This window comes from Haematobia irritans, chromosome 5 (assembly GCF_050003625.1).
Source record: "Haematobia irritans isolate KBUSLIRL chromosome 5, ASM5000362v1, whole genome shotgun sequence".
NCBI classification, from domain to species: Eukaryota; Metazoa; Arthropoda; class Insecta; order Diptera; family Muscidae; genus Haematobia; species Haematobia irritans.
The window spans coordinates 110539507-111692939 of NC_134401.1; the positions used below are offsets into that span (position 1 = coordinate 110539507).

The following is a 1153433-nucleotide window of genomic DNA, read 5'->3' on the forward strand; positions in this document are numbered from 1 at the left end:
GTTAAGATCTATTTCGTTAAGTTTTACATTGAAGTGTCAAAAGGGACATTCAATTAATCCAAGTTTCCCTTCTTACAGTTGTTCTTTTAATCCACCAAGAGGCAGACGGCAGTGAATAGTGAAAGATTAAATTAAAGTAGAGACTAGAGGTCTGCACAATTCCATTAGTAAATGCAGAGTACACGTGTACTTGCTACATGAGTACATCTATTTGAGAGATTCGCAAAACAATTGGTACACATTTTGATGAACACCAAAAGCCACGAGTAACTTCTTGTTGCTACTCTGATGACTTCACTACCACCAAACACATATTCCTCTTTCTCTCTTATTGAAGTGTACTCAGAGTGATCACGTCGAGTATGTTGCGAGAACAAAACTTCATAGAGTACTACATGTACCACATGCAGTTTCAGAAATACAAAAAAACAGTTAGTCTCCATAATATATGTTTTGGTTTGTTATAAAGAGGGGCAAACGTTAAGGTAAGTGTGTGACATACATAAATATATGAAATATGTGATATACATACATATCTATGATTAATAATAATGGAAAGTTTTGCTTCGCACATACTGAGAAATACTTGTGGTACCACGTGAAGTGAAGAGAATCCATGTTGTACTTTTTGTCAAGTACTTACATTTTTATTGTTCCTTTTTTTCGGAACACATATTGTTTCGGATAAGTACTTGGTGGTATTTGACAAGCAAGTGTTCTCTTCACTTCACTACTTGCGCTCTGAGAGAAAGACAGAGTATGTACTATATTCGACAGCGAATTGCATACATGCAGTGAAAAGTTATTCGATGCAGACCTCTAGTAGAGACAATAATAAAATATGTTAAATAGTGATTTACCGTTTGTATTTGGAACAATAAGAAAACACTATTTCAAACAAATAAGCTAAAGTGAAATTCAAACGAAGTGTGTGGTTATTTACCAGAGGCAAAATAAATACGCGTTGCCCCAGCATTGAGGCCCTTACTTACGGTTGAGGTAACATAAATAAATACAAATTAGTGCCCCAGCTAAACATTGGTCCTATCGATCCTCCAATTGGAATCAGCAAAGGTACGTACATTTGGGATTTGTACATAATCACAATATTGGCTCGATGCAGATAAATAATTTTTTTATGGCTCGGCTTATATGTGAATGTCTCGATTATTGACAACATAACCACTCCACTGAGTTTTACATTTGGCTCCCTTTTATTGTCTGCAATTTCTTAGTTGAAGAAATTGAGAGAGGAATACTCCGAAAATTCGTTTGTCTCGGGTGTCCGTTAACTTTTTTTTAGAATCTTTCACACTGCTATTCTTGGGTTTGCAAATTTCTTACATTTGTTTTTCGGCACCATATACGAAAGTCGGCAGTAGTTGGCTGTCGTCGTTGTCATAATAGTTGATGTTGATGCGCTGTTCGACAGTAGTTGGCTGTCGTTATCGTCATAGTAGTTGACGTTGGTGCGCTGCTTTCGTACATTGGCTGTCATACGTTTGCCTCGTTGTTCGTTGCATCGTGTGTGTGTGCATGTTGGTACGCACAACTTAAAGAGAAAAGCATTAGCTGAAGTCGATCATATAGAGTGACGTCATAGATTTGTCACTTTGTAAATAAAATAATTTTGTTGTTGTACATCAAGTGCAAAGTAATATACGAATATTTTATTGTGGTTGCCACATAAGAGAGCGCATGAAAGCTTCTCTTAATTTATTGTCTCTTAAGCCAACTGATTCGTTTTTGTTTTCAACCCCCATTTGCAAATACTATTGAGTGTGGATTTTTTTTTTGTCTCACCTCGCTCACTGCTTTGGTTGCCCATATCAAGAAGAAGCATATTGTTGGAGTTTTTGTTTTGATTAAAGTATTCTTATATGGTATGGAGTTTTATTGGCTCGACAAATTGTAAATATTTAAAATACATCGAAACAAACTTAAAACAATAATTTTGATAGTATATGAACAAAACAAAAATTTTACGAATATATTTGGCTCATATATACGTATACATTACGAATTGGAAAATCTTGTTGGTATTATATTTTTTGTGCAACTTCATAGCAAAAAGGGAATTGTTAATATACACTATTTACACATTGAACTTGTCCCTGCAAATATTCTGAGTGGAAAACAGTTGACTTAATCTGTTTACGCGTATTGAAATTTTTATTTATATGGTTTTGGATATATGCATACTATTGAAAATTTTATTGCCTCTATTGAGTGATCGGATTTTGTAATAATTATTTCAAATTTATATCAAAGCTATATCTGATAATTATTTGGTGAATAAATTTGCATGATTTTTTGGCTCGTTGAGAAAATTATACTACAATCAGAAATCGAAACACAAGTTCCAAATAAAAGCCGATATATTTCGTGAATTCTGATAAATTTGAGTAATTTTCTGTTCGGTCTCGATTAATTTATTCTTAGAGCAGATAATATTCCATACACTGAGTATTTCATAAGAATAAAATTAAACGGATTTTATTGTAATTTTGGCCCGTTGCTGTCAGTAAATTTTCGTTACTGGTTTACAAACTTTTGGTTCAAAGCAAAATTCAACATTGAATTTTCTGCCATCATTTGCGGTAAACATGGGTTTAGTCGAAGAATTTTTATGTCTTTGCGAAGACTTTGAGGCTCATGCTGAGCGAATGAAAGAAACCGATGCGAGTAGTTACAATGAATCGGCGATAGAGGCAGAGAAAAGTGAATTAAATGAATTGTGGACAGAACTTAAGGAACTGTATAAAAAATGCAATTCTGACCCAGAGTGTTTGAAAACGAATAAGGCCACTATTAGAAAGAGGAAAGGTGAAGTACATACGGTTTATATGAAATGTATGACAATTGTTGGAAATTGGAAAACTAAATCTGTTGTCTCGTCAGTGAGTCCGAAGACATCTTCATCTTCTGTTAGTGTTCCACCGTGTGACACAGAAGTGTTTTACGGTGATTATGTTTCATGGCCCAGCTTCCGCGATCTTTTCACGGCAATTTATATAAATAATAAGAAACTTAGCCCAGTAGAGAAATTGTACCACTTGTTTCAAAAAACAAGTGGAGAGGCTAGAGAAATTAATCGGGGAGTACAATTGACATCAGAAGGCTTCGATATAGCGTGGTCCAATTTAAAATCTCAGTATGAAAATAAGAGAATTTTAATAAACAATCAACTGAGAATTTTATTTAATTTGCCTCATTGCTCTCAGGAGTCATCTAGTTGTCTCAAAAAGTTACATAGAGATATTTCAAACTGTATCTCAGTGCTGAAATTGTATAAAATTGATGTCGGGTCATGGGATCCAATTTTTGTGTTCCAATGCTCTTCAAAGTTACCCAAGCTCACGTTGTCGCTATGGGAACAATCGATTGGGGAGAAAACGGAACTCCCAAAATGGGAAGATTTGAGTAAATTTTTAATAGAAAGATTTCAAACCATAGAAAGCGTATCTGATATGATGAATACGCAAGAATCTGGCCCACGACATAAGAAGACTGGCAATTTTGATAATTCGAAGCAATCAAAGGTTCACCACACGAAGGTTAATACGGTGAAGTGTGTGTTGTGTAAGGAAGTGCATGAATTGAAATTTTGTCCCAAACTTCTTAATATGAACCCGAAGCAAAGAATAGCTGCAGTTAGACGAGATAGAAGCTGCTTGAATTGTCTAGCCCGTGGTCATGGGGCAGCAAAATGTAATAGTAAGGCTACATGTACAAAATGTGGCGCTAAGCATCATACTATGTTGCATATAGTAAGAGACGAGCAACAAAGTAATCCTGGTGTAGGTAATATGTCAGGTGATTTACAGGCAACACAGAATGTACAGTCCGCTCCAACGCCATCCACATCTCACAATGTGAGGACATACCATATGTCCGTCTGTAATAAAACAATGTTAGCTACGGCTTGGATTAATATTTTGAATGATGGTTTAGCTCACAAAGTCAGAGCTTTAATTGACCCGTGTTCTGATGACACATTTGTTTCAAAGAAAATACAAAAATTATTGAATTTGCCAACTAAGCCCATCTCGGCCGAAGTAACAGGATTGGGGGGTGGTGCTGTAACGCGATGTTCTCAAATAGCGTTTTTGACAATTGGCTCAATTCTTAATAACAATTTCACTGCGGAAATTGATGCACTTGTTGTGTGCGATATTACAGGCGATGTGCCTACTCACTCATTTGATAATTCTCTGGTTGATCAACTTCCAAATTTGGAATATGCTGATCCAAATTTCTTCCATACTGGCCCGATAGATATCCTCATTGGAGGTAATTTATACCCGTTGATTTTACGAGAAGGAGTAAAACACGGAATTCTTGGCTCGCTGGTAGCTCAGCAAACAGTATTTGGCTGGATTGTTACTGGCCCAGCGAATGATAGAGATTCGGGACGTGTGGTTCGAATCTCTCACTGTACTAGGGTATCAATTGATGAGCAATTGACTAAGTTTTGGGAAATAGAAGAAGTTGGTAAAGACATAACTATGTCTAAAGATGATTGGCTCTGTGAAAATATTTATAGAAATACCACAAAACGAATGGCCAATGGTAGATATATGGTAGATTTACCTTTTAAGGCAGAGAATCCCTTGTGTGCTTCAAAAAATTCCAATCGATATATTGCACTTTGTCAATTTTTGAGGAATGAAAAATCTTTGTCTCGAAAGCCTCAGTTGAAAGAGATGTACGATGAAGTCATCAAAGAGTATTTGTCACTAGGACATATGGAGAAAGTTGAACCTCCAAATATTGAAGCCTGCGATTATTTTTATTTGCCTCATCATGGCGTTTTTAAACCTGACAGTACCACGACCAAATTGCGTGTGGTATTTAACGCATCTTGCCCATCGGTAAATGGGAAAAGTCTTAATGACGCACTATATGTTGGCCCAGTATTACAAAAAGACATCATTTCGTTGATATTAAATTGGCGCTTCTACAAATTCGTGTTTAACGCAGATATCACGAAGATGTATAGACAGATACTTGTCAATCCGAAACATGTCCCATACCAGCGAATTTTATATCGTGACTCTCCTGACGACGAGATTCAAGACTACCAACTTAAAACGGTAACGTTTGGCGTCAATTGCGCCCCATTTTTGGCTCTTCGAACTTTGCTTCAGTTGGCTGAAGACGAGAAAGAGAGGTTTCCGATAGGGTCAAAAATTTTAAAAGAGAACATGTATGTCGATGATTCTTTAGTGGGAGCTCATTCCGTTTCGGAGGCATTAGAAGCTCGAAACCAATTAATTGCGATTTTGGAATCTGCAGGCTTCCAACTAAGAAAATGGACCTCTAATAGAAGAGAAATTTTAGAAGATTTGCCTCGGGACCATTTACTCAATGAACAATTTTTGGATTTTGATGAAAAGAGTTCGGTTAAGACTCTTGGCATAAGGTGGGATGCTGTCTCAGACGAATTTTATTTCGTAACGGAAAAATTGGCCAATAAAGAGACATATACAAAAAGAGAGGTGCTCTCAGTCATAGCGAGACTTTTTGATCCATTAGGTTGGCTCTCACCGGTAGTGATAAATGCTAAAATACTAATGCAAATGATGTGGCTCGATGATATTGGATGGGATGATCCAATAAAACCATTAACATTGCTCAAATGGAAAGCGTTTGTTTCAAACTATAGAGAAATTGATCAGATTAGAATAGATCGATGGTTGAATTATTCTCCAGAGTGTCGGATAGAGTATCACGGGTTTTGTGACTCATCTGAGCTTGCATATGCCGCCGTATTGTACGTTCGGGTGGAAGTAGGAGACATGGCTCATTCCAAATTACTTGTAGCCAAGTCAAAGGTAGCACCTATAAAGAAAATGTCTGTCCCAAGGCTTGAGCTTTGCGGTGCTCTGCTTATGGCAAAATTGGCAGATTTTGTATTGCCTCAATTGCATGTGCAACCATACACTTTGTTTCTTTGGTCGGATTCTATGATAGTCTTATCTTGGCTCAAAAAACCATCACATAGTTGGACTACATTCGTAGCCAACAGGGTTGCAATTATTCATGAGAAGGTCGGGGATATTTGGGGACATGTAGGTACATCGGAAAACCCCGCAGACCTAGCAACCCGGGGGCTGACCCCTTTAGAACTAAAGGGGAGTGATTTATGGTGGCATGGGCCATCTTGGCTACGCAAAGATAGAAGATTTTGGCCCTCAACACCAAACATTGCGGATACATCTTTAGAATCAAAACCTATGCAAGTTCTTGTTGCTAGGTCGGAGAAAATGGAAGACATTTTAGATAAGTTTTCTTGTCTCTCAAGGGCATTACGCGTGTTATCATACGTTTTACGATTTGTGGCGCATACTCATCGCCCTTTGAATCAAAATTGCGTTCATGGCTCTCTCGAATTATCGTCCGAAGAATTGATTCAAACGAAATTTAAACTTATTACTTTGTCGCAGAAGATGTATTTTCCTGCCGAATTCAATTGTCTCAGCCGTAAACAAAAACTGCCGTCGAACAGTCCTCTTCTCACTCTTACCCCGTTTTTAGATAAATACGATATTATTCGCGCTAATGGGCGCCTTGGATCTACATTGGCCCTTTCTTACGAAGAAAGGCACCCTTTTGTCCTCGCTTATAAAAGCAGATTGTCTCTACTTTATGTTGAGTTCATACACCGTCAAACTCTACACGGTGGCATCCAGTTAACTCTAGCGACTATAAGATTGGAGTGCTGGATAATTCGTGCGAAGAATCTAATTAAGGCCCGAATAAATCGATGCAAAGAGTGTACAATTTCGCGTCAGCAGCGACAGGGACAGATAATGGCTCCTCTGCCAGTAGAACGAACCACTTTTGGCAGACCCTTTGCTACTACTGGGGTTGACTACGCTGGCCCGTTCGACATTAAGAATTTACACGGTCGAGGATGTCGGATAACTAAAGGTTACATTTGTCTCTTTATTTGTTTTGTTACTAAAGCGGTTCACTTGGAACCAGTTGGCGACCTTTCGACACCAGCTTTCCTAGCTGCCTTCTCTCGTTTTGTCTCACGAAGGGGATGTCCACGAAAAATGTATTCGGACAACGGGAGAAACTTTGTTGGCGCTGCCAGAGAGCTAGATGCAAACCTCAAAAAAGTTATCTCTCAGCTGGGTGATGAAATTGTCTCACGATATGGTTTCCAGCAGGTAGAATGGCATTTTATACCGGCCGCCGCTCCTCATATGGGAGGGCTGTGGGAGGCCGGTGTCAAAAGCTGCAAAACCCATCTGAAAAAGGTTTCCGGTCAAATCCGACACACTTTCGAAGAGTTCGCAACTATACTTAGCTCAATCGAATGCTGCATGAATTCTAGACCTTTGTCTCCACTTTCTGATAACCAAGAGGATATTGCTGCACTTACACCAGCACATTTTTTGGTTGGCTCTTCGCTTCTTTCACCCGCACAAAATGAGGAAATTCCTACAAAGACTTCGCTTCTGAATAGATGGCGAAAAATCAAAATTATTCAACAAGAATTCTGTCGCCGTTGGAAGTCAGAATACTTGACTGAGCTCAATAAACGATTTAAATGGAAATCGCCCAGAGAAAATTTGGCTCTAAATGACCTTGTTGTCTTACGGAATGAAAATGTTTGTCCCACCGATTGGCGACTTGGACGCATCGTTCAGCTGCACACGGGGAGAGATGGTCAAGTGAGGGTAGTCGATGTGCGAACACAAGCTGGCATCGTCACTCGCCCTGTACATAAGCTCGTGCTTCTTCCCCGAGAAAAATAACTAACTAAATATCGGTCAGCCCATTACCTTACATTTGTCTTTTTGTTTTGGACCAATCAAGAATGACGTCGAGTTGGACAAACATCACATTTAAAATTAAATTCAAATTTTATGTATACAATTTTCTCTTTTCTTTTCTTGAAATATTTATTATTTGAATTTCGATTAAATTCTTTAAACGTTGGCTCATTATAAATTGGATTTTTCGTAATCAATATGAATGGTTATTTAACGAATTTTTATACTCTTTTTTTATATTCTCTTTTTTTCTATAAACTTATGTTATACCACTAAATTCTATTATTTCTATTATTTATTTTTGTTTTGCACAGTTGGTGCAAGGGGGGCGGTATGTTCACGTAAGCATTGGACCCACTGTATTGAGTGGTATTACGTGAACAGATCGCCTTCGCTCTCTGCCGTTTGCCCCTCTCACTCTAATTTCGTTAAGATCTATTTCGTTAAGTTTTACATTGAAGTGTCAAAAGGGACATTCAATTAATCCAAGTTTCCCTTCTTACAGTTGTTCTTTTAATCCACCAAGAGGCAGACGGCAGTGAATAGTGAAAGATTAAATTAAAGTAGAGACAATAATAAAATATGTTAAATAGTGATTTACCGTTTGTATTTGGAACAATAAGAAAACACTATTTCAAACAAATAAGCTAAAGTGAAATTCAAACGAAGTGTGTGGTTATTTACCAGAGGCAAAATAAATACGCGTTGCCCCACCATTGTGGCCCTTACTCACGGTTGAGGTAACATAAATAAATAAAGATTAGTGCCCCAACTAAACAGAAATAAAATTTTAACAAAATTTTCTATAAAAATACAAGTTTGACTAAATTTTCTGTAGAAATAAAATTTTGACTATATTTTCTGTAGAAATAAAATTTTGACAAAATTTTGTATAGAAGTGTAAAATTTTGACAAAAATTTCAATAGAAAAAAAGGTTTTTTGAAAATAGAAGTAAAATTTTGAAATAACATTTTGACAAAACTTTTTAAAAAAATTAAATTTTGACACAACTTTTTACAGACTTATAATTTTGACAAAATTTTCTGCACTCTATATACTCAAAAAAAAGTGAACTCACTATTTCACTAAAGCCAATTTAACTTTATTTTAGTTCATGGAATTATTATGTTTGGAGAAGTTTTCTTTACTCTAACAATTTTTTGCGTACATTAGTTAAATTAACTAAAAAACGAGAAAAAAATTATACACAAATAAAGCATAAAGATTTACTAAATTCGTATTTCTCACAAAATAGTTCATTATTTCTTTAAATTTGTAACTTTTACTACAAATGCGTCCATCATGAACTTCGTATGTCATTAAAGACATTCTTGCAATTTTCAACTAAAATTTTTTCCTTCAAACTACAAAATTTTCTTTCACACGTGAAAAAAAATTAAGTATGTCTAATAAATTTTCTTGAATTTGTCGAAAAATATTTACTTATTTTTGTGATATCGGCGTGATGCCGGCGTTTGTAATACTGTTAAGTTAAAAATTTCTAACAATATTCAAAATTTTACAAAATTAACCAAAAGTTTTCTTGCTGGTGGGTTCACTGTTTTTTCAGTGTAAATAAAATTTTGCATAAAATTTTAGTTAGGTAGTTTTTTGGTAAAATTTTCTCCAAATTTTGGTAGATTATTTTTGGCTCGAATGGCGAGCCATTGTTATAAATGGAATAACAAAGTAAGTATACAACCATCCTATGATGGATGGCATAACATTTTTTTTTCGAAATTTTCTACATCCCATTGAAATTTTTCTTACCCGAAGTATAACACAAAATTGTATAAAAAATATGTAAAGTTCAATGACCGTACACATAAGTTCAATATGAACTAAAACATAAGAAAGCTTTCCTATGGTTCAAAAAAAAATTATGAGTAAACTAATATATGGTTAAAATGGTCATTATTTGGCGCCAATCTTTCTCTTCACATTATTTTGAATTCCAGTATTCCGGATGCGAGATCAATGTATCGGAAGCTTAAATTCTGAACACCATTAATTCAGTCTACTTAAAGTAGACTATAAAAAAGCCATCACCACTAAATTTGAACTCCTTCCTATTCGGTTTACAGTCTTCCATCTGGCATTATTGCAAGTTCAAATAGCAATGTCCGTTAAAATTCAATTTGAACCGGCAAATAGATTTTTCCACCACATGACTACGCAATTAAACAACCCAACAATAAATGTCAAACATACTCGGGCATTAACCGCCATCCATCCATTCATGTATTCATCCATTCAACCAACCAACTGTCGTCCATTCATTATTCTTTGTCATCCATAGCGCCCAAAGGGAGCCAACGTATAAATTAATTTTGAATCGAAAAAAGCCACAAAAAAAAACAGAACTACTCTCACATGTGTGCGAATACTCATAAATACGTATGCATATGCCCATCTTGAACCTCCGTTTAGATTCCACTCAACTTGATGTGCGTTCAACTTTGGATATGATTTTTGACGATGGATAAAGGATATTTGCATGTCTGGTGGTGTGCCCTTCCATAAGTGTTTAAGGTCCTGACAAAAGGGTGCTATTTCCACATAAACCACACAACTAAATGTTCATGCATGCTTGGTGTTGATTTTTGGGCTTAGCAATGAATTATTTAAAGAATGGCAAAGTTTAAATCTAACACTTGAAGTGCCATACATTTAAATAAGTCGGTCACATATGACATTGAAATTTAATTTCACTTACATAAATAGGTGCCACAAAAATTCCATAAGAAATAAAAAGGAACTCATATCAATGCGTGCAATTCCATTTTCTTTGCCTTTCAAGGTGAAAAGTTGTCTTATGGTAGACAGACAGATCAACGGACATCGATGTAACTCCATAGAATTTCACACAAAAAAAATAAATATGAGGATGGTTCTTTAATAGAACAAACTTCATAGAGAAGTAAATACTAATTTTTCAACATACTCAGGTTAGGTTAGGTGGCAGCCCGATATATCAGGCTCACTTAGACTATTCAGTCCATTGTGATACCACATTGTTGAACTTACTCATACAACAACATGCTCAGAAAAACTACAGTTTGTAAAAATTTGCTAAACACATTATATGCAGTCGAAAATTCGATCCTTCTATCCCTTCAAGAAATTAACTCGAGAGAACGGAGCGTGTGGGGATAAATTTGTCATACCTTAATTTTCGACACATCATCAAATTGCGGCTCTTTTGTCCTTAAGAAGTCATAATGGAAGATCAGATTACACCCTGGCTATATCAGAATATAAGCCCATACAAATACTTGAAATATATCTTTATGGATCTAAAAATATCTGTAGAGTTCAAAATTCAATAAGATCTTATACAAATTACAGTTTCTATGTAGTCAAAAAGGCAAATCGGTGGCGCTATGAATATGGACCCCATGAAAAAAGCCCAAAATCCCAAATGAAATAGGTCCACAACTGTGGGGCGACCCCAAAACAAAATTATGGCTCGTTATAACTTTTGATTTATACCAAAACATGGATCGTCACACACCATATTCAGCTGACCTTTTTGTGGTCAGTCGAATTCTAGAAGTCCTAGAAATAAATTCGGGAGGTAGGTTATATGGGGGCTATACGCCCTCAAAAAAATCGCTTCTTTAACATATGTTCCAAACATATTTTGCAGGAAGCACATATATTATTGGATACTGCCGAAACATTAATATGTTTGTTTTATGTGAACATATTATATGTTTGGAAGCATTTTGAGCCCAAAAATATTATATGCTTGGAAGAATTTTTCCCAAAGACGATTGTGCTCATTGCCCAACATACTCGTAATTTTCAATTCCACGAAATATTTTAGTTCTTGGCACCTTTTTCTGTAATACAAATAATGTTAAAGAAATTATTCACTTTTATAAATTTTTTAAATTTTACCTTTCGCCTGCACGGAGAATCGAACCGAGGACCATACAGTTTGTAAGCCAACCCACTATTCACTGGACTACGTAGCTGTTATAGTCACCAGTAGATAATTATCGTTATAAGTTACATTTATATAGCATAGTTTGCAGCGCCCACGAGCCCCTGCAAACATAACATTATTTAACAGAAACATACATTTGTTTGCCACGTGGAGCAGTGGTTAGCATGTCTGCCTTGCAGGCAAAGGGTCGTGGGTTAAATCCCTGCTCCGGCCGAACACTTTTTTGTAATTTACACATTTATATTTATACTATATTAAATTTTTATAATGAAACTTCGAAATGTGGGTTATTAATCATTTTACTGTCCAAACTCTAAAAAGAGTATAGTGCCCTTTCGTTATTTTATGGAGACCCCTGATTTCTTTTAACGAACCAAGAAAAAAATTATGCCCATAATGCCAAAATGGTAAACAAAACACATGTCCACACATACATAAAATGCTGCTCTCAAGGCGAAAACATATGCTGTTTGTTTTTAAAATGTCTATTCTCTTGGTTCCGAATGTCTATTCTCTTTATTCAAATTAAATAATATTTAGAATTAAGCATATCAAATTTTTGGCCTTATCATAAAACAGTTATTCGCAACAACATACAAGCGGTTTCACGGAAATTGTTCTCTTTTGATTCTTTCGCTGTGTTATGTTGATATCTTTCGTCAACTCTCCCGGTTTCCATCTCTATTTCTTTCTCTATACTCTCTTTGTCGCTTTGAATAAAATATCACAACATATGTATGTTTAGTCGAAATTTGTAAATATATATAAGTTTGCATTCACACATATGATTTTTATGAAACATTCATGCCCCAAACATAATATATTCTAACATATTAACATAGATGTCCCAAACATTTAGTGTTAGTTTAGGAACATTACATGTTTGCACTTAAATATATTGTGTTTTAAAATTGTGCCCGAAACACATTTTGTTTATATCGGAACATATGAAAAGCATATTTTTCTAACAGTGTACCAACACATGGACCAATACTCACCATTTTCGACACACCTCTTAATGGTCCTCAAATAACTCTAGAATTCCAATTGCAGACAAATTGGATACAAAATACGAATTGTAGAAGCCCAAGAAATATAGTCGGGAGATCAGTCTATATGGGGGCTATACCCAAAAAAGGACGGATAAGCACCATGTTCGGCACACTTTTGATGGTACTAAAATACCTCTAGAGCTCCACTTCCAGTACAACGGCTTTTGAAAGGGAGGGCTTCCGTCCTATGACAAGCCCATGTTAAATTCATCGCTTCTGCGTCAATTTTGCACCACTTCCGGATCCAAAAAGAACATTTTTATTACTTTTTTGGCGACGCTTTTTTTTTTTTGCTGGGAATAGGTCTATTATTGAAGTATGTAGCGTGATTACAAAAGATATACAGGTATCGTTATATTATATCACTGATCCGTCCGTCTGTTGAGATCACGCTAACTTCCGAACGAAACAAGCTATCGGCTTGAAAATTTGGCACAAGTAGTTGTTATTGATGTAGGTCGGATGGTATTGCAAATGGGCTATATCGGGCCACTTTGTGTAGCCCCAGTATAAACCGACCCCCAGATTTGGGTTGCGGAACCTCTTGGGGGAGCAAAATTTATCCGATTCGGTTGAAATTTGGTACATTGTGCTAGTACACGCAGAGAAGAAACATGATTGTCACAATCATATTCGAAGAGCAAAATAATATGATAGGAGCTATTTTTGCGGCGACCATGTAACATTTTAAACTGCAACCATGTTGGCTCAGTGAACATGGTTCTAAGAAAAATGTAATTGTCCTCATCTAAAATGTTATTATATTGATAAAATGAATTTTGTTTGAATGAAAAGACAATGGTCACGATTTAAAATGTTATGGTATTCATTAAAAATGTTTTTCTCCTAGTTAAAAGAACATGGTCACAACCTAAAATGTTTTGATCTTTATGAAAAAACTTTTTTCATCGTCGAAAAAAGGACGCCACTTGAGAAATGAAAATACAAAATTAACTTTATTTGTTTGCTTTTGTTTATTTATAAACTAACTATTCCATATTTACATCGTACCCATCAAATGTACAAACGCAGACATCATGTAACTGCAAATAAAAATAAATGATCCATATAGCAAAATGCAAAACAAAAAACAGGTACATTTTTCAAGTACACTTTCCTTTTTTGTGTTCACATAAAACCACGTGCCACTTCTGAATAAATAAATTAACACAAAACACAGTAAATCCGTATTCTCCGTCCATTCCAAGAAACAATCAACCCACGACTGACGCGCAAAATGAAAATCGTGTGTACCTGCTCAATGTTTTTATAAAATTCTTTTCGCTGCAAAAAAGTTAAAAAATTAAATGGTCACGAAAAAAATGTAAATGGTCTTTATGGCCATGTAATGGTTCTAGACATATCTATACTTAACCTATAAAAATACTTTTTTCCCTGTAAAAAAGTAAAAAAAAATTGAATGGTCAGGTACATGATTTTCCCGACCATTTAATGGTCTCAAATTCTATCATTTAAATGATAGAACATGTTTGCGGTATTTGAGAACCATTCAAATGCTTATTGCCACCATACATTTTTCTCCGCTCGGATACTATTTTTACAAAGACAAAATACATGGTTTTCGCGGCAATTACATGCTCTAGATAAGCATTAAATGGATGTGGCAACCATGTACAAACATGGTTTTTCTGTGCGTGTATACGGCCGCCAACAACCATGCCAAACATGGTCCATATCAGTCTATAATTATATATAACCCTCAGATAAAGCTATACCCAATCACACAAAAATTAGTCAATATCGGTTCATAATTGTATTTAGTCCCTATAATAGTATTAAATAAATAATTAAATAATAAATAAAACACCATTTAATAACAAAAGCCATAACCACGAAGAATTAGAGTTACATTTCCGGGAAACGCAACAAACCTTAATTATTTCCTCATAAATAAACAGTTAATTGTGATCACCAAGTGTTTGTCTAAAATCATCAAACGAAAAGACAGGAAAATATTGCGTTCTCTAAGGACACTATACAAACAATTAAGCTTTTATTGACTCAAGGTTGTTGTTTGGACAGTAATTGCGAATGTTCATTGCATAGAATGCAAATCACAAACCAGCAGTCCGAGATGCCAAGCATACCAAAAAGGATTCGAGAAAAATCACCTGCACTATCTTCTTTCCACCTGCCTGCCTTGTCCCTGTCGGGTGAACGTGACTGGCTATCCATAAATAAAACGGCAATCGGCATCTTCATTGATATTCCACTACTATGCTATGGGGCTATGTCAACATCCAACCTGAGCATCTGCAACTAACATACAAGATTCAGCAAACTTTAATTTATGCATTTCCTTCTTGCTATTCACAAACGCTTTGAAGGATGTTCCCTATGAAAACACAAAAACGCTGCTGCTGATTGTTGCTCATTTGGACCATAAAAAGAGTATCATCTTGCTGGAAAAATACTAGTAAACCATATAACTGGGAATATTCATGGGGGAAAACCTTTACTCGAATATATTCTCAATTGGTAAATGATTCATTTCTTTGTTGTTTCTCTTGCCATAGCGCCCAGCGGCACCAGGAGATGGTTCTGCCACTTGAATAGAGTCATTAAACACCTGATACCGTAATTTCCAATGAATTTTTTATATCTAAGGATGCCAATAGAGATGGTCTTAAATGGGGTGATAGTTGATAGCTAAATGCTACCACTTGATTTTTCAAGCAGAATGATACCTAAAGACTTGGATAGCAATTTCATATGAATTCCATGGAATAATTACTCTTGAATTTTTATTGTGGTTCTTTCTTGCCTTTGGTTGCGTCATGTATTTGATATGCATATCTCATTTATCCTTCTACATGTGACGATTTTCTCCTCCTTTTGAGATCAGGTACATAGATTTGACATTGAAATTTAATTGAATGACAATGCAAATAAAATGACTACAAGATTCAAATGACTACATATTTCAATTACTTTCGCTTGTACCAGGAAACTATTGCGATGTTTACCAGAAATCCCAGCAAAAAAAAAAAAAGAACATCACCAAAAAAGTAGTTGAGATGTTCTTTTTGGATCCGGAAGTAATGCCAAATAGGAGCATTAGCAATATAATTTTACATGACCTTATCATGGATATGGATATGCACCATTTCAACAGCTTTTGCGCCGAATTTTTACGGGATGAATTCTGTGTTTTGGATGTGAATTAAAAAAATGTTGTGATGTTTTACCAAATACATTGTTTTTATATTTGTTTATGATTTTTTTTTTAAGATTCCAAGCTACCCAACGAGAGAAGTTCACCAACGTGGTATCACAATGGACTGAATAGTTTACGTGAGCCTGATACATCGGGCTGCCACCTAAACTAACCTACCCTGTTCCACAGTGTCATAAGTTAGTGCATATCTTTGACAATATTGTTCAGGGCCGAACCCTGAGATGATATATATATTTCCGTCCGTTTGTATATCTGTGAACACATTTTGGTAATAAAAGTCTAGGTCGCAGTTTTAGTCCATTCAACTTCAAAATTGCCACAAGTTTCTCTTTTGGGTCAGAATAGAATCCTATTGATTTTGGATAAATCGGTTCAGATTTAGATATAGCTTTCATACACAGCAATCCCTCGATTTACGTCGCCTCGATTTACGTTGTTTCGATTTACGTTGTCAAATTTTTTGTTCCATCCAACTTCCATTTACGTCGCCATTCGATTTACGTCGTCGATTTTTTTCTTTTCTTGTTTCATCCAACTTTTGCATCGCCATTCGATATACGCCGCCTCAGTTGTTTACAATTTATAAGTAAAAGCAGAGGAATCCCAATTTGTAACTCTGTACACGTTGAGCATTTGATTTATTTCTATGTGCGTGTAGCTTTTCAATCATGAATGTATTATGGTTTTCATTCTCGGACAGAGCGGACTTAGGAGTAAGTATGAGCAATTGTTATTTCGGTCTACGTCGTTCCGATTAACGTCGTCAAAATCCGGAAGCAATCACGACGTAAATCGAGGGATTACTGTATATTATTCGCCAGATATACACTAATATAGCTAAATTCTGGCTTACCATGATTTGCATAAAATTTTACACAAGAAGTACAATTAGTAATATCGTCAAGTGTGCTAAATTTGCTTTCAATTTTGCTTTTTATACCCTCCACCATAGCATGAGGGGTATATTAACTTTATCATTCCGTTTATAACACATCGAAATATTGCTCTAAGACCCCATAAAGTATATATATTCTGGGTCCTCGTGAAATTCTAAGTCGGTTGAAATCACGCTAACTTCCGAACGAAACAAGCTATCGACTTGTAACATAGCACAAGTAGTTGTTATTGATGTTAGAAACCACTTAGAGAAGTTTTGAAACCCTCAGAAATGTCGGAATGTATTGATGTAGGTCGGATCGTATTGCAAATGGACCATATCGCACCACTTCTACGTGTAGCCCCCCTATAAACCGATCCCCAGATTTGACCTCCGAAACCTCTTGGAGGAGAAAAATTCATCCGATTCGGTTGAAATTTGGTACATTGCGCTAGTATATGGTCGCTAACAACCATGCCAAAATTGGTCCATATCGGTCTATAGTTATATATAGCAGATCCCCAATCACACAAAAATTGGTCCATATCGGTTCATAATCATGGTTGCCACTCGAGCCAAAAATAACATAATCTATTAAAATTTCATTTCTATAGAAAATTTTGTCAAAATCTTATTACTATAGAAAATTTTGTCAAAAATTTTATTTCTATAGAAAATTTTGTCAAAATTTTATTTTCATTAAAATTTTTGTTAAAATTTCTTGCTATAGAAAAATTTTCAAAATTTTATTTCTATACATGTTTACAATGTTTCCTACTAGGCAGTCAAAGGTTTTGGGACAAAGTATTTCATTACAGTTTGTAGGATATGACTACAGTATTTCTATAGAAAATTTTGTCAAAATTTTATTTCTATAGAAAATTTTGTCAAAATTTTATTTATATAGAAAATTTAGTCAGAATTTTATTTCAATAGAAAATTTTGTCAAAAATTTAATTCTATAGAAAATTTTGTCAAAATTTTATTTCTATAGAAAATTTTGTCAAAATTTTATTTCTATAGAAAATTTTGTCAAAATTTTATTTATATAGAAAATTTAGTCAAAATTTTATTTCAATAGAAAATTTTGTCAAAAATTTAATTCTATAGAAAATTTTGTCAAAATTTTATTTCTATAGAAAATTTTGTCAAAATTTTATTTATATAGAAAATTTAGTCAAAAATTTATTTCTTTAGAAAATTTTGTCATAATTTTATTTTTATAAAAAAAAAATTGTCAACATTTTATTTCCATAGAAAATTTTGTCAAAATTTTATTTCTATAGAAAATTTTGTCAAAATTTTATTTCTATATAAAATTTTGTCAAAATTTTATTTCTATAGAAAATTTTCTCAAAATTTTATTTCTATATAAAATTTTGTCAAAATTTTATTTCTAAAGAAAATGTTCTCAAAATTTTCTTCTATAGACAGTTTTGTCAAAATTTTCTTCTATATTTTTTTCTATATTGTTTTTTCTATAGCAATTTTTCTTAAAATTTTATTTCTCTAGAAAATTTGTTAAAATTTTATTTCTATAGAAAATATTGTTAAAATTTTATATCGACAGAAAATTTTGTCAAAATTTTCTTCTATAGAAAATTTTGTCAAAATTTATATATAAAAAATTTTCTTAAAAATTTTTTCTATAGAAAATTTTGTTAAAATTTTATTTCTATAAAAAATGTTGTTAGCGTTTTATTTCTATAGAACATTTTATCACAATTTTATTTCTATACAAAATTTTGTCAAAATATAATTTCTATTACTTTTTTTCAAAGTTTGATTTTTATACAATGTTTACAAAGTTTGGAACTAAGCAGTGGCGATTTTTTTACGTTGTCAAATTTGTTGTTCCATCCAACTTCCATTTACGTCGCCATTTGATTTACGTCGTCGATTTTTTTGTTCCATTCAACTTTTGCATCGCCATTCGATTTACGACGCCTTAGTTGTTTACAATTTATAAGTAAAAGCAGAGGAATCCCAATTTGTAACTCTGTACACGTTGAGCATTTGATTTATTTCTATGTGCGTGTAGCTTTTCAATCATGAATGTATTATGGTTTTGATTCTCGGATAGAGCGGACTTAGGAGTAAGTATGAGCAATTTTTAATTCGGTTTACGTCGTTTCGATTAACGTCGTCAAACTCCGGAAGCAATCACGACGTAAATCGAGGGATTACTGTATATTATTCGCCAGATATACACTAATATGGTTAAACTATGGCTTTCCATGATTTGCTTGAAATTTTGCACAAGAAGTACAATTAGTCGTATCGTCAAGTGTGCTAAATTTGCTTTCAAGTTTGCTTTTTATACCCTCCACCATAGTATGGTGGTATATTAATTTTGTCATTCCGTTTGTAACACATCGAAATATTGCTCTAAGACCCCATAACGTATATATATTCTGGGTCCTGGTGAAATTCTAAGTCGATCTAAGCATATCCGTCCATCCGTCGGATGAAATCACGCTAACTTCCGAACGAAACAAGCTATCGACTTTTAACATAGCACAAGTAGTTGTTATTGATGTTAGAAACCACTTAGAGAAGTTTTGAAACCCTCAGAAATGTCGGAATGTATTGATGTAGGTCGGATCGTATTGCAAATGGACCATATCGCACCACTTTTACGTGTAGCCCCCTATAAAGCGATCCCCAGATTTGACCTCCGAAACCTCTTGGAGGAGAAAAATTCATCCGATTCGGTTGAAATTTGGTACATTGCGCTAGTATATGGTCGCTAACAACCATGCCAAAATTGGTCCATATCGGTCTATAGTTATATATAGCAGATTCCCAATCACACAAAAATTGGTCCATATCGGTGCATAATCATGGTTGCCACTCGAGCCAAAAATAACATAATCTATTAAAATTTCATTTCTATAGTAAATTTTGTCAAAATCTTATTACTATAGAAAATTTTGTCAAAAATTTTATTTCTATAGAAAAATTTGTCAAAATTTTATTTTCATTAAAATTTTTGTTAAAATTTCTTGCTATAGAAAAATTTTCAAAATTTTATTTCTATACATGTTTACAATGTTTTCTACTAGGCAGTCAAAGGTTTTGGGACAAAGTATTTCATTACAGTTTGTAGGATATGACTACAGTATTTCTACACGCAAAAAAATAATTCTTTCCTCCCAAACGAAATTTTAGACAAACAAAGTTCGTTTCTCATTTGCTTTTCGCTGTAAGGAAGTGTATTTGGAAGAAAAGTATATACTTTTTGTGATAAACGTTTATTCTTTTCCAGGATGTAAAAACAATTTCATAAAGACTAGCTCAACAAAAAAAAACATTATTTTCTTGCTAATTGCATTGTCCCTCACATCTTTCTCACATCCACGAGGATTTTTAGGCCTTAACACCATTTCCTGTAATACCAACAATGTAGAAGAAATTATACGATTTTATAAATTTTTAAAATTTTTTTTACCTTTCGCCTGGACGGAGAATCGAACCGCGGACCATCCACATTGTAAGCCAAAACACTAACCACTGAGCTATGTACCTGTTATGGTCATCAATAGATAAATATCCATATAAGTTATATTTATATAGCATAGCTTGCGGCGCCCACGAACCGAATAAACAAAGTTTATTTAACAGAAACAAACATTTAGTTTGGCACCGTGGAGCAGTGGTAGCTACGTCCGACTCTCATGCCAAGGGTCGTGGGTTCGATCCCTGCTTCGGCCAAAGTTTTTTTTTTTTTGCTTTTGTTTTTTTTTTTTTTACATATATTCCAGATATATTCGGAAGATTCCGAAAAAATGTTCAACATTACATTGTACTATATTAAATTTTGAACTGTAAAATGTGTCTTATTAAAGACCTAAAGTCAGAAAAGAACAGTGTTTGATATAAACGAAATGGACTGTGTTGTTATTTCAAAAATAACTTTTTTTATTGAAAAAATAAAAATTTTGTAACAAACGAATTTTTTTGGTGATAAAAGTTTAAAATTTTCGAAGCAATTCAAAAAACTCTAACAAAAGAAAAACGTTTTCGGTACACGTTTTCCAAACGTTTTTTTTTCTTTGCGTGTATAGAAAATTTTGTCAAAATTTTATTTCTATAGAAAATTTTGTCAAAATTTTATTTATATAGAAAATTTAGTCAAAATTTTATTTCTATAGAAAATTTTGTCAAAATTTTATTTCTATAGATATTTTTGTCAAAATTTTATTTATATAGAAAATTTAGTCAAAAATTTATTTCTTTAGAAAATTTTGTCATAATTTTATTTTTATAAAAAAAATTTTTGTCAACATTTTATTTCTATAGAAAAATTTGTCAAATTTTATTTTTATAGAAAATATTATCAAAATTTTATTTCTATAGAAAATTTTGTCAAAATTTTATTTCTATAGAAAATTTTGTCAAAATTTTATTTCTATAGAAAATTTTGTCAAAATTTTATTTCTTTAGAAAATTTTGTCAAAAATTTATTTCTAAAGAAAATGTTCTCAAAATTTTCTTCTATAGACAGCTTTGTCAAGATTTTCTTCTATATTGTTTTTTCTATAGCAATTTTTGTTAAAATTTTATTTCTCTAGAAAATTTGTTAAAATTTTATTTCTATAGAAAATATTGTTAAAATTTTATATCGACAGAAAATTTTGTCAAAATTTTCTTCTATAGAAAATTTTGTCAAAATTTATATACAAAAAAATTTTCTTAAATTTTTTTTCTATAGAAAATTTTGTTAAAATTTTATTTCTATAGAAAATGTTGTTAGCGTTTTATTTCTATAGAACATTTTATCAAAATTTTATTTCTATACAAAATTTTGCCAAAATATAATTTCTATTACTTTTTTTCAAAGTTTGATTTTTATACAATGTTTACAAAGTTTGGAACTAAGCAGTGGCGATTTTAGAAGGATATGGGCTAGATAAGATAAGTGGTCAATTGTGGGTCTTCGGACAAAGTCTGTCATTACAGTATGTAGGATATAACTACACAGAAAAAAACTTCACGAAAAATTTTCCAATTAAAAATTTAATTGAGTTTTAAAAAATATTCAATTAAAAATTTAATTGATTCTACGATTTTTTTTAATTGAAACAAAAATCAATCACAAAAATTAATAGTGCCAATTAATTTTTTTAATGGATCAATTAATTTTATAATTGACCTTCAATTAATTTTTTAATTGATACTATCATTTCTGTGATTGAAGACATTTGAATTAAAAAATTAATTGGACAATTACTTTCGTGATTGAATCAGAAAAAAAATTTTTGTGTGTACAGTATTCGAAAATCATCATTGACATTGTGTGTAACATATGGGTATTGTTGTTTTGAAAATTTTGTTAAAATTTTATTTCTCTTGAAAATTTTGTTAAAATTTTACTTCTCTTGAAAATTTTGTTCAAATTTTGTTTCTATAGAGAATTTTGTCAACATTTTATTTTTATAAAGAATTTTGTAAAAATTTTATTTCTATAGAAAATTTTGTCAAAATTTTATTTCTATAGAAAATTTTGTCAAAATATTATTTCTCTAGAAAATTTTGTCAAAATTTATTTCTATAGAAAATTTTGTCAAAATTTTATTTCTATAGAAAATTTTGTCAAAATATTATTTCTATTAAATATTTTTACAAAATTTAATTGGTTGAACTAAAATAATAGCATATGCCAAATTTGAGGACTATCGAACTTAAACTCCCAGCTGTACTTTGCACACAAAAATACATGAACAGACAGAGAGACGGACATCGCTAAATCGACTCAGAATTTAGTTCTAAGACAATCGTATACTAAATGATGGGTCTTAGGCTGACATTATAGAAAAAAGCACAAACCTATTAAAACCTGTACCACTGTAATGATGAAATAACTTACTGTTTTTTTTTTTTTTTTTGAAATAAAGAAAATTTTTGGGAAGACATTTCTGGATGTGCTTTTAAAGTTGTGTCTTTAGAACAATTTCCTATTTTTTTTTTCTTTGCTGTAATAAACATTACTACTACACAGTAATAACAGTTTGGACCAAAAACCAAAATGGTTTTCAGTAATGATAGTGAGTTGTGAGAATTTCAAAGCTTCCCTAAGCAGTTTCACCGTTTGGAAAACGGGTATTACGCTCTCACCTAAACCAATGATATTTTTGTATTATTCATTTTATTTAACACTTTCCTTGAAGTGAAGTCATATGAAGCCATATGAAAGAACAAAACTGTTATTAAAAGTATTGTGTATTCATTTACAAGTAACGAGTATTCAAAAAAAATTGCTAGTAACGAGTACTTGCAATCAAATACTCGTTACTTTCCCAATTCGGACAGACTAACCCTTGTACCGGGGTGGCTCTTTAACTTCATTCCATTTCCGAGAATTTGTATAATTTTTCAACATTTTTCTCTCACACATTTTAATTACAAGTAGACGTATGCCAGTGGTTTTCCTGGAAAATAAATAACCAGAACATTTCATATGGTGCCTTCAACTAAAACCACCAACTTATGGGTATGGCCAAAATAAAATTGAAACTGAATTTAATGGGAGGAAAAAGAAACATAATCAATTTTTTACCTTCATCAACGATAATGAAATGTGACAAAAACAAATTTTACTCTCTGATGAATTAGAAAAGGTGTGGCTCTATTGAATTGTCTCCATGTGAACTAAGTTCTATGAAATGTGAGTGGCTGAGAAAATGTAAACACTCATCAAGTGTTTTAGTATATAAACATGTTCGATAATAAGACCAGAATTCCACAATCAGGAATTCCACAAAAGGTGGTTACACATAAGAGCCACATATTCCCCATTGAGATATACATTCTCATAACAGCCATACAATTTGTGAAATTAGTTGTAACACTCTTAACGTAAGTCACCACATTTATAAAGAAAGACTTCACGTATTCCGCTTGTTCAGCAAAGAATCATTGTCGCCTTATCTCTATTTATGTAGGGATTGCAAAATAAAAAAAAAGCGGAATTTCTTTAACTTATTAAAAACAACAAGTATATATGGACGTAAGTTCGGCCAGGCCGAATCTTATGTACCCTCCACCATGGATTGCGTAGAAACTTCTACGAAAGACTGGCATCCACAATCGACTTACTTGGGTTGTGGTATCTTAAATCGTTTTCTAAATTGTGAGTTAGTCCATACGTGGTATATATTAGACAAAAAAGGTATGTGTAGGTAAGTCTACAAATATTTACGAATCGATATGGACTTTTGCACGGTACGTAGGGAGCCAGAATTGAAATATGGGGGTGGCTTATATGGGGGCTATATACAATTATGAACTTGATATGGACCAATTTTTGTGTGATTGGGGATCGATTTATCTGAGGGCTATATATTACTATAGACCGATATGGACCTAGTTAGGCATGGTTGTTCAATTGACTCGGATGAAATTTGCTCCTCCAAGAAGCTCCAAAACCAAGTCTCGGGATCGGTTTATATGGGGGCAATATATGATTATGGACTAATATGGACCACTTTTGGCATAGTTGTTAAATATCTATACTACCACCACGTACCAAATTTCAACCAGATCGGATGAATTTTGCTTCTCCAAAAGGCACCGGAGGTCAAATCTGGGGATCGGTTTATATGGGGGCTATATATAATTATGGACCGATATGGACGAATTTTTGCAGGGTTATTAGAGACCATATACTAACACCACATACTAAATTTCAACCGGATCGGATGAATTTTGCTTCTCCAAAAGGCACCGGAGGTCAAATCTGGGGATCGGTTTATATGGGGGCTATATATAATTATGGACCGATATGGACGAATTTTTGCATGGTTATTAGAGACCATATACTAACACCACATACTTAATTTCAACCGGATCAGATGAATTTTGCTCCTCCAAGAGGCTCCGTAGGTCAAATCTGGGGATCGGTTTATATGGGGGCTATATATAATTATGGACCGATATGGACGAATTTTTGCATGGTTATTAGAGACCATATACTAACACCACATACTTAATTTCAACCGGATCAGATGAATTTTGCTCCTCCAAGAGGCTCCGTAGGTCAAATCTGGGGATCGGTTTATATGGGGTCTAATTATGGACCGATATGGACGAATTTTTGCATGGTTGTTAGAGACCATATACTAACACCACGTACCGAATTTCAATCGGATCGGATGAAATTTGCTTCTCTAAGAGCCTCCGCAAGCCAAATCTGGAGGTCGGTTTATATGGGGGCTATACGTAAAAGTGGTCAAATATGGTCCATTTGCAATACCATCCAACCTACAACAATAACAACTACTTATGCCAATTTTCAAGGCGATTGCTTGTTTCTTTCGGAAATTAGCTTGATTTCAACAGACGGACGGACGGACATGCTTAGATCTACTCAGAGTTTCACCACGACCCATTATATACTTTATGGGGTCTTAGAGCAATATTTCGATGTGTTGCAAACGGAATGACAAAGTTAATATATACCCCATCCTATGGTGGAGGGTATACAAATTTAATTAAATGAACTTTCTATGTAATTAAAACAAAGAACATCTTTGGGAGGAAATTTTTGGAAGTGCTTTTAACCTTTCACTACCGATGTCCACTTAGAAGGACATTCGAAAAAGACACCAAATTCTAGTTTTCCACTTAGTTTCGATTTATTTCTCGATGTTATTTTAAAGTAGAGGCTTTAATCTAAATAAACTATAAATATTTTCTATATTGGTGAGCACTAAAATACATTTTTATAAACTCCTTTAACAATAAACGAAAAATATGAAAATTTGAGACAATTTTTCCCACAGGTTGGCTGATAAGTCCCCGGTCTGACACATAGATGGCGTCGCTAGTATTAAATGCATATTATTTTTATATAGTACCAACCTTCAAATGATTCGTGCCAAAATTTGATGTCTGTAAGTCAATTAGTTTGTGAGATAGAGCGTCTTTTGTAAAGCAACTTTTGTTATTGTGAAAAAATGGGAAAAAGGAATTTCGTGTTTTGATAAAATACTGTTTTCTGAAGGGGAAAATACGTTGGAAGCAAAAACTTGGCTTGATAATGAGTTTCTGGACTCTGCCCCAGCGAAATCAAGAATAACTGATTGGTGTGCAAAATTCAAGCGTGGTGAAATGAGCACGGAGGACAGTGAACGCAGTGGACGCCCGAAAGAGATGGTTACCGACGAAAACATAAAAAATCCACAAAATGATTTTGAATGGCCGTAAAATGAAGTTGATCGAGATAGCAGAGGCCTTAAAGATATCAAAGGAACGTGTTGGTCATATCATTCATCAATATTTGGATATGCGGAAGCTCTACACTGGTAGAAAAAGTTTCGTTATATTAATGAAATGTGTCATTAAAATTGAGCCAATGAAACAAATTCATTAATATAACGAAATTGTTCGTTATTATAACGAATATTCTATTAGTCAACGAAACGTTTCGTACTATTAACGAACATTTTCATTGTCTTAATGAAAATGTTTCGTTGTATTAATGAAAAATTTTCGTTGGCTCAATTTTAATGAAATTTTCTTTGTGTGTATGTACAATGGGTGCCGCGAGCTCACATTTGACCAAAAACAAAAACGTGTTGATGATTCTGAGCGGTGTTTGCAGCTGTTAACTTGCAATACACCCCAGTTTTTCCGTCGATATGTGACAATGGATGAAACATGGCTCCATCACTACACTCCTGAGTCCAATCGACAATCGGCTGAGTGGACAGCGACCGGTAAACCGTCTCCGAAGAAAAGACTCAAAAGTCCGTTGGCAAAGTAATGTCCTCTGTTTTTTGGGATGCGCATGGGATAATTTTTATCGATTATCTTGAAAAGGGAAAAACCATCAACAGTAACTATTATATGGTGTTATTGGAGCGTTTGAAGGTCGAAATCGCGGCAAAACGGCCCCATATGAAGAAGAAAAAAGTGTTGTTCCACCAAGACAACGCACCGTGCCACAAGTCATTGAGAACGATGGCAAAAATTCATGAATTGGGCTTCGAATTGCTTCCCCACCCACCGTATTCTCCAGATCTGGCCCCAGCGACTATTTCTTGTTCTCAGACCTCAAAAGGATGCTCGCAGGGAAAAAATTTGGCTGCAATGAAGAGGTGATCGCCGAAACTGAGGCCTATTTCGAGGCAAAACCGAAGGAGTACTACCAAAATGGTATCAAAAAATTGGAAGGTCGTTATAATCGTTGTATCGCTCTTGAAGGGAACTACGTTGAATAATAAAAACGAATTTTGACAAAAAAATGTGTTTTTCTTTGTTAGACCGGGGACTTATCAGCCAACCTGTTACTGTATGTTTCTAATAAATGGGCATTCATACAAAATCAGTAGCTGATACTTTTTCGGGTTCTTTAACGTATTTTTTCTCACACTTTGCACGATATTATAGGCCAAATAGAGCTTATTTTCGTAAGGCCATTTGGTCACAATTCAAGAATCAAGTTTTTAGAACAAGCTCATATAGCTCTTGAAGTAATTGAGGTAGGTTCTCAAAATTAAAATATTTGTTCTAAAGGGTGATTCTTTTGAGGTTAGGATTTTCATGCATTAGTATTTGACAGATCACGTGGGATTTCAGACATGGTGTCAAAGAGAAAGATGCTCAGTATGCTTTGACATTTCATCATGAATAGACGAACGATCTGCCACAACGTCGAATTTTCAGTGAATGGGCCCTAGAAAAGTTGGCAGAAAATCCGCATTTTTATCGACAAATTTTGTTCAGCGATGAGGCTCATTTCTGGTTGAATGGCTACGTAAATAAGCAAAATTGCCGCATTTGGAGTGAAGAGCAACCAGAAGCAGTTCAAGAACTGCCCATGCATCCCGAAAAATGCACTGTTTGGTGTGGTTTGTACGCTGGTGGAATCATTGGACCGTATTTTTTCAAAGATGCTGTTGGACGCAACGTTACGGTGAATGGCGATCGCTATCGTTCGATGCTAACAAACTTTTTGTTGCCAAAAATGGAAGAACTGAACTTGGTTGACATGTGGTTTCAACAAGATGGCGCTACATGCCACACAGCTCGCGATTCTATGGCCATTTTGAGGGAAAACTTCGGAGAACAATTCATCTCAAGAAATGGACCGGTAAGTTGGCCACCAAGATCATGCGATTTGACGCCTTTAGACTATTTTTTGTGGGGCTACGTCAAGTCTAAAGTCTACAGAAATAAGCCAGCAACTATTCCAGCTTTGGAAGACAACATTTCCGAAGAAATTCGGGCTATTCCGGCCGAAATGCTCGAAAAAGTTGCCCAAAACTGGACTTTCCGAATGGACCACCTAAGACGCAGCCGCGGTCAACATTTAAATGAAATTATCTTCAAAAAGTAAATGTCATGGACCAATCTAACTAAAAAAAAGTTATCAAGCTCTTAACAAATCACCCTTTACATGATGTTAGTACTAGTAAAAACAGATGTTTTTAACATCAGGTTTATTTCGGTAGTGAAAGGGTTAAAGTTGTGACTTTAAAAGAAACATAGGATGGGGGTATATTAACTTTGTCATTCCGTTTGTAACACATCGAAATATTGCTCTAAGACCCCATAAAGTATATATATTCTGGGTCGTGGTGAAATTCTGAGTCGATCTGAGCATGTCCGTCCGTCCGTCCGTCTGTTGAAATCACGCTAACTTTCGAACGAAACAAGCTATCGACTTGAAACTTGGCACAAGTAGTTGTTATTGATGTAGGTCGGCTGGTATTGCAAATGGGCCATATCGGTCCACTTTTACTATAGCCCCCATATAAACGGACCCCTAAATTTGGCTTGCGAGGCCTCTAAGAGAAGCAAATTTCATCCGATCCGCCTGAAATTTGGTATATGGTGTTAGTATATGGTCTTTAACAACCATGCAAAAATTGGTCCATATCGGTCAATAATTATATATAGCCCCCATATAAGCCGATCCCCCGATTTGGCTTGTCGAGCCCCTAAGAGAAGCAAATTTCATCCGATCCGGTTAAAATTTGATACATGGTGTTAGTATATGGTCTTTAACAACCATGCAAAAATTGGTCCACATCGGTCCATAATAATATATAGCCCCCATATAAACCGATCACCAGATTTGACCTCCGGAGCCTCTTGGAAGACCAAAATTCATCTGATTCAGTTGATATTTGGTGCGTGGTGTTAATATATGGCCTCAAACACCCATGCAAAAATTGGTCGAAATCGGTCCATAATTATATATAGCCCCCATATAAACCGATCCCCAAATTTGACCTCCGGAGCCCTTTGGAAGAGCAAAATTCATCTGATTCAGTTCAAATTTGGTACGTGATGTTAGTATATGGTATCCAACAACCATGCAGGAATTGGTTCATATCAGTCCATAATTATATATAATCCCCATATAAAGCGATCCCCAGATTTGACCTCCGGTGCCTTTTGGAGAAGCAAACTTCATCCGATCTAGTTTAAATTTGGTACGTGGTGGTAGTATATGATATTTAACAACCATGCCAAAAGTGGTCCATATCAGTCCATAATTATATATAGCCCCCATATAAACCGATCCCGATATTTGGTTTTGGAGCCTCTTGGTACATTGTGCTAGTATATGGTCGTTAACGACCATGCCTAACTAGGTCCATATCGGTCTATAGTTATATATAGCCCTCAGATAAATCGATCCCCAATCGCACAAAAATTGGTGATTGTATATAGTCCCCATATAAGCGACACCCATATTTCAATGCTGGCTCCCTACGTACCGTGCAAAAGTCCATATCGATTCGAATTTATTTGTAGATTTACCTATACATACCTTTTTTGTCTAATATATACCACGTATGGACTAACTCACAATTTAGAAAACGATGTTAAGAAGTTTTAAGATACCAAAACCCAAGTAATTCGATTATGGATGACAGTCTTTCGTAGAAGTTTCTACGCTATCCATGGTGGAGGGTACATAAGATTCGGCCTGGCCGAACTTACGGCCGTATATACTTGTCTTAACCTAAAAACGTCGTGATCAATTCTACCAATAGATTGAAATAACTTCAAATTCTTTGGATTACATCATTAGCTTATACTGCGAAATATTCTATAAGGATAGGATTGACTTAGTTAATCCAAAATTTTTCTTAAAAATGTCCAGCGAAGCGTGTCATTTTCCGCTAATCCTAAATTAATCCTATCACCCCAGCTCGATTAGTAGTTAACACTCTGTCTCTGTGTGTGGGTTTTAAGTATCCCTCAAAGCATTTTATCAGTAGTAATAATATTTATTTTTTTTTATCAGAAGTAATAATATTTATTTTTTTTTGTGAAATTTTTATCATCGTCAATAGTTCTAACCACACAAAAACAAAGTCACTTTCATATCATAATCATTCGTAGCAAGGTTAGAATGGTACATATACACACTGGTACTGTCATAACCAATTCACCTGTAGATATTTCTCCCTCAATTCAGTACGAAAAACAACCCCATTCCGTTATGTACCAGCAGAAAAGGAGAAAACGTGTCAAATACTAACAGACCTCAAAAACCCAATAATGATTATGTGAAATACGTGTCCTGCAAAAGGTGGAATATGAAGTACTCAGAGATAAGATAAACATAAACATTGACACGACCCCTATTTAGCAGGCAATATACGAACAAATCCAGGTGGCAACAAAATTAAAGCCAATTAAGTTGTCCCTTCGCTTTCCAATATTATTTGTCTGCGGTTTTATTATTTTATATATGGGTCTATTGACTCATTGACACTCTTCAATTAACCGTCAAAGGCAAAAACAAATAATCAGACTCTAAAAGAGTAATAAAGATTAAGTTGGTCTGTACATATGGCTTAATAAAGATGCGCACGTAAAACATTGTTTACGGGGTAGCTGAAACGACAAGTTCCCATTTCAAATGGCATTAGTTTTGGGTGAGAAAAAGGTTTTTTATACCCTGCGCCACACTGTGGAACAGGGTATTATAAGTTAGTGCATATGTTTGTAACATCCAGAAGGAGACGAGATAGACACATGGTGTCTTTGACAATAATGCTCAGGGTGGGTCCCTGAGTCGATATAACTATGTACGTCTGTCCGTCTGTCCGTCCGTCCGTCTGTCTGTGAACACATTTTTGTGATCAAAGTCTAGGTCGCAATTTAAGTCCAATCGCCTTCAAATTTGGCACATGTTCCTAATTTGGGTCAGAATAGAACCCTATTGATTTTGGAAGAAATCGGTTCAGATTTAGATATAGCTGCCATATATATCTTTCGCCCGATATGAACTAATATGGACCCAGCAGCCAGAGTTTTATACCGATTTGCTTGAAATTTTGTACAAACATAACACTTAGTCGTATAGTCAAGTGTTGCAAATTTGATTGAAATCGGTTCAGATTTAGATATAGCTCCAATATAAATCTTTCGCCCGATATGGACTTATATGGCCCCAGAAGCCAGATTTTTGACTGAATTTGGTTGAAATTTTGCACTAGGAGTACAATTAGTAGTATCGTCAAGTGTGCAAAATTTGATTGAAATCGGTTCAGATTTAGATATAGCTCCCATATATATCTTTCGCTCGATATGGACTTATATGGCACCAGAAGCCAGAGTTTTGGCCCAATTTGGTTTACATTTTGCACTAGGAGTACAATTAGTAATATAGTCATGTGTGCCAAATTTGATTGAAATCGGTTCAGATTTAGATATAGCTCCCATATATATGTTTTTCTGATTTCGACAAAAATGGTCAAAATACCAACATTTTCCTTGTTAAATCGCCACTGCTTAGTCGAAAAGTTGTAAAAATGACTCTAATTTTCCTAAACTTCTAATACATATATATCGAGCGATAAATCATAAATAAACTTTTGCGAAGTTTCCTTAAAATTGCTTCAGATTTAAATGTTTCCCATATTTATACCCTGCGCCACACTGTGGAACAGGGTATTATAAGTTAGTGCATATGATTGTAACACCCAGAAGGAGACGAGATAGACTCATGGTGTCTTTGGCAATAATGCTCAGGGTGGGTCCCTGAGTCGATATAACTATGTCCGTCTGTCCGTGCGTCCGTCCCTCCGTCCGTCCGTCCGTCCGTCTGTCTGTGAACACATTTTTGTGATCAAAGTCTAGGTCGCAATTTAAGTCCAATCGCCTTCAAATTTGGCACATGTTCCTAGTTTGGGTCAGAATAGAACCCTATTGATTTTGAAAGAAATCGGTTCAGATTTAGATATAGCTCCCATATATATCTTTCGCCCGATATGCACTAATATGGGCCCAGCAGCCAGAGTTTTATCCCGATTAGCTTGAAATTTTGCACAAGGAGTACAATTGATAGTATAGTAATGCGTACCAAATTTGATTGAAATCGGTTCAGATTTAGATATAGCTTCCATATATATTTTTCGCCCGATATGGACTTATATGGCCCCAGAAGCCAGAGTTTTGGCCCAATTTGGTTGAAATTTTGCACTAGGAGTACAATTAGTAATATAGTCATGTGTACCAAATTTGATTGAAATCGGTTCAGTTTTAGATATAGCTCCCATATATATGTTTTTCTGATTTCGACAAAAATGGTCAAAATACCAACATTTTCCTTGTTAAATCGCCACTGCTTAGTCGAAAAGTTATAAAAATGACTCTAAATTTACTAAACTTCTAATACACATATATCGAGCGATAAATCATAAATAAACTTTTGCGAAGTTTCCTTAAAATTGCTTCAGATTTAAATGTTTCCCATATTTTTTTATACCCTGCGCCACACTGTGGAACAGGGTATTATAAGTTAGTGCATATGTTTGTAACACCCAGAAGGAGACGAGATAGACACATGGTGTCTTTGGCAATAATGCTCAGGGTGGGTCCCTGAGTCGATATAACCATGTCCGTCTGTCCGTCCGTCCGTCTGTCTGTGAACACATTTTTGTGATCAAAGTCTAGGTCGCAATTTAAGTCCAATCGCCTTCAAATTTGGCACATGTTCCTAATTTGGGTCAGAATAGAACCCTATTGATTTTGGAAGAAATCGGTTCGATTTAGATATAGCTCCCATATATATCTTTCGCCCGATATGGACTTATATGGCTCCAGAAGCCAGATTTTTGGCCGAATTTAGTTGAAATTTTGCACTAGGAGTACAATTAGTAGTATAGTCAAGTCTGCAAAATTTGATTGAAATAGGTTCAGATGTAGATATAGCTCCCATATATATCTTTCGCCCGATATGGACTAATTGGTCCTAAAAGCCAGAGTTTTGGCCCAATTTGGTTGAAATTTTGCACAGGGAGTTGATTTAACATTTTAGCTATGCGTGCCAAATTTGGTTGAAATCGGTTCAGATTTAGATATAGCTCCCATATATATCTTTCGCCCGATATGGACTAATATGGTCATAGAAGCCAGAGTTTTGGCCCAATTTGTTTGAAATTTTGCACTAGGAGTACAATTAGTAGTGCAGTTAAGTGGGCGAAATTTGATTGAAATCGGTTCAGATTTAGATATAGCTCCCATATATATCTTTCGCCCGATATGGACTAATATGGTTCTAATAGCCAGAGTTTTGGCCCAATTTGGTTGAAATTTTGCACAGGGAGTAGATTTAGCATTGTAGCTATGCGTGAAATCGGTTCAGATTTAGATATAGCTCCTATATATAAGTTTTTACGATTTCGACAAAAATGGTCAAAATACCAACATTTTCCTTGTAAAATCGCCTCTGCTTAATCGAAAAGTTGTAAAAATGACTCTAATTTTCCTAAACTTCTAATACATATATATCGAGCGATAAATCATAAATAAACTTTTGCGAAGTTTCCTTAAAATTTAAATGTTTCCCATATTTTTTTACTAACATTGTGTTCCACCCTAGTGCATTAGCCGACTTAAACTTTGAGTCTATAGATTTTGTAGAAGTCTATAAAATTCTGTCCAAATCGAGTGATATTTAAATGTATGTATTTGGGACAAACCTTTCTATATAGCCCCCAACACATTTGACGGATGTGATATGGTATCGAAAATTTAGATCTACAAAGTGGTGCAGGGTATAATATAGTCGGCCCCGCCCGACTTTAGACTTTCCTTACTTGTTTTCTACTAAATTATTTTTTATGTTATACAACGTTTTTATACCCTCCACCATAGGATGGGAGTTATTAACTTTGTCATTCCGTGTGTAACACATCGAAATATTGCTCTAAGACCCCATGAAGTATATAACAGGTTGGCTGATAAGTCCCCGGTCTGACACATGGATGGCGTCGCTAGTATTAAATGCATATTATTATACCCTCCATCATAGGATGGGGGTATATTAACTTTGTCATTCCGTTTGTAACACATCGAAATATTGCTCTAAGACCCCATAAAGTATATATATTCTGGGTCGTGGTGAAATTCTGAGTCGATCTAAGCATGTCCGTCCGTCCGTCCGTCCGTCTGTTGAAATCACGCTAACTTCCGAACGAAACAAGCTATCGACTTGAAACTTGGCACAAGTAGTTGTTATCGATGTAGGTCGGATGGTATTGAAAATGGGCCATATCGGTCCACGTTTACGTATAGCCCCCATATAAAGGGACCCTCAGATTTGGCTTGTGGAGCCTCTAACAGAAGCATATTTCATCCGATCCGGCTGAAATTTGGTACATGGTGTTGGTATATGGTCTCTAACAACCATGCAAAAATTGGTCCACATCGGTCCATAATTATATATAGCCCCCATATAAACCGATCCCCAGATTTGGCTTGCGGAGCCTAAAAGAGAAGCAAATTTCATCCGATCCGGCTGAAATTTGGTACATGGTGTTGGTATATGGTCTCTAACATCCATGCAAAAATTGGTCCACATCGGACCATAATTATATATAGCCCCCATATAAAACGATCCCCAGATTTGGCTTGCGGAGCCTAAAAGAGAAGCAAATTTCATCCGATTCGGCTGAAATTTGGTACATGGTGTTGGTATATGGTCTCTAACAACCATGCAAAAATTGGTTCACATCGGTCCATAATTATATATAGCCCCCATATAAACCGATCTCCAGATTTGGCTTGCGGAGCCTCAAAGAGAAGAAAATTTCATCCGATCCGGCTGAAATTTGGTACATGATGTTGGTATATGGTCTCTAACAACCATGCAAAAATTGGTCCATATCGGTCCTTAATTATATATAGCCCCCATATAAACCGATCCCCAGATTTGGCTTGTGGAGCCTCTAAGAGAAGCATATTTCATCCGATCCGGCTGAAATTTGGTACATGGTATTGGTATATGGTCTCTAACAATCATGCAAAAATTGGTCCACATCGGTCCATAATTATATGTAACCCCCATATAAACCGATCCCCAGATTTGGCTTGCGGAGCCTCAAAGAGAAGCAAATTTCATCCGATCCGGCTGAAATTTGGTACATGATGTTGGTATATGGTCTCTAACAACCATGCAAAAATTGGTCCACATCGCTTCATAATTATATATAGCCCCCATATAAACCGATCCCCAGATTTGGCTTGCGAAGTCTCCAAGAGAAGCAAATTTCATCCAAGCCGGTTGTAATTTGGAACATGGTGTTAGTATATGATCTTTAACAACCGTGCCAGAATTGGTCCATATCGGTCCATAATTATATATATAGCCCCCATATAAAACGTTCTCCAGATTTGACCTCCGGAGCCTCTTGGAGGAGCAAAATTCATCCGATCCGGTTCAAATTAGGAACGTGGTGTTAGTCCAATTGGTCCAATCACACAAAAATTGGTCCATATCGGTTCATAATCATGGTTGCCACTAGAGCCAAAAATAATCTACCAAAATTTTATTTCTATAGAAAATTTTGTCAAAATGTTATTTCTATAGAAACTTTTGTCAAAATTTTATTTCTAGAGAAAATTTTGTTAAAATTTTATTCGGTTCATAATAAAAATTTCATCATTTTCAAAATTTTATTTCTATAGAAAATTTTGTCAAAATTTTATTTCTATAGAAAATTTTGTTCAAATTTTATTCGGTTCATAATCATGGTTGCCAGTCGAGCCACAAATAATCTACCAAGATTTTATTTCTATAGAAAATTTTGTCAAAAGTTTATTTCCAAAGGAAATTTGTTTAAAATTTTATTTCTGTAGAAATTTTTGTCAAAATTTTCTTTCTATAGAATATTTTGTCAAAATTTTTATTTCTATAGAAAATTTTGGGAAAATTTTATTTCTATAGAAATTTTGTTAAAATTTTATTTCTGTAGAAAATTTTGTCAAAATTTTATGTCTACTTTGTCAAACTGAATTATATACGTATTGGATCGATCTTTTTTGATTTAATATATACCACGTATGGACTTACATACAATTTAGAAGATGATGTTAGAAGGTTTTAAGATACCTTGCAATCGGCAAGCGTTACTTACTTAAGTAATTCGATTGTGGATGGCAGTGTTTAGAAGAAGTTTCTACGCAATCCATGATGGAGGGTACATAAGCTTCGGCCTGGCCGAACTTACGGCCGTATATACTTGTTTTTATATAGTACCAACCTTCAAATGATTCGTGTCAAAATTTGACGTCTGTAAGTCAATTAGTTTGTGAGATAGAGCGTCTTTTGTGAAGCAACTTTTGTTATTGTGAAAAAAAAAAAACTGAAAAAAAAGGAATTTCGTGTTTTGATAAAATAGTGTTTTCTGAAGGAAAAAAATACGGTGGAAGCAAAACTTGGCTTGATAATGAGTTTCCGAACTCTGCCCCAGGGAAATCAACAATAATTGATTGGTATGCAAAATTCAAGCGTGGTGAAATTAGCACAGATGACGGTGAACGCAGTGGACGCCCAAAGAGGTGGTTACCGACGAAAACATCAAAAAATCCACAAAATGATTTTGAATGACCGTAAAATGAAGTTGATCGAGATAGCAGAGGCCTTAAAGATATCAAAGGAACGTGTTGGTCATATCATTCATCAATATTTGGATATGCGGAAGCTCTGTGCAAAATGGGTGCCGCGCGAGCTCACATTTGACCAAAACCAACAACGTGTTGATGATTCTAAGCGGTGTTTGAAGCTGTTAACTCGTAATACACCCGAGTTTTTCCGTCAATATGTGACAATGGATGAAACATGGCTCCATCATTACACTCCTGAGTCCAATCGACAGCCGTCTCCGAAGCATGGAAGACTCAAAAGTCCGCTGGCAAAGTAATGGCCTTTGTTTTTTGGGATGCGCATGGAATAATTTTTATCGATTATCTTGAGAAGGGAAAAACCATCAACAGTGACAATTATATGGCATTATTGGAGCGTTTGAAGGTCGAAATCGCGGCATAACTTTTTCAGATGCATAACTTTATTTATTTATTTATTTATTTGTGGTTATAACAGCCTAGCACAACAAGATATTAAATCTTATAAATTATAGCACTAGGTTATATACTTTTAGTTACATGTATGTTAATGATTTGTGTAAAAATTTTGGAACAATGATTTTAATATTTCTGAGACATAAAAATGTATACATATTAAATAATACAAGATGTACTTTATGAATTCGACAAAATTATTCATTATGATATTTATAAAATTCTTAAAGCTCTTTTTTGAATTGTAGTGTGTTGCTGACTAGTTGTAATTTAGTTGGGAGATTGTTCCAAAGGCGGATTGAGGGTATTAGAAACTGTTGTTCAGACCTGGTGTATTTATATCGCAATTGAGTTATTCTTTTTCCGCGATTGGATCTTGTAAACTGCAATCTCTCATATACATATTTTGGTTCAGCGGTATATGGGGCCGGCAAAGCGGCCCCATATGAAGAAGAAAAAAGTGTTGTTCCACCAAGACAACGCACCGTGCCACAAGTCATTGAGAACGATGGCAAAAATTCATGAATTGGGCTTCGAATTGCTTCCCCACCCACCGTATTCTCCAGATCTGGCCCCCAGCGACTTTTTCTTGTTCTCAGACCTCAAAAGGATGCTCGCAGGGAAAAAATTTGGCTGCAATGAAGAGGTGATCGCCGAAACTGAGGCCTATTTTGAGGCAAAACCGAAGAAGTACTACCAAAATGGTATCAAAAAATTGGAAGGTCGTTATAATCGTTGTATCGCTCTTGAAAGGAACTATGTTGAATAATAAAAACGAATTTTGACAAAAAATATGTGTTTTTTTTTTTTGTTAGACCGAGACTTATCAGCCAACCTGTTATATTCTGGGTCGTGGTGAAATTCTGAGTCGATCTGAGCATATCCGTCCGTCCGTCCGTCTGTTGAAATCACGCTAATTTCCGAACGACACAAGCTATCGACTTGAAACTCGGCACAAGCAGTTGTTATTGATGTAGGTCGGATGGTATTGCCAATGGGCCATATCGGTCCACTTTTACGTATAGCCCCCATATAAACGGACCCCCAAATTTGGCTTGCGGGGACTCTAAGAGAAGCAAATTTCATCCGATCCGGCTGAAATTTGGTACATGGTGTCACCATATGAGCTCTAACAACCATGCAAAAATTGGCGCACATCGGTCCATAATTATATATAGCCCCCATATAAACCGATCCCCCGAATTGGCTTGCGGGGCCTCTAAGGGAAGCAAATTTCATCCGATCCGCCTGAAATTTGGTACATGGTGTAAGTATTTGGTCTCTAACAGCTATGCAAAAATTGGTCCACATCGGTCAATAATTATATATAGCCCCATATAAACAGATCCCCCGATTTGGCTTGCAGAGCCTCTAAGAGAAGCAAATTTTATTCGATCCGGCTGAAATTTTGTACATAGTGTTAGTATAGGGTCTCTAATGACCATGCAAAAAATGGTCCCCATCGGTCCATAATTATATATAGCCCCCATATAAACCGATCACCAGATTTGACCTCTGCCTCTTGGAAGACCAAAATTCATTTGATTCAGTTGAAATTTGGTACGTGGTGTCAATATATACCCATGCAAAATTTGGTCAAAATCGGTCCATAATTATATATACCCCCCATATAAACCGATCCCCAGATTTGACCTCCTGTGCCTTTTGGAGAAGCAAAATTCATCCGATCTGGTTGAAATTTGGTACGTGGTGGTAGTATATGATATTTAACAGCCATGCCGAAAGTGGCCCATAATCATATATAGCCCCCATATAAACCGATCCCGAGATTTGGTTTTGGAGCCTCTTGGAGGAGCACATTTCATCCGAGTCAGTTGAAATTTGGTACATTATGCTAGTATATGGCCGTTAACAACCATGCCTAACTAAGTCCATATCGGTATATAGTTACATATAGCCCTCAGATAAATCGATCCCCAATCACACAAAAATTGGTCCATATCAAGTTCATAATTGTATATAGCCACCATATAAGCGACCCCCATATTCCAATTCTGGCTCTCTACCACGTATGGACTAACTCACAATTTAGGAACCGATGTTAAGAAGTTTTAAGATACTACAAGCCAAGTAATTAGATTGTGGATGACAGTTTTTCGTAGAAGTTTCTACGCAATCCATGGTGGAGGGTACATAAGATTCGGCCTGGCCGAACTTACGGCCGTATATACTTGTTATTTTTTATTTTCGGCATATAACTATTTTTGTGTAAATATATTTTTTCGATTAAAAATCAATAAAAAAATTAAAAATTCTCGTAATTTGCAAAAACTTCTCAAACGTACTTCCATGGAAGCGAAAAAGTCAAACGACACAGGCTCAAATCCCAGCGGGGATGAAATTTATATTTTTTTTTATTATTTTTTTAACTTTTTTATTAATTTTCTATTTTTTTTTTTTTGTGAAATTTTATTGTGCAAAACTTAAATTTGCACTTAAAATAACCTAATTGCGTACTTTCTAATACTTGTCCAAAAGGACTGCAACGGAGGTAGGAAAAATCATTGCGGGATCCCAAGATGCGCTTTAGTCGGTCTATAAGGTCGGCGCGAACCTTAAATATTCACCACAATGGGTCGAATATAATTGTTTCTTGCAAAACCCATCATCGAAGCGGAAATTTGATAATATAAAGAATTTCAGGTGGATTTGGTTAAACATACTTAATCAGAAAGACAAATTCAAATGTTACCGTTCCCGATGTTAAACTTAAAGTTCTACACAGAACGAAATATTAATTTTATTTGATAAAAACTACGAAGATCCAAATGAAATATTTTTCAAAACTTTTTTAAAGATTCAACGCCTAGAATTGTAGCAGTTTTTTTTCGAAAATATTTTCTAATTTTAACTGATAACAAAATCCACTATTCAACAATTATGTCGTATTAAAATTTTAAGTTTAATATCGATAAAAACAACTATATACGGCCGTAAGTTCGAATAGGCCGAATCTTATGTACCGTCCACCATGAATTGCGTAGAAACTTCTACTCAAGTCTATCATCAGTAATCGCATTAATTGGCTTGTGGTAATACTTACCGATGGCAAGGTATTTTAAAACTTCTTAACATCGTCTTCTAAATTGTAAGTTTGTCCATACATGGGATATATAGCAGACAAAAAAGCAGATTAAATACTTTGATACTTCAGTTCTTGGCAGGTATATGTCTGGAAGTCTACAAATAATTACGAGCCGATATGAACTTTTGCGCGGTAATTAAAAAGCCAAAATTGAAATATGGAGGTCGCTTTATGTGGGGGCTATATACAATTTTGAACCGATATGGACCACGTTTTGGGTGATTGGGGGTTAATTTCTCTGGGATATGGATAGACCGATATGGATCAAGTTTGGCATGATTGTTAGCGGCCATATACTAGCACAGTGTACTAAATTTCAACCGAATCGGATGAATTTTGCTTCTCCAAGAGGCTCCGGAGGTCAAATCTGGGGATCGGTTTATATGAGGCTATATATAATTACGGACCGACTCGGGCCAATTTTTTCATGGTTGTTAGAGACCACGTTCCAAATGTCAACCGGATCGGATGAATTTTGTTTCTCCAAAAGGCTCTGGAGGTCAAATCTGGAGACCGCCTTATATGGGGCTATGTATAATTATGGACCGATATGGACCAATTTTTGCATGGTTACTAGAGACCCTATACTAACACCACGTACAAAATTTCAACCAGATCGGATGAATTTTTCTCCTCCAAGAAGGTCTGGGGATCGGTATATATGGGGGCTATATATAATTACGGACCAATTTTTTCATGGTTATTAAAGATCATATAGTAACACCACGTACCAAATTTCAACCGGATAGGATGAAATTTGCCTTTTTTAATAGGCCCCGCAAGGCAAATCTGGGGGTCGGTTTATATGGGGGCTATACGTAAAAGTGGTCCAATATGGCCCATTTGCAATGCCATCCGAAATACATCAATAATAACTACTTATGCCAAGTTTCACGTCGATAGCTTGTTTCGTTCCGAAGTTAGCGTGATTTCAACATGCGGACGCAGAGAAGAACATGATTGCCACAATTAAAGGGTGGTTAAAATTTCAAGGGCCGATGTTGATTTTGAATAAAACACAAACTATTTAGGAAATTATTGTAATTTTATTTTATTATGATATATTGGTATTATTCAATTATGTATGGAACAAATTATCGGCCAAATGGGCGCCGCGAACTCGGTGGCACACCTTCATCCGATGGTCCAAATTTTCGATGATGCTGAGGCATAATGGAGGTTCTATGCCGTTAATGTGCCGAATTATCTCATCCTTTAGCTCTTGAATTGTTGCTGGCTTATCGACGAATACCTTTTCTTTCAAATAACCCCAAAGAAAAAAAATCCAACGGTGTCAAATCACATGATCTTGGCGGCCAATTGACATCGCCGTTACGTGAGATAACATGGCCATTGAATTTGTTGCGCAAAAGAGCCATTGTTTCATTAGCTGTGTGGCAAATGGCACCGTCTTGCTGAGTGGCACTCGTCCACATCCATATCTTCCAATTCGGGCCATAAAAAGTTCGTTATCATCTCACGATAGCGAACACCATTCACAGTAACTGCCTGACCGGCCACATTTTGGAAAAAAATACGGGCCGATGATGCCGCCAGCCCATAAACCGCACCAAACAGTCACTCTTTGTGGGTGCATTGGTTTTTCGACAATCACTCTTGGATTCTCATTCGACCAAATGCGGCAATTCTGTTTATTGACGAATCCACTGAGGTGAAAATGTGCCCCATCACTGAAGATTATTTTCTTCGAAACTTGATCATCCACTGTTGCCATTTCTTGGAACCATTTAACACATTGTTGGATTGTGTATCTCTCCATGGTTCAAATTGAGTAAGTCTGAAATAGAGAAATGTCAAAAAAAAATTCGGAAAAAAACTTGGCGTTTAGGTTCACATTCAACATCGGCCTTTGCAATTTAACCACCCTTTATATCACGTAAATATTTTTTTCAGTGTAGATAAGCATTAAATGGTTGCGGCAACCATGTCCAAACATGTTTTTTCTGTGCGTGCGGACGGACAGGCCTAGATCGACTCAGAATTTCACCACGACCCATTATATACTTTATGGGGTCTTAGAGCAATATTTTGATGTGTTACAAACGGAATGACAAATTTAATATACCCCCATCCTATGGTTGAGGGTATAAAAAATCTTCCACATAGTAATCTATAAAGTATGTCTATGCCGTACAAATAAGAAACACATCAGCACAATATGGGTAGCCTAAAGCATTAAGGAGAAATCGAATATCTCTATACCCCAATGGGTTGTAAGGAAAGAACTAATAATGAAATTTTCCTTTTTTAATAACTTTTGCATAGATTGGGAAACCCTCCATTTGCCCCCATATGAGTCCATGTGAGACACTTACACATACCCATACAAATATTTGAATTTAATACCAAAATTTATGACTAAAATTTGAATGATTTGTTGTTCAATGTGAATGTCGCTGCTGGTTTATGAGTAATTTTTGTTTTGCCAAGCAATTTGTTATCGCTGGTGGTTAAGATAATTACCTGTGCCAGGTATTCAATACCCTCCATAGAAACCTAATTTAATGATATCACTTTTAGTGATAATGAAATTATTTTAGATAAACATTCTATGGTACCATGGGGTTGGTTAATGGAAATCGATGCCAGCTGGAACAATAAAATTGGCAGGTTAAAATAATCGAAATCGTAAAAACTATTCCAAGGACAATGTGATTGTGATGAATGAAGTTCTTAAGCCTTTCAAGGCAGGGTATTTAAATAAAACAATGGATTATTATTATAGGTACACTGGGAGCCACCGTGGTGTAATGGTTAGCACACTGACAAAAATATTGTTGTGAGGTCAAAGATTTCATATCCTTAAGATACGAATGGGACTTTTGCTTAGCATCCCAGCAAACAAGTTTTACAAAAACAGTAGTGAAAATGTTCCTTTTGGATCCGGAAGTAGTGTACCAGCGTCAACGGAAAAGTTTTGCATCTCCTATCAATAACGCTGATGATGTTTCCGAGTGTTTCGAAGCTTCACTAAGTGGTTTCACCGCAATGTGAAACGTCGTTCGGACTGGACTTTAAAAGGAGATCCCTTGTCATTGAGCTAAATATTGCCATTTATGGTATCACAATGGACTAAATAGTCGAAATGAGCTTTAAAAATAAATTTAAATTAGTAAAATGTTCAAACAAAACTTATAAGAATTATTTTATTAAACTTTCTTTATTTTTAAGCAACATGTCTTTGATGTTGTGCAAATTTAGTGACCTACAATTCAGAAATATTAGTTTCATTATTCGATTCATAAAAATTAATAGGCAGTTGTAGAAAACATTCAGCCGTCCGAAGAACCTGAAAACCTCTTGATGAACTTTGTTCTCATCGTAGAAAGCTGCCAAATCCAATCTTTACCACTTTCAAAAAACTCGGACTACTTGCTTTTTCGTTTATACACAGAAATAGGGCGGTTATGCAGATGTAAAATGGAAAAAGTAAAAGTACTTAAAAATTTACCATATTAACGTTTGTTAAAGTGTTGGACACGGAGAACATGCCCTTCCCAAACATATACTGGAAAATGAAGCACCCCCTACATTGCTTGTCAACTTCATGTACATTTAAGTTTTTACTTAAAAAAGTTTGGCAGAAGCCTGTGGAAAAATTATATAATTATGTACCGAGTTCCCATTTATGGACAATCCTCTACTTTCTATTTTCAAAAAATGGGGCAAAAGGGTACCGCCCTCCTTCGCTCCTCCCCGACCAGATATCGTAAATTCACGTACCCTATATTCATTTCACAAACTCCCCAACTTCACTATTCCCCTTATCCAACCAGACATCGAAAAATCATGTACCCTGTATAAATTTAATCATCATCTCTCAATTTCAAGTAAATCGGAGAAGATTAGATTTTGCTCAATTTTTTGTAAAAGAACGTCACTTACTCTGCAAATTCCAAGAAAATCTGTAAACTTTCCTTCAAGTTTCACATTGTGGGGCAAGGAGAAGGTTCTCGTCTAAATACCCAAAAATCAAGTACACCATATTGATTTCATAACCTTCCCCTACGGCCTTTGTAAATTTCAAGTAAATTTGACAATTCTAGTTTTTTTAGTTGTAGAGGAGGTCTCCCTCCCCGTCCCAATGTCGAAAAATGATATAGCATATATTGTGTATACGTCCTTGCAAATCTTAAGCAAATTATAAGCCCAATTTTTAAACAGCAGAGCAAGTGGAGGACCCTCTTCCCTTCCGAATATTACAAAATCAGATATCCATTATAATAATATAACCTACCCAACATCCTCTGTAAGTTTCAAGTAAATTGGAAAAATTGAATTGTTTCATGGTATGCACTTCAGTAGAAATGAGGTCTCTCCGTGACCATTTATTTTTCCCCGATCAAATATTAAAAAAATCATATACCGCATATAAATTTCATAATATCTCCCAAATTCTCCGTACAATTTCAGCAAGTCTACAAATTTTAATTTTTTCACTGTACTTAAAAAAGTCGGACAAAGGGGTGGCCCCCTTCTTCGACCAAATATCGAAAAATAAAGCGGCTGTTCTTTGTCTAGATGGAAATTTAAGGCAAATCGGATAATTTTGTTCCATGGTCCCCCTTCCCGACCAAATATTAAATTCATAACTTCACGGCGTGTTTTCTGTAAATCTCAAGTAAATCAGAGAATTTTTGTTTTTTTACTGTACTTTAAACAAAAATCGTATAAAGTGGTGGTCCACCTCCGCGACCAAATATCGAAAAATAAAGTAGCGGGTTTTGTCTAGACATAACCCCTAACCTTCCTTGGAAATTTCACCCAAATAGGAGAACTTTGGTCCAATTTTGAAAAAGTCGGGCAAGGGGGATGTCCCCCTCCCCGCACCAGATAGCAAAAAATGAGTTTCCCTATTTTCACCACATGATTACTCTCTACATTCTCCGAACATTTGTCATGCGAAAAAAAATCATTTTATAACAAAAGCAACTGCGACGAATTCAAATTATACATTTTTGTAATGTGCGCTGTATGTAAAAAAAGATTTTCCCGCTTTTCTCTTGAAACTTTTCCTAAATTTTCTTTAATATAAACCCCGCAGTGACTGACACCTTTCCAACGCATACAAAACCGTGGAAATCGGTTCGTGCGTTCTGGAGTTGCATCAGAGATGGCGCTGTATATAAAAAACGATTTTCAAGCTTTTCCGTTGAAACTTTTCTTGAATTTTCTTTGTTATAAACCATACAAAGCGCGAGACCTTTTCAACGAATGCAAAACCGTGGAAAGTGGTTCGTGCATTCTGGAGTTAAAGCGTCAGGAAGGAAAACCCGACATATTTTTATAAATGTATATTTGATTTTTAATGGGAAAAAGAAGAAGCCAAATATTTTTAACTTCCAAATTCATGATTATTTTTTTACTTCCGCAAAACTTATGTTTGTTTTTTTTTATGCAATAATCTGGCAAAGTATTATATAGGTTAAAGTGGCAGCCCGATTAAGATTCAGGCTCACTTAGACTATTCAGTCCATTGTGATAAACTATTATATAACAATGTTATTAAATTTTATCTGTGTAGCTACGTTCCTTTGAATCGAGAAACCACACATAGAAATTCAAAAAAAAAATCCAGGAATTGCCCAGAGATTTAGTTTTAATATCAAAAACTCATAAACAAACGCTCGAACGGATAAGCTCTAATGTCTTTAAAAACAAAGAGAGAAAAATTAATGGACAAATTGAACAGGATATCACATCGGACTGAGATGAATGTTGATGCTAGCAATTCATGCATTCATTCTGTTATGCATTCGCTAATTCTTACAATCATTAAATCCATATCATACGTACTTGATGTCGTATAATCTACACTCAAGGTTATTTTTCTTTATAACTCATACACCTTACGGTCCCCTTGACCATTGGAGGTCAAATGGCCACGTTTCATTTTGACCGCAACAACTCATGGATAAACACTAGATCAGCCAAACTTTAATGTCGTTTCAAAAGGAGAAAAAGTAACGAACAAATTACACAGGATATCGCATATCGTCACCGAACGGAAATGAATTTTGATGATAACAATGAGCAGGGTACATGCATTTGTATTCGTATTATATCCATATCCTCCGTACTCGGTGTCGTATAATCTACACTCAAGGCTATCTTTTTTGTAACTCATACGCATCATGGTCCCCTTGATCATTCGAGGTAACGTGGCCACTTTTCACTTTGACAACAACAATCTTTTTTTTTTCAAGTACTGATTTGCGCATTCATCTTCATTTAAGGGCTTCCTCGAAATTATGTGAGTGTTTTCTGGGGTCTGTCGTGGAATTGCTAACGCTACATTGATCCCCTGGTGACAGAAATATTTGCACAAATCTTAAAAAAAAACATTTATTTGTTTTATCCATGTAGTTATTTTCCTTGAATCAATTACACCACACATAGAAATTAAAAAAATATATTCAAAGAATTACCCGGAGATCTGGTTTTAATATCAAAAACTGGCAGACATACACTCGAACTGGCAAACTCTAACATCATTTAAAAGAAAGAACAATTAATGAACAAATTACATCGGGTATCACATAATGTCGATGATACAAAAGCATTCATCCATCCATTCGCTCGTTATTTCATTCATTATGTCCATATCCTCCGTACTTAGTGTCGTATAAACTACGTTTTCGTTATAGTTTTTTGTAACTCATATGCATCATGGTTCCTGTGACCACTCGAAGCAACATGACCAGGGTTGCCAATTTGGTCCGAACGGACCAAAATAAAATTTTGACAAATTTTTTTATAGATGAACTGCCTGAATTTATTCTGTTAATTGGTTGATAGCTTTCTGCAAGTAGAGGATGCTGATGAGGAATGTGGTAATTCCGAAACGTCCATCCAACCATCTTGCAGTCTATGGGGCTTTGCCCAAATAAATTTGACAAACATTATTTTCCTCTGTTGGTTAAGCTACTCTTGTAGTTTAGTCAACGCAATGGTTTTAAAGCTGAGATCAAAACAACAAATAAAATAAAATGTTGACAAAATTTTCTAGAGAAATAAATTTTTGACAAAATTTTCTACGGAAATAAAATGTTTAGAACATTTTTTAAAGAAATAAATTTTTGCCAACATTTTCTATAGAAATAAAATTTTTACAACATTTTCTATAGAAATAACATTTTGACAAAATTTTTTATAGAAATAACATTTTGACAACATTTTCTATAGAAATAAAATTTTGACAACATTTTCTATAGAAATAACATTTTGACAACATTTTCTATAGAAATAAAATTTTGACAACATTTTCTATAGAAATAAAATTCTGGCAAAATTTTCTATAGAAATAAAATTTTGACAAATTTTTCTATAGAAATAAAATATTGGACAAGATTATCTATAGAAATAGAATTTCGAGAAAATTTTCTATAGAAATAAAATTTCGAGACAATTTTCTATTGAAATAAAATTTCGAGAAAATTTTCAATAGAAATAAAATTTCGAGAAAATTTTCTATAGAAATAAAATTTCGAGAAAAGTTTCTATAGAAATAAAATTTCGAGAAAATTTTCTATAGAAATAAAATTTTGAGAAAATTTTCTATAGAAATAAAGTTTTGACAAAATTTTCTATAGAAATAAAATTCTGGCAAAATTTTCTATAGAAATAAAATTTTGACAAAATTTTCTATAGAAATAAAATTTTGACAAAATGTTCTATAGGAAAAAGAAATTGACAAAACTTTTTATAGAAATAACATTTTGACAACATTTTCTATAGAAATAAAATTTTGACAACATTTTCTATAGAAATAAAATTTTGACAAAATTTTCTATAGAAATAAAACTTTGACAAAATTTTCTATAGAAATAAAATATTGGACAAGATTATCTATAGAAATAGAATTTCGAGAAAATTTTCTATAGAAATAAAATTTCGAGAAAATTTTCTATAGAAATAAAATTTCGAGAAATTTTTCTATAGAAATAAAATATTGGACAAGATTATCTATAGAAATAGAATTTCGAGAAAATTTTCTATAGAAATAAAATTTCGAGAAAATTTTCTATAGAAATAAAATTTCGAGAAAATTTTCTATAGAAATAAAATTTCGAGAAAAGTTTCTATAGAAATAAAATTTCGAGAAAATTTTCTATAGAAATAAAATTTTGAGAACATTTTCTATAGAAATAAAATTTTGACAAAATTTTCTATAGAAATAAAATTCAGGCAAAATTTTCTATAGAAATAAAATTTTGACAAAATTTTCTATAGAAATAAAATTTTGACAAAATTTTTTATAGAAATAACATTTTGACAACATTTTCTATAGAAATAAAATTTTGACAACATTTTCTATAGAAATAAAATTTTGACAAAATTTTCTATAGATATAAAATTTTGACCTAATTTTCTATGAAATAAAATTTTGACAACATTTTCTATAGAAATAAAATATTGAGCAAGATTATCTATAGAAATAGAATTTCGAGAAAATTTTCTATACAAATAAAATTTCGAGAAAATTTTCTATAAAAATAAAATTTTGACAACATTTTCTATAGAAATAACATTTTGACAAAATTTTTTAGAGAAACAAAATTTTGACAAAATTTTCTATAGAAATAAAATTTTAACAAAATTTTTTATAGAAATAAAATTGTAACAAAATTTTTTATAGAAATAAAATTTTGACAAAATTTTCTATAGAAATAAAATTTTTACAAAATTTTCTATAGAAATAAAAATTTTGACAAAATTTTCTATAGAAATAAAATATTGATCAGAAAAGACCAGATTTGTTTGCAACCCACGCCGCAGTGATAGAAAACTTGCTCATGAGCTGAACATATCTCGAGAGAGGATGCAACGCATATTTACCATAAAACAAGTAAGTAAAAAATTCGGGCAGGACCGATTTTATCATACCCTAAGCTACGCCTACTGAATTATTAAACATAACATTTGTGGGGGGTAACATTGAAATATTGAGACCATTATTAAAAAAAGAGGAAATGAAGTGGAACCTTGAAAGGGAAATCGGTCTATATGGAGGCTTTACTAAAAACAGGACCGATCAAGTCTAAATTAGTCACTGGGTCTGGGTGGGCCTACAATACCTCTAGATGTCAATTTTCAGTAAAATGGGATACAAAATTACGGCTTCTATAAGGAGTCAAATCGGGAGATCGGTAAAATATAATGGTAGGATGGAAAGAAAAATTAGAGCTTTGATGTATGTCAGCCGACATGAAACAGGGCAACCTGAATCCTCTTTTCAACCTAACCTAACCTATTACACCCCCATCACCATTCTATGGTGATGGTGTTATAAAATTTGATCAAGTGAAATCATGATTGAGCAAAAAGGATCTCTTTTGTTTGAGGGGTAAATACAACGGTATCCTACGTTCCGCCTTCAGCCTTGAAGCCAATAAGGTACATTTCTCTTCCATATTAATATTATTTACTTTTATGAATTTTCTTTTATTGTTGAGCTGTAATATCATGCTACCAATTAGAAAACTTTTCGGTAATTCTATATTAAAATAATCTATCCCAGGTAACATTGGTTCCATGATCTCCGATATGAATGTGGCCCGTGTGGAATTTCAAAATCGTATGTATGGTGTCAAACAATATATGGCCTTTCGCAAGGTAGGCCATGAGCTGGAGGCACGCGTCATTGGTTGGTTTGTCTATACCTGGTCACAGAGTGGAGCTATCGATGAGGAGCGAGTTCTTCCCGCACCGCCTGATAAATTAAAAGCGGAAATAGCCATAGTCTTCAGTCCCGGCGATTACATCTGTCGCAAAGGTGATGTGGGCAAAGAGATGTACATTGTGAAACGTGGCAAACTCTCTGTGGTGGCCGATGATGGTGTAACTGTCTTTGCCACCTTAGGTGCTGGATCTGTGTTTGGTGAAGTGTCTGTATTGGAAATTGCTGGCAATCGGACTGGTAATCGACGTACAGCGAATGTTCGTTCCTTAGGCTATTCGGATTTATTTTGTTTGGCCAAACGTGACTTGTGGGCAACGTTAATCGTAGAAATAAAATTTTCCCAAAAATTTGTACAGAAATAAAATTTAAAAACAATTTTAAAGTTAAAGTTTAATTTTAGATAATTTTTTTTTTTCATTAGAAGCGATAACTATCTATAGAAATAAAAGTTTAACAAATTTTCTATAGAAATAAATATTAACAAAATTGTCTATAGAAATAAAATTTTTTTTTTAAATTTTCTATAGAAATGAAATGTTGACAAGATTTTCTAATTAACTAAAATTTTAATAAATTTTTCTACAGAAATAAAATTTTATAAAATTTTTCTATAGAAATCAAATTTTGAAGACATTTTCTATAGAAATCAAATTTGACATTTTCTATAGAAGTCAAATTTTGACATTTTTATAGAAACCGATTTTGACACAATTTTCAATAGAAATCAAATTTTAACGACATTTTCAATAGAAGTAAAATTGTGACAAAATTTTCTATAAAATAAAATTTTGAAAACATTTTCTTTAGAAATAAAATTTGACAAAAATTTCTTAGAAATAAAATTTTGGCAAAAATTTTTATAGAAATAAATATAAATAAAAATTTGACAGAATTTTTGTATCGAAGTAAAATTTTGGAAAAATTTTAAATGATATTAATTTAAGTTCGAAAAAAAAAATAATTTAAATAAACTTATATCTCGAAATATCTAATTCGTAACACTGCCTCCCTCTTAAGCCTGTTCGTCCCAAATAGGCACAGAATCCGTTCCGTAAGGAGCCAATCGTTCCAGGTGTACAACTTTCATCTATGATCTAGGGCTGTCATCCTTTTGAATGCGTTATACCACATCATTGATCTTCTTGATAACTTTATATGGGCAATTTTGGATAAATGTTGGTCCAAAATAAAAATTCATTGTGGCAACGCTGAACATGACCACGTTTCGGTTTGGCCACAACAACCTCGTTTTGTCAAATACTCAAATGGGCATTTGTCTTCCTTTACGGTCATTCACGAAACTATGAGACTGGTTTTTAGGGATTGCTCGAAGAATTACTAATGCTGCCTCGTTCCCCTAGCGATGTAAATTTCTACACTGAGCTATAAAAAAAGCTACCGAAATTAGTTTCTAACGGAAGCCATATGATATGAATATTCTTTTAATTCAGCAAACTGATGTAGGCATTTTATGGAAATTTTAAATACAAATGTTATGACATTTGATATGCCTATTTACTTTCCTTGCATCAACAAACAAACATAGAAATTAAAAAAGATTTTCCAGGAATTGTCCAGATATTTAGATTTACTATCGAAAACTCATGAACAAACACTCAAACTGATAGACTTTAATGTCATCTAAAAAAGACAAAAAATTAATGAACAAACTGCATAGGATATCACATAATGTCAACGGACGGAATTGAATGCTGATGATCAGAGAAAAACATTTTGACGAAAAATTTTCCAATTAAAGTCTTAATTGAGTTAAAACATATTCAAGTAAAAATTTTATTGATTCAACAAATTTTTTTATTGAAACAAAAATCAATCAAAAAAATTAATAGTATCAATTAATTTTTAATTGGATCAATTTTTTTATACCCTCCACCATAGGATGGATACCACCTCCCATCCATTAACTTTAAAATGATGGGGGTATATTAACTTTGTCATTCCGTTTGTAACACATCGAAATATTGCTCTAAGACCCCATAAAGTATATATATTCTGGGTCGTGGTGAAATTCTGAGTCGATCTGAGCATGTCCGTCCGTCTGTTGAAATCACGTTAACTTCCGAACGAAACGAGCTATCGCTTTGAAACTTGGCACAAGTAGTTGTTATTGATGTTGGTCGGATGGTATTGCAAATGGACCATATCGGTCCACTTTTACGTATAGCCCCCATATAAACGGACCCCCAAATTTGGTTTGCAGATCCTCTAAGAGAAGCCAATTTCATCCGATCCGGCTGAAATTTTGTACATGGTGTTGGTATATGATCTCTAACAACCGTGCAAAAATTGGTCCATATCGGTCCATAATTATATATAGCCCCCATATAAACCGATCCCCAGATTTGGCTTGGGGAGTCTCTAAGAGAAGCAAATTTCATCCGATCCAGCTGAAATTTGGTACATGGTGTTGGTATATGATCTCTAACAACCGTGCAAAAATTGGTCCACATCGGTCCATATATATATAGCCCTCATATAAACCGATCCCCAGATTTAGCTTGGGGAGACTCTAAGAGAAGCAAATTTCATCCGATCCGGTTGAAATTAGGTACATGGTGTCAGCATATGATCTCTAACAACCATGTAAAAATTGGTCCACATCGGTCCATAATTATATATAGCCCCCATATAAACCGAACCACCGATTTGGCTTGCGGAGCCTCTAAGAGAAGAAAATTTCATCCGATCCGTCTGAAATTTGGTACATGGTGTTAGTATATGATCTCTAATAACCGTGCAAAAATTGGTCCATAATTATATATAGCCCCCATATAAACCGATCCCCAGATTTGACCTCCGGAGCCACGTGGAAGAGCAAAATTCAACCGATTCGGTTGAAATTTGGTACGTGGTGTTAGTATATGGCCTCAAACACCCATGCAAAAATTGGTCGAAATCGGCCCATAATTATATATAGCTCCCATATAAACCGATCCCCAGATTTAACCTCCGGAGCCCCTTGGAAGAGCAAAATTCATCCGATTCGGTTGAAATTTGGTACGTGATGTTAGTATATGATATTTAACAACCATGCCAAAAGTGGTCCATATCGGTCCATAATCATATATAGCCCCCATATAAACCGATTCCGAGATTTGGTTTTGGAGCTACTTGGAGGAGCAAATTTCATCCGAGTCAGTCGAAATTTGGTACATTGTGCTAGTATATGGTCGTTAACAACCATGCCTAACTAGGTCCAATCGGTCTATAGTTATATATAGCCCTCAGATAAATAGATCCCCAATCACACGAAAATTGGTCCATATCAAGTTCATAATTGTATATAGCCCCCATATAAGCGACCCCCATATTTCAATTCTGGCTCTCTACGTACCGTGCAACAATCCATATCGATTCGTAATCATTTGTAGACTTACCTATACATACCTAATATGTACCACGTATGGACTAACTCACAATTTAGAAAACGATGTTAAGAAGTTTTAAGATAACACAACCCAATTAATTCGATTGTGGATGACAGTCTTTCGTAGAAGTTTCTACGCAATCCATGGTGGAGGGTACATAAGATTCGGCCTGGCCGAACTTACTTGTTTTTTTTTTAGTACAACACAACTAATAATTTCTGTTTATTCATTAATCTCACATAAAATCTAAAATGTTAAATAATAACATTATTGCATTTTCTCTGTCTTCTTACTTTGGTTGAATCAAAAACACAACACAAATAGAATTAAAACAAATTCCAGGAACTGTAGACATTTGGTTTTAATATTTTTTTTAACAAATATTTTTAACTTGCAAATCCATGAAAGTATATGACTGTGTTTTAGACTGGTTCAAGGAATTTCTAATTTTCGCAACTCATACGCTAAATGGTCCCCTTGACCATTCGAGCTAACATGGCCATAGCGGTAGTTCCAGGAATTTCTAATGCTACCTTAGTCACCTAATGACAGAAATATATTTTTTCCATGAATATAGTTTTTTCTTAAATTCCACAAAAGTGATATTGGCGTTTTCTACTATAAAAAGGCAAAAATCCAAACTGTTAAGTAATTACATTTTTTTTTACTTACTTTCCTTAAATAAACACAACACATATAGATGTTTAAAACATTTTCCAAGAATTATCCAGAGATTTTGTTCTAATATCCACCACTCGTTGACAAACACAAACAAAGACAAACTCTAATGTCATGTAAAAAAAGAGGAAAATTCTTGAACAAATTGCACAGACTAACACATAATGTCATCGGACGGAAATTAATGTTGATTATAACAATGCGTACATCAATATTCTCCGTACTTGTACCTCAGACGTATCATGGTTCACTTGACCATTTCAGGTAACATTTTTTTTTTGACCACAACAACCTTCGTCAAGTACTGTACTGGACATTTGTCTTCGTCTACGGGCTTCCTCAAAAAGTATGCGACTGTTTTTTGGGGTCACTCGAGGAACTGCTTATGCTACCTTGAAAAACGCTTCTGCTATACCTATATTCTTCTTTAACCCAAGCCATATCTTTTGAATTTACAAATCCATGACCATTTGTTAATAAACTGATATTTACTGTGTATGCAATAATCACACATAAATCCAAAATATTTAATAATAACTTTATTATATTGTATATGTCTATTTACTTTGCTTGTATTATGTACCACACAGATGGAAAGGTTTTCTAAGAAATTCCCAGAAATCTAGTTTTAATATCGAAATCTCATGAATAAATACTCGAGTAAACTTTAATATCATTTAAAAGATAGAAAGATCAATGAACAAATTGCACAGAACATCACATAATATCATCGGACGGAAATAAATGTGTAGTTAACAATGAGAAGAGTCCATGTATTCATTCATACATCCATTCGCTTTCAATCATTACATCCATATCACCCGTACTTGGTGACGTATATCTATACACAAGGTTATTTTTTTTGTAACTCATACGCATCATGGTCCCCTTGACCATTCGAATAAACATGGCGACGTTTTATTTTGACCACAACAACCCCCTTTTAACAAGTACTGTAATGGACATTTGTCTTCGTCTACGAGCTTCTTCAAAATTATGCGACTGTTTTTTTATTTTTGGGTTGTTCGAGGAATTGCTACTGCTACCTGAAACCTCTACACCCTCAACAAAAATCGCTTCTGTAACATATACCCCAAACACATTTTGCTTCAAGCATATATATTTTCAGAATTGGTCCAAACAAAAAATTGTTTGTATTGTTCAAACATATTATGTTTCACCTTAAGGCATACACTGGTAGTAAAAATTTTAATGAAATTTTCTTTGTGTGTATATATTTTTAAGGCGCCAATTGGTTACTTCCATTATTTTACTTGCAGCATACACTCTAGGTCTCTCTTTCTAAACACATATATGTTTATAGGCTATTTCTAAATTAATATATGTTTGCTTCTAAGCATATTATATTTACAAACATTTTATATCCCAAACATAATATGTTCTAACATATATGTCCCAAACATGTTATGCTAGTTTATGACCGTTTATGCTTGCACATAAAAATGTTGTGTTAAAAAAATTGAGTTCCAAACATATAATTTTTACACCCAAACATATGAAAAACAGTCTTTTTCGTCTGTGTATATACAAAAAAATTCTGATTCAATCACAAAATTAATTGATCCAATTAATTTTTTTAATGAAATGTCTTCACAGAAATTATTGTATCAATTACCCAGCAAAAAATTGGACGTACTTCTAAAGGCACAACTTTAAAAGCACTTCCAAAAATGTCCATCCAAAGATGTTATTTATTTTAACTACTGAGAAAGTTCTTTTAATTTAATTTTTTATAACTCGCTTTTTTCCACATTTTTAAAGGGTAATTTTAATTTTTTTTTGTTTCAAATAGTTTAAAAATAGAATAATGTTTAAAAAAATCGTACAAATTATTTAAATTTTGTCGAAAAAAATGCTAGATCCATTCTAGAAAAATTTCGAATTTTTGAAAAAAAATTGAAGTCAAGCATTTTAGACAAGCATTAGAAAGCATTAAAAATCATAAAAAGTTTTAAAAATTATTTATTTATTAAAATATCACAAAATTTTTTTAATTCACATCCAAAACACTGAATTGGGATCACATCTTAATAACCCAGCAAAAAAATTTGGAAGTTCTTCCAAAGGCACAACTTTAAAAGCACTTCCAGAAGATGCACTCCCAATGATGTTCTTTATTTTAACTACCCATGAAGTTCTTTTGATTCAATTTTTTATAACTTGGTTTTTTCCTACTTTTAATGAGTAATTTTAACTTTTTTTGTTTCAAATAAGTTAAAAACAGAGTAAGAATTCATAAAATGGTAAAAATCATTTTAATTTTGTTGAAAAAAATTCTAAATCCAATCTGAAAAAATTGTGAATTTTTGAAAATATTTGGGATCAAACGTTTCAGACAAGCGTTAGAATCCATTAAAAATTATAAAATATTATAAAAATTATTTATTTTACAAAGTATCACAGAATTTTTTAATCTACATCCAAAACATTGAATTCGGATCACACCTAAAGAAGTGATGCAAATTCAGTGCAACGGCTGTTGAAATGGAGGACTTCCGTCCTATGACAAGTCCATGTTAAATTCATCGCTTCTGCGTCAATTTTGCACCACTTGCGGATCCAAAAAGAACATTTTCATTACTTTTTTGGCGACGATTTTTTGCCGGGAAGTGATGCATATTCAGTGCAACGGCTGTTGAAATTGTAGATATCAGTCCTTTGATAAGCCCATGTTAAATTCATCGCTTCTGCGCCAATTTTGCACCACTTCCGGATCCAAAAGGAACATTTTCAGTACTATTTTGGCGACGCATTTTTTACCGGGTAATTGATCCAATTAAAATATTAATTGAAACTATTAATTGTTATACCCTGCGCCACACTGTGGAACATGGTATTATAAGTTAGTGCATATGTTTGCAACACCCAGAAGGAGACGAGTTGGACACATGGTGTCTTTGGCAAAAATGCTCAGGGTGGACTCCTGAGTCGATATAGCCATGTCCGTCTGTCCCTGAACACATTTTTGTAATCAAAGTCTAGGTCGCAGTTTTAGTCCAATCGACATCAAATTTGGCAAAAGTATGTGTTATGGCTCAGAATAGAACCCTATTGATGTTGGAAGAAATCGGTTCGGATTTAAATATAGCTCCCATATATATATATATATTTCGCCCGATATGGACTTATATGGCCCCAAAAGCCAGAGTTTTACCCTAATTTGCTTAAAATTTTGCACCAGAAGAACAATTAGTACTTTAGTCAAGTGTGCTAAATTTTATTGAAATCGGTTCAGATTTAGATATAGCTCCCATATATATCTTTCGCCCGATATGGACTAATACGGTCCCAGAAGCCAGAGTTTTACGCCAATTTGGTTGAAATTTTGTACTAGAAGTACAATTGGTAGTGTAGTCAAGTGTGCAAAATTTTATTGAAATCGGTTCAGATTTAGATATAGCTCCCATATATATCGTACGCCCGATTTACACTCTTATGACCGCAGAGGCCAGTTTTTAACTCCGATTTAGTTGAAATTTTGCACAGGGAGTAGAATTAGCATTGTAGCTATGCGTGCCAAATTTAGTTGAAATCGGTTCATATTTAGATATAGCTCCCATATATATGTTTTTCTGATTTCGACAAAAATGGTCAAAATACCAACATTTTCCTTGTAAAATCGCCAATGCTTAGTCGAAAAGTTGTAAAAATTGCTCTAATTTTCCTAAACTTGTAATACATATATATCGAGCGATAAATCATAAATAAACTTTTGCGAAGTTTCCTTAAAATTGCTTCAGATTTAAATGTTTCCCATATTTTTTTACTAACATTGTGTTCCACCCTAGTGCATTAGCCGACTTAAATTTTGAGTCTATAGATTTTGTAGAAGTCTATCAAGTTCTGTCCAGATCGAGTGATATTTAAATGTATGTATTTGGGGCAAACCTTTATATATAGCTCCCAACACATTTGACGGATGTGATATGGGGTCGAAAATTTAAATCTACAAAGAGGTGCAGGGTATAATATGGTCGGCCCCGCCCGACTATAGACTTTCCTTACTTGTTATGGTTGATTTTTGTTTCAGTTAACACATTTGTCGAGTCAATTAAATTTTTAATTGTACATTTTTTTTAACTCAATAAAGACTTTAATTGGAGAAATTTTCGTGAAATTGTTCTCTGTGTAAGGACAGACATTTTTACACAAATCTATAAAAACGCTTTTGTTATATTCTTTTTTTTTATAAAAGCCATGTGTTTTAGGTTTACAAATCCATGATTATTTTATAATTCTGTTTATGCAATAATCTCACAAAAATCCAAAATGTTAAATAATAATATGAACTAAGTACCAAACAGTTAGAAATTAAAAAAAAAAAAAAGATTTTCCAGGAATTCCCAAGAGATTTGGTTTTAATATCGAAAACTCAAGGACAAACATTCGAACTGACAAACTCTAGTGTCATTTAAAAGAGGGAAACATTAATGAACAAATTGCACATAACATCATATAATATCATCGAACGGACATGAATGTTGATGATAACAATGAGTGGGATCGGTCCATGCATTCATTCTTACCTCCATCCATCCATCCGTCCATCCATCCATTCTTCCATTCGTTCGTTCTTTCATTCATTACTTTCATATTCTCGGTACTTGGGGTCGTATAATCTACACTCAAGGTTAGTTTTGTAACTCATTCGCATCATGGTCCCCTTAACCATTCCAGCTAACAAGGCCACATTTCATTTTGACCACAACAACCTCTTTTGGTCAAGTACTGTAGCGGACATTTATCTTCGTTTACTGGCTTCCTCGAAATTATGTGACTGCGTTTTAGGGGTCATTTGAGGAATTTCTTATGCTACCTTAGTTATCTAATGACAGAATTTTTTTTACATAAAACTATAAAGAAGCTTCTGTTATGTCTATATTCTTTTCTAACAGAAGCATATATAATTAATAATTAGTTTTTAGTTGCGCAAAACTTATAATTGCTGTTTATTCAATAATCTCACAAAAAAAAACAAATCCAATATGTTAAATATAACGTTATTGCATTTCATCTATCTAGTTATTTTCCTTGAACCAAAAACAACACAGATAGAAATTAAAAAAAAAATCCAGGAATTCCCCAGAGATTTGGTCTTAATATCGAAAACTCATAGACGAACTCTATTGTCATTTAAAAGAGGAAAAAAGTGCACAAGTTATCACATAATGTCATCGGATGGTAATGGATGTTGATGATAGCAATGAGTGGGGTCCGTCCATGTATTCATTATTTCATCCATCCATTCACTCGTGCTTTCAATCATTACATCCATACTTCCTCCGTACTTGATGTCTTATAATCTACACTCAATGTTTTTTTGTAGCTCATACGCATTGTGATCCCCTTGACCATTCGAGCTAAGATGGCCACGTTTCATTTTGGCCACAACAACCTCTTTTTGTCAAGTACTGTAACCGATATCTTGTCTTCGCTTTCGGGCTTCCTCGTATTTGTGTGACCTTTTTTGGGTAGCTTGAGGTATAGCTAATGCTACCTTAATCCTCTAAGGACATACATTTTTACACAAAGTTACGAATAAACAAGTATATACGGCCGTAAATTCGGCCAGGCCGAATCTTATGTACCCTCCACCATGGATTGCACAGAAACTTGTACTAAAGACTGCCATCCACAATCGACTTACTTGGTTGTGGTAACACTTGCCGATGACAAGGTATCTAAAAACTTCTTAACACCGTCTTCTCAATCGTAAGTTACTCCATACGGGGTATATATTAAACAAAAAATGGTCGATTAAATACGTATATAATTCAGTTTGATAAAATTAAAATAAAATCTTGACAATATTTTGTATAGTAATAAAATTTTGACAAAATTTTCTATAGTAATAAAATTTTGATAAAATTTTCTATAGCAATAAAATTTTGACAAAATTTTCTATAGTAGTAAAATTTTGACAAAATTTTCTATAGTAATAAAATTTTGATAAAATTTTCTATAGTAGTAATTTTGACACAATTTTCTGTAGTAATAATATTTTGACAAAATTTTCTATAGAAATAAAATTTTGGTAGATTATTTTTGGGGATCGGCTATATATATATATATATAACTATAGACCGATATGGACCAATTTTGGCATGGTTGTTAGCGGTCATATACTAGCGCAATGCACCAAATTCCCCACGTACCAAATTTCAACCGGATCGGATGAATTTTGCTCCTCCAAGAGCTTCAGAAGTCAAATCTGGGGATCGGTTTAAATGGGGGCAATTATGGACCGATGTTGACCAATTTTTGCAGGGTTGTTAGAGACCATATACTGACACCATGTACCAAATTTCAGCCCGATCGGATGAAATTTGCTTTTCTTAGAGGCTCCGCAAGCCAAATCCGGGGATCGGTTTATATGGGGGCTATATATAATTAGAGACCGATGCGGACCACATTTTGCATGGTTGCTAGAGACCCTATACTAACATTACGTACCAAATTTTAACCGGATCGGATGAATTTTGCTCCTCTAAGAAGCTCCGCAAGCGAAATCTGAGCATCGGTTTATATGGGGGCTACCACCCGACCTACATCAATAACAAATACTTATGCCAAGTTTCAAGTCGATAGCTTGTTCCGTTCAGAATTTAGCGTGATTTCAACAGACGGACGGACATGCTTAGATCGACTCAGAATTTCACCACGACCCAGAATCTATATATACTTTACGGGGACTTAGAGCAATATTTCGATGTGTTACAGACGGAATGACAAAGTTAATATACCCCCATCCTATGGTGGGGGTGTGTCCGTGAGACACCAAAATCATATATCGAGAATAAATAGGATAAATAGGACGGCACTCATCTATATGATAGGTGCCATGAGGACCACAGCCACGGCCGCTCTGGAGGTACTGATGGGATTTATCCCGCTCTCGATTTACACGTAAGAAAGACGGCTGAACTGACATTTCTGAGACTTAAGAGCTTGAACACGCTGGAGAGGACAGCCTGCAGACATACTGAAATTCTGGCCGGGCAGTATAGAGAGACGGACCATGTGGCCACGGAGCATGTTTATCATCACAAACCGACATACCAAGTATGGAGGAGTGGGAAGACAGGAGGATACCCTTCGGAACCCTGAACATGTATACGGACGGATCAAAGATGGGGGAAGGAACGGGCAGCGGAATCTATTGTAGTGAACTAGGAATAAGGGAGTCTTACACGCTGGATAGTAATTGCAGTATTTTTCAGGCTGAGATTTCTGTGATCACAAAGGCTGCTGAGTCTCTGTTGATGAGGCCGTTATCCAGAAGCGATGTCAGCTTCTTCATCGACAGTCAGGCAGCTATAAAGGCATTGTGCAGTGCTGACATAAGGTCTAGGGTAGTCAGCCGCTGTCGTCGAGAACTCAAGGTTCTCACTGAACTGCATAATATAACTCTGTGCTGGGTACCAGGGCACTATGGGATAATAGGAAATGAGAAATCGGATGTGCTGGCTAAGGAGGGTGCTTGTGGAACGAACAACGTCCTAACGGACGTTTTTCCTCCACTATATTCTTATCATTACGGGTAGAGGTTAAATATGATGAGCAATGGTGAAGACGCTGGGTGTCTTCGGATGGTTGCGAGCAAACCAAATTGATATGGGATGAAAAGAAACGCAGGAACTGTGCAATTTTGTTGTCGATGAACAGAGAAGAATTACGGCCATTGAATGGTATCATAACAGGACATAACACACTTGGGAAACACATGGTAAGAATAGGACTTAAAGACGATGATATCTGTAGATGGTGCCTGGACCCGGAAGTTACGGAGGACTCGTACCACTTCCTGTGTGAGTGCCCAGCTTTATCCTTTAGAAGAAACAAAATACGGGGCTCCTTTTTCTTTCAGGCTCTCACTGATCTACGGGAGTGCAGCTTTAGGAACATACTTGCATTTATCAGGGCCTCTGGTTGGTTTGTTCAGAGATTTCTTTGAAAGAGAACGAGCAGGTGGAAGTTTCTGGGACAAAGCGGACCGCACCGGAAGGAGAAAGATTGAAAAATCACATCGAGAGATCACAATGGATCTATACTGTTCTAAGTGGGCATCGATTCAAGAAAATTGATGTCACACTCTACAACCTAACCTAACCTATGGTGGAGGGTATAAAAAAACTATTGTTTTTTTTTTTTAACAGAAATCATATTTTTTTTAAATTTAAAAATTCATGATTATTTTTTAATTCTGCAAAACTTATATTTTCTATTTATTCAATAATCTCACAAAATATCCAAAATGTTAAATAATAACGTTATTGCATTTCATCTATCCTTGAACCAAACACAGATAAAAATTTATAAAAGAAAGTTTCAAAGAATTCCCCCAGAGATTTGGTTTTAGTATCTAACACACATGGACAAACACTCGAACTGACAAATTATGATGTGATTTACAAAGGAGAAAAAATAATGAAAAAATTTCACAGAATATCACATAATGTCATCGGACGCAAATGAATGTTGATGATAACAATAAATGAGGTCCATGCATTTGTTCACTCATTTATCCATCCATACATTCGTTATTTCATTCATTACATCCATATTCTTCTTCTTCGTACTTGGGGTCGTATAATCTACACCCAAGGTTATTTTTGTAACTCATACGCATCATGGTCCCCTTGACCATTCGAAGTAACATGGCCACGTTTCATTTTGACCACAACAACCTGTTGTTGCCTCTTTTTTGTCAAGTACAGCAATGGACATTTGTCTTCGTTTTCGAGCTTCCTCCGAATTAGATGACTTAGTTTTTTAGGGGCGAAAGTTCTTCCTCCCCCCCCCCCCCCAAAAAAAAAAACCAAAAACCTTCCATTTGATTTATTATTGAGCACATAAATTTACATTAATGACCAACAATATTTTCTAATTCTCTGTTATTCTGTTCAATCATGGCTCCCACAGTGAATACTATCCTTATGGATCTTCTTCATTGTGTTTTTTTTATTTTGAATACCCATCACCAGCAAAGTATCATCGACCAATGAAAATAAAAACTAAAGTGGCCATTAAGCAAAAGAATGAGAGGAAGCCAGTGAGTAGAAGAACTACCAGTTAGAACAAAATCTTTACCCACAATGAAGATAAACGTTGAATGTTTTGCAATTTATGATAACGGTTATAAATCCTAAGCTGGACACTTGCTTGCCATTGTAAAAGCTAAACCAAAAAAAGGGGAAAGATAAGATGGGAGCGAAAAAAAAATCTGAAACTAAAATAAAATCGAAGAAAGAGCATTTAAATGGGGGAGAAAGAAAATCATTTACCAACTCTATCATAAAGAAAATCCATTGTGGCAAACTTAAATAAGAATATTATTATTATTATTTTTCTCGTTTTTGGAGAAACCAAACTCTAAACTTCAAATGTCATATGCAACATCCATTCATACAAAAATTAAAAAGTTTTCAAAGTTTATATAAGTCAAAGTTTTTTTCAGCCTTCGTGAGTTCATGAAAACAACGTAAAAAATGTTCCAAGGAGTTCTACATAACCATCAATTTATCTTGAAAGATACCCACACCTATAATTGGCAGCATAATGTATTCTGCTATAAAGAACATATCACATATCCAAAAATATTTTATTAAATTTAGATTATATGATGTAAAATTCAAGCGTATTGTACTGTTACATGAAGTTTAGATTTAACAAGGCTAAATTTGTTGTTTTCCACTAAAATGTGTTATTTTGATAGTCAGAGAAAAAATGCTCATTTTTATATAAATTATCGGATATTTATCTCTATATAAATAACAAGTATATACAGAAATAAGCTCTGCCAGGCCGAATCTTAAATACCCACCACCATGAATCAAATATAATAGTTTGCTTTGAAAATTTCAGGGGGGAGGGGGGTTTGATGGCAGATATTCTCCCAAGCAGATAAGTTCAACCAGTACGCTTCCCACAGATAAATATAAAGATTTTACCTATGAACAGCAGATCAGATTCTGAATTTATAAGAACCATTTTTTGTTTGAGTTTTAGAGGAATCATGAACATCTCTTGTAAGTGTGCAAGAAAATTATGAAATAATGCCTTGATTTGAAATCTAAAATCTATAGAATTTCATCCCAATTATTTAAATGATTACGAGAAGTAAAATCTGGACATCTTGCATTCAGTTTCAAGCAATTTTCATGATCAGTGCGCCTTCTATACCCTCAATAAGTGAAATCGGTCTATATGGAGGCCTTACCAAATGGACCAATAAAACTAAATCATATACACTTTGTTATGGGTCTAAAATGCCAGTATATTTTCAATTTGTGGATAATCGGATAAAAACTAAAATTTTTAGAAACCCTAGGAGTTAAATCGGGAGTTCGGTGTAATGGGGGCTATACCAAAACATGGAAGGATACACACACTATTCAGCACATTTAATTGTAGTTCTAGAATCCAGACTCCAAATCGGAGGGCCGGTTTATAAGGGGGCTATATCAAAAACTGTACCGATACTCAATATATTCGGCACACCTCTTTATGGTTCTAGAATTCCTCTAGATTTCCAATTTCAGGCAAATTGGGTAAAAACAACGGATTCTAGAAGCCCAAGAAGTAAAATTGGGAGATCGGTCTATATGGGGGCTATATCAAAACATGGACCGGTACTCACTATTTTCGGCACACCTCTTTGTGGTCCTAGAATACCTCTAGATTTCCAATTTTAGGCAAATCGGATAGAAAATACAGTTTCTAGACGCTTAAGAAGCAAAATCGGGAAATCGGTCCACATGGAGGCACACTTCGGTACACTTTTTGATGGCCCTAAATTACCTCTAGATTTCCAATTTCACGCAGATTGGATAAAATTTACGGATTTTATAAGCCCAAGACCCTAAATCGGGAGGTCGGTTTATATGGGGACTATATCAAAACTTGGACCGATATAGACCATCTTCGAACTTGACGAATCTGTGACAAAAGACGAATCTGTGCCAAATTTCATTACGACAGCGCCATTATTGAAGGCTGTAGCGTGATTACAACAGACAGACAGACGGACATGCTTATGTCGTCTTAGAATTTCTCCCTGATCAAGAATATATATACTTTATATAGTCGGAAATCGATATTTCGATGTGTTACAAACGTAGTGATAAACTTATTATACCCCCATCACCATTCCATAGTGGTGGGTATAAAAAATTTCACGAAAATTTTCCCAATTACCCAGTTTTTATCGAGTTTTAAAAAATATTCAATTAAAGTTTTAGTCGAGTTTAAAAAATTTTTTATTTGAAACTAAAATCAATCACAAAATTTAAAAGTTTCAATTAAATATTTTATTTGATCAATTAATTTTTTAATTGATACTATAATTTCTGTGATTGAAGACATTTCATTTAAAAATTAATTGGATCAATAATTTCGTGATTGAAGAAGAAAAAATATTTTTTTTGGGTAGGTTAAAGTGGCACCCCAATTTGATTCCGGCTCACTTAAACTATTCAGTCCATTGTAATTAGACAAAGATGCGCTATATTCGATGACGGTGACGTGACCTCCCCTTCGCCCGACTTGTTTTTAAAGTATAGAGAAAAACTAAACTTCACCGATTTACTTGAAATTTGCAGAGGACGTAGGGAAGGTTATGAAATTAATATGGAATACCTGATATTTGGACGGGAAGCCCCCTGCCTTTTGCCCTACTTTGACAAAACAAAGGGCAGAAGTTCTACGATTTCGTTGAAGTTTTCAAGGAAGGTTGGTGGAGTCAAAATTCCCCGTTTTTCTGAAGGGTGGTATCTAGACAAAAATCCCCTACATCATTTTTCCATATGTGATCGGGCATCACATTTGTTAAAAGAATAGAACAACATTTTTCCGATTTACTTCAAACTTATGGGAGAGTTTTCCAATTTTGTTGAAATTTGCAGGGAAGGTACAGGGTGCTCTCTAAATGGTTTTGGTGTGAAGGGACTATCACCTCCCCGACGTTTTGTTAAAAATGTGAACAAAATCCTTTCAAACCATTTTACACCTGCATATTTAGGTGTAAAATGCATCACTTAAAAACGCAAGTTTTCCGAATTGTTTGAAGTATAAAATAAAAAGGTTCCCCAGATAATTTTTGATTTGAAAACATTACGACTGTCTATGCCAATATTGAAAGTGATCCAGAGATAAAAATACGGTAAAGCATTGTCGGAACCATTTTTACTTCGAATTTCCAAGTTTACATTTTATCTAATTTTATGTGTACAATTATGCAAACTACATTTAAGGACATGCAATTTTACTCAATATTAAGGACACATTTCTTTAAAACAAACAGAGAGAAAAAATTAACAAAAAGTTGAAAATTTATTCATTAAATTAATTTTTGGACACGAATTGATCAAATTTGCGTCGTATGTTATGTCTTGGAAGTTAGGCAAAATAATCCTCTACTTAAATTTTTTTTAATGAGGACAAACTTACTATTTTCCAAATCCGAAACGCTGTAGTTAGATCACGATGTCCAAACTCGAACGGCCAAAAAATCTTACCCAGTTCCAAAGATGTTGTGCCTACATATATTTATTTGGTATTGACTTATATATTTAGTCTTTGCTTACAGTTTTTATACCCTGCGCCACACTGTGGAACAGGGTATTATAAGTTAGTACATATGTTTGCAACACCCAGAAGGAAACGAGATAGACACATGGTGCCTTTGGCAATAATGCTCAGGGTGGGCTCCTGAGTCGATATAGCCATGTCCGTCTGTCCTTGAATACATTTTTGTAATCAAAGTCTAGGTCGCAGTTTTATGCGTGCCAAATTTGGTTGAAATCGGTTCAGATTTAGATATATCTCCCATATATAGCTTTCGCCCGATTTACACTCATATGACCACAGAGGCCAATTTTTTACTCCGATTTAGTTGAAATTTTGCACAGGGAGTAGAATTAGCATTGTAGCTATGCGTGCCAAATTTGGTGGAAATCGGTTCAGATTTAGGGCGTTTTCGTTTCGCAAAAAAAATGTTGCCTTGGTTTTACACTACTTTTTCCCTCATTGTGTTTTCGCCCAAGTGATAGTGTCATTCCAAAGTTATTATTAATTCACAACATTTTGAGGGGTACAGGAACCAAAATGTATGACAGTGTCCTTCATATGTGGCAATCAATTTCGAGAATGTTGCACCTTTTTTCCCACTCGAAATCGCCATTAGATATAGCTCCCATATATATGTTTTTCTGATTTCGACAAAAATGGTCAAAATACCAACATTGTCCTTGTAAAATCGCCAATGCTTAGTCGAAAATTTGTAAAAATGACTCTAATATCGAGCGATAAATCATAAATAAACTTTTGCAAAGTTTCCTTAAAATTGCTTCAGATTTAAATGTTTTCCACATTTTTTTACTAACATTGTGTTCCACCCTAGTGCATTAGCCGACTTAAATTTTGAGTCTATAGATTTTGTAGAAGTCTATCAAATTCTGTCCAGATCAAGTGATATTTAAATGTATGTATTTGGGACAAACCTTAATGTATAACCCCCAACACATTTGACGGATGTGATATGGTATCGAAAATTTAGATTTACAAAGTGGTGCAGGGTATAATATAGTCGGCCCCGCCCGACTTTAGACTTTCCTTACTTGTTTTTTATTAAATTAAAATTTGGATACGAGTCTTTGAAATGTACGTCATATGTCTTTAAAATTAGGCCACATAACCCTACAATTACAGCATGAACTAATTCAATGAGGATAAACTTACTATTTTCCAGATAATCCCATTTTGTAATATCGGAAATGCTAGACTACAATGTCCAAACACACGGCCAAAAAATCTATCCCAGTTCAAAAGATTTTGTCTTAATTTTTTTTTTTTGGTATTTATTCCGAGACCAAAAAGCAAAGAATTAACTTTTATATTTAGAGTTTGCGTACTTGATACTAGGCCATTAATTGTTATTAGTTTTTATACCCTCCATCACAGAGTGGGGGTTATACTAACTTTGTCATTCCGTTTGTAAAACATCGAAATAATGGTCTCAGATCACATAAAGTGTCCTGATTAAAATCTGAGTCGATCTAGCTGTCCATCTGCCCGCCTGCCCTTTGAAAATTTGTTTTTATTAATGTAGGTCGAATGGTATTGAAACGAAGCCATACAAGACGGCTTTTAGATAAAGCCTCCATATAAACTTATCCCCAGATTCCGGAGCCTCTTGAAAGAGAACAAGTATATACGGCCGTAAGTTCGGCCAGGCCGAAGCTTATGTACCCTCCACCATGGATTGCGTAGAAACTTCTACTGAAGCCGATGGCAAGGTATCTTAAAACTTCCCAACAACGTAATATATACCACATAGTCCATACGTGATCTATATTAAACTACAAAAGGGTCGAGTAAATACGTATATAATTAAGTTTCCATAGAAATAAAATTTTGACAAAATAAAATTTTCTATAGAAGTACAATTTGGAAAAAATTTTCTATAGAAATAAAATTTTGGCAAAATTTTCTATAGAAATAAAATTTTGACAAAATTTTCTATAGAAATAAAATTTTGTCAAAATTTTCTATAGAAATAACATTTTGACAATGTTTTCTATAAAAATAAAATTTTGGTAGATTATTTTTGGCTCGAGTGGCAACCATGATTATGAACCAATATGGACCAATTTTTGTGTGATTGGAGATCGGCTATATATAACTATAGACCGATATGGACCAATTTTGGCATGGTTATTAGCGGCCTTATACTAACACCACGTTGCAAATTTCAACCAGATCGGATGAATTTTGCTCCTCCAAGAGGCTCCGGAGATCAAATATGGGGAACGGTTTATATGGGGGCTATATATAATTATGGACCGATATGGACCAATTCTTGCGTGTTTGTTAGAGACCACATTCTAACACCATGTTCAAAATTTCAACTGGATCGGATGAATTTTGCTCCTCCAAGAGGCTCCGGAGGACAAATCTGGGGATCGATTGATATGGGGGCTATATATAATTATGGACCGATATGGGCCAATTCTTGCGTGTTTGTTAGAGACCACATTCTAACACCATGTTCAAAATTTCAACTGGATCGGATGAATTTTGCTCCTCCAAGAGGCTCCGGAGGACAAATCTGGGGATCGATTTATATGGGGACTATATATAAATATGGACTGATATGGACCAATTCTTGTATGGTTGTTAGAGACCATATACTAACACCACGTACCAAATTTCAACCGGATCGGATGAATTTTGCTCCTCTAAGAGGCTCCGGAGGTCAAATGTGGGGATAGGCTTATATGGGGGCTATATATAATTATGGGTCGATGTGGACCACTTTTTGCATGGTCATTAGAGAACATATACCATGTACCGAATTTCAGCCGAATCGGATGAAATTTGCTTCTCTTACAGGCTCCGCAAGCCAAATCGGGGGATCGGTTTATATGGGGGCTATATATAATTGTGGACCGATGTGGACCAATTTTTGCATGGTTGTTAGAGACCATATACTAACACCATGTACCAAATTTCAGCCAGATCGGATGAAAATTGCTTCTCTTAGAGCAATCGCAAGCCAAATTTGGAGGTCCGTTTATATGGGGGCTATACGTAAAAGTGGACCGATATGGACCAATTTTTGCATGGTTGTTAGAGACCATATACTAACACCATGTACCAAATTTCAGCCGGATCGGATGAAATTTGCTTTTCTTAGAGCAATCGCAAGCCAAATTTGGGGGTCCGTTTATATGGGGGCTATACGTAAAAGTGGACCGATATGGCCCATTTTCAATACCATCCGACCTACATCAATAACAACAACTTGTGCCAAGTTTCAAGTCAATAGTTTGTTTCGCTCGGAAGTTAGCGTGATTTCAACAGACGGACGGACGGACGGACATGCTCAGATCGACTCAGAATTTCATCACGACCCAGAATCTATATACTTTATGGGGTCGTAGAGCAATATTTCGATGTGTTACAAGCGGAATGACAAAGCTAATATACCCCCATCCTATGGTGGAGGGTATAAAAAAATTTTAAGCAAAGATTATAAACTTTATTTTAATTAAAATTTAATTTTTTCTTTGGCTTGGAATCAATACCAAAGTTAAGACAAAATCTTTGGAACCGGGCATGCTTTTTTTTTTCATTGCAAGAATTGATGAAATGATTCCTTCATTTCTTATTTAACAAAGCAACAATTTAGTAGAAATTTTAAGGAAAGCTTAAACCCAAGTAATACGATTGTACAATATCGTCTTTAGTGGAACTTTATGCGCAATCCACGGAGGAGGGTACATAAAATTCGACATATATTATTTTTTTCTTTAATTGGAAACAGGTCCATAATATTTCCAAATTTTGGAAAAACCAAATTGTCGACTTTCTAAATTTGCTTACAATTACTAGGAACAAATGTGTTAGAAATTATATCTACACTTATTCACACAACGAAACATCTCATAACACACACACACATATATACATGTCTGGGCCAATGTAAATATTTGCATTGAGAAATTTTCAATGTAAACAAAACACCCACTTATCACTAAAATTACTCATGTGAACCAATAAATTCGCAAACACTATCTCGCATATACACACACACATACCCTTAGCACTTAGATAAAATGACTCTCTGTGGAGAAATTTGGCAGATATCCACTGTTGGTTATATATTTTCTCATTTTGCTGAATGCCACACAGGCAAAATATCGACATGTTTGAGTTTCAGTTTTGCCAATGTTTTCAAGGGCTTAACACCTGTTCAAACACCTATACCCATAAACACATAATTCGAAGAAGAACTGTGTGTGAATGTGTATATGTAAGTTTATATGAATGATTTTCGTTTCTCCCCCTCATCAATGTTAAGTTGGTAAGTGATTCTATTGAGATACAAATTCCTTATTTATTTTACTACTCAGGTTCGAAGAGACCCAAAATCCTTACACACACACACAATCAACAACAACAAAACACGTATGTCTACACATCAAATGAGAATGATGGTATGTGTAAATGATGATATTTTAATTCCATAACAGTCCAAGTCAACAATCATCGTTATTATTAAGAGAAATATTAAAGTGAGTATGGTATTTGTAGCGTTTATAGAATCCATTATGCACGCAAAGAAAAAACACGTTTGGAAAACGTGTACCGAAAACGTTTTTCTTTTGTTAGAGTTTTTTGAATTGCTTCGAAAATTTTAAACTTTTATCACCAAAAAAATTCGTTTGTTACAAAATTTTTATTTTTTAAATAAAAAAATTTATTTTTGAAACAACAACACAGTCCATTTCGTTTATATCAAACACTGTTCTTTTCTGACTTTAGGACTTTAATAAGACATTTTACAGTTCAAAATTTAACATACTACAATGTAATGTTGATCATTTTTTCGGAATCTTCCGAACATATCTGGAACATATTAAAAAAAAAACTTTGGTCGAAGCAGGGATCGAACCCACGACCCTTGGCATGCAAGCCGGACGTAGCAACCACTGCTCCACGGTGACAAACTAAATGTCTGTTAAATAAACTTTGTTTATTCGGTTCGTGGGCGCCGCAAGCTATGCTATATAAATATAACTTTTATGGATATTTATTTATTGATGACCATAACAGGTACATAGCTCAGTGGTTAGTGTGTTGGCTTACAAAGTGCATGGTCCGCGGTTCGATTCTCCGTCCAGCCGAAAGGTAAAAAAAAATTAAAAATTTATAAAATCGTAAAATTCCTTCTACATTGTTGGTATTACAGGAAAAGGTGTTAAGAACTAAAAAACATCGTGGATGGGAGAAAGATGTGAGGGAAAATGCAATTAGAGGGAAATGCAATTTTTTTTTTGAGTTTGTCCTTATAAAATTGTTTTTACATCCTGGAAAAGAATAAACTTTTATCACAAAACGTATATACTTTTCTCCCAAATACACTTCCTTACAGCGAAAAGCAAATGAGAAACGAACTTTGTTTGTCTAAAATTTCGTTTGGGAGGAAAGAATTATTTTTTTGCGTGTAACACAATCAATATAAGAATATGAGAATTCAAAGAAAAAATATGTAATATTGTATGATCGCTTTATATTCGAATATCGGATACGCAAATAAAGAAGAAGAACATCACGATCCAAATTTCAACCGAATCGGATGAATTTTGTTCTTGCAAGGGGCTCCGGAGATCTAATCTGGGGATCGGTTTATATGGGGGCTATATATAATTATGGACCAATTTTTGCATGGTTGTTAGAGACCATATACTAACATCATGTACCAAATTTCAGCCGGATCGGATGAAATTTGCTTCTCTTAGAGGATCCGCAAGTCAAATCTAGGGGTCTGTTTATATGGTGGCTATACGTAATAGTGGACCGATATGGCCCATTTGCAATACCATCCGGCCTATATCAATAACAACTACTTGTGCCAATTATCAAGTCGATAGCTTGTTTCGTTCGGAAGTTAGCGTGATTTCAACAGACGGACGGACATGCTCAGATCGACTCAGAATTTCACCACGACTCAGAATATATATATGTGTTACAAACGGAATGACAAAGTTAATATACCCCCATCCTATGGGGGTATATATATCCTAAGTGATGCAAATTTAGTGCAACGGCTGTTGAAATGGTGGACATCCGTCACAATCCCATGTTGAATTTATCGCTTTTGCGCCAATTTTACACCACTTCCGGATCCAAAAAGAACATTTTCACTACTTTTTTGGCGACGCTTTTTTGCTGGGTCGTTATATACTGTCACGAAATCTTGCAAAGCGTATGTCCACTTGATCTGTCCACTTAATCTTGAAACATAATATTATACGAACTATCGATTTACATAGTTTTTTTGTTTTGGTTTTTACTGAATTGTATGTATTGCTTTTCTTTAAAGGTGGGTATTAAGTTCGAATTTAGCCGCTAAAATCGTCATTTTTTTCACGATTACTTTTCTTAATTAATCCATTTTAAGGAATATAAACTTTGTGAAAATTTGCTTTGAGATATTCCCCATCAAGTTATAATGAAATCCGCTACAAATATGTATAATTTTATGACGTTTTTTACACATTTAGTTTTCACTTTAGTGAAAATTAGCGGCTAAACTCAAACTTAATACCCACCTTAACAGTGAACCGATCTTCTAAGGTATTACGGTTCATCAAATTCACCTAAAATTCTAAGTATTGCAAAGAAGGGGTTTTCAAGGATATATAGTGGTGCGTATTTAAAATTCGGTCTGGCCGCACTTACTGCCATATATACTTATTATATCTGATATAACCTCAATATTACTTAACTTATTCTTTAGAAAACACCACAAGTAATTCTATAGTGGATGAATGTTTTTGGTAGAATTATCAATACAATTCGTTCATTTTCCGATAGTGGGTGTTCTTGTTATAATTATCGAAGCACCCACTTACGATTTTAGGTAAAAAATCGAAATTTAATTTCCGTACAAAAACCATTATTAAATTTTATATATGCACCTTGCTTTTCATACAAAAGTATATAAGGTTCTGTGAATGAATATGTAAAAAAAAAGTTGTTAAGAGAACCCCTTCATATCAAATGTTCACATCATTAAGCACTGGCAAAGAAAGTGAATTGACAACAATGTCTTTGTCCATAGCAAACACTTCGGTGAAAAGTCATTGTTAAGCCCACAGTTATGATAACATGTAACTCAAAAACGTCAATTCTGGTTACAAACAATGTAAAATACCTTAAAAATATAGCATATTGGGTTCATTGACTGCAAAGTGCTGTAAACAAGAAAGAAGAAACTCTGAAGTTACAGTGACAGACAATTTACAATTTCGTCTTCCCGATACGAGTTACTGCAAAAAACAATGGAAATTCCATAATTTCTTTATGACCTTAGGGAAGGAGTATCGAACATTTGTAACATATTCAGCAAAAAAATTGGAAGTTGTTCCACAAACATTTCATACCGGGATCTTCCATCACATTTTTTCCACATCCGATGAAATTCTTTTGGACAAGTCTTAATATATACGCTATATGCTAAATTTTGGAAAATTTAGTCCATTGTGATGCACATTTAACTAAAAGTACCTATTACATATGGGCACTTCTAGCTTTAACCACTGAACTCTATTATTTCTTGAACCAATCAGATTGTTCAAAAAACATTAACACAGTGCTTAAGTTAACGTTTTTCAGGTCCGCCATATATGCCCCTAAAATTCGCTTACGCCTTACACAAAATTCATGACACTCACACAAAAGGTGTTTAATTGATTCCTTTTCCTCCGCATCATGACATCTCATACCGTAGTCATTATACTTCGCACCAATCAGGCAACGACTCGTTATAGCAGATATCAGGAATTATATCTGACGTCTTGAGAACACTAGCATATCTAGTGTGCGGTTTAAGTTTAAATGGGGCCATATTTGCTTGGTGTCTTTACAACCCTTGCAATTTTCCCATCGAACATTGGCCATCATAACAGCCATCTCACGTAGTAAGAGCTTGCAGGTGGCCAGAGGCATACCAACAGATTCCAGATCCCCTGGAATATGTAAGGTAGTTCCTAGCCTTCCTATGGTCAGGCACCCATATTAGGTGAATATTGCACTGCTCAGCCATCTCGTTGAGAGATTTGCGGCAGTCGATGGCCGTTTTCGAATTAAGGAACACTGAGTACAAGGGTTTTATTGCAGTTTGAATGTCTGAGTATATATTAATGCCAATATTTATTGGAACATTACTTTTCAGCCAATTCACCACCTCTGTTATTGCTAATATATGGGAGAATTTATGCCTTGGTGTCATATTGCAATAATATCAACAACATTTTAATTGACATTTCGATATAGTGTAAAAAATATTGATAATATTTAAGTTCTTCATTCAAATGAACTTCAAAGGCACAACTTCTAAAGCAATACAAATGATCCAAAAACATTACACTTCCGTTCTATCCAAGCCCATATAAAATTCATGTAAGATGATACAAATTTGTACCACTTTCGGATCACAATTTGGGGTCCAGACTACTTTTTTGTGAGCTTATTTTTGAGGGTTAGTTCCAATAGCGTATCTTTGTACTACAAAAATTTGTTCCATCAAAAATCTAGAAAAACGGAATTTTATTTCAAGCTGCAACAGCTAGATCTAGGATCTATAGCTGATGTTTCTCGATGTAAACAAATGCAAAGAATAAGGTGACTCGGTGTATATGGGGCATGATATTTAGATGTCACCACGTGACGTTTCAAGTAAATTTAAAGTTGGAAATTAATTTAAAATTTATATTTTAATTTGTTTTATTCTTGTTAGTTTCTTATTCAATCATTATTATTGTTTTGAATTTAGCTTGAAACCATGCGTTGACATTTAACTAACGTGTATCAGTATATGAAAGAACGTTTGTTTGGTTAAGGTTCACTTGGTTTTAATACTTATGACAAATTATTCAAAATTAAACTATGTTGCCTTAATAACGCGGTTACCACAGTTTATTGACTTCTACCCAAAATGGTAGATTTTTTACTGTTTTGGTAGATTTTACATATTGTTTCTCTCCACCTAAGAGGTACTTCACAAATTTTTTTATAGAAATAAAATTCTTGGTTTATTCTTCAATCATAATTGTTGTTTTGAACTCGGCTTAAAATCATTGCGTTGACTAAACTACAAGAGTAGCTTAACCAACAGACGCAAAGAATGTTTGTCAAATTTATTTGGACAAAGCAAGATGGTTGGATGGACTCACGACTTTTTTTCCTCTGTCGTTTGGTTTTAAGCTGAGATCAAAACAACAAATATGAAATACAATTTTGACAAAATTATCTATATAAATAAAATGCTGACAAAATTTCCTATAGGGATAAAATTTTCACAAAAATCTTCTATAGAAATAAAATGTTAGCAAAATTTTCTATAGGAATAAAATTTTGACAAAATTTTTCTATAGAAATACAATTTTGACACAATTTTCTATAGAAATAAAATTTTGACAAAATTTTCTATAGGAATAAAATTAAGACAAAATTTTCTACAGAAATATAATTTTGAAATAATTTTCTATAGGAATAAAATTTTAACAAAATTTTCTATAGAAATAAAATTTTGACAAAATTTTCTATAGAAATAAAATTTTAACAAAATTATCTATAGAAATAAAATTTTCACAAAAATTTTCTATAGAAATGAAATTTTGGCAAAATTTTCTATGGGAATAAAATTTAGACAAAATTTTTCTATAGAATTTTGAAATAATTTTCTATAGAAATAAATGTTCACAAAATTTTCTATAGAAATAAAATTAAATAAAATTTTGACAAAATTTTCTATAGGAATAAAAATTAGACAAAATTTTCTACAGAAATATAATTTTGAAATAATTTTCTATAGAAATAAAATGTTCACAAAATTTTCTATAGAAATAAAATTTTCACAAAATTTTCTATACAAATAAAATTTTGGCAATATTTTCTATAGAAATAAAATTTTAACAAATTTTTCTATAGAAATAAAATTTAAACAAAATTTTCTATAGAAATAAAATTTTGACAAAATTTTCTATAGGAATAAAATTTAGACAAAATTTTTTACAGATATATAATTTTCAAATAATTTTCTATAAGAATAAAATTTTGACAAAATTTTCTATAGAAATAAAATGCTGACAAAATTTTCTATAGAAATATAATTTTCACAAAATTTTCTATAGAAATAAAATTTTGGCAAAATTTTCTATAGAAATAAAATTTTGGCAAAATTTTCTATAGAAATAAAAAACCAACAATAACAAAACAAAACAAATGGAAAAAGAAGAGGAGACACGCTCAAAATAAACCCAGCCATGTGAATTCAAATCGATGATTTGACAGTGGCATAGGAAAAGAGATATGTTTGTTTCGAATTTATTTCGGCATAAGCCGGCTATCAATGTAAAACCTTTTTTCGGAGGGTTCAAGTGTGGTTTTTGTTGGGTTTAATAAACTGCCTGAATTTATTCTGATAATTGGTTGATAGTTTTGCTGCAAGTAGAGGATGCTGATGAGGAATGTGGTAATTCCGAAACGTGCGTCCATCCAACCATCTTGCAGTCTATAAGGCTTTGCCCAAATAAATTTGACAAACATTCTTTTCCTCTGTTGGTTAAGCTACAATTGTAGTTTAGTCAATGTATGGTTTTAAGCTGAAATAAAAAACAACAACAATGAAATAAAATTTTGACAAAATTATCTATAGAAACAAAATTTCGACAAAATTTTCTATAGAAATAAAATTAAGACGAAATTTTCTAGAGAAATAAAATTTGGACACAATTCTCAATAGAAATAAAATTTTGACAAAATTTTCTACAGAAACATAATTTTCTATAGAAATAAAAAGTTGACAAAATTTTCTACAGAAATAAAATTTTGACAAAATTTTCTATAGAAATAAAATATTGACAAAATTTTCTATAGAAATAAAATGTTGGCAAAATTGTCTATAGGAATAAAATTTTGACAAAATTTTCTATCGAAAAAAAATTTTCACAACATTTTTTAAAGAAATAAAATTTTGACAAAATTTTCCATAGAAATAAAATTTTGACAAAACCTTCTATAGAATTTAAATATGAAAAAATTTTCTACAGAAATAAAATTTTGAAATAATTTTCTATAGTAACAAAAATTTGTCAAAATTCTTCATGAATTTTCTATACAAATAAAATTTCGACAAAATTTTCTATAGATATAAAATCTCGACAAAATTCTCTATAGAAATAAAATTTTCACAAAATTTTCTATAGAGATAAAATTTTGACAAAATTTTCGATAGAAATAAAATTTTGACAAAATTATCTATAGAAATAAAATTTTCTATAGAACTGAAATTTTGGCAAAATTTTCTATAGGAATAAAATTTAGACAAAATTTTTCTTTAGAAATAAAATTTTGACAAAATTTTCTATAGGAATAAAATTTTGACAAAATTTTCTATAGGAATAAGATTTCGACAAATTTTTAAAAAAAAATTTTAAAAAAATTTTCTATAGAAATAAAATTTTGGCAAAATTTTCTATAGGAATAAATTTTTGACAAAATTTTCTATAGGAATAAAATTTTGACAAAATTTCCTATAGGAATAATATGTTGACAAAATTTTCTATAGATATAAAATTTTGACAAATTTTTCTATAGAAATAAAATTTTCACAAAATTTTGTAAAGAAATAAAATTTTGACAAAATTTTTTATAGAATTTAAATATGACAAAATTTTCTACAGAAATAAAATTTTGAAATAATTTTCTATAGGAACAAAAATTTGTCAAAATTCTTCTTGAATATGAAAGAAAAATTCTCTTGAAATAAAATTTTCAGTAGAAATACAGTTTTATAAAATTTTCTCTAATAATAATATCTTGACAAAATTGTCTATAGAAAAAAAAATTTTGACAAAATTTTCTATAGAAATAAAATTTTGACACATTTTTCTATAGAGATAAAATGTTGACACCATTTTCAATAGAAATAAAATAATAAATAATAATCAAAAAAATAAAATTTTGACAAAATTTTCTATAGAAATAAAATTTCGACAAAATTTTCTATAGAGATAAAATCTCGAAAAAAAATCTCTATAGAAATAAAATTTTCTGTAGAAATAAAATTGAAAAATATTTTTACAGAAATAAAATTTTGAAATAATTTTCTGTTTTTAAATTTGTCTAAATTTTGTAAAAATTCTCCATAAAAATGAAACAATGAACAAAATTTTCTTTAGAAATAAAGTTTTTATTAGAAATACATTTTTGATAAAATTTTCTCTAAGAATAATATTTTGACAAAATTTTCTATAGAAATAAAATTTTGACAAAATTTTCTATAGAAATAAAATTTGGCAAAATTTTCTATTTTTAAATAATTTTCTATAGAAATAAAATTTTGACAAAATTTTCTATAGAAATAAAATGTTGACATAATTTTCTCTATAGGTGGGTATTAAGTTCGAGTTTAGCCGCTAAAATCGTCATTTTTTCACGATTACTTTTCTTTAATAATCAATTTTAAGGAATACAAACTTTGTGAAAATTTACTATGGGCTATTCCCCATCATGTTATAATAAAATTAGCAACAAATATGCATAATTTTATGCCTTTTTTACTGACTAAGTTTTCACTTTAGCTTCTAAACTCGAACTTAGTACTCACCTTAAGAAAAAAATTCTGGTATACCATACGTGGTAAAGCACATATGGGCTAACATACAATTTAGAAGACAATGTTAAGAAGTTTTAAGGTACCTTGCCATCGGTAAGTATTACCACAACCCAAGTAATTTGATTGTGGATGACAGTCTTTAGTAGAAGTTTCTATGCAATCCATGGTGGATGGTTCATAAGATTCGGCCTGGCCGAACTTACGGCCGTATATACAAGTTTTTAATTGATTTCGTTTTCAATTCCAATCAACTTTTCTAGTTCATGTACTGCAGAACCCAAGAACTACCATATGTAAGCTGGATTGGGAGTGGTTTCCAAGATATTTGTAACTTCAAATCCAGTTTCTTAAACTAGTTCTTGCCATCAAAATCATGTCTGTATGTTGAATTTTATCTACCAAAAACTCGGTACTAATTCACTGGAACAGTGAATGTGCTTACATGCTGTCATGCCTTTTTGATCGGTTTATATGGGGGCTATATATAATTATGGACCGGTCATCAATAGATAATTATCCATATAAGTTATATTTATATAGCATAGCTTGCGGCGCCCACGAACCGAATAAATGATAAAAGTTTAAAATTTTCGAATCAATTCAAAAAACTCTAACAAAAGAAAAACGTTTTCGGTACACGTTTTCCAAACGTTTTTTTTTCTTTGCGTGTATTAACACCATGTACCAAATTTCAGCCGGATCAGATGAAATTTGCTTCTCTTAGAGGGTCTGCAAGCCAAATTTGGGTGTCCGTTTATATGGGGGCTATACGTAAAAGTGGACCGATATGGCCCATTTGCAATACCATCCGACCTATATCAATAACAACTATTTGTGCCAAGTTTTGCATGGTCATTAGAGACCATATACAAACACCGTGTACTAAATTTCAGCCGGATCGGATGAAATTTGATTCTCTTAGAGGCTCCGCAAGCCAAATCGGGGGATCGGTTTATATGGGGGCTATATATAATTATGGACCGATGTGAACCAATTTTTGCACGGTTGTTAGAGACCATATGCTAACACCATGTACCAAATTTCAGCCGGATCAGATGAAATTTGCTTCTCTTAGAGCGTCTGCAAGCCAAATTTGGGGGTCCGTTTATATGGGGGCTATACGTGAAAGTGGACCGATATGGCCCATATGCAATACCATCCGACCTATATCAATAACAACTACTTGTGCCAGGTTTCAAGTCGATAGCTTGTTTCGTTCGTTCGCTTGTTTCGTTCTTTAAAATTTTGCTTGTAAGTTTGGACACTTTTGTGTACGTACATCATTTCCAGAAAGTCTATTTAACAATAACTAAATACCACTAAAGCAAATTTGAAAGGTATTGCTAACAAAAACTTTCTAATATCTTCATTAAAAGGAAATCAAGCATGATGTTGTTGTTGCTTTTGCTAATTTTGAACTGACAAAATGTAACCATAATGACATAAAGAGACCACAATGTAAGAACGAGCAATGGAAGCAATGACAATAATGTTACCAAAATTGTGTAGATAAAATATTTCATTGTATTATTTTTTTTTTTGTACTATTGTATAGTAACTACCTGTACAGAGTGTTCCCATAAAGGACTACTAGGAATATAATTCTAGAACATTAGAGAGGATAGGAAATTGGAGAGCAAGGAATGTCTAAATTTGGGCGAGGTCTACCAAAATTTTCGATACCATTCCGATATTGTCGAGAGACCAAAGATTTCATAAACTTAAAATACGAATGCAAATTTTGCTTAGCGTAAAAGACGCATCTCTCTGAAATAAAATTCTTCCAATGTCGATATACATTCCAATGAAGTCGTTTTGTCCTTATAGTTAGGTTAGGCTAGGTATAGTGGCAGCCTGATATTTTAGGCTCACTTAAACTATTCAGTCCACCACTGTGGTATCGCAATGGATACCACCCTGTGACACTCTTATCACTGAGTACTGTCCGATTGTATGTTTAGCTCAATGACAAGGGACCTAATTTTTATAGCCGAGTTCAAACAGCGTTCCACATTTCAGTGAAACCATATAGAGAAGCTTTGAAATACTCAGTAACGTCACCAGTATTACTGAATGGGGATAATCCAACGCGGCAAAACTTTTTGGTGTTCGTTCGAAACTGCGGTCGAAGCCGCTACCCTATATATGCAAGACGGGCATGCTAACCATTACACCATGGTGGCTCTTTATAGCAAAGTCATATCTTTACATGTAAGACAACTTGGCTATAATCAAATATATACAAATAAGTCGGGTTTTCCTTCCTGATGCTTTAACTCCAGAACGCACGAACCAATTTCCACGGTTTTCCACATGCGTTGGAAAGGTCACAAGCTCTGTGAGGTTTATAGCAAAGAAAATTCAAGAAAAGTTTCAAAGGAAAAGCGGGAAAATCTTTTTTTACATACAGCGCACATTACAAAAATTGATAATTTGAATTCGTCGCAGTTGCTTTTGCTATAAAATAATTTTATTTTTATGCCCTGCGCCACACTGTGGAACAGGGTATTATAAGTTAGTGCATATGTTTGCAACACCCAGAAGGAGACGCGATAGACACATGGTGTCTTTGGCAAAAATGCTCAGGGTGGGCTCCTGAGTCGATATAGCCATGTCCGTCTGTCCGTGAACACATTTTTGTAATCAAAGTCTAGTTCGCAGTTTTAGTACAATCGACTTCAAATTTGGCACAAGTATGTGTTTTGGCTCAGAATAGAACCCTATTGATTTTGGAAGAAACCGGTTCAGATTTAGATATAGCTCCCATATATATATTTCGCCCGATATGGACTTATATGGCCCCAGAATCCAGAGTTTTACCCTAATTTACTTACAATTTTGCACAAGAAGAACAATTAGTACTATAGTCAAGTCTGCCAAATTTTATTGAAATCGGTTCAGATTTAGATATAGCTCCCATATATATCTTTCGCCCGATATGGACTAATACGGTCCCAGAAGCCAGAGTTTTACCCCAATTTGGTTGAAATTTTGCACTAGTGTAGTCAAGTGTGCCAAATTTTATTGAAATCGGTTCAGATTTAGATATAGCTCCCATATATATCGTTCGCCCGATTTACACTCATATGATCACAGTGGCCAATCTTTTACTCCGATTTAATTGAAATTTTGCACATGTAGTAGAATTAGCATTGTAGCTATGCGTGCCAAATTTGGTTGAAATTGGTTCAGATTTAGATATATCTCCCATATATAGCTTTCGCCCGATTTACGCTCATATGACCACAGAGGCCAATTTTTTGCTCCGATTTAGTTGAAATGTTGCATAGGGAGTAGAATTAGCATTGTAACTATGCGTGCCAAATTTGGTTGAAATCGGTTCAGATTTGGATATATCTCCCATATATAGCTTTCGCCCGATTTACACTCATATGACCACAGGAGCGAATCTTTAACTCCGATTTAGTTGAAATTTTGCACAGGGAGTAGAATTAGCATTGTAGCTATGCGTGCCAAATTTTGTTGAAATCGGAAACCTATATGTTTTTCTGATTTCGATAAAAATAGTCAAAATACCAATATTTTCCTTGTAAAATCGCCACTGCTTAGTCGAAAAGTTGTAAAAATGACTCTAATTTTCCTAAACTTCTAATACATATATATCGAGCCATAAATCATAAATAAACTTTTGCGAAGTTTCCTTAAAATTGCTTCCGATTTAAACGGAATGTGATATGGTATCGAAAATTTAGATGTACAAAGTGGTGCAGGGTATAATATAGTCGGCCCCGCCCGACTTTAGACTTTTCTTACTTGTTTCGCATGAAAAATGTTCGGACAACGTAGAAAGTAATCATGTGGTGAAAAAGGGTACCTCATTGCCTGACTTTTTCAAAATTGGGCCAAAGTTCTCCGATTTGGTGAAATTTCCAAGGAAAGTTAGGTGTGATGTCTAGAAAAAGACCCGCTACTTTATTTTACGATATTTGGTCGTGGACCACCACTTTATACGATTTTTGTTTAAAGTACAGTAAAAAAACAAAAATTCTTTGACTCACTTGAGATTTACAGAGAACGCGCCGTGAGGTTATGAATTTATTACGGGGTACCTGATTTTTTTATTATTTGGACGGGAAGAGGACCTCCCCTTTGCCCGACTTTTTGAAAATTGGAACAATATCATCCGATTTCCTTGAAATTTTCAGGGAAGTTTGAAGGGGCTATCTAGACAAAGAACAGCCACTTTATTTTTCGATATTTGATCGAGGAGGCGAGGTGGGAGATCCCCTTTGTCCGACTTTTTTTAAAGTACAGTGAAACAACTAAAATTTGTCGACTTATTATGAAATTTATAAGAGGTATATGATTTTTTTTTTAATATTTGGTCGGGGAAAAATAAAAGGGCACAGGGAGACCTCATTTCTCTTCAAGTACATGCCGTGAAACAATTAACCTTTTCCAATTTATTTGAAATTTACAGAGGATGTGGGGTAGGTTATATTATTATAATGAATATCTGATTTTGTGATATTCGGAAGGGAAGTGGGGCCTCCCCTTGCCCTTGGGCTTATAATTTGCAGGAGATTTTCTGAGACGTCTACTCAATATACGCTATATCATTTTTCGACATTGGGAAGGGGAGGGAGACCTCCTCTACAACTGAAAAAAAAACTAGAATTCTCAAGTTTACTTAAAATTTACACAGTCCGTAGGTAGGAAGGTTATGAAATTAATATGGTGTTTTTGATTTTTGGGTATTTGGACGGGAACCTTCTCCTTGCCCCACACTATGAAACTTGAAGGAAAGTTTCCAGATATTCTTGGGATTTGATGAGAAAGTGACGTCCCTTTACAAAAAATAGAGCAAAATCTAACTTTCTCCGATTTACTTGAAATTGAGAGAAGATGATTAAATTTATATAGGGTACATGATTTGTCGATTTCTGGTTGGGGAAGGGGAATAATGAAGTTTGGTAGTTTGTAAAATGAATATAGGGTACGTGAATTTACGATATCTGGTCGGGGAGGAGCGTAGGAGGGGGTTCCTTTTGTCTGATTTTTGTTTAAATAGAAAGTAGAGGATTGTCGATAAATGGGAACTCGGTACATAATTTTATGATTTTTCCCCAGGCTTCTGCTAGATTTTTTTAAGTAAAAAACTTAAATTTACACGAAGTTGACAAGCAACGTAGAGGGTGATTCATTTTCCGGTATATGCTTGGGATGGCCATGTTCTCCGTGTCCAACACTTTAACAAATGTTAATATGGGTTCGATTCCTACTTCGACCGAATACCAAAAAGTTTTTCAGCGGTGGAGTATCCCACCTCAGCAATGCGGTGACATTTCTGAGTGTTTCAAAGCTTATTAAGTGTTTTCACAGCAATGTGTAACGCTTTTCGGGATCGGGTATAAAAAGGAGGTCTCTTGTCATTGAGCTGGAGCATGGAATCGGGCAGCACTCAATGATAAGAGAGAAGTTCAACATACGTGGTATATATTAAACTAAAAAAGGCCGATTAAATATAATTAAGTTTTACAAAATTGTTTATATACATTTTTTATAAAATTTTGACAAAATAAAATTTTGACAACATTTTCTATAGAAGTAAAATTTGGACATAATTTTCTATAGAAATAAAATTTTGACAAAATTTTATATAGAAATTAAATTTTGACAATTTTTTTTTTTATAGAAATAAAATTTTGACAAAATTTTCTATAGAAATAAAATTTTGACAAAAGTTTCTATAGAAATACAATTTTAGAAATAAAATTTTGACAAAATTTTTTATAGAAATAAAATTTTGACAAAAATTTTCAATAGAAATAAAATTTTGACAAAATTTTCTATAGAAATAAAAAATTGTCTACTATCTGGGGATCGGTTTATATGGGGGCTATATATAATTATGGACCCATGTGGACCAATTTTTGCATGTTTGTTAAAGACCATATACTAACATCACGTATCAAATTTCAACCGAATCGGACGACTTTTGCTCTTCCAAGGGGCTCCGGAGGTCAAATCTGGGGATCGGTTTATATGACGGCTATATATAATTATGGACCGATTTCGACCAATTTTTGCGTGGGTGTTTGAGGCCATATATAAACACCACGTACCAAATATCAATTGAATGAGATGAATTTTGGTCTTCCAAGAGGCTCCGGAGGTCAAATCTGGTGACCGGTTTATATGGGGGCTATATATAATTATGGACCGATGTGGACAAATTTTTGCATGTTTGTTAAATACCATATACAAACACCATGTACCAAATTTCAGCCGGATCGCATAAAATTTTCTTCTCTTAGAGGCTCCGCCAGCCAAATCTGGGAATCGCTTTATATGGGGACTATATATAATTATGGACCGATTTGGACCAATTTTTGCATGGTTATAAGAGACCACAAAAAACACTCAGGGGTACGTAAACTTGTGTGAGACTGTGTATATACTTTATGGGGTCTTAGAGCAATATTTCGATGTGTTACGAACGAATGACAAATTTAATATACCCCCCATCCTATGGTGAAGGGTATAAAAATGATTGAAATTTTTAATTTCTAATTAAAAATTTAATTGAAACAAACAAGTTTTAACCAAACTAAAAACACAGAAAGTAAATTACAAATATCTTCTCTACGGTTAACTTCCTAACTAACAAAATGTCAGCAGTTAGTTCCTAAGTGGTATATGAAATATGTAGGTAAAATAAGAGATATTTCCATAGTGTTAAAGTACGCTAGCTAATGTTGGACTAATGGAGTTTCATGAAAATGGGGATAAGTCAGTTAAGAAAGTGATTGAATATAGTTTTTAATTAAAAAACAAGTATATACAGAAGTAAGTTCGGCCGGGCCAAATCTTAAATACGCACCACCATGAATCGAATATAATAGTTTCCGCCGTAAGCTCTTAGTTTTAGCGGGTTACTTGATAATATATAGAATTTCAAGAGTTTTGATGACAATATTCTCCTAAGCAGATTCATTTAACCAATACGCTTCGCGAAGAGAAATGTAAAGATTCTACCTACGATGACTCGATCCGATTTACAAGAACTATTTTTGGTTGAGTTTTTGGGAATCATAAACATCTCGTGTAAGTGTGCAAGAAAAATGATGAAATGACGTCTGCAGTTGAAATCTAAAATCTGAAGATTTTTACCCCTATTATTAAAATAATTACGAGAAGTAAAATTTGGAAACTTTAAATTCAGTTTCAAGCAATTTTCGCGATCAGTGCGCCTTCTATACCCTCAAGAATTGAAATCGGTCTATATAGAGCCCTTACCAAATGGACCTCTAAAACTAAATCCGATACAGATTTCAGGCAAATCGGATCAAAACTATGGTTTCTAGAAGTCCAAGTAGTAAACTCAGGAGATCGGTCTATATGGGAGCTATACCAAAACATGAACCGATGCGCACCATTTTCTGAAAATCTATTTATTTCAAATTTAAGGCAGATTTGATAAAAACTAGGGTTTCTATAAGTTCAAGAAGTAAAATCGGAAGATCTGTCTATATGGTCACTATAGCAAACCACACTGAAAAAAATATTGACCTAATATGGAAGATTATGCAACTTAAATTTTAGGAATCGAAATTTACCCAAAGTTAAATAAATGAAATGAAAATTAAAATAATGACATTTTAATTAAATGAATGTTTATAATCCTTGCTTCAAAAATTGTTTTCATTAAATTTAGGACAAAAATCTTGAAATTGTTCGTCTCTCTGCTGAAGTTGTAGATCTTTGAAGTAAGACAAATTTTACTTAAAATAAAGAAAAACATTTTTAATTCGTCTTTAACTCAACTGACATATTGCATTTTTAAATTTAAGATCAAATCGCTTCAAATATAGGCTAAGACTTATTCTAAGGGTTTGCATCTTTGATTTAAAGTTTTTTTTTAACATTAAGAAAACTGTTTTTACTTTGAAGTACCTGTCATAATTTGGATTTTAACCCTCTAATGCCCAAGCCCGCCTTTAGGCGGGCATAATTTAATAAGGAAGCTTTTAGTAAAACATACCTTAAGACAACAAAAATGGACAAAATAAAAAGAAAACTTATTTGAAACTATTCAAGAGGCTTTGCAGCATATGCTGAATTTTACCGTATACATTTTTTTTTGCTTAGTTCTCTTGCTTTTGTGTCGTTAACATTGAAAATTTAATCAGCTGGGAAAAAAAATTGGGGCATTAGAGGGTTAAATTTAAAAATTCGATGAATGAGATCTGTATCTAATTTTAATTTTATTTATCCTAGATTTAAATAAAGCCAAGTATGTCCCTCAAAGATGTCTTTATTTTAAAGAAGCCGCATCTTTGGCTCGGAATCAATACCAAAATTCTTAAGGGAAGGTCAAAATCTTTGGATCCAAGTAAACTTTTTTTTGAGTGCATAGACCGATACACACCATATTCGGCACACCTGTTTATGGTCGTAAAATACTTCTAGGTTTCCAATTCCAGGTAAATCGTATAGAAAATACAGTTTCTAGAAGCTCAAGAAGTAAAATCGGGAGATCGGTTTATATGGGGCCTATACCAAAACATGGACCAATACACACAATTTCCGGCACACCTATTTTGTGGTCCAATTTTAGGTGAATCGAATAAAATCTACGGTTACTAGAAGCCCAAGAAGTAAAATCGGGAGATCGGTATATATGGGGAGCTATACCAAAACATGGTCCAATACACCCCATTTTCGACACACCAATTTCACACAAATCGGATAAAAACTACGGCTTCTAGAAGCCCAAGAAGTAAAATCGGGAGATCGGTCTATATGGGGGCTATACCAAAACATGGACCAATACACCCCATTTTCGACACACCTATTAATGGACCTAAAATACCTCTAGATTTATAATTTCAGGCAAATCGGATGGAAAATAGGGTTTCTAGAATCCCAAGACCCCACATCGGGGGGTGGGTTCATATGGGGGCTATATCAAAACTTTGACCTGCCTGCAAACAAAAAGCGAATCTGTGACAAATTGAAACGCTACACCTTTACAAGAGACAGACAGACGGATATGATTATATCGTCTGATCACCGTGGTGCAATGGTTAGCATGCCCGCCTTGTATACACAAGGTCGTGGGTTCGATTCCTGCTTCGGCCGAACACCAAAAAGTTTTTCAGCGGTGGATTATCCCACCTCAGTAATGCTGGTGACATTTCTGAGGGTTTCAAAGCTTCTCTAAGTGGTTTCACTGCAATGTGGAACGTCGTTCGGACTCGGCTATAAAAAGGAGGTCCCTTGTCATTGAGCTTAACATGGAATCGGGCATCACTCAGTGATAAGAGAGAAATTCACCAATGTGGTATCACAATGGACTGAATAGTCTAGGTGAGCCTGATACATCGGGCTGCCATCTAACCTAACCTAACCATCGTCTGATCAAGAATATATGTTATATACTTTACATAGTCGGAAATCGATATTTCGATGTGTTACAAACGGAATGACAAACATCTGTCTGTGTCCATTTATGTTAAATCGATCAAGAACTAAAGAGGCTTATATATTTTATTTACTCTTCTTTATATCGAACACATAGACTAAATTAACAATTTAGAAGCCAATACACAATGGTGGAGGATACATACGAATCGGCCGGCCGGAATGGCCGTACATATATTTTCTTTGATCGATTAAATACGTATATAATTCAGTATGACAAAATTTTCTATAGACATAAAATTTTAACAAAATTTTCTATAGAAATAAATTTTTAACAAAATTTTCTATAGAAATAAAATTTTAAAAAAATTGTTTATAGAAATAAAATGTTTACAAAATTTTCTACAGAAATTAAATTTTAACAAAATTTTCTATAGAAATAAAATTTTAACAAAATGTTCTATAGAAATAAAATTTTGACAAAATATTCTATAGAAATAAAATTTTGACAAAATTTTCTATAGAAATAAAACTTTAACAAAAATTTTCTGTAGAAATAAAATTTTAACAAAATTTTCTATAGAAATAAAATTTTGACAAAAATTTCTATAGAAATAAAATTTTGGTAGATTATTTTTGGCTCGAGTGGCAACCATGATTATGAACCGATATGGACCAATTTTTGTGTGATTGGAGATCGGCTATAACATATATAACCATAGACCGATATGGACCAATTTTTGTATGGTTGTTAGTGGCCGGATCGGATGAATTTTGCTTCTCCAAGAGGCTCCGGAGGTCAAATCTGGAGAACGGTTTATATGGGGGCTATATATAATTATGGACCGATGTGGACCAATTTTTGCATGGTTATTAGAGACCATATACCAACACCATGTACCAAATTTCAGCCGGATCGGATGAAATTTGCTTCTCTTTGAGGCTTCGCAAGCCAAATCTGGGGATCGGTTTATATGGGAGCTATATATAATTATGGACCGATGTGAACCAATTTTTGCATGGTTGTTAGAGACCATATACCAACACCATGTACCAAATTTCAGCAAGATCGGTTGAAATTTGCTTCTCTTTGAGGCTTCGCAAGCCAAATCTGGGGATCGGTTTATATGGGGGCTATATATAATTATAGAGCGATATGGACCAATTTTTGCATAGATGTTAGAGACAATATACTTACACTACGTACCAAATTTCAGCCGGATCGGATGAAATATGCTTCTGTTAGAGGCTCCACAAGCCAAATCTGAAGGTCCCTTTATATGGGAGCTATACGTAAAAGTGGACAGATATGGCCCATTTGCAATATCGACCTACATCAATAACAACTACTTGTGCCAAGTTTCAAGTCGGTAGCTTGTTTCGTTCGGAAGTTAGCGTGATTTCAACAGACGGACGGACGGACGGACGGACATGCTTAGATCGGCTCAGAATTTCACCACGACCCAGAATATATATACTTTATGGGGTCTTAGAGCAATATTTCGATGTGTTACAAACGGAATGACAAAGTTAATATACCCCCATCTTATGGTGGAGGGTATAAAAATGTTTAATTAAAAATTTAATTGGGTCAATTTTTTTTTTGTAATTGGAACACAAATCAATCATGGAAATTAATTAAATTTAAAATTAATTAAATTTTTAATTGAATCAATTATTTTTATACCCACCACCATAGAATGGTGACGGGGGTATAATAAGTTTGTCATTCCGTTTGTAACACATCGAAATATCGATTTCCGACTATATAAAGTATATATATTCTTGATCAGGGAGAAATTCTAAGACGATATAACGATGTCCGTCTGTCCGTCTGTCTGTCTGTCTGTCTGTCTGTCTGTCTGTCTGTCTGTCTGTTGTAATCACGCTACAGTCTTCAATAATGAAGCAATCGTGCTGAAATTTTGCACAAGCTCGTCTTTTGTCTGCAGGCAGGTCAAGTTCGAAGATGGGCTATATCGGTCCAGGTTTTGATATAGTCCCCATATAAACCGACCTCCCGATTTGGGGTCTTGGGCTTATAGAAATCGTAGTTTTTATCCAATTTGCCTGAAATTTGAAATCTGGAGGTATCTTATGACCATAAAGAGGTGTGCCAAAAATGGTGAGTATCGGTCCACGTTTTGGTATAGCCCCCATATAGACCGATCTCCCGATTTTACTTCTTGGGCTTATAGAAAACGCAGGTTTTATTCAATTTACCTGAAATTGGAAATCTAGAGGTATTGTAGGACCACAAATACGTGTGCCAAAAATTGTGAGTATCGGTCCATATTTTGGTATAGCCCCCATATAGACCGATCTCCCGATTTTACTTCTTGGGCTTATAGAAACCGCAGTTTTTATTCAATTTATCTGAAATTGGAAATCTAGAGGTATTGTAGGACCACAAATATGTGTGCCAAAAATTGTGAGTATCGGTCCATATTTTGGTAAAGCCCCCATATAGACCGATCTCCCGATTTTACTTCTTAGGCTTATAGAAACCGCAGTTTTTATTCAATTTACCTGAAATTGGAAATCTAGAGGTATTGTAGGACCACAAATACGTGTGCCAAAAATTGTGAGTATCGGTCCATATTTTGATATAGCCCCCATATAGACCGGTCTCCCGATTTGGGGTCTTGGGCTTATAGAAACCGTAGTTTTTATCCAATTTATCTGAAATTGGAAATCTAGAGGTATTTTAGGACCATAAAGAGGTGTGCCGAAAATGGTGAGTATCGGTCCATATTTTGGTATAGCCCCCATAGAGACCGATTTCCCAATTTTACTTCTTGGGCTTCTAGAATCCGAAGTTTTTATCCTATTTGCTGAAATTGGAAATCTAGAGGTATTTTCGGGTCACAAAGTATGGTGAGTATCGGTCCATATTTTAGTATAGCCCCCATAAGAACGATCTCCCGATTTAACTCCTTGGGTTTCTAGAAACCGTAGTTTTTATCTGATATGCCTGAAATTGTAAATATTCTGGTATTTTAGGCTCACAAAAACGTGTATCGGATTAAGTTTTTATCGGTCCATTTGGTAATGCCTCCATATAGACCGACTTCACTTCTTGAGGGTGTAGAAGGCGCACTGATCATGAAAATTGCTTGAAACTCAATGTAAAATTTCCAGATTTTACTTCTACAGATTTAAGATTTCAAATCAAGACGCTATTTTATAATTTTCTTGCACACTTACAAGAGATGTTAATGATTCCTCTAAACCTCAAACAAAAATGGTTCTTATAAATCCAGAATCTGATATAGTCCTCATAGGTGAAATCTTTAAATTTATCTTCGGGTAGTGTCCTCAAGTCCTCAAGCCCTCCTGAAATTTCAAAGGAAACTCTAATATTTGGTTCATGGTGGTGGGTATTTAAGATTCGGCCCGGCCGAACTTACTGCTGTATATACTTGTTTTAGTTGACGTTGGTGATTGATATTATCATTTGTGTGATTGAAGAAATTTCAATTAAAAGTTAATTGGATCAATTAATTTCGTGATTGAAGAAAACTTTTTTTCTGTGCACCCAAAAATTTAAGGACATTAGTCGATATCAATTCAATTTGATTGTAGAATACTGGTTCTTTGCTAAACCTCCATTATTATCTCCAATGTTATCTCTTTTTCAATTTTTAAATTTCAACTTCAATAAAATTTCATAAATTTAAGTATTTTTCTCTTATAGTAGTTCATTCTGGAATATCATAACCATCGTTGGATTTTATAACCACCCAGCAATTTAAGGACATTGGTCCATATCAATTCAGTTTGATTGTACAATGGTTCTTTTATGGTTGAAGATATAAAAATCTTCTGCTACTACGAGTCAATATAACCAAGGGAATGTAACTTACCAACCACTGGTGCTTTTATATTTCTAAGTTTTATCCTTTATTGTTGTATTATCCGGCAGCAATAAAAGAGTATTCCATTGAGATTATGATGCAGCACAAAAGAATGGAATGAATCAATCAATTCCAGAGGAAAATGGGATAAATATTCATTTCGACTCGAGATGGTTGATTAGGGTATTTTTTTGTTATCCTTTCTTTTCAAGTTTTTTCGATAGTTTGACAAGAACGTAGGAGGGGTAAGAGTAAATTTTATGTATTTGTATAATAAAGTTAAATTCTAAAGCACTGGTAAAAAATGGATTTTTTTCTCTGGTATTTGAAACATTGGAATTTTGTGTCCTTTTTTGGTGAAAAAAAATCGGGTAACTTTTAATTAAACCACATTCAATGGTATCACATTTTCAAATTTGTAACACTTGTCGATTTTTTTTTTTAGGATATTATATTTGGTTGTATTTTTCACTCTACTGTTTTTTTTTTCAGAATGTAATTATATTTTAATTGTATTTTTAAATTGAAAAACTTTTGTATGTTTGCCTTAATTTGTAATCACTGAACTACTACTTACTGCCTTGGTTGACAACAAAAATTGTGGGATTTTTTTTTTCAAACAAGCCTGTGCAAGGACCACATTTCTATCACAAAAATGCTGTGGGAACAGACGTTTAACAACATTTGTTTGAAATTATACCATTTAAATGCAAATCCAAAATGGTTATGATCATCTTGATGTGTGTTTTGTAGTTGTTGTGGTGTTATCCTTGCGTTATCCTTTTTGTTTTTGTGGCATTTATTTTTGTTTCACTTTTTTCGTTGCGCTAGTTGTTTTTCCTTTTTTTTGTAGAGAGAATAATTATTTGATTGCACCATAAAAATTCAAATTTTTCTCTTTAAGAACCGCCCCGTATTATCATTACACTTTACGCTTGGTTGCCACTAACAGGATTGCTTTACGTTTTCTTAAGATTTTTCTCCTTTTGCTTCTTTATATTTTTTTCCTTTTAATTTTGCACACTTTTCTATTTCTTCTCTTTTTTTATTTTTTTATTCAAATGTCTTAAGCTTAAGGCTTGTGTTGATATTACTGGAGCGTTTTAATTTGCAATTTGATAATGTAAAGTAAAACGAAAATTATCGTCATGACCCGTACGTAACATATGCAGACTTTAAGATGATTTCAAAAGACCCGCATTTAAAAGACCAACAATTTATTTTGTTTTCTATTTTAGGAAATTTTCACAAATCTTTTTACTTTTGTTTACACCCTTTTTTATTAATAATCATTTTGCATTTAACCTTAATAAGTGGGTTAACTTTTTGTTATCCCTGTTTTTATCTAAAATGATTTGATTTTGTTTTTATTTTTATAATATCCTTTTTTTCTATTCAAATCACTATCTTCATTCCCGTTTGAAGTTATTTACCGTTTTCCCTTAGTTTTTATGAATACAAGTTTTTCCGCGTTTTAGGTTCGTTACCATTCCCGGTTTGGAACATAATGATGAGGCAAATGTTCGTCACATAAGTGTAAAGCTGTTTGATGCTTCTGCAACCGAAAACAGCTGCTGTAACCGTGTCGATTAATAATTGTGTATGTGTGTGTGTCGACGCTTGTGTGCAACAATTCCCAACAAGCATCGTCCAACACGAACATGGGGGAAACGGATATCCCTCAAACCAACAAGTTGTTTGCTCTTGTGGTTGTTCTTGTTGTTTAAACGAATGTTATCAATGTGGCGTTTGTTTTCAACGATAACCAAAGGTTGGATCTATACACACTGTCCACTATTTGAACAGCTGTTGCACTAAATTTGCAACACTCAATGTTTTGAATGTCAATTAAATAATTTTGTGATATTTTGCCACATAAATAAATTAAATAATTTTTTTTAATAATTTTTAATGCACTTTAAAACTTGTCTGAAACAATTGTCCTCAAATATTTTCACAAAATTCACATTTTTTCTAGAATGGATTCCGATTTTTGTCAATAGTTTAAATAGTTTGTACTATTTTATTTGTTCTTACTCTGTTTTTAACCTATTTGAAACGTAAAAATTATCCATTAAAAATATAAAAAAAAACGAATTAGAAACAAGTATATACGGCCGTAAGTTCGGCCAGGCCGAAGCTTATGTACCCTCCATCATGGATTGCGTAGAAACTTCTTCTAAACACTGCCATCCAGAATCGAATTACTTAAGTTGCGGTAACGCTTGCCGATGGCAAGGTATCTTAACACCTCCTAACACCATCTTCTAAATTGTATGTAAGTCCACACGTGGTATATATTAAATCAAAAAAGATTGATCCAATACGTATATAATTCAGTTTGACAAAGTAGACATAAAATTTTTACAAAATTTTCTACAGAAATAAAATTAAAAAAAAAAAATTCTATAGAAATAAAACTTTCACAAAATATTCTATAGAAATAAAAATTTTGACATAATTTTTTATAGAAAGAAAATTTTGACAAAAATTTCTACAGAAATAAAATTTTAACAAAATTTTCTATAGAAATAAACTTTTGACAAAATTTTCTATAGAAATGAAATCTTGGTAGATTATTTTTGGCTCGACTGGCAACCATGATTAGAACCGAATAAAATTTGAACAAAATTTTCTATAGAAATAAAATTTTGACAAAATTTTCTATAGAAATAAAGTTTTGACAATGATGAAAATTTTATTATGAACCGAATAAAATTTTAACAAAATTTTCTCTAGAAATAAAATTTTGGTAGATTATTTTTGGCTCTAGTGGAAACCATGATTATGAACCGATATGGACCAATTTTTGTGTAATTGGACCAATTTTGGTATGGTTGTTAGCGATCATATACTAACACCACGTTCCTAATTTGAACCGGATCGGATGAATTTTGCTCCTCCAAGAGGCTCCGGAGGTCAAATCTGGAGAACGTTTTATATGGGGGCTATATATAATTATGGACCGATATGGACCAATTCTGTCACGGTTGTTAAAGATCATATACTAACACCATGTTCCAAATTACAACCGGATTGGATGAAATTTGCTTTTCTTGGTGATTTCGCAAGCAAAATCTGGGAATCGGTTTATATGGGGGCTATATATAATTATGAACCGATGTGGACCAATTTTTGCATGGTTGTTAGAGACCATATACTAATATCATGTACCAAATTTCAGGCGGATCGGATGAAATTTGCTTCTCTTTGAGGCTCCGCAACCCAAATCTGGGGATCGGTTTATATGGGCGCTATATATAATTATGGACCGATGTGGACCAATTTTTGCACGGTTGTTAGAGACCATATACCAATACCATGTACCAAATTTCAGCCGGATCGGATGAAATTTTCTTCTCTTTGAGGCTTCGCAAGCCAAATCTGGAGATCGGTTTATATGGGGGCTATATATAATTATGGACCGATGTGGACCAATTTTTGCATGATTGTTAGAGACCATATACCAACACCATGTACCAAATTTCAGCCAGATCGGATGAAATATGCTTCTCTTAGAGGCTCCACAAGCCAAATCTGGGGATCGGTTTATATGGGGGCTATATACAGCGTTGCCAATTTAGCTTTTTTCCCGCTAGATTTGGCTTTTTTTGAAGACGTTTAGCGGGGAAAAAATGCATTTAGCTTTTAGCTTTTTTTCTGGCTTTTTTTCATGACCCTTTTAGCTATTTTTGGCTTTTTTTATTTTCGACATGTTCCTATTGAAATATGGGTAAAACTTCGTTTTTATCTAAGTCTTGCTGCCAGAATAAGGGTTTCCGCATATTTCAAAGCTCAATTGAAGCCTTAATAATTATTCCAGCCATTATGCGGGCATTTTTGCAGCAAATACACCTCGTTGTAAAGTTTTTTCCTCGTCTTCATAAAAGTTATGGTAACTTTAAATCTACTATTACCATACAAATTCCTTATATAAACTGTCAGTAAATTATTAGGAATAATAGCATTTGACTCGTTTATCCTTCTTATGTTATTTTAATACGTATTCTAAAGTTATTATGATATTACTAAATTAAAATAGTAGATGTGAATTGCTTTGTACACTGAAAAAATATTGTCATGAGGCCAAAGATTTCATGTCTTTAAAATACGAACACGAATTTTGGTTATAATAGCATTTGTGAATTTCTCTTATATGTTATAAACCGTTTTCCTTGTCCAAAAGCCGATAAAATCGTTTTGTCCTTATAGTTAAGTGATTCAACTTAAAAATGGGTATCTTTTCATGAAAGAAGGCTAGGGTCAATTCTAAAAAATTCTTAAAATTAATTAAATAGTCTTTAAATTTGTGGAGTTTTTGTATCTTGACCACAAACCAAAATAGCGTTCAAAAATAGAAGAGGTTTGTCAACATTTTATTTTAAAAACGTATACACAGAATAATTTCTACTTAAAGTCGAGTCTGAATTTGGAAATTTAAGTTGTCGTTAGCACGTTTTTAAAGCACTGTGGTAGCTCATGAAGAAAAAGCTGAAAAAACGAATAAATTCAAATTTGACTCTGAATCAATACCAAAATCATTAGTATACAAAATTTTTGGTACCGAACATAGAAATAATTAAGGAAATAAAGTTTTGAATGTGGTATTATTTTTTTAACATCAAAAAAAAATGCAATAAAAAATTCGTAGTGATAGGATCAAAACAAATCTGCTATTTATTAATGGAATGGATTTACATTTACGAAAATTGGACAATAGGTTTGTATGGGAAATTTTCGAATAAAAGTTATTCAGTATAAACTTGCAAGACAGTTAGAATGGGTTTTATTCTCTTGAGTAATATTAGGAGAAGTGTACACGTTCACAAATTTATCATTAATTCAGTTAAAACGAAATATATTGATATTTTCTAATGCAATTCTATGTGACATTGGTGATTAACCAGCTGATAATTGCAAGTTTACCGGGAAAAAAGTTTTTAGGAAATATAAATGAAGGACTTCCAGTAAAAATTTGTGATAGTAATCAAAATGTATCGAGTACGCAAACAGAGCTAATATGACATAGATTTTCTTACAGTCTCACAGAAATGGAAATAAAATGAATACAATTAAAATAATATGCATTTTAAGTGAAATAAAGCCTTTAAGTTTGTTAAATTTCAATCAAAAATGTGACTTTTGATACAAAAAAATTTAGCTTTTTTTCTAGCTATTTTTTAACATTTTTTAGCTTTTTTTGGCTAGTTTTTTGGACAAATCTAGCGGTTTTTGGTGAAACAATTCTGGCAACGCTGGCTATATATAATTATAGACCGATGTTAACCAATTTTTGCACGGTTGTTAGAGACCATATACCAACACCATGTACCAAATTTCAGCCGGATCGGATGAAATTTGCTTCTCTTTTAGGCTCCGCAAGCCAAATCTGGGGATCGGTTTATATGGGGGCTATATATAATTATGGACCGATGTGGACCAATTTTTGCATGGTTGTTAAAGACCATATACCAACACCATATACCAACACCATATACCAAATTTCAGCCGGATCGGATGAAATATGCTTCTGTTAACGGCTCCACAAGCCAAATCTGAGGGTCCCTTTATATGGGGGCTATACGTAAAAGTGGACCGATATGGCCCATTTTATACTATACTATCCGACCTACATCGATAACAACTACTTGTGCCAAGTTTCAAGTCGATAGCTTGTTTTGTTCGGAAGTTAGCGTGATTTCAACAGACGGACGGACGGACGGACGGACGGACATGCTTAGATCGACTCAGAATTTCACCACGACCCAGAATATATATACTTTATGGGGTCTTAGAGCAATATTTCGATGTGTTGCAAACGGAATGACAAAGTTAATATACCCCCATCCTATGATGGAGGGTATAAAAATTTAATTAAAAGAAATTCCTGTGTAGTTAAAATAAAGAACGTCTTTGGGAGGTATTTTTTTAAGTGCTTTTAAAGTTGTGCCTTTAGATGAACTTCCGAGTTTGTTTTTGCTGGGCATTTCCAAAATTTGCTGACATTTTGGTTATACGTACTCAGAACGTTTTGACATTCGAGCAAATAGGGCTCATTGTTGTTTACAGCAACTTAAAAGATTCATCTCACCCAAGAATTGGAATTAAATCGTTAAAATTTTCGTGCGTTTATTTTTTACAACTTTCGAGGTAGATTAGCTCAACAACATGACAACATGTCTATGACATTGTGACAGCTGATAAATCGTGGATTTATGCGCATGAGACCGAAAGTAAACAGCAGTCGACACCTGCACTGATAAAAATATTGACCTAATATGGAAGATTAAATTTTAAATTTTAGGACTCGAAATTTACGCAATGCTAAGGACAAAATTCTTTAAAATAATGACATTTTAATTAAAAGAAAGTTTATAATCCTTGCTTCAAAAATTTTTTTCATTAAATTTAGGACACAAATCTTGAAATTTTGCGTCCCTCTGTTGAAGTTGTAGATCTTTGAAGTATGGCAAATGTTCCTTAAAATAAAGAAAAAACATTTTTAATTTAAAGAAATCGTCTTTAACTCAAGTGACATATTGAATTTTTAAATTTAAGATAAAAACGCTTCAAATATAGGCTAAGATTTATTTGAAGGATTTGATTCTTAGGTTTAAAAGTTTTTTTAGCATTAAGAAAATAGTTTTCACTTTGATGTACTTGGCATAATTTGGATTTTGAAACTGGAATTTGTTTGTACATGAATACCTTTATTAATATATCGCAAACAGAGAATAAAAATTCGATGAATGAGATCTGTATCCAATTTTAATTTTATTGATCCTAGATTTAAAGTCAGGGAGGTCCGTAAAAAATGTCTTTACTTTAAAGAAGCCGCATCTTTGGCTGGATCCAAGTAAACTTTTTTTGAGTGTGAAGAAGCGGTTGATGCGTTTAGAATGCAAGTTTTTTGACATACGAGTACCTCTGTTAGAGTGGGTAAAGTTCTTCGACAAAAGTGTACAGATCTTAATGGTGAATTGAAAAACAATAAAGCGGTTTTAAGGAACAAACATTTGTTTTTAATTATTTTTTATACCCTTCACCACTACTGTGGTACAGGGTATAATAAGTTTGTGCATTTGTATGTAACGCCAAGAAGGAAAAGTCCCATCGTTTAGTATACCGATCGTCTTAGAATTAAATTCTGAGTCGATTTAGCGATGTCCGTCTGTCTGCCTGTGTCTGACTGTCTGTCCGTCTGTCTGTCTGTCTGTCTGTCTGTCTGTCTGTCCGTCTGTCTGTCTGTTGATGTATTTTTGTGTGCAAAGTACAGCTCGCAGTTTTAGTCCGATTGTCCTAAAATTTGGTATAGGGTCCTGTTTCGGCTCAAAGACTATCCCTATTGATTTTGGAAAAAATCGGTTTAGATTTAGATATAGCTGCCATATATATTTTTCACCGATCTGGTCATAATTGGCGTGTGTATCAACCGATCTTCCTCAAATTCCGTACATCCGAATATTTTATGACTCTCGAAAAACTTGCAAAATATCAGCCAAATCGGTTCAGATTTAGATATAGCTCCCATATATAGCTTTCGCCCGATTTACACTCATTTGCCCACAGAGGCCAATTTTTTACTCCGATTTAGTTGAAATTTTTCACAGGGAGTAGAATTAGCATTGTAGCTATGCGTGTCGAATTTGGTTGAAATCGGTTCAGATTTAGATATAGCTCCCATATATAGCTTTCGCCCGATTTACACTCAAATGACCACAAAGGCCAATTTTTTGCTCCGATTTAGTTGAAATTTTGCACAGGGAGTATAATTAGCATTGTAGCTATGCGTGCCAAATTTGGTTGAAATCGGTTCAGATTGAGATATAGCTCCCATATATAGCTTTCGCCCGATTTACACTCATATGACCACAGAGGCCAATTTTTAACTCCGATTTAGTTGAAATTTTGCACAGGGAGTAGAATTAGCATTGTAGCTATACGTGCCAAATTTGGTTGAAATCGGTTCAGATTTAGATATATCTCCCATATATAGCTTTCGCCCGATTTACACTCATATGACCACAGAGGCCAATTTTTAACTCCGATTTAGTTGAAATTTTGCAGAGGGAGTAGAATTAGCATTGTAGCTATGCGTGCCAAATTTGGTTGACATCGGTTCAGATTTAGATTTAGCTCCCATATATATGTTTTTCTGATTTCGACCAACATTTTCCTTGTAAAATCGCCACTGCTTAGTCGAAAAGTTGTAAAAATGACTCTAATTTTCCTAAACTTCTAATACATATATATCGAGCGATAAATCATAAATAAACTTTTGCGAAGTTTCCTTAAAATTGCTTCAGATTTAAATGTTTCCCATATTTTTTTACTAAAATTGTGTTCCACCCTAGTGCATTAGCCAACTTAAATTTTGAGTCTATACATTTTGTAGAAGTCTATCAAATTCTGTCCAAATCGAGTGATATTTATATGTATGTATTTGGGACAAACCTTTATATATAGTCCCCAACACATTTGACGGATGTGATATGGTATCGAAAATTTAGATCTACAAAGTGGTGCAGGGTATAATATAGTCGGCCCCGCCCGACTTTAGACTTTCCTTACTTGTTTTTTTTTTTCAAAACTTGAACGATATCTCTAAAACGACTTGGAAAATGTAAAAACAATGTAAGCTCGGCGTAAAGAGAATATTGTCTGGGAGTTTCGGTTTTTATACCGGCTGTATCAAAACATCGACCGGTACTCACCATTTTCGACACAATACCGCTAGATTTCCGTATTGAAGGCTGTAGCGTGATTACAACAGACAGACAGACGGACATGCTTATATCGTCTTAGAATTTCTCCCTGATCAAGAATATATATACTTTATATAGTCGGAAATCGATATTTCCATGTGTTAGAAACGGAATGACAAACTTATTATACCCCCGGTATAAAAACCGACAAATCGGATAACAACTACGGTTTCTAGAAGCCCAGGAAGTAAAATCGGGAGATCGGCCTATATGGGGGCCATACCAAAACATTGACCGATACACACCATTTTCGACACACCTCTTAGTGGCCTCAAAATACTTTAAATTTCCAATTTCAGACAAATCGGATAAAAACTACGGTTTCTAGAAGCCCAAGAAGTAACAACGGGGGATCGGTCAATATGGGGGCCATACCAAAACATGGACCGATACACACCATTTTCGACACACCTCTTTGTGGCCTTGAAATACTTTAAATTTCCAATTTCAAACAAATCGGATAAAAACTACGGTTTCTAGAAGCCCAAGAAGTAAAATCGGGAGATCGGTCTATGTGGGGCCATACCAAAACATGAACCGATACACACCATTTTCGACACACCTCTATGTGGCCTTAAAATAGTTTAAATTTTCAATTTCAAACAAATCGGATAAAAACTACGGTTTCTAGAAGCCCAAGAAGTAAAATCGGGAGATCGGTTTATATGGGTGCTATACCAAAACATGGACCGATACACACCATTTGCGGCACACATATTTATGGTCCTAAAATACCTCTAGATTTCCATTTTCAGGCAAATCGAATAAAAACTAGTGGTTCTAGAAGTTCAAAATCCTAAATCGTGGGATCCGTTTATATGGGGGCTATATAAAAATCTGGACCGATATAGCCCATCTGCGAACTTGACCTACGTGCAGATAAAAGACGAATAACAGGTTGGCTGATAAGTCCACGGTCTGACACATAGATGGCGTAGCTTGTATTAAATTATTATTTTTATATAGTACCAACCTTCAAATGATTCGTGTCAAAATAGAGCGTCTTTTGTGAATCAACTTTTGTTATTGTGAAAAAAAATGGAAAAACAGGAATTTCGTGTTTTGATAAAATACTGTTTTCTGAAGGAAAAAAATACGGTGGAAGCAAAAACTTGGCTTGATAATGAGTTTCCGGACTCTGTCCCAGGGAAATCAACAATAATTGATTGGTATGCAAAATTCAAGCGTGGTGAAATGAGCACGGAGGACGGTGAACGCAGTGGACGCCCGAAAGAGGTGGTTACCGACGAAAACATCAAAAAAAATCCACAAAATGATTTTGAATAACCGTAAAATGAAGTTGATCGAGATAGCAGAGGCCTTAAAGATATCAAAGGAACGTGTTGGTCATATCATTCACCAATATTTGGATATGCGGAAGCTCTGTGCAAAATGGGTGCCGCGCGGGCTCACATTTGACCAAAAACAACAACGTGTTGATGATTCTGAGCGGATAACTCGTAATCAGAGATGGTCTGTATCAAACTTTTTTAGGTTTGCGACTGTCGCAAAGTTGTAAACGTCGTAAACGTCACATACGCGTCGAAAATGTAGAAAAAGTAACAAAAGTCGCAAACTGAAAATACTTTAGTCGCGTCAGCTAGGCAGCGAATTCGATGATATCCAAGACGATGGTATGTGTGAAGAAGTGCCTTTGCACGAGTACAGTGTAACCGTGGATTTTCTGGTTCTTTCTTAGCTTTAAGTTCAGTCTCCTGTCCAATGTAACCCCAAGGGATTTTGCTCACTCACCAACGGGAATTTCGATACCACCTAAGAAAATAGACTTGACCATGGGAAAACTTTCACAAATTTCTGCAGAAACTCACAGCGAATGCTGTCAAACTAAATTAAACAAGTATTTACAGCAGTAAGTTCGGCCGGGCCGAATCTTAAATACCCACCACAATGAACCAAATATTAGGGGTTCCTTTGAAATTTCAGGAGGGCTTGAGGACTTGAGGACACTTCCCGAAGATAAATTTAAAGATTTCACCTATGAGGACTATATCAGATTCTGGATTTATAAGAACCATTTTTGTTTGAGTTTTAGAGGAATCATTAACATCTCTTGTAAGTGTGCAAGAAAATTATAAAATAACGTCTTGATTTTAAATCTTAAATCTGTAGAAGTAAAATCTGGAAATGTTACATTGAGTTTCAAGCAATTTTCATGATAAGTGCGCTTTCTACACCCTCAAGAAGTGAAGTCGGTCTATGTGTAGCATTACTATATATGGCATTACCAAATGGACCGATAAAAACTTAATCCGATACACGTTTTTGTGAGCCTAAAATACCAGAATATTTACAATTTAAGGCAAATCAGATAAAAACTACGGTTTCTAGAAACCCAAGGAGTTAAATCGGGAGATCGTTCTTATGGGGGCTATACTAAAATATGGACCGATACTCACCGTTTTCGGCATACCTCTTTATGACCCGAAAATACATCTAGATTTCCAATTTCAGGCAAATCGGATAAAAACTTCGGATTCTAGAAGCCCAAGAAGTAAAATCGGGAAATCGGTCTATATGGAGGCTATACGAAAATATGGACCGAAACTCACCATTTTCGGCACACCTCTTTATGGTCCTAAAATACCTCTGGATTTTCAATTTCGCGCAAATTGGATGAAAACTACGGTTTCTATAAGCGAAAGACCCCAAATCGGGAGGTCGGTTTATATGGGGGCTATACCAAAACATGGACCGACACTCACCATTTTTGGCACACCTCTTCAAGGTCCCAAAATATCTCTAGATTTTCAATTTCGCGCAAATTGGATGAAAACTACGGTTTCTATAAGCGAAAGACCCCAAATCGGGAGGTCGGTTTATATGGGGGCTATACCAAACCATGGACCGACACTCACCATTTTTGGCACACCTCTTCAAGGTCCCAAAATACCTCTAGATTTTCAATTTCGCGCAAATTGGATGAAAACTACGGTTTCTATAAGCGAAAGACCCCAAATCGGGAGGTCGGTTTATATGGGGGCTATACCAAAACATGGACCGACACTCACCATTTTTGGCACACCTCTTCAAGGTCCCAAAATATCTCTAGATTTTCAATTTCGCGCAAATTGGATGAAAACTACGGTTTCTATAAGCGAAAGACCCCAAATCGGGAGGTCGGTTTATATGGGGGCTATACCAAAACATGGACCGACACTCACCATTTTTGGCACAACTCTTCAAGGTCCCAAAATATCTCTAGATTTTCAATTTCGCGCAAATTTGATGAAAACTACGGTTTCTATAAGCGAAAGACCCCAAATCGGGAGGTCGGTTTATATGGGGGCTATACCAAAACATGGTCCGATATAGCCCATCTTCGAACTTGACCTGCGCGCAGACAAAAGACGATTCTGTGCCAAATTTCAGGACGATAGCTCCATTATTGAATGCTGTAGCGTGATTACAACAGACAGACAGACGGACAGACGGACATGCTTATATCGTCTTAGAATTTCTCCCTGATCAAGAATATATATACTTTATATAGTCGGAAATCGATATTTCGATGCGTTACAAACGGAATGACAAACTTATTATACCCCGTCACCATTCTATGGTGGTGGGTATAAAAATGTTCAGGATTTCTTCTATTCAAAATTTGATTTTCTACAGTAGGTTTACGACTTTTGCGACATACGTATTATACCGTCGCAGATGTATGTCGCAAAAGTCACAATTTGTGACAGGCCAACCCTACTCGTAATACACCCGAGTTTTTCCGTCGATATGTGACAATGGATGAAACATGGCTCCATCACTACACTCCTGAGTCCAATCGACAATCGGCTGAGTGGACAGCGACCGGTGAACCGTCTCCGAAGCGTGGAAAGATTCAAAAGTCCGCTGGCAAAGTAATGGCCTCTGTTTTTTGGAATGCGCATGGAATAATTTTTATCGATTTTAAGGTCGAAATCGCGTCAAAACGGCCCCATATGAAGAAGAAACAAGTATATACGGCCGTAAGTTCGGCCAGGCCGAAGCTTATGTACCCTCCACCATGGATTGCGTAGAAACTTCTAGTGAAGACTGTCATCCACAATCGAATTACTTGGGTTGCGGCAACACTTGCCGATGGCAAGGTATCTTAAACCTTCCTAAGACCGCAATATATACCACATAGTCCATACGTGGTATATATTAAACTAAAAAGGCCGATTAAATACGTATATAATTAAGTTTAACGTTTCTATAGAAATAAAATGTTGACAAAATAAAATTTTGACAACATTTTCTATAGAAGTAAAATTTGGAAAAAAATTTCTATAGAAATAAAATCTTGAAAAAATATTCTATAGAAATAACATTTTGACAATGTTTTCTATAAAAATAAAATTTTGGTAGATTATTTTTGGCTCGAGTGGCAACCATGATTATGAACCGATATTTTTGTGTGATTGGGGATCGGCAATATATAACTATAGACCGATACGGAACAATTTTGGCATGGTTATTTGCGGCCTTATACTAACACCACGTTGCAAATTTCAACCGAATCGGATGAATTTTGCTCCTCCAAGAGGCTCCGGAGATCAAATCTGGGGAACGGTTTATATGGGGGCTATATATATATATATGGACCGATATGGACCAATTCTTGCATGATTTTTAGAGACCATATACTAACACCACGTACCATATTTCAACCGGATCGGATGAATTTTGCTCCTCTAAGAGGCTCCGGAGGTCAAATATGGGGATCGGCTTATATGGGGGCTATATATAATTATGGACCGATATGGACCAATTTTGGCATGGTTGTGAGAGACAATATACTAACACCACGTACAAAATTTCAATCGGATCGGATGACTTTTGCTCCTCTAAGAGGCTCCGGAGTTCAAATCTGGTGATCGGTTTATATGGGGGCTATATATAATTATGGGCCGATGTGGACCAATTTTTGCATGGTCATTATAGAACATATACCAACACCATGTACCAAATTTCAGCCGGATCGGATGAAATTTGCTTCTCTTAGATGCTCCGCAAGCCAAATCGGGGGATCGGTTTATATGGGGGCTATATATAATTATGGACCGATGTGGACCAATTTTTGCATGGTTGTTAGAGACCATACACTAACACCCTGTACCAAATTTCAGCCGGATCGGATGAAATTTGGTTCTCTTAGAGGCTCCGCAAGCCAAATCGGGGGATCGGTTTATATGGGGGCTATATGTAATTATGGACCGACATGGACCAATTTCTACATGGTTGTTAGAGACCATATACTAACACCATGTACCAAATTTCAGCCGGATCGGATGAAATTTGCTTCTCTTAGAGCAATCGCAAGCCAAATTTGGGGGTCCGTTTATATGGGGGCTATACGTAAAAGTGGAACGATATGGACCAATTTTTGCATGGTTGTTAGAGACCATATACTAACACCATGTACAAAATTTCAGCCGGATCGGATGAAATTTGCTTCTCTTAGAGGGTCTGCAAGCCAAATTTGGGGGTCCGTTTATATGGGGGCTATACGTAAAAGTGGACCGATATGGCCCATTTGCAATACCATCTGACCTACATCAATAACAACTACTTGTGCCAAGTTTCAAGTCGATAGCTTGTTTCATTCGGAAGTTAGCGTGATTTCAACAGACGGACTGACGGACATGCTCAGATCGACTCAGAATTTCACCACGACCAAGAATATATATACTTTATGGGGTCTTAGAGCAATATTTCGATGTGTTACAAACGGAATGACAAAGTTAATATACCCCCATCCTATGGTGGAGGGTATAAAAAGTGTTGTTCCACCAAGACAACGCACAGTGCCACAAGTCATTGAGAACGATGGCAAAAATTCATGAATTGGGCTTCGAATTGCTTCCCCACCCACCGTATTCTCCAGATCTGGCCCCAGCGACTTTTTTTTGTTCTCAGACCTCAAAAGGATGCTCGCGGGGAAAAAATTTGGCTGCAATGAAGAGGTGATCGCCGAAACTGAGGCCTATTTTGAGGCAAAACCGAAGGAGTACTACCAAAATGGTATCAAAAATTGGAAGGTTGTTATAATCGTTGTATCGCTCTTGAAGGGAACTATGTTGAATAATAAAAACGAATTTTGACAAAAAAATGTGTTTTTCTTTGTTAGACCGGGGACTTATCAGCCAACCTGTTATGTGCCAAATTTCAGGACGATATCGCCATTATTTAAGACTGTAGCGTGATTACAACTGACAGACGGACATGCTTATATCGTCTTACAATTTCTCCCTGATCAATAATAGATACACTTTATATAGTCGGAATGAACTTACAAACGTAATGAACTTATTATACCCCCATCACCATTCTATGGTTGTGGGTATAAAACCACATCTGTACACCTCGATGGATGAATAACAACCCACAGTAATAGTACAATAATATCATAAAACATATATTGCAGAGAGAGTTGACAACATTGGGAATTTGTCAACAAAGCAAGATGCTCAAATGCTCAACAATAAAAGCGGCCTCAATATGACAAACATTACTCCCAAAAAAAACACCATGCTGAAACCTAAAGTTTTTCATTCATCATTCTAGAAAGCATCCAAAGTAAGCAATATAACAAAAAGAGCTTTTCGAGAGATAGAGAGAGAAAGAGAGCTTTCACATCAAACATGTATATGAGATGTGTTTGCAAAAACAAATTCCGTACCCTTTCCGCTCAATCCCACATACGGGAACAAATTGTTGCACGAAGTTCAAATGTTTCGTTTAGAAAATATGTTCGTGTAGTAGTAGCAGTACGAGTGTGATGGCCTCCATCTGTGTTGTAAATACCGGAAATCGAAAACCTGTTGCATACATTAAGGAGTTGTTTGAAACACGTACGATGTACACCGTTGTATATACACGAGCCTCATTTCTGCTTTTGCTGAAGGTTATGGCCAATGCTAAATGCGAACAATGAAAAAATGCATTAAGTAATTGCAGCAGCAGCGACAGCAGCAACAATAACAACTACAACACCGGTATCTACTTCACTTCACTCAATATCACTCATGACAACGGTGACAATGGCAATCAAAAAGTTATCTCAACGAACGTAATTAAATGTTAAAGTTCCTCACGATATTTATTCATTAAGAAAGGCGTATTTTTAGTCTAAGCAATATTCATTGGCATGACAATGTCATTGATAGCAGTTGCAGCATTTGCAAAATCCCTAGAAAGTTGGGTGACAGAAAAAAGAGATAAGTTGAAGGTCAATCTTATAAATTCAAGTAATCCATGAAAAAAAAAAATTAAATTAAGCCACTAAGGGAAGGCTTAATATGGGCGAAATTATTTGTATTGTACACTGAAAGAAGACTTTTCTTTTCTGTCGAACGACATTTTAAACAAACAAAGATTTCTTTTGAAGATAGAAATTTTTCTTAAAAACAAATAAAAAGATAGAAACAGTATTTGCATCGTTTGTTATAACCCGAACCCGCAGGGTATAAAAAGAATATGGAGAACTCTTTTAGTTTATATTTCCAACAAATCGAAAAACTTGTTTTTTTTTACGGAGGACGTATTATAGACATACGGTGAATACGCAGGTGTAAAATGGTTTAAAAGGTTAGTCGGAGAGTGGATTGTCACTTCACACCAAGACCATTTAGAGAGCACACTAAAGGGTGATACAAAATTTGGTCAAGGGAAAACGCGTGTAAATCGGTGAAATCGTTTATTTAAAAAATCAAATTAAATTTCTTTTTCAAGTTCAATTAGTATAAAATTCAGGAAAAATATTCAGTTAGGCTTTCGCTTTTCCAAATCCGAATTGCCGGGCCTCACGCTTGACACCTGCCACCAGATTTTGTACAGCCACCTTGTCCACCGTCTTCGCCGCAGAAAGCCAGTTTGCCTTGAACTGCTGCTCGTCATTAGCAGTTTTTTGGTCTTCTTTAGGTTCCGCTTGACAATAGCCCAGTATTTCTCAATTGGGCGGAGCTCTGGCGTGTTGGGAGGGTTCTTGTCCTTGGGAACCACCTGCACGTTGTTGGCGGCGTACCACTCCATGGTCTTTTTACCGTAATGGCAAGATGCCAAATCCGCCCAAAACAGTACGGAACAACCGTGTTTCTTCAGGAAAGGCAGCAGACGTTTATTCAAACACTCTTTCACGTAAATTTCTTGGTTGACAGTCCCGGAAGCTATGAAAATGCTGCTTTTCAAGCCACAGGTACAGATGGCTTGCCAAACCAGATATTTCTTTGCGAACTTTGACAGTTTTATGTGCTTGAAAATATCTGCTACCTTTCCCCTTCCTTTTGCCGTATAAAACTCCTGTCCCGGAAGCTGCTTGTAGTCGGCTTTGACGTAGGTTTCGTCGTCCATTACCACGCAGTCAAACTTCGTCAGCATTATCGTGTACAGCCTCCGGGATCGCGCTTTGGCCGTCGTATTTTGTTTATCATCGCGATTTGGAGTCACTACCTTCTTATAAGTCGATAGTCCGGCTCGTTTTTTGGCTCGATGCACGGTTGTAGACGATACACCCAGCTTATTTGCGGCATCTCGGAGAGAGAGGTTAAGGTTTCGCTTGAAACGACCGGCAACTCTCTTTGTCGTCTCAGCGGCTTCCGGTTTTCGATTTCCCCCCGATCCAGACTTCCTGGCTGTCGACAAACGTTCCCCAAACACTTTAATTACATTTGTAACGGTTGATTTGGCAACTTTTAGCGATTTTGCCAGCTTTGCGTGCGAGTAGCTCGGATTTTCGCGATGCGCGAGCAAAATTTTGATACGGTGCTCTTCTTTCTTGGACGGCATTTTGACAACTGAAGAGTGAATTCCAAAATCAAAATAAATAGGAGCAACATTCTACACACACACCTTCAAAATGAGGGGTGTTCAGGTTTTTAAAATGCAAAATTGAAAGAAATACGTCAAGTTTATATTGACCAAATTTTGACCGTATCACCCTTTAAGTAGGGCATTTTTGACTGGAGACCATCCACAAGTAAATCGGGGATCTTTTTTCAAGTTTTAAAATGTCGGGCAAGGCGTCCCTCTCACCTCTCGTTTATTTGGACGACGCCATGAACCTTCCTCGAAAACTTCAAGAAAATCGGAGAACTTTAGTAAAAATTTTTAAAAAGTCGGACAAAGGTGAGGTCCCCTTCCCCGTCCACGCCCTCTGCAAACTTCAAGTATATCGGTGAAGTTTAGTTTTTTCTCTGTACTCTGTACACAAAGTCGGGAGATTCCCAGCCCCGATCAATATAGGAAAATAAAGTAGCACATGTTTGTCCAAGTGCCACCCCAACTTTCCTTGAATATTTGAAGGAAATCGAAGAAATTTGGACCAATATACAAAAAGACTGACAAGTAAAAAGTCCTCCTGTAGGCGATTTTTATCTAGAGATCACCCTCAAGAAAGTCAGGGACCCTTTTTGCAAGTTTCAAAATGTCTGGCAAGAGGAGGTCCCTCTCCCCTCTAATTTATATAGACGACGTCACCAACCTTCCTCGAATTACCTCGAAATTTCAAGAAAATCGGAGAAATTTAGCCCAATTTTTTAAAGAGTCAGACAAATGGGTAGTCCATGTTAATTTAAATTAGAAGCGTTAATCTAAATAAGCTCTAAATATTTTCCATATTGGTAAGCACTAAAACGATATTTTTATACCCTCCACCTTAGGATGGGGGTATATTAACTTTGTCATTCCGTTTGTAACGCATCGAAATATTGCTCTAAGACCCCATAAAGTATATATATTCTGGGTCGTGGTGAAATTCTGAGTCGATCTGAGCATGTCCGTCCGTCCGTCTGTTGAAATCACGCTAACTTCCGAACGAAACAAGCTATCGACTTGAATCTTGCCACAAGTACTTGTTATTCATCCGATCCGGCTGAAATTTGGTACATGGTGTTAAAGTATATATATTCTGGGTCGTGGTGAAATTCTGAGTCGATCTGAGCATGTCCGTCTGTTGAAATCATGCTAACTTCCGAACGAAACAAGCTATCGACTTGAAATTCATCCGATCCGGCTGAAATTTGGTACATGGTGTTAATATATAGTCTCTATAGTATCCGGCTGAAATTTGGTACATGGTGTTAGTATATGGTCTCTAACAACCATGCAAAAATTGGTCCACATCGGTCCATAATTACATATAGCCCCCATAAAAACCGATCCCCCGATTTGGCTTGTGGGGCCTCAAAGAGAAGCAAATTTCATCCGATCCGGCTGAAATTTGGTACATGGTCTCAGCATATGATCTCTAACTACCATGCAAAAAGTGGTCCACATCGGTCCATAATTATATATGGCCCCCATATAAACCGATCCCCCGATTTGGCTTGCGGAGCCTCTAAGAGAAGTAAATTTTATCCAATCGGGCTGTAATTTGGTACATAGTGTAAGTTTATGGTCACTAACAACTATGCAAAAATTGGTCCACATCGGTCAATAATTATATATAGCCCCCATATAAACCGATTCCCCGATTTGGTGTGCGGAGCCTCTAGGAGAAGAAAATTTCATCCGATCTGGCTGAAATTTGGTACATGGTGTTAGTATATGGTCTCTACTGACCATGCAAAAATTGGTCCACATAGGTCCATAATTATATATAGCCTCCCTATAAACCGATCACCAGATTTGACCTCCGGCGCCTCTTGAAAGACCAAAATTCATCTGATTCAGTTGAAATTTGGTACGTGGTATTAATATATGGCCTCAAACACCAATCCGAAAATTGGTCGAAATCGGTCCATAATTATCTATAGGACCCATATAAACCGATCCCCAGATTTGACCTCCGGAGCCCCTTGGAAGAGCACAATTCATCCGATTCGGTTGAAATTTGGTACGTTATGTTAGTATATGGTATTCAACAATCATGCAGGAATTGGTTCATATCAGTCCATAATTATATATAGCCCCATATAAACCCCTCCCGAGATTTGGTTTTGGAGCCTCTTGGAGAAGCAAAATTCATCCGATCTGGTTGAAATTTGGTACGTGGTGTTAGTATATGATATTTAACAACCATGCCATATATAGCCCCCATATAAACCGATCCCTAGATTTGATTTTGGAGCCTCTTGGAGGAGCAAATTTCATCCGAGTCAGTTGAAATTTGGTACATTGTGCTAGTATATGGCCGTTAACAACCATGCCAAACTAGGTCCATATCGGTCTATAGTTATATATAGCCCTCAGATAAATCGGTTCCCAATCACACAAAAATTGATCCATATCAAGTTCATAATTGTATATAGCCCCCCATATTTCAATTCTGATTCTCTACGTACCGTGCAGAAGTGCATATCGATTCGTAATTATTTGTAGACTTACCTATACATAATTTTTTTGTCTAATATACCACGTATGGACTAACTCACAATTTAGAAAACGATGTTAAGAAGTTTTAAGATACCACAACCCAAGTAATTCGATTGTGGATGACAGAAGAAGTTTCTACGCTATCCATGGTGGAAGGTACATAAGATTCAGCCTGGCAGAACTTACGGCCGTATATACTTGTTTAAATTTCTTGAACAAAAATCGAAAAACACGAAATTTTTAAACCATTTTTCCAGTGTTAGGTTAGGTGGCAGCCCGATTTATCAGGCTCACTTAGACTATTCAGTCCATTGTGATGCCACATTGGTGAACTTCTGTCTTATCACTGAGTGCTTTTATAGCCGAGTCCGAACGGCGTTTTTATAGCCGAGTCCGAACGGCGTTCCAAATTGCACTGAAACCACTTTTTTAACACTTTGATAGATATTATAGGCCAAAAAGCGCTTATTTTCGTAAGGCCATTTGGTCACAATTCAAGAATCAAGTTTTCCGAAAAAAAAACTCATATAGAGGTAGGTCCTCAATTTTTTTTATACCCTGCGCCACACTGTGGAACAGGGTATTATAAGTTAGTGCATATGTTTGCAACACCCAGAAGGAGACGCGATAGACATATGGTGTCTTTGGCAAAAATGCTCAGGGTGGGCTTCTGAGTCGATATAGCCATGTCCGTCTGTCCGTGAACACATTTTTGTAATCAAAGTCTAGGTCTCAGTTTTAGTCCAATCGACTTCAAATTTGGCACAAATATGTGTTTTGGCTCAGAATAGAACCCTATTAATTTTGGAAGAAATCGGTCCAGATTTAGATATAGCTCCCATATATATATTTCGCCCGATATGGACTTATATGGCCCCAGAATCCAGAGTTTTACCCTAATTAGCTTAAAATTTTGCACAAGAAGAACAATTAGTACTATAGTCAAGTCTGCCAAATTTTATTGAAATCGGTTCAGAATTAGATATAGCTCCCATATATATCTTTCGCCCGATATGGACTAATACGGTCCCAGAAGCCAGAGTTTTACCCCAATTTGGTTGAAATTTTTCGCTAGGAGTACAATTAGTAGTGTAGTCAAGTGTGCCAAATTTTATTGAAATCGGTTCAGATTTAGATATAGCTCCCATATATATCGTTCGCCCGATTTACACTCATATGACCACAGTGACCAATCGTTTACTCCGAATTAACTGAAATTTTGCACAGGGAGTAGAATTAGCATTATAGATATGCGTGCCAAATTTGGTTGAAATCGGTTCAGATTTAGATATAACTCCCATATATATGTTTTTCTGATTTCGACAAAACTGGTCAAAATACCAACATTTTCCTTGTAAAATCGCCACTGCTTAGTCGAATAGTTGAAAAAATTACTCTAATTTTCCTAAACTTCTAACACATATATATCGAGCGACAAATCATAAATAAACTTTTGCGAAGTTTCCTTAAAATTGCATCAGATTTAAATGTTTCCCATAGGTATACCCTTCACCACTACTGTGGTACAGGGTATAATAAGTTTGTGCATTTGTATGTAACGCCAAGAAGGAGTAATCATAGACCAACCTTTTAGTATACGGATCGGCTTAGAATTAAATTCTGAGTCGATTTAGCGATGTCCGTCTGTCTGTCTGTCCGTCTGTCTGTCTGTCTGTCTGTCTGTCTGTCTGTTGATGTATTTTTGTGTGCAAAGTACAGCTCGCAGTTTTAGTCCGATCGTCCTAAAATTTGGTATAGGGTCCTGTTTCGGCTCAAAGACGATCCCTATTGATTTTGGAAAAAATCGGTTCAGATTCAGATATAGCTGCCATATATATTTTTCGCCGATCTGGTCATAATTGACGTGTATGTCAACCGATCTTCCTCAAATTCCGTACATCCGAATATTTTATGGGTCTCGAAAAACTTGCAAAATACCAGCCAAATCGGTTCAGATTTAGATATAGCTCTCATATATAGCTTTCGCCCGATTTACACTCATTTGCCCAAAGAGGCCAATTTTTAACTCCGATTTGGTTGAAATTTTGCACAGGGAGTAGAATTAGCATTGTAACTATGCGTGCCAAATTTGGTTGAAATCGGTTCAGATTTGGATATATCTCCCATATATAGCTTTCGCCCGATTTACACTCATATGACCACAGAGGCCAATTTTTAACTCCGATTTAGTTGAAATTTGCACAGGGAGTAGAATTAGCATTGAAACTATGCGTGCCAAATTTTGTTGAAATCGGTTCAGATTTGGATATATCTCCCATATATAGCTTTCGCCCGATTTACACTCATATGACCACAGAGGCCAATTTTTTGTTCCGATTTAGTTGAAATTTTGCACAGGGAGTAGAACTAGCATTGTAGCTATGCGTGCCAAATTTGGTTGAAATCGGTTCAGATTTAGATATATCTCCCATATATAGCTTTCGCCCGATTTACACTCATATGACCACAGAGGCCAATTTTTAACTCCGATTTAGTTTAAAATTTGCACACAGAGTGGAATTAGCATTGTTGCTATGCATGCCAAATTTGGTTGAAATCGGTTCAGATTTAGATATAATTCCATATATATGTTTTTCTGATTTCGACAAAAATGGTCAAAATACCAACAATTTCCTTGTAAAATCGCCACTGCTTAGTCGCAAAGTTATAAAAATGACTCTAATTTTCCTAAACTTCTAATACATATATATCGGGCGATAAATCATAAATAAACTTTTGCAAAGTTTCCTTAAAATTGCTTCAGATTTAAATGTTTCCCATATTTTTTACTAACATTGTGTTCCACCCTAGTGCATTAGTCGACTTAAATTTTGAGTCTATAGATTTTGTAGAAGTCTATCAAATTCTTCCAGATCGAGTGATATTTAAATGTATGTATTTGGGACAAACCTTTATATATAGCCCCAAACACATTTGACGGATGTGATATGGTATCGAAAATTTAGATCTACAAAGTGGTGCAGGGTATAATATAGTCAGCCCCGTCCGACTTTAGACTTTCCTTACTGGTTTTTACTAACATTGTGTTCCAACCTAGTGCATTAGCCGACTTAAATTTTGAGTCTATAGATTTTGTAGAAGTCTATCCAATTCTGTGATATTTAAATGTATGTATTTGGGACAAACCTTTATATATAGCCCCCAACACATTTGACGGATGTGATATGGTATCGAAAATTTAGATCTACAAAGTGGTACAGGGTATAATATAATCGGCCCCGCCCGACTTTAGACTTTCCTTACTTGTTTATGTTAATTAAGTGTATTTAGGATATACATACCCTCATGGCCTGAACTCAACGACCCGATATGGCTAAAACTACATCGCCCTTTCAATTTAACCCATTGGAAACAGATGTTACTGCCGTCTTTTCATTTCGAAAAAATGTGAATTATATTTTTAATGGGTTTTGTCTACTGGAAAATACTTCGTACACTCTATAGTTTATGTTTAATACTTCAACTATTGTCCATAAAAGTTAGGGCAATTTATTTAGCATAATGAAAAAAATGAAATTTATATGTTGTTCCAGTAAAATTGAGACCTTTCCCTCACTGCTTTGAATTAATAAAATTGTATTTGGTTTTCACAAAGTCATGGTAGTAAATGATGGTGGTATTCCCAAGGAAGAATGAAAGTACTTAATTAATTAATACCTAATGCGTTCAATGCATACAATCCGCTATGGAGATATAAGACCAGCCAATATTCATTCACCATTAATTTACTTTGTGTATATGGGTGTGTGAGAGAACTTTAGTTAACAATAGTCACTGAAATACTTTAACAAATTGTTTTATAAGTACTTACACCATTTCCAAAAGAAGAGCGGAGGCCGGTAAAAATCGTATATAAAGGAGTGAGCCCAACCTAAAAGAAAATTTAGCTTTATTTTAGAATATTTAAATTAAAATAGTTTTCTAATTGCAACATGCTACAAATAAGTTAATACTTTTTGTCAAATGGAGAAAAACGTATTGAAAAAGAATACAATTAAAAAAGTTTCACATTTTGAAATAAAAAATTGGCGTTTACTAGTGAATAAAGAGGGAGGTCAGGATGAGCAGGAGGCGACTATGTCATAACCTAAACCACCCACATAAGCATTTGTGGATTATTAGTAAAGTGAGTTTGGGAGATAACCCGTATTTCCGTATTTAAGAAAATTAAGGGGTACATATTTATGGCCGACATTTCTGAAACCAAAAGGTCTTGAAAAGTATGAACTTGGGCTAAATTTAACCTTAAATGCGCACTGTATCTTTTAAGATACAGCCAGAAATAAATTCTTACGTTTTGAAATTCTACGAAATCAAGTTTGTTGCATCTAAAACATCATAACGCAGTTTTAAAGAAATATTTTTTCCGGAAAATCTATAGTACTTCTGTGTAATCTGAAACCAAAATCGAAAATCAAAATTTGTCCGAAAATTCAAACCCCTACAAATTGGAGGATAAATATATTTGCCAGGAATAAAAGCAATGTTGGTAAAAAATCTGTGCAGTGGAAAAATATTCCTATTCTCTACTAAAATCAAATTTTTTATTTGTAAACAAAAAACGTAATTTAATCAACCACTATTTTTCCAAAAAAAAATCAATAAAAAAGTGGAAAAATAACGACAATAAAATTAAAAATTTTATCCCCGCGGGGATTTGAACCTGTGTCAGTTGACTTTTTTTGCTTCCATGAAAGTTCTTTTGAGAAGATTTTAGAAATTATAAAAATTTTTTTTTGGGTAAATAAATGAAAACAAAATTGAGACATTTTTACAATTTTTGCTAAGCAGCAGTGGCGATTTTTCAAGCACAGAAAAAAATATCACCGAAATATTTCCTATTAAAAAGTTGATTGAAGTTGAAAACTTTTTCTATTAATAAATTAATTGATACAATTAACTTCTTAATCAAGATTGAAACATTAACGGCCATTTTCATGTAGCCCCGTTTGGTTTAAACTGCCAGTTAACACTTTAACTGGAAAATTTTCAGCAGTTAAGATGCTAACTGTGTCAGTTAGCATCTTAACTGCTGAAAACTGGAATATGTACACAGAAAAAAAATTCACCAAAATATTTCCGATTAAAAAGTTGATTGAAGTTATAAATTTTTTCAATTAATAATTTAATTGATACAATTAACCTTTTAATCAAGATAGAAACCTTATGTACCCTCCATCATGGATTGCGTAGAAACTTATTCGAAAGACTGTCATCCACAATCGAATTACTTGGGTTGTGGTATCTTAAACCTTCTTAACATCGTTTTCTAAATTGTGAGTTAGTCCATACGTGGTATATATTACACAAAAAAGTTATGTATAGGTAAGTCTACAAATAATTTCGAATCGACATGGAAATTGAAATATGGGGGTCGCTTATATGGGGGCTATATAGAATTATGAACTTTATATGGACCAATTTTTGTGTGATTGGGGATCGATTTATCTGAGGGCTATATATAACTATAGATCGATATGGACCTAGTTAGGCATGGTTGTTAGCGGCCATATACTAGCACAATGTACTAAATTTCAACTCCTCCAAGAGGCTTCAAAACCAAATCTCGGGATCGGTTTATATGGGAGCTATATATGATTATGGACTAATATGGACCACTTTTGGCATGGTTGTTAAATATCATATACTACCACCACGTACCAAATTTCAACCAGATCAGATGAATTGTGCTTCTCCAAAAGGCACAGGAGGTCAAATCTGGTGATCGATTATATATAATTATGGACTGGTATGAACCAATTCCTGCATGGTTGGTGGATACCATATACTAACATCACGTACCAAATTTCAACCGTATCGAATGAATTTTGCTCTTCCAAGGGGCTCCGGAGGTCAAATCTGGGGATCGGTTTATATGGGGCCTATATATTACTATTGACCGATTTCGACCAATTTTTGCATGGTTGTTAAAGAACATATACCAACATCATGTACCAAATTTTAACCGGATCGGATGAATTTTGCTCCTCTAAGAGGCTCCGAAGGCCAAATCTGTGGATCGGTTTATATGGGGGCTATATATAATTATGGACCGATATGGACCAATTTTTGCATGGTTGTTAGAGACGATATACTAATACCATGTACCAAATTGCAGCCGGATCGGATGAAATTTGCTTCTCTTAGAGGATCCGAAGGTCAAATATGGGGATATTTCATATGGGGGCTATATATAATTATAGACCGATATGGACCAATTTTTGTATAGTTGTTAAAGAAAATATACCAACACCATGTACCAAATTTCAACCGGATCGGATGAATTTTGCTCCTCTAAGAGGCTCCGCAAGCCAAATGTGGGGGTCCGTTTATATGGGGCTATACGTAAAAGTGGACCGACATCAATAACAACTACTTGTGCCAAGTTTCAAGTCGATAGCTTGTTTCGTTCGGAAGTTAGCGTGATTTCAACAGACGGACGGACGACTCAGAATTTCACCACGACCCAGAATATATATACTTTATGGGGTCTTAGAGCAATATTTCGATGTGTTACAAACGAAATGACAAAGTTAATATACCCCCCATCCTATGGTGGAGGGTATAAAAAGTGATGGATTTTTTTTTTAATTTTCAAATAGAAAATTATTTCAAAATATAAATTTTTTAAACAAACTAAAAACACAAAGTCAACTAACAAAGTAATTGAAAATAGTTACGATTTTAATTCAAGAAATTAATTGAGTTTTGCAATCAACATCAATTAAATTTTTAATTGAATCAATCAAGAAATTAATTGAAATTTTCAATTTAAATCAATTAATTGTTTAATCAAATATTTTTTTATTTTCAATTAAAACTGTGATTGATACTATCATTTTCGTGATTGAAGACATTTCAATTAAAAAATTAATTGGATCAATTAATTTCGTGATTGAATCAGAAAATATTTTTTTGTGTGTAGGCAAAATGACAGATATGTACGATTTGAAACTTCATTATCTAACGGAACACTAACGTCGGTAAGTTAATTAAGTCAATGATTGAAAATTGTTTTAATTCTTAATTAAAAGATTAGTTGATACAATTAACTTTTTAATCCAATTCGGAAGTTAAAAAGTTATGGATTTTTTTTAATTTTTAATTAAAAGTTTATTTCAAACAATCAATTTTTTAAACATAATAAAAAACTTAGTCAGTTAAGAAAGTAATTGAAAATAGTTACGTTTTTATTAAGAAATTGAACATCAATTAAAATTTTAATTGAATCAATTAAAAAATTAATTGAAATTTGCTAATGAAATTAATTTTTTAATCAAGTATTTTTTATGCCCAATTCGTGGAAAATTCGTGATTCCATCGGAAACAAAAATTTTGTGTGAGGATATGGATTTGATACCGCCAAGATAGGTGGTCAATTGTTGGGTTTGTGACAATATTTGGCCAACTCGAGCGACGAGCCGGAGCTTGCATAAATGGACAGCTTGACGATTTTGACAAAAATATTTTGCAATTGACGATTTTCAGTCCAAAACAATTGAAAACAAACAATATTCAGCTCACGAGCAAGTTTTCTACTACTGCGGTGTGGATTTCAGTCAAATTTTTGTAGAGTTCAATCAAATATTCTACTCACCCACACACACGACGGAAAAATCTTATTCACGCACACTCACACACGATATTGTTTGGTAGGACTCAAGCTCACGAACACTCACGAAAAGAAAATTTGTACTCACGCACAAAAATGTCAGGACCCACGAAAAATACCGTGACTCACGAAAAATATCGTGACTCACGAATAATTTTATGAGTAATTTACCTTAGCGTCGTGTCTGAAAACATGACCATGATTAAAATCGAGAGCGTTATTAAACTCTTAACATCCCAGGAATCACTAAAAGTGTAAACGAATTCACGGATATAAAACGCTTACGAGGTTTTATATCCGTGGGCGGGATTATATTCGTGAGAGTGTTTTTCCGAAATTCGTTACTCACGCACACTCACGAAAAATTATTATCGTAACTCACGCTCACGCACGACATTTGGTTTGTTAATCAAGCTCACGCACACTCACGCCATTGCTATCAGCGTGAGTCACGAACATATTCGTGTCACGTTCACACCTCTAATGAAGATATGGGTTTGATCTCTTGTTATTACCTTCACTTCCAGTATCACGTTATCGAACATTGTTACGATAAACAAAAGACTTATTCATATTTAAGCGGCTGGAGGTCTTTAACGATAGCCACTTATGATTTTCCAGCCAAATAAAAAGCAATCACACTATTACGCTTCAATTCTGTAACGACTAACTTTATTTCTGAATGAAATAGATCAACAATACAATGAAATAATCTCTCAACTGTCAGACAAGCTGTTTAGCAACTTGAAATTGGTTGCAATATATATGTCAGCCACCCTGAGTAGGTTATCAGGCTCACTTAGACTATTCAGTCCATTGTGATATCACATTGGTGAATTTCTCTCTTATCACTGAGTGCTGCCCGTTTCTATGTTAAGCTTAATGACAAGGGTGCCAGCCTATTAGAATACAATACTCAAGGAACACAATCTTTTCACGTTACTAATTTAACTTGCTTTTACATTCAAAATCGATAAAACATTGGAAATGGTGTATTTGTTTCCCCTAGATTATGTAGCCCCCATTGTTTTGGGTAATCTAGGAGGCAATGAATGACAAAATTACTTCTAAAACCCACGCTGCTTATTCAGTTGATAGACCACAATCAAACAGCAGCCGAAAAAGCGACAGCAATCATCTTGGCACGCCATGTATAATGTGACGCTACAAAAAAAATGCTATGCTGCAACAAGAACAAATACTCCTATCATCCCGGTCATTGATATAAGTGTCCTTTTGGTGTTCATGTTGTTGGCCTATTAATGCTAATCTTTAATTTGGAAACAATTTGATGTGTGGTCGGTCGCCGTACAAAGTCGTCAGACCAAATTCACTTAATCGAAAGAGACTGTTCTTGGAAATCTCTAGGACAACCATAAATTCCTAGATGGAGTAAACCAAAGAATTTATGTCTTTTTTCAACATCGTTTTTCCTTTGTTTATGCTGCCAGCTGCCACACTTACTTGGGAAAACTATCGCCTTTGAAGCCTCTGGGGATTGCTTAAACAAACATTGGCCTCTGGTAATTTTTTGAGCAAACCTTTTGCTTTTATATGAGAACTAAGAGAGTGAGTAGGTTAGTGGTTGAAAAGAGAGAGTGGGATGGGGACATTAGTGCGTGAAGTGCGACATTACAAAACAATTTATTTTATTTGAATGGCTTTTTTGTCTCTTCTTTCTTGGAAGAGTTTTTCATTTCTTTGTTTTTTTTTTGTTTAAGGAAAATACGCAAGTTAAACATGCCACCACTTAAATGGCCACAAATTGATTTGGAATCTTTTTCTCCAAGTTTTGGGGAAAATGATCAAAATGACCATTATTATTAGTTTTGTCAAATGAATGAAGGCTATAAGTGACACATAAAACTTTGAAACTTAGTGTCCCTCTTACTCCCAAAAAAAAGTTAACGAAAATTTGTATAACCGATTTAACATTGTTTTAGTTCATGAAAATTTGTTCATTTTAGTTAAATTTTGCAAAATGTGATAAATAATTCTTTATCATAATTATTGTTTGCTTAATTTAATGACATAAACGAAAAACATGTAATTGGAGTCGTAAATTCGAATTTACCTTTAACGAAGGTACCAATATCATCAACAGCGCGAAACTATTCAAGGCGGTTGGTAGAATTCTACCAAAAATGTTAGATTTTGTACAGTTTGGTAGATTGGTAGAATTTTTGAAGAAATTTTTGAGAAAATTTTCTATTGAAATAAATTTTCAACAAAATTTTCTATTGAAACAAAATTTTGAGATAATTTTCTATAGAAAAATTTTTTTGACAAAATTGTCTATAGAAATAAAATTTTGACAAAGTTTTCTATGGAAATAAAATTTTGACAAAATTTTCTATAGAAATAAAATGTTGACAAAATTTTCTATGGAAATAAAATTTTGAAAAAATTTTCTATAGAAATACAATTTTAACAATATTATCTATAGAAAAAAAATGTTTGAAAAAATTTTCTATAGAAAACGATTTGACAAAATTTTCTATAGAAAACAATTTGACAACATTTTCTATAGAAAAAAAATTTGACAAAATTTTCTATAGAAAATAGAAAAAAACATTTTCAATAGACATAAAATTTTGACCGAACTCTCGATTTAACTTCTTGGACTTTTACACATTTATCCGATTTGTGTGAAATTAGAAAAGTAGAGGACTTTTAAGTCCTCAAACAGATGCACCCATATTAGGGCGAATCGGTCGATTTTCGTACAGCACATATAGATCGATTTCGATCTGATTTATTTGACGATTCGATTTACACACCGATATTTTATGCAATTGGCCTGAAATTAAAAATCTAGAGCTGTTTTAGGTCCACAAAGACATTTGTTGAATTTGTTTTATATGAGTCAATGTTGTGATATAGCCCTTATATAGGCCGATCTCCCGTTTTGAATTCTTGAGCATCTAAACACCACAATTTTTAATCGATTTGCTTGAAATTAGAAAGCTAGAAGTATTTCAGGCCCACAAACAGATGTGCCCTTGTGTATAGGTCCATGTTTTAGTATATGCCCTTATAAACCGATTTTTATATAGTTCTTACACTGAAAAAAATATTGTCGTGAGGTCAAAGATTTCATGTCTTTAAAATACGAATGCAAATTTTGCTTATCATAGAAGACGCATTTCTCTAATATAAAGTTTTTTTCCTTGTCCTAAAGTCGATAAACTTTTCAATGAAGTCATATTGTCCTTATAATTAAGCGATTTCACTTAAAAATGGGTATCATAACATGAAAGAAAAAATGTTTGGGCTAAGGTCAACTTGACTTTAACAATTCAGAAAAATTCTTTAAATTTAATGAAATTGTCTTTAAATTTGTTGTCTTTTTGCATCTTGACTACAAAGACAAAAATCCTTCAAATATAGGACATGTTTTTCAACACTTTATTTTAAAACCGTTGTTTACTTGAAACATACCATAATTTCTACTGGAAATCGAGTCTTAATTTGGAAAATAAAGTTGTCGTTAACTCGTTTTTAAAGGATTTTGATAGCATAACATATGAAGAAAATATGCACTAACTTATAATACCCTGTTCCACAGTGTGGCGCAGGGTATAAAAAGGTGAAAACGCGAAAAATTAAAATTTGCTTCCTAGAAGCAAGTACACAAAACCTAAATTGAAAAGAGAATTGTGTCTTAAAAGTATCCTTACTTGTATTCTCCGCTTCTTTGGCTCGGAATCAATACCAATTTTTTTAAAGTAAAGACAAAATCTATGGAACCGGGCATGCTTTTTTTCAGTGTATATAACTTCCTTTCGTTCGTTCGCATGGCTTACGTTACTGTCAAATGCTAGCATTACCAGATCTCAATTATTTCAATTTCCTGAAAAAGGCCCATACATTTTAAAAATGATTTTCCATAAAATTCAATCTAACATCGCCGTTAATTTGGCAAACATTTCCCGCTTCTGATATTTAGTTTAGCTCAATATTTTTGTTAACAAATTATCCCGCGTAGAGAGATATGGATTTGTATTTTCATATTTCTACAATAATTACAGTTCAGTTCTCCATTTAATAAGTGTTTCATTCGAAATGTATGCGTTTATTCGTGTTAGACTTTCCCTTAACATAAACGGTCTCTATGCACAGAAAATAATATTATAATTTTTGAGCTAACAATAAATTGTTGTTACAGAATATTTTTAAGTTCAACAAAATTTTTGTTGATATAACAAAATATTTGTTGATATAACAAAATTGGTTGCTAAAGTGACTAAAATCGTAATTGTATTTACAAATTACGTTGTTAGCTCAAATTTAAACATAATTTTAATTGTATTGACAATCAAATTAATTGATATTTTTTTGTGTGTGGCAGTTATAAAGAAAAACAAGTAAGTAAAGTCTAAAGTCGGGCGGGGCCGACTATATTATACCCTTCACCACTATGTACACAGACATTTGCGTTACCATCTCAACTACTTCAAATTTGCTGGGAGCTGTATAAAGGTTTGCGTTTCCAGATACAAATACTTTTAATGGAGACAATTTTTTGTATTTCTACAAAATCTCTAGAATTAAAATTTAAATCGGATAACGCCCTGGGATGAAACACAATGTTAGTAAAAAACTATGGGACATATGAAGCGAGAGAAATTTTAATGCAATTGTACAAGAGCATTTATGATTTATCAGGCGATACATATGTATTCGAGATATAGGACAATTTTAGTAATATTTACAATTTTTGCTACTCATCAATGTCGATTTTACAAGGATATCGGTTAGATCTCGCCAAGATATGTAGTTAAGTGTGGGTTGTGATATCAAGACGGGCGACTTGGAGCCTTATTTAAAACTCAAACGTTCTGTGAAATTCTGGCGTTACAGTGTATAGGATATGACTAAGGGCGTTTTCGATTCGCAAAAAATATGTTGCCTTGGTGTTACACTACTTTTTCCCTAATTGACATTTCGCCTAAATGATAGTGTAATTCTAAAGTTATTGTTAATTTATAATATTGTGAGGTATAAAGGATCCAAAATCTATGACAGTGTCATTGATATGTTGCAATCAATTTCGAGAATGTTGCACCTTTTTTTCCAATCGAAATCGCCATAAGATATGGGGAAATCATCACAGAATTTTGTATAAAGTCAGGGAATTTTGACCATATTTGTATAAACCGGAAAAACGAATATATGGAGGCTTTATATAAATCTGAACCAAATTAGATCAAACTTGACACACATAAATATCATATTAAATATATTCTCTGTGGAAACTATCCAGTCAATTGGAGGAAAATCCCATTGAAAATGGGTCTAAAATATGAAAAAGTCTACCCTATTTACCCAACTCTGGTGTACGTTTATATGGGAGCTATATATAAACTGAACCGATTTTGACTAAATTTGACATGTATAGTTAGAATAATAATTCTGCAATCTCTGCAAAATTTCACGTAAATGGGAGTATAACTTTGGCCCCCGTGGTCATATGAGTGTAAATCGGACGAAAGATATATATGGGAGCTATATCAAAATCTGAACCGATTTTAACCAAATTTGGCACACATAACGACACCGTTAAACCTACCTCTGGTGTAAAATTTGAAGCAAGTCAGGGCAAAACTCTGGCTTTTGAGGTCATATAAGTGCAAATCGGACGAAAGATATATATGGGAGCTATATCTAAATACAAGGCCGTATTCAGGGGGGATGAGGGGGATCAAACACCCCCCCCCCCCGAAATGAATGAATATTTTTATATAAATAAATATATATTTTTAGCCGCATAGAAAAATCTTATCGAAGATGTTGAAGAAAAGCTTAAGGTTTTATTTTGAAAAACGCTTACCTATAAAACTTGCACAAATAATAGAATACTAGTTGAAAAGCCCGTCAAACGACGGTCGAAAAACAAATTGTTTTTGTTCTCGCACCACAAATTTAATTTTTGGAAAATGTCTTTCTGCTTTTTATGTGTGTTTGTTGTTCTTTTTGTGAATATGACTCGCTTTGTTTGGCCATAGCAACAACAACGAAACAGCCAAACACACATGTGTAAATGAAATGGCGCAAAACTGCGTAAAGAACCTGCCTAATTCAGCGATAGAAGCACTTGGAGAGTGCAATAAAGAGATATTTCCAAACGTGCATATTCTTTTAAAAATTTTGGTCACTTTGCCAGTTACTCAGGGATGGAATTTTTAAGAAAGTACAAAAATGGTATTTTGTGAGCGGAAAGGTACTTTTTACTAAATTTCAACAAAAATTTCACTGGAAAATTATTGTCAAGAGACTGAATTTAAAAAAAAATAAAATTTTGACAAAATTTTCTATATAAATAAAATTTTGCAAAAATGTTCTATAGAAATAAAATTTTGCAAAATTTTTTCTATAGAAATAAAATTTTGCAAAAATTTCCTATAGAAATAAAATTTTTACAAAATTTTCAATTGAAATAAAATTTTGACAAAATTTTCTATAAAAATAAAATTTTGCAAAAATTCTATATAGAAATAAAATTTTGACAACATTTTCTACCGAAATAAAAAATCGATAATATAGAATCGCATTCTTTTTTCGACTAAAACATTCTTGAAGTTCAATAAAATCATGTTTTTGACTACGTCTTTTACAAAATCGAGATTTTCTTCCCACATGAACATGTCTGTTTTGCCATATTTGTAAAAGACTATTAGCAAATAAGGTTGATAAAGACTTTCTCAAAATATTAAAATATTTTGTCAAAGCCATTGTACCATAAATCTGATATCGACTCAAAAATGTCTACACAAAAGGTACTAAATCCTTCGCGGGGGTACTACGGTACTGACCGGGGTGAAAAAGTATTGAAAAAAGTACTATAGTACTGCATTTTCCATCCCTGCTCATCCGAACGTTCATTTTCAACAATGAAGAGATTAAAGACTTATCTTAGAAATTCGACTAGCGAGAGTAGACTCAATGGATTGACATTAATTTCGGTTCATCGCCGAATAAATGTGCCGACTAAAGAAGTCATTGATTTATTTGCTGCCCAAAAAGCCCGTCGGCTCAATTTAATATTATAAAAATATTGTATACATACCTATACATAAATAAAATTTTCTAAACATGAGATTATATGAATATTTTTTTTTTTAAGTTGCAAAATTTGAGGACGATCGGTCTTAAACTGCGACCTGTAGTTTGCGCACAAAAATACATGAACAGACAGACAGACGGATAGACAGACAGACAGACGGACATCGCTAAATCAACTCAGAATTTAATTCTAAGACGATCGGTATACTAAACGATGGGTCTCAGACTTTTCCTTCTTGGCGTTACATACAAATGCACAAACTTATTATACCCTGTACCACAGTCGTGGTGAAGGGTATAAATAGATCGATATAAATAACTTTCATCACATATTTAACATACATTAAAAGCTTTAATCAATTTATCAATTATTAAAGCATTTTTCCACAAAACGAAAGGTCTTTACCAAGTGAGTGATTTTGACATTTCAGTTCGACAAAATGCGAACGAATCGAGTTAGAGAAACCCAATTTTAGAGATTACGTTACGTCTTCGTTCGCATTGACTTTCGTTTCGATTAGAGAAACCAAAATCAGCTGTTTTTCGTTTTGTATGCGAACGAAGACTAGAATTCGTATAGCATAAATAGGCTGTTAATTTCGCATATAACAACAAATTTATTTCGCTGTTTTAAAAACTATGAACTGAAAACAAACTTACATGTAAAGTACCAATTGGATTTAATCAAAGAAAACACTAATTATTTGGCGAGTATGGTTGTCATGGGTATAAATAGTTTTCTAACACTATTATATAGTCCACAGAAGAAATAAAGAACAAAAACAAAACTACAAAAATATCGTCCGAGGAAAATTATCAGAGCACACAAAACCAACTAAACGATACGAACATATGTAAAAAACTAACTGCTAGTTTCAATTTTAGATCTCAATAAAATAAACTGTTGGGTAAGGGGAGGAGGCGGATATTAAAAGCATGCAACTCATGTTGACGGCAACGGAAACTCTCAGTGTTTGTGAGTTTTTTTATCGAAAGAGAACATAAAATTAAAATGTACTTTTCTCACTCGAAGTGTTGGTTTTTTTGTTCTCCTTTATAACCACCACACCCAGGGCTGCCAATAAAATTTCAAGAAAAATCGTCATAATCGGCACTTGCATTTTAAAAATTGTCAAAAAATTGGAAATGTAAATAATATTAAAATCAAAAACACAAGACTAAAACAAACAAGAAAATTAATGTACACAACAACGCATTTCCATAAAAAACATAACGAAGTCAGTTTTGTATAACAAGATTAACATAAAATTCATTTTCTAAAACAAGCAAAACAAAATATTTCGTAATTTTTGTATAAAAAAACACTATTTTTCTAAAATATTGTTATTAATTTAGTAACATTTTTATTTAAAAACAAAATATTGTGAAACTCAAGAAAAAGTCCCGTGTTTTCCAAAGCAGGTGATTTTTTTATCATGTATTCGATAGATATGTCTATATGTGGTTATTAATTTTTTTGTACTGTACTAGATAGTAAAAGTTTCTATTGCACATTCTGAGTAAATCAATGTGGAGGAATCATGATTATTTGTACGAATTTTGACAAAACTCGCAAAGCCAAAGTAGTCCACGTTTTATTTCCGAAATTGTTTTGTCAAAAATTTTCAAATTTATTTTAATATTTTCAAAAATTTCTTCAAAATGTAAAAAGTTTAACTCCTTAAACTATGTGTCTAAAGAACGAAGCTAACCCAATAAACACAGGATGAGCGTTTTTCAAATGCAACAACTTTTCAGTTTGAGGGTAAATATAATTTTCAACATAAATTCAACTTGACTTGAAATAGCTCATCTTCAATACATCTTCAAATTGTTTGCGAATTACTTCCAATTTGCCAAAATGTTGACGAAATCTTTGAAAAGGTGTTGAAGATAATATGAGAAAACTTTGACAAAACACTACCCTAAAATGCAACGAAAAAACCATGTGGTTTTCAATACTTATTTGTGCAACGAAGTTCGTGGTCAATTGCAAGAAATAAAAAAAATGGAAAATTTTAGACAAATAACCAAATAGTTTATAAAAATAGGTAAGTGAAAATAAAAAATGAAATAAAACTTTAAGGAAGTCACGAAATGTATATCTCTTTGCAGAAAACTGAAATTATGGATTCTGCGTTCTTGAAAACATTAAAAAGCTGGCCGATGAAAAAATTGTGGACAATTAACTGGAACTGCTTCAAATAGTTTATAATAATTGGTACGTCAATATGAAAAATTAAATCAACACTTTAGAGAAGTCACTAAATTTAAATCTCTTTGCAGAAAACTAAAATCTTTGGATGCTACATTCTTGCAAACATTAAGAAGCTGACCAATGAAAAATGAGTGGCTTATCGACAAGAAAAAGTTTCCAGTCAAGAAAAAGTTTCCAGAAACATTACAAGTGCAACCTATTAAAATTGTTAAAAGCAACAAATTGTTGAAATCAACAACTTCTGGATGAACATGTGCATCACATCGTCAGTTTAATTCATATGCTATTATCAGTTTAAAATGGATATTTTGTGAATTCCTTCTGCTGGAAATCAATTCTAACACGCGGTCTAGTACGTTTCTAATTTAAAATTGCCCGCATGTTAATAAATGTTAATGCTGTTTTATGATACCAAAAGGAAGGAAATCGAATTATCAATGCAAAAGTGTTTACTAATACTGTTTAAGATATTTAAAGTTTTGTTGTTTGTTTTTTTTTTCTTATTTGTTGATATGTTTAATAATATTATTATTTATCAATTGGTAATGTAGTGTATTATGTAGTGTAGTGTATTATTATATATTTTATTTTGATGAAAATTAATAAATTATACAAAATTCATAGAATTTTGGCTTTGACTTTCAATTTGAAGTGGGGATATCATTCATACAAATTTAGGTTGAAAAGTATTTGCAACGATGTTAATTTTGAATTTGACTCGCATCGAAAATTGTATGACAAATTATTGAGTAGCGATGCATTTCAATTTGAGGATAACACTTGAGATATTATTGCTAATGTGTTGAATTTCACTGTTGAGGGTAATGTCTGTTTTTTGTTGAGAACGCGATTTTCTCAACAATTTCTCAACTTGAATATTACCCTAATCCTTTGAAAAAATGTTTGAAAATTTGTTGAAATTTTGCATTTTTCAAACGTTTGTGTTTATTGGGAATATTGTCAAAATCGGAAAAAATTGGAGTTGCCCATTTTTTGAGTAAAAAATCGTCAAAATGCCGATAAATCGGCAAAATTGGCAGCCCTGACCACACCGTTGAGATATATTTTGCTGCTCTCCCCTTGACAACGATGTTGATGCTCTGTAAATCCTCTTCTTTATACACCACTATTTTCTCTCCCATTTTTTGTTTTGTTTTGTGGTGAACACTGTTAAGCAATTGTGAATTGAGTTGAACGGTAGGCTACAAGCAATATATGCTCATATTTAGAGTAAGCTTGTGTGTGTGTGAAGAAATACAAATAACGCAAAATTTCATACTCACTAAAACTACTTCCACAAAAGTGCAGCCCGTAAGTGATCTAGCAATTATGTATTGGGCAAAATAAATTTCTCCATTAAAGGTGAGTATTAAGTTCGAGTTTAGCCGCTAAAATTGCCATTTTTTCACGATTACTTTTCTTTAATAATACTTTTTAAGGAATACAAACTTTGTGAAAACTTGCTCTGGGCTATTCCCCATCAAGTTATAATAAAATGTGCAACAAATATGTATAATTTTATGCCTTTTCTTACTGATTTAGTTTTCACTTTAGTGAAAAAACTCGAACTTAATACCCACCTTAAGGTGAGTATTAAGTTCGAGTTTAGCCGCTAAAATCGCCATTTTTTCACGATTACTTTTCTCTAATAATACTTTTTAAGGAATACAAACTTTTTGAAAACTTGCTTTGGGCTATTCCCCATCAAGTTATAATAAAATCTGCAACAAATATGTATAATTTTATGCCTTTTTTTACTGTTTTAGTTTTCACTTTAGTGAAAAAAGTCGAACTTAATACCCACCTTTAACAACAAATGTATGTAAGCATTTTAAAAACTTTGAAGAGTAAACAAACTTACATACAAAGCACCAATTGGATTTATTCAAATTATTTGGCGAGTATGTTTGTCATGGGTATATTTTTTTAACACTGCCATATAGCCCACAGAAGGAACAAAATAACACACTCACACAACACTACAAAAATAGCAAATTTTCGTAACACACAATACGAACCGTACGGCACGAGCATAAAAACCGAACTGCTACATTATTTCTTGGATCATAATAAGAAAACCTGTTGAGTAAGGAGAGAAAGCGGATATTAAACTCATGCAACTCATATTCACGGTTGCCAGACTTTTTCGAGAGAGTTCCCAAAAATTTCGCAATTATATCCCCAAAAAATCCCCAACTGAAATATGTTCCCCATGAAAAATCCCCAAAGAAAACTTCATATAATTATTGTATGTATATAAATTTAGTTTTATAACAAAAAAAAAACAATCTGATATTATCGAATTCTGTAATAGGTAAGGACATCATAAAGTCTGTCAGGTGATTAACTGCTTTAATCGATGTGTATTTTGCAATAAAAATTTCCAAGTTTTTTTTTATACCCTCCACCATAGGATGGGGGTATATTAACTTTGTCATTCCGTTTGTAGCACATCGAAATATTGCTCTAGACCCCATAAAGTATACATATTCTGGTCGTGGTAAAATGAGTCGATCTGAGCATGTCCGTCCATCCGTCCGTCTGTTGAAATCACGCTAACTTCCGAACGAAACAAGCTATCACTTGAAACTTGGCACAAGTAGTTGTTATTGATGTAGGTGGGATGGTATTGCAAATGGACCATATCGGTCCACTTTTACGTATAGCCCCCATATAAACGGACCCCGAATTTGGCTTGCAGACCCTCTAAGAGAAGCAAATTTCATCCGATCCGGCTGAAATTTGGTACATGGTGTTGGTATATGGTCTCTAACAACCATGCAAAAATTGGTCCACATCGGTCAATAATTATATATAGCCCTCATATAAACCCCGATTTGGCTTTCGGAGCATCTTGGAAGACCAAAATTAATCCGATTCGGTTGAAATTTGGTACGTGATGTTAGTGTATGGTATCCAACAACCATGCAGGAATTGGTTCATATCAGTCCATAATTATATATAGCCCCCATATAAACCGATCTCCAGATTTGACCTCCGGTGCCTTTTGGAGAAGCAAAATTCATCCGATCTGGTTGAAATTTGGTACTTGGTGTTAGTATAGATATTTAACAACCATGCCAAAAGTAGTCCATATTAGTCCATAATCATATATAGCCCCCATATAAACCGATCCCGAGATTTGGTTTTGGAGCCTCTTGGAGGAGCAAATTTCATCCGAGTCAGTTGAAATTTGGTACATTGTGGTAGTATATGTCCGTTAATAACCATGCCTAACTCAGATAAATCGATCCCCAATCACACAAAAATTGGTCCATATCAAGTTTATAATTGTATATAGCCCCCATATAAGCGACCCCATATTTCAATTCTGACTTCCTAGGTACCGCAAAAGTCCATATCGATTCGTAATTATTTGTAGACTTACCTACACATACCTTTTTTGTCTAATATATACCACGTATAGACTAACTCACAATTTAGAAAACGATTTAAGATAGCACAACCCAAGTAATTCGATTGTGGATGACAGTCTTTCGTAGAAGTTTGTACGCAATCCATGGTGGAGGGTACATTCGGCCTTGCTGAACTTACGGCCATATATACTTGTTTATACTATGTTTTATTGAAAATGTTTTGAATAAATTTAGGTTATTCCAACTTGATTTTTTTTCTCATGACCCTACGATCGGTCATCAGAAAAAAGAACAAACGAAACAAAAGCGAATTGAATCTACAAGAAAATTTTCATGGTACTTTAAAAGAATTGTGTAAAACCGGACAGATATATAACCCCAAGTAATAATGGAAGTTGGGCCTTCTTCAAACAGGAAGGCGGTTTATCCCAACGTAAATCAATTCGTAAAATTTTTCGCATAAGTCTTATTGTACTTCGCTTTTACACTTTCTATAAGAAATTTAATACCTTAAGGTGGGTATTAAGTTCGAGTTTAGCCGCTAAAAACGTAATTTTTTCACGATTACTTTTCTTTAATAATCCATTTTAAGGAATACAAACTTTGTGAAAATTTGCTTTGGGCTTTTCCCCATCAAGTTATAATAAAATTTGCAACAAATATGTATAATTTCATGCATTTTTCTTACTGATTTAGTTTTCACTTTAGCAATTTTAGCGACTAAACACGAACTTAATACTCACCTTTATGAGTGAAGGTGGAAATATCCCCAGAAAAATCCCAAAAAAACAACGTTATCCCCAGCCATATCCCCAGATCCCCAAGATGAAAAAATATCCCCAACCACGGGAAAAATCCCCATATTGGGGAAAATCCCCTAATCTGACAACACTGGTCATATTGATGGCAAAGACAATCTAGTAGAAGACGTAGTTTGAATCGATGCTTCTCTCAAGTGTGTTGCCGTTTGCGTCGGAAAATATCAAAACCATTTGTGATTTTAATAAATTTCTGAATTAAAAACCATAAAACAATACCAAATCGATGATAGGAAATCAAAATGGAAAGTATATATATGATAAACCGAATATTTATTGTGGCTTTTTGAAAATATTGCTATTTTAATTAATTCATGGGCAGAGCTGCCTTGGAAAAAAATTGACACATTAAGCAAATTTTTCTCTTAGCCCTTTACACCTTGACATTTTATTTCTCTTTCTCAGAGAGCCAGGCTGTGTCTTCTTCTAGCCTGTCTTTGTTGATTGTAACGGAAGCTCTCTCAATATTTGTTTCTTTTTTTATAGAAAGAGAACATACAAGTAAGCTTTACTTTTCTCACTGGCAGTTATTGTTCTTTCGTGTTTAGCATTTCTTAGCATTATTTTAATGCTGATTCATCTGCAAACAATGTTTAGATCTGGTCACACTGTTGACAAGCGAAGAGCGGCAAAATATATCTACTATAATGGTGTGGTCGTTACAAAGGGAAACAAAAAACCCAAAACTGGGAGTGTGAAAAGAAGAGTTTAATTTTATGTTCTCTTCCGATAAAAAAAAACACACACACACACACACTGAGAGTTTCCGTTGCCGTGAACATGAGTTGCATGCGTTTAACCCTTTCGACCCTGAATTTTTATAGGTATCGCTAAAATTTTTTTTTTACTTTTAATCATGTTGAAGTCATTTAAGAAGCATCTAGCCAAAATTTCGGGTCGCCACGCCCATTCGTTTAGGCGGTAGAGAATGTTGCCTGTGGGCAACTTTGGGCAATTGTGACTACAAAATAGTTTGTTTTGCATTGATAGACGTATTACGTTTTATTGGATTTTTGTTAAGTTTTTTGTTATTTTACAGTAAATATATACTTAGATGCGCGCGTGAGTGGAATTTCAATCACGCTCAAACACATTCACGAAGAAATATTTGTACTCACGCACGCCATGTGGGTAGGAATTCACGGTCACGAAATGAAAAGTCATACTCGCGCACGATCACACATGAACAACGTTTATGTCTCACGCTTTCGCACGATTCACGACAATTTTCGTAATTCACGACAAATCTCGTGAGTCACGAATATTTTCGCAACACGACAATTTTTGTGGCTCAATAAAATTCTGGTAATTAACGAAATTTCTCGTGATTCACGCTATTGAGTTGGATCGTGAGGGTGGGTTGGATCGTGAAAGGAAATTTTTATCGGGAGCGTGTTTTCGGAGAAAGTTTACTGACTCACAATCACGAACACAATTTGATTTTAACTCACGCTCACGCACCTCACATTTTTCTTTAATCCCGTTCACGCATATTCACGAGATTTCGTTTAAATTTCATTCACGGCTTCGCGTGAATCACGCGTGACTCACGAAAATGTTTTGTTTTTTTGTTTGTTTGTTTCTAACCCATGTCAATTTAACTGGCGGTGTAAAAAACCAAAGTATTATAAAGCGTCAATATTCGTGCTAATCCACTAGTATGTTGCCAAGAAGTGGCTTCCTCCCTTTTTACGATTCCTTCCAAATTCCCCACTGCACTGCAGATATGTTTTCCACATCATCGCCGCATTTCTCGTCACTGGGACATCCCAATTGAAGTTAAAAATTTTTTGAAAATCATTGTTTTTCAAACCTTTTTTCTCCAGGCCTTATGTTCAAAAATATGTAATTTTACTACCACAATTGCCTAAAGTTGCCCACAGGCAACTTTTCAATTTTAAAAATTTCTCATCTGTTGTTTTTTCGCAATTCTAAGATTTGACTTCCAGAAATATTTTATTTGACATGTACTACAATAGATTTAATAAAAACTTTCAACATTTTAGTTGTAATTTTTGAAAAAAGTCACATTTATAAAAACCTCTTTTTAAATTCGCAAATATTTTTTTCTTGAGGTACGTGCGTATTAATGAATTTTTTTTTGCTAATTGACAACCAAATTAGCTGATTTTTCATTCAACTTGAAGAAAACACTTGTAGCTTTCGATACCGTTACAGTTTTATGAACAAAAACAAAAACAACGCTGACAGTGAGTCTCAAAACACAAAAAGTTGCCCACAGGCAACTTTAGGGTCGAAAGGGTTAATAACCGCTTCCTCTCCTTACCCAACATGTTATTTTATTGAGATCTATAATCGAAACTATCAGTTAGTTTTTTATGCTTGTATCGGTACGTTGGTTTTGTTAATTACGATAATTTTGCGTGGACGATATTTTTTGTAGTTTTGTGTTTTACTTTATTTCTTCTGTTAACAGTGTTATACCCATGACAAACATACTCGCCAAATAATTAGTTTTTTCTATATAATTATTTGATTAAATCGAATTGGTACTTTACATTTAAGTTTTTTTTTAGTTCATAACACACATATTATGTGAATATTAAACTGCTCAGCCCTCTCACTCTTGATAACAAAAAATACGAATTAAAATAATTTTAAGCATATTGTATATATTTATAGTATCAATTCTTCGTTATAAATACTATTTGCTAATTTAAAGGCTAAACCGATTTTGTGTATGTCTTAATAATCTCTTTCTTTAAAATATACAACTATACAGGAATAAAGAATATAAACGAAGATTAGGGAAAAAAACAAACGAATGCACAAAAACAGACAGGTATATATTGCTTGGAATTTCTCAATTGATATTTTGTTTGGAAAAAAATCTATCGTAAACAACGTGGTGTTATATGAGGTTATATCCACTGGTTCTTTAATACTTCGATTACTTTTTGCGACTTGATTTCAAATGCTGTTGCAGCTCTTCACAGCGCTGACATTCTATTGTTAATTGTTTCACTGCTGCCGCATATTGCCTTTGTAGTTCTAATAGACCTTGAAGTTCCTCGTTTAGAGCATCGCGACGTCTCTTTTCCTCCATTAATTTCTGTTTGACTTTTTGTTCGGTCTGTTTTACTCCATGGACAATTTGTTCAAATTGTTGAACAAACTCTTCGCGACCATGTTGAGTCATCATGCCCTCGTTGTAGGCCTCACATATGGAATTAAGCAAAGACAGCTCCTTTTCCATATAGCGTTTCTGATCGTTAAGCGTATTAAAAAGTGTGTAATATTGTTTAGTTTCTAAATGTTTGGCACTCACTGGAAAGAAATTCGAATTGGACATATTTATAGTACTTTTCATTTTTAAAGCAAAAGTCATTGGGACTTACTTTCATCATACAACTCATGGAAACGCCTTTGATATTGTGCAAGCTCAGTGCGATCGGGTGTATTATCCAATTGCCTTTGTATGGCCAATATACCACGATTTCTTTTGGCTAATTGCAATTTTAAAATTTGTATTCGTTCTTTTTCTTTGGCCACAGCTTGTTCTCTCTCTTTAGGGTCTTGGGCATTAAAGGCCTCAAGTTCACTAACAAAATATAATATGTAATGTAGAATTTGTGATTTATACGGAAAATAAAATAGCTTACTCTATTTGCTCTTGCAATGCTGCCAAATCCTTACGACAATGTTCTTTAAATTCCGATTCTTCCTTTTTCATATCGTCGTGTTGTTGAAGAAGTGTTTGAATTTTGTTTATCAGTTGCCTGAAAATATGAAAAGTATGCCATCACATTGAAGAGAACAAGAGAAACAAGTATATACGAAATCAAATCGGTTTATATGGGGCCTACATCTAAGAGTGGTCTGATTTTGCAATATCATCTGACCTACTACTACTTTTACTACTACTTTTGTGACAGTCGTCACTTTGTGTTAAATCAAATTTTAAATTTGCATTTTTTAAATATCCTTTTTTTGTTTTTTGAATCCTGAGTACATTTCTAGCGAATACAATCAAAAATCAATCTTCAAATTAAATAATTGATTAATAAATCACATTTCTCTTTTAATTTATAGTCGACTTTTCGACATTTTATTTACACGAATAAATCATCTTGTGTGGATTTCACGAACAGGCAGTTAGTTCTTTTTAAGCTAAAAATGCACCAACACATCGAAAATCGCACCGTCATATGTCTTCAATGATCGCAGAGCGCAAAAATCGACTGTAAATTCGACTCTTCCAAATTTGGAAAAGTCAGAAATTTTGGAAAAAAACGAAAAATTAAAAATAAACGTCAATTGGAAGATTTTACAAAATATTTCTCTCCAACTAACTAAGAGTCACTTCAATTTTCTATAGAAATAAAGTTTTGACAAAATTTTCTATAGAAATAAAATTTTGACAAAATTTTCTATAGACAAAAACTTTTGACACAAAATATCTATAGAAATAAAATATTGACAAAATTTCTATAGAAATAAAGTTTTGACAAAATTCTCTATACAAATAAAATTTTAACAAAATTCTCTATACAAATACAATTTTGACAAAATTTTCTATACAAATAAAATTTTGACAAAATTTTCTATAGAAATAAAATTTTGACAAAATTTTCTATAGAAATAAAATTTTGACAAAATTTTCTATAGAAATAAAATTTTGACAAAATTTTCTACAGGAATAAAATTTTGACAAAATTTTCTATAGAAATAAAATTTTGACAAAATTTTCTATAGAAATAAAATTTTGACAAAATTTTCTATAGAAATAAAATTTTGACAAAATTTTCTATAGAAATAAAATTTTGACAAAATTTTCTATAGAAATAAAATTTTGACAAAATTTTCGATAGAAATAAAATTTTGACAAAATTTTCTATAGAAATAAAATTTTGACAAAATTTTCTATAGAAATAAAATTTTGACAAAATCTTCTATGGAAATAAAATTTTGACAAAATTCTCTATATAACTAAAATTTTGACAAAATTTTCTATAGAAATAAAATTTTGACAAAATTTTCTATAGAAATAAAATTTTTGACAAAATTTTCTATAGAAATAAAATTTTGACAAAATTTTCTATAGAAATAAAATTTTGGCAAAATTTTCTATAGAAATAAAATTTTGACAAAATCTTCTATAGAAATAAAATTTTGACAACATTTTCTATAGAAATAAAATTTTGACCAAATTTTCTATAGAAATAAAATTTTGACAAAATCTTCTATGGAAATAAAATTTTCACAAAATTCTCTACATAAATAAAATTTTGACAAAATTCTCTATATAAATAAAATTTTGACAAAATTTTCTATAGAAATAAAATTTTGACAAAAATTTCTATAGAAATAAAATTTTTGACAAAATTTTCTATAAAAATAAAATTTTGCCAAATTTTCTATAGAAATAAAATTTTGACAAAATTTTCTATAGAAATAAAATTTTGACAAAATTTTCGATAGAAATAAAATTTTGACAAAATTTTCTATAGAAATAAAATTTTGACAAAATTTTCTGTAGAAAAAAAATTTTGGCAAAATTTTCTATAGAAAAAAAATTTTGACAAAATTTTCTATAGAAATAAAATTTTGACAAAATTTTCTATAGAAATAAAATTTTGACAAAATTTTCTATAGAAATAAAATTTTGACAAAATTTTCTATAGAAATACAATTTTGGAAAAAAAAAACATTGTGAATAAGTTCTCCCTTTTTTAGAAGTAGTAACTCGCCTAAAATCGTAAAATCATAATAAAAAAATAAAATAAAAAAATAAAACAAAAAAAAAATTGGTCAAAACTATTTTTGTTTTACTTATCTACTTTGGTAGATTATTTTTGGCACTAGTGACAACCGTGATTACAATCACTACATAGCCAATGAATCATTAAGTAAAACGCAAATAAACCGAAATGTAACCACAAAAAAAAAAAAACAAACAATATAAGTCTAACAACAAATGTTCGAGATCAAACATTGGTTAGCTCAGTCGATTATTTTGAGGAATCTGACCACCACAAGATAGATTATGTGATTTTGAAGTCTGGACTTAAAACTTCTCCAAACTTCTTTTGAGTGTTTTAGTAATTTTGAACTTAGGAAATGATATATTAATTCCCCTCCCCATAATAGACAGAATAAATCCATCGATACATACACATCACCAGCAGCATCTTCAATTTTCTTGTACTCTTCTAATTGTCTTTCCATATCGTCTTTGTGAGCTTTTTCTTTCTCAAACAGTTCGCTTTCCTTTTCCAATAACTCCAATACATCTTTGGCTTCCTTCTGGTTACGTTCTAATTTACTTTGTAGCGCCTTCTTTGTTGCCTCCAAGGCTTTTATTTGATTTTGTTCTGTTAGTTCTTTAGCATCCGTTTCCATTTCATGTTTAAATTCTTGATAATGTTTCCTTAATGCTGTACGTGTTGCGTGGTCCAGTTTTTGCGGTGATCCTGCCAGCTTATCCTACAAAGGGGTGACATTCAACACACAAACAAAATAAAAATACGTTAGTCTTAGGTATCGAATATACTAAAGGACAAGGGTACAATACAAAAGGACAAATGACGATTTACCTCTTTTGTGAGTACTAAATTGTTAAGTAACTTTTCAATATCAGGCTGCAAGCAAAAAAAAATTATCATTGTGTTACCAAAAATTATAAAAATAAAAATAGACAAAGCTTATATGTACAAGAAGGGGCTAAAGGATAAATAATTATAAAGCTAAAGCTACACAACATTAAAGGGAAATTTAGATTGTGTTTTGAGAGTCTTGGCTTACTTCCGACTCGGTCACTTGAGTTTGATCTTCTCCAACTGTACCCTCATGCTTAGGCACTGATGGTAAACCTCCATATTCTAAAAGGGTCAAATGAACTCTTATTCGCTCATCCTCCTCCGTATTGTCTTTTCGTTGATACAGTCGGACGGGATTGTAGATATCCTGCAAGAAAATAAAATAAATCATAGGCCTCCATCGCTTGTGATCTCTTATGGAATCGTCTTGAAATTCATACTTGAATTCTTTTGATATGAACTGAGGCTTTCCTTATTTTTTCCAGGTTTTGCTTATCACTTTTATACTGGTAATTGTTATGGAATTGACCTATGGCGAATTTCTTCAGTCGCATATTGCGTTCTGCTCTGTTTTCCACCTACAAAATGAATCAATTAAAATGAGCCTCCCATATTTAGTAGTAACTTTCTTACGGATTTCTTCACGAGCCATTGTATTACAGGATGTATACTTAAGAATTCTAGACCTTGTATTTGATGAGGTTCGATGCGGAAAGGGCACTTCATTTGTGGCAAAACCGCCACAATTTTCTCGACTAAAGATCTGGGTGAAAAGAACGCATAATTAAATAATCTCTTCCCAAGAGCACATGTATTTGCTTGGCTTACATTTTCTGTCCAATGCTAAGATTCTCATGAAACAATAGATCTACATCAACGTCGTAGTCACAACATTCTATACACCACGTCATTCCTCCCACCACCTTGTCAAAAGCCGATAGACCCTTAATACAGGCTCTATAATAACCAGCGTTTATTAGCAAGTCGAATGTCTCTTTTTCTTTAGCCGTAGCATCTATATCCTCTCTACGTTCCACCTGCAAGTAAAACCATACATTAAACAGTTGACAACTATAATCATAATAACCAATTTTTTTGGACAGTTCCATTCCAAAAAAAAATTGATTACTCACTCAACACTCACCTGAACTTCGCGTCCCTCAGCATCATACCTTGTGGCCAATTTGACATTTGATTTGATGTGTTTGGAAAATATTTCCTTATTTGCCATATTCTATCCTTAAACAAGCTTTTTCTGGCCTACAGATTACTAAAATTCAATTCTATTCTCCAATTCAATTTTATTTAATTTTTATTTCCTACTCCATTCCATCTTTCCTTCAATTTTCGTTTGAGCCAGCTGTTTTTTGTTGTCATCCCAGTTTCTTGAATTTCGCCGGTGGTGTTGCCAGACTACGAGCCTACACTCACCGAAAGTAAACCAGCAAACATTTTCTCTGGCTTTTATATAGGGATGCCATTCGAGATGCCTTGAATGTATTTCTATCAATATATAGTCCAAAATTGGACTGAATTGATTAATAAAAATTGAATTGAATACAGAAATTAATTTCTGACAGTATTTTAGCATCACTATCGTTACAAGACCCATTTTGATAATAGCTCCGTTCGAGAACCCGATACTCTTTAATAATTATCACAAATTTTTACGGGAAGTCGTTCGTTTATGCCAAACGGTAAGCAAAAGAGAGCCGGAGAGAGACTACATTTGACAGTTATCAGATAGAGAAATTGCAAGTTTTTGCTAGAGATTTTTTCCCCAGTAAAATTTTGCAAACCATAGCATACGTTGCCAGCTGGTTGTTGATAACAAACTAAGCACCAGCACAATGTACAAGTTTCACAACTACAATTGGAAGTTAAAAAAGGTATTATTTTTTGTTTTTAATGTTGTAGAAGCTGAAATTTTGAATGTGCAAATACCCTGCCAACATTTTTTGAATTTGGGGCCGCTTCTGAGAATCCCCATTACGTCGAAAACAATCATATACGACATCAAAAACTCGTCGGAAAAGCGCCGTCACTATTGAGAAGTTGTACCACGCCAAGTTACTACGAAAAAGTTTCCCATCAGTGCAATTATTAGGTGCCTATTTAGATCAATTTCGAAGGACGCCAATAAGAACCCCTGCAAACTATCAGAAAAAGTGCATTTTAAGGTAATTGTAGAAGAATCATTGTGGTCAAGTAAAACACGATTGTGTAGATGTTTATTGGTTTGATTAAACATTTATAATTTCTTATAAATATAACATTTTTCGGTTTATCTCATCACATTTAACATAATTTTTTGCATTAATAAAAGAATGATGTTGAGTTTTAAGTAGCAAGTTAAATATTGCAGCGTCTATCAGCCAGTTTGTTTATTTTCGATGGAGACAGCGTGCCTGGAAAAATATTTGAAAAACGATCACTTTATTCTATTTGAAAAGTCGAAAATTGTTCACCATATACCTTTCACAATTTTAAGCGTAATATCTATGTTTTCAGAACTTTATTTTCGTTTTTATTTAAATAAAATATAACAAGCTGGTTGCGCTTGGCGTTTCACAAAAAATAAAATGGCTCTTGTAACAATAGCGATGGCAAAATACTTTCATGTACATTTCATACGCTTCCCCATAACAGTTGGCGATTGTTGCAGTGTCACATACGAGTCTGTGGTAACGATGAGGATGAAATGAAACATTCAAATGCTGGAAGGGGATGTACAATAAATGTTTATTTACTCCCTCCTGTTGCACTGGAGGGGGATCCCGAAAATCGCGGAATTTAGGGACAGGATTTATCCCGGGTGACAGTCCTAACGTCGTCTTGAACTTCAGGATATTACACTGGCAGAGACCTCTAGTGCTTCAGCTTGACAATAACAAAACTGTGTCTTATCGGAATGACCTTTCAATGTAAATACCTGTACGATAAAATCACTATGTGGCAACACTGATTCAATTTTGACGTTTACATTTTGCCGGCATTGGTGTTGTTGTCGGTTCATATTTCATAGCGTCTTCACGTGCGATTTTCGAATTTTTTCCATTTTTCTGGGAAAATAAAAGCTAAATTCCAATTTTTCACGGGTCCACCACGACAAAGATGCCTTACATCTGCTTGTTACAAGAGGGCAATCCCAATTTACCACGGTTCATAGAAAAAGCTCAACAAAACAACTTTTCCGTGGTTGCTGCTCCACTCAACTGTGTAGAATTGCCGCTGGAATTCGAAAATGAACCTTTAAAAGAGAAACAAACCGAAAATACTTCGGCCGATTTGTTGCTTACCGCAGATCAATGGAACACTCGGGTAATAAGTATACTTTCGGAAACCATTGATTGTGATTCCCAAGATCCAGTGGTGAGAAAAAATTCAGAGGAAGTATTGAAACGTGATATATCTTGGGCAGAACATTTACAATATGGAGGCTATACAATGATTCGATTAAAAGGACCAAATAACTTGAATTTGGCAAGGGTTCTAACCAATAAAATTAAGGGTAAGCTGCTAAAATTTTGTAAAATATATCAAGTAAAAAGCCAAACTTTTGTCCGTAGGAATATTGTTGGTTCAAGTTCCATTATACAGTTCATCAGTTGCTCAATCTGCGTGGCGCAGAGATGTGACTGAAGAAGAACTTTTACTGAAATCTGAGAATGATGATTCATGGCATTGGTGGAATCGTTTTCGGTGGGCTGCTGATTTTAATTCAAAGCTAAGACTGGTGCTAGAACTAAATGAAGGAGATCGACCATCCACTGATATAGTACTACGATGGTTGGGAGAACCTATAGAGGCTATTATAATACCATCCACTATGTTCATAAGAAATCGTCACAATTATCCTGTTTTGCCGAAAATTTGGCAAGAGATACTAAAGATGTTTATGAAATCGCATGCGAACATTATAGTTTCCACAGATTGTGGTGACACAAGCTTGAAATTATATTCTGAATATTTGAATAATTTCAGGGAGATCCATAAGGATGTTCATGCATTACAAAGGTATGTTACGATAGAATTTCATATGCCCATAATCATATAACTAAACATATTTTCGGTTTTAGCTTCGAAGATGTTTTAGAAATACCTTTACAGCCACTTTATGATAATTTAGATTGCTATACATATGAAATTTTTGAAAAAGATCCCGTCAAATATAAAATATATCAAGATGCTATTGAAGCTGCCTTAAAAGATCGTGTAAAGGAAGACGAAATTGAAGAGAAATTGGTAAGGAAATTAATTGGAAAGTTATAGCAGAACAATTTCTTTTTGTATTTGTTCTACGGAAGATCCCTACCACCTAAATGAAGCGATGTCTATCATTCTTCGAGTTTCCATGGAGAAAATGTAATAAATTCTAGGGCTTTTATTATTTCTGTGCAATATACATTTTTGATACAAAATAGGGATACAAAAATTGCATTTAATCAATTTTCATTAACTCTAGTCACGATCAAAAACATATGCAAGACTGGTTTTTTTAGCTGAAAATGACCTCAATCCGTCATTATAGGTGTCATAATTTTCACAACCGGATTCGAAATCTGTATTGCTTTTAAAAAATAACTTAAAAGGTCTACATGAAAAGAAAACGACATTAGGCTTCGGCCAAACAGAACCGCGAGCTCTCTTGTCTGGTTAATCTCTGTGTACCTCACATTTAAATCCATCATCAAATTTTATTTCTTAAATGTCCACGAAGAGAAATGTTTAATGCCCTTCCGAACCCATACCTTAGCTTTTTAAGTGTATTAATTCATGTATATAAATTTCAGGCGTACTATGTTCGGTTTCCTTGTTGAAATTTTCGCGGTTACTTTACGAAAATGGTTCGATCTAAACTTTACTTTTATTTTTCATCAAGATTTAACAGGAATATGTTTATTTATAATTTGATTATATTAGTTAAAGTAATCGCAAAAATAACGAGATTTTCAACTCGAAATCGGACAAAGCACCGACCTTAAAATATAAAAAATACTGTTGCAGTTAAATTTGATGGCCCTCTATGTTCAAGAGTTCTATATAGACCATCATAAAACGTATTGGTTGTATCAATTTATAGTCTATAAAAGCAGTACATTCTAAAATTCAGGCAAATAAATTAATCACTGCCATGAAAATATCATCGAAACCCATTTATGTGAGAAAAGAAGCTCAGCTTAGGATATTATAATAATTCAATTTTTTTGTCATTTTTACAGACAATAATCATGGTTTTGGGAGCTGGTCGTGGTCCATTAGCTAGAGCTGCTTTAAATGCCGCCGAAAGAACGGGACGCAAGGTTCGTGTCTACATCATAGAAAAAAATCCAAATGCTATAAGAACTCTAACAGCAATTGCCAAAAAGTTGTGGCATAATAAAGGTAACTACACATTTAACTACTTTTCATTTCTCTTGGTTCAATGAAATCGCTTTTTTTTTTGTTGTACAGATATCCATATCTTCTCCAAAGATATGCGAGAATTTTCACCTCCAGAAAGAGCTGATATATTAGTTTCCGAACTTTTGGGTTCATTCGGTGATAATGAACTTTCTCCTGAATGTCTCGATTGTGCACAAAAATTACTTAAAGCCGATGGTATTAGCATACCCTATAAATCTGTATCATTTATCAATCCTGTTATGTCTTCCAAACTTTATAATGCTGTACGTAATGTGGTTCGTCTCGAATCATATAGTCGTGATAAACAATCAACCTATCAAAATCATGCCGAAAGTGGTTTTGTGGTACTTTTGAAAAATATCTACAATATCGATTATCCAAAACCATTATTCGAGTTTGTTCATCCAAATCCGGATAAACTTATAGACAATAGTCGCTATAAAGTATTAAAATTTGAAGTTCAATTGGATTGTGTATTAACGGGTATTGCAGGATATTTTGAATGTTGGCTTTACAATGACATTTTGATGAGCATCAATCCAATGACCCATACACCGGGTATGCCATCTTGGTTTCCTATGTATTTTCCTTTTACGGTAAGCAGAATGAGACCATAATTAAAAAAAAAAATAATTTAAAAATAAATTCATTTGCTTTCAGGAACCCATGAATGTTAAAAAAGGTCAAACTATAGAGATACATTTTTGGCGCTGTGTTTCTAAACAAAAAATCTGGTATGAATGGTGTTTAGCTTCGCCACTTACCACACATATTCATAATTTAGGTGGACGTTCGTGTCCCATTTACTGCACATAAGTTGTTGTATAGATCTTTATTCATATATTTGGCTATTGCCTTTAACAATAATAATTAACAGAATTATGGCTTTATCGCTATCTCCAATCAATAGTAAGATGAAATGAAAATTTTAGCCTTATAAAAGGGAAATGGTTATATAATTCTCTCTTTCTTGCAAGGCTTTGAAATTATTTGTAAACTAAATTGGGCAAAATTCATTGATAGACAAGAAAAACATCGATTAGGGTCTACAATATGAGGTGTGCTTGATAGATCCTAAAATGAATATCTTTTTAACTACATAAACATATTATTGAAGATAGCGATATATTATCACATAATATTTGAATAACTGCGATGATTTCTACCCGCCTTGGTTTCCGAAAACTAGATTTTTATATATCTCATAAGTGTTTTATTTTGTACAGATATTTTTTTTATATTTTTTGGGGTACATTAAGATGACGAAAAAGTTTTTGCGAAAATGTACCAAAAATTTACCAAAAGTGACATAGTTCGTTAAGGCACGTAATTCTCAAATATTCTGTTTCTTTTTTTTTTTTAATTTTTTTATTGTGATCGAAGGCATGTTTTATATTAAGATTTTGTTGAAATATAAAAATGTGCCATAATTATTACGTTTTCTATACTATAAACTAATACATATAGTTATAAAAGTTAACTAATTATATAACTAAAAAAATTGACAATAAATATGTAATACAATTTGAAAAGAACAAAAATAACGAAAAATAATTGGGTCTCTTCTAAGTTTCTCGAAAGGAATTTTCAGTTCTCTATGCCTTTTTGATATCTCACCCCAATAGATTGAAACACTGTTTTTTATCAACAATTTTAATATAAGATCAGCTTTATAAAGCATTTTTATTTGAAATGGGAAACATTCAGCCGTGAGGCTTAGAATAGGCCCAATTAACTAAACTTATATAACAATTTATATCCTCACTTGACCAATCGATTCACTCTGGGGACTAATCACGGCATTCAATATCGAATTCATTATAGTAGCGAAAAAAATTGTCGATGCCATTTCGTATCATTACAAAAAAAAAACGAAATAGAACCAAAACAAATAAAAAATGTATTACATGGCGTCACTAATTAAAATAAAGAAATCAAAAATTCTTGAGGATTTAAAGGAAAATAGTGAATTGTTGTACATTAATAAAAACAGTGATTATAAAATGAATTCGAGAGAAGTTCACCAATGTGGTATGAATAGTCTAACCTAACCTAAATGAATTCGTAGACAAATAAGGAATAAGGGTAACCCATTTCGAGTAATTTGGAAGTTTGGAAGTGCATGGGCTATTTTTAAGTGCTACAATTTCTTCCAATGTAGATAGAATAGTTAAGATTGACGGTTACTCGTTTCCACAATCTCTTGGAAGGCAATTTTGTCTGTGCACAGTTTTTTCGATACAGAATGCCATGATTAGCTCCCTGTTTTCGTATTAGTTCAATATTTGTTCATAGTTAGAAATTAAACATTCCATTCCGTCGTAATTAGACGCACACTCACCTTCGACATTTTTGTTAGACTCGCTTACACTCACGAAATGATAATCCGTACTCACACACGAAAAACTTTGCTTGATATTATAATGACAAACAAGGATTTTTTAGATATTTTTTGTTTTTTACGCTTTATTTGTATTGGGTGTTTTGACGGAGAAAAATTCAACACTGGGACAATTCGATATGAAATAAATTATTCAAAAAGCGTTGGCTTTGGTTAAAAGGCTTCTTGATGCCGAAGACCGATTCGTGGACGATTATCGATTTTGATTCGGCCCAAAGCCGATTCTTCGGTTGAGCTCTATCACATATACTCATGATCAGAAGAAGGCAATAATTAAAAACGAGATCATGATTGAAATACTGAGCGTTATTAAAATTTTAGCAATTTTCGTTAGCCTATATTTCCCAAGTATGTTACTAAGGGTTATGGCAAATATTTTACCAATATTAGAGTTAAACTTTCTTACAAGACTATTTTTTCGAAATATTGGGATACCATGTACATAACGTCCTACATAACGTTTGCTGTTAATAGCAAACACTAACTGCTGATTTTCAGCAGACAAAATATGCTCTTGTGCTGAAGCAGCAAACAATTTGCTGTTTTGTAACAACACACATACTGCTGAAAAGTCAGTAGTTTGTTAAAATTTTCTTCTTAAGGTGAGTACTATGTTCGGTTTTTTTCACCAAAACACTAAATTAAAAGTACAAATATATTTATGAAGGCGATTATATTTTGATCGAGTCTTGCCAAATAATGGATGGAAAAGATCCAAGGAATTGATTGCAAATAATTTTATATTTCTAAATTAGTTAATTAAAAAAAGTAACCGTGAAAACAAGCTTATTTTCAGCTTGAAAACTGAACGTAGTACTCAGCTTTATTCAAAGAAAATTATCTCGAGGAATGGATCTATAGTGGTCTAAGAGGACATCAATTCGATTCAATAATTGTTGTCAGTCGCATGGTACACATTGAACCTCTAAAAATATTTGTAAACAAGTCACGTTTTTTAATATATGGCCCCACACAGAGTTCATAAATACATTTTAGTCAAAATTTTTTTTTTAATTAAATTTAAATTAAATTTTTAATTTGGTCATGCAGACTATGTGGTGTGCACGTGACACGAAATTATCTTAAATCACGTGAGTCGTGAATGCAATTTAAACTAAATCTCGTGAATGTGCGTGAAGGAGACTTAACAAAAATATGTCGTGCGTGAGTGAATATCAAATTCTGTTCGTGAATGTGCGTGAGTAAAATTTCTTCGAAATCACGCTCACAAAAAATTCAGGTTCACGATTTAATTCACACACCCGATAAAATTCACGAAAATTATCTCGAGAAATATCAATGGATCTATAGTGGTGAAATTCTATTCGTGAATGTGCGTGAGTAAAATTTCTTCGAAATCAGGCTCACGAAAAAATTGACGTTCACGATTTAATTCACACTCTCGATAAAATTCTCGTTCACGAACCAATTCATGCTCACGCTTAAGAATGAAATAGCGTCCATTGTTTGATAGTTCTCTGGTGAACCCTATTTTAATCTGTGAGTGATGAAAATGTTCCTTATTTATGTTCGTGTCACGAGAATTTTCATCATTCACGAGAAATTTCGTGAATCGCAAGAATTTTCGTTAGTCATGAAAATTGTCGTGTCCCGAACATTTTTGAGAATCACGACAATTCGTGAATCACGAAAACCGCCGTGAATCGTGCGTGAGACTTTAAAAGACATTCGTGTGTGATTTTTCATTTCTTGAATGTGGGTGAGCGTTAATTCTTATCCACATGTCATCCGTGAGTAAATATATTTCTCCGTGAATGTGCGAAATTTCTCCCATGCGCACTCCTCTAATGCAGACCAATATTGTTGTGCATGACATAGTTGCAGAAATATCCAAAGAAATTGGGGACAAATAGCTGAAATATTTGTCCTGACATCTTAATCTTTCATGCAAATGTCCAAGGCCAAGAAATTGTAAATCTCATTATGCTTCCAATTGTTATTGAATCAGCAATGTACACGAACGTCTTCCAGTACCAATTTACCATGAACAACCTTGACGTTTTTCAGAACCTTCAGCAAAGTGAAGTATGTTTGTTTCAACAGGTAAAATCTGCTAGTTTAGCAAACTTTTTATGAATTTTTATGAATTATGAATAACAATTTTTTTTGGATATACCCAATATTTGCTGGTTTGACTCTGAAGACGAATTCGTTTTTTGATTTCTGTCAAATATTATCCCTATGTGACCGTGACCGCTTTCAGTGTTGACTATTACATGGTTGTCCAGAAGCGTTAAGTTTTATGGTTATTTAATCTCTCGATTTCTGGAATATAGCTCTTGTCTGTGCACAAGCCGTTTTTTTGCCAAGCTAGGATGCCCTCTCACATTCGATTGTAACCTATTTTTAATCCTAAATATTTCATTTTATTTAACAATACATTAATTCTTCGTGGCCAATAAATCGTATTGTTCTTAAAAATAGTAATTGTAAAGTTATCAATACTAATCATCAATACTTATGGTGTTTTCTTTTCTGAAAAATGTTTTTTGCCTTCATTTTGTCTGTACAGAATGCGCATTTTTGAAATGTTGCCAGCAACCTAAAACATGCTACCATTTCAGCGGGCAGAAAAGAATTCAAAGGAGCAATCAGGGCAATCGCAGCACTCTCGTTTGTCGGTAGTGCTGAATGTGCCCGCAATTTGCCTCTACTATGGCACTATCTACTGGCACTATTTTCACGATAGAATTGGAAGCCTTTTCGCACTTTTGAAAGTTGTTTTTTAGAAAAGAACCTAAAAAGTACATTTTCCGGGCAAAATGCAAAAAAGTGCGCATTTTTTACAAAAAAAGAAAACGCCATTAAATTACCCTACAATGCCTACCCCTCCACCATCTTATATTCATGGTTTATTACAAATTGAGCTAAAATTCATATTTTTACTCCTTCTATATGGCGAAAACGTTGCAAAAAGCAAGTAAAAAATGTTTACGATTGCAATATAACAATCGAAAAAATGTTCGATCAATAAATCTCGATATCGACTCCTTTGATCCGAAAAATTAAGATTACGATCACAAATTCTCGATATCGAATGTCGTGATTAGCCCCCAGTTCTCTTTAAACGCGAGTTCAAATGGAAATTGGATTTCAATCCGTGAGTATATATTTCCGTTATAGGTAATGATGTTATTAATGTTTTAGGATTCATAAAGCGTTGCACAGTGGGATTGCATCGAAAATGGATGAACCGATAAATATAAATTTTTGAGTTTTTTAAACGGTTTTTAGGTTAGGAGCTGCCCACCAAATGATGCGGAGAATTTTAGAGCCTTAATGATACGCGTGAATCATCTCGGACATGCGAACATTGTTTTGTTCTGCCAAATCTTCAATTGTGGTCCAATTTCCATGATTTATAAATAAAACCGGGCAATTCTAATTGATGTAAATAGGCATCAATTAGAAGTGTATTTTATTTCTAATTTATTCCTGAAAGTCGAAGGGCGATGTTGAGCTCTATGTTGATGTATAGGATAATTAAGGGTGATATTACTTGTATTGTAGTTCAGTAATAGTCGAAAAAATCGATTTTGATGTACAAATTACAGATTTTCTTTGACTGTAGAATCGGCAAAGTTATTCCAAATTTTGTCAGCAAAATGGGAAAACAACATGCAATGACTTCGAAAATCACAAAATACAAAGTAATGTTCGGCCTAAATTTAATAAAAAAAAAATAAATGTATATTTTATATATCTCCGAAACCAGAAAAGGTTTTGTTTCAATGTATTCATATAGGTGAGAGAACATGAGTGTCAACTTGAAGTGACAAAAAATTGTGAATGTAAGATGCGTGGCAAGAGAATTCTATGAGATTTCATATAAAAGACATTTATCACTTAATTATCTCTTAATGATTATAACATGAATCCCCTAAATATCTACAACAGGCGAAAATAATTCAACCACTTTTTTAATCAGGGATTCTAAGCTGAATACAATTGACGACTTTGACTAAAGTGTAATTTTCGAATTTTGGATAAATCAATTGCGATCTTTTTTGAAAAGCCGCCATCTTTCTACTTCGATGAATTGTCATCATAAGATGATCCACATTCCCTTCGATTTTATCCATAAAAATAGATTAGCAATTATTTGCACTATCAAAAATTGAGTTTGGACAATATCACAATTGGATTTTGCAACAAATCAAAAGTCGACTTGATGAAATAAACATTATATGGTAAAAGGTAAAATTATAATTAGACAAAAAGTCGTTTAATCAAAAAATATTTTGAAAATCGATTCCATGTGAGACATCACGCAATAGTAATTTGCATTTATTTTGTGCGTAAATTACATTTGTTCTTATGATTTTGGAGTTTGACAAGAAAGCAATTGGAACTTACAATTTGAGGGTAAAATTTTGCTGAATAGCCGAAATGGAAAATTACTATTAGGTTCGTTATATATTGACATTTCCAAATATAATAAAAAAATATTTTCTTAAATAAAATTGACATTTTCAAATATAGTAAAAAATACTTTTTTTATAATTTAATTATTTATTTTTTGTTGAAACAGTAGTACATCCATGTAATACCTACCTTGATTTTCAAATAACAACAATTTACATTTATAGTTTTCAAAATTAATTTTCTATACTTTTATAATTATATTGTGTTGACCTTGTAATTTTTGTTCAATTCAATTGTTTTGTTTTTTTGTATCATAAATTATAAATCCAAGAAATGTGATACATTTCTTTTTCAAATATTATAGTTTAGTTAAAAATGAAGCAACTGTTTGTTTACTCTTTATATGAATTCCATTACAATCGAATTGTGTGGTTGATTTTAAGTTCTCCTAACGTTAAATTGTAGCAGAAATACATCTAATAATGAAATTGTGTTTTTTTTTAGGTCTTAGCAGTGAAATTTGTTCATACTTTTTTTCAAGTAATGTCAAGTAATGTATATGGATTATTATATATATATTTATATGTATATATTATCCTTTTTGCAATACTATTAATTTTAGTTATTCACAAATAAAGCGATTTTTATTTTGCTTATGATGGTAAAAATACATTTAAATGAATTAATTTCATAGCGATTTTGTTTTACAACGCGACATTATCAAATCAAAAAAAAACCCAAACAAAAAAAACTTAATTCTTTTTAAGAATGCACATGAAAAGCAAAGTAGGTTTAAGCTTATAAGTCTAATATTTTTTTTTTTTATTGTTTTTGAAAACTTTTCTACTACTTGCTTTACATAAACTTTTAGTTATATTAATTTTTTTTTACTTTTTCATTATAATACATTTATTTTTGTTGAGACTAACGATTTTTTTATACAAAATTGTGTTTGTTAATTTTTCAAATTCACTCAAAATTGAATAAATTTATATTGGAAACATTTTGAACTGTAAATTTTATTTATTTTTCTTTTACACTCTTAATCACACAAAAATGGAATATGTGGGGGTAACGAATTCACATTGAATTCTCAGTGGTAAAATGTAATCTTCAATCGACGTTTGATGTTTAGCGAATTCTCAAAACAAGAGACCACTAATCGACTTGTCATGGCAATAGAAAATCGTTTTTGTTGACTTTTGCATTTTCGCAATTAGGTTAGGTATAGTGGCAGTCTGATATTTTAGGTTCAATCAATGTTTACATTGAAGTGTATATATAGTCGTGCCTGTTCAGAGTCTCACCGCACTGTGCACCATATCATACCCTAAACCACCCCTACTGAATTAGTAAATATTCCCAGCAAAAACTGTCATTACCCGGTAATCTTGTAGGTAAGCCTATTTAAAAATTAATAACCACTTATTAATTGGCATCGCTTCGGATTACATTTACATACGCATAGATACACCAAAGCTTGAAAAATAGCCACTTATTGTCTCAGGCAACCAAATCTCGAAAATATTGATTTCTGTCGCCGATTACAATGGATCAAAATATGGCGAGTGGTGCTGTAATAGGAGAACTACTTGAATAGAAATAGAATATTGTACAAATAAACAAAAAATCTAATAAATAATCTAAATAAGATTACACTCAAAGTAATTTCACACTTAAAATAGAAATAAATGTAGGTTGTTTAAGGGAGTTGGATTCGTGAATTATGTTATAATATATCCAATAGCCAATTCACATGAGGTTCGAAATCTACTAAAAGTGGATTTTAAGTCTCTTTTTTATAAGGCAAATGGCATTTGAAATTTAGTTTAAGCGCATTTTGGAAGTGTAATGTCAATGAGGTATAAGAAAGAATTTATTTAAAACATAATATGATAATGTCATTAAACACAATTATTATGAAATATTTGTGATAAAAAATTCTAACGGAAAAATCTTCAGAATTACCGTTACATTACATATTCTTTTTGATTTTTTATGTAAGTGCTCGATTATGTGAATAATTATATTAACTACAACTGCCTAAAAATTGGAGAATAACATTTCGAAAATTACCGAGAAGTATTTATTTTTGTCATTACAAGTTAGTCAATATAACTCGCCGCAATATAATGCAACGTCTAATGTAGAGATGTGCACGTGACACGAAATTGTCGTGACTCACGAAAATTTTCGTGATTCGTGCGTGAGTCGTGAGTCACGCTCATGACAACAGCGTGAGTGTGCGTGAGCGTGATTAACAAACCAACATGTCGTGCGTGAGCGTGAGTCACGAAAATAATATCTTCGTGAGTGTGCGTGAGTAACGAATTACACTCACGAAAATATTTCTGCTCAACAACATAAAACGCTTAAGAGTTAAATTCAATAACAATTTTAGTGACACCTGGGATGTTAAGAGTTTAATAACACTCTCGATTTTAATAATGCTCATGTTTTCAGACACTTCGGTAAGGTAAATTAATCATAAAATTATTCGTGAGTCACGATATTTTTCGTGAATCACGATATTTTTCGTGAGTCACGATATTTTTCGTGAGTCACGGTATTTTTCGACGTTTTCGTGCGTGAATGTGCGTGAGTACAAATTTTCTTTTCGTGAGTGTGCGTGAGCGTGAGTCCTACCAAAAAAGTTCGTGCGTGAGTGTGCGTGAGTATGATTTTTCAGTCGTGAGTGTGCGTGAGCGTGAGTAAAATATTACTCACGTGCACACCTCTAGTCTAATGACAGCTTTACTCCTGGTAATGTCAATTGTAATGAGATGTGGTTACCTAGTTTTTGCTGGGTTGTTTGTGGGGTATGAATGGTATAGGATTGGGAGATAACCCGCATAAGAAGAACATAAGGGGTACATGGTTATGGGAGTTTTATCACAATCTGAACAGAAATGTCTGATATTAGGAGCTATAGTTGATTCTGAACCTACAGAGTTTGTATGCCACTAATATTGCTGGTTAATAAATAAGAGTATTATGGCAAACTTTGGGAAAATCGACCGATGCATATATATGGGAGCTATATCTAAATCTGAACGGATTTTGATAATATTTAGCAGGTTTGATTGATGCAATAGAAGGTTATCTTGTGCTAATTTTAGTAAGATCGGTAATAAATAAGGCTATTTTGGTAAAAAAAAATATGGTTATTAGGGCAATTTTTTGAAAATCCGGCGATACATATATGTGGGAGCCATATCTAAATCTGAACCGATTTTGATAATATTTGGCAGGTTTGGTTGATACCACAGAAGGTTACCTTTTGCTAAATTTGAGTAAGATCGGGTAATAAATAATGGTTTTATGGCCAGATTTGTGAAAATCGGGCGATACATATATATGGGAGCTATATCTAAATCTGAACCGATTTTGATAATATTTGGCAGGTTTGGTTGATACCACAGAAGGTTACCTTTTGCTAAATTTGAGTAAGATCGGGTAATAAATAATGGTTTTATGGCCAGATTTGTGAAATTCGGGCGATACCTATATATGGGAGCTATCTCTAAATCTGAACCGATTTGAATGATATTTGGCAGGCTTGGTTGATACCACAGAAGGTTACCTTTTGCTAAATTTGAGTAAGATCGGGTAATAAATCGGTAATATACATATATATGGGAGCTATATTTAAATCTTAACCGATTTTGATGAAATTTTGCATACTCGAAGGTTGATGGAAAAAGATTAGTTTGTGCCAAATTTGACGATAATCGGTTAGCAAAAAAGCTCAACATAAACCAATTAGTCGAAATCGGGCGATACATATATATGGAAGCTATATCTAAATTTGATCCGATTTCTTCCAAATTCAATAGATTTCGTCCTTGTACGCAAAAAGCACCCTGTACCAAATTTCATCAGAATCGGTTAATCGGTGCGATCGGAATCCTGCGAACAACACATACATGGACAGACGGAGGGACACCAAGAGCTAGATCGACTCAGGAGGTGTATCTGAGTCAATCGGTATATATTTTATGGGGTCCAAAATCAATATTTCTGGTAGGCACATTTTTTGGCAGATCAAAGTTATTATACCCTGACCACTATGTGGTTTATTAAAGTTTCGAAATATGTTATTTACTTGTGTTAAAAATTTTCTAACTTTGCATACGATAGCTGCCCACACATACAAAAATGTTCGTATAAATTTTTTAGGTCTGTGACGGTGTAAAGCGTAGTCCAGAACACCTTTTAAGTGTAATACCACACGAAAACGATACACGTATGTACCAGAACAGACATGAATATTTTTGATAACCAACTTGTTAGAGAGAGAGAGAGAGAGAGAAGTTCACAATGGGCTGAATAGTCTATATGAACTTGAAATATGGGACAGCAACTATACTTAACTTTACTTGTTAAAAAAATTAATTTAAACGTCGACTAAGAATACGCACGTTCGTTTCTATAAGTATCCAGTATTTCAGCAAATAGTAAATGCAGCAGACTTTTTGCTGTTTTAGACGAGAAGGTTTATTAAAAGTTAATACCGCATTTAACAAATCTAGGTTAGGTTAGGTATCAACATGTTAGTATCGCAGTTACTATAAGGAGGAAACTAATAAATAATATTCCGCTCTGTCAAAATAAATAATATTTACATAAAAATTAAAATAATTGAAAATTTGTTGAAAAAAGTATTAAAAAAATACAATAAAGCTAACTATTCGATTATAGAACAAACCTCTTGTTCACTACCGTTTAAGAACCTTTTATTTTTTTTTTTTTTTTTGTTTTCATTTACTTATTTTTGTTTATGTGATAAGCGAGGTGGGCATAGCTTTTTTCATTATTTTGTGTAAAAAGGCACAAATGGAAATAAGGTGCACACAAATAACTCAATCAATTGAAGTGTACGGATGGTGTATGTATATTTGTGAATAGCCTATATGTATGTACATGCTATAAGTAAATTCTATTTATATTTTACTCCTGATAAAATATAACGATTTACTTAATTCCCATAAAAATAAAAACTAATAAAAATTAATTTAATAAACTATAGAGGGAAATAGCAAGAATGGGCTAATTCTTAAAATGTCCGCAAAAACCTTTAGTCTCCTGATGCAATTCGAATAGTAATTTGTAAAATTTTTAAGATTTAAATCTTTTCCTTAATATTGGGTTTTGAGAATCAAAAATTGTCAATTTTTTCGTATTCCCAACCCGTCAAAGATTCTTAAATCCTATCAAATTTGAAAAATATATATTATCTCAATTTTATTGGAAAAGCTTATAATAGTAGGCAATTGATTTTATCAATTGCTAGTTTACTAAATTTTACTAAAATTTTGCATCCGGCGGCGACAGCTTGACAACTAAGCTGATATAAATTTGTGTATTCGGCGGCGGACATTTGTCCATTACAAAATCAAATAGATATTATCGGAATCGTTTTAGATTAGTTGTACAACCGATCTTACAATCAAATTTACATATCATTCATATCTTTTGAACAAGATCTTTGCGAAATTGTTATAGAAACCTAATATTGAATAATTGTAGATCGAAAGTTCAGAAAATACATTAATTATTAATACGTTTTTGTGTTTTTATTAAATATTTTTGATTATTTGGCGGCTAAATTTGAGTCGAGATGAGCCGACATATCCGGCGGCGGTGTCGACTGCCAAAAAAGGGTCGGCGGCGACAAAAATCAGCGGCGCAACTCAGTTCAATTTTTCATATGTTTTCTATATGCTTCATAAGTATTGGGCGATAAAATAGCATGAAAGCCGTCTAAAAACGAGATTAAAAAATATACCGCAAATTGTTGAAAATTTCCTTTTCACTTGCTGCAAAAAATGGGGGTTGCTTAAAAACAGTTGTTCAAAAGCTGCAAGATTTTTAGAAATCGTTTTGATATTTTATCAGAATTGACTATTCTTCTCAATTTGAATGTCGAATATTAGACTTGAACAATATATTTTGTCACAGGAAAATTTATTTAACGAAAAATTCAATTACCCTAAACTCATAGAAAATCTCTGCTGATAACATAATAGCAAACATCGACAGTTTTCAACAGACGAATTACAGCTATTTTAGTAGTTTTGTTGTTGGTATTTTAAATTATTATATTATTTAAATTATTTTTATTGTTTTTTGTTGAGTAATTATTTCCGAGCAAAATTTTCAAATATATTTTTGATTAAATGTAAATTGGAATTAGGTAGGTTAGGTTAGGTTATGTGGCAGCCCGATGTATCAGGCTCACTTAGACTATTCAGTCCATTGTGATACCACAGTGGTGAACTACTCTCTTATCACTGAGTGCTGCCCGATTCCATGTTAAGCTCAATGACAAGGGACCTCCTTTTTATAGCCGAGTCCGAACGGCGTTCCACATTCCAGTGAAACCACTTAGAGAAGCTTTGAAACCTTCAGAAATGTCACCAGCATTACTGAGGTGGGATAATCCACCGCTGAAAAACATTTTGGTGTTCGGTCGTAGCAGGAATCGAACCAACGACCTTGTGTATGCAAGGCGGGCATGCTAACCATTGCACCACGGTGGCTCCCAAAAAATTGGAATTAGAATAAAAGTAAAAATTCTGAGTTTTAAGTTTTTTTTTTTTTAATTTGGATAAGTGATGTTGTTGTAACAGTTTTTTTGTGATTTCATCGATTTTATGTTATGCGCTTTGGTACTTCAGATTGTATTCATATCAAGCAATTCCTCGACTAAGGTGGGATGTGTGTAGTGATCTGGGGGCTAATCACGGCATTCAATATCGAGAACTTTTGATCGAAATCTCAATTTTTCGGATCACGGGAGTCGATATCTAGTTTTTTTTTTAACGACAATTTTTTCGATTGGTAAATTGCAATCGTACAACATTTTTCAATTGTTTTTTACATTGTTTCCGCCATATAGATGGTCATGGTCGAGTTCGGTAGCAAGCATCCTAGCTTGACAAAGAAGCACATACTAGATCGATATCCAAAAGATTGTGATCAACCAATTACCGTACCATTCCGTGACATCAAAACGCTTCTGGACCACCTTGCAAGAATAGTGAATGATGAAGGCCTTCCACTGACAAAAAGTTTTAAGACGACAGACCATTGTAAAGCGATAGAATCGTCAGCCGAAATCGTCCATTGAGCCTGCAAAAGGTGACTTTCTAACAGTGCACACCATTTCAAACTCATGTACTTACACCAATAACAATGTGCACTTTTATTCCTTATTTGTCGCCGAATTATTTTACATTCATTTCATCCTCCAATTAGGAAGGAATTCGGAGGAATGTAAAAAGAGATATGGGTCCATAAGATATAATGCAATACAATTTACTTCAAAAACATGTGTTTTTCTACATTCTATTTTGTGCCGCTAACTTAATTTTGTCATTTCATTTTGTTCTGCTTCGTTTTTTTGCTGTTGGCAATGCTAGAGAAATTGCATTAACTTTCGATCGAGTGCCGTGATCCAAACTTTTAATTGTATCGACAATTTTTTTTATACGATTATGAATTCGATATCGAATGCCGTGATTAGCCCCCTAGTTAGATTTATCTGGGAAAGAGAAAAAATGACGAGTTTTCTTTGTCGCCCTTGGTTGCAGATGAGACACACGTACGTAACCTACGCTGTTATCAATCACTCATAGATAGGAAATGAGGCGGCTGCACTTGACTGATGTTAATTAGGCCAAAACTACCCAGTCTGCCGTGGTAGGTCTCTTTCCTACGGTGCTATGGGCGGTGGTCGTACTGCGAATTAATTAACCTTGTAGCTTCAGCTACATTATCCTCATGATATGTGATCTTTCGAGTTTTCATCCTTTTCAAAATTTCGACTTAGATTCAAATTTGGAAAAGTCGATCTTCGAATTGCGGCTAAGCCGAATAATTATAGTCATTCATGTGTACCGCGTGTGTTTATATAGGTATACCGTTTCAAATAAAGCAGTCACTGTTTCAACAAACATTGACTGGTTTCCCCTTTCAGCAGACTTTTCTGCTAAAAATTTAATAAATTGGCTGCACTTTATTAAATTTATGAAATTTTACGCATTTGGTTAATAATGTATAAGAGCAATTATAAATTAAAAGTTTTGTCGGTAAAAGCCTAAACAAGTAAAAAAAATTTAAGGTTCTACCTAATCCAATTCGCTTATATGGGAAGAGGTCAAATTCTAAATACTCTTTATTACCTTTTATTTGGATACCAACAACATCCATTAAATTTTGGGTAGATTTTGTGCGTTGGATAGCAAATACAATATGAACTATAATGGAAACTTCAGGGGCCCGTAAATGATACATAAAATTATGATTTCCGAATATAAAAAGCTTTGCCTGATCTAGGGACCAATAAGACAACTTGTGCTAAGGTGGAATGTTATGGCTAGGTTTCACGTTCATTTAAGACAAGAGGCAAAAATACTACTTTAATGGATGGGTTAGTTAAATTTTATATACGAACTATTTTATCAACACGATAAAAAATAAGAAGGCATTGACAAATCGACCGCAAGAGATGACAATTTATAGGGACCCAAAAAAGAGGGGATTTAATCCATTTAAATTCTAAGCCTTTTTGGCCAATAATAATATATTGTCAGATTCGTAACATGGATTTATATGTCTGAATGCAAAAATACTGCTGTTTGATCCTGTGTCATTTAGTGCTTACATCATATCTCTTTGCCGCTTTATTCCATTGGGGCGTGAAATTTTGATTTATTTCTGTAATAGCACATTCAGGACATCATTTACCCTATATCCCATTAATGTTAAACTTTTTTCTAAATGCAACTATACCCCCTGTTAGTGGATATTACATAAAGAATATAACAAGTAGAAAACTAATTGGTATCAATAAAATTGCCCATATTACGCAAATTTATAAAACTCTTAGCTATATTAGCTCTAAGACATTGGAAACGTTCAGAGCTACTTCACTATTAAATTTTCAAAAATATTGAATTGAAATATAACAAACGAAATAAATCCACATTAAATAAAAATGAAACAAAACATAAAACAGAGCTATTGGAATTGGTATTTGTAACATTCATTGTTCAAATGATGAAATTACATTAAAAATTTATTTATTATTAAATTATATGTTATAGATTCTATTTTATTGTTGTGATTTTTCTTAATTAAGAATTTGAATTTAAGTTAATTTTTCTCTTATTATTTCACATTTTCATAGTATAATATTATTATATAATAATTATAATTTTGTTTCCTTTTTCTTGTGTCTATTGAAAAATGTGTGTTTTTCTCTTTTTTTATTTTATTTTGATTAAATAATAATTTTTATTTGTTTTTATATTAAGTATTTTTCTTTTGTTTTAAATTTATAGTTTCCTTTTTTTAATTTTCTTTCATAATAAATAATTTAAATATATATATTTTTTTTTTTAGATTTTTTATTTTGTATAAAAAGACATTTTCATCATCATTATCTGGGTATTTTCTTTTCGCTTTGCTTAGAGCAGCTTTAACTAAATTAAATGAGAAATTTGAAAAAGAATGCACATGTGTGTTGATTTATTTATTGGGTGGTGGGTATAGGACAAGACTAAACGAAAGGGACCAAGAACTGAGCTAAGGAACAATAAAAATTTATGTAAAATTTTACAAAAGTGAAATTTAGCAAAATTCTAATGTCCATTGCTGAAAAGAGTGGGAGGAAATAGAGCGTCCAATAACTAAGCGCTCTATGACATGTGGTGCATGCGTTTTGTATTTGCCTTAAGGTGTTTCTACCAAATTTGAAAGTTGATTATACCATTTCTAAAATTGTTCTTAGTTTTGGGGACCTTTTTTCAATTTTTTGTTGTTTGTTTTTACGGTTGTTTCGATCTCTTCTTAATTAATTTTTTGTTAAAAAATAAAATTAATAAGAGGAAATTAAAAAAAGAAAAAAAAAATATAATAATAATCGTAATTATAATATAATATTAATATTAATTGTAAAAATTACATATTAATCCTTTTACGAACTAACAGCACTTGCTTGAGGCATTTGTGTGGTATTAGCGCCGGCACCACCACCACGAATGGCAATTGCACCCTGACCAGCACGTATGGGTTTAGCAATTTGCGCTTGAGGTCCTCGGCGACCCAAGTGTTTTTGTCGCACAGCTTCTTTGATACGATCAACCTCATATTGATAGCGTTTGCGATCACGCATAGCACCTTCTTTGGCTTCTTTCAGCGCTGTTTCCAATGCTTTGACACGTTCCATAGTCGTACGTAAACGTTTCTCCAATTTGGGCAATTCACAACGCAAATCGGCATTGTCGCGCACCAATTGTTTGTGCACTTTGGTAAGTTGGTCCAGATTGTTTTCAAGGAAGGATATTTTTTGTTTTTGGGCCAAAGAGCCACCATCCTCTTCGCTGTCTTCGTTCAGTACTGTCTTCTTGATGCGGGCCTGCATAAAAAAAGAGGGAATATATAGTTTATCCATTAACAGACGTTTGTTAAAATTTTGTTTGTAGCGATTTCATATCTGTGAAAAGGTGTTTCCCTAGTGTTACACTTTTTTACTACAAAATTTTATTTCTATAGAAAATTTTGCCAAAATTTTATTTCTATAGAAAATTTTGTCAAAATTTTATTTCTATAGAAAATTTGGTCAAAATTTTATTTCTATAGAAAATTTTGTCAAAATTTTATTTCTATAGAAAATTTTGTCAAAATTTTATTTCTATAGAAAATTTTGTCAAAATTTTATTTCTATAGAAAATTTTGTCAAAATTTTATTTCTATAGAAAATTTTGTCAAAATTCTGTTTCTATAGGAAATTTTGTCAAAATTGTATTTCTATAGGAAATTTTGTCAAAATTGCATTTCTATAGGAAATTTTGTCAACATTTTATTTCTATAGAATATTTTGTCAAAAAGTTATTTCTATAGAAAATTTTGTCAAAATTTTATTTCTATAGAAAATTTTGTCAAAATTTTATTTCTATAGAAAATTTTGTCAAAATTTTATTTCTTTAGAAAATTTTTCCAAAAATGTATTTCTATAAAAAATTTTGTTAAAATTTTATTTCTATAGAATATTCTGTCAAACTTTATTTCTGTAGAAAATTTTGTCAAAATTTTATTTCTATAGAAAATTTTGTCGAAATTTTATTTCTATAGAAAATTTTACCAAAATTTTATTTCTATAGAAAATTTGATCAAAATTTTATTTCTATAGAAATGTTTGTTAAAATGTTATTTCTATAGAAATTTTTGTCAAAATTTTATTTCTGTAGAAAAATTTGACAAAATTGTATGTCTATAGAAAATTTTGACAACATTTTATTTGTATAGAACATTTGTGTCAAAATTTTATTTCTATAGAAAATTTTCTCAAAAATTCAGTTCTACAGAAAATGTGTGTATATTATTTATATAGAAAATTCATGTACCTCTTAGTTAGAGAGGAATATTTTTTTTATCAAAACATCAAAAAATCTACCAAACTATACCAATTTGAGTTTCCGAAAACTTCGTATGGGTTATTCTACAGCGGAAAGTCCATACGAAGTCTAAAAATTGGTATTCTTAAAAAATTGGTAAACTACAATTCCGAATCAAATTTTCTATACATCGAACAAGTGAATCACTCATACTGACCTGTAGATCTTGAACAAATAATTTTCGTAAATTGTGTAGTGTTTGCAATTCCTTCGCCACTGTATCCTCCAAGCCTTTGAGATCTTTACGAGCCTGTTCACGCCTCTCATTGGTGAGTATTATTTCCTGTAATTTATTTGATTTTTCAGCCTCTTCTTGTTTCAATTTCTCATAATCTGTAGCCATTTGTTGGTGAGCCAATATCAATTTTTGATGGACATCCTTCATCTCTTCCATTTCGTGTTGCTTGGCAATGATTTCATCACGCAATTCGGAAACTTGTTTGGTATGCGCTTCGCGCAATTCATCCATTTGTGAATCGAACATGGAGCGCAACTCTTCGGCTCTTTGTTTCTCTTCGGCATTGACTGCAGATACATGTTCAGCAGCCTTAAGTTTAGCACATTCTTCGCGTAACGAGTCGATTTGTTCTTCCAAGTTTCGCTTCTTATTTTCCGCTTCACGCATGGATTCCTGCAGGGATTTCATGCGAGCCTCATGCTGGGAAATAAGTAAACGATATTCGCCCAAATCTTTTTCATATTCAGAAAGTTTCTTATTAGAATCGATTTGTTGCGTTTCCATGTTGGTGCAACGTTGAGCCATATTTTTGGCCTCTGTTTTCATTTTACTAATGTACAGGCGGGCCATAGTGAAATCTTCTTCGACTTTACCGCTGTCACCAGCACTTGGTATGCTATTCATTTTCATGTCAATGGAAGAATCAACCGACGATAAGGCTTGGCCGACTTCAGCTAAATCTCTCAATAGATTACCCAACATTTCATTAATGCGCTTCTTTTGGTGTGTGGACATGTCACGCAATTGCTGCAATTCTGTTGTTGTTGTATTGAGAAGAGTTTGCTTTTGTTGCAACTCCTCATTGAGACTATCCATGTCCTTATTTTTAGTATCAATTTCTTGGGATTTTTGATCATAATTAACTGCCAACTCTTCCAAAGCTTGTAGAACTTCTTTAACTTCTTCCTTTGCTGATTCATTTTCTTGCTGAATGCGAGCCATTTCCGATTGCAAGGCTTCGTACTCACGCCTGGCATTGGCAATAAGTTCTTCCTGCTCTACAATTTGTTCCTTAAGGTTCTCAACGTACTGACTTTGTTGGTTGATTTCTTCATCCTTTTCATCCAATTGCTGATACAAACGTTCACGCTCAGCTTCCAATCTTGAGCGTTCGTCACCGCTAATTGAGCCCAACATAAGACCAGCAGCTGGTGTGGCTGGCATTGGTGCTGTTGAATTTGCCGTTGTAGTGGTGTCAACATCTAAATTGGGAGTACTAGCCTCCATAAGTTCATCGACATTGATTTGTTCATCGGCATTGACTGTTTCGCCGGCACGCCAGCGAGCCAATTCCAATTCCAACTTCTCCACTTTGCCCTTGAGACGAGCGTTCTTTTCCTTCTCTTTTTCGTAGCGACGTTTCCATTCCTCAGCGGTCAATTCCTCATTGACACACACAACATTCTTGACGGTCTTGGCACGACGGCCAAAGTCAAGTGTTGATTTGGTTTCAGACTCATTAAAACTGGCAGGAGAACAACAAATGACAATAGTTGTGCGTGCATTACCACCCAAAGACTCTTGAAGAATACGTGTTAGTTTGGAGTCACGATAGGGTATGTGCGTTTTGTTGCCATCAGCCAAAGCCGAGATGACATTACCCAAGGCAGACAAAGACTTGTTAATGTTTTTGGCTTCATCCAGAACTGTACCTTCGGCACCGGTCTTGGAAACCTTTTCAGAACCAGCCAAATCGACCAAATACAATTTACCCGAAAGTTTCTTTTGATTCTCCAGATTCTCTTGTTTCACATTGATCAAGAATACTGAATGGGAACGTGATGAATGCTCATTCATGTCTGAAATCGCGAGAAAAAAAAGATGAATGGTTAATAAAATTTATCAAGCTTTGAATTTCATAGGAGAACTCACTTGTTACCGCAATGTGACGATTCGATTTTCCTTCTTCGATAACCTCGAACACATCTTCCGGTGATGATACAAATCTCTCTGTAGCACCTTTAACATAAGGCACACGATTCTTGTCTTCGTGTACGCTCAAATTAATCTTAGATACATCCAGTAAATCACGAATTTTGTCCATATAGATTTCATAATATGAGACCTTAATGTGGAATTCCAAATTCATTTCCATTGTATAGATATGATTGAAAATATCATTGACAATACGTGGAATGATACCCTGTTTAGCTGAGTCACCAATAACACCCTCCATGGTATGTGTTTTACCCGAAGATGTTTGACCATAGGCAAAAATGGTACCGTTGTAACCGGCCAATACATCGGTGACAATTGATTTAGCCGCTTCATTGTAGACTTTTTCTTGTGATGCATTCGGTTTGAAGACTTTGTCGAAAAGATAAACTTTACCCTGTAAATATTGGAGACAATTTACAACGATTAGAATGTTACTGTTATGAATATTAAAAAATAATATTTTCGTTCCCTTCAAATGCGATATATGCTCGAGCTTAAGATATGCAACGGGAGCCACCGTGGTGCAATGGTTAGCATGCCCGCCTTGCATACACAAGGTCGTGGGTTCGATTCCTGCTTCGACCGAACACCAAAAAGTTTTTCAGCGGTGGATTGATTATCCCACCTCAGTAAGGTTTCAAAGCTTCTCTAAGTGGTTTCACTGCAATGTGGAACGCCGTTCGGACTCGGCTATAAAAAGGAGGTCCCTTATCATTGAGCTTAACATGGAATCGGGCAGCACTCAGTGATAAGAGAGAAGTTCACCACTGTGGTATCACAATGGACTGAATAGTCTAAGTGAGCCTGATACATCGGGCTGCCACCTAACCTAACCTAAGATATGCTTTACACAAAAAAATTTTAAATTGCAGACACATCAATGACCGTAGTCGGGACTTCCTCGGGGTGGTATAAATCTTACGAAGAATATGTAACTTAAATATTCCAAAAATATAATAAAAAGGATGGTTTATATAGCGAACATATGTTTTCAATGAACCCACTTTCCATTCCCTTTCGACGGTGGGGGCCACATCCCCTTTACATGGCGGGGATGAAGCAGAAGGTTGCAACACGGTTGCCACTCGAGCAAAAAATAATCCAAAATTTGGAAACAAAACTACCACACAAAAATTTTGAAAAATTTTATTTCTGTAGAACATTTTATCAAAGCTTTATTTTTATAGAAAAATTTGTCAACATTTTTTTCTATAGGGGATTTTGTCAAAATTTTATTTCTATAGGAAATTTTGTCAAAATTGTGTTTCTATAGGAAATTTTGTCAAAATTTTATTTCTACAGAAAATTGTGTCGAAATTTTATTTCTATACAAAATTTTGTCAAAATTTTATTTCTATACAAATATTTGTCAAAATTTTATTGCGTAGAAAACCCAGCCAACTGAATTCAAATCGATGATTTGACAGTGGCATAGGAAAAGAGATATGTTTGTTTCGAATTTATTTCGACATAAGCCGGCTATCATACAAAACCTTTTTTCGGAAGGTTAAAGTGTGGTTCATTGTTGGGTTTAATGAACTGCCTGAATCTATTCTGATAATTGGTTGATATTTTTGCTGCAAGTAGAGGATGCTGATGAGTAATGTGGTAATTCCGAAACGTGCGTCCATCCAACCATCTTGCAGTCTATAGGGCTTTGCCCAAATAAATTTGACAAACATTCTTTTCCTCTGTTGGTTAAGCTACACTTGCAGTTTAGTCAATGTATGGTTTTAAGCTGAAATAAAAAACAACAACAAAATTTTATTTCTATAGAAAATGTTGTCAACATTTTATTTCTATTCTATAGAAATAAAATCTTGACAAACTTTTGTCAACATTTTTTTTTATTTAGAAATTCTATTAAAAATTTTGTAAAAATTTTATTTCTATAGAAAATTTTGTAAAAATTTTATTTCTATAGAAAATTTTGTCAATTTTTTTTTCTATAGAAAATTTTATCAAAATTTTATTTCTATAGACAATTTTGTCAAAATTTTATTTCTATAGAAAATTTCGTCAACATTTCATTTCTATAGAAAATTTTGTCAACATTTTATTTCTATAGAATATTTCAAACAAACTTTCTCCCCTTGGATTAGTGTTCGTGCTGGAACAAACCTACATTGAAGTCCCTGTTTTCATCTTTGCAGTATTTTGTCAAGTCTTGAATTCATCTTGAATTCAGATCAACAATCAGTGCAGTTTTATCCGTGCCACAAAATAGATAAAAAGAAACACTTGAGATTTTTCCTTAATAAGATACACGTTCTCAATTTATTTGCATTTCCATGAAATGAATCAAAGATCATGTTTCATACAAAACTTGAACTTAAGCGCAACATAGATAGAAGAAAATAGGGAGCTACAAAATGTGGTTTAGGGGTCCAGATGCTATTACATACACACTTAGCCAATCATGCAATTGTGGTTATTTTTTATCTTATCAATGAGTAGTGTCCGCTTCCATATTTAGGTCAACCTCTTATAGCCAAGTACCTGTCTAAAAGAATTTTTGGTGATCGCCACAAAATTGTATAGAATACTGCATAATCAAATTAGGAAATTGAATTGAAGTGTGGCAACAGAATATACTCTTTAGTATTAAGTTACAGATTAAATTACCGGATATTTATACTCATAGTAAAATGACACATTAAATGAAATTATTGACCTGAATACGAAACAACACGTACGTAGGGACGAGAATACGTCCCTACCGGCAGGAACCAAGCGTTGGGTTCTGAATTATCTGTGCGGACGCCAGTCGTACGTGGAATTCAGGGACAAGAAGTCAAATCCCGTAGAGTTAAACAGGGAGTTCCCCAGGGAGGGGTGATATCTCCGGCACTGTTTGATTCGCTCGAAGACTTGGGTGTGGGTATGTGCTATATTGTGACAATTTAAAAACTTTGTTAGGTATTATTTTAGTGAAATGGGGTTTAAAAACTAGCAGACATGATTTCACAGATTTTGGAAGATTTTCTGCTAACAAACTTATTTGAGTGAAGTAGTTTCCTTCGAAGTCAATGTAAATTAAATGCTACGCATTTTTGTATTCGACTATCGATTTGTACCAGATATTCGTTTAATTATAATATATGGCGCAATAATCAAAAAATAAACAAATCCCTTTCCCTACACATCCTATGAAAATAAACATTTCTCTTTTCCAAGGCTAGAACCCGCATGTTTATTTCGAATTGCGTCTACACAAAACGCATTAAATTGATACCTAATCATGAGTCATTGTATTAAAGTTAAGTAACAAATACATACAAAAGAAGTCCATGTGTAAGGATGAAATTATCCTTATACCAACAATTAATAGCACACGCAACTCCCCCACCCAGGAGAAAATAAAGGGTGATTTGTTAAGAGCTTGATAACTTTTTTAAAAAAAAAAACGCATAAAATTTGCAAAATCTCATCGGTTCTTTATTTGAAACGTTAGATTGGTCCATGACATTTACTTTTTGAAGATAATTTCATTTAAATGTTGACCGCGGCTGCGTCTTAGGTGGTCCATTCGGAAAGTCCAATTTTGGGCAACTTTTTCGAGCATTTCGGCCGGAATAGCCCGAATTTCTTCGGAAATGTTGTCTTCCAAAGCTGGAAAAGTTGCTGGCTTATTTCTGTAGACTTTAGACTTGACGTAGCCCCACAAAAAATAGTCTAAAGGCGTCAAATCGCATGATCTTGGTGGCCAACTTACCGGTCCATTTCTTGAGATGAATTGTTCTCCGAAGTTTTCCCTCAAAATGGCCATAGAATCGCGAGCTGTGTGGCATGTAGCGCCATCTTGTTGAAACCACATGTCAACCAAGTTCAGTTCTTCCATTTTTGGCAACAAAAAGTTTGTTAGCATCGAACGATAGCGATCGCCATTCACCGTAACGTTGCGTCCAACAGCATCTTTGAAAAAATACGGTCCAATGATTCCACCAGCGTACAAACCACACCAAACAGTGCATTTTTCGCGATGCATGGGCAGTTCTTGAACGGCTTCTGGTTGCTCTTCACTCCAAATGCGGCAATTTTGCTTATTTACGTAGCCATTCAACCAGAAATGAGCCTCATCGCTGAACAAAATTTGTCGATAAAAAAGCGGATTTTCTGCCAACTTTTCTAGGGCCCATTCACTGAAAATTCGACGTTGTGGCTCGTTAGTAAGTCTATTCATGATGAAATGTCAAAGCATACTGAGCATCTTTCTCTTTGACACCATGTCTGAAATCCCACGTGATCTGTCAAATACTAATGCATGAAAATCCTAACCTCAAAAGAATCACCCTTTAGTTGAACGAAGAGGACAAAAGATTCGAAAGTTTCATCACACACGTGGCTTATGAATGAAGTTGAATACACATAAGCAGAAAACAATTCAGATAGAATCGATAGAAAAATCGGTAAATAATCACAAATCTATGAGAATTGAGACACACCCTTCTCACACTGTAGATAAATCAACCGAATTTGAGAAAACAATAATTAAATCCATTCATTTTAAAGATAGTTTGGTTAAGTGCTAGATGATATTTTCACGTTTATTAATTGTTCTTCCATAGAGAAGTAAACACAAAGGAGAGTTGTCTAAATTCGAGAGAAATTTTTGTGCTGTTACCTTAAGGGGTTGTTCAAGGCTAATACACGATATTAACTGCGAGTCACATTTCTGCATGGTTGTTAGAGGGCATATACATACTAACATCACATTTCAACCGGATCGGATGCAATTTGCTAAAGGATCCGGAAGTCAAATCTAGCGATTGGATCGAGTGAAATTTTCTTCTCCAAGAGGCTCCGCAAGCCAAATTTGAGGATTGGTTTATGGAGGCTATATATAATTATGGACCGATATGACACATTTGCAATACCATCCGACCTATATCAATAACAATTACTTGTGCCAATTTTGTTCCGCAAGAAAGTTAGCATGATTTCAACAGGCGGATATCGCTAGCGTGACTCACACAGACCCTGAAGACATATACTTTATGGGGTCTGAGACAAATATTGAGATGGATTATAAATGGAATGATAAATGAGAGCTGTATCCCAATAAAAAAAATGTATACTTGTATCCAAAAATGTTTACCATCCTTCATGAATCTTGGTATTGCTTCCAAAAATGCAGCTTCTTCAAAATGAATACATTTTTACGATTCTTTCTAGCTTTAAATCTACACTGAAAAAATATTGGTCGAATATGAAAGATTCTGCAACCTAAATTTTAGGACACAATGTCTTTAAAATAAAGAAATTGTAGTTAAAAACAAGTATATACGGCCGTAAGTTCGGCCAGACCGAATCTTATGTACCCTCCACCATGGATTGCGTAGAAACTTCTTGGAAAGACTGTCATCCACAATCGAATTGCTTGGGTTGTGGTATCTTAAAACTTCTTAACATCGTTTTCTAAATTGTGAGTTAGTCCATACGTGGTAGAGAGCCAGAATTGAAATATGGGGGTCGCTTATATGGGGGCTATATACAATTATGAACTTGATATGGACCAATTTTTTGTGATTGGGGATCGATTTATCTGAGGGCTATATATAACTATAGACCGATATGGACCTTGATAGGCATGGTTGTTAACTGATGAAATTTGGTCCTCCAAGAGGCTCCAAAACCAAATCTCGGGATCGGTTTATATGGGGGCTATATATGATTATGGACTGATATGGACCACTTTTAGCATGGCTGTTAAATAACTATCATATACTACCACCACGTACCAAATTTCAAACAGATCGGATGAATTTTGCTTCTCCAAAAGGCACCGGAGGTCAAATCTGGGGATCGGTTTATATGGGGACTATATATAATTATGGACCGATTTCGACCATTTTTTGCATGTGTGTTTGAGGCCATATATTAACACTACGTACAAAATTTCTACTGAATCAGTCAGATGAATTTTGGTCTTCCAAGAGGCTCCGGAGGTCAAATCTGGTGATCGGTTTATATTGGAGCTATATATAATTATGGACAGATATGGACCATTCTTTGCATAGTCATTAGAGACCATATACCAACACCATGTACCAAATTTCAACCTGATCGGATGAAATTTGCTTCTCAGAGGCTCGGCAAGCCAAATCGGGGGATCGGTTTATATGGGGGCTATATATAATTATGGACCGATATGGACCATTTTTTGCATGGTCATATCACCATGTACCACATTTCAACCGGATCGGATGAAATTTGTTTCTCTTAGAGTCCCCGTAAGCCAAATTTTGGCGTCCGTTTAAATGGGGGCTATACGTAAAAGTGGACCGATATGGCCCATTTGCAATATCATCCGACCTACATCAATAACAACTACTTGTACCAAGTTTCAAGTCGATGGCTTGTTTCGTTCGGAAGTTAGCGTGATTTCAACAGACGGAGGGAACATGCTCAGATCGACTTGGAATTTCACCACGACCCAGAATTTATATACTTTATGGAGTCTTAGAGCAATATTTCGATGTGTTACAAACGGAATGACAAAGTTAATAAACCCCCATCCTATGGTGGAGGGTATAAAAAATTATAATATTTGCTTTAAATTTAGAAAACGAATCTTTGAAATTTGTGTCCTTCTGTTTAAATGTGTGTCCTTCTTAAAACCTATCTCAACGATGTAAAGCTAATTTTCCTTAAAGTAAAGAAAACATATTTGATTTAAAGAAATAAATTGAATCATTGAATTAAGGATAAAAATGCTTCCTATATAGGCTAAGGCTAAGAGGATTTTACATTTTTGACTTAGTCTTTTTGATATTAAGAAAACTTTATTTACGTTGAAGAACATTTTAAAGTTTTGACTTTAAAATGACATTTGTCTTTGAAATAAGGCGAAATATTGACATAATATAAAAGATTATGCAAACTAAAGTGTGTTTCCTTAAAGGATTGAGTACTTCTTAGTACGAATGAACTAAAATATTTTTGTATGCCAAGTGTTATTCGTATGTATTATAAGCTTTCCATAATAAAGGAAGTCAGAATTATCATTTTATAAGAAATTTTACTACATTTGAGGAAACTTGGTTTTAGTTCGGTTTTTGTTTATTTTTATGGTAATTGAAGATTCCAAAATGAAGACGAATGTTGTTATTCTGCTGGTGGTTTCTTTCTTTATACACCATCACGAACATTAATAGACTAAGGGTGTGAAGATAAATTCGCGAGTTAAATTCGTGGTTTGTGTCTTGGCTAAGCAAAATTCAAATTTGTGGAACGAATTTAACTTTGTGGGACGAATTTAACTTGTGGAACGCATTCCAAAACACATTTTTTTCTTAAAAAGAGGAAATTTAGTGGTGAAAAAACTGGCAAACACTGTCAATTATTTAATATGTAAGAATACCAAACATTCGTAGTTTTATATCGTAGAAAAATTGAGCTATAAGAGATAACTCTACAGTCGCACAAAACAGTCAGTATATCCTTATGTAATGGTGGTGAATTGACCAGACAAAATGCCAGTGGAACATACCGACGAGGACAAAAAACCAAAATTAAAAAATCAAAAGTCTCATGTACAGTATTTGAGATATAGCGTCACCAGATATCGGCTATATATAGCCCAGATATTGGATTGCTCATATCTGGGAAACCGTTTTTGGTGAATTGACCAGACAAAATGTCAGTGGGACATACTGACGAGGATAAAAAACCAAAATTAAAAAATCAAAAGTCTCATGTACAGTATTTGAGATATAGCGTCACCAGATATCGGCTATATATAGCCCAGATATTGGCTCGCCCATATCTGGGAAACCGTTTTTGGTGAATTGACCAGACAAAATGCCAGTGGAACATACTGACGAGGATAAAAAACCAAAATTAAAAAATCAAAAGTCTCATGTACAGTATTTGAGATATAGCGTCACCAGATATCGGCTATATATAGCCCAGATATTGGCTCGCCCATATCTGGGAAACCGTTTTTGGTGAATTGACCAGACAAAATGCAGGTGGAACATACCGACGAGGACAAAAAACCAAAATTAAAAAATCGAAAGTCTCATGTACAGTATTTGAGATATAGCGTCACCAGATATCGGCTATATATAACCCAGATATTGGATCGCCCATATCTGGGAAACCGTTTTTGGTGAATTGACCTGACAAAATGCCAGTGGAACATACTAACGAGGATAAAAAACCAAAACTAAAAAATCGAAGGTCTCATGTACAGTATTTGAGATATAGCATCACCAGATATCGGCTATATATAGCCCAGATATTGGATCGCCCATATCTGGGAAACCGTTTTTGGTGAATTGACCAGACAAAATGCCAGTGGAACATACTAATGAGGATAAAAAACCAAAATTAAAAAATCGAAAGTCTCATGTACAGTATTTGAGATATAGCGTCACCAGATATCGGCTATATATAGCCCAGATATTGGATTGCCCATATCTAGGAAACCGTTTTTGGTGAATTGACCAGACAAAATGCCAGTGGAACATACTAACGAGGATAAAAAACCAAAATTAAAAAATCGAAAGTCTCATGTACAGTATTTGAGATATAGCGTCACCAGATATCGGCTATATATAGCCCAGATATTGGCTCGCCCATATCTGGGAAACCGTTTTTGGTGAATTGACCAGACAAAATGCCAGTGGAACATACCGACGAGGACAAAAAACCAAAATTAAAATATCAAAAGTCTCATGTACAGTATTTGAGATATAGCGTCACCAGATATCGGCTATATATAGCCCAGATATTCGCTCGCCCATATCTGGGAAACCGTTTTTGGTGAATTGACCAGACAAAATGCCAGTGGAACATACTGACGAGGATAAAAAACCAAAATTAAAAAATCAAAAGTCTCATGTACAGTATTTGAGATATAGCGTCACCAGATATCGGCTATATATAGCCCAGATATTGGATTGCCCATATCTAGGAAACCGTTTTTGGTGAATTGACCAGACAAAATGCCAGTGGAACATACTAACGAGGATAAAAAACCAAAATTAAAAAATCGAAAGTCTCATGTACAGTATTTGAGATATAGCGTCACCAGATATCGGCTATATATAGCCCAGATATTGGCTCGCCCATATCTGGGAAACCGTTTTTGGTGAATTGACCAGACAAAATGCCAGTGGAACATACCGACGAGGACAAAAAACCAAAATTAAAATATCAAAAGTCTCATGTACAGTATTTGAGATATAGCGTCACCAGATATCGGCTATATATAACCCAGATATTGGATCGCCCATATCTTGGATCGCCCATATCTTGGAGAAAGAGTAGATCAGATGTTTATACATAGTTTTTACACAAGTCACCATTGTGTGTACAACACAAACGAATTCCTTATCGTCCAATACGTGGATTGTATCTGACATAAATTTATGCATGCAGGTAAAAACTTCACAAGGTTTCAAGTACGCCCAAGTTCATTTGGAAATAGTAAGAAAGTGTGGAAGAAAATAGTGACCATCCTACCCAACATAACGTACTGATGGTATACAATAGTGGATTTTGAAATTTCGATATGCAATCCATTAGCCATTGCACTTCATCAAGATTCGATATTGTGCAGTATGTGGATTGTGTCTGACATAAATTTCTGCATGCAGGTATAAACTTCGCAATGTTTGAAGTACGCACAAGTGCGGCGGTAAAGTGTGGAAGAAAATAATGGCGACCCCATCCAAATAACGAAGTTGTAGGTGATATAGTGGATTTTTAAATTTAAATATGCAATCCATAACCCATTGCACTTCAACAAAATGCTCGAATTTAAAATTATTCTACATTCAAGATCAGTAAAAATTTGTATAATAAATATATCCAACTGTAAATATATGGTATACAGTAATTGGAAATGGAATTCAAATAAAACATTAATTGATTCATTTGATTATTTTATGGAATCAAAAAATAAAAATATATTTCGGCATGACGTTATATAGTCAATTATATGTTTAAAACTACGAGTAAAACAGATAATTGATTTTTGAGGGCGTACCAATTGATTAATTATTGAATTAATTGAGAAGTCAACTGTAATTTGCAATTAATGTCACTTAATATCATAATTTGATCAATCTAAAAATTAATTAAAATGTGAGTAGAGGTTAAACAAAATAAATAACTGCATCAATTAAAAAAATTAATTGAGTTTTTGATATATATAGAAAAATAATTGATTAGTTAAAACAATTATTTTCGTGATTCAGCAACACTAGCTATTTGTGCGCCACCGAACGATTTTTAAATTTCGATTTTTGTCCTCGTCAGTATGTTCCACTAGCATTTTGTCCGGTCAATTCACCACGAATGGTTTCCCAGATATGGGCGATCCAATATCTGGGCTATATATAGCCGATATCTGGTGACGCTATATCTCAAATACTGTACATGAGACTTTTGATTTTTTAATTTTGGTTTTTTGTCCTCGTTGGTATGTTCCACTGGCATTTTGTCTGGTCAATTCACCAAAAACGGTTTCCCAGATATGGGCAATCCAATATCTGGGCTATATATAGCCGATATCTGGTGACGCTATATCTCAAATACTGTACATGAGACTTTTGATTTTTTAATTTTGGTTTTTTATCCTCGTCAGTATGTCCCACTGGCATTTTGTCTGGTCAATTCACCAAAAACGGTTTCCCAGATATGGGCAATCCAATATCTGGGCTATATATAGCCGATATCTGGTGACGCTATATCTCAAATACTGTACATGAGACTTTTGATTTTTTAATTTTGGTTTTTTATCCTCGTCAGTATGTTCCACTGGCATTTTGTCTGGTCAATTCACCAAAAACGGTTTCCCAGATATGGGCGAGCGAATATCTGGGCTATATATAGCCGATATCTGGTGACGCTATATCTCAAATACTGTACATGAGACTTTTGATTTTTTAATTTTGGTTTTTTATCCTCGTCAGTATGTTCCACTGGCATTTTGTCTGGTCAATTCACCAAAAACGGTTTCCCAGATATGGGCGAGCGAATATCTGGGCTATATATAGCCGATATCTGGTGACGCTATATCTCAAATACTGTACATGAGACTTTTGATATTTTAATTTTGGTTTTTTGTCCTCGTCGGTATGTTCCACTGGCATTTTGTCTGGTCAATTCACCAAAAACGGTTTCCCAGATATGGGCAATCCAATATCTGGGCTATATATAGCCGATATCTGGTGACGCTATATCTCAAATACTGTACATGAGACTTTTGATTTTTTAATTTTGGTTTTTTATCCTCGTCAGTATGTCCCACTGACATTTTGTCTGGTCAATTCACCAAAAACGGTTTCCCAGATATGAGCAATCCAATATCTGGGCTATATATAGCCGATATCTGGTGACGCTATATCTCAAATACTGTACATGAGACTTTTGATTTTTTAATTTTGGTTTTTTGTCCTCGTCGGTATGTTCCACTGGCATTTTGTCTGGTCAATTCACCACCATTACATAAGGATATACTGACTGTTTTGTGCGACTGTAGAGTTATCTCTTATAGCTCAATTTTTCTACGATATAAAACTACGAATGTTTGGTATTCTTACATATTAAATAATTGACAGTGTTTGCCAGTTTTTTCACCACTAAATTTCCTCTTTTTAAGAAAAAAATGTGTTTTGGAATGCGTTCCACAAGTTAAATTCGTCCCACAAAGTTAAATTCGTTCCACAAATTTGAATTTTGCTTAGCCAAGACACAAACCACGAATTTAACTCGCGAATTTATCTTCACACCCTTTGATAGACTTATTGTTTGTTATTTATGTTTAATATTTTTTTTATTTAAATAACAAATATTTTATACATTTTATTTTTTATTTATTATACCATTTTACCATATTATTTTTTAACAATCTCTCCGTATACCATAACAACGCGATTCCAACTAAAAAAACAACCCACGCGCAAACATATCAATTACATCGATGACAGGTAGATAAAAGAAATATGGGAAAATTTCCTATATTCTAATAAGTGTGTTTCCTTAAATTTTGAAAGGGTTGAATACTTCTTGAAAATAAAATGGCTAAACTAAATTGATGAATATTTTTTCCTTAAGTTTCGAAAGCACTTTTTTCTGGGTGTATTATGTCTATATGTATCTCTATGTATATTTAGTGTACCACATTCTGCCAGATAAAATATTTGATTTAAATATTCTCAACTATTTACCTGCATACATACGTTAATAATTGAAATCGGATAATACTAAAACCAGATATGTATTTATATATGTACACTACAAAAGAATCATTGACCTAAAATAGAAATTTCCCTTTTATGATTTATTCATTCATGTAAAATCCAATTCCCTTTTGGCTCGTAATGCATAGAACTATAATTTTGCACTCATACAGCACCCTCTCATCATTCGTATGATATTGCTTAATTCATGCAGTTTTTGTCTTGTAATATTGCCATGAACACGTTGATGGCGGCTTAATGGACTTACATCCACATTCAACCTCTTGAGCTTACTCTTAGGTATTCGTATTGTACTTTAAGCTTTTATAAGTGGAAGATGGATGGGTTTTGCTTTTCTTTGATTATAATTTATTTATAATTTGGAGAAAACTTATTCTAGACTACGATTTTTTAAATTGCACACTAAATATAAAATGTACTTCACACAGTGGTACAGTGATTTAAAATAGATGCAGGTGGGGAAAAATCAAAATTCATTCCTTATAGTAATCTACGTTTTCTTGAAGTTAAAACGGTGTAGACTTTTTGGCGATCAGCTAATCTGTTTATAAACTTTGGCGATCAACTAATCTGATTATAAACTTCATTAAAATAAAAATCAATTGACTTTAGCAAATTCTAATATATGACATACGTGGGGAAGAAGCGAGACATAAGAATTTTGCAATGGACTTATAGAGGTACAGATCAAAATAGCTGCCATGGTGGTGATGATGTCAGTAATACGAAATCCATAGTAGGAAACTATGCGAGAAGAGGTATCGTATACCTGAGATGATTGCAAACGCGAAATTTGAGTTTTTAATTTTACTTTTCGCCTGGATGGGGAATCGCACCGTAAACCATACAGTTTATCAGCCAACACGCTATCCACTGGGCAACGTAGCAGTTATTACCATCAACAGACAATTATCGCTTTAGTCATCAACGAACAATCAACGCAAACAGTTAAACAGTTATATTTATATAGCATAATTTTTGGCGCCCACGAGCCGATGTAAAGAAACTATATTTAACAGAAATATACATTTAGTTGGCCACCATGGAGCAATGGTTAGCATACCCGCCTTGCATACAAAAGGGTTGTGGGTTTAATCCCTTCGAGCAAAAACCAAGAAGATTTTTTACATATATTTTTACCTATATTCCAAAAATGTTCAGAAGATAATGGAAAGATGTTCGACATTACAGTGCACTCGCGGTAACGTGAACACCGCATAACGTGAACATGCTTTTTCTGACACTAACTACTACGTAATGCCGAAAAACATGAAATTTGACGTTAAACACTCAAAAGTTTACTTGGATCCAAAGATTTTGACCTTCCCTTAAGGATTTTAGTTTTGATTCCGAGCCAAAGATGCGGCTTTTTTAAAATAAAGACATTTTTAGCAAACTACCTGGCTTTGAATCTAGGACCAATAAAACTAGAATTAGGATACAAATCTCATTTATCAAATTTTCATTCTCTTTTCGCGGTTTATTAATGAAGGTATTCACGTACAAACAAATACCAGTTTAAAAATACAAATTATAACGGATACTTCAAAGTAAAAAATGTTTTCTAAATGTTTTAAAATGTTTAAAAAAACTTTAAATCAAAGACGCTAAATCCTCAAAATAAGTCTTAGCCTATATTTGAAGCGTTTTTATCTTAAATCTAAAGTTTCAATATTTCAGTTAACTTAGGGACAATTTCTTTAAATCAAAAATGTGTTTCTTTACTTTAAGAAAAACTAGCCTTAGTTCAAAGACATGCGACTTTAACGGAGGGACGCAAATTTACAAAATTTGTGTCCTAAATTTAATGAAAAAAAAATTGAAGCAAAGATTATAAACTTTATTTTAATTAAATTTTCATTATTTTAAAGAAATTTGTCCTTAATATTTTGTAAATTTCGCATCCTAAAATTTAGGTTGCGTAATCTTTAATATCACGTGAAATTTTTTTTCAGTGAAGGCAGATTCAAACTGCCAAATACAATTTCATATACACCTAAGGAATTTTTTAGTGATCTAGTTTGGCTTTTTTCGTGAATTTTAATTATTAATTTAAATTGCTTTATAATTCCATACCCACTGAAATTTTTCAGATCTCTTTTTTTAAATTTTTCATGAAATTAAATTAATATTAAAATATTACTAATAACAAAAATAAAGAACTATCACGCTAGAACGCTAGAACTACCGAATATGGCTATGTTTTGTTCTGAAATTCGCTCAAGTTCACTAATGTGAACATTTTAGATACCGTGAACTCTCTTGGTTTTACTACTACGAGTATATTAAATTTTTATTATGAAACTTCAAAATGTGTATTATTAAAATAACTGTGCTTGATATAAATGAAATGAACTGTGTTTTTGGATGATAAAAAAATTTTATTGCAAAAATTAAAATTTTGTAACAGATAGTTTTTCTAACTAATTCGATGTTTTTCGATAGCACTGTGCAATTAATCACAACAACAACTATCATGTTTTGATATTTTCAGTAAACAAAATTGACGTGCTTTGTTTATTCTAAGCTTTACCTGCCATATTCTCCATTACTTTCTTTTGTTCAATCTGACTTGCTGCTTTCCAGCAGGTATGTCCAATTAACTTGGTATTCTTTTCATTTTTCTTTCAATGATTTCAACATAAAATTGCTTTTGGCATAAGGCCAAAATTACAGTTGTACCATCGACTACTATTAGTTCTTGTTCTTAGATTTGTTTGCATCATCTTGTGACAATGATGGAAAATATCTGCTTACACACGGAAAGCAAAACAGAAATGATACTGAGAGCTAGAGCAAAATTGAAAATAAAACGAGATCGCGTTTAACCTAATTTAACCTAAGGAACGTTGTTTTGTCAAAGCATAATTATGATGCTATCATAATTATACCCATTTCAATGAATTTCTTTATCCTACACCCAAAAAAATTCGGATTTAATCATGATATTAATTGTATCAATTAACTTATTAATTGAAAACATTTTCAACTTCAATTAACTTTTTAATTGGAAATATTTTGGTGATATTTTTTTCTGTGTATTTTTTAAAGTTTATATACACTGAAAATAATATTGTCGTGAGGCCAAAGATTTCATGTTCTTAAAATACGGTTAAGTGATTGGTTTTAAAAATGGGGATCTTAACATTAAAGAAAATTTTGTTTGTTTAAGGTCAACATGGGAGCCACCGTGGTGCAATGGTTAGTATGCCCGCCTTGCATACACAAGGTCGTGGGTTCGATTCCTGCTTCGACCGAACACAAAAAAAAATTTCAGCGGTGGATTATCCCAACTCTGTAATGCCGGTGACATTTCTGAGGGTTTCAAAGCTTCTCTAAGTGGTTTCACAGCAATGGAGAACGCCGTTCAGACTCGGCTATAAAAAGGAGGTCCCTTGTCATTGAGCTTAACATGGAATCGGGCAGCATTTAGCGATAAGAGAGTTCACCAATGTGGTATCACAATGGACTGAATAGTGCAAGTGAGCCTGATACATCGGGCTGCCACCTAACCTAACCTAACCTACATGGTCTCTAACAACCATGCAAAAATTGGTCCACATCAGTCTATAATTATATATAGCCCCCCATATAAACCGATCCCCCGATTTGGCTGGCGGAACCTCTAAGTGAAGCAAATTTCATCCGATCCGGCTGAAATATGGTACATGGTGTAAGTATATGGTCTCTACACAAAAAAAAAATCACGAAAATTTTTCCAATTAAAATTTTAATTGAGTTTTAAAAAATATTCAATTAAAAATTTAATTGATTCAACAATTTTTTTAATTGAAACAAAAATCAATCACAAAAATAATAGTATCAATTAATTTTTTAATTGGATCAATTAACTTTTTAATTGACCTTCAAATAATTTTTTAATTGATACTATCATTTCTGTGATTGAAGACATTTCATTAAAAATTAATTGGATCAATTAATTTCGTGATTGAATCAGAAAAATTTTTTTTGCGTGTAACAAACCATGTAAAAATTGGTCCACATCGGTACATAATTATATATAGCCCCATATAAAAAGCGATCCCCAGATTTGACCTCCGGAGCCTCATGGATGAGCAAAATTCATCCGATTCGGTTGAAATTTGGTACGTGGTGTTAGTACACACAAAAAATTTTTTTTCTGATTCAATCACGAAATTAATTGATCCAATTAATTTTTTAATTGAAATGTCTTCAATCACGAAAATGATAGTATCAATGACAGTTTTAATTGGGCATAGAAAAAATTTTTGATAAAAAAATTAATTGATTTCATTGCCAAATTTCAATTAATTTTTTAATTGATTCAATTAAAAATTTAATTGATGTTGATTGCAAAACTCAATTTATTTATTAATTAAAAAAAGGTATCTATTTTCAATTACATTCTGAATTGGCTTAGAATTTTTATTTGGATTAACATTTGATTGTTTGAAAAAAAAATTTAATTAAAAATTAAAAAAAAATGTTCATCATCATCATAAACTGACTTAGTCTTCCGAATTTGATTAAAAGTTAATTGTATCAATTAACTTTTTAATTAAAAATTTTAAAATGTTCAATCATTGACTTAATTAACTTAATGTTTCTATCTTGATTAAAAAGTTAATTGTACCAATTAATTTATTAATTGAAAAAAATTTCAACTTCAATTAACTTTTTAATTGGAAATATTTTGGTGATATTTTTTCTGTGTATATGGTCTCTAACAACCACGCAGGAATTGGTCCATGTCGGTCCATAATTTTAACAGGTTGGCTGATAAGTCCCGGGTCTAACAAAGAAAAACACATTTTTTTTGTCAAAATTCGTTTTTATTATTCAACACATTTCCCTTCAAGAGCGATACAACGATTACAACGACCTTCCAATTTTTTGATACCATTTTGGTAGTACTCCTTCGGTTTTGCCTCAAAATAGGCCTCAGTTTCGGCGATCACCTCTCCATTGCAGCCAAATTTTTTCCCTGCGAGCATCCTTTTGAGGTCTGAGAACAAGAAAAAGTCGCTGGGGGCCAGATCTGGAGAATACGGTGGGCAATTCGAAGCCCAATTCATGAATTTTTGCCATCGTTCTCAATGACTTGTGGCACGGTGCGTTGTCTTGGTGGAACAACACTTTTTTTCTTCTTACACACAAAAAATTTTTTCTCTGATTCAATCACCAAATTAATTGATCCAATTAATTTTTTAATTGAAATGTCTTCAATCACGAAAATGATAGTATCAATCACAGTTTTAATTGGGCATAGAAAAAATTCTTGATTAAAAATTAATTGATTTTTTCAGCAAAATTCAATTAATTTTTTAATTGATTCAATTAAAAATTTAATTGATGTTGATTGCAAAACGCAATTAATTTATTAATTAAAAAGGTAACTATTTTTAATTACTTTGTTAGATTGGCTTAGAGTTTTTATTTGGATCAACAAATGATTGTTTGAAATACATTTTTAATTAAAAAAGTAAAAAAAAAAAATCAGCACTTTTTTTAACTGAATTAGTCTTCCGAATTTGATTAAAAAGTTAATTGTATCAATTAATTTTTTAATTAAACATTTTAAAAATTTCATTCATTGACTTAATTAACTCAATGTTTCTATCACGATTAAAAAGTTAATTGTATCAATTAATTTATTAATTGAAAAAATTTTCAACTTCAATTAACTTTTTAATTGGAAATATTTTGGTGATACTTTTTTCTGTGTTCATATGGGGCCGTTTTGCCTCGATTGCGACCTTCAAACGCTCCAATAACGCCATATAATAGTCACTGTTGATGGGTTTTCCCTTCTCAAGATAATCGATAAAAATTATTCCATGCGCATCCCAAAAAACAGAGGCCATTACTTTGCCAGCGGACTTTTGAGTCTTTCCACGCTTCGGAGACGGTTCGCCGGTCGCTGTCCTCTCAGCCGACTGTCGATTGGACTCAGGAGTATAGTGATGGAGCCATGTTTCATCCATTGTCACATATCGACGGAAAAACTTGGGTGTATTACGAGTTAACAGCTGCAAACACCGCTCAGAATCAACACGTTGTTGTTTTTGGTCAAATGTGAGCTCGCGCGGCACCCATTTTGCACAGAGCTTCCACATATCTAAATATTGATGAATGATATGACCAACACGTAACTTTGATATCTTTAAGGCCTCTGCTACAACCAAAAAAAAATTTTCTGATTCAATCACGAAATTAATTGATCCAATTAATTTTTAATTGAAATGACTTCAATCACAGAAATGATAGTATCAATTAAAAAATTAATTGAAGGTCAATTAAAAAGTTAATTGATCCAATTAAAAAATTAATTGATACTATAATTTTTGTGATTGATTTTTGTTTCAATTAAAAAATTTGTTGAATCAATGAAATTTTTAATTGAATATTTTTTAAAACTCAATTAAAATTTAATTGGAAAAATGTTCTTGAAATTTTTTTGTGTGTATCTCGATCAACGTCATTTTACGGTCATTCAAAATCATTTTGTGGATTTTTTTGATATTTTCGTCGGTAACCACCTCTTTCGGGCGTCCACAGTATTTTATCAAAACACGAAATTCTTTTTTATCTTTTTTACAATAACAAAAGTTGCTTCACAAAGGACGCTCTATCTCACAAACTAATTGACTTACAGACGTCAAATTTTGACACGAATCATTCGAAGGTTGGTACTATATAAAAATAATATGCATTCAATATTAGCGACGCCATCTATGTGTCAGACAGGGGACTTATCAGCCAACCTGTTATGTAGGCCCCATATAAACCGAACCCCTGATTTGCCCTCCGGAGCTCTTTGAGGAGGAAAAAAAAATCCGATCCGGTTGAAATTTGGTACATTGCGCTAGTATATAACCGATAACAACCATGTCAAAATTGGACAATATTGGTCTATAGTTATATATAGCCGATCCCCAAAAATAATCTACCATTTAATTTTATTTCTATAGAAAATTTTGTCAAAATTGTATTTCTATAGAAAATTTTGTCAGAATTTTATTTCTATAGAAAATTTTGTGAAAATTTTATTTCTATAGAAAATGTTGTCAAAATTTTATTTCTATAGAAAATTTTGTGAAAATTTTATTGTTATAGATAATTTTGTCAAAATTTTATTGTTATAGAAAATTTTGTCAAAATTTTATTGTTATAGAAAATTTTGTCAAATTTTATTGTTATAGAATATGTTGTCAAACTGAATTATATACGTATTTAATCGGCCTTTTTTATGTTTAATATATAACATGTGTGGACTAACGTACAATTGAGAAGACGGTGTTAAGAAGTTTTAAGATACCTTGCCATCGGCAAGTGTTACCGCAAACCAAGTAATTCGATTGTGGATGACAGTCTTTAGTAGAAGTTTCTATGCAATCCATGGTGGAGGGTACACACAAAAAAAAAAATTCTGATTCAATCACGAAATTAATTGATCCACTTAATTTTTTAATTGAAATGTCTTCAATCACGAAAATAATAGTATCAATCACAGTTTTAATTGGGCATAGAAAAAATTCTTGATTAAAAAAATAATTGATTTCATTAGCAAATTTCAATTAATTTTTTAATTGATTCAATTAAAATTTTAATTGATGTTGATTGCAAAACTCAATTAATTTTTTAATTAAAAAAGGTCAACATTTTCAATTACTTTCTGAACTGGCTTAGAGTTTTTATTTGGAATAACAAATGATTGTTTGAAATACATTTTTAATTATAGAATAAAAAAATGTTCATCACTTTTTTTAACTGACTTAGTCTTTAGAATTTGATTAAAAAGTTAATTGTATCAATTAATTTTTTAATTAAACATTTTAAAATTTTCAATCATTTACTTAATTAACTTAATGTTTCTACCTTGATTAAAAAGTAAATTTGTTCAATTAATTTATTAATTGAAAACATTTTCAACTTCAATTAACTTTTTAATTGGAAATATTTTGGTGATAGTTTTTTCTGTGTACATAAGATTCGGCCTGGCCGAATTACGGCCGTATATACTAGTTAGTTTTAGATTTCAAAAGTTTTCGTACAATTCATCTCTGGCATATAAGTTTTTTTTTTACATTTTGTTTTTCGTTCTAGTAACTGGACAATTAAACAAATGGTGATTTTAATTGAAAACAGACGTATCATTTCACCAAATACGACACAATAGCAAGCCTTCAACTCGGAAAAATGAATCATATTCTAATATACAACACATTGGAATTAGGTCATATTTCTTTTAAAACGAAGATACATACTACAAATATTTTTCATCCTAAAGAACAAACACATACATATACATAAACTAGAATTGTAACAAAATTTTTCTAGTTTAATTACCCTAATTGTATGAAGTGTATCCGCTGAAAAACTTTATTGGCTTTTGCCTTTTATTTAAATCTTCTACATTTGTTGGGGTTGGTATTATTTTCATTCATTCATTGAAAAAAACTTGAGAGATTCTGTTAAAATGATCTGAAAGCAAACCCCATCAACCATTATGGAGTGGAGTGGAATTTATTTAAAAAATGCATGCAATATGTAAGTAGCTAAAACCAAATTACAATATTGCTTGGTTAAAAAAGAAACATTTAATTGTATCGGAAACAATTGAATTTTTTAAAATTTGTTTTAAAATTTATATATTATCCATTAATGTTTTCAAACATTCTTTGCGAAATTAGCAATTGCCATCATCTATTGTCCATTCCTAATGGACTTAATCTATTTTTCCTAAAATAGTGTACATTATTTTCTAGTACACGCAATATGCTCGCATATTTCAAAGTCAAGCACGAATTCTTATTCATCTCGCCATCAAAAATATTTTCAACAACAACTTTAGTAGAACCGGTGAAATGAATTATGAATGCTTAAAAACAGAAAGATGATGGTGATGGCTAAAATAAAAAAAATAAAAAACAACAATAAAAAAAGTGAGCCAAACACACAAAAATACACACTACCACAATTTTCCACTATTTCAAGGGGCTTTAAGAAATAATTAATGAGGGAAAAAATGTGGTGAATAAAACGACGAAAGCCAATAAAAAAGGAAAAAGGCAATGAATGAGCAGTTTGGAACTTTAAAGCGATGATGTTATAAATTCTTCATCGAGTCATTTTCACTTTATGCCATGATATCGAATTACAGATAGGTGTTTTTTATGTATTAATGAGAAGAGGCCATCAAATTATTTTGGTTTTTGTTGTTTGGCTATTGGTATTTGGCGAAAAATTGGGATAATATTTGAAAATAAACGGACAATTGAAAAATCTACGGCCAGAACAAATGAGCACGAGAAGTAAATTCGGGAAATTGTACTTCTAGTTTGGGGCAATCATCAAGATAAATGGGCCTTCTATCTTCTCAAGACGAGGAATTGAGAGATATGTGTGTATGGGGGCTATACCAAAACATGGACCGACACACCTACATATTTGTGAACCTATTTTACCTTAAGACTTCCCATTTCAAGAAAATCTCACAAAAACGTCAGTATCTACACTAAAAAAAATATTTACGAGATATTAAAGATTACGCAACCTTAATTTTAAAATGCGCAATTTACAAAATATTAAGGACGAATTTCTTTAAAATAATGTAATTTTAACTAAAATATAAAGTTTATAATCTTTGTTTCAAAAAGAAATGACTTAAAATAGCCCCAAATTTCTAATATTAGACAAATAGGATAAAAATCAGGGTATCGGTCTATACGGCGGTTTAACCAGCACATGGACGGATACACACCATATTCTGCACATATATTTGTGGAACCAAAATACATCTCAATTTGCAATTTCAAACAAATCGGATAAAAATTATGTAATATACAGGACCACGGGTGATCGAGATGCCAGATCTAATAACATATATACATTCTTCCGTCTATGTTGAGTTAGGAGCCTTTTCTAGCTAACTTCAGTCGGATGGGGGGGTTCTCGTCCTATTCCTCATAGACTAAGTTCTCATTACAATAATTAATTTTTATAGTCTCCCTATTTTTTAAGCGTACTGAAACTAAATAAACAAATAGGAACACCAGCTTTAATCATGAGTAATGTTAAGACTGAAACTGGTGTTTTTCGAAAGCCAATATTTTATACCTCTCAGGTGACATCGAGAGACATGCCTTATCGCCATGTTAGGTTAGGTTAGGTGGCAGCCCGATGTATCAAGCTCACTTACGACTATTCAGTCCATTGTGATACCACATTGGTGAATTTCTCTCTTATCACTGAGTGCTGCCCGATTCCTCAATCACAAGGGACCTCCTTTTTATAGCCGAGTCCGAACGGCGTTCCACATTGCAGTGAAATCACTTAGAGAAGCTATGAAACCCTCAGAAATGACACCAGCATTACTGAGGTGGGATAATACACCGCTGAAAAACTTTTTGGAGGTGGTTACCGACGAAAACATCAAAAAAATCCACAAAATGATTTTGAAAGACCGTAAAATGAAGTTGATCGAGATAGCAGAGGCCTTAAAGATATCAAAGGAACATGTTGGTCATATCATTCATCAATATTTGGATATGCGGAAGCTCTGTGCATAATGGGTACCGCGCGAGCTCACATTTCACCAAAAACAACAACGTGTTGATGATTCTGAGCGGTGTTTGCAGCTGTTAACTCGTAACACACCCCGAGTTTTTCCGTCGATATGTGACTATGGATGAAACATGGCTCCATCACCACATTCCTGAGTCCAATCGACAGTCGGCTGAGTGGACAGCGACCGGTGAACCGTTTCCGAAGCGTGGAAAGTCTCAAAAGTCTGCTGGCAAAGTAATGGCCTCTGTTTTTTTTTGGGATGCGCATGGAATAATTTTTATCGATTATCTTGAAAAGGGAAAAACCATCAACAGTGACTATTATATGGCGTTATTGGAGCGTTTGAAGGTCGAAATCGCGGCAAAACGGCCCCATATGAAGAAGAAAAAAGTGTTGTTCCACCAAGACAACGCACCGTGCCACAAATCATTGAGAACAATGGCAAAAATTCATGAATTGGGCTTCGAATTGCTTCCCCACCCACCGTATTCTCCAGATCTGGCCCCCAGCGACTTTTTCTTGTTCTCAGACCTCAAAAGGATGCTCGCAGGGAAAAAAATTTGGCTGCAATGAAGAGGTGATCGCCGAAACTGAGGCCTATTTCGAGGCAAAACCGAAGGAGTACTACTAAAATGGTATCAAAAAATTGGAAGGTCGTTATAATCGTTGTATCGCTCTTGAAGGGAACTATGTTGAATAAATCGAATTTTGACAAAAAAAATGTGTTTTTCTTTGTTAGACCGGGGACTTATCAGCCAACCTATTACTAGTAACAATCCATTCGAAAATAACGAGAAATGTAGGTAATATACACTGTCGATTATATTTAATTTTTATTGCCATTGTCATGTAGCTCTATTAGGAATTAACTTCAAGTTAACAGAAAGGAAATGCAAATATCTTTTCTCCGATATGGAATATATTCGCAAGATGACCGATATGTCCATAGTATGGTTTAAAAGTTCCTTAGCTAGTGGATCTTCATGAAAATGGGCGTTAATCTAATTAAAAATGAAGTCAGTTAAGAAAATGTTTGGTAATATTTACGTTTTTAATTAAAGTATTAATTAATCCAAATAAGTTTTGCATACATTAAAAAATATTTCCAAATAATTATATATCCGATATCTGGCGACACTATATCTCAAATACTGTACATGAGACTTTTGAATTTTTAATTTTGATTTTTTGTGATCGTCAATATCTACACAGAAAAAAATATCACCAAAATATTTCCAATTAAAAAGTTAATTGAAGTTGAATATTTTTTCAATTAATAAATTAATTGATACAATTAACTTTTTAATCAAGATACAACATAAAGTTAATTAAGTCAATGATTGAAAATTTTAAAATTTTTAATTAAAAAATTAATTGATACAATTAACTTTTTAATCAAATTCGGAAGACTAAGTCGGTTTCCTAGATATGGGTGATCCAATATCGGGGCTATATGTCCGATATCGGTGACGCTATATCTCCAATTCTGTAGATCAGACTTTTTATTTTTTAATTTTGATTTTTTATCCTCGTTTGTATGTCCCGTTGGCATTTTAACTGGTCAATTCACCACGACCGGTTTCCTAGATATGGGTGATCCAATATCGGGTCTATATATAGCCTATACACAGAAAAAAAATTCACGAAAATTTTTCCAATTAAAATCTTAATTGAGTTTTAAAAACTATTCAATTAAAAATTTAATTGAATCAATAAATTTTTTAATTGAAATAAAAATCAATCACACAAATTAATAGTATCAATTAATTTTTTAATTGGATCAATTAATTTTTTAATTGACTGCCAATTATTTGTTTAATTGATACTATCATTTCTGTGATTGAAGACATTTCAATTAAAAAATTATTCGGATCAATTAATTTCGTGATTGAATCAGAATTTTTTTTGTGTAACTGGCGATACTATATCTCAAATACTGTAAATGAGACTTTTGATTTTTTAATTTTGATTTTTGATCCTCATCAGTATGTCCCACTGGCATTTTGTCTGGTCAATTCACCAAGAGCCGTTTTCCAGATATGGGCGATCCAATATCGGGGCTATATATAGTCAATATCTGGCGACACTATATCGCAAATACTGTACATGAGGCTTTTGAGTTTTTAATTTTGATTTTTGATCCTCGTCAGAATGTTCCTCTGGTATTTTGTCTGGTCAATTCACCACGAACGGTTTCCCAAATATAGGCGATCCAATATCGGGGCTATATATATATATGATATCGGTGACACTATATCTGTACATGAGACTTTTTATTTTTTAATTTTGATTTTTATCCTCGTCAGTATGTCCTACTGGCAATTCACCACGAACCGTTTCTGGATATGAGCGATTCAATATCGGGGCTGTATATAGCTGATATCTGGCGAAACTATATATCGAATATTGTACATGGGACTTCTGAAGTTATTTAAGAATGTTATTTTCATACCCATTATATGTACGTATTTTTTCAGTTTACTATGTTATATCCATTACTTTAGGATATACTGACTTTTTTATAAGACTGTAGAGTTATCTCTTATAGCTCAATTTTTCGACGATATAAAACTACGAATGCCTGGTAGTCTTACATATTAAATAATTTCCACCACTAAATCGCCTCCTTTTAAGAAAAAATTGTATTTTGGAATGCGTTCCACAAGTTAAATTCGTTCCACAAATTTGACTTTTGTTTAGCCGAGGCACAAACCACGAATTTAATTCGCGAATTTATCTTCACACCCTTAATTAATAGTTGTATCAATTAATTTTATAATTTCCAGCTTCAATTAACTTTTTAATTGGAAATATTTGGGTAATATATTTTTTTGTGAAATCAATATAAACTTGAGAATATCACATAAACTTCTCCAACTGCATTACTTCCAAAACAACTAATCATTTAAGTTTATTTACATTTGATACTCTTGGTTTTTAAATAAAAAATATAATATTTTTTTACCACACCAGAGTTCCTTTTTTCTTCATTAATAAATTAAACATTTTTAGAAGGCGGGATGTTTGTATTTGATATTCTTGGTATTACGTGTATATACATATGTACATTTTCCTATTGCTCTATCAATTTTGCTGAAGACCACACCAGAGCAATTAAGGGTATTTTTTCAGGCATCAACTTTACTTTTACTCATCCTCATGAGTAAGGTAAGGTTAAGTCAGGGATTCCCAAAGTTTAAAGTTACTTGAAAAAAAAAAGTTTGAAACACTAAAATGCTGAAGAAGTAAAACAAAAATGTATGTTTATACAGGAGCTATATAATAAATAGACCTACATCAATCATCGTCGGCACATCTGTGGAACAGCAGATGTTTTTCATAGCTGTGCCAAATTTGAATAATATCTGCTATTAGGATACTATATCTAAAATTGAATCGGGTTTGATAAAAACATCATCCCATCGAATATATTCATAAGATCTCATAGTGAACACTCCAATTGTGAGCTAATCGTTGATAAAAATTGTCGTTTAGTGAGGTAATTAATTGAATACATGAACAAATGAATATTTACGCCAGTTATATAAAAATCTAAAGCGATAAATAGGTTCCAGTATCGCTTTTACTTATATCGCCAAATCGACGCAGAATTCGTGTCTAAGCCGAATGAATGATATAATATAACAGCACTGTTGGTCTCTGATGGCTCTTCTGGGTTGTATGTGACACCCAGAGGAGCCGTCAAAATGTATAATATCAAGTAATATTGGAAGCCGTCTTCTTCTTATATCAACCATTATTCAATAATAATAATAATAAGAACATAAAATGCTTAACCGTAACCCTAGCTTTATGCACCCTTTTCTGAGGATACATTTGAGGGCTTCTCTTGATCTTTATTTCAAGTTCATTGGAACCCCTGTTCTTTTCATAATGCAAAACTTATCTATTGAGCAAAAGAAATAGCAATGAGTCATACATTTTTACCACTACACTTAGTGCCGGTCTTGTCATTGGAGCTCATGAATATTCGCTTAAAACAAAAACATTCAAGCAACACAAAATAACTAGAGGGTACGAAATTGGACAAATTTGGTTGTCGTATTACAATGTTCAAGTAAAACAATGTCTGGAACAAAAAAAAATATGTTGCCAGTGTGTGGGAGGGTGTTAATTGTTGTGGATTCCACTAAAGCCTGTAAGACAGACCTTGCGCCAATCATTTTCAATATCTATAATAAGAGGGAGCGTGCGTGTGCCGTAAGGAATTCCGCTGTTATAGCAAACTGACGGCATGTTTCATATCATACATATACTATTTACATACACACATATGCATGTGTGTGTTTGTACTCTACATATTGTGTGGATGCATAAATGGCTGCTTGGAACTATGGACGATGTCTCATCGTGTCAAAAGATAAAAGTTTTCAGTTTGAATGAAATGGATGTCTTTTTTTAAACATGCTTTCATTTGAGGAAATCAAAAACAAATTCTTTTATGAATTAAAATGGAAATTTTTAAATAGCCTAGCATAATGGTAAAAAAATATTATATATGAATTGAAGATTATTGTGTCCAGTATGATTGATAAGTGGAAAACCAATTCAATTGGCAAACCAAGTTGATTCCTAATGTTGGAAATGAAATGATCTTCTTAGCAATATAATAAAGTAAAAGACAGTGTAAATCTTCCAGCTTATTCTGCCGAGTCTGATGACTTTATTGAGGCGTCTAGCATTAGGTAATTGCACGGAAAGCCAACTGAATTATCTCTACAATCTCTAGAAGGAAGAAGACAAGGAATGAAGCCAGGCAAAGATTCGAGTAAATGTGAATGGTACAGACTGATATCCCTTCTCTCGCCAGTAGCCAAGACACTTTAGGCACTACTCCTCCCCAGCCTTGTGAAGAATTTTCCAGCTGCCCACCATCAACATGGATTCCGTAAGGTACATAGCACGACGACAACTTTGCATGCCATTTCAGCACATTAATATGGGACTCAATCAGCCCAAACCGTGTCATAGGACGGTCCTTGTGGCGCTTGACATATCGAAGGTATTCGATACGGTCAACCATGACACACCATTCGAGAATACGTCCCTACCGCAGGAACCAAGCGTTGGGTTCTGAATTATCTGTGCGGACGCTAGTCGTACGTGGAATTAAGGGACAAGAAGACAAAACCTCGTAAAGTTGAACAGGGTGGAGTGATATCCCCAGGGTGGAGTGATATCTCCGGCATTGTTTAAGAACTACCTGTTCTCGATTCCACCCCCTCCTGACGACGTCGAGATTGTATCATAAGTGGACGATTGTACAATCATGGCATCCGGCCCCATATGCGATCGATTTATCCGGATGTTTGAGTTTCATTCAGCCTCCCGAAATTTATCCACTCACCGAAAGGACATCAGTTCGAACTAATGTCTGGAAATTAGGGAAGATTAGTAGTGGAGTGACCCAAGACAGTAACAAGATTAAACATAGGACATCAATGAGCGTAACGGTGGGATATGTTGTAACGAATGTGTGAAATGATCTTGACTTCCAAATTCAAGCTTACGATGCCACACCTTAAAAGGACACATATTCGAATCGTCTACATACAATTGAATCAGGAATATCATAATGACGAGGTTAAAGAGACGTTTGAGGCAAATCAGATTCAGGCTTTCCTTTCCAAGCGTTCTTAACATTAGCAACACGTAAGGAAAAATTATTTTCCTTTAGATTTGTCTATTATATACGCTTAACGCTTTAAACTGTGTTATAATCGAAAGAAACTACTTTTTCCATTAAAACTAGGGTGATTTTTTGTAATAATTTCCACATGTGTATAACAAAAGAAAAATTTTGTGTGGGCAAGGTGTCAATATTAAATGTAATTTTGCAATTGATTTACCTCACCATACTATATACAGATAGTTCACAAAAAATAAGACTATTTTTAAGAGCGGACATGACGAGGCGGTATTTTTTTTATAGCAATTTGAATATTGAAGCGGTTAGAAATGTCATAGAAATACCATCACTCGTTCGAATCGTTTGCTTTTTTGATAAAATTGGGTGGAACTCATGGTCCTTTGTATGAGAAAAGTTCGTTCATCACCCACATCGCAGTCAATCTAGTACTAGTTAACCAACTCCAAGTTAATTGACACACAAAGGAAATAAAGCATCGTTCAAAACTCCGCCCTTTTCCGAAATATGGTGTGTACGCTGTTATCCCTACATAATGGGGATGTGATCCCTATGGTGTGGAAGTGGGCAATGGGTCCGTCCGTTTTTGCTGAACACTTCTTATACTAACATCACGCACTACATACATCATTTTATGATCTCATACAGTAGTCATTATACTTCGCACCAATAGCTTTTACAAATTCGCCTATCAGGCAGCGACCCGTTATAGCAGATATCAGGCGTGATATCTGACGTCTTGAGAACACTAGCATATTTAGTGTGCGGTTCAAGTTTAAATGGGGCCATATTAGCTTGGTGTCGTCACAACCCATGCAATTCTCCCATCGAACATTTGTCATCATGACAGCCTTCGCACGCAGTAAGCCAGAGACATACCAACAGATTCTAGTTCCCCTGGAATATTTAGTTCCTAGTCTTGCTAACTCATCTTCGCAGTTCCCCGGTATGTTCCTATGGCCAGGCACCCATATTACGTGAATATTGTACTGCTCAGCCATCTCGTTGAGAGATTTGCAGCAGTCGATGGCCCTTTTCGAGTTAAGGAACACAGAGTTCAAGGATTTTAATGCAGGTTGACTGTCTGAGTATACATTAATGCCAACATTTTTTGGAACATTACTTCTCAGCCAATTCGCCACCTCTCTTATTGCTAACATTTCAGCCAGAAAAACACTACAGTGATTAGCTAATCTTTTCGCTATTCGAAGTTCCAGATCTTTGCAATATACTCCGAAACCCACTTGTCCATCCAATTTGGAGCCATCAGTGTAGAAATCTATATATCTTTTATTCCACGGTGTTCGTGTACACCACACCTCACTGTTGGGAATTAGAGTTTCATAAAGCGTTGGGCGAAGGAGTTTTCGGACCCTTATGTTACAAAGAGGCTTTTTACTGCCCTTGTTAGACCCATTCTAGAGTATGGTTCTATCGTGTGGGATCCTCAGTATGAAGTTTACATTGATAGGATGGAATCGGTTCAAAAGCAGTTCTTGTTGTTCGCTTTGAGACATCTTCATTGGAAGTGATTTTGTTCTTCCTTCATACACTTCTAGATTGATTGAGGACCAGGTTGAGCTCCTTGATGATGTATAGGTTAGTTAGTGGAGATATTCCATGCTCGGAATTGATATCTAGGATTAGGATAAATGTTCCTTTTAGGGCATATAGGAATTACCAGTTTCTTTACATTGATTTTCAACGTTCAAATTATGCTTCTGTGGAGCCTATTCATAGGATGTGCAACATTTTTAATTCAATATATCATCTAGTTGACACTAACCTTAATATTGATATGATGAAGTCTAGAATTTTAGCATATGATGAGTCCTTCTCTGGTCAAATCCCTCTGCCTCCACCCCGCCATGGTACGGATCATGGTGTGTACGCTGTCCCTACGTCATGGGAATGAGGCCCTCACGGTCGGAAGGGGCGATGGGACCGTTCGTATAAACTTTTTGTCGAAAAGTGGTTTCGCCAGAGTGTAATCCACTACGTTAAGCACATCTGGCATTATTTTGAGGTCCGAACTGTGACCGTACATTTTTTCCGACCACACCGATAGCTCGCGCAACCGCACATCCGTTGTTGCAGCTGACTGTTTGGTCAAAATGTCTAAAGGCAATAGGTGCAGCATGACATTAAGGGAATCTGTTCCTGTCTTACTGAATGCGCCTGAGATACACAATCACGCCATATACTGAACTTTATCTAATCCTGTCGGTTGCTGAAGTGCCGGCCACCAGACTACAACCACATTATAGGTCTAACCACTGCCGTGTATAGCCAATGCACAATTTTCGGTTTTAGTCCCCACTTTTTTTCTATTGCCTTTTTGCACGAGTACAAAGCTACCTCTTTCCTCGCTCTTTCTTCCAGAATAACGTCAAGGTATTTTCAATACCCCCTAAGGATATGGGCTTAACCGTGGGAGTTTTGCGATCTTTGCAGTACATGACTAATTGTCTTTGCAAGACCTTTTCGCCCATTTCTGTCACCCGGAGGGCTCTCTGTATAACATTTTAGTTTATATATCTATCAACATATGGCCCATGGGGGCTCAGTTTGATTAAATAAATAAATAAATAAATAAAATATTACACAACTCAGTCCAATGTGGTACCGCATGGAGCGAACTTTTATCTTATCCTTGAATGCTGCCCGATTCTATCTACCGGTTCGTGAAAGCACAATCGTTTCGGTGTTCGATAATAATTTCTAAAGAATAGTGCTAAGTCAAAGTTCTAGGTTTTTATTAAATTAATTTATCCGAACGGCTTGTGACGTTCAGAAATATCACCAACATTTGTGAGAGTACTAAACCACCGTTGAAATACCTTTTGGTGTTTGACGGAAACTGGTATTAAAACCACAATCTGTGTATGCAAGGAGGGAATGGTAACCATTGTAGCACGGTTGCTCACCTTATCTCTGGTTATGCTATTGCATTTACTCTCCCCTGGTAGTCGCCAGACATCATTTTACATATCTATCGTCATTTTTGGGTTCAGGCCCTATTTCGAGGCTGTCACTCTTCTGCATAGTGACTAATATAAATAATTCTTTTGTGTCCCCCATTTAATATGGCACTTTCATTTATTTTGTATATTTCATCTATTAACTCAAACCTCTGAAAATCTTCAACATTATTTTAGATCGGACAGCTGCGAAATGTGGAAAAAATGTAGGCGCCGTGGATGTGACTTTTGACAGGTTTCGCTTCATTTCAGATCTTTACCAGTAGTCTAAATTATTTTTCAAAAAAATCATATTCTTCGAGAAATCCATCTTCAATTTCCACAAATATGAGCTCCAAAATATGGTACGTTTCACAAAACCATGATACAAACATTGACATAAATGACTCCGCAGAGAGGAAAAGTTAGAGTGTGGGTAAATGCATTTCGTTCAAACAAAATGGCAACATACTGTAATTAACATTAATATTAATACTGTACGAACAAACCTACAACAAAATTTGACTTTTGTGTTGTTACTGTTTGTAATATTTATTCCTTTTATTACCGCTTTTATTTGCTTTCGTTTACTTGCTTCTCTCGCGAGTCGTATACCTGCATATATACGTATCCCATACATATATATACATTTTTGTGCGAGAGAACAATAATACAAAACTGTAACGAAAACAAATATAGAAAGAAATATCAAGAAAAGGGGGGTTATGGACAAAATGACGTCATCTGACAATTAAACCTAACCCCAAAAAGTATGTAGTTGATATGCTGTTGCCACAATCCTCCGAGTAAAACTAATATGTCTGTCCTGAGCGTAACTGATACTAACGATAATAATACTAGAAAACGAAGTTAGCATTGATTGGGAACGACAAAAAATAAAACAAAAATTGCTTTACTTACCCCTATGGATATACAGTTTTCCTCAGCACTGTTGGGAAATTTAACAATAAATTTAGAGCCGGCTCTTTCTTCGCTGTCGTTCAACGGACGAAAACGACAGACGACTTTAATACTATCCTCTGCTGGTATTTCACGTTCTGCAGACATTTTGCTACGATTTCTTGGATTATTATTTTATTGTGGTGTTGTTACTTCAGATTCCACTCTCGAATTCACCCGTTTGTGGATGCACCTTTTATTTGTGTATTTCTTTATTTTGTATAATCACACTTGCGAAACTATAATAGTGCAAAAAAAGAAGAGATATTAAATTGAACTTTTTACTTAAAGTTGGTTATGGTAGTTGCTATTGTTATATGTGTGCGTGTGTGTTCTGCCGCACTACACCAATGAACAAACACAACTCAACAATTTCGCGTTTCGTTTCTTTTTTTCTGACTCCTACTACAGTTTTTAGAATTTTCTTTCTGTTGGGGCGGGGAAATATAGACAAAGATTATTTTAATAAATCATCGTTTTACAACAATTATTAATTTTATTCAACATTTGCTTAAAAAGCATTGGTGTTTCGTCATGCTTCTGGCATTTACTTATATGAGTATAATTTAGTCGTATGCAAAAATCAATTGTAAAATGGTTTTAGATATAAAAATTGCTCATCACTTGCACACTCACACACTCTTGCAGGCATACACTCACGCACACTGCTGCAATTATGCGAATTTTCAAAAAGAAAATTCACTAAAAACCACACAGATACACTATTCTTCTTCAAAAAAACACTTTGTACATTTGGAGATCTAGGAATATTAGCTCTAGATTGAAACTTTACTTCATGAATGTTACAAAATATCAAAATTTTCTATACGACTCGTCTCAATGACAACCGACGATGATTGCGAGCAGAAAAGAATGAATACAAGACAGAAAGATTTGTAGTTGCCATATGACACAAAACGTTGAACAGTGATATGGAGGCACACAATCAAATCGTACAAGCTTATTATATGGAGCTTTAACACTAATGCGTCCTCCAGATTGTAAGTTTTTCCGGTCGAAATGTCTGTGTTTGTAAAGAATCTTCCAATCGATACGAATTGTCGGCGATGACTAAATAATCGGAAAATGTGTTATCGTTCCCATAAACATGCAGCAGTATCGATTATGCATTCGTATATGCTTGATACGAGCACTCCCTGCCAACATTTTTTGAATTTGACGGTGCTTCTGAGAATCCCTACCACGTCGAAAACAATCGTATACGACATCCAAAACTCGTCGGAAAAACCCCGTCGCTATTGAGAAGTTGTACCACGCCAAGTTACTACAAAGAAATATCGCATGAGTGCAATCATTAGATGTATTTTTTAATATATTCAGAACGACGCCAATAAGAGCCCCTTCAAACAATTAAAAAAGTAAATTTACCAATATACCTTTTACAATTTTAAGCGAAATAACTATGTTTTCAGCACTTCATTATCGATTTTATTTAAATAAATTATAAGAAGCTAGTTGCGTTGGTGTTTCACAAAATATAAAATGGCTCTTGTAACAATAGTGATGGCAAACTACTTTCATGTACATTTCATACTGTTTCATACGCTTTCCCCATTGTTGCAGTGTCACTTACGAGTCTGTGGTAGCGATGAGGATGAAATGGAACTTTGAAATGCTGGCAGGGACTGTCGTCCGGATAAACTTATAGTCTGCATGGAGCATAAACGATGTATCTCCATCGAGTTTAATGCGCTGTCCAGATTATAAGTTGTTCCGGGCGGAATGTCTGTGTTTGCATAGAATCTTACAGTGTGACCTAAGGATCTATAAATCGAAAATCGATTAATCGACTTTTCGAATTTTGGCATGAAAATCTAAAAAAAAAGTCGAAATCGGTTATTAACCTAAAAATATAGCAAACCCGATTTTAGATTTTCAACTATTTTTAATTTAGACTATTAAAAAATCGATTCCACTAACAAGCAGCAGGATCGATTATGCCATCGAACATAACTTACAGTGAGCACTGTCGTTCGGATAAACTTACAGTCTGGACGGCGCATTATCGATAGAAACAATTTGTCTGTGGTAGCGATGGGGATGGAATCGAACTTTGAAATGATGGCAGAAATTGTGAATATTAAATTGGTGAAAAATTGCCGACATTCAAAATGGAATGAAGTTATATGTTTTCAGATATTTTTGCTCAAGAATAAACACATATACGATATCCAAAACTTGTCGAAAAAGCGCCGCGACAATCAGGAAGTTGTACCATGCGAAGTAATGCGTCGTTCTGACTATACTTTTATCCGAAGAAATGTCTGTGTTTGTAAAGAATCGTATGTGCCGTTAATATTATAAGTTTATCCATATGATAATGCCCGTGTCCAACTATTCGAGACATATCCAGATATCCGAAATACTTATGCACAGAACGACATTTGACAATTTAAATATGGACACGCGATTTTAAAAGCAAGATTTCGAGCATAATGTGGTCGTAGTATATCGTTGCACTTCTACCTCTTTCAGTATACCATGATGCCAAAATTTGTACAAAACGTCACTTCGAATTTCTGATCAATCAGATCTGGTAAGTGTTAATTTTGTAAACATTTGTTGCACGTGCATTGAGATTGTTGAAAGTTATTGAAATTTTCAGATATTTACAAAGAAGGACTTAAAATGAGTGACGACGAACTAAGTGATGATATGCAAGAGTTAAATGACCTCATTGCAGAATATCGTGAAAAAGAAGACACAGAAAACAATGAAGATATTGAAACAAAAGTTGTGGAAAAGACGGAGGGGCCCAACGAAGTGCCTATGGACAAAGTTATATTTGGTGACAAAAATACTCTTTTAAGGAACCTCAAAAGAGCAGTCGACCATAAGGGGAAAACAGAAGCTAGAGATAGCGCAAACAGTGAAGATGAAAGTGACGATGAACGCGAAAGGAAAAAGCCAAAACAACGAAAGCCTGTTTGGGTAGATGCCGATGACGAAGATATTCAATTGGGGGATGTTAAAAAAGAAACAAAACGCTCGGGACCTTTGGATCATTTAAAATTGGATAAATCGTATAAAGAACACTTGACCGCACGATTCACTCGTATTGTAAACCAACCAAAATGGGCAAGTCTTGATGAAAAGGATAAAGAAAAGCAATCTGATGATGAAGAGGATGGTGACAGCGAATTGTTGCGGACTGTGGGTTTCCTAAATAAGACACCCGAAGGAATTTTGGCTGAGAAGCATCTTAGTGCGAAAAGAATGAAAGATGTTAATCGAGCCACATATGCTGAAGGCAACATTAACAGTATACAATTTCATCCTTCCAGTACCGCTGCTCTAGTAGCAGGTGATAAAGGCATTGCTTCCATATATGCTATCGATGGCACCCAAAATGATAAACTCTATAATATTCACATACCAAACTTCCCCATAAAATGTGCAAAGATACTTCCATGCGGAACAAAGGCGGTGTTTGGCTCCTTTACACCTTATGGCTACCTCTATGATTTAATGACGGCCAAGGAAACACGATATTATCTGAGGAAAGAGAGTGGCAATTTAAGTAATTTTGTTATATCCCCTTGTGGACGGTATTTAGTGTCTGCCGGGCGTTTTGGAGAGATTCACATACAAGAGGCCAAAACATTCGAAATAATAACCACTTTGAAACAAAATGACAATGTGGCTGCCCTTTGTTTCACCAACGACTCCCAAAGGCTTATTGTAAGCGGTCGCTCTGCTAATGTATGTGTGTTTTCTATGCGCCAGCAAAGACTGGAACATTCATTCATCGATGATGGTTGCATCAATGGCAAAGCAATGGATATATCGCCCAATCAGCGTATGTTAGCGACAGGTAGTATGGAAGGAGTAGTCAATGTTTATGATTTCGATAAGATAATGCAGTCGAAAACACCACTGCCGGAGAAAACCTTTTTGAACTTGACTACTGCCATAGGTAGTGTGAAATTCAACCATAGCTCCGAATTATTGGCATTCGCATCGTATCAATGTCCGAATGCATTGAAAATGGCTCATTTCCCTTCGGGCACGGTTTATGCAAATTTCCCCGGATTTATGCCAAAATTGGGATTTATAAGAACGTTGGAATTTTCACCACACTCGGCCTATTTAGCATTGGGTAACGCTAAGGAGTGTCCTCTATTTAGACTTAAGCATTTTAAAAACTATTAATAGGTGTATATACGACAATTTTTTTACTTTTTTGTTTAAAGTAAGTAATAAATAATGTTATCAAAAATCATGTATAGAAAATAACAATAATATTTTGTTGCTGCGAATTTCAATTTATAAATTGAGGATAAATTGTGGTTTAATCCATAGTTCTTACTTATTTTATTTATTCAATCACATACTTACAAGCTATACCAAAAAATTTGAAAACTGAGTTAAGTACAACCGTTTCGGATTTCCACATCTTCATAAATTTCTTTTATTGGGGAATGTACTGATTATACTCGTATACATAGTTATTTTGTTGAGAACCAGCTCCAAAAGTAAAGATATTTTTAAATACACCAAACCATGTTGCCGTTTGCATTCCCATACAATGTTATTATGGAATTGGAATATAATTGTAGGTCTGCTTTTGTGGATTTCTCCTTGTATAGCGCCGTATTAACTGGCGTATTGTCTAACGTCATATTACAGACACGGTTGCCACTAGTGACAAAAATTATCTACCAAAATTTGAACAAAATTTTACTAAACATCTACCAAGTTTTTATGCTTATTAACTGTTTTTTTTTTTAGCTTGCACCAACAAGGGGAATATTCCAACTTCTACAAAAAGGGAGAATTTTTTATATACAACAATTTGTTTATATAGAAAAAATTTTATTTAATTAGAAAATTTTGTCAAAATTTTAATTCTATAATCTTTTTTTTTTTAAATGGGAAATTTTGTTAAAATTTTATTTCTACAGAAAATTTTATTTCTATACAAAATTTTGTCAAAATTTTATTGTGTAGAAAATTTTGTTAAAAATTTATTTCTATAGGAAATTTTTTTCAAAATTTTATTTCTATAGAAAATATTGTCAAAATTCTATTAGAAAATATTGTCAAAATTTTATTTCTATAGAAAATTTTGTCAAAATTTTATTTCTATAGAAAATTTTGTCAAAATTTTACGTCTATAAAAAATTTTTGAAAAAAAATTATTTCCATAGAAATTTCCTTTATGGCGCAATTTTATTTCCATCGAAATTTCCTTATGGCGCAACTTGCATGCAGAGAATCATGGGTTTAATTCCAGTGGCTTATCGCCTCTCAGATATGCTTCTATAAAAGGTACTTCAAACATTGTGTGACACGCCGTTGGGACTTGACTAAAAGAAGGAGATCCATTGTCATTGAATTGAACATAACCAGTGAACATGATCAGTGACAAGTTGTCACTATACCCTCGAACCACATTTAAAATATCTCTTTGTGGGTATAAAATGAAACTGAAATAAAGTTTATTTTCTACTAAAAATCCATTTCATGATGTAGCTATTCTACTTGATAATTTATATCCGACTGAAATTGGTGATAAAATGTTATTTTATTGGTACATCGTAGTCCCAAAAAATATGTGCTAAAAATGATAGACGGTAAAGATCACTCACCCACTTGAAATTCTTTAACAAACTGTTCTTTCTCAGCTTTCTTTTCGCAGAAGAGGCTAATTATTCAAGCCCATGGCAAATAAAACGACATCATACTATTTAAGTACTCTCCGGTCTTCATTTTTTTTTTCACTTACAAAAAAATCTAAGTTTTTTTCTTGCGATCTTTAAATAATGAACGATTTTCACAGGAGAGTCTAATTCTTCAAGTTCATGCCAAATGAAACAATATTATAACTATTTAAGTATTCTCCGGTCTTTATTTCATTTTTGTTATAAAAAAAACTACGAGATTCTTCAAAATTTTCTTTTGTGACCTACTACATTCATAAATTAATGTGCGCAGTGTGCTTGTGTATATACTCTAAAATATATCGTAGAAATACACTTAAAAATATGTCTAAAACGTCATCAAAACATCTAATCTAATTCTAACATTGAGTGTGTGTTGAGTTGAGTGTATATGGCATAAAATACTTTAGATCCAAAAGGATCAAAGACAAAAAGCGATGGATTGGTGTATATTGTAATTCTACATCAGTGGGAATGACACATATGACTTAAAATATAAAAATACTAATATTGACTGATTACAGCTCATCTCTTGTGTGGGTTTCTTTGCAGCTGCAACTGTGTGTTTGTTCGAGCTTTTCCATTTCGGGTAGAACTATGACTGGCGAAACTAAGCGGTTGCTCCATTCCTGAAAATAGAAGTGTAAACGTTTAATATTTTATATATTGTGGATAACTCTAAACAACTCCAATGTAATGCTTAAGATTAATGGACTTCTCGATGAAAATTTGAAATTGAAGTTTTGCGAATCCAGTTAAAAAACTATTTTTATTTTTTTCTATTTGAAAGTATTGAAATACGAAAGCAAATGTGATATATTTCCTATATCTAAAGTTCATATATAGTAAAGTGTGCTGCCACAGACTTTTGACGTTGACCAATCACGTCTAATCGAGAAGTTGACATTGAATTGAATTGAATTAAAACAACGAAAATTAAATTTTTCCAATTTTGGATAGTCGTAAAATCGATATTTGTCGAAGGGACCCAACCTATGGGACATACTGTTCACAAGAATATGTACGGCTGGAGCAGCTCCCCAGATATTCCATTCGCATATCCTAAATCCGTCATTATTTTGCATTCAATTTACCTCCATATAATTCTGTGTCGAAATTTTGGGTCTTCAATTAGATTTGAAGTTAAAACACCTGGTTCAGCAGAGATGAGTACCTAAACAGACTACACCCATTGTATTGGATTCAGAATTATGCCTATATTGTTGATTGTAGAGATGTGCGCGTGACACGAAATTCTCGTGACACGCGTGCTTCACGCGAGAATCACGTGAGTCGTGAACAAAACCCAAAGCAAGTCTCGTGAATGTGCGTGAATGGGACTAAAATAAATATGTCGTGCGTGAGTGTGCGTGAGAAATAAAGTCGGTTCGTGAATGTGCGTGAATAAAATTTCTGCAAAATCACACTCACGAAAAAAATCAAGATTTAATTCATATTCGTATTTTAACTGAAATTAATTTAGCTCTCGAACTATATTCTATTTTTGAAGTTTGTTACCTTTGCAGATTTCCGTTTGGAAAATGTCGTGAGGTTCGTGAATTTGTCGTGAATCACGAGAATTATCGTGAATCGTGCGTGAACGTGAGTCTTTAAAAGTAGTTCGTGCGTGAGCGTGCGTGAGTACTGGTTTTCATTTCGTGAATGTGCGTGAGTGGGATTGGCTACAACGCGTATCGTGCGTGAGCGTGCGTGAGCGTGCGTGAATAAACATTTTGTTTCGTGAATGTGCGTGAGTGTGAGTGAAATTTCAGTCACGCGCACACCTCTAATTGATTGCAACGACATATCTATATAGAGGGTACTAAATTCTGGATCGTTTTTACATCTGCAGACGAGATAGTATGAAATATTGGGTCTTGAATTATATTTGCGCATGTCAATCGCATGTGGAATTTAGAGATGCGAAGTCAAATTTTAGTACAGTGAAACAAAGAGTATCCTACCTCCTTTGTGAAAGCCTGGAATATGAATATACATACCTTAAATAAAGCCATATGATAACAATAGATATGGCCGGGAGTTAGATGACTGTTGACAAACTCTTGGGCATTTTTTGCTATCTCTTGAGCCTTTGAGTCATTTTCACGTATCCATGTTATAGTTTCTATTAAATCCGAGAGATCACGTTTAACCGGTATATAATGTTTATGGGGTATTAGTTTATGATAAAAATGTTCGTAAAAATGAGAAGTTTGCTTTAATACAGCAGAACCTCCACCTAAAAGATATGGCAAACGGTACGAAGCAACAGTTCCATCAATATTCAATTGGTATTTGTACTATAAATATACAAGAAAACATTTGTAAGTTTTTGTTTATTATTAAATATCATAGTACTTACCTTAAAAAATTCCAAAAAACTAATATGCGGTACTTTTGGCCCATATTTATTTTCCTCATCGCGGAAAAAGAAAAAGTTCGTTATAGCTGCATCGATTTTATCAGGATGTTTGTGAGCCAAGCCTATTAAATCCAAACGTTCACGTCTCGAGTCCCTTCCACGCCAAAATAGCTTTTCTATTTTGTTACTCCATGGATATTTCTCCCGTTGAACAGACAAAACATCTAAAGCTACACGATGCATATTTTCTATACTCGATTCCATGAGATCGTAGGTTGGCAACACAATATCATGGGAATCATCGCTGCCACACCATGAAAATATTGGATAAGGACCTGACGTTCTTTGTTGACCCCCTTTGCGCGATAATGGCCAATCGCCCAAGTTTAGAAAGAATTCCATATCAGGTAATGCCACAATTCGTCCCAATGCCAAAAGTGTTGCATCCATGAACATTTTGAATCCATCATATTTACCATAACATTTGCGCCAGATTTGTTGATCTTTGACCACATAATGACAAAGTGATATACTCTCTGGTTGATTGTAGCGTTTGATTAAATTATCACGTATCATGCTAAAGTTAACACGCTTAAATGAATGTAAATCACTGACAATCTGATCTTCCTGAGAGGCAGCCTTACACTCATTATCGATCATCCAAATATTAAGATCTCGAGGGCAATAACACTTATCCGAGTATACTAAGTCACGTATGTAATATGGAGACTTTGCTACATGCGTTCCATTGTACTTAATATTTAGAACCATTTTGTCGCACCAATCAGTGATAATAGTGTAACGAGCCACAAAGGAACCATCTCCCCGATTAATGACATCAACTTTGGAACGACACGATCCATGTGGAGATTTGCCCTCAATTTGCACATCGAAATTTAAAGGTGGAGACTCTTTAAATCTGTTTTTATGGGTACAAAAAAATTGATGTTTAAGTATTCAATTTTCTTCCAGGTGTCTATATATGCATAGATACTTAATACTTACTTACGTCCATCTTCTCCGGTCGCATGAATATAAAAGTATCGCGCAGGAAGTACTACTTTATCAGGCTCCAATCCACTTCCATAAACAGTAGTTTTTGTTGGGTCTACAATTTTTGGACTAGCTTTGCATATGGTAGCTACTAAAGCTAGGTATATCACTATAATTTTCATTGTGAAAATGTTTTGTTTTGGGTCTGCAGTAACAAGCAGAACACCAACACCGGACGATTTAGGAAAATGTAAACATTAAATTTGACAGCAGAAAAACAGTGTTGCCAGTATGTCATTTGGAGAGTTACTTTATTTGTGAAGGTAGGGTGATAGTCTGAACGGCGCACAAATTATCTGTGAAAAACCATACATGTTTTATGTGCTATCCAGATTATAAGTTTATACGGACGACAGTGCTCGTGTCGAACATATCCCAGATGTTGGCCACATTATAAGTTAAGGCTGACGGCATAATCGATACTGCTGCTTGTTAATGGGATCGATAACACATTTATCGAATATTTAGTCATCGCGGACAATTCGTATCGATTGGCCACACTGTAAGATACTTTGCAAACACAGACATTCTGTCCGGAATAACATATACTCTGGATGGCAAATTATACAATACAACAGGATCCGAATAACAATTTATTGCTCGAAACGGGGAATGATACGTTTTTTGCGTTACCTTTATTAACTAATTGTGTTTTATTAAGACTGGCAACATCGTTGATTGCTCGTGGTTTGTCATATCATAATAACAAAAAAGAAGAAGAAGAATTAGATTAATTTGTTTGCATATTTTCCAGTAAGATTTCTTCAAATATATACCAAAAAAACGAGGATGAATTTTCAATTACCATCTACTACTACCGCAACAGCCACGGGCTTTTCTTTTGGCAACACAACAGCTGCTCAACCGGCTGCCTCAAAAACGGGAACGGGATTTTCATTTGGCGCCACTGGAGCCGGTGATGCTGGTGCTAAGCCATTAAGTTTTGGTTTTGGTACACCCAGCTCTACAGCAATAACCGCTGCAACTGCTCCAGCAACTACAACTCCATCTTTAGGTTTAGGAACTGGTGGCACAACTCCATCATTTGGTTTTGGAGCAGCTGCGACAACTCCCGCGGCTACGACTCAAACACCAACATTGGGTACTGCATCAGCTCCAGCAGCAACTGGTTTTGGAGGGTTTGGTGCAGCTACACCGGCAACAAATCCCACAACAACAGCTGCACAACCATCAACAACGGCTCCAGCTCCTTTAACGAGTGGCTTTAGTTTTGGTGCACCGGCTGCTTCTGCCACAACCTCAACCTCCACACCAACATCAACAACACAAGCCGCTTCAGCGGCCAATACAACGTTAACAGCTGCTGCACCAGCATCGACTGTGGTAACCTCAAAGCCACCAGCTACTGGTGGTTTCGCAAGTTTGACGACAGCCACCAAAACAACCGATTCCTCAGCAGTTGTCAATGCTTCACAGTTATCGTATAACCAATTAGAGGAACATATTAATAAATGGACTTTGGAGCTGGAAGAACAGGAAAAAGTTTTCACCGATCAGGCGACACAAATCAATGCCTGGGACAAAGTTTTGATTAGTAATAATCAAAAGATTTTGGATTTAAACGACGCAGTACAGAAAGTCAAATCTGATCAACAGACTCTGGAACAAGAGTTAGAATTTATTGCCACTCAACATAAAGAACTTGAAGAGAGTATTGTACCACTACAAAAGGAATTCCTAAAAATCCCGCAAGTAGACGTTGAACGCTCCCAAACCTATTTAATGGTTGAAAATTTGGATACCCAATTGAAACAGATGTCCGAAGATCTTAAGGAGATTATTGATAATCTAAATGAGTCGAATAAATGCCAAGACAACAGTGATCCAATTATACAAATTGGAAAAATTCTAAATGCCCATATGAGTTCTTTACAATGGATCGAACAAAATACGGCAAATATTGGCAACAAACTGGAGGATATAACAAAAATGCATGAGACATTTAAAAGGGATTCGGAAAGATCATTTCGATCGGCCTATTATAATTGATGGCAACCATTTGTGGAACGATTGATTGATCTTTTTGTATTATTGTATCTTTGTAAGTTATCGTTTTGTAACACTTATTTCAAATAAATGAAAAAAACATTTGATTATATTTGGAGGCGTAGTTTTTTTTAAGCATCTTCACAATGGGATTCTAAAAAATCAAAAAAAAAAAAAATAATAATAATAATAAAATAAAGTATTCCAATAAATTGCTACAATCTTTCAATAGAAATGTTGAGTATACTCAAAAACTTGCTTATGCTGAAATGGCAAACATTTGTTTGTTGAAACAGCAATAAAAAAGTAGTAGTGAATGACATCAAAATCCGGACAAGAAATGCTGACTAACTCATTTGCTGTTATTAGTGCTTTTTTATGATTATAGGGAATTCTTTCCGTTTTCTACACATCAGATTTTCATGAGCACTACCAAGCAATATATACATATGATGCTTATTTCTTGCAAATTGCCTTGTTTGATCATCTCGTCTGCTACAATTGAGCTATTGGTGAAGCTGGAGGGCATTTCCTCAATCTCATTTAAATTTTAGCGCAACATTTTCGTTCAAATACATTTTTATACCCTTCACCACTACTGTGGTACAGGGTATAATAACTTTGTGCATTTGTATGTAACGCCAAGAAGGAAAAGTCTCAGACCCATCGTTTAGTATACCGATCGTCTTAGAATTAAATTCTGAGTCGATTTAGCGATGTCCGTCTGTCTGTATATGTAATTTTGTGTGCAAAGTACAGCTCGCAGTTTATGTCCGATCGTCCTCAAATTTGGCACAGAGTTTTACTTTGGCTCAAAGACAATCGCTATTGATTTTGAAAAAATCGGTTCAGATTTAGATATAGCTGCATTATATATATTTATCACCGATCTGGTCATAATTGGCGTATTTATCAACGTATTTTCTTAGAATTTCGTACAGAAAAATGGTTTACGGTTCTCGTAAAATGTGCAAAATATCAGCCAAATCGGTTCAGATTTAGATATAGCTCCCATATATATCTTTCGTCCGATTTGCACTTATATGGCTTCAAAAGCCAGAGCTTTATCCTGATTTGCTTCAAATTTTGCACAATGAGTACGTTTAATAGTATTGTTAATTGTGCTGAATTTGGTTGAAATCGGTTCAGATTTAGATATAGCTCCCATATATATCTTTCGTCCGATTTGGACTTATATGGCCTCAAAAGCCAGAGTTTTGTCCTGATTTGCTTCAATTTTTTCACAAGGAGTATGTTTAATAGTATCGTTAATTGTGCCAAATTTAGTTGAAATCGGTTCAGATTTAGATATAGCTCCCATATATCTTTCGCCCGATATGGACTTATATGGCCCAGAAGCCAGACTTTTACCCTAATTTGCTTGAAATGTTGCATTAGGAATACAATTAATAGTGTAATCAAGTGTGGTCAATTTTATTGAAATCGGTTCAGATTTAGATATAGCTCCCATATATATCTTTCGCCGGATTTGGACTAATATGACCACAGAGCCAAAAGTTTTACTCTGATTTACATGAAATTTTGCAGAGGGAGTAGAATTAACATTCTAAATACGATCCGTCTGAAATATGGTACATGGTGTTAGTATATGGTCTCTAACAACCATGCAAAAATTGGTCCACATTGGCCCATAATTATATATAGCACCCATATAAACCGATCCCCAGATTTGACCTCCGGAGCCTCTAAGAGAACCAAATTTCATCCGATCCGATTGAAATTTGGTACGTGGTGTTAGTATATTGTCTCTAACAACCATGCCAAAATTGGTCCATATCGGCCCATAATTATATCTAGCCCCCATATAAGCCGATCCCCAGATTTGACCTCCGGAGCATCTTAGAGGAGCAAAATTCATCCGATCCGGTTGAAATTTGGTACGTGGTGTTAGTATATGGTCTCTAACAACCATGCAAGAATTGGTCTATATCGGTCCATAATTATATATAGCCCCCATATAAATTGATCCCCAGATTTGTCCTCCAGAGCCTTTTGGAGGAGCAAAATTCATCCGATCCGGTTGAAATTTGGAACATGGTGTTAGAATGTGGTCTCTAAGAAACACGCAAGAATTGGTCCATATCGGTCCATAATTATATATAGCCCCCATATAAACCGTTCCCCAGATTTGATCTCCGGAGCCTCTTGGAGGAGCAAAATTCATCCGATCCGGTTGAAATTTGCAAAGTAGTGTTAGTATAAGGCCGCTAATAACCATGCCAAAATTGGTCCATATCGGTCTATAGTTATATATAGCCGATCCCCAATCACACAAAAATTGGTCCATATCGGTTTATAATCATGGTTGCTACTCGAGCCAAAAATAATCTACCAAAATTTTTTTTTATAGAAAACATTGTCAAAATGTTATTTCTATAGAAAATTTTGTCAAAATTTTATTTCTATAGAAAATTTTGTCAAAATTTTATTTCTATAGAAAATTTTGTCAAAATTTTATTTCTATAGAAAATTTTGTCAAAATTTTATTTCTATAGAAAATTTTGTCAAAAATTTATTTCTATAGGAAATTTTGTCAAAAATTTTGTTAAAATTTTATTTCTATAGAAAATTTTTTCCAAATTTTATTTCTATAGAAAATTTTTTCCAAATTTTATTTCTATAGAAAATTTTGTTAAAGTTTTATTTCTATAGAAAATGTCGTCAAAGTAAACTTTTGACAAAATTTTATTTCTGTGGAAAACTTTGTTAACATTTTAGTTCATTAGAAAATTTTGTCCAAATTTTATTTCTATAGAAAATTTTGTCCAAGTTTTATTTCTATAGAAAACAAGGCCGTATTCAGGGGGGGGGGATGAGGGGGTTCAAACCCCCCCCCCGAAATGAATGAATATTTTTATATAAATAAATATATATTTTAGCTGCATAGAAAAATCTTATCGAAGATGTTGAAGAAAAGCTGGAGGTTTTATTTTGAAAAACGCTTACATATTAAACTTGCACAAATCATAGAATACTAGTTGAAAAGTCCGTCAAACGAGGGTCGAAAAAAAACAGATTGTTTTTGTTCTCGCACCACAAATTTCATTTTTGGAAAATGTCTTTCTGCTTTTTATTTGTGTTTGTTGTTCTTTTTGTGAACATGACTCGCCTTGTTTGGCCATAGCAACAACAACGAAAGAGCCAAACACACATGTGTAAATGAAATGGCGCAAAACCTGCGAAAAGAACCTGCCTAATGTAGCGATGGAAGCACTTGGAGAGTGCAATAAAGAGATATTTCCAAACGTGCATATTCTTTTAAAAATTTTGGTCACTTTGCCAGTTACTCAGGGATGGAAAATACAATTTTTAAGAAAGTACAAAAAAGGTATTTTTTGAGCGGAAAGGTACTTTTTACTAAATTTCAACAAAAATTTCACTGGAAAATTATTGTCAAGAGACTAAATATTAAAGAAAATAAAATTTTGACAAAAGTTTCTATATAAACAAAAATTTTGCAAAAATTTTCTATAAAAATAAAATTTTGCAAAAAAAAATCTGTAGAAAAAAAATGTTGCAAATTTGTTTCTATAGAAATAAAATTTTGCAAAAATAAGATAGAAATAAAAAAAATTTGCAAAAATAAGATAGAAATAAAATTTGTACAAAATTTTCAATTGAAATAAAATTTTGACAAAATTTTCTATAAAAATAAAATTTTGCAAAAATTCTATATAGAAATGAAATTCTGACAACATTTTCTACCGAAATAATAAATCGATTATATAGAATCGCATTCTTTTTTCGACTAAAACATTCTTGAAGTTCAATAAAATCCTGTTTTGACTATGTCTTTTACAAAATCGAGATTTTCTTCCCACATGAACATGTCTGTTTTGTCATATTTGTAAAAGACTATTAGCAAATAAGGTTGATAAAGACTTTCTCAAAATATTAAAATATTTTGTCAAAGCTATTGTACCATAAATCTGATATCGACTCAAAAATGTATACACAAAAGGTACTAAATTATTCGCGGGGGTACTACGGTACTGACCGGGGTGAAAAAGTATTGAAAAAAGTACTGCATTTTCCATCCCTGCAGTTACTACGTACTCATCCGAACTTTCATTTTCAACAATGAAGAGATTAAAGACGTATCTTAGAAATTCGACTACCCTGCCAACATTTTTTGAATTTGGGGGCGCTTCTGAGAATCCCCACTACGTCGAAAACAATCATATACGATATCAAAAACTCGTCGGAAAAGCGTCGTCACTATTGAGAAGTTGTACCACGCCAAGTTACTACGAAAAAGTTTCTCATCAGTGCAATAATTAGGTGCCTATTTAGATCAATTTCGATGGACGCCAATAAGAACCCCTGCAAACTATCAGAAAAAGTGAATTTTAAGGTATTTGTAGAAGAATCATTGTGGTCAAGTAAAACACGATTGTGTAGATGTTTATTGATTTGATTAAACATTTATAATTTCTTATAAATAAAACATTTTTCGGTTTATCTCATCACATTTAACATAATTTTTTGCATTAATAAAAGAATGATGTTGAGTTTTAAGTAGCAAGTTACATATTGCAGAGTCTATCAGCCAGTTTGTTTATTTTCGATGGAGACAGCGTGCCTGGAAAAATATTTGAAAAACGATCACTTTATTCTATTTGGAAAGTCGAAAATTGTTCACCATATACCTTTCACAATTGTAAGCGTAATATCTATGTCTTCAATACTTTATTTTCTTTTTTATTTAAATAAAATATAACAAGCTGGTTGCGCTTGGCGTTTCACAAAAAATAAAATGGCTCTTCTAACAGTAGTGATGGCAAAATACTTTCATGTACATTTTTTACTTTTTGATATGCTTGCCCCATCACAGTTCGCGATGGTTGTGGTGACATTTACGAGTCTGTGGTAGCGATGAGGATGAAATGGAACTTTGAAATACTGGCAGGGTAGCGAGAGTAGACTCAATGGATTGGTTCATCACCGAATAAATGTGCCGACTGAAGAAGTAATTGATTTATTTGCTGCCCAAAAAGCCCGTCGGCTCAATTTAATATTATAAAACAAGTAAGGAAAGTCTAAAGTCGGGCGGGGCCGACTATATTATACCCTGCACCACTATGTAGATCAAAATTTTCGATACCATATCACATCCGTCAAATGTGTTGGGTGCTATATGTAAAGGTTTGTCCCAAATACATACATACAAAATCTATAGACTCAAAATTTAAGTCGGCTAATGCACTAGGGTGGAACACAAAATTAGTAAAAAATATGTGAAACATTTAAATCTGAAGCAGTTGTAAGGAAACTTCGCAAAAGTTTATTTATGACTTATCGCTCGATATATATGTATTAGAAGTTTAGAAAAATTAGAGTCATTTTTACAACTTTTGGACTAAGCAGTGGCGATTTTACAAGGAAAATGTTGGTATTTTGACCATTTTTGTCGAAATCAGAAAAACATATATATGGGAGCTATATCTAAATCTGAACCGATTTCAACCAAATTTGGCACGCATAGCAACAATGCTAATTCTACTCTCTGTGCAAAATTTCAACTAAATCGGAGGAAAAAATTGGCCTCTGTGGTCATATGAGTGTAAATCGGGCGAAAGCTATATATGGGAGATATATCTAAATCTGAACCGATTTCAACCAAATTTGGAACACATAGCAACAATGCTAATTCTACTCCCTGTGCAAAATTTCAACTAAATCTGAGTTAAAAATTGGCCTCTGTGGTCATATGAGTGTAAATTGGGCGAAAGCTATATATGGGAGATATATCCAAATCTGAACCGATTTCAACCAAATTTGGCACGCATAGTTACATTGCTAATTCTACTCCCTGTGCAAAATTTCAACTAAATCGGAGTTAAAAATTGGCTTCTGATGTCACATGAGTGTAAATCGGGCGAAAGCTATATATGGGAGATATATCCAAATCTGAACCGATTTGGCTGATATTTTGCAAGTTTTTCGAGATCCATAAAATATTTGGATGTACGGAATTTTAGGAAGATCGGTTGATATACACGCCAATTATGACCAGATCGGTGAAAAATATATATGACAGCTATATCTAATTCTGAACCGATTTTTTCCAAAATCAATAGGGATCGTCTTTGAGCCGAAACAGGACCCGATACCAATCGGACAATCGGACTAAAACTGCGATCTGTACTTTGCACACAAAAATACATCAACAGACAGACAGACAGACAGACAGACGGACAGACAGACAGACAGACAGACGGACATCGCTGAATCGACTCAGAATTTAATTCTAAGCCGATCCGTATACTAAAAGGTTGGTCTATGATTACTCCTTCTTGACGTTACATACAAATGCACAAACTTATTATACCCTGTACCACAGTAGTGGTGAAGGGTATAAATATTGTATACATACCTATGCATAAATAAAATTTTCTACGCATGAGATTATATGAATATTTTTTTTTAAGTTGAACCCCCCCCCCCCCCCCCCGAATTAAAATCCTGGCTACGGCCTTGATAGAAAATGTCGTCAAAGTTAAATTTTGACAAAATTTTATTTCTGTGGAAAACTTTGTTAAAACTTCAGTTCAATAGAAAATTTTGTCCAAATTTTATTTCTATAGAAAATTTTGACAAAATTTTATTTCTGTGGAAAACTTTGTTAAAATTTTAGTTCATTGGAAAATTTTGTCAAAATTTTATTTCTAAATAAAGTTATCGCAAAATTTTATTTCCATATAAAATTTTTACAAAATTTTCTTCCTATACAAAATTTTTGCATAATTTTGACGCAAATGGACCAAAATCAACCAAATTCCATTTGGACCGACCATCGGACCAAATTTAAAAATTAATATATTTTTCGACCAATTTTGGTCCGATCGGACCAAAATGGCAACCCTGGTTTAGGAAGTCATTTTCATACCGCCTTTTCTTTTATATAATGATACCAAAGTGACAATTGACGGACACTTCGGCCGGAGTTGTAGACTTTCCCCTATGGACAAAATCCAGTGAGCGCTAACGCGGATATAAACAGACTTATGTGGTTCCATTTTAATAAGTTTAAGTGAATACAACACACAATTTACTGACGTAACAAAAATTAATATTCTTTCGTAACACATCCCAGCAAAAAAATTTGGAAGTTCTTCTTAAAGCACAACTTTAAAAGCACTTCCAAAAATGTCCTCCCAAAGATGTTCTTTATTTTAACTGCACAGGAAGTTCATTTGAGTCAAGTTTTTATAAATCGTTTTTTTTTCATATTTTTAATGGGAAATTAAAAATTTTAATGTTTCAAATGGGTTAAAAACAGATTAAAAATTAATAAAATAGTAAAAATTATTTAAATTTTGTCGAAAAAAATGCTAAATCCTTTCTATAAAAATTGTGAATTTTTGAAAATATTTAATGTCAAACGTTCCAAACAAGGGTTTAATGCATTAAAAATCATAGAAAAATTTTAAAAATTATTTATTCGTCAAAAAATCACAAAATTTCTTTATTCACATCCAAATCACTGGATTCACATCACACCTTAAGAAGTGATGCAAATTCAGTGCAACGTCTGTTGAAATGATGGACATCCGTCCTATGACAAGCCCATGTTAAAATCATCGCTTCTGCGCCAATTTTGCACCATTTCCGGATCCAAAAAGAACATTTTCACTACTTTTTTGGCGACGCTTTTTTTGCTGGGATATAAAATGTTTCATCAGTTAAAGCCCATTTACACACAGTTATTTAAATCAAAAGTGAAAATGAGCCCTTCTGTTGGGTCGATTTTCATGTTTCAGTTTCATGTGGCTCATATTCAATAGGAAACGTTGCACGTTTTTGGACCATGTTTCATTAGGGTTTTGGGACTCCCTTTCCTGGGGCCCATTTTCACACCGCTGTCGCAACTATGGAGCCCTTTTTTTGGGGAAACATATTTAAATTTTTTTCAGCAAACTTTGTTCTATTTTTGCGGGCTAAATACTTATCACACCACCCACTTCAAGTCGAATACCATATACTGTAACGACCAAATAAAAACATTTTCTATTTTTTTATTTATTTTTAATTAACCTCTTGTTCTTTTGATTTTAACTACAAAGAATCTCTTAAGAATACTAATTTGTTTACAGTTTTTTTTTGTTTTTAATTGTTTTATCATTTATACAAATTTTACTACTAATTGTATGCAATTTTTGCTGTTGATGTTCTCAGTATTATTACATAGTTTCATCGATTTTTATTAGTTTCTCGGGGTGCTTCTTCTGCATGAAATGTAACTGAATATTACAAGGAAATGAATTCATGAAGGATGGATTTATTGGATTCATGAAACTATACAAATATTCGATATATGAGAAAATCAATTATTATGTGACGACATTCTATAGTAAAAAGAAAAAAAAAATCAAAAATAACAGGAAAAGCGAACAATATTTACATTGGAAGTTTTTTTTTTTTGTTTTTCGTAAAGGAGGGTGAATCATACAAATGTAATATAATGATAATAATTTTGAAAAAAAAAAATAATAATGTAAAAATATGTATTAACAATTAACGATATGTTTACAAATAATTTATGAATGCAGTGGGTGAATGATATTTGAATGTGTATGAAGTGGCGTGTTTTGCCCATATGGATGAATGAAAATATAGATGGGAATATTGCGAGAATTTTTTTTGAGGATTGCAAAATTAACTTACACTGTCTGCTATATTTAAAAAATAATGAAAACAAATTTTAATAAACCGTTGGTCTTTATATTTAATTCCTTATTAAGAGAGCAAAGTTTTGTATAAAAATATAGCTAAAAAATTACACTGGGCAAAAAGAAAATCTTAATTTAGTTCTTTTTAATTAGCGCTTTTTTAAATATTGGTTCAGTGTAAGTTTTTGTTTTTGGTTAATTAGTCGAATATATCAATTGATACTCGAAACTTGTAAAAGCCAGATATTTAAGAACAAAACTTAGTATCATAAGAACTAACACTTGTCAATGTGTGCATAGTATTGTCAGAATTTCAGAGAATTTGAATTTCTATTACATTTCTTTCCGATTTCTGCTGAATCCTTAGCGAGTTTTTAATTTTGTTAAAAAAAATTTTTGTTTTTTAATATTTAAGTATTAATTTTATAAGAAATGACCGATGGATGATTTTTAAAAAATTTCCTAAAAAATCCAAACTGATTTTGATTGAGAATTGATATGAGAAAATGATAGGTGAAAAAAGTAAACTATTAAATGTGTGCAAGCAGGTCCTATAGTATACACCCTATAGTATACACCCTATAGTATACACCAAAACAAAAAATACTTTCCTACTTTTCTAATATATTTAAAGAACAATTTTTGGCGTTACAAGAAATCTTCGCTTGTCGTTCCTTGCAAAAGAAAAAATCTTCTTTGGGTGTATTTTTAAATTTCAAAATTAAATGTAGTAATATTATCATAAGCGGAATGAAGTTTTATGAGGGAAAGCAACCAATTTGTGCGCATTGATATTGCATTAGTGTAGGAAACAGTTAGTTTACAGGAAGGAGTTTTTATGATAGAAATTCAATATTTAAAGTGGAATTCAATACCATATGTGCCATTTTAAAACGAGGTCTATATAACTTTTATTCACATGTTAAAACTATCAAGTCAATTAATACACGAAATAATTTGATTACCAGAAATAAAATTATGATCGATACCCTATGGGAAATGGATCATTCACAGGACCGATACAAGACTAGTCGCTGGTGTGTATGGACCAGTCCCAGTTCTGGGAACGTATGGAAGGGATCGGTCACTTTAACATGGGTTTGTCATTGACGGAATAAATTACACGTCCTGGAACAATTTAGTAGAATCACCTCATAGACAGTTACTCATGAACCAGCCACGGACAAACTATTGGGTATATGAAATTAAATGAATTGGTATTTGAAAAATCCGACGCAAGTCACTTTGCTTCGATATTTCACTTCACCACAATGGAAACTAATTCCATGTGTGCGGTTCCCCAAAGAGTCTCCATTACTTCTACTCGGGTGTGCACAACAAAAAATTGGTTAGCAAAAATACGATATCGGAGAAGTGAAATAATTGGTATGGCGCAAAGAATTTTTATGGACGAAATCCGACACTTTGAAGAGTGCAATACATAGCTGATACAGGATAGATCTTAGTCATGTTGCATTAAATGAATTGGTATTGCAAAAATCTGACGCATGTCACTTTGCTTCGATATTCTACTACTCAACAATGGGAACCAATTCCATGTGTGCGGTTCCCCAAAGAGTCTCCATTACTTTTGCTCGAAGGTTCACAACAAAAATTGGTTAGCAAGAAAAATATATCGGAAGAAGTGAAAAAATTAGTTCAGCGCAAAGATTTTTTATGGACGAAATAGGTTCTGTTATATTAAATGAATTGATATTGGAAAAATCTAACACATGTTATTTTGCTTTGATATTTTACTTTCCCACAATGGAAACGAATTCCATGTGTGCGGTTCCACAGAGTGTCTCCATTACTTTTACTCGGATGTTCAAAATAAAAAATAGTTTAGCAAAAAGAGTTTTTAATACGATATCGGAAGAAGTGAAATAATTGGTACAGCGCAAAGAATTTTTATGGACGAAATCCGACACTTTAAAGAGTAGAATACAGCTGATACCGGATAGATCTTAGTCCTGTTAAATTAAATGAATTGATATTGGAAAAATCTGACGCAAGTCACTTTGCTTCGATATTCCGGTTCCCCAAAGAGTCTACATTACTTTTACTCGGATGTGCACAACAAAAAATTGGTTAGCAAAAATACGATATCGGAAGAAGTGAAATAATTAGGTCAACGCAAAAATATTTAATGGGCGAAATCCGCCACTTTGACAATGCAATACAGCTGATATAGGATAGATCTTATTCCTGTTAAATGAAATGAATTGATATTGGAAAAATCTGACGCAAATCACTTTGCTCCGATGTTCTACTTCCTTAAAATGACAACTAATCCCATGTGCGGATCCACAAAGTGTCTGCATTACTTTTACTCAGGTATTCAAAATAAAAAAAATAGTTTAGCAAAAAAGACGATATCGGAAAAAGTGAAATAATTATTTCAGCCAAAAAATTTTATGGACAAAATCCGCCGAATTGAAAAGTGCAATACAGTTATACCATTATCGGCACGTATAATATTTAGGAGCCAATTATGTATAGATACTTAATGAATGTAAGTACTAATGAATGTCGTATTAAGTCAAACGAATAATATTGCAATCTTTCAAAACGGAATGAATTGTTAAGATGTTTTCAATTTTCATGTTACTCTTGGCAATTCATTTTTTTTAATTCCTATATTTCATATTTTGATGTCTTAGAAGTGACCTTAGAATTTCCTATCTTCAAAGTGCAATCCCATCTATATTTCATTATAAATTTATATTGTAGTTTTCGAATCGTATATATGTAATTATATGTATATTGAATGTAAGGTATATATATATAATCATGTGTGTATGGTGTATACATGTACATATGTAAAAAAATGATATAATAAGTTAATAAACTTTAAAACATAACAAATTAAAATTTATGAAAAAAATTATAAAAAAAGAAAAGATGAAATCATAAAAAAATATATAAACATTAAAAATATATATAATAATTCGCTATAATGAACAATCAATTGTTTTGTTTTTTTACAATTGTTATTAAATTTTCTCTTTTCGTTTTTATGTGAAGCACATTCTCTGGATTAAATTTTCTGAAGAGGAGAATTTTCCCAGATTACTGATTACTTTTTTCTTGTTTAATTTGATGATGCATTTGAATTTTTAAGAGAAAAAAAAAACAAAATTTTTTACAATATAAAATCAATGAATGTTGTTAATAATTTTCAAAATGATTAACAATTATTCAATAATAGAATAGTATGATGATGCAGTATGTAAAGAGAGGGTAGTATATAGGCAAGCGAGTGAGTTTAATGGCTCCTTTACGATGCCCCCGATGATGATGACGATGATGAGGAGCTTGACGATGATGAAGCAGAATTGGCACCCATTGGTTGAGGGCCTCTTGGCCTTATCATCATTGTTGCTTTTTTGAGGGTATAATCCCAACCCCTCCAGCGGAACCAAACAATACCTTGGCGTGCGGTTAAATCTTGGGGATCATGCAAATACAAACCATTGAGACCTCGACCGCATGACTTCCACCACCAGCCGCCCTGAAATGAAGAAGCAAATAGTTATTACAGCAATTTTATAAATACAGAGTGGCTGATATGTATTGCCACCAACTTCAGGTTGCTATCATTTCTAAATCGCTCGTCTGACAAGCTGCCAGATATATTGCAGTGACAGTTCATTCTATTGTTTACAAGCCTACAAAAGTATGTTGACCTATTGTATTCAGAAATAATTTTGTTCGTGATGGAATTCCAGTGTGATATTGTGATTGCTATATATGGAAAACCAAAATAAATCTTTAGTTCTATTGCTTGTTACCGTGTTGCTGGTAGTGTTGTATCGCGTCTAAAAAATGGACGAAAAGAAACGGTAATAACACCAGAAATGATCCAAAAAGTGAAGGCCAGATTTTAGCCATTTTATTTCTATAGAAAATTTTGTCAAAATTCTATTTCTATAGAAAATTTTGTCAAAATTTTATTTCTATAGAAAATTTTGTCAAAATTTTATTTCTATAAAAAATTTTGTCAAAATTTTATTTCTATAGAAAGTTTTGTCAACATTTTATTTCTATGGAAAATTTTGTTTCTATAGAAAATTTTGTCAAAATTTTATTTCTATAGAAAATTTTGTCAAAATTTTATTTCTATAGAAAATTTTGTCAAAATTTTATTTTTGTTGAAAATGTTGTCAAAATTTTATTTCTATAGAAAATTTTGTCAAAATATTTTGTCAAAATTTTATTTCTCTTGAAAATTTTGTCACAATATTATTTTGTCAAAATTTTATTTCTGTAGAAAATTTTGTCAAAATTTTATTTCTGTAGAAAATTTTGTCAAAATTTTATTTCTATAGAAAATTTTGTCAAATTTTTATTTCTCTTGAACATTTTATCACAATATTATTTCTATAGAAAATTTTGTCAAAATTTTATTTCTATAGAAAATTTTGTCAAAATTTTATTTCTGTAGAAAATTTTGTCAAAATTTTATTTCTATAGAAAATTTTGTCAAAATTTTATTTCTATAGAAAATTTTGTCAAAATTTTATTTCTATAGAAAATTTTGTCAAAATTTTATTTCTATAGAAAATTTTGTCAAAATATTTTGTCAAAATTTTATTTCTCTAGAAAATGTTGTCACAATATTATTTCTATAGAAAATTTTGTCAAAATTTTATTTCTATAGAAAGTTTTGTCAAAATTTTATTTCTATGGAAAATTTTGTGAAAATTTTATTTCTATAGAAAATTTTGTCAAAATTTTATTTCTATAGAAAATGAAATAACATGAAATATAATAAGCAACGATGAGCCCGTCGTAAAACTAGGAAAAAACACGACTAATGTACGCGTTAGAATTGTTGTTGTATCCTGGAAACCAGTTTCTGTTAATTGTCATATGTTGTAGTTGACTGTAGAAACAATAAGCATTGTTCGACTGTTCAACATTGAGGTGAATTCTAACAAATTAGCTTTCTAAAAATAAATTTCGTGTTGTTGCATTACTATGTAACAAAACGAAATAAAAATAAGATTAAGGGACTTGTAAGTTATATGAAGAGATGATGTACAGTGGGAGAAAAGATGATTCAATTTATAAGAGGAAATTTCCCAAATGTTTTCTCCATAAGGAGTTAGCATAAAGGGCCCAAAATTGAGTTATCTCTCCCAGCCAGATCTATACTAAAGACTGTGGAAAGGTTCATTCGCCCGAACCGAAACATGTACAGTCCAGGCGTGTATAGATTGGTATCTGGCGTTTTCTTTTCAATGGCTCTATTAACCATGTTCCTTAATCTATATCTGTCCATAAAGCTCGAAAAATAATTGTATAATTAGATAAAATTTTATTTCTATAGAAAATTTTGTCAAAATTTTATTTCTATAGAAAATTTTGTCAAAATATTTTGTCAAAATTTTATTTCTCTTGAAAATTTTGTCACAATATTATTTCTATAGAAAATTTTGTCAACATTTTATTTCTATAGAAAGTTTTGTCAAAATTTTATTTCTATAGAATATTTTGCCTAAATTTTATTTTATTTTTCGATTTTTGAGCATCTGCAACATAAGTCCAAAATGCTATGGGTGAGGCAGCACTGCAACCGTCTCACCCACCAGTATCTGATAAAGTGCAGAGGGTTAAACCACCCAAATCATGCCACATCCATGAGGGTAACAACCACGGTTGGTAGATAATTTTATTGTGAGATGAACATATAGCGAGAACGGATGGAACACATATTGAAAAATTTGCATAGAAGTTCCAAAAATTTCAACAGCTAACCGATGCATAAAAAAAGTTTGGCTGCGAAGAGCCAAGGAGTTGCTTCGCCTGCACGAAAGTGGCCATTCCAAATTGGGCAGTTTATGAACAAACAAAATGTTCGGGTTTACTTGTCAAAGAGATCAGTTGAAAATGTACACCTTCGACTGGCCCGGAGAATTCAAGTGCCGCCTATGGTAATGGTGTGAACCGGCTTAACAGCTAATGGTCGCTCCGCGCTAGTCTTTATCGTCCGTGGAGTTAAAATAAATGCCGAATATTATCGGGAAAAGGTCCAAACTTCTTTTGGCCATATCTCCTAAACTAAGCGTCCTAGAGCGAAAAGGACTTTAAATCGAGAAAAAAATATGAAAATTTCATCCAAATCCTAAAAAATTTAAATTTTTATATGAAAAACTTCTTTTACCCATATATCCTAAACTAAGCGTCCTATAGCAAAAAGGATTTTAATTCGTGAAATTGAAAATTTCGTCCAAATCCGTCCAAAAAAAATATATATACGGCCGTAAGTTCGGCCAGGCCGAATCTTATGTACCCTCCACCATGGATTGCGTAGAAACTTCTACGAAAGACTGTCATCTACAATCGAATTACTTGGGTTGTGGTATCTTAAAACTTCATAACATCGTTTTCTAAATTGTGAGTTAGTCCATACGTGGTATATACTAGACAAAAAAGGTATGTATAAGTAAGTCCACAAATAATTACGAATCGATATGGACTTTTGCACGGTACGTAGAGACCCAGAATTGAAATATGGGGGTCGCTTATATGGGGGCTATATATAATTATGAACTTGATATGGACCAATTTTTGTGTGATTGGGGATCGATTTATCTAAGGGCTATATTTAACTATAGACCGATATGGACCTTGTAAGGCATGGTTGTTAACGGCCATATACTAGCACAATGTACCAAATTTCGACTGGCTCGGATGAAATTTGCTCCTCCAAGAGGTTCCAAAACCAAATCTCGGGATCGGTTTATATGGGGGCTATGTATGATTATGGATTGATATGGACCACTTTTGGCATGGTTGTTAAATATCATATACTACCACCACGTACCAAATTTCAACCAGATCGGATGAATTTTGCATCTCCAAAAGTCAAATCTGGAGATTTTGGACCGATTTCGACCAATTTTTGCATGGGTGTTTGAGGCCATATATTAACACCACGTACAAATTTTAACTGAATGAGATTAATTTTGGTCTTCCAAGAGGCTTCGGAGGTCAAATATTGTGTTCGGTTTATATGGGGGCTATATATTATTATGGACCGATGTGGATTTTTGCATGGTCATTAGAGACAATGTTTGCATGGTCATTAGAGACCATATACTTACACCATGGTCAAAATTTCAGCCGGATCGGATGAAATTTGCTTCTCTTAGAGGCTTCGCTAGCCAGGGTTATATATATATATATAATTATGGACCGATGTGGACCGATTTTTGCATGGTTGTTAGAGATCATATGCTGACACCAGGTACCAAATTTCAGCCGGATCGGATGAAATTTGCTTCTTTTAGAGGCTCCGCAAGGCTATATATAATTATGGACCGATGTGGACCAATTTTTGCATGGTTGTTAGATACCGTATACTAATACCATGTACCAAATTTCAGTCGGATCGGATGAAATTTGCTTCTCGTAGAGGATTCGCAAGCCAAATTTGGGGGTCCGTTTATATGAGGGCTATACGTAAAAGTGGACCGATATGGTCCATTTGCAAAACCATCCGACCTACATCAATAACAACTACTTGTGCCAAGTGCCAAGTTGATAGCTTCTTTCGTTCGGAAGTTGGCGTGATTTCAACAGACGGACGGACGGACATCAGATCGACTCAGAATTGCACCACGACCCAGAATATATATACTTTATAGGGTCTTAGAGCAATATTTCGATGTGTTACAAACGGAATGACAAAGTTAATATACCCCATCCTATGGTGGAGGGTATAATAAAATGAATTCTATTGTTTTGCTTTCAAAAATGTATGCTACTTCAATTTTATTCAATCTACTCCACTTTTTTCCAAAATCTACTTCACTCAATTTTTCACTAGCGGCAGCATTGCTTTGGTTCCATTGCTTGTTACCGTGTTGCTGGCAGTGTTGTATCGCGTCTAAAAAATGGACGAAAATAAACGGTAACAACACCAGAAATGATCCAAAAAGTGAAGGCCAGATTTGGACGAAATCCCTCAAGAAGTGAAATCTATATCGATGCCTTAAATTTTCGGGCAAATCGGATAAAAACTACGGTTTCTAGAAGCTCAAGGAGTTAATTCGGGAGATCGGTCTGTATGGGGGCTATACCAAAGCAGGGCTCGATACGCACCATATTCAGCTGACATATTTTGGCTTAAAATACCTCTATGTTTCCAATTTCAGGCAAAGTAGATAAAAGCTACAGATTCTAGCAGCCCAAGAAATAAATTCGGGAGGAAGGTCTATATGGAGACTATACCAAAACATGGACCAATAGTGACCATTTTCCACCATTTGACACCTCTTGATGGCCTCAAATACCTTTAGAATTCCAATTTCGTACAAATTGGGTAAAAACTACAGATTCTAGAAGCCCAAGAAGTAAATTCGACACACCTATTTGTGGTCTTAAAATACCTCTAGATTTTCAATTTCAGGCAAATCGTATAGTAAATACAGTTTCTAGAAACCCATGAAGTAAAATCGGGAGATCGGTCTATATAAAACGAATCTGTGCCAAATTTCAGGACGATAGCGCCATTATTGAAGGCTGTAGCGTGATTACAACAGACAGACAGACGGACATGCTTATATCGTCTTAGAATTTCTCCCTGATCAAGAATATATACTTTATATAGTTGAAAACCGATATTTCGATGTGTTACAAACGGAATGACAAACTTATTATACCCCATCACCATTCTATGATGGTGGATATAAAAATACGAATTTGTTGATCATCTCAAGACTGCGCTTCGCAGGCAATGGACCAAAATACCGCAGAGTCACTTCCGCGCAACGTGTGATTGCTTTGACGGCCTTTTGAAGGTTATCATTTATTTCAAAGGTAGCCAATTTGAACAAATCTTAACTGATTCTAAAATTTGAAGTTATTACCGATATTTTTTGCTTATGAACACTTTAATTAGAATAAAAAATTAAAAAAAAAATAATTTTATACATTACATATGAGCCACCCTTTATGTAAAACTATTATTTTTGAAGGTTGTAGCAGAGACGACTGTACGGATGGAAGGACAGACATACACCGCCTTAGAATAAACTATATGATATCCTTTAAGGATATTCATTGCTAGTGATAAGGAAGGTCTCTTTCTAACCCCTGAATTTTAGGACAAATTACGCGCCAGCAAAATGTGTCGAAAGTCTCTGCCTGAATAGGGTTGGCATAAGGCGAAATAATATCTGGGCCCAACTTTATCTCTTCCATTGTATAAACAAACATTTATTCACATACCTTTAACATACTAGCGCAATTCAATGAAGATCGATCATTATCTCGATTATATGTTGAGAATGGACTGTTGTTTGAACCATACCAAGGATCATTTAGAGAATCTCCAGCATTGCCCTCATAACCATCAATTTCCAATTTATAATAATCAGCTTCCGAATGTATTTTAAAATGGGCATATTGAGCATATCTGAGAAAAAATTAGGGAGAAGGAATCCCAAAAAAAAAAAGAAACAAATTAGTTTAATGTAAAACTCAGTAAGCCAAATGAATTCTTCAAAATTCACCTCTTATTGCCTTCAAAATCTTCCAATTCCACTCTCAAGGTGTATTCTTCGTTATTTGTTAACATATAAATATTCTCATTACCCAACCAAAACTCTTTGGCTGGATCGCCGAAACCATTTTTATAATCAGCCCAATCACGATTGAAATTCTCACGGGGTTCACCGAAATCATCTCGTCGTTGAATAACCTAAAAAGCCAAGATTATAAATTTTATATTTGCGAATCTTTCTTTAGATTATTACTTACCGTCCAGCCGCCATCAGCAATTTCCTGTTCACAGAATACTTTCAAAAACCAATAGGTGGTACCACGGATTTGCAAATAGAAGACACCAGATTGTTTCATGCCAGCGTTTAATAAATCAACGCAAGAGAAACCCTGAAAATTTATAAATTAGAATTTAATTTATTAAAATTGAAAATACTTTATACACTCAGAAAATAAGAAAACAAGTATATACGGCCGTAAGTTCGGCCAGGCCGAAGCTTATGTACCATCCACCATGGATTGCGTAGAAACGTCTACTGAAGCCGATGGCAAGGTATCATAAAACTTCCTAACAACGTAATATATACCACATAGTCCATACGTGGTATATATTAAACTACAAAAGGGCCGATTAAATACGTATAAAATTAAGTTTAAATTTTCTATAGAAATAAAATTTTGACAACATTTTCTATACAAGTAAAATTTTGACAAAATTTTCTATAGAAATAAAATTTGGAAAAAATTTTCTATAGAAATAAAATTTTGACAAATTTTCTATAGAAATAAAATTTTGTCAAAATTTTCTATAGAAATTAAATTTTGACAAAATTTTCCATAGAAATTAAATTTTGACAAAATTTTCTAAAAAAATACAATTTTGACAAAATTTTCTAAAAAAATAACATTTTGACAATGTAAAAATAAAATTTTGGTAGATTATTTTTGGCTCGAGTGGCAACCATGATTATGAACCGATATGGACCAATTTTTGTGTGAGTGGGGATCGGCTATATATAACTATAGACCGATATGGACCAATTTTGGCATGGTTATTAGCGGCCTTAGACTAACACCACGTTTCAAATTTCAACCGGATCGGATGAATTTTACTCCTCCAAGAGGCTCCGGAGGACAAATCTGGGGATCGATTTATATGGGGGCTATATATAATTATGGACCGATATGGACTAATTCTTGCATGGTTGTTAGAGACCATATACTAAAACCACGTACCAAATTTCAACCGGATCGGATGAATTTTGCTCCACTAAGAGGCTCCGGAGGTCAAATCTGGGGATCGGCTTATATGGGGGCTATATATAATTATGGGTCAATGTGGACCAAGTTCTGCAATGTCATTAGAAAACATATATCAACACCATGTACCAAATTTCAGCCGGATCGGATGAAATTTGCTTCTCTTAGAGGCTCCGCAAGCCAAATCGGGGGATCGGTTTATATGGGGGCTATATATAATTATGGACCGATGTGGACCAATTTTTGCATGGTTGTTAGAGACCATATACTAACATCATGTACCAAATTTCAGCCTGATCGGATGAAATTTTCTTCTTTTAGAGCAATCGCAAGCCAAATTGGGGGGTCCGTTTATATGGGGGCTATACGTAAAAGTGGACCGATATGGACCAAATTTTGCATAGTTGTTAGAGACCATAGATTAACACTATGTACCAAATTTCAGCCTGACCGGATGAAATTTGCTCTCTTAGAGGGTCTGAAAGCCAAATTTGGGGGTCCGTTTATATGGATTTGGCTTGCGGAGCCTCTAAGAGAAGCAAATTTCATACGATCCGGCTGAAATTTGGTACATGGTGTTAGTAAATGGTATCTAAGAACCACGCAAACATTGGTCCACATCGGTCCATAATTATATATAGCCCCCATATAAACCGATCCCCCGATTTGGCTTGCAGAGCCTCTAAAAGAAACAAATTTCATCCGATCCGGCTGAAATTTGGTGCATGATGTTAGTATATGGTCTCTAATGACCATGAAAAAATTGGTCCATATCGGTCCATAATTATATAGCCCCCATATAAACCGATCACCAGATTTGACCTCCGGAGCCTCTTGGAAGACCAAAATTCATCGGATTCAGTTGAAATTTGGTACGTGATGTTAATATATGGCCTCAAACACCCATGCAAAAATTGGTCGATATCGGTCTATAATTATATATAGGCCCCATATAAATCGATCCCCAGATTTGACCTCCGGAGTATCTTGGAAGAGCAAAATTCTTCCCATTCGGTTGAAATTTGGTACGTGATGTTAGTATATGGTATCCAACAACCATACAATTGGTTCCTATCAGTCCATAATTATATATAGCTCCCATATAAACCGATCGCCAGATTTGACCTCCTGTGCCTTTTGGAGAAGCAAAAGTCATCCGATTTGGTTGAAATTTGGTACGTGGTGGTAGTATATATTTAACAACCATGCCAAAAGTGGTCCATATCAGTCCATAATCATTTATAGCCCCCATATAAACCGATCCCGAGATTTGGTTTTGGAGCCTCTTGGAGGAGCAAATTTCATCCGAGTGGGTTGAAATTTGTGGATGACAGTCTTTCGTAGAAGTTTCTACGCAATCCATGGTGGAGGGTACATAAGATTCGGCCTGGCCGAACTTACGGCCGTATATACTTGTTCTTTATTAAAACGAACTTCCATGGCTTAGCTTTTAAAGCAATGCAAAGGATACGAGCAAGCCCATAAACAATTAATCAAAAAAATATTTATTTTCACCAGCTACCCAATTATAATATACGTATCAGTTCTACTCACCTTAACATCCTTCAATGTCAATATGTCCGTGGTGAATGTGTTATTCACCACCGATGGTTTATTCTTAACACTAGGGAATATAATGCCACCTTTGCGTGAAATCGGCTTAGATGATGACGAAGTCAATTGTGATGCTGTAGACGATGATGATGACGAAGAACTGCCAGATGGTGTTGAAGATGAAGTTGCAGTTGATGATGAAGTAGTTTGATTAGAATTAACACCTGCAGCAATTGTTGTTGGGGGTAATGGGGTAGTAGAGGCATATGTACCCGGGACTGAACTAGAGGAAGAGCTAGAGGAGGAAGAGGAGCCCAACACTACTGTGTTTGGTGCACTAGTATACGTTGTTGTGGACGAGGACGAAGGGGATGATAGATTATTTGTGGTTATAGCTGCTTGTTGGAGTAGGGAGGAAGTTGAAAGTGTTGAGGGAGGTGTAGGTGTTGTTGCTGCTAACGAAGCAGTCGAAGGTGTTGTCTGATCTGTTGTTGCTGGTATTGTACTACTACTTTGTACGGGAAAATCTTCTATGACGGAGTATCTACGTAAAATATAGGATATGTATGTATCAAATTTTACATGTTGGTATGGGATTCTAAATTCTAAGAAATCTAAAAAGAGAGGGTCTATAGAAGGGTTTGGCGGTGGTTAGGTGTACCACAGAATACCTCTGGATATTTAAGAGGTGTGTAAGTGTAGGGGGTAAGTTTTGTTTTGTGTTTCGTTTCATTTTGGAATAGGGGAGGGCTCGAATATATGCTATTTTCGACGTTCCAAGACGCTGGTTGAAGAAGTTTCGTAACATTTATTGTCGCTGCTACGCACGCAAACAGTTTTCATTAAAATTGGGTCATTTCATTTTCGTTCTTTTAATGATTTAGTTACTATTAAAGATGTATTTACAATAGATCAATAATTTTATCCTACACAGAAAAAATTTTCAAAAAAAAATTCTTCCAATTAAAGTCTAAATTGAATTTTAAAAAATATTCTATTAAAAATTTAATTAATTCAACAAATGTTTTAATTGAAACAAAAATCAATCACAAAATTTATTTATTTATATATTTACAATCATACCCAGCAAAAAAAGCGTCGCCAAAAAAGTAGTTCTTAATCTATTTTTAACCTATTTGAAACAAAAAATTTTAATTTTTCCATTAAAAATATGAAAAAAGCGAGTTATAAAAAAATTGACTCAAATAAACTTCCTGTGTAGCTAAAATAAAGAACTTCTCTGGGAGGACAATTTTGGAAGTGCTTTTAAAGTTGTGCCTTTAGAAGAACTTCCAAATTTTTTTGCTGGGTAATCAATTATGGAAATAAACAAAAAATATAGGTGATAACAACATAGCTTTTCGAGCTGTCAATCACAACAAATTAATAGTATCAATTAATTTTTCAAATGACTTACAATTAATTTTTTTAATTGATACTATCATTTCTGTGATTGAATAAAATTCTATTAACAAATTAATTGGATCAATTAATTTCATGATTGAATCAGAAAAAATTTTTTGTGGGTATAACATTTATAAAGGGTGATGGTGTTATTTTTTTGGAAACACTGGTATAAAGCAGGGATATGGATTCGGAAGACTTGTACTACTTCCTGTGTCAGTGTTACCGTTTAGAAGAAACAAGATACTGGGCACCTGTTTATTTCAGCACTCGCCGATTTTGGGAAGTGTGGTTTAAGGAAGATTCTCACCTTCATCTGGGCATCTGATTGGATGTTTTGAGCAACTTTAAGTAAGACGGACAAATGGAAGTTCGTGAGCGTTTTAAGATACCTTACTATCGGTAACTGTTTATGGTTGCTACAGTTGGTAGAATTCTAACAAAAATTATAGATTTTTAACTTTTTGGTAGATGTCTTTAAGTTTTGTTGGATTTTGCAAAATATTTCTCTCCAACTAATAGGTACTTACATTTTCTATAGAAATAAAATTTTGAGAATATTTTTGTATAGAAATAAAATTTTGAGAACACTTTTTTTAAAGAAATAAATTCTTGAAAAAATTCTATATAATTCTATTCTATATATCTATCACTTAGACTATTCAGTCCATTGTGATACCACATTGGTGAACTTCTCTCTTATCACTGAGTGCTGCCCGATTCCATGTTAAGCTCGATGACAAGGGACCTCCTTTTTATAGCCGAGTCCGAACGGCGTTCCACATTGCAGTGAAACCACTTAGAGAAGTTTTGAAACCCTCAGAAATGTCACCAGTATTACTGAGGTGGGATAATCCACCGCTGAAAAACTTTTTGGTGTTCGGTCGAAGCAGGAATCGAACCCACGACCTTGTGTATGCAAGGCGGGCATGCTAACCATTGCACCACGGTAGCTCCCGCGGAACAAATTCCTATTCTAATTTGAGGTTTATATGTTTTAGGATTAAGACAAGTAAATAGGGCCGTAAGTTCGGCCAGGCCGAATCTTATGTACCCTCCACCATGGATAGCGTAGAAACTTCTACGAAAGACTGTCATCCACGAATTTCAACTCACTCGGATGAAATTTGCTCCTCCAAGAGGCTCCAAAACCAAGTCTCGGGATCGGTTTATATGGGGGCTATAAATGATTATGGACTGATATGGACCACTTTTGGCATGGTTGTTAAATATATACTACCACCACGTACCAAATTTCAACCAGATCGGATGAATTTTGCTTCCCCAAAAGGCACAGGAGGTCAAATCTGGCGATCGGTTTATATGGGAGCTATATATAATTATGGACTGATAGGAACAAATTGTATGGTTGTTCGATACCATATACTAACATCACGTACCAAATTTCAACGGAATGGGAAGAATTTTGCTCTTCGAAGATGCTCCGGAGGTCAAATCTGGGGATCGATTTATATGGGGCTTATATATAACCCTTTCCGACCTATAGCCGATCCACGTGATAGATTTTCCTAAATTTTTGAATTCTGTTATTTATGTGCACATAGAACATTTTAAATTAATAAGTTTGTTCAGTTTGATCCTGTATCCTGTTTTTTCAGGATACGCACAATTGTTGCCGTTCGGTAAATTCCGGTAAAAGTCCGGACGTAAAAATATCAAAAAAAAAAAAACAAAATAATCACGAAGTTACTGTTTGCATACAATATTTAATATGTTTTCTTATTGAAAACACTTGTTTGATGAAATATTCCACAACTTAAATAATTTTAATTTATTTGCAAACTTACATCTTCCACTAATTTTTACAAATGCGCAAAGTACACTGCTGAAACTACAAAATTAATATAAAAAACAAATATTTATAACGGTTCTTCACATTCTTAGACAAAGAGAGAGCATAACAATTATTTTTTTGCCGCTCTTATCGCAGTACGTCATATATTAAAGAAATTATAGAGACTTAAACTTACCCGCACAATTGTGCGTACACGGTCGGAAAGGGATAATTATGGACCGATATCAACCAATTTTTGCATGGGTGTTTGATACCATATATTAACATCCCGTACCAAATTTCAACTAAATCAGATGAAGTTTGGTCTTCCAAGAGGCTCCGGAGGTCAAATCTGGTGATCGGTTTATATGGGGGCTATATATAATTATGGACCGATATAGACCAATTTTTGCATGGTCATTAGAGACCATATACTAACATCATGTACCAAATTTCAACCGGATCGGATGAAATTTGCTTCCCTTAGAGGCCCCGCAAGCCAAATCGGGGGATCGGTTTATATGGGGGCTATATATAATTATCGTCCGATGTGGACCAATTTTTGCATGGTTGTTAGAGACCATATACTTACACCATGTACCAAATTTCAGCCGGATCGGATGAAATTTGCTTCTCTTAGAGCAATCGCAAACCAAATTTGGGGGTCCTTTTATATAGGGGCTACACGTAAAAGTGGACCGATATAGCTCATTTTCAATACCATCCGACCTACATCAATAACAACTACTTCTGCCAAGTTTCAAGTCGATAACTTGTTTCGTTCGGAAGTTAGCGTGATTTCAACAGACGGACGGACGGACGGACGGATGGACAGACATGCTCAGATCGACTCAGAATTTCACCACGATCCAGAATATATATACTTTATGGGGTCTTAGAGCAATATTTCGATGTGTTATAAACGGAATGACAAAGTTAATATACCCCCATCCTATGGTGGAGGGTATAAAAATATTACCTAACAAAAATTTTACTATTTAAGATTCCGAATATCGGAACATGGGGTATATAATTAAAATTTTGAGGAGATTATTTTATAGATGTAAACGTTTTCACAAAATTTTCTATTGAAGTAAAAATTTTGACAAAATGTTCTATAGACGTTACACTTTGACATAATATTCTATAAAAGTCAATTTTTGAAAAAATTTTGTGTATAAGTATAAATTTTGAGAAAATTTTATAGAAGTAAACATTTTGGCAAATATGTCTATATAAATAAAATTTTGAAAAAATTTTCTAAAAATTTGGATAAAATATTTTATAGAAATAAACATTTTCACAAAGTTTTCTATGAAGGTAAAAATTTTGACAAAATTTTCTATTGAAATAAAAATTTTAATTAAATTTACTATAGAAGTAGAAAATTTTACAAAAATTTCTATTGACGTTAAATTTTGACATAATATTCTATAAAAGTAAAATTTTGACAAATTTTCTTGTATAAGTATAAATTTTGAGAAAATATTATAGAAGTAAACATTTTGGCAAAAAATTCTATATAAATAAAATTTTGACAAATTTTTCGAAAAACTTAGACAAAATATTTTATAAAAGAAAATATTTTAACAAAATTGTCTATAGAAATAAAAATTTTGACATCATTTTCTATAAAAGTAAAATTTTTCTTTAGAAGTATACATTTTGAGAAAATTTATTTTATGAAAGTAATAATTTTGACTAAAATTTCTTTATAAGTAAAGTATTGACAAATTTTTCTAAAGAAATAAAATTTTAACAAACTTTTCTATAGAAATAAAATTTCAACAAAATTTTCTATGGAAATAAAAGTTTTGACAAAAAATTCTATAGAAGTTAAAGTTTGATCAAATTTTTTATAGAAATAAATTATTGTAACAATTTTCTATAAATTCAATATCGTTAAAATTTTTAATTTTTGTTTTAGATCCTACTACTAAAATGTATTGTGAGTAAGTTTTCCCGTTTTTGCATCCCTTGTTGATGCAAAATTTCAAATTCGATAAATTTGCAATTCAAGGGATTTTTATACACCCAAAAATTTTTCGCTAATAGGAGAGATCATAAATATAAAAAGACTAAAATAAACTTTTAAAAGAAAATGATAAAAAATTTCTTTCGAAAAAAAAACAATTTTTTCATACTAACCAAAAAAAAAAAAAATATCAAAAACTTCAAAATATAAATTTTTAAAATTTGGTAGATGTTTGGTAAATTTTTCTTTAAAGTTTGGTAGATTATTTTTCGCACGAGGGGAATCCGTGTATCTGTTACTAGAACACTACGTATTCGGATGTGGATGACTGTATTTTCTACTCAATTCATGATGAAGGGTACATAACATTCAGCCCCCCAGAACTTTCAACTGTCTATACTGGTCTTCTCTTTTTAATATAGAGCATAGGTATGAAGACTTTTCGAGAATTTGAAAAACAAAGGCAACTTGCTACACACATCCTCCATGCTAGAGAGATCTTATCTAGAGCTTAGGTTTTGCGTTTCCTAGTATTATTTTACGGTCAAATAAATCTCTGGGAAAGGTATTTTTCAATTAGTTATATTCCGTAGATAAACTGGTTCATTTACACACAAAACAAATTTTCAATTAAAAATTTAATTGGTTCAGCAAATTTTTTAATTGAAACAAACATCAATCACTGAAATTAATATTATCAATTACATTTTTAATTGGATCAATTAATTGTTTAATTGACGTTGGTGATTGATGCTATCATTTCTGTGATTGAAGAAATTTCAATTAAAAATTCATTGGATCAGTTTCGTGATTGAACACAAAAAATATTTTTTTCTGTTTATACACAAAATATAAAGCTAGAAAAATAAAGCGCAGAGGAATCACAATTTTTTGATAGTTCCTAGTTATTTCGGTTAAGGCCGGGACCGTTGTCTAATACGGATTTGTTAGGAACACAATAGATAAATATATTCGAGCCTTGACCCACTATTCATACCAAATCACCATCCTTTACCGGGACAGAAGAAATGTAATATTCTGAAAATGTATTATATTGAAATACAAACCTATTTGGATCATATTCCACCAAACGATCAATTGTTGGATCCATTAACAACTCAGCTGGAACAGGTCTTTGAGCCAAAAGCTGAACATCGTCCTCCTGTTTCTTCAAACGTTTCTCTACCATATCCAAATTGTTGATGATCAAATTGGTTTTTGTTTTTAAATCCTGGTGAATTTCACCAATAGCCCTTTCCTGACGTTGAGTTTGGGTTAGCAAAGCATCCGACTTGGGCAATAGATGATCAACAGAAGATTTAGTACCCACTACAACATCCCATACTTCGTCCATTTTTTCCGAAACTGATACCATGGGGCGTATCTGCTTGACCAAAGCATCAATTTTACTGGATTTAATTAAAGGCATGGCTGTGGTGGTAGCATTGATGTTATTATAATCGGCATGATGATCTACAACTGCTTCATGGATATCACCCACCATACGCAACATACGACCAACATTTTCCGACACAATGTTTATATGGAATTGTAATTTTTTATCAATATTTCCGGTAGTGTCTCTCAATTCAGTTAACTCATTGGATACATGGGACATAACTTCGGCATTCATTGCCTTGGTGATCTCTATGACATTCATGCTAATCGGTTTCTTTTCACTTGCTTCTGCATTGAATTCATCCACCTGCAGCAAATTGTTATCGATTTGATTTTTTAGTCCTTCCAATTTGGAATCTATGTCACTGACTTTTTGATCTAACAATACCAGGCGACTATCCAATTGAATGGTTGATGAAGTGCTGGATGTACGTGATGCACGACCAGCAGATCCACTTCGTTGATTGGTACTCTCTGTTAGAGCAGCAGTAGCCGCTGCAGCTGAATCAATAATGTCATTGGAGATTTTTACATCTAATGATCTTAGTTTCGATATAACCGAGTCAGTTTTAATTAGATTATCCGATACACGATTATCCAAGATTTCCATGCGTCGCATCATATGTTCCACGGATTTGTCCAGATTGTCTATACGTTTTAGTTTACCTTCCAGTGTATTGATGATAACCTCGAAGATGTTAAGTAGTTGCTGTTCCCTGTAAAGAAATAAACATAAAAAGATTCAGTAAAATTAAATTATGTTAATCTCTATATGTTATTCTGAATTAAAACAAATATATGAGCATAAGTTCGGTCGGGTCGAATCTTAAATATCCACCACAATGGAACAGAACAGGCCCCTCGATGTAAGGGGTTACTTGATAATATCTAGAATTTCAGGTGAATTTGGTGAAACATACTCCTTCAAGACGATCTGTTCAAATGGTAGGAACATTAAATTTGTTTCTACATATGAAGGCTTCCAACCCCAAAAGACCAAGAATTCAAATTGGGGAAATTTTTGACAAAAAAAAAATATTTACCAATTCCTTTTTGGACTCTTTTTACAGCATGTGAAAATAATTTTAATATAGACTAACTCAAAATTTTTTTTGGCTAATTGCATCATCCCTCATATATTTCTCACTTGCATGTGGTTTATTTATGTCTCAGCACATTTTTCTGTAATAAAAACAATGTATAAGAAGTTATTCGCTTTAAGTTTTTTTTGGTGATGAAAATTTGAACTTTTCGATGTAATTCAAAAAACTGTAACAAAAGAACAACGTTCCCGATTTCCGTTTTCAAACGTTTTTCTTCTTTGCGCATATTTGTGGACCTAAAGTAAGTCTAGATTAACAATGTATTTAAGGCAAGTCGGAGAACATTATCGGTACATATAAGCCGAATTTCCAATTTCAGGCAAATCGGATAAAAATTCGGATTTTGAAATTCAAGCAAATCGGTTAAAAATGGTGATGTCTGGACGATCAAGACCAAATCGTGGGGTCGGTTAGCTTGAAGGCTATATCAAATAGAAAATACCGATACACTAATAGATAAAATTGCATTTCACAATCGTAAACGGACGTTATCAAAATGAAACGGAAATGTTCACAGAAAAATCAAAACGGAATGTTCATGATTTCGTCCACTATCATCCACAATCGAATTACTTGGGTTGTGGTATCTTAAAACTTCTTAACATCGTTTTCTAAATTGTGAGTTAGTCCATAGGTGGTAGAGAGCCAGAATTGAAATATGGGGGTAGCTTATATGGGGGCTATATACAATTATGAACTTGATATGGACCAATTTTTGTGTGATTGGGGATCGATTTATCTGAGGGATATATATAACTATAGACCGATATGGGCCTAGTTAGGCATGGTGGTTAACGGCCACATACTAGCATAATGTACCAAATTTCAACTGACTCGGATGAAATTTGCTCCTCCAAGAGGCTCCAAAACCAATTCTCGGGATCGGTTTATGTGGGAGCTATATATGATTATGGAATGATATGGACCACTTTTGGCATGGCTGTTAAATATCATATACTACCATCACGTACCAAATTTCAACCAGATCGGATGAATTTTGCTTTTCCAAAAGGCACCGGAGGTCAAATCTGGGGATCGGTTTATATGGGGGCTATATATAATTATGGGCCGATTTCGACCAATTTTTGCATGGGTGTTTGAGGCCATATATTAACACCACGTACCAAATTTCAACTGAATCAGGTGAATTTGGGTCTTCCAAGAGGCTCCGGAGGTCAAATCTGGTGATCGATTTATATGGGGGCTATATATAATTATGGACCGATGTGGACCATTTTTTGCATGGTCATTAGAGACCATATACTAACACCATATACCAAATTTCAGCCGGATCGGATGAAATTTGACTCTCTTAGAGGCTCCGCAAGCCAAATCTGGGGATCGGTTTATATGGGGGCTATATATAATTATGGGCCGATTTCGACCAATTTTTGCATGGGTGTTTGAGGTCATATATTAATACCACGTACCAAATTTCAACTGAATCAGGTGAATTTGGGTCTTCCAAGAGGCTCCGGAGGTCAAATCTGGTGATCGATTTATATAGGGGCTATATATAATTATGGACCGATGTGGACCATTTTTTGCATGGTCATTAGAGACCATATACTAACACCATGTACCAAATTTCAGCCGGATCGGATGAAATTTGACTCTCTTAGAGGCTCCGCAAGCCAAATCGGGGGATCGGTTTATATGGGGGCTATATATAACTATTAACCGATGCATGGTTGTTAGAGATCATATGCTGACACCATGTACCAAATTTCAGCTGGATCGGATGAAATTTGCTTCTCTTAGAGTCCCCGCAAGCCAAATTTGGGGGTCCGTTTATATGGGGGCTATACGTAAACGTGGACCGATATGGCCCATTTGCAATACCATCCAACCTACATCAATAACAACTACTTGTGCCAAGTTTCATAGCTTGTTTCGTTCGGAAGTTAGCGTGATTTCAACAGACGGACGGACGGACATGCTCAAATCGACTCAGAATTTCACCACGACCCAGAATAAATATACTCTATGGGGTCTTAGAGCAATATTTTGATGTGTTACAAACGGAATGACAAAGTTAATATACCCCCATCCTATGGTGGAGGGTATAAAAATTGTGAATTTTTGAAAATGTTTGCTGTCAAACAGCGTTGCCAGAATTGTTTCACAAAAAACCGCTAGATTTGTCCAAAAAACTAGCCAAAAAAAGCTAAAAGATTTAAAAAAAAAATAGCTAGAAAAAAAGCTAAAATTTTTTGTATCAAAAGTCACATTTTTGATTGAAATTTAACAAACTTTAAGGCTTTATTTCACTTAAAATGCATATTATTTTAATTGTATTCATTTTAATTCAATTTCTGTGAGACTGTAAGAAAATTTAAGTCATATTAGCTCTGTTTGCGTACTCGATACATTTTGATTACTATCACAAATTTTTACTGGAAGTCCTTCGTTTATATTTCCTAGTAAAAACATTTTTCCCAGTAAACTTGCAATTGCCAGCTGGTTAATCATCAACAAGTCCAATGTGCGATGTATTGCATAATGTCACATAGAACTGCATTAGAAAATATCAATATATTTCGTTTTAACTGAATTAATGATAAATTCGTGAACGTGAACACTTCTCCTAATTTTACCCAAGAGAATAAAACCCATTCTAACTGTCTTGCAAGTTTATATTGAATAACTTTTATTCGAAAATTTCCCATACAAACCTATTGTTGTCCAATTTTCGTAAATGTAAATCCATTCCATTAATATATAGCAGATTTGTTTTGATCCTATCACTACGAATTTTTTCATTGCATTTTTTGATGTTAAAAAAATAATACCACATTCAAAACTTTATTTCCTTAATTATTTCTATATTCGGTTCCAAAGATTTTGTACACTAATGATTTTGGTATTGATTCCGAGTCAAATTTGAATTTAAATATTCGTTTTTTTCAGCTTTTTCTTCATGAGCTATCACAGTGATTTAAAAACGTGCTAACGACAACTTAAATTTCCAAATTCAGACTCGACTTTAAGTAGAAATTATTCTATGTATACGTTTTTAAAATAAAATGTTGAAAAACCTCTTCTATTTTTGAACGCTATTTTGGTTTGTGGTCAAGATACAAAAACTCCACAAATTTAAAGACTATTTCATTAATTTTAAGAATTTTTTAGAATTGACCCTAGCCTTCTTTCATGAAAAGATACCCATTTTTAAGTTGAATCACTTAACTATAAGGACAAAAAGAATTTGTCGGCTATTGGACAAGGAAAACAGTTTATATAAGAGAAATTCACAAATGCTATTATAACCAAAATTCGCGTTCGTATTTTAAGGAAATGAAATCTTTGGCCTCACAACAATATTTTTTCAATGTACAAAGCAATTCACATCTACTATTTTAATTTAGTTATATCATAATAAACGAGTCAAATGCTAATATTCCTAATAATTTACTGACAGTTTGTATAAGGAATTGAAATATGTGGAAAACCTTATTCTGACAGCAAGGCTTAGATAAAAACGAAGTTTTATCCATATTTCAATAGGAACATGTCGAAAATAAAAAAAGCCAAAAATAGCTAAAAGGGGCATGAAAACAAGCCAGAAAAAAAGCTAAAAGCTAAATGCATTTTTTTCCCGCTAAACGTCTTCAAAAAAAGCCAAATCTAGCGGGAAAAAAGCAAAATTGGCAACGCTGCTGTCAAACGTTTCCGAAAAGCGTTAGAATCCAATTTTTTTATTTTTTTATGAATTCCTAACCATTACGTTTTCAATTCATGAACGCTGGTTGTTGTTTTGACAATGTGTGGTGTCATTTTCACGCTGTCAGATTGACGTCATCTGTTCTCAGTTTGACAACACATGTGTGTTGATTCACTTTCATGAACGGATCGTTTCGAAATGATCATGCCGTTCGTGATTTTTTCTATGGGTGTATAGCCCATCTTCGAACATGACCTGCCTGCAGACAAAAGACGAGTTTAGTTCCCATTATCAGGAGGAAAATGAATCAAACACCTCTTATGTAAGTTTTCTATATTTTGTGTGAGGTGTAAGCTAATTTTAGGAGTATTTATGTATATGGAAAAACTTATTATCGTGTGGCCGAAGATATTGTGTCCTTAAAATTCGAATGTGAATTTTGCTTAGAAGACGCATTTTTCTCATATAATTTCTTTCCTTGTCCAAAGGTCGATAAACTATCTATGAAGTCGATTTATGAATCGACCTAAAAATGGGTGTCACTATATGAAAGAAAATGTTGTTGCACTAAGGTCAACTTGGCTTTAATAGTTCTGAAAAATTCTTCAAAATTAATAAAATCGCCTTTAAAGTGGTTTCACCGCAATGTGACACTCCGTTTGGATTCGGCTATAAGAGGAAGTCCCTTGTCAATGAGCTTAACATAGAATCGGTCAGCTTTCATTGATAAGAGAGAAGTGGTATCACAATGGACTGAATAGTCTAAGTGAGTCTGACACATAGGGCTGTCACTATACCTAACCTAACTTTCCTATACTGTTAATATTTTTGAGGTGGTTTTAATACAAGTGTATAATTGGGCGCATTCAATGGTAAACAAACTTCTGAAAACATCTCTTCGTAATGGATTTTCGTATATAACATCACGATCTTGGCTGCGTGTAAAAATGGTGCAAGTTCGCTTAACATCGGGTCTGTTTTAAATTGTAGGTACTTTGGGGTTTGGTTGGGAGCCACCGTGGTGAAATGGTTAGCATGCCCGCCTTGCATACACAAGGTCGTGGGTTCGATTCCTGCACGCAGAGAAGGAATATGATCACATCAAACATGTTTCAATAGCAAAATGTTATTTTTGTATGGTGACCATGTAACATGTTTGTCACTAAAATGTTATTTTCTCGTCAAATATAACCTGCTTGCCGAAATCAGATACATGATTTCCGAGAAAATAACATGGTTGCGAAAACCATGTTACATGGTCACCACCCAAAAATAACATTTTGCTCTTAAAACATGTTTGAGGTGATCGGATTCCTTCTTTGGGTGTGCTTCGACCGAACACCAAAAAGTTTTTCAGCGGTGGATTATCCCACCTCAGTAATGCTGGTGACATTTCTAAGGGTTTCAAAGCTTCTCTAAGTGGTTTCACTGCAATGTGGAACACCGTTCGGACTCGGCTATAAAAAGGAGGTCCCTTGCTATTGAGCTTAACATGGAATCGGGCAGCACTCAGTGATAATGTGGTATCACAATGGACTGAATAGTCTAAGTGAGCCTGATACATCGGGCTGCCACCTAATCTAACCTAAGGGTTTGGTTATGGACATTTGAGACCATAAATTTATTATTAAAAATTTCAAGAGAATTTGATGGAACATATTCTCATTTCAACCAAATCTGATAAAAATTTCGGCTTCCATGCCCTCAAGAAGTCAAATAGGTACATATGGGGCCTATATCGAAACATGATCCCATATACCCCATTTTCGACTTGACTTGTCTGCAGACAAAAGACGACCACAATTCTACTACCATAAGAGACTATGAACTGAATTGTCTATGTGATCCTGAAGTATAATCCCGAAATGCAGTGACTATAATGTAACAAAACCTGTTGTGATCGTTAGAGAGGATAGCATAATTTTGGGTTTTGGAAACATAACATATGTACTATGATACCCAGTTTCATACCGTGTTGCAGAGTATATAAACATTATGTTTCGGATTGAACCTCCTCAAAAAAAATTTTACTCTATATTTGAATTTTTATTTATTTTTATTTAATTTAAATTTATTATTAATATTAAATATTTCTCCGTATATATAAGTTATTGCACAACTATGCTTTGTTTATGGATTTCTTTTCATCTTCTTCACTAAGTCACATCAACAATTTGTATTTCTTGAATTTTATAGATCTTGAAGAATTTTCAACAAGCAGAGGATTTTAAAAACTATAGATACATTCATGACATATCTTCGATATATGATTTATGGTTATACATTTTTCTTTAATAACAAATTTTGCAATATCTTTTTAATGAATAAAGATTTATTTGTTGGCATAGTATATGTTTTGTGACATTATTTATAGCCCATTCCATAAATATGTATCACTTGACTTCAATCTCGAAGTCTTGTTTTTTTTTATCTTTTATGAAGTGTGGTTTAATTTGAAAAATTGCCTAGATGGGTGATTGCGGCGAAGGTGGTAGCATCAAAGATCTATGAATCAGTCGAATACAAATTTCTTTTCTCAAGATCATTTGATAGCGATAGTGTGTGTATTTTGTTTATTAGTGGTATTATATTTTTGTTTTTTATTTTTATTATTATTTTTATTTTGGATTATAACAGGATTAACGAAGATCTACATCAGTTTTAATTAGCAAATACCATTAGATTTGTTTTGGAGAAAAATGTAGGTTGATTTGTCCATACTACAGATGAATTATTAGATTATATTATGAATCAGGGTTACCAAATCGCAAACTTTTTAAAATTTTCTATAGATATAAAATTTTGAAAATTTTTCTATAGAAATAAAATTTTGACAAAAATTTCTATAGGAATATAATTTTAACAAAATTTTCTATAGAAATAAAATTTAAAAAAAAATTTGTACAGAAATAAACTTTAAAAAATTTTGTATAGATACAAAATTATGTAAAAATTTTGTATATGAAGAAAGTTTTGTAAAAATTTTGTATAGGAAGAACATTTTTTTATAACTTTCTATAGAAATAAAATTTTGACAAAATTTTATATAGAAATAAAATTTTGCCAAAATTTTCTATGGAAGTAAAGTTGTGACTAAATTTTCTACAGAAATATAATTTTGACGAAATTTTCTATAGAAATAAAATTTTGACAAAATTTTCTATAGAAATAAAATTTTGACAACATTTTCAATAAAACTAAATTTTGACAAAATTTTCTATAGAAATATAACCTTGACAAAATTTTCTATAAAAATAAAATTTTGACGAAATTTTCTATAGAAATAAAATTTTGACAAAATTTTCTATAGAAATAAAATTTTGACAACATTTTCAATAAAAATAAAATTTTGACAAAATTTTCTATAGAAATAAAATTTTGACAAAATTTTCTATAGAAATATAATCTTGACGAAATTTTCTATAGAAATAAAATTTTGACAAAATTTTCTATAGGAATAAAATTTTGACAAAGTTTTCTATAGAAATAAAATTTTAACAACATTTTCAATAAAAATAAAATTTTGACAAAATTTTCTATAGAAATAAAATTTTGCCAAAAATTTCTATAGAAATACAATCTTGACGAAATTTTCTATAGAAATAAAATTTTGACAAAATTTTCTATAGAAATAAAATTCTGACAAAATTTTCTATAAAAATAAAATTTTTACAACATTTTCTATAAAAATTAAAATTTTGACAAATGTTCTATAGAAATAAAATTTTGAACTTTCTATAGAAATAAAAATTTTGAATAGAAGTAAATATTTGACAAAATTTTCTATCGAAGTAAAATTTTGGAAAATTTTTAACTTTTAAATGATATTAATTTAATTTGGAAAAATGGTCCGCTGGTACGAATTTTGGATAAATGTTGATACAAAATAAAAATTCATTGTGGCAAAGCTGTTATGAATATCAAATTAAAGTGGATAAAATATATTTAAACATTAGCCCATTGTGTAAAGTTGTCTTATGTTCATAGTCGCTTTTTCTCTGTGAAAATATATTTATACCCACCTTTATAGAATGGTGATAGGGTTATAATACGATTGTCATTCCGTTTGTAATACAACAAAATGTTATTTTTAGACGGGGAACATGTAAGGAGGAAGGAATATGATCACCTCAAACATGTTTCAAGAGCAAAATGTATAGTTTTTTCTAAGCTTATTTTTTTCTAATTAGATCTGTGATTAATACTATCATTTCCCTGATTGAAGTAATTTCAAAACATATTGTGATATTTCTTTCACACAGTTGTAATATAATAATCCTTTTTTCTATAAGTCTATTTAAGTCTAATTAATATTGAGTTATTTTCAATGCATTTTAGTTTATTAATAAATCGAACTCATAGAGCCATAAGCGACTGTGCTACCTCACGTATTGTAATAAAATACGTGATTCCATATACATATATGTACAAATACGTGTGTTAATTCGCACATACATTGACAACTATGTATGTAGATGAAAACACTTATGTATGTTTTTGTATTCAAACTCATTAATCATTGCATCGTTAACAACCCAATTTATTAACAAATTTCCAATTTGTCAAAGTTGAGGTGGTTGGTCTTTAGACAAGCGTCATTAGAGCATCCGAGATAACAGTGAGGTGATTATGGTCAAACATTTACACATTCGTTGCGTACTCTTTCGCATGGGCGAGTCAAACCTTAGATGGATAGGAATACAAAGCCAATAGCCGGTATTCGTGGCAAACCACAAAAATATAAAATATGCTACAAATTGTTTCAATGGATTAATAAGACAATAATGATGAAAAAAAACTAAAACAATGTTTAAAATATTTAGGACAATGTTTAATCAACAATAAAGTAAACAAATAATTAGAGCTGAATATTTGGTGGGGTCGAATATTAAGTACCCTATATCAGAGGTTAGGTTTGGTACACCCAGAGAAGAAATATGATCACCTCAAACATGTTTTAAGAGCAAAATGTTATTTTTGGGTAGTGACCATGTAACATGGTTGTCGCAACCATATTATTATCTTGGAAATCATTTATCTGATTTCGGCAAGCAGGTTATATTTGACGAGAAAACAACATTTTAGTGAAAAACATGTTACATGGTCACCATAAAAAAATAACATTTTTCTCTTGAAACATGTTTGAGGTGATCAACTTCCTTCTCTGCGTGTATAGTATCAGGCCGTTAAAAAGTAAAAAAAACAATGAAAATAAAATTAAAAATTTTACCCTCGCGGGGATTTGCATCTGTGTCAGTTGATATTTCCGCTTCCAAGGAAGTTCTTTTATGAATATTTTGCAAATTACGAATTTCTCTTAAGTTCAAATGGAAAAAAATTATTTATACAAAAATATGTGCTGAAAATTTAATATATAACAGGTATATACGGTCGTAAGTTCGGCCAGGACGAAGATTATATACCCTCCACCATGGATTGCGTAGAAACTTCTTCTAAACACTGCCACCCACAATCGAATTATTTGGGTTGCGGTAACGCTTGCCGATGGCAAGGTATCTGAAAACTTCTTAACACCGTCTTCTAAATTGTAAGTAAGTCCATACGTGGTATATATTACATTTTCAAAATTTTCCATAGAAATAAAATTTTGACAAAATTTTCTATAGAAATTAAATTTTAACAAAATGTTCTATAGAAATAAAATTTTAACAAAATTTTCTATAGAAATAAACTTTTGGTAGATTATTTTTGGCTCGAGTGGCAACCATGATTATGAACTGATATGGACTAATTTTTGTGTAATTGGGACCAATTTTGGTATGGTTATTAGTGGCCATATACTAACACCACGTTCCACATTTGAACCGGATCGGATGAATTTTGCTTCTCTTAGAAGCTCCGCAGGCCAAATCTGGGGATCGGTTTATATTGGGGCTATATATAATTACGGACCAATTCTGGCACGGTTGTTAGAGACCATATACTAACACCATGTTCCAAATTTCAACCGGATCGGATGAAATTATATGGGGGCTATATATAATTATGGACCGATATGGACCAATTCTGGTACGGTTGTTAGAGATCATATACTAACACCATGTTCCAAATTTCAACCGGATCGGATGAAATTAGCTTCTCTTAGAAGCTCCGCAGGCCAAATCTGGGGATCGGTTTATATGGGGGCTATATTTAATTATGAACCGATGTGGACCAATTTTTGGATGGTTGTTAGAGATCATATACCAAATTTCAACCGGATCGGATGAAATTTGCTTCTCTTAGAGGCTCCGCAGGCCAAATCTGGGGATCGGTTTATATGGGGGCTATATATAATTATGGACCGATGTGAACCAATTTTTGCATGGTTGTTAGAGATTATTTATATACCAACATCATGTACCAAATTTCAGCCGGATCGGATGAACTATGCTTCTCTTAGAGGCTCCGCAAGCCAAATCAGAGGGTCCGTTTACATGGGGGCTATACGTAAAAGTGGACCGATATGGCCCATTTGCAATACCATTCGACCTAGATCAAAAACAACTACTTGTGCCAAGTTTCAAGTCGATAGCTTGTTTCGTTCGGAAGTTAGCGTGATTTCAACAGACGGGCGGACGGACGGACATGCTTAGATCGACTCAGAATTTCACCAGGATCCAGAATATATATACTTTATGGGGTCTTAGAGCAATATTTCGATGTGTTACAAACGGAATGACAAAGTTAATATACCCCCCATCCTATGGTGGAGGGTATAAAAATAAGTCGGGTTTTCCTTCCCAACGCTTTAACTCCAGAACGCACGAACCGATTTTCACGGTTTTGCATTTGTTGTAAGGTCTCAGGCTCTGTGAGGTTTGTAGCGAAGAAAATTCAAAACAAGTTTCAAAGGAAAGGCTGGAAATTTTTTTTACATACAGCGCAAATTACAAAAATTTATAATTTGAATTCATCGGAGTTGCTTTTGTTATAAAATAATTTTATTTTTTCACATGAAAAATGTTCGGAGAACGTAGAGGGTAATCATGTGGTGAAAATAGGGTACCTCATTTTTTGATATCTGGTGGGGGAGGGGGACATCCTCCTTGCCCGACTTTTTCAAAATTGGGCCAAAGTTCTCCGATTTGAGTGAAAGTTCCCACTTTCCTTGGGGTGATGCCTAGACAAAGACCCCCTACATTATTTTTCGATATTTGGTCGCGGAGGTGGACCACCATTTTATACGATTTTTGTTTAAAATTCAGTAAAAAAATCTCTGATTTACTTGAGATTTACAGAGAACACGTCGGGAGGTTATGAATTTATTTCCCTTGCCCGACTTTTTGAAAATTATCCGATTTCCTTGAAATTTTCAGGGAAGGTTGAAGAGGGTGTCTACACGCAAAAAAATAATTCTTTCCTCCCAAACGAAATTTTAGACAAACAAAGTTCGTTTCTCATTTGCTTTTCGCTGTAAGGAAGTGTATTTGGAAAAAAAAGTATATACTTTTTGTGATAAACGTTTATTCTTTTCCAGGATGTAAAAACAATTTCATAAAGACTAGCTCAAAAAAAAACATTATTTTCTTGCTAATTGCATTGTCCCTCACATCTTTCTCACATCCACAATGTAGAAGAAATTATACGATTTTATAAATTTTTAAATTTTTTTTACCTTTCGCCTGGACGGAGGAACGAACCACGGACCATGCACATTGTAAGCCAACACACTAACCACCACACTAACCACTGAGCTATGTACCTGTTATGGTCATCAATAGATAAATATCCATATAAGTGATATTTATATAGCATAGCTTGCGGCGCCCACGAGCCGAATAAACAAAGTTTATTTAACAGAAACAAACATTTAGTTTGGCACCGTGGAGCAGTGGTAGCTACGTCCGACTCTCATGCCAAGGGTCGTGGGTTCGATCCCTGCTTCGGCCAAAGTTTTTTTTTTGCTTTTGTTTTTTTTACATATATTCCATATATATTCGGAAGATTCCGAAAAAATGTTCAACATTACATTGTACTATATTAAATTTTGAACTGTAAAATGTGTCTTATTAAAGACCTAAAGTCAGAAAAGAACAGTGTTTGATATAAACGAAATGGACTGTGTTATTATTTCAAAAATAACTGTTTTTATTGAAAAAATAAAAATTTTGTAACAAACGAATTTTTTTGGTGATAAAAGTTTAAAATTTTCGAAGCAATTCAAAAAACTCTAACAAAAGAAAAACGTTTTCGGTACACGTTTTCCAAACGTTTTTTTCTTTGCGTGTAGGCAAAGAACAGCTACTTTATTTTTCGATATTTGGTCGAGGAGGGGGGGGGGCGGGCCTCCAATTTGTCCGACTTTTTTCTTAAAGTACAGTGAAAAAATAAAATTTGTCTACTTACGGAGAACTTGGAGGAAATTATGAAATTTATATGAGGTATATGATATTTTAATATTTGGTCGGGGAAAAATGAAAGGGCACAGGGAGACTCAAGTACATGCCGTGAAACAATTCAACTTTTCCAATTTACTTGAAATTTACAGAGGATGTGGGGTAGTTTATATTATTGTAATGGATATCTGATTTTTTGATATTCGGATGGGAATAGGGGCCTCCCCTTGCCCTGCTGTTTAAAAATTGGGCTTGTAATTTGTTTGAGATTTTCTGGGTATTTGAACGGGAACCTTCTCGTTGCCCCACACTATGAAACTTGAAGGAAAGTTTACAGATTTTCTTAGAATTTGCAGAGAAAGTGACGTCCCCTTACAAAAAATAGAGCAAAGGTTAGATCCTTCTCTGATTTACTTGAAATTGACAGAAGATGATTAAATTTATACAGGGAACATAATTTTTCGATGTCTGCTTGGGGAAGGGGAATAGTGAAGTTGGGTAATTTGTGAAATGCATATAGGATATGTGAATTTACGATATCTGGAGGGGTTCCCCCTCCTTTGCTCCTCCCCGATTTTTTGAAAATAGAAAGTAGTATTTTTATTTTTATTTGAAACATAGCAATTTAAGTTTTGGTTAACACGTTTTTTAAATGACTTTAATAGCAGATGAAGAAAAAAAAACTGAAAAAACTTTTAATTACAATTTATTTACGCAAAACTCAAATTTAAAGAGAATTGTCTCTTTGAGGTATCCTTACTTCAATTCTCCGCTTCTTTGGCTCGAAATCAATACGAAAATCATTAGTGTAAAGACGAAATCTTTGGAAACTCGCATGCTTGTTTTCATAGCAAAACAAATATCCTACTTTCTCCGCCCGAAATATGTATGGATGTATTGGAGTTCGTTTTATATGAATGTATTTGGAGTTCGTTTTATATGAATGTATTTGGAGTTCATTTTCAAAGAGACCTCTAATCTCTATATATCACCTGCTGTTTGTTTACATCAAACATAGGTCAATGTCTTAAGTTTAGCATCATTTGTTTGACCTTGCTGATTTTGGGTGTCTTTTTAAGTGACTACATAATTCTGTTACGTATTATTTAATATTTGGGTCTATGAAAAAATTAAAATACCACGTATGTGTCTTAAGTCTTTTGATTAATAACTACACTCGTTCACAGTCACAACATTAAAGACATGAGAATAGGAAGAACTTATGTGTTATGTAATTCTGTTACGTATTATTTAATATTTGGGTCTATGAAAAAATTAAAATATTGCGTATGTGTCTTAAGTCTTTTGATTAATAACTACACTCGTTCACAGTCACAACATCAAAGACATGAGAATAGGAAGAATTTATGTATACTTATTTCTTAAAATTTTTTTGAAACATTAATAGATGAGTTCTTCTAAATTAAAGCAAAAAAAAAATGTTAGACTACATTCTCTTTTAAGAATATCACATTGTCTTGTTGTTGTGTTTGATTTTAGTCAAAGTCAAGATCTTGTAGCCATTTAAAGTTTGTCTTTGTATATATTTACGATTTTTTTGTAGACAAAAACTATAGATATGGTAGAATGACTATGCTGGGCATGTTCTTCAAGAAATGTAGCATAGATTGTGTCAATTTGTCAACGTTGTGTACTTTGTGTTTGTTCGCACTTCGTATTTTATGCGATAATTAGATGACGATCATTGGAAAACACTTTTCATTATGCAAATTATGAAAATTTAGAATATAAATATCTCATTTGTGCTTGCATAAAACTCTAGTCACATACCCAAAAACAAGTTGATGTTGTTTTACATGGCCTCTGAAATTGCTTGCACATGACAGTTTTATCTCATATCCATTTTATTGCTAATTAATTTATGAATACTTACGGCGGATAAGAATATTTTTGTTCTACACCAAGCATCAGTAAAAAGTAAAAAATATGTAAAATCTAGTTTTCTTTTTGTCGAAACAAAATGTAAGCCTAACAAAATATTGTTTTAGTTAAAGAAAATATGTATATACGAGGGCGGCTCGGAAACTTCTTAGCCTATCAATGAAAGAGAATAGTTAGATTTTCAAAAATATTTTTATTTTTCAATATAATCTCCTGAAACTTCAACACACTTAGTCTAACGCTTTTCTAGCAATTCTATCCCTTGATTAAAGAAGTTTTCCTCAAGGTCTTCAAAATAGTGGTTTACAACTGTAATTGCATCTTCATTTGAGGTAAAACGCTTGCCAGCAAGGAATTTTTTTAGATTTGGGAACAAGTAAAAGTCACTGGAAGCTAAATCAGGAGAATAAGGTGGGTGGTCAAACAACTCGTACTTTAATTCGTTGATTTTAGCCATTGTTAAAACACTCTTGTGCGCTGGTGCGTTGTCTTGATGAAAAAATATTTTTTGTGTGTTGTAAGCCAAGACTTTTTCTCGAATTTGTACATTTAATTTATCCGAAAGGTTGCAATAGTACTCTGAATTTGTTATTTTACCCTTTTGCAGATAGTCAATCAATAAAATACCTTTGAAGTCTCAAAAAACCGTTGACATAACCTTACCAGCCGATTGAATTGTTTTTGCCTTCTTTGGGGCACTTCCTCCAGCTTCAGTCTATTGTTTGGATTGTTCTTTTGTCTCTGGAGTATAGTGGTGGATCCATATCTCATCAAACGACACTTAAAATCCATTTTATTTCGCTTAAAACGATCCAAAGAAGCTTGAGAAATGTTCATTCTTATGCGTTTTTGATCGACTGTTAACAAATGCGGCACCCATCTTGCAGAAAGCTTTTTCATCTGTAGTTCTTCATGCAAAAGTAAATGGACTCGATCATTTGAGATGCCCATGATATTAGCAATTTTACGCACTTTTATTCGTCGATCATTTAATACCATATCATGTATTTTGGCTACAATTTCTGTTGTTGTTGCTGTTTTTGGACATCCACGTCCACGTAGTTCATTTTCAATGCTTGTGCGACCACGTTTAAATTCAGCAACCCAATTTTTTACTGTTGCATATGAAGGAGCACTTTCACCTAACACATTCACCATATCATTATGGATTTCTTGTCCGGATAAACCTTTTTTATGTAAATATTTAATGACAGCATGCATTTCTAATTTTTCCATTGTAAAAAAATTGCGGATGCGTCTTTTTTGAATACCTGTTTCTATATGAAGGAGTTGCCAGATCGAAACAAAATTTAACATGTGTCCATAACAGAGATGGAAGTTTCCAAAACACTTACCTTTTTTCTGTTTATACCGCGCTTTTTGTGCTAGGCTAAGAAGTTTCCGAACTGCCCTCGTATGGCCAGACGTTCGGATGGGTCGAATCGCAAATACCCACCACCATGAATCAAATATAATAGTTTACTTTGAAAAACTCCTCGTTGTAGTGGGTTATTTGAAAACAACACCATTCATATGATTTGAAATTTAAATTCAATAGATTTTCAACCCACTACTCGAATGAGCACAAGAAGCAAAATCGGTTAGCTTTTTCCCTTCAAGAAGTTAAATCTGGAGACCAGGTATATGTTGGCTATGTCAAACTCCTAGCAAAAAATACTTATAAAATTGGAAGCACCTAAATTATTTTCGACCAACTACCAAAATTTTTTGGTGGTCGATCGAAGAAGGGATCGAACCCACGACCCTTTGTATACGAGGCGGACATGGTAACCATTGATCTACGGTGGCCAACTAAATGAATATTTCTGTCAAATAAAGTTTTTTTACTTCGGCTCGTTCGGACGCCAAGAACTATGCTTTATAAATATAACTGCTTGGCTGTTTGTGTTGCTTGTGCGATGATGGCTATAGCGATAATTGTCTGTTGATGACAATAACAGCTACGTAGTTCAGTAGATATTGTGTTGGCTTACAAACTGTATGGTCCGCGGTTCGATTCTCCGTCCAGGCGAAAAGTAAAATTTCAAAGATTTATAAAATCGAATAATTTCTTCTACACTGTTTGTATAACAGAAAAAGGTGCTAAGAATTATCTTTGGATGTAAACATTGTTTTATGTGTTATCTTGTGTTGTCATGTGGTGAGGATCACCTCCATAAATTTAAAGGTTTACCAATTATAATTATTACACTTTTATTTCAATACGAAATTTGAAGTGTCCAAGATGTCAAACCTTTCTTGGCCTTCCTCAAATTAGTTTCTATTTTTTAAGCACCAGACAACAAAGGCAAAGAAACAAAAGCCCAAGTAATTTATTTTGTGAATAATAGTTTTTCAGTTAGTCACACCTGCTTTGCCACTAGCTACTGCAGTGAAAACTAGAGTAACTAATTTATTGAATATGCAAAAAGTCTTTCATTAACGATTAACAAATCTGGCAAAATATTTGATTGTATTCATTCATAGTTGAAATTGCCATGTGAAGACAAATCGCTCATTTCCTTTTACATGTATATTGATTTTAGTAAAAATCTGTCTTTAAAATGGATTGACCAATTTTAGCTAGTGTTGGTCAATCATAAATTACACGCTTATCATTACACGAACTAGGCTATTGCATCAACTGTAACATACTCCGATATTTATATTAATTCTTGCTATTTTTTTTTTTTTTTTGGTTTGAAATTTCAGTCTATATGAAATTATTAAACAATAAATTTTAGGTTGCTGGAAGTGTTTGCTCGTGTGTTTTATTTTGGCAAAATACCATAGCTAAGTACGCATGTGGGCCAACAAATTTAATTAACAATTGATTGATTTTGCTGTTATGTCCATGGTATGAGTAAATGTGGAGCATTTTATTTTACTCCCCTTTCATTATGTGCTTGGTGCTATGTAGTTAAAATGTGATTAAGTTGGGTTCTTTTTTTTTTGCAAAAAATTAAAACACAATTCCAACATATTTGGTGCATTTTTTTATATATGCGATATTGTTGGCTTTATTGACTTGGGTGGTATTTATGGCTCGTTAAAGTTAAGCTATATTGTGTTAATAGCCTCCGCTTTCAATTAAGTTATCAACCTGTTGTAATTGCAACATGCTTGTTAAAAGCATTTTTTGAATGGCTTCTCACGAACCAAATATATGTATGGTCAAATTACATCAGGAGTTTTGAAGTACAATCGAAAAGGTTGATAATGTACTTCGGCTATAATGAACAGTTTTTCAGGTCCTCAGGTTTTTTCTAGAATTTTCCATACAAATCACTACGTTTTTGATGAATACGGTTAAATCGAATTTATGGTTATAAACGCAAAGAAAAAAACGTTTGGAAAATATTTACCGAAAACATTTTTCTTTTGTTAGAGTTTTTTGAATTTCTTCGAAAATTTTAAACTTTTATCACAAAAAAAATCGTTTGTTACAAAAATATTTCAATAAAAAAAATTATTTTTGAACCAACAACACAGTCAATTATATCAAGCACTGTTCTTTTCTGACTTTAAGTCTTTAATCTTACAGTGTCATTTAATATAGCAGTATGTATTGTTGAACATCTTTTCGGAATCTTCCGAACATATCTGGAATATATGTAAAAAAAAACGAAGTGTTCGATCGAAGCAGGGATCGAACCCACGACTCTTGGTATGCAAGGGGGCGTACTAACCATTGCTCCACGGTGCCCAACTAAATGTATGTTTTTGTTAAATAAAATTTGTTTAATCGGTTTGTGGGCGCCGAAAACTATGCTATATAAATATAACAGTTTGACTGTTTGCGTTGGTTGGTATAGCGATGATTGTCTGCTGATGACATTAACAGCTATGTAGCCCAGTGGTCCAGGCGAAAGATACAATTTTGAAAATGTATAAAATCGAATAATTTCTTCTACATTGTTTGTATTATAGAAAAAGATGCTACACACAAAAAATTTTTTTTTGATTTCAATCACGAAAATCGCGGATTCAATCATTTTTTTAATTGAAATGTCTTCAATCACGAAAATGATAGTATCAATCACCCATTTTGATTGAAAACCAACACGATTTTCAATTAAAAATGTAATTGACTTTTGTCACGGAATCAATTAATTGTGTGATTGAATCAATTAAAAACGTGATTGATTTTTAACATAAAATTCAATCAGTTTTAATTGAATCAATTAAAATTTTAATTAATTTCGCGACAAAAATCAATCAACTAGTTAATTCATTCAATTAAATAATTAATTGAAATTGGCTATAAATTTCAATAAAAAAAATTATATATTGCGCCCCCAAAATCGTATTTAGTTTTATTTGAAATAAAAGAAAATATGTGTTTCTTATAAAACATATTTAATATTTTATTATTTTTTGAATTATGCAATAGACAAATAAATTTGGTTCTTGTTATTTGTGTTTTGTTCTAACATAACTTACAATACAATACAATTACTATCAATAACAACTATAGGATGAAAAAATAGACTATATAAATCATTATCTTTCTTATCATAATAACCATGTCAGCATGTTCCTTCTAATATGTAAATGCGCATAGATTTCCAATAAATCAGCAGCCTGTAAGCTAAATTAGTTTTTCTGAAAGTAAACAGAATAATTCGAATTTAATTTTGTTCAATTAAAAGTTAATTTTGCTAAACATTACCTGCATAGAATATCAAGTTCAATTCTTAGTTCCAGGTTGCAGATTTATAATCTTCTTTTGCAGTTATAGTCTTTTAGCATAAAAAGGTGTATTAAGGAGCTCAGTAATTGAATTTTAGTAACAATACCTTTCCAAAATTTCCACACATTGAAATCGTCTATTAAAATTTGAACCAATCAAAGACAAAAATAATGGCAAAACAATGTAATATTTGGTATTATATTGATGATACTTTGCAAATTCTGGAAACAGAAAAAATATAAATGAAAAATACATATTTTTATTATTTTCGGATATTTTTCATACTTTTAAATCCAAAAGAAAGAACTTTTTACCATTACATAATTCAGCTCATTAGTTTATATATCAGATATACTGCTCTCTACTTGGGTTCAAACTGAAAAAGGCAGGTAAAACAAAAATTCAATTAATGCCAATGCTACTTCGCAACCTCAAGGTGAATCATCCAACAAACCCATACCGCTCTTGGTTTTAAGAAAACTAGGAGTGAAAAAAATATAATTTTAAAAGATCAATACGGTACCCACCTTTTAATTGCACACATATTCTTATATATTTGATAAAATGATGGAGTTGATGGGATTGATTGGTCAATTTCACGAAATAAAATTGCTCACTACAAGAAATGAAAAAAAAATATCTTATCTTAGTCCGTTTAATGTAAACAAGCTTCAATGGAAAACGGTATTCACATTTCACAATTTCTTACCTTCAATAAACGAATATTGTTTTCCATTTTTACAATACCACAAAATACAAACACAGGTAATTTCACATGCATTCTGTCACGTTTACCACGTGGCCATTTGTTTTTGCACAGTTTATTTATTTCAACCCTTTGCTTTGATTTGTTGTTGCGTTCAAAATATTTATGCACACATTTTGAATGCAGCAGACAGTATGTCGCCAATCATGTTTTTCAATTTACGCGAAAAACAAACACCCAACCGTTCGTTACGAGTTACTTCCACAGACTGATCTCTCCATCATACATTTTTTAATAAATACCCATTCTCTTGTTCTCTTTTCGCTCTTTCCATTGCTTATTATTAATTTTCAATCACAAAGGTGATTGGATCAATCACATGTGTAATTGGAAACGGAAAAATGTTCAACCACGTTTGTAATTGAAAATTATTTCCGAATTGATTAACAAATTGATTGAATCAATTAATATTTTAATTGGAAACATAACAAATATCAACCATTTTTTTAATTGGTTTTTATTCGGATTTGATTAAATAATTAATTGAATCAATTAACATATTAATTGAATCCGTTTCCAAATTCAGTTAAATGTTTAATTGAAAAAATTTTAGTGATAATTTTTTGTGTGTAAGAATTAAAAAATCTCGTGGAGGTGAGAAAGATGTGAAGGAAACTGCAATTAGCCAGAACAGACTGTTTTTTTTGAGTTAGTCTTTATGAAATTGTTTTTACATCCCGGCAAAGAATAAATGTTTAGCACAAAAATTATATACTTTTCTCCCAAATAAACTTCCTTACAGCTAAAAGCAAATGAGAAACGATCTTTGTTTGTATAAAATTTCGTTTGGAGCGAAAGAATTATTTTTTTGCGTGTAGCGAACAATATTTTCAGTCCCTTTAAAACATTTTTATTTTCTAAATAACGTTACAAAGTTTTCTTTTGACGCTAGAAAAATTTCTGTAAGAGCAAATAAAAATGTTTTGAGACACCGATTATTTACTGTTGATGAAAATCTCTATAAGAAAGGGAATTTCGGTTGTCTAAAATTTTATTCATGACGAAAGTATTTTTCTTTGTGTGTAAAAATTTCATGTTTATGATCAAATAAACAGAAAATAACTGAAAGCTAATAGAAAATTTCTCTCAATTATATAAAATCAGAAGTAAAATTTATGAACATTTTAGAATGCCAGTCATTCAGTTTCTACACTTAAAGAAGAGTTTTCTTTTCTCAGAAATGAAATTTTAGACAAGTGACGTTTTATTTTGACGCTAAAATTATTTCTTTAAAAGCAAATAAAAAGTATTAAAAACAATCGTTGAATCGTTTGTCATCAATTCGGATATATTAGCTCTTAAAGAAATTACTTTACATTAAAAGGGAATTTCGTTTGTCTAAACTTTCGTTCCGGAGGAAAGTATTTTTTCTTTGGGTGTAAGTGAATAACTATGTTACGTCAGCATTGAAATAAAGAAATAAAAATATAACGAACTAAGAAAACCATTCACTGGGAGTTATGGCCATAACGAACTCCCAGTGAACGGTTTTCATGTTTTTTTTTTTTTTGCATTTTACGCGGAATATGACCTTCTGCATCTTCTATGCTATGCAAAATTCGGATTTGTATTTTAAGGAAATGAAATCTTAAGACTCACCACAATATTTTTCATTGGAGGTTATAGAATGGCTGATAGAACCTTATATCAAATTGGGAGCTTGGTCTATAACAGATCAATTGGAATGGTTCTGCTTACACATAGGTGCTACATTATATAAGAGAGATTGATTGCCTGACGTCAGCGCAATTCTGTTTCTCAGGGAAATTGAGTGATTTTTGAAACCAATCGTGGTTCCACATATCTTTTAAAATGGTTTTCACTTATCTATCCGATACTAATGATATCAGTAGGGTCGCTGACCGATTCTGTTAATAACAACATATGAAATATATTCGAGAAAATACGAAGACAAAAGACTTAAGCAAGAAACTTGAAACTCTCAGCTCGACCTTGATATTTGACTTACTTACACAGGTGACGGGGATATTATAAGTTAGTCATTCCGTTTGTAACACATCGAAATATCGATTTCCGACTATATAAAGTATATATATTCTTGATCAGGGAGAAATTCTAAGACGATATAAGCATGTCCGTTTGTATGTTATGTCTGTTGTAATCACGCTACAGCCTTCAATACTGGCGCTAAGTCCTGAAATTTGGCACAGATTCGTTTTTTGTTTGCAGGCATGTCAAATTCGAAGATGGGCTATATCGGTCCAAGTTTTGATATAGTCCCCATATAAACCGACCTCCAGATTTGGGGTCTTGGGCTTATAAAAACCGTAGTTTTTATCCAATTTGCCTGAAATTGGAAATCTAGAGGTATTTTAGGACCATCAAAAGGTGTGCCTATCGGTCCGTAGCCCCCATATGAACCGATTTCCCGATTTTGCTTCTTGGGCTTCTAGAAAGTGTATTTTCTATGCGATTTGTCTGAAATTGAACATCTAGAGGTATTTTCGGATCACAAATTGGTGTGTCCATGTTTTGGTGTAGCACCCATGTAGACCAATCTCCCGATTTTACTTCCTGGGCTTCTAGAAATCATAGGTTAGGTTAAAGTGGCAGCCCGATTAAGATTCAGGCTCACTTAGACTATTCAGTCCATTGTGATACCACATTAACTAAAAGTACCTATTACATATGGGCACTTCTAGTTTTAACCGCTGAACCTTCTTGATTATTTTTCTTTGTTGAACCAACCAGATTGTTCCAAAAACAGTAGCAGACTGCTTAAGTTAACGTTTTCCAGATCCGCCAGTAATCTGAAGCTATATGCTCCTAAAAGTTGCTTGCGCTTTACACAATATGCAGGACACTCACACAAGAGGTGTTTAATTGATTCTTTTTCCTCCGCATCATGACAGCTCATACAATAGTCATTATACTTCGCGCCAATAGTTTTTGCAAAATCGCCTATCAGGCAGCGACCCGTTATAGCAGATATCAGGAGTGATATCTGACGTCTCGAGAACATTAGCATATCTAGTGTGCGGTTTAAGTTGAAATGGGGCCATATTTGCTTGGTGTCGTTACAACCCTTGCAATTATCCCATCGAACATTTGCCATCATAACAGCCTTCTCACGCAGCATGAGCTTGCAGGTAGCTAGGGGCATACCAACAAATTCCAGTTCCCCTGGAATATGTAAGGTAGTCCCTAGCCTTGCCAACTCATCCGCTTCGCAGTTCCCCGGTATGTTCCTATGGCCAGGCACCCATATTAGGTGAATATTGTACTGCTCAGCCATCTCATTGAGAGATTTGCGGCAGTCGATGGCCGTTTTCGAGTTGAGGAACACAGAGTCCAAGGATTTTATTGCAGGTTGACTGTCTGAGTATATATTAATGCCCACATTTTTTGGAACATTACTTCTCAGCCAATTCGCCACCTCTCTTATTGCTAATATTTCAGCCTGAAAAACACTACAGTGATTAGGTAATCTTTTCGCTATTCGAAGTTCCAGATCATTAGAATATACTCCGAACCCCACTTGTCCATCCAATTTGGAGCCATCAGTGTAGAAATCTATATATTCTTTATTCCCCGGGGTCTGTGTGCACCACGCCTCACTGTTGGGGATTAGAGTCTCAAACTTTTTGTCGAAAAGTGGACTCGCCAAAGTGTAATCCACTACGTTAGGCACATCTGGCATTATTTTGAGGACAGAACTGTGACCGTAACCTTTTTCCGACCACAGCGATAGTTCGCGCAACCGCACAGCCGTTGTTGCAGCTGACTGTTTGGCCAAAATGTCTAAAGGCAATAGATGCAGCACGACATTAAGGGAATTTGTTCCTGTCTTGCTGAATGCGCCTGAAATACACAAACACGCCATACGCTGAACTTTATCTAAACATGTCGGTTTCTGAAGAGCCGGCCACCAGACTACAACACCATATAGCATTATAGGTCTAACCACTGCCGTGTATAACCAATGCACAATTTTTGGTTTCAGTCCCCACTTTTTTCCTATTGCCTTTTTGCACGAGTACAAAGCTACAGTTGCCTTTCTCGCCCTTTCTTCAATATTAAGCTTAAAGTTCAGCTTCCTGTCCAAAATAACGCCAAGGTATTTTGCACATTCACCAAAGGGAATTTCAATACCCCCTAAGGAAATAGGCCTAACCGTGGGAGTCTTGCGATCGTTGCAGTACATGACTAATTCTGTCTTTGCAGGATTTACCCCAAGACCATTGTCTTTCACCCATTTCTCAGTCATCCGGAGGGCCCTCTGAATAATATCTCTGATTGTGGATGGGAATTTTCCCCTGACTGCCAGAGCCACATCATCTGCGTATGCCACCACTTTTATCCTTTCTTTTTCTAGAGTAACCAGAAGGCTATTTATAGCAACATTCCAAAGAAGAGGTGATAGAACTCCTCCTTGGGGAGTGCCTCTGTTCACATGCCTTTGTATGTTTGCTTGTCCTAGTGTGGCTGAAATACGTCTCTTCATTAGCAGTTCGTCTAACAGCCTGAGTATACATGGATCAACATTCAGAGTTGTCAGTCCATTTAATATCGAGCTCGGATGGACATTATTGAACGCCCCTTCGATGTCTAGAAACGCCACGATTGTGTATTCTTTGACAGATAGTGAGCTTTCAATAAAGCTGACTAGTTCATGTAGTGCGGTCTCAGTAGACCTGCCCTTCGAGTATGCATGCTGTCCTTTCGAGAACAACCTTGAATCGATGCTAGTTCTAAGATAAATATCTATCATCCTCTCCAGAGTCTTAAGTAGGAATGAGGATAAGCTGATTGGTCGGAAATCCTTCGCCCTCGAGTGAGAGGCTTTTCCCGCTTTAGGTATGAAAACGACTTTTGTTTCCCTCCACTTTCCTGGGATGTATGATAAGTTGATACATCCTTTATATATCACTGACAACCAGGGGATAATTTTGTCAGTTACAGCTTGTAACTCCGCCGGAGTAATTCCATCAGGTCCGGGGGATTTGAATGGTCCAAAGCTATTTAGCGCCCATCTTATTCTAGTTTCCGATACAATTTCCTCGACAGGAAACGACCGCTGAGCAACTGTGGCACCGCCAGTACATGGTTCAACCGTCTAATTTCCAGGAAAATGTGTGTCCAATAGTACCTCCAGCGTCACCTCACTGGACGTTGTCCAATTTCCCTCCGATGTTTTAATGAAACCTGGAGCGGAGTTGGTGGATGCTAGAACCTTCCGTAGTCTGGAAGCCTCGGACGTATTCTCAATACTGCTGCAGTAGTCATTCCAAGAGTTATGCTGAGCCTTTCTCAGTTCTCGCTTGTATCCTCTCAGATTCCTCTTGTAAGCGTCCCAGTCCTCAGGGGCTCTGGTGGACTTTGCCTTGTTAAAGAGCTTCCTGCAGGATTTCCTCATATTACTTAATTCCGTAGACCACCATGGTGGTCGATGTTTCCCCCTTGGCTTTCCTCTAGGGCATGCAGCTTTCAGTGAGATGTTGAAGGCCTTAGTAATCCGCTCCACTGCGTGTTCGATATCTTGCACATTTCTCATATTTGTCTCTGTTATTTCCGGTATCATCATATTGAACGATTCCCTATACCTATTCCAGTCAGCTTTCCTAACATTTGGCGAAAATATGGTCTTGGTGATATGAACATCAAATTTGAAACTGATGTAGCGATGATCTGAGAAGCTGTGTTCACTTAAAACATGCCACTCAGATATCATTTCATTCAGTTCTTGCGAGGCCAAGGTGATGTCCAAAACCTCTTGCCTGTTTTTAGTGACAAAGGTTGGGGCATCTCCCTTGTTGCAAACTACCAGATTAGTACGCAAAATAAACTCTATTAGCGACTCTCCCCTTGCATTAGTATCACTACTTCCCCATATACTATGATGCGCATTCGCATCGCATCTCATAATGAGTTTCGTCTTTGTTTTCAGTGACTCCTCAACTAAGGTCTTAACGGCACATGGAGGCATCTCCCTGTCATGTCCCATATAGACCGAAGATACCCAATATTTGCATTTGGCTATTTCTAAATTGGCAACGACAGTGTCTGCATTGCACATTGAGGGAAGCAGAAACAAGTTAAGCTCGTTTTTAGCAATTATACAGACTCGAATTACATCATTTCCAGTATACTGCAATAGTTTGAACCCCGGAGTACTTAATTCACATATTTTGTTTCTATAAACATATGGTTCTTGAATAAGAACTATGTCTATGTCCCCTTTCATCAGGAGAACTTTTAAGGCAGCACATGCAGCCTTACAATGATGAAGATTTATCTGGAGGATCCGTAGGACCATCGAGATTTTCAACAACCGTCACATCAGCCGCTTCAATCGAGTCATCAAGAATGTCCTCTTCAGAGATATCGGTGACTCTCGCAATAACCATAGGTTCGACTTTGGTGAGTTCTGAGGCATTAGAAGCCTCCTCACGCATACGGTATCTATCCATGTCTTCAACTTTGGTATCTCCCTCGACTTCGCAAGAGGATCCGCTTACTTCTGATTCAGACAGAGGCTCGTCCATTTCTGAATCCTTTAGCTGATCGTTTTTATACACCTTCATTTGGATATAATGAAAGCCATAACATACACGGCCCTGGGACTTTGCCAGATGTGGCAAAGACTGAGTGTTCAATATAAACACTGCATGCCGTCTTGGTCCATCCACTTCATCCAAACGGCCAACCTTCCAATCAGCTGTTGGAAGATCTGGATTGCATCGTTTCAGTCTATTTAAAATAGATTCAGGGTCAGAAGGGTTTGCAGGTATCCAGGGATGTGCTCTAGGTCTAGCCGGTATGTCTTTCTTCTCGACTAACTCTAGAGCAACTCCTTCCCAAACTTCACCAATTAGTATCAGAGCAGCTATAAAACATTCTATAGACCTCTGGTCCTCAAATGCGACTAGCTTAAATCGTCCTTGATACCAACCAGCCTCTTGGTGTCGAGGATCTGGGCCGGGAAACTTTTCCAGCACCTGTGAGTAGACGACAGACAGAGCATTCTCAATTTCCCCCCATTTTTGCTTTGGAACCATACCGTCCAATGCTCCTTTATTAATGATAGCCATCACAAGGCTATCTTTAGCAACTGAGGCAAACGATCTTTGATCCCTTTTGGAGGATGGCAGCTCATCCGGCGATCGTTCCCTTTTTCCAGTCTCAAGAATTCCTTGAGCCCATTTTAAGGAATCGCTTTGTTTAGCCGACAGCGTGCTTGGGTCGACTGATCCTAACTTCTTTAGGATAAACAAAGCATTTCTGCGTTCCTTGAATCTCTTTCGTGAGGGATTACCTCCTTTTGATGTCGTTACCTTAGAAAAAGTTCGACTTGTCAGAGTGTCGCCACCTATCGACCCGTCTACAGGTCGACTAATTGGGCCTAACTCTTGGTCATTGCCCAGATTTATAACTCCAGTCGATACCCGTCCACTGGGCCCTGAAGTTAGCAACCCAGTGGATGACTTGGAATTTCGCTGCATGGTGGCTTAATATCCCACCACACTTGAAATTCGTAGTAGGTACCTATTACGATGAGTTTATCCGCTATTGAAAAACACGTCCGTTCCGTTCGACGGTTGAATAGAGAAATCCTAGTTATTACCCAATTTGTCTGAAATTGGAATTCTAGAGGTATTTGAGGACCTTAAGGAGGTGTGTCGAAAATGGTGAGAATTGGTCCATGTGTTGGTATAGCCCCCATATAGACCTACCTCCCGAATTTATTTCTTGGGCTGCTAGAATCTGTAGTTTTTATCCACTTTGCCTGAAATTGGAAACCTAAATATTTTAGGACCACAAATATTCCAGATTTTACTCCTCGCAATCATTTAAATAATGGCGGTACAGATACAGATTTAAGATTTCAAATTAAGGCTTTATTTCATCATGTACACGATATGTTTATGACTTCTCTAAAAATCAAACAAAATTGTTTCTTATAAATCCAGAATCTGATCTAGTCTTCATAGGTAGAATCATTAAATTTATCTTCGTGGAGCGTACTGGTTGAACTGAGCTGCTTGGGAGAACATCTGTCATCACACCCCCTGAAATTTTATATATTATCAAGTAACCCGATACGGCGAAGACTTTTCAAAGTCAACTGTTATATTTGATTCATATTGGTGGGTATTTAAGATTCGCCCGAACTTACTACTGTATGTACTTGTTAAATTTACGGTTGAGAACGCATCGGTTATCTAGTTTCGATTCACAATTGTATAGTCATTATTTGTTCTCCTCTTTCAATAAAAAAAAAACCGATAGTTATTCTATGTGTCATTATAAAATAGTGTTTTCCTAAATTATGTATAAAGAAACTCACAATTATTTTTTTGGTTACCATTATCGAGGAAATTTTAAGCTGACGGAAATTAGAAAATATTAAAGCTTTCATCATGTCCAGTTTTAACAAATTCAAACTACTCAAGATAATGTAAATTTTCAGAAGACTAAGGAAAACACAGTAATGACACATGGAATTATATTTTATTTCTTATCAACGGCAATGTCGGACACATTTCGATTTTGCTGGCGGACAGCTGGTAATCGTTGTGATGGGTGTTATATCTACTAAAAAATTGTGGTTGCTGTCTCTGTTTCTCTTGGCAATCAATTAAAATAATTAAAAACTAATGAGTTTTCTTATGGCTTCTTGTCATTGGTGGTAGTGTTAACATATTTTAAGTAAGTAAATGTTAGTCAGATTACATAAATCAACGTTTTTAATGTTATAAGCAGTTAAGTTGGGCTCAGTGGTGGTGTTGGTTTTTGGAAAAGCTTCAAAACATTGCATAATAACTGTATGAAGAATATTCCCTTAGTATGAAAGAATAATAACACATATGAAAAGTCTCTAAATTGAACAGAAGATAAATGAGAAAATACCTTATGATAAAAACAAAAGACTTAAGACACAAAATACTTAATTTCACATAAATCACTAAGCCACCATTATACAGTAGCTCCATGAGATGCCGCCAACGTAGAAGATGCTAATGGTATTGCTGCCTAATACAAAATAAGATAGTTTTTTTTTTGTACTACAACAACTTAATAACAGCATACATATATTAGGTCCGTTTCGAGGAAAAACAAAAGACTTAAGCTAGAAACTTGACTTTGCGAAATTTTAATATCCCGTAAAAATAAGCCCCACATATCTAACTTGTTGACAAAATTCTAGCGTTTTAGATAAAACAGACAAATTCATGATTGAAAATTGTTCGGCTTACAAAAACAAAAATCTGTCTGCTTGGTTTTAGAGTAGCTAGAAATCTTACAAAATAATTTGTTAGTTCAACAGGTTACCACAAACAATTTCGTTTTGTCGATGTCTTTTTTTTTTGAAAATTGTTTTTCAGTTTCGTTTGCATGTTTCTCGCAGACAAACTGTCTAAAACAAACAATCCATCCGCTTATGTTGATATCTGTAACAAATCACGATATTCTACATCGCCATCACCAGTACAATATGCAATTTGAATATTTTATTATTATAGACTACGGCGGCGTTTGTCACAAATAAATCTCTAGATGTTAAATAGCAGTCTAGCCGATAGCCATACAAAACGAAAAGTATATCAACTTCAATTAGAAGTGTTTGCGAAACATAAAACAATTACCGAAACAGTACAATTAGAAATGGATGTCATTACTTGCCTTTAGGGGCCTCGATTGTCTCACTTTAATTGCAACAAAATGTTGATTGTGTAAAAGAAACACTTGCTAACATTTTTAGAGATTGATTAAATTTGAATATTTTATGTTGTTTGGTGATACAAAGGCCAAGATACAGAACCAGAGCAAAAATTCTGCGCGGAGGAAAATATAATATATGGAAACCATTTTTAAATATAATATTAATTGGTCAAGATATTGAGCCATAGTTTGGTAAATTTTTAATTTTGCCGATTAACTCAGGAACACATACACTGAAAGAAGTAAGAGGAACGAAGGAAGGCCTTCGGGAAGCATTAAAATGTTGATAAAGATTTGGCTTGTGGAGCCTCTTGGAGGAATAAATGGCATCCGATACACGATGTAAGTACATGCATAGAAAACACATGTTTGGCTATGGTTGCCGCATCCATTTAATGTTTATCTAGAGCATGTAATTGTCACGAAAACCATATATTTTGTCTTTGTGAAAAGAATTTTCTAGCCGAGAAAAATGTATTCTGGCAATGACCATTTAAATGGTTTTCTAATGCCACAAATATGTTCTATTATTTAAATGCTAGAATTTGAGACCATTTGTTTCTTGTATATCATAAAATTTTAGCTGGTGACCATGTTCTTTTAACTGGTAAAAAAACATTTAAGACGAATACCATAACATTTTAAATCGTGACATTGTCCTTTGATTGAAATAATATTCTTCTTATCAATATCATAACATTTTAGATGAGGACAATTATATTTTTCTTAGAACTATGTTCACTGAGCCAACATAGCTGCAGGTGAAAATGTTACATGGTCGCCCTAAAAATAGCTCCATATTATTGTTGCACTTCAAATTTGATTGTGGCTATCATGTTTCTTTTCTGCGTTTATATGCCCTCTATTAGAGTTTTGCACGTTACACGAAATTGTCGTGACTTACGAAATTTTTCGTTACTCACGCATGAGTCTTTCCATGAAATAGAGGATTCTCGTTTTTTTCAGTGTACAAACAACATTTTAGGTCACGCAACATTAAAGACAAATTTCTTTGAAATAAAATTTAATTTAAAATTAAATTAAAAGAAGGTTCATAAAGGGTGATACGGTCAAAATTTGGTCAATATAAACTTTCTTTCAATTTTGCATTTAAAAAACCTGAACACCCCTCATTTTGAAGGTGTGTGTGTGTAGAATGTTGCTCCTATTTTGATTTTGGAATTCACTCTTCAGTTGTCAAAATGCCGTCCAAGCAAGAAGAGCAGCGTATCAAAATTTTGCTCGCGCATCGCGAAAATCCGAGCTACTCGCACGCAAAGCTGGCAAAATCGCTAAAAGTTGCCAAATCAACCGTTACAAATGTAATTAAAGTGTTTGGGGAACGTTTGTCGACAGCCAGGAAGTCTGGATCGGGGGGAAATCGAAAACCGGAAGCCACTGAGACTACAAAGAGAGTTGCCGGTAGTTTCAAGCGAAACCCTAACCTCTCTCTCCGAGATTCCGCAAATAAGCTGGGTGTATCGTCTACAACCGTGCATCGAGCCAAAAAACGGACTATCGACTTACAAGAAGGTAGTGACTCCAAATCGCGATGATAAACAAAATACGACGGCCAAAGCGCGATCCCGGAGGCTGTACACGACGATGCTGACGAAGTTTGACTGCGTGGTAATGGGCGACGAAACCTACGTCAAAGCCGACTTCAAGCAGCTTCCGGGACAGGAGTTTTATACGGCAAAAGGAAGGGGAAAGGTAGCAGATATTTTCAAGCACATAAAACTGTCAAAGTTCGCAAAGAAATATCTGGTTTGGCAAGCCATCTGTACCTGTGGCTTGAAAAGCAGCATTTTAATAGCTTCCGGGACAGTCAACCAAGAAATTTACGTGAAAGAGCCACCGTGGTGCAATGGTTAGCATGCCCACCTTGCATACACAAGGTCGTGGGTTCGATTCCTGCTTCGACCGAACACCAAAAAGTTTTTCAGCGGTGGATTATCCCACCTCAGTAATGCTGGTGACATTTCTGAGGGTTTCAAAGCTTCTCTAAGTGGTTTCACTGCAATGTGGAACGCCGTTCGGACTCGGCTATAAAAAGGAGGTCCCTTGTCATTGAGCTTAACATGGAATCGGGCAGCACTCAGTGATAAGAGAGAAGTTCACCAATGTGTTATCACAATGGACTGAATAGTCTAAGTGAGCCTGATACATTGGGCTGCCACCTAGGTTAGGTTAGGTTAAAGTGGCAGCCCGATTAATTTTCAGGCTCACTTAGACTATTCAGTCCATTGTGATACCACATTTAACTAAAAGTACCTATTACATATGGGCACTTCTAATCTTGACCACTGAACCTTCTCTATTATTTACTTTTGCGGAACCAACCAGATTGCTCCAAAAACATTAACAAACTGCTTAAGTTAACGTTTTCCAGGTCAGCCAGTAATCTAAAGCTATATGCTCCTAAAATTCGCTTACGCCTTACACAAAAAGCAGGACACTCACACAAGAGGTGTTTAATTGATTCCTTTTCCTCCACGTCATGACAGCTTATACAATAGTCATTATACTTCGCACCTATAGTTTTGTTTTGGGCTGCCACCTAACCTAACCTAACCTACGTGAAAGAGTGTTTGAATAAACGTCTGCTGCCTTTCCTGAAGAAACACGGTTGTTCCGTACTGTTTTGGCCGGATTTGGCATATTGCCATTACGGTAAAAAGGCCACGGAGTGGTACGCCGCCAACAACGTGCAGGAGGTTCCCACACGCTCACAAAAAATCGCTTCTGTAACATATACTCCCAAACATATTTTGCTTCAAGTATATATATTTTTGGGTATTGCCCAAACATTTATATGTTTGATCTCTTCCAATATATAATATGTTTGAAAGCATATTGGTCTAAACAATATATGTTTGGGTAGTCTAAGTTCCAAACATTTTGAATTTTTGCATCCAAATTCAATAACGTTGTCTTCCAAAAAACAATATGTTATTATGTGAACATATAATATGTTTGGAAGCATTTTGCACCCAAAAATATTATATGCTCAAAAAAAATTCTCCCAAACAATATTGTGCTCAAAATTTTATTTATTTATTTATATATTTACAATCATAATGAATTATGAAAATAAAGAGGTAATATAGGTGCTAACAACATAGGTTTTCGACCTGAATGCTCAAAATTTTGTTTCAGCCCAATTGTATATTCCCCCACATCTTTCTCACTTCCACGAGATTTTTTAGTTCTTAGCACCTTTTTCTGTAATACAAACATTGTAGAAGAAATTATTCAATTGTATGATTTTTTTATTTTAATTTTACCTTTTGCCGGACGGGGATTCGAACAGCGGACCACACAGTTTGTAAGGATCAAAGAAGTAGCTCATCAATTGCCCAAGGAAAAATAAAATGTTAATTTTGTAATAACAAGCAACAACCACCAACTTAATTCAATATCGCTCCCTGTTAAATAGCGCTCCAAGCTACTAAACACATATATGTTTATAGGCTATTTCTAAATTAATATATGTTTGCATCCAAGCATATTATATTTACAAACATTTTATGTCCCAAACATAATATGTTCTAACATATTAACATATATGTCCCAAACATGTTATGCTAGTTTATGAACATTATATGCTTGCACTCAAAAATATTGTGTTTACAAATTTGTGTTCCAAACATATAATGTTTATAGCCAAACATATGAAAAACAGTCTTTTTCATCCGTGCAAGGACAAGAACCCTCCCAACACGCCAGAGCTCCGCCCAATTGAGAAATACTGGGCTATTGTCAAGCGGAACCTAAAGAAGACCAAAAAACTGCTAAGGACGAGCAGCAGTTCAAGGCAAACTGGCTTTCTGCGGCGAAGAAGGTGGACAAGGTGGCTGTACAAAATCTGGAAGTCGAGTCTGAATTTGGAAAATAAAGTTGTCGTTAACTCGTTTTTAGAGGACTTTGATAGCATATGAAGAAAACAAGCTGAAAAAACGAAAAAATAAAATTTGCTTCCTAGAAGCAAGTACACAAAACATAAATTTAAAAGAGAATTGTGTCTTAAAAGTATCCTTATTTGTATTCTCCGCTTCTTTGGCTCGGAATCAATACCAACATTTTTAAAGTAAAGACAAAATCTTTGGAACCGAGCATGCTTTTTTCAGTGCAGGAAGTAAATCCGTAAGATTAATTTCTACAGAGCTAATAAGAGCGGTCATGTATAAATGTGATTAAAGAGTGTTATTATAATTCATTAATGTATTACAAAACGTTTTAAATTGCCAAATCTTAGATAAAAACTATCTGAATGTCTTACAATTGCATAAACAAATCTATTTGCCATTAATCATTTTTGTTATGTTTTGGCATTAGTGTTATATAAAAATTGCTAAAGGATAATAAAAATATCACAAAAATATAAATTATAAATTTTTCAGCACTCTATTCTCTTTTTTTTAATAAACAAAAATTACTGAAAAAGAAGTTAAATTCAAAAAAAGTGGTTCTTGCGAAAATTTGTTAATTGATCAGCGATAGCCAATGATTAATGATGTCATGCGATCAATTTTAATAGAACTGATCAACTACAGATTTGTTAAAATCGCTAAAACAAACAAACACACACACACATGTATATAAAGATGGAGCTTAAAATTGCAACACAGGCTCTCTTTGTTGGGTGGCAAAATGAAGCTAACAAAAAAAAAAAAATTGAAACATAAAATTCGTTATGCTCTAATAGTGTCTTTTTTTGTGCCGACAATTGGTTTTTAATTAAGAAAAAAGAGTTTCTTGCGAAATCTTGAGAAGATAAATACCCTCGCTCTTGCCATATAACAATGTAAACAGTGGGGGGATATCAAATGACAGCCTTCGATTTATCAAGAAACGTGCATCGTGAATTGGATTACAATGCTGATGCAGATATGTACATACCTTTTCGGGGGATCGATATATATTGGGGAGGGTCGAATTGAGTAGTGGAACAAAAATATGGGGGCTGTAAAATACGGCTTTGAGACTCTTCGTTACTTAGTAATAATTGGAATGGTCATACTAAACTCAAAAAAAGTTTATTTGGCTCCAAAGATTTTGACCTTGCTTTAATGATTTTGGTATTGATTCCGAGCTAAAGATGCTGCTTCTTAAAAATAAAGACATTTTTTTCCCTGGCTTTACATCTAGGATCGATAAAATTAAAATTGTATACAGATCTCATTCATCGAATTTTTATTCTCTGTTTGCGATCTTTTAATAAAGGTATTCATGTACAAACAAATTCCAGTTTCAAAATCCAAATTATGCCATGTACTTCAAAGTAAAAACTGTTTTCTTAATGCTAAAAAAATTTAAACCAAAGATGCAAATACTTAAAATAAGTCTTAGCCTATATATGAAGCATTTTTATCTTAAATTTAAAAATTCAATATGTCAGTTGAGTTAAAATCGATTTCTTTAAATTAAAAATGTTTTTCTTTATTTTAAGGAACATTTGCCTTACTTCAAAGATCTACAACTTCAACAGAGGAACGCAAATTTTCAAGATTTGTGTCCTAAATTTAATGAAAAATAATTTTAAAGCAAGGATTATAAACTTTCTTTTAATTAAAATGTCGTTATTTTAAAGAATATTGTCCTAAGCATTGCGTAAATTTCGAGTCTTAAAATTTAAGTTGCATAATCTTCCATATTAGGTCAATATTTTTTTCAGTGTATGCTATAGAAATTATTCTATAAATAATTAATGAAATAATTAATGATCGGACTAACAATTTTACAATGTATATCCGTTTGCTGGTTCAAATAATTAAACAGAATTAAAAAAAAACGAACAAGTATATACGGCCGTAAGTTCGGCCAGGCCGAATCTTATGTACCCTCCACCATGGATTGCATAGAAACTTGTACTAAAGACTGTCATCCCCAATCGAATTACTTGGGTTGCGGTAACACTTGCCGATGGCAAGGTATCTTACAATTTCTTAACACCGTCTTCTCAATTGTAAGTTAGTCCATACGGGTATATATTAAACAAAAATAAAAAAGGCCGATTAAATACGTATATAATTCAGTTTGACAAAATTTTCTATAGAAATAAAATTTTGACAAAATTTTCTACAGAAATAAAATTTTGACAAAATTTTCTATAGTAATAAAATTTTTGCATGGTTATTAGAGACTGTATACATATCCCACGTACCAAATTTCAACCGGATCGCATGAATTTTGCTCGTCTAAGAGGCTCCGGAGGTCAAATCTGGGGATCGGTTTATATGGGGGCTATATAAAATGATGGACCGATATGGACCAATTTTTGCATGGTTATTAGAGACTGTTTACGTATCCCACGTACCAAATTTCAACCGGATCGGATGAATTTTGCTCCTCCAAGAGGCTCCGGAGGTCAAATCTGGGGATCGGTTTATATGGGGGGCTATATATAACTAAATAGTAATATGGACCCAGTTAGGTATGTTTGTTAGCGGCCATATACTAGCACAATGTACCAAATATCAACTAAATCGGATGAAATTTGCTCCTCCAAGAGGCTCCCAAACTAAATCTGGGGATCGGTTTATATGGGGGCTATATACAATTACGGACCGATATGGACCAATTTTTTGGTGATTGGGGATCGGTTTATCTGAAGGCTATATATAACTATATAGCCATATTGCTATATTTTGCATGGTTGTTGGAGACTATATACTAACACCACATACCAAATTTCAACCGGATCGGATGAATTTTGCTCCTCCAAAAGGCTCCGGAGGTCAAATATGGGGATCGCTTTATATGGGGGCTATATAAAATTATGAACCGATATGGACCAATTGTTGCATGGTTGTTAGAGACTGTTTACGTATCCCACGTACCAAATTTCAACCGGATCGGATGAATTTTGCTCCTCCAAAAGGCTCCGGAGGTCAAAGCTGGGGATCGGTTTATATGGGTGCTATATAAAATTATGAACCGATATGGACTAATTTTTGCATGGTTGTTAGAGACTCTATACTAACACCACATACCAAATTTCAACCGGATCGGATGAATTTTACTACTCCAAAGGACTCCGGAGGTCAAATCTGGGGATCGATATGGACCAATTTTTGCACGGTTGTAAATAATTTGTTTGGTTATATATCTCAATTTCCACCCTAATGTACTCTAAAGATATGAGTACGTCTGTTGGACATATGTACGTAGTATGCACTGACATACTATGCCATAACATGACACAAACCTATATATTCATATAGCCGGGTAAAATATACACCTTTCATTTTCAATCATATTCCTTGGCAGTTTTTTCGCAAAAAATCAAAGCTTCACACAAAAATCCATTTTTCACAATTAACAAGTAAAACCATTTGATTTTGTGACAGTGAGAGGGGCAATTGAATACCACCGTTATACGACACCGTGACTACATATTCGTTACAAATAGTGCGTTTGGAGTTTGGTAGTAATACTTAAATTGAAACGCTTCTATTCCCATATCCAGAAAGGGGGAATCAAATGCGAAAAGTATTTTTTGTTCCTATTGACGTGTGAATTCATTGTACCTGTACTCAAAAGATCTTATCGACCAATGGATTTGTTTTGTGTTACGTTGTTATGGATTTCACAGCTTTTTCCTGAACTCCGTATAGTTGGTGGTAAAACTGAATCCTAACAATCTGTAGCAAAATAGAGGCGGTACATATCAAAGCCTATCAGAGGCGTTAAATGATGTAAAGAAAATCTTCAAAGTTTTTTATTTCTAGTGAGTGCTTTGGAAAATTTATGCCGATATGGATTTACGGACGCGTACAAATGGTATCATAAAGAGGTTAATATATCAATGCTCGTAACTTTTTGTAAAATTTTTGTAAAGCTATCATAGATGCATTGGATGATAGCATTTTCTTGAGAAGATACATTTCAAATCTAGAAGCCCAAGAAACCAAATCTGAAAATGACGACATACCATATTTGTAACTCTTATTAAATTACATTCCTCTAGGTTTTCGATTTTCGAGAAATCAAATTGGCCAGCCGGTTTACATGAAGGCTATAGCATGATTACAACAGACCGACGGAAATTGTTAGATAATCTTACAATTTCTTCCCCATTAAATTATATTTTATAACTTCACAAATTTCCTCTAGAAATTACATTTTAACGAAATATTCTAAAGAATAAAATTTTGACAAAATTTTCTAAAAAATATAAAACAATTTGATAAATTTTTCAATAGAAACATTTGAGAAATTTTTCAATACAATTCAAATTTTGACAAAATTTTCTAAAGAAATAAAATTTTGCCAAAAATTTCTAAAAAGATAAAATTTTGACAAATTTTCTATAGAAATAAAATTGTGACAAATTTTTCTATAGAAATAAAATGTTGACAAAATTTACTCTAAACATAGAATTTTGAAAAAATTTTCTATCAAAATAACATTTTGTCATATTTTTCTAAAGATCTAAAATTTTGACATAGTTTTCTGCACAAATAAAATTTTGACAAAATTTTCTAGAGAAAATAACTTTTCAATAGAATTAAAATTTTGACAAATTTTTCAATTTCAAAATTTTGAGAAATTTTTCTATAAAAATAAAATTTTACAAAATGTCCTCCAAACATAGAATTTTGACAAAACTTCCTCTAGATATAATATGTTGATAACATTTTCTAATGAAATAAAATTTATAGAACATTTTCTAAAGACATAAATTTTGACAAAACTTTCAATAGAAAAAATTTTGAGAAATTTTTAATAGAAAAAAATTTGAAAAATTTTGCAATAGATTTAAAATTTTGACAAAAATGTCTAAAGAAATAAAATTTTGATAAAATGTTCTATAGAAATCAAACAGAAATAAAATTTTGACAAAATTGTCTATAGAAATAAAATTTTGACAAAATTTTCAAAAGAAATAAAATTTTAAAAAATTTTCTACAGAAATAAAATGTAGACAAAATTTTCTAAAGAAATAAATTTTGACAAAATTTTCTAAAGATATAAAATTTTGACAACTTTTTCCTAAAGAAATAAAATTTTGCCAAAATTTTCTAAAGAGATAAAATTTGGCAAATTTTCTATAGAAATAAAATTGTGACAAATTTTTCAACAGAAATTGTGACAAATTTTTCTATATGTGACAAAATTTTTTATAGAATTTCATTTTTTTGACAAAAATTTCTAAAGAAATAAAATTTTGATAAAATGTTCTATAGAAATCAAACAGAAATAAAATTTTCTAAAAATACAATTTTGACAAAATTTGCTATAGAAATAAAATTTTGACAAAATTTTCTATAGAAATAAAATTTTGACAAAATTTTCTAAAGAAATAAAATTTTGACAAAATTTTCTAAAGAAATAAAATTTTGACAAAATTTTCTAAAGAAATAAAATTTTGACAATTTTTTCCTAAAGAAATAAAATGTTGCCAAAAATGTCTAAAGAGATAAAATTTGGCAAATTTTCTATAGAAATAAAATTGTGACAAATCTTTCTATAAAATAAGATTTCACAACATTTTCTAAAAAAATAAAATTTGATAATATTTTCAATAGAAATAAAATTTTGGCAAATTCTCCATAGAAATAAATTGTTCTATAAAGTCAAATATCTAAAAATTTTAATTTTCGTTTTAGGTCATACTATAAAATTTCCCAATTTCTCCCTTTTTTAGAAGTAGAAACTTTTTAGTTTGCACTAAGCAAACTAAAAATATTTAAAACTTCGGCACATTTACAATTATGAAGGGATATTTATGCATCCAAGTAAGTTGTCGCTATCAGGAGTGATCACAAATAATAAAAAAAATTCTAAAATAAAATAAAAATAAATAAGTATATACGGCCGTAAGTTCGGCCATGCCGAATCTTATGTACCCTCCACCATGGATTGCTGGTACTAAAGACTGTCATCCACAATATAATTACTTGGGTTGCGGTAACACTTGCCAATGGCAAGGTATCTTAAAACTTCTTAACACCGTCTTCTCAATTGTAAGTTAGTCCATACGGGGTATATATTAAACAAAAATAAAAACGGCCGATTAAATACGTATATAACTCAGCTTGACAAAATTTTCCATAGAAATAAAATTTTGACAAAATTTTCTATAGAAATAAAATCTTGACAAAATTTTCTATAGAAATAAAATTTTTGACGAAATTGTCTATAGAAATAAAATTTTTGACAAATTTTTTTATAAAAATAAAATCTTGAAAAAATTTTGTATAGTAATAAAATTTTGACAAAATTTTCTATAGTAATAAAATTTTGACAAAATTTTCTATTGTATTAAAATTTTGGCAAAATTTTCTATAGACCGATATGGACCACTTTTGGCATGGTTGTTAGCGGTCATATACTAGCGCAATGTACCAAATTTCACCACATACCTCATTTCAACCGGATCGGATGAAGTTTGCTCCTCCAAGAGCTCCGGAGGTCAAATCTGGGGATCGGTTTAGGTTAGGTTAGGTGGCAGCCCGATGTATCAGGCTCACTTAGACTATTCAGTCCATTGTGATACCACATTGGGGATCGGTTTAACTGGGGGTTATATATAATTAAGACCGCTATGGACCAAGTTTTGCATGGTTCTTAGAGACCATATACTAACATTACGTACCAAATTTCAACCGAATCGGATGAATTTTGCTCATCCATGAGGCTTCGAAGGTCAAATCTCGGGATCGGTTTATATGGGGGCTATATATAATTATGGACCGATTTTGCATGGTTGTTAGAGACCATATACTAACACCATGTACCAAATTTCAGCCGGATCGACTGAAATTTGTTTATTTTAGAGGCTCCGCAAGTCAAATCGGGGGATCGGTTTATATGGGGGCTATATATAATTATGGACCGATGTGGACCAATTTTTGCATGATTGTTAGAGAGCATATACTAACACCATGTACCAAATTTCAAACGGATCGGATGAATTTTGTTCTCCAAGAGGCTCTGCAAACCGAATCTGAGCGTCGGTTTATATGGGGGCTATACGTAAAAGTGGTCCGATATGGTCCATTTGCAATACCATCTGACCTACATCAATAACAACTTCTTGTGCCAAGTTTCAAGTCGATAGCTTGTTTTGTTCGGAAGTCAGCGTGATTTCAACAGGCGGACTGACGGACATGCTTAGATCGACTCAGAATTTCACCACGACCCAGAATATATATACTTTATGGGGTCTTAGAGCAATATTTCGATGTGTTACAAACGGAAAGACAAAGTTAATATACCACCACCCTATGGTGAAGGATATAAAAAACAATTTTTTGAAAGATTTTTTTTTTCATAATAACCACAACAATTTTATTAAACCCTGCAAAATAAGACTTTTTAGTTGGTAAAAATTTCTTCAAATTTTTGGCTAGAGTGGCAAGCGTGGTTGGATGCCATACATATTATCAATCGCTCAAAAAGAGACGATCGTCGATTGGTCGAAAGAAATGCCCCACAAATACGATCGCGGTGCTTAGAAACACTTCTATGAGATCGTGACTGGTGATGAATTGTGGATTTAGGCGAATGAGCCCGAAAGTAAACAGCACTCGACTTAATGGGTGTTTCAATATGAGCCAATTCCAACAAAAGATGTTCGCGTTTGAAACACATTCCAACTGGCTTTTTGAGTACTCAAACATCGATTTAATGATCCGAAGTATTGTCCTGATTTGGCAAAAGTGCTTCGGCATTAGTTCAAACTCATACAAAATTGTATATATGTATCTTAATAAGGAATAATTTGAAAAACAATAAATCCATATTCGATGATTAATATTTGTTTTACTCTAAAAAAATAAAAAAAATTACCCGAAATATGAAAAGCAATATATACTTGGAAATTGATATTTCGGTATGTTACACATACCCAGAGAAGGAATATGATCACCTCCAGAGCAAACTGTAATTTTTGGACGCTGAAAATATAATTGTCGCAACTATTATATTTCCTTGGGCAATATGTATCTGATGTCGACGACCATTTAGAGTTTGGCGAGAAAACATCGTTTGTGCTGCAAAAATGTTGTTTACGTTTTGTCTAGATGGTGATCGTAGTCGTGCTCTGCGTGCAGGGAATGGTTAGGTTAGGTTAGGTGGCAGCCCGATGTATCAGGCTCACTTAGACTATTCAGTCCATTGTGATACCACATTGGTGAACTTCTCTCTTATCACTGAGTGCTGCCGGATTCCATGTTAAGCTCAATGACAAGGGACCTCCTTTTTATAGCCGAGTCCGAACGGCGTTCCACATTGCAGTGAAACCACTTAGAGAAGCTTTGAAACCCTCAGAAATGTCACCAGCATTACTGAGGTGGGGTAATCCACCGCTGAAAATTTTTTGGTGTTCGGTCGAAGCAGGAATCGAACCCACGACCTTGTGTATGCAAGGCGGGCATGCTAACCATTGCATCACGGTGGCTCCCTGCGTGCAGGGAATGGAAAACCAATGGTGGGTAGAAAATTTATGAACGGTACGGTGATATAAGTTTCCGCACTGACTCTCTGCTACATGCAATGACCAACACATGGTCCTTGACCCACAAAAAACCGGAGCAATTGATCCTAACTTTAAAGAATTGTGGAAAACACGTTTGGAGCTTCAAGGCCAATGGTCCAAGAGTTTCTGTTCCATGTTTTCTTCAATTTAAATTTCTTGGTCTACGTTTTATTTCCTAAACTACGCAAACTCACCTCATTTAAAATGTCTAAGTACATAGAGTCTATGGGAATTTTGTTTAGTTTTAGTCCACAGTCTATATTTTGCATGATTTTAACTTAGGTGATAAATCAATTTAGGAATTATTTTCTTTCGTTTTTGAATATCGCTTGTTATACGACTAAGAGTGCCGGTGCATTTCTCGCCGGTTTGTGTTTTTCACTTAATTTTTCTCTATTCAAACATCATCATCAACTCAAAGGAGGGTGTCCGACACCTGTTTTTGCTACGAAGCTGGAGATTTCGTTTTGCATTCTCTGTCCATGGTCAGTGAATGCGTACGTCTGTCTATTGGAGATACTGCATTTCAGCTTTTTTTCAGCTTTGTGCTAGCAACGAAATCTTTTGAGGCCTCTAAATCAAATCTTCAATCGAGATAATAGAGAGCGGCATAAGTGTGGTGTAAGTTGCAGAGTTTAGCACACTATTTAAAGTGGTTCACAGAGCGTTAAATGTGCGTACGCTGATTATGATGATGGTAATTATGAAGTTGGCGAAGAGGCTCTACTCCATAACCACATTACCACAAGATCGAAGTCTTAGGCCTGATATGCAAACAAGACTTTCGCGATTGTTGGTAGTCTGGTGCTAACAAGCTTAGTATGCTTATCTTGCCATATGGCGATATGCCGATATGCTATACTCTCAGATCGGATGGGGCTGGCTTGCAGTGGCGTAAATAATTATTAATTAAATATTGAATGTGCCTGCCTCGTGCGTGGAATGATTATTGGCTTAGCTTTCTTGCTGGCTGTGGGCCATATATGTGGCACAGAAGCATTCAAACCTAAGCTAAAGAAAGATTGATGAGTTGGCTTCGTTGTTGATTGTGGCTTAGAACATACAAATATGCAAGATGATTGCGATAGATAAAATGGCATATTCTAATTAAATATGATTTAATGTATGATACGCCTATACGTAACGAATAAATCTTTGTTTCTTTTCGTTTGCCTTAGAAATAATTGAGATGTTGTGTTTTTTTTCTTCTTTCTTCAAATGCATACAAAAGACTTAAGAACCGAACTTGCATTGTGATATCTTTATTACTGAAAACAAATTCTTGGGATTCATTAGTAAATGAAGCGAAAAAAGTAATGATGTTGATAGTTGGAATTGTAATAAGAATCAAATAGTTTTCAATCTTTCATCTTTTATTAAATTTGCGGTACGGGGTAAATATTTGGCTGAGATAAAAAAAGAAAAAAAAAAAATATTTACATTACATTTTTAGCTCATATTTCAAGATAGTAGTGTTTGGCAAAACCTCTAACCAAATATTTCGAAAATGCTTCTGGAAAAATGCTTGACATCAATTTTGGTCAAATATTTGCCTAGTGCGACCATAGGTATAGTGGTAGCCCAATATTTCAGGCTCACTTACACTATTCAGTCCATTGTGATAAGTTAGGATAGTTATAGTGGCAGGCCGTGCGACCATACCCTTTTTAAAAATTTGTAAAATTTGGCTTTTCGAGTTATCGATTTATTCAAAATTCGTTAAAGTCGCATTTGTAACCAATCAAATTTTTAAAAACTTGGAAAAAAAATTTTTTTGGGGGTTTCGACTTTTCCCAAAAGGGGAAAAATCGTTTTCTGACTTTTTTAAAAATTTTGAGCTGCGGTTAAGCCGTATAATAATACACATCCATATTATTCGTGTGTTTATACAATACATAAAGGAGATGAATCATAGAAATACTTACAATCAATACCATTTTCAACGAAATATTTTAACATTACCTAGAAAGAGAAGAGAAAAAATATATATTTAATTTTTATTGCTTGATAATCTTGGCTTTAATTGAAAATCGACTTATTTTAATGAAAAACAAGTATATACGGCCGTTAGTTCGGCCAGGCCGAATCTTATGTACCCTCCACCATGGATTGCGTAGAAACTTCTACGAAAAACTGTTATCCACAATCGAATTACTTGGGTTGTGGTATCTTAAAACTTCTTAACATCGTTTTCTAAATTGTGAGTTAGTCCATACGTGGTATATATTAGAGGTCTGCACAATTCCATTTGTAAATGCAGAGTACACGTGTACTTGCTACATGAGTACATCTATTTGAGAGATTCGCAAAACAATTGGTACACATTTTGATGAACACCAAAAGCCACGAGTAACTTCTTGTTGCTACTCTGATGACTTCACTACCAACAAACACATATTCCTCTTTCTCTCTTATTGAAGTGTACTCAGAGTGATCACGTCGAGTATGTTGCGAGAACAAAACTTCATAGAGTACTACATGTACCACATGCAGTTTCAGAAATACAAAAAAACAGTTAGTCTCCATAATATATGTTTTGGTTTGTTATAAAGAGGGGCAAACGTTAAGGTAAGTGTGTGACATACATAAATATATGAAATATGTGATATACATACATATCTATGATTAATAATAATGGAAAGTTTTGCTTCGCACATACTGAGAAATACTTGTGGTACCACGTGAAGTGAAGAGAATCCATGTTGTACTTTTTCTCAAGTACTTACATTTTTATTGTTCCTTTTTTTCGGAACACATATTGTTTCGGATAAGTACTTGGTGGTATTTGACAAGCAAGTGTTCTCTTCACTTCACTACTTGCGCTCTGAGAGAAAGACAGAGTATGTACTATATTCGACAGCGAATTGCATACATGCAGTGAAAAGTTATTCGATGCAGACCTCTAGTATATATGTATTAGACAAAAAAGGTATGTATGTAAGTCTACAAATAATTACGAATCGATGTGGACTTTTGCACAGTACGTAGAGAGCATATTGAAATATGGGGGACGCTTATATGGGGGCTATATACAATTATGAATTTGATATGGACCAATTTTTGTGTGATTGGGGATCGATTTATCTGAGGGCTATATATAACTATAGACCGATATGGACCTAGTTAGGAATGGTTGTTAACGGCCATATACTAACACAATGTACCAAATTTCAACTGATTCGGAGGAAATTTACTCCTCCAAGAGGCTCCAAAACCAAATCTCGGGATCGGTTTATATGGGGGCGATATATGATTATGGACTGATATGGACCACTTTTGGCATGACTGTTAAATATCATATACTACCACCACGTACCAAATTTCAACCAGATCGGATGAATTTTGCTTCTCCACAAGGCACCGGAGGTCAAATCTGGGGATCGGTTTATATGGGGGCTATATATAATTATGGACTGATATGAACCAATTCATGCATGGTTGTTGGATACCATATACCAACATCACGTACCAAATTTCAACCGTATCGCATGAATTTTGCTCTTCCAAGGGGCTCTGGAGGTCTAATCTGGGGATATGTTTATATGGGGGCTATATATAATTATTGACCAATGTGGACCAATTTTTGCATAGTTGTTAGAGATCCAATACTAACATCATGTACCAAATTTCAGCCAGATCGGATGAAATTACCGATGTGGACCAATTTTTGCATGGTTGTTAGAGACCCAAATTTCAGCCAGATCGGATGAAATTTGCTTCCCTTAGAGGCTCCGAAAGCCAAATCGGGGGATCGGTTTATATGGGGGCTATATATAATTATGGACCGATGTGGACCAATTTTTGCATGGTTGGTGTTAGTACCATGTACCAAATTTCAGCCGGATCGGATGAAATTTGCTTCTCTTAGAGGGTCTGCAAGCTAAATTTGGGGGTCCGTTTATATGGGGGCTATACGTAAAAGTGGACCGATATGGCCCATTTGCAATACCATCCGACCTACATCAATAACAACTACTTGTGCCAAGTTTCAAGTCGATAGCTTATTTCGTTCGGAAGTTAGCGTGATTTCAACAGACGGACGGACGGACATGCTCAGATCGACTCAGAATTTCACCACGACCCAGAATATATATACTTTATGGGGTCTTTGAGCAATATTTCGATGTGTTACAAACGGAATGACAAAGTTAATATACCCCCATCCTATGGTGGAGGGTATAAAAATCAGATAAAAATTGACGCCTCTAAAAATTCAAATGGTTTATAAGGGGGGCTATATCAAAACGCCCAGCAAAAAAAATTGGAAGTTCTTCCAAAGGCACAACTTTAAAACCACTTCCAGAAAATGCACTCCCAATGATGTTCTTTATTTTAACTACCCAGGAAGTTCTTTAAATTCAATTTTTTATAACTTGTTTTTTTTTTCATACTATTAATGGATAATTTTAACTTTTTTTGTTTCAAATAGGTTAACAACATAATAAAAATTCCTAAAATGGTACAAATCATTTAAATTTTGTCGAAAAAAATGTTTAACCCAATCTGAAAAAATTGTGAATTTTTGAAAATATTTGAGGTCAAACGTTTCCGCCAGGCGTTAGAATCCATTAAAAATTATAAAAAAATTATAAAAAATATTTATTTCGCAAAATATTACAGAATTTTTTAATTTACATCCAAAACATTGAATTCGGACCACACCTAAAGAAGTGCTGCAAATTCAATGCAACGGCTGTTGAAATGGAGGACTTCCGTCCTATTACAAGCCTATGTTAAATTCATCGCTTCTGCGTCAATTTTACACCACTTCCGGATCCAAAAAGAAAATTTTCAATACTTTTTTGGCGACCCTTTTTTTGCTGGGCGTGAACAGATTTTAAAAATCAAATCTGTGAAAAAGTTTGGGATGATAAATCCATTGTTGTCCTGACGTTAGCCAGGACAACAGTGAATTGAATCATCACATCTTTTAATAGATGTGATGATTCAAAATCAACAAACTCTTTGTTGATCGGAAACCAATTTCGTAGCAAAATATAAGATTAGTGCAAACTAGGCCAGATGTTATGGTGATTGGCCTGTTAGAAGTCGGTTAGCTGGCTGCTTATCATAATCACGCACTAAAATTGTGATACACGATAACAAAATCCAATTTGATTCTGGATCTCGCATATTAGTGATTTAATTTGTCTGATTAGCACACAATAAAATGCAATAATTTATGCGAGAATATTTCATAAATTTATGTTTATTGTCTAGAAAAAGTAAACAAAGAAATATTAAAAATTCTTTAATCACTGTCCCGCCATTTTAAGCGGTTGGCAGTATTAGACAAAAAACGGCCATAAATACTTGATTATGTTTATGTGCAGCTTACACGCTTGTCAGCCTGTGATGTGTTTTTATTTTTCACCCATTCGTATGTTTCTGGTGTTTCGCTTTCTATGCAGTGACCCAAATTTTACACGAAATATTTCGATTTAATTTCAGTTTCAGTTGATGCCTTGATCACTAGCATAATGTTGGCAGTTTTATATGGTTTTTGCTTTTTTCTTTGATCTGAAATATTAGAGAAAAACTTATGGCTAAGTTTTCGATTTTTTGTTTTTCGGAAACTATCATGCGCCATGATTCTTTACGATATATTCGAACTAAAAAAATGTAGCGGCAAAAAATAAATAATTTTTTTGCTTCTCAAATCTCTTGGGGAGTTGAATGCAAGTCTTTTGATGGTTGACGATTTCGATGCACGAATGTTTTTATTTCATAAAAATAATTTTTATTTAGCCCATTATATACGAGGGTAATTTTAAATAATTAGCAATACTAACCTTGTCAAGGCGACGAGTTGTAGCAGAGGTGTATTATTCAATTAAACTAAATCGAATTAAGTTAATATGAGATGAAATATTTAGGGTAAATAAAAGTACATATTATAAAGTAAATTATATTGAATAACACTAAATTAGGCTATGATATATTAATTGAATTCAATTAAAATTTTAATGAGTTTCAATAATTTAAAAAGATTACATTTAAAATAAAAATTAAAATTGTATAAGAAATAAATTGCCATTAAATTAAATTTAATTAAAATTATAATTATAAATAAATTAAAATTAAAATATATAAAATGTAATGAAAATAAACATTAATATTAAATTATAATTATAGTAAAATTAAATTACAATTAAAAAAGTTTAAAACTGAAAATAAAATTAAATTTAAAATAAAAAAAAAAAAAAAACAAGTAATGCAAGTCCAAAATTGGGCAAGGCAGACTATATTATACCCTACACCACTCAGAAGTACTCTGTAGATCTACATTTTCGCTACCATTTCAAATCTATTGGTTGATACACAGAAAAAAATTTCAGGAAATTTTTTCCAATTAAAATCTTAATTGAGTTTTAAAAAATATTCAATTAAAAATTTAATTGAATCAACAAATTTTTTAATTGAAATAAAAATCATCACACAAATTAATAGTATTAATTATTTTTTTAATTGGATCAATTATTTTTTAATTGACTGTCAATTAATTTTTTAATTGATACTATCATTTCTGTGATTGAACACATTTCAATTAACAAATTAATTACATCAATTAATTTCGTGATTGAATCAGAATTTTTTTTTGTGTGTATATATAAAGGTTCATATTCATATATCCATACCCAGCAAAAAATTTGGAAGTTCTTCCAAAGGAACAATTTTAAAAGCACTTCCAAAAATGCCCGCCAAAGATGTTCTTCATTTTAACTACACAGGAAGTTCTTTATAGAACTCGCTTTTTTTTGATATTTTTAATAAAAAATTTAAATTATTTTGTTTTAACAAGGTTAAAAAAGACTAAGAATTAATAAAATTTTACAAATTATTTAAATTTGTCGAATAAAAATCTAAATCCATTCTAGAAAAATTGTAAATTTTTTAAAATATTTGAGGTCAAACGTTTTAGACAAGCGTTAGAATGCATTAAAAAATCATAAAAAGTTTTAAAAATTATTTATTTGGCAAAATAGGACACAATTTTATAATTCACATCCGAAACCTTAAGAAGTGATGCAAATTCAGTGCAACGGCTGTTGACATCCATCCTATAACAAGCCCATGCTAAATTCATCGCTTCTGCGCCAATTTTGCACTACTTCCAAATCCAAGAAGAACATTTTCACTACTTTTTTGGCGACGCTTTTTTGCTGGGTATATTTAAATCCTATATGATTTGGACAAACAATTTTTAGACTTCTACGAAATCTCTCTGGAGTGAAGCACAATGTTAGTAAAACATATAGGAAATATTTAAATCTAAACTAAAAATATGGGAAATATTTAAATCTGATTTATCGATCGATAGATAGCCAGACGTACGTGTCTATCTCATATCCTTCTTGGTATTTTTTCTGATTATACCTTAAAAGATACAGTGGGCATTTAAAGGTTAATATGAATTACCATTCGTCGTATTTCTAAAGGTTTAAAAACGTCATCCCCATCTCAGTCGACAAACATCAATAATGTCGGTTTCTTTTACATTTTATTCAACTACATACTAAATATAAATATTTGAAACGTACAATATTTAATATGAATTACCATCCATCGTATTTCTAGATTTAAAAACGTCATCCCCACCTCAGTCGACAAACATCAATGATGTCGATTTCTTTTACATTTTATTCAACTACATACTACTAGTAAATTTAGTTACTCGGATAGTTTGTGTATGTGATCTAGGTATCTCAGTACGATTACATAGTTTTTTTTTTTTTGTAAATCACCGCCACTCACTTTTCATTAGCAATTATTACATTTATTAGACTGTGAGCTGCAAGCTAAGCATAGATTAGCAGATTTATGCTAGTTGCTTCAGTTATTCATAAGACATGATTCTCAATAGGGAAGCTTTGATACACCGAAAGAAGTCAAATTTATTGAGATTTTGTAGCATGTGGGAAATTCAAAGAATTTATTCGAAAAAAATAAACCAAGAAAAATTTGTAATACATTGAAATGTCTATTGCCGACTAGAGATACAAAAGTTGAAAGTCGACATTTTGACTTTTTGTCAAAAAATCGATACTGGAAATTTTTTAATCGAAATTTTTTAAACCGATCCCCACACAGAAAAAAATTTCAATTAAAATTTTAAATATTAAACGATCAAGAACTAAAGAGGGTTATGGAGGTATTTATTCTGCCTTTTTTGTCTAACATAGACTTCATAAGGACTTACAATTTAGAAGACTATAATAAGAAAGAAAACAATACTTTGCCATCGGAAATTGTTTCCACAACCGGAGTAATTCGATTGTGTTTGATATACTTTAGTAGAATTTTCTACACAATCCATGGTGAAGGGTACATAAGATTCGATTTTGCTGAGCTTGCGGCCGTATATACTATTTTTTTTTTTTTTTTTTTAACTAAATCCTGTTTATTTTTCTTTAAGTGTATAAACTAAACATTGTGACTTGTTTTTACGTTTTTTTGTTTCTTTGTCACAATTCGATTTAGATTTTAGTATACACGTCACTTTTATAAGATTTGAACATGGCAAGAAAACTTCCAACTTCAATTGAGTGACTGACTGTCAGATTTTCCTAGTATTTATAAAAAAAGTTGGTTGGTTCTTATACTCGACATCGTCTTTGTTTGCGTTTGTCATATGGCGTTGTTGTTGTTTTTTTTTTTTTTTTTGCCACGGAAATGGAAAATAATAAACGGTGCTGATATTTTTGGATTTTCGTTCTTTTTTTTTTTTTGAAAAATTATGCCAAATCATTAACTTCTGCTATTTTTTCTTCGATATTAATTTAGAGGCGCCTTTTATTCCATTCATGTTGATTTTATTTCATTTTCTTAGCATTGCAATTATTTCTGTTTTGTTGTGATCTCAAAGTGGGCCGGTTATTTTCAATTATTTTCCAACATTTTGTGCAATTATTATCATGAGTTTGATTTTCATTGAATGCGTTTTGCTGCTAAACCTTGGTTTAGCTAAGAACTGAAGGCGATATTATTTGTTGTTGTTACTGATAACTTATAAAAGATGATGGTATCCAACCTTGTGCACCATAAAAATTACTTTCGCTGATTAGTTGGTCCATCATAAAAAAAAACATAAAATTGCTGTAAAATATTTAATGCGAATCATTAAATTTTGAAGAGAAATTATAGATTGCTTTTTTATTAATTTCAAAAAGGAGAAGGAGATATATAGACGAATAGATAGGAAATTACTTTTATAGATCGTAGTGAAGGGGTTTCCGCAGTTCAATTATATTCGTTTCTCTTGCTTTAAACCCTGCATTACTACCGTGGATTATAGAGCCATAGTTCAGTAAATATAGCATAGAAGATACGGAGAAGTTACATTTCAGCAGTGTTTGAATTTTGCTCAAAATGAGCTGAAAAAAACATAAAAACCCTTTTTATACCCACCACCATAGAATGGTGATGGGGTTATGATAAGTTTGTCATTCCGTTTGTAACACATCGAAATATCGATTTCCGACTATATAAAGTATATATATTCTTGATCAGGGAGAAATTCTAAGACGATATAAGCATGTCCGTCTGTCTGTTGTAATCACGCTATAATAATGGCGCTATCGTCCTGAAATTTGGTACAGATTCGTCTTTTATTTGCAGGCAGGACAAGTTCGAAGATGGGCTATATCGGTCCAAGTTTTGATGTAGTCCCCATATAAACCGACCTCCCGAATCGGGGTCTTGGGCTTATAAAAACTGTAGTTTTTATCCAATTTGCCTGAAATTGGAAATCTAGAGATATTTTAGGACCATGAAAAAGTGTACCGAAAATGGTGCCCATCGGTCCATGTTTTGGTACAGCCCCCATATGGACCCATTTTCCGATTTTGCTTCTTGGGCGTCTAGAAAGTGTATTTTCTATCCGATTTGCCTGAAATTGGAAATCTAGAGGTATTCTAGGACCATAACGAGGTGTGGCGAAAATGGTGAGTACCGATCCATGTTTTGATATAGCCCCCATATAGCCCCCATATAGCCCCCATATAGACCGATCTCCCGATTTTACTTCTTGGGCTTCTAAAATCCGTAGTTTTTACCCAATTTGCCTGAAATTGGAAATCTAGAGGTATTCTTGGAAAATAAAGAGATGTGCCGAAAATGATGATTATCGGACCATGTTTCGATATAGCCCCCATATAGACCGATCTCCCGATTTTACTTCTTGGGCTTCTAAAATCCGTAGTTTTTACCCAATTTGCCTGAAATTGGAAATCTAGAGGTATTCTTGGAAAATAAAGAGATGTGCCGAAAATGGTGATTATCGGACCATGTTTCGATATAGCCCCCATATAGACCGATCTCCAGATTTACATCTTGGGCTTCTAGAATCCGTAGTTTTTATCCAATTTGCCTGAAATTGGAAATCTAGGACCATAAAGCGGTGTGCTGAATATATTGAGTATCGGTACAGTTTTTGATATAGCCCCCTTATAAACCGGCCCTCCGATTTGGGGTCTAGATTCTAGAACTGCAATTAAATGTGCTGAAGACTGTGTGTATCTTTCCATGTTTTGGTATAGCCCCCATTACACCGATTTGCCACAAATTCAAAATATACTGGCATTTTAGACCCATAACGAAGTGTATACGATTTAGGTTTATCGGTCCATTTGGTAAGGGTTGTGGAGGGTATAGAAGGCGCACTGATCATGAAAATGGCTTGAAACTGAAAGCAAACTTTCCAGATTTTACTTCTCGTAGCCATTTAAATAATTGGGATGAAAATTCACAGATTTTAGATTTCAAATCAAAGCGTTATTTCATCATTTTCTTGCACTTATAAGAGATGTTTATGATTCCGCTAAAACTCGAACAAAAAATGGTTCTTATAAATTCAGAATCTGATCTAGTTTTCATAGGTAAAATCTTTACCTTTATCTGTGGGAAGTGTACTGGTTCAACTGAAATTTTCAAAGGAAACTATTATATTTTATAAATGGTGGTGGCTATTTAAGATTCGGTCCGGCCGAACTTACTACTGTATATACTTGTTTATTTGAGTGCCAAAGCTCGGCACTTTTTAAAAAGAACGGGCCGACATGACAGCTCCGCTCACAAGTGCCAATGAAATGAGCAGCCCTTTTCAAAAACTCGCAGAACTGTTCTATAAAATGAGGGCTGTTTTGAATTTTGTATACATAAGTGAGATGCCATATTGTAAATTTTAAACATTTTTCTGTGGATAACAAAAGAAGTATGTAAAAAAGTTTAACAAAATTCAGAATAATCACCATATTCATGAAAGTTAACGTAAACGTTAAATCTACTATAACCATAAAAATTCGTTCGATAAACTGTCAGTAAATTATTGTGTATATGAGCATAAATGTAGAGCGTTCTCCTGAACAACTGACTCTCGATGTTGTCGAAATATATGGTATTGACACTTACATATAAAATTTACATAAACTTTAAAATAAAGGAAACTAACTGAAATTTTGTCGGCAAAGAAATTTTTGAAAATCAGCAATTTGCCGTACAAAAATGGATATTGATAATTCGCCGTGGACATATTTTCAAACCAATGAAGAGATTGGTGAATTGTATACGAAGACAATTAAAAAATCAAATCAGAACTCACAACGTGTTTGCCCGTCTCCATTCATTTCATTTGTATTTCAACTTCAAAAATTCAAAAAAAAAAAAAACTTCAAAAATCACATATGGCATCACCAATTTCAATTTGTGTCACACATACTACTACATATTTTTTATGTCACATATGAAAAAGCTGTGTGAGCAAGAGTTTTTCGTTTAAATTAGCTCGAAAAGAGCCTATTTTTCAGTGCCGCTCATTCGTTTTGGCACTTTGTTCATAGGGCTCCGAGAGCAAGAGCTAAAAAGCTGAACAGCCCTTTTTTTTGAAAAAGTGCTGTGCCGGAGCTTCGGAGCCATTTCGAACACTGCATTTCAGTGATACAAGGATTTTTCAACTTGACCAAAATAAATCCAGAATATGATGAAGACTAATACTTAGGTAGAAACTTTAAATTTAAGTTTGGCAAGCGTAGCATTTGAAGTGATTTTCTTGCTCTAGTAGGACAATTCAAATTCAACTGAAATTCTATAAAATTTTAAATAACTCGCTATGACGAGGGGTTTTTGAAAGGAAGTTATTGTATTACATTTGTGCCCGGCCGAACTTACGGCCATACATATTTGTTAATTTTTCATTTGTTTTTCTTTTTATTTGTCATAACATCAAATTTTTTGTTCGATTATCAGCTACCATGACCAATAGTTGTCAATACAACTGCTAAAGTCTATATCTTTCCGACACTCAGGAAATTGTTTTATTTCCAAAACCATGGTTAAAATCATTACCTTTGCAGTTCAATAAGAATACATCAAAGTTAAATTAGTGTGACAATAGCGAATTTTTTTTTTGGAATTGAATGATGTTTTCGTTCAATACCTTTACAAAAAGTGTATAAAGTGAAACACTAACGAACTTCAAAAATTGAGAACAGCTACAAATTACTAGAGCATAATACCTACAGCAATAAATCCATACAAATTTCGTCGTCAAAAGGGAAATCCATGAAAATTCATAGCTTTTTGTTGTTACAACAACAAAATGTCACTATGCATATTTATGGTGTTTTTGATGGACGTCCTCTTCATTGTATGCATTATGCCTTTGGTTAACCACAAGACGCAGTACTATGGTAAAACAGCAGAAATTTTTAAAAACTAAAATTATTGGTAACAGAATTGTTCTTTAGGAGTTGGTAACGGTGTTTCGAGTTCGTGATTTGGAAAAGTTTTTGGAGATGAAGAACCCATCAAAGAAATAGAGTGGCTAAAAAAGCAATGGAGTGGAATGCAGTATAGCCCAGCAAAAAAATTGGAAGTACCTCTAAGGGCACAACTTTAAAAGTACTTCCAAAAAATGTTCTCCAAAGATGTTCTTTATTTTAACTACTCACACCCAGAAAAAAGGATCTCTAATGCCAACTGAGCTTTATTTTAGTTCATGAAGATTAAGCAATGATTCTAAACTTTATTTTAATTAGAATTTCATTATTTTTAAGAAAGTTTTCCTTAATATTTTGTAAATTTCGCATCCTAAAATTTAGGTTGCGTAATCTTTATTACCACGTAAATATTTTTATACCCTCCACCATAGGATGGGGGTATGTTAACTTAGTCATTCGGTTTGTAACACATCGAAATATTGCTCTAAGACCCCATAAAGTATATATATTCTGGGTCGTGGTGAAATTCTGAGTCGATCTGAGCCTGTCCGTCCGTCCGTCCGTCTGTTGAAATCACGCTAACTTCCGAACGAAACAAGCTATCGACTTGAAACTTGGCACAAGTAGTTGTTATTGATGTAGGTCGGATGGTATTGCAAATGGGCCATATCGGTCCACTTTTACGTATAGCCCCCATATAAACGGACCCCCAAATTTGGCTTGCGATTGCTCTAAGAGAAGCAAATTTCATCCGATCCGGCTGAAATTCGGTACATGGTGGTACTATATGGTCTCTAACAACCATGCAAAAATTGGTCCATATCGGTCCATAATTACATATAGCCCCCATATAAACCGATCTCCCGATTTGGCTTGCGGAGCCTCTAAGAGAGCCAAATTTCCTCCGATCCGGCTGAAATTTGGTACATGGTGTTAGTATATGGTCTCTAGCAACCATGCAATAATTGGTCCACATCGGTCCATAATTATATATAGCCCCCATATAAACCGATCCCCAGATTTGACCTCCGGAGCCTCTTAGAGGAGCAAAAGTCATCCGATCCGATTGAAATTTGGTCCGTGGTGTAAGTATATTGTATCTAACAACCATGCCAAAATTGGTCCATATCGGCCCATAATTATATATAGCCCCCATATAAGCCGATCCCCAGATTTGACCTCCGGAGCCTCTTAGAGGAGCAAAATTCATCCGATCCGGTTGAAATTGGGTACGTGGTGTTAGTATATGGTCTCTAACAACCATGCAAGAATTGGTCCATATCGGTCCATAATTATATATAGCCCCCATATAAATCGATCCCCAGATTTGTCCTCCGGAGCTTCTTAGAGGAGCAAAATTCATCCGATCCGGTTGAAATTTGGAAAGTGGTGTTAGAATGTGGTCTCCAACAAACACGCAAGAATTGGTCCATATCGGTCCATAATTATATATAGCCCCTATATAAACCGATCCCCAGAGTTGAACTCCGGCGCCACTTGGACGAGCAAAATTCATCCGATCCGGTTGAAATTTGCAACGTGGTGTTAATATATGGCCGCTAATAACCATGCCAAAATTGGTCCATATCGGTCTATAGTTATATATAGCCGATCCCCAATCACACAAAAATTGGTCCTTATCGGTTCATAATCATGGTTGCTACTCGAGCAAAAAAAATCTAGCAAAATTTTATTTTGCTAGATTTTTGTCAAAATTTTATTTCTATAGAAAATTTTGTCGAAATTTTAAATATTTGAACGATTTTTTGCTTTGTTGTCAAGATGCAAAAAGGCAACAAATTTAAAGACAATTTCATTAAATTTAACGAATTTTCCTGAATTATTTAAGTCAAGTTGACCTTAGCCCAAACATTTTTTCTTTCATGTTATGATACCCATTTTAAGTCAAATCACTTAATTGTAAGGACAATACGACTTCATTGAAAAGTTTGTCGACTTTTGGACAAGGAAAAAAACTTTATATTAGAGAAATGCGTCTTCTATGCTAAGCAAAATTTGCATTAGTATTTTAAAGACATGAAATCTGTGACCTCACGACAATATTTTTTTTCAGTGTATATGAACCGATTTGGATGATATTTGCCACGTTACGTTGACATCACAGTAGGTTACCCCGTGCTAAATTTTAGTTAGATAGGTTACTAAATAAGGCTATTATTGCCAGAAATAAAGTTATAAGGGGAACATTTTTGAAAAAACGGGCGATACATATATATGGGAGCTATATCTAAATCTGAACCGATTTGAATTGTATTTTGCAGATTTATTTGATATTACAGGAGATTAACTTGTGCTGAATTTGAGTAAGATCAGTTATGTTCTAACCATAGTGGACTCATTTATTAACCGATCTTAATGGTTATAAGGGGAAATTTTTGAAAATCGGGCTATACAGATATATGGGAGCTATACCTAAATCTGAACCGATTTGGATGATATTTGGCAAATATAGTCAGTACTATAAAAGATTAGAGTAAGTAAGTAAGATCGGTTGATAACTAAGGATTTTATGGCAAAATTTTTGAAAATCGGGCGATACATATATATGGGAGCTATAGCTAAATCTGAACCGATTTCGATGATTTTTTACGCATATAGTAAGTATTACAGAAAATTGAATTTGGCCAATTTTGAGTGAGATCGGTTGATAAATAAGGGACGTATGTCCAAATTTGGGAAAATCAGGCGATACATATATATGGGAGCTATAGCTAAATCTGAACCGATTTCGATGAAATTTGGTACACTTAATGGGTAGTCACTTGAACTACGTTGTGGAAAATTTGACGCCAATCGGTTAGTAAATGAACGCAATCTGACCCCGTTTATCGAAATCGGGCGATACATATATATGGGAGCTATATCTAAATTTGATCTGATTTTTTTTCAAATTCAATAGCATTCGTTTCTGTACCAAACAAACGCCACATACCAAATTTCATCAAAATCGGTTAATAATTCCGACCGGAATCCTACGAACCACAAATACATGGACGGACGGACACCAAGCGCTAGATCGACTCAGGAGTTGATTCTGAATCGATCGGTATACATTTTATGGGTATACATCAATATTTCTGATAGGCACATTTTTTTTGGCAGATCAAAGTTATTATACCCTGACCACTATGTGAGTTAGGGTATAAAAATCGGAATTTAACCACATCGCCAATGTGGTAGATATTGTACATTGTAAGACTTTGGTTTAAAATTGGGCTAAAATTTTAACATTATATTTTGCAAGTGCTCTAGTAAGTTAGGTTTTGATAAACACATATTCTTAATTGATTTCGTTTCCACCCTATGAACAGTATTGAAACACTGTGCTGTGCTAGCACTGGCATTATGTCAAGAACGGAAAAAAGTCTTACGAAATACAAATCTAAAGTCATTTCAGACCAATGACCGAAAAATCAAAAATGAAAAGTCAACCAACCAAAAGCACATAATAAACTCAATGCACTACTTTTCTGGAACGTTTTGGACATTCATTGACAAAAAGCAAAAAAATAAAATAGAAAAAAAAATAATTTTAGACAAGGTACCGAAACAACGCACAGCTGTTTAAATCATGTTAACAAGCCGTAAACACCCGCCGGAGGCATGTGACTATGCCACAGCCTCAATGGCGGTATTCGTCGAGCACAGCCCCAAAAACGGCAATTGCGACAAAATAGAAATCTTGGTGCGTGAGTGACAGGGTGACATATCAACAAGCTTTTTAGATCTAACGCATGATATACACACATACCCACAAACCTACCACATATACAAACATACATCATAAAATATATGTAAATAAATATGTTTTGTAGTTAAATGTATGTGTTTGCATGTCTGTCCGCAGAGGGAGCTATTTACAATGTAGGCCCATAACAATATTCTGCAAATACATGATTTCAAATTTAGAGAACTTTATTTATTATGCATGCTTAAAATCAAATTCGGAATGTTGACAACATTTTAAATTCCTAATCCGCTCTTTGACAAATTAGACAAAAACCGAATTAGAGTTCAAGTACCCACATGCATTCTGTGTAGTGTTTTTGTTGGTGCATTCATTAATCATTTGGAGCAAAAAAGTTTTAGTGTTAGAATTCAGGGGTTTTTGAGTTTTTGAAATGGTTATATAAAATTGAAAATTTTAAGGTATAATAGTATTGGGAACCACCGTGGTGCAGTGCTTAGCATGCCCGCCTTGCATACAAAGGGTCATGTGTTCAGTCCCAGTTACTACAAAACACCAAAACATATTTTCATCGGTGGACTATCCCCTCTCAGTAATGCGCTTTACAGACTATCAGTTATTCCGGACGGAATGTAGGTGTTTGTAAAGAATCTTACAGTGTGTCGGATCGATACTACTTGTCGGCGATTACTAAATAATCGGATAATGTCCTATCGTTCCCATAAATATGCAGCAGTATCGATTATGCTTTCGGACTTAACTTATAATGTGCACAATATATGGGATATGTTCGATACGAGTACTGTCGTCCGGAATAACTGATAGTCTGTAAATCGCATAATGTTGGTGACATTTCTATGTGTTCCAAGGCTTCTTTGAGTGGTTTCACAGCAATTATGAACGCCGTTTGGACTCGGCTCGGATAAATTTTAAAATTTTTGGAGACATTTTCCCCAGCCCAATGAATTTTCTATATTTCAAGTATGTCTCATAAATTACACTTATCAAAAATACTAAGAATGAACAACGGGGTGGTTAGTATGGTAATAATTTGGCGCCAATGCTTTCGTTTTAGTATCCAGTACTAAAGAACTTCCAAAAAAGTAGTTTGGAACCTCAATCTATGATCCGAATGTAGTGCAAACTTGGATCACCTCCAATGAATTTTATATCGGCTTGTCATAGGACGGAATTACTCCGTTTTTGGAAGTTAATTTGAATGAAGACATTTAAAAACAAATAACATTTAAAAACAAGTATATACGGCCGTAAGTTCGGCCAGGCCGAATCTTATGTACCCTCCACCATGGATGGCGTAGAAACTACGAAAGACTGTCATCCACAAATTTCAACTCACTCGGATGAAATTTGCTCCTCCAAGAGACTCCAAAACCAAATCTCGGGATTATTTTATATGGGGCTATATATGATTATGGACTGATATGGACCACTTTTGGCATGGTTGGTAAATATCATATACTACCACCACGTACCAAATTTCAACCAGATCGGATGAATTTTGCTTCTCCAAAAGGCAACGGAGATCAAATCTGGCGATCGGTTTATATGGGAGCTATATATAATTATGGACTAATAGGGACCAATTCCTGCATGGTTGTTGGATACCATATACTAACATCACGTACCAAATTTCAACCGAATGGGAAGAATTTTGCTCTTCCAAGATGCTCCGGAGGTCAAATCTGGGGATCGGTTTATATGGGGCCTACATATAATTATGGACCTATTTAGACCAATTTTTGCATGGGTGTTTGAGGACATATATTAACATCACGTACCAAATTTGAACTGAATCAGATGAATTTTGGTCTTCCAAGAGGCTCCTGAGGTCAAATTTGGTGATCGGTTTATATGGGAGCTATATATAATTATGGACCGATATGGACCAATTTTTGCATGCTCATTAGAGAGCATATACTAACATCATGTACCAAATTTCAGCCGGATCGGATAAAATTTGCTTCTCTTAGAGGCTCTTCAAGCCAAATCTGGGGATCGGTTTATATGGGGGCTATATATAATAATGGACCGATGTGGACCAATTTTTGCATGGTTGTTAGAGACCATATACTAATACCATGTACCAAATTTCAGCCGGATCGGATAAAATTTGCTTCTCTTAGAGGCTCCGGAGGTCAAATCTGGTGATCGGTTTATATGGGGGCTATATGTAATTATGGACCGATGTGGACCAATTTTTGCAGGATTATTGGAGACCATATACTAACACCATGTGCCACATTTCAGCCGGATCGGACGAAATTTGCTTCTCTTAGAGGCCTCGCAAGCCAAATTTGGGGGTCCGTTTATATGGGAGCTATACGTAAAAGTGGACCGATATGGCCCATTTGCAATACCATCCGACCTACATCAATAACAACTACTTGTGCCAAGTTTCAAGTCGATAGCTTGTTTCGTTCGGAAGTTAGCGTGATTTCAACAGACGGACGGACGGACATGCTCAGATCGACTCAGAATTTCACCACGACCCAGAATATATATACTTTATGGGGTCTTAGACCAATATTTCGATGTGTTACAAACGGAATGACAAAGTTAATATACCCCCCATCCTATGGTGGAGGGTATAACAAACGACTGAGCATGTCCGTCCGTCTGTTGAAATCACGCTAATATTCGAACGAAACAAGCTATCGACTTGAAATTTGGCACAAGTAGTTGTTATTGATGTAGGTCGGATGGTATTGCAAATGGGTCATATCGGTCCACTTTTACGTATAGCCCCCATATAAACGGACCCCCAAAATTTGGCTTGAGGGACTCTAAGAGAAGCAAATTTCATCCGATCCAGCTGAAATTTGGTACATGGTGTCAACATATGACCTTTAACAACCATGCCAGAATTGGTCCACATCGGTCCATAATTATATATATACCCCATATAAACCGATCCCAGATTTGACCTCCGGAGCCTCTAAGAGAAGCAAATTTTATCCGATCCGGCTGAAATTTGGTACATGGTGTTAGTATATGATCTCGGGAGCCACCGTGGTGCAATGGTTAGCAAGCCCGCCTTGCATACACAAGGTCGTGGGTTCGATTCTTGCTACGACCGAACACCAAAAAGTTTTTCAGCGGTGGAATATCCCACCTCAGTAATGCTGGTGACATTTCTGAGGGTTTCAAAGCTTCTCTAAGTGGTTTCACTGGGATGTGGAACGCCGTTCGGACTCGGCTATAAAAAAGAGGCCCCTTGTCATTGAACTTAACATGGAATCGGGCAGCACTCAGTGATAAGAGAGAAGTTCACCACTGTGGTATCACAATGGACTGAGTAGTCTAAGTGAGCCTGATACATCGGGCTGCCACATAACCTAACCTAACCTAGTATATGATCTCTAACAACCGTGCCAGAATTGGTCCATATCGGTCCATAATTATATATAGCCCCCATATAAAGCGTTCTCCAGATTTGACCTCCGGAGCCTCTTGGAAGAGCAAAATTCATCCGATCCGGTTCAAATGTGGAACGTGGTGCTAGTATATTGTCTCTAACAACCATGCAAAAATTGGTCCACATCGGTTCATAATTATATATAGCGCCCATATAAACCGTTCCCCACATTTCGCTTGCGGAGCCACTAAGAGAAGCAAATTTCATCCGATCCTGTTAAAACTTGGAACATGGTGTTAGTATATGGTCTCTAACAACCGTGCCAGAATTGGTCCATATCGGTCCATAATTATATATAGCCCCCATATAAACCGTTTCCAGATTTGACCTCCAGAGCCTCTTAGAGAAGCAAAATTCATCCGATTCGATTCAAATGTGGAACGTGGTGTTAGTATATGGCCGCTAACAACCACACCAAAAGTGTTCCATATCGGTCTATTGTTATATATAGCCAATCCCCAATTACACAAAAATTGGTCCATATCGGTTCAAAATCATGGTTGCCACTCGAGCGAAAAAATATCTACCAAAATGTTATTTCTATAGAAAATTTTGTTAAAACTTTATTTCTATAGAAAATTTTGTCAAAATTTTATTTCTATAGAAAATTTTGTCAAAATTTTATTTCTATTGAAAATTTTGTTAAAATTGTATTTCTATAGAAGATTTTGTTAAAATTTTATTTCTATAGAAGATTTGGTTAATTGAATATGTAGCACGTATGGACTTACTTACAATTTAGAAGACGGTGTTAGGAAGTTTGAAGGTGCCTTGCCATCGGCAAGCGTTACCGCAACCCAAGTAATTCGATTGTGGATGACAGTGTTTAGAAGAAGTTTCCATGGTGGAAGGTACATAAGCTTCGGCCTGGCCGAACTTACGGCCGTATATACTTGTTATCAATGTTTTTGATTGCACTTTTATTTTATAATTATAAATGTTATTTTCTTATAATTATAAATATTATTTTCTTTGTTTTTTCTTACTGTTTATTGATTTTTTACATTTAATTGTCCAAGTTTTAAATTTTTGATTTTGGCCAAATAACGAAGTTTTTTGCTGCGTATTAGTTCATTTTTGCTTTTATGAGAAGTGTGGTAAAAATAAACAATTTCAGTCAATAGGCAACTTTTTAAAATACATTATGGACATTTCCAAAAATATTTTGCAAATTTTGCGGAAATTTGCACATAATGTTCATCCGATTGGTTTGAAATTTGAAATTTAGATTTCTTGAGAGAATCAAAGTCACAATTCTTATCCGATTAGCTTGGATTTTGAAATTTCAGTGGTATTTTGGTCTATAAAGGGCTGTACTTTCTACGTTTATATTGTATAAAACCCATATTTGGTATAATCCCCATCATATTTTGGCATAAATCCCATTTAAATCGATCGTCGTAATTTTTGTCCCATTTGCTTGAAATGTGTTGAATTCTGCGGGTGTCGAAATGTGTTGACCTTAGTCTAAGTGGACATCAATTCGTGAATCAAAATAATATCCACTTTGACCACTATAGGTCCATTGTGATTCCTGGAGGTAATTTTCTCATCTTCTTCTTCGTGAGGGGGTCTTCTTTAAAGTTGCTCCAGAACATTCATTTATCCGTTTTCTTTATAGTTGCTCCAGAACTTCTTCCGAGTCTTCCGTAGCTTCCGGATCCAGACACCATCTGCAAATGTCATAATCTTTAGGGCCTATTCATACCATATGTTTTTCAAGAGTGTTATGACCAAATATTATGCCAATTAAAGGCTCAAATTCCTGTGTGTTTACCGCTATCAGATTTTTCAAATTCCTACGATTCTTTTCCTCCCATAGCAAAAAAACCCAACGTCTTCTCCATAGTTCATCACATTTGACGTGAACTCTGTAAATACAGAGGAGGAAAATTTTCCACAAGGACATTATTAATACCACAAGCACCAACCTTAGCACGTATATCTGCTTCTTCATTTTCCATTATTCCACAGAGCCCAGGTACCCAGCACTTAGTAAGGAACCTAAATTCTCTACGTCACTGACTACTTTAGACCTTTTGTCGGCATTGCCCAAAGCCTTTATAGCTGCTTGACTGTCGATGAAAGAGCTAAATAACATCCTCATCAACAGAGACTCAGTCAGAATTTCAGAAATTTCTGCAATCATATAATATTGCAAAAATTTCCTCCTGAAAGATGCTGCAAACGCTATTTAAGAGAGCTGCTATCTGAGACACTAAGGAGCGCAGTATTTATCCGATTTTAGTGAGATTTTAATTCTGGAGGTATTTTACATACCATATAGGTCGATCTCTGTGATTAAAATAATCCATTTAGATCAACAACCTTCCACAACGAGGGTTGATATTTATAATTCGGGATTAGAGAACAAAAACAAATATTAATCATCAAAAATTGATTTATTGTTTTTAAAAATATTATTCAATAATGTGTACACACTTTTGTTTAAGTTTGAACCAATTGTCGAAGCACTTGTTCTTGAATCGAATTGATATCCACTTTGACTACTATAGGTCCATTGTGACTGTAACATTTGTGTCAATTGTTTATATATTTACAGGAAACCAACAGCTTCGATATCCTAGGGTGAATCGGGAATTTTCACCTTTGCACTAGGGTAGAGAATAATTTAGTTAAACTTCAACTTTACGTCCACCTACACATGCTAATATATTCCAACTGTTACCATTGTACCAACCACAACTGATCCAATTAAATTTCCTAGTTTTTTATCTTTAGCCAATATCAATGTTAATCCCACAGAATCTCGTTAATCCTTGCATTGGCAAAATATTTCCTCATAGATAATTTTTCCCCCATAGACGACGATATCGAATATCACAATTTTCACTAATAATATTAACGTGTTTTATGTGTTTTCCCTTATAAATCAGTTTTGCAAAAACAACAAAAAGTTCATATAAATATTTACGAATTGATTCACACCTGCATTGGGAAATCAACAGGTTTGTGTCTTAAGTCTTTCGTTTGGTTTTTTTTCCGGTATGCGTTATCATTGTGTCCCGATGTGTGGATGTATGCGATTATGTATGGCTATGCCAATGTTCAGCGATAAAGTTATATCTTTCCTATAGCATATGGTTGTTATTATTATTGTTTTTGCCTCAGCATGATTGCATCTGATAATTATAAAAGAAAATATACGATGCACAACCTGCAGAGACACTTGATAATTGTGGCAAGCAGGAGCAATGGCAGCTGCCTTGGTGTCATCATCATCACCAGTATCAGCATTAGCTTAGATCTCTCGTATGAGCCATGTGCAAAAGAAAGTACTGGAAAATGAAATGAAAATTCACATGGCTTGGGAAAAGTTAAGCAGGCGAGGGACTTGCCACTGCCAGTACTTACACTTCAGGAAGTTTTCGATGACATTTGTACGTAGCAGAAACAGCAGCAGTAACAAAAAAGGAAAATCATGTGTTCGAACATTAGTGTATTCACAAATTAAAATTTATGAGCTACATGGAAGCCATGGCCCATAAGTCTCATGCTGCCAATTGTCATTGGAGCGACATCTTTTTTCTATTTTCCAAAAAAACAAAATGCCATCATGCGACTCCCATATAGCAAATGTCTGACAATGAATAAGGAGTAGCTAACAAGTATAACGCCCGTAATTGGATGGCATATTTCGTTGACGTTATATTATTTTTGTAAATTTATGCAGTTATTTGCATTGTTAGCTTTTTTCTTTTTGGGAGATTTTTGTTTGACAGCGTCTTTCTTTTTCGGGGGAGGGGGTAAGTAGGGAAATTATTATGAAAATTTCTCTGACATTAAAATCAATTGACTACTGCCATTGGCGGCAATAAGATATGAGCATGAAATGCATATTTTGGCTAGATTAAAAATCACTATCATTCGTAGGCAAGATGATTTCATGAGATTTGTAGCTTTTTCAATTTGGCCAACACTTAATAGTGACTATGGCCAATTGCCAAGTCTTGGGAAAATTACTAGTGATATTTTCCAGTATTTATGACACAGGAAATATATATTGGGAAATTTTAGGATGTACAACAAAAATGGAAATGAGGTAGGAGTAGCTGAACAGCTGTGAATGTTAGTATCGTATAATGAGTAAAACAAAAGACTTAAGACACAAACTAAAACTTGGCATAGCAAAGAGATTCGAACACAGGTCAATGAGACTTGAGTTTTTTTTTTTGATTTGGAGACATCACATGGCAGGATATTTGAGTAAGTTTGAGAATTATATGTGATGGAAGATTCATTATATTTCACTAAAGCCAATTTAACTTTTTTTTAGTTCATGGAATTATTATGTTTGGAGAAAGTTTCCTTTACTCTAATAATTTTTTGCGTGCGTTAGTTAAGTGAACTAAAAAACGAGGAAAAATTATACACAAATTAAGCATAAAGATTTACTAAATTTATATTTCTCACAAAATAGTTCATTATTTCTTTAAATTTGTAAATTTTACTACAAATGCGTCCATGATGAACTTCCTATGTCACTAAAGACATTCTTGCAATTTTTAACTCCAAGTTAGTCCTTCAAACTACAAAGTTTTCTTTAACAATTGAAAAAAATTATTTATGTCTAATAAATTTTCTCGAATTTGCCGAAAAATATTTACTTATTTTTTATATTTGTGATATCGGCATGATGCCAGCGTTTGTAATACTGTGTAGTTAAAATTTTCACTGTTTTTTCAGTGTACCAATACAGGTATTGAAATATTTACAAGTGGTATAATTTTATTTGGCTCATCGAGTTGATTTTTATCAGAAATTGGGGAAAATAAATAGACTAGAATAGAGGGAGTGCAGCCCTTCGACAAGAAGAGGCCACTTTATCGACCCTGTTATTTACTGTTATTGTGATTCTTGGATGAAAAATTAGTTGTAATATATGCCTAAATAATTTTGTATTTTATTTTAGACTTAATTTATTTTTAGAATTGCTAGTCTGTAATGAATGTATTCCATAGGCTTAAGAAATAAATCAATGTTTATGACACAGGAAATATTTTCAGAAATTTTGGGATGTGCAAAACGTAGAATTGAGGTAAGAGAGTACACAGAAAAAAATTTCCGTAGTTAAACTAACGCTAAATTTAACTATTTGTTAGTAGGTTAATTTTATTACTTTTTGCGAAATTTTCCACAGCCCAAAGAAATTTTCGTTTTTTAAGTATGTCTCCAATATTTTATGAACTAAGTTCGATGACCGTACACATAAGTTCAATATGAACTAAAGCAAATGAAAATTTTCGTACGATTCCCAAAAAATAGTAAGAATGAACTACTGTATGGTTACAATGGTCATGGTCATGCCTCTAAGAGAAGCAAATTTCATCCGATCCGGATGAAGTTAGTACATGGAGTTAGTATGTGGTCTCCAACAACCATGCAAAAATTGGTCCATATCGGTCCACTTTTACGTATAGCCCCCATATAAACGGACCCCCAAATTTGGCTTGCGATTGCTCTAACCGAAGCAAATTTCATCCGATCAGGCTGAAATTTGGTACATGGTGTTAGTATATGGTCTCTAACAACCATGCAAAAATTGGTCCATATCGGTCCATAATTACATATAGCCCCCATATAAACCGATCCCCCGATTTGGCTTGCGGAGCCTCTAAGAGAACCAAATTTCATCCGATCCGGTTGAAATTTGGCACGTGGTGTTAGTATATGGTCTCTAACAACAATGCAAGAATTGGTCCATATCCGTCCATAATTATATATAGCCCCCATATAAATCGATCCCCAGATTTGATCCGGTTGAAATTTGGAACGTGGTGTTAGTATAAGGCCGCTAATAACCATGCCAAAATTGGTCCATATCGGTCTGTAGTTATATATAGCCGATCCCCATCACACAATAATTGATCCATATCGGTTCATAATCATGGTTGCTACTCGAGCCAAAAATAATCTACCAAAATTTTATTTTTATAGAAAACATTGTCAAAATGTTATTTCTATAGAAAATTTTGTCAAAATTTTATTTCTATAGAAAATTTTGTCAAAATTTTATTTCTATAGAAAATTTTGACAAAATTGTATTTCTATAGAAAATTTTGTCAAAATTTTATTTTTATAGAAATTCATTTCCAAATTTTATTTCTATAGAAAATTTGGTCAAAATTTTACTTCTATAGAAAATGTTGTCAAAATTTTATTTTATCAAAATTTTATTTCTATAGAAACTTTAAACTTAATTATATACGTATTTAGTCGGCCTTTTTTAGTTTAATATATACCAGGTATGGACTATGTGGTATATATTACGGTGTTGGGAAATTTTAAGATACCTTGCCATCGGCTTCAGTAGAAGTTTCTACGCAATCCATGGTGGAGGGTACATAAGCTTCGGCCTGGCCGAACTTACGGCCGTATATACTTGTTTTTTCTAGAAAATGTTGTCAAAATTTTATTTCTATAGAAAATTTTGTTAAAATTGTATTGCTATAGAAAATTTTATCAATTTGTTTTTTATAGAAAATTTTGTCAAAATTTTATGTCTATAGAAAATATCAAAATTTCATTTCTATAGAAAATTTTGTCAAAGTTTTATTTCTATAGAAAATGTTGTCAAAATTTTAATTCTATAGAAAATGTTGTCAAAATTTTATTTCTGGAGAAAATTTTGTTTTAATTTTATTTCTATAGAAAATTTTGTTAAAATTTTATTTCTATATAAAATTTTGTCCAAATTATATTTCTATAGAAAAGTTTGCCAAACTGAATTATATACGTATTTAATCGGCCTTTTTATACCCTCCACCATAGGATGGGGGGTATATTAACTTTGTCATTCCGTTTGTAACACATCGAAATATTGCTCTAAGACCCTATAAAGTATATACATTCTGGGTCGTGGTGAAATTCTGAGTCGATCTGAGCATGTCCGTCCGTCCGTCTGTTGAAATCACGCTAACTTCCGAACGAAACAAGCTATCGACTTGAAACTTGGCACAAGTAGTTGTTATTGATGTAGGTCGGATGATATTGCAAATGGGCCATATCGGTCCACTTTTACGTATAGCCCCCATATAAACGGACCCCCAAATTTGGCTTGCAGAGCCTATAAGAGAAGCATACTTCATCCGATCCGGCTGAAATTAGGTACATAGGGTTGGTATATGATCTTTAACACTCATGCAAAAATTGGTCCATATCGGTCAATAATTATATATAGCCCCCATATAAACCGATCCCCCGATTTGGCTTGTTGAGCCTGAAAGAGAAGCAAATTTCATCCGATCCGGCTGAAATTTGGCACATGGTGTTGGTATATAGTCCTTAAGATCCAAGCAAAAATTGGTTCACATCGGTCCATAATTATATATAGCCCCCATATAAACCGATTCCCAGATTTGGTTTGCGGATCCTCTAAGAGAAGCAAATTTCATCCGATCCGGCTGAAATTTGGTACATGGTATTAGTATATAGTCTCTAACAACCATTCAAAAATTTGTCCATATCAGTCTATAGTTATATATAGCCCCCATATAAACCGATCCCCAGATTTGAACTCCGAAGCCTTTTGGAGGAGCAAAATTCATCCGATCCGGTTCAAATTTGCAACGTGGTGTTAGTATATGGCCGCTAATAACCATGGAAAAATTGGTTCATATCGGTCTATAGTTATATATAGCTGATCCCCAATCACACAAAAATTGGTACATATCGGTTCATAATCATGGTTGTTATTCGAGTCAAAAATAATACAGCAAAATTTTATTTCTATAGAAAATTTTGTCAAAATTTTATTCCTATAGAAAATTTTGTCAAATTTGTCAAATATTTCTATAGAAAATTTGGGCAAAATTTTATTGTTGTTGTTTTTTTATTGCAGCTTAAAACCATACATTGACTAAACTACAAGTGTAGCTTAACCAACAGAGGAAAAGAATGTTTGTCAAATTTATTTGGGCAAAGCCCTATAGACTGCAAGATGGTTGGATGGACGCACGTTTCGGAATTACCACATTCCTCATTTGCATCCTCTACTTGCAGCAAAACTATCAACCAATTATCAGAATAAATTCAGGCAGTTTATTAAACCCAACAAAAACCACACTTGAACCCTCCGAAAAAAGGTTTTACATTGATAGCCGGCGTATGCCGAAATAAATTCGAAACAAAAACAAAAATTTTAACAACATTTTCTATAGAAAATATTGTCAAAATTTTAATTCTATAGAGAATATTGTCAAAGTTTTAAATCTTTTGAAAATTTTGTCAAAATGTTATTTCTATAGAAAATTTTGTTAAAATCGTATTTCTATAGAATTTTTTTCCATATTTTACTTCTATAAAAAATGTTGTCAAAATTTAATTTCTATAGAAAATTTTCTCAAACTTAATTACATACGTATTTACTCAAATAATTCGATTGTGGATGACAGTCTTCAGTAGAAGTTTCTACGCAATCCATGGTGGAGGGTACATAAGCTTCGGCCTGGCCGAACTTACGGCCGTATATCCTTGTTTAGTTTAATATATACCACGCATGGGCGAACATACAATTTATAAGACGGTGTTAGGAAGTTTTATGATACCTTGCCATCGACAAGTGTTACCGAAACCCAAGTAATTCGATTGTGGATGACAGTCTTTAGTAGAAGTTTCTACGCAATCCATGGTGGAGCATACATAAGCCTAAGCCTGGCCGAACTAACGGCCGTATATACTTGTTTTCTTTTCAAAATCGTTGGATCCGAGTAGCTTTTATTTTGCAAAGATCCATCCAGTAGCATGATCTAATTTTTTTATTACATTAAAAAGATTCTAGAAAAAATTGTTCTCTTTTGATTGATTTCATCAATTAAAGTTAAAAGTATTTATGCGTTTTGCATTCGAAAAAATGACTATAATGACTTTATTGCGAAAACGAATGTCAATTTTGTCTTGTGTTTCGTTTTTATACAAAAGTATTGTGAAAGGAAGAACTGAGTATTCCAAACATAAATCGCAAGTTAAGGTTAAATATTTATTGGTGGCCCATTCAATCGAATATTACTACTGTACAAGTCGTGATAATACAGAAAACTAAAGTCTATGTCATTATTCATATTTGCAAATTATATTTGGTGTGAATTTGTTTATATTTCTAGTATAATTTATTAGTTTGAACATTCAAATATTGTCTTGTGAATGAATCGACACGAAACAAAAAAACTCCCCCACAAATACAATTTTCAAGTTCAATAACTTTGAAAGAACTGGCGAATGTTTGATGTATTTCAGTTCTCTATGTTCAATGTTTTTTTTGCATAGAACTGAAGACCATACAATTGCAATTAAGAAGAAAAATAGGAGACGCCATTAATAAGAAACTCAAGTAGCAAACAAAAAAGTGGTAACACTTCAAGCGATAAATTGGCTTTTTAGGTAGCTAGCAGCTACTAAAAAAAAGAATACCTCAGATGATGTCTGTAGAAGTGTAAATGTTTTACTGATGCTAAGGTGCTAGAAGACAAAACAAAACTCATAGAAACACCAGCAGTCAGCCCCCATGGAAATATCACCCAAAAAAAATTCTTTGGATGAAAAAAACCGAAAACAATAAAATTTGCATTCAATTAAAATGATACGAGAAAAATATTTGTTAAATTTTATGTTGTACTAAAGTTGAGTCTAGAAATCGCCTAAAGAATCTGAATGAAATTTCAAAAAAAAAAAAATCTACAACGACTACAATGGGGAGGAAAACACCATGATTTGTGTGTGGCAAGTTCTGGTGTTAAATTGATAGACAAATTCAGTGTTGACTGCAGTGTTTCGTTATATCCTCCTTTATATGATGGATGTTATAATAAGTTTGCCATTAAGCTTGTAACACGTTGAAACTTTTTTCAATTTTTTTTAGTACCAAATGATCTTTTAAAATTGTTTTTACTAAACCCTTTGATATACAAAAGATATCAGGAAGGATTCAGACTATTAATAGTCGATTCTCGAATACCAATTCCCAGATTTTATGGACATGTTGATGATGGCGGTTCTTAAATTGACAACGAATGGACTTTGGCTCGAAATGGGAATAGTTATGTACATTGACTAAGAGTTTGTTTGTAAATTTAACAGCTTTGATTTTCTTGGCAAATATTTTCCAATTTCATGAAAGTTCCGACCTTTTTTTCTGGAATGACCAAGTAGAACGGATTGATAATAATGCCTGGTTTGACCCAGTAGATGATTAGCACTCGAAGAATGTGTGCGGTCCATATATTTCTAATGGCTACATTTTCATACAAATCATAGTTAATATACCACAGCCACACATTGATGTAGGGTATAATTTGTAGCCATGCTTGGTTATACAAAAAAATCAAGTCAATTTTAGAAGGCTTCCCTTCCCAATAGTGTGTGTGTGTGTATTACATGCTTTAGAACAATGGCCAGAAAGTTTGCGGCACAAATTTCTTGTGGTACAAGGTTAGTCTCAGACACATAGAATTCTGAATTTAATCAAATTTAGCAAATCAGTTAGTTTCATGAGATTTGCATTTTAAATTTTCCTATAAAGTATTCAGGCAATAGTTGGCAAGAATAAAAATGAAGAAAAATAAAATGTGGTCACACATGCAATACGATAAACACACCCTAGCTCTCTTTTTGTCTCTTTGCAAGAATACAAAGAATTATCTCATTTTAGACTTGTGTACACCTATCAAACAACCACAATTTGATTCGCAATTAATCTCAATTCAAATTCAATAAATATTCTAATTTTCGAGAGAAAAAAAGAAACATTAAAAGGAAAAATTAATTTTCAATGAGGGCTTCGATACAAATGTTAAATGGTACAAGATTTTGCGAGGTCAGCTCAGAGCAGTTCATGCACTCGGTTTTTGTTTGGTTAATAATGCCCTAAGGATATTTAAAACAAAATTGTAAATTACAAAAATTGTGAATTAAATAGCCAAACAATTCATTGGTTTTTTGATACATTTTCCAATGTAGTTGTTGTGTTTTTTAGTTCGCTTGGTTAACAACAAGTTTTTGTTGTTGATTTTTTTCCAGCTTGATTTGATTTTAGTTGTCTGAGTCAAGTTTGTTATTAAATTGATCTCAACTTTTGATTTGAGATCGGTGTATAACAAAAAAACAAAATTATTTGAAAAGTAGGTGAAGTCTAAATGCGTTCACATTATGTGAAATATGTGTTCGTATATTTAGAATGAGACTAAATTAATTAAATTATGATTTAAGTGATTATAAATAATAATAATTATATACTCAATGTCCAATTAGAAATATAAAATCCGAGAGAATTTACTTGTGGGAGTATTTTTTTATATCAAACTCTGGACTTTATTGAATCACATGTAGGAATAGATGTTGTAAATCAAAAGACTTAAGAAACAAACATTTTTATACCCTGCGCCACACTGTGGAACAGGGTATTATAAGTTAGTGCAACACCCAGAAGAAGACGAGATAGACACATGGTGTCTTTGACAAAAATGCTCAGGGTGGGCTCCTGAGTCGTTATAGCCATGTCCATCTGTCCGTGAACACATTTTTGTAATCAAAGTCTAGGTCGCAGTTTTAGACCAATCGACTTCAAATTTGGCACAAGTATGTGTTTTGGCTCAGAATAGAACCCTATTGATTTTGGAAGAAATCGCTTCAGATTTAGATATAGCTCCCATATATATCTTTCGCCCGATACGGACTAATACGGTCCCAGAAGCCAGAGTTTTACCCTAATTTACTTAAAATTTTGCACAAGAAGAACAATTAGTACTATAGTCAATTGTGCCAAATTTTATTGAAATCGGTTCAGATTTAGATATAGCTCCCATATATATCGTTCGCCCGATTTACACTCATATGACCACAGTGAAATTTTGCACACGGAGTAAAATTAGCATTCTAGCTATGCGTACCAAATTTGGTTGAAATCGGTTCAGATTTAGATATATCTCCCATATATAGCTTTCGGCCGATTTACACTTATATGACCACAGAGGCCAATTTTTTGCTCCGATTTAGTTGAAATTTTGCAAAGGGAGTAGAATTAGCATTGTAGCTATGCGTGTCAAATTTGGTTGAAATAAGTTCAGATTTAGATATAGCTCCCATATATATGTTTTTCTGATTTCGACAAAAATGGTCAATGTTGGTAACATTTTCCTTGTAAAATCGCCACTGCTTAGTCGTAAATTTGTAAAAATGACTCTAATTTTCCTAAACTTGTAATACATATATATCGAGCGATAAATAATAAATAAACTTTTGCGAAGTTTCCTTAATATTGCTTCAGATTTAAATATTTCCCATATTTTTTTACTAAGATTGTGTTCCACCCTAGTGCATTAGCCGACTTAAATTTTGAATCTATAGATTTTGTAGAAGTCTATCAAATCGAGTGATATTTAAATGTATGTAGTTGGGACAAACCTTTATATATAGCCCCCAACACATTTGACGGATGTGATATGGTATCGAAAATTTAGATCTACAAAGTGGTGCAGGGCATAATATAGTCGGCCCCGCCCGACTTTAGACTTTCCTTACTTGCTATACAAAGAGATTTATGGGACGAAAAGATATGATGGCCAAGAAGGCGGTCATAAATAAAATGTGATTTGTTACTCAAAGTTCAATAAGAAATAACAAATCCGAAAAAATTTTCGTTTGGGAATAATTTTTATAAAAATCTTGTATGCATTGAATCACATTTTGGCATAGATGTTACAAATCAAAAGACTTAAGAAACAAAAATTTTTATACTAATCGATGAGACGAAAAGGTACAAAGGCCAAGAAGCGTAAGCAGAAATTATTTGCATGTAAAACTAAACTAACAAAAACAAGTATATACCGTAAAAGTTCGACGGGGTCGAATATTAAATACCCACCACCATGGATTTTAGTATATAGTACATATGAATTATAACGTATTTTGCAGGGAATTCGGTTAGTACACTCAACCCACTACACCCAGAGAAGGAATATGATCACCTCAAACATGTTTCAATAGCACCATAAAACTTTTTTCATTTAATTTAGGACAAAAATTTTGTAAATTTGCGTCACTCCGTTAAATTCGCATGCCTTTGAACTAATGCAAAATTTCCCCTTAAAGTAAAGAAACAGAGTTTTGATTTAGAGAAATTGTCCCTAAATATTGAAACTTTAGATTTAAGATAAAAATGCTTCAAATATAGGCTAATACTTATTTTGAGGATTTAGCTTCTTTGGTTTAATGTTTTTTTTTTTGGAATAAAGAAAACCGTTTTTACTTTGAAGTATCCGTTATAATTTGGATGTTTAAAGGGGCATTTGTTTGTCCGTGAATAGCTTAATTGTTATACGGCGAAAAGACAATGGAAATTTGATAAATGAGATTAGTATCCAAATTTTAATTTTATTGATCCTAGATTTAAAGCCAGATATGTCGCTCAAAAATGTTGTTATTTTAATGAAGCCGCATCCTTGGCTCGGAATCAATATCAAAATCCTTAAGAGAAGGTTAGAATCTTTAGATCCAAGTAAAATTTTTGTTTTTATACCTCCCATATAACCATAAAAATATAACATATAAAATATATCGGTTCATAATTCCATAAACAATATTTTTTATTATGTAAAACATATCTGGGGAGCTGTTTATATGGGGGCTATAAACAGGTCCCCAGATTTGTTTTCCTTCGCTTCCTGGAAATGCAAATTTCATGCAATTCGGATGAAACTTGGTACGTGGTGTTAGTAACAGGTCTGACACATAGATGGCGTCGCTAGTATTAAATTATTTTTATATAGTACCAACCTTCAAATGATTCGTGTCAAAATTTGACGTCTGCAAGTCAATTAGTTTGTGAGAGAGAGCGGCTTTTGTGAAGCAACTTTTATTATTGTGAAAAAATGGAAAAAAGGAATTTCGTGTTTTGGTAAAATACTGTTTTCTGAAGGGAAAAAATACGGTGGAAACGAAAACTTGGCTTGATAATGAGTTTCCGGACTCAGCCCCAGAGAAATCAACAATAATTGATTGGTATGCAAAATTCAAGCACGGAGGACGGTGAACGCAGTGGACGCCCGAAAGAGTTGGTTACCGACGAAAACATCAAAAAATCCACAAAATGATTTTGAATGACCGTAAAATGAAGTTGATCGAGATAGCAGACGCCTTAAAGATATCAAAGGAACGTGTTGGTCATATCATTCAACAATATTTGGATATGCGGAAGCTCTGTGCAAAATGGGTGCCGCGCGAGCTCACATTTGACTAAAAACAACAACGTGTTGATGATTCTGAGCGGTGTTTGCAGCTGTTAACTCGTAATACACCCGAGTTTTTCCGTCTATATGTGACAATGGATGAATCATGGCTCCGTCACTGCACTCCTGAGTCCAATCGACAGTCGGCTGAAGTCCGCTGGCAAAGTAATGGCCTCTGTTTTTTGGGAAAAACCATCAATAGTGACTATTATATGGAGTTATTGGAGGGTTTGAAGGTCGAAATCGCGGCAAAACGGCCCCATATGAAGAAGAAAAAAGTGTTGTTCCACCAAGACAACGCACCGTGCCACAAGTCATTGAGAACGATGGCAAAAATTCATGAATTGGGCTTCGAATTGCTTCCCCACCCACCGTATTCTCCAGATCTGGCCCCCAGCGACTTGTTATTGTTCTCAGACCTCAAAAAGATGCTCGCAGGGAAAAAATTTTGGCTGCAATGAAGAGGTGATCGCCGAAACTGAAGCTTATTTTGAGGCAAACCCGAAGGAGTACTACCAAAATGGTATCAAAAAATTGGAAGGTCGTTATAATCGTTGTATCGCTCTTGAAGGGAACTATGTTGAATAACAAAAACGAATTTTGACAAAAAATGTGTTTTTCTTTGTTAGACCGGGAACTTATCAGCCAACCTGTTATATGGCGCCTAACAAGCATGCAAAAATTGGTGTATAAATATATATAGCTCACATATAAACCGATCCCCAGATTTAATTTCCTGCGGATGGTGCAAGTGCAAATTTCATCTGATTCGGTTGAAATTTAGTACGCTATTTCAGTATATATTAAGAATTTTCTAAATACAATAAAAAAATCTTACTTGGATCCAAAGATTTTGACCTTCCCTTAAGGATTTTGGTATTGATTCCGAGCCAAAGATGCGGCTTCTTTAAGAAAAAGAAATTTTTTAGCGACCTATCTCCCTTTAAATCTAGAACCAATAAAATTAAAATTGGGATACAGATCTCATTTATCAAATTTTCATTCTCTTTTCGCGGTTTATTAATAAAGGTACAAACAAATGTCAGTTTAAAATCCAAATTATAACGGATGTTTCAAAATAGAAAATGTTTTATTAATTCAAAAAAAAAAAAAAAAACAAATATATATGGCCGTAAGTTCGGCCAGGCCGAATCTTATGTACCCTCCACCATGGATTGCGTAGAAACTTATACTAAAGACTGTCATCCACAATCGAATTACTTGGGTTGTGGTATCTTAAAACTTCTTAACATCGTTTTCTAAATTGTGAGTTAGTCCATACGTGGCAGAGAGCCAGAATTGAAATATGGGGGTCGCTTATATGGGGGCTATATACAATTATGAACTTGATATGGACCAATTTTTGTGTGATTGGGGATCAATTTATCTGAGGGCTATATATAACTATAGACCGATATGGACCTAGTTAGGCAATGTACCATATTTCAACTGACTCGGGTGAAATTTGCTCCTCCAAGAGGCTCCAAAACCAAATCTCGGGATCGGTTTATATGGGGGGCTATATTGGTTATGGATTGATATGGACCACTTTTGGCATGGCTGTTAAATATCATATACACCATTACGTACCAAATTTCAACCAGATCGGATGAATTTTGCTTCTCCAAAAGGCACCGGAAGTCAAATCTGGGGATCGATTTATATGGGGACTATATATATAATTATGGACTGATTTGAACCAATTCCTGCATGGTTGTTGGATACCATATACTAACATCACGTACCAAATTTAAACTGAGTCATATGAAGTTTTGTCTTCCAAGAGGCTCCGGAGGTCAAATCTGGTGATCGGTTTATATGGCGCCTATATATAATTATTGACCGATTTCGACCAATTTTTGCATGGGTGTTTGAGGCCATATATTAACACCTCGTACCAAATTTCAACTGAAACAGATGAATTTTGGTCTTCTAAGAGGCTCCGGAGGTCAAATCTGGTGATCGGTTTATATGGGGGCTATATATAATTGTGGACCGATGTGGACCATTTTTTGCATGGTCATTAGATACCATATACTAACACCTGTACCAAATTTCAGACGGATCGGATGAAATTTGCTTCTCTTACAGGCTCTGCAAGCCAAATCGGGGGATCGGTTTATATGGGGGCTATATGTAATTATGGACCGATGTGGACCAATTTTGCATGGTTGTTAGAGACTATATATTAACACCATGTACCATCCGACCTACATCAATAACAACTACTTGTGCCAAGTTTCAAGTCGATAGCTTGTTTCGTTCGGAAGTTAGCGTGATTTCAACAAACGGACGGACATGCTCAGATCGACTCAGAATTTCACCACGACCCAGAATATATATACTTTATGGGGTCTTAGAGCAATATTTCGATGTGTTACAAACGGAATGACAAAGTTAATATATCCCCATCCTATGGTGGAGGGTATAAAAACACTTTAAACCAAAGACGCTAAATCCTCAAAATAAGTCTAAGCCTATATTTGAAGAATTTTTATCTTAATTTTAAAGTTTCAATATTTCAGTTAATTTAAGGACAATTTATTTAACATAAAAATGTGTTTCTTTACTTTAAGGAAAATTAGCCTTACTTTAAAGGAGGGACGCAAATTTACAAAATTTGTGTCCTACATTTATTGGAAAAAAAATTTTGAAGTAAAGATTATAAACTTTATTTTAATTAAAATTTCATTATTTTAAAGAAATTTGTCCTTAATATTTTTTTAATACTGTCAAATACACAACCCACGTATTTGACAGTATTTAGTAGAACATTCTACGTAATCCATAGTGGATGGTACATAAAATTCGGCCGAACTTACGGTCGTATATACTTTTATGCTTCATTTGTATATAATTTTTTCACTTTGTTAGTACAAAGAAAATTTTCAAAACATAATAATTCCATGAACTTTAATTGAGTTAAATTGGATTTAGTGACCTATAGGGTTCACTTTGTTTGGGTGTATCGGGTCTGTAATAAATGGTAGATATTTAGGGACTTTGTTATGGACATTTGAGGTCATAAATGTAATATTAGAATTTCAAGTGAATCAAATTGTCCGGCTTGCGAAGTTAAAATCGAAATGTGTAACATTAGATTTTACATTTGTAGGATTTTTTTTTGTTAAATTTATAGAAGGAATATTAAATCTCTATATCTGCGTTTAAAAAATCGTAAAAAAAAATTCTACTTTCTTATGAATCAAAACCTTAAATCTGAATATTCATACAGTAGACCGTCCGTATGGGGGCTATATCGAAATCAGAATTAATATCAATGAACTGGTGACCATCATGTGCCAAAAAAAATTGAGAACATGCCATGTGGAAATTGATGTTTTTATGGGTCTAGCAAGTGAAATCGGGAGATTGGTCTATAAGGGGTTATATATTCAATGGTCTCAAAAAGTCAAATCAGAAGATCGGCATATAAAGAAATTTCAAATTTATTTGCAGATTCAATGGTCTCAAAAAGTCAAATCAGAAGATCGACATATAAGGAAATTTCAAATTAATTTTAGCATAGCTGTTTACACCTTAAAAACCGCTAGATTTCAAGCAAATGATGAAAATAGCAGCTTCCATTGTCTCAAGAAGTAAAATAGAGAGATCTGTTTATATGAAGGCTACATCGTAACATTGACTGATATATCCCATTTTCGAACTTTACTTGCCTGCAGACAAAAACCGAAATTGCTCTGCACGATAGCTGCACTACGGATAACACTATGACGTCTTAGAAATTTTTTATCCTCATATAGACAAAAATCGATATTTCGAAATCGGAATGGCAAAATTTTTATATAGGGTGGTTGGTTTAAAAATAATTTGAAAACAGGTCGTTTGTAAAAAGGCTTGAGACCAATTAATTTATTGGCAAATAAAGAATGCTTTTTAAGAGCTAAAGGAGAATTTTTCAAAAAGAGCATATATCTCCAATTTGAATTGATGTATACTCCACATAGATGCGCTGAATCTGATCTAATTAAATCGAAGAGGTTTGTCGTTGGGTTTCGTAAAAATTGAGCACCGTCTTAGATACTCGTTCCATCACGTCTAATCTAAAGCCAAGTTGCAATAACAATATGAGCAATTCCCATTTGCCCATGTTTTTCACAAGCCCTTCAATATTGGTGTAGGGTCGATGAGGATGCTTGTTTTAAATAAACTTACCCCAAATACACCAAAGTGACATATTTATGTTTTGTTAATAAAATTCATACCTGCAATAGAAAACAGTATAAAATTAGAAAATATGCATATAGTAAGGTAAATATCATAATTTGTTACAAATAATAATATTATTTTCTTTTCGGAATTTTTATTTTAACTTTTCTTCATTTCTGATACAGTTTTTTAATCTTTGTAAATATGGTCCAATTTCTTTGAAGTCCTTGAAGTCTTGAAGTCTATTACTGATTGTTTTAAATTTAATCAATAAATGAATAAATAGAAGGATTCAAGAGAAAAGGCAAAGTTAAGCTTAAAACACACAAAAAAAGAATAGTTTTTAACTATGCCTTTTCCCTCGAATCCATCTATGTTCCACACTTGGTCGTGGGAAACCTTCTCATTTCATATAAAATCATTTTTTGTTTATTAAAAGCTTACACAAATCAAGCGAAAATTTTATTAAAAGTCAATTAAAATTGTAATAGTGTTATGTAAAGCGATAAAAGTATTACTGTGTGACCAATCACCGAATCAATGTTTACGTCGTTCGGTTGCGGTTTGCCTTTTTTTGTGATTTTCATATATTTCGAATATTAAATGGTCCATTGATAATATTCGAATTGGGGTAAACTTTTATTTTTCACTTGGTTTTGATTTTTTTATTTGTTGGTAATTTTATAGTAAATTGGGAGAGAGAAGTAGATGCACAGTGCTTCGATAATGCAAAAAGAATAAGTTCCTGGAATTGCAAATTATTATTAAAACTATATTTTCTTATATCTACTTCTCCTGTCTGTAATCCATAAAAACTGTCTGTATTTTAAAGAAACCGCATCTTTGGCATGGATTTAATCCCAAATTTCTTAAGGGTAGTCAAATTCTTTGGATCTAAATATTGCATCCATTCCTTTATAAAACCCTAGAGAGGCTGAAAGCTATCTAAAAAATAGTATTGATTTATGGTTATTCTCAAACAACAACAAACAGGTCTACTGAGGATTTTTTAAGATACCCTGCCATCGGCAAGAGTTACCGCAACACAAGTAATTCGATTGTGGTAGAAGTTTCTACGCAATCCATGGTGGAGGGTACATAAGATTCGGCCTGGCCGAACTTACGGCCGTATATACTTGTTTAAATTTGAGTTTTGCGTATTTGTTTCTAGGAAGCAAATTTTAATTATCAGTTTTTTCAGCCTTTTGCTTCATGTGCTACCGAAGTCCTTAAAAACGTGTTAACGAAAACCTAAATTTCCAATTACAAAGTTTCTAGTAAAAATCGTCTTTAGAAGACATTTTCTCTTTTTTTATACCCTCCACCATAGGATGGAGGGTATATTGATCTAAGACCCCATAAAGTATATATACTCTGGGTCGTGGTGAAATTCTGAGTCGATCTGAGCATGTCCGTCCGTCCGTCTGTTTAAATCACGCTAACTTCCGAACGAAACAAGCTATCGACTTGAAACTTAGCACAAGTAGTTGTTATTGATGTAGGTCGGATGATATTGTAAATGGGCCATATCGGTCCACTTTTACGTATAGCCCCCATATAAACGGACCCCTAAATTTGGCTAGCAGACCCTCTAAGAGAAGCAAATACGATCCGGCTGTACCAAGGTGTTAGTATATGGTCTCTAACAACTATGCAAAAATTATATAGCCCCCATATAAACCGATCCCCCTGATTTGGCTTGCGTAGCATCTAAGAGAAGCAAATTTCATCCGATCCGGCTGAAATTTGGTACATGGTGTAAGTATATGGTCTCTAACAACCATGGTAAAATTGGTCCACATCAGTCCACAAATATATGTAGCCCCCATATAAACCGATCCCCAGATTTGACCTCCGGAGCCTCATCCGATTCGGTTGAAATTTGGTATTTTTATTTTCATAGAAAATTTTGTCAAACTTTTATTACTATAGAAAATTTTGTCAAAATTTTGCGCTAGTATATAGCCGCTAAAAGCCATGCCAAAATTTGTCCATATCGGTCTATAGTTATATATAGCCGATCCCCAAAAATAATCTACTAAATTTTTATTTCTATAGAAAATTTTGTCAAAATTTTTTTACTATAGAAAATTTTGTCAAGATTTTATTTTTATAGAAAATTTTGTCAAAATTTTATTTCTATAGAAAATTTTTGTCAAAATTTTATTTCTATAGAAATTTTTGTCAAAATTTTATTACTATACAAAATTTTGTCAAAATTTTATTTCTATAGAAAATTTTTGTCAAAATTTTATTTCTATAGAAAATTTTGTCAAAATTTTATTGCTGTAGAAATTTTGTCAAAATTTTATTTCTATAGAAAATTTTGTCAATATGTTATTTCTATAGAACATTTTGTCGTACTGAATTATATACGTATTTAAATAATCGGCTTTTTATTGTTTAATATATATCCCGTATGGACTAACTTGCAATTGAGAAGACCGCAACCCAAGTAATTCGATTGTGGATGACAGTCTTTAGTACTAGTTTCTATGCAATTCATGGTGGGGTGTACATAAGATTCGGCCTGGCCGAACTTACGGCCGTATATACTTGTTTAAATTTGAATTTTGCCTATTTGTTTCGGGGAAACAAATTTTAGTTTATTAGTTTTTTCAGTCTTTTCAGTTTTTTGCTTCATGTGCTACCAAAGTCCTTTAAAAACGTGTTAACGAAAACTTAAAATTCCAAATTCCGGCTCGGCTTCAAGTAACATATAAATTATATACAAAATTTCAAGTAAAAATCGTCTTTAAAAGACATTTTCTCTTTTTTTTAATGCTTTTTTGCTTTGTTGTCAAGATGCAAAAAGACGAAGGGAATTTTGCATAAATTTCAAAGACAAGTTGACCTTAGTCAATCAACATTTTCTTTCATGTTAAAATATCCAGTTTTACTTGTTTCCTTATAATTAAGTGATTATAAGGAAACAAGTAAGTAAAGTCTAAAGTCGGGTGGAGCCGACTATAATATATCCTGCACCACTTTGTAAATCTATATTTTCGATACCATTTTAAGTTAGTATAACTCTCATATATATAAACTATGGCCTCTATGGTCATATAAGTGCATATCGGGCGAAAGATATATATGGCTGCTATATTAAAATCTAACCCGATTTCTTTCAAAATCAATAGGATTCTGTTCTGACACAAAACATATACTCATGCCAAATTTGAAGTTGATTGGACATTGGAGAGAAGTTCACCAATGTGGTATCACAATGGACTGAATAGTCTAAGTGAGCCTGATACATCCGGCTGCCACCTAACCTAACCTAAAACTGCAACCTAAACTTTGATCACAAAAATGGGTTCACAGACAGATGAGATGACATGGCTAGATCGACTCACCGGCCGGCCCTGAGCTTTATTGCCAAAGACAGCACAACATTTTTCATAGTTGTTAGAGGGTATATAATGACATCACGTACCAAATTACAAAAGAATCGGATGAAATTTGCTTCTCCAAGAGGCTTCGGAGTTCAAATCTAGGGATCGGTTTATATAGAGTCTATATATACCCTACGGGAAATGTATTAACCACAGGACCGGTACAGACTAGTCCCTGGTGTGTATAGACCAACCCAAGTTCTGGCAAAGATGTATGGATGCTCACTTTAACATGGGTTTGTCATTGACGGGGTAAATTTATACTTTAAGACTCGTTTCTAAGGCCATGTCCTGGGACATTTTAGTAGTAGCACTCCATAGACAGGTCCTCATGAACCAGTCACGGACAAACTCTTAGGAATCTGTTTCATTTTGGTTATCTGAATCGCAGCAGAAATGAAAAACTTTTGAAATATGTTGAACAATAGGTTATTCTGGTAATTCTAATTCACTAAATGTGTAGATCCAATAGGATTTTTATATCAAGCAAGTATGGAAATCATTAAATTATGACTATTTAAAAAATGCGACAAACTGGATCACCGGTACCAGTCCTACGATAGGTCCGTCAGTGGCAATTTGCACTAATTTCCCGAAGGGTAATTATGGAGCGATATGCACCAATTTTTGTATGATAGCTAGAGGGCGTATACTAACATCGTCCTCTTCAAGAGACTCAGTAACTTAAATCTGGGGATCGGTTTATATGGGGTACGATTGACGCATTTGCAATACCATCCGACCTACATGCAAGTGCAAGTACTTCTGTTGTCAAGGATAGCTTGTTTCGTTGGGATGTTAGCATGGTTTGAACGGCCTAGATCAGTCAGAATATATCTATATACTTTACCTGGACCTGGGATTTATACTTGCATGTGTTACAAACGGAGTGCTAAAGTTCGTATACCCCCATCCCAAGGTGATGGATATAAAAAATCCACCGCTGGTGAGATTTGAATCTCAGTTCTATATACGATATTTTTGATAAAGCCTAGAAATTAAAAATTGGTTTGCTTCATTAAATATGATTTATTTCTATGTCTATCAATACCAAAATTCTTAAGGGAAATCAAAATCGTTTGACTAAAGTAAACTTTTTTAAGTGTATTTTCTCGGCTCTTTTCGTTTTTCTCGCTCTCTCTGAATTTGGCCTCTTAATTGTGTACCTTCTCCTCATTTATGGTTACAAAAATTGAAAGTTTAAAATTTTTGGAATATTTTGAATATAACTGCACTGTGTATAGTTGTGGATTTTTTTGTTTGGCGATTTGAAATTGCTACCGTTTCAAATAAACGATTTAGCATTGTCGATGGTTAGCCACTGAATTCTTTGTAATGGAGGGGCGTCTATCATAGTAGTCTCGCAACTGGCCACCATCTATGTAAGTATGTCCATACATCTTTTCCATTTCAACATTGCCAAACGGGCGTGGTTCCTCTTGTCTTGCTTAGTAAAAAAAATGTTTGCGGATCAACAAAACAAAAAATCCTCCCCACCAATACGCAAGCATGTATACGCATTTAAACTAATAATTTGTTTTTTTTCTCTGGACTATTTGATTTTTTTTTTATTTGGTTTTGGTCTATTGCAAACTATTGCTAAAAGAAACGTTTTTCCATCACCAATGAAATTTTTGTTGTCTGCCACAAATCCATTTGTTCATTCATTTGACTGTTGCTGGATGCGTGCTCGGTTGACTGTCCAAGGCATGGAGGGATATATGTAGAGACCCGTATGTGTATCTTTGTTTTGCCGATGACTGGATGCTGTATGCTGAAGTAATAAAAACAAATTTAATTGCTATTTATGTTACAGACCATTTGTAGTTGTAATTTCATTTTTTATGCAATTTTTAATTGACTCTGCTTGTACAAAAAATTCTCAATCTTCCAATTCAAGTCTCAAACTTCAAGTACAGACCCAATTGCATTTTTAGTTTTATATGTCGTGGTAGAGAGGAACCTGCGATAGAAGTTGGCCAACAAGAAGTGACTACTAGTGATTCAATGGTCTATAAGGCCAACTCATGGATAGTTTGCGGAATAGCTAACATGGGTGGTTTTTATTTGTCTGTCAATGTTTGAAGACTCTAATTGCCCAATATTAAAAGAAATCTTATAATAAATTCACGCACTGCAACAACTTACAACTCGACGAGAAATGCTATAATTGGATTATTCCTGGGTGCCGTTCAGTTACAAGGATTGAAAAAAAGGCCAAATTTTAGCTCACCCTCTCCCTCGCTCAAAACTCAGCAATTAGTTATGAAAACGTTTGTAGTTGTAAACGTGCAGTTATTATGAAACTGTCATTCATCAAACCTTTTAAAACTGTTAAGGGGTTTGGGTTACTATTGTTGTCCATGGGTGGTCACCGAAGACTGTTTGGAGTTTTACTCAGGAGAAATGCCCCAATCAAATCCATAAAAGGCAAGTTATGTCAAAATATAACAAAAAACATTTGTCCGTTAATTGATACACCTTTAGTAAAAAGTTGTTGCCTTGTCCAAGTATGTGTCTTAAGTCTTTTGTTTCGAGAAAAACAAAGTATGATTGAAGGTGTGGAGATTCATACAAATTCCAAGTTTATTGGCAAAAGCAACAGAGAACTGTACGACTTTTTTTATCAAACGTCACATTCCCTTTAACTTCAAATTGTTTTGAATCAACGAGAATATTGAATATCTTGCAATTTGTACTAGCAATTTTTCACAAGATCTGGGAGAAATATTCGGCATTTAATTGTATTATACAGAATGGTGCCAGAAAATAATATTCCTTGATATAATCGAAATCGAATGTGATTTGAAAAAAAAAAAGTATTGAAGAGGGAGTGCGTACTAAAGACTGTAAAGCTCGACCGAAGAATCGGCTTCGGCACGAATCGAACTTCGTCGTCAAGACGCCGATTAACCGAAGCCGAACCTTTTGAGTAATTTATTTCATATCGAATTGTTCCAGTGAAGAATTTGTTTCAAACATGCAGTACAAATAAAGCGTACACAAAATTATAAAAAAAATCATTTATTAAAACTTATAATCATATATTAAAACTTCTAAAATTGTCCTCTAAATTGGAGTCATTGTTTAACAAAAACAAGTATATATGAAATTAAGTTCGGCCGGGCCGTATCTTAAATACCCACCACCATCAAATCAAAACATATAATTTTTTCCTTAGAAAACTCTTCGTCAGGTTACTTGAAAATACATATATAGAATTTCAGATGGATTTAATGACAGATACTTTGTCAAGCGATCATATGTACCAACATAGAAATCGGGAGACTTAACACATGGGAGCTATACCAAATCATGGACCGATCCACACCATATTCGCTAGGCTTTACGGACCGAATTTACCTCTAAATTTTGAATTTCCGGCAAATCGGATAAAAATTGCGGTGTCCCGAAGTCAAATCGGGAAATCGGTCTCTATCACCAAAATCCATCGATACGCCCCATATTTGGCTTACACGCAAAAAAAAAATTCTGATTCAATCACGAAATTAATTGATCCAATTAATTTTTTAATTGAAATGTCTTCAATCACGAAAATGATAGTATCAATCACAGTTTTAATTGGGCATAGAAAAAATTCTTGATTAAAAAATTAATTGATTTCATTACCAAATTTCAATTAATTTTTTAATTGATTCAATTAAAAATTTAATTGATGTTGATTGCAAAACTCAATTAATTTATTAATTAAAAAAAGGTAACTATTTTCAATTACATTCTGAATTGGCTTAGAATTTTTATTTGGATTAACATTTGATTGTTTGAAAAAAAAAAATTAATTAAAAATGTAAAAAAATGATCATCATCATAATAAACTGGCTTAGTCTTCCGATTTTGATTAAAAGTTAATTGTATCAATTAACTTTTTAATTAAAAATTTTTAAATGTTCAATTATTGACTTAATTAACTTAATGTTTCTAACTTAAAAGTTAATTGTACCAATTAATTTATTAATTGAAAAAAATTTCAACTTCAATTAACTTTTTAATTGGAAATATTTTGGTGATATTTTTTTCTGTGTACTTATGTGTGGACCCAAAATACCTTTTTGATTTTTAATTTCAGGCAAATCGCATAAAAATTGGGATGTCTAGACACTTAAGAGGTCAAATCTGGAGATCAGCCCATATGAGGTATATACGAAAATATGAACCTATACACACCATATTCTACGTACTTGTGCATAGACCCAAAGTATCTCCAGATTTTGAATTTCAGGAATAAAATTGCGGTGTCTAGAAGCCCAAGAAGTAAAATCGGCAGATCGAGCTATATGGGGGATATACAAAACCGCAGACCGACACACACTGTATTCCGCACACTTATACCTAAAATACTTGTGGATTTTGAATTTCAGACAGATTGGATAAAAGTTCGGATGTCTAGACGCTCAATAAGTCAAATCGGGAGATAGGCATAAGCGTAGGAAGGCCTCTGGGGAGGGGGACCCCCCCAGAAAAATTAGTAAATACAACCGCACCAAGTTCCGCTAATGACTTTCATGCACAATTTTATTTTGTTTAGTCGGATTTTTTGTTTAGTCTAATTTTTAGTCTATTTAATTAAAAAATAGTAATTGATATTAAAACTATTCTTTAATAAACGAATACCTTAACAATGCTGCAAAAAGAAAAAAACAGTTATAAAAAATTGAATTAAAAATTTCCTGTTAACTTCTTTCTGAGGACATTTTTGGAAGTAGGGAAAAAGTTTGGAACTGCTTTTAGTTGCTTTATTATAAACTAATTGTCTAGTTATATTGGAATCTGATTTTTTATTCATTTTCTAAAATAAAACAATAATATAACCTATAACTTCTGTCCATTAATTTTTAGGGGGGGGTGGTGTGGCTATAGCCCCCTAGGAAAATTTTCTAGCTACGCTAATGGAGATAGGGCTGTAAGGTGGCTAAACTAAACCTTGGACCAATCCACACCATATTCGGCACACCTTTTTATTAATTTTTATTAATTTTTTATTAATTTCATATAAATCGAATAAAAATTGCGATGTCTAGAAGCCCAAGAAATCAAATCAGAAGATCGGGCTATATGGGGACTAAACCAAAACATGGAAAACATTTGTGGCCCTAAAATACTTCTAGATTTCCAATTTCAGAAAATTCGGATAAAAACTACGGTTTCTAGAAGCTGAAAAAGTAAAATCGGCAATTCGGTCTATATGGGGGCTATACCAAAACATGGACCGATAGACACCATTTTTGGCACACCTATTTGTGGTCCTAAAATACCTCTAGATATCCAATTTCAGGCAAATCGGATAGAAAATAAGGTTTCAAGAATCCCCAAAAATAAAATCGAGGGATCGCCACACCTATTTGTGGTCCTAATATAGATAATACGGTTTCTAGAAGCCCAAGACCTCAAATCGGGGGATCGGTTTATATAGGAGCTATATCAAAACCTGGACCGATATAGCCCATCTTTGAAAGAGGAATCTGTGCCAAATTTCAGGGTGACATGCTTATATCGTCTTAGAATTTCTCCCTGATCAAGAAAATATATTCTTTATATAGTCGGAAATCGAAAGTATTACTAACGGAGTGACAAACTTATTATACCCCCATCACCATTCTCTGGTGGTGGGTATAAAAAGGACTGATTAAATACCCATATAAGCCAAATTGTGAACCAATATGAACTAATTATCGAACGGTAACTATGGAGCAAAATTTCAACTGCATCGGATGAAATTTGTTCCTCCATGAGACTCTAGAAGAAAATTTGGGGGTCGGTTTATATGAGGGCTATATATAATTATAGGCCGATATGAACCAATTTTCGCATGATTGATATAGACCACAGACATACACCACGTACCAAATTTCAACCGGATCAGATGAAAGTTGCTCTTCCAAGAGACTCCAGAGCCAAACCAGCGGTTTATATTGGAGCTAAATACACACAAAATTTTTTTTTCTGATTCAATCACGAAATTAATTGATCCAATTATTTTTTTAATTGAAATGTCTTCAATCACAGAAATAATAGTATCAATTAAAAAATTAATTGATCCAATTAAAAAATTAATTGATACTATTAATTTTTGTGATTGATTTTTGTTTAAAGTAAAAAGTTTATTGAATCAATTAAATTTTTAATTGAATACTTTTTAAAACTCAATTAAAATTTTAATTGGGAAAATTTTCGTGAATTTTTTTGTGTAGTTATGGACAGATATCGACCGATTTTTGTATGGTTGTTAGAGGGCTTGGGCTAACATCACGTTCCAAGTTACAACCGGATCGAATGAAATTTATTCCTACAAAAGGCTCGGATGAAATTTGCTCCTAGAAGAGGCTCCGGAGGCCAAATCCGGGATGCGGTTTATATAAAGGATATAATGTTCCAATTATGGACCGATTTGGAGGAAATTTTGCACGGTTGTTAGATGTCATATACATACATCACGTATTTAACTTCAAACAGATCGGATGAAATTTTCTCCTCCAAAAAGCTCCGCAAACCACATCTTGGGGATCGTTTGATATGAGGACTATATACAATTATGGACCGATATGAAATAATAATAGATTTTTTTAAAGGTGTTCTATATAGGCGTTTGTAAGGTTTATCTAAACAATGAAACATCGCATTAAAATATAAGCACCACAATAATATTCACACTCGTCTATGATATGTCCGTAGATATTATTCTTCCAGTTGATACACATTATTCATTTCGATTAAGTTTACATGCAAGTGTCAAGAAATGGCATTAAACAAATGTTTGTAGTCCTTACAGTTATTGCATATTTCATTTGAATACAAGTTTACCTTGATACACCTGTATTACTGAGGGCTGAATCAATGAAATTCTGAACGATTGGGGATTAGTGAGTTTCATTTACCGTTGCAATTAAAATTAATTTTCTAGAATGCAAATACATATGCGATTGTTAGTATATTTATTTTTTGCAGCATACGCTAGCAAAAGATATCTTTATCACAAACTTGTAAATTGACTCGTCAGAGGTATTGTACCATTTAAATAAATGTTTTAATAATTTTTCTATAATCAAACTGGAAATTTAAATAGATATTAAGTAGGAGTATAGCTAACATCGATCAGAACGAAGTGTATATACTATTAATGTATACAATCTGAAGCCGTACTCTAGACATCCCTCAAAAATTCAAAGAACAGACGTAACAAATTTGTAAAATGGTCTAAAATAACATCACACTCTATGCTTAAGAAATTGCGGTTTCTATTCCAAATTATGAGATTCATTAAATTAACGAAAATTTCCCAAAATTTTTGGATTTTAATTTACCATTTACGAAATGCATCTTTCTCGTAAAAAAGAACTCAAAATAAAGAAAAAATCTTAAGCGCCAGATCATTCCCATTTTAACCACGCTGTAGTTCATTCTTACTATTTTTGAGAAGCGTACGAAAAACTTCTTCTGTTTTAGTTAGAATGGAACTAATTTGTATGTCATTGAAATTTTACTGCCATTTAGTTCATAAAATTTTTGAGACGTACTTGGAATAAAGAAAAAATCGTTGGACTGGAGAAAATTTTTTGGAAAATTTTAAAAATTAACTAAAACAAAATAAAATTTTTGCAATAAATATTAGTTCATTTAAGCATGACAAATTGGACCGTTTCGATGTGTTACAAACGGAACATGGCGACAGATCAATTTTTCCTTTGGAAATCTAGGCTGCCAAGACATACTAAAAAATAAAATTTATACGGCCGTAAATTCGGCCAGGCCGAAGCTTATGTACCCTCCACCATGGATTGCGTAGAAACTTCTGCTGAAGACTGTCATCCACAATCGAATTACTTGGGTTGCGGTAACACTTGCCGATGGCAAGGTATCTTAAAACTTCCTAACACCGTAATATATACCACATAGTCCATACGTGTGGTATATATTAAACTAAAAAAGGCCGATTAAATACGTACATAATTAAGTTTAAAGTTTCTGTAGAAAAAAAAATTTTGACAAAATAAAATTTTGACAACATCTTCTATAGAAGTAAAATTTGGAAAAAAAATTATAGAAATAAAATTTGGAAAAAAATTTCTATAGAAATAACATTTTGACAAAATTTTCTATAGAAATAAAATTTTGACAAAATTTTCTATAGAAATAAAATTTTGACAAAAGTTTCTATAGAAATAAAATTTTGACAAAATTTTCTATAGAAATAACATTTTGACATTGTTTTCTATAAAAATAAAATTTCGGTAGATTATTTTTGGTTCGAGTTGCAACCATGATTATGAACCGATATCATATGCTGACACAACGTACAAAATTTCAACCGGATCGGATGAAATTTGCTTCTCTTAGAGGCTCTGCAAGCCAAATCTGGGGATCGATTTATATGGGGGCTATATATAATTATGGAGCGATATGGACCAATTCCTGCATAGTTGTTGGATACCATATACTAACACCACGTACCAAATTTCAACCGGATCGGACGAATTTTGCTCCTCTAAGAGGATCCGGAGGTCAAATCTGGGGATCGGCTTATATGGGGGCTATATATAATTATGGATCGATATGGACCAATTTTGGCTTGGTTTTTAGAGACAATATACTAACACCACGTACCAAATTTCAATCGTAACGGATGACTTTTGCTCCTCTAAGAGGCTCCGGAGGTCAAATCTGGGGATCGGTTTATATGGGGGCTATATATAATTATGGGCCGATGTGGACCAATTTTTGCATGGTCATTATAGACCATATACTAACACCATGTACCAAATTTCAGCAAGATCGGATAAAATTTGGTTTTCTTAGAGGCTCCGCAAGCCAAATCGGGGGATCGGTTTATATGGGGGCTATATGTAATTATGGACCGATATAAACCAATTTCTGCATGGTTGTTAGAGACCATATACTAACATCATGTACAAAATTTCAGCCAGATCGGATGAAATTTGCCTCTCGTAGAGCAATCGCAAGCCAAATTTGGGAGTCCGTTTATATGGGGGCTATACGTAAAAGTGGACCGATATAGACCAATTTTTGCATGGTTGTTAGAGACCATATACTAACATCATGTACCCAATTTCAGCCGGATCGGATGAAATTTTCTTCTCTTAGAGCAATCGCAAGCCAAATTTGGGGGTCCGTTTATATGGGGGCTATACGTAAAAGTGGACCGATATGGACCAATTTTTACATGGTTGTTAGAGACCATATACTAACACCATGTACCAAATTTCAGCCGGATCGGATGAAATTTGCTTCTCTTAGAGGCCTTGCAAACCAAATTTGGCGTCCGTTTATATGGGGACTATACGTAAAAGTGGACCGATATGGCCCATTTGCAATACCATCCGACCTACATCAATAACAACTACTTGTGCCAAGTTTCAAGTCGATAGCTTGTTTCGTTCGGAAGTTAGCGTGATTTCAACAGACGGACGGACGGACGGACATGCTCAGATCGACTTAGAATTTCACCACGACCCAGAATATATATATACTTTATGGGGTCTTAGAGCAATATTTCGATGTGTTACAAACGGAATGACAAAGTTAATATAACCCCATCCTATGGTGGAGGGTATAATAAGTATGCCCGGTTCCAAATATTTTGTCTTTATACTAATGATATTGGTGTTGATTCCGGTGCAAAGAAGAGGAGAATTGACGTAAGGATACTTTTAAGCCAAATTATCGTTTAAATTTGAGTTTCGCGTATTTGATTCTGGAAAACATATTTTAATTTTATCGATTTTTCTGCCTTATGTCTTCATGTGCTATCAAAAAACGGATTAACGACAACCTAAATTTCTAAATTCAATCTTTACTTTAAGTAGAAATTATGCTAGATTTCAAGTAAAAACGTCTTTAAAATCAAATAAAAACATGTCATATTTTTCGCTTTATAGTAAAAATACAAAAAGTCAACCAATTTAAAGGCGATTTTATTAATTTTAAAGAATTGTTCAGAACTATTGAAGTCAAGTTGACCTTAGTCAAACAAAATTTTCTTTCATGTAAAGACACCTACGATTAAGTCGAATTACTTAACTATAAGGACAAAACGACTTCATGGAGAAGTTTATTGGACAAGGAAAACAAAAAAATGCGTCTTCTATGCTAAGCTATGTTATTCGCTTGTTTTGAGAAACTTTTCTAGACTTTAATAATGTTTTGCGTGCATTAGTCACATGAACTAAAAAATTATACACAAATCAAGAATAAATATTTAAATTATTAAGAATTTCTTAAAATTTATATATTGTACCAATAATACGCCCGTCTTGAATTTCGTATAGCTTTAAAGACACGTTTGCATATTTGAACCTTAATTCTTTCCTTCACACTACGAAATTTTCTTTTGCAATAATTTTGTCTAATAATTTGTTTTTGAATTTGTTTTAAAATTAGTAAATAGTGTGTAAAATCGGCGTGATATCTGCGTTTGCAATACAGTTTAGTTAACATTTTTTTTAATTAATCAAATTTTTCTAAAATTAGCCAAAAATTTCCTTCCTGGTGTGGTCACTGTTTTCATTTCATTTGTATACCCTCCACCATAGGATGGGGGTATATTATCTTTGTCATTCCGTTTGTAAATGGACCATATCGCACCACTTTTACGTATAGCCCCCATATAAACCGACCCCCAAATTTGGCTCGCGGAGCTTCTTTCATCCGATCCGGTTGAAAGTTGGTACGTGGTGCTATTATGTGGTCATGCAAAAATTGGTCCATATCGGTCCATAATTATATATAGCCCCAATATAAACCGATTCCCAGATTTGAGCTCTGGAGCTCCTTGGAGGAGCAAAATTTATCCCATTCGGTTGAAATTTGGTACGTGGTGTTAGTATATGGTGTCTAACCATGCAAATATTGGTCCATATCGGTCCATAATTATGTATAGCCCCCATATAAACCGAACCCCCTATTTGACCGCCGGACGCTCTTAGTGGTACGTGGTGTTAGTATATGGTGTCTAACAACCATGCACAAATTGGTCCATATCAGTCCATAATTATATATAGCCCCCATATAAACCGATCCAAGATTTCACCTCCGGAACCTCTTGCAGGAGCAAACTTCGACCGATCTGGTTGAAATTTGGTACGTGGTGTAAGAATATGGTGTCTAACAACCATGCAAAAATTGGTCCATATCGCGCTATAGCTATATAGCCGATCCGCAATCACACCAAAAATGGTCTATATCGGTACATAATCATGGTTGCCACTCGAGCCAAAAATAATCTACCCAAATTTTATTACTATGGAAAATTTTGTCAAAATTTTATTTCTATAGAAAATTTTATCAAGATTTTATTTCTATAGAAAAAATTTTCAACATTTTATTTCTATGGAGAAATTTTTCATAATTTTATTTCTATAGAAATTTTTGCCAAAATTTTATTTCTACAGAACATTTTGCCAAAATTTTATTTCTATAGAAAATTTTGTGAAAATTTCATTTCTATAGAAAATTTTGTCAAAATTTTATTTCTATAGAAAATTGTCTCAAAATTTTATCTCGATAGAAAATTTTCTCAAAGTTTTATTTCTATAGAAAATTTTGTCCAAATTTTATTTCTATAGAAAATTTTGTCCAAATTTTATTTTTATAGAAAATTTTGTCAAAATTTTATTTCTATAGAAAATTTTTTCAAAATTTTATTTCCATAGAAAATTTTGTCAAAATTATATATAGCCCCCGTATTAACCGAACCCCAGATTTGACCTTCGGACCCTCTTGGAGGAGCAAAATTCATCCGATCTTGTTGAAATTTGGTGTAAGTATATGGTGTCTAACAACCATGCAAAATTGGTCCGTATCGGTCCATAATTATATATAGCCCCCATATAAACCGATTCCAGATTTGACCTCCGGAACCTCTTGGAGGAGCAAAATTCATCCGATTCGGTTGAAATGGTACATTGCGCTAGTATATAGCCGCTAACAACCATGCCATAGCCGATCCGCAATCACACAAACAATGGTCTATATCGGTTCATAATCATGGCCAAAAATAATCTACCAAAATTTTATTTCTATAGAAAATTGTGTCAAAATTTTATTACTATAAAAAATTTTGTCAAAATTTTATTTCTATAGAAAATTTTGTCAAGATTTTATTTCTATAGAAAAATTTTGTCAAAATGTTGTTTCTATAGAAAATTTTGTCAAAATTTTATTTCCATAGAAAATTTTGTCAAAATTTTATTTCTATAGAAAATTTTGTCAAAATTTTATTTCGATAGTAAATTTTCTCAAAATTTTATCTCGATAGAAAATTTTCGCAAAATTTTATTTCCATAGAAAATTTTGTTAAAATGTTATTTCTATAGAAAATTTTTTTAAAATTTTATTTCTGTAGAAAATTTTGTCAACATTTTATTTCTATAGAAAATTTTGTCAAAATTTTATTTCTACAGAAAATTTAGTCAAAATTTTATTTTTATAGAAAATTTAGTCAAAATTTTATTTTTATAGAAAATTTTCTCAAAATTGTATTTCGATAGAAAATTTTCTCAAAATTGTATTTCGATAGAAAATTTTCTCAAAATTTTATCTCGATAGAAAATTTTCTCAAAATTTTATTTCTATAGAAAATTTTTGTCAAAATTGTATTTCTATAGAAAATTTTGTCAAAATTTTATCTCGATAGAAAATTTTCACAAAATTTTATTTCCATACAAAATATTGTCAAAATTTTATTTCTACAGAAAATTTTGTCAAAATTGTATTTTTATAGAAAATTTTGTCATTTCTATAGAAAATTTTGTCAAACTAAATTATATACGTATTTAATCGGCCGTTTTTTAGTTTATTATATACCAGGTATGGACTAACTTACAATTTAGAAGACGGTGTTAGGAAACTTTAAGATACCTTGCCATCGGCAAGTATTACCACAACCCAAGTACTTTGATTGTGGATGACACGTCTTTAGCAGAAGTTTCTATGCAATCCACGGTGGAGGGTACATAAGATTCGGCCTGGCCGAACTTACGTCCGTATATACTTGTTTTTCTTCAGGCAAATAGGCGAAATAAATCGCCATACTCTAAGATCACGTTGAGCCTGTTCCCAGGCAGCCATGGTTCCATGTTTTGGCATAACGTTGTAACGATCAAGTTCAAATCGGTTCTCACCATCATCTCGAAATGCTTACGTTCGTTTTTGGTGAAGCCTCCAGTTTGGAGCCTGTCAGCTCCGGCACACGGTAACATTTTATTGATGCGAATGACGTGGACGGGAAGTAAACACATACGGATGTGGAATTGATCCTTACCGCAGCTTCCAAGGCTTCACTGCTAAGTTTTTCATATTGGTCAGAGACTAAATGCAAGCACAGAGGGAAATCTTCTATGCCAGCCTTCTTCCTACCCAAATCGAAGATACGAATTTTGGGATCGGCTTATTTTGGCAGTAACGATAATATCTCGCTAGACATCGATCCATTTTTCCAACCGAACTTTACTCCGTCAAAAAAAAAAGAATGAATCACAAGGACATGAAATATTTGGCCTCACGACAAGATTTTTTCCAGTGCAGCGTCGAATCATATCACTGTATGGACTTATTATTTATTTTTCTCCAGGGTAAAATTTTTGGGAAGCCATCTTTCATCTTTCTGAGACAGTATTTGCATTCTTTAAAGCAAACTTGTAGGGCGTAGTCCACACCCTGCACCATTTCATGTCTCCGCTTCTTGAAAAACTAATCTATGAGTTCGATCTTCATGAAATTACAACAAGGGCGCAGATATCGTCACATCCTTATCGGAAATTTTTAAGTGAGAGTTTCCTGTTGGCATCTGCATAGTGAGTCAACTAGATTATTTACAGTAAGTGAATATTGAAAGGTGGAAATTCAATTTTTCGATGTGAAAATCTTGATCCTATTTTTTTCTGGCCAGTCATCCTATTGCTAATAATATTGATATTGCTGCGTCTCAAAATGTTTAACTGTAGAGTCATATGATATCATCTCATTTGAATCGTTATGGTAAATTAATCCTTTTGGGTGAAATTTTTTTAAAATATTCATGTTGTTTCATGTCTATCTTTGATTTGTTTTGTCTGTTTTGTTATGCATAAACATTGAGCTTTAATGCCCCAAATAAATCCCCCCTCAAAACAAAAAAAAAAAATTGTTACCAATCTCAATTTTCATTGGCACTCTCTCAATTCAGACTGGCAGTCTCTTCCTAGGCGATTTAGATCGGTAATGGCAACAATTGGGATTGCCAATATTGGTGGTAGTTGGTTTGGATTTTGGTTTTCCTTTTGGACACCATGAAATGGATTTCTTATGTTTGTGTTTAGACATGGAAGCGTTTAAAATTAATTGCTATTCAGCATTCAATTCAAATTGACCAGAAAACCAGAGCAAATCTCAGCCATTTAAAGACTAAAACGTAAAAAAAGATGGAATTGCAGTTCGATAGGATGGTTTACTTTGTTTTTTTTTTTTTTTTTTTTTTTTGTTAAGCCTCTCCGTATAACACAACCGAGTTTATTCGTTTATTTTTCCAACTGTTGTGTTTTTGTTTTTTCTTTCCAAGCTCCTGACCAACATATGGACTATATACAGATGTTTGTTGGTAGATTTTACATTTTTCACATAAAAATGTCACATGTCACATGACAATTGCTTGGCAGATATACAATGCGTTCGCTTCGGATTTCCATCGACTTTTAAGCTCTCTGCCTGCGACGGTTTGTGGTATGCGTTGATTAGTTTCTTTCTGTGGAAGCCTGAAAATAATGAAAGACCATGTGGAAAAGGCTATGATATTACGAACTAAAGTTTGCGTTTCGAACATAAACAATTATGCAAAAATCAGGAGAATATGCAAACGTTTATACAAATTAATGAAATAAATCCCTGTCGCTTGTATGCGAATGAGAATTAGGTGGCAGAGTGTAAAGAAATACCCTGGGAATTTTGAATAGATTACTATGCTTCATTTGTATATCTTAGCCCGTATTGAGGTCAATGCATCCTACATCACATTCTAGGTATTTAAAACTTTGTGGCTAATATGCAATGTCAAAAATGTAGCCCAACAATCAATACAATCGCTCAATCGGTTATCTATTGATTCCAAGAATTTTCACTTTCACAAGGTCATGAAATAAAATCAGGTATTGCATACAAGATGAGAACCATCTTTGATTTAACCCAAAGAAAACGGAGCAAAGGCTCTTCACTAGGGGAAGAAAAACCACCGGCTATAAGGGCCCACAATTTCAAGGAACGAGTCTCTCCAAATCGGCTAAGTACTTGGGACTTATCTTAGACTCTCGACAAAACTGGCTAGCTGTTCGACTAAAGAAGACCTACAAATCAGTGTATGCGTGCCAAAAGCTGGTTCGGGAACTTTGGGGAATGAAGCCCTCCCTTATTCCCTGGCTATTTAGAGCAGTTTGGTGGATCATTAACTACTAACCATCGGAATCACATACAGAAAATCAACAAAATAAACAAGACGACTCTTATTTATATGAGTGGTGCATTGAGAACAACGGCCACCGCAGCTCTGGAAGTATTAATGGGAGTTTGTCTACTTGATCTTCATCTGAGGTGCTACTCATGAGACTGAAGAGCCGGGACTCGCCTGGAAATGCGAATTTCAGATGCACAGAACTCGTTGCCTCAGTTGGGCAAGATATATGGTGACTCAGTAATGGTTAGCATGCCCGCCTTGCATATACAAGGTCGTGGGTTCGATTCCTGCTTCGACCGAACATCAAAAAGTTTTTGGATTATCCCACCTCAGTAATGCTGGTGACATTTCTGAGGGTTTCAAAGCTTCTCTAAGTGGTTTCACTGCAATGTGGAACGCCGTTCGGACTCGGCTATAAAAAGGAGGTCCCTTGTCATTGAGCTTAACATGGAATCGGGCAGCACTCAGTGATAAGAGAGAAGTTCACCAATGTGGTATCACAATGGAATGAATAGTCTAAGTGAGCCTCATACACCGGGCTGCCACCTAACCTAACCTAACCTAAGTAATGGTTAACATGCCCGCCTTGCATACACAAGGTCGTTGGTTCGATTTCTGCTTCGACCGAACACCGTTCGGACTCGGCTATAAAAAGGAGGTCCCTTGTCATTGAGCTTAACGAGGAATCGGGCAGCACTCAGTGATAATAATAACTGTGGTATCACATTGGACTGAATAGTCTAAGTGAGCCTGATACATCGGGCTGCCACCTAATCTAACCATATGAGGGCAAGTTGAAATCGATTATACCAAGTATAAAGGATTGAGAAGAAGGGCGCATAAATTTTGGAGACTGAATATTTATACGGATGGATCGAAAATGGTTGAAGGCACTGGCAGTGATATATACTGTATAGAGTTGGGGATTAGAAAGTCATATAAGATGGACAGCGGATAAATCATTTTTCAGGCGGAGGTATGTGCTATAGTAAAAGGTGCAGAACTCCTGTTGATGAGGCCTATATTCAGAAGCGATATTAGCTTCTTCATCGAAAGGCAGGAAGAAATAAATGTCTTGGGAAATCCGAACATCACGTCAAAGGTAATCAGCCGCTGTCGTAGAGAGCTTTCAATGAACAGAATAATATTACTGTGAGCTGATTACCTGAACATTATGGAATACTGGGTAAAGAGGATGCAGATGCCTTGTCTACAGAAGGCGCACGCGGCAAGAATAATATCATTACGGAGGGTTTCCCTTGTTTTTTTTTATATATTTACAGAGTCAATGTCAAATACAATGACTTACGGAAAGTTTTGCTTGCTCTGCGGGTTGCGAGAAAACCATATTAAAAATAATATTTTTGTTTTTAAGAAAATTTCATGTTTTGAAGGAAAAATTTGGGTTAATGTTTATACCCTTCACCATAGGATGGGGTGTATATTAACGTTGTCATTCCGTTTGTAACACATCAACATTTTGCTCTAAGACCCCATAAAGTATATATATTCTGGGTCGTGGTGAAATTCTGAGTCGATCTAAGCATGTCCGTTCGTCCGTCCGTCTGTTGAAATCACGCTAACTTTCGAACGAAACAAGCTATCGACTTGAAACATGGCACAAGTAGTTGTTATTGATGTAGGTCGGATGGTATTGCAAATGGGCCATATCGGTCCACTTTTACGTATAGCCCCCATATAAACGGACCCCCAAATTTCTGGGTCGTGGAGCCTCAAAAGAAACAAATTTCATCCGATCCGGCTGAAATTTGGAACACGGTGTTGGAATGTGGTCTCTAACAACCATGCAAAAATTGGTCCACATCGCTCCATAATTATATATAGCCCCCATATAAACCGATCCCCAGATTTGGCGTGCGGAGCCTCAAAGCAACATGGTGTTACTATATGGTCTCATACAACCGTGCCAGGATTGGTCTATATCGGTCCATAATTATATAAACCGATCCCCAGATTTGACCTCCGGAGCCTCCTGGAGGAGCAAAACTCATCCAATACGATACGGACCAATTTTGGTCTATATTATATATAGCCCCCAAAAATTTTATATTCTATAGAAAATTTTGCCAAAAATTTATTTCTATAGTAAATTTTGTCATTAAAAAAAATCAGCGTTTTTATACCCTCCACCATAGGATGGGGGGTATATTAACTTTGTCATTCCGTTTGTAACACATCGAAATATTGCTCTAAGACCCCATAAAGTATATATATTCTGGGTCGTGGTGAAATTCTGAGTCGATCTGAGCATGTCCGTCAGTCCGTCCGTCCGTCCGTCCGTCTGTTGAAATCACGCTAACTTCCGAACGAAACACGCTATCGACTTGAAACTTGGCATAAATAGTTGTTATTGATGTAGGTCGGATGGTATTGCAAATGGGCCATATCGGTCCACTTTTACGTATAGCCCCCATATAAACGGACCCACAAATTTGGCTTGCGAGGCCTCTAAGAGAAGAAAATTTCATCCGATCCGTCTAAAATTCGGTACATGGTGTTAGTATATGGTCTCTAACAACCATGCAAAAATTGGTTCACATCGGCCCATAATTATATATAGCCCCCATATAAACCGATCCCCCGATTTGGCTTGGGGAGCTTCTAAGAGAAGCAAATTTCATCCGATCCGGCTGAAACATGGTACATGGTGTTAGTATATGGTCTCTAATAACCATGCAAAAATTGGTCCACATCGGTCCATAATTATATATAGCCCCCATATAAACCTATCCCCCGATTTGGCTTGCGGAGCCTCTAAGAGAAGCAAATTTCATCCGATCCGGCTGAAACTTGGTACATGGTGTTAGTATATGGTCTCTAATAACAATGCAAAAATTGGTTCACATCGGTCCATAATTATATATAGCCCCCATATAAACCGATCCCCCGATTTGGCTTGAAGAGCCTCTAAGAGAAACAATTTTGATCCGATCCGGCTGAAATTTGGTACATGGTCTCTAACAACAATGCAAAAATTGGTCCATATCGGTCCATAATTATATATAGCCCCCATATAAACCGATCACCAGATTTGACCTCCGGAGCCTCTTGGAAGACCAAAATTCATCTGATTCAGTTGAAATTTGGTACGTGATGTTAATATATGGCTTCAAACACCCATGCAAAAATTGGCCGATATCGGTCCATAATTATATATAGGCCCCATATAAACCGATCCCCAGATTTGAACTCCGGAGCACCTTGGAAGAGCAAAATTCTTCACATTCGGTTGAAATTTGGTACGTGATGTTAGTATAGGGTATCCAACAACCATGCAGGAATTGGTTCCTATCAGTCCATAATTATATATAGCTCCCATATAAACCGATCCCCAGATTTGACCTCCTGTGCCTTTTCGAGAAGCAAAATTCATCCGATCTGTTTGAAATTTGGTACGTGGTGGTAGTATATGATATTTAACAACCATGTGAGTTGAAATTTGTGGATGATAGTCTTTCGTAGAAGTTTCTACGCAATCCATGGTGGAGGGTACATAAGATTCGGCCTGGCCGAACTTACGGCCTTATATACTTGTTTTATTTAGAAAAAAGCAGCGAACCCACCAGGAAGAAACTTTTTGGTTCATTTTAGAAAAGTTTGGTTAATTTTAGAAACCTTTTACTAAATTGTACAATGGACATAATTAATTTTTTTCACTTATTAAAGAAAATTTCATAGTTTGAACAAAAAAATTGCAGTTAAAAATTGCAAAAATATCTTCAGTGTCATAGATGGTCGCATTATTGGTAACATTTATAAATTTTGCGAAATTCTTAACTAATTTGAGGGAGACACGACCCAGCAATAAAATCGTCGCGAAAAAAGTAGTGAAATATTCTTTTTTTTGGATCCGGTAGTGGTGCTGTTGCACTGAATTTGCATCACTTCTTAAGGTGTGATCCGAATTCAGTGTTTTGGATTTGAATTTAAAAAAGTTTGCGATATTTTGTCAAATACATAATTTTTGCATTTGTTTTTTCGACTTCAATTATTTTCTAGAATGGATTTATAATTTTTATACCTTGCGTCACACTGTGGAACAGGGTATTATGTTATAAGTTAGTGCATATGTTTGCAACACCCACAAGGAGACGAAATAGACACATGGTGTCTTTGGCAATAAAGCTCAGGGTTTCCCTGAGTCGATCTAGCCAAGTCCGTCTGTCTGTCTATGAACACATTTTTATGATCAAAGTCTAAGTCGCAGTTTTAGTCCAATCGACTTCAAGTTTGGCATAAGTTTCTGTTTTGGGTCAGAATTGATTTTGGAAGAAATCGGTTCAGATTTAGATATAGCTTCCTTATATATCTTTCGCCCGATATGGACTAATATGGCCCTAAAAGCCAGAGTTTGCACAAGGAGAACAATTAGTACTATAGTCAAGTGTGTCGAATTTGATTGAAATCGGTTGAGATTTAAATATAGCTCCCATATATATCTTTCGCCCGATGTGGACTTATGTGGCCCCAGAAGCCAGAATTTTAGTCCAATTTGGTTGAAATTTTGCACTAGGTGTACAATTAGTAGTATAGTCTAGTGTGCCAAATTTGATTGAAGACGGTTCAGATTTACATATAGCTCCCATATATATATCTTTCGCCCGATTTTCCGTCATATGAACACAGGGTTCAAAGTTGTAGTCCGATTTACGTGAAATTTTATACAGAGAGAAGAATTAACATACTAAGTATGCATGTCAAATTTGGTTCAAATCTGTTCAGATTTCGATATAGCTTCCATATATATGTTTTTCCGATGTGTGCAAAAATGGCCGAAATACACACATTTCCCTTATAAAATCGCCACTGCTAAGTCGAAAACTTGTAAAAATGACTCAAATTTTCCTTTATTTCTAATACATATCTATCGACCGATAAATCAAAAATACACTTTTACGAAATTGCCTCAAAATTTGTTCAGATTTAAATGTTTCCTATATTTATACCCACCACCATAGAATGGTGACGGGGGTATAATAAGTTTGTCATTCCGTTTGTAACGCATCGAAATATCGGTTTCCGACTATATAAAGTATATATATTCTTGATCAGGGAGAAATTCTAAGACGATATAACGATGTCCGTCTGTCCGTCTGTCTGTCTGTCTGTCTGTCTGTCTGTCTGTCTGTCTGTCTGTCTGTTGTAATCACGCTACATTCTTCAATAATGAAGCAATCGTGCTGAAATTTTGCACAAACTCGTCTTTTGTCTGCAGGCAGGTTAAGTTCGAAGATGGGCTATATCGGTCCAGGTTTTGATATAGTCCCCATATAAACCGACCTCCCTATTTGGGGTCTTGGGCTTATAGAAATCGTAGTTTTTATCCAATTTGCCTGAAATTTGAAATCTAGAGGTATTTTATGCCCCTAAAGAGGTGTGCCAAAAATGGTGAGTATCGGTCCATGTTTTGGTATAGCCCCCATATAGACCGATCTCCCGATTTTACTTCTTGGGCTTATAGAAACCGCAGTTTTTATTCAATTTACCTAAAATTGTAAATCTAGAGGTATTATAAGACCACAAATACGTGTGCCAAAAATTGTGAGTATCGGTCCATATTTTGGTATAGCCCCCATATAGACCGATCTCCCGATTTTACTTCTTGGGCTTATAGAAACCGCAGTTTTTATTCAATTTACCTGAAATTGGAAATCTAGAGGTATTGTAGGACCACAAATACGTGTGCCAAAAATTGTGAGTATCGGTCCATGTTTTTGGTATGGTCCCCATATAAAACGACCTCCCGATTTGGGGTTTTGGGTTTATATAAACCGTAGTTTTTATCCAATTTGTCTGAAATTGGAAATCTAGAGGTATTTTAGGACCATAAAGAGGTGTGCCGAAAATGGCGAGTATCGGTCCATATTTTGGTATATCCCCAATATAGGCTTCTAGAAACCGTAGTTTTTATCTGATTTGCCTGAAATTGTAAATATTCTGGTATTTTAGGCTCACAAAAACGTGCATCGGATTAAGTTTTTATCGGTTCATTTGGTAATGACTCCATATAGACCGACTTCACTTCTTGAGGGTGTAGAAGGCGCACTGATCATGAAAATTGCTTGAAACTCAATGTAAAATTTCCAGATTTTACTTCTACAGATTTAAGATTTCAAATCAAGACGTTATTTTATAATTTTCTTGCACACTTACAAGAGATGTTAATGATTCCTCTAAAACTCAAACAAAAATGGTTCTTATAAATCCAGAATCTGATATAGTCCTCATAGTTGAAATCTTTAAATTTATCTTCGCGAAGTGTCCTCAAGCCCTCCTGAAATTTCAAAGGAAACCCTAATATTTGGTTCATGGTGGTGGGTATTTAAGATTCGGCCCGGCCGAACTTAGTGCTGTATATACTTGTTTTTACTAACATTGTGTCCCACCTTAGGGCATTAGCCGACTTAAATTTAAAGTCTATAAATATTGTAGAACTCTGTCCAGATCTGGTCAGATTTAAATATATGTATATGGGAGCATATATCATCCAACACATAGACGGGATTTGATATGGTATCGAAAATGTGAATCTTCAAAGTGATGCGCCCGACTTTAGAATTTCCTTACATGTTTACCCATTAAAAATATAAAAAATCGAGTTATAAAAAAATTTAATTAAAAGAACTCCTACATAGTTAAAATAAAGAACATATTTGAGAGGACATTTTTGGAATAACTTTTAAAGTCGTGCCTTTAGAAAATCTTCCAATTTTATCGCTGTGGAATTTAGTAAAACTTTATGCTTAATTTGTTTATAATTTTTTCCCCTGTTTCGTTCATTTAACCAATGTATGCAAAAAAGGAATCAAGGAATCTATCTCAAAACATAACAATTCCATGAACTAAAATAGAGTTAAATTGGCTTTAGTGAAATGGAGAGTTCACTTGTTTTGAGTGAACCTTATGTTTTGTCAGATAAGTTTAGTATTCCATTTAATGCAAGGTGCTGGACATCTGTTTCCGGTCCCACCGACTGTTATGTTTTTAATATAATATTTAGGCTACATCCGCCTTTCTTACGTGTTCCTTATTTTTGCAATGATTCCGTCAATCCATTTAAAACTTATGTTTTAATTCAATATACATACCTGTAAGGAAAAAATATATTGAAATTAGTATTAATTTAAAAAAAGATTAGGAACGAATTAAAAAATTGTATATAAATAAAAAATAAAAGTACTTTTAGTTACTAGTGCAGAACAAACAAAAGACTTAAGACACAAGCTGCATTGGTGACGCCTATAAGTCGGTACTCTTGAGATTTTCAAATAAACTGCAATAAACTGCATTATTATCTAGTGGCTTATAAGTAAAGGTGACATAAGCTTCAAAAAGAATTCTAATAAATGCAGTTTATATGGCTTTTGATTTATCTCAACTATAGTTATCTATGTTGTTAGGCAAGAACTACCCATTTGGTGGCAAAATGTTTTTACATCAACCATCAAGATTTAAATCATCTTGGCCTAAGCCACGGCTCACCCTCTAAAGTTAAGCTAAGACCTTACCAATTATTAAGCCTACCAAAAACAATGGTAAAGTGTTAGTTGGGAGATAAAAAAAAACGTTTCTGAACAACATTGCCTTATAAGGCAAAGAACCAAGAAACAAAAACTTGTTTCCTTTTAAGTCATGATGCTAACTAAAAATCTTAAATTGGTATATCTAGATGTTGATTATGGCCGGAAAGAATATTTCAGTCTTAATTTAATTGTAGTTTCTAACGGTGTTTGCTGAGATATTTTGGATCTGAGGATTTAGTTTATTTGCTACTTGGGTACCAGATGCCAAATTTAATTGTTTAGATTTTTGAAGAAACAAAAATTGCTGATGTAATTAGTACAATAAAACAAGAACTATAATTACATAATATTTTCTAGAGATCTATTTTATAATTGGCAAACTAGATTTTGGGGGTAATAGCTAAATATTTATTTAATAAGATAGCGATTTAAGGACGTATATTAGTCTAGTATACTACAATCATTTTGTTATAGAAAATTTTGATGTTGACGTTGTTGTTTTGCGTAACACTATTTCGTTATAATATCTAATATAACAAAATAGAAATTTCATTAAGTTTAGGATAATGACAATGTTTTTGGTGTAAGATGAATTATCTTTAATGTAAAAAAAAAAAACAAGTATATACGGTCGTAAGTTCGGCCAGGCCGAATCTTATGTATCTTCTACCATGGATTGCGTAGAAACTTTTACTAAAGACTGTCATCCACAATCGAATTACTTGGGTTGCGGTAACACTTGCCGATGGCAAGGTATCTTAAAACTTCTTAACACCGTCTTCTAAATTGTAAGTTAGTCCATACGGGGTATATATTAAACAAAAATAAGGCTGATTAAATACGTATATAATTCAGTTTGACAAAAAGCGGAGAATACAAGTAAGGATTGTTTTAAGACATAATTCTCTCTTAAATTTGGGTTTTGTGTACTTGCTTCTAGGAACCAAATTTTAATTTTTCGCTTTTTCAGCTTTGTTTCTTCATATGCTATCAAAATCCTTTAAAAACGAGTAAAGGACAACTTTATTTTCCAAATTAACACTCGACTTCCAGTAGAAATTATGCTATGTGTCAAGTATAAAACGTTTTTAAAATAAAGTGTTGAAAATCATGTCCTATATTTGAACGATTTTTGCCTTGTAGTCGAGATGCAAAAAGACAACAAATTTAAAGATAATTTCATTAAATTTAAAGAATTTTTCTGAATTATTGAAGTCAACTTTACTTTAGCCCAAACATTTTTTCTTTCATGTTATGATACCCATTTTTAAGTGAAATCACTTAATTATAAGGACAATATGACTTCATTGAAAAGTTTATCGACTTTTGGACAAGGAAAAAACTTTGTGTTAGAGAAATGCGTCTTCTATGCTAAGCAAAATTTGCATTCGTATTTTAAAGACATGAAATCTTTGACTTCATGACACTATTTTTTTCTGTGTAATTATATAAAGCCCCCATATAATCATATCCGCAAATTGAGCTTTTGGAGTCTTATGGAAGAACAAATTTCATTCGAACCAGTTTAAATATGGTATAATTACCACGCGAATATTGGCTCACATTGAGAACTGAATTGGCTTATATAGGTACTTAGTCTGCCTCCATACCAGCAAAAAAGAGTTATTTTTATCCCAAGTCAAAAAATTGAATATATCACCCAATTTATACACGGTTTATTTACTTTAAAGAAAATTTGCCTTGGCTCAAAGACGTACGACTGTTTTGGAGGGACACAAAATTTTCAAGATTCGTGTTTTAAATTTAATGAAAAAAATTTTCAAGCAAAGATTATAAACATTTTTATACCCTCCACCATAGGATGGGCGTATATTAACTTTGTCATTCCGTTTGTAAAACATCGAAACATTGCTCTAAGACCTCATAAAGTATATATATTCTGGGTCGTGTTTGGAATTCTACGTCGATCTAAGCATATCCGTGCGTCCGTCCGTCTGTTGAAATCACGCTAACTTCCGAACGAAACAAGCTATCGACTTGAAACTTGGCACAAGTAGTTGTTATTAATGTAGGTCGGTTGGTATTGCAAATGGGCCATATCGGTCCACTTTTACGTATAGCCCCAATATAAACGGATGGAATTTGGCTTGCGTAGCTTGCGTATATAGCCCCCATATAAACCGATTACCAGATTTGGCTTGCGGGGCCTCAAAGAGAAGCAAATTTCATCCGATCATGCTGAAATTTGGCACATGGTGTTGGTATATGGTCTCTAACAACCATGCAAAAATTGGTCCACATCGGTCCATAATTATATATAGCCCCCATATAAATCGATCCCAAGATTTGGCTTGCGGAGGCTCAAAGAGAAGCAAATTTAATCCGATCCGGCTGGAATTTTGTACATGATGTTGGTATATTGTCTCTAACAACCATGCTAAAATTGGTCCACATTGGTCCATAATTATATATAGCCTCATTATAAACCGTTCCCCAGATTTGGCTTGCGGAGGCTCAAAGAGAAGCAAATTTCATCCGATCCGGCTGAAATTTGGTGCATGATGTTGGTATATGGTCTCTAACATCCATGCAAAAATTGGTCAACATAGGTTCATAATTATGTATAGCCCCCATATAAACCGATCCCCAGATTTGACCTCCGGAGCCTCTTGGAGGAGCAAAATTCATTTGATCCGGTTCAAATTTGGAACGTGGTGTTAGTATATGGCCGCTAACAACCATTCCAAAATTGGTCCTTATCGGTCTATAGTTGTATATAGCCGATCCCCAATCATACAAAAATTGGTCCGTATCAGTTCGTAATCATGGTTGCCACTCGAGCCAAAAATAGTCTACCAAAATGTTATTTCTATAGAAAATTTTGTCTAAATTTTATTTCTATAGAAAATTTTGTCAAAATTTTATTTCTATAGAAAATTTTGTTAAAATTTTATTTTTATAAAAAATTTTATCAAAATGTCATTTCTATAGAAACTGTTGTCAAAACTTTATTTCTATAGAAAATTTTGTCAGAATTTTATTTCTATAGAAAATTTTGTCAAAATTTTATTTGCATAGAAAATTTTGCCAAATTTTATTTCTATAGAAAATTTTGTCAAACTGAATTATATACGTATTTAATCGGTCTTTTTTAATTTAATATATACCACGTATGGACTTACTTATAATTTAGAAGACGGTGTTAGGAGGTTTTAAGATACCTTGGATTCGGCAAGCGTTACCGCAACCCAAGTAATTCGATTGTGGGTGGCAGTGTTTAGAAGAAGTTTCTACGCAACCCATGGCGGAGGGTACATAAGCTTCGGCCTGGCCGAACCTACGGCTGTATATACTTGTTTAAATTGAAATTTAATTCATTGTTCTTATATTGCGTATCTTAAAATTTAGATTGCATAATCTTTCATATTAGGTCAAAAGTTTTTTCATTCTATGTACTTCTCTTCTCTGTGTGATAAGGATGATTTGATATTTGTCCGAAAACCCAAAACGACATCCGTCCGATAACTCGGTCACTAACCGATCTCTCCTTTTCCTTTGTCACATATTGAGAAAGCGTTTTGATCGAATTTTCTTTGTAATCACAATTTTATATTCTGAAGACGGTGTTTATCGAAAGATATTTTGCTACTTTACTGTATGAAGGGTTTTCGGCTGCTGAGTCTATTCCTTCATATCCAAAATGGAGGGTACTGGTTTCTGTACAATTGAGATGAAATGAAATGTTTGGTTGTTTAATATCAATCAATATTAAATTAAATATTAATAAATTAAATATTAAAAACAAATAAAACGTATTGCTGGTTTTTGTGAGGACTTTCAACAAAAATCGAGGGGTTTTGGGGAGGAAATTGTGTTAACGACAACTTGGGCTCTTGTTCCAATTTCGGGACAAGGGTCCAGAAAATACTAACAACACAGTTTGGAAAAATCGAGTTTTCAAATTTTGTTTTATTTCAAAATTTTGAAAATTCTACTTTTGTACAATTTACATGTTTAATATAAAGTATTGGAAAACAAATCCTTCTATTGAAACATATCCTTTATTGTCAAGATAGTAGAAAATTAACAAACTTAAAGACGAGTTCATTAATTGTAAAGAAATTTTCAAAATAATTAATGTCAAATTGATCTTAGTCAAACGAAATTTTCTTTCATGTAAAGATTCCCAGTTTTATGTCGAATCACTTAACTATAAGGGCAAAATTACTTCATTGAAAAGTTTATCGACTTTTGGACAAGGAAAAAATCTTTATACCAGAGAAATGCGTCTTCTATGTTAGGCAAATTTCGCATTCGCATTTTAAGGACATGGAATCTTCACGATACTAGTTTTTCAGTGAAGAGATTATTTATGGAAGTATGTTATCCTCGAGTGGTATATAAATATTTTATAGTTGGTTTAATTTCCTAGTTTAACAAATTTCAAATGGTAAACGAAAGACTTAAGACACAAGAACATCTAACATAATTTAAGTTTGTGTTACATTTTTTTTTTCGTTGAATCCTTTATAAGGAAATTCATATGCCATATCCGATGACTTGTGGTTCCCGCTCGGTACATTATCAGCCTGTTCTCAATTTATTTTTATGTCTATGCGAGCACAACAAGCACAAAACAAAAAATACAAAGAAACCAGGGGAGAAACAAATTTACCGTACATATAAATAACGGCGTAGATTTGATGTGTTTAAGAAATTTATGTTTGCTGCAAATTTATACGACATCAATTAATTACGACTTGTGGACAGTATGTCGCCTTCTTCAGTGGCCCCGATACACATGGTGACAGCGGTGGCGGTAGTGATATTAATTTTGGCGTTGGCACTACTCCATATGCCACACCATACCATATCATTTGACGCCATATAGCACATCCAGTTGAATGCTTTGTTTTGCCATCAAACACACACACAGACACATGCATGCTATAGTCTAACAGCGTTTCCCATTGGCGGAAAAGCCATTTAAATATTTAACATAGCAATGCCAGAGGAAAAAGTTTCAGATACGCTGTGTATTAAAATGCTCCTGATTTTAGGAGTTTGATCACAGTAGAAATTTTCTAAACGCACTATTTTTTAATCACATCAACGTTACTTGTCTCTAAACGCTATCGCTTGAAGAGATGAGGACAACACAAGAAAATAAACGACACTCCAAACGAATGATGATGATGGTGAGGTGAGCAGTAGGTGCTGGCCTATGGCCGCCACTAAGTGAATAATGTGGCGGTATTTTTTTTCAGCAAACTGAAGGTGCTTTAGTTGAGACGTGCCACAATGCAGAGCAGATTTGCGATGGTAACGATGGTGTCCCCAAACGGTTACATGCGCTTATTTATGGGATTAAGTGTTAACACTGATATGAAATTTGCACTAAGAAATTTTCGGTTGTAATTGTTCTTCAATATAGCCAAAGGGGGAAAATTAAAAAAAAAAACAACTAACTATAAACACAAAGTGGATGGTTAGGTTTAGTATAGGCAATGTGGTGGAAAAATGACAACAACCTTAATAATCATAAATTATATTTGATTCAAAAGAAAATTTTAACCGAATACGTCTAAAGGCAAATTGATTTTAGATTTATGGATCAGGATATGACAGGAAATATAAAGCAAAATATTTATAAAGACATTTATGTTTTCCAATTTAATTGCTTTTACGCTAGGTGGATTAAAGTATTTCACTTATTTAAATATTTTATTGAGGGGTGGGGAGTGTAATATTATGTATAGTTAAAGCAATTTTATCTATAGTAAATGGCATCATTATTCATTGGACTCATAGGAAACGGTAGTTAGTTTGGTAAAATATTTCATTTAAGCTGTATGCAATTTTCTATATTAAATATACACTCAAAAAAAAGTGAACCCACCACGAAAGATTAATTTTAGACATTTTTTACTAAACTATAGCACAAATGCCGATATCGAAATTATGAACGTAAATAAATATTTTTCAATAAATACAAGAAAATTTATTAGACACAAATAATGCTTTTCACTGGTTAAAGAAAAATTTCGATTTTCGAGGAAAAAAATTGAAGTTGGAAATTGAAAAATTTTCTTAGCGTCTTACGTAGCGTAAGTTCAAAATGAACGCACTCTCCACCATGGAGGGTGACATATTACATTGATTTGTACAAACTATAAATTCATATAAGTACCAAACTCAAATAGCAGAATACAATTTTACAACCTAATGTTACTAAAAATCAGCTTTTGCAATATTGGTTGTAAAAAATATGGTAAAATTGCTGGAATTCCCGAGGAAACCCCTAACACTGACATTTCGTACAAAATTCCAACCAGATTGGATGAAATTTGTTCCTCCAATGGGGCCCAAGAAGCAAAATATGGTCACCGGTTTATATAGGGCCTTCTTTAAGTATGGATCGTTATGGATAATTTTTATACCCTGCGCCACACTGTAGAACAGGGTATTATAAGTTAGTGCATATGTTTGCAACACCCAGAAGGAGACGAGATAGACACATGGTGTCTTGGGCAAAAATGCTCAGGGTGGGCTCCTGAGTCGATATAGCAATGTCCGTCTGTCCGTGAACACATTTTTGTAATCAAAGTCTAGGTCGCACTTTTAGTCCAATCGACTTCAAATTTGGCACAAGTATGTGTTTTGGCTCAGAATAGAACCCTATTGATTTTTGAAGAAATCGGTTCAGATTTAGATATAACTCCCATATATATATATATATATATATATATATATATATATATATATATATATATATATATATATATATATATATATATATATATATATATATATATATATATATATATATATATATATATATATCGGACCATATATAAAATATATGGTCTCTGATATAAAGTTTATTTCCTTGCCCAAAAATCGCTAAATTTTTCAAGAAGTCATTTTTATACCCTCCACCATAGGGTGGGGTATATTAACTTTGTCATTCCGTTTGTAACACATCGAAATATTGCTCAAAGACCCCATAAAGTATATATATTCTGGGTCGTGGTGAAATTCTGAGTCGATCTGAGCATGTCCGTCCGTCCGTCCGTCTGTTGAAATCACGCTAACTTCCGAACGAAACAAGCTATCGACTTGAAACTTGGCACAAGTAGTTGTTATTGATGTAGGTCGGATGGTATTGCAAATGGGCCATATGGGTCCACTTTTACGTATAGCCCCCATATAAACGGACCCCCAAATTTGGCTTGCGATTGCTCTAAGAGAAACAAATTTCATCCGATCCGGTTGAAATTTGGTACATGGTGTTAGTATATGGTCTCTAACAATCATGCAAAAATTGGTCCATATCAGTTCACTTTTACGTATAGCCCCCATATAAACGGACCCCTAAATTTGGCTTGCGATTGCTCTAAGAGAAGCAAATTTCATCCGATCCAGCTGAAATTTGGTACATAGTGTTAGTATAATGTCTCTAAAAACCATGCAAAAACTGGTCCACATCGGTCCATAATTATATATAGCCCCCATATAAACCGATCCCCAGATTTGGCTTGCGGAGCATCAAAGAGAAGCAAATTTCATCCGATACGGCTGAAATTTGGTACGTGGTATTAGTATATGGTTTCTAACATCCATGCAAAAATTGGTCTATATCGGTCCATAATTATATATAGCCCCTATATAAACCGATCCCCAGATTTGAACTCCGGAGCCTCTTAGAGGAGCAAAATTCTTTCGATCCGGTTGAAATTTGGTACGTGGTGTTAGTATATGGTCTCTAACAACCATGCAAAAATTGGTCCATATCGGTCCATAGTTATATATAGCCCCCATATAAACCGATTCCCAGATTTGATTTGCGGATCCTCTAAGAGAAGCAAATTTCATCCGATCCGGCTAAAATTTGGTACATGGTATTAGTATATAGTCTCTAAGAACCATTCAAAAATTGGTCCATATCAGTCCATAATTATATATAGCCCCTATATAAACCGATCCCCAGAGTTGAACTCCGGAGCTACTTGGACGAGCAAAATTCATCCGATCCGGTTGAAATTTGCAACGTGGTGTTAATATATGGCTGTTAATAACCATGCCAGAATTGGTCCATATCGGTCTATAGTTATATATAGCCGATCCCCAATCACACAAAAATTGGTCCATATCGGTTCATAATCATGCTTGCAAAAATAATCTAGCAAAATTAAAATAGAAAATTAGAAAAAAAAAAAATAAAATAGAAAATATTGTCAAAATTTTATTTCTATAGAAAATTTTGTCGAAATTTTATTCCTATAGAAAATTTTGTCAAATTTTATTTCTATAGAAAATTTTGGCAAAATTTTATTTCAGTAGAAAATGTTGTCAAAATCTTAATTCTATAGAGAATGTTGTCAAAACTTAAATCTTTTGAAAATTTTGTAAAAATTTTATTTCTATAGAAAATTTTGTCAAAATGTTATTTCTATAGAAAATTTTGTCCAAATTTTACTTTTATAGAAAATGTTGTCAAAATCTTATTTTGTCAAAATTTTATTTCTATAGAAAATTTTGTCAAACTTAATTATATACGTATTTAATCGGCCATTTTAAGTATAATATATACCACGTATGGATTACCTAGTATTTATTACGGTATTAGGAAGTTTTAATATACCTTGTCATCGGCAAAAGTTACCGCAACCCAAGTAATTCGATTGCGGATGACAGTCTTCAGTAGAAGTTTCTACGCAATCCATGGTGGATATACTTGTTCTGTATTATTAAAGTCAAGTTGACTTTAGCTCAAACATTTTTTCTTTCATGTTATGAAACCCATTTTTAAGTGAAATAACTTAATTATAAAGACAATACGACTTCATTGAAAAGTTTATCGACTTTTGGATAAGGAAAATAGAGAAATGCATCTTCTATGCTAAGCAATATTTTTTTCAGTGTAGAAATGCAATTGCTCAACTTTGGTTGTCAAGATTATAAAGGGTGATACGGTCAAAATCTGGTCAAGGGAAAACGCGTGTAAATCGGTGAAATCGTTTATTTAAAAAATCCAAGTAAATTTCTTTTTCAAGTTCAATTAGTATAAAATTCAGGAAAAATATTCAGTTAGGCTTTCGCTTTTCCAAATCCGAATTGCCGGGCCTCACGCTTGACATCTGCCATCAGATTTTGTACAGCCACCTTGTCCACCTTCTTCGCCGCAGAAAGCCAGTTTGCCCTGAACTGCTGCTCGTCCTTAGCAGTTTTTTTGGTCTTCTTTAGGTTCCGCTTGACAATAGCCCAGTATTTCTCAATTGGGCGGAGCTCTGGCGTGTTGGGAACCACCTGCACGTTGTTGGCGGCGTACCACTCCATGGCCTTTTTACCGTAATGGCAAGATGCCAAATCCGGCCAAAACAGTACGGAACAACCGTGTTTCTCCAGGAAAGGCTGCAGACGTTTATTCAAACAATCTTTCACGTAAATTTCTTGGTTGACAGTCCCGGAAGCTATGAAAATGCTGCTTTTCAAGCCACAGGTACAGATGGCTTGCCAAACCAGATATTTCTTTGCGAACTTTGACAGTTTTATGTGATTGAAAATATCTTATACCTTTCCCCTTCCTTTTGCCTGTCCCGGAAGCTGCTTGTAGTCGGCTTTGACGTAGGTTTCGTCGTCCATTACCACACAGTCAAACTTCGTCATCATCGTCGTGTACAGCCTCCGGGATCGCGCTTTGGCCGTCGTATTTTGTTTATCGTCGCGATTTGGAGTCACTACCTTCTTGTAAGTCGATAGTCCGGTTCGTTTTTTGGCTCGATGGAAAATAGAGAAATGCATCTTCTATGCTAAGCAATATTTTTTTCAGTGTAGAAATGCATTTGCTCAACTTTGGTTGTCAAGATTATAAAGGGTGATACGGTCAAAATCTGGTCAAGGGAAAACGCGTGTAAATCCTTTTGCCTGTCCCGGAAGCTGCTTGTATTCGGCTTTGACGCAGGTTTCGTCGTCCATTACCACACAGTCAAACTTCGTCATCATCGTCGTGTACAGCCTCCGGGATCGCGCTTTGGCCGTCGTATTTTGTTTATCATCGCGATTTGGAGTCACTACCTTCTTGTAAGTCGATAGTCCGGCTCGTGTTTTGGCTCGATGCACGGTTGTAGACGATACACCCAGCTTATTTGCGGCATCTCGGAGAGAGAGGTTAGGGTTTCGCTTGAAACTACCGGCAACTCTCTTTGTCGTCTCAGCGGCTTCCGGTTTTCGATTTCCCCCCGATCCAGACTTCCTGGCTGTCGACAAACGTTCCCCAAACACTTTAATTACATTTTTAACGGTTGATTTGGCAACTTTTAGCGATTTTGCCAGCTTTGCGTGCGAGTAGCTCGGATTTTCGCGATGCGCGAGCAAAATTTTGATACGCTGCTCTTCTTGCTTGGACGGCATTTTGACAACTGAAGAGTGAATTCCAAAATCAAAATAGGAGCAACATTCTACACACACACATCTTCAAAATGAGGGGTGTTCAGGTTTTTTAAATGCAAAATTGAAAGAAATACGTCAAGTTTATATTGACCAAATTTTGACCGTATCACTCTTTATATTGAGCATCTATAATTAAATTTCCAAACAGTTAGTCCGAAATTCGTCATTTCAGACCGACAATGTTATAAATATATTGTAATAAAAATGATATTTATATTTTGTATTTATATTTTGATACAGTCTCTGTATTAAAATACTGATCGAAAATTTTCTATAACGTCAAAGAAATTTGCTTTATTTAATTTGACATATTATACCTGTATTGATAGAACAATTAATATTTCATTGTCATATGCAATCTTCCACACCATTTACAACTATATGCAATATAATCCTGACTTTCTACCATTATGAAATCTATTTTTTTGGGCTACATATCGCCCATACATTTTTTTCAATTTGTCGAAATCTAAAGCAAAGGTTACATCACATTTCAACACAAAATTATGTTAAAATCTCAATAACTAAAAAACAGGCCTAATTCAGCTAAATACAATCACTCATCACAGCTCATCTTGACAAATTAACTCATTTCAATCATTTCGATCATTACCACTTGGATAAGTAAACACTTGAAAGCGGTTAAGGTGAAAAAAAGGAAATGGAAATTCCAAAAGAAAATTAAGTAATAGTTGAAAAGCAAAAAAGAGCAACAGAAACAAGATGATCCACACATTTTATGCGAGTATATTGAGTGTTATTACAACATACCCTGAACAGTGGGGGGAAATGAAAAGAAGTTAGATAAAATAAATAAATTATTTGACGGATGATTTTGATGAGATCTTTTACAATTTAGGCAAAATAGTAGACGCCAAGCTCGATGAAAATAACTGAATTGGTCGTTTTCACAATATCAGGTGGCAATGTGATTTGAAAATAAAATAATAATAAATATCATACAAAATTGGGATACCAACGCTCACGAAGACAAATCAGAAGATTGGTCTTTATTTCTTTATATACCCCATATTCCTCACACTTGTTTGTGGACCTAAGATGCCTCTAAATTTCTACTTTCAGGAAATTTGAGATAAAAATTGTGGTGCGTAATTTAAATGGTGTCAATTCGGGAGATCGGTCTATATTGGTACCATACCAAAACATGGACTTATTCACACCATACTTGGCACACATCTTTATGGTCCTTTAATACCTCTTCCAATTTTCTTTCCAATTTCAAGCAAAACAGACAAAAACTATGGTTTCTCGAAGCCCCAGAAATCAAAGTCTGGACCGATATAGTCCATCTACGAACTTGACTCGCCTGCAAACAAAAAATGAATCTGCGCCAATTTTCAAGGACGATACCGCTGTTTCTGTATTACAAACGGAATGGCAAACTTTTTATACCCCCATCACCATTCTATGGTGTTGGGTAAATAAATTAATTGCTTGGTAGAACTCAGTATTTCTTAATAGTGGGCCTAGTGCGCCCACTTTTCACACATAAAGTAATACGTTCACTTGAATTCAAAGATTTTGACCATCCATTAAGGATTGAATCCGAGCCAAAGAGGCTGCTTTTTTAAAATAAAGACATTTGTAAGATCCTATCTTTAACTCTAGGCTCTATAAATTGTAATCCTGAATACAGATCTCATTTATCGATTTTTTTCTACTTTTGCAATATATCGATAAGGGTATTTTTGTACAAATAAATGTTAGTTTAAAAATCCAAATAATAGAATCTACTTCAAATGTTTTCTTAATTAAAAAAAAACATAAAGATGCAATATCCTCAAAATAAATATAAGCCTGTTTTTGAAATTTTTTTTATCCTTAATCCAAATCATTATGAACTATATTTTAATTACAATTTCCTTATTTTAAAGAATAAAATCTTTCATATAAAGTCCATATTAATAAACATATTGGTGAACTTAGTTAGCCATAAGGTATTTATAGTCTTTATTTTGAAAAAGGGGAGTCCCCATTGTTACCACTCGACACAAAAATAATCTACTATAGAAAATGTTTCCAAATTTTATTTCTATAGAAAATGTTACCAAGGAGAGGTTAGGTATAGTGGCAGCCCGATATTTCAGGTTCACTTAGACTATGCAGTCCATTGTGATACCACAGTGGTGAACTTCTCTTTTATCACTGAGTGCTGCCCGATTCTATGTTAAGCTCAATGACAAGGGACCTCCTTTTTACAGCCGAGTTCGAACGGCGTTACACATTTCAGTGAAACCACTTAGAGAAGCTTTGAAACACTTAGAAATGTTACCAGCATTACTGAGGTGGGATTAACCACCTCTGAAAAGCGTTTTGGTGTTTGGTCAAAACTGGGGTTGAACCCTCGACCCTGTATGTGCAAGGCAAAAAACAAAATTTTTGCTAATTTTAATTCCATAGAAAATTTTGTCAAAATTTTATTTCTATAGAAAATTTTGTCACAATTTTATTTCTATAGAAGATTTTGTCACAATTTTATTTCTATAGATAATTTTTTCTAATTTTAATTCTATAAAAAATTTTGTCAAAATTATATTTCAATAGAAAATTTTGTCACAATTTTATTTCTATAGAAAATTTTGGTAAAATTTTATTTTTATAGAAAATTTTGTCAACATTTTATTTCTATACAAGATTTTACAAGATTTTTATCTATAGAAAATTTTGTCACAATTCGATTTCTATAGAAAATTTTGTTAAAATTTTATTTCTATAGAAAATTTTGTCACAATTTTATTTCTCTGGAAAATTTTGTCACAATTTTATTTTTATAGAAAAATTTGTCAAAATATTATTTCTATAGAAAAATTTGCCAAAATTTTATTTCTATAGAAAATTTTGACAAAATTTTATTTCCATGGAAATTTTTGTCAAGTGTTTGTTAATGCGTTATTTCTATAGAATATTTTGTGAAAATTTTATTTCTATAGAAAATTTTGTGAAAATGTTATTTCTATAGAAAATTTTGTCAAAATTTTATTTGTATAGAAAATGTTTGCATATTTTATTTCTATAGAAAATTTTGTCAAAATTTTATTTGTATAGCAAATGTTGTCAAAATTTTATTTCTTTGGAGAATTTTGTCAATTTTTATTTCTCTAGAAAATTTTTGCTAATTTTAATTCTATAGAAAATTTTGCCAAAATTTTATTTCTATAGAAAATTTTGTCAAAATTTTATTTCTATAAAAAATTTTGTCAAAACTTTATTTCTATGGAGAATTTTGTCAGATTTTATTTCTCTAGAAAATGTTTGCTAATTTTAATTCTATAGAAAATTTTGTCACAATTTTGTTTCTATAGAAGATTTTGCCACAAATTTATTTCTATAAAAAAATTTTGTCACAATTTCATTTCTATAAAAAATTTTTGCAAATTTTAATTCTATAGAAAATTTTGTCAAAATTTTATTTCTATAGAAAATGTTGTCACAATTTTATTTCTATAGAAAATTTTGTCACAATTTTATTTCTATGGAAAATTTTGTCACAATTTTATTCCTCTGGAAAATATTGTCACAATTTTATTTTTATAGAAAAATTTGTCAAAATTTTATTTCTATAGAAAAATTTGCCAAAATTTTATTTCTATAGAAAATTTTGACAAATTTTATTTCTATGGAAATTTTTGTCAAGTGTTTGTTAATGCGTTATTTCTATATAAAATTTTGTGAAAATTTTATTTCCATAGAAAATTTTGTGAAAATTTTATTTCTATAGAAAATTTTGTCAAAATTTTATTTCTATAGAAAATTTTGTCAAAATTTTATTTGTATAGAAAATGTTGTCAACATTTTATTTCTATGGAGAATTTTGTCAAATTTTATTTCTCTAGAAAATTTTTGCTAATTTTAATTCTATAAAAAATTTTGTCAAAATTTTATTTCTATAGAAAATTGTGTCAAAATTTTATTTCTATGGAGAATTTTGTCAAATTTTATTTCTCTAGAAAATGTTTGCTAATTTTAATTCTATAGAAAATTTTGTCGAAATTTTATTTCTATAGAAAATGTTGTCACAATTTTATTTCTATAGAAAATTTTGTCACAATTTTATTTCTATGGAAAATTTTGTCACAATTTTATTTCTATGGAAAATTTTGTCACAATTTTATTTCTATAGAAAATTTTAACAAAATTTTATTTCTATGGAAAATTTTGTCAAGTGTTTGCCAATGCGTTATTTTATAGAAAATTTGGTAAAAATTTTCATTCTATAGAAAATTTTGTCAAAATTGTATTTCATTAAAATTTTTATACCCTGCGCCACACTGTGGAACGGTTCAGATTGAGATATAGCTCCCTTATATGTCTTTCGCCCGATATGCACTATATGGACTCAGCAGCCAGAGTTTTGCTTGAAATTTTGTACAAACATAACACTTAGTCGTATAGTCAAGTGTGCAAAATTTGCTTGAAATCAGTTCAGATTTAGATATAGCTCCCATAGATATCTTTCGCCCGATATGGACTTATATGGCCCCAGAAGGCAGATTTTTGGCCGAATTTGGTTGAAATTTTGCACTAAGAGTACAATTAGTAGTATAGTCAAGTGTGCAAAATTTGACTGAAATCGGTTCAGATTTAGATATAGCTCCCATATATATCTTTCGCCCGATATGGACTAATATGGTCCTAAAAGCCAGAGTTTTGGCCCAATTTGGTTGAAATTTTGCACAGGGAGTAGATTTAGCATTGTAGCTATGCGTGCCAAATTTGGTTGAAATCGATTCATATTTAGATATAGCTCCCATATATATCTTTCGCCCGATTTACACTCATATGACCACAGAGGCCAATTTTTATCTCCGATTTAGTTGAAATTTTGCACAGGGAGTAGAATTAGCATTGTAGCTATGTGTGCCAAATTTGGTTGAAATTGGTTCAGATTTAGATATAGCTCCCATATATATGTTTTTCTGATTTCGTCAAAAATGGTCAAATACCAACATTTTCCTTGTAAAATCGCCACTGCTTAGTCGAAAAGTTGTAAAAATGACTCTAATTTTCCTAAACTTCTAATACATATATATCGAGCGATAAATCGTAAATAAACTTTTGCGAAGTTTCCTTAAAATTGCTTCAGATTTAAATGTTTCCCATATTTTTTTACTAACTTTGTGTTCCACCCTAGTGCATTAGCAGACTTAAATTTTGAGTCTATAGATTTTGTAGAAGTCTATCAAATTCTGTCCAGATCGAGTGATATTTAAATGTATGTATTTGGGACAAACCTTTATATATAGCTCCCAACACATTTGACGGATGTGATATGGTATCGAAAATTTAGATCTACAAAGTGGTGCAGGGTATAATATAGTCGGCCCCGCCCGACTTTAGACTTTCCTTACTTGTTTTTTCTTAGAAAATGATGCCCAAAGTTTATTTCGGTAGAACATTTGTGAAGTACCTCTTAGTTGGAGTGGAAAATTTTGCAAAATCTTGCAAAAGATCGGGAATTCTACCAATGTACCAAACAGTAAAAAATCTACTGTTAGAATTCTAGAATTCTACCAATTGTGGAAACCGTGGTCATGGCAAATTTTTCGAAAATCGTTTGCTTATAATTTCAAGTCTATTCACCAAACTTTGTTAAGTCAGCTTATTTGTAAGTATTTTGTATTTAAGTATTTAAAATCTCGATTTCGCCCATAGTACATTGTTCCCATTTGTTTAAACGCGTCAGGAGACTTGTGCTCTTAGGCCAAAAGTGCGTTAATCATCATCGCCATTAATGTAATCCGTAAACGCACAAAAAAAGAAAGAAGAAAAGCTCAGGTCCATCTCATTGCCAGCCCCAAAAAAAAAAGTGGCAACGAAGCAAAAGCCTTTCACTTTTACGCACTTGTGGATTGGGGCTACATATACTGGTCGGTTTGCTGGTTGGCACACATGTCGTGAGTAAACACTGGACCACATGCCAATCGATCGATCGAACGTTCAATCGACCTACCTAACCTACCACAATGAGAATGGTATGAATCGACGTCTGCTTGATCGGAAGGTGCTTACAAAAGCGGATCGATCTCTGCTACAATTTTCATAAATTGTTTTAATAACTCATAACAGCAATTAAGAGACACTCGATGACCTTAAACTCAACTCGAAAGACAAACAGCAAGGTAGCAATCAAAGCAGCAGCTCCATGTACAATAACCTCAAGTATCTTTGACAAAATGCAAAAAAAATGGAAAGAAAATATAAACAAGAGTTTCTGAAATGTTTGGTATCACCATGGTCCATCGAAGGGGGAATAACTGCGAGGCGTTCATCGGGGCAGACAGACATGGACTCTTTGTGTTTGCTATTGTGGTGTTTATGTTGCAACACACTTTTGTGGGTAAAGTGCGTGAGTGCCAGTGACTATGTTTCTTAGTTCCCCTTCCCCCTTCTGAAAGTATATCACGAAACGTTTTTACTGGACTTTTGTTTCTTTCGTTGTTGTGTATATATTTTTTTTTGCATTAAGAAATGGAACAGTAATGTAAGCAAACACTTGTTTGCTGAATATTTCGAAATTGTATTTATTTTGCAAAAAAAGCAAAACCAATAAATATTTGTAATACATTGATAAGGTAAGGTATGAAAATTCTGGGAGGCGATATAATGAAGACGACTTTTACTGATTGATCTCCCTGCTGAAGATTTATGCTGAAGGCTATGGAAATTCGCGTTAGCCTGCGATGAAACTTGCACACAAAGTTCCACTACAAACTGTCATCCACAATCGAATTACTTGGGTTAGGTTCGGTTAGGTTAGGTATAGTGGCAGCCCGATATTTCAGGTTCACTTAGACTATTCAGTCCATTGTGATACCACAGTGGTGAACTTCTCTCTTATCACTGAGTGTTGCCCGATTCTATGTTAAGCTCAATTACGAGGGACCTCCTTTTTATAGCCGACCACTTAGAGAAGCTTTGAAACACTCAGAAATGTAACCAGCATTACTGATGTGGGATAATCCACTGCTGGAAAACTTTTTGATGTTTGGTCGAAACTGGGTTCGAACCCAGTGAGCTTCTCTCTTATCACTGAGTGTTGCCCGATTCTATGTTAAGCTCAATGACGAGGGACCTCCTTTTTATAGCCGACCACTTAGATAAGCTTTGAAACACTCAGAAATGTAACCAGCATTACTGAGGTGGGATAATCCACTGCTGGAAAACTTTTTGATGTTTGGTCGTAGCTGGGTTCGAACCCATGACCTTGTGTATGCAAGGCAGGCATGCTAAACATTGCACAACGGTGGCTCCCAATCACTAGGGTTGTGGCAACAGTTGCTGTTGACAAGGTACATTAAATTTATCTACTAAAGTTATCAGTCCCTATGGACTCTTTGTTAACTAAAAAAGGAAAATTAAATACCTATATAAGCCAATTTAATTCTTGATCGGTTTATATGGGGGGTTACATTTGATATGACCCATTTGAAATACCATCCGACCTAAATTAATAACAGTTACATGTACAACGTTTAAAGTCGATAACTTGTTTCCTTCGGAAGTTAGCGTGATTTTAGCAGACGGACGGTCATCGCTAGATCGACACAGAATTTCATCAGGACCAGAATATATATACTCAAATCCTTAAAATTTGTTAGGTGCTAAATATGTTCCCATGAACATATTTATATTTAAATCTGTCCCGATATGGACAAATTTGTTAGACTTCTACAAAATCTGTAGACTTAAAAATTATGTCGGCTAATGCCCTGGGGTTGAACACAATGCACTCCCGCAGATCAGTGTGAGCCTGAAAAAAGTTCATCATATTTGACCTCTATCCTGTAATGATAAGAAGATAGTTGAGGAAAAATGATGTCCGCTAGGACATCATTCGTTCCACGAGCGCCCTCTTTAGCCAGCATTATAGCCAAAGACACCCTCTGTCCACAGTGTGGCGCAGGGTATAAAAATGAAGCACAGCGAATCGTTAAAATTAAAAAAAAGAACAAGTAAACACGGCCGTAAGTTCGGCCAGGCGGAATCTTATGTACCCTCCACCATGCATTGCATAGAAACTTGTAACATACTAAAGACTGTCATCCCCAATCGAATAAAATTTTGACAAAATTTTCTATAGAAATAAAATCTTGACAAAATTTTGTATAGTAATAAAATTTTGACAAAATGTTCTATAGTAATAAAATTTGGACAAAATTTTCTATAGAAATAATATTTTGGTAGATTATTTTTGGGGATCGGCTATATATAACTATAGATCCTTATGGATCAATTCTGGCATGGTTGTTAGCGGCCATATACTAGCGCAGTGTACCAAATTTCACCACGTATCAAATTTCAACCGGATCGGATGAATTTTGCTCCTCCAAGAGCTCCTAAGGTCTAATCTGGGGTTCGGTTTAAATGGGGGCTACATATAATTATGAACCGATATGGACCAATTTTTGCATGGTTGTTAGAGATCATATACTAATACCACGTACCAAATTTCAACCGGATCGGGAGAATTTTGCTCTTCCAAGGGGCTCCGGAGTTCAAATCTGGGGATCGGTTCATATGGGGGCTACATATAATTATGGACCGATGTGGACCAATTTTTGCATGGTTGTTAGAGACCATATACTAACACCTTGTACCAAATTTCAGCCGTATCGGATGAATTTTGCTCATCAATGAGTCTCCGGAGGCCAAATCTGGGGATCGTTTATATGGGGGCTATATATAATTATTTACCGATGTGGACCAATTTTTGCATGATTGTTAGAGACCATATACTAACACCATGTACCAAATTTCAGCCTGATCGGATGAAATTTGCTTCTCTTAGAGGCTCCGTAATCCAAATCTGGGAATCGGTTTATATGAGGGCTATATATAATTATGGACCGATATGGACCAATTTTTGCATGGCTGTTAGAGACCATATACTAACACCATGTACCAAATTTCAACCGGATTGGGTGAATTTTGCTCCTCCAAGGGGCTCCGGAGGTCAAATGTGGGGATCGGTTTATATGGGGGCTATACGTAAAAGTGGCCCGATATGGCCCATTTGCAATACCATCCGATCTACATCAATAACAACTACTTGTGCAAAGTTTCAAGTCGATAGCTTGTTTCGTTCGAAAGTTAGCGTGATTTCAACAGACGGACGAACGGACATGTTTAGATCGACTCAGAATTTCACCACGACCCAGAATATATATACTTTTTGGGGTCTTAGAGCAATATTTCGATGTCTTACAAATGGAATGGAATGAAGTTAATATACCCCCATCCTATGGTGGAGGGTATAAAAACACGTAGCTCCACTTTATTCCACGGCATACAGAGCAACAACAATTTGCTATTCAGTCCATTGTGATGTCTATCGTCAACTCGCTCTCTCTTTCTCTTTCTCTCTCGTGGTCTCTACCTTTATTTCTTTCTCTCTCTCTGAATAACATCCCAGCAAAAAAATTTGGAAGTTCTTCCAAAGGCACAACTTTAGAAGCACTTCCAGAAGATGCACTCCCAATGATGTTCTTTATTTTAACAACCCAGCAAGTTCTTTTAATTCAGTTTTTTATAACTTGGGTTTTTCATATTTTTAATGGGTAATTTTAACTTTTTTTGTTTCAAATAGGTTAAGCACAGAGTAAGAATTCATAAAATGGTACAAATCATTTAAATCTTGTCGAAAAAAATTCTAAATCCAATCTGAAAAAATTGTGAATTTTTGAAAATATTTGAGGTCAAACGTTTCCGACAAGCGTTAGAATCCATTAAAAAATATAAAAAATTATAAAAATTATTTATTTGACAAAATATCACAGAATTTTTTTATTTACATCCAAAACATTGAATTCGGATCACACCAAAAGAAGTGATGCAAATTCAGTGAAACGGCTGTTGAAAGGGAGGACTTCCGTCCTATGATAAGCCCATGTTAAATTCATCGCTTCTGCGTCAATTTTGCACCACTTCCGGATCCAAGAAGAACATTTTCATTACTTTTTTGGCGACGCTTTTTTTGCTGGGATATCTTAACATAGACATGTTTACTCGAAATTTGTAAATAAATATATTTTTACATCCATCGGGCAGCACTCAGTGATAAGAGAGAAGTTCACCAATGTGGTATCACAATGGACTGAATAGTCTAAGTGAGCCTGATACATCGGGCTGCCACCTAACCTATATTCATGAACGTATTTCTTTTACACCGCAACAATGTGAAAAATATATACTTTTTTATCCGTGTAATACCCTAACATATGATGGCACACTAAATCATATACTAAGGTCCAAAAGTGGCCTATAGTTATTTTTAATTGCCTTATTTTTATTTTTTATTTTTTACAAAGTCCTTATGATTCATATGCATTGTGAGGGTTATATAAGCTTCGCCCATGTCGAGTTTTTCTCAATTGCTTTGTTTTAAATCGATCTTGTATTAGTTTATTTATTTGCAAAAGATCAGCATGACTCAGTATCTGTTGCATTAAACTTCAAATTAAAAATCCATAAAATAATAAGTGGCACTTGTCAGTTAATATTGTTAACCATGTTGGTTGTTCGATACGATTCGATTGGAGTGTGTCATTTTATGAGTTTTTTTGTCGGTTACATTGGTTACTGTACAAAGTGTGTGTGTTGGTTCGAGAGATTTGACACAATTGATCAAATACGCACATGACAATATGTCATGCCTGAGCACGATTATTTTGACATTTACAATAACATTATATTCCACAAAATGAATTATTCTGTTGCAAATGTGGCTATTGTTTTTTTATTGTTATATGTTTGTAGGTTTTTGTTTTCAAATAGCCTAACGAGAGTAGGTAACAATTTTTGTGGGTTATTAGTTATTTTTTTTTTCTTACTATGTCAAATTGTCCACTAAAGTGGTTTAAGATTATATTTGTAATTATGGGTGTTTCCAATGTTTTGGTTAGAATCAAGTCAAATTAGGAGGTAATATTTATAGAGTTGATTGAAGATTTCCATATCTTTACAACAACAGTAGGTCATACACCCTCAAAAAAAAAATCGCTTCTTTAACATATGTTCCAAACATATTTTGCAGGAAGCACATATATTATTGGATACTGCCGAAACATTAATATGTTTGTTTTATGTGAACATATTATATGTTTGGAAGCATTTTGAGCCCAAAAATATTATATGCTTGGAAGAATTTTTCGCAAACACGATTGTGCTCATTCCCTAACATACTCGTAATTTTTCACTTCCACGAAATATTTTAGTTCTTTGCGCCTTTTTCTGTAATACAAATAATGTTGAAGAAATTATTCACTTTTATAAATTTTTTAAATCTTAACTTTCGCCTGCACGGAGAATCGAACCGAGGACCATACAGTTTGTAAGCCAACACACTATCCACTGGGCTACGTAGCTGTTATAGTCACCAGTAGATAATTATCGTTATAAGTTACAATTATATAGCATAGTTTGCAGCGCCCACGAGCCCATGCAAACATAACATTATTTAACAGAAACATACATTTGTTTGCCACGTGGAGCAGTGGTTAGCATGTCTGCCTTGCATGCAAAGGGTCGTGGGTTCAATCCCTGTGTAAATTTTTTTTTAATTTACACATTTATATTTATACCATATTAAATTTTTATAATGAAACTTCGAAATGTGGGTTATTAAAGATTTATAGTCAGTAACAGTGCTTGATATAAACGAAATTGACTGATTTTTGGATAAAATATTTTTTTATTGCAAAAATAACAATTTTGTAACAAAAAACTGTTTTTGGTACAAAACTTTAAAATTTGGAAGGAATTTACTAGCATTTAACACCATCGCTCTAAAATGCCTCTTATTTTTCTTTAATAATTCATTTTAAAGAAAGTAAACTTTTTAAATTGTTTTAGCTGCAAAACTCGAACTTAATGTCCGCTTTTATATTTGAAGGTGTCCGTCAACTCCTCGTGGACTACTTATTATTAAAGAGGAATTAAACTTAGTTTTTATACATTTTACTGTGTGATTTTTTACTATTTCCTCCTTATTTCATTTTACTGTCCCAACTCTAAACAGATTATAGTGTTTTTTTCGTTATTTGTATGAAGACCCCTGATTTCTTTTAACGAATCAAGAAAAAAATTGTGCCCATAATGCCAAAATGATAAACAAAACACATGTCCACACATACATAAAATGCTGCTCTCAAGGCGAAATCATACGCTGTTTGTTTTTCAAATGTCTATTCTCTTGGTTCCGAATGTCTATTCTCCTTATTCAAATTAAATAATTTTTAGACTTAAGCATATCAAATTTTTGGCCTTATCATAAAACAGTTTTCCGAAACAACATACAAGCGGTTTCACAGAAATTGTTCTCTATTGATTCTTTCGCTGTGTTATGTTGATATCTTTCGTCAACTCTCCCGGTTTCTATCTCTATTTCTTTCTCTATACTCTCTCTATCGCTTTGAATACAATATCACAACATATGTATGTTTAGTCGAAATTTGTAAATTTATATATGTTCGCATTCACACATATGATTTTTATGAAACATTCATGCCCCAAACATAATATATTCTAACATATTAACATAGATGTCCCAAACATTTAATGTTAGTTTAGGAACATTACATGTTTGCACTTAAATATATTGTGTTTTAAAATGTTTCCCGAAACATATTTTGTTTATATCGGAACATATGAAAAACATATTTTTCTAACAGTGTAGCCGGATCCGGCTCGAAGGACCAAAACAAAAAACAAAAACAAAAACAGCCCCATGTACAATTCAGGGTTTTATGGTTGGCTGGAATGGACTGTGTTGTTCAATTACAGCCTATTCCAGTAAAATGAAAAGAAGAAAAAAAAGCAAAGTTTCAGTTTCAGTGAACAATGGTGCTTTTATTCAGATATCAGCGGCTTACTAGTTTGATGTTGAAACACAACATGAATATAGAAATCAAAGTTCAATTCCGACATGGTGTTTTAGAACATAATAACGAACAATTTATCTACCAAGTAAGTCGATTATGGATAACAGTCTTTAGTAGAACTGTGTACGCAATCCAGGCGGTAAAAAAATTAACCACAGGAAAATTAACCACAATGAGGGCCATAAATGAGCATGAGGACGTTTCATAATGAGTATTAGCCCCAACAAAATGCAACTGAAGCATGCAAATCTACCCCAAAATAAAACAAGTAAGGAAAATCTAAAGTCAGGCGGGGCCGATTATATTATACCCTGCACCACATTGTAGATCTACATTTTCGATACCATCTCAAATTCTTCAAATTTGTTGGGTGTTATATAAAGGTATTTTCTTCCCATATTTAAACCCTAAACCACATAGTGGTCAGGGTATAATAAGTTTGATCGGCCAAAAAATGTGCCTACCAGAAAAATTGATTTTAGACCCCATAAAATATATACCGCTCGACTCAGAATCACCTCCTGAGTCGATCTAGCGCTTGGTGTCCGTCCGTCCGTCTGTCTGTCAATGTATTTGTAGTTCACAGGATTCCGGTCGCAATTATTAACCGATTCGGATGAAATTTGGTACAGAGTGTTTTTTGGGCACAAGGACGAACGCTATTGAATTTGAAGAAATCGGATCAAATTTATATATAGCTCCCATATATATGTATCGCCCGATTTTCCCAAATTTTGCCATAAAACCCTTATTTATCAATCTATAGTACTCAAAGTTGGCTAAATATAATCTTCTATACCTCTAACTGTATGTGCGCAATTTCATCGAAATCGGTTCAGATTTAGATATATCTCCCATATATATTTATCGTTCGATTTTGCTAAATTTGGCCGTAAAACCCTTATTTATCAACCGATCGTAACCAAGGTTGGCTAAATGTAATCGTCTATAGCACTAACTGTATGTGCAAAATTTCATCGAAATCGGTTAAAATTTAGATACAGCTCCCATATATATGTATCGCCCGATTTTGAAAAATTTGCCCCTAATAACCTTATTCAAAATATTATACAAATTGGTTCAGATTTAGATATAGGTCCCATATATACGAATCGCTCGATTTTGTCATATTTGGCCATAATACTCCTATTTATTAACGTATGTTATTCAAATTTCAAATTTTGATATACCAACAGGTCGTATTTAGACTTACATGTAGCTCTTACATAAATCTATTGCCCTATTTGCAGAAATTTGGATTTATTACCCACAACTAATTGACCGATTTCCTCTTTTTTAATAACTCAAAATTAGTGGCATACTAACTCTTTTGGTGCAAAATAAACTGTAGCTCCTAATGTTAGACATTTCTGCTCAGATTGTGACAAGACACCCATAAACATGTACCCCCCTTTATGTTCACCAAAACCTATACCAATGAAAATGCTTATGTTTACTAATTCAGTAGGGGTGGTTAAGGGTATGATATAGTCGGCCCCGCCCGACTTTCTACTTTACTCACTTGTTTTTATACCCTCCACCATAGGATGGGGGTATATTAACTTTGTCATTCCGTTTGTAACACATCGAAGACCCCATAAAGTATATATATTCTAAGACCCCATAAAGTATATATATTCTGGGTCGTGGTGAAATTCTGAGTCGATCTGAGCATGTCCGTCCGTCCGTCCGTCCGTCTGTTGAAATCACGCTAACTTCCGAACGAAACAAGCTATCGACTTGAACCTTGGCACAAGTAGTTGTTATTGATGTAGGTCGGACGGTATTGAAAATGGGCCATATCGGTCCACTTTTACGTATAGCCCCCATATAAACGGACCGCCAAATTTGGCTTGCGATTGCTCTAAGAGAAGCAAATTTCATCCGATCCGGCTGAAATTTGGTACATGGTGTTAGTATATGGTCTCTAACAACCATGCCAAAATTGGTTCATATCGGTCTAATTTTACGAATAGCCCCCATATAAACGGACCCCCAAATTTGGCTTGCGATTGCTCTAAGAGAAGCAAACTTCATCCGATCCGGCTGAAATTTGGTACATGGTGTTAGTATATGGTCTCTAACAACCATGCAAAAATTGGTCCACATCGGTCCATAATTATATATAGCCCCCATATAAACCGATCCCCCGATTTGGCTTGCGGAGCCTCTAAGAGAAGCAAATTTCATCCGATCCGGCTGAAATTTGGTACATGGTGTTGGTATATGTTCTCTAATGCCCATGCAAAAATTGGTCTACATCGACCCCTAATTATATATAGCCCCCATATAAGCCGATCCCCAGATTTGACCTCAGGAGCCTCTTGGAAGACCAAAATTCATCTGCTTCAGTTGAAATTTGCAACGTGGTGTTAGTATAAGGCCGCTAATAACCATGCCAAAATTGGTCAATATCGGTCTATAGTTATATATAGCCGATCCCCAATCACACAAAAATTGGTCCATATCGGTTCATAATCATGGTTGCCACTCGAGCCAAAAATAATATACCAAAATTTTATTTTTATAGAAAACATTGTCAAAATGTTATTCCTATAGAACATTTTGTCAAAATTTTATTTCTATAGAAAATTTTGTCAAAATTTTATTTCTATAGAAAATGTTGTTAAAATTTTACTTCTATAGAAAATGTCAAAATTTTATTTTGTCAAAATTTTATTTCTATAAATAAAAACTTTGAACTTAATTATATACGTATTTAATCGGCCTTTTTTAGTTTAATATATACTACGTATGGACTATGTGGTATATATTACGGTGTTAGGAAGTTTTAAGATACCTTGCCATCGGCTTCAGTAGAAGTTTCTACGCAATCCATGGTGGAGGGTACATAAGATTCCGCCTGGCCGAACTTACGGCCGTATATACTTGTTTTAAATCTGAACCGATTTTTTAGACTTCGTAGAAAATCTCCAGGCTTCATATTAAAATCGGCTTATGTTGTGGGGCGGGGCACAATATTAGTAAAAAATATGGGAAATATTTAAATCTAAAGCCATTTTTATACATTTTCGCAAAAATGTCTTTACGATTTAGAGATAAAGCAAAATTTTAGTCATTTTTACAAGCCTTCTCTTTTTAAGTGGCAATTTTAGAAGGAAAATGTGCATATTTTGGCCATATTTTCCCAAAGTTAAGGAACATATGAATGGGGACTTCGTCTAAATTAATGCTGATTTTGATTAAATTTGAAACACATTGCTCAAATGTTAAATATACTCTTCAAAAATTCAAAGTCAACCGGAGTGAAATTTTGACTTCCGGTGGTCATACGAGTCTAAATCGGCGAAAGATATATATGGGAGCTATATCTAAATCTAAACCATTTCAACCAAATTTGGCATGAATAGTAAAAATATTAATTATACTTCCTGCACTTAATAAAAAGTTTACTTGGATGTAAAGATTTTAACCTTCCTTTAAGAATTTTGGAAATGATTGCGATCCAAAGATGCTGCTCCTTTAAAATAAAGACATTTTTTGCGACCTATCTGGCTTTAAATCTAGGTGCAATAAAATTAAAATTAGGATACAGGTCATATTTATTGAATTTTCATACTCTTTTCGCGGCAAAGTAATAAAGCTATTCGGGTGCAAATAAATGCCACTTTAAAAATCCAAACTATAACGGATACTTCAAAGTAACATTTTTTTTAATTCCAGAATAACTTTAAACCAAAGATGCTTAATTTAATTTAAGGATGATTTCTTTAAATCACAAATGCGTTACTTTATTTTTAGGAAAATTTTCTTTAGTTCAAAGATATGCGACTTTAATGGAGGGACAAAAATTTTGTAAATTTAATGAAAATTGTTTTTGCAGCAAAGATTATAAACTTTATTTTAATTAAAATTTAATTGTTTTAAAGAAATTTGTCCTTAATATTTCGTAAAGCGCGCATCCTAAAATTAAGGTTGTGTGTTCAAAAATTAACTTAAAAGGAGTAAGACTATCATATGAGTGTAAATCGGGCGAAATATATATATGGGAGCTATATTTAAATCTGAACCAAAATCAATAGGGTTCTATTTTGACCCAAAATACATACTTGCCACAAATTTGATTTCAATCGGAATAAAACTGCGACGTAGACTTTGATCACAAAAATGTGTTCACAGACAGGCGGACATGGCTAGATTAACTACGGGGCTGACCCTGAGCATTATTGCCAAAGACACCAGGTGTCTTTGGCATCGCAAACATAGGCACTAACTTATAATATCTTGTTCGACAGTGTGGTGCAGGGTATAATTAAGGCTCGTGTTAACGTTTGATTTAAAAGAAATGAAACCTAACTGATGAAAATGATTCATTTTCAACTAATGGAAAAACTATGAAGATTTAAGAAGAAAATGAAATACACGTCCCTGAGTATGTATCTCATGGGAATTGCGATAGACCCACTTTGGACTCTCTCCATAATGCGAAAATAGGCCACACTTGAAAACTAAGCATAATCCCTAAAAGGATTTTGGGGTTCATTCTCATTTGAAATATTGGAGTTTATTTTCATATATATATATATATATATATATATATATATATATATATATATATATATATATATATATATATATATATATATATATATATATATATATATATATATATATATATATATATATATATATATATATATATATATATATATATATATATATATATATATATATATATATATATATATATATATATATATATATATATATATATATATATATGTATATATATATTCTGGGTCGTGGTGAAATTCTGAGTCGATCTAAGCATTTCCGTCCGCCTGTTGAAATCACGCTAACTTCCGAACGAAACAAGCTATCGACATGGTACAAGTAGTTGCTATTGAAGTAGGTCGCATGGTATTGCACATGGGCCATATCGGACCACTTTTACGTATAGCCCCAATATAAACCGACGCTCAGATTTGGCTTGTGGAGCCTCTCGGAGAAGCAAAATTCATCCGATCCGGTTGAAATTTGGTACATGGTGTTAGTATATGGTCTCTAACAACTACGCAAAAATTGGTCTATATGGGTCCATAATTATATATAGCCCCCATATAAACCGATCCCCAGATTTGGATTACGGAGCCTCTAAGAGAACTAAATTTTATTCGATCCGGCTGAAATTTGGTGCATGGTGTTAGTACAGGGTCTATAACAACTACGCAAAAATTGGTCTATATGGGTCCATAATTATATATAGCCCCCATATAAACCGATCCCCAGATTTGGATTACGGAGCCTCTAAGAGAACTAAATTTTATTCGATCCGGCTGAAATTTGGTGCATGGTGTTAGTACAGGGTCTATAACAACTACGCAAAAATTGGTCCACATCGGTCCATAATTATATATAGCCCCCATATAAACCGATCCCCAGATTTGACCTCCGGAGCCCCTTGGAAGAGCAAAATTCACCCGATCCGGCTGAAATTTGGTACGTGGTATTAGTATATGATTTCTAACAATCATGCAAAAATTGGTCCATATCGGTTCATAATTATCCCCAGATTAGACCTTCGGAGCTCTTGGAGGAGCAAAATTAATCCGATCCGGGTGAAATTTGGTACATTGAGCTAGTATATGGCCGCTAACAACCATGCTAAAATTGGTCCATATCGGTCTATAGTTATATATAGCCAATCCCCAAAAATAATCTATCAAAATTTTATTTCTGTAGAAAATTTTGTCAAAATTTTATTACTATAGAAAATGTTGTCAAAATGTTATTACTATACAAAATTTTGTCAAAATTTTATTTCTATAGAAAATTTTGTCAAAATTTTATTTCTGTAGAAAATTTTGACAAAATTTTATTTTTTATCGAATATTTTGTCAAATTTTATTTCTATAGAAAATTTTGTGAAACAGAATACTATACGCATTTAATCAGCCTTTTTTAGTTTAATATATACCACGTGTAGACTAACTTACAATATAGAAGACGGTGTTAGGAAGTTTTCAGGTACCTTGCCATCGGCAAGTGTTACCGCAACCCTAGTAATTCGATTGGGGATGACAGTCTTTAGTACAAGTTTCTATGCAATCCATGGTGGAGGGTACATAAGATTCGGCCTGGTCGAACTTACGGCCGTATATATTTGTTTTGTAGTAATAATATATAATATAATTTTTAATATTGCGAAATATTATTTTATATTCATTGAATATAATGTGTTCTAATCAGTACATGTAATGATAATAAAAAAATGAAAATTATAAAAAAAATGTTATATAAAATAGTGGTCAAATTTACCCCAAATCACAAAGTACCAAAAAAAAAAAAAAAATTCACCTCACCGTTTAAAGATTAACCATACAGTATTTGGGAATCGAAAAAAGGAAATTTTCAAGGGGCTGTGGAAAATTTCACAAAAAATAATAAAATTTAACTACAAAGAAATCAGTTTTTGCAAAAAAAGGTAAATTTATTGTCCATTTAACAACGGACTTTTTTTCAGTGTAGCGACCGAAGAATCGGCATTCGTCCAAAAATCGATAATCAGCCTTAGGCGTCAAGAGACCGATTAAACGAAGACGACGGTTTTTGAATAATTCATTCCATATCGAATTGTCCCAGTGTTAAATTTTATCGTTGTTTTTATGACTTTGTTTAATAAAATATGCTAATATTGAACTAAAACACACCAAATTTCTTTTATTTAAAATTTCTGTGGAATACAATTTTGTTTAATTTTCGCAATTTCAATATCCATCAATTACTGCGAATTAGCGCTTGAATTGGTCTTTTAAAACATGTGGAAAAAAATTTCTGGAATGAAAATCTCTAGAAATACTTAAGGAGTAATGTTTTTGGAACGCCTTGATTTTTTGTTGTTGCAATATTTATTTATTTATTTATTATTTGGAATATTTAGAGGTATATTTCAATGTTTGTCTTAACTTTCTTTTCGTTTAACTTCTATAACCTCAATGAAGAGCATTTGCTCATTGATGTCAAGCACTCAAGCCTATATCACCCAAATTTATTTCTGTAAAACGTATGGCTTAAATTTTTTGTTTCAATTGAGCCAGGAGTACAAAACCGAAAAAATAGATTATCCAAGTGGGTGCGGATATGTCTTTTTTCTCTCTGGTTTGAATGACCATTTTGGACAGCAGTTATATATCAGCACTTGTCGTTGAACTGAAGTGCTTTAAATCTATAAAACGGTCTATGGATGTTGAGCTGTCTTGCTAGGTTGGTAGACCAAGTATATGCTTGAAGGCGGCTGTAGAGTCTGTCATTATGAAATTTTGTCACCTAAAGTGTTGACCTTTACACACCCTCAACAATTTTGCATTTGTTTTCGTTTATTTTTCTTTTTTATTCATTTCAAATTGGGGCGCCGTTTGAAGGCGGCATTAGGAATGTAGACAAAGAGGTCCATTCGTTACGGGGGATTTGTCTTAATTGTGTGTTATAGTTTTAATAGTAAGAGCAGATTTTTTTTTTTGGTATTTTACCTATTGTCATTGGCGTTTGAAACAAATGAATGTTGAAAGCTTTCAAAGTGATCATTAAGACAAGGCAAACAAAATACGACTACCCACAGCAATTGTTTCGCTGAAGTGAATTATGTATGGTTAAATGTTAGTCTTATTTTTAACAAGGCGGCTACCCGTGGCTGTGACATTGCCCATGGAGTGGCGTTTACATTTTAAAATTGCAAGAAATTTCAAAAATATCTCCAAAAGATACTGGACCATAATGGCCACGATATGGAGATTTTTTGTAAAGGTAATTCATGCTAAGTAGTTTAAGATAATGTACCCAAGTGAAAGATTATGTTTTTACCATTGAGTTTCTGTCATATCCAAAAATTTTTATTCCCAACAATTTGATCAGGGTACAAGTGCAATAAAACAAGCTTACCCAATTCCAAAATTTTTGTCTTTATTTAAATTGTTTTGGTATGAATTCCGAACCAAAAAATCAAGAAATTACACTACGGATACATTTAGGGCGCAATTAAATTTAATGATTTTTGTATTTTTTTTTGTTTACAAAAAAAAAAAAAAACAAAATTGCCAAAATACTTCCAATTAAAAAGTTAATCGAAGGTGAAAACTTAATCAAATAAAAAATTAACTGATGCAATTAACTTTTTAATCAAATCAAAAAAGTCAATTAAGAAAATGATTGAAAATTTGTACATATTTTAATTAAAAGATTAATGAAACCAATTCATATTTTAATTAAATAAAAACCGTAAATTCGGCCAGGCTTATGTACCCTCCACAATGGATTGCGTAGAAACTTCTACTAAAGACTGTCATCCACTATCGAATTTCTTAACTTCTAACACCGTCTTCTCAATTGTAAGTTAGTCCATACGGGGTATAAATTAAACAAAAAAAGGCCGAATAAATACGTAAATAATTCTGTTTGACAAAATTTTCTATAGAAATAAAATTTTGAAAAATTTTTCTATAGAAATAAAATTTTGACAAAATTTGACGAAATTTTCTATTTTGACGAAATTTTCTATTGAAATAAAGTTTTGACAAAAATTTTCTATAGAAATAACATTTTGACAAAATTTTCTAAAGCAATAAAATTTTGACAAAATTTTCTATAGAAATAAAATTTTGACAACATTTTCTATAGAAATAAAATCCAATGAAGGACTCGGGAATTCTTCCCACTTAAATATGAACTAAATTTTTAGGTTTTGTACCCAAACGAATAGCAACAACCGAATTCCAATTACACCCAACAACAACAATGCAGCAATAGAAATAATAAATAGAAATAAAATTTTGACAAAATTTGACGAAATTTTCAATTTTGACGAAATTTTCTATTGAAATAAAGTTTTGACAAAAATTTTCTATAGAAATAACATTTTGACAAAATTTTCTAAAGCAATAAAATTTTGACAAAATTTTCTATAGAAATAAAATTTTGACAACATTTTCTATAGAAATAAAATCCAATGAAGGACTCGGGAATTCTTCCCACTTAAATATGAACTAAATTTTTAGGTTTTGTACCCAAACGAATAGCAACAACCGAATTCCAATTACACCCAACAACAACAATGCAGCAATTTTAAATTAAGCCAAACGAAGTTTCAACATCCCACAAAACGGCGATGAAAGCAAATACAGGGATTGATGGCAACAACAACAACAACGATGTGCAGTCTGAGTAAGATTTTCCACAAAAGTTGAAGGACCACCAGTAATCATAAGTTTTGTTGGATATAGTAATACAATTTTTACATAATTTTCTATAGTAATAACATTTTGACAAAATTTTCTATAGTAAAAAAATTTTGGTAGATTATTTTTGGGGATCGGCTATACTATAGACCGATATGGACCAATTTTGGCATGGTTGTTAACGGCTATACACTAGCGCAATATACCAAAATTCACCACGTACCAAAATATGGGGGCTATGCGTAAAAGTGGTCCGATATGACCCATTTTCAATACCATCCGACCTACATCAATAACAACTACTAGTGCCAAGTTTCAAGTCGATAACTTGTTTCGTTCGGAAGTTAGCGTGATTTCAACAGACGGACGGAAGGACGGACATGCTTAGATCGACTCAGAATTTCACCACGACCCAGAATATATATATATACTTTATAGGGTCTTAGAGCAATACTTCGATGTGTTACAAACGGAATGACAGACAGACAGAGGCCTAAATGGACTAACGTGAACTCAGCAGCACATATTTAATTTTTTAATTTTATATTTTTTCCATCAATTAGGGTTAATTTTCACTCGGTAATTTTAATGAACATGTAAAAATGAATCCTAATTTTGTTTTGGGGTCAATTTTCATGCTTCAGATAGATTTTGTTGGGACTCATTTATTTTCATACCACCTCCATATTCGTTTCAAATATATTCATAATTCAATCGGACCTAAAAACTGGAGTCCACGAAAATGAGCTTTAAAACACGGCCCAATTGTGAACCTATGGCGCTATAAATATGAGCCCCATGAAAATTGGATCCAAAATTTAAACGAAGTACACCCATAGAAAAAATACTTTCCTCCGGAACGAAATTTTCGACAAACAAAATTTCCTTTTTTGATATCAATGCAGGCTGGTTCAATGTCCAAATCATTTAAACTAGAAATTATTACAATATTTGTTCGAGCTTATTGGGCAGGAAAATTAAAGGAATTGACATTATTAAGTTACTGAAAAGAAAATGCCAGATACCCGCAAGGCTGACTATACATATAGCTATTTTTCAGTGTTGTCCACTACATATCCTTTTCTTATAAAGTATAAAAGAAAACTTGGATTGTCTAAAATTTCGTTCCTCAGAAAAGAAAACACTTCTTTCTTCTTTCTTCATGATTTGTAAGATTTTGCAAAATATTCCTCTTCAAGTAAAAAATAATTCACAAATTTCCTATAGCAATAAAATTTTCTATAGAAATAAAATTTTAACAGAATTTTATATAGAAATAAAACTTTGACAACATTTTCTTTACAAATTAAATTTTGACAAAATTTTCTATACAAATAAAGTTTTGGCAAAATTTCCTATAGAAATAAGATTTTAACAAAATTTTCTAAAGGGTGATACGGTTAAAATTTGGTCAATATAAACTTGACGTATTTCTTTCAATTTTGCATTTAAAAAACCTGAACCCCTCATTTTGAAGGTGTGTGTGTAGAATGTTGCTCCTATTTTGATTTTGGAATTCACTCTTCAGTTGTCAAAATGCCGTCCAAGCAAGAAGAGCAGCGTATCAAAATTTTGCTCGCGCATCGTGAAAATCCGAGCTACTAGCACACAAAGCTGGCAAAATCGCTAAAAGTTGCCAAATCAACCGTTACAAATGTAATTGAAGTGTTTGGGGAACGTTTGTCGACAACCAGGAAGTCTGGATCGGGACGAAATCGAAAACCGGAAGCCGCTGAGACGACAAAGAGAGTTGCCGGTAGTTTCAAGCGAAACCCTAACCTCTCTCTCCGAGATGCCGCAAATAAGCTGGGTGTATCGTCTACAACCGTGCTTCGAGCCAAAAAACGAGCCGGACTATCGACTTAGAAGAAGGTAGTGACTCCAAATCGCGATGATAAACAAAATACGACGGCCAAAGCGCGATCCCGGAGGCTGTACACGACGATGCTGACGAAGTTTGTCTGTGTGGTAATGGACGACGAAACCTACGTCAAAGCCGACTACAAGCAGCTTCCGGACAGCCGACTACAAGCAGCTTCCGGCAAAAGGAAGGGGAAAGGTAGCAGATATTTTAAAGCACATAAAACTGTCAAAGTTCGCAAAGAAATATCTGGTTTGGCAAGCCATCTGTACCTGTGGCTTGAAAAGCAGCAGTTTCATAGCTTCCGGGACTATCAACCAAGAAATTTACATGAAAGAGTGTTTGAATAAACGTCTGCTGCCTTTCCTGAAGAAACACGCTTGTTCCGTACTGTTTTGGCCGGATTTGGCATCTTGCCATTACGGTAAAAAGGCCATGGAGTGGTACGCCGCCAACAACGTGTAGGTGGTTCCCAAGGAAAAGAACCCTTCCAACACGCCAGAGCTCCGCCCAATTGAGAAATACTGGGCTATTGTCAAGCGAAACCTTAAGAAGACCAAAAAAACTGCTAAGGACGAGCAGCAGTTCAAGGCAAACTGGCTTTCTGCGGCGAAGAAGGTGGACAAGGTGGCTGTACAAAATCTGATGGCAGGTGTCAAGCGTGAGGCCCGGCAATTCGGATTTGGAAAAGCGAAAGCCTAACTGAATATTTTTCCTGAATTTTATACTAATTGAACTTGGAAAAGAAATTTAATTTGATTTTTTAAATAAACGATTTCAACGATTTACACCCGTTTTCCCTTGACAAAATTTTGACCGTATCGCCCTTTATAGGAATAATATTTTGACAAAACTTTAAATTTAAATTTTAAAATTTAAAATTGTCACAAAATTTACTATAAACTTTCCATGAATGTAGGCCTCAGAAAAATGAACCCTAAAACCCATTAGACTCTGTCCAGAGAAAACGGCCTTGAAGCCCGGCCAATCTCAATAATGAAATTGGGGAAAGGAACCGAAAGTCCTCCATTTTCATGGGGCCCATATTCATAGCGGCACAAAACAGCATTCAAAAGTTTGTCTTAACGTTTTCCATTTCTAGTTCCTGGGTTTCTAATTCCTTGTACTCATGCGGCTAATTAATACAATTTTGGATATTATTCACCCGTATTTGAAAATTTACCCCGAAATGCAAACAGACCCTAAAAATATAAGTAAACCCTAAAAAATATAAGTAAAATTAACCCTAACGGCCCATGTGTGAATTCATCATTGAAAAATTTAGACTCGGTCTAGGGAAAAGCCCGCAAAATCAACCAAACTCAAATAGAATAACGTTTATTTTCATAACGCAAACGGAACCCAAGAATAAAATGAAGTTACGCCTCATACAATTTAAAAATTAGTGATGTTGTTTTCCATGTATTTTTTTGGGGAATATTTTAACATATTCATAGCACCACAAACAATCATACAAATATCGTCTGATCGTGTCCCATATACTTAGTTCGGGGTCTAATAAATTTTCATTGTGAGGCTCATTTACACTTACTGAATATGACCGCTCCTATGTGCTCCTTAGAAGTATCCAGAGATGAAGTGTTAAATATATGCAGGGTGTTTCTTAGCTCTCTTGCGCTGTTTAATTGAAAAAGACCACGTTTGTGTCTTAAGTCTTTTGTTTTGAACATAATACTACCATTGCAATATTTGAGGAAACCATTAACTTTAAGTTTCCTGTGACTTTTACCACTACATCACATTACAATATCGTAAAGGATAATTATAAATACAAATATGAGAAAATTGTTATAAAAATGCTCTAATTTCTTTCATAACAACTAATTTAAGTAACATAATATATGAATATTATGTTAGCAAATGACATAACTGTGCATAGTTAACATAACAAACATTTCAAAATGTTGCACATAAACACATTAATTTCATACATTCGTACAAACATATAACATACATATATTCATACATACGAACAAATCTCATACTCTGAATAACTCTATATTAAATAATAATGATAATACGACAAAAAAAGTAGAAAAAGAAGAAAAAATTGAAAGCCTTAGTTTTTGTTGTAGGCCTAACTCGTCAATATACAATTGTGGGTTTGTTTTCAGGTGAAATGAAACCAAAGCACTCTGCCGCTTTATCGAATGAAAGAGAGAGAGTAAGTTTCGGGGGGGAGGTATGGCCAAATATTTAATACAACAACTAGCCAAGTGGCCATTGGAACAACTGGACACTCTGTTTAAACAGCCAATGCGAATTTAGCCAACTAGTTAGCTACAAACCTACCCGGAGTCTGGCCTAACTGGCCACTAAGCCATCCCGCCTGGGAGGTAGGCATAGGCATTTATTCACTCACCCCATCGCTAGCTCATTCACTTTAGTGTGCGCACTTAAGCAACGGATGTAATAACTCATTGCGATCTAATGACAGGACAAAATGAAAAATCACTTGACAACGACATCGATACGCATCCGCCGTTGCTTTAAAGCTTAAATGTTTGTACGAAATTTAACCTACAACTAAGTTTAAAACCGATCAATGATGGCGATGGTGGTCATGGTGCTTTTGGTCGATTGTTTTTTTTTTTTTTTTTGGTTTTTCATCGGCTAAAGAGGGAGTCACAATATATCCCCAGAAAACATCGAATTTACAATCATGTTGGCAGAAGTGTTAGAAGGCTCCTCTGCGTATTTCGTATAACCAATAGGTTTGAGACATTTGTGAACCATTTGTTAAGGAGATCACATACCAGCATTTACTTAAGTAATAAAAAAAGTGCCACCAAATGTCTAAGCCTTGTAAGAAACAAAGTTGAAATAAAAAAATAATGTAAGAGATTGTCAGGATGCCATGAACGAATCGTTTTGACTCTATTTGGAAGAAACACATTTTCGTACCATTAAAGAATTTCCGCGGGACATTTAATAAACAAAAAATCTTCACACTATTGTTTTATTTTTTTCATTCATCGATTAGACTACAAGAGTAGATTAACCAATAGAGAGAAAATGTCTTTTTAAAATTTATTAGTGCAAACCCCTGAGACTGCAAAAGGGTGAAATGGACGATAATTTTGAACCACATTCCCCAACAACACCCTCTATTCGTAGTGAAACTATCAACCTATTTTTATACCCTAATCTAGTGGTTAGGGTATAATAATATTGAGTTTAGACCCCATGAAATATATACCGATCGACTCAGAATCGATCTAGCGCTTGGTGTCCGTCCGTCCGTCTGTCCATGTATTTGTTGTTCGCAGGATTCCGGTCGCAATTATTAACCGATTTTGATGAAATTTGGTACAGAGTGTTGTTTGGGCACAAGGGCGAACGCTATTGAATTTGGAAGAAATCGGATCAAATTTAGATATAGCTCCCATATATATGTATCGCCCGATTTCGCCAAATGGGGTCACGTTGCGCCTTATTACTCACCGATCGTCTTCAAATGTGGCACAAAGTAATATTTTTCATTACTCTTCAATTCTGCAAAATTTAATCGAAATCGGTTCAGATTTAGATATAGCTCTCATATATATGTTATGTATCGCCCGATTTTCCCAAATTTGTCCATAATTCTTTTATTTATTGACAAATGTTACTCAAATTTCAAATTTAGATGTATCAGCCGATCGCACTTAGACTTGCTCTAAGCTCTTACATAAATACATTGTCCGATTTTCACAAATTTGGTTACATTATCCACACTAATTGAGCGATTTCCTATTTTGTAATAATGAACACAATATTAGTGGTCTACATTGCAGCCACTGTGCTGCAATGGTTAGCATGCCCGCCTTGCATACACAGGGTCGTGGGTTCCAACCCAGTTTCGACCAAACACGCACTAGTGCTGGTGACATTTCGGAGTGTTTCAAAGCTTCTCCAAGTGGGTTTACTGCAATGTGGAATGCCGTTCGGACTCGGCTTTAAAAGGAGGTCCCTTGTTATTGAGCTTAACATAGAATCGGGCAGCACTCAGTGATAAGAGATAAGATTAGTCTGAATAGTCTAATTAGCCTGATATATCGGGCTGCCACTATACCTAACCTAACCTAACTCTGTAGGTGTTAAACCAAGTATAGCCCCTAATATACGGCGTTTCTGTTCCGATTGTGATAAAATTGCAATAAACATGTACTCCTTAATTTTTATAAATAAAGAAACGCGGTTCATCTCCCAAACCTATACCAATGATACCCCCCACTGCTTATGTTTACTAATTCACAGCCGTTCATGAAATCGAGTACGTTGGGTTATGTATTGTGGCATCCTGTTAAATTAGGCCAGCGTTGTCACAATGAATTTTTATTTTGGACCAACATTTTTCCAAAATTGGACCAAAATTCTTACCAGCGAACCATTTTTCCAAATTAATATCATTTAATTAAAAGTTAAAAATTAACCAAAAATTTTACTTCGATAGAAAATGTTGTAAAAGTTTTATTTTTATTTAATTCTATAGAAAATTATGTCAAAACTTTATTTCTGTAGAAAACTTTGTGTTTTAGAAAATTTCACTTCTATAGAAAATTTAGCCAAAATTTTATTTGTATAGAAAATTTAGTCATTATTATACCCCGCGCCACACTGTGGAACAGGGTATTATAAGTTAGTGCATATGTTTGTAACACCCAGAAGGAGACGAGGTAGACATATGGTGTCTTTGGCAATAATGCTCAGGGTGGTTCCCTGAGTCGATATAACCATGTCCGTCCGTCCGTCCATCCGTCTGTCTGTGAACACATTTTTGTGATCAAAGTCTAGGTCGCAATATAAGTCCAATCGCCTTCAAATTTGGCACGTGTTCCTTTTTTGGGTCAGAATAGAACCCTATTGATTTTGGTAGAAATCGGTTCAGATTTAGATATGGCTCCCATATATATCTTTCGCCCGATATGCACTTATATCGCCCCAGAAGCCAGAGTTTTGGCCCAATTTGGTTGAAATTTTGCACTAGGAGTACAATTAGTAGTATAGTCATCTGTGCCAAATTTGATTGAAATCGGTTCAGATTTAGATATGGCTCCCATATATATCTTTCGCCCGATATGCACCTTTATGGCCCCAGAAGCCAGAGTTTTGGCCCAATTTGGTTGAAATTTTGCACTAAGAGTACAATTAGTAGTATAGTCATGTGTGTCAATTTGGTTCAAAATTTTGCACAGGGAGTAGATTTAGCATTGTAGCTATGCGTGCCAAATTTTGTTGAAATCGATTCAGATTTAGATATAGCTCCCATATATATCTTTCGCCCGATATGGACTAATATGGTCCTAGAAGCCAGAGTTTTGGCCCTTGAAATTTTGCACTAGGAGTACAATTAGTAGTGCAGTTAAGTGTGCAAAATTTGATTGCAATCGGTTTAGATTTAGATATAGCTCCCATATATATCTTTCGTCCGATATGGACTAATATGGTCCTAGAAGCCAGAGTTTTGGCCCAATTTGTTTGAAATTTTGTACTAGGAGTACAATTAGTAGTGCAGTTAAGTGTGCCAAATTTGATTGAAATCGGTTTAGATTTAGATATAGCTCCCATATATCTTTCGCCCGATATGGACTAATATGGTTCTAATAGCCAGAGTTTTGGCCCAATTTGGTTGAAATTTTGCACAGGGAGTAGATTTAGCATTGTAGCTATGCGTGCCAAATTTGATTGAAATCGGTTCAGCTTTATATATAGCTCCCATATATAGCTTTCGCCCGATTTATACTCATATGGCCACAGAGGCCAATTTTTTACTCCGATTTAGTTGAAATTTTGCACAGGGAGTTGAATTAGCATTGTAGCTATGCGTGCCAAATTTGGTTGAAATCGGTTTAGATTTAGATATAGCTCCCATATATATCTTTCGCCCGATATGGACTAATATGGTTCTAATAACCAGAGTTTTGGCCCAATTTGGTTGAAATTTTGCACAGGGAGTAGATTTAGCACTGAGCTATGCGTGCCAAATTTGATTGAAATCGGTTCAGATTTATATATATAGCTCCCATATATAGCTTTCGCCCGATATGGACTTATATGGCCCCAGAAGCCAATTTTTTTACTCCGATTTAGTTGAAATTTTGCACAGGGAGTAGAATTAGCATTGTAGCTATGCGTGCCAAATTTGGTTGAAATCGGTTTAGATTTAGATATAGCTCCCACACATATGTTTTTCTGATTTCGACGAAAATGGTCAAAATACCAACATTTTCCTTCTAAAATCGCCACTGCTTAGTCGAAAAGTGGTAAAAATGACTCCAATTCTCCTAAACTTCTAATAGATATATATCGAGCGATAAATCATAAATAAACTTTTGCGAAGTTTCCTAACATTGTGTTCCACCCTAGTGCATTAGCCGCCTTAAATTTTAAGTCTATAGATTTTGTAGAAGTCTATCAAATTCTGTCCAGATCGAGTGATATTTAAAAGTATATATTTGGGACAAACCTTTATATATAGCCCCCAACACATTTGACGGATGTGATATGGTATCGAAAATTTAGATCTACAAAGTGGTGCAGGGTATAATATAGTCGGCCCCGCCCGACTTTAGACTTTCCTTACTTGTTTAATTTCTATAGAAAATTTGTAAAACTTTTATTTTTGTAGAAAGTTATCACAAAATGTTATTTCTATATAGAATTTTTACAACATTTTCTTCCTATAGAAAATTTTGTAAAAATTTCATTTCTTTAGGAAATTTGGTCAAAATTTCATTTCTATAGAAAATTTAACAAAAAAATTATTTCGGTACAAAATTTAGCTAACATTTTTTTCTATAGTAAATTTTGTCAATATTTTATTTCTATAGAAAATTTGTCAAACTTTTATTTCTATAGAAAGTTATCGCAAAATTTTATTTCTATATTAAATTTTTACAAAATGTTCTTGCTATACAAAATTTTTGCATATTTTTGTATCTATACAAATTTTTTTTAAGTTTATTCCTCTACAAAATTTTTGGCAAAATTTTATTTCTATAGACATTTTTGTAAACATTTTAGTCCTACAGAAAATTTTTGTCAAAATTTTAGTTCTACAGGAAATTTTGAAAAAATTACCGATTTGACAAAAATGGATCAAAATCAACCAAATTCCGACCATCGGACCAAATTTAAAAATTAATAATTTTTTGGACAAATTTTGGTCCGAATGGCAACCCTGTATTAGGCTCACTTAGACTATTCAGTCCGTTATAGTACCACAAGTGGCTCACTTAACTAAAACTACCTATTACATATGGGCACTTCTAGTTTTAACCGCTGAACCTCTCGATTATTTTCTTCTGTTGAACCAACCAGATTGTTCCAAAAACATTAGCAGACTGCTTAAGTTAACGTTTTCCAGGTCCGCCAGTAATATAAAGCTATATGCCCCTAACATTTGCTTACGCCTTACACAAAATGCAGGACACTCACGCAAGAGGTGTTTAATTGATAATCGACCGTTGAAAAGAGTTTTGGTGTTCGGTCGAAATTGGGAATGTAAAGTAGGAATTGCACCACGGTAGATCCATAGCTGTTGTAACTTTATCTGCATAAAAATGTGTTTGTTAAAATATAGTAATATTTTACTCACGCACACTCACGCACCATAATATATGGTAGGACTAACGCTCACGCACGCTCACGAAAAGAAAATTTGTACTCACGCACGAAAATGGCGTGACTCACGAAAAATACCGCGACTCACAAAACATACCGTGACACGTATAATTTTATGAGTAATTTGGCTTAGGGACGTGTCTGAAAACATGAGCATGATTAAAATCGAGAGCGTTATTAAACCCTTAACATCCCATGTAACACCAACATTGTAAATGAATTCAACTCGTAAGCGTTTTCGTCAGCATATTTTTCCGAAATTTGTTACTCACGCACACTCACAAAGAAATTATTATCGTGACTCACGTTCACGTACGACATTTGGTTTGTTACACACACTCACGCTGTTGCCATCACCGCGGGTGTCGTGAGTCATGACAATTTCGTGTCACATGCATACCTCTGCCAGAAGCTGATCGGATAAAAGTTCGGTTCCTACCGTTGACAGAAGCCAGAGTTTTGTTTCTTATAGTGAGCCCGGTGGATAGCTCCCGGCTTTCATACCATTAAATTTTCGCATGAAGTAGATTATTTTCCCATAAAGCAATCTACTTTTTTGTAAGATATTCTAAATATGATGACAGTATTACGAAGTCACATCGGGCTTTTCCCTGTGTTCTAAAATAACACAAAAGTTGGGAGCAATACACTAGGTATCGTCTCCAATTTTAAAGAGATATTGCAGAAATATCATTTCGAAGAAATTCATCTTAATATTGACCACAAATTTCATTTTGGTTACAGTCACATATGGCATCATATAAAGCATATTACCATCCATCTTATGGGGTAGTGTGTAAAATTTTCAATTTAAAAAAAATCCTTTAAGCTACCAAAGAGAGATTAAGTTAATCTATTGCCAACAATTCGAGCAGAAAATTAAAATGAGCTGGACAAAGACTTTTAACTAGAGCCTGCCTGCATTGCCATACTACTATGGAATATCAGTTATTGGGTCTAAATAGAGCTGCCCATACAATCAGCCAAGCATTAGTAGCGTTGTGAGAGCTAGAGCTGGCACAGATTGTTGGAATATGATGAGAAGGGGTAATACAGCATGGCATGGCACATGCGTTTGCAAATGTTAACCGAAATGACACATGAAAGTGATAAATTTCACAGTATGCCGCAAAACAGCGGGCATTATATGGACCTGCAGATTTTCCTACTGCGCATTTGTTTAGTGAATGGAGATCACCAAAAGCCTAAGGACAGACATTGGATTATTGGAGGCACAAAATTGGTTTCTTAAAAGTCTGGAGGAGTAATCTAAACCAAAGTCGAAACTAAACATTGTGAGGATTTTGGTATGGTGTTAAGGCATGAAAAGAGGGATATGACACGCATGCCATGCTATTGTCCCTGTTGTCTGGGTATCTGGATTTGAGGCCAAACAATGTTGTATTGGATTTACTACCTTAGTTGAAATTTTTTGGTTTGCCATAATGTACTCGTAGAGTCATCTAATGCTGTTATTAAAATCAAAGTTTATAAAATTTTTGCAACCAGGCCATAGAGCCTCTATCCTTCAATAAAACCTACCACCACCTACCATTGTTATCTAAGCATAGGCCCAGCAAGACACTCAACGACATGGTGACACTATCTCCATCCAAATAAAGGAAATCTAAGTTCCCTGGAAAACAGCCAGACCCCATTGACTTTCTTCTCGCAATAGCCATGTGTTTTTGAAAATTTTATTTGTTGAAAAATTTAAAAAGAAATGCTATTTAATGGTAACGAAATTACTTGAGATTACGCATACATTGCCATAAATTTGTGTATACAGTGCGATGGGGGCAGTGTGGCATTGTTTGTTGATGGAATATGCCATTTAGCTGGCTTATCAACGTGAAAATTTCACCACCATAAGACTGTGAGTTATTGTTGGGAAGCATTAAGGTGCCATGATTTTGGGAACGATATGAGTTTATATGGAGCCTAGTTTGGGTGATAACTTCCTGGTTTTCAAAAAGGCAAGCTTGAAATTCATATTTTTTTCACTAGAACACCTTATGATTAGAATATAATAATTTTGATTGTCATAAAAATTCCTATCACAGAATATTCAAACAGATCTAACAGGTTGGCTGATAAGTCCCCGGTCTAACAAAGAAAAACACTTTTTTTTGTCAAAATTCGTTTTTATTATTCAACATAGTTCCCTTCAAGAGCGATACAACGGTTCATTGCAGCCAAATTTTTTTCCCTGCGAGCATTCTTTTGAAGTCTGAGAACAAGAAAAAGTCGCTTGGGGCCAGGTCTGGAGAATACGGTGGGTGAGGAAGCAATTCGAAGCCCAATTCATGAATTTTTGCCATCGTTCTCTATGACTTGTGGCACGGTGCGTTGTCTTGGTGGAACAACACTTTTTTCTTCTTCAAACGCACCAATAACGCCATATAATAGTCACTGTTGATGGTTTTTCCTTTCTCAAGTTAATCGATAAAAATTATTCCATGCGCATCCCAAAAAACAGAGGCCATTACTTTGCCAGCGGACTTTTGAGTCTTTCCACGCTTCGGAGACGGTTCACCGGTCGCTGTCCACTCAGCCGACTGTCGATTGGACTCAGGAGTGTAGTGATGGAGCCATGTTTCATCCATTGTCACATATCGACGGAAAAATTCGGGTGTATTACGAGTTGACAGCTGCAAACACCGCTCAGAATCATCAACACATTGTTGTTTTTGGTCAAATGTGAGCTCGCGCGGCACCCATTTTGCATATTGATGAATGATATGACCAACACTTTCCTTTGATATCTTTAAGGCCTCTGCTATCTCGATCAACTTCATTTTGGGTCATTCAAAATCATTTTGTGTACTTTTTTTGATGTTTTCGTCGGTAACCACCTTTTTCGGGCGTCCACTGCGTTCACCGTCCTCCGTGCTCATTTCACCACGATTGCATACCAATCAATTATTGTTGATTTCCCTGGGCCAGAGTCCGGAAGCTCATTATCAAGCCAAGTTTTGGCTTCCATCGTATTTTTTTCCTTCTGAAAACAGTAATTTAACAAAACACGAAATTCCTTTTTTCCATTTTTTTTCACCTTAACAAAAGTTGCTTCACAAAAGACGCTCTATCTCACAAACTAATTGACTTACAAACGTCAAATTTTGACACGAATCATTTGAAGGTTGGTACTAAATAAAAATAATTTAATACTAGCGACGCCATCTATGTGTCAGACCGGGGACTTATCAGCCAACCTGTTATGTTACACTAAAAAGCTATTTCTTAACCAGAAAGATTTCTTGTCTTTAAAATACGAATGCGAGTCATCTTAGCATAGGTTTTGTCATTGGTGAGGTAAATTTATACTTTAGGACACGACTTCCAAAGAACATGTCCTGGGACATCTTAATAGGGCTACAGGTTTTCATGAGCTAGTCTCTTAGGAATGTGTTTCATTTTGAACACTTGAATCACACCAGAAAAAACAAAAAACAAGTATATACGGCCGTAAGTTCGGCCAGGGCGAATCTTATGTACCCTCCACCATGGATTTCGTAGAAACTTCTACTAAAGGCGTTCATCCACAATTGAATTACTTGGGTTGCGGTGTTTGTTTTATTTAATTCAGAAAATATTTTTGCTTTATAGTGTTTTGCTTTCTGAAAACATCTTTAGATTGCATCTTTCTTATAGAATTAATAGAATCGGGCAGCACTCAGTGATAAGAGAGAATTTCCCAACTGTGGTATCGCAATGGACTCAATAGTCTAAGGATGAGAATCTTCAAATACGCCGAAATTTATTTGGAGAATGTTGCATGCTTAATTTTTGTTTTATTTAATTAAGAAAATATTTTTGATTTATAGTGTTTTGCTTCCTCAAAACATCTTTAGATTGCATCTTTCTCTCCGAAATAATACCAAAATTTCTAAGTAAGGTTCCAGCAAACTTTGCCAAACTTGCCAAAATGCTTTTGCATAATATTAACAATTTATTTTTATTAACTTTGTAACACAACAATTGAATGTCTTATTTGCAGCTTAAGAAATTAATGGACCATGCAGGAATTTAGATAGTTCATTATGTGCTCGTATACACCCAATGGAAATGCTTTTGAAAGTGAAATGTATTTAGTTTTCATGGGAAAACATAAGACTTAAGACACAAACTTGCTAAGTGGACGGCATCTGTGCGATTATGAAACCGTGTGACCAACTGACTAAATTCCTATATACCTAAATAATCCATTGGAAATGGAAATAGCTCTCTAGCAATAGATAAAGAAATAGATTGAATGGAAGAAATTTTAAAGATTATAAAGTATCATTGTTCATGGGATTATGTATGCTTTGTGGTTATTTTGATCTACCTTTATTCGTATGACATTAATCTGAACAGGAAGACACCATAATGTATGAAGTGCATATACTATAGATATACTGTTAAGAGATTTGTATATGAAAATGGAAGAATATTACGAGTATGTTAAATTGTAATTTGTTGTCAAGATCAAATATTTATACCCTCCACCATAGGATGGGGGTATATTAACTTTGTCATTCCGTTTGTAACACATCGAAATATTGCTCTAAGACCCCATAAAGTATATATATTCTGGGTCATGGTGAAATTCTGAGTCGAACTGAGCATGTCCTTCCGTCCGTCCGTCCGTCTGTTGAAATCACGCTAACTTCCGAACGAAACAAGCTATCGACTTGAAACTTGGCACAAGTAGTTGTTATTGATGTAGGTCAGATGGTATTGCAAATGGGCCATATCGGTCCACTTTTACGTATAGCCTCCATATAAACGGACCCCCAAATTTGGCTTGCGATTGCTCTAAGAGAAGCAAATTTCATCCGATCCGGCTGAAATTTGGTACATGGTGTTAGTATATGGTCTCTAACAACCATGCAAAAATGTGTCCACAAGGCCGTATTCAGGGGGGGGGATGAGGGGTATCAAACCCCCCCCGAATTAAAATCCTGGCTACGGCCTTGTGTGTCCACATCGGTCCATAATTATATATAGCCCCCATATAAACCGATCCCCCGATTTGGCTTGCGGAGCCGCTAAGAGAAGCAAATTTCATCCGATTCGGCTGAAATTTGGTACATGGTGTTGGTATATGTTCTCTAATGACCATGAAAAAATTGGTCCACATCGACCCATAATTACATATAGCCCCCATATAAGCCGATCCCCAGATTTGACCTCCGGAGCCTCTTAGAGGAGCAAAATTCACCCGATCCGGTTGAAATTTGGTACGTGTTGTTAGTATATGGTCTCTAACAACCATGCAAGAATTGGTCCATATCGGTCCATAATTATATATAGCCCCCATATAAATTGATCCCCAGATTTGTCCTCCGGAGCCTCTTGGAGGAGCAAAATTCATCCGATCCGGTTGAAATTTGTAACATGGTGTTAGAATGTGGTCTCTAAGAAACACGCAAGAATTGGTCCATATGGGTCCATAATTATATATAGCCCCCATATAAACCGTTCCCCAGATTTGATCTCTGGAGCCTCTTGGAGGAGCAAAATTCATCCGATCCGGTTGAAATTTGCAACGTGGTGTTAGTATATGGCCGCTAATAACCATGCCAAAATTGGTCCATACCGGTCTTAATTATATATAACCCCCATTTAAACCGATCCCCAAATTTGACCTCCGGAGCTATTGGTCAAATCTGGGGATTATATAGGAACTATATATAATTATGGACCCATGTGAAGCAATTTTTTCACGGCTGTTAGAGACCATATACTAACACCATGTACCAAATTTCAGCCGGATCGGATGAAATTTGCTTCTCTTAGAGGCTCCGCAAGCCAAATGGGGGGATCGGTTTATATGGGGGCTATATATAATTATGGACCGATGTGAACCAGTTTTTGTACAGTTATTAAAAACCATATACTTACACCATGTACCAAATTTCAGCCGGATCGGATGAAATTTGCTTCTCTTAGAGGCTCCGCAAGCCAAATCTGGGGGTCGGTTTATATGGGGGCTATATATAATTAAGGACCTATGTGAACCAATTTCTGCATGGTTGTCAGAGACCATATACTAACACCATGTACCAAATTTCAACCGCATCGGATGCATTTTGCTCCTTCAAAAGGGTCCTTCAAGAGGGTACGTAAAAGTGGTCCGATATGGCCCATTTGCAATGCCATCTGACCTACATCAGTAACAACTACTTGTGTTAAGTTTCACGTCTATAGCTTATTTCGTTCGGAAGTTAACAGTCGTAACAGTAACAGTAACAGTTAACAGTCAACAGACGGACGGACGGACATGCTTCGATCGACTCCGAATTTCACCACGACCCAGAACATATATATTTGATGGGGTCTTAGAGCAATGACAATCAATTCAGACCATTGTGATACCACTGTTGATGTTAGCATTACTGGAGGATTACAAAAGCTGTTCAACGGTGGTTTACCAGGAACATTTTCGTAATTTGGGAATGCAAACGAATGCACCGCAGTGCATTCTTTATTGACTTTTGCTTAAGCAAAAACGTAAAATTGAAATTCGTATTGTATTGTATTGGGTTTAAGACATTGGTTTTTTTCAGTGAAGGATCCGTACGTACTGTCTCTCACGAGCCCGGTTTAGTTGAAATGTTGGCAGAAGCGATTTACTAAAATTTAATACGCGACAGAGAATAGATCAAGGCAGCAAGGTTTTTATATATTTATTATTTTTTATATGAAAACATTTTTAAGGTCTAATAATTAATAATTTCCATAGACTCTCGATATATTTTATAAACCAAAACTATAAAACATTTGTGCTTAAAAATTTCTAACCAACACACAAAAGGGCTCTTTCATTAAAACTTCATTTAGTTTTTACCCACGAGCTTAAACCTTCCCACACTTTAATCATAAAAGCTTAATCATTAAAATTTTATTTTATTAAGAATAAATAAACGTGTCTTCAACTTCCCTTGACTTGAAGATTTAGAAACGTGATTAGCGATTTTCTATAAAATTAAAAATAGTTAAGAAATCAAATGAAGGACAGTAAAATTATGCCATAAATAATAAATATGATTAAGTTGAAAGGAACAAAAAGAAACAAAATAAATTGAACATCTCTATTCTTTTTGATTTTCCAAAGAAAATAGAATAATGGGATTTAGAAACTTCATCACGAAACAATGTTTCTATTTTCTGTATTTCGTAATCCCATAAATAAATTATTAACTGAAGAGAAACATAGATAACGCTAACTGAAGATTAAAGAAAATCGTGATTAACTCAATTGTTGTCAAATGCAATTACTGTCAGATATACAAAAAACGATCATAAAATTTTATTTCCATTTTTAGTCAAGAAAAAAACAAATATATTTAAGTTTTTTTTTCTTCTCTCCATATCCAACACAAAGATAATTGCTTAGAAATTATGAAATTGTTTGTTTTGTAGCTAATATGGTTTTATGTGTCACACCGTTTAACATTCTTCATGTTGAACAATTTCAATCATCAATGTCAGGGTTAAATGCCTCAAATTGTTGTCATTTAAAATCCCACTAATGTTTGTTATACTGTATGGCGTATTCAATTGGTTATTTGGAGCAACCATATAACATTTTTTGTAAATAATTGAATTAGTTATTTGTTTAGATTAGAGATACGGATAAAGATTGCTATTGCATCATATATCAAGAGCAAAATTTTATTTTTGTAACATGTTTAAAGATGGTTGCAATACATATCAGCATGCAGAGAAGGACTTTCTTAATCGTTTTTCTGACAGCGAACAGATTTATTACAGTGACAGTTAATTTTATTGTTTACAAAAGCATTTTAATCTATTGCATAGAAAAATAAAGTTATTCATTATGGAATTCAAGTGTGATAGAGTGATTGCTTTATATTTCGCTGGAAAGTTGTTATTGTTTGAGCCCTCCGGTATTTAAATGTGATTAAATCTTCGGTTTCTCCTACCATTGCACGTTAGTGTGATACTGGTAACGTTGCATCGAGTCCAAAAAGTGAATAAAAACAAAAACAACAAGTATATACGGCCGTAAGTTCGGCCAGGCTGAATCTTATGTACACGCACAGAAAAAACATGTTTGGACATGGTTGCCGCAACCATTTAATGCTTATTTAGAGTATGTAATTGTCGCGAAAACCATGTATTTTGTCTTTGTAAAAATAATTTTCGAGCGGAGAAAAATATATGTTGGCAATAAACATTTAAATGGTTCTCAAATGCCGCAAACATGTTCTATTATTTAAATGATAGAATTTGAGACCATTATATGGTCAGGAAGATCATGTACCTGACCATTCAATTTTTTTTTACTTTTTTGCAGAGAAAAAAAGTATTTTTATAGTTTACGTATAGACATGTCTACAACCATTACATGGCCATAAAGACCATGTACATTGTTTTCGTGACCATTTAATTTTTTTGCAGCGACAAGAATTTTAGAAAAACATTGAGCAGGTACACACGATTTTCATTTTGCGCGTCAGTCGTGTGTTGATTGTTTCTTGGAATGGACGGAGAATACGGATTTACTGTGTTTTGTGTTAATTTATTTATTCAGAAGTGGCACGTGGTTTTATGTGAACACAAAAAAGGAAAGTGTAATTGGAAAATGTACCTGTTTTTTGTTCTGCATTTTGCTATATGGTATCATTTATTTTTATTTGCAGTTACATGATGTCTGCGTTTGTACATTTGATGGGCACGATGTAAATATGGAATAATTACTTATTGTTGAAATTGAAATAAAATAGAATGTGTAAAAATATATGATGTTTGCTTGAACGGCATTATAAATACAAATAAACAATGAATTAGTTTATAAATAAATAAAAACAAATAAATAAAGTTAATTTAGTGTTTTCTTTTCTCAAGTGGCGTCATTTTTTCGACGACGAAAAAAGTTTTTTCATAAAGATCAAAACATTTTAGGTTGTGACCATGTTCTTTTAACTGGAAGAAAAACATTTTGAATAAATACCATAACATTTTAAATCGTGACCATTGTCTTTTAATGGAAACAAAATTCTTTTTATCAATATAATAACATTTTAGATGAGGACAATTGTATTTTTCTTAGAACCATGGTCACTGAGCCAACATGGTTGCAGGTTAAAATGTTACATGGTCGCCGCAAAAATAGCTGCTATCATATTATTTTGCTCTTCGAATATGATTGTGACAATCATGTTTCTTCTCTGTGTGTAACCTGCACCATGGATTGCGTAGAAACTTCTACGAAAGACTGTCATCCACAATCGAATTACATGGCTTGTGGTATCTTAAAACTTCTTAACATCGTTTTCTAAATTGTGAGTTAGACAAAAAAGTTATGTATAGGTAAGTCTACAAATAATTACGAATCGATATGGACTTCTGCACGGTACGTAGACAGCCAGAATTGAAATATGGGGAGCTATATAAAATTATGAACTTGATATGGACCAATTTTTGTGTGATTGGGGATCAATTTGTCTGAGAGCTATATATAACTATAGACCGATATGGAACTTGTTAGGCATGGTTGTTAACGGCCATATACTAAAGGGTGATTCTTTTGAGGTTAGGATTTTCATGCATTAGTATTTGACAGATCACGTGGGATTTCAGACATGGTGTCAAAGAGAAAGATGCTCAGTATGCTTTGACATTTCATCATGAATAGACTTACGATCTGCCACAACGTCGAATTTTCAGTGAATGGGCTCTAGAAAAGCTGGCAGAAAATCCGCTTTTTTATCGACAAATTTTGTTCAGCGATGAGGCTCATTTCTGGTTGAATGGCTACGTAAATAAGCAAAATTGCCGCATTTGGAGTGAAGAGCAACCAGAAGCCGTTCAAGAACTGCCCATGCATCCCGAAAAATGCACTGTTTGGTGTGGTTTGTACGCTGGTGGAATCATTGGACCGTATTTTTTCAAAGATGCTGTTGGACGCAACGTTACGGTGAATGGCGATCGCTATCGTTCGATGCTAACAAACTTTTTGTTGCCAAAAATGGAAGAACTGAACTTGGTTGACATGTGGTTTCAACAAGATGGCGCTACATGCCACACAGCTCGCGATTCTATGGCCATTTTGAGGGAAAACTTCGGAGAACAATTCATCTCAAGAAATGGACCGGTAAGTTGGCCACCAAGATCATGCGATTTGACGCCTTTAGACTATTTTTTGTGGGGCTACGTCAAGTCTAAAGTCTACAGAAATAAGCCAGCAACTATTCCAGCTTTGGAAGACAACATTTCCGAAGAAATTCGGGCTATTCCGGCCGAAATGCTCGAAAAAGTTGCCCAAAATTGGACTTTCCGAATGGACCACCTAAGACGCAGCCGCGGTCAACATTTAAATGAAATTATCTTCAAAAAGTAAATGTCATGGACCAATCTAACGTTTCAAATAAAGAACCGATGAGATTTTGCAAATTTTATGCGTTTTTTTTTTAAAAAAAGTTATCAAGCTCTTAACAAATCACCCTTTAGCACAATGTACCAAATTTCAACTGACTCGGATGGAATTTGCTCCTCCAAGAGGCCCCAAAACCAAATCTTGGGATCTGTTTATATGGGGGCTATATATGGCATGGTTGTTAAATATCATATACTACCACCACGTACCAAATTTCAGCCAGATCGGATGAATTTTGTTTCTCCAAAAGGCACCGGAGGTCAAATCTGGGTATCGGTTTGTATGGGGGCTGTATATAATTATGGACTGATATGAACCAATTCCTTCATGGTTGTTCCTTCATGGTACTAACATCACGTACCAAATTTCAACCGAATCGGATGAATTTTGCTCTTCCAAGGGGCTCCGGAGGTCAAATCTGGGGATCGGTTTATATGGGTCCTATATATAATTATGGACCGATTTCGACCAATTTTTGCATGGGTGTTTGAGGCCTTATATTAATACCACGTACCAAATTTTAACTGAATCAGATGAATTTTGGTCTTCCAAGAGGCCCCGGAGGTCAAATCTGGTGATCGGTTTATAAAAAGGCTACATATAATAATGGACCGATGTGGACCAACTTTTTCATGGTCATTAGAGACCATATATTAACACCATGTACCAAATTACAGCAGGATCGGATGAAATTTGCTTCTCTTTGAGCCTCCACAAGCCAAATCGGGAGATCGGTTTATATGGGGGCTATATGTAATTATTGCATGGTTGTTAGAGACTATATATTAACTTCATGTGCCAAATTTCAGCCGGATCGGATGAAATTTTAGAGGATTCGCAAGCCAAATTCGATAGCTGGTTTCGTTAGGAAGTTAGCGTGATTTCAACAGACGGACGGACATGCTCAGATCGACTCAGAATTTCGACCCAGAATATATATACTTTATGGGGTCTTAGAGCAATATTTCGATGTGTTGCAAACGGAATGACAAAGTTAATATACCCCCATCCTATGGTGGAGGGTATACAAATGGTAACAACACCAGAAATGATCCGAAAAGTAAGGGCCATATTTGTTCAAAATCCACGTCGCTGTGGTAGAAAACTTACTCGCAAGCTGAATACATCGAGAGAACGGATGCAACGAATACTGAAAAATGATCTTCAACTGAAGCCATTGAAGTTCCAAGAAGTGATCACAAAAAAGTTAAGCTGGAAAGAGCCAAGGTGTTGCTTCGTCTCCACGAAAGTGACCAGTTACCGAAATTGAGCAGCTTGTGAACAAGCAAATTGATCGGGTATACTTGCCAAAGAGGTTGAGGAGGATTGGCCACCAGATCTCATGTGATGATTGCTCTCTGATCTGATCATTGACAAAAGTTTCTAGAGAAATAAAATTTGGATAAAATTGTATAGAGAAATAAAATGTTGGCAAATTTTAATCAAAAATATAAATAAATTGTTGACAAAAGTTTCTATAGAAATAAAATGTTGACAAAAGTTTCTAAAGAAATACAATTTTGACAAAAATTTCTAGAGAAATAAAATGTGAGCAAAATTTTAATCAAAAACTTCAAAATATATTTTTGTTTTTAATATGGTAGATTTTTAGTAAAATTCTCTTCAAATTTTGGTAGATTATTTTTGGTACGAGTGGAAACCGTGATCTCAATCCGTTGAACTTTTGTGTTTGGGATATTTAGGAGAGTAAGGTTGGCAGAGCCACAACCTGCACGAAGGTTGTGTCTCGTGGCTTTTCCGGTCGGTTGAAGACCATTATTTGTGCCAAACAAATCTAAACTGACTCTAATATTTGATGTTATATCCGACATGTTTCGCTTTTGAACAATAAAATTAAAAAAAGGTATATGCGGCTACAAGTTCGGCCGAGTGCAAAATATCTATCACCATGCAACGCGTACAACAAATTTTTTCTTTCGTTTCATTTTAGGAGTAGATTTTCAAGTGAATGAAACGTAACGCAACACTCTCTTAAATGGTAGGGCTGTCGAAGTTAAATTTGAAATTTGTAAAATTAGATTTTAGATTTGTTGGAAATTTTGGTTTAATTTCTCGAAATGGTATATCGTTTCGAGACATTAATTATGTAAATTTATACATGGTGGACTGTAAAAATATAAAGAATGTATGTTTTTGATTGAAATGGATCATGGTAATCAGTCTAATTAGGGGCTATATCAATATAAACATTTAATGACCCTTATTTGCTCAAACTAAACAGCGACATGCCAGATAAAAATTGCTATTTCTATGGGTCCAAGAAATCAAATCGGAAGGTTGGTCTACAAGGGAGTTATATAGACACTGATAAAACTTCATTTACCATAGCTTCTTCTTCTGGGGCTATATTCAAAAATAAACCGAATATGGACCCCAAATACCTGCAGATTTCCTATTTCTAGCAACTTGGAAAAGTTTCCATGACCTCAAAAATTCAAATCGGTCTGTATGAAGGCTGTATCAAATTATGTGCCGATGTATAAAAAACTTGGGGTATCTCTTTATGGATTCAATGTACCCCACATTTCTAATTTTAAGTAAATCGGATAAAAATTGTGGCTTCCAATCCACAAGAAATCAACATGGGGGATTGGTCTATATGGGGGCTACGAGCAAAAATGGACCCATGTATACCAAATTTGACACCTAAAATATCTCTAGATTAGTAATTTCATCTAATGCAGCTTCCGTTCCCTCAAGAAGTCAAATCGGTTGCCGATTTATATGGCTGCTTTATCGATATATGGACCGATATAGCTCATCTCCAAACTTGACACGCCTGCAAAAAATTTTAGGACGAGATTTCGATGTGTTACAAACGGAATAGCAAACTTGTTATACCCCCATCCACCTTCTATGGAGGTGACTTTAAATGTATAGTAATTTACTTTGGTACATTAACAAGTATATACGGCCGTAAGTTCGGCCAGGCCGAAGCTTAAAATTTTCTATAGAAATAACATTTTGACAAAATTTTCTATAGAAATAAAATTTTAACAAAATTTTCTATAGAAATAAAATTTCCTCAAAAATTTCTATAGAAATAAAATTTTTACAAAATTTTCTATAGAAATAAAGTTTTCACAAAAATTTCTATAGAAATGAAATTTTAACAAAATTTTCTATAGAAATAAAATTTTAACAAAATTTTCTATAGAAATAAAATTTTGACAAAATTTTCTATGGAAATAAAATTTTGGTAGATTATTTTTGGCTCGAGTGGCAACCATGATTATGAACCGATATAGACCAATTTTTGTGTAATTGGAGATCTGCTATATATAACTATAGACCGATAAGGACCAATTTTGGTATGGTTGTTAGCGGCCATATACTAACTCCTCCATGAGGCTCCGGAGGTCAAGTCTGGAGAAGGGAGCCACCGTGGTGCAATGGTTAGCCTGCCCGCCTTGCATACACAAGGTCGTGGGTTCGATTCCTGCTTCGACCGAACACCAAAAAGTTTTTCAGTGGTGGATTATCCCACCTCAGTAATGCTGGTGGCATTTCAAAGCTTCTCTAAGTGGTTTCACTGCAATGTGGAACGCCGTTCGGACTCGGCTATAAAAAGGAGGTCCCTTGTCATTGAGCTTACCATGGAATCGGGCAGTACTCAGTGATAAGAGAGAAGTTCACCAATGTGGTATCACAATGGACTGAATAGTCTAAGTGAGCATGATACATCGGGCTGCCACCTAACCTAACCTAAGTCTGGAGAACGGTTTATATGGGGGCTATATATAATTATGGACCGATATGGACCAATTCTGGCACGGTTATTAGAGATCATATACTAACACCATGTTCCAAATTTCAACCGGATCGGATGAAATTTGCTTCTCTTAGTGGCTCCGTAAGCCAAATCTGGGGATCGGTTTATATGCACGCTCATAAAAAATCGCTTCTGTAACATATACTCCCAAACATATTTTGCGTCAAGCATATACATTTTTGGGTATTGCCCAAACATTTATATGTTTGATCTCTTCCAATATATAATATGTTTGAAAGCATATTAGTCTAAACAATATATGTTTGGGTAGTCTAAGTTCCAAACATTTTGTATTTTTGCATCCAAATTCAAAAATGTTGTCTTCCAAAAAACAATATGTTATTATGTGAACATATAATATGTTTGGAAGCATTTTGCACCCAAAAATATTATATGCTTAAAAAAAATTCTCCCAAACAATATTGTGCTCAAAATTTTATTTATTTATTTATATATTTACAATCATAACGAATTATGAAAATAAACAGGTAATATAGGTGCTGACAACATAGGTTTTCGACCTGAATGCTCAAAATTTTGTTTCTGCCCAATTGTATATTCCCCCACATCTTTCTCGCTTCCACGAGATTTTTTAGTTCTTAGCACCTTTTTCTGTAATACAAACATTGTAGAAGAAATTATTCAATTGTATGATTTTTTATTTTATTTTAATTTTACCTTTTGCCGGACGGGGATTAGAACAGCGGACCACACAGCTTGTAAGGATTAAAGAAGTAGCTGATCAATTGCCCAAGGAAAAATAAAATGTTAATTTTGTAATAACAAGCAACAACCACCAACTTAATTCAATATCGCTCCCTGTTAAATAGCGCTCCAAGCTACTAAACACATATATGTTTATAGGCTATTTCTAAATTAATATATGTTTGCATCCAAGCATATTATGTTTACAAACCATATACTAACACCATGTACCAAATTTCAGCCAGATAGGATGAAATTTTCTTCTCTTTGAGGCTCCGCAAGCCAAATCTGGGGATCGGTTTATATGGGGGCTATACGTAAAGGTGGACCGATATGGCCCGTTTTCAATACCATCCGACCTGCATCAATAACAACTACTTGTGCCGAGTTTCAAGTCGATTGCTTGTTTCGTGATTTCAACAGACGGACGGACGGACTGTCATGCCTAGATCGGCTCAGAATTTCACCACGACCCAGAATATATATACTTTATAGGGTCTTAGAGCAATATTTCGATGTCTTACAAACGGAATGACAAAGTTAATATACCGTCCATCCTATGGTGGAGGGTATAACAATTAATCACCCTATATATTTATATTTAAAAATTCAGACAACAATTATTTTTAATTTCTGGACACTTTTTTTCAAAACACAACATACTACAGAAATAATCAATTATGATCAGTCTCTGGTTCTTGTGGAAGATTAATAACTCCCACAAATTTCAAATCATCCAACGTAGTATAAATATAATATTTGTACCGTAGCTATTTATAGTAAATTTTTTATAAAATACAAATATATTTTAAAGCTTAAATGAAATATATCAAATTTCAATTCGTGATTTCCGTTTCCCTCATAATTGGTCATATAAAGGGTGATTTGTTAAGAGCTTGATAACTTTTTAAAAAAAAAAACGCATAAAATTTGCAAAATCTCATCGGTTCTTTATTTGAAACGTTAGATTGGTCCATGACATTTACTTTTTGAAGATAATTTCATTTAAATGTTGACCGCGGCTGCGTCTTAGGTGGTCCATTCGGAAAGTCCAATTTTGGGCAACTTTTTCGAGCATTTCGGCCGGAATAGCCCGAATTTCTTCGGAAATGTTATCTTCCAAAGCTGGAATAGTTGCTGGCTTATTTCTGTAGACTTTAGACTTGACGTAGCCCCACAAAAAATAGTCTAAAGGCGTCAAATCGCATGATCTTGGTGGCCAACTTACCGGTCCATTTCTTGAGATGAATTGTTCTCCGAAGTTTTCCCTCAAAATGGCCATAGAATCGCGAGCTGTGTGGCATGTAGCGCCATCTTGTTGAAACCACATGTCAACCAAGTTCAGTTCTTCCATTTTTGGCAACAAAAAGTTTGTTAGCATCGAACGATAGCGATCGCCATTCACCGTAACGTTGCGTCCAACAGCATCTTTGAAAAAATACGGTCCAATGATTCCACCAGCGTACAAACCACACCAAACAGTGCATTTTTCGGGATGCATGGGCAGTTCTTGAACGGCTTCTGGTTGCTCTTCACTCCAAATGCGGCAATTTTGCTTATTTACGTAGCCATTCAACCAGAAATGAGCCTCATCGCTGAACAAAATTTGTCGATAAAAAAGCGGATTTTCTGCCACTGATTTTGGTAATAAAATTCAATGATTTGCAAGCGTTGCTCGTTAGTAAGTCTATTCATGATGAAATGTCAAAGCATACTGAGCATCTTTCTCTTTGACACCATGTCTGAAATCCCACGTGATCTGTCAAATACTAATGCATGAAAATCCTAACCTCAAAAGAATCACCCTTTAGAACCATTTGCTCGTGCTTACCCAAAAATAAAATTACTCGTACTACACATTTAAGCGCATATTGAATGATCTAATAAATACATTATTCAAATTCACATTAAATGTGCAATAAATGCAAAAATGTTTTAAGAGTTTTAATTGATTTTGTTTATTGTGAATATTTAAGATATAACCATATATTATGCTTTTGTATGCGTTGACAGCTATGATTTACTCCGCCAATGCAGGTGATTGTGAAGATAGAAATGAGTTTATGTGTATTTTTTATGCGAAATAAAATTTAGAATTTATTTATGGATATAAGGCTAATATAGATTACGGTGTTGTTTTGTTATGATTTTTTTTTGTGTGTGTATGTTCATTTTCAATTCAATAGCAATTTGATTGTTCGGTCCAAACGAAAGACTTAAGACACATGCGTGAGAGAATTATCAAAAGAGTACAGATGTTAAACGAGTTTATATTTTATGGCTAGTGCGTAGCATATACACAATATTCTACTTAATTTTATTATTGGTATGCAATAAAACATTTCTATTGCAGCAAAGTTTTTTGTGTGCCCACTGTCATGGTATGGGGGAATAAATTGCTTTGTATACTGTTTGCCAAATATCACAAAATTGGGCGGAGATTAGGGTGAAATTCATAAACAATATAGTGTGATTCTAAATTTAGTAAATGAGAATTGCAAACATTCGGAGGTTATAATAACAATGTCATTGCCAAAATTTATGTTTTTCTCTGATTTCTGTTTCACTTGTATGAAACGCTAAAAACGAAATGACATAGGGCCATAACATATATCCTTCATGTTCCAAAATTCGGAATCGCAAAATTTTCATTTGCCCATAATTTCTTAACCCAGAAACTTATAAACTTAAATCTTGGTAATATAATTTTCTTTAATGATAAGTTTAAATTAAAATTGTAAAATTCAAGTAACCGTCTATGAGAAAGAGTTTCAATGTCAATGGTGGTGGTGTATATTTAAGAAATTCAGGCCGTATATAGTTCTTTTTGAGTGTGATCGTGGTGAAAATCTGATTTGACTTCCTAAGTTTTTTTGAGAAGCAAATTTCATCCGGTCGTTTAAACGTCTACATTGCTGATTTTACCAGTTATTTCACTTCTAGAAATCTGATGATATCTGCCACCAAATCCTCAGCCACACTGTTTACTACATGGACGGCGGAAGTGCGTAGGCAGTTGAATGTTAGAGTCGATGGCGAAATAATTCCGACAGTAATCTACCCCAAGGTACTCGGGGTAACATTCGACAGCCTTTTCAGGTCATCTGCCCATGTCACTGCAATATGCAATCACTTGCCGGCAGTACTTGGGGTGCGGACAAAGAAACCTTATTAGCTACTTATAAGGCAATTGGGCGGTTAGTGGTAAACTATGCAGCTCCAGTTTGGACACCGCAGACCAGTGACACGCAGTGGAATTACTTACAAACCTGCCAAAACGCTGCACTTAGAATTGCGACTGGGTGTCTCTGCAGCACCCCCCTGGATCACCTTTATGTGGAGACAAAGATCATCCCTGTGCGAAGAGACAATTACATGTTGTCAAAGCAGTATCTCCTGGGTTGTTATCGCAGTAATCATCCAAACCACCATCGCATGGAAACACAACCACCACCCAGGAACGTAAGGGTTGATAAACATCATCTAGAGCGCGAGATCCAGCGCTACAAAAGAGTGCCTCTAGATCAACAGCATACCAGGCACGTTTGAACAGGATTCATGAGGATACTATAGCTGAAGCGGTGAGAAGCTACAAGATTAATCTTGTTCTCGGAGTCCGTCCACCGCCCATAGCACCGGAGGAAAGAGACCTCCACGGCAGACTAGGGTAGTTTTAGCAGCCGCCTCAATTCCTACTTATCAGTGATTAATAGCAGCGTAGTTGGCGTATGTCCAATTTGCAACCAAGGGCCACACGACACGCGTCGTCTTTTCTCTTGCCCTGCTAAACCACCCGACTTACCACCAGATCAATCTGGACGCACCCCACCTCGATCTGGCCACAAACTGAAGTACCAGAGCGTATAGCATAAAATCGATGAAATCACAATAAACTGTTACAAGAACAACAACTAGGTTTACCCAAACTCACCAAACAAGAGGCAACCCTTGTAAGCCTTCCCTTAAACAGGGAATTTATCGAACCCTAGGCCGATAGAAACTATATTTGTGTTATATCTTCACGCTTGCAAGTTTTAAGCATAAGTGCGTTCGTCTATGCCGTCAGTAAATCAAACCGGTATATATGGGGTCTACATGACAAGATTTCGGTGGACTTTAAATAAAACAAGTAAGGAAAGTCTAAAGTCGGGCGGGGCCGACTATATTATACCCTTCACCACTTTGTAGATCTAATTTTTCGATACCATATCACATCCGTCAAATGTGTTGGGTGCTATATATAAAGGTTTGTCCCAAATACATACATTTAAATATCACTCGATTTGGACAGAATTTGATAGACTTTTACAACATCTATAGACTCAAAATTTAAGTTGGCTAATGTACTAGGGTGGAACACAATTTTAGTAAAAAAATCTGGGAAACATTTAAATCTGAAGCAATTTTAAGGGAACTTCGCAAAAGTTTATTTATGATTTATCGCTCGATATATGTGTATTAGAAGTTTAGGAATATTAGAGTCATATTTACAACTTTTCGACTAAGCAGTGGCGATTTAACAAGGAAAATGTTGGTATTTTGACCATTTTTGTCGAAAGCAGAAAAACATATATATGGGAGCTATATCTAAATTTGAACCGATTTCAACCAAATTTGGCACACATGACTATATTACTAATTGTACTCCTAGTGCAAAATTTCAACCAAATTGGGCCAAAACTCTGGCTTCTGGGGCCATATAAGTCCATATCGGGCGAAAAATATATATGGAAGCTATATCTAAGTCTGAACCGATTTCAATAATAAAGGGTGATTCTTTTGAGGTTAGGATTTTCATGCATTAGTATTTGACAGATCACGTGGGATTTCAGACATGGTGTCAAAGAGAAAGATGCTCAGTATGCTTTGACATTTCATCATGAATAGACTTACAAACGAGCCACAACGTCGAATTTTCAGTGAATGGGCCCTAGAAAAGTTGGCAGAAAATCCGCTTTTTTATCGACAAATTTTGTTCAGCGATGAGGCTCATTTCTGGTTGAATGGCTACGTAAATAAGCAAAATTGCCGCATTTGGAGTGAAGAGCAACCAGAAGCCGTTCAAGAACTGCCCATGCATCCCGAAAAATTCACTGTTTGGTGTGGTTTGTACGCTGGTGGAATCATTGGACCGTATTTTTTCAAAGATGCTGTTGGACACAACGTTACGGTGAATGGCGATCGCTATCGTTCGATGCTAACAAACTTTTTGTTGCCAAAAATGGAAGAACTGAACTTGGTTGACATGTGGTTTCAACAAGATGGCGCTACATGCCACACAGCTCGCGATTCTATGGCCATTTTGAGGGAAAACTTCGGAGAACAATTCATCTCAAGAAATGGACCGGTAAGTTGGCCACCAAGATCATGCGATTTGACGCCTTTAGACTATTTTTTGTGGGGCTACGTCAAGTCTAAAGTCTACAGAAATAAGCCAGCAACTATTCCAGCTTTGGAAGACAACATTTCCGAAGAAATTCGGGCTATTCCGGCCGAAATGCTCGAAAAAGTTGCCCAAAATTGGACTTTCCGAATGGACCACCTAAGACGCAGCCGCGGTCAACATTTAAATGAAATTATCTTCAAAAAGTAAATGTCATGGACCAATCTAACGTTTCAAATAAAGAACCGATGAGATTTTGCAAATTTTATGCGTTTTTTTTAAAAAAAAAGTTATCAAGCTCTTAACAAATCACCCTTTATTTGGCACACATGACTATACTACCAATTGTACTCCTTGTGCAAAATTTCAAGCTAAACGGGATAAAACTCTGGCTGATGGTTCCATATAAGTGCATATCGGGCGAAAGATATATATGGGAGCTATATCTAAATCTGAATCGATTTCAACAAAATTTGCCACGCATAGCTACAATGCTAAATCTACTCCCTGTGCAAAATTTCAACCAAATTGGGCCAAAACTCTGGCTTTTAGGATCATATTAGTCCATATCGGGCGAAATATATAATGGGAGCTATATCTAAATCTGAACCGATTTCAATCAAATTTTGCACACTTGACTATACTACTAATTGTACTCCTAGTGCAAAATTTCAACCAAATTCGGCCAAAAATCTGGCTTCTGGGGCCATATAAGTCCATATCGGGCGAAAGATATATATGGGAGCTATATCTAAATCTAAATCGATTTCAATCAAATTTTGCACACTTGACTATACGACTAAGTGTTATGTTTGTACAAGATTTCAAGCAAATCGGTATAAAACTCTGGCTGCTGGGTCCATATTAGTGCATATCGGGCGAAAGATATATATGGGAGCTATATCTAAATCTGAACCGATTTCTTCCAAAATCAATAGGGTTCTATTCTGACCCAAATTAGGAACATGTGCCAAATTTGAAGGCGATTGGACTTAAATTGCGATCTAGACTTTGATCACAAAAATGTGTTCACAGACAGACGGACGGACGGACAGACGGACCTGGTTATATCGACTCAGGGACCCACCCTGAGCATTATTGCCAAAGACACCATGTGTCTATCTCGTCTCCTTCTGGGTGTTACAAACATATGCACTAACTTATAATACCCTGTTCCACAGTGTGGCGCAGGGTATAAATATAAAGCAAATCGAATAAAAATTTCGGCTATAATGCCCTCAAGAAGTCAATATGGGGGCTATGACCAAATATGGACCTAAACAAACCAAATAAGAAATATCTTTATCTTTTTATCTAAAATACCTCTAGGTATCTGGTTGAGCTTAACTCGAAGTCTCGCAGTACACGATGATAAGAGAGAAATAGTCCAAGTAGTCTCACAGTGGATTTTGATAGCCTAAGTGTTTCCATACACTAATAGAAAAAGTGTCGTTATATTAACGAAATGTGTCGTTAAAAGTCAGCCAATGAAACAAATTCGTTAATAGAACGAATTTTTTGTTAATATAACGAATTTTCTGCCAATCAACGTAACGTTTCGTACTATTAACGAATATTTTCATTGTATTAATGAAAATGTTTCGTTATATCAATCAAAATTTTTCGTTGGCTGACTTTTAATGAAATTTTCTTTGTGTGTAGTTATAAGATGCAGCAATTATTTAAACTAATCTAACTAAAGGTACCTCCACTTCATAGTTTATTGTATGAAATGTGTACTTGCATATCAAAGATATGCTAAAATTGTATTCACTGCAAAAAGAGACTGCATGGCGACATAGGCTTTTGGGATTGTTTCTCCACAATGACTTCAAATACTTTTGATCAATGATTAATTGTCTAACACGATTTCCATAGGTGTTGAATTTCAGATATGCAATTCTAAAATACCCTACAACAAACATAGAAAATGCAAAATTAATTGCAAGTCTCCTCCAGACAAACGTGACAACAAAAACAAAACTCTAAGACAAATAAACTTTGACACCAATCATTTGCAGCTGAATATGACAAGGAAAAAATAAAACCACATCTATGATAAATTAAATAATTTAATGCGTCTGGCATTGTTCAGTGGCCAGACACATCGAACCCCCTCAGGTCATGTACATTTAACGCATTATGAGTGCGACTTTTATGGCTTTGCTATCATTTATTAGCTGTCATTTAATAACAACACTAGCCCAGATCAAAAAGAAAAATAATAGAAAACAAAAACCATAAAAATAGTGTAAATAAAATTTGTTGTCAATATTTTGTACGAATTCGGAACATTTTTTTTGTCAATATCCACCTTTTTGGGAGCGTTTGTATATAAGGTTTTTTTTTCTGTTTTAGCTATTTGTAGTTTAGTGGTCAATGCCAAGCAAAAATGTTTGTTTTTTTCTCTCTCGAAATATCATGAATATTTATAAATAACATAAGAGAATACCATTGTAAGACCATGGAAAATAGAATGCAATTGCATGTTGAATGATATCAGTCATCTTTTTTGTTTGAAAATCTATTATATTTTATTACAAATAGCTGAATAATGGGCAAATTAAGAATTATTAGACTTTTAAATTAGGCAAAATAAATCAACAATAAATTGTTGTTATCTTAATCGGCAAATATTAATATCAAAACATTCGATGAAATCATCCTGCTGAAGAAATTTTCATCTCCACGTGTTTGTAAGATGCCCGTTCAATGTTGCCTTGGATTTGGATAGTCACCCATCTAGCCAATCATTGAGTTCGGCATTGATAATAATTCTGTAGCATGATAGCCCAAGAATATGCAAATAGTTGTATTTACTCTCTAATGATTATAACAATAATAATTCATGTAATGTTTAGCATAAAATTCGTAGTTCATTCAGGCGGGAATACATTTTTGAAGTTAAATAAAGATTGTACGTAGTAGATTAAAAATCGAATTCAAAATGATGAATATTTATTGGTATTTAGTCGCTGTTATATTATTCTTTTTTTAATTTTCTAATTTGCAAAAACAACATCTGTTTTCCGAATGAGTAACATCTGCCAATTTGTAATAATAAGTTGAAGGCAATCGATAGAATAAAATAATTTTTATTTGCATATAAAAAATCATTGTTTGTTGTTCCCTGTCATTAAGATAATTCCAATACGGGGGCGAATTTTTGTTTGGTTTACTAGTGGTAGCAATAGTTTTTTGTTTTCGATTTATAAACAAAGGAAATATGAAGTTTGTTTCTTAAGTCTTTAGTTTTGACTAAACGTAATATATACTCATATATGAATGACTTACGTTTCACTTTAGGTAATACTAAAATAAGATTTACGTTCAGGATGAATATATGACTAACAGAGATTAATTATTTCTAGTAATTTACAAAATCTTCTCAAATGAGCTTCCAAGGAAGTAAAAAAGTCCACAGGCACAGGTTCAAATTTTTTTTATACACTCCACCATAGCATAGGGGGCATAAATTAAGACCCCATAAAGTATATATATTCTGGGTCGTGGTGAAATTTTGAGTCGATCTAAGCATGTCCGTCTGTTGAAACCACGCTAACTTCCGAACGAAACAAGCTATCGACTTTAAACTTGGCTCAAGTAGTTGTTATTGATGTAGGTAGGATGGTATGGCAAATGGGCCATATCGGACCACTTTTACGTATAGCCCCCATATAAACCGACGCTCACATTGAAATTGAAATTTGGTACATGGTGTTAGTATATGGTTTCTAACAACCATGTAAAAATTGGTCCACATCGGTCCATAATTATATATAGACCCCATAAAAACCGATCCCCAGATTTGACCTCCGCAGCCTCATGGATGACCAAAATTCATCCGATTCGGTTGAAATTTGGTACATTGCGCTAGTATATGGCCACTAACAACCATGCCAAAATTGGACCATATCGCTCTATAGTTATATATAGCCGAACTCCCAAAATAATCTAAAAAAAAATTATTTCTATAGAAAATTTTGTCAAAATTTTATTTGTATAGAAAATTTTATTAAAATTGTATTTTTATAGAAAATTTTGTCAAAATGTTATTACTATAGAAAATTTTGTCAAGATTTTATTTCTATAGAAAATTTTGTTAAAATTTTATTTCTATAGGAAACTTTGTCAAAATTTTATTACTATACAAAATTTTGTTAAGATTTTATTACAATTGAAAATTTTGTCACGATTTTATTTCTATAGAAAATTTTGTCAACATTTTATTTCTGTACAAAATTTTGTCAAGATTTTATTTCTATAGGAAATTTTGTCAAAATTTTATTACTATACAAAATTTTGTCAAGATTATATTTCTATAGAAAATTTTGTCAACATTTTATTGCTATAGAACATTTTGTTAAAATTTTAGTATTATACAAAATTTTGTCAAAATTTTATTACTATAGAAAATTTTGTCACGATTTTATTTCTATAGAAAATTTTGTCAACATTTTATTTCTATAGAAAATTTTGTCAAAATTTTATTGCTATAGAAAAGTTTGTCATAATTTTATTTCTATGGAAAATTTTGTCAAAATTTTATTTCTATGGAAAATTTTTCAAAATGGATTATATACGTATTTAATCGGCCTTTTTTGTTTAATATATACCCCGTATGGACTAACTTACAATTGAGAAGACGGTGTTAAGAAGTTTTAAGATACCTTGCCATCGGCAAGTGTTACCGCAACCCAAGTAATTGGATTGTGGATGACAGTCTTTAGTAGAAGTTTCTATGCAATCCATGATGGAGGGTACATAAGATTCGGCCTGGCCGAACTTACGGCGGTATATACTTGTTTTTTTTTTTATTTTTATTTTCTGTTGATTTTCTATTCGTTTTTTATTTTATTTTTATTTTCTGTTGATTTTCTATTCGTTTTTGCGACTTCGAATTGCTTCCCCACCCACCGTATTCTCCAGATCTGGCCCCCAGCGACTTTTTCTTGTTCTCAGACCTCAAAAGGATGCTCGCAGGGAAAAAATTTGGCTGCAATGAAGAGGTGATCGCCGAAACTGAGGCCTATTTTGAGGCAAAACCGTAGTACTCCTTCGCATCAAAAAATTGGAAGGTCGTTATAATCGTTGTATCGCTCTTGAAGGGAATTACGTTGAATAATAAAAACGAATTTTGACAAAAAAAATGTGTTTTTCTTTGTTAGACCGGGGACTTATCAGCCAACCTGTTAATTGTCCAAAATGTAATTTTTGACTCTAAACCGCAAAATATCGTATTTTTAAAGACTGGTTCAAAAGAACTTCATCGGAAGTGGAAAAACTTGATGGGCGATCCCGCGATGCTCTTAAAATGAAATGTTTGTTGAACAATTTCAATTTTTATACCCTCCACCATAGGATGGGGGTATATTAACTTTGTCATTCCGTTTGTAACACATCGAAATATTGCTCTAAGACCCCATAAAGTATATATATTCTGGGTCGTGGTGACATTCTGAGTCGATCTGAGCATGTCCGTCCGTCCGTCTGTTGAAATCACTCTAACTTCCGAACAAAACAAGTTATCGACTTGAAACTTGGCGCAAGTAGTTGTTATTAATGTAGGTCCGATGGTATTGCAAATGGGCCATATCGGTCCACTTTTACGTATAGCCCCCATATAAAGGGACCCTCAGATTTGGCTTGTGGAGCCTCTAACAGAAGCATATTTCATCCGATCCGGTTGAAATTTGGTATATGGTGTTGGTATATGGTCTCTAACAACCATGCAAAAATTGGTCCACATCGGTCCATAATTATATATAGCCCCCATATAAACCGATCCCCAGATTTGGCTTGCGGAGCCTAAAAGAGAAGCAAATTTCATCCGATCCGGCTGAAATTTGGTAAATGGTGTTGGTATATGGTATCTAACAACCATGCAAAATTTGGTTCACATCGGTCCATAATTATATATTGCCCCCATATAAACCGATCCCCAGATTTGGCTTGCGGAGCCTAATAGAGAAGCAAATTTCATCCGATCCGGCTGAAATTTGGTACATGATGTTGGTATATGGTCTCTAACAACCATGGACAAATTGGTCCATATCGGTCCATAATTATATATAGCCCCCATATAAACCGATCCCCAGATTAGGTTTGTGGAACCTCTAAGAGAAGCGTATTTCATCCGATCCGGCTGAAATTTGGTACATGGTATTAGTATATAGTCTCTAACAATCATGCAAAAATTGGTCCACATCGGTCCATAATTATATATAGCCCCCATATAAACCGATCCCCAGATTTGGCTTGTGGAGCCTCAAAGAGAAGTAAATTTCATCCGATCCGCCTGAAATTGGGTACATGATGTTGGTATATGGTCTCCAACAACCATGCAATAATTGGTCCACATCGGTCCATATTTATATATAGACCCCATATAAACCGATCTCCAGATTTGGCTTGCTAAGCCTCAAAGAGGAGCAAATTGCATCCGATCCGGCTTAAATTCGGTACATGGTATTGGTATATGGTCTCTAACAACCGGGCTAAAATTGGTCCACATCGGTCCATAATTATATATGGCGCCCATATAAACCGATCCCCAGATGTGGGTTGCGGAGCCTCAAAGAGAAGCAAATTTCATCCGATCCGCCTGAAATTTGGTACATGATATTGGTATATGGTCTCTAACAACCATGCAAAAATTGGTCCACGTCCGTTCATAATTATATATAGCCCCCATATAAACCGATCCCCAGATTTGGCTTGAGAAGTCTCCAAGAGAAGCAAATTCCATCCAATCCGGTTGTAATTTGGAACATGGTGTTAGTATATGATCTTTAACAACCGTGCCAGAATTGGTCCATATCGGTCCATAATTATATATAGCCCCCATATAAAACATTCTCCAGATTTGACCTCCGGAGCCTCTTGGAGGAGCAAAATTCATCCGATCCGGTTCAAATTAGGCACGTGGTGTTAGTATATGGTCGCTAACAACCATACCAAAATTGGTCCAATCACACAAAAATTAGTCCATATCGGTTCATAATCATGGTTGCCACTAGAACCAAAAATAATCTACCAAAAGTTTATTTCTATAGAAAATTTTGTCAAAATTTTATTTCTATAGAAAATTTTGTCAAAATTTTATTTCTAGAGAAAATTTTGTTAAAATTTTATTCGGTTCATAATAAAATTTTCATCATTGTCAAAATTTTATTTCTATAGAAAATTTTATCAAAATTTTATTTCTATAGAAAATGTTGTTCAAATTTTATTCGGTTCATAATCATGGTTGCCACTCGAGCCAAAAATAACCTACCAAGATTTTATTTCTATAGAAAATTTTGTCAAAAGTTTATTTCTATAGAAAACTTTGTGAAAATTTTGTTTCTATAGAAAATTTTGTTAAAATTTTATTTCTGTAGAAAATTTTGTCAAAATTTTATGTCTACTTTGTCAAACTGAATTATATACGTATTGGATCGATCTTTTTTGATTTAATATATACCACGTATGGACTTACATACAATTTAGAAGATGGTGTTAGGAGGTTTTAAGATACCTTGCCATCGGCAAGCGTTACCGCAACTTAAGTAATTCGATAGTGGATGGCAGTGTTTAGATGAAGTTTCTACGCAATCCATGATGGAGTATACATAAGCTTCGGCCTAGCCGAACTTACGGCCGTATATACTTGTTTTTGCTGGGACGCTTTATTTGATATTTTTCCTACACATTTTTTCTAAACATCATCTACCTCTCTGTGGATATTGACGTAAAATGTATGTCTGATGACTATGACGCCAGTATGTCTAACTCTACGTGCTACAGCATAGAAAGCTTCTGTATTCTTAATTCTTTAAAAAACGAAACAAAAATTCTTATTGTTAACTTAGCATGACGATTTGTTAGTTGACAGAATTTTTGTTAACTTCAATACAAATACAAACAACACCCTATCAACATTGAACATTGAGATCCATGAGATACTGATAACACTGAAATAACAAGTACATGGAAAAAATATACGAAAATTAATGTTAAACATTATCATTTAACGTCACTAAACTAAAAAAAAAAAAATACAACAAAAATTCGCTTACCGATCTTATGATTAACGAAAGCAAAAATCCAAAGAAAAAAACTCACCTGTAATGAAGAGAAATAAAGAAAAAATAATTGTAAATTTTTATTAATGAAATAAATTATACAAGTTTATGTCTGCATTTAATATTTATTTAAAAATTAATAGGGATGATTGGAATATATTCAAACTTTAAACATGTTAGTATAAGAGTTACGAGAGCTTATTTCTCACTATTCCTACTACCCTATTATGTAGAGTTATGTGGTGGTAGAGTTCGCTTATTGTACACTTGTAATTTTTACTTAAATTTGTAATATCTTAACAGACGGGTGGGCTTTAACCCATTTGAAGGTTGATCTTTTATATACGCTATTGGGTCTCAGCATGTGCTATGGTGTATCCGGTATATATGTCCAAGTTAATAAACTTTTGCTATTTGGTTTCGGTATAAAGTCTTAATTTAATTATTATAAACATCATGCTGTGCTTTTTTGTTTTGCTGCAGGTAATTGCAAATTTTAGGCTGCGAACATAATTAATAATTATAGTTGAATCTGGTGTGGGCAAATGGTTTAGTTTGAGGTCAACTAATGTGTTGATACCCCTATGGCAACAGGACGTTTTATTTAAAACAAAATCATGTAAATGGTAACACGATTTGACACTGACACATTTTTTGCACATCGTTTTAACCAGAGTCGTAGATAGAGGAAGGAACAAGAAGTAGTGGCGATAAGTTCGACCGGGCCGAAATGGATATACCCTAAGATGTTCTATACAATTGGTATAGCAAACGGCTGAACCGATGTACTTTAAATGTTCAGAGAACGTAGAGGGTTGTCATGTGGTGAGAATAGGATACCTCATTTTTTTAATATCTGGTGGGGGAAGGAGATCTCCGATTTGGATGAATTTTCCAAGGAATACTGATGTCTAATAAAAAATAATAAAAATAATAATAAAAAAATATGAAAAACAGTCTATTTCAAGTTTACTTGAAATTTACAAAGGCCGTAGGGGAATGTTACGAAATCAATATGGTGTATCTGATTTTTGTGTATTTCGGCGGGGAGGGAAAATTCTCCTTGCCCCACACAAACTACACTGAAAGAAGAGTTTTCTTTTCCGATAAACGAAATTTTAGACAAGCAACGTTTTCTTTTGTCGCAGGAAAGTTTCCAGATTTTCTTGGAATTTTCAGGGAAGGTTAAGGGTGCTATCCACTTCCGTATTTGTCGCTATTTTATCGCGGAAAGTAATGTCCCTTTAAGAAAACTAGAGCAAAATCTCTTCTACGATTTATTTGAAATTTACAGAAAACGTGGGAGAAGGTGATTAAATAACACAGGGTACATAATTTCTCGATGTCTGGTTTGGGGAAGGGGAATAACGAAATAAACTTCGTCAGTGTACTTGGAATTTAAAGGGACCATTGAATAGTTTGTGAAATTAATTCAGGGTACGTGATTTTCCCATATCTGGTCGGGGAGGAGAAAAGGAGAGTAGAGGGTTCGCTTTTGCCCTATTTTTAAAAAAGTGGAAGTAGTGAGGTTGTCGATAAATGGGAACTCGGTTGAGATTTTTTTTGAAAAACTTAAATTTTCATGTAATTGACAGGCAACGTATACACAGAAAAAAAAGTGTCTCGTAAATTTAAGAAGATTTTTACAATAATTTATTACAAGAATTTTCTAGAATTTTAGTTCATTTTTCGTATCTTTAACGAAAATTAACTACTCGAAAGGAAATTTTACAAATATTGAGTAGCAATCGTTTAGTTCATAGCCTACAAAATACGATGGAAATTTCCTTAAAAATTTTCTTAACTGGTAGTTAAAAATTCTTTCGTCATACTATAAAACTACTTATGAAATGTAAAAGACTTTCTAAATAATAAGTGTAATTTACTATAAAGAGTTTTTGTATGAGAAAATATTTTTTTACGAAAATTGAACTTGAAAGTGGATAGCAATTTCTTACTGGCAATTCCTATAGTTAATAATAGTTGGTACAACATTTCTCAATGAAATATTTTTAGTTCACATGTAATTAAATTTATAGACATTTTCGTCAAAAATGGGTAGATATCATTTCATGAAGTTTTTGCTAATTTTAAGTTAAACGTTTCATCGTTCTTATACTGATATGCATTTAAGAGTATTGTTTTTAGAGTAAATTGTGGACAGATGCGATGAACTAATGCATAGTACAGAGATCTTTCTCGTCAAAGTGGAATATGTTTAATGTAAAGATGATGTTACTTGAAATTTTTTTGAGAGTGAGAGCATGCAATGCAATAATGAGAAATGTTAGCGAGTGATGGAGATGTTGTGTATATCTGAGCGTGGGGTTGTTTTTATTTTTGTTCTTTCAGTGGTTTGCGTGTGTTTATTATTCGCGAATGGATTATTTGTCTGGATTGTTGTTTTCAATGGAGGCACATGTGTTTTTGTTGTTGTAGAAATGTTTTGGTTTTGCTTGGTTTTGTTTGACATGCTTCAGTTGTATAGTTGGCGTTGGCGTGGGCTGTTGCACCTTTTTAGCAAGTATGTAACAAGGGAATATAAAGGTATGGAATATTTTATTTTTTTGAGACATATATTGGTGTTTGTTTAATAAAACTTTTAAATTAAAGTTATTAATATTTTAGCGATGAGATGTACGATGGCGAAGTGATGATCGGTAGCTTTGAAAAAATTTATTAATAATGTTCAATATTTAGGAAAAAATGCTGAAATGGAAAGTATATTGAATTTGTTTTATCTAATTAAATTTTTATTATTCAATGTAAAAAATAAATATTCAATTTTAGAGTAACTCCAGATGAATTTGGAAAATTGTTTGATACACCTCAGCGTATAGTTTAATCATAAATATGTAAGTGTTCTTTTTTCAATGTGATTTTCTTTTAAAAAATAATATTCTTTATGTATATTATTATTTGCTAATTATTATTATAATTTTTTTTTAACCTCATGAAACTCATGTTTTTCTTTGTTGTAAAAAAATATTTAATTTAAGAGCAACCCCAGATGGATTCGGGCAAATTTTTATATTTCTCCTCAGCGTATAATTTAATAGAGAAGTGGTAAGTTTTCTTTTAAAAATTGGCTTTCTTTTCACTAGAATATTTAAATTTTTATGACCTTTTTATTATCAAAATTACAGGTTTTTAATACCTTATTTTAGTATTACTTTAATCAAATATTTTTGGAAACCAATTTAATATTTTTAATGTAAAAAACAAATATTTAATTTCAGAATAACAATTTGGAAACATTTTTATGAATTGGTAAGCTTTCTTTAACATTCTTTTAACCAGAATATTTAGTTTTTTTATGCATATTATTTTTTAATTAGATTTTTTGGAAACCAATTTAATGTTTTCTATTTAATGTAAAAAATAAATATTTAATTTCAGAGTAACCCCAAATGAATTTCGATAACTTTTTAACCTCAGCGTACAAGGTAATAGAGAATTGGTAAGTTTTATATTAAAACTTTGGCTTTCTTTTAACAAGAATATTTAATGTTTTATGTCCTTCACATCGAAAACAACACAATTTTATGAGTTAATATATTACTTAATTCATTATTTCTCTAATTGTTTCAGGTACAAATTTTATGAGGTACGTTTATCTAAGAAAAGTTGAATTCCTTACACCATTTAATAAAATGCCCCCAAATTTGGTAAGTTACAAGCTAATTTAAAGAGATTAAAAATTATAGTTTATTACATGTTAGTTTTTAACAATTTTCATTACTCCTTCCATTTTTTTCAGCAAGATACGTGAATATACTAACGATGAATAAAAAACTAAGGAAAAGTCAAAATGTCCAAATAGCGAGTTAAAATAAACTACTTTCTTGTTCCACGTGGTCATAATTTTTATTCACAAAAACATTGTATTAAGAACTCTCATCATAAGTTTTTATAATAAAGTACTTTTGCTTAAAGAAAGTTGAATTTTAATGTATGAAAATTTTCATAATAGTAAAACGGGTTGTTGTTCCTTTAATTATTTAATTTCTCTGTACTGTGGAATGATTGATTTAAAAATAGTTTAGTCGTCGACATTTTAAGGAGACTGTTAACCACTTTTTATTATCGGTTTTCCCAAAAAATAAGCAGGTAAACCAAAATAATACTGACTTTTTAACTTGGTAGGGGTATATAAATCTTATGGTGTTGTAAAAATGAACTAAAATACAATGTTATAGATTAACTAAAATTTAAGAGAATTATAAACTAGACAAGTTGAAAAAAATCTTAAGGGCTAAATCATGGTCAATATTACTACAGTTTAGTTCATTTTGCAATGGAAAAGGGTTCACTGTTTTTTCAGTGTAGAGTGCTTCATTTTCGGTATATGTTCGGGAAAGGCATGTTATATGGTCAACTTTTAAGTACTTTTACTTTTTCGAATCTTATGTATCCTCCACCAAGGATTGCGTAGGAACTTCTACTAAAGACTGTCATCCACAATCGAATTACTTGGGTTGTGGTAATACTTGCCGATGGCAAGGTATGATAAAAATTCTTAACATTGTTTTCTAAATTGTTAGTCCATATGTGGTATATATTAGACAAAAAAGGCCGATTAAATACATATATAACTATTTTCTTTATCGGTATATATAGGGTATAATTACGAACCGATATGTACTGTTGCGGGGTAGCATAATTAGGAAGCCAACAGTGAAATGTGGGGGTCGATTTATGTTGAGGCTATATACAATTATGAACTGATATGGACTAATTTTTGTATGATTGGGGGTCGGTTTATCTGGGGGCTATATATAGGTAACTATAGACCGATGTGGAACAATTTTGGCATAGTTGTTGGCAGCCATATCCTTGCTCAACGTTCCAAATTTCAACCGAATCGGATGAAATTTACTCTGGGGATCGGTTTATGGTTGTTAGTGTCCACATACTTACACAACATACAAAATTTCAACCGAATCGGAGGAAATTTGCTCATCCAAAAGGCTCCGGTGGTCAAATCTTGTTTATATGGGGGCTATATATAATTAGGAACCGATATGGACCAATTTTCGCATGGGTTTAGAGACATAACGTACAAAATTTTTATACTTACACCACATACCAAATTTCATCCGCTTCGGATGAAAATTGCTCCCCCAAGAGGCCCCAGAGGTAAAATTTGGGGATCGGTTTATATGGGGCTATATATAATTATGGACCGATATTAATAAATTTTTGATTGGTTGTTAGATACCATATACTAAAACCACGAACCAAATTTCAACCAGATATGGGGGCTATACGTAAAAGTGGTCTATCTGACCTACATCAATTACAACAACTTTTGCCAACTTTCAAGTCGATAGCGTGTTTCGTTCGAAAGTTAGCATGATTTCAACAGACATGCGGACGGACGAGGCTAGCTCGACTTAGAATTTCACTACGACCCAGAGTATATACACTTTATGGGGTCTTAGAGCAATATTTCGATGTATTACCCTCCACCAAAGGATGGTGGAGGGTATAAAAATTGGTGGAAAGGGAACACCCTCACCAGACTTTTTTTAATATATCCGCCATATTTCTGTATATAAATGAAAAAGCAAGTTGTCCGATTTGTTTGAAATGTAGGGGACACGTGCGTGGAAATCATGGAGTTAAAAATCCAAACTCAGTTTTTGTTCCAGACTTCCCCTGACCCTACTCTCTAAAAGAATTCAAATCGTTTCGTATTTGTTTTCAGCTCGAAGGATATGGTTAAATAAGTAAACGCAAAATGTTTCTACAAAAATGCTTCGGATTGCGCTGGTGTTTGTATATAAGAGAGGAGGCTAATAAGTCCCCGGTCTAACAAAGAAAAACACATTTTTTTGTTGAAATTCGTTTTTATTATTCACAATAGTTCTCTTCAAGAGCGATACAACGATTTAACGACCTTCCAATTTTTTGATACCATTTTGGTAGTACTCCTTCGGCCTCAGTTTCGGCGAACACCTCTTCATTGCAGCCAAATTTTTTCCCTGCGAGCATCCTTTTGAGGTCTGAGAACAAGAAAAAGTCGCCGGGGGCCAGATCTGGAGAATACGGTGGGTGGGGAAGCAATTCGAAGCCCAATTCATGAATTTTTGCCATCGTTCTCAATGACTTGTGGCATGGTGCGTTGTCTTGGTGGAACAATACTTTTTTCTTCTTCATATGGGGCCGTTTTGCCGCGATTTCGACCTTTAAACGCTCCAATAACACCATATAATAGTCACTGTTGATGGTTTTTGCCTTCTCAAGATAATCGATAAAACATATTCCATGCGCATCCCAAAAAACAGACGCCATTACTTTGCCTGCGAACTTTTGAGTCTTTCCACGCTTCGGAGACGGTTCACCGCTCGCTGTCCACTCAGCCGACTTTCGATTGGACTCAGGAGTGTAGTGATGGAGCCATGTTTCATCCATTGTCACATATCGCCGGAAAAACTCGGGTGTATTACGAGTTAACAGCTGCAAACACTGCTCAGAATCATCAACACGTTGTTGTTTTTGGTCAAATGTGAGCTCGCGCGGCACCCATTTTGCACGGAGCTTTCGCATATCCAAATATTGATGAATTAAATGACCAACACGTTCCTCTGATATCTTTAAGGCCTCTGCTATCTCGATCAACTTCATTTTACGGTCATTCAAAATCATTTTGGGGATTTTTTTAATGTTTTCGTCGGTAACCACCTCTTTCGGGCGTTCACCGTCCTCTGAGCTCATTTCACCACGCTTGAATTTTGCATACCAATCAATTATTGTTGATTTTCCTGGGGCAGAGTTCGGAAACTCATTATCAAGCCAAGCTTTTGCTTCCACCATATTTTTCCCCTTCAGAAAACAGTATTTTATCAAAACACGAAATTCCTTTTTTCCATTTTTTCCTATCTCACAAACTAATTGACTTACAGACGTCAAAATTTGACACGAATCATTTGAAGGGTGGTAATATATAAAAATAATATGCATTTAATACTAACGACGCCATCTATGTGTCAGAACGGGGACTTTTCAGCCAACCTGTTAAACTGCTTTCAAAATTATGCGAATTTCATTTTTTAGGATAAAGGTGGGTACTAAGTTCGAGTTTAGCCGCTAAAATAAACAAGTATATACGGCCGTAAGTTCGGCCAGGCCGAATCTTATGTACCCTCCACCATGGATTGCGTAGAAACTTCTACGAAAGACTGTCATCCACAAATTTCAACTCACTCGGATGAAATTTGCTCCTCCAAGAGGCTCCAAAACCAAATCTTGGGATCGATTTATATGGGGGCTATAAATGATTATGGACTGATATGGACCACTTTTGGCATGGTTGTTAAATATCATATACTACCACCACGTACCAAATTTCAACCAGATCGGATGAATTTTGCTTCTCAAAAAGGCACCGGAGGTCAAATCTGGGGATCGGTTTACATGGGGGCTATATATAATTATGGACTGATATGAACCAATTCCTGCATGGTTTTTGGATACCATATACTTACATCACGTACCAAATTTCAAACGAATGGGAAGAATTTTGCTCTTCCAAGATGTTCCGGAGGTCAAATCTGGGCATCGGTTTATATGGGGCCTATATATAATTATGGACCGATATCGACCAATTTTTGCATGGGTGTTTGGGGCCATATATTAACATCACGTACCAAATTTCAACTGAATCAGATGAATTTTGGTCTTCCAAGAGACCATATACTAACACCATGTATCAAATTTCAGCCGGATCGAATGAAATTTGCTTCTCTTAGAGGCCTTGCTAGCCAAATTTGGGGGTCCGTTTGTATGGGGGCTATACGTAAAAGTGGGCCGATATGGCCCATTTGCAATACCATCTGACCTACATCAATAACAACTACTTGTGCCAAGTTTCAAGTCGATAGCTTGTTTCGTTCGGAAGTTAGCGTGATTTCAACAGACGGACGGACGGACATGCTCAGATCGACTCCGAATTTCACCACGACCCAGAATATATATACTTTATGGGGTCTTAGATCAATATTTCGATGTGTTACAAACGGAATGACAAAGTTAATATACCCCCCATCTTATGGTGGAGGGTATAAAAATAAATCATTAAAAAATTATTAAATTGTACCAGTTTGTTGCAAATTTTATTATAAATTGATGGGGTATTGCCCAAAGCAACTTTTCATAAAGTTTTTATATTTTAAAACGGATTATTAGAGAAAAGTAGTCGTGAAAAAATAATACTTAATACCAACCTTAGTAAGGAAACAAGAGTGGCAGACTGTTTCGATAAGACATCAATCCCTTTTGTTCAATATCATCTCTCAAATTTTCTATAGCTTTACATATTCTACTACAGTATTTTTTTTGTGTGCCGCCTTTTGAAAAAATCTTTGATACGACTCTGTTTTTAACAATTGCGTGTATTTTGGAATTAAAATCAAAATCAAGAAATACCATTTAATAAATTTTCAATAGATTTTGTGAATAGTTTTACTCCAAAAATGTATTCATTCATTTATCATTTGACCACAAAACCCACTTTATATTTTCATAGCTTGAAGCTTCATTGATATCCAATCCAAGACTAAGAGCTCCAAAGGTGGAACATATCTTAGATAAGCTTATTAAAGGTTTTAAACACACACTTCCAGCGATTTGCTTGCTACATTACATTGCAAACAGAGAGGCAGACAGTCCATCTAAATGGAATGAGATTTAATATGCAGTCAATATTCTTAAAATTATGCTCATACGCCCATTTTAGGTTGTTAGACAATCTCTGATCCATGTAATACATCCAACTGAACATGACATTCATTTCGAATGAATTATGATTTATGTGTTATGAAAATGATGTAGTATCAGTTGTACGGCTTTAACTTCAAATTGTAATGGGCTCAAGATTCTAGCGAAAGTAAACTAGCTAATATATGTGATTCGATATAGGGTACATTTTGTTACCAATTGAAATGACCGCATTGTTTTGTGTGAACATACTATTTTCTGATACAAATGACAAGAATATGTAGATTAATCAACGTGCCTGACTTTATTCTGGTAATTTGGCTTATTCCCATGTAATTGTTTTTTGCTTTTCTTCAACGCATCTATAATTGTAAGATGAAATATTATTTTAAAGGACTTTGATAGCATATGAAGAAAACAAGCTGAAAAAACGACAAATTAAAATTTGCTTCTTAGAAACAAGTACACAAAACCCAAATTTAAAAGAGAATTGTGTCTTATAAGTATCCTTATTAGTATTCTCCGTTTTTTTGGCTCGGAATCAATAGTATGTATTGAGTTGTCAAGGCGCAGAGCTATAATTTCCATATAGATATACCTGTGTGGTATATCCCTTGTCATTGAGCTTAACATGGAATCGGGCAGCACTCAGTGATAAGAGAGAAGTTCACAAATGTGGTATCACAATGGACTGAATAGTCTAAGTGAGCAATATATCTCCAAATGTTTGTCCACCTATTCGGTGCTCGGAAGAAAACTTGGGTGATATGTTGGTTGGGTTAGGTATTTTAGACACACATAGACTATTCAGTCCATTGGGGTACCACAGTGGTGAAGTTCTCTGTTACCACTGATGGGATGAAATTTTTTCTTCCATGAGGCTCCAGAGGTCAAATTTGGGGATCTGTTCATATGGAGGCTATATATACCCAGCAAAAAAATTGGAAGGCTCAACTTCAAAAGCACGTCCAAAAATGTTCTCCCAAAGATGTTCTTTATTTTAATTACACATGATGTTCTTTTAACCCTTATATTATGTTGGTGTCAGTTGATGACCCATATGATATTTTTCATCAGCGCATTTCTTAGTGTTGGAATATAATTAAAAGTTCTTAACACTCAGCAAGAATTCAGTACATGTCAACAATTTATGCACCGACTAGTAAGAATTTTTATTTATATTCCAACAGTAGGTTAGGTTAGGTTAGGTGGCAGCCCGATCAGGCTCACTTAGACTATTCAGTCCATTGTGATACCACATTGGTGAACTTCTCTCTTATCACTGACTGTTGCCCGATTCCATGTTATGCTCAATGACAAGGGACCTCCTTTTTATAGCCGAGTCCGAACGGCGTTCCACATTGCAGTGCAACCACTTAGAGAAGCTTTTAAAACCCTCGGAAATGTCACCAGCATTACTGAGGTGGGATAATCCACCGCTGAAAAAACTTTTTGGTGTTCGGTCGAAGTAGGAATCGAACCCACGACCTTGTGTATGCAAGGCGGGCGTGCTAACCATTGCATCACGGTGGCTCCAACAGTAAGAAATGCGCTGATGAAAAATACGATGTGGGTCATAAAATGACCCCAACATAATATAAGGGTTAATTAAATTTTGTATAACTCGCTTCTTTCACATTTTAATGGGTAATTTTAACATTTTTTATTTCAAATAGGTTAAAAACAGAGTAAGAATGAATAAAATGGTACAAATTATTCAAATTTTGCTGAAAAAATTGCTACATCCATTCTAGAAAAATTGAGAATTTTTGAAAATATTTGAAAGCAAACGTTTCAAACAAAAAATCATAAAAAATTATAAATTTTTTTATTTGGCAAAATATTACACAATTATTTAATTCATATCCAAAATACTGAATTCGGATCACACCTTAAGAAAAAAAGTGTCGCCAAAAAAGTAATGAAAATGTTCTTTTTGAATCCGGAAGTGGTACAAAATGGACGCAGAAGCGATTAATTTAACATGGGCTTGTCATAGGATGGAAGTCCTCGATTTCAACAGCAGTTGCACTGAATTTGTATCACTTTTTTTAGGTGTGATCCGAATTCAATGTAATTCGAATAAATAATGGTTAAAATTACCTATTAAAGGTATGAAAAAACCAAGTTATAAAAAATTTAATTAAAAGAACTTCCTGGGTAGTTAAAATAAAGAACATAATTGGGAGTGCATCTTCTGGAAGAGCTTTTAAAGTTGTGCGTTTGGAAGAACTTCCAAATTTTTTTGCTGGGTGGGTATATTTATGATACAATATGGGCCAATTGTTCCATGATGAGTAGAAGCCACATTCTCACACCACGTACCAAATTTCAACTGGATTGAATGAGGCTCCAGAAATCAAATTTGTGGATCGGTTTATAAGGGAGCTATATATAATTATAAACTGGTTGTTAAAGCGCATATAATTACACCACCTAATAAATTACAACCGGATCGGATAAAATTTGCTGCTACAATAGGCTTCCCAAGCAAACTATTGGAGTTGGTTTATATGCGGGCTATACGTAAAAGTGGCCCCGATATGGCCAATTGCAATACCGTCTGACCTATATGATTATCACTGGTGCCAAATTTTAAATCCATAGCATGTTTCGTTCGAAAGTTAGCGTAATTTCAACAGACGGACGGACGGACAGACGAATATCGCCAGACTGACTCAAAATTTCACCACGACTCATTATCAGGTCTGTTCCCAATTTCACAAAATTTGCGATTTGTATGGACAATAAAATCGTGAGATTTATAATTGCTTGTTCCGGAAAATTTCAATTCCAAAATGTGTCATAGCTGTTAAAATCAGCTGTTAAAGAAAAAACATTTTAGTCCAGCAAACTTGTTTGAAAAAGAAAACAATAACTGAATCTGTAAATTACAAGGAATATCTTTTTTGAATGCAATTGCCTATTTCGAAATAAATCGACGCCGCAAAATTACAAAATAATTGTGGCGCCACGCTACTCAGTTTTGCATTGAGTTTCATTCTCACCAGTTTCTAAATAAAATCGCAATATTTGGAACACGATATGCGAATCGGAAAACAAAATATACGCAATTATTACTTTACACGTACATTATTTCGATATTTTATATATTTGATTTTTACTGCCAAGACATATAGCAATATCTTTGACCAATTGATTAATTTATTTTGAATTCGCAGAGGCAAGTCACATCGATTTGATATCGGAAAATTTTTGCGATTTTCGATGAGCGGAACATCGAAATCGCAAATTTTTTGCGATTACGATTATAGGAACAGGCCTGTTATATGTACTTTATTGGGTCTGACCATATACTAATAATATATGAAATTGATGTAAAGGGTGATACGGTCAAAATTTGGTCAATATAAACTTGACGTATTTCTTTCAATTTTGCATTTCAAAAAGCTGAACCCCCCTCATTTTGAAGGTGTGTGTGTTGCTCCTATTTTGATTTTGGAATTCACTCTTCAGTTGTCAAAATGCCGTCCAAAATTTTGCTCGCGCATCGCGAAAATCCGAGCTACTCGCACGCAAAGCTGGCAAAATCGCTAAAAGTTGCCAAATCAACCGTTACAAATGTAATTAAAGTGTTTGGGGAACGTTTGTCGACAGCCAGGAAGTCTGGATCGGGGGGAAATCGAAAACCGGAAGCCGCTGAGACGACAACGAGAGTTGCCGGTAGATTCAAGCGAAACCCTAACCTCTCTCTCCGAGATGCCTAAGCTGGGTGTATCTTCTACAACCGTGCATCGAGCCAAAAAACGAGCCGGACTATCGACTTACAAGAAGGTAGTGACTCCAAATCGCGATGATAAACAAAATACGACGGCCAAAGAGCGATCCCGGAGGCTGTACACGACGATGCTGACGAAGTTTGACTGCGTGGTAATGGACGACGAAACCTACGTCAAAGCCGACTACAAACAGCTTCCGGGACAGGAGTTTTATACGGCAAAAGGAAGGTAGCAGATATTTTCAAGCACATAAAACTGTCAAAGTTCGCAAAGAAATATCTGGTTTGGCAAGCCATCTGTACCTGTGGCTTGAAAAACAGCATTTTCATAGCTTCCGGGACTGTCAACCAAGAAATTTACGTGAAAGAGTGTTTGAATAAACGTCTGCTGCCTTTCCTGAAGAAACACGGTTGTTCCGTACTGTTTTGGCCGGATTTGGCATCTTGCCATTACGGTTAAAAGGCCATGGAGTAGTACGCCGCCAACAACGTGCAGGTGGTTCCCAAGGACAAGAACCCTCCCAACACGCCAGAGCTCCGCCCAATTGAGAAATACTGTGCTATTGTCAAGCGGAACCTAAAGAAGACCAAAAAAACTGCTAAGGACGAGCAGTAGTTCAAGGCAAACTGGCTTTCTGCGGCGTAGAAGGTGGACAAGGTGGCTGTACAAAATCTGATGGCAGGTGTCAAGCGTGAGGCCCGGCAATTCGGATTTGGAAAAGCGAAAGCCTAACTGAATATTTTTCCTGAATTTTATATTAATTGAACTTGAAAAAGAAATTTAATTTGATTTTTCAAATAAACAATTTCACCGATTTACACGCGTTTTCCCTTGACCAAATTTTGACCATATCACCCTTTATGTACACCCACAGAAGGAATATGATAACATCCTAGAGCAAACTGTTATTTTTCGAGGGTGAACATGTAAAATGTTTGTCGTTGCGGACATTATGTATCTGATTTCGACAAACATTTTATATTTGGCGAGAAAACAACATATTTGGCGAGAAAAAAACATTTTTGCAGCAAAAATGTTCCATGTTCCGCTTCCAAAAATAACACTTTGCTCTAGGAGTTGATCATATTCCTTCTCTGCATGTATGTGATTAATTTTGTGTTCTGAAAAAAAAATATTTAATCAATTAATTTTTTATGGGTTTTTTCTGTGTACCAATGCATACCGTCAATGAGATACATATGCAAATTTGGCTCCAAATGCTATCAATTTCATAAGTTAAAAAATCTAGCTCTAGGTGTATTGCAAAAAAAATTAATTCGTTCACAAAATATTTCAATCAAATCAAAAATCAATTATTTTCTAAATTGGTATTATTAATTTTTGATTAAATCATTTAATTTTTTAATTGCATCACTTAAGGGCATACATAGTATGCTAAGTATTTGGAAACCAATTTTGTTGCTGAATGAATAAATACAACTTTCTTTCAAGCTCATAAAATCCAAAATTATGTAAAATGGCAATACCAAAATACTTGTGGAGTACCTAATGTGAGTTGGGTCATACCAAATATTTTGACAAATTGTTTGAAAAAGTTAACACAAAAATATATCTCTTGGATATAAACTCATTGTCTAATAACAAAAAAAAAAAAAAAACTTTGAGTGATTTCAAATTTTCGGTCAAGATAACTTCAATGAAAAACACATTCATTTCACAAATAAAAATCAATGAATGGCTATGTTGCAAAAAATATATAATCCCTTCTTTTTCTTCCGGAAGATGACACCATTCAATCATCGTTTTCTTTCGTGTTATAGCTTTAGCGCATAAATGACTTAAGAGTAAACCATACTTTCATCACCATTTGCTCCAATAATAATAAACTTTTTGTTTTACCATTTCTAAAGAAAGAAAAAGAAGGGCGACTTATTTAAGGCTGTGGCCAACCACCAATTTGGGAGGGTATTGTCCAAGCAATTTCAAAAAGATACGCATGTTAATAATTGGTAACATTAACCATGTACCTGAGAGAGAATTTCCTTTCCAAATCACTACATCGTTTATTATTCATAATCACCCCATTGTTGTGTGATCTGAGCTACTATGTCTTTATTAATGCTTAATGTCTTTCAAGTGTCATGGGGATTGCGGTTTGTACCAGATATCACAATACAGTGGTTCAAAATAACAAAACAAAATGAATTTGTTATATTCACAGGAGAACTAAGTAATTTTATTTACACCCATATTCGGATATCCATATCCACTATTCGCGACAAATTCCCGAACGTGAAGATTTGGTATTTTGATTTCAATGATTTTTTCGAACTTTCAAAACAAGTCATTAAAAAATTCAGAATGTTAAAAATCAATAAGTGAAATCAAAAGACTTTTTGCAATTAATTTTTTTAGCTTACATATAACATTAATTAAACCCATTAAACCCATGTATTATAAGTAAATGTAAAATTTAATTACAATACATGATACACGACCATTATTCAGCTTTCACCAGTGAATTAATTTCACGAAAATTTCGGTGAATATAGAGAGTAGAACATCTAGATCGTGGAATTGATCCATATTTATATATTATATTATGGTGGATATGGGAACATGGATATTAATCACAAAATTAATTTATCCAATTAACTTTTCAAGTGAGACACGAAAACGGCAGTAGAGATGTGATTAAACATAACAAGTATATACGGCCGTAAGTTCGGCCAGGCCGAAGCTTATGTACCCTCCACCATGGATTGCGTAGAAACTTCTTCTAAACACTGCCATCCACAATCGAATTACTTGGGTTGCGGTAACGTTTGCCGATGGCAAGGTATCTTAAAACCTCCTAACACCGTCTTGTAAATTGTACGTAAGTCCATACGTGGTATATATAAAATTAAAAAAGACCGATTAAATACGTATATTAATCGGTTTGACAAAATTTTCTATAAGGCCGGTATGCACCTCTAGCGAAATTTTCGGTAGCAAAAATTTATTTAAGTCTACAACAAAAAAACAGGGATGTGTACACAAATTTTAATCCAGCTAATCGCTTTTAAAAACTGTTAATATATGTTCCAAATATTCCTCAAATAAATTGTTTATTATTTACAGACCTTTTAAAACTTTTACGCACACAATGATTGTAATAAATTAAATGTTTGCTGCCAAAATATGCTTTTGACAACCCTGTTATTTTCATTAGAGGTACGTACCAGCTTACGAAATTGAACGCTACCGAAAATTTCGTTGGCATAAATAGCAATGCATTTCTTATGGGAATGAAATTTTTCGCTAGAGGTGCATACCGGCCTATAGAAATAAAATGTTAACAAAATTTTCTATAGAAATAAAATTTTGACAAAGTTTTCTATAGAAATAAAGTTTTGACAAAATTTTCTATAGATATGAAATTTTAACAAAATTTTTTATAGAAATAAAATTTTGACAAACATTTCTATAGAAATAAAATTTTGGTAGATTATTTTTGGCTCGAGTTGCAACCATGATTATGAACCAATATGGACCTATTTTTGTGTGATTGGGGATCGGCTATATATAGGTTAGGTAAGGTGGCAGCCCGATGTGTCATGCACACTTAGACTATTCAGTCCATTGTGATACCAGATTGGTGAACTTCTCTCTTATCACTGAGTACTGCCCGATTCCATGTTAAGCTCAATGACAAGGGACCTCCTTTTTATTGCCGAGTCCGAACGTCGTTCCACATTGCAGTGAAACCACTTAGAGAAGCTTTGAAACCCTCAGATATGTCACCAGCATTACTGAGGTGGGATAATCCACCGCTGAAAAACTTTTTGGTGTTCGGTCGAAGCAGGAATCGAACCCACGACCTTGTGTATGCAAGGCGGACATGTTAACCATTGCACCACGGTGGCTCCCATCGGCTATATATAACTATAGACTGATATGGACCAATTTTGGTATGGTTGTTACCGACCATATACTAACACCACGTTCCAAATTTGAACCGGATCGGATGAATTTTGCTCCTCCAAAAGGCTCCGGAGGTCAAATCTGGAGAATGGTTTATATGGCGGCTAAATATAATTATGGACCGATGTGGACCAATTCTGGCACGATTGTTAGAGACCATATACTAACACCATGTCTCAAATTTCAACCGGATCGGATGAAATTTGTATCTCTTTGAGCCGCAGCAAGCCAAATCGGGGGATTGGTTTATATGGGGGCTATATGTGATTATGAACCTATGTGGGCCAATTTTAGCATGGTTGTGAGAGACAATTATACCAACACCGTGTACCAAATTTCAGCCGGATCGGATGAAATTTGCTTCTCTTTGAGGCTCCGCAAGCCAAATCTGGGGATCGGTTTGTTTGGGGGCTATATATAATTATAAACCGATGTGGACGAATTTTTGAATGGTTGTGAGAGACCATATACCAACACCATGTACCAAATTTCAGCAAGAACGGATGAAATTGGCTCCGCAAGCCAAATTTGGGGATCGGTTTATATGGGGGCTATATATAATTAGAGACCGATGTGAACCAATTTTTGCACGGTTGTTAGAGACCATATACAAACACCATGTACCAAATTTCAGCCGGATCAGATGAAATATGCCTCTGTTAAAGGCTCCGCAAGCCAAATCTGAGGGTCCGTTTATATGGGGGCTATACGTAAAAGTGAACTGATATGGCCCATTTGCAATACCATCCGACCTACATCAATAACAACTACTTGTGCCAAGTTTCAAGTCGATAGTTTGTTTCGTTCGGAAGTTAGCGTGATTTCAAAGACGGACGGGCAGACATGAGTAGATCGACTCAGAATTTCACCACGACCCATAATATATATACTTTATGGGGTCTTAGAGCAATATTTCGATGTGTTACAAACGTAATGACAAAGTTAATATACCCCCATCCTATAGTGGAGGGTATAAAAAAAATCTCTAGATTTTAATCATGCTCTTGTTTGCAGTCAAGTCCCACTGGTAAATTAATGATAAAATTATCCATGAGTCGCGACATTTTTCGTGAATCACTGTATTTTTCGTGAGTGAGTGTGTGTCACGGTCATTTGCGTGCGTGAGTGTGAGTGAGCGTGAATCCTACTAAAAAAATCCGGCGTGAGTAGGATTTTTCCGCTGTGAGCATGAGTAAAATATTACTCACGTGCACACCTCTAACATGATTTTTATACATCCCATATAAAATTGGGCGATATCGTTTCATAATTAAATATAGCCCTCATATTAACCGATCCCAGATTTGACCACCGTACCCACTGGGAGAAACAATTTCATCCGATCCGGTTGCAAGTTTGTACGTTCTCTAACAACTATGCAAAAACTGGTTCATATCCGTCAATAGTTATATATAGACCCCCATATAAACTGATTCCCAGATTTGCCTTACGGATACTCCTGGAAGAACAAATCTCAGCCGAGAGAAATTTGGTTCGTGATGTTAGTATATACCCTTTAATAACCATGCAAAAATTGGTCCATATCAGTCCATATATAGAGGAGTCTGTAAATAATTCTGAATGGCTATGGCTATTAGCCAAATTTCAACCGGATCGGTTGGTGTCGGTTTTCTCTATATAAAACGATCAATAACTAAAGAGGCAAACATAGGTATTTTTGTTCTGTCATTTGTGTTTCTAAAATTTGGATGTTTGATTGTTATAGGTGTATGGGTTCATAAAATTAAATTGAGGGAAACCTACAATTTTAAATCTACTGGGCCAATTTTGGACTTACAAGTTTCTCGAGACTTAAAAAATCTACTTTGTAAAAAATGAATTAACAAAACAGAATAAGAGACAAAACAATTTCATCATTTATTTATTTAATTGGTCCAGTGTCCATTCTCACTCAATGAAAATGTAATCTTATAAAGCATATGCAGGCATAAAGTAAAAGTTGTTAACGTAAATTTTAGCCTTGAAGGAAAATTATTTCAAAAACCTATGCCATGCCAAAATGATTGTTAATAAAACCTAAAAATTAAAGGAATTTCTCTTGGGTATGAAGAAATTGCAAAATTATATATTTTTCTTTGATTGACAAGCACTCTAGGGCAAATATTCAAAACTAAAAATTATCTTGTATGGTATTGAGTGACTCTCTTAGTTCAGTAGCTAATTTGTTTGTCTAAATTCTCATAAAGTAATTATCAAAATTTAATTAAAACGTTTATATGGTTAATTGTTATGACCACTAATTGCTACATTTGATGGTTATTTGGTGTGGTTGACTTAGTTTAAAATGTTGTTTTTAAGACCACCACCAATCTGGCCGTCTGCCAATGGGTTTTTTACGGTTTTTTGTGTGCTATAGTATGTGTTTTTTTTTTTCTTCTGAAAATATCCAAATTGGCCAGTTAAGTGTAATACTGGTAATTGTTCATGGAATATAGGCGGTGCGTAATCAATTTGAAATATGGATTTTAAAAGAATTTTTCCAAAAAAAAAAACTCCAAATTAGAGTCCATTCTGTATTTTGTGGAAAAGTGAATGGTGAATTTAAATGGTTTTGCGTAATTACCTAAGGTGTAAAATTATATTAAGCAAAGAAAAAAGTGTAGGCTATACCCATGTCAGTTTATTGGCTTCGATAGTAGTTCACATGCAAAAATCTGGGTTAAATGTGATAATTTTCGTTTTTGTGACTAAATTGCTTGGGGCACTAAGATCACTGTCATTAGAGTACTATTCATAGGTGTAACTAAGTTTCGACTTCTACTCTACGATCTATGCAATCTCTTTGATTGGATGTTTTTTTTTCTTTTAAATTTAAATTTTACATTTTCCTAGGATATAACATAACATGCTGCTTCGAATAAATTAAATTTTATATAATTTAGTTTCTGCTGCATTTTGATTATGTGTCCACATCTTTATTCACTTCAACATAATATTTCAAAGATCCCAGTTTGACACACATATATATTTCAATTACGAATAAATCTATATTATGCTGAATTAGCCCTAATATTTAACTTTTTCACTTACTTTTTCCCCAAAGTGGGGACATATGTACAAAAAGCGTAATTTTTTACAAACTGAATATTTCTCTAATCTTTACCGGTAGGATATTGATATCTTTACGGTTATTTAGTATTAGGGGGTTTGGAGAAGATTTCGGATTAATGGTTGGGATAAAGTGGCAGTCAGATTTTATTCAGGTCACTTGGACTATTCCGACCATTGTGATAATAGGCTTGGCATTCTGTTTTGTCATTTGGAAATTTTGTAAAAAAAAACATCTTTTAAAAATGATCGATTTTGGGATAAGAAGATCTTATGAAACATAAAAAGTATTCTTATTTGCTTTTCTATAGGAAACAAGAAAACAATATTGCGGTACCTCCAGAAAAAAATTACAGAAAGAATGCAGGGACCTTTTTCAAAAATCTAAAACACATAGACTCCCATTTTTTTTTTCTTATATGATGCATTTTGTAAGGAATGCTGTTAACTAACAAATTTTCTATATATATAAAATTTTGACACAATTTTTTATAGAAATAAAATTTTGACAAAATTCCTATAAAAATAAAATTTTGACAAAATTTTCTATAGAAATAAAATTTTACAAAAATATATAGAAATAAAAATTTTGACAAAAATTTTCTATAGAAATAAAAATGTTGACAAAATTTTTAATAGAAATAACATTTTGACAAAACATTTTCTATATTTTTTTACAAAAAAACTTTCTATAGAAATAAAATTTGGACGAAAAAAATTTCTACAGAAATAAAATTTTGTCAAAAATATTTCCTATAGAAATAAAATTTTGACAAAAAAATTTCTATAGAAATAACATTTTAGCAAAAAAAAAAAATTTCTATAGAAATAACATTTTGACAAAAAAAATCTGTAGAAATAAAATTTGGACAAAAAAATTTTTACAGAAATAAAATTTTGGCAAAAATATTTCTTATAGAAATAAAATTTTGACAAAAAAATTTTTCTATAGAAATTACATTTTGACAAAAAATTTTTCTATAGAAATAACATTTTGACAAAAAAAAAAATCTATAGAAATACAAAAAAATGTCTATAGAAATAAAATGTTAACAAAAAAAAAAAAAATTCTATAGAAATAAAATGTTGACAAAAAAATTTTCTATAGAAATAAAATTTTGCCAAAAAATTTCATATAAATACAATTTTAACAAAAATTTTCTATAGAAATAAATATTTTGACAAAATTTTGCTTCAGAAAAAAAATGTTGACAAAATTTTCTATAGAAATAAAATTTTGATAAAATTTTCTTTAGATATAAAATCTTGACAAAATTTTCTATAGAAATAAAATTTTGACAAAACTTTCTATAGATATAAAATTTTGGCAAAATTTTCTACAAAAATGAAATTTTTACAAAATCTTTTATAGAAATTTGTTATAAGAATAACATTTTTACAAAATTTTCTATAGAAATAAAAATTTTGACAAAATTTGAATTTAGATAAAATTTTGATAGTATTTTGATAAAATTTTCTTTAGATATAAAATTTTGACAAAATTTTCTAAAGAAATACAGTTTTGACAAAACTTTCTATAGAAAATATTTACAACATTTTCCATATAAATAAAAGTATGACTATATTTTAAATATCTTTAAACATTTTAATTTTTTTTTTAATTTTGTTCATACTGTTCTATTGTAAGTTCTCCCTTTTTGTAGTTACTTTCCATGTTGGTGCAAGCTAAAATCGTTAAAACTTTTAAAATTCGACATAATTCGGGATACACACAATTTTTTTCTGATTCAATCATAAAATTAATTGATCCAAATAATTTTTTAAATGAAATATCTTCAATCACGAAAATGATAGTATCAATCACAGTTTTAATTGGGCATTAAAAAAATACTTGATTAAAAAATTAATTGATTTCATTAGCAAATGTCAATTAAATTAAAACATTAATTGATGTTGATTGCAAAATTCAATTAATTTTTTCATTAAAAATTTAACTATTTTCAATTAATTTCTTAACAGATTAGTGTTTTTTAATTTATTAAAAAATTGATAATTTGACATAAATATTTAGTTAAAAACTAAAAATCCATCACATTTGTTTTATTGCCTTTTGTTTCAGAGTTTGATTAAACAGTAATTGTATCAATTAATTCTTTAATTAAAAATTTTCAAAAATTTTCAATCATTGACTTAATTAACTTAATGCTTCTATCATGATTAAAAAGTTAATTGTATTAATTAATTTATTTGCTAAAAAATTTTCAACATCAATCAACTTTTTAATTGGAAATATTTTGGTGATATTCTTTTCGGTGTATTTATACTCCAAAAAATTTTCGCTAATAGGATCATAGTATATAATATTGCGAATATTGGAATAAAGTGCTATAACAATAACATAAAACATTTGTTTCGAACAAAAAAAAATTTTCCGTGCTAATCACAAAAATTTCAAAATAAGAATTTTTTAAATTTGGTAGATTTTTTAAAATTTCCTTTAAATTTTGGTACATTATTTTTGGCTCCAGTGGCAGCCGTAAATGCAACACGCATAGAGTTCCAAAAGTTCAAGCACAGCTGATGGTAGTGGCCGAAGTTCGCTACACGTTCGTTTTCCTCGTTGGCTGTGGGGTCACAATAAATGCCGAATATTATCAGGAAAGTGCCCTAAATACCGTATTGAAGCCCTTGGCACACAAACATTTCAGCCGCAGACCATTGATGTTCCAACAGGACTCAGCATCGTCGCACTTAGAACGCGTCAACCAAGATAAGCTAAAAAAAGAGGTTCCTCACTTCATTCCCACCGCACATTGGTCACTTGGACTTTTGTGCTTGGTAAATTTGGATAGTAAGGTTGGCACTAAAAAATACCAAAACTTCGAACATCTCAAGTGAGCGATTTCCCGGGAATGGGCGAAAATAACGCAGAACTACATTCGTGCAACGTGTGATGGCTTTGTCGGCCGTTTGAAATCCGTATTTTGTTCAAAGGTAGCCAATTCGAGCAAATCTCAACTAATTCCAAAATTTGATGTTATTCCGACATTTTTGCTTTTGAACTATAAAATTAAAAAAATAAAAGAACTCCAAGATTTTGACATTAAGGATTTTGATATACATTCGGAGCTTATGATGTTTAAAGTAATGACATTTTTTAGGGAACTATATAGTTTACAAAAATCTGTGGGTGAAATGGCTACATCATATTTTGCTCTCAAGATAGTAAGCGATGTGTCAAAATTTTTCAGGCGATGCATTCCATTGCATTGATAAACATAAAGGATGATCATTCATCAAAACCTCCAAATGCTCACCTAGTCAATGCCTTGTTGTCACTGCCGTAATTGATCTTTTCGGATGAGGTTGAAAATTAAATTAATAACATTCTGCCTCATGCGAAAACTATTAATTATTTATTAGTAGATTGATGATGACTGGTGGTGTTTACATGTATTGATGTTATGTTCCCCAAGTGTCTTTGGGGTTTGGCAAAAAAAAAAACATAATAATAATGAATCACAAGAGCAGAGCGTGTCAATTATTCCACGAGATGGCGTTAACATTAACAACTGAGTTTTTGGGGTTTCCAGATATTTTGTTCCTCTAGGCTTTGCTGATTCTGTCTTTGATTTTCCACATGTGATAGCCAACGCACAAATTTCCCAAGGCTTCAGTGCACTGTAATCATGTTTGGTGTCCAATAGTAAGCCGAGCGTATAAGAAATCTTAATAATATGGTTATGACAGACAGTGATTTTGATGATGGCGTTGATGGCTATATGTCATGAATACTAAATTATAGAAAGATGATAATGACATTTTCTAAGTAAGAAGAGAAGCAACTGAAGGCTCAACGCAGATAAAGGCTGATAGGTGAATTACCAACGAAGAAGCGGATTTTAGTCGATCTATGGAAAGAAAAACTCAATTTTATGTGAAAATAGAGTCTCTCCCAAGAGGAGTTCTATCGCTTAAAGTTGAATTATCGTTACAAACTTTTGTTGTCCCTTTCTTTTTCTCGGAGAAAAGGAAAGTGTTATACGCAGATGGCGTGGAACTAGCTGTCAGAGCAATTCGCAGATACTGTATACCGAAGATGTTAGATCTTTAATACAAGTTAAATTTGGGAATTGGTCGATATACGGCCTGCACTTAATTGTTATTCTTTGATTGTGGCCTATATTTAATTATGTGGTTGCCTCAGCGTGAAACAGACATCACAAACCATATTTCAGATGAATAGAATGAAAAACAAGTATATACGGCCGTAAGTTCGGCCAGGCCGAATCTTATGTACCCTCCACCATGGATACTTCTACGAAAGACTGTCATCCACCATCGAATTACTTTGGTTGTGGTATCTTCAAACTTCTTAACATCGTTTTCTAAATTGTGAGTTAGTCCATACGTGGTATATACTAGACAAAAATTGTATGTATAGGTAAGTCTACAAATAATTACGAATCGATATGGACTTTTGCACGGCACGTAGAGAGCCAGAATTGAAATATGGGGGTCCCTTATATGGGGGCTATATACAATTTTGAACGTGATATGGACCAATTTTTGTGTGATTGGGGATCGATTTATCTGAGGGTTATTAGCGTAGCTAGACAATTTCCCTAGGGGGGCTATAGCCTCCCAAAGCATAACATTAATAGACTGAAGTTATAGGTTGAATTAATGTTTTAGTTTATAAAAATGAATAAAACAGACCTCAACATAACTAGACAATTAATTTATAAAAAATCAACTAAAAGTAGTTCCACACTTTTTCCCAACATTTGAGTGTTGTTCTAAAGATAACTTTAAAAGCACTTCCAAAAATGTTCTCATAAAGGAGTTAATTATTTTAACTACGCAGGAAGTTGTTTTAATTCAATTTTTATAACTCGTTATTTTCGTATTTTTGATGGGTATTTTTTTATTGTTTAAAAAAGAGTAAGAGTTTATAAAATGATAAAAAATTTTCAAATTTTAACGCAAAATTCAATTCAATTCCATTCTAGAAAATTTTTATATTTTAATTATTTATGAAAATCTTCGAAGTCAAATGTTTTAGATAAGCGTTAAAATCATACAAACTTATAAAAAAATTTTATTCGAGAAAATATTACATTTTTATTCACCTTCCCAGCAAAAAAAGCGTCGTTAAAAAGTAATGAAAATGTCCTTTTTGGATCCGGAAGTGGTGCAAAATTGACGCAGAAGCGATGAATTTAACATGGGCTTGTCATAGGACGGAAGTCCTCCATTTCAACAGCCGTTGCACTGAATTTGCATCACTTCTTTAGGTGTGATCCGAATTCAATGCTTTGGGTGAAATATTAAAAAATTCTGTGATATTTTGTCAAATAAATAATTTTTATAATTTTTTATCATTTTTAATAGATTCTAACGCTGGTCGGAAACGTTTCACCTCAAATATTTTCAAAAATTCACAATTTTTTCAGATTGGATTTAGCATTTTTGTCGACAAAATTTAAACGATTTCTACCATTTTATGAATTCATACTCTGTTTTTAACCTATTTGAAACAAAAAAAAAATTAAAATTATCCATCAAAAGTATGAGCAAACCAAGTTATAAGAAATTGAATTAAAAGAACTTTCTGGGTAGTTGAAATAAAGAACATCATTGGGAGTGCATCTTCTGGAAGTGCTTTTAAAGTTGTGCCTTTGGAAGAACTTCCAAATTTTTTTGCTGGGTTATAATAAAAAAACTAACTTACAAATTACAAGACAATATTAAGAAATAAAATTACATATTGCCATCGGCAACTGGTACCACAATGCAAAGTCGTAAATAGGTTTTCAGATTCTGGGGGGGGGGGGCTAGAATTTTTCTGGGGTGGGGTCTAAGCCCCCTCCCCAGAGGCCTTCCTACGTGTTTGCATGGTTGTTATATATAACTATAGACCGATATGGACCTAGTTAGGCATGGTTGTTAACGGCCATATGCTAGCACAATGTTACAAATTTCAACTGACTCGGATGAAATTTGCTCTTCAAAGAGGCTCCAAAACCAAATCTCGGGATCGGTTTATATGGGGGCTATATATGATTATGGACTGATATGGACCACTTTTGGCATGGTTGTTAAATATCATCTACTAGCACCACGTACCAAATTTCAACCAGATCGGATGAATTTTGCTTGTGCAAAAGGCACCGCAGGTAAAATCTGGCAATCGGTTTATATGGGGGATATATATAATTATGGACTGATATGAACCAATTCCTGCATGGTTGTTGGATACCATATACTAACAGCACGTACCAAATTTCAACTGAATATATGTCTGATATATGTCTGATATTTTACAATAAAATTAAAATCAGTATGGAGACTTGGTTTATCGAATTTTCATTCTCTTTATGCGATAGAAGTTTAAAAATGCAGATTATAACAGATACTTTAAAGAAAACAAGTATATACGGCCGTAAGTTCTCCCAGGCCGAATCTTATGTACCCTCCCCATGGATTGCGTAGAAACTTCTACAAAAGACTGTCATCCACAATCGAATTACTTGGGTTGTGGTATCTTAAAAGTTCTTAACATCGTTTTCTAAATTGTGAGTAAGTCCATTCGTGGTATATATTAGACAAAAAAGGTATGTATAGGTAAGTCTACAAATAATTACCAATCGATGGACTTTTGCACGCTTATATGGGGGCTATATACAATTGTGAACTTGATATGGACCAATTTTTGTGTGATTGGAAATCGATTTATGTGAGGGATATATATAACTATAGACCGATATGGACCTAGTTACACGCTCACAAAAAATCGCTTCTGTAACATATACTACAAAACATATTGTGCTTCAAGCATATATATTTTTGGGTATTGCCCAAACATTTATATGTTTGATCTCTTCCAAAATATAATATGTTTGAAAGCATATTGGTCTAAACAATATATGTTTGGGTAGTCTAAGTTCCAAACATTTTGTATTTTTGCATCCAAATTCAATAATGTTGTCTTCCAAAAAACAATATGTTATTATGTGAACATATAATACGTTTGGAAGCATTTTGCACCCAAAAATATTATATGCTTAAAAAAAATTATCCAAAACAATATTGTGCTCAAAATTTTATTTATTTATTTATATATTTACAATCATAATGAATTATGAAAATAAACAGGTAATATAGGTGCTAACAACATAGGTTTTCGACCTGAATGCTCAAAATTTTGTTTCTGCCCAATTGTAAATTCCCCGACATCTTTCTCACTTCCACGAGATTTTTTAGTTCTTATCACCTTTTTCTGTAATACAAACATTGTAGAAGAAATTATTCAATTGTATGATTTTTTTTATTTTAATTTTACCTTTTGCCGGACGGGGATTCGAACAGCGGACCACACAGTTTGTAAAGATCAAAGAAGTAGCTGATCAATTGCCCAAGGAAAAATAAAATGTTAATTTTGTAATAACAAGCAACAACCACCAACTTAATTCAATATCGCTCCCTGTTAAATAGCGCTCCAAGCTACTAAACACATATATGTTTATAGGCTATTTCTAAATTAATATATGTTTGCATCCAAGCATATTATATTTACAAACATTTTATGTCCCAAACATAATATGTTCTAACATATTAACATATATGTCCCAAACATGTTATGCTAGTTTATGAACATTATATCCTTGCACTCAAAAATATTGTGTTTAAAAATTTGTGTTCCAATATAATGTTTATAGCCAAACATATGAAAAACAGTCTTTTTGATCCGTGTAGGCATGGTTGTTAACGACCATATACTAGCACAATGTACCAACTTTCAACTCACTCGAATGAAATTTGCTCCTCAAAGAGGCTCCAAAACCAAATCTCGGGATCGGTTTATATGGGGCTATATATGATTATGGACTGATATGGACCACTTTTGGCATGGTTGTTAAATATCATATACGATCACCACGTACCAAATTTCAACCAGATCGGATGAATTTTGCTTCTCCAAAAGGCACCGGAGGTCAAATCTGGGGATCGGTATGTATGGGGGCAATATATAATTATGGACTGATATGAACCAATTCCTGCATGGTTGTTGGATACCATATACTAACATCATGTACCAAATTTCAACCGAATCGAATGAATTTTGCTCTTCCAAGAGGCTCCGGAGGTCAAATCTGGGGATCGGTTTATATCGGGCCTATATATAATTATTGACCGATTTCGATCAATTTTTGCATGGGTATTTGAGGCCATATATTAACACCACGTACCAAATATCAACTGAATCAGATGAATTTTGGCCTTCCAAGAGACTGCGGAGGTCAAATCTAGTGATCGGTTTATATGGGGGCTATACATAATTATGGACCGATGTGGACCAATTTTTGCATGGTTGTTAGTGGCCATATACTAACACCATGTACCAAATTTCAGCCGGATCGGATGAAATTTGCTTCTCTTAGAGACTCCGCAAGCCAAATCGGGAGATCGGTTTATATGGGGGCTATACCGATATGGCCCATTTGCCATACCATCCGACCTACATCAATAACAACTACTTGTGCCAAGTTTCAAGTCGATAGCTTGTTTCGTTCGGAAGTTATCGTGATTTCAACAGACGGACGGACATGCTCAGATCGACTCAGAATTTCACCACGACCCAGAATATATATACTTTATGGGGTCTTAGAGCAATATATCGATGGGTTACAAACGGAATGACAAAGGTAATATACCCCCATCCTATGGTGGAGGGTATAAAAATATTTTCTTTATTCACAAAAAAAAAAAAAAAACTTTAAACCAATGATGCTAAATCCTCCAAAAAAGTAATAACCTATATATGAAGCGTGTTTATCTTAAATCTAAAGATTCAATATTTCACTTAATTTAAAGACGATCTCTTTAAATCAAAATTTTTTTTCTTTACTTTAAGAAAAAATTGCCTTGGTATGATGATATATGACTTTAACGGAAGGACGCAAAATTTCCAAAATTTAATAAACCAAGTATATACAGCAATAAGTTCGGCCAGGCCGAATCTTAAATACCCGCCACCATGAATTAAATATTATTGTCTCCTTTGAAAATTCAGAGGGATTTGATGACAGATATTCTCCCAAGCAGATCGGTTCAACCAGTACGCTTCCCGAAGATAAATTTAGAGATTTCACCTACACTCAAAAAAAGTTTACTTGGATCCAAAGATTTTTACCTTCCCTTAAGGATTTTGGTATTGATTCCGAGCCAAAGATGCGGTTTCTTTAAAATAAAGACATTTATACGGACCTCCCTGGCTTTAAATCTACACGCAAATAAAAAAAACGTTTGGAAACGTGTACCGAAAACGTTTTTCTTTTGTTAGAGTTTTTTGAATTGCTTCGAAAATTTTAAACTTTTATCACCAAAAAAATTCGTTTGTTACACAATTTTTATTTTTTCAATAAAAAAAGTTATCTTTGAAACATATCGTTTATATCAAACACTGTTCTTTTCTGACTTTAGGTCTTTAATAAGACACATTTTACAGTTCAAAATTTAATATACAATGTAATGGTGAACATTTTTTCGGAATCATCCGAACATATCTGGAATATATGTAAAAAAAAAATAAAACAAAAAAATACTTTGGTCGAAGCAGGGATCGAACCCACGACCCTTGGCATGCAAGTCGGGCGTAGCAACCACTGCTCCACGGTGCCAAACTAACTGTTTGTTTCTGTTAAATAAACTTTGTTTATTCGGTTCGTGGGCGCCGCAAGCTATGCTATATAAATATAACTTATATGGACAATTATCTATTGAAGACCATAACAGGTACATAGCTCAGTGGTTAGTGTGTTGGCTTACAAAGTGCATGGTCCGCGGTTCGATTCTCCGTCCAGGCGAAAGGTAAAAAAATTTTAAAAAATTATAAAATCGTATAATTTCTTCTACATTGTTGGTATTACAGGAAAAGGTGTTAAGAACTAAAAAACCTCGTGGATGTGAGAAAGATGTGAGGGAAATGCAATTAGCAAGAAAACAATGTTTTTAAAAAAAATTTTTTTGAGTTAGTCTTTATGAAATGGTTTTTACATCCTGGAAAAGAATAAACGTTTATCACAAAAAGTATATACTTTTCTTCCAAATACACTTCCTTACAGCGAAAAGCAAATGAGAAACGAACTTTGTTTGTCTAAAATTTCGTTTGGGAGGAAAGAATTATTTTTTTGCGTGTAGGATCAAATAAGTTAAAATTGGACACAGATCTCATTCTCTTGGAGAAGCAAAATTCATCCGATCCGGTTGAAATTTGGTACGTCGTGTTAGTATATGTTCCGCAACAATCATGCAAAAATTGGTCCATATCGGTCCATAATTATATATAGCCCCATATAAACCAATTCCCAGATTAGACCTCCCGAGCCTCTTGGCGGGGCAAATTTCATCCAATTTGGTTGAAATGCGACATGTGATTTTAGTATATGGTCTGCAACGATCGTGCAAAAATTATTCCATATCGTTCCATATTTATATATAGCACCCATATAAATCTATCCCCAGATTTAACCTACGGACTATCTTGGAGGAGCAAAATTCATCCGATCCGGTTGAGATTTGGTATGTCGTGTTAGTATATGGTCTCTAATAACCATGAAAAAATTGGTCCATATCGGTCCATAATTATATATAGCCCCCATATAAAACGATTACCAGATTTAGCCTGCGGAGCATCTTGGAGGAGCAAAATTCATCCGATCCGGTTGAAATTTGGTACGTGGTGTAAGTATATGGTTTCTAACAACCATGCAAAAATTGGTCAATATTTATATATAGCACCCATATAAATCGATCCCCAGATTTAACTTTCGGAGCATCTTGGAGGAGCACAATTCATCCTGTGCTCCTCCGGAGTGGGAGTTTTGGAGTCGGAGTCTGAACAGTTTGCTGGAGTCGGAGTTGCAAAAATTTTGCTCGACTCCGGCTAAACTAATTTTTTTTTAAAACACTTCACATTTTTGTAACTAACATGTTTTTACGCAAATTATTTTTCATTGCGTTTTACATTCGACAAATGTACGGTATGAATGTAAATGAAAAGCAACTTCCAATTACGGAGATCATTTTATGTTTCCTAGATTGTTAGACAAGCAGATGAGCTGAATCGATCCATTTTAATGCCAGCCACCATAACAATTTCTTTGAAATATTTCGAACAATCGATTTTGTTGTTTTAATTTAATTTAATTTTAAGACGATATACATACTATGTCGAATTTAGGCAGAAAATTCTTTCAAAAATTTATTTCTATAGAAAATTTTGTAAAAATTTTATTTCTATAGAAAATTTAGTCAACATTTTATTTCTATGGAATATTTTGTCAACATTTTATATCTTTGAAAAATTTTCTCAAAAATTTATTTCTATAGAAAATTTTGTCAAATTTTTATTTCTATAGAAAATTTTGTCAAAATTTTATTTTTATACAAAATTTAGTCAAAATTTTATTTCTATAAAAAATTTAGTCAAAATTTTATTTCTATAGAATATTTTGTCAAAATTTTATTCCTATAGCAAAATTTTTCAAAATTTTATTTCTGTAGAAAATTTTGCAAAATTTTATTTACTATATAAAAATTTTGTCAAAATTTTATTTCTATAGAAAATTTTGTCAAAATATTATTTCTATAGAAAATTTTGTCAAAATTTTATTTCTATAGCAATTATTCTTACAATTTTATTTCTATAGAGAATTTTGTCAAAATTTTATTCTTTAGAAAATTTTGTCAAAATTTTATTTCGGTAGAAAATTTTGTTAAAATTTTATTTCTATACAAAAAGTTTTATCAAAATTTTATTTCTATAGAAAATTTTTTCAAAATTTTATTTCTATAGAAAATTTGGTCAAAATTTTATTTTTATAGAAATTTTTTTCAATATTTTATATCTATAGAAAATTTTGTCAAAATTTTATTTCTATTATTTCTATAGTGGAAATAGACTTTTAGTATACCGATCGGCTTAGAATTAAATTCTGAGTCGATTTAGCGATTTCCGTCTGTCTGTGTGTCTGTCCGTCCGTCTGTCTGTATATGTAATTTTGTGCACAAAGTACAGCTCGCAATTTAAGTCCGATCGTCCTCAAATTTGACATAGGACCGTTTCTTGGGACAGAGACAATCGCTATTGGTTTTGGAAAAAATCGGTTCAGATTTAGATATAGCTGCCATATATATTTATCCCCGATTTGGCAATAGTTAGCGTGTTTATCAGCCGATTTTCTTGAAATACCGTACATCCAAATATTTTATGAATCTCGAAAATCTTGCAAAATATCAGCCAAATCGGTTCAGATTTAGATATCTTTCGTCCGATTTAGACTCATATGACCACAGAGGCCCAAGTTTACTACCGATCTTCGTGAAATTTTGCACAGAGGGTAGAATTGACAATGCTTGGTAAATTTGATTGAAATCGGTTTAAATTTAGATATAGCTCCCATATATATCATTCGTCCGATTTGAACTTATATGGCCACAAAAGCCACAGTTTTGCCGTGATTTCCTTCAAATTTTGCACAAGGGGTAGGTTTAATAGTATCGTTAAGTGTGTCAAATGGTGTTAAAATCGGTTCAGATTTAGATATAGCTCACATATATATCTTTAGCCCGATTTGGACTTATATGGTCTCAAAAGCCAGAGTTTTGCCCTGACTTACTTAACATTTTGCACAAGCGGTACTTTTAACGATACTATTGTATGTGCCAAATATGATCAAAATCGATTCAGATTTAGATATAGCTCCCATATATATCTTTCGTCCGATTTGAGCTTATATGGCCTCAAAATCCAGGATTTTGCCGTGATTGGCTTCACATTTCGCACAAGGAGTACGTTTAGTAGTATCGGTAATTGTGCCAAATTTGGTTGAAATCGGTTCAGATTTAGATATGGCTCCCATATATATCTTCCGTTTGATTTGCACTCATATGACCAGGGCGGCCAATGTTATACTTCCATTTACGTGAAATTTCGCATAGATAGGAGAATTATTATTCTAACTATAAATGTCAAATTTAGTCAAAATCGGCTCCCATATATACGTACAACAGAGTTGGGGAAATATGGTAGACTGTTACACATTTTAGACCCATTTTCAATGGAAGTTTCCTCCAATTAACTGGATAGCGTTAGCCGATTTAAATTTTAATTCTAGAGATTTTGTAGAAGTAAAAAAATTGTCTCCTTTATATAGCTTCCAGCAAATGTGAAGTAGTTGAGATGGTAACTCAAATTTTGGCCGACTTTAGACTTTACTTACTTATTTTTAATTAATTTTTTCTACTATGAGAGGATGTAATTTCGTGAACTGCAGTTAAAAAATTTCAACAGGTCATTAAATTTTCCTAGTTTTAACAACGTTTTGTGGAAATCTAAAAACGTGGAAAACAATTTAGTTCAATTTGCGCACGAGGTAGTTCATTCTTACTGTTCTTTTTTCGGTGTACACAAGGTATCCTTATGTCAATTATCCGCTTCATTGGCTCGGAATAAATACAACAATTATTGGTGTTGAGAAAAAAAATTTCGAACCGGGCATGCTTATTTCGTGTATATGTTGTTTCAACATTGCATATCTCTCAGCGATGATTCTGAGTGCTTACCGCAAAAGAATTGAGTAACATTAATCTGTAGCAAATAGTTCGTTTCTGGGTGTTGTTAAGGTCCATTTTCAACACTAAGTTATTGTTCTTTAGCATCGTATATTCTACTCTAGAATAGTAGAGATGTTGTATTGTATTAGCCATACGCTAATCCGCTGTGAAAAATATTACCATTATTCTCTTTATTCCGTTTTTTTTTCTTTGTTGTGAGAGGGTTTGATTCAAAGAACAATAACATGAACGAATAGTTTTTGTGGAAAAAAGGGTTATTTTGGCAACCAAAAATTGGGCAATATTACCTTCAGATGAGAATGGGTTCATAAATTTTTGGTTGTTCTTAATCCGACAGCATAAATTTCAAGAACAATTGCTTAAGCCATTGCAATTTATTGTAGCTAATTTATGGTAAATTTCGTTTTTCTTTTGCAAGATTATCTGCATGTGTTAGAATCGCTAGTGAATTATATACAAATGCATACTCGTATAGACCCAAATGTGGGGGTTTGGTTTTTATTACTTTTATAATTTCCTGTTATATAAGTTTAAATGAAGATATGACAGCATATCGTGAAAGAGACGTTTTAGCTAAATTTCCAAGTGAATGTTTAATTGAAAGCTAATGTTTTTGTGGTCTTAGGGAAATAGTATTCATTTGTTTGTTTGCTTTTTGGTCTTCTGGAAATAATATTATTAATTTGTTCATTTCATGTCGCCAAATGATGGAGGAAAACAAACTGAAATCACGATCTTTGAATTATATACTTCATATAATGACAAGTTTTTATATGGCCTAAAACCGTTTTCCAATTATCCATATTTCTATGACATTTGCTGAAAGGGTAACTAGAAGTATATTTGATAGTTTGTTATAATTATACGGAAGCAATTCCAAAATCAATTTAAAATATATACTAGTTTGACTATATGAGTGGTTGTTATGTTTATAACATTTTGAAGAATTTTTACAATTCTGGTCCTACACTGAAAAAAGAATGCCCTGTTGCAAAGATTTTGTTTTTACACTAATGATTTTGTTATTGATTTCGAGCCAATGAAGCGGAAAATTGAACTAAGGATAAATTTAACCCTTAAATGCACAAGGTCGCCGATTCCGCGGGAAAATATATATAATATGTAAAATGGTGAATAAAGAACCACTGAAAAAAATTGTGCTTTTTTTTTTTTCAAAAAAGAAAAAAAATTGTGGTTGTATCTTAAAAAATATGGTGCCAATTAAACTAAGTTTTTAGTTTTGACTGCAGATTACTCAGAAGTAAAAGTTTGGCTGATAAGTCCCCGGTCTGACACATAGATGGCGTCGCTAGTATTAAATGCATATTATTTTTATATAGTACCAACCTTCCAATGATTCGTGTCACAATTTGACGTCTGTAAATCAATTAGTTTGTGAGATAGAGCGTCTTTTGTGAAGCAACTTTTGTTATTGCGAAAAAAATGAATAAAAAGGAATTTCATGTTTTGATAAAATTCGGAAGGGAAAAAATACGGTGGAAGCAAAAACTTGGCTTGATAATGAGTTTCCGGACTCTGCTCCATGGAAATCAACAATAATTGATTGGTATGCAGAATTCAAGTGTGGTGAAATGAGCACGGAGGACGGTGAACACAGTGGACGCCCAAAAGAGGTGGTTACCGACGAAAATATCAAAAAAATCGACAAAATGATTTTGAATGACCGTAATATGAAGTTGATCGAGATAGCAGAGGTCTTAAAGATATCAAAGGAACGTGTTGGTCATTTAATTCATCAATATTTGGATATGCGGAAGCTCTGTGCAAAATGGGTGCCGCGCGAGCTCACATTTGATGATTCAACGTGTTGATGATTCTGAGCGGTGTTTGCAGCTGTTAACTCGTAATACACCCGAGTTTTTCCGTCGATATGTGGCAATGGATGAAACATGGCTCCATCACTATACTCCTGAGTCCAATCGACAGTCGGCTGAGTGGACAGCGACCGGTGAACCGTCTCCGAACTCAACTCAAAAGTCCGCTGGCAAAGTAATGGCCTCTGTTTTTTGGGATGCGCATGGAATAATTTTTATCGATTATCTTGAGAAGGGAAAAATCATCAACAGTGACTATTATATGGCGTTATTGGAGCGTTTGAAGGTCGAAATCGCGGCAAAACGGCCCCATATGAAGAAGAAAAAAGTGTTGTTCCACTAAGACAACTCACCGTGCCACAAGTCATTGAGAACGATGGCAAAAATTCATGAATTGGGCGTCGAATTGCATCCCCACCCACCGTATTCTCCAGATCTGGCCCCCAGCGACTTTTTCTTGTTCTCAGACCTCAAAAGGATGCTCGCATGGAAAAAATTTGGCTGCAATGAAAAGGTGATCGCCGAAACTGAGGCCTATTTTGAGGCAAAACCGAAGGAGTACTACCAAAATGGTATCAAAAAATTGGAAGATCGTTATAATCGTTGTATCGCTTTTGAAGGGAACTATGTTGAATAATAAAAACGAATTTTGACAAAAAAATGTGTTTTTCTTTGTTAGACCGGGGACTTATCAGCCAACCTGTTACAACAAATTTTCCGAAAAACCATATTTTTAGAAATAGCGTTATGATGTATTAAATGCAACAATTTTGACTTCATAGAATTCGGACAAAAGTTTAAGACATAAGATTTTTTTTTGTTATATCTTAAAAGAAGCGCACTGTCATTAAGGGTTAAGATACAATTCTCGTTTGAATTGAAGTTTTGCGTACTTTATTCTAGAAAACAAAGTTTAATTTATTCGTTTTTTTTAGCGGTTTTTCATGTGCTATCAGAGTCAATTAAAATCATGCTAACGTCAACTTAAATTTTTTGAAATTTAAGTTGTCGACTACAAGTAAAAATTGTGCTATGTTTCAAGTAAGAAAAGCTATAAAGTTTTTGAAAAAATCTCATATTTTTATTTTTTTCAGTGCAAATTCAATTTTTGCATGCAAGCAGGTGAAGTTCCAACTCCAGATTTGTTCTCTTGAGCATCTGGACACCGAAATTTTTATTAGATTTGCCTGAAGATAGAAATCTAGACATACACCCAGAAAAAAGGGGCTCTAACTGAACTTTATTTTAGTTCATGAATATTAGTTGATTTTAGTTAAATTTTGCACACTATGAGTAAATGTTCCTTATTTGAATATTTTTTTGCTAACTTTAATGACGTGAACTGAAAATAAGAAAAAAAGTTGTATATAAATATAGTTCACAATTTTACTACAACATAAAATAGTTCATATTTTCCTAAAATGACAGAAATTTGCTTAAATTGAGTTCATAAGTCTCTAAAAAGAGTAAATTTTACTAAAATTGTACTTGGCTTGAACTTTGTACAGCGCTAAAGACATTTTAACAATTTTTAAATCCAATTTTTTCTTTCAACATATGAAATTTTCTTAAACAACAGAAAAAAATTAATTATTTTTAAAAAATTTCTTCAGTTTGACAAAAAAAAAACTTATTTATAACATGTTGCAATTAGAAAACTATTTTAGTTAAAATTTTCTAAAATAATTTCTTCCACGGTGGGTTCACTTTTTTTGGGTGTACTTTGTGACCCACAAAGTGGTATACCGAATATGATGCGTATGCGTAATTGTCCGAAAATATAAAAAAATTTCCAGATTTCATCTCAAGTTGGCGATAAACTTAAGCTCTATTGTCTTCGTGTTTATGGGATTTATTTGATCTTTCATTGGACGATGTCGTAAATATAAAATATTTCTTAGTCAAATATATATTTTTATCTAAGATACATACATATTTCGAATTGACACATCAACAAAGGCTTTTGTTTGCTTTGGATGTGAATATTAGATATTTTATTATTATTGTCTTTCAATGATCTTTTAATTAAAGAAAGTCGACTTACATTCTGGTGTATTTTATATTTAGAAATTCAGTTATATAATCAATAAACGTGCATTCAATAAACGTTTATTATTCTATAAAATAATGGTATTGATAATTTGTGAATTTCAAATTCAACTTTTTGTTAAGAAATTGTATATTCGTTGAAGAACGCAGCTTAAAAAAAAAGAAAACAAAAACAAGTCGAAATGTATGCTGGAAAAATCATTCTCCTAATATGATAAATAGTCCAATTTTAGCATGTTAAAATAATTTATTAATTTCTTTATTCTCTTGATATTAAAATCTTATGGGATCTAAACATTTACTTAAATTAAACATTTATTAGAAAAATATATTATTTAACATATTTCAAAAGCTTTTTTCTTTCTGGTGCGGATAAAAAAAAATTAAACATATTCTTAAGATGTTGTCCAAGATTGGTTCATGAGGACAGGTCCTTCCGTACGCTTTAACCAGAACTGGAACAGGTCCATATACACCAGGGACTAGTCCTGTGCTGGTGCTGGGGTTGATCAATTTCCCGTAGGGTATGTTAAGTCTTATCGAATGTTGAAGTTTTTTTCTTTAATGCAAAGATTAAATATTTCAAATAATTTAAAGATTATTTCTTTAAATCGAAAATGTTATTTTTTATTTTAAGGGAAATTGTCCTAATTCATATACGAGAATATGTATGTTTTTAATAGATGGGCGTAAAAGAACGTAACTACTGCCTATTGAACGTTTTTCACAAATCAACGACAGCCATGCCGACAAACTACGTAAATTAGAAAATCACATCAACATAACTCTAAGGCAGGATTTTCCTCAATTTTGTACAATTACTTAATTAGTCATCTTGCACACGCAAATTTAAAGCACATTCATGTCCTGAGTTTGAAGAAAAGCAGTTTACGATAAAGATTAAACTTTCTTTTAATTAAAATGATTAAAAATTTCATTAGTATAAATTGGTACTTAATATTGTGTAAATTATATGTCCAGAAATAAAGGTTGCATATTCTCTGATATTAAGTCAATATTTTTTTCAGTGTATACAGCATTCTTAGTTATGAACTTTTTTATTTTTCTCTAAACCCAAAGAAAAATGACTTTCCCTCGGATTGAAACTTTAGACAACCGAAATGTCCCTTATAAAGTATTCTCTTTGAAAGTCATTAAACCTGAATTTATGACACACGCACTGAAAAAAAATTTTGTCGTGAGGTCAAAGATTTCATGTCTTTAAATTACGAATGCAAATTTTGCTTAGCATAGAAGACGCATTTCTCTAATATAAAGTTTTTTTCCTTGTCCAAAATCCGATAAACTTTTCAATGAAGTCGTATTGCCCTTATAATAAAGTGATTTGACTTAAAAATGGGTATCATAAGATGAAAGAAAAATTTTTTGCGGTAAGGTCAACTTGGCTTTAATAATTCAGAAAAAATCTTTAAAATTAATGAAATTGTCTTTAAATTTGTTGTCTTTTTGCATCTTGACTACAAAGTAAAAAATCATTCAAATATAGGACATGTTTTTCAACACTTTATTTTAAACACGTTGTTTGCTTGAGGCATACCATAATTTCTACTGGAAGTCGAGTCTTAATTTGGAAAATAAAGTTGTCGTTAACTCGTTTTTAAAGGACTTTGATATCATATGAAGAAAAACAGCTGAAAAAACGAAAAATTAAAATTTGTTTCCTAGAAGCAAGTACACAAATCCCAAATTTAAAAGAGAATTGTGTCTTAAAGGTATTCTTACTTGTATTCTCCGCTTCTTTGGCTCGGAATCAATACCAAAATTTTTAAAGTAAAGGCAAAATCTTTGGAATCTGGCATGCTTTTTTTCAGTGCGGTTATCATCGATTACCTAAATTTCGTTTATCTTAAAAGTAAAAATCTTCTTTCAGTATAAATTATTTAAGATTTTCTGCAATTTTCGGCCTAACTCAGAGCCTTTTTGGCGTGGTTTTACAAATTTTATACAACTTTAAATTTTTAGTACATTTAATTTTATACAAATTACGAAGAACATCTCCCCATACATTTGTGTCATAATTTAATAAAAGTTTGTGTTTTTTCTATTTCTCCAAGTAAGGCCAGTCTTTTGTAGCCACAACAATTTTACATTGAATAATGAAGATGATCTTAGATATTTGCCTTTAGAATGAAAACAGACATTGGAATAATGTTGTTGAGATTTTTTTTTTGCTAACGCAAAATATCTTTATAATCAAAATGTCAATTCTATTCAAATGAGAGAGAATTAAAGTCAATTGTTTATTTTTTACCATTTATCTATAAGGGTAACAGGTTTTTCTTGTGATGCTCCAAAGCTACACTGTTTCTTTGTAATTCTTGGAAATATAACATGAATCGTCTAATATGCATCGACAAAGAGATAATAAATCATGTTCGCACTTGGTGCGTAAATTTTTTGTAAGATTATTTATTTCGTATTTAGTAAATGACAGTTTTATTGGGATTCGAATTTATTTACTTCTTAAGTAGCCATTGAGCACACTTTAAAAACAAAAGACTTAGGAGACAAACTTAACTGAGAAACAAAAAGTGATTGCTGACCGTTCAATATTTCACAATTAATGAGGAAATTCGTGGAAATTTGATGGACTTGTAGAGGAATGGAATAAGAATTCAATTTTTTTCGACACTGAAGGAGAAATTGAAGAGTTCAGAATGCATGATGAGGAGATACCTCAACAAGAGTGACAAAAGTGCTTCGACAATTGCTTCAAACGCAGGAAAAAGTTTGCAGATCTTAATGGGAGAATATTTTGAAAACCAATAAAACGATTTTTCGATGATTAATATTTGCTTGTGTTCTCTAATACCGAAATATAAAAGACAACCAAACGCATTCGTATTTGAAGGAAGTGAAATGTTCCAGCACAAAATAATTATAAAATTGGAAGCACACAAATTATAGTCTCCATACTGTAGGCAATACTTTTCTGCGTAAAGTTGTAAGTGCATAATTATACCCTCCACCATACACTGAAAAAACAGTGAACCCACCAGGAAGAACATTTTTGGTTAATTTTAGAAAATTTTGAATATTTTTAGAAAATTTTAACTAAACAGTATTACAAACGCTGACATGTCGCCTATGTCACAAAAATAAGTAAATATTTTTCGACAAATGCAAGAAAATTTATTAGGCATAATTAATTTTTTTCACTTGTCAACGAAAATTTTGTAGTTTGAAGGAAAAACTTGGAGTTAAAAAATGCAAGAATGTCTTTAGTGACATACGAAGTTCATGATGAACGCATTTTTGTTAAATTTTACAAATTTAAAGAAATAATGAACTATTTTGTGGGAAGCGTGAATTTAGTAAATCTTTTTGCTTAATTTGAGGATAATTTTTTCCTGTTTTTTAGTTCGTTTAACTAACGTACGCAAAAAAATATTAGAGTAAATGAAACTTTCTCCAAACATAATAATTCCATGAACTAAAATAAAGTTACATTGGCTTTAGTGAAATAGAGAGTTCACTTTTTTTTGAGTGTAGGATGGGGGTATATTAACTTTGTCATTCCATTTGTAACACATCGAAATATTGCTCTAAGACCCCATAAAGTATATATATTCTGGGTCGTGGTGAAATTCTGAGTCGATCTGAGCATGTCCGTCCGTCCGTCCGTCCGTCTGTTGAAATCACGCTAACTTTCGAACGAAACAAGCTATCGACTTGAAACTTGGCACAAGTAGTTGTCATTGATGTAGGTCAGATGGTATTGCAAATGGGCCATATCGGTCCACTTTTACGTATAGCCCCCATATAAACGGACCCCCAAAATTTGGCTTGCGAGGCCTCTAAGAGAAGCAAATTTCATCCGAAATTTGGTACATGGTGTTAGTATATGGCCTCTAATAACCATGCAAAAATTGGTCCATATCGGTCCACAATTATATATAGTCCCCATATAAACCGATCACCAGATTTGACCTCCGGAGCACCTTGGAAGAGCAAAATTCTTCCCATTCGGTTGAAATTTGGTACGTGATGTTAGTATAGGGTATCCAACAACCATGCAGGAATTGGTTCCTATCAGTCCATAACAATATATAGCTCCCATATAAACCGATCCCCAGATTTGAACTCCGGTGCCTTTTGGAGAAGCAAAATTCATCCGATCTGGTTGAAATTTGGTACGTGGTGGTAGCATATGATATTTAATAACCATGTGAGTTGAAATTTGTGGATGACAGCCTTTCGTAGAAGTTTCTACGCAATCCATGGTGGAGGGTACATAAGATTCGGCCTGGCCGAACTTACGGCCGTATATACTTGTTTTAATTTCTACTGGAAGTCGAGTCTGAATTTGGAAAATAAAGCCGTTGTTAACCCACTTTTAAAGGACTTTGATAGCATATGAAGAAAACAAGCTGAAAAACGAAAAATTAAAATTTGCTTCCTAGAAGCAAGTACACAAAACCCAAATTTAAAAGAGAATTGTGTCTTAAAAGTATCCCTATTTGTATTCTCCGCTTCTTTGGCTCGGAATCAATACCAAATGTTTTAAAGTAAAGACAAAATCTTCGAAACCGGGCATGTTTTTTTTTCAGTGTATGCGCAGCGTCTTTTTCTGTCTTTTCCTGTCAAATACTAAACTTATTTTTATACCCACCATCATAGAATGGTGACGGGGGTATAATAAGTTTGTCATTCCGTTTGTAACACATCGAAATATCGATTTCCGACTATATAAAGTATATATATTCTTGATCAGGGAGAAATTCTAAGACGATATAGCCATGTCTGTCTGTCTGTCTATTGTAATCACGCTACAGTCTTCAATAATAAAGCAATCGTGCTGAAATTTCGCACAAACTCGTCTTTTGTCTGCAGGCAGGTCAAGTTCGAAGATGGGCTACATCGGTCTAGGGTTTGATATAGTCCTCATATAAACCGACCTCCCGATTTCGGGTCTTGGGCTTATAGAAATAGTAGTTTTTATCAAATTTGCCTGAAATTGGAAATCTAGAGGTATTTTAAGACCATAAATAGGCGTGCCGAAAATGGTGAGTATCGGTCCATGTTTTGGTATAGCCCCCATATAGACCGATATCCCGATTTTACTTCTTGGACTTCTAAAATCCCAAATTTTTATCAAATTTGCCTGAAATTGGAAATCTAGAGGTTTTTTGGACCATAAAGGGGTGTGTCGAAAATGGTGAGTATCGGTCCATGTTTTGGTATATAGACCAATTTCTCGATTTTACTTCTTGGACTTATAGAAACCGTCGTTTTTATCCACTTTGCCTGAAATTGGAAATCTAGAAGTATTTTAGAACCATAAAGAGGTGTGCCGAAAATGGTGAGTATCGATCCATGTATTGGTATATCCTCCATATAGACCAATCTCCCGATTTTACTTCTTGGACTTATAGATACCGTAGTTTTTATCAAATTTGCCTGAAATTGTAAATCTAGAGGTATTTTAAGACCATAAATAGGCGTGCCGAAAATGGTGAGTATCGGTCCATGTTTTGGTATAGCCCCCATATAGACCGATATCCCGATTTTACTTCTTGGACTTCTAAAATCCCAAATTTTTATCAAATTTGCCTGAAATTGGAAATCTAGAGGTTTTTTGGACCATAAAGGGGTGTGTCGAAAATGGTGAGTATCGGTCCATGTTTTGGTATATAGACCAATTTCCCGATTTTACTTCTTGGACTTATAGAAACCGTCGTTTTTATCCACTTTGCCTGAAATTGGAAATCTAGAAGTATTTTAGAACCATAAAGAGGTGTGCCGAAAATGGTGAGTATCGATCCATGTTTTGGTATATCCTCCATATAGACCAATCTCCCGATTTTACTTCTTGGACTTATAGATACCGTAGTTTTTATCCAATGTGCTTGAAATTGGAAATCTAGAGTTTTTTTTTGGACCATAAAGAGGTGTGCCGAAAATGGTGAGTATCGATCCATGTTTTGGTATAACCCCCATATAGACCGATTTCCCGATTTTACTTCTTGGACTTATAGAAACCGTAATTTTTATCCAATGTGCCTGAAATTGGAAGTCTAGAAGTATTTTAGGACCATAACGAGGTGCGCCGAAAATGGCGTGTATTAGTTCATGTTTTGGTATATCCCCAATATAGACCGATCTCCCGATTTTATTTCTTCGGCGTCTAGAAACCGTAGTTTTATCCAATTTGCATGAAATTCGAAATGTAGAATTATTTTTGGACCATAAAGAGATGTGCCGAAAACGGTGAGTATCGGTCCATGTTTTAGTATAGCCCCCATAAGAACGATTTCCCGATTTAACTCCTTTGGTTTCTAGAAACCGTAGTTTTTATCCGATTTGCCTGAAATTTTAAATATTTTGGTATTTTAGGCTCGCAAAAACGTGTATCGGATTAAGTTGCCTCATATATAGACCGATTTCACTTCTTGAGGGTATAGAAGGCGCACCGATCTTGAAAATTGTTGAAACTCAATGTAAAATTTCCAGATTTTACTTCTCGTGTGAAAATCTACAGATTTAAGATTTCAAATCAAGACGTTATTTTATAATTTTCTTACACATACAAGAGATGTTAATTATGCCTCTAAAACTCAAATAAAAATGGTTCTTATAAATCCAGAATCTGATATAGTCTTCATAGGTAAAATCTTTAAATTTATTTTCGGGAAGTGTACTGGTTGGACTGCTCTGCTTGATCTGTCTTCAAACCCCCCCTCCCCCTGAAGTTTCAAAGGAAACCCTAATATTTGATTCATGGTGGTGGGTATTTAAGATTTGGCCTGGCCGAACTTACAGGCGTATATACTTGTTTTGAGTTTAGATTAGTCGACAAATGGTTTTAAGATGAAATTAGCACAATAATATGGACATAGAGGAAACCAACAATAACAAAAAAAAAAACATATATTTCTATACAAACATCAAAAGTTTGATCAAAAATTCCCAAAATTTTGTAGATTTTTGTTAACTGTTTTTTTTTTAAAGTTTTGGTAGATTATTTTTCTGCATGTATATAAGACCGTGAATAACATGTATATAAGACCGTAATTTCGGCCAGGCCGAATCTTATGTGCCCTCCTTCATGGGTTGCGTAGATAGATAGACTGTCATTCACAATCGAATTACTTGGATTGTGGTAATACTTACCGATGGCAAGGTATCTTAATTCTTCTTGACATCGTCTTCTAAATTGTAAGTTAGTCCATACGTGGTATATATTAGACAAAAAAGGCAGGTTAAATACGTATATAAGTCAGTTTTTGACCGCTTTATATATAGGGAAGTCCACAAATACGTAATAACGAAGCGGTATGAACTTTTGCGCGGTAATTTGAGGGTCAGAATTGAAATATGGAGGTCGATTTATATGGGGCTTATATACAATTATTAACCGATATGGATCAATTTTTGTGTGATTGGGGATCGGTTTATCTGTGGGCTATATATAAATATAGAGCGATATGGACCTAGTTAGGCATAGTTGTTAGCGGCCATATACTAGCACAATGTATCACATATAAACTAAATCGGATGAAATTTGCTCCTCCAAGAGGCTTCAAAACCAAATCAGGGAATCGGTTTATATGGGGGGCTATAAATTATTATGGACCGATATGGACCAATTTTGGCATGGTTATTAGAGACTATGTAAGTACACCGAGTACAAAATTTCAACCGGATCGTATGAATTTTGCTCCTCCAAGAGGCTCCGGAGGTTAAATCTGGGGATCGGTTTATATAGGGGCTATATAAAATTATGGGCCGATATGGAGTAATATTTGCATGATTGTTGCAGACCATATACTAACATCACGTGTCACATTTCAACCAAATAGGATGAAATTTGCCCCACCAAGAGGCTCGGGATTTAACCTGGGGATCGGTTTATATGGGGCTATATATAATTATGGACCGATATGGACCAAATTTTGCGTGATTGTTGCATACCATATACTAACACGACGTATCAAATTTCAACCGGATCGGATGAATTTTGCTCCTCCAAGAGGCTCCGAAGTTCAAATCTTGGGATCGGTTTATATGGGGGCTATATATAATTATGGACCGATATGGACCACTGTTTACATGATTGTTGCAGACCACATACTAACATGACGTACCAAATTTCAACCGGATCGTATGAATTTTGCTCCTCCAAGAGGCTCCGGAGGCCAAATCTGGGGATCGGTTTATATGGGGGCTATATAAAATTATGGACCGATATGAACCAATCCATGGTTATTAGAGACCATATACTAACACCACGTACCGAATTTCAACCAGATCGGATGAAATTTGCTTCTCTAAGAGCCTCCACAAGCCAAATCAGGGGGTCGGTTTATATGGGGGCTATACGTAAAAGTGATCCAATATGGCCCATTTGCAATACCATCCGACCAACGTGGATAACAACTACTTATGCCAAGTTTCAAGTCGATAGCTTTTTTCGTACGGAAGTTAGCGTGAGATCAACAGACGGACGTACGGACATGCTTCGATCGACTCAGAATTTCACCACGACCCAGAATATATATACTTTATGGGATCTTAGAGCAATATTTCTATGTATTACAAACGGAATGACAAAGTTAATATACCCCCATCCTATGGTGGAGGGTATAAAAACGAAGAACAAATCATTTTACAAAACTGCAATGAAGCAGGGGTGGTAAAATCGTTATAGGTTATCACTCTTAAAAAAAAACTATGCTGATAGCAACAATTATTCGGACAAAGTCTTAATCAACTTTGAATGATGAATTTCTACCAATAGTAATATCTAGAACCAGTATTTCAGATATGCTTTTTTGTTTCGCAGATCAAAGTCCATATATCTTGGTCACATACATCAAGCAAATAAGGTGTCAGTAAATTGACTCTAATGTAGTTTCCAAATAGACTGCCTATATGACCCAATTTTCGCTCTTATATCTCCGTATGGTCTCACAAAATAAATGAATTTCGATAATTGTAAGTTATGATCCTTTTGTTAAAAACCAATGCAATTTGAAATATTCCGCCACTAAGTCAAAACTCCTCCTTTCTACTTTGCTCCATTGCAAAGAAACAAAAATAAACAGGAATTTGTGGCCAGATTTAATTTTTAACACATTAATGCTAATTATAAATGCGGAAAAAACTGGATGTATTTGCTGTCTATTCATTTGGTGGGATTTTTGCAACCACCAACATAAGATTTGTTGGCTATAACAAATGTTCGACATTCTGCAACAGTGTTGCAGGCAGTCGTTGCAGAACTCAAATTGTGGATGTGGATTTTCATTTGGTGAATTAAATTTTCTTGGTGCTGCGGCTCGATGGTGATAGGAAAGAAAAGATTAATTCATGCTTTAAATTTACATGAATGCTTTAGAAATACAAAACCCGATTATTTACGTGAATTTAAGTGGAAATATAAATTCAATTTAACGCAAACACTCATGCCGGCATGGATCAGGCACCGACTGTATTTGTTGGATTGCATGTTTTATAAGCCCATACTAACCAAATATATTGGAAAAAAATAAAAAAAACTAGGAAAAATGTTCCCAAAATATTGCTAGATTATTTTAGCTGTGCTACAACATTCACTTTGGTCATTGTGTCCAATAGGGAAGGCAAACTTTAGTTAAGAATTCTTTGTTACTAGACGAACCTGAACCACTTTACTGCACCTGCGTCAATCCTATCCTTCGAGCAATGCGATATTAAGATAATCCTTCAGAAAAGAAATTGAAAGGATTTGAAAGAGTAGGGTCGGGGGAAGTCTGGCACAAAAACTCCTTTACTCCTTTTTCACTCCATGGTTTCCATACACGTGTCCTATACATTTCAAATATATCGGACAATATGCTTTTTCTTTTATATACAGAAATACGGTGAATATGTAGGCGTAAAAGGGTCCGTCTTAACAAAGCATCGGGGAGAGGGTGGTCCCTTTCCACGAAATTTTTAACACTCTAATGCTCCAATTTTTTTAACGATACAAAAGTTAGAAAACTAAACAAGAAAAAATTATATGGTAAAATCCAGTATATGCTGAAAAGCCTCATGAACAGCTTTAACTAAGTTTTCTTTTTATTTTACCCATTTTTGTTGTCTTAAGGTGTGTTTTACTAAAAGCTTCTTGATTTAATGAAGACCGCCTAAAGGCGGTATTGGGCATTTGAGGGTTTATTGTGCTCAGTATTTAAGTCCTTGGGTCATTCTCCACATTTCGTGAGAATTTCAAGAATGGTTTGACAATTTTACATTTTGCTATATTTCTTTTAAAAAGGGGACATCTCTTTCTCCGATAGGCGTTTGAATAAAGAATAAGTTTATACGGTCGTAACTTCGGCCAGGCCGAATTTTATGTACCCTCCACCATGGCTTGCGTAGAAATTTTTACTGAAGACTGTCATCTAAAATTGAATTACTTGGGGTGCGGTAACACTTGCCGATGGCAAGTGTCTTCTTCTAAATTGTAAGTTAGTCCATACGTGGTATATATTAAACTAAAACAAGTATATACGGCCGTAAGTTCGGCCAGGCCAAATCTTATGTACCCTCCACCATGGATTGCATAGAAACTTGTGCTAAGGACTGTCATCCACAATCGAATTACTTGGGTTGTGGTATCTTAAAACTTCTTAACATCGTTTTCTAAATTGTGAGTTAGTCCATACGTGGTAGAGAGCCAGAATAGAAATATTGGGGTAGCTTCTATGGGGGCTATATACAATTATGAACTTGATATGGAACAATTTTTGTGTGATTGGGGATCGATTTATCTGAGGGCTATATATAACTATAGACCGATATGGACCTAGTTAGACATTGTTGTTAACGCCCATATACTAGCACAATGTAGCAAATTTCAACTGACTCGGATGGAATTTGCTCCTCCAAGAGGCTCCAATCTCAGGATCGATTTATATGGGGGCTATATATGATTATGGACTGATATGGACTAATTTTTGCATGATTGTTAGAGACAATGTCCTAACATCACATACCAAATTTCAACCGGATCGGGTGAAGTTTGCTCTTTCAAAATGCTCCGGAGGTCAAATATGGGGATCGGTTTATATGGGGGCTATATATAATTAGAGAGCCAGAATAGAAACCATATACTAAAACCACGTACTGAATTTCAACCGGATCGGATAAAATTTGCTTCTCTTAAAGGATCCGCAAGCCAAATCTGGGGGGTCGGTTTATATAGGGGCTATACGTAAAAGTGGTCCAATATGGCCCATTTGCAATACCACCAGACCTACATCAATTACAACCACTTATGCCAAGTTTCGATTGCTTGTTTCGGACGGACGGACATGATTAGATCAACTCAGAATTTCACTACGACCCAGAATATATATAACAGGTTGGCTGATAAGTCCCCGGTCTGACACATAGATGGCGTCGCTAGTATTAAATGCATATTATTTTTATATAGTACCAACCTTCAAATGATTGGTATCAAAATTTGACGTCTGTAGGTCAATTAGTTTGTGAGATAGAGCGTCTTTTGTGAAGCAACTTTTGTTATTGTGAAAAAAATAGAAAAAAAGGAATTTCGTGTTTTAATAAAATACTGTTTTCTGAAGGGAAAAAATACGGTGGAAGCAAAAACTTGGCTTGATAATGAGTTTCCGGACTCTGGCCCAGGGAAATCAACAATAATTGATTGGTATGCAAAATTCAAGCGTGGTGAAATGAGCACGGAGGACGGTGAACGCAGTGGACGCCCGAAAGAGGTGGTTACCGACGAAAACATCAAAAAAATCCACAAAATGATTTTGAATGACCGTAAAATGAAGTTGATCGAGATAGCAGAGGCCTTAAAGATATCAAAGGAACGTGTTGGTCATATCATTCATCAATATTTGGATATGCGGAAGCTCTGTGCAAAATGGGTGACGCGCGAGCTCACATTTGACCAAAAACAACAACGTGTTGATGATTCTGAGCGGTGTTTGCAGCTGTTAACTCGTAATATACCCGAGTTTTTCCGTCGATATGTGACAATGGATGAAACATGGCTCCATCACTACACTCCTGGGTCCAATCGACAGTCGGCTGAGTGGACAGCGACCGGTGAACCGTCTCCGAAGCGTGGAAAGACTCAAAAGTCCGCTGGCAAAGTAATGGCCTCTGTTTTTTGGGATGCGCATGGAATAATTTTTATCGATTATCTTGAGAAAGGAAAAACCATCAACAGTGACTATTATATGGCGTTATTGGAGCGTTTGAAGGTCGAAATCGCGGCAAAACGGCCCCATATGAAGAAGAAAAAAAGTGTTGTTCCACCAAGACAACGCACCGTGCCACAAGTCATTGAGAACGATGGCAAAAATTCATGAATTGGGATTCGAATTGCTTCCCCACCCACCGTATTCTCCAGATCTGGCCCCCAGCGACTTTTTCTTGTTCTCAGACCTCAAAAGGATGCTCGCAGGAAAAAAATTGGCTGCAATGAAGAGGTGATCGCCGAAACTGAGGCCTATTTTGAGGCAAAACCGAAGGAGTACTACCAAAATGGTATCAAAAAATTGGAAGGTCGTTATAATCGTTGTATCACTCTTGAAGGGAACTATGTTGAATAATAAACAAGTAAGGAAAGTCTAAAGTCGGGCGGGCCGACTATATTATACCCTGCACCACTTTGTAGATCTAAATTTTCGATACCATATCACATCCGTCAAATGTATTGGGTGCTATATATAAAGGTTTATCCCAAATACATACATTTAAATATCACTCAATTTGGACAGAATTTGATAGACTTTTACAAAATCTATAGACTCATAATTTAAGTTGGCTAATGCACTAGGGTGGAACACAATTTTAGTAAAAAAAAAAATATGGGAAACATTTAAATCTGAAGCAATTTTAAGGAAACTTCGCAAAAGTTTATTTATAATTTATCGCTCGATATATATGTATTAGAAGTTTAGGAAAATTAGAGTCATTTTTTACAACTTTTCGATTAAGCAGTGGCGATTTAACAAGGAAAATGTTGGTATTTTGACCATTTTTGTCGAAATCAGAAAAACATATATATGGGAGCTATATCTAAATCTTAACCAATTTCAATTAAATTTGGCACACATGACTATACTGCCAATTGTACTCCTTGTGCAAAATTTCAAACAAATCGGTATAAAACTTTGGCTGCTGGGTCCATATTAGTGCATATCGGGCGAAAGATATATATGGGAGCTATACCTAAATCTAAACCGATTTCTTCCAAAATCAATAGGTTTCTATTCTGACCCAAATTAGGAACATGTGCCAAATTTGAAGGCGATTGGACTTAAATTGCGACCTAGACTTTGATCACAAAAATGTGTTCACAGACAGACGGACGGACAGACGGACGGACAGACGGACGGACAGACGGACATGGTTATATCGACTCAGGGACCTACCCTGAGCATTATTGCCAAAGACACCATGTGTCTATATCGTCTCCTTCTGGGTATTACAAACATATGCACTAACTTATAATACCCTGTTCCACAGTGTGGAGGGTATAAAAACGAATTTTGACAAAAAACAGTGGAGGGTATAAAAACGAATTTTGACAAAAAATGGGTTTTTCTTTGTTAGACCATGAACTTATCAGCCAACCTGTTATACTTTATGGGGTCTTAGAACAATATTTCGATGTGTTATAAACGGAATGGCAAATTTAATATACAAGTTAATACGAAGTTATGATGAACGATTTACCAATGGTCTCTAAACTTTTTTATTTATATTTAAAGAAAATTGTTTTTCATCAAAAGAAATAAGAATACAATTTTAGGGGAAATTGGCATTTTGATGGTATTGAAACATGCCGGCCTTGCATACAAAGTGTCATGGGTTCAACCCATGTTTTGAGCAAACACTAATATGTTTTTCAGAGATGAATTATCCCCTCTCAGTAATGCTGGTGACATTGCTGAGTGTTTCAAAGTTTCAACATAATGTAAAACGCTTTTCGGACACGGCTATAAAGAAGAGATCCCTTGTTATATTGCATCAGTCAACAATCTTTGATAAGAGAGAGAGAGAGAGAGTTCAGTACTTGTGGTATCACTATGGACTGAATACTCTACGTGAGCCTGAAATAAGGAGCTGCCACTATACCTAAGCCACTATTGGAGCCACCTTGGTGCAATGGTTAGCATGCCCGCCTTGCATACACAAGGTCGTGGGTTCGATTCCTGCTTTGACCGAACACCAAAAAGTTTTTCAGCGGTGGATTAACCCACCTCAGTAATGCTGGTGACATTTCTGAGGGTTTCAAAGTGGTTTCACTGCAATGTGGAACGCCGTTCGGACTCGGCTATAAAAAGGAAGTCCCTTGTCATTTAGATTAACATGGAATCGGGTAGCACTCAGTGGTAAGAGAGAAGTTCACCAATGTGGTATCACAAAGGACTGAATAGTCGAAGTGAGCATGATACATCGGGCTGCCACCTAACCTAACCTAACCTATACCTAAGCTATCGTACTGAAAATAAAAGTTGATTCTCAAAGTGAAAATTTATTTCGGTGTTAATTTCTTAAAGCGATTTTATACTATAAAACCCCATTTATGCATGGTTGGAACAATGTCTAGTTCTTTTCATTTTATACATTACAGATAATGGCAACAAATGTCAATGTCATCTTAGTTGTTTTTTTTTTTAATTTAAACGACCATAAAGTGAATGTTACGGTACATCACCAAAAAGACGTTTTATATTTCAATGTAATAAAATGAATTATTCCATAGAAATCTACCGCTTATATCAAACAAAAGGCATACGAATAGATAATTATGAAAGGCAACACCAAATCGCAAGTACTAAGTTCTAAGTTGTTTGAAAACTCATAGCAAAAGTACTTCATCTTTATTATGCTAGAACAAAAAGAAACAACTACGAATGGATGGATGAATAAGTGTCACATCTAACTTGACTTAATGTGAATGACTTAAGAGGTTGTATGCCATTATTGTTACTTAACTTAGTTTTGTGTGTAAGTCTACGAATATCTTAGATGATTGAATGAAACATTGTTGATTTGTGCAGAACTACAATAACGATGCAATAGAGTGGAGTCGCAAATGAAGTTTCCTCGCTTGATATACTGTCAAGTAGGAAAACCAAGGTCGTCTTAATGAATGTCATAAACAAAAATTATTCAGGCGAAGTAGAACAGGTGCTTTAATGTTATATTATGTCATAACCTGAAGTCATTATGGAAATATTCTTCATATGAAATATAAATAAATTTAAAAGACAATACAAAATACAGAAAATGTTTCCTTTTGTCGGATTTGAGAACAATCGTATACGTACTCCATATGTAAAGGTGGAAAACACACATTTCATTGCAAAAGTCTAATTTAGTTATCTCAAGTTCTTAGTTATACTACACTCAAAAAAACAGTCAACCCACCAGTAAGAAAAATGGTAGTTAATTTTAGAAAATTTTAACTAAACTGTATTGCAAACGTCGATGTCTCTCCAATATGACAAAAATAAGTAAATATTTTTCGAGATATTCAAGAAAAATTATTAGACATAATTATACCCTTCACCACTACTGTGGTACAGGGTATAATAAGTTTGTGCATTTGTATGTAACGCCAAGAAGGAAATGTCTGAGACCCATCGTTTAGTATACCGATCGTCTTAGAATTAAATCCTGAGTCGATTTAGCGATGTCCGTCTGTCTGTCTGTTGATGTATTTTTGTGTGCAAAGTACAGCTCGCAGTTTTAGTCCGATTGTCCTAAAATTTGGTATATGGTCCTGTTTCGGCTCAAAGACGATCACTATTAATTTTGGTTCAGATTTAGATATAGCCGCCATATATATTTTTCACCGATCTGGTCATAATTGGCGTGTATATCAACCGATCTTCCTCATATTCCGTACATGCGAATATTTTATGAGTCTCGAAAAACTTGCAAAATATCAGCCAAATCGGTTCAGATTTAGATATAGCTCCTATATATAGCTTTCGCCCGATTTACACTCAAATGACCACAGAGGCCAATTTTTTGCTCCGATTTAGTTGAAATTTTGCACAGGGAGTAGAATTAGCATTGTATCAATGCTTGCCAAATATGGTTGAAATCGGTTCAGATTTAGATATATCTCCCATATATAGCTTTCGCCCGATTTACACTCATATGACCACAGAGGCCAATTTTTTGCTCCGATTTAGTTGAAATTTTGCGCAGGGAGTAGAATTAGCATTGTAGCAATGCTTGCCAAATATGGTTGAAATCGGTTCAGATTTAGATATATCTCCCATATATAGCTTTCGCCCGATTTACACTCATATGACCACAGAGGCCAATTTTTTTGCTCCGATTTAGTTGAAATTTTGCACAGGGAGTAGAATTAGCATTGTTGCTATGCGTGCCAAATTAGGTTGAAATCGGTGCAGATTTAGATATAGCTCCCATATATATGTTTTTCTGATTTGGACAAAAATTGTCAAAATACCAACATTTTCCTTGTAAAATCGCCACTGCTTAGTCGAAAAGTTGTAAAAATGGCTCTAATTCTCCTAAACTTCTAATACATATATATCGAGCAATAAATCATAAATAAAATTTTGCGAAGTTTCCTTAAAATTGCTTCAGATTTAAATGTTTCCCATATTTTTTTTACTAACATTGTGTTCCACCCTAGTCCATTAGCCGACTTAAATTTTGAGTCTATAGATTTGTAGAAGTCTATCAAATTCTGTCCAAATCGAGTGATATTTAAATGTATGTATTTGGGACAAACCTTTATATATAGCACCCAACACATTTGACGGATGTGATATGGTATCGAAAATTTAGATCTACAAAGTGGTGCAGGGTATAATATAGTCGGCCCTGCCCGACTTTAGACTTTCCTTACTTGTTTTTATTTTCACTTGATAAAGAAAAATTTGTAGTTTGAAAAGAAAAAATGAAATTCAAAATTATAAGAATGTCTTTAGCGCCAAAAACAAAGTTGAAGATGGAAACAAGCTATCGTAGTTGTTATTGACGTAGGTCGGATGGTATTGCCATATCGGTTCACTTTTACGTATAGCCCCCATATATGGGGGTCCGTGATTTGGCTTTCGGAGCTTCTAAGAGAATCATATTTCATCCGATCTGGCTGAAATTTGCTACATAGTGTTAGTATATGGTCTCCAACAACTAAGCAAAAATTGGTTCACATCGGTCCATAATTACATATAGCCCCCATATAAACCGATCCCCAGATTTAGTTTGCGGAGCCTCAAAGAGAAGCACATTTCATCCGATCCGGCTGAAATGTGGTACATAGTGTAGGTATATGGTCTCTAACAACCATAAAAAAATTTGTCCACATCGGTCCATAATTATATATAGCCCCCATATAACCCGATCCCCAGATTTGGCTTGTGAAGCCTCTATGAGAAACAAATTTCATCCGATCCGGCTGAAATTTTGTACATAGTGTTGGTACATGGTCTCTAACAACCATAAAAAAATTTGTCCACATCGGTCCATAATTATACATAGCCCCCATATAAACCGATTCCCAGATTTGACCTCCGGAGCCTCTTGGAGGAGCAAAATTCATTCGATCTTTTGAAATTTGGTACGTGGTGTTAGTATATGGTCTCTAACAACCATGCCAAAACTGGTCCGTATCGATCTACAGTTATATATAGCCACCAGATAAACCGATCCCCAATCACAGAAAAATCACGATTGCCACTCGAGCCAAAAATAATCTACCAAAATTTGATTGCCATAGAAAATTTTGTCAAAATTTAATATTTCTATAGAAAATTTGGTCAGAATTTTATTACTATAGATAATTTTGTCAAAATTGTATTTCTATGTGTACGTGGTATTGGTATAAGGTCTCTAACAACCATGTCAATTGGTCCATATCGGTCTATAATTATATATAGCCCCCATATAAACCGATCCCCAGATTTGACCTCCGGAGCCTCTTGAAGGAGCCAAATTCATCCGATCTTTTGAAATTTGGTACATTGCGTATATAGTATATGGTCTCTAACAACCATGCCAAAACTGGTCCGTATAGATCTATAGTTATATATAGCCCTCAGATAAACCGATCCCCAATCATAGAAAAATCACGATTGCCACTCGAGCCAAAAATAATCTATCAAAAATTTTATTTCTATAGAAAATTTTGTAAAAGTTTTATTTCTATAGAAAATTTTGTCAAAATTTTATTACTGTAGAAAATTTTGTCAAAATTTTATTTCTATAGAAAATTTTGTCAAACTTTTATTTCTATAGAAAATTTTGTCAAAGTTTTATTTCTATAGAAAATGTTGTCAAAATTTTATTTTTATAGAAAATTTTGTCAAAATTTTATTTCTATGGAAAATGTATGATGCAGCTCTTAGTTGGAGAGGAATATTTTGCAAAATCTTTCAAAAAACATCAAGAATTCTACCAATCTACCAAACAGTAAAAAATCTGCAATTTTTGGTAGACTCGTGTTCATAATTGTATACTCGTACTTGTACAAAGCTTCAAGTCGATAGCTTGTTTCTTCCGGAAGTGATTTCGACAAACGGACAGACAGACATCACTAGATTGACACATATTTTCACCAATATCCTAAATATATATGTGATTAATAAGGTCTGTGACCAATATTTCGATGAGTTACAAACGGAATGACAAAGTTAGTATACCCCCTATCATATGATGTATTGTATAAAAACTTGTGCACAATTTAGATAAATTTTCTCATTTTCCTATAAAACGGTTTATATTTTTATGTGTACATTAAAAAAAAAACGCGTTTATAAATTTAGTTTATAGATTTTAGGGCAACGTTTGTTGTTGACGGATAAAATACATATTGAGCGTTAGCTTTTGAATGGGAAAATATAAAGTCGAAGCAAACACTTGGCTTGAAGAAGAGTTTCCGGACACTGTAAGAAACGACCAACGGTTATGATACCCGAAAAAGATTTATTTTTTTTTGCGTGTATGGATTCAATGACTATGACCACGTCCTTGCTCAAGAAAAATTTTAACGATTATATAAAAATTTCATGTGTATGAAAATGGACAGACGGACTGACTTCAATAGTCTTGGTCTCCATATCAATATTATCATACCATGAACAAATAGCGGTTTAGGGTATATATCACACAAATCAAATTTCCTTGCTGTTACCTTAATAATTTATTTTCCCAATTTTCGCCAAAATCGTTTTCAACGAAGCACATAATAGAGTACCTTAGTCAGAAATTACCATACCTAAAGTGTTAAAAATTGCCCAATTGGTGATGCATTATTTGTTTTTTTCCCTATTTCCTTTGCTATTTTTCGCTTTAAGTGGCAAATTTTTTGCAAAGGCATTAAATAATTGCATGGATATTTACCTTAGACAGAGTGCTTATTTGGAAATACCTACCTAACTGTCTTAGGCTTGCAAGGCATCCTAATAGGGCGGCGGTATCACTTCACTTGTTATGCTAATTTCCATAAGCCGAAAGTTTTTACTCCTAACTAACTTTAATGTTGTGTTATTGTTTGTTTCTGATTGTTTGTCTGTCTGTCTGTCGGTAAAGGGAAAACAAGTAAATATTATTTTTCAATTTTATACTCCCATAGAAGGCAATGATGATTGCATAAATTTTTTCAAAAATTCCTTTATCTATCACACATATAATTTTCCACTTTTATAATTGAATTTGTTGGCTTGGGAATAAAATGTATTTGGGAAATTTGTTTAGATTATGATGAAGACATTTTATCGTTTTTCCTATGAATAATGGCTTTGTCATTAAGTTTGGATAATTGATTAAGGGAAAAATGTAATAAACCGTAATTGGGTGTGGATAATCACAAAATTAAATGAAAGTGAAATGACCAGCATATTTAAGACATTCAAATGGAATAAAGAATTAGGAAACGATTAAACTATTACTTTAAAATTGCATTTAAAGCCATGAAATAAAATAAAACAATTTCCAATTTCCCTTTCAGAACCAGCTTCAAAAAATTTTTGTCCCCAATTTAAGAAATTGATCTGTCGAAATTGAACGTGCCTGAATCGATTTATTTCATTAAGATAAGCAGCGCATTTCAGCACCGTTTAAACCTTTTCTTGAGAAATTAGCTTATTTTTATTATCCGCAAAGCGTTGTTAAAACCAGGGCTGTTGAGTCGGAGCCGGAATCGGAGTCTTGGAGTCGGAGTCTGAAGATTTTGCTGGAGTCGGAGCCGGAGTCGTAGACATTTTGCTCTACTCCGACTGCGGCGAAATAATTCAAAGTGTATTTATATGAGTGAAAATTCACGGTGATATAAAAAAGTAGGGTTTACCATACTAGAATATGGGCTGAATTGATCAATTGTATTGACCATTTTTAACATATTAAAATATCGGTTTTTGACCATATATGTACTCTTGATAAAGGTACAATTTTAAGGCAATATAACAGTAGAACCTAACGTTCTAATTGTTCGTGGCAGGCATTTCGAGTTCGAAGATGTGTCATACCGGACAATTTTGAGATATAGCACCTATTTGTAAACCCATCTTCCGATTTGTTTTAAGAAGTTTTTCCCAGTCTAAAATTTTTATAAGATTTGTCAGAAATTTTGAATTTAGAGTTATTTGAGATCCATAAATAAATGCGGAAATTTCCCGTCGAGATTTTGTGTATGGAGATAATTACTTGAGAAATCTCCATATACACCCGATGTCCTTGGAAGCTGTAATTTTAAATTAAACCTCTGCCAACGTGCCATCTGAGCCGGTCTTTTGGGAGAATGTTTGTTTCATCAAAGTCACTCGAAATTCTTTACATTAAATGAATGGCCTCCAATGTCCATAACTGATAGACCATTTATAAATCGATGTTTCACCATTTTACTTCTACAGAAACAATATTCGTAACTGTCCAGCTATTCCTGCCATCTAATTTTTGGCAGTTTATGTTTGTTTTCTATATCCGGCACATTACATTTTTTAACATCTAAACTTTCTTTCTGATTAGCCCGACATTTTGATTTCTGTGTATTTTTCTTTTTTATATAGATTTATTTTTTATAAAATGCCTATATAGATTAATACCAGGATTTTACTTCTTATACTTCTGGAAGCCTAATTATTTTTGAAATTTTTGGTTTTAAATACATATTCTGGAGATTATTGTTATCTACCCATATTTTGATGTGGTCTCTATATAGTCTTGTGTCGTATTTTAATTTATTGGCCTGACATTAAAATGTAAAGTTATTTACATCCCTGAAATGCTGAGATTATCAAAATTTAAAATTAGGGTTATTTAGGACAAATAAAGACATATGGCAAAATAGAATACTTATATCCATATAAGGCCTCTTGGGGGAGGGCTTAGCTCCCTACAGAAAAAAATTAGCCCCCCCTAGAATGTGATTTTCCATTAAATATTGTTAATGCTCCCTCTCGTGGAAGAACAAGTATATACGGCCGTAATTTCGGCCAGGCCGAATCTTATGTAGCCTCCACCATGGATTGCATAGAAACTTATACGAGAGACTGCCATCCACAATCGAATTACTTGGGTTGTGGTAATACTTACCGATGACAAGATATCTTAATTCTTCTTGACATCGTCTTTGCTATAAATGATTATGGACCGATATGGACCAATTTTGGCTTGGTTGTTAAAGACCATATACGTGCTCCTCAAAGAGGCTCCGGGGGTCAAATCTGGGGATCGGTTTTTATGGCGGCTATATATAATTATGAACCGATATGGACCAATTTTTGAATGGTTGTTAGAGACTATACACCAAGTACCAAATCTCAACCGGTACGTATGAATTTTGCTCCTCCATGAGGCTCCGGAAGTCAAATCTAGGGATCGGTTTATATGGGGGCTATATAAAATTATGGACCGATATGGACTAATTTTTGCGTGATTGCTAGAGACCATATACTAACACCACGTACCAAATTTTAACCGGATCGGATGACATATGCTTCTCTAAGAGCCTCCGCAAGCCAAATCTGGGGGATCGGTTTATATGGGGGCTTAATGTATAGCCCCAATATGGTCCATTTGTAATACCATCCGACCTAGGGAATAACAACTACTTATGGCAAGTTTCAAGTCGATAGCTTGTTTCGTTCGGAAGTTAGCGTGAGATCAACAGACGGACGGACATGCTTAGATCGACTCAGAATTTCACCACGACCCAGAATATATATACTTTATGGGGTCTTAGAGCAATATTTCGATGTGTTACAAACGGAATGACAAAGTTAATATACCCCCATCCTATGGTGGAGGGTATAAAAAATGAACTAAAAGTAAAGAATAAAATCATTGGCGCCAAATCATGACCAGTTCATTCTTACTATTTTTGGGAATCATACGAAAATGTTCTTCTGCTTTAGTTCATATTGAATTTACGTGTACGGTCATTGACCATGATTAGTTCATAAAATGTTTGAAACATACTTAAAAAATAGAAAATTACATAGGGCTGTAGAAATTTTTGAAAAAGTAACAAAATTTAACTACAAACGAATCAGTTTTTTGCACTAAGAATAAGTTAAATTCAGCATTGGTTTAACTAAGGATTTTTTTCGGTGTAGGTACACTGAAAAAAAAGCATACTCGGTTCCAAAGATTTTGTCTTTACTTTAAAAAATTTGGTATTGATTCCGAGCCAAAGAAGCGGAGAATACAAGTAAGGATACTTTTAAGACACAATTCTCTTTTAAATTTAGGTTTTGTGTACTTGCTTCTAGGAAGCAAATTTTAATTTTTCGCTTTCTCAGCTTTTTTTCTTCATATGCTATCAAAGTCCTTTAAAAACGAGTTAACAGCAACTTTATTTTCCAAATTAGGACTCGACTTCCAGTAGAAATTATGCTATGTTTGAAGTAAAAAACTTCTTTAAAATAAAGTTTTGAAAAACATGTCCTATATTTGAACGATTTTTTGCTTTGTAGTCAAGATGCAAAAAGACAACAAATTTAAAGACAATTTCATTAAATTTAAAGAATTTTTCTGAATTATTAAAGTCAAGTTGACCTTAGCCTATAAATTTTTTCTATCATGTTAAGATACCCATTTTTAAGTCAAATCACTTAATTATAAGGACAATACGACTTCATTGAAAAGTTTATCGACTTTTGGACAAGGAAAATAACTTTATTTTAGAGAAATGCGAAATATGCTAAGAAAACTTTGTATTCGTATTTTAAAGACATGAAATCTTTGACCTCACGACAATATTTTTTTCAGTGTACTCATGTATAAAAAATGAAGATACAATTTGTCTAGACATTACATTAGCATTCCTCATCTTCCCTAATTCATTATTGAATTATTTTTCTACAGACTTGAGAAAGAAATATTTTAAATTGCTTTTGTTACTTCGCTTTGATGATTGTTAGCTACTGTTTAATTTTATGGAATTCTTCATTCATTTGTTTTATGGAATTCTTCTAACGATACTAACATTGAACCCCAGAAGGTAAAATTGGACACCTCAAGTAATTGTCTACAATTATGGTATTAATTGTTGTCTATAAAAGGTAGTAGAAACAAATGGCGCCAAAGTTATATCGGAATATCACTTTTGTTTTTTAGAAATTCTTATATCTCAAATTCGAAAGAATTTGTACGCGGCAAAGTGAAGAGAAATCATTTGAAGTTCGTTCCAATGATATTATAGAGAATTGCTCTAAAGATCAATTTCTCTTTAAAATTTAAGTTGTGCGTACTTAACATTAGGAAGAACATCGATAGATCTACTCAAAATTTCACCACAACCCAGAATATATTTACATAAGTTATGAGGTCGGAAATTTCGATGTGTTACAAATGGAATGACAAAGCTAGTATTCCCCAATCATATGGTGGAGTTTATAAATTGATATTTTCAGTTTTTATTATGAAAAATATAACCAGAGATTTATATCCAATAGAAAACATTTGCACAGAAAAAAGTCAACTGTTTTCTAAGAAGAATGAACTAGCTCGTGAGAAAATTGAACTAAATTTTGCACCACATTTTGAGATTTCCACAAAGCGTTGTTAATATCAGTAAAATTTAATGCCCTGGTGTACTTTTGAACTATAACGCACGAAATTACACCCTCGCATACAAGAACAAGTATATACGGCCGTAAGTTCGGCCAGGCCGAATCTTATGTACCCTCCACCATGGATTGCGTAGAAGATTCTACGAAAGAATGTCATCCACAATCGAATAAGTTGGGTTGTGGTATCTTAAAACTTCCTAACATCGTTTTCTAAATTGTGAGTTAGTCCATACGTGGTATATATTAGACAAAAAAGTTATGTATAGGTAAGTCTACAAATAACTACGAATCGATATGGACTTTTTGCACGATACGTAGAGAGCCAGAATTGAAATATGGGGGTCGCTTATGTGGGGGCTATATACAGTTATGAACTTGATATGGACCAATTTTTGTGTGATTGGGGATCGGGTTATATATAACTATAGACCGATATGGACCTAGTTAGGCATGGTTGTTAACAGCCATATACTAGCCCAATGTACCAAATTTCAACTGACGCGGATGAAATTTGCTCCTCCAAGTGGCTCCAAAACCAAATCTCGGGATCGGTTTATATGGGGCTATATATGATTATGAACTGATATGGACCACTTTTGGCATGGTTGTTAAATATCATATACTACCACCATGTACCAAATTTCAACCAGATCGGATGAATTTTGCTTCTCCATAAGGCACCGGAGGTCAAATCTGGGGATCGGTTTATATGGGAGCTATATATAATTATGGACTGATATAAACCAATTCCTGCATGGTTGTTCGATACAATATACTAACATCACGTACCAAATTTCAACCCAATCGGATGACTTTTGCTCTTCCAAGGGGCTCCGGAGGTCAAATCTGGGGATCGGTTTATATGGGGCCTATATATAATTATGGACCGATATCGACCAATTTTTGCATGGGTGTTTGAGGCCATATAAAGTGTGGTTAAAATTTCAAGGGCCGATGTTGATTTTGAATAAAACACAAACTATTTAGGAAATTATTGTAATTTTATTTAATTATGATATATTGGTATTACTCAATTATGTATGGAACAAAATATCGGCCAAATGGGCTCCGCGACCTCGGTAGCACACCTTCATCCAATGGTCCAAATTTTCGATGACGCTGAGGCATGATGGAGGTTCTATGCCGTTAATGTGCCGAATTATTTCATCCTTTAGCACTTGAATTGTTGCTGGCTTATCAACGTACACCTTTTCTTTCAAATAACCACAAAGAAAAAAGTCCAACGGTGTCAAATAACATGATCTTGGCGGCCAATTGACATCGCCATTTCGTGAGATAACACGGCCATTGAATTTGTTGCGCAAAAGAGCCATTGTTTCGTTAGCTGTGTGGCAAGTGGTACCGTCCTGCTGAAACCACATATCATCCACATCCATATCTTCCAATTCGGGCCATAAAAAGTTCGTTATCATCTCACGATAGCGAACACCATTCACAGTAACTGTCTGACCGGCCTCATTTTGGAAAAAGTACGGCCCGATGATGCCGCCAGCCCATAAACCGCACCAAACACTCACTCTTTGTGGGTGCATTGGTTTTTCGACAATCACTCTTGGATTCTCATTCGCCCCAAATGCGGCAATTCTGTTTATTAACGAATGCACTGAGGTGAAAATGTGCCTCATCACTGACGATGATTTTCTTCGAAAATGTGATCATCCACTGTTCCCATTTCTTGGAACCATTTAATACGTTGTTGGATTGTGTATCTCTCCATGGTTCAAAATGAGTAAGTCTGAAATAGAGAAATGTCAAATAAAATTCGGTTCACATTCAACATCGGCCCTTACAATTTAACCACCCTTTATTAACACCACGTACCAAATTTGAACTGAATCAGATGAATTTTGGTCTTCCAAGAGGCTCCGGAGGTCAAATCTGGTGATCGGTTTAAAAGGCGGCTATATATAATTATGGACCGATGTTGACCAATTTTTGTATGGTCATTAGAGACCATATACTTACACCATGTACCAAATTTCAGCCGGATCGGATGAAATTTGCTTCTCTTAGAGGATTCGCAAACCAAATTTGGGGGTCCGTTTATATAGGGGCTATGTGTAAAAGTGGACCGATATGGCCCATTTGCAATACCATCTGACCTACATCAATAACAACTACTTGTGCCAAGTTTCAAGTCTATAACTTGTTTCGTTCGGAAGTTAGCGTGATTTCAACAGACGGACGGACGGACATGCTCAGATCGACTCAGAATTTCAACACGATCCAGAATATATATACTTTATGGGGTCTTAGAGCAATATTTTGATGTGTTACAAACGGAATGACAAAGTTAATATACCCCCCATCCTATGGTGGAGGGTATAAAAAATGAACTGAAAGTAAAGAACAAAATCATTGGAGCTAAATCACATTGAAAAAATATTATCGTGAGATCAAAGATTTCATGTCTTTTAAATATGAATTTTGCTTAGCATAGAAGACGCATTTTTTTTGTCCAAAAGTCGATAAACTTTTTAAAAAAAAATTGTGTCTTAAAAGTATCCTTACTTGTATTCTCCGATTCTTTGGCTTGGAATCAATACCAAAATTTTTAAAGTAAAGACAAAATCTTTGGAACCGGGCATGCTTTTTTTCAGTGCATGGTCACCATCAAAAAATAACATTTTGCTCTTGAAACATGTTTGAGGTGATCATATCCTTCTCTGGGTGTAGTTTATTCTTACTATTTTTGGGAATGCACGAAAATTTTCTTTTGCGTTAGTTCATATTAAACGGTCTTTGAACTTTATACCAACGTTTAGTTAATAAAATGTGTGAAGTATATCAGAAAAGAAAATGTCATTGGTCTGTGGGAAATTTCGAAAAAAATTATAAAATTTATCAACAAATATTTTTTGCCAATAAAAATATGTTAAAAAGTAGTGTTAGTTTAACTACGGAAGTTTTTTTTTTTCGGTGTACGTTATATATTTTTGAGGTAATTTATCATATATTTTTGAATAACAAATAACATTTTATATTGTTTTGTAGAAATTTATAAAAAGTTTCTCCTCTTTTAGATTAATCACCGTTTTGTTTCTTTTTCTACACTGAAAAAAAAGCACCGGGTATGCCAAAGATTTTGTCTTTCCTTTAAAAAATTTGGTATTGATTCCGAGCCAAAGAAGCGGAGAATACAAGTAAGGATACTTTTAAGACACAATTCTCTTTTAAAATCGGGTTTTGTGTACTTGCTTCTAGGAAGCAAATTTTAATTTTTCGCTTTTTCAGTTTTTTTTTCTTCATATGCTATCAAAGTCCTTTAAAAACAAGTTAACGACGACTTTATTTTCCAAATTAAGACTCGACTTCTAGTAGAAATTATGTTGTATTTCAAGTAAAAAACGTCTTTAAAATAAAGTGTTGAAAAACATGTCCTATATTTGAACGATTTTTTGCTTTGTAGTCAAGATGCAAAAAGACAACAAATTTAAAGACAATTTCATTAAATTTAAAGATTTTTTCTAAATTATTAAAGTCAAGTTGACCTTAGCCCAAACATTTTTGCTTTCATGTTATGATATCCATTTTTAAATCAAATCACTTAATTATAAGGACAATACGACTTCATTGAAAAGTTTATCGACCTTTGGTCAAGGAAAAAAATCTTTATACTAGAGAAATGCGTCTTTTATGCTAAGCAAAATTTGCATTCGTATTTTAAAGACATGAAATCTTTGACCTCACGACAACATTTTTTTCAGTGTAGTAATCTTCTCTATTATTTGTATCCCATTATAAATGGTTCTGTTATTGCCATTTGGCATATTATAGAAAGTATAAACTATCGACGCCCTACAGATAAGAGTACTCATGTTTCAATCAAAAAACTACAAGCGCCACATGATGGCATTACTCGGACTTAATAAGCTTACGAGCATAATTAATCAAAATACAGCAAAATCATAATCGACGAATCATGGAAGGAACAATTACAAACATTTTGTTAATCTGTTAATAGCAATAAGGTTTTAAGTACAAAATATTTTCCATTAAATAAAATAAACTCACAATCTACACGAATACCGTACGAAAGTGACTTTTTGATAAATACCTGTAACGAAAAGAAATATAAGATAATGAATATTAAAGATGTTTCCTTTATAAAGATAGATTTCTAAATATAGTAAGTTATAGATAAAGATCCAAAAAGTATTTTCCAGCTGATGGTGAAGTTCTTAATCAATGTGGTGAAATCCTTCTGTAATGGCATAATATATCCAGAAGAGTACAAAAAATATATTTTCGCATTTCGATTAAATGTAAATTTCTTATACATTTAAAAACAATGTAAAAGCATATATGCAGTAGATTTCAGGGCCATAACTTCATAATGAAAGGAAAACAGGTTCGTGAACAGATTGATATATGAGCTATATGGTCGGGAATGAATATTTCGATGTGGTAGAGACTGTAGTAAATCCGATTTTACTAAGGTCAACGTGGCTTTAATATTTCTGAAAAATTCTTAAAAATTAATGAAATCGTCTTTAAATTTGAATGGAAATTTAAGTTGTCGTTAAACCGTTTGTAAAGGACTTTAATAGCACATGAGGAAACAAAAAAAAAACGATTAAAAAACGAATGAATTAAAATTTGTTTCTTAGAATCAAGTACGCAAACTCAAATATAAACAAGTAAGGAAAGTCTAAAGTCGGGCGGAGCCGAATATATTATACCCTGCACCACTTTGTAGATCTAAATTTTCGATACCATATCACATCCGTCAAATGTGTTGGGGGCTATATATAAAGATTTGTCCCAAATACATACATTTAAATATCACTCGATCGGGACAGAATTTGATAGACTTCTACAAAATCTATAGACTCAAAATTTAAGTCGGCTAATGCACTAGGGTGGAAAACAATGTTAGTAAAAAATATGGGAAACATTTAAATCTGAAGCAATTTTAAGGAAACTTCGCAAAAGTTTATTTATAATTTATCGCTCGATATATATGTATTAGAAGTTTAGGAAAATTACAGTCATTTTTACAACTTTTCGACTAAGCAGTGGCGATTTTACAAGGAAAATGTTGGTGTTTTGACCATTTTTGTCGAAATCAAAAAAAAAAAAGGAAAAAACATATATATGGGTGCTATATCTAAATCTGAACCGATTTCAACCAAATTTGGCACGCATAGCTACAATGCTCCCTGTGCAAAATTTCAATTAAATCGGAGTAAAAGATTGGCCACTGTGATCATAAGAGTGTAAATCGGGCGAACGATGTATATGGGAGCTATTTCTAAATCTGAAGCGATTTCAATAAAATTTGGCACACTTGGCTACACTACTAATTGTACTCCTAGTGCAAAATTTCAACCAAATTGGGGTAAAACTCTGGCTTCTGGGACCGTATTAGTCCATATCGGGCGAAAGATATATATGGGAGCTATATCTAAATCTGAACCGATTTCAATAAAATTTGGCACACTTGACTATAGTACTAATTGTTCTTCTTGTGCAAAATTTTAAGCAAATGAGCCAAAACACATACTTGTGCCAAATTTGAAGTCGATTGGACTAAAACTACGACCTAGACTTTGATTACAAAAATGTGTTCACGGACAGACGGACATGGCTATATCGACTCAGAAGCCCACCCTGAGCATTTTTGCCAAATACACCATGTGTCTATCTCGTCTCCTTCTGGGTGTTGCAAACATATGCACTAACTTATAATACCCTGTTCCACAGTGTGGTGCAGGGTATAAAGACAATTATATAAAATATAAAAGACAACGATCCGCTTCATTAGCTCGGAATCAATACCAAAGACAAAATCTTTGCAACCGGGCATGTTTTATTGTAGTGCACCATTACTCGAATGTGCAAGGGAAACAAAATCGGCAAATTTTACTTCCAGTTCCGGGCAATTTCGGTAATCAATGTGCTTTCTATCTCCTCATGAAATTAAATCGGTAGACTAGCGTATGAAGGCTATATCAAACTTTTACAGATATAAACCTATATTCATCCCGAGCCACCGTGGTGCAATGGTTAGCATGCCCGCCTTGCATACACAAGGTGGTGGGTTCGATTCCTGCTTCAACCGAACACCAAAAAGTTTTTCAGCTGTGGATTATCCCACCTCAGTAATGCTGGTGACATTTCTGAGGGTTTCAAAGCTTCTCTAAGTGGTTTCACTGCAATATGGAACTCCGTTCGGACTCGGCTATAAAAAGGAGGTCCCTTGTCATTGAGCTTGACATGGAATCGGGCAGCACTCAGGTGATAAGAGAGAAGTTCACCAATATGGTATCGCAATGGACTGAATAGTCTAAGTGAGCCTGATACATCGGGCTGCCACCTAACCTAACCTAACCATATTCATCCTGCCCTTTTTATCCAAAGTGTTTGAAAAACTAATACATGAACAAATTTATAAACATCTAAAAAACCGCAAACTACTTTTAAATTCCCAGTCAGGTTTCAGATCGAAACATAGTTATCTTACGGCTCTGGTTGATGTCTCCGAATCTTTGCGTTATAGCCTCGATAATAATGAACTCTCGGTACTTATCTTATTAGATCACTCTAAGGCATTTGATCCAGTGCATTACCCTACATTGTGTCGGAAACTATCCGACATGTTTGCCTTCTCCGATACTGCTACAAGACTGATAGCTTCCTACCTTAAAGGCCGCCAACAATTTTCTGTACATCAAGGTCAATCTTCGTCGTCGCTTCCATTAAAAAGAGGTGTACCTCAAGGCTCTATATTGGGACCACTGTTATACACAATGTACTCTAAGATTTGCCGAATTTGATCCGACACTGTAGCGTCAGAATGTACGCGGATGGTGTACAATTATTTATTTCATTCAAAATTTTCAACGCTTGAGGATTGCATTTCTATGGTAAACCACGATCTCTCAAATATATTGCAATGGGCAAGTAAAAATGGACTTTTATTGAACCCTAGAAAGGCAAAAGCAATGATTGCTCATAGAAAGAATGTTGAGATTAGAGATGTTAATATACACCTAGGGGGCACCCGCATTGAAATTATACCCAAGGCAAAAAACTTGGGAGTTGTATGTTATATACACTCAAAAAAAAAAAGTGAACTCTCTATTTCACTAAAGCCAATTTAACTTTATTTTTGTTCATGGAATTATTATGTTTCGAGAAAGTTTCCATTAAGCAAAAATATTTACTAAATTCTTACTTCTCACAAAATAGTTCATTATTTCTTTAAATTTGTAAATTTTACCAAAAATGCGTCCATCGTGAACTTCGTATGTCACTAAAGACATTCTTGCATTTTTTAACTCCAATGTTTTCCTTCAAACTACAAAATTTTCTTTAACAAGTGAAAGAAATTAATTATGTCTAATAAATTTTCTTGAATTTGTCGAAAAATATTTACTTATTTTTGTGATATCGGCATGATGCTAACGATTGTAATACTGTTTAGTTAAAATTTTCTAAAAATATTCAAGATTTTCTAAAATTAACAAAAATTTTCTTCCTGGTGGGTTCACTGTTTTTTCAGTGTACCTCATATGGTTGTATATCGATTATGTCTCATTTTTGGTTTGTGGAAAGTAATGAATAGTGACCTATTCATTTTATTAAAAACCTATATGGGGAGGCAATATTTTCAAACACCACCTTCCACATATTTTCTTTACTTAAATGTCAACTTTCCTTAAACTTGACCGCCACGAACCCAGTCGGCGACAACACTTTTAAAGATCAAAATCACATTGCCATATTTTGGTGCTTGTTTTTTGTTTAGAAAAATCACTTTGTTTTCTCCTTGTGCAGCTGCCAAAAATTCAATGTGCCCACATTATATTCGGTAGGTTCAATTTTATTTCTTTCATTCGTTGTGTTTTTCTTGGCATTTTCGGTGAAATCTTCAATTGTTTGTTAACCTTTAAAATTATTAGGCAATTTGGGTGTTTGTTTTCGTTAAGACATTGGTCTATGGATTTTCTTCTACATAAACATACAAACGCCAAATGCAAGTGTTATGTGGATGGCTTTTTCCAATGGATCTTGTTGAGTTTTTTTTTGTTGGTTAAAGTTGTTTGGAGTTTTCAATGTTATTGCAAATGGAGGGATATTATCTAATTTTATTCGTCACGTTTGTTGCAACGTCTTGACATTGAAATCGTAATTGAAGCCTGCTGTGTTACTTAGAGTGGCTTCTCGAAGGCATTCCAAAAACATTTTCAATTTTATTTTACTATTTTAACATAGTAAGTTATGGTGGACATAGAAAAACGTAGTAAATTTTCTCTTTTTAGTTGTTCAATAATGACGACAAAGAAATCATGGGTTTTCTCTTTTTATAGATATGTGTGCATATGAAAATGTCAAAGTTAAAGTAAATAAATTATTGGTATACAATTTTGTTTGTACTCAATGCCATGGTCAGGCAACATTTTGTTTTTATATATTAATATACTGGACAATATCTACATTTTTCTTGGCAAAAAAAAATAATAATAATAAGTAGGAAAAGTAGTAAGGTGCAGGTGTCATTTAATCCCATTCATCTACACTATTGTATTATTTAATATTGACACACTAAATTGTTCTTGGGAAACATATAAAGGTTGTTTTCCCCCCTCCATATGGTTTTTTTAGAAATACTCTTGGGGTTGATCCATTTCCCGTGGGGTATTTAATAAAATAAATTTAAAATAAGAAAGACTTAAGCAACGAACTCTATGTAACGCCGACATTCAACTAAAGACTTAAGCAACGAACTCAATGTAATACAAATACCAACTTTTGACCATTTTTTACATGTATTTAAATTACGTTCCTCTAATCTATCTCGTTTTCTCTCCCATACACATATGTAAAATCTCTTCTATAAAAATGCATAAAAACATGACGAGTGCAATTGAAATCATCTTACGTTATAGGAAAATTTTAAGAGACGAACTCGACATGAGTTAAACATCAATCACTAGACGATGTTGGTATGCAATGATCACCTCTCCCCCAAAACTCTCACTCTTTGTTTACCATAATTAATGATAGTAACACTAAAACGTATTATTGCAGTGGTGTGTTGATGAACACAATCAATTTAATGGTCTTCCTTAAACTGATGGCTATTGCAATGATAAATTGATCGTTCATATTATTACAGTTTATAGACATGAATACAGGTTCCTTCATTACAAGGCAAGTGTTTCTATGTTATGTTTACGGATTTTATATGATTATTATTTTTTTTCTATGAATATTTAAGACTATGAAGTTGAAAAAATTAATGTGTCTGTCGGGAAAAAATCAAAGATATAAAAGAAATTTTTTTTCTAAAAATCTTTTCAACACTTGTGGCCTCTAGCATGGAGATTCTTGTAAGTAATTATTGATTTTTTGTCTATGCCACTTGCTCTAGTTTCCAGTGCAAGCATTTTGAAAATTTCATTTAGTTTTTTTCTTCTTTTATAAATTATTCATACAGTCTTTATGGCTTTTTTTCATTAAAGCACATAATTCGAACCGGGTGCGTTCGTTGTTAGCTGTTCGTTTAATGCATTTACAAAGAGCAAACTACCTTGGCCTTAAACTGTTACACAAAACACTTACTACGCGTAACAGCGTCTGTTTTCAGTAGAGCATGAACGTATATTTGTCTTACATATTGTTTAAAGAATATATTGTCTATTTATAAAATTGTTTTACCTCAGCAAAAATATTACAGTATGACCAATCCTATGAAGTTTTTTTTTTGGGGCTGAGGGCTGACGAAGGAATATGAAAAGAAAACATTTGATATTTGGGGTATGTAAAAGTCGCAATTATTATTAGATTTTGCAAACAATTGAAATTTATAGTTATTTGGAACCCATGGAAAGGTTCCCCTGTAAAATAATTATATACTTCAAAAGAAAGCCGTGAACCGATACACACCATATTCGCCACACTTATTTACGAACCCAAAATACCTCTAGATTTCCAATTTCTGATAAATCGGATAAAAATTACGGTTTCTAGAAGCCCAAGAAATAAAATCGGGAGATCGGTCTATATGGGGCTATGCCAAAACATGGACCGATACACACAATTTTCGGCACAGCAATTTGTGGTCCTCACATACCTCTAGATTTCCAATTTCAGACAAATTGGATAAAAACTACGGTTTCTAGAAGCCCATGAAATAAAATCGGGTGATCGGCCTATAAAGGGGTTACTCCAAAACATGGACCGATACAAACCATTTTCGGACCACCTATTGGTGGTCCTGAAATAGCTCTAGATTTTTAATTTTAGACAAATCGAATAAAAACTACGGTTTCTAGAACCCCAAGACCCCAAATCGGGGGATCGGTTTATATGGGAGCTATGTTATATCAAAACCTGGACCGAACTTAGCTTACGCGCAGACAAAAGACGAATCTCTGCCAAATTTCAGGATGATAGCGCCATTATTGCAGATTGTGGCGTGATTACAACCCTACGGGAAATGTATCAACCACAGAACCGGTACAGGACTAGTCCCTGGTGTGTATGGACCAGTCCCAGTTCTGGTTAAAACGTATGGAAGGGACCGGTCACTTTAACGTGGGTTTGTCATTGACGGGGTAAATTTACATTTTAGGACGCGTCTTGGACTCATCCCAAAGGACACGTCCTGGGACAATTTAGCAGGAGCACGCATAGACAGGTCCTCAGGAACCAGTCTCGGACAAACTCTTAGAAATCTGTTTCAATTTGGACATCCCTATCGAAGCCGAAATGAAAAAAAAAAAACTTTGTCGAACAATAGGTTATTCTGATAATTTTATTTCACTAAATGTGAAAATGCTTGATATTAAAATCTTAATGGATCATAGATTTTAATATGAAGCGAGTACGGAAATAAATAAATTACTAATAAAGGGTGATACGGGCAAAATTTGGTCAAGGGAAAACGCGTGTAAATCGGTGAAATCGTTTATTTAAAAAATCAAATTAAATTTCTTTTTCAAGTTCAATTAGTATAAAATTGTGGAAAAATATTCAGTTAGGCTTTCGCTTTTCCAAATCCGAATTGCCGGGCCTCACGCTTGACACATGCCATCAGATTTTGTACAGCCACCTTGTCCACCTTCTTCGCCGCATAAAGCCAGTTTGCCTTGAACTGCTGCTCGTCCTTAGCAGTTTTTTGGTCTTCTTTAGGTTCCGCTTGACAATAGCCCAGTATTTCTCAATTGGGCGGAGCTCTGGCGTGTTGGGAGGGTTCTTGTCCTTGGGAACCACCTGCACGTTGTTGGTGGCGTACCACTCCATGGCCTTTTTACCGTAATGGCAAGATGCCAAATCCGGCCAAAACAGTACGGAACAACCGTGTTTCTTCAGGAAAGGCAGCAGACGTTTATTCAAACACTCTTTCACGTAAATTTCTTGGTTGACAATCCCGGAAGCTATGAAAATGCTGCTTTTCAAGCCACAGGTACAGATGGCTTGCCAAACCAGATATTTCTTTGCGAACTTTGACAGTTTTATGTGCTTGAAAATATCTGCTACCTTTCCCCTTCCTTTTGCCGTATAAAACTCCTGTCCCGGAAGCTGCTTGTAGTCGGCTTTGACGTAGGTTTCGTCGTCCATTACCACGCAGTCAAACTTCGTCAGCATCGTCGTGTACAGCCTCCGGGATCGCGCTTTGGCCGTCGTATTTTGTTTATCATCGCGATTTGGAGTCACTACCTTCTTTTAAGTCGATAGTCCGGCTCGTTTTTTGGCTAGATGCACGGTTGTAGACGATACACCCAGCTTATTTGCGGCATCTCGGAGAGAGAGGTTAGGGTTTCGCTTGAAACTACCGGCAACTCTCTTTGTCGTCTCAGCGGCTTCCGGTTTTCGATTTCCCCCGGTCCAGACTTCCTGGCTGTCGACAAACGTTCCCCAAACACTTTAATTACATTTGTTACGGTTGATTTGGCAACTTTTAGCGATTTTGCCAGCTTTGCGTGCGAGTAGCTCGGATTTTCGCGATGCGTGAGCAAAATTTTGATACGCTGCTCTTCTAGCTTGGACGGCATTTTGACAACTGAAGAGTGAATTCCAAAATCAAAATAGGAGCAACATTCTACACACACATACCTTCAAAATGAGGGGTGTTCAGGTTTTTTAAATGCAAAATTGAAAGAAATACGTCAAATTTATATTGACTCACTCTTAGATATAGCCCCCATATCTCATCCGTCTGAAATTTCGTACGCTATGTTAGTATGTACTGTCTTAAAACCATGCAAAAATTGATCAATATCGATCCCTAGATTTGGCTGGAAGATCCCCTTGGAGGAGCAACTTTCATCCGTACTCCCAAAATTTATCTTCAGATGAAAATAAATTAGATCTTAAGGGACAAATTTTGAGATCTAATTATATCAAATTAGATCCTTCATTTTTTACACTGATTTGAAGAAATACCAGAAACGTTATCTTTTTATACCCTCCACCATAGGATGGGGGTATATTAACTTTGTCATTCCGTTTGTAACACATCGGAATATTGCTCTAAGACCCCATAAAGTATATATATTCTGGGTCGTGGTGATTTGAGCATGTCCGTGCGTCCGTCCGTCTGTTGAAATCACGCTAACTTCCGAACGAAACAAGCTATCGACTTGAAACTTGGCACAAGTAGTTGTTATTGATGTAGGTCAGATGGTATTGCAAATGGGCCATATCGGTCCTCTTTTACGTATAGCCCCCATATAAACGGACCCCCAAATTTGTCTTGCGATTGCTCTAAGAGTAGCAAATTTCATCCGATCCGGCTGAAATTTGGTATATGGTGTTAGTATATGGTCTCTAACAACCATGCAAAAATTGGTCTATATCGGTCCATAATTACATATAGCCCCCATATAAACCGATCCCCCGATTTGGCTTGCGGAGCCTCTAAGAGAAGCAAATTTCATCCCATCCGGCTGAAATTTCGTACATGGTATTGGTATATGTTCTCTAATGACCATGCAAAAATTGGTCCACATCGGTCCCTAATTATATATAGCCCCCATATAAACCGATCCCCCGATTTGGCTTGCGGAGCCTGTAAGAAACGAAAATTTCATCCGATCCGGCTGAAATTTGGTACATGGGGTTGGTATATGTTCTCTAATGACCATGCAAAAATTGGTCCATATCGGTCCAAAATTATCTATAGCCCCCATATAAATCAATTCCCAGATTTGTCCTCCGGAGCCTCTTGGAGGAGCAAAATTCATCCGATATGGCTGAAATTTGGAACATGGTGTTAGAATGTGATCTCTAACAAACACGCAAAAATTGGTCCATATCGGTGCATAATTATATATAGCCCCCATATAAACCGTTCCCCAGATTTGATCTCCGGAGCCTCTTGGAGGAGCAAAATTCATCCGATCTTGTTGAAATTTGCAGCGTGGTGTTAGTATAAGGCCGCTAATATTCATGCCAAAATTGGGCTATATCGGTCTATAGTTATATATAGCCGATCCCCAATCACACAAGAATAGGTCCATATCGGTTCAATTCATGGTTGCCACTCGAACCAAAAAAATCTACCAAAATTTTATTTTTATGGAAAACATTGTCAAAATGTTATTTCTATAGAAAATTTTGTCAAAATTTTATTTCTATAGAAAATTTTGTAAAAATTTTATTTCTATAGAAAATTTTGTCAAAATTTTATTTCTATAGAAAATTTTGTCAAAATTTTATTTCTATAGAAAATTTTGTCAAAATTTTATTTCTATAGAAAATTTTTTCCAAATTTTATTTCTATAGAAAATGTTTTCCAAGTTTTATTTCTATACAACATTTTTTCCAAATTTTACTTCTATATAAAATGTCAAAATTTTATTTTGTCAAAATTTTATTTCTATAGTAACTTTAAACTTAATTATACACGTATTTAATCGGCCTTTTTTAGTTTAATATATACTACGTGTTAGGAAGTTTTAAGATACCTTGCCATCGGCAAGTGTTACCGCAAACCAAGTAATTCGATTGCGGATGACAGTCTTCAGTAGAAGTTTCTACGCAATCCATGGTGGAGGGTACATATGCTTCGGCCTGGCCGAACTTACGGCCGTATATACTTGTTCTACTTGTAAAATATCCTAAAATTTTCGTTCAAAACTAAATATTTACTAAGCCTTCACTGACAACTGAAGTTCTCGATGTCGAAACTAATCTCCCCCCCCCCAGGCCATTTAATCAACATTTCATGTACAGAAACGCATTTTTGCATTTTCTAAAATGACAAACAATGACGTTAACTGTAAAGACACTTAACAACTCAACAAGACATTTTTAGTACAGAATCAAAATAGAAAACAAAAAACGCTAAGGCTTCAACTCTAGCAGACAGTGGCAGTGGTAATCCAGTCTAAACGTTTGCCGTTTACCGGCGCAATTTGCAAGTGAAGGCGTTGAAACATGTGATTTCCACTACCAATATTCGTATGGGCAAACAGACACTAGCCCCTCGCAACCCAACCCTCAAGGTAGATACTACGGCAAATAAAAGCAAAATATCATGAAAATAGATCAACGAGAAAAACCATTTGGAAAGCCAACGCAAAGAAAAAAATTCTTCTACCACAATAGCCAATTGTTGGATTTTTGGTGGGGGGACGATTGACAGTATAAGTGAATAATTAAATCTCAATGATTTGATTTTCGAGTGGGCAATTTACTCGTGTATCGTTAAATATGTCCAATACAAATGGGTGTCCAAATGAACAAAATAACCGAACTGAAGTGTTGCGTTTGTCGCTTAAGTCTTTTGTGTGGTTTAGAAACGCCAAGAAAAAAATTGAGGAGGGAAACTTATAAATGTAACATCAATGATTTCCACTTAATAATGTCGATAAAACACCAATAGAGGATGAAAATGATTATGTCTATTTTCTACAGAATTGGTATAATAAATTTTAGAAATTTTCTCTATTTTATTGGGAAAGATGAAAGTGTGTATTATATGGCTAGAATCTTATCTTTCCAAAGTGATAGTGTTTAGAAAATTATTTATGGTTTCCAATTAAAGAAAACATGACAATCTCTTGTATTTCTGTCTTACGACACAAAATTAGCTGCTTTACACCCTTTTGAGTTTTATGAAATTCTTAACATTTTAATTGTGATGTAGATGTGATTAGGGCCTGGGCTATGCTGGTAGACATAATTTAGTACACAGAAAAAAATTTCCGTAGTTAAACTAAAGCTAAGTGTAACTTATTTTTATAGGAAAAAAATTATTTGCTACTAGTTAAATTTTATTACTTTTTTTCGAAATTTTCTACAGCTTAATGAAATCATATTTTTTTTAAGTATGTCTCAAAAATTGTATGAACTAAACGTGAGTATAAAGTTCAATGACCGTACACATAAGTTGAACTAAAGCAAACGAAGAGTTTCGTACGATTCCCAAAAATAGTAAGAATGAACTACGCCTGATGCTCCAGGCGAAAAGTAAAATTTAAAAAATTTATAAAATCGAATAATTTCTTCTACATTGTTTTTGATGTTTTGGTAGATTTTGCAATGTATTCATCTCCAAAAATTTTCTATAGAAATTAAATTTTGACAAAATTTTCTATAGAAATAAAGTTTTGACAAAATTTTCTACAGAAAATTGTTTTGTTTGGTAGTTTTTTGGTAGAATTTTCTCCAAATTTTGGTAGATTATTTGTGACTCGAGTGGCAACCGTGTTTATAGTTGCAAATGTTTTGAACAAATCGATTCTTAACCTTTCGGGAAATATCAATAACCACTTTTTGCATTGGTGTTTGAGGCCATATATTAACACTACGTACCAAATTTCAACTGAACGAGATGAATTTTGGTCTTCCAAGAGACTCCGGAGGTCAATGATCGGTTTATATGGGGGCTATATATAATTATGGACCGATGTGGACCAATTTTTGCATGGTCATTAGAGACCATATACCAACCCATGTACCAAATTTCAGTCGGATCGGATGAAATTGGCTTCTCTTAGAGGCTCAGCAAGCCAAATTTGGGGGTCCGTATATAATTCAGTTTGACAAAATTAAAAGAAAATTTTGACAAAATTTTCTATAGAAATAAAATTTTGACAAAATTTTCTATAGAAATAAAATTTTGACAAAATTTTATACAGAAATAAAATGTTGACAACATTTTCTATAGTAATAAAATTTTGAGAAAAATTTCTATAGAAATAAAATTTTGGTAGTTTATTTTTGGTATAACTATAGACCGATATGGACCAATTTTGGCATGGTTGTTAGTGGTCATATACTAGCGCAATGTACCAAATTTCACCACGTACCAAATTTCAACCGGATCGGATGAGCTTCGGTGGTCAAATCTGGAGATCGGGTTAAATTGGGGTTATATATAATTAAGACCGGTATGGACGAATTTCTTGATGGTTGTTAGAGACCAGATACTAACACCATATACCAAATTTCAACCGGATCGGGTGAATTTTGCTCTTCCAAGGGGCTGCGGAGGTCAAATCTGGGGACCGGTTTATATGTGGGCTACATATTATTATGGACCGATATGGACCAATTTCTGCATGGTTGTTAGAGACCATATACTAACACCACGTACCAAATTTCAACCTATCGGATGAATTTTGCTCATCCATGAGGCTCCGGAGGTCAAATCTGGGGATCGCTTTATATGGGGGCTATATATAATTATGGACCGATGTGGACCAAATTTTGCATGGCTATTAGAGACCATATAGTAACACCATGTACCAAATTTCAGCCGGATTGGAAGAAATTTGCTTCTCTTAGAGGCTCCGCAAGCCAAATCTGGGGATAGATTTTTATGGGGGCTATATATAATTATTGACCGATGTGGACCAATTTTTGCTTAGTTGTTAGATACCATATACTTACACCATGTACCAAATTTCAGCCGGATCGGATGTAATTTGCTTCTCTTAGAGACTCTGCAAGCCAAATCTGGTGATCGGTTAGAGTTGTTAGAGACCATATACTAAAACCATTTACCGAATTTCAACCGGATCGGATGCATTTTGCTCCTCCAAGAGGCTCCGCAAGCTAAATCTGAGCGTCGGTTTATATGGGTGCTATACGTAAAAGTGGTCCGATATGCCCCATTTGCAATACCATCCGACCTACAACAATAACAACTACATGTGCCAATTTTCAAGTCGATAGCTTGTTTCGTTCGGAAGTTAGCGTGATCTCAATAGACGGACGGACACCCAGAATATATGTACTTTATGGGGTCTTAGAGCAATATTTCGATATGTTATTACACCCTCCTCCTATGGTGGAGGGTGTAAAAGTAGATATACATATATAAATAATTTTCCATATATGCTTTATTTGGTACTTAGACATTACCTCATACATCACTACTTTAACGTTCCATACATACCTGTAATTAAAAAAAAGAGAAAAAACTAATTAACAAATGGCTAATTAATAATATTGGTACTTAAAAAAATATGTAGCAGATTGTGCATTAGGTCTCAAATGAAAAAAAACTGCTGATTTCAAACAGAGCATGTGTGAAATTATTCAAACATGATGCAGGTCATCGTCATTGTCTCACAGCACATTAATCTAAGCGAGTTGAAACTTACACCCCATATCATTTTCAATCCGTCCATCAATTCATTCATGCATCCGTCGCCATGCCTGTACAACTATCCAACTATCATTCATCCAATTGTTTGTGTATCCATGTGAGTGAGTATTCATATTCTCCGGACCATGGTACATGCAATTGAAATCGGTAACGAAGCACTTGTTGCCTCTTTCAAGGTCGTCTGTAAAGACAAAAAGCGTGGCAATATTCGTTGGTTACATCCGCACTCGTACCTCCTATCTGATCTCAAGCGCACAGCCTGCCATCGATGCTGGTACTCAGGTGAATAATATATCTGTCTGTCCATTGGCGTTTGGATACAAGTGAAGATTTTTTGTAGTTATTTTAATATACAGACACTGCAACTCTATTTCAAACAGTCAAGTTAAAAAATTAATAGAAAAAAACTCAAACAAAGAGGGATAACCTCATCAACAGCACATAATGCCAAAAATGAAACAAGCTAACGTCTTCAGCTTCCAACTTGGCCAAAAAACGAAACAAAAACTAGAAATTAGCTAGATACCCAATTTTTGCCATTCATTATGGAGTTATATTTACAAGAGATACTGACTCCAATTTATATCACACAAAAAAAATCTCTCAAACTCTATTTTTCTCCCAAATATGGTATATTGCTACACCGAAGAAATAGAGTTGTTTTCATAGTTTTCGGCGTAAAAAATATGTCTTTGGTATTCAGTTTTTTTTTTTAACATACTACGAGTATTTTTAATTGTAAAATGGTAACATACAAAATGATACAAAAGCATCGAAGTCAATTGGTGGCTTTAAGCCGAGAAATGAAAGGCATGATCTGGTGAATTTGCATCATGATAATGCTCGGCCAGGGGTTGCAAAATCTATAAATACATATTTGGAAACACTCAAATAGGAAGTCCTACCCCACTCGCCGCACTAAAAAAAGAAAAAAAAAATTACTTGGATCCAAAGATTTTGACCTTCCCTTAATGATGTTGGTATTGATTCCGAGCCAAAGATGCGGTTTCTTTAAAATAAAAACATTTTTTAGCGACTGATTTGCCCTTAATATTTTGTAAATTGCGCATCCTAAAATTTACTCGCCACTTGCCGCACTCAAAAAAATTTACTTGGATCCAAAGATTTTGAGCTCCCCTTAACGATATTGAAAGTAAAACAAAACATTTTTTAGCGACTTCTTTTAAATTTCTCTAATTTGCTCTTAATATTTTGTAAATTGTGCATCCAAAAATTTATGTTGCGTAATCTTTAATATCACATAAATATTTTTTTGAGTGGATACAGCTCAGATATTGATTTTCTTTCTGATAACAACTGATCAGCATATTCGTTCTTATAAGAAAGTAAAAAAATAGATATTTTGCAGATTGAGTCAAAATACAAGTCAGCATGGTGACAGAAAGATGAAAAAGTGGTGGTTAGCTTAATTTGTGCTTCCAATATAAAAATATCATTGACTTAGTTTAGGTTAGGTTAGGTTAGGTTAGGTTGAAAAGAGCATTCAGGTTGCCGTGTCTAATGTGGGCCGATATACACTGTAATGTGAAAAAATAATATAGTTGTTGTTGTTGTAGCCCTTTGGAGTTGGAATACTCCAAATGGGGGTTTGCAGTCCTTGGACAGGGTTGAAAACCCTGTGTCCGCCCCGGACCGTAGACCCGACTGCAACGAGGGTGGACTAATATAGTTATTTATTTTGCCGTACATTATCAATCCAACCTACGTCACTTAATATTCTACCAACAAACGCACACAAATGTACACACGAACCATCACTAGGCATTGTACTGAACAGCTTTCGAGCCTACTGTTCCCCAGAGAGACCTTCGTGCCTAATGTTCCTCACAGAGACCTACGGTTCTATGGTTGCCAGAGATACCTTCGGGCCTACTCTTCCTCACAGAGACCTACGGTTCTATTTTTCCCCAGAGAGACCTTCAGGCCTACCGTTCCCGCAGAGACCTTTGGGTCTACTGTTACCCACAGAGACCTTCGGGCCTACTGTTCCTCACAGAGATCTACGGTTCTATTGATCCCCAGAGAGACCTTCGGGCCTACTGTTCCTCACAGAGACCTACGGTTCTATTTTTCCCCGGAGAGACCTTCAGGCCTACTGTTCCCGCAGAGACCTTTGGGCCTACTGTTACCCACAGAGACCTTCGGGCCTACTGTTCCTCACAGAGATCTACGGTTCTATTGATCCTCAGAGAGACCTTCGGGCCTACTGTTTCTCACGGAGACCTACGCTTCTATTGTTCCCCAGAGAGACCTTCGGGCCTACAGTTCCCGCAGAAACCTTCGTGCCTACTGTTAACCACAGATATCTTCGGGCCTACTGCTCACCGCAGAGACCTTCAGGCCTATTGTTCCCCACATAGAGCTTCGGGCCTACTGTTGACTCACGCAGATGGCAACGGCGTGAGTGTGCGTGAGCGTAATGAACAAACCAAAAGTCGTGGGTGAGCGTGAGTCACGAAAATAATTTCTTGGTAAGTGTACGTGAGTAACGAATTTCGGAAAAATACGCTCACGAATAAAAATCCCGCCCACGGACACAAAACGTTTACGAGATGAATTTATTTACAATTTTAGTGACACCTGGGATGTTAAGAGTTCAATAACGCTCTCGATTTCAATCATGTTCATGTTTTCAAACATGTTCCTAAGTCATAAAATTATTCGTGAGTCAGGACATTTTTCGCGAGTCACGTTATTTTTCGTGAGTGTGCGTGAGTCCTACCAAACAATATCGTACTTGCGTGTGCGTGAGTTAGATTTTTCCATCGTGAGTGTGCTTGAGTAAAATATTACTTACGTGAACACCTCTACTGTCGACCACAGAGACCTCGTGTCCACTGTTCATCACAGAGACCTTCGGAATTACTGTTCTCACAGAGAACGTCGGCCCTAATATTCACCATAAAGACCTAAGGGCCTGTTGTTCACCACATAGATCTTCGGTTCTACTGTTCCCCAGAGAGAGCTTCGGGCCTATTATTCCCCGCAAAGACTTTCGGATTTACTGTTCCACACAGAGGCAGAGGTCCTACGTTTCCTAACAGAGACTTTTGGCTCTACAGAGATCTTCGGGCTTATTGTTCCCTACGGAGATCTTCGGGCTTGTTGTTCCCCACAGAGATCTTCGGGCCTACTGCACACCACAGAGACCTTCGGGACTACTTTTTACCTCAGAGACTTTTGGGCTTACTGTTCCCCACAGAGACCTTCGGACCTAGTGTTCCACACAGAGACCTTCAGGCCTACTGTTCCCTACACAGAGACCTTCGGGACTACTTTTTACCTCAGAGACTTTTGGGCTTACTGTTCCCCACAGTGACCTTCGGACCTAGTGTTCCACATAGAGACCTTCAGGCCTACTGTTCCCTACACAGAGACCTTCAGGCCTTCTGTTCCCTACACAGAGACCTTCAGGCCTAATGTTCCCTACACAGACCTTCGGGCCTACTGTACACTATAGAGACCTTTGGACTTACTGTTTGCCACATAGACTTCTGGTCTAGTGTACACGTAGGTGTACTCTCAATTCTAGGTGCTAATTCATTATTTCCACGGTCCTAATGATAATGTCGTCCTACTCTCCTCTTTTCTTGTCTAGGTGACCCCACAGTATTTTCGTCGCCGTGCCCATTCTAACTTCACTTCCTTTTGTGTCCCTGCTCTTATCGCCAGTTCATCTGCCTTTACGTTTCTTCTTATTGCGGCATGTGACGGTCGCTATATGATGCGGATCTTGCTGTATTCCGATATTGATCATACTTTTGCATTCCAATACGATTCGCGATTGAAGCGTAATGTCTGCTATTGCACTCCGGCAAAGTGTGAACATGTTAACGGTTTGTGGCCTCGTGTTATTTCTTAGCCGATGACACATTCCGTTATGCAGACACTTTTGCATGCAGGATTGTGCTGTGACCTTTAGATTAGGTTAGGTGGTAGCCCTATGTATCAGGCTCACTTAGACTATTAAGTCCATTGTGATACCACATTGGTGAACTCTTATCACTGAGTGCTGCCCGATTCCATGCTAAGCTCAATGACAAGGAACCTCCTTTTTATAGTCGAGTCCGAACGGCGTTCCACATTGCAGTGAAACCACTTAGAGAAGCTTTGAACCCCTCAGAAATGTCACCAGCATTACTGAGCTGGGATAATCCACCGCTGAAAAACTTTTTGGTGTTCGGTCGAAGCAGGAATCGAACAAGGCGGGCATGCTAACCATTGCACCATGGTGGCTCCCTGCTGTGACCCTTAATCGGAATAAAATCTCGATGTCTGGGTCCTCCACATATACGACCACTCATTCATCTTCGATCTATTGGTTTAGCAGTTTTTCCCTCTGGTTTTTGTTCTGGCTCCCATGATCATTTTACTGAGGTCAGAATGTCACACACGACAGCTATGGCCACCGCATGTACACGATCATGGATTGTTGCGGCATCCGCCATTACATTCACCGTCATGTTTTGTGTTTCCGTTCTTTCTCATGTTGCCTTTCCCCTCCATCGATGTCCACAGACTATCGACTCATATATACAGTGCGTCACTTTTGAATCCAGGTCCCATTTAGAACCACTGCTCTTTTCAGTAGCCTTAGTCAGTCCTTCCATTGATGAGGCTCTTCCAAATCAGTTTCCTTGCCAACACACAAAAAACTCGGTTCGATATATTGGGCAATTTTAGTCCTTCTAGCGGATAGGCTTACATTCAGAACCCTGACATTGCCCAGTCATATGCCATCCATTGGACTCTTCTTGTCCTTTTGGCGAGGAGTTCCTTTTCGATTTCTGTCAAATATCTGCTCGGTGTGACTTTAAGTATATTTGAATAAAAATCTAAATCTTTCTAAAATGTTCAAAATTGTAGATTACAATTTGTGTCCTAATATAAACATTGGATAGGTTTACATTCAGAATCCTGGATCTTGACGAATCACATGATAACAGGTTCGCTGATAAGTCCCCGGTCTAACAAAGAAAAACACATTTTTTTGTCAAAATTCGTTTTTTTTATTATTCAACATAGTTCCCTTCAAGAGCGATACAACGATTATAACGACCTTCCAATTGTTTGATACCATTTTGGCAGTACTTCTTCGGTTTTGCCTCAAAATAGGCCTCAATTTCGGTGATCACCTCTTCATTGCAGCCAAATTTTTCCCTGCGAGCTTCCTTTTGAGGTCTGATAACAAGAAAAAGTCGCTGGGGCCACTTGCACAAGAAAAACACATTTTTTTGTCAAAATTCGTTTTTATTATTCAACATAGTTCCCTTCAAGAGCGATACAACGATTATAACGACCTTCCAATTGTTTGATACCATTTTGGTAGTACTCCTTCGGTTTTGTTTCAAAATAGGCCTCAGTTTCGGCGATCACCTCTTCATTGCAGCCAAATTTTTTCCCTGCGAGCATCATTTTGAGGTCTGATAACAAGAAAAAGTCGCTGGGGGCCAGATCTGGAGAATACGATGGGTGGGGAAGCAATTCGAAGCCCAATTCATGAATTTTTGCCATCGTTCTCAATGACTTGTGGCACGGTGCGTTGTCTTGGTGGAACAACACTTTTTTCTTCTTCATATAGGGCCGTTTTGCGCGATTTCGACCTTCAAACGCTCCAATATCGCCATATAATAGTCACTGTTGATGGTTTTTCCCTTCTCAAGATAATCGATAAAAATTATTCCATGCACATCCCAAAAAACAGAGGCCATTACTTTGCCAGCGGACTTTTGAGTCTTTCCATGCTTCGGAGACGGTTCACCGGTCGCTGTCCACTCAGCCGACTGTCGATTGGACTCAGGAGTGTAGTGATGGAGCCATGTTTCATCCATTGCCACATATCGACGGAAAAACTCGGGTGTATTACGAGTTAACAGTTGCAAACACCGCTCAGAATCATCAACACGTTGTTGTTTTTGGTCAAATGTGAGCTCGCGCGGCATCCATTTTGCACAGAGCTTCCGCATATCCAAATATTGATGAATGATATGACCAAAACGTTCCTTTGATATCTTAAAGGCCTCTGCTAAAGTCCTTAGTGTAAAGACAAAATCTTCGGAACCGTGTGAAGTAGGTCAGAGAATCGTGGTTTCATAAAAATGTTGACTATGAGTTTTGTTTAAAGCTGAAAGAAATTATCTTTTGTCTAGATTTGTATCCTTCTTGATCCTCGATGCCCCAATGAACTGCAACATCGAATGTTATGAGATGATGTTGAACCTTAGTGGCATCACAGTAAACTTCACGTTTCATTCTTCTCTCCCACAAAAAAAACTGTTTGCAGATTCAAAGAAGTTGTCGCTTCCAGAAAGTCAGGTGGTAGTTAAGATGCCATTGAACTTTTCATTAAAGCAATGAGATATTGGTACCGGTAGCCAGACAATAGCCTATCGTATAAAGAACCACATTTTTTTCTTTACATCAATAAAGATGGTGGTGATGGCTTCGAAACATGCAATGAAATGAGGTAACAACATGAATTTTTTGTTCCATTTTTATGTTGTTGGTCATGTGGGACTTGTATGAATGGGACAGCCAATGTAACGGTGGTTAAGTTTGAAATCAAAATAAAAATGTTGGTCACATACACTGCTGGAGTAGGAATTATGCCAGTAGGAAGGGTTTTCGTGTGCCATGAAAAAAAAAAAAAACAAATTACCGCAAATGCGCCAGCGCAACTCCAGCCTATCACAATCCAGGATTTCTTCCTACTTTTTGCTTGCATTTTTTTGCTCTCTGCGTTTGCTTTCGTTTTACATTGCACCCAAAATTCCACCTTAAAATTGGTTGTGGTCGATGAATTTTGAGCTTATGACCACTTAGTTCATACGCTTTTATTATCTTGCAAATCCAATGAAAGTACCTTCAAGTTTTTCTTACGTTATGCTCTGGTTATATTTGGTTACGATTTTATGCAAAAAAAAAAAGTTTAACGATACCGTATAACAAGGAAGTCATTGCCATTGTAGTTTTATGTGGCAAAGGTCTAACCACAAAAATCAGAGGCAATGAAAACAACAGTACCTCCTAAGTTACCTATTCCATTGTGGCAGTGTTGTGACATTAGAAAATGGACACATTTAGCGATCGCAACATGTAAATGTATGTTTTGAATTTTTTTGTTGTATATCAATTTACATTTCTTTAAGATTGAAAATATTTTCAGAGTGGTGAGACCTTTATTCCTTAACATGGAACAATTTATAGATCATAAGTCCAACACACAAAGGAAAAATACTATCCTCCGGAACTAAATGTTAGACAAACGAAATTCGTCCTTAGTGTAAAGTAGTTTATTTTTATACACTAAACCACATAACTTTGATCTGCAGAATAATGTGCCTGCCAGAAATATTGATTACAGACCCCAATCTAGGTGTCCTTCCGTCTGTCCATCTGCCTTTTTATTAGTTATTCGCAGGATTCCGGCCACGAACGTTTTTTGAGCAAGGTGATATCAGTTACTGATAACAGTTTAGTGGTTAGGTGTAACCTTAGACAGGGAAATTAGTCGGAAGTATCATATTAAAGAGAGGACTGAAAACGCCTACACATTTTGGACACTATTCGGAAGAGTGGGGCACTGGATACATGGGAGCGTAATTCGGTCAATCCTAACATACGTACCGATAGTCTGGTAGACATCGATGGAGAGGATTTTCAATATAATAACTTTGCAGCGGCCAACTAATTGGCTTTGTGCTCACAAAAGTGGAAGACGACACTACCATATCTAATGTGCGGTTTAAGTTTAAATGGGGTCATATTTCTTTGGTGTCGCTGTAAACCTTGCAATTCTGCCATCAGACTTTCGCCATCATAATAGCCTTCTTACTAGCTGCCTGCAGGCCAGTTCCCCTACCCTGCTCACTCATCCGCTTCGCATTTCCCTGGTATGTTCCAGTGGCCAGAACCCATATTAGGTGAATATTGTACTGCTCAGCCATATCATTAAGAGATTTGCGACAGTCTATGGTCGTTTTCGAGTTAAGGAACACAGAATCTAAGGATTTGATTGCAGGTTGACTGTCTGAGTATATATTAATGCCAACATTTGTTGGAATATTACTTCTCAGCCCATTTGCCACCTCTCTTATAGCTAATATTTCAGCCTGAAAAATACTATAGTGATTAGGTAAGGTTAGGTTAGGTGGCAGCCCGATGTATCAGGCTCACTTAGACTATTCAGTCCATTGTGATACCACATTGGTGAACTTCTCTTTTATCACTGAATGCTATCCGATTCCATGTTAAGCTCAATGACAAGGGACCTCCTGTTTTTAGCCGAGTACGAACGGCGTTCCACATTGCAGTGAAACCACTTAGAGAAGCTTTGAAACACTCAGAAATGTCACCAGCATTACTGAGGTGGGATAATCCACCGCTGAAAAACTTTTTGGTGCTCGGTCGAAGCAGGAATCGAACCCACGACACTGTGTAAATATGCAAGGCGGGTATGCTAACCATTGCACTACTTTAATCCCTAGTGATTAGGTAATCTTTTCGCTATTCGAAGTTCAAGGTCGTTAGAATATACTGCGAAACCCAACCGTCCATTCAATTTAGAGTCATTGGAAGAAATCCTTATAATGTTTATTCCCCAGGGTCTGTGTGCATCATGTCTCAATGTTGAGAATTAAAGGTTTGAACTTTTTGTCGAAATGCGGTTGCGCCAGAGTTTAATCTTCTACGTTCGGGATATCTGGCATTATTTTCAGTGCAACAGCCATAATTCACGCAACCGTCCGGCGTTGTTGCTGCTAACTCTTTGACCAATACATCTAAAGGCAATAGATGCAACACGAAATTATGGGAATCTGTTCCTGTCGAACTTAATGCGCCTGAGATACACATAAATGACAATCGCTCAACTCTATCAATTTTACCTTTTTGCGCGAGTAGAAGGCCACCGTGGCGTTCTCACCCTTTCTTCAACATTAAGCTTAAAGCTCAGTCTCGTGTCCAATATAACACGACTTTTACCATTTCTTTTTCTAGGAAAACGAAAAGGCTGTTTATAGCAACATTTCAAAGAAGAGGTGATAGAACTCCCCTTGGGGATTACTTCTGTTCACATACCTTTGAATGTTTGCTTGTCCAAGTGTAGCTGAAATAGGGGCATACACTAAATCTAAGCCACCGTGGTGCAAAGGTTAGCATGCCCGCCTTGCATACACAAGGTCGTGGGTTCGATTCCTGCTTTGACCGGACACCAAAAAGTTTTTCAGCGGTGGATTATCCCACCTCAGTAATGCTGGTGAAATTCTGAATGTTTCAAAGCTTCTCTAAGTGGTTTCACTGTAAAGTGGAACGCCGTTCGGACTCCGCTAACATATAAAAAGGAGGTCCCTTATCACTGCGGGTCGGGGTCGGTTTATATGGGAGCTATACCTAAAAGTTGTCCAATATGGGTCATTTGCAATACAACCCTATGTGCAACAAAAGCCTCCAAAATGTCCGAGTTGTAATATAACTCCCATGTGTATAAAGCATTTCGATTGACATTTACAAGATTCACAATATTTAATTTCTTTTTATCTTTAATTCTAGTATATTTAATTTAATAATAACACCCATTGATTATAATCCTCAGCTTCATTCAAACACCATTTTGATCATATCTGTTTTAATTCATTTTTCATTCCAAACTGTCTTCTTTTTCTGATTGCAACGCCTTAAATACACCCTCTATAGTTGTTTGGGGAATTTTAAGAGGGGCTGTGTTTTGTGATGTGGCGGTGTCTATCATTTTTTTGTGCTCCAACATTGGTTGTCGGAATCTCATATCAAAACCTGTGAAGGAACACAAACTTCATGTTTGAGGGTTTTCAATTTTGCTGACAATTTGAAAGCTTAATCTGATTTCAAACAAATAAAAGTGAAGTCGACGAGTAGGTGAGTGAGGTTGATTGTCATCTACCTTTTCCAAGTTTTTTTTTTCAGCAACAATAACGCCAATGAAATAAAAGCGATTTGTCGCATAAATAACGAGAAAATCGTTTTAGCTTCAAGAGACATTGTTGCAAGAGTTGTCTGGCGGGGATGATGGGGCACAGAAAGAGAGTTTACCGCCACGTTGTTATGGAGTAAACCACCACCTCCACCACATCGCCACCAATTATCACCAGGTATGGTTTGTCGGATACTTGCAATTGTCTGGTGGTTGCTGGAGAGGTTGCAACAGAATGCAGTGGCAGTGTCAAAAGATACGGCCCCCAAAATGAAAAACTGAATCATAAGATATGGGGTGAATGCAGGTTTCTACCTTTGGATTATGCACCATAAGTCCCCAAATTTGATTTATGTCTACCGAAAGTTCATAAAATAACCTCTATGGTCTGCTGAAGAAAAGGTGTGAAAGGCTGTGGTAAAATGTTTATAGTTGTATAGCAGTGATTATACAATAACATTTGTGTTTTTTTTTTTGGTTAGAGAAATTTGGTTGTATTTGAAATGTGGTTATACTTTAATTGAATACTACGATGTTATAGTGGGAGCAGCCAGGAAGTAAATAACGTAAAATGGTAAACAGATCAAAATCAGAGGTAACCCTATTAGAGCTAACATAGTCATAGGCAAAATTATAATAGACTAAAAAGAGATGACTAAGGTCCTTAGGGGGTTGCTTATACCTAACAAAATATCAGGCATAACGATTGATTTAGACATAGCCTTCATATTTGCAAATCACAGGTTTTAATTACTTGTTTATGTTACGATCCCATATAGCACTAGACTTGGCCCTCCTGTACTCTAAACCTCTCTCAGAACAGTTATCGACCACGGTGGCCACTCGAGCAAAAAATAATCTTCCAAAAGTTGGAGAAAATTCTACCAAAAAACTACCAAACAAAAAAATCTTCTATAGAAAATTCTATTTATATAGAAAATTTTGTCAAAATTTTATTTCTATAGAAAATTTTGTCAAAATTTTATTTCTACAGAAAATGTTGATAAAATTTTATTTCTTTAAAAATATTTAACAAAATTTTATTTCTATAGAAAATTCTAACAAAATTTTATTTCTATAGAAAATTTTGACAACATTTTATTTCTATAGAACATTTTGACAAAATTTTATTTCTATATACAATTTTGACAAAATTTTATTTCTATATACAATTTTGTCAAAATTTTATTTCTATATACAATTTTGTAAAAATTTTATTTCTATAGAAAATTTTGACAAGATTTTATTTAAATCAATAGCGATTATCTTTGAAGACGACCGGTCTTAAACTGCGAGCTGTACTTTGCACACAACATATATATGCAGACAGAGAGACACACAGACGGTCAGATGGACAGATAGACTGACAGACAGACGGACGGACATCGCTAAATCGACTCAGTATTTAATTCTAAACGATGGGTCTCAAACTTTTCCTTCTTGGCGTTACATACCAATGCACAAACTTATTATACCCTGTACCACAGTAGTGGTGAAGGGTATAAAAAATGAACAAAAATCGAATTTTCTGGGATGATGGGATAAAAAGCATTCGAAATATTTTATTTCATTCCAAAAACTGTAGACAGGTATCGTGCACGATGTTGATTTTTATACCCTCCACCATAGGATGGGGGTATATTAACTTTGTCATTCCGTTTGTAACACATCGAAATATTGTTCTAAGACCCCATAAAGTATATATATTCTTGGTCGTGGTGAAATTCTGTGTCGATCTAAGCATGTCCGTCCGTCCGTCCGTCTGTTGAATTCACGCTAACTTCCAAACGAAACAAGCTATCGACTTGAAACTTGGCACAAGTAGTTGCTATTGATGTATGTCGGATGGTTTTCCAAATGGGCCATATCGGTCCACTTTTACGTATAGCCCCCATATAGACGGATGCCCAGCTTTGGCTTGCAAAACCTCTAAGAGAAACAAATTTCATCCGATCCGGCTGAAATTTGGTACATGGTGTAAGTATATAGTCTCTAAAAACTATGCAAAAATTGGTCCACATCGGTCCATAATTATATATAGCCCCATATAAACCCATAGCCCGATTTGGCTTGCGGAGCCTCTAAGAGAAGCAAATGTCATTCGATCAGGCTGAAATTTGGTACATGGTGTTAGTATATGGTCTCTAATGACTATGCAAAAATTGGTCCACATCGGTCCATAATTATGTATAGCCTCCATATAAACCGATCCCCAGATTTGACCTCAGGAGCCTCTTGGAAGTCCAAAATTCATCTGCTTCAGTTGAAATTTGGTAAGTGGTGTTAATATATGGCCCCAAACACCCATGCAAATAGTGGTCGAAATCGGTCCATAATTATATATAGCCCCCATATAAACCGATCCCCAGATTTGACCTCCGGAGCCCCGTGGAATAGCAAAATTCATCCGATTCGGTTGAAATTTGGTACGTAATGTTAGTATATGGTATCCAACAACCATGCAGAAATTGGTTCATATCAGTCCATAATTATATATAGCCCACCTATAAACCCATCCCCAGATTTGACCTCCGGTGGATAAGCAAAACTCAACCGATTTGATTGAAATTTAGTACGTGGTGTTAGTATATGGTCTCTAACAACCATGCAGGTATTGGTCCATATCAGTCCATAATTATATATAGTCCCCATATAAATCGATCCCGAGATTTGGTTTTGGAGCCTCTTGGAGGAGCAAATTTCATCCGAGTCAGTTGAAATTTGGTACATTGTGCTAGTATAGGGCTGTTAACAACCATGCCTAACAAGGTCCATATCAGTCTATAGTTATATATAGCCCTCAGATAAATCGATCCCAATCACACAAAAATTGGTCCATATCAAGTTCATAATTGTAGCCCCCATATAAGCGACCCCCATATTTCAATTCTGGCTCTCCACGTACTGTGCAAAAGTCCATATCGATTCATAATTATTTGTAGACTTACCTATACGTAACTTTTTTGTCTAATATATATAACGTATGGACTAACTCACAATTTAGAAAACGATGTTAAGAAGTTTTAAGATACCTTGCCATCGGTAAGTATTACCACAACGCAAGTAATTCGATTGTGGATGACAGTCTTTCGCAGAAGTTTCTACGCAATCCATGGTGGAGGGTACATAAGATTCGGTCTGGCCGAACTTACGGCCGTATATACTTGTTATTACATATTTTATCTTTTCAAATTGTAATTAAACCATTGAACAGGAAAAAACTACATGGTTTGTATCTTGGCTGGTTAAATTTACAATTTATCTTAATGCATATTTTAATCGTACAACTCGAAGTGCAAGGAACTATAAAAATTGACGGAATCGACACTTTTTCTACAACTTTTGTTTTTCTGAAATGCATATCGGACCACACTCGTACATTCGACTATGGCTTTTTCCTTATATTGAAATATTTTCGTGTTTATTCCAATGCTTGAAGAACGTCTGGCAGAAAGGAAATCATGGAAATAAATTGTGTACCCCAAAAATTTTATTTCTATAGAAATTTTTGTCAATATTTTATTCCTATCGAAAATTTTGTAAAAATTTTATTTCTATAGAAAATTTTGTCAAAATTTTATTTCTATAGAAAATTCTGACAAAATTTTATTTCTAGAGAAAACGAAACCTTTTAATTCTATAGAAAATTTTTGTTTTTATTTCTATAGGAATTTTTGGAGAGGAATATTTTTCAAAATCTACCAAAACATCAAGAATTCTACCAATCTACCAAACAGTAAAAAATCTACAATTTGTGGTAGAATTCTACAAACTGTAGCAACCGTGTTCGCAACCCGCAAAAACCTATCCCGAGGTATAACATACAAAATAGGAACTTACAACTGTCGAGAACACACTTACAAACACAAAGGGACATACATATACGTTGAATGAGGCCTTTGATGGACAAATCTGCCACTCTACCCTCCAGACGATGGTTCACAGATACCTTTAAAGTCGCATTTTTTTAACTTTGAAGAAGACCAAGGTTCTGAGGGTTCTGCTGCAACGTCTGGCGGGTCAGACTATAATATACCATGCACCACTTTGTACCCATTTGATACCATCTGAAATCCTTCAAATTTTTCGAGTGCTATACATAAAGGCTTATGACCCGATCTGGACAAAATTTGTTAGACTTCTACAAAATCTGGGTCAAAACACAATGTTAGTAAAAAACAAGTAAGAAATGTAGAAAGTCGGGCGGGGCCTTTAATATTATCTTTTTTATGCTTCTACAAAATCTCTAGAATTAAAATTTATATCGGCTAACACCGATGGAAAATATAAAGCTAGAGCAATTTTAATGCAATTGTACAAAAGAGCATTTATGATTTATCGGGCGATACATATGCATTCGAGATATAAGACAATTTGAGTTATTTTTACAATTTTTGCTACTTGGCATTGGCGATTTTATAAGGATATTGGTTAGATCTCGCCAATATATGTGGTCAATTGTGGGTTGTGACATAGTATTTGACCAAGTCGGGCGATGTTTCCACAAGTCGGAGCCTTATTTAAAACTCAACCGTTCTGTGGAAAGTCTGACATTACAATGTGTAGGATATGACTACGATATGGGGAAATCATCGCAGAATTTTATGTACAATGTGGGTATTTTCGCCATATTTGCATAAACCGGAAGAACAAATATATGGATGCTTTATGTTAATCTGAACAAAATTAGATCAGATTTGACTCACTTAAATAGCATAATAAATATATTCTCTGTGGAAACTATCCAGTCAATTGGGAGAAAATCCCATTGCAAATGTATCTAAAATATGAAACATTCTACTATATTTCATCAACTCTGGCATACATATATATGGGAGCTATATCTAAATCTGAAACGATTTTGATCAAATTTGACATGCGTAGTTAGAATAATAATTCTGCTATCTCTGCAAAATTTCACGTAAATCAGAGTATAACTTAGGCCTTCGAGGTCATATGAGTGTAAATCGGGCGAAAGAACCGATTTTAAACAAATTGAGCACACTTAACGGTACTATTAAATGTACTCCTTGAGCAAAATTTGAACCAAATCCGTGCAAAACTCTGCCTTTTGAGGCCATATAAGTCCTAATCGGACGAAAAATATATATGAGAACTATATCTAAATCTGAACCGATTTTGCTGATATTTTGCATACTTTACGAGAGCCCCAAAACATTTGGCTGTGCAAAATTTTAAGAAGAAGCATTGGTAAATACGTCAATTATGACCAGATCGATCAGAAATATATATGGCAGCTATATCGAAATCTGAACCGATTTTTCTTAAAATCAATAGCGATTGTCTTTGAACCAAAGTAAAACTCTGTGCCAAATGACGATCGAACTTAAACTGCGAGCTGTACATTGCACACAAAATTACATATACAGACAGACAGACAGACAGACGGACATCGCTAAATCGACTCAGAATTTAATTTTAAGACGATCGGTATACTAAACGATGGGTCTCATACTTTTCCTTCTTGGCGTTACATACAAATGCACAAACTTATTATACCCTGTACCACAGTAGTGGTGAAGGGTATAATAAAAGGAACAAAAATCGAAATTTCATCGACAATCAACATCAAAACGACAATCGATTTTTATTGTTTTATATTAGGGTCTAAAATGGATTTAAAGAACTTTTTGCGAAAAATGAAATTTACACTTACAGTGTACCATCTAAAATTCCCATTTTATTAATAAATATTAAATATTAAAGTTTGCGTGTTTACAACCACCAAACCGAGGAATTCTATCTTTCGCCGTTTCTACGCCCAATGTGGATGACATTAGGTTTCTTTGTGGAACATACAAAAATTTCCACAGAGGAGGATATTGCTATAATGACTTTCTATGGAACTGGTCATAGTTTGTCATTGCATTGCATCATTAGTTGAAGAACTGATTTGTTTTCAAGCCACTGGGTGAAATGTCTGAAGTATGCAGCTTCTGTGATTGTTTCCTTTGAACGCCCAGCTGCAACAAGTGGTAACATTGTCTGCAATACTCTAACGATCATAATAAGACATTTCTCATAAAATCTAAAATTTGCTAATGTAATGTCTCTACACGCTTCTTAGTACAAAAAGTTTCGCCTTTCCCAAACCATCACAGTGCGATATGTCATAACCACGGCGTAGTACGACGAAACTTTTTTTTTTCAATTACCTCTCGTTGGGGGCAACACAGTGATGACAGTTTGGTTTTAACAGTTTTATAATAAAACAACTTTTATTTGCTTTCTTGTTTTGATTTCCTGCAAGACAATAATAAAATATTGCATCGAAATGCCATAATACAGGCCTGAACGCACCATTGCGACCAATACAAACTCAAATCCCAACATTGTGATGACTGAAAGAGACTAAACGATGTAATTACCTCTAAATGAAGACCAATGGATGGCGATATAAATAAATAAATAAATAAACAAACAGATTGATGACGATCGCCTACAAACGTGTAGAGGCTAGGGAAAGATCTGCAAGTAACTGCCAAAACAACTAACCAAAAACAAATGAAACAATTAGCGAATATGGTTAAAAAGAAACAACATGAAAAATGGTAAAAATGCAAAAAATCTATTGACAAAATGGACAAAACCAAAAAAAAAAACAGAAGTAAATGCAACAACAACTTGGTCACGTTAACATGGACATAAATGTTCAAAAACAAATATAGCCAAACAACGTTACCATACAACTAAATGAGCAATAACAAAAGACTTAAGAAACGAACTTTACTAAAACACAGGTCAATAAAAAAAAAAAAAAGCAAATTTGAAACACCCTGTTAACTGTTATAGCCTATACACTGCTTAAGATTGTAACGAAATAAGATTTTCTGTGAAAAATGTTTGAATCTTGTTTATTTCTTCCTTACTTTCACTTGGTCAAGGAATAGGAAAAAGTTAAATATACTCATAACTTTAACAATTTTATTACATTGAAACCGGAGGGAATTGGTCATTGAAACCAGAGGGAATTTCAAAAATGGTGCTCATTGATAAAGTCATAAAATTTGTTTTTGCGGAAAATATGGTTATCGTAATACTGGGTAAGTTAAGTTTTAGCGACAGTTTTATACATTTGACTCGTATGAATTAAAAATACCAACAAAGCTAATAGAGAAACTTTAAAAAGGTTTGGCTTTGGTAAATTGGTCTCATCATTGGCTATGGTCGATTTTTGTCGAACTTCCGATTCTTTTAGCTTTTCGAGCTCTACACCAAAAAAAAAAACCGTGCACAAAAATTATTTGTTTGCAGTTGAATTGTATCATTTTTTCGAAATTTTCCACAGCCCAATGAAATTTTCGAATTTTTAAACATTTTATAAACTAAACGTGGCTATATTGAGCGTAGGCATAAGTTCAATGTGAACTACAGCAGTAGAAAATTTTCTTACGAATCTCAAAAATAGCAAGAATAAACTACTGTACACACAAAGAAAAATTACTTTCCTCTGAAATTTTTGACAAACGAAATTCCCTTTTAATGTAAATTATTTTCGGTAGGAGCAAATAAACCCGAATCTGTGACAAACGATGCAACAATTACGTATAATCGTTTTTATTTGCTTTTAACGAAAATATGTCAGATTCAAAATAAAACTTTGTTTTTCTGAAATTTCGTTTCTCCGAAAAGAAAATTTTTCTTTCAATGTATGGTTAAAATTTGGTGCCAATAATTTTCTTCTTTACTTTTAGTCTATTTTTATACCCTGCGCCACACTGTGGAACAGGGTATTATAAGTTTGTGCATATGTTTGCAACACCCAGAAGGATACGAGATAGATGCAACATTGTGCCAAATTTTATTGAAATCGGTTCAGATTTAGATACAGCTCCCATATATATCTTTCGCCCGATATGGACTAATACGGTCCCAGAAGCCAGAGTTTTACCCCAATTTGGTTGAAATTTACAGTACAATTACTAGTGTAGTCAAGTGTGCCAACTTTTATTGAAATCCGTTCAGATTGAGATATAGCTCCCATATATATCGTTCGCCCGATTTACACTCATATGACCACAGTGGCCAATCTTTTACTCCGATTTAATTGAAATTTTGCACAGGGAGTAGAATTAGTATTGTTGCTATGTGTGCCAAATTTGGTTGAAATTGGTTCAGATTTAGATATAGCTCCCATATATAGCTTTCGCCCGATTTACACTCATATGACCACAGAGGCCAATTTTTATCTCCGATTAAGTTGAAATTTTGCACAGGGAGTAGAATTAGCATTTTAGCTATTCGTGCCAAATTTGGTTGAAATCGGTTCAGATTTAGATATAGCTCCCATATATATGTTTTTCTGATTTCGACAAAAATGTCAAAATACCAATATTTTCCTTGTAAAATCGCCACTGTTTAGTCGAAAAGTTGTAAAAATGACTCTAATTTTCCTAAACTTCTAATACATATATATCGAGCGATAAATCATAAATAAACTTTAGCGAAGTTTCCTTAAAATTGCTTCCGATTTCATATTTTTTTATATTATTTGGCCAATTCGGGTGATATTTCCACAAGTCGGAGCTTTATTTAAAATTCGACCATTCTGTGAAAAGCATATTAAATATCTGTGGAAACTATCGAGTCAATTGGAGGAAACTCCCATTGAAAATGGGCCTAAAATATGAAACATTCTACCATATTTCCCCTACTCTGGCGTACATATATATGGGAGCTGTATCTAAATATGAACCGATATTGACTAAATTTGACAAGCATAGTTAGAATAATAATCCTGCTATCTCAGCAAAAAAAGTAAATGGGAAAATAATTTTGGCCTCCGTGATAATATGGGTGTAAATCGGGCGAAAGATATATATGGGAGCTATATCTAAATCTGAACCGATTTCAACCAAATTTGGCACACTTAACGATACTATTAAACGAACTCCTTGTGCAAAATTTGAAGCAACTCAGGGCAAAACTCTGGCTTTTGAAGCCATATAAGTGCAAATCGGACAAAAGCTATATCTAATTCTGAACCGATTTCAACCAAATTCAGCACTATTAACAATACTATTAAACGTACTCCTTGTACAAAATTTGAAGCAAATCAGGGCAAAACTCTGGCCTTTGAGGCCATATAAGTTCAAATCGGACGAAAGATATACATGGAAGCTATATCTAAATCTGAACCGATTTGGCTGATATTTTGCATGTCTTACGAAAGCCCCAAAATATTTGGCTGCCCGAAATTGTGAGAAAATACGTTTATAAATACGTCAATTATGACCAGATCGGTGATAAATATCTATGGCAGCTATATCTAAATCTGAACCGGTTTTTTTCAAAATCAATAGCGATTGTCTTTGAGCCAATGTTAACCTCTGTGCCAAATTTGAGGACGATCAGACTTAAACTGCGAGCTGTACTTTGCACACAAAATTACATAAACAGACAGACGGATGGACAGACAGACGAACATCGCTAAATTTAATTCTAAGACGATCGGTATACTAAACGATGAGTCACAGATTTTTCCTTCTTGGCGTTACATACAAATGCACAAACTTATTATACCCTGTACCACAGTAGTGGTGATTGGAGGAAATCATTGGTTTGTTTTCATAAATTCGTTTATGATTTGCTTTTTAATAAAGAGAAATTTCGTTTGTCTAAAGTTTCGTTTAGATCTTCAAATTTTTGTCACAACTGTAGTTTTAGGGGCTATATCAAAATCTGGACCGATATATCATATCTTCGAACTTGACCTGCCTGCAGACAAACGACGAGTTTGTGTAAAATTTCAGCACAATAGTTTTATTATTGAAGACTGTAGCGTGATTACTAGAGTTGGGTAGTTCCAGAGCGTACTAGCTCTTTGGAACTATTCCGTGACTGAAACTAAGTGAACTGGATCCGATACCTTTACTCTTTCAGCTCCTCAGTTCCTTATATTCATTTCGTTGTGTACTTTTTCCATTTCTTTCGCTCTTTATGACAACAGCTCTCACTTAAATGTAAGTTGCCAGATCCTTAATGAAGATATCGAAACTGCTCCAACCTAAATATCAATTCCAACATGCTTTACAAAAATTATGTAAATCAGCAAAACCTGAACAATGCGAAAGAATATTTTCCGCAATAGATAAACGAAAGGCGAACTCTTTTGGTCTAAAGTCAGCAAAATAATTTTTTACATAGTAACTTTTGATGATTACGAATTTATAAAAAAAATCCGCTACCGTAACTCGAACCTGCATTGTCTGCTCTATAAGCGTAAAGAGTAACTTAGCACACAACGGAGTTGCCATAAGAACGTCTAGCGAATATTTTAAGACTTTTCATGGCCAAAGAAATACGAAAGCCGTTCATGAAATCACGAACGCTCGTGGACAAAATCGTGATTTTTCGTGGACGTTTCCGTTTCATTTTATTACCGTCCGTTCACGATTTTTGAACGTAATTTTTACTATTAGTGTTTATACACTGCTTATGTTCCGAGCGACTTCAGCTGCTTTTTGACCGTGATAAAATGTTGTTGTCAAAAATGCTGATGTTTTCCTCCTGAATATACAGAAGAACTTTTTATAAACCACAATATTAGCAGTTTTCTCACTCACGGCCAGGAAAGTAAATTTTGCTATACGTCGTATAGACTTATAAGTTTTTCATTATTTTTTTGATTTGAGTGTCTTGACTAAGAGTAGCTTAACCAGCGGAAACTAAAACAGTGGAAAAATAGGTTCGTCAAATTTGGTATGGCAGAACCTCCAAGAAGTTTATATGGACAATGTTATTGACGATGATACCAATCCGTGGAAACGGATTTAGTATACACATAGACCATATTGGTCCATTACTGTTCATCAACCTCATTTTCTCTTCCTCTTCGTGACTGTTCCATTTCGCCCGAGGTAATATCATCATATTTGTGTAGTGTCCCTCAGGTTGACCTAGGTCCAGAGTATTGTGTTCTGTTACGACTGTTATTAACGATCTCATCTCCTCTCTGTGCATCCCAGAGTTTCTACTATTATTTTCGTCCCATTTCAGTTTTGTTTGCGCGCAGTCCGCAGAAGAAGCCCAAAGTCCCTTTCCAGAAGTCATCATATTTCGCATTGATTGTGTAAATATACAAAGAAAGTTGTTTGTGCTACCTGCGCCTTTCTTAGTACATCTGTTTCTTTATTTCCTATAAAGCCATAATCGCCAGGTACCAAGCACAGAGTTTAGTGAGAATTGTAAGCTCTCTGCAACAAAGACTGACTGCCTTCGACCTTATTTCTGTGTTGCCCAGGGCGATCATTGCTGCTTGACTATCGATGAAAATGTTAATATAGAATTTAAATAGCGGCCTAATCGATTGAAGTTCTACAGCTTTTGGAATAGTTACTTGCAGTGAAACTATCAATCAATTGTGAGAATAAATTCTCTGTATTCCTTAAACCCACTATGAGTTACACTCAAACATTGCGGAATCAAATCTGATATTTTTACAAAACTATCCCACTGTGAAACGTACAATTATATTGTACGCATATCCACCGGAAAAAAAGGAGGAAAACCCAATTGTTATGTGTCAAACGAAGTGTCATAGTAAAAGAAAAGCCATCTATGTAACACCATCTTATGATAACAATCCGGTACTAGATGGCGAGCTCCCAAGCAACTTCATCATCAACAATCGACAGCAACAAGCATAACATTCGTTTGCAACAAACTTGCGACAATGTTTGTTTACATCATAAACGCCTTGGACATTGGTACAACAAAGTAATCAAACATAAATGTATTCAGCAACTGCTTATGTGTATGCAGTCAGCATCCAACGATCTAGTCTTATATCCGTCCGTCTAGTTTACCAAACATTCATCTGCATTAAGTGATCATAAATTTTCATTCATTGATTCCCAACTGGAGTAACATTTAGGCAGGCGTTCATCTATACTGCCCATCCGGTTCAATCTTTCATTATTGAATGATGATTCTCTCTTAACCAATAAATGTAGGTAGTTCGAGATGGTAAAGTTGGCTGTCATTCCATGTCATAAATGCATTTTTTCACTCTCCATCACAAGGTACATAAATCGTCATGTAAACTCGTCAATCATACAATTTACCTCGTTAGCTCCAGCGTTCAGCCGTATTCGGAGATGGTAGCTTCCTCCTGGTGATGAGGATTTATTTTTCTAGTCTGAAAGAGATTTTACACAGTGAGATGGCCACTTGTAAGAGAGGAAGAAACGCAAACTTAGAGATTCATAAACAAATGTTCGTAAGTGACATAAATGTTAAATGGTACTGACTGGGTATGACTGACTAACTTCGTTTACTGTTTTTACCTACTCTCTGGCCAAAAAGCCATTCGTTATGGTAATAATTTAATCCGTATTATTGGGTGGCGGTTCTCCATATGTAATATATATATATGCGAATCATATAAGTGGTAGTATAGGATTTTTGTACTCTACTGTAAATATGTTGATATGTTATGTACAATTGTATGATAAGAAAATGTCCATTTGTCTGTTGAAATCACGCTACAGTCTTTAATAATGAAGATGTCGTATTGGCTCGGACTTTTTTTGTCAGCAGGACAAGTATTAACTTTATCATTCCGTTTGTAACACATCGAAATACTGCTCTAAGACCCCATAAAGTAACATATATGGGAGCTATAGCTAAATCTGAACCGAATTCGATGATTTTTAGCACCTGTAGTAAGTACTATAGAAGATTAGGTTTGGCCAACCTTGAGTCAGATCGGTTGATAAATAAGGGACTTGTGGCCAAATTTGGCAAAAATCGGTTAATACATATATATGAGAGCTATATTTAAATCTGAACCGTTTCAATGATTTTTGGCACATATATTATGTGCTATCAAATATTTGGTCAACTTTGAGTCAGATTGGTTGATAAATAAGAGACTTGTGGCCAAATTTGGAAAAATCGGGCGATATATATATATATATATATATATATATATATATATATATATATATATATATATATATATATATATATATATATATATATATATATATATATATATATATATATATATATATATATATATATCTATATATATATATATATATATATATATATATATATATATATATATATATATATATATATATATATATATATATATATATATATATATATATATATATATATGGGAGCTATGCACACTTAAAGGGTAGTCAATTGAATTACATGGACGGATGGACTGATTGACTGACGGACACCAAGGGCTAGATCGACTCAGGAGGTGATTCTAAGTCGATCGGATTTCTGGTAGGCACATTTTTGGCAGATCAAAGTTATTATACCCTGACCACTATGTGGTTTAGAGTATAATTAAAAACAAGTATATGCGGCCGTAAGTTCGGCCAGGCCAAATCTTATGTACCCTCCACCATGGATTGCGTAGAAACTTCTGCGAAAGACTGTCACCCACAATCGAATTACTTGCGTTGTGGTAATACTTACCGATGGCAACACTACTTAACATCGTTTTCTAAATTGTGAGTTAGTCCATACATGTTATATATTAGACAAAAAAGTTATGCATAGGTAAGTCTACAAATAATTACGAATCGATGTGGACTTTTGCGCGGTACGTGGAGAGCCAGAATTGAAATATGGGGGACTTATATGGGGCTACAATTATGAACTTGATATGTACCAATTTATGTGTGATTGATATCGATTTATCTGAGGGCTATATATAACTATAGACCGATATGGATCTAGCTAGGCATGTTTGTTAACGGCCATATACTAGCAAAATGAATCAAATTTCAACTGACTCGGATGAAATTTGCTCCTCCAAGAGGCTCCAAAACCAAATCTCGGGATCGGTTGTATGGGATCTATATATAATTATGGACTGATATGAACCAATACCTGCATGGTTGTTAGAGATCATATACTGACACCACGTACTAAATTTCAATCAGATCGGATGAATTTTGCTTATCCACCGGAGGTCAAATCTGGGGATGGGTTTATAGGGGGACTATATATAATTATGGACTGATATGAACCAATTCCTGCATGGTTGTTGGATACCATATACTAACATCACGTACCAAATTTCAACCGAATCGGAATTTTGCTCTTCCAAGGGGCTCGGAGGTCAAATCTAGGGATCGGTTTATATGGGGTCTATATATAATTATGGACCGATGTGGACCAATTTCTGCATAGTTATTAGAGACCATATACTAACACCATGTACCAAATTTCAGGCTGATCGGATGACATTTGCTTCTCTTAAAGGCTCCGCAAGCCAAATCGGGGTATCAGTTTATATGGGGGCTATATATAATTATTGACCGATGTGGACGAATTTTTGCATAGATGTTAGATACCATATACTAACATCATGTATTAAATTTCAGCCGGATCGGATGAAATTTTCTTCTATTAGAGGCTCCGCAAGCCAAATCTGGGGATCGGTTTATATGGGGGCTATATGTAATTATGGATCGATGAGGACCAATTTTGGCATGGTTGTTACAGACCATATACAAACACCATGTACCAAATTTCAGCCGGATCGGATGAAATTTGCTTCTCTTAGAGGGTCTGCAAGCCAAATTTGAGGGTCCGTTTATACGTAAAAGTGGACCGATATGGCCCATTTGCAATATGACCCGACCTACATCAATAACAACTACTTGTGCCATGTTTCAAGTCGATAGCTTGTTTCGTTCGGAAGTTAGCGTGATTTCAACAGACGGACGGACGGACGGACATGCTCAGGTCGACTCAGAATTTGACCACGACCCAGAATATATATACTTTATGGGATCTTAGAGCAATATTTCGATGTGTTACAAACGGAATGACAAAGTTAATATACCCCGCATCCTATGGTGGAGGGTATAAAAATACGTACATAAGATTCTGAAAAATGCATGAAGTAATTATTTGAATCGATAGTATGGTTCATATGGCTTAATGTATGGAGATTATTTCAAGCAAATGTTGACCCCGACTGCATCTCAGATGGTCCATACCATTAGTCTAATTTTGGCATATTATTTGCATCTCACGAATAAATGTTTCAATGTTGTCATAAAATGGGTCAAGTGAAGTCTGTGTAGACATCAGCTTTGACATAGAACACCCCCTCCCCCCTCCGCCCCACTCAAATCAGAGAAGACCTTAAATAGCACGATCTCATCGCATCCAGAACAGTTTAATTACTATTCGTATAATCTTTGAAGATGTGCGGTTCCATGATACCACCAGCCCATACATGGCACCAAACTGTGACTTCTTCAGGATGCATCGGTAGAATTTGCAATGCTTTGAGATTTGCAATTGGGTATAATATGAGCTTTGTCGCTGAAGAAGCTCATAATGAACTTTCTTAATATAGCACGCATTTTGATAAACAATTCAATAATTTGAAACCATTGCTCGCTTGCAGGACGATTCATGGCAAAAATTATAGACCATACTGAAAATGTTTGACAGGGAAACAAAGAACGAAACTTGCATCAGCGGTATAAAGCAGTGTTGCCAAAAAAGATAATAGCTAAAAAATCATCCTTAAAACAAGTAAAATACATCCAATGAAAAAATACTTTCCTCCGGAACGAAATTTTAGAGAAACGAAATTCCCCTTTGTTATAAAGTATTTTAGACACAGAGAAGGAATATGATCACCTCAAACATGTTTCTAGAGCACCATGTTACTTTTTCACAGCGATCATGTAGCACTTTTGTCGCAAAAATATTCTTTTCTCGTCGAACATAACATCCTTTCCGAAATCAGATACATAATTTCTGAGAAAAGAACATGGTTTCGATAAGCATGCTACATGTTTTCCGTGAAAAAGTAACATTTTGGTCTTGGATTGTGGTTATGGTGATCATTTTTCTTCTCTGCGCGTATTTAAGAGGAAATAAACCCGAAGTTATAAAAAACGTTGCAACGGTTTTGTACAATCTTTTTTATTTGATTTGCAATTTTTTAGGCATTAAAAGAAAACTTCGTTTGCTTAAAATTTCGTTCCCCGGAAAAGAGAACTTTTCTTTTAGTGTATGTATTCTCAATTTTTACAATAATAATAATACAAACATTTTACCAGTATACTATAATCTAACAAATATTCCAAATTGGAAACCTTTTCCGATCATTACATTAGTAGGGCCCCATAATTTCTCCTATGCTTCATTTCATCATGTAATCACATACAAAATTTTCACCGATTGTTTTTATGTTCATATGAATTCCATTGCAGATTATTTTGTGTGGTTTCTGTTCAATTTTTCCTTTTAATTTATACGAGATTTTTAAGTATGGTATTTTGTTTGGCTTTTGCGGTTTTTATGGTATCCAGTTTGTCATCTTGTTTTGGTGGCTTTTCTCGCCATATCGTTGTCACGTTAGCAATGTTTTCCATGTGATGGTAGAAGAAAAAGAGGATATTTTTTTTTGTGGGCTGGGGTTTTCTATGTCGATTGAGTCTTGTGGCACATTGCCCACGTTTTGCCTTGTTCATATCTTGTAATTATGTAATTTAGCTCTATTAGGCATCAGACATTATTATTATTATTCTCCATAAAATATTATGTGATTATGAGTCAAAAGTGTGGTTTAAATTTTTTATTTTATTTTTGGATTGGCTGAAGGTTTAGACAATTATGTGTTCAAAGATGGTGTGAGATATCATTGCAGAATTTGTGTAATAATTGATCCATAATCATAACGATAATTACTTTATTTTGGATTATAAAAGTATTACACATCATGCGTAAGACAAGGACTAATAAAACATGTTAGAAAAGTCTAAAATCTTGCAGGACCTATTGTAGTATAAACCATAGCACTCTGTAGACTAACACCCCATGGATCTTTCATTTTGTAAGTCAACACACTATTCATTGTGCCATGCAGCACCATCGCATTCAGCACGTATCTCAAGCCAGAATAGAAAGGAGGTTCCTCACTTCATTCATATCGCACAATGGCCACAACAATTTCCAAGTGTAAATATTTTGGTATTTTGCCTCTGAAGCATTTTGGAGAGTAAGGTTGGCACTAAAAATATGTTACCAAAAAAATAGCGAACATCTCAAGACGGAACTTCGCCGGAGTGGGACAAAATACCGTGGTGGCGACCGCTTGAAGGTTATAATTCGTGCCAAAGAGAGCCAATTCGAAAAAATCTAAACTGATACTAAAATTTGATGTTATTTCCGACAATTTTGCTTTCGAACAATAAAATTAAAAAAACACACACACACACAAAAGTAAATACGGCCGAAAGTACGACCAGGCCGAATCTTATGTACCCTCCATCATGGATTATGTCCAAAGTTCCACTAACGTGTGTTATCCACAATCGAAGTACTTGGATTGTGGTAATAGTTGCCGATGGCAAGGTATCTTAAGCCTTCTTAATATTGTAACTTAGTCGATATGGAGTCTTTGTCAAATAATAAAGGAGTATTAATACCCTGTTTCTGTATATTGAACGAAAACCAAGTCAATAGAAAAGCAGTCACTCGAATTCGAATTAATTTTGGTTTTTATATTTTTGAAAGTTCTTTTTGTTTGTGTGAGAATACATTGATTATAAAATTATGAAGTAATTTTGTGCATGGTTAGTAGAAGGCTCAATTCAACGGGCCCGGATAAAATTTGTTCCCCTAAGAAGCTCCAGAAGTAAAATCTTGAAAGTCGGCTTGCATTCGAGTTATATAAAACTTATGAACTTATATGGACCAATGATTACTAAAACAAGTATATACAGCAGTAAGTTTGGCCGGGCCGAATCTTAAATATCCACCACCACGAAACAAATATTAGGGTTTCCTTTGAAATTTCAGGGGGGTTTGAGGACAGATCAAGCAGAGCAGTTCAACCAGTACACTTCACGAAGATAAATTTAAAGATTTTACCTATGAAGACTACATCAGATTCTGGATTTATAAGAACCATTTTTGTTTGAGTTTTAGAGGAATCATTAACATTTCTTGTAAGTGTGCAAGCAAATTATAAAATAATGTCTTGATGTGAAATCTTAAATCTGTAAATTTTCACCCGAGAAGTAAAATTTTGCATTGAGTTTCAAGCAATTTTCATGATCTGAGCGCCTTCTATACCCTCAAGAAGTGAAATCGGTCTATATGGAGGCATTACCAAATGGACCGATAAAAACTTAATTCGATACACGTTTTTGTGAGCCCTAAATACCAGAATATTTACAATTTCAGGCAAATCGAAAAAAAAAACTACGGTTTCTACAAACCAAAGGAGTTAAATTGGGAGGTCGTTCTTATGGGGGCTATACTAAAATATGGACCGATACTCACCGTTTTCGGCACACCTCTTTATGGCCCGAAAAAACCTCTAGATTTTCAATTTCAGGCAAATTGGATGAAAACTACGGTTTCTATAAGCCCAAGACCCCAAATCGGGAGGTCGGTTTATACGGGGATCATACCAAAACATGGGCCGATACTCACCGTTTTCGGCACACCTCTTTATGGCCCGAAAAAACCTCTAGATTTTCAATTTCAGGCAAATTGGATAAAAACTACGGTTTCTATAAGCCCAAGACCCCAAATCGGGAGATCGGTCTATATGGGGGTTATACCAAAACATGAACCGATTCTCAACATTTTCGGCACACCTATTTATGGTCATAAAATTCCTCTAGATTTCAAATTTCAGGCAAATTGGATAAAAAACTACGGTTTCTATAAGCCCAAGAAGTAAAATCGGGAGATCGGTCTATATAGGGGCTATACCAAAACATGGACCGATTCTCACTATTTTTGGCACACCTCTTTATGGTCATAAAATTTCTCTAGATTTCAAATTTCAGGCAAATTGGATAAAAAAATATGATTTCTATAATCCCAAGACCCCAAATCGGGAGGTCGATTTATATGGGGACTATATCAAAACCTGGACCGATATAGCCCATCTTCGAACTTGACCTGCCTGCAGACAAAAGACGAGTTTGTGCAAAATTTCAGCACGATTGCTTCATTATTGAAGACTGTAGCGTGATTACAACAGCCAGACAGACAGACGGACATGGTTATATAATCTTAGAATTTCTCCCTGATCAAGAATATATATACTTTATATAGTCGGAAATCGATATTTCGATGTGTTACAAACGGAATGACAAAGTTATTATACCCCCGTCACCATTCTATGGTGGTGGGTATAAAAACATATACTAACCGCATTGGATGAAATTTTCTCCTTCACGTGAGACCGGAGGTCGAATCCGGGGGTTCTATTTATGGGAGCTACACATATTTGTGGATAGATATCGATCAATTTTACGGCATATACTAACATCGCTTACCAAATTTCCGATACGGACCATTCGACCTACATTAATAACAACTACTTGTGCAAAGATTCAAGTCGATAGGTTGATTCGTTCGGAAATTAGGATAATTTCAACAGACGGACAGACGATATTATGCAGGTTTGGTTGACACCACAGACCGTTGTCTTGTGCTAAATTTGAGTAAGGTCGGTTTACAAATGAGAGCATTATGGTCACAATACGGCTACTAGGACGAAATTTTTGAAAATCGGGCGATACATATATATGAGAGCTATATCTAAATCTGAACCGATTTGAAGGATTTTTGCAAGGTCGGTTAACAAATAAGGCTATTATGGCCAAATTTTTGCAAAATCGGGCGATACATACATATGGGATCTATGCCTAAATCTGAACCGATTTCGATTAGAGGTGTGCACGTGACACGAAATTGTCGTGACTCACGCGTGAGTCGCGAGTCACGCTTATGGAAACGGCGTGAATGTGCGTGAGCGTGATTAACAAAATAAATGTCGTGCTTGAACGTGAGTCACGAAAATAATTTCTTCGTGAGTATGTATGGGTAACGAATTTCGGAAAAAATACGCTCACAAAAATAATCCCGCCCAGGTACATAAAACGCTTACGATTTGAATTTATTTACAATTTTGGTGATACCTGAGATGTTAAAAGTTAAATAACGCTCTCGATTTTAATCATGGTCATGTTTTCAAACATGTCTCTAAGGTAAATTACTCATAAAATTATTCGTGAGTCACGACATTTTCGTGCGTGAGTGTGCGTGAGTACAAATTTTCTTTTCGTGAGTGTGCGTGAGTCCTAGTAGACAATATCGTTCGTGAGTGTGCGGGAGTAAGATTTTTTCGTCGTAAGTGTGCGTGAGTAAAATATTACTCAAGTGCACACCTCTAATAGAAATTGTAGTTGTTGTCCAATGTGCCTGAAATTAAAAATCAGGGACTATTAATATATGGGCAAGAAATGATTCTATTATTTGGGATTTTAGAAACCGTAGTTTTTTATCCAATTTGCCTGTAGTTTTAAATCTAGAAGTATTTTAGGGCCATAAAGAGGTGTGCCGAAAACGGTATCAGTATCAGTCAGGACCACAAATAAGCCGAAATGGTGTGTATTAGTCCGTGTTTTAGTATAGCCCCCATATAGACATAAGTTACGAATTTACTTCCTGGGCTTCTACACTGTTAGAAAAATATGTTTTTCATATAAACAAAATGTGTTTCGGGCACAATTTTAAAACACAATATGTAATGTTCCTAAACTAACACTAAATGTTTGGGACATCTATGTTAATATGTTAGGTTAGGTTAGGTTAGGTGGCAGCTTGATGTATCAGGCTCACTTAGACTATTCAGTCCATTGTGATACCACATTGGTGCCACCTAACCTAACCTAACCATTATGGGCACAATTTTTTTCTTGGTTCGTTAAAAGAAATCAGGGGTCTTCATATCGTCTTGTGTCTTGAAATCACGCTAACTTCCGAACGAAACAAGCTATCGACTTGAAACTTGGCACAAGTAGTTGTTATTGATGTAGGTCGGATGGTATTGCAAATGGACCATATCGGTCCACTTTTACGTATAGCCCCCATATAAACGGACTTCCAAATTTGGTTTCGATTGCTCTAAGAGAAGCAAATTTCATCCGATCCAGCTGAAATTTGGTACATGGTGTTAGTATATGGTCTCTAACAACAATGCAAAAATTGGTCCCTATCGGTTCACTTTAACGTATAGCCCCCATATAAACGGACCCCCAAATTTGGCTTGCGATTGCTCTAAGAGAAGCAAATTGCGTCCGATCCGGCTGAAATTTGGTACATGGTGTTAGTATATGGTCTCTAACAACCATGCAAGAATTGGTTCACATCGACCCATAATTATATATAGCCCCCATATAAGCCGATCCCCAGATTTGACCTCCGGAGCCTCTTAGAGGAGCAAAATTCATCCGATCCGGTTGAAATTTGCTACGTGGTGTTAGTATATGATCTCTAACAACCATGCAAGAATTGGTCCATATCGGTCCATAATTATATATAGCCCCCATATAAATCGATACCCAGATTTGTACTCCGGAGCCTCTTGGAGGAGCAAAATTCATCCGATCCGGTTGAAATTTGGAACATGGTGTTAAAATGTGGTCTCTAACAAACACTCAAGAATTGGTCCATATCGGTCCATAATTATAAATAGCCCCCATATAAACCGTTCCCCAGATTTGATCTCCGGAGCCTCTTGGAGGAGCAAAATTCATCCGATCCGGTTGAAATTTTCAACGTGGTGTTAGTATAAGGCCACTAATAACCATGCCAAAATTGGTCCATATCGGTCTATAGTTATATATAGCTGATCTCCAATCACACAAAAATTGGTCCATATCGGTTCATAATGATGGTTGCCACTCGAACCAAAAATAATCTACCAAAATTTTATTTTTATAGAAAACATTGTCAAAATTTTATTTCTATAGAAAATTTTGTCAAAATTTTATTTCTATAGAAAATTTTTTCCAAATTTTATTTCTATAGAAAATTTTTTCCAAATTTTATTTCTATAGAAAATTTTGTCAAAATTTTATTTCTATAGAAAATTTTGTCAAAGTTTTATTTCTATAAAAAATTTGTAAAAATTTTATTTTGGCAAAATTTTTTTTCTATAGAAACTTTAAACTTAATTATGTACGTATTTACTCGGCCTTTTTTAGTTTAATATATACCATGTATGCACTATGTGGTATATATTACGTTAGGAAGTTTTAAGATACCTTGCCATCGGCGTCAGTAGAAGTTTCTACGCAATCCATGGTGGAGGGTACATAAGCTTCGGCCTGGTCGAACTTACGGCCGTATATACTTGTTTTTCTTTAAAATGAATTATTAAAGAAAAATAAAAGGCATTTTAGAGCGATGGTGTTAAATGTTAGTAAAAAACACGCCTAAATAAATTTATGTTTATATTATAAAATTATTTATGTGTGTTTATACTCGACTCCACGTTCTTCTTTTGTTAGAGTTTTTGAATTCCTTCCAACAGTTTTTGTTACAAAATTGTTATTTTTGCATTAAAAAAATAATATTTTATCCAAATATCAGTCAATTTCGTTTATATCAAGCACTGTTACTGACTATACATCTTTAATAACCCACATTTCGAAGTTTCATTATAGAAATTTAATATAGTATAAATAAAAATGTGTAAATTAAAAAAAAAAAAGTGTTCGGTCGGAGCAGGGATTGAACCCACGACCCTTTGCATGCAAGGCAGACATGCTAACCACTGCTCCACGTGGCAAACAAATGTATGTTTCTGTTAAATAATGTTATGTTTGCATGGGCTCTGTATGGTCCTCGGTTCGATTCTCCGTGCAGGCGAAAGGTAAAATTTAAAAAATTTATAAAAGTGAATAATTTCTTCAACATTATTTGTATTACAGAAAAAGGTGCCAAGAACAAATATATTTCGTGGAAGTGAAAATAACGAGTATGTTAGGGAATGAGCACAATCGTCTTTGGGAAAAATTCTTCGAAGCATATAATATTTTTGGGCTCAAAATGCTTCCAAACATATAATATGTTCACATAAAACAAATATATTAATGTTTCGGCAGTATCCAATAATATATGTGCTTCCTGCAAAATATGTTTGGAACATATGTTAAAGAAGCGATTTTTTGAAGGTGTGGACAAGAATAAACGTTTATCACAAAAAGAATATACTTTTCTTCCAAATAAACCTCCCTACAGCAAAAACCAAATGAGAAACGATCTTTGTTTGTCTACAATTTCGTTTAGAAGGAAAGAATTATTTGTTTTGCATGTACGCGGTCCATCCGACTTAAGTTTTTTATTTTATTAGTGTTAAGATAACTTTGATTAAATTGCTAATTATAGTTTATTTAAATTAATTTTGTTTAATATTTTTAAATTAATCTTGGTTTATTCTAAGTGATTTTAAGCCAAACATCAAAGAGCATTCTGTGATGCTATAAAATTAACTAAATGTAATAAGCTGTTCTTATCATCATAATCTCTCTGCCATAAAAAAAATTCTTCCAACCCTAAATAATAACTAGATTTACTGGTTAACTTTAATGAACCTCATTCACCCCTTGTGTTAGCTTTTGCAAAAGTACCTTTAATTCCACATTTTATTTGATTTCCTTTTAAGCTAACTAACTCCACCCATATTATTTTTGTAATATGATTTAATACCAACCTCAGCTAACAACTAGTGTTAAACAAAAATATGTTAATATTTGTTTCTATCTGCAGATTATGAGCATTTCATTGTATGTAGACCATTATAATGGCCATAAATATAAGCTTGCTCTGGTATCTCTATTTGTCGGTATTATTTTCCTATTATAATAATGCCACCTGCATTTGAGATAAACAGTTTTGTTTGCATGTAGCCCCCTCCCGTCGATGGAATACAGCTTGGGAACCAAAGATTTGTAATTGTATTGATATATGTTTGTTGTATGAAAACTTTTCTTTAAGTAGTTTGCCTTTGGTCAGGCCAAACCTTAGACTCCATCAACTTTAATCTGGTCGAGCTAAACAAAAGCAATTTAGGTACACATAAACAAAATTAAGTGTAAGGCATCAAAAGCTTAATCAATTAAATTAAAAGTGAAATCAGTTTTCAGTTGCTTCTAAGATTCTCGATTTGAAAACCAAAAGAACCCCCCCTTTAGGGAAACAAGATATTCGAAAAAGAAAATCGTTTAAGAGGAAAGAAAACAAATTTGAGTATATTATAGCGAAATGGAAATGAAAACTTTCCGTTACTCATATAATTAATTTTTTGAGAGGTTTTGTTCAGTGTATTTACTTATACTCAGATGTGCTCCGTTTATTTTTTTGGTGTCTCTGGTTATTTCTTACATTATAAAAGACAAAGACAGCCACCACTGAAGTTTTTCTTCATATTTTTTTTGTTTATTTTCTTCAAACCAAATAGACTGTGTCGATGCCATGATGCTGTTCTTTTCGTATCAAGGTCGTTGCAAAGCATTTTTAATGTAAAATAATAATACAATGCATGGAGCTGGTGTTGTCTTTTTCATTGCAATAAAACCGACATAAATTTCAGTACATAAAGCATGCTTAACAATAGCGGATTTGAGACCGAATATTTTCTATGGAATATAACAATATTCCATTGGTATGAGTTAAAAAGTTAAAAAATTAAATCTAATAAATGGCGTACAGTTAAATTCTTTAATGTCATTAGTGTATTATATAGAGTCCGGTAGAATAGGGATTGTAATCGATATAAAGCATATGGAGCTGAGTGTACACGGAAAAAAATTTTGGGGGAATCAGATAGATTGTGCAAACTGCAATGCAATTTAGACAATTTTAAGGAAAATTTACTTTAAAATAAAAAATATATATTTAAAACAAAGTTTATAATATTTGCTTAAAAAACGTTTTCTTTACATGTCGGCCATGAATCTTTAAAACGTGCGTTCCTCCATACTACATGTCTTTGACCTGAGACAAATTTTCCTTAAAGTAAAGAAAAATACATTTGTTTCAAGAAAATAATCTTTATATTAACTGAGGTGATGAATTTGTAGAGCAGAGATAAAAAGCATCCAATATAAGCTATGAATTATTTTGAGGATTTTGCTTCTTTAGTTAAGATTTTTGGAAATTAAGAAAAAATTTTTTAACTTTGAGGTATCTGTTATAATACAGATTTTAAAACTGAGATTTGCTTATGCTTGCACTGAAAACAATATATACTTGATATTAAAGATATTATATTAGGATGAGCAATTTAAAAAATATTAAGGATAAATTTCTTTAAAATAATGAAATTTTATTTAAAATAAAGTGGAAAATCTTTGCTTCAAATTTTCTTTTCATAAAATTTTGCACACAAATTGTGTAAATTTGCGTTCCTCCGTTAAAGCCGCATTAAGACAAATCTTCCTTAAAGTAAAGAAACACAGTTTTGATTTATAGAAATCGTCCATAAATTAACTGACATATCGAATCTTTAGTTTTGTGATAAAAACGCTTCAAATATAGGCTAAGATTTATTTTGAGGATTTAAAGCATTTATTTTAATTTTTTTTTTTTTTGGAATTAAGAACACATTTTTTACTTTGAAGTATCCGTTGTAATTTGATTTTTATACCCTCCACCATAGGATGGGGGCATATTAACTTTGTCATTCCGTTTGTAACACATCGAAATATTGCTCTAAGACTCCATAAAGTATATATATTCTGGGTCGTGGTGAAATTCTGAGTCGATCTGAGCATGTCCGTCCGTCCGTCTGTTGAAATCACGCTAACTTCCGAACGAAACAAGCTATCGACTTGAAACTTGCCACAAGTAGTTGTTATTGATGTAGGTCGGATGGTATTGCAAATGGGCTATATCGGTCCACTTTTACGTATAGCCCCCATATAAACGGACCCCCAAATTTGGCTTGCGGATCCTCTAAGAGAAGCAAATTTCATCCGATCCGGCTGAAATTTGGTACATAGTGTAAGTATATGGTCTCTAACAACCATGCAAAAAATGGTAATATCGGTCCACTTTTACGTATAGCCCCCATATAAACGGACCCCAAATTTGGCTTGCGATTGCTCTAAGAGAAGCAAATTTCATCCGATCCGGCTGAAATATGGTACATGGTGTTAGTATATGCTCTCTAACAACCATGCAAAAATTTGTCCATATCGATCCATAATTACATATAGCCCCCATATAAACCGATCCCCCGATTTGGCTTGCGGAGCTTCTAAGAGAACCAAATTTCATCCGATCCGGCTGAAATTTGGTACATGGTGTTGGTATATGTTCTCTAATGGCTATGCAAAGAGGAGCAAAACTCATCCGATCCGATTGAAATTTGGTACGTGGTGTTAGTATATTGTCTCTAACAACCATGCCAAAAGTGGTCCATATCGGTCCATAATTATATATAGCCCCCATATAAGCCGATCCCCAGATTTGACCTCCGGAGCCTCTTAGAGGAGCAAAATTCATCCGATCCGGTTTAAATTTGGTTCGTGGTGTTAGTATATGGTCTCTAACAACCATGCAAGAATTGGTCCATATCGGTCCATAATTATATAAAGCCCCCATATAAATCGATCCCCAGATTTGTCCTCCGGAGCCTCTTGGAGGATCCAAATTCATCCGATCCGGTTGAAATTTGGAACATGGTGTTAGAATGTGGTCTCTAACAAACACGCAAGAATTGGTCCATATCGGTCCATAATTATATATAGCCCCCCGTATAAACCGTTCCCCAGATTTGATCTCCGGAGCCTCTTGGAGGAGCATAATTCATCCGATCCGGTTGAAATTTGCAACGTGATGTTAGTATAAGGCCGCTTATAACCATGCCATAATTGGTCCATATCGGTCTATAGTTATATATAGCCGATCCCCAATCACACAAAAATTGGTCCATATCGGTTCATAATCATTGTTGCCACTCGAGCCAAAAATAATCTACAAAATTTTATTTTCATAGAAAACATTGTCAAAATGTTATTTTTATAGAAAAATTTGTCAAAATTTTATTTCTATAGAAAATTTTGTCAAAATTTTATTTCTATAGAAAATTTTTTCCAAATTTTATTTCTATAGAAAATTTTTTCGAAATTTTATTTCTATAGAAAATTTTTTCCAAATTTTACTTCTATAGAAAATGTTGTCAACATTTTATTTCTATAGAAACTTTAAACTTAATTATATACGTATTTAGTCGGCCTTTTTTAGGTTAATATATACCACGTATGGACTATGTGGTATATATTACGGTGTTAGGATGTTTTAAGATACCTTGCCAGCGGCAAGTGTTACCGCAATCCAAGTAATTCGATTGTGGATGACAGTCATCAGTAGAAGTTTATACGCAATCCATGGTGGAGGATCGGCCTGGCCGAACTTACGGCCGTATATACTTGATTAAACTGGCATTTATTTATACGTGAATAGCTTTTTTAATATATCGCGAAAAGAGAATAAAAATTCGATAAATGAGGTCTGTATTCTAATTTTAAATTTTCTATAGCAATAAAATTTTGACAAAATTTTCTATAGAAATAAAATGTTGACAAAATTTTCTGTAGAAATAAAATTTTGAAAAAAAATTTCTAAACAAAAAAAATTTTGCTAAAATGTTCTACAAAAATAAAATTTTGACAAAATGTTCTTGATTTATTTTGTTTCTTATTCGAAATATAGAATTTTATTTAAAATTTTCAATAGAAATAAAATTTTGACAAAATTTTCTATAGAAATAAAATTTTGACAAAATTTTCTTTAGAGATAACATTTTGACAAAATTTCTATAGAAATAAATTTTTAAATTTTGTTTCTTATTCGAAATATAGAATTTTATTTAAAATTTTCTATAGAAATAAAATTTCGAAAAAACTTTTCGATTGAAATAAAATTTTGCAAAAATGTTCTATGGAAATAAAATTTTCACGAAATTTTCTATAGAAATAAAATGTTCACAAAATTTTCTACAGAAATAAAAAGTTGACAAAATTTTCTATAGAAATAAAATGTTGAAAAAAAAAAATCCTATTGAAATAAAATTTTAACAAAAATTTCTATGGAAATAAAATTTTGACAAAATTTTCTATAGAAATAAAATTTTGTAAAAATGCTCTGTAGAAATGAAATTTTGGCGAAATTTTCTACAGAAATAAAATTTTGACAAAATTTTCTATAGAAATAAAATTTTGAAAAAAAAAATGTTGACAAAATTTTCTATAAAAATAAAATTTAAACAAAATTGTATATTGAAATAAAATTTTGACAAAATTTTCTATAAAAATAAAATTTTGACAAAATTTTCTATAGAAATAAAATTTTGACAAAATTTTTTTATAGAAATAAATTTTTATAAAATTCAATATAAAACATTGCTTTCGAAAAACCAATATTAATCTCAAAAATTTGATCAACAATTTCAAAATGGGATTTAGTTTGGAAGATTTTTGGTAAAATTTCGATAGATTATTTTTGGCACGAGTGGCAACCAGGGCCTCGTGGAAGAACAAATTTCATTTGATCCGATTAAAATTTGTTACGTGATGTCAGTATATGGTTTCAAATCACCATGCAAAAATTGGTCCGTAAATATATATAGCTCCGATATAAACCGATCCCTGGGAAAGCAAATTCCATCCGACCCGGTTGAAATTTGTTACGTGTTGTTGATGTATGGCCTCTAATCACCATTCAGAAATTAATCCATATCGATCCATAATTATATATAGCACTCGTACAAACTAGTCCCCAGATGTTACTTCCTGAACCTCAAGGAAAAGCACATTTCATCCGATCCGGCTGAAATTTGGTACGTGACATACTTTCTACTAATCATGCAAAAATTCGTCCATATCGGTTCATAATTATATAGTTCCCATATAAACCGATCCCCAAATTTGACTTCTGGAGATTCATGAAGGACTAAATTTTATCCGATCCGGTTGACTCTTAAATTACCGTACTAAAATTGGATCATATTACTTCATAAACCAATCAAAAACTGAGTTGGCATATACTATAGGTATTTAATCTGCATTTTGTTTCTGACATAGATTCCATATGGACTAACTTACCATGTGAAGGATAATGTTAAGAGGTATTAAGATAGCTTGCCAAGTGTTACCATAACCCACGTAATTTGATAATGCATAACAATTTTTAATAGATCTTTCTACACAATCCATGGCCGAACTTACGGCCGTATATACTTGTTATATATAAATCATATTTTATAATCATTTTTATATATGTCCGAAGATTTTTAGGTCACTTATCTAAAAGCTGTCATTTCAATCAACAATTGAAAATCGCTATATCCATAATTTTGAAATTTCCAAACATTATAAATGGGATTACATAAGGAACTACTCTTTATTGTTAAAAAAAAATACGTGTGCTATATTACTTTAGTATACATCAGTAATTTGTAATATTTTATTTATAGCTACCCCTTATACTAAAACATTGATTTATATATTGATTTGCGATATCAAATTACAAATTAAAAGAAAAACAAAAACATCACATTAAAAACAAATAAATTTTTATGAATGAATTCCAATTTGAATTATAAATGAGATTTCGATTCATTCATAAAAATTCATCACTATTTTGTGGGATGAGTTGAATATATTTATCAGCCTAATTGAGTTATGAACGTCACAATCACTTTCTAATTTATTAGCTAAACGCACTGGGTGGTGTTACACTTCCACCTCTCATCCTATATATTGCAGAAAAACATAACTTCAGGTCAAAATGGGTTTGTAAACCATTTTATTTTCAATTTAAAAATTAAAAGACTTTCACACTTCACTTTACATTATCACTTAACGATTCGGGTGTATATAATTGGTTAGGAAGTGATATTGCAAAAAACACAACGAAAAAGTACGAATTTACTTTTCGAAGATCAGCCCTATAGTAAAACATTTATAAACATTGGTGCTCGTAAAATATTTACATAGTCATGCCTCTTGATTATTATCATTTTTATTTTTGGGTTTGTTCATTTTGCAAAATACAAAGTCAAGTTCGTTGTCTAAGTCTTTTGTTTTGGCGTTATAGAAAAACGAGAGGCGAAAGGAGGCATATCCATGACATTAATCTCAAATGTATTTCTAGTACAATTCGCATCAAAATCATAAAAATAGTAATAATAATATGTAATTTCCTTTAGGTGGTGTTAATTTGAAGATATAATTATGAAAACAAACAAACGACATGTGCCTTAAGAGAGTAATAAAACACTAGAAATCTACCAAAGTTCATAGCGTTATTGTGCTGGTTTTGTGTATAAATTATAACACTATGAAACATGATTTCTCGAACCACTTATGCGCTTATATGATACGGGGCCAAAAAAATACATAATACAATGTAAATTTAATAGAACCCTTATTCTGAGATGCCACAATATATTTTTATACCCTGCTCCACACTGTGGAACAGGGTATTATAAGTTAGTGCATATGTTTGCAACACCCAGAAGGAGACGAGATAGACACATGGTGTCTTTGGCAAAAATGCTCAGGGTGGGCTCTTGAGTCGATATAGCGATGTCCGTCTGTCCGTCTGTCCGTGAACACATTTTCGTAATCAAAGTCTAGGTCGCAGTTTTAGTCCAATCGACTTCAAGTTTGGCACAAGTATGTGTTTTGGATCAGAATAGATCCCTATTGATTTTGGAAGAAATCGGTTCAGATTTAGATATAGCTCCCATATATATATTTCGCCCGATATGGACTTATATGGCCCCAGAGGCCAGAGTTTTACCATAATTTGCTTAAAATTTTGCACAAGAAGAACAATTAGTACTATAATCAAGTGTGCCAAATTTTATTGAAATCGGTTCAGATTTAGATATAGCTCTCATATATATCTTTCGCCCGATATGGACTAATACGGTCCCAGAAGCCAAAGTTTTACCCCAATTTGGTTGAAATTTTGCACAGGAAGAAGAATTAGCATTGTAGCTATGCATGCCAAATTTTGTTGAAATCGGTTCAGATTTAGATATAGCTCCCATATATAGCTTTCGCCCGATTTACACACATATGACCACAGAGGCCAATTTTTTGCTCCGATTTAGGTAAAATTTTGCACAGGGAGTAGCATTAGCATTGTAGCTATGCGTGCCAAATTTGGTTGAAATCGGTTTAGATTTAGATATAGCTCCCATATATACCTTTCGCCCGATTTACACTCATATGACCAAAGAGGCCAATTTTTAACTCCGATATATTTGAAATTCTGCACAGGGAGTAGGATTAGCATTGTAGCTATGCGTGCCAAATTTGGTTGAAATCGGTTCAGATTTGAATATATCTCCCATATATAGCTTTCACCCGATTTACACTCATATGACCACAGAGGCCAATTTTTAACTCCGATTTAGTTGAAATTTTGCACAGGGAGTAGAATTAGCATTGTTGCTATGCGTGCCAAATTTGGTTGAAATCGGTTCAGATTTAGATATAGCTCCCATATATATGTTTTTATGATTTCGACAAAAATGGTCAAAATACCCACATTTTCCTTGTAAAATCGCCACTGCTTAGTCGAAAAGTTGTAAAAATGACTCTAATTTTCCTAAACTTCTAATACATATATATCGAGCAATAAATCATAAATAAACTTTTGCGAAGTTTCCTTAAAATTGCTTCAGATTTAAATGTTTCCCATATTTTTTTTAGTAACATTGTGTTCCACCCTAGTGCATTAGCCGACTTAAATTTTGAGTCTATAGATTTTGTAGAAGTCTATCAAATTCTTCCAGATCGAGTGATATTTAAATGTATGTATTTGGGACAAACCTTTATATATAGCCCCCAACACATTTGACGGATGTGATATGGTATCGAAAATTTAGATCCACAAAGTGGTGCAGGGTATAATATAGTCGGCACCGCCCGACTTTAGACTTTCCTTACTTGTTATACCCTAAACAACATACTCGTTGTGGTCAGGGTATAATAACTTTGATCTGCCAAAAAATTTGCCTATCAGAAATATTGATTTTAGACCCCATAAAATACCGATCGACTCAGAATCACCTCCTGAGTCGATCTAGTGCTTGGTGTCCGTCCATCCGTGCGTCCGTCTGTCCATGTATTTGTTGTTCGTAGGATTCCGGTCGCAATTATTAGCCGATTTTAATGAACTTTGGTACAGAATATTTTTGGGGACAAGGACGAACGCTATTGAATTTTGAAAAAATCGGACCAAATTTAGACATAACTTCCATATATATGTATTGCCCGTATTTAATAACCGTTCATCGTCAAATTTGGCACAAAATTATCTGTTTCATCACCCTGCAAAATTTCATCGAAGTCGGTTCAGATTTAGATAGAGTCTCCCAAATTTGGCCATAAAACCCTTATTTATCAACCGATCTTACTCAGACTTGGCTTACTCTAATCTTCTATGGTGCTAACAATATGTGCAAAAAATCATCGAAATCTTTTCAGATTTAGTTCAAGATGTGCGCATTAGTGGTAAAATTTAAAAATTTTAAGAAATTCTGAACTATTTGGTGGGAGACACGCATTATGCTTCATTTGTGTATAGTTTTTCCTATGTTCTAGTTAATTTGAATAACATACGCAAATAATTATTAAAGTCAAGGAAATTTTCTTCTTTCTTAAAACATAATAAGATTCACTTTTTTTTTGTGTTGGAAAATTCTAATAGTAGAAAATCAATTTTTACAAATTTTGAAAAAATAAAAAGTCTACTTTTTGATTCCCATTAAAAGCAAACTTAACAGAATACCATCAGTTAACAGAATACCATCAATATTTTTCTGTGTTATAATGTATTTGCTTTAAGAGTAAATAAATCCGAATTTAGGATTATCTCTTATCTGCTTCATTTTTTAAGGAAATTTTCTAAAATTTGGTTCTTCAGAAACGAAACCACTTCTTTCAGTATAGAAGCAAATATGAAATTTAATATTGTTTTACTCGACGAAACCGCAAAATCGCTATAGTCATCAGCAAGGCATGTAGTCAATCATGTTTATTTATTACATGTTTTAATGCCCTCACATGCAGCTTCAAAAGAACTTCGTTCACAGGAAACGTCTGATCCTCCATTTTACTACAAATGTTGTAGCAAAAACAAATTTTTAGGACCATAAAAATGATTTCCATTGCAATACCAGTGCAATTTTACAAATATTTTAAAAATTTTCGAACAATTTGGAAGGATATATGGCATTGCATAGTGCTACACTATATTAGATTTGTACTACAAAAAAAAAAACACGATTTTATTCCGAGACAAAGATGCCGAAAATTGAAGTAGGAACACATTTAACACACAATTCTCATTTAAATTTGAGTTCAAATTGTAATTTATTGGCTTTCTCAGGTATTTTTCTGTATGAACTATAAAGCCTTTAAATACGTGCTAACGAAAACTTTACAACAAATTCAGGCTCAACTTCAAGTAGAAATTATGCTATATTTCAATTAACAACGTTTCAAGATACAATAATTCAACAAATTTAAATACTATTTCATTAATTAAAAAAAAATCAGAATTATAAAAGCCAAGTTGACCTTAGTCAAACAAACGGTTTCATTGAAAAGTGAATCGACTTTTGGACAAGGACAACATGTATATCGGAGAGATGCGTCTTCTCTTTTTATACCCTCCACCATAGGATGGGGGTATATGAACTTTGTCATTCCGTTTGTAACACATCGAAATATTACTCTAAAACCTCATAAAGTATATATTATGGGTCGTGGTGAAATTCTGAGTCGATCTAAGCATGTCCGTCCGTCCGTTTGTTGAACTCACGCTAACCTGAAACTTGCCACAAGCAGTTGTTATTGATGTAGGTCAGACGGTATTGCAAATGGGCCATATTGGACCACTTTTACGTATAGCCCCCATATAAACCGACCCCCAGATTTGGCTTGCGGAGCCTCTTAGAGAAGCAAATTTCATCCGATCCGGTTGAAATTTGGTACGTGATGTTAGCATATGGTCTCTAATAACCATGCAAAAATTGGTCCATATCGGTCCATAATTATATATAGCCCCCATATAAGCCGGTCCCCAGATTTGTCCTCCGGAGCCTTTTGGAGAAGCAAAATTCATCCGATCCGGTTGAAATTTGGTACGTGGTATTAGTATATGGTCTCTAACAACCGTGCCAGAACCATACCAAAATTGGACAATATCGGTCTATAGTTATATATAGCCGATCTCCAATCACACAAAAATTGGTCCATATTGAGTCATGATCATGGTTGCCACTCGAGCCAGAAATAATCTACCAAAATTTTATTTCTGTAGATAATTTTGTTAACATTTTATTTCAATAGAAAATTTTATTTCTATAGAAAATTTTGTGAAAATTTTATTTATATAGAAAATTTTGTTAAAATTTTATTTCTTAAGAAAATTTTGTCAAAATTTTATTTCTATAGAAAATTTTGTCAATATTTTATTTCTATAGAAAATTTTGTTAAAATTTTATTTCTATAGAAAATTTTGTTAAAATTTTATTTCTATAGATAATTTTGTTAAAATTTTATTTCTATAGATAATTTTGTTAAAATTTTATTTCTATAGAAAATTTTGTTAAAATTTTATTTCTATAGAAAATTTTGTTAAAATTTTATTTCTATAGAAAACTTTGTTAAAATTTTATTTCTATAGAAAATTTTGTCAAAATTTTATTTCTAGAGAAAATTTTGTCAAAATTTTATTTCTATAGAAAATTTTGTTAAAATTTTATTTCTATAGAAAATTTTGTCAAAATTTTATTTCTATAGAAAATTTTGTCAAAATTTTATTTTTATAGAAAATTTTGTCAAAATTTTATTTCTATAAAAAATTTTGTCAAAATTTTATTTCTATAGAAAATTTCATTTCTATAGTAAATTTTGTTAAAATTTTATTTCTAAGAAAATTTTGTCAAAATGTTATGTTTATAGAAAATTTTGTCAAACTGAATTATATACGTATTTGATCGATCTTTTTTGATTTAATATATACCAAGTATGTACTTACATACAATTTAGAGACGGTGTTAGGAGGTTTTAAGATACCTTGCAATCGGCAAGCGTTACGCAACTTAAGTAATTCGATTGTGGATGGCAGTGTTTAGAAGATATTTCTACGCAATCCATGGTGGAGGGGACATAAGGTTCGGCCTGGCCGAACTTACGGCCGTATATACTTGTTAAAAGTTTGTTTGCTTTGTAGTCGAGACAAGAAAAGTGAACAAATTTAAAGGCGATTTATTTAATTTTAAGAAACTATTCAGAATTTTAAAAGCCAATTTGAACGTAGTCAAACAAAATTTTCTTTCATATTAGGATATTCAATTTTAAATCGAATCACTTAACTATAAGGACAAAACAACTTCATTGAAAAGTGTATCGACTTTTGGACAAGGAAAAAAACTTTATATCCGAGAAATGCGTCTTCAATGCAAAGCAAAATTTGCATTCGTATTTTAAGGACATGCAATCTTTGGCCTAACGACAACATTGTTTTCATTGTTGGAAGGCGCAAACTGTGTCATATTTATAGCTTAAAGCTATTTGTTTTTTGGAAAAGAACGCCGCTTTACTCGGTGGTTGCGTGTTATTAGCATAAAAAATTAAAACTTAAAAAAAAATATTTGGTATTCGAATTTTGAACTTTTTGAAGAAATACAAAATACGTATCAACATTTGCTGAAATTTAAATGGAAATGAAGTCTTGCATAAATGCCCAAAAAATCTAGGCGACAGATCTCAGCTGTTTTCTCTCTGTTACATAGTGTTAAATTTATTAAGGCCTGAAGCTTTGTGATGCATATTCACTTTGACAGTGATTTGCTTATGCTTATTCGGAATATTGGAATTGGATATTTTTCTAAAGATCAGTTGCTTATGCAAATTCATCGTTGATGCATTCAAGAAAAACCTATAAACATCATTATGTCAAATATTTATAGATTTCTTTTAAATCAAATTAAAATCAAATAAAGTTTCTCGTCTTTGAATTGCGAATTAATATGCAAATGTCCATCTATGCGATGTCATCCGAAGATGATTTTGTTATAAGCAACATTTTTAGAAATACCACCATGCCATTATGGTCTTCTGACTAACATTTATGAATTACAATCATTTTATTTTCCACTTCAGTTAGTGTTAAGAGTATTAAGAAATATTTACTCTGTTAAATGTTGAACACTTTGTTTTCCAAATTTGTTCGAAATGAAAACAAAAAATAAAAAAAAACATATAAAATTTTCATAAATGTTAACGAGTATAACAAAAAAATATTTTACGCTTGAAATGACCGCAATTTCGTAAAGGTTATGGCTAAAATAACTTGTATGCAAGAAAAAAAAAACTGAAATGATTTAATGAATGGCTGACTTCTAATACAAAAAAAAAAACTTGTAACAATAAATGATTGTAAAACATTTAAATATACCAATATTGCACCAATTTAGTGCAATAAAACCAATATCATGAAATGTTTAGTAGAATGACATATTATGAGAACAAGTATATATGGCCGTATGTTCGGCCAGGCCGAATCTTATGTACCCTCCACCATGGATTGCGTAGGAACTTCTACTAAAGGCTGTCATCCACAATCGAATTACTTGGGTTGCGATAACACTTGCCGATGGCAAGGTATCGTAAAACTTTTTAACACTGTCTTCTAAATTGTAAGTTAGTCCATAAGGGGTATATATTAAACAAAAAAACAAGCCGATTAAATACGTATATAATTCAGTTTGACAAAATTTTCTATAGAAATAAAATTTTGACAAAATTTTCTATAGAAATAAAAACTTGACAAAATTTTCTATAGAAATAAAATGTTGACAAAATTTTTTATGGAAGTAAAATGTTGACAAAATTTTCTATAGCAATAAAATTTTGACAAAATTTTCTATAGAAATAAAATGTTGACAAAATTTTCTATAGAAATAAAATGTTGACAAAATGTTCTATAGAAATAAAATGTTGACAAAATTTTCTACAGAAACAAATTTTTTACAAAATTTTCTATAGAAATAAAATTTTGACAAAATTTTCTATGGAAATAAAATGTTGGCAAACATTGCTATAGAAATAAACTTTTTACAAAACTTTCTATAGAAATGAAATTTGGACAAAACTTTCTGTAGTAATAAAATTTGACAATTTTTACATGGCTGTTAGAGGCCATATACTAACGAAATGTACCAAATTTCAACCGCATCGGATGACTTTTGCTCCTCCAAGAGGCTCCGGAGGTCAAATCTGGGGATCGGTTTATATGGGAGCTATATATAATTATGGACCGATATGGACCAATTTTTGCATGCTTGTTAGAGACCGTATACTAACATCAGGCACCCAATTTCAAACGCATCGGATGAATTTTGCCCCTCCAAGAGTCTCCGGAGGTCAAATCTGGGGATCGGTTTATATGGGAGCTATATATAATTATGGACCGATATGGACCAATTTTTGCATGGTTGTTAGAGACCATATACTAACACCACGTACTAAATTTCAATTGGATCGGATGAATTTTGCTCATCCAAGAGGCTCCAGAGTTCAAATCTGGGGATCGGTTTATATGGGAGCTATATATAATTATGGACCGATATGGACCAATTTTTGCATGCTTGTTAGAGACCGTATATTAACATCAGGTACCCAATTTCAAACGGATCGGATGAATTTTGCCCCTCCAAGAGGCTCCGGAGGACAAATCTGGGGATCGGTTTATATGGGAGCTATATATAATTATGGACCGATATGGACCAGTTTTTGCATGGTTGTTAAAGACCATATACTAACACCACGTACCAAATTTCAATCGGGTAGGATGAAGGTTGCTCCTCCAAGAGGCCCCGGAGGTCAAATCTGGGGATCGGTTTATATGGGAGCTATATATATTTATGGACCGATATGGACCAATTTTTGCATGGTTGTTAGAGACCGTATACTAACATCAGGTACCAAATTTCAACCGGATCGGATGAATTTTGCCCCTCCAAGAGGCTCCGGAGGTCAAATCTGGGGATCGGTTTATATGGGGGATATATATAATTATGGACCGATATGGACCAATTTTTGCATGGTTGTTAGAGACCGTATACGTAGACCACGTACCAAATTTCAACCGGATCGGATGAATTTTGCTGCTCCGGAAGGCTCCGCAAGCCAAATTTGGGGATCGGTTTATATGGGGGCTATACGTAAACGTGGGCCGATATGGCCCATTTTCAATACCATCCGACCTACATTAATAACAACTACTTGTGCCAAGTTTCAAGTCGATAGCTAGTTTCGTTCGGAAGTTAGCGTGATTTCCACAGACGGACGGACAGCCGGACAGACGGACAGACGGACGGACGGACGGACATGCTTAGATCGACTCAGAATTTCACCACGACCCAGAATATATATACTTTATGGGGTCTTAGAGCAATATTTCGATGTGTTACAAACGGAATGACAAAGTTAATATACCCCCATCCTATGGTGGAGGGTATAAAAACATGATATGACTACCCCAAGAAATCATGACTAAGGATATTATAATTTAGATCTGCGTTACAATACGCCAAAACTGAAAACATGTTTTCTTGGGCCAAAGATTTTATGTCTTTCAAATACGAATGTGAATTTTGCTCATCATAGAAGACGCATTTCTCTGATATGCAGTTTTTTCCTAGTCCAAAAGGTGATCAACTTTTCAATGAAGTCATTCTGTCCTTATAGTTAAGACATTTTACTTAAACTTGGCTATCGTAATATTAAAGAAAGTAATGTCAACTTTGCTTTAATAATTCTGAAAAAATCTTCAAAATTAATGAAATCGTCTTTAAATTTGTTGACTTTTTGTATGTCCACTTTTTATACCCTCCACCATAGGATGGGGGTATATTAACTTTGTCATTCCGTTTGTAACACATCGAAATATTGCTCTAAGACCCCATAAAGTATATATATTCTGGGTCGTGGTGAAATTCTGAGTCGATCTAAGCATGTCCGTCCGTCCGTCCGTCTGTCCGTCTGTCCGGCTGTCCGTCCGTCTGTGGAAATCACGCTAACTTCCGAACGAAACAAGCTATCGACTTGAAACTTGGCACAAGTAGTTGTTATTGATGTAGGTCGGATGGTATTGAAAATCGGCCATATCGGACCACGTTTACGTATAGCCCCCATATAAACCGATCCCCAAATTTGGCTTGGGGAGCCTCCCGGAGCAGCAAAATTCATCCGATCCGGTTGAAATTTGGTACGTGGTCTTAGTATACGGTCTCTAACAACCATGCAAAAATTGGTCCATATCGGTCCATAATTATATATAGCCCCCATATAAACCGATCCCCAGATTTGATCTCCGGAGCTTCTTGGAGGGGCAAAATTCATCCGATCCGATTGAAATTTGGTACCTGATGTAAGTATACGGCCTCTAACAACCATGCAAAAATTGGTCCATATCGGTCCATAATTATATATAGCTCCCATATAAACCGGTCCCCAGATTTGACCACCGGAGCCTCTTGGAGGAGCAAAATTCTTCCGATCCGGTTGAAATTTAGTACGTGGTCTTAGTATACGGTTTTTAACAACCATGCAAAAATTGGTCCATATCGGTCCATAATTATATATAGCCCCCATACAAAACCGATCTCCAGATTTGACCTCCGGAGCCTCTTGGAGGGGCAAAATTCATCCGATCCGGTTGAAATTTGGTACCTGATGTTAGTATACGGCCTCTAACAACCATGCAAAAATTGGTCCATATCGGTTCATAATTATATATAGCTCCCATATAAACCGATCCCCAGATTTGAACTCCGGAGCCTCTTGGAGGAGCAAAATTCATCCGATCCAATTGAAATTTAGTACGTGGTGTTAGTATATAGTTTCTAACAACCATGCAAAAATTGGTCCATATCGGTTCATAATTATATATAGCTCCCATATAAACCGATCCCCAGATTTGACCTCAGGAGCCTCTTGGAGGAGCGAAATTCACCCGATCCAGTTGAAATTTGGTACATGGTGTTAGTATATGGTATCTAACAACCATGCAAAAATTGGTCCATATCGGTCCATAATTATATATAGCAAAAGTCATCCGATGCGGTTGAAATTTGATACATTTTGTCAATATATGGCCTCTAACAGCCATGTAAAAATTGGTCCATATCGGTCTTTAGTTATATATAGCCGATGACTTATTACACAAAAATTGGTCCATATCGCCAAAAATAATCTACCAAAACTTTATTTCCATAGAAAATTTTGTCAAATTTTATTACTATAGAAAGTTTTGTCAAAATTTCATTTCTATAGAAAGTTTTGTCAAAAGTTTATTTCTATACAAATGTTTGTCAAAATTTTATTTCCATAGAAAATTTTGTCAAAATTTTATTTCTATAGAAAATTTTGTAATCTACCAAAACTTTATTTCCATAGAAAATTTTGTCAAATTTTATTACTATAGAAAGTTTTGTTAAAATATCATTTCTATAGAAAGTTTTGTCAAAAGTTTATTTCTATAGAAATGTTTGGCAAAATTTTATTTCTATAGAAAATTTTGTAAAAAATTTATTTCTGTAGAAAATTTTGTCAACATTTTATTTCTATACAAAATTTTGTCAAAATTTCATTTCTATACAAAATTTTGTCAACATTTTATTTCTATAGAAATTTTTGTCAAAATTGTATTGCTATAGAAAATTTTGTCAACATTTTACTTCCATAGAAAATTTTGTCAATATTTTATTTCTATAGAAAATTTTGTCAAGTTTTTATTTCTATAGAAAATTTTGTCAAATTTTTATTTCTATAGAAAATTTTGTCAAACTAGATTATATACGTATTTAATCGCCTTTTTTTTGTTTAATATATACCCCGTATGGGCTAACTTACAATTTAGAAGACAGTGTTAAAAAGTTTTACGATACCTTGCCATCGGCAAGTGTTATCGCAACCCAAGTAATTCGATTGTGGATGACAGCCTTTAGTAGAAGTTCCTACGCAATCCATGGTGGAGGGTACATAAGATTCGGCCTGGCCGAACTTACGGCCGTATATACTTGTTGTATCTTGACTTCAAAGGAAAAAAAAACGTTTAAAAATAGGAGAAGTTTTTTAATACTTTATTTTAGATTTAGTCGAGCCTAAATTTGGATTATTGAAGACTGTAGCGTGATTACAACAGACAGACAGTCTTAGAATTTCTCCCTGGTCAAGAATATATATACTTTATATGGTTGGAAATCAATATTTCGATGTGTTACAAACGGCATGACAAACTTATTATACCCCCGTCACCATTCTATGGTGGTGGGTATAAAAAAAAAAACAAGTATATACGGCCGTAAATTCGGCCAGGCCCAATCTTATGTACCCTCCACCATGGATTGCGTAGAAACTTCTACGAAAGACTGTAATCCACAATCGAATTACTTGAAATGTGGTGTCTTAAAACTTCTTAACATCGTTTTCTAAATTGTGAGTTAGTCCATATGTGGTATATACTAGACAAAAAAGGTATGTATAGGTAAGTCTACAAACAATTACGAATCGATATGGACTTTTGCACGGTACGTAGAGACCCAGAATGGAAATATGGGGGCTATATACAATTATGAACTTGATATGGATCAATTTTCGTGTGATTGGTGATCGCCAACTTGTACATACTATTGTTCGCTATGTATATAGACTTCGACGCCATGACCATGTGTCTCGTTTTGTATCATCATTTTTGGGGTTTCCATTTGATTCACTGGTTGATGTTAAGTTGTTGACCCTTTTTTACGGGATTATTAAGTCTGGATTGCCACCCCTTTTAAGAAGTTATTTTGTTTTTACCAGGACAAGTAGGAACCCCCAGATTCTGATTCCTAATATGCACAGTCAATTTTATGAACGATCATTTTTAGTGAGAGTTGCGCGTTTGTGGAATCGACTGCCACTATTTTTGCGCAATTTTTCTTTTTCAAAGAGGGTATTTAAAATTAAGCTTATTGACCACATTAACAGTGGGCAATAGTCTGTTACTACTGATTGGGCTATGAATTTTGTTTTTTGAATTTTATTGATTTCGTTAATATTGCGGCTGGGGAGCCGTGGCTATTTCTATATATACTTATATATCTAATAATGGATTTGTGATATTATTATATACGTTTATTATTGTTATTATGCATATCAACTATTGATAACTTGTAATATAGTTTATTGGCCCGTTGGGCTTATTGTATTACAGTGTGAAATAAATGAAATGAAATGAAATGAAATTTAGCTGAGGGTTATATATAACTACCCAGCAAAAAAAGCGTCGCCAAAAAAGTAATGAAAATGTTCTTTTTGGATCCGGAAGTGGTGCAAAATTGACGCAGAAGCGATGAATTTAACATGGGCTTGTCATAGGACGGAAGTTCTCCATTTCAACAGCCGTTGCACTGAATTTGCATCACTTTTTTATGTGTGATCCGAATTCAATGTTTTGGATGTAAATTAAAAAAGTCTGTGATAATTTGGAAAATAAATAATTTTTATATCTTTTTATAATTTTGAATGGATTCTAACGCTTGTCGGAAAGGTTTGACCTCAAATATTTTCAAAAAATCATAATTTTTTCGGATTGGATTTAGCATTTTGTTCAACAAAATTTAAATGATTTGTACCATTTTATAAATTCTTTCTCTGTTTTTAATCTATTTAAAACCAAAAAGTTAAAATTACCCATTAAAAGTAAGAAAAAACCAAGTTATAAAACATTGAATTAAAAGAACTTCCTGGGATGTTAAAATAAAGAACATCATTGGGAGTGCATCTTCTGGAAGTGCTTTTAAAGTTGTGCCTTTGGAAGAACTTTCAAATTTTTTTACTGGGTGTAGACCGATATGGACCTAGTTAGGCATGGTTGTTAACGGTCATATACTAGCACAATGTACCAAATTTCAACGGATTCGGATCTCGGCATCAGTTTATATGGGGGCTATATATGATTATGGACTGATATGGACCACTTTTGGCATGGTTGTTAAATATCATATACTACCACCACGTACCAAATTTCAACCAGATCAGATGAATTTTGCTTCTCCAAAAGGCACCGGAGGTCAAATCTGGGGATCGGTTTATATGGGGGCTATATATAACTATGGACCGATTTCGACCAATTTTTGCATGGGTGTTTGAGGCCATATATTAACACCACGTACCAAATTTGAACTGAATCAGATGAATTTTGGTCTTCCAAGAGGCTTCGGAGGTCAAATCTTGTGATTGGTTTATATGTGGGCTATATATAATTATGGACCGATGTGGACCAATTTTTGCATGGTCATTAGAGACCATATACTTACACCGATCCGTCTGAAATTTGGTTCTCTTAGAGGCTCCGCAAGCCAAATCTGGGGATCGGTTTATATGGGGGTATGTATAATTATGGATCGATGTGGATCAATTTTTGCATGGTCATTACACCATGTACCAAATTTCAGCCGGATCGGATGATCCGCAAGCCAAATCGGGGGATCGGTTTATATGGGGGCTATATATAATTATGGACCAATTTTTACATGGTTGTTAGAGATCATATGCTGCCACCATGTACCAAATTTCAGCCGGATCGGATGAAATTTGCTTCTCTTAGAGGCTCCGCAAGCCAAATCTGGGGATCGGTTTATATGGGGGCTATATATAATTATGGATCGATGTGGACCAGTTTTTGCATGGTTGTTAAATATCATATGCTGACACCATGTACCAAATTTCAGCCGGACCGGATGAAATTTGCTTCTCTTAGGGGCTCCGCAAGCCAAATCTGGGGATCGGTTTATATGGGGGCTATATATAATTATAGACCGATGTGAACCAAATTTTGCATGGTTATTAGAGAGCATATAATTACACCATGTACCAAATTTCAGCCGGATCGGATGAAATTTGCTTCTCTTAGAGGGTCCGCAAGCCAAATTTTGGGGTCCGTTTATATGTGGGCTATACGTAAAAGTGGACCGATATGGCCCATTTGCAATACCATCTGACCTGCATCAATAACAAGTACTTGTTCCAAGTTTCAGGTCGATAGCTTGTTCCGTTCCGAAGTTAGCGTGATTTCAACAGACGGACGGACGGAAGAACATCCCTAGATCGACACAGAATTTCAACACGACCCAGAATATACATACTTTATGGGGTCTTAGACCAATATTTCGATATGTTACAAACGGAATGACAAAGTTAATATACCTCCCATCCTACGGTAGAGGGTATAAGAAATTAATTAAAATTAGTTTCCTAGTATCAAATACTCAAAACTCAAATTTAAAAGAGAATTGTTTCTTAAAAATTTTCTTACTTCAATTTTCCGTTTCTTTGGCTCGGAATCAATACCCAAATCACTAGAGTAAATACTAAATATTTGAAACCGGCCATGCTTTTTGTTTCAGTGCATGAAATATACAACCAATTTATGAGTATTCTCTTTCCTGTGCATGCCAATTAGAAATCATTTCATATTTAATTTGGCTTAATTTGTGTTACTATATTTGTCTCGAACAAGGTTATCAGTTTATTCGAAAACATATTTCATTGTATCGTATTAACATTATCATTAGCAGTGATCGTTGTAAAATAAAATGTTAATGTAATTTAGTACAAGAAAACACAAGCAAGGAAGAACGCTGCCAAGTGCGGTTAAGCCGAAACGTATGCATCCGTCTCTTGCATATTTAAACAAGTAACTAAAGTAGAAAGTCGGGCGGACTAAATCATACCCTAAACCACCAAGCTATGGCTAAATCCGATTTCGGTCAATTTTTGCACATATAACAAGTACTATAAAAAATTAGATTTGGCCAACTTTGAGTAAGATCGGTTGATAAATAAGGGACTTATGGCCAAATTTGGAAAAATCGGGCGATACATATACATATATGGGAGGTATATCTAAATCTGAACCAATTTCGATGAAATTTGGTCAATTGGATTACTTTGTATCAAATTTGACGCGGATCGGTTAGTAAATGATCGCAATCTGACCCCATTTATCGAAATCGGACGGACGTACACCAAGCGCTACATCAACTACACGCAAAAAAATAATTCTTTCCTCCCAAACGAAATTTTAGACAAACAAAGTTCGTTTCTCATTTGCTTTTCGTTGAAAGGAAGTGTATTTGGAAGAAAAGTTTATACTTTTTGTGATAAACGTTTATTCTTTTCCAGGATGTAAAAACAATTTCACAAAGACTAACTCAAACAAATTTTTTTTTCTGGCTAATTACATTTTCCCTCACATCTCTCTCACTTCCACGAAGTTTTTTAGTTCTTAGCACCTTTTTCTGTAATACAAACAATGTTCTCCTACATTATACGATTTTATAAATTTTTAATTTTTTTTTTTACCTTTCGCCTGGACGGAGAATCGAACCGCGGACCATGCAATTTGTAAACCAACACACTATCCACTTAGCTATGTAGCCGTTATTGTCATCAATAGACAATTACCCATATAAGTTATATTTATATAGCATAGCTTGCGGCGCCCACGAGCCGATTAAACAAAGTTTATTTAACAGAAACATACATTTAGTTGGGAACCGTGGAGCAGTGGTTGCTACGTCCGACTTGCATGCCAAGGGTCGTGGGTTCGATCCCTGCTTCGACCACAGTTTTTTTTTGTTTTTTTTTTTATTTACATATATTCCAGATATGGTCGGAAGATTCCGAAAAGATGTTCAACATTACATACTACTATATTAAATTTTTACTATGAACTGTAAAATGTGTCTTATTAAAAACCTAAAGTCAGAAAAGAACAGTGTTTGATATAAACGAAATGGACTGTGTTTTTGGTTCAAAAATAACTTTTTTATCGAAAAAATAAAAATTTTGTAATAAACCAAGTTTTTTTTGGTGATAAAAGTGTATACTTTTCGAAGCAATTCAAAAAACTCTAACAAAAGAAAAGCGTTTTCGGTACACGTTTTCCAAACGTTTTTTTCCTTGCGTTTAAGGAGGTGATTCTGAGTCGATCGGTATATATTTTATGGGATCTAAAATCAATATTTCTGGTAGGCACATTTTTTTGGCAGATCAAACTTGACCCTGACCACTATGTGGTTTAGGGTAAAAAAATGTATTATAAGACTATTTTGTTTCAAATTTGGTCCAATAGTTCAAATGGTATGTATGACTATGATAAAAATGATTCCTTATGGATTGACGGCCTTTATTGACAAGACATCAATTTCAGATTGTTTACTATTTTGTAGTAAGCGATACTCTATTCATGCAACAATTAAATATTCGTAAAACTTACATTCTCCATATTAAATGATTCGATTGATAAAGCCCAACATACCTGTAAAGAAACATAAACTTTTCGTTAAATTTAAAAAAAAAAAAAACAAACAAACAAACAAAGGACTACAGTAGCATTTTTCTTTTTTATTTACTTATAAATTAAGGGCCTACCTCAATTTGTTAAAAATTACGTCCTTACCGAAATAAACAATTCTTGGCCTACTGTAGTTGGAGTGTACATGGACGAAAAATACTGTTTTTCATGTGTTTGGGTGTAAAAATGATATGTTTGGAACTCAAATTTTTTAACACATTATTTTTAAGTTAAAGCATATCACGTTCATAAATTAGCATAACATGTCTGCGACAAATATGTTAATATGTTAGAACATATTATACCCTCCACCATAGGATGAGGGGTATATTAACGTAGTCATTCCGTTTTGTAACATATGGAAATATTGCTCTAAGACCCCATAAAGTATATATATTCTGCGTCGTGGTGAAATTCTGAGTCGATCTAAGCATGTCCCTCCGTCCGTCCGTCTGTTGACATCACGCTAACTTCCGAACGAAACAAGCTATCGACTTGAAACTTCGCACAAGTAGTTGTTATTGATGTAGGTCGGATGGTATTGCAAATGGGCCATATCGGTCCACTTTTACGTACAGCCCCCATGTAAACGGACCCCCAAATTTGGCTTGCGATTGCTCTAAGAGAAGCAAATTTCATCCAATCCATCTGAAATTTGGTACATGGTGTTGGTATATGGTCTCTAACAACCTAACAACCATGCAAAAATTGGTCAATATCGGTCCACTTTTACGTATAGCCCCCATATAAACGGACCCCCAAATTGGGCTTGCGATTGCTCTAAGAGAAGCAAATTTCATCCGATCCGGCTGAAATTTTGTACATGGTGTTTATATATGGTCTCTCACAACCATGCAAAAATTGGTCCATAATTACATATAGCCCCCATATAAACCGATCCCCCGATTTGGCTTGCGAAGCCTCTAAGAGAACCAAATTTCATCCGATCCGGCTGAAATTTGGTACATGATGTTGGTAAATATTCTCTAATGACCATGCAAAAACTGGTCCACATCGGCCTATAATTATATATAGCCCCCATATAAACCGATCCCCAGATTCGACCTCCGGAGCCTCTTAGAGGAGCAAAAGTCATCCGATCCGATTGAAATTTGGTACGTGGTGTTAGTATATGCTCTCTAACAACCATGCAAGAATTGGTCCATATCGGTCCATAATTATATATAGCCCCCATTTAATCGATCCCCAGATTTGTCCTCCGGAGCCTCTTGGAGGAGCAAAATTATTCCGATCCGGTTGAAATTTGCAACGTGGTGTTAGTATAAGGCCGCTTATAACCACACCCAGAGAAGGAATATGATCACCTCAAACCTGTTTTAAGAGCAAAATGTTATTTTTGGGTGGTGACCATGTAACATGGTTTTCGCAACCATGTTATTTTCTCGGAAATCATGTATTTGATGTCGGCAAGCAGGTTATATTTGACGAGAAAATAACATTTTAGTGACAAACATGTTACATGGTCACCATACAAAAATAACATTTTGCTCTTGAAACATGTTTGAGGTGATCATATTCCTTCTCTGCGTGCATGCCATAATTGGTCCATATCGGTCTATAGTTATATATAGCCGATCCCCAATCACACAAAAATTGGTATAAATCGGTTCATAATCATGGTTGCCACTCGAGCCAAAAATAATCTACCAAAATTTTATTTTTATAGAAAACATTGTGAAAATGTTATTTCTATAGAAAAATTTGTCAAAATTTTGTTTCTATAGAAAATTTTGTCAAAATTTTATTTCTATAGAAAATTTTGTCAAAATTTTATTTCTATAGAAAATTTTGTCAAAATTTTATTTCTATAGAAAATTTTGTCAAAATTTTATTTCTATAGAAAATTTTGTCAAAATTTTATTTCTATAGAAAATTTTGTCAAAATTTTATTTCTATAGAAAATTTTTTCCAAATTTTATTTCTATAGAAATTTTTTTCCAAATTTTATGTCTATAGAAAATTTTTTCCAAATTTTACTCTTATAGAAAATGTTGTCAAAATTTTATTTTGTCAAAATTTTATTTCTATAGAAACTTTAAACTTAATTATATACGTATTTAATCGGCCTTTTTATACCCTCCACCATAGGATGGGGGTATATTAACTTTGTCATTCCGTTTGTAACACATCGAAATATTGCTCTAAGACCCCATAAAGTATATATATTCTGGGTCGTGGTGAAATTCTGAGTCGATCTAAGCATGTCCGTCCGTCCGTCCGTCTGTCCGTCTGTCCGTCTGTCCGGCTGTCCGTCCGTCTGTGGAAATCACGCTAACTTCCGAACGAAACAAGCTATCGACTTGAAACTTGGCACAAGTAGTTGTTATTGATGTAGGTCGGATGGTATTGAAAATGGGCCATATCGGACCACGTTTACGTATAGCCCCCATATAAACCGATCCCCAAATTTGGCTTGGAGGGCCTCCCGGAGCAGCAAAATTCATCCGATCCGGTTGAAATTTGGTACGTGGTCTTAGTATACGGTCTCTAACAACCATGCAAAAATTGGTCCATATCGGTCCATAATTATATATAGCCCCCATATAAACCGATCCCCAGATTTGACCTCCGGAGCCTCTTGGAGGGGCAAAATTCATCCGATCCGATTGATATTTGGTACCTGATGTTAGTATATAGTCTCTAACAACCATGCAAAAATTGGTCCATATCGGTCCATAATTATATATAGCCCCCATATAAACCGATCCCCAGAATTGACCTCCGGAGACTTTTGGAGGGGCAAAATTCATCCGATCCGGTTGAAATTTGGTACCTGATGTTAGTATACGGCCTCTAACAACCATGCAAAAATTGGTCCATATCGGTCCATAATTATATATAGCTCCCATATAAACCGATCCCCAGATTTGAACACCGGAGCCTCTTGGAGGAGCAAAATTCATCCGATCCAGTTGAAATTTAGTACGTGGTCTTAGTATACGGTTTTTAACAACCATGCAAAAATTGGTCCATATCGGTCCATAATTATATATAGCCCCCATATAAACCGATCCCCAGATTTGACCTCCGGAGCCTCTTGGAGGGGCAAAATTCATCCGATCCGGTTGAAATTTGGTACCTGATGTTAGTTTACGGCCTCTCATAACCATGCAAAAATTGGTCCATATCGGTGCATAATTATATATAGCCCCCATATAAACCGATCCCCAGATTTGAACTCCGGAGCCTCTTGGAAGAGCAAAATTCATCCGATCCAGTTGAAATTTGGTACATGGTGTAAGTATATGGTCTCTAACAACCATGCAAAAATTGGTCTATATCGGTCCATAATTATATATAGTTCCCATATAAACCGTCCCCAGATTTGACGTCCGGAACCTCTTGGAGGAGCAAAAGTCATCCGATACGGTTGAAATTTGGTACATTTTGTCAATATATGGCCTCTAACAGCCATGAAAAATTGGTCCATATCGGTCTTTAGTTATATATAGCCGATGACTTATTACACAAAAATTGGTCCATATCGCCAAAAATAATCTACCAAAAATTTATTTCCATGTCAAAATTTTATTTCCATAGAAAATTTTGTCAAAATTTTATTTCTATAGAAAATTTTGTAATCTACCTAAACTTTATTTCCATAGAAAATTTTGTCAAATTTTATTACTATAGAAAGTTTTGTTAAAATTTCATTTCTATAGAAAGTTTTGTCAAAAGTTTATTTCTATAGAAATGTTTGTCAAAATTTTATTTCTATAGAAAATTTTGTAAAAAATTTATTTCTGTAGAAAATTTTGTCAACATTTTATTTCTATACAAAATTTTGTCAAAATTTTATTTCTATACAATATTTTGTCAACATTTTATTTCTATAGAAATTTTTGTCAAAATTGTATTGCTATAGAAAATTTTGTCAACATTTGACTTCCATAGAAAATTTTGTCAACAGTTTATTTCTATAGAAAATTTTGTCAAGTTTTTATTTCTATAGAAAATTTTGTCAAATTTTTATTTCTATAGAAAATTTTGTCAAATTTTTATTTCTATAGAAAATTTTGTCAAGGTTTCATTTCTATAGAAAATTTTGTCAAAATTTTATTTCTATAGAAAATTTTGTCAAACTAGATTATATACGTATTTAATCGGCCTTTTTTGTTTAATATATACCCCGTATGGGCTAACTTACAATTTAGAAGACAGTGTTAAAAAGTTTTACGATACCTTGCCACAGGGATCCGGAGCGGTCCATTTTTTTCGCTCCGCTCCGCTCCCGCTCCGGAGAAAAAAAAATCGCTCCGCTCCTCGCTCCGCTCCGAGAAAAAAAAAATCGCTCCGCTCCGCTCCACGCTCCGCTCCGCTCCTCTTCGAGAAAAATCGGGCGGTACATATATATGGGAGCTATAGCTAAATCTGGGAAAATCGGGCGATACATATATATGAGAGCTATATCTAAATCTGAACCGATTTGGATGAAATTTTGCAGACTTGAAGGGCGATGAAAAAGATTACCCTTTGCCAAATTTGGCGACGATCCGTTTGAAAAAAAGCACAGGGTGACCCCATTTGTCTAAATCGGGCGATACATATATATGGGAGCTATATCTAAATTTGATCCGATTTCTTCCAAATTCAATAGCGTTCGTCGTTGTGCCCAAAAACTCCCTGTACCAAATTTCATCAAAATCGGTTAATAATTGCCACCGAAATCCTGTGAACAACAAATACATGGACAGACGGACGGACGGACACCAAGCGCTAGATCGACTCAGGAGGTGATTCTGAGTCGATCGGTATATATTTTATGGGGTCTAAAATCAATATTTCTGGTAGGCACATTTTTTGGCAGATCAAATTTATTATACCCTAACCACTATGTGGTTTAGGGTATAATGACTTTAAAACAATGTGTTGAAACATTTTATTAATTTTGAAGATTTTTTCAGAAATATTAAATCCATTTTGATTTCATTAAAACGAAATTTTCATTCATGTTAGGATACACATTTTTATGTCGAATCACTTAGCTATAAGGACAAACTGACTTCATTGAAAAGTTTAGAGACTTTTAGACAAGGAAAAAACTTTATATCAGAGAAATACGTCTTCTATTCTAAGCAAAATTCGTATTCGTATTTTAAGCATGAGAAATATTTGGCCTCCCGACAATATTCTTTGCGGTGCACCATCTACTATTTAATATGTGATAGAAACCAAATTTATGAAAATGGACCAAAATGGACCAAATTTAAAAATTAGAAATCTTTTGGACCAATTTTGGTCCGATCGGACCAAAACGGCAACGCTGATTGGAATTGAAAGTCTATACACAGAGTAGAAGTAACTACTCTCCGAAAGTTTTTTTTTGTTGTTTTGCAACAGACGTAGAGAAAAGGTTTTGTAATATTTGATGATTTGACTTAAAAATGGGTATCTTAACATGAAACAAAAAATTTATAGACTAAGGTCAATTTGACTTTAATAATTCAGAAAAATTCTTTAAATTTAATGAAATTGTCTTTAAATTTGTTGTCTTTTTGCATATTGACTACAAAGCAAAAAATCTTTCAAATATAGGACATGTTTTTCAAAACTTTATTTTAAAGAAGTTTTTTACTTCAAACATAGCATAATTTCTACTGGAAGTCGAGTCCTAATTTGGAAAATAAAGTTGCCGTTAACTCGTTTTTAAAGGACTTTGATAGCATATGAAGAAAAAAAGCTGAGAAAGCGAAAAATTAAAATTTGCTTCCTAGAAGCAAGTACACAAAACCTAAATTTAAAAGAGAATTGTGTTTTAAAAGTGTCCTTGCTTGTATTCTCCGCTTCTTTGGCTCGGAATCAATACCAAATTTTTTAAAGTAAAGACAAAATCTTTGGAACCGAGTATGCTTTTTTTCAGTGTATGTTTGCAACAACCTCCATCGAAATCAGTCCGTGGTATACCTACGAATATTCTTACTCAGATCTAGTGTTACCTAATTTAGCTTTTTCCCCTTTATTGTAAAAATACATTTTCGAACAGCGTTTTTAAGAAATGTTCGTTCTCAAAAACGTAGATACCATACAATAATAAAATCAAGTCATTAGTTTTCAATGTGAGAAAAAATTAAAATAAATGTATATGCGCATATTTTTCAACCAAAATTGAAACTATCCATAATTTTAATTAAATTTTCGAGAACTAATATCAGAAATAAGAGAATGCTAGGGTATAGTACAATAGTAAAGCAAATATGAATGTCCTTACACTGAAAAAACGCATGCCCGGTTCCAAAGATTTTGTCTTTACTTTAACAGTTTGGGTATTAATTCCGAGCCAAAGAAGCGGAGAATACAAGTAAGGATACTTTAAAGACGCAATTCTCTTTTAAATTTGGGGGTTATGTACTTGCTTCTAGGAAGCAAATGCTAATTTTTAATTTTTTTAGATTTTTTTCGTCAGTTGTTATCAAAATCCTTTAAAAACGAGTTAACGACAATTTTATTTTCCATATTAAGACTCGACTTCCAGTAGAAATTATGCTATGTTTCAAGTAACAAGCGTCTTTAATATAAAGTGTTGAAAAACTTGTCTTATTTTTTAACGATTTTTTGCTTTGTAGGCAAGATGCAAAAAGGAAACAAATTTAAATACAATTTTATTAATTTTAAAGAATTTTTCTTAATTATTAAAGTCACGTTGACCTTACCTCAAAAATTTTATCTTTCATGTTATGATACACATTTTTAAGTAAAATCACTTTATTATAAGGACATTACAACTTCATTCAAAAGTTTATTGACTTTTGGACAAGGAAAAAAACTTTATTTTAGAGAAATGCGTCTTCCATGTTAAGCAAAATTTGTATTCTTATTCTAAGGACATGAAATCTTTGACTTCACGACAATATTTTTTTCAGTGTAGAAAACTAAAAAATTAAATATAAATAAGATTGTTTAATTGCATTTATTTGGCGTTCCTTACAAACATCTTTGTAGTAATACGGGATGAAATTGATCGAAAGTACTGTTGTTACTTTTACAACACATACTAGAGATATATTTTGACATTTGCCGTTTTTGAAAACAATTACTAAAAAACACTTTGTGTTTTCCCCAATGTACGTACGTACAAAAATACATATCGTACATTTTAAACGTTTACTCACACTACGCTAAGTACTAAGTAATTTCAAAGTTACACATTTCATTCAAGTAATATTTTATTCGGAGCGGAGCGGTTTTTCATTTGGAAACCGCTCCGCTCCCGCTCCGCTCCGGATTTTAGAAACGCCGCTCCCGCTCCGGCAAAAAAAGGGCTTGCTCCGCTCCGCTCCACGCTCCGCTCCGCTCCGCTCCGGATCCCTGCCTTGCCATCGGCAAGTGTTATCGCAACCCAAGTAATTCGATTGTGGATGACAGCCTTTAGTAGAAGTTCCTACGCAATCCATGGTGGAGGGTACATAAGATTCGGCCTGGCCGAACTTACGGCCGTATATACTTGTTTAGTTTAATATATACCACGTATGGACTATGTGGTATATATTACGGTGTTAGGAAGTTTTAAGATACCTTGCTATCGGCAAGTGATACCGCAACCCAAGTAATTCGATTGTGGATGACAGCCTTCAGTAGAAGTTTCTACGCAATCCATGGTGGAGGGTACATAAGCTTCGGCCTGGCCGAACTTGCGGCCGTATATACTTGTTCTTTTTTATTTACTTATAAATTGAGGGCCTACCTCAATTTTTTAAAAATTACGTCCTTACCGAAATAAACAATTCTTGGCCTATTGTAGTTGGAGTGTACACGGACGAAAAAGACTGTTTTTCATGTGTTTGGGTGTAAAAATGATATGTTTGGAACTCAAATTTTTTAACATATTATTTTTAAGTTAAAGCATATCATGTTCATAAACTAGCATAACATGTTTGGACAAATATGTTAATATGTTAAAACATATTATACCCTCCACCATAGGATGGGGGGTATATTAACTTAGTCATTCCGTTTGTAACATATCGAAATATTGCTCTAAGACCCCATAAAGTATATATATTCTGAGTCGATCTAAGCATGTCCGTCCGTACGTCCGTCCGTCCGTCTGTTGAAATCACGCTAACTGCCGAACGAAACAAGCTATCGACTTGAAACTTGTAGTTGTTATTGATGTAGGTCGGATGGTATTGCAAATGGGCCATATCGGTCCACTTTTACGTTTAGCCCCCATATAAACGGACCCTCAGATTTGACTTGCGGAGCCTCTTGGAGGAGCAAAATTCATCTGATGCGGTTGAAATTTGGCACATGGTGTTGGTATATGGTCTTTAACAACCATGCAAAAACTGGTCCACATCGGTCCATAATTATATATAGCCCCCATATAAACCGATCCTCCGATTTGGCTTGCGGAGCCTCTACGAGAAGCAAATTTCATCCGTTCCGGCTGAAATTGGGTACATGGTGGTAGTATATGGTATCTAATTACCATGCAAAAATTGGTCCACATCAGTCCATAATTATATATAGCCTCCATATAAACCGATCACCAGATTTGACCTCCGGAGCCTCGTGGAAGAGCAAAATTCAACCGATTCGGTTGAAATTGGGTATGTGGTGTTAATATATGGCCCCAAATACTCATGCAAAAATTGGTCGAAATCGGTCCATAATTATATATAGCCCCCATATAAATCGATCCACAGATTTGACCTCCGGAGCCCTTTGGAAGAGCAAAATTCATCCGATTCGGTTGAAATTTGGTACGTGAATTTAGTACATGATATTTAACAACCATACCAAAAGTGTTCCATATGAGTCCATAATCATATATAGCCCCCATATAAACCGATCCCGAGATTTGGTTTTGTAGCCACTTGGAGGAGCAAATTTCATCCGAGTCAGTTGAAATTTGGTACATTGTGCTAGTATATGGCCGTTAACAACCATGCCTAACTAGGTCCATATCGGTCTATAATTATATATAGCCCTCAGATAAATGGATCCCCAATCACACAAAAATTGGTCTATATCAAGTTCATAATTGTATATAGCCCACATATAAGCGACCCCATATTTCAATTCTGGCTCTCTACGTACCGTGCAAAAGTCCATATCGATTCGTAATTATTTGTAGACTTACCTATACATACCTTATTTGTCTAATATATACCACGTATAGACTAACTCACAATTTAGAAAACGATGTTAAGAAATTTTAAGATACCACAACCCAATTTATTCGATTGTGGATTACAGTCTTTCGTAGAAGTTTCTACGTAATCCATGGTGGAGGGTACATAAGATTCGGCCTGGCCGAACTTACGGCCGTATATAGTTGTTTAAGTTATCAATCTTAATTGTAACTTAATAATGAATAAATAAATAAATAAATTTTAGCATGCGCAATGAAAAAAATATTAAGGACAAATTTCTTTAAAGTAATGACATTTTATTTAAAACAAAGTTTATAATCTTTATTTCATTAAATTTAGGACACAAATTTTGTAAATTTGTCGCGTGTCTTTGAACTAAGAAAATTTTTCCTTAAAATAAAGAAACACATTTTTGATTTAAAGAATTGAAACTAACTGAAATATTGAATATTTTGATTTAAAATAAAAAAGCTTCAATTATAGGCTAAGACTTATTTTTAGGATTTAGCATCTTTGGTTTAAAGTTTTTTTGGAATTAGGAAAACATTTTTACTTTGAGGTATCCACTATAATTTGGATTTGTAGACTGGCATTTGTTTGTACGTGAATAGCTTTATTAACCCTCTAATGCCCAAGCCTTTAGACGGACTTCGTTTAATAAGGAAGCTTTTAGTAAAACACACCTTAAGACAAAAAAAAAAATGGGCAAAATAAAAAGAAAATTTATTTGAAACTATTTAAAAGGCTTTGCAGCATATGCTAATTTTACCGTATAAATTTTTCTTGTCGCTAACATTGGAAATTTAATCAGCTGGCAAAAAAATTGGGGCATTAGGTGGTTAATATACTGCGAAAAGAAAATGAAAATTCGATAATTGAGATCTGAATCCTAATTTTAATTTTATTGATCCTAGGTTTAAGGACAGATAGGTCGCTAAAAAATATCTTTATTTTAAAGTAGCCGTATCTTTGGCTCAGGATCAGTAGCAAAAACCTTAAGAGAAGGTCAAAATCTTTGGATCCAAGTAAACTTTTTTTTTTGGGTGTGATCTTAGTTAAACAAAATTTTCTTTTTTATATATGCCATACCCATTTTTAAGTCAAATCACTCAAATATGAGGACTTTATTGAAAAGTTTATCGACCTTTGGACAAGTAAAACTCTTTATATGTCATAGAAATTTGTATTCTATGCTACACTGAAAAAAATATTGACCTAATATGGAAGATTAAACAACTTAAATTTAAGGACTCGAAATGTACGCAATGCTAAGGACAAATTTCTTTAAAATAATGACATTTTAATTAAAAGAAAGTTTATAATCCTTGCTTCAAAAATTTTTTTCATTAAATTTAGGACACAAATCTTGAAGTTTTGCGTCCCTCTGTTGAAGTTGTAGATCTTTGAAGTAAGGCAAATGTTCCTTAAAATAAAGAAAAACATTTTTAATTTAAAGAAATCGTCTTTAACTCAACCGACGTATTGAATTTTTAAATTTAAGATAAAAATGCTTCAAATATAGGCTAAGACTTATTTTAATGGTTTTGCATCTTTGGTTTAAATTTTTTTAGCATTAAGAAAACAGTTTTTACTTTGAAGTACATGGCATAATTTGGATTTTGAAACTGGAATTTGTTTGTACATGAATACCTTTATTAATATATCGCAAACAGAGAATAAAAATTCGATGAATGAGATCTGTATCCAATTTAATTTTATCGATCCTAGATTTAAAGCCAGGGAGGTCCCTAAAAAATGTCTTTATTTTAAAAAAGCCGCATCATTGGTTCGGAATCAATACCAAAATCCTTAAAGGAAGGTCAAAATCTTTGGATCCAAGTAAACTTTTTTTTGAGTGTAAGCAAAGTTCTCATTCGTATATTAGGGACAAGAAATCGTTGGCTTTACGGAAATATGTGTTCAGTTTTGAAATAATAACGCATATTTTAGATGGATTGGTGTATCTGTTGTGTTGATGTTCATTTGTGATGTTGTTTTATCATCGATTCATTTAAACATTGTATATAATTAGCAATTTTTATGTGTCTTTCGATTATAATTACAATGTTTTGTCTGGATCTAATTCCAATAATTAATAAACTAATAAATATGTTAATTATTTGGTTTTGGTAAAGATTACCTTTTATGATATTTATTTACATACCATGTTGTATACTTGAATTAAATAGATCATTTGAATTAGTCAATATAAATACTACTTCAGTACAGGGAAATTGAACAAACATTAAATTGCAATCCAAATGACTGTAGTGAAAAAATTGTGCATAATTTTCTGTTTGATTGCAGTGGCATATTGTGAGGTAAGCAAAAATTGCCTTTGCTGAATATACAAAATAAAACTAAGTCTATGGTTTTGTGTTTATTTTTGTTTCTTTTGCAGCAAGAATGGACCTATGAACTTGAGAGGATTAATTCCTCTAGCTCAAATCCTAAAATTGGTGAAGCTCATATGGAAGTGGAACGTATAAGTCGAGGAAAATATGCCTTCAGTGGTGAATTTTTAACATATAAGGAATTTGACGACACTACCTTTGTAGATTTGGAAATGTTTTACAGTAGCACTGGACAACCGAAAGATTACCAGAGAACACCCTTTACAGAGAAAAATAGACCCCTTTCATACTTTATGAACAATTACTACAAGGAGTTCATAATGGATCATCTAAATCAATGCTCTGAAAATGTGCCAATATTTGAAAAATTTGAGGCACCCATGGAAAAACTATCGATTAAAATGAAAAAATGTGATTTGCCTACTGATGGTTTTCCAAGTAAAATGAAAGGTGGCAAATATAAAATATTATTCGTAATGCGTAATTTTGAGGTTAAAATAGAAACCGAAATAATTGTTGAAATAATGGAGAGGGAATAAAACTTTAAATGTAAAGAAATACGAAGTAATCTGGTTTTCAAGTATGCTCAACATGAATGCGAGATTTTTTTTTTTCTGGAGAGATCTTCAAAATTGCGAAAGCATATCCCCAAAAAAACGCCAACCGAAATATTTTTCCCCATGACAAATCCGTACCAAAAAAAAAAAAAATTATGTTTTTATGTATATACATTTTATTCTAATAATAATAATAAATAAAAACAATTTCATATAATCGAATTCTTTAATTGGTAAGGACTTCAGAAAGTTTATCAAGTGGTCAACAGTTGTGTTTTGAAATGTTTGTTTGTTTGTTTTCACAAACAAGTAATGTATAATGTAAAAATTTATATAAAACAAGTAAGGAAAGTCTAAAGTCGGGCGGGGCCGACTATATTATATCCTGCACCACTTTGTAGATCTAAATTTTCGATACCATATCACATCCGTCAAATGTGTTGGGTGCTATATATAAAGGTTCGTCCCAAATACATATATTTAACAAGTAAATAAAGTCTAAAGTCGGGCGGAGCCGACTATATTATACCCTTCACCACTATGTAGACAAACATTTGTGTTACCATCTCAACTACTTAAAATTTGCTGGGAGCTATATAAAAGTTTGCATTTCCAGATACAAATACTTTTAATGGAAACAATTTTTTGTACTTCCTGGGATGAAACACAATGTTAGTAAAAAATATGGGAAATATGAAGCGAGAGAAATTTTAATGCAATTGTACAAAAGAGATTTATGATTTTTCAGGCGAAACATATGTATTCGAGATAAAGGATAATTAGAGTAATATTTACAATTTTTTCTACTCAGCAGTGGCGATTTTACAAGGATATTGTTTAGATCTCGCCAAGATATGTGGTAAAGTGTGGGTTGTGATATATTATTTGGTCTAGTCGGGCGACTTGGAGCCTTATTTAAAACTCATCCGTTCTGTGGAAATTTTGGCATTTCAGTGTAGGATATGGCTAAGATATGGGGAAATAATTACAGAATTTTGTGTAAAGTGTGAGAATTTTGGCCATATTTGTATTCTCTGAGGAAACTATCCAGTCAATTGGAGGAAAATCCCATTGAAAATTGGTCTAAAATGTGTAACAGTCTACCATATTTCCCCAACTCTGGTGTACGTATATATGTTATGGGAGCTATATATAATCTGAACCAATTTTGACTAAATTTGACATGTATAGTTAGAATAATAATTCTGCTATCTATGCGAAATTTCACGTAAATGGGAGTATAACTTTGGCCCCCTGGTCATATGAGTGCAAATCGGACGGGAGATTTATATGGGAGCCATGTCTAAATCTGAACCGCTTTCAACCAAATTTGCCACAATTACCTATACTACTAAACGTACTCCTTGTGCGAAATTTGAACCAAATCACGGCAAAACCCTGGATTTTGAGGCCATATCTAAATTTGAATCGATTTTGACCATATTTGGCACATACAATAGTATCGTTAAAAGTACCGCTTGTGCAAAATTTGAAGTAAGTCAGGGCAAAACTCTGGCTTTTGAGACCATATAAGTACAAATCGGGCGAAAGATATATTTGAACCGATTTTATCAAAATATGACACACTTAACGATACTATTCAACGTACCCCTTGTGTAAAATTTGAAGCAAATCACGGCAAAACTCTGGCTTTTGTGGCCATATAAGTTCAAATCGGACGAAAGATATATATGGGAGCTATATCAAAATTTGAACCGATTTCAATCAAATTTACCAAGCATTGGTAGAATGTCAATACTACCCTCTGTGCAAAATTTCACGAAGATCGGTATTAAACTTTGGCCTCTGTGGTCATATGAGTCTAAATCGGACGAAAGATATATATGGGAGCTATATCTAAATCTGAACCGATTTGGCTGATATTTTGCAAGTTTTTTGAGACTCATAAAATATTCGGATATACTGAATTTGAAGAACATCGGTTGATAAACACGCTAACTATGACCACATCGGGGATAAATATATATGGCAGCTATATCTACATCTGAACCGATTTTTTCCAAAACCAATAACGATTGTCTCTGTCCCAAGAAACGGCCCTATGCCAAATTTGAGGACGATCGAACTTAAATTGCGAGCTGTACTTTGTGCACAAAATTACATATACAGACAGACGGACGGACAGACAGACAGACAGACGGACATCGCTAAATCGACTCAGAATATAATTCTAAGCCGATCGGTATACTAAAAGATGGGTCTATGACCACTATTTCTTGGCGTTACATACAAATGCACAAACTTATTATACCCTGTACCACAGTAGTGGTGAAGGGTATAATTAGATATATTCCCAATTTCCTCTACAGAGAACAAAAAAAGGTTTTTCATATATTGAGGAGCTATTTCGTCTCCAATGTTGGGAAGTCATTTAATTATTTTGTTATTATGGTTTTATAAAATAAGTCCATAAAATATTGGGTATATATTTAATTTTTATACCTTCCACCATAGGATGGGGGTATATTAACTTTGTCATTCCGTTTGTAACACATCAAAATATTGCTCTAAGACACCATAAAGTATATATATTCTGGGTCGTGGTGAAATTCTGAGTCGATCTGAGCATGTCTGTCCGTCCGTCTGTTGAAATCACGCTATCGACCTGAAACTTGGCACAAGTAGTTGTTATTGATGTAGGTCGGATGGTATTGCAAATGGGTCATATCGGTTCACTTTTACGTATAGCCCCCATATAAACGGACCCACAAATTTGGCTTGCGGGGACTCAAAGAGAAGCAAATTTCATCCGTACCGGCTGAAATTTGGTACATAATGTCAGCTTATGATCTCTAATAACCATGCAAAAAATGGTCCACATCGGTCCATAATTATATATAGCCCACATATAAACCGATCACCAGATTTGACCCCCGGAGCATCTTGGAAGACCAAAATGCATCTGATTCAGTTGAATTTTGGTGCGTGGTGTTAATATATGGCCAGATTTGACCTCCGGTGCCTTTTGGAGAAGAAAAAGTCATCCGATCTGATTGAAATTTAGTACGTGGTGTTAGTATATGGTCTCTAACAACCATGCAGGAATTGGTCCATATCAGTCCATAATTATATATAGCCCCCATATAAACCGATCCCCAGATTTGACCTCCGGTGCCTTTTGGAGAAGCAAAATTCATCCGATCTGGTTGAAATTTGGTACGTGGTGGTAGTATATGATATTTAACAGCCATGCCAAATGTGGTCCATATCAGTCCATAATCATGTATAGCCCCCATAAAAAACCGATCCCGAGATTTGGTTTTGGAGCCTCTTGGAGGAGCAAATTTCATGCGATTCAGTTGAAATTTGGTACATTGTGCTAATATATGGCCGTTAACAACCATGCCTAACTGGGTCCATATCGGTTTATAGTTATATATAGCCCTCAGATAAATCGATCCCCAATCACAAAAAAAATGGTCCATATCAAGTTCATAATTGTATATAGCCCCCATATAAGCGACCCCCATATTTCAAGTCTGGCTCTCTACCACGTATAGACTAACTCACAATTTAGAAAACGATGTTAAGAAGTTTTAAGATACCACAACCCAAGTAATTCGATTGTGGATGACAGTCTTTCATAGAAGTTTCTATGCAATCCATGGTGGAGGGTACATAAGATTCGGCCTGGCCGAACTTACGGCCGTATATACTTGTTCGTTTTAGGGATTTATTTCATGTTTTGGAATATAATCTCATACAATATTTTGAGGATTTATTTCATAATGAATAAGTGCTCAATTTTGGGAATTTATGCCAATTTTTTGGGACTTATTTCAAATGTTATCTTCTTCGTTGGGAACGATAAACGACAATAGTTAATATTCAATTACTTTTGAAAATTACTAGCTTTAGAAATAAAATTTCTTTATATTTATGTACGATTCAATATAATTTTATTATATTTTCCCATTTACAAATTATTCATTCTGTTCAACATAAGCAACAAGTTCGATACTTAACCCAACAGACGGACTATGGATAGCAACAAGAAATTTATATTTGCCATTTTCCATTATATTCGAAAATCCTTCTGTTGTTAGTAGACATTTATCCATTCGAATCGATTGTTTCGGCAAAGGCGGTAAAAATTTGTCGAATTTTGGAGCATTTTCTGCGCAACTGTTTAAGTTATTCATTAGAAATTCTTTATAATAAAAAGACATGAAATGTGAGAATGGCATATTTTTCGCTTTGCTTGGGGCATGTGAGTAATCTTCATCTTTGCCACTGCTACTGTAAAACATATCCACATCAACTTTGGTTGTATCGTTGAATTCGATATTGGTTACAAAAGTACCACTAAAAGCATATTGGCCACGATTGATGCGAATAACATCAACAATCAGTTCAGCTAGCTGAGGATTTGTTGTTGTGGAATTAACACTTTCCAGTTCAAAGTACCAATCTTGCTGGAAAATTCATAGTTTTTATTCAAAATAATCACTTTGTATAAAAATCTCGCACTTACCTCACAAGCTGTCAGTTGAGTAATGTAAAAAACAATGACAATCCTTAATAATGAATTCATCATTCCATTTAATATAACGCTTGTCTATAGTTAAATATTTGCTATGATTTCACATTTATAGTAAATAAGCTTATTGATATTTTTAAATGATTATACACTAATAATTATATTTAAATGCGTTTGCATGTTTGTATCATGCGGTTTTAAATGAAATGAAATATTAATAGTGATTCACAAAAAAAAAAAAAAAAAACAATATTAAAATAAAATTTTATTTTAATGTGAAAATCCGTTTTGGGGTCCTCCAGATGGGAGTCGGAGTTCTTATCATGTATTAAAAAAGCTACGATTTGTATGTGGTTGTATGTGCTTTTTATGCCATAAACTACTGCAATGTTGTAAGAGAGCAACTACTAACATCGCGTACCAAATTTCAAGTGCCTCGCATGAAATGTGCTTCTCTAGGGGGCTCTGAAATTCAAATCTGCACAGAAAAAAAGGTGTCTTGTTAATTTTAGGACCAGTTTAACTTCCACATAGTTCAAAAAATTTACTGTAATATAGTTCATTTTTCGTAACCACTGCGAAATTTAACTTAGCTAAAGGAAAACTTATAAAACTTCAGTAAATGTTTTTTAGTTCACTAACTACGAAATGGGACGGATTTTTCCTTAAATAAATTTCCAATACAATAGTTAATGCATCGTTGATTGTATTATAAAAAGACATGGGCAATATAAAAATCTTACTACGAAATGTGGACAATTTACTAAGAAAATTTTTTGTATGGAAAAAAATTTTTGTAGTAAAAATTAACTTAACCACAGTACCGATTCGTATGGCGGCTTCCTACAGCTTATTGCGATTTTTACTATAAGTTGGAGTATATTTCCTCACATTGAAAATTTTAGATAAAGTAGAATAAAAAGTAGTTAATTTAATCCTTGACGGGTGTATATAATTTTTTATGGATTCTTCGTAAATTTTGAATATATTTTACCTTATCCTATAGATAGAATACCAACTAATCAATAAACGTGATACTGGAAATTGAAGTGAGAAGAAATTATGAAATTATTGCATCATCTTTTTTTTTTGTTTGTGTTTGTTATTGCGATGATGTTATGGAATGTGTGTTGTTGGTATCTTTTGTGGTGATAGTTGTTTTGTTGCAATAGCGAGATCAGAAAGGGATCATGTGTGTGTGTGGAGTTGTTTTTCTTTACATATGTGTCTTTTATGACTATTTGTGTCTTTGAGTTTTATTGGTGCATTCAGTTCTGTTGATGCATTTATGAAGCGCACACGTGGTGCGCTTGCGTGCGGTATTTGTGTTTATTAATAAAAATACATTTATTTCGTAACATTTTAGAAACTGATAAGTGAATGGTGTGATGTTAGAGAAAACAAAAACACTTTATATTGATAAAAAATAAATAACTCTAAAATAAATCACATATTAAGAAACTGTATATTTCTATTATTAATAATAATTTAATTAATAATTTAAAATTAGTGCGGTTTTAAATTGGTTTACATAAAAATATTCATAATGAGTGGTAATAAAATGATCTATATTTACTCTACATCTGGATCACAGTACAATTTTTTGAGTCTATATTTTTATGTTATAGCGAGTCCTTAAGGTGTGTACTAAGTTCGAGTTTAGGTGCTAAAATCAGAAATAAATCAGTAAGAAAAGTATAAAATTATACGCCTTCGATGCAAATTTAAATATAACTTGATGGAGAATAGCTCGAAACAAGTTTTTTATTAAGTTTATATTTTTTAAATGGATTACACGATTAAGAACAGAAAATCGTTTTTAAGCTTATGTAGAACGCTGTTTTTTTAATTTAATATGATGAATCGTTTTCAAGTTATTCCAACATATATAGCGGAAGTGCCTTAATTTTGAACATAACCGTATATCTCAAAAAGTCGAGCTCTTAAAAAAACAAGTGTAAATTTGGATTCAGCGACCTCAAATTACTAAAAATTTGATATAAATTTTAAATGAACACAAAAACGGTTCAATTTTGTTCCCATGTATTTCTAAAGAAAACTAATCATGAAAAATTGGGATTTTAGCCACTAAACTCGAACTTAATATCCACCATAAATACTAAATGCTATATTGACAAGTGGAAATTATATCTAATTTTATAATATTTTTATTTCATTTATATTCGGAGAAGGATTTCAAAAATGTCCCATTTGTGCATGGATATGATTCCACTAATGTAGTAATTGGATGATTTTTTTCAATGTGGTAAGTTTTTCGTCCATTTGTAATAAAGCCAAAATTTCTATTTATTAAAAATAATTTTCATTTGCAGGATGACAGCAAATCTAATGGTATTTTTTGGAATCTTCTTACTGTTTAATGCTAACTAAGCTGATATCCCTATTTGCTCTAAGAAAATTCTCTTGTAAGTTAAAGATCAAAATACCATAGAATTTGATAATATTTTTATATTTTATATACCTTTTTAACTTCAGAGGCTTATGACGCAAATCCACACAACAAAAACTAGCGATATCGGTGAAATTGGACAAAAATGAAATGAAAATAGCAACTTATGGCATATATCTTTCATATGGATAAAAAATGGAAATTGATATTAATTAGTTTCATTCTACTAACATAGAATATTACTCTTTTGAAGAAGCAATTACTAACTACCGAAAAGTAACAGCATGCAGCGTACGAATAAAAACATTTCTTTTATTGTATATCATAAGCCATAGTTTTATGTAATATAATAATAATTTTTTGAAATAAAGTACTGGTAGTTATGAAAAATTGTCTTATATTGTACGAAAAATTTCTTAGTTGTACACAGGCTTGTTGTACCTTTAATTCCTCAATTTATTTACTTCTTTGAAAATTATACTGATAAACAGTTTATTTGAAACCAATTTCTAAATATAGGATTCCCAAAAACTTGTTCATTTTTCCGGATAGCAGGAATATTTTGAATGAGTGTAAGTACATTCTTCCCACAGCGTAGTAAGAATGAACTAAAATACGATGCAATACATAAACTTATTTATAAGAAAATCATGAACTTATCTAGATGAAAAAAATCTTTGGCGCCAAATCATGGTCATTCTTACTATGGGTTAGTTCATTTTTCGTAAACAATAGTAAACTTTTTTTTCGGTGTGGGGGTCGGTTTGTATGGGGGCTATACAGTGGCCCATTTGCCATATCATCCGTCCTACATCAATAACAACTACTTGTACCAAGTTCCCAGAAAAAGAAGGATTAACAATAAGATCATTGAGGTAAATTTCAAAAAGTAAAGGACCAAGTCCACTTCTTTGTGGTATACCATACATAACTTTTTGACTAATTAATCTGCACAAATTGTTTTATCTGAAATAACTTCTAAATTATTTTCAATCACAAACCCTTAATCCCACATCAAATACTCTACACGGACGAAAAAGACTGTTTTTCATATCTTTGGGTGTAAAAATTATATGTTTGGAACTCAAAGTTTTTAACACAATATTTTTAAGTGCAAGCATATAATGTTCATAAACCAGTATAACTTGTTTGGGACATATATGTTAATATTTTAGAACATATTATGTTTGGGACATAAAATGTTTGTAAATATAATATGTTTAGATGCAAACATATATTATTTTATATATAGCCTATAGACATATATGTGTTTAGAAAGAGAGACCTAGAGAGTATGCTGCAAGTAAAATAATGGAAGTAACCAATTGGCGCCTTAAAAATATATCTACACAAAAAAAAAATGCATTAAAATGTTTTCTACCAGTGTATGCCCTAAGGTGAAACATAATAGGTTGGAACAGTACAAACAATATTTTGTTTGGACCAGTCCTGAAAATATATATGCTTGAAGCAAAATGTGTTTGGGGTATATGTTACAGAAGCGATTTTTTTTTTTGAGGGTGTAGAGGATATTCTCACCACACCATTCAATCGCTGCATCACTCAGTACCAGATTCTTTCCTGAACCCAAATTGAAAATCATAAAAAAACTGTATTTCTCTTATAATAGCCTGGTAAAATTTCTTTCCTCCCAAACAAAATTCCAAACAAACAAATATCGTTTCCCATTTACTTTTCGGTGTAAGGAAGTTTGTTTGGAAGTAAACTATATACTTTTTGTGATAAACGTTGATTATTTTGCAGGATACACAGACAATTTCATGAAGACCAACTCAAAAAAATTTCTCTCTGGCTAATTGCATTTCCCTCACATCTTTCTCATTTCTCAGTGAGGTTTATTCTTTAATATAAACAATGTAGAAAAAATTTTCGATTTTAAAAATTTTGTTTCGCCTGGACGGAGAATCGAATCGCAGACCATACAGTTTGTAAGTCATCACACTATCCACTGGGCTATTATTGGTATCAACAGACAATTACCGCTATAGCCATCAACGAAAAAAGCAATGCAAACAGTCAAATAGTTATATTTACATAGCATAGTTTTGGGCACTCACGAGCCGATGTAAAGAAACCTTGCCTTCAAAGGGTCGTGGATTCAATTCTTGCTTCGACTGAACACCAAAAAAAAATTTTTTTATATATATACATATATTCCAAATATGTTCGAAAGATTCCGAAAAGATGTTCGACATTACATACATCTACATCCACAAAAAAGTAACCCCTTTTCAAGTTAAACTGAACTAATTTTGAGGAAAGTTGAACTTCGTATAGCGTCAAAGATATTTTTATTTGGTTGAAGAAATAAGGAAGACGAAGATTGAAGATTCCAAAATAAAGAAGAATGAAGGGTTGTTATTCTGCTGGTGTTTTCTTCCACTTTGATGGACTTATATGTGTTATTGATTTTTATTAAAAAAAAAAACATAAAACAAAACAAAATCGCCGATCTACTTGAAACTTACAGGGAACGTGGGAGGAAGTGATTAAATGAATACATAATTTTTTAATTAGTACATGATTTTTTGATATCTGGTTGGGGAAGGGGAATAGTGAAATAAACTTTGTCGATTTTCTTCGATAGAATTTATAGGGTACGTTGGGTAGTTTGTGAAATTAATATAGGGTACGTGATATTCCGATATCAGGTCGGAGTGGAGCGAAGGTGGGGAGAGGGTTCGCTTATGTCCAATTTTTTTAAAATTGAAAGTAGAGGGTAGTAAATAACTTAAATTGGCAGCCAACATAGAGGGTGCATCACTTTCCGGTATATGTTCGGCAAGGCAACATGCATCCATATTCAACATTTTAACAAATGTTAATGTGGTAAATTTTTTTACTACTTTTGCTCTTTCCGATTTACTGGACGGGCAACAGTGATTCTTTGTATGTTGTGTAATACAGTGCTTAATTTTCCGGTATGCTGAGGAGAAGGATACCTTTCCTTGACAAACCACACTTAAAATTCAAAAGAAATATAGGAGATTGTCCAACTATTTGAATACAGAACATTACTTAAAACAAGTATATACTGCCGTAAGTTCGGCCAGGCCGAATCTTATGTACCCTCCACCATGGAGTGCGTAGAAACTTCTACGAAAGACTATCATCCACAATCGAATTACTTGGGTTGTGGTATCTTAAAACTTCTTAACATCGTTTTCTAAATCGTGAGTTAGTCCATACGTGGTATATATTAGACAAAAATGTTATGTATAGTTAAGTCTACAAATAATTACGAATCGATATGGTACGCAGAGCCAGAATTGAAATATGGGGGTCGCTTATATGGGGGCTATATACAATTATGAACATGATATGGACCAATTTTTTTGTGATTGGGGATCGATTTATCTGAGGGCCATATATAACTATAGACCGACATGGACCTAGTTAGGCATAGTTGTTAACGACCATATACTAGCACAATGTACCAAATTTCAACTCACTCGGATGAAATTTGCTCCTCCAAGAGCTCCAAATCTCGGGATCGGTTTATATGAGGCTATGTATGATTATGGACTGATATGGACCACTTTTGGCATGGTTGTTAAATATCATATACTTCCACCACGTACCAAATTTCAACCAGATCGGATGAATTTTGCTTCTCCAAAAGGCACCGGAGGTCAAATCTGGGGATCGGTTTATATGGGAGCTATAAATAATTATGGACTGATAGGAACCAATTCCTGCATGGTTGTTAGATACCATATACTAACATCACGTACCAAATTTCAACCGAATGGGAAGAATTTTGCTCTTCCAAGGGGCTCTGAAGGTCAAATCTGGGGATCGGTTTATATGGGCCTATATATAATAATGGACCGATATGGACCAATTTTTGCATGGGAGTTTGAGGCCATAAATTAACACCACGTACAAAATTTCAACTGTCAAATCAAGGTCAAATCTGGTGATCGGTTTATATGGGGGCTATATATAATTATGGACCGATGTGGACCAATTTTTGCATGGTTGTTAGAGACCATATACTAACACCATGTACCAAATTTCAGCAAGATCGGATGAACTTTACTTCTCTTAGCGGCCTCGCAAGCCAAATCGGGGGATCGGTTTATATGGGGGATATATATAATTATAGACCGATGTGGACCAATTTTTGCATGGTTGTTAGAGACCATATACTAACACCACGTTCCAAAATTGAACCGGATCCGATGAAATTTCCTTCTCTTTGAGGCTTCGCAAGCCAAATCTGGAGATCGGTTTATATGGGGTCTATATATAATTATGGACCGATGTGGACCAATTTTTGCATGTTTCTTAAAGACCATATAGCATGGAGTTTACAGACCATATTCTAACACCATGTACCAAATTTCAGTCGGATCGGATGAAATTTGCTTCTCATAGAGGCTCCGCAAGCCAAATCGGGGTATCGGTTTATATGGGGGCTCCATATAATTATGGACCGATATGGACCAATTTTTGCATGTTTCTTAAAGACCATATACCAACACCATGTACCAAATTTCAGGCGGATCGGATGAAATTTGCTTCTCATAGAGGTTCCACAAGCAAAATCGGGATATTGGTTTATATGGGGGCTCTATATAATTATGGACTGATGTAGACCAATTTTTGCATAGTTGTTAGGGACAATATACTTACACCATATACCAAATTTCATCGGATAAAATTTGCTTCTCTTAGAGGCTCCGCAAACCAAATGTGGGGATCGATTTATATGAGGGCTATATATAATTATGGGCCGATGTCAACCAATTTTCCCATGGTTATGAGAGACCATATACTAACACCATGTACCAAATTTCAACCGATCGGATGAATTTTGCTCCTCCAAGAGGCTCCGCAAGCCAAATCTAAGCGTCGATTTATATGGGGGCTATACGTAAAAGTGGTCCGATACGGCCCATTTGCAATACTATCTGACCTACATCAATAACAACTACTTGTGCCAAGTTTAAAGTCGATAGCTGGTTTCGTTCGGAAGTTAGCGTGATTTCAACAGACGGAAGGACGGACGGACATGCTTACATGGACTCTGAATTTCACCACAACCCAGAATATATATACTTTATGGGGTCTTAGAGCAATGTTTCGATGTGTTACCCACATCCTATGGTGGGTATAAAATAATAATGATTGAAGAGGAAACCAACAATAACAAAAATAAAACATTTTATAGAAATTATGAATAAACAAGGAAATAATTGGGAATGTTGTAAATGCTAGACATTTTTTTGTATCATCTTGTTAAAAAAAAAAAAATAAATAAATAACAATATGCCACTAAAAAAATTAACATACATTGTTTATCGATATTGTAATTAAGTTGGGCTAGTCTAGTCACTGCATGCGAGTTATCAAAAATTAATCATGTTATAGTTTCTATTACACCAGATATACATGGGGAAAATGCAAACAAGATATTCATGATGTACAAAGCATGTTCAATTATATACATCGAGATAATAAAAACAATGAGACACTCTTATAAAAAGGTCTCATTTGTAGAGACAACAAGCCATTGCATCAAAAAATGTTTTCCTTCAAAGTGATAATTGTGTCAATTTTGTGGTTTGCTGTGAGTGAAGGAGAAGAGGTAATTATTAAAACAAATTCCAAATCATTTTTTAGAACAATTTAAAATAATTACTGTGCATTTGCTATATGCAGAAAACCTGGACATATGAATTAGTAAGTGTTGAGTCAGCAAGTAGTAACCCCGCCATTGCCGATATTTCTGTAAAGGAGAAAAGGATACGACGTGGCCTATATGCCTTTAGTGGTTTTTTGGATTTCAAAACCGATCTGTATGATACCTCATTAATCGATGTAAAGGTCTATCGCAGTTCTACTGAGCGAGATGAAGACTATCAGATAACACCATTCGTTATCGAAAATGAAATTCTTACAAATTTTATAAATTTCCATTATAAAGCTTACATTATGGAAGCCATTAAGGAGTGTGCACCAAGTGCCCCGCAATATGGAGGTGATTACGAATTTGCAGCCCCATTTGAGAAAGTACGCATTGATGTGAATGAATGTGGTGTACCCACCGATGGATTTCCCAATATAATGGAATATGGTTTGTATAAAATTGAAGCTCATTTGCGTAACGAAATTGACATGTATTTTAAAATTGTAGTCAGATTGATGTCACCATATTGATTTTGAGTAAAACAAAAAATCGAAATTTAAAATTAAAACATTAAATTATACTTTAAGAATAATATTGTGTTTTTGTATATTTATGCACTGTATGTATATGAACAATTGTATGAAACCCATAAAAAAAAATCATATTTAATTAAATGACCACAATTGCACCATAAAAAACCGCATGACTTTAGATTACTGTAGGCTCATTAAATGGCAATGAATTAAAAACTGAGTGGCTGTAGGTATTATCATAGTGACTGTTGACAAAGCAGTTATCCTTCAATGAGTAACCTGTACTGCAATGAACTTGAAATATTAAGGTTTAATGGTTCGAATGTAATTACAAACATAATGAAGACCAAATCTTTCATTTTGAAATAGTTTAGTATAAATTGAAATATATAACAAAATGTCGTGGTCCTTAAGTTTAACAACATTTGCGACAGTGGTGGATATGAACTATCCAGCAAAAAAAAAAGAGCTTCCAAAAAAGTAGTTTCGATCCCCAATTTGTGAACCGGAAGTGGTGCGAACCTGGATCATCTTCAATGAATTTTACATGGACTTGTCATTGTCGAGGTCACTTATCTCTATAGAAAATATAGGACAGAAGAACTCCATTTTTGGATCCTTTGCATTGGTTTAGAAGTTGTGCTTTGGAAGTTCATTAGGATGAAGGAATTACAAAAAAAAAAAAAAAAAAAAAAAGCCATTTTTCCAATTTCACTTTTTTATTTTTATCAGTATATTTTGTTACACTTTTATTTTCTTATTATCTAATTTTTACAAATTGAAAAATTTCTTCGCTTCCACCGGGGGTTGACCCTGGGTCTGTTGGCACCATAACAGAAGACCTTAGACCACTCAGCCATAAACGCCATTGAACACGATGCATCAAAACGTCTATTCAAATGTGTGTGATATGAACCAAATATGACACCACCACATGACATTCTAACTACTTCCTGAGATGTTCCTTATTATTATGAATGAAAACAAAAAGAACGGTGCTTCAAATCTCACCAGCCGCAATTTTTTTTTATTAAATATTTTTCTAAAATAAATATTTTTTTATGTTATACATTGTTTTTTTTTCGGCATATATTTTTGTATAAATATATTTGTATACCCTTCACCATAGGATGGGGGGTATATTAACTTTGTCATTCCGTTTGTAACACATCGAAATATTGCTCTAAGACCCCATATGGTATATATATTGTGGGTCGTGGTGAAATTCAAAGTCGATCTAAGCATGTCCGTCCGTCTGTCCGTCTGTTGAAATCACGCTAACTTCCGAACGAAAAAAGCTATCGACTTTAAACTTGGCACTAGTAGTTGTTATTTATGTAGGTTGGATGGTATTGCAAATCGGACCACTTTTACGTATAGCCCCTATATAAACCGATGCTCAAATTTTAACTCCGGAGCCTCTTGGAAGAGCAAAATTCTCCCGATCCGGTTGAAATTTGGTACGTGGTGAAATTTGATACATTGCGCTAGTATTTGGCCGCTAACTACCATGCCAAAATGTGTCCATATCGGTCTATAGTTATATATAGCCGATCCCCAAAAATAATCTACCAAAATTTTATTTCTATAGAAAATATTGTCAAAATTTTGTTACTATAGAAAAGATGGTCAAAATTTTATAACTATAGAAAATTTTGCCAAATTTGTATTACTATACAAAATTAAGTCAAGCTTTTATTTTTATAGAAAATTTTGACAAAATTTTATTTCTATAGAAAATTTTGTTAAAATTTTATTACTAACATATACAAAGTTTTGTCAAGATTTGAATTCCGTAGAAAATTTTGTCAAAATTTTATTGCTATAGAAAATTTTGTCAAAATTTTATTTCTATAGAAAATTTTGTCAAACTGAATTATATACGTATTTAATCGCCTTTTTATACCCTCCACCATAGGATGGGGGGTATATTAACTTTGTCATTCCGTTTGTTACACATCGAAATATTGCTCTAAGACCCCATAAAGTACACTGTTAGGAAAATATGTTTTTCATATGTTCCGATATAAACAAAATGTGTTTCGGGCACAATTTTAAAACACAATATATTTAAGTGCAAACATGTAATGTTCCTAAACTAACACTAAACGTTTGGGACATCTATGTTAATATGTTAGAATATATTATGTTTGGGGCATGAATGTTTCATAAAAATCATATGTGTGACTGCAAACATATATAAATTTACAAATTTCGACTAAACATACATATGTTGTGATATTTTATTCAAAGCGACAGAGAGAGAGTATAGAGAAAGAAATAGATATGGAAACCGGGAGAGTTGACGAAAGATATCAACATAACACAGCGAAAGAATCAAAAGAGAACAATTTCTGTGGAACCGCTTGTATGTTGTTTCGGAAAACTGTTTTATGATAAGGCCAAAAATTTGATATTCTTAAGTCCAAATATTATTTAATTTGAATAAAGAGAATAGACATTCGGAACCAAGAGAATAGACATTTGAAAAACAAACAGCACATGTTTTCGCCTTGAAAGAAGCATTTTATGTATGTGTTTTGTTTATCATTTTGGCATTATGGGCACAATTTTTTTCTTGGTTCGTTAAAAGAAATCAGGGGTCTTCATAAGAATAACGAAAGGGCACTATACTCTTTTTAGAGTTGGGACAGTAAAATGATATAAGGAGGAAATAGTGAAAAATTACACAGTAAAATGTATAAAAACAAAGTTTAGTTCCTCTTTATTAATAAGTAGTCCACGAGGAGTTGACGGACACTTTCAAATATAAAAGCGGGCATTAAGTTCGAATTTTGCAGCTAAAACAATTTAAAAAGTTTATTTTCTTTAAAATGAATTATTAAAAAAAATAAAAGGCATTTAAGAGCGATGGTGTTAAATGCTAGTAAAAAACTGTTCACGCCTAAATAAATTTATGTTTATATTATAAAATTAATTATTTATGTTTATACTCGTCTCCACCTTCTTCTTTTGTTAGAGTTTTTGAATTCCTTCCAAAATTTAAAGTTTTGTACCAAAAACAGTTTTTTGTTACAAAATTTTTATTTTTGCAATAAAAAATAATATTTTATCCAAAAATCAGTCAATTTCGTTTATATCAAGCACTGTTACTGACTATAAATCTTTAATAACGCACATTTCGATGTTTCATTATAAAAATTTAATATAGTAAAAATATAAGTGTGTAAATTAAAAAAGAAAATGTTCGGTCGGAGGGATTGAACCCATGACCCTTTGCATGCAAGACAGACATGCTAACCACTGCTCCACGTGGCAAACAAATGTATGTTTCTGTTAAATAATGTTGTGTTTGCATGGGATCGTGGGCGCTGCAAACTATGCTATATAAATGTAACTTATAACGATATTTTTCTACTGGTTACTGTAACAGCTACGTAGCCCAGTGGATAGTGTGTTGGCTTACAAACTGTATGGTCCTCGGTTCGATTCTCCGTGCAGGCGAAAGGTAAAATTTAAAAAAAATTATAAAAGTGAATAATTTCTTCAACATTATTTGTATTACAGAAAAAGGTGCCAAGAACTAAAATATTTCGTGGAAATGAATATTACGAGTATGTTAGGCAATGAGCACAATCTTCTTTGGGAAAAATTCTTCCAAGCATATAATATTTTTGGCCTCAAAATGCTTCCAAACGTATAATATGTTCACATAAAACAAACATATTAATGTTTCGGCAGTATCCAATAATATATGTGCTTCCTGCAAAATATGTTTGGAACATATGTTAAAGAAGCGATTTTTTTGGAGGGTGTATATATATTCTGGGTTGTGGTGAAATTCTGTGTCGATCTGAGCATGTCTGTCCGTCCGTCTGTCCGTCTGTTGAAATCACGCTAACTTCCGAACGAAACAAGCTATCGACTTGAAACTTGGCACAAGTAGTTGTTATTGATGGAGGTCGGATGGTATTGCAAATGGGCCATATCGGACCACTTTTACGTACAGCCCCCATATAAAGCGACGCTCAGATTTAGCTTGCGGAGATTCTTGGAGGAGCAAAATTCATCCGATCCGGTTGAAATTTCGTACATGGTGTTAGTATAAGATCTCTCAAAAACCATGCAAAAATTGGTCCAAATCGGTCAATAATTATATATAGCCCCCGTATAAACCGATCCCCAGATTTGGCTTGCGGAGCCTCTACGAGAAGCAAATTTCATCCAATCCGGCTGAAATTTGGTACATGGTGTTAGCATATGGTCTCTAACAACCATGCAAAAATTGGTCCATATCGGTCCATAATTATATATAGCCCCCATATAAACCGATTCCCAGATATGGCTTGCGGAGCCTCTAAGAGAACCAAATTTCATCCGATCCGGCTGAAATTTGGTACTTGCTCTAAGACCCCATAAAGTATATATATTCTGGGTTGTGGTGAAATTCTGTGTCGATCTGAGCATGTCTGTCCGTCCGTCTGTTGAAATCACGCTAATTTCCGAAAGAAACAAGCTATCGACTTGAAACTTGGCACAAGTAGTTGTTATTGATGGAGGTCGTATGGTATTGCAAATGGGCCATATCGGACCACTTTTACGTATAGCCCCCATATAAACCGACGCTCAGATTTGGTTTGCGGAGATTCTTGGAGGAGCAAAATTCATCCGATCCGGTTGAAGTTTCGTACATGGTGTTAGTATAAGATCTCTCAAAACCATGCAAAAATTGGTCCAAATCGGTCAATAATTATATATAGCCCCCATATAAACCGATCCCCAGATTTGGCTTGCGGAGCCTCTACGAGAAGCAAATTTCATCCAATCCGGCTGAAATTTGGTACATGGTGTTAGCATATGGTCTCTAACAACCATGCAAAAATTGGTCCATATCGGTCCATAATTATATATAGCCCCCATATAAACCGATTCCCAGATTTGGCTTGCGGAGCCTCTAAGAGAACCAAATTTCATCCGATCTGGCTGAAATTTGGTACTTGGTGTAAGTATATGGTCTCTAATGACCATGAAAAAATTGGTCAACATCGGTCCATAATTATATATAGCCGCCATATAAACCGATCACCAGATTTGACCTCCGAAGCCTCTTGGAAGGCCAAAACTCATCTGATTCAGTTCAAATTTGGTACGTGGTGTTAATATATGGCCTCAAACACCCATGCAAAAATTGGTCGAAATCGGTCCATAATTATATATAGGCCACATATAAACCGATCCCCAGATTTGACCTCCGGTACCTTATGGAGAAGCAAAATTCATCCGATCTGGTGGAAATTTGGTACGTGGTGGTAGTATATGATATTTAACAACCACGGCAAAAGTGGTCCATATCAGTCCATAATCATATATAGCTCCCATATAAACCGATCCCGAGATTTGGTTTTGGATCCTCTTGGAGGAGCAAATTTCATCCGAGTCAGTTGAAATTTGGTATATTTTGCTAGAATAAGGCCGTTAAAAACCATGCCTATCTAGGTCCATATCGGTCTATAGTTATATATAGCCCTCAGATAAATTGATCCCCAATCACATAAAAATTGGTCCATATCAAATTTATAATTGTATATAGCCCCCACATAAGCGACCTCCATATTTCAATTCTGGCTCTCTACGTATCGTACAAAAAGTCCATATCGATTCGTAATTATTTGTAGACTTACCTATACAAAACTGTTTTGTCTAATATATATACCACGTATGGACTAACTCACAATTTACAAAACGACGTTAAGAAGTTTTAAGATACCACAACCCAAGTAATTCGATTGTGGATGACATTCTTTCGTTGAAGTTTCTACGCAATCCATGGTGGAGGGTACATAAGATTCGGCCTGCCCGAACTTACGGCCGTATATAATTGTTTTTGTTTAATATATACCCCGTATGGTCTAACTTACAATTGATAAGACGGTGTTAAAAAGCTTCAAGATATCTTGCCATCGGCAAGTGTTACCGCAACCCAAGTAATTCGATTGTGGATGACAGTCTTTAGTACAAGTTTCTATGCAATCCATTTTGTAGGGTACATAAGATTCGCCTGGCCGAACTTACGGCCATACGGTCACTTGTTTCCATTAAAAATCAACAAAAGATTAAACATTATTGTAATTTGCAAAACCTTCTCAGAAGAATTTCCATGGTAGTGAAAAAGTCAAACGAATATTTGTTTTACTTTTTTATTGATTTTATATTCTTATTTGCGAAATTTAATTGTCCAAAACTTAAATTTTCACTTAAATCGGCCTAATTCCGTACGCGTCCAAAAGAACTGCATCGGAAGTCTAAAAAAATTGATGGCGATTTCGGGATGTGCTTTAAAAGAAATGTTTGTGGAATACGTTCCAATTTTAATGCTGGGTAATACTGATGGATAATGTTCATACATTATGCTGTATTGACTTGCTGTCTGAAATATTCTTCTAAATTCTTAGTAATGATGTAATTTAGTCTGTTCATCTTATAACGGCAAAAAACAAATAAGTAAAATCTATATGGAAGCTATATATAAATCTGAACCGATGTCAATCAAAATTCCATATCTAGAACGTTAATTCAACTCACAGTACAAAATGTAAAGAAATTTATGGCAAAACTCCAACTTATGGGGCCATATAAGTGTATATCGGGCCAAAGATACATATGGGAGCTTGATCTAAATCTGAACTGATTTCAACCAAATTCGGTACACTTTACGATACTAGCAATTGCACTCTTTGTAAAGTAAATCAGGCTTCTGGGGCCACATTCTTAGATATCGTGCGTAAGATATATATGAGAGCTATATCTAAAACCGATTTCTTCCAAAATCAGTAGGGTTCTATTTTGACCCACAACACATACTTGTGCCAAATTTTGACCTAGACTTTGTTTACAAAAATGTGTTCTCAGACAGACGGACGGACGGACGGACGGACATGGCTAGATCGACTCAGGGACCGACCCTGGGCAATATTGCCAAAGACATCATATGTCTATCTCCTCTCCTTCTGGGTGTTGCAAACATATGTACTAACTTATATTACCTTGCTACACAGTGCGGCGCAGGGTATAAAAAAAATATTGGTTTCAAAATTTATAAATATTATAGAGATGACAAGGGACATAATCTGCATACTATTGTAATACAGTCACAATTTACATAAGTGAGTCGGTTTGACTTTTGAATTCATGGCACATTGCCAACGAAAAAATGCCAAGAAATGGAGAATTGAATTTCGAATATTGTCCGTTTTTGAAAACAATAGACTCAAAGCTAAACTTTTCTGATGTAGTCGAAATATACAGGGAAAGTGGAAGAAACTGAGTAAATGAATATAGAGTACGTGATTTTTCGATATCAGTTGGAGGCTTTTCAGAAAGATTTCTGATTTACTTGAAATTTACTGGGAACGAAAAAATGTTCCGATTTCCTTGAAATCTGCAAGATTGTCCTTCTATGGGAACAGACTTTTGAATTTCGAATATCGTCCCTTTTTTAAAACAGACTAAAATCTAAACTTCTCTGATGTAGTTGAAATGCAGGGGAAGTGGAAGGATCTGAGTAAATGAATATAGAGTACGTGGTTTTTCGATATCAGTTGGAGGATTTTCAGAAAGTTTTCTTATTTACTTGAAATTTACGATAGCGAGTGACACCTCCTCCTTGTCCGTTTTTTTTAAGCGAAAAAATTTTCCGATTCCCTTTTAAATGTTTAGGGAAGGTAGAGGGGTGTCCTTGTATGCGAACATACTTTTTAAAGTAAAGAACTTGAATTTACATGTATTTTTATTCCGTACAAAACATTAAAAAAAAATGTTTTCCATACAAGAGGAAGAAACAAGCGTACTTCATGTTTTGTGCCAGAAAGGGGACTTCCGCAGAATATACCATTTAAAAGGGGTCTCCAATTTATTTTGTGATTTGATAACTTCATGTTAATAATTCTAATAATAGTAGTAATCATTTACTAATTAGATTCAACAAATTTGAAAATTTCGTTCGTTGATTCAGCAATAAAAACTGTCAAATATCGAATAACTAATTATGTGTTTTTTTTTTGTACTGGGATAACCATAAACTTCCCTCAAATTTTAAGAAATTTGGCGAACTTTTCTTCAAGTTTCAAAATGGGGAGGTTTCCATCCACGAGCACATATCAAAAAATAAGGTAGCGGATCTTTGTCTGGACGCCACCCCCAATCTTTCCTGGAAAATTCAAGGAAATCGGAAAACGTTGGCCCAATTTTCAAAAAGTCTGTAAAATCGGAGGATCTCTTCCCCGAACAGATATCAACAAATGTTTCACCCCATGATCACTCTCTACGTTCTCTGAAAATTTCCAATAAAGCGGTTCATCCGGTTTCGAACTTACCCGGAATTTATGTGAAATTTTGGTACTGGACCAATTTCTCATCACCCATTAAAGACCTATCTACCCATATTAGTTCTTGATTTCAATTGGTCTGAATTTGTCTTAAATTTCACACTTTCGATTTTCTTGTTGTTCTGCTTTGTTTTCCTTTTATATATGAACGACTAGTAATCATTACGAACATAAGCGCCATTTTGCCCAGAACACCGTACAATGGTTAGCATGCCCGCCTTGCTTACACAAGGTCGTGGGTTTGATTCCTGCTACGACCGAACGCCAAAAAATTTTTCAGCGGTGGATTATCCCACCTCAGTAATGCTGGTGACATTTCTGAGGGTTTCAAAGCTTCTCTAAGAGGTTTCACTGGAATGTGGAACGCCGTTCGGACTCGACTATAAAAAAGAGGTCCCTTGTCATTGAGCTTAACATGGAATATGACAGCACTCAGTGCTAAGAGAGAAGTTCACCACTGTGGTATCACAATGGACTGAATAGTCTAAATGAGCCTGATACATCGGGCTGCCACATAACCTAACCAAACCTTGCCCAGAACACCTGTTATGGCGTAAAAAATAATATTAAATGAAATCTGCAATAATATCGGGTATTGACTTTCGGTGATAGTTCTTTTGTATGAGACGTTCCACAAAAAAGAGTTTCAAAAGAGTCTTTAGTTGATTGATGGTCAAAAATTTCATAAAACTACATCTTAGAGTTCAAAAAAATTGCCAATAATTATATACGTAGATAAATCCCTACTTTAAATAAAAACAGGTATATACGGCCGTAAGTTCGGCCAGGCCGAATATTTTGTACCCTCCACCATGGATTGCGTAGTCTTCTACTAAAGACTGTCATCCACAATCGAGTTACTTGGGTTGCGGTAACACTTGCCGATGGCAAGGTATCTTAAAACTTCTTAACAACGTCTTCTAAATTGTAAGTTAGTCCATACGGAGTATATATTTAAAAAAATGCCAATTAAATCGTATATAATTCAGTTTGACAAAATTTTCTATAGAAATAAAATTTTGAAAAAATTTTCTATAGAAATAAAATTTTAACAAAATTTTCTATAGAAATAAAATTTTGACAAAATTTTCTATAGAAATAAAATTTTGACAAAATTTTCTAAAGAAATAAAATTTTGACAAAATTTTCTACAGAAATTAAATGTTGACAAAATTTTCTATAGAAATAAAATTTTGACAACACTTTTTATAGAAAAAATATTTTGGTAGATTATTTTTGGCGATATGGACCAATTTTTGTGTGATTGGCGATCGGCTATATATAACTATAGACCGTTATGGACCAATTGTTGCATGGCTGTTAGCGGCCATATACTAGTGCCAAGTACCAAATTTCAACCGAATGGGATGAATTTTGCTCCTCCAAGAGGTTCCGGAGGCCAAATCTGGTGACCAATTTATATGAGGACTATATATAATTATGGACCGATATGGAATAATTTTTGCATTGTTGTTAGAAACCATATACTAACACCCGTACCAAGTTTCAACCGAATCGGATGAATTTTGCTCCTCTAAGAGGCTCCGGAGGTCAAATCTGGGGATCAATTTATATGAGGGCTATACAGTAATCCCTCGATTTACGTAGTCTCGGTTTACGTTGTTCCGATTTATGTCGTAAAATTTTTTGTTCCATCAAACTTCGAATTACGCCGTCGATTTTTTGGCCACTTTACCAGAAACGCCTTCCATAAGTAAAATGAGTATCAACGATGATGACATCGTAACATTTTTTTGGAAAATCTTACCGAAATTACTGAATTACCTTTATTTTTGAAGTTTTTTATTATGTTAATGCACATACAACATAAATGGACTTAGGAGTATGTAGTAGCAGTTTTTTAATTCGGTTTACGTCGTCGATTAACGTTGTCAAATTCCGGAACCAATCACGACGTAAATCGAGGGATTACTGTATATAATTATGGACCGATATGGAATAATTTTTGCATTGTTGTTAGAAACCATATACTAACACCACGTACCACGGAACCAAGAGGTTCCGGAGGTCATATCTGGGGATCGGTTTATATGGGGACTATATATAATTATGGACCGACATGGACCAATTTTTGCATAGTTTTAGAAACTATATACTAATTTGCTCCTCTAAGGGGATAGGTTTATATGGGGGCTATATATAATTATAGACCGATATGGACCAACTTTTGCATGGTTGTTAGAGACCATATAATAACATCACGTACCAAATTTCTACCGGATAGAATGAATTTTGCTCCTCTCAGAGGCTCCGGAGTTCAAATCTGAGGATCGGATTATATGGGGGCTATATATAATTATGGACCGATATGGACCAATTTTTGCATGGTTTTAGAAACTATATACTAATTTGCTCCTCTAAGGGGATATGTTTATATGGGGGCTATATATAATTATGGACAGATATGGACCAATTTTTGCATGGTTGTTAGAGACCATATAATAACATCACGTACCAAATTTCAACCGGATCGGATGAATCGTGCTCCTCTAAGAGGCTCCGGAGGTCAAATCTGGGGATCGGTTTATATGGGGGCTATATATGATTATGGACCGATGTGGACCAATTTTTGCATGAATGTTAGAGACCATATACTAACACTACGTACCGAATTTCAGTCGGGTCGGATGAAATTTGCTTCTCATAGAGGCTGCGCAAGCCAAATCGGGGTATCGGTTTATATGGGAGCTCTATATAATTATGGACCGATGTGGACCAATTTTTGCATGAATGTTAGAGACCATATACTAACACCACGTACCAAATTCAACCGCCTCGGATGAATTTTGCTCCTCTACGAGGCTCCGGAGGTCAAATCTGGGGATCGGATTATATGGGGCCTATATATAATTATGGACCGATATGGACCAATTTTTGCATGGTTGTTAGAAACCATATACTAACACCACGTACCAAATTTCAACCGGATCGGATGAATTTTGCTCCTCTAAGATGCTTCGGAGGTCAAATCTGGGGATCGGTTTGTATGGGGGCTATATATAATTATGGGCCGATACGAATTTTTGCATGGTTGTTAGAGACCATATACTGACACCATGTACCAAATTTCAGCCAGATCGGATGAAATATGCTTCTCTTAGAGGCTCCGCAAGCCAAATCTTCTGGTCCCTTTATATGGGGGCTATACGTAAAAGTGGTCCGATATGGCCCATTTGCAATACCATCCGACCTACTTCAATAGGAACTAGTTATGCCAAGTTTCAAGTCGATAGCTTGTTTAGTCCGGAAGTTAGCGTGATTTCAACAGACGGACGGACATGCTTAGATCGACTCAGAATTTCACCACGACCCAGAATATATATACTTTATGGGGTCTTAGAGCAATATTTCGATGTGTTACAAAGGGAATGACAAAGTTAATATATCCCCATCCTATGGTGGAGGGTATAAAAATGGAAACTAAGCTAGTGTATAGACCGATGGATTTATGATAAGCAAAGGATTAATATTGAAATAAAGTAAAAATCATTTTATATATTCCATTGATTCTACAATTGTATCTATTGTAGGTAAATACACTAAAGGAAAATGATCTACTTTCTTACTGAATTAAAATAAAAATTTATGCATTTTTAATAGTGAATGTTGTTTTGTTACAAGTTTTGTGGGGCCGAAATTGAAGGCTTGATTTAATTTTGGTGTTGTTACTTTTCACCTTTTGCCATTTGATTACATTTTCGGTGACCAAAAACGAAACAATCAAATTGCTTAAGGCTGTTATAGTTTTCAACAAAATTAAATCGTAAAAGAGTAATCGAAAGACACACCTTTGTTTATGCATTTTTCACTTTCAGAAAATCTTTTAAGTTGGCATACTCTGATGTGCCATTATATTGGATGGGAGAAACAAGCGGTAAACTTTGAATAATCGTATTCGCCTCCAGTTAGTGGTAACAATGAGTTTTTGTATATTTAAATACTACAAACATAAATAAAAATATTTTACTAATAAGATCTTAATTAGAAGGAAATCTTATAAGTACGAAGTGAAATTTATGTGGTTGGAAATTAAAAAAAAGTCTTAGATAAATTATTCGCCACCTTGACATGAATATTATCTATTTTAATAATATTTTTATCATTAATTTGTAAACAAAGGAGCCATTTTGTTCTAAGAAATGCCAGGCTAATTTAATAATGTTCTCAATGTAAGCGTTAAAATTAAAATTTTTTCCCTAGATATTTTGGACTATACGAACATTGGAAGTATTTGATATATGTTATGACATGATGCTTCTAAACAAAAGAGTTAAGAAACAAACTTGAGCTGTCGTCCGTATAATGAATAAAATTTTAAATGTTCTCACAATAAAGTCACACGAAACTGATGCTTAGTATTTGTGAGATGAAACATGAATGTTTTGGCTTCTAATAACATCGGAATATTTTCCAAATAGTTTTGTACGCAACGACACCGGCTATACGCAAGACGTAAGTTTTGTTTTTATTTATATTTAATTCCCCACATAAGATGGGGTATAAAAAGTTTACCATGCCGTTTGAAAAGTGTCGAAATATCGATTTCCAAGACTAAGTTATTCTAAAGGCAGAACTTTAAATGTACTTCGCAAAATGTCCTCCCAAAGATATTCTTTATTTTATCTCCACAGAATATTCTTTTCATTAAATTTTTATAACTCACTTTTTTATATTTTTAATGGGTAATTTTAACTTTTTTGTTTCAAATATGTTAAAAACAGAGTAAGAAGTTTGGACATGGTTGCCGCATCCATTTAATACTTATCTAGAGCATGTAATTGTCGCAAAAAACATGTATTTTGTCTTTGTGAAAAAAATTTTCTAGCCGAGAAAAATGTATGCTGACAATAAGCATAGAATTTGAAACCATTACATGGTCGGGAAAATCATGTACCTGACCCAGGGCTTTAGAGCCGGAGTCGGAGTCTAAAGATTTTGCTGGAGTCGGAGTCGTAAAAATTTTGCTCGACTCCGACTCCGGCTAAACCAAATTTTTTAAAACACTTCACATTTTTGTGACTGAGCAAGTTTTTATGCAAATTAGTTTCCATTGCGTTATTCATTCGATCAATGTACAGTATGATTGTAAATGAAAATCAACTTCCAATTACGGCTATCTTCTTATGTTTCCTAGAATGTTAGACTAGCAGATGGGTTGTATCGATCCATTTTAATGCCCATATCCATTTATTTGAAATATTTCGAACAATCGCAATTATTTTTATACCCTCCACCATAGGATGGGGGGGTATATTAACTTTGTCATTCCGTTTGTAACACATCGAAATATTGCTCTAAGACCCCATAAAGTATATATATTCTGGGTCGTGGTGAAATTCTGAGTCGATCTGAGCATGTCCGTCCGTCCGTCCGTCTGTTGAAATCACGCTAACTTTCGAACGAAACAAGCTATCGACTTGAAACTTGGCACAAGTAGTTGTTATTGATGTAGGTCGGATGGTATTGCAAATGGGCCATATCGGTCCACTTTTACGTATAGCCCCCATATAAACGGACCCCCAAATTTGGCTTGCGAGGCCTCTAAGAGAAGCAAATTTCATCCGATCCGGCTGAAATTTGGTACATGATGTTAGTATATGGTCTCTAACAACCATGCAAAAATTGGTCCACATCGGTCCATAATTATATATAGCCCCCATATAAACGGACCCCCAAATTTGGTTTGCGAGGCCTCTAAGAGAAGCAAATTTCATCCGATCCGGCTGAAATTTGGTACATGGTGTTAGTATATGGTCTCTAATAATCATGCAAAAATTGGTCCACATCGGTCCATAATTATATATAGCCCCCATATAAACCGATCCCCCGATTTGGCGTGCGAGGCCTCTAATAGAAGCAAATTTCATCCGATTCGGCTCAAATTTGGTACATGGTGGTAGTGTATAGCCTCAAACTCCCATGCAAAAATTGGTCGAAATCGGTCCCTAATTATATATAGCCCCCATATAAACCGATCCCCCGATTTGACCTCCGGAGCCCCTTGGAAGAGCAAAATTCATCCGATTCGGTTGAAATTTGGTACGTGATGTTAGTATATGGTATCCAACAACCATGCAGGAATTGGTTCATGTCAGTCCATAATTATATATAGCACCCATATAAACCGATCCCCAGATTTGACCTCCGGTGCCTTTTGGAGAAGCAAAATTCATCCGATCTGGTTGAAATTTTGTACGTGGTGGTAGTATATGATATTTAACAACCATGCCAAAAGTGGTCCATATCAGTCCACAATTATATATAGCCCCCATATAAACCGATCCCGAGATTTGGTTTTGGAGCCTCTTGGAGGAGCAAATTTCTTCCGAGTCAGTTGAAATTGTGCTAGTATATGGCAGTTAACAACCATGCCTAACTAGGTCCATATCGGTCTATAGTTATATATAGCCCTCAGATAAATCGATCCCCAATCACACAAAAATTGGTCCATATCAATAATTGTATATAGCCCCCATATAAGCGACCCCCATATTTCAATTCTGGCTCCCTACGTACCGTGCAAAAGTCCATATCGATTCGTAATTATTTGTAGACTTACTTACACATATTTTTCTTGTCTAATGTATGGACTAACTCACAATTTAGAAAACGATTTAAGATACCACAACCCAAGTAATTCGATTGTGGATGACAGTCTTTCGTAGAAGTTTCTACGCAATCCATGGTGGAGGGTACATAAAATTCGGCCTGGCCGAACTTACGGCCGTTTATACTTGTTTTTATTTTATTTTAAGGCCATATACATGGAATATTGACAGACAATTTTTTCAAAGTTGTTTTTTATAGAAAATTTTGTCAAAATGTTATTTCTATAAAAAGTTTTGTCAAAATTTTATTTCTATAGCAAATTTTGTCAAAATTTTATTTCTATAAAAAAATTATTCAAAATTTTATTACTATAGAAATATTTTTTTCTATAGAAAATTTTGTTTCTATAGATAATTTTGCAAAATTTTGTTTTTTTCAAAATTTTATTTCTATTGATAATTTTATTTCTATAAAACTTTAAGTCAAAATTTTATTTCTATAGAAAATTTGGTCAAAATTTTATTTCCATAGAAAATTTTGTCAAAATTTTATTTCTATAGAAAATTTAGTCAAAATTTTGTTTCTGTAGAATATTTTGCAGAATTTTATTTACTACACAAAAATTTTTCTAAAATTGTATTTGTATTGATAATTTTTCCAAAATTTTATTTCTATAAGAAAAAATTGTCAAATTTTATTTCTATAGCAAATTTTCTCTTTTTCTTTCTTGCTGATGCTCACTAATACTCACTGCTATAAAAAATGTATTCAAAATTGTATTACTATATAAATATTTTTTTCTATATAAAATTTAGTCAAAATTTTATTTCTGTAGAAAATTTAGTCAAAATTTTGTTTCTATAGAATATTTTGCAAAATTTTATTTCTACAGAAAATTTTGTTTGCTACACAATTTTTTTTAATTGTATTTCTATTGATAATTTTTTCAAACTTTTATTTCTATAAAAAATTTTGCCAAATTTTATTTCTATAAAAATTTTATTCAAAATTTGATTTCTATATATTTGGTCAAAATTTGATTTCTATAGACAATTTTGCAAAATTTTATTTACAAGACACAAATTTGTATGCTCACTGATACTCACTGCTAAGTCGAAAACTTGTAGAAATGACTCAAATTTTCAAATTTTTCAATGAATGAATCATAAATGCATTTTTGCGAAATTGTCTAAACAATTATAAATATTTCCCAAATATTGCCCGAGATTTTGTAGAAGTCTGATTTGAGAATTTATCAAAATGTAGATCTAAATACAAAGTTGTGCAGAGAATATTATAATCGGCCCGCCCGACTTTAGACTTTCCTTGCATTTTTATATTTTGTTAAAATTGTGTTACGTCCCATAACGTTAGATTTAAATTTTAAGTACATAGATTTTGTAGAAGTATATACAATTTTGTCTAAATCGATTCAGATTCAAATTCATGCATATGGGAATATAAACCTTTATATAACTCGCAACAAATTTAAAGGATTTGAGATAGTATCAATAATTTTGGTCCACAACTACATATATATACATATATCTTCCCATATTATGATGGGTATTTATATCATTATTTTATTTATTAAACATTGCCCTAAATTTGAAATATAGAGTTCAATTGGCATCTAATGTGCAATTAAGACCTTTTTTTTGCACACATAAATAAATACGATACTTTATATCGACCCACTTACGGTACCCCCACAATAGAACTACAAATTAGTGGTATTAATATTAGATTTAGTTATATTACCCGGAGTCGACCTGATGAAAAATGGTGGAGTCGGAGTCGAGCAAAATTCATTTTGCGCGTCAGTCGAGTGTTGTTGGTTGCTAAAAATGGATGGAGAATACCGAATTACTGTGTCTTGTGTTAATTTATTTATTCATAAGTGACTTGCACGTGGTTTTATGAGAACATTAAAGAAGGGAAGTGTATTTAAAAAATGTGTTTGTTTTTATACCCCCTACAATAGGATTGGGGGTATATTAATCATTCCGTTTGTTACACATCGAAATATTGCTCTAAGACCCCATAAAGGGGCGTGGTGAAATTCTGAGTCGATCTAAGCATGTCCGTCCGTCTGTTGAAATCACGCTAACTTCGGAACGAAACAAGCTATCGACTTGGTCCATAATTATATATAACCCCCATATAAACCTATCCCCAGATTTGACCTCCGGAGCCTCTTGGAGGAGCAAAATTTATCCGATCCGGTTGAAATTTGGTAAGTGGGGTTAATATATAGTCTCTAATAACCATGTAATAATTGGTCCATATCGGTCTATAATTATATATAACCCCCACATAAACCGATGCCCAGATTTGAACTTCGGCCGAAATTTGGTACGTGGTGTAAGTATATGGTCTCTAACATTCATGCAAACATTTGCCTATTTCGCTCCATAATTATATGTAGCTCCCATATAAACCGATCCCCAGATTTGAGCTCCGGAGCCCATTGGAGAAGCAAATTTCATACGATCCGGCTGAAATATAATAACAACCATGCCAAAATTGGTCCGTATCGATCTAGGGTTATATATAGACCCCAGATAAACCGATCCCCAAACACAGAAAAATCACGATTGCCACTCAAGCCAAAAATTATCACCTAAATGTTATTGCCTTGGAGAATTTTGTCAAAATTTTATATTTTTATAGAAATTTTGTCAAAATTTTATTTCTATAGAAAATTTTGTCAACATTTTATTTCTTTAGGAAATTTTGCAATACATAATTTCTATAGAAAATTTTTCAAAAATGTATTTCTATAGAAAATTTTGTCAAAATTTTATTTCTATAAAAATTTTATAGGAGTTTTATTTTTGTAGGAAATTTATGAAATACCACTTAGTTGGAGAGGAATATTTTGCGAAATCTTCCAAAACATCAAGAATTCTACTAATCTACCAAATAGTAAAAAATCTCCATTTTTGGTAGACCCGTGTTCATAATTGTATATTGCCTCCATATAAAGCGACCCCCATTATTACCGGTCAAGAACTAAATATATACGAATTTAAAAGACCTTTCTTTTGGCTTTTCCTTGCCATCGGCCGCAACCCAAGTAATTAAATTGTGGATGACCGTATTTAGTAGAAGTTTCTACGCAATCCATGGTGGAGGGTACGTAAGATTCGGCCTGGCCGAACGTACGGCCATATATACTTGTTACACTTGAGAAAAGGTAGCATTACATGGAAATTGGACATCGTGGAATAATAAATTTAAATTTAATTTAAAGGCCAGTCGATGCAGTTGATTCGCAATAAATATATTTAATATATTAATAATATAAATTAATAAAACTGTATTTAAAAACGTAAGTGATTCGACATAAAATTGGTTATCTGTACATGAGAGAAAATTGTAGTGCATTAAGGTCACCTTGGTTTTAACAATTTAGAAATATTCTTCGAAATTAATGAAATCGTCTTTAAATTTGTTGTCTTTTTCGTATCTTGACTATTAAGCAACAAAGCGTTGAAAAATACACGCAAAGAAAAAAACGTTTGGAAAACGTGTACCGAAAACGTTTTTCTTTTGTTAGAGGTTTTTGAATTGCTTCGAAAATTTTAAACTTTTATCACAAAAAAAATTCTTTTGTTACAAAATTTTTATTTTTCAATAAAAAAAGGTCTTTTTGAAACAACAACACAGTCCATTTCGTTTATATCAAACACTGTTCTTTTCTGAATTTAGGTCTTTAATAACACACATTTTACAGTTCAAAATTTAATATACTACAATGTAATGTTGAACAGTTTTTCGAAATCTTCCGAACATATCTGGAATATATGTTAAAAAAAAAAAAACAAAAAACTTTGGTCGAAGCAGGTATCGAACCCACGACCCTTGGCATGCAAGTCGGACGTAGCAACCACTGCTCCACGGTACCAAACTAAATGTTTGTTTCTGTTAAATAAACTTTGTTTATTCGGTTCGTGGGCGCCGCAAGCTATGTTATATAAATATAATTTATATGGATATTTATCTATTGATTACCATAACAGGTACATAGCTCAGTGGTTAGTGTGGTGGCTTACAAAGTGCATGGTCCGCGGTTCGATTCTCCGTCCAGGCGAAAGGTTAAAAAAATTTAAAAATTTTTAAAATCGTATAATTTCTTCTACATTTTTGGTATTACAGGAAAAGGTGTTAAGAACTAAAAAACCTCGTGGATGTGAGAAAGATGTGAGGGAAAATGCAATTAGCAAGAAAACAATGTCTTTTTATACCCTCCATCATAGAATGGGGGTATATTAACTTTGTCATTCCGTTTGTAACACATCGAAATATTGCTCTAAGACCCCATAAAGTATATATATTCTGGGTCGTGGTGAAATTCTGAGTCGATCTAAGCATGTCCGTCCGTCCGTCCGTCCGTCCGTCTGTTGAAATCACGCTAACTTCCGAACGAAACAAGCTATCGACTTGAAACTTGGCACAAGTAGTTGTTATCGATGTAGGTCGGATGGTATTGAAAATGGGCCATATCGGTCCACTTTTACGTATAGCCCCCATATAAAGGGACCCTCAGATTTGGCTTGTGGAGCCTCTAACAGAAGCATATTTCATCCGATCCGGCTGAAATTTGGTACGTGGTGTTGGTATATGGTCTCTAACAATCATGCAAAAATTGGTCCATATCGGTCCTTAATTATATATAGCCCCCATATAAACCGATCCCCAGATTTGGCTTGTGGAGCCTCTAAGAGAAGCATATTTCATCCGATCCGGCTGAAATTTGGTACATGGTCTTGGTATATGGTCTCTAACAATCATGCAAAAATTGGTCCATATCGGTCCTTAATTATATATAGCCCCCATATAAACCGATCCCCAGATTTGGCTTGTGGAGCCTCTAAGAGAAGCATATGTCATCCGATCCGGCTGAAATTTGGTACATGGTGTTGGTATATGGTCTCTAACAATCATGCAAAAAGTGGTCCACATCGGTCCATAATTATATATAGCCCCTATATAAACCGATCTCCACATTTGGCTTGCGAAGCCTCAAAGAGAAGCAAATTGCATCCGATCCGGCTGAAATTTGGTACATGGTATTGGTATATGGTCTCTAGCAACCGTCTAAAAATTGGTCCACATCGGTCCATAATTATATATAGCGCACATATAAACCGATCCCCAGATTTGGGTTGCGGAGCCTCTAAGAGAAGCAAATTTCATCCGATCCGGCTGAAATTTGGTACATGGTAGTGGTATATGGTCTCTAGCAACCGTGCAAAACTTGGTCCATATCGGTCCATAATTATATATAGCCCCCATATAAAACATTCTCCAGATTTGACCTCCGGAGCCTCTTGGAGGAGCACAATTCATCCGATTCGGTTCAAATTAGGAACGTGGTGTTAGTATATGGTCGCTAACAAACATACCAAAATTGGTCCATATCGGTTCATAATCATGTTTGCCACTGAGCCAAAAATAATCTACCAAAATTTTATTTCTATAGAAAATTTTATCAAAATTTTATTTCTAGAGAAAATTTTGTTAAAATTTTATTCGGTTCATAATAAAATTTTCATCATTGTCAAAATTTTATTTCTATAGAAAATTTTGTTCAAATTTTATTCGGCTCATAATCATGGTTGCCACTCGAGCCAAAAATAATCTACCAAGATTTTATTTCTATAGAAAATTTTGTCAAAAGTTTATTTCTATAGAAAATTTTGTTAAAATTTTATTTCTGTAGACATTTTTGTCAAAATTTTCTGTCTATAGAAAATTTTGTGAAAATTTTTATTTCTATAGAAAATTTTGTGAAAATTTTATTTCTATAGAAAATTTTGTTAAAATTTTATTTCTGTAGAAAATTTTGTCAAAATTTTATGTCTACTTTGTCAAACTGAATTATATACGTATTGGATTGATTTAATATATACCACGTATGGACTTACATACAATTTAGAAGACGGTGTTAGGAGGTTTTAAGATACTTTGCCATCAGCAAGCGTTACCGCAACTCAAGTAATTCGATTGTGGATGGCAGTGTTTAGAAGAAGTCTCTACGCAATCCATGATGGAGGGTACATAAGCTTCGGCCTGGCCGAACTTACGGCCGTACATACTTGTTTAAGTTTGTCCTTATGATATTGTTTTTACATCCTGGAAAAGAATAAACGTTTATTATAAAAGGATATACTTTTCTTCCAAATACACTTCCTTACAGCGAAAAGCAAATGAGAAACGAACTTTGTTTGTCTAAAATTTCGTTTGGGAGGAAAGAATTATTTTTTTGAGTGTATGAGAATTTTTTTCCACACTTTATATTAAAGACGTTTTATACTTGAAACATAGCACAATTTATACTTCGAATCGAGTTGAAATTTGGAAATTTGAGGTGTCGTTAGCACGTTTTTATAGGACACTTTTAGCACATGTAGAAAGAAGCTGTAACAACGAATAAATTACAATTTGTTTCCTAGAACCAAATAGGCAAAAATCAAATTTACAAGAGAGTTGTGCCTTAAATGTATCCTTACTTCAAAAGTATGTTTCTTTGGCTCGGAATCAATACCAATATTATTAGTGTAAATATCAAATCTTTGGAACCGGGCATGTTCTTTTTCAGTGTACGATCTGTCTCCGCTTCTCCATTTTCGCATAAAATCAATATTATATTTGTTGAATTTAACTAAAGTTACAAATTGCTTGAGAAAAGTGTTTGCAAATTTCTACATTGTTTCTATCTTCAATTTTATTGCAGCACCTTGGTTGACTTTGATATTTTTCTAATCTTCAGCAAATTTCAGATGACCATCAATCTGTTTACGGCAGAGCATAGTTGACTATACTAAAAAACGTGCATATGAATTAGGGCGTAACGTTATATTATTTAAATTATACTGCACATATATGTGATATGTTAAATCATTTTTTTATTATTATCTGCTCGTCACAAATCTTCCTAAGAAAACAAAATGCAAATTTGCATAAAATTTTTTTTTCTATGCGAGTTTACGCTATAGACTAAAAAGGTATTGGCACAATTTGAAGCATTATAACGGCCTTCAAATAAATTGTATTCTTGTGTATAATATTCCAAGCTTTGCACATTTATGATGGATTTAATATTAAAACAAAAACAAACACAATAAATTCATATGACTCCCTTCATACGATATGAAGGCCATAAAGGTGGCAGTAGCTCTAATATTTCCCTCATTTCTTATATCAATCATTTCAAAATACAAAAGGCCATATATTTCTTCCCAGCAATTGTTTATTTCATTTCGTATACAATCTCCTTCAAGTAATGTTTCTTTGAAACATTCAAATGGTTAATTTAAGTCAAAGGTTATCGGCACAATTGGTTCCGTGTGATACAAAATGCAATATTGTTCTCTAATGTTCATCTCCTTGGATATTTTTTTTTTTGGAATCGAAATCATTTGTGATTTTTTCTTTAAAATTAAAAGTAAGGAAGTTTCGTATGATTTCCTTTAAGCTTAGATGTGAGAATTTTTGCAAGAAAAAAGATGATCTTAGCTTCACAAAAGGTGCATGAAATGCATTTTATGTGCCCTCATTTCAAAGTTCTGCAAAACTGTACTTTTTATGAAATACACTATTTGGTTAAGTATTAAATGTCTAGAGTACACTCATAAAAATATGAATTTACAATACAAGTTGATGTAGAATTTTTTTTATTAAATTATATATAAAACTATGGGCTTTTTTGTGCAAAATTTGAATTTAGTAAAAATATGTGCTTTATTTGTGTAAAACACTATTTGGTGAATGTATTAAATGTCTAAAGTACACTCATAAAAATATGAATTTGCAATACAAGTTGATATTGAAATTTAATGTTTTTTTTATTAAATTATATATAAAGCTATGAGCATTTTTGTTCAAAATTTGAATTTAGTAAAAATATGCGTGTCATTTGTATAAAACTTTTCTTATGTTTTTTTGTAAGATTTTAGATGAGCGTTCATATTTCTGCGTAGAGCTCGTTTTTCTTTGGTTTGTAACTGATATGAGACCACACAGAAAAACGAAATCTGATGTTTAGTTAATGCTAAAATTAAGTAAAGTTTATGACAAAATTAATTATTTTGGTTTAGTTAATTTAATTTTTTTAAAGAAATTTTTCCCCAGTCCAATGACGTTTTCTTATTTCAAGTTTATCTCAACAATTTTGTGAACATTTAGTTCACAATACCTACAATTTTCAATGATCATGCCAATACGTTCAATGCTAACTAAAATAAAAGAAGTTTTTTCGTACATTTCTTAAAAATTAAAATGGTAATGATTTGGCTCAAAAGATTTTTTCATTATATTTAGTTAATTTTTGCTTTTATGAAAAGTAAAAAAAAAAATAAATAAAATAAAAACAAAAACAAAAGGCAAATGCATTCTAATTTTAATTTTATTGATCCTAAATTTAAAGCCAGAGGGGTTCCTTAAAAATGTCTTTATTTTAAAGAAATTTTTAACATCGTCTTCTAAATTGTAAGTTAGTCCATACGTGGTATATATTAGACAAAAAAGGTATATAAAAAGGTAAGTCTAGATAGCCAGAATTGAAATATGGCGGTCGCTTTATATGGGTGCTATATACAATTATGAACCGATATGGACCACATTTTGTGTGATTGGGGATCGATTTATCTGAGTGTTATATATAACTATAGACCGATATGGGCCTAGTTAGGCATGGTTGTTAACGGCCATATACTAGCACAATGTATCAAATTTCAACTGACTCGCATGAAATTTGCTCCTCCAAGAGGAGCCATGCAAAAATTGGTCCACATCGGTCCATAATTATATATAGCCCCCATATAAACCGATCCCCAGATTTGTCCTCCGGAGCCTCTTAGAGGAGCAAAAGTCATCCGATCCGATTGAAATTTGGTCCGTGGTGTTAGTATATTGTCTCTATCAACCATGCCAAAATTGGTCCATATCGGTCCATAATTATATATAGCCCCCATATAAATCGATCCCCAGATTTGTCCTCCGGAGCCTCTTGGAGGAGCAAAATTCATCCGATCCGGTTGAAATTTGGAACGTGGTGTTAGAATGTGGTCTCCAACAAACACGCAAGAATTGGTCCATATCGGTTCATAATTATATATAGCCCCCCATATAAACCGTTCCCCAGGTTTGATCTCCGGAGCCTCTTAGAGGAGCAAAATTCATCCGATCCAGTTGAAATTTGCAACGTGGTGTTAGTATAAGGCCTCTAATAACCATGCCAAAATTGGTTCATATCGGTCTAATGTTATATATAGGCGATCCCCAATCACACAAAAATTGGTCATTATCGATTCATAATCATGGTTGCCGCTCGAGCCAAAAATAAACTACCAAAATTTTATTTTTATAGAAAACATTGTCCAAATGGTATTTCTATAGAAAATTTTGTCAAAATTTTATTTCTATAGAAAATTTTGTCAAAATTTTATTTCTATAGAACATTTTGTCAAAATTTTATTTCTATAGAAAATTTTGTCAAAATTGTATTTCTATAGAAAATTTTGTCAGAATTTTATTTCTATAGAAAATTTTATCCAAATTTTACTTCTATAGAAAATGTTGACAAAATTTTATTTCTATAGAAATTTTAAACTTAATTATGTACGTATTTAATCGTATATAATTAGTTTAATATATACCACGTATGGACTATGTGGTATATATTACGGTGTTAGGAAGTTTTAAGATACCTTGCCTTCGGCAATTGTTACTGCAACCCAAGTAATTCGATTGTGGATGACAGTCTTCAGTAGAAGTTTCTACGCAATCCATGGCCTGGCCGAACTTACGACCGTATATACTTGTTTTGTTTTATGTTTATATGTAACAATGGAGTTAAAAAGAGTTCCCTTTTTTCTATATTATAATTTCCTTATTATACCTAAATTAAAAAAACTAATATTTCACACCAATATTTCAAAAACAAAAACAAAATGAAATTAATGATAGCACTCAATATTTATTGCAAGGTTGTTTGTTCCCCATGAATGTATAGTGGACAAATAGTTTTCCTCTTAAGTCTTTTGTTTTATTGTAATGGGAAGTTTCTGGGGGGAACTTGAATTATCATAGTTTATTAATCATAAATACTTCAAGTTAATAAGTATTAACATATTTTAAATTTTAATATAGTGGACACTTAAAATATGAAATAATTCCTGACCGCATTTATAAAAGATGTAAGAATTAATTTAGCCATTTTAGATCCAACTATAACAATGCTAAGGAAGCAAAATGTTTTTATATAAAATTTAAATGTAAATTTATTTGATTAAATTCTTTTCTATTCTACATTTTTTTGGCCCACATAGTCTACAAGTGCAAGAAAATTTGCATATTAAACTTATTAGATTGCACCATGTAAGGAAGTCTGCAACTACTTTAACTCTTACCGGATGGCTAAAATATGAAAACCAAATCTGAATTGCATTTATTGCTTAATATTTCATTCCACAGTGCAGAAAGGAATTATTTCATGGAACATGTTATGCAAATCACAAAACAAAGAAAAAAAATCATACAACAAATGTCGGATATGAGAGCACACACGCATTGCCATTGAAGAATTGTTTGGTTTTGTTGTTATGGCGAACAAAAGACTTAAGAAACAAACCTATTAAAGAAGCGCTATCAGATGACTTAATTAAAAGTGTCATCCAATGTTAGAAAGTAAATTAATTTTGTGATAAATGAGATTTTGTGTGTTTGTTTTTCGCTTCTGTTTTATTTTTAAGAAATAAGTATACTTTTTCGATTAACAATTTTTTCTATACACCAAAGCAATATTATTTCCCGTAACGACGCCTAAATAAGCTAAATTGTGTATGCCGTAATTGGAATATATTTAATTGTATATTTTTGATTGTGACTTATAGACGAAATACGTTATAAACACTGAAATTAATTTCCTCATTTAAACACAAATTCTTTATTTGTTTTTGGGAATTTTTGTTTTAAATAATTGTTTCAAATTGTCGATAGATTTAGGATTTTATGTGCTTGCTTAAAATTAAGCTATGTATTTTTACTCCAAGCCATAACAAACACTTCAAACATATCTATGTACATTGAAAAAAGTAGTCCTAAGGCTGAAGATTTCGTAACCTTGAGTTACGAATGCGAACTTAGTTAGCTTAGCATAGAAAACGCATTTCTCTGATATAAAGTTTTTTCCTTGTCCAAAACTTGATCAACTTTTCAATGAAGTCGTTTTGTCCTTAAATTTAAGTGATACGACTTAAAAATGTGTATCTTTAGATGATAAAAAAAAATTTTCGTAGCTTAAATAATGCTTAAAAATTATTCAAAGATAATGAAATTGTCTTTAAATTTGCTGTTTTGCTTGACTAAAGGGTGATACGGTCAAAATTTGGTCAATATAAACTTGACGTATTTCTTTCAATTTTGCATTTAAAAAACCTGAACACCCCTCATTTTGAAGGTATGTGTGTGTAGAATGTTGCTCCTATTTTGATTTTGGAATTCACTCTTCAGTTGTCAAAATGCCGCCCAAGCAAGAAGAGCAGCGTATCAAAATTTTGCTCGCAAAGCAAAATAAAAACTTTATTTAAACGACGATGGTCTACTTAATTGCACATGAAGAAAAAATCAGAAAAACGAAAATATCTAATTTGTTTCCTAAAATCAAGTACGCAAAACTCAAATTTAAAAGAATTGTGTCTTAAATGTACCTTAATTCAATCTCCGCATCGAAAACTTTGGAATCGAGTATGTTTTTTTTTTGTTTTCAGTGAACGAATATATGGTTTTTATGGGCAAATCTAGAAATCTAGTACCTGTAGCTAATTTTAGGTACCAAACCAAAACCTTTATTTGTTGAACTAAATATCTCTAGATTTCAAATATCCCGCAAATCGGTTGAACTGCGGTGTATAGGAGCCCAAGCAATCCAATTGGGAAACCGGAGCTATACCGTGTACACCATATTTGGTACACCTCTTCGTGCAACTGTACTAGAATTATTTTTTCAATTTCAGGCAAATCGAATGGAGGTGTCTAGGTGCTTTAGACTCCAAATAGGGGGTCTGGACAATCTTCGAACTTGGCCTGCGTGCAGACAAACACAAATCTATGCCAAATTTCAGGACTATATCGCCATTATTTATGGCTGTAGCATAACAACAGCCGACAGACAGACGATCAGAAGGATTTTGTTATTGATTCCAAGCCAAAGATGCAGCTTCCTTAAAATAAGGACAGTTTCTAGGGACCTATCTAGCATTAGGTCTAGGCTCTATAAAATTCACATTAGGATACAGATCTCATTTATAGAATTTTCATTCTCTGCGATATTAAAGCTCTTGATATATAAATAAAAGTCAGTTGGAAAATCTAAATTATAACATATACTTCAAAGTAAAAAATATTTTATTAATTAAAAAAAAAAACAAAAAAACAAAAAAAAACTTTAAACCAAAGACGCGTATTATGAGGATAATAAGTATTAGCCTATACTTGAAGCTTTTTTTGATTTTAGCCCTAAGATTCAGTATTTCATTTAATTTACAGATTATTTATTACAATCAAAATTGTTTTTCTATATTTTAAGAAAAATTTGCCTTACTTCACAGACGTATGACTTTAAGGAAAGGATACAAATTTCAAAAATTCGTACATTTAAAGAAAATAATTTTTAAAGTAATAATTATAAGCTTTCTTTTAATTAAGATTTCTTTATTCCAAAGAAATATATTCGTAATTTTGTGTAAATTTAGATAACATTATCATTCATGTTAAGTCAATATATATATTTTTTTTTTGAACGTATAGTGGTGGGTATAAAAAGTCGGTAGAAGATCTTTGTCTAGATGTCATTCTGAACATTGCCTGAAAATTTCAAGCAAATCAGAGAACTTTTAGGAAATTAAAAAAAAATAGGCAAGGTGAAAAGCCTCCCACCCTTGCCAAATATCAACAAGTATGTACAGCCGTAAGTCCGGCCAGGCATCTTATGTACCCTCCACCATGGATTGCGTAGAAACTTCTACTAAAGACGGTCACAATTTAATTACTTAGGTTGCGGCCGATGGCAAGGAAAACCAAAACAAAAGGTCGTTTAAATTCGTATATATTCAGTTCTTGACCGGTAATATGAAATATGGGGGTCGCTTTATATGGAGGCTATATACAATTATGAACACGGTTCTACCAAAAATGGCAGATTTTTTACTGTTTCACAAAATATTCCTCTTCAACTAAGAGGTGTTACATAAATTTTCTACAGAAATAAAATTCCGATAAAATTATCTATAGAAATAAAATTTTGACAAAATATTCTATAGAAATAATTTTTTGAAAAATTTTTTATAGAAATTATATTTTGACAAAATTTCCTAAAGAAATAAAATGTTGACAAAATTTTCTATAGAATTAACATTTTGACAAAATTTCTGTAGAAATATAAAATTTTGACAAAATTGTCTAAGGCAATAAAATTCTGGTGATAAGTTTTGGCTCGAGTGGCAATCGTGATTTTTCTGTGATTGATGATCGGTTTACCTTGGGTCTATATATAACAATAGATCGATACGGACCAATTTTTGCATAGTTGTTATCGGCCATATAAGGTGGAAGCAAAAACTTGTCTTGATAATGCGTTTCCGGACTCTACCCCAGGGAAATCAACAATAATTGATTGGTATGCAAAATTCAAGCGTGGTGAAATGAGCACCGAGGACGGTGAACGCAGTGGACGCCCGAAAGAGGTGGTTACCGACGAAAACATCAAAAAAATCCACAAAATGATTTTGAATGATCGTAAAATGAAGTTGATCGAGATAGCAGAGGCCTTAAAGATATCACAGGAACGTGTTGGTCATATCATTCATCAATATTTGGATATGCGGAAGCTCTGTGCAATATGGGTGGGGCGCGAGCTCACATTTGACCAAAAACAACAACGTGTTGCAGCTATTAACTCGTAATACACCCGAGTTTTTCCGTCGATATGTGGCAATGGATGAAACATGGCTCCATCACTACACTCCTGAGTCCAATCGACAGTCGGCTGAGTGGACAGCGACCGGTGAACCGTCTCCGAAGCGTGGAAAGACTCAAAAGTCCGCTGGCAAAGTAATGGCCTCTGTTTTTTGGGATGCGCATGGAATAATTTTTATTGATTATCTTGAGAAGGGAAAAACCATTAACAGTGACTATTATATGGCGTTATTGGAGCGTTTGAAGGTCGAAATCGATGTGTATGTAGAAGCCGATGTGGACAAATTTTTGCATGGTTGTTAGAGACCATATACCAACACCATGTACCAAATTTCAACCGAATCGGATGAAGTTTGCTTCTCTTAGAGGTTCCGCACGCCAAATCTGGGGATCGGTTTATAAGAGGGCTATATATAATTATGGACCGTTGTAGACCAATTTTTTCATGGTTGTTAGCGACCATATACCAACGCCATGTACCAAATTTCAGCCGGATCGGATGGAATTTGCTTCTCCTTGAGGCTCCGCAAACCAAATCTGGGGATCGGTTTATATGGGGGCTATATATAATTAGAAGCCCATGTGGACCAATTTTTGCATGGTTGTTAGAGACCATATACTAACACCATGTACCAAATTTCATCCAGATCGGATGAAATATGCTTCTCTTAGAGGCTCCGCAAGTCAAAGCTGGGGATCGGTTTATACACCCAGAAAAAAGTGACCCCTTCTTTAAGTTAAAATGAACTCATTGTGAAGAAAGTTGAACTTCGTATAGCGCCAAAGACATTTTTATTTGTTTGAACGATGTGATTTTCGTACAAATTGGGAATAATGCATTCCTTATATAATTTAACATTTTCCTATATTTATATACCACTATACTACAGAATGAAAAAATTTAACTAATTTGAATTCATATATGGAATGATTTTATTGAAATTTTTTCATTCATTTCGACAAATCTTACACATTTGTGGTAAAACTTTTACTTCATAATTAGAACTGCTTACCTTCGTTTTTAAATACAATTTTATTTATTTCTATAAGCAATTTTATCTTCAATAAAAGACATGTTTTATTAATATGTTGAATATATTTATTAAGAATCAACAGCATCGAATCTCTTTGATATATTAGTTTATTATTCCACTATTTCCAATTTCCGTGTGATATTATCAACTGTAAAACGCACTTTTTCTTCTTCTTGTACTTTTCACTTTTAATAAGTTGCTGCCTAACGATTTTGTCCTCCTTTTACAATTTCAATACCTACAAATATAAAAAATCATAAAACATTTTTGTTGCAAAAGGTTAGCGTCACTGAATATTACCTGATAATTGAAGATTCCAAAATGAAGACAAATGAAAGGGTTGTTATTCTGCTGGTGTTTTCTTTCTTTATACACTATCACGAACATTGATAGATTTATTTAAAAAAAACGAAAATTTTTCTCACTAATTTAAAATGACAAATATTTTATATATTTTATTTGTTATTTATTATATTATTTTACCATATTATTTTTTAACAATCTCTCCGTATACCAAAACAATGCGATTCCAACTAAAAAAAAACCGACGCGCAAATATATCGATTACACCCACGCGCAAACACATCGATTACGATGACAGGTATCGATTACAGGTAGACAATAGAAATTTAGGAAAATTTCCTATATTCTAACAAGTGTGTTTCCTTAAGTTTTGAAAGGATTGCATACTTCTTAGTACGAATGAACTAAAATATTTTTCTATGCCAAGTGTTGTTCGTATGTATGAAAAACTTTCTATTATAAAGGAAGTCGCAATTATCATTTTATAAGAAATTTTACTAATTTTGAGGAAACTTGGTTTTAGTTCGGTTTTTGTTTATTTTTACGAATGCTTTGTTATCGGTGAATAAAATTTTCTTTTTCAGTAGTAAATTCTTATACCCAGCGAAGAAAATAGTATGAGTAAAATTTCATGCCTTATTCTAGTTAATGAACTATTCCTAACTGCTTACAGTTTAGGATTTTTTTTACTGAAACGAGTAAATTTTATTATTTTTCACAAAAATTTACCTTAATGGAAATAAAATGGATAAACTATATTGATGAAAATTTTTTCCTTTAGTTTCGAAGGCACTTTTTTCTGGGTGTATGGGATCGGTTTATTATGTACCAAATTTTAACCGGATCGGATGAAATAGGCTTTTCTTAAAGGAAAGCGTGATTTCAACAGACGGACTCAGAATTTCACCCTGACGCAGAATATATATACTTTATGGGGTCTTAGAGTAATATTTCGATGTGTTACAAACGGAATGACAAAGTTAATATGCTCCTCATCCTATGGTGGAGGCTATAAAATTGTACCCTGTATTAATTCCAAACCTATATTAGTTCCACAGTCACCCCTAACGGCTTCTGTAAATTTGAAGTACTTGAAAAGCAGTCGGGCAGAGGACAGGTCCCCATCTCTGACCACGTATCTAAGCTCCACCATCAACCTTCCCTGAAAATTTCAAGCAAATTGGAGAACTTTTATTCAAACAATTCCGCACAATATTAACTTCGCAGCCTCCACAACATATTCTGTAAACTTCATGTACTTCAAAGTCGGGCCTAGGAGAGGTCCACCACTCTGATCAAATATCGAAATATATAGAGTAGGTGCACATTGTCCACCCTAAACCTTTCCTAAAAGTTTCAAGCAAATCCGAGACCTTTTATCCAATTTTCAAAAAATTTAAAATTGGACCTGACCAGATATCAAAAATGAGATAAATGTTTTCAAAACTCGTATTGGAAACGTGTGTTGTAGACCCTCATAAATAAAATACATATTCATGTACTCATAGAAAAAATCATGAACGGCGTGCACGTTTCAAAACGATCCGTTCATGAATCAACACACAAGTGGTTTCAAACGGAGAACTGACGGCGTCAATCTGACAACGATAAAATGACAACATGCGTTGTCAAAACAACAACCAGCGTTCATAAGTTGAAAACGTAATGGTTACGAATTTAGAAAAAACATCTGCTACCCTGACTCATGAATCGTGAATATCCGTCGACGAAACCGTTAATATTCCGTTTCGATTTTTCGTTTTTACCAAATCTACCACATATTTTTTTTAACAATAAATATTACTTAACATAAAGTAGATAATTTTAAATGTTCGTTTAATTTCTAATTGTTGTAAACAGGGATCCGGAGCGGTCCATTTTTTTCGCTCCGCTCCGCTCCCGCTCCGGAGAAAAAAACCGCTCCGCTCCTCGCTCCTCTTCGAGAAAAGTATAGTACAAACATTGTATTATTTGTTCAATTGAGTTTTATTTTATTTAGAAAAATCGGGCGGTACATATATGGGAGCTATAGCTAAATCTGAACCGATTTCGATGATTTTTTGCACATATAGTTAGTGCTATAGAAGATTACATTTCGCCAACTTTGAGTAAGATCGGTTGATAAATAAGGGTTTTATGACCTAATTTGACAAAATCGGGCGATACATATATATGGGACCTATATCTAAATCTGAACCGATTTCGATGAAATTTTCAGACTTAAAGGGTGATACAGAAGATTATTTTGTGCTAAATTTGACGACGATCGGTTAGTAAAAAAAGTGCAACGTGACCCCATTTGTCGAAATCGGGCAATACATATATCTAAATTTGATCCGATTTCTTCCAAATTCAATAACGTTCGTCCTTATGCCCAAAAAAACTCCCTGTACCAAATTTCATCAAAATCGGTTAATAATTGCGACCGAAATCCTGTGAACAGCAAATACATGGACAGACGGGCGGATGGACGGACGGACGCCAAGCGCTAGATCGACTCAGGAGGTGATTCTGAGTCGATCGGTATATATTTTATGGGGTCTAAAATCAATATTTCTTGTAGGCACATTTTTTGGCAGATCAAACTTATTATACCCTAACCACTATGTGGTTTAGGGTAGAATGACTTTAAAACAATGTGTTGAAATATTTTATTAATTTTGAAGATTTTTTCAGAAATATTAAATCCATTTTGACTTCATTAAAACGAAATTTGCATTCATGTTAGGATACACATTTTTATGTCGAATCACTTAGCTATGAGGACAAACAGACTTCATTGAAAAGTTTAGAGACTTTTAGACAAGGAAAAACTTTTTTTCAGAGAAATACGTCTTCTATTCTAAGCAAAATTCGTATTCGTATTTGAAGCATGTGAAATATTTGGCCTCCCGACAATATTCTTTGCGGTGCACCATCTACTATTTAATATGTGATAGAAACCAAATTTATGAAAATGGACCAAAATGGACCAAATTCTGTTTGGTCAGACCATCGGGCTAAATTTAAAAATTAGAAATCTTTTGGACCAATTTTGGTCCGATCGGACCAAAACGGCAACGCTGATTGGAATTGAAAGTCTATACACAGAGTATAAGTAACTACTCTCCGAAAGTTTTTTTTTGTTTTGCAATAGACGTAGAGAAGAGGTTTTGTTATATTTGTAATGTGTGTGTGTATGTTTATGTTTGCAACAACCTCCATCGACATCAGTCCGTGGTATACCTACGAATATTCTTACTCAGATCTAGTGTTACCTAATTTCGCTTTTTTCCCCTTTATTGTATAATAAATGTATATGCGCACATTTTTCAACCAAAATTGAAACTATCCATAATTTTAATTAAATTTTCGAGAACTAATATCAGAAATAAGAGAATGCTAGGATAAGTACAATAGTAAAGCAAATGTGAATGAAAAAAAGCATGCCCGGTTCCAAAGATTTTGTCTTTACTTTAACAGTTTGGGTATTAATTCCGAGCCAAAGAAGCGGAGAATACAAGTAAGGATACTTTAAAGACGTAATTCTCTTTTAAATTTGGGGGTTATGTACTTGCTTCTAGGAAGCAAATGTTAATTTTTAATTTTTTTAGATTTTTTTTTCGTCAGTTGTTATCAAAATCCTTTAAAAACGAGTTATTTTTTTTTCCATATTAAGACTCGACTTCCAGTAGAAATTATGCTATGTTTCAAGTAAAAAGCGTCTTTAAAATAAAGTGTTGAAAAATATGTCTTATTTTTTAACGATTTTTTGCTTTGTAGGCAAGATGCAAAAAGGAAACAAATTTAAAAACAATTTTATTAATTTTAAAGAATTTTTCTTAATTATTAAAGTCACGTTGACCTTACCTCAAAAATTGTATCTTTCATGTTATGATACACATTTTTAAGTAAAATCACTTAATTATAAAAACATTACAACTTCATTCAAAAGTTTATTGCCTTTTGGACAAGAAAAAAAACTTTATTTTAGAGAAATGCTTCTTCCATGTTAAGCAAAATTAGCATTCTTATTCTAAGGACATGGAATCTTTGACTTCACGACAATATTTTTTTCAGTGTAGAAAACTAAAAAATTAAATATAAATAAGATCGTTTAATTGCTCCCGCTCCGCTCCCGCTCCGGCAAAAAAAGGGCTTGCTCCGCTCCGCTCCACGCTCCGCTCCGGATCCCTGGTTGTAAACCCTTTTCAATTTGTCAATCTACAGACAAAGTTTGTAGCTTAAGTCTTTTGATTTTCCCCCACCAAAGAAAAACAATCAAAAATTCCATTCCCATGAAATGTCTAAACAGTTTACTTAAAACTTCTGGTTTTCTTATTTTTCCTCATTACAATCGCCTAGTATGGGTCAATAATGCACGGGTCTGTGTAACAACTTATCACAATTTAGGTCGCAAGGGCGTTGAATTGCCAATTACTTACTTCTGTACAATCAAAGCAAATGCAGAGACAGAAGGACGGACAATGGAATGGTCTTGGTAAACAAACAAATGCATGGGGCCAAGTAAATTCACAATAAAATTGTCCAATATGAAACAGGTTTCGCAATGGTCATTTCCTGAGTAAGTTACAGGGTATTGAGAATAAGATTTCTGAACATATTTATTAATGATTTTCTTCTTAGTTACCAACGGCAGCACAACTTACCAAATAAAGGCACAGCGGTATTGTGTCAGATTTTTTTTTTTGCAGATTTGGTTTATTGGTACATTTCAAACCTTGTTATTATTACAAACTCTTTGGCTACAAATATAAAGCATTCAGTCATATGCGCCATATGATGAAAGTCGGTGGGTTTTTGTATTGTCTTTGCCGATATTTGGTATTTTACAAAAAACAACCTTTCATTTTTACTTGAGAGCTAAAACAAAAGTTTTCGGGCCAAAAAAAAAAACCTAACCAAAAACCCAACATTCATTTGGAGAGCTTTCTTTGACCACCCATAAAGGTGATAAAAGTATATAAACAAAAGTCCACTGATGCAGATACCGGCCAAAAACTCAGTGTCGGAAATGAGGTGACTTTTGGTTTATGGCCAACGAAAGTAAATTGAGATGACAACAGTTTGGCTAAAAATAATCCAATTTTTCGGTGTTCAAATAAAATTCGCAAGTTCATGGTTTCTTTGGATTTTGTTTTCACATCAGTATTGCCAGATCACACTATATGGCAATGTGGCAAACGTTTTCAAAAACAAGTATTTATAAGTTCGACTGGACCGAATTATAAATACCAACTGCCATGAATCAATTATTATAGTTTTCTTTGAAAATTCTTTCTCTTAGTAGATTATTTGGAGATTTTGTCACAGATACTCTCCCACATAGATCGGTTGAAATGGTAGGCTTCCCGAAGATAAATTTAAAATTCCTACATGGAGACTACACCAGATTCTGAATTTATAAAAATTATTTTTGTTTAAGTTATAGAGGAGCCTTAAATGTCTCGTCTAAGCGTACAAGAAAATCCGATGAAATAACGCCTTATATATGCTCCAAAATTATTTAAATAAGCACGAGACGTAAAATCAGGAAATTTTCTTTCTACACTGACAAAAATATTTACGTGATATTAATGATTACGCAACCAAAATTTTAGAATTCTGTGTAATTTACAAAATATTAAGTACACATTTTTTTAAAATAATTAAAATAAAGTTTATAATCTTTGCTTCAAAAATTGTTTTCAATAAATTTAGGACACAAATTTTGGTAATTTATTTCCCTCCGTTAAAGTTACAGGTCTTTGAACTAAGGCAAATTTTCCTGAAAGTAAAGCAATACATTTTTAATTTAAAGAAATTGTCTTTAAACTAACTGAAATATTGAATCCTAAGATTTAAGATAAAATTTGTCGAATATAAGAAAACAGTTTTTATTTAGAAGTATACGTTATAATTTGGTTTTCTAAATTGTCATTTGTTTGTACGCGAATTGTTTTATTGTTTTATATGGGAGCTACATCTAACTCTGAACCGATTTCAATAAAATTTGGCACACTAAACTAAACTACTAATTGTACTCCTAGTGCAAAATTTCAACCAAATTGGGGTAAAACTCTGGTTTCTGGGACTATATTAGTCCAAATCGGGCGAATGATATATATGGGATCTATATCTAAATCTGAACCGATTTCAATAAAATTTGGCACACTTAACTATGGTACTAATTGTTCTTTTTGTGCAAAATTTTAAGCAAATTGGGGTAAAACTCTGGCTTCTGGGGCCATATAAGTCCATATCGGGCGAAATATATATATGGGAACTATATTTTTGGAGAATCGTACGAAAATTTTCTTTTGCGTTAGTGCATATTGAACTTATGTGTATGGTTGAGTTCATGAAATGTTGAAGACATACTTAAAAGAAGGAAAATTTCATTGGACTTTGGAAAATTAAAAAAAAAATAATAATAAAATTTAACTACAAGCCACCGTGATGCAATGGTTAGCATGTCCGCCTTGCATACGCGGGTTCGATTCCTGCTTCCACCGAACACCAAAAAGTTTTTTCAGCGGTGGATTATCCCACCTCAGTAATGCTGGTGACATTTCTGAGGGTTTCAAAACTTCTTTAAGTGGTTTCACTGCAATGTGGAACGCCCTTCGGACTCGGCTATAAAAAGGAGGTCCCTTGTCATTAAGCTTAACATGGAATCGGGCAGCACTCAGTGATAAGAGAGAAGTTCACCAATGTGGTCTTACAATGGACTGAATAGTCTAAGTGAGCCTGATACATCGGGCTGCCACCTAACCTAACCTATGGGGGCTATACGACGACATGGACCAATACTCACCATTTTCGACACGCCTCTTAATGGTCCTCAAGTACATCTAGAATTCCAATTTCACACAAATTGGGTAAAAACTACAAATTCTAGAAGCCCAAGGAATATAGTCTTCCCGACTACAGTTTATTAGGGGGTTATACCCAAACATGGACCGATAACCACCATTTTTGGCACACCTTTTGATGGTCCTACAATACCTCTAGAGTTCCAATTTCAGGAAAATTGGATAAAAACTAATGATTTTAGAAGCCCAAAGAGTAAATGCGGTAAATCTGTATATATGGTGGCTACTCCAAAACATAAACCGATACACCCCATTTTCGACACATCTTTTTATGGTTCAAGAATACCTCTAGATTTCAATTTCAGGCAAATCGGATAGTAAATAACATACAGCTTCTAGAAGCCCAAGGAGTAAAATCGAGAGATCGGTCTATGTGGGGGCTATACCAAAAAATGGACTGATACACCCCATTTTCGACACACCTTTTAGTGGTTCTAAAATACCTCTAGATTTTCAATTTCAGGCAATTCGGATAGTAAATACAGTTACTAGAAGCCCATAAAGCAAAACCGGCAAATTGGTCTATATGGGGGCTATATAAAAACATGGACCGATAGGCCCTATTTTTTGCACACCTTTTTATGGTCATGCCTCCAGGTTTCCAATTTCAGGGAATTTGAATAAAAATTACGGTTTATATAAGCCCATGACCCCAAATCGGGAGGTCGGTTTATATATGGACTATAAGAAAACTTGGACCAATATAGCCCACCTTCGAACTTCCAACAGACAGACCGAAAGACAGACGGACATGCATATATCGTCTTAGAATTTCTGCCTGATCAAGAATATATAGTCGCAAATCGATATTTCGAATGACAAACGGAATGACAAACTTATTATACCCCCATCACCATTCTATGGTTGTTGGTATAAAAAGATTTTTGAAGCACGGATTATAAACTTTATTTTAGTTAAAATTGCCTTATTTTAAAGAAATTTCCCCTTAATATTTTGTAAATTTCGTATCCCAAAATTTAGGTTGCGTAATCTTTTATATCACGTAAATATATTTTTCAGTGTACATGGCGATCATACCAAAACATGGACAGCTACACACCATAACAGGTTGGCCGGTCTAACAAAGAAAAACACATTTTTTGTCAAAATTCGTTTTTATTATTCAACACAGTTCCCTTCAAGAGCGATACAACGATTATAACGACCTTCCAATTTTTTGATACCATTTTGGTAGTACTCCTTCGGTTTTGCCTCAAAATAGGCCTCAGTTTCGGCGATAACCTCTTCATTGCATCCAAATTTTTTCCCTGCGAGCATCCTTTTGAGGTCTGAGAACAAGAAAAAGTCGCTGAGGGCCAGATCTGGTGAATACGGTGGGTGGGGAAGCAATTCGAAGGCCAATTCATGAATTTTTGCCATCGTTCTCAATGACTTGTGGCACGGTGCGTTGTCTTGGTGGAACAACACTATTTTCTTTTTCATATGGGGCCGTTTTGCCGCGATTTCGACCTTTAAACGCTCCAATAACGCCATATAATAGTCACCGTTGATGGTTTTTCCCTTCTCAAGATAATCGATAAAAATTATTCCACGCGCATCCCAAAAAACAGAGGCCATTACTTTGCCAGCGGACTTTTGAGTCCTTCCACGCTTCGGAGACGGTTCACCGGTCGCTGTCTACTCAGCCGACTGTCGAGTGGACTCAGGAGTGTAGTGATGGAGCCATGTTTCATCCATTGTCACATATCGACGGAAAAACACGGGTGTATTACGAGTTAACAGCTACAAACACCGCTCAGAATCATCAACACGATGGTCAAATGTGAGCTCGCGCGGCACCCATTTTCCACAGAGCTTCCGCATATCCAAATATTGATGAATGATATGACCAACACGTTCCTTTGATATCTTTAAGGCCTCTGTTATTTCGATCAACTTCATTTTACGGTCATTCAAAACCATTTTGTGGATTTTTTTGATGTTTTCGTCGGTAACCACCTCTTTCGGGCGTCCACTGCGTTCACCGTCCTCCGTGCTCATTTCACCACGCTTGAATTTTGCATACCAATCAATTATTGTTGATTTCCCTGGGACAGAGTCTCATTACTCATTATCAAGCCAAGTTACTCATTATCAAGCCAAGTTTTTGCTTCCACCGTATTTTTTCCCTTCAGAAAACAGTATTTTATCAAAACACGAAATTTCTTTTTTTCCATTTTTTTCACAATAACAAAAGTTGCTTCACAAAAGACGCTCTATCTCACAAACTAATTGACTTACAGACGTCAAATTTTGACACGAATCATTTGAGGGTTGGTGCTATATAAAAATAATATGCATTTAATACTAGCGACGCAATCTATGTGTCAGACCGGGGACTTATCAGGCAACCTGTTAACTGGACCTAAAGCGTGTCTAGATTTTGAATTTCAGGCAAATCAGATAATAATTGCGGTTGCTTGAGGCCCATGAAGTCAAATTAGGAGATCGGTCTATATTGGAGCTATAGCAAAACATGAACCGATATACACCACACCGCACACCTAATGGCGGGTCTAAAATACATTTGAAGCAAATCGTATAAAAATTGTGGTATTTGAAAACCCTCGAAATAAATGCGAGGATAAATCTTAAAGGTTGTGGACGGTAAATGAATATTATAAACAAAAATTACAAAAGATGTGGCAACAATATTAAAATAAAAGTTTAAATAAAAAAGGATGACGGCATTTTTGGTACAATTTTTTTTTCAACAGCTTACCAAAATTGTAAGAGCTATTTTATGACATACCTGCAAGTAAAAGAAAAATAATAATAATTAATATTTTACAACAAAATTAAAGAGGCAAATATATATCAGACACTTAATCATTTTTCTGGGTAAAAAAAAAAACAATTTGCCCACAAAGAAATAATTTTACTTCACAATTAATGACTACCGACTGTTCCAGTAACATTGATTTAAGAGGATTATATGTTTCTGTATCAAAGTAATCATTTTAAGAGTGTATTTAATTTCATATTTCAACACTATTTGAGTGTCGAGGAGAATGGCAATGGGGAAATTGATTAATAATTTACCATAAATGATGTAAAGATTATCTACAACGGAATACACTTAAAGTGCATACCCCTTTAGTTTTTACATGATTTATGTCTTTCTCCAAAGCTAAAGTAAAAAAAAACAACAGTGACTACCAGAAAAGGATGAAATACACCTCCAGTAGATATCACGTCTTGCAAATTTATGATGCAATCTTGGAAGATGAGTTTTTAACTATTGTGGTGGCAAATTGTTTCAAAAAAAAAAAAAAAAAAAAAAAAAAAAAAAAAAAAAAAAACATTTGGCTTTATTGTTTACCACAAAAGACAAAATAAAAGAAAATAATATAATCACAGTAAATTTAAGCAACTGATCGCTTCTGAAGTTACCGATATTAGCTATAAAATATTTCGATAGTACTTTATAGGGAATACCGGCAAGTGTCATTATCCAAACATTCAGTCCCTTTTTGCTGGAAGCGTCCGGCTTCCAAAAAAGTACTTTGGATCCCTAATTTGTGATCCGGAAGTAGTGGAAACTTGGATCATCTCTAATGAATATTACATGGGCTTTTCATAGGTCGGAAGTACTCCATTTTTGGAATAACTTCCATGAAAGTGAAAAATTCAAACGGTACAGGTTCAAATCCCAGTGGGGATGATTTTTATACCCTCCACCATAGGGGTATATTAACTTTGTCACTCCGTTTGTAACACATCGAAATATTGCTCTAAGACCCAATAAAGTATATATATTCTGGATCGTGGTAAAATTCTGAGTCGATGTGAGCATGTCCGTCCGTCCGTCTGTTGAAATCACGCTAACTTCCGAACGAAACAAGCTATCGACTAGAAACTTGGCATAAGTAGTTGTTATTGATGTAGGTCGGATGGTGTTGCAAATTGTTTTACGTATAGCCCCCATATAAACCGATCCCCAGATTTGACCTCCGGAGCCTCTTGGAGGAGTAAAATTCATCCGATCCCGTTGAAATTTGGTATGTGGTGTCAGTATATGGTCTCTAACAACCAAGCAAAAATCGCTCATTATCGGTTCATAATTATATATAGCCCCAATATAAACCGATCCCCAGATTTGACCTCTGGAGCCTCTTAGAGGAGCAAAATTCATACGATCCCTTTGAAATTTGGTACGTGGTGTCAGTATATGGTCTCTAACAACTATGCAAAAAGTGGTCCATACCGGTCTTAATTATATATAACCCCCATTTAAACCGATCCCCAGATTTGACCTTCGGATCTCTTGGAGGAGCAAAATTCATCCAATCAGGTTGAAATTTGATACGTGGTGAAATTTGGTACATTGCGCTAGTATATGGCCGCTAACAAACATGCCAAAATTGGTCCATATCGGTTTATAGTTATATATAGCCGACCCCCAAAAATAATCTACCAAAATTTTATTTCTATAGAAAATTTTGCCAAAATTTTATTACTATAGAAAATTTTGTCAAAATTTTATTGCTATACAAATTTTTGCCAAGATTTTATTTCTACAGAAAATTTCGGCATTTTTGGGTTAATATATTCCCCGTATGGGCGAACTTACAATTGAGAAGACGGTGTTTAGAAGTTTTATGATACCTTGCCATCGATAAGCGTTACCGCAAGCCAAGTAATTTGATTGTGGATGACAGTCTTTAGTACAAGTTTCTATGCAATCCATGGTGGAGGGTACATAAAATTCAGCCTGGCCGCACTTACGGCCGTATATACTTTTTTTTTACTTTTTTATTGATTTTCTATTCTTTTTTGCGAAATTTAATTGTCCAAAACTTAAATTTTAATTTAAAATGGCATAATTCCGTATTTTCTAAGACTTATTCAAAGGGGTTGCATGGAAAGTAAAAAAAAAAATCAATAGGGGATGGACTTGTCCAAAAGGATTGCATCGGAAGTGGAAAAAACTTGATGGGGGATTCCAGGATGTGCTTTAAAAGTAATGTTTGTGGAACAACTTCCAATATTTTTTGCTGATAATTTCCGAAAATCTTTTTCCTCTGTAATTGAGGTGTCTTTAAAAAATGCATTCTAAACACATCAACCGCATCTTCAGGCGTCGAAAAACGTTGTCCTCTTATTTAATTTTTTTTACATACGGGAATAAAAAGAAGACATTCGGTACCAAGTCAGGACTATACGGCGGATGACCCCTCAAATCAATGTTCTGAGTGCTCAAAAATCTAATTGTTTGAGCCGATGTGTGAGAGCACGCATTGCTATCTTCGGAGGTTCTTTCTTGGAAAACAACTGGCACGATGTCAAAGAAGTCTTTCGAAGTACCGAATATTTTGAGAGTACTTTGTTTGACCAATCGACACGAGCCTTTGTTTGATTGATAAATTGTATGGGATCCAAAGCGAACACATTATTTTAACGGCCAATTCAATATTCAATGTATGACGGCCCTACCAATGCCTAAGGTTACCCCAATCTCATGATAGGGCCCATAACCTTGCAATGTCAGTTGGCGCACAGCATCAATTGTTTCTGGAACAATAACTCATTATGGAAGAATTTCACGAAATTCTTCGTAGAGTAACGGATGACCTCGGTTGAATTCACCTTGCCATCGACAAAGACTGGTCCTAGCCGGAGCTTCCTCGCGTAAAAAATTGAATTAAGTTCATCGATCCACGTCGAAAGTTGTAAAAATAATATCGCGAAAATGTTCAGGATTTAATTCTTTTTTTTTTGAGTGAGATCAATCTTTTAAGTTGCTCTAAACAACACAAATAGCGCTCGTATGTCAAAAAGTTCTGAATAGATTGAAAAAATATTGTCGAGAGGCTAAAGGAAGTAAAATTCCTACGGCTTATATCATCTCCTTAATATTTAAGAAAGGGTGAGAAAAGCCACGGTAGCCTTCTACTCGAGCTAAGAAAAATAGGGCAAAATTGGGGAATAAAACCGAAAATGAAGAATTAGCTTTACACGGCAGTGGTGTTGTGGTCTGGTGCTATATGGTGTTGTGTTCTGGGGACCGGCACTTCTATAGAAAAATTTGTCAAAATTTTATTTATACATAAAATTTTTTCAAAATTTTATTACTATAGAAAATTTTTGTCAAAATGTTATTTCTATAGAAAATTTTGTCAAAATTGTATTACTATCGAAAATGTTGTCAAAATTTTATTTGTATAGAAAATTTTGTCAAAATTGTATTACTGTAGAAAATGTTGTCAAAATTTTATTTCTATAGAAAATGATGTCAAAATTTTATTTCTATAGAAAATTTTGTCTAAATTTTATTTCTATAGAAAATTTTATCAAAATTTTATTTCTTTAGAAAATTTTGTCAAAATTTTATTTCTGTAGAAAATTTTGTCAACATTTTATTTCTATAGAAAATTTTGTCAAAATTTTATTTCTATAGAAAATTTTGTCAAAATTTTACTTCTGTAGAAAATTTTGTCAAACTTTTATTTCTATAGAAAAATTTGTTAAAATTTTATTTCTATACAAAATTTTGTCAAAATTTTATTTCTATAGAAAAAATTGTTAAAATTTTATTTCTATAGAAAAATTTGTTAAAATTGTATTTCTATAGAAAATTTTGTCAATATTTTATTTCTATTGAAAATTTTTTTCAAATTTTGTTTCTATTGAAAATGTTGTCAAAATTTTCTTTCTATAGAAAATTTTGTCAAAATTGTAGTTTAATAGAAAAATTTGTTAAAATTTTATTTCTATAGAAAATTTTGTCAACATTTTATTTATATAGAAAATTTTGTCAACATTTTATTTCTATAGAAAATTTTGTCAAAATTTTATTTCTATAGAAAATTTTGTCCAAATTTTATTTCTATCGAAAATTTTGTCCAAATTTTATTTCTATAAAAATTTTGTCAAAATTTTATTTCTATAGAAAATTTTATCAAAATTTTATTTCTATAAAAATTTTGTCAAAATTTTATTTTTATAGAAAATTTTGTCAAAATTGTATTTCTATAGAAAAAAACAAGACATTCGGTGCCAAGTCAGGACTTAAAAATCTAGTTGTTTGAGCCGATGTGTGAGAGCACGCATTGCCATTTTCGTAGGTTGGTTTTCCTGATTTCTTGGAAAACAACTGGCACGATGCCAAAGAAGTCTTTCGAAGCACCGCGTATTTTGAGAGTACTTTGTTTGACCAATCGACACGAGCCTTTGTTTGATTGATAAATTGTATGGCCAATTCAATATGCAATGCATGCTGGCCCTTCCAATGCCTAAGGTTGCCCCAATCTCAAAAGTCGCATAACCATGCAATGTCAGTTGGCGCACAACATCAATGGTTTCTGGAACAATAACTGATTATGGAAGAATTTCACGAAATTCGTCTTAGAGTAACGGATGACATCGGTTGAATTCACCATGCCATCGACAAAGACTGGTCCTAGACTGGTCGATCCCCGTCGAAAGTTGTAAAAATTATATCGCTATAATGTTCAGGGTTTAATTATTTTTTTTGGCGAGATCAATCTTTTAAGTTGCTCCTAACAACACAAATAGCGCTCGTATGTCAAAAAGTTCTGAATACACTGAAAAAATATTGTCGAGAGGCTAGAGAAAGTAAAATTCCTACGGCTTAGATCATCTAAAACCGAAAATTAAGCATTAGATTTACACGGCAGTGGTGTTATATTCTGATGCTATATGGTGTTGTGTTCTGGGGACCGGCACTTCTATAGAAAATTTTGTTAAAATTTTATTTCTATAGAAAAATTTTTCAAAATTTTGTTTCTATAGAAAATTTTGTCAAAATTTTATTACTATCGAAAATTTTGTCAAAATTTTATTTCTATCGAAAATTTTGTCAAAATTTTATTTCTATAGAAAATTTTGCCAAATTTTATTTCTATAGAAAATTTTGTCAAAATTGCATTTTTATAGAAAATTTTGTCAATTTTTTTCTATAGAAAATTTTGTCAAAATTTTATTTCTATAGAAAATTTTATCAAAATTTTATTTCTATAGAAAATATTGTAAAAATTTTATTTCTATAGAAAATTTTGTCAAAATTTTATTTCTATAGAAAATTTTGTAAAAATTTTATTTTTATAAAAAATTTTGTCAAAATTTTATTTTTTTTAGAAAATTTTGCCAAAATTGTATTTCTATAGAAATACAATTTTGGCAAGCCAATACTGGATGAGAAGACTGCTGTTATAACGAGTGTCCGATGGGAGAACTGCAGGGGTTGCAAAAATACCAATCAAATATATATATATTCTTTCAAACTACAAAATTTATTTTAAGTTTTTATGAAAATTAAAAAAATAAAATAGTCTCTGCTGTCGAAAATTAGTATAAGTAATTTAATCATTGAAAAGAAAAAATATATAAAATGTTTGTCATAACAGCTTGCTAGCTGCAAGAAGATCAAGATTTCGAAACAAAAATCCCGCGACCGGTGATCGTATTCCAAATGTACGAAAAATTAAAATGGGCGTCATCATGTATTTGGGTCATCATGTATTTGAAAATTTATTTGGGTGTATGATAAATATGAAGGTAAACCATTTTCATAATTTCTATATTTATGGAATATATAGTGCCAATCAATGATGAACCCTGATGAGAGGGCAACATTTAGGCTTGAGTTCTCACGAAATGATTTTACAATTGTAGAAAAATGCTTTAATCTAGTTGAGTAATATTATAAATTAGCACTTGGGCCCCCCAAAATACAACCCTGCCAACACTGTTTACACGAGAGATAATTTTTTTTGACAAAAGTCAACTTGGTTTTAGTAATTCTGAAAAATTCTTTGAAATAAATGCAATCGTCTTCAAATTTATTGAAATTTTGTGGCTTAACTACAAAGCTTAAAAGCGTTCAAAAATATTAGATGTTTTTCATCACATTGTTTACTTGAAACATAGACCAATTCCTACATGTAATCCAGTCCGGATTTGGAAATTTAGATTGTCGTTAACACGTTTTTAACGGACTCTGATAGAACATGAAGAAAAAAGGTTAAAATACGAATAAATTTAAATTTATTGCCTAGAGTTTAAGAAATAATTGTGTCTTTAATGTATCCTTACTTCAATTCTCAAATCCGAAAAATAAAAAGGTATGCAGCAATAGTTCTGTAGCTCTTAATAATATATACTCGCGGTTGGGAATACATATGATATAATTTTTCTACAAAGTATTACAAAGTAAAAATCATGCACGACGTGCTCATTTCAAAACGATTCGTTCAATCTGACAACGATAAAATGACACCATGCGTTGTCAAAACAACAACCAGCGTTCATGATCAGAAAACGTTATGACGAAATTGTGAACGTTTCCGTTTCATTTTGTCACCATCCGTTCATGACTATGGAACGTATTTTTTTCTATTAGTGTACGATTATATCATTTTCTAAAATAAGTGCCTCTAATTTTAAATTCAATATAAATTCTACCTCATAAATGCTAAAGTCTATCATATAAGACTTTTTTGTTTTCCCATTATTTCAATTTGCTAATACTGGTAGCTTTCAAAGTAAAGCTATTAAAAAAATCTCATACGACCTATTAAAATATCGACCATAAATTATGTGTATGTAAATATGATCGTTGTGATAAAACAAAACAAAACATTGACACAACATTCAACTAAACAACATTAAATGGTTTCTTTTGGTGGTTTAAAATTTAGTGTCTTTTTTCAAAGTTATAAAGCTGAACCAACAACAAAAAAGGGTGTGCGTGGGGGGTAAAGAAACTAGTTCTGTTCTTTAGATCAATACAGAGACCTAATCGATTGCAGCATACCTTAGAGGCCTGTACAAAGTCCTGGTTTTAAAAGACTCAAAGAAAAAATCAATATGTCAAAGTTCACGAGATCATACCGCACAAATGCTTAAGAGAAGCTTGTTTGCTTTAGATTTTTTTCTTTTATTGTACTTGGTAGAGTTTCGCTTTTGGGCGTTACACCCATTAGCATAGCTAGACATTTTTGGGGGGGTGGGGGGGGGGGGGGTGCAGCTATAGCTCCCTAGAAAATAATTAATGGACTGATGTTATAGGTTCACAAAATTTTTTAATTGACATTCAAAACACTGAATTCGGATGACACCTTAAGAAGTGATGTCAATTCAGTGCAACGGCTGTTAAAATTAATGGACTGAAGTTATAGGTTCACAAAATTTTTTAATTGACATTAAAAACACTGAATTCGGATGACACCTTAAGAAGTGATGTCAATTCAGTGCAACGGCTGTTAAATGGTGGACATCCGTCCTATGACATGTCCATGTTAAATTCATTGCTTCTGCGCCAATTTTCGAACCCAAAAAGAACATTTTCAATACTTTTGTGGCGACGCTTTTCTGCAGCGTTATTAATCAAAATACCTTCTCAGTAAAAATCGAGCCTCCAAACAGTTTTTCCAACATGTGTTTCGGAAGTAGTGCAAATATCGATTATCTCCAATGAATTTTACATGAGCGATTTTCGAATTATGTCATTGCATCAGAAAATATGCCTTGGAAGTTCATTTGAATACGGTAATTTATAGTAACACAAGTTCGTAGAGTCTATTTTGTTGTTTTTGTATAGCGTATGTGTTCATTCGAAAGAGCTTTTACGACCCTGCAAAACAGTTTTATTGTGTTTTAATAATTTTTTATTCGTCATTTGCCAGACTCAGAAATGTTATACCCAGGAGGCATAAATCTAAACTTTAGACATCTGCTTTTCTTTGCATTTCATCTATGTCATGTAGCAATCGAAACCTCGTGCGGGGAAGTATTAGAAGCTTATCAACTGCGAATTTGAAGAAGTTTTGTTTTTTTTTTCAATAAAATTACAATTTTCAGAATTTGGTTGGAATTTTCGATTTTTTGCGGGTGTACAGTTCCGAGAAAGCTCAGGCTCCCAGAACTGTATAAATTGCAATGAAGTAAAACAGAAAAGAAATGCAGGTTTTCAGTTTCAATTGTACAATAGGAATTTATACCGAACAGCAGCTTCTTACCAGTAGAGGGGTTTCAACACAAGTGAAGTTAAATTTTAAAACAATGGCAGACATAATGCATTAGTACAATGTAAATTCATTTAGCGAAGGACAAATTATTATTAACAAATAAATTGAGTGAAAGCGTTCCCAATGAAAGAATTAGAGTTACCATCTTCTGACGAAATAATTTAATTTGTATCTAAACCTTTCTTATAAATGTATGGTAATTCAGTTAATCGTCATTCATTTCAATTCATGTTATTTTTTTATAAATAAACAGATTTGTTGAAAGGAGTTCAACAGGGGTAATAACGAAAATTCCATTTTTGCAGGATTTCGATGGGATCTTAGAAGATATAAGCAAAATAAGTTTTTTATATAATAGTTGCAATTTTTTCAGGATTTGAATGAATTTTTTTGGGCTGATCACGAATTAACGTCTCTTTAGGAGATATGAGCAGAAAAAAATTTTCATATTTTAGTTTTTTTTTTTTTAATTATTTTTAGGACTTGGGTGGAATTTTCGATTTTTTTTGGGTAAACACGAATTATTGCCTTTTCCGCTCTAGGTCACTTAAATTAGCAGATATGAGCAAAATAAGTTTTTATACCCTGCGCCACACTGTGGAACAGGGTATTATAAGTTAGTGCATATGTTTGCAACACCCAGAAGGAGACGAGATAGACACATGGTGTCTTTGGCAAAAATGCTCAGGGTGGGCTCTTGAGTCGATATAGCGATGTCCGTCTATCCGTCTGTCCGTGAACACATTTTTGTAATCAAAGTCTAGGTCGCAGTTTTAGTCCAATCGACTTCAAATTTGGCACAAGTATGTGTTTTGGCTCAGAATAGATCCTCTTGATTTTGGAAGAAATCGGTTCAGATTTAGATATAGCTCCCATATATATATTTCGCCCGATATGGACTTATATGGGCCCAGAAGCCAGAGTTTTAACCTAATTTGCTTAAAATTTTGCACAAAAAGAACAATTAGTACAATAGACAAGTGTGCCAAATTTTATTGAAATCGGTTCAGATTTAGATATAGCTCCCATATATATCTTTCGCCCGAAATGGACTAATACGGTCCCTGAAGCCAGAGTGTTAGCCCAATTTGGTTGAAATTTTGCACAGCGAGTAGAACTAGCATTGTTGCTATGCGTGCCAAATTTGGTTGAAATCGGTTCAGATTTAGATATATCTCCCATATATAGCTTTCGCCAGATTTACACTCATATGACCACAGAGGCCAATTTTTTGCTCCGATATATTTGAAATTCTGCACAGGGAGTAGGATTAGCATTGTAGCTATGCGTGCCAAATTTGGTTGAAATCGGTTCAGATTTGGATATATCTCCCATATATAGCTTTCACCCGATTTACACTCATATGACCACAGAGGCCAATTTTTAACTCCGATTTAGTTGAAATTTTGCACAGAGAGTAGAATAAGCATTGTTGCTATGCGTGCCAAATTTGGTTGAAATCGGTTCAGATTTAGATATATCTCCCATATATATCTTTCGCCCGATTTACACTCATATGACCACAGAGGCCAATTTTTTGCTCCGATATATTTGAAATTCTGCACAGGGAGTAGGATTAGCATTGTAGCTATGCGTGCCGAATTTGGTTGAAATCGGTTCAGATTTGGATATATCTCCCATATATAGCTTTCACCCGATTTACACTCATATGACCACAGAGGCCAATTTTTAACTCCGATTTAGTTGAAATTTTGCACAGAGAGTAGAATTAGCATTGTTGCTATGCGTGCCAAATTTGGTTGAAATCGGTTCAGATTTAGATATAGCTCCTATATATATGTTTTTCTGATTTCGACAAAAATGATCAAAATACCAACATTTTCCTTGTAAAATCGCCACTGCTTAGTCGAAAAGTTGTACAAATGACTCTAATTTTCCTAAACTTCTAATACATATATATCGAGCGATAAATCATAAATAAACTTTTGCGAAGTTTCCTTAAAATTGCTTCAGATTTAAATGTTTGCCATATTTTTATACCCACCACCATAGAATGGTGACGGGGGTATAATAAGTTTGTCATTCCGTTTGTAACACATCGAAATATCGATTTCCGACTATATAAAGTATATATATTCTTGATCAGGGAGAAATTCTAAGACGATATAACGATGTCCGTCTGTCCGTCTGTCTGTCTGTCTGTCTGTCTGTTGTAATCACGCTACAGTCTTCAATAATGAAGCAATCGTGCTGAAATTTTGCACAAGCTCGTCTTTTGTCTGCAGGCAGGTCAAGTTCGAAGATGGGCTATATCGGTCCAGGTTTTGATATAGTCCCCATATAAACCGACCTCCCGATTTGGGGTCTTGGGCTTATAGAAATCGTAGTTTTTATCCAATTTGCCTGAAATTTGAAATCTGGAGGTATTTTATGACCATAAAGAGGTGTGCCAAAAATGGTGAGTATCGGTCCACGTTTTGGTATAGCCCCCATATTGACCGATCTCCCGATTTTACTTCTTGGGCTTATAGAAACCGCAGTTTTTATTCAATTTACCTGAAATTGGAAATCTAGAGGTATTGTAGGACCACAAATACGTGTGCCAAAAATTGTGAGTATCGGTCCATATTTTGGTATAGCCCCCATATAGACCGATCTCCCGATTTTACTTCTTGGGCATATAGAAAACGAGGTTTTTATTCACTTTATCTGAAATTGGAAATCTAGAGGTATTGTAGGACCACAAATACGTGTGCCAAAAATTGTGAGTATCGGTCCATATTTTGGTATAGCCCCCATATAGACCGATCTCCCGATTTTACTTCTTGGGCTTATAGAAACCGCAGTTTTTATTCAATTTATCTGAAATTGGAAATCTAGAGGTATTGTAGGACCACAAATATGTGTGCCAAAAATTGTGAGTATCGGTCCATATTTTGGTATAGCCCCCATATAGACCGATCTCCCGATTTTACTTCTTGGGCTTATAGAAATCGCAGTTTTTATTAAATTTACCTGAAATTGGAAATATAGAGGTATTGTAGGATCACAAATACGTGTGCCAAAAATTGTGAGTATCGGTCCATATTTTGGTATAGCCCTAAATATAGACCGATCTCCCGATTTGGGGTCTTGGGCTTCTAGAATCCGAAGTTTTTATCCTATTTGCCTGAAATTGGAAATCTAGAGGTATTTTCAGGTCACAAAGAGGTGTGCCGAAAATGGTGAGTATCGGTCCATATTTTAGTATAGCCCCCATAAGAACGATCTCCCGATTTAACTACTTGGGTTTCTAGAAACCGTAGTTTTTATCTGATATGCCTGAAATTGTAAATATTCTGGTATTTTAGGCTCACAAAAACGTGTATCGGATTAAGTTTTTATCGGTCCATTTGGTAATGCCTCCATATAGACCGACTTCACTTCTTGAGGGTGTAGAAGGCGCACTGATCATGAAAATTGCTTGAAACTCAATGTAAAATTTCCAGATTTTACTTCTACAGATTTAAGATTTCAAATCAAGACGTTATTTTATAATTTTCTTGCACACTTACAAGAGATGTTAATGATTCCTCTAAAACTCAAACAAAAATGGTTCTTATAAATCCAGAATCTGATATAGTCTTCATAGGTGAAATCTTTAAATTTATCTTCGGGAAGTGTCCTCAAGCCCTCCTGAAATTTCAAAGGAAACCCTAATATTTGGTTCATGGTGGTGGGTATTTAAGATTCGGCCCGGCCGAACTTACTGCTGTATATACTTGTTTTTACTAACATTGTGTTCCACCCTAGTGCATTAGCCGACTTAAATTTTGAGTCTATAGATTTTGTAGAAGTCTATCAAATTCTGTCCAGATCGAGTGATATTTAAATGTATGTATGTGGGACAAACCTTTATATGTAGCCCCCAACACATTTGACGGATGTGATATGGTATCGAAAATTTAGATCTACAAAGTGGTGTAGGGTATAATATAGTCGGCCCCGCCCGACTTTAGACTTTCCTTACTTGTTTATATCAAAATTTTTTCAAAATTTGGAAGAACATTTCGATTTTTTGTGGGTGATCATGAATTAATTATTTTCGCTCTAGGACGCTTAGTTTTGGAGATATGAGCAAAAAAACTTTTCATATAAAAACTTAAATTTTTCAGAATTTGGACGGAATTTTCGTTTTTTTTTTCGGTGATCACGAATTAAATCTATTTTCGTCGAGGTCAAGCCAAGCAAGAACCACAGTCGAGAGGGAAACAAGAACTTTATCCCAAAAAGTCATGATCTGCGTTTACAAAATATGATATGTGTCGGTCCATATCTTGGTATAGCCCCGAACACGGGTTGTATATTGCTAGAGATTCCGATGAGAATGAAAATTCGAACTTTCGATTAAAGTTTAAAAAAAGTAGACTTTTGTAAATTAGGTACAACTTTTCGCGTTTTCGTCTTTTTCAAAATCTGCAAATGTCGACTTTACGACTGTCAAATTTTGAAAATACGACTAACAAATTGTTGGACTTCCTGGTTTTTTTAATAATTTGAGCTGCGGTTAAACCACATAAATTAACAAATGCATATGTCTGTATGATATATACTTCCAGAGTTATCATAGAAATATTTGCATCATATTGCCCGTTTGATTCAATGTCCACTTTTTGATTTTTAGTCAAAATTCGATTAGTTGATTTTAGCCAAGAATAAAAGTTGACTAGCCAATTGGAGTCGATTTTCAAAAAGGCTTTATCGTGATTACTACAATAGGACATTGTTATATCGCCTTTATATTTTTTCCCCGATTAAGGATATATAACACTAATGTTCGTGATATCGATACCATCACTTTTCCGAAAATAAATCCGAATGGAAAATATATAAAAAAACATTTAAAACATCTATAAACCTATAATTATTACAGCTATATCTTATGACTCATTCTACTATGTGGCGGCTTTAACAAACCAACAATAAAACAGGTCACATGTGAAATGAAACGAAAACGTGTCACTTAAATGTCATCCATAGGAATTATTTATCATGTCAACAGCAGTGAATATTCATCTTAACGATAAATATTAAAAAGTCATAAAATAAAATCATAACAATAAAAGCAAAACGTTGAATGACCACCACAATAAAAGTCCAAACACTACAACAACAAAAATCAAATTTGACGTTGATGGTAATGATAATAAACAAATTGAGCTGTAGTAGATGACAGGAGGCGGTAAAGAAAAGACGATTTATGTGTGACAATAAATCCACCTCTTTTCTTTCGCCAAAACTTTGAGTTATGATTTTAGATATAGGCATAAATATGTGGATGGTGATGGCTACAACACTAAGAGTGTAAAACGAAATGCCATCCAATCAAAAATTTCAATGAATACAAAAACCTATTTTGGTCACAAAAATTCATTCATAAGTAAATATGCCTATGTACAAATAAAACACCTCTGTTTTTTTTTTTTTTGTTAAAAAAAAAATTTGAGCAGGGAGAAAAGCAAACAATTTTCATTTCATTTTATATGTAAATGTGTTTGTTGTTATTGTTGAGCTAAGTCGAGAGTGGCCAAACAAGTGTTGAATGTGTGTATTGATGTTTGTGTGATTTTTCAAAGTTTGTTTCTTAAGTCTTTCGTTATAACGATGCTTGTAATTATCAACGCTTCAAAGACTTCTTCATGTCATTGAATGCTGTTGTGTCCAACAATCTGAATTTTTAAAGTGGGTGAGTGAATTTCATTTACATTGGACTGCGACATGTCGACAACATGGAAATGCTTACACTTTTTTTATATTTTATGAGACATTCAACGACAAAAAGCTTGAACATATTCAACAATTAGAAGATTGTAATAATAGATTAAACAAATGGATTGGTGTGTAACAAGTTTGCCATTCAGTACATATGTGATTATGGTGAAGTTTGAAGAGGGTATTTGGATATCTGCTTGGATGTTTGTCTTATTTGCTGTTGTGATCATGTGTCAACCTTCTATAATATAACAATCGTTCTGAAACATAGTGTGTTGTTCTTTCAAAATAGTTTTTCGTTTCTATAGCTCTATTTTCATACCCTCCGCCATACTAATCCCAAAAAGAAAACGACTGGAAAAGCGTACAACGACAGTCAGAACGTAGGCAAAGATCTCGACCGAGATTTTCTAATTTAAGGCATACCTACGCTGAATTAGACTTGAGCTTAATGAGGTTGTAGCCATGGTTGCTGCATATGGTAGAATTCTACCAAAAATGGTAGATTTTTAGAAATAAAATGTTGACAAAATTTTCTATAGAAATATAAGGTTGACAAAATTCTCTATAGAAATAAAATTTTCACAAAATTCTAGAAAAATTAAATTTATACAAAATTTTCTATAGAAACAAATTTCTGAGAAAATTTTCTATAAAAATAAAATTTTGCGAAAATTGTCTATAGAAATAGAATCTTCAGAAAATTTTTTATATAAAAAATTTTCACAAAATTTTATTTGGGCATCAAATTATACAGAAATAATATTTTGCCAAAACTTTCTAAAGAAAAAAATTTAACAAAATTTTCTATAAAATTTTGAGAAAATTTTCTACAGAAATAAAGTTTTTGAGAAAAGTTTCTATAGAAACAAACTTTTGAGAAAATTTTTCATAGAAATAAAATTTTGTGAAAATTTCTTTTGGAAAATAAAATTTTGACAAAATTTTCTATAGAAATAAAATTTTGAGAATATTTTTTATATATGAAATTTTGACAACATTTTTTTGGACATCATATTATACAGAAATAAAATTTTGCCAAAATTTTCGATAGAAATAAAATTTTGACAAAATTTTGTATAGAAATAAAAATTTGAAAAAATTTTGTATAGAAATAAAATTTTGACAAAATTTTCTGTAGGAATAAAATATTGAAAAATTTTCTATAGGAATAAAATTTTGAGAAAATTTTCCATAGAAATGAAATCTAAGAAAATTTTCTACAGAAATAAAATGTTGTGAAATTTTATACAGAAATAACATTTTGAAAAAATTTGTATAGAAATAAAATTTTAACAACATTTTCTGTAGGAATAAAATTTTGACAAAATTTTCTGTAGGAATAAAATTTTTAGAAAATCTTCCATAGAAATAAAATTTGAGAAAATTTTCTATAGAAATAAAATTTTTACAATTTTTTTTTCTAAAGAAACAAAATTTTGAGAAAATTTTCTATAGAAACACAATTTTGAGAAAATTTTCCATAGAAATAAAATTTTGAGAAAATTTTCTATAATAAAATTTTGTGAAATTTTATACAGAAATAAAATTTTGACAAAATTTTGTATATAATAAAATTTTGACAAAATTTTGTATAGAAATAAAATTTAGACAAAATTTTCTGTAGGAATACAATTTTGACAAAATTTTCTGTAGGCATAAAATTTTTAGAAAATTTTCCATAGAAATGAAATCTGAGAAAATTTTCTACAGAAATAAAATGTTGTGAAATTTTATACAGAAATAACATTTTGAAAAAATTTGTATAGAAATAAAATTTTAACAACATTTTCTGTAGGAATAAAATTTTGACAAAATTTTCTGTAAGAATAAAATTTTGAGAAAATTTTCCATAGAAATAAAATTTTGAGAAAATTTTCTATAGAAATAAAATTTGACAACATTTTGTATAGAAATAAAAATTTTAAAAAATTTTGTATAGAAATAAAATTTTGACAAAATTTTCTGTAGGAATAAAATTTTGAAAACATTTTCTGTAGAAATAAAATTTTCCATAGAAATAAAATTTTGAGAAAATTTTCTATAGAAATAAAATTTTCTGAAATTTTATACAGAAATAAAATTTTGCCAAAATTTTGTATAGAAATAACATTTTGAAAAAATTTTGTATCGAAATAAAATTTTGACAAAATTTTCTGTAGGAATAAAATTTTGAGAAAATTTTCCATAGAAATAAAATTTTGAGAAAATTTTCTATAGAAATAAAATTTTGTGCAAATTTATACAGAAATAAAATTTTCACAAAAATTTTGTATAGAAATAACATTTTGAAGAAATTTTGTATAGAAATAAAATTTTGACAAAATTTTCTGTAGGAAGAAAATTTTGTCAAAATTTTCCGTAGGAATAAAATTTTGAGAAAATTTTCTGTAGGAATAAAATTTTGAGAAAATTTTCTATAGAAACAAAATTTTGAGAAAATTTTCTATAGACATAAAATTTTGACAAAATTTTGTATAGAAATAAAAATTTGAAAAAAATTTTGTATAGAAATTTTGACAAAATTTTCTGTAGGAATAACATTTTGAAAAAAAAAATTCTGTAGAAATAAAATTTTCCATAGAAATAAGATTTTGAGAAAATTTTCTATAGAAATAAAATTGTCTGAAATTTTATACAGAAATAAAATTTTGACAAAATTTTGTATAGAAATAAACATTTTGAAAACGTTTTGTATAGAAATAAAATTTTGACAAAATTTTCTGTAGGAATAAAATATTGAGAAAATTTTCCATAGAAATAAAATTTGAGAAAATTTTCTATAGAAATAAAATGTTGACAATTTTTTTCTATGGAAACAAAATTTTGAGAAAATTTCTTACAGAAATAAAATTTTTGGGAAAATTTTCTATAGAAACACAATTTTGAGAAAATTTTCCATAGAAATAAAATTTTGTGAAATTTTATACAGAAATAAAATTTTGACAAAAATTTTGTATAGAAATAACATTTTGAAAAATTTTGTATAAAAATAAAATTTTTTGAAAATTTTGACAAAATTTTATTCCTACAGAAAATTTTGAAAATCGGGAGCTACACCTAAATCTGAATCGATTTGGATGATATTTTGAAGCTTTGATAAATAAGGCTATTATGACAAAATTTTCGAAAATCCGTCGATACATATATATGGGAGCTATATTTAAATCTGAACTGATTCCATGATTTTTGGCACATATAGTAAGTACTATAGATGATTAGAGTACGCCAATTTTGAGTAGGATCGGTTGACTAATATGGGGTTTATGGCCAAATATAGGAATATCGAGCGATACATATGTATGGGAGCTACAGCTAAATCTGGACCGATTTCGATTATTTGTTGCACATATCGGTCAATAAATAAGGGACTTATGACCAAATTTGGGATAATTGGGCGATACATATATATGGGAGCTATATCTAAATTTGAACCGTTTTCGATGAAATTTGCACACTTAAAGGTTGGCACATTAGATTACTTTGTATAAAGTTTTGCCAAAACCTTTTTGGAGATAAAGGTTTGAACTTTTTGAGAGAATTAAAAAAAATAGAAGAAAATAACAACGTTGGCGATATCTGTCTTCAAAACTATGTTTTCTTTGTGTGTAGATTTAAGGCTAGATAGCCCCCCTAAACATGTCTTTATCTTCTTAAAAGAGAACCATTGCCAAAATCAATACCATTCTTAAGGAAAGGTCAAAATAAAGTAGATTTTTTTTAGTGTAGGAATTTTTTCAGAATTATATACTGTTAGTGCTTGTATCAAATAAATTCGTTTACAGAATTTTGTCGGGCGAACAGCAAATACATAAACATAAGAAAGAAGAATGTGGTGAGTTCTAAGTCTGGCGTAGAGTAGGGAAAAACATGACGAACTGGCACGCAAAGGCTCATGGGTTCAACCGCAGTTCCGACATATATCAAAAAGGTTTTCAGCTGTGGTTTATTCCCTATCTGCATTACTGGTGACATTTCTAATTGTATTAAAGTTTCTCTGGTATATTCATCATAATGTTAAACGCCGTTTGGACTCGGCTATAACAAGAAGATCCTTTGAGCTAAACGTGGAATCGGACAACACTTCGTTATAAGAGATATTTTCACAACTGTGGTATCAAAATGGACAGAACTGTGTAAGTAAGCCTCGAATTACAGACCGCCTCCTAACCTAACCTACCAAAAGAAATTAATTTTCATTGCTTCTACCACTTTTAGGTTTATTTTGTTCCACGGACTTAGTATCCATTTTCAACTCGAAATTTTTCAATCCCCATTCTTTCTTATTTCATGTGGATTGACTCATATATGAATAATGAAAGAAAACCAAACAATAATTTATTAAGACATATAGTTTTCTATATCTTGATGACTGTGCGTACGTTCATGTTAAACAATGACATACAGAGATTATTTTTCGTTTTTGTTTTTTCTCTATGTTTTTTTTCTGATCCCCACTTCAGTTCAGTTTGTTTTGGCTTTCTTATGGCCATTGTTATTAGCTGTCAGTTCTGATTCAAATTTTCCATTGCAATCACCCAAACGTGGCCCTTTTCAATTAACCCAATTTTATCTTGGCTGATGTACGTACCAGTGACACACAACATCAGCGGTACTGTCACTGCTAACATACTGAATGACACGTGTTACTTATGTTGATTAGATTGCGATCTGTGGAGCATTTGAAGAGGGGGCATGGGTAGAGTTTCCAACAATTCAAATGCTTGTCGGAAATGCATGGAAAATATTTTGTGCCAATAAACTTTTTAATGGTCATACAAATATCAGCAAATTTTATTCGTAGATTACGCACATAGTTAAATAAATCAGACTCGAAGCAAAAACAAGGAGTAAATTTACAATTTAACGATCAGATAAACTGAATTGTTTGATGCGATTAACTTCTCTGGTCTTATAGGCTATTTAAAATTTTGTAATTTTGAAATTAGGATAACTTGCTTTTTTAATATCTGGTTATGCAAGGGTATCTCCTTCTTGCCACTTTTTCTGAATTTTTTTCTCCCTCTATTTTCCGACATTTTGCACTCTCTTTTACATTGAATCAGATTTCTTTTTTTTTTTTTGTTATCCTAAATGGCACAACTCTTGCATACCTCTATATATTCCAAGTCGGTTAAGATTTGGTTATAGTTTCCATATAAATATGTATTACCCACATTAATTGAAAAGATCCTCATGTTTATAACGACCGTGTATACCTCTTAAGTTTATAACGCATTACAATATCGTTTTTCGACTACATAAAATATTCTTGATCAGGGAAAAATTCTAATGCGATTAAAAATCTGGAATTATTTTAGATCCACACATTGGTGTTCCGAATATGGTGTGTATCGGTCTATGTTTTTGTTAAGCCCCCATATAAACCGATATTCTGATTTTTTTCAAATTTTTATTTCCATAAAAATTTTTTTCCAATTTTTATTTCTATAGAAAACTTTGTCAATATTTTATTTCTACACTGTTAGAAAAATATGTTTTTCATATGTTCCGATATAAACAAAATGTGTTTCGGGCACGATTTTAAACCATAATATATTTAAGTGCGAACATGTAATGTTCCTAAACTAACACTAAATGTTTGGGACATCTATGTTAATATGTTAGAATATATTATGTTTGGGGCATGAATGTTTCATAAAAATCATATGTGTGAATACAAACACATATAAATTTACAAATTTCGACTAAACATACATATGTTGTGATATTTTATTCAAAGCGACAGAGAGAGTATAGAGAAAGAAATAGAGATGGAAACCGGGAGAGTTGACAAAAGATATCAATATAACACAGCAAAAGAGTCAAAAGAGAACAATTTCTGTGAAACCGCTTGTATCTTGTATGTAAAGTTAAATGCTAGTAAAAAACTGTTCACTCCTAAATAAATTTATGTTTATAAATACATACGGCCGCAAGTTCGGCCAGGCCGAATCTTATGTACCCACCACCATGGATTGCGTAGAAACTTCTACGAAAGACTGTGTTGGACCACTTTTGGCATGGTTGTTAAATATGATATACTACCACCACGTACCAAATTTCAAGCAGATCGGATGAATTTTGCTTCTCCAAAAGGCACCGGAGGTCAAATCTGGGGATCGGTTTATATGGGAGCTATATATAATTATGGACTGATAGGAACCAATTCCTGCATGGTTGCTGGATACCATATACTATGGGAAGAATTTTGCTCTTCCAAGGTGCTCCGAAGGTCAAATCTGGGAATCGGTTTATATGGGGCCTATATATAATTATGGACCGATATGGACCAATTTTTGCATGGGAGTTTGAGGCCATATATTAACACCACATACCAAATTTCAACTGAATCAGATGAATTTTGGCCTTCCAATAGGTTCCGGAAGTCAAATCTGGTGATCGGTTTATATGGGGGTTATATATAATTATGAACCGATGTGGACCAATTTTTGCATGGTTGTTAGAGACCATATACTAACACCATGTACCAAATTTCAGCCGGATCGGATGAAATTTCCTTCTCTTAGAGGCCTCGCAAGCCAAATCGGGGGATCGGTTTATATGGGGGCTATATATAATTATGGACCGATGTGGACCAATTTTTGCATGGTTGTTAGAGACCATACACTGACACGATGTACCAAATTTCAGCCGGATCGGATGAAATTTGCTTCTCTTTGGGGCCTCGCAAGCCAAATCGGGGGATCGGTTTATATGGGGGCTATATATAATTATGGACCGATGTGGACCAATTTTTGCATGGTTGTTAGAGACCATATACTAACACCATGTACCAAATTTCAGCCGGATTGGATGGAATTTGCTTCTCTTAGAGGCCTCGCAAGCCAAATTTTGGGGTCCGTTTATATGGGGGCTATACGTAAAAGTGGACCGATATGGCCCATTTGCAATACCATCCGACCTACATCAATAACAACTACTTGTGCCAAGTTTCAAGTCGATAGCTTGTTTCGTTCGGAAGTTAGCGTGATTTCAACAGACGGACGGACGGACGGACGGACGGACATGTTCAGATCGACTCAGAATTTCACCACGACCCAGAATATATATACTTTATGGGGTCTTATAGCAATATTTCGATGTGTTACAAACGGAATGACAAAGTTAATATACCCCCCATCCTATGGTGGTGGGTATAAAAAGTTTGTCAAAATTTTATTTATATAGAAAATTTTGTCACAATTTTATTTCAATAGAAAATTTTGTCAAAATTTTATTTCTATAGAAAATTTTGTCAAAATTTTATTTCTTTAGAAAATTTTGTCAAAATTTTATTCCTTTAGAAAATTTTATTTCTTTAGAAAATTTTGTCACAATTTGTTTTTATATAAAAAATTTTGTCAACATTTTATTTATATAGAAAATTTTGTCAACATTTTATTTATATAGAAAATTTTGTCAAAATGTTATTGCTATAGAAAAGTTTGTCAAAATGTGTTTATCTATAGAAAAATTTGTCAAACTTTTATCAAAATTTTATTTCTATAGAAAATGTTGTCAATATTTTATTTTTACAGAAAATTTGTCAAATTTTTATTTCTATAGAAAACTTTGTCAATATTTTATTTTTACAGAAAATTTTGTCAACATCCTATAGAAATAGAAAATTTTGTAAAATTTTATTTTTATAGAAAATTTTGCCAAAGTTTTATTTCTATAGAAAATTTCGTCAAATTTTTTTTTTTTTTAGAAAATTTGTCAAAATTGTCGAAATTTTATTTCTGTAGAAAATTTTGTCAAAATTTGTTTTTATATACAAAATTTTGTCAAAACTTATTTCAATAGAAAATTTTGTCAAAATTTTATATTTATAAAAAAGTTTGTCAAAATTTTATTTCTAGAGAAAAGGTTGTCAAAAGTATATTTCGATAGAAAATTTTGTCAAAATTTTATTTCTATATAAAATTGTTTCAAAATTTTATTTCTATATAAAATTGTTTCAAAATTTTATTTCTATATAAAATTGTTTCAAAATTTTATTTATATAGAAAATTTTGTGAAAATTTTATTGCTATAGAAAAAGTTTGTCAAAACGTGTTTTTGTATAGAAAAATGTGTCAAACTTTTATCAAAATTTTATTTTTATAGAAAATTTTGTAAAAATTTCTTTTTCTACAGAAAATTTTGTCAAAATTTTCATTTTATAGAAAATTTTATTTCTATAGAAAATTTTGTCAAAATTTTATTGCCATTTTGTAGAAATTTTAGTTATTAAGAAATTTTGTCAAAATTGTATTTCTGTAGAAAAGTTTGTCAAAATTTGTTTTTCTATAGAAAAATTTGTCAAACTTTTATAACAAAATTTTATTTTTATAGAAAATGTTGTCAGAATTGTATTTCTGTGGAAAATTTTATAAAAATAGTATTTCTGTAGAAAATTTTGTCAAAATTTTATTTCTATAGAAAATTTTGTCAAAATTTTATTTCTATAGAAAATTTTGTCAAAATTTTATTTCTATAGAAAATGTTGTCAAAGTTTTATTTCTATAGAAAATTTTGTAAAAATTATATATTTTTAAAAAAGTTTGTCAAAATTTTATTTCTATAAAAAAATTTGTCAAAAATTTAATTCTATTGAAAATGTTATTTCTATAGAAAATGTTGTCAAAATCTTATTTCTATAGAAAATTTTGTCGAAAATATTTATTTTTATAGAAAGTTTTGTCAAAAGTTTTATTTCTATAGAAAATTTTGTCAAAATTTTATTTCTATAGAAAATGTTGTCAAAGTTTTATTTCTATAGAAAATTTTGTAAAAATTATATATTTTTAAAAAAGTTTGTCAAAATTTTATTTCTATAGAAAATTTTGTCAAAATTTTATTTCTATAAAAAAATTTGTCAAAAATTTAATTCTATTGAAAATGTTATTTCTATAGAAAATGTTGTCAAAATCTTATTTCTATAGAAAATTTTGTCGAAAATATTTATTTTTATAGAAAGTTTTGTCAAAAGTTTTATTTCTATAGAAAATTGTGTCAAAATTTTATTTCTATATAAAATTTTGTCAAAATTTTATTTCTATAGAAAGTGTTGTCAAAATTTTATTTCTATAGAAAATTTTGTGAAAATCTTATTTCTATAGAAAATTTTGTCAAAATTTTATTTCTATAGAAAATTTTGTCAAAATTTTATTTCTATAGAAAAGTTTGTGAAAATCTTATTTCTATAGAAAATTTTGTCAAAATTTTATTTCTATAGAAAATTTTGTCAAAATTTTATTTCTGTAGAAAATTTTGTCAAAATTTTTGTTCTATTGAAAATGTTATTTCTATAGAAAATGTTGTCAAAATTTTATTTCTATAAAATATTTAGTCAAAATTTTAGTTATTTAGAAAATTTTGTCAAAATTTGTGTTTCTAGAGAAAATTTTTTCAAAATTTTATTTCTATAGAAAATTTGTCAAAATTTTATTTCTATAGAAAAAGTTGTCAAAATTTGTTTTTCTATAAAAAATTTTGTCAAAACTTTATTTCTATAGGAAATTTTGTCAAAATTTTATTGCTATAGAAAATTTTGTCAAAATGTTATTTCAATAGAAAATTTTGTCAAAATTTTATTTCTATAGAAAATTTTTCAACATTTTATTTCTATAAAAAATTTTGTTAAAATTTTATTTCTATAGAAAATTTTGTCAAAACTTTATTTCTATAGACAATTTTGTCAAATTTTTTTGTATAAAGAAAATTTTGTCAAAATTTTATTTTTATAGAAAATTTTGAATTTATTTATATAGAATATTTTGCAAAAATTTTATTTCTATAGAAATGTTAGTTAAATTTGTATTTCTATTGAAAATTTTGCCAAAATTTTATTTATGTAGACCAGTTTTCGAAATTTTATTTCTATAAAAAATTTTGTCAAAATTTTATTTTTTTAGAAAATTTTCTCAAAATTTTATTTTTTTAGAAAATTTTCTCAAAATTTTATTTTTTTTGGAAAATTTTCTCAAATTTTTATTTCTATAGCAATTCTTATTTCTACAAACTTTATTTCTATAGAAAATTTTCTCAAAATTTTATTTCTGTAAAAAATTTTGTCAACATTTGATTTCTCTAGAACTATTTATGGAAATCGTGCGAAAAATTGCATTTGCTTTTGTTCATATTGAACTTATGTGTGCGGTCATTGAACTTTGTACCCACCTTTAGTTCATAAAATGTTTAAGACATACTTATAAAAACTCACTTTCTGATATTGAATGCAATTTTTGACGCCCAACATTTATGAAGATAATCTTTTGTTAGATGCGGTTTTAGAATACAGATTTTGTATCAGACTTCCACTAGAATAATTTATTTAAGTCTGAAATCAGACAAAGACCCGTATTAACCATAATACAATTTAGAAAACGTAAGCAATTTAACCGCTCCCATTTGTGTCCCTGGACTTATGGGCTTAGATTAGTTTCTCCTTTGTTCATTTGTTTCAAAGAAAACTAAAGTGATAATTAGAAGAGGAAGTCAAAGTCATCTCTAGAAAGAAATTTCTCTGAATGAATTCAATTTGTTGAGTCTTTTGTATTAGATAAATAAAGAAATAATTAAAATCATATTAACACTGACATGACAGTAATTCATCACTCATTTAGAAAATTAAACAAAAGATAGTTTCGTTTTGCTTTCGGTAAAAAAAAACAATGGAGACAATGTGACACTAATCTTCTAATTAATCACTCCTAAAATTTTGAAATATTGTATAGCTTGTTTTATTGGGGTTTCTATTAGAAATTCTGTTTTTTTTTATTGGAAAAAGTGAAGAATGTTATAAACTGCAGTTGGTTAGCTTTCGTTTTTTTTTTGTTTGTTAATTCTTCTTTAGGTTATTTTTTCAGATGCTGCAGGCAGGGGGTCGATAACCTCCGGCTAATATAAATATTCCTATAGAAATTTAACATAAACAGGTTCATAATAAATTTATTTTGTTTGACCGACTATTCTTATCATTATTGGAAGTTTATGAAAATATATGCAAAATATTATTTTGATGAAAAGGTATGTAAATGGTTTTGCTTCTTGATATTGTTGAACATTTTTATTTCAAACATATAATCGTCTTTCTTTTCTTTGTTTTAAGAACTAAATCTACTATAGAGGAATTTGATCCAAAAATACCTTTTTTCTACACCTATCAATATTGATCGTCTAAAAATCACATAGCGTCAAGAAAAGATATAAGCAAGTTGGACCAAAAAACAAACTGTAAAACAAAAATAAAAACATATTTTGCCTTAAGAAACGTGAGAGAAAATCGCAGCATGTGAATTTTTAATCTTTTGCCAAATTAAAACATGTCACCTTCCATCCTCACAAAAAATAAAAAAATGTTGGTGGTGATGTTTTTAAGATATCAATGATGTCAATGATTTTATTCAAATCATTTCACTTTTTTTTAAAAGAGTGATGTATCAAGCAGGCCACTGGGTCAAATCGATGAGAGTTTAAAAAAAAGGGAGTGCCTATGTTAGGATGATATATCGGAACATGAATGACCTTTTGATTGAATGGAGTAGATAATCTCTTATTTCAGCCGAATATTCACACGCCAACAATAGTGAAATAATTAGGAAAGTGAAAGATTTGGGCAACAACATGATTTAAATTGTATGGATATTATCGCAAAATAATCAACAAATGTTATGACAAAATTTTGGGGAATTTGTTGCGGAGTTTTAATTTCGTAATCTGTTAGAATCCTCATCTTCCAGACGGCCGTTTTACCAACACTCAAAACACAGTGAACCCACAAGAAAATATAATTTTTGTTAATTTTAGAAAGAATATATTAATTTTAGAAAATTTTTACTAAACTGTATTAGAAATGCAGTAAATAATTTTCGAAAAATTCAAGAAAACTTATTAGACAAAATTATGATTTTTCACTTATTAAAGAAAATTTCGTAATTTGAAGGAAAATGTTGTAATTAAAAATTACAAAAAAATGTCTTTAGTAACATAGGTAGTTCATGATGGGCACATTATTGGTAAAAGAAAAAAGTAAAAACATTGTTAACACTTGAATGAATTCGCAGGTGGAGGGTAAAATTATTTTGGGTCTCCGTATCGTATCGGTCTAATGGGGGCTAAAAGTGCCCAATATAAATTAAATTCGTAGTTTTGAATTGAAACACGTAAATCGGATTTTTATTTCAGACATATCGAATAAAAATTGCGTTGTTTAGCTGCTCAAAAAGCCATCGTCGATCTTGAACTGCTTGCATACAATAAACGAATTTGCGCAAAATTTCACAACAATAGCTAATGTAGTAAGGGCTGTAGTGTTATTATCGATCCATTTTATGGTCATCTCAAAAGATCATGCGTCATCGATCAGAAAAAGTGGTAATTAGATTAAAACGATGTATGTTGGAGTAGGACTTCCCATTTGAGTGATTCCAAAAAAGTTTTTACGGGGTTTGCAACACGGGGGCTAGCGTAGTCATGGCTTTCGAAATATTGTGGACATTATCTCGCATTTCTAGGCTTAATTGAGGTCGATACAAAACACCTGTGATTGTTTCACAGCAGGTGATTGTTTTGCAGCAGCTCATAGTTGTTGTGATTGTTTTGTTGCAGCTCATAGTACGCCACACCCAGCTAGTCCTACCAAATGCACAGCATAAGCTCCTTTCCATAGATATCCGACTTTGTCGTCGATATTGAGGTATGATCGGGGTAACCTCATAAATTTCTATACCCTGCGCCACACTGTGGAACAGGGTATTATAAGTTAGTGCATATGTTTGGAACACCCAGAAGGAGACAAGATAGACACATGGTGTCTTTGGCAATAATGCTCAGGGTGGGTCCCTGAGTCGATATAACCATGTCCGTCTGTCCGTCCGTCCGTCTGTCTGTGAACACATTTTTGTGATCAAAGTCTAGGTCGCAATTTAAGTCCAATCGCCTTCAAATTTGGCACATGTTACTAATTTGGGTCAGAATAGAACCCTATCGATTTTGGAAGAAATCGGTTCCGATTTAGATATAGCTCCCATATATATCTTTCGCCCGATATGCACTAATATGGACCCAGCAGCCAGAGTTTTATACCGATTTGCTTGAAATTTTGTACAAACATAACACTTAGTCGTATAGTCAAGTGTGCAAAATTTGATTGAAATCGGTGCAGATTTAGATATAGCTCCCTTATATATCTTTCGCCCGATATGGACTTATATGGCCCCAGAAGCCAGATTTTTGGTCGAATTTGGTTGAAATTTTGCACTAGGAGTACAATTAGTAGTATAGTCAAGTGTGCAAACTTTGATTGAAACCGGTTCAGATTTAGATATAGCTCCCATATATATCTTTCGCCCGATATGAACTAATATGGTCTTAAAAGCCAGAGTTTTGGCCCAATTTGGTTCACATTTTGCACAGGCAGTAGATTTAGCATTGTAGCTATGCCTGCCAATTTTGGTTGAAATCGATTCAGATTTAGTTGTAGCTCCCATATATATCTTTCGCCCGATATGTACTTATATGGACCCAGAAGCCAGAGTTTTATCCCGATTAGCTTGAAATTTTGCACAAGGAGTACAATTGGTGTATAGTCATGTGTGCCAAATTTGATTGAAATCGGTTCAGATTTAGATATAGCTTCCATATATATTTTTCGCCCGATAAGTACTTATATGGCCCCAGAAGCCAGAGTTTTGGCCCAATTTGGTTGAAATTTTGCACTAGGAGTACAATTAGTAATATAGTCATGTGTGCCAAATTTGATTGAAATCGGTACAGATTTAGATATAGCTCCCATATATATGTTTTTCTGATTTCGACAAAAATGGTCAAAATACCAACATTTTCCTTGTAAAATCGCCACTGCTTAGTCGAAAAGTTGTAAAAATGACTCTAATTTTCCTAAACTTCTAGTACATATATATCGAGCGATAAATCATAAATAAACTTTTGCGAAGTTTCCTTAAAATTGCTTCAGATTTAAATGTTTCCCATATTTATACCCTTCACCACTACTGTGGTACAGGGTATAATAAGTTTGTGCATTTGTATGTAACGCAAAGAAGGAAAAGTCTGAGACCCATCGTTTAGTATACCGATCGTCTTAGAATTAAATTCTGAATCGATTTAGCGATGTCCGTCCGTCTGTCTGTCTGTCTGTCTGTCTGTCCGTCTGTCTGTCTGTTCATGTATTTTTGTGCGCAAAGTACAGGTCGCAGTTTAAGTCCGATCGTCCTCAAATTTGGCACAGGGTCGTTTTGGGGAACGAAAACGATCGCTATTGATTTTGGAAAAAATCGGTTCACATTTAGATATAGCTGTCATATATATTTATCCCCGATATGGTTATAATTGGCATGTTTATCAACCGATGTTCTTCAAATTCCGTGCATCCGAATATATTATGATATATTATGATATTATCGCGAATCTTGCAAAATATTATCCAAATCGGTTCAGATTTAGATATTGCTCCCATATATATCTTTCGTCCGATTTGGACTTATATGGCCTCAAAAGCCAGAGTTTTGCCCTGAATTGATTGAAATTTTGCACAAGGAGTACGTTTAATAGTATCGTTAAATGTGCCAAATTTGGTTGAAATCGGTTCATATTTCGATATAGCTTCCATATATATCTTTCGCCCGATTTGGACTTATATGGCCTCAAAAGCCAGAGTTTTGCCCTGAATTGCTTCAAATTTTGCACAAGGAGTACGTTTAATAGTATCGGTAATGTGCCAAATTTGGTTGAAATCGGTTCAGATTTAGATATAGCTTCCATATATATCTTTCGCCCGATTTACACTCAAATGACCACGGGGGCCGGAGTTATACTCCCATTTACGTGAAATTTTGCAGAGATAGCAGATTTATTATTCTAACTGTCAAATTTGCATGTCAAATTTAGTCAAAATCGGTTCAGATTATATATAGCTCCCATATATACGTACACCAGAGTTGGGGAAATATGGTAGACTGTTTGATATTTTAGACTCATTTTCAATACGACTTTCCTCCAATCGACTGGATAGTTTCCACATAGAATATATTTAATATGATATTTAAGTGTGTCAAGTTTGATCTAATTTGGTTCAGATTTAGATAAAGCCTCCATATATTCGTTTTGTCCGGTTTATACAAATATGGCCAAAATTCCCATAGTTGACACAAAATTTTGTGTTGATTTTCCCAAATCTTATGACCTAAACACTATAATGCCAGAATTTCCACAGAACGGTTGAGTTTTAAATAAGGCTCTAAGTCGCCCGACTTGACCAAATAATATATCCTAACCCACACTTGACCACATATCTTCGCGAGATCTAACCAATATCCTTGTAAAATCGCCACTGATGAGTTGCAAAAATTGTTAATATTACTAAAATTGTCCTATATCTCAAATACATATGTATCGACTGATAAATCATAAATGCTCTTTTGTACAATTGCATTAAAATTTATCTCGCTTCATATTTCCCATATTTTTTTACTAATATATATTATATATATATATATATATATATATATATATATATATATATATATATATATATATATATATATATATATATATATATATATATATATATATATATATATATATATATATATATATATATATATATATATATATATATATATATATATATATATATATATATATATATATATATATATATATATATATATATATATATATATATATATATATATATATATATATATATATATATATATATATATATATATATATATATATATATATATATATATATATATATATATATATATATGAATACAGTTTCAGTCTGATATGTGTATCCCCAATTTATACTACCTTTTATCAAGCCCGCATTTTCAATGTGCTTACTCGATAAAAACGTTAACAATATTTGACATTTCTGTTTATGGGTACCACTACTCCCCTATTGCATATCAACTAATCTACTCAAAAAGGTTATAATCGTTAACTCTGAGAATATTTCATAACCACTTACATTTTTTCCATGTTTCATTTAATAAGTCTTATTTATTACATTGGGATTAGGGTTACAATAATACACTAAATTCTAAATTAGTACTTATTTCTTGAAAAGCACTTACCAATTTTTTTGTTAAGAAAAATAAAGAAAAATAACCACATACCTGTAACAAGAAAACATATATATGAAAACTTGTTTTGTTTATATATTTTTTTTTTTTTGTAATTATTTGATGAATTAAAAAAACCCATAAAGCTATTGAAAAAAGAATATTAACATTGCATTGTATTAGATTCTTCATAAAACCCCAATTGAGGTTGATTTCAATACTTGGGAATGTAGTAAAACTCTTTCATAAATTTATTGCCACATTCAAAGAATATATATCGTAAGAAGTCATCAATCAAACAAGTCTATAGATTTCACAAAATAATGAACACAACAATGTTGAATACAAGACTTCTTTTATACTCAAGTCTTTTAAAGGAATTCAAAAATTAAAAATTGCAGAATTACGCAAATTTAACCTATAACCTTAAATTAACATTAACATTCACCAATAACTAAAAAGACAAACTTTTGATTATAGGTTTAAAACATTGTGTAGCTCTATAAATAAATTGTACGGAAGCTTTTTTAATACTAATAACTACAATCATATATGCTAACTAGTCACCCGTGTCGTCGGGCAAATTTGAAACTCTCAATTATTTAGCGAATTCGATGATCAAAACAAATATAAACAATTCTTTATCATTAAAATGATTTCGAACAAGACAAATGATTGGTGTAATTAACCACCGGCATATTGGTTCAGTAAAATTGACACAGTTCAGAGTCATTACCAATTCACTCGTAGTGATGGAAGAGAGCTGTTAATGTTTGCTCTCCCTTCTGCAGTAGGTCAAAGTCGTAGCCAAAAACAAAAGACTTAAGAAACAAACGCAAGGTGCATACAATATCTGTAGTTGTGAGTGTGGGGTGTTTATGTGTCTATGCTTCCGATCATTGCATAGAGTTTACATGTTCGTGTTTGGTGTGTTGTAGATCTGCTTTTGATTTTAATTTAAATAATTTATGTGTGATGTAATTCTTTGCTTTCTTTTCTTTCATCTTCTGATAACCAAAACTCATACATATACAATTGCCTTGCATAATATCTATGGCCAGCCTATATATACTTTAAATGGAAAATTATAACTGCATAATAATGCATTTAAAAATCAATTGCCCCAAAATGGTGTTTTCCCAATTTGTCAGTAAATGTATTATCAAAAAAGTTTTATTTTTAACTTAATATACAATCAGGTTTCTAATAATCCAAATATTTTCGATTTTTTAAACTTTCTCACTAATTTCAAAGATTGCAATGGAATTTTATGATAAAAGGTTATATGACAACACTCAAAATATTGACGGGCAAGTATTGAAATAATTCATTAAAAATGTAAATGCTAACAATGCCACTATAGACAGAATGTTGTGCAGCGAATCGGAGTTTAATGAAAGGTTTTATACCCTCCACCATAGGATGGGGAGTGTATTAACTTTGTCATTTCGTTTGTAACACGTCGAAATATTACTGTAAGCCTCCGTAAGGTTAGGTTAGGTTATGTGGCAGCCCGATGTATCAGGCTCACTTAGACTATTCAGTCCATTGTGATACCACAGTGGTGAACTTCTCTCTTATCACTGAGTGCTGCCCGATTCCATGTTAAGCTCAATGACAAGGGACCTCCTTTTTATAGCCGAGTCCGAACGGCGTTCCACATTGGAGTGAAACCACTTAGAGAAGCTTTGAAACCCTCAGAAATGTCACCAGCATTACTGAGGTGGGATAATCCACCGCTGAAAAACTTTTTGGTGTTCGGTCGTAGCAGGAATCGAACCCACGACCTTGTGTATGCAAGGCGGGCATGCTAACCATTGCACCACGGTGGCTCCCGTAAAGTATATATATTCTGGGTTGTGGTGAAATTCTTAGTCGATCTATGCCTGTCCGTCCGTCCGTCTGTTGAAATCACGCTAACTTCCGAACGAAACAAGCTATCGACTTGAAACTTGGCATAAGTAGTTGTTATTGATGTAGGTCGGATGGTATTGCAAATGGGCCATATTGGACCGCTTTTACGAACAGCCTCCATATAAACCGACCCCCAAATTTGGCTTGCGGAGCCTCTTAGAGAAACAAATTTCATCCGATCCGATTGAAATTTGGTACGTGGTGTAAGTACCCAGCAAAAAAATTTGGAAGTTCTTCCAAAGGCACAACTTTAAAAGCACTTCCAGAAGATGCACTCCCAATGATGTTCTTTATTTTAACTACCCAGGAAGTTCTTTTAATTCAATTTTTTATAACTTGGTTTTTTTATACTTTTAATGGATAATTTTAACTTTTTTGGCTTCAAATAGGTTAAAAACAGAGTAAGAATTCATAAAATGGTACAAATAATTTAAATTTTGTCGAAAAAAATGCTAAATCCAATCTGAAAAAACTGTGAATTTTTGAAAATATTTGAGGTCAAACGTTTCCGACAAGCGTTAGAATCCATTAAAAATTATAAAAAATTTTAAAAATTATTTATTTGACAAAATATCACAGAATTTTTTAATTTACATCCAAAACATTGAATTCGGATCACACCTAAAGAAGTGATGGAAATGCAGTGCAACGGCTGTTGAAATGGAGGACTTCCGTCCTATGACAAGACCATGTTAAATTCATCGCTTCTGCGTCAATTTTACACCACTTCCGGATCCAAAAAGAACATTTTAATTACTTTTTTGGCGACGCTTTGTTTGCTGGGTATATGGTCTCTAACAGTCATGAAAAAATTGTTTCAAATCGGTCTATAATTACATATAGCCCTCATATAAACCGATCCCAAGATTTGACCTCCGCAGCCTCTTGGAGTAGCAAAATTCATCCGATCCGGTTTAAATTTGGTACGTGGTGTTAGTAAATGGTCTCTAAGAGCCATGCAGGAATTGTTCAATATCGGCCCATTTTTGCCAAAGACACCATGTGTCTATCTTGTCTCCTTCTGGGTCTTGCAAACATATGCACTAACTTATAATACCCTGTATGGCGCAGGGTATAAATATTTTTTATCATAAATAGCAGAATTTTATGTTTTATTAAATAAAATTATGTATAGTCAACCAAAAAAAAAAAAATGACGTGACAAAATTGAGAGATATTTTTTTGTACTCTTTAAAAATTATCCTTTTTGGGTAAAAAAGTCCCAAAGTTTAAAAAGTTGTCAAAATTTTAATCTCATTTTGTTTTAGTCCGAAAACCAACACCAATGCCTACACAAAATATTTAACTTGGATAAAATCGGACCGTTCGTTCGCTTACACCATGCACGTTTTTGGGTTGAAAATGGGGTTCAGATTTTCGACCATGCAAAATCATTAAAATTCAAATAGATTTTAAAAATAGTTCAAGTCAAATTTTATTTTTGTATTCGAAATTCGATAGCATAGACTATTAAAAACAGAAATAGAGTAAAAATCGGAGCGCATACTTTTTGCAGCTTTCGAAGCACTGTGCGATGTCATCTTTAATCGAGTAATATTGTGTCCAATGAATGACTTTTTAAAGTCTCTAAACAAATATATTTTTCACGATGTTTGGTATTAAATACTAAAATTTTTGGCTTTAAAGGAAAACCTTTAAAGCCAAAAAATGGAAACTATTCTGTCAGTGTGATAGTTATAAAATATCACTTGGCATATCGAAAACGATTGCAGCGTTTATATGTTTAATGAAGATGATGAAGAGTACGCTCTTGCTACAACTTCCATTTACCCGGATTACGATATTATGTATTTCATAATTAACAGTGATATTAAATGAATGTCATTGGTTGTGAGTTGTTCAAAGTCCCTCCTTCTACAAAATTAAATTAAAAAGTTAACATAGATAACAACAGCTTTAATAAACCCTGTCCTCAAAATATTTGTCTTTATTTATTATTATGACTGTATTTCCCCCATCCAGTCCATAAGAGTGTTTAGTCGAAATCATGAAGTAACACACATTTATTAAATGCTTCAAATGAAATCAAAGGAATTTTGAATTTAGTGTAAGTTATTACCATGAAACGAAAGACTTAAGCAACAAACTTCCATCGCTTCAAGTTGTCAACGGTTGATTTTATGGTAATTTCATGATAATTGTCACAGCCATCGCTATCTTTATTTACCTCCATAACGAAAAAATATGGCAAATTAACAAAAAAATGTTTTAGTTTAGCCATTCATGTGACATGACCCGCTCGCAGAGTAGAGTTCAAAATATAACAGCAAATTTAACACCTTTGCTTTAAAGAGCATCGCGAAATATTTGACTCTTTTACATTATTCATTTCATTAAATTCACATAACATCAACGAATGATGCAAAGTCTTCAGTCATTTTAATTTCCGTCAAAAGAAAACGAAAATCTGTGATTTACTGGTCATTCGTTTTGTAATATTTTGAGCTAATTATTAGTAGCAGTTTACATATTTGAAGAAATTAACAAAATGGTCAACGGAAATCGATGAATTTCCGAAAATGTTTATATCAAATCCAGAAACGAAATACTGAAGTGGTCTTTTTCGATGACTAGCCTGTTCGCTTGACATTCAAAAAGACATCGGTTCAATCCCATTTTCAGCTGAATACCAACAGTTTGTCTAAATGGATTCACTCTAGAGTGATCAAAAAACCGGGTTTTTATATCCTGCTCCACACTGTGGAACAGGGTATTATAAGTTAGTGCATATGTTTGCAACACCCAGAAGGAGACGGCAAAAATGCTCAGGGTGGGCTCCTGAGTCGATATAGCCATGTCCGTCTGTCCGTAAACACATCAAAGTCTAGGTTAGGTTAGGTTATGTGGCAGCCCGATATATCAGGCTCACTTAGACTATTCAGTCCATTGTGATACCACAGTGGTGAACTTCTCTCTTATCACTGAGTGCTGCCCGATTCCATGTTAAGCTCAATGACAAGGGACCTCCTTTTTATAGCCGAGTCCGAACGGCGTTCCACATTCTAGTGAAACCACTTAGAGAAGCTTTGAAACCCTCAGAAATGTCACCAGCATTACTGAGGTGGGATAATCCACCGCTGAAAAACTTTTTGGTGTTCGGTCGTAGTAGGAATCGAACCCACGACCTTGTGTATGCAAGGCGGGCATGCTAACCATTGCACCACGGTGGCTCAGATTTAGATATAGCTCCCATATATATCTTTCACCCGATATGGACTAATACGGTCCCAGAAACCAGAGTTTTAGCCCAATTTGGTTGAAATTTTGCACAGGGAGTAGAATTAGCATTGTAGCTATGCGTGCCAAATTTGGTTGAAATCGGTTCAGATTTAGATATATCTCCCATATATAGCTTTCGCCCGATTTACACTCATATGACCACAGAGGCCAATTTTTAACTCCGATTTAGTTGAAATTTTGCACAGGGAGTAGAAGCAGCATTGTTGCTATGCGTGCCAAATTTGGTTGAAATCGGTTCAGATTTAGATATAGCTCCCATATATATGTTTTTCTGATTTCGACAAAAATGGTCAAAATACCAACATTTTCCTTGTAAAATCGCCACTGCTTAGTCGAAAAATTGTAAAAATGACTCTAATTTTCCTAAACTTCTAATACATCTATATCGAGCGATAAATCATAAATAAAATTTTTTGAAGTTTCCTTTAAATTGCTTTAGATTTAAACGTTTCCCATATTTTTTTATTAACATTGTGTTCCACCCTAGTGCATTAGCCGACATACATTTTGAGTCTATAGTCTATCAAATTCTGTCCAGATCGAGTGATATTTAAATGTATGTATTTGGGACAAACCTTTATATATAGCCCCCAACACATTTGACGGATGTGATATGGTATCGAAAATTTAGATTTACAAAGTGGTGCAGGGTATAATATAGTCGGCCCCGCCCGACTTTAGACTTTCATACTTGTTTTGAAAGTAAGTTTTTGTCGGTTTTGAAAATATATATAAAATTCAAAGTATGTTTGTTTATTTGTTTGTTTGTCTGTAGTTATACCCTGTGGAACAGGGTATTATAAAGGGTGGTTAAATTGTAAGGGCCGATGTTGAATGTGAACCACACCTAAACGCCAAGTTTTTTTCCGAATTTTATTTGACATTTCTCTATTTCAGACTTACTCAATTTGAACCATGGACGTCGTGAATGGGCGAATGGTTCCAAGAAATGGCAACAGTGGATGATCAATTTTCGAAGAAAATCATCTTCAGTGATGAGGCACATTTTCACCTCAGTGGATTCGTCAATAAACAGAAATGCCGCAGTTGGGCGAATGAGAATTCAAGAGTGATTGTCGAAAAACCAATGCACCCACAAAGAGTGACTGTTTGGTGCGGTTTATGGGCTGGCGGCATCATCGGATCGTATTTTTTCCAGTTACTGTGAATGGTGTTCGCTATCGTGAGATGATAACGAACTTTTTATGGCCCGAATTGGAAGATATGGATGTGGACGATATGTGGTTTCAGCAGGACGGTGCCACTTGCCACACAGCTAACGAAACAATGGCTCTTTTGCGCAACAAATTCAATGGGCGTGTTATCTCACGTAATGGCGATGTCAATTTGCCGCCAAGATCATGTGATTTGACACCGTTGGACTTTTTTCTTTGGGGTTATTTGAAAGAAAAGGTGTACGTCGATAAGCCAGCAACAATTCAAGAGCTAAAGGATGAGATAATTCGGCACATTAACGGCATAGAACCTCCATTATGCCTCAGCCTCATCGAAAATTTGGACCATCGGATGAAGGTGTGCCACCGAGGTCGCGGCGCCCATTGGTCCGATATTTTGTTCCATACATAATTGAGTAATACCAATATATCATAATAAAATAAAATTACAATAATTTCTAAATAGTTTGTATTTTATTCAAAGTCAACATCGGCCCTTGAAATTTTAACCACCCTTTAAATTAGTGCATATGTTTGCAACACCCAGAAGGAGACGAGATAGACACATGGTTTCTTTGGCAAAAATGCTCAGGGTGGGCTCTTGAGTCGATATAGGCATGTCCGTCTGTCTGTGAACACATTTTTGTGATCAAAGTCTAGGTCCCAGTTTTAGTCCAATCGACTTCAAATTTGGCACAAGTATGTGTTTTGGCTTCGAATATAACCCCATTCATTTTGGAAGAAATCGGTTCAGATTTAGATATAGCTCCCATATATATCCTTCGTCCGATATGGACTTATATGGCCCCAGAAGCCAGAGTTTTACCCCAATTTGCTTAAAATTTTACAAAAGAAGAACAATTAGTACTATTGTCAAGTGTGCCAAATTTTATTGAAATCGGTTCAGATTTATATATAGCTCCCATATATATCGTTCGCCCGATACGGACTAATATGGTCCCAGAAGCCAGAGTTTTATACCAATTTGGTTTAAGTTTTGCACTAGGAGTACCATTAGTAGTGTAGTCAAGTGTGCCAAATTTTATTGAAATCGGTTCAGATTTATATATAGCTCCCATATATATCGTTCGCCCGATTTACACTCATATGACCACAGTGGCCAATCCTTTACTACGATTTACTTGAAATTTTGCACAAAGAGTAGAATTAGCATTGTAGGTATGCGTGTCAAATTTGTTTGAAATAGGTTCAGATTTAGATATAGCTCCCATATATATGTTATTCGACAAAAATGGTCAAAATACCAACATTTTCCTTGTAAAATCGCCACTGCTTAGTCGTAAAGTTGTAAAAATGACTCTAATTATCCTAAACTTCTAATACATATATATTGAGCGATAAATCATAAATAAACTTTTTTCCTTAAAATTGCTTCAGATTTAAATATTTCCCATATTTTTTATACCCTCCACCATAGGATGGCGGTTTATTAATTTTGTCATTCCGTTTGTAACACATCGAAATATTGCTCTAACACCCCATAAAGTATATATATTTTTGGTCGTGGTGAAATTCTGAGTCGATCTGAGCATGTCCGTCCGTCCGTCCGTCTGTTGAAATCACGTTAATTTCCGAACGAAACAAGCCATCGACTTGGCACAAGTAGTTGTTATTGATGTAGGTCGGATGGTATTGCAAATGGTATTGCATATCGGTCCACTTTTACGTATAGCCCCCATATAAACGGACTCCCAAATTTGGCTTGGAGATCCTCTAAGAGAAGCAAATTTCATCCGATCCGGCTGAAATTTGGTACATAGTGTTAGTATATTGTCTCTAACAACTATGCAAAAATTGGTCCACATCGGTCCATAATTATATATAGCCCCCATATAAACCGATCCCCCGATTTGGCTTGCGGAGCCCCTAAGAGAAGCAAGTTTTATCCGATCGGGCTGAAATTTGGTACATGATGTCAGCGTATGATCTCTAACAACCATGCAGAAAGTGGTCCACATCGGTCCATAATTATATATAGCCCCCATATAAACCGATCCCCTGATTTGGCTTGCGGAGCCTCTAAGAGAAGCAAATTTTATTCGATCGGGCTGAAATTTGGTACATGGTGTAATTATATGGTCTCTAATGACCATGCAAAAATTGGTCCACATCGGTCCATAATTATATATAGCCCCCATATAAACCGATCCCCAGATTTGACCTTCGGAGCCCCTTGGAAGAGCAAAGTTCAACGGATTCGGTTAAAATTTGGTACGTGATGTTAGTATATGGTATCCAACATCCATGCAGGAATTGGTTCATATCAGTCCATAATTATATATAGCCTCCATATAAACCGTTCGCCAGATTTGACCTCCGGTGCCTTTTGGAGAAGCAAAATACATCCGATCTGGTTGAAATTTGGTACGTGGTGGTAGTATATGATATTTTATAACCATGCCAAAAGTGGTCCATACCATATATAAACCGATCCCGAGATTTGGTTTTGGAGCCACTTAGAGGAGCAAATTTCATCCGAGTCAGTTGAAGTTTGGTACATTGTGCCAGTATATGGCCGTTAACAACCATGCCTAAAAAGGTCCATATCGGTCTATAGTTATAATAGCCTTCAGATAAATCGATCCCCAATAGCACAAAAATTGCTCCATATCAAGTTCATAATTGCATATAGCCCCCATATAAGCAACCCCTATATATCAATTGTGGGTCTCTACGTACCGTGCAAGAGTCCATATCGATTCGTAGTTATTTGTAGACATACCTATACATACCTTTTTTGTCTAATATATACCACGTATGGACTAACTCTCAATTAAGAAAACGATGTTAAGAAATTTTAAGATACCACAACCCAATTAATTCGTTTGTGGATGACAGTCTTTCGTAGAAGTTTCTACGCAATCCATGGTGGAGGGTACATAAGATTTGGCATGGCCGAACTTACGGCCGTATATACTTGTTACTAACATGGTGTCTATCAAATTCTGTCCAGATCGAGTGATATTTAAATGTATATATTTGGGACAAACCTTTATATAAAGCACCCAACACATTGGACGGATGTGATATGCATCTCTGGCTCGGAATCAATCATTGATTGAATTAATCAAGTACACACTTTTTGAGTAGTTTATTAGCAAATATTTAAACTTTGACGTCGATCTTGTAATTTTCAACAACAAATTCCATAGCTCTACATGTAAAAACTAATTTAGTCTTTTGTGTATATGTTTCTATGTTGGAAAACAAATGCGCTGCATTATTTTACAAATGATTTTTGTAATTAAGGAAAATAACCCAATTTGATTAGATAATATAATAATTTAATTAAGTTTTTTGATTCGAAAGGGAGAGGCGTTGCAAATAGCTGACCTTAAAGGATTTCGATTTGTGTTGACCCAAATTAATGGGAATTAAAAGTAAATGTTTTTATTTACCTATAGATTATAGACTTAATGTATTTATGCTTATAGCGATATGCTATGCAAGTAAACAATTGGTCACAATCTATCAAATTCAATTAAGACATTAACATTAATTTCGATTTTGTTTCACATTATAGTTTTTGACAGTTTTGTTTTTTTATAGGCAATATGTTTTTTATGAGGTTCCAGCTTTGTTTATGTTTCATATGTTCACATCACTGTCTATTCGATTGTTTATCTGCCTTGGTGCTCTGTTTGTTTATAACCAAAAGTGGTTTATAAACTCAAATTTTGGATAACAATAAACATAGGTGTTAGGTTTTATAAATATATAAATCATTTTTGTAAAAACAGTGGAATTTTAGCAGACATATACTACATATGTAGATGGTATATGGTGTGTATTGCGTATGTACATGGTTTTTATTTAGGTGTATTGAAGTGAAACATTTCCCATTTTCTTACGCATACATCAAAATGATTTAATAATCTACACTCTTCGTATGGACAATAGATTTCTTTTGTTTTTGAATTTGCTTAATTTGTCTTATTGCTACTCTTGGTAAAAAAAAAACAAAAGACTTAAGAAACATGCACGTTTTGTGTTTTCATGATCATCCAAGTGTGTAATAAGTCAAAATTTTTGTTTATTTCTTTGTGTGAATTTCGCAAAACACATGTATGTATTTCCGTTTATTGGATGGTAAAAATATTAATATCCCATGTATGCGCCCATGGATAAGGTTCGGCCTTTGACTTTGGGTTACCTGGTGGTGTAACATCTTTTTATGGAAATACTATAATTTGCTTAATTTAAATATGTGTGGTTCCCTTAGTTAAGCTTTTTTGTGGTTGATGTGTTATTATTTCTTTAATTTTTTTCACCTTTTTTCCTCCCTTTGTTTATATTCATTATATATATTTTTTTTTGCTAAATTATTTTTGAAATTAATAGACCCTCGCTGTAGTAATTTAGATGTTTTATAGTTTTGTCATAAGACCCTGTCATTTTGTTTTATTTGAGTTTGCCTCTTTTCTCTTTCTAGAATGAATCGTTTAGTTATGAAACATATTTTGGTGACAACTTTTTGAAGAACTCAAATAGAAAATAATGCTAATTTCTTTTGGGCGTATAGAGAAAGTGTGGTTGCTAAATAGAAGTCTCAAATTAGATCAAGGCAAATATTTTTTGTTTGCTTTAGAAATAAAAAAAAATGTCAAAACTATGTCAAGGGTGAAGTGAAACTACTGTGGTTCTTATGATTAAAATAATTTTAGCAAATAAGAAATACCAAACGTTTAGCCCATATACCTCAACAAAAGTGAAGTGAAAAAATTAAGTTAATTTTGAGATATTATATATTAACAAGTATATATGGCTGTAAGTTCGGCTAGGCCGAAGCCTATGTACCCTCCACCATGGATTGTGCAGAAACTTCTTCTACACACTGCCATCCACAATCGAAGTACTTGTGTTGCGGTAAAGCTTGCCGATGACAAGAGATCTAAGATCTCCTAACACCGTCTTCTAAATTCTAAGTTAGTCCATACATGGTATATTTTAAACCAAAAAAGGCCGATTAAATACGTATATAATTGAGTTTGACAAAATTTTCTATCGAAAAAAAAATTTTTTTTTGACAAAATTTTCTATAGAAATAAAATTTTGACAAAATTTTCTATGGAAATAAAATTTTGACAAAATTTTATATAGAAATAAAATTTTGACAAAATTTTCTATAGAAATAAAATTTTGACAAAATTTTATATAGAAATAAAATTTTGACAAAATTTTCTATAGAAATAAAATCTTGACAGAGTTTTGTATAGTAATAAAATTTCGACAAAATTTTCTATAGAAATAAAATTTTGACAAAATTTTTTATAGAAATAAAATTTTGACAAAATTTTCTATAGAAATAAAATCTCGACAAAACATTCTATAGAAATAAAATCTTGACAACATTTTCTATAGAAATAAAATTTTTCCATTCGTTTTGTTTTGTTATTGTTGGTTTTGTTTTTTAAGCATTGTTTAATGAACTGCCCGAATTTATTCTGATAATTGGTTGATAGTTTTGCAGCAAGTAGAGGATGCTGATGAGGAATGTGGTAATTCCGAAACGTGCGTCCATCCAACTATTTTGCAGTCTATAGGGCTTTGCCCAAATAAATTTGACAAACATTCTTTTCCTCTGTTGGTTAAGCTACACTTGTAGTTTAGTCAATATATGGTTTTAAGCTGAAATAAAATTTTTACAAAATTTTGTATAGCAATAACATTTTGACAAAATGTTCTATAGTAGTAAAATTTTGACACAATTTTCTATAGAAATAAAATTTTGGAAGATTATTTTTGGGGATCGGCTATATATATAACTGTAGTTCGCAATGTACCAAATTTCATCAAGTATCAAATTTCAACAGGATCGGATGAATATTGCTCCTCCAAAAGCTCCGAAGGTCAAATCTGGGGATCGGATTAAATGGGGGCCACATAAATTATGGATCGATATGGACCAATTCCTGCATTGTTGTTAGAGACCATATACTAATACCATGTACCAAATTCCAACGGGATCGGATGAATTTTTCTCTTCCAAGGGGCTCCGGAGGTCAAATCTGGGGATCGGTTTATATGGGGGCTACATAAATTATGGATCGATATGGACCAATTACTGCTTGGTTTTTAGAGACCATATACTAACACCACGTACCAAATATCAACCAAATCGGATGGATTTTGCTCATCCATGAGTCTCCGGAGGCCAAATGTTGGGATCGGTTTATATGGGGGCTATATATAATTATGGACCTATGTGGACCAATTTTGTTGTTGGCATGGTTGTTAGACACCATATAATAACACCATGTACCAAATTTCAGCCGGATCGGATGAAATTTGCTTCTGTTAGAGCATCCGCAACCCAAATCGGGGGATCGGTTTATATGGGGGCTATATAATTATGGACCGATGTGGACCAATTTTTGCATGGTCCTTACTAACACCATGTACCAAATTTCAGCCGGATCGGATGAAATTTGCTTCTCTTAAAGGCTCCGTAATCCAAATCTGGGGATCGGTTTATATGTGGGCTATATACAATTATGGACCTATAGGCACCAATTTTTGCATGGTTGTTAGAGACCATATACTAACACCACGTACCAAATTTCAACCAAATCGGATGAATTTTGCTCATCTATGAGTCTCCGCAAGCCAAATCTGAAGTGGGGGCTATACGTAAAAGTGGTCCAATATGGCCCATTTGCAATACCATCCGACCTACATCAATACAACTACTTGTGCCAAGTTTCAAGTCGATAGCTTGTTTCGATCGAAAGTTAGCGTGATTTCAATAGACGGACGGACATGATTGGATCGACTCAGAATTTCACCACGACCCAGAATATATATACTTTTGGGGTCTAATAGAAATATATCGATGTGTTACAAACGGAATGACAAAGTTAATATACCCCCATCCTATGGTGGAGGGTATAAAAATTGGGTTAATTTTGAGATATTATATATTAACAAGTATATACGGCCGTAAGTTCGGCCAGGGCGAATCTTATGTACCCTCCACCATGGATTGCGTAGAAACTTCTACGAAAGACTGTCATCCACAATCGAACTACTGGGGTTGTGGTATCTTAAAACTTCTTAACAACGTTTCCTAAATTGTGAGTTAGTCCATACGTGGTATATATTAGACAAAAAAGTTATGTATTGGTAAGTCTACAAATAATTACGAATCGACATGGACTTTTGCACCGTACGTAGAGAGCCATAATTGAAATATGGGGGTCGGTTATATGGGGGCTATATAGAATTATGAACTTGATATGGACCAATTTTTGTGTGATTGGGGATTGATTTATATGAGGGCTATATATAACTATAGACCGATATGGACCTAGTTAGGCATGGTTGTTAACGGTCATATACTAGCACAATGTACCAAATTTCAACTGACTCGGATGAAATTTGCTCCTCCAAGGGGCTATAAAACCAAATCTCGGTATCGAGTTATATGGGGGCTATATATGATTATGGACTGCTATGGACCACTTTTGGCATGGTTGTTAAATATCATATACTACCACCACGTACCAAATTTCAACCACATCGGATGAATTTTGCTTCTCCAAAAGGCACCAGAGGTCAAATCTGGCGATCGGTTTATATTGGGGCTATATATAATTATGGACCGATGTCGGCCAATTTTTGCATGGGTGTTTGAAGCCATAGATTAACATCACGTACCAAATATCAACTCAAAGAGATGAATGTTGGTCTTCCAAGAGGCTCCGGAGGTAAGATCTGGGCATCGGTTTATATGGGGGCTATATATAATTATGGATTGATATGAACCAATTCCTGCATGGTTGTTGGATAACATATACTAACATCACGTACCAAATTTCAACCGAATCGGCTGAATTTTTTTCTTCCAAAGGGCTCCGGAGGTCAAATCTGGAGATCGGTTTATATGGGGCCTATATATAATTATTCACCGATTTCGACCAATTTTCGTTTGGGTGTTTGAGGCCATATATTAACACCACGTACCAAATTTCAACTGAATCAGATGAATTTTGGTCTTCCACGAGGCTCCGGAGGTAAGATCTGGTGATCGGTTTATATGGGAGATATATATAATTATGGACCGATGTGGGCCAATTTTTACATGGTCGTTAGAGACCATATGCTAACACCATGTACCAAATTTCAGCCGGATCGGATGAAATTTGTTTCTCTTAGAGGCTCCGCAAGCCAAATCGGGGGATCGGTATATATGGGGGCTATATATAATTATATACCGAGGTAGACCAATTTTTGCATGATTGTTAGAGACCATCTACTAACACCATATACCAAATTTCAACAAGCTATCGACTTGAAACTTGGCACAAGTAGTTGTTATTGATGTATGTCGGATTGTATTGCAAATGGGCCATATCGGACCACTTTTACGTATAGCCCACATTTCAGATTTGCCTTTCGGAGCCTCTTGGAGGAGCAAACTTCATCTGATCAGCTTGAAATTTTGTATGTTGTGTTAGTATATGGCCCCTAACAACCATGCAAAAATTGGTTCATTTCGGTTCATAATTATGTATAGCCCCCATATAAACCGATCCCCAGACTTAACTTCCGGAGCCTCTTGGAAGAGCAAATTCCTTCCGATTCGGTTGAAATTTTATAAGTTGTGTAAGTATTTTTTTACTAACAACCATGCGAAAACTGGTCCATATTGGCCCAAAATTGTATATAGCCCCCATATTAACCGATTCGATTTAGTTTTCGATTTTTCCGATAAACCGATTTAGTTTTCGCAGCCTCTTGGAGCAGCAAATTTCATCCGATTCGGTTGAAATTCGGTACGTTGTGTTTCTATATGGCCTCCAACAACTGTTCGTTTCTGTTCATAATTATGTATAGCCCCCATATAAACCGATCCCCAGACTTGACTTGCGGAGCCTCTTGGAAGAGCAAATTCCTTCCGATTCGGTTGAAATTTTATAAGTTGTGTAAGTATTTTGGGACTTACAATCATGCGAAAATTGGTCCATATGGCCCAAAGTTGTATATAGCCCCCATATAAACCGAGTCGATTTAGTTTTCGATTTTTCCGATAAACCGATTTAGTTTTCGCAGCCTCTTGGAGGAGCAAATTTCATCCGATTCGGTTGAAATTCGGTACGTTGTGTTTCTATATGGCCTCCAACAATCATTATGCTGCTCAAATGTGGTACTAATCACACGAACATTGGTCCATATTGGTTCATAGTTATTTATTGACACCATATAACACTGGGGGCCGGTTTATATGGAGGCTTCACTTCTGGCTCTCTAATTACCGTGCAAAAATTGTTTCAAATAGGTTCGTAATTATTTATAGACTTCCCTGCATATAACGGTTTATAACTGAATTATATATAAAAGTTGGTCCATATTGGTCCAGAATTGTATATAGTCCCCATATAAACCGATTTAGTTTTCGCAATCTCTTGGAAGATCTGGTGGACGGTTTATATGGAGGCTTCACCAATTGCCGTGCAAAAATTTGTTCATAACAATTCGTAATTATTTATAGACGTCCATGTATATACCGGTCTATAACTGAATTATATAGATATTTAATCTACCGTTTTTATACCCACCACCATAGAATGTTGACGGGGGTATAATAAGTTTGTCATTCCGTTTGTAACATATATATTCTTGATCAGTCTTCAATAATAAAGCAATTGTGCTAAAATTTGTCTGCAGGCAGGTCAAGTTTGCAGATGGGCTATATCGGTCCAGATTTTAACTTACGGCCGTATATTGTTGTTTCACTTTACTTTACCCTATCTTCACCACATGATCTGAAATTCATTCTGGAAATTTCAAGCAAATGCCTTCAGCCATTTCTGAGCTTACCCGGGTGAAATGTTGGGATGTCAATCAATATATAGGGGGGACTTGTAATATCCTATAAGACCTGAATAAATCACACAGAGATATCGGTAGATATTCAAGAATATTGACCGATGGAAGAATAAATAAGAAGTCAAATTAAAAAATTTAATTAATTCAATAAATTAACAAAAAATTAATTATATCAATTAATTATTTAATTGACATTGGTGTTGGCGATTGATACTATCATTTCTGTGATTAATTTCAGTGATGAATTTCAGTAGATAATTAATGGGTAGATAATTAATTTCGTAATTGAATATAAAAATTATTTTTTCCATGTATAAAGACAAATATGTAGAAACTTTACAAATCCTAAAAACTAGCACCATTCACCAATGTCTAAAGAAATGAACCATATATATCTTTTTGCATTTTCAATAATTACTATACTGTAACGGTGTCAATTGACTTGTCACGGAGTGCCTCATATGTTCATGAAAACTAGTGGATAAATCAAAAGAAACGAAAGCAAAAATAAAAAAAAAACTTAACAGATATATTTCCAAGGGACACAAACAACTGTTGACCACTTGATGAAAGTGAATGTCTAGAAGAAATGCCAGCGCCACTACAGCAACCGATTTGCATATCATGGTATACTAAAAGTAATTCATCCATCCATATACTCGTTCATTTCTCACACATTCAATTCAGGTTCTTCACATTGTTATGCTTCTTTACACATTTTTTTTACCATAAGAGACTGACGGGTGATTTCGTAAGCCATACTTAATATTAATTCTCATAAAGAAGCAGTTCCCATGTCAAGTTGTATCCAAATCCCAGTAAATTTTCACCAAAAAGAAATGTCTGTCAACATCGTTAGCCAATGTATGCATAAAATAAAAAAAAATCGTATTTCTATTTCACTGGAGAATTTCCTATGGTATTACAATGATTTGGTAGACATCTACAAAGTCATCACCTTTGTCGTCACACCGAACTGGTCATCATTAAATCAACTCATCCAATACCATATGGGTTCATCATACGAGTTGTCGAATATCATTTTATTGCATATTTGTGGTTAGTGACACTCTCCACCATTGATTGGAGGCAAAGTAAACGAGTCTTTGGATTTGTAGCAATCTGAAATTTTTGAACCATCAAGTTGTATTTTAATAATAGGAATTATTTAAATTTGTACTTTGTCTTATCAAGTACCTATTACTAATGGCAAAAGAGGCCATCATGCAATAAGAAATTCAGTTCTAATTAAGTTCGAAAAATAGGCTACGACCACGAGTTAGGGCAAAATATTCGATCTGCTGACACACTGAAAAAAATATTGTCGTGAGGTCAAAGATTGAATGTCTTTAAAATACGAATATAAATTTTGCTTAGCATAGAAGACGCATTTCTCTAAAATAAAGTTATTTTCCTTGTCCAAAAGTCGATAAACTTTTCAATGAAGTCATATTGTTCTTATAATTAAGTGTTTTGACTGTGATTGGTATCTTAACATGAAAGAAAAAATTTATAGGCTAAGGTCAACTTGACTTTAATAATTCAGAAAAATTCTTTAAATTTAATGAAATTGTCTTTAAATTTGTTGTCTTTTTGCATCTTGACTACAAAGCAAAAAATCGTTCAAATATAGGACATGTTTTTCAAAACTTTATTTTAAAGAAGTTTTTTACTTCAAACATAGCATAATTTCTACTGGAAGTCGAGTCCTAATTTGGAAAATAAAGTTGCCGTTAACTCGTTTTTAAAGGACTTTGATAGCATATGAAGAAAAAAAGGTGAGAAGCGAAAAATTAAAATTTGCTTCCTAGAAGCAAGTACACAAAACCTAAATTTAAAAGAGAATTGTTTTTTAAAAGTATCCTTACTTGTATTCTCCGCTTCTTTGGCTCGGAATCAATACCAAATTTTTTAAAGTAAAGACAAAATCTTTGGAACCGAGTATGCTTTTTTTCAGTGCAGACTGCGATACATTTTCAAAAAGTCGAGCTTGCTCCAAGCCAAGGTTAGCAAATTGTGGTAATCCTTTAAGAAAGAGGTCTATGGAAAGTCAAATGTCTTACTTATCCAAAAAATGGGGAAAAATGGGATCAATCCCGATGTTCGCTAATCAAAGCAAGGCCGTAAAATTGGCCCAAAGAATTATCGAAGCTGGAAAAAGAGGACCATCGTCGGATGATTTACCAGCATATTTGCCTCAGATCTCAAAGACAGTTTTGTAATGGGTTTTTTAACAAGGGAGCAGTGGGCGTTATGATTTCAAAGCATAAATGGAAGGAAGATGAAAATGTAGTGCCTCGGATCTACCCAGAGGTGTGTTATTAACATTATCATTCCGTTTGTAACACATCGAAATATTGCTCTAAGACCCCATAAAATATATATATTCTAGGTCGTGGTGAAATTCTGAGTCGATCTAAGCATGTCCGTCCGTCCGTCCGTCTGTTTAAATCACGCTAACTTCCGAACGAAACAAACTATCGACTTGAAACTTGGCATAACTAGTTCTTATTGATGTAGGTCGGATGGTATTGCAAATGGGCCATATCGTAACGTATGACCCCCACATATACCGACCCCCAGATTTGGCTTGCGGAGATTCTTAGAGATGCAAATTTCATCCAATCCGATTGAAAATTGGTGCGTGGTGTTTGTATATGGTCTCTAATAACCATGCAAAAATTGGTCCATATCGGTCCATAAATATATATAGCCCCCATACAAACCGATCCCCAGATTTGAACTCCGGAGGCTCTTAGTTGAGCAAAATTCGTCCGATCCGGGTGAAATTTGGTAAGTGGTGTAAGTATATGTTCTCTAATAACCATGCAAAAATTGGTCCATATCGGTCCATAATTATATATAGCCCTATATAAACCGATCTCCAGATTTGATCTCTGAAGCCCCTTGGAGGAGCAAAATTTATCCGATCCAGTTGAAATTTGGTACTGAGTGTTAGTATATGGTCTCTAACATCCTTGCAAAAATTGGTCCATATCGGTCCATAATTATATATAGTCCCCATATAAATCGATACCCAGATTTGACCTCCGGAACCTCTTGGAGGAGCAAAATTCATCCGATTTGATTGAAATGTGGTACATTGCGCTAGTATATGGTCGCTAACAGCTATGCCAAAATTGGTCCATATCGGGCTATAGTTATATACAGCCGATCCGCACTCACACAAAAATTGGTCCATATCGGTTCATATTTATGGTTGCCACTCGAGCCAAAAATTCTCTACCAAAATTTTATATCTATAGAAATTTTTGTCAAAATGTTATTACTAAAGAAATTTTTTTCAAAATTTATTTCTATAGAAAATTTTGTCAAAATTTTATTTCTATAGAAAATTTTGTTAAAATTTATTTCTATAGAAAATTTTTTCAACATTTTATTTCTATAGAAAATTTTGTCAAAATTTTATTTATATAGAAAATTTTGTCAAAATTTTATTTCTATAGAAAATTTTGTCAAAATTTTATTTCTATAGAAAATTTTGTCAAAATTTTATTTCTATAGAAAATTTTGTCAAAATTTTATTTCTATAGAAAATTTTGTCAAAATTTTATTTCTATAGAAAATTTTGTCACAATATATTTACATAGAAAATTTTATTTCTGTATAAAATTTTATCAAACTGAATTATATACGTATTTAATCGGACTTTTTTTAGTTTAATATATACCATGTATGGACTAACTTACAATTTAGAAGCCGGTGTTAAGAAATTTGCAGATACCTTGCCATCGGCAAGTGTTACCGCAACCCAAGTAATTCGATTGTGGATGACAGCCTTTAGTAGAAGTTTCTGCGCAATCCATGGTGGAGGGTACACGCAAAGAAAAAAAAAACGTTTGGAAAACGTGTACCGAAAACGTTTTTCTTTTGTTGGAGTTTTTTGAATTGCTTCGAAAAGTATACACTTTTATCATCAAAAAATTTCGTTTGTTACAAAATTTTTATTTTTTCAATAAAAAAAGTTATTTTTGAACCAACAACACAGTCCACATCGTTTATATCAAACACTGTTCTTTTCTGACTTTAGGTTTTTACATATTTTACAGTTCACAGTAAAAATTTAATATAGTAGAATGTAATGTTGAACATTTTTTCGGAATCTTGCGACCATATCTGGAATATATGTAAAAAAAAAACTTTGGTCGAAGCAGGGATCGAACCCACGACCCTTGGCATGCAAGTCGGACGTAGCAACCACTGCTCCACGGTGCCCAACTAAATGTATTTTTCTGTTAAATAAACTTTGTTTAGTCGGCTCGTGGGCGCCGCAAGCTATGCTATATATATATATAACTTATATGGGTAATTGTCTATTGATGACAAAAACGGCTACATAGCTCAGTGGATAGTGTGTTGGCTTACAAATTGCATGGTCCGCGGTTCGATTCTCCGTCCAGGCGAAAGGTAAAATTTAAAAAATTTTAAAATTTATAAAATCGTATAATTTCTTCTACATTGTTTGTATTACAGAAAAAGGTGCTAATAACTAAAAAACTTCGTGGAAGTGAGAAAGATGTGAGGGAAAATGCAATTAGCTAGAAAAATTTTTTTTTTTGAGGTAGTCTATATGAAATTGTTTTTACATCCTGGAAAAGAATAAATTTTTATCACAAAAAGTATATACTTTTCTTCCAAATACACTTTCTTTCAACGAAAGCAAATGAGAAACGAACTTTGTTTGTCTAAAATTTAGTTTGGGAGGAAAGAATTATTTTTTTGCGTGTACATAAGATTCGGCCTGGCCGAACTTACGGCCGTATATACTTGTTTTCTTATAACTCCTTTAAAAGAAATATATAGAAGAACAAATTTTTCTTTAAGGACAAATTTAAATAAAGAGTTTCGGTCTACTGGACATATTCCTAATGCTGTCAGGAAAAAAATCCGAAATAAAATCAAATTTACCATGCAGATAAGCCCAAAACTACCCAATGGGAAGATGGAGAATTAGAAAGCAAAAACGTGATAAAAGACGTCAGCCTCTCAAAATTAACCCCATCTTTTTGAGTGACACTGAAATTCCCTTGCCAACAATGAAAGTTCGGTAAAGTATAAAATGGCCATGTACTCGTTCCTAAAAGCAATGTCGGAAAACTTGGGACTAAAACCACAATTCAATATTCACCTCATTTGACAGTCTTGATATAGGAACATTTCAGACAACTCTAAAACAGCCAATAAAAAATGCTTTAAACTGCCCTACATATTCCAAGAGAACTATTTTTTTTTGTTTTCGTCCACCTTCCTCATACTGCTTGTAAAGAACATACCTTAATGACCGCCCAGACATCAAGAAATGGGCTCCTTTCTAAGATATATACGTCTAGATTGACTAATATTCTCAACATGTTATTATTACTTCTACTATCGGTAATAACGGGACGTTGCCTGATAAATATATTTAAAACGACTACTGCATGAGTTGCCACCATGCGAAAAAGAACGCATTAATGAAGCCAAAATATCTAAGTAAACCTTAAGTAACATGGTTCACCTATAACCTAACGTACGGAATTTTTAAAATAACTCCTAATACCACATGCAATATCTTGAATACCAATAGCTGCTAAAGGTTTACAAAACCTCTTCAAACTTATTGCCGATTTTTTTATAACATTTACATTTTGCGTTAATGTTAATGACGTTGGCTTGCATTATTTAATGAATTTGTCATAAATTGTAATTAAAATTGATTAAACATACAAGCAGCCAGGCATCCAGCGGACAGACCAGTCAGCAAGCTATTAAGTCCACCAAGTGTTACGCTCAGCTTTTATTGAACATAAGTCCGAATGATAGTCATTCATATCGAGATGGTGAACAATATTATCCGTTGTATACAAAAATTTATCCCTTGTCTACAGATATTATCTATTGTTAATGTGCGATTGGTATCTCTGATGTCATCTTAAATGAAATTTATTGGGCACACTTCAGCAAACTCTACACGAAGGTGAGAATAAAATGAAATGATTTTCAAAAGCAGATAATTTTGGTTATTAACATGACTTAACATTAATTGGAACTAAGATGGAAGGGTGTTGGTGACACTTTGGGATAAAAAAAGCTCATCTTTATCTTTTTGTGTCGTTTATCAGACTCTACACTATGGGCATCATTGGTGATTTCACTAGAGCCCTATTCCAGTATTTTAAAATTGGATTTATAGCTCGAAATTCAAAAGTAACTATTTATATGTGCAATATACAACAAATAAAGTTCCCTTAGCTATTTCATTGCAAATAATAAATATAGATCATAGGGTAAATAAATTTGGATTTTTATACCCTCCACCATAGGATGGGGGGTATATTAACTTTGTCATTCCGTTTGTAACACATCGAAATATTGTTCTAAGACCCCATAAAGTATATATATTCTGGGTCGTGGTGAAATTCTGAGTCGATCTGAGCATGTCCGTCCGTCCGGCCGTCCGTCCGTCTGTTGAAATCACTCTAACTTCCGAACGAAACAAGCTATCGACTTGAAACTTGGCACAAGTAGATGTTATTGATGTAGGTCGGATGGTATTGCAAATGGGCCATATCGGTCCACTTTTACGTATATCCCCCATATAAACGGACCCCCAAATTTGGCTTGCGAGGCCTCTAAGAGAAGCAAATTTCATCCGATCCGGCTGAAATTTGGTACATGGTGTTAGTATATGGTCTCTAACAACCATGCAAAAATTGGTCCACACCGGTCCATAATTATATATAGCCCCCATATAAACCGATCCCCCGATTTGGCTTGCGAGGCCTCTAAGAGAAGCAAATTTCATCCGATCCGGCTGAAATTTGATACATGGTGTTAGTATATGGTCTCTGACAACCATGCAAAAACTGGTCCACATCGCTCCATAATTATATATATACCCCCATATAAACCGATCCCCCGATTTGGCTTGTGAGGCCTCTAAGAGAAGCAAATTTCATCCGATCCGGCTGAAAATTGGTACATGGTGTTAGTATATGGTCTCTAACAACCATGCAAAAATTGGTCCACATCGGTCCATAATTATATATAGCCCCCATATAAACCGATCCCCCGATTTGGCTTGCGAGGCCTCTAAAAGAAGCAAATTTCATCCGATCCGGCTGAAATTTGGTACATGGTGTTAGTATATGGTCTCTAACAACCATGCACAAATTGGTCCACATCGGTCCATAATTATATATAGCCCCCAAATAAACCGATCACCAGATTTGACCTCCGGAGCCTCTTGGAAGACCAAAATTCATCTGATTCAGTAGAAATTTGGTACGTGGTGTTAATATATGGCCTCAAACTCCCATGCAAAAATTGGTCGAAATCGGTCCATAATTATATATAGCCCCCATATAAACCGATCCCCAGATTTGACCTCTGGAGCCCCTTGGAAGAGCAAACTTCATCCGATTCGGTTGAAATTTGGTACGTGATGTTAGTATATGGTATCCAACAACCATGCAGGATTTGGTTCATATCAGTCCATAATTATATATAGCACCCATATAAACCGATCCCCAGATTTGACCTCCGGCGCCTTTTGGAGAAGCAAAATTCATCCGATCTGGTTAAAATTTTGTACCTGGTGGTAGTATATGATATTTAACAACCATGCCAAAAGTGGTCCATATCAGTCCATAATCATATATAGCCCCCGTATAAACCGATACCGCTATTTGGTTTTAGAGCCTCTTGGAGGAGCAAATTTCATCCGAGTCAGTTGAAATTTGGTACATTGTGGTAGTATATGGCCGTTAACAACCATGCCTAACTAGGTGCATATCTGTCTATAGTTATATATAGCCCTCAGATTAATCGATCCCCAATCAAACAAAAATTGGTCCATATCAATAATTGTATATAGCCCCCATATAAGCGACCCCTATATTGCAATTCTGGCTCCCTACGTACCGTGCAAAAGCCCATATCGATTCGTAATTATTTGTAGACTTACCTACACATACTTTTTTTGTCTAATGTATACCACGTATGGACTAACACACAATTTAGAAAACGAATTAAGATACCACAACCCAAGTAATTCGATTGACGCAATCCATGGTGGAGGGTACATAAGATTCGGCCTGGCCGAACTTACGGCCGTTTATACTTGTTGAGATTGTAATCGAAAAAAATTTAGTGCAAGTTTCTAGTCTTCTATGGTGAAAAATATCTCGATGAAGTGAAGTTTAAAGAACATGGAAAAATTATCGGAATGAAGGATAAATTGTATAATATATGCCATACTGAGAGTTGACTGTACCTAAAGGTGACTTTCAGAATCTCGGGGAGGAGTACAATTATCGAGAACTAAAGAGGCTTATGTAGGTATTTATTCTGTCTTTTATACCCTCCACCATAGGATTCATTCCGTTTGTAATACATCGAAATATTGATCTCAGACCCCATGAAGTATATAAATTCTGGGTCTTCGTGAAATTCTCTGTTGACAAGTAGCTGTTATTGATATAGGTTGGATGATATTGCAAATGGGCCATATCGGTATAGCCCCCAATATAACCGACCCCAGATTTGGCTTGCGTAACCCCCCCCCCCCCAGGGGTCCGATCATGTTGAAATTTGGTATGCGAGGTTAGAATACGGCCTCTAGCAACCATGTGAAAATTGACTCATATCTGTCTATAAACCCTCATAGCCCTCATATAAACCCATCCTTACACAGAAAAAAGAAATTATATAATGGCGAAAATGAACCATCTCGTGCAAATTCATCATGAAAATCATGCAAAAGTTAGTCCTTATCATTTCATAAATTGGGGGACCATATACCCATATAAACCGACCACAAAATTTGACTTCTGTAGCCTCATGCAGGAACAAATTTCATACGTACCGGTTAAAACTTGGCTCTCCAATTTCCGTGCGAAAATTGGTTCATATCGGTTTATCAATATTTATGGACTCCTCTATTCAAACTAGGGCTGTCATCCGGGATTTTTTCTTTTGAATCCCGGGATTTTTCGGGATCCCGAAAAAATAATTCCAATTTGTTAAAATTGTGGATTTTTATGACTGTTTATTAATAATTGTTTATTAATAAATTGAAGTCTTCACTCAGTTTTACACGGCCCTTAGATTTCGTATCCGACAAATTGAGTTAATAAACATTTATGGTACACCTTGAGTAAGATTTTATTATACATGAGCTATACTAAACAGCACAATTTCATCAAAAATCGAAGTAAACGATAAGGCTCTTTGAATAATGAGTTCATGTAAAATGGAATTTGTGTCACATAAAATAAAAAGCAATGATAAAAGGTCCGTCGAAAATATGACAAGATCGCGTTTATCTGATAAAAATCTGGATGCCTTGATATTTTTACTTAAATCGAAGGATTATCACAAGTATACGAAAATACACATAATCTAACCTAATCCTTAAAATGTTTTGTTGAGTAAGATAGTAAGATAATATTTTTGTTTATGTTTTCTTCACAATGTTGATCCCGAAAAAAATACCGGAAATCTCGGGATTGTATATTCTAAAATCCCGAATCCCGGGATTTTTAAAAATCGATCCCTAATGACAGCACTAATACAAACCAATTAAGATCTGAATAGGCTTATACACACATGCACGAAAAGACTGTTTTTCATATGTTTAGGTGTAAAAATTATATGTTTGGAACTCAAATTTTTTAACACAATATATTTAAGTGCAAGCATACAATGTTCATAAACTAGCATAACGTGTTTGGGTCATATTTGTTAATATGTTAGAACATATTAGGTTTGAGACATAAAATGTTTGTAAATATAATAAGCTTGGATGTAAACATATACCAATTTAGAAACAAGCTATAAACATATATGTGTTTAGAAAGAAAGACCTAGAGAGTAAGCTGCAAGTAAAAGAATGGAAGTAACCAATTGGCGCCTTAAAAATATATATACACAAAGAAAATTTTATTAAGATTTTTTACTACCAGTGCAAGCCTAAGGTGAAACATAATATGTTTGAACAATACGAACAATATTTTGTTTGGACCAATCCTGAAAATATGTATGCGTATGCTTGAAGCAAAATGTGTTTGGGGTATATGTTACAGAAGCGATTTTTTTGAGGGTGGACAAAAAAAAATTTTCTCGTCAATCACGAAATTAATTGATCCAATTAATTTTTAATTGAAATTTCTTCAATTACAGAAATTATAGTATCAATTAAAACAAGTATATACGGCCGTAAGTTCGGCCAGGCCGAATCTTATGTACCCTCCACCATGGATTGCGTAGAAACTTCTACGAAAGACTGTCATCCTCAATTGAATTACATGGGTTGTGGTATCTTAAAACTTCTTAACACCGTTTTCTAAATTGTAAGTTAGTCCATACGTGGTATATATTAGTCAAAAAAGTTATGTATAGGTAAGTCTATACATTTGCACGGTACATAGAGAGCCAGAATTGAAATATGGGGGTCGCTTATATGGGGGCTATATACAATTATTAACTTTATATGGACCAATTTTTGTGTGAATGGGGATCGATTTATCAGAGGGCTATATATAACTATAGACCGATACGAACTTAGTTAGGCATGGTTATTAGCGGCCATACACTAGCACAATGTAACAAATTTCAATTGACTCGGATGAAATTTGCTCCTCCAAGAGGCTCCAAAACCAAATCTCGGGATCGGTTTATATGGGGGCTATATATGATTATGGACTGATATGGACCACTTTTGGCATGGTTGTTAAATATCATATACTACCACCACGTACCAAATTTCAACCAGATCGGATGAATTTGGCTTCTCCAAAAGGCACCGGAGGTCAAATCTGGGGATCGGTTTATATGGGGGCTATATATAATTAAGGACTGATATGAACCAATTCCTGCCTGGTTGTTGGATACTATATACTAACATCACGTACCAAATTTCAACCGAATTGGATGAATTTTGCTCTTCCAAGTGGCTCCGGTGGTCAAATCTGGGGATCGGTTTATATGGGGGCTATATATAATTATGGACCGATGTGGACCAATTTTTGCATGGTTGTTAGCGGCCATATACTAGCACAATGTACCAAATTTCAGCCGGATCGAATGAAATTTTCTTCTCTTAGAGCAATTGCAAGCCAAATCGGGGGATCGGTTTATATGTGGGCTATATATAATTATTGACCGATTTCGACCAATTTTTGCATGGCTGTTTGAGGCCAAATATTAACATCACGTACCAAATTTCAACTGAATCAGATAAATTTTGGTCTTCCAAGAGGCTCCGGAGTTCAAATCTGGTGATCGGTTTATATGGGGCTATATATAATTATGGTCCGATGTGGACCAATTTTTGCATGGTTATTAGAGACCATATACTAACACTATGTACCAAATTTCAGCTGGATCGGATGAAATTTGCTTCTCTTAGAGCAATCGCAAGCCAAATTTGTGAGTCCGTTTATATGGGGGCTATACACACAAAGAAAATTTCATTAAAATCGAGCCAACGAAAATTTTTCATGGATACAACGAAACATTTTCATTAAGACAATAAAAATGTTCGTTAATAGTACGAAACGTTTCGTTGACTAACAGAAAATTCGTTATAATAACGAAAAATTTCGTTATATCAATGAATTTGTTTCATTGGCGCAATTTTAATGACACATTTCATTAATATAACGAAACTTTTTCTACCAGTGTACGTAAAAGTGGACCGATATGACCTATTTGCAATACCATCCGACCTACATCAATAACAACTACTTGTGCCAAGTTTCAAGTCGATAGCTTGTTTCGTTCGGAAGTTAGCGTGATTTCAACAGACGGACGGACATGCTCAGATCGACTCAGAATTTCACCACGACCCAGAATATATTCTTTATGGGGTCTTAGAGCAATATTTCGATGTGTTACATACGGAATGACAAAGCTATGGTGGAGGGTATAAAAATTAACTGAAAGTCAATTAAAAAATTAATGGATTCAATTATACAATTTGTTGAACAAATTTAATTGAATATTTTTTAAAACTCAATTAGAACTTTAATTAGAAAATTTTCGCTAAATTTGTTTCTGTGTATAGGTATTTAATCCGACTTTTTCTGTCTAATATAGAACTTACAGTGTACATAAAATTCGGCCTGACCGTACTTTCGGCCATTTTTATTTGTTACAGTTCATTAATTTTATCATCGCTTTCTCTAAGTGTTTTTTTTTTTCTGTGCACATAAGCAGTTTCTACCATTTAAAATCCAGATATGTTTAATATATTTTCTTTTTAAATACAAAAAAAATTTAAAATTACTGAATATCTAGATAAATTAGCAACTATATTTTTAATATGATCAAACATTATTCTGCCTAGTCGTTAAGTGCCTCATCTTATTTGTTAAACAAGAAATATTTATTTAGTAATTCATTTGACTCAACCTCAACATCATCGGCCATGTCAGGTAGTTTATCACAACTACAAAAACTCGCATTTGACCTGAGGCTAACACCCTGTGCCAAGTCAAGACGAGTTACCAAGCCTACAAAACTTTACATCCGATATCAATTAAGCTTCCCGAATGGAACGTTCACACATGGGTTTCAAATATAATGGAAAAATTGTCGTCACAACAATTTACAATTAGTTATTATATTAACTACGGGTAAATAAATATTGTTTTTATTTTGTTGTATATAAATATCCAATTTTTTTCTCGCAATTGATTATTTGCATATTTCGAAGTATTAACAAAATTATAGAAAATAGTAAAGTCGGGCGGAAGCCACACTATGAAACCAGTTATCAACTCTACTGAATTGGTGGTACTTCATATATTTGGGACTTTTGTAAAAAAGAGTACTTGGTGCCAAAATTTTAGATTTCCTTCGTAATTGTCGTATTATTGATCAATGTGCACATGTATGGTCATTCTCAGAAATTTTGAATTTTGAAAATTATAGTATCAATGAATTAACTCGACATACCCAATATGCTTGATAAAAAAATTAATTGATTTCATCGACACTTGAAATTATTTTTTTTTAATTGATTCAACTAATATGTAATTAATTTTGATCACAAAACTTAATTTTTTGAGACATTAATTATTTAGTTCAATTTCACCTTCTTTTTCAATAAATTTTGCGATTGTTGGATTTTAGTAATATGTACTTTTTGTATATGATTATGATGTGTTTTTCTAGAGGTATTTTATAATCATAAAGAGGTGTGCCGAAAATGGTGAGTATCGGTTCATGTCTTGGTATAGCCCCCATATAGACTGATTTCCCGATTTTACGTCTTGGGCTTCTAGAATCCGAAGTTTTTATACAATTTGCCTGAAATTGGAAATCTGGAGGCATTTTTGGACCATAAAGATGTGTGCCGAAAATGGTGAGTATCGGTTCATGTTTTGGTATGGTCCCCATATAAACCGACCTCTCGATTTGAGGTATTGGGGTTATAGAAACCGTAGCTTTTATCCAATTTGCCTGAAATTGGAAATCTGGAGACATTTTTGGACCATAAAAAGGTGTGCCGAAAATGGTGAGTATCGCTCCATGTTTTGGTATATCCCCCATATGGACCAATCTCCCGATTTTACTTCTTGGACTTATAGAAACTGTAGTTTTTATCCAATTTGCTTGAAATTGGAAATCTAGAAGTATTTTATGACCATAAAGAGGTGTGCCAAAAAGGGCGTGTATTGGTTCGTGTTTTGATATATCCCCAATATAACCGATCTCCGGATTTTATTTCTTGGGATTATAAAAACCGTAGTTTTTATCCAATTTGCATGAAATTCGAAATCTAGAATTATTTTTGGACCATAAAGAGATACGCCGAAAATGGTGAGTTTCGGTCAATGTTTTAGTATAGAACACATATAGACCGATCTCCCGATTTTACTTTTTGGGTTTGTAGAAACCGTTGTTGTTGGAGGTTGTTTAGGACTATAAATAGGTGTGCAAGAAATGATTTTATTGTTTGGGATTCTAGAAACCGTAGTTTTTATCCAATTTGTATCAAATTCGAAATCTAGAATTATTTTAGGACCATAACAAGGTGTGCCGAAAACGGTGAGTATCGGACCATGTTTTAGTATAGCCCCCATAAGAACGATTTCCCGATTTAACTCCTTGGGTTTCTAGAAACCGTAATTTTCATCCAATTTGCCTGAAATTTCACTTCTTATATATATAGGTATAGAAGGTGCACCGATCATGAAAATTGCTTGAAACTCAATGTAAAATTTCCAGATTTTACTTCTCGGGTGAAAATCTACAGATTTAAGATTTCAAATCAAGACGTTATTTTATAATTTCTTGCACACTTACAAGAGATGTTAATGATTCCACTAAAACTCAAACAAAAATGGTTCTTACAAATCCAGAATCTGATATAGTCTTCATAGGTAAAATCTTTAAATGTATCTTCGGGAAGTGTACTGGTTGAACTGTTCTGCTTGATTTGTCCTCAAACCCCCCTGAAATTTTAAAGGAAACCCTGATATTTGATTCATGGTAGTGGGTATTTAAGATTCGGCTTGGCCGAACTTACGGCCGTATACACTTGTTTTGTTTCAAAAAAACGTTAAAAACAGAGTAAGCTTTAATAAAAAGGTACAAATTATTGAAATTTTGTCGAAACAAATTCAAAATCCATTCAAGAAATATTGCGAATTTTTCAAAATATTTGAATTAAATACTAGCGTTAGAATGCATTAAAAATCATAAAAAATTATACAAATTATTTATTTGTCAAAATATGACATTTTTTAATTCACATCCAAAACACTGAACTTGAATCACAGAGTAAGAAGTGATGCAAATTCAGTGCAATGGCTGTTGAAATGGTGGACATCCGTCGTATGACAAGCCCGTGTTAAATTCATCGCTTCTGGGCCAATTTTGCACTACTTCCGGATCCAAAAAGAACATTTTCACTACTTTTTTGGCGACGCATTTTTTACTGGGTTACTTAATTTTTTTTTTTTTTTTGCATTTGTTTACAAAATTTTCTATAGAAATAAAATTTTGACAAAATTTTCTATAGAAATAAAATTTTGACAAAATTTTCTATAGAAATAAAATTTTGACAAAATTTTCTATAGAAAGAAAATTTTGATAATTTTCTATGGAAATAAAATTTTGATAAAATCTTTGTTAAAATCTTCTTAAAATTTTTGTAGATTATTTTTGGCACGAGTGGCAACCGTGATGGTATAATAATCCAGCAAAAAATTTGGAAGTTCTTCCAAAGGCACAACTTTAAAAGCACTTCCAGAAGATTCACTCCCAATAAAGTTCTTTATTTTAACTACCCAAGAAGTTCTTTTAATAAAATTTTTTATAACTTGGTTTTTTCATACTTTTAATGGATAATTTTAACTTTTTTTGTTTCAAATAGGTTAAAAACAGAGTAAGAATTCATAAAATGGTATAAATTATTTAAATTTTGTCGAAAAAAAATGCCAAATCCAATCTGAAAAAATTGTGAATTTTTGAAAATATTTGAGGTCAAACGTTTCCGACAAGCATTAGAATCCATTAAAAATTGTGAAAAATTATAAATATTATTTATTTTACAAAATATCACAGAAGTTTTTAATTTACATCCAAAACATTGAATTCGGATCACACCTAAAGAAGTGATGCAAATTCAGTGCAACGGCTGTTGAAATGGAGGACTTTCGTCCTATGACAAGCCCGTGTTAAATCCATCGCTTCTGCGCCAATTTTGCACTACTTCCGGATGCAAAAAGAACATTTTCATTATTTTTTTGGCGACGCTTTTTTTGCCGGGAAGTTTAAAATAGAAAGGCGAAATTTTCTTAACTTTTTGGAACTCCTAGACAGAAATTTGTGATATCCTCTAGAACTTAAAGAAAATAAGTTCGAGTGCTGCACTTTTGTTTGTGGATTATGTTGTAAGTACACCAGAAATTATTAATCGCATATCCTGGATGATGTTCTTAGTTTGAGAATTTTAATAGAGGTTGATTTTTTTTATCAAAATTCTATCTGACGCACTTTACGAGGAGGCCATTTTTGTGATACAAGACAGTTATTTACCCAGCAAAAAAAAAATTGTAAGTTGTTTCACAAACATTCCCATTAAAGCGAATCCCGGAATGCCTCATCAATTTTGTCCACTTCCGAAGGAGTCCTTTTGGACAAGTCCACAAACATTTCCTTTAAAACGCATCCCGAGATCGCCTATCGTTTTTTTTTTAATTTAAGTTTTGGATAATTAAATTTCGTAAAAAAATAGCAAATTAATAAAAAAAAAATAAAAAACAAAAGCAAAATTCATTCCCGCTAGCTTTTGAACCTGTGCCGTTTGACTTTTTCACTTCTATGGCAGTTCTTTTAAGATGGTTTTGCAAATTATGAGAATTTTTAATGTTTTGTTGATTTTTAATGGAAAAACTATATTTATACAAAAATATATGCCGAAAATAACAAAATAAAAACCGTGTACAACATTATAAAAACGGTGTATAACATTACAAAAAAAAAATTAAAAAAAAAATACTTTTTTTAAGCTCTTTTTTGCTGGGTAGTTGACGACACTCATACACACTCACGTCGCCAGATCATTTTCGTGAAATGTGCATCTCTCAACTTATCAACCTCAATTAATTTGCTTCATTCATATGTCATCGGTTATGTCACATGAATTTACGATGTAGTAAAACGATAGCAAAATCAGCCAATTTGGCCTAAACAATAACGAACATTAATTAAATATGCTTCAAAAATGCAAACACATGTTGACCATTAAATTGTCATAAAATCATAATTAATTGTGCCAATGTATACCAATAGATTTTTATAGACCCTAAGGATGGAAACGAAAATGAGAAAGAGAAGAAAGCTAAAAAAAAAAAAATACACCAAAAACCCCAACTTTTACTTTTGTTTTAGTTAGGTGGTGGAGGAAGTGGTGTATAGGCACCGCATGTATCCCAGCACGAAACTAGCAAAAAATTTTCTGACCCATTTAGTATAATAACAATACCATGCGGCTTAGATATTAAAACATTAAAACCACACATTTTAATCGATATTTAACTGTTATTTTATGAATCTATATATCTTAAAATATTTCTTTCCACTTGTGGACTATTAATATTTATTTATATTTTTGTGGAGATTTTATGAACAAAAATTTGTCAAAATATATGACATAAATTAATAACACAAAATCCATCAATTTAAATTTGAACTCAACCATTTACAATAATAAATTGTGTTAAGAGAAATTTTTGTTGTAAAGTAATTTTTTATAAATTATTATGTACGAAAAATGAAAACTTTCAAATATCCTAAAAAAAAAACAAAAACATTTCATTTAAGATTTACTTTCATTTTCTTCGATTGGCATGTGGTTTTACCAGATCATAAACAACTAATGCACTACTGACCCATTTTCTTTTGTAACATATTCATATGTTTTTTTTCCAATGTAAACATGGAAATAGAGGCATCGCTATTTAAAACTTAACTGAAAATTTATTTTCTTCTTTCTCTCACTGTTCATTTCCACTGTTAACCCATCAAGAGAATCGTATGAAATAAAACGTAAACCACAATCATAAAATTACCATAATCCCATAAACATTGCAACTAATTGAAAACAGCCTTATGAGACAATGAAAATGCTGATGGATCATTTTCTATACAAACTCAAATGAAAATGAATATAAAAGAGATAAGAATATCAAATAGAAATGGAATATCTCAATAAAAGATAACCAAACACCATATTGTAGCACTAGCTTACAAATATAATTTAAGATGATATATAACAAAAGAGAACAGTTAGACTTAGGTTAAATTAAATTTGGTTATATAAATTAACCAGAAAAGAGGAGTCGAACTTCTCCGTTTTCCATCGACATGCTGCATTCATCTTATCTGCCTAATTTTGAAATTAAATTTACTCCACATGCTTTCACAGACATGCTTTCACAGACCGTCTGTTGTAATCACTCTGAAGCTTTCAATAATGACGCTTTCGCCCTTAAAATTTGCCAGATTAATTTTTTATGCAAGCAGGTCAAATTCTAACACGCATAGAAAAAACATGTTTGGACATGGTTGCCGCATCCATTTAATGCTTATCTAGAGTATGTAATTGTCGCGAAAACCATGTATTTGGTCTTTGTAAAAATAATTTTCCAGCGGAGAAAATTATATGTTGGCAATAAGCATTTAAATGGTTCTCAAATGCCGCAAACATGTTCTATTATTTAAATGATAGAATTTGAGACCATTACATATTCGGGAAAATCATGTACCTGACCATTCAATTTGTTTACTTTTTTGCGGAGAAAAAAGTATTTTTATAGGTTACATATAGACATGTCTAGAACCATTACATGTCCATAAAGACCATGTACATTGTTTTCGTGACCATTTGATTTTTTAACTTGTTTGCAGCGAAAATAATTTTATAAACACATTGAGCAGGTACACACGATTTTCATTTTACGCGTCAGTCGTGTGTTGATTGTTTCTTGGAATGGACGGAGAATACGGAATTATTGTGTTTTGTGTTCATTTATTTATTCAGAAGTGGCACGTGGTTTTATGTGAACACAAAAAGGGAAAGAGTAATTGAAATGTAAATGTACTGTTTTTTGTTATGCATTTTGCTATATGGATCATTTATTTTTATTTGCAGTTACATGATGTCTGCGTTTGTACATTTGATGGGCACGATGTAAATATGAAATATTTACTTATTGTTGAAATAAAATAGAGTGTGTAAAAATATATGATGTTTGCTTGAACGGCATTATAAATACAAATAAACAATGAATTAGTTTATAAATAAATAAAAACAAACAAATAAAGTTAATTTTGTGTTTTCTTTTCTCAAGTGGCGTCCTTTTTTCGACGATGAAAAAAGTTTTTTCATAAAGATGAAAACATTTTAGGTTGTGACCATGTTCTTTTAACTAGGAGAAAAACATTTTTAATGAATACCATAACATTTTAAATCGTGACCATTGTCTTTTCATTCAAACAAAATTCTTTTTATCAATATAATAACATTTTAGATGAGGACAATTATATTTTTCTTAGAACCATGTTCACTGAGCCAACATGGTTGCAGTTTAAAATGTTACATGGTCTCCGCAAAAATAGCTCCTATCATATTATTTTGCTCTTCGAATATGATTGTGACAATCATGTTTCTTCTCTGCGTGTAGAGAAGGAATATGATCACCTCAAACATGTTTCAAGAGCACTATGTTACGTTTTCACGGCGACCATGCAGCATTTTTATCGCAAAGATATTCTTTATCGACAAACATAACATGTTTTCCAAAATCAGATACATAATCTCCGAGAAAAGAACATGGTTCCGACAAACATGCTACATGTTTTCCGTGAAAAAGTAACATTTTGCTCTTGGAACATGGTTGGGGTGATCATATTCCTTCTCTGCGTGATTATTTATGACACTGCACCACTTTGAATCTTATGGCATTCGATAAATTAGTCACAATAAATTGCTATTGTGAATATAAAAAGCGTCACTTCATCAAAATGCAATCTGGCAACACCGACGCGACTTGCACTGATGAGATGTTCTAGATAGAACACCAGTGTAACGATGTTCTGGATAGCCCATTCAAATATTGCATCCAGTGCTTTTATTTCCATACATAGTTTTATTTCTATAGAAATTTTAGTCAAAATTTAATTTCTATAGAATTTTTGTCAAAATTTTATTCATAGAGAAAATGATGTCAAAATTTTCTATAGAAAATTTTGTCAATATTTTATTTCTACAGAAATTTTGTCAAAATTTTATTCCTATAGAAAATGTTGTCAAAATTTTATTTATTTAGAACATTTTGTCAACATTTTATTTCTATACATAATTTTGTCAAAATTTTATTTCTATAGAAAAATTTGGCCAAATTTTATTTCTATAGAAAATTTTTGTCAATATTACTTTTTTTAATGGAAAATTTTGTCAAATTTTTATTGCTAGGTTACATTTTGTCAAGATTTTTATTCTATAGAAAATTTTGCCAAAATTTTATTTTTATAGAAAATTTTGGCTAAATTTTAATTCTATAGAAAATTTTGGCAATATTTTGATTTTATAGAAAATTTTATTTCTAGAGGAAGTTTTGTCAAGTTTTTATTTCTATAAAAAATTTTGTCAAAATTTAATTTCTATAGAAAATTTTGTCAAAATTTTATTTCTATAGAAAATTTTGTCAAAATTTTATTTCTATAGAAAATTTTGTCAAGTTTTTATTTCTATAGAACATTTTGTCAAAATTTTATTTCTATAGAACATTTTGACAAAATTTTATTTCTATAGAAAATTTTGCCAAAATTTTATTTCTATAGAAAATTTTGTCAAAATTTTATTTCTATAGAAAATTTTGCCAAAGTTTTATTCCTAGAGGAAGTTTTGTCAAGATTTTAGTTCTATAGAAAATTTTGCCAAAATTTTATTTCTATAGAAAATTTTGGCTAAATTTTAGTTCTATAGAAAATTTGTCAATATTTTGATTTTATAGAAAATTTTGTCAAAGTTTAATTCCTAGAGGAAGTTTTGTCAAGATTTTAGTTCTATAGAAAATTTTGCCAAAATTTTATTTCTATAGAACATTTTGAGAAAATTTTATTTCTATAGAAAATTTTGCCAAAATTTTATTTCTATAGCATTTTTGTCAAAATTTTATTTCTATAGTAAATTTTGTCAAGATTTTATTTCTATAGTAAATTTTGTCAAAATTTTATTTCTATAGTAAATTTTGTCAAAATTTTATTTCCATAGAAAATTTTGTGAAAATTTTATTTCTTTAAAAAAATTTAGTCAAATTGAAGTGCCTCTTAGTTGAAGTGGAATATTTTTCAAAATCTACCAAAACATCACGAATTCTACCAATCTACCATATAGTCAAAAATCTACCATTTTTGGTGGAATTCAACTGTGGCAAACGTGATCAGGAGGTGATTCTGAGTCAGATCAGTTTATATTTATTGGGTTCAAAATCAATATTTCTGTTAGGCACATTTTTTGGCAGATCAAAGTTATTACACCCCGACCACTATGTGGTTTAGGATTAAAAAAAGTCTATTTCCGCATGGTTCTACATTACTTAGGGACAAAAGGAAATCGCCAGAATGTCTTAGTATTTCTTCCAGATTACGGGCCATTTTTATGTAGCTCCGTTAGGCTTTAACTGCCAGTTAACTGAAAGTAAATTCCAAATATCTTCTCTCCGGTTAACTTTAATTTAAACATTTTCGGCAGTTAAGTTCCTAACTGCCATATGGAATGTATATGCAAGATGGCAGCTATGCCCATAATACGGTTTAAAAGTTCGTTGGTTAACGGAGCACTAACGGAGCTTCATTAAAATGGGCGTAAGAATAAATATACTTTACATGGTCGGAAATGGGTAATACGTTGGATATTTTTTGAATTTGTATAAATATATTTACTAATTTCCCTTTCGGCGTTTGCAATATAGATTAGTTCACTTTTTGTTTCGTGTCAGTATTCACAGTCATTTGCTTTAGCATGGGCTATACGTTATTGGTCTTTATTGGTGACATTGATTTCTTATACTATCGAAAAATATGACATCAAAACTTGCAATGACAAATCTATGTAAACGGGTGTCATCCCAGCATGCAATGAAAGCAGCAGGAATATTATATACTCAAATACTATTTTCAAAATCAAAACAAACCCAGTGATGAAGAATTAAGCAAACAAAAACAAATCGCATAGGCAGACAAAACATAACCAAAAAGCATTAGTGTCTAGTACAGAGAAGTTGTCAGACAAATGAAACTTTGAAAAATCTTGCAAATGCAACTTAGAAAAAAATATCAACTTACAGAAATGCAAGCAAAATTGTATATTTGCAAAAAACAGGTTTGTTGCTTAAGTCTTTCGTTTGACTGCAATGTCGTTGAAGCGGCAGACAACGTAACGCTTGGCGCATTTGATTTCTTATAGACTCATTTTAAACAAATAAAGAAAAACAAAAAATGACAGAATAATGACATTAAACAAAAATCTGCAAACTATAGAAACTTTGAAAAACAAACTCACCAAAAAAAAAACGTTAAAAAAGCCGACAATGGTAATGATTTTGTTTGATTTCGTTTCGAGAAAATCTCTTTATATGAAAAACTAAATATTTTTACCATAGAAAACTTAGTCTAGCCTAAAAGTACAATAAAAAACATCAACTTTGTTATGCTCGATACTTTTAAATTTTTAACACAACCTCAAAGTGTCTGAAAAGACACTATTCAGAGTAGTGAATGAAAAATAAATTGTAGTAAATGACTTGCAATTCAAACAACAAACCAACAAAACATTTTATTTGCGTTTTTATATTTTCAAACTGCAAATACCGGATTGCAATTCTAGAAGGTAGCGGCAAAAAATTTGAAAATTAGTTTAATGTTTATTTAGCTGAGTAATTTAAGTTAAATTTTAGCATCAACAATAAGAAAGAACTGGATCCAAAGACATTATGTTAACTACATTGAAAGTAGTTAATATAATTTATTGGTTTATTTAAACAAAACAAAAAACCGGACGGAAATCAGAGTATCTATGAGAATTTCGGTAAGTCTAAAGAGTTTTGAAATGCAATTATTTAGTATAAAATTGAACCTTCTGCCGGAAATAATCTTGGAGAACACACACAGACAATGACGAAACTAAATTAAGATTTAAATTCTGGATTTTAGACCGCATATTTTCTTAACGCTTGTACTACTTTGTACTTTAATCAAGTTGAAAAGAGATAATCCAATGGTATCAAGCTAATGGAGGATATGAGAATTTGAGGAGTCAATGAGACGCGAAAACACTTGTTTTCAGCATAGAAAAATAAAGAAACTACACTAAAAAAAGTGAACTCTCTATTTCTCTAAAGCCAATGTAACTTTATTATACCCTCCACAATAGGATGGGGGGTACATTAACTTTGTCATTCCGTTTGTAACACATCGAAATATTGCTCTAAGACCCCATAAAGTATATATATTCTGGGTCGTGGTGAAATTCTGCGTCGACCTGAGCATGTCCGTCCGTCTGTTGAAATCACCATAATATATACCACATAGTCCATACGTGGTATATATTAAACTAAACAAGTATATACGGCCGTAAGTTCGGCCAGGACGAATCTTATGTACCCTCCACCATGGATTGCGTAGAAACTTCTACGAAAGACTGTCATCCACAATCGAAATACTTGGGTTGTGGTATCTTAAAACTTCTTAACATCGTTTTCTAAATTGTGAGTTAGTCCATACGAGGTATTAATAATTACACAAAAAAGTTATGTATAGTTAAGTCTACAAAAAATTACGAATCGATATGGACTTTTTGCACGGTACGTAGAGAGCCAGAATTGAAATATGGTGGTCGCTTATATGGGGGCTATATACAATTATGAACTTGATATGGACCAATTTTTGTGTGATTGGAAATCGATATATCTGAGGGATATATATAACTATAGACCGATATGAACCTAGTTAGACATGGTTGTTAACGACCACATACCAGCACAATGTATCAAATTTCAACTCACTCGGATGAAATTTGCTCCTCCAAGAGGCTCCAAAACCAAATCTCGGGATCGGTTTATATGAGGCTATATATGATTATGGACTGATATGGACCACTTTTGGCATGGTTGTTAAATATCATATACGATCGCCACGTACCAAATTTCAAGCCGATCGGATGAATTTTGCTTCTCCAAAAGGCACCGGAGGTCAAATGTGGGGATCGGTTTATATGGGTGCTATATATAATTATGGGCTGATAGGAACCAATTCCTGCATGGTTGTTGGATACCATATACTAACATCACGTACCAAATTTCAACCGAATGGGAAGAATTTTGCTCTTCCAAGGTGCTCCGGAGGTCAAATCTGAGGATCGGTTTATATGGGGCCTATATATAATTATGGACCGATATCGACCAATTTTTGTATGGTTGTTAGAGACCATATACTAACACCATGCACCAAATTTTAGCCGGATCGGATGAAATTTGTTTCTCTTAGAGGCCTCGCAAGCCAAATAGGGGGGATCGGTTTATATGGGGGCTATATATAATTATGGACCGATGTGGACTAATTTTTGCATGGTTGTTAGAGACTATATACTAACACCATGTACCAAATTTCAGCCGGATCGGATGAAATTTGCTTCTCTTAGAGGCCTCGCAACCCAACTTTGGGGGTCCGCTTCTATGGGGGCTATACGTAAAAGTGGACCGATATGTCTCATTTTCAATACCATCCGACCTACATCAATAACAACTACTTGTGCCAAGATTCAAGTGGATAGCTTGTTTCGTTCGGAAGTTAACGTGATTTCAACAGACGGACGGACGGACTGACGGACATGTTCAGATCGACTCAGAATTACACCACGGCCCAGAATATATATACTTTATGGGGTCTTAGAGCAATATTTCGATGTGTTACAAACGGAATGACAAAGTTAATATACCCCCCATCCTATGGTGGAGGGTATAAAAAGGCCGATTAAATACGTATATAATTAAGTTTAAAATTTTAACATAATAAAATTTTGACAAAATAAAATTTTGACAAAATAACATTTTGAGAAATTTTTCTATAGAAATAAAATTTTAACAAAATTTTCAATAGAATTAAAATTTTGACAACATTCTATATAGACTTAAAAGTTTGACAATATTTTCTATAAAAATAAAATTTTGCCAAAATTTTCTATAGAAATAAAATTTGACAACATTTTCTATAGGAATAAAATTTTGACAAAATTTCCTATAGAAATAAAATTTTGGTAGATTATTTTTGGCTCGAGTGGCAAACATGATTATGAACCGATATGGACCAATTTTTGTGTGATTGGGGATCGGCTAACACCACGTTCCAAATTTCAACCGGATCGGATGAATTTTGCTTCTTCAAGAGGCTCCGGAGATCAAATCTGGGGATCGGTTTATTTGAGGGCTATATATAATTATGGACCGATATGGACCAATTTTTGCATGGTTGTTAGAGACCATATACTAACACCTCGTACCAAATTTCAACAGAATCGAATGAATTTTGCTCTTCCAAAAGGTTCCGGATGTCAAATCTGGGGATCAGTTTATTTTTTGGGGCTATATATAATTATGGACCGATATATTAGAAACCATATACTAAAACCACGTACCAAATTTCAACCGGATCAGATGAAGTTAGCTCCTCTAAGAGGCTCCGGAGGTCAAATCTGGGGATCGGTTTATATGGGGGCTGTATATAATTATGGACCGATATCGACTAATTTTTGCATGGTTGTTAGAGACCATATACTAACACCACGTACCAAATTTCAGCCGGATCGGATGAAATTTGTTTCTCTTATAGGTTTCGCAAGCCAAATCGGGGGGATCGGTTTATATGGGGGCTATATAAATTTTGGACCTATACGGGCCAATTTTTGCATGGTTATTAGAGACTATATACGTACACCATGTACCAAATTTCGGCCAGATCGGATGAAATATGCTTCTCTTAGAGGCTCCGCAAGCCAAATCTGGGGATCCGCTTATGTGGGGGCTATACGTAAAAGTGGACCGATATGGCCCATTTGCAATACCATCCGATCTACGTCAATAACAACTACTTGTGCCAACTTTGATGTCGATAGCTTGTTTTATTCGGAAGTTAGCGTGATTTCAACAGACGGACGGACAGACATGCTTAGACCGACTCAGAATTTCACCACGACCCAGAATATATATACTTTATGGGGTCTTTGAGCAATATTTCGATGTGTTACAAACGGAATGACAAAGTTAATATACCACCATCCTATGGTGGAGGGTATAAAAACTACGGTTTCTATAAGCCCAAGACTCCAAATCGGGAGGTCGGTTTATATGAGGACTATATCAAAACCTGGACCGATATCCCATCTTTCAACTTGACCTGCCTGCAGACAAAAGACGAGTTTGTGCAAAATTTCAGCACGATTGCTTCATTATTGAAGACTGTAGCGTGATTACAACAGACAGACAGACGGACTTCGTTATATCGTCTTAGAATTTCTCCCTGATCAAGAATATATACACTTTATATAGTCGTAAATCGTTATTTCGATGTGTTACAAATGGAATGACAAACTTATTATACCCTCGTCAACATTCTGTGGTGATGGGTATAAAAAAATAGTTGAAAGTCAATTAAAAAATTAATTGAAAGTCAATTAAAAAATTAATTGATACTATGACCTTTTGCGATTTATTTTTGTTTCAATTAAAACATGTGTTGAATCGATTAAATTTTTAATTTAATATTTTTTAAAACTCAATTAATTGGAAAAATGTTCGTGAAATGTTTTCTGTGAACTTTTCACGATTTTTAATGCATTCTAACCACAACTGCCACTCGTGCCATAAAAAAATCTATTTGAAGAAAATCTTACCAAAAAAAGTACCAAACTAATTTTATTTCTACAAACTCTACAGGCAATTTTGTCGAAATTTCATTTATTTAATATTCCTTTTCATAGAACAAGTTACGGGATAAATGGACCATTAACACGATGCCTCAATTTATTTAATTCCATTGCACAGAACGACACATTTTCAAGAGAATGCTTAGAATTTTGTTTGATAATAATAACGTAAATTGTGTATAATTTGTATTGCAATGCAATGCAATATTTCAACATTATTATGAAAATTAAATGTAATCTGTAAGAGCTTTGCTCGGTAGATGTAAATAAATAAATTGGATTTCTATAGAAAATTTTGTCAAAATTATATTTCCATAAAAAAGTTGTCAAAATTGTATTTTTATAGATAATTTTGTCAAAATTTTATTTTTATAGCAAATATTGCAAAATTCTGTTTCTTTAGAAAAAATTATCAAAATTGTATTTCTATAGAAAATTTTGTCAAAATTTTACTTCTATCAAAAATAGTTTCAAATTTTTATTTATATAGAAAATTGTGCCAACATTTTATTTTCATAGAATATTTTGCAAAATCTACCAAACCATCAAGAATTCTACCAAAAAGTAAAAAATCTACCATTTTGAAAAATTCTCAATTTTTCTAGAACGGATTTATCATTTTTTTCGACTAAATTTAAATAAATTTTAACCTACTGAAAACCAAAAATGTTAACATTACTCGTTTAGGGGAAATGATTGTTGAAACATTTTCTGCATTTTGACATATTAATATTGAGTTAAAAAAATCAATCTTCTAAATTGCTTTTTAAGAACTAAAATAATTATTTCAATTACACTCCATGATGAAAAATTAAATAACCAAAATAATTTTTTTATAAAAATGCACTTAAAATATTTTCTAAGAGTCATTTCTATAAGTCATAGATCAAGAATTTAGATTCAATGAAGACTATAGACTATATATAAATAGCATGAAGAATTGTAAAGAGAGCTATAATCACTATGTACTCACCTTGTGCGTAAATTGCCGTTGCGACTGCTGGTGTTGGTGTTCAATGATTTTGCAGCCAATTTGTAGGCATTGCTGTTGCTGGTTGTATTACCGCTATTCAATTGGCTGGCACTGGTGCGTGGTAAACGTGCCGAGGGATTGCCGGTGCCGGGTCGAACAGCACCGGTTGTTACAGCTACCGCAACATGACCACTCAGAATGCAAACCATCAGTAGAAGAGCAATGGTCACAGAGGATGACAATGATGCACGCATGCGCAGCAGCACTGATGGATACCACAAAGCTGTAAACGATGATGATGGAGATGATGAAGTTGTGGCAGGCATTGTTGTCGATTGTTCGGATGACGAGCTTGATTTTAATAATGATGAAGACGAAGATGACGAAGATTTAGCTGCTGGTAAAAAGCAAGTTTGCATTACATGTTCTTGATAGTTTTTGTTAAAATTGCCTCTGTATTGGATGCTATTGGAGGACGTAGTGTTGATGTTGTTACTCGTGGAGATGTGGGTTCTGGTCAAGAACCTGTTCTTATTCACCATATTTTTTGCGAAGTTGCTGTTATTGTTAGCGCTTAGGCCACCATGTGCTTTCATTACAACTTTGGCCTTAAAGGCCGACAATATATTTTATTTACAAAAAAATACCAAGAATTTGTTCTTTTTCATTGATTATTTGTCTTTTTTGAAAATTGTTCATCCGCTATTGTTTTTGTTTTGCGATCACTTTGGAATATTTAACTGATCTCATATATTAAAACTTCGTCGTAGTTTTTGGTTTTTTGCTCTTCTATTTTAGTTAAGCACTACTTTTTCTAATTCGATATAACTTTTTGGTTAATTATTTAAACAATTTTTTTCTATTTTTGTTTTTTTTTTCACTTTGTCGTTATCGCCGGTCAAATATTGATTCTTAGGACCTGTTTTTAAGTAAAATTTCGTTAAAATTAGGCAAACGAAAAATCACAAATCAGACATTATCATTTGAGATATTGTGTATTTGTAAAATTTCGTTTGCTGGCTGTGAATTTTCGAAGTGTTTTTTTTTTTTTTTTTTTGATTTATCTATTTTTTGTATTATTTTGCTTTAGTTCATTGATATTATTTTTGTAAGCCGGTTTTTGATTTTTGTAATTTAAGTTACATTTCAGTTTGGTCTCTCTTTTGTCGGTCGACAGTATCGGCTTAAACAAATTTAAGTGCTTAACTGACGCATAAGTCTAAGTAATCGGTTTTTGACCACTGAATCTATGATTGAAAAAAAATAGAAAGATTAATTTACAGTTTGAAGTTTAGAATAAATTGAATTTGAAATATTTTTATTTGATTTAATGAGTTTCTAAAAAAAACAAACAAAAAACAAAATAAAATAAAAGAACAACACGCGAATCTATTTAAAATTGAAATAGCTTTTGTTTTTGATTAACCTGTTTGCGAGACCTGTCATTTCAGTGATAATAAATATAAATTTTTACAATCAACAATAAATTTTTATATACTCATCGCAACAGAGATTTTTTTATCATCATATAAATTGCAAATGTAAAGACTATAGAACACTCTTAGAGGTTAGCAAATTTTTGACAGTAAAACAAAAATTCCGTATATTTCCCCGGGTCCATTTAATAGCTATAACAAGTATATACGGCAGTAAGTTCCGCCCGGCAGAAGCTTATGTACCTTCCACCATGGATTGCGTAATAACTTCTATTATTGACTATCATCCACGAATTACTTGGGTTGGGGTAACTCTTGCCGATGGCAAGGTATCTTAAAACTTCCTAACACCGTCTTCTATATTGTAAGTTAGTCCATACGGGGTATATATTAAACAAAAAATAAGGAGATTAAATGCGTATATAATTCAGTTTGACCAAACTTTCTATAGAAATCAATCATACTTGTTGTTTTTATCTTAGTTTAGAAACCATTGCGTTCACTAAACTACAAGAGTAGCTTAACCAACAGAGGAAAAGAACGGAACCATAAAATTTTGGTAGAAATAAAATTTTGACAAAATTTTCTATAGAAATAAAATGTTGACAAAATTTTCTATGGAAATGAAATTTTGAAAAAATTTTCTATAGAAATAAAATTTTGACAAAATTCTCTATAGAAATAAAATTTTGAAAAAATTTTCTATAGAAAAAAAATGTTGACAAAATTTTTTATAGAAATAAAATTTTGACAAAATTTTCTATAGAAATAAAATTTTGACAAAATTTTCTATAGAAATAAAATTTTGACAAAATTTTGTATACACATAAAATTTTTACAAAATGTTCTATAGAACTAAAATTTTGACAAAATTTTCTATAGAAATAAAAATTTGAAAAATTTTTCTATAGAAATAAAATTTTGACAAAATTTTCTATAGAAATATACTTTTGACAAAATTTGCTATAGAAATAAAGTTTTGACAAAATTTTTTATAGAAATAAAATTTTGACAAAATTTTCTATAGAAATAAAATTTTGATAAAATTTCTATAGAAGTAAAATGTTGATAGAACTTTCTATAGGAATAAAATTTTGATAAATTTTTCTGTAGAAATAAAATTTTGTTTTGTTATTGTAAATTTGTACTTCAATCATATTTGTTGTTTTTATCTTAGTTTAAAAACCACTGCGTTCACTATACTACAAGAGTAGCTTAACCAACAGAGGAAAAGAATGGAACCATAAAATTTTGGTAGATAAGTTTTGGCTCGAATGGCAACCATGATTATGAACCGATATGGACCAATTTTTGTGTGATTGGGAATCGGCTATATATAACTATAGACCGATATGGACCAATTTTGACTTGGTTGTTAGCGGCTATATACTAACACCACGTTCCAAATTTCAACCAGAACGGTTTATATGGGGGCTATATATAATTATTAACCGATGTGGACCAGTTTTTGCATGGTTGTTAAAGATCATATATTAACACCACGTTCCAAAATTCACCGGATCGGGTGAATTTTGCTCTTCCAAGATGCTCCGGAGGTCAAATCTGGGGATCGGTTTATATGGGGGTATATATAATTATGGACCGATAGGGATCAATTTGTGCATGGTTATTAGAGACCATATACTTACACAACGTACCAAATTTCAACCGGATCGGAGGAAGTTTGCTCTTCCAAGAGACTTCGGAATTAAAATCTGGGGATCGGTTTAATTGTAGCTATATATATTTATGGACCGATATGAACCCATTTTAGTATGGTTGTTAGATACCATATACTAACACCACGTACAACATTTCAACCGGATCGGATGTATTTTGCTACTTCAAGAGGCTCCGGAGGTCAAATCTGGGGATCGGTTTATATGGGTGCTACATAATATATTTATGAACCGGTATGGACCAATTTTTGCAGGGTTGTTAGAGACCATATACTAACACCTCGTACCAAATTTAAACCGGATCGGATGTATTCTGCTCCTTCAAGAGGCTCCGGAGGTCAAATCTGGGGATCGGTTTATATGGGTGTTACATAATATATTTATGAACCGATATGGACCCATTTTAGCAGGTTTGTTAGATACCATATGCCAACAACATGTACCAAATTTAAACCGGATCGGATGAATTTGGCTCTTCCAAGAGGCTCCGCAAGCCAAATCTGGGGGTCGGTTTATAGGGGGGTTATACGTAAAAGTGGTCCGATATGGCCCATTTTCAATACCTCCGACCTACATCAATTACAACTACTTGTGTCAAGTTTCAAGTCGATAGGATGTTTCGTTCGGAAGTTAGCGTGATTTCAACAGACGGACGGACGGACACGCTTAGATCGACTCAGAACTTCACCACGACTCAGAATATATATACTTTATGGGGTCTTAGAACAATATTTCGATGAGTTATAAACGAAATGGCAAAGCTAATATACCCCCATTCTACGGTGGTGGGTATAAAATATACCCTGCTACTATAGTTATTATAACCATATTTAATTTTCATAATTTTCTAACGCTTGTCTGGAAATTTATGGGGTCTGACACCAATATTTCAATATTCTTCGTAGTCGGTGACTGGTATCCGATTTTTATTGTTATTTATTATTTAAAAAAATGTGTTGATTTCCTAAAAAGTCAGATAAGAAAGGGATAAATGCTTCCCCGCAATTGTAAAGGTGTAATAAATTAATAATAATGTGAATATCGAAGACACCTATTAATTTTTAATTAGACTTAAATTTATTTGCAATACAATAATAATTATTTTGTATAGAACCCCTTGAAATGGTATTATGACCAAAAATGTTTATTAAAATACGTCATTTGTAAGATACTGCGTAATATTTGTTTTGAAAACCACAATATTTGAGTTTTTGCACGTAAAAATATTTTGCGTTTCAATTTTTTCTCAAGTCATCCAATATCTATTCAAAAATTATTAACATATTTCATAAACAACGCTGTAAAAACAAAAATTTATAATTGCATTGTTAAAAATTAATACGAAAGAAGAAGTATTAATAAATTTATAGCTAAAAACAAGATGATATACAACATTGCAGGAATAACATCATATATTGATACAGAAAATATGAAGGTGTGTTTTATTAGGTTATTGGCTTAAATAAAATTAAAAGGTGATATACTGAAGTGTGAATCTGTTCATTTGGATATAGAAACTAAGTCAAAATGACAAGCGTGTTTATGTGGATAAGTCGAAGAAAACGTTACATTTACAGAATACGCTAATAGAAAAAATTCGTTCGAAAATCATGAACGGACGGTAACAATATGAAACGGTAACGTTAGCGAAAAATCAAAACGAAATGTTCACTGTTTCGTACACGGGTGTTCACGATTTCATGAACGGCTTTCGTTTTTCTTTGGCGATGAAAAGTCTTAAAATATTCGTTAGACGTTCTTATGGGAACTTCGTCGGTGGTGCAATGGGCTAAGGCGACTTTTAGCGCATATGGTGCAGGCAATCCATGTTCGAGTCACCGTAGCTGATTTTCTATTTTTATACCTACCACCATAGAATGGTGACGGGGGTATAACAAGTTTGTCATTCCGTTTGTAACACATCGAATCGATTCTTGATGAGGGAGACATTCTAAGACGATATAACCATGTCCGTCTGTCTGTCTGTCTGGCTGAGCACGGATGACGGTGAACGCAGTGGACGCTCGAAAGAGGTGGTTACCGAACGAAAACATTAAATATAATCCACAAAATGATTTTGAATGACCGTAAAATGAGTTGATCGAGATAGCAGAGACCTTAAAGATATCAAAGGAACGTGTTGGTCATATCATTCATCAATATTTGGATATGCGGAAGCTCTGTGCAAAATGGGTGCCTCGCGAGCTCACATTTGACCAAAAACAACAACGTGTTTATGATTCTGAGCGGTGTTTGCAGCTGTTAACTCGTAACACACCCGAGTTTTTCCGTCGATTTGTGACAATGGATGAAACATGGCTCGATCACTACACTCCTGAGTCCAATCGACAGTCGGCTGAGTGGACAGCGACCGGTGAACCGTCTCCGAAGCGTGGAACGACTCAAAAGTCCGCTGGCAAAGTAATGGCCTCTGTTTTTTGGGATGCGCATGGAATAATTTTTATCAATTATCTTGAGAAGGGAAATACCATCAACAGTGACTATTATATGGCGTTATTGGAGCGTTTGAAGGTCGAAATCGCGACAAAACGGCCCCATATGAAGAAGAAAAAAAGTATTGTTCCACCAAGACAACGCACCGTGCCACAAGTCATTGAGAACGATGGCAAAAATTCTTGAATTGGGCTTCGAATTGCTTCCCCACCCACCGTATTCTCCAGATCTGGCCCCCAGCGATTTTTTCTTGTTCTCAGACCTCAAAAGGATGCTCGCAGGGAAAAAATTTGGCTGCAATGAGGAGGTGATCGCCGAAACTGAGGCCTATTTTGAGGCAAAACCGAAGGAATACTACCAAAATGGTATCAACAAATTGGAAGGTCGTTATAATCGTTGTATCGCTCTTGAAGGGAACTATGTTGAATAATAAAAACGAATTTTGACAAAAAAAAATTGTTTTTCTTTGTTAGACCGGGAACTTATCAGCCAACCTGTTAACATCACGTACCAACTTTCAACCGAATCAGATGAATTTTGCTCTTCCAAAGGGCTCCGGAGGTCAAATCTGTGGATCGGTTTATTTGGGGGCTATATATAATTATGGACCGATTTCGACCAATTTTTGCATGGGTGTTTGAGGCCATATATTAACGCCACATACCAAATTTCAACCGAATCGGTTGAATTTTGCTCTTCCACGAGGATCCGGAGGTCAAATCTGGGGTTCGGTTTATATGGGGGCTATATATATTTATGGACTGATGTGAACCAATTTTTGCGTGGTTACTAGAAACCATATACCAACATCATGTACCAAATTTCAGCCGGATCGAATATGGGGGCTATATATAATTATGGACCGATGTGGACCAATTTTTGCATAGTTATTAGAGACCATATACCAACACCATGTACCAAATTTCAGCCGGATCGGATGAAATTTGCTAATCTTAGAGGATCGGCAAGCCAAATTTGGGGGCAGCTTATATGGGGGCTATACGTAAAAGTGGACCGATATGGCCCATTTGCAATACCATCTGACCTACATCAATAACAACTACTTGTGCCAAGTTTCAAGTCGATAACTTGTTTAGTTCGGAAGTTAGCGTGATTTCAACAGACGGACGGACGGACGGACATGCTCAGATCGACTCAGAATTTCACCACGACCCAGAATATATAAACTTTATGGGGTCTTAGAGCAATATTTCGATGTGCTACAAACGGAATGACAAAGTTAATATACCCCCATCCTATGGTGGAGGGTATAAAAACATATGCCAATTGAACTTCAACTTAAATTCTAGGAAACGCAATTTATACAATAATAAAGACATATTTCTTTCAAATAAAGAACTTTTAGTTAAAGGAAATTTCATAATCTTTCCTTTAAGTAGTATTTTCCTTAATTTTGGGACATACACCTTTGATATTTGCGTGCCTCCGTTAAAGTCGTATGTAAAAGTAAAGAACGGTATTTTTGATTTAAGGAAATAATATTTAACTAAAGTGAGATATTGGATCTTTGGAATAAAGATAAAAAACTTCAAAAATTGGCTAATATTTTTTTGCATCTTTTGTTTAAGGTATCTGATGTATATCTAATACAATTTTGTTTGTGCCCAAAATCTAAGCTATATAGTTCCCTAAACGATCTCCTTTATTTTAAAGAAGTGGCATCTTTACCCCGGAGTTAATACACTGAAAAAACAGTGAACCCACCAGGAAAGATAACTTTCGATTAATTTTAGAAAATTTGGAACTTTTTTAGAAAATTTTAACTAAACGGTATTACAAGCGCTGGCATCACTCCAATATGGCAAAAATAAGTAAATATTTTTCGACAAATTCAAGAAAATTTATTAGACATAACTAAATTTTTTCAGTAGTTAAAGAAAATTTTGTAGTTTTAAGAGAAATCTTGGAGTTCAAAATTGCAAGAATGTCTTTAGTGACATACGAAGTTCATGATGGACACATTTTGGGTAAAATTTACAAATTTATAGAAATAATGAACTATTTTGTAAGAAATACGAAATTAGGAAATCTTTATGCTTTATTTGTGTATAACTTTTTCCCGTTTTTTAGTTCATTTAACTAACATACGCAAAAAATTATTTGACTAAAATAAACTTTTTCCTAACATAATGATTCTATGAACTAATATAAAGTTAATATGGCTTTAGTGAAATAGAGAGTTCACTTTTTTTTGGGTGTACCAAAACCCTTACGACTAGGGCAAAATCTTCTAATTCAAGTATTTTTTTGTGAGTGTGGGTAATGATTTGATATTATCCTCATATACACCGGTCTCCCGGAGTATATGTTTGTGCTTTGCAGTCAAGATACAAAAAGTCAAAAAATTTAAAGAAGATTTCATTAATTTTAAAGAATTTTTCAGAAATACTAAAACCAAGTTGACTTTAGTCAAACAAAAATTTCTTTCATGTATAGATACCGAGTTTTAATGCAAATCACTTGACTATAAAGACAAAACGACTTCATTGAAAAGTTTATCGAGCTTTGGACTGAGAGTGATGCAGTTTTATTAGAGATATGCATTTTCTATGCTAAGCTAAATTCGCTTTCATATTTTAAGGGCATTCAATTTTTGGCCTCATGACAATTTTTTTCAGTGTAGAAAAGTTACAGTGTGTATACGCTTAAAACAAGTGAACCCTCCAAGGCACTATTTTAGTTAATGTTATGTTTTAGTTAAAATTTCTCCAATATTAGAAAGTTTACTTGACATTAAAAATTTCTTGTATACGTTTGTCGACTTAACTAAAACAGAGGAAAAAATAAAAAACAAAATTGTTCAGAATTCTATAAAATTTATACATTTTATAACAAAAGCGCCAATCTTGAACTTCGTATGCCGCTAAAGTCATTTTTGCAATAATGAACTCCAATTATTTCTTTAAAAATACAAAATTTTTTACAAGCGTAAAAACTTTATTACGTCTAATCAATTTAATGAAATTTGTACTGTTTTGTCATATCGACGTGATATTGGCGTGATTCTAATACAGTTTAGTAGAAGTTTTTTAAAATTGACCTACATTTTTCTCTGCTTCGGTTTCCCATAAATATATGTGCGAAAAATGCCTTCATATATGGTGCGATTTCCTAATGTTTCTTTTCTGTTTGATTTAATTTTAAACCCAAGGTTGTTTTGGCTCCGTAAGCGGGGATGATCAAAATTAGTTAATTTGGTCGGTTAGGACCTAACCAAAATAATTGCAAAACTCCTTTGCACCAATACTGTAAATAAGAAACTCTAATTTATATATTTCAAATAATTGACATGCCATTCGATTTCTCACCTACAGACTTAAAAATTGTCGCTAAATTGCTTATGCTGTTTTATAAAGTAGAACTAAAATTGAAAGTAGTATATTACACCAGTTTTTTCTCCCAAACTTTGTCAGCTGCCTTTTTTATGTTTTTTTCTCACTCTTTTTATTTTGGTTATATGCAAAACTCATTTGTATCCATTTCCTTTCATTTTTTCAAATTTCGAAGTTTCGCCATAAAACGGCTAAACGGCGGCGTGGCTTACAAACCTCTTAGATTCTGACACTATGACTTGTTGTTAACACGTTCATAAAATTCAAGAAAAAAAAATATTCTTAATAAACTATTTTGAAATTTAATTGCACTTAAAAGCCCAAACTAAATTGAGGCACACAAAAACCAGCTTACAGTAATAATTTGGTGTTACATATAAGGAAATGACAAACATAAATTATGGCCAATAAGTATGTAATTGGTTATATGTGATTTGTGATATGGTCTCATATTGGCTTTGGAAATAATTTTTTTTAATAAAGTCCTTTATGTATTTTTTTTTTTTTTGGTTTAATTTTTTGGTTGTTACACTAATTCATGTTATATTTTCCGTTTAGTTTTTTGTGTATTTTTTATTGTATTTAGATATTTGCAAATTGTCTTGATATCTACATTCAATTACATTAATATTTTTGTTGCACAGTAAGAGACTTTATTTTAATTTGTCTACACATTTTTTTATCAGGAGAATTTTGCTGTACATTAACTTCTTATGAAATTCTTAATTTATTAATTTATATGATTTTGTCACTTAAATTCTTGTATTGATTTGTGTTTTAAAATCTCCAATTTTGTTTATATGTTGGCACAGTTTCACAATGATGTTTTTGGTAAAATTATGTGGTTAGTTCTATTCAGTTAATTTTCAAAATACTTTTTTTTTTTAACAAAAAAAAAATTGTGCTGAATTTTATGATAGGAATATATTATTTTTCTCCCTTCTTCTTACTAATGTTGCATTAATTTTTGTTATTCTTTTGTTTTTATTGCTTTAGATCTTGATTTTGGCTTTGTAACAGATTTCTAATATGTGATTTAGTAAACAAGCTTTGACATCGATATTATTCATAATTTCTGTTTAATATCAACCTAGTTTACTATAACAAAACAAAAGACTTAAGACAGAAACGCGTTAAAGACAAGCATGAGAAAGGAAACGTTTCTTTAACCAAAATTTATTTTATTAAAGCTATGCGAACAAGTCCATGCGATATCCTATATGGAGGTGGGTGATTTACCTATTTTTAAGTTACTCCAACTCGCACTCAAATTTTCAAAAAAAAAAAAACATTTATTAATAAAAATAACATATAAGGGGTCTAACAATTGTGAATGAACCAATATAGCATAATAAATGTATCTTTAAACCCTATAATGTGAAATTATTACTATATTAGTGTATGTGTTCACTTTAGTTTTTGATCGTTTTATATAGATGAGTATATAGGTTAGCTTAGGTTAGGTATATTGACAGCCCGATATTTCAAGATCACTTAGACTATTTAGTCCATTGTGATATCACAGTGGTGAACTTCTCTCTTATCACTGAGTGCTGCCCGATTCTATGTTAAGTTCAATGACAAGGGACCTCCTTTTTATAGCCGAGTCTGAACGGCGTTCCACATTGCAGTGAAACCACTTAGATAAGCTTTGAAACACTCAGAAATGTCACCAGCATTACTGAGGTGGGATAATCAACCGCTGAAAAACTTGTTGGTGTTTGGTCGCAATTGGGTTTGAATCCACGACCCTGTGTATGCCATGCGGGCATGCTAACCATTGCACCACGGCGGCTCCTAGAAGAGTATATAAATAATTATTAACTGATATGAACCAATTTTCGCATAATAATTTGAGGGCCAAAATTCAAACGAATTAGATGAAATTTTTTCCGTCATAACGCCTTAGAAGTTAAATCTTGGAGGGTTGGTTTATATGGGAGCTATATATAATTGTGGACCGATATGAAAAAATTTTTTAACTTATAATAAGTATATACGGCCGTACGTTCGGCCAGACCGAATCTTATGTACCCTCCACCATGGATTGCGTAGAAACTTCTACGAAAGACTGTCATCCACAAATTTCAACTAACATGGTTGTTAAATATCATATACTACCACCACGTACCAAATTTCAACCAGATCGGATGAATTTTGCTTCTCCAAAAGGCACCGGAGGTCAAATCTGGGGATCGGTTTATATGGGAGCTATATATTATTATGGACTGATAGGAACCAATTCCTGCAGGGTTGTTGGATACCCTATACTAACATCACGTACCAAATTTCAACCGAATGGGAAGAATTTTGCTCTTCCAAGGTGCTCCGGAGGTCAAATCTGGGGATCGGTTTATATGGGGCCTATATATAATTATGGACCGATATCGACCAATTTTTGCATGGGTGTTTGAGGCCATATATTAACATCACATACCAAAATTCAACTGCATCAGATGAATTTTGGTCTTCCAAGAGGCTCCGGAGGTCAAATCTGGGGATCGGTTTATATGGGGCTTATATATAATTATGGACCGATATCGACCAATTTTTGCATGGGTGTTTGAGGCCATATATTAACATCACATACCAAATTTCAACTGAATCAGATGAATTTTGGTCTTCCAAGAGGCTCCGGAGGTCAAATCTGGTGATCGGTTTATATGGGGGCTATATATAATTATGGACCGATATGGACCAATTTCTGCATGGTTGTTAGAGACCATACACTAATACCATGTACCAAATTTCAGCCGGATCGGATGAAATTTGCTTCTCTTAGAGGCTCCGCAAGCCAAATCGGGGGATCGGTTTATATAGGGGCTATATATAATTATGGACCGATGTGGACCAATTTTTTCATGGTAATTAGAGAACATATACCAATACCATGTACCAAATTTCAGCCGGATCGGATGAAATTTGCTTCTCTTAGAGGCTCCGCAAGCCAAATCGGGGGATCGGTTTATATGGGGGCTATATGTAACTATGGACTGATATGGACCAATTTTTGCATGGTTATTAGAGACCATATACTAACACCATGTACAAAATTTCAGCCGGATCGGATAAAATTTTCTTCTCTTAGAGGCTATGCAAGCCAAATCTGGGGATCGGTTCTTATGAGGGCTATATATAATTATGGACCGATGTGAACCAATTTTTGCATGGTTGTTAGAGACCATATACTTACACCATGTACCAAATTTCAGCCAGATCGGATGAAATATGCTTTTCTTTGAGTCCCCGCAAGCCAAATTTGTGGCTTGCCCATTTGCAATACCATCCGACCTACATCAACAACAATTACTTGTGCCAAGTTTCAAGTCGATAGCTTGTTTCGTTCGGAAGTTAGCGTGATTTCAACAGACGGACGGACGGACATGCTCAGATCGACTCAGAATTTCACCACGACCCAGAATATATATACTTTATGGGGTCTTAGAGCAATATTTCGATGTGTTACAAACGGAATGACAAAATTAATATACCCCCCATCCTATGGTGGAAGGTATAAAAACCGTAGTTTTTATCCAATTTGCCTGAAATTGACAATCTAGAGGAACTTGAGGACCATAAAAAGGTGTGCCGAAAATGGTGGAAAATGGTTTTATGGTATAGCCCCCATATAGACCGATCTCCCGACTTTATTTCTTCTAGAAACTGTATTTTCTATCTGATTTGTCTGAAATTGAAAATCTAGAGGTATTTTAGGACCATAAAGAGGGGCGTCGAAAATGGTCCGCATCGGTCCATGTTTTGGTATAGCCGCCGTATAGACCAATCTCCCAATTTTTATTCTTGGGCTTCTATAAAGTGTATTTATTACCACATTTGCCTGAAATTGGAAATCTAGAGGTATTATGGGACCACAAATAGGTGTGCCGAAATTGAGGTGTATCGGTCCCGCTTTTACTTCTTCGACGTCTAGAGACTAAATTTTCTAGCCGATTTGCTTCAAATTGAAAATCTAGAGGTATTTTAAGATCACAAATAGACATGTCGCAAATAGTGCCTATCGGTCCATGTTTTGGTATATCCCCCGTACAGACCAATCTCCCGACTATACTTCTTGGGCTTCTAGAATTCGTAGTTTTTACCGAATTTGTCTGAAATTGGAATTCTAGAGGTATTTGAGGACCATTAAGAGGTATGTCGAAAATGGTGAGTATTGGTTCAGGTTTTGATATAGCTCCCATATAGACCTACCTCCCTAATTTATTTCTAGGACTTCTAGAATTTTAGACTCTCAAAAATCTGTATCACATTTATTTTTACCAATGCATGTGGTAAGGCATCGATATAGACCGATTTAACTTTTTGAGAGTACACCCAAAGAAAAACTATTTTCTTCGGGAATGAAATTCTAGACACACGAAATTCCCCTTTCGTATAAAGTATTTTCGTTTAGAGCAAACTAATCCGAATTTTTGATAAGCGATTCAACGATTGCCTCTAAAATTTGTGTCAAAAGAAAACTTTGCTTGTTAAAATGTCGTTCCTCAGAAAAGAAAACACTTCTCTCAGGCGCGCTGATTATGAAAATTGCTTGAAACTGAAAGTAAAATTTCCAGATTGAAATTTTAGACAAACGAAATTCCCCTTTCGTATAAAGTATTTTCGTTTAGAGCAAACTAATCCGAATTTTTGATAAGCGATTCAACGATTGCCTCTAAAATTTGTGTCAAAAGAAAACTTTGCTTGTCTAAAATTTCGTTCGTCAGAAAAGAAAACACTTCTCTCAGGGTATAGCAGGCGCACTGATTATGAAAATTGCTTGAAACTGAAAGTAAAATTTCCAGATTTTACTCATCGTATTCATTTAAATAATGGCGGAAAAAGATCTACAGATTTAAGATTTCAAATCGAGGCGTTATTTCATCATATGCACGATATGTCTATGATTTCTCTAAAACTCAAACAAAATTGGTTCTCATAAATCCAGAATCTGATCTAGTCTTTATAGGCAGAATCTTTAATTTTTTTTCTTCGGGAAGCGTACTGGTTGAACTGATTTGCTTGGGAGAAGATTTGTCATCAAACCCCCTAAAATCATATAACATATATTATCAAGTAACCCACTACGACGAAGAGTTTTCAAAGTAAACTATTATATTTGATTCATGGTGGTGGGTATTTAAGATTCGGCCCGGTCGAACTGTTTATACTTGCTTTTTTCCGATTCAATTGGTAAGGCATCGATATCGACCGATTTCTCTTCTTGAGGGTACACCCAAACAAAAAATATTTTCCTACGGAATGAAATTTTCGACAAACGAAATTCCCCTTTCGTATAAAGAAAAGGTATCAAATACAGGCTAAAAATTGATTTGAAGATTTTACATGTTTGGTTTAGCGATTTTTGGAAATTAAGAAAACAAACATTTCTTTGAAGAATCCATTAAAATTCGAAATTTTATACTGACATTCATTTCCACAAAAGAAGAATGAAAATTCGATGAATTAAATCTCTATTTCAATTATAGAACTTAGATTTAATGACCGACTCCTCCATAAAAACTGTCGTTATTTTTCTCTCAATGATTTTGGTATTCTAAAATCCAGCAGGTCACAATTTTTTAATCCAATTGACACTATTATAATGGCATATTTCAGTTATATTGACAAAAAAAAAAAAACAAGTATATACGGCCGTAAGTTCGGCCAGGCCGAAGCTTATGTACCCTCCATCATGGATTGCGTAGAAACTTCTTCTAAACACTGCCATCCACAATCGAATTACTTAACTAACACCAACTTCTAAATTGTATGTAAGTCCATACGTGGTATATATTAAATCAAAAAAGATGGAGCCAATACTTATATAATTCAATTTGACAAAGTAGACATAAAATTTTGACAAAATTTTCTACAGAAATAAAATTTTAACAAAATATTCTATAGAAATAAACTTTTGACAAAATATTCTATAGAAATAAAATCTTGGTAGATTATTTTTGGCTCGAGTGGCAACCATGATTATGAACCGAATAAAATTTGAACAAAATTTTCTATAGAAATAAAATTTTGACAAAATTTTCTATAGAAATAAAATTTTGACAATGATGAAAATTTTATTATGAACCGAATAAAATTTTGACAAAATTTTCTGTAGAAATAAAATTTTGACAAAATTTTCTATAGAAATAAAATTTTGGTAGATTATTTTTGGCTCTAGTGGCAACCATGATTATGAACCGATATGGACCAATTTTTGTGTGATTGGACCAATTTTGGTATGGTTGTTAGCGACCATATACTAACACCACGTTCCTAATTTGAACCGGATCGGATGAATTTTGCTCCTCCAAGAGGCTCCGGAGGTCAAATCTGGAGAATGTTTTATATGGGGGCTATATATAATTATGGACCGATATGGACCAATTCTGGCACGGTTGTTAAAGATCATATACTAACACCATGTACCAAATTACAACCGGATTGGATGAAATTTGCTTCTCTTGGAGACTTCGCAAGCCAAATCTGGGGATCGGTTTATATGGGCGCTATATATAATTATGGACCGATGTGGACTAATTTTTGCACGGTTGTTAGAGATCATATACCAATACCATGTACCAAATTTCGGCCGGATCGGATGCAATTTGCTTCTCTTTGAGGCTTCGCAAGCCAAATCTGGAGATCGGTTTATATGGGGTCTATATATAATTATGGACCGATGTGGACCAATTTTTGCATGGTTGTTAGAGACCATATACCAACATCATGTACCAAATTTCAGCCGGATCGGATGAAATTTGCTTCTCTCTGAGGCTCCGCAAGCCAAATCTGGGGATCGGTTTATATGGGGGCTATATATAATTATGGACCGATATGGACCAATTTTTGCTAACACCACATACCAAATTTCAACCGGATGGGATGAATTTTGCTCCTCTAAGGGGCTCCGGAGTTCAAATCTGGGGATCGGTTTATATGGGGGCTATATATAATTAAGGACCGATATGGACCGATTTGGACATATACCTTTATACATAACAATAAAAAAATCTGAAGTATTTACAGTGGTATTGAAAATGTACACTGAAAAAAAACCATACCCGGTTCCAAAGAATTTGTTTTTACACTAATGATAAAGACAATAATAGATTCCAAGCCAAATAATCGTAGAACAAGACACAAATCTGTTTTAAAGTTAGGTTTTGCGTACTTGATTCTAGGAAAAAATTCTAATTTTTTTTAGTTGTTTTCATGTGCTATGAAGCCCTTAAAAATGTGTTTACGAAAACTTAAATTTCCAAATTCTGATTCGCCTTCAAGTAGAAAATATGCTATGTAAGCCTTCAAGTAAAAATCGTCTTTAAAATTTCTGAATTTTTTTTTTGCTTTGTAGCAAAGACACAAATTAAAGGACATTTCGATTATTTTGAAGAATATTTCTGAATTAATAAAGCCACGTAGACCTTACTCAAACAAAATTTACTTTCATATAAGGATATCTAGTTTTAGGTCAAATCACTTAACTATAAAGACAAAACGACTTTATTGAAAAGTTTATCGACTTTTGGACAAGGAAAAAAGCTTCATAACAGTGAAATGCGTCTTCTATGCTAAGCAATGTTAGCATTCGAATCATCAAATCTTTGGCCTCACAACAATATTTTTTCAGTGTAGATCTACAAACTGATGCAGGGTATTCCACCCGGTCTTATTTGTTTTTAATAGTGTTCGTGGCAAAAAGTGTTATATACTCATGAAAATATCTTCGGTGGTACCAAATGATACCCAGGGGTGAAGAATGAATACTTCCGATGTGGAAATGTTCACTCATGCTAAAGTGATTATATACAGACCCCATATTGACATATGGTTTATGTTTATAAAATGGTTCATATTTAGCATACCACGTTCAGGATGTAAAATAGCGCCATAATCAGAATATTATTTATTTATTTATTCAGTCTATGGAAAACATTATTTACACAATTTCAATTCTAACAAGTATATACGGCCGTAAGTTCGGCCAGGCCGAAGTTTATTTACCCTCCACCATGGATTGCGTAGAAACTTCTACTGAACACTGTCATCCACAATCGAATTACTTGGGTTGCGGTATCACTTGCCGATCTTAAGACTTCCTAACACCGTCTTCTAAATTGCAAGGTAGTCCATATGTGGTATATATTAAACTAAAAAAGGTCGACTAAATACGTATATAATTAGTTTGACAAACTTTTCTATAGAAATAATAGAAATAAAATTTTGAAAAAATAAAATTTTCTATAGAAATAAAATTTTGACAAAATTTTCTATAGAAATAAAATTTTAACAAAATTTTCTATTGAAATAACATTTTGACAAAATTTTCGATAGAAGTAAAATTTTAACAAAATTTTCTATAGAAATAAAACTTTGACAAAATTTTCTATAGAAATAAAATTTTAACAAAATTTTCTATTGAAATAACATTTTGACAAAATTTTCTATAGAAATAAAATTTTGACAAAATTTTCAAGAGAATTAAAATTTTGACAACATTTTCTATAGAAATAAAACTTGACAACATTTTCTATAGAAATAAAATTTTGCCAAAATTTTCTATAGAAATACAATTTTACAAAATTTTCTATAGGAATAAAATTTTGACAAAATTTTCCATAAAAATAAAATTTTGACAAAATTTTCTACAAAAATAAAATTTTGGTAGATTATTTTTGGCTCGATTGGTAACCACGATTATGAACCAATATGGACCAATTTTTGTGTGATTGGGGATCGGCTGTATATAACTATAGACCTATATGGACCAATTTTGGTATGGTTATTAGCGGCCATATACTAACACCACATTGCAAATTTCAACGGGATCGGATGTATTTTGATTTTTCAAGAGGCTTCGGAGATCAAATCTGGGGAACGGTTTATATGTGGGGGCTATGTATAATTATGGACCGATATGGACAAATTCTTGCGTGTTTGTAGGAGACGATATGGACCAATTTTTGCATGGTTGTTAGAGACCATATAAGGTTAGGTTAGGTTAGGTGGCAGCCCGATGTATCAGGCTCACTTAGACTGTTCAGTCCATTCTGATACCACGTTGGTGAACTTCTCTCTTATCACTGAGTGCTGACCGATTCCATGTTAAGCCCAATGACAAGGGACCTCCTTTTTATAGCCGAGTCTGAACGGCGTTCCACATTGCAGTGAAACCACTTAGAGAAGCTTTGAAACCCTCAGAAATGTCACCAGCATTACTGAGGTGGGATAATCCACCGCTGAAAAACTTTTTCGTGTTCGGTCGAAGCAGGAATCGAACCCACGACCTTGTGTATGCAAGGCGGGCATGCTAACCGTTGCACCACAGTGGCTTCCTAGAGACCACATAACACCACATACCAAATTTCAACAGAATCGGATGAATTTTGCTCCTCCAAGAGGTTCCGGAGGTCAAATCTGGGGATCGATTTATATGGGGGCTATATATAATTATGGACCGATATGGACCAATTTTTGCATGGTTGTTAGAAACCATATACTAACACCACGTTCCAAATTTCAAACGGATCGGATGAATTTTGACCCTCCAAGAGGCTCCGGAGGACAAATTTGGGGATCGGTTTTTATGGGCACTATATATAATTATGGACTGATATGGACCAATTCTTGCATGGTTGTTAGAGACCATATACTAACACCACGGACCAAATTGCAATTGGATCGGATGAAATTTGCTGCTCTTAGAGGATCCACAAACCAAATCTGGGGATCGGTTTACATGGGGGCTATATATAATTATGGACCGATATGGACCAATTTTTGCTAACACCACATACCGAATTTCAACCGGATCGGATGAATTTTGCTCCTCTAAGGGGCTCCGGAGTTCAAATCTGGGGATCGGTTTATATGGGGGCTATATATAATTAAGGACCGATATGGACCAATTTTTGCATGGTTGTTAGAGACCATATACTTACACCATGTACCAAATTTCAGCCAGATCGGATGAAATATGCTACTCTTATAGGCTTCGCAAGCCAAATCTGGGGGTCTGTTTATATGGGGATATACGTAAAAGTGGACCGATATGGCCCATTTGCAATACCATCCGATTTACATCAGTAACAACTACTTGTGCCAAGTTTGAAGTCGATAGCTTGTTTCGTTCGGAAGTTAGCGTGATTTCAACAGACGGACGGACGGACATGCTTAGATCGACTCCGAATTTCACCATGACCCAGAAAATATATATACTTTATGGGGTCTTAGAGCAATATTTCGATGTGTTACAAACGCAATAGCAAAGTTAGTATACCCTCCATCCTATGGTGGAGAGTATAAAAATAAATTACGTCTAATATGGAATTAAAACTCTTTAGGGAAAATGAAAAATCGAAGTTAAAGTTATTATTTAAATTATTAAATTCCGTTAGAGATCTCCAAATCGGCTACAAAAATGCATAGTTAGTTCTATGAGTAGAAATAGTAAAATAAACATAATATGACAAACTTCAGTGTACATGAAAAAAATATTTACGTGATATTAAAGCTCAATTTTCGGATGCGCAATTTACATACTATTAAGGACAAATTTCTTTAATGAAATTTTAATTAGAAGAAAGTTTATAATCCTTGCTTCACAATTTTTTTTCGTCAAATTGGGACACACATTTTGAAAATTTTCGTCTATTCGTTAAAGTTGCATATCTTTAAACTAAGGCAAATTTTCCTTAAAGTAAGGAAACACATATTTGATTTAAAGAAATCGTCCTTAAATTAACTGAAATATTGAATCTTTAGATTTAAGATAAAAACGCTTCAAATATAGGCTAAGATTTATTTTGAGGATTTAGCATCTTTGGTTTAAAGTTTTTCTTTTTTTTTTTAATTAAGAAAATCTTTTTTACTTCGAAAAATCCAAATTATGTCGAATACATAATTTGGATTTTTAAACTGGCATCTGTGTGTACGTGAATAGCTTTATTAATATACCGGAAAAATAGAATGAAGATTCGATAAATGAGATCTGTATCCTAATTTTAATTTTATAGATCCTAGATTTAAAGCCTTATTTTAAAGAGACCGCATCCTTGACTCGGAATCAATACCAAAAACCTTAAAAGAAGGTCAAAATCTTTGGATCCAAGTAAACTTTTTTTGAGTGTACGAGAAAACTTTATTTTTACGGGATTGAAGAGGATCCAAATGAATTAATCTAAACCTAGCTTGATATGAAGGCAATGGAATGGCATATTTCATAAAGAATCAAAAATCCCAAATCTATTGTAAGCCAATAGACTAAAAATTGTATCCACTAGATACTGAAGAATTCGATCCTGTCCTTTGCTCATATTTCAATCTGATCTGTCTGCAGGTAAGAAAATAATATATACCAAAAAATTTATAAGCATCTAGAAGACGTAGTTTAGATTCCATTGTTCTGAAATTTTCATTGTAGTATTATTTTGAACTAAAATCCTAAGGGATATGTGTGGTATGGAATATGGCTAGCATGAATATGGGAGCTATTTTCAGTTGGTGTAATTTCTTGTAGTAGCAAAAGGAAAATCTTTCCACTATATGGATATCCAGCAAGATATTAAAATTTTGCGACTATATATAGCTGAATAAACGAACGAAAATCAACAGCTACTTGCGATAAATAAAGTTATTTTGTGCCAGCACGTTTTCATGAAAATCACAATCATTAGATTTTGATCAGATGTGGCCAAATTCAAATCAATAGCCCACATTAAAAGCTTTCTTCAAATCTTTTTTTGTTGACCATATGGAAAACGAATTTTCATGATATTTCGTGCGGTAAAGAGAAAAAGTGAAGATGAGATATTTAAGATGCCCTCTAGAATTCAAACATAAATTATATGTCCATACTTTAGCTGGTACTTGCACGCAAAGAAAAAAAACGTTTGGAAAACGTGTACCGAAAACGTTTTTCTTTTGTTAGAGTTTTTTGAATTGCTTCGAAAATTTTAAACTTTTATCACCAAAAAAATTCGTTTGTTACAACATTTTTATTTTTTCAATATAAAAAGTTATTTTTGAAACAACAACGCAGTCCATTTCGTTTATATCAAACACTGTTCTTTTCTGACTTTTAGTCTTTAATAAGACACATTTTACAGTTCAAAATTTAATATACTACAATGTAATAATGAACATTTTTTCGGAATCTTCCGAACATATCTGGAATATATGTAAAAAAAAAACAAAAACCAAAAAAAAACTTTGGTCGAAGCAGGGATCGAACCCACGACCCTTGGCATGCAAGTCGGACGTAGCAATCACTGCTCCACGGTGCCAAACTAAATGTTTGTTTCTGTTAAATAAACTTTGTTTATTCGGTTCGTGGGCGCCGCAAGCTATGCTATATAAATATAACATATATGGATATTTATCTATTGATGACCATAACAGGTACATAGCTCAGTGGTTAGTGTGTTGGCTTACAAAGTGCATGGTCCGCGGTTCGATTCACCATCCAGGCGAAAGGTAAAAAAATTTTAAAAATTTATAAAATCGTATAATTTCTTCTACATTGTTGGTATTACAGGAAAAGGTGTTAAGAACTAAAAAACCTCGTGGATGTGAGAAAGATGTGAGGGAAAATACAATTAGCAAGAAAACAATGTTTTTTTTTTTTTGAGTTTGTCTTTATGAAATCGTGGAAAAGAATAAACGTTTATCACAAAAAGTATATATTTTTCTTCCAAATACACTTCCTTACAGCGAAAAGCAAATTAGAAACGAACTTTGTTTGTCTAAAATTTCGTTTGGGAGGAAAGAATTATTTTTTTGCGTGTGTATACCCATAATCTACTGTAGACTTCTATTTCCAAATGGTTCGCATGTTATTCGTTGCGAGTAGATGTCTTTGATGATATTATAGTTTTCCAGCTGGATCAATTGTATAAACTTTTATTTTGTTTATCGTTTTAATTTATTTAGTTTTTTTTTTTCATCTATTAATCTTTAATGAGGAATATATTATTTTTTAATCTTTAATGAGGAATATTCGAATTATTTTTAGATTCATTTAATCTCATTTTAAACTTTATTAGGAATATGATTCGAAAACATCGAAATATTCCTTAGGTTTTTCATTTATAGCACTTCACTTTTCATGATCTATTTTATTTTTTGTTTTAGAGTTTTTCCTTTAAACTCTATTTGATATATTTAGCAATATTTTGGTAAGCTGTTACAAAATCAAAATCGGGTTCTTTTGCATTATATTTCAAACCGATATGGATTTTCTTACATTGATATGAAAAAAAAAACAAAAAAACAAGTTCAACACACTTAGGTTTTGGATTTTTCTTTTTTTCTAACAAAAAAAAGACAAAAGTGTTAGACACCAAACACACGAATTTGTTTTAAACTCCGCGCAAATTCGACAAAATCAACAAGAAATCACACTGTTATCCAACAACAACACCAACAAAAATATAAATGTAAAATTTTACAAATCAACACAAAACGAGATTGGCTTTTTATTTCTAGTTACACATAAGATTTGTGCATTACGTTGCAAAAAAAAAAAACAAAAACTAGAAAAATGCTGATAAATAAAAACCCAGTAATCATAGAAAAACACACCAGAAAATCTTCGAATTGTAAAGAAACCGAAATACTTTTTAAGTTTGCAATTTTCTTGCTCTTCGATTTGTTATTGGAAATATTCGATAAATTTCGAGTGCCACGAAATTGCATTAGACATATGAAATACAATTTTAGAAACGCACAGAAACCAATAAAAGAAACTTCGTTTGGGAACGCGAAAGATATCCAGCGTTTGCAACCGTACGGCTTAATGGTCAAAACAGTTCTGTCGACAGCTGCCGTTAATGCAATTCATATTGGCCAAACAGAAATACGGCAACGACTACGTCTACGTCTTACAGGGGGCCGAAAATTAAACCACACACATGCGCTTAAACATTCATTGGCGAAGGCAACGTGAAAAGTGGTTTCGGTTTGGTGGATTTCTTGTTGTGGTGGGCCCAACACCACCAGCTGATTTAGTTTTTTTTTTGTTTCAGTCCAAGACAACGCAAAGCGACAGTAACGCCAACAATCTCAGTAGCTAAAGAATTGTCTTGCATGCTTTCAACTCCCCAAAACAAAGTGGTGTATATTTAGCTCTCCCCAGAAATTGGAGTAATCAAAGAATATCAAAATCAAAACAAACAAGAAAAACCCAACTCTCTGAATGGTGTTCAAATCAATGTAGCTCTCTGAATGTGAACATTAGTTTTGCTCTCTTAGATACTCTCATCTCTTCGCCGATACTGATGATGCTGCGGCGAATTGTTATTAGGTTGTGAATGAGTCCAAAAGTGTTCCATTCACAGTGTTTGCAGTTTCATTTCCAATTCGCCTTTATTTTTATTTATTTATTTACCGCTAATTAATTGAAATATAGCGGCTTATAGCCGTTAGTCTAAGTCTGTTTGCATTGGACAAAAGTGGTGAGAATTTCTTTGCCTTATGTTCCATGCCATGTTTGTGTCTTAAGTCTTTTGTTTTTGTTCACAAGCACAAATTTGTAACAAGAGCATTTTGATGACATTAACTACCTTTATCACACTATTTTGCCTAATTTTGTATAAAAATTATGTTAATTAATTTTAATTTAATTGTCTAATTTCACTATTTCGTTACCTGTTCATTTATGATTGGGGAGGGAAAAACATAGATATTTAAATGAAAGCTGACCAAACTAGATTTTCAGTCAAAAAAAAAAAAAAAACAAGCATATACGGCCGTAACTTCGGCCAGGCCGAATATTATGTACCCTCCAAAATGGAGTGCGTAGAAACTTTATCTAAACACTGCCATCCACAATCGAATTACTTAAGTTGCGGTAACGCTTGCCGATGGCAAGGTATCTTAAAACCTCCTAACACCATCTTCTAAATTGTATGTAAGTCCATACGTGGTATATATTAAATCAAAACAGATCGATCCAATACGTATATAATTCAGTTTGACAAAGTAGACATAAAATTTTGACAAAATTTTCTACAGAAATAAAATTTTAACAAAATTTTCTATAGAAATAAAATTTTCACAAAATTTTCTATAGAAATACAAATTTTGACAAAATTTTCTATAGAAAGAAAATTTTGACAAAAATTTCTACAGAAATAAAATTTTAACAAAATTTTCTATAGAAATAAACTTTTGACAAAATTTTCTATAGAAATAAAATTTTGACAATGATGAAAATTTTATTATGAACCGAATAAAATTTTAACAAAATTTTCTCTAGAAATAAAATTTTGAAAAAATTTTCTATAGAAATAAAATTGTGACAAAATTTTCTATAGAAATAAAATTTTGGTAGATTATTTTTGGCTCTAGTTGCAACCATGATTATGAACCGATAGGACCAATTTTTGTGTGATTGGACCAATTTTGGTATGGTTGTTAGCGACCATATACTAACACCACGTGCCTAATTTGAACCGGATCGGATGAATTTTGCTCCTCCAAGAGGCTCCGGAGGTCAAATCTGGAGAATATTTTATATGGGGCTATATATAATTATGGACCGATATGGACCAATTCTGGCACGGTTGTTAAAGATCATATACTAACACCATGTTCCAAATTTAAGCCGGATCGGATGCAATTTTCTCCTCTTTGAGGCTCCGCAAGCCAAATCTGGAGATCGGTTTATATGGGGTCTATATATAATTATGGTTCGATGTGGACCAATTTTTGCATGGCTATTAGAGACGATATACTAACACCATGTACCAAATTTCAGCGGGATCGAATGAAATTTGCTTCTCTTAGAGGCTCCGCAAGCCAAATCGGGGGATCGGTTTCAATGGGGGCTATATATAATTATTGACCGATATGGACCAATTTTTGAATAGCTTTTAGAAACCATATACTGACACCATGTACCAAATTTCAACCGGATCGGATGAAATTTGGTTATCTTAGAGGCTCCGCAAGCCAAATCGGGGAATCGGTTTATGTAGGGGCTATATATAATTATTGACCGATGTGGACCAATTTTTGAATAGCTGTTAGAAACCACATACTGACACCATGTACCAAATTTCAACCGGATCGGATAAAATTTGCTTCTCTTAGAGGCTCCGCAAGCCAAATGTGGGGATCGGTTTATATGAGGGCTATATATAATTATGGGCCGATGTCAACCAATTTTCCCATGGTTATGAGAGACCATATACTAACACCATGTACCAAATTTTTAACCAGATCGGATAAATTTTGCTCCTCCAAAAGGCTCTGCAAGTCAAATCTGATCGTCGGTTTATATGGGGGCTATACGTGAAAGTGGTCCCATTTGCAATACCATCCGACCTACATCAATAACAACTACTTGTGCCAAGTTTCAAGTCGATAGCTTGTTTCGTTCGGAAGTTAGCGTAATTTCAACAGACGGACGGACATGCTTAGATGGACTCAGAATTTCACCACGACCCAGAATATATACTTTATGGGGTCTTAGAGCCATATTTCGATGTGTTGCAAACGGAATGACAAAGTTTATATACATCCTATGTTGGAGGGTATAACAACAAAATCACTTAAGCATGAAAAACAAGTAAAGAAAGTCTAAAATCGGGCGGGGCCGACTATATTATACCCTGCACCACTTTGTAGATCTAAATTTTCGATACCATATCACATCCGTCAAATGTGTTGGGGGCTATATATAAAGGTTTGTCCCAAATACATACAATTAAATATCACTCGATTTGGACAGAATTTGATAGACTTCTACAAAATCTATAGACTCAAAATTTAAGATGGCTAATGCACTAGGGTGGAACACAATTTTAGTAAAAAACAAGTAAGGAAAGTCTAAAGTCGGGCGGGGCCGACTATATTATACCCTGTACCACTTTGTAGATCTAAATTTTCGATACCATATCACATCCGTCAAATATGTTGGGGCTATATATAAAGGTTTGTCCCAAATACATACATTTAAATATCACTCGATCTGGACAGAATTTGACAGAGTTTGACTTCTACAAAATCTATAGACTCAAAATTTAAGTCGGCTAATGCACTAGGGTGGAACACAATGTTAGTAAAAAAATATGGGAAACATTTAAATCTGGAGCAATTTTAAGAAAACTTCGCAAAAGTTTATTTATGATTTATCGCTCGATATATATACATCAGAAGTTTAGGAAAATTAGAGTCATTTTTACAACTTTTCGACTAAGCAGTGGCGATTTTACAAGGAAAATTTTGGTATTTTGACCTTTTTGGTCGAAATCAGAAAAACATATATATGGGAGCTATATCTAAATCTGAACCGATTTCAACCAAATTTGGCACGCATAGCTACAATGCTAATTATACTCCCTGTGCAAAATTTCAACTAAATCGGAGCAAAAATTTGGCCTCTGTGGTCATTTGAGTGTAAATCGGGCGAAAGCTATATATGGGAGCTATATCTAAATCTGAACCGATTTCAACCAAATTTGACACGCATAGCTACAATGCTAATTCTACTCCCTGTGTAAAATTTCAACTAAATCGGAGTTAAAAATTGGCCTCTACGGTCATATGAGTGTAAATCGGGCGAAAGCTATATATGGGAGCTATATCTAAATCTGAACCGATTTGGCTGATATTTTGCAAGTTTTTCGATACTCATAAAATATTCGGATGTACGGAATTTGAGGAAGATCGGTTGATATACACGCCAATTATGACCAGATCGGTGAAAAATATATATGGCAGCTATATCTAAATCTGAATTGATTTTTTCCAAAATCACTAGGGGTCGTCTTTGAGCCGAAACAGGACCCTATACCAAATTTTAGGACAATCGGACTAAAACTGCGAGCTGTACTTTGCACACAAAAATACATCAACAGACAGACAGACAGACAGACAGACAGACAGACAGACAGACAGACAGACAGACAGACGGACAGACAGACATCGCTAAATCGACTCAGAATTTAATTCTAAGACGATCGGTATACTAAACGATGGGTCTCAGACTTTTCTTTCTTGGCGTTACATACAAATGCACAAACTTATTATACCCTGTACCACAGTAGTGGTGAAGGGTATACAAATGTATAAAACACAAGAGTAAGAAATTATTGCATATGTTGAGATATTTCGATAAGTCTTTAGGCTAATTTAAACCAACCACGTTTGTCCTCTCCTATTGGCATCATTCATTGAGTTGGAGCAATGCACTTAAAGTGGGATGGTAATTTTTGACATCTCGGTAATCCATTAAGGAATTGAATGTGCATACAGCCCAGTTTTGCGGTCAATAGAAGAAAAAATTATTTATAATCGAAAGACTTTGACCTTCACTTAAAGGCTTGGATATAAATCACCAGCAATCTTTTGAACAAGTATTACAAAATGCAAATTTGAAACCCTGTAAAAGCCTGCTCTCCATAAGTAAATCGGCATTTAGGGGACATATGAAAACAAATAAAAATATTAATAATATTTGTTGTAACCCTTTCTGAACCAAAAATTTTGGAGATGTCAGGGCTCTCTCTATGTGTTCAAAACGATCAAATGGGGCAGTTTACGTATCGACAATTTAATAATTGATTCTATGGAATAAGTGCAATAGCTTATTATATAGTTTGTCTAATAAGATTTATAATCTTACTTGCATTTGGATCCATTGTTAAATTTATTCGATGTCCCTGAATACTAAATTTCTAGGCTTAAAGCAAAAAATTCTCAAAATGAATCTCATTAACAATGCAATCATCGTCAATGTGCCATTGCAATCATATCTATCTATATTCGTAATAAAACCAAATAACCATCCAATTTATAAAACAAAACAGTTTATTCAATTTCTAGTCTAACTAACTAGTCTAGGTACTTTAAATGCAATTACTTGCAATTCTTATAAATTTGATGCAATTATTAAATGTTGAGAATTTATGTATTTTTTTTTTTGTTTCTCTCCAAATAACTTTATTGCAAATTAGAGTTTTCTAAGAAAAACTTAACTGCTGTCATTATGCTCCCGACCAAAGAAAAGCAAAACTCAACGCAGTATGAACAAAAACCATGCCATGGAGTTGGAGTTGGCCAAACAAGGCACAAGCACAAAAAAAATAATCGAGAGTAAAAAGTTGGACTTGAAGACAATTTCCAACAGACAGTCTAAACGACGGTTAATATTACAATTAATGCATTTTTTTGCTCTGCATTATGATATGGATATTATAAACCGACGATCATACAATAGCATGATACTCCAGTAGCCTACAGCATAAAGTTTTACTATGACACAGTGGAGGACTTTCGATTCGTTTAGGAAAATAGAATCGCATCCTATTGATTTAGATACCCTAAAAATATATACTGTGACGATTAGATGATAAAATTATGAATTATCAAATATTAAAATATTTCTAATATTTTTGGAATGGATCATATTTAGCCACACCGCACATGGCAAAAAAATTTTGTATTTACGTAAAAGAGTCAACTACAGAGTCAATTTGCCCTAAAACATCGAAACCTAATCTTTAATATTATTGAGATCATTAAATCATCAGAAAGATTTTTTTTTAACTTCACAATTTCGAAGCCGGTAATTTCGGTTGCCACTTGTGCCTAAAAGAATCTACCAAACTTTTATGAAAATTTGACCAAAAATCTACCAAATTTAATAAAAGTTATTTTAAAGTTTTTAATCACATGTTTGCATTTAGTATGAAAAAATAGTTTCTTTCAAAAAAAAATGTGTTAATGTTTTATTGCAGAAGTTTATTTCAGTATTTGCAATATTATATAATTCGAGTTTTTGGGTGTATAAATATCCCTAGAATTGTATTCTTTTTATAGCATGATTTAACAAATTTTTTAAAGGTAATAAGTATATATGGTGTAAGTTCGGCCGGGCCGAATCTTATGTACCATGGATTGCATAGAATTTTCTACTAAAGATTGTGGTAATGCTTACCGATGGCAAGGTATATTAAACATTCTTAACACCGTCTTCTAAAATGTAAACAAGTAAGTAAAGTCTAAAGTCGGGCGGAGCCGACTATATTATACCCTTCACCACTATGTAGACAAACATTTGTGTTACCATCTCAACTACTTAAAATTTGCTGGGAGTTATATAAAAGTTTGCATTTCCAGATACAAATACTTTTAATGCAAACAATTTTTTGTACTTCTACAAAAACTCTAGAATTAAAATTTAAATCGGCTAACGCCCTGGGATGAAACACAATGTTAGTAAAAAATAAGGGAAATATGAAGCGAGAGAAATTTTAATGCAATTGTACAAAAGAGATTTATGATTTTTCAGGCGATACATATGTATTCGAGATATAGGATAATTAGAGTAATATTTACAATTTTTTCTACTCAGCAGTGGCGATTTTACAAGGATATTGGTTAGATCTCGCCAAGATATGTGGTCAAGTGTGGGTTGTGATATATTATTTGGTCTAGTCGGGTGACTTGGAGCCTTATTTAAAACTCATCCGTTCAGTGGAAATTTTGGCATTGCAGCGTGTAGGATATGGCTAAGATATGGGGAAAGCATCACAGAATTTTGTGTAAAGTGTGAGAATTTTGGCCATATTTGTATTCTCTGAGGAAACTATCCAGTCAATTGGAGAAAAATCCCATTGAAAATGGGTCTAAAATATGAAACAGTCTACCATATTTTCCCAACTCTGGTGTACGTATATTGTGCATAGTTAGAATAATAATTCTGCTATCTATGCGAAATTTCACGTAAATGGGAGTATAACTTTGGCCCACCTGGTCATGTGAGTGCAAATCGGACGGGAGATATACATGGGAGCCATATCTAAATCTGAACCGATTTCAACCAAATTTGTCACAATTACCTATACTACTGAACGTACTCCTTGTGCGAAATTTGAAGCAAATCACGGCAAAACCCTGGATTTTGAGGCCATATAAGTTCAAATCGGACGAAATATATATGGGAGCTATATCTAAATCTAAATCGATTTTGACCATATTTGACACATACAATAGTATCGTTAAAAGTACCGCTTGTGCAAAATTTGAAGCAAGTCACGGCAAAACTCTGGCTTTTGAGACCATATAAGTCCGAATCGGGCGAAAGATATATATGTGAGATATATCTAAATCTGAACCGATTTTAACAAAATTTGGCACACTTAACGATACTGTTAAACGTACCCCTTGTGCAAAATTTGAAGCAAATCACGGCAAAACTCTGGCTTTTGTGGCCATATAAGTTCAAATCGGAAGAAAGATATATATGGGAGCTATATCTAAATTTGAACCGATTTCAATCAAATTTACCAAGCAGTGGTAGAATGTCAATGCTACCCTCTGTGCAAAATTTCACGAAGATCTGTAGTAAACTTTGGCCTCTGTGGTCATATGAGTCTAAATCGGACGAAAGATATATATGGGAGCTATATCTAAATCTGAACCGATTTGGCTGATATTTTGCAAGATTTTCGAGATTCATAAAATATTTGGATGTACGGTATTTCAAGAAAATCGGTTAATAAACACGCTAACTATGACCACATCGGGAATAAATATATATGGCAGCTATATCTAAATCTGAACCGATTTTTTCCAAAACCAATAGCGATTGTCTCTGTCCCAAGAAACGGCCCTATGCCAAATTTGAGGACGATTGGACTTAAATTACGAGCTGTACTTTGTGCACAAAATTACATATACAGACAGACGGACGGACAGACAGACAGACGGACATCGTTAAATCGACTCAGAATTTAATTGTAAGCCGATCGGTATACTAACCAATATGACCAATATTTCTTGGGGTTACATACAAATGCACAAACTTATTATACCCTGTACCACAGTAGTGGTGAAGGGTATAAGTAGTCCATATAGTCCATACGTTGTATTTATTAGACAAAACAAGTATATACGGCCGTAATTTCGGCCAGGCTGAATCTTATGTACCCTCCACCATGGATTGCATAGAAACTTGTACTAAAGACTGTCATCCACAATCGAATCACTTGGCTTGTGGTAACACTTGTCGATGCCAAGGTATCTTAAAACTTCTTAACACCGTCTTCTCAATTGTAAGTTAGTCCATACGGGGTATATGTTAAGCAAGACAATGCCGATTAACTACGTAAATAAGTTAGTTTGAGAAAATTTTCTTTAGAAATACAATTTGACAAAATTTTCTATAGAAATAAAATCTTGACAAAATTTTGTATAGAAATAAAATTTTGGACAACATTTTCTATAGAAATGAAATTTTGACAAAATTTTCTATAGAAATAAAATCTTGACAAAAATTTGTATAGTAAAAAAATTTTGATAAAATTTTCTACAGTAATAAAATTTTGACAAAATTTTCTATAGTAATAAAATGTTGGCAAAATTTTCTATAGAAATAAAATTTTGGTAGATTATTTTTTGGGATCGGCTATATATAACTATAGACAAATATGGACCAATTTTGGCATGGTTGTTAGCGGCCATATACTAGCGCAATGTACCAAATTTAACCACGTATTAAATTTCAACCGGATCGGATTAATTTTGCTCCTCCAAAAGATCCGAAGGTCAAATCTGGGGATCGGTTTAAATGGGGTTATATATAATTAAGACCGGTATGGACCACTTTTTGCATAGTTGTTAGAAACCATATACTAACACCACGTACAAAATTTCAACAGGATCGGGTGAATTTTGTTCTTCCAAGGGGCTCCGGAGGCCAAATCTGGGGATCGTTTTATATGGGGGGCTACATATAATTATGGACTGATATGAACCAATTCCTGCATAGTTGTTAGAGACCATATACTAACATAATGTACCAAATTTCAACCGGATCGGATGTATTTTGCTCTTACAAGAGGCTACGCAAGCCAAATCAAGGGGTCGGTTTATATGGGGGCTATACGTAAAAGTGGTCCGATATGGCCCATTAGCAATACCATCTGACCTACATCAATAACAACTACTTATGCCGAGTTTCAAGTCGATAGCTTGTTTCGTTCGAAAGTTAGCGTGATTTCAACAGACGGACGGACTGACATGCTTAGATCGACTCTGAATTATACCACGACCCAGAATATATATACTTTATGGGGCCTTAGAGCAATATTTCGATGTGTTACAAACGAAATGACAAAGTTAATATATCCCCCGGATATATTCGGAGTTAAAAATTGACCTCTGTGGTCATATGAGTGTAAATCGGGCGAAAGCTATATATGGGAGATATATCTAAATCTGAACCGATTTCAACTAAATTTGGCACGTATAGCTACAATGCTAATTCTACTCCCTGTGCAAAATTTCAACTAAATCGGAGCCAAAAATTGGCCTCTGTGGTCATATGAGTGTAAATCGGGCGAAAACTATATATGGGAGATATATCTAAATCTGAACCGATTTCTTCCAAAATCAATAGGGTTCTATTCTGAGCCAAAACACATACTTGTGCCAAATTTGAAGTCAATTGGACTAAAACTTCGACCTAGACTTTGATTACAAAAATGTGTTGACGGACAGACGGACATCGCTATATCGACTCAAGAGCCCACCCTGAGCATTTTTGCCAAAGTCACCATGTGTCTATCTCGTCTCCTTCTGGGTGTTGCACATGTTCCACAGTGTGGCGCAGGGTATAAATATTGGAAACATTTAAATCTGAAGCAAAAAAAAAAACTTCGCAAAAGTTTATTTATGATTTATCGCTTGATATATATGTATTAGAAGTTTAAGAAAATTAGAGCCTTTTTTATAACTTTTCGACTAGGCAGTGGCGATTTTACAAAGGAAAATTTTGGTATTTTGACCATTTTTGTCGAAATCAGAAAAACATATATATGGTAGCTATATCTGAATCTGATCCGATTTCAACCAAATTTTGCACACATAGCTACAATGCTAACTCTACTCTCTGTGCAAAATCGGAGTAAAAAATTGACCTCTGTTGTCATATGAGTGTAAATCGGGCGAAATCTATATATAGGAGCTATATCTAAATCTGAACCGATTTCAACCAAATTTGATACAGACAGTTGAAATGTTAATTCTACTTTCTGTGCAAAATTTCAAGTTAATCTGAGTAAAAGATTGGCCACTGTGGTCATATGAGTGTAAATCGGGCGAACGATATATATGGGAGCTATATCTAAATCTGAACCGATTTCAATAAAATTTGGCACACTTGACTACACTACTAATTGTACTGCTAGTGCAAAATTTCAACCAAAACTCTGGCTTCTGGGACCATATTAGTCCATATCGGGCGAAATATATATATATATATGGGAGCTATATCTAAATTTCAACCGATTTCTTCCAAAATCAATAGGGTTCTATTCTGAGACAAAACACATACTTGTGCCACATTTGAAGTCGATTAGACTGAAACTGCGACCTAGACTTTGATCACAAAAATGTGTTCACAGACAGACGTACATGGCTATATCTACTCAGGAGCCCACCCTGAAAATTTTAACTTTTGTAGAAAATTTTGTCGAAATTTTGTTTCTATAGAATTTTTTTTCAAATTTTTATTTTTATAAAACATTTCATCAAAATGTTATTTCTGTAGAAAATTTTCTCAAAATTTTATTTCTATAGGACACAGAATACTGAATATTTTGCAAAATATACCAAAACTTGAAGAATTCGACCAACCTATCAAACAGTAAAAAATCTACCGGTTTTGGTAGAATTCTGCCAACTTTGGCAATCGTACTTATGAGTCGATCTATCCCTTGCTGTCCTAATTTTTCGTGTTCGCAGGATTTTGGACGCATTTATTAACCGATTTTATTGAACGGTGTTTTCTTGGCACAAGGACAAATGCCCATATATATGGATCGTCCGTTTTCGACAAATGGGATCACACTGCGCTGTTTTTATACCCTAAACCACATAGTGGTCAGGGTATAATAAGTTTGATCGGCCAAAAAATGTGCCTACCAGAAATATTGATTTTAGACCCCATAAAATATATACCGATCGACACAGAATCACCTCCTGAGTCGATCTAGCGCTTGGTGTCCGTCCGTCCGTCCGTCTGTCCATGTATTTGTTGTTCACAGGATTCCGGTCGCAATTATTAACCGATTTTGATTAAATTTGGTACACGGAGTTTTTTGGGCACAGGGACGAACGCTATAGAATTTGGAAGAAATCGGATCAAATTTAGATATAGCTCCCATATATATGTATCGCCCGATTTCGAAAAATGGGGTCACGTTGCTCGTTTTTTCAAACGGATCGTCACCAAATTTGGCAAAAGGTAATCTTTCCCATCGCCCTTCAAGTCTGCAAAATTTCATCCAAATCGGTTCAGATTTAGATATAGCTCTCATATATATGTATCGCCCGATTTTCCCAAATTTGGCAACAAAACCTTTATTTATCAACCGATCTTACTCAAGGTTGGCTAAAATGTGGCTAAATGTAGTCTTCTATAGCACTAACTATATGTGCAAAAAATCGTCGAAATCGGTTCAGATTTAGATATAGCTCCCATATATATGTATAGCCCGATTTTCCCAAATTTGGCCATAGAACCCTTATTTATTAACCGATCTTACTAAAAGTTGGCTAGATCCAGTCCTCTATAGTACTAACTATATGTGCAAAATTTCATCGAAATCGGTTCAGATGTAGATATAGCTCCCATATATGTATCACCCGATTTTGAAAAATTCGCCCCTAATAACCTTATGTTTGACCATACAGGCCTCATTTCTTAACTGATCTTACTCAAACCTTGCACAAGATAACCTTTTGTGGTATTAATCAAACCAGCAACCAAATTGGTTCAGATTTAGATATAGCTTCCATATATATGCATCGCTCGAGTTTCCCAAATTTGGCCATAGTACTCTTATTTATTAACCAATGTTACTCAAATTTCAAATTTTGATGTACTAGCCGATCGTACTTATACGTACTTATAGCTCTTACATAAGAATATTGCTCGATTTTTACAAATTTGTATTTATTACCCACACTAATTTAACGATTTTCTCTTTTTTAATAATGGGCTCAATATTAGTGGCATACTAACTCCGTAGGTGCAATATCAACACAGCCAGTGTTGCTAGAAGTAGGGGAAATTCCCTATATGTAGGGTTTTTCTAATATTTAGCGTCTTGTAGGGACGTAGGGCCACAATGTAGGACATTTTCACTCAACACAATTTATAATAATTTTTACATTTTGGTGGCTCTAGAGGAGGAAATTAGAAGCCGACAAGGCTTGATCTTTAACAATGTGTGGTAAACTTTATTCCTGTAGAAAATTTTGTCAACATTTTATTTCTATAGAACATTTTGTCAAAATTGTATTTCTATAGAAATTTTTTGCAAAATATTATTTCTATAAAAAAATTTTCTCAAAATTTTATTTCTGTGGAATTTTGTCTCAAAATTTTATTTCTATAGAAAAATTTCTCACAAAAATTTGTTTATAGAAACTTTTTCCAAAATTTTATTTTTATAAAGATTTAACAAAAAAGATTACTAGTTTGGGTAGAATTCTACCAACTGTGGCTACCGTGGTCGTAATACAAATTTATATTCTAAGTTATATACGTTGCATATTCATGTTTTAAGATAATAAAGTACTTAGAACCATTTTTGTTTAGTAAAATTTTTTTTAAATTTAACGAAAAATATAGTAGGGAAAATTGTTTGGGAATGTATAGGAAAGTAGGGAACTTTTTTTGTCCTTGTAGGGTAAACCGAACATTTTCCCTGGCAACACTGACTATGAGCTATAGTCAGATTGACACAAAGCACCCATAGACATGTACCCCTTAATTTTCTTAAATATGCAGACCTATATGTTACCCCATGAATGCTTATGATTACTAATTCTGTAATGGTGGTTTAGGGTATGATATAGTCGGCCCCGCCCGACTTTCTACTTTACTTACTTGTTTTTTTTCTAAACGATCTTCGTCAAATTTGGCAGAAAGTAATCAAACTCACCAATCTTCAAGTTTCCTAAATTTCATCGAAATTGGTTCAGATTTAGTTATAGCACACATATATATGTATCGTCCGATTTTCCCAAATTTGGCCGTAATAGTCTTATTTATTAACAGATCTTACTCAAAATAGCCTAAATCTAATTTTCTACAGTACTTAAAATATTGACAAAGAACCATTCAACTCGGTTCAGATTTAGACATAGCTTTCATATACATATATGTATCGCACGATTTTAAAAATTTGGTCTTAATAACCTTATTCTTCACCATAATGCCCTCCTTTCATTTTACCAAAAATATAGTGTAAAATGTTTAACAAAATCAGACATACAATGTTATTTACGAGTTCAAAAATTAAAGATTATGATCTACATACAATTGAATTTTTACTATTTATTCTGAGAGCTTGTGATAACCCAATAAGCGTTTGTATTCCATAAAATTGGACATTTTATAAAGAAAAACAAAATACATAAATTTACCTATCAAGAAATCCCTTGGTACATTTATCGCCAAGAACTTGAATCCTTAGTCAAATTGTCCCAGTACATTAATCCGGCTCTAAATTGAGAATAAGTGCCAGTGTATACACTTAACCAATTTAATTCCCACAGCTATGGTATCCCAAGACAAAACACATGCATGCTGCTCGTATAGCCCAGTTAGGGGTGATTGCACCCAATTGTGAGAATAAATTGTCCAAGTACGAATTTTCAGAGATTGTCTTTTTTTGTTGCGATGTCTAATCACAATATTTAAAGGTGGTCATTTTTTATGTATTTTCTGTGGCACTAAACAAAGTAATGTTTGGTGACAACATTGTAATTGCCGTTTGCGAAAATTTGATTCATTATATTATGTACTTCAAATCAGGTCGGTTTAGTATGTTGTGATAGGCTGATTACACTACAAGTGACATAGAAGAAGAAGGTTAGCAAGGGATACTTTAGAGCGGTTACTTCAAATGACATCCTAATTATATTGAGTGAGCTTCCCGCTCACTCAAGCGGCAAAACGGCACAGTGTACTTAGGAATTGTATTCAATTGCAGTCTGAAATGGCTTGCAAGTACAGCGGATTGTCTAAAGAAGACCTACGCGGCATTATACGCATGACCAAAGTTGGTTGGAGAACGTTGGGAAATGAAACCGTCCCTTTTTAACTGGCTTTATACAGCGATAATAAGACAAGTAGCTAAATACAGATGCAACGTCTGGGGCACATTGCGAACCAACACAATCATATATTGACATTAAACTGAATAAACAAAGCTATTAATGAGGGTAGGACCTCTGGACTCGCATATCTGAAAGACTGCGAAGATCATGCTCATTTGACTGAAAGGTCTGAATACGCTAGATTGAAGATATACTGAACTAGAGAATTGGGAATCTGTGGTCATATGAGGGTACATCGGCCGAAGGATATATAAATATGACAGTTATTTAAATCTGAATCGATTTCTTCCAATATCAATAGGATGCTATTCTGACTAAAAACATCATACCTGTGACAAATCTGAAGTCGATTGGTCTACTAAACTGCTACACCCTCAAAAAAAATCGCTTCTTTAACATATGTTCCAAACATATTTTGCAGGAAGCACATATATTATTGGATACTGCCGAAACATTAATATGTTTGTTTTATGTGAACATATTATATGTTTGGAAGCATTATTATATGCTTGGAAGAATTTTTCCCAAACACGATTGTGCTCATTCCCTAACATACTCGTAATTTTCACTTCCGCGAAATATTTTAGTTCTTGGCACCTTTTTCTGTAATACAAATAATGTTGAAGAAATTATTCACTTTTATAATTTTTTTTAAATTTTACCTTTCGCCTGCACGGAGAATCGAACCGAGGACCATACAGTTTGTAAGCCAACACACTATCCACTGGGCTACGTAGCAGTTATAGTCACCAGTAGACAATTATCGTTATAAGTTACATTTATATAGCATAGTTTGCAGCGCCCACGAGCCCATGCAAACATAACATTATTTAACAGAAACATACATTTGTTTGCCACGTGGAGCAGTGGTTAGCATGTCTGCCTTGCATGTACAGGGTCGTGGGTTCAATCCCTACTCCGACCGAAAACTTTTTTTTTTTTTTTGTTAATTTACACATTATATTTATACTACATTAAAATGAAACTTCGAAATGTGGGTTATTAAAGATTTATAGTCAGTAACAGTGCTTGATATAAACGAAATTGACTGATTTTTGGATAAAATATTATTTTTTTATTGCCAAAAACAACAATTTTGTAACAAAAACTGTTGGAAGGAATTCAAAAACTCTAACAAAAGAAGAACGTGGAGTCGAGTATAAACATACATAAATAATTTTATAATATAAACATACATTTATTTAGGCGTGAACAGTTTTTTACTAGCATTTAACACCATCGCTCTAAAATGCCTTTTATTTTTCTTTAATAATTCATTTTAAAGAAAATAAACTTTTTTAAATTGTTTTAGCTGCAAAACTCGAACTTAATGTCCGCTTTTATATTTGAAGGTGTGCGTCAACTCCTCGTGGACTACTTATTAATAAGGAGGAACTAAACTTTGTTTTTATACATTTTACTGTGTAATTTTTCACTATTTCCTCCTTATTTCATTTTACTGTCCCAACTCCAAAAAGAGTATAGTGCCCTTTCGTTATTTTTATGAAGACCCCTGATTTATTTTAACGAAAAATTGTGCCCATAATGCCAAAATGATAAAAAAACACATGTTCACACATACATAAAATGCTGCTCTCAAGGCGAAAACATATGCTATTTGTTTTTCAAATGTCGATTTTCTTGGTTCCGAATGTCTATTCTCTTTATTCAAATTAAATAATATTTAGACTTAAGCATATCAAATTTTTGGCCTTATCATAAAACAGTTTTCCGAAACAACATACAAGCGGTTTCACAGAAATTGTTGTCTTTTGATTCTTTCGCTGTGTTATGTTGATATCTTTCGTCAACTCTCCCGGTTTCCATCTCTATTTCTTTCTCTATACTCTCTCTCTGTCGCATTGAATAAAATATCACAACATATGTATGTTTAGTCGAAATTTGTAAATTTATATATGTTTGCATTCACACATATGATTTTTATGAAACATTCATGCCCCAAACAAAATATATACTAACATATTAACATAGATGTCCCAAACATTTAGTGTTAGTTTAGGAACATTACATGTTTGCACTTAAATATATTGTGTTCCAAAATTGTGCCCGAAACACTTTTTGTTTATATCGGAATATATGAAAAACATATTTTTCTAACAGTGTACCCAGAGTTTAACTACAAATGAATAGATGGACTCAGGGGCACGGTTGTCACTCGAGCCAAAAATAATCTACTATATTTTGAAGAACATTTTACCAACAACTACCAAAGCTGAAAAACTTGTTTTGCAAAGCTAGAAATACTACAGCAATTTTTTTCAAAATGTTATTTCTATAGAAATTTTTTTCTATAGAAAATTTTGTTAAAATTTTATTTCTCTACAAAATTTTGTCAAAGTTTTTTTTCTATAGGGAATTTTGTCAAAATTTTATTTCTGTAGAAATGTTTGTCAAAATTTTATTTCTATAGAAAATGTTGTCAAAATTTTATTTCTATAGAGAATTTTGGCAAAATTTTATTTCCATAGAATATTTTGTCAACATTTTATTTCTATAGATAATTTTGTCAAAATTTTATTTCTATAAAAATTTTTCCAAAATTTTATTTCTATAGAAAATTTTGTCAAAATTTTATTTCTATAGAAATTTTTGTTAAAATGTTATTTCTATAGAAAATTTTGTCAAAATTTTATTTCTATAGATAATTTTGTCAAAATTTTACTTCTATAGATAATTTTGTCAAAATTATATTTCTATAGAAAATTTTGTCAAAATGTTATTTCTATGGAAAATTTTGTCAAAATTTTATTTCTATGGAATATTTTGTCAAAATTTTCTTCTTATAGAAAATTTTGTCAAAAATTTATTTCTATGGAAAATTTAGTCAAAATTTTATTTCTATAGAAAATTTTGCCAAAATTTTATTTCTATAGAAAATTTTGTCAAAATGTTATTTCTATAGAAAATCTTGTCAAAATTTTATTTCTATAGAAAATTTTGTCAAAATTTTATTTCTATAGAAAATTTTGTAAAAATTTTATTTGTTTTGTTTTGTTATTGTTGGTTTTGTTCTTTAAGCATTGTTGTCGTTTTTTTATTTCAGCTTAAAACCATACATTGACTAAACTACAAGAGTAGCTTAACTAACAGAGGAAAAGAATGTTTGTCAAATTTATTTGGGCAAAGCCCTATAGACTGCAAGATGGTTGGATGGACGCACGTTTCGGAATTACCACATTCCTCATCAGCATCCTCTACTTGCAGCAAAACTATCAACCAATTATCAGAATAAATTCAGGCAGTTTATTAAACCCAACAAAAACCACACTTGAACCCTCCGAAAAAAGGTTTTACATTGATAGCCGGCTTATGCCAAATGAATTCGAAACAAACATATCTCTTTTCCTATGCCACTGTCAAATCATCGATTTGAATTCACATGGCTGGGTTTATTTTGAGCGTGCCTCCTCTTCTTTTTCCATTTGTTTTGTTTTGTTATTGTTGGTTTTGTTCTTTAAGCATTGTTGTCGTTTTTTTATTTCAGCTTAAAACCATACATTGACTAAACTACAAGAGTAGCTTAACCAACAGAGGAAAAGTAGAAGATGCTGATGAGGAATGTGGTAATTCCGAAACGTGCGTCCATCCAACCATCTTGCAGTCTATAGGGCTTTGCCCAAATAAATTTGACAAACATTCTTTTCCTCTGTTGGTTAAGCTACTCTTGTAGTTTAGTCAATGTATGGTTTTAAGCTGAAATAAAAAAACGACAACAATGCTTAAAGAACAAAACCAACAATAACAAAACAAAACAAATGGAAAAAGAAGAGGAGGCACGCTCAAAATAAACCCAGCCATGTGAATTCAAATCGATGATTTGACAGTGGCATAGGAAAAGAGATATGTTTGTTTCGAATTCATTTGGCATAAGCCGGCTATCAATGTAAAACCTTTTTTCGGAGGGTTCAAGTGTGGTTTTTGTTGGGTTTAATAAACTGCCTGAATTTATTCTGATAATTGGTTGATAGTTTTGCTGCAAGTAGAGGATGCTGATGAGGAATGTGGTAATTCCGAAACGTGCGTCCATCCAACCATCTTGCAGTCTATAGGGCTTTGCCCAAATAAATTTGACAAACATTCTTTTCCTCTGTTGGTTAAGCTACTCTTGTAGTTTAGTCAATGTATGGTTTTAAGCTGAAATAAAAAAACGACAAAATTTTATTTCTATAGAAAATTTTGTCAAAATGTTATTTCTATGGAAAATTTTGTCAAAATTTTATTTTTATGGAAAATTTTGTCAAAATTTTCTTCTTATAGCAAATTTTGTCAAAATTTTATTTCTATGGAAAATTTAGTCAAAATTTTATTTCTATAGAAAATTTTGCCAAAATTTTATTTCTATAGAAAATTTTGTCAAAATGTTATTTCTATAGAAAATCTTGTCAAAATTTTATTTCTATAGAAAATTTTGTCAAAATTTTATTTCTATAGAAAATTTTGTAAAAATTTTATTTCTATAGAAAATTTTGTCAAAATGTTATTTCTATGGAAAATTTTGTCAAAATTTTATTTCTATGGAAAATTTTGTCAAAATTTTCTTCTTATAGAAAATTTTGTCAAAATTTTTTTTCTATGGAAAATTTAGTCAAAATTTTATTTCTATAGAAAATTTTGCCAAAATTTTATTTCTATAGAAAATTTTGCCAAAATTTTATTTCTATAGAAAATTTTGTCAAAATGTTATTTCTATAGAAAATCTTGTCAAAATGTTATTTCTATAGAAAATTTTGTCAAAATTTTATTTCTATAGAAAATTTTGTAAAAATTTTATTTCTATAGAAAATTTTGTCCAAATATTATTTATGTAGAAAATTTTATCAAAATTTTATTTCTATGGAAAATTTTGTATATATAATATATAATTTTATATATAATTTTGTCAAAATTTTATTTCTATATATAATTTTATCAAACTTTGATTTTGATAGAAAATTTTGCCAACTTTTTATTTCTATAGATAGTTTTGTCAAAATGTTATTTCTATAGAAAATTTTGTCAAAATTTTATTTCTATAGAAAACTTTGTCAAAATTTTATTGCAAAGTAAAAAATACTATAGCAATTTTTTCAAAATGTTATTTCTATAGAATTTTTTTCAAAAGAAAATTTTGTCAAAATTTTATTTCCTTAGAATATTTTGTCAAAATTTTATTTCTTAGAACATTTTGTCATCAATTTTTTTTTCTATAAAAAATTTTGTCAAAAATTTATTTCTATAGAAAATTTTTTCAATATTTTATTTCTATAGAAAATTTTGTCAAAATTTTATTTCTATAGAAAATTTTGTCAAAATTTTATTTTTATAGAAAATTTTGTCAAAACTTTATTTCTTTAGAAAATTTTTGTCAAAATTTTATTTCTATAGAAAATTTTGTCAATTTATTTTTCTATAGGAAAATAATGATATAAAAAATTTTTACTTTTTAGTTCATCATCTTCTTCAAAATTTTATTTCTATAGAAAATTTTGTCAAAATTTTATTTCTATAGAAAATTTTGTCAAAATGTTATTTCTATAGAAACTTTTGTCAAAATTTTATTTCTATAGAAAATTTTGTCAAAATTTTATTGCAAAGTAAGAAATACTATAGCATTTTTTTCAAAATTTTATTTCTATGGAACATTTTGTCAAAATTTTATTTCTATAGAAAATTTTGTCAAAATTTTCTTTCTATAGAACATTTTGTCAAATTTTTATTTCTATAGAAAATTTTGTCAAAATTTTATTTCTATAGAAAATTTTGTCAAAATTTTATTTCTATAGAAAATTTTGTCAAAATTTTATTTCTATAGGTAATTTTGTCAAAATTTTATTTCTATAGAAAATTTTGGCAAAATTTTATTTCTATAGAAAATTTTGTCAAAATTTTATTGCAAAGTAAGAAATACTATAGCAATTTTTTCAAAATGTTATTTCTATTGAAAATTTTTTTTATAGAAAATTTTGTCAAAATTTTATTTCCTTAGAATATTTTGTCAAAATGTTATTTCTATAGAAAATTTTGTCAAAATTTTATTTCTATAGAAAATTTTGTCAAAATTTTATTTCTATAGAAAATTTTATCAAAATTTTTTTTCTATGGAAATTTTGTCAAAATGTTATTTCTATGGAAAATTTTGTCAAAATTTTATTTCTATAGAACATTTTGTCAACAATTTTTTTCTATAAAAAATTTTGTCAAAAATTTATTTCTATAGAAAATTTTGTCAATATTTTATTTCTATAGAAAATTTTGTCAAAATTTTATTTTTAGAGAAAATTTTGTCAAAACTTTATTTCTTTAGAAAATTTTTGTCAAAATTTTATTTCTATAGAAAATTTTGTCAATTTATTTTTCTATAGGAAAATAATGATATAAAAAATTTTTACTTTTTAGTTCATCCAGAATTCTACCAATCTACCAAACAGTAGAAAATCTACCATTTTTGGTAGAATTCTACCAACTGTGACAACCATGCTGAGGGGTCGGCCTCTCCCCAAACATGATTCAAGAACAAAATGCTATTTTTGGAAGGTGAGCATAGAACAATATTGTTTTTCGGCAAACATACATAATTTCGAGTAAACAACATGGTTGCGAAAAGCATGTTCCCTGTTCACAAGTCAAAAATAACATTTTGCTTTTGAAACATATTTGGGGTGATCATATTCCTTCGCTGGGTGCATGTACTAATTCGTCTTCTTCTGGGTTTTTCAAAAATATGCACTAACTTATAATACCTCGTGATGAGACTAAATAGATTTGCCACATTTATGTTAATTTACCATAAATATCGGTTCACTTTTCATTACAGGTTCCAATTTCGACTTCGAGGACTATGCAGAACATCCCAGCAAAAAATTTGGATTTTTTTCTAAAGGCACAACTTTAGAGGCACTAACAAAATTCCACACAGGAATTTCTACTAATTCAATTTTTTATAACTTACTTTTTTATATATTCAATGAGTACTTGTACCTTTTTTGTTTCAAATAGGCTAAAACAGAGTAAGAATTAATAACATGGCACAAATAACTCAAATTTTGTAAAAAAATGCTAACTCCATTCTGGAAGTATTGAGAATATAGGAAGTCAAACGTTTCAGACAAGCTTTAGAATGCATTAAAAAGTATAAAAATTTATAAATAGTAGTTATTTGGCAAAATATCACATCCAAACCACTGAATTCGGGTCACATCTTAAAAGTGATACATATTTAGTGCAACGGCTGTTGAAATGTTGGACATCCGTCCTATGACAAGCCCATGTCTGCCCCAATTTTGCACCACTTCTGGATCAAAAATGAACATTTTCATTACATTTTTTGGCGATGCTCTTTTTACTGGGACTATGTATAATACATTTTAAACAGTCAGGAGAATGTATACGCGAGTTGTTCGAATTCGGAGAAGTTCTCATATAATCCAGATCTTGATTTAAGAATTGCATCATATTATATAAAAATATTTAGTTTGTGAAAACAAATAAACACTTGTGTGATTCCTTACTACATTTCGATTTAAACTCACAGATAACCCAATTATTTTTTGCCTTCTTACTTTAAGGCAATATATTAAGTGTTCAAATTCTGTAATCTCAGTTACTTCTTTTCGTTTTTGGTAAAACTATTGGGAAATCGTGTGACAAAATAAATTCACTTAACTACGAGTTGGGTGCTTGTTTCTCTGTTTTTGTCGTTTGTTACAATTCGATATTGTAGTTTAGGCATAAAATATATGTATATTGCATTTATAACAAATCAATCGATACACTGTGATCGAATTATGTATGAACGTGTAAATTGTTCACAAGAGCATTAGCGATAGTGGTGAACAGTGAAACACTTGCAAAGGTGGCAATAACAGCGAAGAAACTTGGGTTACGTCGGCAATGAATGGAGGATAGGAGGCCTCGAAATTTTTAAATGAGAAACAAAATAATAATAATAAGTCAATTGGCTGAAAAATTTGTTAGTGTTTTGCCAAAACTGGAATTAAAACAATATCCCTTTGTATACAAGGCGGGCTCTCGGATGGCTTGTGAATGCAAACCTTTGTCATTAGGAGAATTTTTAAAAGCACCATATGGGACACGTGATTGTGGTCCTAAACCGGCAAACTTATTTTTCGATTCAGAATAACTCTAGATTTCTATGTTCAAGAAGTGAAATCGGAAGATCGGGATATTAAAACATGTTTCGATATAAAACTAGTATATACGGCCGTAAGTTCGGCCAGGCCGAATCTTATGTACCTTCCACCATGGATTGCATAGAAACTTGTACTAAAAACTGTCACCCACAATCGAAATTGACCTCCGGAGCCCTTGGAAGAGCAAATTTCATCGGATTCGGTTGAAATTTGGTACGTGATGTTAGTATATGGTATCCACCAATCATGCAGGAATTGGTTCATATCAGTCCATAATTATATATAGCCCCCATATACACCGATACCCAGGGAGCCACCGTGGTGCAATGGTTAGCATGCCCGCCTTGCATACACAAGGTCGTGGGTTCGATTCCTGCTTCGACCGAACACCAAAAAGTTTTTCAGCGGTGGATTATCCCACCTCAGTAATGCTGGTGACATTTCTGAGGGTTTCAAAACTTCTCAAAGTGGTTTCACTGCAAAGTGGAACGCCGTTCGGACTCGGCGATAAAAAGGAGGTCCCTTGTCATTGAGCTTAACATGGAATCGGGCAGCACTCAGTGATAAGAGAGAAGTTCACCAATGTGGTATCACAATGGACTGAATAGTCTAAGTGAGCCTGATACATCGGGCTGCCACCTAACCTAACCTAACCTACACCGATACCCAGATTTGACCTCCTGTGCCTTTTGGAGAAGCAAAATTCATCCTATCTGGTTGAAATTTGGTACGTGGTGGTAGTATATGATATTTAACAACCATGCCAAAAGTGGTCCATATCAGTCCATAATCATATAAACCGATCCCGAGATTTGGAGCCTCTCGGAGGAGCAAATTTCATCCGAGTTGAAATTTAGTACATTGTGCTAGTATATGGCCGTTAACAAACATGCCTAACAAGGTCCATATCGGTCTATAGTTATAAAATGAAATTTGGTACGTGATGATATTTAACAACCATGCCAAAAGTGGTCCATATCAGTCCATAATCATATATAGCCCCAATATAAACCAATCCCGAGATTTGGTTTTGGAGCTTCTTGTAGGAGCAAATTTCATACGAGTCAGTTGAAAATTGGTACATTGTGCTAGTATATAGCCGTTAGCAATCATGCCTATATATAGCCCTCAGATAAATCGATCCCCAATCACACAAAAATGGGTCCATATCAAGTTCATAATTGTATATAGCCCCCATATAAGCGACCCGCCATATTTCAATTTCCATGTCGATTCGTAATTATTTGTAGACTTACCTATATATAACCTTTTTGTCTAATGTACCACGTATGGACTAACTCACAATTTAGAAAACGGTGTTAAGAAGTTTTAAGATACCACATCCCAAGTAATTCGATTGTGGATGACAGTCTTTCGTAGAAGTTTCTACGCAGTCCATGGTGGAGGGTACATAAGATTCGGCCTGGCCGAACTTACGGCCGTATATAATTGTTTTTTTTTTTTTTTTTTTTGCAACATTCTAGCAATTTGAGAAGATTGGTGTACACAAAATGCTTCTGGACTATTTGTGATGTCTAGTTCTTTGGTCAAAAGCTAAAGATTGTGTGTAGTTTTCAAAGATAGGTAGATGTCAGGAAAACAGCTCCTTAACGAGACTCTGAAATACACTTAAGATCCCATATAACCATATCAATGATTAAAACTTTTGGAAATCTTAACCATTATTTTTTTGTTTACTTTTTCACTATTACTTTATGGTTTAGTGACCCACTTGGAAGTTTTAATTGAGACTACACATCAAAGATACTCGAATTTACCATAACATTTATGGTAAAGAGATTTATAAAATAGTCCAGTCTGCAACGGCAATTTTAGATGATGTGAAAGTAATCGGTTGATTGTTGAGGAATTGATTGAATTATGTCTTAATGTAGCCCATGAATATGTAACTTTCATCTGTATGGGGTCTGTGTTAACATAATCACTGTAATGATTTGCTTAATTAGCATTATGATGGTTTATGGTTGTTTATATGGGAAATATTGTTTCTCATTGTATAGCCAGAAACATGACTCATACTTTGTTTGTATATTTTATAAAAAAAAAGCTATGGGCTTTATATTGTAATATATTTTTAACAGGTGAATTGAATCCCATTCAGTTATAGGTGATATCGCTTAAAGGGATATTACAGGATATTACCGGTAAATTTAAAGTTATTAAATTGGAAAATGATGAAGGCTTTATAAAATTATAGGCCGATAATCACACTATTAGAACCTCTTTTGGTAAACAAAAAATTAAATTCAATTCATTTGAATTTTCGGTAAGAATTTCAGAAATTAATGTTTCGATGTCATCATTGTTAATACTTATTTCACTTATGGAAGACGTTTTTGATAACGCTGACAATATAAATCGACGACGTAGGTCGAATGACGACATAAATCGAAGTTGGAAGGAACAAAAACTTTGTCGAAACAACGTAAACTGAGGCGACGTAAATCGAGGGATTGCTGTAACTAGATCGTTCTATATTAACATACACTGTAAAAAACACTACCCGGTTTCAAAGATTTTAACTTTACACTAAAATTTTTATACGCACCATCATAAGATGGCCATCCGTCCGTTCGGCTGTTGAAATTCCGCTAACTTCCGAATGAAACAAACTATCGACTTGAAAGTTGTTATAAATGTAGGTCGGATGGTATTGTGAATATGGTTGCCACAGATGGTATAATTGTACCAAAAATGGTAACAGGTTGGCTGATAAGTCCCCGGTCTAACAAGGTTAGGTTAGGTTATGTGGCAGCCCGATATTTCAGGCTCACTTAGACTATTCAATCCATTGTGATACCACATTGGTGAACTTCTCTCTTATCACTGAGTGCTGCCCGATTCCATGTTAAGCTCAATGACAAGGGACCTCCTTTTTATAGCCGAGTCCGAACGGCGTTCCACATTGCAGTGAAACCACTTAGAGAAGCTTTGAAACCCTCAGAAATGTCACCAGCATTACTGAGGTGGGATAATCCACCGCTGAAAAACTTTTTGGTGTTCGGTCGAAGCAGGAATCGAACCCACGACCTTGTGTATGCAAGGCGGGCATGCTAACCATTGCACCACGGTGGCTCCCCCCGGTCTAACAAAGAAAAACACATTTTTTTTGTCAAAATTCGATTTTATTATTCAACATAGTTCCCTTCAAGAGCGATACAACGATTATAACGACTTTCCAATTTTTTGATACCATTTTGGTAGTATTCCTTCGGTCTCAAAATAGGCCTCAGTTTCGGCGATCACCTCTTCATTGCAGCCAAATTTTTCCCTGCGAGCATACTTTTGAGGTCTGAGAACAAGAAAAAATCGCTGGGGGCCAGATCTGGAGAATACCGTGTGTGGGGAAGCAATTCGAAGCCCAATTCATGAATTTTTGCCATCGTTCTCAATGACTTGTGGCACGGTGCGTTGTCTTGGTGGATCAACACTTTTTTCTTCTTCATATGGGGCCGTTTTGCCGCGATTTCGACCTTCAAACGCTCCAATAACGCCATATAATAGTCACTGTTGATGGTTTTTCCCTTCTCAAGATAATAGATAAAAATTATTCCATGCGCATCCCAAAAAAAAAACAGAGGCCATTACTTTGCCAGCGGACTTTTGAGTCTTTCCACGCTTCGAAGACGGTTCACCAGTCGCTGTGCACTCAGCCGACTGTCGATTGGACTCAGGAGTGTAGTGATGGAGCTATGTTTCATGTTAACAGCTGCAAACACCGCTCAGAATCATCAACACGTTGTTGTGTTTGGTCAAATGTGAGCTCGCGCGGCACCCATTTTGCACAGAGCTTCCGCGTATCCAAATATTGATGAATGATATGACCAACACGTTCCTTTGATATCTTTAAGGCCTCTGCTATCTCGATCAACTTTATTTTACGGTCATTCAAAATCATTTTATGAAATTTTTTGATGTTTTCGTCGGTAACCACCTCTTTCGGGCGTCCACTGCGTTCACCGTTCTCCGTGCTCATTTCACCACGCTTGAATTTTGCATACCAATCCATATTTGCTGATTTCCCTGGTGCAGAGTCCAGAAACACATTATCAAGTCAAGTTTCCACCGTATTTTTCCCTTCAGAAAACAGTATTTTATCAAAATACGAAATTCCTTTTTTCCATTTTTTGCAATAACAAAAGTTGCTTCACAAAAGACGCTCTATTTCTCAAACTAATTGACACAAAAGACGCTCTATCTCACAAACTAATTAAATCAAATTTTGACACGAATCATTTGAAGGTTGGTACTATATAAAAATAATATGCATTTACTACTAGCGACGTCATCTATGTGTCAGACCGGGGACTTATCAGCCAACCTGTTAGCTTTTTTATTGTTTGCTAGATGGTAGAGAAACTCTATCTAAGAGAGGGTTTGGCAACATTTTCTATAGAAATAAAATTTTGACAAAATTTTCTATAGAAATAAAATTTTTATTGTTGTTTTTGATCTCAGCTTAAAGCCATGCATTGACTAAACTACAAGTGTAGCTTAACCAACAGAGGAAAAGTATGCTTGTCAAATTTATTTGGGCAAAGCCATATAGACTGCAAGATGGTTGGATGTACAGCTGTTTCGGAATTACCACATTCCTCACCAGCATCCTCTACTTGCAGCAAAACTATCAACCACTTATCAGAATAAATTCGGGTAATTCACGCAACCCAAAGTGAATTACACTTGAACCTCCCGAAAAAGGGTTTGATAGTCGGCTAATGACAAAATTTTCTATAGAAATAAAATTTTGAAAAATTTTCTATAGAAATAAAATTTTGACAAAATTTTCTATAGAAATAAAATTTCGACAAAATTTTCTATTTAAATAAAATTTTGACAAATTTTTCTATAGAAATAAAATTTTGACATAATTTTCTATAGAAATAAAATTTTGACAAAATTTTCTATAGAAATAAAATGCTGACCAAATTTTCTATATAAATAAAATTTTGACAAAATTTTCTATAGAAATAAAATTTTGACAAAATTTTCTATAGAAATAAAATGTTGACAAAATTTTCTATAGAAATAAAATTTTGACAAAATTATCTAAATTTTGACAAAATTTTCTATAGAAATACAATTTTGACAAAATTTTCTATATAAATAAAATTTTAACAAAATTTTCTATAGAAATAAAATTTTGACAAAATTTTCTATAGAAATAAAATTTTGACAAAATTTTCTATAGAAATAAAATTTTGACAAAATTTTCTATAGAAATAAAATTTTAACAACATTTTCTATAGAAATAAAATTTTGACAAAATTTTCTATAGAAATAAAATTTTGACAAAATTTTCTATAGAAATACAATTTTGGCATTTTTTGGTAGTTGTTCGTACAAATTTAGTGATGTTAGAATATGCCCTCTAGCAATCGTACCAAAAATGGTTCATATTGGTCCATACCTTATATAAATTGACCCCTAGATTTGATTTGAAGGAGCAAATTTCATTTGATCCGTTTGATATTGTGTACGTCATGTTAGTAGATGACCTCTAACAACCATAGAACATTTTGTCGATATCGGTCCTTAATTATATATCCCTTTCCGACCGTGTACGCACAATTGTGCGGGTAAGTTTAAGTCTCTATAATTTCTTTAATATATGACGTACTGCGATAAGAGCGGCAAAACAATAAATGTGTATGCTCTCCCTTTGTCTAAGAATGTGAAGAACCGTTATAAATATTTGCTTTTCCTATTAATTTTGTAGTTTCAGCAGTGTACTTTGCGCATTTGTAAAAATAAGTGGAAGAGGTAAGTTTGCCAATAAATTAAAATTATTTAAATTGTAGAATATTTCATCAAACAAGTGTTTTCAATAAAAAAACATATTAAATATTGTATGCAAACAGTAACTTCGTGATTATTTTGTGTTTTTTGATATCTTTACATCCGGACTTTTACCGGAATTTAGCGGACTGCAACAATTGTGCGTATCCTGAAAAAACAGGATACAGGATCAAACTGAACAAACTTAATAATTTAAAATGTTCTATGTACACATAAATAGCAGAATTCAAAAATTTAGGAAAATCGATCACGTGGATCGGCTATAGGTCGGAAAGGGATATAGCTCCCATATAGACCGATCCCCGGATTTGACCTCGTGAAGAGGAAAATTTCATCCCAAGCGATTGAAATTCGGTACGAATGTTTGCATATGCTTTTTAATACTCAAGCAAAAATATATTTACAACAAAAATTTGTAAACCCTAATAATTTTACTTCTGGAGTATTTCTATACCCTCCACAATAGAATGGGGCTATACAAACTTTGTCATTCCGTTTGTAACACATCGAAAAATTGGTATCAGACCCCATAAAGTATATGTATTCTGGGTTGTGATGAAATTCTGAGTCTATCTAGCGATGTCCGCCCTGCTATCGGTTCGTCTGTGAAAATCACGCTAACACCCAAACGAAACAATCTATCGGCTTGAAACACAAATAGTTGTAATCTACACAGAGAATACAGATAGGTTGTGACAACCGAATTTATTGACAACCTCCTTTTGGCAGTTGCAGGTACTATCAGTTGGCAGTTGTGCCACCCGACTGATTCGGTCGACACAACTAATACGACATATGTGTTGGTTGGGTCTGTCGACGACATCGGTTATGGCTACCTTCATCATTCGGTTGTGTTGCCCAACATTAATAATACTAATGGCCAAATTTAAAATCAATTCCTTCCCAGTTATATATTTAATTTTATTTAAATATATGTATATTGGTACATGTTATTTTAAGTACAAAATATTTGAGTATTAATTTTTGCTTTTGAATAAAATAGGGATTTACATCAAAATCTAGATATTTTCAAAGAAGAATACCAACTAAATGTAAGTACTATGTTCGCTTTTCGAGATCAAATTTTCGCGGTTACCTTACGGATCATACAATAAAGGATCATACAATAAAAGGAAGCAGATAAATTAACTCAATTGATGTCCAGTGTCTTGTTCCTCTAGATTTCGGCCTGACTTTACGGGAATATGTTTGTTTTCATTTATAATTTTGATTAATTCAGGAAAAGAATCGCGAAAATAAAGCGATTTTCAACTCGAAAACCGAACATAGTACTCACCTCAATGTTGAAAACGTTTCATATCTTTAAAATTTAAACACATATGTATATAATTTTGCGATGTTTCGATGTGGAAGCATTTACGCATACTCGTAGAATTATTGTAAAACTTTTGTTCCTTTTCTTTAGTGGTGCACAATGTTGTATTCCTTATTTATTACGTATGAGTTTTGGGCACATTCCCCGGAACTAGTAAAATAAAGATATATTGAATGACAATATTAAGGAAAATTGTTTGCTCAAACTGTCTTACCATTTGTATTTGTTTTCAATTCAATTTCCTTATTTCCGAACAAATATATTCTGTTCTTCAAAATTAAAATAACATTTTCAATTTAACTGGTTAATACTTTTGACATTTGATAGATTTTCTAATAGTATTCAGGCTTCATAATCGAATGTTGAAAATTTCTTATAAATTTTATTTCCATCTTCAATAGTCGGTGCTCATTACCGAATATTGGTTTTAAATAACTACTTCATGCCAGTTGTGATAATCATTGGGGAAATGATTTATTGTAGACCAATAGTGTTGGTTGACACATCCATTTACTTTGACTCGGAACTATCTTTCCGTTCAAAACACTTTCATTCTTTCTAAGGAAAAGTATACTTACTGCAAATACCGAATATTTAGGGACTCAATTGAAAATGTGTTATAAGAACGAAGATTTTGCAGTTATAATGGAATTTCAACCAAACTGTTTTATGTGTGTATATAGGTCGAATGATGTTGCAAATGGGCCATATTGGACCAGTTTTACGTATAGCCTCCATACAAAAAGACCATCAGAATTGACTTCCGGAGCCTCCAGGAGAAATTCGAATTTCGTCCGATTTGGCTAAAATTTGTTACCTGATGTCAGTTTATGCTTTCTACTAATCCTACAAAAATTGCTCCATATCCATCCATAATTATATATAGCCCCCATATAAACCAATCCTCAGATTTAATTTTCGGAACTTCCTGGAGAAGAGAATCTCGTCCGTTCCAAAAATTGGTTCATATGGGTTCATTTTTATACCCTTCGCCACTACTGTGGTACAGGGTATAATAAGTTTGTGCATTTGTATGTAACGCAGGGAAGGAGTAATCATAGACCAACCTTTTAGTATACGGATCGGCTTAGAATTAAATTCTGAGTCGATTTAGCGATGTCCGTCTGTCTGTTGATGTATTTTTGTGTGCAAAGTACAGCTCGCAGTTTTACTCCGATTGTCCTAAAATTTGGTATAGGGTCCTGTTTCGGCTCAAAGACGATCCCTATTGGTTCAGATTTAGATATAGCTGCCATATATATTTTTCACCGATCTGGTCATAATTGGCGTGTATATCAACCGATCTTCCTCAAATTCCGTACATCCGAATATTTTATGAATATCGAAAAACTTGCAAAATATCAGCCAAATCGGTTCAGATTTAGATATAGCTCCCATATATAGCTTTCGCCCGATTTACATTCATTTGCCCACAGAGGCCAAATTTTTGCTCCGATTTATTTGAAATTTTGCACAGGGAGTAGAATTAGCATTGTAGCTATGCGTGCCAAATTTGGTTGAAATCGGTTCAGATTTGGATATATCTCCCATATATAGCTTTCGCCCGGTTTACACTCATATGACCACAGGGCCAATTTTTAACTCCGATTTAGTTGAAATTTTGCACAGAGAGTAGAATTAGCATGGTTGAAATCGGTTCAGATTTATATATAGCTCCCATATATATGTTTTTCTGATTTCGACAAAAATGGTCAAAATACCAACATTTTCCTTATAAAATCGCCACTGCTTAGTCGAAAAGTTATAAAAATGACTCTAATTTTCCTAAACTTCTAATACATATATATCGAGCGATAAATCATAAATAAACTTTTGTGCAGTTTCCTTAAAATTGCTTCAGATTTAAATGTTTCACATATTTATACCCTTCACCACTACTGTGGTACAGGGTATAATAAGTTTGTGCATTTGTATGTAACGCCAAGAAGGAAAAGTCTGACACCCATCGTTTAGTATACCGATCGTCTTAGAATTAAATTCTGCGTCGATTTAGCGATGTCCGTCTGTCTGTCTGTCTTTCTGTCCGTCTGTCTGTCTGTTGATGTATTTTTGTGTGCAAAGTACAGCTCGCAGTTTTAGTCCGATTGTCCTAAAATTTGGTATAGGGTCCTGTTTCGGCTCAAAGACGATCCCTATTGATTTTGGAAAAAATCGTTCAGATTTAGATATAGCTGCCATATATATTTTTCACCGATCTGGTCATAATTGGCGTGTATATCAACCGATCTTCCTCAAATTCCGTACATCCGAATATTTTATGAGTCTCGAAAAACTTGCAAAATATCAGCCAAATCGATTCAGATTTAGATATAGCTCCCATATATAGCTTTCGCCCGATTTACATTCATATGACCACAGAGGTCAATTTTTTGCTCCGATTTAGTTGAAATTTTGCACAGGGGGTAGAATTAGCATTGTAGCTATGCGTGCCAAATTTGGTTGAAATCGGTTCAGATTTAGATATATCTCCCATATATAGCTTTCGCCCGATTTACACTCATATGACCGTAGAGGCCAATTTTTAACTCCGACTTAGTTGAAATTTTACACAGGGAGTAGAATTAGCATTGTAGTTATGCATGCCAAATTTGGTTGAAATCGGTTCAGATTTAGATATAGCTCCCATATATATGTTTTTCTGATTTCGACAAAAATGGTCAAAATACCAACATTTTCCTTGTAAAATCGCCACTGCTTAGTCGAAAAGTTGTAAAAATGACTCTAATTTTCCTAAACTTCTAATGCATATATATTAGAGGTGTGCACGTGAGTAATATTTTACTCACGCTCACGCACACTCACGACGGAAAAATCTTACTCACGCACACTCACGCACGAAAAATTTTCGAACCGCTCACGCTCACGAACACTCACGAATGAATTTATTTTAAAAAATCACGCTCACGCACACTCACGATAGAAAAATTCTACTCACGCACACTCACGCACGAAAAAAATTCGAGGCATTCACGCTCACGCACACTCACGAAAGAAAATTTTTGCTCACGCACGCTCACGCACGAAAAATATTCGAGCCGCTCACACTCACGCACACTCACGAATGGATTTATTTTAAAAAATCACGCTCACGCACACTCACGAAAGAAATTTTTTGCTCACGCACGAAAAAATTTCAAGACGCTCACGCACACTCACGAAGGAATTTATTTTCCAAAACTCACGCACGAAAATTGTTCTTGACGCTCACACTCGCGACAAAGAATTGTTACAAATGAAAATTTTCGTGAGTCACGAAAATTTCGTGTCACGTGCACACCTCTAATATATATCGAGCGATAAATAAACTTTTGCGAAGTTTTCTTAAAATTGCTCCAGATTTAAATGTTTCCCATATTTTTTACTAACATTGTGTTTTACTAACATTGTGTTACTAACATTGAGTCTATAGATTTTGTAGAAGTCTATCAAATTCTGTCCAGATCGAGTGATATTTAAATGTATGTATTTGGGACAAACCTTTATAAATATATAGCCCCAACACATTTGACGGATGTGATATGGTATCGAAAATTTAGATCTACAAAGTGGTGCAGGGTATAATATAGTCGGCCCCGACCGACTTTAGACTTCCCTTACTTGTTTTTTACTAAAATTGTGTTCCACCCTAATGCATTAGCCGACTTAAATTTTGAGTCTATAGATTTGTAGAAGTCTATCAAATTCTGTCCAGATCGAGTGATATTTAAATGTATGTATTTGGGACAAACCTTTATATATAGCCCCCAACACATTTGACGGATGTGATATGGTATCGAAAATTTAGATCTACAAAGTGGTGCCGTCAGGCCCCGCCCGACTTTAGACTTTCCTTACTTGTTTATTTATAAGGTCCTCAATACAAACCGATCATGAACTGAATTGGCTTTTATAAATATTTAATATGTCGTTTTTTGTCTAGCATAGACTCCATATGGATTAATAAACAGGTGAAGGGCACATAAGATTCGACCTGGCCGTATATATGTTACTTGTTTACACTATTTTATGAACATTATATGCTTACGCTTCAAATTACTGTGCTAAACATTGGAGTCCCAAGCACATATTTGTGACACCGAAATATATACAAATACCCAAAATACTCTTTTTCGTCTGGAAATGACTAGAATTTTTGAGAATCATCATAATAGTATAGTGTCACAAGCCCATCTCTAGCATAAGAATCGAAAGCAATCTCTTCAGCATCAATATCTCAATTTATTGAACAAAAGAAAAATATGCCAAGTCATACTGAAAGTAACATCTCCATTTGATTCTCAGCATGCGTGTATATGCATAAATTCTTCTTCCATCGAATGAAGTTGTAAAACAAATTTCAATTTTATTTAATGAACATGATTGGTAGTAGCCACACAATTAACATCATCGGCGATTTAAAACAATCAAAATAGTTAGAAATGAGATTTCTTATAATAGAACAATATCTCCACGATGATGTAGAGCTATTTAAAGATTAAATTGTTAACAATCAAAATATAAAGGGAAAAACAAAATATTATATATCAATGCCCTCATTCCAGAGTGCGCTAAGTCGACTTAGCATGTTTAGATGGAGTTCGCTGTTTTTTATTCGGACTGATGTGAATTGCATCCTATCAAAAGTTGGAATTTATTGGACATTCCTATCAAAAGTTATGGTTAATATTGTACTTAGCCTGTGACTAAAGTTTTAAAAAATGTCCAACCCAAAAAGGGCAAAAAGATTTGTTCGGTCTAAGTCATTTTTAGCTATGTTCTATTATCACTATTTTGAGTTCGTACATACTAAAAAAAATTATAAAAAAATGATTTTAAGACCGAAAATAAGGAAATTTCTATCTTATACGGGTTTTGAGAAATTTCAAAAAACAAAACTTGTTTCTTGTAAAATTCACTTTTTAGACTTAGCGCACTTTGGAATGTAGACATCGATATGAGAATTTTAACAAGTATATACGGTCGAAAGTGCACCAGATCGAATATTAGACACTCACCACTATGGATCGAATATAAAAATTCACTTAAAAAACGTAGTTACATGATAATGTATTTCACATGGATCTGAAGAAGATTGTAGACTACGTCAGATCCCGGATAAGGGTTTCTTTAAATTCTCGTGCAAGCAATCGGATGCAAATGTTGCAGATAATTTAAGATATATATACAAAAAAAAACATAAAAAGTAAAATGGAGAAACTTTAATTTTAGTTTCAGATTCGAATTTTTTTAGGGAGTGGTAGCCACCGTTTTCAATGATTAGCATGCCGGCCTTGCATACTCAGGGTCGTGGGTTCAAGCCAAGTTTTGACCAAACATCAAGAGGTTTTTCAGCGGTGGATTATCCCATCTCAGTACACTGAAAAAAATATTGTCGTGGGGTCAAAGATTTCATGTCTTTAAAATACGAATGCAAATTTTGCTTAGCATAGAAGACGCATTTCTCTAATATAAAGTTTTTTTCCTTGTCCAAAAGTCGATGAACTTTTCAATGAGGTCGTATTATCCTTATAATTAAGTGATTTCACTTAAAAATGGGTATCATAACATGAAAGAAAAAACGTTAGGGCTAAGGTCAACTTGACTTTAATAATTCAGAAAAATTCTTTAAATTTAATGAAATTGTCTTTAAATTTGTTGTCTTTTTGCATCTTGACTCCAAAGCAAAAGATCGTTCAAATATAAGACATGTTTTTCAACACTTCATTTTAAAGACGCTTTTTACTTGAAACATAGCATAATTACTACTGGAAGTCGAGTCTTAATTTTGAAAATAAAGTTGTCGTTAACTAGTTTTTAAAGGAATTTGGTAGCATATGAAGAAAAAAAGCTGAAAAAGCGAAAAATTAAAATTTGCTTCCTAGAAGCAAATACAAAAAACCCAAATTTAAAAGAGAATTTTGTCTTAAAAGTATCCTAACTTGTATTCTCCGCTTCTTTGGCTCGGAATCAATACCAAAATTTTTAAAGTAAAGACAAAATCTTTGGAACCGGGCATGTTTTTTTTCAGTGTAGTGCTGGTGACATTTCTGAGTGCTTCAAAGCTTCTCTAAGTTGTTTCATTCCAATGTGGAACGCCGTTCGGACACGGTTATAAAAAGGAGATCCCTTGTCATTGAGCTTAACATAGAATCGAGCAGCACTTAGTTATAAGAGAGAAGTTTACCACTGTTATATCACAATGGACTGAATAGTCTACGTGAACCTGAAATATCGGGCTGCCACTATACCTAACCTAACCTAGGGTGTGGTAACACTTGTCGATGGCAAGGTATCTTAAAACTTCTTAACATTGTCTTGGTCCATATGGAAGCAAATTAAATACCTATATAAACTAATGCAGTTCTTGATCGGTATACATATTTTCGCACGGTAATTAGAGGGCCAAATTCCAACCGGATCATATAAAATATGTTTCTCCATCAGACTCCAAAAGTCAAATTAGGGGATCGGTTTATATGGGGCCTATTTATAATAAAGTCCCGATATTTGCATGCACTGAAAAAAATATTGTCGTGAGGTCAAAGATTTCATGTCTTTAAAATACGAATGCAAATTTTGCTTAGCATAATTTGCATCCTCTAATATAAAGTTTTTTTCCTTGTCCAAAAGTCGATTAACTTGTCAAAGAAGTCGTATTGTCCTTATAGTTAAGAGATTTCACTTTAAAATGGGTATCATAACATGAAAGAAAAAATGTTTGGGCTAAGGTCAACTTGACTTTAATAATTCAGAAAAATCCTTTAAATTTAAAGAAATTGTCATTTTTGCCTTTTTGCATCTTGACTACAAAGCAAAAAATCATTCAAATATAGGACATAATTTTCAACACTTTATTTTAAAGAAGTTTCTTACTTGAAACAAATCATAATTTCTACAGTAAGTCTAGCCTTAATTTAGAAAATAAAGTTGTCGTTAACTCGTTTTTAAAGGACTTTGATAGCATATGAAGAAAAAAAGCTGTAAAAGCGAAAAATAACAAGTATAAACGGCCGTAAGTTCGGCCAGGCCGAATCTTATGTACCCTCCACCATGGATTGCGTAGAAACTTCTACGAAAGACTGTTATACACAATAGAATTACTTGGGTTGTGGTATCTTAAATCGTTTTCTAAATTGTGAGTTAGACCATACGTGGTATACATTAGACAAAAAAGTATGTGTAGGTAAGTCTACAAATAATTACGAATCGATATGGACTTTTGCACGGTACGTAGGGAGCCAGAATTGAAATATGGGGGTCACTTTTATGGGGGCTATATACAATTATGAACTTGATATGGACCAATTTTTGTGTGATTGGGGATCGATTTATCTGAGGGCTATATATATAACTATAGACCGATATGGACCTACACGGATGAAAAAGACTGTTTTTCATATGTTTGGCTATAAACATTATATGTTTGGAACACAAATTTTTAAACACAATATTTTTGAGTGCAAGCATATAATGTTCATAAACTAGCATAACATGTTTGGGACATATATGTTAATATGTTTGAACATATTATGTTTGGGACATAAAATGTTTGTAAATATAATATGCTTGGATGCAAACATATATTAATTTAGAAATAGCCTATAAACATATATGTGTTTAGTAGCTTGGAGCGCTATTTAACAGGGAGCGATATTGAATTAAGTTGGTGGTTGTTGCTTGTTATTACAAAATTAACATTTTATTTTTCCTTGGGCAATTGATCAGCTACTTCTTTGATCCTTACAAACTGTGTGGTCCGCTGTTCGAATCCCCGTCCGGCAAAAGGTAAAATTAAAATAAAACAAGTATACACGGCCGTAAGTTCGGCCAGGCCGAAGCTTATGTACCCTCCATCATGGATTGCGTAGAAACTTCATCTAAACACTGCCATCCACAATCGAATTACATAAGTTGCGGTAACGCTTGCCGATGGCAAGGTATCTTAAAACCTCCTAACACCATCTTCTAAATTGAATGTAAGTCCATACGTGGTATATATTTAATCAAAAAAGATCGATCCAATACGTATATAATTCAGTTTGACAAAGTAGACATAAAATTTTGACAAAATTATCTACAGAAATAAAATTTTAACAAAATTTTCTATAGAAATAAAATTTTCACAAAATTTTCTATAGAAATACAAATGTTGTATGCTTTTGACAAAAATGTCCACAGAAATAAAATTTTCTATAGAAATAAACTTTTGACAAAATTTTCTATAGAAATAAAATCTTGGTAGATTATTTTTGGCTCGAGTGGCAACCATGATTATGAACCGAATAAAATTTGAACAAAATTTTCTATAGAAATAAAATTTTGACAAAATTTGCTATAGAAATAAAATGTTGACAATGATGAACATTTTATTATGAACCTAATAAAATTTTAACAAAATTTTCTCTAGAAATAAAATTTTGACAAAATTTTCTATAGAAATAAAATTTTGACAATTTGAACCGGATCGGATGAATTTTGCTCCTCCAAGAGGCTCCGGAGGTCAAATCTGGAGACTGTTTTATATGGGGGCTATATATAATTATGGACCGATATGGACCAATTCTGGCAGGGTTGTTAAAGATCATATACTAACACCATGTTCCAAATTACAACCCGATTGGATGAAATTTGCTTCTCTTGGAGACTTCGCAAGCCAAATCTGGGGATCGGTTTATATGGGGGCTATATATAATTATGAACCGATGTGAACCAATTTTTGCATGGTTGTTAGAGACCATATACCAATACCATGTACCAAATTTCAGGCGGATCGGATGAAATTTGCTTCTCTTGGAGACTTCGCAAGCCAAATCTGGGGATCGGTTTATATGGGGGATATATATAATTATGAACCGATGTGGACCAATTTTTGCACGGTTGTTAGAGACCATATACCAATACCATGTACCAAATTTCAGCCGTATCGGATGCAATTTGCTCCTCTTTGAGGCTTCGCAAGCCAAATCTGGGGATCGGTTTATATGGGGCCTATATATAATTATGGACCGATGTGGACCACTTTTTGCATGATTGTTAGAGACCATATACCAACACCATGTACCAAATTTCAGCCGGATCGGATGAAATATGCTTCTCTTAGGGGCTCCACAAGCCAAATCTGGGGATCGGTTTATATGGGGGCTATATATAATTATGGACCGATGTGGACCACTTTTTTCATGATTGTTAGAGACCATATACCAACACCATGTACCAAATTTCAGCCGGATCGGATGAAATATGCTTCTCTTAGGGGCTCCACAAGCCAAATCTGGGGATCGGTTTATATGGGGGCTGTATATAATTAAGGACCGATATGGACCAATTTTTGCATGGTTGTGAGAGACCATATACCAACACCATGTACCAAATTTCAGCCGGATCGGATGAAATATGCTTCTCTTAGAGCCTCTACAAGACAAATCTGAGGGACCCTTTATATGGGGGCTATACGTAAAAGTGGACCGATATGGCCCATTTTCAATACCATCCGACCTACATCGATAACAACTACTTGTGCCAAGTTTCAAGTCGATAGCTTGTTTCGTTCGGAAGTTAGCGTGATTTCAACAGACGGACGGACGGACGGACGGACGGACGGACGGACGGACATGCTTAGATCGACTCAGAATTTCACCACGACCCAGAATATATATACTTTATGGGGTCTTAGAGCAATATTTCGATGTGTTACAAACGGAATGACAAAGTTAATATACCCCCATCCTATGATGGAGGGTATAAAAATCATACAATTGAATAATTTCTTCTACAATGTTTGTATTACAGAAAAAGGTGCTAAGAACTAAAAATTCTCGTGGAAGTGAGAAAGATGTGGGGGAATATACAATTGGGCAGAAACAAAATTTTGAGCATTCAGGTCGAAAACCTATGTTGTTAGCACCTATATTACCTGTTTATTTTCATAATTCATTATGATTGTAAATATATAAATTAATAAATAAAATTTTGAGCACAATATTGTTTGGGAGAATTTTTTTTAAGCATATAATATTTTTGGGTGCAAAATGCTTCCAAACATATTATATGTTCACATAATAACATATTGTTTTTTGGAAGACAACATTATTGAATTTGGATGCAAAAATACAAAATGTTTGGAACTTCGACTACCCAAACATATATTGTTTAGACCAATATGCTTTCAAACATATTATATATTGGAAGGGATCAAACATATAAATGTTTGGGCAAAACCCAGAAATGTATATGCTTGAAGCAAAATATGTTTGGGAGTATATGTTACAGAAGCGATTTTTTGTGAGCTTGTAGTTAGGCATGGTTGTTAACGGCCATATACTACCACAATGTACCAAATTTCAACTGACTCGGATGAAATCTGCTCCTCCAAGAGGCTCCAAAACCAAATCTTGGGATCGGTTTATATGGGGGCTATATATGATTATAGACTGATATGGACCACTTTTGGCATGGTTGTTAAATATCATATACTACCACCACGTACCAAATTTCAACCGGATCGGACGAATTTTGCTTCTCCACAAGGCACCGGAGGTCAAATCTGGGGATCGGTTTATATGGGGGCTATATATAATTATGGACTGATAGGAACCAATTCCTGCATGGTTGGTGGATACCATATACTAACATCACGTACCAAATTTCAACCGAATCCGATAAATTTTGGTCTTCCAAGGGGCTCCGGAGGTCAAATCTGGCGATCGGTTTATATGGAACTATATATAATTATGCACCGATGTGAACCAATTTTTGCATGGTCATTAGAGACCATATACTAACACCATGTACCAAATTTCAGCCGGATCGGATGAAATTTGTTTCTCTTAGAGGCTCCGCAAGCCAAATCTGGTGATCGGTTTATATGGGGGCTATATATAATTTTGGACCGATATGGACCAATTTTTGCATGGTTGTTAAAGACCATATACTAACACAATGTACCAAATTTCATCCGGATCGGATGAAATTTGCTTTTCTTAGAGGCTCCGAAAGCCAAATCGGGGGATCAGTTTATATGGGGGCTATATAGAATTATAGACCGATGTGGACCAATTTTTGCATGGTTGTTAGAGACAATATACTAACACCCTGTACCAAATTTCAGCCGGATCGGATGAAATTTGCTTCTCTTAGAGGCTCCGCAAGCCAAATCGGGGGATCGGTTTATATGGGGGCTGTATATTATTATTGACCGATGTAGACCAATTTTTGCATCGTTGTTAGAGACCATATACTAACACCATGTACCAAATTTCAGCCGGATCGGATGAAATATGCTTCTGTTAGAGGCTCCACAAGCCAAATCTGAGGGTCCCTTTATATGGGGGCTATACGTAAAAGTGGACCGATATGGCCCATTTGCAATACCATCCGACCTACATCAATAACAACTACTTGTGCCAAGTTTCAAGTCGATAGCTTGTTTCGTTCGGAAGTTAGCGTGATTTCAACAGACGGACGGACGGACGGACGGACGGACATGCTTAGATCGACTCAGAATTTCACCACGACCCAGAATATATATACTTTATGGGGTCTTAGAGCAATATTTCGATGTGTTACAAACGGAATGACAAAGTTAATATACCCCCCATCCTATGGTGGAGGGTATAAAAATTTACTTCCTAGAAGCAAGTACACAAAACCCAAATTTAAAGGAGAATTGTGTCCTAAAAGTATCCTTACTTGTGGTCTCCGCTTCTTTGGCTCGGAATCAATACCAAAATTTTTAAAATAAAGACAAAATCTTTGGAACCGGGCATGCTTTTTTTCAGTGTGGTTATTAGATTCCCTATACTATTTATATGTGGCCTATTTAAATTATGTCCCGATATTTGCATGATTATTAGATGCCATATACTAACACCGCATATCAAATTTCAACCGAATTCGATGAAACTTGATCCCCCAAGAGCGTCAGAAAGCCAAATCTGAAGGGTCGGTTTATATGGGGACTATACCTAAAAGTGATACGATGTGTCCCATTTGTAACACACCAATAATAACTACACCGAAAGAATTTTCTTCGTAAAATGAACGAAAAATTTCATTTAAAGTACGAAATTTGTCATTGTTTTACAACCAAAGAAACTTTTCGTTGAAAGTACAACATATTTTGTTCTTTTTACGAGGAAGAGTTCTAAAAAATGTTTCATAGTTTGTAAGAACCACCTTCGTACTTTTTATGAAAAAGCTTCATACATTTTATGAAACAATTTCGTTCTTTTTAAGAAATTCTTTAGTAATTTTTACGAAAATTTGTCATACTTTTTATGAAATTGTTACGTACTTTTAATGAAACAATTTCGTACTTTTTATGAAAAACGTTCGTTCTTATTGCGAAAAATGTTCGAACTTTTACAAAAAAAAAAATATATATAGTCCAAAGTGCCACTACTTTACATCTTAACCCTCTAATGCCCCAATTTATTTGCCAGCTGATTAAATTTTCAATGTTAACGACACAAAAGCAAGAGAACTAAGCAAGAAAAATTACACTGAAAAAACAGTGAACCCACCAGGAAAGATAACTTTCGATTAATTTTAGGAAATTTGGAACTTTTTTAGAAAATTTTAACTAAACGGTATTACAAGCGCTGGCATCACTCCGATATGGCAAAAATAAGTAAATATTTTTCGACAAATTCAAGAAAATTTATTAGACATAACTAAATTTTTTCAGTAGTTAAAGAAAATTTTGTAGTTTTAAGAGAAATCTTGGAGTTCAAAATTGCAAGAATGTCTTTAGTGACATACGAAGTTCATGATGGACAAATTTTTGGTAAAATTTACAAATTTAAAGAAATAATGAACTATTTTGTAAGAAATACGAAATTAGGAAATCTTTATGTTTTATTTGTGTATAACTTTTTCCTGTTTTTTAGTTCATTTAACTAACATACGCAAAAAATTATTTGACTAAAATAAACTTTTTCCAAACATAATGATTCTATGAACTAATATAAAGTTAATATGGCTTTAGTGAAATAGAGAGTTCACTTTTTTTTGAGTGTAATACGGTAAAATTCAGCATATGCTGCAAAGCCTATTGAATAGTTTCAAAAAAGTTTTCTCTTTAATTTGCCCATTTTTGTTGTCTTAAGGTGTGTTTTACTAAAAGCTTCCTTATTAAATGAAGACCGCCTAAAAGCGGGCTTGGGCATTAGAGGGTTAAGTACGAACTTTTTACGAAGAAAAGTCAATGTAGAATATTTCGTAGACGTTTCGTAAATGAGTGAAAATTTCGTTGTTTTAATGAAGAATTCACGAAGAATAGTTAATGACAAATTCTTCATAAAATTAACGAAGAGAATTTTTCGGAGTACTTGTACCAGGTTTCAGGCCGATAGCTTGTTTCCTTCGGAAGTTAGCGTGATTTAAACAAAAGGACAGACGGACAGACTTCGCTGATCGACTTAGAACTTCACAACGACCGAGAACATATAAAAAAGTAGTTCCACCGCAATTCGGAACTTTTTTCGGGCTCGGCTATAAAAAGGAGGTCCCTTGTCAATTAGTTAAACACAAAATCGGACAGAACTCAGTGTTAAGAGAATATGCAGTCCATATTCTCTTATAGTCTACTTGAATCAGAAATATAGGGCTGCCACTATAGCTAACCTAACTCAAGGAGCATTTACATGAGTCGGGCCTTAAAGCAATTTAGGTGTTGTGTGTAGAGCTTTTCAATCTCATCATTTTCTATAAATGAATTTAAATATTAAAAATATGTTTGTTACGAAAACCAATCCGATAAAAATTGTGGCTTTTACGCACTTCAAAATGTAAATCCATTGGTCACGGTACGTGGAGGTTAAATTAGAATAAATACTAATACTCACAATATTTGTCACATCGGTTTGTATGCACTCAAGAAGTCAACTTGTAAAGAGGGACTATATGGGTCAATATCAGAATAGTGAGAAATGTACAGCATCTTCGATCTTGTCCTGCCCGTAAACAAATAACTAACCTGTGCTAAATTTCACAATAATAATAATGCATTTTATTTTATTTTATTTTATTTAAAAAAACAGGCAATTTGCAACTTCTATGACAGAAACATTATTAAATTGCCACCTGTCAGAATTAAGACAACAATGCAATTAATAATGTTTCTTTTGTATTACTTAGTACACTACAGAAAAGAAAAATCCTTTCACTGAAAAACATTTATGCAAATAAATAATTATCCCAATGAAATTTAACGCCTACCTATTTGGTTCAGGATCGAATCTTGTAAATTCATATATGTCTTTATATTTGCAATGCTAGTAAAAAAAAACTGCATTCATACACAGAAACTGATACTGTGATCAAACTAAAAAATGCTTGTTGAACAATTAAAAATAACATGGTGGCAGGAACAAATTGTAAATTCATTGCAATATTGTTAATTGAAATATGCGAATAATTAACCAACGAACAGCAGAAGCAGCAGCAGCAGACGAAAAACATACATCATTTGGCGATTATGAGGCAAAGGAGGAGGGTCAAGCAGGGATAGTCATACCACATAGTTGTGGCAAATAGTTCGCACACTAAAATGGACTCCCACCAACAGAAAAATAGCTGAAAACTAAAAAAAAAAAAACTAAATACTATTGGGAGTATATCGCATACCATACAGCCCACAACACGCTATCCTAGCTGACCAAGGAGCCTAGGTAATTGCCGCCAACATAAAAAACTACCATCAGTCACTAACCACCACTGCGTTATCGTATAAATTTTGGTCCCGAGTCATTTTTTTGAATGTGAATTACAAAAATCAGGAAAGAAAATTAAATTAAAAAAAAAATTGAAATTGATTTACGCGAAGTCATCGAATTTTGAATACTCTAACTGTAGTTTTACTATACGCAACAAATATACACAGAAAACAATATCAACAATATTTTTCAATTAAAATTTTAATTGAATTGAATTATCAATGAAGATTAATTAATTTTTTTGGTAAAACAAAATTTAATCACAATAAGTATATACGGCCGTAAAGGGTGATACGGTCAAAATTTGGTCAAGGGAAAACGCGTGTAAACGCGTGTAAATCGGTGAAATCGTTTATTTAAAAAATCAAATTAAATTTCTTTTTCAAGTTCAATTAGTATAAGATTCAGGAAAAATATTCAGTTAGGCTTTCGCTTTTTTGGGAGATCCGAATTGCCGGGCCTCACGCTTGACACCTGCCATCAGATTTTGTACAGCCACCTTGTCCACCTTCTTCGCCGCAGAAAGTCAGTTTGCCTTGAACTGCTGCTCGTCCTTAGCAGTTTTTTTGTCTTCTTTAGGGTCCGCTTGACAATAGCCCAGTATTTCTCAATTGGGCGGAGCTCTGGCTTGTTGGTAGGGTTCTTGTCCTTGGGAACCACCTGCACGTTGTTGGCGGCGTACCACTCCATGGCCTTTTTACCGTAATGGCAAGATGGCAAATCCGGCCAAAACAGTACGGAAAAACCGTGTTTCTTCAGAAAAGGCAGCAGACGTTTATTCAAACACTCTTTCACGTAAATTTCTTGGTTGACAGTCCCGGAAGCTATGAAAATGCTGCTTTTCAAGCCACAGGTACAGATGGCTTGCCAAACCAGGTATTTCTTTGCGAACTTTGACAGTTTTATGTGCTTGAAAATATCTGCTATCTTTCCCCTTCCTTTTGCCGTATAAAACTCCTGTCCCGGAAGCTGCTTGTAGTCGGCTTTGACACAGGTTTCGTCGTCCATTACCACGCAGTCAAACTTCGTCAGCATCGCCGTGTACAGCCTCCGGGATCGCCCTTTGGCCGTCGTATTTTGTTTATCATCGCGATTTGGAGTCACTACCTTCCTGTAAGTCGATAGTCTGGCTCGTTTTTTGGCTCGATGCACGGTTGTAGACGATACACCCAGCTTATTTGCGGCATCTCGGAGAGAGAGGTTAGGGTTTCGCTTGAAACTACCGGCAACTCTCTTTGTCGTCTCAGCGGCTTCCGGTTTTCGATTTCCCCCGATCCACACTTCCTGGCTGTCGACAAACGTTCCCCAAACACTTTAATTACATTTGTAACGGTTGATTTGGCAACTTTTAGCGATTTTGCCAGCTTTGCGTGCGAATAGCTCGGATTTTCGCGATGCGCGAGCAAAATTTTGATACGCTACTCTTCTTGCTTGGACGGCATTTTGACAACTGAAGAGTGAATTCCAAAACCAAAATAGGAGCAACATTCTACACACACACACACACACACCTTCAAAATGAGGGGTGTTCAGGATTTTTAAATGTAAAATTGAAAGAAATACGTCAAGTTTATATTGACCAAATTTTGACCGTATCACCCTTTAAGTTCGGCCTTGCCCAGAAAGGTCGATACGTATATATAAATATGTATATATTCAGTTCTTGACCGGTATATATAGGTATGAAATAATTACGAACCGATATGAAAATTTGTGCGGTAATTATAGAGCCAGAATTGAAATATGGGAGTTGCTTTATATGGAGGCTATATACAATTATGAACACGAGTCTACCAAAAATGGCAGATTTTTTACTGTTTGGCAGATTGGTAGAATTATTGATTTTTTGGAAGATTTTGCAAAATATTCCTCTCCAACTATGAAATGCTTCAAAATTTTTCTATAGAAATAACATTTTGACAAAAGTTTCTACAAAAATAAAATTCTGACAAAATTTTCTATGGAAATAAAATTTTGACACAATTTGCTGTAGAAATATAAAATTTTTTGGGCCTACATAATATAGATCGATACGGACCAATTTTGGCATGTTGGTTATCGGCCATACACTAGCGAAATGTACCAAATTTCAACCGGATCGGATGAATTTTGCTCCTCCAAGAGGCACCGGAGGTCAAATCTGGGGATCGGTTCATATATGAGGGCTATATATAATAATGGACCGATAAGGGCCAATTCTGGCATGGTTGTTAGAAACCATATACTAACACCACGTACCAAATTTCAACCGAACCGGATGAAATTTGCTTCTCTTAGAGGCTCCGCAAGCCAAATCTGGGGATGGGCTTATATGGGGCTATACATAATTATGAACCGATGTGGACCAATTTTTGCATGGTGGTTAGAGACTATATACCAAAAACATGTTCCAAATTTCAGCCGGATCGGATGAAATTTGGTTCTCTTAGAGGGTCCGGAAGCCAAATCTGGGGATGGGTTTTTAAATGGGGGCTATATATAATTATTGGCCCCAATTTTTTGCTCGGTTGTTAGAGACCATATACCAACACCATGTATCAAATTTCCGCGGGATCGGATGAAATTTGCTTTTCTTTAAGGCTCCGCAAGCCAAATCTGGGGATATATACAATTATGGACCGATGTGGACCAATTTTTGCATGGTTCTTAAAGACCATACACCAACACCATATACCAAATTTCAGACGGATCAGATGAAATTTGCTTCTCTTTGAGGCTACGGAGGTCATATTTGGGGATCGGTTTATATGGGGGCTATATATAATTATGGACCGATGTGACCAAATCTGGGGATCGGTTCATATGTGAGGGCTATATATAATTATGGGCCGATAAGGACGAATTCTGGCATGGTTGTTAGAAACTAACACCACGTACCAAATTTCAACCGAATCGGATGAAATTTGCTTCTCTTAGAGGCTACGTAAGCCAAATCTGGGAATGGGCTTATATGGGGGCTACACATAATTATGAACCGATGTGGACCAATTTTTGCATGGCGGTTAGAGACTATATACCAACAACATATTCCAAATTTCAGCCTGATCGGATGAAATTTGGTTCTCTTAGAGGGTCCGCAAGCCAAATTTGGGGATGGGTTTATATGGGGGCTATATATAATTATAGGTCCCAATTTTTTGCATGGTTGTTAGAGACCATATACCAACACCATGTATCAAATTTCCGCGGGATCGGATGAAATTTGCTTTTCTTTAAGGCTCCGCAAGCCAAATCTGGGGATATATACAATTATGGACCGATGTGGACCAATTTTTGCATGGTTTTTAAAGACCATACACCAACACCATATACCAAATTTCAGACGGATCAGATGAAATTTGCTTCTCTTTGAGGCTACGGAGGTCATATTTGGGGATCGGTTTATATGGGGGCTATATATAATTATGGACCGATGTGGACCAATTTTTGCATGGTTGTTAGAGGTCATATACCAACACTAACAGGTTGGCTGATAAGTCCCCGGTCTGACACATAGATGGCGTCGCTAGTATTAAATTCATATTATTTTTATATAGTACCAACCTTCAAATGATTCGTGTCAAAATTTGACGTCTGTAAGTCAATTAGTTTGTGAGATAGAGCGTCTTTTGTGAAGCAACTTTTGTTATTGTGAAAAAAATGGAAAAAAGAATTTCGTGGTTTGATAAAATACTGTTTTCTGAAGGGAAAAAATACGGTGGAAGCAAAAACTTGGGTTGATAATGAGTTTCCGGACACTGCCCCAGGGAAATCACCAATAATTGATTGGTATGCAAAATTCAAGTGTGGTGAAATGAGCACGGAGGGCGGTGAACGCAGTGGACGCCCGAAAGAGGTGGTTACCGACGAAAACATCAAAAAAATCCACAAAATGATTTTGAATGGCCGTAAAATGAAGTTGATATCTTTAAGCAGAGGCCTTGATATCTTTAAGCAGAGGCCTTAAAGATATCAAAGGAACGTGTTGGTCATATCATTCATCAATATTTGGATATGCGGAAGCTCTGTGCAAAATGGGTGCCGCGCGAGCTCACATTTGACCAAAAACAACAACGTGTTGATGTTTCTGAGCGGTGTTTGCAGCTGTTAACTCGTAATACACCCGAGTTTTTCCGTCGGTATGTGACAATGGATGAAACATGGCTCCATCACTACATCCTGAGTCCAATCGACAGTCGGCTGCGTGGAGAGCGACCGGTGAACCGTCTCCGAAGCGTGGAAAGACTCAAAACTCCGCTGGCAAAGTAATGGTCTCTGTTTTTTGGGATGCGCATGGAATAATTTTTATCGATTATCTTGAGAAGGGAAAACCATCAACGCTGACTATTATATGGCGTTATTGGAGCGTTTGAAGGTCGAAATCGCGGTAAAACGGCCCCATATAAAGAAGAAAAAAGTGTTGTTCCACCAAGACAACGCACCGTGCCACAAGTCATTGAGAACGATGGCAAAAATTCATGAATTGGGCTTCGAATTGCTTCCCCACCCACCGTATTCTCCAGATCTGGCCCTCAGCGACTTTTTCTTGTTCTCAGACCTCAAAAGGATGCTCGCAACGAAAAAATTTGGCTGCAATGAAGAGGCGATCGCCGAAACTGAGGCCTATTTTGAGGCAAAACCAAAGGAGTACTACCAAAATTGTATCAAAAAATTGGAAGGTCGTTATAATCGTTGTATCGTGATTTCCGTCTGTTGAAATCACGCTAACTTCCGAACGAAACAAGCTATCGACTTGAAACTTGGCACAAGTAGTTGTTATTGATGTAGGTCGGATGGTATTGCAAATGGGCCATATCGGTCCACTTTTATGTATAGCCTCCATATAAACGGACCCCAAAATTTGGCTTGCGATTGCTCTAAGAGAAGCAAATTTCATCCGATCCGGCTGAAATTTGGTACATGCTGTTAGTATATGGTCTCTCACAACCACGCAAAAATTGGTCCATATCGGTTAATAATTATATATAGCCCCCATATAAACCGATCCCCCGATTTGGCTTTAAGAGCCTCTAAGAAAAACAATTTTCATCCGATCCGGCTGAAACTTGGTACATGGTGTTAGTATATGGTGTCTAATAACCATGCAAAAATTGGTTCACATCGGTCCATAATTATATATAGCCCCCATATAAACCGATCCCCCGATTTGGCTTGAAGAGCCTCTAAGAGAAACAATTTTCATCCGATCCGGCTGAAATTTGGTACATGGTGTTAGTATATGGTCTCTACTAACCATGCAAAATTTGGTTCATATCGGCCAATAATTATATATAGCCCCCATATATAACGATCCCCCGATTTGGCTTGCGGAGCCTCTAAGAGAAGCAAATTTCATCCGATCCGGCTGAAATTTGGTACATGGTGTTAGTATATGGTCTCTAATGACCATGCAAAAAGTGGTCCACATCGGTCCATAATTATATATAGCCTCCATATAAACCGATCACCTCCGGAGACTCTTGGAAGACCAAAATTCATCTGATTCAGTTGAAATTTGGTACGTGGTATTAATATATGGCCTCAAACACCCATGCAAAAATTGGTCGAAATCGGTCCATAATTATATATAGGACCCATATAAACCGATCTCCAGACTTTACCTCCGGAGTCCCTTGGAAGAGCAAAATTCATCCGATTCGGTTGAAATTTGGTACGTGCAGGAATTGGTTCATATCAGTCCATAATTATATATAGCCTCCATACAAACCGATCCCCAGATTTGACCTCCGGTGCCTTTAGGAGAAGCAAAATTCATCTGATCTGGTTGAAATTTGGTACATGGTGGTAGTATATGACATTTAGCAACCGTGCCATATATAGCCCCCATAGAAACCGATCCCGAGATTTGGTTTTAGAGCCTCTTGGAGGAGCAAATTTCATCCGAGTCAGTTGAAATTTGGTACATTGTGCTAGTATATGGCCGCTAACAACCATGCCTAACTACGTCCATATCGGTCTGTAGTTATATATAGCCCTCAGATAAATCGTTCCTCAATCACACAAAAATTGGTCCATATCAAGTGCATAATTGTATATAGGCCCCCATATTTCAATTCTGACTCTCTACGTACCGTGCAAAAAGTCCATATCGATTCGTAATTATTTGTAGACTTACCTATACATTACTTTTTTGTCTAATGTACCACGTATGGACTAACTCACAATTTAGAAAACGATGTTAAGAAGTTTTAAGATACCACAACCCAAGTAATTCGATTGTGGATGACAGTCTTTCGTAGAAAATTCTACGCAATCCATGGTGGAGGGTACATAAGATTCGGCCTGGCCGAACTTACGGCCGTATGTACATGTTTTTTGTTGATATTTAATGGAAAAAATATGTCTATACAAAAAGATATGCCGAAAATAACATAACAATAAACAAGTATATACGGCCGTAAGTTCGGCCAGGCCGAATCTTATGTACCCTCCACCATGGATTGCGTAGGAACTTCTACTAAAGGCTGTCATCCACAATCGAATTACTTGGGTTGCGATAACACTTGCCGATGGCAAGGTATCGTAAAACTTTTTAACACTGTCTTCTAAATTGTAAGTTAGCCCATACGGGGTATATATTAAAAAAAAAGGCCGATTAAATACGTATATAATCTAGTTTGACAAAATTTTCTATAGAAATAAAATTTTGACAAAATTTTCTATAGAAATGAAACCTTGACAAAAATTTCTATAGAAATAAAATTTTGACAAAATTTTCTATAGAAATAAAAATTTTACAAAATTTTCTATAGAAATAAAAACTTGACAAAATTTTCTATAGAAATAAAATGTTGACAAAATTTTCTATGGAAGTAAAATGTTGACAAAATTTTCTATAGCAATACAATTTTGACAAAAATTTCTATAGAAATAAAATGTTGACAAAATTTTGTATAGAAATAAAATTTTGACAAAATTTTGTATAGAAATAAAATGTTGACAAAATTTTCTACAGAAATAAATTTTTTACAAAATTTTCTATAGAAATAAAATTTTGACAAACATTTCTATAGAAATAAACTTTTGACAAAACTTTCTATAGAAATGAAATTTTAACACAACTTTCTATAGTAATAAAATTTGACAAAATTTTCTATGGAAATAAAGTTTTGGTAGATTACAAAATTTTCTATAGAAATAAAATTTTGACAAAATTTTCTATGGAAATAAAATTTTGACAAACATTTGTATATAAATAAACTTTTGACAAAACTTTCTATAGAAATGAAATTTTGACCAAACTTTCTATAGTAATAAAATTTGACAAAATTTTCTATGGAAATAAAGTTTTGGTAGATTATTTTTGGCGATATGGATCAATTTTTGTGTAATAAGTCATCGGCTATATATAACTAAAGACCGATATGGACCAATTTTTACATGGCTGTTAGAGGCCATATATTGACAAAATGTACCAAATTTCAACCGTATCGGATGACTTTTGCTCCTCCAAGAGGTTCCGGACGTCAAATCTGGGGACGGTTTATATGGGAACTATATATAATTATGGACCGATATGGACCAATTTTTGCATGGTTGTTAGAGACCATATACTAACACCATGTACCAAATTTCAACTGGATCGGATGAATTTTGCTCTTCCAAAAGGCTCCGGAGGTCAAATCTGGGGATCGGTTTATATGGGGGATATATATAATTATGGACCGATATGGACCAATTTTTGCATGGTTATTAGAGGCCGTAAACTAACATCAGGTACCAAATTTCAACCGGATCGGATGAATTTTGCCCCACCAAGAGGCTCCGGAGGACAAATCTGGGGATCGGTTTATATGGGGGCTATATATAATTATGGACCGGTATGGACCAATTTTTGCATGGGTGTTAAAAACCGTATACTTAGACCATGTACTAAATTTCAACCGGATCGGATGAATTTTGCTCCTCCAAGAGGCTCCGGTGGTCAAATCTGGGGATCGGTTTATATGGGAGCTATATATAATTATGGACCGATATGGACCAATTTTTGCATGGTAGTTAGAGGCCGTATACTAACATCAGGTACCAAATTTCAACTGGATCGGATGAATTTTGCCCCTCCAAAAGTCTCCGGAGGTCAAATCTGCGGATCGGTTTATATGGGGGCTATATATAATTATGGACCGATATGGACAAATTTTTGCATGGTTGTTAGAGACCATATACTTACATCAGGTACCAAATTTCAATCGGATCGGATGAATTTTGCCCCTCCAAGAGGCTCCGGAGGTCAAATCTGGGTATTGGTTTATGTGGGGGCTATATATAATTATGGACCGATATGGACCAATTTTTGCATGGTTGTTAGAGACCGTATACTAAGACCACGTACCAAATTTCAGCCGGATCGGATGAATTTTGCTGCTCCGGGAGGCTCCCCAAGCCAAATTTGGGGATCGGTTTATATGGGGGCTATACGTAAACGTGGTCCGATATAGCCCATTTTCAATACCATCCGACCTACATCAATAACAACTACTTGTGCCAAGTTTCAAGTCGATAGCTTGTTTCGTTCGGAAGTTAGCGTGATTTCCACAGACGGACGGACAGCCGGACAGACGGACGGACGGACAGACGGACAGACGGACAGACGGACGGACGGACGGACATGCTTAGATCGACTCAGAATTTCACCACGACCCAGAATATATATACTTTATGGGGTCTTAGAGCAATATTTCGATGTGTTACAAACGGAATGACAAAGTTAATATACCCCCATCCTATGGTGGAGGGTATAAAAATAAAAATATTTGAATAAAAATTCACCGCTGGTGAGATTCGAACAGGCTTTCTTTATTTTTTCATTCATACTCATAAAGAAAATCTCGAGAAGCACACGCAGAGAAGGAATATGATCACCTCAAACATGTTTTAAGAGCAAAATGTTATTTTTGTATGGTGACCATGTAACATGTTTGTCACAGAAATTTTATTTTCTCGTCAAATATAACCTGCTTGCCGAAATCAGATACATGATTTCCGAGAAAATAACATGGTTGCGAAAACCATGTTACATGGTCACCACCCAAAAATAACATTTTGCTCTTAAAACATGTTTGAGGTGATCATATTCCTTCTCTGGGTGCAGTTAGAATTTTATGTCTTGGTGTCATATAACGATCATATCACAAACATTTGAATTAACGTTTCGATTGTTTCCGTCTGGCGTTTGTGGCTGAATGTGCCAAGGCGTTATGTTATGGTGCCAACAAACCCAGGTTCAACCCTCGCTGTTGGCAGAAAAGTTTTTCGAATTGTAAAAATTAGATAATAAGAAAATAACAAAATATATTTGTAAAAATAAAAGTTGAAATTGGTGAAAAATTTTTGTTGTTTTTTTTTTTAATTTTTTAAATTCCTTCAAGCAAATGAACTTACAAGGCACAACTTCTAAAGCAATGGAAAGGATCCAAAAATACAGTACTTCCATCCTAGGACAAGCCCATGTAAAATTTATTGGATGTTATCCAAGTTCGATCCAAATAGAAAATATTATTTTACAGTTTTTAATCAAATTTTTGTGGATATTATGAAAAAAATGCTTTATGGAAAGAAATGGTTTATTATTTTATTTTAAAAGCTTATTTATTTTTTATAATCACTCCTAATACCGACAATTTATTTGCTTGTATACATATTCCTTGAATTATAAATGTATCGAAGTCTTAAATACATATGTTTAGCGTGCACCAACAAGGGAAAATTGCTACTACTACAAAAAAGGAGAACTTACCCACAATTGACTTTGATGGTATGACCTAAAACGAGAATTAAAATTTTTAAAGATTTTGAATTAGTATTGACTTTATTAAACAGTCTGTCAAAATTTCATTTTTATAGAAAAATATTATTTTCTAAAGGAAATTTTATCAAAATTTTATTTCTATAGAAAATTTTTTCAAAATTTTATTCCATTATTGTTGTTTTGATTTCAGCTTAAAACCATGCGTTGACTAAACTACAAGAGTAGTTTAAACAATAGAGTAGGTTATTTCAAATTTATTTGGGCAAAGCCCTTTAGGCTAAATGATGGTTGGACGTGAAACTATCAACCAATTATAAAATGAAAACAACAATAACGACCGAAGAATAAACCAACAATAACAAAAAATATTTCCACAGAAATTTTTTCAAAATTTTATTTCGATAGATAGGGACAAAAAGACAACAAGTTTAAAGACTATTTCATTAATTTCAAAGAATTTTTATGAATTATTAAAGTCAAGTTGACCTTAGTCCTTAAAAATTTTCTTTCATGTTATGATACTAATTTTTAACTCGAATCACTTAATTATAAGCACAAAATGACTTCTGTGAAAAGTTTATCAACTTTTGGATAAGGAAAAAAACTTTATATCAAAAAAAAAAATGCATCTTCTATACAAAGCTAAATTCGCATCCGTATTTTAAGGACATGATATCTTTGGCCTCACGATAATTTTTATTCAGTGTAGGCTTACGTAGCCTGTTTGACATTTGACATTTCATCCTCCGTGGTAAAATTATATGACCTCTAACAATCTTTCTAAAATTGGTCCATATCGGTCTATAAGTATATATATAGCTCCAACATAAACCGATCCAAAACTTAACTTTCAAAGCCTCATCAAGGAAAAAATTTCATCTGAGCAGGTTGAAATTTGGCCCGCTAATTACCATGCGGAAATTTTTTCAAATCGGTTTATAATTATATATACACAGAGAAAAAGTAAACTACATTATGGGAAAAATGAACTATCTCGTGCGAAAATTGAACTACATTGTATTCCAATTTTTGAGATTCGTTAAATTAACAAAAAATTTGCGAAATTTTTGAATTTTTAACTACCATTTTTTTCTTTATTTCAAGTAGATCTCAAAAATTGTATAAACTAAATGACAATGAAATTCCAATGACATACAAATTAGTTAAATTCTAACTAACACAGAAGAAGTTTTTCGTACACTTCTCAAAAATTGCAAGAATGAACTACAGCGTGGTTAAAATGAGAATGATCTGGCACCTAAAATTTGTTTATTATTTTTGCTGTAGATGTACGAAATTCATCTTTCTCGAAAAGCAAAAAGAAGTGTACGAAAAACTTCTTCTGTGTTAGTTAGAATTGAACTAATTTGTATGTCATTGGAATTTTACTGTCATTTAGTTCATAACATTTTTGAGACCTACTTGAAATAAAGAAAAAAAACGTTGGTTTGGGGAAAATTTCTTACAAAATTAAAAAAAGAAAATACACAAAAACAAGTATATACTGCCGTAAGTTCGGCCAAGCCGATTTTAATGTAAAAGTGAAATCGGGAGATCAGCCTATATGAGGGCTATATCAACACATTGAACGATACTCACCATTTTCGGCACACCTCTTTAAGGTCCTAGAATACCTCTAGATTTCCAACTTGAGGCAAATTGGATAAAAACTACGGATTCTAGAAGCCCAAGAAGTAAAATCGGGAGATCGGTCTACATGGGGGCTATATCAAAACATTGAACGATACTCACCATTTTCGGCACACCTATTTAAGGTCCTAGAATACCTCTAGATTTCAAATTGAGTAAAAATTACGGATTTTAGAAGACCAAGAATTAAAATCGGAAGATCGGTCTATATGGTGGCTATATCAAAACATGGACCGGTACTCACCATTTTCGACACACGTTTTTATGGTCCTAGAGTACCTCTAGATTTCAAATTTCAGCTAAATTGGATTAACACTACGGATTCTAGAAGCTCAAGAAATAAAATCGCGAGATCGGCCTATATGAGGGCTATATCAACACATTGAACGATACTCACCATTTTCGGCACACCTCTTTAAGGTCCTAGAATACCTCTAGATTTCCAACTTGAGGCAAATTGGATAAAAACTACGGATTCTAGAAGCCCAAGAAGTAAAATCGGGAGATCGGTCTACATGGGGGCTATATCAACACATGGACCGATACACCCCATTTTCGGCACACCTCTTTGTGGTCCTATAATACCTCTAGATTTACAATTTCAGGCGACTTGGAGAAAAACTACAGTTTTTATAAGCCCAAGACCCCAAATCGGGAGGTCGGTTTATATGGGGGCTATATCGAAACCTGGACTGATATAGCCTATCTTCGAACTTGACCTGTGTGCACACAAAAGACGAATCTGTGCCAAATTTCAGGACGATAGCGCCATTATTGAAGGCTGTAGCGTGATTACAACAGACAGACGGCCATGCTTATATCGTCTTAGAATTTCTCCCTGATCAAGAATATATATACTTTATATGGTCGGAAATCGATATTTCGATATGCTACAAACGGAATGACAAGCTTATTATACGCACGTCACCATTCTATGGTGGTGGGTATAAAAAAGGCTGATTAAATACGTATATAATTCAGTTTAAAAAATTTTTCTCTAGAAATAAATTTTTGACAAAATTTTCTATAGAAATAAAATGTTGACAAAATTTTCTATAGAAAAAAAATGTTGACAAAATTTTCTATAGAAATATAATTGTGAAAAAAAAAAATTTTCTAGAAATAAAAGTTTGACAAAATTTTCCATAGAAATAAATTTGGACAAAATTTTCTATAGAAATAAAATTTTGAAAAAACTTTCTATAACTAGAAACAAATTTTGACAAAATTTTCTATACAAATAAAATCTTGACAAAATTTTCTATAGCAATAAAATTTTGAAAATATTTTCTATAAAGGGTGAGACGGTCAAAATTTGGTCAAGGGAAAACGCGTGTAAATCGGTGAAATCGTTTATTTAAAAAATCAAATTAAATTTTTATTTCAAGTTCAATTACCCCCATTTTCATGAAGCTCCGTTAGTGCTACGTTAGCTAACGAACTTTTAAACCGTGATATCTACATGTCTGTCATATTGCATATATATTCCATATGCCAGTTAGAAACTTAACTGCTGAAAATTTTTCAATTAAAGTTAACCGGAGAGAAGATATTTGCAATTTACTTTCTGTTAACTGGCAGTTAAAGCCTAACGGAGCTACAAGAAATGGCCGTTAGTATAAAATTCAGGAAAAATATTCAGTTAGGCTTTCGCTTTTCCAAATCCGAATTGCCGGGCCTCACGCTTGACACCTGCCATCAGATTTTGTACAGCCACCTTGTCCACCTTCTTCGCCGCAGAAAGCCAGTTTGCCTTGAACTGCTGCTCGTCCTTAGCAGTTTTTTTGGTCTTCTTTAGGTTCCGCTTGACAATAGCCCAGTATTTCTCAATTGGGCTGAGCTCTGGCGTGTTGGGAGGGTTCTTGTCCTTGGGAACCACCTGCACGTTGTTGGCGGCGTACCACTCCATGGCCTTTTTACCGTAATGGCAAGATGCCAAATCCGGCCAAAACAGTACGGAACAACTGTGTCTTAAGGAAAGGCAGCAGACGTTTATTTAAACACTCTTTCATGTAAATTTCTTGGTTGACAGTCCCGGAAGCTTTGAAAATGCTGCTTTTCAGCAGCATACACAGGTACAGATGGCTTGCCAAACCAGATATTTCTTTGCGAACTTTGACAGTTTTATGTGCTTGAAAATATCTGCTACCTTTCCCCTTCCTTTTGCCGTATAAAACTCCTGTCCCGGAAGCTGCTTGTAGTCGGCTTTAACGTAGGTTTCGTCGTCCATTACCTCGCAGTCAAACTTCGTCAGCATCGTCGTGTACAGCCTCCGGGATCGCGCTTTGCCCGTCGTATTTTGTTTATCATCGCGATTTGGAGTCACTACCTTCTTGTAAGTCGATAGTCCGGCTCGTTTTTTGGCTCGATGAACGGTTGTAGACGATACACCCAGCTTATTTGCGGCATCTCGGAGAGAGAGGTTAGGGTTTCGCTTGAAACTACCTGCAACTCTCTTTGTCGTCTCAGTGGCTTCCGGTTTTCGATTTCCCCCCGATCCAGACTTCCTGGCTGTCGACAAACGTTCCCCAAACACTTTAATTACATTTGTAACGGTTGATTTGGCAACTTTTAGCGACTTTGCCAGCTTTGCGTGCGAGTATCTCGGATTTTCGCGAGCAAAATTTTGATACGCTGCTCTTCTTGCTTGGACGGCATTTTGACAACTGAAGAGTGAATTCCAAAATCAAAATAGGAGCAACATTCTACACACACGCACCTTCAAAATGAAGGGTGTTCAGGTTTTTTAAATGCAAAATTGAAAGAAATACGTCAAGTTTATATAGACCAAATTTTGACCGTATCACCCTTTAGTAATAAAATTTTGACAAAAATTTCTATAGATATAAAATTTTGGTAGATTATTTTTGGCTCGAGTGGCAAGCATGAATATGAACCGATATGGACCAATTTTTGTATGATTGCGGATCGGCTATATATAACTATAGCCCGATATGGACCAATTTTTGCATGGTTGTTGCAGACCATATACTAACACCACGCACCAAGTTTCAACCGGATTGGATGAAATTTGCTTCCTTAAGAAGCTCCGCAAGCCAAATCTGGGGGTCGGTTTTATGGGGGCTATACGTAAAAGTGGTCCGATATGGCCCATTTCCAATACCATCCGACCTACATCGGAAGTTAGCGTGATTTCAACAGTCGAACGGACGGACGGACGGACATGCTTAGATCGACTCAGAATTTCACCACGACCCAAAATATATATACTTTATGGGGTCTTAGAGCAATATTTCGATGTGTTTCAAACGGAACGACAAAGTTAATATACCCCCCATCCTATGGTGGAGGGTATAAAAACTAAAACAAAATAAAATTTTTGCAATAAATATTTGTTCATAAATATTAGCATCAGTTTTACAACAGACATTTTTTTCTGTGTAGACTCCTCTATATAACACGATCAAGAAATTAAGAAGCTTATTTAGGTAATTAATTATGCTTTTTATCTAACATAGACTCCATGTAGACCAAATTACAATTTTGAAGGCAACGTTAAGAAGAACTTTGCACGCAATCTATGGTGGAGGATACATAAGATTCGACCTGTGTGAACTTTTGGTCGTACTTTCCTGTCTTATGATAATATTTTCAGCAGGTAGGCTTTCACAATACGGTTAGCACAATGAGTGGTGTAGGGTGAACTCCAATATGCCCAATCGTTCGAATTAATATGCATACTAGAGACAGAAATGTAACAAAACATAAGTGGGTGGTTAGTTTTGACCACTACCTCAAATGTAGACGTTGAGGACGATGGCTTTAAAGCGAAGAAGTTGTATAGCCAAAATGAAAACTAAAATAAAAATACAAAAAAAAACACACAGCCCAATGTAATACACAATGATGTTATTACCGTTTTGGTGGTTATCCGAAATGCTCATGTGCAACAAACGAAATTGCTTGGTATCGCTCTTTTTCTTTGTGGCTAAGAGCTGATAATATGTCCAACAATGGTTTTTGGGCTTTAAACAACAACACAAAAACAAGAACAACAACAACGACAATGGCAAAAACCAATTGCAACAAAATAAGGAATAACAAAAATTGTAATGATACAATTCACTTGTGGCCATTCCATGCCACACCAAAAGACCAAAATTAAACTGCAATTCCATATCTATAGTCTAACGACCATATGAATAAAAGTGGCTTAAATTGTTTTTAGGAAAATGTATTAAAGGAGGGGTAGTAGTGGCCTAACAATTACAGTGGTTCAAGTTGCTAATGCAGCTGTAAAATTAATATTCGTTGTGTATTTTTATGTAACGCCAAGAAGGACCAGCCTGAGACCCATCGTTTAGTATACCGATCGTCTGAGTAGATTTAGCGATGTTCGTCTGTCTGTCCATGTATGTTTGTGTCCACACTACAGATTGTACTTGCCACACATCTTTTCGAAATCTTGCGAATTTTTTTCGAAATAAATGTAAACTTTCTTTTATTCCGTTTACAAGATTTGTATTTGGTTCGTCGTTTGCATGAGAGTGATCAATTACATTGGTTTGTTTTCTTTAAAGAAAGTTTCTTTAAATCAGCTTGTGTGTGCCCAACAATCTAATCGATAAATAGAACTGCTCGACTGTATGCGTTGCTTGTGCGTTGATGGCTATAGCGATCATCGTGTGTTGATTGAATTACCCAAAAACATTTTATTTAGCAACATCTTCATTAAATTGTTTGTTTACTTTTCTTTAAAAAAAATTGTAACATTACAAAGCAATTGTAAAAAATTTCGTTATTGGGAAACAATTATTGTTTCTGCATGTAACGAGTTATGTACTGCAAAGGGCTTTCGAGTTTCGCAGTTTAGCACATCTCCTGTGATGTCTATGGTGAGTATTCATTATTGAAACCAAAAATTGTTCATTAACTGTGTATACCAGCCATAAGTCCTAGACTCAAAAAAAAGTTTACTTGGATCCAAAGATTTTGACCTTCCTTTAAGGATTTTTGTATTGATTCCGAGCTAAAGATGCGGGTTTTTTTAAAATAAGGAATTTTTTTGCGACCTATCTGGCTTTAAATCTATGATCTATAAAATTAAAATTAGGATACAGATCTCATTTATTGAGTTTTCATTCTATTTTTTCGGTGTATTAATAAAGCTATTCACGTACAAACAAATGCCAGTTTAAAAATCTAAATTATGACGGATATTTCGAAGTAAAAAAATATTTTCTTAATTCCAAAATAACTTTAAACCAAAGATGCTAAATCCTCAAAAAAAGTCTTAGCCTATATTTGAAGCGTTTTTATTTTAAATCTAAAGATTCAATATGTCAGTTAATTTAAGGACGATTTCTTTAAATCAAAAATGTGTTTCTTTACTTTAAAGAAAACTTGCCTAAGTTTAAAGACATGAAACTTTAACGAAGGGATGCAAATTTTCAAAATGTGTGCCCTAAATTTATTGAAAAAAAAAAATGTTGAAGCAAAGATTATAAACTTTCTATTAATTAAAATTTCATTATTTTAAAGAAATTTGTCCTTAATAGTGTGTAAATTGTGCATCCCAAAATTGAGGTTGCGTAATCTTTAATATCACGTACACATTTTTTTCAGTGTAGGGAGCAAAAAGCTTCGTTAGACTGATGGTAAATTTCACATATTTTTATTGCCAAACAAATATTTTGTTTGTTTTTCAATTAAATATTTTTGAAACTTCGTAAATTCAAATTAAAGTGGCATACACACAAAGATAAAACGTTTCGAAAACTGGTATCGGAAACGTTGTTATATATTCTTGATTAGGGAGAAATTCTAAGACCATATAAGCATGTCCGTTGCAATCACGCTATAGTCTTCAATAATGAAGCAATCGTGCTGAAATTTTGTTTAAACTCTTTTGCCTTCAGGCGCGTCACGTTCGAAGATTGACTATATCTGTCCAGATTTTGATATAGCTTTGCGGTCTTGAGGGTTATACGCTCCTAATTTTTATTCGATTTGCTTTTTTGCTTTTTTTCAAAATCTAGACGTATTTTCGGTGCACAAATAAGTGCGCCTAATATGGAGTGATTTGTTTCACATTTTGATATTGCCCGATCTCCTAACTTGATTTCTTGAGCTTCTTGACACCACAATTTTTATATGATTTGCCTAAAATAAAAATCTAGAGATATTTTGGGTTCCTAAATAAGTATGCCGAATAGGGTGTGTATCGGTCCATGGTTTGGTATAGTCCCCATATAGCCCGATCTCCCGATTTGACTTCTTGAGTATCTAGACTTTCGAAGTTTTATGCGATTTGTTTGAAACACAGATCTAGAGGTATTTGTTGTCGATAAATAAGTGTGCCGAACATAGTGTGTATCGGTCCATGGTTTGGTACAGACCTCATATAGCCCGATCTCCCGATTTGATTTCTTGGACTTTTCGAGACCGCAATTTTCAACCGATTTGCTTGCATACAATCTCTGGGATTATTTTGGGTCCACACATAAGTACTCCGAATATGGTGTATATTGGTTCATTTTTTGTATAGCCCCCATTGACAGAGTATCTGTCATCAAATCCATCTGCAATTATATATATTTTCAAGTAAACCGACGAAGAGTTTTCAGAGGAAAAAATTATATTATTTAATGGTGGTGGGTATTTAAGTAGCGGCCTGCCCAATTTTAAGTCCGTATTTACTTGTGTTTTTTTTTAAAGATTTTTATTTTCTTCGAAAAGTTCAGACCTTTATAACCAAAATAGGGGTTTTGTTAAATTTTTATACCCTCCACCGTAGGATGGGGGGTATATTAACTTTGTCATTCCGTTTGTAACACATCGAAATAAAGTAAAGTATATATAAAGTATAAAGTATATATATTCTGGGTCGTGGTGAAGTTCTGAGTCGATCTAAGCATGTCCGTCTGTCCGTCCGTCTGTTGAAATCACGCTAACTTCCGAACGAAACAAGCTATCGACTTGAAACTTGGCATAAGTAGTTGTTATTGATGTAGGTCGGATGGTATTGCAAATGGGACATATCAGACCACTTTTACGTATAGCCCCCATATAGGCCGACCCCTAGATTTGGCTTGCGGAGCTTCTTGGAGGAGCAAAATTTATCCGATCCAGTTGAAATTTGGTCCGTGGTGTTAGCATATGGTCTCTAACAACCATTGAAAAATTGGTCCATATCAAAATGTGGTACATTGCGCTAGAATATGGCCGCTATTATGTTAGGCATGCAAAAATTTATACATATTGGTCTATAGTAATATATAGCCAATCGCCAATCACACAAAAATTGGTCAATATCGCCGAACATAATCTACCAAAATTTTATTTCAATAGAAAATTTTGTCAAAATGTTATTACTGTAGAAAATGTTGTCAACATTTTATTACTATAGAAAATTTTATCAAAATTTTATTTCTATAGAAAAGTTTGTAAAAATTATAAATTTTATGTCTAAAGAAAATTTTATCAAAATTCTATGTCTATAGAAAATTTTGTCTAAATTCTATTTCTATAGAAAAATTTGTCAAAATTTTATTTCTATAGAAAATATTGTCAAACTGAATTATATACGTATTTAATCGGCTCTTTTTATACCCACCACCGTAGGACAAAGTTAATATACCCCCATATTAACTTTGTCATTCCGTTTGTAACTCATCGAAATATTGCTCTAAGACCCCATAAAGTATATATATTCTGGGTCGTGGTGAAATTCTGAGTCGATCTAAGCATGTCCCTCCGTCTGTCCGTCTGTTGAAATCACGCTAACTTCCGAGCGAAACAAGCTATCGACTTGAAACTTTGCACAAGTAGTTGCTACTGATGTAGGTCGGATGGTATGGAAAATGGGCCATATCGGTCCACCTTTACGTATAGCCCCCATATAAAGCGACTCTCAGATTTGACTTGTGGAGCCTCTACCTTAAGCAAATTTCATCCGATCCGGCTGAAATTTGGTACATGGTGTTGGTATATGGTCTCTAACAACCGTGCAAAAATTGGTCCATATCGGTCAATAATTATATATACCCCCATATAAACCGATCCCCATATTTGGCTTGCGGAGCCCCAAAGAGAAGCAAATTTCATCCGATCCGGCTGAAATTTGGTACATGATGTTGGGATATAGCCTCTAACAACCATGCAAAAATTGGTCCACATCGGTTCATAATTATATATAGCCCCCATATAAACCGTTCTCCAGATTTGAACTCCGGAGCCTCTTGGAAGAGCAAAATTCATCCGATCCGGTTCAAAGTTGGAACGTGGTGTTAGCATATGGCCGCTAACAACCATATCAAAATTGGTCCATATCGGTCTATAGTTATAAATAGGTTCATAATCATGGTTGCCACTCGAGCTAAAAATAATCTACCAAAATTTTATTTCTATAGAAATTTTTGTCAACATTTTATTCCTATAGAAAATTTTGTTAAAACTTTATTTCTATAGAAAATTTTGTCAAAATTTTATTTTTATAGCAAATATTGTCAAAACTTTATTTCTATAGAAGATTTTTTAAAAATTTTACTCCCATAGAAAATTTTGTTAAAGTTTTATTTCTATAGAAAATTTTGGTAAAATTTCATTTCTATAGAAAATTTTTTCAAAATTTTATTTCTATAGAAAATTTTGTAAAAAATTTATTTCTATAGAAAATTTTTTCAAAATGTTATTTCTATAGAAAATTTTGTCTAAATTATATTTCTATAGAAAATTTTGTAAAAATTTTATTTCTATTAAAAATTTTGTCAAAATTTTATTTCTGTAGAAAATTTTGTTAAAACTTTATTTTTATAGAAAATTTTGTAAAAATTTTATTTCTAATAAAAATTTTGTCAAAATTTTATTTCTATAGAAAACTTTGTCAAACTGAATTATATACGTATTTGATCGGTCTTTTTTAATTTAATATATACCACGTATGTACTTACATACAATTTAGAAGACGGTGTTAGGAGGTTTTAAAATACCTTGCCATCGGCAAGCTTTACCGCAACACAAGTACTTCGACTGTGGATGGCACTGTGTAGAAGAAATTTCTACACAATCCATGGTACATAAGCTTCGGCCTGGCTGAACTTACAGCCGTATATACTTGTTATTTTCTTCGAAAAGTTCAGACCTTCATAAATTTTTATACCCTCCACCATAGGATGGGGGGTATATTAACTTTGTCATTCCGTTTGTAACATATCGAAATATTGCTCTAAGACCCCATAAAGTATATATATTCTGGGTCGTGGCGAAGTTCTGAGTCGATCTAAGCATGTCCGTCCGTCCGTCTGTTGAAATCACGCTAACTTCCGAGCGAAACAAGCTATCAACTTGAAACTTGGCATAAGTAGTTGTTATTGATGTAAGTCGGATGGTATTGCAAATGGGACATATCAGACCACTTTTACGTATAGCCCTCATATAAGCCGACGCCTAGATTTGGCTTGCGGAGCCTCTTGGAGGAGCAAAATTCATCCGATCGGGTTGAAATTTGGTACGTGGCGTTAATATATGGTCTCTAACAACCAGTCAAAAATTGACCCATTTCGGTCCATAATTATATATAGCCCCCATATAAACCGATCCCCAGACCTCCGGAGCCTCTTGGAGAAGCAAAATTCATCCGATCCGGTTGAAATTTGGTACGTGGTGTTAATATATGGTCTCTAACAACCAGTCAAAAATTGGTCCATATCGAAATTTGGTACATTGCGCTAGAATATGGCCGCTGTAAGCCATGCAAAAATTGGTCCATACCGGTCTATAGTAATATTTAGTCGATCGCCAATGACACAAAAATAATCTAGTAAAATTTTATTTCAATTGAAAATTTTGTCAAAATTTGATTACTATAGAAAATTTTGTCAAAATTTTATTTCTGTAGAAAATTTTGTAAAAATTTTATTTCTATAGTAAATTTTGTAAAAATTTTATTTCTATAGAAAATTTTGTCAAAATTTTATTTCTATAGAAAATTTTGTAAAAATTTTATTTCGATAGAAAATTTTGTCAAAGTTTTATTTCTATAGAAAATATTTTCAAAATTTTATTTCGCCAAGTGTTACCGCAACCAAAGTAATTCGATTGTGGATGACAGTCTTTAGTAGAAGTTTCTACGCAATCCATGGTGGATGGTACATAAGATTCGGCCTGGCCGAATCTTACCGCCCTATATACTTGTTATTTTTACAATACAAACAATTATATAAGCTTTTGCACTTATCGGCCTGGTCGAAGCTAAGATGAATCGCATACAATAATAATTTAAATAGTGTTTTTATGCTCTCCACGATAGGATGAAGGTTACACTACCATTGTCATTCCGTTTGTAACACATATAAGACCCCAAAAAACATACATATTCTGGGGGCAATGTGAAATTGTAAGGCGATCTAGCCATGCCGTCTGTCTGTTGGAATCCTGCTAACTTCTAAACGAAACAATCTATCCACTTGGAACTTCACACAAATAGTTGATATTGGTGTAGGTCGGATGGTATTGAAAATGGGCCATATCGGACAATTTTTAGGTGTAGCCCACATAAAGGGTGATTCTTTTGAGGTTAGGATTTTCATGCATTATTATTTGACAGATCACGTGGGATTTCAGACATGGTGTCAAAGAGAAAGATGCTCAGTATGCTTTGACATTTCATCATGAATAGACTTACTAACGAGCAACGCTTGCAAATCATTGAATTTTATTACCAAAATCAGTGTTCGGTTCGAAATGTGTTTATCGACAAATTTTGTTCAGCGATGAGGCTCATTTCTGGTTGAATGGCTACGTAAATAAGCAAAATTGCCGCATTTGGAGTGAAGAGCAACCAGAAGCCGTTCAAGAACTGCCCATGCATCCCGAAAAATGCACTGTTTGGTGTGGTTTGTACGCTGGTGGAATCATTGGACCGTATTTTTTCAAAGATGCTGTTGGACGCAACGTTACGGTGAATGGCGATCGCTATCGTTCGATGCTAACAAACTTTTTGTTGCCAAAAATGGAAGAACTGAACTTGGTTGACATGTGGTTTCAACAAGATGCCACACAGCTCGCGATTCTATGGCCATTTTGAGGGAAAACTTCGGAGAACAATTCATCTCAAGAAATGGACCGGTAAGTTGGCCACCAAGATCATGCGATTTGACGCCTTTAGACTATTTTTTGTGGGGCTACGTCAAGTCTAAAGTCTACAGAAATAAGCCAGCAACTATTCCAGCTTTGGAAGACAACATTTCCGAAGAAATTCGGGCTATTCCGGCCGAAATGCTCGAAAAAGTTGCCCAAAATTGGACTTTCCGAATGGACCACCTAAGACGCAGCCGCGGTCAACATTTAAATGAAATTATCTTCAAAAAGTAAATGTCATGGACCAATCTAACGTTTCAAATAAAGAACCGATGAGATTTTGCAAATTTTATGCGTTTTTTTTTTAAAAAAAAGTTATCAAGCTCTTAACAAATCACCCTTTATAAAGATAACATTTGGATTGCGATCCGGTTGAAATTTGGTACGTGGTGTTGCTATATAGCATTCTAACACCCATGTTAAACATGTTACATGGTCACAGTCCAAAAAAAAAAAGTTTCTCTTGTAACATCTCTCTAGATTTCCAATTCAAACAAATCGGATAGAAATTGAGGTTTTACAAGCTTTCAGCAGTCAAATCGAGACATCGGTCTCTATGGGAGCACTTCTCTTTATGAAACTAAACTACCTCTATATTTACAATTTCGAGCAAATCGGTTGAAAATTGGGGTTTCCATGCCATCAAGAAGCCAAATCTGTCTATATGGGGGATATATCCAAATACGCCAAATTCGGCTTTCATAATTACACCCAGAGAAGGAATATGATCACCTCAAACATGTTTTAAGAGCAAAATGTTATTTTTGGGTGGTGACCATGTAACATGGTTTTCGCAACCATGCTATTTTCTAGGAAATCATGTATCTGATTTCGGCAAGCAGATTATATTTGATGAGAAAATAACATTTTAGTGACAAACATGTTACATGGTCACCATACAAAAATAACATTTTGCTCTTAAAACATGTTTTAGGTGATCATATTCCTTCTCTGCGTGTAGGGATCAATTATACATCCTGAATTCCACTTCCAAGCAAATGGGATAAAAATTGCGGCTTCAATGTCCCCAACATATATACCATATCTGGCATATCTCTTTATAGATTACCAGACCATTGGAATATATCAAAGAACTCCAAAGAGTATAAGTTAGAAACACTCTGTGGGCAAAAAGTAAAGTGAGTTTCGTTCTAGACTCTTTGTTTGCCTCTGGTTTTAGATGCATGATGCGGGTATTTTGTGGCGAATGATTGACGGGAGAAATGCAAGGGTTCGAAACATCACAAAGGTTTCATATCTCGAAGAATTAGCATCCAATCACTGTGCATCAACATTGCGCCCATTCATTGAATAATTTCCTCTTAGTTTGGTTGTTTCTGTGCTTTTTTTGTTTTCTTATGCTTACAGAGTGTCATTGTTGGTGTACTTCTCTAGATTTGGCCAAGTCGGTCTCTCACACACTGAGCAACATTAAATTATTATACAAATATGGTTACAAATATTATGAATGCATTTTCTATCGATTTAGTTTTGGTTGCACACCAGCTTTGTCAATGCTGCTGCGAGTGGTGGTTGCTGCCGTTACAGTTGCATTTGATGGAATGGCGGTGGTGCTTTTGGTGTTGGTCTGTTGTTGTTTGGGAATGTTGATACATTTTAAGGAGCTTGTTGCTACCATACAGAAATCATCGTAAATGCAAAAAATATCAAAACACAAGCAGGGCCATAATGCCGTAACTTTACATGAACTAAAGTTGCACCAAACAAAAAAAAAACGACATCAGTAATGGAATCAATCGATATAAGTAGACGATTTTAGGTCTAGCTATTGATTAACAAATCAAGATCGACCACTTGCTAGATCTAAATCAGGCTATATCAAGCCCTAATCGAATCTTTGGCTATCTTCAGCAGCGGTATAACTCTATCCATTTTTTTCAAATATCGAAAGTAACGAGGAGTTTTGTATTCAAGTTTAAATTTTATAGAACAAACCCATCAAAAACTTTCATAATTTCCAACGTAGTGATGGGTATTTTCCGATTCATTATTGTTTTAATTTTGGATACCTATCTCTTCTATATATAAATCCGAACTATGTTTGAAACCGCCTATGCGATTTACTTTGAATCCATGGCAAGGCGGTCCGTTGCCTAAGGCGCACGGCGATGAATTCCCACGTATAAAAATTGATTAAAACTTAAGCACTTCCCTCTTGGGCAACTTTAGTCGCACGCATGCGACTTAGTTTGGATATTTTAAAAATGTCGCACAAAAAGTCGCATGGCGTCAAAAAGGTTGCAAAATGCAACTAAAGTCGCACAACGGTAACACTGACCAGGACACCTTTGTTTATGGGTATAAAAACTACTAATTCGTATCCCAAGCAAATCGCCTTTTAACCCTTTCACTACCGATGTCCACCTGGGAGGACATGACTTTGAGCGTCGATTGTACATGATTCTTGTATGCTTTATTTAAAATTTTTGTTGGAGTATGTTAAGAGGGTCCTTCTAATATTAATTTAACAGTTGTATATAGTCGAACATGTATTTCGTCAATTTTATGCAAGTTTTTATACCCTGCGCCACACTGTGGAACAGATTATTATAAGTTAGTGCATATGTTTGTAACACCCAGAAGGAGACGAGATAGACACATGGTGTCTTTGGCAATAATGCTCAGGGTGGGTCCCTGAGTCGATATAACCATGTCCGTCTGTCCGTCCGTCCGTCCGCCCGCCTGTCTGTGAACACATTTTTGTGATCAAAGTCTAGGTCGCAATTTAAGTTCAATCGCCTTCAAATTTGGCACATGTTCTTAATTTGGGTCAGAATAGAATCCTATTGATTTTGAAAGAAATCGGTTCAGATTTAGATATAGCTCCCATATATATCTTTCACCCGACATGCACTAATATGGACCCAGCAGCCAGAGTTTTATACCGATGTGCTTGAAATTTTGTACAAACATAACACTAAGTCGTATAGTCAAGTGTGCAAAATTTAATTGAAATCGGTTCAGATTTATATATAGCTCCCATATATATCTTTCGCCCGATATGGACTTATATGGCCCCAGAAGCCAGATTTTTTGCCGAATTTGGTTGAAATTTTGCACTAGGAGTACAATTAGTGATATAGTCATGTGTGCCAAATTTGATTGAAATCGGTTCAGATTTAGATATAGCTCCCATATATATGTTTTTTTTTTTTTTGATTTCGACAAAAATGGTCAAAATACCAACATTTTTCTTGTCAAATCGCCACTGCTTGGTAAAAAGTTGTAAAATGACTCTAATTTTCCTGAACTTCTAATACATATATATCGAGCGATAAATCATAAATAAACTTTTGCGAAGTTTCCTTAAAATTGCTTCAGATTTAAATGTTTCCCGTATTTTTTTTTACAACATTGTGTTCCACCCTAGCGCATTAGCCGACTTAAATTTTGAGTCTATAGATTTTGTAGAAGTCTATCAAATTCTGTCCAAATCGATTGATATTTAAATGTATGTATTTGGGACAAACCTTTATATAGCCCCCAACACATATGACGGATGTGACATTGTATCGAAAATTTACATCTACAAAGAGGTGCAGGGTATAATATAGTCGGCCACGCCCGACTTTAGACTTTCCTTACTTTTTCTCTATGGAAAAAGTGAAATCCCCATTTTTGTCATTTCTGATATTGCCCTTGTGCAAAAAACTAAAGAACATAAAAAATTGAAAATTGGGACTTCGGTAGCTAAAGGTTGCAAAATTTATACAACCGTTTAACCGTGTAACCGGGTCGTAAAACAAACAAATATTCATCCTATGTATATCATAAATACCAAATTCAAAACTTAAGGAATTTTAATAAAGGATTTAATACCCAATTTGCGTTTCGGAAAAAAGGTTTTCAATACTAAGCTTTCGATTATTCAGGAAACAAGCAATTCTATCTATGGTTATATATCAGATCGAGTATTATAATCACGCTTAAAGAGATGGGGAACAAAAAAATGCTGAATAACATGGCACAAAACATAAAACGTTTATTAAAATGAAAATTTGGGGATCATGGATACATTTTAAAAGTCAGGTTATGAAGTCAGCCTATAAGTTCCTATAAGTATTTTGAAAATACTTCCAAAATTATTGTTTTTGACAATGTTACTTATTTTCCAAACAATATCTACATACTATTATTTTCCAAAATACATATCATACCAAAATACATGCAAAAAAAAATTTTTTTTAAAAGGGTTGAAGGTCACGTATTAAAATTTGTTTAAGTATATTTAGGTGAATTGACTCTTTCGACTACCAGTGTGCACCTAGGAGGACATCTTGCTACATCTAAACATGGAAATTGTACTTCCAAAATTTGTTGTTTTGTACTCTATATCACTAGAATAAACTAGTTCTGAAGAAAAAATAATTTTTCGATGGCTACTTTTAATTCGGTAGTGAAAGGGTTAAATACTCGAGAAATGAAAAGCTACATCGACCGACGGACTATCCTTTTCATATTATATTTATGGGACAACATTTAGAGCTGAATCTCTCCTGAAATGATTTCACAATAGTTGAAATATGTCTTGAACAAGCAGAATAAAGTGTAAGTTGGTGCTTGGACTTACTTCTGTATCCATTTCTACTACAAAAACAAGAAAGGTTTGAAAAATCCGCAAGTCCTGATCCACGCCCGGCATCCACGAAGGAAAATCCCCAATTTTGCTCTAAGATCCCATAAAGTATATATTTTTGGGTCTTGGTGAAATTCCGAGTTGATCTGAGTATGTCCGTCCGTCCGTCTGTTGAAATCACGCTAACTTCCGAACGAAACAAGCTATCGACTTGAAATTTGGCACAAGTAGTTGTTATTGATGTAGGTCGGATGGTATTGCAAATGGGCCATATCGATCCACTTTTACATATAGCCCCCATATAAACGGACCCCCAAATTTGGCTTGCCGATCCTCTAAGAGAAGCAAATTTCATCCCATCCGGCTGAAATTTGGTATATGGTGTTGGTATTGGTATCTAACAACCATGCAAGAATTGGTCCGCATCGGTCCATAATTATATATAGCCCCCATATAAACCGATCCCCCGATTTGGCTTGCCGAGCCTTTAAGAGAAGCAAATTTCATCCGATCAGCTTGAAATTAGGTACATGGTGTCAGCATCTGATCTCTAACAACCATGCAAGAAATGGTCCGCATCGGTCCATAATTATATATAGCCCCTATATAAACCGATCCCCCGATTTGGCTTGCCGAGCCTTTAAGAGAAACAAATTTCATCCGATCCGGCTGAAATTTGGTACATGATGTTGGCATATGGTCTCCAACAACCAAGGAAAAATTGGTCCGCATCGGTCCATAATGATATATAGCCCCCATATAAACCGATCCTCCGATTTGGCTTGCGGAGCCTCTAAGAGAAGCAAATTTCATCCGATCCGACTGAAATTTGGTACATGGTGTCAGCATATGACCTCTAACAACCATTCACAAATTGGTCCACATCGGTCCATAATTACCCAGCAAAAAAAAGAGCTTCCAAAAAAGTAGTTTGGATCCCCAATCTGTGATTCGGAAGTAGAGCAAACTTGGATTATCTCCAATGAATTTAATATGGGCTTGTCATAGGACGGAAGTACTCCCTTTTTGGATCCTTTGCATTGCTTTAGAAGTTGTGCCCTGGAAGTTAATTTGAATGAAGAAATTTAAAAAGCGAAAAAAAAAAACAATTTTTTTTCAACCAATTTCACTTTTTTTCATCCATATATTTTATTACACAATTATTTTCCTACTATCTAATTTGTACAATTTGAAAAACTTTTTCGCTCCGACCAGTGATTGAACCTGGGTTTGCTGGCACCATAACAGAACGCCTTAGCACACTCAACCACAAACGCCATTCAACATAAAGCGTCGATAGGGCAATTCAAATGTTTGTGATATGATCGTAATACGACACCGAGGAATAACACTCTAATTGCTTCTCGAGATGTTCTTTATTAGTATGAACGAAAAGATAAGAAACGCAGGTTCAAATCTCACCAGCGGCAATTTTTTTATCAAATATTTTTCTAAAAAATTATTTTTTTTTATGTCATGCATCGTTTTTATTTTTTATTTTCGGCATATATTTTCGTATAAATATATTTTTTCCTTAAAAATCAACAAAAAAAAAATTAAAAATTCTCGAAATTTGGAAAACCTTCTCAAAAGAACTTCCATGGAAGCGAAAAAGTCAAACGGCACAGGTTCAAATCCCAGCGGGGATGAAATTTATTTTTTTATTATTTTTTTTATTTTCTTTATTAATTTCTTTTTATTTTTTAGTTTTTTTATTAGTTTTCTATTTTTTTTTGTAAAATTTAATTGTACAAAATTTACACTTAAAATAGCCTGATTGCGTTATTTCTAATACTTGTCCACAAGGACTGCATCGGAAGTAGAAAAAAATCATTGGGGGATCACAAGAAGCACTTTAGAAGAAATGTTTGTGCACTTGTCCAAAAGGACTGCATCGGACGTGAAAAAAAAATTATTGAGGGATCCCACGATGCGCTTTAGAAGAAATGCTTGTGGACTTGTCCAAAAGGACTGCATCGGAAGTTGAAAAAACTCGATGGGGGATTCTGGGATGGGCTTTAAAAGAAATGTTTGTGGAACAACTTCCAATTTTTTTTGCTGGGTATATATAGCACCCATATAAACCGATCCCCCGATTTGGCTTGCGGAGTCTCTAAAAGAAGCAAATTTCATCCGATCCGGCTGAAATTTGGTACGTGGTGTTAATATATGGCCCCAAACACCCATGCAAAAATTGATCGAAATCGGTCCATAATTATATATAGCCCCCATATAAACCGATCCCCAGATTTGACCTCCGGAGCCCCTTGGAAAAGCAAAATTCATCCGATTCGGTTGAAATTTGGTACGTGATGTTAGTATATGATATCTAACAACCATGCCAAAAGTGGTTAATATCAGTCCATAATCATATATAGCCCAACATATAAACCGATCCCTAGATTTGGTTTTGGAGCCACTTGGAGGAGCAAATTTCATCCGAGTCAGTTGAAATTTGGTACATTGTGCCAGTATATGGCCGTTAACAACCATGCCTAACTAGGTCCATATCGGTCTATATTTATATATAGCTCTCAGATAAATAAATCCCCAATCACACAAAAATTGGTCCATATCAAGTTCATAATTGTATATTGCCCACATATAAGCGACCCCCATATTTCAATTCTAGCTCTCTACGTACAGTGCAAAAGTCCATATCGATTCGTAATTATTTGTAGACTTACCTATACATACCTGTTTTGTCTAATATATACCACGTTTGGACTAACTTACAATTTAGAAAACGATGTTAAGAAGTTTTAAGATACCACGACCCAAGTAATTCGATTATGGATAACAGTCTTTCGTAGAAGTTTCTACGCAATCCATGGTGGAGGTTACATAAGATTCGGCCTGGCCGAACTTACGGCCGTATATACTTGTTTTATATAACTCTCATATAGACTGAAATCTGGATTTTACGCTTAAAATTCTTGAAGCCATATACCATAGATTTACAAATAAGTGGTATCAAAATGAAATTTAGTTATAATACCCGGAATCGGAGTCTGATGAAAAATGCTAGAATCGGAATTGAAGTCTTAGCAAATTTGGCTCGAATCCACAGCGAAAGTTACGAGATTTACAATGTTTTCAATTGTTGAATATCCATTCCTAAAACCAGCTTGAAATTCGTTCAGAATATTGTGCGGCTCGAGCAACTTGGATATTCTTTTCAGTAACATAACACTAAAAATTTTACTTGTGCTGTCGATTTGGGACACATCATATAACGAAGGAAGCAAGAAGGTGCATATCAGTAAAATTCGTAAGGAATTCTGGTCTTGGCCTGGACAATTCTTCGATTTAAGATTGTTATTATTTACAAGCTTGTAATTCACAAAATTCGAACGGTGAGTCAAGTAGTGGATCAACGAAAGTAGGCAGACACCAGCTTAAATGTTAGAAACCATAGCTAGTTTTCAGTTTCATTGATTTTTGTTGTAATTAAAAACTTAGTTAATTCAATTAAATTTCAAGTTGGTTGTTTTAATTTAAATTGTAACATTTTCAGTGATATTTTTTTTTTGTAGGAGTTTTTCGTGTTCACGTGTTTTTGCTGTGTAGTTGGTTTGCTTTCCAAAATATCTTTATGCCCGGAATCAATACCAAAAGCATTACATGATGATAAATATTTGTAATTGCTTCCAATGTAAAATAATTCTTTAAAATAAAATCGCTTGAGAATGTCAACAAACATCGACGAAACGTTGGGAAATATGCAACTAAAAATTGTTTTATTTAAATAAATGCTATAGACCGTATTAGCTAAAAAAAGAATATCAGAAAACATATAAAAATAATATTGGCCAAAAGTAAAATTATATTAAAAATCCACCACCCTAATCCACATTTATTTAATTTCGATTGGGGTGTTTAGAATCACGACACAAAATTTTGCCAAAAAAAATTTTTTGATTAAAAACTATTTTTTTTTCGTTTGACTAAAGACTGGCGGTGCTTCATTCATGACAAAGCAACCCATGGAAATGAAGAAAAAAAGTAAGTTAATTTTCTGCATATTTTAGAAAGTAGCCCGTTACGTATCAATAAACGCCATAATTTGCGATTTTCCATTTGTAATTTCATTGATTTGTATAGGTATATATATGTGTGTGTGTTTGTAGGAACATTTCGTCCGAATATACTATCCCGGCTGTAAAGGCATTACACTCTATTCCTAGCTATGTCCGCATTATGGCGTTCAATTGGATCTTGTGTTTAACTACAATTTACAAGCTTTGGTGTTGATCATGGCCAGTGAATAATGTTGGGTGGGTGTTTCATGATATATGGAGGTACAATGAATAAATATAAATTTTACCAGCTTTATTTTGAGCTTGGCGTTTGAAAATTTATATTTTTGTGTAAATATTTTTTTTTTTCATCGTTTGCATGTTTACATCATTTTCACCAAATGACTGATATTCTAGCGTAATGAGACTGTAATCAACCGACCATTTTAAGCCTTCCGAAGCGATTTGGGAGACTATGCGGAACCTTTCACTAGATTAGGTTTGGTTGGAAGGAACATACTTATTTCCTTGTCATAAGTCGAATGACATTCACATAATAAGTCATTCCGGCTAATTTTTAATTCACTATCAGTAACACATTTATTTATCTAAATCGCCTCCTTCAGTGCATGTGATTCAATAATGGGTAATTTTAACTTTTTTGTTTCAAATAGGTTAAAAACAGAGTAAGAATTCATAAAATGTTACAAATCATTTAAATTTTGCCGAAAAAAAGTGCTAAATCCAATCTGAAAAAATTGTGAATTTTTGAAAATATTTGAGGTCAAACGTTTCCGACAAGCATTAGAATTCATTAAAAATTATAAAAATTGTTTATTTGACAAAATATCACAGAATTTTTTAATTTACATCCACAACATTGAATTCGGATTACACCTAAAGAAGTGATGCAAATTCAACGCAACGGCTGTTGAAATGGAGGACTTCCGTCCTATGACAAGCCCATGTTAAATCCATCGCTTCTGCGTCAATTTTGCAAAACTTCCGGATCCAAAAAGAACATTTTCATTACTTTTTTGGCGACGCTTACTTGCTGGGTTATTGCTAAATTTATACATTTGTATAGCTGCTGGCCTTAGCAGCCAATGCTACTTTTCCCTTTTTATCATACATTTACTGTATAATTAAAATAAACAATAAATAAATAAATATATATTATTTCGCAGTTTTTGATCAATTTTTTTAGTTGGTGGATTTTGATAAAACAAGAATAAAAATTTTTAAAGATTTTGACTTAATATTGACTTTAGAGAAAATTTTGTCAAAATTTTATTCCTAGTGAAAATTTTGTCTAAATTTTATTTATATAAAAAATTTGTCTAAATTTTATTTCTATCGAAAATTTAATAAAAATTTTAATTCTATAGACACTTTGGTCAACATTTTAATTCTATAGAAAATTTGGTCAAAATTTTATTGCTATAGAAAATGTTGTCAAAATTTTATTTCTATAGAAAATTTTGTCAAAATCTTATTTCTATAGAAAATTTTGTAATTTTCTTTTTCTTTAGAAAATTTTGTCACAATTTTATTTCTATAAAAATTTTGTCAAAGGTTTATTTCTATAGAAAAATTTGTCAACATTTTACTTGAATAGTCACTTTTGTCAAAATTTTATTTCTGTAGAATATTTTGTCAAAATTTTATTAATATAGAAAATTTAGTCAAAACTTTATTTCTATAGAAAATTTTGTCAAAATTTTATTTTTATAGAAATATTTGTCAAAATTTTATTTCTATAGCAAAATTTTGTCTAAATTTTATTTCTATGGAAATTTTTCAAAATTTTATTTTTATAGAAATATTTGTCTAAATTTTATTTCTATGGAAAATTTTGTCACATTTTTATTTATATAGAAAATTTTATCTGAATTTCTATAGAAAATTCTGTTAACGTTTTATGCCTAGAAACCATTTTGTCAAAATTTTATTTCTACAAAAATTTTGTCAAAATGTTATTTCTGTAGAAAATGTTGTAAAAATTTTATTTATATAGAAATTTTTTTATTTCTATATAAAATTTTGTTAAAATTTTATTTTGGCATGAGAAAATGTTGTCAAAATTTTAGTCCTAGCGAAAATTGTGTCAAAATTTAGTTCCTAGGAAATTGTTTTGTCAAAATGCTATTTCTAGAAAATGTTGTTAAAATTTTGTTCTAGAAGGTTTTGACAAAATTTTATTTCTGTAGAATACTTTGTCAACATTTTATTTCTAAAGAAAATTTAGTCAAAACTTTATTTCTATAGAAAACTTTGTCAAAATTTTATTTTTATAGAAATATTTTTCATAATTTTATTTTTATAGAAAATTTTGTCTAAATTTTATTTCTATGGAAATTTTTCAAAATTTTATTAATATAGAAAATTTTGTCACAATTTTATTTCTATAGAAACTTTTGTCACAATTTTATTTCTATAGAAAATTTTATCTAAATTTTATTTCTATGGAAAATTTTGTCAAAATTTTATTTCTATTAAAAATTTTGACAACATTTTATTTCTGTAGAAAATTTTGTCAAAATTTTATTTTTATATAACATTTTGTCAAAATTTTATTTCTATAGAAAATTCTCTCAAAATTTAATTTCTATAGAAAATTTTGTCAAAATTTTATTTTGACATGAGAAAATGTCAAAATTTTATTGAGTCAAAATTTTATTCCCGGCGAAAATCGTGTCAAAATTTTATTTCTAGAGAAAATCGAGTCAAAATTTTATTCCTAGCGAATATTGTGTCAAAATTTAATTCCAAGAGAAAGGTTTTGTCAAAATTTTATTTCTGTAGAAAATTTTATCAAAAATTTTATTTCTACACCCAGAGAAGGAATATGATCACCACAAACATATTTTAAGAGCAAAATGTTATTTTTGGGTGGTGACCATGTAACATGGTTTTAGTAACCATGTTATTTTCTCAGAAATCATGTATCTGATTTCGGCAAGCAGGTTATATTTGACGAGAAAATAACATTTTAGTGACAAACATGTTACATGGTCACCATACAAAAATAACATTTTGCTCTTGAAACATGTTTGAGGTGATCATATTCCTTCTCTGCGTGTATAGAAAACTTTGTCAAAATTTTATTTCTATAGAAAATTTTGTCAAAATTTTATTTTTATAGAAAATTGAGAAAATTCCTAGCGAAAATTGTGTCAAAATTTTATTCCTAGAGAAATATTTTGTCAAAACTGTATTTCTAGAAAGTGTTGTCAACATTTTTTTCTAGAAGGAGTTAACAAAATTTTATTTCTAGAGAAAATTTTGTCAAAATCTTATTTCTTATTTCTATCAAAAATTTGTTTCTATAGAAATTTCTGTCAAAATTATATTTCTATAGAAAATTTTGTCAAGATGTTATTTCTAAAAAAAATTTTGTCAAAATTTTATCTCTATAGAAAATTTTGTCAAAATGTTATTCCTAGAGAAAATGTTGTCAGAAATTTATTTTTATAGGAAATTTGTGAAGTAATGTTTAGATGGACGGTGAATATTGTGCAATATCTACCAAAGCATCAAGAATTCAACCAAGCGATAAAAAATCTACCGTTTTTGTTAGAATTCTACCAACTTTCATCCCCGTGCTTATAAATCACTTTCAAAATATGTCTATGTCAATAATGCTGCAATGTTAGGGAACCTTTTACCCTCCAACTAGTCTTTACTTGTCTTTCATAAAACCACATTTCATCTATTAAATAACATACGTGAGCCAAAGCTGAATGACACATTAAATTAAGTCATAAACTCTGTTGCCCTATTATAGCACTGACGTGTAAACAATTCCTACAATTTGAATTTTAAAAACATTTCTCACGTTATTAATAAAGGAAACTCGCTGTAAAGAAAATAAAAATAATTAACAGAAAAAAAAGTACCATGAAATTGTTTGCCATTATTATGATGCAAAAAAAGAAAAAATTTAAGTAATAAACATAGGGCTTACTGAAGAAAGTTTTGAGAAAAAGTCCAAACAAATGGTCTATTATACCATTACACCAACGCCATTGGCCAAATTGATGGAATAAGCAGCAAACAAACAAACGTGCCGACATTTCTTTTAATTAAATTAAGGCATTCATTACGTTTCGTTTTTTTTTTGTATTTTTGTTTCGCTATGGGTTCACGGCATCTGTATTGTCTCCATGAGTTTGTGCCTTAAGTCTTTTGTTCGTGTGCAAAGAAAAAGGTGTACGTACATACATGTTTATAAATATTATAGAGTTTGGGAAGTTAAACCGATGGCATGAGAGTATAAACTCTTTGGTATGACATACATTATGTCATTTTTCTATCATAAGCAGGATTGATGTATAAATCTTCTTCTTAATGTTTGCTAAATTAATTTTTCGAATACTAGCGATCAATTCAATTTAATTAATTCGAAACAAACAAAAGAATTTAATATAAAAAAATTAATAATTTACGTTTTTAAAGGTTTTTACTACACTAAAAAAAAAATATTGACCTAATATTATGCAATTGTAGGATACACAATATTGTTTTAAAGAAAAACAATTTTATTTAGGAGAAAGTACATAATCTTAATTTTAAGATTTTTTTTTTAATTGGGATACGAATGATTGAAATTTGTGTCTGTCTACCAAACTCGTATGTGTTTGAAGTAAGACAAATTTCCTTAAAGAAATATTTCCCATAAAAGCAAAATTCATCCGATTAGGTTGAAATTTGGCACATGGTGTTAGTATATAGTCTCTCACAACCATGCAAAAATTGGTCCACACCGGTCCATAATTATATATAGCCCCCATATAAACCGATCCCCCGATTTGGCTTGCGGTGCCTCTAAGAGAAGCAAATTTCATCCGATTGGTTCACATCGGTCCATAATTATATATATCCCCCATATAAACCGATCCCCAGATTTGACCTCCGGAGCCCCTTGGAAGAAATTTGGTACGTGGTGTTAGTATATGGTCTCTAACAACCATGCAAAAATTAGACCACACGTGTCTGAATTATATACAACCCCCATATAAACCGATCCCCAGATTTGACCTCCGGAGCTATTGGAGGAGCAAAATTCATCCGACCCGGTTGTAATTTGGTACGTGGTGAAATTTGATATACTGCTCTAGTATATAGCCGCTTACAACCATGCCAAAATTGGTCCATATCGGTCGGAAAATTTTGTCAAAATTTTGTTTCTATAGAAAATTTTGTCAAAATTTTATTACTATAGAATATTTTGTCAAAATTTTATTACTATACCCAATAAAACTTATGATTACTGGTGGTACTTTCATCTTTTGTGGAAGTGGAAAATCTTACTCAGACTTCACATCATTGTTGTTGTTGCCATCAATCCCTGTAGTTGCTTCATCGCCGTTTACAAAAACTAATAATTTAGTTCATATTTAAGTGGGAAGAATTCCCCAGTCCTTCATTGGATTTTATTTCTAAAGAAAATTTTGTCAAAATTTTATTTCTATAGAAAATTTTGTCAAAATGTTATTTCTATACAAAATTTTGTCAAAAATTTATTCCTATAGAAAATTTTTTCAAAATTTTATTTCTATAGAAAATTTTGTCAAACTTTTATTTCTATAGAAAATTTTGTCAAACTGAATTATATTCGATTTAATCGGCATTTTTTTTAATATATACCCCGTATGTACTACCTTATAAGTGAGAAGACTGTGTTAAGAAGTTTTAAGATACCTTGCGATTTGCCTGAAATTTTAAATGTACTTGGCCACAAAAACCAGTATAGGATTTAGTTTTTATTAGTCCATTTGGTAAGGACTCCATATAGACCGATTTCACTTTTTATATAAAGGGTGATAGGTCAAAATTTGGTCAAGGGAAAACGCGTGTAAATCGGTGAAATCATTTATATAAAAAAATCTAATTAAATTTCTTTTTCAAGTTCAGTTAGTATAAAATTCAGGAAAAACATTCAGTTAGGATTTCGTTTTTCCAAATCCGAATTGCCGGGCCTCACGCTTGACACCTGCCATCAGATTTTGTACAGCCACCTTGTCCACCTTCTTCGCCGCAAAAAGCCAGTTTGCCTTGAACTGCTGCTCGTCCTTAGCAGTTTTTTTGGTCTTCTTTAGGTTCCGCTTGACAATAGCTCAGTATTTCTCAATTGGGCGGAGCTCTGGCGTGTTGGGAGGGTTCTTGTCCTTGGGAACGACCTGCACGTTGTTGGCGGCGTACCACTCCATGGCCTTTTTACCGTAATGGCAAGATGCCAAATCCGGCCAAAACAGTACGGAACAACCGTGTTTCTTCAGGAAAGGCAGCAGACGTTTATTCAAACACTCTTTCACGTAAATTTCTTGGTTGACAGTCCCGGAAGCTATGAAAATGCTGCTTTGCAAGCCACAGATACAGATGGCTTGCCAAATCAGATATTTCTTTGCGAACTTTGACAGTTTTATATGCTTGAAAATATCTGCTACCTTTCCCCTTCCTTTTGCCGTATAAAACTCCTGTCCCGGAAGCTGCTTGTAGTCGGCTTTGACGTAGGTTTCGTCGTCCATTACCACGCAGTCAAACTTCGTTAGCATCGTCGTGTACAGCCTCCGGGATCGCGCTTTGGCCGTCGTATTTTGTTTATCATCGCGATTTGGAGTCACTACCTTCTTGTAAGTCGATAGTCCGGCTCGTTTTTTGGCTCGATGCACCGAAAGAATTTTCTTCGTAAAAAGAACGAAAAATTTCGTTAAAAGTACGAAATTTGTCATTGTTTTACAACCAAAGAAACTTTTCATTAAAAGTACGAAATGTTTCATACTTTTTACGAAGAAAAGTTCTTCCAAAATTTTCGTAGTTTGTAAGAAAAAATTCGTACTTTTTGTGAAGAATCTTCGTACTTTTTATGAAAAATCTTCGTACTTTTTATGAAACAATTTCGTTCTTTTTATGAAAATGTTTCGTACTTTTTATGAAAAACTTTCGTAGTTTTTATGAAAAATGTTCGTACTTTTTATGAAAAACTTTCGTACTTTTTTTCAAAAATGTTCGAACTTTTAGAAAAAAAATTATAGTCGAAAGTGCATTTGGTTGTAGTTACAAGTGTGAAAAATGACATCACTACTTTACATCTTAAGTTTTTGAATAATTTTTAGTTTTATTGCTTCACTTTTATTCATAGCGCTCTATCACCCAAATGAGAAGTAGCATAGACTTGCATAAAAAATAGAATAAAGGAATACACTCAAGCTCATTATAAAAGACAATTTTATATCGCGAACGGAAATTTTACAACTACAATGAAACTTCTTCGTTATTTCAAAGAAAATGTTTCGTACTTTTCAAGAAGAAATTTTAACGCAGAATGTTTCGTAAAATATTCGTAAAAACTTCTTCACAAAATTCATGAAATTTGAAGAAAGTTTCGTTAAAAGTACGAACTTTTTACGAAGAAAAGTTAATGTAGAATATTTCGTAGAAGTTTCGTATATTCGTAAAATGTTCTTCGTAAAATTTACGAAAATGAATGAAAATTTCGTTATTTTAATGAAGAATTCACGAAGAATATTTAATGAAGAATTCTTCGTAAAATTAACGAAGAGAATTCTTTCGGTGTGCACGGTTGTAGACGATACACCCAGCTTATTTGCGGCATCTCGGAGAGAGAGGTTAGGGTTTCGCTTGAAACTACCGGCAACTCTCTTTGTCGCATCAGCGGCTTCCAGTTTTCGATTTCCCCCCGATCCAGACTTCCTGGCTGTCGACAAACGTTCCCCAAACACTTTAATTACATTTGTAACGGTTGATTTGGCAACTTTTAGCGATTTTGCCAGCTTTGCGTGCGAGTAGCTCGGATTTTCGCGATGGGCGAGCAAAATTTTGATACGCTGCTCTCTTGCTTGGACGGCATTTTGACAACTGAAGAGTGAATTCCAAAATCAAAATAGGAGCAACATTCTACACACACACACCTTCAAAATGAGGGGTGTTCAGGTTTTTTAAATGCAAAATTGAAAGAAATACGTCAAGTTTATATTGACCAAATTTTGACCATATCACCCTTTAGAAAGCGAACTGATCATCAAAATTGCTTGAAACTGAATTAAAATTTCCAGATTTTACTTCTCGTCAGCATTTGAATAATCGGGGTAAAAATATACAGATGTTAAATTTCAAATCAAGGCGTCATTCCATCATTTTCTTGCACACTTTCACGAGATGTTTATGATTCCTCTAAATCTAAAATAAAAATGGGTCTTATAAATCCAGAATCTGACCAAGTCTTCATAGGTAGAATCCTTAAATTTATCTTCGGGAAGCGTACTGGTTGAACTGATCTGCTGGGGAGAATATCGAATATACACCCCTGAAATTCTATATATTATCAAGTAACCGGTCACGACGAATAGTTTTCAAAGGAAACTATTATATTTGATTCATCTAATTTTCTTTGTTTGTATACATTTTTAAGGCGCGAATTGCATACTCTCTCGGGTTCCCTTTCTAAACACATGTTTGCTTATAGGCAATTTTTAATTAATATTTGTTTGCATCAACACATATAATATTTAAAAAATTGTATGTCCCAAACATAATATGTTCTAACATATTAACATATATATCTCAACCATGTTATGTTAATTTATGAACATTATATGCTTGCACTTAAAAATAATGTGATAAAAATTTGAGTTCCAAACATATCATTTTTACACCGAATGTCCGTGTATGTATAGCCCTCCAGTGTTGAAGTTTCATTATATATTGTGCACATATAAAGCGACCCCCAAATATGATTTGAGAACCTCATGGAGGAACAAATTTTACCCGATCCGGTTTACACAATGATTGAAACAAACTGAAGTAAACTAGAGAAACTTAGAAAAGTGCCTCCTTTACTCGTTCGACTTTTTAGTCAAAAGTCGATTTTGGGTCACCATCCAAATTCTATTAGTCGATTTCAAACAAAGCAAAATTAGATTAGTCGAATTTGTAGTTTCCAAAACAAGCTTTCGACATTTGCAAACCTATGCTTTCTGTACCATATTCCATGAAGATAAACATTGCGAAAACCCAACAAATATATAGTCAAACAAGCCAGAACTAAATCGACTCAGGAGGTAATTGTTAATCCATAAATATCCACACCACATTGTCAAGAAGTCTACAAAAATCACATATGTGAACGATCAATTGCAAAATATTTAATATCAGTTTAAAATTCCTTTCATTTATTTTTTGATAGATCAAAATTAGAGCTCAAATAACTACCAGTGATGATTGATTCATTGCAATTTGCTTGAACATTTGAAAATTTGCTAACAATTAATTTATTGTTACATTTGTTGGCCCATAACCTGCTTGTATTTTCGGTTGTTTCCAGCTTCATTTAGAGCGGGCGTACGGGCGATTGTACAAGACATCGCGTGGGGGTATTCGCGAGTTGCTGTATTAATCGATTACTTGCAACTTCATATCGACAGCAGCAACTACGCATAATCAATGATTTTTCGAATATTTCAACAACTGAAATTGTAACAGCCCGTAACACCCCCATACAAGGCGTAATCATGTATGTGCTGTTTTTTTTTTTTTTTTTTTTTTTTTTTGTAACAAAGTGAATCCATAGTCGAGGAATAAATTGCATTTGTTTCATTGTGTAATTCCATAGTATGAATTAAAGAAATACGGAATTATTTTATTTTCATGCTGGTTGTTATGGTGTTTGGTAGTACTTGTTTTTTGAGAAAGTAAAAACCAAGGAAATTATCAAAATCTTATTAAAGTTTCAATCAAATTTAGTGCATATCAAGGTTTTAATTGCAAAAATTGGTTGGTAGATCAATCACACGTTTTTTCGCAAATCAGGCAAGGCATAAGCAAATCGATCGGCATGACAATATGCATAAGGGAATTATTTGCCCAAGATCCCACAATGAGTTTTGGCCATCTCGTAAACACATCTTAAGCAGGGATCTTAAGCAGAGGGAAAAAAACATACAACTACAAGAAATCAAAAGACATACAACTAGTAAATACGACCGAAAGTTCGGCCAGACCGAAAACAAAAGAAATACAAATACAGGTGTACTATAAAAGAAAAACAAGTATATACGGCCGTAAGTTCGGCCAGGCCGAATCTTATGTACCCTCCACCATGGATTGCATAGAAACTTGTACTAAAACCTGTCATCCACAATCGAATTACTTGGGTTGCGGTAACACTTGCCGATGACAAGGTATCTTAAAACTTCTTAACACCGTCTTCTCTATTGTAAGTTAGTCCACATGGGGTATAATTAAACAAAAAAGGCCGAATAAAAAATCTTCTATATAAATAAAATTTTGACAAAATTTTCTATAGAAACAAAATTTGGACAAAATTTTCTATAGCAATAAAATTTTGACAACATTTTCTATAGCAATAAAATTTTGACAAAATATTTTATAGAAATAAAATCTTGGCAAAATTTTGTATAGTAATAAAATTTTGACAAAGTTTTGAATAGTAATAAAATGTTGACAAAATTTTCTATAGAAATAAAATTTTGGTAGATTATTTTTGGGTATCGGCTATATATAACTATAGACCGATATGGGCCAAATTTGGCATTGTTGTTAGCGGCCATATCCTAGCGTAATATGCCAAATTTCACCACGTACCAAATTTCGGCAAAATTTTCTATAGAAATAAAATCTTGACAAAATTTGGAATAGTAATAAAATTTTGACAAGATTTTGAATAGTAATAAAATTTTGACAAAATTTTCTATAGAAATAAAATTTTAGTAGATTATTTTTGGGGATCGGCTATATATAACTATAGACCGATATGGACCAAATTTGGCATGGTTGTTAGCGGCCATATACTAGCGCAATATGCCAAATTTCAACCGGATCGGATGAATTTTGCTCCTCCAAGAGCTACGGAGGTCAAATCTGGAAATCGGCTTATATGGGGGCTACATATAATTATGGACCAATGTGGACCAATTTGTGCTTAGTTGTTGGAGACCATATACTCACACAATGTACCTAATTTCACCGGATCGGATGAAATTTGCTTCTCTTAGAGGCCACGCAAGCCAAATCTGGGGATCGGTTTATATGGGGGCTATATATAATTATGGACTGATATGGACCAATTCCAGCATGGTTGTTAGAGACAATACACTAACACCACGTACACAATTTTAACCGAATCGGATTATTTTTGCTCATCCATCAGGCTCCGGAGGCCAAATCGGGGGATCGATTATGGACCGATGTGGAACAATTTTTGCATAGTTGTTAGAGCCCATATACTTACACCATGTACCAAATTTCAGCCGGATGAAATTTCAGATCGGATGAAATTTGCTTCTCTTGAAGGCTCCGCAAGCCAAATCTGGGGATCGGTTATATGGAAGCTATATATCAACTTAGAAACATGGACCGATACTCACCATTTTCGGCACGCCTATTTATAGTCCTAAAATACCTCTAGATTTCCAATTTCAGGCAAATTGGATAACAACTACGGTTTCTATAAGCCCAAGACCCAAAATCGGGAGGTCGGTTTATATGGGGACCATACCAAAACATGGACCGATGCTCATCATTTTTGGCAAACCTCTTTATGGTTCTAAAATACCTCTTGATTTTGAATTCCTGGTGAACTGAATGGAAACTGCGGATTCTAGAAGCGCAAGATCGGGAGATCGGTCTATATGGAGGCTATGCCAAAACATGGGCCGATACTCACAATTTTTGGCACACCTCCTTATGGTCCGAAAATACCTCTACATTTCCAGGCAAATTGGATAAAAACTACGATTTCTATAAGCCCAAGACCCCAAATCGGAAGGTCGGTTTACATGGGGACTATATCAAACCCTGGACCGATGTAGCCCATCTTCGAACTTGACCTGCCTGCAGACCAAAGACGAGTTTGTGCAAAATGTCAGCACGATTGCTTGATTGATTGAAGACTGTAGCGTGATTACAACAGACAGACAGACAGACGGACATGGATCAAGAATTATATATACTTTATATAGACGGAAATCGATATTGCGATGTGTTACAAATGGAATGACAAACTTATTATACCCCCGTCACCTTTCTATAGTGGTGGGTATAAGAATGCTTATTTTGTATTTATTTAAAACTCTACTAGTTTCACATCTTTCATTCGCAACTTCAAACTATTCTTGGTTTACGTGGCGAATAACTAGCTACAATTTTGAAAAATTTTTAATTAGTATGGTAAGTGGCTCTAATAAGCCAAAATTGATTTTTATAAAATTCTGTCTAAACAAAAAATTCACTTATACAAGACTTAAGTAGTTTTCCTTCTTTCAAGTTACCGCAGAAATTTTGGAAAGAAGGGATGAGCGAATACCGACCGTCACGTTTACTGCACCATCAAGTAGTTCATATTAATTTTGGCTTGGAATCTCCAATTGAAGTAAAGGGTTATACGGTCAAAATTTGGTCAAGGGAAAACGCGTGTAAATCGGTGAAATCGTTTATTTAAAAAATCAAATTAAATTTCTTTTTCAAGTTCAATTAGTATAAAATTCAGGAAAAATATTCAGTTAGGCTTTCGCTTTTCCAAATCCGAATTGCCGGGTCTCACGCTTGACACCTGCCATCAGATTTTGTACAGCCACCTTGTCCACCTTCTTCGCCGCAGAAAGCCAGTTTGCCTTGAACTGCTGCTCGTCCTTAGGAGTTTTTTTGGTCTTCTTTAGCTTCCGCTTGACAATAGCCCAGTATTTCTCAATTGGGCTGAGCTCTGGCGTGTTGGGAGGGTTCTTGTCCTTGGGAACCACCTGCACGTTGTTGGCGGCGTACCACTCCATGGCCTTTTTACCGTAATGGCAAGATGCCAAATCCGGCCAAAACAGTACGGAACAACCGTGTTTCCTCATAAAAGGCAGCAACGTTTATTCAAACACTCTTTCACGTAAATTTCTTGGTTGACAGTCCCGGAAGCTATGAAAATGCTGCTTTTCAAGCCACAGGTACAGATGGCTTGCCAAACCAGATATTTCTTTGCGAACTTTGACAGTTTTATGTGCTTGAAAATATCTGCTACCTTTCCCCTTCCCTTTGCCGTAGTCGGCTTTGACGTAGGTTTCGTCGTCCATTACCACACAGTCAAACTTCGTCAGCATCGTCGTGTACAGCCTCCGGGATCGCGCTTTGGCCGTCGTATTTTGTTTATCATCGCGATTTGGAGTCACTACCTTCTTGTAAGTCGATAGTCCGGCTCGTTTTTTGGCTCGATGCACGGTTGTAGACGATACACCCAGCTTATTTGCGGCATCTCGGAGAGAGAGGTTAGGGTTTCGCTTGAAACTACCGGCAACTCTCTTTGTCGTCTCAGCGGCTTCCGGTTTTCGATTTCCCCCCGATCCAGACTTCCTGGCTGTCGACAAACGTTCCCCAAATACTTTAATTACATTTGTAACGGTTGATTTGGCAACTTTTAGCGATTTTGACTCGATTCCATGTTAAGCTCAGTGACAAGGGACCTCCTTTTTATAGCCGAGTCCGAACCAGGGTCACCATTTTGGTCCGATCGGACCAAAATTGGTCCAAAAAAAATATTCATTTTTAAATTTGGTCCGATGGTTGGAAATAAACTGTAAAAAATTTTTATATAGATACAAAATTATGCAAAAATTTTGTATAGGAAGAAAATTTTGTAAAAATTTTATATAGAAATAAAACTATAACTAACTATAGAAATAAAAGTTTGACAAATTCCCTATAGAAATAAAATTTTGGCAAAATTATCTACAGAGATAAAATTTTGTCAAAATTTTCTATAGAAATAACATTTGACGACGTTTTCTATAGAAGTCAAATTGTGACAAAATTTTCTGTAGGAATAAAATTTTATAAAAAAAAATCTTTGAAAAAATGTCTACAGAATTAAAATTTTGACAAAAATTTCTTTCGAAATAAATCTTTTTTATAGAAATAAATAGAAATACAAATTTGACAAAATGTCTGTCGAAGTAAAATTTTGGACAATTTTTAAGTTTTAAATGATATTATTTTAATTTAGAAAAATGGTCCGCTGGCACGAAATTTGGTCCAATTTTGGAAACATTTTGGTCCAAATAAAAATTCATTGTGACAACGCTGATCCAAATGGCGTTTCATATTGCAGTGAAACCATTTAGAGAAGCTGTCGAAACACTCAGAAATGCCAACTGCATTGCTGAGAGGGGAAAATCCACCGCTGAAAAATATTGGTCGAAACTGGAGTTTAACGCACGACTTTATGTATACAAGGCGGGCATGCTAAACATTGCACCACAATGGCTCCAATACGTTGGATTCAAATAAACTTTTTTTATGAGTGCAAATAGACCACACCAATATTTCCATCGTATGGATCAAAGTTTTACCGATATCATTATATTGCTTGAATCTTTTCATTATTTCCCATTGTAGCACAGTGTAACACTCAAAGAAAAGTGAACTCTCTATTTCACTAAAGCCAATTTAACTTTATATTAGTTCATAGAATCATTATGTTTGGAAAAAGTTTACTTTACTCAAATAATTTTTTGCGTACGTTAGTTAAATGAACTAAAAAACAGGAAAAAATTATACAAAAATAAAGCATAAAGGTTTCCTAATTTCGTATTTCTCACAAAATAGTTCATTATTTCTTTAAATTTGTAAATTTTACCAAAAATGTGTCCATCATGAACTTCGTATGGCACTAAAGACATTCTTGCAATTTTGAACTCCAAGATTTCTCTTAAAACTACAAAATTTTCTTTAACAAGTGCAAAAACTTAGTTATGTCTAATAAATTTTCTTGAATTTGTCGAAAAATATTTACTTATTTTTACCATATCGGAGTGATGCCAGCGCTTGTAATACTGTTTAGTTAAAATTTTCTAAAAAAAATCAAAATTTTCTAAAATTAATCGAAAGTTATCTTTCCTGGTGGGTTCACTGTTTTTTCAGTGAATGTAAACTTTAATAAATCTCTTTAAGTATGTCGTTCTTAGACTAACAATTTAAAAGTATAATTATGAAAATTTTTTACCAAATCTGTTGCAATAATTCCTCATTTTTCTATCACAACATGAAAGGTTGATTGGTCAGTTAGTAATTCTCCTAACTAAATGGCTACATAAATCTTGACAGTTTATACAGTTCTACCGTTGTTGTTGGTGTTTGTTTGAATTTATTAACATAAAATATAACTGGAGTTACACTCTCAGATAACCCATCATTATATGAGTGCATATCAATGTTTATATCTAACTAGAATGGATTTCGGTGATAACTACTCCAATTTTATTTATGTGTGAGATTGACCAACATACGGTCGGCCGGTGACTTTAATCGTGGTTCCAAATATAAAAAGCAATCTTGCAACTGCAACATGAGAAAAAAAAACACACACACAACAAAATCTCGGACAGAATGTTACCTCACAAGAGAATGGACAAATGTGGAAATTATTAACTGCAAACGGTATTTTTCTTTTTTTGCTTCTCTCAAATATGATAATTTAGATTGTTAAACGCACAAACCGAAAGTGTATCGAAGAAAAAAATTTTACTGCAAAAAAACCGCATTAAGATACATATCAACTCACTCGGTGGCTAAGTTTTTTGTTGTAAACGTTTGTTGGATTTTTTTTTTGTGTATTTTCTTTAAACGAATCCCAATGATCGAAGCAAACACCCAAGAGGGATTTGACACCAGGAATGTCATAGTAACACATTTTATTTGTGAAGAAATTATCTTTAGAAATATGGAGTTGAAGACAATTTTAAAAAAGTTATGTATTGATGCGTTACAAAGATGAAGAAATTAAAATATTAAATGAGTACTGCTATGTAGGTATGACAATGACACCAAAATTGTGGATCTTGAAAATAGAAAGAATTCCTCAAACAATGGGATTAATGCGACATGAAAAGAAGTCCGAAAAAAGTTATATATCACGCAATGCAAAACTGTTCCAAGCAGTAAGCAGATTTGTTCAAACCTATGAAGTTCAGATTTGAGAATATGAGCATTTTTCTCATTGAAAAGTTCATGGACCTTTGGGCAAGGAAAAAAAACTTTATATCACAGAAATACGTCTTCTGTGCTAAGAAAAACTCCCGTTTGAACAGAGCAATGATGTGTTTTTGGTGTAGGATTTTACTCAGTTTGAGTACAAACAAATTGATCGGTGCAAGGTTGCCAAAGTTGGTACAATTTTACCAAAACTGGCACATATGTTTGGAAGATTGGTGGAATTCTTAATATTTTGGTAAATTTTGCAACTAAGAGGTACATAACAATTTTCCTATAGAAATAAAACTTGGCCAAAATTTTCTATAGAAATAAAATATTGACAAAATTTGCGATAGAAATAAAAATTTGACAAATATCCTATAGAAATAAAATTTTGACAAAATTTTCTATAGAAATATAATTTTGACAACATTTTCTATAGAAATAAAAGTTTGACAAAATTTTCTAAAGAAATAAGATTTTGAAAAAAAAAAAAAAATCTACAGTAATAAAATAGTGGCACAATTTTCTATAGAACTAAAATTTTGACATAATCTTCTATAGAATTAAGATTTGGATAGAAATAAAATGTTGACAAAATTTTCTATAGAAGTAAAATTTTGACAACATTTTCTATAGAAAAAAATTAAAACAAAATCTATAAAAATAAAACTTGGCCAAAATTTTCTATAGAAATAAAATGTTGACAAAATTTTCTATAAAAATAAAATTTTGTAAAATTTTTGATAGAAATAATTTTTTGACAAAATTTTCTATAAAAATAAAATTTTGACAAATATCTATAGAAATAAAATTTTGACAAAATTTTTTATAGAAATATAATTTTGGCATTTTCTATAAAAATACAATTTTGATAAAATTGTCTAACGAAATAAGATTTCGAACAGAAAAATTCTATAGAAAAGAAATTTATACAAAATTTTCTATAGAAATAAAATTTTGACAAAATCTTCTATAGAAATAACATTTGGATAAAATTTTCTATAGAAATCAAATGTTGACAACATTTTCTATAGAAGTGAAATTTTGACAACATTTTCTATAGAAATTAAATTTTGAAACAAAAATCTATAAAAATAAAATTTTAACAAAATTTTCTATAGCAATAAAATTTTGACAAAAATTTCTATAGGAAGAAAACGTTGTCAACATTTTCGATCGAAATAAAATTTTAACAAAATTTTCTATAGAAATAAAATTTTGTGAATATTTCTATAGAAATAAAATTTAGTGAACATTTTTAAAGAAATAAAATGTTGTCACAAATTTTCCATAGAAAGGAAAAAAACTTTATATCACAGAAATACGGGTTCTATGCTAAAAAAACTCCCGTTTGAACAGAGCAATGATTTTTTTGGTGTAGGCTTTTACTCAGTTTGAGTACAAACAAGCAGTTTGAGTACAAACAAATTGATCGGTGCAAGGTTGCCAAAGTTGGTACAATTTGACCAAAACTGGCAGATTTGTTTGGTAGATTGGTGGATTTCTTAATATTTTGGTAAATTTTGCAACTAAGAGGTACATAAAAATTTTTCTATAGAAATAAAACTTGGCCAAAATTTTCTATAGAAATAAAATATTGACAAAATTTGCGATAGAAATAAAATTTTGACAAATATTCTATAGAAATAAAATTTTGACAAAATTTTCAATAGAAATATAATTTTGACAACATTTTCTATAGAAATAAAATTTTGGCAAAATTTTCTAAAGAAATAAGATTTTGAAAAAACAAAAATCTATAGAAATAAAATGTTGGCACAATTTTCTATAGAAGTAAAATTTTGACAACATTTTCTATAGAAATAAAATTAAAACAAAAAATCTATAAAAATAGAACTTGGCCAAAATTTTCTATAAAATTAAAATTTTGTAAAATTCTCGATAGAAATAATTTTTTGACAAAATTTTTTTTAAAAATAAAATTTAGAAATAAAATTTTGACAAAATTTTTTTATAGAAATATAATTTTGACATTTTCTAAAAAAATACAATTTTGATAAAATTGTCTAAAGAAATAAGATTTTGAACAGAAAAATTCTATAGAAAAGAAATTTAGACAAAATTTTCTATAGAAATAAAATTTTGACAAAATCTTCTATAGAAATAACATTTGGATAAAATTTTCTATAGAAATCACATGTTGACAACATTTTCTATAGAAGTAAAATTTTGACAACATTTTCTATAGAAATTAAATTTTGAAACAAAAATCTATAAAAATAAAATGTTGACAAAATTTTCTATAGCAATAAAATTTTGACAAAAATTTCTATAGAAAGAAAACGTTCTATAGAACCGATCTTCCTCAAATTCCGTACATCCGAATATTTTGTGAGTCTCGAAAAACTTGCAAAATATCAGCAAAATCGGTTCAGATTTAGATATAGCTCCCATATATAGCTTTCGCCCGATTTACACTCATTTGCCCACAGAGGCCAATTTTTTGCTCCGATTTAGTTGAAATTTTGCATAGGGAGTAAAATTAGCGTTTTAACTATGCGTGCCAAATTTGCTTGAAATCGGTTCAGATTTGGATATATCTCCCATATAAAGCTTTCGCCCGATTTACACTCATATGACCACAGATGCCAATTTTTAACTCCGATTTAGTTGAAATTTTGCACAGGGAGTAGAATTAGCATTGTAGCTATGCGTGCCAAATTTGGTTGAAATCGGTTCAGATTTAGATATAGCTCCCATATATATGTTTTTCTGATTTCGACAAAAATGGTCAAAATACCAACATTTTCCTTGTAAAATCGCCACTGCTTAGTCGAAAAGTTGTAAAAATGACTCTAATTTTCCTAAACTTCTAATACATATATATCGAGCGATAAATCATAAATAAACTTTTTCGAAGTTTCCTTAAAATTGCTTCAGATGTAAACGTTTCCCATATATTTTTTTACTAACATTGTGTTCCACCCTAGTGCATTAGCCGACTTAAATTTTGAGTCTATAGATTTTGTAGAAGTCTATCAAATTCTTCCAGATCGAGTGCTATTTAAATGTATGTATTTGGGACAAACCTTTATATATAACCCCCAACACATTTGACGGATGTGATATGGTATCGAAAATTTAGATCTACAAAGTGGTGCAGGGTATAATATAGTCGGCCCCGCCCGACTTTAGACTTTCCTTACTGGTTTTCTATATAAATACAATTTTGATAAAATTTTCTAAAGATTTTGAAAAAAAAACTCTATAGAAATAAAATGTCGACAAAATTTTCTATAGAAATAAAATTTTGACAACATCTCCTATAGAAATAAGATTTGGACGAAATTTTCTATAGAAATAAAATGTTGACAAAATTTTCTATAGAAGTAAATCTTTGACAACATTTTCTATAGAAATTAAATTTTGAAAAATAAAATCTATAGAAATAAAATTTTGACAAAATTTTCTATAGAAAGAAAACGTTGAAAAAATTTTCGATCGAAATAAAATTTTGACAAAATTTTGTAAACATTTTCTACAGAAATAAAATTTTTTGAAAATTTCTATAGAAATAACATTATGTGAACATTTCTATATAAAAAAAATTTTGTCAAAAATTTTCCATACAAATAAAATTATGTCAAAATTTTCTAAAGAAATAAAATTTTGAATAAATTTTCTTCAGAAATAATATTTTGTCAAAATTTTCTGTAGAAATAACAATTTGGCTACATTTTCTATAGAAATGGCGAAATTTTTTATAGAAATTAAATTTTGACAAAATGTTCTATAGACATGAAATATTGTCAAAATTTTCTATATATTAGATTTCGATAAAATTTTCTATAGAAATAAAATTTTGACCACACAGACTACCATTAAATGAAGTTTATTTCTCATTTTCTATTCTTCCTAAATTTTAAATTCCCTTATCGTATGACATCCCTAATTCCAAACACATGATGGATTAGTACAGCATATGTGCTGACAAGATCAAACTAGTCAGATAAATATAGGATCGACGGCGAAAAGCGTATCTCGGTCAATAGTAATAACATAAGATACAGATATGACAACAGACAGACAAACAGATGTAATGAAAATCCAACACTTAACAATAAACTACGAAGAGAAAAACAAGCGCATACAAAAACAGCAGAAACAGCAGTCCGAAGTGGACAGTGAAAAATATTGGCTACAACTAAATTGAATGGACACAACCAGAAGCCGTCTGACACATATATATGGACTTACCACATTGAGCATGTTAAATTTGGTTGAACCATTCTGGATTTTGATCGATTCCTTACAGGTATCAATCAGACGTATGACATTACGTATGATTTTGCTAAAACAAAGCATGGAATTCACACTATTCGTATAACATGTGTGAGAGATACCAGAGTTTTAGATAAATCTTTATTTATTGTATTAGAGATATCATGATTGTTATCAATTCAGTTTAATATACCCTACATAAAGTTGGATTAAATGCCATTAAACTAAAGGGTGATACGGTCAAAATTTGGGCAATATAAACTTGACGTATTTCTTTCAATTTTGCATTTAAAAAACCTGAACACCTCGCATTTTGAAGGTGTGTGTGTAGAATGTTGCTCCTATTTTGATTTCGGAATTCACTCTTCAGTTGTCAAAATGCCGTCCAAGCAAGAAGAGCAGCGTATCAAACTTTTGCTCGCGCACCGCGAAAATTCGAGCTACTCACACGAAAAGCTGGCAAAATCGCTAAAAGTTGCCAAATCAACCGTTACAAATGTAATTAAAGTGTTTGGGGAACGTTTGTCGACAGCCAGGAAGTCTGGATCGGGGGAAAATCGAAAACCGGAAGCCGCTGAGACGACAAAGAGAGTTGCCGGTAGTTTCAAGCGAAACCCTAACCTCTCTCTCCGAGATGCCGCAAATAAGCTGGGTGTATCGTCTACAACCGTGCATCGAGCCAAAAAACGAGCCGGACTATCGACTTACAAGAAGGTAGTGACTCCAAATCGCGATGATAAACAAAATACGACGGCCAAAGCGCGATCCCGGAGGCTGTACACAACGATGCTGACGAAGTTTGACTGCGTGGTAATGGACGACGAAACCTACGTCAAAGCCGACTACAAGCAGCTTCCGGGACAGGAGTTTTATACGGCAAAAGGAAGGGGAAAGGTAGCAGATATTTTCAAGCACATAAAACTGTCAAAGTTCGCAAAGAAATATCTGGTTTGGCTAGCCATCTCTACCTGTGGCTTGAAAAGCAGCATTTTCATAGCTTCCGGGACTGTCAACCAAGAAATTTACGTGAAAGAGTGTTTGAATAAACGTCTGCTGCCTTTCCTGAAGAAACACGGTTGTTCCGTACTGTTTTGGCCGGATTTGGCATCTTGCCATTACGGTAAAAAGGCCATGGAGTGGTACGCCGCCAACAACGTGCAGGTGGTTCCCAAGGACAAGAACCCTCCCAACACGCCAGAGCTCCGCCCAATTGAGAAATACTGGGCTATTGTCAAGCGGAACCTAAAGAAGACCAAAAAAACTGCTAAGGGCGAGCAGCAGTTCAAGGCAAACTGGCTTTCTGCGGCGAAGAAGGTGGACAAGGTGGCTGTACAAAATCTGATGGCAGGTGTCAAGCGTGAGGCCCGGCAATTCGGATTTGGAAAAGCGAAAGCCTAACTGAATATTTTTCCTGAATTTTATACTAATTGAACTTGAAAAAGAAATTTAATTTGATTTTTTAAATAAACGATTTCACCGATTTACACGCGTTTTCCTCTGACCAAATTTTGACCGTATCACCCTTTAAACAAAGTCAAGAAAATTTGAGAAATTAAGCAAGATGAGACTAATTGTATATAAATCATGATTTACTAATTTAAATTAATTTAATAATTTTTAAATATATATTATTAAATGAAACAAATAAATAATGCGAAAAGTTCAACGGGACCGATTTTATGTACCATCAACAATGGATCGCATTATAAAGCCTATACACTGAAAAAAGTCATAACCTGTTGCAAAGTTTTTGTCTTTATACTAATGATATTGGTGTTGATTCCTAGCCAAGGAAGCAGAGAATTCACATTTAAATTTGATTTTTGCGTTCTTAATTCTTGGAAACCAATTTTAATCACTCGGATTCAAGTAGAAATAATGCTATGTTTTAAGTATAATCATATTTATTTAGAAATTTCGTATAATCATATTTACGGCCATTTTCATGTCGCTTCATTAGGCTTTAACTGCTAGTTAACAAAAAGTAATTTGGAAATATCTTATTTCCGGTTAACTTTAACTGAAAAATTGCAGCAGTTAACTTCCAAACTGGTCTGTGGAATACATAGGCAAGAAAACAGATATACCCATAGTACGGTTTAAAACTTCGTTAGCTAACCAAGCACTAACGGAGCTTCATGAAAATGGGGGTTATTTATTTATTTACTCAGCTAATAGCTGCCGGGACTTTACAATATATATTTTGAATTATTAATCAAATGTTATGTAATGGGCCACTAGGGACTCTTGAGGCCAGTAAGGACCACAGCGAGTCAGTAGGGACCCCAACACTAATAAAACAAAACAAGTAAGGAAAGTCTAAAGTCAAGCGGGGCCGACTATAGTATACCCTGCAGAGAAGTTCACCACTGTGGTATCACAATGGACTGAATAGTCTAAGTGAGCCTGATACATCGGGCTGCCACATAACCTAACCTAACCTAACCATACCCTGCACTACTTTGTAGATCTAAATTTTGGAACCATATCACATCCGTCAAATGTGTTGGGGGCTATATATAAAGGTTTGTCCCAAATACATACATTTAAATATCACTCAATCTGGACAGAATTTGATAGACTTCTACAAAATCTATAGACTCAAAATTAAAGTCGGCTAATGCACTAGGGTGGAACACAATGTTAGAAAAAACAAGTATATACAGCACTAAGTTCGGCCGGGCCGAATCTTAAATACCCACCACCATGAACCAAATATTAGGGTTTCCTTTGAAATTTCAGGAGGGCTTGAGGACACTTCCCGAAGATTCTGGATTTATAAGAACCATTTTTGTTTGAGATTTAGAGGAATCATTAACATCTCTTGTAAGTGTGCAAGAAAATTATAAAATAACGTCTTGATTTGAAATCTTAAATCTGTAGAAGTAAAATCTGGAAATTTTACATTGAGTTTCAAGCAATTTTCATGATCAGTGCGCCTTCTACACCCTCAAGAAGTGAAGTCGGTCTATATGGAGGCATTACCAAATGGACCGATAAAAACTTAATCCGATACATGTTTTTGTGAGCCTAAAATACCAGAATATTTACAATTTCAGGAAAATCAGATAAAAACTACGGTTTCTAGAAACCCAAGGAGTTAAATCGGGTGATCGTTCTTATGGGGGCTATACTAAAATATGGACTATACTCACCGTTTTCGGCACACCTCTTTATGACCCGAAAATACCTCTAGATTTCCAATTTCAGGCAAATAGGATAAAAACTTCGGATTCTAGAAGCCCAAGAAGTAAAATCGGGAAATCGGTCTATATGGGGGCTATACTAAAATATGGACCGATACTCACCATTTTCGGCACACCTCTTTATGGTCCTAAAATACCTCTAGATTTCCAATTTGAGAGAAATTGGATAAAAACTACGGTTTCTATAAGCCCAAGACCACAAATCGGGAGGTCGTTTTATATGGGGACCATACCAAAACATGGACCGATACTCACAATTTGTGACACACGTATTTGTGGTCCTACAATACCTCTAGATTTCCAATTTTAGGTAAATTGAATAAAAACTGCGGTTTCTATAAGCCCAAGAATTAAAATCGGGAGATCGGTCTATATGGGGGCTATACCAAAACATGGACCGATACTCACCATTTTTGGCACACGTATTTGTGGTCCTACAAGATTTCCAATTTCAGGTAAATTGAATAAAAACTGCGGTTTCTATAAGCCCAAGAAGTAAAATCGGGAGTTCGGTCTATATGGGGGCTATACCAAAACATGGACCGATACTCACCATTTTCGGCACACCTCTTTATGGTCATAAAATACCTCTAGATTTCCAATTTCAAACAAATTGGATAAAAACTACGGTTTCTATAAGCCCAAGACCCCAAATCGGGAGGTCGTTTTATATGGGGACCATACCAAAATATGGACCGATACTCACAATTTTAGGCGCACGTATTTGTGGTCCTATAATACCTCTAGATTTCCAATTTCAGGTAAATTGAATAAAAACTGCGGTTTCTGTAAGCCCAAGAAATAAAATCGGGAGATCGGTCTATATGGGAACTATACCAAAATATGGACCGATACTCACAATTTTTGGCACACGTATTTGTGGTCCTACAATACCTCTAGATTTCCAATTTCAGGTAAATTGAATAAAAACTGCGGTTTCTATAAGCCCAAGAAATAAAATCGGGAGTTCGGTCTATATGGGGGCTATACCAAAACATGGACCGATACTCACCATTTTTGGCACACCTCTTTATGGTCATAAAATACCTCTAGATTTCCAATTTCAGGCAAATTGGATAAAAACTACGATTTCTATAAGCCCAAGACCCCAAATCGGGAGGTCGATTTATATGGGGACTATATCAAAACCTGGACCGATATAGCCCGTCTTCGAACTTGACCTGCCTGCAGACAAAAGACGAGTTTGTGCAAAATTTCAGCACGATTGCTTCATTATTGAAGACTGTAGCGTGATTACAACAGACAGACAGACAGACAGACAGACGGACAGACGGACAGACGGACATCGATATATCGTCTTAGAATTTCTCCCTGATCAAGACTATATATACTTTATATACTCGGAAATCGATATTTCGATGTGTTACAAACGGAATGACAAACTTATTATACCCCCGTCACCATTCTATGGTGGTGGGTATAAAAATATGGGAAACATTTAAATCTGAAGCAATTTTAAGAAATCTTCGCAAAAGTTTATTTATGATTTATTGCTCGATATATATGTATTAGAAGTTTAGGAAAATTAGAGTCATTTTTACAACTTTTCGACTAAGCAGTGTCGATTTTACAAGCAAAATGTTGGTATTTTTACCATTTTTGTCGAAATCAGAAAAACATATATATGGGAGCTATATCTAAATCTGAACCGATTTCAATCAAATTTGGCAAGCATAGCTATAATGCTAATTCTACTCCCTGTGCAAAATTTCAACTAAATCGGAGCAAAAAATTGGCCTCTGTGGTCATATGAGTGTAAATAGGGCGAAAGCTATATATGGGAGATATATCTAAATCTGAACCGATTTCAACCAAATTTGGCACGCTTAGCTACAATCCTAATTCTACTCCCTGTGAAAAATTTCAACTAAATCGGAGTAAAAGATTGGCCTCTGTGGTCATATGAGTGTAAATCGGGCGAAAGCTATATATGGGAGATATATCTAAATCTGAACCGATTTCAACCAAATTTGGCACGCATAGCTACAGTGATAATTCTACTGCCTGTGCAAAATTTCAATTAAATCGGAGTAAAAGATTCGTCACTGTGGTCATATGAGTGTAAATCGGGCGTACGATATATATGGGAGCTATATCTAAATCTGAACCGATTTCAATAAAATTTGGCACACTTGACTACACTACTAATTGTTCTTCTTGTGCAAAATTTTAAGCAAATTAGGGTAAAACTCTGGCTTCTGGGGCCATATAAGTCCATATCGGGCGAAATAAATATATATGGGAGCTTTATCTAAATCTGAACTGATTTCTTCCTAAATCAATAGGGTTCTATTCTGAGCCAAAACACATACTTGTGCCAAATTTGAAGTCGATTGGACTAAAACTGCGACCTAGACTTTGATTAAAAAAGTGTGTTCACGAACAGACGGACATTGCTATATCGACTCAGGAGCCCACCCTGAGCATTTTTGCCAAAGACACAATGTGCCTATCTCGCCTTCTGGGTGTTGCAAACATTTGCACTAACTTATAATAGCCCGTTCCACATTGTGGCGCAGGGTATAAAAAGTTATCTACAAATCTAATATACAATTTTACTAAAAAATAGCTCGCATTTTTCTAAAATGGGAGAAGTTTGCTTCAATTGAGTTCATAAGTCTCTCTAATGTGTAAATATTACTAAAATTTTACCTGTCTTGAACTTCATATAGCGCTAAAGACATTTGAAAAAATTTTAAATCCATTTTTGTCCTTCAACATATGAAATTTTCTTAAGCAACAAAAAAAATTATTATTAATATTTTTATACCCACCACCATAGAATGGTGATGGGGGTATAATAGGTTTGTCATTCCGTGTGTAACACATCGAAATATCGATTTCCGACTATATAAAGTATATATTCTTGATCAGGGAGAAATTCTAAGACGATATAAGCATGTCCGTCTGTCTGTTGTAATCACGCTACAGCCTTCAATAATGGCGCTATCGTCCTGAAATTTGGCACAGATTCGTTTTTTGTTTGCAGGCAGGTCAAGTTCGAAGATGGGCTTTATCGGTCCAAGTTTTGATATAGTCGTCATATAAACCGATTTGGGGTCTTGGGCTTATAAAAACCGTAGTTTTTATCCAATTTGCCTGAAATTAAAAAATCTAGAGGTAAGTGAGGACCGTAAAAAGGTGTGCCGAAAATGGTGGCCATCGGTCCATGTTTTGGTATACCCCCCATATAGACCGATCTCCCGATTTTGGTTCTTGGGCGTCTAGAAACTGTATTTTTCTGAAATTGAAAATCTAGAGTTATTTTAAGACCATAAAGAGGTGTGTCGAAAATGGTCCGTATCGGTCCATGGTTTGGTATAGCTCCCATATAGACCGATTTATTTAACTGTATTTATTACCCGATTTGTCTGAAATTGGAAATCTAGAGGTATATTGGGGACCCCAAATATGTCTAGAGGTATTTTAAGATCAAAAATAGGTGTGTCGCAAATGGTGCCTATTGGTCCATATTTTGGTATGGCCCCCATATAGACCGATCTACCGACTTTGTTTATTGGGCTTCTAGAATCCGTAGTTTTTATCCAATTTGCCGGAAATAAGAAATAAAGACGTATCTTAGGACCATAAAGAGGTGTGTCGAAAATGGTCCGTATCGGTCCATGTTTTGATATAGCCCCTATATAGACTGATCTCCCGACCAATTAAATCGGAGTAAAAGATTCGTCACTGTGGTCATATGAGTGTAAATCGGGCGAACGGTATATATGGGAGCTATATCTAAATCTGAACCGATTTCAATAAAATTTGGCACACTTGATTATAGTACTAATTGTTCTTCTTGTGCAAAATTTTAAGCAAATTAGGGTAAAACTCTGGCTTCTGGGACCATATAAGTCGATATCGGTCGATATATATATATATATATGGGAGCTATATCTAAATCTGGACCGATTTCTTCCAAAATCAATAGGGTTCTATTCTGAGCCAAAACACATACTTGTGCCAAATTTTAAGTCGATTGGACTTAAACTGCGACCTAGACTTTGATTACAAGAATGTGTTCACGGACAAACGGACATGGCTATATCGACTCAGGAGCCCACCCTGAGCATTTTTGCCAAAGACACCATGTGTCTATCTCGTCTCCTCTGGCATTCGTTTTTCTTTGGCCATGAAAAGTCATAAAATAATCGTTAGTCGTTATTATGGCAACTCCCTCGGTGGTGCAATGTGCTAAGGCGACTGTTAACGTGTATGGTGCAGAAAACACAGGTTCGAGTCACGGTAGCGGAAATCTTTTTTAATTCTGTTTAAAAATTCATAACCATAACGTTATCAGATCGTGAACGCTGGTTATTATTTCGACAACGCATGGTGTCATTTTATCGTTGTCACTTTCATGAACGAATCGTTTTGAAATGAGCACGCCGTGCATGATTTTTTCTATGAGTGAAAGTTTAGGCGTTCGAGATGTTGGTTAGTAAGGACCACGTTGAGTCGATAAGGGCTCCGCGGCTCAGTAAGTTTCAGCAACTATAAACAGATGGGTCAGTAGGGACCCCGTTGAGCCAGACAAGGTTTAAAATTGCAGATATCAGAGACAGTAAGGGCGCATCATGTGTTCTGCAATCGGCAATCGGGAGAATAGAGCCGGATCAAATGTATAACAATACAGACGTGAAATGGGCCAGAAAGGACCCCCTGGACAGTAGGATTCCCTAAGGACCACCTCGAGATAGTAGGGACTCCCGCAGTCTAATGAATATAGCAGGTTCAAATGTATAGCAATATAGCTGAAAAATTAGAAGGCAACAACCCTTGGCTCAGAAACCTTATTGTCCAAATTAAGTATAGTTTCCTTTATGGCAGAAGATCAATTGACATAAGACGGCTAGAATAAGGAGGTAAGTCATACACTGTTAGAAAAATATGTTTTTCATATGTTCCGATACACAATATATTTAAGTGCAAACATATAATGTTCCTAAACTAACACTAAATGTTTGGGACACATATGTTAATATGTTAGAATATATTATGTTTGGGGCATGAATGTTTCATAAAAACATATATAAATTTACAAATTTCGATTAAACAAAAATATGTTGTGATATTTTATTCAGAGAGCGACAGAGAGAGAGAGAGAGAGAGTATAGAGAAAGAAATAGAGATGGAAACCGGGAGGGTTGACGAAAGATATCAACACAACATAGCGAGAGAATCAAAAGATAGCAATTTCTGTGAAACCGCTTGTATGTTCTTTCGGAAAACTGTTTTATGATAAGGCCAAAAATTTGATATGCTTAAGTCGAAATATTATTTAATTTGAATATTAGAATGAGTATTCGGAGAATATTAGAATGAGTATTCGGAGTACGTATGTGTGGACATGTGTTTTTTTATCATTTTGGCATTATGGGCACAATTTTTTTCTTGGTTCGTTAAAAATTGTTATTTTTCCAATTAAAAAAAATACAATTTTATCCAAAAGCTCAGTCCATTTCGTTTATATCAAGCACTGTTTCTGACTGTAAATCTTTAATAACCCACAATTCGAAGTTTCATTATAAAAATTTAATATAGTATAAATATAAATGTGTAAATTAAAAAAAAATGGTGTTCGGTCGGAGCAGGGATTGAACCCACGATCCTTTGCATGTAAGGCAGAAATGTTAACCACTGCTCCACGTGGCCAACAAATGTATGTTTCTGTTAAATAATGTTATGTTTGCATGGGCTCGTGGGCACCAAATTCCAAACGGATCCTATGAAATTTGCTCTAAGAGCCATGGTACATGGTGTTATTATATGGTCTTTAATAATCATGCAAAAATTGTTCCATATCGGTCCAGTTTTACGTATAGACCTTATATAAACGGACCCCCAAATTTGGCTTGCAATTGCTCTAAGAGAAGCAAATTTCATCCGATCCGGCTGAAATTTGTTACATGGTGTTAGTATATGGTCTCTAACAACCATGCAAAAAGTGGTGCATATCGGTCCACTTTTACGTATAGCCCCCATATAAACGGACCCCCAAATTTGGCTTGCGATGGCTCTAAAAGAAGCAAATTGCATCCGATCAGGCTGAAATTTGGTACATGGTGTTATTATATGGTCCCTAACAATCATGCAAAAATTGGTCCATATCGGTCCAGTTTTACGTATAGCCCCCATATAAACGGACCCCCAAATTTGGCTTGCGATTGCTCTAAGTGAAGCAAATTTCATCCGATCCGGCTGAAATTTGGTACATGGTGTTGGTATATGTTCTCTAATGGCCATGCAAAAACTGGTCCACATCGACCCATAATTACATATATAGCCCCCATATAAGCCGATCCACAGTTTTGACCTCCGGAGACTCATAGAGGAGCAAAATTCATCAGATCCGGTTGAAATTTGGTACGTGGTGTTAGTATAGGGTCTCTATGGACCATGCAAGAATTGGTCCATATCGGTTCATAATTATATATAGCTGCTATATAAATCGATCCCCAGATTTGTCCTCCGGAGCCCCTTGGAGGAGCAAAATTCATCCGATCCGGTTGAAATTTGGAACATGGTGTTAGAATGTGGTCTCTAACAAACACGCAAGAATTGGTCCACATCGGCCCATAATTATATATTGCTATTGTTGTTTTTTTGATCTCAGCTTAAAGCCATGCATTGACTTAACTACAAGTGTAGCTTAACCAACAGAGGAAAAGTATGCTTGTCAAATTTATTTGGGCAAAGCCCTATAGACTGCAAGATGGTTGGATGTACAGCTGTTTCGGAATTACCACATTCCTCATCAGCATCCTCTACTTGCTGCAAAACTATCAACCAACTATCAGAATAAATTCGGGTAATTCACTCAACCCAACGTGAACTACACTTGAACCTCCAGAAAAAGGGTTTGATAGTCGGCTACTGCCTAAACAAATTTGCCAGCATATCTCTTTTCCTTTGCCAAACTCAAATCATCGATTTGAATGTATTTGGCTGGGTTTGTTTTTGAGCGTGCTTCCTCTATCTTCATTCGTTTTATATATTGCCCCCATATAAACCGTTCCCCAGATTTGATCTCCGGAGCCTCTTGGAGGAGCAAAATTCATCCGATACGGTTGAATTTTGCAACGTGGTGTTAGTATAAGGCCGCTAATAACCTTGCCAAAATTGGTCCATATCGGTCTATATTTATATATAGCCGATCCCTAATCACACAAAAATGGGTCCATGTCGGTTCACAATCATGTTTGCCACTCGAGCCAAAAATAATCTACCAAAATTTTATTTCTATAGAAAATTTTGTCAAAATTTTATTTCTATAGAAAATTTTGACAAAATTTTATTTCTATAGAAATTTTTTTCAAAATTTTATTTCTATAGAAAAATTTTTCCAAATTTTATTTCTATAGAAAATTTTGTCAAAATTTTACTTCTATAGAAAATGTTGTCAAAATTTTATTTTGTCAAAATTTTATTTCTATAGAAACTTTAAACTTAATTACATTCGTATTTAATCGGCCCTTTTGTAGTTTAATATATACCACGTATGGACGATGTTAGGAAGTTTTAAGATACCTTGCCGTCGGCTTCAGTAGAAGTTTCTACGCAATCCATGGTGGAGGGTACATAAGCTTCGGCCTGGCCGAACTTATGGCCGTATATACTTGTTTGGGTATTTATACGAACAATCCTGGTATCCAAAAAACAATGATTTTTGTGGATATATTATCGCAAACTTGGGAACTAAATTTTTCAAAAAACAAATGAAAAATTAACAGAAGTCAAAATCAATCAAAGTAGTCGAACTTCTCAAATTTTAAATATATCGATAAGTCGACTTTTCAAATGCAGACATGTATTTATATATTCAAGAGAAGTTTTCAATTCTATAGAAAATTTATACAAAACATTAGAAAAGGATAATTCAACCACATACCCCTCACAATACCAAATGGGATACATTTATAAGAGGTGTTGAAATATTTTTCCAACCCATTATTGATGTGATTCTCACATATCCACACGTCGTCCGTCTGCACCTCATGCGGTGTGTCACTTCATCCAAACATGCATGTCAATATTTCAGCAATGTCGTCTAGGTATTGGTTTAGTTGCCTACGATTTCTACTAACATTTTTGCCAGTCACTTGGTTTCGCACATAAACTAATGGTTAGTCATGCTGTCAAAAGTGTTGCATGGTTCTATAAGTCATACGACATTTTAATTGCCATTATTGCAAAACTACAAAATTACAATTAATTTGGAATGGCAATGCGAGCAAGATACCCCAATTGTAGAGTATAATCAAAAGAGTTTCCGCACTAAAAGTACTATAATAGGCGAACATGTAACCTTAATTGCAACGTTTTAAGCAAGTGCTGAGCTGTGAATGTAAATATATCACCTGGTTCATTTTGGTAGAATATTGAAGTGTCGTTTGAACACCATGGAAATTTTAAAGAATTTTAATTTCCACTCCTATTTAAAACTATTAAAAAGTGTATTGAGTTTGGTCTTTCCGAAACTCATTTTGCCTATACAAGAGTTTTGGATCCTTAGGCCCTGCTAAAATAATATAAATAAATATATACGGAGCATTTTAGAGGAGTAAAATTCATCCGATATGGTTGAAATTTGGTACGTGGTGTTAGTATAAAGTCTCTAACAACCATGCAAAAATTGGTCCATATCGGTCCATAATTTATATAGCCCTCATATAAACCGATCCCCAGATTTGAATTCCAGAGCCTCTTAGAGGAGCAAAATTCATCCGATCCAGTTGAAATTTGGTACGTGGTGTTAATATATGGCCGCTAACAACAAGGCCAAAATTAGTCCATATGGGTCTATAGTTATATATAGCCGATCCCCAATCACACAAAAATTGGTCCATATCGGTTCATAATCATAGTTCGAATCGAGCCAAAAATAATCTACCAAAATTTTATTTCTATTGAAACTTTTGTCAAAATTTTATTTCTATAGAAAATGTTGTCAAAATTTTATTTCTATAGAAAATTTTGTTAAAATTTTATTTCTATAGAAAGTTTTGTCAAAATTTTATTTCTATGGAAAATGTTGTCAAAATTTTATTTCTTTAGAAAATTTTGTCAAAATTTTATATCTATAGAAAATTTTGTCAAAATTTTATTTCTATATAAAATTTTGTCAATATTTTATTTCTACAGAAAATTTTGTCGAAATTTTATTTCCATAGAAAATTTTGTCAAAATTTTATTTCCATATGATATTTTGTCAAAATTTTATTTCTATAGAAAATTTTGTCAAAATTTTATTTTCATAGAATATTTTGTCAAAATTTTATTTCTATAGAAAATTTTGTCAAAATTTTATTTCTATAGAGTATTTTGTAAAAATTTTATTTCTATAGAAAATTTTGACAAAATTTTATTTCTATAGAAAAATTTGTCAAAATTTTATTTCTATAGAAAATTGCAGTGAAACCACTTAGAGAAATTTTGAAACTCTCAGAAATGTCGCCAGTATTACTGAGGCGGAATAATCCACCGCTGAAAAACTTTTTGATGTTCGGTCGAAGCAGGAATCGAACCCACGACCTTGTGTATGCAAGGCGGACATGCTAACCATTCCACCACGGGGCTCATATACACATGGGGGCTATATATAATTATTGACCGGTGTGGACCAATTTTTGCATGGTTGTTAGAGATCATATACAAACACCATGTACCAAATATCAGCCGGATCGGATCTTTGAGGCTCCGAAAGCCAAATCTGGGGATCGGTTTATATGGGGGATATACGTAAAAGTGAACCGATATGGCCCAGTTGCAATACCATCGGACCTACCTCAATAACAACTACTTGTGCCAAGTTTCAAGTCGATAACTTATTTCATTCGGAAGTTAGCGTGATTTCAACAGACGGACGGACATGCTTAAATCGACTCAGAATTTCACCACAGCCCGGAATATAAAGGGTGATACGGTCAAAATTTGGTCAAGGGAAAACGCGTGTAAATCGGTGAAATCGTTTATTTAAAAAATCAAATTAAATTTCTTTTTCAAGTTCAATTAGCATAAAATTCAGGAAAAATATTCAGTTAGGCTTTCGCCTTTCCAAATCCGAATTGCCGGGCCTCACGCTTGACACCTGCTATCAGATTTTGTACAGCCACCTTGTCCACCTTCTTCGCCGCAGAAGGCCAGTTTGCCTTGAACTGCTGCTCGTTCTTAGCAGTTTTTTTGGTCTTCTTTAGGTTCCGCTTGACAATAGACCAGTATTTCTCAATTGAGCGGAGCTCTGGCGTGTTGGGAGGGTTCTTGTCCTTGGGAACCACCTGCACGTTGTTGGCGGCGTACCACTCCATGGCCTTTTTACCGTAATGGCTAGATGCCAAATCCGGCCAAAACAGTACGGAACAATATCTATAGAAAATTTTGTCAAAAGTTTATTTCTATAGAAAATTTTGTCAAAATTTTACTTCTATAGAATATTTTGTCAAAATTTTATTTCTATAGAAAATTTTGTCAAAATTTTATTTCTATAGAAAACTTTGTCAAAATTTTATTTCTATAAAAACTTTTGTCAAAATTTTATTTCTATAGAAAATTTTGTCAAAATTGTATTTCTTTAGAAAATTTTGTCAAAATTTTATTTCCATAGAATATTTTGTTAAAATTTTATTTCTATAGAAAATTTTGTCAACATTTTATTTCTATAGAAAATTTTGTCAAAATTTTATTTCTATAGAAAACGAATAGAAAAAGAAGAGGAGGCCCGCTCAAAATAAACCCAGCCAACTGAAGTCAAATCAATGATTTGACAGTGGCATAGGAAAAGAGATATGTTTGTTTCGAATTTATTTCGGCATAAGCCGGCTATCAATGTAAAACCTTTTGTCCGAGGGTTCAAGTGTGGTTTTTGTTGGGTTTAATAAACTGAATTTATTCTGATAATTGGTTGGTAGTTTTGCTGCAAGTAGAGGATGCTGATGAGGAATGTGGTAATTCCGAAACGTGTGTCCATCCAACCATCTTGCAGTCTATAGGGCTTTGCCCAAATAAATTTGACAAACATTATTTTCCTCTGTTGGTTAAGCTACACTTGTAGTTTAGTCAATGTATGGTTTTAGGCTAAATTCAAAAAAAACAACAGCAATGATTAAAGAACAAAAACCAATAATAACAAAACAAAATTTTATTTCTATAGAAAATTTTGTCGAAAAATTATTTCTATAGAGAATTTTGTCAAAATTTTATTTCTATAGAGAATTTTGTCAAAATTTTATTTCTATAGAAAATTTTGTCAAAATTTTATTTCTATAGAAAATTTTTTCAAAATTTTGTTTCTATAGAAAATTTTGCCAAATTTTTATTTCTATAGAAAATTTTGTCAAAATTTTATTTCTATAGAAAATTTGGTCAAAATTTTATTTCCATAGAAAATTTTGCCAAAATTTTATTTCTATAGAAAATTTTGTCAAAATTTTATTTCTATAGAAAATTTTGTCAAAATTTTATTTCTATAGAAAAATTTGTCAAAATTGTATTTCTATAGAAAATTTTGTCAAAATTTTATTTCTATAAGAAAACTTGTCAAATTGTACTTCTATAGAAAATTTTGTCAACATTTTATTTCTATAGAAAATTTTGTCAAAATTTTATTTCTATAGAAAATTTTATCAAAATTTTATTTCTATAGAAAACGAATAGAAAAAGAAGAGGAGGCACGCTCAAAATAAACCCAGCCAACTGAATTCAAATCAATGATTTGACAGTGGCATAGGAAAAGAGATATGTTTGTTTCGAATTTATTTCGGCATAAGCCGGCTATCAATGAAAAACCTTTTGTCGGAGGGTTCAAGTGTGGTTTTTGTTGGGTTTAAAAAACTGAATTTATTCTGATAATTGGTTGGTAGTTTTGCTGCAAGTAGAGGATGCTGATGAGGAATGTGGTAATTCCGAAACGTGCGTCCATCCAACCATCTTGCAGTCTATAGGGCTTTGCCCAAATAAATTTGACAAACATTATTTTCCTCTGTTGGTTAAGCTACACTTGTAGTTTAGTCAATGTATGGATTTAGGCTGAATTCAAAAAAAAAACAACAGCAATGACTAAAGAACAAAAACCAATAATAACAAAACAAAATTTTATTTCTATAGAAAATTTTGTCGAAAATTTATTTCTATAGAGAATTTTGTCAAAATTTTATTTCTATAGAAAATTTTTTCAAAATTTTATTTCTATAGAAATTTTTTTCAAAATTTTGTTTCTATAGAAAATTTTGCCAAATTTTTATTTCTATAGAAAATTTTGTCAAAATTTTATTTCTATCGAAATTTTTGTCAAAATTTTATTTCTATAGAAAATTTGGTCAAAATTTTATTTCCATAGAAAATTTTGCCAAAATTTTATTTCTATAGAAAATTTTGTCAAAATTTTATTTCTATAGAAAATTTTGTCAAAATTTTATTTCTATAGAAAATTTTGTCAAAATTTTATTTCTATAGGAAAATTTGTCAAAATTGTACTTCTATAGAAAATTTTGTCAAAATTTTATTTCTATAAAAAAAATGTCAAAATTTTATTTCTATAGAAAATTTTGAAAAATTTGTCAAAATTTTATTTCTATAGAAAATTTTGTCAAAATTTTATTTCTATAGAGAATTTTGTCAAAATTTTATTTCTATAGGAAAATTTGTCAAAATTGTATTTCTATAGAAAAATTTGTCAAAATTTTATTTCTATAGGAAAATTTGTCAAAATTGTACTTCTATAGAAAATTTTGTCAAAATTTTATTTCTATAAAAAAATTTGTCAAAATTTTATTTCTATGGAAAATTTTGTCAAAATTTTATTTCTATAGAAAAAATGTTTCAAAATTTTATTTCTATAGGAAAATTTGTCAAAATTGTACTTCTATAGAAAATTTTGTCAAAATTTTATTTCTATAAAAAAAATGTCAAAATTTTATTTCTATAGAAAATTTTGAAAAATTTGTCAAAATTTTATTTCTATAGAAAATTTTGTCAAAATTTTATTTCTATAGAGAATTTTGTCAAAATTTTATTTCTATAGAAAAATTTGTCAAAATTGTATTTCTATAGAAAATTTTGTCAAAATTTTATTTCTATAGAAAAAATTGTAAACATTTTATTTCTATGGAAAATTTTATTTCTATAGAAAATTTTTAGTGAATCACTCACTATATAATGTGGAGTCTTGAATCAATTAACGTAGATCAATTTATGTATACCCTGGGCACATTACGGTTTAGTATCTCACAATCGTCTTATATAAAAAGATAAACAGAAAATTACTGGTCAGTACAATAAAATAATCAAGAAAGTGAATTTGTCTTGTTTTGATTAATTGCTTCTTCTCTGAAATATTCGCTGTCTTTTTTTAACAGACTTATAAAAAGAGGTATGAAACAATCACCTCCTGCCCCAAATTCATGGTGTTAGAAATATGATTACGTTGATTTAACAAACTCATGGGTGGTAGTGGGTGTTTGATTAAATAAAATCCTATTCCCAGTTACCCCATGTTCAAAAGCCAAAATGCATATGCTGTAATAGACATTACAACAACAGCAACAACAATGTAATCAGTGTGATTATAGATTTTGGTCAATTGGTCACTTGGCTATATGAGCTTGCGTTGAATATATAGCAAACAGTCAACGTTAATTCATTGGAAACCGAAATAACACCCAGTTAAAGGAGAGACAAAACATTGTCCACAAAATCGTTTTTTTCGCTACTTTTTTTGGCTAAAACAAAACAAATACATAGGCTTTCAGTTGGCAAACGTTTCTTCTAGACACTTTTTTTTTGTTTATGATTGTTTCTATATTTTGAGACGACGATGATGATGGCGACATAAAACCATAATATGACCACTATCCCCCTAGTGCTGCCCCATAATGGAAATGCACAGTGATTAATTCCTTAAGATGGAAGAAACATTTGATACAAACATGAAATGGGGAGATGTGGGAGGAACCTCTCATACCTGGACACCTCTCAAAGGATGACAAAATTTAGGCGACCGTGGGTGTCCACCTTTTAGAGGTTTATCTGTATATTCTTTGTAGGGACTGAGACCAATATTTCGATATGTTTCAAACGGAATGACAAGATTAGTAAACCCCCCGAAAAAAATTAGAAAATTTGATCGACCTATTTTTAAGAAATTTTAAATAGTAATGATAAATTTTAAACTTTGTATGTTTAAATAAAATTTAAATATTATTGTTTAATTATAAATATTAAAAGTTATTTTCTTTCTAAAATGTTGATTTAAAGAACTGAGTTCTTTTATACGTATATAAGTTTTCCAAAAACATACCCTCTCATTTTTCTAAAGTATTTCTATATAAAGAATTTTGATTGAATAAATCACTGTGCCAGATCGAGTGGGATGTTTTAGTGGCACTATATTGTTTCAAAGATCTCCTCGGGTTGCATAGTTTTTTTTTTTTTTTGTAGCACTCGATTGTCCAACAATCGGTGGACTATCAGTGGTTACATAAAACTGATCATACCTCCTCTAGTCATTGTTACCAGCTCACTTATTTCACGAATACTGATTCGAAAGGGGGAAAACGAAAAATAGTTCAGCACAAATGGAGCTAATATCGTAGCTAGTACAACAACCAATGGTTAAAAGTATTTGCTGTTGTTCACTTATTTTCCCATTACTTCAATCTTAGCATTTTCCGATATACCATATGTATCCAAGCTAAAATATCATGGGCGCAGTGGAGAAAAAAATAAACAAACAAAAAATAAACGCCGCACCATATAGCCGATATTAATATGCATCATTTGTGTTCATTGTTTGACCAAATTGATGCATAAACTTAAAAGAATTAATTCGTTTAAATGTACATGGACGAAAAAGACTGTTTTTCATATGTTTGGGTATAAACATTATATGTTTGGAACTCAAATTTTTAGACACAATATTTTTGAGTGCAAACATATAATGTTCATAGACTAGCATAATATGTTTGGGATATATATGTTAATATGTTAGAACATATTATATTTGGGACATAAAATGTTTGTAAATATAATATGCTTGGATTCAAACATATATTAATTTAGAAATAGCCCATAAACATATATATGTTTATAAAGAGAGACAAAGTGTATGCTGGAAGTAAAATAATGAAAGTAACCAATTGGCGCATTACAAATATATATACACAAAGAAAATTTCATTAAATATAGGAAAAATACTACGTGTGAATATAAACAAGTATAAATTTACATATTATGAGTAAACATATATATGTTGTGATATAAGACTTCGCCAAAAATTGTATATGCTTAAGTAAAATATTAAAATGAGTATTCGGAGAGAAAATTCATTCGGAACCAAGATAAAATATATTTGAAAAAAGAGCATGAGTTTTGTTGATCATTTTCGCATTCGGGCACAATTTTTTTGTTTCGTCAAAACAGAAGTAAGTCAAAATACTCAAACAAAGGTAATTAATGGGATCTTCATAAAAACTAACGAAAGGGCACTATACACTGAACAAAAAGCATGTCCGGTTCCAAAGATTGTGTCTCCACTCCACAACAATTTTGGTATTTATTCCGAACCAAAGAAGCGGAGAATACAAGTAAGGATGCTTTTAAGACACAATTCTCTTTTAAATGGGGGTTTGTGTACTTGACTCTACGAAGCACATTTCAATTTTTCGCTTTTTCAGCTTTTTTTCATATGCTATAAAATGTCCGTTAAAAACAAGACTTCCAGTAGAAATTATGCTATGTTTCAAGTAAAAAATGTCTTTAAAATAAAGTATTGAAAAACATATCCTATTTTTAATGATTTTTGCCTTGTAGTCAAGATGCAAAAATGCAACAAATTTAAAGACAGTTTCATTAATTTTAAAGAATTTTTCTGAATTATTAAAGTCAAGTTGACCTTAGTCCAAAAATTTGTTCTTTCATGTTATGATACCCATTTTTAAGTCAAATCACTTAATTATAACGACAACACGACTTCATTGAAACTATCGACCTTTGAACATGGAAAAAACTTTATATTAGAGAAATGCGTCTTCTAAGCTAAGCAAAAGTTATATTCTTATTTTAAGGACATGAACTCTTTGGCCTCACGGCAATATTTTTTCAGTGCACTCTTTTTAGAGTTGTGAAAGTAAAATGAAAACAGGGCGAAACAGTGAAAAATTAAACAGTAAGATCTATAAAAACAAAGATTAGTTCCTCTTTATTAATGAGTAGTCCAAGAGGAGTTGACAGGTTTTTTCGAAAATAAAAGCGGGCATTGAGTTCGAGTTTTGCCGCTAAAATTATTTCTCATTTTAGCGGCAAAACCAGAATAACATTACAACTTTTTCCGGTAAATTGTATTATAACATGGTGGGGAAAGATCTAAAGCAACAATTTTTTTTTTATTTATCATTTAAACATAAAACGATTGCTTAAATATATGCACTACAACTAGTCTTTAATTTCAAGTAAGACTAACTAGTAATTTATTTAGGTTAAATTATAAGTTAAGTGCAGCTTAGATTAGTTTGTTTAATCTATTTGCTGGGTGAAACGCTGCTTCAAATCATTCGGCTTGAATCGTCCCAATCGACGCAGTATTTGTTTGTCATCTAAGAGATTTGGGATTTCCTCATTTTTATGGGAAATAATTCTTTTATCGTGGGATTTTGCCAGAAGAGTTATTTCGTCTCTCACTGAATTTATTTTGAGGTCTCGGTGTAAATCCGTATTTCGTATGTACCATGGCGCTTTGACTACATTCCTCAATACTTTATTTTGGAATGTTTGAATAATATTAATAGTCTCGTCTTTGGCACAGCCCCAGAGTTGACTTCCATATGTCCACACTGGCTTTAGTACTTGCTTGTAAATCATTAATTTGTTCTGAGTGGAGAGTCTAGAATTTCTACCCATAAACCAATTTAATTGCCGATACTTTATATCAAGGTGTTTCCTTTTCAACTTTACGTGTGGTTTCCATTTCAGTTTGGCGTCTAAAGTCATTCCAAGATATTTTGCCGAGTTTGCAACTGGTACTTGATTACCATTTATGAAAATAGGTTTATAATCTATATTATTGTAAGTGAAGTCTACATGGATTGATTTAGAGTGGTTTAATTTTAGCCCCCATTTCCTTGTCCAGTTTTCAATCTTTGTAACAGTATGTTGAAGTTTCCTTGTTGATATTGATGTATCTGTGCCTTTTGACAAGATAACTGTATCATCAGCGAAGGTTCCGAGTACACTATGCTCGTCATTCGGTAGATCATATGTGTAAAGAAGATATAGAATAGGTCCTAGTATGCTGCCTTGTGGTACTCCTGAAGATATTCGGTATAAGTCAGAGAATTCTCCACTGTTCTTAATCCGAAAATATCTATCAGTTAAATATGATTTCATAAGTTTACAAATATCGTCTGGGAGAATGGTATTTATTTTCCTTATTAGAGATGTATGCACTACTCCATCAAAAGCTTTTGAGATATCTAAAAATATTGCTGAGCATACTTCCTTCTGTTCAAAGGCATTCTCTATTACTTGCGTAATTCTATGTATTTGTTCGATAGTCGAATGACCTTTACGAAAACCAAATTGATGATTTGGAATTAAATTTCTCTTTTCGATTTCTTTGTCTAGTCTGTTGCAGATAATTTTTTCGAATAATTTCCCAATGGCAGGTAGGAGGGATATAGGCCGATAAGAACTTACATCATAGGGATCTTTGCCATCTTTGTGGATCATTAGAACTTCAGCCACTTTCCAATGACTTGGGACATGTTTAAGTCGAATAGCTGAGTTGAAGATTTTACATAATTTTGCTATACCTTTGACCGGTAGTTGTTTCAAGATTTCATTATTTATTAGATCAAATCCTGGTGATTTGGTATTTTTTAGATTTTTTATTGGAGTTTTATCTGTGTTTTGTATAATTTGTATAGGTTCGTTTAAATTAGTGGAAAATATTTCCTGAAGATATTTGGCAAAAACCTTCGCTTTTTCTTCATCAGACTTCGCCCAATTACTTACGCCGTCTTTAATAGGACATTTCATTGTCAATGGTCGGTTGAACTGTTTAGCTGCTTTCCAGAGAGAAAAATCTGTCTTGCTGTCATAAGTAAGTCCATCTATGTATCGATGAAAATTATCATTATTTATTTTGCGTGTTATTTTTTTGTGTTACTCTATTTAGTAGATTTTTGTCTTGAGGAGACCTGCTATGTTGCCATCTTTTTCTAATTTTACGCTTTTCTTTTACCATTTTTCTAATATATAACGGGTACGAGTGTGCATGATTTTGTATACTAGTTTTTGGAGTGCTTTCCCATCCAGCATTTTGAATTATTCTTGTGAAGAGCGAAACTTCATTTTCTAGATCCTCTGCCGTTGAGATAATAGAAAACGAATCAATGTTTCTTGATACCAAGAGTTTGAAGTACTTCCAATCTGTATATTTATTTACTATTTTAGGATTATTCGGTTTTATTTCAAGCGTAATATAAATATATAGGTGAGTGATCTGAGCTTAGGTCAAAACCTTCTTTAATTCTTATATTCTGTTAGATATTTTTCGAGTAATAAAAAAAATCAATAAGATCTGGAGTTTTATTAGTATCAGTAGACCAATATGTGGGGGAGCAAGTAGATACTACCTCACATCCGAGATGTCGTACTGCTTTTAACAGTTCTCTTCCCTTCGTTGTTGTAAGTCTGGATCCCCAAGCAGTATGTTTTGCATTGAAGTCTCCACCGATAAAGCAACAATTGAATAAGTTTATTTTCTTTAAAAGAAATTATTAAAGAAATGTAAAAGGGTAAACATGGCCATTTTAACGCGATAATTCCAATTTATACCGGCCTTAAGAATTAAAGTACAAGTACAAAATTATTCGTTAATAAAAATTCATATTTATTTGTATTTCTAAATTAATGGTGTTACATGCTAGCAAACAATTGTTCACACCAAAATAAATTTATGTTCTGTTTTAAAATTACTGTTTAGAATTTAAATATAATGTGCTTTTGAATGGTTATCGTTAACCTTAGGATTCGATGGAAAAATATTTTCATATAGTCGAATTCACGTTCTTCTTTTGTAAGAGTTTTTGAATTTCTTCGAAAGTTTTTATTTTTGCAAGAAAAAAATAATATTTGATTTGAACTCAGTCCATTTCGTTTGTATCAAGCATTTTTCTTTTCTGACTTTAAGTCTTTTATAAAACACACTTTACAATTTCGTAGTAAAAATTTAATATAATAGTATGTAATGCTGAACACATTTTCGGGAACTTCCGAACGAATCTCGAATATATGTTAAAAAATATATATTAAAAAAAATGGTGTTGGTCGAAGCAGGGATCGAACTCAGGACCCCTGTCACGCAAGGCAGACGACCAACCACTGCTCCACGCTGCCAACAAATGAATTTTTAACAATGTTATGTTTGCATCGGCTCATGGGCGCCGCAAGCTATGCTATATAAATATAACTTATAACGATAATTATCTCTTGATGACCATAACAGTTACGTAGCCCAGTGGTTAGTGTGCTGGCTTACAAACTGTGTGGTCCGCTGTTCGAATCCCCGTCCGGCAAAAGGTAAAATTGAAAAAAAAAATTATAAAATTTTATAATTTCTTCTACAATGTTTGTATTACAGAAAAAGGTGCTAAGAACTAAAAAAACTCATGGAAGTGCAAAAAAATGTGAGGCAATATACAATTAGGAGGAAAAAAATTTGAGCACAATATTCTTTGGGAGAAAATTCTTCTCAGCATATAATATTTTTGGGTCCAAAATGCCTCCAAACATATTATATGTTCACATAGGTTAGGTTAGGTTATGTGGCAGCCCGATGTATCAGGCTCACTTAGACTATTCAGTCCATTGTGATACCACAGTGGTGAACTTCTCTCTTATCACTGAGTGCTGCCCGATTCCATGTTAAACTCAATGACAAGGGACCTCCTTTTTATAGCCGAGTCCGAACGGCGTTCCACATTCTAGTGAAACCACTTAGAGAAGCTTTGAAACCCTCAGAAATGTCACCAGCATTACTGAGGTGGGATAATCCACCGCTGAAAAACTTTTTGGTGTTCGGTCGTTGCAGGAATCGAACCCACGACCTTGTGTATGCAAGGCGGGCATGCTAACCATTGCACCACGGTGGCTCCCATATGTTCACATAATAACATATAGTTTTTTGGAAGACAACATTATTGAATTTGGATGGAAAAATACAAAATGTTTGGAACTTAGACTACCCAAACATATTATATATTGGAAGAAATCAAACATATAAATATTTGGGCAATACCCAAAAATTTATATGTTTGAAGCAAAATATGTTTGGGAGTATATGTTACAGAAGCGATTTTTTTTGAGGGTGTAGCTTAAAAATTAGAGCCTTTGAAAAATTTATCAACTATAAAATAGATTCTTAAATTACAGTGAAACCTCTCAAACTTGAACACTCTGAAAACCGGACATCTCTCAAAAGTGGAAGATGTTAATATAGCAAATCTGAGGAGATTTGCTATATTAACACATTTATCTATTTATTTATTTATCTTAACATATATTAAATATAAGGCATGTGTAAAGAAAAGGAATGGCATCAACTACAAAGACCACCAGTTAATCATTTTAGTATGAAATAAAATAAAGTAAATAACATATGAAATAAAGCGAAACAGTGAAAAAATGATTTACATGTTATATAATTGTGTTGGTACGATTAACACATTTAAATTAACCTCTCATAACTGGACACCTCTCAAATGTTGACCATGGCGACCATGGGTGTCCACCTTTCAGAGGTTTCAATTAAATTTATTTTAAATTTATTTAATTTAATTTCAAACAATTCAATTTGCTGAGTTGATTAAAATTTACCAAATGTAAAAAAACTGTATAAATATGCCTTGGAATGTAAATGTGTAGAATGTTTTATCGATGTTTTTGCGTCAAAAAGGGAAAGTTACTACTTCTCCAAAAAATGAGAACTTACTCACCATGGGACTTTGATACAATTACCTAACACGAAATTTAAAATATTGAATTTAAAAAATATATTATCAAAATTGTATTTCTATAGAATATATTATCAAAATTTTATTTCTACAGAAAATTTTGTCAAAATTTCGTTTCTATAGTAAATTTTGTCAAAATTGTATTTCTATAGAAAAATTTAGTCAAAATATTATTTCTATAGAAAAATTTTGTCAAAATGTTATTTCTATACACATTGTTGTCAAAATTTTATTTCTATAGAAAATTTCGTCCATATTTTATTTCTATAGAAAATTGAGTCAAAATTTTATTTTTGTAGAAAATTGAGTCAAAATTATATTTCGATACAAAATTGTATAAATTTTTTTTCTATCGAATTTTTTTTCTAGTAGTAGTAGTAGTAGAAAATTTTGTCAAAATGTTATTTCTACAGAAAATTTTGTCAAAATTTTATTTCTACAGAAAATTTCGTTAATATTTTATTTCTAGAAAATGTTGTCAAAATTTTGTTTCTATACAAAATTTTATTAATATTTTTTTTTCTATAGAAAATTGAGTCTAAATTATGTTTCTATAAAAAATGTTGTTAAATTTTTAGTGATATACTGAAATTTTATCAAAACTGTATTTCTATAGAAAATTGAGTCTAAATTACGTTTCTATAAAAAAATTTGTTTATTTTTATTTCTATACAAAATTGTATAAGAATTTTATTTCTACAGAAATTTCTATCAACATTTTATTTCTATAGAAAATTTTGTCAAAATTTTATTTCTATAGAAAATTTTATTAATGTTTTATTTCTATAGAAAATTTTGTCAAAATTTTATTTCTATCGAAAATTTTATTAATATTTTAATTCTATAGAAAATTTTGTCAAAATTTTATTTCTGTAGAAATTTTTGTCAAAATTTTATTTCTATAGAAAATTTTGTCAAAATTTTATTTCTATAGAAAATTTTATCAACATTTTATTTCTATAGAAAATTTTGTCAAAATTTTATTTCTATCGAAAATTTTATTAATATTTTAATTCTATAGAAAATTTTGTCAAAATTTTATTTCTATAGAAAATTTTGTCAAAATTTTATTTCTACAGAAAATTTTGTCAAAATTTTATTTCTATAGAAAATTTTGTCAAAATTTTATTTCTACAGAAATTTTTATCAACATTTTATTTCTATAGAAAATTTTGTCAAAAATTTATTTCTATCGAAAATTTTGTTAATATTTTAATTCTATAGAAAATTTTGTCAAAATTGTATTTCTATAGAAAATTTTGTCAAAATTTTATTTCTACAGAAAATTTTGTCAAAATTTTATTTCTACAGAAAATTTTGTTAATATTTTATTTCTAGAAAATGTTGTCAAAATTTTGTTTCTATAGAAAATTTTATTAATATTTTGTTTCTATAGAAAATTGAGTCTAAATTATGTTTCTATAAAAAATTTTGTTAAATTTTTACTGCTATACTGAAATTTTATCAAAACTTTATTTCTATAGAAAATTGAGTCTAAATTACGTTTCTATAAAAAATTTGTTTAGTTATTATTTCTATACAAAATTGTATAAGAATTTTATTTCTACACAAAATTTTATCAACATTTTATTTCTATAGAAAATTTTGTCAAAATTTTATTTCTATAGAAAATTTTGTCAAAATTTTATTTCTATAGAAAATTTTATTAATATTTTATTTCTATAGAAAATTTTGTCAAAATTTAATTTCTATAGAAAATTTTGTTAAGATTTTATTTCTATAGAAAATTTTGTCAAAATTTTATTTCTACAGAAAATTTTGTTAATATTTTATTTCTAGAAAATGTTGTCAAAATTTTGTTTCTATAGAAAATTTTATTAATATTTTATTTATGTAGAAAGTTTTATCAAAATTTTATTTCTATAGAAAATTTTTTCAAAATTTTATTTCTATAGAAAATTTTGCCAAAATTTTATTTCTACAGAAAATTTTGTCAAAATTTATTTCTATAGAAAATTTTGTTAAAATTTTATTTCTGTAGAAAATTTTGTCAAAATTTTATTTCTATAGTAAATTTTGTCAAAATTTTATTTTTATAGAAAATTTTGTCCAAATTTTATTTCTGTAGAAAATTTAGTCAAAATTTTATTTCCATAGAAAATGTTGTCAAAATTTTATTTCTATAGAAAAATATATATAATAGGAATATATTGCAAAATCTACCAAACCATCAAAAACTCTACCAATCTACCAAACAGAAAAAAATATCAGTTTTGGTAAAATTCTACCAACTCTGACCACCGTGCTTACTTCGTGGGCTCAGTTTTCCACAACAACGCACAAACCGTTTAACAGCAACCAATTGTTCTCATCGGTGTTATTCAGATAGCTTTCGTCAACTCTCCCGGTTTCTACCTCTATAATCTCTCCTTCTCTCGCTCTCTAAAGAAGATATCGCAACATATATATTTATACACGAAATTTCTAAATTAATATATGGTTACATCCAGATGTATTATATTTATGAAACATTGATGTTCCAAACATATCATATTCTAACATATTAACGTATGTGTACCAAAACAACCCAGCAAAAATGCGTCGCCAAACAATGTTCTTGATCCGGAAGAGGTGCAAAATTTGCGCAGAAGCGATTAATTTAACATGGGATTGTCATAGGACGGATGTCCACCATTTCAACAACCGTTGCATTGAATTTGCGTCACTTCTTGGATCAAAAAATTTTGTTAACTTTTTACAAATAAATAATTTTTATAATTTTTTATGAATACATTCTAACGATTGTCTGAAAAGTTTGATTTAAATATTTTCAAAAATTCGCAATTTTTCTTTAATGTTTCAATTATTTGTACCAATTTATTATTTCTTATTCCGTGTTTATCCTACTTAAAAAAGTTTAAATTGCCCATTAAAAACAAAAAGTTACTAAAGGCTGTGGAAAGGTTCATTCGCCCGAACCGAAACATGTACAGTCCAGGCGTGTATAGATTTGTATCTGGCGTTTTCTCTTCAATGGCTCTATTAACCGTGTTCCTTAATCTATCTGTCCATAAAGCTCGAAAAATAATTGTATAAAAAGTTTTTCAACTTGTGCAAATTAGATAATTAGAATATAAAATATATTGATAAAAATAAAAATTGAAAATGGTAAATTTTGTAATTTCTTTATTCAAATAAACTTCGAAGGCACATCTTCTAGAGTAATGCAAAGGATCGGAAAACAAAGTACTTCCGTCATACGACAAGCCCATGTAAAATTCATTGGAGATGATCCAAGTTTGCACTATTTTCGGATCAAAATTGAGTATCAAAACTACTTTTTTGGAAGCTCGTTTTTTTCTGCGATATATCGTGGTTAAAAAATTCAGCCCGAACACACATACTTTTACACCGGAACATATTAAAAACATACTTTTTATTTCCGTGTCCCATATATGTTTTGATGTCCGTTTTCTTTTTCATCATACCTTCTTGCTCTCTGGAAACGTACACCACAACAAAATCTATGTGTCCATAAATTTCAAATGATTGCATTCTTTTGAAATTCTGTTCATAGTGGCCATAGAAAATAAATGTGAAATAATTTCACTGTTATGTTTTTTTTTTTTTTTTCAACCCAGAGAAAATTTAGCTCTATTTGGGTTTTTCTTGTATTTAGTTATTTGGTGTACAATCAAAGTTTTTCGTTGTTTCTTAGCACAATTGAGAAATTATAATAAGTACTTGCAGTAAAAATGCATGTGTAAATTTATTTTAATTACAATCTTGAGTTTAGTACTTTAATTTTCTATTTCGCAGCCAAACATAAGTAAGTGCGGCCGAAAGTTCCATCTATGCGAATTTTAGGTACCCTCGAACATGGAACGAATTGGTGGTATTGTTAGTGTCCCTTACCATTACCATCGTGAAATTTATAATAAATTATGAATATTTACTTAGCTACTAATATTTCTATTGAACTTCTTATCTAAGGAGATCATGTAACATTGTCGCCTTGCGCTAGATATGAACTATATATATTTTTATGGGGTTATGTCAGATTAAGTTAGAGGGTCAACACTTTTGTTTTTGTTTGTGTTTTTTTTAAGCTTTGGATAGAAATGCATTTACGCATGTAACAAGGCCGTCTCTCGTCGTATGCCCAACTCGATCGATGAATATTAATAATACCGGGTAAAACACCAGATCCTTATCGCTTTTGCAGATTAGTTCCACTACGTTATCATTTCCACATTACTTCGAGGTGGACCCCCATGTAAGTGCTAGACTACTTCATATGATGTGTTCATAGCCATAGCCCTTCTCTGTGTACAACATTTTCGAGGGTATTTGCTCTCATCCCATCTGTTAGTGAAATAGTGATTTCCGATCATATAACTTGACAAAACACCGCATGTTTTATGGGGTTATATCACAACATGGACCGATACACACTACACTCAAAAAAAGATAAACTTGGATCCAAAGATTTTGACCTTCCTTTAAGGATTTTGGTATTGATTCCGAGCCCAAGATGCGGCTTCTCTAAAATAAGGAAATTTTTTAGCGACCTAACAGCTTGGCTGATAAGTCCCCGGTCTGACACATAGATGGCGTCGCTAGTATTAAATGTGCCAAAATTTGACGTCTGTTAGTCAATTAGTTTGTGAGATAGAGCGTCTTTTGTGAAGCAACTTTTGTTATTGTGAAAAAACTGGAAAAAAAGGAATTTCGTGTTTTGATACAATACTGTTTTCTGAAGGGAAAAAATACGGTGGAAACAAAAACTTGGCTTGATAATGAGTTTCCGGACTCTGCCCCAGGGAAATCAACAATAATTGGTTGGTATGCAAAATTCAAGCGTGGTGAAATGAGCACGGAGGACGGTGAACGCAGTGGACGCCCGAAAGAGGTGGTTACCGACGAAAACATCAAAAAAATCCACAAAATGATTTTGAATGACCGTAAAATGATGTTGATCGAGATAGCAGATGCCTTAAAGATATCAAAGGAACGTGTTGGTCATATCATTTATCAACATTTGGATATGCGGAAGCTCTGTGCAAAATGGGTGCAGCACGAGCTCACATTTGACCAAAAACAACAACGTGTTGATGATTCTGAACGGTGTTTGCAGCTGTTAACTCGTAGTACACCCGAGTTTTTCCGTCGATATGTGACAATGGATGAAACATGGCTCCATCACTACACTCCTGAGTCCAATCGACAGTCGGCTGAGTGGACAGCGACCGGTGAACCGTCTCCGAAGCGTGGAAAGACTCAAAAGTCCGCTGGCAAAGTAATGGCCTCTGTTTTTTGGGATGCGCATGGAATAATTTTTATCGATTATCTTGAGAAGGGAAAAACCATCAACAGTGACTATTATATGGCGTTATTGGAGCGTTTGAAGGTCGAAATCGCGGCAAAACGGCCCCATATGAAGAAGAAAAAAGTGTTGTTCCACCAAGACAACGCACGGTGCCACAAGTCATTGAGAACGATGGCAAAAATTCATGAATTGAACTTCGAATTGCTTCCCCACCCACCGTATTCTCCAGATCTGGCCCCAGCGACTTTTTCTTGTTCTCAGACCTCAAAAGGATGCTCGCAGGGAAAAAATTTGGCTGCCATGAAGAGGTGATCGCCTAAACTGAGGCCTATTTTGAGGCAAAACCGAAGGAGTACTACCAAAATGGTATCAAAAAATTGGAAGGTCGTTGTAATCGTTGTATCGCTCTTGGGAACTATATTGAATAATAAAAACGAATTTTGACAAAAAATGTGTTTTTCTTTGTTAAACCGGGGACTTATCAGCCAACCTGTTATAGGTTTCAAATTTCAGGTAAATCTCATAAAAAAACTACGGTTTGTAGAAAACCAAGACCCCAAGTGGCAGATTGGTTTATATGGGGGCTATATCAAAGTCTGGACCGACTCAAATAGGGATATCGGTCTATTTGGGGACTTTACTAAAAAATGGACCGAGACGCACCATATTCGTACACATATTTATTGTCCTAAAATACTTCTAGATGTCCAACTTCAGGCACATATCATAACCATTCCGGTTTCTAGAAGCCCAATAAGTCAAATCGGGAGATTGGTATGCCAAAATTTTATTTCTACAGAAAAATTTGTCAGAATTTTGTTTCTATAGAAAATTTTGTCAAAATTTTACTTCTATAAAAATTGTTGTCAAAATTTCATTTCTATAGAAAATTTTGTCAAAATTTTATTTCTATAGAAAATTTTTGTCAAAAATTTATTTCTAAAGAAAATTTTGTCAAAAATTTTATTTCTGTAGAAAATTTTGTCAAAATTTTATTTCTATAGAAAGCTTTGCCAACATTTTATTTCTATAGAACATATTGTCAAAATTTTATTTCTATAGAACATTTTGTCAAAAATTTAGAACATTTGTTCCAAATTTTATTTCTATAGAAAATTTTGCCAAAATGTTTATACCCTGCGCCACACTGTGGAACAGGGTATTAACATATAAGTAAGTGCATGCAGAAGGAGACGAGATAGCCACATGGTGTCTTTGGCAATAATGCTCAGGGTGGGTCCCTGAGTCGATCTAGCCATGTCCGTCTGTCCGTCCGTCTGTCTGTGAACACATTTTTGTGATCAAAGACTAGGTCGCAGTTTAAGTCCAATCGCCTTCAAATTTGACACAAGTTACTATTTTGGGTCAGAATTGATTTTGGAAGAAATCGGTTCAGATGTATATATAGCTCCCATATATATCTCTCACCCGATATACACTTATATGGACCCAGAAGCCAGAGTTTTACCCTGATTTGCGTGAAATTTTGCAGAAACATAACACTTCGTCGTATAGTCAAGTGTGCAATTTGATTGAAATCGGTTCAGATTTAGATATAGCTCCCATATATATCATTCGCCCGATATGCACTTATATGGACCCAGAAGACAGAGTTTTACCCTGATTTGCTTGAACTTTTGCACCAGGAGAACAATAAGTACTATAGTCAGGTGCCAAATTTGATTGAAATCGGTTCAGATTGAGATATAGCTCTCATGTACATCTTTCGCCCGATATAGACTTATATGGCCCCAGAAGCCAGAGTTTTAGCCCAATTTGGTTGAAATTTTACACTAGGAGTACAATTAGTAGTGTAGTCAAGTATGCTAAATTTTATTGAAATCAGTTCAGATTTAGATATAGCTCCCATATTTATCTTTCGCCCGATTTTCCGTCATATGACCACAGAGTTCAAAGTTGTCGTCCGATACGTGATACGTGATTTACTGCACAGGGAGTAGAATTAAAATACTAAGTATGCATGTCAAATTTGGTTGAAATCGGTTCAGATTTCTATATAGCTTCCATATATATGCTTTTCCGAGTTGGGCAAAAATTACCAAAATACCCATATTTTCCTTATAAAATTGCCACTGCTAAGTCGAAAACTTGTAAAAGTGACTCAAATTTTCCTTTATTTCTAATCGACCGATAAATCATAAATACACCTTGGCGAAGTTGCCTCAAAATTGGTTCAGATTAAAATGTTTCCCATATTTATACCCTGCGCCACACTGTGTTCCATTCTAGGACATTAGCCGACTTAAATTTTAAGTCTATAGATTATAAATTTTGTTCAGATGGAGTCAGATTTAAATGTAAATATTTGGGACAAAAACCTTTATATATAGCACCCAACACATTTGACGGACTTGATATAGTATCGAAAATGTGGATTTACAAAGTAGTGCAGGGTATAATATAATCGGCCCCGCCCGACTTTAGACTTTCCTTACTTGTATTTTTATAGATTTTTTTTCCAAAATTTTATTCCCATAGAAAATTTTGCAAAAATGTTATTTCTATAGAAAATTTTGCAAAAATGTTATTTCTATAGAGAATTTTGTCAAAATTTTATATCTATAAAAATTTTGTCGTTGTTGTTATTTTTTTGATTTCAGCTTAAAACCATACATTGACTAAACTACAAGTGTAGCTTAACCAACAGAGGAAAAAATTTTGTCAAAATTTTACTTCTATAGAAATTTTTGTCAAAATGTTATTTCTATAAAAAATGTTGTCAACATTTCATTTCTATAGAAAATTTTGTCAAAATTTTACTTCTATAGAAAATTTTGTCAAAATTTTATTTCTATAAAAAATGTTGTCAAAATTTTACTTCTATAAAACATGTTCAAAATTTTATTACTATAGAAAATTTTGTCAAAATTTTATTTCTAAAGAAGATTTTGTCAAAATTTTATTTCCATAGAAAATTTTGGCAAAATTTTATATCTATAAAAATTTTGTCAAAATTTTACATCAATACAAAATGTTCAAAATTTTTCTTCTATAAAAAATTTTGTGAAAATTTTATTTCTATAAAAAATTATGCCAAAATTTCATTTCTATAGAAAATTTTGTCAAAATTTTATTTCTACAGATTTTTTCCAAAATTTTATTCCTATAGAAAATTTTGCCAAAATTTTATTTCTACAGAAAATTTTGTCAAAATTTGATATCTATAAAAATTTTGTAAAAATTTTATATCTATAAAAATTTTGTCAACATTTTACATCTATAAAAAATTTGTCAAAAATGTAGAACATTTTTTCCAAATTTTATTTCTATAGAAATTTTTTCCAAATTTTATTTCTATAGAAAATTTTACCAAAATTTTATTTTTATATCTATAAAAATTTTGTCAAAATTTTACATCTATAAAATATATTCTAAATTTTACTCCTATAAAAAATTTTGTGAAAATTTTATTTCTATAAAAACTTTTGTCAAAATTTCATTTCGATAGAAAATTTTATTTCCGTAAAAATTTTGGCAAAATTTTATATCTACAAAAATTTTGGCAAAATTTTATATCTATAAAAATTTTACTTCTATAGAAAATTGTGTCAAAATTTTATTTCTATAAAAAATGTTGTCAAAATGTTACTTCTATAAAACATGTTCAAAATTTTATTACTATAGAAAATTTTGTCAAAATTTTATTTCTAAAGAAGATTTTGTCAAAATTTTATTTCCATAGAAAATTTTGGCAAAATTTTATATCTATACAAATTTTGTCAAAATTTTACATCTATAAAAAATGTTCAAAATTTTTCTTCTATAAAAAATTTTGTGAAAATTTTATTCCTATAGAAAATTTTGCCAAAATTTTATTTCTATAGAAAATTTTGTCAAAATTTTATATCTATAAAAATTTTGTCAAAATTTTATATCTATAAAAATTTTGTCAAAATTTTATATCTATAAAAATTTTGTCAAAATTTTATTTCTACAGATTTGTTTTCCAAAATTTTATTCCTATAGAAAATTTTGCCAAAATTTTATTTCTATAGAAAATTTTGTCAAAATTTTATATCTATAAAAATTTTGTCAACATTTTACATCTATAAAAATTTTGTCAAAAATTTAGAACATTTTTTCCAAATTTTATTTCTATAGAAAATTTTGTCAAAATTTTATTTCTACAGATTTTTTTCCGAAATTTTATTTCTATAGAAAAATTTGTCAAAATTTTATATCTATCAAAAATTTTGTCAAAATTTTACATCTATAAAAAATGTTCAAAATTTTACTTCTATAGAACATTTTTTTCCAAATTTTATTGCTATAAAAATTTTTGCCAAAATGTTATTTCTATAGATTTTTTCCAAAATTTTATTCCTATAGAAAATTTTGCCAAAATTTTATTTTTATATCTATAAAACTTTTGTCAAAATTTTACATCTATAAAAATGTTCTAAATTTTACTCCTATAAAAAATTTTGTAAAAATTTTATTTCTATAAAAATTTTTGTCAAAATTTCATTTCCGTAAAAAAATTTTGGCAAAAATTTATATCTATAAAAATTTTGTCAAAATTTTACTTTTATAAAATATGTTCAAAATTTTGTTTCTTTAGAAAATTTTGTCAAAATTTTATTTCTATAAAAAATTTTGTCAAAATTTCATTTCTATAGAGAATTTTTGTCAAAATTTTATTTCTGAAGAAAATGTTGTCAACATTTTATTTCTATAGAAAATTTTGTCAAAATTTTATTTTTTAGCAAATTTTGCCAAAATTTTATTTTTTAGAAAATGTTTTCAAAATTTTATATCTATAGAGAGTTAATGTAGCTCTTAGTTGGAGAGGAATGATTCGCAAAATCTTCCAAAATATCAAAAATATATCAATCTACCTAATCAATCTTACAGTAAAAAATCTACCATTATTGGTAGAATTCTACCAACTGTGGCAAGAGTTTGTTTCATTTTGGGGAATACCAGAACATGGATTGATACACGCTATATTCAGCACACCTATTGGTAATCCTGAAATACCTTTAGATTTCAAATCTAATAAAGATGTTCTAGACTCCAAATCGGTAGATCGGTTTATATGAGGGCTATATCAAAACCGAGACCGATATAGCCCATCTTCGAACTTGACCTGCCTGCAGACAAAAAAGGAATCTCTATCAAATTTCAAGACCATAGAGCCTTTATTGAAGACCGTAGCGTGTTTAAAGCAGACAGACAGATGGACATGGTTATATCGTAACGAAATCGAATTATTCTATAGTTGTGGGTATAAAAATAGGGCTATTGCGAAATCTTATACAATAAATAATGTTTTTAATTAAGTTAGCTGATATCTAAGGTAATCAACATAAATAAATTCGACATAACACAAGCAAAGCATTCCAAACAATTATGTTTTTGTTATATTTCGAAGCAAATCACATATAACCATTGCCTGGCAAAAAAAAACTCTCAATAACTTTAGGGGATTGGAAGCGTGAGTATGTGTGCGATCTATTCCAATTGTCCTGTCTGTTAGTATTTTGCTTAGCCCTAGAGGCTATCTTTTTTTACCATTAATGATACATAATGCTCTTTTGCAGTTATCTCAAATGCGTTTTAGCAATTTTTGGTGAATACATAAATTGGACTGTTGTTGCACCATTTCGATATAATGTGATTTGCTCTAGTAGATATTGCGTGGGAATGAGTAGAGATTTTTTTCTGAACGGGCTAAATAAATTTGACAGTATAAGAATTTATGAATGAATGCAAGTGTTGCTGCACTGCAAAAAAATATTTTCGTGAGGTACACGCAAAGAAAAAAAAACGTTTGGAAAACGTGTACCGAAAACGTTTTTCTTTTGTTAAAGTTTTTTGAATTCCTTCGAAAATTTTAAACTTTTATCACCAAAAAAATTCGTTTATTACAAAATTTTTATTTTTTCAATAAAAAAATTATTTTGAACCAACAACATAGTCCATTTCGTTTATATCAAGCACTGTTCTTTTCTGACTTTAAGTCTTTAATAAGACACATTTTACAGTTTCATAGTATAAATTTAATTTAATAGTATGTAATGTTGAACACCTTTTCGGAATCTTTCGAACATATTTGGAATATATGCAAAAAAACTTGTTGCTGTTTGGTCGAAGCAGGGATCGAACCCATGCAAGACGGACGTAGCTACCCCTGCCCCACGGTGCCCAACTAAATGTATGTTTCTGTTAAATTAAGTTTGTTTAATCGGCTCGTGGGCGCCGCTAGCTATGCTGTATAAATATAACTTATATGGATAATTGTCTATTGACAGCTAACAGCTGCGTAGCTCAGTGGATAGTGTGTTGGCTTACAAATTGCATGGTTCCCGGTTAGAATCTTCGTCCAGGCGAAAGGTAAAATTTAAAAAAAAATATAATATCGAATAATTTCTTCTACGTTGTTTGTATTACAGAAAAAGGTGCTAATAACTAAAAAAACCTCGTGGAAGTGAGAAATATGTGAGAGCAAATGCAATTAGCCAGAAAAGATTGTTTTTTTTATTTTGAGTTAGTCTTTATTGTTTTTACATCCTGGAAAAGAATCAACGTTTATCACAAAAAAAATATACTTTTCTTCCAAATAAACTTTCTTACAGCGAAAAGCAAATGAGAAACGAACTTTGTTTGTCAAAAATTTCGTTTGGGAGAACAGAACTATTTATTGCGTGTACCAAGTCTCAAGTCAATAGTTTGTTTGGAAGTTAGCTTGATTCCAACAGACGGGACGGACTATACTAGAGCGATTCAGAATTTCACAACGAGTGAAAATATCTATACTTAATTGAGTCTGAGACATGGTTGCCAATCGAGCCAAAAAATTCTACCAAAATTTGGAGAACATTTTACCAAAAACAAGTATATACGGCCGTAAGTTCGGCCAGGCCGAATCTTATGTGCCCTCCATCATGGATTGCATAGAAACTTGTACTAAAGACTATCATCCCCAATCGATTTACTTGGGTTGCGGTAACATTTGCTGATGGCAAGGTATCTTAAAACTTCTTAACACTGTCTTCTCAAAATTTTGTATATGGTCTCTGACAACCATGCAAAAATTCGTCTATATCGGTCCATAATTATATATAGCCCCCATATAAACCGATCACCAGATTTGACCTCCGGAGCCTCTTAGAGGAGCAAAATTCATCCGATCCGGTTGAAATTTGGTACTTTGTTGAAATTTGGTACAACCGGTTGAAATTTGGTAGTTATATATAGCCGATCGCCAATCACAAAAATTGGTCCATATCGCCAAAAATAATCTACCAAAATTTTATTTCTATAGAAAATGTTGTCAAAATTTTATTACTGTTGTTGTTTTTGATTTCAGCTTAAAACCATGCATTGACTAAACTATAAGTGTAGCTTAACCAACAGAGGAAAAGAATTTTTGTCAAATTTATTTGGGCAAAGCCCTATAGACTGCAAGATGGTTGGATGGACGCACGTTTCTGAATTACCACATTCCTCATCAGCATCCTCTACTTGCAGCAAAACTATCAACCAATTATCAGAATAAATTCAGGCATTAAACCCAACAATGAACCACACTTGAACCTTCCGAAAAAACGTTTTGCATGATAGCCGGCTTATGCCGAAATAAATTCGTACAAACATATCTCTTTTCCGTTGCCACCGCCAAATCATCGATTTGAGTGCAGTTGGCTGGGTTTGTTTTGAGCGTGCTTCCCCTTCTTTCATTCGTGTTGTTTTGTTATTGTTGGTTTTGTTCCTTAATCATTGTTGTTGTTGTTTTGATTTCATCTTGAAACCATGCATTGACTAAACTACAAGTGTAGCTTAACCAACAGAGGTTAAGAAGTTTTAAGACACCTTGTTAAGTAACCGCAACCCAAGTAATTCGATTGTGGATGACAGTCTTTACTAGAAGTTTCTACGCAATCCATGGTGGAGGGTACATAAGATTCGGCCTCGTCGAACTTACGGCCGTACATACTTGTTTATAACTCAATTAAGAAAGTCTGGGAAATCGTGATTTTTTTCTGTGCTCCGAGCCAAAGATTCGGCTTCTTTAAAATACAGACATATTTAGCGACCTATCTGGGTTTAACTCTAGGATCAACAAATTGAGATACTTATCTCATTTACCAGATTTTCAATCTCTTTTTTATACCCACCACCATAGAATGATGACGGGGGTATAATAAGTTTGTCATTCCGTTTGTAACACATCGAAATATCGATTTCCGACTATATAAAGTATATATATTCTTGATCAGGGAGAAATTCTAAGACGATATAACGATGTCCGTCTGTCCGTCTGTCTGTCTGTCTGTCTGTCTGTCTGTCTGTTGTAATCACGCTACAGTCTTCAACAATGAAGCAATCATGCTGAAATTTTGCACAAACTCGTCTTTTGTATGCAGGCAGCTCAAGTTCGAAGATGGGCTATATCGGTCCAGGTTTTGATATAGTCCCCATATAAACCGACCTCCCGATTTGGGGTCTTGGGCTTATAGAAATCGCAGTTTTTATCCAATTTGCCTGAAATTGGAAATCTAGAGGTATTGTAGGACCACAAATACGTGTGCCAAAAATTGTGAGTATCGATCCATATTTTGGTATAGCCCCCATATAGACCGATCTACCGATTTTACTTCTTGGGCTTATAGAAATCGTAGTCTTTATCCAATTTCCCTGAAATTTGAAATCTAGAGGTATTTTATGACCACAAATACGTGTGCCAAAAATTGTGAGTATCGATCCATATTTTGGTATAGCCCCCATATAGACCGATCTCCCGATTTTACTTCTTGGGCTTATAGAAACCGCAGTTTTTATTCAATTTATCTGAAATTGGAAATCTAGAGGTATTGTAGGACCACAAATACGTGTGCCAAAAATTGCGAGTATCGATCCATATTTTGGTATAGCCCCTATATAGACCGATCTCCCGATTTTACTTCTTGGGCTTATAGAAATCGTAGTTTTTATCCAATTTGCCTGAAGAGGTATTTTATGAGCATAAAGAGGTGTGCCAAAAATGGTGAGTATCGGTCCATATTTTGGTATAGCCCCCATATAGACCGATCTCCCGATTTTACTTCTTGGGCTTATAGAAACCGCAGTTTTTATCCAATTTATCTGAATTTGGAAATCAAAAGGTACTTTAGAACCGTAAAGAGGTGTGCCAAAAATGGTGAGCATCGGTCCATGTTTTGGTAGGGTGCCCATATAAACCGACCTCCCGATTTGGGGTCTTGGGCTTATAGAAACCGTAGTTTTTATCCAATTTGCCTGAAATTGGAAATCTAGATGTATTTTAGGACCATAAATAGGTGTGCCGAAAACGGTGAGTATCGGTCCATATTTTAGTATAGCCCCCATAAGAACGATTTCCAGATTTAACTCCTTGGGTTTCTAGAAATCGTAGTTTTTATTGATTTGCCTGAAATTCTAAATATTCTGGTATTTGAGGCTCAGAAAAACGTGTATCGGATTAAGTTTTTATCGGTCCATTTGGTAATGCCTCCATAAAGACCGACTTCACTTCTTGAGGGTGTAGAAGGCCAACTGATCATGAAAATTGCTTGAAACTCAATGTAAAATTTCCAAATTTTACTTCCCGGGTGAAAATCTACAGATTTAAGATTTCAAATCAAGACGTTATTTTATAATTTTCTTGCACACTTACAATAGATGTTAATAATTCCTCTAAAACTCAAACAAAAATGGTTCTTATAAATCCAGAATCTGATATAGTCCTCATAGGTGAAATCTTTAAATTTATATTCCGGAAATGTCCTCAAGCCCCCCTGAAATTTCAAAGGAAACCCTAATATTTGGTTCATGGTGGTGGGTATTTAAGATTCGGCCCGGCCGAACTTACTGCTGTATATATTTGTTTGATACCATTTTGGTAGTTCTCCTTCGGTTTTGCCTCAAAATAGGCCTCAGTTTCGGCGATCACCTCTTCATTGCAGCAAAATTTTTTCCCTGCGAGCATCCTTTTGAGGTCTGAGGACAAGAAAAATCGCTGGAGGCCAGATCTGGAGAATACGGTGGGTGGGGAAGCAATTCGAAGCCCAATTCATGAATTCTTACCATCGTTCTCAATGACTTGTGGCAAGGTGCGTTGTCTTGGGGGAACAACACTTTTTTCTTCTTCCTATGGGGCCGTTTTGCCGCGATTTCTACCTTCAAACGCTCCAATAACGCCATATAATAGTCACTGTTGATGGGTTTTCCCTTCTCAAGATAATCGATAAAAATTATTCCATGCGCATCCCAAAAAACAGATGCCATTACTTTGCCAGCGGACTTTTGAGTCCGCCGCTGTCCACTCAGCCGACTGTCGATTGGACTCAGGAGTGTAGTGATGGAACCATGTTTCATCCATTGTCACATATCGACGGAAAAACTCGGGTGAATTACGAGTTAACAGCTGCAAACACCGCTCAGAATCATCAACACGTTGTTGTTTTTGGTCAAATGTGAGCTCGCGCGACACCCATTTTGCACAGAGCTTCCGCATATCCAAATATTGATTAATGTTATGACCAACACGTTCCTTTGATATCGTTAAGGCCTCTGCTATCTCGATCAACTTCATTTTACGGTCATTCAAAATCATTTTGTGAATTTTTTTGATGTTTTCGTCGGTAACCACCTCTTTCGGGCGTCCACTGCGTTCACCGTCCCCCGTGCTCATTTCACCACGCTTGAAGTTTGCACACCAATCAATTATTGTTGATTTCCCTGGGGCAGAGTCCGGAAACTCATTATCAAACCAAGTTTTTGCTTCCACCGTATTTTTTCCCTTCAGAAAACAATATTTTATCAAAACACGAAATTCCTTTTTTTTCATTTTTTTTCACTATAACAAAATTTGCTTCACAAAAGACGCTCTATCTCACAAACTAATTGACTTACAGACGTCACATTTTGACACGAATCGTTTGAAGGAACTATATAAAAATAATATGCATTTAATACCAGCGACGTCATCTATGTGTCAGACCGGGGACTTATCAGCCAACCTGTTAAAGGAATCTTTCTGCAAACATAATAATTCCATGAACTAAAATAAAGTTAAATTGGCTTTAGTGAAATATAGGGTTCACGTTTTATTTTTGAGTGCAGATACTCGTACATTATTTCTGAGAAAATGACATAGTTGCGACTGCGAACACTTTTAAAAATAAAGGGTGATTTGTTAAGAGCTTGGTAACTTTTTAAAAAAAAAAAAACGCATAAAATTTGCAAAATCTCATCGGTTCTTTATTTGAAACGTTAGATTGGTCCATGACATTTACTTTTTGAAGATAATTTCATTTAAATGTTGACCGCGGCTGCGTCTTAGGTGGTCCATTCGGAAAGTCCAATTTTGGGCAACTTTTTCGAGCATTTCGGCCGGAATAGCCCGAATTTCTTCGGAAATGCTGTCTTCCAAAGCTGGAATAGTTGCTGGCTTATTTCTGTAGACTTTAGACTTGACGTAGCCCCACAAAAAATAGTCTAAAGGCGTCAAATCGCATGATCTTGGTGGCCAACTTACCGGTCAATTTCTTGAGATGAATTGTTCTCCGAAGTTTTCCCTCAAAATGGCCATAGAATCGCGAGCTGTGTGGCATGTAGCGCCATCTTGTTGAAACCACATGTCAACCAAGTTCAGTTCTTCCATTTTTGGCAACAAAAAGTTTGTTAGCATCGAACGATAGCGATCGCCATTCACCGTAACGTTGCGTCCAACAGCATCTTTGAAAAAATACGGTCCAATGATTCCACCAGCGTACAAACCACACCAAACAGTGCATTTTTCGGGATGCATGGGCAGTTCTTGAACGGCTTCTGGTTGCTCTTCACTCCAAATGCGGCAATTTTGCTTATTTACGTAGCCATTCAACCAGAAATGAGCCTCATCGCTGAACAAAATTTGTCGATAAAAAAGCGGATTTTCTGCCAACTTTTCTAGGGCCCATTCACTGAAAATTTGACGTTGTGGCTCGTTAGTAAGTCTATTCATGATGAAATGTCAAAGCATACTGAGCATCTTTCTCTTTGACACCATGTCTGAAATCCCACGTGATCTGTCAAATACTAATGCATGAAAATCCTAACCTCAAAAGAATCACCCTTTATTAACAACACGTACCAAATATCAACTGAATCAGATGAATTTTGATCTTCCAAGAGGATCCGGAAGTCAAATCTGGTGATCGTTTTATATTGCATAGTTGTTAGAGACCATATACTTACACCATGGCATAGGAAAAGAGATATGTTTGTTTTGAATTTATTTCGGCATAAGCCGGCCATCAATGTAAAACCTCTTTTCGGAGGGTTCAAGTGTGGTTTATTGTTGGGTTTAATGAACTGCCTGAATTTATTCTGATAATTGGTTGATAGTTTTGCTGCAAGTAGAGGATGCTGATGAGGAATGTGGTAATTCCGAAACGTACGTCCATCCAACCATCTTACAGTCTATAGGGCTTTGCCCAAATAAATTTGACAAACATTATTTTCTTCTGTTGGTTAAGCTACACTTGTAGTTTAGTCAATGTATGGTTTTAAGCTGAAATCAAAAAAACAACAACAATGATTAAATAACAAAAACCAACAATTACAAAACAAAACGAATGAAAAAAAATTTATTTCTATATAAAATTTTGTCAAAATTTTATTTCTATAGAAAATTTTGTCAAAATTTTATTTCTATACAAATTTTTGTCAAGATATTATAGAAAATTTTGTCAAATTTTATTTCTATAGAAAATATTGTCAAACTGAATTATTTACGTAGTTAATCGGCATTTTTTGGTTTAATATATACCCCGTATGGACTAACTTACAATTGAGAAGACGGTGTTAAGAAATTTTAAGATACCTTGCCATCGACAAGTGTTACCGCAAGCCAAGTAATTCTATTGTGGATGACAGTCTTTAGTACAAGTTTCTATGCAATCCATGGTGAAGGGTACATATGATTCGGCGTGGTCGAACTTAGGCCGTATATACTTGTTTTTTTTTTAATTTCTATTATTTTTCAAACATTTTATGAACCAAATGTGAGTATAAAGTTCAATAAAGCAAAATATAATTTTTGATAGATTTCCCAAAAATAGTAAAAATCAATTACTGTATGGTTAGGTTAGGTTAGGTGGCAGCCCGATGTATCAGGCTCACTTAGACTGTTCAGTCCATTGTGATACCACATTGGTGAACTTCTCTCTTATCACTGAGTGCTGCCCGATTCCATGTTAAGCTCAATGACGAGGGACCTCCTTTTTATAGCCGAGTCCGAACGGCGTTCCACATTGCAGTGAAACCACTTAGAGAAGCTTTGAAACCCTCAGAAATGTCATCAGCATTACTGAGGTGGGATAATCCACCGCTGAAAAACTTTTTGGTGTTCGGTCGAAGCAGGAATCGAACCCACGACCTTGTGTATGCAAGGCGGGCATGCTAACCATTGCACCACGATGGCTCCCTGTATGGTTAAAATGACCTTGATTTTTCGCAAAAGATTTTCTTATTCGCTTCTAGTTCAAAAATAATCTACCGATCCCCAAAAATAATCTACCAAAATGTTATTTCTATAGAAAATTTTGTCCAAATTTTATTACTATAGAAAATTTTGTCAAAATGTTGTTACTATACCAAATTTTGTCAAAATTATATTTCTATAGAAAATTTTGTCAAAATTTTATTAATATACAAAATTTTGTCAAGATTTTATTTCTATAGAAAATTTTGTCAAAATTTTATTGCTATAGAACGTTTTGTCAAAATTTTATTGCTATAGAACGTTTTGTCAAAATTTTATTTCTATAGCACATTTTGTCAAAATTTTATTTCTATAGAAAATTTTGTCAAAATGTTTTTACTATACCAAATTTTGTCGAAAATTATATTTGTACTAGCGTAACCCGGCCCGCTTCGCTGCGCCTTCCGAAGCGTATTAGGAGGAACATTTTGCATTAACTTAGTCAACTATATCCTTCGTGCTGAAAACAAATTCGAAAAGATTTCAATTCTTTTAAACAAATCGGACTACTTGATTTTTCATTTATAAGTACAAATACGGCGGGAGAGGGTGTACCCTTTCCTCCAATTTTTTTTAATAATGTTCTGTATTCAAGTAGTTGGACAATCTTCTATATTTCTTGTGAATTTTAAGTGGGGTTTGTCAAGGAAAGGTATCCTTCTCCTCAACATATCTGAAAATTAAGCACTATATTATAATAACATACAAAGAATTACTGTTTCCCATCCAATAAATCGGAAAAAGCAAAAGTAGTAAAAAAATTTACCACATTAACATTTGCCAAAATGTTGGAAAATGATGCACCCTCTACGTTGGCTGCCAATTTCATGTAAATTTAAGTTCTTTACTAAAAAGAAGTCTGGCAGAAGCCTGTACAAAAATCATAAAATTATGTACCGAGTTCCCATTTACGGACAACCCTCTACTTGGAAAATGATGCACCCTCTACGTTGGCTGCCAATTTCATGTAAATTTAAGTTCTTTACTAAAAAGAAGTCTGGCAGAAGCCTTTCAACTTAAGAAAAAAAAAACGGACAAAACGGAACCCTCTCTTTACTAAAATGAAGACTAAAAAGAAGTCTGGCAGAAGCCTGTACAAAAATCATAAAATTATGTACCGAGTTCCCATTTACGGACAACCCTCTACTTTCAATTTAAGAAAAAAAAAACGGACAAAAGGGAAACCTCTCCCCACCTTCGCTCCACTCCGACCTGATATCGGACTATCACGTACCCTATATTAATTTCGCAACTACTCAATGGTCCCTATAAATTCTATCGAAGTATATCGATAACGTTTATTTCAATTTTCCCCTTCCCCAACCAGATATCGAAAAATCATATACTAATTTAAAAATTATGTATAAATTTAATCACCTCCTGCCACGTCCCTGTAAATTTCAAGTAGATCAGAGATGTTTAAATTTTGCTCTATGGTTTTAAAGGGACGTCACTTTCCCCGATACAATATCGACACCCCTAACCTTCCCTGAAAATTCTTGAAACTTTCCTTCAAGTGTGGGGCAAGGAAGGTTGCCTCTTCGTTCATTACCTTCCCCCACTGCTTTTGTAAATTTCAAGAAAACATAATTTTTTTTGTAGTTTTAGAGGAGGACCTCCTCCCCGACCAAATGTCGAAAAGCGTATCTTTTGTAAACGTCCCAGAAAATGTCAAGCAAATTATAAGCCTAAAGGGGCGGCCTCTCTTCCGTCCAAATATCACAAAATCAGGTATCAACTATTACGGTTGACGGAGGTTACGATCTCTCCCCAGTCCTCTGTAAATTTCAAGTAACTCGGTAAAGTTTAATTGTTTCTCTGTATGTACTTAAGAGAAGCGGATGTCTCCCTATGCCCTTTTATTTTTATTAAAAATCAGGAACCTGATATAAATTTCGTAACCCATTTTTTCTGTAAAATTGCAGTCGGGGGAGTTTAGTTTTGTTTGAACTTAAAAAAAAAAAAAAACAAAATTTGGGCAAAGGGGTGGTCCCCCTCCCCGACCAAATATCGGAAAATAATGTAGCGGATTTTTGTCCACATGCCAACCCCAACATTCAATGAAAATTTCAAGCAAATCGCATAATTTTGTTCCAAGTTTCAAAAAGTAGGGCAAGGGGGAGGTCCCCCCCCCCCATCCACATATGAAATCATCGGGTACCCAATATTAATTCCATAACCTCACCACATGTTCTCTGTAAATCTCAGATAATTTAGAGAATTTTAGTTTTTTCATTGTACTTTAAAAAAAGTCGAACAAAGGAGAGGCCCCCCTCCGCCACCAAATATCGAAATAAAAAGTAGCGGATCTTTGTCTAGATGCCAACCCCAATCTTCAACGAAAATTTCAACCAAATCGGTGAACTTTGGTCCAATTTTCAAAAAGTCCGACAAAGGGGAGGTCCCCCTCCGCAACCAGGTGTCAAAAAATGTGGTACCCTATTTTCACCACATGAACGCCCCCTACGATCTCTGAAAGTTTCAAGTAAATCGGTTCAGCCGTTTCGGAGCCAACTCGGTACATACAAACAAACAAACAAACAAACAAATAAACAAACATAAATTGAATAGATAGAAAATTTTGTCAAAATTTTATTACTATACAAAATTTTGTCATGATTTTATTTTTATAGAAAATTGTGTCAAAATTTTATTGCTATAGAATGTTTTGTCAAAATTTTATTTCTATAAAAAATTTTATCAAACTGAATTATTTACGTAGTTAATCGGCATTTTTGTGTTTAATATATACCCCGTATGGACTAACTTACAATTGAGAAGAAGGTGTTAAGAAGAACTTACGGCCGTATATACTTGTTTTTATACCCTCCACCATAGGATGGGGGTATATTAACTTTGTCATTCCGTTTGTAACACATCGAAATATTGCTCTAAGACCCCATAAAGTATATATATTCTGGGTCGTGGTGAAATTCTGAGTCGATCTAAGCATGTCCGTCCGTCCGTCCGTCTGTCCGTCTGTCCGTCCGTCCGTCTGTCCGTCTGTCCGGCTGTCCGTCCGTCTGTGGAAATCACGCTAACTTCCGAACGAAACAAGCTATCGACTTGAAACTTGGCACAAGTAGTTGTTATTGATGTAGGTCGGATGGTATTGAAAATGGGCCATATCGGACCACGTTTACGTATAGCCCCCATATAAACCGATCCTCAAATTTGGCTTGGGGAGCCTCCCGGAGCAGCAAAATTCATCCGATCCGGTTGAAATTTGGTACGTGGTCTTAGTATACGATCTCTAACAACCATGCAAAAATTGGTCCATATCGGTCCATAATTATATATAGCCCCCATATAAACCGATCCCCAGATTTGACCTCCGGAGCCTCTTGGAGGGGCGAAATTCATCCGATCCGATTGAAATTTGGTACCTGATGTAAGTATATGGTCTCTAACAACCATGCAAAAATTGGTCCATATCGGTCCATAATTATATATAGCCCCCATATAAACCGATCCCCAGATTTGACCTCCGGAGACTTTTCTAGGGGCAAAATTCATCCGATCCGGTTGAAATTTGGTACATGGTGTTAGTATACGGCCTCTAACTACCATGCAGAAATTGGTCCATATCGGTCCATAATTATATATAGCTCCCATATAAACCGATCCCCAGATTTGACCACCGGAGCCTCTTGGAGGAGCAAAATTCATCCGATCCGGTTGAAATTTAGTACATGGTCTTAGTATACGGTTTTTAACACCCATGCAAAAATTGGTCCATATCGGTCCATAATTATATATAGCCCCCATATAAACCGATCCCCAGATTTGACCTCCGGAGCCTCTTGGTGGGGCAAAATTCATCCGATCCGGTTGAAATTTGGTACCTGATGTTAGTTTACGGCCTCTAATAACCATGCAAAAATTGGTCCATATCGGTCCATAATTATATATATCCCCCATATAAACCGATCCCCAGATTTGACCTCCGGAGCCTCTTGGAAGAGCAAAATTCATCCGATCCAGTTGAAATTTGGTACATGGTGTTAGTATATGGTCTCTAACAACCATGCAAAAATTGGTCCATATCGGTCCATAATTATATATAGTTCCCATATAAACCGTCCCCAGATTTGACGTCCGGAACCTCTTGGAGGAGCAAAAGTCATCTGATACGGTTGAAATTTGGTACATTTTGTCAATATATGGCCTCTAACAGCCATGTAAAAATTGGTCCATATCGGTCTTTAGTTATATATAGCCGATGACTTATTACACAAAAATTGATCCATATCGCCAAAAATAATCTACCAAAACTTTATTTCCATAGAAAATTTTGTCAAATTTTATTACTATAGAAAGTTTTGTCAAAATTTCATTTCTATAGAAAGTTTTGTCAAAAGTTTATTTATATACAAATGTTTGTCAAAATTTTATTTCCATAGAAAATTTTGTCAAAATTTTATTTCTATAGAAAATTTTGTAATCTACCAAAACTTTATTTCCATAGAAAATTTTGTCAAATTTTATTACTATAGAAAGTTTTGTTAAAATTTCATTTCTATAGAAAGTTTTGTCAAAAGTTTATTTCTATAGAAATGTTTGTCAAAATTTTATTTCTATAGAAAATTTTGTAAAAAATTTATTTCTGTAGAAAATTTTGTCAACATTTTATTTCTATACAAAATTTTGTCAAAATTTTATTTCTATACAAAATTTTGTCAACATTTTATTTCTATAGAAATTTTTGTCAAAATTGTATTGCTATAGAAAATTTTGTCAACATTTTACTTCCATAGAAAATTTTGTCAACATTTTATTTCTATAGAAAATTTTTATTTCTATAGAAAATTTTGTCAAATGTTTATTTCTATAGAAAATTTTGTCAAAATTTTATTTCTATAGAAATTTTTGTCAAGGTTTCATTTCTATAGAAAATTTTGTCAAAATTTTATTTCTATAGAAAATTTTGTCAAACTAGATTATATACGTATTTAATCGGCCTTTTTTTGTTTAATATATGCCCCGTATGGGCTACACCCAGAAAAAAGTGACCCCTTCTTTAAGTTAAAATGAACTCATTGTGAAGAAAGTTGAACTTCGTATAGCGCCAAAGACATTTTTATTTGTTTGAACGATGTGATTTTCGTAGAAATTAGGAATAATGCATTCCATATATTAGTTAACATTTTCCTATATTTATATACCACTATACTACAGAATGAAAACATTTAACTAATTTGAATTCATATATGGAATGATTTTATTGAAATTTTTTCATTCATTTCGACAAATCTTACACATTTGTGGTAAAACTTTTACTTCATAATTAGAACTGCTTACCTTCGTTTTTAAATACAATTTTATTAATTTCTATAAGCAATTTTATCTTCAATAAAAGACATGTTTTATTAATATATTGAATATATTTATTAAGAATCAACAGCATCGAATCTCTTTGAAATATTAGTTTATTATTCCACTATTTCCAATTTCCGTGTGATATTATCAACTGTAAAACGCACTTTTTCTTCTTCTTCTTGTACTTTTCACTTTTAATAAGTTGCTGCCTAACGATTTTGTCCTCCTTTTACATTTTCAATACCTACAAATATAAAAAATCATAAAACATTTTTGTTGCAAAAGGTTAGCGTCACTGAATATTACTGATAATTGAAGATTCCAAAATGAAGACAAATGAAAGGGTTGTTATTCTGCTGGTGTTTTCTTTCTTTATACACTATCACGAACATTGATAGATTTATTTCAAAAAACGAAAATTTTTCTCACTAATTTAAAATAACAAATATTTTATATATTTTATTTGTTATTTATTATATTATTTTACCATATTATTTTTTAACAATCTCTCCGTATACCAAAACAACGCGATTCCAACTAAAAAAACAACCGACGCGCAAATATATCGATTACACCCACGCGAAAACACATCGATTACGATGACAGGTATCGATTACAGGTAGACAATAGAAATTTAGGAAAATTTTCTATATTCTAACAAGTGTGTTTCCTTAAAATTTTGAAAGGATTGCATACTTCTTAGTACGAATGAACTAAAATATTTTTCTATGCCAAGTGTTGTTCGTATGTATGAAAAACTTTCTATTATAAAGGAAGTCGCAATTATCATTTTATAAGAAATTTTACTAATTTTGAGGAAACTTGGTTTTAGTTCGGTTTTTGTTTATTTTTACGAATGCTTTGTTATCGGTGAATAAAATTTTCTTTTTCAGTAGTAAATTCTTATACCCAGCGAAGAAAATAGTATGAGTAAAATTCCATGCCTTATTCTAGTTAATGAACTATTCCTAACTGCTTACAGTTTAGGATTTTTTTACTGAAACGAGTAAATTTTATTATTTTTCACAAAAATTTACCTTAATGGAAATAAAATGGATAAACTATATTGATGAACATTTTTTCCTTTAGTTTCGAAGGCACTTTTTTCTGGGTGTAACTTACAATTTAGAAGACAGTGTTAAAAAGTTTTACGATACCTTGCCATCGGCAAGTGTTATCGCAACCCAAGTAATTCGATTGTGGATGACAGCCTTTAGTAGAAGTTCCTACGCAATCCATGGTGGAGGGTACATAAGATTCGGCCTGGCCGAACTTACGGCCGTATATACTTGTTTTTTTTTTTGATTGAAGACATTTCAATCAAAAATTAATTCCTACTATCTATTAGTTTCGTGATTGAAGACAAAAAATATTTTTTCTGTGCACCCAGCGATTACTTTCTATTCTCAAAATTTAAAATCAAAATGATTGCATGGAATAAATAGAAAAGTCGAATAAATAGGAAATAGGTGAAACTGATGTTACTTTACGAAAGAAGTCAATTCTGTAGTTATATGAGGCCGATGTCTATTTTCTTAGTAATTTAAAATTATACGCAATGTGTAAAATAATAATTTAATTTTATTGATTAAATTTAATTGTTATTAACTACAGTAATAATTAACTGATGGTAATTAATCCAATGTATTTTCAGATGCTGCTGTTGTATTCCCTATTGCCTGCATTCATGCGTGAATATCGATCACTTTTGTCCCACTTGTGAAGCTTTCGTTGGAACTTATGCTTGATACGATGATTAATTATTTTCCAATAATTTCTGATAAATAAATAAATATTGTCATAAAATAAATTAATAAATTTTTTGCATTTTATTCCTTAACAGGGTCTATATCTAAATTTGAAACGATATGAACCAATTTTAGAATGGTAGTTACAAGGCATATGTTTACATCATACACCATCCGGATCGATGGAACTTTAATGCTCCCGATATTACGTTATAAATGTGAACCCGATCAAATGAAATTCGCTCCCTTGGGAGAACCCTTAAGAGCAAATTGATGAACGGTTTATATGGAGGCTTTATAAATATTGTGCCACGATTCAAGGCGATGGCTAGTTTTATTAGGAAGTTAGGGTGATTTCAACAGACGGACGGATGGACATTGCTAGACTGACCCGGAGCCACCATGACGGGAGCCACCGTGGTGCAATGGTTAGCATGCCCGCCTTGCATACACAAGGTCGTGGGTTCGATTCCTGCTACGACCGAACACCAAAAAAAGTTTTTCAGCGGTGGATTATCCCACCTCAGTAATGCTGGTGACATTTCTGAGGGTTTCAAAGCTTCTCTAAGTGGTTTCACTGGAATGTGGAACGCTGTTCGGACTCGGCTATAAAAAGGAGGTCCCTTGTCATTGAGCTTAACATGGAATCGGGCAGCACTCAGTGATAAGAGAGAAAGTTCACCACTGTGGTATCACAATGGACTGAATAGTCTAAGTGAGCCTGATACATCGGGCTGCCACATAACCTAACCTAACCTAACCTAACCTAACCTAGACCGACCCTCACCACGACCACATACTTCTACTTTACATCCCACAGGATATAAAAATATTAATATTTTTCCTTAAATTTGAACATTTCTCTATGATAGAAACTATAATTATTTAATCTCTTTATTTGTAAATAAGCAAACGCCTTAAAGTGGACTAACATTTCTTAGACATTTCAATAGACACAATTTAGATGGGTTTTAAGCTACGATTAATATGAAATGAGCGTGAGTGGATTGCAAATATAAAAAAAAACTCCACTTATAGATGGCACCAAGAGTAAAATAATACATACACACTGAAAAAAAAAGCATGCCCGGTTCCAAAGATTTTGTTTTTACTTTAACAATTTTGGTATTGATTCCGAGCCAAAGAAGCGGAGGATACAAGTAAGGATACTTTTAAGACACAATTCTCTTTTAAATGTGGGTTTGGTGTACTTGCTTCTAGGAAGCAAATTTTATTTTTCGTTTTTTCAGCTTTTTTTCTTCATACGCCATCAAATTCCCTTAAAAACAAGTTAACGAAAACTTTATTTTCAAAATTCAGACTCGACGTCTGAATTTTGCTAAGCAAAATTTGCATTCGTGTTTTAAGGACATGAAATCTTTGGCCTCACGACAATATTTTTTTCAGTGCATTATCTACTTTTAATAATAAATATTTTGTATTAGCTAATGTGGACAGCGGGGCCAACTCTGACAATTTTTCGTCAACGTAGTTATGAGATGACGATTTTTTAAAATGCTCGACTCAAGTGTGTCCTTTTAAGGGGTTTTATGTCGATTTGACTTTTCGATTTTTCAAAGTGATGTAGTTATAAGATGACGATTTTCATAAGGTGTAATGTAAACAAGTTATTTTGGATCTCAATAATATGACAATTTATATGTAACTTGTTCCCGTCTTCAATATAGAGGGAAATTTCAAAGAAATCAATATAAATAAACCTAAAAATCGGAATCCCTTTGAAACTTAAACATTGCAAAGTATTCTTTTGTCTAAAAACTATTTAGAGCTAAATATTTTTTGATTGCTATGAAGCCAGTTTAGTTAAATTCACTTTATTTATTTATTCAATACCGATAGTAGTAATAATAATAACAAGTATATACAGCCGTAAGTTCGGCGAGGCCGAAGCTTATGTACCCTCCACCATGGATTGCGTAGAAACTTCTTCTAAACACTGCCATCCACAATCAAATTACTTAAGTTGCGGTAACGCTTGCCGATGGCAAAGTATCTTAAAACCTCCTAACACCGTCTTCTAAATTGTATGTAAGTCCATACGTGGTATATATTAAATCAAAAAAGATCGATTAAATACGTATATAATTCAGTTTGACAAAATTTACTATAGAAATAAAATTTTCACAAAATTTTCTATACACGCTCACAAAAAATCGCTTCTGTAACATATACTCCCAAACATATTTTGCTTCAAGCATATATATTTTTGTGTATTGCCCAAACATTTATATGTTTGAGCTCTTCCAATATATAATATGTTTGAAAGCATATTGGTCTAAACAATATATGTTTGGGTAGTCAATTTCCAAACATTTTGTATTTTTGCATCCAAATTCAATAATGTTGTCTTCCAAAAAACAATATGTTATTATGTGAACATATAATATGTTTGAAAGCATTTTGCACCCAAAAATATTATATACTTAAAAAAATTCTCCCAAACAAAATTGTGGTCAAAATTTTATTTATTTATTTATATATTTACAATCATAATGAATTATGAAAATAAACAGGTAATATAGGTGCTAACAACATAGGTTTTCGACCTGAATGCTCAAAATTTTGTTTCTGCCCAATTGTATATTCCCCCACATCTTTCTCACTTCCACGAGATTTTTTAGTTCTTAGCACCTTTTTCTGTAATACAAACATTGTAGAAGAAATTATTCAATTTTTTTTATTTTAATTTTACCTTTTGCCGGACGGGGATTCGAACAGCGGACCACACAGTTTGTAAGGATCAAAGAAGTAGCTGATCAATTGCCCAAGGAAAAATAAAATGTTAATTTTGTAATAACAAGCAACAACCACCAACTTAATTCAATATCGCTCCCTGTTAAATAGCGCTCCAAGCTACTAAACACATATATGTTTATAGGCTATTTCTAAATTAATATATGTTTGCATCCAAGCATATTATATTTGAAAACATTTTATGTCCCAAACATAATATGTTCTAATATATTAACATATATGTCCCAAAAATGTTATGCTAGTTTATGAACATTATATGCTTGCACTCAAAAATATTGTGTTTAAAAATTTGTTTTCCAAACATATAATGTTTATAGCCAAACATATGAAAAACAGTCTTTTTCATCCGTGTAAACACTGCCATCCACAATCAAATTACTTAAGTTGCGGTAACGCTTGCCGATGGCAAAGTATCTTAAAACCTCCTAACACCGTCTTCTAAATTGTATGTAAGTCCATACGTGGTATATATTAAATCAAAAAAGATCGATTAAATACGTATATAATTCAGTTTGACAAAATTTACTATAGAAATAAAATTTTCACAAAATTTTCTATAGAAATAAAATTTTAACAAAATTTTCTATAGAAATAAAATTTTCACAAAATTTTCTATATAAATAAATTTTTGACAAAATTTTCTATAGAAATTTAATTTTTACCAAAATTTTCTATAGAAATAAATTTTTAACAAAATTTTCTATAGAAATAAAATTTTGAAAAAATTTTCTATAGAAATAAAATTTTGGTAGATTATTTTTGGCTCGAGTAGCAACCATGATTTGTAACCAATATGGACCAATTTTTGTGTGATTGGAGATCGGCTATATATAACTATAGAACGATATAAACCAATTTTGGTATGGTTGATAGCGGCCATATACTAACACCACGTTCCAAATTTGAACCGGATCGTATGAATTTTGCTACTCCAAGAGGCTCCGGAGGTCAAATCGGTTTATATGGAGGCTATATATAATTGTGAACCGATGTGGACCAATTTTTGCATGGTTGTTAGAGACCATATACCAACATCATGTACCAAATTTCACGCGGATCGAATGAAATTTGTTTCTCTTTAAGCCAAATCTGGGGATCGGTTTATATGGGGGCTATATACAATTATGGACCGATGTGGACCAATTTTAGCACGGTTTTTAGAGACCATATACTAACATCATGTACCAAATTTCAGTCGGATTGGGTGAAATTTGCTTCTCATAGAGGCACCGCAAGCCAAATCGGGGTATCGGTTTATATGGGGGCTCTATATAATTATGGACCGATGTGGACCAATTTTTGTATAGTTGTTAGGGACCATATACTTACACCATGTACCAAATTTCAGCCGGATCGGATAAAATTTGCTTCTCTTAGAGGCTCTGCAAGCCAAATCTGGTGATCGGTTCATATTGGGGCTATATATAATTATTGACCGATTTGGACCAATTTTTTGCATGGTTGTGAGAGACCATATACTAACACCATGTACCAAATTTCAACCGGATCGGATTAATTTTGCTCCTCCAAAAGGCTCCGCAAGCCAAATCTGAGCGTCGGTTTATATGGGGGCTATACGTAAAAGTGGTCGGATATGGCCCATTTGCAATACCATCCGACCTACATCAATAACAACTACTTGTGCCAAGTTGATAGCTTGTTTCGTTCGGAAGTTAGCGTGATTTTAACAGACGGACGGACGGGGTCTTAGAACAATATTTCAATGTGTTACAAACGGAATGACAAAGTTGCTCAGGTCAATAGCGCCATTATTGAAGGCTGCATTATTGAAGGCTGTAGCGTGGCTACAACAGACAGAGGGACAGCCGGACATAGTTATATCGTTAGAATTTCTCCCTGATCTAGAATAGATAGTCGGGAATCGATATTTTGATGTGTTACAGATGGAAGGGCAAACTTATTACACCCCTATCACTATTCTATGGTGCAGGGTATAATGAGTATCGAATAGCATAGTTGTTAATTTTCTTGATATCCTTTATTAACGATGCGATTCTTCGTTAAAATTAAAACTACTGATGGGCTGAGAATGAAGCAGCCGATTTTACCCGCCGCCCACCATTTTTGCCAGTCGACGAGTCATCTCCATTCAAATTTTGCCGCCTATTAATCAAATATTGATTTGTAGAATAAATGTATTAATAATTATTGCATTTGCCAAAATTTTGAATATTCAACCCACAATCAATGAGAATAAAATTGCTATAATAATTTTCCAAAAATTTTACACAGACAATTTTAATGAAATGTAAATTTGTTTTTAAAATTGGTTGTACATCTAATCTCATTACTATTTCGATAATTTTATAATGGATAATTGGCCTCCGCAGATGGAGTAATAAATCAACCGCCTAAAAATATGCTACAGTTTTTGCTATAATTTACCCAGCGAAAATTAAAAATGTATCCATTGTTTTCACGAAAGCGAATAACATCCCAATAAACACAGGACGAGTGTTTTTCAAATGCAACAACTTTTCAGTTTGAGGGTAAATGTAATTTTCAACATAAATTCAACTTGACTTGAAACAGTTCATCTTCAAATTGTTTGCGAATTACTTCCAATTTGCCAAAAATGTTAACAAAATCTTTGAAAAAGTGTTTGTTGGCGCTACAAACAAAAACCCCATGATTTTATTATTGTTGATCTGGCAACATGTAATTTTAAACATGAAATAATTTTTATTGTTCTAAATATCGATTTTTGAATGATAAATTATCTATTAACGAAACTTATAATTGTCAAGAAGCGTCCCAGACTTCCACCATTTTCATTTTGAATTATTGTTGCATTTGATAGAAGTTAGCGTGGTGACGTGGAATTAATTCAGAATTTCTTTTTAATTATTAGTGGTTTTCAAACCAAAAAGTATGTAATTATTAAATTGAATAATTTAGTTTTAATATGTTGTTAAATGTCTTTTCTTCAATAATAGGAATTTTAATATAATACATTTGCGAAATAAATCAAGTCTTTTATTCTGCTTTGTATTTATTCAAAATCCTTTGGAAATCGCTACTTGGCCATTTGCCTCAACAACAGGTGTTGAAGATAATATGAGAAAACAGAACACTACCCTAAAATGTAACGAAAAAACCATGTGGTTTTTAATACTTCTTTGTACGACGAAGTTCGTGGTCAATTGGAAGAAATAAAAATTTGGAAAATTTTAGACAAATAACTGAATTTACTCCAAATAGTTTATAATAATAATAGCATAACATTTTATGCGCCGTACAGACTATAAGTTTATCCGGACGACAGTGCTCGTGTCGAACATATCCCATATATTGGCCACATTATAAATTAAGTGTGAAGGCATAATCGATACAGCTGACTGTTTATGGGATCGATAACACATTTACCAATTATTAAGACATCGGCGGCAACTCGTATCGATTAGACACACTGTAAGATTCTTTACAAACACAGACATTCCGTCCGGAAAAACGTATATTCTGTAAGACACATTAGTCTGCGCCGTACAGACTATAAGTTTATCCGGACGACAGTGCTCGTGTCGAACATATCCCTTATATTGGCCACATTATAAATTAAGTCTGAAGGCATAATCGATACAGCTGACTGTTTATGGGATCGATAACACATTTACCAATTATTAAGACATCGGCGACAACTCGTATCGATTAGACACACTGTAAGATTCTTTACAAACACAGACATTCCGTCCGGAAAAACTTATAGTCTGTAAGACACATTAGAGAAGTCACTAAATTTATGTCTATTTGCAGAAAACTAAAATCTTTTGATGCTACATTCTTGTAAACATTAAGAAGCTGACCGATGTTTCCAGAAACATTTCAAAGTGCAACCAATTAAAATTGTTAAAAACTTGGTGTTATTCCATATCATTGACTTCTGGATGAAAATGTGCATCACATCGTCAGTTTAATTTACATTCTATTATCATCTTAAAATTGATATTGTGAATTCCTTCTGCTGGAAGTCTATTCTAACACGCGGTCCAGCACGTTCCTAATTTCAAATTGCCCTCATAAAAATTAATTTTAATACAGTTTTATGACACCAACAGGAAGGAAATCGAATTATCTATCCAAAAGTATTCACAAATAATGTTTAAGATATTTAAAGTTTTGTTCTTATTTGTTGATATGTTTAATAAGATATTTATTTGTCAATTAGTATTATAGTGTATTATTACATATTTTATTTTGACGAAAATGAATAAATTATACAAAATTCATGGGGATATCATTTATACAAATTTTGGTTGAAAAGTATTTGCAACAATGTTAATTTTTTAATTTGACTCGCATCGAAAATTATGATGCATTGCAATTTGTGGATAACACTTGAGAAATAATTAATTACACTAATCCTTTGAAAAAATGTTTGAAAAATTGTTGAAATGTAGCATTTTTCAAACGTTTGTGTTTATTGCCATAACGATGGAATTCCAATAAAAAGTAGCCCCACTTATAGATGGCACTAAAGGCAACAAAAACTCTAAAGAGATTTATCTAAAATGCATACATTTTAATTTTACTGATTTTAATATAATTAAATTAGGGGCTAAAAAAACTAATTGCGCATTGTCAGCTTAATACAATAACATTTTAGGATCCCATTAGATTTAGGAAATCCAAAGCCGATGGGCTAACGATAAATCTGTTATGCATTTGTACGGCTATCTGTCAATTGAACCACCCAGCTAAAAGTTTCGTTACAAGAGAATGAAGCCGCCGATTCGCGCCGCCAATTTTAGCCGTCGCCGTCCAGTTTTAATGGAGTCGACGCCGCCGCTGAATATGTCGACTCATCTCGTCTCAAACTTAGCCGCCAATTAATCAAAATTATTGGTTTAAGTTAGAAAAATATTAATAAATGTTCAGAACTTTCCACCCACAATTCAGTATCAAATTGCTATAATAATTTTGCAAAAATTTAGCTCCGTAAATTTGAATGAAATGTAAATTTGATTGTACGTTTGGTTGTACAATTAATCTCACTATCGTGTGGATGACATCAAATTAATTTTATAATGGATAATTGTGCGCCGCCGTTTGGACTAATTTTTATCGGCTTAGCCGTCAAGCAGCCGCCAACAAAAATGGTTCGGCTTCATTCTTTGCTTACTACTCGGTAATTTTGTAGACAATCCTATCCTAGAATGTAGGAAATATAAGAGGAAAGAAAACAAATTTCAACTGTATATATGTCGCTCAATGACCCCAGCATTTTGGTATTAACTGCGTTGCGGTGGAAGCACAGTTATAAATTCAAATTGTCTGCCAAAAAGTTAATTAAAAAAAAAAAACAAGTATATACGGCCGTAAGTTCGGCCAGGCCGAAGCTTATGTACCCTCCATCATGGATTGCGTAGAAACTTCTTCTAAACACTGCCATCCACAATCGAATTACTTAAGTTGCGGCAACGCTTGCCGATGGAAAGGTATCTTAAAACCTCCTAACACCATCTTCTAAATTGTATGTAAGTCCATACGTGGTATATATTAAATCAAAAAAGATCGATCCAATACGTATATAATTCAGTTTGACAAAGTAGAAATAAAATTTTGACAAAATTTTCTACAGAAATAAAATTTTAACAAAATTTTCTATAGAAATAAAATTTTCACAAAATTTTCTATAGAAATAAACATTTTGACAAAATATTCTACAGAAAGAAAATTTTGACAAAAATTTCTACAGAAATAAAATTTTAACAAAATTTTCTATAGAAATAAACTTTTGACAAAATTTCCTATAGAAATAAAATCTTGGTAGATTATTTGTGGCTCGAGTGGCAACCATGATTATGAACCGAATAAAATTTGAACAAAATTTTCTATAGAAATAAAATTTTGACAAAATTTTCTATAGAAATAAAATTTTGAAAATGATGAAAATTTTATTATGAACCGAATAAAATTTTAACAAAATTTTCTCTAGAAATAAAACTTTGACAAAATTTTCTATAGAAATAACATTTTGACCAAATTTTCTATAGAAATAAAATTTTGGTAGATTATTTTTGGCTCTAGTGGCAACCATGATTATGAACCGATATGGACCAATTTTTGTGTGATTGGACCAATTTTGGTATGGTTGTTAGCGACCATATACTAACACCACGTTCCTAATTTGAACCGGATCGGATGAATTTTGTTCCTCCAAGAGGCTCCGGAGGTCAAATCTGGAGAACGTTTTATATGAGGGCTATATATAATTATGGACCGATATGGACCAATTCTGCCACGGTTGTTAGAGACCATATACCAACATCATGTACCAAATTTCAGCTGGATCGGATGAAATTTTCTTCTCGTAGAGGCTCCGCAAGCCAAATCTGGGGATCGGTTTATATGGGGGCTATATATAATTATGGACCGATGTGGACCAATTTTGGCATGGTTGTTAGAGACCATATACCAACACTATGTACCAAATTTCAGCCGGATCGGATGAAATTTTCTTCTCTTTTAGGCTCCCCAAGCCAAATCTGGGGATGGGTTTATATGGGGGCTATATATAATTATGGACCGATGTGGACCAATTTTTGCATGATTGTTAGAGACCATATACCAACACCATGTACCAAATTTCAGCCGGATCGGATGAAATTTGCTTCTCTTTTAGGCTTCGCAAGCCAAATCTGGGGATCGGTTTATATGGGGGCTATATATAATTATGGACCGATATGGACCAATTTTTGCATGGTTGTTAGATACCATATATCAACACCATGTACCAAATTTCAGCCGGATCGGATGAAATATGCTTCTGTTAGAGGCTCCACAAGCCAAATCTGAGGGTCCCTTTATATGGGGGCTATACGTAAAAGTGGACCGATATGGCCCATTTTCAATACCATCTGACCTACATCGATAACAACTACTTGTGCCAAGTTTCAAGTCGATAGCTTGTTGCGTTCGGAAGTTAGCGTGATTTCGACAGACGGACGGACGGACATGCTTAGATCGACTCAGAATTTCACCACGACCCAGAATATATATACTTTATGGGGTCTTAGAGCAATATTTCGATGTGTTACAAACGGAATGACAAAGTTAATATACCCCCATCCTATGATGGAGGGTATAAAAACATTTATAAAAAAGAATATTTGTCATTACAAGTAGGTTCTAAATCCTATTTTTCTTCATTTTGGATTTACAGAGAAGAGAATTATATACAAAGAAAAGAACTGGGTGACGCTGACGCAAACTGTATGATATTTGATATTAGATAAATTTATATTATCTTTACACATGACTGCCACCTATTAAAGTAGTTTTACTTCAAAGTTTCGTTCGTAGATAAATATGTTTTTCCTTCTCTCTTCATTAAAAAGAGTGAGTGAGTAGTGAAAAGAAACAAATGGATATTAAATTCTACACAATCAAAGAAATGGAAACGGAAATTCATTAAACGATTAGTTGGATATTAATAGTGCGAAAACAAACAGATTTTTCTTTCCTGGTTACCTCTTTAATGGGTTATTTTTGTGGTGTAAAGAAAATAGGAATCACTTTCAATTAAGCGAATGGAAACTGAAACTCACAAACATTAATACTTTAACAAACTCAAGGCATGGAATGCACTAATACGCACTCATTTCCAATTTGTGCATTCTGATGATGTACACATTTTGGTGCCTATGGTTGTTGTTTGCTTGCTCTCCCAACAAAAAAGAAAAACAATATAAGCACTGTGGGGTCCTCTCTTGTTGTTTTTTTTTTTTTTTTGTTTTTACTGTTGACCACTAAAGTATTAAGAGCAGAGAAATAGATAACAAAAACTCTTAGAGAAGTGTTAGATAAATGTATGAAAGGTCGGATAAATTAATTAAGCAATGGATTGAAATGAAAAAGAACAACACAAACATACAAACACACTTACCTATATGAACTGATCATGGTATGAAATAATAACTACAATATAAACACATTAACTATTACAATTCTTACTCATAAACACATTTGAATAAATATACAAATAAATCACACTCAGGATTGACACAAAAATGCACTTAATTTCCGAATGAATACAACACACAAAATCAACTTGACCAGGCAAAGGTAGAAGGCGAACTGTCTACGCTTTTTTGATACCAAAATATAATCTCTTGCCCACATAGTGAGAGAGGTAAGGACAAATATTCACCTTTCCAGTGATACCAACTTCCGAATGGAAAAAAACACCAGAAATATTTTATAATTTCTAATACCCCATTTCTCATCACAAAAATTTCCTACCCATTTAAAAATCAGTCTGTTTCTTAAGATTCCTATAAACTTTTATAAATATTTTTGACTTTTGTTAATCTCTACATATATAACTACTTTATATACAGATCTATGGGCCATGAGGTTTTTTTGTGTTTTCGAAAGGCAATATTTATTTTTTAGTTTTGCTTGTAGATTAGATCTATTTATCGTAGTTTCGATTTATGTATTTTCGGGAGGCAATTCAAAATAAAAGACAAATTTGGGGTCTGCTGGTAACATATAAAAAGAAACAAGAAACGAGTCAGTTCGTCCAGGCCGAATTTTATGTACCTTCCACCATTTGTAATTGTTAGTCCATACGGCGCATATATTAAACAGAAAAAGGCAGATTAAATACGTATATAATTCAGTTTGACTAAAATTTTCTATAGAAATACAATTTTGACAAAAATTTTCTATAGAAATAGAATTTTGACAAATTTTTCTTTTTGACGAAATTTTCTATAGAAATAGAATTTTGACAAATTTTTCTATAGAAATAAAATTTTGACGAAATTTTCTATAGAAACAAAATTTTCTATAGAAATAAAATTATGACAAAATTTTCTATAGAAATAAATTTTTGACAAAATGTTCTATAGAAATAAAATGTTGGTAGATTATTTTTGGCCATATGAACCACTTTTTGTGTGATTGGTGATCGGTTATATATAACTGTAGACCGATATGGACCAATTTTGGCATGGTTGTAGCGGGCATATACTAGCGCAATGTACCAAATTTCAACCAAATCGGATGGATTTTGCTCCTCCAAGAGGTTCCGGAGGTCAAATCTGGGGATCGGTTTGAATGGGGGCTATATATAATTCTGGACCGATATTGACAAATTTTTGTATGGATGTTAGGGACCATATACTAACACCACGTACCAAATTTCAACCGGATCGGATTAATTTTGCTCTTCCAAGAGGCTCCAGAGTTCAAATCTGGGGATTGATTTATATGGGGGCCATTAGCGTAGCTAGACAATTTTCCTAGGGGGGGCTATAGCCCCCCTAGCTAAAAATTTATAGACTGAACTTATAGGTTCAATTAATGTTTTATTTCATAAAATTGAATAAAAAATTAGACATCAAAATAACTCGACAATTAATTTATAATAAAGCAACTAAAAGTAGTTCCACACTTTTCCCAGCAAAAAAAATGTGAGTTGTTCTAAAGGCACAACTTTAAAAGTACTTCCAAAAATGTCCTCAATTATTTTAACTACACAGGAAGTTTTTTTACTTCATTTTTTTTTCATATTTTAATGTGTAATTTGTTGTTTCTTTTTTTTTCAAATAGTTAAAAAAAAGAGTAAGAATAAATAAATTGGTACAAATCATTCAAATTTTGCCACAAAACTGCTAAATCCATTATAGAAAAATCGATAATTTTGGAAATTATTCGAGGAAAAACGTTTCAAACAAGCGTCAGAATGCATTAAAAATCATAAAAAAATATAAAAATTATTTATTTGGGAAAATATCACAAAAATTTTTAACTCACATTCACATTCACAACACTGAATTCGGATCTCACCTTAAGAAGTGATGCAAATTCATTGCAACGGCTGATGAAACGGTGGACATTTGTCCTATGACAAGCCCATATTACATTCATTGCTTCTCCGCCAATTTTGAACCACTTCTAGACCCAAAAAGAACATTTTTACTACTTTTTTGGCGACACTTTTTTGCAGCATTATTAAGATATTAATTTATGAAAGAATAGTTTTAATATCAATTACTATTTTTTTAATTAAATTGACTAAACTAAATCAATCATAACTTCAACCACAGCTTTATTTCATAAATATCTGACTTCAAACATTGCCATCGACAACTGCTACCACAACCCAAGTAATTCGATTGTTCATGAAAGTCTTTAGCGGAACTTTGTGCGATTGTATATACTTGTTTAATTTTTATAAAAATTAAAAAAACTATTGACATTTATTGAAAAATGGAAAATCATAAAAAGAGTTTCAAATTCTGGGGGGGGCTAAAATTTTTCTGGGGGGGTCTAAGCCCCCTCCCCAGAGGCCTTCCTACGCTTATGATGGGGGCTATATATAAGTATTGACCGATATGGACCACTTTTTGCATGGCTGTTAGAGAATATATACTAAAACCAAGTACCAAATTTCAACCGGATCGGATGAATTTTGCTCCTCCAAGAGGCTCCGGAGTTCAAATCTGAGGATCGGTTTATATGGGGATATATATAATTATGGACCGACATGGACCAATTTTTACATGGTTGTTAGAGATCATATACTTACACCACGTACCAAATTTCAACAGGATCGGGTGAAATTTACTTCTCTAAGAGGCTCCGCAAGCCAAATCTGGGGGGTTGGTTTATATGGGTGCTATACGTAAAAGTGGTCCAATATGGCCCATTTGCAATACATTTCGACCTACATCAATAACAACTACTTATGCCAAGTTTCAAGTCGATAGCTTGTTCCGTTCCGAGGTTAGCGTGATTTCAACAGACGGACGGACGGACATGCTTAGATCGACTCAGAATTTCTTTATGGAGTCTTAGAACAAAATTTCGATGTAGTGTATTATTATATATTTTATTTTGACGAAAGTGAATAAATTATACAAAATGCATAGAATTTTGGCTTTGACTTTCAATTAGAAGTGGGGATATTTTTTATACAAATTTTGGTTGAAAAGTATTTGCAACAATGTCAATTTTTAATTTGAATCGCATCGAAAATTGTTTGAGAAATTATTGAGTAGCGATCAGTGCTGCCGCTACTACTTCAATCGAAGTATTTTGCTTCATTTTCATAAAATTTACTTCGTCACTCAATATTCCAAAAATCTGCTTCACTTTTTGTTCTGCTTCAAATTTTAAAATTTTTCCCCATATTAATTCCTAATTGTTTTTTCCTATTCCTTTAATTACGATGAACATAGCGGTTTTACTCATTGAATTATTAATCGATGTGGACCAATTTTTGCATAGTTGTTAGAGACCATATACTTACACCATGTACCAAATTTCAGCCGGATCGGATGAAATTTTGTTCTCTTAGAGGCTCCGCAAGTCAAATCGGGGGATCAGTTTATATGGGGGCTATATATAATTATGGGCCGATTTGGACCAATTTTTGCATGGCTGTTAGAAATCATATGCTGAAACTATGTACTAAATTTCAGCTGGATCAGATGAAATTTGCTTCTCTTAGAGTCCCCGCAAGCCAAATTTGGGGGTCCGTTTATATGGGGGCTATACGTAAAAGTGGACCGATATGGCCCATTTGCAATACCATTCGACCTACATCAATAACAACTACTTGTGCCAAGTTTCAAGTCGATAGCTTCTTTCGTTCGGAAGTTAGCGTGATTTCAACAGACGGACGGACGGACATGCTCAGATCGACTCAGAATTTCACCACGACCCAGAATATATATACTTTATGGGGTCTTAGAGCAATATTTCGATGTGTTACAAACGGAATGACAAAGTTAATATACCCCCATCCTATGGTGGAGGGTATAATAAAATGAATTCTATTGTTTTGTTTTCACAAATGTATGCTACTTCAATTTTATTCAATCTACTCCACTTTTTTCCAAAATCTACTTCACTCAATTTTTCACCAGCGGCAGCACTGCTCACAAACAACAATACTTTAACTAACTCAATGCATGGAATGCACTAATACACACTCATTTCCAATTTGTGCATTCTGATGATGTACACATTTTGGTGCCTATGGTTGTTGTTTGCTTGCTCTCCCAACAAAAAAGAAAAACAATATAAGCACTGTGGAGTCCTCTCTTGTGTGTGTTTTTTTTTTGTTTTTACTGTTGACCACTAAAGTATTAAGGGACCATAATAAGTTTGAGAGTGTTTTGGCGGTATTTGAGTTTTAAGAGCAGATAAATAGATAACAAAAACTCTTAGAAAAGTCTTAGATAAATGTATGAAAGGTCAGATAAATTAATTAAGCAATGGATTGAAATGAAAAAGAACAACACAAACATACAAACACACTTACCTATATGAACTGATCATGGTATGAAATAATAACTACAATATAAACACATTAACTATTACAATTCTTACTCATAAACACATTTGAATAAATATACAAATAAATCACACTCAGGGTTGACACAAAAATTCACTTAATTTCCGAATGGATGCAACACACAAAATCAACTGGACCAGGCAAAGGTAGAAGGCGAACTGTCTACGCTTTTTGGATACCAAAATATAATCCCTTGCCCACATAGTGAGAGAGGTAAGGACAAATATTCACCTTTCCAGTGATGCCAACTTCCGAATGGAAAAAAACACCACAAATATTTTATAATTTCTAATACCCCATTTCTCATCACAAAAATTTCCTACCCATTTAAAAATCAGTCTGTTTCTTAAGATTCCTATAAACTTTTATAAATATTTTTGACTTTTGTTAATCTCTACATAAATAACTACTTTATATACAGATCTATGGGCCATGAGGTTTTATTTGTGTTTTCGAAAGGCAATATTTATTTTTTAGTTTTGCTTGTAGATTAGATCTATTTATCGTAGTTTCGATTTATGTATTTTCGGCAGGCAATTCAAAATAAAAGACAAATTTGGGGTCTGCTGGTAACATATAAAAAGAAACAAGTATATACGGCGGTCAGTTCGTCCAGGCCGAATTTTATGTACCCTCCACCATTTGTAATTGTTAGTCCATACGGCGCATATATTAAACAGAAAAAGGCCAATTAAATACATATATAATTCAGTTTGACTAAAATTTTCTATAGAAATACAATTTTGACAAAAATTTTCTATAGAAATAGAATTTTGACAAATTTTTCTATAGAAATAAAATTTTGACGAAATTTTCTATAGAAATAGAATTTTGACAAATTTTTCTATAGAAATAAAATTTTGACGAAATTTTCTATAGAAACAAAATTTTCTATAGAAATAATAATATGACAAAATTTTCTATAGAAATAAATTTTTGACAAAATGTTCTAAAGAAATAAAATGTTGGTAGATTATTTTTGGCGATATGAACCAATTTTTGTGTTATTGGTGATCGGATATATATAACTATAGACCGATATGGACCAATTTTGGCATGGTTGTAGCGGGCATATACTAGCGCAATGTACCAAATTTCAACCGAATCTGATGAATTTTGCTCCTCTAAGAGGCTCCGGAGGTCAAATCTGGGGATCGGTTTGAATGGGGGCTATATATAATTATGGACCGATATGGACAAATTTTTGCATGGATGTTAGGGACCATATACTGAATTTCGGATTAATTTTGCTCCTCCAAGATACTCCGGAGGTCAAATCTGGGGACAGGTTTATATAGGGGCTGTACATAATTATGGACCTACATGGACCAATTTTTGCATATACTAACACGACATACCAAATTTCAACCGGATTGGATGAATTTTGCTCTTCCAAGAGGCTCCAGAGTTCAAATCTGGGGATTGATTTATATGGGGGCTATATATAAGTATTGACCGATATGGACCAATTTTTGCATGGCTGTTAGAGAATTTATACTAACACCAAGTACCAAATTTCAACCAGATCGGATGAAATTTGCTCCTCCAAGAGGCTCCGGAGTTCAAATCTGGGGATCGGTTTATATGAGGATATATATAATTATGGACCGATGTGGACCAATTTTTGCATGGTTGTTAGATACCATATACTAACACCATGTACCAAATTTCAACTGGATCGGGTGAAATTTGCTTCTCAAGAGGCTCCGCAAGCCAAATCTGGGGGGTTGGTTTATATGGTGGCTATACGTAAAAGTGTTTCAAATCGATAGCTTGTTCAGTTCGGAAGTTAGCGTGATTTCAACAGACGGACGGACGGACATGCTTAGATCGACTCAGAATTTCTTTATGGGGTCTTAGAACAATATTTCGATGTGTTACAAATGGAATGACAAAGTTAATATACCCCCATCCTATGGTGGAGGGTATAAAAATTGGTTGATAGAAAATAATTAAATTTATAAGTGGGTAAATTTGATTTACCGAATAACTTTTTTTGAAAAAGTTCGCTAACAAACCCATTCTTGTCTAATTTTCGTTAATAATGTCCTTTGAGCCTTTCAATATGAATTTTTTTATTGTTTTTGTTTTTTTTTGACGTTATGCAAATACTACCACATTCACAACTTTATTTCCTTAAGGTTTTATATGTAGATGTACTTTTTTATTTTGGGAATAATTTAATACCTTGAGAATATTATAATAACATAAAGTAACATAATAGGGAAACCAAAAACAAGTAAACAAACTTCCAACAAGATGTATTTTCCACAAAAATTCGCCGTATGGCGGGGGAATCATTTTTAGTATTTGAAATGAGCTGAATTATTAGGAAAACTTTATTCCGGCCACAAAGGTTAGATAAATACGCAGTTTTTTCCATATTTCCATAGAAACATGACGCAAATAAAAAAACTAAAAGGGTCAGGAAAAAAGCCAGAAAAAACCTTAAAACGAAATGCTAAGCGACAAAAAAAACCAGATCTAGCGGGAAGAACATCTGTGCAAACTGAATATGTTCGATATACGTTGTTCCAAGTACACAGTTTTATGTGTTTTAATATATATTTATTTTTTTTAATTCAATATATAAAATATATTGTTCAAATTGAAAAAACACTAAAAGTTCTAAGTGAAAATGCCGAGAAACACTAAGTTAGTGGTTAGTTTTTTTAAAGGCATTAAAGAGGCAATTTAATGCTTTTAGAAAAAAAAGCACCAAATTGGCAACACTATAAAATTGAGTCTCTCTTGCTTGCTCACTAAAGCTGCATGTGTTTCCGTTTCCATCTGCTTGTGTTGTGAGTGGTGAGTATTTCAAATTCTCTCTGAGGTGAGGTGAGTATTTGAATTTCTCTCTTCGCTCAACAGACAATATTTGACTATGCAACAACCACACAAGCAGTTTATTTCTTACCCTCGCGTAGTCCAGTTGGTCTGGGTGGTTGCGCACATTTGTCGGTAAAGTGAAATTTTTGGCCAAACGTTTGTGTGCTTTATTTAAGTGTATTAAAAAATTGTCTCTATACATGCAAGTGCTTATGGTTATAAATCATAACGGTAATGTGTTTATATGTATTCGATTTTTTACTCCATCCTATTCATCAATTCTTCACTTGTATAAGCTTACAAGCAATCAATGAAGACATGTAAGTTCACATTTTTTATTTCTTGTATACATACAATTGCTAACATAAGTTGGGTGTTCATTTTATCTAATGACTAATAACTCCATTTATCTTATATTCTCTTGCATTCATTCATCTCGTGCTCATAAAACACAAAGTCCCGCCAAAAATTCTTAACTCTCACTCTCTTTAATTATAATCTTACTGTGGTAGTATTCACCAGAGTACAAAAAAACGGGTGGTCTAAGAGAGAAGTTAAAAATCAACACGAAAAGAATAAAACCAATCATAGAGAGGGAGTGTAAGTATCGGTTTTACATCAATATGATCCGATATGAACCAATTTTCGCATGGTAATTAGGGGGCCAAATTTCCCTCCAAATTACCATTGATCAGATGAAATTTTTTGCTTCAAAAAATGAACTACCTAGTTGGTTGGGGTTTTTACGACAGTTAAAATAAAGGAACCAAAAACATAAAGTATGACTATATTATATGTTGAACGCAATTTTCTCTGTGTGGTTTTTCTACCTATATTTCAAATTCCTCTACAAAAAGAGCAGTTTAATTGCCTCCCTTTTGATATATTAACTGCTACTTCTTCAATTTGATTAATAGTTCTGTATGCCCCTATTGAAATTAGAAAAAATTTGATCAAATGTATATATATAGCCCCCATTCGATACATATGCCCGATTTCGATAAATGGTATCATATCCGTTCTAGAAACATTGCGTTCTAGGTGAAGCCTATGTCCAAGTAATTATATACCGATATGGACCTATTTGTGCATTTTCTCTAAGAACATACAAAAAATTTTTTTTTGATTCAAGCACGAAATTAATTGATCCAATCAAATTTTTAATTGAAATGTATTCAATCACAGAAATGATAGTAGCAATTAAAAATTTAATTGACAGCCAATTAAAAAATTAATTGATACTATTAATTTGTGTGATTGATTTTTGTTTCAATTAAAAAAATTGTTGAATCAATTACATTTTTAATAGAATATTTTTTAAACCTCAATTAAGATTTTAATTGGAAAAATTTTCATGAAATTTTTTTTCTGTGAGGAGTGGGAGCAGATCGAAATTTTTTTGCTCGGAGCGAAGCAATTTTTTTCTCCTGAGCGGAGCTGAAAAAAATGGCCCTCTTCGAATTCCTATTATAAAAAATAGCCGCTAGGATTTCTAGAGCATTTTGAAGACAAACTGAATATTTCAAATTGTACCAATTTGAATTTGTACTTTTGGGAAGTAGGATGTACCAAATTTAGTACAACTGTATCAACTTTTACACCCCCGATTTGAATGTATCACCAGATTACCAATCTTATTGATGACATATCAATGGTACATAAATGTAGGAAAATGTTAACTAATATGTAGAATGTATTCTTCCTAATTTCTACGAAAATCACATCGTTCAAACGCAAAAGATGTCGTTGGCACTATACGAACTTCAACATTCTTCAAAATTAGTTAATTTTAACTTAAAGTCAGGGTCACTTTTTCTGGGTGCGCAAGAATTCACCTTTTATACTAAGCAAATTTCGCATTCGTACACTAATAGAAAAAATTGCGTTCCACAATCGTGAACGGACGGTGACAAAATTAAATGATTACGAGATGTATAATTTTATATTCAGTTTCAAGCTATTTTCATGATCAGTGAATTTTCTGTACCCTCAAGAAGTGAAATCTGTTTATATAAAACCAAAATCCTATAAACGTTTTTGTGGGACTAAAATACAAGTATATTTAAAATTTCAGGCAAATTGGATAAAAACGATGGTTTCTAGAAACCCAAGGAGTTAAATCGGGAGAACGGTCTTATGGGGGCTATGCCAAAAATAGGGACGGATACACACAATATTCACCACATCTAATTGTAGTTCCAGAAACTAGACCTCAAATCGGTTTATAAGGGGGGTATATCAAACACTGTACCGATGAGCAATATATTCGTCACACCTATTTTTGGCCCTAAAAACCTATACACGCAAAAAAATAATTCTTTCCTCCCAAACGAAATTTTAGACAAACAAAGTTCGTTTCTCATTTGCTTTTCGCTGTAAGGAAGTGTATTTGGAAGAAAAGTATATACTTTTTGTGATAAACGTTTATTCTTTTCCAGGATGTAAAAACCATTTCATAAAGACTAACTCAAAAAAATGTTTTTCAGGCTAATTGCATTTTCCCTCACATCTTTCTCACTTCCACGAAGATTTTTAGTTCTTAGCACCTTTTTCTGTAATACAAACAATGTAGAAGAAATTATACGATTTTATAAATTTTTAAATTTTTTTTACCTTTCGCCTGGACGCAGAATCGAACCGCGGACCATGCACTTTGTAAGCCAACACACTAACCACTGAGCTATGTACCTGTTATGGTCATCAATAGATAAATATCCATATAAGTTATATTTATATAGCATAGCTTGCGGCGCCCACGAACCGAATAAACAAAGTTTATTTAACAGAAACAAACATTTAGTTTGGCACCGTGGAGCAGTGGTTGCTACGTCTGACTCTCATGCCAAGGGTCGTGGGTTCGATCCCTGCTTCGACCAAAGTTTTTTTTTTTTTTTACATACATTCTACATATGTTCGGAAGATTCCGAAAAAAATGTTCAACATTACATTGTACTATATTAAATTTTGAACTGTAAAATGTGTTTTATTAAAGACCAAAAGTCAGAAAAGAACAGTGTTTGATATAAACGAAATGGACTCTGTTGTTGTTTCAAAAATAACTTTTTTTATTGAAAAAATAAAAACTTTGTAACAAACGAATTTTTTTGGTGATAAAAGTTTAAAATTTTCGAAGCAATTCAAAAAACTCTAACAAGAGAAAAACGTTTTCGGTACACGTTTTCCAAACGTTTTTTTTTCTATACGTGTAGATATCCAATTTGAGGCTAATTGGATAAAAACTACGGTTTATAGAAACCCAAAAAGTAAAATCGGGAGATCGGTTTGTATGGGGGATATATCAAAACATGGACCGATACTCACCATTTGCGGCGCACCTCTTTATGGTTCTAAAATATTTGTAGATTTCCAATTCCAGGCAAAGTGGATAAAAAATACGGTTTCTATAAGCCCAAAAAGTAAAATCGGGAGATCGGTCTATATAGGGGCTATATTAAAACATGGACCGATACTCACCATTTTCGGCATACATTTTAACGGTCCTAAAATACCTCTAGATATCCAATTTCAGGCTAATTGGATAAAAACTGCGGTTTCTATAAGCCCAAGAAGTAAAATCTGGAGATTGGTCTATATGGGGGCTATATCAAAACATAGACCAATACTTACAATTTTTATGGTCCTAGAATACCTATAGATTTCCAATTTCAGGCCAATTGGATAAAAACTACAGTTTCTATAAGCCCAAGACCCCAAATCGGGAGGTCGGTTTATATGGGGACTATATTATATGGGGTGCAAAAAAAAAAAAAAAAAAAAACAAGTAAGGAAAGTCTAAAGTCGGGCGGAGCCGACTATATTATACCCTGCACCACTTTGTAGATCTAAATTTTCGATACCATATCACATCCGTCAAATGTGTTGGGTGCTATATATAAAGGTTTGTCCCAAATACATACATTTAAATATCACTCGATTTGGACAGAATTTGATAGACTTTTAAAACATCTATAGACTCAAAATTTAAGTTGGCTAATGTACTAGGTTGGAACACAATTTTAGTAAAAAAATCTGGGAAACATTTAAATATGAATCAATTTTAAGGGAACTTCGGAAAAGTTTATGATTTATCGCTCGATATATATGTATTAGAAGTTTAGGAAAATTAGAGTCATTTTTACAACTTTTCGACTAAGCAGTGGCGATTTAACAAGGAAAATGTTGGTATTTTAACCATTTTTGTCGAAATCAGAAAAACATATATATGGGAGCTATATCTAAATCTGAACCGATTTCAAGCAACTTTGGCACACATGACTATATTACTAATTGTACACCTAGTGCAAAATTTCAACCAAATTGGGCCAAAACTCTGGCTTCTGGGTCCATATAAGTCCATATCGGGCGAAAAATATATATTGAAGCTATATGTAAATCTGAACCGATTTCAATCAAATTTGGCACACATAGCTACAATCCTAAATCTACTCCCTGTGCAAAATTCCAACCAAATTGGGCCAAAACTCTGGCTTTTAGGACCATATTTGTCCATATCGGGCGAAAGATATATATGGGAGCTATATCTAAATCTGAACCGATTTCAATCAAATTTTGCACACTAGACTACACTACTAATTGTACTCCTAGTTAAAAATTTCAACCAAATTGGGCCAAAACTCTGGCTTCTGGGGCCATATAAGTCCATATCAGGCGAAAAATATATATGGAAGCTATATGTAAATCTGAACCGATTTCAATCAAATTTGGCACACATGACTATACTACCAATTGTACTCCTTGTGCAAAATTTCAAGCTAATCGGGATAAATCTCTGGCTGCTGGGTCCATATAACTGCATATCGGGCGAAAGATATATATGGGAGCTATATCTAAATCTGAACCGATTTCAATCAAATTTAGCACGCATAGCTACAATACTAAATCTACTCCCTGTGCACAATTTCAACCAAATTGGGCCAAAACACTGGCTTTTAGGACCATATTAGTCCATATCGGGCTAAAGATATATATGGGAGCTATATCTAAATCTGAACCGATTTCAATCAAATTTTGCGCACTTGACTATACTACTAATTGTACTCCTAGTGCAAAATTTCAACCAAATTTGGCCAAAAATCTAGCTTCTGGGGCCATATAAGTCCATATCGGGCGAAAAATATATATGGAAGCTATATCTAAATCTGAACCGATTTCAATCAAATTTTGCACACATGACTATACTACCAATTGTACTCCTTGTGCAAAATTTCAAGCTAATCGGGATAAAACTCTGGCTTCTGGGTCCATATAAGTGCATATCGGGAGAAAGATATTTATGGGAGCTATATCTAAATCTGAATCGATTTCAACCAAATTTGGCACGCATAGCTACAATGTTAAATCTACTCCCTGTGCACAATTTCAACCAAATTGGGCCGAAACACTGGCTTTTAGGACCATATTAGTCCATATCGGGCGAAAGATATATATGGGAGCTATATCTAAATCTGAACCGATTTCAATCAAATTTTGCGCACTTGACTATACTACTAATTGTACTCCTAGTGCAAAATTTCAACCAAATTCGGCCAAAAATCTGGCTTCTGGGACCATATAAGTCCATATCGGGCGAAAGATATATATGGGAGCTATATCTAAATCTGAACCGAATTCAATAAAATTTGGCACACTTGACTATACGACTAAGTGTTATGTTTGTACAAAATTTCAAGCAAATCGGTATAAAACTCTGGCTGCTGTGCCCATATTAGTCCATATCGTGCGAAAGATATATATGGGAGCTATATCTAAATCTTAACCGATTTCTTCCAAAATCAATAGGGTTCTATTCTGACCCAAATTAGGAACATGTGCCAAATTTGAAGGCGATTGGACTTAAATTGCAACCTAGACTTTGATTGGACGCACAGACGGACATGGTTATATCGACTCAGGGACCCACCCTGAGCATTATTGCCAAAGACACCATGTGTCTATCTCGTCTTCTTCTGGGTGTTACAAACATATGCACTAACTTATAATACCCTGTTCCACAGTGTGGCGCAGGGTATAAAGATTGCTTCATTATTCATATAGACTGTAGCGCGATTACAACAGACGAACAGACGGACATGGTTATATCGACAAACTTATTATAACCCCGTCACCATTCTATGGTGGTGAATAAACGAGACTCGTTTTGTTAATCTTTTTTTAAACAAAAACAAATTTTAAAATCTATATACAAGCAAGATTATTTACTGTGTTTTCTTTATTAACCATAATATCCGTTGGTATATCAACTAAATTAAAATAAGCTCTAAACGTTAATTAAACTAACCAATTTTACAAATCCTGATTAATCAACTAAATAACTAGAACATTTATATATTTGCAAATTATATTAACATTTATAATAATTATATATTACTTTGTACTCTTTAAAATTGAAGATGTTCTTAGAAAACATCTCAATTTGTCTAATATAAGACCTAGTGTTGAATTGTGTTTCGAACCAAGACGAAGCTTAAATACTTGATAGGCCAATGTACAAAACACTACATATAGACCAATTAAAACTGAAAAAGAACGCCAATAACTTATGGTCACATTTCCGGCAAGACGTAATATAAATTTTGGTTTACTGGACCAACACATAATCTCAGTCGAAGGACAGGGGAAATCACCTCGGCCAAAACCTAGTAAAGTATCTAAAAGACCTTCCAAAGGATATCTCACGAAATTGCCATAGGCAACGATGTAGCCCAATAATGTGAGTTGATCTCGCTCAGCGGGATAAGAAGCCATTATTATCATACCGGCCATAATGTAAGGACCCAAGAATAAAGCATGCTGTAAGATACGATCCAGAATGATAAGTTTAAATTAATATTCCAGCTGTGTCTTAGTATGACTTACCAATTCACAGAATCTAGCTCCGAGAAGTAGACCAAAACTTGATGCCATTAGCGATGTGGCAAATGCTACGCCCAAGAAAAGAGCAAATCTATGTAATTCCATTGGTTGGCCACTTGGCAGGTAAATCAACGTAGCATCTATAATAGCTGTGAAACAAATCATCAACAGTTGCGATGTTATTAAAGCCATGAAATAAGAACTCAAGCGATACCATCGGTTGAAACATTCACGTCTTATATATTTCATATCGTGAGGAACTGTGGAGAGAAATTAAAATATATATTAAAGGGGTGAAAGGGTATCGGGTAAAATTATACCCATCTAAACTTACTACTATACTATCTTTGTCATTCCGTTTGTAACACATCGAAATATTGGTCTCAGACATATATATTCTGGGTCGTAGTGCAATTCTTAGGCTGTCAGTCCGTCTGTTCACAGAAAATAATATTATAATTTTTGAGCTAACAATAAATTGTTGTTACAGAAAATTTTTAAGTTCAACAAAAATTTTGTTGATATAACAAAATGTTAGTTGGTATAACAGAATTGGTTGCTAAAGTGACTAAAATCGTAATTGTATTTACAAATTACGTTGTTAGCTCAAATTTAAACATAATTTTAATTGTATTGACAATCAAATTAATTAATATTTTTTGTGTGTTCAAATCGCGCTAGCTTCCGAAAAAAAACAAACTATCGACTTGAAACTTTGTCTAAATGGTTATTATTAATGTAGATCGGATGGTAAGGGAAATGGGCCATATTGGATATGAACCAATTTTTGCATGATTTTTAGAGAGAATATACCGACATCACATACCTAATTTAAAGCGGATGAGATAAAATTTGTCCTTCCAAAGGATCAAGAAATTAAATGTAGGGATCTGTTTTTACGAAGACAACATACAATTATGGACCTATGTATATGAACCAAATTTTTTAAGGGCATTAAAAACATATATGAACATCATATACCAAAATTCAACCGCATCGGATAAATTTTGCTCCTCTGCCAATTTAATGAAACTTTATTTAAAAGTAACATACTCCTTTATTGCACACGATGTACCAAATACAACTTTTGGAAACGGAAATAAAATTCGCTACAATACTATATTAAATTTGTAATACGAAATCTCAAAATGTGTCTTATTTAAGGCAGAAAAGAACAATGATTGATATAAAAAAATGTACTATGATTTTGGAATAAAAAGTATTTCTTTTTATAGCAAAAATAAACATTTGGTAACATTTTTTTCTGGTGATAAAGGCACTTTTTGCAAGAAATTTAAAAAAAAAAAAAAAAAAACAAGTATATACGGCCGTAAGTTCGGCCAGGCCGAAGCTTATGTACCCTCCATCATGGATTGCGTAGAAACTTCATCTAAACACTGCCATCCACAATCGAATTACTTAAGTTGCGGTAACGCTTGCCGATGGTAAGGTACCTCCTAACACCATCTTCTAAATTGTATGTATGTCCATACGTGGTATATATTAAATCAAAAAAGATCGATCCAATACGTATATAATTCAGTTTGACAAAGTAAACATACAATTTTGACAAAATTTTCTACAGAAATAAAATTTTAACAAAATTTTCTATAGAAATAAAAATTTTCTATAGAAAGAACATTTTGACAAAAATTTCTACAGAAATAAAATTTTAACAAAATTTTCTATAGAAATAAACTTTTGACAAAATTTTCTATAGAAATGAAATCTTGGTAGATTATTTTTGGCTCGAGTGGCAACCATGATTATGAACCGAATAAAATTTGAACAAAATTTTCTATAGAAATAAAATTTTGCATGGTTGTTAGAGACCATATACCAACATCATGTACCAAATTTCAGCCGGATCGGATGAAATTTGCTTCTCTTTGAGGCTCCGCAAGCCAAATCTGGGGATCGGTTTATATGGGGGCTATAAATAATTATGGACCGATATGGACCAATTCTTGCATGGTTGTTAGAGACCATATACTACCACCACGTACCAAATTTCAACCGGATCGGATGAATTTTGCTCCTCTAAGAGACTCCGGAGGTCAAATCTGGGGATCGGCTTATATGGGGGCTATATATAATTATGGGTCGATGTGGACCAATTTTTGCATGGTCATTAGAGAACATATACTAACACCATGTACCAAATTTCAGCCGAATCGGATGAAATTTGCTTCTCTTAGAGGCTCTGCAAGCCAAATCGGGGGATCGGTTTATATGGGGACTATATATAATTATAGACCGATGTGAACCAATTTTTGCATGGTTGTTAGAGACCATATTCTAACACCATGTACCAAATTTCAGCCGGATCGGATGAAATTTGCTTCTCTTAGAGCAATCGCAAGCCAAATTTGGGGGTCCGTTTATATGGGGGCTATACGTAAAAGTAGACCGATATGGAACAATTTTGGCATGGTTGTTAGAGACCATATACTAGCACCATGTACCAAATTTCAGCCTGATCGGATGAAATTTGCTTCTTTTAGAGCAATCGCAAGCCAAATTTGGGGGTCCGTTTATATGGGGACTATACGTAAAAGTGGACCGATGCCCATTTGCAATACCATCCGACGTACATAAATAACAACTACTTGTGCAAAGTTTCAAGTCGATAGCTTGTTTCGTTCGGAAGTTAGCGTGATTTCAACAGACGGACGGACATGCTCATATCGACTCAGAATTTCTCAACGACCCAGAATATATATACTTTATGGGATCTTAGAGCAATATTTCGATGTGTTACAAACGGAATGACAAAGTTAATATACCCCCATCCTATGGTGGAGGGTATAAAAATACAAGAAACGAAAAACGTTTCCAAACATTTTTTTCTTTGAGTATATCTGTATTTTAATGGGACCTCTATATATTAATTTATTAGCGTTGGTGTTCTTTTGGACACATAAATACAATGAAATTGATCAAATTGAATTAACCCGAGTCGAAGCGCTGTTGCCACAATTTTTTTTTTACATTTTCTAAAGAAATTAATTTTTAACAAAAATTTCTATAGAAATAAAATTTTGACAACAATTCCTATAGAAATAAAATTTTGACAAAATTTTCTATAGAAATAAAATTTTGAGAAAATTCTCGATACAAATAAAATTTTGAGAAAATTTTCTACAGAAAAAAATTCTATAGAAATAAAATGTTGATAAAATATTCTATTGAAATAAAATTTTGACAACAATTTCTAAAGAAATAAAATTTTGACAAAATTTTCTTTAGATATAAAATTTTGAGAAAATTTTCTATAGAAATAAAATTTTGAGACAATTTTCTATTGAAAAAAATTTTCTATAGAAATAAAATTTTGATAAAATATTCCATTGAATAAAAATTTTCTATAGAACTAAAATTTTGATAAACTATTCTATTGATATAAAATTTTGATAAACTATTCTATAGAAATAAAATTTTGATAAAATATTGTATTGAAATAAAATTTTAATAAAATTTTCAATTGAAATGAAATTTTAAGAAAATTGTCTATAGAAATAAAATGTTGACACAATTTTCCATAGAAAATGTTGACAAAACTTTCTATATAAATAAAATTTTGGGGAAATTTTCTATAGAAATAAAATTTTAAGAAAACTTTCTATAGAAATAAATTTTTGATAAAATAATCTATTGAAAAAAAAAATTCTATAGAAATACAATTTTGATAAAATATTCTATTGAAATAAAATTTTAAACAAAACAAAATTTTCTATAGAAATAAAATTTTGAGAAAATTTTTTATAGAAATAAAATTTTGAAAAAAATTGTCTATAGAAATAAAATTTTGGCAAAAATTTCTATAGGTACAATTAAAAAAAAAATAAAATTTTGAGAAAACTTTCTATAGAAATAAAACTTTGACAACATTGTCTATAAAAATAAAATTTTAACAAAATTTTTTGTAGAAATAAAATATTGGCAATACTTTTCTATAGAAATAAAATTTTGATGAAATTTTCTATTGAAATAAAATTTTCAATAGAAATAATATATTGACAAAATTTTCTGTAGAAATAAAATTTTGACAAAATTTTCTATAGAAATAGCATTTTGACATAATTTTCTATAGAAATAAAATTTTGAGAAAATGTTTCATAGAAATAAAATTTTATATAAAAATAAAATTTTGATAAAAAATTCTATTGAAAAAAAAAATTAATAAAATTTTGTCAAAATTTCCTTTAGAAATAAAATTTTGAGAAAATTTTCTATAGAAAACAATTTCAATAGAAATAAAATTTTGAGAAAATTTTCTATAGAACTAAAATTTTGACACAATTTGCCATAGAAAATGTTGACAAAATTTTCTATATAAATAAAATGTTGACAAAATTTTCTATATAAATAAAATTTTGGGAAAATTTTCTATTAAAAAAATTCTATAGAAATACAATTTTAAAGAAATAAAATTTTGAGAAAATGTTTTATAGAAATAAAATTTTATATACAAATAAAATTTTGATAAAATATTCTATTGAAAAAAAATTTTAATAAAATTTTCTTTGGTAATAAAAATTTGAGAAAATTTTCTATAGAAAATAAATTTCAATAGAAATATAATTTTGAGAAAATTTTCTATAGAGCTAAAATTTTGACACAATTTGCCATAGAAAATGTTGACATTTTGTATATAAATAAAATTTTGGGAAAAATTTCTATTGAAAAAAAAAATTTCTATAGAAATACAATTTTGATAAAATATTCTATTGAAATAAAATTTTAAATAAAACGTTGACAAAATTTTCTATAGAAATAATATTTTGACAAATTGTCTATAGAATAGCATTTTGACATAAATTTCTATAGAAATAAAATTTTGGCAAAAATTTCTATAGGTACAATTTTTAAAAAATAAAATTTTCACAAAATTTTCTACAGAAATAAAATTTTGAGAACATTTTCTATAAAATGTTAAGAAAACTTTCTATAGAAATACAATTTTGAAAAAATTGTATATCAAAATAAAATTTTAACAAACTTTTTTGTAGAATTAAAATATTGGCAATACTTTTCTATAGAAATAAAATTTTCAATAGAAATAAAATATTGACAAAATTTTCTGTAGAAATAAAATTTTGACAAAATTTTCTATAGAAATAGTATTTTGACATAATTTTCTACAGAAATAAAATTTTGAGAACACTTTTTTTTATAGAAATACAATTTTGAGAAAATTTTCTATAGAAATAAAATTTTGATAAAATATTGTATTGAAATAAAATTTTAATAACATTTTGTCAAAATTTTCTTTACAAATAAAATTTTGAGAAAATTTTCTATAGAAATAACATTTTCAATAGAAATAAAATTTTGAGAAAATTTTCTATAGAACTGAAATGTTGACACAATTTGTCATAGAAAATGTTGACAAAATTTTCTATATAAATAAAATTTAGAAATAAAATATTGGCAATACTTTTCAATAGAAATAAAACTTTGATGAAATTTTCTATTGAAATAAAATTTTCAATAGAAATAAAATATAGACAAAATTTTTTGTAGAAATAAAATTTTAACAAAATTTTCTATAGAAATAGCATTTTGACATAATTTTCTATAAAAATAAAATTTTGGCAAAATTCTGTATAGAAATAAAATTTTGACAAAATTTTCTATAGAACGAAAATTTTGACAAAATTTTCAATAGAAATAGAATCTTTACATAAATTTCTATAGAAATAAAATTTTGACAAAATTTTCTATAGACATAAAATTTTGATAAAATTTTCTATAGAAATGAAATTTTGACAAAATCGTCTAGAGAAACTAAATTTTGAAAAAAAAAAATCTACAGGAATAAAATTTTTGTAAAATTTTCTATAGAAATAAAATTTTGACATAATTTTCTACAGAAATAAAATTGAGAAAATTTTCGATAGAAATAAAATGTTGTGAATTTGGCTTTTTAGGTAAAATTTTCTCCCAATTTTGTTAGTATATTTTTGGCTCGAGTGGCAACCATGGGTCGAAGTCGAGGCTAATGGGAAATGCAGTCCTACTTTTGAGTATGCGCCAGAATATTTCCCACTACTACTACACTACTGTTGCTTACTTACCACTAGCCAACATAGGAACCATTGTCAAGAAGAAGAACATAATTGAGACAATAAGGGAAAAATGATAATTGAATATGCTGTATTTGGCATTACTGCTAACATTTACATTGGCAAAACCCAGCAGGAGAGCGCACAATATATGAACAATAAGTTTTATGCGTAAATTGGTCTGAAAATAGGAAAAATAAAATCCAAATTAATATCCATTATGACATTATCATTAAATCTAATCTCACCTGATCTCGCCAGATTTGTTTCAAGAATCGCATGTAAATTAATTTATATTCATCCCACCAAGAATTATGATTAGATGACTTTAATTCTAAATACTGATTGAAATTATTCCTAGAATATGATTCCATTATTATTGGATTGGACTCAACTTCCGAGTTTGGCAACCAATTGGAAATTTGACCATTTTTTATTTTATCAACCAAATCATGATGGAAATCTCCATAAGATTTCATGGCAACTTCAATTACTAGAAAATTCCGCAAAAAAAAGAATTTTGATTAACATTGGAATGTTGCTAAAATTGTTTATACTGCTTACTAAAATCAGTAGGATTATAGGATACTGGACAATATAATTCGAACTGTTGCAGATATGGAACAATATGGTCCATTGTCCCCTGATAAATACATTGACCGCTTGACATGGCATACACCTTGTCGAACATTTGAAATAATCTGGCCGATGGACAATGTAACGAACATATAATAGTGCGTCCACAATCGGCCAATTTTTTTAACAGTTTTAGGCACGTTGAAGCTGAAACTTCATCTAAACCCCTAAAAAAAGAAAGATATGGATTAATATGTGTCGGTTAGTACGTTGGTGATTTGCAAGACTGAGATACAGAGAAAACTATTGAATTAAACATATAATAAACTGCACTCATGCTTCAAGAGCTTAAAGTTACATTTTTTCTGGGAGCATGGCCCATTTTTTAAGCAAAAATATTTTTTTCTCGCCAAACATATACATACAAAATTTTCTTGAACTTAAATGATGGTGCTGGAACTTAACGGATATTCGAAAATAAACCGTGTCCGAGAAAGACCAAAAAGTATTTCTTTTTGATTTTGTATAATAAACCAGCAAAAAATTTGGAAGTTTTTCTAAAGGTCCATCTTTAAAAGCACTTCCAAAAATGTCCTATCATAGATTTGTTTTCTTCTAACTACACAGGAAGTTTTTTGACAATTATATAATTTTTTATACCTCGTTGTTTTCATATTTTTAATGAGTAATTTTAACAAAATTTTTGTCGAAAAAATGCAAAATCCATTTTAGAAAAATTTTGATTTTCTTAAATATTTGAGATCAAAACTAATCTACCAAAATTAGATTTATACCTCGTTGTTTTCATATTTTTAATGAGTAATTTTAACTTTTTGTTGCAAATGTTTAAAAAAAAATTTTTGAATTTTTGAAAATATTTGAGATCAAAAATAATGTACCAAAATTAGATGAAAATTTTACCAAAACTCTACAAATTTAAAAACAAAAATCTTATTTTAAATTATATAATATTTTGCCAAAATATTATTTCTATAGAAAATTTTTGCCAAAATGTTAGTTCTATAGAAAAATATTGCCAAAATTTATTTCTATAGAAAATGTTTGCCAAAATTTATTTCTATAGAAAATTTTTGCTAAAATTGTATTTCTACAGAAAATTTTTGCCGAAATTTTTTTCTATAGAAAATTTTTTAAGAATTTTATTTCAATAGAAAATTTTTGCCAAATTTTATTTTTGTAAGAATTTTATTTCTACAGAAAATTTTGCCAACATTTTTTCCAAAATTATATTTCAACAGAAAATTTTGTCAACCAAAATATAGAAAAAATTTCATTTTATATTTGTCAAAAGTTTATTACTATAGAAAATTTTTTCAAAACTTTTGCTAAGATTTTGTTTCTATAGAAAATTTTTTGCCAAAATTCTATTTCTACAGAAAATTTTACCAATTGTGTTCAATAAAAAATTTTGCAAAAATTTTATTTCCATAGAAAATTTTGTAAAAAAAATCTCTTCTATAGAAAATTACATATTATTTCTATAGTAAATTTTGTCAAAATTCTATTCCTATAGAAAATTTTTTCAAAATTTTATTCTTATAGAAAATTTTGCCAAAATTTTATTTCTAATGAAAATTTTGCCAAAATTTTTACTTTACAGAAAGAGTTTATTTTTATACAAAATTTCCAAAAATTTTCTTTTATAGAAAATTTTGTTAAAATTTTATTTCTGTAGAAAATTTTGTTAAAATTTTATTTCTGTAGAAAATTTTGTCAAAATTTTATTTATGTAGATCATTTTATAAATATCTTATCCCTATAGAAAATTTTTTCAAAATTTTATTTCTGTAGAAAATTTTGTCAGAATTTTATTCTTATAAAAACGTTTGCCAAAATATTATTTCTATACAAAATTTTGCCAAATTTTATTTCTATAGAAAAGTTTGCCAAATTTTATTTCTATAGTAAACTTTATCAAATTTTTTATAGAAAATTTTGCCAACATTTATTTTATGGAAAATTTTGTTAAAATTTTATTTCTATAGAAAATTTTCTAATGAAAATTTTGCCAAAACTTTTACTTTACAGAAAGAGTTTATTTTTATACAAAATTTTCCAAAATTTTCTTTTATCGAAAATCTTATCGAAAATTTTATTTCTATAGATTTTTTTTTAATTTTTGTTTCTATAGAATATTTTTGCCAAAATTTTATATCTATAGAAAATTTTTTAAAAAATTCATATCTGTACAAAACACATTATTTCTATAAAATGTTTTGTCTATAAATTTTCTATAATTATTTCTATAAAATTTTTTTTCAAAATTTTATTTCTGTAGAAAATTTTGTCAAAATTTTATTCGTATTGAAAATTTTGCCAAAATTTTATTTCTATAGAAAATTTTGCCAAAATTTTATTTCTATAGTAGACTTTATCAAAATTTTATTTCTGCGGAAAAAGTTTATTTTTATAGAACAGTTTGCCAAAATTTATTTTATGGAAAATTTTGTTAAAATTTTATTTCTATACACACAGAGAAGTGATTGTTTGGAAATCGGTTGATGTAATGAAAATTCTGCATTAATAATTAAATATCAATTGTCTCAACATATATACTCTATTTACAATCATACGTGGGTCTTTACTACAGTATTTCATCTATTTCAATGGATTTACGGTTGTGCTAGAAGACATACAGTTGTAGGAACTAAATGTCTCTGTTTTGAAAATTTTTGCCTGAATTCGGATGACACGACCTGCCGCAATTAATTATCGAAACTATCACTTAGTTATCAGCACTTACGGATGGTTTTCACAACCGAATATCATTTGAATTATTTTACATATGTCATTTCTATTAAAATATTAATTTCATGTCGAAACAGACGATTTCAAATTAAAACGGTAGAATTCTCAGCAGCGGCAATTTCTTAAATCTTCTATAGAATGATCTACCAAATTATTTGAAGAACTCGGGAGGAAATAGATTGGATCAGAATCAATGGTCAAGGAGTCAAATATACAGGGAAATCAAGATAAGATAGAAAATGTACATCTGTAATTTTACAAACAAAAAACGGTAAAGATTGGATACACCATGTATGTAGGTCCAGATTAACTTATACGAGTATGTTCCAAAATGGATTGGGATATATCTCAATTTCTAATTCAATATGTTCGTAATTGCTATTACATGGGAAAACGGCCTTTGTGCTCCGAGGTACCAGTTTTATGTACCAATCGATACAGTTTCGACAGGTATTTATCCCTAGCATCGTCTAGTCTTTAATTTGATCAATTAACCAAAATCTTTTTCTTTTAATTTAGTAAAATACTGGTCATAGAGGTTGATAACTGAAATACATGGTTTTACAAAAGAAATATGAACTTTCTCGATAGCTGATGAATTCGGAAAAATTTTAGATTTTACTTCTGAACCATTTAAACCGACATTTTTACGTTAAGATTATAGCAAGTATTAATATTTGATTTTTGCCGAATAGGGTGATTTGCAATTCATAGCGAGCTGATTTATAACGAACATAATCGAGCCATTTTCATGATTTGATATCAAATACATTGTTTTTAGATTTATACTATACATATAATAAAATAAAATAAAATATAATATTTGATTGGGAAGCAATTGGTTTTTAATTCAGTCAGGAGTAATATTAAAGTCGGGCAACAGAACCGAATGATGAAGGTAGCTATAACCGATGTCGTCAGCAGACCCAACCAACACCACATAAGATATTAGTTGCGTCGATCGAATCAGTCGGGTGACACAACTGCAAACTGGTAGTTGCTACAACTGCCAAAAGGAGGTTGGCAATAAATTCGATTGTCACAACCAATCTGTATTCTCTGTGTAGAATATTTTTGCCAAAATTTTATTTCTACACCTAGACCTCGCTTTGCGTCGTTTCGCTGTGTGTTGTTTCGAAGTTTCGTCACTGCTGAATTTGTTCTAGTTTTAACTTTCCGTCGTTAGATTTTCGAATTTGCGTTGTTATCGTTGTTATCCATTTCCAATTGGTTTGCCATAGAAACTCATAATTCACTTTGCGTCGTTTCAGTTTGCGTCGATTTTTTTTTTTTTTTGGAACGTATCTGCGACGCAAACCGAGGTCTAGGTTAGGTTAGGTGGCAGCCCGATGTATCAGGCTCACTTAGACTATTCAGTCCATTGTGACACCACATTGGTGAACTTCTCTATTATCACTGAGTGCTGCCCAATTCTATGTTAAGCTCAATGACAAGGGACCTCCTTTTTATAGCCGAGTCCGAACGGCGTTCCACATTGCAGTGAAACCACTTAGAGAAGCTTTGTAACCCTCAGAAATGTCACCAGCATTACTGAGGTAGGATAATCCACCGCTGAAAAACTTTTGGAGTTCGGTCGAAGCAGGAATCGAACCCACGACCTTGTGTATGAAAGGCGGGCATGCTAACCATTGCACCACTGTTGCTCCCAACAAAGCGAGGTCTAGGTGTATATAAAATTGAAGTATCTCCTAATAGGAGAGGAGTATTTTGCAAAATCTACCAAAACATCAAGAAGTCTACTAATCTACCAAACAGTAAAAAAAAATACCATTTTTGGTAGAATTCTACCAACTGTGGCAACCGTGATAAGAATACTTTAAAAATAATAAAAAAAAATTTACAAAAATGTTATTTCTAGAGAAAATTTTTGCCAAAATTTTCTTCTATAGAAAGTTTTTGCTAAAATTTTATTTCTACAGCAAATGTTTCTCGAAATTTTATTTCTATAGAAAAGTTTGTAAGTATTTTATTTCTATAGAAATTTTTGTCAAAATTTTATTCCTATAGAAAATTTTTAAGAATTTTATTTCTATAGAAAATTTTTTCAACATTTTTTTTATGGAAAATTTTGTCAACATTTTATTCCTGTAGAAAAAAAATTTATTTCTATAGAAAATTTTGTCCATTTTTTTTTTGCTAAGATTTTGTTTCTAGAGAAATATTTTGCCAAAATTTTATTTCTATGGAAAATTTTGTCAATTTTTTTTTTCAATAGAAAATTTTTTAAAAAAATTATTTCTATAGAAAATGTTGTAAAAAATTTATTTCTATAGAAAATTTTGTCAAAAGTTTACTTCTATAGAAAAGTTTGTCGAAATTTTTATTTCTGTACAACATTTTAGCAAAAATTTTAATTCTGTAGAAAATTTTTTTCAAAATTTTATTTCTATAGAAAATTTTGTCAAAAGATTATTCTTATAGAAAAGTTTGCCAACATTGCATTTCTTTAGAAATTTTTGCCAAAATTTATTTTATAGAAAATTTTGTTAAAATTTTATTTCTATAGAAAAGTTTGCTAGTTTATTTCTATAGAATATTTTTGCCCAAATTTTATTTCTATATAAAATTGAAGTATCTCTTAATTGGAGAGAAATATTTTGCAAAATCTACCAAAACATCAAGAAGTCTACTACTCTACCAAACAGTAAAAAAATGTACCATTTTTGGTACAACTGAACTGTTGCAACCGAATACTTTAAAAATAATAAAAAATTATGAAAAATATTTATTTGGCGAAATATCACAACAATTTTTAATTCACATCCTAAACTCTGAACTCGAATCACACCTTAAGAAGTGATACAAATTCAGTGCATCGGCTGATGAAATGGTGGACATCCGTTCTATGAGAAGCCCATTCATCTCTTCTGCTCCAAGTTTGCACTACTTCAGGGTCCAAAAATGACATGTTCACTATTTTTAGGGGCGATGCTTTTTTGCTGTAAAGTTTTTTGAACGTTTTATAATAAACTTATGTTTTACTTACGTTGTTGGTTCATCTAGGAATAACACCGAAGGATTGTCTATTAGCTCTATCGCAATGCATATCCTCTTCCGTTGACCACCAGACAATTGTGAGATCAATGTGTTGATGTGTTTATGAAGATCAAAAATATTCAAAATTTCATTGATAACAGCCGTACGTTGTTCTTCCGAGCATTTGGATTCTAATTTAAGTTTTGCAGCGAAAACCATTGTTTCCATGACAGTGAAATAGGGATTTATATAATCGTCCTGTAGAACATATCGTGATATTTTACGAAATCCTTTCTTCACTCGAGGCTGATTGTTGACATTAATTTGGCCCGAAGTCTTTTCGATCCTAAAATTAAATGATAATGGAGTGTTATTAATCAAATCGCAAATAAAACAAAAAAAATTGAAATGCACAGCCGAAGAAAAAATACTCTTCACACAAACAAAATTCCCCCTTCTGAGCAAATAAACATGTATTTATGACAAATGTTGCAACGATTGTCTCTAATCTTCTTCATATCCCTTTAAAGAAAATATTTTTCCGTCATCAGAAATCTTCTATTGTCTAAAATTTCGTTCTTCAGAATAGAAAACTCTTCATTCAGTGCAGTCCAAATTGGCAAGAAGGCAGTTGTTTCTGGGTTTGACATTCATTGGCCTCTTTGCATTGCTTTTGCTGTTTGGGTCTTTATTCTATTGGTTAAGCTATATTTATTGGTTAAGCTACTGATTTATATTATTTAAAAATTTTGGAAAAGTCCATCTTCAATTATTAAGATTGAGTCGCAAAACCCAAGCATTTTTCCGATAGTCTTGAAATTCCAAACTAATGATAACTTATCCATCGGTTCGACGGTCTAATCAAACAAACATTCGAATGAATAGGGATAATCTCGACACAATAATTTATTATTGAGGAATGGAATCCTTAGACCAAATATATAAGTATAGTCCATATATGTATATCTGAAGGTGTTTACTGCCAAATTATGTCTATTTTTATACCCTCCATCATAGGATGGGGGTATATTAACTTTGTCATTCCGTTTGTAACACATCGAAATATTGCTCTAAGACCCCATAAAGTATATATATTCTGGGTCGTGGTGAAATTCTGAGTCGATCTAAGCATGTCCGTCCGTCCGTCCGTCCGTCTGTTGAAATCACGCTAACTTCCGAACGAAACAAGCTATCGACTTGAAACTTGGCACAAGTAGTTGTTATCGATGTAGGTCGGATGGTATTGAAAATGGACCATATCGGTCCACTTTTACGTATAGCCCCCATATAAAGGGACCCTCAGATTTGGCTTGTGGAGCCTCTAACAGAAGAATATTTCATCCGATCCGGCTGAAATTTGGTATATGGTGTTGGTATATGGTCTCTAACAACCATGCAAAAATTGGACCACATCGGTCCATAATTATATATAGCCCCCATATAAACCGATCCCCAGATTTGGCTTGCGGAGACTAAAAGAGAAGCAAATTTTATCCGATCCGGCTGAAATTTGGTACATGGTGTTGGTATGTGGTCTTTAACAACCATGCAAAAATTGGTTCACATCGGTCCATAATTATATATAGCCCCCATATAAACCGATCCCCAGATTTGGCTTGTGGAGCCTCTAAGAGAAGCATATTTCATCCGATCCGGCTGAAATTTGGTACATGGTGTTGGTATATGGTCTCTAACAACCATGCAAAAATTGGTTCACATCGGTCCATAATTATATATAGCCCCCATATAAACCGATCCCCAGATTTGGCTTGCGGAGCCTCAAAGAGAAGAAAATTTCATCCGATCCGGCTGAAATTTGGTACATGATGTTGGTATATGGTCTCTAACAACCATGCAAAAATTGGTCCGTATCGGTCCATAATTATATATAGCCCCCATATAAACCGATCCCCAGATTTGGCTTGTGGAGCCTCTAAGAGAAGCATATTTCATCCGATCCGGCTGAAATTTGTTACATGATGTTGGTATATGGTCTCTAACAACCATGCAAAAATTGGTTCACATCGGTCCATAATTATATATAGCCCCCATATAAACCGATCCCCAGATTTGGCTTGCGAAGCCTCAAAGAGGAGCAAATTGCATCCGATCCGGCTGAAATTTGGTACATGGTATTGGTATATGGTCTTTAACAACCGTGCAAAAAGTGGTCCACATCGGTCCATAACTATATATGGCGCCCATATAAACCGATCCCCAGATTTGGGTTGCGGAGCCTCAAAGAGAAGCAAATTTCATCCGATCCGCCTGAAATTTGGTACATGATATTGGTATATGGTCTCTAACAACCATGCAAACATTGGTCCACATCGGTTCATAATTATATATAGCCCCCATATAAACCGGTCCCCAGATTTGGCTTGCGAAGTCTCCAAGAGAAGCAAATTTCATCCAATCCGGTTGTAATTTGGAACATGGTGTTAGTATATGATCTTTAACAACCGTGCCAGAATTGATCCATATCGGTCCATAATTATATATAGCCCCCATATAAAACATTCTCCAGATTTGACCTCCGGAGCCTCTTGGAGGAACAAAATTCATCCGATCCGGTTCAAATTAGGCACGTGGTGTTAGTATATGGTCGCTAACAACCATACCAAAATTGGTCCAATCACACAAAAATTGGTCCGTATCGGTTCATAATCATGGTTGCCACTAGAGCCAAAAATAATCTACCAAAATTTTATTTCTATAGAAAATTTTGTCAAAATTTTATTTCTATAGAAAATTTTGTCAAAATTTTATTTCTATAGAAAATTTTGTCAAAATTTTATTTCTAGAGAAAATTTTGTTAAAATTTTATTCGGTTCATAATCATGGTTGCCACTCGAGCCAAAAATAATCTACCAAGATTTTATTTCTATTGAAAATTTTGTCAAAAGTTTATTTCTATAGAAAATTTTGTTAAAATTTTATTTCTGTAGAAATTTTTGTCAAAATCTTCTTTCTATAGAAAATTTTGTCAAAATTTTTATTTCTATAGAACATTTTGTGAAAATTTTATTTCTATAGAAAATTTTGTTAAAATTTTATTTTTGTAGAAAATTTTGTCAAAATTTTATGTCTACTTTGCCAAACTGAATTATATACGTATTGGATCGATCTTTTTTGATTTAATATATACCACGTATGGACTTACATACAATTTAGAAGATGGTGTTAGGAGGTTTTAAGATACCATGCCATCGGCAACGTTACCGCAACTTAAGTAATTCGATTGTGGATGGCAGTGTTTAGATGAAGTTTCTACGCAATCCATGATGGAGGGTACATAAGCTTCGGCCTGGCCGAACTTACGGCCGTATATACTTGTTATGTTTATTTCTATAGTAAATTTTTGAAATATCTCGAATACTTTTCGGTACACGTATTCCAAACGTTTTTTTATACCCTCCACCATAGGATGGGGGTATATTAACTTTGTCATTCCGTTTGTAACACATCGAAATATTGCTCTAAGACCCCGTAAAGTATATATATTTTGGGTCGTGGTGAAATTCTGAGTCGATCTAAGCATGTCCGTCCGTCCGTCTGTTGAAATCACGCTAACTTCCGAACGAAACAAGCTATCGACTTGAAACTTGGCACAAGTAGTTGTTATTGATGTAGGTCGGACGGTATTGCAAATGGGCCATAGCGGACCACTTTTACGTATAACCCCCATATAAACCGACGCTCAGATTTGGATTGCGGAGCCTCTTGGAGGAGCAAAATTCATCCGATCCGGTTGAAATTTGGTACATGGTGTAACTATATGATTTCTAACATTCATGCAAAACTTGGTCCATATCGGTCCATAATTATATATAGCCCCCATATAAACCAATCCCCAGATTTTGATTGCGGAGCCACTAAGAGAAGCAAATTTCATCCGATCCGGCTGAAATTTGGTACATGGTGTCAGTATATGGTATCTAATAACTACGCAAAAATTGGTACACATCGGTCCATAATTATATATAGCCCCCCATATAAACCGATCCCCAGATTTTGATTGCGGAGCCACTAAGAGAAGCAAATATCATCCGATCCAGCTGAAATTTGGTACATGGTGTTAGTATATGGTCTCTAACAACTACGCAAAAATTGGTCCATATCGGTCCATAATTATATATAGCCCCCATATAAACCGATCCCCAGATTTTGATTGCGGAGCCACTAAGAGAAGCAAATTTCATCCGATCCGGCTGAAATTTGGTACATGGTGTTAGTATATGGTCTCTAACAACTACGCAAAAATTGGTCCATATCGGTCCATAATTATATATAGTCCCCATATAAACCGATCCCCAGATTTGACCTCCGGAGCCCCTTGGAAGAGCAAAATTCACCCGATCCGGCTGAAATTTGGTACATGGTGTTAGTATATGGCCTCTAACAAGCGTGCAGTAATTGGTACACATCGGTCCATAATTATATATAGTCCCCATATAAACCGATCCCCAGATTTGACCTCCGGAGCCCCTTGGAAGAGCAAAATTCACCCGATCCGGCTGAAATTTGGTACATCGTGTTAGTATATGGCCTCTAACAAGCGTGCAGTAATTGGTACACATCGGTCCATAATTGTATATAGTCCCCATATAAACCGATCCCCAGATTTGAACTCCGGAGCCCCTTGGAAGAGCAAAATTCACCCGATCCGGCTGAAATTTGGTACATGGTGTTAGTATATGGCCTCTAACAAGCGTGCAGTAATTGGTACACATCGGTCCATAATTATATATAGTCCCCATATAAACCGATCCCCAGATTTGACCACCGGAGCCCCTTGGAAGAGCAAAATTCATCCGATCCGGTTGAATTTGATACGTGGGGAAATTTGGTACATTGCGCTAGTATATGGTCGCTAACAACCATGCCAAAATTGGTCCATATCGGTCTATAGTTATATATAGCATATTCCCAAAAAAAAAATCTACCAAAATTTTATTTCTATAGAAAATTTTGTCAAAATTTTATTTCTATAGAAAATTTTGTCAAAATTTTATTACTATACAAAATTTTGTCAAGATTTTATTTCTACAGAAAATTTTTGCAAAATTTTATTGCTAAAGAAAATTTTGTCAAAATTTTATTTCTATAGAAAATGTTGTCAAAATTTTATTTCTATAGAAAATTTTGTCAAAATTTTATTTCTATAGAAAATTTTGTCATAATTTTATTTCTATAGAAAATTTTGTCAAAATTTTATTTCTACAGAAAATTTTGTCACAATTTTTTTTCTATAGAAAATTTTGTCAAAATTTTATTACTATACAAAATTTTGTCAAGATTTTATTTCTACAGAAAATTTTTGCAAAATTTTATTGCTAAAGTATTTATTCGGCCTTTTTTTTGTTTAATATATACCCCGTATGGACTAACTTATAATTGAGAAGACGGTGTTAAGAAGTTGTAAGATACTTTGCCATCGGTACATATCACCCCAACCCAAGTAATTCGATCGGGGACGACAGTCTTTAGTACAAGTTTCTATGTAATCCATGGCGGAGGGTACACGCAAAGAAAAAAAACGTTTGGAAAACGTGTACCGAAAACGTTTTTCTTTTGTTAGAGTTTTTTGAATTGCTTCGAAAATTTTAAACTTTTATCACCAAAAAAAATCGTTTGTTACACAATTTTTATTTTTTCAATAAAAAAAGTTATTTTTGAAACAACAACACAGTCCATTTCGTTTATATCAAACACTGTTCTTTTCTGACTTTAGGTCTTTAATAAGACACATTTTACAATTCAAAATTTAATATACTACAATCTAATGTTGAACATTTTTTCGGAATCTTCCGAACATATCTGGAATATATGTAAAAAAAAAAAACTTTGGTCGAAGCAGGGATCGAACCCACGACCCCTGGCATGCAAGTCGGACGTAGCAACCACTGCTCCACTGTGCCAAACTAACTGTTTGTTTCTGTTAAGTAAACTTTGTTTATTCGGTTCGTGGGCGCCGCAAGCTATGCTATATAAATATAACTTATATGGATATTTATCTATTGATGACCATAACAGGTATATAGCTCAGTGGTTAGTGTGTTGGCTTACAAAGTGCATGGTCCGCGGTTCGATTCTCCGTCCAGGCGAAAGGTAAAAAAAATTTTAAAAATTTATAAAATCGTATAATTTCTTCTACATTGTCGGTATTACAGGAAAAGGTGTTAAGAACTAAAAAACCTCGTGGATGTGAGAAAGATGTGAGGGAAAATGCAATTAGCAAGAAAATAATGTTTTTTTTTTTTTTGAGTTAGTCTTTATGAAAAGGGTTTTACATCCTGGAAAAGAATAAACGTTTATCACAAAAAGTATATACTTTTCTTCCAAATACACTTCCTTACAGCGAAAAGCAAATGAGAAACGAACTTTGTTTGTCTAAAATTTCGTTTGGGAGGAAAGAATTATTTTTTTGCGTGTACATAAGATTCGGCCTGGCCGATCTTACGGCCGTATATACTTGTTTTTATTTGTTTGTATACGCCTGATTTGACGAAATGTATAAAATTTCATAATTTACACCCACTTTCAACAGAATTTCACTCCAATTGATTTTATTGTACACAGAGAAAAGATTTAACATTTTATCTAACTGTGTCGAATTTTATCTAAATTGGTTCACAAATATATATAGCACCATATATTTTTCCGATTTACGAAAAAATCACACAACGTCAGCGATGATTTCCTCGTTGACATCGTTAGAATTTCACACCGATCAATAGTCGGAAATCAAAGTTCCGATGTGCTACACACGAAATGACAAATTTTTATAACCCCATCCTATGGTGGTGTATATATGTTAAATAATAGAAACTATTGATTATTTAATAGATTAGTTTTTCGAAATGCAATAGAAGAATAATGTATTTTTTGTAACCAATGTCAGGTTGCTATCATTTCTAAATCGTTCATCTGACAGCTAATAGTTTTATTCCAGTGATAGTGTTTATAAGCTTAAAAGCGCATTTGGAGAAAAAAAAGTTGTTCGTGATGGAATTCAAGCGTGATAGTGTGATTGCTTTAAATTCGGCTGAAAAACCACAACTGATTATATTTGGAGGATTCCGGCATTTAAATGTGTTTATGTTTTAAGTTTCTCGTATTATTGTTATTTACCGTGATCTTTTCAATCCCATCTTCAGATCACGTTATGGGGTCTAATATCAATATTTCACTGTGCTACGAACAGGATGACAATGTTATTTAACCCACAAACCTATAGCGGGGTATAGCAAAGTGTCAACGTCATCTTCAATTGATTATTAATGTGCATGTTAACAAATTCGTATTTGAAAATGACTTAGCCCTAGCAAGTCACATTTCGAATAAAACGCTTGTTTTGCATGTGTAATGTATTATAAAATAAAATTAGTTTGCATATATTTTTTTTTCTTTATTGAAGGGCTATGGGTAATGCATTCTAATGACATTGTTCGCTATGAACATGAAAACAAATGAGGGGTGACAAAGCAATGTCGACGATGTCTACTTTATATACAAATTGAACTATAATGCAACGACTATCAGCTGAGAAATGCAATAAAGATTTGTTATTCTAGATATGAGGCGTCCGCTACTAACACCAGAATAATTTAATTCAGTTTTCGAATGTTTTCTCCATTGCACCTTTTACTTTCATAACACAAATCTTCCACTTAATGAGGAATTGCTAAAATGAATTTAATTTTATATCGATATCTCCAAAGTATCATACCGGTATACCTGATATTTTTTGTAAAAGCTATATCTAAGTCTGAATAAGATCGGCTAATACATCCCATTTTGAAATTTGCGTAACATTCGTTAATAAATAAGAGTATATATGAGCTATATGAGAGCTATATCCAAATCTGAGCCGATTTGGGTGATATATTGCATCTTTCGTTGATATTACAAAAGTTTACCTTGTGCTACATTTACGTAAGATCGATTAATAAATGAGGGCGTTATGGTCAAAAATAAAGTTATTAGGGTCATACATATATATTGGAGCTATATTTAAACCTAAACCGACTTGAATAATATTTTGCGGGTTTAGATGATACTATAGAAGATGAAGATTAACCCTTTAACTACCGAAATAAACCCAATGTTAAAAACTTTAATTTTTCTTCTGTTTCTACTTGTACTAACAGCATGTAGAACAAAAATTGTAATTTTGAGAACCTACCTCAATTACTTCAAGAGCTACACCCTCACAAAAAATCGCTTGTGTAACATATACTCCCAAACATATTTTGCTTCAAGCATATACATTTTTGGGTATTGCCCAAACATTTATATGTTTGATCTCTTCCAATCCCGTCTAAACAATATATGTTTGGGTAGTCTAAGTTCCAAACATTTTGTATTTTTGCATCCAAATTCAATAATGTTGTCTTGCAAAAAACAATATGTTATTATGTGAACATATAATATGTTTGGAAGCATTTTGCAACCAAAAATATTATATGCTTAAAAAAATTCTCCCAAACAATATTGTGCTCAAAATTTTATTTATTTATTTATATATTTACAATCATAATGAATTATGAAAATAAACAGGTAATATAGGTGCTAACAACATAGGTTTTCGACCTGAATGCTCAAAATTTTGTTTCTGCCTAATTGTATATTCCCCCACATCTTTCTCACTTCCACGAGATTTTTAGTTCTTAGCACCTTTTCTGTAATACAAACATTGTAGAAGAAATTATTCAATTTTATGATTTTTTTATTTTAATTTTACCTTTTGCCGGACGGGGATTCGAACAGCGGACCACACAGTTTGTAAGGATCAAAGAAGTAGCTGATCAATTGCCCAAGGAAAAATAAAATGTTAATTTTGTAATAACAAGCAACAACCACCAACTTAATTCAATATCGCTCCCTGTTAAATAGCGCTCCAAGCTACTAAACACATATATGTTTATAGGCTATTTCTAAATTAATATATGTTTGCATCCATGCATATTATATTTACATTATATTTAAAGCCTCGACTTTAAAATAACATCGAGAAATAAATCGAAACTAAGTGGGAAAATAGAATTTGTTGTCTTTTTCGAATGTCCTTCTAAGTGGACATCGGTAGTGAAAGGGTTAATAAATAAGGGTTTTATGGACAAATTTGAGAAAATCGGGCGATACTTATATATGGGAACTATATCTAAACCTGAAACGATGTCGAGTGGCGAATTACATTACATCGTGACAAATTTGATGACGATCGGTGTGTAAAGAAGCATGCCCAATGTGCCTCATTTATCAAATTCGGGCGATACATATATATGGGAGCTATATCTAAATTTGATCCGATTTTTTTCCTAATTCAAAAACACCACTGTCTGCCAAATTTCATTAAAATCGATTAATAATTATGATCTGAATCTTGCAAAACAACTAATGCCTGAACGGACGGTCACAAAAGGCTACATCGGCTCAGGAGCACGATTGCCACAGTTGCTAGAATTCTAACAAAATTGTTAAATTTTTTACTGCTTGGTAGATTGGTAGAAGTCTGGTAGATTTTGCAAAACATTGCTCTCCAAGCAAGATGTACTTCCATTTTCTATACACTGAAAAAAAAAGCATGCCCGGTTCCAAAGATTTTGACTTTACTTTAAAAATGTTGGTATTGATTCCGAGACAAAAGAAGCGGAGAATACAAGTAAGGATACTTTTAAGACACATTTCTCTTTTAAATTTGTGTTTTGTGTACTTGCTTCTAGGAAGCAAATTTTAATTTTTCGCTTTTTCAGTTTTTTTCTTCATATGCTTTCAATTTCCGTTAAAAACGAGTTAACGACAACTTTATTTTCCAAATTAAGACTCAACTTCCAGTAGAAACTATGCTTTGTTTCAAGTAAAAAACGTCTTTAAAATAAAGTTTTGAAAAACATGTCCTATATTTGAATGATTTTTTGCTTTGTAGTCAAGATGCAAAAAGACAACAAATTTAAAGACAATTTCATTAAATTTAAAGAATTTTTCTGAATTATTAAAGCCAAGTTGACCTTATCTCAAACATTTTTTCTTTCATGTTATGATACCCATTTTTAAGTGAAATTACTTAATTATAAGGATAATACGACTTCATTGAACAGTTTATCGCCTTTTGGACAAGGAAAAAAACTTTATATTAGAGAAATGCATCTTCTATGTTAAGCAAAATTTGCATTCGTATTTTAAAGACATGAAATCTTTGACCTAGTGACAATATTTTTTTCAGTGTAGCAGTAAAATGTTGATAAAATTTTCTATAGCAGTAAATTTTTGAAAAAATTTGCTATAGAAATCAAATTTCGACAAAATTTTCTATAGCAGTAAAATTTTGACAATATTTTCTATAGAAATTAAATTTTGACAACATTTTCTATAGCAGTAAAATGTTGACAAAATTTTCTATAGAAATCAAGTTTTGACAAAATCTTCTATAGAAATAAAATTTTGGCAAAATTGTCTATAGAAATAAAAGTTTGTTTTTGTTGCTTTTAGCAGTCTTTTGATTTTTATACCCTGCGCCGCACTGTGGAACAGGGTATTATAAGTTAGTGCATATGTTTGCAACACCCAGAAGGCGACGAGATAGACACATGGTGTCTTTGGCAAAAATGCTCAGGGTGGGCTCCTGAGTCGATATAGCCATGTCCGTCTGTCCGTGAACACATTTTTGTAATCAAAGTCTAGGTCGCAGTTTTAGTCCAATCGACTTAACATTTGGCACAAGTATGTGTTTTGGTTCAGAACAGAACCCTATTGATTTTGGAAGAAATGGGTTCAGATTTAGATATAGCTCCCATATATATATATATTTCGCCCGATATGGACTTATTGGCCCCAGAAGCCAGAGTTTTACCCTAATTTGCTTAAAATTTTGCACAATAAGAACAATTAGTACTGTAGTCAAGTGTGGCAAATTTTATTGAAGTCGCTTTAGATTTAGATATAGCTCCCGTATATATCTTTCGCCCGATATGGACTAATACGGTCCCAGAAGCCAGAGTATTACCCCAATTTGGTTGAAATTTCGCACAGGGAGTAGAATTAGCATTGTAGCTATCCGTGCCAAATTTGGTTGAAATCGGTTCAGATTTAGATATAGCTCTCATATATAGCTTTCGCCCGATTTACACTCATATGACCACAGAGGCCAATCTTTTACTCCGATTTAATTGAAATTTTGCACAGGGAGTAGAATGAGCATTGTAGCTATGCGTGCCAAATTTGGTTGAAATCGGTTCAGATTTAGATATAGCTCCCATATATAGCTTTCGCCCGATTTACACTCATATGACCACAGAGGCTAATTTTTTGCTCCGATTTAGTTGAAATTGTGCACAGGGAGTAGAATTAGCATTGTTGCTATGCGTGCCAAATTTGGTTGAAATCGGTTCAGATTTAGATATAGCTCCCATATATATGTTTTTCTGATTTCGACAAAAATGGTCAAAATACCAACATTTTCCTTGTAAAATCGCCACTGCTTAGTCGAATAGTTGAAAAAATGACTCTAATTTTCTTAAACTTCTAATACATATATATCGACCGATAAATCATAAATAAACTTTTGCGAAGTTTTCTTAAGATTGCTTCAGATTTAAATGTTTCCCATATTTATACCCTTCACCACTACTGTGGTACAGGGTATAATAAGTTTGTGCATTCGTATGTAACGCCAAGAAGGAAAAGTCTGAGACCCATCGTTTAGTATACCGATCGTCTTAGAATTAAATTCTGAGTCGATTTAGCGATGTCCGTCTGTCTGTCTGTCTGTCTGTTGATGTATTTTTGTGTGCAAAGTACAGCTCGCAGTTTTAGGCCGATTGTCCTAAAATTTGGTATAGAGTCCTGTTTCGGCTCAAAGACAATCCTTATTGATTTTGGTTCAGATTTAGATATAGCTGCCATATATATTTTTCACCGATCTGGTCATAATTGGCGCGTATATCAACCGATCTTCCTCAAATTTCGTACATCCGAATATTTTATGAGTCTCGAAAAACTTGCAGAATATCAGCCAAATCGGTTCAGATTTAGATATAGCTCCCATATTTAGCTTTCGCCCGATTTACACTCATTTGCCCATAGAGGCCAATTTTTTGCTTCGATTTTGTTGAAATTTTGCATAGGGAGTAGAATTAGCATTGTAGCTATGCGTGCCAAATTTGGTTGAAATCGGTTCAGATTTTGATATATCTCCCATATATAGCTTTCGACCGATTTACACTAATATGACCACAGAGGCCAATTTTTAACTCCGATTTAGTTGAAATTTTGCACAGGGAGTAGAATTAGTATTGTAGCTATGCGTGCCAAATTTGGTTGAAATCGGTTCAGATTTAGATATAGCTCCCATATATATGTTTTTCTGATTTCGACAAAAATGGTCAAAATACCAACATTTTCCTTGTTAATTCGCCACTGCTTAGTCGAAAAGTTGTAAAAATGACTCTAATTTTCCTAAACTTCTAATACATATATATCGAGCGATAAATCATAAATAAACTTTTTCGAAGATTCCTTAAAATTGCTTCAGATTTAAACGTTTCCCATATTTTTTACTAACATTGTGTTCCACCCTAGTGCATTAGCCGACTTAAATTTTGAGTCTATAGATTTTATAGAAGTCTATCAAATTCTTCCAGATAGAGTGATATTTAAATGTATGTATTTGGGACAAACCTTTATATATAGCCCCCAACACATTTGACGGATTTGATATGGTACCGAAAATTTAGATCTACAAAGTGGTGCAGGGTATAATATAGTCGGCCCCGCCCGACTTTAGACTTTCCTTACTGGTTTTTTACTAAAATTGTGTTCCACCCTAGTGCATTAGCCAACTTAAATTTTGAGTCTATAGATTTTTTAAAAGTCTTTCAAATTCTGTCCAAATCGAGTGATATTTAAATGTATGTATTTGGGACAAACATTTATATAGCCCCCAACACATTTGACGGATGTGATATGGTATCGAAAATTTAGGTCTACAAAGTGGTGCAGGGTATAATATAGTCGGCCCCGCCCGACTTTAGACTTTCCTTATTTGTTTTTTACTAACATTGTGTTCGACCCTAGTGCATTAGCCGACTTAAATTTTGAGTCTATAGATTTTGTAAAAGTCTATCAAATTCTGTCCAAATCGAGTGATATTTAAATGTATGTGTTTGGGACAAACCTTTATATATAGCACCCAACACATTTGACGGTTGTGATATGGTATCGAAAATTTAGATCTACAAAGTGGTGCAGGGTATAATATAGTCGGCCCAGCCCGACTTTAGACTTTTTTTACTTGTTTTTTACTAACATTGTGTTCCACCCTAGTGCATTAGCCGACTTAAATTTTTAGTCTATAGATTTTGTAGAAGTCTATCAAATTCTGTCCAGATCGAGTGATATTTATATGTATGTATGTGGGACAAATCTTTATATATAGCCCCCAACACATTTGACGGATGTGATATGGTATCGAAAATTTAGATCTACAAAGTGGTGCAGGGTATAATATAATCGACCCAGACCGACTTTAGACTTTCCTTACTTGTTAAAATGAATTTTGCATAAGTGAAGCGCATTCGAGAATGTTTTGTTTGAATAAATTTTCTATAGAAATAAAATTATGACAAAAATTTCTATTAAAATAAAATTTTTTGACAAAAATTTCTAAAAAAATAAAATTTTGTCAACAAAAAATGTTCAAAACTTATTAAAATAATCACAAAAATAGGATCTCAAACTTAAAAAAAAATAATTTGGTAGATTTGTGGTAAAATCTTCTTTACATTTTGATAGATTAATTTCAGCACGAGTGGCAACCGTGCTCAGGAGTTGATTCTGCGTCGAACGTTATATATTTTCTGGGGTCTAAAGTCAATATGTCTGTTTTTGGCGGATCAAAGTTCGTATACCCTGACCACTATGGGTATAGGGTAAAATTAATTGAAATTGCCGAAAAAATTATCAATAACAAACTTAGCAATTTTTTATTGTGTCACTTCTCCAATGCATGAAAACATTTAAGTAGTAAATTGACAAAATCATTATGTCAAATATAATTCATTTACATACTCTTACTTCACAACATAGCTTATTGTTAATTCATTATATACTCTATAGTTAAAGATTTCTTACTTGTATCCCGAGAGTAGATTTAATAATGTCGTTTTTCCACATCCAGATGGTCCAATAATGGCAGACAATTCACCAGCACGAAATATTCCATTAACTCCATTCACTAGAATTTTTGAACTTGAACCTTTGAAATCATATAAGAAATAATAATAATGAATTTTAGATTATAATAACGAACTATTTATGTGTCTATTGTTAATAATATAATGAGCTATCAATAAAACAAATATATATTTTGTAATGACAACGGATGGTGCGGTTTGGAATGTACGGATCAGACCGATACTGACTCTATATTCGTTTCGTAACTTCATTCTGTAGCTTGAACCAGAACGCTTTAGCATAGTCAGCCACAAACGCCATTGAACACGATCTATTGAAAACGTATGACACCACGGCATGACATTCTAACTACTACCTGAGATGTTCTTTATTATTATGAATGAAAAAATAAAGAACACAGGTACAAATATCACCAGCGCCATTTTTTTATAAAATATTTTTTTTTTTTATTAAATTTTTTTATTATCTAAAAATTATTTTTTATGTTAAACAACGATTTTAGTTTGTTATTTATGGCATATATTTTCGCCATTAAAAGTCAACAAAAAAATTGAAAATTGTCGTAATTTGCAAAACCTTCTCAAACGAACTTCCATGGAAGTGAAAAAGTCAAACGGCACAGGTTCAAATCCCAGCGGGGATGAAATTTAATCTTTTTTAATTATTATTTTTTAAACTTTTTTATTGAATTTCTATTGTCTTTTTTTATACCCTCCACCATAGGATGGGGGGTTTATTAACTTTGTCATTCCGTTTGTAACACATCGAAATATTGCTCTAAGACCCCATAAGGTATATATATTCTGGGTCGTGGTGAAATTCTGAGTCGATCTGAGCATGTCCGTCCGGGAGCCACCGTGGTGCAATGGTTAGCATGCTCGCCTTGCATACACAAGGTCGTGGGTTCGATTCCTGATTCGACCGAACACCAAAAAGTTTTTCAGCGGTGGATTATCCCACCTCAGTAATGCTGGTGACATTTCTGAGGGTTTCAAAACTTCTCTAAGTGGTTTCACTGCAATGTGGAACGCCGTTCGGACTCGGCTATAAAAAGGAGGTCCCTTGTCATTGAGCTTAACATGGAATCGGACAGCACTCAGTGATAAGAGAGAAGTTCACCAATGTGGTATCACAATGGACTGAATAGTCTAAGTGAGCCTGATACATCGGGCTGCCACCTAACCTAACCTAACCTATGTCCGTCCGTCCGTCCGTCCGTCCGTCCGTCCGTCCGTCTGTTGAAATCACGCTAACTTCCGAACGAAACAAGCTATCGACTTGAAACTTGGCACAAGTAGTTGTTATTGATGTAGGTCGGATGCTATTGCAAATGGGCCACATCGGTCCATAATTATATATAGCCCCCATATAAACCGATCCCCCGATTTGGCTTGCGAGGCCTCTAAGAGAAGCAAATTTTATCCGATCCGGCTGAAATTTAGTACATGGTGTTAGTATATGGTCTCTAACAACCATGCAAAAGTTGGTCCACATCGGTCCATAATTATATATAGCCCCCATATAAATCGTTCCCCCGATTTGGCTAGCGAGGCCTCTAAGAGAAGCAAATTTCATCCGCTCCGGCTGAAATTTGGTACATGGTGTTAGTATATGGTCTGTAACCACCATGCAAAAACTGGTTCACATCGGTCCATAATTATATATAGCCCTAATATAAACCGATCCCCCGATTTGGATTGCGAGGCCGCTAAGAGAAGCAAATGTCATCCGATCCGGCTGAAATTTGGTACATGGTGTTAGTACATGATCTCTAAAAAGCATGCAAAAATTGGTCCACATCGGTCCATAATTATATATAGCCCCCATATAAACCGATCACCAGATTTGATCGGTTTATATGGGGGGAGTTTGAGGTTTGGCCTCAAACTCCCATGCAAAAATTGGTTCCTATCAGTCCATAATTATATATAGCACCCATATAAACCGATCCCCAGATATGACCTCCGGTGCCTTTTGGAGAAGCAAAATTCATCCGATCTGCTTGAAATTTGATACGTGGTGGAAATATATGATATTTAACAACCACTTTCGGCATGGTCCATATCAGTCCCGAGATTTGGTTTTGGAGCCTCTTGGAGGAGCAAATTTCATCCGAGTCAATTGAAATTTGGTACATTGTGCTAGTATATGGCCGTTAACAACCATGCCTAACTAGGTCCATATCGGTCTATAGTTATATATAGCCCTCAGATAAATCGATCCCCAATCACACAAAAATTGGTCCATATCAAGTTCATAATTGTATATAGCCCCCATATAAGCGACCCCCATATTTCAATTCTGGCTCTCTACGTATCGTGCAAAAAGTCCATATCGATTTGTAATTATTTGTAGACTTACCTATATATAACTTTTTTGTCTAATATATACGACGTATGGACTTACTCACAATTTAGAAAACGATGTTAAGAAGTTTTAAGATACCACAACCCAAGTAATTCGATTGTGGATGACATTCTTTCGAGGAAGTTTCTACGCAATCCATGGTGGAGGGTACATAAGATTCGGCCTGGCCGAACTTACGGCCGTATTTACTTGTTTTTTTTTTTTTTTGTGAAATTTAATTGTCCGAAACTTAAAACTTGCTGGGTAAAAGGTATCTGTAAGCCTCAATAATATCGGTAAATACATCTGAATTTGAAATTTGAATAACATTGGTGAATAATTCAGAGTTTCAGATGTGAATTAAAAACAAGTATATACAGCAGTAAGTTCGGCCGGGCCAAATCTTATATACCCAACACCATGAATCAAATATAATAGTTTACTTTGAAAACTGATCGTCGTAGCGGGTTACTTGATAATATATAGCATTTTAGGGGGTTTGATGACAAATATTCTCCCAAGCAAATCAGTTCAACCAGTACGCTTCCCGAAGAAAAAAATTAAAGATTCTACTTATGAAGACCAGCTCAGATTCTGGATTTATGAGAACCAATTTTGTTTGAGTTTTAGAGAAATCATAAACATATCGAGTATATGATGAAATAACGCCTTGATTTGAAGTCCTAAACATAAATTCGGGAGTTAGGTCTATATGGGGCCTATACCAAAACATGGACCAATACTCACCACCTCTTAATGTTCCTCAAATACCTCTAGAATTCCACTTTCAGACGAATTGGTGAAAACTACGAATTCTAGAAGCCCAAGAAGTTAAACCGAGAGATCAGTCTATATAGGGGCTATACCAAAACATGGACCGATACGGACCATTTTCGACACACCTCTTTATGGTCCTAAGATATGTCTATATTTCTAATTTCCGGCAATTTGGATAAAAACTACGGATTCTAGAAGCCCAAGAAATAAAGTCGGGAGATCGGTCCATATGGGGGCTATACCAAAATATGGACCAATAGGCACCATTTGCGACACACCTATTTGTGATCTTAAAATACCTGTAGATTTTCAATTTCAAGCAAATCGGCTAGAAAATATAGTCTCTAGACGCCCAAGAAGTAAAACCGAGAGATCGCTCAATATGGGGGTTATACCAAAAAATGGACCGATACACCTCAATTTCGGCACACATATTTGGGGTCCCAAAACACCTCTAGATTTCCAATTTCAGGCAAATCGGGTAATAAATACAGTTTACAGAAGCCAAAGAATAAAAATCGGGAGATCGGTCTATATGGCGACTATACCAAAACATGGACCGATACGGACCATTTTCGACACACCTCTTTATGGTCCTAAGATACGTCTATATTTCTAATTTCCGGCAATTTGGATCAAAACTACGGATTCTAGAAGCCCAAAAAATAAAGTCGGTAGATCGGTCTACATGGGGGCTATACCAAAATATGGACCAATAGACACAATTTGCGACATACCTATTTGTGATCTTAAAATACCTGTAGATTTTCAATTTCAAGCAAATCGGCTAGAAAATATAGTCTCTAGACGCCCAAGAAGTACAACCGAGAGATCGCTCAATATGGGGGTTATACCAAAAAATTGACCGAAACACCTCAATTTCGGCACACATATTTGGGGTCCCAAATTACCTCTCGGTTTCAAATTTCAGGCAAATCGGGTAATAAATACAGTTTATAGAAGCCAAAGAATAAAAATCGGGAGATCGGTCTATATGGCGACTATACCAAAACATGGACCGATACGGACCATTTTCGACACACCTCTTTATGGTCCTAAAATACCTCTAGATTTTCAATTTGAGGAAAATCGGATTGAAAATACAGTTTCTAGACGCCCAAGAACCAAAATCGGTAGATCGGTCTATATGGGGGCTATACTAAAACATGGTCCGATTTTCGACACACCTCTTTATGGTCCTCAAGTACCTCTAGATTTTCAATTTCAGGCTAATTGGACAAAAACTAAGTTTTTTATAAGACCAAGACCTGCAAACAAAAAACGAATCCGCGCCAAATTTCAGGACGATAGCGCAATTATTGAAGGCTGTAGCGTGATTTCAAGAAATACATGGACAGACGGATGAACGGACGGATACAAAGAGCTAGATTGACTCAGGAGGTGATTCTAAGTCGATTGGTACATATTTTTTTGGGTATAATAGCATTGCTCTAAAACAAAGGCCGTTTTAGAGCAATGCTAACCACAATATGGATTATGGTATAAAATCATATAAAGGGTGATTTTTAGCTATTATGTTTTTTGTCAACAAAGCTGACTCACGTTACGCGTTTTACTTCACTGTCAAACATCCTGCTTTCCTACGATACCGGCAGAAATGTTGGAATGAGTATGTCAAAATTGGGCTAAGCGAATGGAACATTTGAGACTCAGTCGCGGTTAACATTTGCATGAAAAATCTCTAATCATTATAGACCGTACTATCGATTCAAATAAAAATTTCATGCAGTTTTTGAATTTTATGTTTTTTTTATACCCTCCACCATGGGATGGGGGTATAATAACTTTGTCATTCCGTTTGTAACACATCGAAATATTGCTCTAAGACCCAGTAAAGTATACATATTCTGGGTCGTGGTGAAATTGTGAGTCGATCTAAGCATGTCCGTCCGTCCGTCCGTCTGTTGAAATCACGCTAACTTCCGAACGAAACAAGCTATCGACTTGAAACTTGGCACAAGTAGTTGTTATTGATGTAGGTCGGATGGTATTGCAAATGGGCCATATCGGACCACTTTTACGTATAGCCCCCATACAAACCGACGCTCAGATTTGGCTTGCGGAGCCTCTTGGAGGAGCAAAATTCATCCGATCCGGTTGAAATTTGGTACATGGTGTTAGGATATGATCTCTAACAACCATGCAAAAATTGGTCAACATCGGTCCATAATTATATATAGCCCCATATAAACCGATCCCGGGATTTGGCCTCTAAGAGAAGCAAATTTCATCCGATCCGGTTTAAATTTGGTTCATGGTGTAAGTATATGGTCTCTAACAAATACGCAAAATTGGTCCATATCGGTCCATAATTATACATAGCCCCCATATAAACCGAACCCCCGATTTGGCTTGCGGATCCTCTAAGAGAAGCAAATTTCATCCGATCCGGTTGAAATTTCGTACATGGTGTAAGTATATGGTCTCTCACAACCATGCAAAAATTGGTCCATATCGGTCCATAATTATATATAGCCTCCATACAAACCGAACCCCAGATTTTGATTACGAAGCCACTAAGAGAAGCAACATTCATCCGATCCGGCTGAAATTTGGTACATGGTGTTAGTATATGGTCTCTAATAAGCATGCAAAAATTGGTCCACATCGGTCCATAATTTTATATAGCCCCCCATATAAACCGATCCCCGGATTTGGCTTGCGGAGCCTCTAAGAGCAGCAAATTTCATCAGATCCGGCTAAATTTTGGTACATGGTGTAAGTATATAGTCTCTAACAATTATGCAAAAATTGGTCTACATCGGTCCATAATTATATTTAGCCCCCATATAAACCGATTCCCCGATTTGGCCTCCGGAACCTGATGGATGAGCAAAATTCACCCGATCCGGTTGAAATTTGGTACGTGGTGTTAGTATATGGTTTCTAACAACCATGCAGGAATTGGTGATTTATCGGTTCATAATTATATATAGCCCCATATAAACCGGTCCCCGGATTTGGCTTGCGGAGCCTCTAAGAGAAGAAAATTTCATCCGATCTGGTTTAAATTTGGTTCATGGTGTTAGTATATGGTCTCCAACAACCACGCAGGAATTGGTCCATATCGGTCCATAATTATATGTAGCCCCCATATAAACCGATCCGCAGAATTGACCTTCGGAGCTCTTGGAGGAGCAAAATTCATCCGATCCGATTGCAATTTGATACGTGGTGAAATTTGGTACATTGCGCCAGTATATGGTCGCTAACTGCCATGCCAAATTTGGTCCATATCGGTCTATAGTTATATATAGCCGATTCCCAAAAATAATCTACCAAAATTTTATTTCTATAGAAAATTTTGTCAAAATTTTATTACTATAGAATTTTTTTGTCAAAATTGGTCCATATCGGTCTATATTTATATATAGCCTTTCCCAAAAATAATCTACCAAAATTTTAGTTCTATAGAAAATTTTGTCAAAATTTTATTACTATAGAAATTTTTGTCAAAATGTTGTTACTATACCAAATTTTGTCAAAATTTTATTTCTAAAATTAGAAAATTTTATCAACATTTTATTTCTATAGAAAATTTTGTCAAAATTTTATTACTATACAAAATTTTATCAAAATTTTATTTCTATAGAAAATTTTTTCAAAATTTTATTGCTATAGAAAATTTTGTCAAAATTTTATTTCTATAGAAAATTTTGTCAAACTGAATTATATACGTATTTAATCGGCCTTTTTTATTTTTGTTTAATATATACCCCGTATGGAATAACTTACAATTGAGAAAACGGTGTTCAGAAGTTTTAAGATACCTTGCCATCGGCAAGTGTTACCACAACCCAAGTAATTCGATTGGAGATGACAGTCTTTAGTACAAGTTTCTATGCAATACATGGTGGAGAGTACATAAGATTCGGCCTGGCCGAACTTACGGCCGTATATACTTGTTTTTTCCTATATCTCTTAAAAAGCACACTTTTCCATAAAAATAATAACAAAGGAAGCATTTCTAAATATTTTTACTGTCTATTATATCTGAGGGGATTACATTGAAGATGAGAAGATAGTTATTGATAAATAAATAAAAAATAAACAAAGTTATTTTTACCAGACGTACGTTCCATCTTCGTGTCATCTATGGTCCATGCGATTAAAGATGAATAAAACTATTATTTTTTCTTACGAAAGTTTATTGCAAAGGCGAACAGACATGCTTTATATGAATCATGCTTGGATTCTCTTGTCATTCTTACCCGTTTACACTTCCTTCCCTACAAAAATTATAAATAACTGTATGCCATTAACACTGATGATGATGTCTCCAGGGGTCATAATAACTTTAACGTATTGGAACAGCATAATAAATTCTAGGAATTTTATTGTTTGTGGTTAGTGCTCAACTATAATGAATACCTTTGGAGAAAAAAAAAAACAACAAGTTCTTAGTATATTGCTGGCGGCACCTTCGGATCAGGTTTTACAATAAAAAAGCAATACTAGCCCAACCTTTAATAGTATCTTCAAAAAAAAATTTAATTAGTTTTCTTCCAGACATAAAACGATTTTTTTGCTATTCTTTTAGCCGTCATATTGAATACGCATTACATTGAATATATATTTTTATCATTTTTAAACCCTAAACGAGCAAGTTTTGTTTATTAACTACACTGAAAAACAGCATGCTAATACATGTGTTATTGATGCCGAGTCAAAAAAAACAAGCGAAACATTCCACTGAGGATGCATTCAAGATGATATTCAATTTTATATTTGAGTAGATTTTTTTTATATTTTTTGTATTTTGCTTTTTAGTTTTCGTATTATTTAATCTTTTCTATTTGACTTTTCAGTTATTCAAATCAAGAAATAAATATTTATAACAATTTCAAATAAACAAGTGGTAGAAAATGAATGTAATAATTATTAATGTACATCTCAAATTTAACAATTAAATATGGCCAGACCGAATATTATATACCCTTCACCATTGATTGCGTACACGGTTGCTACTAGAGCCAAAAAAATCTACTAAAATTTGAAAAAAAAAATTACCAAAAATCAAAAAAAAACTTAAAAACAATCTACCAAACAAAAAAAAACTCTTATTTGGAAGTTTTTGATAAAATTTTGTGGTTAGTAAGAAAAATGTTTTTTTTTTTCTTTGAAAGAAATGTTTTATTATTTTTGTTTGTTTTATTTATTGTAAATTTGTCAAATTTTATATTTTTTAAAGACTTTAGCTTGCACAAACAAGGGAAAGTGCTACTTCCATAGAAAATTTGGTCAAAATTTTATTTCTATTGAAAGTTTTGTCAAAATTTTATTTCTATTAAAAATTTTGTCAAAATTTTATTTCTATAGAAAATATTGTCAAAGTCTTATTTCTATAGAAAATTTTGTCAAAATATTATTTCTAAAGACAATTATGTCAAAATTTTATTTCCATAGAACATTTTGTTAAAATTATAGTTCCTAAGAAAATTTTCGTAAAATTTACTTACTTGTTTGGATATATAGAAGTCCCTTAAATTATAAATTTGTCAAATTTTATATTTTCTAAAGACTTTAGCTTACACAAACAAGGGAAAGTGCGACTTCTATAGAAAATTTTCTCAAAATTTTATTTCTATAGAAAATTTTTTCAAAATTTTATTTCTGTAAAAAATTTTGTCAAAATTTTATTTCTATAGAAAATTTTGTCAAAATTTTATTTCTATAGAAAATTTTGTCAAAATTTTATTTCCATAGAAAATTTTTTCGAAATTTTATTTCGCATTTTTGTTGTTTTTTATTGCAGCTTAAAACCATACATTGACTAAATTACAGAGGAAAAGAATGTTTGTCAAATTTATTTGGGCAAATCCCTACAGACTGCAAGATGGTTGGATGGACGCACGTTTCGGAATTACCACATTCCTCATCAGCATCCTCTACTTGCAGCAAAACTATCAACCAATTATCAGAATAAATTCAGGCAGTTCATTAAACCCAACAATAAACCACACTTGAACCCTCCGAAAAAAGGCTTTAGAGTGATAGCCGGCTTATTTCCATAGAAAATTAAGTCAAAATTTTATTTCCATAGAACATTTTGTTAAAATTATTTTTCGTAAAATTTTATTTCTTTCGAAAATTTTTTCAAAATGTTATTTTTATAGAAAATTTCGTCAAAATTTTATTTCTATAGAAATTTTTTTCAAAATATTATTTCTAAAGACACATATGTCAAAATATTATTTCTATAGAAAATTTTGTCAAAATTTTATTTATATAGAAAATTTTGTCAAAATTTTATTTCTATAGAAAATTTTGTCAATATTTTATTTCTATAGAAAATTTTGTCAAAATTTTATTTCTATAGAAGATTTTGTCAAAATTTTATTTCTATAGAAAATTTTGTCAAAATTTTATTTCCATAGAACGGTTTGTTAAAATTATAGTTCCTAAGAAAATTTTCGTAAAATTTTATTTCTTTCGAAATTTTTTTCAACATTTTATTTCTATAGAAAATTGTTGTCAAAATTTTATTTCTAAAGAAAATTTCGCCAAAAATTTATTTCTATAGAAAATTTTGTCAAAATTTTATTTCTATAGAAAATTTTGTCAAAATTTTATTTCTATAGAAAAATTTGTCAAAATATTATTTCTAAAGACAATTATGTCAAAATTTTATTTCCATAGAACATTTTATTAAAATTATAGTTCATAAGAAAATTTTCGTAAAATGTACTTACTTGTTTGGATATATAGAAGTCCCTTAAATTGTAAATTTGTCAAATTTTATATTTTTTAAAGACTTTAGATTGCACAAATAAGGGAAAGTGTTACTTCTATAGAAATTTTCTGAAAATTTTATTTCTATAGAAAATTTTCTCAAAATTTTATTTCTGTAGAAAATTTTGTTAAAATTTTATTACTATAGATAATTTTGTCAAAATTTTATTTCTATAGAAAATTTTGCCCAAATTTTATTTCCATAGAAAATTAAGTCAAAATTTTATTTCCATAGAACATTTTGTTAAAATTATTTTTCGTAAAATTTTATTTCTTTCGAAAATTTTTTCAAAATTTTATTTCTATAGAAAATTGTTGTCAAAATTTTATTTCTTAAGAAAATTTCGTCAAAAATTTATTTCTATAGAAAATTTTGTCAAAAGTTTATTTCTCTAGAAAATTTTGTCAAAATGTTATTTTTATAGAAAATTTGGTCAAAATTTTATTTCTATAGAACATTTTGTCAAAATTGTATTTCTATAGAAAATTTTGTCAAAATCTTATTTCTATCGAGAATTTTGTCCAAATTTTATTTCCATAGAAAATTAAGTCAAAATTTTATTTCCATAGAACATTTTGTTAAATTATTTTTCGTAAAATTTTATTTCTTTCGAAAATTTTTTCAAAATTTTATTTCTATAGAAAATTGTTGTCAAAATTTTATTTCTTAAGAAAATTTCGTCAAAAATTTATTTCTATAGAAAATTTTGTCAAAAGTTTATTTCTCTAGCAAATTTTGTCAAAATGTTATTTTTATAGAAAATTTGGTCAAAATTTTATTTCTATAGAACATTTTGTCAAAATTTTATTTCTATAGAAAATTTTGTCAAAATCTTATTTCTATCGAGAATTTTGTCCAAATTTTATTTCCATAGAAAATTAAGTCAAAATTTTATTTCCATAGAACATTTTGTTAAAATTATTTTTCGTAAAATGTTATTTCTTTCGAAAATTTTTTCAAAATTTTATTTCTATAGAAAATTGTTGTCAAAATTTTAGTTCTTAAGAAAATTTCGTCAAAAATTTATTTCTATAGAAAATTTTGTCAAAAGTTTATTTCTATAGAAAATTTTGTCAAAATGTTATTTTTATAGAAAATTTCGTCAACATTTTATTTCTATAGAAAATTTTGTCAAAATATTATTTCTAAAGACACATATGTCAAAATTTTATTTCTATAGAAAATTTTGTCAAAATTTTATTTCTATAGAAAATTTTGTCAAAATTTTATTTCTGTAGAAAATTTTGTCAAAATTTTATTTCTATAGAAAATTTTGTCAAAATATTATTTCTAAAGACACTTATGTCAAAATTTTATTTCTATAGAAAATTTTGTCAAAATTTTATTTCTATAGAAAATTTTGTCAAAATTTTATTTCTGTAGAAAATTTTGTCAAAATTTTATTTCTATAGAAAATTTTGTCAAAATATTATTTCTAAAGACAATTATGTCAAAATTTTATTTCCATAGAACATTTTGTTAAAATTATAGTTCCTAAGAAAATTTTCGTAAAATTTTATTTCTTTCGAAAATTTTTTCAAAATTTTATTTCTATATAAAATTGTTGTCAAAATTTTTTTTCTAAAGAAAATTTCGTCAAAAATTTATTTCTATAGAAACTTTTGTAAAAATTTTATTTCTATAGAAAATCTTGTCAAAATTGTATTTCTATAGAAAATTTTGTCAAAATCTCATTTCTATTGAGAATTTTGTATATTTCTATAGAAAATTTTGTCAAAAGTTTATTTCTATAGAAAATTTTGTCAAAATGTTATTTTTATAGAAAATTTCGTCAAAATTTTATTTCTATAGAAAATTTTGTCAAAATATTATTTCTAAAGACACATATGTCAAAATTTTATTTCTATAGAAAATTTTGTCAAAATTTTATTTCTATAGAAAATTTTGTCAAAATTTTATTTCTATAGAAAATTTTGTCAAAATTTTATTTCTGTAGAAAATTTTGTCAAAATTTTATTTCTATAGAAAATTTTGTCAAAATATTATTTCTAAAGACACTTATGTCAAAATTTTATTTCCATAGAAAATTTTGTCAAAATTTTATTTCTATAGAAAATTTTGTCAAAATTTTATTTCTGTAGAAAATTTTGTCAAAATTTTATTTCTATAGAAAATTTTGTCAAAATATTATTTCTAAAGACAATTATGTCAAAATTTTATTTCCATAGAACATTTTGTTAAAATTATAGTTCCTAAGAAAATTTTCGTAAAATTTTATTTATTTCGAAAATTTTTTCAAAATTTTATTTCTATAGAAAATTGTTGTCAAAATTTTTTTTTCTAAAGAAAATTTCGTCAAAAATTTATTTCTATAGAAAATTTTGTCAAAATTTTATTTCTATAGAAAATCTTGTCAAAATTGTATTTCTATAGAAAATTTTGTCAAAATCTTATTTCTATCGAGAATTTTGTCAAAATTTTATTTCTATAGAAAATTTTGTCAAATTATTATTTCTAAAGAAAATTTCGTCAAAAGTTTATTTCTATAGAAAATGTTGTCAAATTGAATTATATACGTATTTAATCGGCCTTTTGTTGTTTAATAGTTATATACCCCGTACGGACTAACTTATAATTTAGAAGACGGCAAGTGTTACCGCAACCAAAGTAATTCGATTGAGGATGACAATCTTTAGTAGAAGTTTATATGCAATCCATGGTGAAGGATACATAAGATTCGGCTTGGCCGAACTTACGGCCGTATATACTTGTTGTATTTAGTTTTGCATTATTAATATAATCGACTGGAACTTTGTCTATATACTACATACTTTATATTTATTATACTTTATCTATAATTGCTACAAAGTTGCTATTTACTGAGATGTATCATAGATATAACGCCAATATTCAAAATGAATCTATATGACGATAGAGTTCACAGTTTTATTCAGATATATAGATTTTATTGTGCCGACTTTTGTTGAAATCAAATCAGATTAAATATTTCCCATATATACAATACTATATATACATACCAAAAATGAACAATTGTCGCTAGATGTTTGCTATAGCAACACATTGAAATTAACCTCTCATAATCCGACAGGCGTTCCAAATGTGAACAAAATTTAGTCAACCAGGCGAAGAATTTTCTCTACACTTTCTCTACAAATTTTGTTTTGAGAGAAAAATCGAATATCTATAGAAGTCTACCAAATTTGGTATAAATCGATTTAAATTGTGATATATGGGAATATAATTTTTTTTATATATAGCTTCCAACAATTTTGAAGGACTTCAAATGGTTTCACAAATGTTGGTCTAAATAATGGTGAAGGGTATAATATTGTCGGCAAAGCTCGACTTTCGACATTCCTTATTTGTTTTTCAGTGCATAGTATTTTTAATTAAGCAAACATCAGTTTCGGCGATAATGACGTACTTCCTAATATCCATACATTCGTTACTGATATGAGATATACGTTCAGTGCTAGACTTTAGAGTATCTCACTTAAGAAGTTTCTGAACCAAAGATTCTATTTCTTTAATATAAAGATAGTTTGGGAAAGCAACATATCTTTAAATCTAGGCTAACATTAAAAAATAATTCGTCAATTTAACTCGATTTTCATTGATTAGTAGAATTGATTGGGGATGACTGTCTTAAGTAGAATTTTATAGGCAACACACGAACAAAGTTCATTTTTCTTCAAACCATTTGAACAAAGAAAAGCTGCTGAGCACGCATAGAGATCACAATTGGATATAAGCTTGTAAAACATTTGTGGCAACATAATACCAAAATCAAAGTAATTAAATAAATAAATAAATAAATAAAACGTGAATTACAAGGGTGTAAGTAAATGTTGCCGCTTAGCAACGTTGGGCATGAAAGTGTTAACTACTTTGTATAGTATTTCTGTCGAGAGTTTTAAATATGCATATTGCATGCAGTAATCAAAGTACAAATGCCACGATTATTTAAATAAAATAAAGTTAATTCAAATTATTTCCCATCACTACGGAGAACATTTTGACGTAAAAGGCGCTAGATTTCGATTTAAATGCAATAAATTAGCAGAGTGATAACAAAAACGATTAAGTAATAATAATAATTTGAGTAAAGCATGTAATTGTTCCAGTTACTGAGACGATGAAGCAAAGAAATAATTTCTTTTTACACAAATTACTAGAACTATTATTATTTATTGCAATATTTATAGTAAAATATTATTGAAATTTCGAATAGTTAAATATGCAATTTTTACACATCGTAAAATTACAAGTTGAAGCAAAAAATTGATAACTGTAGAATGTTCTTTTAGGCAAATATAATAGAAACTACAGTTTCTAGAAGCCCAAGATACCAAATCGGGGTGTAGGCTATATCAAAACCTATCCCACCTTCGAACTTGACATTCCAAAATAAAAACCAGTAAGGAAAGTCTAAAGTCGGGCGGGGCCGACTATATTATACCCTGCACCACTTTGTAGATCTAAATTTTCGATACCAAATACATACATTTAAATATCACTCGATCTGGACAGAATTTGATAGACTTCTACAAAATCTATAGACTCAAAATTTAAGTCGGCTAATGCACTAGGGTGGAACACAATGTTAGTAAAAAATAAATATGGGAAACGTTTAAATCTGAAGCAATTTTAAGGAAACTTCGAAAAAGTTTATTTATGATTTATCGCTCGATATATATGTATTAGAAGTTTAGGAAAATTATAGTCATTTTTACAACTTTTCGACTAAGCAGTGGCGATTTTACAAGGAAAATGTTGGTATTTTGACCATTTTTGTCGAAATCAGAAAAACATATACATGGGAGCTATATCCAAATCTGAACCGATTTCAAGCAAATTTGGCACGCATAGTTACAACGCTAAGTCTACTCCCTGTGCAAAATTTCAACTAAATCGGAGTTAAAAATTGGCCTCTGTGGTCATATGAGTGTAAATCGGGCGAAAGCTTTATATGGGAGATATATCCAAATCTGAACCGATTTCAAGCAAATTTGGCACGCATAGTTACAACGCTAATTCTACTTCCTATGCAAAATTTCAACTAAATCGGAGCAAAAAATTGGCCTCTGTGGGCAAATGAGTGTAAATCGGGCGAAAGCTATATATGGGAGCTATATCTAAATCTGAACCGATTTTGCTGATATTTTGCAAGCTTTTCGAGACTCATAAAATATTCGGATGTACGGAATTTGAAAAAGATCGGTTGATATACACGCCAATTATGACCAGATCGGTGACAAATATATATGGCAGCTATATCTAAATCTGAACCGATTTTTTCCAAAATCAATAGGGATCGTCTTTGAGCCGAAGCAGGACCCTATACCAAATTTTAGGGCAATCGGACTAAAACTGCGAGCTCTACTTTGCACACAAAAATACATCAACAGACAGACAGACAGACAGACAGACAGACGGACAGACAGACGGACAGACAGACGGACAGACAGACAGACGGACATCGCTAAATCGACTCAGAATTTAATTCTAAGCCGATCCGTATACTAAAAGGTGGGTCCATGATTACTCCTTCTTGGCGTTACATACAAATGCACAAACTTATTATACCCTGTACCACAGTAGTGGTGAAGGGTATAATGAATCTATGGCAAATTTCAGTATGATAGCGTCACTATTGTTATAAAATATTGATATTTCCGGAAAGTTAGGGAATCGGGCGTTCGACCTATTCAAAATATTTGCAACTACCTAACAATCTTTATTATTATTGATGATGTTATTTTTGTAAGATGAGATTAAACGTACAACGCATCGCAGGAATATCGTCATTACCTATTGAATTATTCATTCAAAAAAGAATTAGAATCAGCATAATAAAAAGCAAATTATTGACGATTTTAAAGCAAGTGTATAGCAAAAACGAATTTTGGGAAAGTAGAATGACCACAAATTAATTGGTGGGCGCACCAAAATTGTGCACAGAAATGGTAGAAAACGTAAGATTACGCCAAACAAAAAAGATCGTAAAATTAAGATAACCATATAACAATACTCTCAAATATCATATATAGAAATCAACCACGTATATGAATATATAAACCACAACGATCAGACGTAGAGCTTAAGAGGTCCGAGTGCGATCATACAAAAATATAAAAAAAACGCTTATTTCCAAGAAAAATAGGTCAGAGCACCTTTAATTTGAAGAAAATATCTTGAATTGTCTGGTTTGAAAGGCAGATACTTGGAGCAAAGGTGAAAGTTTGTACTCCAGGAAACACAAAAATTTCCGTCAATCTTTGTGGGAGCAACATTATTGACCCGATAGAATCGAAGAAGACTACAAATACATTTTGCTATATGCGATATTGTCATAAGCATCCCAAGAAGTGTCGTCTTATTGGTTTTATTTCAGCACCATAATGACCCCAAGGACACGTCTAAGGTGGTAAAGCCATGGATTTCCGATGAAACTTGATTGTTTGTTTGACTGGTCTGCCTAGTCGCCTGACCTAAATCTCATACAGAATCTTTGGGAAGTTGTAAAACGAAATATTGGGAAAAATTCTTTATTCAAATCCTTATTCAATCACAAAACCTAATTAATTCAAATAATTGAAATGTCTTCACTCACGAAAATGATAGTATTAATCACAGTTTTAATCGAGCATAAAAAATAATTGATTAAAAATTAATTGATTTCATTAGAAAATTTCTAACAATTTTTAAATGTATAAGTAGCTGATGTTTTTACATAAAATAATAAGCACATGCAAGCCAACAAACTTATACAATAAACTGAATTTTGCCAGATCTTCTTGGGGTAGAACTATTATACAACTAAGCCATCGTCGTAGTTTATCTGAAAAACACTTCCTGATATGAACTATCCGTCTCTGGAACCAACTCCCCAATCACATTCAAATCATAAGAAGCAATCATAGATTCAAGACAAATGTCATTAAATTCTATAGCGAATCCTGATGATAACTACTAACAGAGTTCTCTATTTCTCAGGGAATACATATAAAAACTCATTTAAATAATTTATACATACATATATTTGTTTTTTTTTTTAATACTTTAAAATTTTTTAGTTTTTTTATTGTTAATTTCATTACCTATTCCAACTTAAATATTGATAATAATAGTTGAATGATTTATCCTTACTATATTATTTATGACAATGCATATTTAGTACTAAATTTATAAGATTTGTATCTTGTTGTACTGAAAATCCAAATCAAATAAATGAAATGAAAATGAAATGAAATTGATTCAATTAAAGTTTTCCACAATTCAAACAATTTTTAATTCTTTTTAGTTTCTATGACTTAATCTTCCGAGTTTGATTAAAAAGTTAATTGTATCAATTAATTTTTTTTTTTTAATTGAAAATTTTAAAAATTTCAAACATTGACTTAATGGTTCTAGTTTTATTAAAAGGTTAGTGGTATCAATTAATTTTTTAATTGAAAAAGTAGTCAACTTTAATCGGCTTTTTAATTGGGAACATTTTGATGATATTTTTTCTCTGTATGCTAAGCTAAATTCGCATTCGAATTTTAAGGACTTGAAATCTCTAGACTTATGACAATATTATTTTTCAGTGTATGGAGGCTGTTCGAAAATGTGAACTATTGAGCGTTGCCAAAATGAATTTTCATGTTGGTCCAACATTTTTCAAAAATTTGACCAAAATTCGTATCAGCGGAACATTTTTCCAAATTACATTAATATAATTTAAAAGTTAAAATTTTTCCAATTTTTTGTTTCTTCAATAAAAAATTTTTTAAAATTTTTATTTCTATTCAAAATTTTTATTTCTATAGGAAATTTTGTTAAAATTTTTTTTTCTATGGAAAATTTTGTCCAAATTTTATTTCTATAGAAAATATAGCCTACATTTTATTTCTATAGAAAAATTTTCCAAACTTTTATTTCTATAGAAAATTTTTTCAAAATTGTATTTCTATAGAAAATGTTGTCCAAATTTTATTTCTATTGAAAATTTAGCCAAAATTTTATTTCTATAGAAGTTTTTTTCAAACATTTATGTCTACAGAAAGTTGTTGCAAAATATTTCTATAGAACATCTTGTCAAAATTTTATTTTGTCAACATTCCATTTCTATAGAAAATTTTGTCCAAATTTTATTTCTATAGAACATATTGTCCAAATTTTATTTCCACAAAATTTCAAAATTTTATTTCTATACCTAAATTTTATTTCTATACCTAACATTTTATTTCTATAGAACATTTTGTCAAATTTTTATTTTTATACAAAATTTTCTCAAAATTTTATTTCTATAGAAAATCTTGTTCAAATTTTATTTCTATAGAAAATGTTGCCCAAACTTTATTTCTATAGAAAAAATTTTCAAACTTTTATTTCTATAGAAAGTTATCGCAAAATTTTATTTTTATAGAAAATTTTGTCAAAATTTCATTTCTTTGGAAATTTTGTCAAAATTTCATTTCTATTGAAAATTTTGTCTAAATTTTATTTCTATAGAAAATTTTGTCCAAATTTTTTTTCTACAGAAAATTTTGTCAAAACTTCATTTCTTTAGGAAATTTTGTCAAAATTCCATTTCTATAGAAAATTTAGCCAAAATTTTATTTCTATAGAAAACTTTGTCCAGACTTTATTTCTATAGAAAATTTAGTCTAAATTTTATTTCTATAGAACATTTTGTCAAAGTTTTATTTCTATAGAAAGTTATCGCAAAATTTTATTTCTATAGAAAATTTTGTCAAAATTTTATTTCATTTGTTTTGTTTTGTTATTGTTGGTTTTGTTCTTTAAGCATTGTTGTTGTTTTTTTTTTATTTCAGCTTAAAACCATACATTGACTAAACTACAAGAGTAGCTTAACCAACAGAGGAAAAGTAGTTTAGTCAATGTATGGTTTTAAGCTGAAATAAAAAAACAACAAAAATTTTATTTCTATGAAAAATTTTGTCAAAACTCCATTTCTATTGAAAATTTTGTCTAAATTTTATTACTATAGAAAATTTTGTCCAAATTTTATTTCTTTAGACGATTTTGTCAAAATTTTATTTCTATAGAAAATTTTGACTAAATTTTATTTCTATAGACGATTTTGTCAAAATTTTATTTCTATAGAAATTTTTGTCAAAATTTCATTTCTTTAGGAAATTTTGTCCAAATTTTGTTTTGTCAAAATTTTATTTTTATGGAAAATTTTGTCCAAATTTTATTTCTATAGACGATTTTGTCAAAATGTTATTTATTTAGGAAATTTTGTCAAAACTCCATTTTCATAGAAAATTTAGCCAAAATTGTATTTCTATAGAAAATTTAGCCACTATTTTTTGGCAAACTTTTATTTCTATAGAAAATTTTCTCAAAATTTTATTTCTATAGAAAATCCTGTCCATACTTTATTTCTATAGAAAATTTTGTCCAATCTTTATTTCCATAGAAAATTTAGCCCAAATTTTATTTCTATAGAAAAGTTTGTCATAAGTTCATTTCTTTAGGAAATTTTGTCAAAAATCCATTTCTATTGAAAATTTTGTCCAAATTTTATTTCTATAGACGATTTTATCAAAATTTTATTTCTACAGAAAATTTTGTCAAAATCTCCTTTAATAGGAAATTTTGTCAAAATTTTATTTTTAAAGGAAATTTTGCCAAAATTTTATTTCTATAGAAAATTTTGTCGAAATTTTATTTCTATAGAAAATTTTGTCCAAACCTTATTTCTATTGAAAATTTTGTCCAAATTTTATTTCTATAGACGATTTTATCAAAATTTTATTTCTACAGAAAATTTTGTCAAAATCTCCTTTATATAGGAAATTTTGTCAAAATTTTATTTTTAAAGGAAATTTTGCCAAAATTTTATTTCTATAGAAAATTTTGTCGAAATTTTATTTCTATAGAAAATTTTGTCGAAATTTTATTTCTATAGAAAATTTTGTCCAAACCTTATTTCTATAGAAAATTTTGTCCAAATTTTATTTTTATAGACGATTTTGTCAAAATTTTATTTCTAGAGATAATTTGTCCAAATTTTATTTCTATAGAAAATTTAGCCAAAATTTTATTTCTATTGAAAATTTTGCCAAAATTTTAATTCTGTAGAAAATTTTTTCAAATTTTTATTTCTGTAGAAAATTTTTTCAAATTTTTATTTCTATAGAACATCTTTTTAAAATTTTATTTCTCTAGGACATTTTGTCAAAATTGCATTTCTATTGAAAATTTTGTCCAAATTTTATTTCTATAGACGATTTTGTCAAAATTTTATTTCTACAGAAAATTTTGCCAAAATTCCATTTCTATAGAAAATTTAGCAAAAATTTTATCTCTGTAGAAAATTTTGTTAAACTTTTATTTCTATAGAACATTTTCTCAAAATTGTATTTCTAAGAAAACTTTATCCAAATTTTATTTCTATAGAAAATTTTGTCCAAATTTTATATCTAAAAAAAATTTTGTACAACTTTTATTTTTATACAAAATTTTGTCCAAACTAAATTTCTATAGAAAATTTAGCTCAAATTTTATTTCTATAGAAATTTTAGCCCAAATTTTATTTCTATAGAAAATTTTGCCAAAATTGCATTTCTATAGAAAGTTTTGTTAAAATTTTATTTATATAGAAATTTTTGTCAAAATTTTATTTCTATAGAAAATTTTGTAAAAATTTTATTTCTACAGAAAATTTTGTCAAAATTTCATTTATTTAGGAAATTTTGTCAAAATTCCATTTCTATAGAAAATTTAGCCAACATTTTATTTCTATAGAAAATTTTGTCAAAATTTTTATTTCTATAGAAAATTTTCTCAAACTTTTATTTCTATAGAAAATTTTGCCCAATCTTTATTTCTATAGCAAATTTAGCCCACATTTTTATAGAAAATGTTATTAAAAGTTTATTTCTATATAACTGTTTGTCAAAATTTTATTTCTATAAAAATTTTTGTCAAAATTTTATTTCTATAGAAATTTTTATCAAAATTATATTTCTACAGAAAATTTTGTCAAATTTTTAAAAATTACCGATTTGACAAAAATGGACCAAAATCAACCAAATTCAAGTCCATCGGACCAAATTTAAAATTCAATAATTTTTTGAACCAATTTTGGTCCGATCGGCAAATGGCAAGCCTAGAACCATTACACATCATATTCGGCACGGTTATCTGTTAGCCTAAAATATCATTAGATTTTGAGTTTCATGTACATCGGATAATAATTGCGATGGAAATCCGTCTATATGGAGGATATACCAAAACCTGTTCATGGTCCTAAAATACCTCTAGATTTCCAATTTCAGGAAAATCTGATATATATTGCGGTGTGCAAAAGCCCAAACATCGGCCGATATAGCCTATCTTCGAACTTGACCTGCATTACGAGTCTGCGCAAAATGTCAACATGATAACATAAGTTCATTATTGAAGGCTATAAAGTGATTACAACAGCAGAGGCAGACATTATTATATCGTCTTAGAATTTCGATGTGTTACAAACGAAATGACAAGCTTGTTAATCGCATCATCATAATTACAGGGTGGTAGATATAAAAAGGGAAACTGACACAGGTTCAAATCCCCTTGGTGGTGAAATACTTAATTTTGTTTTTACTGTTTTCTTTACACCCAGAGAAGGAATATGATCACCTCAACCATGTTTTAAGAGCAAAATGTTATTTTTGAATGGTGACCATGTAACATGTTTGTCGCAACCATGTTATTTTCTCGGAGATTATGTGTCTGATTTTTGGCATTTTTGGGGAGAAAAGAACATTTTTGCCATAAACATGTTACTATCCAAAAATAACATTTTGCTCTTGAAACATGGTTGAGGTGATCATATTCCTTCTCTGCGTGTACTCTTTTATTGATATCAATTCTTTTTTGCGACATTTTATTGTCAAAAATTTAAATATTCACTTTAAACTTCCAAAACGCGTATTTTCTAAGACTTGCCCAAAAGAACTTCATTGGAAGTGGACAAAAATTTATGGAACCGGATTTCATTTTAAAAACCCGTACCGGAATAAAGTTATAAACTTTTTCTAATTTTATCTCACCGTAAAGATTTTTTGAATAATACTAGCAAATATTTGAACGCATATTTTAAGTCTTTGGAGATATGGATCGGTATATTTTTCAAATATTTTTTTTCGGCAATTTCTATTATTTTATTTGTCCTTGATGTATTTTATGCAAGGTAAAATTCAGAAAATTTGAATTTATTGGTAAAACAGCGTAAAACAAAGAATTTTTATATATCACATCAAACGAACTTCTTGTGAAGTGAAAATCAATGTCCATGTTTGAATGTACTTTAAAAGTAATGACTTAGGAAGAACTTTTAAATTGTTTGCTGTGGAAGATCCTGTAATGTGTTTAATGTTCTCTTTTGTTTGTGGAACAAATTCCATTTTTTGCTGGATTCATCCAAATCTACACACCACTTTTCAAACCCTCGTTACATATTTTTTACAATCAAGAATTGAAGCTTAATTTCATAATGCGCTTTTGCTTTGCTGGCACATAAGTAATTTTTTTTTTTGTTTTTTTGTAAACCATAAAAAAATTCCACCAAGTTTTGCCATTACACCTTAATTTTCATTTAGTTTTATTTCTTAATAAATAAATTTCATAAATTGCTGACTTGAATGTCAATGGTATGAAAAAACAAAAACAAACAAATACATTGCACTTTGATTTGTTTATCTAAAGATTAATAACAGTGTGTGTTTTCTTTATGTTTTTATTGCCAATATTTGTTGTTAATCAATGAACTCATAATTCATTTACTTTGAAAATTACTGTGAACTTCATATGTCAAATCACTAAATTGCAAATTAACCGCCGACTCATTTGAAATTTTCCGAAAAATATTGTATTCGTTTTTCGCGCACGAAGTCATTTTGAAAAATCTGTGGAGCTATTGAAATGCAACTTCTTTCCAACCGTTGCAATGTTGTACTAAATTCAATTTAAAAATTTTAGCGCCGATAAGCACCTCAGCGTAGTCAAACAAACACACATCTGGCATTTTTTTAGTAAATAAAATTACAGTGCAGGCAATGTGTATAGGGTAAGTGATTGCCATGCCTTGTTGGCTAATGTTAAAGATCAGTCTAGACAATCACTAGACATGTTATGGGCTTATGGTAATTGATAACGACATGAAATTATTGTGGCATATTGGATTCTTGTTAATTATACCCCACCTACCATGTGTATATGGTAGTTTTCTTTGTAATATAAGACTTAAATTGGATTATAGGCCCTGTTATCTTTACCTTGAGTAGACAATAGGAAAACCAACGAAATACCTTAAACACTGTGATTAACTTTATTATGACCAAGTATAAGCATGGAAGATTCATATTCAAAGAACAAAATATTATGATTAAAAGTAATTTCTTTAGCGAACATAAAACATATTCTCCAAGATCATCAATAAAATAATTACACTGTAAAATAATTATTTGATTCCATCCATCTTTTGGTATAGCCCCCAATGTTTCTGCACTCAAAAAAAAAGTGTACTCTCTATTTCACTAAAGCCAATTTAACTTTATTTTAGTTCATGGATATATTATGTTTGGAGAAAGTTTCCTTTACTATAATAATTTTTTGTGTACATTAGTTAAATTAACTAAAACCGAGGAAAAAAATATACACAAATGAAGCATAAAGATTAACTAAATTCGTGTCTTCCACAAAATAGTTCAAAATGTCTTTAAATTGGTAAATTTTATCAAAAATGCGTTCATCATGAACTTCCCAGCAAAAAAAGCGTCGCCAAAAATGTAATGAAAATGTTCTTTTTGGATCCGGATGTGGTGCATAATTGACGCAGAAGCGATGAATTTAACATGAGCTTGTCATAGGACGGAAGTCCCCCATTTCAACAGCCGTTGCACTGAATTTGCATCACTTCTTTAGGTGTGATCCGAATTCACTGTTTTTGATGTAAATTACAAAATTCTGTGATATTTTGTTAAATAAATAATTTTTATAATTTTTTATAATTTTTAATCGATCCTAACGCTTGTATGAAACGTTTGACCACAAATATTTTCAAAAATTCACAATTTTTGCAGATTGGATTTAGATTTTTTTTCAACAAAATTTAAATGGTTTGTACCATTTTATGAATTCTTACTCTGTTTTTAACCTATTTAAAACAAAAAAGTTAAAATTGCCCATTAAAAATATGAAATAAGCATGTTACACAAAATTGAATGAAAAGAACTTCCTGGGCAGTTAAAATAAAGAACATCATTGGGAGTGCATCCTCTGGAAGTGCTTTTAAAGTTGTGCCTTCGGAAGAACTTCCAAATTTTTTTGCTGGGTTCGTATGTCACTAAATACATACTTGCAATTTTGAACTCCAAGTTTTTTCCTTCAAACTACAAAATTTTCTTCAACATGTGAAAAAACTTAGTTATGTCTAATAAGTTTTCTTAAATTTGTCGAAAAATATTTACTTATTTTTATGACATCGAGGTGATGCCAACGTTTGTAATACTGTTTAGTAAAATTTTCTACAAATATTAAAAATTTTCTAAAATAACCGAATTTTTTCTACCTGGTTCACTGTTTTTTCAGTGTGTATAAAATGTTTCTGTATAAAATTATAAATAGTCTAGTAGATTGGTCTGATTTGCTTAAACTTTTGCCTTTGAATGTGCCATCAAGGCTACTGAGTCATAATAAGTTCTTTTACGTTCCATTAAATAGAGGGCTTCAAAAGAGTTCTATAGAATCAATTGGATTTAATGGTTAATATAGAAAAATTCGCTAATTTATTAGATCTTATATATTTTATTTTTAGTTTTAAGTTATAGTCTGTAAGGAATTTTGTTATTCCATAGACGAAAATAAATATACCGATCTCCCGATTTTATTTTTGGGGCTTTCAGTAACTGTATTTATTTATTTCATAAAGAGTCAAGTCGCTAGACCATATATGACCCAAAAACTACACAATTCTTTGAATAATTGACTTAATTTATAACATTAATTAGAATAAAAAATATAATAAAAAGAATCACCGGCTACTCTATAGTCTCGATTAATTGATATTACAAACAAATTTACTAAAATAATAGAATATAAATAGAATTACAATGATATAAAAAAAGTAATAAAATAATGACAATAATAACCATTCAACATTACCTAGCTTATAGTCTAGAAATGAGAATATAGGATTAAATGATTATAAATTTGTGTAAATGAGCATTAAATAAATAATAGGAAAACTAATACTGAGAAATTTCTTACAAAAATGTATAATACAGAAAAGAACTAAAGAATTATAGAATTATATCTACTTCATATTAGAGTTCATCATTGTCTATTAGTAAAAATAGGCATGAGAACCAGTTCATATGTTAGTTCATTTATTAATATAATTATTTATTAATTTTTTTTTTACTTTCCGATTTGCCTGAAATTTGAAATCTAGAGGTATTCTAGGACCATAAAAAGGTGTGCCGAAAATGGTGCCTATCGGTCCATGTTTCGATATAGTCCCCATATAGACCGATCTCCCGATTTTACTTCTTGGGCTTCTAGAAACTGTATTTACTATCCGATTTGCCTAAAATTGAAAATCTAGAGGTACAAAAAGGTGTGTCAAAAATGGGGTTTATCAGTCCATAGCCCCCATATAAACCCATCTTTCCATTTTACTTCTTGGACTTTTAGAAACCGTATTATCAATCTGATTTACCTGAAATTTGAAATCTAAAGGTATTTTAGTACCAAAACTTGGTGTAGCGAAAATGGCGCATATCGGTCCATGTTTTGGTATATCCCCCATATAGACCGATCTCCCGATTTTACTTCTTGATCGTCTAGAAACTGTATTTACTATCCCATTTGCCTGAAATTGAAAATCTAGAGGTATTTTGGGACAAATACACCCAGAAAAAAGTGACCGATTCTTTAAGTTAAAATGAACTAATTGTGAAGAAAATTGAACTTCGTATAGCGCCAAAGACAATTTTATTTTTTTGAACGATGTGATTTTCGTTGAAATTAGGTAGAATGCATTCCATATATTAGTTAACATTTTCCTATATTTATGTACCACTCAGAATGAAACAATTTAACTGAATTGAATTCATATGTGGAATGATTTTATTGAACTTTTTTCATTCATTGGGACAAATCTTAGATATTTGTGGTAAACCTTTTTACTTCAAACTTAGAACGGCTTACCTTGGTTTTTAAATACAATTTTATTTATTTATATAGGCAATTTTTTCTTCAATAAAATACACGTTTTATTAATATATTAAATATATTTATTAAGAATCAACAGCATCGACTGGCCTTGAAATATTAGTTTATTATTCCACTATTTCCAATTTCCATATAATGTCATCAACTGTAAAACGCATTTTTCCTTCTTCTTGTACCTTTCACTTTTAATAAATTGATGCGTAACGAGTTTGTCCTCCTTTTACAATTTCAATATCTACAAATAAAAAAAATCATAAACCAATTTTTTCACAAAAGGTTAGCGTCACTGAATGTTACCTGTTAATTGAAGATTCCAAAATTAAGATGAATGAAGGGGTTGTTATTCTGTTTTCTTTCTTTATACTCCATCACGAACATAATTTTTTCTAACTAATTTAAAATAACAAATATTTTATATATTTTATTTGTTATTTATTATATTATTTTACTATATTATTTTTTAACAGTCCCTCCGTATACCATAACAACGCGATTCCAACTAAAAAACAACCCACGCGCAAATATATCGATTACAGGTAGACAAAAGAGATATAGGAAAAATTCCTATATTCTAACAAGTATGTTTCCTTAAGTTTTGAAAGGATTGAATACTTCTTAATACGAATGAACTAAAATATTTTTCTATGCCAAGTATTATTCGTATGTATGATAAGCTTTATAATAAAGGAAGCCAGAATTATCATTTTGTAAGAAATTTTACTAAATTTGAGGAAACTTGGATTTAGTTCATATTTTGTTTATTTTTACGAATGCTTTGTTGTCAGTGAATACAATTTTCTTGTTCAGTAGTAAATTCTTATACCCAGCGAAGAAAACAGTATTAGTAAAATTCCATGCCTTATTCTAGTTAATGAACTATTCCTAACTGCTTTAAGTTTAGGATTTTTTTACTGAAGCAAGTATATTATTTTAAACAAAAATTTAACTTAATGGGAATAAATTGGCTAAACTAAATTGATGAACATTTTTTCCTTTAGTTCCGAAGGTACTTTTTTCTTGGTGTAGGTGCGTCACAAATGGGTCGATGTTTTGGTATAGGCCCATATAGACCGATCTCGCGATTTAATTCTTGGGCTTCTTTATGTTATCAAGTAACGCGCTACGACGTAGAGTTTTCAAAGGTAACTATTATATTTGATTCATGGTGGTGGGTATTTAGGATTGGAGCCGGCCGAACTTACTGCTGTATAACAGGTTGCTGATAAGTCCCCGGTCTGACACATAGATGGCGTCGCTAGTATTAAATGCATATTATTTTTATATAAATAGTACCAACCTTCAAATGATTCGTGTCAAAATTTGACGTCTGTAAGTCAATTAATTTGTGAGACAGAGCGTCTTTTGTGAACCAACTTTTGTTATTGTGAAAAAATGGAAAAAAAAGAAATTTCGTGTTTGATAAAATACAGTTTTCTGAAGGGAAAAAAGTACGGTGGAAGCAAAAACTTGGTGTGATAATGAGTTTCCGGACTCTGCCCCAGGGAAATCAACAATAATTGATTGGTATGCAAAATTCAAGCGTGGTCAAAAGAGCACGGAGGACGGTGAAAGCAGTGGACGCCCGAAAGAGGTGGTTACCGACGAAAACATCAAAAAAATCCACAAAATGATTTTGAATAACCGTAAAATGAAGTTGATCGAGATAGCAGAGGCCTTAAGGATATCAAAGGAACGTATTGGTCATATCATTCATCATTATTTGGATATGCGGAAGCTCTGTGCAAAATGGGTGCCGCGCGAGCTCACATTTGACCAAAAACAACAACGTGTTGATGATTCTGAGCGGTGTTTGCAGCTCTTAACTCGTAATACACCCGAGTTTTTCCGTCGATATGTGACAATGGATGAAACATGGCTCCATCACTACACTCCTGAGTCCAATCGACAGTCGGCTGAGTGGACAGCGACCGGTGAACCGTCTTCGAAACGTGGAAAGACTCAAAAGTCCGCTGGCAAAGTAATGGCCTCTGTTTTTGGGATGCGCATGGAATAATTTTTATCGATTATCTTGAGAAGGGAAAAACCATCAACAGTGACTATTATATGATGTTACTGGAGCGTTTGAAGGTCGAAATCGCGGCAAAACGGCCCCATATGAAGAAGAAAAAAAGTGTTGTTCCACCAAGACAACGCACCGTGCCACAAGTCATAGAGAACGATGGCAAAAATTCATGAATTGGGCTTCGAATTGCTTCCCCACACACCGTATTCTCCAAGTCGCCGAAACTGAGGCCTATTTTGAGGCAAACCCGAAGGAGTACTACCAAAATGGTATCAAAAAATTGGAAGGTCGTTAAATTCGTTGTATCGCTCTTGAAGGGAACTATGTTGAATAACAAAAACGAATTTTGACAAAAAAAAATGTGTTTTTCTTTGTTAGACCAGGGACTTATCAGCCAACCTGTTAACATATATTTGTTTATTAACAAATGTTACTCAAATTTAAAATATTTATACCCTAAACCACATAGTGGTCAGGGTATAATAAGTTTGATCGGCCAAAAAATGTGCCTACCAGAAACATTGATTTTAGAAAACCATAAAATATATACCGATCGACTCAGAATCACCTCCTGAGTCGATCTAGCGCTTGGTGTCCGTCCGTCCGTCTGTCCATGTATTTGTTGTTCACAGGATTCCGGTCGCAATTATTAACAGATTTTGATGAAATTTGGTACAGGGAGGTTTTTGGGCACAAGGACGAACGCTATTGAATTTGGAAGAAATCGGATCAAATTTAGATATAGCTCCCATATATATGTATCGCCCGATTTCGACAAATGGGGTCACGTTGCGCTTTTTTTTCAAACGGATCGTCACCAAATTTGGCAAAAGGTAATCTTTTCCATCGCCCTTCAAGTCTGCAAAATTTCATCCAAATCGGTTCAGATTTAGATATAGCTCTCATATATATGTATCGCCCGATTTTCCCAAATTTGGCCACAAAACCTTTATTTATCAACCGATCTTACTCAAAGTTGGCTAAATATAATCTTCTATAGCACTAACTATATGTGCAAAAACTCATCGAAATCGGTTCAGATTTAGCTATAACTCCCATATATATACCGCCCGATTTTTCTAAATTTGGCCATAAAACCCTTATTTATCAACCGATCTTACCCAAATTTGGCTAAATGTAGTCTTCTATAGCACTAACTATATGTGCAAAAAATCATCGAAATCGGTTCAGATTTAGCTCTAGCTCCCATATATATGTACCGCCCGATTTTTCTAAATTTGGCCATAAAACCCTTATTTATTAACCGATCTTACTAAAAGTTGGCTAGATCCAGTCCTCTATAGTACTAACTATATGTGCAAAATTTCATCGAAATCGGTTCAGATGTAGATATAGCTCCCATATATGTATCACCCGATTTTGAAAAATTCGCCCCTAATAACTTTATGTTTGACCATACAGGCATTTCTTAACTGATCTTACTCAAATCTTGCACAAGATAACCTTTTGTGGTATTAATCAAACCCGCAAAATATTATGCAAATTGGTTTAGATTTAGATATAGCTTCCATATATATGTATCGCTCGATTTTCCCAAATTTGGCCATAGTACTCTTATTTATTAACCAATGTTACTCAAATTTCAAATTTTGATGTACTAGCCGATCGTACTTATACGTACTTGCAGCTCTTACATAAGAATATTGCTCGATTTTTACAAATTTGTATTTATTACCCACACTAATTTAACAATTTTCTCTTTTTTAATAATGGGGTCAATATTAGTGGCATGCTAACTCCGTAGGTGCAATATCAACACAGCCAGTGTTGCTAGAAGTAGGGGAAATTCCCTATATGTAGGGTTTTTCTAATATTTAGCGTTGGGCCACAATGTAGGACATTTTCACTCAACACAATTTGTAATAATTTTTACATTTTGGTGGCTCTAGAGGAGGAAATTAGAAGCCGTCATGGCTTGATCTTTAACAATGTGTGGTAAACTTTATTCCTGTAGAAAATTTTGTCAACATTTTATTTCTGTAGAACATTTTGTCAACATTGTATTTCTATAGAATTTTTTTTTTCAAAATATTATTTCTATAAAAAATTTTCTCAAAATTTTATTTTTGTGGAAGTTTTTCCCAAAATTTTATTTCTATAGAATTTATTGTCAAAATTTTATTTCTATAGAAAATTTCTCACAAAAATTTGTTTTTAGAAACTTTTTTCAAAATTTTATTTTTATAGAGATTTAACAAAAAAGATTACTAATTTGGGTAGAATTCTACCAACTGTGGCAACCGTGGTGGTAATACAAATTTATATTCTAGGTTATATACGTTGCATATTCATGTTTTAAGATAATAAAGTACTTAGAACCATTTTTGTTTTGTAAATTTTTTTAAATTTAACGAAAAATATAGTAGGGAAAATTGTTTGTGAATGTATGGGAAAGTAGGGAACTTTTTTTTATCATTGTAGGGTAAACCAACATTTTCCCTGGCAACATTGACTATGAGCAATAGTCAGATTGACACAAAGCACCCATAGACATGTACCCCTTAATTTTCTTAAATATGCAACTGCGGTTTATCTCCCAGACCTATATGTTACCCCACAAATGCTTATGATTACTAATTCTGTAATGGTGGTTTAGGGTATGATATAGTCGGCCCCGCCCGACTTTCTACTTTACTTACTTGTTATGTATTAGCTTATCTTATTTAGACCTACGTATAGCTCTTGCATAGACATATTGCCGATTTTGCCAAATTTGGACACATTACCAAAACTAGTTGAGGGATTGCCCCTTTTTTAATCATGGACTCAATATTAGTGACATACTAACTCTGTAGGTGCAAAATCTAGGACAGATCCTAACATCAGACATTTCTGTTCAGATTGAGATGAAGCTCCCATAAGCATGCATCCATCAATATTCTTAAATATGGTAAAACTGATTATTTCCCAAATCTATTTCAATGATACCCCACAAATGCTTATGTTGACTAATTCAGTACGGGTGGTTTAGGATCGGCCCCGACTTTCTTCTTTACTCGCTTGATTTAATTGTACTTTTGTGAGACTACGAAAATATTTAAATCATATTAGCTTCGTTCGCGTACCCCAAAAATTTGTGATTACTCCAAAAAAGCAAAACAAAGAAAAAAAAAAAACAAGTATATATGGCCGTAAGTTCAGCCAGGCCGAATCTTATTTACCCTACACCATGGATTGCATAGAAACTTGTACCAAAGACTGCCATCCACAATCGAATTACTTGGGTTGCGGTAACACTTGCCGATGGCAAGGTATCTTAAAACGTCTTAACACCGTCTTCTCAATTGTAAGTTAGTCCATACGGAGTATGTATTAAACGAAAAAGGCCGATTAAATACGTAAATAATTCAGTTTGACAAAATTTTCTATAGAAATAAAATTTTGACAAAATTTTCTATAGAACAAAAATTTTGACAAAATTTTCTATTGAACAAAAATTTTGACAAAATTTTCTATTGAACAAAACTTTTGGCAAAATTTTCTATAGAAATAAAATCTTGACAAAATTTTGTAGAGTAATAAAATTTTGTCAAAATGTTCTATAAAAATAGAGTTTTGACTAAACTTTCTATAGAAATACAATTTTGACAAAATTTACTATAGAAATAAGATCTTGACAAAATGTTCTATAGTAATACAAGTTGGACAAAATTTTCTATAGTAATAAAATTTTGACAAAATTTTCTATAATAATACAATTTTGATATAGTTTTCTATAGAAATAAACTTTTGGTAGATTATTTTGGGGATCGGCTATATATAACTGTAGACCGATAGGGACCAATTTTGGCATGATAGTTAGTGGCCATATACTAGCGCAATGTACCAAATTTCACCACGTACCAAATTTCAACCGGATCGGATGAATTTTGCTCCTCCAATAGCTCCGGAGGTCAAATCTGGGGATCGGTTTATATGGGGGTTACATATAATTATGGATCGATATGGACCACTGTTTGCATGATTGTTAGAGACCATATAATAACATCACGTACCAAATTTCAACCGAATCGGATGAATTTTGGTCATCCATGAGGCTTCGGAGGTCAAATCTGGGGATCGGTTTATATGGGAGCTATATACATATATTTATGGACCGATATGGACCAATTTTTGCATGGTTGTTAGAGACCGTATACTAACATCAGGTACCAAATTTCAACCGGATCGGATGAATTTTGCCCCTCCAAGAGGCTCCGGACGTCAAATATGGGGATCGGTTTATATGGGGGCTATATATAATTATGGACCGATATGGACCAATTTTTGCACGGTTGTGAGAGACCATATAGTAACACCATGTACCAAATTTCAAACGGATCTGAAGAATTTTGCTCCTCCAAGAGGCTCCGTAATCCTAATCTGAGCGTCGGTATATATGGGGGCTATACGTAAAAGTGGTCCGATATGGCCCATTTGCAATACCATCCGACCTACATCAATAGGTAGCCACCGTGGTGCAATGGGTAGCATGCCCGCCTTGCATACACAAGGTCGTGGGTTCGATTCCTGCTTCGACCGAACAACAAAAAAATTTTCAGCGGTGGATTATCCCACCTCAGTAATGCTGGTGACATTTCTGATGGTTTCGAAGCTTCTCTAAGCGGTTACACTGCAATGTGGAACGCCGTTCGGACTCGACTATAAAAAGAAGGTCCCTTGTCATTGAGCTAAACATGGAATCGGGCAGCACTCAGTGATAAGAGAGAAGTTCACCAATGTGGTATCACAATGGACTGAATAGTCTAAGTGAGCCTGATACAACGGGCTGCCACCTAACCTAACCTAACCTACATCAATAGCAACTACTTGTGCCAAGTTTCAAGTCGATAGCTTGTTTCGTTTATTTATTAGACTTCTACAGGGTATATAGACTTAAAATATAAGTCGGCTAATGTCCTGTGGTGGAACAAAATGTTGGCCGAAAATATAAGAAGCTTTTAAATCTGAAGCATTTTTTGCAACTTCGCAAAAGTGTATTTATGATTTATCGGTCGATAGATATGTATTAGAAGTATAGGAAAATTGGAGCCATTTTTATAAGTTTTCGACTTAGCAGAAAAACATATATAACATATGAGACCTATATCTGAACAGATTTTAACCAAATTTGACACGCACAGATAGAACGTTAATTCTATTCCCTGTAAAAAATTTCACTTAAATCGGATTACAAATTTGACCTCTGGGGTCATATGAGTGGAAATCGGACGAAAGATATATATGGGAGCTATATCTAAATCTGAAACGATTTCAAAAAAAATTGGCATGTTTATCGAGATTGTTAATTCTACTCCCTGTACAAAATTTAAAGAATATCAGGATAAAACTCTGGCTTTTGGAGCCATAGAGGTGTATATCGGGTGAAAGATATATGTGGAAGCTATATCTAAATCTGAACCGATCTCAACCAAATTCGGCACACTCTACAATACTATTAATTGCACTCCTTGTGCAAAATTTGAAGCAAATCAGGCTTATATGTATTCTGGCTTCTGGGGCTATACTAGTATATATCGGGCGAAAGATATATATGGGAGCTATATCTAAAACTGAACCAATTTTTTCCAAAATCAATAGGGTTCTATTCTGACTCAAAACAAATTCTTGTGTCAAATTTGAAGTTGATTGGTATAAAATTGCGACCTAGACGTTTATCACAAAAATGTATTCACAGACAGACGGACATGGCTAGATTGACTCAGGGACCCACCCTGAGCATTATTGCCAAAGACACCATATGTCTATCTCGTCTCCTTCTGCATGTTGTAAACATATGCACTAATTTATAATACCCTGTTCCAAAGTTTTGGCGCAGGGTATAGAAAATGAGATATAGAAAAGTTACAAGTTTTTAGTCTGTATTTTCCCAGTAAAAACTTACAAGAGGTTTCACACAATTATCAGCTGTTTTTAGTCATAACCCAATCGTATGTACGGTATGTAGCACAATGGCAATTAAAAGTGATTAGAAAATATCAATCTCTTTAGTTTTAATTGGTTTAAAACCGGTACATGAGTTAATAGTAAATAAATAGTAAACGAGTACAATTTTGCTAATTTTAGAGAGTAAAACTCATTCTTACCATTTTGCAAGTTTTTACTGAAGACTTATTATTGGCAAGTGCGCAAACAGACCTATTATTGTCTAATTTTCCTCAATGTAATTCAAATTCCATTCATAATCTGCAGATTTTTTATCGCGCTAATAATAATCCTTTGATCTTATCAATAAGATTTTTTTTATTGTATCTTTTGACTTTGTAAAATTAATACCACATTCAAAACTTTATTTCCGTATGGTTTTCATACGTACATAACTATTTACATTTACTTTTGTAACTTGGGAATAATAATATATAGTCCCGATTTGACTTCTTGGGCATCTGGACATCTTTATCCAATTTGACTGAAATTCAAAATCTAAAGGGATCTTAGGACAACAATATCGTGTGTATCGTCCATGATAGTATGGTCCATTGATAGTAAAGGGTGATTTGTTAAGAGCTTGATAACTTTTTTTTAAAAAAAAACGCATAAAATTTGCAAAATCTCATCGGTTCTTTATTTGAAACGTTAGATTGGTCCATGACATTTACTTTTTGAAGATAATTTCATTTAAATGTTGACCGCGGCTGCGTCTTAGGTGGTCCATTCGGAAAGTCCAATTTTGGGCAACTTTTTCGAGCATTTCGGCCGGAATAGCCCGAATTTCTTCGGAAATGTTGTCTTCCAAAGCTGGAATAGTTGCTGGCTTATTTCTGTAGACTTTAGACTTGACGTAGCCCCACAAAAAATAGTCTAAAGGCATCAAATCGCATGATCTTGGTGGCCAACTTACCGGTCCATTTCTTGAGATGAATTGTTCTCCGAAGTTTTCCCTCAAAATGGCCATAGAATCGCGAGCTGTGTGGCATGTAGCGCCATCTTGTTGGAACCACATGTCAACCAAGTTCAGTTCTTCCATTTTTGGCAACAAAAAGTTTGTTAGCATCGAACGATAGCGATCGCCATTCACCGTAACGTTGCGTCCAACAGCATCTTTGAAAAAATACGGTCCAATGATTCCACCAGCGTACAAACCACACCAAACAGTGCATTTTTCGGGATGCATGGGCAGTTCTTGAACGGCTTCTGGTTGCTCTTCACTCCAAATGCGGCAATTTTGCTTATTTACGTAGCCATTCAACCAGAAATGAGCCTCATCGCTGAACAAAATTTGTCGATAAAAAAGCGGATTTTCTGCCACTGATTTTGGTAATAAAATTCAATGATTTGCAAGCGTTGCTCGTTAGTAAGTCTATTCATGATGAAATGTCAAAGCATACTGAGCATCTTTCTCTTTGACACCATGTCTGAAATCCCACGTGATCTGTCAAATACTAATGCATGAAAATCCTAACCTCAAAAGAATCACCCTTTATCATTGTCGTGATTGAAGACATTTTCATTAAAAAAGTAATTGGATCAATTAATTTCGTGATTGAATCAGAAGAAAAATCTATTTGACCTCATGTATATAAAAGTTCTTTTTGGGTCCGGAAGTGGTGCAAAATTGGCGCTGAAGCGATGAATAAAGGATGGATAAAGTTTAAATTCGTATATAAATCAGTTCTTCACCCGGTATATGGTATATAGGGAAGTGTATAAATAATTACCAACGGATATGAATTTGAGCGGTAATTAGAGAGCCGAATTGAAATATGGAGGTCGCTTTATAAGGGGGCTATATACAATTACGAACCAATATGGACCAATTTTTAAGTTGTTGGGGATAGGTTTATCTAGGGGCTACATATACTCGTAACTATAGACCGATATGGACCAATTTTGGCATGGTTGTTAGCGGCCATATACTAGCACAATGTTAAAATTTCAACCGAATCGGATGAATGTTGCTCCTCCAAGAGGCTCCGGAGGTCAAATCTGGGGATCGGTTTATATGGGGGCTATATATAACAGGTTGGCTGATAAGTCCTGACACATAGATGTCGTCGCTAGTATTAAATGCATATTATTTTTATATAGTACAAACCTTCAAATGATTCTTGTCAAAATTTGACCCCTGTAAGTCAATTAGTTTGTGAGATAGAGCGTCTTTTGTGAAGCAACTTTTGTTGTTGTGAAAAAATGGAAAAAAAAGGAATTTCGCGTTTTGATAGAATACTCTTTTCTGAAGGGAAAAATACGGTGGAAGCAAAAACTTGGCTTGATAATGAGTTTCCGGACTCTGTCCCAGGGAAATCAACAATAATTGATTGGTATGCAAAATTCAAGCGGGGTGAAATGAGTACGGAGGACGGTGAACGCAGTGGACGCCCGAAAGAGGTGGTTACCGACTGAAACATCAAAAAATCCACAAAATGATTTTGAATGACCGTAAAATGGAGTTGATCGAGATAGCAGAGGCCTTAAAGATATCAAAGGAACGTATTGGTCAAATCATTCATCAATATTTGGATATGCGCAAGCTCTGTGCAAAATGGGTGCCGCGCGAGCTCACATTTAACCAAAAGCAACAACGAGTTGATGATTCTGAGCGGTGTTTGCAGCTGTTAACTCGTAATACACCGGAGTTTTTCCGTCAATATGTGACAATGGATGAAACATGGCTCCATCACTACACTCCTGAGTCCAATCGACAGTCGGCTGAGTGGACAGCGACCGGTGAACCGTCTCCGAAGCGTGGAAAGACTCAAAAGTCCGCTGGCAAAGTAATGGCCTCTGTTTTTTGGGATGCGCATGGAATAATTTGTATCGATTATCTTGAGAAGGGAAAAACCATCAACAGTGACTATTATATGGCGTTATTGGAGCGTTTGAAGGTCGAAATCGCTGCAAAACGGCCCAATATGAAGAAGAAAAAGTGTTGTTCCACCAAGACAACGCACCGTGCCACAAGTTATTGAGAACGATGGCAAAACTTCATGAAGTGGGCTTCGAATTGCTTCCCCACCCACCATATTCTCCAGATCTGGTCCCCAGCGACTTTTTCTTGTTCTCAGACCTCAAAAGGATGCTCGCAGGGAAAAAAATTGGCTGCAATGAAGAGATGATCGCCGAAACTGAGGCCTATTTTGAGGCAAAACCGAAGGAGTAATACCAAAATTGTATCAAAAAATTGGAAGGTCGTTATAATCGTTGTATCGCTCTTGAAGGGAACTATGTTGAATAATAAAACAAGGAATGTTGACAAAAAAATATGTTTTTCTTTGTTAGACCGGGGACTTATCAGCCAACCTGTTATATGTATTAGAAGTTTAGGAAAATTGGAGTCATTTTTACAACTTTTCGACTAAGCAGTGGCGATTTTACAAGGAAATGTTGGTATTTTGACCATTTTTGTCGAAATCAGAAAAACATATATATGGGAGCTATATCTAAATCTGAACCGATTTCTTCAAATATCAATAGGGTTCTATTCTGAGCCGAAACACATACTTCTTCCAAATGTGAAGTCGATTGGACTAAAACTGCGACCTAGACTTTGATTACAAAAATGTGTTCACAGACAGACGGACATGGCTATATCGACTCAGGAGCCCTATCTCGTCTCCTTCTGGGTGTTGCAAACATATGCACTAACTTATGATACCCTGTTCCACAGTGTGGTGCAGGGTATAAAAAACAACAAATATTAATTGAACCTATAACTTTAGTCTATTAACTTATAGCTAGGGGGTTATAGCCTTCCTAGGAAAATTGTCTAGCTACCCTAGTGATCCTAATTTTATTGATCGTAGATTTAAAGCTAGATAGATACGTAAAACATGTATTTATTTCATGTCTTTCGCTGACTTTAGATTGAGGAATTTCATGACTAAATCAGAACTGTTTGATGTTAACGAACTGCAGCATTATTTGTTATCAGCATCAAACATTCCAACAATGTTGAGCCACTCAACAAAGTTTTGACGAATATATTTTCGATGAAACAGCTGAATACACACACATCCGCTCACATTCAATGTTATCTCCTAAGCCTTGTGCAAATACATAAATCATTGTATTCAAGCACAATTAATCTTTTCTAAAGTTCAGTGTTCGATTTCTACATAGAATTCAATTATAAGATGTGATAACTAAGTCTAACCGCAAGGTAAGCTGTGAAAAACAAAACATTTCCGTAGAAAATTAAATAATATAAAATTAAATAATAATAATAATAATAATATATCTGAAAAAGAGCTAAAATCGAGCGAAACCAACTATATAGTACGCTATACCAATGAATTTTATAGAATTTACCAATGTAGTAAATTCTATAAAATTTAATGCCTCCAAATCTCTTAATAATAGGTAGACGTGCATTTTTGGCCAAAAATCGCATAAAAGAATATTCTTTTGAATTGAGAACAACTTGACTTAAATCGATCTGAAATAAATTCGACGTAAAAAGTATTTCAAAATAGGAGCCACCCTTCAAGACATTATTATACCAACTACACTCAGAATAAAGTGCCTACCATTTTATTTCCATTGAGTTAAATTTCTGTGTAAAATAATAAAATCTACTTGTTTCAGTAAAAAAAAATCCTCCATAGAAAGCAGTTACAAATAGTTCATTAACTAGAATAAGGTATGGAATTTTACTAATATTGATTTCTTCTCGAGGTAAAAGAGTGGACAACTGATCAAGAAATTTATATCCACTGATAACAAAAAAATCGTCAAAATTAACAAAAACCGAACTCAAATTTAGTAAATATTCCTATAAAATGATTACTCTAACTTCCTTTATTATATATAATAGAAAAAGTTTCGTTATATTAACGAAATGTGTCGTTAAAAGTCAGCCAATGAAACAAATTCGTTAATACAACGAATTTTTCGTTAATATAACGAATTTTATGTCAATCAACGTACCGTTTCGTACTATTAAAGAATATTTTCATTGTATTAATGAAAATGTTTCGTTATATCAATAAAATTTTTTCGTTGGCTGACTTTTAATGAAATCTTCTTTGTGTGTGGAAAACTTATCCCATATTTGAATAGAACTTAGCTTAGAAAATATTTTAATTCGCTCGTGCTAACCGATATTCAATACTTTAAAACCTTAAGGAAACACACTTGTTAGAATAACACATAGGACATTTTCCTATATTTCTTTTATGTACATGTCATCGATGTAATCCATATGTTTGCGGTTGGGTTGTTTTTTTTTTATACCCACCAACATGGGAGGGGGATAGCCGAAATTCTGACTCGACCTAAGCATGTCCGCCCGTCCGTCTGTCTGTTGAAATCACTCTAACTTCGGCTATCGACTTGAAACTTGGCACATGTAGTTGTTATTGATGTAGGTCTGATGGTATTGCAAATGGACCATATCGGACCACTTTTACGTATAGCCCCCATATAAACCAATCCCCCGATTTGGCTTGCAGAGCCTCCAAGAGAAACAAATTCCATCCTATCCGGCTGAAATTTTGTACATGATGTTACTATATGGTCTCTAATTACCATGCAAAAATTGGCCCATATCGGTCCATAATTATATATAGCCCCCATATAAACCGATCACCAGATTTGACCTCTGGAGCCTCTTGGAAGACCAAAATTCATCTGATTCAGTTGAAATTTGGTACGCGATGTTAATATATGGCCTCAAACGCCCATGCAAAAATTGGTCGATATCGGTCCATAATTATATATAGGCCTCATATAAACCGATACCCAGATTTGACCTCCGGAGCACCTTGGAAGAGCAAAATTCTTCCCATTCGGTTGAAATTTGGTACGTGATGTTAGTATATGGTATCCAACAACCATGCAGGAATTGGTTCCTATCAGTCCATAATTATATATAGCTCCCATATAAACCGATCGCCAGATTTGACCTCCGGTGCCTTTTGGAGAAGCAAAATTCATCCGATCTGGTTGAAATTTGGTACGTGGTGGTAGTATATGATATTTAACAACCATGCCAAAAGTGGTCCATATCAGTTCATAATCATTTATAGCCCCCATATAAACCAATCCCGAGATTTGGTTTTGGAGCTTCTTGTAGGAGCAAATTTCATACGAGTCAGTTGAAAATTGGTACATTGTGCTAGTATATAGCCGTTAGCAATCATGCCTATATATAGCCCTCAGATAAATCGATCCTCAATCACACAAAAATTGATCCATATCAAGTTCATAATTCTAAAGGGTGATTCTTTTGAGGTTAGGATTTTCATGCATTAGTATTTGACAGATCACGTGGGATTTCAGACATGGTGTCAAAGAGAAAGATGCTCAGTATGCTTTGACATTTCATCATGAATAGACTTACTAACGAGCCACAACGTCGAATTTTCAGTGAATGGGCCCTAGAAAAGTTGGCAGAAAATCCGCTTTTTTATCGACAAATTTTGTTCAGCGACGAGGCTCATTTCTGGTTGAATGGCTACGTAAATAAGCAAAATTGCCGCATTTGGAGTGAAGAGCAACCAGAAGCCGTTCAAGAACTGCCCATGCATCCCGAAAAATGCACTGTTTGGTGTGGTTTGTACGCTGGTGGAATCATTGGACCGTATTTTTTCAAAGATGCTGTTGGACGCAACGTTACGGTGAATGGCGATCGCTATCGTTCGATGCTAACAAACTTTTTGTTGCCAAAAATGGAAGAACTGAACTTGGTTGACATGTGGTTTCAACAAGATGGCGCTACATGCCACACAGCTCGCGATTCTATGGCCATTTTGAGGGAAAACTTCGGAGAACAATTCATCTCAAGAAATGGACCGGTAAGTTGGCCACCAAGATCATGCGATTTGACGCCTTTAGACTATTTTTTGTGGGGCTACGTCAAGTCTAAAGTCTACAGAAATAAGCCAGCAACTATTCCAGCTTTGGAAGACAACATTTCCGAAGAAATTCGGGCTATTCCGGCCGAAATGCTCGAAAAAGTTGCCCAAAATTGGACTTTCCGAATGGACCACCTAAGACGCAGCCGCGGTCAACATTTAAATGAAATTATCTTCAAAAAGTAAATGTCATGGACCAATCTAACGTTTCAAATAAAGAACCGATGAGATTTTGCAAATTTTAGGCGTTTTTTTAAAAAAAAAGTTATCAAGCTCTTAACAAATCACCCTTTATATAGCCCCCATATAAGCGACACCTATAATTCAATTCTGACTCTCTACGTACCGTGCAAAAGTCCACATCGATTCGTAATTATTTGTAGACTTACCTATACATACCTTTTTGTCTAATATATACCACGTATGGACTAGCTCACAATTTAGAAAACGACGTTAGGAAGTTTTAAAATGCCTTGCCATCGGTAAGTATTACCACAACCCAAGTAAATCGATTGTGGATGACAGCCTTTCATAGAAGTTTCTACGCAATCCATGGTGGAGGGTACATAAGATTCGGCGTGGCCGAACTTACGGCCGTATATACTTGTTTTTAGTTGGAACTGTGGTGTTATGGTATACGGAAGAAGTGTTGCCAGTATTTTCCGGGCTCTTGTACCCAAAATGGAACGCTTTCATACCCAAAAATCCCCAATTTAGTTCAAAATTCCCCACAAAAATCCCCAATAAATTTTTTTAAATTATAATAAGCAACGATGAGCCCGTCGTAAAAACTAGGATAAACACGACTAATGTGCGCGTTAGAATTGTTGTTGTATCCTGGAAACCAGTTTCTGTAAGTTGTCACATGTGTTGTAAGTTGACTGTAGAAACAATAAGCATTGTTCGACTGTTCACCACTTAGGTGAATTCTAACAAATTAGCTTTCTAAAAATAAATTTCGTGTTGTTGCATTACTATGTAACAAAACGAAATAAAAATAAGATTAAGGGACTTGTAAGTTATATGAAAAAATGATGTACAGTGGGAGAAAAGATGATTCAATTTGTAAGAGGAAATTTCCCAAATGTTTTCTCCATAAGGAGTTAGCATAAAGGGCCCATAATTGAGTTATCTCTCCCAGCCAGATCTATACTAAAGGCTGTGGAAAGGTTCATTCGCCCGAACCGAAACATGTACAGTCCAGGCGTGTATAGATTGGTATCTGGCGTTTTCTTTTCAATGGCTCTATTGACCATGTTCCTTAATCTATATCTGTCCATAAAGCTCGAAAAATAATTGTATAATTAGATATAATGCATTTGGACGTCAATTGCCTGTTTCGGTATCAGGCTAACATGAAATATAAATTTTTAGAAAGTTTTTTGAAAAAAGTAACGGAATAGACTCTGCTGTAGAAAATCCGTAAAAAATAAAAATTGGGCAAATATGCAATTTTTGTTATACCAGTTTGCGAGTTACAAAAAGATAAAGATTTCAAAACACAAAACCAGAAGGCGGTTGCTCAAAATATTATCCGATAGAAGCCCTCATCAGAGTTAATTATTGGTATAAAGAGTAATCGAATTTGTTTCTTATGCAAGTCATCTTCTAAATACTCGAGAAGTACAAATGGAAGTTCGGTCAAAATGTTTATTTATGAATCAAAACTTAGTTCTAAATAGCCAAGAAATAAAATTGGGTGATCGACCAAAAGGGGTTGTTGTCCCGATATGAACCCTATTCTATATGTATGGGATATATTTTACAAATCAGTGATGTACGCAGATGGGTCCTTACGAAATAATTTCACAATAGTAAAAAAAAAAAAAACAGAGTAAAATTTAAAGTAGTTCTTGAACGCCCAAATAAATGCAGTGGAATAAAGAGGAGGATTTTTTTCATATTTTGGAGATTCTCTGTACTAGTTTAAGCCTTTTTAAGTATATAGATTTCTATGTGGAATGTCTTCAATATAGATCTGGATCTGGAGATCTTAGTTGGGCCTTACATTCTAAATTCCAATGGCGATTGCATTCGAGAATTCTCTCACCCATAACAGGAACATTTCTAGATCACCAGTGTATAATTTCTTCATATAACTATACTCCCTTAATCTGTTTTTTTGCCTTTTCATTTGCATATTGTAATACTACGAAATCAAATTTTCAAGAATAGGCAAATATGCTTGATTTTCAAAGGCATCAACAACTTTGTATATAACCCATAAAAACTGGTTTTGTTGTAGACAAAAAAATTGTAGTGTATGCATTGGTTGTGTTCTTCACTTAACATTTTAAACTCTCATGGAATAGGAGAATGGAAGATTCCATACCTATAGCAAAACTATGTAACCACATCTAATTACAATTCGCATTACTTCTCGGAAAATGTTTATGTTTATTCGCTAAATGTAATGGAGCTGACAGATAATGACTTAATACAAGGGAATCAATTACGAGTATGGCATAATTACGTGTACACATGTTTTATCTCAAACTGAATAATTTTATTATACCCTCATCATAGGATGGGGCTATTCTAACTTTGTCATTGCATTTGTAACACATCCCTATATTGGTCTCAGACCCCATAAATGTATAAGTATTCTGGATCGTGGTGAAATTCTGTATCGATCCAACGATGTCCGTCTATTGAATTCACTCTAACTTTCGAAAGCAACAAGCTATCGCCTTGAAACTTTCTACAAGTAGTTGTCATTGATATAGTTCGGATGGTATTGTAATTGGGCCATATAGCACTACTTTTAGATATAACCCCCATATAAAGCGACTCCCAGATTTGATTTCCAGAGCCTCTTGGATGAAAATTGGTACGCCATGTCAGTATATGCTCTCTAATAATCGTGCAAAGATTGGTCTAAATAGGTTCATAATTATATATAGCCGCTCATATAAACCGTTCCCCTGATGTGACTTCTTTTAAGAATTGTGCAAAAATTGGTTTATATCGGTCCATAGTTATATTTAACTCCATATAAACCGTCTCCAGGTTTGATTTGCGGAGCCTGTTGAATTTTGGTAAGAGGTGTAAGCATATGCCCTCTTACAACCGTGCAAAATTTTTTCCACATTGCTCCATAATAATATATAGCTCTCATATAAACCGATACCCGTATTTGGCCTACGGAGTCTCTTCGAAGAACAAATTTTATTCGAACCGACTAATATGTGGCACTTAATGTATGTATATCCCTCTAAAAGACATAACAAAATTGGTCCAAATCGGTCCACATATAAACATATCCCCAGAGTTGACTTCCGGATTCTCTGGAAGGAGTAAATTGCATTCGATCCTATCGTGCAAAACTTGGTCCAAATCGGTTCATATTTATTTATAGCTCCGATATAAACCGATCCCTGGATTTGGCCTCCGGAGACATGTCAAGGAGCAACTTTCATCCGATGCGGTTGAAATTCGGTATTTGTTGGACCATATCGTTTCATAATTTTACATACATTACAATATAAACCGACCCCAACATTTTACTTTTGGGGCCTCAGGGATATCGGTACATAATTATATCTAGCTCCCACATAAACTTATGCCCAAATTTGACCCCCCCGGCGTGCGAAAATTGGCTAAATCGGTCCTTGTTTTAGCGTAGCCCCCATGTAGACCCATCTAATGATTTGAATTCATGGGCTTCTACTCAACACAAAAATGTGTTCACGGACAGACGGACATGGCTATATCGACTCAGGAGCCCACCCTGAGCATTTTTGCCAAAGACACCATGTCGTCTCCTTCTGGGTGTGGCAAACATATGCACTAACTTATAATACCCTGTTCCACAGTGTGGCACAGGGTATAAAAAAACATCTATTGAGTCCAATTGCTGCAAAATTTATTTCATTTAAAGACATATGTATGTGAAATGCAGAGATATTTTTTGGCCCACAAATACCTGTAACGAATTATGTTTTTATCGGTCCATTTTTTTATACCCACCACATAGAATAGAATAGTGGAAGTTTGTCATTCCGTTTGTAACACATCGAAATATCGATTTCCGACTAACACATCGAAATTCCGTAACACATGGAAATATCGATTTCCGACTATATAAAGTATATATATTCTTGGTCAGGGAGAAATTCTAAGACTATATAACCATATCCGTCTGTCTGTCTGTTGTAATCACGCTACAGTCTTCAATAATGAAGGAATCGTGTTGAAATTTTGCACAAACTCGTTTTTTGTTTGCAGTCAGGTCAAGTTCGAATATGGGCTATATCGGTCCAGGATTTGATATAGTCCCCATATAAACCGACCTCCCGTCTTGGGCTTATATAAGTTTTTATCCAATTTGACTGAAATTGGAAATCTAGAGGTATTGTAGGACCACAAATACGTGTGCCGAAAATGGCGTGTATTGGTCCATATTTTGGTATATCCCCATATAGATCGATCTTCCGAATTTACTTCTTGGGCTTATAGAAACCGTAGTGTTTATCTATTATGCATGAAATTTGAAATATAGAATTATTTTAGGACCATAAAGAGGTGCGCCAAAAATGGTGAGTGTCGGTCAATGTTTTAGTATAGCCCCCATATAGATCGATCTTCCGATTTTACTTCTTGCGCTTATAGAAACGGCAGTTTTCATCCGATTTGTCTGAAATTGTAAATATACTGGTATTTTAGACTCACAAAAACGTGTATAGGATTTAGTTTTTATCGGTCGTTTTGGGAAGACCTCCATATAGACCGATTTCACTTCTTGAGGGTATAGAAGGCGTACTGATCATGAAAATTGCTTAAAACTGAATATAAAATTTCCAGATTTTACTTGTCGTAATCATTTAAATAATGAGGGTAAAAATCTACAGATTTTAGATATCAAATCAAGGCGATATTTCATAATTTTCTTGCACACTTATAAGAGATGGTGATGCCTTTAAAACTCAAACAAAAATTGTTCTTATAAATCCAGAATTTGATATAGTCTACATAGGTAAAATCTTGAAATGTTTCTTTGGGAAGTGACGACGGGCATGGTTATATCGACTCAGGAGCCCACCCTGAGCATTTTTGCCAAAGTCACCATGTGTCTATCTCGTCTCCTTCTGGGTATTGCAAACATATGCACTAACTTATAATACCCTGTTCCACAGTGTGGCGCAGGTTATAATTAGATTATGCACGGTTTTTATACCCTCCACCATAGGATGGGGGTATATTAACTTTGTCATTCCGTTTGTAACACATCGAAATATTGCTCTAAGACCCCATAAAGTATATATATTCTGGGTCGTGGTGAAATTCTGAGTCGATCTGAGCATGTCCGTTCGTCCGTCCGTCTGTTGAAATCACGCTAACTTCCGAACGAAACAAGCTATCGACTTGAAACTTGGCACAAGTAGTTGTTATTGATGTAGGTCGAATGGAATTGCAAATGGGCCATATCGGTCCACTTTTACGTATAGCCCCCATATAAACGGACCACCAAATTTGGCTTGCAGACCCTCTAAGAGAAGCAAATTTCATTCGATCCGACTGAAATTTGGTACATGGTATTAGTATACGGTCTCTAATGACCATGCAAAAATTGGTCCACATCGGTCAATAATTATATATAGCCCCATATAAACCGATCACCAGATTTGACCTCCGGAGCCTCTTGGAAGAGCAAAATTCATCCGATTCGGTTGAAATTTTGTACGTGATGTTAGTATATGGTATCCAAAAACCATGTATGAATTGGTTCATATCAGTTCATAATTATATATAGCCCCCATATAAACCGATCCCCAGTTTTGACCTCCGGTGCCTTTTGGAGAAGCAAAATTCAACCGATCTGGTTGAAATTTGGTACGTGGAGGTAGTATATGATATTTAACAACCATGCCAAAAGTGGTCCATATCAGTTCATAATCATATATAGCCCCCATATAAACCGATCCCGATATTTGGTTTTGGAGCCTCTTGGAGGAGCAAATTTCATCCGAGTCAGTTGAAATTTGGTACATTGTGCTAGTATATGGCCGTTAACAACCATGCCTAACTAGGTCAATATCGGTCTATAGCTATATATAGCCCTCAGATAAATTGATCCCCAATCACACAAAAATTGGTCCATATCAAGTTCATAATTGTATATAGCCCCCATATAAGAGACCCCCATATTTCAATTCTGGCCCCCTACGTACCGTGCAAAAGTCCATATCGATTCGTAATTATTTGTAGACTTACCTATCTATACATACCTTTTTTGTCTAATATATAACACGTATGGACTAACTCACAATTTAGAAAACGATTTAAGATACCACAACCCAAGTAATTCGATTGTCGATGACAGTCTTTCGCAGAAGTTTCTACGCAATCCATGGTGGAGGATACATAAGATTCGGCCTGGCCGAACTTACGGCCATATATACTTGTTAAGATTCGGTTCTGCGGAACATTCGGCTTTATATACTTGTGATATTTTTGGTGATATTTTTGTATCTGACTAGCCTGAAATAACGAAGTGAAACTATAGCCTAAACTAAGAAATTTTAGAAGAATTAGGTTGTTGGCTTTAGAGATTTCAATTTCTAAAACCTACAATTTAATATTAAGCAAAAGAAATGAAGACATAATCGCATTCTTATCAAAACTGGTGTTTCACCTTGAACTTCTCTAATGTTTTCGAGCTCTTTCCATGTGAGGACTTATCAATATTTTAAAATGAATTATTTTTTATATAACTTATTCATTTATATTATTCACTTATAATAAATGGTGCAATGATTTGCCGACATTGCTTCCTATTAGAATATAACGGAATAGAATTCAAACGGAAAAATTAAAGCATCATTATCTCTATTACACAATAGGTCAATAGCAAACACGAGTCCCTCTCTTCATTGTAAATAGGGCTCATGGTATCTGATAGTATTCAATATTTTGTTATGTAATTGAATGACAAATCGAAAATTCAATAATAGCGATAGTAAACTATAATCACAGTTTAGTTTTTATAGCAAATGTAAATTAAAGTGACAAATATTATTTATTATACCCTCAACCATAGGATGGAACGAAATATAAGTCTCAGATCACATAAAGTACTTCTATATTCAGGATAGTGGGTGGTATTTTGTGTCGATTTCGATTTAATAAAATCACGCTAAGTCAGAACAAAAGTAAGAAAAGTCTAAAGTCGGGCGGGACCGGCTATATTATAACCTGAGGGCTAATCACGACATTCGATATCGGGAATTTTTGATCGAAATCTAAATTTTTCGGATCTCGGGAGTCGATATCGAGTTTTATTGATCGAGATTTTTTTCAATTGGTAAATTGCTATCGTGAAACATTTTTCCCTTGTTGTTTACATCGTTTTTGCCAGATAGGATTAGTAAATATGTTAATTTTAGCTCGGATTGTTGCTAATTAGTAACAAGTAAGGAAAGTCTAAAGTCGGGCGGGACCGACTATATTATACCCTGCACCACTTTGTAGATTTAAATTTTCGATACCATATCACATCCGTCAAATGTGTTGGGTGCTATATAAAGGTTCGTCCCAAATACATACATTTAAATATCACTTGATTTGGACAGAATTTGATAGACTTTTACAAAATCTATAGACTCAAAATTTAAGTTGGCTAATGCACTAGGGTGGAACACAATTTTAGTAAAAAAAATATGGGAAACATTTAAAGCTGAAGCAATTTTAAGGAAATTTCGAAAAAGTTTATTTATGATTTATCGCTCGATATATATGTATTACAAGTTTAGGAAAATTAGAGTCAGTTTTACAACTTTTCGACCAAGCAGTGGCGATTTTACAAGGAAAATGTTGGTATTTTGACCATTTTTGTCGAAATCAGAAAAACATATATATGGGAGCTATATCTAAATCTGAACCGATGTCAACCAAATTTGCCACGCATAGCTATAATGCTAATTCTACTCCATGTGAAAAATTTCAACAAAATCGGAGCAAAAAATTGGCCTCTGTGGTCATATGAGTGTAAATCGGGCGAAAGCTATATATGGGAGCTATATATAAATCTGAACCGATTTCAATCAAATTTGGCACGCATAGCTAGAATGCTAAATCAACTCCCTGTGCAAAATTTCAACCAAATTGGGCCAAAACTCTAGCTTTTAGGACCATATTAGTCTATATCGGGTGAAAGATATATATGGGAGCTATATCTAAATCTGAACCGATTTCAATCAAATTTGGCACACATGACTATACTACCAGTTGTGCTCCTTGCGCAAAATTTCAAGCTAATAGGGATAAAACTCTGGCTTCTGGGTCCATATAAGTGCATATCGGACGAAAGATATATATGGGAGCTATATCTAAATCTGAATCGATTTCAACCACATTTGGCACACATAGCTACAATGCTAATTCTACTCCCTGTGCAAAATTTCAACTAAATCGGAGCAAAAAATTGGCCTCTGTGGTCATATGAGTGTAAATCGGGCGAAAGCTATATATGGGAGCTATATATAAATCTGAACCGATTTCAATCAAATTTGGCACGCATAGCTAGAATGCTAAATCTACTCCCTGTGCAAAATTTCAACCAAATTGGGTCAAAACTCTAGCTTTTAGGACCATATTAGTCCATATCGGGCGAAAGATATATGGGAGCTATATCTAAATCTGAACCGATTTCAATCAAATTTTGCACACTAGACTATAAGACTAAGTGTTATGCTAATACAAAATTTCAAGCAAATCGGTATAAAACTCTGGCCGCTGGGTCCATATTAGTCCATATCGGGCGAAAGATGTATATGGGAGCTATATCTAAATCTGAACCGATTTCTTCCAAAATCAATAGGGATCTATTCTGAGCCAATACACATACTTGTGCCAAATTTGAAGTCGATTGGACTAAAACTGCGACCTAGGCTTTGATTACAAAAATGTGTTCACGGACAGACGGACAGACGGCCATCGCTATATCGACTCAGGAACCCACCCTGAGCATTTTTGCCAAAGACACCATGTGTCTATCTCGTCTCCTTCTGGGTGTTGCAAACATATGCACTAACTTATAATACCCTGTTCCACAGTGTGGCGCAGGGTATAATAAATTTATATATAATGAACATATTTAGATATATTTAGAACTCGAATAAATGTTAAACAAAAATTTGTAATAGTCGAGTTCGGGGGCGAGCATCCTAGCTTGGCAAGGAACCATATAAAAAGTGCACAGGCATAGGTTACCGATGTATCAGGCTCACATTGACTATTCAGTCCATTGTGATACCACATTGGGTGAACTTCTCTCTTATCACTCAGTGCTGCCCGATTCCATGTTGAGCTCAATGACAAGGGACCTCCTTTTTATAGCCGAGTCCGAACGGCGTTCCATATTACAGTGAAACCACTTAGAGAAACTTTGAAACCCTCGGAAATGTCACCAGCATTACAGAGGTGGGATAATCCACCGCTGAAAAACTTTCTGGTGTTCGGTCGAAGCAGGAATCGAACCTACGACCTTTGGTATGCAAGGCGGGCATGTTAACCATTGCACCACGGTGGCTCCCTTGTACAGGCATGAGCGGTATCCCAGAGACTGCGATCAATCAATTACCGTACCATACCATGGAAACATAACGCTTTTGGACCACCGTGTAAGAATAGTGAATTATGGAAGCTTCCACTGGCCAAAAGGTTTAAAACGGCAGACAATTGTAATATCGATAGAATTGACGTTGACATGGCACCAAAAATTATCCAAGTAACAATTTGCAAAAAGGACACTTTCTAACAGTGCGCATCTTTTCATGCCCATGAACTTACACCAATGTCGCCGTATTCCCAGCAAAAAAATTTGGAAGTTCTTCCAAAGGTACAACTTTAAAAGCACTTCCAGAAGATGCACTCCCCATGACGTTCTTTATTTTAACTACCCAGGAATTTCTTGTTATTCTATTTTTTATAACTTGCTTTTTTATACTTTTAATGGGTAATTTTAACTTTTTATACCCTCCATCATAGGATGGGGGTATATTAACTTTGTCATTCCGTTTGTAACACATCGAAATATTGCTCTAAGACCCCATAAAGTATATATATTCTGGGTCGTGGTGAAATTCTGAGTCGATCTAAGCATGTCCGTCCGTCCGTCCGTCCGTCTGTTGAAATCACGCTAACTTCCGAACGAAACAAGCTATTGACTTGACACTTGGCACAAGTAGTTGTTATCGATGTAGGTCGGATGGTATTGAAAATGGGCCATATCGGTCCACTTTTACGTATAGCCCCCATATAAAGGGACCCTCAGATTTGGTTTGTGGAGCCTCTAATAGAAGCATATTTCATCCGATTCGGCTAAAATTTGGTATATGGTGTTGGTATATGGTCTCTAACAACCACGCAAAAATTGGTCCACATCGGTCCATAATTATATATAGCCCCCATATAAACCGATCCCCAGATTTGGCTTGTGGAGCCTCTAATAGAAGCATATTTCATCCGATCCGGCTGAAATTTGGTATATGGTGTTGGCATATGGTCTCTAACAACCATGCAAAAATTGGTTCACATCGGTCCATAATTATATATAGCCCCCATATAAACCGATCCCCAGATTTGGCTTGCGGAGCCTAAAAGAGATACAAATTTCATCCGATCCGGCTGAAATTTGGTACATGGTGTTGTTATATGGTCTCTAACAACCATGCAAAAATTGGTTCACATCGGTCCATAATTATATATAGCCCCCATATAAACCGATCCCCAGATTTGGCTTGCGGAGCCTCAAAGAGAAGAAAATTTCATCCGATCCGGCTGAAATTTGGTACATGATGTTGGTATATAGTCTCTAACAACCATGCAAAAATTGGTTCACATCGGTCCATAATTATATATAGACCCCATATAAACCGATCCCCAGATTTGGCTTGTGGAGCCTCAAAAAGAAGCAAATTTCATCCGATCCGGCTGAAATTTTGTACATGATGTTGGTATATGGTCTCTAACAACCATGCCAAAATTGGTCCACATCGGTCCATAATTATATATAGACCCTATATAAACCGATCTCCAGATTTGGCTTGCGAAGCCTCAAAGAGGAGCAAATTGCATCCGATCCGGCAGAAATTTGGTACATGGTATTGGTATATGGTCTCTAACAACCGTGCAAAAAGTGGTCCACATCGGTCCGTAATTATATATGGCGCCCATATAAACCGATCCCCAGATTTGGGTTGCGGAGCCTCAAAGTGAAGCAAATTTCATCCGATCCGCCTGAAATTCGGTACATGATATTGGTATATGGTCTCTAACAACCATGCATAAATTGGTCCACATCGGTTCATAATTATATATAGCCCCCATATAAACCGATCCCCAGATTTGGCTTGCGAAGTCTCCAAGAGAAGCAAATTTCATCCAATCCGGTTTTAATTTTCAACATGGTGTTAGTATATGATCCTTAACAACCGTGCCAGAATTGGTCCATATCGGTCCATAATTATATATAGCCCCCATATAAAACATTCTCCAGATTTGACCTCCGGAGCCTCTTGGAGGAGCAAAATTCATCCGATCCGGTTCAAATTAGGCACGTGGTGTTAGTATATGGTCGCTAACAACCATACCAAAATTGGTCCAATCACACAAAAATTGGTCCATATCGGTTCATAATCATGGTTGCCACTAGAGCCAAAAATAATCTACCAAAATTTTATTTCTATAGAAAATTTTGTCAAAAATTTATTGCTATAGAAAATTTTATCAAAATTTTATTTCTATAGAAAATTTTGTTAACATTTTATTCGGTTCATAATAAAATTTTCATCATTGTCAAAATTTTATTTCTATAGAAAATTTTGTCAAACTTTTATTTCTATAGAAAATTTTGTTCAAATTTTATTCGGTTCATAATCATGGTTGCCACTCAAGCCAAAAATAATGTACCAAGATTTTATTTCTATAGAAAATTTTGTCAAAATTGTCTTTCTATAGAAAATGTTGTCAAAATTTTTATTTCTATAGAAAATTTTGTGAAAACGTTATTTCTATAGAAAATTTTGTTAAAATTTTATTTCTGTAGAAAATTTTGTCAAAATTTTATGTCTACTTTGTCAAACTGAATTATATACGTATTAGATCGATATTTTTTGATCTAATATATACCACGTATGGACTTACATACAATTTAGAAGATGGTGTTAGGAGGTTTTAAGATACCTTGCCATCGGCAAGCGTTACCGCAACTTAAGTAATTCGATTGTGGCAGTGTTTAGATGAAGTTTCTACGCAATCTATGATGGAGGGTACATAAGCTTCGGCCTGGCCGAACTTACGGCCGTATATACTTGTTTTGTTTCAAATAGGTTAAACCCAGGGTAAAAATTCATAAAATGGTACAAATCATTTAAATTTTGTCGAAAAAAAATGCTAAATCCAATCTGAAAAAATTGTAAATTTTTGAGAATATTTGAGGTCAAATGTTTTCCACAAACGTTAGAATCCATTAAAAATTTTAAAAAATTATAAGAATAATTTTTTGACAAAATATCATAGAGTTTTTTAATTTATATCCAAAACATTGAATTCGGATCACATCTAAAGAAGTCATGCAAATTCAGTGCAATGGCTGTTAGGTTAGGTTAGGTTATGTGGCAGCCCGATGTATCAGGCTCACTTAGACTATTCAGTCCATTGTGATACCACAGTGGTGAACTTCTCTCTTATCACTGAGTGCTGCCCGATTCCATGTTAAGCTCAATGACAAGGGACCTCCTTTTTATAGCCGAGTCCGAACGGCGTTCCACATTGAAGTGAAACCACTTAGAGAAGCTTTGAAACCCTCAGAAATGTCACCAGCATTACTGAGGTGGGATAATCCACCGCTGAAAAACTTTTTGGTGTTCGGTCGTAGCAGGAATCGAACCCACGACCTTGTGTATGCAAGGCGGGCATGCTAACCATTGCACCACGGTGCAATGGCTGTTGAAATGGAAGGCTTCCGTCCTATGACAACCCAGCAAAAAAATTGGAAGTTCTTCCAAAGACACAACTTTAAAAGCACTTCCAGAAGATGCACTCCCCATGATGTTCTTTATTTGAACTACCCAGGAAGTTCTTTTAATTCAATTTTTTATATCATGGTTTTTTCATACTTTTAATGGGTAATTTTAACTTTTTTTGTTTCAAATTGATTAAAAACAGAATAAGAATTCATAAAATGGTAGAAATCCTTTAAATTTTGTCGAAAAAAACGCTAAATCCAATCTGAAAAAATTGTGAATTTTTAAAAATATTTGAAGTCAAACGTTTCCGACAAGCGTTAGAATCCATTAAAAATTGTAAAAAATTATAAAAATTATTTATGTGACAAAATAGCACAGAATTTTTTAATTTACATCCAAACCATTGAATTCGGATCACACCTAAAGAAGCAATGCAAAATCAGTGCGACAGCTGTTGAAATGGAGGACTTCCGTCCTATGACAAGCCCATGTTAAATTCATCGCTTCTGCGTCAATTTGCACCACTTCCGGATCCAAAAAGAACATTTTCATTACTTTTTTGGCGACGCTTTTTTTGCTGGGATTATTATACCCACCACCATAGAATGGTGACGGGGGTACAATAAGTTTGTCAGTCCGTTTGTAACACATCGAAATATCGATTTCCGACTATATAAAGTATATATATTCCTGATCAGGGAGAAATCCTAAGACGATATAACCATGTCCGTCTGTCTGTCCGTCTTTTGTAATCATGCTGCAGCCTTCAATAATGAAGCGATCGTGCTGATTTTTTTTTTTTTTTTAAATGGGGTCTATATGTTAAAGTGGTCATTAATAACAACTACTTGTGCCAAGTCTCAAGTCGATAGCAGAGAATGAAGTCGACCCATTTTTGTCGTCGGCGGATGACTCTAAATTTTTGCCTCCGGCGACGGCGGCAAAGCCGATATAATTTATATCGGCTAACCCGACATAAATTTGTCTATTCGGCGGTGGATAAATATCCCTTATAAAATCAATTTAACGTTACCCGAATTGCAATGAGATTAGTTGTACATCCAATCTTACAATCATATTTCCATTCCATTAAAATTTTCTGATATAACGTTTGGCAAAATTATTATAACAATTTGATACTGATTGATTGTGGGTGGAGGGTTGAAAATTTAAGCAAAAAATAAAACAATTATTAATATGTTTTCTGATTTAAATCAATCTTTAAATAATTTAAATATTCTTCATTAATTGGCGGCTAAATTTAAGTCGAATATGTCGGCGGTGCGACTCGGCGGCTTCCTTCACGCTGGTCGATAGTTTTTTCGTTCTTTCGTGATTTCAAAATACGGACGGATAACGCTAGATCGACTCATAATTTCACCACGACCCAGAACTTTTTGGGGTCTTAGACCGATATTTCGTTGCATTACAAACGGAATGACAAAGTTAACCCTTTCACTACCGAAATAAACCTAATGTTAAAAACTATATTTTTATACCCTCCGTTTGTAACACATCAAAATATTGCTCTCAGACCCCATAAAGTCGATCTAAGCATGTCCGCACGTCCGTCCGTCCGTCTGTTGAAATCACGCTAACTTTCGAACGAAACAAGCTATCAACTTGAAACTTGGTACAAGTAGTTATTATTGATGTAGGTCGGACGGTATTGCAAATGGGCCATATCGGACCACTTTTACGTATAGTCCCCATATAAACGGATCCCCAGATTTGGCTTGCGGAGCCTCTAAGAGAAGCCAATTTCATCCGATCCGGCTCAAATTTGGTACATGGTGTAAGTATATGGTCTCTAACAACTATGCAAAAATTGGTCCATATCGGTCCACAATTATATGTGCCCCCATATAAACTGATCCCCACATTTGGCTTTCGGAGCCTCTAAGAGAAGCCAATTTTATCCGATCCGGCTCAAATTTGGTACATGGTCTCTAACAACCATGTACAAATTGGTCCAATTCGGTTCATAATTATATATAACCCCCATATAAACGGATCCCCAGATTTGGCTTGCGGAGCCTCTAAGAGAAGCAAATTTCATCCGATCCGGCTGAAATGTGGTACATGATGTTCGTATATGGTCTCTAACAGCCATGCAAAAATTGGTCCACATCGGTGCATTATTAAGCGGACCTTAGACGTTCGGATAAACACTGCGACAGAGGTTCGTCTATTTGTTGTATGTTCGTTCAAGTTTTGCCCTTACACTGCAGGAACAAATGTGATGACAACATCAAAAAAATAAGAAGAAGCATAAACAAACAATGAAGTTGTATGAAGATTCATGGGTGAAACCATTTTTTACTGAAAAAATGGAAGAAAATAATAAAAAAAATCTTGATATTTGTATCAAAACAAAGATTCCTGAAGTAATCCACATTTAATATATTACAAATTATTTGATGAATTTCAAAATACTTGTCGCCTGGTTTTCCATTGATTGGAAGTGGAATTTTTCCACGTTTTTGCCACAATACTGGTTTAGATTTATATATTTATTTAATTTTCAACCAGAATTGGCGATCCATCACTAATTTCATTGCAGAAATGCCTGTTTTTAATGTAAAAATAAATTTGTCTTTGATAATGTTTGTCGAACATCCCCTTACACTCAATGATTTGTACCACCCAACCAGAAAAAATCAAAGTTGTTTTGATTTTATGCCAACACGTCCCCGCGATAACCGAACACGACCTTATACTATCGGATTTGTCGCCGCAACGTGTTGTGTCGCAGGGTTTATCCAACCGTATAAGGTGCCCTTTATATATAGCCCTCACATAAACCCATTCCCAAATTTGGATTGCGATGCCTCTAAGAGAAGCAAATTTCATCCGATCCGGCTGAAATTTGCAACATGGTGTTGGTATATAAACTCTAACAACCATGCAAAAATTGGTTCACACCGGTTCATAATTATATATAGCCCCCATATAAACCGATCCCCAGATTTGGCTTGCGGCTTATTGTCATAGAAAATTTGTCAACATTTTATATTTCTATTGAAAATTTTTGACAACATTTTATGTCTTTAGGGAATTTTGTCAAAATATAATTTCTATACAAAATTTTGTCAAAAATTTATTTCTATAGAAAATTTTGACAAAATTTTATTTCTGTTGAAACTTTTGTCAAAATGTTATTTCTATAGAAAATTTATGAAACATTTCATAGTTGAAGAGGAATATTTTGCAAAATCTTCCAAAACATCAAGAATTCTACTAATCTACCAAACAGTAAAAAATCTGCCATTTCTGGACTCGTGTTCATAATTGTATGTAGCCCCCATATGAAGCGACCCCCATATTTCAATTCTGCCTCTATAATTACCTTTCTTTTGTCTACTAAATATCCCGCATGGACTAACTTACAATTTAGAAGATGATGTTAAGAAGTTTTAAGATGCTTTACCATCGGCCGCAACCCAAGTAATTTAATTATGGATGACCGTCTTTAGTAGAAGTTTCTTCGCAATCCATGGTGGAGGGTACATAAGATTCGGCCTGACTGAACTTACGGCCGTATATACTTGTTTCTTCTGTTTTTACTTATAAAGGGTGGTCAAATTGTAAGGGCCGATGTTGAATGTGAACCACACCTAAACGCCAAGTTTTTTCCGAATTTTATTTGACATTTCTCTATTTCAGACTTACTCAATTTGAACCATGGAGAGATACACAATCCAACAACGTGTTAAATGGTTCCAAGAAATGGCAACAGTGTATGATCAATTTTGGAAGAAAATCATCTTCAGTGATGACGCACATTTTCACCTCAGTGGATTCGTCAATAAACAGAATTGCCGCATTTGGGCGAATGGGAATCCAAGAGTGATTGTCGAAAAACTAATGCACCCACAAAGAGTGACTGTTTGGTGCGGTTTATGGGCTGGCGGCATCATCGGGCCGTATTTTTTCCAAAATGAGGCCGGTCAGGCATTTAATGTGAATGGTGTTCGCTATCGTGAGATGATAACGAACTTTTTATGGCCCGAATTGGAAGATATGGATGGGACGATATGTGGTTTCAGCAGGACGGTGCCACTTGCCACACAGCTAACGAAACAATGGCTCTTTTGCGCAACAAATTCAATGGCCGTGTTATCTCACGTAATGGCGATGTCAATTGGCCGCCAAGATCATGTGATTTGACACCGTTGGACTATTTTCTTTGGGGTTATTTGAAAGAAAAGGTGTACGTCGATAAGCCAGCAACAATTCAAGAGCTAAAGGATGAGATAATTCGGCACATTAACGGCATAGAACCTCCATAATGCCTCAGCGTCATCGAAAATTTGGACCATCGGATGAAGGTGTGCCACCGAGGTCGCGGCGCCCATTTGGCCGATATTTTGTTCCATACATAATTGAGTAATACCAATATATCACAATAAAATAAAATTACAATAATTTCCTAAATAGTTTGTGTTTTATTCAAAATCAACATCGGCCCTTGAAATTTTAACCACCCTTTACTAACAGTATGTGCAACAAAAATCGTAATTTTGAGAACCTACCTCAATTAATTCAAGACCTATATGAGTTTGTTCTTAAAATTTGATTCTTGAATTGTAACCAAATGGTCATATGAAAATAAACGCTATTTGGTCTATAATATCTTTCGAAATGTGGGAAAAAATTGGAAATGAATCCGAAAAAAAACATACTGTAGAAAAAGGGTCTCACAAATTTCGTATTTAATGTTTATTGTTAAAGAAGTTTATAAAAATGCTTTTTAATATTTACCAATATTGAAAATATGTATAGCTTATTTAGATTAAAGCCTCTACTTTCAAATAGCATCAAGAAATAAATCGAAACTTAGTGGGTAAATAGAGTTTGGTGTCGTTTTCGAATGTCCTCCTAAGTGGACATGGGTAGTCAAAGGGTTAATATACCCCCAGTCCTATGGTGGAGGGTATAAAAACGATTACAAGCTAGTCTATCAGCACAATTCGTAGTGATTCTTTTATCCTGCTCGCCAACACACATCTTTTAGTTTTTGCTTCTATACGGGAATGGTGGATCCTTCAACTTTATAAATTGCAGCATGTTTCTCATTGTAAGTGATATTAATGGTCACTATCACATCAACAATTGGAGTATATGTGGGCAAGAAATTTCTATCGATGACAACATTTGATATGTTATAGAATACCTTCTGTAAATAAACACAAAATTTTTTATACGAATTAATTGTTAATATTTAATTATAATTAAACAATGTATAATTAAAAATAAAAACAATATATACGGACGAAAGTTAGTATATAGTTGTAATTAATTGTTGCTTAAAAAACAGAACAATTATACATGACCGAAAGTTCGGCCAGGTCGACTTTTAAATATACACCATGGAACACACATAAACATTTTCTTTGAAAACACCTACTCCACACCCTCATAAAAAATCGCTTCTGTAACATATACTCCCAAACATATTTTGCTTCAAGCATATACATTTTTGGGTATTGCCCAAACATTTATATGTTTGATCTCTTTCAATATATAATATGTTTGAAAGCATATTGGTCTAAACAATATATGTTTGGGCAGTCTAAGTTCCAAACATTTTGTATTTTTGCATCCAAATTCAATAATGTTGTCTTCCAAAAACAATATGTTATTTTGTGAACATATAATATGTTTGGAAGCAGTTTGCACCCAAAAATATTATATGCTTAAAAAAATTCTCCCAAACAATATTGTGCTCAAAATTTTATTTATTTATTTATATATTTACAATCATAATGAATTATGAAAATAAACAGGTAATATAGGTGCTAACAACATAGGTTTTCGACCTGAATGCTCAAAATTTTGTTTCTGCCTAATTGTATATTCCCCCACATCTTTCTCACTTCCACGAGATTTTTAGTTCTTAGCACCTTTTTCTGTAATACAAACATTGTAGAAGAAATTATTCAATTGTATGATTTTTTTATTTTAATTTTACCTTTTGCCGGACGGGGATTCGAACAGCGGACCACACAGTTTGTAAGGATCAAAGAAGTAGCTGATCAATTGCCCAAGGAAAAATAAAATGTTAATTTTGTAATAACAAGCAACAACCACCAACTTAATTCAATATCGCTCCCTGTTAAATAGCGCTCCAAGCTACTAAACACATATATGTTTATAGGCTATTTCTAAATTAATATATGTTTGCATCCAAGCATATTATATTTACAAATATTTTATGTCCCAAACATAATATGTTCTAACATATTAACATATATGTCCCAAACATGTTATGCTAGTTTATGAACATTATATGCTTGCACTCAAAAATATTGTGTTTAAAAATTTGTGTTCCAAACATATAATGTTTATAGCCAAACATATGAAAAACAGTCTTTTTCATCCGTGCAGCTCAAATGGTACGAGTTTTGGGGTCCAATTTGAAATTTGTAGCATTAGGTAAGATTAGGTTAAGTATAGTGCACCACCATTTGTGAGGCTCACTTAGACTATTCAGTCCATTGTGATACCACAAATGGTGAACTTCTCTCTTTTCAATGAGTGCTGTCCGATGCTATCGATTTCCGACTATATAAAGTATATATGCTCTTGATCACACTGATAAAAAGCATGACCGGTTCCAAAGATTTTGTCTTTACCCTAATGATCATTTTTTTTTTTTTTTGAAGAGCAATAAAGCGATTCTCGATGATTACTACGAGGGCGGTTCGGAAACTTCTTAGCCTATCAATGAAAGAGAATAATTAGATTTTCAAAAATATTTTTATTTTTCAATATAATCTCCTGAAACTTCAATACACTTAGTCCAACACTTTTCTAGCAATTCTATCCCTTGATTAAAATAGTTTTCCTCAAGGTCTTCAAAATAGTGGTTTACAACTGTAATTGCATCTTCATTTGAGGTAAAACGCTTGCCACTAAGGAATTTTTTTAGATTTGGGAACAAGTAAAGTCACTAGGTGCTAAATCTGGACAATAAGGTGGGTGGTCAAGCAACTCGTACTTTAATTCGTTGATTTTAGCCATTGTTAAAACACTCTTGTGCGATGGTGCGTTGTCTTGATGAAAAAATATTTTTTTGTGTTGTAAGCCAGGACGTTCCAAAAGGTTGCAATGGTACTCTGAATTTATTGTTTTACCCTTTTGCAGATAGTCAATCAATAAAATACCTTTCAAGTCCCAAAAAACCGTTGCCATAACTTTACTAGCCGATTGAATTGTTTTTGCCTTCTTTGGGGCACATCCTCTAGCTTCAGTCCATTGTTTGGATTGTTCTTTTGTCTCTGCACGGATGAAACAGACTGTTTTTCATATGTTTGGCTATAAACATTATATGTTTGGAACACAATTTTTTAAACACAATATTTTTGAGTGCAAGCATATAATGTGCATAAACTAGCATAACATGTTTGGGACATATATGTTAATATGTTAGAACATATTATGTTTGGGATATAAAATGTTTGTAAATATAATATGCTTGGATGCAAACATATATTAATTTAGAAATAGCCTATAAACATATATGTGTTTAGTAGCTTGGAGCGCTATTTAACAGGGAGCGATATTGAATTAAGTTGGTGGTTGTTGCTTGTTATTACAAAATTAACATTTTATTTTTCCTTGGGCAATTGATCAGCTACTTCTTTGATCCTTACAAACTGTTTGGTCCGCTGTTCGAATCCCCGTCCGGCAAAAGGTAAAATTAAAATAAAAAAATCATACAATTGAATAATTTCTTCTACAATGTTTGTATTACAGAAAAAGGTGCTAAGAACTAAAAAATCTCGTGGAAGTGAGAAAGATGTGGGGGAATATACAATTGGGCAGAAACAAAATTTTGAGCATTCAGGTCGAAAACCTATGTTGTTAGCAACTATATTACCTGTTTATTTTCATAATTCATTATGATTGTAAATATATAAATAAATAAATAAAATTTTGAGCACAATATTGTTTGGGAGAATTTTTTTTAAGCATATAATATTTTTGGGTGCAAAATGCTTCCAAACATATTATATGGTCACATAATAACATATTGTTGTTTGGAAGACAACATTATTGAATTTGGATGCAAAAATACAAAATGTTTGGAACTTAGACTACCCAAACATATATTTTTTAGACTACCCAAACATATATTTTTTTTATATGGCAGCTATATCCAAATCTGAACCGATTTTTTCCAAAATCAATAGGGATCGTCTTTGAGCCGAAACAGGACCCTATACCAAATTTTAGGACAATCGGACTAAAACTGCGAGCTGTACTTTGCACACAAAAATACATCAACAGACAGACAGACAGACAGACAGACAGACAGACGGACAGACAGACGGACAGACAGACAGACAGACGGACATCGCTAAATCGACTCAGAATTTAATTCTAAGCCGATCCGTATACTAAAAGGTTGGTCTATGATTACTCCTTCTTGGCGTTACATACAAATGCACAAACTTATTATACCCTGTACCACAGTAGTGGTGAAGGGTATAAATATGGGAAACATTTAAATCTGAAGCAATTTTAAGGAAACTTCGAAAAAGTTTATTTATGGTTTATCGCTCGATATATATGTATTAGAAGTTTAGGAAAATTAGAGTCATTATTACAACTTTTCGACTAAGCAGTGGCGATTTTAGAAGGAAAATGTTGGTATTTTTACCATTTTTGTCGAAATCAGAAAAACATATATATGGGAGCTATATCTAAATCGGAACCGATTTCAACCAAATTTGGCACACATAGCTACAATGCTAATTCTACTCCCTGTGCAAAATGTCAACTAAATCGGAGCAAAAAATTGGCCTCTGTGGTCATTTGAGTGTAAATCGGGCGAAAGCTATATATGGGAGCTATATCTAAATCTGAACCGATTTCCACCAAATGTGACACGCATAACTATAATGCTAATTCTACTCCCTGTGCAAAATTTCAACTAAATCGGAGCAAAAAATTGGCCTCTGTGGGCAAAGGAGTGTAAATCGGGCGAAAGCTATATATGGGAGCTATATCTAAATCTGAACCGATTTCCACCAAATGTGACACGCATAACTATAATGCTAATTCTACTCCCTGTGCAAAATTTCAACTAAATCGGAGCAAAAAATTGGCCTCTGTGGGCAAAGGAGTGTAAATCGGGCGAAAGCTATATATGGGAGCTACACAGTCGTACACAAGTTTACATACCCCTGAGTTTTTAACCTTCTAACTAAACATGTTCCTTGTTGTTGTTTATAAACCACACTAAAAAATTGTTGTTAAAAATTAACAAATACTTTGTTTTTCAAATTATTTTACAAAAATTAAAGCGTGTATATGCATAGTTTATAATATTTTATTATTTAAATAAAATACAAATTCTTTAATCGTGTGTAAACTTGTGTGAGACTGTGTATATCTAAGTCTGAACCGATTTGGATGATATTTTGCAAGTTTTTCGAGACTCATAAAATATTCGGATGTACGGAATTTGAGGAAGATTGGTTGATATACACGCCAATTATGACCAGATCGGTGAAAAATATATATGTCAGCTATATCTAAATCTGAACCGATTTTCAAAATCAATAGGGATCGTCTTTGAGCCGAAACAGGACCCTATACCAAATTTTAGGACAATCGGACTAAAACTGCGAGATGTACTCTGCACACAAAAATACATCAACAGACAGACAGACAGACGGACAGACAGACGGACAGACAGACGGACAGACAGACAGACGGACATCGCTAAATCGACTCAGAATTTAATTCTAAGCCGATCCGTATACTAAAAGGTTGGTCTATGATTACTCCTTCTTGGCGTTACATACAAATGCACAAACTTATTATACCCTGTACCACAGTAGTGGTGAAGGGTATAAATATATGGGAAACGTTTACATCTGAAGCAATTTTAAGGAAACTTCGAAAAAGTTTATTTATGATTTATCGCTCGATATATATGTATTAGAAGTTTAGGAAAATTAGTCATTTTTACAACTTTTCGACTAAGCAGTGGCGATTTTACAAGGAAAATGTTGGTATTTTGACCATTTTTGTCGAAATCAGAAAAACATATATATGGGAGCTATATCTAAATCTGAACCGATTTCAACCAAATTTGGCACGAATAGCTACAATGCTAATTCTACTCCCTGTGCAAAATTTCAACTAAATCGGAGCAAAAAATTAGCCTCTGTGGTCATATGAGTGTAAATCGGGCGAAAGCTATATGTGTGGGAGATATATCTAAATCTGAACCGATTTCAACCAAATTTGGCACGCATAGCTACAATGCTAATTCTACTCCCTGTGCAAAATTTAAACTAAATCGGAGCAAAAAATTGGCCTCTGTGGTCATATGAGTGTAAATCGGGCGAAAGCTATATATGGGAGCTATATCTAAATCTGAACCGATTTCAACCAAATTTGGCACGCATAGCTACAATGCTAATTCTACTCCCTGTGCAAAATTTCAACTAAATCGTTAAAAATTGACCTCTATGGTCATATGAGTGTAAATCTGGCGAAAGCTTTATATGGGAGATATATTCAAATCTGAACCGATTTCAAGCAAATTTGGCACGCATAGTTACAACGCTAATTTTCCTCCCTATGCAAAATTTCAACTAAATCGGAGCAAAAAATTGGCCTCTGTGGGCAAATGAGTGTAAATCGGGCGAAAGCTATATATGGGAGCTATATCTAAATCTGAACCGATTTTGCTGATATTTTGCAAGTTTTTCGAGACTCATAAAATATTCGGATGTACGGAATTTGAGGAAGATCGGTTGATATACACGCCAATTATGACCAGATCGGTGAAAAATATATATGACAGCTATATCTAAATCTGAACCGATTTTTTCCAAAATCAATAGGGATCGTCTTTGAGCCGAAACAGGACCCTATACCAAATTTTAGGACAATCGAACTAAAACTGCGAGCTGTACTTTGCACACAAAAATACATCAACAGACAGACAGACGGACAGACAGACGGACATCGCTAAATCGACTCAGAATTTAATTCTATGACGATCGGTATACTAAACGATGGGTCTCCGACTTTTCCTTCTTGGCGTTACATACAAATGCACAAACTTATTATACCCTGTACCACAGTAGTGGTGAAGGGTATAAAAAGAACACCCATGTATATATTTGATTGACATTGACTTACCGCATTTAGAGGACATGCTATTGGAATATTACTATGCCTTGTCACTTGATCGAGGACTTGTTTAACGAACGGCACCAATCGAATATGAGCTATTATATCGCATACCCTATATTTGACATCAAGAAATTTAATTATACCAAGTTTTTTAGCATATTTGATAGTAGCAATTATATGGATATCCATGGTATTGGGCATAGTTCGAGATAACTCGAAAGCAGCACTTAGCACATAGGAATTTTTGGCATTTTCAACAACAGCACATTCCAAGTGTTTGACAACGTCATCGTAATGCATGCAGGATACATTGTGAATTACAATTTCGAATTTCCGTTTCACTGCCTACCCAAAGAATAGCGATAGGAATCGAGTCACATGTTCGTTAGCCAAAAAGGATCATTCAACTCTATTAACTCCATCTCACCTGGGATTTCGATAGAATATACAATATTACAAGGATAACTGATATTTTATATAAAGTTGCTTGAAAATACAACTTCATTTCGATTAATCAAAAAGAAAATGCGCTTTCACACGAAATCAAAGCTATAGATGTTTTAAGTTTGAAATTGTTTGCATGGAGATAAAAAAGTAGATATACTAAAGTAATAATTAAAAAGCTATTTATTCATGCATAGAAACAATGTCGAACTGAGCTATATCAATTTAATAGAATTAATTTATTTCGTACATTTGATAGTCTTTATAAGATAAAACTTTATTCTCAACACATTAAACAAATCGTTTCCCTAATGTATATTTGTGGATACTGCTGAAACACTACACTGAAAAAAATGTTTTGCCGTAAGGCTAAAGATTTCTTGATCTTGATTTTTTCCGTGAGCGTTATTTTGCAGAAATTTTGTTCGCGCATATTCACGAACCGATTTTATTTTTCATGCACGACATTTTTGTTTCAGTCCCATTTATGCCCACACGGACGAAAAAGACTGATTTCATATGTTTGGGTTTAAAAATTATATGCTTGGAACTCAAATTTTTTTTGCACAATATTTTTAAGTGCAAGCATATAATGTTCATAAACTAGCATAACATGTTTGGGACATATAGGTTAATATGTTAGAACATATTATGTTTGTGACATAAACTGTTTGTAAATATAATATGCTTAGATGCAAACATATATTAATTTAGAAATAGCCTATAAACATATATGTGTTTAGAAAGAGAGACCTAGAGAGTATGCTGCAAGTAAAATAATCGAAGTAACCAATTGGCGCCTTACAAATATATCCAAACAAAGAAAATTTCATTAAAATTTCTTTCTACCAGTGTATGCCTAAGGTGAAACATAATATGTTTAATCAATACAAACAATATTTTATTTGGACCAATCCTGAAAATATATATGCTTGAAGCAAAATGTGTTTGGGGTATAAATATGTTACAGAAGCGAGGGTGCATTCACGAGAGTTGCTTCGGAGTTTGTTCACGATTCAGGTGATTCATGCGTGAATGATGAATGTCACGACAATTTCGTGTCACGCGTATACCTCTAATTGAAACGTTTATAGACTTTTTGACAAGAAAACATATATGAGAGAAATGCGTCTTCTATGCCGAGCAAAATCAATACAAGAAAGAGGGAATGATATCGAAGACCGCATTGCATTAATTGATAGTGAATTGACTATTATTGATAAACTCAAAATTGAAATTAACGAACTTTGGAAAGAGATAGAGACCTTGAAAGTAAGCAAAGAGTGCACTGCCGAGAAAGATTTTAAATCTGATGCTATTGTCTTTGGAATTCCAAAAACAACTCAAGAAAACCTGAAAAGTATATTTAATCAGAGGTGTCGTTCAATAGACTTCCTGGCTGCACAAATACGTGATATATTCAGGACAAAGTCGAAGAACAACAACAGCCCGGTGATAGTCAAATTCTATACACCATTTGATAGAAATCGCACGCTTAAAGCATTTTCAGACTTTCGAAGAAAGACGAAGGGCGCAGTACTGATGAAAACAGCTGGTTTTGACTGTGATTCCTCCTTTCGCCTATATGAAAATAGAAAGCTTCTTCAATTTGCTCTTAAAAAGAAAAGAGAAGGAAAACTTTGGGCAGATTTCGCTGCAAGAGGCAAGGTATTTTTAAGACCCTGCCGAAATTCTGATACAATACCTGGTGAGAGTGAATCAGCTATTAAAGAAATAATAAAAGTACACTCATCTGAGCAGAATTGAATAGCAGAATAAAAATATCAAATTTTCTTAAAAATAAAAAAAAACAAAAAAATAAATTGCTTAACTAATTGTAATATAACAAATTTGTTTCATTGTTTTCATTAAAAACTTTTTTTTTTTAATGAATACTAAGATTGTAAGGTCTAGCTTATATGTTCATATTCGGTTTTCCTCTAAATTTTTACTCATATACTTAAACAAAATTGTTTTTTTCTTGGATTTCAGATGAACAATTTTCATAATAATTTCGATAACGGAAATCAATCTGCTATTATAAACATTTTATGTCTGCAAAAGGAGTGCCTCAAAATCGTACATTTCAATGCAAGAAGCTTCGGCGGTCATAAATTAGATTACTGTAATCTTTTTATACTTGTTTCTTATAGAACACCAAATAAGGATAGGTTCTAAGCTTTTATCGGCCGTTTTGGTCAATTAGTATATGAGTTCTTCCCCTCAAAAAAAAAGTTTTTGTTTTCAAAAATTCTCATTTGGCAATGCACCGATTGCTAAGCTGATCTCTTTTCAAAAAGCCCAATGTGTCCACTAACTAACTTAAAAAGGTTCCAACATCCTACCAGTTAACAGCTGAGAAATATGCAAATTACCAAAAAAAAAGTTTTTTTTTTTAACATATGTCCCCACTTTTGGGATTTTTGATACGAATTTTGGGAATAGTATATTTAGCAATATTTCGTAAAACAATTTTCCCTGCAAAACTCCTAAAAATCATAATGATATCATAATTAATTCAAAAGTTCTATTTTCGTAATTTTTTTTTTTTGGTCGATGAAATAAAAAAAGCTTTCTAAAATACCTTTCCAACCATATATTATACATAAGCCTTAGCTTAGTAAAAAAGCGCCGAAAAATTGCATTAAACCTTACTAATTGGGGTGAAATAGTGCATTTCCGTACATGTACGTTTATATGAGGGCTATACCCAAATCTGAGCCGATCTAAATCAAAAATTAGGCCGCTAGTGCCCGCATAAATAAGTTTATTGTAATTTGTAATTATAATAAATAAATAATAAATCAAACTTGACATACTTGATGATACTATCAAAATTTGAAGCAAATCAGAGAAAAAATTCTGGAGCCATATAAGTGCATATCCAAACTCGGCACTTGTAGCTAGCATATTAATTCGGCTACATGTGCAAAATTTCAAGTAAATCGGAGTGAAACGTGGTCTCAGAGTACAAACTTACTTTCCGGTGGTCATGTAAGGGCAAATCGGACAATAACAGGTTGGCATATAAGGCCTCGGTCTAACAAAGAAAAACACATTTTTTTGTCAAAATTCTTTTTTATTATTCAACATAGTTCACTTCAAGAGCGATACGACGATTATAACGACCTTCCATTTTTTTGATACCATTTTGGTAGTACTCCTTCGGTTTTGCCTCAAAATAGGCCTCATCTTCGGCGATCACCTCTTCATTGCAGCCAAATTTTTTCCCTACGAGCATCCTTTTAAGGTCTGAGAACAAGAAAAAGTCGCTGGAGAATAATTCGAAGCCCAATTCATGATTTTTTGCCATCGTTCTCAATGACTTGTGGCACGGTGCGTTGTCTTTTGGAACAACACTTTTTTATACCCTCCACCATTGGATGGGGGGTATATTAACTTTGTCATTCCGTTTGTAACACATCAAAATATTGCTCTAAGACCCCATAACGTATATATATTCTGAGTCGTGGTGAAATTCTGAGTCGATCTGAACATGTCCGTCCGTCCGTCCGTCTGTTGAAATCACGCTAACTTCCGAACGAAACAAGCTATCGACTTGAAACTTGACACAAGTAGTTGTTATTGATGTATGTCGGATGGTGTTGCAAATGGGCCGTATCGGTCCACTTTTACGTATAGCCCCCATATAAACGGACCCCCATATTTGGCTTGCGAGACCTCTAAGAGAAGCAAATTTCATCCGATCCGGCTGAAATTTGGTACATGCTGTTAGTATATGGTATCTAACAACCGTGCAAAAATTGGTCCACAATTATATATAGGCCCCATATAAACCGATCCCCCGATTTGGCTTGCAGAGCCTCTAAGAGAAACAAATTTCATCCGATCCGGCTGAAATTTGGTACATGATGTTAGTATATGGTCTCTAATGACTATGCAAAAATTGGTCCATATCGGTCCATAATTATATATAGCCCCCATATAAACCGATCACCAGATTTGACCTTCGGAGCCTCTTGGAATACCAAAATTCGTCTGATTCAGTTGAAATTTGGTACGTGATATTAATATATTTATCCGATCTGGTTGAAATTTGGTACGTGGTGGTAGTATATGATATTTAACAACCATGCCAAAAGTGGTCCATATCAGTCCATAATCCGATCCCGAGATTTGGTTTTGGAGCCTCTTAGAGGAGCAAATTTCATCCGAATGAGTTGAAATTTGTGGATGAGAGTCTTTTGTAGAAGTTTCTACGCAATCCATGGTGGAGGGTACATAAGATTCGGCCTGGCCGAACTTACGTCCGTATATACTTGTTCTTCTTCATATGGGGCCGTTTTGCCGCGATTTCGATCTTCAAACGCTCCAATAACGCCATATAATAGTCACTGTTGATGGTTTTTCCCTTCTCAAGATAATCGATAAAAATTATTCCATGCGCATCCCAAAAAACAGAGGCCATTACTTTGCCAGCGGACTTTTGAGTCTTTCCACGCTTTGGAGACCGGTCGCACCGGTCGCAGTCCACTCAGCCGACTGTCGATTGGACTCAGGAGTGTAGTGATGGAGCCATGTTTCATCCATTGTCACATATCGACGGAAAAACTCGGGTGTATTACAAGTTAGCAGCTGCAAACACCGCTCAGAATCATCAACACGTTGTTGTTTTTGGTCAAATGTGAGCTCGCGCGGCACCCATTTTGCACAGAGCTTCCGCATATTCAAATATTGATGAATGATATGACCAACACGTTCCTTTGATATCTTTAAGGCCTCTGCAATCTCGATCAACTTCATTTTACGGTCATTCAAAATCATTTTGTGGATTTTTTTGATGTTTTCATCGGTAACCACCTCTTTCGGGCGTCCACTGCGTTCACCGTCCTCCGTGCTCATTTCACTTCGCTTGAACTTTGCATACCAATCAATTATTGTTGATTTCCCTGGGGCAGAGTCCGGAAACTCATTATCAAGCCAAGTTTTTGCTTCCACCGTATTTTTTCCCTTCAGAAAACAGTATTTTATCAAAACACGAAATTCCTTTTTTTCCATTTTTTTTCACAATAACAAAAGTTGCTTCACAAAAGACGCTCTATCTCACAAACTAATTGACTTACAGACGTCAAATTTTGACACGAATCATTTGAAGGTTAGTACTGTATAAAAATAATATGCATTTAATACTAGCGACGCCATCTATGTGTCGGACCGGGGACTTATCAGCCAACCTGTTAGATATATATGGGTGCTGTCTAGATCTGAACCGATTTTCGCCAAATTTTGCACACTTGACTGTGCTACTAACTAGACTTTTCATGACACATTTCAAGTAAATCTTAGCAAAAATCTGGCATAATGTAGTCAGTACTTTATATAGCCCCCAGAAACCAGATTATTCCTTAGATTTGATTGAAATTTTACATGATGTCTTACAAACATAATGACAAACTTAGAAATTTCAATTTTTTTCGATCTTTCTTTTGTATTAAATAGAAGAGAATTATTCGAGCTTGAGATGGTTTTTTATACCCTGCTCCACACTGTGGAACAGGGTATTATAAGTTAGTGCATATGTTTGCAACACCCAGAAGGAGACGAGATAGACACATGGTGTCTTTGGCAAAAATGTTCAGGGTGGGTTCCTGAGTCGATATAGCGATGTCCGTCTGTCCGTCTGTCCGTGAACACATTTTTGTAATCAAAGTCTAGGTCGCAGTTTTAGTCCAATCGACTTCAAATTTGGCACAAGTATGTGTTTTGGCTCAGAATAGATCCCTATTGATTTTGGAAGAAATCGGTTCAGATTTAGATATAGCTCCCATATATATATTTCGCCCGATATGGACTTATATGGCCACAGAAGCCAGAGTTTTACCCTAATTTGCTTAAAATTTTGCACAAGAAGAACAATTAGCACTATAGTCAAGTGTGCCAAATTTTATTGCAATCGGTTCAGATTAAGATATAGCTCCCATATATATCTTTCGCCCGATATGCACTAATATGGACCCAGCAGCCAGAGTTTTATACGGATTTGCTTAAAATTTTGTATTAGCATAACACTTGGTCGTATAGTCAAGTGTGCAAAATTTGATTGAAATCGGTTCAGATTAATATATAGCTCCCATATATATCTTTCGCCCGATATGGACTTATATGGCCCCAGAAGCCAGTTTTTTGGCCGAATTTGGTTGAAATTTTGCACTAGGAGTACAATTAGTAATATAGTCAAGTGTGCAAAATTTGATTGAAATCGGTTCAGATTTAGATATAGCTTCCATATATATTTTTCGCCCGATATGAACTTATATGGCCCCAGAAGCCCGTGTTTTTGCCCAATTTGGTTGAAATTTTGCACGGGGAGTAGATTTAGCATTCTAGCCATGCGTGCCAAGTTTGATTGAAATCGGTTCAGATTTATATATAGCTCCCATATATAGCTTTCGCCCGATTTACATTCATATGACCACAGAGGCCAATTTCTTGCTCCGATTTAGTTGAAATTTTGCACATAGAGTAGAATTAGCATTGTAGCTATGCCTGCCAAATTTGGTTGAAATCGGTTCTGATTTAGATATAGCTCCCATATATATGTTTTTCTGATTTCGACAAAAATGGTCAAAATACCAACATTTTCCTTGTAAAATCGCCACTGCTTAGTCGAAAAGTTGTAAAACTGACTCTAATTTTCCTAAACTTGTAATACATATATATCGAGCGATAAATCATAAATAAACTTTTGCGAAGTTTCCTTAAAATTGCTTCAGATTTAAATGTTTCCCATATTTTTTACTAAAATTGTGTTCCACTCTAGTGCATTAGCCAACTTAAATTTTGAGTCTATAGATTTTGTAAAAGTCTATCAAATTCTGTCCAAATCAAGTGATATTTAAATGTATGTATTTGGGACGAACCTTTATATAGCACCCAACACATTTGACGGATGTGATATGGTATCGAAAATTTAGATCTACAAAGTGGTGCAGGGTATAATATAGTCGGTCCCGCCCGACTTTAGACTTTCCTTACTTGTTTTGTATGTATTAGTTCCTTTTATTCTTCAATATTGCGCAATTACTTTGAATTTCTTCATCAGGAGTAGATCTACAATAAAATTTATTGATATTTTTAATCACGACATATAAATTATTTATCAAAAAATTGGTTATCAAATTATATTTATATATGTTAATTAGAATAATTTATATGTCGTGATTAAAACTATCAATACATTTTTTTTGTAGATCTACTCCTGATTTGAGTTTGAGTTTCAATTGCTTATAAAATTTTATTTTATAGTTATAACGTCCGATATTGCCTACAGACTGGGAAATTCGGAAATATGTTGGAACCTCTTTCTTCTCAGATGTCAGAGAAGATTTTATATCAACCGTCGAGACTTTTGCAAATGTTGTTGCTTCTTGAAAGTCGAAAGTCTAAACTCATATTCACTGGCAATTTACTATCGGGATATATTTTAGATCCATCCTTTTAACTGGGCAATCCTGACTGTTGTACACTAAAAAAAAAATATTGTACTGAGGCCAAAGATTTTGTGTCCTTAAAATACGAATGCGAATTTGGCTTAGCATAGAAAACGTATTTCTGTGATGTAAGGTTTTTTTTCTTTGTTAAAACCCCGATAAACTTCTTAATTGAACCAATTAAACAATTAATTGATACTATTAATTATACCCTTCACCACTACTGTGGTACAGGGTATAATAACTTTGTGCATTTGTATGTAACGCCAAGAAGGAAAAGTCTGAGACCCATCGTTTAGTATACCGATCGTCTTAGAATTAAATTCTGAGTCGATTTAGCGATGTCCGTCTGTCTGTCTGTCCGTCTGTCTGTTGATGTATTTTTGTGTGCAAAGTACAGCTCGCAGTTTTAGTCCGATTGTCCCTATTGATTTTGGAAAAAATCGGTTCAGATTTAGATATAGCTGCCATATATATTTTTCACCGATCTGGTCATAATTGGCGTGTATATCAACCGATCTTCCTAAAATTCCGTACATCCGAATATTTTATGAGTCTCGAAAAACTTGCAAAATATCAGCCAAATCGGTTCAGATTTAGATATAGCTCCCATATATAGCTTTCGCCCGATTTACACTCATGTGCCCACAGAGGCCAATTTTTTGCTCCGATTTAGTTGAAATTTTGCACAGGGAGTAGAATTAGCATTGTAGATATGTGTGCCAAATTTGGTTGAAATCGGTTCAGATTTAGATATAGCTCCCATATATAGCTTTCGCCCGATTTACACTCAAATGACCATAGAGGCCAATTTTTTGCTCCGATTTAGTTGAAATTTTGCACAGGGAGTATAATTAGCATTGTAGCTATGCGTGCCAAATTTGGTTGAAATCGGTTCAGATTTAGATATAACTCCCATATATAGCTTTCGCCCGATTTACACTCATTTGCCCACAGAGGCCAATTTTTTGCTCCGATTTAGTTGAAATTTTGCACAGGTAGTATAATTAGCATTGTAACTATGCGTGCCAAATTTGGTTGAAATCGGTTCAGATTTAGATATAGCTCCCATATATAGCTTTCGCCCGATTTACACTCATATGACCACAGAGGCCAATTTTTAACTCCGATTTAGTTGAAATTTTGCACAGGGAGTAGAATTAGCATTGTAGCTATACGTGCCAAATTGGGTTGAAATCGGTTCAGATTTAGATATATCTCCCATATATAGCTTTCGCCCGATTTACACTCATATGACCACAGAGGCCAATTTTTAACTCCGATTTAGTTGAAATTTTGCACAGGGAGTAGAATTAGTAGCTATACGTGCCAAATTTGGTTGAAATCGGTTCAGATTTAGATATATCTCCCATATATAGCTTTCGCCCGATTTACACTCATATGACCACAGAGACCAATTTTTAACTCTGATTTAGTTGAAATTTGGCACAGTGAGTAGAATTAGCATTGTAGCTATGCGTGCCAAATTTGTTTGACATTGGTTCAGATTTAGATTTAGCTCCCATATATATGTTTTTCTGATTTCGACAAAAATGGTCAAAATACCAACATTTTCCCTTTTAAATCGCCACTGCTTAAAAATGTAAAAATGACTCTAATTTTCCTAAACTTCTAATACATATATATCGAGCGATAAATCATAAATAAACTTTTGCGAAGTTTCCTTAAAATTGCTTCAGATTTAAATGTTTCCCATATTTTTTTACTAACATTGTGTTCCACCCTAGTGCATTAGCCGACTTAAATTTTGAGTCTATAGATTTTGGAGAAGTCTATCAAATTCTGTCCAGATCGAGTGATATTTAAATGTATGTATTTGGGACAAACCTTTATATATAGCCCCCAACACATTTGACGGATGTGATATGGTGTCGAAAATTTAGATCTAGAAAGTGGTGCAGGGTATAATATAGTCGGCCCCGCCCGACTTTAGACTTTCCTTACTTGTTTTTGTGATTGATTTTTGTTTCAATTAAAAAATTTGTTGATTCAATTAAATTTTTAATTGAATATTTCTTTGAAACTCAATAAAAATTTTAATTGGAAAAATTTTCGTGACTTAAAAATGGCTTAACACGAAAGAAAATTTTGTTTTGCTAAAGTAAACTTAGCTTTAATAATTGTGAAAAATTCTTCCAAATTAAAGGAATAGACTTTAAATTTGTGGGTTTGTTTGATTACAAAGCATAGAATAAACATAGAATAATTTCAATTTGAAGTCGAGTCTGAATTTGGAAATTTAACTTGTCATTAACATGTTTTTAAGGAAATTCGATAGCACATGAAGAAACAAGCTGAAAAACTAATACATTAAAAGTTGTCTCCTAGAATAAACTACGTACAACTCGAATTTAAAAGAGAATTGAGTTGTCTTTGGCTCGGCATCAATACCATAATCATGCTTTTTTTCAGTGTAGTTTAAGCTGTGGATAATGTTATGGCAACAAACATTGGTGCTTCGGTGGCACTTACTGTGAACTGGTTATTATAATTTCTAAAAATACATTTCACAAAAAAAACCTTAATTTCAAATCAAATTAGATATTTTGATATATTTGCTTTTACTTTTACTGGTCTATTGATTTGTTTTTGTTTGTGAAGATGAACAAAATCTGATATTCATCTGTGCATTTAAAACAATATCACAATTAATTTGAAAGCGAATTAATTTCAAATTATATTATTTTTTAGAAAATCAAAAATTTAAATATATGCGTTGAGTAATTGAAATTCCGGGATTTCGATTGTGGATGACAATCTTTAGTAGAACTTTTTACACGAATCATGATATAAAATTAGAACTGGCCAAAGTTTCGGCCGTATATACTTGTAATTTATTCGAACTTACAAGTGGTTTTTAAAGCTCTTTGATTTTTTTGAGGGCCTAGAGGGCACCATTTCTATAAAATTGTTTTGCAAAATTTAACTTCTATAGTAAATTATCTCAAACTTTTAGTTCTATAGAAAATTTTGTCAAAATTTCATTTCTATAAAAAATTTTGTCAAAATTTTATTTCTACAGTAACTTTTCTCAAACTTTTATGTCTGTTCTCTATTCTCTATTTGTAATTTATTCGAACTTACAAGTGGTTTTTAAAGCTCTTTGATTTTTTGAGGGCCTAGAGGGCACCTTTTCAATTCAATATGATTGACCAGGGCTGTGGAGCCGGAGTCGGAGTCTTGGAGTCGGAGTCGTAAAAATTTTGCTCGACTCCGGGTGAACCAAATTTTTTAAAACACTTCACATTTTTATACCATTCACCACTACTGTGGTACAGGGTATAATAAGTTTGTGCATTTGAATGTAACGCCAAGAAGGAAAAGTCTGAGACCCATCGTTTAGTATACCGATCGTCTTAGAATTAAATTCTGAGTCGATTTAGCGATGTCCGTCTGTCTGTCTGTCTGTCTGTCCGTCTGTCTGTCTGTTGATGTATTTTTGTGTGCAAAGTACAGCTCGCAGTTTTAGTCTGATTGTCCTAAAATTTGGTATGGGGTCCTGTTTCGGCTCAAAGACGATCCCTATTGATTTTGGAAAAAATCGGTTCAGATTTAGATATAGCTGCCATATATATTTTTCACCGATCTGGTCATAATTGGCGTGTATATCAACCGATCTTCCTCAAATTCCGAACATCCCAATATTTTATGAGTCTCGAAAAACTTGCAAAATATCAGCAAAATCGGTTCAGATTTAGATATAGCTCCCATATATAGCTTTCGCCCGATTTACAGTCAAATGACCACAGAGGCCAATTTTTAACTCCGATTTAGTTGAAATTTGGCACAGGGAGTAGAATTAGCATTGTAACTATGCGTGCCAAATTTGATTAAAATCGGTTCAGATTTAGGTATAGCTCCCATATATATGTTTTTCTGATTTCGACAAAAATGGTGAAAATACCAACATTTTCCTAGTAAAATCGCCACTGCTTAATCGAAAAGCTGTAAAAATTACTCTTATTTTCCTAAACTTCTAATACATATATATCGAGCGATAAATCATAAATAAACTTTTGCCAAGTTTCCTTAAAATTGCTTCAGATTTAAATGTTTCCCATATTTATACCCTTCACCACTACTGTGGTACAGGGTATAATAAGTTTGTGCATTTGTACACTCTTAGAAAAATATGTTTTTCATATGTTCCGATATAAACAAAATGTGTTTCGGGCACAATTTTTAAACACAATTTATTTAAGTGCAAACATGTAATGTTCCTAAACTAACACTAAATGTTTGGGACATCTATGTTAATATGTTAGAATATATTATGTTTGGGGCATGAATGTTTCATAAAAATCATATGTGTGAATGCAAACATATATGAATTTACAAATTTCGACTAAACATACATATGTTGTGATATTTTATTCAAAGCGACAGAGAGAGAGAGAGAGAGAGAGTATAGACAAAGAAATAGAGATGGAAACCGGGATAGTTGACGAAAGATATCAACATAACACACCGAAAGCATCAAAAGAGAACAATTTCTGTGAAACCGCTTGCATGTTGTTTCGGAAAACTGTTTTATGATAAGGCCAAAAATTTGATATGCTTAAGTCTAAATATTATTTAATTTGAATAAAGAGAATATACATTCTGAACCAAGAGAATAGACATTTGAAAAACAAACAGCTTATGTTTTCGCCTTGAGAGCAGCATTTTATGTATGTTTGGACATGTGTTTTGTTTATCATTTTGGCATTATGGGCACAATTTTTTTCTTTGTTCGTTAAAAGAAATCAGTGGTCTTCATAAAAATAACAAAAAGGGCACTATACTCTTTTTAGAGTTGGGACAGTAAAATGAAATAAGGAGGAAATAGTGAAAAATTACACAGTAAAATCTATAAAAACAAAGTTTAGTTCCTCTTTATTAATAAGTAGTCCACGAGGAGTTGACGGACACCTTCAAATATAAAAGCGGGCATTAAGTTCGAGTTTTGCAGCTAAAACAATTTAAAAAGTTTATTTTCTTTAAAATGAATTATTAAAGAAAAATAAAAGGCATTTTATAGCGATGGTCTTAAATGCTAGTAAAAAACTGTTCACGCCTAAATAAATTTATGTTTATATTATAAAATTATTTATGTATGTTTATACTCGACTCCACGTTCTTCTTTTGTTACAGTTTTTGAATTCCTTCCAAATTTTAAAGTTTTGTACCAAAAACAGTTTTTTGTTACAAAATTGTTATTTTTGCAATAAAAAATAATATTTTATCAGCCAATTTCGTTTATATCAAGCACTGTTACTGACTATAAATCTTTAATAACCCACATTTCGAAGTTTCATAATAAAAATTTAATATAGTATAAATATAAATGTGTAAATTAAAAAAAAAAAAAAAAACAAAAAAAAAAAGTTCGGTCGGACCAGGGATTGAACCCACGACCCTTTGCATGCAAGGCAGACATGCTAACCACTGCTCCACGTGGCAAACAAATGTATGTTTCTGTTAAATAATGTTATGTTTGCATGGCCTCGTGGGCGCTGCAAACTATGCTATATAAATGTAACTTATAACGATAATTATCTGCTGGTGACCATAACAGCTACGTATCCCAGTGGATAGTGTGTTGGTTTACAAACAGTATGGTCCCCGGTTCGATTCTCCGTGCAGGCGAAAGGTAAAATTTCAAAAATTTATAAAAGTGAATAATTTCTTCAACATTATTTGTATTACAGAAAAAGGTGCCAAAAACTAAAAGTTTCGTGGAAGTGAAAATTACGATAATGTTAGGGAATGAGCACAATCGTCTTTGGGAAAAATTCTTCCAAGCATATAATATTTTTGGGCTCAAAATGCTTCCAAACATATAATATGTTCACATAAAACAAACATATTAATGTTTCGGCAGTATTCAATAATATATGTGCTTCCTGCAAAATATGTTTGGAACATATGTTAAAGGAGCGATTTTTTTTGAGGGTGTATGTAACGCCAAGAAGGAGTAATCATAGACCAACCTTTTAGTATACGGATCGGCTTAGAATTAAATTCTGAGTCGATTTAGCGATGTCCGTCTGTCTGTCTGTCCGTCTGTCTGTCCGTCTGTCTGTCTGTCTGTCTGTCTGTCTGTTGATGTATTTTTGTGTGCAAAGTACAGCTCGCAGTTTTAGTCCGATTGTCCTAAAATTTGGTATAGGGTCCTGTTTCGGCTCAAAGACGATCCCTATTGATTTTGGAAAAAATCGGTTCAGATTTAGATATAGCTGCCATATATATTTTTCGCCGATCTGGTCATAATTGGCGTGTATATCAACCGACCTTCCTCAAATTCCGTACATCCGAATATTTTATGGGTCCCGAAAAACTTGCAAAATACCAGCCAAATCGGTTCAGATTTAGATATAGCTCTCATATATAGCTTTCGCCCGATTTACACTCATATGCCCAAAGAGGCCAATTTTTAACTCCGATTTGGTTGAAATTTTGCACAGGGAGTAGAATTAGCATTGTAACTATGCTTGCCAAATTTGGTTGAAATCGGTTCAGATTTGGATATATCTCCCATATATAGCTTTCGCCCGATTTACACTCATATGACCACAGAGGCCAATTTTTAACTCCGATTTAGTTGAAATTTTGCACAGGGAGTAGAATTAGCATTGAAACTATACGTGCCAAATTTGGTTGAAATCGGTTCAGATTTGGATATATGTCCCATATATAGCTTTCGCCCGATTTACACTCATATGACCACAGAGGCCAATTTTTTGCTCCGATTTAGTTGAAATTTTGCACAGGGAGTAGAATTAGCATTGTAGCTATGCGTGCCAAATTTGGTTGAAATCGGTTCAGATTTAGATATATCTCCCATATATAGCTTTCGCCCGATTTACACTCATATGACCACAGAGGCCAATTTTTAACTCCGATTTAGTTGAAATTTTGCACAGAGAGTAGAATTAGCATTGTTGCTATGCGAGCCAAATTTGGTTGAAATCGGTTCAGATTTAGATATAGCTCCCATATATATGTTTTTCTGATTTCGACAAAAATGGTCAAAATACCAACAATTTCCTTGTAAAATCGCCACTGCTTAGTCGCAAAGTTGTAAAAATGACTCTAATTTTCCTAAACTTCTAATACATATATATCGAGCGATAAATCATAAATAAACTTTTGCAAAGTTTCCTTAAAATTGCTTCAGATTTAAATGTTTCCCATATTTTTTTACTAACATTGTGTTCCACCCTAGTGCATTAGCCGACTTAAATTTTGAGTCTATAGATTTTGTAGAAGTCTATCAAATTCTTCCAGATCGAGTGATATTTAAATGTATGTATTTGCGACAAACCTTTATATAGCCCCAAACACATTTGACGGATGTGATATGGTATCGAAAATTTAAATCTACAAAGTGGTGCAGGGTATAATATAGTCGGCCCCGCCCGACTTTAGACTTTCCTTACTGGTTTTTTACTAAAATTGTGTTCCACCCTAGTGCATTAGCCAACTTAAATTTTGAGTCTAAAGATTTTGTAAAAGTCTATCAAATTCTGTCCAAATCGAGTGGTATTTAAATGTATGTATTTGGGACAAACCCTTATATAGCCCCCAAAACATTTGACGGATGTGATATGGTATCGAACATTTAGATCTACAAAGTGGTGCAGGGTATAATATAGTCGGCCCCGCCCGACTTTAGACTTTCCTTACTTGTTGTAACTAAGCAAGTTTTTACGCAAGTTAGTTTCCATTGCGTTATTTATTCGATCAATGTACAGCATGATTGTAAATGAAAATCAACTTCCAATTACGGCTATCTTTTTATATATCCTAAAATGTTAGACTAGCAGATGGGCTGGATCGATCCATTTTAATGCCCATATCAATTAATTTGAAATATTTCGAACAATCGATATTGTTATATATTTCTATTGATAATTTTTTCAAACTTTTATTTCTATAAAAAATTTTGCCAAATTTTATTTCTATAAAAATTTTATTCGAAATTTTATTTCTATATATTTGGTCAAAATTTGATTTCTATAGAAAATTTTGCTAAAATTTTATTTCTACAGAAAATTTAGTCAAAATTTTGTTTCTGTAGAAAATTTTCCAAAATTTTATTTCTATATAAAATTTTGCAAAATTTTATTTACTAGACATTTTTTTTTTGCTTGCTGCTAAGTCGAAAACTTATAGAAACGACTCAAATTTTCAACTTTTTCAATGAATGAATCATAAATGCATTTTTGCGAAATTGTCTAAACAATTATAAATATTTCCCAAATATTGCCGAGTTTTGTAGAAGTCTTATTTGAAATTTTATCAAAATGTAGATCTAAATACAAAGTTGTGCAGAGTATATTATAATCCTTCAAGAGGTTCCGGAGGTCAAATCTGGGGATAGATTTATATGAGGGCTATATATAATTATGGACCGATATGGACCAATTTTTGCATGGTTGTTAGAAACCATATACTAACATCACGTACCAAATTTCACACGGATCGGATGAATTTTGCTCCACTAAGGGGCTCCGGAGGTCAAATATGGGGGGGTCATCATATGGGGGCTATATATAATTATGAACCTATATGGACAATTTTTTGCATGGTTGTTAGAGACCATATACTAACACATGGTATCAAATTTCAACCCGATCAGATGAATTTTGCTCCTCTCAGAAGCTCCGGAAGTAAAATTATTCAAAATTTTATTTCTATATATTTGGTCAAAATTTGATTTCTATAGAAAATTTTGCTAAAATTTTATTTCTATAGAAAATTTTGCTAAAATTTTATTTCTATAGAAAATTTAGTCAAAATTTTGTTTCTGTAGAAAATTTTCCAAAATTGTATTTCTATATAAAATTTTGCAAAATTTTATTTACTAGACATTTTTTTTTTTGCTTGCTGCTAAGTCGAAAACTTATAGAAACGACTCAAATTTTCAACTTTTTCAATGAATGAATCATAAATGCATTTTTGCGAAATTGTCTAAACAATTATAAATATTTCCCAAATATTGCCCGAGTTTTGTAGAAGTCTGATTTGAGATTTTATCAAAATGTAGATCTAAATACAAAGTTGTGCAGAGTATATTATAATCGGCCCGCCCGACTTTAGACTTTCCTTGCATTTTGATTTTTGTTAAAATTGTGTTACGTCCCATAACGTTAGATTTAAATTTTAAGTACATAGATTTTGTAGAAGTATATACAATTTTGTCTAAATCGATTCAGATTCAAATTCATGCATATGGAAATATAAATCTTTATATAGCTCGCAACAAATTTAAAGGATTTGAGATAGTATCAACAATTTTGGACCACAAATACATATACTGTTGGTATCTTCTCATATTATGATGGGTATTTATATCATTATTTTATTTATTAAACATTGTCCTAAATTTGAAATATAGAGTTCAATTGGCATCTAATGTGAAATTAAGACTATTTTTGCACACATAAATAAATACGATACTTTATATCGATCCACTTACGGTACCCCCACCATAGAACTACAAATTAGTGGTATTAAAATGAGATTTAGTTATATTACCCGGAGTCGACTCCGGAGTCGGAGTCGAGCTGATGAAAAATGCTAGAGTCGGAGTCGGAGTCGAGCAAAATTGGCTCGACTCCACAGCCCTGTGATTGACATTTAAATGTTTAGTGTTCGTTACCAATGGATGTGATAAATATAGGTTAAATTTTTTACAGTACATTATTAAAGGGGAGAGAGGTAGAAGGGAGAGGTGCATAACAAAATTATTGAGATAATAAATTTCGCCAATTTTCGACATGGTTTCAAATTATAATCTTGTTACATTTTCGTCCATAATATATTCTTATTGGCATTTCATTTGGCTTTTTAGCATTTTGATAGCAATTGCTTCATATAATACGAGTTTCGGCTTTTATATGTCAAGATTGGAGAACAAAAACAAATATTAATTTGAAGCAGGTTTGCCTCTCTGATTAAGGTATCTCAATAAAAAAAAAAAATAAATAAATTCTGAACTCGTTAACAGCTTCTTTAGGTGTCGAAAAACGTTGACCTCTTATTTCATGTTTTGCGTACGGACATAAAAATAATTCATTCGCTGTCAAATCATGACAATGCGACAGATGACTTATCAACACTCATATTTGACTTTTCTGTGTGTTTCTAGTGGTAACTACGATAGCGATTCATCCAGTTTTTTGATCTTTTGCTTAGGAGTACTCCGTGCACGAGTACCGTTTGTTGGATTTGGCTCATCTTGGAAAAACCATACAGTCGGCTGCTGTTCAGAGAATGAAGCCGCCGATTTTAGCGAGTCGACGCCGCCGCCGAATATGTCGACTCATCTCGACTTAACTTTAGCCGCCAAATAATCAAGATTATTGATTTAAATAAAAAAAATATTATTATTTTTGTATTTTTGCTAAATTTTTGAACCATCCACCTACAATCAATCAGTATCAAATTGCTATAATAATTTTGCCAGACCTTAGCTCAGAAAATTTTAATGAAATGGGAATTTGATTGTAAGATTTGTTGTAATTACAAATTGATTTTATAATGGATAATTGCCCGCCGCAGAACAGACAAATTTATATCGGTTTAGCCGTCCTCGTAAGCAAAAATTTAGCCGCCGCCGACAAAAATGGGTCGGCTTCATTCTCTGCGGCTGTTTAACATATATATTAAACAAAAAAAAGCCGATTAAATCGTATATAATTCAGTTCGACGAAATTTTCTATAGAAATAAAATTTAGAAAAAATTTCTATAGAAAAACAAGTAATGAAAGTCTAAAGTCGGGCGGGGCCGACTATATTATACCCTGCACCACTTTGTAGATCTAAATTTTCGATACCATATCACATCCGTCAAATGTGTTGGGTGCTATATAAAGGGTGATTTGTTAAGAGCTTGATAACTTTTTAAAAAAAAAAACGCATAAAATTTGCAAAATCTCATCGGTTCTTTATTTGAAACGTTAGATTGGTCCATGACATTTACTTTTTGAAGATAATTTCATTTAAATGTTGACCGCGGCTGCGTCTTAGGTGGTCCATTCGGAAAGTCCAATTTTGGGCAACTTTTTCGAGCATTTCGGCCGGAATAGCCCGAATTTCTTCGGAAATGTTGTCTTCCAAAGCTGGAATAGTTGCTGGCTTATTTCTGTAGACTTTAGACTTGACGTAGCCCCACAAAAAATAGTCTAAAGGCGTCAAATCGCATGATCTTGGTGGCCAACTTACCGGTCCATTTCTTGAGATGAATTGTTCTCCGAAGTTTTCCCTCAAAATGGCCATAGAATCGCGAGCTGTGTGGCATGTAGCGCCATCTTGTTGAAACCACATGTCAACCAAGTTCAGTTCTTCCATTTTTGGCAACAAAAAGTTTGTTAGCATCGAACGATAGCGATCGCCATTCACCGTAACGTTGCGTCCAACAGCATCTTTGAAAAAATACGGTCCAATGATTCCACCAGCGTACAAACCACACCAAACAGTGCATTTTTCGGGATGCATGGGCAGTTCTTGAACGGCTTCTGGTTGCTCTTCACTCCAAATGCGGCAATTTTGCTTATTTACGTAGCCATTCAACCAGAAATGAGCCTCATCGCTGAACAAAATTTGTCGATAAAAAAGCGGATTTTCTGCCACTGATTTTGGTAATAAAATTCAATGATTTGCAAGCGTTGCTCGTTGGTAAGTCTATTCATGATGAAATGTCAAAGCATACTGAGCATCTTTCTTTTTGACACCATGTCTGAAATCCCACGTGATCTGTCAAATACTAATGCATGAAAATCCTAACCTCAAAAGAATCACCCTTTATAAAGGTTTGTCCCAAATACATACATTTAAATATCACTAGATTTGGACAGAATTTGATAGACTTTTACAAAATCTATAGACTCAAAATTTAAGTTGGCTAATGCATTAGGGTGGAACACACTTTTTGTAAAAAAAATATGGGAAACATTTAAATCTGAAGCAATTTTAAGGAAACTTCGCAAAAGTTTATTTATGATTTATCGCTCGATATATATGCATTAGAAGTTTAGGAAATTTAGAGTCAGTTTTACAACTTTTCGACTAAGCAGTGGCGATTTAACAAGGAAAATGTTGGTATTTTGACCATTTTTGTCGAAACCAGAAAAACGTATATATGGGAGATATATCTAAATCTGAACCGATTTCAATCAAATTTGGCACACATGACTATATTACTAGTTGTACTCCTAGTGCAACATTTCAACCAAATTGGGTCAAAACTCTGGCTTCTGGGGCCATATCCATATCGGGCGAAAAATATATATGGAAGCTATATCTAAATCTGAATCGATTTCAATCAAATTTGGCACACATGACTATACTACCAATTGTACTCCTTGTGCAAAATGTCAAGCAAATCGGGATAAAACTCTGGCTTCCGGGTCCGTATAAGTGCATATGGGGCGAAATATATATATGGGAGCTATATCTAAATCTGATCGATTTCAACCAAATTTGGCACGCATAGCTACAATGCTAAATATACTCCCTGTGCAAAATTTCAACCAAATTGGGCCAAACCTCTGGCTTTTAGGACCATATTAGTCCATATCAAGCGAAAGATATATATGAGAGCTATATCTAAATCTGAACCGATTTCAATCAAATTTTGCACACTTGACTATACTACTAATTGTACTCCTAGTGCAAAATTTCAACCAAATTCGGCCAAAAATCTGGCTTCTGGGGCCATATAAGTCCATATCGGGCGAAAGATATATATGGGAGCTATATCTAAATCTGAACCGATGTCATCCAAAATCAATAGGGTTCTATTCTTACCCAAATTAGAAACATGTGCCAAATTTGAAGGTGATTGGACTTAAATTGCGACCTAGACTTTGATCACAAAAATGTGTTTACAGACAGACGGACGGACGGACAGACGGAGAGACGGACATGGTTATATCGACTCAGGGATCCACCCTGAGCATTATTTCCAAAGACACCATGTGTCTATCTCGTCTCCTTCTGGGTGTTACAAACATATGCACTAACTTATAATACCCTGTTCCACAGTGTGGCGCAGGGTTTAAAAGTTTGTAGATTATTTTTGGAGATATGGACCAATTTTTGTGTGATTGGCGATCGGCTATATATAACTATAGACCGATATGCACCAATTGTTGCATGGCTGTTAGCGGCCATATACTAGTGCTATGTACCAAATTTCAACCGAATGGGATGCATTTTGCTCCTTCAAGGGGTTCCGGAGGTTAAATCTGGGGATCGATTTATATGAGGGCTATATATAATTATGGACCGATATGGACCAATTTTTGCATGGTTGTTAGAAACCATATACTAACGTCACGTACCAAATTTCACACGGATCGGATGAATTTTGCTCCTCTAAGGGGCTCCGGAGGTCAAATATGGGGGGGGGGTCATCATATGGGGGCTATATATAATTATTAACCGATATGGACCAATTTTTGCATGGTTGTTAGAGACCATATACTAACACATGGTATCAAATTTCAACCCGATCGGAAGAAGTTTGCTCCTCTAAGAAGCTCCGGAGGAAAAATCTGGGGATCGGTTTATATGGGGGCTATATATAATTATGGACCGAACCGATTCATGGTTGTTAGAGACCATATACTAACACCACGTATTAAATTTCAACCGGATCGGATGAATTTTGCTCCTCTAAGAAGCTCCGGAGGTAAAATCTGGGGATCGGTTTATATGGGGGCTATATATAATTATGGACCGATATGGACCAATTTTTTCATGGTTGTTAGAGACCATATACTAACACATCGTATCAAATTTCAACCGGATCGGATGCATTTTGCTCCTCTAAGAAGCTCCGGAGGCAAAATCTTGGGATCGGTTTATATGGAGGCTATATATATAATTAACAACCGATATGGACCAATTTTTGCATGGTTGTTAGAGACCATATACTAACACCACGTATCAAATTTCAACCGGATCGGATGAATTTTACTCCTCTAAGAGGCTTCGGAGATCAAATCTGGGGATCGGTTTATATGGGGGCTATATATAATTATGAACCGATATGGACCAATTTTTGCATGTTTGTTAGAGACCATATACTAACACCATGTACCAAATTTCAGTCAGATCGGACGAAATATGTTTCTCTTAGAGGCTCCGCAAGCCAAATCTTTGAGTCCGTTTATATGGGGGCTATACGTAAAAGTGGTCCGATATGGCCCATTTGCAATACCATCCGACTAATAACAACTATTTATGCCAAGTTTCAAGTCGATAGCTTGTTTCGTTCAGAAGTTAACGTGATTTCAACAGACGGACGGACATGCTTAGATCGACTCAGAATTTCACCACGACCCAGAATATATATACTTTATGAGGTCTTAGAGCAAAATTTCGATGTATTACAAACGGAATGACAAAGTTAATATACCCCCATCCTATGGTGGAGGGTATAAAAACATCATATGATTGGTCTATAAAGCATCTCCTGATCAGAGTATGAAGCCGACCCATTTTGATCGGCGGCGGATGACACTAAATTTTTGTCTACGGCTAAGCCGATATAAATTTGTCCATTCGACAATTATCCATTATAAAATCAATTTGAAGTTATTCGAGTGGTAATGAGATTAGTTGTACAAACAATCTTACAAAAAAATTTACTTTTCATTCAAATTTTCTGAGCTAAATTTTTGTAAAATTAAATAAATTTTGGAACAAATACGATAATTATATATACATTTTTCTGATTTTAATCGATATTTTTGATTAATTGACAGCTAAATTTGAGTAAAGATGAGTGGCCATATTCGGCGGCGGAGTCGACTGGTAAAAAATGGTCGGATGCGACTGAAATCGGCAGCTTCATTCTCTGCTTCTGATTTAAAATTTCAACAAAATCTTCTGATTTAAAATTTCAACAAAATCGGATACAAATTGGAGATCAAATGATCTCAAGAACAAAATATGAACGACTATAAAATAAATTTGGCACCCCAGTTACAGACTTAAAATAATTCTAGAATTAAAATTTCAAGCAAGTCGAATGAAAATTGCGGTTTCCATACGCTCAGAATGGCAAATCGGGAAAGTGGTCAATAGGGGAGTTATATAAAAACATGGGCCTGTGTAAAACAAATTTGGCATATTTATTCAAAGACGTAAAATATCTCCTTCATTAGACTTGATGGGTTCAGTGGTCTGTCTATGCTGCTATAAAAATCAATCGAAGACTTGTGTGGAACCTTACTAAATTTTCTCTGACATCCTCTCAGATTAGTCTTAGTACGGTAATGAACTCTGCATTGTTAAATAGCTGTCTGCAGAATTTCCTCATCCTTTTTGTTCAACTCGGAGACAAGCTGTTTTAATACAGAAGCTTTTATAATCCATTTCACGTATTGTCTCAGCAAGCGTATTGGCAAGCGTTTTCTAAATTAAGATTGCAGCAAAGTTTGCATAAATAAGAGTTTTGGGAACGTCGTTGATAATTTGCTTGCAAATGAAAGTGTTTTGCAAACGTTGTTTACAGTTTGCTTGCAAATGTGAATGTTTTGGGAACGTCGTTTACAGTTCGCTTGCAAATGCAATTGTTTTCAAAAATTAAACATTTTTGGCATTGAAAGTTGTGCCATTTTATATTCATACATATTTAAATTCTATTACAGAAACATTCGTCAAAACTGGCGGCAAGGAAGATGACTTTGTGTATGTATCTAAGTCATACTTCCCAAACGCAAAAAATCGTATTAAAATCAAATCAATAAAACAAGTCAACTAAAATATGTATTATTAATTTTAATTGAAATAACAATTAAGTTCCTTAATATTGCTCTAAGACCCCATAAAGTATATATATTCTGGGTCGTGGTGAAATTCTGAGTCGATCTGAGCATGTCCGTCCGTCCGTCCGTTGAAATCACGCTAACTTCCGAACGACACACGCTATCGACTTGAAACTTGGCACAAGTAGTTGTTATTGATGTAGGTCGGATGGTATTGCAAATGGGCCATATCGGTCCACTTTTACCAATAGCCCCCATATAAACGGACCCGCAAATTTGGCTTTCAGACCCTCTAAGACAAGCAAATTTCATCCGATCCGGCTGAAATTTGGTACATGGTGTTATTATATGGTCTCTAACAACCATGAAAAAATTGGTCCACATCGGTCCATAATTATATATAGCCCCCATATAAACCGATCCCCCGATTTGGCTTTCTGAGCCTCTAAGAGAAACAAATTTCATCCGATCCGGCTGAAATTTGGTACATGGTGTTGGTATATGGTCTCTAACAACCATGCAAAAATTAGTCCAAATCGGTCCATATATAGCCCCCATATAAATCGATCCCCCGATTTGGCTTTCGGAGCCTCTACGAGAAAAAAATTTCATCCGATCTAGCTGAAATTTGATACATGGTGTTGGTATATGGTCTCTAACAACCATGCAAAAATTGGTTCACATCGGTCCATAATTATATATAGCCCCCATATAAATCGATCCCCCGATTTGGCTTTCGGAGCCTCTACGAGAAACAAATTTCATCCGATCTGGCTGAAATTTGATACATGGTGTTAGTATATGGTGTCTAACAACCATGCAAAAATTGGTCGACATCGGTCCATAATTATATATAGTCCCCATATAAACCGATCCCTAGATTTGACCTCCGGAGCCTCGTGGAAGAGAAAAATTCAACCGATTCGGTTGAAATTTGGTATGTGGTGTTAATATATGGCCTCAAACACTCATGCAAAAGTTTTTCGAAATCGGTCCATAATTATATATAGCCCCCATATAAACCGATCCACAAATTTGACCTCCGGAGCCCCTTTATTAATTCTGTGCGTCTCTGGAATGCTCTTCCCCATGATTTACAAATAATAAGCAACGCAGAGAATTTTAAGAGCAGACTTTTTGATTTCTACCGCACATTATAACATAACATAACATAACATAACTTCTTTAATTTTTCCATTTGTTTTATTTCTAAATATTAAATTTGTTTATAATCAAATTTTATTTATTTATTTTTTAATTTTTAATTTCCATTATAAATTCAAATTTTGTGTATTTAATCATTTTGGTTTTCACTACTTGTTTTATTCATATAATTTTCTAAACCTATGTCTAATGTATCCGTAATTGTTTAATTAATTATAATATAATTAGGATTTGTATTTTGTATTATATACATCTTGTACTGTAAATATAAGACCTAAGTCTTGTTGTACAAGACCAATAAATGTTAAACAAACAAACAAAAAAATTCATCCGATTCGGTTGAAATTTGGTACGTGAATTTAGTACATGATATTTAACAACCATGCCAAAAGTGGTCCATATCAGTCCATAATCGTATATAGCCCCCATATAAACCGATCCCGAGATTTGGTTTTGGAGACACTTGGAGGAGCAAATTTCATGCGAGTCAGTTGAAATTTGGTACATTGTGCTAGTATATGGCTTTTAACAACCATGCCTAACCATGCCATATCGGCCTATAGTTATATATAGCCCTCAAATAAATAGATCCCCAATCACACAAAAATTGGTCTATATCAAGTTCGTAATTGTATATAGCCCACATATAAGCGACCCCATATTTCAATTCTGGCTCTCTACGTACCGTGCAAATGTCCATATCGATTCGTAATTATTTGTAGACTTACCTATACATACCTTTTTTGTCTAATATATACCACGTATGGACTAACTCACAATTTAGAAAACGATGTTAAGAAGTTTTAAGATACCACAACCCAATGAATTTGATTGTGGATGACAGTCTTTCGTAGAAGTGTCTACGCAATCCATGGTGGAGGGTACATAAGATTTGGCCTGGCCGAACTTACGGCCGTATATACTTGTTTTATATTTTAATTTAATATTTTTATACTAATAAAAAAATAACATTCAAAATGTTTGTTTTTAGTTAATCAATAAAAAACTCTAATTTCATTAAAATAGGTGTTTTTCAAGCATTTGCAAAACGTTTATTTTAAGCATTTAGAAAACGTGTAATTACGTTACTTACAAAACATGTTATGCAATCGTCTTTTAAACGCTTATAAACACTCACTTTGATGTACATTGCTTATATTTTTCTTAGGTTTTAATTTCTTCATCCTGATCTAGCGATAACAACGAACATAGCGCCAATAATATTGGTTATTATTATGTTCTAAACTGATGTAATTACTACTAAACAAATAATTTGTATATACAATTTAATTAGCCTATAGCCCCGTCATTAGAAGATCATTATAGTTACATGTAATAAATTAAAATCACAATGGCAATTTTGTGTAATTTAAATGTTTATATAGGAATGTATCACGCAAATAAATTAAACTAATCGAAACTAAAGTCAATAAAATCGAAATAATCTGTACATTTAATATTAAATTAGATTAATTCTAATATTAAATTAGATTAATTATAATATTAAATTAATTAATAATAAATGAAATAAAAACAAGTATATACGGCCGTAAGTTCGGCCAGGCCGAAGCTTATGTACCCTCCACTATGGACTGCGTAGAAACTTCTACTGAAGCCGATGGCAAGGTATCTTAAAACTTCCTAACAACGTAATATACACCACATAGTCCATACGTGGTATATATTAAACAAACTACAAAAGGGCCGATTAAATACGTATATAATTAAGCTTAAAGTTTCTATAGAAATAAAATTTTGACAACATTTTCTATAGAAGTAAAATTTTGACAAAATTTTCTATAGAATTAAAATTTGTAAAAAAAATTCTATAGAAATAAAATTTTGACAAAATTTTCTACAGAAATAAAATTTTGTCAAAATTTTCTATAGAAATAAAATTTTGACAAAATTTTGTATAGAATTAAAATTTTGACAAAATTTTCTATAGAAATAACACTTTGACAATGTTTCTATAAAAACAAAATTTTGGTAGATTATTTTTGGCTCGAGTGGCAACCATGACTATGAATCGATATGGACCAATTTTTGTGTGATTGGGGATCGGCTATATATAACTATAGACCGATATGAACCAATCGGATCGGATGAATTTTGCTCCTCCAAGAGGCTCCGGAGCAGAGATGGTCTGTATCAAACTGTTTTAGGTTTGCGACTGTCGCAAAGTTGTAAACGTCGTAAACGTCACATACGCGTCGTAAATGTAGAAAAAGTAACAAAAATCGCAAACTGAAAATACTTTAGTCGCGTCAGCTAGGCAGCGAATTCGATAATATCCAAGACGATGGTATGTGCGAAGAAGTTTCAATTCTTAGGAATGTTCACAATTTTCGGTTTTAGTCCCCACATTTTCCCTATTGCCTTTTGCACGAGTTCAGGGTAACCGTGGATTTTCTCGTCCTTTCTTAGCTTTAAGTTCAGTCTCCTGTCCAATATAACCCCCAAGGTATTTTGCACACTCACCAACGGGAATTTCGATACCACCTAAGAAAATAGGCTTGATCATGGGAAAACTTTCACAAATTTCGGCAGAAACTCACAGCGAATGCTGTCACACTAAATTAAAAAATGTTCAGGATTTCTTCTATTCAAAATTTGGTTTTCAACAGCAGGTTTACGACTTTTGCGACATACGTATTATACCGTCGCAAATGTATGCCGCAAAAGTCACAGTTTGTGACAGGCCAACCCTGCTCCGGAGATCAAATCTGGGGAACGGTTTATATGGGGGCTATATATAATTATGGACCGATATGGACCAATTCTTGCGTGTTTGTTAGAGACCACATTCTAACACCATGTTCCAAATTTCAACCGGATCGGATGAATTTTGCTCCTCCAAGAGGCTCCGGAGGACAAATCTGGGGATCGATTTATATGGGGGCTATATATAATTATGGACCGATATGGATCAATTTTTGCATGGTTGTTAGATACCATATACTAACACCACGTACCAAATTTCAACCGGATCGGATGAAATTTGTTTCTCTAAGAGGCTCTGCAAGCCAAATTTGGGGGTCCGTTTATATGGGGGTTATACGTAAAAGTGGACCGATATGGACAAATTTTTGCATGGTTGTTAGAGACCATATACTAACACCATGTACCAAATTTCAGCCGGATCGGATGAAATTTGCTTCTCTTAGAGCAATCGCAAGCCAAATTTGGGGGTCCGTTTATATGGGGGCTATACGTAAAAGTGGACCGATATGGACCAATTTTTGCTTGGTTGTTAGAAACCATATAATAACACCATGTGCCAAATTTTAGCCTGATCGGATGAAATTTGCTTCTTTTAGAGCAATCGCAAGCCAAATTTGGGGGTCCGTTTATATGGGGGCTATACGTAAAAGTGGACCGATATGGCCCATGGCCCATTTTCAATACCATCCGACCTACATCAATAACAACTACTTGTGCCAAGTTTCAAGTCGATCGCTTATTTCGTTCGGAAGCTAGCGTGATTTCAACAGACGGACGGACGGACGGACATGCTTAGATCGACACAGAATTTCACCACGACCCAGAATATATATACTTTATGGGGTCTTAGAGCAATATTTCGATGTGTTACAAACGGAATGACAAAGTTAATATACCCCCATCCTATGGAGGAGGGTATAAAAAGGCCGATTAAATACGTATATAATTCAGATTGACAAAATTTTCTATAGAAATAAAATTTTGACAAAATTTTCTATAGAAATAAAATTTTATTGTTGTTTTTTTGTTTTTTGATCTCAGCTTAAAGCCATGTATTGACTAAACTACAAGTGTAGCCTAACCAACAGAGGAAAAGTATGCTTGTCAAATCTATTTGGGCAAAGCCCCACAGACTGCAAGATGGTTGGATGTACAGCTGTTTCGGAATTACCACATTCCTCATCAGCATCCTCCACTTGCAGCAAAACTATCAACCAATTATCAGAATAAATTCTGGTATTGCTGGCAAATTTGTTTAGGCAGTAGTCGACTATCAAACCCTTTTTCGGGAGGTTCAAGTGTAGTTCACGTTGGGTTGAGTGAATTACCCGAATTTATTCTGATAATTGGTTGATAGTTTTGCTGCAAGTGGAGGATGCTGATGAGGAATGTGGTAATTCCGAAACAGCTGTACATCCAACCATCTTGCAGTCTGTGGGGCTTTGCCCAAATAGATTTGACAAGCATACTTTTCCTCTGTTGGTTAGGCTACACTTGTAGTTTAGTCAATGCATGGCTTTAAGCTGAGATCAAAAAACAAAAAAACAACAATAACGATTGAGGAGAGGCCAACAATAACAAACAAAAAGAAATACAATTTTGACAAAATCTTCTATAGAAATAAAATTTTGAAAAAAAAATCCTATAGAAATAAAATTTTGACAAAATTTTCTATAGAAATAAAATGTTGACAAAATTTTTTATAGAAATAAAATTTTTGTAGATGATTTTTGGCGATATGGACCAATTTTTGTGTGATTGGCGATCGGCTATATATAACTAGAGACCGATATGGACCAATTTTTCCATGACTGTTAGCGGCCATATACTAGCGCAATGTACCAAATCTCAATCGAATCGGATGAATTTTGTTTCTCCAAGAGGCTCCGGAGGTCAAATCTGTTTATATGCCTGCTATATATGTCAAATCTGAGGACCGGTTTATATGCGGGCTATATATAATTATGAACAAATATGGACCAATTTTTGCATGGTTGTTAGAGACCATATACTTACACCACATATCAAATTTCAACTGAATCGGATGAAATTTGCTCCTCCAGAAGAAACCAAAACCAAATCTGGGGATCCGTTTATACGGGATTAGATGAATTTTGCTCCTGCAAAAGACTCCGGAGTTCAAATCTGGGGATCGGTTTATATGGGGGCTATATATAATTATGAACCGATGTGGACCAATTTTTGCATGGTTGTTAGAGACCATATACTAACACCATGTACCAAATGTCAGCCGGATCGGATGAAATTTGCTACTCTTTGAGGCTCCGCAAGCCAAATCTGGGGATCGGTTTATACGTAAAAGTGGTCCAATATGGCCCATTTGCAATACCATCCGATATTGTTACGAAACCCTATTGCGTGGCTAAGGATATTCTGCTCAGGGCTCAGGGCAACAACTACTTATGTGTAGAGGAATTGATCAAGTTGTTAAATTAAACACAACTGAATTACTTTGTGTCTAAGTCAATTCTGTTTATTGCGGGCTCAAGGTCCCTCTTTTATGCTAATTTCTTCTTAAAACTATTTTACATTTTTCAGTCTTAAATTTACTAATACAAATTTACATTTATGAATTGACCAATGATAAGTCATGGATTACACACATTCTTACACACATGTGTTTCTCATTCTTACTTTCACTTTTTACGTTACAATTGCATTTATGCTGACTGCGCAGCATTGCTCTGCTTTGAACCCATATGCCCATATTCTTGCTTAGTTCAATATTCTATTTAAGAGTAACAAGAACGGCAACAATATATAGCTCAGTTGGACATATGAATATGTTGATGCAGTCATCGAATACCAAAGTATGTCGATGAACCAACATAGTAAACAAAACTATGTTAAATGCAGATGCAGCGTATTTTAAAAATGTTTAGAATGTTAACATGCAATTTTATGTACAACAACAAAAATGAATGGGATGTGTGAATGATCACACTACAATGAAAAGTTTCAAATTGATAGCTTGTTTCTCATACAAACCGACGCCCCAAATTTGGGGTGTCGATATCAAAACCTGCCTGCAGACAAAATACGATCCTGTACCAAAATATGGGAAATATTTAAACTAAAGCCATTTTATGCAATTTTGCAAAAGCGCATTTATGACCTATCCGGACATACATATGACCTAAAGGTAAATTTGAGGCATTTTTAAAAACTTTCCGACTTAGCTGTGACATTCTTACAAGGAAATATGCTATATCCCGTCAAAAAACGTGTTAAATTGTGGGTTTTTAGATAACATTTAGTCAAGTCATGTACCAAATTTCAGCCGGATCGGATGAAATTTTCTACTCTTTGAGGCTCCGCAAGCCAAATCTGGGGATCGGTTTATATGGGCTATACGTAAAAGTGGTCCAATATGGCCCATTTGCAATACCATCCGACCTACATCAATAACAACTACTTATGATAAGTTTCAAATTGATAGCTTGTTTCTCATACAAATCGACACCCCAAATTTGGGGTGTCGATGTCAAAACCTGCCTGCAGACAAAATACGATTCTGTACCAAAATACAAAATATAGGAAATATTTAAACTAAAGCCATTTTATGCAATTTTGCAAAAGCGCATTTATGATCTATCCGGACATACATATGACCTAAAGGTAAATTTGAGGCATTTTTAAAAACTTTCCGACTTAGCTGTAACATTCTTACAAGGAAATATGCTATATCCCGTCAAAAAACGTGTTAAATTGTGGGTTTTTAGATAACATTTAGTCAAGTCGGAGGCTTAGTTAAAACCGAATCGAATGAAATTTGGGCCTCCAAGAAATTTGCCCTCCCAAGAGGCTCCCGAGTTCAAATCTAGGGATCGGTTTATATGGGGGCTATATAAAGGGTGATTTGTTAAGAGCTTGATAACTTTTTTTTTAAAAAAAACGCATAAAATTTGCAAAATCTCATCGGTTCTTTATTTGAAACGTTAGATTGGTCCATGACATTTACTTTTTGAAGATAATTTCATTTAAATGTTGACCGCGGCTGCGTCTTAGGTGGTCCATTCGGAAAGTCCAATTTTGGGCAACTTTTTCGAGCATTTCGACCGGAATAGCCCGAATTTCTTCGGAAATGTTGTCTTCCAAAGCTGGAATAGTTGCTGGCTTATTTCTGTAGACTTTAGACTTGACGTAGCGCCACAAAAAATAGTCTAAAGGCGTCAAATCGCATGATCTTGGTGGCCAACTTACCGGTCCATTTCTTGAGATGAATTGTTCTCCGAAGTTTTCCCTCAAAATGGCCATAGAATCGCGAGCTGTGTGGCATGTAGCGCCATCTTGTTGAAACCACATGTCAACCAAGTTCAGTTCTTCCATTTTTGGCAACAAAAAGTTTGTTAGCATCGAACGATAGCGATCGCCATTCACCGTAACGTTGCGTCCAACAGCATCTTTGAAAAAATACGGTCCAATGATTCCACCAGCGTACAAACCACACCAAACAGTGCATTTTTCGGGATGCATGGGCAGTTCTTGAACGGCTTCTGGTTGCTCTTCACTCCAAATGCGGCAATTTTGCTTATTTACGTAGCCATTCAACCAGAAATGAGCCTCATCGCTGAACAAAATTTGTCGATAAACACATTTCGAACCGAACACTGATTTTGGTAATAAAATTCAATGATTTGTAAGCGTTGCTCGTTAGTAAGTCTATTCATGATGAAATGTCAAAGCATACTGAGCATCTTTCTCTTTGACACCATGTCTGAAATCCCACGTGATCTGTCAAATACTAATGCATGAAAATCCTAACCTCAAAAGAATCACCCTTTATAATCAGACGAAATTTGCTCCTCCAAGAGGCTTCGGAGGTCAAATCTGGGGATCGGTTTATATGGGGGCTATATATATTTATAGACCGATATGAACCAATTTTTGCATGGTTGTTAGTGGCCATATACATAAACAAATAGAAAATTTCAACCGAATCGAATGAAATTTGCTTCTCTTTGAGGCTCCTCAAGCCAAATCTGGGGATCGGTTTATATTGAAGCTATATATAATTATGGACCGATAAGGACAACTTTTTGCATGGTTGTTAGAGACCATATACTAATATAGCATACAAAATTTTAACCTACTTGGACCAAATTTGCTCTTCCAAGAGGCTCCGGAGGTCAAATCTGGGGATCGGTTTACATAATTATGGACCTATATGGACCAATTTGAGCATGAATGTTAGAGACTATATACTTACACCACATACCAAATTTCAAACGGATCGGATGAAATATGCTCCTCCTAGAGGATCCGCAAACCAAATCTGGGGGTCGGTTTATATGGGGGCTATACGTAAACGTGGTCCGATATGACCCATTTACAATATCATACGACCTACAATATTAACAACTATGTTACTTGTGCCAAGTTCTTAGTCGATAGCTTGTTTTGTTTGGAAGTTAGCGTGATTTCAACAAACGGACGGACGGACATGCTTAGATCGACTCAGAATTTCACCACGATCCAGAAAATATATACTTTATGGGGTCTTAGACCAATATTTCGATATGTTACAAACAGAATGATAAAATTAATATACCCCCATCCTATGGTGGAGGGTATAAAAATAGACAAGTCCCAAAAATATGTCTTTATTTGCAAGAAACCGAAACTTTGGCTCGGAATTAATACCAAAATCTCTATCGGAAGTCAGAATCTTTGAATCTTCATGTAGTGTGAGTGTAGGTGAATTGAATGAAAATTTCATTATTTACAGTTAAACGATATTTAATGTAGAATAAATGAAAATAATTCAAACAATTTTATCATTAACTGTAATTAAGTAAGTATTCTATGCTTAACTGATATAGTCATCATTAAGACAATAGTACGCAAGAGAAAAATATTTATAAGATTTATTGAAAAAATAATTTGATGTAGGTTCATGATATGAAAGAATTTACTATGAATTAAGATCAAAATGGCAATCGTGTGTAAATTATATGATTGAATAGTAATGTAGATTGTTAAATGCCATAAAAAGTAATTGCAAATTCAGTATATAATTAACATTTGCTTAATGATGACAGTTAAAATGAGCGAATGAGTACGAGTTATTAGTCTATAAAACGTCTAATTGGAAAGTGAAAATTTGTGAAAAAACAATACTCGTCAAATCTCTCAATTAGACCAATACAATTTTTATACCCAGCACTATAGGTAGGTGATGGGGGTATAATAAGTTTGTCATTCCGTTTGTTACACAACGACATATCGATTTCTATATATATATAAAGTTTATATATTCTTGTTAGGTTAATTTTAGAAAATTTTAACTAAACTGTATAACAAATGCCGACATCGAGCCACACAAAATCAAGAAAGTTTATTAGACATAATTATATGCACTGAAAAAAAGCATGCCCGGTTCCAAAGATTTTGTCTTTACTTTAAAAAATTTGGTATTAATTCCGAGCCAAAGATGCGGAGAATACAAGTAAGGATACTTTTCAGACACAATTCTCTTTTAAATTTGGGTTTTGTGTACGTGCTTCTAAAGGGTGATTTGTTAAGAGCTTGATAACTTTTTAAAAAAAAAAAACGCATAAAATTTGCAAAATCTCATCGGTTCTTTATTTGAAACGTTAGATTGGTCCATGACATTTACTTTTTGAAGATAATTTCATTTAAATGTTGACCGCGGCTGCGTCTTAGGTGGTCCATTCGGAAAGTCCAATTTTGGGCAACTTTTTCGAGCATTTCGGCCGGAATAGCCCGAATTTCTTCGGAAATGTTGTCTTCCAAAGCTGGAATAGTTGCTGGCTTATTTCTGTAGACTTTAGACTTGACGTAGCCCCACAAAAAATAGTCTAAATGCGTCAAATCGCATGATCTTGGTGGCCAACTTACCGGTCCATTTCTTGAGATGAATTGTTCTCCGAAGTTTTCCCTCAAAATGGCCATAGAATCGCGAGCTGTGTGGCATGTAGCGCCATCTTGTTGAAACCACATGTCAACCAAGTTCAGTTCTTCCATTTTTGGCAACAAAAAGTTTGTTAGCATCGAACGATAGCGATCGCCATTCACCGTAACGTTGCGTCCAACAGCATCTTTGAAAAAATACGGTCCAATGATTCCACCAGCGTACAAACCACACCAAACAGTGCATTTTTCGGGATGCATGGGCAGTTCTTGAACGGCTTCTGGTTGCTCTTCACTCCAAATGCGGCAATTTTGCTTATTTACGTAGCCATTCAACCAGAAATGAGCCTCATCGCTGAACAAAATTTGTCGATAAAAAAGCGGATTTTCTGCCAACTTTTCTAGGGCCCATTCACTGAAAATTCGACGTTGTGGCTCGTTAGTAAGTCTATTCATGATGAAATGTCAAAGCATACTGAGCATCTTTCTCTTTGACACCATGTCTGAAATCCCACGTGATCTGTCAAATACTAATGCATGAAAATCCTAACCTCAAAAGAATCACCCTTTAGGAAGCAAATGTCTATTTTTCGCTTTCTCAGCTTTTTTTCTTCATATGCTATCAAAGTCTTTTAAAAACGAGTTAACGCCAACTTTTTTTTCCAAATTAAGACTCGACTTCCAGTAGAAATGATGCTATGTTTCAAGTAAAAAACTTCTTTAAAATAAAGTTTTGAAAAACATGTCCTATATTTGAAGGATTTTTTACTTTGTAGTCAAGGTGCAAAAAGACAACAAATTTAAAGATAATTTCATTAAATTTAAAGAATTTTTCTGAATTATTAGAGCCAAGTTGACCTTAGCCCCCACATTTTTTCATTCATGTTATGATACACATTTTTAAGTCAAATCATTATAAGGGCAATACGACTTCATTGAAAAGTCGTATTGCCCTTTCCTTTTAGACAAGGAAATGCGTCTTCTATACTAAGCAAAATTTGCATTTGTATTTAAAAGACATGGAATCTTTGACCTCACGACAATATTTTTTTTTTTTCAGTGTGTAGTTATTATAAAAATATCTTTAGTGCCATAAGAAGTTCCAGATGGACACAATATTGGTAACATTTACAAATTTTGAGAAATTCTGAAGTATTTTGTGGGAGACACGAATATAGAAAATTTTTACGCTTCATTTTTGTCCCTCGTTTTTAGTTAATTTAACTAACATCCCAGCAAAAAAAGCGTCGCCAAAAAAGTAATGAAAATGTTCTTTTTGGATCCGGAAGTGGTGCAAAATTGACGCAGAAGCGATGAATTTAACATGGGCTTGTCATAGGACGGAAGTCCTCCATTTCAACAGCCGTTGCACTGAATTTGCATCACTTCTTTAGGTGTGATCCGAATTCAATGTTGTGGATGTAAATTAGAAAATTATGTGATATTTTGTCAAATAAATAATTTTATATTTTTTTTTTATATTTTTTAATGGATTCTAACGCTTGTCGGAAACGTTTGACCTCAAATATTTTCAAAAATTCACAATTTTTTTAGATAGGATTTAGCATTTTTTTCGACAAAATTTAAATGATTTGTGCCATTTTATGAATTCTTACCCTGTTTTTAACCTATTTGAAACAAAAAAAGTCAAAATTACCCATTAGAAATATGAAAAAACCAAGTTATAAAAAATTGAATTAAAAGAACTTCCTGGGTAGTTAAAATAAAGAACATCATGGGGAGTGCATCTTCTGGAAGTGCTTTTAGAGTTGTGCCTTTGGAAGAACTTCCAAATTTTTTTGCTGGGATACGCAAACAAATTTTTAAAGCCAAGAAAACTTTGTCAAAACATAATAATTCAATATGACCATATTTAGAACATGATAGATAAAGCTCCCAAAAATATGTACCATTTAATTTTCTTACACTAATAGAAAAAGTTTCGTTATATTAACGAAATGTGTCATTATAAGTGAGCCAATGAAACAAATTCGCTATTACAACGAAATTTTTCGTTATTATGACGAATTTTCTGTACTATTAACGAATATTTGCATTGTATTAACAATAACGAATTAACGAATATTTGCATTGTATTAATGAAAATGTTTCGTTATATCAATGAAAAATTTTCGTTGGCTCAATTTTAATGAAATTTTCTTTGTGTGTACGGCCGTAAGTTCGACTAGGCCGAATCTTATATACCCTTCACCATGGATTGCATAGAAACTTTTACTAAAGACTGTCATCCACAATCGAATTAACACACTTGGGTTGCGGTAGCACATGCCGATGGCAAGGTATCGTAAAACTTCTTAACACCGTGTTTTCAATTGTAAGTTAGTCCATATGGGGTATATATTAAACAAAACAAGTAAGGAAAGTCTAAAGTCGGGCGGGACCGACTATATTATACCCTGCACCACTTTGTAGATCTAAATTTTCGATACCATATCACATCCGTCAAATGTGTTGGGGGCTATATATAAAGGTTTGTCCCAAATACATACATTTAAATATCACTCCATTTGGACAGAATTTGATAGACTTCTACAAAATCTATAGACACAAAATTTAAGTCGGCTAATGCACTAGGGTGGAACACAATGTTAGTAAAAAAATATGGGAAACATTTAAATCTGAAGCAATTTTAAGGAAACTTTGCAAAAGTTTATTTATGATTTATCGCTCGATATATATGTATTAGAAGTTTAGGAAAATTAGAGTCATTTTTACAACTTTTCGACTAAGCAGTGGTGATTTTACAAGGAAAATGTTGGTTTTAGACCAGTTTTGTCGAAATCAGAAAAACATATATATGGGAGCTATATCTAAATCTGGACCGATTTCAAGCAAATTTAGCACGCATAGCTACAATGCTAATTCTACTCCCTGTGCAAAATTTCAACTAAATCGGAGTTAAAAATTGGCCTCTGTGGTCATATGAGTGTAAATCGGGCGAAAGCTATATATGGGAGATATATCTAAATCTGAACCGATTTCAACCAAATTTGACACGCAAAATTTAAACTAAATCGGAGCAAAAAATTGGCCTCTGTGGTCATATATGTGTAAGTTGGCCGAAAGCTATATATGGGAGCTATATATAAATCTGAACCGATTTAAACCAAATTTGGCACACATAGCTACAATGCTAATTCTACTCTCTGTGCAAAATTTCATATGAGTGTAAATCGGGCGAACGATATATATGGGAGCTGAACTAAATCTGAACCGATTTCAATAAAATTTAGCACACTTGACTACACTACTAATTGTACTCCTAGTGCAAAATTTGAACCAAATTGGGGTAAAACTCTGGCTTCTGGGACCGTATTAGTCCATATCGGGCTATAGATATATATATGGGAGCTATATCTAAACCTGCACCGATTTAAAAAAAAATTGGCATACTTGACTATAGTACTAGTTGTTCTTCTTGTGCAAAATTTTAAGCAATTTAGGGTAAAACTCTGGCTTCTGGGGTCTTATAAGTCCATATCGGACGAAATATATATATGGGAGCTATATGTAAATCTGAACCGATTTCTTCCAAAATCAATAGGGATCTATTTTGAGCCAAAACACATATTTGTGCGAAATTTGAAGTCGATTGGACTGAAACTGCGACCTAGACTTTGATTACAAAAATGTGTTCACGGACAGACGCACATCGCTATATCGACTCAAGAGCCCACCCTGAGCATTTTTGCCAAAGACACCATGTGTCTATCTCGTCTCCTTCTGGGTGTTGCAAACATATGCACTAACTTATAATACCCTGTTCCACAGTGTGGCGCAGGGTATAATAAAATTTTGACAACATTTTCAATAGAAATAAAATTTTGACATAATTTTCTATGGAAATAAAATGTTGTCAACATTTTCTATAGCAATAAAATTTGAAAAAATTTTCTATAGAAATAAAATTTTGGTAGATTATTTTTAGGGATCGGCTATATATAACTATAGACCGATATGGACCAATTTTGGCATGGTTGTTAGCGGCAATATACAAACGCAATGTACCAAATTTCACCACGTACAAATTTCAACCAGGTCGGGTGAATTTTGCTCCGGAGGTCAAATCTGGGGATCGATTAAAATGGGGGTTAAATATAATTAAGACCGGTATGGACCAATTTTTGCATGGTTGTCAGAGACCATATAACATACTAACACCACGTACCAAATTTCAACCGCATCGGATGAATTTTTCCGGAGGTCAAATCTAGGGATCGGTTTATATGAAGGCTATATATAATTAAGTACCGATGTGAACCAATTTTCGCATGGTTCTTAGACACCATATACTAACACCATGTACTAAATTTCAATCGGATCGGATGAAATTTGTTTCTCATTGAGGCCCCGCAAGCCAAATCGGGGTATCAGTTTTGTATGGGGGCTCTATATAATTAATGATCGATGTGAACCAATTTTTGCATAGTTGTTAGGGACCATATAAAGGGTGATTCTTTTGAGGTTAGGATTTTCATGCATTAGTATTTGACAGATCACGTGGGATTTCAGACATGGTGTCAAAGAGAAAGATGCTCAGTATGCTTTGACATTTCATCATGAATAGACTTACTAACGAGCCACAACGTCGAATTTTCAGTGAATGGGCCCTAGAAAAGTTGGCAGAAAATCCGCTTTTTTATCGACAAATTTTGTTCAGCGATGAGGCTCATTTCTGGTTGAATGGCTACGTAAATAAGCAAAATTGCCGCATTTGGAGTGAAGAGCAACCAGAAGCCGTTCAAGAACTGCCCATGCATCCCGAAAAATGCACTGTTTGGTGTGGTTTGTACGCTGGTGGAATCATTGGACCGTATTTTTTCAAAGATGCTGTTGGACGCAACGTTACGGTGAATGGCGATCGCTATCGTTCGATGCTAACAAACTTTTTGTTGCCAAAAATGGAAGAACTGAACTTGGTTGACATGTGGTTTCAACAAGATGGCGCTACATGCCACACAGCTCGCGATTCTATGGCCATTTTGAGGGAAAACTTCGGAGAACAATTCATCTCAAGAAATGGACCGGTAAGTTGGCCACCAAGATCATGCGATTTGACGCCTTTAGACTATTTTGTGTGGGGCTACGTCAAGTCTAAAGTCTACAGAAATAAGCCAGCAACTATTCCAGCTTTGGAAGACAACATTTCCGAAGAAATTCGGGCTATTCCGGCCGAAATGCTCGAAAAAGTTGCCCAAAATTGGACTTTCCGAATGGACCACCTAAGACGCAGCCGCGGTCAACATTTAAATGAAATTATCTTCAAAAAGTAAATGTCATGGACCAATCTAACGTTTCAAATAAAGAACCGATGAGATTTTGCAAATTTTATGCGTTTTTTTTTAAAAAAAAGTTATCAAGCTCTTAACAAATCACCCTTTACTTACACCATGTACCAAATTTCAGCCGGATCGGATGAAATTTGCTTCTCTTAGAGGCTTTGCAAGCCAAATCTGGGGATCGGTTTATATGGGGGTTATATGATTATGGACCGATATGGACCAATTTTTGCATGGTTATTAGAGACAATATACTAACACCATGTACCAAAATTTCAGCCGGATCGGATGAAATTCGCTTCTCTTAGAGGCTCCGCAAGCCAAATCTGGGGATCGGTTTATATGGGGGCTATATATAATTATTGACCAATTTGGACCAATTTTTGCATTGTTGTGAGACCCCATATACTAACGCCATGTACCAAATTTCAACCGGATCGGATGAATTTTGCCATTCCAAGAGGCTCCGCAAGCCAAATCTGAGCGTCGGTTTATATGGGGGCTATACGTAAAAGTGGTCCGATATGGCTCATTTGCAATCAGGGTTGGCCTGTCACAAACTGTGACTTTTGCGACATACATTTGCGACGGTATAATACGTATGTCGCAAAAGTCGTAAACCTACTGTAGAAAACCAAATTTTGAATAGAAGAAATCCTGAACATTTTTTTAATTTAGTTTGACAGCATTCGCTGTGAGTTTCTGCAGAAATTTGTGAAAGTTTTCCCGTGGTCAAGCCTATTTTCTTAGGTGGTATCGAAATTCCCGTTGGTGAGTGTGCAAAATACCTTGGGGTTATATTGGACAGGAAACTGAACTTAAAGCTAAGAAAGGACGAGAAAATCCACGGTTACCCTGTACTCGTGCAAAAGGCAATAGGGAAAATGTGGGGACTAAAACCGAAAATTGTGAACATTCCTAAGAATTGAAACTTCTTCGCACATAACATCGTCTTGGATATCATCGAATTCGCTGCCTAGCTGATGCGACTAACGTATTTTCAGTTTGCGACTTTTGTTACTTTTTCTACATTTACGACGCGTATGTGACGTTTACGACGTTTACAACTTTGCGACAGTCGCAAACCTAAAAAAGTTTGATACAGACCATCCCTGTTTGCAATACCATCCGACGTACATCAATAACAACTACTTGTGCCAAGTTTCAAGTCGATAGCTTGTTTCGTTCGTAAGTTAGCGTGATTTCAGCAGACGGACGGACGGACTGACGGAATTTCACCACGACCCAGAATATATATACTTTATGAGGTCTTAGAGCAATATTTTGATGTGTTACAAACGGAATGACAAAGTTAATATACCCCATCCTATGGTGGAGGGTATAAAAAGTTTAAAATCTTCGATTTAATTCTAATCGTTAGATTTAAGATAAAAAATCTTCAAATATAGGCTAGGATTTAATATAGGAAGGATTTTGCATATTTGGTTTAAAGTTGTTTTAGAACTAAGAAAAAGTTTTTTTTCTTGAAATATTTTTAATGATTTAGATTTTAACGAATGAAAATTCGATAATTGAGATCTGCATCGAAATTTTAAATTTATTGATCCTAGATTTAAGGCTAACTAGATATGTACACTCAAAAAAAGTTTATTTGGATCCAAAGAGTTTGACCTTCCCTTAAGGATTTTGGTATTGATTCCGAGCCAAAGATGCGGCTTCTTTAAAATAAAGACATCTTTGACGGACCTGCCTGGCTTTAAATCTAGGATAAATAAAATTAAAATTAGATAAACATTTCAGTCATCGAATTTGTATCCTCTTTTTGCGATATATTAATAAAGGTATTTATGTACAATCAAATTCCAATTTCATAATCCAAATTTTGCCAGGTACTTCAAAGTAAAAACAGTTTTCTTAATGCTAAAAAAAAAACTTTAAACCAAAGATGCAAATCCTTAAAATAAGTCTTAGCCTATATTTGAAGCGATTTTATCTTAAATTTAAAAATGCAATGTGTCAGTTGAGTTAAAAACGATTTCTTTAAATTAAAAATTCTTTATTTTAAGGAAAATTTGCCTTACTTCAAAGATCTACAACTTCAACTAAATTTAATGAAAAAAAAAAATTTTGAAGCAAGGATCATATCCTTTCACTTAATTAAAATGCCATTATTTTAAAGAATTTTGTCCTTAACTTTGGGTAAATTTCGATTGCTAAAATTTAAGTTGCATAATATTCCATATTAAGTCAATATTTTTTTCAGTGTACCTTAAATACGCCGCATCTTTGGCTCAGAATGTTGGTGTAGGGTATTAAAATAAGATCGTCTTTGTCCCACTTTAACTGTTTCTTGTTTAGAATTTAAACATATACGATCATTACTAACGAAGTCATTGAAAAAACTCAATTAGACCTTTGATATGCAATTATTGTTTGGTGATTAATTGATGCAAAATATTTCTTCCTCCTAATAATGTAATTTACACGTGAATGCTATACTCGTATTGATCTTTATTTCATAGTAAATTACCCGAAACACGTTCTAGTTAGAAAATCGTGTTGACATTTAACACATGTGCATATATGAAATTTGTGTGTTTTCGTTCATATTGTAATCATAAAGGAACCCATTTTGGCAATTTTAAAGACGATTTGTTCTGTAATGAGAACAAAATTGTTCTCTAGTGGCACAATTGATACTTTTTTTGAATCGATAATACTTTTGTGCCAATAAATTTCATACCTTCTACTTTTTTTGTGACACCCGTGCGAAAATTGTTTCATATAGTAGGTTCATAATTTTTGGTAAACTCCTCTATATAAACCGATCAAGAACTGAATTGGCTTATATAGGTTTTTAGAAAATTCTACGCAATCCACACAGAAAAAAAGTAAACAATATTATTGGAAAAAACAAGTATATACGGCCGTAAGTTCGGCCAGGCCGAATCTTATGTACCCTCCACCATGGATTGCGTAGAAACTTCTACGAAAGACTGTCGTCCACAAATTTCAACTCACATGGTTGTTAAATATCATATACTACCACCATGTACCAAATTTCAACCAGATCCGATGAATTTTGCTTCTCCAAAAGGCACCGGAGGTCAAATCTGGGGATCGGTTTATATGGGAGCTATATATTATTATGGACTGATAAGAACCAATTCCTGCATGGTTGCTGGATACCCTATACAAACATCACGTACCAAATTTCAACCGAATGGGAAGAATTTTGCTCTTCCAAGGTGCTCCGGAGGTCAAATCTGGGGATCGGTTTATATGGGGCCTATATATAATTATGGACCGATATCGACCAATTTTTGCATGGGTGTTTGAGGCCATATATTAATATCACGTACCAAATTTCAACTGAATCAGATAAATTTTGGTCTTCCAAGAGGCTCCGGAGGTCAAATCTGGTGATCGGTTTATATGGGGGCTATATATAATTATGGACCGATATGGACCAATTTTTGCATGGTTGTTACAGACCATATACTAACACCATGTACCAAATTTCAGCCGGATCGGATGAAATTTGCTTCTCTTAGAGGCTCCGCAAGCCAAATCGGGGGATCGGTTTATATGGGGGCTATATATAATTATGGACCGATGTGAACCAATTTTTGCATGGTTGTTACAGACCATATACTAACACCATGTACCAAATTTCAGCCGGATCGGATGAAAATTGTTTCTCTTAGAGGCTCTGCAAGCCAAATTTAGGGGTCCGTTTATATGGGGGCTATACGTAAAAGTGGACCGATATGGCCCATTTGCAATACCATCCGACCTACATCAATAACAACTACTTGTGCCAAGTTTCAAGTCGATAGCTTGTTTCGTTCGGAAGTTAGCGTGATTTCAACATACGGACGGACGGACATGCTCAGATCGACTCAGAATTTCACCACGACCCAGAATATATATACTTTATGGGGTCTTAGAGCAATATTTCGATGTGTTGCAAACGGAATGACAAAGTTAATATACCCCCATCCTATGGTGGAGGGTATAATAAACTATCTTGTGTGATAATTGAACCAAATTGTATTCCATATTTTGAGATAAATTAAATTTATCAAAAATTTTTTTACATTTTTTGATTTTTAAAAATAACTAAAAATAAAGAAAAAAATTTCGGCGCCAAATACGTTAACATCAGTTTTACAACTGACAATTTTTCTATACATGGTAAAAGGTATATAAGATTCGGCTGATACGTTAGCATCAGTTTTACAACTGACAATTTTTCTACACTGAAAAAACAGTGAACCCTTTTCATTGTTTAGTTCATTTTTACAACACCATAAGATTTATATACCCCTACCAAGTTAAAAAGTCAGTATTATTTTGGTTTACTTGCTTATTTTGTGGGAAACCCGATAATACAAATTGGTTAACAGTCTCTTTAAAATGTCGACAACTAAACTATTTTTAAATCAATCCTTCCACCGTACAGAGAAATTAAATAATTAAAGGAACAACAAATCGTTTTACTATTATGAAAATGTTCATACATTAAAATTAAACTTTCTTTAAGCAAAAGTACTTTATTATAAAAACTTATGATGAAAGTTCTTAATACAATGTTTTTTGTGAATAAAAATTATGACCTCGTGGAACAAGAAAGTAGTTCATTTGAACTCGCTGTTTGGACATTTTGACTTATCCGTTTTTTATTCATTGTAGGTAAATTTTTCACATATCTTGCTGAAAAAATGGAAGCAATAATGGAAATTGTTAAAAATTAACGCCATGTAATAAAATATAATTTTTTAATTCTTTATTTTAGCTTGCAACTTGCCATATATGGGGGCATTTTATCAAATGGTGTAAGGAATTCAACTTTTATTTGGAAAACGTATCTCATAAAATTGGTACCTGAAACAATTAGAGAAATAATGAAGTATTCTATATAAACTCATAAAGAGTTTATATAGAATACTCATAAAACTGTGTTGTTATCGATGTGAAGTATATAATAAAATAAATATTGTAGTTGAAAGAAAGCCAAAGTTTAAAAAAAAAAAACTTACCAATTCTCTATTAAATTGTACGCTGAGGGGAAATATAAAATGTTGTCCAAATTTATTTGGGATATTCTGAAATTAAATATTTATTTTTTACGTTAAATAAAATTATTAAATAGGTTTCCAAAAAATCTAATGAAAAAAATAATATTATGCATAAAAAACAAATATTTTGGTTAACAGAAAGTTAAAGAATCCTTACCAATTCACTATTAAATTACAAGCAAAGGAGTACTCAATTTTTTTTCAAATTGTTAAGGGGTTATTCTGAAATTAAATATTTAAATTTAAATATAAATAATATTAAAAATAGTACATTGGTTTCCAAAAAAATTGATTAAAGAAATACTAAAATAAGGTATTAAAAACCTGTAATTTTGATGATAAAAAGGTCATAAAAACGTAAATATTCTAGTTGAAAGAAAGCCAAATTTTAAAAGAAAACTTACCCATTATCTTTTCTTTAAATTTGTTCGAACCCATCTGGAGTTGCTCTGAAATTAAATATTGCTTTTACAACAAAGAAAAACATTAAACTGGTTTCAAAAAAAAAAATTAATTAACAAACAATAATATACATACAAAATATTATTTTTAAAAGAAAGCCATATTAAAAAAACAATACTTACCAATTTATGACTAAACTATACGTTGAGATATAACAAAAATTTTCCAAATTCATCTGGAATTGAATATTAATTTTTTACATTGAATAATAAAAAATTCAATACACTTTCAATTTCAACATATTTTCCTAAATATTCTTAATAACTTTTCTCTAAACTACCGATAAAATATTAATAACTTTCATTTAAAAGGTTTAATAAACAAACACCAATATATGTCTCAAAATTCCAAAATATTCCATGCCTTTATATTCCCCTGTTGCATATTAAAAGATGCAACAGCCCACGCCAACGCCAACTATACAACTGAAGCATGCCAAACAAAACCAAGCAAAGCCAAAACATTCCTACAACAACAAAAACACATGTGCCTTTATTGAAAACAACACCTCATCCAGCCACATAAACCATCCACGAATAACAAACACACACAAAAACCACTAAATGAACAAAAATAAAAACAACCCCACGTTCATGTATACACAACAAAACTCAAGTAACATCATCTTTACATTAATCACATACCACTATGCCGATAAAGATCTCTGTACTATGCATTAGTTCATCGCATCTGCTGACAATTTACTCTAAGAATAATATTCGTAAAGGCACACCAGTTTATGGACGATGAAACGTTTAACTTAAAATTTGCAAAATTTTCATGAAATGTTATCTACCATTTTTGACGAAAATGTCTATAAATTTAATTACGTGTGAACTAAAAATATTTCATTGGGTAATTTTTTACCAACAATTATTGACTATAGGAATTGTCAGTAAGAAATTGCTATCCACTTTCAAGTTCATTTTTCGTAAAAAAAATATTTTCTCATACAAAAAAATCTTCTAGTAAATTGCACTTATTATTTAGAAAATACTTTACATTTCACAAGTAGTTTTATAGCATGACAAACGAATTTTTAACTACCAGTTAAGAAATTTTTTAAGGAAATTTCCATCGTATTTTGTAGGCCATGAACTAAACGATTGCTACTTAGAATTTGTAAAATTTCCTTTCGAGTAGTTAATTTTCGTTGAAGATACGAAAAATGATGTCCATGAAAGTAGAATTGCCATTTTCGAATTTCGAAAATTTGAAAGTTGTGCTGGATTGTGCTAGGTTTGTGCCGATTTGTGCTGCAATTTGTTTTTTTTAAATTTTATCAAATAGCCGAGATATTTGGAAAAAACTTTTTTCAACAAAATTTTTGCCAGAATCGCCATTTTCGAAATTCGACATTTTGACAGTTGTGCTGAGTTGTGCTAGCCGAGTACATTATTGTGCCGTTTAAATAAAAATTCTATCTCTTATAGTTTTCGAGAAATTCTAAAATTTCGAAAAATTTCCAGAATCGCCATTTTCGAATTTCGAAAATTTTAATATTGTATTGAACCGTTATCGACTTGTGCTAAGTTGTGCCGTTGAGATCACCTTTCTATCTCAAGCCGTTTCCGAGAAACAGCCAAATTAAATTTTTAAAAAAGTTCAAAAATATGTGTTTGAAAAACGCCAACATTTAAATTTTCGAATTTCAAAAAACTGAATGTTGTGCTAGGTTAGTACTCATTTGTGCCGTTTGAATCAACTTTCTATCTCAAACCGTTTTGGAGATATTCGCAAAAACAAATGCCAATTTATGATTGAAAATAGTCAAAATTTAAAATTTTCGAATTTCAAAAAACTGAATGTTGTGCCAATTTGTGCTAGGTTAGTACTCATTTGTGCCGTTCGAATCAACTTTCTATCTCAAACCGTCAAATTCGATAATTTTAAATTTGGCTATTTTGGCATAAATTGGCATTTTTTAAAAAAAGTTTTTGCGAATATCTCCAAAACGGTTTGAGATAGAAAGTTGATTCAAACGGCACAAATGAGTACTAACCTAGCACAAATTGGCACAAAATTCAGTTTTTTGAAATTCGATAATTTTAAATTTTGACTATTTTGGCATAAATTGGCATTTAAAAAAAAAAAAAGTTTTTGCGAATATCTCCAAAACGGTTTGAGATAGAAAGTTGATTCAAACGGCACAAATGAGTACTAACCTAGCACAAATTGGCACAAAATTCAGTTTTTTTGAAATTCGATAATTTTAAATTTTGACTATTTTGGCATAAATTGGCATTTTTTAAAAAAAGTTTTTGCGAATATCTCCAAAACGGTTTGAGGTAGAAAGTTGATTCAAACGGCACAAATGAGTACTAACCTAGCACAAATTGGCACAACGTTCAGTTTTTTGAAATTCGAAAATTTTAAATTTTGACTATTTTCAATCATAAATTGGCATTTTTTAAAAAAAGTTTTTGCGAATATCTCCAAAACGGTTTGAGATAGAAAGTTGATTCAAACGGCACAAATGAGTACTAACCTAGCACAACTTGGCACAATGTTCAGTTTTTTGAAATTCGAAAATTTTAAATTTTGAATATTTTCAATCATAAATTGGCATTTTTTAAAAAAAGTTTTTGCGAATATCTCCAAAACGGTTTGAGATAGAAAGTTGATTCAAACGGCACAAATGAGTACTAACCTAGCACAAATTGGCACAACGTTCAGTTTTTTGAAATTCGAAAATTTTAAATTTTGACTATTTTCAATCATAAATTGGCATTTTTTAAAAAAAGTTTTTGCGAATATCTCCAAAACGGTTTGAGATAGAAAGTTGATTCAAACGGCACAAATGAGTACTAACCTAGCACAAATTGGCACAACGTTCAGTTTTTTGAAATTCGAAAATTTTAAATTTTGACTATTTTCAATCATAAATTGGCATTTTTTAAAAAAAGTTTTTGCGAATATCTCCAAAACGGTTTGAGGTAGAAAGTTGATTCAAACGGCACAAATGAGTACTAACCTAGCACAAATTGGCACAACGTTCAGTTTTTTGAAATTCGAAAATTTTAAATTTTGGCTATTTTGGCATAAATTGGCATTTTTTAAAAAAAGTTTTTGCGAATATCTCCAAAACGGTTTGAGATAGAAAGTTGATTCAAACGGCACAAATGAGTACTAACCTAGCACAAATTGGCACAACGTTCAGTTTTTTGAAATTCGAAAATTTTAAATTTTGACTATTTTCAATCATAAATTGGCATTTTTTAAAAAAAGTTTTTGCGAATATCTCCAAAACGGTTTGAGATAGAAAGTTGATTCAAACGGCACAAAAGAGTACTAACCTAGCACAAATTGGCACAACGTTCAGTTTTTTGAAATTCGAAAATTTTAAATTTTGACTATTTTCAATCATAAATTGGCATTTTTTAAAAAAAGTTTTTGCGAATATCTCCAAAACGGTTTGAGGTAGAAAGTTGATTCAAACGGCACAAATGAGTACTAACCTAGCACAAATTGGCACAACGTTCAGTTTTTTGAAATTCGAAAATTTTAAATGTTGACTATTTTCAATCATAAATTGGCATTTTTTAAAAAAAGTTTTTGCGAATATCTCCAAAACGGTTTGAGATAGAAAGTTGATTCAAACGGCACAAATGAGTACTAACCTAGCACAACATTCAGTTTTTTGAAATTCGAAAATTTAAATGTTGGCGTTTTTCAAACACATATTTTTGAACTTTTTTAAAAATTTAATTTGGCTGTTTCTCGGAAACGGCTTGAGATAGAAAGGTGATCTCAACGGCACAACTTAGCACAAGTCGATAACGGTTCAATACAATATTAAAATTTTCGAAATTCGAAAATGGCGATTCTGGAAATTTTTCGAAATTTTAGAATTTCTCGAAAACTATAAGAGATAGAATTTTTATTTAAACGGCACAATAATGTACTCGGCTAGCACAACTCAGCACAACTGTCAAAATGTCGAATTTCGAAAATGGCGATTCTGGCAAAAATTTTGTTGAAAAAAGTTTTTTCGAAATATCTCGGCTATTTGATAAAATTTAAAAAAAACAAATTGCAGCACAAATCGGCACAAACCTAGCACAATCCAGCACAACTTTCAAATTTTCGAAATTCGAAAATGGCAATTCTACTTTCTTGGACATCAGTTACACTGCATATTTTTACCTGCTTCCACATAAATTGTTTCTTTCTTTTTTTCACTGCCTAAACCCATGCTATAATTTCAATATGAATTATCAAAGTAAATTTCTACTGACACAAACATCTCTTGAGCTTCTTATTAATAACTCCGCCTTAACATATGCTGCACATTTAAACTATTATTATAAATAATTTTAATTTATATGAATTTGATATAAAGGTTCCACGCTAGGTGTCACTTGAATAATGGGTTAATGTCTTTTGGTTAAAGCTTCGACTTAAAAGATACCTGTGTTCTACGACGAGGCTTCAAATTTCACCAAAAGCATCCAAATACGTTTCATGTCAAAATTTTGACTATTATCCCGAGATAATGGTTTTGAACGAAAAGAAGCCCAATACATGACCTCCTAAAAAAATCAATCAATTTCTATACATAAAGTTATACTTAAAGGTGGGTATTAAGTTCGAGTTTTTTTCACTAAAGTGAAAACTAAATCTGTAAAAAAGGCAAAAAATTATACATATTTGTTGCAGATTTTATTATAAATTGATGGGGAATAGCCCAAAGCAAGTTTTCAAAAAGTTTGTATTCCTTAAAAAGTATTATTAAACAAAAGTAATCGTGAAAAAATGGCGATTTTAGCGGCTAAACTCGAACTTATTACTCACCTTAAAGAAAAAATATTTTCCTGTCAAACTAAAATTTAGACACACAAAATTCCTTTTTGTTATAAAGTATCTTCATTAATAATAAATTAACCCGACTTTCTAACCGGCTATATAACTATAGTCTCCTATCTCTTTTATTTTTAAGAAAGCTTTTAAGAAAAAAATTTAGCGCTAAAAGAACTCGTCGTTTGTCTAAAATTTCGTTCCTCCGAACAAAAGTCTTCCTAGAGGGAAACGGAGACTAATTCACGACTATCCTCCAAACATACTCTACATATAAAAGAGATCTAATTATTGATACGAAATTTTATTTTGCTCAAATCTTCTAAACAAAAGGAGCGCACACAATTAAAAATGCCATTTTTTTAATTCTTTCGCAAATATCTCTTAATCTTCTTCCCCAAATTGAAATTTTTTTATAAAAAATTTCTTTTGGTTATTTCTCCTTTACTATGAGTCCTAGAGGGAAAAGGACTTTAATTCGTGACCATCCCCAAAAATTTTAAAAATCCACCCAAATCCTAAAAAATTGAAATTTTAATATGGAAAACTTCTTTTGCCCATATCTCCTAAACTATGCGTCCTACAGCGAAAAGGACTTTAATTCGTGACCACCCTCAAAAAATGTAAAAATCCACCAAAATCCTAAAAAAATTTAAATTTTTATATGAAAAACTTCTTTTGGCCATATCTCCTAAACTATGCGTCCTAGCGCGAAAAGGAGTTTAATTCATGACCACCCCCAAAAAATTGAAAAATCCACCCAAATTCTAAAAAAATTGAAATTTTTATATGAAAAACTTCTTTTGCCCATATCTCCTTAAATAAGCGCCCTAGAGCGAAAAGAACTTTCATTCGTGACTACCCCAAAAAAATTCACCCGAATCGTAAAAAAATTGAAATTTTTATATGAAAAACTGCTTTTGCCCATATCTCCTAAAGTATACGAAAAGACTTTAATTCGTGACCACCCCCAAAAAATTGAAAAATCCACCAAAATCCTAAAAAAAATGAAATTTTTATATGAAAAACTTCTTTTGCCCATATCTCCTAAACTATGCGTCCTATAGCGAAAAGGACTTTAATTCGTGACCACCCCTAAAAAATTAAAAAATCCACCCAAAACCTACACAAAATTAAATTTTTATAAGAAAAACTTCTTTTGCCCATATCTCCTAAACTATGCGTCCTAGAGCGAAAAGGACTTTAATTCGTGACCACCCTCAAAAAATGTAAAAATCCACCAAAATCCAAAAAAAATTTTAATTTTTATATGAAAAACTTCTTTTGGCCATATCTCCTAAACTATGCGTCCTAAAGCGAAAAGGACAATAATTCGTGACCACCATCAAAAAATTGAAAGATGCATCCAAAACCTAAAAAAAAGTGAAATTTTTATATGAAAAACTTCTTTTGACCATATCTCCTAAACTAAGCGTCCTAGAGCGAAAAGGACAATAAGTTGTGACCACCATCAAAGAATTGAAAAATCCACCCAAATCCTAAAAAAAATTAAATTTTTATATGAAAAACTTCTTTTGGCCATATCTCCTTAAATATGCGTCCTAGAGCGAAAAGGACGATAATTCGTGACCACCATCAAAAAAATGAAAAATCCACCCAAAACCTAAAAAAATGAAATTTTTATATGAAAAACTTCTTTTGGCCATATCTCCTAAACTAAGCGTCCTAGAGCGAAAAGGACAATAATTCGTGACCACCCTCAAAAAGTTGAAAAATCCACCCAAAACCTAAAAAAATTGAAATTTTTATATGAAAAACTTCTTTTGACCATATCTCCTAAACTAAGCGTCCTAGAGCGAAAAGGACAATAATTCGTGACCACCATTAAAAAATTGAAAAATCCACCCAAATCCTAAAAAAATTGAAATTTTTATATGAAAAACTTCGTTTGGCCATATATAGTAACCTAAGCGTCCTTGAGCGAAAATGACGATAATTCGTGACCACCCTCAAAAAATTCAAAAATCCACCCAAAACGTAAAAAAAATTTAAATTTTTATATGAAAAACTTCTTTTGGCCATATCTCCTAAACTAAGCGTCCTAGAGCGAAAAGGACAATAATTCGTGACCACCATCAAAAAATTGAAAAATCCACCCAAAACCTAAAAAAATTGAAAGTTTTATATGAAAAACTTCGTTTGGCCATATATAGTAACCTAAGCGTCCTTGAGCGAAAAGGACGATAATTCGTGACCACCCTCAAAAAATTCAAAATTCCACCCAAAACCTAAAAAAATTGAAATTTTTATATGAAAAACTTCTTTTGGCCATATCTCCTTAAATATGCGTCCTAGAGCGAAAAGGATGATAATAGGTGACCATCCTCAAAAAATTGAAAAATGCACCCAAAACCTAAAAAAAGGGAAATTTTTATATGAAAAACTTTTTTGGCCATATCTCCTAAACTAAGCGTCCTAGAGCGAAAAAGACAATAATTCGTGACCACCATCAAAAAATTGAAAAATCCACCCAAAACCTAAAAAAATTGAAAGTTTTATATGAAAATCTTCTTTTGGCCATATCTCCTTCTTTTGGCCATATCTCCTTAAATATGCGTCCTACACCGAAAAGGACGATAATTCGTGACCACCATCAAAAAATTGAAAAATGCACCCAAAACCTAAAAAAAAAGTGAAATTTTTAAATGAAAAACTTCTTTTGGCCATATCTCCTAAACTAAGCGTCCTAGAGCGAAAAGGACAATAAGTTGTGACCACCATCAAAAAATTCAAAAATCCACCCAAAACCTAAAAAAATTGAAATTTTTATATGAAAAACTTCTTTTGGCCATATCTCCTAAACTAAGCGTCCTAGTGCGAAAAGGACGATAATTCGTGACCATCCTCAAAAAATTGAAAAATCCACCCTAAACCCAAAAAAAATTGAAATTTTTATATGAAAAACTTCTTTTGGCCATATCTCCTAAACTAAGCGTCCTACAGCGAAAAGGACGATAATTCGTGACCACCCTCAAAAAATTCAAAAATCCACCCAAAACCTAAAAAAATTGAAATTTTTATATGAAAAACTTCTTTTGGCCATATCTCCTTAAATATGCGTCCTAGAGCGAAAAGGATGATAATTCGTGACCACCCTCAAAAAGTTGAAAAATCCACCCAAAACCTAAAAAAACTGAAATTTTTATATGAAAAACTTCTTTTGGCCATATCTCCTTAAATATGCTTCCTAGAGCGAAAAGGACGATAATTCGTGACCACCACCAAAAAATTCAAAAATCCACCCAAAACCTAAAAAAATTGAAATTTTTATATGAAAAACTTCTTTTGGCCATATCTCCTAAACTAAGCCTCCTAGAGCGAAAAGGATGCTAATTCGTGACCATCCTCAAAAAATTGAAAAATCCACCCAAAACTAATAAAATTGAAATTTTTATATGAAAAACTTCTTTTGGCCATATCTCCTTAAATATGCGTCCTAGAGCGAAAAGGATGATAATTCGTGACCACCCCCAAAAAGTTGAAAAATCCACCCAAAACCTAAAAAAATTTTAATTTTTATATGAAAAACTTCTTTTGACCATATCTCCTTAAATATGCGTCCTAGAGCGAAAAGGATGATAATTCGTGACCATCCTCAAAAAATTGAAAAATCCACCCAAACCTAATAAAATTGAAATTTTTATATGAAAAACCTCTTTTGGCCATATCACCTTAAATATGAGTCCTATAGCGAAAAGGACGATAATTCGTGACCACCCTCCAAAATTTGAAAAATCCACCCAAAACCTAAAAAAATTGAAATTTTTATATGAAAAACTTCTTTTGGCCATATCTCCTTAAATATGCGTCCTAGAGCGAAAAGGATGATAATTAGTGACCATCCTCAAAAAATTCAAAAATCCATCCAAAACCTAATAAAATTGAAATTTTTATATGAAAAACTTCTTTTGGCCATATCTCCTTAAATATGCTTCCTAGAGCGAAAAGGACGATAATTCGTGACCACCCTCAAAAAATTCAAAAATCCACCCAAAACCTAAAAAAATTGAAATTTTTATATGAAAAACTTCTTTAGGCCATATCTCCTAAACTAAGCGTCCTAGAGCGAAAAGGACGATAATTCGTGACCACCCTCAAAATATTGAAGAATCCACCCAAAACCTAAAAAAAATTTAAATTTTTATATGAAAACCTTCTTTTGGCCATATCTCCTAAACTAAGCCTCCTAGAGCGAAAAGGACACCCTCAAAAAATTGAAAAATCCACCCAAACCCTAATAAAATTGAAATTTTTATATGAAAAACTTCTTTTGGCCATATCTCCTTAAATATGCGTCCTAGAGCGAAAAGGACGATAATTCGTGACCACCCTCAAAAAGTTGAAAAATCCACCCAAAACCTAAAAAAATTGAAATTTTTATATGAAAAACTTCTTTTGGCCATATCTTATATGAAAAACTTCTTTTGGCCATATCTCCTTAAATATGCGTCGTAGAGCGAAAAGGACGATAATTCGTGACCACCCTCAACAAGTTGAAAAATCCACCCAAAACCTAAAAAAATTGAAATTTTGATATGAAAAACTTCTTTTGGCCATATTTCCTTAAATATGCGTCATAGAGCGAAAAGGACGATAATTCATGACCACCCTCAAAAAGTTGAAAAATCCACCCAAAACCTAAAAAAATTGAAATTTTTATATGAAAAACTTCTTTTGCCCATATCTCCTAAAGTAAGCGTCCTAGAGCGAAAAGGACGATAATTCGTGACCACCCTCAAAAAATTGAAAAATCCACCCAAATCCTAAAAAAATTGAAATTTTTATATGAAAAACTTCTTTTGGCCATACCTCCTAAACTAAGCGTCCTAGAGCGAAAAGGACGATAATTCGTGACCACCCTCAAAAAATTCAAAAATCCACCCAAAACCTAAAAAAATTGAAATTTTTATATGAAAAACTTCTTTAGGCCATATCTCCTAAACTAAGCGTCCTAGAGCGAAAAGGGCAATAATTCGTGACCACCCTCAAAATATTGAAGAATCCACCCAAAACCTAAAAAAATTTAAATTTTTATATGAAAACCTTCTTTTGGCCATATCTCCTAAATTAAGCCTCCTAGAGCGAAAAGGACGATAATTCGTGACCACCCTCAAAAAATTCAAAAATCCACCCAAAACCTAAAAAAATTGAAATTTTTATATGAAAAACTTCTTTAGGCCATATCTCCTAAACTAAGCGTCCTAGAGCGAAAAGGGCAATAATTCGTGACCACCCTCAAAATATTGAAGAATCCACCCAAAACCTAAAAAATTTAAATTTTTATATGAAAACCTTCTTTTGGCCATATCTCCTAAACTAAGCCTCCTAGAGCGAAAAGGACGATAATTGGTGACCACCCTCAAAAAGTTGAAAAATCCACCCAAAACCTAAAAAAATTGAAATTTTTATATGAAAAACTTCTTTTGGCCATATCTCCTAAACTAAGCCTCCTAGAGCGAAAAGGACGATAATTCGTGACCACCCTCAAAAAATTGAAAAATCCACCCAAAACCTAAAAAAATTTAAATTTTTATATGAAAAACTTCTTTTGGCCATATCTCCTAAACTAAGCGTCCTAGAGCGAAAAGGCCTATAATTCGTGACCACCCTCAAAAAATTCAAAAATCCACCCAAAACCTAAAAAAATTGAAGTTTTTATATGAAAAACTTCTTTTGGCCATATCTCCTTAAATATGCGTCCTAGAGCGAAAAGGATGATAATTCGTGACCATCCTCAAAAAAATTGAAAAATCCACCCAAAACCTAATAAAATTTAAATTTTTATATGAAAAACTTCTTTTGGCCATATCTCCTAAACCAAGCCTCCTATAGCGAAAAGGACGATAATTCGTGACCACCCTCAAAAAATTGAAAAATCCACCCAAAACCTAAAAAAATTGAAATTTTTATATGAAAAACTTCTTTTGGCCATATCTCCTAAACTAAGCCTCCTAGAGCGAAAAGGACGATAATTCGTGACCACCCTCAAAAAATTCAAAAATCCACCCAAAACCTAAAAAAATTTAAATTTTTATATGAAAAACTTCTGTTGGCCATATCTCCTAAACTAAGCGTCCTAGAGCGAAAAGGACGATAATTCGTGACCACCCTCAAAAAATTCAAAAATCCACCCAAAACCTAAAAAAAATGAAATTTTTATATGAAAAACTTCTTTTGGCCATATCTCCTAAACTAAGCCTCCTAGAGCGAAAAGGACGATAATTCGTGACCACCCCCAAAAAGTTGAAAAATCCACCCAAAACCTAAAAAAATTGAAATTTTTATATGAAAAACTTCTTTTGGCCATATCTCCTTAAATATGCGTCATAGAGCGAAAAGGACGATAATTCGTCACCACCTTCGAAAAGTTGAAAAATCCACCCAAAACCTAAAAAAATTGAAATTTTTATATGAAAAACTTCTTTTGGCCATATCTCCTAAAGTAAGCGTCCTAGAGCGAAAAGGACGATAATTCGTGACCACCCTCAAAAAATTGAAAAATCCACCCAAATCCTAAAAAAATTGAAATTTTTATATGAAAAACTTCTTTTGGCCATATCTCCTTAAATATGCGTCCTAGAGCGAAAAGGACGATAATTCGTGACCACCCTCAAAAAATTCAAAAATCCACCCAAAACCTAATAAAATTGAAATTTTTATATGAAAAACTTCTTTTGGCCATATCTCCTAAACTAAGCGTCCTAGAGCGAAAAGGGCAATAATTCGTGACCACACTCAAAATATTGAAGAATCCACCCAAAACCTAAAAAATTTAAATTTTTATATGAAAACCTTCTTTTGGCCATATCTCCTAAACTAGGCGTCCTAGAGCGAAAAGGACGATAATTCGTGACCATCCTCAAAAAATTGAAAAATCCACCCAAAACCTAATAAAATTGAAATTTTTATATGAAAAACTTCTTTTGGCCATATCTCCTAAACTATGCGTCCTAGAGCGAAAAGGACTTTAATTCGTGACCACCCCCAAAAAATTGAAAAATCCACCCAAAACCTACAAAAATTTAAATTTGTATTAGAAAAACTTCTTTTGCCCATATCTCCTAAACTATGCGTCCTATAGCGAAAAGGACTTTAATTCGTGACCACCCCCAAAACATTAAAAAATCCACCCAAAACCTAAAAAATTTAAATTTGTATATGAAAAACTTCTTTTGCCCATATCTCCTAAACTATGCGACCTAGAGCGAAAAGGACTTTAATTCGTGACCACCCCCAAAACATTAAAAAATCCACCCAAATCATAAAAAAATTGAAATTTTTATATGAAAAACTTCTTTTCCCCATATCTCTTAAACTATGTGTCCTAGAGCGAAAAGGACTTTAAGTCGTGACCACCCCCAAAAAATTTAAAAATCCACCCAAATCCTAAAAAAAATTAAATTTTTATATGAAAAAATTCTTTTGGCCATATTCCCTAAACTAAGCCTCCTATAGCGAAAAGGACGATAATTCGTGACCACCATCAAAAAAATGAAAAATCCACCCAAATCCTAAAAAAATTGAAATTTTTATAGGAACAACTTCTTTTGGCCATATCTCCTTAAATATGCGTCCTAGAGCGAAAAGGATGATAATTCGTGACCACCCTCAAAAAATTGACAAATCCACCCAAAACCTAAAAAAATTGAAATTTTTATATGAAAAACTTCTTTTGGCCATATCTCCTTAAATATGCGTCTTAGAGCGAAATGGATGATAATTCGTGACCATCCTCAAAAAATTGAAAAATCCACCCAAAACCTAAAAAAATTTAAATTTTTATATGAAAAACTTCGTTTGGCCATATCTCCTAAACTAAGCGTCCTAGAGCGAAAAGGACAATAATTTGTGACCACCATCAAAAAATTGAAAAACCCACCCAAACCCTAAAAAATTGAAATTTTTATATGACAAACTTCTTTTGGCCATATCTCCTAAAATATGCGTCCTACACCGAAAAGGACAATAATTCGTGACCACCCTCAAAAAGTTGAAAAATCCACCCAAAACCTAAAAAAAATTGAAATTTTTATATGAAAAACTTCTTTTGACCATATCTCCTAAACTAAGCGTCCTAGAGCGAAAAGGACAATAATTCGTGACCACCATTAAAAAATTGAAAAATCCACCCAAATCCTAAAAAAATTGAAATTTTTATATGAAAAACTTCTTTTCCCCATATCTCTTAAACTATGTGTCCTAGAGCGAAAAGGACTTTAAGTCGTGACCACCCCCAAAAAATTTAAAAATCCACCCAAATCCTAAAAAAAATTAAATTTTTATATGAAAAACTTCTTTTGGCCATATCTCCTTAAATATGCGTCCTAGAGCGAAAAGGACGATAATTCGTGACCACCATCAAAAAAATGAAAAATCCACCCAAATCCTAAAAAAATTGAAATTTTTATAGGAACAACTTCTTTTGGCCATATCTCCTTAAATATGCGTCCTAGAGCGAAAAGGATGATAATTCGTGACCACCCTCAAAAAATTGACAAATCCACCCAAAACCTAAAAAAATTGAAATTTTTATAGGAACAACTTCTTTTGGCCATATCTCCTTAAATATGCGTCCTAGAGCGAAAAGGACGATAATTCGTGACCACCATCAAAAAATTGACAAATCCACCCAAAACCTAAAAAAAATGAAATTTTTATATGAAAAACTTCTTTTGGCCATATCTCCTAAACTAAGCGTCCTAGAGCGAAAAGGACAATAATTCGTGACCACCCTCAAAAAGTTGAAAAATCCACCCAAAACCTAAAAAAATTGAAATTTTTATATGAAAAACTTCTTTTGACCATATCTCCTAAACTAAGCGTCCTAGAGCGAAAAGGACAATAATTCGTGACCACCATTAAAAAATTGAAAAATCCACCCAAATCCTAAAAAAATTGAAATTTTTATATGAAAAACTTCGTTTGGCCATATATCCTAACCTAAGCGTCCTAGAGCGAAAAGGACGATAATTCGTGACCACCCTCAAAAAATTCAAAAATCCACCCAAAACGTAAAAAAAATTTAAATTTTTATATGAAAAACTTCTTTTGGCCATATCTCCTAAACTAAGCGTCCTAGAGCGAAAAGGACAATAATTCGTGACCACCCTCAAAAAATTCAAAATTCCACCCAAAACCTAAAAAAATTGAAATTTTTATATGAAAAACTTCTTTTGGCCATATCTCCTTAAATATGCGTCCTAGAGCGAAAATGATGATAATAGGTGACCATCCTCAAAAAATTGAAAAATGCACCCAAAACCTAAAAAAAGGGAAATTTTTATATGAAAAACTTTTTTGGCCATATCTCCTAAACTAAGCGTCCTAGAGCGAAAAAGACAATAATTCGTGACCACCATCAAAAAAATTGAAAAATCCACCCAAACCCTAAAAAAATTGAAAGTTTTATATGAAAATCTTCTTTTGGCCATATCTCCTTCTTTTGGCCATATCTCCTTAAATATGCGTCCTACACCGAAAAGGACGATAATTCGTGACCACCATCAAAAAATTGAAAAATGCACCCAAAACCTAAAAAAAAGTGAAATTTTTATATGAAAAACTCCTTTTGGCCATATCTCCTAAACTAAGCGTCCTAGTGCGAAAAGGACGATAATTCGTGACCATCCTCAAAAAATTGAAAAATCCACCCTAAACCCAAAAAAAATTGAAATTTTTATATGAAAAACTTCTTTTGGCCATATCTCCTAAACTAAGCGTCCTACAGCGAAAAGGACGATATTTCGTGACCACCATTAAAAAATTGAAAAATCCACCCAAATCCTAAAAAAAATGAAATTTTTATGTGAAAAACTTCTTTTGGCCATATCTCCTAAACTAAGCGTCCTAGAGCGAAAAGGACGATAATTCGTGACCACCCTCAAAAATTTGAAAAATCCACCCAAAACCTAAAAAAATTGAAATTTTTATATGAAAAACTTCTTTTGGCCATATCTCCTTAAATATGCGTCCTAGAGCGAAAAGGACGATAATTCGTGACCACCCTCAAAAAGTTGAAAAATCCACCCAAAACCTAAAAAAATTTAAATTTTTATATGAAAAACTTCTTTTGGCCATATCTCCTTAAATATGCGTCCTAGAGCGAAAAGGGCGATAATTCGTGACCACCCTCAAAAATTTGAAAAATCCACCCAAAACCTAAAAAAATTGAAATTTTTATATGAAAAGCTTCTTTTGGCCATATCTCTAAACTAAGCGTCCTAGAGCGAAAAAGACGATAATTCGAGACCACCATCAAAAATTGAAGAATCCACCCAAAACCTAAAAAAATTGAAATTTTTATATGAAAAACTTCTTTTGGCCATATCTCCTTAAATATGCGTCCTAGAGCGAAAAGGATGCTAATTCGTGACCATCCTCAAAAAATTGAAAAATCCACCCAAAACTAATAAAATTGAAATTTTTATATGAAAAACTTCTTTTGGCCATATCTCCTTAAATATGCGTCCTAGAGCGAAAAGGACGATAATTCGTGACCACCCCCAAAAAGTTGAAAAATCCACCCAAAACCTAAAAAAATTGAAATTTTTATATGAAAAACTTCTTTTGACCATATCTCCTTAAATATGCGTCCTAGAGCGAAAAGGATGATAATTCGTGACCATCCTCAAAAAATTGAAAAATCCACCCAAACCTAATAAAATTGAAATTTTTATATGAAAAACCTCTTTTGGCCATATCACCTTAAATATGCGTCCTATAGCGAAAAGGACGATAATTCGTGACCACCCTCCAAAATTTGAAAAATCCACCCAAAACCTAAAAAAATTGAAATTTTTATATGAAAAACTTCTTTTGGCCATATCTCCTTAAATATGCGTCCTAGAGCGAAAAGGATGATAATTAGTGACCATCCTCAAAAAATTCAAAAATCCATCCAAAACCTAATAAAATTGAAATTTTTATATGAAAAACTTCTTTTGGCCATATCTCCTTAAATATGCGTCATAGAGCGAAAAGGACGATAATTCATGACCACCCTCAACAAGTTGAAAAATCCACCCAAAACCTAAAAAAATTGAAATTTTGATATGAAAAACTTCTTTTGGCCATATCTCCTTAAATATGCGTCATAGAGCGAAAAGGACGATAATTCATGACCACCCTCAAAAAGTTGAAAAATCCACCCAAAACCTAAAAAAATTGAAATTTTTATATGAAAAACTTCTTTTGCCCATATCTCCTAAAGTAAGCGTCCTAGAGCGAAAAGGACGATAATTCGTGACCACCCTCAAAAAATTGAAAAATCCACCCAAATCCTAAAAAAATTGAAATTTTTATATGAAAAACTTATTTTGGCCATATCTCCTAAACTAAGCGTCCTAGAGCGAAAAGGACGATAATTCGTGACCACCCTCAAAAAATTCAAAAATCCACCCAAAACCTAAAAAAATTGAAATTTTTATATGAAAAACTTCTTTAGGCCATATCTCCTAAACTAAGCGTCCTAGAGCGAAAAGGGCAATAATTCGTGACCACCCTCAAAATATTGAAGAATCCACCCAAAACCTAAAAAAAATTTAAATTTTTATATGAAAACCTTCTTTTGGCCATATCTCCTAAACTAAGCCTCCTAGAGCGAAAAGGACACCCTCAAAAAATTGAAAAATCCACCCAAAACCTACAAAAATTGAAATTTTTATATGAAAAACTTCTTTTGGCCATATCTCCTTAAATATGCGTCCTAGAGCGAAAAGTATGATAATTCGAGACCATCCTCAAAAAATTGAAAAATCCACCCAAAACCTAATAAAATTGAAATTTTTATATGAAAAACTTCTTTTGGCCATATCTCCTTAAATATGCGTCCTAGAGCGAAAAGGACGATAATTCGTGACCACCCTCAAAAAGTTCAAAAATCCACCCAAAACCTAAAAAAATTGAAATTTTTATATGAAAAACTTCTTTTGGCCATATCTTATATGAAAAACTTCTTTTGGCCATATCTCCTTAAATATGCGTCGTAGAGCGAAAAGGACGATAATTCTTGACCACCCTCAACAAGTTGAAAAATCCACCCAAAACCTAAAAAAATTGAAATTTTGATATGAAAAACTTCTTTTGGCCATATCTCCTTAAATATGCGTCATAGAGCGAAAAGGACGATAATTCATGACCACTCTCAAAAAGTTGAAAAATCCACCCAAAACCTAAAAAAATTGAAATTTTTATATGAAAAACTTCTTTTGCCCATATCTCCTAAAGTAAGCGTCCTAGAGCGAAAAGGACGATAATTCGTGACCACCCTCAAAAAATTGAAAAATCCACCCAAATCCTAAAAAAATTGAAATTTTTATATGAAAAACTTCTTTTGGCCATACTTCCTAAACTAAGCGTCCTAGAGCGAAAAGGACGATAATTCGTGACCACCCTCAAAAAATTCAAAAATCCACCCAAAACCTAAAAAAATTGAAATTTTTATATGAAAAACTTCTTTAGGCCATATCTCCTAAACTAAGCGTCCTAGAGCGAAAAGGGCAATAATTCGTGACCACCCTCAAAATATTGAAGAATCCACCCAAAACCTAAAAAAATTTAAATTTTTATATGAAAACCTTCTTTTGGCCATATCTCCTAAACTAAGCCTCCTAGAGCGAAAAGGACACCCTCAAAAAATTCAAAAATCCACCCAAAACTTAAAAAAATTGAAATTTTTATATGAAAAACTTCTTTTGGCCATATCTCCTTAAATATGCGTCCTAGAGCGAAAAGTATGATAATTCGTGACCATCCTCAAAAAATAGAAAAATCCACCCAAAACCTAATAAAATTGAAATTTTTATATGAAAAACTTCTTTTGGCCATATCTCCTTAAATATGCGTCCTAGAGCGAAAAGGACGATAATTCGTGACCACCCTCAAAAAGTTGAAAAATCCACCCAAAACCTAAAAAAAATTGAAATTTTTATATGAAAAACTTCTTTTGGCCATATCTCCTAAAGTAGGCGTCCTAGAGCGAAAAGGACGATAATTCGTGACCACCCTCAAAAAGTTGAAAAATCCACCCAAAACCTAAAAAAATTGAAATTTTTATATGAAAAACTTCCACCCAAAACCTAAAAAAATTTAAATTTTTATATGAAAAACTTCTTTTGGCCATATCTCCTAAACTAAGCGTCCTAGAGCGAAAAGGCCTATAATTCGTGACCACCCTCAAAAAATTCAAAAATCCACCCAAAACCTAAAAAAATTGAAGTTTTTATATGAAAAACTTCTTTTGGCCATATCTCCTTAAATATGCGTCCTAGAGCGAAAAGGATGATAATTCGTGACCATCCTCAAAAAAATTGAAAAATCCACCCAAAACCTAATAAAATTGAAATTTTTATATGAAAAACTTCTTTTGGCCATATCTCCTAAACTAAGCCTCCTATAGCGAAAAGGACGATAATTCGTGACCACCCTCAAAAAATTGAAAAATCCACCCAAAACCTAAAAAAATTGAAATTTTTATATGAAAAACTTCTTTTGGCCATATCTCCTAAACTAAGCCTCCTAGAGCGAAAAGGACGATAATTCGTGACCACCCTCAAAAAATTCAAAAATCCACCCAAAACCTAAAAAAATTGAAATTTTTATATGAAAAACTTCTTTTGGCCATATCTCCTAAACTAAGCGTCCTAGAGCGAAAAGGACGATAATTCGTGACCACCCTCAAAAAATTCAAAAATCCACCCAAAACCTAAAAAAATTGAAATTTTTATATGAAAAACTTCTTTTGGCCATATCTCCTAAACTAAGCCTCCTAGAGCGAAAAGGACGATAATTCGTGACCACCCTCAAAAAGTTGAAAAATCCACCCAAAACCTAAAAAAATTGAAATTTTTATATGAAAAACTTCTTTTGGCCATATCTCCTTAAATATGCGTCATAGAGCGAAAAGGACGATAATTCGTCACCACCTTCGAAAAGTTGAAAAATCCACCCAAAACCTAAAAAAATTGAAATTTTTATATGAAAAACTTCTTTTGGCCATATCTCCTAAAGTAAGCGTCCTAGAGCGAAAAGGACGATAATTCGTGACCACCCTCACAAAATTGAAAAATCCACCCAAATCCTAAAAAAAATGAAATTTTTATATGAAAAACTTCTTTTGGCCATATCTCCTAAACTAAGCGTCCTAGAGCGAAAAGGACGATAATTCGTGACCACCCTCAAAAAATTCAAAAATCCACCCAAAACCTAATAAAATTGAAATTTTTATATGAAAAACTTCTTTTGGCCATATCTCCTAAACTAAGCGTCCTAGAGCGAAAAGGGCAATAATTCGTGACCACACTCAAAATATTGAAGAATCCACCCAAAACCTAAAAAAAATTTAAATTTTTATATGAAAACCTTCTTTTGGCCATATCTCCTAAACTAGGCGTCCTAGAGCGAAAAGGACGATAATTCGAGACCATCCTCAAAAAATTGAAAAATCCACCCAAAACCTAATAAAATTGAAATTTTTATATGAAAAACTTCTTTTGGCCATATCTCCTTAAATATGCGTCCTGGAGCGAAAAGGACGAAAAATCCACCCAAAACCTAATAAAATTGAAATTTTTATATGAAAAACTTCTTTTGGCCATATCTCCTTAAATATGCGTCCTAGAGCGAAAAGGACGATAATTCGTGACCACCCTCAAAAAATTGAAAAATCCACCCAAAACCTAAAAAAATTGAAATTTTTATATGAAAAACTTCTTTTGGCCATATCTCCTAAAGTAAGCGTCCTAGAGCGAAAAGGACGATAATTCGTGACCACCCTCAAAAAATTGAAAAATCCACCCAAATCCTAAAAAAATTGAAATTTTTATATGAAAAACTTCTTTTGGCCATATCTCCTAAACTAAGCGTCCTAGAGCGAAAAGGACGATAATTCGTGACCACCCTCAAAAAATTCAAAAATCCACCCAAAACCTAATAAAATTGAAATTTTTATATGAAAAACTTCTTTTGGCCATATCTCCTAAACTAAGCGTCCTAGAGCGAAAAGGGCAATAATTCGTGACCACACTCAAAATATTGAAGAATCCACCCAAAACCTAAAAAAATTTAAATTTTTATATGAAAACCTTCTTTTGGCCATATCTCCTAAACTAGGCGTCCTAGAGCGAAAAGGACGATAATTCGTGACCACCTTCAAAAACTTCAAAAATCCACCCAAAACCTAAAAAAATTGAAATTTTTATATGAAAAACTTCTTTTGGCCATATCTCCTTAAATATGCGTCCTAGAGCGAAAAGGATGGTAATTCGTGACCACCCTCAAAAAATTGAAAAATCCACCCAAAACCTAATAAAATTGAAATTTTTATATGAAACACTTCTTTTGGCCATATCTCCTTAAATATGCGTCCTAGAGCGAAAAGGACGATAATTCGTGACCACCCTCAAAAAATTGAAAAATCCACCCAAAACCTAAAAAAAATTGAAATTTTTATATGAAAAACTTCTTTTGGCCATATCTCCTCAAAAAATTGAAAAATCCACCCAAATCCTAAAAAAATTGAAATTTTTATATGAAAAACTTCTTTTGGCCATATCTCCTAAACTAGAGCGAAAAGGGCAATAATTCGTGACCACCCTCAAAATATTGAAGAATCCACCCAAAACCTAAAAAAATTTAAATTTTTATATGAAAACCTTCTTTTGGCCATATCTCCTAAACTAAGCCTCCTAGAGCGAAAAGGACGACAATTCGTGACACCCTCAAAAAATTCAAAAATCCACCCAAAACCTAAAAAAATTGAAATTTTTATATGAAAAACTTCTTTTGGCCATATCTCCTTAAATATGCGTCCTAGAGCGAAAAGTATGATAATTCGTGACCATCCTCAAAAAATTGAAAAATCCACCCAAAACCTAATAAAATTGAAATTTTTATATGAAAAACTTCTTTTGGCAATATCTCCTTAAATATGCGTCCTAGAGCGAAAAGGACGATAATTCGTGACCACCCTCAAAAAGTTGAAAAATCCACCCAAAACCTAAAAAAATTGAAATTTTTATATGAAAAACTTCTTTTGGCCATATCTCCTAAACTAAGCCTCCTAGAGCGAAAAGGACGATAATTCGTGACCACCCTCAAAAAATTGAAAAATCCACCCAAAACCTAAAAAAATTGAATTTATATGAAAAACTTCTTTTGGCCATATCTCCTAAACTAAGCGTCCTAGAGCGAAAAGGGCAATAATTCGTGACCACCCTCAAAAAGTTGAAAAATCCACCCAAAACCTAAAAAAATTGAAATTTTTATATGAAAAAATTTTTTTGGCCATATCTCCTAAACTAAGCCTCCTAGAGCGAAAAGGACGTAATTCGTGACCACCCTCAAAAAATTGAAAAATCCACCCAAAACCTAAAAAAATTGAAATTTTTATATGAAAAACTTCTATTGGCCATATCTCCTTAAATATGCGTCCTAGAGCGAAAAGGACGATAATTCGTGACCACCCTCACGAATTATCGTCCACCCAAAACCTAAAAAAATTGAAATTTTTATATGAAAAAATTCTTTTGGCCATATTCCCTAAACTAAGCCTCCTAGAGCGAAAAGGACGATAATTCGTGACCACCCTCAAAAAATTCAAAAATCCACCCAAAACCTAAAAAAATTGAAATTTTTATATGAAAAACTTCTTTTGGCCATATCTCCTTAAATATGCGTCCTAGAGCGAAAAGGACGATAATTCGTGACCACCCTCAAAAAGTTGAAAAATCCACCCAAAACCTAAAAAAATGAAATTTTTATATGAAAGACTTCTTTTGGCCATATCTCCTTAAATATGCGTCCTAGAGCGAAAAGGACGATAATTCGTGACCACCCTCAAAAAGTTGAAAAATCCACCCAAAACCTAAAAAAATTTAAATTTTTATATGAAAAACTTCTTTTGGCCATATCTCCTTAAATATGCGTCCTAGAGCGAAAAGGATGATAATTCGTGACCATCCTCAAAAAATTGAAAAATCCACCCAAAACATAATAAAATTGAAATTTTTATATGAAAGACTTCTTTTGGCCATATCTCCTTAAATATGCGTCCTAGAGCGAAAAGGACGATAATTCGTGACCACCCTCAAAAAGTTGAAAAATCCACCCAAAACCTAAAAAAATTGAAATTTTTATATGAAAAACTTCTTTTGGCCATATCTCCTAAAGTAAGCGTCCTAGAGCGAAAAGGACGATAATTCGTGACCACCCTCAAAAAATTGAAAAATCCACCCAAATCCTAAAAAAATTGAAATTTTTATATGAAAAACTTCTTTTGGCCATATCTCCTAAACTAAGCCTCCTAGAGCGAAAAGGACGATAATTCGTGAGCACCCTCAAAAAATTCAAAAATCCACCCAAAACCTAAAAAAATTGAATATATATGAAAAACTTCTTTTGGCCATATCTCCTAAACTAAGCGTCCTAGAGCGAAAAGGGCAATAATTCGTGACCACCCTCAAAAAGTTGAAAAATCCACCCAAAACCTAAAAAAATTGAAATTTTTATATGAAAAACTTCTTTTGGCCATATCTCCTAAACTAAGCGTCCTAGAGCGAAAAGGATGATAATTCGTGACCACCCTCAAAAAATCCAAAAATCCACCCAAAACCTAAAAAAGTGAAATTTTTATATGAAAAACTTCTTTTGGCCATATCTCCTAAACTAAGCCTCCTAGAGCGAAAAGGACGATAATTCGTGACCACCCTCAAAAAGTTGAAAAATCCACCCAAAACCTAAAAAAATTGAAATTTTTATATGAAAAACTTCTTTTGGCCATATCTCCTAAAGTAAGCGTCCTAGAGCGAAAAGGACGATAATTCATGACCACCCTCAAAAAATTGAAAAATCCACCCAAATCCTAAAAAAATTGAAATTTTTATATGAAAAACTTCTTTTGGCCATATCTCCTTAAATATGCGTCCTAGAGCGAAAAGGACGATAATTCGTGACCACCCTCAAAAAGTTGAAAAATCCACCCAAAACCTAAAAAAAATTAAATTTTTATATGAAAAACTTCTTTTGGCCATATCTCCTTAAATATGCGTCCTAGAGCGAAAAGGACGATAATTCGTGACCACCCTCAAAAAGTTGAAAAATCCACCCAAAACCTAAAAAAATTGAAATTTTTATATGAAAAACTTCTTTTGGCCATATCTCCTCAAAAAATTGAAAAATCCACCCAAATCCTAAAAAAATTGAAATTTTTATATGAAAAACTTCTTTTGGCCGTATCTCCTAAACTAAGCCTCCTAGAGCGAAAAGGACGATAATTCGTGACCACCCTCAAAAAAATCAAAAATCCACCCAAAACCTAAAAAAATTGAAATTTTTATATGAAAAATTTCTTTTTGCCATATCTCCTAGAGCGAAAAGGTCGATAATTCGTTACCACCCTCAAAAAGTTGAAAAATTCACCCAAAACCTAAAAAAATTGAAATTTTTATATGAAAAACTTCTTTTGGCCATATCTCCTAAACTAAGCGTCCTAGAGCGAAAAGGGCAATAATTCGTGACCACCCTCAAAAAGTTGAAAAATCCACCCAAAACCTAAAAAAATTGAAATTTTTATATGAAAAACTTCTTTTGGCCATATTTCCTAAACTAAGCGTCCTAGAGCGAAAAGGATGATAATTCGTGACCACCCTCAAAAAATCCAAAAATCCACCCAAAACCTAAAAAAGTGAATTTTTTATATGAAAAACTTCTTTTGGCCATATCTCCTAAACTAAGCCTCCTAGAGCGAAAAGGACGATAATTCGTGACCACCCTCAAAAAGTTGAAAAATCCACCCAAAACCTAAAAAAATTGAAATTTTTATATGAAAAACTTCTTTTGGCCATATCTCCTAAAGTAAGCGTCCTAGAGCGAAAAGGACGATAATTCATGACCACCCTCAAAAAATTGAAAAATCCACCCAAATCCTAAAAAAATTGAAATTTTTATATGAAAAACTTCTTTTGGCCATATCTCCTTAAATATGCGTCCTAGAGCGAAAAGGACGATAATTCGTGACCACCCTCAAAAAGTTGAAAAATCCACCCAAAACCTAAAAAAAATTAAATTTTTATATGAAAAACTTCTTTTGGCCATATCTCCTTAAATATGCGTCCTAGAGCGAAAAGGACGATAATTCGTGACCACCCTCAAAAAGTTGAAAAATCCACCCAAAACCTAAAAAAATTGAAATTTTTATATGAAAAAATTCTTTTGGCCATATTCCCTAAACTAAGCCTCCTAGAGCGAAAAGGACGATAAATCGTGACCGCCCTCAACAAATTCAAAAATCCACCCAAAACCTAAAAAAAATTAAATTTTTATATGAAAAACTTCTTTTGGCCATATCTCCTTAAATATGCGTCCTAGAGCGAAAAGGATGATAATTCGTGACCATCCTCAAAAAATTGAAAAATCCACCCAAAACCTAAAAAAATTTAAATTTTTATATGAAAAACTTCTTTTGGCCATATCTCCTTAAATATGCGTCCTAGAGCGAAAAGGACAATAATTCGTGACCACCCTCAAAAAGTTGAAAAATCCACCCAAAACCTAAAAAAATTGAAATTTTTATATGAAAAACTTCTTTTGGCCATATCTCCTTAAATATGCGTCCTAGAGCGAAAAGTATGATAATTCGTGACCATCCTCAAAAAATTGAAAAATCCACCCAAAACCTAATAAAATTGAAATTTTTATATGAAAAACTTCTTTTGGCCATATCTCCTTAAATATGCGTCCTAGAGCGAAAAGGACGATAATTCGTGACCACCCTCAAAAAGTTGAAAAATCCACCCAAAACCTAAAAAAATTGAAATTTTTATATGAAAAACTTCTTTTGGCCATATCTCCTAAACTAAGCCTCCTAGAGCGAAAAGGACGATAATTCGTGACCACCCTCAAAAAATTGAAAAATCCACCCAAAACCTAAAAAAATTGAATTTATATGAAATACTTCTTTTGGCCATATCTCCTAAACTAAGCGTCCTAGAGCGAAAAGGGCAATAATTCGTGACCACCCTCAAAAAGTTGAAAAATCCACCCAAAACCTAAAAAAATTGAAATTTTTATATGAAAAAATTCTTTTGGCCATATCTCCTTAAATATGCGTCCTAGAGCGAAAAGGACGATAATTCGTGACCACCCTCACGAATTATCGTCCACCCAAAACCTAAAAAAATTGAAATTTTTATATGAAAAAATTCTTTTGGCCATATTCCCTAAACTAAGCCTCCTAGAGCGAAAAGGACGATAATTCGTGACCACCCTCAAAAAATTCAAAAATCCACCCAAAACCTAAAAAAATTGAAATTTTTATATGAAAAACTTCTTTTGGCCATATCTCCTTAAATATGCGTCCTAGAGCGAAAAGGACGATAATTCGTGACCACCCTCAAAAAGTTGAAAAATCCACCCAAAACCTAAAAAAATGAAATTTTTATATGAAAGACTTCTTTTGGCCATATCTCCTTAAATATGCGTCCTAGAGCGAAAAGGACGATAATTCGTGACCACCCTCAAAAAGTTGAAAAATCCACCCAAAACCTAAAAAAATTGAAATTTTTATATGAAAAACTTCTTTTGGCCATATCTCCTTAAATATGCGTCCTAGAGCGAAAAGGATGATAATTCGTGACCATCCTCAAAAAATTGAAAAATCCACCCAAAACATAATAAAATTGAAATTTTTATATGAAAAACTTTTTTTGGCCATATCTCCTTAAATATGCGTCCTAGAGCGAAAAGGACGATAATTCGTGACCACCCTCAAAAAGTTGAAAAATCCACCCAAAACCTAAAAAAAATGAAATTTTTATATGAAAGACTTCTTTTGGCCATATCTCCTTAAATATGCGTCCTAGAGCGAAAAGGACGATAATTCGTGACCACCCTCAAAAAGTTGAAAAATCCACCCAAAACCTAAAAAAATTGAAATTTTTATATGAAAAACTTCTTTTGGCCATATCTCCTAAAGTAAGCGTCCTAGAGCGAAAAGGACGATAATTCGTGACCACCCTCAAAAAATTGAAAAATCCACCCAAATCCTAAAAAAATTGAAATTTTTATATGAAAAACTTCTTTTGGCCATATCTCCTAAACTAAGCCTCCTAGAGCGAAAAGGACGATAATTCGTGAGCACCCTCAAAAAATTCAAAAATCCACCCAAAACCTAAAAAAATTGAATATATATGAAAAACTTCTTTTGGCCATATCTCCTAAACTAAGCGTCCTAGAGCGAAAAGGACGATAATTCGTGACCACCCTCAAAAAGTTGAAAAATCCACCCAAAACCTAAAAAAATTGAAATTTTTATATGAAAAACTTCTTTTGGCCATATCTCCTAAACTAAGCGTCCTAGAGCGAAAAGGGCAATAATTCGTGACCACACTCAAAATATTGAAGAATCCACCCAAAACCTAAAAAAATTTAAATTTTTATATGAAAACCTTCTTTTGGCCATATCTCCTAAACTAGGCGTCCTAGAGCGAAAAGGACGATAATTCGTGACCACCTTCAAAAACTTCAAAAATCCACCCAAAACCTAAAAAAATTGAAATTTTTATATGAAAAACTTCTTTTGGCCATATCTCCTTAAATATGCGTCCTAGAGCGAAAAGGATGGTAATTCGTGACCACCCTCAAAAAATTGAAAAATCCACCCAAAACCTAATAAAATTGAAATTTTTATATGAAACACTTCTTTTGGCCATATCTCCTTAAATATGCGTCCTAGAGCGAAAAGGACGATAATTCGTGACCACCCTCAAAAAATTGAAAAATCCACCCAAAACCTAAAAAAAATTGAAATTTTTATATGAAAAACTTCTTTTGGCCATATCTCCTCAAAAAATTGAAAAATCCACCCAAATCCTAAAAAAATTGAAATTTTTATATGAAAAACTTCTTTTGGCCATATCTCCTAAACTAGAGCGAAAAGGGCAATAATTCGTGACCACCCTCAAAATATTGAAGAATCCACCCAAAACCTAAAAAAATTTAAATTTTTATATGAAAACCTTCTTTTGGCCATATCTCCTAAACTAAGCCTCCTAGAGCGAAAAGGACGACAATTCGTGACACCCTCAAAAAATTCAAAAATCCACCCAAAACCTAAAAAAATTGAAATTTTTATATGAAAAACTTCTTTTGGCCATATCTCCTTAAATATGCGTCCTAGAGCGAAAAGTATGATAATTCGTGACCATCCTCAAAAAATTGAAAAATCCACCCAAAACCTAATAAAATTGAAATTTTTATATGAAAAACTTCTTTTGGCAATATCTCCTTAAATATGCGTCCTAGAGCGAAAAGGACGATAATTCGTGACCACCCTCAAAAAGTTGAAAAATCCACCCAAAACCTAAAAAAATTGAAATTTTTATATGAAAAACTTCTTTTGGCCATATCTCCTAAACTAAGCCTCCTAGAGCGAAAAGGACGATAATTCGTGACCACCCTCAAAAAATTGAAAAATCCACCCAAAACCTAAAAAAATTGAATTTATATGAAAAACTTCTTTTGGCCATATCTCCTAAACTAAGCGTCCTAGAGCGAAAAGGGCAATAATTCGTGACCACCCTCAAAAAGTTGAAAAATCCACCCAAAACCTAAAAAAATTGAAATTTTTATATGAAAAAATTTTTTTGGCCATATCTCCTAAACTAAGCCTCCTAGAGCGAAAAGGACGTAATTCGTGACCACCCTCAAAAAATTGAAAAATCCACCCAAAACCTAAAAAAATTGAAATTTTTATATGAAAAACTTCTATTGGCCATATCTCCTTAAATATGCGTCCTAGAGCGAAAAGGACGATAATTCGTGACCACCCTCACGAATTATCGTCCACCCAAAACCTAAAAAAATTGAAATTTTTATATGAAAAAATTCTTTTGGCCATATTCCCTAAACTAAGCCTCCTAGAGCGAAAAGGACGATAATTCGTGACCACCCTCAAAAAATTCAAAAATCCACCCAAAACCTAAAAAAATTGAAATTTTTATATGAAAAACTTCTTTTGGCCATATCTCCTTAAATATGCGTCCTAGAGCGAAAAGGACGATAATTCGTGACCACCCTCAAAAAGTTGAAAAATCCACCCAAAACCTAAAAAAATGAAATTTTTATATGAAAGACTTCTTTTGGCCATATCTCCTTAAATATGCGTCCTAGAGCGAAAAGGACGATAATTCGTGACCACCCTCAAAAAGTTGAAAAATCCACCCAAAACCTAAAAAAATTTAAATTTTTATATGAAAAACTTCTTTTGGCCATATCTCCTTAAATATGCGTCCTAGAGCGAAAAGGATGATAATTCGTGACCATCCTCAAAAAATTGAAAAATCCACCCAAAACATAATAAAATTGAAATTTTTATATGAAAGACTTCTTTTGGCCATATCTCCTTAAATATGCGTCCTAGAGCGAAAAGGACGATAATTCGTGACCACCCTCAAAAAGTTGAAAAATCCACCCAAAACCTAAAAAAATTGAAATTTTTATATGAAAAACTTCTTTTGGCCATATCTCCTAAAGTAAGCGTCCTAGAGCGAAAAGGACGATAATTCGTGACCACCCTCAAAAAATTGAAAAATCCACCCAAATCCTAAAAAAATTGAAATTTTTATATGAAAAACTTCTTTTGGCCATATCTCCTAAACTAAGCCTCCTAGAGCGAAAAGGACGATAATTCGTGAGCACCCTCAAAAAATTCAAAAATCCACCCAAAACCTAAAAAAATTGAATATATATGAAAAACTTCTTTTGGCCATATCTCCTAAACTAAGCGTCCTAGAGCGAAAAGGGCAATAATTCGTGACCACCCTCAAAAAGTTGAAAAATCCACCCAAAACCTAAAAAAATTGAAATTTTTATATGAAAAACTTCTTTTGGCCATATCTCCTAAACTAAGCGTCCTAGAGCGAAAAGGATGATAATTCGTGACCACCCTCAAAAAATCCAAAAATCCACCCAAAACCTAAAAAAGTGAAATTTTTATATGAAAAACTTCTTTTGGCCATATCTCCTAAACTAAGCCTCCTAGAGCGAAAAGGACGATAATTCGTGACCACCCTCAAAAAGTTGAAAAATCCACCCAAAACCTAAAAAAATTGAAATTTTTATATGAAAAACTTCTTTTGGCCATATCTCCTAAAGTAAGCGTCCTAGAGCGAAAAGGACGATAATTCATGACCACCCTCAAAAAATTGAAAAATCCACCCAAATCCTAAAAAAATTGAAATTTTTATATGAAAAACTTCTTTTGGCCATATCTCCTTAAATATGCGTCCTAGAGCGAAAAGGACGATAATTCGTGACCACCCTCAAAAAGTTGAAAAATCCACCCAAAACCTAAAAAAAATTAAATTTTTATATGAAAAACTTCTTTTGGCCATATCTCCTTAAATATGCGTCCTAGAGCGAAAAGGACGATAATTCGTGACCACCCTCAAAAAGTTGAAAAATCCACCCAAAACCTAAAAAAATTGAAATTTTTATATGAAAAACTTCTTTTGGCCATATCTCCTCAAAAAATTGAAAAATCCACCCAAATCCTAAAAAAATTGAAATTTTTATATGAAAAACTTCTTTTGGCCGTATCTCCTAAACTAAGCCTCCTAGAGCGAAAAGGACGATAATTCGTGACCACCCTCAAAAAAATCAAAAATCCACCCAAAACCTAAAAAAATTGAAATTTTTATATGAAAAATTTCTTTTTGCCATATCTCCTAGAGCGAAAAGGTCGATAATTCGTTACCACCCTCAAAAAGTTGAAAAATTCACCCAAAACCTAAAAAAATTGAAATTTTTATATGAAAAACTTCTTTTGGCCATATCTCCTAAACTAAGCGTCCTAGAGCGAAAAGGGCAATAATTCGTGACCACCCTCAAAAAGTTGAAAAATCCACCCAAAACCTAAAAAAATTGAAATTTTTATATGAAAAACTTCTTTTGGCCATATTTCCTAAACTAAGCGTCCTAGAGCGAAAAGGATGATAATTCGTGACCACCCTCAAAAAATCCAAAAATCCACCCAAAACCTAAAAAAGTGAATTTTTTATATGAAAAACTTCTTTTGGCCATATCTCCTAAACTAAGCCTCCTAGAGCGAAAAGGACGATAATTCGTGACCACCCTCAAAAAGTTGAAAAATCCACCCAAAACCTAAAAAAATTGAAATTTTTATATGAAAAACTTCTTTTGGCCATATCTCCTAAAGTAAGCGTCCTAGAGCGAAAAGGACGATAATTCATGACCACCCTCAAAAAATTGAAAAATCCACCCAAATCCTAAAAAAATTGAAATTTTTATATGAAAAACTTCTTTTGGCCATATCTCCTTAAATATGCGTCCTAGAGCGAAAAGGACGATAATTCGTGACCACCCTCAAAAAGTTGAAAAATCCACCCAAAACCTAAAAAAAATTAAATTTTTATATGAAAAACTTCTTTTGGCCATATCTCCTTAAATATGCGTCCTAGAGCGAAAAGGACGATAATTCGTGACCACCCTCAAAAAGTTGAAAAATCCACCCAAAACCTAAAAAAATTGAAATTTTTATATGAAAAAATTCTTTTGGCCATATTCCCTAAACTAAGCCTCCTAGAGCGAAAAGGACGATAAATCGTGACCGCCCTCAACAAATTCAAAAATCCACCCAAAACCTAAAAAAAATTAAATTTTTATATGAAAAACTTCTTTTGGCCATATCTCCTTAAATATGCGTCCTAGAGCGAAAAGGATGATAATTCGTGACCATCCTCAAAAAATTGAAAAATCCACCCAAAACCTAAAAAAATTTAAATTTTTATATGAAAAACTTCTTTTGGCCATATCTCCTTAAATATGCGTCCTAGAGCGAAAAGGACAATAATTCGTGACCACCCTCAAAAAGTTGAAAAATCCACCCAAAACCTAAAAAAATTGAAATTTTTATATGAAAAACTTCTTTTGGCCATATCTCCTTAAATATGCGTCCTAGAGCGAAAAGTATGATAATTCGTGACCATCCTCAAAAAATTGAAAAATCCACCCAAAACCTAATAAAATTGAAATTTTTATATGAAAAACTTCTTTTGGCCATATCTCCTTAAATATGCGTCCTAGAGCGAAAAGGACGATAATTCGTGACCACCCTCAAAAAGTTGAAAAATCCACCCAAAACCTAAAAAAATTGAAATTTTTATATGAAAAACTTCTTTTGGCCATATCTCCTAAACTAAGCCTCCTAGAGCGAAAAGGACGATAATTCGTGACCACCCTCAAAAAATTGAAAAATCCACCCAAAACCTAAAAAAATTGAATTTATATGAAATACTTCTTTTGGCCATATCTCCTAAACTAAGCGTCCTAGAGCGAAAAGGGCAATAATTCGTGACCACCCTCAAAAAGTTGAAAAATCCACCCAAAACCTAAAAAAATTGAAATTTTTATATGAAAAAATTCTTTTGGCCATATCTCCTTAAATATGCGTCCTAGAGCGAAAAGGACGATAATTCGTGACCACCCTCACGAATTATCGTCCACCCAAAACCTAAAAAAATTGAAATTTTTATATGAAAAAATTCTTTTGGCCATATTCCCTAAACTAAGCCTCCTAGAGCGAAAAGGACGATAATTCGTGACCACCCTCAAAAAATTCAAAAATCCACCCAAAACCTAAAAAAATTGAAATTTTTATATGAAAAACTTATTTTGGCCATATCTCCTTAAATATGCGTCCTAGAGCGAAAAGGACGATAATTCGTGACCACCCTCAAAAAGTTGAAAAATCCACCCAAAACCTAAAAAAATGAAATTTTTATATGAAAGACTTCTTTTGGCCATATCTCCTTAAATATGCGTCCTAGAGCGAAAAGGACGATAATTCGTGACCACCCTCAAAAAGTTGAAAAATCCACCCAAAACCTAAAAAAATTGAAATTTTTATATGAAAAACTTCTTTTGGCCATATCTCCTTAAATATGCGTCCTAGAGCGAAAAGGATGATAATTCGTGACCATCCTCAAAAAATTGAAAAATCCACCCAAAACATAATAAAATTGAAATTTTTATATGAAAAACTTTTTTTGGCCATATCTCCTTAAATATGCGTCCTAGAGCGAAAAGGACGATAATTCGTGACCACCCTCAAAAAGTTGAAAAATCCACCCAAAACCTAAAAAAAATGAAATTTTTATATGAAAGACTTCTTTTGGCCATATCTCCTTAAATATGCGTCCTAGAGCGAAAAGGACGATAATTCGTGACCACCCTCAAAAAGTTGAAAAATCCACCCAAAACCTAAAAAAATTGAAATTTTTATATGAAAAACTTCTTTTGGCCATATCTCCTAAAGTAAGCGTCCTAGAGCGAAAAGGACGATAATTCGTGACCACCCTCAAAAAATTGAAAAATCCACCCAAATCCTAAAAAAATTGAAATTTTTATATGAAAAACTTCTTTTGGCCATATCTCCTAAACTAAGCCTCCTAGAGCGAAAAGGACGATAATTCGTGAGCACCCTCAAAAAATTCAAAAATCCACCCAAAACCTAAAAAAATTGAATATATATGAAAAACTTCTTTTGGCCATATCTCCTAAACTAAGCGTCCTAGAGCGAAAAGGACGATAATTCGTGACCACCCTCAAAAAGTTGAAAAATCCACCCAAAACCTAAAAAAATTGAAATTTTTATATGAAAAACTTCTTTTGGCCATATCTCCTAAACTAAGCGTCCTAGAGCGAAAAGGATGATAATTCGTGACCACCCTCAAAAAATCCAAAAATCCACCCAAAACCTAAAAAAGTGAAATTTTTATATGAAAAACTTCTTTTGGCCATATCTCCTAAACTAAGCCTCCTAGAGCGAAAAGGACGATAATTCGTGACCACCCTCAAAAAGTTGAAAAATCCACCCAAAACCTAAAAAAATTGAAATTTTTATATGAAAAACTTCTTTTGGCCATATCTCCTAAAGTAAGCGTCCTAGAGCGAAAAGGACGATAATTCATGACCACCCTCAAAAAATTGAAAAATCCACCCAAATCCTAAAAAAATTGAAATTTTTATATGAAAAACTTCTTTTGGCCATATCTCCTTAAATATGCGTCCTAGAGCGAAAAGGACGATAATTCGTGACCACCCTCAAAAAGTTGAAAAATCCACCCAAAACCTAAAAAAAATTAAATTTTTATATGAAAAACATCTTTTGGCCATATCTCCTTAAATATGCGTCCTAGAGCGAAAAGGACGATAATTCGTGACCACCCTCAAAAAGTTGAAAAATCCACCCAAAACCTAAAAAAATTGAAATTTTTATATGAAAAAATTCTTTTGGCCATATTCCCTAAACTAAGCCTCCTAGAGCGAAAAGGACGATAAATCGTGACCGCCCTCAAAAAATTCAAAAATCCACCCAAAACCTAAAAAAAATTAAATTTTTATATGAAAAACTTCTTTTGGCCATATCTCCTTAAATATGCGTCCTAGAGCGAAAAGGATGATAATTCGTGACCATCCTCAAAAAATTGAAAAATCCACCCAAAACCTAAAAAAATTTAAATTTTTATATGAAAAACTTCTTTTGGCCATATCTCCTTAAATATGCGTCCTAGAGCGAAAAGGACGATAATTCGTGACCACCCTCAAAAAGTTTAAAAATCCACCCAAAACCTAAAAAAAATGAAATTTTTATATGAAAGACTTCTTTTGGCCATATCTCCTTAAATATGCGTCCTAGAGCGAAAAGGACGATAATTCGTGACCACCCTCAAAAAGTTGAAAAATCCACCCAAAACCTAAAAAAATTGAAATTTTTATATGAAAAAATTCTTTTGGCCATATTCCCTAAACTAAGCCTCCTAGAGCGAAAAGGACGATAAATCGTGACCGCCCTCAAAAAATTCAAAAATCCACCCAAAACCTAAAAAAATTTAAATTTTTATATGAAAAACTTCTTTTGGCCATATCTCCTTAAATATGCGTCCTAGAGCGAAAAGGATGATAATTCGTGACCATCCTCAAAAAATTGAAAAATCCACCCAAAACATAATAAAATTGAAATTTTAATATGAAAAACTTTTTTTGGCCATATCTCCTTAAATATGCGTCCTTGAGCGAAAAGGACGATAATTCGTGACCACCCTCAAAAAGTTGAAAAATCCACCCAAAACCTAAAAAAAATGAAATTTTTATATGAAAGACTTCTTTTGGCCATATCTCCTTAAATATGCGTCCTAGAGCGAAAAGGACGATAATTCGTGACCACCCTCAAAAAGTTGAAAAATCCACCCAAAACCTAAAAAAATTGAAATTTTTATATGAAAAACTTCTTTTGGCCATATCTCCTCAAAAAATTTAAAAATCCACCCAAATCCTAAAAAAATTTAAATTTTTATATGAAAAACTTCTTTTGGCCGTATCTCCTAAACTAAGCCTCCTAGAGCGAAAAGGACGATAATTCGTGACCACCCTCAAAAAAATCAAAAATCCACCCAAAACCTAAAAAAATTGAAATTTTTATATGAAAAATTTCTTTTTGCCATATCTCCTAGAGCGAAAAGGTCGATAATTCGTTACCACCCTCAAAAAGTTGAAAAATTCACCCAAAACCTAAAAAAATTGAAATTTTTATATGAAAAACTTCATTTGGCCATATCTCCTAAACTAAGCCTCCTAGAGCGAAAAGGACCATAATTCGTGACCACCACCAAAAATTGAAAAATCCACCCAAAACCTAAAAAAATTGAAATTTTTATAAGAAAAACTTCTTTTGGCCATATCTCCTAAACTAAGCGTCCTAGAGCGAAAAGGATGATAATTCGTGACCACCCTTAAAAAATTGAAAAATCCACCAAAACCTAAAAAAATTGAATTTATATCAAAAACTTCTTTTGGCCATATCTCCTAAACTAAGCGTCCTAGAGCGAAAAGGGCAATAATTCGTGACCACCCTCAAAAAGTTGAAAAATCCACCCAAAACCTAAAAAAAGTGAAATTTTTATATGAAAAAACTTCTTTTGGCCATATCTCCTAAACTAAGCCTCCTAGAGCGAAAAGGACGATAATTCGTGACCACCCTCAAAAAATTGAAAAATCCACCCAAAACCTAAAAAAATTGAAATTTTTATATGAAAAACTTCTTTTGGCCATATCTCCTTAAATATGCGTCCTAGAGCTAAAAGGACGATAATTCGTGACCACCCTCAAAAAGTTGAAAAATCCACCCAAAACCTAAAAAAATTGAAATTTTTATATGAAAAACTTCTTTTGGCCATATTCCCTAAACTAAGCCCCCTAGAGCAAAAAGGACGATAATTCGTGACCACCCTCAAAAAATCCAAAAATCCACCCAAAACCTAAAAAAGTGAAATTTTTATATGAAAAACTTCTTTTGGCCATATCTCCTAAACTAAGCCTCCTAGAGCGAAAAGGACGATAATTCGTGACCACCCTCAAAAAGTTGAAAAATCCACCCAAAACCTAAAAAAATTGAAAATTTTATATGAAAAACTTCTTTTGGCCATATCTCCTTAAATATGCGTCCTAGACCGAAAAGGACGATAATTCGTGACCACTCTCAAAAAGTTGAAAAATCCACCCAAAACCTAAAAAAAATTGAAATTTTTATATGAAAAACTTCATTTGGCCATATCTCCTTAAATATGCGTCCTAGAGCGAAAAGGACGATAATTCGTGACCACCCTCAAAAAGTTAAAAAATCCACCCAAAACCTAAAAAAATTGAAATTTTTATATGAAAAACTTCTTTTGGCCATATCTCCTAAAGTAAGCGTCCTAGAGCGAAAAGGACGATAATTCATGACCACCCTCAAACAATTGAAAAATCCACCCAAATCCTAAAAAAATTGAAATTTTTATATGAAAGACTTCTTTTCGCCATATCTCCTTAAATATGCGTCCTAGAGCGAAAAGGACGATAATTCGTGACCATCCTCAAAAAATTGAAAAATCCACCCAAAACATAATAAAATTGAAATTTTTATATGAAAAACTTTTTTTGGCCATATCCCCTAAACTAAGCCTCCTAGAGCGAAAAGGACGATAATTCGTGACCACCACCAAAAATTGAAAAATCCACCCAAAACCTAAAAAAATTTAAATTTTTATAAGAAAAACTTCTTTTGGCCATATCTCCTAAACTAAGCGTCCTAGAGCGAAAAGGACGATAATTCGTGACCACCCTTAAAAAATTGAAAAATCCACCAAAACCTAAAAAAATTGAATTTATATGAAAAACTTCTTTTGGCCATATCTCCTAAACTAAGCGTCCTAGAGCGATAATTCGTGACCACCCTCAAAAAGTTGAAAAATCCACCCAAAACCTAAAAAAATTGAAATTTTTATATGAAAAAACTTCTTTTGGCCATATCTCCTAAACTAAGCCTCCTAGAGCGAAAAGGACGATAATTCGTGACCACCCTCAAAAAGTTGAAAAATCCACCCAAAACCTAAAAAAATTGAAATTTTTATATGAAAAACTTCTTTTGGCCATATCTCCTTAAATATGCGTCCTAGAGCGAAAAGGACGATAATTCGTGACCACCCTCAAAAAGTTGAAAAATCCACCCAAAACCTAAAAAAATTGAAATTTTTATATGAAAAACTTCTTTTGGCCATATTCCCTAAACTAAGCCCCCTAGAGCAAAAAGGACGATAATTCGTGACCACCCTCAAAAAATTCAAAAATCCACCCAAAACCTAAAAAAATTGAATTTATATGAAAAACTTCTTTTGGCCATATCTCCTAAACTAAGCGTCCTAGAGCGAAAAGGATGATAATTCGTGACCACCCTCAAAAAATCCAAAAATCCACCCAAAACCTAAAAAAGTGAAATTTTTATATGAAAAACTTCTTTTGGCCATATCTCCTAAACTAAGCCTCCTAGAGCGAAAAGGACGATAATTCGTGACCACCCTCAAAAAGTTGAAAAATCCACCCAAAACCTAAAAAAATTGAAATTTTTATATGAAAAACTTCTTTTGGCCATATCTCCTTAAATATGCGTCCTAGAGCGACAAGGACGATAATTCGTGACCACCCTCAAAAAGTTGAAAAATCCACCCAAAACCTAAAAAAATTGAAATTTTTATATGAAAAACTTCTTTTGGCCATATCTCCTTAAATATGCGTCCTAGAGCGAAAAGGACGATAATTCGTGACCACCCTCAAAAAGTTGAAAAATCCACCCAAAACCTAAAAAAAAATGAAATTTTTATATGAAAAACTTCTTTTGGCCATATCTCCTAAAGTAAGCGTCCTAGAGCGAAAAGGACGATAATTCGTGACCACCCTCAAAAAATTGAAAAATCCACCCAAATCCTACAAAATTGAAATTTTTATATGAAAAACTTCTTTTGGCCATATCTCTTAAACTAAGCGTCCTAGAGCGAAAAGGACGATAATTCGTGACCACCCTCAAAAAATTCAAAAATCCACCCAAAACCTAAAAAAATTGAAATTTTTATATGAAAAACTTCTTTTGGCCATATCTAAGCGTCCTAGAGCGAAAAGGGCAATAATTCGTGACCACCCTCAAAATATTGAAGAATCCACCCAAAACATAAAAAAATTTAAATTTTTATATGAAAACCTTCTTTTGGCCATATCTCCTAAACTAAGCCTCCTAGAGCGAAAAGGACGACAATTCGTGACACCCTCAAAAAATTCAAAAATCCACCCAAAACCTAAAAAAATTGAAATTTTTATATGAAAAACTTTTTTGGCCATATCTCCTTAAATATGCGTCCTAGAGCGAAAAGTATGATAATTCGTGACCATCCTCAAAAAATTGAAAAATCCACCCAAAACCTAATAATTGAAATTTTTATATGAAAAACTTCTTTTGGCCATATCTCCTTAAATATGCGTCCAAGAGCGAAAAGGACGATAATTCGTGACCACCCTCAAAAAGTTGAAAAATCCACCCAAAACCTAAAAAAAATTAAATTTTTATATGAAAAACTTCTTTTGGCCATATCTCCTTAAATATGCGTCCTAGAGCGAAGAGGACGATAATTCGTGACCACCTTCAAAAAGTTGAAAAATCCACCCAAAACCTAAAAAAATTGAAATTTTTATATGAAAATCTTCTTTTGGCCATATTCCCTAAACTAAGCCCCCTAGAGCAAAAAGGACGATAATTCGTGACCACCCTCAAAAAATTCAAAAATCCACCCAAAACCTAAAAAAATTGAATTTATATGAAAAACTTCTTTTGGCCATATCTCCTAAACTAAACGTCCTAGAGCGAAAAGGATGATAATTCGTGACCACCCTCAAAAAATCCAAAAATCCACCCAAAACCTACAAAAGTGAAATTTTTATATGAGAAACTTCTTTTGGCCATATCTCCTAAACTAAGCCTCCTAGAGCGAAAAGGACGATAATTCGTGACCACCCTCAAAAAGTTGAAAAATCCACCCAAAACCTAAAAAAATTGAAATTTTTATATGAAAAACTTCTTTTGGCCATATCTCCTTAAATATGCGTCCTAGAGCGAAAAGGACTATAATTCGTGACCACCCTCAAAAAGTTGAAAAATCCACCTAAAACCTAAAAAAATTGAAATTTTTATATGAAAAACTTCTTTTGGCCATATCTCCTTAAATATGCGTCCTAGAGCGAAAAGGACGATAATTCGTGACCACCCTCAAAAAGTTGAAAAATGCACCCAAAACTTAAAAAAATTGAAATTTTTATATGAAAAACTTCTTTTGGCCATATCTCCTAAAGTAAGCGTCCTAGAGCGAAAAGGACGATAATTCGTGACCACCCTCAAAAAATTGAAAAATCCACCCAAATCCTAAAAAATTGAAATTTTTATATGAAAAACTTCTTTTGGCCATACCTCCTAAACTAAGCGTCCTAGCGCGAAAAGGACGATAATTCGTGACACCCTCAAAAAATTCAAAAATCCACCCAAAACCTAAAAAAATTGAAATTTTTATATGAAAAACTTTTTTGGCCATATCTCCTTAAATATGCGTCCTAGAGCGAAAAGTATGATAATTCGTGACCATCCTCAAAAAATTGAAAAATCCACCCAAAACCTAATAAAATTGAAATTTTTATATGAAAAACTTCTTTTGGCCATATCTCCTTAAATATGCGTCCTAGAGCGAAAAGGACGATAATTCGTGACCACCCTCAAAAAGTTGAAAAATCCACCCAAAACCTAAAAAAATTGAAATTTTTATATGAAAAACTTCTTTTGGCCATATCTCCTAAAGTAAGCGTCCTAGAGCGAAAAGGACGATAATTCGTGACCACCCTCAAAAAGTTGAAAAATCCACCCAAAACCTAAAAAAATTGAAATTTTTATATGAAAAACTTCTTTTGGCCATATCTCCTAAACTAAGCGTCCTAGAGCGAAAAGGGCAATAATTCGTGACCACCCTCAAAATATTGAAGAATCCACCCAAAACCTAAAAAAATTTAAATTTTTATATGAAAACCTTCTTTTGGCCATATCTCCTAAACTAAGCCTCCTAGAGCGAAAAGGACGACAATTCGTGACACCCTCAAAAAATTCAAAAATCCGCCCAAAACCTAAAAAAATTGAAATTTTTATATGAAAAACTTCTTTTGGCCATATCTCCTTAAATATGCGTCCTAGAGCGAAAAGTATGATAATTCGTGACCATCCTCAAAAAATTGAAAAATCCACCCAAAACCTAATAAAATTGAAATTTTTATATAAAAAACTTCTTTTGGCCATATCTCCTTAAATATGCGTCCTAGAGCGAAAAGGACGATAATTCGTGACCACCCTCAAAAAGTTGAAAAATCCACCCAAAACCTAAAAAAATTGAAATTTTTATATGAAAAACTTCTTTTGGCCATATCTCCTTAAATATGCGTCTTAGAGCGAAAAGGACGATAATTCGTGACCACCCTCAAAAAGTTGAAAAATCCACCCAAAACCTAAAAAAATTGAAATTTTTATATGAAAAAATTCTTTTGGCCATATTCCCTAAACTAAGCCTCCTAGAGCGAAAAGGACGATAATTCGTGACCACCCTCAAAAAATTCAAAAATCCACCCAAAACCTAAAAAAATTGAAATTTTCATATGAAAAACTTCTTTTGGCCATATCTCCTAAACTAAGCGTCCTAGAGCGAAAAGGATGATAATTCGTGACCACCCTCAAAAAGTTGAAAAATCCACCCAAAACCTAAAAAAATTGAAATTTTTATATGAAAAACTTCTTTTGGCCATATCTCCTTAAATATGCCTCCTAGAGCAAAAAGGACGATAATTCGTGACCACCCTCAAAAAATTCAAAAATCCACCCAAAACCTAAAAAAATTGAAATTTTTATATGAAAAACTTCTTTTGGCCATATCTCCTTAAATATGCGTCCTAGAGCGAAAAGGACGATAATTCGTGACCACCCTCAAAAAGTTGAAAAATCCACCCAAAACCTAAAAAAATTGAAATTTTTATATGAAAAACTTCTTTTGCCTATATCTCCTAAAGTAAGCGTCCTAGAGCGAAAAGGACGATAATTCGTGACCACCCTCAAAAAATTGAAAAATCCACCCAAATCCTAAAAAAATTGAAATTTTTATATGAAAAACTTCTTTTGGCCATATCTCCTAAACTAAGCCTCCTAGAGCGAAAAGGACGATAATTCGTGACCACCCTCAAAAAATTCAAAAATCCACCCAAAACCTAAAAAAATTGAAATTTTTATATGAAAAACTTCTTTTGGCCATATCTCCTAAACTAAGCGTCCTAGAGCGAAAAGGGCAATAATTCGTGACCACCCTCAAAATATTGAAGAATCCACCCAAAACCTAAAAAAATTTAAATTTTTATATGAAAACCTTCTTTTGGCCATATCTCCTAAACTAAGCGTCCTAGAGCGAAAATCCACCCAAAACCTAAAAAAATTGAAATTTTTTATATGAAAAACTTCTTTTGGCCATATCTCCTTAAATATGCGTCCTAGAGCGAAAAGGATGATAATTCGTGACCATCCTCAAAAAATTGAAAAATCCACCCAAAACCTAATAAAATTGAAATTTTTATATGAAAAACTTCTTTTGGCCATATCTCCTAAACTAAGCCTCCTAGAGCGAAAAGGACGATAATTCGTGACCACCCTCAAAAAATTGAAAAATCCACCCAAAACCTAAAAAAATTTAAATTTTTATATGAAAAACTTCTTTTGGCCATATCTCCTTAAATATGCGTCTTAGAGCGAAAAGGACGATAATTCGTGACCACCCTCAAAAAGTTGAAAAATCCACCCAAAACCTAAAAAAATTGAAATTTTTATATGAAAAAATTCTTTTGGCCATATTCCCTAAACTAAGCCTCCTAGAGCGAAAAGGACGATAATTCGTGACCACCCTCAAAAAGTTGAAAAATCCACCCAAAACCTAACAAAATTGAAATTTTTATATGAAAAACTTCTTTTGGCCATATCTCCTAAACTAAGCGTCCTAGAGCGAAAAGACGATAATTCGTGACCACCATCAAAAATTGAAAAATCCACCCAAATCCTAAAAAAAATTGAAATGTTTATATGAAAAACTTCTTTTGGCCATATCTCCTTAAATATGCGTCCTAGAGCGAAAAGGACGATAATTCGTGATCACCCTCAAAAAATTCAAAAATCCACCCAAAATCTAAAAAAAATGAAATTTTTATATGAAAAATTTCTTTTGGCCATATCTCCTTAAATATGCGTCCTAGAGCGAAAAGGACGATAATTCGTGACCACCCTCAAAATGTTGAAAAATCCACCCAAAACCTAAAAAAATTGAAATTTTTATATGAAAAACTTCTTTTGGCCATATCTCCTAAAGTAAGCGCCCTAGAGCGAAAAGGACGATAATTCGTGACCACCCTCAAAAAATTGAAAAATCCACCCAAATCCTAAAAAAATTGAAATTTTTATATGAAAAACTTCTTTTGGCCATATCTCCTAAACTAAGCCTCCTAGAGCGAAAAGGACGATAATTCGTGACCCCCTCAAAAAATTCAAAAATCCACCCAAAACCTAAAAAAATTGAATTTATATGAAAAACTTCTTTTGGCCATATCTCCTAAACTAAGCGTCCTAGAGCGAAAAGGATGATAATTCGTGACCACCCTCAAAAAGTTGAAAAATCCACCCAAAACCTAAAAAAATTGAAATTTTTATATGAAAAACTTCTTTTGGCCATATCTCCTTAAATATGCGTCCTAGAGCGAAAAGGACGATAATTCGTGACCACCCTCAAAAAGTTGAAAAATCCACCCAAAACCTAAAAAAATTGAAATTTTTATATGAAAAACTTCTTTTGGCCATATCTCCTAAACTAAGCCTCCTAGAGCAAAAAGGACGATAATTCGTGACCACCCTCAAAAAATTCAAAAATCCACCCAAAACCTAAAAAAATTGAAATTTTTATATGAAAAACTTCTTTTGGCCATATCTCCTTAAATATGCGTCCTAGAGCGAAAAGGACGATAATTCGTGACCACCCTCAAAAAGTTGAAAAATCCACCCAAAACCTAAAAAAATTGAAATTTTTATATGAAAAACTTCTTTTGGCCATATCTCCTTAAATATGCGTCCTAGAGCGACAAGGACGATAATTCGTGACCACCCTCAAAAAATTGAAAAATCCACCCAAATCCTAAAAAAATTGAAATTTTTATATGAAAAACTTCTTTTGGCCATATCTCCTAAACTAAGCCTCCTAGAGCGAATAGGACGACAATTCGTGACACCCTCAAAAAATTCAAAAATCCACCCAAAACCTAAAAAAAATGAAATTTTTATATGAAAAACTTCTTTTGGCCATATCTCCTAAACTAAGCCTCCTAGAGCGAAAAGGACGATAATTCGTGACCACCCTCAAAAAATTGAAAAATCCACCCAAAACCTAAAAAAATTGAAATTTTTATATGAAAAACTTCTTTTGGCCATATCTCCTAAATTAAGCGTCCTAGAGCGAAAAGGACGATAATTCGTGACCACCCTCAAAAAATTCAAAAATTCACCCAAAACCTAAAAAAATTGAAATTTTTATATGAAAAACTTCTTTTGGCCATATCTCCTTAAATATGCGTCCTAGAGCGAAAAGGATGATAATTCGTGACCATCCTCAAAAAATTGAAAAATCCACCCAAAACCTAATAAAATTGAAATTTTTATATGAAAAACTTCTTTTGGCCATATCTCCTTAAATATGCGTCCTAGAGCGAAAAGGACAATAATTCGTGACCACCCTCAAAAAGTTGAAAAATCCACCCAAAACATAAAAAAATTAAATTTTTATATGAAAAACTTCTTTTGGCCATATCTCCTAAACTAAGCGTCCTAGAGCGAAAAGGACAATAATTCGTGACCACCCTCAAAAAATTGAAAAATTCACCCAAAACCTAAAAAAATTTAAATTTTTATATGAAAAACTTCTTTTGGCCATATCTCCTAAACTAAGCGTCCTAGAGCGAAAAGGACGATAATTCGTGACCACCCTCAAAAAATTCAAAAATCCACCCAAAACCTAAAAAAATTGAAATTTTTATATGAAAAACTTCTTTTGGCCATATCTCCTTAAATATGCGTCCTAGAGCGAAAAGGACGATAATTCGTGACCACCCTCAAAAATTTGAAAAATCAACCCAAAACCTAAAAAAATTGAAATTTTTATATGAAAAACTTCTTTTGGCCATATCTCCTTAAATATGCGTCCTAGAGCGAAAAGGACGATAATTCGTGACCACCCTCAAAAAGTTGAAAAATCCACCCAAAACCTAAAAAAATTGAAATTTTTATATGAAAAACTTCTTTTGGCCATATCTCCTTAAATATGCGTCCTAGAGCGACAAGGACGATAATTCGTGACCACCCTCAAAAAATTGAAAAATCCACCCAAATCCTAAAAAAATTGAAATTTTTATATGAAAAACTTCTTTTGGCCATATCTCCTAAACTAAGCCTCCTAGAGCGAAAAGGACGACAATTCGTGACACCCTCAAAAAATTCAAAAATCCACCCAAAACCTAAAAAAATTGAAATTTTTATATGAAAAACTTCTTTTGGTCATATCTCCTAAACTAAGCCTCCTAGAGCGAAAAGGACGATAATTCGTGACCACCCTCAAAAAATTGAAAAATCCACCCAAAACCTAAAAAAATTGAAATTTTTATATGAAAAACTTCTTTTGGCCATATCTCCTAAACTAAGCGTCCTAGAGCGAAAAGGACGATAATTCGTGACCACCCTCAAAAAATTCAAAAATCCACCCAAAACCTAAAAAAAATTGAAAATTTTATATGAAAAACTTCTTTTGGCCATATCTCCTTAAATATGCGTCCTAGAGCGAAAAGGATGATAATTCGTGACCATCCTCAAAAAATTGAAAAATCCACCCAAAACCTAAAAAAAATTGAAAGTTTTATATGAAAAACTTCTTTTGGGCATATCTCCTAAACTAAGCCTCCTAGAGCGAAAAGGACGATAATTCGTGACCACCCTCAAAAAGTTGAAAAATCCACCCAAAACCTAAAAAAATTGAAAATTTTATATGAAAAACTTCTTTTGGCCATATCTCCTTAAATATGCGTCCTAGAGCGAAAAGGATGATAATTCGTGACCACCCTCAAAAAGTTGAAAAATCCACCCAAAATCTAAAAAAAATGAAATTTTTATATGATAAAATTCTTTTGGCCATATCTCCTAAACTAAGCCTCCTAGAGCGAAAAGGACGATAATTCGTGACCACCCTCAAAAAATTCAAAAATCCACCCAAAACCTAAAAAAAATTGAAATTTTTATATGAAAAACTTCTTTTGGCCATATCTCCTTAAATATGCGTCCTAGAGCGAAAAGGACGATAATTCGTGACCACCCTCAAAAATTTGAAAAATCAACCCAAAACCTAAAAAAATTGAAATTTTTATATGAAAAACTTCTTTTGGCCATATCTCCTTAAATATGCGTCCTAGAGCGAAAAGGACGATAATTCGTGACCACCCTCAAAAAATTCAAAAATCCACCCAAAACCTAAAAAAATTGAAATTTTTATATGAAAAACTTCTTTTGGCCATATCTCCTTAAATATGCGTCCTAGAGCGAAAAGGACGATAATTCGTGACCACCCTCAAAAATTTGAAAAATCCACCCAAAAGCTAAAAAAATTTAAATTTTTATATGAAAAACTTCTTTTGGCCATATCTCCTAAACTAAGCCTCCTAGAGCGAAAAGGACGATAATTCGTGACCACCCTCACAAAATTGAAAAATCCACCCAAAACCTAAAAATATTGAAATTTTTATATGAAAAACTTCTTTTGGCCATATCTCCTAAACTAAGCGTCCTAGAGCGAAAAGGACGATAATTCGTGACCACCCTCAAAAAATTCAAAAATCCACCCAAAACCTAAAAAAATTGAAATTTTTATATGAAAAACTTCTTTTGGCCATATCTCCTTAAATATGCGTCCTAGAGCGAAAAGTGTGATAATTCGTGACCATCCTCAAAAAATTGAAAAATCCACCCAAAACCTAATAAAATTGAAATTTTTATATGAAAAACTTCTTTTGGCCATATCTCCTAAACTAAGCCTCCTAGAGCGAAAAGGACGATAATTCGTGACCACCCTCAAAAAGTTGAAAAATCCACCCAAAACCTAAAAAAATTGAAATTTTTATATGAAAAACTTCTTTTGGCCATATCTCCTAAACTAAGCCTCCTAGAGCGAAAAGGACGATAATTCGTGACCACCCTCAAAAATTTGAAAAATCCACCCAAAACCTAAAAAAATTGAAATTTTTATATGAAAAACTTCTTTTGGCCATATCTCCTTAAATATGCGTCCTAGAGCGAAAAGGACGATACTTCGTGACCACCCTCAAAAATTTGAAAAATCCACCCAAAACCTAAAAAAATTGAAAGTTTTATATGAAAAACTTCTTTTTGCCATATCTCCTTAAATATGCGTCCTAGAGCGAAAAGGACGATAATTCGTGACCACCCTCAAAAATTTGAAAAATCCACCCAAAACCTAAAAAAATTGAAATTTTTATATGAAAAACTTCTTTTGGCCATATCTCCTAAACTAAGCCTCCTAGAGCGAAAAGGACGATAATTCGTGACCACCCTCAAAAAATTGAAAAATCCACCCAAAACCTAAAAAAATTGAAATTTTTATATGAAAAACTTCTTTTGGCCATATCTCCTAAACTAAGCCTAGAGCGAAAAGGACGATAATTCGTGACCACCCTCAAACAATTCAAAAATCCACCCAAAACCTAAAAAAATTGAAATTTTTATATGAAAAACTTCTTTTGGCCATATCTCCTAAACTAAGCGTCCTAGAGCGAAAAGGACGATAATTCGTGACCACCCTCAAAAAATTCAAAAATCCACCCAAATCCTAAAAAATTGAAATTTTTATATGAAAAACTTCTTTTGGCCATATCTCCTAAACTAAGCCTCCTAGAGCGAAAAGGACGATAATTCGTGACCACCCTCAATAAATTGAAAAATCCACCCAAAAAGCTAAAAAAATTGAAATTTTTATATGAAAAACTTCTTTTGGCCATATCTCCTAAACTAAGCGTCCTAGAGGGAAAAGGACGATAATTCGTGACCACCCTCAAAAAATTTAAAAAGTCCACCCAAAACCTAAAAAAATTTAAATTTTTATATGAAAAACTTCTTTTGGCCATATCTCCTTAAATATGCGTCCTAGAGCGAAAAGGACGATAATTCGTGACCACCCTCAAAAATTTGAAAAATCCACCCAAAACCTAAAAAAATTGAAATTTTTATATGAAAAACTTCTTTTGGCCATATCTCCTAAACTAAGCGTCCTAGAGCGAAAAGGACGATAATTCGTGACCACCCTCAAAAAATTGAAAAATCCACCCAAAACCTAAAAAAATTGAAATTTTTATATGAAAAACTTCTTTTGGCCATATCTCCTTAAATATGCGTCCTAGAGCGAAAAGGACGATAATTCGTGACCACCCTCAAAAAGTTGAAAAATCCACCCAAAACCTAAAAAAATTGAAATTTTTATATGAAAAACTTCTTTTGGCCATATCTCCTAAACTAGCCTCCTAGAGCGAAAAGGACGATAATTCGTGACCACCCTCAAAAAATTGAAAAATCCACCCAAAACCTAAAAAAATTGAAATTTTTATATGAAAAACTTCTTTTGGCCATATCTCCTAAACTAAGCGTCCTAGAGCGAAAAGGACGATAATTCGTGACCACCCTCAAAAAATTCAAAAATCCACCCAAAACCTAAAAAAAGTGAAATTTTTATATGAAAAACTTCTTTTGGCCATATCTCCTTAAATATGCGTCCTAGTGCGAAAAGGACGCTAATTCGTGACCACCCTCAAAAAATTGAAAAATCCACCCAAAACCTAAAAAAATTGAAATTTTTATATGAAAAACTTCTTTTGGCCATATCTCCTAAACTAAGCCTCCTAGAGCGAAAAGGACGATAATTCGTGACCACCCTCAAAAAATTCAAAAATCCACCCAAAACCTAAAAAAATTGAAATTTTTATATGAAAAACTTCTTTTGGCCATATCTCCTTAAATATGCGTCCTAGAGCGAAAAGGATGATAATTCGTGACCATCCCCAAAAAATTTAAAAATTCACCCAAAACCTTAAAAAAATTGAAATTTTTATATGAAAAACTTCTTTTGGCCATATCTCCTAAACTAAGCCTCCTAGAGCGAAAAGGACGATAATTCGTGACCACCCTCAAAAAATTGAAAAATCCACCCAAAACCTAAAAAAATTGAAATTTTTATATGAAAAACTTCTTTTGGCCATATCTCCTAAACTAAGCGTCCTAGAGCGAAAAGGACGATAATTCGTGACCACCCTCAAAAAATTCAAAAATCCACCCAAAACCTAAAAAAATTGAAATTTTTATATGAAAAACTTCTTTTGGCCATATCTCCTAAACTAAGCGTCCTAGAGCGAAAAGGACGATAATTCGTGACCACCCTCAAAAAATTCAAAAATCCACCCAAAACCTAAAAAAATTGAAATTTTTATATGAAAAACTTCTTTTGGCCATATCTCCTTAAATATGCGTCCTAGAGCGAAAAGGATGATAATTCGTGACCATCCTCAAAAAATTGCAAAATCCACCCAAAACCTAAAAAATTGAAATTTTTATATGAAAAACTTCTTTTGGCCATATTTCCTAAACTAAGCGTCCTAGAGCGAAAAGGACGATAATTCGTGACCACCCTCAAAAAATTCAAAAATCCACCCAAAACCTAAAAAAATTGAAATTTTTATATGAAAAACTTCTTTTGGCCATATCTCCTAAACTAAGCCTCCTAGAGCGAAAAGGACGATAATTCGTGACCACCCTCAAAAAATTCAAAAATCCACCCAAAACCTAAAAAAAATTAAATTTTTATATGAAAAACTTCTTTTGGCCATATCTCCTTAAATATGCGTCCTAGAGCGAAAAGGATGATAATTCGTGACCACCCTTAAAAAGTTGAAAAATCCACCCAAAACCTAAAAAAACTGAAATTTTTATATGAAAAACTTCTTTTGGCCATATCTCCTTAAATATGCGTCCTAGAGCGATAAGGACGATAATTCGTGACCACCCTCAAAAAATTGAAAAATCCACCCAAAACCTAAAAAAATTGAAATTTTTATATGAAAAACTTCTTTTGGTAATATCTCCTAAACTAAGCGTCCTAGAGCGAAAAGGACGATAATTCGTGACCACCCTCAAAAAATTCAAAAATCCACCCAAAACCTAAAAAAATTGAAATTTTTATATGAAAAACTTCTTTTGGCCATATCTCCTTAAATATGCGTCCTAGATCGAAAAGGATGATAATTCGTGACCATCCTCAAAAAATTGAAAAATCCACCCAAAACCTAATAAAATTGAAATTTTTATATGAAAAACTTCTTTTGGCCATATCTCCTAAACTAAGCCTCCTAGAGCGAAAAGGACGATAATTCGTGACCACCCTCAAAAAATTCAAAAATCCACCCAAAACCTAAAAAAATTTAAATTTTTATATGAAAAACTTCTTTTGGCCATATCTCCTTAAATATGCGTCCTAGAGCGAAAAGGATGATAATTCGTGCCCATCCTCAAAAAATTGAAAAATCCACCCAAAACCTAATAAAATTGAAATTTTTATATGAAAAACTTCTTTTGGCCATATCTCCTTAAATATGCGTCCTAGAGCGAAAAGGATAATTCGTGACCACCCTCAAAAAGTTGCAAAATCCACCCAAACCCTAAAAAAATTGAAATTTTTATATGAAAAACTTCTTTTGGCCATATCTCCTAAACTAAGCGTCCTAGAGCGAAAAAGACGATAATTCGTGACCACCCTCAAAAAGTTGAAAAATCCACCCAAAACCTAAAAAAAAATGAAATTTTTATATGAAAAACTTCTTTTGGCCATATCTCCTTAAATATGCGTCCTAGAGCGAAAAGGACGATAATTCGTAACCACCCTCAAAAATTTGAAAAATCCACCCAAAACCTAAAAAAATTTAAATTTTTATATGAAAAACTTCTTTTGGCCATATCTCCTAAACTAAGCCTCCTAGAGCGAAAAGGACGATAATTCGTGACCACCCTCAAAAAATTGAAAAATCCACCCAAAACCTAAAAAAATTGAAATTTTTATATGAAAAACTTCTTTTGGCCATATCTCCTAAACTAAGCGTCCTAGAGCGAAAAGGACGATAATTCGTGACCACCCTCAAAAAATTCAAAAATCCACCCAAATCCTAAAAAATTGAAATTTTTATATGAAAAACTTCTTTTGGCCATATCTCCTAAACTAAGCCACCTAGAGCGAAAAGGACGATAATTCGTGACCACCCTCAAAAAATTCAAAAATCCAACCAAAACCTAAAAAAATTGAAATTTTTATATGAAAAACTTCTTTTGGCCATATCTCCTAAACTAAGCGTCCTAGAGCGAAAAGGACGATAATTCGAGACCACCCTCAAAATATTCAAAAATCCACCCAAAACCTAAAAAAATTGAAATTTTTATATGAAAAACTTCTTTTGGCCATATCTCCTTAAATATGCGTCCTAGAGCGAAAAGGATGATAATTCGTGACCATCCTCAAAAAATTGCAAAATCCACCCAAAACCTAAAAAAATTGAAATTTTTATATGAAAAACTTCTTTTGGCCATATCTCCTAAACTAAGCGTCCTAGAGCGAAAAGGACGATAATTCGAGACCACCCTCAAAATATTCAAAAATCCACCCAAAACCTAAAAAAATTGAAATTTTTATATGAAAAACTTCTTTTGGCCATATCTCCTAAACTAAGCCTCCTAGAGCGAAAACGACGATAATTCGTGACCACCCTCAAAAAATTGAAAAATCCACCCAAAACCTAAAAAAATTGAAATTTTTATATGAAAAACTTCTTTTGGCCATATTTCCTAAACTAAGCGTCCTAGAGCGAAAAGGACAATAATTCGTGACCACCCTCAAAAAATTCAAAAATCCACCCAAAACCTAAAAAAATTGAAATTTTTATATGAAAAACTTCTTTTGGCCATATCTCCTTAAATATGCGTCCTAGAGCGAAAAGGATGATAATTCGTGACCACCCTCAAAAAGTTGAAAAATCCACCCAAAACCTAAAAAAACTGAAATTTTTATATGAAAAACTTCTTTTGGCCATATCTCCTAAACTATGCGTCCTAGAGCGAAAAGGACGATAATTCGTGACCACCCTCAAAAAGTTGAAAAATCCACCCAAAACCTAAAAAAACTGAAATTTTTATATGAAAAACTTCTTTTGGCCATATCTCCTTAAATATGCGTCCTAGAGCGAAAAGGACGATAATTCGTGACCACCCTCAAAAAATTTAAAAATCCACCCAAAACCTAAAAAAATTGAAATTTTATATGAAAAACTTCTTTTGGCCATATCTCCTTAAATATGCGTCCTAGAGCGAAAAGGACGATAATTCGTGACCACCCTCAAAAATTTGAAAAATCCACCCTCCTAAACTAAGCGTCCTAGAGCGAAAAGGACGATAATTCGAGACCACCCTCAAAATATTCAAAAATCCACCCAAAACCTAAAAAAATTGAAATTTTTATATGAAAAACTTCTTTTGGCCATATCTCCTTAAATATGCGTCCTAGAGCGAAAAGGATGATAATTCGTGACCATCCTCAAAAAATTGCAAAATCCACCCAAAACCTAAAAAAATTGAAATTTTTATATGAAAAACTTCTTTTGGCCATATTTCCTAAACTAAGCGTCCTAGAGCGAAAAGGACAATAATTCGTGACCACCCTCAAAAAATTCAAAAATCCACCCAAAACCTAAAAAAATTGAAATTTTTATATGAAAAACTTCTTTTGGCCATATCTCCTTAAATATGCGTCCTAGAGCGAAAAGGATGATAATTCGTGACCACCCTCAAAAAGTTGAAAAATCCACCCAAAACCTAAAAAAACTGAAATTTTTATATGAAAAACTTCTTTTGGCCATATCTCCTTAACTATGCGTCCTAGAGCGAAAAGGACGATAATTCGTGACCACCCTCAAAAAGTTGAAAAATCCACCCAAAACCTAAAAAAACTGAAATTTTTATATGAAAAACTTCTTTTGGCCATATCTCCTTAAATATGCGTCCTAGAGCGAAAAGGACGATAATTCGTGACCACCCTCAAAAAATTTAAAAATCCACCCAAAACCTAAAAAAATTGAAATTTTATATGAAAAACTTCTTTTGGCCATATCTCCTTAAATATGCGTCCTAGAGCGAAAAGGACGATAATTCGTGACCACCCTCAAAAATTTGAAAAATCCACCCAAAACCTAAAAAAATTGAAATTTTTATATGAAAAACTTCTTTTGGCCATATCTCCTAAACTAAGCCTCCTAGAGCGAAAAGGACGATAATTCGTGACCACCCTCAAAAAATTGAAAAATCCACCCAAAACCTAAAAAAATTGAAATTTTTATATGAAAAACTTCTTTTGGCCATATCTCCTAAACTAAGCGTCCTAGAGCGAAAAGGACGATAATTCGTGACCACCCTCAAAAAGTTGAAAAATCCACCCAAAACCTAAAAAAATTGAAATTTTTATATGAAAAACTTCTTTTGGCCATATCTCCTTAAATATGCGTCCTAGAGCGAAAAGGACGATAATTCGTGACCACCCTCAAAAAGTTGAAAAATCCACCCAAAACCTAAAAAAATTGAAATTTTTATATGAAAAACTTCTTTTGGCCATATTCCCTAAACTAAGCCTCCTAGAGCGAAAAGGTTGATAATTCGTGACCACCCTCAAAAAATTCAAAAATCCACCCAAAACCTAAAAAAATTTAAATTTTTATATGAAAAACTTCTTTTGGCCATATCTCCTTAAATATGCGTCCTAGAGCGAAAAGGACGATAATTCGTGACCATCCTCAGCAAATTGAAAAATCCACCCAAAACCTAAAAAATTGAAATTTTTATATGAAAAACTTCTTTTGGCCATATCTCCTTAAATATGCGTCCTAGAGCGAAAAGGACGATAATTCGTGACCACCCTCAAAAAGTTGCAAAATCCACCCAAACCCTAAAAAAATTGAAATTTTTATATGAAAAACTTCTTTTGGCCATATCTCCTAAACTAAGCGTCCTAGAGCGAAAAAGACGATAATTCGTGACCACCCTCAAAAAGTTGAAAAATCCACCCAAAACATAAAAAAAAATGAAATTTTTATATGAAAAACTTCTTTTGGCCATATCTCCTTAAATATGCGTCCTAGAGCGAAAAGGACGATAATTCGTGACCACCCTCAAAAATTTGAAAAATCCACCCAAAACCTAAAAAAATTGAAAGTTTTATATGAAAAACTTCTTTTTGCCATATCTCCTTAAATATGCGTCCTAGAGCGAAAAGGACGATAATTCGTGACCACCCTCAAAAATTTGAAAAATCCACCCAAAACCTAAAAAAATTGAAATTTTTATATGAAAAACTTCTTTTGGCCATATCTCCTAAACTAAGCCTCCTAGAGCGAAAAGGACGATAATTCGTGACCACCCTCAAAAAATTGAAAAATCCACCCAAAACCTAAAAAAATTGAAATTTTTATATGAAAAACTTCTTTTGGCCATATCTCCTAAACTAAGCGTCCTAGAGCGAAAAGGACGATAATTCGTGACCACCCTCAAAAAGTTGAAAAATCCACCCAAAACCTAAAAAAATTGAAATTTTTATATGAAAAACTTCTTTTGGCCATATCTCCTTAAATATGCGTCCTAGAGCGAAAAGGACGATAATTCGTGACCACCCTCAAAAAGTTGAAAAATCCACCCAAAACCTAAAAAAATTGAAATTTTTATATGAAAAACTTCTTTTGGCCATATTCCCTAAACTAAGCCTCCTAGAGCGAAAAGGACGATAATTCGTGACCACCCTCAAAAAATTCAAAAATCCACCCAAAACCTAAAAAAATTTAAATTTTTATATGAAAAACTTCTTTTGGCCATATCTCCTTAAATATGCGTCCTAGAGCGAAAAGGACGATAATTCGTGACCATCCTCAGCAAATTGAAAAATCCACCCAAAACCTAAAAAATTGAAATTTTTATATGAAAAACTTCTTTTGGCCATATCTCCTTAAATATGCGTCCTAGAGCGAAAAGGACGATAATTCGTGACCACCCTCAAAAAGTTGCAAAATCCACCCAAACCCTAAAAAAATTGAAATTTTTATATGAAAAACTTCTTTTGGCCATATCTCCTAAACTCCTAGAGCGAAAAAGACGATAATTCGTGACCACCCTCAAAAAGTTGAAAAATCCACCCAAAACATAAAAAAAAATGAAATTTTTATATGAAAAACTTCTTTTGGCCATATCTCCTTAAATATGCGTCCTAGAGCGAAAAGGACGATAATTCGTGACCACCCTCAAAAAATTTAAAAATCCACCCAAAACCTAAAAAATTGAAATTTTATATGAAAAACTTCTTTTGGCCATATCTCCTTAAATATGCGTCCTAGAGCGAAAAGGACGATAATTCGTGACCACCCTCAAAAATTTGAAAAATCCACCCAAAACCTAAAAAAATTGAAATTTTTATATGAAAAACTTCTTTTGGCCATATCTCCTAAACTAAGCCTCCTAGAGCGAAAAGGACGATAATTCGTGACCACCCTCAAAAAATTGAAAAATCCACCCAAAACCTAAAAAAATTGAAATTTTTATATGAAAAACTTCTTTTGGCCATATCTCCTAAACTAAGCGTCCTAGAGCGAAAAGGACGATAATTCGTGACCACCCTCAAAAAGTTGAAAAATCCACCCAAAACCTAAAAAAATTGAAATTTTTATATGAAAAACTTCTTTTGGCCATATCTCCTTAAATATGCGTCCTAGAGCGAAAAGGACGATAATTCGTGACCACCCTCAAAAAGTTGAAAAATCCACCCAAAACCTAAAAAAATTGAAATTTTTATATGAAAAACTTCTTTTGGCCATATTCCCTAAACTAAGCCTCCTAGAGCGAAAAGGACGATAATTCGTGACCACCCTCAAAAAATTCAAAAATCCACCCAAAACCTAAAAAAATTGAAATTTTTATATGAAAAACTTCTTTTGGCCATATCTCCTTAAATATGCGTCCTAGAGCGAAAAGGACGATAATTCGTGACCATCCTCAGCAAATTGAAAAATCCACCCAAAACCTAAAAAATTGAAATTTTTATATGAAAAACTTCTTTTGGCCATATCTCCTTAAATATGCGTCCTAGAGCGAAAAGGACGATAATTCGTGACCACCCTCAAAAAGTTGCAAAATCCACCCAAACCCTAAAAAAATTGAAATTTTTATATGAAAAACTTCTTTTGGCCATATCTCCTAAACTAAGCGTCCTAGAGCGAAAAAGACGATAATTCGTGACCACCCTCAAAAAGTTGAAAAATCCACCCAAAACATAAAAAAAAAAATGAAATTTTTATATGAAAAACTTCTTTTGGCCATATCTCCTTAAATATGCGTCCTAGAGCGAAAAGGACGATAATTCGTGACCACCCTCAAAAATTTGAAAAATCCACCCAAAACCTAAAAAAATTGAAAGTTTTATATGAAAAACTTCTTTTTGCCATATCTCCTTAAATATGCGTCCTAGAGCGAAAAGGACGATAATTCGTGACCACCCTCAAAAATTTGAAAAATCCACCCAAAACCTAAAAAAATTGAAATTTTTATATGAAAAACTTCTTTTGGCCATATCTCCTAAACTAAGCCTCCTAGAGCGAAAAGGACGATAATTCGTGACCACCCTCAAAAAATTGAAAAATCCACCCAAAACCTAAAAAAATTGAAATTTTTATATGAAAAACTTCTTTTGGCCATATCTCCTAAACTAAGCCTCCTAGAGCGAAAAGGACGATAATTCGTGACCACCCTCAAAAAATTCAAAAATCCAACCAAAACCTAAAAAAATTGAAATTTTTATATGAAAAACTTCTTTTGGCCATATCTCCTTAAATATGCGTCCTAGAGCGAAAAGGATGATAATTCGTGACCATCCTCAAAAAATTGCAAAATCCACCCAAAACCTAAAAAAATTTAAATTTTTATATGAAAAACTTCTTTTGGCCATATTCCCTAAACTAAGCCTCCTAGAGCGAAAAGGATGATAATTCGTGACCACCCTCAAAAAATTCAAAAATCCACCCAAAACCTAAAAAAATTTAAATTTTTATATGAAAAACTTCTTTTGGCCATATCTCCTTAAATATGCGTCCTAGAGCGAAAAGGACGATAATTCGTGACCATCCTCAGCAAATTGAAAAATCCACCCAAAACCTAAAAAATTGAAATTTTTATATGAAAAACTTCTTTTGGCCATATCTCCTTAAATATGCGTCCTAGAGCGAAAAGGACGATAATTCGTGACCACCCTCAAAAAGTTGCAAAATCCACCCAAACCCTAAAAAAATTGAAATTTTTATATGAAAAACTTCTTTTGGCCATATCTCCTAAACTAAGCGTCCTAGAGCGAAAAAGACGATAATTCGTGACCACCCTCAAAAAGTTGAAAAATCCACCCAAAACATAAAAAAAAAATGAAATTTTTATATGAAAAACTTCTTTTGGCCATATCTCCTTAAATATGCGTCCTAGAGCGAAAAGGACGATAATTCGTGACCACCCTCAAAAATTTGAAAAATCCACCCAAAACCTAAAAAAATTGAAAGTTTTATATGAAAAACTTCTTTTTGCCATATCTCCTTAAATATGCGTCCTAGAGCGAAAAGGACGATAATTCGTGACCACCCTCAAAAATTTGAAAAATCCACCCAAAACCTAAAAAAATTGAAATTTTTATATGAAAAACTTCTTTTGGCCATATCTCCTAAACTAAGCCTCCTAGAGCGAAAAGGACGATAATTCGTGACCACCCTCAAAAAATTGAAAAATCCACCCAAAACCTAAAAAAATTGAAATTTTTATATGAAAAACTTCTTTTGGCCATATCTCCTAAACTAAGCGTCCTAGAGCGAAAAGGACGATAATTCGTGACCACCCTCAAAAAGTTGAAAAATCCACCCAAAACCTAAAAAAATTGAAATTTTTATATGAAAAACTTCTTTTGGCCATATCTCCTTAAATATGCGTCCTAGAGCGAAAAGGACGATAATTCGTGACCACCCTCAAAAAGTTGAAAAATCCACCCAAAACCTAAAAAAATTGAAATTTTTATATGAAAAACTTCTTTTGGCCATATTCCCTAAACTAAGCCTCCTAGAGCGAAAAGGACGATAATTCGTGACCACCCTCAAAAAATTCAAAAATCCACCCAAAACCTAAAAAAATTGAAATTTTTATATGAAAAACTTCTTTTGGCCATATCTCCTTAAATATGCGTCCTAGAGCGAAAAGGACGATAATTCGTGACCATCCTCAGCAAATTGAAAAATCCACCCAAAACCTAAAAAATTGAAATTTTTATATGAAAAACTTCTTTTGGCCATATCTCCTTAAATATGCGTCCTAGAGCGAAAAGGACGATAATTCGTGACCACCCTCAAAAAGTTGCAAAATCCACCCAAACCCTAAAAAAATTGAAATTTTTATATGAAAAACTTCTTTTGGCCATATCTCCTAAACTAAGCGTCCTAGAGCGAAAAAGACGATAATTCGTGACCACCCTCAAAAAGTTGAAAAATCCACCCAAAACCTAAAAAAATTGAAAGTTTTATATGAAAAACTTCTTTTTGCCATATCTCCTTAAATATGCGTCCTAGAGCGAAAAGGACGATAATTCGTGACCACCCTCAAAAATTTGAAAAATCCACCCAAAACCTAAAAAAATTGAAATTTTTATATGAAAAACTTCTTTTGGCCATATCTCCTAAACTAAGCCTCCTAGAGCGAAAAGGACGATAATTCGTGACCACCCTCAAAAAATTGAAAAATCCACCCAAAACCTAAAAAAATTGAAATTTTTATATGAAAAACTTCTTTTGGCCATATCTCCTAAACTAAGCGTCCTAGAGCGAAAAGGACGATAATTCGTGACCACCCTCAAAAAATTGAAAAATCCACCCAAAACCTAAAAAATTGAAATTTTTATATGAAAAACTTCTTTTGGCCATATCTCCTAAACTAAGCCTCCTAGAGCGAAAAGGACGATAATTCGTGACCACCCTCAAAAAATTCAAAAATCCAACCAAAACCTAAAAAAATTGAAATTTTTATATGAAAAACTTCTTTTGGCCATATCTCCTTAAATATGCGTCCTAGAGCGAAAAGGACGATAATTCGTGACCACCCTCAAAAAATTCAAAAATCCACCCAAAACCTAAAAAAATTGAAATTTTTATATGAAAAACTTCTTTTGGCCATATCTCCTAAACTAAGCGTCCTAGAGCGAAAAGGACGATAATTCGTGACCACCCTCAAAAAATTGAAAAATCCACCCAAAACCTAAAAAATTGAAATTTTTATATGAAAAACTTCTTTTGGCCATATCTCCTAAACTAAGCGTCCTAGAGCGAAAAGGACGATAATTCGTGACCACCCTCAAAAAATTCAAAAATCCACCCAAAACCTAAAAAAATTGAAATTTTTATATGAAAAACTTCTTTTGGCCATATCTCCTAAACTAAGCGTCCTAGAGCGAAAAGGACGATAATTCGTGACCACCCTCAAAAAATTCAAAAATCCACCCAAAACCTAAAAAAATTGAAATTTTTATATGAAAAACTTCTTTTGGCCATATCTCCTTAAATATGCGTCCTAGAGCGAAAAGGATGATAATTCGTGACCATCCTCAAAAAATTGCAAAATCCACCCAAAACCTAAAAAAATTTAAATTTTTATATGAAAAACTTCTTTTGGCCATATCTCCTAAACTAAGCGTCCTAGAGCGAAAAGGACAATAATTCGTGACCACCCTCAAAAAATTCAAAAATCCACCCAAAACCTAAAAAAATTGAAATTTTTATATGAAAAACTTCTTTTGGCCATATCTCCTTAAATATGCGTCCTAGAGCGAAAAGGATGATAATTCGTGACCACCCTCAAAAAGTTGAAAAATCCACCCAAAACCTAAAAAAACTGAAATTTTTATATGAAAAACTTCTTTTGGCCATATCTCCTTAAATATGCGTCCTAGAGCGAAAAGGACGATAATTCGTGACCACCGTCAAAAAATTTAAAAATCCACCCAAAACCTAAAAAAATTGAAATTTTATATGAAAAACTTCTTTTGGCCATATCTCCTTAAATATGCGTCCTAGAGCGAAAAGGACGATAATTCGTGACCACCCTCAAAAAATTCAAAAATCCACCCAAAACCTAAAAAAATTGAAATTTTTATATGGAAAACTTCTTTTGGCCATATCTCCTTAAATATGCGTCCTAGAGCGAAAAGGACGATAATTCGTGACCACCCTCAAAAAATTGAAAAATCCACCCAAAACCTAAAAAAATTGAAATTTTTATATGAAAAACTTCTTTTGGCCATATCTCCTAAACTAAGCGTCCTAGAGCGAAAAGGACGATAATTCGTGACCACCCTCAAAAAATTCAAAAATCCACCCAAAACCTAAAAAAATTGAAATTTTTATATGAAAAACTTCTTTTGGCCATATCTCCTTAAATATGCGTCCTAGATCGAAAAGGATGATAATTCGTGACCATCCTCAAAAAATTGACAAATCCACCCAAAACCTAATAAAATTGAAATTTTTATATGAAAAACTTCTTTTTGCCATATCTCCTAAACTAAGCCTCCTAGAGCGAAAAGGACGATAATTCGTGACCACCCTCAAAAAGTTGAAAAATCCACCCAAAACCTAAAAAAATTGAAATTTTTATATGAAAAACTTCTTTCGGCCATATCTCCTTAAATATGCGTCCTAGAGCGAAAAGGACGATAATTCGTGACCACCCTCAAAAATTTGAAAAATCCACCCAAAACCTAAAAAAATTGAAATTTTTATATGAAAAACTTCTTTTGGCCATATCTCCTTAAATATGCGTCCTAGAGCGAAAAGGACGATAATTTGGCCATATCTCCTAAACTAAGCCTCCTGGAGCGAAAAGGACGATAATTCGTGACCACCCTCAAAAAGTTGAAAAATCCACCCAAAACCTAAAAAAATTGAAATTTTTATATGAAAAACTTCTTTTGGCCATATCTCCTTAAATATGCGTCCTAGAGCGAAAAGGACGATAATTCGTGACCACCCTCAAAAAGTTGAAAAATCCACCCAAAACCTAAAAAAATTGAAATTTTTATATGAAAAACTTCTTTTGGCCATATTCCCTAAACTAAGCCTCCTAGAGCTAAAAGGACGATAATTCGTGACCACCCTCAAAAAATTCAAAAATCCACCCAAAACCTAAAAAAATTTAAATTTTTATATGAAAAACTTCTTTTGGCCATATCTCCTTAAATATGCGTCCTAGAGCGAAAAGGATGATAATTCGTGCCCATCCTCAAAAAATTCAAAAATCCACCCAAAACCTAATAAAATTGAAATTTTTATATGAAAAACTTCTTTTGGCCATATCTCCTTAAATATGCGTCCTAGAGCGAAAAGGACGATAATTCGTGACCACCATCAGCAAATTGAAAAATCCACCCAAAACCTAAAAAATTGAAATTTTTATATGAAAAACTTCTTTTGGCCATATCTCCTTAAATATGCGTCCTAGAGCGAAAAGGACGATAATTCGTGACCACCCTCAAAAAGTTGCAAAATCCACCCAAACCCTAAAAAAATTGAAATTTTTATATGAAAAACTTCTTTTGGCCATATCTCCTAAAGTAAGCGTCCTAGAGCGAAAAGGACGATAATTCGTGACCGCCCTCAAAAAGTTGAAAAATCCACCCAAAACCTAAAAAAATGAAATTTTTATATGAAAAACTTCTTTTGGCCATATCTCCTTAAATATGCGTCCTAGAGCGAAAAGGACGATAATTCGTGACCACCCTCAAAAATTTGAAAAATCCACCCAAAACCTAAAAAAATTGAAATTTTTATATGAAAAACTTCTTTTGGCCATATCTCCTAAACTAAGCCTCCTAGAGCGAAAAGGACGATAATTCGTGACCACCCTCAAAAAATTGAAAAATCCACCCAAAACCTAAAAAAATTGAAATTTTTATATGAAAAACTTCTTTTGGCCATATCTCCTAAACTAAGCGTCCTAGAGCGAAAAGGACGATAATTCGTGACCACCCTCATAAAATTCAAAAATCCACCCAAAACCTAAAAAAATTGAAATTTTTATATGAAAAACTTCTTTTGGCCATATCTCCTTAAATATGCGTCCTAGATCGAAAAGGATGATAATTCGTGACCATCCTCAAAAAATTGAAAAATCCACCCAAAACCTAATAAAATTGAAATTTTTATATGAAAAACTTCTTTTGGCCATATCTCCTAAACTAAGCCTCCTAGAGCGAAAAGGACGATAATTCGTGACCACCCTCAAAAAGTTGAAAAATCCACCCAAAACCTAAAAAAATTGAAATTTTTATATGTAAAACTTCTTTTGGCCATATCTCCTTAAATATGCGTCCTAGAGCGAAAAGGATGATAATTCGTGACCATCCTCAAAAAATTGCAAAATCCACCCAAAACCTAAAAAATTGAAATTTTTATATGAAAAACTTCTTTTGGCCATATTTCCTAAACTAAGCGTCCTAGAGCGAAAAGGACGATAATTCGTGACCACCCTCAAAAAATTCAAAAATCCACCCAAAACCTAAAAAAATTGAAATTTTTATATGAAAAACTTCTTTTGGCCATATCTCCTAAACTAAGCCTCCTAGAGCGAAAAGGATGATAATTCGTGACCATCCTCAAACAATTGCAAAATCCACCCAAAACCTAAAAAAATTGAAATTTTTATATGAAAAACTTCTTTTGGCCATATTTCCTAAACTAAGCGTCCTAGAGCGAAAAGGACGATAATTCGTGACCACCCTCAAAAAATTCAAAAATCCACCCAAAACCTAAAAAAAATTAAATTTTTATATGAAAAACTTCTTTTGGCCATATCTCCTTAAATATGCGTCCTAGAGCGAAAAGGATGATAATTCGTGACCACCCTTAAAAAATTGAAAAATCCACCCAAAACCTAAAAAAACTGAAATTTTTATATGAAAAACTTCTTTTGGCCATATCTCCTTAAATATGCGTCCTAGAGCGATAAGGACGATAATTCGCGACCACCCTCAAAAAATTGAAAAATCCACCCAAAACCTAAAAAAATTGAAATTTTTATATGAAAAACATCTTTTGGCCATATCTCCTAAACTAAGCGTCCTAGAGCGAAAAGGATGATAATTCGTGACCACCCTCAAAAAATTCAAAAATCCACCCAAAACCTAAAAAAATTGAAATTTTTATATGAAAAACTTCTTTTGGCCATATCTCCTTAAATATGCGTCCTAGATCGAAAAGGATGATAATTCGTGACCATCCTCAAAAAATTGAAAAATCCACCCAAAACCTAATAAAATTGAAATTTTTATATGAAAAACTTCTTTTGGCCATATCTCCTAAACTAAGCCTCCTAGAGCGAAAAGGACGATAATTCGTGACCACCCTCAAAAAGTTGAAAAATCCACCCAAAACCTAAAAAAAATGAAATTTTTATATGAAAACTTCTTTCGGCCATATCTCCTTAAATATGCGTCCTAGAGCGAAAAGGACGATAATTCGTGACCACCCTCAAAAATTTGAAAAATCCACCCAAAACCTAAAAAAATTGAAATTTTTATATGAAAAACTTCTTTTGGCCATATCTCCTTAAATATGCGTCCTAGAGCGAAAAGGACGATAATTCGTGACCAACCTCAAAAAATTGAAAAATCCACCCAAAACCTAAAAAAATTGAAATTTTTATATGAAAAACTTCTTTTGGCCATATCTCCTAAACTAAGCCTCCTGGAGCGAAAAGGACGATAATTCGTGACCACCCTCAAAAAGTTGAAAAATCCACCCAAAACCTAAAAAAAATTGAAATTTTTATATGAAAAACTTCTTTTGGCCATATCTCCTTAAATATGCGTCCTAGAGCGAAAAGGACGGTAATTCGTGACCACCCTCAAAAAGTTGAAAAATCCACCCAAAACCTAAAAAAATTGAAATTTTTATATGAAAAACTTCTTTTGGCCATATTCCCTAAACTAAGCCTCCTAGAGCGAAAAGGACGATAATTCGTGACCACCCTCAAAAAATTCAAAAATCCACCCAAAACCTAAAAAAATTTAAATTTTTATATGAAAAACTTCTTTTGGCCATATCTCCTTAAATATGCGTCCTAGAGCGAAAAGGATGATAATTCGTGCCCATCCTCAAAAAATTGAAAAATCCACCCAAAACCTAATAAAATTGAAATTTTTATATGAAAAACTTCTTTTGGCCATATCTCCTTAAATATGCGTCCTAGAGCGAAAAGGACGATAATTCGTGACCATCCTCAGCAAATTGAAAAATCCACCCAAAACCTAAAAAATTGAAATTTTTATATGAAAAACTTCTTTTGGCCATATCTCCTAAAGTAAGCGTCCTAGAGCGAAAAGGACGATAATTCGTGACCACCCTCAAAAAGTTGCAAAATCCACCCAAACCCTAAAAAAATTGAAATTTTTATATGAAAAACTTCTTTTGGCCATATCTCCTAAACTAAGCGTCCTAGAGCGAAAAGGACGATAATTCGTGACCACCCTCAAAAAATTGAAAAATCCACCCAAAACCTAAAAAAATTGAAATTTTTATATGAAAAACTTCTTTTGGCCATATCTCCTAAACTAAGCGTCCTAGAGCGAAAAGGACGATAATTCGTGACCACCCTCAAAAAATTCAAAAATCCACCCAAATCCTAAAAAATTGAAATTTTTATATGAAAAACTTCTTTTGGCCATATCTCCTAAACTAAGCGTCCTAGAGCGAAAAGGACGATAATTCGTGACCACCCTCAAAAAATTCAAAAATCCACCCAAAACCTAAAAAAATTGAAATTTTTATATGAAAAACTTCTTTTGGCCATATCTCCTTAAATATGCGTCCTAGAGCGAAAAGGATGATAATTCGTGACCACCCTTAAAAAGTTGAAAAATCCACCCAAAACCTAAAAAAACTGAAATTTTTATATGAAAAACTTCTTTTGGCCATATCTCCTTAAATATGCGTCCTAGAGCGATAAGGACGATAATTCGCGACCACCCTCAAAAAATTGAAAAATCCACCCAAAACCTAAAAAAATTGAAATTTTTATATGAAAAACTTCTTTTGGCCATATCTCCTAAACTAAGCGTCCTAGAGCGAAAAGGATGATAATTCGTGACCACCCTCAAAAAATTCAAAAATCCACCCAAAACCTAAAAAAATTGAAATTTTTATATGAAAAACTTCTTTTGGCCATATCTCCTTAAATATGCGTCCTAGAGCGAAAAGGACGATAATTCGTGACCACCCTCAAAAATTTGCAAAATCCACCCAAAACCTAAAAAAATTGAAATTTTTATATGAAAAACTTCTTTTGGCCATATCTCCTAAACTAAGCCTCCTAGAGCGAAAAGGACGATAATTCGTGACCACCCTCAAAAAGTTGAAAAATCCACCCAAAACCTAAAAAAATTGAAATTTTTATATGAAAAACTTCTTTTGGCCATATCTCCTTAAATATGCGTCCTAGAGCGAAAAGGATGATAATTCGTGCCCATCCTCAAAAAATTGAAAAATCCACCCAAAACCTAATAAAATTGAAATTTTTATATGAAAAACTTCTTTTGGCCATATCTCCTTAAATATGCGTCCTAGAGCGAAAAGGACGATAATTCGTGACCATCCTCAGCAAATTGAAAAATCCACCCAAAACCTAAAAAATTGAAATTTTTATATGAAAAACTTCTTTTGGCCATATCTCCTAAAGTAAGCGTCCTAGAGCGAAAAGGACGATAATTCGTGACCACCCTCAAAAAGTTGCAAAATCCACCCAAACCCTAAAAAAATTGAAATTTTTATATGAAAAACTTCTTTTGGCCATATCTCCTAAACTAAGCGTCCTAGAGCGAAAAGGACGATAATTCGTGACCACCCTCAAAAAATTGAAAAATCCACCCAAAACCTAAAAAAATTGAAATTTTTATATGAAAAACTTCTTTTGGCCATATCTCCTAAACTAAGCGTCCTAGAGCGAAAAGGACGATAATTCGTGACCACCCTCAAAAAATTCAAAAATCCACCCAAATCCTAAAAAATTGAAATTTTTATATGAAAAACTTCTTTTGGCCATATCTCCTAAACTAAGCGTCCTAGAGCGAAAAGGACGATAATTCGTGACCACCCTCAAAAAATTCAAAAATCCACCCAAAACCTAAAAAAATTGAAATTTTTATATGAAAAACTTCTTTTGGCCATATCTCCTTAAATATGCGTCCTAGAGCGAAAAGGATGATAATTCGTGACCACCCTTAAAAAGTTGAAAAATCCACCCAAAACCTAAAAAAACTGAAATTTTTATATGAAAAACTTCTTTTGGCCATATCTCCTTAAATATGCGTCCTAGAGCGATAAGGACGATAATTCGCGACCACCCTCAAAAAATTGAAAAATCCACCCAAAACCTAAAAAAATTGAAATTTTTATATGAAAAACTTCTTTTGGCCATATCTCCTAAACTAAGCGTCCTAGAGCGAAAAGGATGATAATTCGTGACCACCCTCAAAAAATTCAAAAATCCACCCAAAACCTAAAAAAATTGAAATTTTTATATGAAAAACTTCTTTTGGCCATATCTCCTTAAATATGCGTCCTAGAGCGAAAAGGACGATAATTCGTGACCACCCTCAAAAATTTGCAAAATCCACCCAAAACCTAAAAAAATTGAAATTTTTATATGAAAAACTTCTTTTGGCCATATCTCCTAAACTAAGCCTCCTAGAGCGAAAAGGACGATAATTCGTGACCACCCTCAAAAAGTTGAAAAATCCACCCAAAACCTAAAAAAATTGAAATTTTTATATGAAAAACTTCTTTTGGCCATATCTCCTTAAATATGCGTCCTAGAGCGAAAAGGATGATAATTCGTGACCATCCTCAAAAAATTGCAAAATCCACCCAAAACCTAAAAAAATTGAAATTTTTATATGAAAAACTTCTTTTGGCCATATTTCCTAAACTAAGCGTCCTAGAGCGAAAAGGACGATAATTCGTGACCACCCTCAAAAAATTCAAAAATCCACCCAAAACCTAAAAAAATTGAAATTTTTATATGAAAAACTTCTTTTGGCCATATCTCCTTAAATATGCGTCCTAGAGCGATAAGGACGATAATTCGTGACCACCCTCAAAAAATTGAAAAATCCACCCAAAACCTAAAAAAATTGAAATTTTTATATGAAAAACTTCTTTTGGCCATATCTCCTTAAATATGCGTCCTAGAGCGAAAAGGACGATAATTCGTGACCACCCTCAAAAATTTGAAAAATCCACCCAAAACCTAAAAAAATTGAAATTTTTATATGAAAAACTTCTTTTGGCCATATCTCCTAAACTAAGCCTCCTAGAGCGAAAAGGACGATAATTCGTGACCACCCTCAAAAAATTGAAAAATCCACCCAAAACCTAAAAAAATTGAAATTTTTATATGAAAAACTTCTTTTGGCCATATCTCCTAAACTAAGCGTCCTAGAGCGAAAAGGACGATAATTCGTGACCACCCTCAAAAAATTCAAAAATCCACCCAAAACCTAAAAAAATTGAAATTTTTATATGAAAAACTTCTTTTGGCCATATCTCCTTAAATATGCGTCCTAGAGCGAAAAGGATGATAATTCGTGACCATCCTCAAAAAATTGCAAAATCCACCCAAAACCTAAAAAAATTGAAATTTTTATATGAAAAACTTCTTTTGGCCATATTTCCTAAACTAAGCGTCCTAGAGCGAAAAGGACGATAATTCGTGACCACCCTCAAAAAATTCAAAAATCCACCCAAAACCTAAAAAAATTGAAATTTTTGTATGAAAAACTTCTTTTGGCCATATCTCCTTAAATATGCGTCCTAGAGCGAAAAGGATGATAATTCGTGACCACCCTCAAAAAGTTGAAAAATCCACCCAAAACCTAAAAAAACTGAAATTTTTATATGAAAAACTTCTTTTGGCCATATCTCCTTAAATATGCGTCCTAGAGCGATAAGGACGATAATTCGTGACCACCCTCAAAAAATTGAAAAATCCACCCAAAACCTAAAAAAATTGAAATTTTTATATGAAAAACTTCTTTTGGCCATATCTCCTTAAATATGCGTCCTAGAGCGAAAAGGACGATAATTCGTGACCACCCTCAAAAATTTGAAAAATCCACCCAAAACCTAAAAAAATTGAAATTTTTATATGAAAAACTTCTTTTGGCCATATCTCCTAAACTAAGCCTCCTAGAGCGAAAAGGACGATAATTCGTGACCACCCTCAAAAAATTGAAAAATCCACCCAAAACCTAAAAAAATTGAAATTTTTATATGAAAAACTTCTTTTGGCCATATCTCCTAAACTAAGCGTCCTAGAGCGAAAAGGACGATAATTCGTGACCACCCTCAAAAAATTCAAAAATCCACCTAGAGCGAAAAGTTTAAAAATCCACCAAAACCTAAAAAAATTGAAATTTTTATATGAAAAACTTCTTTTGGCCATATCTCCTAAACTAAGCCTCCTAGAGCGAAAAGGACGATAATTCGTGACCACCCTCAAAAAATTGAAAAATCCACCCAAAACCTAAAAAAATTGAAATTTTTTATGAAAAACTTCTTTTGGCCATATCTCCTAAACTAAGCGTCCTAGAGCGAAAAGGACGATAATTCGTGACCACCCTCAAAAAATTCAAAAATCCACCCAAAACCTAAAAAAATTGAAATTTTTATATGAAAAACTTCTTTTGGCCATATCTCCTTAAATATGCGTCCTAGAGCGAAAAGGATGATAATTCGTGACCACCCTCAAAAAGTTGAAAAATCCACCCAAAACCTAAAAAAAACTTTTGGCCATATCTCCTAAAGTAAGCGTCCTAGCGCGAAAAGGACGATAATTCGTGACCACCCTCACAAAATTGAAAAATCCACCCAAAACCTAAAAAAATTGAAATTTTTATATGAAAAACTTCTTTTGGCCATATCTCCTTAAATATGCGTCCTAGAGCGAAAAGGACGATAATTCGTGACCACCCTCAAAAAGTTTAAAAATCCACCCAAAACCTAAAAAATTGAAATTTTTATATGAAAAACTTCTTTTGGCCATATTCCCTAAACTAAGCCTCCTAGAGCAAAAAGGACGATAATTCGTGACCACCCTCAAAAAATTCAAAAATCCACCAAACCTAAAAAAATTGAATTTATATGAAAAACTTCTTTTGGCCATATCTCCTAAACTAAGCGTCCTAGAGCGAAAAGGATGATAATTCGTGACCACCCTCAAAATATCCAAAAATCCACCCAAAACCTAAAAAAAGAGAAATTTTTGTATGAAAAACTTCTTTTGGTCATATCTCCTTAAATATGCGTCCTAGAGCGAAAAGGACGATAATTCGTGACCACCCTCAAAAAGTTTAAAAATCCACCCAAAACCTAAAAAAATTGAAATTTTTATATGAAAAACTTCTTTTGGCCATATCTCCTTAAATATGCGTCCTAGAGCGAAAAGGACGATAATTCGTGACCACCCTCAAAAAGTTGGAAAATCCACCCAAAACCTAAAAAAATTGAAATTTTTATATGAAAAACTTCTTTTGGCCATATTCCCTAAACTAAGCCTCCTAGAGCGAAAAGGACGATAATTCGTGACAACCCTCAAAAAATTCAAAAATCCACCCAAAACCTAAAAAAATTTAAATTTTTATATGAAAAACTTCTTTTGGCCATATCTCCTTAAATATGCGTCCTAGAGCGAAAAGGATGATAATTCGTGACCATCCTCAAAAAATTCACAAATCCACCCAAAACCTAATAAAATTGAAATTTTTATATGAAAAGCTTCTTTTGGCCATATCTCCTTAACTATGCGTCCTAGAGCGAAAAGGACGATAATTCGTGACCACCCTCAAAAAGTTGAAAAATCCACCCAAAACCTAAAAAAATTGAAATTTTTATATGAAAAACTTCTTTTGGCCATATCTCCTAAAGTAAGCCTCCTAGAGCGAAAAGGACGATAATTCGTGACCACCCTCAAAAAATTGAAAAATCCACCCAAAACCTAAAACAATTGAAATTTTTATATGAAAAACTTCTTTTGGCCATATCTCCTAAACTAAGCGTCCTAGAGCGAAAATCCACCCAAAACCTAAAAAATTTAAATTTTTTATATGAAAAACTTCTTTTGGCCATATCTCCTTAAATATACGTCCTAGAGCGAAAAGGACGATAATTCGTGACCACCCTCAAAAAGTTGAAAAATCCACCCAAAACCTAAAAAAATTGAAATTTTTAAATGAAAAACTTCTTTTGGCCATATATCCTAAACTAAGCGTCCTAGAGCGAAAAGGACGATAATTCGTGACCACCCTAAAAAATTCAAAAATCCACCCAAAACCTAAAAAAATTGAAATTTTTATATGAAAAACTTCTTTTGGCCATATCTCCTAAACTAAGCGTCCTAGAGCGAAAAGGACGATAATTCGTGACCACCCTCAAAAAATTCAAAAATCCACCCAAAACCTAAAAAAATTGAAATTTTTATATGAAAAACTTCTTTTGGCCATATCTCCTTAAATATGCGTCCTAGAGCGAAAAGGATGATAATTCGTGACCATCCTCAAAAAATTGCAAAATCCACCCAAAACCTAAAAAAACTGAAATTTTTATATGAAAAACTTCTTTTGGCCATATCTCCTTAACTATGCGTCCTAGAGCGAAAAGGACGATAATTCGTGACCACCCTCAAAAAGTTGAAAAATCCACCCAAAACCTAAAAAAACTGAAATTTTTATATGAAAAACTTCTTTTGGCCATATCTCCTTAAATATGCGTCCTAGAGCGAAAAGGACGATAATTCGTGACCACCCTCAAAAAATTTAAAAATCCACCCAAAACCTAAAAAAATTGAAATTTTATATGAAAAACTTCTTTTGGCCATATCTCCTTAAATATGCGTCCTAGAGCGAAAAGGACGATAATTCGTGACCACCCTCAAAAATTTGAAAAATCCACCCAAAACCTAAAAAAATTGAAATTTTTATATGAAAAACTTCTTTTGGCCATATCTCCTAAACTAAGCCTCCTAGAACGAAAAGGACGATAATTCGTGACCACCCTCAAAAAATTCAAAAATCCACCCAAAACCTAAAAAAATTGAAATTTTTATATGAAAAACTTCTTTTGGCCATATCTCCTAAACTAAGCGTCCTAGAGCGAAAAGGACGATAATTCGTGACCACCCTCAAAAAGTTGAAAAATCCACCCAAAACCTAAAAAAATTGAAATTTTTATATGAAAAACTTCTTTTGGCCATATCTCCTTAAATATGCGTCCTAGAGCGAAAAGGACGATAATTCGTGACCACCCTCAAAAAGTTGAAAAATCCACCCAAAACCTAAAAAAATTTAAATTTTTATATGAAAAACTTCTTTTGGCCATATCTCCTAAACTAAGCCTCCTAGAGCGAAAAGGACGATAATTCGTGACCACCCTCAAAAAGTTGAAAAATCCACCCAAAACCTAAAAAAATGGAAATTTTTATATGAAAAACTTCTTTTGGCCATATCTCCTAAACTAAGCCTCCTAGAGCGAAAAGGACGATAATTCGTGACCACCCTCAAAAAATTGAAAAATCCACCCAAAACCTAAAAAAATTGAAATTTTTATATGAAAAACTTCTTTTGGCCATATCTCCTAAACTAAGCGTCCTAGAGCGAAAATCCACCCAAAACCTAAAAAATTTAAATTTTTTATATGAAAAACTTCTTTTGGCCATATCTCCTTAAATATGCGTCCTAGAGCGAAAAGGACGATAATTCGTGACCACCCTCAAAAAGTTGAAAAATCCACCCAAAACCTAAAAAAATTGAAATTTTTAAATGAAAAACTTCTTTTGGCCATATATCCTAAACTAAGCCTCCTAGAGCGAAAAGGACGACAATTCGTGACCACCCTCACAAAATTGAAAAATCCACCCAAAACCTAAAAAAATTGAAATTTTTATAAGAAAAACTTCTTTTGGCCATATCTCCTTAAATATGCGTCCTAGAGCGAAAAGGACGATAATTCGTGACCACCCTCAAAAAATTCAAAAATCCACCCAAATCCTAAAAAAATTGAAATTTTTATATGAAAAACTTCTTTTGGCCATATCTCCTAAACTAAGCCTCCTAGAGCGAAAAGGACGATAATTCGTGACCACCCTCAAAAAATTGAAAAATCCACCCAAAACCTAAAAAAATTGAAATTTTTATATGAAAAACTTCTTTTGGCCATATCTCCTAAAGTAAGCGTCCTAGAGCGAAAAGGACGATAATTCGTGACCACCCTCAAAAAATTCAAAAATCCACCCAAAACCTAAAAAAATTTAAATTTTTATATGAAAAACTTCTTTTGGCCATATCTCCTTAAATATGCGTCCTAGAGCGAAAAGGATGATAATTCGTGACCATCCTCACAAAATTGAAAAATCCACCCAAAACCTAATAAAATTGAAATTTTTATATGAAAAACTTCTTTTGGCCATATCTCCTTAAATATGCGTCCTAGAGCGAAAAGGACGATAATTCGTGACCACCCTCACAAAATTGGAAAATCCACCCAAAACCTAAAAAAATTGAAATTTTTATATGAAAAACTTCTTTTGGCCATATCTCCTAAACTAAGCGTCCTAGAGCGAAAAGGACGATAATTCGTGACCACCCTCAAAAAATTCAAAAATCCACCCAAAACCTAAAAAAATTGAAATTTTTATATGAAAAACTTCTTTTGGCCATATCTCCTTAAATATGCGTCCTAGAGCGAAAAGGATGATAATTCGTGACCATCCTCAAAAAATTGCAAAATCCACCCAAAACCTAAAAAAATTGAAATTTTTATATGAAAAACTTCTTTTGGCCATATTTCCTAAACTAAGCGTCCTAGAGCGAAAAGGACGATAATTCGTGACCACCCTCAAAAAATTCAAAAATCCACCCAAAACCTAAAAAAATTTAAAGTTTTATATGAAAAACTTCTTTTGGCCATATCTCCTAAACTAAGCCTCCTAGAGCGAAAAGGACGATAATTCGTGACCACCCTCAAAAAATTGAAAAATCCACCCAAAACCTAAAAAATTGAAATTTTTATATGAAAAACTTCTTTTGGCCATATCTCCTTAAATATGCGTCCTAGAGCGAAAAGGATGATAATTCGTGACCATCCTCAAAAAATTGAAAAATCCACCCAAAACCTAATAAAATTGAAATTTTTATATGAAAAACTTCTTTTGGCCATATCTCCTTAAATATGCGTCCTAGAGCGAAAAGGACGATAATTCGTGACCACCCTCAAAAATTTGCAAAATCCACCCAAAACCTAAAAAAATTGAAATTTTTATATGAAAAACTTCTTTTGGCCATATCTCCTTAAATATGCGTCCTAGAGCGAAAAGGACGATAATTCGTGACCACCCTCAAAAAATTCAAAAATCAACCCAAAACCTAAAAAAATTGAAATTTTTATATGAAAAACTTCTTTTGGCCATATCTCCTAAACTAAGCGTCCTAGAGCGAAAAGGACGATAATTCGTGACCACCCTCAAAAATTTGCAAAATCCACCCAAAACCTAAAAAAATTGAAATTTTTATATGAAAAACTTTTTTGGCCATATCTCCTTAAATATGCGTCCTAGAGCGAAAAGGACGATAATTCGTGACCACCCTCAAAAAATTCAAAAATCAACCCAAAACCTAAAAAAATTGAAATTTTTATATGAAAAACTTCTTTTGGCCATATCTCCTAAACTAAGCGTCCTAGAGCGAAAAGGATGATAATTCGTGACCACCCTCAAAAAATTGAAAAATCCACCCAAAACCTAAAAAAACTGAAATTTTTATATGAAAAACTTCTTTTGGCCATATCTCCTTAAATATGCGTCCTAGAGCGATAAGGACGATAATTCGTGACCACCCTCAAAAAATTGAAAAATCCACCCAAAACCTAAAAAAATTGAAATTTTTATATGAAAAACTTCTTTTGGCCATATCTCCTTAAATATGCGTCCTAGAGCGAAAAGGACGATAATTCGTGACCACCCTCAAAAATTTGAAAAATCCACCCAAAACCTAAAAAAATTGAAATTTTTATATGAAAAACTTCTTTTGGCCATATCTCCTAAACTAAGCCTCCTAGAGCGAAAAGGACGATAATTCGTGACCACCCTCAAAAAATTGAAAAATCCACCCAAAACCTAAAAAAATTGAAATTTTTATATGAAAAACTTCTTTTGGCCATATCTCCTAAACTAAGCGTCCTAGAGCGAAAAGGACGATAATTCGTGACCACCCTCAAAAAATTCAAAAATCCACCTAGAGCGAAAAGTTTAAAAATCCACCCAAAACCTAAAAAAATTGAAATTTTTATATGAAAAACTTCTTTTGGCCATATCTCCTAAACTAAGCCTCCTAGAGCGAAAAGGACGATAATTCGTGACCACCCTCAAAAAGTTGAAAAATCCACCCAAAACCTAAAAAAATTGAAATTTTTATATGAAAACTTCTTTTGGCCATATCTCCTAAACTAAGCCTCCTAGAGCGAAAAGGACGATAATTCGTGACCACCCTCAAAAAATTGAAAAATCCACCCAAAACCTAAAAAAATTGAAATTTTTTATGAAAAACTTCTTTTGGCCATATCTCCTAAACTAAGCGTCCTAGAGCGAAAAGGACGATAATTCGTGACCACCCTCAAAAAATTCAAAAATCCACCCAAAACCTAAAAAAATTGAAATTTTTATATGAAAAACTTCTTTTGGCCATATCTCCTTAAATATGCGTCCTAGAGCGAAAAGGACGATAATTCGTGACCACCCTCAAAAAGTTGAAAAATCCACCCAAAACCTAAAAAAACTTTTGGCCATATCTCCTAAAGTAAGCGTCCTAGCGCGAAAAGGACGATAATTCGTGACCACCCTCACAAAATTGAAAAATCCACCCAAAACCTAAAAAAATTGAAATTTTTATATGAAAAACTTCTTTTGGCCATATCTCCTTAAATATGCGTCCTAGAGCGAAAAGGACGATAATTCGTGACCACCCTCAAAAAGTTTAAAAATCCACCCAAAACCTAAAAAATTGAAATTTTTATATGAAAAACTTCTTTTGGCCATATTCCCTAAACTAAGCCTCCTAGAGCAAAAAGGACGATAATTCGTGACCACCCTCAAAAAATTCAAAAATCCACCAAAACCTAAAAAAATTGAATTTATATGAAAAACTTCTTTTGGCCATATCTCCTAAACTAAGCGTCCTAGAGCGAAAAGGATGATAATTCGTGACCACCCTCACAAAATTGAAAAATCCACCCAAAACCTAAAAAAATTGAAATTTTTATATGAAAAACTTCTTTTGGCCATATCTCCTTAAATATGCGTCCTAGAGCGAAAAGGACGATAATTCGTGACCACCCTCAAAAAGTTTAAAAATCCACCCAAAACCTAAAAAAATTGAAATTTTTATATGAAAAACTTCTTTTGGCCATATCTCCGTAAATATGCGTCCTAGAGCGAAAAGGACGATAATTCGTGACCACCCTCAAAAAGTTGGAAAATCCACCCAAAACCTAAAAAAATTGAAATTTTTATATGAAAAACTTCTTTTGGCCATATTCCCTAAACTAAGCCTCCTAGAGCGAAAAGGACGATAATTCGTGACAACCCTCAAAAAATTCAAAAATCCACCCAAAACCTAAAAAAATTTAAATTTTTATATGAAAAACTTCTTTTGGCCATATCTCCTTAAATATGCGTCCTAGAGCGAAAAGGATGATAATTCGTGACCATCCTCAAAAAATTCAAAAATCCACCCAAAACCTAATAAAATTGAAATTTTTATATGAAAAACTTCTTTTGGCCATATCTCCTTAAATATGCGTCCTAGAGCGAAAAGGACGATAATTCGTGACCACCCTCAAAAAGTTGAAAAATCCACCCAAAACCTAAAAAAATTGAAATTTTTATATGAAAAACTTCTTTTGGCCATATCTCCTAAAGTAAGCGTCCTAGAGCGAAAAGGACTATAATTCGTGACCACCCTCAAAAAATTGAAGAATCCACCCAAATCCTAAAAAAATTGAAATTTTTATATGAAAAACTTCTTTTGGCCATATCTCCTAAACTAAGCCTCCTAGAGCGAAAAGGACGATAATTCGTGACCATCCTCAAAAAATTGAAAAATCCACCCAAAACCTAATAAAATTTAAATTTTTATATGAAAAACTTCTTTTGGCCATATCTCCTTAAATATGCGTCCTAGAGCGAAAAGGACGATAATTCGTGACCACCCTCAAAAAATTGAAAAATCCATCCAAAACCTAAAAAAATTGAAATTTTTATATGAAAAACTTCTTTTGGCCATATCTCCTTAAATATGCGTCCTAGAGCGAAAAGGACGATAATTCGTGACCACCCTCAAAAAGTTGAAAAATCCACCCAAAACCTAAAAAAATGGAAATTTTTATATGAAAAACTTCTTTTGGCCATATCTCCTAAACTAAGCCTCCTAGAGCGAAAAGGACGATAATTCGTGACCACCCTCAAAAAATTGAAAAATCCACCCAAAACCTAAAAAAATTGAAATTTTTATATGAAAAACTTCTTTTGGCCATATCTCCTAAACTAAGCGTCCTAGAGCGAAAATCCACCCAAAACCTAAAAAATTTAAATTTTTTATATGAAAAACTTCTTTTGGCCATATCTCCTTAAATATGCGTCCTAGAGCGAAAAGGACGATAATTCGTGACCACCCTCAAAAAGTTGAAAAATCCACCAAAAACCTAAAAAAATTGAAATTTTTAAATGAAAAACTTCTTTTGGCCATATATCCTAAACTAAGCCTCCTAGAGCGAAAAGGACGACAATTCGTGACCACCCTCACAAAATTGAAAAATCCACCCAAAACCTAAAAAAATTGAAATTTTTATATGAAAAACTTCTTTTGGCCATATCTCCTTAAATATGCGTCCTAGAGCGAAAAGGACGATAATTCGTGACCACCCTCAAAAATTTGCAAAATCCACCCAAAACCTAAAAAAATTGAAATTTTTATATGAAAAACTTCTTTTGGCCATATCTCCTAAACTAAGCCTCCTAGAGCGAAAAGGACGATAATTCGTGACCACCCTCAAAAAATTGAAAAATCCACCCAAAACCTAAAAAAATTGAAATTTTTATATGAAAAACTTCTTTTGGCCATATCTCCTAAAGTAAGCGTCCTAGAGCGAAAAGGACGATAATTCGTGACCACCCTCAAAAAATTCAAAAATCCACCCAAAACCTAAAAAAATTTAAATTTTTATATGAAAAACTTCTTTTGGCCATATCTCCTTAAATATGCGTCCTAGAGCGAAAAGGATGATAATTCGTGACCATCCTCACAAAATTGAAAAATCCACCCAAAACCTAAAAAACTTGAAATTTTTATATGAAAAACTTCTTTTGGCCATATCTCCTTAAATATGCGTCCTAGAGCGAAAAGGACGATAATTCGTGACCACCCTCAAAAATTTGAAAAATCCACCCAAAACCTAAAAAAATTGAAATTTTTATATGAAAAACTTCTTTTGGCCATATCTCCTAGAGCGAAAAGGACGATAATTCGTGACCACCCTCAAAAAATTGAAAAATCCACCCAAAACCTAAAAAAATTGAAATTTTTATATGAAAAACTTCTTTTGGCCATATCTCCTAAACTAAGCCTCCTAGAGCGAAAAGGACGATAATTCGTGACCACCCTCAAAAAATTGAAAAATCCACCCAAAACCTAAAAAAATTGAAATTTTTATATGAAAAACTTCTTTTGGCCATATCTCCTAAACTAAGCGTCCTAGAGCGAAAAGGACGATAATTCGTGACCACCCTCAAAAAATTCAAAAATCCACCCAAAACCTAAAAAAATTGAAATTTTTATATGAAAAACTTCTTTTGGCCATATCTCCTTAAATATGCGTCCTAGAGCGAAAAGGATGATAATTCGTGACCATCCTCAAAAAATTGAAAAATCCACCCAAAACCTAATAAAATTGAAATTTTTATATGAAAAACTTCTTTTGGCCATATCTCCTAAACTAAGCCTCCTAGAGCGAAAAGGACGATAATTCGTGACCACCCTCAAAAAGTTGAAAAATCCACCCAAAACCTAAAAAATTGAAATTTTTATATGCAAAACATCTTTTGGCCATATCTCCTTAAATATGCGTCCTAGAGCGAAAAGGACGATAATTCGTGACCACCCTCAAAAAGTTGCAAAATCCACCCAAAACCTAAAAAAATTGAAATTTTTATATGAAAAACTTCTTTTGGCCATATCTCCTAATCTAAGCGTCATAGAGCGAAAAGGACGATAATTCGTGACCACCCTCAAAAAATTGAGAAATCCACCCAAAACCTAAAAAAATTGAAATTTTTATATGCAAAACTTCTTTTGGCCATATCTCCTTAAATATGCGTCCTAGAGCGAAAAGGACGATAATTCGTGACCACCCTCACAAAATTGAAAAATCCACCCAAAACCTAAAAAAATTGAAATTTTTATATGAAAAACTTCTTTTGGCCATATCTCCTAAACTAAGCGTCATAGAGCGAAAAGGACGATAATTCGTGACCACCCTTAAAAAATTGAAAAATCCACCCAAAACCTAAAAAAATTGAATTTATATGAAAAACTTCTTTTGGCCATATCTCCTAAACTAAGCGTCCTAGAGCGAAAACCACGATAATTCGTGACCACCCTCAAAAAGTTGAAAAATCCACCCAAAACCTAAAAAATTGAAGTTTTTATATGAAAAACTTCTTTTGGCCATATTCCCTAAACTAAGCCTCCTAGAGCAAAAAGGACGATAATTCGTGACCACCCTCAAAAAATTCAAAAATCCACCAAAACCTAAAAAAATTGAATTTATATGAAAAACTTCTTTTGGCCATATCTCCTAAACTAAGTGTCCTAGAGCGAAAAGGATGATAATTCGTGACCACCCTCAAAAAATCCAAAAATCCACCCAAATCCTAAAAAAAGTGAAATTTTTATATGAAAAACTTCTTTTGGCCATATCTCCTTAAAAAGTTTAAAAATCCACCCAAAACCTAAAAAAATTGAAATTTTTATATGAAAAACTTCTTTTGGCCATATCTCCTTAAATATGCGTCCTAGAGCGAAAAGGACGATAATTCGTGACCTCCCTCAAAAAGTTGAAAAATCCACCCAAAACCTAAAAAAATTGAAATTTTTATATGAAAAACTTCTTTTGGCCATATTCCCTAAACTAAGCCTCCTAGAGCGAAAAGGACGATAATTCGTGACCTCCCTCAAAAAATTGAAAAATCCACCCAAAACCTAAAAAAATTGAAATTTTTATATGAAAAACTTCTTTTGGCCATATCTCCTTAAATATGCGTCCTAGAGCGAAAAGGACGATAATTCGTGACCACCCTCACAAAATTGAAAAATCCACCCAAAACCTAAAAAAATTGAAATTTTTATATGAAAAACTTCTTTTGGCCATATCTCCTAAACTAAGCGTCATAGAGCGAAAAGGACGATAATTCGTGACCACCCTTAAAAAATTGAAAAATCCACCCAAAACCTAAAAAAATTGAATTTATATGAAAAACTTCTTTTGGCCATATCTCCTAAACGAAGCGTCCTAGAGCGAAAAGGGCAATAATTCCTGACCACCCTCAAAAAGTTGAAAAATCCACCCAAAACATAAAAAAGTGAAATTTTTATATGAAAAACTTCTTTTGGCCATATCTCCTAAACTAAGCCTCCTAGAGCGAAAAGGACGATAATTCGTGACCACCCCCAAAAAGTTGAAAAATCCACCCAAAACCTAAAAAAAAATTGAAATTTTTATATGAAAAACTTCTTTTGGCCATATCTCCTAAACTAAGCCTCCTAGAGCGAAAAGGACGATAATTCGTGACCATTCTCAAAAAATTGAAAAATCCACCCAAAACCTAATAAAATTGAAATTTTTATATGAAAAACTTCTTTTGGCCATATCTCCTTAAATATGCGTCCTAGAGCGAAAAGGACGATAATTCGTGACCACCCTCAAAAAGTTGAAAAATCCACCCAAAACCTAAAAAAATTGAAATTTTTATAAGAAAAACTTCTTTTGGCCATATCTCCTAAACTAAGCCTCCTAGAGCGAAAAGGACGATAATTCGTGACCACCCTCAAAAAGTTGAAAAATCCACCCAAAACCTAAAAAAATGGAAATTTTTATATGAAAAACTTCTTTTGGCCATATCTCCTAAACTAAGCCTCCTAGAGCGAAAAGGACGATAATTCGTGACCACCCTCAAAAAATTGAAAAATCCACCCAAAACCTAAAAAAATTTAAATTTTTATATGAAAAACTTCTTTTGGCCATATCTCCTAAACTAAGCGTCCTAGAGCGAAAATCCACCCAAAACCTAAAAAAATTTAAATTTTTTATATGAAAAACTTCTTTTGGCCATATCTCCTTAAATATGCGTCCTAGAGCGAAAGGATGATAATTCGTGACCATCCTCAAAAAATTGAAAAATCCACCCAAAACCTAATAAAATTGAAATTTTTATATGAAAAACTTCTTTTGGCCATATCTCCTTAAATATGCGTCCTAGAGCGAAAAGGACGATAATTCGTGACCACCCTCAAAAAGTTGAAAAATCCACCCAAAACCTAAAAAAATTGAAATTTTTAAATGAAAAACTTCTTTTGGACATATATCCTAAACTAAGCCTCCTAGAGCGAAAATGACGATAATTCGTGACCACCCTCAAAAAGTTGAAAAATTCACCCAAAACCTAAAAAATTGAAATTTTTATATGAAAAACTTCTTTTGGCCATATCTCCTAAACTAAGCGTCCTAGAGCGAAAACGACGACAATTCGTGACCACCCTCACAAAATTGAAAAATCCACCCAAAACCTAAAAAAATTGAAATTTTTATATGAAAAACTTCTTTTGGCCATATCTCCTAAACTAAGCCTCCTGGAGCGAAAAGGACGATAATTCGTGACCACCCTCAAAAAATTCAAAAATCCACCCAAAACCTTAAAAAATTGAAATTTTTATATGAAAAACTTTTTTTGGCCATATCTCCTAAACTAAGCGTCCTAGAGCGAAAAGGACGATAATTCGTGACCACCCTCAAAAAATTCAAAAATCCACCCAAAACCTAAAAAAATTGAAATTTTTATATTAAAAACTTCTTTTGGCCATATCTCCTTAAATATGCGTCCTAGAGCGAAAAGGACGATAATTCGTGACCACCCTCAGCAAATTGAAAAATCCACCCAAAACCTAAAAAAATGAAATTTTTATATGAAAAACTTCTATTGGCCATATCTCCTTAAATATGCGTCCTAGAGCGAAAAGGACGATAATTCGTGACCACCCTCAAAAAGTTGCAAAATCCACCCAAAACCTAAAAAAATTGAAATTTTTATATGAAAAACTTCTTTTGGCCATATCTCCTAAAGTAAGCGTCCTAGAGCGAAAGCACGATAATTCGTGACCACCCTCAAAAATTTGAAAAATTCACCCAAAACCTGAAAAAATTGAAAGTTTTATATGAAAAACTTCTTTTTGCCATATCTCCTTAAATATGCGTCCTAGAGCGAAAAGGACGATAATTCGTGACCACCCTCAAAAAATTGAAAAATCCACCCAAAACCTAAAAAAATGTAAATTTTTATATGAAAAACTTCTTTTGGCCATATCTCCTAAACTAAGCCTCCTAGAGCGAAAAGGACGATAATTCGTGACCACCCTCAAAAAATTGAAAAATCCACCCAAAACCTAAAAAATTGAAATTTTTATATGAAAAACTTCTTTTGACCATATCTCCTAAACTAAGCGTCCTAGAGCGAAAAGGACGATAATTCGTGACTACCCTCAAAATATTCAAAAATCCACCCAAATCCTAAAAAAATTGAAATTTTTATATGAAAAACTTCTTTTGGCCATATCTCCTAAAGTAAGCGTCCTAGAGCGAAAAGGACGATAATTCGTGACCACCCTCAAAAAATTCAAAAATCCACCCAAAACCTAAAAAAATTGAAATTTTTATATGAAAAACTTCTTTTGGCCATATCTCCTTAAATATGCGTCCTAGAGCGAAAAGGATGATAATTCGTGACCATCCTCAAAAAATTGCAAAATCCACCCAAAACTTAAAAAAATTGAAATTTTTATATGAAAAACTTCTTTTGGCCATATCTCCTAAACTAAGCCTCCTAGAGCGAAAAGGACGATAATTCGTGACCACCCTCAAAAAATTCAAAAATCCATCCAAAACCTAAAAAAATTGAAATTTTTATATGAAAAACTTCTTTTGGCCATATCTCCTAAACTAAGCGTCCTAGAGCGAAAAGGACGATAATTCGTGACCACCCTCAAAAAATTCAAAAATCCACCCAAAACCTAAAAAAATTGAAATTTTTATATGAAAAACTTCTTTTGGCCATATCTCCTTAAATATGCGTCCTAGAGCGAAAAGGATGATAATTCGTGACCATCCTCAAAAAATTGAAAAATTCACCCAAAACCTAAAAAAAAATGAAATTTTTATATGAAAAACTTCTTTTGGCCATATCTCCTAAACTAAGCCTCCTAGAGCGAAAAGGACGATAATTCGTGACCACCCTCAAAAAATTGAAAAATCCACCCAAAACCTAAAAAAATTGAAATTTTTATATGAAAAACTTCTTTTGGCCATATCTCCTAAACTAAGCGTCCTAGAGCGAAAAGGACGATAATTCGTGACCACCCTCAAAAAATTCAAAAATCCATCCAAAACCTAAAAAAATTGAAATTTTTATATGAAAAACTTCTTTTGGCCATATCTCCTAAACTAAGCGTCCTAGAGCGAAAAGGACGATAATTCGTGACCACCCTCAAAAATTTCAAAAATCCACCCAAAACCTAAAAAATTTGAAATTTTTATATGAAAAACTTCTTTTGGCCATATCTCCTTAACTATGCGTCCTAGAGCGAAAAGGATGATAATTCGTGACCATCCTCAAAAAATTGCAAAATCCACCCAAAACTTAAAAAAATTGAAATTTTTATATGAAAAACTTCTTTTGGCCATATTTCCTAAACTAAGCGTCCTAGAGCGAAAAGGACGATAATTCGTGACCACCCTCAAAAAATTCAAAAATCCACCCAAAACCTAAAAAAATTGAAATTTTTATATGAAAAACTTCTTTTGGCCATATCTCCTAAACTAAGCGTCCTAGAGCGAAAAGGACGATAATTCGTGACCACCCTCAAAAAATTCAAAAATCCACCCAAAACCTAAAAAAATTGAAATTTTTATATGAAAAACTTCTTTTGGCCATATCTCCTTAAATATGCGTCCTAGAGCGAAAAGGATGATAATTCGTGACCATCCTCAAAAAATTGCAAAATCCACCCAAAACTTAAAAAAATTGAAATTTTTATATGAAAAACTTCTTTTGGCCATATTTCCTAAACTAAGCGTCCTAGAGCGAAAAGGACGATAATTCGTGACCACCCTCAAAAAATTCAAAAATCCACCCAAAACCTAAAAAAATTGAAATTTTTATATGAAAAACTTCCTTTGGCCATATCTCCTTAAATATGCGTCCTAGAGCGAAAAGGATGATAATTCGTGACCACCCTCAAAAAGTTGAAAAATCCACCCAAAACCTAAAAAAATTGAAATTTTTATATGAAAAACTTCTTTTGGCCATATCTCCTAAACTAAGCGTCCTAGAGCGAAAAGGACGATAATTCGTGACCACCCTCAAAAAATTCAAAAATCCATCCAAAACCTAAAAAAATTGAAATTTTTATATGAAAAACTTCTTTTGGCCATATCTCCTAAACTAAGCGTCCTAGAGCGAAAAGGACGATAATTCGTGACCACCCTCAAAAAATTCAAAAATCCACCCAAAACCTAAAAAAATTGAAATTTTTATATGAAAAACTTCTTTTGGCCATATCTCCTTAAATATGCGTCCTAGAGCGAAAAGGATGATAATTCGTGACCATCCTCAAAAAATTGCAAAATCCACCCAAAACTTAAAAAAATTGAAATTTTTATATGAAAAACTTCTTTTGGCCATATTTCCTAAACTAAGCGTCCTAGAGCGAAAAGGACGATAATTCGTGACCACCCTCAAAAAATTCAAAAATCCACCCAAAACCTAAAAAAATTGAAATTTTTATATGAAAAACTTCCTTTGGCCATATCTCCTTAAATATGCGTCCTAGAGCGAAAAGGACGATAATTCGTGACCACCCTCAAAAAGTTGAAAAATCCACCCAAAACCTAAAAAAACTGAAATTTTTATATGAAAAACTTCTTTTGGCCATATCTCCTTAAATATGCGTCCTAGAGCGAAAAGGACGATAATTCGTGACCACCCTCAAAAAATTGAAAAATCCACCCAAAACCTAAAAAAATTGAAATTTTTATATGAAAAACTTCTTTTGGCCATATCTCCTTAAATATGCGTCCTAGAGCGAAAAGGACGATAATCCGTGACCACCCTCAAGAAATTGAAAAATCCACCCAAAACCTAAAAAAATTGAAATTTTTATATGAAAAACTTCTTTTGGCCATATTTCCTAAACTAAGCGTCCTAGAGCGAAAAGGACGATAATTCGTGACCACCCCCAAAAAATTCAAAAATCCATCCAAAACCTAAAAAAATTGAAATTTTTATATGAAAAACTTCTTTTGGCCATATTTCCTAAACTAAGCGTCCTAGAGCGAAAAGGACGATAATTCGTGACCACCCTCAGCAAATTGAAAAATCCACCCAAAACCTAAAAAAATGAAATTTTTATATGAAAAACTTCTATTGGCCATATCTCCTTAAATATGCGTCCTAGAGCGAAAAGGACGATAATTCGTGACCACCCTCAAAAAGTTGCAAAATCCACCCAAAACCTAAAAAAATTGAAATTTTTATATGAAAAACTTCTTTTGGCCATATCTCCTAAAGTAAGCGTCCTAGAGCGAAAGCACCATAATTCGTGACCACCCTCAAAAATTTGAAAAATTCACCCAAAACCTGAAAAAATTGAAAGTTTTATATGAAAAACTTCTTTTTGCCATATCTCCTTAAATATGCGTCCTAGAGCGAAAAGGACGATAATTCGTGACCACCCTCAAAAAATTGAAAAATCCACACAAAACCTAAAAAAATGTAAATTTTTATATGAAAAACTTCTTTTGGCCATATCTCCTAAACTAAGCCTCCTAGAGCGAAAAGGACGATAATTCGTGACCACCCTCAAAAAATTGAAAAATCCACCCAAAACCTAAAAAATTGAAATTTTTATATGAAAAACTTCTTTTGACCATATCTCCTAAACTAAGCGTCCTAGAGCGAAAAGGACGATAATTCGTGACTACCCTCAAAAAATTCAAAAATCCACCCAAATCCTAAAAAAATTGAAATTTTTATATGAAAAACTTCTTTTGGCCATATCTCCTAAACTAAGCCTCCTAGAGCGAAAAGGACGATAATTCGTGACCACCCTCAAAAAAGTGAAAAATCCACCCAAAACCTAAAAAAATTGAAATTTTTATATGAAAAACTTCTTTTGGCCATATCTCCTAAAGTAAGCGTCCTAGAGCGAAAAGGACGATAATTCGTGACCACCCTCAAAAAATTGAAAAATCCACCCAAAACCTAAAAAAATTGAAATTTTTATATGAAAAACTTCTTTTGGCCATATCTCCTTAAATATGCGTCCTAGAGCGAAAAGGACGATAATCCGTGACCACCCTCAAGAAATTGAAAAATCCACCCAAAACCTAAAAAAATTGAAATTTTTATATGAAAAACTTCTTTTGGCCATATTTCCTAAACTAAGCGTCCTAGAGCGAAAAGGACGATAATTCGTGACCACCCTCAAAAAATTGAAAAATCCACCCAAAACCTAAAAAAATTGAAATTTTTATATGAAAAACTTCTTTTGGCCATATTTCCTAAACTAAGCGTCCTAGAGCGAAAAGGACGATAATTCGTGACCACCCTCAAAAAATTGAAAAATCCACCCAAAACCTAAAAAAATTGAAATTTTTATATGAAAAACTTCTTTTGGCCATATCTCCTAAAGTAAGCGTCCTAGAGCGAAAAGGACGATAATTCGTGACCACCCTCAAAAAATTGAAAAATCCACCCAAAACCTAAAAAAATTGAAATTTTTATATGAAAAACTTCTTTTGGCCATATCTCCTTAAATATGCGTCCTAGAGCGAAAAGGACGATAATCCGTGACCACCCTCAAAAAAGTGAAAAATCCACCCAAAACCTAAAAAAATTGAAATTTTTATATGAAAAACTTCTTTTGGCCATATCTCCTAAACTAAGCCTCCTAGAGCGAAAAGGACGATAATTCGTGACCACCCTCAAAAAATTGAAAAATCCACCCAAAACCTAAAAAAATTGAAATTTTTATATGAAAAACTTCTTTTGGCCATATCTCCTTAAATATGCGTCCTAGAGCGAAAAGGACGATAATTCGTGACCACCCTCAGCAAATTGAAAAATCCACCCAAAACCTAAAAAAATGAAATTTTTATATGAAAAACTTCTATTGGCCATATCTCCTTAAATATGCGTCCTAGAGCGAAAAGGACGATAATTCGTGACCACCCTCAAAAAGTTGCAAAATCCACCCAAAACCTAAAAAAATTTAAATTTTTATATGAAAAACTTCTTTTGGCCATATCTCCTAAAGTAAGCGTCCTAGAGCGAAAGCACGATAATTCGTGACCACCCTCAAAAATTTGAAAAATTCACCCAAAACCTGAAAAAATTGAAAGTTTTATATGAAAAACTTCTTTTTGCCATATCTCCTTAAATATGCGTCCTAGAGCGAAAAGGACGATAATTCGTGACCACCCTCAAAAAATTGAAAAATCCACCCAAATCCTAAAAAAATTGAAATTTTTATATGAACAACTTCTTTTGGCCATATCTCCTAAACTAAGCGTCCTAGAGCGAAAAGGACGATAATTCGTGACCACCCTCAAAAATTTGAAAAATCCACCCAAAACCTAAAAAAATTCAAAAATCCACCCAAAATCTAAAAAAATTGAAATTTTTATATGAAAAACTTCTTTTGGCCATATCTCCTTAAATATGCGTCCTAGAGCGAAAAGGATGATAATTCGTGACCATCCTCAAAAAACTGAAAAAAGGATGATAATGCGTGACCACCATCAAAAAACTGAAAAATCCACCCAAAACCTAATAAAATTGAAATTTTTATATGAAAAACTTCTTTTGGCCATATCTCCTTAAATATGCGTCCTAGAGCGAAAAGGACGATAATTCGTGACCACTCTCAAAAAGTTGAAAAATCCACCCAAAACCTAAAAAAATTTAAATTTTTATATGAAAAACTTCTTTTGGGCATATCTCCTTAAATATGCCTCCTAGAGCGAAAAGGACGATAATTCGCGACCACCCTCCAAAATTTGAAAAATCCACCCAAAACCTAAAAAAATTTAAATTTTTATATGAAAAACTTCTTTTGGCCATATCTCCTAAACTAAGCCTCCTAGAGCGAAAAGGACGACAATTCGTGACCACCCTCAAAAAATTCAAAAATCCACCCAAAACCTAAAAAAATTGAAATTTTTATATGAAAAACTTCTTTTTGCCATATCTCCTTAAATATGCGTCCTAGAGCGAAAAGGACGATAATTCGTGACCACTCTCAAAAAGTTGAAAAATTCACCCAAAACCTAAAAAAATTGAAATTTTTATATGAAAAACTTCTTTTGGCCATATCTCCTAAACTAAGCCTCCTAGAGCGAAAAGGACGATAATTCGTCACCACCCTCAAAAAATTGAAAAATCCACCCAAAACCTAAAAAAATTGAAATTTTTATATGAAAAACTTCTTTTGGCCATATCTCCTTAAATATGCGTCCTAGAGCGAAAAGGATGATAATTCGTGACCACCCTCAAAAAATTGAAAAATCCACCCAAAACCTAATAAAATTGAAATTTTTATATGAAAAACTTCTTTTGGCCATATCTCCTTAAATATGCGTCCTAGAGCGAAAAGGACGATAATTCGTGACCACCCTCAAAAAGTTGAAAAATTCACCCAAAACCTAAAAAAATTGAAATTTTTATATGAAAAACTTCTTTTGGCCATATCTCCTAAACTAAGCCTCCTAGAGCGAAAAGGACGATAATTCGTCACCACCCCTAAAAAAATTGAAAAATCCACCCAAAACCTAAAAAATTGAAATTTTTATATGAAAAACTTCTTTTAACCATATCTCCTAAACTAAGCGTCCTAGAGCGAAAAGGACGATAATTCGTGACTACCCTCAAAAAATTCAAAAATCCACCCAAATCCTAAAAAAATTGAAATTTTTATATGAAAAACTTCTTTTGGCCATATCTCCTAAACTAAGCCTCCTAGAGCGAAAAGGACGATAATTCGTGACCACCCTCAAAAAAGTGAAAAATCCACCCAAAACCTAAAAAAATTGAAATTTTTATATGAAAAACTTCTTTTGGCCATATCTCCTAAAGTAAGCGTCCTAGAGCGAAAAGGACGATAATTCGTGACCACCCTCAAAAAATTGAAAAATCCACCCAAAACCTAAAAAAATTGAAATTTTTATATGAAAAACTTCTTTTGGCCATATCTCCTTAAATATGCGTCCTAGAGCGAAAAGGACGATAATCCGTGACCACCCTCAAGAAATTGAAAAATCCACCCAAAACCTAAAAAAATTGAAATTTTTATATGAAAAACTTCTTTTGGCCATATTTCCTAAACTAAGCGTCCTAGAGCGAAAAGGACGATAATTCGTGACCACCCTCAAAAAATTCAAAAATCCATCCAAAACCTAAAAAAATTGAAATTTTTATATGAAAAACTTCTTTTGGCCATATCTCCTTAAATATGCGCCCTAGAGCGAAAAGGACGATAATTCGTGACCACCCTCAGCAAATTGAAAAATCCACCCAAAACCTAAAAAAATGAAATTTTTATATGAAAAACTTCTATTGGCCATATCTCCTTAAATATGCGTCCTAGAGCGAAAAGGACGATAATTCGTGACCACCCTCAAAAAGTTGCAAAATCCACCCAAAACCTAAAAAAATTTAAATTTTTATATGAAAAACTTCTTTTGGCCATATCTCCTAAAGTAAGCGTCCTAGAGCGAAAGCACGATAATTCGTGACCACCCTCAAAAATTTGAAAAATTCACCCAAAACCTGAAAAAATTGAAAGTTTTATATGAAAAACTTCTTTTTGCCATATCTCCTTAAATATGCGTCCTAGAGCGAAAAGGACGATAATTCGTGACCACCCTCAAAAAATTGAAAAATCCACCCAAATCCTAAAAAAATTGAAATTTTTATATGAACAACTTCTTTTGGCCATATCTCCTAAACTAAGCGTCCTAGAGCGAAAAGGACGATAATTCGTGACCACCCTCAAAAATTTGAAAAATCCACCCAAAACCTAAAAAAATTCAAAAATCCACCCAAAATCTAAAAAAATTGAAATTTTTATATGAAAAACTTCTTTTGGCCATATCTCCTTAAATATGCGTCCTAGAGCGAAAAGGATGATAATTCGTGACCATCCTCAAAAAACTGAAAAAAGGATGATAATGCGTGACCACCATCAAAAAACTGAAAAATCCACCCAAAACCTAATAAAATTGAAATTTTTATATGAAAAACTTCTTTTGGCCATATCTCCTTAAATATGCGTCCTAGAGCGAAAAGGACGATAATTCGTGACCACTCTCAAAAAGTTGAAAAATCCACCCAAAACCTAAAAAAATTTAAATTTTTATATGAAAAACTTCTTTTGGCCATATCTCCTTAAATATGCCTCCTAGAGCGAAAAGGACGATAATTCGTGACCACCCTCCAAAATTTGAAAAATCCACCCAAAACCTAAAAAAATTTAAATTTTTATATGAAAAACTTCTTTTGGCCATATCTCCTAAACTAAGCCTCCTAGAGCGAAAAGGACGACAATTCGTGACCACCCTCAAAAAATTCAAAAATCCACCCAAAACCTAAAAAAATTGAAATTTTTATATGAAAAACTTCTTTTTGCCATATCTCCTTAAATATGCGTCCTAGAGCGAAAAGGACGATAATTCGTGACCACCCTCAAAAAGTTGAAAAATTCACCCAAAACCTAAAAAAAATTGAAATTTTTATATGAAAAACTTCTTTTGGCCATATCTCCTAAACTAAGCCTCCTAGAGCGAAAAGGACGATAATTCGTCACCACCCTCAAAAAATTGAAAAATCCACCCAAAACCTAAAAAAATTGAAATTTTTATATGAAAAACTTCTTTTGGCCATATCTCCTTAAATATGCGTCCTAGAGCGAAAAGGATGATAATTCGTGACCACCCTCAAAAAATTGAAAAATCCACCCAAAACCTAATAAAATTGAAATTTTTATATGAAAAACTTCTTTTGGCCATATCTCCTTAAATATGCGTCCTAGAGCGAAAAGGACGATAATTCGTGACCACCCTCAAAAAGTTGAAAAATCCACCCAAAACCTAAAAAAATTGAAATTTTTATATGAAAAACTTCTTTTGGCCATATCTCCTAAACTAAGCCTCCTAGAGCGAAAAGGACGATATTTCGTGACCACCCTCAAAAAATTGAAGAATCCACCCAAAACCTAAAAAAATTGAAATTTTTATATGAAAAACTTCTTTTGGCCATATCTCCTAAACTAAGCCTCCTAGAGCGAAAAGGACGACAATTCGTGACCACCCTCAAAAAATTCAAAAATCCACCCAAAACCTAAAAAAATTGAAATTTTTATATGAAAAACTTCTTTTTGCCATATCTCCTTAAATATGCGTCCTAGAGCGAAAAAGACGATAATTCGTGACCACCCTCAAAAAGTTGAAAAATTCACCCAAAACCTAAAAAAATTGCAATTTTTATATGAAAAACTTCTTTTGGCCATATCTCCTAAACTAAGCCTCCTAGAGCGAAAAGGACGATAATTCGTCACCACCCTCAAAAAATTGAAAAATCCACCCAAAACCTAAAAAAATTGAAATTTTTATATGAAAAACTTCTTTTGGCCATATCTCCTTAAATATGCGTCCTAGAGCGAAAAGGATGATAATTCGTGACCACCCTCAAAAAATTCCAAAATCCACCCAAAACCTAATAAAATTGAAATTTTTATATGAAAAACTTCTTTTGGCCATATCTCCTTAAATATGCGTCCTAGAGCGAAAAGGACGATAATTCGTGACCACCCTCAAAAAGTTGAAAAATCCACCCAAAACCTAAAAAAATTTAAATTTTTATATGAAAAACTTCTTTTGGCCATATCTCCTAAACTAAGCCTCCTAGAGCGAAAAGGACGACAATTCGTGACCACCCTCAAAAAATTCAAAAATCCACCCAAAACCAAAAAAATTGAAATTTTTATATGAAAAATTTCTTTTGGCCATATCTCCTTAAATATGCGTCCTAGAGCGAAAAGGACGATAATTCGTGACCACCCTCAAAAAGTTGAAAATTCCACCCAAAACCTAAAAAAATTGAAATTTTTATATGAAAAACTTCTTTTGGCCATATCTCCTAAACTAAGCGTCCTAGAGCGAAAAGGACGATAATTCGTGACCACCCTCAACAATTTGAAAAATCCACCAAAACCTAAAAAAATTGAAATTTTTATATGAAAAACTTCTTTTGGCCATATCTCCTAAACTAAGCGTCCTAGAGCGAAAAGGACGATAATTCGTGACCACCCTCAAAAATTTGAAAAATCCACCAAAACCTAAAAAATTGAAATTTTTATATGAAAAACTTCTCTTGGCCATATCTCCTAAACTAAGCGTCCTAGAGCGAAAAGGGCAATAATTCGTGACCACCCTCAAAAAATTGAAGAATCCACCCAAAACCTAAAAAAATTTAAATTTTTATATGAAAAACTTCTTTTGGCCATATCTCCTTAAATGTGCGTCCTAGAGCGAAAAGGACGATAATTCGTGACCACCCTCAAAAAATTCAAAAATCCACCCAAAACCTAAAAAAAGTGAAATTTTTATATGAAAAACTTCTTTTGGCCATATCTCCTTAAATATGCGTCCTAGAGCGAAAAGGATGATAATTCGTGACCATCCTCAAAAAATTGAAAAATCCACCCAAAACCTAATAAAATTGATATTTTTATATGAAAAACTTCTTTTGGCCATATCTACTTAAATATGCGTCCTAGAAAAGGACGCTAATTCGTGACCACCCTCAAAAAGTTGAAAAATCCACCCAAAACCTAAAAAAATTGAAATTTTTATATGAAAAACTTCTTTTGGCCATATCTCCTTAAATATGCATCCTAGAGCGAAAAGGACGATAATTCGTGACCACCCTCAAAAAATTGAAAAATCCATTCAAAACCTAAAAAAATTGAAATTTTTATATGAAAAACTTCTTTTGGCCATATCTCCTAAACTAAGCGTCCTAGAGCGAAAAGGACGATAATTCGTGACCACCAGCAAAAATTGAAAAATCCACCCAAAACCTAAAAAAATTTAAATTTTTATATGAAAAACTTCTTTTGCCCATATCTCCTTAAATATGCATCCTAGAGCGAAAAGGACGATAATTCGTGACCACCCTCAAAAAATTCAAAAATCCACCCAAAATCTAAAAAAATTGAAATTTTTATATGAAAAACTTCTTTTGGCCATATCTCCTTAAATATGCGTCCTAGAGCGAAAAGGATGATAATTCGTGACCATTCTCAAAAAACTGAAAAAAGGATGATAATTCGTGACCACCCTCAAAAATTTGAAAAATCCACCCAAAACCTAAAAAAATTGAAATTTTTATATGAAAAACTTCTTTTGGCCATATCTCCTAAACTAAGCGTCCTAGAGCGAAAAGGACGATAATTCGTGACCACCCTCAAAAATTTGAAAAATCCACCAAAACCTAAAAAATTGAAATTTTTATATGAAAAACTTCTCTTGGCCATATCTCCTAAACTAAGCGTCCTAGAGCGAAAAGGGCAATAATTCGTGACCACCCTCAAAAAATTGAAGAATCCACCCAAAACCTAAAAAAATTGAAATTTTTATATGAAAAACTTCTTTTGGCCATATCTCCTTAAATATGCGTCCTAGAGCGAAAAGGACGATAATTCGTGATCACCCTCAAAAAATTCAAAAATCCACCCAAAACCTAAAAAAGTGAAATTTTTATATGAAAAACTTCTTTTGGCCATATCTCCTTAAATATGCGTCCTAGAGCGAAAAGGACGATAATTCGTGACCACCCTCAAAAAGTTGAAAAATCCACCCAAAACCTAAAAAAATTGAAATTTTTATATGAAAAACTTCTTTTGGCCATATCTCCTAAACTAAGCGTCCTAGAGCGAAAAGGACGATAATTCGTGACCACCAGCAAAAATTGAAAAATCCACCCAAATCCTAAAAAAATTGAAATTTTTATATGAAAAACTTCTTTTGGCCATATCTCCTTAAATATGCGTCCTAGAGCGAAAAGGATGATAATTCGTGACCATCCTCAAAAAATTGAAAAATCCATCCAAAACCTAATAAAACTGAAATTCTTTTTGAAAAACTTCTTTTGGCCATATCTCCTTAAATATGCGCCCTAGAGCGAAAAGGACGATAATTCGTGACCACCCTCAAAAAGTTGAAAAATCCACCCAAAACCTAAAAAAATTGAAATTTTTATATGAAAAACTTCTTTTGGCCATATCTCCTTAAATATGCGCCCTAGAGCGAAAAGGACGATAATTCGTGACCACCCTCAAAAAGTTGAAAAATCCACCCAAAACCTAAAAAAATTGAAATTTTTATATGAAAAACTTCTTTTGGCCATATCTCCTTAAATATGCGTCCTAGAGCGAAAAGGACGATAATTCGTGACCACCCTCAAAAAATTGAAGAATCCACCCAAAACCTAAAAAAATTGCAATTTTTATATGAAAAACTTCTTTTGGCCATATCTCCTAAACTAAGCCTCCTAGAGCGAAAAGGACGACAATTCGTGACCACCCTCAAAAAATTCAAAAATCCACCCAAAACCTAAAAAAATTGATATTTTTATATGAAAAACTTCTTTTTGCCATATCTCCTTAAATATGCGTCCTAGAGCGAAAAGGACGATAATTCGTGACCACCCTCAAAAAGTTGAAAAATTCACCCAAAACCTAAAAAAATTGAAATTTTTATATGAAAAACTTCTTTTGGCCATATCTCCTAAACTAAGCCTCCTAGAGCGAAAAGGACGATAATTCGTGACCACCCTCAAAAAATTGAAAAATCCACCCAAAACCTAAAAAAATTGAAATTTTTATATGAAAAACTTCTTTTGGCCATATCTCCTTAAATATGCGTCCTAGAGCGAAAAGGACGATAATTCGTGACCACCCTCAAAAAGTTGAAAAATCCACCCAAAACCTAAAAAAATTTAAATTTTTATATGAAAAACTTCTTTTGGCCATATCTCCTAAACTAAGCCTCCTAGAGCGAAAAGGACGATAATTCGTGACCACCCTCAAAAAATTCAAAAATGTACCCAAAACCTAAAAAAATTTACATTTTTATATAAAAACTTATTTCGGCCATATCTCCTTAAATATGCGTCCTAGAGCGAAAAGGACGATAATTCGTGACCACCCTCAAAAAGTTGAAAAATCCACCCAAAACCTAAAAAAATTGAAATTTTTATATGAAAAACTTCTTTTGGCCATATCTCCTAAACTAAGCGTCCTAGAGCGAAAAGGGCAATAATTCGTGACCACCCTCAAAAAATTGAAGAATCCACCCAAAAACTAAAAAATTGAAATTTTTATATGAAAAACTTCTTTTGGCCATATCTCCTTAAATATGCGCCCTAGAGCGAAAAGGACGATAATTCGTGACCATCCTCAAAAAATTGAAAAATCCACCCAAAACCTAATAAAATTGAAATTTTGATACGAAAAACTTCTTTTGGCCATATCTCCTTAAATATGCGTCCTAGAGCGAAAAGGACGATAATTCGTGACCACCCTCAAAAATTTGAAAAATCCGCCCAAAACCTAAAAAAATTTAAATTTTTATATGAAAAACTTCTTTTGGCCAATATCTCCTAAACTAAGCGTCCTAGAGCGAAAAGGGCAATAAGTCGTGGCCACCCTCAAAAAATTGAAGAATCCACCCAAAACCTAAAAAATTGAAATTTTTATATGAAAAACTTCTTTTGGCCATATCTCCTTAAATATGCGTCCTAGAGCGAAAAGGACGATAATTCGTGACCATCCTCAAAAAATTGAAAAATCCACCCAAAACCTAATAAAATTGAAATTTTTATATGAAAAACTTCTTTTGGCCATATCTCCTTAAATATGCGTCCTAGAGCGAAAAGGACGATAATTCGTGACCACCCTCAAAAAGTTGAAAAATCCACCCAAAACCTAAAAAAATTGAAATTTTTATATGAAAAACTTCTTTTGGCCATATCTCCTAAACTAAGCCTCCTAGAGCGAAAAGGACAATAATTCGTGACCACCCTCAAAATATTGAAAAATCCACCCAAAACCTAAAAAAATTGAAATTTTTATATGAAAAACTTCTTTTGAACATATCACCTAAACTAAGCGTCCTAGAGCGAAAAGGACGATAATTCGTGACCACCCTCAAAAAATTCAAAAATCCACCCAAAACCTAAAAAAATTGAAATTTTTATATGAAAAACTTCTTTTGGCCATATCTCCTAAACTAAGCGTCCTAGAGCGAAAAGGACGATAATTCGTAACCACCCTCAAAAATTTGAAAAATCCACCCAAAACCTAAAAAAATTGAAATTTTTATATGAAAAACTTCTTTTGGCCATATCTCCTAAACTAAGCGTCCTAGAGCGAAAAGGACGACAATTCGTGACCACCACCAAAAATTGAAAAATCCACCCAAATCCTAAAAAAATTGAAATTTTTATATGAAAAACTTCTTTTGGCCATATCTCCTAAACTAAGCGTCCTAGAGCGAAAAGGACGATAATTCGTGACCACCCTAGAAAATTTTACAAATCCACCCAAAACCTAAAAAAATTGAAATTTTTATATGAAAAACTTCTTTTGGCCATATCTCCTAAACTAAGCGTCCTAGGGCGAAAAGGGCAATAATTCGTGACCACCCTCAAAAAATTGAAGAATCCACCCAAAACCTAAAAAAATTGAAATTTTTATATGAAAAACTTCTTTTGGCCATATCTCCTAAACTAAGCCTCCTAGAGCGAAAAGGACGACAATTCGTGACCACCCTCAAAAAATTCAAAAATCCACCCAAAACCTAAAAAAATTGAAATTTTTATATGAAAAACTTCTTTTGGCCATATCTCCTTAAATATGCGTCCTAGAGCGAAAAGGACGATAATTCGTGACCACCCTCAAAAAGTTGAAAAATCCACCCAAAACCTAAAAAAATTGAAATTTTTATATGAAAAACTTCTTTTGGCCATATCTCCTTAAATATGCGTCCTAGAGCGAAAAGGACGATAATTCGTGACCACCCTCAAAAATTGAAAAATCCACCCAAATCCTAAAAAAATTGAAATTTTTATATGAAAAACTTCTTTTGGCTATATCTCCTAAACTAAGCGTCCTAGAGCGAAAAAGACGATAATTCGTGACCACCCTCAAAAATTTGAAAAATCCACCCAAAACCTAAAAAAATTTAAATTTTTATATGAAAAACTTCTTTTGGCCATGTCTCCTAAACTAAGCCTCTTTTGGCCATATCTCCTTAAACATGCGTCCTAGAGCGAAAAGGATGATAATTCGTGACCGTCCTCAAAAAATTGAAAAATCCACCCAAAACCTAATAAAATTGAAATTTTTATATGAAAAATTTCTTTTGGCCATATCTCCTTAAATATGCGTCCTAGAGCGAAAAGGACGATAATTCGTGACCACCCTCAAAAAGTTGAAAAATCCACCCAAAACCTAAAAAATTGAAATTTTTATATGAAAAACTTCTTTTGGCCATATCTCCTTAAATATGCGTCCTAGAGCGAAAAGGACGATAATTCGTGACCACTCTCAAAAAGTTGCAAAATCCACCCAAAACCTAAAAAAATTGAAATTTTTATATGAAAAACTTCTTTTGGCCATATCTCCTAAACTAAGCGTCCAAGAGCGAAAAGGACGATAATTCGTGACCATCCTCAAAAAATTCAAAAATCCACCCAAAACCTAAAAAAATTGAAATTTTTATATGAAAAACTTCTTTTGGCCATATCTCCTTAAATACGCGTCCTAGAGCGAAAAGGACGATAATTCGTGACCACCCTCAAAAAGTTGACAAATCCACCCAAAACCTAAAAACATTGAAATTTTTATATGAAAAACTTCTTTTGGCCATATCTCCTAAACTAAACCTCCTAGAGCGAAAAGGACGATAATTCGTGACCACCCTCAAAAAATTCAAAAATCCACCCAAAACCTAAAAAAATTGAAATTTTTATATGAAAAACTTCTTTTGGCCATATCTCCTTAAATATGCGTCCTAGAGCGAAAAGGACGATAATTCGTGACCACCCTCAAAAATTTGAAAAATCCACCCAAAACCTAAAAAAATTGAAATTTTTATATGAAAAACTTCTTTTGGCCATATCTCCTTAAATATGCGTCCTAGAGCGAAAAGGACGATAATTCGTGACCACCCTCACGAATTATCGTCCATATCTCCTAAACTTTTGGCCATATCTCCTAAACTAAGCCTCCTAGAGCGAAAAGGACGACAATTCGTGACCACCCTCAAAAAATTCAAAAATCCACCCAAAACCTAAAAAATTGAAATTTTTATATGAAAAACTTCTTTTGGCCATATCTCCTTAAATATGCGTCCTAGAGCGAAAAGGACGATAATTCGTGACCACCCTCAAAAAGTTGAAAAATCCACCCAAAACCTAAAGAAATTGAAATTTTTATATGAAAAACTTCTTTTGGCCATATCTCCTAAACTAAGCCTCCTAGAGCGAAAAGGACGACAATTCGTGACCACCCTCAAAAAATTCAAAAATCCACCCAAAACCTAAAAAAATTGATATTTTTATATGAAAAACTTCTTTTTGCCATATCTCCTTAAATATGCGTCCTAGAGCGAAAAGGACGATAATTCGTGACCACCCTCAAAAAGTTGAAAAATTCACCCAAAACCTAAAAAAATTGAAATTTTTATATGAAAAACTTCTTTTGGCCATATCTCCTAAACTAAGCCTCCTAGAGCGAAAAGGACGATAATTCGTGACCACCCTCAAAAAATTGAAAAATCCACCCAAAACCTAAAAAAATTGAAATTTTTATATGAAAAACTTCTTTTGGCCATATCTCCTTAAATATGCGTCCTAGAGCGAAAAGGACGATAATTCGTGACCACCCTCAAAAAGTTGAAAAATCCACCCAAAACCTAAAAAAATTTAAATTTTTATATGAAAAACTTCTTTTGGCCATATCTCCTAAACTAAGCCTCCTAGAGCGAAAAGGACGATAATTCGTGACCACCCTCAAAAAATTCAAAAATGTACCCAAAACCTAAAAAAATTTACATTTTTATATAAAAACTTATTTCGGCCATATCTCCTTAAATATGCGTCCTAGAGCGAAAAGGACGATAATTCGTGACCACCCTCAAAAAGTTGAAAAATCCACCCAAAACCTAAAAAAATTGAAATTTTTATATGAAAAACTTCTTTTGGCCATATCTCCTAAACTAAGCGTCCTAGAGCGAAAAGGGCAATAATTCGTGACCACCCTCAAAAAATTGAAGAATCCACCCAAAAACTAAAAAATTGAAATTTTTATATGAAAAACTTCTTTTGGCCATATCTCCTTAAATATGCGCCCTAGAGCGAAAAGGACGATAATTCGTGACCATCCTCAAAAAATTGAAAAATCCACCCAAAACCTAATAAAATTGAAATTTTGATACGAAAAACTTCTTTTGGCCATATCTCCTTAAATATGCGTCCTAGAGCGAAAAGGACGATAATTCGTGACCACCCTCAAAAATTTGAAAAATCCGCCCAAAACCTAAAAAAATTTAAATTTTTATATGAAAAACTTCTTTTGGCCAATATCTCCTAAACTAAGCGTCCTAGAGCGAAAAGGGCAATAAGTCGTGGCCACCCTCAAAAAATTGAAGAATCCACCCAAAACCTAAAAAATTGAAATTTTTATATGAAAAACTTCTTTTGGCCATATCTCCTTAAATATGCGTCCTAGAGCGAAAAGGACGATAATTCGTGACCATCCTCAAAAAATTGAAAAATCCACCCAAAACCTAATAAAATTGAAATTTTTATATGAAAAACTTCTTTTGGCCATATCTCCTTAAATATGCGTCCTAGAGCGAAAAGGACGATAATTCGTGACCACCCTCAAAAAGTTGAAAAATCCACCCAAAACCTAAAAAAATTGAAATTTTTATATGAAAAACTTCTTTTGGCCATATCTCCTAAACTAAGCCTCCTAGAGCGAAAAGGACAATAATTCGTGACCACCCTCAAAATATTGAAAAATCCACCCAAAACCTAAAAAAATTGAAATTTTTATATGAAAAACTTCTTTTGAACATATCACCTAAACTAAGCGTCCTAGAGCGAAAAGGACGATAATTCGTGACCACCCTCAAAAAATTCAAAAATCCACCCAAAACCTAAAAAAATTGAAATTTTTATATGAAAAACTTCTTTTGGCCATATCTCCTAAACTAAGCGTCCTAGAGCGAAAAGGACGATAATTCGTAACCACCCTCAAAAATTTGAAAAATCCACCCAAAACCTAAAAAAATTGAAATTTTTATATGAAAAACTTCTTTTGGCCATATCTCCTAAACTAAGCGTCCTAGAGCGAAAAGGACGACAATTCGTGACCACCACCAAAAATTGAAAAATCCACCCAAATCCTAAAAAAATTGAAATTTTTATATGAAAAACTTCTTTTGGCCATATCTCCTAAACTAAGCGTCCTAGAGCGAAAAGGACGATAATTCGTGACCACCCTAGAAAATTTTACAAATCCACCCAAAACCTAAAAAAATTGAAATTTTTATATGAAAAACTTCTTTTGGCCATATCTCCTAAACTAAGCGTCCTAGGGCGAAAAGGGCAATAATTCGTGACCACCCTCAAAAAATTGAAGAATCCACCCAAAACCTAAAAAAATTGAAATTTTTATATGAAAAACTTCTTTTGGCCATATCTCCTAAACTAAGCCTCCTAGAGCGAAAAGGACGACAATTCGTGACCACCCTCAAAAAATTCAAAAATCCACCCAAAACCTAAAAAAATTGAAATTTTTATATGAAAAACTTCTTTTGGCCATATCTCCTTAAATATGCGTCCTAGAGCGAAAAGGACGATAATTCGTGACCACCCTCAAAAAGTTGAAAAATCCACCCAAAACCTAAAAAAATTGAAATTTTTATATGAAAAACTTCTTTTGGCCATATCTCCTTAAATATGCGTCCTAGAGCGAAAAGGACGATAATTCGTGACCACCCTCAAAAATTGAAAAATCCACCCAAATCCTAAAAAAATTGAAATTTTTATATGAAAAACTTCTTTTGGCTATATCTCCTAAACTAAGCGTCCTAGAGCGAAAAAGACGATAATTCGTGACCACCCTCAAAAATTTGAAAAATCCACCCAAAACCTAAAAAAATTTAAATTTTTATATGAAAAACTTCTTTTGGCCATGTCTCCTAAACTAAGCCTCTTTTGGCCATATCTCCTTAAACATGCGTCCTAGAGCGAAAAGGATGATAATTCGTGACCGTCCTCAAAAAATTGAAAAATCCACCCAAAACCTAATAAAATTGAAATTTTTATATGAAAAATTTCTTTTGGCCATATCTCCTTAAATATGCGTCCTAGAGCGAAAAGGACGATAATTCGTGACCACCCTCAAAAAGTTGAAAAATCCACCCAAAACCTAAAAAATTGAAATTTTTATATGAAAAACTTCTTTTGGCCATATCTCCTTAAATATGCGTCCTAGAGCGAAAAGGACGATAATTCGTGACCACTCTCAAAAAGTTGCAAAATCCACCCAAAACCTAAAAAAATTGAAATTTTTATATGAAAAACTTCTTTTGGCCATATCTCCTAAACTAAGCGTCCAAGAGCGAAAAGGACGATAATTCGTGACCATCCTCAAAAAATTCAAAAATCCACCCAAAACCTAAAAAAATTGAAATTTTTATATGAAAAACTTCTTTTGGCCATATCTCCTTAAATACGCGTCCTAGAGCGAAAAGGACGATAATTCGTGACCACCCTCAAAAAGTTGACAAATCCACCCAAAACCTAAAAACATTGAAATTTTTATATGAAAAACTTCTTTTGGCCATATCTCCTAAACTAAACCTCCTAGAGCGAAAAGGACGATAATTCGTGACCACCCTCAAAAAATTCAAAAATCCACCCAAAACCTAAAAAAATTGAAATTTTTATATGAAAAACTTCTTTTGGCCATATCTCCTTAAATATGCGTCCTAGAGCGAAAAGGACGATAATTCGTGACCACCCTCAAAAATTTGAAAAATCCACCCAAAACCTAAAAAAATTGAAATTTTTATATGAAAAACTTCTTTTGGCCATATCTCCTTAAATATGCGTCCTAGAGCGAAAAGGACGATAATTCGTGACCACCCTCACGAATTATCGTCCATATCTCCTAAACTTTTGGCCATATCTCCTAAACTAAGCCTCCTAGAGCGAAAAGGACGACAATTCGTGACCACCCTCAAAAAATTCAAAAATCCACCCAAAACCTAAAAAATTGAAATTTTTATATGAAAAACTTCTTTTGGCCATATCTCCTTAAATATGCGTCCTAGAGCGAAAAGGACGATAATTCGTGACCACCCTCAAAAAGTTGAAAAATCCACCCAAAACCTAAAGAAATTGAAATTTTTATATGAAAAACTTCTTTTGGCCATATCTCCTTAAATATGTGTTCTAGAGCGAAAAGGACGATAATTCGTGACCACCCTCAAAAAATTTTAAAATCCACCCAAAACCTAAAAAAATTGAAATTTTTATATGAAAAACTTCTTTTGGCCATATCTCCTAAACTAAGCGTCCTAGAGCGAAAAGGACGATAATTCGTGACCACCCTCAAAAAATTCAAAAATCCACCCAAAATCTAAAAAAATTGAAATTTTTATATGAAAAACTTCTTTTGGCCATATCTCCTTAAATATGCGTCCTAGAGCGAAAAGGATGATAATTCGTGACCATCCTCAATAAACTGAAAAAAGGATGATAATTCGTGACCATCCTCAAAAAACTGAAAAATCCACCCAAAACCTAAAAAAATTGAAATTTTTATATGAAAAACTTCTTTTGGCCATATCTCCTTAAATATGCGTCCTAGAGCGAAAAGGACGATAATTCGTGACCACCCTCAAAAAGTTGAAAAATCCACCCAAAACCTAAAAAAATTGAAATTTTTATATGAAAAACTTCTTTTGGCCATATCTCCTTAAATATGCGTCCTAGAGCGAAAAGGACGATAATTCGTGACCACCCTCAAAAATTGAAAAATCCACCCAAATCCTAAAAAAATTGAAATTTTTATATGAAAAACTTCTTTTGGCTATATCTCCTAAACTAAGCGTCCTAGAGCGAAAAGGACGACAATTCGTGACCACCCTCAAAAAATTCAAAAATCCACCCAAAACCTAATAAAATTGAAATTTTTATATGAAAAACTTCTTTTGGCCATATCTCCTTAAATATAAAAAAATTGAAATTTTTATATGAAAAACTTCTTTTGGCCATATCTCCTTAAATATGCGTCCTAGAGCGAAAAGGATGATAATTCGTGACCGTCCTCAAAAAATTGAAAAATCCACCCAAAACCTAATAAAATTGAAATTTTTATATGAAAAACTTCTTTTGGCCATATCTCCTTAAATATGCGTCCTAGAGCGAAAAGGACGATAATTCGTGACCACTCTCAAAAAGTTGAAAAATCCACCCAAAACCTAAAAAAATTGAAATTTTTATATGAAAAACTTCTTTTGGCCATATCTCCTAAACTAAGCGTCCAAGAGCGAAAAGGACGATAATTCGTGACCATCCTCAAAAAATTCAAAAATCCACCCAAAACCTAAAAAAATTGAAATTTTTATATGAAAAACTTCTTTTGGCCATATCTCCTTAAATACGCGTCCTAGAGCGAAAAGGACGATAATTCGTGACCACCCTCAAAAAGTTGACAAATCCACCCAAAACCTAAAAACATTGAAATTTTTATATGAAAAACTTCTTTTGGCCATATCTCCTAAACTAAGCCTCCTAGAGCGAAAAGGACGATAATTCGTGACCACCCTCAAAAAGTTGAAATTTTTATATGAAAAACTTCTTTTGGCCATATCTCCTAAACTAAGCGTCCTAGAGCGAAAAGGACGATAATTCGTGACCACCCTCAAAAAATTCAAAAATCCACCCAAAACCTAAAAAAATTGAAATTTTTATATGAAAAACTTCTTTTGGCCATATCTCCTTAAATATGCGTCCTAGAGCGAAAAGGACGATAATTCGTGACCACCCTCAAAAAGTTGAAAAATCCACCCAAAACCTAAAAAAATTTAAATTTTTATATGAAAAACTTCTTTTGGCCATGTCTCCTAAACTAAGCCTCCTAGAGCGAAAAGGACGACAATTCGTGACCACCCTCAAAAAATTCAAAAATCGACCCAAAACCTAATAAAATTGAAATTTTTATATGAAAAACTTCTTTTGGCCATATCTCCTTAAATATAAAAAAATTGAAATTTTTATATGAAAAACTTCTTCTGGCCATATCTCCTTAAATATGCGTCCTAGAGCGAAAAGGACGATAATTCGTGACCACCCTCAAAAAATTGAAAAATCCACCCAAAACCTAATAAAATTGAAATTTTTATATGAAAAACTTCTTTTGGCCATATCTCCTTAAATATGCGTCCTAGAGCGAAAAGGACGATAATTCGTGACCACTCTCAAAAAGTTGAAAAATCCACCCAAAACCTAAAAAAATTTAAATTTTTATATGAAAAACTTCTTTTGGCCATATCTCCTAAACTAAGCGTCCAAGAGCGAAAAGGACGATAATTCGTGACCATCCTCAAAAAATTCAAAAATCCACCCAAATCCTAAAAAAATTGAAATTTTTATATGAAAAACTTCTTTTGGCCATATCTCCTTAAATACACGTCCTAGAGCGAAAAGGACGATAATTCGTGACCACCCTCAAAAAGTTGACAAATCCACCCAAAACCTAAAAACATTGAAATTTTTATATGAAAAACTTCTTTTGGCCATATCTCCTAAACTAAGCCTCCTAGAGCGAAAAGGACGATAATTCGTGACCACCCTCAAAAAATTGAAATTTTTATATGAAAAACTTCTTTTGGCCATATCTCCTTAAATATGCGTCCTAGAGCGAAAAGGACGATAATTCGTGACCACCCTCAAAAATTTGAAAAATCCACTTTTGGCCATATCTCCTAAACTAAGCGTCCTAGAGCGAAAAGGACGATAATTCGTGACCACCATCAAAAATTGAAAAATCCACCCAAATCCTAAAAAAATTGAAATTTTTATATGAAAAACTTCTTTTGGCCATATCTCCTAAACTAAGCGTCCTAGAGCGAAAAGGACGATAATTCGTGACCACCCTCAAAAAATTGAAGAATCCACCCAAAACCTAAAAAAATTTAAATTTTTATATGAAAAACTTCTTTTGGCCATATCTCCTTAAATATACGTCCTAGAGCGAAAAGGACGATAATTCGTGACCACCCTCAAAATATTCAAAAATCCACCCAAAACCTAAAAAAGTGAAATTTTTATATGAAAAACTTCTTTTGGCCATATCTCCTTAAATATGCGTCCTAGAGCGAAAAGGATGATAATTCGTGACCATCCTCAAAAAATTGAAAAATCCACCCAAAACCTAATAAAATTGAAATTTTTATATGAAAAACTTCTTTTGGCCATATCTACTTAAATATGCGTCCTAGAGCGAAAAGGACGCTAATTCGTGACCACCCTCAAAAAGTTGAAAAATCCACCCAAAACCTAAAAAAATTGAAATTTTTATATGAAAAACTTCTTTTGGACATATCTCCTTAAATATGCATCCTAGAGCGAAAAGGACGATAATTCGTGACCACCCTCAAAAAATTGAAAAATCCATTCAAAACCTAAAAAAATTGAAATTTTTATATGAAAAACTTCTTTTGGCCATATCTCCTAAACTAAGCGTCCTAGAGCGAAAAGGACGATAATTCGTGACCACCCTCAAAAAATTGAAAAATCCACCCAAAACCTAAAAAAATTTAAATTTTTATATGAAAAACTTCTTTTGGCCATATCTCCTTAAATATGCGTCCTAGAGCGAAAAGGATGATAATTCGTGACCATCCTCAAAAAATTTAAAAATCCATCCAAAACCTAATAAAATTGAAATTTTTATATGAAAAACTTCTTTTGGCCATATCTCCTTAAATATGCGCCCTAGAGCGAAAAGGACGATAATTCGTGACCACCCTCAAAAAGTTTAAAAATGCACCCAAAACCTAAAAAAATTGAAATTTTTATATGAAAAACTTCTTTTGGCCATATCTCTTTAAATATGCGTCCTAGAGCGAAAAGGATGATAATTCGTGACCATCCTCAAAAAATTGAAAAATCCACCCAAAACCTAATAAAATTGAAATTTTTATATGAAAAACTTCTTTTGGCCATATCTCCTTAAATATGCGTCCTAGAGCGAAAAGGACGATAATTCGTGACCACCCTCAAAAAGTTGAAAAATCCACCCAAAACCTAAAAAAATTTAAATTTTTATATGAAAAACTTCTTTTGGCCATATCTCCTTAAATATGCGTCCTAGAGCGAAAAGGACGATAATTCGTGACCACCCTCCAAAATTTGAAAAATCCACCCAAAACCTAAAAAAATTGAAATTTTTATATGAAAAACTTCTTTTGGCCATATCTCCTAAACTAAGCGTCCTAGAGCGAAAAGGACGATAATTCGTGACCACCCTCAAAAATTTGAAAAATCCACCCAAATCCTAAAAAAATTGAAATTATTATATGAACAACTTCTTTTGGCCATATCTCCTAAACTAAGCGTCCTAGAGCGAAAAGGACGATAATTCGTGACCACCCTCAAAAATTTGAAAAATCCACCCAAAACCTAAAAAAATTCAAAAATCCACCCAAAATCTAAAAAAATTGAAATTTTTATATGAAAAACTTCTTTTGGCCATATCTCCTTAAATATGCGTCCTAGAGCGAAAAGGATGATAATTCGTGACCATCCTCAAAAAACTGAAAAAAGGATGATAATGCGTGACCACCATCAAAAAACTGAAAAATCCACCCAAAACCTAATAAAATTGAAATTTTTATATGAAAAACTTCTTTTGGCCATATCTCCTTAAATATGCGTCCTAGAGCGAAAAGGACGATAATTCGTGACCACTCTCAAAAAGTTGAAAAATCCACCCAAAACCTAAAAAAATTTAAATTTTTATATGAAAAACTTCTTTTGGCCATATCTCCTTAAATATGCCTCCTAGAGCGAAAAGGACGATAATTCGTGACCACCCTCCAAAATTTGAAAAATCCACCCAAAACCTAAAAAAATTTAAATTTTTATATGAAAAACTTCTTTTGGCCATATCTCCTTAAATATGCGTCCTAGAGCGAAAAGGACGATAATTCGTGACCACCCTCAAAAAGTTGAAAATTCCACCCAAAACCTAAAAAAATTGAAATTTTTATATGAAAAACTTCTTTTGGCCATATCTCCTAAACTAAGCGTCCTAGAGAGAAAAGGACGATAATTCGTGACCACCCTCAAAAAATTCAAAAATCCATCCAAAACCTAAAAAAATTGAAAGTTTTATATGAAAAACTTCGTTTGGCCATATCTCCTTAAATATGCGTCCTAGAGCGAAAAGGATGATAATTCGTGACCATCCTCAAAAAATTGAAAAATCCACCCAAAACCTAATAAAATTTAAATTTTTATATGAAAAACTTCTTTTGGCCATATCTCCTAAACTAAGCATCCTAAAGCGAAAAGGACGATAATTCGTGACCACCCTCCAAAATCCACCCAAAACCTAAAAAAATTGAATTTTTTATATGAAAAACTTCTTTTGGCCATATCTCCTTAAATATGCGTCCTAGAGCGAAAAGGACGATAATTCGTGATCACCCACATCAAAAATTTGAAAAATCCACCCAAAATCTAAAAAAATTGAAATTTTTATATGAAAAACTTCTTCTGGCCATATCTCCTAAACTAAGCGTCCTAGAGCAAAAAGGGCAACAATTCGTGACCACTATCAAAAATTGAAAAATCCACCCAAATCCTAAAAAAATTGAAATTATTATATGAAAAACTTCTTTTGGCCATATCTCCTAAACTAAGCGTCCTAGAGCGAAAAGGACGACAATTCGTGACCACCCTCAAAAAATTCAAAAATCCACCCAAAACCTAAAAAAATTGAAATTTTTATATGAAAAACTTCTTTTGGCCATATCTCCTTAAATATGCGTCCTAGAGCGAAAAGGATGATAATTCGTGACCATCCTCAAAAAATTGAAAAATCCACCCAAAACCTAAAAAAATTGAAATTTTTATATGAAAAACTTCTTTTGGCCATATCTCCTAAACTAAGCGTCCTAGAGCGAAAAGGATGATAATTCGTGACCACCCTCAAAAAATTGAAAAATCCACCCAAAACCTAAAAAAATTGAAATTTTTATATGAAAAACTTCTTTTGGCCATATCTCCTTAAATATGCGTCCTAGAGCGAAAAGGACGATAATTCGTGACCACCCTCCAAAATTTGAAAAATCCACCCAAAACCTAAAAAAAATTTAAATTTTTATATGAAAAACTTCTTTTGGCCATATCTCCTAAACTAAGCGTCCTAGAGCGAAAAGGATGATAATTCGTGACCACCCTCAAAAAATTGAAAAATCCACCCAAAACCTAAAAAAATTGAAATTTTTATATGAAAAACTTCTTTTGGCCATATCTCCTTAAATATGCGTCCTAGAGCGAAAAGGACGATAATTCGTGACCTCCCTCAAAAAGTTGAAAAATCCACCCAAAACCTAAAACAAATTGAAATTTTTATATGAAAAACTTCTTTTGGCCATATCTCCTAAACTAAGCCTCCTAGAGCGAAAAGGACGATAATTCGTGACCACCCTCAAAATATTGAAAAATCCACCCAAAACCTAAAAAAATTGAAATTTTTATATGAAAAACTTCTTTTGGCCATATCTCCTAAACTAAGCGTCCTAGAGCGAAAAGGACGATAATTCGTGACCACCCTCAAAAAATTCAAAAATCCACCCAAAACCTAAAAAAATTGAAAGTTTTATATGAAAAACTTCTTTTGGCCATATCTCCTTAAATATGCGTCCTAGAGCGAAAAGGACGACAATTCGTGACCACCCTCAAAAAATTCAAAAATCCACCCAAAACCTAAAAAAATTTAAATTTTTATATGAAAAACTTCTTTTGGCCATATCTCCTTAAATATGCGTCCTAGAGCGAAAAGGATGATAATTCGTGACCATCCTCAAAAAATTGAAAAATCCACCCAAAACCTAAAAAAATTGAAATTTCTATATGAAAAACTTCTTTTGGCCATATCTCCTTAAATATGCGTCCTAGAGCGAAAAGGACGATAATTCGTGACCACCCTCAAAAAATTGAAAAATCCACCCAAAACTTAAAAAAATTGAAATTTTTATATGAAAAACTTCTTTTGGCCATATCTCCTAAACTAAGCGTCCTAGAGCGAAAAGGACGATAATTCGTGACCACCCTCAAAAATTTGAAAAATCCACCCAAATCCTAAAAAAATTGAAATTTTTATATGAAAAACTTCTTTTGGCCATATCTCCTAAACTAAGCGTCCTAGAGCGAAAAGGACGATAATTCGTGACCACCCTAAAAAATTTGAAAAATCCAGCCAAAACCTAAAAAATTGAAATTTTTATATGGAAAACTTCTTTTGGCCATATCTCCTAAACTAAGCGTCCTAGAGCGAAAAGGGCAATAATTCGTGACCACCCTCAAAAAATTGAAGAATCCACCCAAAACCTAAAAAAATTGAAAATTTTATATGAAAAACTTCTTTTGGCCATATCTCCTAAACTAAGCGTCCTAGAGCGAAAAGGACGACAATTCGTGACCACCCTCAAAAAATTCAAAAATCCACCCAAAACCTAAAAAAATTGAAATTTTTATATGAAAAACTTCTTTTGGCCATATCTCCTTAAATATGCGTCCTAGAGCGAAAAGGATGATAATTCGTGACCATCCTCAAAAAATTGAAAAATCCACCCAAAACCTAAAAAAATTGAAATTTTTATATGAAAAACTTCTTTTGGCCATATCTCCTAAACTAAGCATCCTAGAGCGAAAAGGACGATAATTCGTGACCACCCTCAAAAATTTGAAAAATCCATCCAAAACCTAAAAAAATTCAAAAATCCCCCCAAAATCTAAAAAAATTGAAATTTTTATATGAAAAACTTCTTTTGGCCATATCTCCTTAAATATGCGTCCTAGAGCGAAAAGGATGATAATTCGTGACCATTCTCAAAAAACTGAAAAAAGGATGATAATTCGTGACCACCATCAAAAAACTGAAAAATCCACCCAAAACCTAATAAAATTGAAATTTTTATATGAAAAACTTCTTTTGGCCATATCTCCTAAACTAAGCGTCCTAGAGGGAAAAGGACGATAATTCGTGACCACCCTCAAAAAGTTGAAAAATCCACCCAAAACCTAAAAAAATTGAATTTTTTATATGAAAAACTTCTTTTGGCCATATCTCCTTAAATATGCGTCCTAGAGCGAAAAGGACGATAATTCGTGATCACCCTCAAAAATTTGAAAAATCCACCCAAAACCTAAAAAAATTGAAATTTTTATATGAAAAACTTCTTTTGGCCATATCTCCTAAACTAAGCGTCCTAGAGCGAAAAGGGCAATAATTCGTGACCACCATCAAAAATTGAAAAATCCACCCAAATCCTAAAAAAATTGAAATTATTATATGAAAAACTTCTTTTGGCCATATCTCCTAAACTAAGCGTCCTAGAGCGAAAAGGACGACAATTCGTGACCACCCTCAAAAAATTCAAAAATCCACCCAAAACCTAAAAAAATTTAAATTTTTATATGAAAAACTTCTTTTGGCCATATCTCCTTAAATATGCGTCCTAGAGCGAAAAGGATGATAATTCGTGACCATCCTCAAAAAATTGAAAAATCCACCCAAAACCTAAAAAAATTGAAATTTCTATATGAAAAACTTCTTTTGGCCATATCTCCTTAAATATGCGTCCTAGAGCGAAAAGGACGATAATTCGTGACCACCCTCAAAAAATTGAAAAATCCACCCAAAACTTAAAAAAATTGAAATTTTTATATGAAAAACTTCTTTTGGCCATATCTCCTAAACTAAGCGTCCTAGAGCGAAAAGGACGATAATTCGTGACCACACTCAAAAATTTGAAAAATCCACCTAAATCCTAAAAAAATTGAAATTTTTATATGAAAAACTTCTTTTGGCCATATCTCCTAAACTAAGCGTCCTAGAGCGAAAAGGACGATAATTCGTGACCACCCTAAAAAATTTGAAAAATCCAGCCAAAACCTAAAAAATTGAAATTTTTATATGGAAAACTTCTTTTGGCCATATCTCCTAAACTAAGCGTCCTAGAGCGAAAAGGGCAATAATTCGTGACCACCCTCAAAAAATTGAAGAATCCACCCAAAACCTAAAAAAATTGAAAATTTTATATGAAAAACTTCTTTTGGCCATATCTCCTAAACTAAGCGTCCTAGAGCGAAAAGGACGACAATTCGTGACCACCCTCAAAAAATTCAAAAATCCACCCAAAACCTAAAAAAATTGAAATTTTTATATGAAAAACTTCTTTTGGCCATATCTCCTTAAATATGCGTCCTAGAGCGAAAAGGATGATAATTCGTGACCTTCCTCAAAAAATTGAAAACTCCACCCAAAACCTAAAAAAATTGAAACTTTTATATGAAAAACTTCTTTTGGCCATATCTCCTTAAATATGCGTCCTAGAGCGAAAAGGACGATAATTCGTGACCACCCTCAAAAATTTGAAAAATCCACCCAAAACCTAAAAAATTGAAATTTTTATACGAAAAACTTCTTTTGGCCATATCTCCTTAAATATGCGTCCTAGAGCGAAAATGACGATAATTCGTGACCACCCTCAAAAAGTTGAAAAATCCACCCAAAACCTAAAAAAAAATTGAAATTTTTATATGAAAAACTTCCTTTGGCCATATCTCCTTAAATATGCGTCCTAGAGCGAAAAGGATGATAATTCGTGACCATCCTAAAAAAATTGAAAAATCCACCCAAAACCTAATAAAATTGAAATTTTTATATGAAAAACTTCTTTTTGCCATATCTCCATAAATATGCGTCCTAGAGCGAAAAGGACGATAATTCGTGACCACCCTAAAAAAATTGAAAAATCCACCCAAAACCTAAAAAAATTGAAATTTTTATATGAAAAACTTCTTTTGGCCATATCTCCTAAACTAAGCGTCCTAGAGCGAAAAGGACGATAATTCGTGACCACCATCAAAAATTGAAAAATCCACCCGAATCCTAAAAAAATTGAAATTTTTATATGAAAAACTTCTTTTGGCCATATCTCCTAAACTAAGCGTCCTAGAGCGAAAAGGACGATAATTCGTGACCACCCTCAAAAATTTGAAAAATCCACCCAAAACCTAAAAAAATTGAAATTTTTATATGAAAAACTTCTTTTGGCCACATCTCCTTAAATATGCGTCCTAGAGCGAAAAGGACGATAATTCGTGACCACCATCAAAAATTGAAAAATCCACCCAAATCCTAAAAAAATTGAAATTTTTATATGAAAAACTTCTTTTGGCCATATCTCCTAAACTAAGCGTCCTAGAGCGAAAAGGACGATAATTCGTGACCACCCTCAAAAATTTGAAAAATCCACCAACCTAAAAAAATTGAAATTTTTATATGAAAAACTTCTTTTGGCCATATCTCCTTAAATATGCGTCCTAGAGCGAAAAGGACAATAATTCGTGACCACCCTCAAAAAATTGAAAAATCCACCCAAAACCTAAAAAAATTGAAATTTTTATATGAAAAACTTCTTTTGGCCATATCTCCTAAACTAAGCGTCCTAGAGCGAAAAAGACGATAATTCGTGACCACCCTCAAAAATTTGAAAAATCCACCCAAAACCTAAAAAAATTGAAATTTTTATATGAAAAACTTCTTTTGGCCATATCTCCTTAAATATGCGTCCTAGAGCGAAAAGGACAATAATTCGTGACCACCCTCAATAAATTGAAAAATCCACCCAAAACCTAAAAAAATTGAAATTTTTATATGAAAAACTTCTTTTGGCCATATCTCCTAAACTAAGCGTCCTAGAGCGAAAAGGACGATAATTCGTGACCACCCTCAAAAAATTCAAAAATCCACCCAAATCCTAAAAAATTGAAATTTTTATATGAAAAACTTCTTTTGGCCATATCTCCTTAAATATGCGTCCTAGAGCGAAAAGCATGATAATTCGTGACCATCCTAAAAAAATTGAAAAATCCACCCAAAACCTAATAAAATTGAAATTTTTATATGAAAAACTTCTTTTGGTCATATCTCCTTAAATATGCGTCCTAGAGCGAAAAGGACCATAATTCGTGACCACCCTCCAAAAGTTGAAAAATCCACCCAAAACCTAAAAAAATTGAAATTTTTATATGAAAAACTTCTTTTGGCCATATCTCCTAAACTAAGCGTCCTAGAGCGAAAAGGACGATAATTCGTGACCACCATCAAAAATTGAAAAATCCACCCAAATCCTAAAAAAATTGAAATTTTTATATGAAAAACTTCTTTTGGCCATATCTCCTAAACTAAGCGTCCTAGAGCGAAAAGGACGATAATTCGTGACCACCCTCAAAAATTTGAAAAATCCACCCAAAACCTAAAAAAATTTTACTTTTTATATGAAAAACTTCTTTTCGCCACATCTCCTTAAATATGCGTCCTAGAGCGAAAAGGACGATAATTCGTGACCACCCTCAAAAAATTGAAAAATCCACCCAAAACCTAAAAAAATTGAAATTTTTATATGAAAAATTTCTCTTGGCCATATCTCCTTAAATATGCGTCCTAGAGCGAAAAGGACGATAATTCGTGACCACCTTCAAAAAATTGAAAACTCCACCCAAAACCTAAAAAAATTGAAATTTTTATATGAAAAACTTCTTTTGGCCATATCTCCTAAACTAAGCCTCCTAGAGCGAAAAGGACGATAATTCGTGACCACCCTCAAAAAATTGAAGAATCCACCCAAAACCTAAAAAAAATGAAATTTTTATATGAAAAACTTCTTTTGGCCATATCTCCTAAACTAAGCCTCCTAGAGCGAAAAGGACGATAATTCGTGATCACCCTCAAAAATTTGAAAATTCCACCCAAAACCTAAAAAAATTGAAATTTTTATATGAAAAACTTCTTTTGGCCATATCTCCTTAAATATGCGTCCTAGAGCGAAAAGGATGATAATTCGTGACCATCCTCAAAAAATTGAAAAATCCACTCAAACCTAATAAAATTGAAATTTTTATATGAAAAACTTCTTTTGGCCATATCTCCTTAAATATGCGTCCTAGAGCGAAAAGGACGATAATCCACCCAAAACCTAAAAAAATTTTAATTTTTATATGAAAAACTTCTTTTGGCCATATCTCCTTAAATATGCGTCCTAGAGCGAAAAGGACGATAATTCGTGACCACCCTCAAAAATTTGAAAAATCCACCCAAAACCTAAAAATATTGAAATTTTTATATGAAAAACTTCTTTTGGCCATATCTCCTTAAATATGCGTCCTAGAGCGAAAAGGACGATAATTCGTGACCACCCTCAAAAAATTGAAAAATCCACCCAAATCCTAAAAAAATTGAAACTTTTATATGACAAAACTTCTTTTGGCCATATCTCCTAAACAAAGCGTTCTAGAGCGAAAAGGACGATAATTCGTGACCACCCTCAAAAAATTCAAAAATCCACCCAAAACCTAAAAAAAATTAAAGTTTTATATGAAAAACTTCTTTTGGCCATATCTCCTTCTTTTGGCCATATCTCCTAAACTAAGCATCCTAGAGCCAAAAGAACGATAATTCGTGACCACCCTCAAAAAATTGAAGAATCCACCCAAAACCTTAAAAAAAGAAATTTTTATATGAAAAACTTCTTTTGGGCATATCTCCTAAACTAAGCGTCCTAGAGCGAAAAGGACGATAATTCGTGACCACCCTCAAAAATTTGAAAAATCCACCCAAAACCTAAAAAAATTGAAATTTTTATATGAAAAACTTCGTTTGGCTATATCTCCTTAAATATGCGTCCTAGAGCGAAAAGGATGATAATTCGTGACCATCCTCAAAAAATTGAAAAATCCACCCAAAACCTAAAAAAATTGAAATTTTTATATGAAAAACTTCTTTTGGCCATATCTCCTAAACTAAGCGTCCTATTCAACCGTCGAACGGAACGGACGTGTTTTTTCAATAGCGGATAAACTCATAGTAATAGGTACCTACTACGAATTTCAAGTGTGGTGGGATATTAAGCCACCATGCAGCGAAATTCCAAGTCATCCACTGGGTTGCTAACCTCAGGGCCCAGTGGACGGGTATCGACTGGAGTTATAAATCTGGGCAATGACCAAGAGTTAGGCCCAATTAGTCGACCTGTAGACGGGTCGACAGGTGGCGACACACTGACAAGTCGAACTTTTTCTAAGGTAACGACATCAAAAGGAGGTAATCCCTCACGAAAGAGATTCAAGGAACGCAGAAATGCTTTGTTTATCCTAAAGAAGTTAGGATCAGTCGACCCAAGCACGTTGTCGGCTAAACAAAGCGATTCCTTAAAATGGGCTCAAGGAATTCTTGAGACTGGAAAAAGGGAACGATCGCCGGATGAGCTGCCATCCTCCAAAAGGGATCAAAGATCGTTTGCCTCAGTTGCTAAAGATAGCCTTGTGATGGCTATCATTAATAAAGGAGCATTGGACGGTATGGTTCCAAAGCAAAAATGGGGGGAAATTGAGAATCTGTCGTCTACTCACAGGTACTGGAAAAGTTTCCCGGCCCAGATCCTCGACACCAAGAGGCTGGTTGGTATCAAGGACGATTTAAGCTAGTCGCATTTGAGGACCAGAGGTCTATAGAATGTTTTAAAGCTGCTCTGATACTAATTGGTGAAGTTTGGGAAGGAGCTGCTCTAGAGTTAGTCGAGAAGAAAGACATACCGGCTAGACCTAGAGCACATGCCTGGATACCTGCAAACCCTTCTGACCCTGAATCTATTTTAAATAGACTGAAACGATGCAATCCAGATCTTCCAACAGCTGATTGGAAGGTTGGCCGTTTGGATGAAGTGGATGGACCAAGACGGCATGCAGTGTTTATATTGAACACTCAGTCTTTGCCACATCTGGCAAAGTCCCAGGGCCGTGTATGTTATGGCTTTCATTATATCCAAATGAAGGTGTATAAAAACGATCAGCTAAAGGATTCAGAAATGGACAAGCCTCTGTCTGAATCAGAAGTAAGCGGATCCTCTTGCGAAGTCGAGGGAGATACCAAAGTTGAAGACATGGATAGATACCGTATGCGTGAGGAGGCTTCTATTGCCTCAGAACTCACCAAAGTCGAACCTATGGTTATTGCGAGAGTCACCGATATCTCTGAAGAGGACATTCTTGATGACTCGATCGAAGCGGCTGATGTGACGGTTGTTGAAAATCTCGATGGTCCTACGGATCCTCCAGATAAATCTTCATCATTGTAAGGCTGCATGTGCTGCCTTAAAAGTTCTCCTGATGAAAGGGGACATAGATATAGTTCTTATTCAAGAACCATATGTTTACAAAAACAAAATATGTGAATTAAGTACTCCGGGGTTCAAACTATTGCAGTATACTGGTAATGATGTAAATCGAGCCTGTATAATTGCTAAAAACGAGCTCAATTTGTTTCTGCTTCCCTCAATGTGCAATACAGACACTGTCGTTGCAAGTTTAGAAATAGCCAAATGCAAATATTGGGTATCTTCGGTCTACATGGGACATGACAGGGAGATGCCTCCATATGCCGTTAAGACCTTAGTGGAGGAGTCACTGAAAACAAAGGCGAAACTCATTATGGGATGCGATGCGAATGCACATCATAGTATATGGGGAAGTAGTGATACTAATGCAAGGGGAGAGTCGCTAATAGAGTTTATTTTGCGTACTAATCTGGTAGTTTGCAACAAGGGAGATGTCCCAACCTTTGTCACTAAAAACAGGCAAGAGGTTTTGGACATCACCTTGGCCTCGCAAGAACTAAATGAAATGATATCTGAGTGGCAGGTTTTAAGTGAACACAGCTTCTCAGATCATCGCTACATCAGTTTCAAATTTGACGTTCATATCACCAAGATCATATTTCCGCCAAATGTTAGGAAAGCTGACTGGAATAGGTATAGGGAATCGTTCAATATGATGATACCGGAAATAACAGAGACAAATATGAGAAATGTGCAAGATATCGAACACGCAGTGGAGCGGATTACTAAGGCCTTCAACATCTCACTGAAAGCTGCATGCCCTAGAGGAAAGCCAAGGGGGAAACATCGACCACCATGGTGGTCTACGGAATTAAGTAATATGAGGAAATCCTGCAGGAAGCTCTTTAACAAGGCAAAGTCCACCAGAGCCCCTGAGGACTGGGACGCTTACAAGAAGAATCTGAGAGGATACAAGCGAGAACTGAGAAAGGCTCAGCATAACTCTTGGAATGCTTACTGCAGCAGTATTGAGAATACGTCCGAGGCTTCCAGACTACGGAAGGTTCTAGCATCCACCAACTCCGCTCCAGGTTTCATTAAAACATCGGAGGGCAATTGGAAAACGTCCAGTAAGGAGACGCTGGAGGTACTATTGGACACACATTTTCCTGGAAATCAGACGGTTGAACCATGTACTGGCGGTGCCACAGTTGCTCAGCGGTCGTTTCCTGTCGAGGAAATTGTATCGGAAACTAGAATAAGATGGGCGCTAAATAGCTTTGGACCATTCAAATCCCCTGGACCTGATGGAATTACTCCGGCGGAGTTACAAGCTGTAACTGACAAAATTATCCCCTGGTTGTCGGTGATATATAAAGGATGTATCAACTTATCATATATCCCAGGAAAGTGGAGGGAAACAAAAGTCGTTTTCATACCTAAAGCGGGAAAAGCCTCTCACTCGAGGGCGAAGGATTTCCGACCAATCAGCTTATCCTCATTCCTACTTAAGACTCTGGAGAGGATGATAGATATTTATCTTAGAACTAGCATCGATTCAAGTTTGTTCTCGAAACGACAGCATGCATACTCGAAGGGCAGGTCTACTGAGACCGCACTACATGAACTAGTCAGCTTTATTGAAAGCTCACTATCTGTCAAAGAATACACAATCGTGGCGTTTCTAGACATCGAAGGGGCGTTCAATAATGTCCATCCGAGCTCGATATTAAATGGACTGACAACTCTGAATGTTGATCCATGTATACTCAGGCTGTTAAACGAACTGCTAATGAAGAGACGTATTTCAGCCACACTAGGACAAGCAAACATACAAAGGTATGTGAACAGAGGCACTCCCCAAGGAGGAGTCCTATCACCTCTTCTTTGGAATGTTGCTATAAATAGCCTTCTGGTTACTCTAGAAAAAGAAAGGATAAAAGTGGTGGCATACGCAGATGATGTGGCTCTGGCAGTCAGGGGAAAATTCCCATCCACAATCAGAGATATTATTCAGAGGGCCCTCCGGATGACTGAGAAATGGGCGAAAGACAATGGTCTTGGGGTAAATCCTGCAAAGACAGAATTAGTCATGTACTGCAACGATCGCAAAACTCCCACGGTTAGGCCTATTTCCTTAGGGGGTATTGAAATTCCCTTTGGTGAATGTGCAAAATACCTTGGCGTTATTTTGGACAGGAAGCTGAACTTTAAGCTTAATATTGAAGAAAGGGCGAGAAAGGCAACTGTAGCTTTGTACTCGTGCAAAAAGGCAATAGGAAAAAAGTGGGGACTGAAACCAAAAATTGTGCATTGGCTATACACGGCAGTGGTTAGACCTATAATGCTATATGGTGTTGTAGTCTGGTGGCCGGCACTTCAGAAACCGACTTGTTTAGATAAAGTTCAGCGTATGGCGTGTTTGTGTATTTCAGGCGCATTCAGCAAGACAGGAACAAATTCCCTTAATGTCGTGCTGCATCTATTGCCTTTAGACATTTTGGCCAAACAGTCAGCTGCAACAACGGCTGTGCGGTTGCGCGAACTATCGCTGTGGTCGGAAAAAGGTTACGGTCACAGTTCTGTCCTCAAAACAATGCCAGATGTGCCTAACGTAGTGGATTACACTTTGGCGAGTCCACTTTTCGACAAAAAGTTTGAGACTCTAATCCCCAACAGTGAGGCGTGGTGCACACAGACCCCGGGGAATAAAGAATATATAGATTTCTACACTGATGGCTCCAAATTGGATGGACAAGTGGGGTTCGGAGTATATTCTAATGATCTGGAACTTCGAATAGCGAAAAGATTACCTAATCACTGTAGTGTTTTTCAGGCTGAAATATTAGCAATAAGAGAGGTGGCGAATTGGCTGAGAAGTAATGTTCCAAAAAATGTGGGCATTAATATATACTCAGACAGTCAACCTGCAATAAAATCCTTGGACTCTGTGTTCCTCAACTCGAAAACGGCCATCGACTGCCGCAAATCTCTCAATGAGATGGCTGAGCAGTACAATATTCACCTAATATGGGTGCCTGGCCATAGGAACATACCGGGGAACTGCGAAGCGGATGAGTTGGCAAGGCTAGGGACTACCTTACATATTCCAGGGGAACTAGAATTTGTTGGTATGCCCCTAGCTACCTGCAAGCTCATGCTGCGTGAGAAGGCTGTTATGATGGCAAATGTTCGATGGGAGAATTGCAAGGGTTGTAACGACACCAAGCAAATATGGCCCCATTTCAACTTAAACCGCACACTAGATATGCTAATGTTCTCGAGACGTCAGATATCACTCCTGATATCTGCTATAACGGGTCGCTGCCTGATAGGCGATTTTGCAAAAACTATTGGCGCGAAGTATAATGACTATTGTATGAGCTGTCATGATGCGGAGGAAAAAGAATCAATTAAACACCTCTTGTGTGAGTGTCCTGCATTTTGTGTAAAGCGCAAGCAACTTTTAGGAGCATATAGCTTCAGATTACTGGCGGATCTGGAAAACGTTAACTTAAGCAGTCTGCTACTGTTTTTGGAACAATCTGGTTGGTTCAACAAAGAAAAATAATCAAGAAGGTTCAGCGGTTAAAACTAGAAGTGCCCATATGTAATAGGTACTTTTAGTTAATGTGGTATCACAATGGACTGAATAGTCTAAGTGAGCCTGAATCTTAATCGGGCTGCCACTTTAACCTAACCTAACCTAACCTAAGCGTCCTAGAGCGAAAAGGACGATAATTCGTGACCACCATCAAAAATTGAAAAATCCACCCAAATCCTAAAAAAATTGAAATTTTTATATGAAAAACTTCTTTTGGCCATATCTCCTAAACTAAGCGTCCTAGAGCGAAAAGGACGCTAATTCGTGACCATCCTCAAAAATTTGAAAAATCCACCCAAAACCTAATAAAATTGAAATTTTTATATGAAAAACTTCTTTTGGCCATATCTCCTTAAATATGCGTCCTAGAGCGAAAAGGATGATAATTCGTGACCACCTTCAAAAAATTCAAAAATCCACCCAAAACCTAAAAAAATTGAAATTTTTATATGAAAAACTTCTTTTGGCCATATCTCCTTAAATATGCGTCCTAGAGCGAAAAGGACGATAATTCGTGACCACCCTCAAAAAGTTGAAAAATCCACCCAAAACCTAAAAAAAATTGAAATTTTTATATGAAAAACTTCTTTTGGCCATATCTCCTAAACTAAGCCTCCTAGAGCGAAAAGGACGATAATTCGTGACCACCCTCAAAAAATTGAAAAATCCACCCAAAACCTAAAAAAATTGAAATTTTTATATGAAAAACTTCTTTTGGCCATATCTCCTAAACTAAGCGTCCTAGAGCGAGAAGGACGATAATTCGTGACCACCCTCAAAAATTCAAAAATCCACCCAAAACCTAAAAAAATTTAAAGTTTTATATGAAAAACTTCTTTTGGCCATATCTCCTTAAATATGCGTCCTAGAGCGAAAAGGATGATAATTCGTGACCATCCTCAAAAAATTGAAAAATCCACCCAAAACCTAATAAAATTGAAATTTTTATATGAAAAACTTCTTTTGGCCATATCTCCTTAAATATGGGTCCTAGAGCGAAAAGGACGATAATTCGTGACCACCCTCCAAAATTTGAAAAAGCCACCAAAAACCTAAAAAAATTGAAATTTTTATATGAAAAACTTCTTTTGGCCATATCTCCTAAACTAAGCGTCCTAGAGCGAAAAGGACGATAATTCGTGACCACCATCAAAAATTGAAAAATCCACCCAAATCCTAAAAAAATTGAAATTTTTTTATGAAAAACTTCTTTTGGCCATATCTCCTAAACTAAGCGTCCTAGAGCGAAAAGGACGATAATTCGTGACCACCCTCAAAAAATTCAAAAATCCACCCAAACCCTAAAAAAATTGAAAGTTTTATATGAAAAACTTCTTTTGGCCATATCACCTTAAATATGCGTCCTAGAGCGAAAAGGACGATAATTCGTGACCACCCTCCAAAATTTGAAAAATCCACCAAAAACCTAAAAAAATTGAAATTTTTATATGAAAAACTTCTTTTGGCCATATCTCCTAAACTAAGCGTCCTAGAGCTAAAAGGACGATAATTCGTGACCACCATCAAAAATTGAAAAATCCACCCAAATCCTAAAAAAATTGAAATTTTTATATGAAAAACTTCTTTGGCCATATCTCCTAAACTAAGCGTCCTAGAGCGAAAAGGACGATAATTCGTGACCACCCTCAAAAATTTGAAAAATCCACCCAAAACCTGAAAAAATTCAAAAATCCACCCAAAATCTAAAAAAATTTAAATTTTTATATGAAAAACTTCGTTTGGCCATATCTCCTTAAATATGACCACCCTCCAAAATTTGAAAAAGCCACCAAAAACCTAAAAAAATTGAAATTTTTATATGAAAAACTTCTTTTGGCCATATCTCCTAAACTAAGCGTCCTAGAGCGAAAAGGACGATAATTCGTGACCACCATCAAAAATTGAAAAATCCACCCAAATCCTAAAAAAATTGAAATTTTTTTATGAAAAACTTCTTTTGGCCATATCTCCTAAACTAAGCGTCCTAGAGCGAAAAGGACGATAATTCGTGACCACCCTCAAAAAATTCAAAAATCCACCCAAACCCTAAAAAAATTGAAAGTTTTATATGAAAAACTTCTTTTGGCCATATCTCCTTAAATATGCGTCCTAGAGCGAAAAGGATGATAATTCGTGACGATCCTCAAAAAATTGAAAAATCCACCCAAAACCTAATAAAATTGAAATTTTTATATGAAAAACTTCTTTTGGCCATATCTCCTTAAATATGCGTCCTAGAGCGAAAAGGACGATAATTCGTGACCACCCTCCAAAATTTGAAAAATCCACCAAAAACCTAAAAAAATTGAAATTTTTATATGAAAAACTTCTTTTGGCCATATCTCCTAAACTAAGCGTCCTAGAGCTAAAAGGACGATAATTCGTGACCACCATCAAAAATTGAAAAATCCACCCAAATCCTAAAAAAATTGAAATTTTTATATGAAAAACTTCTTTGGCCATATCTCCTAAACTAAGCGTCCTAGAGCGAAAAGGACGATAATTCGTGACCACCCTCAAAAATTTGAAAAATCCACCCAAAACCTGAAAAAATTCAAAAATCCACCCAAAATCTAAAAAAATTTAAATTTTTATATGAAAAACTTCGTTTGGCCATATCTCCTTAAATATGCGTCCTAGAGCGAAAAGGATGATAATTCGTGACCATTCTCAAAAAACTGAAAAAAGGATGATAATTCGTGACCACCATCAAAAAACTGAAAAATCCACCCAAAACCTAATAAAATTGAAATTTTTATATGAAAAACTTCTTTTGGCCATATCTCCTTAAATATGCGTCTTAGAGCGAAAAGGACGATAATTCGTGACCACCCTCAAAAAGTTGAAAAATCCACCCAAAACCTAAAAAAATTGAATTTTTTATATGAAAAACTTCTTTTGGCCATATCTCCTTAAATATGCGTCCTAGAGCGAAAAGGACGATAATTCGTGATCACCCTCAAAAATTTGAAAAATCCACCCAAAACCTAAAAAAATTTAAATTTTTATATGAAAAACTTCTTTTGGCCATATCTCCTAAACTAAGCGTCCTAGAGCGAAAAGGGCAATAATTCGTGACCACCATCAAAAATTGAAAAATCCACCCAAATCCTAAAAAAATTGAAATTATTATATGAAAAACTTCTTTTGGCCATATCTCCTAAACTAAGCGTCCTAGAGCGAAAAGGACGACAATTCGTGACCACCCTCAAAAAATTCAAAAATCCACCCAAAACCTAAAAAAATTTAAATTTTTATATGAAAAACTTCTTTTGGCCATATCTCCTTAAATATGCGTCCTAGAGCGAAAAGGATGATAATTCGTGACCATCCTCAAAAAATTGAAAAATCCACCCAAAACCTAAAAAAATTGAAATTTTTATATGAAAAACTTCTTTTGGCCATATCTCCTTAAATATGCGTCCTAGAGCGAAAAGGACGATAATTCGTGACCACCCTCAAAAAATTGAAAAATCCACCCAAAACCTAAAAAAATTGAAATTTTTATATGAAAAACTTCTTTTGGCCATATCTCCTAAACTAAGCCTCCTAGAGCGAAAAGGACGATAATTCGTGACCACCCTCAAAAAATTGAAAAATCCACCCAAATCCTAAAAAAATTGAAATTTTTATATGAAAAACTTCTTTTGGCCATATCTCCTAAACTAAGCGTCCTAGAGCGAAAAGGACGATAATTCGTGACCACCCTCAAAAATTTGAAAAATCCACCCAAATCCTAAAAAAATTGAAATTTTTATATGAAAAACATCTTTTGGCCATATCTCCTTAAATATGCGTCCTAGAGCGAAAAGGATGATAATTCGTGACCACCCTCAAAAAATTGAAAAATCCACCCAAAACCTAAAAAAATTGAAATTTTTATATGAAAAACTTCTTTTGGCCATATCTCCTAAACTAAGCGTCCTAGAGCGAAAAGGATGATAATTCGTGACCACCCATATCTCCTAAACCATATCTCCTAAACTAAGCCTCCTAGAGCGAAAAGGACGATAATTCGTGACCACCCTCAAAAAATTGAAAAATCCACCCAAATCCTAAAAAATTGAAATTTTTATATGAAAAACTTCTTTTGGCCATATCTCCTAAACTAAGCGTCCTAGAGCGAAAAGGACGATAATTCGTGACCACCCTCAAAAATTTGAAAAATCCAGCCAAAACCTAAAAAATTGAAATTTTTATATGGAAAACTTCTTTTGGCCATATCTCCTAAACTAAGCGTCCTAGAGCGAAAAGGGCAATAATTCGTGACCACCCTCAAAAAATTGAAGAATCCACCCAAAACCTAAAAAAATTGAAATTTTTATATGAAAAACTTCTTTTTGCCATATCTCCTAAACTAAGCGTCCTAGAGCGAAAAGGACGACAATTCGTGACCACCCTCAAAAAATTCAAAAATCCACCCAAAACCTAAAAAAATTGAAATTTTTATATGAAAAACTTCTTTTGGCCATATCTCCTTAAATATGCGTCCTAGAGCGAAAAGGATGATAATTCGTGACCTTCCTCAAAAAATTGAAAACTCCACCCAAAACCTAAAAAAATTGAAATTTTTATATGAAAAACTTCTTTTGGCCATATCTCCTTAAATATGCGTCCTAGAGCGAAAAGGGCGATAATTCGTGACCACCCTCAAAAATTTGAAAAATCCACCCAAAACCTAAAAAATTGAAATTTTTATATGAAAAACTTCTTTTGGCCATATCTCCTTAAATATGCGTCCTAGAGCGAAAAGGACGATAATTCGTGACCACCCTCAAAAAGTTGAAAAATCCACCCAAAACCTAAAAAAATTGAAATTTTTATATGAAAAACTTCTTTTGGCCATATCTCCTAAACTAAGCGTCCTAGAGCGAAAAGGACGATAATTCGTGACCACCCTCAAAAAATTCAAAAATCCACCCAAAACCTAAAAAAATTGAAATTTTTATATGAAAAACTTCCTTTGGCCATATCTCCTTAAATATGCGTCCTAGAGCGAAAAGGATGATAATTCGTGACCATCCTCAAAAAATTGAAAAATCCACCCAAAACCTAATAAAATTGAAATTTTTATATGAAAAACTTCTTTTGGCCATATCTCCTAAACTAAGCCTCCTAGAGCGAAAAGGACGATAATTCGTGACCACCCTCCAAAATTTGAAAAAGCCACCAAAAACCTAAAAAAATTGAAATTTTTATATGAAAAACTTCTTTTGGCCATATCTCCTAAACTAAGCGTCCTAGAGCGAAAAGGACGATAATTCGTGACCACCATCAAAAATTGAAAAATCCACCCAAATCCTAAAAAAATTGAAATTTTTATATGAAAAACTTCTTTTGGCCATATCTCCTAAACTAAGCGTCCTAGAGCGAAAAGGACGATAATTCGTGACCACCCTCAAAAAATTCAAAAATCCACCCAAAACCTAAAAAAATTTAAAGTTTTATATGAAAAACTTCTTTTGGCCATATCTCCTTAAATATGCGTCCTAGAGCGAAAAGGATGATAATTCGTGACCATCCTCAAAAAATTGAAAAATCCACCCAAAACCTAATAAAATTGAAATTTTTATATGAAAAACTTCTTTTTGCCATATCTCCTAAACTGAGCGTCCTAGAGCGAAAAGGACGACAATTCGTGACCACCCTCAAAAACTTCAAAAATCCACCCAAAACCTAAAAAAATTGAAATTTTTATATGAAAAACTTCTTTTGGCCATATCTCCTTAAATATGCGTCCTAGAGCGAAAAGGATGATAATTCGTGACCTTCCTCAAAAAATTGAAAACTCCACCCAAAACCTAAAAAAATTGAAATTTTTATATGAAAAACTTCTTTTGGCCATATCTCCTTAAATATGCGTCCTAGAGCGAAAAGGACGATAATTCGTGACCACCCTCAAAAATTTGAAAAATCCACCCAAAACCTAAAAAATTTAAATTTTTATATGAAAAACTTCTTTTGGCCATATCTCCTTAAATATGCGTCCTAGAGCGAAAAGGACGATAATTCGTGACCACCCTCAAAAAGTTGAAAAATCCACCCAAAACCTAAAAAAATTGAAATTTTTATATGAAAAACTTCGTTTGGCCATATCTCCTAAACTAAGCGTCCTAGAGCGAAAAGGACGATAATTCGTGACCACCCTCAAAAAATTCAAAAATCCACCCAAAACCTAAAAAAATTGAAATTTTTATATGAAAAACTTCCTTTGGCCATATCTCCTTAAATATGCGTCCTAGAGCGAAAAGGATGATAATTCGTGACCATCCTCAAAAAATTGAAAAATCCACCCAAAACCTAATAAAATTGAAATTTTTATATGAAAAACTTCTTTTGGCCATATCTCCTAAACTAAGCCTCCTAGAGCGAAAAGGACGATAATTCGTGACCACCCTCCAAAATTTGAAAAAGCCACCAAAAACCTAAAAAAATTGAAATTTTTATATGAAAAACTTCTTTTGGCCATATCTCCTAAACTAAGCGTCCTAGAGCGAAAAGGACGATAATTCGTGACCACCATCAAAAATTGAAAAATCCACCCAAATCCTAAAAAAATTGAAATTTTTATATGAAAAACTTCTTTTGGCCATATCTCCTAAACTAAGCGTCCTAGAGCGAAAAGGACGATAATTCGTGACCACCCTCAAAAAATTCAAAAATCCACCCAAAACCTAAAAAAATTTAAAGTTTTATATGAAAAACTTCTTTTGGCCATATCTCCTTAAATATGCGTCCTAGAGCGAAAAGGATGATAATTCGTGACCATCCTCAAAAAATTGAAAAATCCACCCAAAACCTAATAAAATTGAAATTTTTATATGAAAAACTTCTTTTTGCCATATCTCCTAAACTGAGCGTCCTAGAGCGAAAAGGACGACAATTCGTGACCACCCTCAAAAACTTCAAAAATCCACCCAAAACCTAAAAAAATTGAAATTTTTATATGAAAAACTTCTTTTGGCCATATCTCCTTAAATATGCGTCCTAGAGCGAAAAGGATGATAATTCGTGACCTTCCTCAAAAAATTGAAAACTCCACCCAAAACCTAAAAAAATTGAAATTTTTATATGAAAAACTTCTTTTGGCCATATCTCCTTAAATATGCGTCCTAGAGCGAAAAGGACGATAATTCGTGACCACCCTCAAAAATTTGAAAAATCCACCCAAAACCTAAAAAATTTAAATTTTTATATGAAAAACTTCTTTTGGCCATATCTCCTTAAATATGCGTCCTAGAGCGAAAAGGACGATAATTCGTGACCACCCTCAAAAAGTTGAAAAATCCACCCAAAACCTAAAAAAATTGAAATTTTTATATGAAAAACTTCGTTTGGCCATATCTCCTAAACTAAGCGTCCTAGAGCGAAAAGGACGATAATTCGTGACCACCCTCAAAAAATTCAAAAATCCACCCAAAACCTAAAAAAATTGAAATTTTTATATGAAAAACTTCCTTTGGCCATATCTCCTTAAATATGCGTCCTAGAGCGAAAAGGATGATAATTCGTGACCATCCTAAAAAAATTGAAAAATCCACCCAAAACCTAATAAAATTGAAATTTTTATATGAAAAACTTCTTTTGGCCATATCTCCTTAAATATGCGTCCTAGAGCGAAAAGGACGATAATTCGTGACCACCCTCAAAAAATTGAAAAATCCACCCAAAACCTAAAAAAATTGAAATTTTTATATGAAAAACTTCTTTTGGCCATATCTCCTAAACTAAGCGTCCTAGAGCGAAAAGGACGATAATTCGTGACCACCATCAAAAATTGAAAAATCCACCCAAATCCTAAAAAAATTGAAATTTTTATATGAAAAACTTCTTTTGGCCATATCTCCTAAACTAAGCGTCCTAGAGCGAAAAGGACGATAATTCGTGACCACCCTCAAAAATTTGAAAAATCCACCCAAAACCTAAAAAAATTGAAATTTTTATATGAAAAACTTCTTTTGGCCACATCTCCTTAAATATGCGTCCTAGAGCGAAAAGGACGATAATTCGTGACCACCCTCAAAAAGTTGAAAAATCCACCCAAAACCTAAAAAAAATTGAAATTTTTATATGAAAAACTTCTTTTGGCCATATCTCCTAAACTAAGCCTCCTAGAGCGAAAAGGACGATAATTCGTGATCACCCTCAAAAATTTGAAAAATCCACCCGAAACCTAAAAAAATTGAAATTTTTATATGAAAAACTTCTTTTGGCCATATCTCCTAAACTAAGCGTCCTAGAGAGAAAAGGACGATAATTCGTGACCACCATCAAAAAATTGAAAAATCCACCCAAATCCTAAAAAAAATTGAAACTTTTATATGAAAAACTTCTTTTGGCCATATCTCCTAAACTAAGCGTCCTAGAGCGAAAAGGACGATAATTCGTGACCACCATCAAAAATTGAAAAATCCACCCAAATCCTAAAAAAATTGAAATTTTTATATGAAAAACTTCTTTTGGCCATATCTCCTTAAATATGCGTCCTAGAGCGAAAAGGATGATAATTCGTGACCATCCTCAAAAAATTGAAAAATCCACCCAAAACCTAATAAAATTGAAATTTTTATATGAAAAACTTCTTTTGGCCATATCTCCTAAACTAAGCCTCCTAGAGCGAAAAGGACGATAATTCGTGATCACCCTCAAAAATTTGAAAAATCCACCCAAAACCTAAAAAAATTGAAATTTTTATATGAAAAACTTCTTTTGGCCATATCTCCTAAACTAAGCGTCCTAGAGAGAAAAGGACGATAATTCGTGACCACCATCAAAAAATTGAAAAATCCACCCAAATCCTAAAAAAAATTGAAACTTTTATATGAAAAACTTCTTTGGCCATATCTCCTAAACTAAGCGTCCTAGAGCGAAAAGGACGATAATTCGTGACCACCATCAAAAATTGAAAAATCCACCCAAATCCTAAAAAAATTGAAATTTTTATATGAAAAACTTCTTTTGGCCATATCTCCTAAACTAAGCGTCCTAGAGCGAAAAGGACGATAATTCGTGACCACCCTCAAAAAATTCAAAAATCCACCCAAAACCTAAAAAAATTTAAAGTTTTATATGAAAAACTTCTTTTGGCCATATCTCCTTAAATATGCGTCCTAGAGCGAAAAGGATGATAATTCGTGACCATCCTCAAAAAATTGAAAAATCCACCCAAATCCTAATAAAATTGAAATTTTTATATGAAAAACTTCTTTTTGCCATATCTCCTAAACTGGGCGTCCTAGAGCGAAAAGGACGACAATTCGTGACCACCCTCAAAAACTTCAAAAATCCACCCAAAACCTAAAAAAATTGAAATTTTTATATGAAAAACTTCTTTTGGCCATATCTCCTTAAATATGCGTCCTAGAGCGAAAAGGATGATAATTCGTGACCTTCCTCAAAAAATTGAAAACTCCACCCAAAACCTAAAAAAATTGAAATTTTTATATGAAAAACTTCTTTTGGCCATATCTCCTTAAATATGCGTCCTAGAGCGAAAAGGACGATAATTCGTAACCACCCTCAAAAATTTGAAAAATCCACCCAAAACCTAAAAAATTTAAATTTTTATATGAAAAACTTCTTTTGGCCATATCTCCTTAAATATGCGTCCTAGAGCGAAAAGGACGATAATTCGTGACCACCCTCAAAAAGTTGAAAAATCCACCCAAAACCTAAAAAAATTGAAATTTTTATATGAAAAACTTCGTTTGGCCATATCTCCTAAACTAAGCGTCCTAGAGCGAAAAGGACGATAATTCGTGACCACCCTCAAAAAATTCAAAAATCCACCCAAAACCTAAAAAAATTGAAATTTTTATATGAAAAACTTCCTTTGGCCATATCTCCATAATATGCGTCCTAGAGCGAAAAGGATGATAATTCGTGACCATCCTAAAAAAATTGAAAAATCCACCCAAAACCTAATAAAATTGAAATTTTTATATGAAAAACTTCTTTTGGCCATATCTCCTTAAATATGCGTCCTAGAGCGAAAAGGACGATAATTCGTGACCACCCTCAAAAAATTGAAAAATCCACCCAAAACCTAAAAAAATTGAAATTTTTATATGAAAAACTTCTTTTGGCCATATCTCCTAAACTAAGCGTCCTAGAGCGAAAAGGACGATAATTCGTGACCACCATCAAAAATTGAAAAATCCACCCAAATCCTAAAAAAATTGAAATTTTTATATGAAAACTTCTTTTGGCCATATCTCCTAAACTAAGCGTCCTAGAGCGAAAAGGACGATAATTCGTGACCACCCTCAAAAATTTGAAAAATCCACCCAAAACCTAAAAAAATTGAAATTTTTATATGAAAAACTTCTTTTGGCCACATCTCCTTAAATATGCGTCCTAGAGCGAAAAGGACGATAATTCGTGACCACCCTCAAAAAGTTGAAAAATCCACCCAAAACCTAAAAAAAATTGAAATTTTTATATGAAAAACTTCTTTTGGCCATATCTCCTAAACTAAGCCTCCTAGAGCGAAAAGGACGATAATTCGTGATCACCCTCAAAAATTTGAAAAATCCACCCGAAACCTAAAAAAATTGAAATTTTTATATGAAAAACTTCTTTTGGCCATATCTCCTAAACTAAGCGTCCTAGAGAGAAAAGGACGATAATTCGTGACCACCATCAAAAAATTGAAAAATCCACCCAAATCCTAAAAAAAATTGAAACTTTTATATGAAAAACTTCTTTTGGCCATATCTCCTAAACTAAGCGTCCTAGAGCGAAAAGGACGATAATTCGTGACCACCATCAAAAATTGAAAAATCCACCCAAATCCTAAAAAAATTGAAATTTTTATATGAAAAACTTCTTTTGGCCATATCTCCTTAAATATGCGTCCTAGAGCGAAAAGGATGATAATTCGTGACCATCCTCAAAAAATTGAAAAATCCACCCAAAACCTAATAAAATTGAAATTTTTATATGAAAAACTTCTTTTGGCCATATCTCCTAAACTAAGCCTCCTAGAGCGAAAAGGACGATAATTCGTGATCACCCTCAAAAATTTGAAAAATCCACCCAAAACCTAAAAAAATTGAAATTTTTATATGAAAAACTTCTTTTGGCCATATCTCCTAAACTAAGCGTCCTAGAGAGAAAAGGACGATAATTCGTGACCACCATCAAAAAATTGAAAAATCCACCCAAATCCTAAAAAAAATTGAAACTTTTATATGAAAAACTTCTTTGGCCATATCTCCTAAACTAAGCGTCCTAGAGCGAAAAGGACGATAATTCGTGACCACCATCAAAAATTGAAAAATCCACCCAAATCCTAAAAAAATTGAAATTTTTATATGAAAAACTTCTTTTGGCCATATCTCCTTAAATATGCGTCCTAGAGCGAAAAGGATGATAATTCGTGACCATCCTCAAAAAAATGAAAAATCCACCCAAAACCTAATAAAATTGAAATTTTTATATGAAAAACTTCTTTTGGCCATATCTCCTAAACTAAGCCTCCTAGAGCGAAAAGGACGATAATTCGTGATCACCCTCAAAAATTTGAAAAATCCACCCAAAACCTAAAAAAATTGAAATTTTTATATGAAAAACTTCTTTTGGCCATATCTCCTAAACTAAGCGTCCTAGAGAGAAAAGGACGATAATTCGTGACCACCATCAAAAAATTGAAAAATCCACCCAAATCCTAAAAAAATTGAAATTTTTATATGAAAAACATCTTTTGGCCATATCTCCTTAAATATGCGTCCTAGAGCGAAAAGGATGATAATTCGTGACCACCCTCAAAAAATTGAAAAATCCACCCAAAACCTAAAAAAATTGAAATTTTTATATGAAAAACTTCTTTTGGCCATATCTCCTTAAATATGCGAGCGAAAAGGATGATAATTCGTGACCTTCCTCAAAAAATTGAAAACTCGACCCAAAACCTAACAAAATTGGAATTTTTATATGAAAAACTTCTTTTGGCCATATCTCCTTAAATATGCGTCCTAGAGCGAAAATGACGATAATTCGTGACCACCCTCAAAAAGTTGAAAAATCCACCCAAAACCTAAAAAATTGAAATTTTTATATGAAAAACTTCTTTTGGCCATATCTCCTAAACTAAGCGTCCTAGAGCGAAAAGGACGATAATTCGTGACCACCCTCAAAAAATTGAAAAATCCACCCAAAACCTAAAAAAATTGAAATTTTTATATGAAAAACTTCTTTTGGCCATATCTCCTTAAATATGCGTCCTAGAGCGAAAAGGATGATAATTCGTGACCATCCTAAAAAAATTGAAATATCCACCCAAAACCTAATAAAATTGAAATTTTTATATGAAAAACTTCTTTTGGCCATATCTCCTTAAATATGCGTCCTAGAGCGAAAAGGACGATAATTCGTGACCACCCTCAAAAAGTTGAAAAATCCACCCAAAACCTAAAAAATTGAAATTTTTATATGAAAAACTTCTTTTGGCCATATCTCCTTAAATATGCGTCCTAGAGCGAAAAGGACCATAATTCGTGACCACCCTCCAAAAGTTGAAAAATCCACCCAAAACCTAAAAAAATTGAAATTTTTATATGAAAAACTTCTCTTGGCCATATCTCCTAAACTAAGCGTCCTAGAGCGAAAAGGACGATAATTCGTGACCACCATCAAAAATTGAAAAATCCACCCAAATCCTAAAAAAATTGAAATTTTTATATGAAAAACTTCTTTTGGCCATATCTCCTAAACTAAGCGTCCTAGAGCGAAAAGGACGATAATTCGTGACCACCCTCAAAAATTTGAAAAATCCACCCAAAACCTAAAAAAATTTAACTTTTTATATGAAAAACTTCTTTTCGCCACATCTCCTTAAATATGCGTCCTAGAGCGAAAAGGACGATAATTCGTGACCACCCTCAAAAAATTGAAAAATCCACCCAAAACCTACAAAAATTGAAATTTTTATATGAAAAACTTCTTTTGGCCATATCTCCTAAACTAAGCGTCCTAGAGCGGAAAGGACGATAATTCGTGACCACCTTCACAAAATTGAAAACTCCACCCAAAACCTAAAAAAATTGAAGTTTTTATATGAAAAACTTCTTTTGGCCATATCTCCTAAACTAAGCGTCCTAGAGCGAAAAGGGCAATAATTCGTGACCACCCTCAAAAAATTGAAGAATCCACCCAAAACCTAAAAAAAATGAAATTTTTATATGAAAAACTTCTTTTGGCCATATCTCCTAAACTAAGCCTCCTAGAGCGAAAAGGACGATAATTCGTGATCACCCTCAAAAATTTGAAAAATCCACCCAAAACCTAAAAAAATTGAAATTTTTATATGAAAAACTTCTTTTGGCCATATCTCCTAAACTAAGCGTCCTAGAGAGAAAAGGACGATAATTCGTGACCACCATCAAAAAATTGAAAAATCCACCCAAAACCTAAAAAAATTGAAATTTTTATATGAAAAACTTCGTTTGGCTATATCTCATTAAATATGCGTCCTAGAGCGAAAAGGACGATAATTCGTGACCACCCTCAAAAAATTGAAAAATCCACCCAAAACATAAAAAAAATTGAAATTTTTATATGAAAAACTTCTTTTGGCCATATCTCCTTAAATATGCGTCCTAGAGCGAAAAGGATGATAATTCGTGACCATCCTCAAAAAATTGAAAAATCCACCCAAAACCTAAAAAAATTGAAATTTTTATATGAAAAACTTCTTTTGGCCATATCTCCTAAACTAAGCGTCCTAGAGCGAAAAGGACGATAATTCGTGACCACCATCAAAAATTGAAAAATCCACCCAAATCCTAAAAAAATTGAAATTTTTATATGAAAAACTTCTTTTGGCCATATCTCCTAAACTAAGCGTCCTAGAGCGAAAAGGACGATAATTCGTGACCACCCTCAAAAAATTTAAAAATCCACCCAAAACCTAAAAAAATTTAAATTTTTATATGAAAAACTTCTTTTGGCCATATTTCCTTAAATATGCGTCCTAGAGCGAAAAGGACGATAATTCGTGACCACCCTCAAAAATTTGAAAAATCCACCCAAAACCTAATAAAATTGAAATTTTTATACGAAAAACTTCTTTTGGCCATATCTCCTTAAATATGGGTCCTAGAGCGAAAAGGACGATAATTCGTGACCACCCTCAAAAAGTTGAAAAATCCACCCAAAACCTAAAAAAATTGAAATTTTTATATGAAAAACTTCTTTTGGCCATATCTCCTAAACTAAGCGTCCTAGAGCGAAAAGGACGATAATTCGTGACCACCCTCAAAAATTTGAAAAATCCACCCAAAACCTAAAAAAATTGAAATTTTTATATGAAAAACTTCTTTTGGCCATATCTCCTAAACTAAGCCTCCTAGAGCGAAAAGGACGATAATTCGTGACCACCCTCAAAAAATTTAAAAATCCACCCAAAACCTAAAAAAATTTAAATTTTTATATGAAAAACTTCTTTTGGCCATATCTCCTAAACTAAGCGTCCTAGAGCGAAAAGGACGATAATTCGTGACCACCTTCAAAAAATTCAAAAATCCACCCAAAACCTAAAAAAATTGAAATTTTTATATGAAAAACTTCTTTTGGCCATATCTCCTTAAATATGCGTCCTAGAGCGAAAAGGACGATAATTCGTGACCACCCTCAAAAAATTGAAAAATCCACCCAAAACCTTAAAAAATTGAAATTTTTATATGAAAAACTTCTTTTGGCCATATCTCCTTAAATATGCGTCCTAGAGCGAAAAGGACGATAATTCGTGACCACCCTCAAAAAATTTAAAAATCCACCCAAAACCTAAAAAAATTTTAATTTTTATATGAAAAACTTCTTTTGGCCATATCTCCTAAACTAAGCCTCCTAGAGCGAAAAGGACGATAATTCGTGACCATCCTCAAAAAATTGAAAAATCCACCCAAAACCTAAAAAAATTGAAATTTTTATATGAAAAACTTGTTTTGGCCATATCTCCTAAACTAAGCGTCCTAGAGCGAAAAGGACGATAATTCGTGACCACCCTCAAAAAATTCAAAAATCCACCCAAAACGTAAAAAAAGTGAAATTTTTATATGAAAAACTTCTTTTGGCCATATCTCCTTAAATATGCGTCCTAGAGCGAAAAGGACGATAATTCGTGACCACCCTCAAAAAATTGAAAAATCCACCCAAAACCTAAAAAAATTGAAATTTTTATATGAAAAACTTCTTTTGGCCATATCTTCTAAACTGAGCCTCCTAGAGCGAAAAGGACGATAATGCGTGACCACCCTCAAAAAGTTGAAAAATCCACCCAAAACCTAAAAAAAATTAAATTTTTATATGAAAAACTTCTTTTGGCCATATCTCCTAAACTAAGCGTCCTAGAGCGAAAAGGACGATAATTCGTGACCACCCTCAAAAAATTCAAAAATCCACCCAAAACCTAAAAAAATTGAAAGTTTTATATGAAAAACTTCTTTTGGCCATATCTCCTTAAATATGCGTCCTAGAGCGAAAAGGATGATAATTCGTGACCATCCTCAAAAAATTGAAAAATCCACCCAAACCTAATAAAATTGAAATTTTTATATGAAAAACTTCTTTTGGCCATATCTCCTTAAATATGCGTCCTATAGCGAAAAGGACGATAATTCGTGACCACCCTCCAAAATTTGAAAAATCCACCCAAAACCTAAAAAAATTGAAATTTTTATATGAAAAACTTCTTTTGGCCATATCTCCTAAACTAAGCGTCCTAGAGCGAAAAGGACGATAATTCGTGACCACCATCAAAAATTGAAAAATCCACCCAAATCCTAAAAAAAATTGAAATTTTTATATGAAAAACTTCTTTTGGCCATATCTCCTAAACTAAGCGTCCTAGAGCGAAAAGAACGATAATTCGTGACAACCCTCAAAAAATTGAAAAATCCACCCAAAACCTAAAAAAAATTAAATTTTTATATGAAAAACTTCTTTTGGCCATATCTCCTAAACTAAGCGTCCTAGAGCGAAAAGGACGATAATTCGTGACCACCATCAAAAATTGAAAAATCCACCCAAATCCTAAAAAAATTGAAATTTTTATATGAAAAACTTCTTTTGGCCATATCTCCTTAAATATGCGTCCTAGAGCGAAAAGGATGATAATTCGTGACCATCCTCAAAAAATTGAAAAATCCACCCAAAACCTAATAAAATTGAAATTTTTATATGAAAAACTTCTTTTGGCCATATCTCCTTAAATATGCGTCCTAGAAAAGGACGATAATTCGTGACCACCCTCAAAAAGTTGAAAAATCCACCCAAAACCTAAAAAAATTGAAATTTTTATATGAAAAACTTCTTTTGGCCATATCTCCTAAACTAAGCGTCCTAGAGCGAAAAGGACGATAATTCGTGACCACCATCAAAAATTGAAAAATCCACCCAAATCCTAAAAAATTGAAATTTTTATATGAAAAACTTCTTTTGGCCATATCTCCTAAACTAAGCGTCCTAGAGCGAAAAGGACGATAATTCGTGACCACCATCAAAAATTGAAAAATCCACCCAAATCCTAAAAAAAATTGAAATTTTTATATGAAAAACTTCTTTTGGCCATATCTCCGTAAATATGCGTCCTAGAGCGAAAAGGACGATAATTCGTGACCACCCTCAAAAAATTGAAAAATCCACCCAAAACCTAAAAAAATTGAAATTTTTATATGAAAAACTTCTTTTGGCCATATCTCCTTAAATATGCGTCCTAGAGCGAAAAGGACGATAATTCGTGACCACCCTCAAAAAATTTAAAAATCCACCCAAAACCTAAAAAAATTTTAATTTTTATATGAAAACTTCTTTTGGCCATATCTCCT

The 1153433-nt window shown here is 33.6% G+C and overlaps 14 protein-coding genes and 2 long non-coding RNA genes across 29 annotated transcripts; 9 read left to right on the forward strand and 7 right to left on the reverse strand.

Annotated features, from left to right (window-relative positions):
• The first annotated feature begins 265 nt into the window (after positions 1-265).
• On the forward strand, positions 266-50373 carry LOC142239993 (cyclic nucleotide-gated cation channel subunit A-like). The gene is made up of 2 exons (XM_075311717.1): positions 266-1074; positions 49850-50373. Exon 2 carries the CDS (start codon positions 49864-49866, stop codon positions 50371-50373), a length of 510 nt encoding a protein of 169 aa, XP_075167832.1. The 5' UTR covers positions 266-1074; positions 49850-49863.
• LOC142239992 (uncharacterized) lies at positions 2607-15368 on the forward strand. The gene is made up of 2 exons (XM_075311716.1): positions 2607-7688; positions 15333-15368. Exons 1-2 carry the CDS (start codon positions 2607-2609, stop codon positions 15366-15368), a joined length of 5118 nt encoding a protein of 1705 aa, XP_075167831.1.
• A 78651-nt stretch (positions 50374-129024) lies between the features above and the next one.
• LOC142241065 (uncharacterized) lies at positions 129025-130165 on the forward strand. Its single transcript, XR_012723471.1, has 2 exons — positions 129025-129523; positions 129589-130165. It is a non-coding gene; the product is annotated as an uncharacterized LOC142241065 (long non-coding RNA).
• Positions 130166-136328: 6163 nt separating this feature from the next.
• fidipidine (coiled-coil domain-containing protein 93) lies at positions 136329-141642 on the reverse strand. 2 transcript variants are annotated; one of them, XM_075311207.1, is made up of 10 exons: positions 141420-141641; positions 141104-141312; positions 140909-141038; positions 140716-140853; positions 140481-140642; positions 140273-140317; positions 139852-140162; positions 137339-137455; positions 137075-137277; positions 136329-137003 (listed from the first exon to the last, which is right to left on the reverse strand). In XM_075311207.1, exons 1-10 carry the CDS (start codon positions 141504-141506, stop codon positions 136627-136629), a joined length of 1779 nt encoding a protein of 592 aa, XP_075167322.1. In that variant the 5' UTR covers positions 141507-141641; the 3' UTR covers positions 136329-136626. The 2 variants fall into 2 exon arrangements, with proteins under 2 accessions (XP_075167322.1, XP_075167323.1); XM_075311208.1 differs by lacking the exon at positions 140273-140317 and having other exon boundaries at positions 141420-141642.
• A 1568-nt stretch (positions 141643-143210) lies between these two features.
• csul (protein arginine N-methyltransferase 5) lies at positions 143211-147235 on the forward strand. The gene is made up of 6 exons (XM_075309818.1): positions 143211-143786; positions 143845-144292; positions 144355-144520; positions 145498-145660; positions 145730-146277; positions 146342-147235. The coding sequence occupies exons 1-6, from the start codon at positions 143390-143392 to the stop codon at positions 146495-146497; spliced, it is 1878 nt and encodes a 625-aa protein (XP_075165933.1). The 5' UTR covers positions 143211-143389; the 3' UTR covers positions 146498-147235.
• A 14738-nt stretch (positions 147236-161973) lies between these two features.
• Positions 161974-199346, reverse strand: Khc (kinesin heavy chain). 6 transcript variants are annotated; one of them, XM_075309814.1, is made up of 5 exons: positions 199254-199346; positions 198422-198699; positions 166041-166500; positions 164088-165967; positions 161974-162891 (listed from the first exon to the last, which is right to left on the reverse strand). In XM_075309814.1, exons 2-5 carry the CDS (start codon positions 198566-198568, stop codon positions 162451-162453), a joined length of 2928 nt encoding a protein of 975 aa, XP_075165929.1. In that variant the 5' UTR covers positions 198569-198699; positions 199254-199346; the 3' UTR covers positions 161974-162450. The 6 variants fall into 6 exon arrangements, with proteins under 6 accessions (XP_075165929.1, XP_075165932.1, XP_075165930.1 ...); XM_075309817.1 differs by having other exon boundaries at positions 199212-199336; XM_075309815.1 differs by having other exon boundaries at positions 199125-199324.
• A 1675-nt stretch (positions 199347-201021) lies between these two features.
• On the forward strand, positions 201022-202723 carry wcd (U3 small nucleolar RNA-associated protein 18 homolog wicked). Its single transcript, XM_075311069.1, has one exon. The coding sequence runs from the start codon at positions 201110-201112 to the stop codon at positions 202631-202633; it is 1524 nt and encodes a 507-aa protein (XP_075167184.1). The 5' UTR covers positions 201022-201109; the 3' UTR covers positions 202634-202723.
• A 1589-nt stretch (positions 202724-204312) lies between these two features.
• On the reverse strand, positions 204313-207757 carry LOC142238227 (protein O-glucosyltransferase 2-like). The gene is made up of 4 exons (XM_075309819.1): positions 207512-207757; positions 206507-207425; positions 206145-206444; positions 204313-204773 (listed from the first exon to the last, which is right to left on the reverse strand). The coding sequence occupies exons 1-4, from the start codon at positions 207679-207681 to the stop codon at positions 204663-204665; spliced, it is 1500 nt and encodes a 499-aa protein (XP_075165934.1). The 5' UTR covers positions 207682-207757; the 3' UTR covers positions 204313-204662.
• A 515-nt stretch (positions 207758-208272) lies between these two features.
• On the forward strand, positions 208273-209678 carry Nup62 (nucleoporin 62). The gene has a single exon (XM_075311260.1). It carries the CDS (start codon positions 208349-208351, stop codon positions 209567-209569), a length of 1221 nt encoding a protein of 406 aa, XP_075167375.1. The 5' UTR covers positions 208273-208348; the 3' UTR covers positions 209570-209678.
• A 7915-nt stretch (positions 209679-217593) lies between these two features.
• LOC142238507 (uncharacterized) lies at positions 217594-710986 on the reverse strand. Of its 4 annotated transcripts, none has more exons than XM_075310176.1 (8): positions 710768-710986; positions 688265-689078; positions 236828-237874; positions 230587-231130; positions 228031-228162; positions 227784-227971; positions 227500-227686; positions 217594-221773 (listed from the first exon to the last, which is right to left on the reverse strand). In XM_075310176.1, the coding sequence occupies exons 2-8, from the start codon at positions 688858-688860 to the stop codon at positions 221540-221542; spliced, it is 2928 nt and encodes a 975-aa protein (XP_075166291.1). In that variant the 5' UTR covers positions 688861-689078; positions 710768-710986; the 3' UTR covers positions 217594-221539. The 4 variants fall into 4 exon arrangements, with proteins under 4 accessions (XP_075166291.1, XP_075166293.1, XP_075166292.1 ...); XM_075310178.1 differs by having other exon boundaries at positions 230587-230746; positions 688265-689183; XM_075310177.1 differs by having other exon boundaries at positions 230587-230923; positions 688265-689183.
• LOC142239129 (uncharacterized) lies at positions 560942-561841 on the forward strand. Its single transcript, XM_075310906.1, has 2 exons — positions 560942-561034; positions 561115-561841. Exons 1-2 carry the CDS (start codon positions 560975-560977, stop codon positions 561604-561606), a joined length of 552 nt encoding a protein of 183 aa, XP_075167021.1. The 5' UTR covers positions 560942-560974; the 3' UTR covers positions 561607-561841.
• On the reverse strand, positions 565512-566210 carry LOC142239205 (uncharacterized). The gene is made up of 2 exons (XM_075310972.1): positions 566120-566210; positions 565512-566060 (listed from the first exon to the last, which is right to left on the reverse strand). The coding sequence occupies exons 1-2, from the start codon at positions 566180-566182 to the stop codon at positions 565569-565571; spliced, it is 555 nt and encodes a 184-aa protein (XP_075167087.1). The 5' UTR covers positions 566183-566210; the 3' UTR covers positions 565512-565568.
• On the forward strand, positions 567133-568925 carry LOC142239603 (uncharacterized). 4 transcript variants are annotated; one of them, XR_012723083.1, is made up of 4 exons: positions 567133-567515; positions 568318-568391; positions 568459-568551; positions 568622-568925. It is a non-coding gene; the product is annotated as an uncharacterized LOC142239603 (long non-coding RNA). The 4 variants fall into 4 exon arrangements; XR_012723081.1 differs by lacking the exon at positions 567133-567515 and adding an exon at positions 567620-567678; XR_012723082.1 differs by lacking the exon at positions 567133-567515 and adding an exon at positions 567636-567678 and having other exon boundaries at positions 568315-568391.
• LOC142238864 (uncharacterized) lies at positions 574045-574889 on the forward strand. The gene is made up of 2 exons (XM_075310591.1): positions 574045-574149; positions 574224-574889. Exons 1-2 carry the CDS (start codon positions 574087-574089, stop codon positions 574719-574721), a joined length of 561 nt encoding a protein of 186 aa, XP_075166706.1. The 5' UTR covers positions 574045-574086; the 3' UTR covers positions 574722-574889.
• Positions 710987-880918: 169932 nt separating the features above from the next.
• Positions 880919-931033, reverse strand: LOC142238554 (ATP-binding cassette sub-family G member 1-like). Of its 2 annotated transcripts, XM_075310246.1 has the most exons (8): positions 930857-931033; positions 908149-908272; positions 894026-894361; positions 888238-888476; positions 887922-888166; positions 887686-887854; positions 881609-881865; positions 880919-881542 (listed from the first exon to the last, which is right to left on the reverse strand). In XM_075310246.1, the coding sequence occupies exons 1-8, from the start codon at positions 930966-930968 to the stop codon at positions 881117-881119; spliced, it is 1908 nt and encodes a 635-aa protein (XP_075166361.1). In that variant the 5' UTR covers positions 930969-931033; the 3' UTR covers positions 880919-881116. The 2 variants fall into 2 exon arrangements, with proteins under 2 accessions (XP_075166361.1, XP_075166363.1); XM_075310248.1 differs by lacking the exon at positions 908149-908272 and having other exon boundaries at positions 930857-930977.
• Positions 931034-967138: 36105 nt separating this feature from the next.
• Positions 967139-973780, reverse strand: LOC142239994 (uncharacterized). The gene is made up of 3 exons (XM_075311718.1): positions 973703-973780; positions 973282-973620; positions 967139-967291 (listed from the first exon to the last, which is right to left on the reverse strand). The coding sequence occupies exons 1-3, from the start codon at positions 973778-973780 to the stop codon at positions 967139-967141; spliced, it is 570 nt and encodes a 189-aa protein (XP_075167833.1).
• Positions 973781-1153433: the final 179653 nt, after the last annotated feature.

Bases quoted from the DNA above. Each gene is read 5' to 3' on its own strand.
- LOC142239992 (XM_075311716.1), top strand. From the start codon at position 2,607: ATGGGTTTAGTCGAAGAATTTTTATGTCTTTGCGAAGACTTTGAGGCT. The intron at 7,689-15,332 runs GTGAGGGTAGTC...CTCTTGCCATAG, and splicing joins ACACGGGGAGAGATGGTCAA to CGCCCAGCGGCACCAGGAGA.
- LOC142239993 (XM_075311717.1), top strand. From the start codon at position 49,864: ATGATCTCCGATATGAATGTGGCCCGTGTGGAATTTCAAAATCGTATG.
- fidipidine (XM_075311207.1), bottom strand. From the start codon at position 141,506: ATGGCAAATAAGGAAATATTTTCCAAACACATCAAATCAAATGTCAAA. The intron at 141,313-141,419 runs GTGAGTGTTGAG...TTTTACTTGCAG, and splicing joins CTGAGGGACGCGAAGTTCAG to GTGGAACGTAGAGAGGATAT. The intron at 140,318-140,480 runs GTAAGCCAAGAC...TTTTGCTTGCAG, and splicing joins CTCAAGTGACCGAGTCGGAA to CCTGATATTGAAAAGTTACT.
- csul (XM_075309818.1), top strand. From the start codon at position 143,390: ATGCCTTACATCTGCTTGTTACAAGAGGGCAATCCCAATTTACCACGG. The intron at 143,787-143,844 runs GTAAGCTGCTAA...TTTTGTCCGTAG, and splicing joins TCTAACCAATAAAATTAAGG to GAATATTGTTGGTTCAAGTT. The intron at 144,521-145,497 runs GTAAGGAAATTA...TCATTTTTACAG, and splicing joins ACGAAATTGAAGAGAAATTG to ACAATAATCATGGTTTTGGG.
- Khc (XM_075309814.1), bottom strand. From the start codon at position 198,568: ATGTCTGCAGAACGTGAAATACCAGCAGAGGATAGTATTAAAGTCGTC. The intron at 166,501-198,421 runs GTAAGTAAAGCA...CAATATTTACAG, and splicing joins AAAACTGTATATCCATAGGG to GGTAAAGTTTATCTTTTCGA. The intron at 162,892-164,087 runs GTCAGTATGAGT...TTTTTTATGCAG, and splicing joins TATTTGTTCAAGATCTACAG to GCCCGCATCAAGAAGACAGT.
- wcd (XM_075311069.1), top strand. From the start codon at position 201,110: ATGAGTGACGACGAACTAAGTGATGATATGCAAGAGTTAAATGACCTC.
- LOC142238227 (XM_075309819.1), bottom strand. From the start codon at position 207,681: ATGAAAATTATAGTGATATACCTAGCTTTAGTAGCTACCATATGCAAA. The intron at 207,426-207,511 runs GTAAGTATTAAG...CCATAAAAACAG, and splicing joins ACCGGAGAAGATGGACGTAA to ATTTAAAGAGTCTCCACCTT. The intron at 204,774-206,144 runs GTATGTATATTC...TTCTATTTTCAG, and splicing joins ATCATATGGCTTTATTTAAG to GAATGGAGCAACCGCTTAGT.
- Nup62 (XM_075311260.1), top strand. From the start codon at position 208,349: ATGAATTTTCAATTACCATCTACTACTACCGCAACAGCCACGGGCTTT.
- LOC142239129 (XM_075310906.1), top strand. From the start codon at position 560,975: ATGACTGTAGTGAAAAAATTGTGCATAATTTTCTGTTTGATTGCAGTG. The intron at 561,035-561,114 runs GTAAGCAAAAAT...TTTCTTTTGCAG, and splicing joins TTGCAGTGGCATATTGTGAG to CAAGAATGGACCTATGAACT.
- LOC142239205 (XM_075310972.1), bottom strand. From the start codon at position 566,182: ATGATGAATTCATTATTAAGGATTGTCATTGTTTTTTACATTACTCAA. The intron at 566,061-566,119 runs GTAAGTGCGAGA...TGAATTTTCCAG, and splicing joins CTCAACTGACAGCTTGTGAG to CAAGATTGGTACTTTGAACT.
- LOC142238864 (XM_075310591.1), top strand. From the start codon at position 574,087: ATGTTTTCCTTCAAAGTGATAATTGTGTCAATTTTGTGGTTTGCTGTG. The intron at 574,150-574,223 runs GTAATTATTAAA...TGCTATATGCAG, and splicing joins CTGTGAGTGAAGGAGAAGAG to AAAACCTGGACATATGAATT.
- LOC142238507 (XM_075310176.1), bottom strand. From the start codon at position 688,860: ATGAAAGCACATGGTGGCCTAAGCGCTAACAATAACAGCAACTTCGCA. The intron at 227,972-228,030 runs GTAAGTAATAAT...TTGGCTTTTTAG, and splicing joins TTGCTGATGGCGGCTGGACG to GTTATTCAACGACGAGATGA. The intron at 227,687-227,783 runs GTGAATTTTGAA...ATTTTTTCTCAG, and splicing joins GATTTTGAAGGCAATAAGAG to ATATGCTCAATATGCCCATT.
- LOC142238554 (XM_075310246.1), bottom strand. From the start codon at position 930,968: ATGACTTCGTGCGCGAAAAACGAATACAATATTTTTCGGAAAATTTCA. The intron at 887,855-887,921 runs GTGAGATTAGAT...TCCTATTTTCAG, and splicing joins AACAAATCTGGCGAGATCAG to ACCAATTTACGCATAAAACT. The intron at 881,866-887,685 runs GTAAGTAAGCAA...TTCTCTCCACAG, and splicing joins GGTTCCTATGTTGGCTAGTG to TTCCTCACGATATGAAATAT.
- LOC142239994 (XM_075311718.1), bottom strand. From the start codon at position 973,780: ATGAAGTTGTATTTTCAAGCAACTTTATATAAAATATCAGTTATCCTT. The intron at 973,621-973,702 runs GTGAGATGGAGT...TTCTTTGGGTAG, and splicing joins ATATTCTATCGAAATCCCAG to GCAGTGAAACGGAAATTCGA. The intron at 967,292-973,281 runs GTAAGTCAATGT...GTTTATTTACAG, and splicing joins TAGCATGTCCTCTAAATGCG to AAGGTATTCTATAACATATC.